Source organism: Bos indicus, chromosome 1, assembly GCF_029378745.1.
Source record: "Bos indicus isolate NIAB-ARS_2022 breed Sahiwal x Tharparkar chromosome 1, NIAB-ARS_B.indTharparkar_mat_pri_1.0, whole genome shotgun sequence".
NCBI lineage: Eukaryota > Metazoa > Chordata > Mammalia > Artiodactyla > Bovidae > Bos > Bos indicus.
The window spans coordinates 125304975-126458407 of record NC_091760.1 but is presented as its reverse complement, the minus strand read 5'-3'; the positions used below and the strand labels follow the sequence as shown (position 1 = coordinate 126458407).

The 1153433-nt window shown below is 41.0% G+C and overlaps 4 protein-coding genes, 2 long non-coding RNA genes and 2 other non-coding genes across 20 annotated transcripts; 4 read left to right on the top strand and 4 right to left on the bottom strand.

The window, feature by feature from the left end:
- Nucleotides 1–34411: 34411 nt before the first annotated feature.
- On the bottom strand, nucleotides 34412–45572 carry PAQR9 (progestin and adipoQ receptor family member 9). The gene is made up of 2 exons (XM_070793608.1): nucleotides 45224–45572; nucleotides 34412–44861 (listed from the first exon to the last, which is right to left on the bottom strand). The coding sequence occupies exons 1-2, from the start codon at nucleotides 45224–45226 to the stop codon at nucleotides 43572–43574; spliced, it is 1293 nt and encodes a 430-aa protein (XP_070649709.1). The 5' UTR covers nucleotides 45227–45572; the 3' UTR covers nucleotides 34412–43571.
- Nucleotides 45573–98723: 53151 nt separating this feature from the next.
- On the top strand, nucleotides 98724–148443 carry U2SURP (U2 snRNP associated SURP domain containing). Of its 5 annotated transcripts, none has more exons than XM_070793595.1 (28): nucleotides 98724–98870; nucleotides 108258–108302; nucleotides 109645–109776; nucleotides 111752–111850; nucleotides 114147–114261; nucleotides 114822–114955; nucleotides 117259–117326; nucleotides 117877–117971; nucleotides 118055–118087; nucleotides 118178–118260; nucleotides 119259–119424; nucleotides 119591–119802; nucleotides 120750–120793; nucleotides 123835–123939; nucleotides 124869–124935; nucleotides 125016–125179; nucleotides 126710–126872; nucleotides 127277–127356; nucleotides 127754–127841; nucleotides 128859–128981; nucleotides 131414–131570; nucleotides 133181–133276; nucleotides 133984–134050; nucleotides 137898–138057; nucleotides 142762–142872; nucleotides 145278–145396; nucleotides 146622–146798; nucleotides 147901–148443. In XM_070793595.1, the coding sequence occupies exons 1-28, from the start codon at nucleotides 98826–98828 to the stop codon at nucleotides 148037–148039; spliced, it is 3087 nt and encodes a 1028-aa protein (XP_070649696.1). In that variant the 5' UTR covers nucleotides 98724–98825; the 3' UTR covers nucleotides 148040–148443. The 5 variants fall into 5 exon arrangements, with proteins under 5 accessions (XP_070649696.1, XP_019816878.1, XP_070649698.1 ...); XM_019961319.2 differs by having other exon boundaries at nucleotides 118055–118090; XM_070793593.1 differs by having other exon boundaries at nucleotides 98725–98870; nucleotides 118055–118090; nucleotides 124869–124939; nucleotides 125020–125179.
- On the bottom strand, nucleotides 125470–125541 carry TRNAS-GGA (transfer RNA serine (anticodon GGA)). Its single transcript has one exon. It is a non-coding gene; the product is annotated as a tRNA-Ser (tRNA).
- Nucleotides 148444–211026: 62583 nt separating the features above from the next.
- CHST2 (carbohydrate sulfotransferase 2) lies at nucleotides 211027–214777 on the top strand. Its single transcript, XM_019961309.2, has one exon. The coding sequence runs from the start codon at nucleotides 211027–211029 to the stop codon at nucleotides 212608–212610; it is 1584 nt and encodes a 527-aa protein (XP_019816868.2). The 3' UTR covers nucleotides 212611–214777.
- An 85034-nt stretch (nucleotides 214778–299811) lies between these two features.
- On the bottom strand, nucleotides 299812–307014 carry LOC139184155 (uncharacterized). The gene is made up of 3 exons (XR_011567670.1): nucleotides 306695–307014; nucleotides 304934–305053; nucleotides 299812–302044 (listed from the first exon to the last, which is right to left on the bottom strand). It is a non-coding gene; the product is annotated as an uncharacterized lncRNA (long non-coding RNA).
- A 71695-nt stretch (nucleotides 307015–378709) lies between these two features.
- Nucleotides 378710–1042515, bottom strand: SLC9A9 (solute carrier family 9 member A9). Of its 4 annotated transcripts, XM_070770128.1 has the most exons (17): nucleotides 1042163–1042283; nucleotides 1020259–1020518; nucleotides 1019770–1019972; nucleotides 987428–987505; nucleotides 985868–985944; nucleotides 862785–862900; nucleotides 808286–808391; nucleotides 729204–729347; nucleotides 724207–724307; nucleotides 702707–702795; nucleotides 643690–643803; nucleotides 642017–642128; nucleotides 597737–597890; nucleotides 513170–513225; nucleotides 496136–496211; nucleotides 381685–381790; nucleotides 378710–380376 (listed from the first exon to the last, which is right to left on the bottom strand). In XM_070770128.1, the coding sequence occupies exons 2-17, from the start codon at nucleotides 1020377–1020379 to the stop codon at nucleotides 380161–380163; spliced, it is 1869 nt and encodes a 622-aa protein (XP_070626229.1). In that variant the 5' UTR covers nucleotides 1020380–1020518; nucleotides 1042163–1042283; the 3' UTR covers nucleotides 378710–380160. The 4 variants fall into 4 exon arrangements, 3 of the variants coding, with proteins under 3 accessions (XP_070626229.1, XP_070626160.1, XP_070626277.1); XM_070770059.1 differs by lacking the exon at nucleotides 1020259–1020518 and having other exon boundaries at nucleotides 1042163–1042514; XM_070770176.1 differs by lacking the exons at nucleotides 1020259–1020518; nucleotides 1042163–1042283 and adding an exon at nucleotides 1041711–1042089.
- Nucleotides 756301–756373, top strand: TRNAK-UUU (transfer RNA lysine (anticodon UUU)). The gene has a single exon. It is a non-coding gene; the product is annotated as a tRNA-Lys (tRNA).
- A 42470-nt stretch (nucleotides 1042516–1084985) lies between the features above and the next one.
- LOC109559500 (uncharacterized) lies at nucleotides 1084986–1138185 on the top strand. 6 transcript variants are annotated; one of them, XR_011561439.1, is made up of 8 exons: nucleotides 1084986–1085134; nucleotides 1095133–1095378; nucleotides 1105205–1105391; nucleotides 1106416–1106574; nucleotides 1107246–1107315; nucleotides 1107431–1107487; nucleotides 1108977–1109129; nucleotides 1115835–1119847. It is a non-coding gene; the product is annotated as an uncharacterized lncRNA (long non-coding RNA). The 6 variants fall into 6 exon arrangements; XR_011561410.1 differs by lacking the exon at nucleotides 1105205–1105391 and having other exon boundaries at nucleotides 1084990–1085134; XR_011561421.1 differs by lacking the exons at nucleotides 1105205–1105391; nucleotides 1106416–1106574; nucleotides 1115835–1119847 and adding an exon at nucleotides 1136392–1138185 and having other exon boundaries at nucleotides 1084991–1085134.
- Nucleotides 1138186–1153433: the final 15248 nt, after the last annotated feature.

Genomic DNA, 1153433 nt, shown 5'->3' with positions numbered 1-1153433 from the left:
AACTGTCTGAGCCACCAGGGAGGTCAAGGTACAATTTTAATACATTTCATTTTGTAAAATTGATCAGAGTTTCAAAGATTCATCCATGAGTTCTGGGATCAGGTGACCTGGGATCAAGTGACCTGGGATCAAAAATCCAGATCTAGCCAGCACTCAAAGTTTATTACTTTAAGCTTCAGTTTTATTTTCTGATAAAAAATACCTAAGTCATAGGGTTGTCATGGGTTTTAACTGAGATATCAGTGTCTGGCAAGCATTGTTCAATGAACATCATCATCCATTATAGTCTTAATGAGGGAAATCAATTCTTTGTCAGCAAAATTTGGTGCTGAACAAAGCTACATCTGTGTGTGTGTGTGTGTGTGTGTGTGTATTCAACCATTTTATTGAGCACCTACCTTAGCCCTGGCATTTTCTAGGCAGGCAGATAGCTAAATCAAGATAAATTAGGTCGCTGTTCTCAAGGATTTCTTGTTCATGAAAAACAGCTTGCTATTGTTTTTGTTTTTCTGTTTGCTGTTTCAGGAGGTGATCAGCACTTGACAGGGTGACACGAAGTTAATACCCCAGGACAGAATGAAAAGTTGGGTCAGATGATTCACTGTCTTTGCCAAAATGGTTCTGGGCCCATAATTTTGGCTGTGGTTCTTTCTACATAGCCTTTGAGATAACTGATATTCTACCATATCAACAAATTTGTTATTGCCTAAATCAATTTTTAGTGCTTAAACTGAGAACCCTCTCCAGAACTTTTAGCAAAAACATCCTCTTTTATTGTCTAAAATGCATCTGAGTTGGACATCCTATTCCTCGAAGCCGGAGCACCCTAACTGATACAGGAGCACTAGTAATGTGTTCTCAGAGCTGTGAGCAATAGCAGATGGGTAGAGTGGGGCAGGTGCAAAGTTAAATTTAGTCCAATGTGTCTACTGCAGGCAAGGAGGTTGCGGCAGGCAACGGTCACGTGGTGACCATAAAGATTGCAGGTCTCAACTTAGCCCTGCAGCCTGCTCCTCCTGGATCTGAGAGTAGCATCCTGTCCTTTCTACTGCTCTCCTCATTGTGGGTAAAGCCGAAAGGAAGAATGACTCTGGCTTGCTCACTCTTTCCCATTTTGGGGTGTTCTTTTTACCCCAATCCTATTCCATTTTGATATTGTCAGTGAAGGGTTTGCAAGCATATTGTGGTGCTGGTCCAGCAGAGTTGGCTGTGGTCTACACTTTCAAGGAACAGATCTAATTCTGAGATGCCTAGGAAACCTCTCTCTTGACTGGCCCCTTTCCAGATAAGCCTACTTGTTGAGCATCCCCAAGGTGTAGAGGATAGCTATTCAGTGTTGAGTCCTTGTTGGTAGGGTCATCATATGATGTTATGAGACAATGCCCTCGCACAAAATAAGAGTACATTTAGGAATTATCTTGAATAAATAAGTACTGGCCTCATAACTATGTTTATTTTTCTGTGTTTCCTCTTGTATCTAGATTTTGGCTTGATGTTTTCTTATTATTTTGTTAGCTCTTTGATGCCTCTAAGGCATATTTTTTCCCCTAATATAGCCAGTATTTTTTATTATTTCCAGTGGGAGAATGGTCCAAACTATCTTGATAACAATATTGCCATATATGGGAATATTCCACAGTTTTTTTTTTTTTTTTAATCTATTTGGCTGAGTAGGGTCTTAGTTGTGGCTCTCGAGATCTTCACTGTTTCATGTGGGATCTTTTGTTGGGGCACACGGATTCTCTAGCTGTGGTGTAGGCTCAGTAGTTGTGATGCTTGGGCTTACTTGCCACATGGTGTGTGGGATCTTAGTTTCCCTAACCAGGGATTGTACCCATGTCCCCTGGCTTGCAAGGCAGATTCTTAACCACTGGACCACCAGGGAAGTCCCTCCCATTGAGTTTTTAATTTCATTATTATATTTTTCATTCTTATAAGTTTTAAATGGTCTTTCAGTGTCTATGACATTTTAAAATTGTGTATTGTTGCCTGTCCGTATTTTCATGCTTGCATTTTTTCTAAGATTGTTAAACACAATTATTTTATATTTTGTGTTTCATATAGCCAGTATGAGGTCTTTGGAGTACTTTAGTGACATCTACTCTTTCTGTTGGATCTTGTTCATGGTGCCTTTTTTCCTAGTATATTTAATATTTTTCCTGAAGACTGTCTGTTTCTTGGAATTTGTGTGCTTGTGTGAAGTTCCAGAACTAATGAAAAACACCTATAGATTTAAAAAGTCTTCTCCGTTACTATCACCCCTGCCTCCCTGACAAAGAAAAGTCCCTAAGAAGACAAATTTTAAACTGTATACATATAGTAGGGATACAAATTGCTGCAGCCAGTATGAAAAACAATATGGAGGTTCCTTAAAAAACTACAAAGTTACCATGGTCCAGCAATCACAGTCCTGGGCATATATCCAGGGAAAACTCTAATTCGAAAAGATACATGCATTCTGGTGATCATAGCAGCACTACTTACAATAGCCAAGACACGGAAGAAACCTAAGCATCCATCAACAGGTGAGTGACTTTGCTGGATCTTCACTGCTGCACATGGGCTTTCTCTAGCTGTGACGAGCAGGGGCTACTCTTCATTGTGGTGAGTGGGCTTCTCATTGTGTGGCTTCTCTTGTTGCAGAGCACAGGCTCTAGACACATGGACTTCAGTAGTTTCAGGCTTCGGGCTCTAGGGCATGAGCTCAATCGTTGTGGTGCATCGGTTTAGTTGCCCTAAGACATGGGGACACTTCCAGGACCAGGGGTCAAACCCATGACTCCCGCGTTCTCAGGCAGACTCCCATCCACTGTACCACCAAGGAAGTCCTACAGTATATTTTTAACCTGAGGCATATGGGCATTGAGGAAAAGGGGAGGGTGGAGAAAGAATGATGTAGGTAATAAGAAGAAGGAGGTGAAGAATAGCAAAGCAAAAAAGGGAACGAGGGGTGCAAAAATTTTATTTTTTTGAACATTCACATTTAGGAATTTTTATAAGTGTGTATATGTAGAAAAAACTTAAAAATAAAATGTATTTACAAAGCAAAGCAATATATCTCTATATAGAGAGATCCAAAATAAAATAACTGGAAATTGAATCTAAAAATGGGTTGACTATGCCTGATATGTGTTGATGGTTGACAGAAAACAACAAAATTCTGTAAAGCAATTGTCCTTCAATTAAAAAAATAAAAGCAATAAAAGTGAGTTGAAAATAATGCCCTATGGTCACATGCAAAGATGACTCAATCTTAGGAAATATATCAACATAATTCAGAATATTGCACTAGCTAATTAAAAGTAAATCATGTTATACATCCCTAGAATAGGAATTGATAAAATTCAGAAACCATTCTGAACATAAAAAGAACTTTTAAAGTTCGTAAGGATTTCCATGGCAGTCCAGTGCTTAAGACTCCAAGATTCCAAAGCTGGGACTGCAGGTTCAATCCCTGGTCAGGGAAAAATCCTAGGCTCTGCAGCCAACAATGAAAAAAAAAAGTTTGTGGAAATATATCAGCAACCAATTAAAAAATGAACCAAAGACCTGAAGAGGTTGGTGAACAAAAATAGGAAAAGTTAAAATGTCGTTAAACTGTTAAGGAAACACAAATTAGAGACAAACCTTCATTTGTCATATCTGCAGCAAATATTTTCTTATTCTGGTTTTCAACTTTAAGTTGTTTTTCTATTGACAGGCAGATTTTTAGTATTTCTCATGTGTGCAAATTTGCCATTCTCTTTATAAGTGATGTCATTCTTACCTTTGAGATTTGCAAAAACTGAAAGGGTTATAATAACATATATAATGGAGTTTCGCTGGTGGTTCAGTGGCAAAGAACCTGCCTGTCAATACAGGAGATGTGTTTATGATCCCTGGGTTGGGCAGATCCCCTGGAGAAGGAAATGGCAACCCACTCCAGTATTCTTGCCTGGGAAGTCCCATGGGCAGAGAGGGGTTGCAAAAGAGTCGGACATGACTTAGCACCTAAACTGCAACAAACAAGCAATATAATTGCCTGAAACTATATATACAGTGCAAAACTATTCCATATAGTTTTGAGATAAATATAAAAATGAACCACACAGTCAATACTTAACTTTAATACTCCACATTATGTATCTTGATCACAACGGTGGTAACCTCCTTGTCAACAATCTTGTGGTTTAAGGAGCTGATTCTTATTCTCATATCCTTCAGACAGGTATGCTCTGTTCAGTTGGTCTGACTTGAATATGGAGCCTCCATTCTTCGCATGGTGAGACGGGAAAGCATGGACCACTGGGTGATCTGCCTTCTCAAGTGGGATGTTGGCTTCCAGTCACATTAAAAAAATTTTTTTTTCCAAAATCTATTTTATTGCACCCAAAACAGTGGAATTAACTGTACATAATAAGCTATTATATATATATATATATATATTATTACATATATTATATAATATACTATTATATAAAGTACTATTATATATATACTGTATATAATAAGCTCTTATATATATATATATATATACACATTTTAAATTATAGGGAATAAAGTGTATTTTGGCAGAGAGTGTTAAACAAAACTCAAGTTGCATACATTAGTAACATAACTCAACATCCTTAATTCGGTTTACGTATGACACATTTTCTTGCTTTCCTATGTTCTGCTAAATCATCCCAACCTAAACTATAAAATTGATACACTGAAATTTAATTTTATTATTTTCACTTACACTCTGTAATAACATTGTCCAAAATGTGAGGAAACCAACATTTCCATCCTATGCTGATGGGAATGCAAACAACAGATTTTGACATATAATCAGCTGTACGGCTGTCAGCGTAAGTAACGTCTCCTTGGGTCTGTTCATTTCAGCCTGTCCCTCCACTGACACTACCTAGGACTATACTGTGTGGCAAATCACTTCTCTGTTGTCAAGGGCTTTGTAATAATCATTAGGACAGATGGGTTCTGCCCCATTAGTTTCCAAACAATAATGAAGACCTTCACTGACATATTCCTGGTCCCCAGACACTAGTTATCCATTCCTAAATCCTAACTTAGGTCCTGTTTCCAAGCACCACCTCCATACCCTCGGTTAACTATAAAGTTGTCCCAATGGCCCCTTGGTGGTACTGAGTGCAGATGGGAATACTGGATGGCATATCTGCTTGATATGCATCACACCCTGAGAGTAAGTTACCTTGTAATAAACTGATTAATGGATTAGCTGGAGCTGCCTGCTCATTTTTTCAGTCTCAGGATGTCTTTCTAGTTTGGTGGCTTTTTTTCATTCCCTCCATCCTCCAACATCAGGTAATGAATATTAAAATATTATATTTAGAACTTGCAATCCCACTTAGAGGTATCTGTATTGTAGAAATAAATGAACTAGAGTATACAAGGATGTTTCTTGTGGCACCGGTTATAATATGGGGAAAAAAAACTCTGTGGGAAGTGGGGGAATGGAGACAGCAGAATATCCATCAGTAATAAAATTGTATATTCTATGGGAATTTACAAAAAAGAAGGTTTTTTTTGTTCATTATTGACATTATATCTACATATCAGTGTAGATATAATGTCAATAATGAACAAAGAAATGCAAAAAAGCAAAATGGCTGACTGGGGAGGCCATACAAATAGCTGTGAAAAGAAGTGAAGTGAAAAGCAAAGGACAAAAGGAAAGATATATCCATTTGAATGCAGAGTTACAAAGAATAGCAAGGAGAAATAAGAAAGCCTTCATCAGTGATCAATGCAAAGAAATAGAGGAACACAACAGAATGGGAAAGACTAGAGAGCTCTTCAAGAAAATTAGAGATACCAAGGGAACATTTCATGCAAAGATGGGCTCAATAAAGGACAGAAATGGTATGGACCTAACAGAAGCAGAAGATATTAAGAAGAGGTGGCAAGAATGCACAAAAGAACTGTACAAAAAAGATCTTCACGACCCAGATAATCATGATGGTGTGATCACTCACCTAGAGCCAGACATCCTGGAATGTGAAGTCAGGTGGGCCTTAGAAAGCATCACTAGGAACAAAGCTAGTGGAGGTGATGGAATTCCAGTTGAGCTATTTCAAATCCTGAGAGATGATGCTGTGAAAGTGCTGCACTCAATATGCCAGCAAATTTGGAAAACTCAGCAGTGGCCACAGGACTGAAAAAGGTCAGTGTTCATTCCCATCCCAAAGAAAGGCAATGCCAAAGAATGCTCAAACTACCACACAATTGCCCTCATCTCACACGCTAGTAAAGTAATGCTCAAAATTCTCCAAGCCAGGCTTCAGCAATACATGAACCGTGAACTTCCAGATGTTCAAGCTGGTTTTAGAAAAGGCAGAGGAACCAGAGATCAAATTGCCAACATCCGCTGGATCACGGAAAAAGCAAGAGAGTTCCAGAAAAACATCTACTTCTGCTTTATTGACTATGCCAAAGCCTTTGACTGTGTGGATCATAATAAACTGTGGAAAATTCTGAAAGAGATGGGAATACCAGACCACCTGACCTGCCTCTTGAGAAACCTGTATGCAGGTCAGGAAGCAACAGTTAGAACTGGACACTGAACAACAGACTGGTTCCAAATAGGAAAAGGGGTACATAAAGGCCGTATATTGTCCCCCTGCATATTTAACTTATATGCAGAGTACATCATGAGAAATGCTGGGCTGGAAGAAGCACAAACTGGAATCAAGATTGCCAGGAGAAATATCAATAACCTCAGATATGCAGATGACACCACCCTTATGGCAGAAAGTGAAGAGGAACTAAAGAGCCTCTTGATGAAAGTGAAAGAGGAGAGTGAAAAAGTTGGCTTAAAGCTCAACATTCAGAAAATGAAGATCATGGCATCTGGTCCCATCACTTCATGGCAAATAGATGGGGAAACAGTGGAAATAGTGTCAGACTTTATTTTTGGGGGCTCCAAAATCACTGCAGATGGTGATTGTAGCCATGAAATTAAATGATGCTTACTCCTTGGAAGGAAAGTTATGACCAACCTAGATAGCATATTGAAAAGCAGAGACATTACTTTGCCAACAAAGGTCCATCTAGTCAAGGCTATGGTTTTTCCAGTGGTCATGTATGGATGTGAGACTTGAACTGTGAAGAAAGCTGAACACTGAAGAATTGATGCTTTTGAACTGTGGTGTTGGAGAAGACTCTTGAGAGTCCCTTGGACTGCAAGGAGATCCAACCAGTTCATTCTAAAGGAGATCAGTCCTGGATGTTCTTTTGAAGGACTGATGCTAAAGCTGAAACTCCTATACTTTGGCCGCCTCATGCAAAGAGTTGACTCATTGGAAAAGACCCTGATGCTGGGAGGGATTGGGGGAAGGAGGAGAAGGGATGTTAGAGGATGAGATGGCTGGATGGCATCACCAACTTGATGGACATGAGTTTGAGTGAGCTCCAGGAGTTGATGATGGACAGGGAGGCCTAGCGCGCTATGATTCATGGGGTTGCAAAGAGTTGGACACAACTGAGCGACTGAACTGAACTGAACTGAACTGATTACTTTATATGGAGGGATGTCCATAATGTACTATTAAGTGGAGAAAGAGAGATACAGGATGTATTGGTAACAGACAATGTGTGGTTTTTTCTGACCCAGAATTCATTAACCTTTTTGGAAAACCAGAACCTGGGTTTTCCTTTTGGGAGTATTTTGAACTGGATGTTTATGTCCACAGCTACCACCCTGCCAAATTCCTATGTTGAAATAAAAACTACCAATGTGACGACTGAAGGCAGGAGGAGAAGGGGACGACAGAGAATGAGATGGTTGGTTGGCATCACGGACTCAATGGACATGAGTTTGAGCAAGCTCCGGGAGTTGGTGATGGACAGGGAAGCCTGATGTGCTGCAGTCCATGGGGGTCACAGAATCGGACACGACGGAATGACTGAACTGAACAGAATGTGATGATATTAGAAGGTGGGATGTTTTGGGTACTTCGGATATTAGTTCATGAGGATGGAGCCTTATGAATGAGATCAGTGTCTTTATAAAAAGAGGTATGAGAGATTTCTCCATCTCCCCTTCTCTTCCTCCCAGCATCCTCCTTTTCCTCCTCTTCTTCCTCCTCCTTCATATCCACTCCTTTCTGTGTCTTTCTCTCTCTTTCTCTCAGGGTCTGCAAACCAGTAAGAATATCCTCACCAGACACCAGCTCAAATCTAGCTCCTGATTTTGGATTTGCAACTTCTATAAGTATGAGAAGTAAACGCTTGTTATTTAAGCCACCCAACCTAGTATATTTTTATTATGGCAGGGAGACTGTTCTCAGTCTACGTGTACCCATGATACATGCCTGGGTAATCACAATGAGAGCATTCCTCTGGCCTCAGGAATGGACATTTCATTGATACAACCAGAGCCTATTCTGTTGGAAAAGAATAACTCTTTTTTTCCCCTGGGTTTGGAGCTGTGAAGATGTAAGCGTCTCTTGCCACCACGAGGGAAGTTTCTCCCAAGAATGAACCAATATAGAGTAGAAGAGCATCAGTTCAGTTCAGTCGCTCAGTCGTGTTCGACTCTTTGCAGCCCCATGAACCGCAGCATGCCAGGCCTCCCTGTCCGTCACCAACACCCAGAGTCCACCCAAACCCATGTCCATCCAGTCGGTGATGCCATCCAACCATCTTATCCTCTGTCGTCCCCTTCACCTCCCACCTTCAATCTTTCCCAGCATAGGGGTCTTTTCCGATGAGTCAGCTCTTCTCATCAGGTAGCCAAAGTATTGGAGTTTCAGCTTCAAAATCAGTCCTTCCAATGAACATCCAGAACTGATCTCCTTTAGGATGGATTGGTTGGATCTCCTTTCAGTGCAAGGGACTCTCATGAGTCTTCTCCAACACCACAGTTCAAAAGCATCAATTCTTCAGCACTCAGCCTTCTTTATAGTCCAACTCTCACATCCATACATGACCACTGGAAAAACCATAGCCTTGTCTAGATGGACCTTTGTTGGCAAAGTAATGTCTCTGCTTTTGAATATGCTGTCTAGGTTGGTCATAACTTTCTTTCCAAGGAGTAAGTGTCTTTTAATTTCATGGCTGCAATCACCATCTGCAGTGATTTTGGAGCTGCCCAAAAATAAGTCAGCCACTGTTTCCACTGTTTCTCCATCTATTTGCCATGAAGTGATGGGACCAGATGCCATGATCTTCTTTTTCTGAATGTTGAGCTTTAAGCCAAATTTTTCACTCTCCACTTTCACTTTCATCAAGAGGCTCTTTAGTTCCTCTTCACTTTCTGCCATAAGGGTGGTATCATCTGCATATCTGAGGTTATTGGTATTTCTCCTGGCAATCTTGATTCCAGTTTGTGCTTCTTCCAGCCCAGCATTTCTCATGATGTACTCTGCATAGAAGTTAAATAAGCAGGGGGACAATATACAGCCTTTATGTGCTCCTTTTCCTATTTGGAACTAGTCTGTTGTTCCATGTCCAGTTCTAACTGTTGCTTCCTGATCTGCATACAGGTTTCTCAGGAGGCAGGTCAGGTGGTCTGGTATTCCCATCTTTTGAAGAATTTTCCACAGTTTATTATGATCCACACAGTCAAAGGCTTTGGCATAGGCAATAAAGCAGAAATAGATGTTTTTCTGGAACTGTCTTGTTTTTTCAATGATCCAACAAATGTTGGCAATTTGATCTCTGGTTCCTCTGCCTTTTCTAAATCCAGCTTGAACATCTGGAAGTTCATGGTTCACATATTGCTGAAGCCTGGCTTGGAGGATTTTAAGCATTAATTTACTAGCCTCTGAGATAAGTGCAATGTGTGGTAGTTTGAGCATTCTTTGGCATTGCCTTTCTTTGGGATTGGAATGAAAACTGACCTTTTCCAGTCCTGTGGCCACTGCTGAGTTTTCCAAATTTGCTGGCATATTGAGTGCAGCACAAAATCACTGCAGGTGGTGATTGCAGCCATGAAATAAAGATACTTACTCCTTGGAAGGAAAGTTATGACCAACCTAGATAGCATATTGAAAAGCAGAGACATTACTTTGCCAACAAAGGTCCGTCTAGTCAAGGCTATTGTTTTTCCAGTGGTCATGTATGGATGTGAGAGTTGGACTGTGAAGAAAGCTGAGTGCCAAAGGATTGACGCTTTTGAACTGTGGTGTTGGAGAAGACTCTTGAGAGTCCCTTGGACTGCAAGGAGATCCAACCAGTCCATTCTAAAGGAGATCAGTCCTGGGTGTTCTTTTGAAGGACCGATGCTAAAGCTGAAACTCCCATCCTTTGGCCACCTCATGCGAAGAGTTGACTCATTGGAAAAAACCCTGATGCTGGGAGGGATTGGGGGCAGGAGGAGAAGGGGATGACAGAGGATAAGATGGTTGGATGGCATCACCAACTCAATGGACATGAGTTTGAGTGAACTCCGGGAGTTGGTGATGGACAGGGAGGCCTGGCATGCTGCAATTCATGGGGTCGCAAAGAGTCAGACACGACTGAGCGACTGAACTGAACTGAACTGAGTGCAGCACTTTCACAGCATCATCTTTCAGGATTTGAAATAGCTCAACTGGAATTCCATCACCTCCACTGGCTTTGTTTGTAGTGATGTTTCCTAAGGCCCACTTGACTTCACATTCCAGAATGTCTGGCTCTGGGTGAGTGATCACACCATCGTGATTATCTGGGTCGTGAAGATCTTTTTTGTACAGTTCTTCTGTGTATTCTTGCCATCTCTTCCTAATATCTTCTGCTTCTGTTAGACGCATACTATTTCTGTCCTTTATCGAGCCCATCTTTGCATAAAATGTTCCCTTGATATCTCTAATTTTCTTGAAGAGATCTCTAGTCTTTCCCAGTCTATTGTTTTCGTCTACTTCTTTGCACTGATCACTGAGGAAGGCTTTTTTATCTCTCCTTGCTATTCTTTGGAACTCTGCATTCAAATGGATATATCTTTCCTTTTTCCCTTTGCTTTTTGCTTCCCTTAGGTCCATGAATCAAGGCAAATTGGAAGTGGTCAAACAGGAGATGACAAGAGTGAACATCGACATTCTGGGAATCAGCGAACTAAGATGGACTCGAATGGGTGAGTTTAACTCAGATGACCATTATATCTACTACTGTCGGCAGAAATCCCTTAGAAGAAATGGAGTAGCTATCATAGTCAACAAAAGAGTCCAAAATGCAGTACTTGGATGCAATCTCAAAAATGACAGAATGATCTCTGTTCGTTTCCAAGGCAAACCATTCAATATCATGGTAATCCAAGTCTATGCCCCAACTGGTAATGCTGAAGAAGCTGAAGTTGAACAGTTCTATGAAGACCCATAAGACCTTCTAGAACTATCACCCAAAAAAGATGCCCTTTTCATTAAAGGGGACTGGAATGCGAAAGTAGGAAGTTAAGAAACAACTGGAGTAACAGGCAAATTTGGCCTTGGAATATAGAATGAAGCAGGGCAAAGGCTAATAGAGTTCTGCCAAGAGAACGCACTGGTCATAGCAAACACCCTCTTCCAACAACACAAGAGAAAACTCTCCACATACCAGATGGACCACACAGAAATCAGATTGATTATATTCTTTGCAGCTAAAGATAGAGAAGCTCTATACAGTCAGCAAAAACAAGATTGGGAGCTGACTGTGGCTCAGATCATGAACTCCTTATTGCCAAATTCAGACTGAAATTGAAGAAAGTGGAGAAAACCACTAGACCATTCAGGTATGACCTAAATCAAATCCCTTATGACTATACAGTGGATGTGAGAAATAGATTTAAGGGACTAGATCTAATAGAGTGCCTGATGAAGTATGGACAGAGGTTCGTAACATTGTACAGGAGACAGGAATAAAGACAATCCCCAGGAAAAAAAAGAAGAGCATCAGGACATAGTAAAACCAGGTGCTGGTTTAAGTCCCTGATCCAGCTGTGCTTGAAGCCTCAGTTTTGTGAACCAGTAAATCCTACTTTTTAGTTAAACTACTTTCTCTTTCTGTTACTTGCTACCCAGAGTCCTGATTAAGAAGTAAAATGATGTGAATGACTTAATTATGACTATAAAATGGAACCGTTATAATTATGCATTTGTGTTTGAATAAATGGGACTTCCCTGGTGGGTCAGATGGTAAAGAATGTGCCTGCAATGCAGGAGACCCAGGTTTGATCCCTGGCTTGTGCAGATCCCCTGGAGAAGGGAGTGGCTACCCACTCCAGTATTCTTGCCTGGAGAATTCCATGGACAGAGGAGCCTGGCAGGTTGCAGTCCATGGGGTCAAAAATAGTTGGACACAACTGAGCAACTAACACTTTCACTTTGAATAAATGCATATGTAGCTATTTGTTTAGTGAGGAGAATACACACTAAAATTTAACATTGTTTTTCTCAGGCGGATGGAATTGGAGAAAGTTAAGAGAAGATTAATAACTTTTTCTTTTTACATATCTGTGATGTTTGACTTTCACATAGGTGTTTGTATCTTTTGTAACTTTCATAACTCTATAAATGTTTTTAGATGTGTGTCATATATTTTGTGTTTTTTCAAATATGGGAATATATAGAGGGGAAATGATGCAAATTACTTGGAAAAAGTAAAAAGTTTAAATTTAATACTGTGTTGTCTGTGCTTAGTCGTTCAGTCGTATCTGACTCTTTGTGACCCCATGGACTGTAGCCTGCCAGGCTTCTCTGTCCGTGGGGGTTCTCTAGGGAAGAATACTGGAATGGGTTGCCATACCCTCTTCCAGGGAAACTTCCCAAGCTAGGGATCAAACCCAGGTCTCCCGAATTGTAGGCAGACACTACGGTCTGAGTCACCAGGGAAGCCCAAGAGTACTGGAGAGGGTAGCGTATCCCTTCTCAAGGGGATCTTCCCAACCCAGGACTCAAACCAGGGTCTCCTACATTGTAGGTGGATTATTTCCAGCTAAGCTACCAAGGAAGCCCAAATTTAATACTAGAAACATTTTAAAACAAATAATCATATTAGCTGATGAAAACCTATAAAAGCTTTTCTGAGTAAGTTCTTGATTTCAGGACTTAAATATAATTGATCATTGATTTTTGTATCTTTATCTTGAATACACATGATTAACTGCTTAAAAACACCCTTATTCCTAATGCACATGTGACTTTAATCCAATATATTTAGGAATAAGTAAAAGGATTTCTCCTCCATGATTAAAGTAGACCACTCTTATACTAAGAAAAGAAAATAATGAAGTCACTATTGTCCAGGAAATTTGTCTTTCCCAGATACTAATTCTGAGTTTCAACACTAATTATAACTTTTGATAACTTATTTTGAAATATACTTTGATCCCTTATGATAATGTTTGAGCCTTTTTTCCATAGTGGCATCTGTTATTTTTTTTATTATAAATATAACCAAGTGTCTGATCAACTTAAATGATCAAAAACCTTGAACATATAATTTTATGAAAACACAATTGGAGGCATATATTGTTACAGTATTTGCATTATTTAGTAAGACAGTTTCTTCCCTCCTGGAGGTTGGGGAAGAGAGTTCGTTGAGAACGTTAATGACAGAGCCTGGAGAAGACACTGCCAGCTCTTATCTTTGAGTGGCACTACACGGGTCTTAACCTCACAGCCCATTTTAAGCCTACAGAAGGTCATTTACTTTCTTGCACAAGCCTTTAACCCACTTGAGAAATGGGTTTAGTCAAAGATAAAGCCCCTGTGAATTGGTAACCTGGTTTTAGGAAAGATTTTCATAGTAACTAAGGTGTTGGATAAACAGACACCATTTGTTTACAAAGACACCTCATAGCTATGATTACTATTTTGATTGTGTCTTCATAGCACAGTATAGCTGTCTTGAAACTCCTTTTTCCAAGGAGTCAGTTTAAAATATGATTAAAAGTTGGGAATTGTTTCTTTGAATTTGGGTGTTGAGGTTATTACAGTGTATCTGCAAACACAATCTGCCATGTTTATAGGTAGGAACAATCATGTCTATTAGCAATTTTAGGCGAAAAGGGCATTTTTAGCTGAATAGGACTTCTAATGTACCATATATGGAATATTATCCATTAAATCCATCAAAATGAAAATCTTGACAAATAATAGTGAGTGACATAAATAAATAATGTCCTCGGAAAAAACACACAATGATATGTAAATAATTTTTATCTTATAAAATCAATCCCTTAAGAGAAAATAATTGATTTTATTGATTTACAGTACCGTCAGCATTCTTGAAATGTAAAATTTAGTAGCTAGCCTTGGACATTAAATTTTAAACTCAGAATCATCATCAATCTTTTATTTAGATCTGATAAGCTTCTGGGGTTGCTCTAACAGTGACATCTTAATATGGATCTCCCACATGGAACAATTCACCTTCAGGATATTATGTTTTCTTTTACAAATCTATAAGCAAAAGTATGACCTACCATAATGGAAATAATGTATGACTAAGACTCTTTCACTTGGCATTGGGACAAGGATTACACTACTTTGACTAACAACTTTTCTTTTTTCTCCTCAATTTTATTAACTCTAGCCAAGTCCTTAATTTTCATGAATGGAATTGAAAATACTGTTCTTTTGATCTTTTGGGTTGAGTTCTGGGTCATGTAAAGATTAAGTGAAGTGATTCCAAACCCAAAATCCTATAATTACAAAATGTTTAAGTTGATGCTTGGACTTCTTTTTCCCCTCTGCTTCTAAGTTGGGAAGAGTGCTTTCTGAACTGCAAATTAAGATAGTCTTATCCCTTCATCCTTGGCAAAGTAAACAGATTTAAAGAGGCCATCTACTTAGTAACCATTTGTTTTGTTTAATCTGAGATTAGGCTTAGGTTGACAAAAATTTTACTGAATTTAGAGTAGACAGGATGCTTTAAATATTTTTTTTAATTTTCTATTATAATTATTTTTCACTTTTTGGCTATGCCACATGGCATGTAGGATCCTAGTTCCCTGGCCAGGGACTGAACTGGCATCCTCTGCATTGGCAGCTCGAAGTCACACCCCCTGGACCACCAGGGAAGTCCCACCCACTGGACCACCAGGGAAGTCCCAGAATGCTTTAAGACAGCATTACTTGGTAGTAATTTCTTCCTGCAGCCTCTTCTGAGTGGTTTGTGAATAGGAACAAAATGTAAATAAGCTCTGACAGGTTAAAGGATGCAGTTTTAGAGGGAATCAAAATATTTACGAATTGATCAAATAACATACTAAAAGATTTCTAAATGGCAGCATATGTTCTTTAACCAATCTTTAAAGGAGCTGGTAATAATTCCTCTAACGATTTACTGCATGTGTTTTTACCACTGACCATCACCTAAGGGAAGAAAGATCATGTGATTCATTACTGTAATGGCCTGGGTAAAGAATCCTCCTGGGGAGGAAAGACTTAGAACTACAGCTGTGTTTCTAATTGGAGTGCGCTGAAAAAGACACTAATCACAATTGGAACGAGAGGCCAGGACAGCAGCTTGCCTGTCTTGCAACCAGCAGTGAGCAGATCTTTACATCAGCATATGAGGTACTTTTTGAAGCCTGTTTGGGAGTTTAAATTGTAAAAACATTGAAAGGAACCAAATTGAGGACATTTTCTAGGTTTAGGATGTGACAACTTGTTTTAAGGACAGCTACGAAGGGTAATATGACCTTTTACCTTAGAGACAGTATTATTAATTGATAGAGGGTATTAGTTTAGTCACTACAGATGGTGACTGCAGGCACGAAATTAAAAGACACTTACTCTTTGGAAGAAAAGTTATGACCAACCTAGACAGCATATTCAAAAGCAGAGACATTACTTTGCCAACAAAGGTTCGTCTAGTCAAGGCTATGGTTTTCCCTGTGGTCATGTATGGATGTGAGAGTTGGACTGTGAAGAAGGCTGAGTGCTGAAGAATTGATGGTTTTGAACTGTGGTATTGGAGAAGACTCTTGAGAGTCCCTTGGACTGCAAGGAGATCCAACCGGTCCATTCTGAAGGAGATCAGCCCTGGGATTTCTTTGGAAGGAATGATGCTAAAGCTGAAACTCCAGTCCTTTGGCCACCTCATTCGAAGAGTTGACTCATTGGAAAAGACTCTGATGCTGGGAGGGATTGGGGGCAGGAGGAGAAGGGGACGACAGAGGATGAGATGGCTGGATGGCATCACCGACTCGATGGACGTGAGTCTGAGTGAACTCTGGGAGTTGGTGATGGACAGGGAGGCCTGGCGTGCTGCGATTCATGGGGTCGCCAAGAGTCAGACACGACTGAGCGACTGATCTGATCTGATTTGATTAGTTTAGTTTTATTTTTATAATTCTGATGAATGTAAAGAAATGTCTTAGTGGTCACTCAAAGTGGGAAAACATTTACGATGCTGTGCTTTTCTGCTTGTCACTTTCTCTGCTTAGAGAGCCTGCCAGGAATAGGATGGTGAAGGAAGGAAAGAGGAAGACTCAGGGCCAGGTAGACAGACAGACCTGTGTTCATATTTCACCTCTATAGTTACTGGCTGGTTGGCTGTAAGTGTGAAACTGAGCCTCTCTGTTTCCCCAGGTGTTCAGTGGAATCAATGATAATTATACTGAGGGGATGTGGTGATAATGGAGTAACATATGCAAAGTACCCAGCACAAGGCAGGTGCGTCAGAATGTTGCTTTCCTTCCTCTTGCCCTATGTCCACCTGGTCAATCACTCAGCCTTCAGACTGACTCAACAAATCTCTTACTTTCCAGTTCTCAAGACCCTTCTCTTATCATGAAAATACAGAAGTTGGACTGCAGCGGGGAAAGGTGGTGGGAAAATGTACTTCATCAAGGTTTCTAAAGTAGCAACCAGGACACTAAATGGGCTTTGACATAAATAAGTCAATACAAGTAACTGACTTATTCATTTTAATATCAAGTAGGATGGCAACCCACTCCAGTACTCTTGCCTGGAAAATCCCATGGGCGGAGGAGCCTGATAAGCTGCAGTCCATGGGGTCCCACAGAGTTGGACACGACTGAAGCAACTTAGCAGTAGCAGTAGCAGGATAATTCCAATTTTTTCACCTTGTAGGTAGTAGCTTAAAATATTTACTTTGATAAACTATATCTTTATGGGTCATCAAAAAGAAAAATTTTCTGTTATTTTATGTGTAGTTCAACTAAATCTCAGTGAAGATATACTCCCATCTCATACCATGTTTTCAATGGAAGAATAGGAAACTTTTTCCAGACAAAGAAAAGTGAAACATTTTGCTTTAAAAAAAAAAAAAACTATTTCTGAGGCTGTGGTTCATTTTATTCTTTAATTTGGAATAAATATCACTTCTGCTTCTAAAAAAAGTTGGACTGCAGTTGGGATCTTAATTCCCAAGAATGTTACTGAAAGTGGGGATCTGGTTGCAGTGGGGGTCTTCTCACTCGCTTCTCCAAAGCCATTAAAGAGGCTAGGTTGGTAGAAAGGAAAATCTGTTTTCTTTTGGATGCAGGCAACTGGTGCGGGAGAAGAGTGGACGCTGTCCAAAGGCCAATTCCCCACCTTTGACAATCAGGGGCAAGACATTTTATAGGCTGAAGGAGGGGGCTACATGCAGAAATGGCAGTTAGCTCAGACAGTCATCTTGATATTAGTCACTGGTGGTCTGACCAGTGTCATCTTGACTGCTTTCAGTTCAGTTCAGTCGCTCAGTCGTGTCTAACTCTTTGCAACCCTGTGGACTGCAGCACGCCAGGCTTCCCTGTCCATCACCAACTCCCGGAGCCTACTCAAACTCATGTCCATTGAGTCAATGATGCCATCCAAGCATCTCATCCTCTGTCATCCCCTTCTCCTCCCACCTTCAATCTTTCCCAGCATCAGGGTCTTTTCCAATGAGTCAGTTCTTTGCATCAGGTGGCCAAAGTATTGGAGTTTCAGCTTCAGCATCAGTCCTTCCAATGAATATTCAGGACTGATTTCCTTTAGAATGGACTGGTTGGATATCCTTGTAGTCCAAGGGACTCTCAAGAGTCTTCTTCAACACCACAGTTCAAAAGCATCAATTCTTCTTTATAGTCCAACTCTCTATATAGAGTCCAACTCTATCTCTTTCTCTTTCTCTCTCTCTCTATATATATACATAGTCCCACTGTATATATAGTCCAACTCTATAGCTTTCTTTATAGTCCATCTCTCACATCCATACACGACTACTGGAAAAACCATAGCCTTGACTAGATGGACCTTTGTTGGCAAAGTAATGTCTCTGCTTTTGAATATGCTATCTAGGTAGGTCATAACTTTCCTTCCAAGGAGTAAGCATTTTTATTTCATGGCTGCAATCACCATCTTCAGTGATTTTGGAGCTGCCCAAAAATAAGTCAGCCTCATTTCCACTGTTTCCCCATCTATTTGCCATGAAGTGATGGGACCAGATGCCATTATCTTCGTCTTCTGAATGTTGAGCTTTAAGCCAACTTTTTCACTCTCCTCCTTCACTTTCATCAAGAGCCTTTTTTGTTCCTCTTCACTTTCTGCCATAAGGGTGGTGTCATCTGCATATCTGAGGTTACTGATATTTCTCCCAGCAATCTTGATCCCAGCTTGTGCTTCTTCCAGCCCAGCATTTCTCATGATGTACTCTGCATAGAAGTTAAATAAGCAGGGAGACAATATACAGCCTTGACGTACTCCTTTTCCTATTTGGAACTAGTCTGTTGTTTCATGTCCTGTTCTAACTGTTGCTTCCTGACCTGCATACAGATTTCTCAGGAGGCAGGTCAGGTTGTCTGGTATTCCTGTCTCTTGAAGAATTTTCCACAGTTTATTGTGACCACACAGTCAAAGGCTTTGGCATAGTCAATAAAGCAGAAATAGATGTTTTTCTGGAACTCTCTTGCTGTTTCAATGATCAAGTGGATGTTGGCAATTTAATCTTGACTGCTTTAAGTACAGTTAATCTTTGGTTTCGAAGGCTTCCCTGGTGGCTCAGGTGGTAAAGAATCCGCCTGCAATGCAAAAGACCCAGGTTTGACCCCTGGGTCAAGACAATCCCTGGAGAAAGGAATGGCAACCCATACCAGTATTCTTGCCTGGAGAATCCCATGGACAGAGGAGCCTGGTGAGCTACCATTCATGTGGTCGCAAAGAGTCAGACATGACTGAGCAACTAACACCCTTTGACTGTTTTCCTTTGTTTGTGCATTTTCTCACTTCTCTGATTCAACTTATTTTTTGGCTAAGGTTTTTCCATAGACAAAAGGCAGGTAGAGGACACACGGTGCTTTGAAACACAGAGGACTGTGCTCCTTCCAAAAGTCATAGAAACAATTGTCTTCAAACAACCAAGATTCTGTCAGAAGCTGGAGTGGCAGATTACTTGAGTCTTCAAAGTACCAGGTCCTTGAGTCAGTTGAAGACCTCTTGTTCTCTTTTGTACAATCTAATCATAAATTCTGTAAAGTCAACCTACTGATAAAAAAAAGCTCTGCCTTTATCATTGAACTCTCAACCTAGTGACATTTCACAGACTAATCTTGCCAATTGATTTGTCCTTTGGTCTAGTTTTCCACCTGTTGTTTGTCTGACCGAGGAATCTGTTATGTCTATAGGACCTGTCCAAGCAGCATTCACACCAGCTCAGGTTGCTATACTGACTGTCCTTTGATAGATTACCTCCTCCATCTTCAGACCTGCTCTCACTACTCTGCATAGGTTTCCATCAGATGTTTATGAAGAGGGACAGCCAAATCAATATTTTTGCTCTGCTTTGCTGCCAGAATTCGATGATCTGTCACAGTTCTTGCCCAATTCGTCTAGTCATTATTGTTCAAATGTTTTTAGCTTTGTTGGAAGTACTGGGCTAACTGATTTTATATCCTTCCTCTGAGCTAAACTTTGAAGTATAACTTTAGCATCATTGTACTATACTTTCCCACAACCCAGAGCATAATGTTTCATGCTTACTGGTTAATCATTCATTGCACACATGTTTGGCAACTATCTTCCAAGATTTTTCCAGAATTTTCTACCTGAGAAGATTTTACTGATAATCATCCTATCCTGAATCATCTCACAAACTCTTCCGTCTTACATTACATTGCTCCCAACCTATAGACCAAGTACAGCTTACTGTAAATGATGTTGAATAAGATGCTATGGTTCTATAAAGTCTTTGCTATTCACATTTACATGCAGTCATTTGTGTTGTTCATTTGCTTAGTCGTGTCTGACTCTTTGCAACCCCATGGACTGAAGAACACCAGGCTTCCCTGTCCTTCTCCATCTCCTGGAGTTTGCTCAAACTCATGTATGTTGAGTCGGTGATGCCATCCAACCATCTCATCCTCTGTCATCCCCTTTTCCCCCTGCCTTCGATCCTTCCTAGCATCAGGGCCTTTTCTAACGAGTTGGCTCTTCACATCAGGTGGCCAAAGTATTTTAGCTTCAGCACCAGACCTTCCAATGAATATTCAGGATTGATTTCCTTTAGGATTGACTGGTTTGATCTCCTTGCAGAAAGGGATTCTCAAGAGTCTTCTCCAACAACGCAGTTTGAAAGCATCAATTCTTTGGTGCTCAACCTTGTAGATTTTAAAAAATAAATCTTTCAACAATCGGGAGTATTTATAAGTTATGTTAGACAATTCTCCTATCATGTTTTTGACATTAAATAGTTAACTGTTTCAAATAAATTTTCTGTTGTATCTATGATGTAATCATTCAATGGTATAAGATCACTGTTGGCCAACATTTTCTGGAGGATTAGATAGCAAACATTTTAAGCTTTGAAGGCCACACAATCTCTGTTGCAACTACTCAACTCTATTGTGTAGCAGTCACAGACAGTTTATAAATGGATGAGCATAAACAATATAACTTTACCTATAGATACTATAATTTGAATTTCATGTACTTTTCACATGACATATTATAAAGTATTCTTTTTCTTTACAATTCTCAACCTTTAAAAATGTAATAGCCATTCTTATGGACTGTAAAAAAAACAAAAACAAAAACAAAAAAACAGGCTGAGGGTCAGATTTGGTCTATAACTGTAGTGTTCTGGGATAGTATAGTTTACAGCCAAAAGCAGATCCAGGTTTTATGAGGAGAGACCCCTTTACAAGGGCGGTGGGTGGGTGGCGGGCGGGGCGGGGGGATGGGCTTTTTTTTTTTAACCATTTATCACTTAAATGTTTCAATTTTCACTTACTAAGATAGAGGATATTTTCTTAAGTTGTTGTTTAGTCCCCAAGTTGTGTTCAACTCTCTGTGACCTCATGGACTGTATCCTGCCAGGCACCTTTGTCCATGGGATTTCCCAGGCAAGAATACTGGAGTGGGTTGCCATCTCCTCCTCCAGGGCATATTCCTGACCCAGGGATTGAACCTGAGTTTCCTGCATTGCAAGCAGATTCTTTACCACTGAGCCACTAGGGAAGCCCTTTTTAAAAAAGTAACCTCAGTAAAATTAATAAATTTATGCAGTTTAACAGCAATGTAATGCTTTATTCTAACCAACTATCCCCACTTCAAATATAGTCAACTGTGTCAATAATGTCCTGCATAAAACTGTTTTCAGTACAGGATCCCATTCAGGTTACATAATAAAAAAAGTTTGTACATCCTTTTAGCTTAAGGGGAACTTGTTTTTTAAAAATGTAAAATTACGAATAAGAAATTAGATACAAAGCTTTGGGAGGGACCCGTGCAGATGAAGGGGCTTCCTAGGTGGCTCAGTGTCAAAAAATTCACCGGCAAATGCAGGAGACACAGGAGATGTGGGTTCGATCACTGGGTTGGAATATCTTCCCCTGGATAAGGAAATGGCAACCTACTTCAGTATCCTTGCCTAAAGAATTCCACGGACAAAGTAGCCTGGTAGGCTGCAATTCATGGGTCATGAAGAGTTGGACATGATGAACGACTGAGCACCCACACACCTGCATATGGAAGGCCCTTGAAAATGGAGCCTCCTCGGTGTCCTGGTTAATCTGCTTTTGGTGACATTTGGACAATTCTTCTGCAGAGGTTCTCAGGCCTGGCTGATGATTGAAGACACCAAGAGAGTTTTCTAATGACAGGTTGCAAAGCTCCAACAGAATGCCTGAATTAGAATCTATGTTGTGAAACTCCATAGGCAGTTCTATCGTGCAGTTAGGTTTAGAGACCACTGTTTAACCAGTTTATAACAGTGAATGAGTTCATTAGAACTGGTACCACAAACACATTTATTACCTTAATTGGGTTGCCTATCCAGAAATAGGTTTTAACCATTGTTATTGACCCATGACCCAAATGGTTAGTTTTATCAAGAAAGTTCTCATGTTGATCAGTTTCAGCAGAGTAGACATGCATACTCTTAAGCCATCTACTCTCTTTTTAGCGAAGGTTAACCCTTCTGTAGTGGACTGGCTTTTCACAGTTTAGATTCAGCGTAATATTTTTATATATTAATCTTTATTTTTAAAACTTCTTAAAAATCCTATATCTTTGAATTGGCATTACTTTTCAGATAATTTATAAAGCGAATAAGTGACAGCTGAAGAACATCTGAAATGTACATCATCACAGTTGGGAGAGTTAGTTTATAAACTTAGGCACATGGTGGTGGCTAAGTCACTTGTCATTGCCTGATTAATTATCAAACTTACAGAAGCCTGTTTTCATATTCCTGTAAGTACTATGCAGCCTATATTCTTCAAATAGAAGGTAATTTCCATGATGCTGAGAGATCTTCTTAGTCAAAATTGGGTAGTTCTGTCTGTAGAGTAGGTAGATACTACCACTTCCAGTCATTTAACTCATTAGCTCATACATTCAGCAACTATTAAACAAGTGCCTGCAATATGCTAGGCACTGTACTGAGTGCTGAGGATCCAATACTGCAGAGCTTAGATTCTGATGTGAAGATGGAAACAGTAAACAAGTTAATTTCACATGGTGATAAATAATGTGTAGAAAATAAAACAAGGTAAAGCCATAGTGAATATGTGTTTATGGGTGGGGAGGAGACAGTTCAGTTCAGTTCAGTCACTCAGTCGTGTCCGACTCTTTGTGACCCCATGAATCATAGCACGCCAGGCCTCCCTGTCCATCACCAACTCCCGGAGTTCACTCAGACTCACGTCCATCAAGTCAGTGATGCCATCCAGCCATCTCATCCTCTGTCATCCCCTTCTCCTCCTGCCCGCAATCCCTCCCAGCATCAGAGTCTTTTCCAATGAGTCAACTCTTCACATGAGGTGGCCAAAGGACTGGAGTTTAGCTTTAGCATCGTTCCTTCCAAAGAAATCCCAGGGCTGATCTCCTTCAGAATGGACTGGATGGATCTCCTTGCAGTCCAAGGGACTCTCAAGAGTCTTCTCCAACACCACAGTTCAAAAGCATCAATTCTTCGGCGTTCAGTCTTCTTCACAGTCCAACTCTCACATCCATACATGACCACAGGAAAACCCATAGCCTTGACTAGACGAACCTTTGTTGGCAAAGTAATGTCTCTGCTTTTCAATATGCTATCTAGGTTGGTCATTAACTTTCCTTCCAAGGAGTAAGCGTCTTTTAATTTCATGGCTGCAGTCACCATCTGCAGTGATTTTGGAGCCCCAAAAAATAAAGTCTGACACTGTTTCCACTCTTTCCCCATCGGGAGGAGACAGGGATTGCTAATTACATAGTCAAAGCTGGTGGTGACATTTGAGCTGAGACCCAAATAGTGACAAGGAGTCAGAGCTCTGCTGTCCAGCACAGGAGAAACTGAAGCTCTTGAAATGTGGCTGATGCCACAGGTTGAAATGATAATATTTTGGATATAGTGGGTTAAACCAAATATATCACTAAATTTAATTTCACCTGATTTTTTTTTTACCCTTTTAAGTGGCTTTTAGAAAATTACCTATATGGTTTGTGTTGTATCTCTGTTAGCACTGATCTAGAAAGTTAATTCAGTTTCAGGTTTTTCCAGAGTAGCACGTACCCTGCAAGGATCCTAATGGATCGGAGATGTTATAAGTTCTTAAGAGTTTGAGCTAATATAACCTTAGCTAAAATGTACTGAATTCTCACACCACTGTGAAATAAGGAATATTCCCAACTCGATTTTATAGATGGGGAAATGGAGGTCTACAGGGGCCAAGTATCGTCCTAAGATGATAAGACAAGGAAATCATGGCACGAGAAGTCAGACCAGTCTGGTCTGAAGATGCCGGGGACCAGGAGCTGCAGTGAGAGGAGGCAGGAGTTTAGAGCAGGCTTCGGGTAGGGGCCATCGCGGGCTCTTCGGTGGCCTCCCGGGTCCTGAAGTGTGGGTCCCCAGCACCCCATCGCCATTCCACGGTCCTGCCGGCTTCCCTCCTGGCCCAGGCCGAGGCACCAACCTCCCGGATCCTCAGGCCAGCACCACCGCCAGAGCCTGCGTCCTCGCAAGACCCACTTGCCCCGCGTCCCCCAGTTCCCGGGCTTCCCCGGGCGCCGATGCCCCTCGCCAGACGCGCAGCGGCCGCCCCCTCCTCTGCCCCCTGGCGACCACTCCCCGCGCACACTCAGAGAGCACCCTGCATCCCTGCGGCTGCTCGGAATATATTTCTGATCCCGTGTCGGCCCTGCAGGAATTCCTGCAAAAAATGCAGCGAGAGCCGATCCCGCCCCCCTCCCCCTCCGTATCTCCCGGGTCCATTCCGCCTGCTGTGGTTCTGAGAGTGGCCTTTCTGGGCACCTTTACCGCTCGGGGGTCATCTCGCCATCTGGAGTGACCAGCGTGTCTGAGTTTGGTGTATGTATATGCATCTAGAGCTCTTTAGATACCAGTCTCTGGAAGGGCAAGATCCCCACTCCCCCACCCCCAACTGGGGAGGTTGGGGGGGGGGGCGGGGGAGGGGTTCAGCTTTTTCGTCCCGGTCGTCAGGAACTTCAGACTGAGACAGCACAAGGTCGCCTGAATGTGCAGCCACCCAGCTCCTGGCCGCAGCGGGGACAGTGGGGCAAGCGTTCCAGACCTCCTACCATCAGGCTGGGAGCTAAGACGCCCAAACACCTGGGCAGCGATTCCAGGTGCGGCCTCCTCATTTTACTGCAGGGCACTTGTTTCCTCTTGGGGTCTCTTAGGAGGGTTTGTGAATAGTCACCAGCACTTGGGGTGGGGGGGGGATGGAAGGGTGGAGCCAAGTACCTCTGAGGCTTGACAGGTGTCAGAACTATTTACGGCATTAAACAGCGAGGAAGGGGAGGGAAAGGTTTAGTTTTTAAAGTACCCTGCTATTCATAGCACGAGTCCCAGGTTGTTATATGTCCAGGAAGAAAGCAAGAACTTCATCTTCACCAGACCTGAGTCTGACTTACAGGATGGCTGTGACTCATCCTTCCAAGACACTCCCCCCAGCCACCAAGGAGCAAATGATGGCTCTGGGGCCGAAATGATTCTGTGAACCAGTCAGATGGAGAGAGTTTGGAACTGCCACCTGTGCTGAGAAAAGCCCTCAACTTTTCCTTTTTAAGTACTCTCTTTACATTCATTTTAGAGGGATGCCAGCTGCATAAAAACATTGAAGTCAGGTGCCATGATTTATACCACTTGCCCTGGATTTCCTATATTCCTGTGATAAGTAGATGCCTATAAATGAACAAGCTTTACAACTGACAAGACATAGATAACATCAGAGGTCAAAATGAGGGGCTTCCAATAGAATTTTATATCTGCCAGTTTTTATGTTTGACCTTTTCCTAGGATATAAAAGTAACACAAAGAAAACACCGTAACCCAAAAGAAAAATTCAGCTGAAAACCAAAAAATCAAACCAAAACAAACAAGAGAAAATGAGGACATGCATCTTTTTCTTACTTTATACAAAAGATAGTATCACAATCTTCTTATGGTTGGTGTATTATACATATATATCTGTAGAAATATTCATTTCCTTTAATGCATTTCTTTTTGCAGTTTTTGAAATTTCTGTGTAACTAAAATAAGAATATGAAAGAATTCTAAACTGATATTTATAGATTACCACCAAAACAGATTTATACAGGGTAAAGATGAAAGAATACAGTGAACCATTGAATTAAGAGCAGGAGTAAAAACTCACTCAGAGCACCTTTATTAGAGCACTTGCTCTAATTACAGAGCACCTTTAATAATAACGCAGCTCTTAGAGAGTTACATTTAGGCACTGATAGGTACTGATAGGCACTCACATGACTTCTCTCTACCTCTCAGTTTTCTACATATATTTTTCACTATTATATAGGCTCAAGGTAGAAATTATGTGAGGAGGCAGAATATGGGACATCGTTTATTAATCCTATGATTTTAAGTAATAAGTACTTATTATTCTATCTGCAAAGGTCCCCAAGTTTCTTAAATCCTATCTTATTTTAGGAATTCCTTCAGCTCTTGAAAAAAGTATTGGAGATCAGAAACTGAGAGTGGACTCCCCAGAAAGGAAAGAAACTACTTACAAATCCTTCAAAAGTCATGTCATCACTCAGCTATTAAAACAAAACAAACAAACAAACAAAAATGCCATTTGCAGCAACATGGATGGACCTGAAGATTGTCATACTGAGTGAAGGAAGTTAGAGAAAAACAGATATCATATAAAATTGCTTATATATGGAATCTTAAAAAATGGTACAAATTGACTTATTTTCACAACAGAAATAGAGTCACAGATATAAAAAGCAGCTTATGGTTCCTAGCAGGGAAAGTGGGGGGAGGGATGAACTGAGAGATTAGGACTGACATATAAACCCTACTATACATAAAATAGGACTTCCCAGGTGGCTCAGATGGTAAAGTGTCTGTCTACAATACGGGAGACCTGGGTTCAGTCCCTGGGTTGGGAAGATCCCCTGGAGAAGGAAATGGCAATCCACTCCAGTACTATTGCCTGGAAAATACCATGGACAGAGGAGCCTGGTAGGCTACAGTCCATGGGGTCACAAAGAGTCAGACATGACTGAGTGTCTTCACTTTCTTTCACATACATAAAATAGAAAACTAAAAATGTCCTGCAGGATAGCACAGGGAACTCTACTCAATACTCTGCAATGACTTATATGGGAAAATAATCTAAAAAGAGAAAAGTGAAAGCCGCTTAGTCATGTCCTACTCTTTGGGACCCCATAGACTGCAGTCCATGGAATATTCCAGGCCAGAACACTGGAGTGGGTAGCTGTTCCCTTCTCCAGGGGATCTTCCTCACCCAGGGATCAAACCCAGGTCTCCCACATTGCAGGCAGATTCTTCACCAGCTGAGCCACCAAGGAAACCCAAGAATACTGGAGTGGGTCGTCTTTCCCTTCTCCAGGGGATCTTCCTGACCCAGGAATCGAACCAGAGTCTCCTGCATTGCAGGTGGATTCTTTACCAGTAAGCTACCAGGGAAAGCCCCCAAAAGAGAGGATATATGTATATGTATAAAAGATTCCAAGGGCCTACTGTATGATACTCAATATTTTGTAATAACCTATAAGGAAAAAGAACCCGAATATATATATATATATATATATATATATACCCTTTCACACACACATATATATAAATATAAACCATACACCTGAAACTAACATAGCACTACAAATCAACTATATTCCAAAAAAAATTTTTTTAAGTCTTTTCATATCTATGTGCAGAATTTCCTTTGCACAGATTTTGAGTAGGTGTTGTATCAGTTACTACGCTCTGTTCCTCTCTTTTTTCTCTGGTCTTCCGATTGAGCATGTTACACCTTTTGTAATTGTCCCACCGTTCTCGTTTATTCTGTTCCGTTCTTTCCCCAGTCTTTTTTCTCTTTACTTTTCAATTTGGGAAGTTTCTTCTGATACGTCCTCAAGTTCCTTGATCCTTTCTTCAACAGTGTCTAGTCTATTAATGAGTTCATCAAGGGCATTCTTCATTTCTATCACCATGTTTTTGATGTTTAGCATTTATTTTTGATTCTTTTTTAGAATTTCCATCTCTTTGTTTGCAATCTCTTTGTTTTGCATGGTGGTGGTGGTTTAGTCCCTAAGTCATGTCCGACTCTTGCGATTCCAGAGAGATCACACTGTAGTGATCTATCCTGGAGTGTGGCCCACCAGGTCCCTCTGTCCATGGGATTCTCCAGGCAAGAATACTGGAGTGGTTTGCCATTTCCTTCTCCAGGGGATCTTCCGACCCAGGAATTGAACCTGGGGTCTCCTGCATTGCAGGCAGATGATTTATCAGCTGAGCTATGAGGGAAACCCTCTGTTCTTGCTTGTTATCTACTTATTCCATTAGAGTCTCTAGCATTGTTGTTCTAAATTCTTAGTCTGATAATCCCAACAGCCCTGCCCTGAATCTAGTTTTGTTGCTTGCTCTGTCTCTTCAAACTATGGTTTGACCTTTTAGTAGCCTTGTAGTTTTTTATTTAAAGCTAGACATGATATGTATCAGGAAAAGGAACCCAGTATTTCTTCCTATAGAGGTTTTTGCTGGATTTCTGTGGATTCCTAACATGGCAAGTTGTAATTCTTTGCATCCACCTGTCTGGGTGTCTAACTTTGAGGACAGTGGTTTGCTCTGTGATCTCACTTCTCTTGATCCAAGAAGAATTGGTGATCTTCTGGGTGTCATCCGAGTTTTAGTTGCTGTTAGGATGGAGTGACAATTTGTAAGCTTCTTATATGCCAGACCAGAAACTGAAGTCCTCAGTCAATATTGTCTAGTTGCAGGAAATGGAAACTTTCTGGCTAACTTAAGGAGGGAAAAAAAATAAGAAGAATAAAAGAAGTAATTTACTGAAGGCTCTGGGTGGCTCAGAGAATCACATGAAGTCATATGCAAACAAGTTATGACAAGTACAGAGTCCAGAGATGCTCTGGGCTTGCAGGCCTGCCTTAGGTCACATGCTCCACGCTTCACAGTCAGGGGGAGCACTCTCCCAAAGTGAGTGGGATGGATTCTTCCTGAAAGGAAATTTAGGGTAAAAGGAGCAGGGGGTGCATTACAGGGATAGAAGGAAACCGAGAAAAAGAGAAAACCAAGCAACTGCTCAAGTTCTGGTTCACTTCTGATGCCTGCCACTGGGACTCTTGTTTTTAGTGCGAAGTTGTGTCCGACTCTTGTGACCCCATGGACTGTTTGTCTTTGGGGTTTCTTTGTCTGTGGGATTTCCCAGGCAAGACTACGAGAGTAGTTGCCATTTCCTTCTCCTGGGTATCTTCTCAACCGAAGAGTCGAACCCAAGTGTCCTGCATTGCAAATGGATTTTTTTTTTTTAACTGCTAAGCTGCCAAGAAAGCCCCTTCCACTGTGTAGGAGGACCGCAATTAATTTTTTAGATTTGAGACTCTTGAAATTCCTTTCCAATGTTATAATTTTGTACATTCTTTATACATAATGGATTTTTGGTTCTTAGGGGCTGGTTCTCAATATGAAACTATATAAACTCTGCTGATACATAGGAATGTCACATTATTTATTAGTTGTGTTATTTTAGACTTCTTTTACTTGATTTTGTGTTCTAAGTATCATGTTATATATCCCTTTGTCTATTTAGAGTCAACATTAGAGGAAAGAAATCATAGGTAATCCTCTTCCTAATGTTCCTTTTTTCCTTTGAAACAGAACCAAATTCTTTGAAGAGATTTCTGTCTCTTGCCTGATTCAGAATCTGCTGTGCCTTCCAAGGAGAATTAAATGTGAAAAATCAGGGGCCTAATTCAATTTGTGACCCCATGGACAGCAAGATTGCTGGGAGAAATATCAATAACCAGGCTTCCCTGTCCATCACCAACTCCTGGAGCCTACTTGAACTCATGTCTATCGAGTCAGTGATGCCATCCAACCATCTCAGCCTCTGTTGTCCCCTTCTCCTCCCACCTTCAATCTTTCTCAGCATAAGGGCTTTTTCCAATGAGTCAGTTCTTCGCATCAGGTGGCCAAAGTATTGGAGTTTCAGCTTCAGCATCAGTCCTTCCAATGAATATTCAGGTCTGATTTCCTTTAGGATGCACTGGTTAGATCTCCTTGTAGTCCAAGGGACTCTCAAGAGTCTTCCCCAACATCACAGTTCAAAAGTACCAATTCTTCGGCACTCAGCTTTCCTTATAGTCCAACTCTCACATCCATATATGACCACTGGAAAAACTATAGCTTTGACTACATGCACCCTTGTTGGCAAAGTAGTGTCTATGCTCTTTTGAATATACTGTCTAAGTTGGTCATAGCTTATCTTCCAAAGAGTAAGCATCTTTTAATTTCAGGGTTACAGTCACAATCTGCAGTGATTTTGGAGCCCAAAATAAAGTCTCTCACTGTTTCCATTGTTTCCTCATCTATTTGCCATGAAGTGATGGGACTGGATGCCATGACCTTCGTTTTCTGAATGTTAAGTTTTAAGCCAACATTTTCACTCTCCTCTTTCACTTTCATCAAGAGGCTCTTTAGTTCTTCTTCCCTTTCTGCCATAAGGGTGGTGTCATCTGTATATCTGAGGTTATTGATATTTCTCCCAGCAATCTTGATTCCAGATTGTGCTTCATCCAGCGTGGCATTTGCATGATGTACTGTGCATATAAGTTAAATAAGCAATGACAATATACAGCCTTGATGTGCTCGTTTCCCAATTTGGAACCAGTCTGTTGTTCCATGTCCAGTTCTAACTGTTGCTTCTTGATCTGCATACAGATTTCTTAGGAGGTAGGTCAGGTGGTCTGGGATTCCCATCTCTTTCAGAATTTTCCAGTTTGTTGTGATCCACACAAACTTTATTGACTTTGGCATAGTCAATAAAGCAGAAGTAGATGTTTTTCTAGAACTCTCTTACTTTTTTGATGATACAACAGATGTTGGCAATTTGATTTCTGGTTCCCCTGCCTTTTCTAAAACCAGCTTGAACATCTGGAAGTTTTTGGTTCACATACTGTTGAAGCCTGGCTTGGAGAATTTTGAGCATTATTTTGCTAGGATGTGAGATGAGTGCAATTGTGCAGTAGTTTGAACATTCTTGGGCATTGCCCCTCTTTGGGGTTGGAATGAAAACTGACCTTTTCCAGTCCTGTAGCCATTGATGAGTTTTGCAAATTTGCTGGCATATTGAGTGCATGATTTTTACAGCATTATCTTTTAGGATTTTAAATAGCTCAACTGGAATTCTATCACCTCCACTAGCTTTGTTCATAGTGATGCTTCCTAAGGCTCACTTGACTTTGCATTCCAGGTTGTCTGGCTCTAGGTGAGTGATCACACCTTCATGGTTATCTGGGTCATGATGATCTTTTTTGTATAGTTCTGTGTTTTCTTGCAACCTCTTCTTAATATCTTCTGCTTCCATTAGGTCCATACCATTTCTGTCCTTTATTGAGCCCATCTTTGCTTAAAATGTTCCTTTGGTATCTCTAATTTTCTTGAAGAGATCTCCAGTCTTTCCCATTCTATTTTTTTCCTCTATTTGTTTGCACTGATCATAGAGGAAAGCTTTCTTATCTCTCCTTGCTATTCTTCGGAACTCTGCATTCAAATGGGTATATCTTTCCTTTTCTCCTTTGCCTTTAGCTTCTCTTCTTTTCTCAGCTACTTGTAAGTCTTCCTTAGACAACCATTTTGGCTTTTTGCATTTCTTTTTCTTGGGGATGGTCTTGATCACTGCCTCCTTTACAAAGTCATGAAACTCCTTCCATAGTTCTTCAGGCACTCTGTCTATCAGATCTAATCCCTTGAATGTATTTGTCATTTCCACTGTATAATTGTAAGGCATTTGATTTAGGTCATATCTGAATTGTCTAATGGTTTTCCCTACTTTCTTCAATTTAAGTCTGACTTTGGCAATAAGGAGTTCATAATCTGAGCCACAGTCAGCCCCTGGACCTGTTTTTGCTGACTGTATAGAGCGTCTCCATCTCTGGCTGAAAAGATATAATCAATCTGATTTCAGTATTGACCATCTGGTGATGGTCAACTGGAGGGGCCTAATTGGCTACTTGCTAATGAATGGTTTGGGGAATAAAGAGCTATGATTTCCTATTTACAGCAGTACTGATCGCCATCTTTTTCTGCATAGCTAGTTTATCAGTTTGGAATCAGTTTCAGACAACAGAATCCACTCAACAGTTGGGGCTGAAGGGGATTTGTTAACAGGCATTGGTTGTCTTAGTCACCCACTGGAAGGATTGGAGGAGTAGGCTCAAAGTTGAGCTTTCTGGAATAAGAATTACAATGCCTCTGCTGTGAGTCAGAGTTCACAGGAAGTGGCAGGCTCAAGCTGCTAAACAGTACACCATAAAGTATACTGTTGTGGATGGCCTGCAGTGACACTTCGAGAAAACTGACATCAGATAGCAATAGGGGAAGAGAAGTTAGCAAAGGAGATTATGAAAGAGTAGCTAGAGCTTGAAGGACATCCAGGGAGTATGGGTCACAGAGGCTGAGGGAAGAGCTTCTGCAGAAGGGAGTGGAAAAGAGGATCTAAGAAATGTCCCGTCTAAGAAGGGGCAATAAAGGGGTGGTTGGAAATCTTGCAAGAACCATTCTAGTGAGATTAATGAAGCCTGAATGCAGTGGGTGAAGGAGCGAGTGGGAGGTATGAAAACAAAGACAAGTGTACACCACTCTTGCAAAAAGCCTGACTGTGAAGGAGAAGAAAGAGTGGGGTGGCTGTCAGAGTGTGACATAGTGGGAAGAGGGTGACTCCTTTTTTAGAAGATGGGAGAAACTAGTAGCACATTTTAAAATGTTTATGAGGAGAATCCTATCGAGTAGAAGTAGTTCAACACACGGAAGAATAATGTGCAATAGATGGAGTGTGGTTCTTAAAGAGATGGGAAGGGTAGGATGAGAGATTTGAGGAGACAGTAGAAGTAGGAGGATCAAAGAAATGAAATGCCTGCAATGGAGAGCAGGAGGGTCACTGGGCAGCCCTGAGTCCTTATATGGAAATCTGTACATTAAGAATGACAAATTTCAAATATCTAAGATACAGATGTATCTTAGAGGTGGTGAAGGACTCCAGGAGATGGTGAAGGACAGAGAAGCCTGGCGTGCTGCAGTTCATGGATCATAAAGAGTCAGACATGACTGAGCAGCTGAATACAATAAAAAGATACAGATTCTAAAATGCTGGACTGGCTGAGTGAAGGTGGGATGGGAGCTGTTCAAATCCTATCCATATATAACTGGGACACTAGAAGACCTTCGGAGAAGGCAATGGCACCCCACTCCAGTACTCTTGCCTGGAAAATCCCATGGACGGAGGAGCCTGGTAGGCTGCAGTCCATGGGGTCGCTAGAGTCGGAGTGACTTCTCTTTCACTTTTCACTCTCATGCATTGGAGAAAGAAATGGCAATCCACTCCAGTGTTCTTGCCTGGAGAATCCCAGGGACGGGGAAGCCTGGTGGGCTGCCACCTATGAGGTCGCACAGAGTTGGACATGACTGAAGCGACTTAGCAGCAGCAGTAGCAGCAGCAGAAGACCTTATGGATCAGTTGTTTCTGATTACATACAGTGAATACAACTTAAACTGGGTTGTAAAATGAAGGAACTGTATTAACTTAAAAGGAAAAGTTAAAAATTGTGTAGACTTCAGGCATAGGTTGATCAAGGCTCCCTTTGTGATTTACTCTATTCAGGCGCACTCCATGTGCTGGCTTTGCTCTTATTCTGGCTTCCCTCAGGGTTACACTTGGACTGCTAGCAGCAGTCAGGGTTGAAGACTCCAGAAAAAATTGGAACCATGAAGAAAGAGTGGAGAGGGAAGAGGAAAAACACCAGCCTTCTTCCACTGTTTCTTCTTCTCTTGGCAGAACCTAACAAAAGCCAGAGGGAAGGGGGCACAGAATCACAGAACAAACGAGCGGAAGGATAGGGAAATGGGTCTGTAGGCAAACAGGCAGATATATCTGGCACAGGCCCAAGAGATGTGTACATGCGTGCTAAGTCACTTCAGTCATGGCCGACTCTTTGCAGCCCTGTGAACTGTAGCCCGCCAGGCTCCTCTGTCCATGGAATTCTCCAGGCAAGAATACTGGAATGGGTTGCCATGCCCTCTTCCAGGGGATCTTCCCAACTCAGGATCAAACCCATGTCTCTTGTATCTCCTGCATTGGCAGCCAGGTTCTTTACCACTAGTGCCACCTGGGAAGCCCTGGCTCAAGAGGTATTGAACAGCAAAAATAGAGTGACCTTGGAGCAAGGCATTCAGAGCTCCTCCCAGCACACAGAACCTGAGGAACCCACAACCAGCTCATGGAGGACCTGGCCTCCAGTCCTGGGAGGTGATGACTGTCAGGTATTGCTGGGACAGTATGTTATTAGAAGTGGTATGACACTGTGAGTGCGAGTTTGCCTCTCAGTGATCCAATTCTTCTCTGCCTACAGTTAGTCAGGGCGTAGCTGAACGAATCACTGAGAGGCATTCATATCACATGGAGATCCTGGGTGCTGGAAGCCAGCTGCAGTTCTAAGCCAGGACTTGGGGCTGATTTTAGGAAAGGGGGCAAGCACACTTAGATTATACAGTTGTATTACATAAGCCAAGAATACATGGAAAGAAGAGGGTAGGCTAGCCAGCCATATGCTGGGCTGTGGTTGCTATCATTTGGGTCTGCTGGCATGTATTTTCCTCCTTCCTTCTGTAACCAGCTGCTTCAGAACTTGGATAGGAACCCTGCGTGGGTAAGACACTCAGCTTGGGCATGTGCTTTACACAGTGCCAGCTTGGGCACGTGCTTTACACAGTGCCCATCAGCCCAAACCTTCAGTCTCCCCTTGTCCTTGTCCTCATGCTCCCTCCGAGTTAGGATTACAGAGGTATGCCTGTGCACCAGAGGGCCAAGGGGATGGATGATGAGGTGGACAGCTGTTGTTGTTATCTGCCCATCACCCCTTCCTTTGGGGAACTGAACTTTCCCCTCCTTGTAGTCCTGGAAAGGGCTGTAGATCACAAGCGCCGGTACCCTATTACCTTAGAGGAGTCCATGTGACCTGGGCTAGGTTAAGCCAATCAGTACTCCCTCCCAGGAATGTGAGTTGGGAACAGATACAACAGGGCCAGAGAGCAGCTGAAGTTGGCTCTCTCTCCCTGGAGAGCTGCTGGCTGGGGGCAGGAGCTCCCGGCTGGGATCTTAAGCTCTGTCCTGTTCTTTGTCCTTCTTGAGGTCTGGCTGGTCAGCTTTGTGCATTCTGGGAATCCCTCAGTCCTGAGAGGAGAATTTTCTGTTCCTAATAACCAAAAACCCCTACCTGAAACAGGAGTCAACATGATTTAAGGACTTTACAATCTCAGAGCTTGAGAACTGAAGTTGGGTCTCCCTTGCTAGTATTATTTGGGATGGAGATGATGCAAAGTCAAACACATCACAGGGTTCTGGGACAGGTTGCATTGGCATAGAAATCCATGGACTACATGTGCCCTTGAAAAATAGTGAGGTGTAAGGAAAAGCTTCATTACTTGGATTATGTATTTTCTTAGACAATATGGCTTCAAAATAACTCGTGAATTTTTTCATCTAACTCAAATTGTAACACACTAGAGGTGACATCCCGGGTAGTCCAGTGATGCTTGTTTCCAATGCAGGGGGCCCGGGTTCAATCCCTGGTCAGGGAACTAGACACATGCTGCAATGAAGACTTGAAATGCCACAACTAAAAGATACCACATGCTGCAACTGAGACCCAATGCAGCCAAAATAAATAAATAAATCTTTTAATTAAAAAAAAGTAATATACTAAGAGTGCTTCTTTAGGACAAACTACCATTTTCCCATCTGCCTGTTCATTTCTATAAAAAGGATAATGTCTTTTCTTATGTTTATTAGTGCCATTGTTGTTGTTTAGTTGCTAAGTTGTGGCCAACTCTTTGCGACCCCATGGACTATATAGTCCACCAGGCTCCTGCATCCATGGGATTTTCCAGGCAAGAATCCTGGAGTGGGTTACCATTTCCTTCTCCATATTAGGGTCATACATGCCATGAATTTAGGAATGTTTGCTGAAGGTTGTCTTCTGAACATACAGAGAATGTACAAATGCAGTCCTAAACATGATGCTTACAAATAATTTATTCTTAATACATTTGTTTTTCAGCAAAAAATGCATAGTTATTTATACAGATTTTCATATTCAAGATCATAGGGAACAAACGTCTCAAGAAACTGAAATCATGGCGAATTATACAACAAACATGACTCATTTTTGTTCAGCTACATGCACAGAACTGACAAAGTGATAGCTATTTCTATGGACTATTTTTGCTTAATGTATCAGGTCATATGGGATTATGATTAAATAATGCTTTTCTGGGAGAATTCACCAACGATTTGAAACCATACTGTAGTCCCTGTTCACACACCCTGAGAAAGCCTCGCCAGCTAGCTAAACACAGCTGTTTAGGATGTAGGTGGTGACTGGAGTTAAGGTCGCTTAAGAAGAATTAATTGAACAAGCAGTGGAAAAACATTATTCAGTGTCTTTTTTCATGCCTGCATTTTCCGTTACTCTCCCCTTCCTCCATTAACACCATTAAATGAACTTAAAAAATACTGACACCAGGAGGTCTCTGTTTGGTCACTGGTAAATCCTCTCTGCCTCTGACCTGAGGGGGAAATGTGTACGGCCCTTCGATTAATGACTGCAGATGGGGACCTGCGGGTTGTGCATCCTTGTAAATTTGAGTGCAGTCATTGTACTTAAAGCCTACTTTAGAAATGGATGAACCTCCTAAGGCAGATGGTTTGAGAAGGCCTAAATACACATGGAATCCTTTTAGAAACCTTTTGTCTTCAAGGCTGGGTTTGTGGCAAGTGGAGGCTTTGAGGGTGGTGGACACAGTCTGGGAGAAGGCTGAAATGGACAGAGCTCAGAGCTAGCACGTGCTTTATTTAGAGAGAAGAGTGGGCACGGTATCCTCCCCTATCCCTGAAATAGAGCCTTTTCCTGGATGGCATGAGGCTTTATTCTTCTTTCTGCTCCAGAGAAACCAGGAGCGGAGTGTCCAGGGCTGCACGTTTTCCTGGCTATGTTATCCACAAGCCTACTACGTTTGATGATTGAACCCTCATCAACGTGAACTGGGCCTCATTTCTGTATTGCCTTGGTCTTCAGTTGCTTAGTTTTGCTCATAGCCTCCATAGAAGGAAACAAACCTGGTAGAAAAGTGGACCATCTGTTGGTCCAGCTTTGTTGGAAGAGTGCATTTAATGACATTTCTAACTATAATAGAATTTTGAAAAGACTTAAATGCAGCCTAGTGACACACCTATAACATAGCTGACCTGTTTTCTTCTGTTTTAGAAAATGATTTTTATCCATCTTTAAACTATACACTATTTACATGTTTCAAGACCTCCTAGGTCTTTATCATTTGGGTAAGAGCTCCAGGTGATTAAATTCCCAGGACAAAGATGAGGCTTTCCAAAAAGCGCTGGTTCTCATCTGTGTGCTAAGGCCAGTTTTTACAAACAAATTGCTATTATAAACATTTAAATATAAAATTAGAATACTTCTCTAAAAATTTTGCCTATTAATTTTCATTTTTGCATCCAGCATACTACAAACAGATCATGCTATCTAACTAGAGATTGACCTAAAAGAAGAAATAAAATCAATGTGTCCCTGTTCTTCATCTGGAAACAAGGGTTATTTACACGGGGTCCTTTCTCAAGGTTGTGGTGAGCTGTGAGGAGAAGGGCCGTTTCTTCAGGATGGTTAAAAAACCATCCGAAGACACCCCCCACCCCCGACTCCTGCTTGAGTGCTTATTGCATATTTTAGGTGGAGTATAAGGCATGAGAAAGGTGGCCAGCCACTTTTACACATTCGAGAATAATGTTACACATTCAAGAAATGCCATGTTTGGAACAGCTTTCAGAGATTGTTCAAGAACAAAAAATATTGAAGGTCGTGCATTTAGAAGCTTCTGCATTTAGAAGCATAGTACATTGGAAACATTTTCAAAAGCTCAAACCCAAAGCTGTGTTTCACTGAGTTAAACAGTCAATATGTGAGCATTTCTGCTGCATCTAGGTATGTGTTCAGAGCTTTAAAAAGTCACATCCTGCCACAATTAACAGCCAAATCAGCATTCTTGGCCTCTAACCTATAAATAAACACTCTAATTCTGCAACTCACTGACAGACTCTGAAGAAGCTGTTTGGGAACAAAAAGTCCACAAACTGGTTAGAAATCTGCAAACCAGAAATGCAATTCATTTGTCCCTTTTCTAATGACGACAAAAATTTGCAATGGCTTTTGGAATAGTGACTAAGAAGAGTGGACATCTATTTTCACAAGTAAGAAACAGTTATTCATAATATTGAAGGATAAACTCTTCCGTAGGAAGACATGCAGATTATCACAACACAGTACAGCAGTACTAAGCTTCCACCAATGATTGTTTCCTTTTTCAGTGTGTCTAGACTCGTTCGCTTTCTGTTAGATATATGTCAGAGAGTATTGGCAGTCCTTCAAGAAAATGATTCAAAAGGTGATTAAAAATTGGCTGGTGCTATCCCCTCATGCCTTTCTGCCTTATGTCCTAATTTTATGGAGACAAATTAAAGACACGAAGCCACGGTTACATGTGCTACTTAAAATATACCGAGGTGCTTGTGCTCAGGTCAAAACCTACAGGATGTGGTCAGACTGACAAACAGAATTCTTCATCTGTCTATATGAGCACGAACGCCCTGGGAATGCACATGCTTTTCTAGGGACAAAATGTAAAACTCAGGCAAAACTGTCCGTAATTAAACTTGTCCCATTCTGACTGTGTGAATCGAATCCTCCTCATTCTTCCTTTCCCATGCTTCTTCCTAGCTTTTTCACATCTGATATTTTTTTCTAGATAATTTTCCCCAGGTTAATTTTTTTCTGAAACAAGGTACATAGTTTACAACACACCTAAAGGAGGGGAAAAGCTAAAGAACATTAGTTAATCTTAGCTAATCTTTGGAGATATAAGCATTTAAGTTCACATTAAAAAAATTAATTACACTATCTATGAAATGCACACTTAATAATATCACAGTCTAGGCACTTTGGATGAATCTTACTTCATAGTGATATGAACACTATGAACCTTCCAAAAGTGATTGTTATTTATTAATTACCTTCATTAATTAGTAGTGATGACAAATTTTTCAATTCTTTGTGCATATGCTTTATCTCCCTTCACCTGGATTATTCATTAAACTTTCTAGTTATTTTTACCTATAATATTCACACAGACCTAGAATCAGAAAGAAAGAAAAGAAGGGAAGGAAGGAAGAAAACTAAAGAAAGAAAAAGAAAGAAATCAATTGTGGGTAAATTAAGATGTTAATTGAAATAAGATTCTATGTATTGTTCTTAGACTAATAGGAGAAAAGAACCAAACTCAGTGGCTTAGGACATTGTGCTTATGGCCAAGGTTAGAGTTGGGTCCCTGGTCAGAGGGTTTTTCCCAGTATTCCTACCTCTGTTTCACCAGCAGAGGGTAACCGCTGTAATGATATGGATTGTTCCTGGCCCAGCATCTTATATGCAGAAGGTGCTCAATGATCACTAAAGGCATTACATGAACAAAAAAATGAAAATCGGCTCACAGGACTCTCACAGAGTGAAATTAGCAACGGCAGACTTCAACAGGTGAACTTCAACAACTTCAACTCAAGAGGATAAAAAGTACTTAAGTGGTTAATAATAACATTTTGTTTACAACATTATAATCTAAATTCAAGGATGTGTGTGTGTGAAGTCACTTCAGTCATGTGCGACTCTGCGCCCTTATGGACTGTACTCAGCCAGGCTCCTCTGTCCGTGGGATTCTCCAGGCAAGTATACTGGTGTGGGTTGCCCGGCCCTCCTTCAGGGGATCTTCCTGACCCAGGGATTGAACTTGCGTCTCCTATGTCCCCTGTATTGCCAGGCAAGTTCTTTACCATTAGTGCTACCTGGGAAGCCCAAATTCAAGGACAGCCATCTCTAACCTTGCTGTTTTGTAATTATAAGGTAATCAATTAAAAGAGGAAAAAATATATTTCCAGTTAGTGTCAATATGCTTGGCCAGGCATCATCGCCATGTGAATTAGTAAACATAATTGAGCACACAACCATCCCCACATTCTGTCACCTTGGGGGGCCAATGGTATAACCCTGAAATGGAGACAACTCTACAGTATCTTTCTCCTACTAGAGTTTTGTGCATATTAAATCAAGTTGTGAAGAGATCTGAAGATTAAAATCCCTGCTAATTATTGCTGTTAGCTCTCAGATTCAGCACCAAATCAGAAAAAGTTACAGAAATCATCTCCATCCCCAGATTTTGCATTCTTCAGAATGATTCCCCTGCAGCAGTAAGATGAATTAGGTGAAATGGGTTTTGACTGCAATCACTTACAGGCAGGATTTATGAATGGAAACATGGGAAGGCCACTCTGGCCAGCTGTGAAGCCCCACACTTTCTTCCCGGGCTATTTATAGGAAGTATATGGCCGGGGGAAAGATCACGTTGATTTTTACAAGTCGCTCACGACATGACTGAAGAACTCACTTCCTCTCTCTGGGAAGGTCACCCTCCTCACCTGAAGGTGCAGACACAAGAGTGACAGGAAAGAAGGGGACCCCCTCCACCCTGGCCAATTAACTCAGCCTGAGTCAGTTCCAGAGGCCAACCCACGGGGTGACAGGCATGCAAGTCAAACACCCTCATTTCCCAGGCATGACTGCTCCTTGAGATGTCACCTAGATCATGACTAACAAGTAAAAATAAAATGCATTACATAATAGGGTTCAAAACTCTACTGCTGAAATAGGTTGCACAGAGATAAGGGAGTGCATTTTGACTTATTATTTGCGCTACATTTTGAACAGCTGAACACTATAAACTAAGACTGAATTTTAAAGGATGTAGCAACATGGAGAGTGTAAAAAAAACATTTTACATGAAAAAATATTTTACAAGCAATTATATTGTGATTGCCGTATTATCCCTGAAATATGTAATACACCTGGAGAGTTTCATGCAAATGTGGAGACTGAGTAAATACTGGCTGATTCTCAAAAATCATCTTTTACCTTGACTGAAATCTGATATCATTCAGCAAATAACATAAATAGTTTCACAAATCATCCCTTGGTCTTATGTAGTGTATAGGGTACCTATTGGAACACAAAGTAAAGCCAAACCACTGTTTTCCACCAGAATGTCCTTTGTCAATGCTGTCTGTGGTACATAAAAAACCAAAATGGAGTAGGAAAGGGAAAGTACGGGAAGGAAGAGACAAAGGGAACGAAAGTGAGACTTTACCCTGCAGAAACCTTCCAGGGGAAAAGTGTGTCATCTTACTGAGCTCATGCATCATAATCACTTGAAAATGATATGGGTATAATTTTATCCTTAAGTGGCCTCTGCTTAAGGACAAAGACACAGGGCAAGAAGAGAATTTTGTTTGAGAGCCTGGAAGATCGCCAACAAAAATTTAGAACAACAGATACGGGCTTAATTTCTCAAACTCATCGATATTTTTTAGAAGTCTGTCTCTAGAAAGTTTCTTCTGAAAAAGGAGATCACTATTTTACCAGGAAGACCCAAAATACTTCTCAACCTGTTCATCTAGCTTCCAAACCAACATTCTTTGGGGTTCTAGAAGAGACAGCAATGACATGCAAATGAGTTTGCCTGCAGAAATAGCCTGATTTCCACAACTGTCCTTGAACACACATTCCGAATGAAGTTACAGCTGAGTATTAACATCCGTGGCAGGCACACAACTCTCAGTCTCTGTAACATAACCTAACAGGAATCTCCTTGCACTTTGCCAAAGATGAGACACTGACACCTATCAGCAGACTTGCAAAGTGTATTCATGGTCCCATTAAGAGGTCCTAAGTCAAATACAGACATACATAAAGTTTATGTCTGTGTGCAGTTAACACATAAGGATATTGGTTCCTCCAGGGAGCTGTGCCGAACCTCTCTGATTACAAATACAGCAGCGATTAAAAGCATAAACAAAAACAGCAGTCTTGGCAGGAGCACCAGCCTACCAGTGCTGAGGTAAGTGTTCATCTACCTTCTGTGCTTGATCTAAATTATACTGTGAAGTCAAGACTTCCCCATTCAATGACTTATTTGGCTCTTCACCAAAAGGAATTGTCAGGAAGTGTGATAAGCATTTAAATCACCTCACTAGTTTGTGTTAATCTAGAGTTGCCATCTCAGGACCAGGATAGCATTTATGAGAACTATCTTAAGTAACACTGGCCAATGTGGTTGTCAGACAGGATCTCAGGAATGTGTTTCCCAAATTTTTCAATGACTTAGGGTGACTGCCGTTCATTTCCATTGTCTGGACCCAAATGAGACTTCAGTGCTTAACTAGGGAAAGGTCATCTTATTTAGCTTAAACTACAGCTCAAGTAACATACTCCTGACTTTTCATAACACAACTGCCACATTTATTCCTGAATACTATGATTTTAATTTTAAGCAAGGATAGATGGGCACAGTCACATTCTCCAGTGACTACATTAGGAACCACAGCTACAATAGTGGATTGGTTCCTTCTCCTTGTAGAGAAGGCAAATGTTCTGCATGTCCTGGTAAGCAACTTTCGGTCCTACCAAAAACAACCAGCACCATCTTCCTACCCTCCTGAGTGGAATGTTAAACCTTGATTTGCAATCAAGTAAGAAAAGCTTACTCCTACTGCTCTCCCCATGTAAGAAACCATTGATATTTTTGAGGACCAGTCATTTGGGCATTGCTTCAAAAGGCACATTTATTCCAGTGGCAATTTAAATCAGTAGAGAAGGAGAGAATAAGATTAAAAACAAAGCAAAAAAAAAAAAAAAATTCAGATGGGTTTTATGGAATACATTAAAGTAAACAGGAATCTGGGATCTATACAAACCATTTAGCTCCTTCTCAATAGTTTAACCAGAGTCCCTACAGTAGAATAATTCACAGTTGTATCATGACACACATAGGCCTCCAAAAAATACTGTGTAAAAAAAGTAGCTGAGAACTCTCAAGCAGCTTGCCCTGATGTCCAGTTCAAGTGTATGCAATGCAGAAGGGCTGCAAAATTCAAAACTACATGACAAAGAAAATTCAGTGCAGATCACAGGCTTTGATAAATTATGAAAAACCATTGTATATATTACTATTTAAATAACATCTGAGAAAACATTTTGAAATAATTAACATGTGTTCACAGTCCATGCATTTTCTAGCAGGTTAAACCCTGGGTTTGTGTCTCCTTGCTGATTTTCTACAAAGGTCTATTCCTCGACAAATCCAAGCATTCCTCAGAACCAAATGGAAGTACCCAGGGATTTCGTCTACTTACCCTCTTTACTCCATGCCTGACCTCACAAGTGTCACTTGCTATTACCTCTGGCGGAGAAGACGACTGGAAAATCGAACCGTTTGGGGTTTTAGTGGGGGTTTTATTCGCTGCCTTAGAAGAATCCCTGATGCCACAGACACCATCTGAATTTTCTCCAAGGACAAGAACCAGCTGCCCTATCCCTCCCATTTGCCCCACCTCCCTCTTCCAAAGCCCCAGGTGCGCTGAGACCCTCCTGCCTTGCTGGACTTTCCCCCTGTGGTTTCGCAGCACCCTCCTCAAGCAAAAAAGGAAACACGACAAAACTTCAAAACAAACCAACAACAGAAACTCCCAACAAACTGGTGGGCGAGCCGGCAGCCTCCCCCAAGGAGGAGGCTCACTTTTTACTGCAGAATTCGGCGTTGCTGAGGAACTTCTTGATGACCAGCCCCAGGCAGACGACCAGCAGCAGCATGTAGCCCACGGTGCCCAGGAAGGTGGGCGCGTCCGGTGGCTCCTTGAGGAACTGGCGCAGGCCCTCCTCAACGTAGTACACCTGATCGTAGATGCTGAGGAAGGTGAAAATGTGGAAGAGCTGGTGGCTGTGGCCGATGATGTCGAAGAGGCCCGGCTGGATGCGCTCGGGGATCTTGCTCACGTTGAAGAAGGCAGCCACCACCAGCCAGAAGTAGCGGCGGTAGAAGTGCACGAAGAGCGTGGGGTTCTCCCCGCGCAGGTCAAAGAGCCAGCTCTCCAGCATGATGGGGCAGGCCATGCTCAGCGGCATGATGAAGACGAAGGTGCGCAGCGCGAACGGGTAAGAGCACCAGTCGGTGCGGCTCTTGCAGCAGGCCACGGTGCAGGCCACCGCCAGCACGAAGGCCACGGGCAGCACGAGCGCGCGGTAGGCGGCGATGAGGCCCGTGCAGTCCACGTGCCAGCCCAGGCGCTGCTGCACGTACGGGGTCATCACCCGGGCGTCCAACAAGCTCAGGCCTGGCAACAGGTAGTAGTAGTAGGCCACGGTGCTCCCGAAGCCGTAGTAGCTGATGGACGCGTAGTCCAGGTAGAAGAAGGCGGCGCGCAGGCGCAGCGAGAGGCAGCTGAACACGTGCGCCGTGCAGCTCATGGCGAAGGTCAGCAGCACGCCCGACGCGTAGCACCACAGCGGCAGCAGCCACGGATGGTGGAAGGGCACGTCGCGGCCGCTCAGGAAAAAGAGGCGGCAGAACTTGCTCAGGAACAGCAGCAGCGGGATGAAGTGCGTCCAGAAGTTGAGCGTCTCATTGGTGGGCTTCAGCACCGAGGCCAGGCACTCCTGCGCCGTGCACGGCAGCCGCCGGTAGCCCGACAGGATGAAGCACTCCACGAAGTCGTCGGGCACCTCGTCCCAGCGCAGCAGCGGCTTGGCGGATGCCGGGGAGTCCCCGGAGGCCAAGGCGTGGGGACGCGAGGCGGCCTCCGAAGCCGCCGCGATCGTGCCAGGCGGGCCCTTTGTGCCCGCGCTCCGGAGCTGCAGGCGCCGCGGCATGGTGCCCAGGGCTTGGCTAGGACGCGCACCGGCGACCTCTGGCGCCGGCTCCGGCGCGCACGCCGGTCCCCGCCGGCCGCCGTCGGAGCCTTTGTGCGCGCGCCGGGGGCGTCGCTGCAGGTTCAGGAGAAGACCAGAGCCTCTGAACAACCGTTCCTAAAAAATAAAGAAATAAATACAAATAATCACCGATCTCAAGCCGCGTACCAACCGGCAGGAGTCCGCGGGGCACGGCGGCCCCTTCGCCAGGCTCCCCGCTACCGGCTCGCGGCCGCCCGCGCTGCGGCAGCGGCGGCGGCGCGACTGACTGCGGCGGCAGCGGCGCTGCTGCGGTGACTGGGCATCGCGCGGTGCGGGCGCAGACGCCGCCGCCCCCGGCTCGGGAGGCGGGGATGGGGGGAGCGGAGGCGCTGGAGGGAGGGAGGGACGGGAGCACCGAGGCAGGGCGGGGGCCTCCCCGGCTAGTGTTTCGCGGCCGCCTCGGGGGATAGAGTTGTCCCCGGTCTCGAGTTCCGTACCATCCCTACCCTGCTCCTCGGGTCGCCGAAGCCCGAGCTGGCCCGTTAATGATTGATGCTGGGGCCAAAGGCTGCGCCAGCGACTCGGCGGCCCGCTCCGAGGGCGAGGGTCGGCTTCGGGATTCGAAACCCGACAGCCACGCGGGCGTTCGAGAGGACACTGGGGAGCCGCGTTCGCGGGGGGCGGGGAGCTGCGGCCGCAGAAGGCGGGGAAGAGGGTGAGGGGAGAGCGGCGCGCGAGTCCGAGCCGGGGCAGGGCGCAGGGATGCGCCGACCGTAATATCGGGAGCGGGCGGGGGCGCTCCGGCAATCTGGGGACTTTGAGGCCGCGTCTGGATCAGGCCGTGTCGTTGTCAGATACCTGGGACTGCTCCTCTCTTTGCGTGTGTGTGTGTGTGCGTGCGTGCGCGCGCGCGCGCGGTTCTCACTCTCAGCACCATGTCAAGCGTTAGTTTATCTCCTTTCGTCTAGCGGACTTATTCAGGTGCGTCACCAATCTCCTTTCGTCCTTGTCCGATTCAAACGAACGGCCCTCTAAACTGGCCTGTGGTCGTGATCACCAGCCCTCGGGGGTCGCAGCCCACCCGTGCTCCTGTGTCTTTAACTAGGAATCTTGTTTGGAGCCCAGAGTCCTACAACTCAGGGCGGGATGCTCAAACTCAGCATTTTAATGAAAAATTTCAGATGAAGACCAGGGGATTCGGAAAGCCTGTAATGATCTGAGAAATTTATTAAGAAGGGATTCCCAAGCAGAGCTGTGCCCGAGTCGCAAGGGCTGATTATAAGCAGTGGATGTTGATGACGGAAGACCTCAGGGAGGAGGTGCGTTCTAGCCCTAATTGAAAAGAGACCGGAGACGAATTCGTGGAGATTGGGAGGGGTGGCCTGGAAAAAGCTTTATGCATAATTTAGCAGAAGTACCTGGCAAGCTAGGTTGAGTGGCTGGAGGCCAGAAGAAAGGGAGACTGAAGAATGGAAAACGGTTGTGATGCACTGCCCTGTGAAAATATGCCCTTGAGCCTTGTGAAAAGAGGGGCTAAAAAACCTGCCTCCTGTAAAATGTTTTGTCGTTTCGCGTAAGTTTCTCTTAGCGATGCCCTGAGGGTGTGACTGAGTCTGATTTGCATCACTGACCTGCTGTGTAGTGTCATGACAATAGAGGCTAACATTTAAGGAGCCAGGCATTGTTCTAAGTGCTTTGCAGTTTTAAAAATCATTTAGGTATTATTATTTTTCCCATTTTGCAGATAAGGAAGTGGAAGCGCCACAACGGTAAATAACGGGCCTAGTTGGCAGAAGGGGGTTATAACCCTGCAAACTGCTTCTGGACCTTATGTACTTAAAGCAGAACATCCAACAACCTGATTTGCTCAAAGGAAACTATTTTCATTTCATAAATGAAAGGCCGCTTTCATCACTATAACAAATCCTTTAAGTAGGTCAAGGAAGGTTTACTTAGCGATGGCTCAGGGGACTTAAGTTATGGATAAGAATTATTTATAACTAGGAAATCATTCAGTATTGTAAACATCTAAAATTACTTAAAGGTATCAGAAACAAGTTTCAGCCTTCTCTTTCAAAAAAAAACCAAAACACAACTTTTCTATTAGTACCTGCTTTAGCAAGCTCTTACACAATTAGGCCAAAGGTGCACTTGGGTCTTGTGCCTTTCTGAACTATCACAAATTCCTTATTGATGGGTTTTAAGTAACTGAGATTTTGCTGTAGTTAACTGTATCTTGTTTTAGTATTTTCTTTTGCTATTGTCTATAGCCTTGTTTTAAAGCAAAACCTAATTTCCTTTCACATTTGGACTAAGGATCCAGGCTAATTTGTAAAAGAGATTAAGAGTCAGGCATTTATAAATCTAACCTAGGAATGATAAAACTGAATCCAGGGCAGACTGGAAAACAGAGAGTTTTTTTTCTCTTCTCTTTGTTATTCCACAAACAACCTGAGCTGTAAAAAATGTTGATCTTATAATAATTCCCATATTTACCGACCTCTTGGTTGCATAATCAGCTCACTTACATAATAGAGGAGAATATAATAGAAAGTTCACATCAAGTGAAATAATGGAATTGACTGTAAATAAATGTGAAAGACACTCTGATTAGATGAAATAACATTTATCTTTATGTGGGTGGGATGAGACTGGCTATGATAAAAGATGACATTCTTTAAAGCACTCTGTATTTTATATAAAGTCGAAAAATCCATCATACCATTCTTATAAATCTTTCAGAAAGTCTTTGCAATTTCTGCTTTTCTCTTTTTTCATGTAACTGCCCTCCCTCATGAGGCACAGAATCTGCTGCAGTTTTGAAGTGGTTTTCCTGAAAGCTCTCCAATGCCAGCCAAGACAGGTGTCCTGGCTATTCCCTGACAAAGCCAAGTCAAAGGGAACTAAGGATACACCACAATTCACCTAACTTCTTAACAAAAAAAGAACCAGCAATATGATTTTTTTTAATTACTACCAATCTATAGAATTAATTTTCCTTAAGGTTTTTGAGATATAAAACCTTGTTTCCCACACCCTACAAAGGCTGGCTTTTGAGGTTTATTTTAACTCCAGTAAAATAACTGCCTCTTGGCAGTGAGAACCACAGTCCCGTCCCCTGGGCTTGGCTAAACAGAGAGAAACAGTGGGCTGCCTGCCATTCCCAGAAGGTGAACTGGGAGATAAGGCATCTCTAAGGTAATTAGAACTGACTATGGAGCTGATGGAGTTCCTGATAGAGAAAAGTTACCCGCGTTACATTGGAAAGTCAATGCCATCATTTAGAGGCAGAAGCTGGCTAGTTCTTCCCGTTGAAATCTTGTCAAACCAAGGATAGAAGTGTGTTTTTCGCAGTTCTGTGCAGACTGTGTACCTTTGGGTACTAATGGGTCCTGACTGCCAAATGCAGTCATTTGTAGAAATTGTAGCAAGCAGGACAAATGGATTTTGACCTTGTGGTTTGCTTTGATGTTCTTGTAGATCAACTGTAGGTTTATTTGTGTTTCTCTCCATGACAATAAGATGTTCAGTTCAGTTCAGTCACTCAGTTGTGTCCAACTCTTTGCAACCCCATGGACAGCAGCATACCACACTTCCCTGTCTTATCACCAACGCCTGGAGTTTGATGGACTCATGTCCATCAAGTTGGTGATGCCATCCAACCATCTTATCCTCTGTTGTCCCCTTCTCCTCCCACCTTCAATCTTTCACAGCATAAGGGTCTTCTCCAATGAGTCAGTTCTTCGCATCAGGTGGCCAAAGTATTGGAGTTTCAGCTTCAGCATCAGTCCTTTCAAAGAACACCAAGGACTGATTTCCTTTAGGATGGACTGGTTGGATCTCCTTGCAGTCCAAGGGACTCTCAAGAGTCTTCTCCAACACCACAGTTCAAAAGCATCAATTCTTCGGCGCTCAGCTTTCTTCACAGTGCAACTCTCACATCCATACATGACTACTGGAAAAACCATAGCCTTGACTAGACGAACCTTTGTTGGCAAAGTAATGTCTCTGCTTTTTAATATGCTGTCTAGGTTGGTCACAACTTCTCTTCCAAGAAGTAAACATCTTTTAACAATAAAATGAAGCATATATAAAATTTCCACAGCAAATATGATGCTTTCTAATAAGAATGATGAGATATTTATAAAATCTGCAGAAAAAAATATGCTATGATATTTGTTAATACTACACCTGTTTTGGAGGAGGTAATTTTTTTTCTAGTCTCATTTTTAGCCAAAACCAATCAAACAAGCAAACAAAACCGACTGTGAACACTGTTTAATTGCACCGGTGACTGTATGAAGAGAACTCTATAAGGTTTAGTCCCTCCTTAGAATATACAGTCTAAACAAAGTGCTTCCCTTCCCTCAAGTTGAAAACAGTCGTAATGTTATCTTCCAAACTCTTTCATGTTGTTTGGGATTAAAATATATGTACTATGGGCTTCCCAGGTGGTGCTAGTGGTAAAGAACCCACCTGCCAGTGCAGGAGACTGAAAGATGTGGGTTTGATCCCTGGGTCAGGAAGATCCCCTGGAGAGGGGAATGGCACCCCACTTCAGTATTCTTGCCTGGAGAATTCCATGGACAGAGGAGCCTAGTGGGCTACAGTCCATGGGGTCACAAAGAGATGGACACAACTGAGTGACTAACACTTTTCACTACTATATATAAAATAGATAACCAGCAAGGACCTACCGTATAGCACAGGGAACTATACTAAAAATCTTATGATTTATTGTATCTTCCAATATAGCAGAATCGAGAAGAATCTTGAAAAGGTGTATATGTATTATATATATATATGTATGTATAACTGAATCACTTTGCTGTACACTTGGAACTCCCACAACATTGTGAATCAACTATATTTCCACAAAAAATTTTAAAAAGCAAAAACAAAACCAACACTTCCATGTCAGATGTGATCACTACCAGATTATAGAATCAGATGCTTGATGATGGAAAGGCTTCTGGCAGTGGCATCAGGTGTAACTGTGACAACTTTCAGGGCAAGTGCAATCCAAATGCTGGTGGAGGGCTGGAAATGATAAAGTGGTGGGAGACTGAGTTCTTATCTGGCACGGTTCCTGCCTGGTAACTGACATGGTGGCAGGATTCTGTCCCTCTTTTTTTTTTTTAGCCACACCACAAGGCTTGTGGGGTCTTAGCTCCCTGACACTGATTGAACCTGCACTCTTGGAAGTGAAAGTATGGAGTTCTAATCACTGGACGACCAGGGAAGTCCCAACGGGGTTCCTTTTTGCATAAAAGCTAAGAGAGCCTTGTCGAAGGTGTTTTTACCTTTTGAGATTGTTTGCCGGGAGGGACAGCTCCAGACCCCTCTGTCCTACAGGTTCACCTGCTCTCTATTGGTGGTCTCCACAGTGGACTGCATAAAAAGACTAAGAGGAAGAATAAAATGCCACAACTTCTCTTTCAGTAGATCTCATCCTTCTAAATTCGTTGGGGCGTGGGGAGCATCTAAGCACTGGCTGATAAAGGGCACGCAATCAAAACTGTTTGTCCACTTCTGCCCCATAGTCCACTGCTCTTGTTTGTCCCGTCTGCTTCCATCCCCTCTCCCGGACTCAGGATAGACTCCCCTTTCCTGCCTCTCAGGTCCTGCCTCTCAGAGTCCACCAACAGTTCCTAGGCTCTGATCAGCCCTGCCCAGAGCCTTGAGCCCTTCCCAAAGTCTTCCTGAGCTTTTACAGTCTCCATTCTGGAGTTATTTCTCCCGGTTCTGCTCTTTCTCTTTCTTGTCTAGAGCCTGTATTGTCTTCCTACATAGATTCTGTATTTTGTGTTTTTGTTGTTTAGTCCCTAAGTTGTATCTGACTTTTTTCGACCCGAGAGACTGTAGCCCACCAGCCTCCTCTGTCCATGGAATTTCCCAGGGAAGAATACTGGAGTGGGTTGCCATTTCCTTCTGCAAGGGATCTTCCCAACCCAGGGATAAAACCTGCATCTCCTGCATTGCCAGGAGGATTCTTTACCACTGAGTCATCAAGGAAGCTCATTTACATGTTATATTCACCCTGATTCAGATTTACCCTTTGGGAAGAGACTTTTTTGGTAGAGCCTTTTAGGTGGCTTCCATTAATTTAGCTTTAGAAACTGATACTAGTATGTGAGATAGATGTCTGAGTGCCTGCTCCTCATTATTTATTGACAATTTTCCTTGAGACACAGTGCTTTGTGCATAATAAGGATGCACATATTTGTGACTGGGGTAATTCTCTTTAGTACTGTAACTCTTTGAATGGTTAGAATCTCAGACTAGCAATGTGGTATAATTCTTTGGTCATCTTGAGAGTTGGTCATCTAGTCCAACTCTTCCCATTTATGATAGCCGTTTCAATTTATTGATCATACACTGTATTCAGGTATTGGAATGACACTTTACCTATATTATCTCTAATTCTCAGAATATTCTTTGTAAGGTAAATACAATCTCCCAGTTTTCAGACAAGAAATCAGAGGCTCAGAGATGTGACGCAGTTGGGTGGCAGATCAGAAGTCAAACCATTAATTCCAAAACTCTTTCCTTTTTGGGATGCTACCTCCAGCAAGGCTATTGTGCAGCCAGCCTTGAACATCTCCAGTAAAGACACCTATTACCTCATAAGGTATCCCCTTCCATTTTAAGCTTTTAAAATGGTTGTTTTTGGAGAACTTTGTAAATAAATGAGCACAACTGATGAGAAAAAAACCAGTATTGCTTCTTGGCCTAAAGCTCAACTGTAAGTGTTGTTGAATGTGGTCACCAGTTGGATCTGGTTAGAAAGTCCCTGCAAAGAATGATGCCAAATAAGGTGTGTGTGTGTGCAGTATGTGACAGCTGCATATTGATTAGCTGTGGCTGGAAGGTACATTTCATATAAAGAGCATTTTCCTGTAAACAGTTAACATCTGTTATTACCAGGGGGCTTGCCATAGTCTCAGTCTCTACAAAGATGCAAATAGCAGATTCTATGATTTCATAGATGATCCTTGCATTTAGTACAATATGACTGATTACAGTGACTAATTAATACAGAAAGGAAAATATTCTGCTAGGGTTTCATTTAGTTTCTTTTTTTTCTTTTTAAAAATTAAAAAAAATTCACTGAGGCATAATGAACTTGCAGCATTATATTAGTTCCAGGTGCCTAATGATTTGATATTTGTATGTATTGTGAAATGATCACCATAATTGGTCAACATCCACATCCACACCATACATAGTTACAGGAGTTTTTTTTCCCTTGTGTTAAGGACTTTTAAGCTTTACTCTCTCGACAACTTTCAGATGTGCAATACAGTATTATTAATTATAGTCACCATGCTGTACCTTACATCCCCAGGACTTATTTTATAACTGGAAATCTGTACTTTTTTGACCCCCTTGACCCCCCACCTCCCATATGGTATTTGTCTTCCTTTTCCGACTTATTTTACTAGCATAATGTCCTCAAGGTCCATCCATGTTGTCACAAATGGCAAGATTTCATTCTTTTTTTTAATGGCAGAGCATGAGGCTGAGGAAGCTCTGGAAGATGGTGAAGGACAGGGAAGCCTGGCATGCTTCAGTCCATGGGGTCACAAAGAGTTGGACCTGACTGAGTGACTGAACAACAGCAACAATATTCCATTATATATATATACATATACACATGGGTTTCCCTGGTGGCTCAGATGGTAAAGAATCAGCCTGCAATGTGGGAGACCTGGGCTCGATCCCGGGATTGGGAAGATCCCCTGGAGGAGGGAGTGGCAACCCACTCCAGTATTCTTATCTGGAAAATCCCCATGAACAAAGGAGCCTGGTGGGCTGCAGTCCATGGGTGCAAAGAGTCAGACACCACTAAGCGACTAAGCACAGCACACACACACACAAACCACATCTTTATCCATATATCCATGGATGGACACAGGTTGTTTCCACACATCTTGGCTATTGTTAACAATGCTGGATTGAACAAGGGGGTGCAGCTGTCTTTTTGAATTAGCATTGCCATTTTCTTTGGATAAATACTCTGGAGTAGAATTGGTGGGTTGTATAGTAATTGTATTTTAATGTTTTGAGAAATCTCCATACTGTTTCCACAGTGGCTGTACCAATTTACATTCCAATCAACAGTGCACAAGAGTTTCTTTTTCTTTACTTTTCTTTTTCAAACTTCTTCAAAATTACTACCCCCCCCTTTTTTTTTATAATAGCCATTTTAGCAGGTGAGAGGTGATATCTCACTGTGGTTTTGAGTTACCCTTATGGTTAGCAGTAATGTTGAGCATCTTTTGATATACCTGTACATCTCATTTTTTAATGTAAAGATTTTCCTTCTCTTTGAGGTACAATGTCTATTTGTTAAAAGAATTTATCAACATAATTGTCTTGGCACCAATCATGAAACTAATTGAAGATATCATATTTTATATATTCAATGTATTGATTTTTAAAGAAGGAGCATTTTTTAAGGAACTTATGTAGTCCCTTGGTCACCCATAGGCACGTTTCTTTGAGCTGTGTGTTATGGGAATTCTACAGTTAAAATGGTTTAGTTCTTTTTTAAAGTAAATATTTAATAAGAGAAAGCATTTTACTTTTATGCTTTCTTAAATATCAATGACTATATGATTTTGAAAAATATCGAATGGCTGAATATATGAATTTTGTGACATAAAAGTTATTTCCTTCTATATTCACTAAAAATATTCCCTTTATTTAGAAGTTGGCAGATTGTAATGTTTTAGTTTTTATTCTTGGTCCTTACCCTGCTCCTCTAAACTTTTTCCCGCCTATTTCAACTTTAGATACCTCATTCTCATACATACTTAATTCACTGGTTAGAGATATCCCAGTGCTGAGTAGGGATAATCTATAGCAAGCATTCAGGAGATAGGCCAGTTGTTAATTTAACAAGCAATGATAAACCGCAATTATGCTTATAGCCGGCACCAGATGCTCAGCGCATGAAAGGGCAGAGGAGCAAGTTGGAGCACAATCAAGAGAAGTTAGAATCATCCCTCTTCTCAGTTGCAGGGGAAATGGGCACACAATGTTTCAATGCAGCTGCGTTGTGATTACTTATTTAATGCAGCCATTTTGAAACAAGCAGTATTTCAATGCAGCTTCTAACACCATTAAGTTTCCAATGCTTTTACTTCTCAGTAATTTGCCGGACAGACACCTACACCCCATCCACGAAGGTCAAGGCTGGGGTGAGGGTTAAGCACCATCTGGCAAGAAAACCATGGAAAACTGGAGTTACGAGTCATCCACACTTGTTCATCTCAGAGAGAACTGTCAATCCTGGGTCATTTGTTTCTCTCTCTCTTGGCTTTTATCTTAGTTCTCTGATTTCTCCTTCACCATAACAGTGCCTGGTCTCACTTACTTCTAATAAACAAATAGATTTGAATGCAGCAGGATGGAACTTATTAATACTTTGTTTTCCACTTTAAACTGCATGAATGGTCTCTCATGTTTTGGAAGCTTTCTGATTATATTAACTTTATTTAATTGGATGAGTATCGGAAGGGAAGGGGTTGGGAATGGAGTGACTCTGTGGGCTACAATTCTGTCTCATATTGCCAGCTCCAGACTGCGCCGGAAATCCTCAACTTTTCTAACAGGCCCTTCAGTGACTTATGTATATTCTGTCTACTGGTATCAAACTCCTTTATAATAACTTAGGGGAGACAGGCTAAGCCAGGTCTGGTAGATGTCAACACAAGATAACACAACACTTTGTTTTCTCATATTGTGTAAACAAAACTAAAACATATACCAAGTAATTGGATGTGGGCTTGTCAAAGCAATAAATTTGTAAGACATTTTAAACAATTCAGAAATTAAGTAGAAAATGAAAGTCTTATAAAGAAAGGGATTAGAGATGGAAGAAGGGTGACGAAAGGCTAGTTTTCTTGTTTCATTCTGTAATTTAAAAAGCAGTAGTGGTTTTACACTTACACCAAAAATCTTTTGACTTTGCTGTGCCACAGAACATTGTAACTCAGGAGAGACAAGCATTGTACAAATATTATATGAGAAGAAATAAAGTGGGGAAGGAAGAGGGAATTTCTCTTTGTGAGAAGGGCATGGAAATAACCTACCTTAGTTTCCAAACTGGAATGGTGTTGTCATTAGGGCTGATGTGGTTCTTAAATTCTACATCAGCCTCACAGCTGATGGCAGAAAATCATCACCCCAGTGAGGGATGGAGGCAAGAACATTGTGAGGGGGAGGGGGCTCCTAAATCCTGTCCCATGTGGTTGGTGGTTTTCTTATATTCACTTAAGAAAGGGATTTTTATGGACTTCCCTGGTGATCCAGGACTTCCCTCGTAGCTCAGATGGTGAAGAATCTGCCTGCAATGCGATCCCTACGTTGGGAAGATCCCCTGGAGAAGGGAATGGCAACTGACTCCAGTATTCTTGCCTGGAGAATTCCATGGACAGAGGAGCCTGGCAGGCTACACGCCATGGGGTCGCAAAGAGTCGGACCTGACTGAATGACTAAGACCTTCACTTCTTTCACTGGTGATCCAGTGGTTAAAAATCCACCTTGCAGTGCAGGGGACATTGGTTTGATCCCTGGTCCAGGAAGATCCCACATGCCTCAGAGCAACTAAGCCCGTGTGCCACAGCTACTGAGCCTGTGCTCTACAGCCCGTGCTCCACAAGAGAAACCACTGCAATGAGAACCCCAAACACCACAACTAAAGCATAGCTCCTGCCCTCTGTAACTGGAGAAAGACCATGTACAGCAATGAAGATCTAGCCCAGCCAAATAAATATTTTTTTTTAAGTGACTTTATTTTTTTGGGCTCCAAAATCACTGCAGATGGTGACTGCAGCCATGAAATTAAAAGACGCTTACTCCTTGGAAGGAAGGTTATGACCAACCTAGACAGCATATTAAAAAGCAGAGACATTACTTTGTCAACAAAGGTCCATCTAGTCAAGGCTATGGTTTTTCCAGTAGTCATGTATGGATGTGAGAGTTGGACTATGAAGAAAGCTGACTATGAAGAATTGATGCTTTTGAACTGTGGTGTTGGAGAAGACTCTTGAGAGTCCCTTGGACTGCAAAGAGATCCAGCCAGTCCATCCTAAAGGAAATCAGTCCTGGGTGTTCATTGGAAGGACTGATGTTCAAGCTGAAATTCCAGTACTTTGGCCACCTGATGCGAAGAGCTGACTCATTTGAAAAGACCCTGATGCTGGGAAAGATTGAGGGCAGGAGGAGAAGGGGACGACAGAGGATGAGATGGTTGGATGGCATCACCAACTCAGTGGACGAGTTTGAGTAAACTCCGGGAGTTGGTAATGGACAGGGAGGCCTGGCATGCTGCGGTTCATGGAGCTGCAAAGAGTCAGACACGACTGAGTGACTGAACTGAACTGAACTGAAAGTATTTTTAGGGACTTTCCTGGTGGTCCAGTGGTTAAGAATCCACATTTCCACTGCATGGGGCATGGACTCAATCCCTGGTTGGGGAGCTAAGATCTGCGTGCCACATGGTGGCACAGTCAAAAAATAATTTTAAAAACTTAAAAATAAATAAAAATAAATAATTTTCAAAGAAAAGGATTTTATTCTACATCTCTCATCTTTTAAGACAGAGGTCACTAGTTCCCACACTCCCTCATCCTATGCGCTCTCTCATCCACCGCATCACCCTTCCAGCTGTTCCTCTAAAGCCTGTGCCTCCAGGAGAGGCTTCATGGGCTGTGTACCTGCTGTCCCCTGCACAGCAGCCTGGTGATGGGGCAGGGATGTCTGCTAGGCAGCCTGTAATCTGCCAGCCACACTCAGCCCACACATGGGCTGTCTGCCCAGAAGAAGGAAGCCTTTCCCTGAGTCACCACTGGGCTGATAGCTGCCCCTGGGCCTTTGCACATGCTCTTTCTCTGTGCCTCACTCTGCCTCAAATGCTTTCTGCCCTGACATTCTCCCTTCATTCAGTTTTCTAATCAGCTACACCATCTCTCAGAAAACTCTGCCACCCACCCAAATGGCAAAATGGCAGCCCCCGTCACTCTCTGCCTCCTCGGCCTGCTTTATTTTCTTCCTGTTTTACTAGCAGACACTGTAATATATGATATCATATATACTTATTTGTTCTTTCTCCCTACTAAAATAGAAGCTCTTTGAGGGCCAGAACTTTGCTCTCTGCTGTATCCCCAGCACCTATCAAAGGCCCTGGCACACAGTAGGCACTTAACATTTGTGAAAGGTTTAAAAGACACCATTCCTAAGGCTTTCCAAGTCCAGAGTTAGGCTCAATTCAGAACATTTGTATTGACCCTGCTCAAGCAGACTCTTCTCTGATGAACTGATCTCCAAAGCCCAGAAAAGCTAAACCAAAAATAGAAAACACAAAAGCTGTTGGCTGTGAACCTCAGTGACAATGGCAGTGGTGCCTGCACTTCAGAATCAATCACTTAGGGATCTTAACAACAAACCAAACCCCTAAAAGATGCCTGTCACCCCACCTACACCCCTCCCTTCCCCTCAGCGAAACCTGTGGAAAGAGGCCTGTTCACTTTGTGGACAAGTCATTTATCTGGAAAGAAAGAACATATAACATGAGCCATCATGATAGGAAGACTTAGCAGTGCTTTGATTTGAATTTTAAAGGTCAATTCTAAAGTAGTTTGTATCAAAGAGAATTCCTCAAATCTCTTCTATTAATAGCATCATTTCACACCCCGGCAGCTCTGCAGAGGCTATTTAGGATTCTCTCACCATGGTTTCACCTACACTGAGATAATAAAGAAGCAAATGTCAGTGCGGATACAGCGCTGCTGAGACATAAAAAATTTACACCCTCTTTCCCTAGGGCCTGAGCTTTTAGAACTTAACAGATCCTTTTCCTGAAAGTCTGGTTTAAAATGCTTGGAGGTTTGCAAATGTCTCAGAGCTTTTAAGACCACAGCACAAATTAGAAAAAAAAAAAAAAATTAACTGAAGTGTAGTTTATTTACAATATTATATTAGTTTCAGGTATACAGTGTAGTGATTAATATTTTTGTGGATTATACTCCATTTAAAGTTATTATAAAATATTGGCTATTTTCCCTGTGTTTTACAATATATCCTTGTAATTTATTTATTTTATGCATAGTACTTGGTACCGCTTAATCCCCTACCCTTAATTTGTCCCTCCTCCCTTCCCTCTCCCCTCTAGTAACCACTAGTTTGTTCTCTACATCTGTGAGTCTGTTTTGTTATATTCATTCACTTGTTTTATTTTTCAGATTCTACATACAAGTGATAACATATAGTATTTGTTTTCTCTCTCTGACTTATTTCATTAAGCATAATATCCTCCGGGTCCATCCATGTTTGCAAATAGCAAAATTTTGTTCTCTTTTATGGTTGACATTTCACTGTGTATATATACCACATCTTCCTAAGCCATTCATCTGTGGATGGTCACTTGCTTGTTTCCATGTCTTGGCTATTGTAAATAGTGCTGCTGTGAACATTGGAGCATGTGTATCTTTTTGAATTAAAGTTTTAATCTTTTCTGGATATCTATCCAGGAGTGGGACTGCTGGATCATATGGTAACTCTATATTTAGTTTTTTTTTTAAGGAACCTCCATACTGTTTCCATAGTAAGCCCTGACTTTGAGTCAGATAAGCCTGGGCTTGAAACATGACTTTGTTATCTACCAACTGGATGACATTGGGCAAGTTGCTTCACCTCTGTTCTGCAAAGGGAACCCGTAAGTAATGCTGTCTTGCAATTCTGTTGTGATGATTGAGTATAAAAAGTGCTAGACACAGACTAGATATCAATAAAGGGTAGCTGTTACTGTTCTTCTTACAACCTCTCCCACAATTTTGTTGTTGTTCAGTGGCTAAGTTGTGTCTGACTCTTTGCGACACCATAGGCTGCAGCACCCCAGGCTTCCCTGTCTTTCACTATCTTCCAGAGTTTGCTCAAACTCATGTCCATTGAGTCAGTGATGCCATCCAACCATTTCATCCTCCTTCTCCTGTTGCCTTTAATCTTTCCCAGCATCAAGGTTTTTCCAGTGAGTTGGCTCTTTGCATCAGGTGACCAAAGTGTTGGAGCTTCAGCTTCAGCATCAGTCCTTCCAATGAATATTCAGGGTTGATTTCCTTTAGGATTGGCTGGTTTGATCTCCCACAACCTTACCTGAGGAAAAACAAACCAAGCAATGGATATTACAAAACACTGGTTTAAGATGGTACAACTTTCAAAAGTGTTTACTTATTTATTTCAGTTTTTTACTGAAGTATAATCGCTTTACAATGTTTTTGTTAGTTTCTGCTGAAAAGCCACATGAATCAGCTATATGAACACATATATTCCCTCCCTCTTGAGCCTCCCTCCCCATCTCCATCCTACCCCTCTAGGCCATCACAGAGCATGAGCTCATTTTTGGTAGAGATCCTTGAAAAGGATCTAAAGAGATGAACTTCAGTAATGGCCCTCCCTGGTGGGCCTTTAGATCTAAAGAGATCTAAAGGATCTAAAGAGATGAACTTCAGTAATGGCTCTCCCTGGTGGCTCAGATGATAAAGAATCTGCCTGCTGTGCAGGAGACTTGGGTTCAATCCCTGGTCTGAGAAGATCCCCTGGAGAAGGCAATGGCTACCCAGTCCAATATTCTTGCCTGGAGAATTCCATAGACAGAGGAGCCTGGTGGGCTATAGTCCACGGGGTCTCATAGAGTTGGACACGACTGACTAACAATTTCAGTAATGGGGTGGACATCTGGGCAATGAGGTTACATGCAGAGAGATAGTTTAGGTGTTAGGGCAACAGTTTCCCCTGATGGTGCCTGAAAGAAGCCTGCGTGAGGAGGACATGCAAAGGCATGAAGACAGATAAAGAGGCGTCCAGGCAGCCAGGCAACCTCAGGGCAGGTGGCTGCAGTCAGGTCACACCACCTAGTTAGCCCGAAGGAGGGACATGGCACAAAACCCAGAAACCCAGAGGAATCGAAAGGCATGCTTATAGGTCTGAGTAGCTGACAACAGGGTGATCTCTTGGGAGGTGAAGGGGACCATAGAACCTGATCTCACGTTCAGTCCTGGAGAGGTTGGTGGTGGGAAGACTGTCCAAGCCCAACATGCAAACAACTGCTTCTGTGCTTCCGTCTTTTAAGTCTAGTTAAGGGTAGCTTCTGTGTGTTGATGTCTCAGTTGCCATTTATTTTCATTTTCATAAGAATAATTTTTTAAAAATAGAGAATTCTGGGGAAAAAACAATAGTCTAAATGCTCTTCTAATCTTTCTCAATATTCATACAGATGTTTCACATAATTATAATCCATGTGTGAATTTTGTCTTCTGTTCTAAATGTAGATATTTCCATGAATTAACATAGTACACATCCTTTCCATTTTTAATACCTCTATAATCTTGCATCCAGATTATATCAAAATTCTCCATTGGAAGTATTTGGGATGCTAAGAATTTATCATAGTACCAATTGCACTGTTAAGAAAATATCTTTGGACACTTTTTTTCTTTTATGTTGTTTTCTTGCCATAAATTCCCCAAAATAGAATTATGAGATCAAATATATGAATACTTTGGTGGCTTCTGACGTGACTAACACATTTCTTTTGCAAAAAGCCTTGAGATCTCTTTCTGTCTACCATGTTAACCCAGAGCCCATATAGGTCTCAGATCCTATTTTCCACAGGGACATGTCCCTACCTTTGCCCAGGACCCTGGATAGACACTCTTCATTTGTTCATCAAGATTTTAGCAAGACTGGCCTCGAAGCAGAGGTGAGAGTCAGTACTGGGCAAGCCTACTAACGTTGACCTTGTCCTGAGGCTGACCTCAGCCTAGGAGACAGAAGGCAGAGAAGAAATAACTGCTTCTCTTTCTGCTTAGAAAACATGTGGTAGAGGGGAGAAGGAAACAAAATAAACTGGAAAAGGACTTTCTTATGTGCAGTAATGGGCTTCCCTGGTGGCTCAGATGGTAAAGAATCTGTCTGTAATGCAGGAGACCCAGGTTTGATCCCTGGATGGGAAGATCTCCTGGAGAAGGGCACAGCAATCCACTCCAGTATTCTTGCTGGAAGATTTCCATGGACAGAGGAACCTGATGGGCTACAGTCCATGGGGTGCAGAATTTACAGGACTATACTGTTATCAGTTTCCCAGGTGGTGCTGGTGGTAAAGAACACCTCTGCCAGGGCAGGAAATCAATCCCTGGGTCAGGAAGATGCCCTGGAGGAGACATGGCAGCCCACTCCAATATTCTTGCCTGGAGAATCCCATGGACAGAGGAGCCTGGTGGGCTACCGTCCATGGGTTTGCAAAGAGTCGAACACGACTTAGTGACTAAACAACAAATAACAACATACTGTTATCGGGTCTTTTAGTGATAAAAGACCCTACTTGTCCATTTAAGAGTGAGATAACCAGTTCTTCACTCATCAGTTGCTCTCCAGTTGTTTGCTCCAAAAGCAAATGAACAGTGCATCATAATTTCATCACAAAAGTGCAGCACTGCCCTCAGCCCACTCATCCGTAAGTTCTCAGAGGGTGGGTCCCTGTCCGGCTGTGCTGGACCTGTAGGACCTGGTACAGCACCCGAAGTGCAAGAAGTACTTGTTAAATTCATGAATGAATGAATTTATTCCCAGAAACAGGAAATCAATGAGACAACAAAGTCCTTTCTCTCCAGGGGGCTTTCTATTCCGGGTGCCTATGGAGTTTGTTTCTTTTAATGGTTAGCAGTGACAACATAACACTCGGCAGATATAAAGTGAACACCAGCTCTGCCTTGATGTAAAGACCAGCCCAAACAACGGGAAATTCATTCCAGAAATACTCCAGTGAAGTGCTATTTAACCCATGCTTTTTAGGGAACCTGCAGAATTATTTTGAATTCACCTGGTGCAGTGGTTCTGGTTGGGGAGTGAAGATCTGATGAGTCAGTCATGCAGCCAGTGTTCTATCTCTAAATGGTCTTTTGTGAATGAATCATTAGACCACATGCTGGGCTCCACCCATGTTTATTTTCCATTTTCAAGATTATGTTTCACAAATCCCCAAATAACACAAAAAACAATTTTTCTTCCAAAAAAAACTATCAAAAACAAAAAACTATGGTATGAATAAGATTTCCTTACATTTCCAATTCCAAATGCTTGTGGTTATGTACAGAACAACTATTGATTTTTTATATTATTAATTTTTTATATCTAGACTTTTTTTCAAAATTCTTTACTATGTTTTTATTGTCATTGAATTTCTTTATATCTTCTAATTATACTCTCACATCATTTGCTATCATTCTTCTAACACATTGCTAGATTTAATTTGATATTTCATTTAGAATAGTTTATCCCCTTCACCATCTGATCTGTCTCTTGAGAAACCTGTATGCAGGTCAGAAAGCAACAGTTAGAACTGGACATGGAACAACAGACTGGTTCCAAATAGGAAAAGGAGTACGTCAAGGCTGTATATTGTCACCCTGCTTATTTAACTTATATGCAGAGTACATCATGAGAAACGTGGGGCTGGAAGAAGCACAAGCTGGAATCAAGATTGCTGGGAGAAATATCAATAACCTCAGATATGCAGATATGCAGACACCACTCTTATGGCAGAAAGTGAAGAGGAACTCAAAAGCCTCTTGATGAAAGTGAAAGAGGAGAGTGAAAAAGTTGGCTTAAAGCTCAACATTCAGAAAATGAAGACCATGGCATCTGGTCCCATCACTTCATAGATGGAAATAGATGGGGAAACAGTGGAAACAGTGTCAGAATTTATTTTTCTGGGCTCCAAAATCACTGCAGATGGTGACTGCAGCCATGAAATTAAAAGACGCTTACTCCTTGGAAGGAAAGTTATGACCAACCTAGATAGCATATTCAAAAGCAGAGACATTACTTTGCCAACAAAGGTCCGTCCAGTCAAGGCTATGGTTTTTCCAGTAGTCGTGTATGGATGTGAGAGTTGGACTGTGAAGAAAGCGGAGTGGTGAAGAATTGATACTTTTGAACTGTGGTGTTGGAGGAGACTCTTGAGAGTCCCTTGGACTGCAAGGAGGTCCAACCAGTCCATCCTAAAGGAGATCAGTCCTGGGTGTTCTTTGGAAGGACTGATGTTAAAGGTGAAACTCTAATATTTTGGCCACCTCATGCGAAGAGTTGACTCACTGGAAAAGATCCTAAAGCTGGGAGGGATTGGGGGCAGGAGGAGAAGGGGACGACAGAGGATGAGATGGCTGGATGGCATCACTGACTCGATGGACGTGAGTCTGGGTGAACTCCGGGAGTTGGTGATGGACAGGGAGGCCTGGCGTGCTGCGATTCATGGGGTCACAAAGAGTCGACATGACTGAGCAACTGAACTGATCCTCCTCTTCAGGGCTTCCCCGGTGGCTCAGTGGTAAAGAATCTGCTGCAATGCAGGAGACCTGGGTTCGATCCTTGGGCCAGGAAGATTCTCTGGAAGAGGGCTTGACAACCCACTCTATTATTTTAGCCTGGAGAATCCCATGGACAGAGGAGCATGGTAGGCTACACACCCATAAGGTCCCAAAGAGCTGGACATGACTGTAGCTATTTAGCATGCATGCATCCCTCTTTTCATAAGTAAAATTGTTCCATCATTCTTGTGTTTTGTATTTTGTAGTAGGTTTTGGTATTAAAGGATATGATAAAATCATTCAATGAAGTAAAGTGCTTTCCAACTGTTTTCACCATCTGGGATGGTTTGGGAAGTGTAGGGATATTCATGTAAGTACTTATTTCAGAATTATATCATTTTATAATGTTAGGAAATATATCAACATAATTTAGAATATTATCACATTAAAGGTTAAAAATTATGTGCTGATGGCAATCCAGATGAAAAAATTGGACAAAGGTTTTCTAATAAAAATTCCAAATATGATAGGAACAAAAGGAAGCGACTTAAACTTGCTACAAATTATGAATTACAATTGGCAACATCATATTATCAAGTGAAAAATTAAAGCTACTGTCATTAAAATCAGGGCCAAAGCTGGGACAGGCACATTTACCACTATTCAACACTTTTTGAAAATTTTAAGTAATGTATTGGGACTCCTCCATAAATTCAACAAGTGGTATAAATATTGGAAAAGAGGATAAATTTTTGGCAGTAGCGTGACTATATAGCTAGAAAATTCAAGACTCCATTAAGAAACAATTAAAACAATTAGAGGTTTTATTTAACTCAATTGCCAAATGCCAGAAATATTCCCAATCATTGTTTCTTCTATATTAGCAATTGCCTATTAGATATGGGGGAAAAAAATCCCACTCAAAATGGTGACAAAAAGAGCCAGATTCAGTGATATAACCACAAGAGTTATATTTTAAAAAACTCTAACATTTTCTTGATTAACCTAAATAAATGAGGCATTACGCCATTTTCATGGATAGACAGATTTAATATATATGTAAATTTTTAAAGGAATTAATAGGCAAATTTAATATAATCTGAATAAAATGTGAAAATATATTTTCTTTGAAATTGAATAAATGGTTTAAATGTTTGTATGGAATAAGAATATTTAAATTTTATTGGATACATTTAGAAGAGTCGGGAGAGAGCATTCACCTCACCAGAGAGAAAAAGTACTATAAAACTACTAAAGCTGGAACAATATAGTTGTGACACAACTACAATAGAAGCCAGAGATAGACTGGCTATATGTGAGAATTTGTCCTGTGAAATGTGTGTTTCAGCTAAATGGGAAAGATGTTTCTTAAATGGGATTAGCATAATTAACTGTTCGTCTGGATATTTGGAAGGATAAGGTCCTGAGTGAGAATGCTTGGAATAAAATTTCATTTTTGTGTCTTCAGATCATTTCAGTCGCTCAGTCGTGTCCGACTCTTTGCGACCCCATGAATCGCAGCACGCCAGGCCTCCCTGTCCATCACCAACTCCCGGAGTTCACTCAGGCTCACGTCCATCCAGTCAGTGATGCCATCCAGCCATCTCATCCTCTGTCGTCCCCTTCTCCTCCTGCCCCCACTCCCTCCCAGCATCAGAGTCTTTTCCAATGAGTCAACTCTTTGCATGAGGTGGCCAAAGTACTGGAGTTTCAGCTTTAGCATAATTCCTTCCAAAGAAATCCCAGGGCTGATCGCCTTTAGAATGGACTGGTTGGATCTCCTTGCAGTCCAAGGGACTCTCAAGAGTCTTCTCCAACACCACAGTTCAAAACCATCAATTCTTCAGCGCTCAGCCTTCTTCACAGTCTGACTCTCACATCCATACATGACAACTGGAAAAACCATAGCCTTAACTAGACGAACCTTTGTTGGCAAAGTAATGTCTCTGCTTTTGAATATGCTATCTAGGTTGGTCATATCTTTCCTTCCAAGGAGTAAGCCTCTTTTAATTTCATGGCTGCAGTCACCATCTGCAGTGATTTTGGAGCCCCAAAAAATAAAGTCTGACACTGTTTCCACTGTTTCCCCATCTATTTCCCATGAAGTGATGAGACCGGATGCCATGATCTTCGTTTTCTGAATGTTGAGCTTTAAGCCAACTTTTTCACTCTCCTCTTTCACTTTCATCAAGAGGCTTTTTAGTTCCTCTTCACTTTCTGCCATAAGGGTGGTGTCATCTGCATATCTGAGGTTATTGATATTTCTCCTGGCAATCTTGATTCCAGCTTGTGTTTCTTCCAGTCCAGGGTTTCTCATGATGTACTTTGCATAGAAGTTAAATAAACAGGGTGACAATATACAGCCTTGACGAACTCCTTTTCCTATTTGGAACCAGTATGTTGTTCCATGTCCAGTTCTAACTGTTGCTTCCTGACCTGCATACAAATTTCTCAAGAGGCAGATCAGGTGGTCTGGTATTCCCATCTCTTTCAGGATTTCCCACAGTTTATTGTGATCCACACAGTCAAAGGCTTTGGCATAGTCAATAAAGCAGAAATAGATGTTTTTCTGGAACTCTCTTGCTTTTTCCATGATCCAGCAGATGTTGGCAATTTGATCTCTGGTTCCTCTGCCTTTTCTAAAACCAGCTTGAACATCAGGAAGTTCACGGTTCATATATTGCTGAAGCCTGGCTTGGAGAATTTGGAGCATTACTTTACTAGCGTGTGAGATGAGTACAATTGTGCGGTAGTTTGAGCATTCTTTGGCATTGCCTTTCTTTGGGATTGGAATGAAAACTGACCTTTTCCAGTCCTGTGGCCACTGCTGAGTTTTCCAAATGTGCTGGCATATTGAGTGCAGCACTTTCACAGCATCATCTTTCAGGATTTGAAATAGCTCAACAGGAATTCTATCACCTCCACTAGCTTTGTTCGTAGTGATGCTTTCTAAGGCCCACTTGACTTCACATTCCAGGATGTCTGGCTCTAGGTGAGTGATCACACCATCGTGATTATCTGGGTTGTGAAGATCTTTTTTGTACAGTTCTTCTGTGTATTCTTGCCACCTCTTCTTAATATCGTCTGCTTCTGTTAGGTCCATACCATTTCTTTCCTTTAGTGAGCCCATCTTTGCATGAAATGTTCCTTTGGTATCTCTAATTTTCTTGAAGAGATCTCTAGTCTTTCCCATTCTGTTGTTTCCCTCTATTTCTTTGCATTGATCGCTGAAGAAGGCTTTCTTATCTCTTGCTATTCTTTGGAACTCTGCATTCAGATGTTTATATCTTTCCTTTTCTCCTTTGAGTTTCACTTCTCTTCTTTTCACAGCTGTTTGTAAGGTCTCCCCAGGCAGCCATTTTGCTTTTTTGCATTTCTTTTCCATGGGGATGGTCTTGATCCCTGTCTCCTGTACAATGTCACAAACCTCATTCCATAGTTCATCAGGCACTCTATCTATCAGATCTAGGCCCTTAAATCTGTTTCTCACTTCCACTGTATAATTATAAGGGGTTTGATATAGGCCATACCTGAATGGTCTAGTGGTTTTCCCTACTTTCTTCAATTTAAGCCTGAATTTGGCAATAAGGAGCTCATGATCTGAGCCACAGTCAGCTCCTGGTCTTGTTTTTGCTGACTGTATAGAGCTTCTCCATCTTTGGCTGCAAAGAATATAATCAATCTGATTTTGGTGTTGACCATCTGGTGATGTCCATGTATAGAGTCTTCTCTTGTGTTGTTGGAAGAGGGTGTTTGTTATGACCAGTGTGTTTTCTTGGCAAAACTCTATTGTATCTTAGCAGCTGTATAAACTTGGCTGGTTCCTTAAATTCTCTAATCCTTAATTTTCTTATCCAGTGAAGTAAATCAAGTGCTTACAGAGCTCTTGGCATATGGAAATTGTTCAGTAAAATTTACCTGTTATTGTTGCTCATTACTATTATTTCTTCTCACTATATAAAAGTAAATCCCAGATGGGGCCATATATCTTGAAAAGACAAAAAGTCTTAACTCAAAAAGTTGCATGAACCCCAATGTTCATTGTAGCACTATTTACAATAGCCAAGACATGGAAGCAACCTAAATGTCCATTAACAGATGAATGGATAAAAAAGATGTGGCACATATATACAATGAAATACAGCTGAGCCATGAAAAAGAATAAAGTAATGCTCTTTGCAGCAACATGGATGGACCCAGAGACTATCGTACTAAGTGAAGTAAGCCAGACAAAGGCAAGTGTTATGTGGAATCTAAAAATGTGATGCAAACGAAGTTATTTGCAAAATAGAAACAGACTCACAGATATAGCAAAGAAACTTACGGCTACCAAAAGTGAACGAGTGTGTGTGTGTGTGTGTGTGTGTGTGTGTGTGTGATCAATTAGGAGTTTGAGATTAACAGATATACAATACTGTATAATGAAACAAACAACAATGACCTACTGTATAGCACAGAGAACTATATTCAATATCTTATAATAATGTATAATGGAAAAGAATCTAAAAAAAAAAAATATATATATGTTTAACTGAATCACTTGCTATATATCTGAAACTAACTCAACATTGTAAATTAACAACACTTCAATAAAAAAAGATATTGTGGACTTGCCTGGTGGTCCAGTGCTTAAGAATCTACCTGCCAATGCAAGGCACACAGGTTCAATCCTTGGTCCAAGAAGATTCTACGTGCCTTAGGGCGGTTAAGCCCACACACCACAACTGCTGAGGCCCATGTGCCTAGAGGCTGTGCTCTGCAAAAAGAGAAGCCACAGCAATGAGAAGTCTGTGCACTGCAACAAAGACCTAGCCCAGCCGGGAAAAAAAAAAAATCTCCCTCTTTAAAATAAATAAATAACAAAAAGTCCCAGGTGAATTAAAGATCTAAGTTTAAAACATATAACAATAAAGATCAGATCAGATCAGATCAGTCGCTCAGTTGTGTCCGACTCTTTGCGACCCCATGAATCATAGCACGCTAGGCCTCCCTGTCCATCACCAACTCCCGGAGTTCACTCAGACTCACGTCCATCGAGTCGGTGATGCCATCCAGCCATCTCATCCTCTGTCATCCCCTTCTCCTCCTGCCCCCAATCCCTCCCAGCATCAGAGTCTTTTCCAATGAGTCAACTCTTCTCATGAGGTGGCCAAAGTACTGGAGTTTCAGCTTTAGCATCATTCCTTCCAAAGAAATCCCAGGGCTGATCTCCTTCAGAATGGACTGGTTGGATCTGCAGGAGGAAATATAGGAGAATATTTGTATACTCTCAGTTTGAGAGAGACAGCCTCTAGGAAGACAGAAAATGAAGAGTCAAAAAGAAAAATCTGATGAGTTCAACAACATAAAAATTAGGAACTTCTGCCTAGTGAAAAATGGTAATCAAAGGCAATATAGGACAGAGTAATGTTTGTAAAATACAAAAACCCCCTACAATCTTATAAAAAACAAAAAAAGAAAAAAATGGGCAAAGGATATGAATTACCAACTCACCAATTAAGAACTTTATATAGCTGGTAAATGTCTGAGAAGATGCTCAACTACATCAGGCCAGTGATACACAAATTATAATAGTAGTGGCAGCCGTAAAATTAAGACACTTGCTGCTTGGAAGGAAAGCTATGACAAACCTAGGTAGCATATTAAAAAGCAGAGACATTACTTTGCCAACAAAGGTCCATCTAGTCAAAGCTGTAGTTTTTTCAGTTCATGTATGGATGTAAGTGAATTGAACCATAACGAAAGCTGAGCGCTGAAGAATTGATGCTTTTGAAGTGTGGTGTTGCAGAAGACTCTTGAGAATCCTTTGCACTACAAGGAGATCAAACCAGTCCCTCCTAAAGGAAGTCAGTCCTGAATATTATTCATTGGAAGGATTGTTGCTGAAGCTGAAGCTCCAATACTTTGGCCACCTGATGTGAAGAACTGACTCATTAGAAAAGACCCTGATGCTGGGAAAGATTGAAGGCAGGAGAAGGGGACGACAGAGGATGAGATGGTTGGATGGCATCATTGACTCAATGGACATGAGTTTGAGCAAGCTCCGGGAGTTGGTGATGGACAGGGAAGCCTGGCATGCTGCAGTCCATGGGGTCCCAAAGAGTCGGACATGACTGAGTGACTGAACTGTCTTTTTTCAATTCAACAGAATGACAAAAATCTGTAAATTTATGATTTATAATACTGATAACATCCAGCTTTGGCTGGAGGATTCAGAAACAGGTGGTCCTCAGTGTTGCTGGCCAGAGTGTGTCTGCTACAACTTGTGACAAAATTTAATTAGTTGTCTAATTAGTTAAAATTAAGCTTGCATGTATCTTTTGACCTAGCCTATAGAAATGATAGCACAAATCATTAAATGATAGGTATATAAGTGAGTTTGTTGCACCAATTTTTTTAGACCATCCCCTTAAAAACAAAAAACAATAATCTGAAGTTTTCTCAAATAGGGAAATAGATGAACATGTTATGGACTATTATGTCTACAAAAGAATACATTACATGTCATGTATTGATTTGGAGTAACAAAAGCAAGTTCTAAGTTATGACATAATGGCTGACATTTTTTGAGCACTTAACACCGTGCCAGGCCATTTAAATATGGTCTCCATATTAAACATCATTGCCAGGGTTCTCTCTCACCGGATCTGCATCCTCCTCCCCAGTGTATTCTGGAGTTTGGCTTTCTCTGCTCTGCTTTATCTGAATTGTCTTCCAGAAATTATTGTCCATTGGTGACTTCCTCACCTGTTTTTTTTTGCTGTTTTAATTTTATCCCTCCTCATCCCCATCATAATTATTTATACAGTGATTGTCTCTGTAACGACAGGAGGAAAATATATGGTCCACTCAAAGCAAGATCTTTTAATTTCATGTGGTTTAAAAAAAACTACATTGATTTAATAGATTTGTATGAGGGCAGATGAAAGTAGGAAAGGGTACACAATGAGCCTTAACATTTGAATGGACACATTGGCAATCTATTGTCCTTCAGTGGAAAGCTCTCATGATTTTTTAAATAACAGTATTTCACTTTCAACTATGGCTATGACCTGAATCAACAAGAAGCAATGTTTATTATCATCATATTATTTTGTCAGTTTTGAGTTATATACTCACAAAGAAGGCAAAACCCCATAACTGCAAAAATCATGTTAATTAAGGCCTCCAAGCCAAAGAAAATCTTCTAAAATCCCAATAGCTAGAAATAACTCATCTTGTTTTAGAATTTAAGAGCACCACTTCTCAGATTTCTAGTTTAAATTTTAAAAAGATCTATAGAAAAAAACCTATAGGAAATAGAAATTACAAATAAGAACACCTTTGTGACAAGTTTTGAGAGCATATGGACTTTTAAAAACTACCTTATTCTTCTTAGTGTATATACATCCATAAAATTATTTTCTTTGCTTTTCTGCTAGTCAGTGGAGCACACTCATTAAAAGTCAGGGGAAGAGCATGCTCCATTATCAGTGCACTAAACCACAGGATTAACGAATATTCTAGCAAAAGCAATCACATTTATTAATGTCCCAGTGGAGCTGTGGTCTGAAACAATAAACATAACCATAATAGTTTGGTATCCATTAATCAAATAAATTAATTCCTCCATCCACTGTTACTAGGATATTTACAATTTCCTGATAATAAAAGGGGAGAAAGAGGAAGAATATTCATTTACTTTTTAAAAGGATAACTTTGGGGAAAGAATAGACCCAAAGGAGTATAAACAGTTAATTTGCATTTACTTGGCAACCCCTGCTTCTGGCAAACCATGTGCAAAGAGTTAATGAGCTGGGTTGACTTCAGTGGTAACCACTTTCTGTAGTTGTAGGAGGTGGCAGAAATTTAGAACCAAAATGATTGCCTGGAAAGGCAGCAGGGGCACAAGAAGACAGATGGCAGAGAAAAAGGAGTGTGTTTTTCTCTACATTTACTAAATGTTATTAAGTACCTCCTTTTTTTTTGTAAACCAGTGTTAGGTGCTTTTCAAAAAGAATCTCATTTAAACTTCTCACTACCTCTTGTAGATGAAGAAATCAGATATGAGAGACAGAGAAACTTGATGAATGTAACCCAGCCAGTAAGTGGGAGAGTAGAATTTTTTTTTAAATAAAAAATTGTATTCTAATACAATTGTATGCTAATAAATTTTTAATAAAAACTACTATATAATTAGCATATTATTAGCATACAATCGCTACATAATGTTGTATTGGTTTCTGCTATACAGCAAAGTGAATCAGCTATAAGTGTTAATGAAAGTGTTAGTTGCCCTGCTGCTGCTGCTGCTGCTAAGTCGCTTCAGTCGTGTCCGACTCTGTGAGACCCCATAGACGGCAGCCCACCAGGCTCCCCTGTCCCTGGGATTCTCCAGGCAAGAACACTGGAGTGGGTTGCCATTTCCTTCTCTGTGTTAGTTGCCTAGTCCTGTCCAACTCTTTGGGACCCATGGGCTGTAACCCACCAGGCTCCTCTGTCTAAGGAATTTCCCAAGCAAGAATACTGGAGTGGGTAACCATTCTCTTCTCCAGGGTATCTTCCCGACCCAGGGATGGAATCCAGATCTCCTGCATTGCAGGCAGATTTTTACCATCTGAGCCATAGGCTTGATCAGCTATATGTATACATATATCCCCTCCCTCCTGAAGTTCCTTCCCACCCCACCTCTCGTCCCACCCCTCTAGGTCACCATAGAGCACAGAGCTGAGTTCCCTGTGCTATGCAGCAGATTCCCACTAACTATCTATTTTACACAGGGTGGTATATATATGGAGCTTCCTAGGTATTGCTAGTGGTAAAGAACCCGCCTGCCAAGGCAGGAGACATAAGAGACATGGGTTAGATCCTGGGTCAGGAAGCTCCCCTAGAGGAGGGAATGGCAACCCACTTTAGTATTCTTGCCAGGAGAACCCCATGCACAGAGGAGTCTGGTTGGCTACAGTCCATAGGGTGGAAATAGTCAGACACGACCAAATTGACTTAGCACTCACAGGGTATATATGTCAATGCCAATCTCCCAATGCATCCCACTCTCCTTTCCCCTCTGTGTCTACATGTTTATTCTCTACATCTGTGTCTCCATTCTTGCCTTGGAAATTAGGTTCATCTGCACCATTTTTCTCGGAGAAGGCAATGGCACCCCACTCCAGTACTCTTGTCTGGAAAATCCCATGGACAGAGGAGCCTGGTGGGCTGCAGTCCATGGGGTCACACAGAGTCGGACACGACTGAGCGACTTAGCAGCAGCAGCAGCATTTTTCTAGATTTAACATACATGCCTTACTACACGAGATTTGTTTTTCTCTTTCTGACATTGCACTCTGTATGACAGTCTCTAGGCCCATCCAAGTTTCTACAAATGACCCTATTTCATTCTAAGGTCAAAGACACTTCTCTATTCCCCATCACACTGTGTGAGGACTTGTCTACACTTGAAATGACTTGCTTAACCTCCAAATGCCTTGCTAGAGAAGAAGTTCCTCACAGGCAGAGGCTCTGTCTGCCTGAGGCTCCAGGTGTCCCTCGATGCTCTCTACGGTGTCTGTTGGGAGCGGAGCCCTTCCTGGTCCACTGACTTCTCATTTGGGCAACCTGCTAGGAACCTAGTCTTTCACTTTAGCCAGGCCTCTGGTGCCCCTTCTGACATTCATCCTTACCTGGTCTGCGTCCACTATTTTTTTTTTTTCTGGCAGCATTGGTCTTCCTTGTAGTGCTCTGGCCTTCTCTAGCTGTGGAGCCCGGGATCTAGAGTGGGAGGGCTTAGTAGCTACCCCGCCAGGATGTGTGGGATCTTAGTTTCCCCACCAGGGATTGAACCACTCCCCATTCCCTGCATTGGAAGGTGGATTCTTAACTACTGGACTGCCGGGGGAGTCCCTGTGCTTCCACTCTTTCCCTTGAAACCATTTTTCGTTGCAGCAGCCAGAGTGGTCTTTGAAATGTAAATCAGGTAATCTTGATCTTAGAATAAAATCCAAAACCTTACCCATGGCTTTCTGGCCCAGCTGTGGACCCTGTGCACGTTTGCCCTCATGTCTCCAGCCTCGTGCCTGAGCTCCAGCCGCCACACTGGCTCTCTCTCCATTTCTTATCACTCTGAGCTCTCTTCCACCCTGGAGCCTTTGCACAGCTGCTTCCTTTGCCCTTTGTTTACTTTAATTATTCTGGAAAAATACATGTACAAGGAAGCACAGACAACATGTTTATTACAGCATCGTTGTAATACAACAATTGGAAACAACCCAACGTCCTGCATCAGTAGGAGGAGCCTAACCAATGCAGTCTATATCCTCAGTATAGTCGGTCCTCCATACCCACCAAGAGGAAGGGTGATAGTCTTCAGAGTATTATGCAGTGGTTGGAAACACTGAGATACATGCTGACGGGGGTATTAAGTGGTACAGTACCTGCAGAAGGCAATGTGGCAATATCGATCAAAATTAGCAATCAAAAACCCTTTGTGCAGTTTCCCTTTGGGGAATTCATCTTACAAGTATACTTCCGTACAGAAAGTAATATAGGTACAAAGTTCTTTATTGTAGCACTTATTGTAATAGTGAACACTGAAAACAACCCAGGACTCCATCAACAACCATCCCGACTGGGTAAATAAATTATGGGGCAGTCATACATTTCCTGGTAGCTCAGACAGTAAAGAGTCTGTCTACAATGCGGGAGACCAGGATTCAATCCCTGGGTGGGGAAGATCTCCTGGAGAAGGAAATGGCAACCCACTCCAGTACTCTTGCCCAGAAAATCCCATGGACGGAGGAGCCTGGTAGGCTACAGTCCATGGGGTCGCAAAGAGTAGGACACGATTGAGCGACTTCACTTTGATACAATGGAAAACATGGTGCTGAAAAAAGGAGGAAGATGTTCTCAATACTCTGATATGGAATCAAGATATGGAAAGTCACTTCAAGGTGCAGAATAGTGTATAAATATGCATAAAATGGGAGGAAATAGGAATCTATATTCATATGTGGTTGAAATGCACGAGGAAAAACTAACTATAGTAAGAAAACTAACGACAGTGGTTACCTATGAAACTGGTATGGGAATGGTGTGGATGAGGAGCGAGAATGGGGAGGAAAACTTCATTGTACCTTTTTACATACCTTTGGGGCTTTAACTATGTGAATATACTACCTCCCCCGCCCCTACATACACAAAACAAGGAAGAAGTGGGTCTACATCCACTGACATGAAAAGGTCTGCAAGACAAATTGTTAAGAAAAACAAGCATGTTGCAAAACAACATGCACTTATCAAAGTTTAGAAATACAAGGACAGGGGATTGGGAGATGGGCACATGATGGGAGGCTTGATTTTTAGGGGTGGCTGGCCAAAGGGGACTTTCCTTTTAGCTGTGTGGGTCAATTCTTTTTTTAGTATGCATTATTTATGAATTAATTATCAATAAGGGAATAAGAAAAGATATCTTGGGTGGAGTTCTGCCAGGTGATGACCAGATCAAGGTTGGGTACTGGGAGTAAGTGATTGAAATGGAGTGAAGGCAAGGTTGGAACTAAGAAAGTACCAGACATATTCAGCTAGGATGTTACCTAGAGGAACACACATGGTACAAAGCCCCAGTGTGGTGTTCTGCGCTGGGCTGGACAGCATGGGGTAGCTCTGTAGGTGATGAAGGATGAGGAGAACCCTCTAAAAGTCTTACTCAGAAGAGGTAGCTCCATGATTCCCATGAGGGCATGGTTGAAAGATTCTAGAGCTCTGTGGTCTCCAGAGAGAGATGGCTTTTTCTGGTGGTAGAAGAGAAGTAGAAGAGAAGTACTGTTCAGTATGGCGGCCACCAACCACATGTGGTTCTTGAGCCCCACAACTGTGGTTTGTGCAAGTGAGGAAATGAAATTTTGTATTTTATTTTGATTAACTTAAATGTAGGTGTGTGCATGCTCAGTGGCTCAGTCATGTCCAACTCTGTGTGGCCCCATAGACCATTGCCCACCAGGCTCCTCTGTTCATGGGATTTCCCAGGCAAGAATACTGGAGTGGGTTGCCATTTCCTACTCCACGGGATCTTCCTGACCCAGGGATCAAACCTGCGTTTTCTGCATTGGCAAGCAGATTCTTTACCCCTGCTCCACCTAGGAAGCCACATGCTTATTTGTGTTTATTACATTGGACAACACAGCTTGACTGAAGCTTCATGAGGAGCTGGTTCTGGTAATTTGGGGCATAAAAGAATAAGTGGCCTCCACTAGAGATGCCCAGGGGTGGTGTAGTGGCCTTAGGAGAGGACCTGAATCCCACTGATGTAAGAAGAAGAAAAAATGCTCTGGAGAAAAAATGAATATATAGGAGGTTAGATGGTATTTATGGGAACAAGGATCTAACACTTCCATCATTGCAGAAAGTTCCACTGGACAATGCTGATCTAGCCACGTTCTGCTACTGAGCCCTTGAGATGGGCTGTGAGCATAAATACACAAAGACTTTGTCCCCAAAGAAGAATACAGAATATTAGTAACTTTTAATATTGATCACATGTTGAAATAATAATTTGCATATATTTTGTTATATAAAAATATTGAAAGTAATTACAAAGGGGTGGGGGGATGTGGTAGGAAGGATTAGGAGTTTGGGATTAGCAGATTCAAACAATTATACATAGGATGGATAATCAGCAAGGTCTTAGTGTTTAGCACAGGGAGCTATATTCAATAGCTTGTGATGAACCATAATGGGAAGAATATATATATTTGCATAACTGAACCGTTTTGCAATACAGCATAAATTAACACAATATTTTAAGTCAACTATACTTCAATACTGTGTGGATCACAATAAACTGTGGGAAATTCTGAAAGAGATGGGAATACCAAACCACCCAACCTGCCTCTTGAGAAATCTGTATGCAGGTCAGGAAGCAACAGTTAGAACTGGACATGGAAAAACAGACTGGTTCCAAATGGGAAAAGGAGTACATCAAGGCTATATATTGTCACCCTGCTTATTTAACTTACATGCAGAGTACATCATGAGAAACGCTGGACTAGAAGAAGCACAAGCTGGAATCAAGATTGCCAGGAGAAATATCAATAACCTCAGATATGCAGATGACACCACCCTTATGGCAGAAAGTGAAGAGGAACTAAAAAGCCTCTTGATGAAAGTGAAAGTGGAGAGTGAAAAAGTTGGCTTAAAGCTCAACATTCAGAAAACGATGATCATGGCATCTGGTCCCATCACTTCATGGGAAATAGATGGGGAAACAGTGGAAACAGTGTCAGACTTTATTTTTTTGGGCTCCAAAATCACTGCAGATGGTGACTGCAGCCATGAAATTAAAAGACGCTTACTCCTTGGAAGGAAAGTTATGTCCAACCTAGATAGCATATTCAAAAGCAGAGACATTACTTTGCCAACAAAGTTCGTCTAGTCAAGGCTATGGTTTTTCCAGTAGTCATGTATGGATGTGAGAGTTGGACTGTGAAGAAGGCTGAGTGCCGAAGAATTGATGCTTTTGAACTGTGGTGTTAGAGAAGACTCTTGAGAGTCCCTTGGACTGTAAGGAGATCCAACCAGTCCATTCTGAAGGAGATCAGCCCTGGGATTTCTTTGGAAGGAACGATGCTAAAGCTAAACTCCTATACTTTGGCCACCTCATGCGAAGAGTTGACTCATTGGAAAAGACTCTGATGCTGGGAGGGATTGGGGGCAGGAGGAGAAGGGGATGACAGAGGATGAGATGGCTGGATGGCATCACCGACTCGATGGACGTGAGTCTGAGTGAACTCCGGGAGTTGGTGATGGACAGGGAGGCCTGGCGTGCTGCGATTCATGGGGTCGCAAAGAGTCGGACATGACTGAGCGACTGAACTGAACTGATACTTCAATAAAACTTAAAACAAGTAATTACAGCTGCTGCTTTTTAAAGATTTACTTATTTATTATTTTTGGCTGTGCTGGGTCTTCATTGGTACATGTGGGCTCTCTCTAGTTTCCCAGCTGCTTCTTTTTTAATGCAGCTCCTAGAAAATTTTAAATTACATGTGTGGCTTGCATTACATTTCTATTGGACGGAGTTGATATAAAAGTGCAGTTAGAAAGATTGAGAGGGGGATCAGGTCAGAGCAGGGCTGAGAATAATGGGGATAAGAGGTGTTTTAGTACATTTGGCCCCAGGTGGTGTCTGGTCTTCTCTCAATTTGACAGGGAGGGCCACTAGAGATCTGCTGAAGACCTGGGATCCCAGCATAGAAAGCAGTAGTATGGCTTGGGGTGTTGTCGAAGGCCTTCTTTGTGGGGTCAGCTCAGGAGTTTCCCAGATTCTCTTTTCCCCATGAAAATGTACTTCCCTCTAGTCTTAACTTGGGTGATAATATCTCCACATTCTATGCCTTTATATGGTAGAGTTCATTCTGATTAATACCAGCCTTTCCTTAAATATGTGAAAAAGATGCTCAACTCACTTATATTAAGAGAAACACAAAACAAAATACAAGGCAATATTTTTGCCAGAGCAGATTGGCCAAGATTAAAAAAAAAAAAAAATTAAGTAAAAACTGTGTGGGCAAGGTACAGGATAACAGGGTTATGGGAATTTAGTTAATACAGTCTTTGCAGAAGACAAATTGATAGTGTCAATCAAAACTTTAATTGTGTATTAGGTTTGACTCAGTCCTGGTATTCATTCTACAGATATTCACAGTGAAAATAACCTCTGCAAACGGTATTCATTGCAGTAGTATTTATAAAAGGAATAATTGGGAATAGCTTAAATGTTCATTACTGGATAGTGATGAAATTTATAAGTGTAATTTCAATAGGATTACAAGATAATAATGTAACCTCATTAAATAACAGCTGCTAAAAATAGTAATGCAGATATAAAGCAGATTCAAACATACAGAGAAGGATGTCCAAGATACATTATTAAGTTAAAAAAAAAAGGAAAGAAAAAAAGCAAAGTGAGGACAGTGTAGGTAGCACACAGTCATTTCTGTGGTGAGTAGAACTCAATGTATTTGTTCAGTTCTATGCTTATACATGTATAGATTCATTTGAAAGATGTGTAAGAAACCAGAAACAGTTGTGGCTTCTAAGGAGGGGAACTGTATTATGGGGAGAAGAGAGACTATTTTGTACCTTTAAAATTTTCATGACATGCATATATTGGCAATCCGATAAAAGTAAGTAAAACAAAGTAAGTAAAACACGTCATGACTTTTTAAGTAGGGAACTGCCTCTTATCACAACATCATAAAGCATCTTTTGCTGACACTTCACAGTATAACACTTGCCTGGAGCTGCAGCTCTCTCTTTTTGCTTTCTGGGGAGTTAGATTTACTCTAACTACTTAGCAATTGAAGAGAAAAACTTATGTATTTACTTGTTTTTTGGCAAGTACAGTATCTGGATTGACACTTGCCTGGTGCTGCAGTTCTCTCTTTTTACTTTCTGGGGAGTTAGATTTACTCTCTAAACTACTTAGTTAGATTTACTCTCTAACTACTTAGTAATTGAAGAGAAAAACTTATGTATTTACTTATTTTTTGGCAAGTACAGTATCTGGATTGATCCATTTTTAGGTTTCCAGGACTTTGACTTCTTTCCCTCTTGTTTTGTTACTTTCTTCATGCTTAATCATTTCTTGTGAAGTTAATGAAAGTTTAAAAAAAATATTTATTTTGAAAAATCAGAGTTCGCTGTTCTTTCTTTTACTCTTTGACACTCTCTTGAAATAAACATTTAAAGAGCATACATGAGTAAAACAAAATACTCGATGCAGGGTGCCCTCTAGTGGTTAAAGAAAACACTCTGGAATTCTAGAGCCCCTCCTTTTCTCAAAAATCAAGAACTTCTGTGTTTTTCTAAAAATAGAATCACCATATGTATATATGCGTGCATTCCCTGGTGGCTCAGACAGTAAAGAATCTGCCTGCAATGCAGGAGACCTGGGTTTGATCCCTGATTCAGGAAGATCGGCTGGAGAAGGGAATGGCTACCCACTCCAGTGATCTTACCTGGAAAATCCCATGGACTGGGGAGACTGGCGGGCTACAGTCCATGGTATCGCAAACAGTCAGACACGACTGAACAATTTAACACTCACTTTTCATGCGTGTGTGCTCAGTTATGTCTGACAGTTCCACTCCTGAGTATGTCACTAAAGTCGTGAATATATACATTATATATATAATGTATACATTGGCTATCTGCTCTGTGCTATACATGATATCCTTGTAGCTTATTTTATACATAATGGTTTGTCCCTCTTAACCCCCAGTTGCCCCTCCCTGCCCAGTGGTAACCACTGTATGTTCTCCATATCTGAGTCTGTTTCTGTTTTGTTATATCGACTAGTTTGTTGTGTATTTTAGATTCCGCATATAGGTGATATCATAGAATATTTGTCTTCGTCAAATTTTAAGAAATGCTTTCTATTAGTAACTCCTAAGTTCACAAAGAGTCCCTATTGCAATGTCCTCCATTAATGTTAGAGCTGTCTCTCAGACAATTAGAACCTCCATTCGTCTTGAAACCACTCTGCCAGTTCGAGAGGCGAGAAGGGCATTTTCCATCCCAGTCCCATGCTCCAAATTGGATTTTCTTGTTGCTCATAATGAGTCAGTTTTCCTAACACCATCTGTTAAGCAATCACTCTTTCCGCCATTGAGCAGTGCTGACACCTTTGCTGTGTATGAAGTTCCTGTGCGACTGGCCCTGCATTAGCTCTTCCAATCCATTGGCCAAACTTTCAGTTCTTGTGCTATGAGCACACCGTTTTTGTTTGTTTGTTTTGCTTTTACAATGGCAAGAGGTTTGATATTTTATTCTTATTCTGTATACACTGTCATGTGATTCCAGTCCAGATTTTCACTTAATTCTTTCAGAATGCTTCAAGGCCAGTATTTTCATTTTTTTAACTTTTAGAGGTGACATTTAATACCATGATTGTGATGATCTAGGTCAGTATTATTATCTATATTTTACACATAAGGAAACAGAGGCCCAGAAAATCTAATGCCCAAAGTTCATGTACTGTTAAATGGTGAAACTAGGATTTTAAACTAGTCAGTCAGTCTAGCTTGAGAGCGTGTGTTTTCCTTTCTACTACATGCCCAGTGTATCAGCTCCTGGTCTGATTGTTCTTTGAGCCCAGTGAAGAGTACTGACCAATTGGGAAAAGGGAAAAAATTTATCAACTCAGCCTCTTGGCAAACACTAGCATGTTTCTGGGTTTAATTGCCTCATTTTTTTCACACAGTATTATTGAAACTCAAAGTTTTAAAAATCCATGTTCTAAGCTAGATTCACGTTACATATATGATAATTTTAAAAATAAATCTCCAGGTGCTGGGAATGATGTAGTATTTTCTAATTATAATATGTGCAATTTAGCTCAATAGTTTAAAAGTCAGAAGCCTAGGACCTCACAATGTAGGAGACAGTGTTGTTATTACCCACTCTATTCCTTTTTTTTAGCAGAACCCAGATTTTACTCAGATAACATACACCCTAATCAGCCAGGTGCTCCATGTAAAACCCATCATGGTCATTCTACTCTCATAAGTAGAATAGGCGTCAACTCATTTCTGACAAATAAGACATGAAGAAGAAGTCTGACAGGATGATGTCTAAGAAGCCTTTTCTCTTAGTCTTAAAAAAAATGATATATAAGCTTTCTAGAAGAAAGGAACACTTCTTCCTCTGGTGTGATGTTGGGAGCTGTGGTAGCCATTTTGTGACTGTGAGGGAAATTAGCCTGAGGAACAGGCTGACCCCCCTGAAGACGGCAGAGCAGAGAGATGGGAAGAATGTGGGCCCTTGATGAAACTGGGCTGCTAAGTTAACAAATTCTGGGAGAGTCTTGCCTCTGAGCATCTTGATGAATGAAGTAATTAAATTTCCTTATAGTGTAAGCCACACAAGTGATAGGGTTCCTGTCAGCTGTGACTAAAGGTATCCTGGGTATCCTGTGTTGTTGTTCAGTTGCTAAGTTGTGTCCAGCTCTTTGAGACCCCAAGGCCTGCAGCACGCCAGGTTTCCTGTCCTTCACTATCTCCGGGAGTTTGCTCACATTCGTGTCCATTGAGTTGGTGATGCTGTCTAACCATCTCATCCTCTGCTGCTCCCCTTCTCCTTTTGCCTTTAATCTTTCCCAGCATCAGGATCTTTTACAGTGAGTCAGCTCTTCGCATCAGGTGGCCAAAGTATTGGAGCTTCAGCTTCAGCATCAGTCCATCCAAAGAATATTCAGGGCTGGTTTTTCTTCAGGATTGACTGGTTTGATCTCCTTGCAGTCCAAGGGACTCTCAAGAGTCTTCTCCAGCACCATGACGGTTTTATGGTGTATATATTTTTGGTGTATAAATTTTGGACCATAAAGGTATCTTACACGTGCTTCCTAAGGTAATGTAAGTATAAATCCTCAATTATCTGTTGTGACTTTAAGTTGAGAACGTGACCCCTGTATGGGCTCCCACATCTGCTGCCTCTGCTCTGGGTAGGGATTGGGGGAGTGAACAGGGTGTGTCATACCATAGTCCCATATGTCTGCCTTCTATCACATCTTCTCTTATCTGCAAGGAGCTTACTGTCTAATAGGGAACACAGAAAAATGACGTGACGGTGGGTGCAGACCTGTCTGGGACTAAGTTTAAAGCACAGGACTAGCTCAAAGGAGGGAGAGACCCACTTATCTGGGATGCATATCCAGGAACAGAATTGCTAAGGGGGGGTTGGGGCAGGAGTGGTCTGAGGTGTCAGAGGAAGAGCCTAGAGTTGGGTATAAGAATTAGCTAGGAGTGGGGAGGGTGGGTTGGAGGAGCAGAATTCCAAGTTGAGAGCAGGTGTGAATTAAGAGACAGAGATGGAAATAGGGCCCCTGTGGGAGCTGGACCCCTTGGTGTGGCCGGAGCATAGAGTTATCAGGCCACAGAGAATGGGGCTGAGAAGAAGGCATTTTCCTTTTCCCCCAAAGAGGTGAAGGAAAGAGTCTCCTTTTCTGTGTGTGTGAAGTGATATAATATGTGCTCCAGTTGAAGTATGAACAAGTTTTTTTGTGAGGGAGTTAGCTAACTTATATAGATACAGAAAATAAAACTTCATTTGAGAATTTTAGAAATGGGCCTTTGGAATGATTGTTCATTGGAGAATATTAAACATGTTATTATTTGCCTCTTTGTTGAATAAACAATAGACTGAGATAAAACAAAAGAGTCTATATTAAAAAGTAAGTTTCTTCCCACCCTAGAATCTTAAATTTCTTTCCCTGGTGGCAAGCACAGTGGCCAGGGTTTTAAAAATATACATTACCATATGTAAAATTAGATAGCCAGTGGAAATTTGCTGTATGTTGCAGGGAGCTCAAATCCAGTGCTCTGTGAAAACCTAGAAGGTTGGGACAGGACAGGAGGTGGGAGGGAGGTTCAGTAGCAAGGGGACATTATGTATGCCTATGACTGACTCATGTTGATGTACGGCAGAAACCAACACAATATAAAACAATTATCTTCCAATTAAAAATAAATTTAAAAAATAAAAAAAATAAAGTAGATACTTTTATTTAGTTTTTTAAAAAGAAATACATGCATAAACAAACATGCATTTGGTATTAGCTATCTACTGCTGTATGGGAAATCCCATGGATGGATGAGCCTGGTAGGCTGAAGTCCATGGGGTCGCGAAGAGTCAGACACGACTGAGTGACTTCACTTTCACTTTTCATTTTCATGCATTGGAGAAGGAAATGGCAACCCACTCCAGGGTTCTTGCCTGGAGAATCCCAGGGACGGGGGAGCCTGGTGGGCTGCCGTCTATGGGGTCTCACAGAGTCGGACACGACTGAAGCGACTCAGCAGCAGCAGCAGCAGCTGTGTAACAAGTTACCCCAAAACTTAGTGGCTTTAAACAACAAACATTTGTTATCACATATTTCCTGTGATCAGGAGTCCCAGTGGCCTAGTCGGGCTCTCCAGGCTCAGGGTCTGCTACAAAGATGTCATCAAGCTGTCAGCTGAGAATGCAGTCACCTCATAGCTCCACTCCGGACTATCTGCTGTCAAGTTCCTTCAAGGCCTTGCTGGCAGGATTTAGTTCCTCACAGGCTGTTAGGCTGACGGCCTCATTTCTTCACTGGTTTTTTGCTTGAGGCTTCCCTCAGCTTCTTACCCCATGGGCCTCTCCACTGGGCTCCTCAGAGCATGGCAGCTGACTTCATCCGAGCAAATAGGTGACAAGAGCTAGAAAATTCAAGAAGGACAAGAAGGAAACCACAGTTGTTTTTTTTTTTTTTTATAACCAATCTCAGAATTGACACCCTTGCTATATTCTGTTCGTTAGAAAAAAGACACTAGGTTGAACCCACACTCAAGGGGTGGGGATTACACAGGGCATGATCACCAAGGGTTGGAGAGCACTGGGGATCATCTTAGAAGCTGCCTGGCACATGTGTCTATTTCTGTCTATAGATGTCCTTTTTTTGAGCTTTTTTTTTTTCCCGCCATGCCCTGCAGCATGTGGGATCCTCAGTTGCCCAACCAGTGATCAAACTCACACCCACTGCAGTCGAAGCACTGAGTCTTAATCACTGAACCACCAAGGAAGTCCCTAGATGCTTTTTTAAAAAAGCACAAAGTTTACTACGTTGCTTTTGTCATAGAACAGTGGATCTTGGAGCAATTTCCCGGTCAGTACCTAAAGATCTTCTACCCTTGGTACAGCATGTGTCGTCCCTCATGAAACAGTCCCTTATTGATGGACAGTCAGGGCATTTTTAATGCTTTGCTGCACATGTTCTTTTTAAAAATTTTAAATGATTATTTATTTTTGGCTGCACTGGGTCTTCACTGTTGAGTGCTGGCTTGCTCCAGCTGTGGCGACCAGCAGTCACTTTCTAGCTGGGGTGCGTGGGCTTCTCATTGCGGTGGCTTCTCTTATTGTGGAGCATGGGCTTAGCTGCTCCAAGGCATGTGGGATCTTCCAGGACCAAGGATCAAAGGGACTGAAGATCAAACCAGCATTTCCCATGCACTGCAGAGCAGATTCTTAACCAGTGGACCACCAGGGAAGCCCTGCACATATTCTTTACTGCAGGGATTTCTCATATGGAGGGAAATTCATCCCTACAAGTGGAATTGCTGGGTCAAAGGGTATGTTCCCTTCACATTTTGATAACTATGGCCAAATGGCCATCCCCAACCCCAAAGCAGAAGAACTGTCTACTTCTCCATAGCTTCTTAAGGCATTGTTCACAAGTTTTAATGAACAAAAGGGAAATCGTAGGAGAAAAACTAAAAACCAAAGTCTAATAAGAGAAACAAATTGGAGTCATTAATTTTTAGTAACTAACAGTGGAACATTGCATAATTTGATCTGGATTTACCGGGGTATTTTCCTAACATAATATGCAAACAAGATTAAGGACTCTTGAGTTTAAGCCCCAGTGTACCTGCTGATCATTGCTGGCTCTTGTCACTACAATCTTAGATAACACTTCCCTCTCTGATAGTTGTGTGGGTCACTCAGCAGTTAACTTCTTAGATTTCAGCCTCATTTGAGGACATGGCACTCATGAATATCAAGTCAAGTTTATACTGAATAAGTATTAACTTTGGAAACGTTATACTTTCTGGCCATTTTGGCCTTTTCTATGGATGTTTCAAGCATTAGAAAGACAGGGAATGTTGGGGTCAAGAAGTCTTAGAACCCAGATACAGCTTTCCTCCAATTCCCTTCCAAGTTCTGGAATCCCTTCTACAATCAACTTCTCTCTGTGTGTTTTCATAGGGGAATACTTATTCTATTAAGGTAGATTATTCCATTAGTAAACAGCTCTAGAGGTTAAAACGTATTTCATATATTGAGTTGAAATCAGAAATCTGGTGCTGTGGTGCCTCTTAATTGGTCTTAGGGAGCAATAGGGGAAAAGTCTTTGCTCCTTGTAGATGGCTCCCATAGCTTCCTTCAGTCTGCTCTGCTCCAGGCCAATGACATTATTCATTCCTTCTTCCCAGGAGCTGATTTCCAGATGTGCCGCGACACGGATTCCTTTCCTCTGAACACACTCCTAAGATTCAAAAAGATGTCAAACATGAGGGCACCCACACTGCCAGTCTTTCTGCTGATCCCCACTTGATAGTAGGTACACTTTGAAGACTACTGATTGAGAATAGGGATACTGACAAAGAGCTGTTGTGAACTCAAGAATGCTCTGACAGTGTTCGTAGCAGCATGATTCACAATAGCCAAAAGCTGGAAGTAACCCATATGTTTATCGACGGATGAACAGATAAATTGTGCTATAGACATACAATGGACTATTATGCAGCCTTAAAAAGGAAGGAAATTCTGACACATGCTACATCATAGCTATAGCACAGAAGATATGCTAAGTGAAATAAGCCAGTCATGAAGGGACCAATACAGGATGATTTCACTTCTATGAGATATTTAGAGTAGTCAGATTTAGAGAGACAAGACTTCCCTGGTGCTATAGTGGGTAAGAATCTGCCTACCAATGCAGGTGACACAGGTTCGGTCCCTGGTCTGGGAAGATTCCACATGCTGTGAGCAACTAAGCCTGTGCACCCTAACTACTGAGTCTAACAGCCTGCAGCGTAGAACTGGGCTCTGCAACAAGAGGAGGCACTGCAGTGAGGAGCCCACACACGAAGCTAGAGAGTAGCCCCGGCTCTTCACAACTAAAGAAAGCCCGTGCAAGGCAACGAAGACCCAGTGCAACCAAAAATAAATAAATAACTAATTTAAAACATTTATAGACACAGAAAAGAGAATGGTAGCTTTCTGGGGCTGGGGGGAGGAGAGGTGGGAAGTTAGTGTTGAATGGGCATAATTTCTGTTTGGGAAGATGAAGGAATTCTGGAGGTGGATGGTGGTGTGAGTTTGCACAACAGTGTGATTTTATTTAGTGCCACTAAACTGTACACTGAAAATGGTTAAAATGGCAAATTGCATGTTATGTGTATTTTTCCACAATAAATCAAACTGTATCCTATCAATCACTGTTGCATCTCCAAGCATCTGAAAAAAAATAATTGTGTATATGCCTAAGCTCGATTATTCACGTACTCTGCGGGTAGTTTTGGTTCTCTGCTCCCACGCTCGACCTGAAGGCTTCATTCATCCCACCATAAGCCTCTGGGAGCCATGTGTATCACGTGGCTCTATTTCCCTGGATGCAGCTGCTTAGACCAAGACTGAGCAGCTAACTTGAGTTGGAATACTAAGAAACTCTCAGCTGAGATTTTGGAATTTGGTGTCAGCAACTTTTTGTTAGTCTCTGTGTAGGGCAAGAGGATATATATTTGGGAGCATGAGGTACCGTCTTCCATGTTCACTTATTCAGTAAATGTTCATTGTTTGCCTATAGGTGCCAAGCACAGTAATAGGGGCTAGGATTCAGCCCCATTCCTGCCCTCCTTGAGAAGCAGGACAAGTCGGGCTGAAAAGATATTACCTCTAATGTCATCTCTAATATATTTTTGTTCTCTCTTAGATTTTGTAAGCTCCTCCCTCCTCGATGAACGTCACAGAATACCATGGTTTTGTCACGTTTAACTTCCCCCTCTACATTTTATTAGCACATATTTTCTTTTCAGCACAGAAGCTAGTACAATTGTTCAATGAAAGCTTGGTTGACAGGATGTTAGGAGGATTTTTAATTGAGCACCAAGACCACTCAGAGAAGTTCCATGTATGTTCACAGAACACCTATGAAGAATAGTGTGTGTGTGTACGCTCAGCTGTGACCGACTCTTCGCCACCCTGTAGACTGTAGCCCACCAGGCTCCTCTGTCTATGGGATTCTCCAGGCAAGAATACTGGAGGGGGTTGCCCTTTCCTCCTCCAGGGGATCTTCCTAACGAAGGCTAGTGGATGTTTTTATTTACTAGCTGCAGCAGCGCCACCACGTGGCACAATAGTAAATGATGTTTGCAGTCCATTGAGCCTGTCTGTAGGAATTACACAATTCTTTTTTTGGAGCTGGAGAGGGGAATATTATTCTGTGTGGCTTGCAGGAATCTCAGTTCTCAGACCAGGGATTGTACCCAGGCCTCTGCAGTGAAAGTGCTGAATCCTAACCACTAGACCACCAGGAAACTCCTGAAATTACACAATTCTCAAAAAGAATTTTTTAGATTGAGGAAGAGGAGATTCGTATTATTTCAAAATCTGCACCGGATGGGAGACTTTTCGGTCTGCTTAAAATTAGCAAAATTTGCATTTTCTTAAAATGAGACAACACTATGCTAAGGTCTCCATCCTTCTCTCTGAGGGCCTCTAGTAACTCCTAGGAGTTAGCCCCAGAGGTGACCTTTTAAGAGTAGGACAGATACCCTGAAAATTCTGTAGATTCTTTGATGAGGTCTTCCCTGACTCCTTTTATGCAGTACCAAGCTTCAGTTCAGTTCAGTCACTCAGTTGTGCCCAACTCTTTGTGACCCCATGAATCGCAGCACGCCAGGCCTCCCTGTCCATCACCATCTCCCGGACTTCAACCAGACTCACATCCATTGAGTCAGTGATGCCATCCAGCCATCTCATCTTCTGTCATCCCCTTCTCCTACTGCCCCCAATCCCTCCCAGAAGCAGAGTCTTTTCCAATGAGTCAACTCTTCGCATGAGGTGGCCAAAGGACTGGAGTTTCAGCTTTAGCACCATTCTTTCCAAAGAAATCCCAGGGCTGATCTCCTTCAGAATGGACTGGTTGGATCTCTTTGCAGTCCAGGGGACTCTCAAGAGACTTCTCCAACACCACAGTTCAAAACCATCAATTCTTCAGCGCTCAGCCTTCTTCACAGTCCAACTCTCACATCCATACATGACTACCGGAAAAACCATAGCCTTGACTAGACGAACTTTGTTGGCAAAGTAATGTCTCTGCTTTTGAATATGCTATCTAGGTTGGTCATAACTTTCCTTCCAAGGAGTAAGCATCTTTTAATTTCATGGCTGCAGTCACCATCTGCAGTGATTTTGGAGCCCAGAAAAATAAAGTCTGACACTGTTTCCACTGTTTCCCCATCTATTTCCCATGAAGTGATGGGACCGATGCCATGATCTTCATTTTCTGAATTTTGAGCTTTAAGCCAACTTTTTCACTCTCCACTTTCACTTTCATCAAGAGGCTTTTTAGTTCCTCTTCACTTTCTGCCATAAGGGTGGTGTCATCCGCATATCTGAGGTTATTGATATTTCTCCTGGCAATCTTGATTCCAGCTTGTGTTTCTTCCAGTCCAGAGTTTCTCATGATGTACTCTGCATGTAAGTTAAATAAGCAGGGTGACAATATACAGCCTTGATGTACTCCTTTTCCTATTTGGAACCAGTCTGTTGTTCCATGTCCAGTTCTAACTGTTGCTTCCTGACCTGCATACAGGTTTCTCAAGAGGCAGGTCAGGTGGTCTGGTATTCCCATCTCTTTCAGAATTTTCCACAGTTTATTGTGATGCTTATATGTTTCTAAAAAACTACCTCTGCTGTGGATTTTTTTCATCAGCAAATAGCCACTGAATGCCTGCTTGTGCTTACTCTGTTCGAGGCACAACAGATGCAGCAGTGCACAAATCAGACTAAAACTTCAGACTCTTCACTTATTATACTTGTGACACATCTGTCTCCTTTATGCCCTGTAAGTCCTTTGACAACAGAGATCTGTCTCATCCTATTTCATTGGAACCACACCTTCAGCCCATTTAATTCCCAGTAACAATTTCAGAATTCAACTGCTTCAAGAAAATGGTATTTATTGGGGCCATGTCAGTTTTCTGGTGGGATCAAAGCTGTGCCTGCCAGCCAGGGACAAAATATAAACGAAGAAAGTTCATTTTAGATTCTATGGTAGACTGAATAATAGCCCTCTGAAGATGTCCATATCCTAATTCTCAGAAACTGTGGATCTTTTGAAATAGCTCAACTGGAATTCCATCACCTCTACTTGCTTTGTTCATAGTGATGCTTGAGCTATTTCAAATCCTCAAAGATGATGCTGTGAAAGTGCTGCACTCAATATGCCAGCACATTTGGAAAACTCAGCAGTGGCCACAGAACTGGAAAAGGTCAGTTTTCATTCCAATCCCAAAGAAAGGCAATGCCAAAGAATGCTCAAACTACCGCACAATTGCACTCATCTCACACACTAGTAAAGTAATGCTCCAAATTCTCCAAGCCAGGCTTCAGCAATACGTGAACCGTGAACTCCCAGATGTTCAAGCTGGTTTTAGAAAAGGCAGAGGAACCAGAGATCAAATTGCCAACATCTGCTGGATCATGGAAAAAGCAAGAGAGTTCCAGAAAAATATCTATTTCTGCTTTATTGACTATGCCAAAGCCTTTGACTGTGTGGATCACAATAAACTGTGGGAAATTCTGAAAGAGATGGGAATACCAGATCATCTGACCTGCCTCTTGAGAAACCTATATGCAGGTCAGGAAGCAACTGTTAGAACTCGACATGGAACAACAGACTGGTTCCAAATAGGAAAAGGAGTTCGTCAAGGCTGTATATTGTCACCCTGCTTATTTAACTTCTATGCAGAGTACATCATGAGAAACGCTGGACTGGAAGAAACACAAGCTGGAATCAAGATTGCCAGGAGAAATATCAATAACCTCAGATATGCAGATGACACCACCCTTATGGCAGAAAGTGAAGAGGAACTAAAAAGCCTCTTGATGAAAGTGAAAGAGGAGAGTGAAAAAGTTGGCTTAAAGCTCAACATTCAGAAAACGAAGATCATGGCATCTGGTCCCATCACTTCATGGGACATAGATGGGGAAACAGTGGAAACAGTGTCAGACTTTATTTTTTGGGCTCCAAAATCACTGCAGATGGTGACTGCAGCCATGAAATTAAAAGACGCTTACTCCTTGGAAGGAAAGTTATGACCAACCTAGATAGCATATTGAAAAGCAGAGGCATTACTTTGCCAACAAATGTCTGTCTAGTCAAGGCTATGGTTTTTCCAGTGGTCATGTATGGATGTGAGAGTTGGACTGTGAAGAAGGCTGAGCGCTGAAGAATTGATGCTTTTGAACTGTGGTGTTGGAGAAGACTCTTGAGAGTCCCTTGGACTGCAAGGAGATCCAACCAGTCCATTCTGAAGGAGATCAACCCTGGGATATCTTTGGAAGGAATGATGCTAAAGCTGAAACTCCAGTCCTTTGGCCACCTCATGCGAAGAGTTGACTCATTGGAAAAGACTCTGATGCTGGGAGGGATTGGGGGCAGGAGGAGAAGGGGATGACAGAAGATGAGATGGCTGGATGGCATCACCGACTCGATGGACGTGAGTCTGAGTGAACTCCAGGAGATGGTGATGGACAGGGAGGCCTGGCGTGCTGCAATTCATGAGGTCGCAAAGAGTCGGACACGACTGAGCGACTGAACTGAACTGAACTGAAGGGTAATCTTCTCAGGAGCATAGCTAAAATAAGCATTTTATGATCTTCAACATGTCACCAGCCTCTTGGGTTATATGTTTTTTGGACACCATTTTTATATACCTCTTACCGCTCTACATCTTGGGCATTGTAGTTTAAAAAAATTCCACTTCTAGGGACTTCCCTGGCAGTCCAGTGGTTGAATCTTCAAGCTTCCAATGCAAGGGGTGCGGATTTGATCCCTGGTTGGGAAACTAAGGGCTTCCCTTGTGGCTCAGCTGGTAAAGAATTCGCCTGCAATGCGGGAGACCTGGGTTCGATCCCTGGGTTAGGAAGATTCCCTGGAGAAGGGAAAGGCTACCCACTCCGGTATTTTGGCCTGGAAAATTCCATGGACTATACAGTCCATGCGGTAGCAAAGTCAGACACAACTGAGCGACTTTCACTTTCACATTTTGGGGAACTAAGACCCCATATGCTGCATGCTGCACAGCACGGCCAAGAAAGTTAAAAAATAAAATAAAATGCTAAAAAGAGATGCTTGTTTTTAAAAAATTCCACTGCTAATCACTATTGTCAAAGGAATTTTAGATAGCATCAATAAGTACATTTCTTTTGGTACAGAAGTGGAGAAAAGGGAGAAGCTGTTATTGTCACTGAAATCTTACTTGTCAGGCTAGCCTTGTGGGATTGGGTGGGGTGGTGGGATGGGATGGGGTGGTGGGAGCGGGGAGGGGCGGGGACAGGCAATCAGGTTAATCTCAAAGAATCTTCCATTTCAAACAGACCACACCCTCTTTGGAGACTGTTATCTGACTACTCCTAGAGGTGGCTAGGCTCTCTCAGAAGAGCTAAGTCGGATTTTTAGCTCTCCCTTCCTCCCTCCTTATCTTCTTTCTGCAGAGCCTGGCAGATGCTAGAAATTCAACAACTGCCAAATGAACACAAGGATAGGATTGTACTTCCACCAGCCTATATCCTGAAGCCTAAAGAGCAGAAAGAAGCTGCTTAAAAATTCTCAGCTGCTGCTGCTAAGTCGCTTCTCTAAGTGCCACCAAATAGGAGCAGTCCATTGGCACAATAGAGATGTTACCTTTGGGGCAGTCATTTAAAAAATAATTTAAATTAAATTAATTTATGTAGGGCTGTGCTGGGTCTTCGTTGCTGAGTTGCTTTTCTCTAGTCGGGAAATGCGGGGGCTACTCTAGTTGTGGCGCGCAGGCTTCTCATTGTGGTGGCTTTTCTTGTCGTGGAGCATGGGCTCTAGAGCACCAGCTGAATAGTTGTGGCCCTCGGGCTTAGCTGCTCCCCGGCATGCGGAATTTTCCTAGACTAAGGATTGAACCCGAATCTCCCGTATAGGTAGGCATATTCTTTACCACTGAGCCACCAGGGAAGCTCTGGTAAGGTCTCTATCTTTCACTGTGTATATTGTGAAACGCTTTTGTTTCAGCTTCTCCACTCCACCTTTTTCTCTCCCTTGGTTTAAAAGAAATTAAAACTTCTGTGTGTACGAAAGTTGATCAGTCGTGTCCGACTCTTTGCGACCCCATGGGCTACACAGTCCATGAAATTCTCCAGGCCAGAATACTGACTGGAGTGGGTAGCCGTTCTCTTCTCCATGGGATCTTCCCAACTCAGGGATCAAACCCAGGTCTCCTGCATTGCAGGAAGATTATTTACCAAATGAGCCACCAGGGAAGCCCAAAACATTTGGGGAGGCCCTTAAAAATATACTGGCCCTAGGCACTGAGCCTTCTGTGTCTAATGGGTAAGCCAGTTCACCTCGGTGCTGGGGGACTGACTGTTTTTTTTTTTCCCTCTTCCTGAGGGTTAACCACAGAATATTATCTTTCTTTCCTCCTCTTTTCTGTATGTCCATTTTCTTTGAGTTGTTTTGTGTGTTTTAGCTGATTTTATTTAATTTTTAAAAACATTTATTTATTTTTGACTGTGCTGGGTCTTCACTGATGCTTGGGCTTTTCTCTAGTTGTCATGTGCGGGCTTCTCATTTCAGGGGCTTCTCTTGTTGCAGAGTACAGGTTCTAGGGCATGCAGGCTTCAGTAGTTGCGGCTCCTGGGTTCCAGAGCACAGGCTATGTAGTTGTGGCTCACATGGCATGTGAGATCTTTCTGGATCACAGATGGAACCCATGTCTCCTGTATTGGCAGGCAGATTTTTTTACCACTGAGCCCAGGAGAGCTCTGCTAAATGTTTTGATTATCACCTCTGCTGAGACTTGACACTGTATATGAGAAGTTAGAAAACACACAGGCCTACAAGCAGGCCTGTGTGGGGCATTTGTCCACCGAGTGTGGTGAAGGCCTGGTGACCCCAGAGTCCCATGTGGCTCCCTCCCACTGGATTGTTCCCAGACCTGCCTGATTTTCAAGAAAAACTGGGAATCTTGAGTAGAAAAAAGTCAAGTCTCCTAATTCAAAGAATAAACCCTTCCTGCTTGTGCCAAACAAAACACCTCTGTGAACTGCATCTGGCACTACTTTGTAATCTCTGTCAAATGTAGCTGCAGGGAGAATCCTTAAAAACAGGTCTAAGAGTAGAGAACCAACACATCAGCAAGAATAGCATGGTTTTAGTATGACTGGGAAAATACTAATTGCAGCAAACTGTATAATTTTCTTACTATTTATGTGTAGTCACTTGGTAATAACTGTGAATCTAATTAACAATTTCAGGTTCTATAAACATGTTTGTATTTATATGCATGCTATCTCATCCTCCTTCATTTGTGGTTTGAGTAAAGGGGCCATAAAGTGAAGACTTATATGTATGAAGGAAAACTCTGTTGTTAATCATGCTCTTGTGTTTTTAAGAGTGTACTTAATTAGGATTTAATGAAGGCTTATGTTTAATTTCTAGTCAGGTCACACGTTTGACTTCCTTTGGAGCTTTACTGTATGAGAAAGAGACAGAAGTCCCTGTTCCTTTATTTTTAAGTCTTTCAGTTCAGTTCAGTCACTCAGTCGTGTCCGACTCTTTGTGACCCCATGAATCGCAGCATGCCAGGCCTCCCTGTCCATCACCAACTCCCAGAGTTCAACCAGACTCACGTCCATCAAGTCAGTGATGCCATCCAGCCATCTCATCCTCTGTCATCCCCTTCTCCTCCTGCCCCCAATCCCTCTCAGCATCAGAGTCTTTTCCAATGAGTCAACTCTTCACATGAGGTGGCCAAAGGACTGGAGTTTCAGCTTTAGCATCATTCCTTCCAAAGATATCCCAGGGTTGATCTCCTTCAGAATGGACTGGTTGGACCTCCTTGCAGTCCAAGGGACTCTCAAGAGTCTTCTCCAACACCACAGTTCAAAAGCATCAATTCTTCCGCACTCAGCTTTCTTCACAGTCCAACTCTTACATCCATACATGACCACTGGAAAAACCATAGCCTTGACTAGACGGACCTTTGTTGGCAAAGTAATGCCTCTGCTTTTCAATATGCTATCTAGGTTGGTCATAACTTTCCTTCCAAGGAGTAAGCGTCTTTTAATTTCATGGCTGCAGTCACCATCTGCAGTGATTTTGGAGCCCAAAAAATAAAGTCTGACACTGTTTCCACTGTTTCCCCATCTATGTCCCATGAAGTGATGGGACCAGATGCCATGATCTTCGTTTTCTGAATGTTGAGCTTTAAGCCAACTTTTTCACTCTCCTCTTTCACTTTCATCAAGAGGCTTTTTAGTTCCTCTTCACTTTCTGCCATAAGGGTGGTGTCATCTGCATATCTGAGGTTATTGGTATTTCTCCTGGCAATCTTGATTCCAGCTTGTGTTTCTTCCAGTCCAGCGTTTCTCATGATGTACTATGCATAGAAGTTAAATAAGCAGGGTGACAATATACAGCCTTGACGAACTCCTTTTCCTATTTGGAACCAGTCTGTTGTTCCATGTCCAGTTCTAACTGTTGCTTCCTGACCTGCATACAAATTTCTCAAGAGGCAGGTCAGGTGTTCTGGTATTCCCATCTCTTTCAGAATTTTCCACAGTTTATTATGATCCACACAGTCAAAGGCTTTGGCATAGTCAATAAAGCAGAAGTAGATGTTTTTTTCTGGAACTCTTTTCCTTTTTCCATGATCCAGCGGATGTTGGCAGTTTGATCTCTGGTTCCTCTGCCTTTTCTAAAACCAGCTTGAACATCTGGGAGTTCACGGTTCACGTATTACTGAAGCCTGGCTTGGAGAATTTTGAGCATTACTTTACTAGCGTGTGAGATGAGTGCAATTGTGCGGTAGTTTGAGCATTCTTTGGCATTGCCTTTCTTTGGGATTGGAATGAAAACTGACCTTTTCCAGTTCTGTGGCCACTGTTGAGTTTTCCAAATGTGCTGGCATATTGAGTGCAGCACTTTCACAGCATCATCTTTCAGGATTTGAAATAGCTCAACTGGAATTCCATCACCTCCACTAGCTTTGTTCGTAGTGATGCTTTCTAAGGCCCACTTGACTTCACATTCCAGGATGTCTGGCTCTAGGTGAGTGATCACATCATCATGATTATCTGGGTCATGAAGATCTTTTTTGTACAGTTCTTCTGTGTATTCTTGCCACCTCTTCTTAATATCTTCTGCTTCTGTTAGGTCCATACCATTTCTGTCCTTTATCGAGCCCATCTTTGCATGAAATGTTCCCTTGGAATCTCTAATTTTCTTGAAGAGATCTCTAGTCTTCCCCATTCTGTTGTTTTCCTCTCTTTCTTTGCACTGATCGCTGAAGAAGGCTTTCTTATCTCTTCTTGCTATTCTTTGGATCTCTGCATTCAGATGCTTATATCTTTCCTTTTCTCCTTTGCTTTTCACTTCTGTTCTTTTCACAGCTATTTGTAAGGCCTCCCCAGACAGCCATTTTGCTTTTTTTGCATTTCTCTTCCATGGGGATGGTCTTGATCCCTGTCTCCTGTATCACGTCACGAACGTCATTCCACAGGCACTCTATCTATCAGATCTAGGCCCTTAAATCTATTTCTCACTTCCACTGTATAATCATAAGTCTTTAGGAGTAAACATTTAATAATGTAAGTGAAGTGAAAGTCACTCAGTTGTTCCCGACTCTTTGTGACGTTATGAACTATATAGTCCATGGAATTCTCCAGGCCAGAATATTGTAGTGGGTAGCTGTTTCCTTCTTCAGGGGATCTTTCCAACCCAGGGATCGAACTCAGGTCTCCTGCATTGCAGGTGGATTCTTTACTAGCTGAGCCACCAGGGAAGCCCCAACATTTAATAAGGGTGATTTTAATGTGAAATAGGACTTCAGGGATTTAAATGAAAAGCATTTATATATTTACTTCATAGCAACAAAGTTGGCCTTAAGTATCGCCAGAACATGACTAGGCAGGGACAAGCCCACACTTCTCCCTTCATCTCAGCTGATGATTTCACTTTCTAATCCTAGATTGTAAACAGACAATTAAGATCTAATGTGATAAGTATCTTGAGTGGGAAACAGGTTCCCATGGAAACAGAAGCAGAGTCACTTACTTAGGCTTGGTGGGGGAGGGAAGTCTGTTAAGTCTTCCTGGAGAAAGTATATCTCCCATAAGAGTATTAAAAAACTGATTAACCTTCAATTAGAGGACAGGATGAGGGTGGGGTAAGGGTGAGAAGTCTAGAATTAAAAATATCTGGGCTTGAAATTAAATTCAGTAGGACTGGAGGTTGCAAACCACCGTTCTACTTCAGTATTTTGCAGTGGAGCTTCCCCGGTGGCTCAGTGATGAAGTGTGCCTGCTGATGGAGGAGACACCATCTGGCTCCCTGATCTGGGAAGATCTCACGTGCTACAACTACTGAGCCTGTGCTTGAGAACGCAGGAGCCGAAACTACTCAGCCCAGGTACCACAGCTACTGAAGCCTGATTGCCCTAGAGCCTGTGTTTTGCAACAGAAGCCACTGCAATGAGGAACCTGAGCACTGGAACTAGAGAAAGGCCCCTGCAGCAAGGAAGACCCAGCACAGCCAAAAAAAAAAAAAAAGATAAAGAAATAAAAACTATATATATATAGTCCATGATGGCCAAACTTACAAAAAAGATATTTCACACTTGTTACTTTCTGACCATTTCTTTTTTTTTTTTTTTTGCTTATTTATTTACTGTTTGTTCTACCCCCACCCGCTCACACAGAACAGGAGCCCTATCTAGCTTGCTGATTCCTCAGTGCCTGGCACAGGACTGTTAGCCTTTCCATGTATCAGATCACCACCAATCCAATCTCCCCTCTCTCTCCCCCAATACCATCCAACAAACAAAATTCTCCTTCTTCAGAGTTGACTTAAATGCTTCCTTCTCTCTGAAACCTCTGTCTCTTTACCCCATCCCCACCTTCAGAATTAATTCTTTCAGAGTTCGCACAGCTAGTGATCCTTCCTTGCAGTATCCGTTGAATTCTACAGTGTCAGTCAGCTCTTCCCTTCTCCCCTCTCAGTTCAGTTCAGTTCAGTCGCTCAGTCGTGTCCAACTCTCTGCGACCCCATGAATTGCAGCACACCAGGCCTCCCTGTCCATCACCATCTCCCAGAGTTCACTCAGACTCATGCCCATTGAGTTGGTGATGCCATCCAGCAATCTCACCCTCTGTCGTCCCCTTCTCCTCCTGCCCCCAATCCCTCCCAGCATCAGAGACTTTTCCAATGAGTCAACTCTTCGTATGAGGTGGCCAAAGGACTGGAGTTTCAGCTTTAGCATCATTCCTTCCAAAGAACACCCAGGGCTGACCTCCTTTAGAATGGACTGGTTGGATCTCCTTGCAGTCCAAGGGACTCTCAAGAGTCTTCTCCAATACCACAGGTCAAAAGCATCAATTCTTCGGCGCTCAGCTTCCTCATTAAATCTTAAATTATATGAAGATAATATTTTAGTCATCTGTGTAAGCCTCTGAACACTTTGTGCAGGCTTTACACACAATAAGTAGGTAAGTGTGTGTGAGTTGCTCAGTTGTGTTCGACATTTTGCGACCCCATGGACTGTAGCCTGCCAGGATCCTCTGTCCATGCAATTCTCCAGGCAAGAATACTGGAGTGGGTTGCCATTCCCTTCTCCAGGGGATCTTCCTGACCCAGGGATCCAACCTGGGTCGCCTACATTGCAGGCAGGTTCTTTACCATCTGAGCCACAACGGAATCTCTTTACACACAATACAGGGCTCAAAAATATTTTGAATAAATGAATTCAGGAAGTCATGAACCCTTCTTCCTCCCTTCCCCAAGTGCTCAGAACAATACTTTATAACTTAAAAAAAATCTGACCACATCACAGCCTTACTTAACTCTGTTGAAGGATGCTCTTCGTCCTTGGAATAGAATTCTAACTCCCTAAGCACGCTGGTTACTTCAGGGCTCACTAGCTCCCATCCACTTCTCCAACCGTGTCCATTCCCTAAACCAGGTCTAGTAAAACGTGACTGCACAACAGGGCTGTCCTGATTCATGCCACCAGACTTTTATTTCCACGACTCCCTCTGCCTGGACTGTCCCTCCGGTTTCCCTTGCCTGGTTTGGGTCAGGAATTACCTTCTCAAGCAAGCTTTCCTTCTTGGTCTATATATCCTATTGAGAACTTAAGTGCTCCCCTCCATTTGTGATTAGAAACGAAAACAAGATTAAACCGTAAAATGTAACTTATAAAACGACAACTTACATGATGCTAGATTTAGAACACCGTCTATTTATAATTTTCCTTTCATTCATCCTCTCTCTGCAAGTCCGGTTTTGACCTGAATAGTCTATCCGAAAACTCCACTGCCGGAGTCTCAGGTTGGGTCAAAAGCTCCCTTCCTCTGCTTCCGGACACCACTTTCTTTAAAAGTAACTTGAACAGACTGCAAGTTTGCCTTCCCCCAGCAGGGCGTGAACGCCAGAGGTAGCACGGATACCATCTTCATCCCAGGAGAGCAGGACAAACCCCCGCCCCGCCCCGCCCCCTCCACCTCCCAGTCGGCTCCAGATTTATTTTCTGAGTTGAAGTAAAAGCTCCTCCCCAGCTGATCATTCATTTCTTCTTTAAGAATTCTTTCCTTCCCCGCCCAGCACCTATCTAGGGTTGGGGCTGGAAAAACAGTGAAGTAACAACCGGCCCCGAAAGACAGTACAAAAAAATTCACTAAATTCTCCGGCCCAATAACAAAACCCGCCACAGAGACGCCCCCAAGTATTTTGTGGGCGGGCCCAGGAAATGCTCAACACCGGAAGTCACGTGGCGCCGCTCTCTTTGAATTCCTCAAGTCGGCAGTTGACTATTCAGCCTTGTAGGCGCCTCTGGCGGGCTCTGCTGTGATCCGGCCTTTCGGTGCTCGACTCGCCCGTGCTGCTGCCGCCGCCGAAGGAGGGGCAAAGCTCAAGATGGCGGACAAAACGCCAGGCGGCTCTCAGAAGGCCAGTTCAAAGGTAATTTCTTAGAGGACTTCTTAAGTCAGTGGCTCTATCACTGTTGTCTGGGGACTATAGACGCTTCTGGCCAGCGGGAGGAGATTGGGGTCGGGGTCCGTGTTCTGGTCGCGACGGTAGGCCGGGGCGCAGACGGACCGTGGTGCGCAGGTTGAGAGGCCTGGTGTCTCCCCTTAGTCCCAGCCTGGATTCGGCTCGAGACTGGGGGGCCCAGAGCGGGTGGCGTGAGTATTTTGGCCCGAGCTTAGCACTGGAGTGAAATCAGGGATTTAGATCGAGGTCTTAAATCCCGGAAAACGCGGCTGGGTATTTCAGCTTGTTGCGCTCTTCAGGCCGCCGGGCAGAGCCTAGGAGAGGCGGGAATCGCTTCCCTGAGCTTAAGTGTCTGCCTCCTTTTCCTTTGGCTTTGGATCTCACACGCTTCCGGCCTCCCCCCGTTTCCCTCACGTCCTCCGGGGGATAAATAATCTTTAGGGCCCTCAGTTGTGAGGGGAGGACCAATAGTGAAGGGACGCGGGGTGGGAAGTGCAGTTCCCCTTTGCGGCGATGCATCGCCAAGGTTAACGCTACGCTCTACACGTGGTTTTACCTCACGTAAGAGGAAGTATATTTGGAGGGCTCATTTCCCAGGACTCCGGATCTTCCGCATCTTCTGGAAAGAGAACTTCCATAGATTCGGAAGCCACCTAAGATTACTAAATTGCTTTTGAGTTTACAGGGAACCGTGTGCATGTATTGTGGAAACTACTGGGCTGTGGAAGTAGTTTAGCGTTAGTTAGGTTGTGATTAGCATCAGGTTCTAAGTTGCCATCTTGGACGGGTCCTTTAATCGACTTTTTGCTTTGAATTTCTCATCTCCAACACGATATTAAAAGTAATAGGTCCTGCCTGAAGTAGTTGTTAAACGCTTTTTGATGCTGATCTGAGAAGTTGTGTAATACTTAAAGGTTCTAAGGACTGTTACATCTTACAGAGTGTGTATCATTGTTAGTAGGTTTTTAGGAAGTTAGGTTTATGGTAGACGGAGCACGTCTGGTATGTGCAGTTTGTTCTAGGAAACGCAACCTGTTGTATACTTGCTTCCTCAGTTTCTGTTAAATTGTAATCTTTATGCCGTTTGGTGAATGGTGTTTATAATTAGTTCGTTACCGGTAGTGGATTTTCCAGAAATCCTTCAGTTGTGTAGAAACTATGGTAGAGGGCTAGTTTTGGCTACTTTACATGCGGGGTTTATTTCTTGTTTGTTTCTTCCTTCCCCAGTACCTTTTCCCTTGGTAAGGAGGGGAATAGTTGAGTACATGATTTCCCACTTCCTCTGCCGACTCTGACAAAACCAGCCCAGGCCTCCTTACTGTTAGGGAACTGTTAGGAAAGCTGTTTGCGTGCTGAGTCGCCTCAGACTCACTGCGATCCTATGGACCGTAGCCCTCCAGGCTCCTCTGTCCGTGGGATTCTCCAGGAAATAATACTGGAGTGGGTTGCCATTTTCTCCTCCAGGGGATCTTACCAACCCAGGGATCGAACCCGCCTCCCTTGTGTCTCCTACATTGCAGGTGGGTTCTTTACCACTAGCGCCACCTGGGCAGGAAAGCTAGTGTATCCATAAAATTCACGGCATAAGCTTCATTATTTTTGTTTACTTTGTTTTACTTTGTTTTAAAATATTACTTTGTTTCAAAGTAATATTTTAAGTATTTCTATTTGAGGTTTTGGGTATATTGAAAACATTTTAATGTGTATGTTCAGGCTTCCTTCTCTAATAGTACTTCTCATGGTTGTGTGTGGCTATTCCCTATAAGTAAATTGTTAGATTTTCCAGTAATAAACCTTTTCAGTTTATATTGCTTTTTAAAATTTTTTTTCTTTTTTTTTTTTTAATGTGGACCATGTTAAAAGTCTTTATTGAATTGTTTACAATATTGTTTTTATTTTATATTTTGGTTTTTTGACTGCCAGGCATGTGGGATCTTAACTCCCTGACCAGGGATGGAACCCTCACCCCCTGCATTGTTGGAAGTGAAGTCTTAACCACTGGACTGCCAGGGAAGTCCCCTGTATTGCTTTAGATTATCATCAGTTGATGCTGTTAAGAGGTTTTCTACCGATGTCATTAAAATATCTCAGGACTTGACGTGATTTGCTCCATTAATATGGAGGGTGCACGTTGTAGTAGAGAGATTATAAATTTTGCTAGCAAGATAATTGGATTCAAATCCTGACTTGATAATAAATCATTTGTGCTATCAAGGCAAATTGCTTAACTTTTTCAGCCTTAAATTTCCTTGTTTGTAATATGAATGTAATCTCGTTTCTACAGGATGGATGTAAGAATTAAATAAGTGAATATCTATAACGTACATTAAAAACCTTAGTTCCTTTCCTCTCCCCTTTTGTTCTTAGAGGAAACAAAACGTACTTTTCAAAATGTCAGGATAAACTCTAAACCTGAGATTTAGAATCTGTCATCAGTTATCATGACAGCTCAGATTGTTGCTTTTTATTTCTAACCCAAGTCCAGAATTTATTGGAGAGAATATAAGATGATTTTGGTTTAATGCTGCAGTATTTGGGATTTCTAGTCTTTGATCTCTGGTTTGATTTCCCTTCCTCTGGGGAGTGCAGATGAGTGACCTGTTCTACCATACAGATGGAGTGAACAGATTTTTCAGTTTCATGTTCATTCTTTGGTCATAAATTCCTGTTGATACGGGCTTGTCAATCATATTCCTAGACTCTGAGAAAAACAGTAATTTAAAAATACATAAGAGGATGTAATGTACAGCATGGCGATTGTAGTTAACAATGTGTGCGAGCTCTCAGTTCTGTCTCACTCTTTTGAGACTCCATGGGCTGTAGCCCACCAGGCTCCTCTGTCTATGGGATTCTCCAGGCAAGAATACTGCAGGGGGTTGCCATGCCCTCCTCCGGGGGATCGTCCCCACCAGGGGATTGAATGAACCCTGATCTTTTGCATCTCCTGTATTGGCAGGCAGATTTTTACCACTGAACCACTGGGGAAGCCCATAGTTAACAGTTTTAAGTATTGCATAGTTAAAAGCTGCTGAGAGAGTAGATCTTAAAAGTTCTCATCACAGGAAGAAAAAAAAAATTCTCTTAACTGTGTTTGATAATGGCTATTAACTAGACTTACTGTGGTGATCTTTTTGCAATGTATACAAATACTGGGGCTTCCCTGGTGGCTCAATGGTAAAGAATCCACCTGCCAATGCAGGAGACTTGGGTTCAATCCCTGGGTCAGGAAGATCCCCTGGAGGAGGAAATGGCAACCCACTCCGGTATTCTTGCCTGGAAAATCTCATGGACAGAGGAGGTCAAAAAGTTGGACATGACTTATAGCAACTAAACAACAACATACAAATAATGAATCATATTGTATACCTGAAACTAATGCAGTGTTGTATGTCAGTTATACCTCAGTAAAATACATTTTAAAAATATAATGTATGACAGGAATTTTTGCTATTGACAATGGTGAAATTATTTGACCTGTCCTAAATACAAAATAAAGAGATTAAATTCATATTCTCTATAGTTTCTTTTGGACTTCCCAGGTGGTGCTGGTGGTAAAGAATCCTCCTGCCAATGCACAAGACACAAGAGATGCAGGTTTGAACCCTGGGAGATCCCCTGGAGGAGGAAATGGCAGTCCACTCCAGTATTCTTGCCTGGAGAATCTCACAGACTGAGGAGCCTGCATCCATAAGGTCGCATGGTTGGCCGTGATTGAGCAACTGAGCAGGAGTAGCACAGTTTCTTTTAGCTTTAAAAATTACATTAAGGGTGTATGCTGCTGCTGCGTCGCTTCAGTTGTGTGACCCCATAGACAGCAGCCCACCAGCCTCCCCCATCCCTGAGATTCTCCAGGCAAGAACACTGGAGTGGGTTGCCATTTCCTTCTCCAGTGCATGAAAGGGAAAAGTGAAAGAAGTTGCTCAGTTGTGTCTGACTCTTAGTGACCCCATGGACTGCAGCCTACCAGGCTCCTCTGTCCATGGGATTTTCCAGGCAAGAGTACTGGAGTCGGGTGCCATTGCCTTCTCCATAAGGGTGTTTGGTCAAATGATTTAACCTTTGTGTGTAGTTGTCCTAATGAAGAAACCCCATGTCCTTTGTTTTCTGTGGAATTTTGCTCTGCTTACATTTTAAAGTCTGGCAAAGGTTTTAGGAATTAGCTAAGAATTTCCTGTGTATTTGTTCCTGTATCACCAGACTAAAATAATGCTTTGGGGGAGAGGAGTCTTGGTGCCATGTTGTAGCCTTGATTTTGGGAGGAGAGGCAAAGCGTCTATAATTGTTTGCTTAGAAAAATATTAAGCATATTTCCTTAGAATTTAGTTTATAAAAATTAGTTCATAAAATTTTTGATTTTAAGAGTTGTTTGCTCAGCACAATCAGGATATGAAGAGAATGTGGTATCCTTGTTCCCTCTGCATCTCCTGTGCTGGTAATACTGCAAGTATAGTGGAATTGTGTGCCCTATGACTTTATTCTGACAGTGCATTATTTTTTTCCCATATTGTCAAAACTTGGGTTAGAGAGGTAAATGAGCAAAGTATAAAATGCTGTTGGCTTCCTTGGATGCTCAGTTCTAAATTGGTGTGGGAACTATCAGTATTTTGATGCACTGCTGATTAGTGAAAATATTTCTTTGATTTGCATGAAATAATGTATGATGAGGATCCATTCATAGCTTGTGATCCTTAGGTATGTATTATTGCCTGTGTACTTTTTTTTTTGGTGGTACCTAAAGATATGTAGCAACATTCCGTGGTAGCTCAGAGGTTAAAGTGTCTGCCTGCAATGCGGGAGACCTGGGTTCAATCCCTGGGTTGGGAAGATCCCCTGGAGAAGGAAATGGCGATCCACTCCAGTATTCTTGCCTGGAGAATCCCATGGACGGAGGAGCTTGGTGGGCTACAGTCCACGGGGTCACAAAGAGTCGGACACGACTGAGCAACTTCACTTTCACAAAGATATATAAGTAAATATGACCAAAAACTTCAAACATGTACACAAACCTTGAGAAATTAGCCTGTTTGCCAGTTTTAAACTGAGTCTTCATTGTGATATGATTGAAACTGTAAGATATACACCTTATCTTAAAATATAAGCTGATCAGTTTTCTATGTGGAGGGCTGTTTTGAGGTGGAGAGAGGAATTAGGAGCTTTTGTTTTTTTGATTAGTGCCTTTTAGAAATTTGAGTATTTGTAGCATTGGTTCTTGAATATGACTACTGATACGTGTTTTTAAAATATCTGTCTTATTGGATTGATTTTTTTAATTCCTGAAGCTTTGTTTTTACTGGAAAACAAATCGACAGAAACATTCATTTGCCATGCAAGTTGAAGACTTCTGCCTCTCTGTTCCTTTTTCACAAAGAGCATCATTTTTGGAGAAACAAGCAAAAAAGTTCCTATAGGATATTAAACTCAAAAATACTAATATTGCAAATAATTTGCATCTTATACTAAGTAGCTTTAACAGCTTATTGCATATCAGCCACTTGCTGGATATTTTGCGGAAATTTTTTTTTTTTAAAAGGAAGATGCATTTGCCAAAAGCACTTGAGGCTGTTTGGTACTGTTAGATGTCTCTTCCTTGAGCAGTCAGTGTTTTTTCACTAGATTTTCCCTCATTTTAGATTAAATGCAGATCATTCAAAATGTACTTAAAATGTTTCGTGTATTTTGGATGTAATTTTAAGGATAGTTTCAGGCTTGTTATTTAACATTATTAAATAGTGCTTGTCTCAGTGAGTTTATGAAGTTTTTTGAGAGGTGGACTTTGGTTTGTCTTGGAGAGTGGTATTCAGCTAGGCAGTTGCTCCTTGTTGGTGAGTGGGCAGCTTAGTATATATTGATATTATGGAATATCATTTTGTTGGGTAGGTACTTGTTCCAGCCAGCTGAATCAGCAAGTGTATTGAGACTGTGTCACTTGCCAGATGTTGTGTTTAACTCTGAGAAATAAAACGTTGAATAAGATGACTTCAGTTTTGGGGAGCAAGCTGTCTAGTGGAAGAAGAGAGTCAACGTATAATAGTTCAAGGCAGAGCTATCCGAAGCATCTAAAAGTTTAGAGAAAGAAATGACAGCTGAATGGAGGCTGGGGTTGAGGGAGGCTTCAGGAATGGAGGCATTTGATTGAGTCTTGAGAACAATGGGCAGACTTTTGAAGGGTAGACACAGGTATCAAAAGAGATGGGTGAAGTAAAGAAAATAAAAATCACTTGGAAATGGATTGCTAAATGGTCTGTTTTAGCCAATTTATAAGGCTCTGGAATAGGAAATAAAAGTTTCTGAGATGAAAAGGTTAGTTTGAGCTAAATTGTGGAGGCTTTGAAACCTATGGAATAAGACAGTCATAGAAAATTCAAGACAAGAAAGACCTTTAGGAAAACTATACTGGAGACAATTTAAGAAGAATTTGGGAGTGAGGAGAATAGTTTGAAGATTTTTGCAGTGCTGTTGATAAATATTAAAGATTGCTCCAAAAATCGCACCTCAAATACTCTCTGGGAAGCTTTGCTGACATTGTCTCCATTCCCGCTGAGATTTGCTTGTCCTCTGTGCTCTTGTAGTGTAGCCGCACTGTTTCACTTGTCTTTTTTATTAGCTCCTAAGGGCAAGAGCTATGTCTTATTTTACTTTATATCTCTAATGCATGACACAGTACCAGTAAGTGGTTGCCAGTAAATGGGTTGAATATAGGGAAGATCTGAACCATAGTAGTATCTTTAGAAAAAAGGGTCCCGGAGAAGAGTTTTAGTAGAGGTGGGATAAACAGAATGTGACTCAGTTGATTATGGGGGGTGAGGAAGGAGTCGAGGACGACCCTGGTATAATCCTGCTGGCTAACACTCATTGAACACTTTCATGGGCCTAGTGCTGTTCTTAGTGCTTCACCTGTCTTTGTCCTTCCAACACCACAGTCAGCTTTATAGATGAAAGAACTGAGGTTACAAAGCTGCTGGTAAGTGCTAAAAACAGGAAGTCTGATTCCAGATGTTACTACTTCCAGATTATGACTGAGAATTAGCATTCAGTGACAGAAATCAGGTCAACAGGAGAAGCTAGTTTGGGAGGAATTTTATACATGCTGGATTTGAGGAACTTGGAGACATTCAGGTGAAGATGTCCAGGAAGTTTAAGAACAGATTGGAACCCAGGAGAGGCACCAAGGTTGAAAATAAGAAATTGGGGTTCATTTTGGTACAATAGAAGTGTTGATGTGCTTCCTTTGGGAGTGATTGTTAAGCTTTCAGAGATGTGAGTTGATGGTATAGAGGGTATGAGGAGGAAGGAGACAAATGGGATAGGAGAACTGATCAGGCAGAGTGGAAATACTGGAGCAGTGTTGCTGTGGGTAGCTTGGTAATTTAAAAAACTCAGATGTGGGGGTTTTTCAATTGAAGTAAAGGTAGGAGCAGTCAGAAAAAAGTTTTACTTTGAAGTTTAGTTGGCTTCATCTCTCTCCTCAGCAGCCGTCAGAATTATTAAAAAAAAGTTTCTTTTTTGCTGTCCTTCCCCACATTTGTATTACATATTTGCTTCTCTATCTTGAGATAAATTTTTCTTGTGTCTGCTTCTTTATTGCCTCAAATCTCCCTTATTTTCCCCCTTTGTTTCTTGCTTTTGGGTCTTTTCACTTGGATGAGGAATTGTGCTGTGCACTGCAGAAGCTCATTAAACATCACTAATTTGGTGTTCTTCAGCAAAGACATAAAACCCAGACCCAAGACAAATAATATAGTACTGTTCCAGGTTAAGTAGAGGCAGAGACATGGCTTCAAAAGTAGTGTTACATTTACTGTTTACCTGCACCATTAGCTCAAGAAATTAGTTATTCCTTTAAATTTTTTATTCACTACTCTTTCATCTCTTTAACTCTTCTCGAGCCTAAAAAAGTTTTATTCTGAATGCTCTGTAGCTGCAGCTGGTTATACTGGAGAATGTTTGGTTTGCAGTAAATATTGTCCAGTGCCATCTTGGGTTAATCAGCTGATGCATCGTCCGTCCTACGCTATGCTGTTATTTTTAAATCCTAGAAATGATGATTTGGATGTGGTGGCATAAAGAAAAAATGTTAGCACTTTCGCAGCTACTCTTTCATGTTTATTCTTCTGGGCAAACTTCAGAATTATTTTTGGCAATCCCCCTTGTCCCTTGCAAAGACTTCTCTTTAGGATTTTGAGCTATGGAATGAAATTGCATTAAATACAAAAATAAATTTAGGTATAGTTGACTTTGTCTTAATAGTGAGTTATTTCTTTAGTTGATTTCTAGGTGTTTCATGTTTTTTCTTGCTATTATGACTAGGGTGTTATTTTTGTTACCTAGTAGCTTAACAAAGAGCAACAATGTTGTTTTCTGTTCAATTCAGTCTCTTGACTGAACTTTTCTTTTTTATGAGGAGTTATTTATTCTTGGATTTTTAAGTGTCTAGGCACATTTCAAACTGTGATTCAAAGTATGTTTCCCAGGGTTAAATTTAAATATAAAAAAAATTTCTCCCATATATCTTGCCTTTTAGGAAAGGTTAGCAGGGAGAAGGAAGTGAAATAGAGACAAAATAAAAGTTAGGGACAGAAAAAAGGTGGGTAGAAAGAGTGGAGATGGGAAGTGGCTCAGTGCTTGCTTGTCCTGGGCTGGTTGTGCCTCAGTCCAGTACAGTGGAGGAATAAATTAATTCAGTATGAAAATCTATCAGCTGTTCAGAGCCATATGTTTCTACAAGATATGTGTGTAAAAAAGTACTGTGTGGACCCTTAGGAATCTTGTTTGCTCTTTTCTGCATCATGCAAATCTTCAGTTTTCTCTTAAAAATGTGCCTTGTTTTTGAAGTCTAGTACTCAGGTGAGATAATTGTGATCTCAAGTTTCTTGATTTCACTTTTAATACTTAAATATATGCAAAGTAAGTAAAATCTCACTACACAATACCTTGAAAAATAAAAATGACTGAGTGACAGTTAAATTCTGGGCCTCCAAGTAAGAATTTCAGAAAGATATCTCATATTAGTTATAGTTTGGCTTTTTCATCCTTAGATGCGTAGTGAAAAATCAAATTTGTTATATACTATATGTAATCTGAAATTATATATCAACTTAAAAGGTGAAATTTTAACAGTTGGCCTTACTAAAAAGCACCATTATTTGAAGACTGAACTTGACTGGCCCGTTTATTTTGGATCACAATTTTTTTTTTTCTGTAAGTCAGATTGCCTTTGTTTGATTTTATGAGTTGAGAAGAAATTGCTATTAATTTGGAAAGATTAAGTCTTTATAACATGAAAAATACTTATTTTGACAGCATGATACTTTTTCTCATTATTTAAAGGTTGATTTTTATTTTTAATACTTACAGACCAGATCATCAGATGTTCATTCATCTGGATCTTCAGATGCCCATGTGAGTATGAGGCAGTCTTTGTCTTTTTTCCTTAAAATTTACTTTAATTTACTTTAATTGTGTGGATCCCTACTTGATATTTCCCTTATGATTTTACTTGATAAATAAATATGATTGCATTGTATGTGCCTATTTTCTTTTAACCGTTTTTGCTAGATACTTTGAGTTCTTTTTTCTGTTCTTTTATTCACATAAGTTGGCCCCTAAACCATGTTAGAAACGAAATACCTATATTTCCTTTTTTTATTGTGCTTGTAAAATTTTGTGCATATATACATGTGTGTGTTTATACATCTCTTAAACAAGTTTTGCATTTATACACAATTCTTTTCACACTGCACAGTACACCTTTTGGAAATCCCTGCATGTCAACAGCTACAACTCTAATTTCGTCTTTCTAATGACATCTTAACATTCCATGCAGGAGGTATATTATTATTTATTAAGCTCGTTTCTTTGTTGGTAGGCCTAGATGTTTTGTTTAAAGCTTTTTGACATTTTTGAATAATGCAATAAACATTACTTTCCATGTGTTATATAGCAGTGCTATAGAAATGTGGTCTTCAATGCTATAAAAGTATGGTCACTGAGAATTTTTCAGAGAGTCTGAGTTCAGAATTCTTTTGTAATGATACTAAGACATCATTTGCCTTCACTGTGTTGACATTTGCACTAATGGTATAAAAGCAGTTTATACCATTAGGGTAAGCTGTTGGCATCTCAGCACAAATCAAGGCAGTGTCACCAAAATGTGCAAGTAGTTGTCATACTCTTCTCCACTAGGCACAGTAAAAATAAACTAGTTTCACTTAAGAACTTTTCTTGATTAGACAGTAAAAATGATTAATATTAAATATTGTCCGTCTGTATGGGTTCTGAGTGATGAAATGGGAGGCACTTCTACCTGCCAAAATGTGGTATTTGTCTTAAGGAGAAGTGCTTGTGGGATTAAGTTGTGAAATAAAACTGGTTCCTTTTCTCATTGAGTGCTATTTTTACCTAAAGGTACAACTGATTGACAAGCTGGTTAATCAGACTTGGGTGTTTGGCAGACATTTTCTTTAAAGTGAAAGAAAGGTACCTGTTCCTTTGAAGAAGACAGCAATCTGTTTAATGATAAAATTTGAACTTTCAAGTCCAAATTAGAATTACTGAAAACTTTCTATATTTAAGAACCTTTCTGATGAAATCAGTGGTAGTATTAAGGGATGAGATTAAGGGGTCAGTAGTGATATATTTTGATAGTATATAATGAAGTTTGTCAGTATTGGAATGTTTGGGTTGTTTCTAGTTTCAGTACGACTTGTATGATTCTTAAGAACTTATTTTCCTTTTCTTTAAGATGGATGCATCTGGACCCTCAGATAGTGATATGCCAAGTCGGACTCGACCTAAGAGCCCAAGAAAACATAATTATAGGAATGAGAGTGCCCGTGAAAATGTTTCTGATTCTCCTCATCAGAATCTCTCAAGGGTAAGTATTGATAAAGATTAGAAAGGATAATTAATGATTTGGATGTGTCCTTAATTGAATTTGGTAGTTAAAGTGTCTTTGTTTTGTATTTGTTTCATTTTGTACTATTAGAAAATAGCATTCATTATTCGGTTTGGGTTAACAGTAAATAAACTCATCTAAGGGAATTTTTTTAAGTCAAATGTAAGATAATGTTTCATTTAAAAATTTTGTTTAAAAAAACCAAGGAGTGTTTGGATGTAAAAAGGCTAATTGGTTTATTGTTCGCCCCCTAGTCCAAACCTCTGCTGAACCAGGTGCCAGAGGCCAGTCACTGGAAATATACAAATGTTTAAAATACTTTTCCCTAATTGGCAACGTCATGTGGCACGAAGGATCTTAGTTCCCTGGTCAGGGATCAAACCTCCGCCCCCTGCAGTGGAAGCACAGTATCCTAACCACTGGACCTCCAGGGAATTCCCCAAACACACTTGTTCTCAGGGAGCTCATATGTAATCTCACCCTGGGAAGCAAACAGGAGCAGGTGCTATTCCCTCTGCTGGTCAGTGCAGGGCCCAGGGCCACCCAGGCACCCAGAGGAGTGTCTCTACTGCATGTATCTGCAGAATACTCTTGTATTCTGTTAGCTTTAAATTTCACATAATGTTTTCTTGTCATGGTTAAATTTGGAAAATATAATAAAGCAGTTATTACCAGCCAGTGTTGACATTGATAATACTTTTTCTTGGTTAGTATTTGTAAGCATAAATATATATTATTTCATTGAGGTCTATTTTATAGGAACACATTTTAAAAGACTCTCAGGTCTAATTTTTTTTAATTCTAGGAAGAATTCTATAAGCAAACTTTTTAATGAATCATTATATTTTTTGAGTAAATATTCCATGATTTCCTTAACCATTTCTCTTTTAGGTGTCTAAATTTAGCTCCTAAGATATAAATAAAATTGAGGACAAAAATTTTGTTGTGGAAAAATTTGTTTTTCATTGAATTTATGTGTAATTTTACCATTTGTTTAAACCAAAGAAGTTGAAACCAAAGGTGCTGAATGATGGCCAAACATTTTCCTTTCTATTTTGGAAAAAAATTCACTTTGAAATCTGTTCATAAAATCAGTAGTGACTTTTGAGTTATGAACTGCTTTTAACTTTTCAGAGGGATTTAAATGTCATTTTAAGGTATTAATGCAGTATTACCTTTCCATTCTGTCTCTCACCAAAAGCAGGCCTGTTTAATAACTGGGGGACTGATAGTCTTATAAGTCAGTCTCATTTTGGTAGGTGAGAGAGGAATATTCAGATTTCAATTGCAGGTTAATATTTAGGCTGTATTTAATAAACATTCCTCTCTTTTAAAACTTTATGAATCAAAATTAACATTCAAATGAATGATAGAACAATTAAGAGTCTACAGTTTATTCACACCATATTTCAGAAGGAAATTGCTTCTAATTTAACATAAATGAAGACTTCATTAAAATACTGTGTCTCATTCAAAATTAATTGGTAACTGTATACTTGCCTGAAACCTAGAACATAGTATGTGGTATTTTCCCAGCAATGAAAATGAAATTGTGTTCATAAATATCAGTCTTGTTGATGAAGAATGGAGTAATTTGCTGAATTATAAAAGGAAGTGATGTGATTTTTGCACCTGAATTGGGGGTTCTAGATGGTAATGATTCCTGCTATTCAACCATGGAAATATATGTTCTTCCTCCCTATTTGAATGTCTGTTTTCTATCACTGCTTCTTTTGCCCAGAAACATATATACTTGCCCTCCTCAAGTGCTTTTATTCTTTTTACCAACAAGTAGGTTGAATGTGTTATAAGCCTTAGTGTCTCTTTGTGTTTTATTTTTATTTAAAAATGACTTTTGTATGTTATTAACTCAATTAACTTGTTAATAACCTCAGGGTTATAGATAACATTGAGAATGTGTATGTAAAGGTGTGTGCTTTTTACCTTTTCACAGCCTCTTCTAGAAAACAAGCTTAAAGCATTCAGTATTGGAAAAATGAGTACAGCTAAGCGAACTTTGAGTAAGAAGGAGCAAGAAGAATTAAAGAAGAAGGTAATGCTTAGAATGTATTTTTAGTTATCTCTGTCAGTTAAATGTACCTAAGGAGGCTTTAAGTGTATGGACAGTAGAGAAATGTTTTTCAAAAATTCTTGATTTCCAGGGTATTCTCAGCTCCTACCCCAAGTTAAGTCTGTAACACAAGATGTATTCAGTGAAGGTCCAGCTTTATGCCTTCCCCCTTCATCATTTCCTCTCTTCTGTGTGACAGTTTTGGTTATTTTCTGGTCTATTCTTCTTGTGTAAGCAAGTGTGTATAAATGTATGTTGTGCCTGCTTTTTTTTAGATGAACAGTGTTTTACTTTATATAGTACCCTTTCCTTCACTCTGCTTTTTTCTTAACATTGTATCTCAGAGATTACTGCAAGTATATTGAAGCGTTGCTTGTTCTTTATTGAAGCTATATAGATATGTGATAGTTACTTTTAAAATCCTACATTCGCTGCAATCCCTATTGAGAGAATTAATGTTTTGGTCTTTTGTTGTTTCCAGTAGTGCAGTCAGGGATAGTGTTTTGCATTTGGGTTTACTCCTAGTATACTTTTAGGATATATTCCTGTAAGTGAGATTACTGCATTGAATGGTAAATGTATAATTATAGTTATGCTGCTGCTGCTGCTGCTAAGTCGCTTCAGTCGTGTCCGACTCTGTGCGACCCCAGAGACGGCAGCCCACAAGGCTCCCCCGTCCCTGGGATTCTCCAGGCAAGAACACTGGAGTGGGTTGCCATTTCCTTCTCCAGTGCATGAAAGTGAAAAGTAAAAGTGAAGTCGCTCAGTCGTGTCCAACTCCTAGTGACCCCATGGACTGCAGGCTACCAGGCTCCTCCGTCCATGGGATTCTCCAGGCAAGAGTACTGGAGTGGGGTGCCATTGCCTTCTCCATAGTTATGCTAGATGGTGTTAAATTGCTCTCTATATGGGCGAGTCCATTTTGTATCCCTATAAACAATGTTTGAGAGATTGTTTCCCCATAGCTTTGCCAACAGGATATTTTTGAAGGAGTTTTGCCAATCTAGTAAGTGAAAAATGGAATCTCAAGGTAGTTTTAAATTTGCATTTCTCTTATAAGTAAGGTTGAACAACTTTTCTTGTGTTTACTGTCTGCTTATATCTAAACCAGTATTTCTCTTAGAAGGATATCTGTATTTAGAAATTCTTGTTTAAGTATATTGTAACACTTGGGTGTGACACAAGGTACAGGGCTTTTCCCTCAGTTTATGGATTGCCTTTTTATTTTGATTCTGGTGTTTTTTTTCCACGCAGAAACAAGTCATGGGCAGATTTACTATCAGTCTTCTGATTTCTGGTTTTTCAGTTTTGTTTTTTTATTCCAAACTTACAAAGGAATTTCCTCATCTTTTTTTCTCATATCTACATTTTAAAAAATTATATCTTATTCATTTGCAATTTCTCCTAGTGTATGATATGAAGAATTGGCTCATTTTTATTATTTCTTTTAAATAGCTATCAAGTTGTTGAATACTGAATTTCCACATGGGCTTCCCTGGTTCCTCAGTGGTAAAGAATCCGTCTGCCATGCCTGAGATGCGGATTCAGTCCCTGGGTTGGGAAGATCCCCTAAAGAAGGAAATGGCAACCCACTCCAGTGTTCTTAGCCTGGGAAATTGCATGGACAGAGGAGGGCTCTGGTGGGCTATAGTCTGTGTGGTCACAGGAGTTGGACATGACTTAGCGACTAAACAACAACAACACAAAATTTTCCAATTCTGTTGGATTTATTTCTATATTTCTGTTCTGCTCTATTTGACCTTCAAGTCACATGTTTTAGGGACATTTAGAATAGTTAAATTGTCAGGGTTCTACTGAAGGTTTTTTCTTTAATGCACACTCTCTGGAGATATTTAATGCAAACTGTTTGAAGCTTCTTTAGACTTCTAATTATTTATGTCTTTGGTGGTTTGTGACGGAAATGTTTATATTTACTGAATTAAATTGTTGTGCCTTATAATTGTCATAAACATTAATAGAATAATATAGTCTGTGTAGTCAGTTGTCATATAGTTGCACCCTTGAGTTGTCTCTAAACAAATTTATTTAGTGGATCCTTTTTTTTTGTTCCACAGATTATTGGTAGAGGAGCAAAGTCCTTCTTAATTTCAGTGTTAATTAGTATCTACTAAGGATTAGGTATTATTGCCTAATAGGAGTGCTTAATAACTGCTTTCCCCATTGGAGGGAGAGATTCTGTTTACATTATTCCTTGATGAGTTTCACCCTGTATACAAGAATGTTTATATCAAATGATATTATTTTCATGTGTATTTAGGAGGATGAAAAGGCAGCTGCTGAGATTTATGAGGAATTTCTTGCTGCTTTTGAAGGAAGTGATGGTAATAAAGTGAAAACGTTTGTGCGCGGAGGTGTTGTTAATGCAGCAAAAGGTTAGTGTGAATGTTACAGTCCTTGAGCAAACCTAAAAAGTCTTGGTTGAATGACTGTTGGTAATGATGAAAAAAGTTTGGTTGCTTTTCAGTTTCATTTTCCTTTCTATCAGCGCCCTCTGGTGGTGCTACTTATTAGTAAAATAAATAGCCAAATAAGGATTAATGAGAAACTGGAGCCAGGAAAGTTTTTAAAATACATAGTACCTTTCAAGTTTCAAGAGGGCAAAAATCTTTGTAAACATATGAAAAAATGTATTTTATAGTTCTACTTTATAGTCCGAGGAGTGGAATTTCTGGTCATTTGGTAACTATTTGTTTAACCTTTTGAGAAACTACCTGTACCATTTTACATATTTTATAGTTTTACTATAAAATGATTAAACTAGTATTTTTGAGAATAAGGTAATAGTATTTGAATTATCATATTTAGTCACAGGTCATCTGTCTTAGTACTAAAAAGCATTTACTAATTTTTGTTTATTTTCAATAAAAATAGTGGGTGAAGAAAATCCATGTAATGTGAAAGTAGTTTTGAAACTTAGTATTTTAAATTTCAGAAGAACATGAAACAGATGAAAAAAGAGGTAAAATCTATAAGCCATCTTCAAGATTTGCAGATCAAAAAAATCCCCCAAATCAGTCATCCAACGAAAGACCACCATCTCTTCTTGTGATAGAAACCAAAAAACCTGTAAGTCATACTTAAGTAAGTGACCCTTTAGGTTCAGGGATGGCACTGCCAATAATATTTTCTGTACTTCCACTGTAAGCAGGACTTTGGTTTCTTGTTTTTAATTCTTTTGGGAGTAGATACTGAGTTTTGATGCTTAATCTTACTATATGAGATAACAAATTGGGACACACAGATGACACTCTATACATTCATTGAGCAGTTAACCTTCGCTGTTACTCATAGTATGTTGCAAGTTAAAAGTTAACTATATTTTAGGTATAAATGTGAAATAATGGGATTGTCTTTTTAAGCAATCCTGAACTGGGTGTTTAAATACATCAGCATGCGTGATATCAGTTATTTGGAAGACTGTGTACTCCAACAATGTGTCTGTTGCTTGGGACATGTTTGGTAATGTTCCAAGTAATCTGATAATTACTATCAGAACTAGTGACATTTTCCTTTATATATTCTTAGGGTTAGAAAATCTTTTATTTTTCGAGTGAAACTTTTCTTGGAGGATGGTAGGTAGATGTGGGTCTTATCATTAGGAGCCAGATTTGATGAGAAAATGTGGTTATACTGAATAGTAAAACTGGTTTTTCCTATCCGACTCTGAAAGCAATTAAAAAACAGTTTTATTTAATTCACATATCATAAAATTGACCCTTTAGAAGTATAAAGTGTTTTTTAAAGTATATTGACAGTTGTACAACAATCACTAATCTCTAATTTCAAAACATTTTTATTATCCCTAAAGGAAACTTTATACTTTTAGTCATCCCCAGCCTTTGGCAACCGCCATTAGTACATTTACTGATTTCAACTCTTTATGGTTGAATCATATTCCATTTTATGGATAATGCTGTGTATTGTTTATCCATCTTGACAGACATTTGGGTTGTTTCCACTTTTTGGCTATTATGAGTATACTTCTGAAAACATTCATGTATAGTCTTCTGTAGACATATATGTTTTTTCTCTTAATATATATTCCTAGTGAAATTGTATCACCACTTGCTAAAATTTATTTTAGTCATTTTAGTCGATGTGAAGTTGTACCTAATTACAGTTTGATTTGCACTTGTCTAGTGATGTTGAGTATCTTTTTATTTCTTATCCATTTGTAGTCTTCTTTAGAGAAATGTCTTTTCAGATCCTTGGCACATTTTTAATTGAGTTGTCTTTTTATTGTTCCCTGGTGGCTCAGACGGTAAGTGTCTGTCTACAATGTGAGAGACCTGGGTTCGATCCCTGGGTTGGGAAGATTCCCCGGAGAAGGAAATGGCAACCCACTCCATTACTTCTTGCCTTGAAAATCCCATGGACGGAGGAGCTTGGTGCAGGCTCCAGTCCATGGGGTCGCAGAGAGTCGGGCACGACTGAGTGACTTCACTTTCACTTTCTTTATTGTTGAGTTCTAAGAGATTTTTACAGCTTTTGGAATCAGGTCTTTTACCAACTATGTTGTTTTCTTCCTTTGGGTTTTTTTTTGTCCTTTTCTGATTGTGTCCTTTGAAGAACAAAATTTTATAATTTTGATGATGTTCAATACATCAGTTGTTTTCTTTTGTTTCTCTTGGTGTCATATCTAAGAAACTGTTGCCTAGTTCAGGCTCATGATGATTCACTATGTTTTCCTAAGAGTTTTATAGTTTTGGTTGTTATATTGAGGTCTGTGAACCATTTAATTTTTGTATATGGAATGAGGTAAAGGTCCAATTTCATTCTTTTTTGTGTTTGGATATTCAGTTTACCTACCTCCTTTTGTTAAAAAGACTATTTTTCCTCATTGAATCAAGGATCCCAAAATAAGATAATAAGGATTTTAAATAAGGATCTTTTAAAATAAGGATCCCAAAAGCATTTTTGGAAGCAGTTTTAAGAGAGAAATTCCAGCAGTGTTGCTGTTTGTTTCAGTAGTTAATTTCCTCCAAGGTGATTGTTTTGAGAGTGCATATTTCTGGTAGTTGTTCGCGGCAGTTATTTACATGACATTTCAGTTACTTTATGGTTATTAGTTTTTCCTCCAGTGCTCCTCCAGCAGTATTCTGGCCTAACAATCATAGACTTTATTTAAGGGGAGGATAAAGTTGGTGTCTCCTTTACTTTAAGACTTCTGCTTGTTGTTTTAATAATTTGTTAAATTCTTAGTTTTAGAGAACAGGAAGGACAGACAGTTCAGTGGTAACAGAAGCATTCTTTCTTTTTAATTTAAATAATTAGATCATAATTGGCACAAAAATAAAAGTATATTTAAAGTGATCTGATTGTCAAACCATTAGTTTTGTTTAAAGTATAACTTATCATATCCTTCATAGCCACTGAAGAAAGGGGAGAAAGAAAAGAAAAAAAGCAATTTGGAACTCTTCAAAGAAGAATTGAAACAGTAAGTTTTATAGTGTTGAGAATGGCTCTCATAGGTATTTTGAGCTGATTCTTATAGATGCAGGTGCGAAGAATGTAGTCTACCAGTTTGTTTTTACTAACTGGCTTACATAAAGCTGTTTTAGATATTTTGTGGGGTATACTTGACAGTAAATTAGCATTTTGTGCAGCATCTAGATTGCTTGCATTATATGGATTCAATTAAGTTGAATTTAACTAATGTCCGGAGTCCTGTTTGCAGTGGAAACAATATAGTCAGTGAGATAGGGGTGAGGAGTGGTCTATCTTAGCCAAGAAAGAACAAATTTAAGTGTTTTTCATGTTGAATTTCCTTTTCATCTTAAAAGTGGGCTTTGTATTCTTTTGCTTATACGATACATCAGAAATTTGCTCGTGATTTGTAGCTGAGGGACACTTCTAGTCTTGGTTGTCAGTGTGTCACACAAATATTTTGAAGTTATTTGAAGGTGACATCTGGATAAGTTCTGGATTATCAAATGTGAACAACCAAATTTTGGCTCATTATTAGTGATTATATATATTTTCAACAGAATTCAAGAAGAGCGTGACGAGAGACATAAAACAAAAGGCAGGTTAAGTCGATTTGAACCTCCACAGTCAGATTCTGATGGTCAGCGTCGTTCTAGTAAGTGACATTTATTTTAATGTTTATATTTGTGATGAACTATTCTAAAAACTAAGAATTGTTCTCTTTTTCTTCTTTTAAAGTGGACGCGCCTTCAAGAAGAAATCGATCATCTGGTGGTAATATAGTTTCTTGCTTTTTTAATTCGTAGAAATTGTCCAAACTTTGTATTTTGCAGGTTATAATTTTTTTCCTCTTTGTCATAGTTCTTGATGATTATGCACCTGGCTCACATGATGTAGGCGATCCAAGCACTACTAATTTATACCTTGGAAACATTAATCCACAGGTAATACTAGGAAAGTAAGATGAATATTGGCTTGTATATTGTATGCTTTTGTTGGAAAACTGCTTTGTCAATCAACATTAAAAAAAAAGATGAAGTCAGGAATGTGAAATAAGCAGATTTGGTAGAACTAGGTAGGAACTGAAATTATCTTGTGAAATTGAGCCTTAGTGATGTGGGCCAAATTTTCTTGTTATAATTCTTGAGGACTTGTCTCCTCTTTTTATAGCTGGACTGTACTCTGATTTTGAAATGTTTTCCTAAGTGCTGATTTTATTTGTCAAATCAGGATATGACCAGTGGTGGACAGTATTCTTTTTAGACTGTCTCCTTCTGATATATAGCCTGCCTCCTTATGGATTTCCTTTTTTCATTTTTTGTCTCCATAATAGCAAAATAATATTTCTGCCGCCTTTTATATTTTAATTCTTTCCCCTGCTGTGTTCTTAACTGAATCTAGTGGTGGTTGTGCATAGTATCTTTAATACATGTTTTGGACCTCATTGCATATTTACCATTTTCTGTTTTGTCTTTTCTTGATTACACTGGTAGCTGGGTGCTGGAAAAGAAAAAAGTAACCGGCTCTTTTATTACTTTCATTGCCAACAAATATTTCCTCCTTGATTTAAGTATGATTATTATTGCTGCCTGAAAAATGTTGGTAAATGCTGAACAAATCACTGTTGTAAAACAAATCATTGCTGTAGCTTATTTTAGATGCAGACTCTCAAAAGGAGGAAGAGTGAAGGTAAAGGTGTGTTTTTGATTTCTCCAGCCTCTCAGTGTCTTTACCTGGCCACTTACGTAAAACAATGTTTCTGGTATGAAAAGATTTGTGAATGCCAATGAAGGCAGAATTTTTCCCTTGCAGAGGTCCTAGTACTTGGATGGAAAATTGTAGCATTGATAGTTTTCTTCTTATCTTGCAAAATTACTTTGCTTTCCATTGTATAGAATTATTTTCTCTTTGCATACTAAAAATATCTTACGCCTTTTAATAGATGAATGAAGAAATGTTGTGCCAAGAATTTGGAAGATTTGGTCCATTAGCCAGTGTGAAAATTATGTGGCCTAGAACTGATGAAGAAAGGGCAAGAGAGAGAAATTGTGGCTTTGTGGCCTTTATGAACAGAAGAGATGCTGAAAGAGCTTTAAAAAATTTAAATGGTAAGGAAGTCCATCATAGAATTTAGACATTGTTTTGGATTTGAAAAGTATCAAAACTCTAGGGGGAAAATGAACCAGAAGTGTGAAGGTTAAATGTGGAAATTAATTCATATCACTAGAGATTTTTTGAGAGTTACCAATGTGACTTTTCTTTTCTGTCTTTTAGGAAAGATGATTATGTCTTTTGAAATGAAGTTAGGTTGGGGTAAAGCTGTGCCTATTCCTCCACATCCAATATACATTCCGCCTTCCATGATGGAACATACGCTTCCCCCACCTCCATCAGGACTGCCTTTTAATGCGCAGCCTAGAGAGCGGTTAAAAAACCCCAATGCTCCCATGTTACCACCACCTAAAAACAAGGAGGATTTTGAGAAGGTAATTTTAAAAATGTACATAGGGCCGCATCTAATTTGTAAATACTAAATCTGTGGTAGTATTTCTTTTCAACAATTTTATAGAAAATGTGTGTGTAATTCTGTTTGGCAACTGTTAAAGAAAAAGAAATAACTTAGATGTGTTCCCTGCCTTAGCCCATGGAAACCCTGTACTGGGATAATAGATCATATTTTTATTTGTGGCCACCATTCCTTTTTTGACCTCTTATTAAGTTTTTTTTGTTGTTGTTTTGTTTTCTTTGTCCTCTGTTGTATCCAGGTTTGCTTAAGTGTAGTATCTAAATTTATTTTGAGAAAGTGATACTTTGTATTGGTTAAGTGCCTTTTCAATTAGAAAGACTCTAGGAGTTAAATAGTTAAATTGTTTGGATGGCAACTAGCTAATAACTTCTCAAGATCTGAGGTATTAGAATATTTGAGAGCATATGTGATTTTTAAAAAGTTTACTCTATTAAAAGCAAAGGGTGAGTATTTTCTTTTTATTAATCATAAAACCAACTTAATTTCAAATTATAAGAATTTGTTGGTTCTGTTATGAATTAATTACACTTAAAAATGACAGGGCTGGTTTTAAAGGCTTGGGAACAAAGTAGCAAACTGTATGGCTAGAGGCAAACAGTTAATTATTTCACAAATTAAAATCTTTATCTGATAATTCGCAGTGTAGTACCTATTTCAGTGCATTGATGTGCATTCTGGCAGGAATGTTCTGATTCTTTGCATTTGGTGAACGTTTATTGTTCACTGAAAACATCCATCTGCATTTATGTAATTGCTTAGTGTATAATTACTTCAGATGCAGTGATTGCCTGCAAAACTTGTGATTAGTTGTGTAGTATTTTCAATGCATATGTATATTTTTGCTTGTTACTTGTTAACAATACTCACATATTCTATGTTTATTATCTGATGTGACTTCATATACAGACTCTGTCGCAAGCCATAGTCAAAGTGGTTATCCCAACAGAAAGGTACATGTTTTTCTTTATTATTACTGATCTAAATATAGACAATATCCCCTTCTGAATTTAAAAAAAAAATAGTGTTGAGGAAAAGGTAGTATCTTGACTGAGCAATGGTTCCTTCCCAGTACTTTTTGGGGGGATATGTGAAGCTTAATCAACTTTAGTACACTTTGCAATTTTATGTCATTATCTTTTTTTGTTTTTATTGTTACCAATGTAGGAAATTTTATAGCTTTAGCAGATAGAATGTGTTTAATAGATTTAATCTGGAGTTGCTGGTCTAATAACACTAGACTACTGTGATGGGAAAATAGGTGTTTTAAATATATCTTAAATTTTAGGTAATGTTACATTTTGACCCGATCTGTTATTTTTTCTTGGTTCTGAATTGTCTGTGTTTAATGTACAACCTTAGTTTGAGTTTTCTTTACTGAAAGCGTAGCTGTATTTTTTTCCTAAATGATTTTAAGAAGGAATTTCTTTTGTTTTTATGAACACTGGACATAACTAGAATTTTTTTTTAATAACAAAAGTTTTTGGAATTCTTTTATTTTCCTTTTTTTCTTTTTCAACATAATGTTAAAGCAGAAGAATTCATGCTCTAGGTATGCTCTTGCTCAGTCAAGCTAAGCCTTTTCCCAAACACAGGAACACAACACTGGTTGAATAATAAATGAACACAAAAGAATACCAAATTCTCTTTGACATTGGCCTTGGTGAGCAACACCAGCTGAACTGTCTGCGGCAGCGGGGGACCAGGAAAACATCATGGGATGGATTGGGAAAGTATACAGTTTTTGACCAGACATTGGTACGATCGACTCCAGTAAATGTGGTTTTATTATAACTGAGAGACAATTTTTGTTTTTTTGTTGTTGTTGCCCAGAATAAGATAATTACCATTTTAAAATAAAATAATGCACTTATATCATCTTTTTGTACTACACTGTTTCATTCTGATAGAAAAGTCACCCTTTTAAAAATAAGCACATAATCCTTAAGGATAAGTGATTACAATTCTTTAAGAATCTTGAATTTAAGTTAGCAACAACTAATTGTCAGATTTTGATTTTAAATAATCATGAAGCACTTTAGAACTTCTTTTAAACTTTATACTTTCTAAGAATAGATTTATCAGTTACAAGCCTGTTTAAAACTATAGTGGGTTTTTTCCCCCACTGGTAAAGAACTCACAGGGAAGTGTATTTGCAGCACTCAGAAAGTATATATCCAGTATTAGTTTTACATGTGGCTCAGCTTATTTCTAAATAAGATTTTGAGTATACATTTTGCTGTAAAGTCTTGACTCACCATTACAATGAATCCTTTGTTTTAAACTTGCTAAACCATTTTTCATCTATCTTTAATATGCAAGTTGCTTTTGACAATTCATAGAAGTTTCCGGATGTGTAGTATTTGCCCACCTAGTCATATGATACACAAAATTCAGTTTAATTTGATGCATACCAGTGGGAGCTTTGGGACTGAATCAGTACTTTACATTGCATTACCTCCATTCCTTTAAAACACTCATTAGCTGTATGGATGCTGAGAATACATTCTCATTTGGATGTCAAGAAATGCATATTTGCAGAGCAGGTAGTAGCATTTGTGAAAGAAATAAATTTTAGATTTAAAATTAAGTGATGCTTTGGGGGTTTTAACAATATGAGGTTGAATTAATAGTTTTAATATATAGTTCCCCCTGTGTTAAACACTTATTAAGCCTCCATGTGATTTTTTTGACCTTTTTTAAGAGGTCAAAAAAATTCATTTTTTTCATTACATAGAGATTTTAATGTCCACTTAAGTAGGTTTGCCTGAGAAAATAAGTATAATTACTATGAGATAAATTATTTTATTGTTCATGTACTCTGAAGCAGGGCTTTACAGAGCAAAAAATGCCTTATTCTATAACTATATATTTAATTTATATTCTGGCAGTTATATGAACTTTTAATTTGAGCTGAGAATGCTAAAGGTGTAATTTAGTGTGTGCCTTGTACCAAGAGCCAATATCCTTTTGCTTTTCCCAATTGCTATTTGCCGACTTTATATGGTGGCAACTAATAAAATGAGAAATCAGAAGTAGCTGTAATAAACTGAATTATTTTTGCCTGGAATTGTAATCAATGTCTGAAATTGTGTTTGGAGTCTCATAAAGTATCAGATTCTTAAAATAAAGACTTTCTATAAACCCAGTCAACAAAACGACAACTAAAAAGTTACATATATTTATTTTTGGCTTAAATATTGGGAAGTAATTGTTATGAAAAATGGGAAGGGAATATCATCATGTCCCGTATTTTGAAATATTTTGGAAAGAGGACTCCATTTGTTTAAGGCTTTGGCAATATAATTGCTTTATTGATTCATAACACACAGACAGAATTATACATGTCATAAACTGTGAACTAGTTTGAAGTGTGATACAAAGGGATGTTGCCTCATTAAAGGTCAGATTCAATAAAAACTCCATCTGCTATATGTGTACCAGAAAAACACAGGATTTGGATGGATTTTTTTCTTTAAATCAGGCCTTAAACTTGTTAGTTTTGCATTTTTACAAACTATAGTCATGTCTATAACATTTCAATATCACCAGAAAAGTGCTTGGCTTAGGAATGTTTTCTTTTAAAACTGAGATAGTGTGTAAGTTTTTAGATGGTTATGATAACATATAAGCTCTGAGTTACTGATTTTATATATTTGCAGCTTTCCAGTTAGTTGTGGTTCATAATTTAATGTTTTCCATTTGAAAAATAAAGTTGAGTGGCATTTAGAAATTGAAATCTTTATTGCTATGAAGCTGTGTTGTGGTCTCCCACCCCCCCCCCCCTTATCTCCCACTCCCTTATCCCCATTACCCTGCTCCCTCTTAATGCACAAGGTATATTAACATATGCTCCAGGTTACTTTCTTGGTATAAATTCTGTACTAGTCAGCAGGACAATCTTTTTCTGCACAATTATAGTAACTTAGGTCAAGTGTAGTTTTATATAGTGGTAGGTCTGAATCCATTTTCTTTAACTGTGTTGTTGTTGTAGGAATTTGCTCGCCCTGATACATCGAATGATAGAGTTTGTTGTACGTGAAGGGCCAATGTTTGAAGCTATGATTATGAACAGAGAGATCAACAATCCTATGTTCAGGTGTGCATTTTTTTTTAATTGTGGTAAAATTTGCATGTAGTATACCCATGTAATTTACTGTTTCTACGTGTACAGTTCAGTGGCAGTCTTTAATACCTGAAACTCTGTACCCCTTAAACAGTAACTCCATTCCTTTGGTCCCTCAGCCTCTGGCAACCATGTTTCTACTTTCTATCTCTTTGAATACTCTAGGTACTTCTTCTGAGTGGGATCATACCTTGTTTGTACTTTTGAAACTGACTTAATTTCACTTAGCATATGTCTTCAGGGTTCATCTTTGGATGAACATACACACACACACACCACATTCTGTTTATCCTCAGATGTACTTTTTTAAAATACTTCAAAAATATTGCAAGAATAAAGTCCTGAAAGTATGAGGTTATTTTTGTAATGGGGTGAGAGGGTAGTTTTAACACATTATTGACCAGAGTTGTATTATGGCCACAGGTGTTAGTTAGCATTGTTTTTAGCATTTTCTTGGAGGAAAATACTTTTCATTTTGTTTTTCACTGGAAGAGTCATAAGCAAGATATGGTAGAATAAATGAGGTTTATAGAAAACTACTTACCTTCTGGATAGTTATGATATCTAACACATTCATTCACAGTTAAGTAATTTAAAAACTGCTGCTTTTGAAATTACATCTTGGGAAGACTTCTCCATTGCCAGACACAGTCCCTGACTTAGGGGTGTTCAATAAAACTAATCGTAAGACTCAGCATGATGCGTATATACCTTCTGAGTGTTAATGTCAGTCAAAAGACAGTTTGGAGTGAGGGTGAGGATTTCTTTTCAGGGATCTTTGCTTTTGATTTTATTTAGAACTAAATAGGCAAATAAAATTTCTCATTTGTTTTTATTTACTTGAAGGCACTTCTGCATTAAAAAAAAGTGATGTTTAATTTTTTTGTTTGTTTTTGTTTTAGATTCTTATTTGAAAACCAGACACCAGCCCATGTTTACTATAGGTGGAAGCTTTATTCTATTCTCCAGGCATGTATATAATCAGTTACCTTGTTAATTTTGAATCTGAGGTATTGGACCTCTCTAATAGCATTCTTGGCACTTATTAGGGAGATTCACCAACTAAGTGGCGGACGGAAGATTTTCGTATGTTCAAAAATGGATCTTTTTGGAGGCCACCACCATTAAATCCATATCTGCATGGGATGTCAGAAGAGCAGGAAACAGAAGCTTTTGTAGAGGAGCCAAGTAAAAAGGGAGCACTTAAGGAAGAGTAAGATTTTTTTTTCCTTGTTTTATTTTCAGAAAAGATGATTTAATGGTCACTTTAATTAATGGAGTAGGATGTGTTAACCTTAAAATGGTCTTTAAAATTTTGTGACTGTTTTAAATAGTGCATGTCTTAACATATGCATTTTCATTTTAAACATCTTGAAGTGAAGTCGCTCAGTTGTATCCAACTCTTTGTGACCCTATGGACTGTAGCCTACCAGGTTCCTCCCTTCATGGGATTCTCCAGCCAAGAGCACTGGAGTGGGTTGCCGTTTCCTTCTCCAGGGGATCTTCCCTACCCAGAGATCGAACCTGGGTCTCCCGCATTCCAGGCAGACGCTTTAACCTCTGAGCCACCAGGGAAGCCCTTTAAACATCTTGGCAAGTGTAAATGTGTGTCTTGCTGAACTTGACCTCTTCTTACTGATAAAAATTGATGATGATCTCTTAAGTGATGGCACTTTAGCAGTGGAATACTTTATATTCATACAGAAGTTATCTCAGGGCCCTTAGAATTGTTGCTTCTCTGAGTGCAGCATAAAGAGGGAAAATTATTGTATGACTTAGTGAAGTGAGATGGATGACTATGCAAAAAGCTGCTCTAAGAAGTGCAGTGTGCGGCCACCATGGAAACATGTTATTGTTAGTTTTCAGCACTGCTACAGTGCAGTTACCTTGGTTTAAGAAGCAGAAACAAATTTAACTATTGAAATGTTCAAAGGAAATTCTGTATCCCTGATTTGGGGGGAAAAAAAGGCTAAAATGATACTTAGCTTGTATAACTATATGCTTCATTGTGTTAGCCTATAAGTCTTAAAGCTATTAATAGTTGCATTGGTGCATTGTTCATAAGAGCATTGATAATAGAGAACTGTAGTATTTGAGAGTATATTTGGTTCTAAAGATGTATGTTCACCATCACTTTTGCCCAGGGATCTGCATATACTTAAGCCCATAGATAGGCTAAATCTGGATGCCTCCTGTTTTATTTGAACACAGCCATATCCGTTCTTTTACTTGTAGTCTGTGGTTCCTCTGGTGTTAGAGCAGCAGAGTTGAGTGACTGTATGGCCTTCAAAGCCTCAATATTTACTGTCTGATCCTGTACAGGAAAAGTTTGTTAACCCTCGCTTTAGCCTGTCCTAATCCTATGCAGACATGCTAAAGTAACAGACTTCAAAGGAAAGTGAAGAGCATGAAGGTTCTTTTTCAGTGTAATAGGGTAATAGAACTGTGATGTTCTCAAGAACTTTTGAAAAAAAATGACTGTAATTTTAGTTTACTTAATTTGTAAACTGAAAGTCACTGAAGTAAGTAATTTATTTGTTCCTGGAAAAGTGTTCTTCCCCATATAAGTTCTTAAAAAAATGTAACACATTTGGAGTATGTAACGCAAATCAGACTTAACACAGTTTAGCCTTCAGAATTTTACCTGAGTGGGTTTTAAAGAAATTAGTTTGTGAGCAGAAATGGTAATGGTATTTAAAATTTGTCTATAAATACTTACAAGCTAAAAAAAATTTGTATTCAGACAGAGAGACAAATTAGAAGAAATTCTGCGGGGGTTAACTCCAAGGAAAAATGATATTGGAGATGCAATGGTTTTCTGTCTTAATAATGCTGAAGCTGCTGAAGAAATCGTGGATTGCATTACTGAGTCCTTGTCCATCTTAAAGACACCCCTTCCCAAAAAGGTACAGGAATGATTTTTCTTTATGGAACATTTAATTAAGAAAAAGAGGTAATAACTGACTTCTGCTTTGATTGAAATTGGTTTCATTTTTGAATCAAGAACTTAACTGAAGAAATCTTTCCCATGTAGTTTTGTTTTCCTTCTGCCTGGGAAATGTAGGTTAATTGACACAAATTATCAACAGGTTGAAATGTAAATGAATTACAACTTTTATTCCTGCTAAAGTCATGGTTGTGGTGATACAGAATTTCTTAAAATTCTTCTATTTAGTTATAATTAAGTTATAGCTAAACATTGTCCTTATGCTGTTGATTCAAAAAATTCAATGTGGAGTTTTTGTTAGCTACATTATTTGCTGTTGGTTTTCAGTTTTAATCCATTTTATGCTATCTTTTGGTATTCTAGATTGCCAGATTATATTTGGTTTCTGATGTTTTATACAACTCTTCAGCCAAAGTTGCCAATGCTTCCTATTATAGAAAATTGTAAGTATAGTGATGTAAGGTGATATGCCTAAAATAAAATATTTAAGGGTAAGATGCTCAGAAAAGAGTATAGTAAAACTCTTGCTCAGTTCCCAACATTTCCTTTTTGGTGTTTATTTTATGAATCAGGGAAGCTTTGAAGAACTGGCTCTGAAGGGAAATTTGGAGATATCAGCCCTAATCTTGGCTCTGCTATTCCTTTTTCTGCCTTGAACAAGTTGCTTAACTTTTCTGTTCCCTTTTTTATGGAACAAAGAGGTTGGACTAGATGGCCCAAAGTAACTGAGATGTAAAATTCCTTGTTAATCAAGGGAACTAGTTCTTAAGACTCTTTGGGGGCTTTTGCAGAAGAAAAATTCAGAATAATAGTTAAAGTAATGTATTATTTGAATTTCAGTTTTGAAACAAAGTTGTGTCAGATATTTTCAGACCTCAATGCTACCTATCGTACAATTCAAGGCCATTTACAGTCTGAAAACTTTAAGGTACGTTTATTGTTTGGTTAATTTTGCCCTAGTGTTTTAAATGGGACATGGGGGCTGGGAACCACATTGGAGAGCTAAGAGTATGTAAGACGACTGTAAGACGTAACTTAGGTGTTTCAGAAATTATTGGTTTAAAATTTACCACCATTTTACCTTCAGTATCGGAAAAAGTCTGAAATTTTAAAATATGTGTAGTGTTTTGGGTATCTGGTTTATTTTTAAACATTTTAATAAAATATTAGTCTTTTCACAAAAAACACTCAGAAGATCACTTGTTTTGTAGTAGTATATATAATTTGGCTGGATTAGAAATATACATTTTAGTTATGTTTAGAAAGTATATTCAGCAATTAATTTTTTTTTATAAACTCTGAAGTTATAGACCAACGTTAAGAAAAGCCAAACAAAATACCTTACTTATAGTTAAAAAAATAGATATACTTCCATGGGCAGAACACTCATTAAGGAAATTTTTAGCTTGGGAAGATTCCCAATGACTCCACCATTTAGGGGATTCAAGCAAACAACTCCATTAAAATTTTTTTATCTTAAATTTTGACCATAAGACAGAGATTATAGAAAAGTTTGAGGATGGGCCAGAGAGAGGTATTAATCGGACTCAGGAAGTATTTCATCAGACCATAAAGGAATTCAGATCAGAACTTGGCTACACTTGTATCCAGCTTTCATTAGTTTCTAGGCTAGTGTTTCCCAGAATGTGTACCATTCTGGGAGGGAACTTGAGCTTAGGTGACCAAGAGCAAGCAGTTATGATTTTTTTTATTATATTTATTCTTAGTATCTTTCCTCTTTTAATTGAGAGGTAACTGATTAAAAAAAATAATTGTAATGATAAAAAAATATTGTAATGATAGTTATTTTCCTTAAGTTTTAAAAAGAATATTGCTTTAAAGGAAAATTGTGATGGAAATTGAGCAAATTGTGATGGTCATTATCATGAGATGATGTTTGATACATATTGTCCTGAATAATAATTCATTGTCTTTTTCCTGTTAGCAACGGGTAATGACCTGCTTTAGAGCATGGGAAGATTGGGCAATTTATCCAGAACCATTTTTGATCAAACTACAAAATATTTTCTTAGGACTTGTAAATATTATTGAAGAAAAGGAAGCAGAGGTAGGTATTCACTGTATTTGTTTGATTATCTTAAAATTTATTTCTGGGGATGCTTTGGAGGTACAGATATGATTAACATTTCTTTGTGGAAAATATGTACTGTTTACCACAAAATAGTGGATATTTGTTACTGGAATTGTTGGAGCCCAGGAGTTGAAATTATATATAACAGGAATTCTCTGTTTTGTATCCTTATGTAAAAATTGATGACTGGTGTTTTATTTGATGACATGAAAACATTTATTGTATATTAGTAGAAGAAAGAAAAAAAAAGCAAGTAATAGAGCGAAATATGCAGCACAGTTTCATTTTGTTAAACTGAAGATACCTATGTAAGTAAATACATACCTGAAAAGATGTGTACCACAGTGGTAGCAGATTCTGTTCATCACTGTTCTGGTTTGTTTATTTTTTAAGCCTCCTCAATAGTTGTTGAATCCTTCATCTTCATTTTCACCATCCTGATCCATCTATCATGTTTTCGCTTTCACTTCTACAAGATACTCCTGATTTGCTTCCCCACTTGAACCGCATGGTCCTGTTTCAGTTTGTTAATATCAATGTTTTCTCCTACCGTAGACCTTTATACATGTTCTTTCCTCTTTTTGGAACATCTCTTGTCTCAGACCCTTTAGATCTCAGTTTGAGCATAAGTTCATTGAGCCTTCTCTGACCTCTTTAGGTAGAACCTACTTACTATACATTTTAATAATACAGTGCACCTCTTTGTTGTATAAGTCATCCTACACTGTTCTGATTATCTGATTGACTGGCTCCTTCTCCACTCCCCTGCCCTCTCCGCCCCTCAAGTTCTCCTGAGCTCTATGACAGGAGGGACTAAGGGACCAAAGCTCATTTTCACTCATTATTGTATCCTTAGACTTTAGCACGCAAAAGAACATATTACAGTCATCCTCTGTCGTCCCCTTCTTCTGCCCCCAATCCCTCCCAGCATCAGGGTCTTTTCCAATGAGTCAACTCTTCGCATGAGGTAGCCAAAGTATTGGAGTTTCAGCTTTAGCATCAGTCCTTCCAATGAATACCCAGGACTGATCTCCTTTAGAATGGACTGGTTGGATCTCCTTGCAGTCCAAGGGACTCTCAAGAGTCTTCTCCAACACCACAGTTCAAAAGCATCAATTCTTCAGCGCTCAGCTTTCTTCACAGTCCAACTCTCACATCCATACATGACCTTGACTAGATGGACCTTTGTTGGCAAAGTAATGTCTCTGCTTTTGAATATGCTATCTAGGTTGGTCATAACTTTCCTTCCAAGGAGTAAGCCTCTTTTAATTTCATGGCTGCAGTCACCATCTGCAGTGATTTTGGAGCCCAAAAAAATAAAGTCTGACACTGTTTCCACTGTTTTCCCATCTATTTCCCGTGAAGTGATGGGACCAGATGCCATGATCTTCGTTTTCTGAATGTTGAGCTTTAAGCCAACTTTTTCTTTGTCCTCTTTCACTTTCATCAAGAGGCTTTTTAGTTCCTCTTCACTTTCTGCCATAAGGGTGGTGTCATCTGCATATCTGAGGTTATTGATATTTCTCCTGGCAATCTTGATTCCAGCTTGTGCTTCTTCCGGTCCAGCGTTTCTCATGATGTACTCTGCATATAAGTTAAATAAGCAGGGTGACACTATACAGCCTTGACAAACTCCTTTTCCTATTTGGAACCAGTCTGTTGTTCCATGTCCAGTTCTAACTGTTGCTTCCTGACCTGCATACAAATTTCTCAAGAGGCAGGTCAGGTGTTCTGGTATTCCCATCTCTTTCAGAATTTCCCACAGTTTATTATGATCCACACAGTCAAAGGCTTTGGCATAGTCAATAAAGCAGAAGTAGATGTTTTTTCTGGAACTCTCTTCCTTTTTCCATGATCCAGCGGATGTTGGCAGTTTGATCTCTGGTTCCTCTGCCTTTTCTAAAACCAGCTTGAACATCTGGAAGTTCACGGTTCACGTATTGCTGAAGCCTGGCTTGGAGAATTTTGAGCATTACTTTACTAGCGTGTGAGATGAGTGCAATTGTGCGGTAGTTTGAGCATTCTTTGGCATTGCCTTTCTTTGGGATTGGACGAAAACTGACCTTTTCCAGTCCTGTGGCCACTGCTGAGTTTTCCAAATTTGCTGGCATACTGAGTGCAGCACTTTCACAGCATCATCTCTCAGGATTTGAAATAGCTCAACTGGAATTCCATCACCTCCGCTAGCTTTGTTCGCAGTGATGCTTTCTAAGGCCCACTTGACTTCACATTCCAGGATGTCTGGCTCTAGGTGAGTGATCATACCATCGTGATTATCTTGGTCGTGAAGCTCTTTTGTACAATTCTGTGTATTCTTGCCACCTCTCTTAATATCTTCTGCTTCTGTTAGGTCCATATCATTTCTGTCCTTTATCGAGCCCATATTACAATAGTACATGTTTTTATAGGATGTACCAGATGACCTTGATGGTGCCCCCATTGAGGAAGAGCTGGATGGTGCCCCTCTAGAAGATGTGGATGGAATTCCTATTGATGCTACTCCTATTGATGACCTTGATGGAGTCCCTATAAAGAGCCTTGATGATGATCTTGATGGAGTGCCTTGTAAGTTCAGACTTCAAAGTCATTAAATCTAGCTAGTAAGTTTGTTTCCAAATCTCTTCATTTCTGCACATGCTGATGTTTAAGAAGGTTATAATTTCTGAGTAAGATGTCAATTAACTTTTTTCTTTCTTTTATTTTTGACTTTTCAGAATTCACATACCCAGCAATACATTTAAGTATGCCAAGAAAAGCGTATTCTTTCTGGTCATACTTGTTTTTTTTTGGGGGGGGGCGAGATAGCCTCTTAAAATACTAGCAAGTTTTTCCTGTCTTAATTGTTGGGAAACTAGAGGCACAACCTTATGTTCAGTTGTATGCTTAATCCCAAGTACTTTGTTTTAACAATTCTGTTTTTGTTTTTTTTTTAATATAAATCTATTTATTTTAATTCTAGGCTAATTACTTCACAATATTGTATTGGTTTTGCCATACATTGACATGAATCCGCCATGGGTGTACATGTGTTCCCCATCCTGAACCCCCCTCCCACTTTCCTCCCTATCCCCTCCCTCTGGGTCATCCCAGTGCACCAGCCCCGAGCACCCTGTATCATGCATCAAACCTGGACTGGTGATTCATTTCACATATGATAATATACATGTTTCAATGCCCTTCTCCCAAATCATCCCACCCTCTCCCTCTCCCACAGAGTCCAAAAGACTGTTCTGTATATCTGTGTCTCTTTTGCTGTCTCTTATACAGAGTTATCGTTATCATCTTTCTAAATTCCTTATATATGCGTTATTATACTGTATTGGTGTTTTTCTTTCTGGCTTATTTCACTGTGTATGATAGGCTCCAGCTTCATCCACCTCGTTAGAACTGATTCAAATGTATTCTTTTTAATGATTGAGTAATACTCCATGATGTATATGTACCACAGCTTTCTTATTCATTCGTCTGTTGATGGACATCTAGGTTGCTTCCATGTCCTGGCTATTATAAACAGTGCTGTGATGAACATTGGGGTACACGTGTCTCTTTCAATTCTGGTTTCCTTGGTGTGTATGCCCAGCGGTGGGATTGCTGGTTCATATGGCAGTTCTATTTCCAGTTTTTTTAAGGAATCTCCACACTGTTCTCCATAATGGCTGTACTAGTTTGCATTCCCACCAACAGTGTAAGAGGGTTCCCTTTTCTCCAATTCTGTTTTTATTATTCGTTTTCCTAACTTATACTTTGTTTTTCTGGCTATCTGAAATCATTTATTGAATTAAGTATACCTAATGTACCTCTTCAGTACATTTGAATTGTATGTTAAAATACTGAATAATATGAATTTTATACTTAAAAAAATAATTAGATAAAGGTACTGAAGGGTTTTTTTTTTACTTCCTCAACTTCTCCCTTTGCTTGAAGTAACCACCTGTATGTTCTGGGTGTGTGTTTTATATATACACATATATATTATTTTTACTTACATTGATATTTAAAAATTAGCCTTCAGATGCAGAGAGTTGGATTAGTCATAATCGTTATTCTTGACACTAGCATTATTAGTCCGTGTGTGACCTTATTTAGTTTTGCTTTTTAATAATACAGTGAATACTCATGAGCTCTTTAAGTCATCCTCTAGTAGTCAGAGTTGATGGCTCATTTTTCTTCCTTAGTGGATGCAACTGAAGATTCAAAGAAGAATGAGCCTATATTTAAAGTTGCCCCATCAAAATGGGAAGCTGTAGATGAATCTGAATTGGAAGCACAGGGTAAGTTAAAGTATAGTAAATGCAAATCTTTAGAAAATTGAGTACTTAAAATTTTACTGAACATTGGTGTGTGTGTGTGTGTGTAGGTGTAGTTTTCCTTTTGTGTTTTATAACATGTTGAAACATGTTATAACCTTAAGACCCAGTATTACCCTATTTTATATTTCTAGTGGCTAAGTTTTCAGTGTAGTTGCTGTTACAGTTTTCTTAGATGCTTCAGTTTGGATGCTTGGAGTAATCAGAAATCATTGAAAACCTTTCAGGTTGAGCCAATCAGTAGAAAATGTAGGTGGGATGCCTATTTGGAAATTTAGAGGTCAGTTTCAGAAAATCGAAATCACTGTGTCTCCTATAGTGATTGATTTATTAGATGCAGTTTAGACCTGCCTTTCATACTTGCTTGGACATGTATCCTAGTGTAATTGTTAATTTAGTGTTTTGTAGGTTCTAATGAAACAAATCTTAGCATCTAACACAGAAACAAGGAGGACAGCGCTATTTGTTACTTCCTGAATTGGAATAAAATTATAGTGTAGGTGTGAGGAAGGAAATAGATTTAGTACATGGAAATGGCTATTCAAAGAAAAGATAAATGTAGGTAACTTCTATAATATAAGCTTTCAGTTCTAAAGCTAGGCTTCTACTGTGCTGCTGCAAAAATGCTAATTTACCTTATGGAATTACATCCTGTTTTTCCTTCTATTTAGCTGTAACAACTTCTAAATGGGAGTTATTTGACCAGCATGAAGAATCAGAAGAAGAAGAAAATCAAAAGTAAGAATCTAGGTTTAGAATATATTCAGTTTCTTATTGCATATACACTCTCTTTTTCATTAAGAGATGTACTTGAATAATAGGGAAGAGGAAAACTTAACTCTTAAAAAGCTTGTTTTAAGAGGGTCATTTTTAGTTCTTCATTGTTTTTCTAGTGAGTAAAGAGCTTTTACTTTCTGGTTTTGATGCATCTGGTTTCACTTTGCTTTTGAGTTTATTTTTCTGTGCTAGGTTATACATTCTCACATTGTAGTTACTAAATGGTCAACTGCGTTTGTTTTAAATCTTTATTCTTTCGGCTCCACAAAATGGTGATTTTTAAAATGTGAATGGGGAGGTTATGCTCATTGCTAAGAAAAATAATGCATTCTGACCATTCTTTTTGTTATTTAAATGTACACACTCCAGAAGAACTAAGAAAAAATAAAAGAAAAAACCACTTAGCTTCGTCATATAGAAAATTTATTATAATTTTCAGTTTTGCTGGTTAGCACTGAATGCAATAGGAATTCCTGCTCCCAAATTCTGCAAGTTTATGTTGGTAGTTTTTTTGGTAACACTGGGCACCTTTTAAAATCAATGCAAAGGAAGTTAATTATTTTTTTAATAGGGAAAGAGAAGGCATCAAGAACACAAAGCAGAGGTTTATGGGGTTTTGTTTGTTTGTTTTCAAATGGAAGAGTAAAAGGAAAAAAAAAGTTTGTTTGTTTAAAAGGAAAAGTCCCTTTGTGTCCCAGCACAATTTGAGCATTTGTATGGATCTAATAAATGTGTATTATTAGCATTTAAATTTAAGGAAATATGATAAGCATTTGTGGAAACAGTTTGATATGATGAAGAAAACTTGTCTGCAGTGGTGTCTTTGCAGAAACAGTGTGATCAGAACATGTCAGCAATGATTATGACAACATATTTGTAAAATATAGATGCTGTTGGCTGTCAGAAATACCTGACTGAGTCTGTTTAGAAGTAGAGGAATTGAAAACAGTACAACTTGTTTTCATCTTTACGTCTGCAATCCCATGATTAGTTAACATCTCTCACTGTGATAGGATCACTGCTTTTTAAAATGAATACCTGTTCTTATTAAATTATTAATTTAAGGAAAATAAAGGGTAGAAAAGCCTTTGCAGAACTCAAGTATTGTTCAAGTGGTATTGTTTCTAAGCATACTAATTTTTTGCAGTAAGTTTGTTATTTATGTTAATGTTTGAAATGCGTATGCATTTGTATTGATGGTAATCATACATTCATACAGGGAAGCACGGATCACTACGAGTATAATATATATTTTTTACTTTTCCTAAGAGTTCCAAATAAGTCTTAATAACAAAAGTAACTTTATGAAAGTGAAAAATAGGGAAAAAATACTTAAAATTCTGTTTTCCGTTTCTTGAAATTTTCTTGCGCCTCACTACTGCTCTCTAGTGGCTGAGTCCAAAAATACCTTTTTACCAAGAAGCTGCTCTTGACAAGTAATTATTGTATTTGTGGCAGAAGACTGGTTTAAATATATGTATGTATATATCACTAGTAGTTTGCAGAAAAGTTCAAAATAGTAATTTAATTTCATTTGTAATGAATTCTTTATGGGTTTAGAGTCTTGAATTTCCATTTCTTTAAAAGTAAAAGACAAGTTGGGTGTGAGACCTGAACCTAGAACTGGTAAATAAGAGCTAAAGTCAAAGCCATTTAGAACAGATTGCTCAAGCCTTAGAAAATTTAAATGATAACTGTAAAGTGTGTATATTTTTTAAATCATCATCTGTAGTGTAGTTCATTTTAAAAGTCTTAAGTAATATGATTAGTATTTAGTTTTTAGTTCCCTAGATTCTTCCTCTGTATAAAAATATGCATAAATTTAAAGCATAAATTATATAATGTTTTACATACTATTCTGTGACCCACATTGTTTTTTTTTTATTGAACTATCATGGGTGTTGTTATTTCATGTCAGTCCCTATGTTTATCTGCTTGTATTCATCTTGGTTGAAAGCAGGTATTCAGATAAGTGTGCAAGGAAGTTTATCAAGGAATATTTAGAATTGCAAAAAAATTTGTTTTGAATTTTTTTGAGTTTGTCAATAACAGACAATTGGTTAAGCACTCTTCACTTCATACGTCACACAATTTCATTAACTGTTTTGCATCTTTACTGACTGGCTCTTTCCAGAATAATCCTTCAGTAAACATCTGTTTTTACACACACACACACACACACAGTTTAACCACTTAAAAGCATGTGAGGCACTTGTAGAACTATTTTGTACCATAAGACAAGAAATTCTTGTGTTCTGAAAAATTAGCTAAGAACTGTGTTTAAAAGTGAGTGAAGTTGCTCAGTCGTGTCCAACTCTGTGACCCCATGGACTGTAGCCTATCAGGCTCCTCCATCCATGGGATTTTCCAGGCAAGAGTGCTGGAGTGGATTGCCATTTCCTTCTCCCAAGTTTCTGACAAATTAAGAAGAAATATTATGTAAATTTTAGTTCAGAAAAGTTTTTTTTTTTTTTTTAATCTTGGATTTTGACTTTTTTCTGTTTTTCTTCCTCACCTAAGTATTGTATTGAGTTATGCCTATATGTGCTACTAATGATTTGTGGCGCTCTGAGAGTATAAAGTTTGAAAGTATTTTATTAGTATTCTGCAGATGAGAAATTAAAAGGCAAACAGTATATTCTCTCTTTATTGTTATCTACTTTGCTTAAAATTTTCTCAGTGTGTGTCTTATCAGGTTCTAAAATAATTAAAATTTTATTTGGAATAAATATGGTTATAATTGTTTTTATATTGTTACAAATAGTTGTAAATATATACTAAAAGACTCCTTATTCATGGTAGAGTGTTAGTATCCAAATACCAACATATAAGGGCTTATTGGGTTCAAATACTAAAGAGAAAATAACATTTTCTAGGGTATGCTGGTAATCATGTTCATATCACCATATTTTTTTATGAGGAATTTTGTTTCAGTATACATAAACATTTCTGAATTAGTTTGTACATGGAACACTTGTTTTGCTCAGGTTTAAAATTTAACACTCACAAAGCCTAGTCTTGGAGCATACGACTTTTTTCTTTTTTTTAAAGTCACTTCATTTTTTGTATTTGAAGAACATTGAAGAAGACTTGTTAATCCTATTCTGGCCATGATGAGCAGCTTGTCATAGTTGCTTGTCTGTTTCCACTAGATTGCTTCTGGAAGACAGGAGAATTTTTCTTCCTTGTATCCCTTAGCTGTGGTAGTTAGTTTTTCATTTTCTTTTAATTTTACATACCAATCCAACTTTCATAATCAACTATGACATGAAGTAATATGTGCTAATATTTAAAATTAATATATTGTTTTATTCTTAGGGTTATATGTTAATTATTAATAGATAAGGCCTTTGCTGCTGTGTTGATTATTTCATAGAAACTGACTGAAACTCTTGTATTTTCTAGTTTATAGACTCTGCTGAAGGAAGGGTAAACATCTGGCTTTTTAAACGTTAACCATCATAAAATTACTGAACTACAAAGAATACGAAATCATTGATTGATTATTCATTTCATTTAACTGCTGCATCAAAGGTTTCTGGCAGAAAAAAAGCATAAAAATAACATAAGCAATTTTTAAAAGCGTGATTATGTTGAAGCACAAATTTTTTCTGTGGAGGAAACATAAGAGTTTTATAAAATTGTCTATTATTTTGTACAGAATGTTTTAAAGATGATTGTCCTCTTAGTTTTGTTAACATTACTTAAGCTCTAAGGCAATGAAAAATCAAAAAGGCCAAGACTCTAAAATGTAACTTTTATTTTCCTTGTTGCCTTGACATACAATGTATTCTGTTTACTTCCAAAGTCAAGAAGAAGAAAGTGAAGATGAAGAAGATACTCAGAGTTCCAAATCTGAAGAACATCATTTGTACTCTAATCCAATCAAAGAAGAAATGACTGAGTCCAAGTTCTCTAAGTACTCTGAAATGAGTGAGGAAAAACGAGCTAAACTCCGTGAAATCGAGGTTAGTATTGCATTGAAGTTTAAACTACACTGTACCTTCTTCCACCTTCTCCACCAAACTGTGCTTCTCTCAGCATCACACCTTGGTCCATACTGTTCCCTCTCTGTCTGGAACCTTCATACCTGCTATCTTCCTTCAGGCCTCTTAGTTCAAGCACCTCTTCTGTCTTGGTACCCTTTTCTTAACCTTCTGGCTTTGCTTACTTCTCCATATTAGTCTGTTACGATTTTACATGTATTGTGTTGTGTATATTTATGTTTTTTTCCCTTGCTTGCTTGTTTAATGTCTGTATTCCCCTCTAGGCTGTGATTTCTGTGAGGATAAGGGACCCTTCACATGTCTGTTGTCTGTTGACGATCATATCTTCAGTGCCTAGCACATAGGAGACCATCTGCAGATACTGATGTAATAGATTATATCTCACCTTATGAGACCCATCATATTAGAGCATACATAGTATGTAATAAACGTGAAATCTTTTCTGGCACATTCAAGTTATGTATACATCACTCAAAATTTTTAAGTGTCTGCACAAGTGATGGGGAGAGAGTAGACATTGGGGCTTAACCATAAGAAGGAAGAGTCCAAACTCTCAAGACTTCTCTGTCTCCATGCCCTTCCATTTTGTGATGTCTTTTAAAAATTTCCAAAGGTATTCAGACATGTCAGTGAGGGGAGGGTTTTGTAATGGGAGCCTTTCTTATTTCTTGCCCCCAGATGATGAAACATTCCCAGTAGATGTTAGCAATAGTGTAGCAGTCAGTCCTTAATCTCAAAAGTGTACATGAGAGTGAATTGTAACACTTTGTCCATTCATTTAACAGTATTTTATATACTTACTGTGTATCTGTGCTTTTCCTTTATTAACTTGTAATACCTTCCATGTTGTAATTTTATTTTTATTTATTTATGTATTTTTCGTTGCGCTGGGTCTTTGTTGCTGCATGGACTTTGTCCAGTGGTGGTGCACGGGCTTCTCCTTGCTGTGGCCTCTCTTTTTGAGAAGCAGCACAGGCTGTCAGCGTGCAGGCTTCAGTAGTTGCAGCACATGCATTCAGAGTACAGGCTCAATAGTTGTGGTGCACAGGCTTAGTTGCTCCTGCATTGAACCTATGTCTCCTGCATTGGTGGGTGGATTCTTTACCACTGAGCCACTAGGGAAGACCATACCTTACCATATTAATTACCAGTTTGCATTTCTCCGCCACCTGCTATTGGGCTGGTACAAGTTCTTGCCCACCTCTTTCTCAGATATCTATTACCAAGCCGAAAACTAGAGAAAGCATTCATTTTGTTTCAGCCTTACACAGAATCAGTATGATGTCAGTTACAAGTAGGATTTTCAGAATTAGTAAGTTGATTTATTTTTCCTGAGATATATACATTGTTTATAAAATTTTCAGGAAAATAAGATGTGTTATCTCAGTGAATGCACTCACCTGTGGACCTTTTTCAAGCTGCTCATGACCCTTCTTAACTTTCAGAACTCCTCCCAGTCTTACTGAACTCTGCCTCACTGACCTGATAGAAGTACTGGAGTAGAAACAAAGACTGAGGTCAATTAAAAAAAAATGTATTTTCTTGATAATTGAACTGTCTTCTTACAAATACCAAAATAGACTAATTCTTAGTGTTCTGTTTTTCTCTTGATTTGAAAGAGAGCCATGTGATTTTAACTTTTTGGTTAATTTGGATGATTCTACACTGTATATGTATGTATATGTACTGTACATGCATGTACATACACCAACACACCTGTATATGTATATATATATATATTTTTCTTTCCCCCTATTTTATATGCTCTTTGATAATCTGGCTTCTCTTTGCTACTCAGTGATTGTCTTTCTTGTTCTTATAGTGGCCACCCTCTCACAATTTACTTAACTCTTTGGGGATTTGGATGGTGAGCCAAAAACCTGATTTTAAAATGTAGCTCTTGGCTTTGTTTTAAAATTATCTATTCTTTTCCTTTATTTACTCTGAGATTTAGTCATGTGGGGTAAGGGTCCACAACTGGTGGCCAGTTTGAGCTAGAACTCAGGGCTCATGAGCTTTATTCATGTACTGTCCCTTCTCTGCCCCTAAATTCGAATGTCAGTTTCTGAATTTAGAATTCAGTGAATACCTTTTTATTGGTGCTCCCTTAAATGAAGAATAAAATTCTAATTAGTTTTATTATATACTACAATATATATAGTATGTGTATAAGAAAGTGAAAAAGTGGAAGTGTTAGTTGCTCAGGCACGTCCAACTCTTTGCCACCCTATGGACTGTAGCCTGCCAGGCTCCTCTGTCCATGGAATTCTCCAGGCAGGAGTATTGGAGTGGGTAGCCTCCAGGGGATCTTCCCTACCCAAGGATTGAACCCACATCTCCTGCTTGGCAGGCAGACTCTTTACCACCTTAGCAGTTTTTCTTTTTAAAAGCCTTTCTCGTCCCTAAATGTATTGTAACAAAGATGTCTATAGCTGAACCTTTTTTATCATGGAATTAATAAAAACCAAAGATTTATGTTATAAAATATTGATGTTTTCTGCAGAGCACTTAGAAAATACGCAGTCATGTGATCTTACAGTGTTTACTGGAAGCAAGTTTGTAATCTTTCAGATTTCTGCTTAGAACAGTGCCTGGGCTGGAGTTATTGGAAGAGAGGAACACTAGGTGGGGAGCCAGGTGAAGGGTCTTCTTTGTTACTGAAGTAGAAAGATCCCTTTTCTGCCCTGACCCCTGAGGAAGGAGTGAATAGTTGAAGGGAAAGGTGATATACTTGAGATGGCCAGCAAACCATTGCACGGGCTAGTCTCTTTTGAGTTGGGAACCTTTGTGGCATGTTTTCTTGGGCACCCTGGACTTGTGCTTGTGCCTGAGTTAGGCCACATCAGCAGGATCTGTAACTAGGGATTTTATAGTGATTTTTCAAAAGGTACTGTAGGGATCCCTTTCACGTGAGTAACATTCAGGTTGTTTGACTCTTGCTTGCTTAACTTTTAAACTGATTTGCCACAAATACATTCTCTGGAACAGCCGTTTTAGTTATGGGAGGCTTCACACAGTGATGAACTTGAAAACTTGCCCCCCCCCAAGCCCCCACCCTCTTTTACCTTACATCTTACTATCTTTTTAAATGTAGTTGTTAACACACACACACACAAAATGCAAGTACTTTTTAATAGTTTTAAGGAAAGAGAAGAGAACCTCAGAGCTCTGATTATAAATGATCCTGATAATAGAAGTAGAATTAGGTAGAAAAGGGGCAAAAATCTGGAAACTTAATGTTCATGAAGTAAAACATGATGAAAATACCACTTTGAGTGGAAGTTATGGCTTGTTTCCAGTCTGCTGGAAAGTCTCATTTGTAGTGAAGGAAAAAACTAAAACAAGTGAGGTCTTGTTTTTTTAAATACAAGTAAAATAGTAGCATTTAGTCCATTTACAGGGCATAACTGTGAAATAGGTAAAGAAGTTTGCATCTGTAATAATTGCGTCAGATAAGTGTGTTCCCTCTCACTGCCTAAAGTGAAACAAGATTTTACAGGTTTGGGACTGTAGTCCTGTGGTACCATCCAGGATCATCTAAATCCTCATGCCTAACTGTATATTTGACTTCCCTTAGTTCACTCACAGTCACAGTGCACACACACACACACACACACACACACACACACACACACACGTAAAATCAGCTAGCAATCTCTTGATAAACTGGAGGTGGTCTACATTCCTTTGCAAATAATGCTGTAGTGAATACTTTTGTACAAAAAACTTTGTTCATATATGAATAAATTACAGGAAATGGGAATTTTTCTGTTTTCTTTTAAATCACTGTATATTTAGTGTCTTTAAAAGTACGTTTTGAATATGGTTTAACCTTTTCTGGATGTCTTGATGCTGAGTGATTAGACTCTCCTGTAAACAGAGTGAAATTTTACTTCAAGCTATAGCTTTATGAGCTATAACCAGAATGCTGCTCTCTTTGATTGTTTTAATAGTTGTTTATCCCCTGGGTTCTGCTGACTGTCTTACCTTGCTGGAAGTTACGCTTACCTTTAACAACATTACCTTTCTAATTTGGGGTCAGTTCAGTTCAGTCGCTCAGTCGTGTCTGACTCTTTGTGACACTATGAATCGCAGCATGCCAGGCCTCCCTGTCCATCACCAACTCCCGGAGTTTACCCAGACTCATGTCCATCCAGTCGGTGATGCCATCCAGCTATCTCATCCTCTGTCATCCCCTTCTCCTCCTGTCCCCAGTCCCTCCCAGCAGCAGGGTCTTTTCCAGTGAGTCAACTCTTTGCACGAGGTGGCCAAAGTATTGGAGTAAGTTGGGGTACCAGATACCAAATTCATTCTCATTATGTCAAAGAATAGGTACGTTCTCAAGGGCATGAGGCACAGGTCTTGGTTTTCAAGTCATCTTGTGTGGCTGTGCAGAGAGCACATGGGCCTGTGCCTGATCACTTGAATTCTGCAGTTGGGCTTGTCTCACAAGTGGCCTTCAGATTAGGGAGTTATATACACTGATGTTATGTTTTGACTGAATCCTAATAAGTTACTGTATGTTTTTATGTTTTATGTTGCTATTTTTGTTTTCCCTTCTTATACATGTTTCAAAGAAGAAAATATTTTTTTAAAGGAGCAATGTACTGCTTGAGAAGCTATAATGATTAAAAAGATTTATTTTAAAAATGTCTTATTTCACAGCTCAAAGTTATGAAGTTTCAAGATGAATTGGAATCTGGAAAAAGACCTAAAAAAGCAGGCCAGAGCTTTCAGGAACAAGTAGAACACTACAGAGATAAACTTCTTCAGCGAGTAAGGAATAAGTATACGCAATTATGCATTTTTCAATTATTTGTTTGACTGCCTATAATATTGATATATTGGTGTATTTAAGGAAGAGAATATTTCAAATTATATCCTTTATATAAATGCTGAATAATGGTAAATAATTAGGAACTTTTGGAATTTGATGTTTTATAGTTAGTTCAGCTTGGAAAACAGTTTCAGAACAACACCATGCTCTTTTATTCTGGATCCTTGTGGAGCATAACATCCTGTTAAGGATGTACTTTCAGAACTGGAAGGTACTATAGAAAGAGTCACATTTGTGACCAACAACCCTAAGTAGTGGCACAGAGACAGAGATGGAGTTAGGACTACTCTTACATTTTGTCCAAGGAGGAACAGCAAGGGGTAGAATACCTCATCTGTGAATTCTAAGCTTTTGAGGGACCTCGTATTCTTATACATCAAAAGATATGTAGGGATATACAGGGAATTTTAACACAAGAAGCCCACAGGATAGTTGTTGAAAGAACCTAGGAATTTTATTGATTGGTACTGTTATTAATTTTTACCTACATCTTGACTGTCATTACAAAAAAGGATGATTGAGAGAAATAGCAACAAGTAGAAGGGAGCTTAGAGTCATCCAAAGCTCTTCACGTTGACGGGAGCAGTGGTGTGGTAAAGCAGCTGTGGTGCCGCACAGCGTGTGGACTCCTGCTGCTGCTCTGCTCTGCATGCCTGGGCACATCACTGAAACCTGCTTTTACTCAGTGAAGCTGGGTTAATGGTCCAGTTTTTGCAGGATTGTGAATTAGATAATTGTGTATGTGTGTGTTAAGTTACTTCAGCTGTGTCTGACTCTGTGATCCCATGGAGTATAGCCCAACCAGGCTCCTCTGTCCATGGGGATTCTCCAGGCAAAAATACTGGAGTGGGTTGCCATGCCTTACTCAGGGGGATCTTCTTGACCCAGGGTTTGAACCTGCATCTTTTGTGTCCTGCATTGGCAGGCAGATTTTTTACCGTTAGCACCACACACGCAAAGAATTAAATAATAGTTAACATTAATTTTTTATTATTAAAGTGTTTAAAATATCATAAGTAAACTGTAGTCTGATTCCTGTGAAGTATCAATCAGAAAAATGTAACCTGCAGATCACCAGAGGAAGTTGGTCTCTTCAACATCACTTTGTAAATTTGTCCTCAGTAGTTGTATTTGGAAAAAAGATACATGAGATTAAAAAAAAAAAAGATGTTATATATCTGAACCCTGTTGAGTCCCTTTGGGGATGGTGGCAAGTGTTTGATTTGCATGGAAGACTGCACCTTGAGGTGCCACATTATTACCATTTTAGTCTCCTTGCCCTCCATGGTTATAATTGGAAGAAAGAACGTGTTTTTTTGAAGGCATAGGCCAGGGGTCAGCAGACTATAACCATCACTTCATTTTTGTTAATAAACTTACTAGAACACAGCCATGCCCCTTCAGTTATTATATATGTATTATCTGTAGTAGCTTTTGGACTACGGTTATAAAAGTTGACAGACTGTAGCCCACAAAGCAAAAAATATTTACTACTTGGCCCTTTACAGAAAACATTTGCCAACATCTGGTATGGGCTTTGTATCAGGTATTGGTTACCTTTCTTGATGCATACAAATCATAGAGAAATTTAATTGTTTTGTTTTTTAATTCTTGTTTTTGAAGAGCTCAGTTGGCTTTGTGGGTTCATTGTTGGTAGCCACTCCCTTAATTATCAATAGCAGTCATAATTTTAAGTGAGAAGTGGCAGTTGTAGCAGTTGGGGATAAGCAAATAAGTAGACTTTTTGCTAGACATTTATTGTGAATAAATCTTTTTCCTTTTTAGTATATTACTTTAATAAGTGCTTTCCTTTGATTAAGTCAACTTGCTGTGCAATTAGAATCACTATTGACAGTTTTATTGTAGTCTGAGATGGAAAGGTCATCATATTGTTTTTCCAATTTGTTTAAGTGAAGGGACAGCACTCTTTAAGAGCCCTGACTCTAGAGCTTTGGCTCAGATCCTGACTTCATTCCTGTATGACCTTAGGCATGGCACTGAGCCTTTATAAGGCTCATTTTTCATGTTTTGAATAAGGATAATACTATTCATAGGCATGTTTTGAAGAATTACATGCAGTGGTATATGGAAAGTTGTTCATTAATTGCTTGGCCTATGGTAGGCATTCAGAAAATACTCAGCCACTGTTGCTGGTATCATTATTAATCCAGTATAAGTAGAGAAGTAGAAGAAATGACTGGCTTTCCGGAAGAGTAGGTATACTTTGAGTAGTAATTTTATAAATAGTTAACTAGAAGGGAAAATATTACTACATAAATGAGATTAACCAGATTGGTGTTTTTTAATGACTAAATATTTCTTTGAAAAAAAAAAAAAAAAACAGGAGAAAGAGAAGGAATTAGAAAGAGAGCGAGAAAGAGATAAGAAGGATAAAGAAAAACTGGAATCTCGATCCAAAGACAAGAAGGAGAAAGATGAATGTACTCCAACAAGGAAAGAAAGGTATAACATTTCTCATTTAATGCCTATGCTGGCTCTAGGATTTGGAATCGTGTTTCATTTTGTAATATTTTCATCACTGGAACCAACAGATTGGAAAAGGTTTTTTTGTGTGTATGATAAACGTGTTTGGGTTCTGCCTGCAGAAGGCAGAATTAGCTGAGCAAAGGGGCATTTGGCACTTGGCTTAGTTACCTGGGACATACATCCCTTGACATGGTTTATAAGGTACCTTAGCCTTAGTTCAGGGCAAGAATTCAGTTACAGTATTAGGTATCGAACCTAAGGCTTAAATAACTAAGCAGCTTGCTAGATCTTACCTCCAATATAAGCTTTTCTTTTGTGCTGAGGCTGCTACCTGTAAACTTGAGTCTCCCAGTCCTGTTTGTTAAGGGAAATTGTGTACTTAGGCTGTAGGGACTTGGTCCTCACTTTTAAGTCTTCATTCTAATCAAAATCATTTCTCTTGTAGTTTTTATTTCTTACTTTCACAGTTCCTAAATCTCTGATTAGTAGAGAAAGTTCTTTAGAATTGAGATTTTCCTAATAAAAACCAAGCAAATGCAAATTAAAAAATTTTGACTTAGTCACTCTTCATATAGTTACAAGATCACATGGTTATACTAATTGGTAAAGTAGTAAATCTATCACTTTTTTGTCATTATTATCTTGATATAAGAGTTCTAGAAAAGTTACAAGAATGCTATAAAGAATTTCCAGATACCTTTCACCTTCATTCCCGCAGTGTTAAAAGTATTTCTCCTTTTGCTTTATTTTCTTCTTCCTCTTCCTTTCTCCCTTCAACCCCAATCATTTAAGAATAACTTGCTTACATGATGCCCCATTTACATACTTAACCACAGTAAAAGTTTCCAGATTGAACAAAAAGAAAAAATTTTCAAGAGCAAGAAATTAACATTAAAAAAACCACTATTATCTAATCAGAGACCTTGATGGAATTTTGTCCATTGTTCCAATAATCTCTCTTAGAGCAGAGAAAAATCCAGTTTAGTTGAATTCAGTTTTTGTGTCGATCAGCCTATCTTTAAGACTTTTTTGTTCTAAGTATAAAAAGGCTTTGAATGTTGTTAGAAAATAACATTAATAAGGTTAGTGAAAATAAAGATAGTGTAAACTGATAGGAATTAAAAGCTAATTTAGTAGAAGGAAAATGATATACCTGATCCTTTGCTCACTTACGGGATGTTTTGGGGGCTTTGTTCCATAGGAAAAGGCGACACAGTACGTCCCCTAGCCCATCTCGCAGTAGCAGTGGTAGACGAGTGAAATCCCCATCACCAAAATCGGAGCGATCAGAGCGTTCAGAAAGATCTCATAAAGAGAGCTCACGGTCCAGGTCATCTCACAAAGATTCTCCTAGAGATGTTAGCAAAAAGGCCAAAAGGTAAACACAAGTCATTTTTTTATAATATTTCAAATGCCAGTTTCCTTGTCATTCCACCAGCTTTTGAAAATAATTTGTTTGGCAGCCATTTTTGAAAGGATTTTAGAAAACCAAACAGATATACTTTCATTTTAGATTCTTCCTTTCCATCTCCCCACCCCAGTCTACTCATGACTAAAGCACAAGAAAGCTTCCAACACGTAAAGACCAGCCAGGAATTTTAAGCATCAGTTTTCTGTGGAGTAGGAGTAGCTGCTTTTCTTTCCTTTCTGTTCTTTAGTTTCTATGGAATAGTCTTTGGTTTTTGTCAAGGCTGAAAGAAAAATACATGTTCCCTCCCCACCCAGCAGTAATCTTATTAGCAAGTTCTTGGGTAGACTTGTGGACATAAATACCATGGACTATTTCTTCAGCATTTAATTTAGTGTGTTCTATACCTTTTTCCTCCAAGTTCCAGAAAGGTGATTTAGAAGTGTTTTGTTCATAGAGTTTTCCTGAGAGCTGAAACTGCTTTTTATCCTAAAATGTTTTTATTGTAGCCATTTTTTAGTAAAATTTTTCTATAACAGATAACTCTTTTTTCTGAATGGTACTTGTGCATATATTATATATATATACATTCATGAAAATTATATAATTATTTGTTTTGGTAATTTTAATGCATAGCACTTACAGAGTGCTGTCTTTCCCTTGAAATTGCAGTAGTTGGTGCTTTTCCTGAAGATAGGCTGCAAAGCCACTGCGTTCAAAAGTTTTGTGAATGATGTTGGATGCCATTTTGAACTTTGGCTTATATAATCTGGGGAGCTGTTAAAATGCAGATTTCGAGAGTTTGAGTCAGTAGAGCAGTGGTAGGGCTCGGGAGTCTGTCTTGCCATGCCTGCTACCGGTGATCACTGATGTGGTGCATAGGAAGTACAAAATGTGTGTGTGTGAGAGTGTGTGCATACAGTAGGCACAGTATAAATCTGGAAAGTTTACGGCCTTTTTTATTTCAGTGACTTTCATTGTGCCCTGTTAAAGATCATTTTAGATAATTTAAGGATAATTTGTTTTGATCACGTGAGTACTTTGGTTAAATTGTTTTTGTTTGTTTCCTCAGATCTCCATCTGGTTCAAGGACACCTAAAAGATCTAGGCGATCACGGTCTAGATCCCCTAAAAAATCAGGGAAGAAATCCAGATCCCAGTCCCGATCTCCACACAGGTCTCATAAAAAGTCAAAGAAAAACAAACACTGACATAAATTTTTAAGATGCTGTCACTTATTGGAAATGCGATTTTGTTTTGTGCCTGAATGGTCTGTTTTTTTAAAAAAACGAAAAACAAAAAATCTAATGAAAGAGCATTCCTGGGGTTTTTATTTGTTTGTGAATGCATGTGTAAACTCATAAGTAACTGCATCTGTAGACCTGTTGTTGTTTTATATTGTATAAATTACTTTTGTTGTGGCTGTTTCTCAAGATGAAATTTTTATTGTGCTAATGAATTTCATCAGAAATGTGTATAATGGATCTGCTGGCAGTAGTAGTATTTTGTTTTAGGATGTTGTGACTTAGAAAAAATAATACAGATGTCTTCCCCCCTTTTGTAGCTTTGACAATTTGAATTAGATTTCAAATAAAATCTGAACAGAAAACTTAAATGTTGTTTTTTTGCCCTGTTGATGACATCAAGTCCCTTAAAATCCTGCTAAGTGAGTTTAGCACTTCCGTTGTGTTTCTTACACCTAATGCACTTTACAAGCTTCACTCTTCAAGTAGCTAAAGTTTTGTATTTGCTAAGATGACTGTCAAAATTGAGGGACCCAAGACTCATATTTGGTAGGCTTGCCAACCAATTTCTTGGGTAATGTTCCCTTAGGTAATACTAGTACCCAGAGATCAAGAGACTAGGCAGATATGCGTGGTCTTTTGTTAATGGTATGCCTGGCTAAAATCTCTTTTTTCAAAGAAGCAATATGATTTCAGTACACTTAACCCATGTCCTGAACAACTACTTATTGGGGAAAAATTAAACTTCCATCTTTTGATTTAATTTTCTATCATTAGAAAAATGTATTTAAAAGAATTTAACAGTAATTGGCCATAGAATTTTTTTTATGAAGGTTGCCCTTTTATAGCCCTCCGTAGTCTCTCTTTCAAACACTGGTATCAGAATATTTCTACAAGGTTCTGTTTAAAGCACCTTCATTGGTTTTTTGTTTTTAAAGGGTTTAGTTTTAGGTTTAGCTTTTAAGTAGAATTTTAAAATGATATAAATTTTTATGAAACATAACACCCAATGGTTTGTAAATTAAAGATGCAAAAAGTTGATTTAAACCATTTTCAGAGTTGAAATCTGTTGTACAGTGGGGATAAATTGCAGTGTGAGGAAGACATAAGAAAACTTATGTAATGTTGAACATAATATCGCTACAATGTAATAAAGGGTCATGTAGACTTGAACTGATGCTACTGTTTGTGAACCTTGCTTTCAGTTTTTCATTTAGACACTTTTTACAGTGATTTGATGGTTTTTTCCCTTCTTAATAGAGTAATGGTTCTAATAACAGATTGTTCTGAGTTAGCTTGTTTTTTAAAAGTATCTTTTCAAGTTGTACTTGGTCTTGCCTAGTCACAAAATTAAAAACCTGTACTCATGATTTGAAGGGTAGGAATATTACTGAGCATTGAGGCATGTTATTTCCAAACTGGGCAAACCTACAAAAGCTGTAGAAATGTGTCAAATTATTTTACTTAGTGGTTCTTAACAACATGCAGTATTGCTTGAACGTTATTTCCTTATCATTCACTCTTTTGTTTGTCCATATTGATAGGCATTTAGTTAATTACTAAATGTTGCTTAGAATAATTAAACATGAACATTTGGTGCTGGTTTCTAAAAACCTACAAATACAGCCATTTTTAAAGAACCTGTTTTTCTCCCTTGTTCACTGCCTGGGAGAATGGAATTTTATATAATTACTGTTGCAGAAATAATAATAAGGTTGAGTTGCTGGTGATTGTGGGTATTCCATCATCATTGGTATCTAGTATAGGCTTAGAAATGATTAGTCAGGAAGTGATTTTGCCAGTCAAATTGCAAGTTATGCTTATTTTTCTGTCTCTTAAAAAAGTAGCCTGGAGAAGCAGGAGTGAGTAGACATTGTTAGGTCGGTTTTGAGTGCTTATTTGTATTTTTTTCTCTACTGCAGTAGAATTTAGCAATTCTTTGAATCTGCATCTAGATATGTAACAAACATCTTTATTTTATGCAGTGGGTAAGACTGACTTCCTTTTGGGTGATGGATGGGGATTCTGTAGGCTTGATAGAATATGTATTCTGTGAAGCTTGCTAGTGTTCATATTAGATTGTACTGAATTTTTTTTTTTTTTTTCCTGGAATTGCAAGTGGTATTGTTAGATAATTTCCAGCTTTACTTAATGAGAAAATATCCAGAGTAAGTGTGTTTAATTCTCTATGGATTCAGTGAAAGCTTAATGGTCAGAAATTGGTGAATGGGACGGGGGGAGATATTCCACCATATTTTTATAAAAGCATAGTATTCATTGCTTCTTGTATAAAGAACACTTAATTAGCAGAATTTCTGCAGGTTCATGAAAATGTTTGTAGGCATGGCTGTTCAGTTATAGGAAGTATCCTGTTCCAGTTCTATGACATGTCTATCCTCCCCAACAGCTACATGTAGGAGGAAATCCTCTGTTATCTACTCTTTATAAAGGGCGTGGCTTAAACTCTTCCGCTCCAACATAAACAGGTATTCCTTACTAGGTTAATACCATTTAATCGCTCTCTTTAATAGGTGAGAGAGAAAAAATGGTCCTTTATTTCTTATCAAAGAGAGGCCTAAGGTTGAAAAGAATCATGTCTATGAATCTTTTCTTTGATTTTGTATTTTCTTATTACTGTTAGTAGGTGTATAGGCACTTCTGAACTGTGACATGTTGAGAAGTTAGAGATGAAAGAACTAAAACAAAAAGCCCTGACCCAAAGGAATGCTTAGATTTGGCTCAAAGTGTTCTTGCCATTTCTGCTAAAGTGTGCAGAAATTACTGTACACTGACCTAATTTTTCTTTATTACAGACCATTCCTGTGGGCTTACCGTGAGACTTTCATCCCAATTAAAGAATCTAAGAGGGAGGAAATGCTTACGACTTTTGCATTTTTCCCCCAAACTTTAATATTCTTGAGTACTTGAATATATTTTTAACAGTTATAATCATGATCTAATATAGGTTATTAGAAATATTCTGTACATATTTGTCTCCATTATGTTCATAAGTTCTGAAAAATTATATGACCATGGTAATAGTTTATGATTATTAAAAATAAAATAAGTCTGTATTGTCAAAGTAATTAACCCATTTTGATAATCACAATAGTGTGATTTCTTTAGCAGAGAAGGTTGTTTTTTAAAATAAATAGTACCACTTTTTTTTTAAGAAAATAAGAACTTTTTTTCTTTGTTGTTTTCCTCTTCTATTATATGTTAATGGAAAAGCTACAGAAAATTCAGTGCAGGTACTAATGAAGACACTAATGTAAGTTTAAAGGAACATGACTGTAAAAACTCACGAAATGCTTGGTTTGTTCATATTTCACAGGCATGTTTTAGAATAGATTTTAGATGATATTTCGTCCATTTTCCTTTCGGCATTTTTCTTTATTTGTTATCAACTTCCCAGGACTTAGATAAGACACAAATACAAATCCCAGGGGAAGTGTTGTGATGCTGGACTAGAAGGTGGGAATGCGCTGCTGACCAGAGTGAGCCATGTTCCAGTGTTGAAAATTCTATGCCTCAAGTGTTTATTCAGTACCACCTCATGGAGCTTCAGTGTACACAGATCATATGTGTAATTGGTTATTTATACAGTTTTGTAGATGTGTAGATAAAAAGCCCTCATTCATTTTTATATGTAATTGTGCTTGGAGTATGTGTTTTGTTCTTTTGACTTCAGCAGGCTCTTGTATGTTGTATCTTTGGTGATTTGAAATATCAGGAAAGACAACTTTTCAGAATTGAGAATAATACAGTTGAAATCAGCTCAGCTGAAATACTCTATGGCAAAACTAAATTTCTTTTGGGTGAACTGATTCCATCATTTTAGTTACTCTTGATGTAAGGATTCAGTTTATTGTGGAGCTGCTTTCCAGACTGTCACTTTATAGTTTTTCTACATAAAGATTATATAGTTGCAAAGGTTGTGGAATTTCCCTTTTGTTGTTGTTTTTTGACTTTGAATTACTTTAATAAAATACATTGTTTTCATAGCAAACTTTAGACTGTTCATGTAATTTTCTCCATACAGCTTTTCTAACGTAAGCCCAGCAAACCATATCTGGTTTTCAGCAGCTTTCTCCCAAGTGAAGTAAATGATGTGTCTTATTTATCAGTTGTAGCTAAAATGTTCTACGTTTTTACATATTTAAACCATAATAAAATATTTTCATGATAGATAATTTTTTTGATCAGGAAATTTCATTTTCTTTTTGGTTCCATTTTTTAAAAGTTCTGTTTGATTGAGGATGTTTTCAAACATACATGAAAGTGGAATAATAGGATGAGCTTCCCTGGTGCCCATCAGTCTACAGATGATCCACTTACTAGTCTCTAAATGACATAAGACATAACTGTAGTATCATCACATTAAAAATAACTCACTGGTTCCTTTAAATGTTTTAAATTGTGATAAAATACTCATAACAAAAATCACAAGAAACAAAAAAAATCCTAACCATTTTTGTGTAGTAGTGTTTGTATATTCACATTGTTATATAACCTGTCTTCAGAACTTTTCATCTTACAAACTTAAAGCTCTATGTATTAAACAACTTAATTCCCTTCTCCCCACACTGGGCAACCACCATTTTGCTTTCTGTTTCTGTGAGTTTGACGACTCCAGATACTGCAAATAAGTAGACTCATACAGAGCTTGTCATTTTGTGACTGGCGTATTTCTCTTGGCATAGTGTTCCTTCAGGTTCATCCATGTGGTAGCATGTGAGTTGGTTCTTTTTTCAAGCCTACTTTTTCTTGAAAGTTTCTGTATTTGCTTTTAAAATTAGAAAAGTTTTTTCCCAAATGGCACATTAGCATTTTCTATTTCGAGTAAAAACTGTAAAAAAGAAAACAAAGTAATACCAAGTAGATATGCCAACTACCACTTTTTTAGACATTTTTTGTGCTATGTTCTCTTTACATGATTGATTATGTGTGATATGATTTCACTTCATAATTTGGGGTACAAAATACACTTTCAAAGCATATGTGAGTTTTGAGGGACTTCTGGTGGTCCATTGGTTAAGAATCCACACTTCCATTGGAGGGGGCACAGGTTCACTCCCTGGTGCAGGAACTTAAGTTCTATATGCTGTGCAGTGTGGCCAAAACATAAATAAAAACAAATTTTAGCATTCTAAAATGTGTGATTTTGAAGCTGTTAATATAAATGACTATTCGAATGCTTTTTTAGTTTCATTGCCTGGTGAAAAGGAAACTAAAATGTTGCCATTTAGTATACTCAGTGTTTAGATTAGGTGTTAATTTTGCCACAGAGGAGGGGAAAAGCATTTGTTTTATTTATATATTTTTATAGTTTTTTCCCTATCCTTAGAAAACACAGAGCATGAAACTTTAAAGATTTATTTTCTGACTTTTGAATGAGATGTGGCATAGCGTAATGGAGAAAGAGGAAGAAGCTGGGCTGTGGTTTCATACTTGAATACCAGCTCTTTCCTACTACTAGCTTTGTGATCCTTTGGAATCTGTTTTCATCTATAAAATGGCAGTAACCTTGCCTGTTTATTGTAAGGATGAAATAACATGTAAGTCACTGGTGTGTAGTTATCATGCAGTGGTAGTTAAACTTTTAGTGTTCTGAAAACTAATGATGGGAACATCTCTTAACTAAAAATAAACAGCAAAACTACAGTTCTATAGTGCTGGTACCTTTATAAGACACATTTTTGTACTTGATTTGCATTTGTGCTGTTCCTAGTCACTCAGTCCTGTCTGACTCTGCAACTCCACAGACTAGAGCCCGCCAGGCTTCTCTCTCCATGTAATTTCCCAGGCGAGAATACTGGGGTGGGTTGCTATTTCCTTCTTCAGGGGAAGCTTCCCCACCCAGGGATTGAACCCGTATCCTACATTGGCAGGCGGATTCTTTACTACTTACAGTTGACATTTAATTCTTAATCTTTGAGAAAGACATTTTCATTAAGTAGATTTTTAAAAATACTTTTAAACTGTCGTTTATTATAGAATTCCATTAACCAAGATTTCTGAAAGGAAGCTCATAATGGAAAATCCAAATGTAAACAGTTGAAATAGGGTATATGTGAAAAGAGCCTGGGAAATAGTATAAAATAGGATGAGGCGCTGGATTCTTTGCCCAAATGCAAAGTAAAAAAAAAAAAAGTTATACAAATTACCAGAGCTGAGCAGCAGTGTGCAGTATTCACAGAAGGAGTGGCCAGGGAATAGGATGAGGGAAGACTGCCAAGGTTAGTAATGTGAGGGTAATTGGACTCCTGTATTTTGTGTATGTTTGCAAGTTACAGTTTGTATTTTCAGATTATGCCAAAACAAGAAATGTATCCTAAAGCTCCTTTTAGAATGGCGAGCTCAAACTATATAGAATTTGAAAAGGAAATTATACTTTAAATTTTACTCAGGATGGTACATCCTTTAATCAAATGCACCACCTCAATTCCTGTGCACACTGGAGGGAAAATGAGTGCAGTGGATGTGGGAAAGCTTTCACGGCCAGCTCCGGCCTTCAGTATCTTCAGAGATTCACAGTGGAGAAAGACTTTATGAGTAGAGTGAATGCAGGAAATCTTTTCTTGATAAATCCAGTCTCTGATCATCGGAGAGTTCACATTGGAGAAAGCGCCTTATGAGTGCAGTGAATGAGTTTGGCAGAGCTTGGGGTGGTAACTGGGAGGACACAAGTGCAGTTATCAGGCAGCAAATAGACTATTTCTAGGAGGAATCTGAGGCACAGAGAGGGTGTGTCTTGTAACTAATATCTTCCAGCAATGGACAGGTATTTGGGATTCAATGTCGGGTTGCCTGTTTCAGGACTGGGGGAGTCTGGTCTCTGTAATCCTCTTTCCCTTCCATCACAGCTTCGGAAACTCCTAGTCCACCCTCTGTCCCTACCCTGACTCCTTAAGAGCCCTACTCATACACTGCGCTCCATGCTCAGTGATCACGACTATCCACTGGGAAGAAATGCTGATGGCTTTCCTGTGAATGATCCCATTATCTACCTGGTAATGCTCCATTCCCACCACCTCTCTGCCACAGCATTGCACTGGATTTAGGGCAGCCAAGAGTGGAGGAGACTTGTATGATGCTGTATGATATCACTTATGTGCAATTTAAAAACAATACAAATGAATGCACATGCAAAATAGAAAACAAACTCATAGATTTAGGGGCTTCACTGGTGGCTCACTGATGGAAGAACCTGCCTGCCGATGCAGGAGATTCGGGTTCAATCCCTGTGTCAGGATGATGATCTGGAGGAGGAAATGGCAACCCACTCTAATAGTCTTGCCTGGAGAATCTCATGGACAGGGAAGCCTGGCAGGTTACAGTCCATGGGATCGCAAAGAGTCGGATACAACTTAGCAACTACACAGTAATATGTCTTCAGAACATTGGTAACGATCTTTGGAGTTCGCAGCAGCTGTGCTAACAAGAGTCTAGAAGAGCAAAACTTTGATTAAAAACACTATTTGGTCCTCCATATCACTGAAACATTGGAATCAAAAAGAGTACCTCACTATCCATTGGCTACTTTGGCATCTAAATAGTTCTATTACATGAAGGGCTATTAGATTGTTTTTCTTCTTTCAGCATATTTTGTTTTATTGCTGCAATAGCTATTGGGAGTGAGCAGATTATTAAGAACATTAAGGAAGATGCTTTTCAGTTGGTTAGCCATGCTAAGGTTTTAATGGCTCAAGGGTTAAGAATCTGCCTGCCAATGCAGGTGACTCGGGTTTGATCCCTGAGTTAGGAAGATCCCCTGGAGAAGGAAATGGCAACCTCCTCCAGTATTCTTGCCTGGGAAATCCCACAAACAGAGGAACCCGTTGGGCTACAGTCCATGAGGTCGAAAAAGAGTCGGATAGGATTTAGCAACTGCTGCTAAGTTGCTTCAGTCGTGTCCGACTCTGTGCGACCCCATAGATGGAAGCCCACCAGTCTCCCCCGTCCCTGGGATTCTCCAGGTAAGAACACGAGTGGGTTGCCATTTCCTTCTCCAATGCGTGAAAGTGAAGTCGCTCAGTCATATCCGACTCTGCGACCCCATGGACTGCAGCCTACCAGGCTCCTCCGTCCATGGGATTTTCCAGGCAAGAGTACTGGAGTGGTTTACCATTGCCTTCTCCGACTTAGCAACTGAAGAACAACAAAACATTTTAATATAGGCTCTGTCAAACTCTTCACTCACTCCTGGGAAGCTTAGGTATCTGGGCCTATTATAGGCCTCCCTCACAGGGTGCAGTACTGTGTCAAAAAACAAAAGGTGTTCTAAGGTTTTTTTAAATCTTTATAGTCTCCAATCACTATAATATTTTGCTGATGTGACTTTCAACTCTAAATTCCAAGATTACATATGTACCTTATGTATTTCATAGGGTGCTTATCCTCAACTTCCCCTGATACATCCTTCTTATTTTAAGAATGTATGCTCTCCAGAAAAATCTGCAGCCTGTCCAGGTCTGTGCCAAATACTATATATGTGTGCTACAAAGCAGAAATACCACTCGAGTACTTCTCAAGAGGTTTCAACGTATAAAAATACTGGTTGAATTCTGACTTGATTGCCCTAAAGCATGCTTGCTAACATGCTGAGTGGCTTGTTAAGTGTTAAGTGGCTTTCAAACTGAAGCCACTTAACCTCAGTATCTGATTCTTTGAGACCCCATGGACTGTGGCCCACCAGGCTCCTCTGTCCATGGGAATTCCCAGGCAAGAATACCAGAGTGGGTTGCTGTGCCCTCCTCCAGGGTATCTTTCTGACCCAGGGATCGAACCCATGTCTCTTATATCTCCTGCATTGGCAGGCAGTTTCTTTACTACTAGCGCCACTTGGGAAGCCCAAATACTAGGCGTTTGTTAGACAAAGTCTTTAAGCCAGGAATGATCTTTTTACCTGTTTGCTGTCTTGATTGGAACTTGTCGAAACCTCAGAATATTCTTTACTTCATGTATTATGAGGTCTAATGTATTCTTTTTCTAGTGCATAATAGAACCATGACTAACAATGTATGAAGAATGAGAAAGTTTTGGTGCTAAGATAAAGCATTATTCTGCCTGCTTGTGTTTTAGAACTTATAATACCATTCACAAGTTGCATAATTCTAGATCTGTTGCTATTTCTAGAACAGCTTCTCTTGTAATAGTCTTCATGATTAACATCATTAACAATCATAGCACTTACACTGATAGTGTCCTTCCGAGTGAAGAGTAGGACCTTTGCTGACAAAGGTCTGTATAGTCAAAGCTATGGTTTTTCAAGTAATCATGTCCGTGGATATGAGAGTTGGACCATAAAGAAGGCTGAGTGCCAAAAAATTGATGCCTTCCAACTGTGGTACTGGAAAAGACTCTTGAGAGTCCCTTGGACTGCAAGGAGATCAAACCAGTCAATCCTAAAGGAAATCAGTCCTGAATATTCATTGGAAGGACTGATGCTGAAGATCAAGCTCCAGTACTTTGGCCACCTGATGTGAAGAGCTGACTCATTGGAAAAGACCCTGATTGGGAAGACCCTCATCGGAAAAGACCCTGACTCATTGGAAAAGACCCTGCTGGGAAGGATTGAGGGCAAGAGGAGAAGAAGGTAGCAGAGGATGAGATGGTTGGGTGGCATCACTGACTCAATGGACATGAGTTTGAGCAAACTCCAGGAGACAGTGAAGGACAGGGAAGCCTGGTGTGCTGCAGTCCATGGGGGTCACAAAGAGTCAGACATGACTTAGCAACTGAGCCACAACAAGTGTGAAGAGTCAAGATGATTCTCTTAGGTACCATAGCTTATCACAAAGTTCAAAATTCTCAGCTACTCAGATTACCACAAGTGTGGCTTTCCTTGTACTTCATATATCCTTATAAAACTTGGATTATATGGAAAAAGCCTTCAAGTTATTTTTAGTGCCTGAGTACACTAATACCTACCCACCTGTCTTTGTCCTAGATTTCAGCCTTTTGTTAGTTTATCTTGATGTCCTACATGCACCCACTGAGAATCCAAAAGCCCTTGAAGACCTTGCAAAGCTCCTTATATCTATGTGGGAGACAGTGTACCTCTTGCAACAGACCCTTCTGTTGAATATAGAGGAGGATATAATGTGCTTTTGGAGAAAATAGAGGACTTGCCTGCTGCCTTCCCTCTTCTGATTGCCTTCTAGGACTTTTATTTCTCCCCACTTTGAAGCTTTCAGTTCTTTCCTTGCAGAATGTGTTGAAGACAACAAGGTAAATATGTTAAAATATCTGATCTTGCCTAAAATGATATTTCTCTCTGATTAATTTGTACAGATACTTACCTCTGACCCAAATACTGCCCAGAGCAATAAGCAAGACTGGATGGGGCAAAGGCACAACGTGTTAGATATAATCACTTCCATCACCTCACTTCTGAATGAGTCTAGTTGTCAGACACCTCAAGACCTTAGAGCTCTTTGGTTATTTTGGGTGGAATGTGATTTCTAAAGATGAATTTCTGACCTTGAGCATCTTCCACGAGGGCTTGATAGAAACTTCACAAAAGCCGAGTACCTCCTTGAGAACCCAGCTCTTTGTATTTTGTAGCCCAGCAGGATTTGGCCAAACCATACAACATAATCCCTGGACTGCAAAGACTTCTTTCAGCTTTGTCCTGTAGCAAACAGTGGCTTCCAGTCACTTCCCGGGTGTGTGGTCATGGTCACGATTTCATTATCAGCATGAGCACACCATCCACTTTACTGGGTTCATCAACAAATTGAGTATTTACTCTGCATCTGGCACTGTTCTAGGCACAGGGGGTGTAGGGTGATGTTAGAATAAGGTCTTTTTTATGGAATTTATATGCTAATAGGAAGAGCCAGAGAGTAAATCAAATAAGACCATTTCCAATGGTAAAAGGTACTGAAAAAAAGCAGGGAGGCGAGACAGAAAGTGGGTGAGGGGTGCTTCTTTTAGATGCATGGTAGGTAGCCAAAAGTGGCTCCGTGGTAAAGAATCCGCCTGCCAAGCAGGAGACATGGATTCCATCCCTGGGTCAGGGAGGAAATGGCTACCCACTCTGGTGTTCTTGCCTGTCAAATTCCATGAACAGAGGAGCCTGGTGGGCTACAGTCCATGGGGTTGCAAAGAGTCAGACAGCAGCAGCAGTCAAAGAGGGCTTTGCAGAGCTGGTAAATTTTGCTCTGAGACCTGAGTAAGAAGGTAGCACTGGCTAAGTGAAAATAGGGCACCAGGTGTTCCAGGCTGAGGAAGCTGCAGGAACGACTGTGTTAAGGAGGAAGCAGTGTTGATCTGGGCAGGAAGGGAAAGCTGTCAACGTGGCTCCAGTTGAGGAAAGGAAGGCATGACAGGAGGTGAGGCTAGGAAGAACTTGACAGTTTTAAGCAAGGGAGTGGTGTAGCTACAGAAGATCACTGGCCACTGTGCACAGCAGCAAGAGAAGAAACAGGTAACCTAGTTAGGAAGCTCTTGGCTGTGAAGATTAAATGATATCGTGTAAGTGAAGTGTCTAGCATTGCCCTGAGCACATAGCAGTTCTCTGATAAATAATTCAACCTCTCGTCTTATCATTTTCTTGGATCTTGTGATTCCTTTCTTCCCCACAGAGGCTAAGCATTCACTTTAAGGTTAACTTCACTTGACCTCTCTTAGACAAATTGAGCCAGATCCGGATATAGCACCCCTGTTGCTTTCAGGCTGGTACATGTTGTTCAGTCGCTAGGTTGTGTCTGATTCTTTGCAACCCCACGGACTGCAGCAGCCAGGCTCCTTTGTCTTCCACTATCTCCTGGAGTTTGCTCAAATTCATGCATTTGAGTATTGGTGATACTATCTAACCATCTCATCCTCTGCCAACCCCTTCTCATTTTGTCTTCGATCTTTCCCAGCATCGGGGTCTTTTCCAATGAGTTGGCTCTTCAAATCAGGTGGCCAAAGTAATGGAGCTTCAGCATCAGTCCTTCTGCTGAATATTCAGGGTTGATTTCCTTAAGAATTGACTGGTTTGATCTCCTTGCGATTCAAGGAACTCAAAAGTCTTCTCCAGCACCACAACTCAAAAGCATCAGTTCTTTGGTGCTCAGGCTTTTTTGTGACCCAGCTCTCACAAATATACATGACTATTAGAAAAACCGTAGCTTTGACTATACAGACTTTGCTGGCAAAGTGATATCTCTGCTTTTTCATACTCTTTCTAGGTTTGTCATAGCTTTCCTTCCAAGGAGCAAGGGTCTTTTAATTTCATGGCTGCAGTCACTGTCTGCAGTGATTTTGGAGGCCCAGAAAATAAAACTTGTCTGTCTGGTATTTGAGGAAATTACAAGTTGAGTAGACTGCATCAGCATTCCTTCGTATCTACAGTTCACTCCCCCCTGCGGCTACTACTGCCTGCTGCACTTTTGGGTGTTAATGGATGCTACCTGGAGAAAGGAGTGGTGTGGTCAAAGCAGTTGAGAAACATCGGGCTACATAGGCTTCTTTACAGCAGTCCTTCTCAGAACCTTGACTATGGACTATATCCCCAGACAGGAGACTTGATGTCCTATTTCCCAAACTTATCTGATCTCCAAGGGCTAAAATTCCACTGAACAGACTTTGGAAAACACTTTCAAACTGATTGGGCAACTAAATGTTTTGGGATCTGATGATCTGATTGATGGGTTGCATCAGAGTCCTTGGGCACAAATCCTTGGGCACAAAAGACCATCTCTTGCTAAATTAAGCCAAAAGGGATTCAGTGGAAGGCTGTGTAGACTCAGAGAGCTGACAGGGCCAGATGGAAAGCTGGATGTGGGAGTCAGGAGGCCGAGGAGGGCAGCAGGTGAGAGAGCTGGAATCACAGTGGTGGGCAGTCTGGCCAGGCCCCCTCAGGAAGGATCACAGCTCTAGCCTTGATCAGCCTCTGGGTTCTTCTACCTGAAGTTTGGATTCCAGGAAGGGGGCATTTGGTGGACCTAGCTTTCCAGTCATCAGTGTTTAAAAAACAAATAACTTGAATGGCTACAAACAATCATTTAGTGTAGTTTACCAAGACTCTATTATGAGAAACTTGGGTTATTTCCACTTTTTTCTAAATAATACTGTGATGAACATCACCATGCATAACATTTTTGTTTTCATTCTTTAAAAAGAACTTTTGGATTCTTCCCAGATATGAAATAATTGGGTCAAAGAATATAAGTATTTTAAAGCTCATGTGATGTCTATTGTCAACTTTCTTTCCAAAAATGTACTGTTTTAGACTTTCTATAATGTTGGGCAGTGGATATTTCACCACGTCTTTGCCAGCACTGGGAATTTGTGACATACTATTAAAAAAAAATAATTCAAATTGGAAGAAATTACTTGCTCCCAGCTGGGAGATTTCTGGAATCTATAAAACAGAGGGTGATTTTGGCAAGCTGCATAGATGAGTGAGCTAACTGGTCCAGTCATCTGGAAAAGTGTGTAGGTCTAAAGCAATTCCACTTGCAGGAGCCATACTGAGTGGCAGCATATTACTAGAGCTGCACTAATTTTCTCTGACATCTGAGGCAAAAGGCCAAAGACGCCCCATATGAATCTCTTGTAACTCAATTTTTTAAAAATCACTATTTTACATTATTTTTAGAAGAGAGAAATTATATAATAACTTAAGTGTAAGTCTTTGGCTTCAGCTGCTTTCAATTTTTTTTCAGTTTTGGCAAGTGAGTTTTCCACGTATGTATGTGTCTGAGTAGAGTTGTTATAGAAGATGGATCAGGGGAGATAGAAAGGAAGAAATCTTTGGTAGGTACATGAGAAAAATCAAGCTAAGCAATGCTGTGTGTCCTGTTTTCCAGACCAGGGGCCACTTAGGCAGGTTTCCATTTTTCTACTGTATCCTGAAGAGTGTTAGGAGGAAATTTGCCCTCCTCCCAGATGACTTGTTGTGAAATACTGCAAGATCCTCCTGCACTTTGTTGCTAAGTCGTGTCCGACTGTTTTTTGACCCCATAGACCAGCACACCAGGCTTCCCTGTCCTTCACTGTCTCCCGGAGTTTGCTCAAATTCATGTCCATTGAGTCAGTGATGCCATCCAACCGTCTCATCCTCTGCCACCCGATTCTCCTCTTGCCCTCAATCTTTCCCAGCATCAGGGTCTTTTCCAGTGAGTCAGCTCTTCGCATCAGGTGGCCAAAGTATTGGAGCTTGATCTTTAGCATCAGTCCTTCCAATGAATATTCAGGACTGATTTCCTTTAGGATTGACTGGTTTGATCTCCTTGCAGTCCAAGGGACTCTCAAGAGTCTTCTACAGCACCACAGTTCAAAAGTATCAATTTTCCGGTGTTCAGCCGCCTTTATGGTCCAGCTCTCACATTCATACCTGACTGAAAGTGAAAGTAAAGTCACTCAGTCTCCATCCATGGGATTTTTCAGGCAAGAGTACTGGAATGGGTTGCCATTTCCTTCTCCAGGGGATCTTCCTGACGCAGAGATTGAACCCAGGTCTCCCACTTTACAGGCAGACGCTTTACCATCTGAGCCACACTCATACATGACTACTAGAATAAAAAATTGAACTTTAAGGTTCTTATCTTCCTAATCTTGTGTTTGGTTAATCTAAAGAGAAGCAATATTGAACATCAAGCATGGTACGTAGCAAGGTGGAAGGGTGAACCACACCTCTGAAGCTTCCTACCCTGGTTGCCATTAGCGATAATACATCCCCAGCTTCTGGGCCAGGGAGGGGCCAGTGCTTGTGGTGTGGGTTTGTCTCTTTAACAACAGGGGTCACATAGCAGTGAACCCTGCTTTAGCCTCTACCCTCTTTACCAAAGGTCCAGAAGAAGTCCTCACATCTCCGGTAATCAGGAGAAAACCACACAGGCCCCCCCCCTCTCTCTCTTCACAGCTTTTCACAACCAATTTGACCATTATTATCATTATTATTTTTATTAAAATTTTTTATTTTTGCTCGCACTGAGTCTTCATAGCTGCATGCAGTCTTCCTCTGGCTGCACAAACAAGGGCTACTCTTCATTGTAGTGCACGGGCTTCTTATTGCTTTGGCTTTTCTCTTGTTGCAGAGCATAGGCTCCAGGAGCTCAGGCTCCAGTAGCTATAGCCTGTGGGCTCAGAAGTTGTGGCTCCCAGGCTCTAGAGTGCAGGCTCAGTAGTTGTGGTGCAGGGGCTTAGTTGCCTCAAAGCATGTGGGATCTTCCTGGACCAGGGATAGCATCTGTGTCCCCTGCATTGGTTTCTCGCCCACTGTACCACCAGGGAAGTCCTTGACTGTTATTATTATTATTATTTTCATCCACCAAGACTGAATTTACCCAATTCTTTAGCTCAGCTTATGTTCAGTTACCATGAAGTCCCCCAGATTCCCGTGTTGTCCTTTACCTCCAACCTTCTAATTCATCTCGTGATGAATATTCCCTGTTCTGTTCAGGATTCTCAGGCCAACAGAAACAAAATCCTCTACGTCCTGTTGCCTTTTGGTTTTCTTTCAGAGATGTTGCAGACACAGGAAATGTTGCTACTGTTAGACTGTGAATGCAGGAAGACAACTGGGGAAGTTCTGAAATGTGAGTTCCTGTGCAAAATGTGGCTCAAAAGTCCCTCTCCTTTTTCATAAAGACACAGAGGTCCTTGTGGATCAGGTAGCTCCTTGAGATGATTACAAAGTGCTGAAAAGTCTTAGACAACTCCTGGGGTGCCTTCTGACCACATGCATTTGAACTGGGTCAAAGCATCCTGCTGCCTAAGAGGGGAAGACATTGAGGAGCGAGGGCATTTGCATTCAAGAGGCTGCCTATTATTCTGAAAAGGATCCTGGACCGGAGTCAGGCATCTTGGGTTCTCCCATGAACTGGGTGTGTGAGCTTAGGCAAGAAATGTCCTGTCAAACCACTGTTTTCCAAACACCAGTCCACAGACTAGCCCATCAGAATCACTGGGGAGCTCTCAGAATTCAGATTCCAGGTCCCAGCACTGAGACACTGGTTCGGCAGGTCTGGGGTCTTTTCTTTTAACGTGGAAAATTAAAATATACGCAAAAGTCAAGAAAATAGTATAATGAATCCTCTCGACTACATCACTTGGTGTCAACAAATATCATTTCACAGCCTCTTTAATCTGTATAAATCCCAGATGTCATTTCAATCATACATATTTTAGTATGTTTTTCTAAAAGATACAGACTTTAAAAATACCCACAGTGCCATTATACACCAGAGAAAAATAAACAGTAATCCCTTAATATCGTAAAAAATCCTGTCAGTGTTCACAAATCCATAATTGTCTTATTAAAAAAAGTTTTCCCCCCGTTTGTTTGAATTGAAATCCGAGAAAACGTCCTATATTATGACTGGCTGTTGATCTCTTGCTGTTGCTGTTTAATCACTAAGTGTCTGCCTCTTGGTGGCCCCATGGAGTGTAGCCCATCAGGCTCCTCTGTCCATGGGATTTCCCAGGCAAGAATACTGCAGTGGGCTGCCATTTTCCTTCTCCAGGAGATCTTCTCGACCCAGGGATCGAACCCACATTTCCTGCATTGGCCGGCGGATTCTTTATCACTGAGCTACCTGAGAAGTCAATGTAACTCTTAAGTAACTTTTTATCCATTGGTGTCCTTCTTTTTAATTTTTTTTTCCACTTTAAAGCTTTTGTCGAAGAAGCTTAGGTGTGTGTCCTGAAGATTTTCCCGTAGTTTGGATTTTGCTGATTGCGCCTCTTTCTTCCACCATGTTTATTTTCGGTGAAGCAATAATTTGATTTGATGTAAGTTCAAAAGTTTTGGCAATCGATGGGAGGGGAGTTAGGGGAGAATGGATACATGTAAACGTACGGCTGAGTCCGTTCACTTCACTGTTCACCTGAAACTGTCACATCATTGTTAATCAGCTACACCTCAATAGAAAATAAAAAGTTTAAATTAAAAAAAAAAGTTTTGGCAAGGAAACGTCATAAGAGGTGGTGTGGACTTTCACTAGGGTCTGCTTGTGTATATTTTTGTGGCATTAGCAGCTGTTGATGGTCATTGCCTGTGTCCATTAATTCATTATAGTAGTATATGTGATCCACTCCAGTGTTCTTGTCTGGAGAATCCCAGGGACGGTGGAGCCTGGTGGGCTGCCGTCTGTGGGGTTGCACAGAGTCGGACACGACTGAAGCGACTTAGCAGCAGCAGCAGCAGCAGTATATGGTGACATCCTGTTTATCATTCCTTTTTCATTTGTTAGCTGGGATGATGCAAAAAACTTCCCCTCATCTATTATTTGCTTAGTCTACAGTTCAGATAGGAAAGGCAGCCTAAATGCTGGATTCTTTCCCTTTATTTTCCAGTTTTCAAAATCTTTTTTTTTTTCCTTTTCTTTTTTTCTGGTGTTGCCACATGGCATGCAGGATCTTAGTTCCCTGACCAGGGATCAAACCCATGCCCCCTACATTGGAAGCATGGAATCTTAACCACTGGACCTCCAGGAAAGTCCCTCAAAATCTTCTTTGATGCATTACATCCTTCAAAGTGACCATTAAAGTTTTATGATTATTATTAACATTATAACCTCATAGGTTTAAGATATTTGATGTGCTTTAACCCTGAGACTTTTTGACACAAGACATTGGTTTTTTCATAGCTTCCTTATTTTCTGAAATGACAAACTCTCCAGACTCATCTTATACATTTTTTTTACCTTCAGACCTAAAATAGCCATTTCTCAAGCTTTCTCAACAATATGGAACTCATTAAGAGACTCCTCAGGTAATTCTGTTATGAAGCCAAGTTTGGAAACCACTGGATTGGAAATGAGGTTCATTCCAGTTCCAAAATGCTATTTTTTTTTCCTCTTGCCAATTAAAATAGCAAAAATATATTTGAAATTATTTTAAAATGTTTATAAGAAATACAAATATCTCCATGTCTGATATTCTCTTTCTTTGCTCACTGCACTTGAAATTGGTACAACTTTTAAAAATGCACTTTGACCACACCCTGAATATTTTCATACTCTTTGACCCAGAAATCCTGCTTTTAGAAATCAGGTTTAAAGAAATAAAAAAAATGGAAACCACAGGGCCTGGGGAAAGGGGGCACGGAGCACAAGGCACAGCCTGGAGTTGGGGCAGGGACGCTACCAGCAAGTGATGGGGGAGGGGACACAAACCCCAGGCTGAGAAGACTCAGCGGGGCGACAGTGGACGTGATGGTGCCTGCCCTTCATCTTGCCCGAGCTTTGTCCATCGTGCTCACAAACAGTCCAGCTACAAGCGGGGGCTTGGGATCTTTCGAAACTTCTAGTCTCCTTGGTGGACCCTCAGGCGTTTCATCACTGGGAGGACTGCAGTTCAGCTTTCACACGAAGGACTTCACTGAATGGGGCTTGATGGCAGGGATGACTGTCCAGCCTTGCAGGCTAAAGAACTGGCTTCCCAGTAACCACGGAGGTCAGTGAAAATTTTGCCTAAAGTTTGCCCTTTCAATTATTTAGACTCAGAACAAGCGCCTTTGGGTTGTATTATTTATCGGTGTGTGAAGCATCTTTTCTCAAACTGCTCCTCACATCCGGAAGGCACACCCCTGGCTTTCTCTCTCTGTCTTGTTAGGTGATGGAGCCTGAAGGGGAGGGAGCGGGTAAGCCCAGGCCAACTGCAAGCACCTGACTGGCCCCGTTGACCCTATCCCTTGACCTCTAGTCATGGGTTCTCACAGGCCCAGGTTTCCCCCCTCAATTGTGGGAAAGCAGTTAGGAGCCGACTTGGAATGAGAGGCTGAGAATTTTGGACTTTCTTCTATAGGAAATACAGGCGTTTTTGAGCAAAAGGGATTCTCTCTGACCTATAATTTAGGAAAACCTTTTGGGTAGCTGAGGAGGAAAGACGTTGGCATAAAGTAGAGTCGGGGAGGCCGGCCAGAGCTGGAGGCTAGGTGAGAAAGCAGTAGAAGGGGTAGCCTGGATCTCCTCCTGGAGAAAAGGCAGCTGTTATTTTCCAAATTCGATTGCCTTTTCCTCCTTTGGACATGTGTATTAGTCCCACTGCTGCTATAACAAATGACCACAAACTTGGTGGCTTAAATCAACACAAATTTTTTCGCTTACGGTTCTGGAATTCAGAAGCCTAAAATCCTGGTGTTGGCAGAACTTCGTTCCTTCTGGAAGCTTGTCTTTGCCTCTTCTAGCTTCTGGAGGAGCCATGTTGGTTTGGGCTACTTCCTGCACCTTCAAGTATGTGACTCCAACCTCTGCTTTCATCTTCATATCTCCTTTTTTTTTTCTTTTCTTTCTTTTTTAAGTTGATTTCTTTCTTTTTTTAAGATTTTTTTTATGTGGACCATTTTAAAGTCTTTATTGGATTTGTTACAATATTGCCTCTGTTTTTTGTTTCAGTTCTTTCTCTGAGAGGCATGTGGGCTCCCAACTCCCCAGCCAGGGATTGAACCCCCTGCATAGGAAGGTGAGGTCTTAATCACTAGACTACAAGGTAAGTCCCTCAGATCTCCTTTTTCTGACTTTGACTCTCTTGCCTGTCTCTTCTTAGGACACTGTAATCCATTGGGCCCACCCATATAATCCGAGACAGTCTCTCCATCACGAGATTTTAAACTTAATCACATCTGCAAAGTCCTTTTGGCATGTCACATCCCAGGTGGTTCTGGTGGCAAAGAATCCGCCTGCCAATGCAGGAGATGAAAGAGACACAAGTTCAACCTCTGGGTCGGGAAGATCCCCTGGAGTAGGAAATGGCAACCCATTCCAGTATTCTTGCCTGGACAATTCCATGGACAGACGAGCCTGGCGAGCTTCAGTCCATGTGATTGCAAAGTCAGACATGACTGAGCACACACTCACACACACATAGAACACAGGTTCTGGGGACATCTTTGGGCCTATATTGTGTCTACTACACCACTCATCCCAGGCTCCCTCATAGTTAGGTGGGGTTACGCGGTTAAATTGTGGCTACTGGGATGTGACCAGAGGGACGTGATTTCTACTCTTCCCTTCCAGGCCTGGCCCATAAAATCTCCCTTGTAGCCCGCTACACTATCCCTGTGCTGAGAACCCAAAGGAAGGAAGGGCTAGAAGATGGAGGGACCTGGGGCCCAGGATGGCCAAGGAGAAAGCCATCCACCACCGAGGAACATCCACATTAGACCTTGTTGAGGGAAAGATAAACCTCTGTGTTAAGCCACTGAGATGTGGGAGTTTGTTGTTAGCATTACTTACCCTAATACCTTTTCATACTGTTCATGGGGTCCTCAAGGCAAGAATACTGAAGTGGTTTGCCCTTCCCTTCTCCAGTGGACCACGTTTTGTCAGAACTCTCCACCATGACCCGTCTGTCTTGGGTGGCCCTATGCAGCATGGCTCATAGTTTCACTGAGTTAGACAAGGCTGTGGTCCATGTGATCAGATTGGTTAGTTTTCTGTGATTGTGGTTTTCATTCTGTCTGCCCTCTGATGGAGAAGGATAAGAGGCTCATGGAAGCTTCCTAATGGCAGAGACTGACTGCAGGGGAAACTGGGTCTTATTCTAATGGGAGGGGCCGTGCTCAGTTCAGTTCAGGTCACTTCAGTCGCTCAGTCATGTTCAACTCCAGGAGTTCACTCAAACTCGTGTCCATCGAGTCAGTGATGCCTTCCAGCCATCTCATCCTCTGTCATCCCCTTCTCCTCCTGCTCCCAATCCCTCCCAGCATCAGAGTCTTTTCCTGAGTCAACTCTTCGCATGAGGTGGCCAAAGTATTGGAGTTTCAGCTTTAGCATCATTCCTTCCAATGAACACCCAGGACTGATCTCCTTTAGAATGGACTGGTTGGATCTCCTTGCAGTCCAAGGGACTCTCAAAAGTCTTCTCCAACACCACAGTTCAAAAGCATCAATTCTTCGGCGCTCAGCTTTGTTTATACTCCAACTTTCACATCCATACATGACCACTGGAAAAACCATAGCCTTGACTAGACAGACCTTTGTTGGCAAAGTAATGTCTCTGCTTTTTAATATGCTATCTAGGTTGGTCATAACTTTCCTTCCAAGGAGTAAGCATCTTTTAATTTCATGGCTGCAATCACCATATGCAGTGATTTGGGAGCCCCCCAAAATAAAGTCTGACACTGTTTCCCCATCTATTTGCCATGAAGTGATAGGACCAGTGCCATGATCTTAGTTTTCTGAATGTTGAGCTTTAAGTGATGCTCAGTAAATCTTTAATCCGATTTTCTGTGGATGGGCAGGGCTGTGTTCCCTCAGTGTTGTTTGACCTGAGGCCAAACTATGGTGGAGGTAATGAAGATAATGGCGACCTCCTTCAAAAGGTCCCATGCACACACTGCCGCACTCAGTGCCCCCTACCCTGCACCAGGCCACCACCGACCCACGCCTCCACCGGAGACTCCTGGACACTCATAGGCAAGTCTGGGTCGGTCTAGACAGCATATTAAAAAGCAGAGATATTACTTTGCCAACAAAGGTCCATCTAGTCAAAGCTATGGTTTTTCAGTGGTCATGTATGGATGTGCGAGTTGGACTAAAGAAAGCTGAGTGCCGAAGAATTGATGTTTTTGAACTGTGGTGTTGGAGAAGACTCTTGAAAGTCCACTGGACTGCAAGGAGATCCAACCAGTCCGCCCTAAAGGAAATCAGTCCTGAATATTCATTGGAGGGACTGATGCTGAAGCTGAAACTCCAATACTTTGGCCGCCTGATGTGAAGAACTGACTTATTTGAAAAGACCCTGAAGCTGGGAAAGATTGAAGGCGGGAGGAGAAGGGGACAACAAAGGATGAGATGGTTGGATGGCATCACTGATTCAATGGACATGAGTTTGAATAAGCTCCGGGAGTTGGTGATGGATAGGGAAGCCTGGCATGCTGCAGTCCATGGGGTCACAGAGAGTCAGCGTGGCTGAGCGACTGAACTGAAGTAGACCCTAATACCTCAACTGACTTGAGAAAAAGAAAGACGAATGGTTTAGAGTCTTAGGAGGCAAGGAGGCTGGAGGCCCTTGGTCAAGATAAAACTCAGGGACTTCCCTGGCGATCCAGTGGTTAAGACTTCACTGCAGAGGGCATGGGTGCAACCCCTGGCTGGGAAACTAAGATCACAAATGCCATGGGATGTGGCCAAATAATAAAAATTGCTGCAAAAAAATCCATGATGAATAACAAATCAAAATTTAAAAAATTCAACTTGGGATGGAGCTTGAGACAACTTTGACTGAGGGTGGGCATCCTGTTCTATTCTAAAAATCTCAATCTGAAGATAAGAAAACATCCATAAACACACATACACTACTGTATATAAGATAGATAATCAACAAGGACCCACTGGTTAGCACAGAGGCCTCTATTCAATATCCTGTGATAACCCATACGAGAAAAGAGTCTAAAAAAGAATAAATATATGTACATATGTAACTGAATCATTTTGCTCTGCACCTGAAATTAACACAGCATTGTAAATCAACTATACTCCAATAAAATTAAAATATTTTAAAGACAGAATACATTCATACCCAGAGTGAAAAGTAAATAGGGCAAAAGATCTGAAAGACATTCCATAAATGCTCCTTCTCCTTTCAATATTCATGTTGGGTTTTTACAGGAACCCATTTTTGGGAGAACTGAGCATATTTAGATACAGCAGATTCAGCTGTAGTCTTGCTTGGACCGGGCACCTGAGAGGTTTCATGGCAGTGGGTGGAGAGTTACAGGGATCGATGTATGTCATAATAGCAAAAAGGGACCAGGCTGGAAGGAAGGGAGGACTCGGGAGGAGCAGACTGGCTGGTGGTCTGGGTTTCTGGATAACCCGGTTCCTTCCTTTTCTAGGCCCTATAATGTCTATTTTGGGCCCTGTTTGTTTAAGCTTTTAGTTAAGTTTTTGTGTTTTAGGTTCCAACAGCATGAAGGTAGACTCACAATGGCTCGAGGAGTTCAACCCATTCCAGTAGAGAGCAGCCGAGGTCCCTGCAGGTCCTTGGAATAGTCATCAAGGGATGTCTACACCTCTAGGGTAGGCTGGGCTCTACAGCCCCTGTCCAGCAGGAAGAAGTTTCAGAAGAGACTTCGGCCCCTTATCCCTTAAGAATAAGGTGAAGAGTCTCTCGGCGGGGAATGAGACAGTTTGGGACCTGAGACCCTTTGCTGCAGTGTGCATTGTTTGTACCTGGGCAAACCTCTCCTCCAGCAACAAAATACAGAGAAACTGTATGGGACCGAAAATAGCTGTGTGTGTGTGCAGTTAGTTCACATTCTGGACAAAGGGATACAAAGAGACCAAAAAAATCCGCAACTGCTATTTCTGAAGAGCCAGAAGCAAAAACAGTGTTGGAAGCAAAAACAGGATGCTGAACATGCCCTGCACTCAACACCACCAAAGAGGTGGGCAAACCCCTCCAGCCCGAACCCTGAACACATGCCTATGCTCACCCCATATAAGGAATAAGCTTGCCCCTCTCAATGAGCCAGCCAGCAAGAGAACCTGTTATATGTTCTTGCTCCACCTTGCTGGAGCAGGGGCCCCAATAAAACCTTGCCTGTAAAAGAAAAGTTTCTGGATGAAAACAGTTTTGGTGGACTAAGTAGCCTTTAGTTCCCTATAAACTAAAAAATATTAATAATAAAAGAAGTAATTTTAAAATTCAAAATTTAGAGTGTAAAGTGAAAATTCCTGATGGTAATGGCTAACAATTTATTGTTTAGATTTTCTGACTTTTTTCCTACTCATGTGCTAACACATACACACACACAAAGACAATTTCCTTACTGCGTGGGCTTTGGTGCAGTTGGTATGGGATCTGCCTGCCGGTTCAGAGCTCGATCCCTGTGTCAGGAAGATCCCCTGAAGGAGGAAATGGTAACCCACTCCAGTATTCCTGTCTGGAAAACCCTATAGACAGAGGAGCCTGGAGGGTAGTCCATGGGGTTGCAAAGAGTCGGACACAACTGAGCGACTGAGCATACACACACGAACACCATATAGTGAACATCCTGTGAGCACTGGGAGTGCACTTCAAGCCATCTGTCCACTGGAGGACAAATGGGTCCCCTGGAGTGGAATTGCTATGTTGAAATGTCAGTTCAGTTCAGTCGTTCAGTTGTGTCTTTGCGACCCCATGGACTGTAGCACGCCAAGCCTCCTTGTCCATCATCAACTCCCAGAGTTTACTCAAACTCATGTCCATTGAATTGGTGATGCCATCCAACCATCTCATCCTTTGTCGTCCCCTTCTCCCCCCTTCTATCTTTCCCAGCATCAGGGTCTTTCCCAATGTGTCAGTTCTTTGCATCAGGCAGCCAAAGTATTGGAGTTTCAGCTTCAGCATCAGTCCTTCCAATGAATATTCAGGACTAATCTCCTTTAGAGTGGACGGGTTGGATCTCCTTGCAGTCCAAGGAACTTTCAAGAGTCTTCTCCAACACCACAGTTCAAAAGCATCAATTCTTTGGTGCTCAGCTTTCTTTATAGTCCAAGTCGCACATCCATACATGACTACTGGAAAAACCATAGCTTTGGCTAGGCAGACCTTTGTTGGCAAAGTAAAATTTCTGTTTTTTAATATGCTGTCTAGGTTGATCATAACTTTTCTTCCAAGGAGCAAGCGTCTTTTAATTTCATGGCTGGAGTCACCATCTGCAGTGATTTTGGAGAGACGCTTTATAATTTGCACAGGTATTTAAGTTTTTCTCTGGAAATATATCAATACCGCTTTTTTGAGGGCAGAGTTGTGGAGTCAAGGAGGTGGGATGTGGTGTGGAAGGAGAGTGAGTTCTTGTGTAGAGACTTGAGATGGAGGGATGGGCAGAGAAAGAATTAGGACTCGCTGACCGGCCAGCTGTGTGGAAGCCTGAAGACCAAGCCCTGAGCAGAAGTGTGCATGCTTGGTTTAATGCTCTATAGTCACTGAAACTGAACCCCCCTGAATAAGTGGCCCCCATTTTAATTTTTCATTGGGCTCCACTGGGGCTTCTCTGGTGGCTCAGATGTTAAAGAATCTGCCTGTAGGGTAGGAGACTGGGGTTTGATCCCTGGGTTGGGAAGATCCCCTGGAGAAGGGAGTGGCTATCTGTTCCAGTATGCTTGCCTGGGAAATCCCATGGACAGAGGAGCCTGGCAGGCTCTAGTCCATGGAATCTCAAAGAGTTGGACATGACTGAGCAACTAACACACACATTGGACCCCATACATTATGTGGCTGGTCCTGGCAGAGGGGAAAACAGGGGCAGGGCCAGTGAGCACTTCTTCTTGTGGGGTTTGGGTTGCTGCATGGAAATCCCTGGCCCTGAGGTCAAAGTGAATAGGACTAGGGCCTGTCTGGGGACTCCTGAAGTGGGGGCTTGCAGTGGGCAGTGGGGACCCTAGGAGCAGCTGGACTGGGGCGGCTCTCAGAGTGTGTATTCATTGGCCCCCTTCAGTTCAGTTCAGTCGCTCAGTCGTGTCCGACTCTTTGCGACCCCATGAATCGCAGCACGCCAGGCCTCCCTGTCCATCACCAGCCCCCAGAGTTCACCCAAACTCATATGCATCGAGTCGGTGATGCCATCCAGCCATCTCATCCTCTGTCGTCACCTTCTCCTCCTGCCCCCAATCCCTCCCAGCATCAGAGTCTTTTCCAATGAGTCAACTCTTTGCATGAGATGGCCAAAGTATTGGAGTTTCAGCTTTAGCATCAGTCCTTCCAAAGAAAACCCAGGGCTGATCTCCTTTAGAATGGACTGGTTGGACCTCCTTGCAGTCCAAGGGACTCTCAAGAGTCTTCTCCAACACAACAGTTCAAAAGCATCAATTCTTCGGTGCTCAGCTTTCTTCACAGTCCAACTCTCACATCCGTACATGACCACAGGAAAAACCATAGCCTTGACTAGCCGGACCTTTATTGGCCCCCTTAGAGTGTCCTAAAACAGTGAGCCATCTTGGAACCCCAGTGGTTCTAGAGTGTGGTTCCCAGACCAGCAGGGGCAGTATCCTTGGCGACTGGTTAAAAATACAAACTCTCAGGCCCCACCCTAGACTAACAGAACCAGAAACTCTGCTGGGGCCCAGCAATCTGTGCTCCCACCAGCCATCCTGTGTGTTCTGATGGGTGCGCAAGTATGAAAACCCCCATCTAGACCAATTCTGATCCTCAGGACGCCTCTCAAAGCCAGTTTCCAGAACAACATAAACCTTTGGGCCTCTGAAGGGCTGAAGTGACCCCGAAGGAGAGAAGACGCAGGAGCCTGACTCTTTTCTTGCCCAGGCTGAGGTTTCTGCCTCTTACTTCAGCCTAAAGGAAAAGCTTTGCACCATTACAAGTCTCCTGGGGGCATTAACATGTTTTTTTCTCCATCTCCATCGTGAACATAATCTATTGGGCTAATAAAATGCTAGGCAGACTTCATTTCTGTGATCCCCTGGTGGATCCAAAATATAATAAGTCCTCCTCGCATAGAGGGATAGAGGAAAGCTACCCAGAGGTGAATATACTAAAAGACTTATTAATGATGGGAGTTCTGCTTTGGAGAAGCTAAAAAACACTGTGTTAGCTAATAGCTTTATGATCATATTTTAGACTCCTGGAAGTTACACACATTGAAGGTAAATATCTTTGTCAGGAAAAGGACCTCTTGGGATGCACAGAATACGAGAATATTAGAATTGGAAAGGGCAGCTAGAGATGGTAATAAAGTTGTGTCTCATCTAGGAATAATGTTGGAAAATGCTAACACAAATGGTTTAAACTCTCTGAAGAGTCAGGACGGACCATATAGGATGGAAATTACAAGGATGTGTTGGGCCTAGTGTTGAATCCAAGTGGTCTGTAGGGCCAAGGAGAGCTGAAGGCCTTTGAACTTGTAGTGGCTGAAACTCAGGCTGCACACATTTTGAATGTACGCAAGGGAAGTGCCCATCTTTCACTGTGCCTGAGTGAGGGGCACCACCGGCTGAGGGCAACCTGGGGTGCCCAGTATCCCCTACTCTGGGAACCAGAGCACCCAGGCCCCTTGCACAGGCCTGAGGCTGACCTGGGGGCACCATGCTTGGCTGGTGACTTCAGAACTGCAGGGAGAGATGGGAACTGGACTTCCTCACCACGCTGTCTTCCTTTCACCTAATTCTATGCACGCCTGTGAATCTGTCTGTCTGCTGGGCATTCCTTCCAAGAGTGTGAGCCAGTGGCAAAGAATCTACCTGCCAACGCAGGGGACACAGGTTTGATCCCTGGTCCAGGAAGATCCTACATGCTGTGGGGCAACTAAGCCGGTGAGCCGCAACTACTGAGCCTGTGCTCTAGAGCCCAGAAGCCACAACTGTGGAACCCGTGGGCTGCCACTTCTGAAGCCTGTGCGCCCTACAGCCTGTGCCCTGCAACAAGAGAAGCCGCCTCAATGAGAAGCCCACACACTACAACAGAGAGTAACCTCTGCTCTTTGGAACTAAAAAAAAGCCCTCTCGAAGCAATGAAGACCCAGCACAGCCAAAAATAAGCAGACAAATAACATTATTAAAAAATCAACAAACTACGCTTAAATAAAGTGTGGAGGGATGAACAAATTCAGCCTCTAAGGGGGAGCCCAGGGGTCCTCTCTCTGCCCCACCTAGGATCCTGTCCTTTGCAGACAGCAGCGGTTCTGCAGGTCTCCCTTCTGGGGGCCCAGACCTTGACAATCTTCTGGTAGCACCTTCTAAAAGGAATCTCTGGGTTTGCCTCTGGCCAGGTGCCGCAGCCACACGTGTGCCTCTTGCTGATGTACAGAGGGCAGACCGGTGAGAGACTGACGCACAGAATTGTCCTCAGCCTGCAGATGTGAAAAGAAGATGAGGTCAGAGCATCGTAACGCAGGGAAAAGGCTCAGTGGAATAGAGTTGACTTTCCAAGTCACTGACGCCAGCAGAAAATGTTACCTCCATTTCCCAACAGCGTGTTATGGTCTGATGCCTCGTACTCCCTGGGGCTCCCTTTTCGCCGTGGGGTCACTGAGGGCCATCTCTTGCTCCTCATCAACAACATATTTGCAGTGAGAGGGGACACGATGCCCTTGGATGGATTTGCAAATGAAAGCGTGTGATATTCTCTGAAGGTTATGGATACCTCAACCTTAAGGGCTTTAAAAGAAAGTCTTAATGAAGGAATAGTCTCCAGATGATCATTTCCTTTTTAATTTTCCTGGTAAGTGACCTTTTCTTTTAAGAATGGGCTTCTGATGTGAAGGGTTTCCTCACGCGGGCTGCTTTCTCTTTTCCTTCTGGGCTCATTCTTTGTGACTTGATTACCATGTCCCCAGCCTCTACCATGGATGCGACAATTGGAGGTTACAGCTGGTGAGAGGAAAAAAGGCTCCAACAGATGAATTCTTAAGAGACTGAGGTTCTGTATTTATCTCAGCCGCTTAAAAAAGACACAGAGAAGGGAAACACAGAGATGCTGTGACACGCGGGTAGAATTATGGCTGTGTGGGATGCTTTTCAAAGTCTTAGATGGCATCATTGGGTCTGTGAAAAAACACTTTTTTTTTCTCCTAGGTGGCTCCATAAATTCCGAGGTGGCAGCGCAGGCTGGATTTCCACTTACGTCCTGAAGAAACTAGAACACAAATATTCTGTGCAGCATTTCTGCACTGAGCCTTTTGCTTTCCTCTGGCTTTGAAATTTGCATTCCTTTTATTTTTGTATTTTAAAAATTAATATATTTATTTTTGGTTGCACTGGGTCGTCATTGCTGCACAGTCTTTTTCCAGCTGTGTGCACAGGCTTCTCTCCGCGATAGCTTCTCTTATTGTGGAGCACAGATTCTAGGTGTATCAGCTTCAGTTGTTGTGGACTACAGACTTAAGTTGCTCCTTAGCATGTGAGATCCTCCTGGACCAGGGCTCGAACCTGTGTCCTTCCCCTGAACTGGCAGGCAAATTCTTATCCACTGTACCACCAGGGAATTCCTTCATTTCTTTTAATACGATGTGCTGGTTCAAAAAACACATGTGTGTTTTGTCCGTGTTACTTAATTCCAAAAATGTTTGCATTTTTAAAGTTATTCTTTTCACAAATTCAGTGAAACAAGCTGGTGTGAGTAGCTCCAAGTTTTAGGTGGGAAGCCGAGGCACATTTGAAGTCTGGCATCTTGTATGAGTATAGTGTTCTCACATTCCTGATTCAAAATGAACAGCTCAGTTTTTTTTTTTTAATTTTAATTTTTTATTGAAATAACATTTGTGTATAATGTTATATAAGTTTCATGTGTATAACTTTATATTTCTATTTCAGTATACCCTACAGCATACTCACTGCCAGGAATGTAGCTTCCATCCACGATTATACAGTCAATCCCCTTTATCCATCTTACTCTCCTCCCACTATTCCCTCCTCTCTGGAAACCACTGCTCTATTCTCTGTATCTACATATTTGTTTTTATTTGGTTTGATTTCTTCACTTATTTTGTTTGTTTTTAAGAGCCCACGTATGAGTGAAATCGTACAATGTTTGTCTTTCTCCTTCTGACTTACTTCACTTAGCACAGCACTCTCAAAGTCCATCCATATTGTTGCAGATGGTAAGGTTTCATGTTTTTTTATGGCCAAGTAGTATTCCATTGTATATATGCACCACATCTTCTTTCTCCATTCATCTGTTAATGGGCACTTAGGTTCTTTCCACATCTTGGCTATTGTTAATAATGCTGTGATGAACGTTGGAGTGCATATATAATTTAAAAAAAAATGTTTTGGCTGCATTGGGTCTTTATTGATGTGCGATGGCTTTCTCTAATTGTGTCATCTGGGGACTCCTCTTCACTGTGGTGCTCAGGCTTCTCTTGTGATGGCTTCTCTCATTACAGAGGACAGGCTCTAGGTGAGCAGGTTTCAGTAGCTGCAGCTTGAGAGCTCTAGAATGCAGGCTCAGTAGTTGGGGTACACAGGCCTAGCTGCACCAAGCCATGTGGAATCTTCCTGGACTAGGGATTGAACTCATGTCTCCTGAATTGGCAGGCAGATTCTTAACCACTGCGCCACCAGGGAAGTCCTATCATTTTTGGATTAGTGCTTTGGTGTTCTTTGGATAAATACCCAAAGTGGAATAGCTGGATCATATGGTAATTCTATTTTTTAAGTTTTTGAGGAACCACTATACTGTTCTCTGTAGTGGCTGCACCAATTTGCATTCCTACCAACAGTGTAGGGAGGGTTCCCTTTTCTCTACAACTTTGTCAAATAAACCAAGGTTTTTAGCTGAAGGCAACAGAAACCAACTAGTGCTGACTGGGGAGAAAAAGAGTTACTGGGAAGCACCTAGAATCACCAGGAAGGCAGTGAGCCAGACTCAGAGAATGGGTGGGCAAAGAGGTGCTGAGGGTGCAGTCCTCTTGTCAGGCTGGACTGTCCTCTGTTCTGTGTCTGCAAGGCTACTTAGTGGAGCTGAGGTCACAGTGCGGGGCCCTCCATGCAGAGCCAGGGAGCAAGAACTTCAGCCCCCTTCTGGCTTCTCAATGGAATGGACTCATGTTGGGGAAGTTTCCAAATATGGGAAATGGATCTGGTTGCTGGCAAAGTGCCTCTTCATATCTTTTGCCCATTTCTTTAACGAGTTGATAATTCACCAAAAAATATCTTATTGAAAAGTCCTTCTTCAACATCTGTCTTTGGGAAATTTCTGGGAAACAATAAAAAGTTTAAGAAGCTGAGAGCAAGCTTATCTCTAAACCACACATTTATAATTAAATATATTTATTTCTCAGATTAAATTATTCATGGTTAACAGTTTATTATAGATGGTTATTTGGGAATGTTTGGTGTGTAGCATTGATAAGAAGCCCTGGGATGTCCTGATCTCTTGTTTTTCTAGCTATTGGGCAAAGTCTCAGAGAAGAACAAAAGAATAATTAAACAATTAGAGGACAAAAAATAATCTTATTTGCTGTGGTTTTGATTTTTAGAAAAGATAATGTTCTCAAGCCATAAACTCAGAAAGCTAAGAAAGAGTTTATTTGGAGCCTCTTCTTTGAATCTCTTAGTTTTTCTGTGATTGTAATAAAACACTTAACCTGGAGTGAATTGATCTGCTGAAATTTCATACCACTTGTTTTCAATCGCAGTCGTCTTCCTACCATATCTACACATATTGAATATTCAGTACAACCTATCCTTAAGGAGACGTAGAAACACTGAATTTTGAAGCGTTTACCAATTAGGTGAAGTGTGTCCGTCCCCCGAGTGAACACTGTGCTTACCTACTACAGTTCTTGAAGGAGTAAGGCTGCTAAACCTCTCAGCCTACGGAGAAGTCAGGCAAGGACCTCACTGTGTGATTTATGGCTTGAGAATCTGATCAGTGTGTTTCAGGCTTTTCTAAGGGTTACAACTTGGGATTTCCTTGCTTCCCGGTCCCACTTTCTCCTTCCCCCGTTCCCTCCTCAGACTCTGAACACACCAGACAGCTACAGGGCAGTGACCTCTGTCAGCGTCTTGTGAGAAAAGGAAAGGAGTTTTCCAGTCCTTAGTCTCAAAAGAGCTGTCCAGCCCCAGCCCAATGCAAACAAAGGAAAGCTCGAAAAGCTCCCAGATCAAGAAACAAAATCCAAAGATCCCCTAGGGGGACTTTAGGCATCTTGATGGAGTGGCGTTTTACTAGATTTAGACCAATTCTAGGGTCCAGTCTCAAGTGAGAGTTTTCATTTATTTCCATGATAGACTTTCTCATGGATATCAGGTACACTTGTATCCAGGGACCCTGGGACCAATGCTGGGTGAAGAATTGATATGTATGCTCTCAAAGTCTGTGAGTTTTCAGGAACTTCCCTGGTGGTCCAGTGGTTTGGACTCTGTACTTCAATTGCAGAGGATACAAGTTCAATCCCTGGTTGGGGAACTAAGATCTTGCATGCTGTGTAGCGTGGCCAAAAAATGGAGGGAAAAAAAAGACTGAGTTTGCAGAACTGGTGTGTTGAAAGCGTAGGAGTCATGAGGACTCATAAGAAACCACTTGTTCTCTTATCTTGTCCCCTCCAAGCCTCTCACTTCTCCCCATAGGAGGAGAGGGAGAAATATTTCCTCATCTCTCTCATAAATTTTTTCATCTCTCAGCTTCATCCTTTTAGTACACTCCAGGTGGCACTGAACTAAGGATTGCAAATTTTGAGCCCCTCTTTGGCAAGACTTGTACAGGGGGAGGGGGTCGCTGAGTACCAACTTGTGAAATCCAGGCAGTATTTGATGCCTATTGATTTGTTCTTTTTAAAAATTTTATAAATTTCAGCTTTATTTGACATTTAAAAGAGCTATGCTGGGACGTCCCTGGTGATTTAGTGATTAGACTCTGTGCTTTCACTGCAGGGGTTCAGGGTTTGAACTCTGGTTAGGGAACTAGGATCCCATATACTGTGCAGCCAAAATTTTTTTTAATAAATAAAAGAGCTATATTTACAAATATTACAGTAATAAATAAGCCTTCCAGTTGCAGATGTGTCTGATGGTGTGAGTAAAGTCGGATATTGTAAAGAACAATATTGCATACCAACCTGGCAAGTTAGGTCCATGAATCAAGGTGAATTGGATGTGGTGAAACAGGAGATGGCAAGCATGAGCACCGACATTTTAGGAATCAGTGAACTAAAATGGACCAGAGCGGACGAACTGAATTCAGATGACTATTCTATCTACTACTGTGGGCAAGAATCCCTTAGAAGAAATGATGTAGCCCACATGGTCAACAAAAGAATCCAAAATGCGGTCTTCGGATATGTTTATATGATGGACCATATCAGTATAGGGTTAGTTGCTCAGTCGTGTCAGACTCTTTGCAACTGCAAGGACTGTAGCCCACCAGGCACCTCTATCTAAGGAATTCTCCAGGCAAGAATACTGGAGTGGGTTGCCATTTCCTTCTCCAGGGGATCTTCCCAACCCAGGGACTGAATCCAGGGCTCCCGCATTGCAGGCAGACTCTTTACTGACTGAGTCTCCAAAATGCAGTACTTGGATGCAATCTCAAAAACAACAAAATGATCTTGATTCGCTTCCAAGGCAAACCTTTCACATCACAGTAATCCAAGCCTATGCCCCAACCACTAATGCTGAAGAAGCTGAAGCTGAATTTTTCTATGAAGACCTACAAGACCTTCTAGAACCAACACTGAAAAAAAGATGTCCTTTTCATCATGGGGGACTTAGGAATGCAAAAATAGGAAGTCAAGAGACACCTGGAGTAACAGGCAAGTTTGGCCTTGGAGTACAAAGTGAAGCAGGGCAAAGGCTAACAGAGTTTTGCCAAGAGAACGCACAGGTCATAGCAAATACCCTCTTCCAACAACATAAAAGATGACTCTATACATTGACATCACCAATGGTCGATACCGAAATCAAATTGATTATATTCTTTGCAGCCAAATATGGAGAAGCTCTATTCAGTCAACAAAAACAAGACTGGAAGCTGATGCGGCTCAGATCATGAACTCTTGATTGCCAAATTCAGACTTAAATTGAAGAAAGTAGGGAAAACCACTAGACCTAAACCAAATCCCTTACAGTGTAAGTGACAGATAGATTATTCAAGGGATTAGATCTGATAGAGTGCCTGAAGAACTATGGATGGAGGTTCATAACATTGTACAGGAGGCAGTAGTCAAGACCATCCCCAAGAAAAAGAAATGCAAAAAGGCAAAATGGTTGTCTGAGGAGGCCTTACAAATAGCTGAGAAAAGAAGAGAAATGAAAGGCAAAGGAGAAAAGGAAAGATAACCCATCTGAATGCAGAGTTCCAAAGAATAGCAAGGAGAGATAAGAAAGCCTTCCTAAGTGAATAATGTAAAGAAATAGAGGAAAGCAATAGAAAGAGAAAGACTAGAGATCTCTTGAAGAAAATCAGAGATACCAAGGGAACATTTCATGCAAGATGGGCTCAATAAAGGACAGAAACAGTGTGGACCTAACACAAGAAGAAGATAGTAAGAAGAGGTGGCAAGAATACACAGAAGAACTGTATAATAAAGCTCTTAATGACTCAGATAACCACAGTGGTTGGTCACTTACCTTGAGCCAGACATGCTAGAGTGCAAAGTCAAGTGGGCCTTAGGAAGCGTCACTATGAACAAAACTAGTGGAGGTGATGGAATTCCAGTTGAGCTATTTCAAATTCTAAAAGATGATGCTGTGAAAATGCTGCACTCAATATGCCAGCAAATTTGGAAAACTCAGCAGTGGTCATAGGACTGGAAAAGGTCAGTTTTCATTCCAATCCCAAAGAAAGGCAATGCCAAAAAATGTTCAAACTACTGCATAATTGCACTCCTTTCACATGCTAGCAGGGTAATGCTCAAAATTCTTCAAGCTAGGCTTTAATAGTATGTGAACTGAGAACTTCCAGATGTACAGCTGGATTTAGAAAAGGCAGAGGAATCAGAGGTCAAATTGCCATCTGTTGGGTCATAGAAAAAGCTAGAGAATTTCAGAAAAACATCTACTTCTGCTTCATTGACTATGCTAAAGCCTTTGACTGTGTGGATCACACCAAATTGTGGAAAATTCTTAAAGAGATGGGAATAGCAGAGCATCTTACCTCTCTCATGAGAAACTTGTATGCAGGTCAAGAAGCAATAGTTAAAACCAGACATGGAACAATGGACTGGTTCAAAATTGGGAAAGGAATATGTCAAGGCTGTATATTGTCACTCACCCTGCTTATTTAACTTATATGCAGAGTCAGATCAGCTCAGATCAGATCAGTCGCTCAGTAGTGTCTGACTCTTTTCGACCCCATGAATCGCAGCATGCCAGGCCTCCCTGTCCATCACCAACTCCCGGAGTTCACTCAGACTCACGTCCATTAAGTCAGTGATGCCATCCAGCCATCTCATCCTCTGTCGTCCCCTTCTCCTACTGCCCCCAATCCCTCCCAGCATCAGAGTCTTTTCCAATGAATCAACTCTTCGCATGAGGTGGCCAAAGGACTGGAGTTTCAGCTTTAGCATCATTCCTTCCAAAGAAATCCCAGGGCTGATCTCCTTCAGAATGGACTGGTTGGATCTCCTTGCAGTCCAAGGGACTCTCAAGAGTCTTCTCCAACACCACAGTTCAAAAGCATCAATTCTTCGGAACTCAGCCTTCTTCACAGTCCAACTCTCACATCCATACATGACCACAGGAAAAACCATAGCCTTGACTAGACGAACCTTTGTTGGCAAAGGAATGTCTCTGCTTTTGAATATGCTATCTAGGTTGGTCATAACTTTCCTTCCAAGGAGTAAGCGTCTTTTAATTTCATGGCTGCAATCACCATCTGCAGTGATTTTGGAGCCCAGAAAAATAAAGTCTGACACTGTTTCCACTGTTTCCCCATCTATTTCCCATGAAGTGATGGGACCGGATGCCATGATCTTCGTTTTCTGAATGTTGAGCTTTAAGCCAACTTTTTCACTCTCCACTTTCACTTTCATCAAGAGGCTTTTGAGTTCCTCTTCACTTTCTGCCATAAGGGTGGTGTCATCTGCATATCTGAGGTTATTGATATTTCTCCTGGCAATCTTGATTCCAGCTTGTGTTTCTTCCAGTCCAGCGTTTCTCATGATGTACTCTGCATAGAAGTTAAATAAACAGGGTGACAATATACAGCCTTGACGAACTCCTTTTCCTATTTGGAACCAGTCTGTTGTTCCATGTCCAGTTCTAACTGTTGCTTCCTGACCTGCATACAAATTTCTCAAGAGGCAGGTCAGGTGGTCTGGTATTCCCATCTCTTTCAGAATTTTCCACAGTTTATTGTGATCCACACAGTCAAAGGCTTTGGCATAGTCAATATGCAGAGTACATCATGCAAAATGCCAGGCTGCATGAATCATAAGCTGGAATCAAGATTTCCAGGAGAAAGATTACATACCTCAGATATGCAGATGATACCACCCTAATGGCAGAAAGTGAAGATGAACTAAAGAGCCTCTTGATGAAGGTGAAAGAGGAGAGTGAAAAAGTTGGCTTAAAACTCCACATTCAAAAAACTAAGATCATGGCATCAGGTCCCATCACTTCATGGCAAATAGATGGGGGAAATGGCAACAGTGACAGATTTTATTTTCTTGGGCTCAAAAATCATTTCGGATGGTGACTGAAGCCATGAAATTAAAATATGATTGCTCCTTGGAAGAAAAGATATGACAAACCTAAACAACATATTACAAAGCAAAGCTTTCACTTTTCCAACAAAGGTCTGTCTAGTAAAGCTATGGTTTTTCCCAGTAGTCATATATGGATGTGAGAGGTGGACCATTAGGAAAGCTGAGTGCTGAAGAATTCATGCTTTCAGACTGTGATTGGAGAAGACTCTTGAGAGTCCCTTGGACAGCAAGGAGATCAAACCAGTCAATCCTAAAGAAAATCAACCCTGAATATTCACTGGAAGGACTGATGCTGAAGCTGAAGCTCCAATATTTTGACTACCTGATGGGAAGAGCTGACTTATTGGAGAAAGATTGGGAAAGATTGAAGGCAAAAAGAGGAGGAGGCAGCAGAAGATGCGATGTTTAGGTAGCATCACCGACTCAATGGACAAGAGTTTCTGCAAACTCAGGGAGATAGTGGACAGGAAAGCCGGGTGTGCTGCAGTTCATGGGGTTGCAAAGAGTAGGACACAACTTAGTGACTGAAGAGCAACAAATAAGCCTTTGGTATCTTAATGTGTTCTATGTTCTTCAACCCGTTAATTTGTTCTTGATCATATGGAACTTTGGGCAAAACTGAGACCAAGAGAAGCCCAGCTTAACATTTTGTCGTGCATGTGTATTGCTTTTGCATCTTCATTATCACCTCCCAGCTTGTTATATAGCCTATTTATGTATCTTTACTTTTGAAGGATACAAAAAGCAAGCAATATGGCATAAAAAGAAGTAGGTAGAATTTAGGAGGGAGTGATGGAAAGAAGAAAAACAAATATGAATATATAAAAAAGGAGTGAGGCTAAACACCAACACAGTTCCCATCAGTGGACCAAAATTTGGCTCTGAGCTTTCCAGTTAAATGAGGAGAAGCAGCTGGTCTTCAAATGGGAGACAGAAGGAATTTCTTTTGGGTCCAGGTGATCAGTAAATTGTGATGATGAAAGTACTTTTAATCTATTTAAATTGGATTTATTTTAAAAACCTGGACAATTGTAGTGTTGTTAATGTCCCCTCTGACCCAATCTTCCTCCTAAAAGACTCTAACATCAAACTAATTAATATAAAAATTCCCCCAAAGAACCAAGTCTGAGGAAAAGACACATAACTATTTCCATCTTTAGTGTAAAGTTGGTAAAATATTCTACCCGTGAATATTTCTGCTGAGGTAATTTTAAGAGGGAAGCAAGAGCGGATGGTGGTTTTTTTGGATGGTGCAACATCCATTTTATAATTGCACCTGAACCAACAGCCAAGAGGTGAGCGAAGGCCCCAGGTAGGACGAATGGAACTCCCTCCCTGGAATTTGAATCACTTTTTCATTTGACCTAGAGACAGAAAATGCTTGGGGCCATTCACTCCAGTGGGGGTGTGCTTGGGTGGGGCTGGAACACAGTTTCCTGGGCACTCTGTCCCTGACCAGACTGGCTCTGTCCTCTGGGGGTCTGGGACTTCCTTCTGCCTTCCTCTCTCCTGTGACACTGTCTTCCTCCCTCCCCCAAACCACCCCTATAGCTTTCTGATAAAATCTCCTTTCATTGCTGATAGCAGACTCCATTCCTGTTTCTTGCATCCCAAGTATTGTGACACGGTTCTCACTGTGGCTTCAGAGTGTGATGGAGTCAGTGGGATGATCTGAGGTGGCACACAAACAACATTTACATTTTTCAGTTATGTAATTATTTTAATGTATATTGGGGAAAACTATATATAAACAGCACATCAAGCCCACAGTGTCATGAGTATTATTGCTTAGAATGAGGATACATTTATCTAAGTCAGAAAGTGAGTCATTTTTTAAAAGAAAGCGTGAAGTGATAGTACAGGTGTCTGTGGCTTTGGGAAAAGAAATCTCATGGGTGGGGGAGTGGTTTGTCTTGTTTTTGCTGATACGAGTTGGAGAGTTCCCTCTGTGCTATCAGGGAGGCAGGCTGTGGAGAGGAGAGGTTGGATGTGGTCAACACTGGAAAGAAGCTTTCAGGGAGACAACGCCAGGACCCTGCAGGAGAGGTGGGGCTGAACCCCTCTGAGACCCCCCACATGATCCACCATCTTCCTCTTCTTGGTGGGCAGGTGGAGAGGTCAGCTGACGCGGATGGGAGAAAGGGAGCTTCTGGAGCCCTCCCCGGGCTTCTTGTCTCTTTCTCCTTCTCCCCGCCCCCCTTCCCTTCCTGTCTCATTCAGGGTCCCCTGACCCCCACCCCAGCTCAGGCCTGTCTGGCTTTGCTGGCCAAACAGCTCAGGGCAGTGGCTGTGGCAGGTCTGGGGCTCCTCAGCCTACCTTGCCCCCAAGAAGAGGATGGATAGGGAGGATCACCCCAATTCCGCAGCCTCTCAGCTCAGCCTCAGGTCATCGAGAGGGGATCCATTTCATGATTGCTGATGTTTCTCCCATTTGCCAACCCCTGAGCTCAGGCTCCACGGATACAGCAGGGATTCGGCCAGCATCTGCAGACTGGCCCCTTTCCGCCCCTCACTGCCCACCCTCCCACACTAAGCTTGAGGATTCAGGGGCTTTGCCAAGGCAGGGAAGGGGAGGAAAGGAGAGGGGAGGGGAGGGGAGGGGAGGGGAGAGTGAGTTTGCTGCAGTCTGCAGCTGGAACTCTGCTCCACCCGCACCTACACCTGCACCCAGCTGGCTGCTCGCCTTCCAGGGCAGTGTGGATGCAAACCCTGCAGTGCTAGCATGGGCATTTTCTCTGTCTGGGTCAGCCAGTAAGTCACAGTGGCTCTATCTTAATTTCATCTCTAAGGACATGGTGAATCACTTTACCTCTGGTTCCTTAGCTGTAAAATTAGTGGGCTGTGCTATCTGAGCTCTGTCCCAGTTATTTACGGCTGCTGACAAACCACACCACACCTTAATGGCCTCCAAGGATCGTTTCCAGTGCTGTGCGCTGACCGGGCTTGGGTTGCTGGTCTGGCACATGCGCACCACTCACCCGGGGCATCAGTCAGGGGCTGGGCTCAGCCGGGACACCTGTGAAGCTGGCCTGTCTCTCCACGTGAGCTTTCATCCTGGAGTTCTTCTTGCAATGTGGGTCACAGGACTTCAGAGAGGAGGAGGCTGGAAACTGCATGACCTCTTAAGGCCTAGGCTCAAAGTGGCACAAGCTGCATTCTCTTGCTCAAAGCAACAGAGAAGGTCAGCCCAGACACAGAGTGGGGAGATGGAGGCCTAGATGGGGGTATCAAAGTGACACCGCAAAAAGATGTGAATCAGGGGACAGGGCGGACATTGTTGTGACAGTCTACCTACATCTTTAAAATCCCTTTTGGCACAAGCTATGATTCTCAAAACCAATTGCACTTAAAAATATTGGAGGAATAAAAGCATTGCTTTTGCAGGAAGCATAGCTTACTCGGGAAGGTAATTGCCTGGTTCAAATCTAAACTCCATTTCTTTCTTAGCTGTGTAACTTCAAGAAACTTACTTTACCCCTTTGTTTCTCAGTTTTCTGATCTAAAAGATGGGGACACTAATAATGACATCAACTTTTATGAAATTATAATCAATGTTTGCCCATTACATGATGTAGATTTGTTTTATTTCGTTTAATTTTGCTTATTTCATTCTTTCTTATAAAGTGTGTGCATGGTAAATCTTTTGGTACTTGTTAGACTAGAAATATTTTATTTTACTCTAATATTTAATTCAATTTGCCAGGTCATAAAATTCTCTAAAATTTTTATTTTTCATTAGAATATGAAATATACTTCATGATTGTCTTTTAGAATCCAGTGTTGCTTAAAGAAGCCTGATTTTTTTTTTCCTTTTACCAAAGAAGTCTGTTTGTTTTTTTTTTTTTTTCTGAAAGCTTTTAGAATTTTCTCTCTTCATTTCTGGAGTGAGAAATGTTGGTAAAGTGTCTCCAGGTTAGGGTCTTTTTCCTTAATCTTGTTTGGTGAGAGCTTTCGATATGAAAAGTCACATCTTTCTTTTCAGTGGATCTTTTATTATTGTTTCTGATTATTTCTTCTCTTCAGTAATGACCGTACACTCCTACAGGAATTACTATCAGATACACGTCAAACTGCATGAATATTGTCCTTCTCTACTTTCCTGTCCTATTTTTTAAATTTCTTTTTCTTTTTATTCTATATACTCTGGGAGATTTTGACTCTACCTCTAAAATCATCAACTTGTTCTTCAGTCTTTCCCACCATTCCTTCTGTTTTCTGTTTTTTTAATACTGGTGATCATAGATTTAATTAATCTCTCTTCTTTTGTTCTGATTGGCCATTTCCCGCAGCTCTCAATAGTGGATATGAGAGATATGAGTTGGCTTTGCTGATGTGTGGCTTTGTTTTCCAGAAACAAGAGGCTGGTGCTTTCATAATAAGGGGGTGGGACTCTTTACCAACTGAGCCACCAGGGAAGCCTGGCCATCAGTAGGAGATCTGCATTCTGGGTGAGCGCTTCACTCTGGCCGGCTGGCCTTGGCTCTGTTTCAGTGGGCACTGCCCATAGCCCTGACTGTCCTCAACGCCTTCTCTGCCATCCAGTGATTCACCTCGAGACAGCCCTTTGTCTTTGGCACAACTTCTCCAGGGCTCCCTTAGGCAGACCTGCATCCTACACCTCTGTCTACTCTCTGGCACTGCCTCCTCCCCTGCTCTTTTTTCCTGCAGTCAAACCCTTTCCCAGGGATTCCGCAAAATTTCTGTTCATCAATGCTGCCTTTCCTGGTAGCTGAGGAAGGGATGGGTGCGACCATTGTCCTTAGTCCAACATTAGGAGCCAAAAGGTTAGAAAGTTTTTATCTTGAGTTGTTAAAAATTCTGCTATTAAATGCCCCCTGCACTGAAACTTTTCCCAGAAAGAATCTATCAAGTTTATCTGTATGCTGAATTTCTAAGGTAGCTAATATGCCTTGCGTCTAAATGCCCAATTATCAGGAAGAAGATGCAGCCTCTGCACATTCTTTGGTTAATTAGATCTGCTATGAAATCATTCATTTGATGTCCACCTAATGAAGCTAATAAAAGTCTCCTCGGAAGCGGGCTATTCTTCGTACCTTAAATACTGTACCTTCGCTCAGAGACGCTTGCAGCCAGGCTAACAGACTCATTATCTTCCAAATTCTGATTCTATTTTCAAGCTCCGTTGATTTCATTAGATACAAAATAAAATCACTACCTATTAAAATTGCATTAGAGTCCTAACTTAAACTGACGAAAGCTTAGAAACTTAGAGCCCGGGCTGCTGTTCAGCCTTCAGTGGATGAAAAATTCCTGCATTTTGCAGACTGAGTGGATTGGGCCTGGCTCATACTTTATGGCCTGAATAGTCAGTGTTTCCTCAGGCTGGGTGGGGAGCCAGCAGTGCGAGTTGCCAACGAAATTACTTGGTTTCTCATCAGTCAGTGCTTCAACCATATTTTAATAGTTTGGTGGTTAATTCCTGGTTTCCTGAACCAAATGAAGCAAATGTGAGGATGAGAAGAGAGACAATTTTTACATGGCCAACATGGTGCCTTCAGAAAAGATTACCAGCAGAGATATTTCCACTTTGATGCTTTGGGGCCTCTCAGGTGGCTCAGTGGTAAGGAATCTGCCTGCCAACGTAGGAGATGCAAGAGACACAGGTTCGATCCCTGGGTCAGGAAGATCCCCTGGAGAAGGAAGTGGCAACTCACTCCAGTATTCTTGCTTGAGAAATCCCATGGATAGAGGAGCCTGGCAGGTACAATCCATGGGGTCACAAAGAGCTGCAGGCATGGAGAAGCTGGTAGATTGGCTTTACTTCTACTTCATGTCATCAATGTTACTTTCTCCAGAAATTTAAAAAACAAAAATTAACCAAAACCAGCTCAGGTTCTTACAAAAATTTTGGAACAGAAGGTTCAGATGAGATCATTCGTTCAGTCGTGTCCGACTCTTTGTGACCCCATGAATCGCAGCATGCCAGGCCTCCCTGTCTATCACCTACTCACGGAGTTCACTCAGACTCATGTCCATCGAGTCAGTGATGCCATCCAGCCATCTCATCTTCTGTCGTCCCCTTCTCCTCCTGCCCCCAATCCCTCCCAGCATCAGAGTCTTTTCCAATGAGTCAACTCTTCGCATGAGGTGGCCAAAGGACTGGAGTTTCAGCTTTAGCATCATTCCTTCCAAAGAAATCCCAGGGCTGATCTCCTTCAGAATGGACTGGTTGGATCTCCTTGCAGTCCAAGGGACTCTCAAGAGTCTTCTCCAACACCACAGTTCAAAAGCATCAATTCTTCGGAACTCAGCCTTCTTCACAGTCCAACTCTCACATCCATACATGACCACAGGAAAAACCATAGCCTTGACTAGACGAACCTTTGTTGGCAAAGGAATGTCTCTGCTTTTGAATATGCTATCTAGGTTGGTCATAACTTTCCTTCCAAGGAGTAAGTGTCTTTTAATTTCATGGCTGCAGTCACCATCTGTAGTGATTTTGGAGCCCAGAAAAATAAAGTCTGACACTGTTTCCACTGTTTCCCCATCTATTTCCCATGAAGTGGTGGGACCGGATGCCACGATCTTCGTTTTCTGAATGTTGAGCTTTAAGCCAACTTTTTCACTCTCCACTTTCACTTTCATCAAGAGGCTTTTGAGTTCCTCTTCACTTTCTGCCATAAGGGTGGTGTCATCTGCATATCTGAGGTTATTGATATTTCTCCTGGCAATCTTGATTCCAGTTTGTGTTTCTTCCAGCCCAGCATTTCTCAGGATGTACTCTGCATATAAGTTAAATAAACAGGGTGACAATATACAGCCTTGACGAACTCATTTTCCTATTTGGAACCAGTCTATTGTTCCATGTCCAGTTCTAACTGTTGCTTCCTGACCTGCATACAAATTTCTCAAGAGGCAGGTCAGGTGGTCTGGTATTCCCATCTCTTGAAGAATTTTCCACAGTTTATTGTGATCCACACAGTCAAAGGCTTTGGCATAGTCAATAAAGCAGAAATAGATGTTTTTCTGGAACTCTGTTGCTTTTTCCATGATCCAGCAGATGTTGGCAATTTGACCTCTGGTTCCTCTGCCTTTTCTAAAACCAGCTTGAACATCAGGAAGTTCACGGTTCACATATTGCTGAAGCCTGGCTTGGAGAATTTTGAGCATTACTTTACTAGCGTGTGAGATGAGTGCAATTGTGCAGTAGTTTGAACATTCTTTGGCATTGCCTTTCTTTGGGATTGGAATGAAAACTGACCTTTTCCAGTCCTGTGGCCACTGCTGAGTTTTCCAAATGTGCTGGCATATTGAGTGCAGCACTTTCACAGCATCATCTTTCAGGATTTGAAATAGCTCAACTGGAATTTCATCACCTCCACTAGCTTTGTTCGTAGTGATGCTTTCTAAGGCCCACTTGACTTCACATTACAGAATGTCTGACTCTAGGTCAGTGATCACACCCTCGTGATTATCTGGGTCATGAAGATCTTTTTTGTACAGTTCTTCTGTGTATTCTTGCCATCTCTTCTTAATATCTTCTGCTTCTGTTAGGTCCATACCATTTCTGTCCTTTATCAAGCTCATCTTTGCATGAAATATTCCTTTGGTATCTCTGATTTTCTTGAAGATATCCCTAGTCTTTCCCATTCTGTTGTTTTCCTCTATTTCTTTGCATTGATCGCTGAAGAAGGCTTTCTTATCTCTTCTTGCTATTCTTTGGAACTCTGCATTCAGATGTTTATATCTTTCCTTTTCTCCTTTGCTTTTTGCTTCTCTTCTTTTCACAGCTATTTGTAAGGCCTCCCCAGACAGCCATTTTGCTTTTTTGCATTTCTTTTCTATGGGAATAGTCTTGATCCCTGTCACCTGTACAATGTCACGAACCTCATTCCATAGTTCATCAGGCACTCTATCTATCAGATCTAGGCCCTTAAATCTATTTCTCCCTTCCACTGTATAATCATAAGGGATTTGATTTAGGTCATACCTGAATGGTCTAGTGGTTTTCCCTACTTTCTTCAATGTAAGTCTGAATTTGGCAATAAGGAGTTCATGGTCGGAGCCATAGTCAGCTCCTGGTCTGACTATGTTTTTGCTGACTGTAACGGCTGCAATTTCCCAATGTGTAACCTGATTGTGGAGAAGGCAATGGCACCCCACTCCAGTACTCTTGCCTGGAAAATCCCATGGATGGAGGAGCCTAGTGGGCTGTGGTCCATGGGGTCGCTAGGAGTCGGACATGACTGAGCGACTTCACTTTCACTTTTCACTTTCATGCATTGGAGAAGGCAATGGCAACCCACTCCAGTGTTCTTGCCTGGAGAATCCCAGGGACGGGGGAGCCTGTTGGGCTGCTGTCTATGGGGTCGCACAGAGTCGGACACGACTGAAGTGACTTAGCAGCAGCAACCTGACTGTATCGGGGGAGAGAGGTAGTGTGGCATCTGAATGAAGCTTGAAAGCATGCAGCTAGCTGGTGCTTGCACAGGGGAAAAGGTGTTGGCTGAGAAAAGAACCCTGTCCCTGGCTCAAATTCGGGTGAGCATGTGACCTTCAGTCAGTTACTCTGTGGACTTTAGCTTCCTCATCTGTAAAATGGGCTGTTGCACCATATTATATTATTACTCTCACCAGATGACTCAGTGTGTGCATATGTAGGTATGTGCACATATCCATGTGTCTGTGCATGCAATTTTTAAAAGCTGCCTTTGGACTTCCCTGGTGTTCCAGTGGTTAGGATTCCACACTGCCAATGCAGGGTGCATGGGTTCGATCCCTGGCTGGGGAACTAAGATGCCACATGCCATAGGATGGCCAAAAAAAAAAAAAAAAAAGCTGCTTTCCCCAAAATTGCCCTTCCTCAAATTGAGGAACTGTTCTAACCCATCCTTCCTGCGGCTGCTAGGCAATGTCCCCTTTGGGCCCTACATGAGGAATTCTTTTCTGGTCACCTTGAAGACTCTTTGCAGTACTGCCAGCCTCTAAATCAATGTTTGGGAGGATGGGTGGCTCCTGATCACAGGTATAGGAAGAGGGGAAACTCTGCCCCTCCCCTCCCTTCTTCCTACATTTCCTCCTCCTCATTTCCATCTGGACTCTCCCAGCTGATTCCTAAAGTTGGGACTTAAAGGCACAGACAAAAGAGGTGACAGGGCACTGTCCTTGATGTACTTGCTGAGATCCTAGTAGGTACACAGCGGCTCCCAGGGTGCCATGATGCTCTGGTGAAAACTGCCATGCATTTGAGGAATAGGATTCAAAACAACAAAGAAAAACTGATGACCAGCCACTGTTTATGGACCACTTGTTATACAGGAGGCGCTGTGATCAAATACTTGTATGCTGCTGCTGCTGCTGCTGCTAAGTCGCTTCAGTTGTGTTCGACTCTGTACAACCCCATAGACAGCAGCCCACCAGGCCCCGCCGTCCCTGGGATTTTCCAGGCAAGGACACGGGAGTGGGTTGCCATTGCCTTCTCCAATGCATGAAAGTGAAAAGTGAAAGTGAAGTTGCTCAGTTGTGTCTGACTCTTAGTGACCCCATGGACTGCAGCCTACCAGGCTCCTCTGCCCATGGGATTTTCCAGGCAAGAGTACTGGAATGGGCTGCCATTGCCTTCTCCGAAATACTTGTATACATTGTCTTGACTCCTTACAACTCAGTGAACATTATTATCCCATCTTACAGGTGAGAACACAGAGACTCAAAGAAGTCAGCCAACTTTCCCAAGGCCTGAGTGCCCTAAGTGACTGATCAAAGATTGGAGACAAGCCGAGCTCCTTGCTACCTGGCCAAGGAGAAATCATGGAGCAGACTGGTTTTCATACTGTGGGTTGTAAACAATTTATGGGTCATGAAGAGTATTCAGAGGTTAAGGACAGTATTAAAAAGTAGAATAGACTAGAAAATATCAGAGTACCGCTTATGTTTTATGAGTGGTATACTTGTGCGCATGAGTGGCTGTGGGGGTGTGTGTGTGTACAGGGTTGTAAGGTAAAATTGGTTTCCTACTGTGCCTTATGATAAAAAAAAATACGTGTGAAGCTCTGGCTTGGAGAAATTAATGAATGAGATGGAGTGAAAAGGGCTAAGTATTGGGGAGTCTGGGTTTTTCCATCCAGAAATTGACCATTAATTAGTTTTGTCATTTCAAACACTCTCATTACAACTCTTTCTCTCCTTTTCTTATGGTTCTTTCTGGCTCTGACATTCTATGATCTTTTGAGAAGCACAGACAATTTACTTGTGTCCCAGCAGCCTAGAGCATGGGAGGTCACTGGGCCCTGAGCAGCCGTGTGTGTGTGTGTGTGTGTGTGTGTGTGTGTGTGTGTGTGTTTGGTTGCCTGAGCAGAGAGGAGGAGGAGGCTGGCTTCCCTGGGCAAGGGGACCGGTGGAGCCAGGGCCTGGAAGTGGGCTCCGGGAGTACATGAGTGCAGGGATGAGAATGCAGTGCTGGAATGAGGAGCTTGGGAAAATCTTGGGGGCGGGGGGCGAATGAAATCTGTGGAACAGAACAGATTGATAAAAGTGCATTTAATAGGACTTTTCTGGGCGTCTAGTGGTTAAGACACTGTACTTGCACTACAGGAGGCCTGGGTTTGACCCCTGGTTGGGGAGGTAAGATCCCACGTGCCACACGGCCAAAAAATAGAAGGGGAAAAAAAAATGCATTTAATGCTGAGACTGCACATTTCTCAGAAGCTAGGCAGGTACCATAAATGAATAAAGCACACCAGGTGGGGGCTCTGGTGAGCTGTCCATCACTACTTGGCCCCTCTGAGCGGACAGCCACCACTCGGCTGGCTCTGGAAGATTATCTTAGGAGAATACAGTCCAGGGTCTCTAGAGCTTCTGGTTTTTCAACGGAAATCTGAATTTTTATGTGAAATCTCCTGATTTGGAGATAGATAGCTGTATTAGTTATGGTAGGAAGGTAATGCTGGTGTAACAAACACATTTCACAACATGCTGGATTGAAGAAGATGGACATTTATTTCTCCAAGGTGAGGGCCCAGGCTGGTGGACTCGAGGTTGGGAGCCCGCTGAGCTCCGTGTGGTCATTCAGGGACCAAGGCTCCCTCCCTCTTGTTCTGCCATCCCCTAGGGGATCGTCTTCAACTGCACGATCAAAGCTGAGTCACCAGCCTGTCTGTGGTCAGGTGGCTCTGCACTGCGGTGTTTCTGCCTCTGATAATTCTCATTTTCTGCCTTCCTCACTCCTTTCCTTCTCTTTCCCTCCCTCCCATCTTTTCTTCCTTCCTTCTTTCCTTTTTTTTGGTCTACTTTCTTTTCTTCTCCTTTCTTTCCTGTTATCTTACAAAATATACTACATGTAAGAAAGGCACATAAAATATACATTATAATGAATACTGACACAGGTAAACACTTATGTACCACCATCCAAGTTAAGAAATGTATTTGGTCTTTTGTTTAGCCATGTGGCATGTGGGATGTCAATTGTCCAACCAAGGATTGAACCTGAGCCCCCTGCAGTGGAAGTGTGGAGTCTTAACCACTGGATGGCTAGGGAAGTCCCTAAGTTGAGAGATGTAATACCATGAGTTCCCTGAAAGCACCCCACATGCTTCCTCAATCAACATTTGCTTTCTCCTCCATTCGGAGAAGGCAATGGCACCCCACTCCAAGTACTCTTGCCTGGAAAATCCCAAGGATGGAGGAGCCTGGTGGGCTGCAGTCCATGGGGTCGCTAAGAGTCAGACATGACTGAGTGACTTCACTTTCACTTTTCACTTTCCTGCATTGGAGAAGGAAATGGCAACCCACTCCAGTGTTCTTGCCTGGAGAATCCCAGGGACGGGGGAGCCTGTTGGGCTGCCGTCTATGGGGTCGAACAGAGTCAGACACGACTGAAGCGACTTAGCAGCAGCAGCAGCCACAGAGATAACCACTGCTGACTTTTGTGGAAAGCATATTCTTGATTAAAATGATATAATTTTGTCATATATATGTCATATATACATATATATTGAATACAGTGTATAATTTTGACTGGTCATGAATTTCATAAGAATGAGATAATACAGTGTGTCTTGCTTGTTTTTCACTGAACAATGTAAGATTCATATTTTTGCTTATACTCTAGTTCATTTCTTTTTATTTTATATTCTATTGTTTGTATAATTTGTTGATCTATTTTGATGATTTGGATTCACTGTTTTGAAGATTCTGGTCTATCTCCTGAAAAAATGCCCAGGTCCAAAGATTCTCTTGCAAATATGCCCTTTGAGTAGAACTGCTGGGTTATAGGGATGAAATTTTTCAAGTTGACTAGACAATGTCAAACTCTTTTTTTCCCAAAATAGCAATAGTTTATGATTCCCACCAGCAGTGAATAAGAGTTCCCATCCTCAGCAACAGTTGGCACTGCCAGATTTTTTATGTTTTTAACAATTTGGTGGTATGTAGTAATACCACATTGTGGTCTTTAATCACATCTCCTTGATTACTAATAAGACTGAACATCTTTTTGTGTCCATAGGCAATTTCAGTTTATTCCTTCGTGAAGAGCCTATTCAAATCTTTTGCAGTTTTTTCCTATTAGGTTACCTGCCTTTTTCTTACCAAGCTGTGGGAGTTCTTTGTGTAACATGGAATGAAGTCCTTTGAAACTTACATGTATTGCAACACCTTCTCTCACTCCATGATTTATATTTCCATTTCCTTTATGCTATTTTCTGATGAACAGAAGCTCTTATTTTTAGTAGTAGTTAAATACTTGTTTAGTAGTTAAATACATGTTTTTTTATGGATAGTGCTTTTGTATGTTTAAAATGTTTTTCTCTATTGAGATCATTAAGCTATTCTTTCCCATTGTCTTCTAAAAGCATCAGTGTTTTACCTTTCACACTGAGGTTTGTAATTTAGTTGGGATTGAGCCTTATGTATAGTATGAGATAGGTGTCCAATGTCATCTTTTCCATATGGGCGTTTAATTGTCCAAGCATCATGTATTGAGAGGTTGTCTCTGTTCTACCCTTTTGCATTAGCAGCTCTGTCACAGCTCAGATCCATCTATGCATGAGTCTGTGATGGAACTACCTGGTCTATATTCCAGTCCATGGCCTATTTTACCCCGCATCAATATCACACTGTCTTCATAATAAGAGATTTGTACTAAGTCTTGATAACTACAATAGCGAGTCTTCCTGGGGCTTCCCAGGTGGCACTGGTGGTAAAGAACCCACCTGCCAAAGCTGGAGAGACATAAGGGATCCAGGTTTGATCCCTGGGTTGGGAAGATCCTCTGCAAGAGGGCATGGCAACCCACTCCATTATTCTTGCCTGGAGAATCCCATGGACAGTGGAGCCCAGTGGGCTGCAGTCCATAGGGTCGAAGAGTCGGACACGACTGAGCATGCATGCAAATCTTCCTACTTGTTCTTCTTTGAGCTTTGCTTGGCTTTTCTTGCCTCTCTTCATTATATATCCACTGTGAATGAAATAAATCAGTAAAAAAGGATGCTGCAGCCATCAAGCCACTACAGCCTCCCTGATGGTGAACCTTGAGGGACCTCAGGATTGTGACAAACATGCTGCCCGCTGCCAAGCCCTCAGCCACTGAAACCACCCCCTACGGTTCATCCCCCTCGGTGATTCAGGATGAGGGAGCACAGGGTACCAGCCCCAGAGAGCTAAGGTGCATATTAAAGAAATGATTTCAATGATCCCAGACTCTTTATCTCCCCATATGCAGGCTAGTGCTAAATTTGTTAACTTGAGACATCTGATTTTATCTAAATAACAGTCATTTTTTTATGTTCAGACTACCTGGTCTTTCATTGCGAAACACCCTATATATCCTGGCTCCTCCCTTACCTCTCCCAGGCTGTCTCTCAGACCTGAGAAGCTGTGTCCTGGGCTTACGTCCTCAGTTTTTGTCTGCCAAATAAAACAAATTCTCAGCTTTTAGGTTGTGCTTTTTTCAGTTGACGCCATCAAATTTTATAGTAAGTGGCTATGCTGATCCGAATAACTGAGTTTGTCATTAGTGGAAGCAGTACCTTCTGAGTAGAACATTTTTTAAGGATTTGGATATGTCACCCCATATGGCACTCTGGAAAACGTGGTATCAATATGCAACCCCAAAGTGGGTCAGAACAAGATTTAGCATGGAAAAGGGCTATTTATATTGTTTGTTATTTAATTTAGATGGTGATATCATGTTGACTTCATGCTTCTAGTAGGTGCTCAAAAATATGTGCTGAATATATGAGTGTTTTGCATGAATAAAAATGCCAAATGTAATGGCAAGCAGAATGTGTTTTCTCTTCTCCCTGTAACTGCATGCGTGGTACCCATGTGGCTCTGATGTTTGAACATAATTGATTATATACTATTTTGAAAGGAGGCCTAGATATGCTTAAAAACGAACTGAGAGTTTTTAAAAGCACTTTTAAAACTCTAAATCTTAACAACGAAAGCAAATTGTATATATAGTTCACAGAAGTGTTTCAAAGGAATTATCAGATTTTGGGTGCATGGAATTTGCTAGCATCTTTTGCAATGCTCATGAGCCTGGAATGGAAATATTTATTATGTTAATAAGGAAATAGCGTGAAGAAGCTGTTCAGTGAGCTGTAGCCAGGGCTGCAGGTTGAGTGAAACTGCTTTGACCTGCACAGGCATAAAGACAAACCTTCAGCAACAGAGAAGCTAGAGACTGGAGGCTTAATATGACACATGCAATCCTAAACCAAAACCTGAACCAAAAAACCAGCCAGTGGCTCCAACAATCTGTGTGGTTCATGACCTAACATAAATGAATAGGGTGATCTGGCATATAAGACAGAAGGTGCAATAAACAAACAAACAAAAAACCCCACTTTGGCCTCGATTAATGAACATTCTGGCCCTAACCAAATCACATGCAAATCAAGTGCTGTCTACTTGAATTGTGTAATTGGATTTCACCACACAGGGGAAGGCATTCATGGGGTAGAGTTTGTATTATACCGGGAAGATCCTGAACTGAACTGCTAAAGGTTAATGGAGCAGTTAAATGGAGGAAAGTTACAAAATCAATTTTACAGCCAAGATGTTTGTACATTTCCTCATTTATTCACTCAAAAAATATCTGTTCAGTACCTCCATATGCAAAACACTTGTGCTAAGTCCTAAGGCAGTTTTAAAGACGTGCATGATGGTATTATAAAATGTTCAGACTGATTTCTTAAGTGGCAATCTGTCTAGTTTTGAATTGTTAACATTTCCCATGAAATACAGTTCTTGTCTTTGAGAAACTTTCCATTTCTGGTGCGGTGTTTCTTAAAGACTAGGAACCCTAGCATTCATGGCATGTCATATTGTTTGCAGGAAAATGAGGAGTAATTTTCAGTTTTAGTCTGCAGCTGGTCTGTCTTTAATATCTGCTAATATTCCCCTCCTCTTAAAAACAAAACAAAAAAGTAAAATAAACAAAGGGAGAGCATGTCTAAACCTTTTACAGGCTATAATCTAACTAGAATGTAACAAATTCCTTTTTTGGTTACATTTATATTTGGTTACTTTCATTTGTAAAAAATGATAATGGTTTTCCATTGTGGTAGTGATAATAAAATTTCTACTTAAATAAATATAGGTTAGCTCTGAACAGTGATTCAGATAAAAAAAAATATTAAGTAAACAATACAGCAGGTGGTCTCTGGACATGACAAGAAGGAATGAAAGTAGAAGGGGAATGAATGAAGTTTGGGGAATTGCCCAAAAAGAAGTAAGACTTGCACATATATCTTTGATCAGATAACTCAGTGGTTCAAACATGAGCCACAGAGAGTTCTGGGCTATGGTTGTGCTTCTTCCTGTAGTAATCATAGAAGTCTCCCTGGAAGAGCCTTTTCTGCCTGTCTATCTGTGGATGGAGGCTAGCATTGGAGCCACGGGCCTCGAAAAATGGGGAAACGACTAGGAAAGCCTGAGAGTCAAGGTGTGTGCTGCAGTTGACAGCAACCCACCCCCGCCCCGGCCCCCTCGCCCCCCCCGCCCCCCTCGCCCCCCCCCCCCCCGCCCCCCGCCCCCGTCCCGGCCCCGCCCTGCCCCATTTAAGTGCATCAGAATCAGCTGGAGGGTTTTCCAGGACCCTGCCCTTGGAGATAATGACTGTGTGAGTTGGGGGAGGGGAGTGTTTAAACCTCACTTTGCGCAGGTACCTGGAATATTTGAGAAAGCCTGTAATCTAGAGGTCAGAACCCTGTAAGCACGGAATCAGCATCACTCTTGTGGTCACAGACTTGCCACACCACTGGGCTGCTTCCCCTTTCCTTGTCTCCACCGCAATCCCAGCTAAGGGCAGGTTTAGCACATGCATGTATCTTTCACGTGGCCCATGAGGCTTACATGCATATTTGCTACCAGTTCCATGGTGTTTTTGTGGGAGAGATTGAGAGGAGACTGCTTGGATGTGAGAAGATGGAGAGAGAGCTTTTCTCAGTTCTCTGTTCATGCTTTCTATATAAACCTCATGCAGGGCCAGGCATCCTTGGAGAACACCATGAAATAAGGATGCTAAAATTCTACTGGACCTAGCTATTCTTGGGCGAAATTAGTGCCTCATCTCCAGTCTTCTTGAAATTTCTATCCTTCTCTGGTGGGAGGTTTTAAGGACTAGCACCTGTAAATTGCTTTGAAAGTGAACCATGATTATGCAAACAAATGGCATTATCTACCTTTTACTGACAGCAAGAATAGGTGATGTGGGGAGTCTGGTAGGTAAATAAAGACTTTTTGAATCGGGAGGAACCATGGGATTAGACTAAATGTGAGCCCCCAAAGCACACAGTGCCTATTCAGCACTTTGACTTGAACTACCAGATGGATAATAATCTGTTAGGGGATAGTCTGAATGGGTTATTTAAAAGGATGTAAAAGATTGCTGACCCAGGCTGGGACTGTGGGCAAGCTGTGGGCACATCTGCAGCAATTGAGCACGTATTTCTAGGGGTTTCCAGCAGAACGTAAGTAAACAATTGCCTGCCTGAGTGAGATGGGAGTTTCATAAGAGCCATAAACACCCAAGCTGATGGCCAACAGAGTTGGCCAAATCCAGCTGTGTGCAGAAACAATGCCTTTCAGCCAAAACATACCAAATGGCACTCTCTCTCTTGGGTTCTTCTTCAACACAGCACAGCATACAGAAGAGCGAAACTTGAAAGATGGGTACCCAAGTGCTCTGATGTGGTGACTCGGACAAAAATGCTGCAAATTGGGCTAGTTAATGATGTGCTGTGGCTTTCACTCATTATGGACCACAGGCAACAGGTCAGGGACCCACAAGCTGCCAGAGCAGCACCATGCATGTTAATTGAGAAGAATTAACTTTCACCAGAGGGAGAGGGCTTCCTTCTGCCATCAGTGACCATTATTCCCACTTCGTTGGCACTGCCATTGTGTCTCGTGCAATGCTCTGTGCTGTGATGCTGTCTGTCAAATCTTCATTCTCTGAGTATAGAATCCAGGTGGTGGCAATGGCTGAAGGTTGCTTCTCTGTAATGAATACAAAGCAGTGACCACCAGTCTCCTATGCTCTGAGCAGAGGAGATTTGGCGGGGCAAATAAACAAAACATCCATCATTAAAATGATAATGAAAACATAAATCTGGATGAACCCAGATGTTAGTCATAAAAATAAAAACTCATGGTACAGTAAATTCCTAATTTCTTATGTTGTACTGAAATTTCATCGAGTCAGTTAGATCCTGAAATAAATGACAAATGGGGCATTGGCTGGAGATGAAGAGAATGATATATATTTGTTTGAAAACTAGGAGTTTAGACATTTACTGGATTGGAATTTGACCTGTGGCATTAAAATGTAGACTGTCTCCCAAAACTGTAAGTGGAGCATGGATTTGCAGAAGAAATTTTTCTGCATAATAAGTTGTGTCCTAACAATGAAATCGTGCATAAAAATAGACAGCTAACAAGGTGAAGGGAACGAAACAGCTCAACAAATCAACAAACAGTTTGTGCTTTTGAAATGGATGTGGCAGAAACTGAGTTTTAGCTGAAAGGTTGCTCCTTTGAAGTAAATAAAACCACATGTTATGTCGTGACTGAGAAAGAAATCTGTCGGGGGACAAGGATATATCATCTGAAAACTAATGAGATGTTACATTCTGAGACAAAAATTGCATCCAACTTTTCAGCATGTAACTAGGCAAGATCTGAGCCAGTGTATAAAGAGTTGACATAAAACTTTGGGAATTCAGAACTCAAATGCTGCCACAGGAGTTGGAGGGGGGTGGAATACCAACTGTAGACTGAGGAGATGCAAAATGAAACTATCTAGGTTGAGACCTACTTTCTTTTTCCAATTTTTTTCCCCAGTTGGATTTTCTATCTTGTGACTGCCCAAACAATATAAGCATAAAATGCTACATTCCTCTTCATTCACCCGACACACCATGGAAATTACACACTTAAGCACAGAGGTCACCTGTGGAAAATCGCTGTTTCTGCATAATAGTTTGTAAGTTACAAGAAACAACATTGCTCAGAATGGAATTTGCTTTTGTACCCTGAGACTCAGGACGTGTCCAGAACACCTATCTTTCTTCAGAAAAAACTGAGGTCATGATGTGCTGCTACTAAGGGTGTTAGTCACTCAGTTGTGTCTGACTATAGCCTGCCAGGCTCCTCTGTCCATGGAATTCTCCAGGCAAAAATACTGGAGTGGGTAGCCATTCCCTCCTCCAGGGGAATCTTCCCTATCCAGGGATCGAACCTGGGTCTCCCACATTGCAGGCAGGTTCTTTACCATCTGAGCCAACAAGGAAGCCCTAAGTGCAGCCATAATATCTTTTTCTTCCTAGGTAATGCCAGCAAAGCAGTTATCCATGGCTTTGGTCAATACAGAAGTTGAGAGTGATGGACAAGTTCTGGAAATTTGTATTATTTTTCTTATTTTTGTGCCAAGAATAGGCCTTCATGTGGTTGTGAATGGCTGTATTCTTCACAAAGACTCTGCTCACTGCCTGCACATCCTGGCCTAGGGCTGTACCTGGACTGTGGGGAGGAAGTCCCCATTATTAATATGTTGCTAGCAACTGATCCAGGAGCTTATCCTAGCCACCTGATAATCTTATGTAATGGAAAAGGAAGTGAAACACCGGTCCATCCATCTTCATGACCCTAAGTTCCTTATTTAGGTGTTTATGCCCATTAACACCAGAATGGCTGCTGGGCACCCCAAACTCTCATGTGTGGACCGGTCACTCTTCGATCTTATTAAAATGCAGATTCTGATGGGAGCCGTCTGGCGCCTGAGATTCTGCATTTCTAACAAGCTCTCAGGTGACCTTGATTCAGCCCATCCACTGATCTTATTTTAAGCAGCAAAGCCTAGGGAATGTGAAGACCAATGAACCCCAAGGTCAACTCCAGGTCGTGATGGCCTCATCCTCTCGGTTAATCACTGAATCATTTTCCATTTTTCTGCCCCTACAAACCTCAACCAGAACACTTCCCACCCTGAAAAAAAGCCCTCACCAAACCAGTTTCCCAAATGTCTTTACCAAAAAGGGGGTAGGAAAGTGATAAGGGGACTTCCCTGGTGGTCCAGTGGCTAAGACCTGCACTCCCAATGAAGGAGGGCTGGGTTTGATCCCTGGTCAGGGAACTAGATCCAGAATGCCACAACTAAAAATCCCACATCCCACAGCATCTCATATGCTACAACTAAGATCCGGTGCGACCAAATAAATAAAATAAATATTTTTCAAAAAAGTGATATGGCATGCTTCTTTCTTGCAGACTTCTGGGGTTAATTCCTCCCCTAAGAAGAAGATGCCTTCTCCCTGGGGTATTGGCAGGAGCTTTCATGTCTTAACCACTCTGAGCCATGTAGTGCGCCTTTCTTCTGCACTCACTCTGGCTTTTTCTAGTCATTCAAGGAGATGGCTATTATGATCCCAGTATTATAGACGGGAAACTGAGGCCCAGGGAGATGACATGACTTGTCTGAGAACATGGAAACAGTAAGTAAACTTGAAGGGAACTGAATCCAGGGCCGATTTCAAATTCTGTACATGAGCTGTATATCTTGTTGCTACATCTCAAGGAACTTAATTTCTTCTGTCAATAAAGGGAAGGTTTTCCAACTGACAGCCTTTTATCAGAGACTGTGGTACCTGAGGTTAGAAGTCATATTGAAGGCATGGGGGTTTTACACTAGACAGCCCTTTATTTGTTTTAAGCAGAATTCTATAATTGTACAGCCCTGTGGATGTCCCATGGAGTTTCTACCCGTGTGACGTTATCTCTGCTTCCGTGTGACAGTTGATTTTGGTGACTGGTTGATGATTTTTAAAGTACTTCTGATCGTACACTAAAATGTCAATGGCAAAGCTTCTTCAAATGTTGTGTTTTTTTTATGGAATCAGTGAAAATCATTTCTCCTGACTGGTTGAGACCAGGTAAGAGATGGGTCTAGAAGATCCACAGTGAGCAGATTGGCTATCTCTCCCAGGATACAGGGAGGACTAATCTCCAGGCATCCAACTGTTGGAGGGATGGGTAGGCTCTCCATGGATGGAACAAGTTTGCTCCAAGGAGCAATTCCTGTAAGCTGGAGCTCCAGCCTGGAGACAAAAGCCAGTGGTCAGAGCAAGGCATGTTGTAAGCTCCCAGTTCTACTCCATTAAGTGTGTTCATAAACACATCAGTACTCAGTTCAGGGAAGATTGCATTGACTGGGCTAATAAGAACTGGTACCTTCTGCCCCAACTCTTCACTTGTTATTATTGTAGATCATAGATATTTAAGGACATAGTACACTTTCCATACTGCATAATTCCTTTTTAAGGACCCATAGTAATCAGCCAACAGGTATTTATTGAACACATATGCCAGATATGGTACTAGTATTAGGAATAAAGCAGTGAACAAGGAAATCACATGAATCAAGCTTACGATACAAAGAAGAGAAACTATTACCTTAGTTCTCTATGTCAGGCAAAGTTGTCAATCTCCTGAGCAACTTTCCTTCTTTACAATGCCTACTAGGAAGCTCAGAGTCAATTTTTGGACTTATTGCCCACAAGTACATAAACTGAAAGAAAAGTGAAGTCGCTCAGTTGTGTCCGACTCTTCACAACCCCAGACTGTAGCCTACGAGGCTCCTCCATCCATGGGATTTTCCAGGCAAGAGTACTGGAGTGGGTTGTCATTTCCTTCTCCAGGGGATCCTTCCAACCCAGGGATCGAACCCGGGTCTCCCACACTGTAGGCAGATGCTTTTTATTGTCTGAGCCGCCAGGGAACTACATAGGACCTCATGAAATGAACTGTTGTGCAGATCATATGCCTGGTTTCATGTTATTTTCCCCTTTGATCAATTTTCTTGTGTTTATCTTTGTGGGCTACTTGACATTCCTGCTATTTTTTGAATGGGGGGTTATAATTAAATGATCATAAAAGAGATCAGTGGTTATGAGTGACCGGCCCAATCAATGTTAGCATGAGATAATAGGAAATATACATATATTGGTCTATGTCTCTGATTCCAGACACAAGACTCCTAAAACCCTTGCAATTTCCTAAGTGATAAGAGTACTGCAGACTTCTCTGGTGGTCCAGTGGTTAACACTTTACCTTCCAATGCAGGGAGTGATGGTTCCATCCCTGGTGGGGGACCTAAGATCCCACGTGCCTCTGGGCCAAAAAACCAAAACATAAAAGAGAAGCAATATTGTAACAAATTTAATACAGACTTTAAAAACGGTCCAAACCAAAAAAAAAAAAAAAAAGTACTAGGAGCATCTTTTGCTCTGTTGAAGTGACTCTGGGTGGGCTCCTGGATGGGGGCTGGTCACCAGAAAAACCAAGTCACATTAGAAACAATGAATTTGCCCACTAGCCTCCATCTTCCGGTGAGGGAAGAATGGTTGGAAATGGAATTAATTATTGGTCATGACTATCTGAGAGGCCTCCATACTTTCCAACAGTCAGGGTTTCAAAGAACCTCACGCTGGTGAACATGTGTTGATGCTGGGAGAGGGGTGAGCCTAGAGGGGGCGTGCAAGCTCCACGCCCCTTCCCACATACCTCGCCTTGTGCATCTCTTCCATCTGGCTGTTCATCAGTATTTTTATCATATCCTTTTATAATAAATCAATAAAAGTAAACTTTTCCAGAGTCCTATGATCCATTCTAGCACATTAATTGAACCCAAGAAGGTCATGGGAACCTCTTACTTGTGGCCGGCTGGTCAGACCCCAGGTGATAATCTGGATTGTGATTGACATTGCACATGGTGGGTAGTCTAGTGGCCCTGAGCTCTAAATCTCTGGGATCTGACACTCTCTCCAGGTAAACAGTGTCGGCATTGAGCTAATTTGCTGGACACCCAGTTGGTGTCACAGAATCCACACATTTGGTGAGCTGCAGTGTCAGAAGGGAAGGGAGTAGTAAAGTGTTTTGCAGAGAAGAAAGACTCGGGGCAGTGGGGGAACTGTGGGCTTTTGCAGGGCGGGCTTTTGCAGAAAGACTCGGGGCGGTGGGGGAACTCACACACCCCCTATGCCCCTCCACAGGTGGGGGAACTGTTGGGGGGCATAGGGGGTGGGAGTGGAGGTGTGTGAGTGGCGAGGTCACTGGTGTTGATGAAGAGCTAGAGTTCCTCAGGATGACTGGGGGCTACATACTAGAATTTAAAGGTGGAAACGCAAAAGAATTCCTTCATAAATAACACTATTTCCTTCATAAATAACACTATTTAGGCTATTTCCTTTTTTGACATAAGGCAACCCGCCCCCCCGCCCCCAACCTCCACTCTGGTCCCCCACACCTTGAACTTGACCATTTTGTTTCAATTTTTAAACTAAATTAAGCAAAGTTGTTTACCTCTGGTGGCTCTTGGGCTCTATAATGGGCTCATGAGTATTCATTATACTATTTGAAAGAGAAAGTGAAGTCACTCAGTCGTGTCTGACTCTTTTTGACCCCACGGACTATGTAGCCTACCAGGCTCCTCTGTCCATGGAATTTTCTAGGCAAGAATACTGGAGTGGGTTGCCTTTCCTTCTCCAGGAGATCTTCCCGACCCAGGGATTGAACCCGGGTCTCTCGAATTATAGGCAGACGCTTTACTGTCTGAGCCACCAGGGGAGTCATTCATTTAATGGTCATACTATTTAAAACCATATAAAAAAAGAAAAGGGCAACCCTTGAACTAATGATGTCAACATGTTTTAAATCAAGGATTATGATGAATCCAACTCTGTGCACTCAAGTTCCACTGGAAATAAGTATTTGCTGAAACAATGAGTGAGTGAGTGGATCTTGGTGCCCAGTGGTAGGCGTTCCCCAGGGGTGAAGCTGTGGGTCCACAGGGACACAGACAGGCCTGGCCAGATACTGGCCAGGTAACCCAGCCTTACGCTGTCTCCCAATTCAGACTACAGAGGAAGGTCTGGGAAGACCTCTCCGCCACATTCCACAGACTGTTAGACCTCCTCTCTGTCCAGGATTAGGTAAATGCTACAGCAAGTTTCCAGCAGCAGTTTCCTTCCCACATCCCAGACAGCAGAGAGTAGACTGAGGAGCCTCATAGAAAAGACTCAATTGCAGTAAATTCAACAGTGAGCTGAAATTAAGGCTAGCCTTGAAATTAAGGCTAGCCCTGACTGGCTCCTCTGGCCATTCTAACATGACTTCTAACATGTCTCGGTCATTACTTTTTACAGGGATATGTGGATTAAAACAATTGAAAGGACTTCCTGAACCAATGTGGGAAGGGAAGGGAAGGGATTATCATGTTTTTGGATGTCATTAGTCGTGACGAAGTTTGGCATTAATCATGACATGGTGCAAAATGGTAAATTATTTGCAAGCAAGGAGAGGGTGGAGTTGCTGGACCCTGTAAATTGATGTCAGCTGAGCATTCCCTGTGGGGATGTCGGGCAAAAGGATTTACTATTTTGCCAACTTTGGAAAAGTGTTACAGAATTGCAGACAAAATCGTTTCTATGCAAACAATAGTTTTAAAAGGGGTCCTTACATCAAATAACTGCAATTCACTGAGCTTTCTGAGTAACCACAAAGCCAGGGACAAAATTTTAAATACTAGATAATATTTTTCTCAGAACCAAGTTGAATACTAATCTCGAGATTTCCTTGCCTTCCAACTCCCTCTCTTCCACTCTTTCATGTGTCAGGATCATGCCAGTTTTGTGGGGAAAGAGCGGAGGGAAGAAGGGAGAGGGGTAGAGAGAGCAGGGGAAGGGAAGTGGGTGGGCCCAGAAATGGAGAGATGGGAAGTCATTCCATGAAACTCTCACTATGTGTAAACAGGGCTTAAAAACCTCTGTCTATCCTGACGTGCTCCCAGGGGAAATGCCACTCTGCTTGAGAAGGCTACCTATAAAATTCCATCTTCATGCTCCCTCCCTTCATTTCTAAAAAGTCTGTCCTAGAAATGTCTCATCCTTACACTTTATCAGAACCCCGAAGAAAAGATTCTGAACTCTACCCGTGGCTTTCTGCATATTTCTGTAAACGAGGCTAAATCAAGTTCTTGGAACATTTTTCTACCCTGAAAATTCCTATGAATTAAGTCACTTTCTAAGACTCCTTGCACTTCAGTAAGTACTACAGTACTGATTCGTACTTCAGTAAAACTCACTGAAGAATAATGGCGCAAACAACAATATTTTAAATTTAGAAGTATCCTCTGGCCGAGAAAGGCTGCCCCACATAGTATAAAGATAAACGTGCAGCAATTTTGTCAAACTTTTAAAAACTCCATCACGACCGGAAGCAGCAAAATGCCTCCAGGAGATCAGTTACCAGCGGACTTTGAGCCTCAAGAACCTTCGGGATTCGGAGCGATTCAGCCCAGGGCTGAATCATTTGGGGATTAATCATTTGGGCATCTAACTCCTCATCACCATTCAAATACAGGAGGCTATTATAAGTGTCCCCATTTTGTGGCTGAAAGTCAGCTACGGCTTAGTCTCTGTTGGTAAGAGAAAGAGAGGGGGAAGGGGGCTGTTCCTCATTATCTAAAAAAAAAAAAAAAAGTACTAAACCTAAAATGATCTACTTTCAACAACTGCGTTTCCTTTAGGGTCAAATCTTTTGATCGCGTCTCTAAAAACCAAGAAGCAAAACAAGTATTTTTGTAAATTGGAACAAATAGTCACCCCACGACCCCCTATCACCCCAATTCTCGAGGACATCAATCACAGCGGGCGCGTCATTACGAGCGGAGATGCCGAGGGCGTCTGCTGGGGGCGTAATAAAACCAGAGAGGCCCTCTCCATAGTTAGAGGAAAGCGCGGAGAAGACGCCCCGCCGGCACACTCCACTGGAAAACTGAAGCTTCTTCTTTGACCCCGGGGCCAGAAAGATTTATTACTTCCTTGGTGAGGGAGAAGCCTCAGGCCAGATGAAATGGGCGCGCCGGGAGTGGGAAGCCCGAGAGCGGTGCTCGGCGTCCTCGGTGCGCTCCGAGGCGCGGGTGCGTCCTGGGTTCCTACCGGGAGCCGGCGGCGCCGACCCGGGCGGGGCAGAGCGGAGTGGGAAGCCACTGGGGGATTTCTGCCCAAACTTTGTCACCAACTCTTTCCGAGAGCAAAAATGTGCGGCTGAGCCCGGCAGCAGCACACACAAGAATCCAAGTTTCCCAGAGGTCCGGGCGCCCAAAGCGCTCCGAACCCCGCATCCGTACCCTGGTGCGTGGAGCTAGGATGGCTACGGCCTCAGCCGAGCGTATGGAGGCCCAAGCGACGCCGCTGTAAATCGGGCCCCGCATCTTCAACCCCCAAGGCGGCGACTGGAGCTGGGCGCTGCGAGGGGGCGGGCGGCACGGCGAAGGGGAGGAGCCGCAGCGACAGACGGCGGCGCGCACCAACCCGGCGCGGGCTGACAGGAGCCGCGCAGAGGCTGGCCCGAGCGCGTTGCAGCCGCTCGGCGTAGGGAGAGGCGCGTAGCTGCATCCTCCTGGGCGCTGCTTTCGCGCGGCGGCTGCTGCTGCGGCGGGGGTTTTCTCTGCCCGGATTCCTCGTTGGTCAGAAGAGCCTGGTGCCGGGGGCGGGACGGGCAAGACAGCGCTGCAGACCCCAGTTCCTTTGCCTAGAGCTGTGTGTATGTAGGGGGTTTCCGGGCCGGTCGGAGGCTGAGAAGCGGCGGGGGCTGCCGGCAATGCCCTCCCGGAGGGCATCCTCCTGGTGATGGAAGAAGCGGCTCCTGCCGCCGCGGCTGCAGGGTCGCGCTGCGCCCCATCTACCACCGCTAAACAGATGGGAAGATTCGGGGCGCAGAGACTGAGAGCAAGAGAGGCGGAGCTGCTTTGCCGTGAACCGGGTCCAGTATAAGCCCCCCCCGCCCCCATCTCCCTCGGCCAGCTTCACCCCCCAGAGCGAGGAAGGAAGCTACAGTCCCGAGAGGGCGGCGGAGACGGCGCTGGAGCCGGGCGCACTGAACTCGGCAGAGCACAGAGCAGGGCTCCGGGCCCTGTGAAAGTTTCCCTTCCCCAGCCGCAGGGCGTCCGCTGCCCAGAAAGTCTGCCCAAGGCTTGGGCTGCCAATTCGCGCGGCCCCCTCGGAGGCGCGGGGATCCCAGGCGGAAAACAGCTCTCGAGAAATCGAGGAACGAGTGACAGCAGGACTGAACGCCGGGCCGTGCTCCTGGGCCGCCCCGGGGCGCGCCCGCGGCTCCAGGTGAGCTGGGGAGCCAGGCAGACCGGAGGGTGGGCGTTACTTAGCGGGAGGAGGCGGCTGGCGGGAGAATTGGGGCGCACCGGCTTACTCCGCTTCCCCTCGCAGGTCCTTCTCGGAGCCGCTGCCATGGGAGAGCCAGTCTTGGGCGCCGGGGACCAGCCGCCGCTGCTGCCGCGCCCGCCTCGGAGCCGCGGCCCAAGTCCCAGCGCCCGAAGCGGGGCCGCTGAGTCCCCCTCCCGGGTTGCAGGGCCGCCTCCGCCGCGCTGCCGGCCCGGGTTGTGCCTGTGATGAGCCGCAGCCCGCCGCGAGCTCTACCCGCGGGCGCGCCCCTCGGGTTGCTCCCAGCCGCGCCCGCCGCCGGGCCGCGCGCCCTGCTCCCGCCGTGGCCCCGGCGCCTGGGTCGCCGCTGGCCTGCGTCCCCGCTCGGAATGAAGGTGTTCCGCAGGAAGGCGCTGGTGCTCTGCGCGGGCTACGCGCTGCTGCTGGTGCTCACCATGCTCAACCTCCTGGACTACAAGTGGCACAAGGAGCCGTTGCAGCAGTGCAGCCCCGACGGGTCGCTGGGTGCCGGGGCGGGGGCGGCTTCGGGCGGCTGGGGGCGTCCAGGACCTCCTCCAGCCGTGCCGCCCCGCGCACACACCCGCTTGGATCCCCGGACCCCATACCGCCCTCCCGTCGCCGCAGTCCAGGCAGCTCCGGCAGTCGCGGCCGGGGCGGCAAGGGCCGCAGCCCCTCCAGGTAATGGCACTCGGGGCGGCGGGGACAAGAGGCAGTTGGTGTACGTGTTCACCACGTGGCGCTCAGGCTCGTCCTTCTTCGGCGAGCTTTTCAACCAGAACCCCGAAGTGTTCTTCCTCTACGAGCCGGTGTGGCATGTGTGGCAGAAACTGTACCCAGGGGACGCCGTCTCCCTGCAAGGGGCGGCGCGGGACATGCTGAGCGCTCTCTACCGCTGCGACCTCTCGGTCTTCCAGCTGTACAGCCCCGCCGGCAGCGGGGGGCGCAACCTCACCACTCTGGGCATCTTCGGTGCGGCCACCAACAAGGTGGTGTGCTCCTCGCCGCTGTGCCCCGCCTACCGCAAGGAGGTCGTGGGACTGGTGGACGACCGCGTGTGCAAGAAGTGCCCGCCGCAGCGCCTGGCGCGCTTCGAGGAGGAGTGCCGCAAGTACCGCACGCTGGTCATCAAGGGCGTTCGGGTCTTCGACGTGGCGGTATTGGCGCCACTGTTGCGAGACCCGGCCCTGGACCTTAAGGTCATTCATCTGGTGCGGGACCCCCGCGCTGTGGCCAGCTCACGCATTCGCTCGCGCCACGGTCTCATCCGTGAAAGCCTGCAGGTGGTGCGCAGCCGGGACCCGCGAGCCCACCGCATGCCCTTCCTGGAGGCCCCCGGCCACAAACTGGGCGTCAAGAAGGAGAGCATGGGAGGGCCGGCAGACTACCACGCGCTTGGCGCCATGGAGGTCATCTGCAACAGCATGGCCAAGACACTGCAGACGGCCCTGCAGCCCCCTGACTGGCTGCAGGGCCATTACCTGGTGGTGCGGTACGAGGACTTGGTGGGAGACCCCGTCAAAACCCTGCGGAGGGTGTACGACTTTGTGGGGCTGTTGGTGAGCCCCGAAATGGAGCAGTTTGCACTCAACATGACTAGTGGCTCAGGCTCCTCCTCCAAGCCTTTTGTGGTGTCAGCCCGCAACGCCACACAGGCCGCCAACGCCTGGCGGACCGCCCTCACCTTCCAGCAGATCAAACAGGTGGAGGAGTTTTGCTACCAGCCCATGGCCGTGTTGGGCTACGAGCGGGTCAATAGCCCCGAGGAGGTCAAAGACCTCAGCAAGACCCTGCTCCGGAAACCCCGACTCTGAGAGGGGTTCCGGGGAGACCTGACTCCCTGTGGAGACACCCACAGAAGGATTGTGGTGTGTTTCAACAAAATCAGCCCAGATCCAAACTGAGGAAGCCCACATATTCTGTTATAGATACATAATATAAATACACAGGCACTTGCTGTCAATGTTTTGAGTCATGGAATTTCAAGAAATAGCCACAATGCACACACATCTCAGAAAAGGCGACTTGAAAGTTCTGACCACAGCTGCCCTTCTTCTCTCTCTCCTCTACCTTTTTCTTCCCCTTTCTTCCCCTCTTCCCTACCTGCCTTCCATTTTGAAGTGGGATGTTGATTAAATCAAGATCGGGTAACTGCAAATCTTGTTTACAAAATTTTCGTGGTATCTGTGAATGTGTAGAAGAGTCTTTGGATGTGGGGGGAGGGGTGGGTGGAGAAAGAGAAAGTGGTCCTGGAGTGAAAGCCCCATTGGGCATGCTAAACCAAGGAGGCATTCTTATAAAGTAGACTTATATGTAAAAAGCAAAGGTCATACATGAGTATTAATAAAGAAGAGAATAAATAATATTCTTTTTTAAAAAATATTTGCCTCCATTACTCTGGATTTACCTGTGTTCCTTGTCCTGTGCAGCTTCAGACAGAATCTGCTTCCCTTGTTCCCACCCTCTTTCCCCCCATCTGTTTCCTAGAAAACAGTTAAGATGGGTGGGAGCAGCCTCTGACTCCTTGATCCCTACCTTGGAGTTGTTTTCTCCCAGGTAAATTGTAGCCTGTCCAGTGCCCAGGAATGGGAACACATCTTCAAATTCTAAAGGCAAAAAACAAGCAGGGCAGTGGAGGAAAAAGCATGGCACTACTTTCCACTTGGGGCACAGAAAGGAAGAAGTAACCCCTTGAGGGTTTGAAGGCATTTGGTTTTGATTACCCTGGAGTTACACTGAGAAACCTTGAACCAGAGACCCATGTTTTGGTCTTAGAATTTTTTCTTAGAAGATAAGTATATAGTTCAAAAACCATCTGATGGTGTGAACACAAACCTCAAAAATTAGTGTGAATGTTTTGTTGGCAATGGTAGTCAACAAGTTCCTTGGTTAGAAAAGTGACGCAAGTATCTGAGTTTGGAATGTTTCTGCCTCTGACACAGTCCACGGAGGCATATGAAAAGGGAAGTTTTTGATCTGAGAACTGTAAGGGCGCCCACAGGCTATCCCCCCTATTCCCGGCTTCCTAGCCAAATTAATGAAAAGAGAATGTGAATTAATAATAGTTTACTTAGGATGCCTGTGGGGCACATTGCTTTTCTTTATCATGTTTCCTGAAAGTAAAATTGTGAAGTAGCTAAATGTTCTGACATTATAAGGCTTCAACCAAGAGCTTCTTTTAGATATGAAAGCAAATTATGGGGAAGAAGAAATGAAAGTGAATTATGAGTTAGTAGGTTGGATTTTGGGATTTGGTATTTTCTAGGGGAAAAAAACCATTGCAGTTTTCCTGTAATGGTAATGGTGTTGCTGCCGTCCTGAGCCCATTTGTACTGAAGCATTCTGTAGAATGTTGTGTTATGATATAAAGTTATGAAGCCTAAATAGGAACCAGAGTGTAGTTATATATTACATTAAATACGGTACAAGTTCAAGTTCATCATAGCTATTTTACTGTAATTTATTGTGAGATTTGTGCAAGCCAATCTGTATAGGTTAAATGCTGAGGGTTTTATTTTAAGGAAAATAGAATGGAAAGGAATATGTACATGGGAAATACTTTAACCCAAGATGATTTTTAAGTATAATTTTCATTACAATGTGAAATCTATCTACACTGTTAATTCCGGGATGAAGCACAGAGGTTAAAAAAAGGATGTATTCAGCAGTTGATTTTATAACACATTCTAGAATGGATATTTCTTAATTTACTAAAATTGTTTATAGTGTTGTGTTTATTAAGCCAGATTACAGCTATAACACATTGATCATGGTTTCTATGATATTTTCATGGTAGCGCCTATGCTGAATTATCTTCAGCAGCAGTAGAATATTTGTAACAGCTTTAAGAATATTTTAAAAGTAAATGAACAAAATAAATATTAATGTTGGATGACTAGAGATGAAACAGGTTTAGCAGAAAATTAAGACAACATCATTAAAAAGCAACCGCTCTGAATAAAAGAACCATTTAAAAACAAATTTCATGTGGCATTAGAATCAACTCTTTTCACTTAATCACAGTAAAATTCATGCTTAGTTTTCGAGTGAAGCATTTTTAAGCAGTGGAATTCATTCTTCTCTCTGGACTTTGATTGTGTTAAAATGAAATCGCGATGTTTTTGGATCTTGCGTTTAAAAAATATGAGATGTCACGTAGAGGCTTGGCAGCCTGCAGCACATTCGTGGTCTCTGCTCAGATGAAATTTTGAGCTGAACACCAACAGTTCTCCCCTTGCTGTGCTTGAACGGAGCTTCTGCCTGTAATTTTCTTGTTTTGTAGCAGCTGCTTTGCTCCACTCTGCCGCTCTTGGGCTCTGTAATTTGACAGGGTGAATTGTTGCTCCTGGAGATTTATACCTCGCTGCATTCTAGGAAAGTGAGACAGGTGGTGTTCCTACTAAGAGCCGAGATCATCGTATTAGTGACATTCACCTTCCACAGGTCTGAGAAGGAGGGAAGCAGTTTTGGGCGTTAATCAGTCTTGGTCAGTCCCTGGTGCTCGCAATCTCATGTCACAACAGATTGCAACTAAGCTGGGACCATTTCTGAAGCAGCAAACGTGAAAGAGGTTCTTTTCACTGTTCTCAGCTTGGCAATAAGTCCATCAGCAGGAGGAGGTATTCTTCAGAGCAGGTTATCAGAGTGATTTTTATTTTCAAATTCTGTTCAACCCATAGCACACCTGACTTACCCCTTTGACTTTGGAATGCCTTTGCTAATTAGAAAGCTCTATTTGTAAAACGAAGTCTCCTTAGTGCATTTAGCCAACAAATATGAGTTTGGAAAAAGGCAGCAGCCCAGGCTGGGTGCTTGAGTTTCAAGGAGCTCAGAGGCACTCAAAGGCCTCATTCAGACTGACCCATGGGTACCTTGTGGGCGGGGACTGGGGCAAATCCTATTCCCTTCAATGTCTACTACACAGTGGGTACTTGATAAGTACTTACTGAGTGAAATATGTAACTATCCAATTTTGAAAGTGCTCAGAAGGGGAAGAGTGGGAAAATGAATTACCTGGAGAAAGTGCCAGGCTGTTCACCAAAGTTTGCTAAAGAGAGTGGATCTTAGGTTCTATTTAAATGTGAGGCATAGGCGCTAGGAACACTTTCAAGATTTCCTGGTTGTTGAGGGGCCCTGGGGGGCAGGGGGGTGTTGCTGTGTATAGACCAACATTTCCCTCTGATGAATTAGAATTTCTGAATGGGGAGAGAGAAAAGTTTCCAAATGAGGAATTCAACTTTTATTCTTCGTTTTTTCCATGAACAAGATAAAAGGCAGGGATCAGAACATATCTGCAGAATAAATGCTGCCCTGATACCTTAAGGGAGGGCTGGGATGTTGTTCATGATTGCAGAAGCCTGTGGTTTTTCTTTTTTTAATTGGAGTATAATTGCTTGACAATGTTGTGTTAGTTTCTGCTGTACAACAATGTCAATCAGCTATATGTATACATATATCCTCTCCCTCATGAGGCTCCCTCCCACCACTGCCATCACACCTCTCTAGGTCATCACAGAGCCCCGAGCTGAGCTTCCTGTGCTATTCACCAGCTAGAAGCCTGTGACGTTTATTTCCGTCCTGAGTGCTGTGAATTTCACCCGGGCAGGGAATAGTTACTTGCAGGAATTGGGTCCTATTGTAGATGCTGGATGAGACAAAGGATGCCTGTCCCCATGCAGGCTGTGGCCAGTTCTGTCCAGGATTTCTGTTGCACACAGGAGAGTTGTGGCTGAATTTCCCTGTCTGAAATGAATGTAAATCTAAGTGAGGCCATTAAATGAATATACCCTGGGTCTGAGCAATGAAATAAAAATCTTGTTTGAAACCCAGTCTCTAGAGATGACTTCAGAAAGACTAAGAGGGAAGTAAGAAGGCGTGTCTTATCTGTAGTTGTGAATAAGGACAAGGTGTCACTTTTCAGCCTCCCCTGACCTCCTTCATCTCCCTCCCAACACATAGCACACATACCCTCCTGCACATACAAGTGTGTTTCTGCACTGTCTCGAGGTCTGGAAGAGAGCATGCTTTTATTAACATACCAACAAATGGGCGTGTGGGGAGGGACACTTTTCTCAGGCCTCTGAGAGCATGTGGGCGATGAATCTATCAGAGCTGGTGACAGTTCTGTGTCAGGATCCAAGGTGGACATGTAGAAAACAAAAGTTGCAATCTGAGGAATGATTTCAGCCATGTGATGAGATGTCCTGAGGTAAATGTACAGTCTATAGACCCCTTTGGTCACTCATCTTGAGAAGGACCCTTACAAATCTGTCATGGCTGAGAACACAGGCTGGTTTTCTGCACCGTCCCTTCTTTCTGGCAACCCAGCTGCTACTTTGGCAGTTCAAGTACGAGCCACTGAGCTCCTCGGGTACAGGCTCCAGTACAAGTGTTTAATAATTGAAATTACAGGGCTTGACTTTTATTACATCTGATGCAGTTGTGCACACCCTTCATCAAATTATGCTAAGGAAATCATTCGGTTCTGAATAACACATTAAGTTCGTAGAATGGGAAACTTTATGAACCAGTGTTGAGGGGGTGGGATTGTTTATAAACTTGAGAGGAGCCTTAAAGAAACAGGGCCTGTCTGTGTACCTGGCAGGATGATAGAGGATGGCCAAGGTCAAAGCTTAACTTTTGACCAAACCAGTTATTTGTAATCGGACGTCAGAAGTGTCTGGGGGCTGTTTGAACTTTCAGGTTGATGACAGTCACCCTGCCAGGTAAATGAGGGTGAAAACGATCATTGTAACAAAAGCTATACTCAGAGCCATTTGGTAATGGCTCCCATCCCGAGTGTGTAGACAAGTCTTGATAGAAATGCACCTTGAGGCAGTGAGCCCTCCAGACAGGGCCAGCCACATAATTTGTGAGGCTCCATGCAAAATGAAAATGTGGGGTCTCTTGCTAAAAAATGATAAAGCATAAAAAAAAAAAAAAGATGAAGCATTTCAACTCTGCAGCAGCAGAGAATTAAACCAAGCCCGGGCAGTTCTGAGCATGGGGCCCACCAACTACACAGGTTGTTTGCCACGAAGTGAGTCCTGCATCCAGAGACAGAGATGAAATATTTAATTATAGGAGGGGATTAACAGTGGTGACCTACAAGTTCCTGGAAAGTGGGTGCAGGGTATCATGTGTAACTATCATTAAATCACAGACATCCTGGGGAAACAAGTGTACTCTGTATGCTGAATTCAAAGGCAGCGAGTGCATACATGACAAATAATCCTCCATGATTGCTGCCAGTGATTGACAAGGTCCTCCAAGTCATCAGTTGGACTTGAGACCACTTGGGACCAATCCTGCTCAGGATGGATGTTGCTTTATTAACTTCTGGTCTGGATTTTTCTTTCCCTGTAACTAATTTGTTCATTCTTTTGGTTTGTTTTACTCTCTCCCCCATCCCCCCATCTTCTTTTTATGAAAACCAAAATGTCAAGCTTCCATAGGAACTGGTCCCTTTCTATTAGTTTTGTCTAGTATTCATCAAGCCCATTTGAGCTGAATATTTACTTCTTTCTTAAGTTCAGGAAGTTATTTTCTATAACTTTATGTATACTTAGCCTGTGCTGTTGGAGGAACCCTTCCCATAAGAACAGGTCAGACAGTCTTGCGTGAGGATGGAGAGCTTGACCTCCTTGTCCTCAGCACGAGGATGCTGGCGAATTCTGCTGATGACAATGTTCCCTTCCTTCTGAAACTACCAGTTCCTTCTGAACTTCCTTCTGCATTTGCTTTGTGTATAATAGAGAGGGAGAGTCTATGTATAGAAAAGCAGGAGGTCAAGTTACAATCAACTCAAGGAGTAAGGTGCAGGGTTTGCTGAGCCAGCTGCTCTGCTTTCTCAGTATGCCAGGTACGGCGGCTAAGTTTATTTCCTTGTAGGTATAGTATGTGCTGCTGTCCTTTGGGGAAAGTTCTCCATACTCTGTCTGCCTCCTGGCTTCTGTGTCTTCTCTATTTTGTGAATTTCTGCTTCTTATTAAAGAGCCTGGGTCTCTTTGAAGTTTTTATTTATCAGCTGATGCAGAAGTGTCTTTCTATCCCCTATTCACTCTGGCTGCATAGATCTGTTGGTATGTGTCCTTGCAGGTTGGTATTTTGTGTTGTCGTTAATAATCTACTTCCTCTCCCAGTCATGGTCCTTTAAGAGAAAAGAAACTGGATCCTCTTTGTGTGTGTGTCTTCCTAACATCGAAGCAGCATCTTGCTTGGAAGTCTTTAAAAAGTGAGTGCTGGATTTCCCTGGTGGTCCAGTGGTAAGGAATCCACCTGCCAATGCAGGGGACTTGGGTTTGATCCCTGGTCTGGGAAGATTACACATGCGGCAGGGCAACTAAGCCTGTGTGCCACAACTGCTGGGCTCAGGCTGTAGAGCCTGTGCTCCACAAGAGAAGCCACTGCAAGGAGAAACCCAGGCATCGTGACTAGCGAGTAGCCCCTGCTCGCCACAACTAGAGAAAAGCCTTCATACAGCAACGAAGACCCAGCACAGCCAAAAAATTAAATAAACAATAAAGTGAATTAAAAAACATTAATTTAGAAAAGTGAGTGCTGTATAAAAGGGGTCACCCAAGAAGCCAGACAGACAGTGACCAAGAGGCTTTTGAGTTAAGATGTGACATTTCTCCATGGGCTGAGCTTCATGTGTGTGCTAGACAGAAGCAGAAAAAGCAAGACAAATTAATATGGACAAAAAGGAGTTCCCAAAAAGATCCGTGGAAAGCCTCAAATAGGGTCCTTCCATATTAAATGTTTGAAACAGAAACAACAATAATTTGGAGCCCCCCCGAAGAAAGGTAACAGCTAAGTTACGGTCAAACAAAATGATACAGTTTTATTATGAGCATAATATATGTGCATATTTTTCACATCTTTAAAAATTTTTATACAATTTTTAAAGGTTGCTTTCCATTTACAGTTGTTATAAAATATTGGCTGTGTTCCCTATGTTGGGCAGTGCATCCTGAGGCCAGCTGACATCTGATATTTTGTTTCCTGCCTCCCCACCTCTACATTCCCCTCCCCTATTCCCACTGGTTACCACTATTTCATTCTCTATATCTGTGAGTCCACTTCTTTTTTGTTATATCCACTAGTTTGTTGTATTTTTTAGATTCCGCATAGAAGTGAGCTCATACACTATTTGTCTTTCTCGTCTGACTTAATTCACTCTGCATAGTGCTCTCCAGGTCCATTTGCAGGTTGCTGCAAATGGAAAAATTGCATTCTTTTTTTTTTTTTTTTAACGGCTGAGTAGGTTTCCCTTGTATGTATCCACATCTTTGCTATCCATTCATCTGTTGATGGTCACTTAGGTTTCATCCATATCTCAGCTATTGTAAATTGTGCTTCTGTAAACCCTGGGGTGCATGTAGAAATGATACAATTTTAAGGGCCCACTAGGAAAATGTATTGCTATAATGTAGGCTGAGCCTGTGTATTTATTTTGACATGCATTTCTCACCGCTGGTATGATTGTCTTTTAACTTTTTCAGGGACTGGAAAATTTTCAAGGTACGATACGGAGGTCTGAATATTACATTTCCATTTTCAGATGTCCCAGTTACTCTGGCAAAACCTTATTCTCTCTAGGATTGAACTAGCTCCTGGGAGGAATTAAGATATTTGATGTTCTTATATTGGTGCTCAGCATCTTTAGATGAAGGAGGGTATTATGTTATTTCTTTCTAAAAGCAAAATAGAAGTGAAACACATTTTCTCTTTGAAAGAATGGGCATTCACATTTATAGTTTTTAGCTCTGTTTTTGAGCTAAAATAACCTTGCTGTTGAGATGAGTATCCTTCTAGAATGTGAGCTCTGAGTGCACTTTTTTAGGTTAAGTCTTCATTTATAGTTTTACATTTCCCCAGTGACTTCTCCATGTGCTGTACTCCTTATAACTTTCTATCACCATTTTAATTTCACTTTCAAGTGTCCTAATGGTGATGGTGAAAACAATCACCTTTGTAGAGCATTTGTTTTTGGGCTGGCCACTATGCAAAATTCTTTGTAAGTATGATGCTGTCTGACTCTTATAACGATCCTATGGAGTAACTATTATTATTGTGCCCATTTTTCCTTCCAATTTTACTGAGGTATAATTGCAGTTGGTAAAGAATCCGCCTGCAATGCAGGAGACTCCAGTTTGATTCCTGGGTTGGGAAAATCCACTGGAGAAGGGATAGGCTACCCACTCCAGTATTCTTAGGCTTCCCTGGTAGCTCAGCTGGTAAAGAATCTGCCTGCAATGTGAGAGACCCAGGTTCGATCCCTGGGTTGGGAAGATCCCCTGGAGAAGGGAACAGCCACCCACTCCAGTATTCTGGCCTGGAGAATTCCATGCACTGTGTAGTCCATAGGGTCACAAAGAGTTGGGTACGACTGAGTGAAGAAAAAAAAAGTTGGGTATGACTTTTTTGGTCACAAAGAGTTGGGTACAACTTCAGAAGAAAAAAAAAGTGACTTTATGTCTCAAGCGCCTAAAAAAATTTGTTCATTTAGGGTTCATTATAGACATGAGCGACTTTCACTTCACTTCACTTAATAATTGACATACATCGCTGTGTAAGTTTCAGGCACACAGCATAATGATTTGACTTACATACATCACTAAAGGATTGTCACATTAAGCTTAGTGAACATCCATTGTCTCATAAAGACACAAAATTAGAGAAATAGAAAATATTCTTTTGCTTGTGATGAGATGATGGCGTGTTCCACTTTACGCAAGGGAAATAGAGGTTTAGATGGATAATTTTCTTAAGGTCACACAGCTACTAAGTGACAAAGCCTCTTTCTTTTTGCTTGGTACAGGAGAGTTCACATGGTTTCCATAAAAAGGATATTAGCCAAATAGCAAAGCTTTTTGTTCCAGTCAAATGCTTTCTGAGAAATGCTTCCTAAATGCTGGAAGCATTACGCCTTCAGCCAGGGAACAGGTGTTATCAGTATCATTAGAGATACTTTTTTTTTTTTTTTTTTTTTTAGCAGAAAGAATTTTTGGCTTAAGTGCTGTTGGTCAAAATTCCTCTTAGAATGACCTTTGTTTAGCAAAACATGTAAAAGGCCATTCTGATGGTGGGAAGAAGCTATATAAAATCTGAACAGGAAATTTGGGGATTGAGAGAGTTTGAAAGGAGAGGTGAAGAGTTTGAGGGAGGAATAATAGGAGACAAGTAACGTGAAGGGATGCTGGAGACCAAGGAGTGATGGTCCCTGAAGAGAAGGGACTGGCCCCGGAAGAGAAGGGAATGGCTAGTGACAGGAAGAGTCTTGTTCAGCATGGAGGTGTTTGCCCTCAGCTGCAGGATGGTTGCCTCTGTTACCCTAAAGTTGAAAGTGTCAGTAGCTCAGTCGTGTCTGACTCTTAGCGACCCCATGGACTGCAGTCAGGCATCTCTTCATGGAATTCTCCAGGCAAGAATACTGGAGTGGGTTGCCATTTCCTTCTCCAGGGGATCTTCCCAGGGATCAAGCCCAGGTCTCCCACATTGCAGGCAGATTCTTTACCATCTGAGCCACCAGGGAAGCCCCAAATACTCCTAAACCTCTAGCAAAGGCTGCTACAGGCTCTTCATGACTGCGTGGTGATTTAAAGAGATCAGAGTAGTGCCACCCAGGATGACATGGGGTGAAAAACACCAGGAGGTGAAAGGCAGGGAGGCGATTGCAAATTCAGAGGAAGCAGAACTTGAGCTAGAATTGATCTGCAGAAGTGTGGGCTTACCACAGCTGTCCCTGGAGGCACTCGGTGGGGAGGGAAATTTCTCTACAGCTGTGACACAGGGCTTCTAGGCTATCGTATTTAAAATCTCAAGGATGAGGTGGCGTGAGCTCTGCTCAAGGGGTAGGGGTGTCTGGGAGGTGGATATATGGCTTGTACTCTGGGCTTTGCAGGTAGGAACTTGGTGGGCAGGTGGAAACCTAGCAAAGTTAGGAAATACTGGCATGTTATAAAAGCTGTGATGTGATAGAGACAGCTCTGGCATCTACAAGTGTGTAAACTGAGATGCACAGAGGCTGAAAGACATTCTCTGTGTCCACAGTCAGAGAAATTACACAAACTAGAAATCAACAGCTCCTGATTCCTAATCAAGGGCTCTCTGACACATCCCTGCCCTAAGAATTTTTAATTTCCTTGGCTCCCACCATCTTTTGGCCACTCCAGTATTTCACAATAACGCTATAGAATGTCTGGGAATCAGAGAAGTGTCCTTTGGGATTCTGGTCAAGCTTTGGTAAGAGATGAGGTTGAAACCAAAGCAAATAGCTGAGTTTTCAGGTGGTCTGCCCTTGTCATTCTCATAGGTCCCAGTTAAGGGTCTTTGGTTGAAAACCTGACTCCATTACATTAAGCAAAGCAGGACATTAACTGGAAAAGATATGGGGAGGCCACGGACCTGAAGAACAGCTCGAAAGCAAGGCTGGATGCCCTGGCTTTCTCTTTTCCCCTAATCTTCCTTTCTCCCTTCCTCCCTCCTTCCCTCCCTCTCCCTTACTCTCTCCTTTCCCCTTTCTCTTGCTTTTGTTTGCTTTGCTTCACACATTCAGAATTCAATGTCTTGGAAGACAGAGCTGACTTTGGGGCAGATGTCTGTTCCTTGGCACCTGATCAGGGCACCTTGACTGACAGTCCCACGGAGGCAGGAGATGTGTGGACCCCAGGCTGAGCAGCTGAAGTCTGTTCCCTGTGGACAGTACCCCCAAGATTCTGTCAGGGGCAGAGAGGAGCTGAGTCCTGCCCAGATAAAAGATAAAGAGACCACATATTTCTGATTCTTGAGGTCAAGGACACCCCCTGACTACAGAACATCTCCTTGGGGGTCCAAAAGGGAGGAGCACCACTCCATAATAGGTGGTGTCAGCCTTCCCACAGGCCTCTGTGCTGGGATCCATCTTGGCTAAGAGATGCACATACACAGGGGAGGATACTGCTATACCAAACAGGGACCCAGAACCAGGCAAACAAGATGACTAGTCACCGGAAACCTGGAAGAACTGCCCCAAGTAAGTGACCTAAACTGCCACAGACGTGCGACTCTTTCTCTGCCCACTTGTGTACGTCTATTCACACATACTTTTTTCCTCCTAACAAACACTGTACTTATTTTACTACTCTCTCTATCTTTTTTATTTAGAAATTTTGGCTGTGCTGGGTCTTCATTGCAGCACTTGGGCTCTCTAGTTGCAGCACTTGGGCTCGGTGCTCCATGGCATGTGGGATCTTAGTTCCCTGGCCAGGGATTGAACTCAAGTCCCCTTCGTAGGAAGGTGGGTTCTTAACCACTGGACCACCAGGAAATCCCCTGTCTCCTTGTTGAAATTCATTTCTCCAAAGCAGACAAGCCAGGGCCTTGTCACTGGCCACTGGCCCTTGTGGTCTAGTGGTTAGGATTCAGGGCTGTCTCTGCTGCAGCCTGGATTCAGTCTCTGGTTGGGGAACTGAGATCCTGCTTCAAGCCACTGAAGGCCAAGGTCACCCAAGATCACCACCAACCTGCACACATTGTGGGAAAGTAGTTTTTCACAAGAAAATCAGGGTGCAATGATCACAAGTAAGGGAATAAATGCCAGGTGGCCTTAAACCAATAAACGCTCTTCTGTATTCATTTATGTACTTTATTATTATCTCCTGCTACCTTGGGCTTCCCTGGTGGCGCAGATGGTAAAGAATCTGCCTGCAATACAGGAGACCTGGGTTCGATCCTTGGGTCTGGAAGATCCCCTGGATAAGGGAATGTCTACCTACTCCAGCATTCTTGCCTGGAAAACCCCACGGACAAAGGAGCCTGGAGGACTAATCCATGGGGTCGAAAAGAATAAGACATAACAGCAGCTAACACTTCCACATTTTCCTGTTACTTTGAATAATCAGGGCCCAGTTTTCTTTAGAGCACACTAAAGATGTTTTGCTTTGCATTACTATGTTAAAATATGGGCAGCCATGGACCTTATTAGTAAATTGGGCTGCCATGCTTTTGGATGTAAATAAGAATGCTCATTTATTTAAGTGATGGGAATTAATTCAAGTAATGAAATTCATAGAGATAGCATGTTTCGTAATGTACTTTTATTCAGGCTCTAATAATAATGCCATCTTACACATCTATTAATATACTACTTTATAGTTTACTAAGTATGGCAGATATTACTGGTTTCCTACCCACTATCCATTCTCCTCTTCTTTCTTACTCACAGAATTTTAATTTTGTTCAAGGAGGCAAAACGCTCAGCTAAAAATACTTCCCAGTCTCCCTTGTAGGTAGGAATGATCCCGCGACAGCCAATGAGATGCAAATGGAAATTTGCTGGGGAATTTTAGGTGTTACATTTTTCTTGAGATAGAGCTTTTTCTTGCCTGTTTTGTCTTCATACCTTCCTTCTTTCCTTCCTCTCTCCTTTCTGTTGGTCTATTTGGAGTCTGGAAGGGAGGTCTCTATGTTGTGACTGAGAAGCGGTCATAACATAAAAGCCACTTGCAGAGAGACAGAAGACAGGTATGTTGATGCGATCATGAAGCCACGGTACCAGTCATGGATCACTAACCTTCAGAATACCTGTGGTGTGGAAAAATAAACACCTAATTGTTTAAACTGCTATTGTCAAATTTTTTTTGTTACAGTCACATACAATCCTAATGAATACACTAAATATTCTCACTAATATTTTATTCAATCATTGGAAACTTGCTACCACTGGGCAGCAGTAGAATTATGATCCATCTTTTATAGAAGAAGAAACTGATTCTCAGAGAGGCTCAGTGGCTCGTTCAAGATCAAAATACAGTAAATGGCAGTTTCATGTCCAAATTGGTACTCTGTCCATTTAGCCATTGGTTTTCAACTGTCCCTGAAATCTACTTGGGGGCAAAATTGAGGCTCAGCCTTTGGAGAACTGTGTGTGTATATATGTGTGTGTGTTGCCATGACATTGGCATTAGTGGGGAGCAGTGTTACTGAATGTTCCGTTGTGCGTAAGACTGTCTCTGGTAATGAAGAACTGTCCTGCTCCAAATGCCAATAGTGGTTCCGTTGAGAAATACTGAGCTAAATTAAGCCAAAAAGAATTATGTGTTTACTGACTCAGAACTGACAATAAGGCTGCCTCATAATGATACTTCATAAATGTAAGGTGCTAATGATATCACCACCATCATGAACATCATCATCATTGTAACTATTCTGGGCGTTTGAGACTACAATGAATTTAAAGGTTGCCTGTTTCTATAGCTACATTCTGCTGCTCTACACCTAAACTGTTAAGCTTAGGTGTAGAGAAGATGGTGGATTGGATGATGGGTAATGGATAGGGAACAAGTGGGAGAGGTACTGGGTTGAAGCTTTCAATGATGACAAAGATTTGAGATCATATATAATATACATATACTATATATATGCATATACACACACATACAGTTCTATATATACACTTCTATATATATACAGTTCTGGAGGGATAGAATGTATAACAAGTGGTCAGGAATTCTTGAGACCCACATTTCTGAGATGGTGCGGTTCTCGGCCAAGGGTTGGATTGAAAGTGAAGATGTTAAGAAGCTGAAATAGGCCAGGATGTCAGATGGGTTTTCACCATGTCATGGTGGTCTGGGCCATGGTGGAGAGAAGGCCATTGGCCTGAGAGTTCAAATCTTGCATTTATTCCTGGTGTTTGAAGTTGACCCCATTTTCTTCTACAGCTAGTTTGGTCTTTTCATGTCCCAGTGCACAAGCTAGCTCATTATTTCCATCTGTGTGTTCATGTCTGTGGAAGCTTCTATCCCAGCTTACCCCAATGCCTCCTTTCTTTGAGGACAAATTGGTACTCAGCTACACAGTATTTTGTACTGGCTTTAAAATATTCGATGTGTGTCAATCTGGTCTATATTCCAACTTCACTAAATTCCAACTTTAATCTTGGAAACAATTAAACCATACTTTTCATGTCACATCTCCTGCACTGAAGCAGTGAATGAAATATTTCTAGAGTGCCTGAAGCACACCATGGCTGGAGTGGAGGTAGGAGAATGTCGTGTTAAAGGCCTCCAAGAAACCAATCAGTAGTCCTTTCCAGAAACTGTGCACTTTGCCTACGGCTGGTGACATACACACACACACTTGCACGTTGTCGACAGTACTTATCAGGTAGCAGTGTTTTTCTTTATGCACTTTCTTCTATCACACCTCTGTGTGGTGACTGTGGGCTTTTGGCTGCTCAGCATCCAACCCCCTGATTTTCTTTCAGGAATCCATGCCTCCTGCTCTCTTAGTGCATGCGGTTCTGCTGGAGCTAACTCCACCCTAAATGCTAGGGTTTGCATGGAGGAACTCTGACTTCCCCAGACACAGTGATTGGGTAAGGGGTGAACACGTGATCCAACTAGAGCCAATGAGATACCTTGAGATTTTTGCTGAGATTTCTGGGATAAGCAGGCACTCTCATTAAGAGGAGAAGAAATATGGATGGGTATCCATGTTACCTTCAGGAGAAAGGAGCCAAACCACAGGAAGCAGAGCTGAAAGAGAGAAACCAGGTACTGGTGGAGAAAGAGAAACTAGGTATTTGTGACGTCATTTTAGCCCCGATTCAAACCGAACCTGAAATCACCTTTCCTGGGCTCTGCAATTACAGGAGCCAGTTTTATTTCCTTTGCACTTCAACTGCTTTGGATGGGTTTTCTTCTTTGTAATGCAAAGAATCCAAACGAATGCTGAATTTTCCCAGAGTGTTGTAAGCAGTCTCTCCTATGACACAAGCGTCTCTAAGGCAGGGCCGCCTGTCTTATCTTTGTGTTTCCAGCAGAAGGCACCATGCCTGGCACCTGAGATGCCTCCAAACCATGCTTATTTAATGGCAAATGGAAATGGGGTCCTCGGGTCCGCAGCATTAGCCTCTCCCTATCCTGCCAGATTGGAATCTGCATTTTAACAGGATCCCAGGTGATTGATGTTCACATTCAAGTTTGAGGCAGACCCATAGGCAATTTCATTGCGCCAACATTTAGCCTGGAGTGGTTTTGCCAAGCAGTACCCCATCAGTTAAGTGATTTCGGGTGTATTTCAGGCTTCTTTCCACGGGCATCTTGCTCACTTCTATAAATGTATAGATAAAGGTGCTCAGAAAAACAGGAGCAGCATCCACAGCTGGTCAAGGCCCATGGAGTGAGGGATGTGAAAGCTCCCCCTGGTTGCCCTATGGATGCCTGGACCCCTCCCTGGCACCACATCCTGGCCACCTGCCAAAGGACCAAACATTTGTTTGCTTATGAATATGTTAACAGCCCACCAGATTCTTCTTGATTTGGGGAGCTTGAAGAAAGCTAATTGAAGCCTGAAATCTGTCACAGTCAAGAGAATACTACATGTCAAAATGAACTCTGGGCTTCCATCCTGCAGCATCCTAGCCACATGGCTGGGTCCAGAGTCTGATGTTCAGTCTTTGTGAGTGCATTTTTTTGGAGGACCAAAAGCAAACAAGCATTGTATAAATGACAGAAAAAATGACAAATACTCTCACTTCTTAGCTTGCTTTCAGGTGATAAGAAAACTTGTCTCACCAAACCCTCTAGAGATTAGATGTTAGTTAAACATGGCAGTGCTCATCTTTTCTTTTTTTCTGGCTTCTGTTCACCTCATTTAATAAGAATATTGTTCTACCATAAGAGTTTTTCACACAATCATAACATGAATTTTGAGTAAATCTATAGCGTCTCATCTAAGGATCACATATGCATGTTCTATATGTAAGTATATGTGACAAATTATTTGCATAACTTCTGTATAAGACAGGGTAGAAAGAATGAGTCATTTCTTTTCTGTAATTTAAGAGTTTGTTTAAAAACAGCTGGTTGGAGACTTCAAGCTGGGGGTAGGCAAGGAACACAGTCATGTTCTTCCTAGCTGCGGTTTGCTCTCCAGGACGAGAGAGTGATGACTGAGTCAGCATTGTCCCCAGGGGGACATGGTCCTGGCATTGCCATTGGCAGTTGCTCTTCCAGGCTTTCTGAACCACATGGGATAACTTCAGACCTTTGGCCTTTATTTCTTCCAGCCTCCAGAATAGAGTTGAGAGTCAGTTGTGGATCAGTCCTCTGGGTTGCAGTGACATGATGATGCCTGATGATAATATCTAAGGACTTCCAGGAGTTCCTCCTGGCTTTGAGATGATTACCTACCTACTCTGATGAAAGTGTCCCAGTGGACACCCAAGCGGTAACTTGCATTTTAATATCCAACATGTTGTTCATCCTTTGTTTCTTTGTGGCAGTTTAAATGCCTTTATTTCCATAATGTTTGCCAGCCAACATGGCTTACAAAGGCATCACAGCCTAAATGCAACATATGGTGGAACACGCTCAACTGGCTGTAGCCTGGAAGAACACTTATGGGGCAAGAACTTGACACAGTTGGTAACACAGACTCTCACTGCCGAAGGCTGAGGCCAGTCCTCAGAACGTGGGGGAAATCCAGAGCATGACAATAGATAGTTACCTATATCTCATATCCATTCATCTATCTGGATATATACATATATGTCCTTGAGCATGTAGATGTATTTTTAAGGAAGCTTCTAACATATTAGAACTGAGCAAAGTGGGACTAAATGCCCACATTAGGCTTGAATGCACCTACTTGGTGGTCCCTGGGCTTCTCAGGTGGTGCCAGTGGTAAAGAATCAGCCTGGGAATGCAGGAGATATAAGAGACACAAGTTCAGTCCCTGGGTTGGGAAGATCCCCTGGAGGAGGGCATGGCAACCTACTCCAGTATTCTTGCCTGGAGAATCCCACGGACAGAGGAGACTGGCAGGCTACAATCCATGGGGTCACAAATCGTTGGACATGACTAAAGTGATTTAGTACGTACACATGTACTTGGTGGTACCTCACCTAACAGGTCGGAGAAGGCAATGGCACCCCACTCCAGTACTCTTGCCTGGAAAATCCAGTGGATGGAGGAGCCTGGTAGGCTGCAGTCCATGGGGTCGCTAAGAGTCAGACACTGAGCGACTTCACTTTCACTTTTCACTTTCATGCACTGGAGAAGGAAATGGCAACCCACTCCAGTGTTCTTGCGTGGAGAATCCCAGGGACGGGGGAGCCTGTTGGGCTGCCGTCTATGGGGTTGCACAGAGTCAGACACGACTGAAGTGACTTAGCAGCAGCAGCAGCGGCAACCTAACAGGTTAGGGCTTGAGTACACTATCAGCTGGCTGGCATAGACAGTGCCTTCCTGGAGAAGGAAATGGTGACCCACTTCAGTACTCTTGCCTGGAAAATCCCATGGATGGAGGAACCTGGCAGGCTACAGTCCACGGGGTCGCCAAGAGTCAGACACGACTGAGTGACTTCACTTTCACTTTCTTTGGTCCAGGAGAGGTACCAGCTCTTTTAGATTTGTCAAACTGTTGGTTGGTTCACTTTTTTTTTAAAAGAAAATCTTGTGTCTTTTATTTATTTTTAACAGTGTTTATTTATGTGTGTATTTGGCTACACTGGGTCTTAGTTGGAACATGTGGTATGATCCTGACCAGGGAGAGAAACCAACCCCTTCTTCCGCCACCCCCTGCCCTGGCACTGCAAGTGTGGAGTCCCAGCCACTAGACCACCAGGGAAGTCCCTGGTTCACTTTTCAAAAGCAACTTTGTATTGGCAGCGAATGGGTAGAAAATATCCTCCTTCCTTGACCTTCAGAGGATGATAACAATTTGCTGACCTTGACTGAGTGTACTCTTCTGGCAACTGTGCTGTGTATATATGTCATCCAGCCAGTGAGCCTCTAAGATAGCCACTTTTCTCAGCCCCGTTCACAGATGAGGCTCAGAGAAGTGGAGTAATCTGCACACAGTCACACAGCCAATAGCCAGGAGAAACAGCAGTTTCTCAGCTCAGAGCCCAAGGTGTTCGCATGCAACTCATCTTCCCAGTTAAAGACTTTGTAGTTCTTATTTCAGATCAATTTAACGACCTTCTAAGTTGAAAACCTATAATAGAATAAATGATTTGCTAAGAAGAGGAAAACATCACACAACTCCTTCCTTACCTGTGGGTAATTACAGAAGGATCTTTGTTTTTGACTTTTTTTTTTTTTAAATAAAAGAAAACTTCAAGTTGTTTAATCCAGAGACCCAATTAAGATCTAATTTCTGAACTGAATCATCATCATGTATCATCTCTCTTTGGAATCAAATGAACAGTTTCATGGCAGTGTCCTATTTGGGTGCAAGAAGAAAGCAATTATTTCTCTTTTGGTGCCATTGAGAATCAGCTGATGTGGAATGATTTAGGAAGACTTATTTAAGTGTTTTCTTAATCAGACATGTGAGCAGGGGACCTCAGTGACCCCCTTATTAATAAAGCACGTTGAAAACTTAGTCACATGTGGATGTTGGTTTTTAGAGATTGAGTCCTCAGGACATTACAAAAATATCCTGTGATGTTCATAGCAGGTTGAAAAAAAATCGCCAAACCTGTCATCTTCCACAGTATTATGTACTTTAAAATAAGGATAAAGACATTGCCTGTGCATGACAAGTGCAACTGTCTCATGTCATAGCTCTGTGCTCACTGACAGGGATGGCTGCGGAGCACAGATTTGGTTAGCCAGGGACTACACAGAAGTCGCTCTGGCCTATTGAATGACTTTCCAGGTAGCTTAGTGGGTAAAGAATCCACCTGCAATGCAGGAGACACAGGAGATGAGGGTTCAATCCCTGGGTGGGGAAGATCCCCTGGAGAAGGGAATGACAACCCATTCCAGTATTCTTGCCTGGAGCATCTCAGGGACAGAGGAGCCTGGCAGGCTGCATTCCATGGGGTCAAAAAGGGTCAGACATGACTGAGGCAACTGAGCACATCGAATGACTAGTAAGAAGCAAGAAGTTAGGTAGATTTTGATTAACAGTGGTATTATAAGCTGGTGACATCATAGACTAGTAGCAGTCAAGGACCCAGAATGATCCATGGGCTTATTAACTTCCTCAAGAAAGAATTCCTGGGTTTCCCTTAACTTTCCTTGAGTATTGAAAGAAAACATTGTATCTTTGGTTTCCTTTTCTAGGTGGGGGTGTCAGATGAGATGACATCGTCATTTACGAGCTAGGGACTGTTCTGAACCCTGTGTTGTTATTGACTTCATAACATTGGCAAGGAAATTAAATGAGATGAAATTCTTGGTACAGCTCAATACTTAGAGTGCTCAATGGTCTAATACTGAAAGAACTATTCTTCAAACGAACAAAAGCAAGTCCTCCATCAACAGTCTTGTTTAAACCTCTGATTTGGAAATAAAGGAAACGGTACTCAGTGAGGAAAGGACAATGAACAGGGGTTGTAAGCCTGGTAGTAAAGAAAGAGGATTAGGTTTTTTTTTTTTTTTTTTGACTGTGTTGGGTCTTAGTTGTGAATTGCAGGCTCAGTTGCCCTGCAACATGTGGGATCTTCCTTCCGCTACCAGGGATCAAAACTATGTCCACCACATTGGAAGGCAGAGTCTTAATCACTGGACCACCAGGCAAGTCCTAGGATTAGGTTTAAGGTCAGGTTTCCTTCAATAAAACATCCTTTGCAAATGACAACCTTTTTTTTTTTTTGAATTGCACTGTGGAGGAGACAGAGCAGAGGCTCATCGTTTCTGTGCCCAAAGCAAAAGCTACAAACAGAAAATGTGTTGAACCCACAATCCAACATTTTGACTGGAGAATGTCACTAGCTGTGTTCTTCTAGGACTTTCCTTTGGTTGCCAGAAACTCACAGTCCCTATTCTGTTCAGAAAGATGCTCCAGACTGAGGAATGACCAGGCTTCCAATTTCCTTCTCCATCTTGCTTTCAAAGTATTGATTAAAAAGGCTGGGAGGAGTGAATGAAGAACCCTCCAGTGAAACCTTTAAGACATTTGCAAATGTTAACTTCTTATTCTTCCATCTGAGCTTAATATTTTCTCATTCCCTTTGTTGACACTTGGGCAAGGAAAGCAGCCTACAGCCGTATCCTTCACTCCCCTACCTCAAACAAACCAAAACAAACAGCGAATCCACAAACATGTATTTAAGACCCTGATTTGGGACTCACAGAAATGATACCAAGCAAGGATGTTTAGAGTTTTGGTTGAAATGCCCTTTCTCCCTGGCTCATAGCTTTGGGTACAGCTTGCAGGCACTGAAGGAATTAATCTGGAAAAAAAAAATCAAAGGCTTTTTAACATTAAACAGCCTTTTCATGTTCATAAGCCATCTGTGCTGTGACTTCAACCAGCAGAGTCCTGGTATCGCCACCTGATCGCTTTTTGACCAGGAAACAAGCCTGTGCTGTCCTGAGTTAGACGTGTCCCCGAGTCTTACTGATTTCATAGAGGGAGGTGTTGATGATGGGGCTCTGTTGTGCTCTAGGTCAGCCGGATGTAAACAGGAGTTAGGAGCAGACAAACATTCCCAGGATCCTGTGGGGGCTCACGGCATCTGGATTCCTTCCTCTCTTAAGTAGCAGGTCTGATTTCACTAGTTTTTTCTCTCCTAGCTGTCTGGGTCCAGCGTGGTTGTGTTTATGCCAAGAATATTCTTCCATTGGGGGCAAAGCAACAGTAGCTTGGAAATTCAAATGCAGATTTTCAAAAGTACATAAAAATAATTCAGCAGAAATTTAAAGTACTATAATGTGCAAGGGACACAGACAGACATGTTCTCTGCATTCTTGGACTGTACATTGTAGTAGAGAGACAGATTAACACTTTAGGTACAGCACCAAGTGCCGTGGTAGGATAAGTTTGGGGGCAGAGACAAACTTGGATGGAGAGAGGAGGACCTGATCCCTACTGGATGGTGGTGGGGTGCTAGAAGGCTTCCAAGAGGAAGTGATGTCTCTTTAAGGGTCTGAAAAGTGAAATAGGGTTTTCTAAAAAGAGTGGAATTGAGATCAGGCTAGGGCACCAAGAAGGGGAAACAGTGGGTGCAAAGGCCTAGGAGAAGAGTAGTGGGGTTGGCGTCTAGAGTGGGAGGGATTGGCAGGATGGCTGGTGGCTTCCCAATAGCATCATCCTCTTCACCTACAGTAATTGTTGTTGTTGTCAGTCACTAAGTCGTGTCTGACTCTTTGTGACCCCATGGACCGCCCTGCACCAGGCTTTCCTGTGCTTCACCATCTCCCAGAGTTTGCTTAAACTCATGTCCATTGAGTTGTTGATACCATCCAACCATCTCATCCTCTGTCACCCCCTTCTCCTCCTGCCCTCAATCTTTCCCAGCATCAGGGTCTTTTCTAGTGAGATGGCTCTTTGTATCAGGTGGCCAAAGTATTAGAGCTTCAGCTTCAGCATCAGTCCTTCCAGTGAATATTCAGGGTTGGTTTCCTTTAAGATTGACTGTTTTGATCATCTATAGTAATAGAACCACCAGATGCTAGCCAGGCACATGATTGCCCAGAACGAAGACTACATGTCCCAGCTTCCCTTCCAACTGGATATTGCCCATGCCTAAGTTGTGGCCAGTGAGAAGGAAACAGAAGTGACTGTATATCCTGTTGGCTGTGCGCTTAAAGACTGTGTCCTTCCTCCTGCCCTTTCCTGCCTGCTTCCTGTGGGCAGGAATGTGGATGAGGTCATGAGCTTTCTGGGAATGGCCCTGCCCCAACAGAAGACTGAGTCCTGTTCCTGGAAGCATCTTATATCCATGGGCTGCTTATGCTCAGATGGATCTGTGGAAGAAAAATAAACTTCTCTCTTGTTTAAGTTACTGATAATCTGAGTGTTTTGAAAGTAGCTATGTTTCTGTTCAAAATAATTCAAGAGGGAAGCTGGGCCAGATGTTTCTTTCTTCCTTTGAGTGGCATGCTAATTGAATATCCCCTCTGTGAAGGGATTGTGTGAAACTGGGCTTACTGAGATCACCATGCTGGACAGAGTACCTGCTCCCGTGGAACTAGACTCCAGTGAGGCTGTTTGTAAGTCTTGGCAAGCAGAATAATAATAATGATGATAATGACAGAAAAAAATATCGTAGAGCAGCCAGCACACATCAAGAACTTTCTCAGTGTCAGACTCCATGCTAAGTACTTTTCATGTTATCCTCACAATGGCCCTATGATTGGCTTAATATTATGGCCCCATTTTACAGGTGGAGAATGAAGAGGTAAAGTACCTTGTTCCAAGCACCATTAAGGAGTTTGTTCTCCATTTGGAGAGCAGTAGGAAGCAAGGTCGGAAAAGGCAATGGCACCCTACTCCAGTACTCTTGCCTGGAAAATCCCATGGACGGAGGAGCCTGGTAGCCTGCAGTCCATGGGGTCGCTAAGAGTCGGACACGATTGAGCGACTTCACTTTCACTTTTCACTTTCATGCATTGGAGAAGGAAATGGCAACCCACTCCAGTGTTCTTGCCTGGAGAATCCCAGAGACGGGGGAGCCTGGTGGACTGCCGTCTATGGGGTCGTACTAAAGCATCTTAACAGCAGCAGGAAGTGACTTAACAGCAGCAGGAAGCAAGGTGAGGTCTGAACCATCCGTGGGTATATATATGTGTGGGCAGACACGACTGAAGTAACTTAGCAGCAGGAAGCAAGGTGAGGTCTGAAGCATCTATGGGTATATATACATGTGGTCAGACACGACTGAAGCGACTTAGCAGCAGAAGAAAGCAAGGTGAGGTCTGAAGCACCCATGGGTATATATATGTGTGGTCAGAGGTGTCGGTTGGGTTAATAGGTTAGTGCAAAGTTTAAGCTTAATCCAGACCCTGCACTCTCAGCTTATTGCTGCCTCTTGTTGGTGGCTGGATCCTTGGCTCTCTGACAGACTACACAGTTTGGTCTCTACAAAGCTGGCTGTCCCCAGCTTGCCAACAGCAACCACAGCTGCAATGGTAGCAGTTCTAAACATTTTCTTTATTTTTTGCTGATTAATTTTGAAATAATTTCAGACTTACACAATGTTGTGAGAATACTGCAAAGACTTTTCTTATCTCCTTCACCCAGATTCACCAAATGTTAACATTTCATATAGCCACAGTAAAATGATAAAAACCAGGAAATCTACATTGATGTCATATTGTTATATAAGCTAGAGACCATTATCATATTTCTCCAGTTGTCCACCACATGTCTCTTTTCTGGTCCAGGCTCCAATCTGGGATAGCCTGTTGTACTTAGCTGTTATGTCTACTAGTTACCTTTAATCTGTGACAACTGGCTCCTTAGTCTTTGTCATTCATGACCTTGACATGTTGGGAAGAGTACTGGCCAGCTATTCTGTGCAATATTCCTTAACTGGATTTGTCCAGGTTTCAAGATGATTGAATTCAGGTTATACATTTATTTTATTCAAGTATAATTGCTTTATATGCTGTTTGTTTCTGCTATACAATGAAGTGAATCAGCATTGTTGTTGTTGTTCAGTCGCTAAGTCATGTCCAGCTCTTTGTGACCCCAGCTTCTCTGTCCTCCATGATTTCCTGGAGTTTGCTTAAATTCATGTCCATTGAGTCAGTGATGCCATCTAACTATCTCATCCTCTGCTGCCTCCTTTTCCTTTTGCCTTCAGTCTTTTCCAGCATCAGCATCTTTCTCCAGTCAGCTGTTCAAATCAGGTGGCTAAAATATTAGAGCTTCAGCTTCAGCATCAGTCCTTCCAAATAATATTCAGGGTTGATTTCATTTAGGATTGACTGGTGTGATCTCCTTGCCATCCAAGGAACTCTCAAGAGTCTTCTCCAGCCCCACAATTCAAAAGCATCAATTCTTCAGCACTCAGCTTTCCTGATGGTCCATCTCTCACATCCCTACATGACTACTGGAAAACCATAGTCTGAGTATATGGACCTTTGTTGGCAGAGTAATGTCTCTGCTTTTAAATATGCTGTCTAGGTAGCTTTTCTTCCAAAGAGCCAGCATCTTTTAATTCTATGGCTGCAGTCACCATCCACAGTGATTTTGGAGCACAAGAAAATAAAATCTGTTATTGCTTCCACATGTCCCGCTTCTATTTTCCATGAAGTGATGGGACTGGATGCCATGATCTCAGTTTTTTGAATGTTGAGTTTCAAGCCAACTTTTTCACTCTCTTCTTTCACTATCACCAAGAGACTTTTTAGTTTCTGTTCAGTTCCTGTGACTAGAGTGGTATTATCTGCATATATGAGGTTGTTGATATTTCCCCCAGCAATCTTGATTCTAGCTTGTGATTCATCCAGTTTGGCGTTTCTGATGATGTCCTCTGCATATAAGTTAAATAAGCAGGGTGACAATATACAGCCTTGTCATCCTCCTTTCCCAATTTTGAACCAGTTAGTTGTTCCATGTTCAGTTCAAGCTGTTGCTTCTTGACCCACAGACAGGTTTCTCAGGAGACAGGTAAGGTGGTCTGGTCTCATCTCTTTAAGAATTTCCACAGTTTGTTGTGATCCACACAGTCAAAGGCTTTGACATAGTCAATGAAGCAGAAGATGTTTTTCTGGAACTCCCTTGCTTTCTCCATGATCCAACTAATCAGCTATATGTATACATATATTCCCTACCTCTTGAGCCACCCTGCCCCTCATTGTATCCCTCTAGGTCATCACAGAGCACCAAATTGAGCTCCCTCTGCTATATAGCAGCTTCCCACTAGCTAGCTATTTTACATAAGAAAGCTGAGTGCTTTTGGACTGTGGTGTTGGAGAAAACTCTTGAGAATCCCTTGGACTGCAAGGAGATCCAACCAATCCATTCTGAAGGAGATCAGCCCTGGGATTTCTTTGGAGGGAATGATGCTGAAGCTGAAACTCCAGTACTTTGGCCACCTCATGCAAAGAGTTGACTCATTGGAAAAGACTCTGATGCTGAGAGGGATTGGGGGCAAGAGGAGAAGGGGATGACAGAGGATGAGACAGCTGGATGGCATCACTGACTCAATGGACGTGAGTCTGAGTAAACTCCGGGAGTTGGTGATGGACATGGAGGCCTGGCGTGCTGCAATTCATGGGGTCGCAAAGAATTGGACATGACTGAGTGACTGAACTGAACTGAACTGAGTGCAAATATGGGGCTTCCTTGTAGCTCAGCTGGTAAAGAATCTGCCTGCAATGTGTTAGACCCTGTTTCGACTCCTGGCTTGGTAAGATCCCCTGGAGAAGGATAGGCTACCCACTCTAGTATTCTTGGGCTTCCCTGGTGGCTCAGATGGTAAAGAATCCACCTGCAATGTAGGAGACCTGGGTTCCTTCCTCAGGTTGGGAAAGTCCCCTGAAGGAGGGCATGGCAATCCACTCCAGTATTCTTGTCTGGAGAATCCCCATGGACAGAGGAGCCTGGTGGGCTGCAGTCCATGGGGTCTCAAGAGTCAGACAGGACCTAGTGACTAAATCACCATCATATCTGGAGACATTAACTTTGAAAACGTGGTTCAGGTAGTGTCTGAGAAGTTTCTCCATTGTGAAATTACTATTTTCTTCTCTGTAACTAGTAGGTTTTTAAGGGGATATGCTGAGATCATGTAAACATCTTGTATCTCATACTTGTGCCTATTAATTTTAGGCATCAATAACTTATGGGTTATCCCTTTGATAACCCTTGCTGGGAACAATTATTACTGTGGTATTTGCCAAATACCACACCATCCTTATTTGACACCACCCTTATGGCAGAAAGCGAAAAACTAAAGAGCCTCTTGATGAAAGTGAAAGAGGAGAGTGAAAAAGTTGGCTTAAAGCTCAACATTCAGAAAACTAAGATCATGGCATCCGGTCCCATCACTTCATGGGAAATAGATGGGGAAACAGTGGAAACGGTGGCAGACTTTATTTTTTGGGGCTCCAAAATCACTGCAGATGGTGGCTGCAGCCATGAACTTAAAAGACGCTTGCTTCTTGGAATGAAAGTTATGACCAACCTTGATAGCATATTAAAAAGCAGAGACATTACTTTGCCAACAAAAGTCCATCTAGTTAAGGCTATAGTTTTTCCAGTGGTCATGTATGGATGTGAGAGTTGGACTATAAAGAAAGCTGAGCGCTGAAGAATTGATGCTTTTGAACTGTGGTATTGGAGAAGACTCTTGGACTGCAAGGAGATCCAACCAGTCCATTCTAAAGATCAGTCTTGAATATTCATTGGAAGGACTGATGCTGAAGCTGAAACTGCAATACTTTGGCCACCTGATGTGAAGAGCTGATTCATTTGAAAAGACCCCGATGCTGGGAAAGATTGAAGGCAGGAGGGGTAGGGGACGACAGAGGATGAGATGATTGGATGGCATCACCGACTCAATGGACATGAGTTTGAGTAAGCTCTGGGAGTTGGTGATGGTCAGGGAGGGCTTGCATGCTGCAGTCCATAGGGTCACAAAGAGTTGGACATGACCAAGGGATTGAACTGAACTGAACTGATTTGCCAAATTCTCTATTTCCATCACTCCTTCTACATTTATTTATTAGAATTATACTAGAAGAAAGAACTCTTCCTTCATTCTCATTTATTTGGTTATTCAATTACTTATATCAGCACAGATTAGTAACTTTTATTTTATTCTATTCTATTACTATCATTATTTTATTGCTGAAATTATCCCAGATAGGTCACTTGCTTCCTGTGTCATTTCAATATATTTGTATCATTTTTTGAGCATTTCTTACTCTTTTTTGACAGCATAAGATGGTCCAGGTTTATCTTTGGATTTTCTTTCCCTGTCCTGGAATCAGCCTTTTATCCAAGAAGCCATGATTTCTTCTATTAGACAATGTTATTTAAAAATTAAGATCTGAGGGCTAGATTTGGTAATCACCCAGAACAAAATGTAAGCCTCTCTAAAAGAGGACTTGGTTGCACATTGCCACTTTTCATACTTTTCTGCTCAGTTACTTCTTTATTATCAATTTAGTTTTATGCCCTGTGTGATGTTGAGATATAAGTCACTGTTCTAACAGTTACAGAAATATCAGTGTGCATATTTATGCTTATTTACTACATTTCAACAAATATTTATTGAATATTTGCTGTTCTAATAATTCATCTTTTTACCTGTGAGCATCAAAATTTATTGCTACTAGAGCTGAAAAGAAAATAGATTATGGAAAATCTAACTCTGATGATATACATGTACATGTTGGTGTGAATAGACTATATCTGCTTAATGCCTTATCACCTGGTTGACTCAGCCCATTTGCTCAAGCTCCAGGTCAATTTAGTAAAGCAAAAATCAGCTTGGCTAGTTGTTTGGCATAGTTAGATCCTGATCAACTAACTACATTTTTCATTTTTTTAAACAATTGTGCTGTTGTGTAGATACAGCTTTAGTCAGAAATTCAATTTCCCAGTTTGTAATACATTTGCCAAGATGGTTGAGTCATATCAAATCAGCATAGCTAATACTCCTTCCTCCAAAGTATATCATAGTTATAGGCATAGTCAACAGGTAATTTATGAACTTCAAGGCCAAATCTCCCAGTGCAAAAGCTAATCTCTTCTGTTTTGGTGAAGGATGTCTCTATTTCATTTTCTATGGGTTCCTCATCAAATTCACTCTATAGATCAAACAGGAGTGCAGTGAAGAAACCCCTGGAACATGATTCAATCATGCTGACCTAGCTAACAATTTCCCACATGGGTAATGCAGTTAGAGCAATCATATAGATCAAAACACCTAATTCTTCTTATCTAGAAAGTCAAAGACTTTTCTACATTGTACTTGATGCATTTGGTGACAAAAGATAAGTTAAGAAGGAAAAATGAAAGATTTCAAAAGAGAAATTCGGAGGAATTATATTCTTTAAAAGGAAAATTTTCCGTTGCTATTGTCTAGAGCCAGTTCCCCCCAAGATGAGCAGTTCCTGATATGATCAAACCTGGGCTGTGATTATAAAAGTCATTGCTGTTCAAGAGAGACATCTGAACAGGATGTATACCAGACTCGACCATGTCACCCAGCTTCAAAGAGAAGGACATCCCTAATAGGTTTGGAAAGGACATCCAGTTATCTTCATTACCTTCCTGTGTGCTTCACGGGACCTTTTCAATGGAAGAGTGCTTATTATGAGTAGTTCTTCCTTTAAAATTATACTTTGAAAAAATAAGGTCCGTTCAAGTTTTCCATTTTAGCCTTTTGAGGCATAGTAAAATAGTTTTTTTTAAAAAAAACCTTTCTTTTTTTCTTTTTTATGGCCACACTATGCAGCATTGGGGATCTTAGTTCTCCAACCAGGGATCGAACCTGTGTCCCCTGCAATGGAAGTATGGAGTCTTAACCACTGGATTACCAGGGGAGTTGCTATGATACCTTTTTGAAGCCGCTTGGGTACTTCATTTCTTCATCCAGAGCTCTTGATGAAGGAAGTCATTTCTCACACCAGTACACAGAGACTCTTCTTCCTGTTGGCTCCTACTTCTCCAGTGGATAATCCTCAATACCAAATCTACCTTGTAGATTACACCCAAGAGTGGTATTGTTGCCATCATGAGAATTGTGGGGCACAGGAAAACTCGTTACTGACCCAGATCAGCCAATTTGGCAGCAGAATATGCTGTCCTTTGATAATCTGCTAAAAACTTCACAAACAATCTGGTGTTTGTCAAACATCTTCTCAGGACCACCCCCAACCCCACCTACATTTTGAGTTCCTATGTTGTTTCTATTGGTAATTGCCCTAGAGCGTTCAGAGGGGGTTCTGCAAACCAGTTCTTGCACCTTGAAAACAACACTTATGTTTTCCTACCCTCCTGGGATCCTGTACCCTTATGCTTCTTTAGCACTCCATTTACTTCTTCAAAAAGATGCTCATTTTCTGTATTAGAAACATGCTCACCCCATGTTCCACCCCAGAGAGCTAGACCGTCTGCTCAAGAAATGCTGCAATGGGAAGATTGACATGACATGGACCTGCTTTGATGGTGAAAGGAAGGCAACAAGACACATACCCCAGGGCCTTTGCACTTATGGTAACTTCTTCCTGAATGCTGTTTCCTGAGTTCTCCATGTGGCTGTTCCCTTCTGGCCATTCAGGTCTCAGCTTAAATATGCCCTCCCTAGAAAGGCTTCCCTGACTGCGTAGGCACTCTTTCCTGCCCAACTTTTATTTTCTTTGTAGCATTCATCATGATCTGATATTACTCTACTGGTTGATTTGTCTACTTGACACTTCAGTTCAGTCGCTCAGTCATGCCCGACTCTTTGCGACCCCATGGAGTGCAGCATGCAAGGCCTCCCTGTCCATCACCAACTCCCGGAGTTTAGTCAAACTCATGTCCATTGAATTGGTGGTGCCATGCAACCATCTCATCCTCTGTCGTCCACTTCTCCCACCTTCAATCTTTCCCAGCATCAGGGTCTTTTCAAATGAGTCAGCTCTTCACATCAGGTGGCCAAAGTATTGGAGTTTCAGTTTCAGCATCAGTCCTTACAATGAATATTCAGGACTGATTTCCTTTGGGATAGACTGGTTGGATCTCCTTGCAGTCCAAGGGACTCTCAAGAGTCTTCTCCAGCACCACAGTTCAAAAGCATCAATTCTTCGGCACTCAGCTTTCTTTATAGTCCAACTCTCACATCCATACATGACTACCAGAAAAAACATATCCTTGACTAGACGGACCTTTGTTCAGGGTGGTACACTTAAGGGTGGTACACTTGACACTTGGGCAGCTAGAATAGGAAGCCCTTGGGAGCAGGAGCAGGGACCGTGTCTGTTTTGGTCATGGGCACATCCCCAGGGTTTAGAACAGGAATGCTGAAATCTTAAAATGGATTCCTGACGCTTGTGTCAATTTGTACATGGAACATCAAGTTTACCTGGAAGAAACAGGTCTGTGCCTCCTACATTCATATGCTATGGTCTTAGGTACCTCCCAAATTGTAAACCTGCATGTACCTGGAATCCCCACATGGCCCTGGAACTCATTGGAAAAGACCCTCTTGCTGGAAAGATTGAAGGCAGAAGGAGAAGGGGGCAGCAGAGGATGAGGTGGTTGGATGGCATCACTGAGTCAATAGACATGAACTTGGGCAAACTCCAGGAGACGGTGAGGGACAGGGAGGCTTGGCGTGCTGCAGTCCTTGGGGTCGCAAAGAGTTGGACACAACTTAGTGACTGAATGTCAACAGCAACAAACGTCCCTGGAGCTGTCTGTCTTTTGGAATTTTATGATCATGATCATCCTCTTTGTAGAAATTAGAAAAGATAGATTTTGGTGGTAAGAGAAGAGTCATTTTTCTCTTACTTCCAAGTTTTCTTCCCTAGCTGAATATTACATAAATTAAGCAGTTGCAGAGTCCAGACCAGCAAGCTCTCAACTGCTTGTGGAGTGTATTCATGCTGTAAGTCAGTTCATAATTCGGGGGTGCTGATAGGATTTGCTGTACTCTGGTATCCAGGTCTGGCTGTAGCTTCTCAGGAGCCAAGGGGGTCTGTGCCACCAGCCACCTCCCAGTGGAGCCCACGCTGAGTTCTGCCATCTGACGTCTCTCTCCTAGCTCGTCTCGCCTCACCCCAATTAATATCACGAAAGGGCAATGTTTATGCAAAACCGCATGCCGAGTGGCCTTTCGCTCCTAATTTAAACTATTAAAATGCCATTAAGAATGGCACAGCACATTTCAGCACTGTTTTCCTTCATTATTTCTTGTTGAAGAACAGCCATGTGGAAAGGAATGCATTTCGTTCTCTGCAAAGTGGAGCTTGGTTATTATTATTTTTTTTTTTTCTTTTTCAGGATGGTTTATGGTGGCCATTGTTGGAATTTATAGCCCCAAATCTAGACTCCTCTACCCAGAGATGGAGTTAGTAGACACAATTTCTGTCAGTGAAAACTAAGGACAATCAATACAAACATATCGAGGCATTTATTTTAAACATTTGGCTGGATAAATCATCGCAGCCATCATGCTGGAGACAGCCTTCATTTCAACTGTGGCGTGTTTTGGAGCCTGTGATATGTCTATTCTGTTTGCTTGTTTCTTTTCAATAAAGCATCAGCCTTTACCGCACCACGGCAAATACCTCATCAGAGATGACATCTGCTTCTCTGACGCAAAGCCTGTTTTCCAAGGATCAGTTCAGATGTCATGGGAAACTCTTCATGAATATATAGTCTACCTGCCGTGCTTGTTGTTTTTGAAATTTTGGCCCACTTTACATTTTTTGGAGATTAAAACGCAGGCAGTTTGATCTCAGCTTTGACCTTTTAAGTTGTTACAAGTTAATCTTCTGCTAAAAGCCTGGAGAGCGGGAATAATTATATTTTGTGAAAGAAGCAGGTTCTGTGCACAGAGGGTGACTGCAGTTATGGTAATGTGTCTCTTAGACAGCGTTTCAATGCTAGAAACGTTATCAACAAAGAAAAACAGTGTTTTTGGTGCATTTTTCTTGAAAATGTGTACTTAGATTCTGGATGGCTGCTTTGCAAACAAGCTGCTTTTGGGTGTTTTCTTTGCCTCCCTTGTCTTCCTGGGAGGGACAGTGTCCCTTGGCAAACACCGCCCACGCTGGCTGTGGCTGGAGGCAGGGGTGCTCACACACCTCTAGTGATTCATTCAGGGAGCTCACGTGGTTCGATCTGAAGTCAGGGTCCCTCTAGGCAATGTCTTCCTGACCTTTGAAGGAAGAGCAATTTTTGCCTCCTCTGCCCTGTTAAGGCCCCACAGCTGGGTGGAAGTGGCTCCCCTGGGATCCTCTGTTTCCAGCTGAAATATTGGCGAGCTTGCTCAGTGCCTATGGGGCGCTCAAGGCTCTGCATCATGAGCACATCCAACCCTCGCATCCGCTCTCAAAGAGTGCACCAATTCCCCACTGTGCTGGTGGGGCAGACTGAAGTTATCCACCTGGTGGGGAGCAGAGATGGGAACTGAACGCAGGTCTGTCTGACTCCAGAGCCCATGGAAAGCTCCAAGCCATTGTGACAGGTGGCCTGTCACCCATGGGATTCAGGAGGTTCTTCAATCCCACCACTTGCTAGACTGAGGAGATGAGCAGAAATCCTACTAATAGAAATCTCTAAACCCCAGTGTCCAGGGGGAATGCATTCTACCAGAGAGGGCCTACTATTTTTTCCCTGTGAACAAGAACCACCAAGCCTTCACATAATATCTCAGGAGTTGTCACTATATGTGACTATAATGACATCTCAGGAGTTGTGAAGTAAATCAACAGCTTTTTAACACACATCCGTGTGGCATCTTCCACAGTCAAAGCCTGAGCTGAGGTGGGCTGATTCCAATGACGCCACCAACGCCTGTCACATATTCCCTCTTCCTCTGTCTCCTCGACTCTACATCCCGTCCTAGACAATGAAGTGCCTCTTAGAATGGAGAAAGAGCATGGGTTCAGTGTCCTAAGATGAGGGGTCAAGCTTGGGCTCCCCTGATGACAAAATGAATGACCTCAGGCAATGGAATCAAGCTCTGAGTTTGTGCTTCCTCCCTTGTAAATTGGAGATAATTACAACCTTGTCATCATCTCCAGTGATGGGCCAATCTCTCTCTTTTTCCTGGCTGTGTCATCCTTGGCCTGTGGGATCTTAGTTCTTTGACCAGGGATGAAACCCACAGAGTCCTAATCACTGGACCACCAGGGAAGTCCCAATGGGCCAATCTTTATCCTTTGAAGGTGGGTTTGATTTTTGGATTAGAGCTAAAAGTCCTTTGCAGAAAGGGGCTGTGAATAAGGCGAGCTTTCTCCCCGGGAGAAGCTGGGCATATACGATGAGACCGTCGAGTCATAATGCTCCTTTCCTTGCATGATTTGTGAACTGGCTCTATGGTTGTTTCAGAAATGCCTACCTCTCAGCACAACTCTTGGAAGGAGAGTAATACCTTTTCATTAGGGGGATAGAGTTCTGTCTGTTAAACTCTTATGGATCTTGATTTCCTTCGAGTCCATGGTTGAAAGTTTACCGCCTCACATTTCCCTGGTGAGGAGCTCAGGCTTGGGAAGGCGTTTAATTCTTTCACAAGATGGTGAAACCCGGTGAACTGGAATACTGCTCCTCCACCTGCTCCTTGTGACACAACTTTAGACAATTCACTGAAACTCCTGAAGGCTCTGTTTCTCATCTCAAAAATGGAAAAATGTTGCTTTCTTTACAGGATAGTTGGAAGGATGAGAACGTACAGACAGCATCCAGCACAATGTTAGCATAAAGTAGGTATTGAATGAATTACATCTACCCTCTGGAAACTTCCCTGAACAGAAAAGTATCACTATTTTTACAGTTGGCTTTAAAAATGTAGGTTATTTCCAACAAACGATGATTCTCCCAAGCATTTAAGGACAATAACAAGTTGTTAATAAATGTTTACTAGTGCCTATTTTGTGCCCAATTCATGAAGCATTAAAGGAGGCCTGGGGTCACGTCTAGCCATGGAGAGAAGGGAGAAAAAGATTAAGAACTAAGGACAGCGACTTCTCTAGTAGTCCAGTGGTTAAGACTTCACCTTCCAATGCAGAAGCAATACTGTGACAAATTCAATAAAGATGTTAAAAATGGTTCACATTAAAAAAAGACTTAAAAAAAAAGAAGTTGGGATAACTACTGAGTTGAATGAAATCTTAGGATAATATGTTGGGAAGAGTAGACGGGTACTGCCACAACCCACCTGACTGTGTTGTGAAAACTTCTACAAGGTGGAGGCAGAATAAAGCAGTGGCTAACATCTTTGCTCCGGAGCCTGTGTCTGCCTTTGAGTCCCAGCTCTGTGTTTATTGTTCAGTTTTAACCTCTCTGAGCCTCAGTTTTCTCATCTGAAAAACGGGATGACAGCATTTACCTATAGGGTTGCTGTAAAGTTTAAGTGAATTAATATATGTAAAGCATTGAGAATCATACCTGGTGATATTTGATAAATGTTTGCTTCAAAGTTATAGGGCTGACATTTATTGAACATCTTCTCTATGCCAAGCACTGGTTCAGGCACAGGAGATAGTATTGGCAGAATACTTGCTCTCAAGGAGCTTTTAGACATGTAACAGAAGCACCAGGCAGAAAAATAGAGAATAAGGAAAAACTAAACATGTTAAGGAAGGTGGCCAGGAAAGCCTCCCTGAGCAAGAGACATTTGATGTGACATATGAATCCCAGATGGTGCTAGCGGTAAAGAACCTGCCTGCCAATGCAGGAAACATAAGAGACACGGGTTCCATCCCTCAGTCGGAAAGATCCACTGGAGGAGGGCATGGCAACCCACTCCAGTATTCTTGCCTGGAGAATCCCATGAACAGAGGAGCCTGGCAGGCTATAGTCCATAGGGTCTCAAAGAGTTGGACGTGACTGAAGTGACTTAGCTTGTATGCATGTGTCAGGAATGCAGGGTGGGGTCTAGATCAAGGGTCTAGATCAAGGATTGGAGGCAGAGAAAGACTAACTTTTATTTGGCGGGGGGAAGTATAGTTGTTTTACAATGTTGTGTTAGTTTCTGTTGTATGACGAAATAAATCAGCTGTAAGTCTACATATATCCCCTCCCTCACATCCCCCAACCCTACCCCTCTAGATCAGCACAGAGCACTTGAGCTGAGCCCGCTGGGCTACACAGCAGCTTCCCACTAACTGTCCATTTTATACACAGTAGTGTATGTGTGTTAATGCTGCTGTTCCAGTTCGTCTCAACCTCCTCTTCCCCTGCCCCGTGTCCACATGCCCATTCTCAACATCTGCATCTCTATCACTGCCCTGCAAACAGACTCGCCTGTATCACCTTTCTAGATTCCATGCATGTGCGTCAATATACGATATTTGTTTTTCCTCTGAGAAAGACTGATTTTCAGAGGGTTTCAACTGTGATGGTGACCCGTGGTCAGGAGCTCACTGAGATACTATGGTGTTCCATAGTCACTCCTTTCACTAAAAATGCCCACCTCTCAGACTCCCTTGCAGCTAAGAGTGGCCATGGGACACCATTCTGGTTAGCAAGTTGTAAGCAGAATGCTTCTAAAGGAGTTTTGGAAAAACATTCCCCTTCTGGATACAATGCTTCCTCCTTCTGTTTCTTTCTTTGCTTCCTGCCTGGAATTAAATGTGATGATTTAAGATGAAGCAGCTATTTTGGAGCCATGCGGCAACGAGCATGAGAACAGAAGCTTAAGATACAAGGCTTGTGGAACAGGATGAAGAGAAGAACCTGGAATCTGGATGCCGGTGTTAAGTTTCTAAGCTACTGTGAGAGTGCAAACCCCCAGGCTGCTTCTCGCATAAAACCAATAAATCTCTACCTATTTAAGTCCTTGATAGTCGTTTTATCTGCATCTGCAGATATTTCTAACTGATACAAATAGCTTCCATAACAATGGGCTTGTAGACAGCAGTAAATTTCCCCTTTTGGAAATGGGCACTAGGTTTTATGTGAAAGCAGAGGGCATATGAGTGGATAATGAGAACAATATACAGTCTAGTTCTCTGTAGGAGAATTGGCCTTTCTAGCTACTGCTTTGTCTGAAATTATGGCATCTGGCCTCTTATGTCTTTTGTTCCTTAAAAAAATGTAAATTGAAGCAATCCTTTGTGAGGACGCCGACAGGCCACTTATGTCTCCAGGACTGGCAGGGTTCTTTCTGCTCCTGCTTAGCCTGATTTCTTGCCTTGGCTCTTTTGCTCTTTGGTCACATCCCCCAGCATCTTCTTGGCTCTGTCTGCCACACAAATATTGCTCTCTCTGCATTTACTGATTTCAGAGGCAGTTCTCGTCCCTTCATTTTGACAGGGAGTGCTGGCCTAAAGCCATGAGAATGGCCTAAGAGAGAGCCGTATGGTCCTGTTTGCTTTTCTTGGCCCCTTAAAAAAGAAATTCAGTAACCAATACATTCCGAGGTAATTGTATTATCTCAATTAGCCCCCTTGCCTTAGCTGCTGGTTTACTAGATGAGAAAGACAAAAGTGGTTTCAGGCAAGAGGCTCCTGGGGTGCAGCTACCAGGAGCTGCACCCACTCTTCCTTGTGGCTTGATAAAAGTGAGAAAGTGCTGGAAACAGCTTATGCCTGCTCCTTCAGCTGTCAGCAAGCGAGGACTCTGATGGTCTGCCAAGATGTGACCAAACCTTCAGATTTCTCTTCACTTGTGTCCACATCTGCCCAGAGATGTCCTGGATTAAAGAAATTCACATATTTCCTTTCCTGAATTGATGAGGATCACATGGAGAGCCTGGGGTGAAATGCAGAAATGAATATGGTTATTTACAAATTGCTCTTACACATCATCGTCCTGGCCCCTCCTTTTCCAATAAACATATAATTGCATTCTAAATCAAGAAGTGCCAATACCCCATACCTGCAAAGGCCAAAAGTGGTAAAAAAAAAAAAAAAAAAAAAAAAATCAAATGAAATGGGCCCGTCCAAAGACATTTTGCCATCCTGTGTGCTCTACTGCCTGCTGGAGGAGCATGCCTCATCTAAACTCCTGGGTGTGTGAAAGAGATTTTTTTTCCTAGTCTCCAATTTCATTTTCCTTCTCCCTTTGTCCTTGTGTTATTTATGGGACAAGGCTGAGAGTGAGTTGCTGAGGCACTTCTCAGCATATGCTTCATAAGTTTTATGAACCTCAATTGAATTTTCTTTTTTGTCTCCCTAGTCTAGGCTGAATAACTCTTTTCTGGAGTATAACCCATCAGTCTGCTGAAGGCGTGGCTACAACCCGCTGGCCCCCACAGTCAGCCAGCCTATACACTTCCCAATCGTTTGCTTCATTTTCTGATGCAATGGGGATCCTGACATAGGGCACATTGCTTCAACCGAATGCTGCGGGACAGGGCATCAGTCACCACCTCTGGCTCTCAGCTCCGTAAATACCTGTTTCATGGATGCTGCCACCGATGCCTTCTTCAGAAGTGAGGCCACTTCCTCTCTAGGAGCCTCCTTCTCTCAAGCGGTTTGTGAAGTGCTCAGCTGACTTGAAATAAACGAAAATCCAAAGCAAATGAAATCGTTAGACCAAGGCAAATGGACAGGCCAATAGGGCATCTCTTCAACAATCAAGCAAATCTGAGTGGAACTCCCCACATGTGGTTGACATTTGTCATTGTTTTCTCAGCACCAAAGTGCCCTTCTTATTTGGGACGTGTCTCTGCTTGTTGGCGTCTTGGGGATGGGCAAGGCCCATGACTAAATCAAGGAGAGGAACAGATACCCTTCCTTACTCCTTGCTTGCTTGGTCAATAAGATGCTTCCACCAGGGCTTGGGATTTTCAGGGAGTGATGCAAGGATGCAGGGGCCATTGGAGATATGTTGTGGCAGGCAGAGGTGGGTGGTGTTGGTCCTGCTGGGGGAGACCTGACCACACTCTGCCCAGATGGGGACTTGTGTATGTTGTTGGGCTGTCTGGTTTGCCCTCTTCTGCTTTCTAAACTCACAATTTTCAGTCTTCCAATGGATGCAGAGCTCTGCTGCCAGTCTTTCAAAGCATCCCTTATGCTAAAGTCATATGTATTTGGCACATAAAGGAAAAATGAAATCTCCATTCTTCCCTCCTCTTCCCAACTCACCAGGACAAAAGGAGAAACTGACTTGCTGCTGACTTTCAGTAATTGTTTCTACTTGAGATGGATAACAGTCCATTTCTTATATGAGAAGAATGGTACTTCTCATCTATCTCTATCATGATTCAACTTAGGATCAGCATTGTTTTCCTTATTGTGTTTTAACAAGAGGTTTGGAGGAGGGGACCAATTCCTCATGTTTTTACCACACTACTAGTATATGAATGCATGAATATTCATATATTAAACAATGCAGGAATATTCAGAGGGAAACATGACAGCTTCTCCAGAGCATGCTCCCAACTATCTTTCTTTCTGAGAGACACCCACTGTGAACCCTGCTCTCCATTCGTTCGGTCCAAGTACTTTAAAAACACAATAATGGGACATACTGTGAGTTTTGCTTTGTGACTTGGTTTTCAATTTACAGTATGTCTGGGGGATTTTCCCATGAAGGCTCGATGTATTCTTTTAATGAATGCACAGTATCATGCTTTATTAACCTCTTCCACTTAGGAAGTAGACAAAATTTTTTTCACTGGTAGAAAAAATGCTCCCATGAACAATCTTGTAAATCTTTTTGTGTTTATACATAATTTTCTTTTCTAGAACTGAGTTTTTCTATTTATTTATTTCCTAAATAAAATATTATATATATAATATATGTATATATATATATATATTCAACAAGGACCTAATGTACAGGACAGGAAACTCTACTCAATATTCTGAAATATTGATATTAAAATATTGGGAAAAGAATCTGAAAAATAATTAATATATGTTTATGTATAACTGAATCACTTTGCTGTAAATCTGAAATTAACACAACACTGTAAATCAATGATATGCTGATACACAATGAAAATTTAAAAAATACATATGTACAATTTAATAGGTGCCATTCAACAGCTTTTGAAAAAGATTTTACCAATTTACATTCCCTCTAATAGGACAGCCTAGAGACCAAGTCTCCAGCCTTTTCAATGATTTTATAGACACTTAATTTTCTTTCCACTTAAAATTGCTGAAGTGGTTTTTATTTCCCTGCAACAGAATCCTGCCTAATATTCCATGCTATGATCATAGGACTCCTCTGCTTAAACCACTTCTGTGGAAAAAAAAAAAAAAGGAAACAAACCCATCAAAAAATGGGCAGAAGATCTAAATAGACATTTCTCCAAAGAAAATGTACAGATGGCCAACAGGCACATGAAGAAATGCTCTTGGGAATGATTATTAGAGAAATGCAAATCAAAACTACAAAGAGGTATCACCTCAATCTGGTCAGAATGGCCATCATCAAAAAGTTTGCATATAATAAATGCTGTGGTGTGGAGAAAAGGAAACCTTCCTATACTGTTGATATGTAAATTGGTACAGCCACTATGGAGAACAGTATGGATTCATTAGAAAACTAAAAATAGAGCTACCGTATGATGGAGAAGACTCTTGAGATTCCCTTGGACGGCAAGGAGATCAAACCAGTGAATCCTAAAGGAAATCAATTCCGAATATTCATTGGAAGAACTGATGCTGAAGCTGAAGCTCCAATACTTTGGCCACCTGATGCGAAGAGCCGATTCATTACAAAAGACCCTGATGGTGGGAAGATTGAAGGCAGGAGAAGGGGATGACAGAAGATGAGATGGTTGGATGGCATCACTGTCTCAATGGACATGAGTTTGAGCAAGCTCCAGGAGATGGTGAAGGACAGGGAAGCCAGGCGTGTTGCTGTCCATGGAGTTACAAAGAGTCAGACATGACTGAGCGACTGAAAAACAACAACAGCAGCAGCATATGATGCAGTAATCCCACTCCTGGGCACATATCTGGGAAAACTAATTTAAAAAATACAGGCGTTCCAATGTTCATTGCAGCACTATTTCTAATAGCCAAGACATGGAAACAACTTAAATTTCCATCAACAGATGAATGGATAAAGAAGATGTGGTACTTGGATACAATGCAATATTACTCAGCCATAAGAAAGAATGAAATAATGCCTTTTGCAGCAATACAGATTGACCTAGAGATTATCACACTAAGTGAAGTAAGCCAGACAAAGACAAATCTCATATGATGTCACCTATACGTGGTATCTAAAAAAAAAATAAGATACAAGTAAACTTATTTACAAAACAGAAAGAGACAGACATAGAAAACAAACTGTGGTTACAATAGGGAGAAGGTGAGGGGAGGGATAAATTAGGAGTCTGGGATTAACATATGCACACTACTATGTTTCAGTTCAGTTCAGTCGCTCAGTCGTGTCTGACTCTGCGACCCCATGAATCGCAGCACGCCAGGTCTCCCTGTCCATCACCAACTCCTGGAGTCCACCTAAACCCATGTCCACCGAGTTGATGATGCCATCCAACCATCTCATCCTCTGTTGTCCCCTTCTCCTCCTGCCCTCAATCTTTCCCAGCATCAGGGTCTTTTCAAATGAGTCAGCTCTTCGCATCAGGTGGCCAAAGTACTGGAGTTTCAGCCTCAACATCAATCTTTCCAATGAACACCCAGGACTGATCTACTTTAGGATGGACTGGTTGGATTTCCTTGCAGTCCAAGGGACTCTCAAGAGTCTTCTCCAACACCACAGTTCAAAAGCATCAATTCTTCGGTGCTTATTTAAAATAAGTAAATAATAAGGACCTACTATATGTTCAGTTGGTAAAGAATCTGCCTGCAATGCAGGAGACCCCGGTTTGATTCCTGGGTTGGGAAGAGAAGGGATAGGCTACCCACTCCAGTATTCTTGGCCTTCCCTTGTGGCTCAGCTGGTAAAGAATTCACCCGCAATGTGGGAGACCTGGGTTCTATCCCTGGGTCTGGAAGATGCCCTGGAGAAGGAAATGGCAATCCGCTCCAGTATTCATGCCTGGGAAATCCCATGGACAGAGGAGCATAGCAGGCTATAGTCCTTGGGCCACGAAAGAGTTGGACACAACTTAGCAACTAAACAACAACAGCAACTGCATAACACAGGGAACTGTATTCAATATCTTGTAATAACCCATGAGGGAAATGAATCTGGAAAACAGAATATATATATATTAAAAATTAATTTTTATTGGAGTATGCTGCTGCTGCTGCTAAGTCGCTTCAGTCGTGTCCGACTCTGTGCGACCCCATAGACGGCAGCCCACCAGGCTCCCCCGTCCCTGGGATTCTCCAGGCAAGAACACTGGAGTGGGTTGCCATTTCCTTCTCCAATGCATGAAAGTGAAAAGTGAAAGGGAAGTCGCTCAGTCATGTCCGACTTTTCGCGACCCCATGGACTGCAGCCTACCAGGCTCTTCCGTCCATGGGATTTTCCAGGCAAAAGTACTGGAGTATTGGAGTATAGTTGCTTTAGGATATTGTGTTAGTTTCTACTGTATAGCAAAGTGAATCCGCTATGTGTGTAAATTTATCTCTTCTATTTTGAATTTTCTTCCCATTTAGGTCACCACAGAGCATTGCATAGAGTTCCCTGTGCTACACAGTAGGTTCTCATTAGTTATCTACTTTATACCAGTATCAGTTCTTAGATAGACATATATTCACTAAGAATACACACACACACACACACACACACATCACTTGGCTGTACACTTAAAACTACCATAGCATTGTAAATCAATTATATTTCGATTAAAACAAACACAATAAAACAAAAGAAACTCACTTCTGTATATCAAATACAGTTCAAACTAAATCGTGCTTCCCTTGAGCCCTACTTTTCTTCACTAACCGGCCACAGTCTCTTCTGCCTCCAGCATCCAGAAGAACTTGGGCTGCATTTCAGCTCTCCAGAATTCTGCTTCCTCCTAAATTAGTCAAGAGGGTTTGTTGTTTCCTCACATTCATCCTGTGCTCCAAATGAACATATCTCCCAGTGGTCTGTTTTATCTGCAAAAATAATGGGAAAGTAAGTGGAAATAGCTGCATCCACGCACGCGTACTTGTCTTCTCGCCTTTGCTGCTTTCCCTCTCCAGAAGGGGGCTCAGTTTCACCCCAGCCCCACCCAGTCCTCGTCCGCGGACGCTAGGCTCAGGGCAGTCCCGCTCCTCTCGAAGGCGGCCCGGGAGACGCTGGCTCACATTTCTCTCGTCTCTCCTTTCGTGTGGACTGTGCTCTGGTACACACGGTCCCGCTCCCAGGTGAATGCAGCATTGGTATCAGAGTGTGAAACCGTTCTTTGGTCATTATTTTACACCCGTGTACATTTTGTCCCAATCTGGATTATAAGGCCCTGACATAACAGGGAACACGTCTTGTTTTCTTTTCATATTCTAACACGCTTAAAGCAGAAGCAAAGGAAAGAAAGGATTTTCACTATCCATTTGGCTGTGCTGGGTCTTGGTCGCATCATTCAGGGTCTTTGCTGTGGTGCGCTGACTCACACCAGCCTAGTTTCTCCGCAGGCATGTGGGATCCTGGTTTCCCCACCAGGGATCGAACCTACTTCCCCTGCACTGCAAGGCAGACTCTTAACCACTGGGCCACCAGGGAAGTCCCTAAAATGATATTCAGTGAATACCTACTGTGGAAAAGTGCTTTCTGAAGTATGACCTCATTTAATATTCACAACAAATCTGGAAACGTTACATTTCAGAGATGTGGAACAACTTTTCCCTGACAAATTCCCCAAATTCAAACTCAGATCTGCCTCAGGCCAATGCCATAGTGCTTCCTAAATCCGTTGCCTCATCAACGGACCCTGAGGGCTTTATACTTCTGGTGGGGAGAAACGGTGAACTCCCACTGTGAGTTCCTAATTCATGAAAAATGAGTGTTCCCTTGTTGCCTGGAAAGGTCATGTCTCAGGACTCTCATAATTTTCATTCCGTGTGTCTGTTTTTTTCTTTAGATATTTAAAAATATCTAAAGATATTTTTAATATCTTTAATTTTGAGATATTAAATATTTAATTTTGAGATAATTTTAGACTTTCAGGGAAGTTGCAAATGTAGTACAGAGAGCTTCTGTATATCCTTTATCAGGCTATCTCAAATGTTAAAATCTTACAGAACTGTAGCATAATTATGAAAACTCAGACGTTAACATTGGCATAATATTACCAACTAAACTACAGATGATTGTAGAATTTCCTGTTTTTCTAACACCTTTTGTCTGTTCCAGAATTCAGTCCAGGATGCACTTAGGTATAATGCCTCTTTAGTCTCCTTGAATCTGTGACAATATTTCAATCTCTCCTTGTTTTCCATGACTTTGATATTTTTGAAAAATACAGATCAGAGATTTTGTAGAATATATCTGTGTTTGGGTTTGTCTGATATTTTCTTCTGATTAGACTGGAGTTGTGGATTATTGGGATGAATACCACTGGGGTGATGTGCCCTTGTCTGTGGGTCATATCGGAGGGTGCATGATGTCATAATGACATCACTACTGATGTTAGCCTTTATCATTTGGCTAAGGTGCTTTCTCTGCTTTAAAATGACTGCATTTAACTTTGAAATGAATAAATATTTATTTTGGGGGAGATAGTTTGAAATTATAAAAATATCCTGTTTCTCCTTAAATTTTTTTTTATTTTATTTTTTAACTTTACAATATTGTATTGGTTTTGCCATATATCAACATGAATCCGCCACAGGTATACACTTGTTTCTCCTTAAATTTTAACTCACTAATTTTAATAACCATCAGTGGGTTTTGCCTCCAGTGGGTACTACAGTGGTGTTCTGATAGTGATTTACTATTTCTGTAACTCCTCTTACACTTATTTATTGCAATTCTTCTGTAAGGAAGTATTGTCCTTTCCTATCTATTACTTATTCATTCAACCATTTATTTATTACACTATAGACTCAGAGAACATTTATTTTAACCTTTCAGTTATGATCCAATACTATTGTTATTTATCTTGTTGCACCAATTGTTCCAGCTTTTGCTCTTTCAGGTTGGTGCCTGTGCTTTTTAATATGCCCTTACAGTCTTCTTATTTTTTGGTAAAAAACTCACTTTTTCACTTTCTGCCATTGTGAAATGCTCCAAGTTCATTTTATATTTTTCCTGCTGCAGTCCTGGAATCAATCTCTTCTCCAAGGGGCGAGAGTTCCTTTTATGGTAGCATGGTTTTAGAGACCAAGAACAGGGTAGCAGTTGTGCTCATTGCTACTAGTTATTACTATGTCTAGGATCTCTCAGAAGATAGTCTGAGCTAGGACACATGTGTGTGTATTCTAACATATGCACACAGATATATCTATATTTCTTTTTATATTTTTGTAGCTGTATATGTATTCCAATTAACCATGAGCCATGGTAGCAAAGCCAAAGACACTACAAGAACCGAACAATGAGACCCTGAGAAGTTACAGAGTTTCAGTTTGGGATGATACTAAGTAAAGCTCTGGAGATGGATAATGTTGATGGTTGCAAAACAATGTGAATGTAGTTAATGCCACTGAATTGTCTGTTGTGTATATTTTAACCACAAAAATTTAGCAATAAATTCATGTTGCTAACCTCCCACAGTCATCTAGCATGACAGATTATTCTCACCTCCTTCTTTCCTTATTTGTAACTTCTTCCTCTAGCAGTAGGAAATTTGGTTCTTATGATCAGCAATATAATTTCTTATGTGTTCCTAGCATACACACAACGTGGTTTTAGAATTGCTAACCCAGTACTCCTGTGAGTAGCAGAGTTACCAACTAGAGAAACTTCTTTATGTCTTTAGCCTTGTAGTGTCCAGTTAAGACACTGTTTTCCAAAGTTGCTTAGCTCAGTTCCTTCCTTCCTCACTGGTCTTCAACATGGTTATGTCATTCATTTGTAATCCACTTGGATGCATTTGTTACGAGTGCCTGCTTGACGGTCAATGAGATAATGCCTGTGAAGTGCCTAATGCACTACCTGGCATGGCTCTGAGTTTTAAGAAATATGAGCTGAACCTGAATTTGTGACAGCGATTAGTGTTGTCCATCAACTTCATTACTCCAGCCCCATGAAATGTTAAAAGAACTTTGATTGGGTTTCAAGTGTCATTCTTGTCTGTGACTCAGAACTAAGGTAACCAGCCCACAAAAGTCAAGTCAGAAGTGCGGCCCTCATTAGCATCATGCTCTAGACAGCTGAGTTACTTCTCACAGGATGAAAAATATATGGGCTTAAGTGATGAGTAACCATAGAAGGTGTGAATCATGCAAGGGACAGAGAATTCCAGGGGGTGAAAAACTCTGTAATTAGAAACCAACAAAACTAGAGCCTATTCTTTCATCTTCTTGTCTCTGGAAACAGCCCCATTTCTCCATTCATTTTCCCTGTATCAGTTCGTCAGTCACTTTCTGATCTCTGCAGTAGATTCTGATGCTGAGATTCACCATGTCAAGGGATGCCTCCTCTTGGCCAACTTGAGATTCATTTAAGGGTTTTTGGTTGCAGGCAACCGAAAAGAACCCTAGCTACCTTAGCTGAAAAGGAATGTATTGGAGGCTGCTCACAGAACGGAAGAGAAAGCTGCTGGACCCTGTTACAGAGGAATAGGGATTTAGAAGCTCTGGGAGACCTCATAGTAGGAACCAATGTTCACTCTATCCAGTGTGACTCAATTCAAAAAAGAAACCTCTCTTTGCATGTCTCCAGTTAAAACTGAATTTCTGGGATTGATCTATTGGTCTAACTTGAGTCACATGCCATCACTGGGTGGTGGAAAGGCAGAACACTTTGAATAAAAATCCACAAATGGGGAGAAGGAGGTAAACTGCCAACAGCTGGTGTCCACTACTCTCTTCCATTACTCAACTTTCTTCCATCAGCTCTGAGCTTTAAGTTAATTTATTGTTAAAAAAAATATGGAGCAATAGACTATCTTTCCCTATGTTCCCTACATGTATTCACTGTAAGTCCTAAATAGTTCTCCTCTCCCTGCCAGGGTAAGTGGGAGTCGAATGATGATACATGGTTGACATTGTTGTCCAAAAGGTGCTCAGGGCCATCTTCAGGGTGGTGTGTAGGTCGGGGTGCATCACTCAGATACCCATCCGGCTTCTCTTGAGATGGTCCTTTACCATGGAGCTTGGGTGTTGGTTTGAAGCCCTGGGACTTCCTGTTTTAGGAAATCCTCAAAAAAATGCAAATAGAAGTTAGGTTGGGTGTGAAAATCCATTTGAGCATGGAGACTTGAAATTAGGAGGACCAGAGCTCTATCTTCTCTAGGGCTCAGTCACCTCATTTGTTAAATGTGGGGAGTGTCTTGTAGTTAAAGATACAGATAACAGGATCAGACACTTGGATTGATTCCATGGTCCACAATCCCTAGCTACATGACCACAGGAACTATATTTAGTGTCTTTACATTTATTTTGTGTATTTAAATTCTTTCCTTATCTATTAAATGGGATAATGATAGTGTCTCCCTCCCACTCTTGGTCTGAGAAACAAATGAAATAGTATTTATATCAGTTGCCATTGTTGTTATTATCACAGAATTTTTCTTTTCTTGTCCTTGCTGTGTGGTGTGTGGGATCTTAGTTTCCTGACCAGGAATTGAACCTGGGCCTCCTGCAGTGAAAGCATGGACTCCTAGCCACTGGACTGCCAGGGAAGTCCCAATCACAGAATTTCCCGAGGATTAAATTCCTGTATGTGAGGTGCTGAGCATAGGGCCTGCCCTACCACATTAAACCTACCACGTTAATAAAGGGTGGCTGTTGATACTACGTGGCTTAATGGCTGTTTGTGAATTACCTGTCCTTCCTTTCATTTGTGTGGGTAATTGAGTTCCTGTGTTTGCACATGTATTTTAACCAAATTGCCTCTTATCTGGTGAGAAAATCCATGTTGTTTCTATTTTCTTCAGAGAATAATAAAAGATTACAAAGACCTGAAGAGACATTTCACTGATTTGATTCACCAATCTAACTTTCCCACGAGCTACTGAAATGGTGAGCCTTGTCATTAACTGCAAGGTTCTATTTGTAGAACTCTGAAGGTAGGACTGAAGATATATTCTAATAACTTAGAGGACTAGAGCAACAGACAGCTCTTTCTTAAAAAGCCCAAATCCGTTGTTCTCTGTTTCCCAGAGATGTGCTGAATTATCCACTTTGATTGTAGAGATAAGAATGTTTGACTGTGTCCTGATAGGAAGGGTGGTTCCTCAGACCCCGCCAAAGAGATTTTAAAGTGAAACTCCTCATTGGCTTCTATATCTGGAGTTTCTCTTCCTACTGCTTAGATTTCACTTTTCATCAGGAGCTTTGCCCTTTTGTTTTTAATCCCTCCTGAATTTGTGGACACTGACCTTCTGTCTTCATGATGGATCACCTCTGTGTTTCTCTAGAGACTGCCTTCCCTCTTCCCTGGAGAGCTTAGCCTCTAGCTCGGGTCACCCCATGATTTCCTGCTGACAGTGTCTTTGAGATGGAAATTGCTCCATCATCTCTTCTGAGGGGCAGGCTCTTTTGAAGAATTAACTTGGTAACCACATCACCCTCTGCGTGGGCTGTGGCTTCTCTTACCCCCAGACAACCTGCCCTGCAAGGGTGCTGCTTCTTAGCTGCATTTCTTGGTGCCCTTTGAACTTCCAGTGTGGGCATCTGTGGCCAGCAGCTCGGTTCAGTAACCTTACATCTCACAGCAGCTCAATAACCTTGGAAGTCTCCTTTTCTGACAGTGCCCCATAATTCAGGCTTCAGTCTCTTTTGTAATCTCTCTGTGTCCCAGCAGAACATACATGTTTCGTATTTATGACAAAACTACAGTTTTCTGGAGACAACTATGTTTGAAGGGAGTTTATGACTTTCTTTTTCTTATTGAAGCATAATTGATTTACAAGAGTATATTAGCTTTAGGTGTATAACATAGTGATTCAATACTTTTACAAATTACACTCTAGTCAAAGTTATTATAAAATCTATCTTTACCTGTGCAATGCAATATATCCTTGTTGCTTATCTATTTTATACATAGTAGTCTGTATCTCTTAATTCTCTACCCCCATAATACCCCTCCCCCATCCTCTCCCCAGTGGTGATTACTAGTTTGTTATCTATATCTGTGGGTCTGTTTCTGTTTCATTATATTCACTAAGTTGTTTTATTTATAAACTCCACAAATAAGTCATTACAGAGTATTTGTCTTTCTTGATCTGATATTTCACTAACCATAATACTCTGCAGGTACATCCATGTTGTTGCAAATGGCAGAATTTCATTCCTTTTTAATGTCTGAATAGTATTCCATTTTCCTAATCTCTAAAATGGGGAAAATACACCGCAGGCTTGTGAAGATTAAATATGTAACATGGTAATTGACGGAGGTGCCAAGTTATTTCAATGCAAGACAAGAAAACCTTTTCGACAAAGTATTCTGGAACAACTGGATAGCCCTACAAGGGGAAATGATCCTCGACTCCTACAAGTTCACATTCAAAATTAATTTGAGATGGATTATAGACATAATATAAAATCAGAGCCATAAATCTTCTAAAAGAAAGCATAGGAGAATATCTTAGTTATGTTGGGATAGGCAAAGACTTGTTTGTTGGGACATGGAAAGCATTAACCTTAAAATTTTCTGCTCATCAAAAGATACTGTTAAGAAAATAAAAAGGTCGGACATAGACTAGGAGAAAATAAGAAAATATTTGTAATACATATATCTGCATGGTGTGTGTGTATTAGTCGCTCAGTTTGCCCTACTCTTTGAGACCTCATGTAGTCCGCCAGGCTTCTCTGTCCATGGAATTCTCCAAGCAAGAATACTGGAGTGGGTTGCCATCTCCTCCTCTGGGAACCCAGCGATCCTGGATTGCAGGCAGATAGATTCTTTACCATCTGAGCAACTAGGGAAGCATAGATCTCACAAAGAATTTGTATCCAAAACATACCAAGAACTCTCAAAACTCACCAATAAGAAGACAAACAGCCCCATAAAAACATGGATAAAAGATCTGAGAAGAGAAACTCATAAAGGAAGATATATGAATGAACAATAAATAGGTGAAAAGATATTCAATATCTTTATTCATCAGGGAAAGGCAAACTAAAATCATAATGAAATGCCACTAGATATACATTATAATGACTAAAATTAAAACAACAGATAACACCAAGTTGTAGAACACCTGAAACATTCATATGCTGCTGGTCGACATTTAAATGGTGCAAACATTATGGAGAATTGTTTTTCAATTTCTTAGGAAGTTAAGCATAATCCACCCTATAACTCTATAATTAAACTTATAGATATTTATCCAAGAGATATGAAAACCTATCCAAGAGATATGTTCCTGAAAGATTTGTGCAACAATGTTCATGGCAGTCTCATTCTTAATATCTAGAAACCAGAAGCAATCTGCATGTCCATCAATAGGTGAAAAGATAAGCAAATCATGGTATATCCATGTAATTGAATACAATGCAGCAATGTGTTCAGTCACTCAGTTGTGTCCGACTCTTTTTGACGCCATGGACTGTAGCCCTCCAGGCTCCTCTGTCCGTGGAATTTTCTAGGCAAGAATATTGGAGTAGGTTGGTATATCCATGTAATTGAATACTATAAAGCAATACAAAAGAACAAGTTACTGATACATAACATGGGTGAATCTCATTATGTTGAGTGAAAGAAAGCAGAGGAACAAATAGCATGATTCCATTTATGCTAAATTCTAGGACAGAACAAAATGAATCTATAGCGATAGAGATCAAATGTTGGTTGTCTTCCCTGGAGGGAACTGACTTTAAAGTTACGCAAAGTAACAAGCAAGCCTGGGGAGGGGAGCTCATTTCTATCTTTACAGGACTGGTGGTTACAAGAGTGTATAGAATTGTCAGAACTCGAGTTGAACACTTAAGACACGTGTATTTTACTGTATGTAAATTATTGCTAAATAAAAAAGGACAGTGTGGCAAAGGGCACAGTACAGGGTAACTACTCAGAAATGGTGGCTGTGGGTATTACAGGCATGGACAACAATATCAGTAGTTTTAGTTTTGATCTGCTTCCTCAATAAGTTGGTAGCTCTGTCAACCATCTTTACCTAGAGGCTCCTATGGACTCACGGGGGACTTTTAGGAGATGTTTTGATTTTATTATCGTTACTCACAATGATGCACTTGAACTCTTTTTTTTTAAGATATCAGTTCAGTTCAGTTCAGTTCAGTCGCTCAGTCGTGTCCGACTCTTTGTGACCCCATGAATCGCAGCACGCCAGGCCTCCCTGTCCATCACCAACTCCCGGAGTTCACTCAAACTCATGTCCATCAAGTCAGTGATGCCCTCCAGCCATCTCATCCTCTGTCGTCCCCTTCTCCTCCTGCCCCCAACCCCTCCCAGCATCAGATATATATATGTACATATATATATTTATTAAGGCATGATTTTTCATTAAGGTATAGTTCCAGGAGAAACTCTGGGAGATGGTAGAGGACAGAGGAGCCTGGCATGCTGTGGTCCATGGGGTCACAAAGAATCAGATACGACTTAGCGACTGAACAACAATAGTTAATTTACAATGTTGTGTTAGTTTCAAGTGTATGGCAAAGTGATTCAGATGTATATAAAATCTGCCTTTTTTCAGATTCTTTTCCATTATAAGTTGTTATAAGATATTGAGTATAATTCCCTGTTCTATAACAGTGGGTCCTTACTGTCTACCTGTTTTATACATAGCAGTGTGTATACGTTTAAAAAATTTTTTTTCAGTATCTGAGTTTTTTTTTTAATTGAAATATACTTGATTTACAATGTTGTGTTAATCTCAGATGTGCAACAAAGTGATTCAATTATACATATATATTCTTTTTTATATTCTCTTTCATTATGGATTATTGTAAGATACTGAGTCTAGTTGCCTATGCTATGTAGTGGGTCTTTGTTGGTTATCTATTTTATATAGAGTAGTGTGTATATTTTAATCCTAAACTCCAAATTTATTCCCCCTTCCCCCTCGGTAACCATAAATTTGTTTTCTGTGTCTATGAGTCTTTTTCTGTTTTGTATATAAATTCATTTGTATCATTTTTTAAGGTACATTGCCTCTGCAAGAAGGCTTGTGCACTGGTAAATCAGCAGATCAGGATTGGGGAGGGAAAGAGAATTCTGATGTCTTTGTTTCCATTTTGATCCATTCAGCCAAGTTGAAGCAGACTCCTTTTCATTTGTCTTAAATCCAAATAAATAAATAAACCTCTCAAACCAAACGCTATGATATATTACTCCTAAGGAATAATGAATTACCTTTTTAGGTAAAGGAAAGAAAGGCCCAGAGTATCCTAGCCAAGCCTGGGGTGAGTAGAAGGAGGCAGGGAATAAATTTTGTTGACTGGGGAAATGTCTGGTCTTGAGTTCATAAGCCAGGGTAGGGGCATTGAGCTCTGGGTGCCCAGGTTTGTGCTGTCCCCAGCAGTGTGTACATGTTAATCCCAGACTCTTAATTTTATCTCCCTCCCATCCTGCTATTCCCTTTGGTAGCCATCAGTTTGTTTTCTATGTCTGTGAGTCTCTGTTTTGCAAGTTCATTTGTATATTTTTTTTAGATTCCACATAATATGTGATATGATATGATATTGGTCTTTGTTTGACTTACTTCACTTAATATGATAACCTCTAGGTTAATCAATGTTGCTGCAAATGACATTATTTCATTTTTTGTGTGTGTGGCTAATATTCCACTGTGTGTGTGTATATATATATATATGTATATATCTCACATCTTCTTTATCCATTCATCTGTTGATGGACATTAAAGTTGCTTCCATGTCTTCATTATTGTAAATAGTGCTGCTATGAACATTGGGGTGCATGTATCTTTTTGAATTTAAGTTTTCTCTGGATATATGCCCAGGAGTGGAATTGCAAGATTATATTTTTAGTTTTTAAGGACTCTCCATTCTGTTCTCCCCAGTGGCTGCACCAATTTAATTCCCATCAACTGTGTAGGAGGGTTCCCCTGTCTCCACATTCTCTCTGGCATTTCTTATTTGCAGACTTTTTAATGGTGGCCATTCTGACTAGTGTGAGGTGATACCTCATTGTAGTTTGGGTTTGCATTTCTCTAATTATTAATGACCTCAGATATGCAGATGACACCACCCTTATGGCAGAAAGTGAAGAGGAACTAAAAAGCCTCTTGATGAAAGTGAAAATGGAGAGTGAAAAAGTTGGCCTAAAGCTCAACATTCAGAAAACTAAGATCATGGCATCTGGTCCCATCACTTCATGGGAAATAGATGGGGAAACAGTGGAAACAGTGTCAGACTTTATTTTTATTTTTTGGGGCCCAAAATCACTGCTGATGGTGATTGCAGCCATGAAATTAAAAGACACTTACTCCTTGGAAGGAAAGTTATGACCAACCTAGATAGAATATTAAAAAGCAGAGATATTACTTTGCCAACAAAGGTTCGTCTAGTCAAGGCTGTGGTTTTTCCAGTGGTCATGTATGGATGTGAGAGTTGGACTGTGAAGAAAGCTGAACGCCGAAGAATTGATGCTTTTGAAGTGTGGTGTTGGAGAAGACTGTTGAGGGTCCCTTGGACTGCTAGGAGATCCAACCAGTCCATTCTAAAAGACATCAGTCCTGGGTGTTCTTTGGAAGGAATGATGCTAGAGCTGAAACTTCAATACTTTCTCAGACGAAGAGTTGACTCATTAGAAAAGACTCTGATGCTGGGCGGGATTGGAGGCAGGAGGAGAAGGGGACGACAGAGAATGAGATGGCTGGATGGCATCACCAACTTGATGGATGTGAGTTTGAGTGAACTCCGGGAGTTGGTGATGGACAGTGAGGCCTGGCGTGCTGCAGTTCATGGGGTCGCAAAGAGTCAGACACAACTGAGCAACTGAACTGAACTAATTAATGATATTGAGCATCTTTTCAGGTGCCTGTTCACCACCTGTGAATCTTCTTTAGAGAAATGCCTATTTAGATCTTCTGCCCATTTTTTCTGGAGAAGGCAATGGCAGCCCACTCCAGTACTCTTGCCTGGGAAATCCCATGGACGGAGGAGCCTGGTGGACTGCAGTCCATGAGGTCGCTAAGAGTTGGACATGACTGAATGACTTCACTTTCACTTTTCACTTTCATGCATTGGGGAAGGAAATGGCAACCCACTCCAGTGTTCTTGCCTGGAGAATCCCAGGGACAGGGGAGCCTGGTGGGCTGCCATCTATGGGGTCGCACAGAGTCGGACATGACTGAAGCGACTTAGCAGCAGCCCATTTTTTAACTGAGTTGTTTGTTTTTTTGATATTAAGTTGTATGAACTGTTTATATTTTGGAAATTAATCTCTTGTCAGCAGCATGGTTTGCAAATATTTTTTCCCAGTCCATAGGTTGTCTTTTCGTTTTGTTTATGGTTTCCTTTGCTGTGCAAAAGCTTTTAAGTTTAATTAGGTCCTGTTTGTTTATTTGCACCTGAATTCTTAACTCACACATATCCTCTTTCTTTCTCCTCTTCTCTTTCTCTCTCCTGCACCCCCACTCTCTCCCTCACACACACACACACACACACACACACACACACACACAGAGTCATGGATCCTTCCTTTTTTCTTCCTTCCTATTCATTTCTCATCTTTATCCCACCTCATTCCAAAGTAAATTTAACACAGTTATAAAAATGGTCACCTACCAGATAAAGGAGAAGAGAAGGGGATGACAGAGGATAAGATGGTTGGATGGCATCACTGACTCAGTGGACAGGAGTTTGAGTAAACTCCGGGAATTGGTGATGGACAGTGAGGCCTGGTGTGCTGTGGTTCATGGGGTCGCAAAGAGTCAGACACAACTGAGCAACTGAACTGAATCAGATAAAATGGTGTAGGAAATAAGTGTAAATTCAAAGCCACAAAGAAATAGACACTATTTGATCCTGAACCTCAGGCAGGCTCTGAGCTTCCTAGCCACAGCAACAAAAAGGGAAACATGGTTAGTCACTAAACAGCCCCCAGGGTAAATTCACAGATGCACTCAAGCAGCATCATGAGCTGGTATCTGTTATTCAGAGTCCCAGGTGTCCAATTTGTTTGCCTGAGTGGTGGATTAGTGGTGAGGAGAGGAGGAACTAGAGATGTTTTTGCTCTTGGCTTGGTTTTCCTGGCAAGGAGACTCTGAAGGCTTTCTCCTGGAGTGGCGTGGGTTCTCCCTGCAGTGGATATCACATTATTTGTATTCTGAATCTCTGTGGTCATCCTCTCTGTGACCAGCCTGCCCTCCTGCACAGCTCATCCTCATGCTGTTTTTCTGCAGTTTCAGTTTTGATGTGGACACCTTTTCTTGAATTATATTCTGGCAGAACCAGCTTGTTGCTGAATGGCCCACCCCAGCAGACGTCTCTTTCATTGGCTGTGTTTCTTTAATTATGGTGGACTTACTTTTCCCTTCCTCTAGCAGTTATTTTTAGACTTTAAAAACCTCCTCTTAGGGTTTCAGCTGAGCTATCAAGTGCATGAATGCAGGAATGTTTTAGCTGGAGAGCCCTCTCCCATTGACTCTTTTAAGAACGAGCTTCCTAAGTGCAGGAAGTCACTGGCCTTGCAATGTATTACAGATCTATCTTCTTCTTGTCTTGAAGAGTTCCTTCCCTGAAGAATATGCTGTTTGGTAGTTGGAAATGATTTGGGGGCTGCTCACTGGAATTAAATCTTGACTTCCAAGAATGGGCAACTTGTAGAGTCAAGTACACCAGACTGGGTGTTGGCAGATATAGATTTCAGATTAACTTCCAGAGCTGACCCACTATGTCATGTTAGGCAAGTGCTGTGAAGTTCCTGGGTCTGCTTTCTTCAACAGAGGAAATAATCTCAGAAGGTTGTGAAAGTCAAACAAAATGTAACACTTGAAAAAGTTTTGAAAGTCTCAGTGATTTAAATTCTCAGTCTGTAACGGAGAGGGAATGAAGGAAATATATTTTCACTAGTATTGAATTTGCAGGTTGTATTCAGTACCTCAGTAGGGGGACAAAAGTGTTAGGAAACATATTTCTTATCCTGAAGAGTTTTAGGCAGAGTTTGAAGGATGTACATAAAATACAAAACATTTACTCTTGACACCCATCTGAAGTCTTTTTGTCTAAAGATTTTGGAGTCAGACTTGTGTCTTTAATCTTTCTTTTTTCACATATTTAACTTCTTCCTCCTAACACTGATCTCTCAAAAATATCTCTTACCTCCTTTGGGTAGTAATTTTCAGATAATGATAGTTTCAGAACTCACCATGTTTCTCTTTTTGGTTTGGCTACCAGCAACCTCAAACTATAACTACTGCTTAGTTTAAATAATCATGATATTCAAGGTGCTTGAAGCATTTCCTTTTGCTTCTTCTTCCTGTCTAATGTCTGATTTTTCTTTGTATTTGAATAGCCTTATTGAATATATAAGTTGTTACAGATAATTTTTGAGAGTATAAATACTTTATATAAATTAATTGAGAAGTATAAATCATGTGAACAAATAACGACAAGTAACAAACACTGTTCAACAGGGAAAATGCATTCTGAGTTCTCATTCAGCATTTCTTCTGCTGTCCCAGTGGTTGAAAAGGGGGCTCTTCTGAATTTTAAAGCAGCCATACCATAGCAGTCTCCCACTGAAGGAATTAGGTACCAGATGGGAGGCACCAGCCGCTTGAGAATTTTCTAGATTTGTAGAGGAGGACAATCTTAGGACTTGTTCTTTCTCGGTAGCTCAGAATGATCTGTTGAAACAGATTTCCTGGCCTCCGTTTGTAGATACATGTATAGCCAATGCTTGGCACTCAGACCAGAATTCCTCAAACTGTAACAAGCCTGTGAGTCACCTGTGGATGTTACTAAAGTGTGGGTTTGGATTCACTGTTTGTGGGATGGAAGCTGAGAGCCTGCATTTCTAACAAGTTCCTAGGTGATGCTGCTGCTGCCGGCCTAAGACCATGCTTTCAATAATGAGGACTTAGAAGTCACTTGACCCAATCTACTGAATGGACGAATCTGATTTGTGCATGAGTCATACTTTATGATTTTAGAACTGACTTTATCATTGACCTGTCTTTTCTTAAGAACCCTAATCCTTCATCATCTCTACTTTCTAACTATCAATTGAACATTTTTCCACTAGAAATTTGTCATCTCTTCTACCTCTTGATGAGCTTTCTCTTTTCTTTCCTTCCCTTCTGACCCACATCAAACCCTGAAGTTCATTCCTAAAGGGAATATACTGTTAGCTAAAGTATCATTGGATGAATCCTGTCTCCCTAGTCTTAGAGGTAGACTAGCTTGTACTTTTCCTTAGGACTGGGAGGATGGGGGTAGGGGCAGGACAGCCCTACAGGGCTTTGTGCCTAGTGGGTACTTCTTAGGTATTTGTTGCTTGATTGATTTGCCAGTGACTGTAAATATTTTTGATAAGAGAGAAGCAGATGAGAAATTAAGAAAAATTGGCCATCCTTTACCAACCTCTGCCTGCTCACAGAAGCAGAGGTTAATGGATGCAGTAGTGATCCAATAAATCTCTGTGACGCTTAAGGCCCTAATCAGGAAAAGGACCAAAGTGTGAGAATGGGTACCGGGGTCTAAACACTGGTGCATTTGGGTCTTTCAGGCAGTTCCTATAATGCTGGTTCACCACACATTAGACCACAGAGACCAAAGGAATTCATAAATCAGTGGCTGGAAAATGCTACAGAGTGGACTGTGAAGGCTGCATATTTGAAACCATCAATACTGCTTCTATGCCACATGCTTTCTGTTGTTGCTTTTCAGTTGCTAAGTCGCATCCGACTCTGTTACACCATGGGCTGCAGTACACCGGGCTTCCCTGGCCTTCACTATCTCTCAGAGTTTGCTCCAATCACATCCATTGAGTTGGTGATGTCATCTAACCATCTCATTCTCTGTTGCCCGCTTCTCCTCCTGCTGTCAATCTTTCCCAGCCTCAGGGTCTTTTCCAGTGCTCTCTGCCATGGTCCTTTTCCACTCTTGTGATTCTCTATCACTTTCCTCCCCATCTCAGTCAGAGAGGTGAATCAGAAATGCAAGGTACAGAACTTCCCTGGTGGTCCAGTGGTTAAGATTCTGCTTCCAACACAGGGGATATAGGTTTGATCCCTACTCAGGGAACTAAGATCCCACATGCCTCAGTTTGGCATAAATAAATAAATAAATCCAAGGTACAATCATCCAGGATTCCTTTACCTGCCCACATGACATGAGAGTTAGCAATACCAAGGAATACTTAACACTGGAATCTTAGAACTTACATATCTGCATAAATGAGCCTCTCTCTACTGAGTCCCTCACTTGAAATAAAATTATAGTTGTCCCCAGCAAGGGAAGTTTCCATTTATGTTGCAAAACATCAGTCACGAGGTGTGTCAAAACAAACTTATTAGTCATGCTTATAGCATCCAAGTTTGCTAGCAATATATTTAAAAAATAAATTAGAGTAGATTCAGGCGTTTCTGTCTAATCATTTCATTCTCACTGACTTACATTTGGTATGGTCCATGAATGAGTGGGAGGGAAAATTTTTTAACAATTAGTGAGTGGTAACTTGAGTACCCATCGGATGCTAAATGACACTTCTGCTGTCTTGAAAAATTCAGCTAAAGGCCCAGAGCCGATAATGAATGGATGATAAATTCCTAGGGAGTTGCTGCTAGCAAGGTCCCTGCAGCACCTACTAAGAGGGGCCAAACCAGCCTTGTGAGCTTCAACCAACAACCACTTCCAGTCTCTAGGAGGAGAAGAAGAGAATTTCAAAGGGATCATGAAGTGAGCGTGTGGCTTTGGCTTTTCCTTCCAAGCCTGGGATGGGGGCTCCCCGGAGGCATCAACACTGCATCACAAAAGCACCAATCTGGTAGCACCTTCGTCCACTTAGCACCATCCCCCTTTCCCTGCTCCCACCTCAGAAGAGGACCCCGTGGAGGTGGAGGAGGTGTGAAAGGGCAGTGGATGGCATGGGGCTGATATTTCAATTTTGACTGGACCAGGCTTGAGAGTGAGTCTTAATGACCAAATGAGGCTTGTTCTTAGAACTGGCAGTGACGGGAAAGATATAGCATCATTCAAGTATGTCAAGGCGTAAAGGAGGGCGGTCTGATCAGGCAGATCTGAGTGCAGTGGCTGGAGGAAAAAACAAAGCTGCTTTCTGTTTGAACCCTGCTTGCTTCAGGCTGTTTGATGAGCTGGTTTCTCACGTGAGCCTAGATGCACCCATGGGAGTAGGCTGTCTATGACTGTCACCTGACCTGGGTGTCTCAGGGGAAAAAAGGGTAGGGAGACTTACAGCTAGACTGTCTTTATCTCACGGCCTCAAGGAAGACCATCCTGGTGTGGAAGCAGTGACTTGAGGACCACCTGGGGACCCTGTCCCAAGATACATACTTTGGAGATATTCTCTCACTTGACATCTATATTTTTGGATAAGTGAACACGTTTTTTTTTTTTTTTTTGCCTTTAGAGAGTTTATTTAAAATTTTTTAAATTTTATTTTATATGGTGTTTAGCTGGTTAACAATGTTGTTTTAATTTCAGGTATGTAGCAAAGTGATTCGGTTTCACATGTACATGTACCTATTCTTTTTAAAATTCTTTTCTTATTTAGGTTATTGTAGACTATTAAACAGAGCTCTCTGTGCTACACAGGAGATCCAGGAAGTTTTAAATTGAAATATAAATATTTCTAGGAGGGCAGGACCTGAGGCAGTATTTATCAGTAGCTTTGGGGAATTTTTGGTGGCATCAAGTCCCCATTCCTGCTCAGATACCTTCAGCAACTTCCCAGTGCCCATGTGAACAGTCTAGGCTGGTACATAGAGGCTCCAGGAACTAGTGCCAGGCTAGTCTTCCAGACTGGACTCCTAAATTTTCCCATCCTACCCTTCATGTGGATATTATAGCTCTTCTGGAGTCCATGCATCTTCTTGAATGTGCTACTCACCTTTGCCATGGATTCCTTTCTGGCTGTCCTCCCATCACTATCTTTTTTTTTTTTTTTCATCACTATCTTTTAAAAGTTGACCCATTGGGCTGGGTTGGGATGCTGCCTCCTACATAAAGTCTTCCTTGAGCCTCCCAATTCATTCCTCTCTCCGTTAGGAATTGTTCAGATAGAAACCAGTCCCTACTTTGACAACATCACACATCAGGAGTTAGAGGAAGAGAGGTAAAGTTTCAGCAGAATGAAAGCTCACAAAAATTTTATTGGACAAACACTGAATTTTTTCCAAGTGTATCATCAGTGGCTCCCTTTCCTCTTTCCCCACCATCCCCACCTTTTTTATTTATTTATTTTTTTAACAGTTCTAAGATTTACCTTTCTCTCTCATATGCAGTCTAATGAGATCTCCTCTCCCCTGAGTGTCATCTGGGTGCCCTCCCCCTGCTGACCACAAGGCAGTTCTCAAAGTGGTTCTCTTGCAGATTCTGTGTTAACTGGCTGATGAGCACTCCCCTCCTCCCTTCCCTGCAGATCTGAGTACCTCAAGGCTTCGCAAAATTCCTGTACTTGTAGTCCCCATGTCTACATCACCCTATAGCTGGTTCTGCACACAATTCTATTACCCAGTACTCCCTGCCAGCCTTAGAATTTTTTGTCTGCTTCCCTTATAGATCGTATACTTCTTGGCAGTCCGTTCATCCTTCATGGGGTACACACATTCCATCCACTTCATGTGGAAGACTTTATAGGTGCTTAGTAAATATTTGGTGAATGATAACTCATGAGATCTGAATCTGCAGGGGAAAAATTTCAGAGAGAAGCTAAAAGAGAATGAGAGGAGAGCTGTTGGAGGAGGTATAGAACGAGGTTTTGGACAGCTCCATCATGCCACCATCTTGTCTGAGATTGTCTGGAATCAGACTGCAACTTCCCTGTTAATGTAAAAGGCTGCAGATATCCACCTACAAGGAACTTTATACCTTTCTCGTGGCTTCATATCTTTATGCCTTCTCAGGCACTCATGTTGGGGTGTGTGTGTGTGTGTGTGTGTGTGAAGTGGGGTGGGCTGCACACATGTGGGCTTGGGAATGAGGGAAGAGAGTTTCAACCATTTACTTCAATATGTGAGGCAGAGGGTTTGCATTTTCAGCCTGCTCTAAACACCAGGCCTGTGATACTTCATTCTCCCCCGGCTGGTTGGCTAAGATGCAGCACACGTATTATACTCAGACCAAAGAGTATGCGAGAGACACACAAATGTTTCCAGGGTTAAATTCGCTCTTCTTCATGAAGCCTTCAGGTTTTTGCAGTCCACACACATTAGTCCTTTACAGAAGATCTTACAGCATTTAATACTTGCTGCTTCTCCAGCCCTTGATTATAGCTATTTTTAGTTTGTTTCTTTAATAACGTCTGTCTTTCATTTGCTTCAAAGCTCATTTCTTCCACTGCTCCCTCACTTCCTGTCACATGAAGCAATGTCGAGCATGTCGGTAACTACTAATTGTTTTTACTCTCTAATTAGACTAGCTATGGGGCAGTTACCAAAGAGTGCTGGGTTTTAGGGGTGTAGGCAAGTAATTTGGGGGAATCATCTCCAAAGACCAAATGTGTGAGTATTAACTGAGTTTGCTTCTCTGTAGTCCTCAGGGGACTTAAAGCAGATCAACAGACTTTTCAAGAAATAAACCACAAGTAGCTGAAAAATGCAAAAGTTCAAGTTGCATCCGGTGTAACCCTGTGAGAGAATTTCTACAGCAAAGGAAGTCTGTTATTCTTGACCTGAACTTCAGTCTTCTGCAATAATGTGGAGGCTGCAAAAATCTTTCTAATCTCACTAATAAAGTTATATTCTTACCCACAAATAAAATCTGAAATGAGAGAAACCAAATGACTGATAGCAGAGAAAAAAATATCCCCAGTGACTGTAAACAGCGTAGGTATATGTGTGTATATACCTAAATCAAAGTAGTTGCTTAATATTATGAAAACTTCATCTCGGTTTTAAGCGGTGTTTTTCTTAATTTGATGTGCATTATTTTAAAAAGGTGGCAGAAATGTAGTCTTTAAATCCCTGGTGCCTCTGGCATTATTCATACCGAAGCTTTCAACCAGCTGACTTGGAAAGCATTTTTAAGTACAGTTCACATCATTAGTGTTTCTGCTGTGTAAGCAGAAAAAACTGGGATGCGGCGTAGCAAAAGGCTGTGGAAAACAAAATTGGAAGGGTAATAGATTTGTTTCTCAAAGTGTTTTCCTATGTAATGAGCATATTAATGATTTTCTTTCACTTAACATAGTTTCACATATCTCAGAATAAGAAACGCAAGAATATATTGTTAGGATCGTCTGTACTTCAGTCTTTGGTTTGGAGTTACTGGTCTTTACACAGCTCTTGCTATGCCATCTTCCCCTTCTGGTCTCTGAGAGCTTGGTGTCAGCTCCTGATCTTGCTTCTGGACTCTAGACTGAACTTTTTACCTTCCTAATGAATATTTCAGAAAAGTCTTGTTGAAATTTCTAACTCAACATGCTAACAGTGACTTCATGGTATTCTCCGCAAGCAACCCTTGCGTGACGTCCTCCACATGCCTGAATCAACTTTGTCTTATTTTTCTGTCTCCTCCTATCCGTGGTGGCTGAGTCTTGTTGATTCTGACTTTGAAATGTCTACAGAAGATGCTTTTAGGTTTCCATTTCTACTTCCACCACCATAGTTCTTGCTTGCCTGGGTCATGACAACAAAGAATTGTCCTAACTGGTCACATAGGCTGTCATTGATTTCCTCTCAAAAACACCCTCATAACGTTCCCAAGGCTCTCTTCCTAAAGAATGACTCAGATGATGCCTTTCTCCAGCTGAAAACTTGTGGTGGGTCCCCCCACTTCCTATTGAATCTGTTTCCAACAAAACTTTCCAGCCTCGTTTTCTGCAACTCCCCACCATCTCCCCACATTGAATGCCCAAAGACAACCCACTTTGCTCAAAGAGATGCTCACTGTGACTTTGCTTCGCTTGTTTTCACCTTTAGAGTCTCCATGAAAGCAACATGCAAATGTCATGTATCTTCCCCTAGCCCCTCGCTCCTGCCTGCCCCAAACATTTGTCTTCTGTTTTAAAAACAACCTTTTTTGGAAGGCTTTCTGGAGATTCTGTTTGCCATTTCTGTCTCTTTTGTATGCCAGACCTGATCTCCAAGAGACAAAGGACTCTGTCATTTTTATTTTTCATTTTTTTCAAGATTCAACTTAGCGATAGATATATGCTAATGACTCAATGAATCTTTTGTTGGATTAATTAATTAATAAATCAATTGTTACCTCCTTTGTGAATATCTGATCCTCTGAAGCAAAATCATTTTTTTTCCTTTTATATAATATAATATAACATAATATTTTGCATATTCCTCCAAGTTTTTTCTCTTTGCAATTGGTTTTTCGCAGTGTATTTTTCTTGTATTTATCCTGCTTCGAGTTTGAGGGGCTACTTGAATCTGTGGCTTGATGTCTTTTGTCAGCTTTGGAAAATTCTTGTTTATTTTTTGTTCAAATATTGCTCTGCCTTCTTCTCACTGAGACTCTAATTCCTTATATTAGATTTTTTTCTACTGGGTCCCCTATATCTCTTTCAATATTTTGCATCTTTTTTTCCCCCTCTGTACTTCATTCTGGATAATTTCCATTGTCCTATCTTCCAAATTATTAGTCCCTTTTCCAGCTGTGTCTAATCTACTAAATCTATTTATTGAGTTCTCAATTTCTGATATCAGTTTCAGAACTTCCATTTGATAATTTTTTGTAGGTTCTAATTAAAAAGCAGAGACATTACTTTGCCAACAAAGGTCTATCTAGTCAAGGCTATGTTTTTTTTCCAGTGGTCATGTATGGATGTGAGAGTTGGACTGTGAAGAAAGCTGAGCACTGAAGAATTGATGCTTTTGAACTGTGGTGTTGGAGAAGACTCTTGAGAGTCCCTTGGACTGCAAGGAGATCCAACCAGTCCATCCTAAAGGAGATCAGTCCTGGGTATTCATTGGAAGGATTGATGCTAAAGCTGCAACTCCAATACCCTGGCCACCTCATGTGAAGAGTTGACTCATTGGAAAAGACCCTGATGCTGGGAAAGATTGAGGGCAGGAGGAGAAGGGGACGACAGAGGATGAGATGGTTGAATGGCATCACTGACTTGATGGACATTAGTTTGAGTAAACTCCGGGAGTTGGTGATGGACAGGGAGGCCTGGAGTGCTGCAGTTCATGGGGTCCGAAAGAGTTGGACACGACTGAGTGACTGAACTCAAATGAACTGAACTGAATTCTCTGGTGAATTTCTCAGTCTTGCCATCTATTTTTATTAACCTATAAATCACAGGAGTTTTAAAAGTATTCAAATAACTCCTTGGATTGTTGGGAGGAGGGTGTCTGTTTCTGTTGTCTTTTCTGCCTCTTGGTTATCTCTCTTGGATGTCTGGTTATATTTTATTGAATGCTAGATATGTGCATAAACAATGCAGAGATTATAAATGAATTGGCATTTTATAAAAGATAAGTGAAAGGAGATATTGTTCCTGCTAAATAATACTTTCTTCCTCCAGAGAAAATTAAAAAAATCTTCCAGCACTGTGGGGCCACTGAGAGCTCTGTCCAGCTTCTTATAGTCTTAGAAACCACTACCCGCCACTCCTTGATTGCTTTGTGTGAATCGTAAATGCCTCCGGGAGAAATGCGGCTCAGCTTGTTGGGTTCACCATTTGGCTTCCCTTCTCTCCTGAATCTTGGCCCCTTAAGTCCTGGCTGTCTTGCTGGCTCTGAATTCCCATTTTTGTCTTCCCATTTCTGTGAGATGATAAAAGCGCTGCTCAGCTTTTTGTCTCTCAGCAGTTGTTTTCTGCTTGGCTTCTTAGCCCTTACACACAATGTGTACGTACCAGAAAATACCCTAAGGAAAAAAGTGGTATGGAATGTTGGACCCATCTCAGTGAGTTTCTCCTCTTTCTGGGTTCCTGCAAATCCTGACTTAAGAGTTTCCAATGTCGTCAAACAGGTTTTTTTTTTTTTTTTTTTCTCATTTTATCACACTTTTGTAGTTTGTTCAGTGGGCTGATTGCTGCTGTAGTTGGCAGTGGGACTCTGTGTATTCTGTTATTGCAGCATGCTCTTCTGCTATAAATCTCCAGATGTGTTTTTTTTGTCCCATTTATGACTTCCTTGAGAGCAGGAACAGTATTTTCTTTCACTTATCTTTTATAAAATGCCAATTCATTCATTAATTCATTTAACAATTTTGTTTTTGAGCATCTACTATGGGACAAATGCTGAGGATATATTAGTGAATAAAATAGATAAGGTCTCAGCTGTTGGGGAGCTCATGTTCTAGTGGGGAGAAGGTACACAAACAAACAAATAAATAGCAAAAAAAATTACTTGCTTTTCCCAAAACCAAACAGTGAACGATGTACAGGATTAAATTAGAATGCTGAGGTGGCATGCGGTGGTGGTGGTTTAGTCCCTTAAGTCATGTCTGACTCTTGCGACCCTGTGGACTGTAGCCTGCCAGGCTCCTCTGTCCATGGAATTCTCCAGGCAAGAATTCTGGAGTGGGTGTTGGTGGGAATGCAAACTAGCACAGCCACTATGGAGAACAGTGTGGAGATTCCTTAAAAACCTGAAAATAGAACTGCCATATGACCCAGCAACCCCACCGCTGGGCATACACACCGAGGAAACCAGAATTGAAAGAGACACGTGTACCCCAAAGTTCATCGCAGCACTGGTTACAATAGCTAGGACATGGAAGCAACCTAGATGTCCATTGGCAGATGAATGGATAAGAAAGTTGTGGTACATATACACAATTACTCAGCTATTAAAAATAACACTTTTGAGTCAGTTCTAATGAAGTGGATGAAACTGCAGCCTATTATACAGAGCAAAGTAAGTCAGAAAGAAAAACACCAATACAGCATATTAATGCATATATATGGAATTTAGAAAGATGGTAATGACAACCCTATATGCGAGACAGCAAAAGAGACACAGATATAAAGAACAGACTTTTGGACTCAGTGGGAGAAGGCAAAGGTGGGATGATTTGAGAGAATAGCATTGAAACATATATATTACCATATGTGAAATAGATCACCAGTTCAAGTTCGATGCACGAAACAGGGCATTCAAAGCTGGTGCACTGGGACAACCCAGAGGGAAGGGATAAGGAGGGAGGTGGGAGGGGTTTTGGGACGGGATGACACATGTACACCCATGGCTGACTCATATCAATGTATGGCAAAAGCCACCACAATATTGTAAAGTAATTAGTCTCCAATTAAAATTAATTGACTCATTTGATAAGACCCTGATGTTGGGAAAGATTGAAGGCAGGAGGAGAAGGGGACGACAGAGGATGAGATGGTTAGATGGCGTCACCGACTCAATAGACCTGAGTTTGGGTAAACTCTGGGAGTTGGTGATGGACAGGGAGGCCTGGCGTGCTGTGGTTCATGGAGTCGCAAAGAGTTGGACACAACTGAGCAACTGAACTGAAAATTAATTAATTAAAAAAAAAAAGAATACTGAAGTGGGTTACACTCCACTCTTCCTGATCCAGGGATCAAACCCAGGTCTCCTGCATTGCAGGTGGATTCTTTACCAACTGAGCTACTGAGGCAGAAGGTGGGTCACTATCAAGTTGAGATCTAAATGGTAAGTAGAAGCCAGCCGTAAAGAGATCTGGAGAACTGCAGGCAGAGAGAGAAAGCAAGGGTGAGGGAGGGACACAGGTTGTTTCCTAAAGTTGATAACTTTCGTGTGATTTTAAGTTAAAAGTTTCAACCTGAGCTTTTTATTTATTTATTTTTGGAGAACATTAATTTATACATTTTGAAACATTTTTAATTTTTGCTAAAAAACTGTCTCTGAGTTGTAAGTATATGCTATTTATGAGGTAGCTTTAACTCATTTAGGAGTCAGGAATGTTACTTGAGTTTTTAGAAGTTGCTGCTACTGCTAAGTTGCTTCAGTCGTGTCCGACTCTGTGCGACCCCATAGACGGCAGCCCACCAGGCTCCCCCGTCCCTGGGATTCTCCAGGCAAGAACACTGGAGTGGGTTGCCATTTCCTTCTCCAATTCGTGAAAGTGAAAAGTGAGAGTGAAGTTGCTCAGTTGTGTCTGACTCTAGTGAAAGTTAAGACATCTGTAAATAAGTATAACTCCCTGTAGGAGGGTCTCTTGCTCACCAGGGTGGTAGAGCTTAATAGAAACAATAATTGTTTTTTTCTTACCTTTGAGGCTATATGTATATGCAAAGATACTATTTTTGTTTAATAATCACATTAAAAATTATAATTTGCATAAAATATTATATTTTTAGTAAGACTCTGTATCAGTCAGGATCCCAGCAATAAACAGAATTCCATTCATGTAGTTCAAGAGACTGCAAAGAAGAGGCTGCTTATAATGAAAAGGAATGAAATGATGCCATTTGCAGCAACATGGATGGGCCTAGAGATTATCATACTAAGTGAAATAAGTTAGAGAAAGACAAATATATAATATCACTTGTTTGTGGAAACTAAAAAATAATACAAATGAGCGTATTTATAAAACAGGAACAGACTCACAGTCTTAGAAAACAAACTTAAAGTTACCAAAAGGGAAAGAGGGGAGTTAATTAGGAAGTTAGGATTATTGTACACACACTACTATTTTCAAAACAGATAACCAACAAGGACTTACTATATACCAGAGGGAACTCTACTCAATATACTGTAACAACCTAAATGGGAAAAGAATCTGAAAAAGAAGAAAAAAAATATACATATATATATAATTGAGTCACTTTGGTGTACACTGAAAATACAACATTGTAAGTCAACCATCACCTGCGCAGTCACTCAGTCACGTCTGAGTCTTTGTGACCCCACGGACTGTAGCCCGCCAAGCTCCTCTGTCCGTGGAGTTCTCCAGGCAAGAATACTGGAGTGGGTTACCATTTTCTTCTCCAGGGGATCTTCCCGACCCGGGAATTGAACCCCTGTCTCCTGAATTGGCAGGCAGATTCTTTACCACTGTGCCGCCTGGAAAGCCTCTGTAAATCAAATATAACTTCACATAAAAATTTTAAAACTTTGATAAACAGACAAAAAGAAGATGCTGCCTACAAGGGTGTGAACGGGGCTAAGGGAACAAGCATGGATGGCGAGACCCCAGAGACAAACAGCAGAGCCATTGCTGCCCCAGGGACACAGAGCATCATGGAGTGCATTGCGTCATGCCAGCGCACGCTGGAGTCAGGGAGGGATGCGGCCTTCTTTTAAGTTGTCTCTCTTGGCCAAACCCACCAGGAGCCAGCTGGCAGCGAAGCCTGGTTGATGCAGCCCTGGGTGTTGGTCCCCAGGGCTCAGAGCTGTAACTGCTGTAGACAGAAGGGTCAGGATGGACCTGGGGGAAGGCAGGCAACCAACCACAACACACACAGCACACATACACTCACTTTTGCAAGCAATAATGAATTTCAAGGAAGTTTATAGGCTTCATTTGGTGCTTCAGCCTACTAGATTTGCGTAATATAAAGTGGTTATATTTGTACAATGGAATACTACTCAGCTGTAAAAAGAACTAAATAATATAATGTGCAGCAAAAGAGCTGCAACTAGAGATTATCATACCAAGTGAAGTGAGTTGGAAAAAGAAAGACAAATATCACAGGATATCACTTATACGTGGTATCTGAAATATGACGCAAATGAGCCTATCTACAAAGCAGAAATAGACTCACAGACAGAGAACAGACTGGTGTCTGCCAAGGGGGAGGGGGCTGGGGAGGGGCAGAGTGGGAGGCGGGGTCAGCAGATGTAAGCTTTTATATATAGAATGGATAAAAAACAAGGTCCTACTATATAGCACAGGGAGCTATATTCAATATCCTGTGATAAACCCCAATGCAAAAGAATGTAAGAAAAGAACATCTATATGTGTATAACTGAGTCACTTTGCTATACAGCAGAGATTGGCACAACATCATAAAACAGCTCTATTTCAATTAAAAAAAATTTTTTTAATACCTTTCCCAAATCAAGGGTGCTGCTGCTGCTGCTAAGTTGCTTCAGTCATGTCTGACTCTGTGTGGACCCCATAGACGGCAGCCCACCAGGCTCCCCCATCCCTGGGATTCTCCAGGCAAGAACGCTGGAGTGGGTTGCCAAAAAACTTTCAGTCATGTCTTTAAAAACAGAAAATTATTTTGAAGAAATCAGCTTGGGAGAATATGAGTCTATGAGATTGGCGTGCTCTGTGGCATTTTGAAGGATTTTTTTAATGCAGAGTTTGCATTTGTGCTGATGAGGGACAAGATAGACGAGGGTAGAGAGGGCACAAAGGTTCAGACCTAAGTGAGGGAAGAAGGGGCTGGTGCTGGGACATGAATTTCTCGATGTGTAATCATCAACATGCCAAAAAACAGTGAGTCTAGTCATGTCCTGAAAATCTGCTTGCTCATGAAGGGTTTATGACATTGATATGACTATGGTTTCATGGCACAGTAGTTATTTTTTCGATTCAGCAATTTAGCAGTTTCGAATACCAGAGTCTTAAAAATGTTATTGCCCAGTGTATACAAAAGCACCCATACAAACTTGTCTGCACACCCAATTCCACAAAATTTCAATGGTTCCAGGCCGAAAGATCAGATAGTAGGCTAAGTTGTGTTTAATTCAAATTCGGTATTTTTCTCTAAAATAGCTCAAACTGAACAGTCTCTCATTCTACAACTGAATACTGTATAGCTTTCCAGTCAACATTTTTTAAATGTCTAACTTAAATTTCCATTGTTTCTTTTTCACGTTGAAAATAGAACAGTTCTGGGACTTCTCTGGTGGTCCAGTGGTTAAGACTGAGCTTCCAGCGCAGTGGGACCCAGGAACTAAGATCCCACATGCCACAACCAAGATCCACCACAGACTAAGTAAATAAAAATAAACATATATAAGACAAGAAAATGGGACAGTTCTTAGGTGGAGAGGGGAAATGGATAAGTCTTACGGTTTCAAAGGGTACGTGTACCATTTTGTTCCTGAGAGTTTGAAATGATTGATATCACATATTACTTTTCAAAAGCTTGGTGTTTACCATTCTAAGTACTCTATAAAATTTTTAACTCATTAAATTTCCAGCAGCGCTGTCAGTAGATACCATTGTTAGTATCATCTTCATTATACACGTGGGGTAGGTGTGGACTGTGGCAGAGAGGCTGAGTACCTAACACGAGGCTGCACAGTTAATAAATGAGATTAAAATTGGAATTCTAACCCAGGAACTCTGCCTGCAGAGTCTGTGGCCTGAACCACTAGGCCAGGCTGTGTGCATTCAATGGAGGCTTGAGTAATTTCATTACTGTGGGGTTCATATTTCCATATTCATGAATTGAAATATTTACCAAACAATTAAAGTAAGATTTTTCAAAAGTGGCCAGTACTTACGTGTTCAACTCTCAAAAGACTGTTGATCAGAATTTTGCCACAAGAGAATCCATTAATGCTTCTTTGAGCCAATAAAAGGGAAAGATTGAACTAGCATTTCTTAAAATGTGTTCCTTGCATGTATGTCCTTATAGGATGTTCCCCGTAAAGAGGCTTCCAACATCAAGTAAGTTTGGAGAACTTCACGTGCTATATCCATTATTTGAGATTCACAGTACACATGTTATAAGTACCAAAAAATATGCAGGGAAGACATATTCTTAACCTTTTTCAACTTAGAATTTACAAAGTTAAATTGACCAAAGGATAATTTTTTTCCACAAAATACTTAGTAACATCCTGTAGAAGCAGTGTTGTACAATTTTAATTGGGTTCCTTAAAATGAAAGCATTGACTGAGATTTCTAGAAGGCAAGCAAATAGAGGCTGAAAAAAATGACTGAGAAGTGAAACAATGATACAGAGGATTGTCTTTTAGCTTGCACTGTCTAAAGTCACCTTCTAAGGTCTCTAATAATCTCCTAAATTGACATTTCCCTTTGTGGATAACACTGTTGGATTTCTTCCCGATCTTCAGTTCAGTTGAGTTCAGTTCAGTCGCTCAGTCGTGTCTGACTCTTCGCGACCCCATGAATCGCAGCACGCCAGGCCTCCCTGTCCATCACTAACTCCTGGAGTTCACTCAGACTCACGTCCATTGAGTCAGTGATGCCATCCAGCCATCTCATCCTCTGTCGTCCCCTTCTCCTCCTGCCCCCAATCCCTCCCAGCATCAGAGTCTTTTCCAATGAGTCAGCTCTTTGCATGAGGTGGCCAAAGTACTGGAGTTTCAGCTTCAGCATCATTCCTTCCAAAGAAATCCCAGGGCTGATCTCCTTGCAGTCCAAGGCACTCTCAAGAGTCTTCTCCAACACCACACTTCAAAAGCATCAATTCTTCAGTGCTCAGCCTTCTTCACAGTCCAACTCTCACATCCATACATGACCACTGGAAAATGGCAACCCACTCCAGTACTCTTGCCTGGGAAATCCCATGGATGGAGAAACCTGGTAGGTTACAATCCATGGGGTCACAAAGAGTTGGACACGACTGAGTGACTTCGCTTTCACTTTCAGATGAGAACCTGGGAAGCCTGTGATGAAGCTCCCTTGCCCTCCCCGAGTGTGCTGCCGATGTCTCCTCAAATGCCTCCTTTGTTTGACATTTTAGAGTGATTTCTAAATGCTCAAAAAGGGCAGATTCTAAATCCAGATCTGGTGAGAAACTCTGTTACTTATCTGAGAAGAGCAGCTATGAAGTGTGCACACATATGTGAAAAGGAGATCTTTTTAAAACACAGAAATATGACAGATGTGGGGGGGGGACTTGATATGGAGATTTGTTATTTATTGAAGGCTCTGTAGTCATCGTATCACTTCGTCCTCTAATTTGTCTACATCTGGGGGCTGGAATTCCCAACCCTGTTGTAAGAATGCAGTTAAGAACACTGTATTCACTCTCTTTCATACACACACACACACACACACACACACACACACACTCTCTCTCTCTCTCTCTCAATACAGTCAGGTCTAAGTTCACTGCATTTTGGACACCTGGTTCTGACTATGGTATTATTGCACCTCTGGCTTTGTCCTCTCTTCTTACCCCAGCCTGGTGGTAATCATGCCACCCCCAATCTTTTGGTCCCAACAGTCTCAAGAGCAGCACAGAGAACAACTCCGCTTTCTCATGGTCATTATTGCTTCTGTTTGTCTCCCTCAACTGGGTTCCCAAAGCCCAGGACGGTGGGGACCGCTGTCTGCAGGCACTCTCAGTGCTGCCTTTCAATTTTTCATTAGACTTGGCTCTGCTCAGGCAGGGAGGAAACTGCTCTCTGGAAGTGAACTTGTGACCCGTGCAAAATGAATTCACTCTTCCACGGCACCAGAGGACTATTTAGTAAATGGCTTTCATTGCACAGAATACCACCCTGTGTCCTGGAAGATGGAACTGGTGTCATAGAGGTGAGTTATTTTCTCTCTGAGCTAAAGTATTTCTACACAGTGGGCTCTAGGGGACTCATGAGCCTGAGCCTTTTTTTTTTTTTTTTACCACTGGTATGTGAGATCTTAGTTCCTGACCAGGCATGGGACCTGAGCCCTCTGCATTGGAAGCGCAGAGTCCTAACCACTGGACTGCCAGGGAAGTCCCAAGCATGTGTCTTGTAGGTGGACTGAAGGACATTTTTCTGAGGGTTGGCTGGGAACGGGCACGGGTCGGGATTGTGTTTGGCCCCCAAAGTTTCTAGAACTGGTCAGGAGGGTTTTCTGGAGACTCTTAGAATGAAATTGTTTTAAAAAAAACATTTATTTTTAATTGAAGGATAAGTGCTTTACAATATTGTGCTGGCTTCTGCCATGCAGCAACATGAATCAGTCATAGGTACACGCATGTCCCCTCCTCTTGAACCTCCCTCCCACCTCACAACCCATCCCCCACCTCTAGGTGGTCACAGAGCATCGGCTTTGAATTCCTTGCATCATACAGCAAATTCCCACTGGCTATCCATTTTATATACCATAACGTATATATTTCAAGACTACCCTCTCTATTTGTCCCACCCGCTGCCCCACCACCATGTCCATGATTCTGTTCTCTATGTCTACATCTCACTGCTGCCCTGCAAATAGGTTCATCAGTAACCATCTTTCTAGATTCCACACGTGTGCATTTATATATGATGTTTAAAATGGAATTCTTGACCACGGATTGCAGCAGCAACATCACTTATGATGACCACAATGATGGTAGAAACTCCTCATGTGACTCCTATTAAGTACTGGCTCAACAGAGGCTATTTCACATGCATTATGTCAGTCACTTTAGCAACACCAGTGTGAGATAGGTTTTGATATCATTTTATGGATGAAGAGATTAAACTTTAGAGGGTTAAGCCATATACTTAAGTTCATGCACATAGAATACAATGGAGTGAGGGTTCAAATGTATTCATTTATTTAACAAATATTGATGTTCTAGGAATTGGTCTAAATGCCAGGAATATAGCAGGGAACAGAATCCAAAAAGTGAATATATCTATTAGGTGACAAGAAGAGGAATGGAGAAAAACAGCAGGATGAGCATGTAGAAAGCATTTGGGTGGACGACTGTTTCATGTGGCAAGGCATCAGGGACATTCTTTCTAACAAGGAGACATTTAAGGACAAATAAAGAAAATGTGGAAGCAAGTCAGGTACGTATTTCAGAGACAAAGAAACAGCAGGTACAAAAGGCCTGTGGTGGACATGTGCTTGGCCTGGTCGAGGACAGAGAAGAGTAGTGTGATGGGAGCAGAAAGAGCGAGGGGGGTATGGGTCAGACAAGTTGCCAGGTCATGTAAGGGCTTGCTGGACACTGTTAGGGCTTTGGTACGCCCTCTGAAAGCCACTGGAGCGGTCTAGCAGAGACATGGTATTGAGGCCTTACATTTTATTTATTTTCATGATATAATAAAAGTCAGTTTAGTCCAACAGTAATTTATTTCTACATTACATACTTTGAACATTTCTCTAGTTTTGTAAATGTAATTTATCAATTAGCCATCAGAGATTCCCAATAATGTAATAGAGGAGGATAATTCATAAATTTCTGTTTCAAAACTGTGAAAAATTGTTAAAACATACCAAATATATTTTGCCTAATTCTTAATATCTTTTCTTTTTCATAATAGTTGATAGTTATTATAAAATATCATAAAAGTCCTTCAGGAAAGAAATCAAAGTGACAAAGGGACTATTGTATTTCTTTACAAATGCAGTATAGTGTTGTCTCTGGGGTCAGAGGCCTTACATTTTACAGAGCTGGTGTGTTGAGTATACCTGTAAGGAGGCAAGGGCAGAAGGTAAAAGTACCACTATGAGTTCTTGTAATAATCCAAGCGTTAGATGATGGTGGATGAGGCTGGGTTGTGGCCATGGAGGTAAGGAGAAGTGTTTGAAGGTTACGGGACTTGGTGATGGCTTGGATACAGAATGTGGGAAAATCTTGGAGTCAAGGACGATGCTGAGGTGTTTGTGCTGGGAAACCAAGAGGATGCGATTGTCATATACTGAGATAGGAAGGTGGTAGGAGGAGAAGGTTGGGGAGGTTTGGGGAGGGCAGATCAAGAACTTGGTTTCGGACAAGTTAAGTTGGAGAGGCCTAGCAGACACTCCAGTGGTGAGACTGAGTAGGTTGGTGTGCGTGTAAATCTGGAGTTCAGGGCAGAGGGATGAGTTGGAGATCACAGATCTGAGATTCTTACTGTATTTTAAACCATGAATCAGTTGAAATCACAAAGGGCTGAGTGTAAAGAGAGGAGAAAAGAGGTCTCAGGTCTGAGCCCCAAGCTAGGGACATGAGATGATCATGAATACAGGAGAAAGAGAAGAGCCAAGGGAGGGTGGTATGCTGGAAACCAAGGGCAAACATGTATCAAGAAAGAGACTGTGACCGTCTGTGAAAAAATGCTGCTGACAGTTTTGTTGAGATGAGAACTAGGAATTGACCCCTGGACTCATTTATTCAACAACAGTAGATGTATAACTTCAGAGAAGAGGACCTGTTTTGGTGAAGTAGAGAGGCTGTAAGTTTGGAGGAGGCGCAAGGCCATAGTCCGTGGGGGTGCAAAGAGTTGGACACGACTGCCGTGACTTAGCATGCCCAAGAGAGGTGGCAACAAGAGGATCTGGAGGCAGTGGGTATAAAAACAAACAATGCCTCACCCCCAAACCCCCTAAAACTCCTTTGAGAAATTCTGCTGTGAAGCAGAGTATTGGGATGGCATGGGGAGCTGAGTTAAAGGATTTATTTATTTATTTCTAATTGGAGAGTGATTGCTTTACAATATTGTGTTAGTTTCTGCCACACATCAACATGAATCAGCCATAGCTATACATAGGTCCCCTCCGTCTTGACCCTTCCTCCCATCTCCCACCCACTCCCACCCCCTCAGTTGTCACAGAGCACTGGTTTGAGTTCTCTGAGTCATACAGCAAGTTCCCACTGGCTATTTAACATCTGGTGATGTGTGTGTTTCCATGCTACCACTCTCTCAGTTCGCCCCACTGTCTCCTTCCTAAGCTGTGTCCACAAGTTCCTTACGTCTGCGCCTCCATTGCTGCCCTGCAAATATGTTCACCAGTACTATCTTTCTAGATTCCATGTATAGTGTTGGATTTATCTTTATGTGTTTATTTTTTTGGCTGCACCATGCAGCTTGCAGGATCTTAGATCCCTGATGGGGGATTCAACCCTGGTCCTCAGCAGTGACAGCACAGAGTCCTATTAAGGATTTGTCTTTAAAAGATGCTTAGTATTAGGGCAAGTGTATATGCAGATATGAACACTCTAGCAAAGAAAGAAAAAAAAAATGATGCAGAAAAGATGGGGTAAATCTTGGAGTAATATCTTTGGGTGGGCCTTAAGAAGGGAGGGGGAAGAAATTGGTTGTAGAAGCATGGATGGTTTATGCACTCTGGGAGAAAAGAGGCACAAAATATTGGATCACGTAGGGTATGGTAGGAGCATGTGAAAATTCTTCTCCAATTGATTCTATATTCTCAGAGAAATTGGAAGTCAAGTCATTAACCAAGAGGGAGGATGGGGGGTAGATATTGGAAGTTGTAAGAGAGGAGACAGGAGAAATCTAGGAGCATGAAGGGCTGTAGATAATGATCTTGAACTTAAGATCAAGCCTGGTTATGTGCTTTTGTCCAATCACATCCAGTCTTTATCCATGAGGGTGTGGGGTTTAATTGAGGCTGTGGTTTCCCCAGATGAATGAGAAGAAGTGAAGAAAAGGTAAGGAAATGCTTACAGGGGTGACTCATTGCTGCTAAGCTTTGTAGAGAGGGAAGCAAGAAAATAAGCAACGAAAATAGTAGGATCGATGCTTTTATCCTGGTGGGTCAAGGAGTTGTGGCAGTTGGGGTGCCAGAGCGAGTGGTGTAATTGGTGGATGGGCAGCAGGAGATTTAAACTAAGATTACAAAGAGCATGTAGTTATTGATACTGACAAGATTTAGGGGGTGACCGTGTGACTGGGCAGTTGAAGTAGGTCAGCAGTGGCAGAGAAGGAAAAGATCATGGGAAGAAGGGCAGGTCTAGGAATTGGGAAGCCAGAATATTGAAGGGTTCATTTACATGGATCTTGAAATCAACAAGTATTAAGATGGCCAGGTTGTTTGTGAACTTGTAGCTAAGAGTACTAAAGAATGAGGGAGTGTGATGAAGGTCTGGAGAGTACCTCAACAGGAGAAGTAGTGGACACCTAGGCTGCAGGCTGGTCGTGCAAAAATGGAAGATTTTTAGAAGAAGTGAGATGTCAGTGAGGAGCAAGCAGGTCACCCAGTCCATCTCCAGGCCCTGTGACTGTGACAACCCCAGGACTGTGAGAAAGAAAACAGCCCACAACGCATGAGGGTTGAAGCGGGGGCATTGTCTTCAGATGAACGGTGGTTTCAATCGGAGCAGGGAGGTGATAGAGATGTTCAGAAGATGTTGAGATGTGGGATTTTGTTGATGTTTAGTGAGTTTCAGAGGACACAGTGTGGAAGTTGCAGGAGTTAGGCAGGGGTGGGAGGGAGAATTTGAGTAGAGGATTCCTGGGATGAGGGCTGGGGTGTAAGGGATGGTCTGGAGTCACACATCTGTAGAGGCTGTTAGACAGGGATGAGAGGTATGATGGAATTAAACCCGATGGTCTCTACAGCAGATAGTGATGTTGAAGCTGTGAGTGTTGGTGGTGGGAGTGGGCAGGGAAGATGTATGGGGTCTTCCCAGGATCATGCAGAGCTTTGGAGCCTCCTCTTGTTTCCTGCCAAATGAGAGTGTGGAGACTAGGGGAGGGTGGACATATCCAGAGCACATGAGCTTCTGGCCTCATTTCTATCCTTGAGGATGGAGGTGAGGAAGTCCGTGCCAGAGTTTGTGCTTAGCATCACGGATCACAAGCTGGGGTTGGTGGCTCCTGTGCTGAGACTGGACTATTACATGTGGGTATCTTGACATGAGAAACAGTATCAGTTAGCCACTGTCTCTCTTCATTTCTGACTCTGCTCTCCTCTGAGTTGTCTTCATTTTGAGGAAGATTCTCCTTATGCCATGATAAAGTCAGTCTAACAATTCCAGCCTTAAACCCATTCATGTAACCACCCCTTAGGAAAGAAATCTTTTCCTCTGGCGGTTCTCCAGACAGATACCTTGGGTTCCTCTCTATGGCCTGGCTTGGTTCATATTCCCATTGTGGCCAAGAAGATGTGGGACCACAACTGGCCAGGTATACCCCACCACCACCACATCCTGGAGTTAGTTCACAAGAACAGGGAGTATGGGAGGACAGGTCCCCAGAGGAAAAAAATTAAATATTTTGTACTGCATTTATTTGGAGGAGATCTGAGTGACGAGATTGAGGGGTATAGGGACAGTGTGTCCAGCCATCCTCTGTTTTCCTGAATAATTCAACATTGGTTGAATAGTTTTGCATAGATGTTCAGCTGAACAAAAGCCCAGCAGTTCATCAGACCCATCCATCTTGGAGAGCAATTTAGGCATCATCCATTGTTAATTACCTCTTTCCAACATCAGTCAGGATAGTCTAGATTTTGTCATTGTTACAAATAACCACCCAAATCTCAATGGAGTAAGCTTAATGATTGCTTGTACAAAGTCCTTTGTGTGTCCCAGGCAGCCATCTGTCATGTGGTTTCTCAGGGATCCAGGATGTTTGGTCTTATATGGTTCCACCATCTCAACAAGAGGCCTCCCCAAGAGCATTGTACCAGGATAGAAGGAGACTGGAGAATTGGTGGGAGTGGGTCGGGGGAAGATTTTCACCACCTTTGCTTGAAGTGATTTCATTTCTACTCCATATTTCATTGGCCATGACTTGTCACATGTCTGACAGGAGACACAGGGACTCCTCTTTGCTTCCATGGATACCCGTGCACACTTTTGTCATAGCACCTGAATTGCAGTGTGAAACTAGATGTTTGTGTGTCTGTTCTCCCCCCAAGACCGTGGGTATCTAATTCATCTTGGCATCTTTGGTGCCTGGTACAAGCCAAACACATTATAGCATTTAAATATATGTGAATTGAATTAGTCCAGCCTATGCATTTGTCATATGAGCCAAATAAGATCCCTAACCGTGCTTGGAAAAGGACAGCGATTGACTCAAGTTTGCATAATTAGAAACAACACAAGAACCCTGTGCAGTTGACATTTAGTCAGATTCCAACCAGTGTCACAAAATATTATGTGCAGGTTGTACATTATAAAGGGGACGCCTGGCCAAGCCTGTATTAGGTTTGACGTCCTTGCTATAGGCTGTGCCTACTTGCAGGAAGCAGAGGCTTTTTCTTCCTATAAAGCACTGTGTGCTGGTCAAGCCATGTACCTTGGAGGCTGCGTCTGCCAGGGGAGAGTATCTCTCCCTGATTTGCATTAAGATACTGAATCGTATATTAGTGTGGTACATGGGACTACCCTGTAGCTCAGACTGTAAAGAATCTGCCTGCAATGCAGAGACCTGGATTTGATCCCTGGGTCAGGAAGATTCCCTTGGAGAAGTGAATGGTAACCCACTCCAGTATTCTTGCCTGGAGAATTCCATAGACAATGGAGTCTGGAGAGCTATAGTCCATGGGGTTGCAAAGAGTCAGATATGACTGAGTGATTAACACTTTGACTTTTCACTTGAACTATATACTGATGAACCTACCTTCAAGGCAGCAGTGGAGAAACAGACATAGAGAATAGACTTGTGGGCACTGTGGGGGAAGGACAGGGTGGGATGAATTGAGAGAGGAGCGTGGAAACATACACATTACTGTACATAAAATAGTAGGAATTTGCTGTATGACTCAGGGAGCTCAAAGCAGTGCTCTTTGACAACCTAGAGGGGTGGGATGGGTGGGAGGTGGGTAAGGGGTTCTAGAGGAAGGATACATAAGTATATCTGCAGCTGATTTATGTTGATGTATGACAGAAACTAATACATTATTGTAAAACAATTATTCTTCAATTAAAAATAAATACATTTAAAAAAAGAAAGAAAAAAAAATAAAGATCCTGAACCATGGACAATGTCTGTGTGCCCCTAACATTTATATGTTGAAACCTAATTTCCTAATCTCTGGTTTTAGGAGATGGCACTTTGGGAGATGAATAGATTATGAGGGTGGAGCGCTCATCAGTGGAATTGGTGGCCTTATGGAAGAGACCTCTGAGAGCTTCCTGTGGGGTTTTTTTGTTTTTTGTTTTTTTGCTATGTGAGGACACAGTGAAAAGACAGCTGGAAGTGAGCCCTCATCAGACTCTGATGCTACTGGTGCCTTGACCTTGGACTTCCCAGCCTCTAGAACTGCAAGAAATAAATTCCTGTTGTTTATAAGCCACCCAAATTATAGTATTTTGTTTTAGCAGCCCAGACAGACTGAGACATACAGTAAAGGGCAATATTAGTTCCTCTTTTGCCATAGGACATGTTAAGCACCTGATACCATTCAATCATCCAGGATCATGTGGCCTAGCCCCTATGGCCAGGAAGAGAATAAAAACCCTTTGGGCTTCCAAGAATGGATCACAGATGGATGCTCTGGTTGTTTGCCCTTCCCACCAGGGAGAGATGGGAAGAACAGTCTCTTCACCACCCCTCCCCCCACCCATACCTTTAAAATCTTGCATAGAAATTGAATTGCCCAGCAGAACAGCTCTGAGGAGCCCTCCCATCCCCTAGACCCACACACCACTTTGAGCCACAAAGATGGCCAGCTGGTTCTGGATCTTTCCATACTTCTTTTTAGAGACTTCTTGGATCAGTCCCCTGTGGGTTACAAATATTTTTTTGTTACTCCTTACTTCCCATATGATAACCCTTCCCTCACCTGCATGTTCCCTTATCCCCACACTATTCCACACATTTAAAATCTGACCCTTCCATGCCTTGATGTCTGTCCCAATCCTTCCACCATGCCCTTTGGAGCTCTGTCTTTATCAGACATAAATTCTCATCTTTTCCCCTGAATGTTCCCTTTACCTTCTCACTCTAACTAAAACCGGGCTCCCCCTGGGGACTCTGTCTCCTTTGCAGTCCTCTCAAGGAGACACTTTGATTTCATACCCCATGGATCTGAAAGCCTGGAAAAAGGGTAAGTCTCTTCCTTACCCCCCTTTACTGCTTCTAATTAATCATGGCTCTTGCTTCCAACTTCAAAGACCCTTTGAAGCGCAGCATCAGATGTTACCACCTGCTACCCCACCTTGCTGCTGTCATTAACTGACCTCAGTCCTGGGTGCCTCCAGCACCGGCTTTGCTGTCTTTATCTCTCCTGCTGATGATAACGACAGTGACAGTATTTATCCAGTGCTCTTTTTTCTCCTGGAACTCTTTTAAGCTCTCTAAAAGTATTATTTTATTTGAATCCTGTAAAACTATGAGAGGAATACTATCGTCATCTTCATTCTATAGATGAGTAAGCTGGGACACAGAGAGAAATCTATTTTGCCTAAGATCACACGCAGTTAGTGACAGAGTCAGGGCTGGAAGTACAGCTGGGCTCCAGAGCAAACACCCTTAAACAGTGTAGTAAGCTGTTTCCCCGTTAACATTCCTGGCAACCTTAATGTCTCCGCAGACACTCAACACTCTGGCCATTCTGATCCTTCCTCTCCTTGGTTCCCCTGTCCTACCACGGGTACTCACTCCTGAGGTCTTTGCTGTGGTTACAACAGCATTATCTCCAAATGTGGATTTTAAGTTCTTCCCTCTCTGGTGTCAGCTCCTGTTTTTCCAATCCTCTTTTGCATTTTTTAGAATTTTCTTTCTGTATTTGGTGCACCAGGCCTTAGTCACAGCACTTGGAATCTTCAGTTGCATCACATGAGCTATTAGTTGTGGCATGTGGGGTCTAGTTCCCCAACCAGGGATAGAACCTGGGGCCCCTGCCCTGGGAGCTTGGAGTCTTAGCTACTGGACCACTAGGGAAGTCCCTCCAACTTTCTATTGTAGTAATCCCACTTCAGAAATTCCTCTGACTCATGGAAGCCTCAAATCCAACAACTTTATTGACCCTATTATTCCACTTATAGTAACATCCCTCGAAATCCTCCTTTCCTTTCAGTGGAGTTGGCAGCAAACTGGGGGAACACTTTCTGATTCTGTTAGGTAATGCCGTGTAAGAAATCACCCCAGAGCTTAGTGGTTCAAAACAACAAGCATTTTATTTGCTCACAATCCTGAGGGTCAGAAATTTGAGCAGGACTTGACTGGATGGTTCTTCTGCTCACAGTGGCATCAGCTGGAATCTCTCATGAGGTTGTAGTCAAATGGTAACTGAGATTGGAGTGTCCCTCATGGCTTCCGTCTCAGGTCTGGAACCTTGGTGGTGATGGTAGGATAATTCTCTCCGTCTCTGTCAATTCATGCTGCGCTGAAGGTGTCCACCTTGGACTTCTTTACACAGCAGTTGGAATCTCAAGAGTGAATATCCTAATTAGCAAAGCTAGAAGCTGCAGAAGTCACACAGCATCAGAAGTTACACAGCGTCACTTCTGCTGCTTTCCATTACTTGTAACAAAACATATGGTGAACTCAGATCCAGAGGGAGCAGAAATAAACTTGATCTCTGAGGGGCAAGATTACAGTGCAAAAGAGCACGTGGAAAGGGTGGGGGAGGATTGTTGATGCTATCTTTGGACACAATTTAATTATGACACAGCATTACAATTTCTCCTTTGGAAGGGTTTGTATTGATACCTCTTGTATCCTCTCTCCCTTTCTTCTTGCATGGTAATATTCCTGAGCTGGTCAAGCCCACCCATCAACTGACTCCATGTCTGCACCTGAATATCTGAATGCTTCTGAAGAAAGATCACACAACCTTCTAACTATTCTCACTTTTTTATTATTATCATGAGTCTCAAATCATCTCTGAAGACTTCTAGACAATCTCAACACAGTTTCCTGATATTCACCCTCCCACCCTCCAGCAAGACCATTTCACACCTCTTCTCCTTCCTTAAATCTCCAACATCATTCTATTCCTCTAGCCCACCCTGGGGTTAGCATCACCTTACAATTTTGATGTGCAATCAGATGACAAGTACCTCATTTTCCTACCATCACATCCATCAGTTTATAAGAATTGTAACTCACAGTCCTTGCTTTCCATTCTGTTGAAGTGGAGACAGAATCCCTGATCCCATCCAAAGCAAACCCTTCCACTTGTGCCTGTTCCATCCTTTTTCACCTCATTACATACTTCTTTCCTGTATCTCTCCTTCCTGTCTCTAACATCAACTTCTTGATCTCTGGGGATGCCTTCTTGTCTCTATTTGTACTCTCTCTTGGTGATCACAAATAATCTCTTGGTCTTAATACAGTCCATCCTCTGATGAATCCTAAATTCTATCTCTAGCTAGGGCTTGTATATCCTGTTGCCTACTTGAATGTCTAATAGGGGTTTCAAAATTAGCTGTACAGAATAATGGGTTTAACCCCTTCCTCCCAGTCTCAACTGCTGTTCCTCAACTTCCCACTGGGGCAAAGGCCATCACCATTCATTCTATTTCTCATGATAAACATCCCACAGTCCTAATAGATTCCTTAATTTTCTCTATCCATTCATCCATCCATCAATCCATCCATGAGTCCTTCCACTGTACTTTCAAATATTTTGAATTTGCCTGCTTTACCATTTCCACTGCTATCACCTCAGCTGAAGCCACAATAACATCTTGTAGTTGCTCACCCTGCCTTCATTTTTCAACTTACTTTATTACCAGTTGAGTAAAGGCATCACTGCGTGGTTAAAATTTACGGCATCAGACTGCCTGGTTCAAATGACAACTTAATTAAAATGACAGGCAACTTATTAAGGAGCTTCCTGGGTGGCTCGGTGGCAAAGAATCTGCCTGCCAATGCAGGAGACTCAAGAGACACGGATTCGATCCCCGGCCCTATAGAAGGAAATGGTGACCAGCTCCAGTATTCTTGCCTGGATAAAGAATCCCATGGACAGAGGAGCCTGGTGGGCTACAGTGCATGGGGGTCACAAAGAGTCAGACACAAACGACTGAGCATTCATGCATAACAACTTATTAAGGTGAATATCAGGCCATTTTACTCTTTTTCTTAAATCCCTTTAATGATTTTGCATTGCGATGGAACAAAATCAAATGGTTGATCATGGCTGAAAAGGCTCCTGCCAAATTTCTAAACTTACCTCCTATACTCAGCCTCCCCTCTACCCACTCATTCCAACTGGCCTTTCTAGCCTGAGAACATTCTCTTTCCAGTCCCAGCCCTTTGAATGTGATACTTCTTCAGACATCTGTGTGGCTGCTCTGAGGGCATCATTCACAATTCAGTTCAACTCACCTCCTCCTAGAGATCTTCTTTGTTTACAGTAAATAAAGGAGATTTCACGTGGCCCCTTGTAGACTCTGTATCACATTACTCCATTTTCTTCTTAGCATCACTGTCTAAAATGTGCATATTCATAAAATTCCATGTTTACTGTTACTCTTCCTCACCAGAGTGTTAGTTTTTTGAGAGCAAGGACTTTCTCTTGTGATTATAGACAAGGAGTGACACAGAGGATGTACCTGTAAATATTTCTTAACTAACTGGAAAAAAGTGAAAAGTGAAAGTGTTAGTTGCTCAGTCGTCTCTGACTGTTTGTGACCCTATGGATGCAGCCTGCCAGGCTCCTCTGTCCATGGAATTCTTCAAGCAAGAATACTGGAGTGGGTTCCCTTCTCCAGGGGGATCTTCCTGACCCAAGTATTGAAGCCAGGTCTTTCACATTGCAGGCAGACTTTTCACGGTCTGAGCCAGCCACCAGAGCAATGGACTAATTCTTTTTCATTTATTGAATTATATGAGTAATTCAAGCACATGAGAAAATTTTTAAATAGCATCAAGGCATAAAACAAGTAAAATTATCCTGCCTGTGCTCAGGACCTCGCTCCCTCTCCCCATTCCCTGTTTATCCCCACCTCTGCCCGCTCCCCATCTGGGTCTCACTCTCAAGAAGTAAGTTGGTTTTGAAGTTTGATATTATTGTTCAGTGAGTGAGTGAGTGAATGAAGTCGCTCAGTCGTGTCCGACTCTTTGCGACCCCGTGGACCGTAGCCCACCAGGCTCCTTTGTCCATGGGATTCTCCAGGCAAGAATACTGGAGTGGGTTGCCATTTCCTTCTCCATATTGTTCAGTAGCTCAGTCATATTCAACTCTTTGCGACCCCGTAGACTGCAGCATGCCAGGCTTCCCTGTCCTTCACTATCTTCTGGAATTGGCTTAAACTCATGTCCATTGAATTGGTGATGCCATCCAACCATCTCATCTTCTGTCATCTTCTCCGCCTGCCTTCAATCTTTCCTAGCATCAGGGTCTTTACAGTGAGTTGGCTCTTTGTATCGGGTGTTTGTGGAGTTTACCATATTACCATCACTTCACCCCTCTTTGTCCATTTTAAAAAGTTGCATTATTGTTTAAAACGTCTTCCTTTAGTTACCTTTTAAACCATAAATAGTACATGTAAACTGCTACTTCTTGACTCCCCATTATGGAAGAAGAGGAAATTTACACCAACACTTCCTTCTTCTTTTATCTGGCCCCTCCCCTCTCAGCTTCAGTCATTACTTTTACATGATCAAGGTTTATTACATTTATATTCTGATCTGCAACTATAATTAAGTCTTCTGTGCTTTGACGATAGGTTAGTTTCTTAAAATCGAATACTATTAAATGGCAATTGCAAACGATGATTATGTAAATATTATTCAGTGTAGAACCAAGTAGTTTGATTAGACTTGTAGAGAAGGAAAAATAATCCCAAATCACCAAACCCATGGCACTCAAAGGAGAAAAATCCAGTCTTCAAGGTCAAATTAATTCTGTTTTCCACTCCATACTCCTTTACTTGCTAAAGTCACCCTGTGGTTTAATTTGCTTTGACATATGATTTTTTTGACCATTTGTTTTTTCTTTCCCCAAATCTCTATTTGCCTCTTTTTTTCTTGTTGATATGCAAATTCTAACAATAAAATAAAATCTTTTTAGTGAAGTTACTGAGGGTTCATGCACTAAATATTTTGCATGTATTATTTCATTAAATATCCACAACAATCCCATGAAGTAGAAATTGTTTTTATACTCATTTTTGAAGCAAGAAAACTGAACCAAAGAGAATTTAAGTAACTTCTCAGGGTCACACACATAGTTTGTAATTTGAACCAAGCAGTCTAATTTTGGAAACTGAGACTTTAATCACTTTGTGATGTCTTTGCCTGATTAGTAAGCATATGAAATTTCTTAATTGCATTATTATTGAAGTAAATCTATTTTTTTCTAAATTGAGGATGTTTTGTGTGAGGGTTTCTGACTTCCTGCTTCAATTTAAACTTTCAAGTTTATTACTGCTGCATAGTGGTAATACTATGTCAGTAATACAGTTTATTACTATCATCTTGACATTGTATTGAAATTCTGGTTTGGTCCATGTCTTTCTCTTTTACAAGTTTTTGTTGGTGTTCAACCACAAGTAAGTTTTTCAGAATGGGTAAGTGGAAAGTAAAATTTCTGAGTCTTTGTTTATTTAAGTTCTTGCATTATATTGCCCTCACACTTGATTTTGGGTGGCTGTAAATATAGGTTGGAAATAACCTATGAGAACTTTGCCAGTGTTGCTCTGCTATCTTCCAGCATCTAGTAGAGTCGGTGATGCCAATTCTTTTGTAGATATTTTCTTCCCTCTGGAAGTTTTTATCTTTGATGCTTCAAAATTTCCTAAGAATATGTTTAAGTGTGGGTATTTTTGCTCAGTAATTGGTATATCCCAGACCTCTGTTTGTACACTGGGAAATTTTCATCTATGATTTATTTGATGACTTTCTTCCTTCCTGTTCTTTTTTCCTCCCCTTTCCTTCTGGAGTTCCTGCTGGACTGGTGTTGTAATTCTCAGAGTGAATTTAGTTCTACCATATTGCTTTAGTTTTTTTCTTTCTGTCCTTTATAAACCTCTCCTTCTTTCTTTCTAATCTACAATCTAGCCTGACTTTGTCTTCTAGTCCTCCTATGATTTTTCTTTTGACAATTATATAATTCCCAAAAGGTTGTAGTTGTCTCTGCACACATTCAAGTGTCCTTTTTGATTTTGATAGATGTGGCGTCTTCTTTAATCTGTCCATGCATCCTTGATAATCAGTTGCTCTGTTTGCCATAGAATTTCTCTCATGTTGTTTATTTCCTCATCTGTTTGTTGAGCTTTGACTGCTTGTTGCTATTTGTAATGAGAGGACTAGATTTTCTACTATGGGACATTAGTGTAAGTTTCTTCTGGAGCTGAGTAAATCTGTTCCTACAGCAGATCCCACCACCCTTCCCTTTCAGAAAGATGTCTCAGCTACTCATACTCCGGGGGCAGCTCACACTGCTTGCTCTTCTTATATAACCCTTTGTATTTTTATCCAAGTGAAGCCAGAATAAAGTGAGTCTTGTGGGAAGGCTTAAGGGAAAAAGACATTATAAAAAGTCAATGTGTGGCTTGCAGGATAGATGTGAAGAAGGGAAGTCTGTCTTTAAGTGGTGGTTCGGGCATGGGTTAGTATTTAATGTGGTTGATTGTGTACAAGGCCACCCTAAAGGGTTTTTTGTTGTTGTTTCTAAAGAAAAATTTTTAGAGCAGTTCAAGGTTCATAGCAAAATCGAAGGTAAGTTACAGAGGTCTCCCACATATCCCCTCTCTCCTTATATATGTAGCAGCCCTCCACCCCCCACTATCCACATCTCCCACCAGACTGTTACATTTTTTACAACTGATGAATTTACACTGACACATCATTATCACCTGAAGTCCATAGTTTACATTATGGTTTGCTCTTTGTGGTGTACAGTCTACAGGTCTGGACAAATGTCTGAATTATTCTAATATCACGTAGAGTGTTTTCTCTGCCCTAAAAATCTTCTGTGCTCCACATATTCATCACTCCCTCTTTTCAATGTGCGTGCACACTCAGTCGTGTCCTACTCTTTTTGACCTCATGGACTGCAGCATGCCAGGCTCCTCTGTCCATGGAATTTTCCAGGCAAGAATACTGGTGTGGGTTGCCATTTCCTCCTCCAGGGGATCTTCCCAACCCACGTCTCCTGAGTCCCTGCATTGGCAAGTAGATTCCTTACCACCAAGCCTCCTAGGAAAGCTCTGGCAAATACTGATCTTTTCATTGTCTCTATAGTTTTGCATTTCCCAGAATGTTATATTTTTGGAATCATATATTATGGAGCCATTCCAAATTGGCTTCTTTTACTTAGTAATATACATTTAAGTTTCCTCCATAGCTCTTCATGGCTTGACAGCTCATTCTTCTTTAGGGCTGAATAATATTCCTTGTCTGCATATACTGTAGTTTATTTATACATTCACCTATTGAAGGACATCTTGCTTTCTTCCATTTATAGGATTTTTGATGATGGTGAGTTTTTTCTCTCCCTCTTAAAACTCAGTGGTCAGGAGAGTGGTCAGGAGATTAAAACCATCTCCTCCAATCCCTGGGCATCTACAAAGTCACTGGCCAGCCACAACCATTAGCAGCATGGCACACCTCCTGGACTCAAGAATAGAAAGCAATGTTTAAATCTATATTGTCTAGAGAAGGGGCTGGGTATGCTACCTGGGACCAGCTCTGGTCTCTTCCTAACTTGGTATTTTGTGTTATTTTACTAATAACATTTTTTATCTTGTGATATAAGATCACTGTGAAAAACTTGAAAAATTCAGAATTTAAAATATTAAATTATCACACAATATTCTATCAACTAGAGAAAAGGTTACAATTTAGATGTATATCTTTCCAGCTTTTCGAGAAGAAATAGGTAGCATATAGTGTGTATGGACAGGGAGGCCTGGCGTGTTGCAATTCATGGGGTCGCAAAGAGCCGGACACAACTGAGTGACTGAACTGAACTGAACTGAGTGTGTATAGTTTTTATTTGTCTTTAGAAAAATTTATAGCTCATGTCTTTAAATATTCTTCAAAATATGATTACTGATGTTGCATCATATTTACTATATAGCTACAGTACCATTTATTTGACTATTTTATACTTTTGATTTTTGGAACATTTCTAGTTTTTGTACTATAAATCATACTATGAGAAACACCCTCATTCATAAAGCCCCCACCTCCTCCTGCCCCCCCACCTCTTATTCCTGGATTAATTCTTAGAATGGCAGATAAGACCAAAGTGTTTCAATACATTTTAAAGTTTATGATACATGCTGCCAAATTGTCCATTTGTTGAGGTTGTATCAAGGAATACATTTTGTTGTTGTTGTTATTGTGTAAGAATTCCCTTTTGACTGAACTAACATCTACACTTGATATTATCTTTAAAAAAAGAGTAGGAGAAAAGATTTTCTATCCACATGACAAGAGAACATGTTTTTCAATGTTTTTCTTTTGTGTTTTTTATTCTTTATTCTTATGGAGACTAAGTGAAGTCGCTCAGTCATGTCCGACTCTTTGTGACCCCCTGGACTGCAGCATGCAAAGCTTCCCTGTCCACCACCAACCCCCAGAGCTTGCACAAACTCATGTTCATTGAGTCAGTGATGCCATCCAACCATCTCATCCTCTGTCATTCCCTTCTCCTGCCTTCAATCTTTCCCAGCATCAGGATATTTTCCAATGAGTCAGTTCTTTGTATCAGGTGGCCAAAGTATTGGAGCTTCAGCTTCAGCATCAGTCCTTCCAATGAACATTCAGGGTTGATTTTCTCTAGGATTGAAATGGTTTGATCCCCTTGCAGTCCAAGGGACTCTCAACAGAGTCTTCTCCAACACCACAATTCAAAAGCATCAATTCTTCCGCACTCAGCTTTCTTTATGGTCCAACTCTCATATCCATACATGACTACTGGAAAACCTATAGCTTTAACTAGACGGACTTTTGTCAGCAAAGTAATGTCTCTGCTTTTTAATATGCTGTCTAGATTGGTCATAACTTTTCTTCCAAGGAGTGCTGCTGCTGCTGCTAAGTTACTTCAGTTGTGTCCGACTCTGTGCGACCCCATAGACGGCAGCCCACCAGGCTCCCCCGTCCCTGGATTCTCCAGGCAAGAACACTGGAGTGGGTTGCCATCTCCTTCTCCAATGCATGAAAGTGAAAAGTGAAAGTGAAGTCGCTCAGTCCTGTCCGACTCTTCTCGACCCTGTGGACTGCAGCCTACCAGGCTCCTCTGCCCATGGGATTTTCCAGGTAAGAGTACTGGAGTGGGTTGCCATTGCCTTCTCCGTTTCCAAGGAGTAAGTGTCTTTTAATTTCATGGCTGCAGTCACCATCTGCAGTGATTTTGGAGCCCAAGAAAATAAAGTCTGTCACTGTTTCCACTGTTTCCCCATCCATTTGCTATGAAGTGATGGGACTGGATGCTATGCTCTTAATTTTTTGAATGTAGAGTTTTAAGCCAGCTTTTTCACTCTCCTTTTTCACTTTCATCTAGAGGCTCTTCAGTTCCTCTTCACTTCCTGCTGGAAGGGTGGTGTCATCTGCATATCTGAGGTTATTGCTATGGAGATATGGATATTATCTGAGGTTATTGATATTGAAACTAAATATTTGTCTATCTATCCTATTTGCACGTCTTCTTTTGTAATTTTTCTTGCTCATGTCTTTTTGCCATTTTTCTATTGATATGTCTCTCTTTTATTATATGTGACTTTTATGGATTAAGAATTCTCTCCATGGCTTCCCTGGTAGCTCAGTGGTTAAGAATGTGCCTGCAAATGCAGGAGATACGAGTTTGATCCCTGATCATGGAGCAGCTAAGCCCATGTGCCACAAGTATTGAGCCTGTGCTCTAGAGCCCAGAAGGCACAACTGTTGAACCCATGTGCTGCAACTGCTGAAGCCTGCACACTTCTAAGCCCCAATATATTAAGCCTGCAAATTAATTTCAAGACAAGTAGCATCTTTTCAGGCTTCGCAGGTGGCTCAGTGGTTAAAGAATCTGCCTGCAATGCAGGAGGCACCGGTTGGATCCTTGGGTTAGGAAGATCCCCTGGAGAAGGGCGTGGCAACCCACTCCAGTATTCTTGCCTGGAGAATTCCAAGGACAGAGGAGCCTGGCAGGTTACAGTCCATAGGGTCACGAAGAGTCGGACGTGACTGAAAGTGATTGAGCACACATATATAGCATCTTTCACTATCTAGGCTTCTTTTTCCAACATGGTTTATTTTCCTGTGTACTCAAATAGCTAACTTGCTATATATTCAGTAAAATATCTACAACATAATATCTTTGATAAACCTATAAAATCATGCAGAAGTGTGATTCGACCCAAGCAGTCCTGAACCAGCAATCAGGAAATGGATCCTTGCTCCAGCTCTGTCACCAATTGACCGTATGAACTTGAATGGTGAGCATTTTTAGGTCTCAGTGTTTTCACCTGTAAAGTGAGGAAGATTTGATGAAGACTTCTCTAAGACCTCTCCAGCAACAGCAGTGCATAACTGCATGAATCGTGTTGCAAAATTTGTACAGCAAGTGGTCCCTTCCAGGAAGAGAATGTTAACTCTAGCTCCCAGCACTGGCGTCCACGGGCATGCACAGAACTGTGATTGAACGCATCCACCTACTGCTCCTTAGATGAAAGTCAGTAAGAAACAGAAGAACTGTGCGCACTATGGAATTAGTTTCATTTCTTACCTTTTCTAGCGCTCAGTGCTGTGATAAAGACAAATTTAAAACCACCCCATCATGCCATTGTTGCCGTTCTGAAGCAGGGGTGAGATGTGAGCTTTCAGTGGGAGGAGGTGGGCCTCATGTTGGAGGCATGGAGCCGTGGGCACTGTTACCATTTTGCAAAGCTCCAGGGAAGCGAAACAAAAGAAATGGAGCTGCTTTGAAGGTCCCTGCCAAACTTTTCTTAAGAGCAACAGGATTAGAAGGAAAATGAGGCTTCTAAGAGCATGACCAAGCATTTAATACCCCCTTGGAACTCACAAAACAAAAACACAATCATCTTCACTTCACCATTAAAAAGAAAACACGAAGGACAGTGGCTTTGCTTGATCTCATTAATTGGATTATAAAGCTTCGATGGAAATTCTGTTGCAAAGAAGTGACCAAAGCTTTATGGCCAGGACAAAATAACTCAGAGCAAAGCATTGGGTCCACCCAAGACCTTTCATCCCTGGAAAAATGGGGCTTAATTTCTACATCATAAATGGTTTGAATCTGCACAACTTTTCTTATTGCTTTTGAAAGCAATTCAGTTTCAAGAACAAAGGAAGCTTGACGCAGTTTGGTGATGGCCATTAATAGCTCTCATTTAGATGGATATTTTGGCAAGCTGTTTTTTTTTTTTTTTCCCATTGTCACACAGAAAAATGAACTGGTGATGCCTAAGCAAGCAGGAGAAGAGTTTAATATATTGGCAGATAAAAACACAGCACATACTGAAGGAATGTATTATGGACATAAGCCATAAAAATGTTTTCAATTTCTTTTGGTGCTAAGCTACATCATAAGAAACTAGTCAATTTCTGGAGAGTCACTTGAGGCAATTTGCATATAGAATGTTTATTGCAGGATGGCAGCTGTGACTGAATAAACGCTGCCAGTCCTTGTGCATGTTGCCTCTCGTCTCTGTCCAGGCTACCAGCATCTGGAAGTTGTGGCCATGCTGCATTAAGAAAAATGATTCAAGGGATTAAGATACACTGTTAAATCTTTCCCACAAAGTTTATATCATTTTGACTTAATTTGCAGCTAATTGATGTAGTCCTGTTTGAGGTTTCTCGGAGTCCTCTTAAGGGACTCTTTCAACATCAAGAGAAATAAATGCTTTCTCCCAACTCCAGAACCTTCCTTTTCTTTTCCTTCGTTCTGTTTTTTAAAAGAATAAATTCACCCCGTCTGTACACACCGAGATCCTGTCCCATTTCATTGTGCAAAACAGCTTACTGTGAAGCCTTCTTTACAACTGGATTCTGGGGAAGCTTTTAATTACGCACTAAGGGGAGGGGGATTCATGTGCATGAAAGAATGATGAAAATGCTATGAAAAGTGACAAGGAGTAAAAGAGAGGATAATATGTCAAATTAGAAAGGCAAACAGACACATTTCTTTGACCTCATTCTAGATGGAAGAAAGAGGGAGTATTTACAAACCACCCTGCAAACAGAAGGTTTCTTTTCCCTGGGAGCCCTGGGAAAGGATGGGGGCGGGGGAGTGCAGAGCCAGCCCACAGGTTGCAGCTCCTGTGAATTTCCTGGTCCAGATAGAGTGAGAGCAGTAGACCAGCTCTGCTTTCGCTTCCGGTTGCCTTTGAGGTCTGGTCCTGATGCTGAGCAGGCTGAGAGCTCCGCCTCTTTCCTGACTGCCTTCCACAGGCTCCCAGTGTTTCTCAAGAGCAAATGTCACCAACTGAGGTTGGTCTTCCACTTCTTGCAGGTCTAAATCAGTTCTCTCAGCTGTATTTGCTCAGGGCATCCTGGGGGTTTCCTTCCTGGCTCCCATGCCATCTGTAAGTATGCACTGACTTGCGTGCTTACTGGTTTTCCTGTCCTGACTGTACCTCCCTGCCAGGGCTCTGCTGTGGCTCCCCAGCACCTGGAACAAGTGCCCAGTGCATCCTTGGTGACAGATTAGCGAACTTCTTGGTTTTCTGAGGAAGAATCATCGCCACTCCCATCTCTGCCTTGCCCCAGCAGAATTCTACAACAGCTTGATTTCCATCTGTCTCCATTTTACTTTCTCACTCCCCTCCTCTGTCCTTCCCTCCTTCCCCTATTCATTTGTAACAACTTTATTGGTTTCCTTGTTTTTTTCTCCCATGTTGCTCTAGAAGGAAACAGATGGGTAGAGGATTTCAGATGAATACTGAATATCACATCCCCATTGATGAGATCATTTCAGACTTTTCTAAAATTACTCTTCACGGTTGCATGGCCAGGGAGAAAATATCCCTGGGTTTTTGAGAGTGGGGGGTGCTGCTGCCAGATTTAAATTGTTATTAAAGAGACAAAGACTCACCAGGGTAAAGCTTCTGGAAAGTTTTCTTTAGCCATAGAGTATATTCAGTAAATAGCATTTACCTGGAGGTATGCTGGGCGAGAACTCCTTCCGTGTGTGTGTGTGTGTGTGTGTGTGGTTACTTGTCATTGTGTCTAAATGTCATATCTGGGAGAAATTATCTTCCTTTAGGCATTTCCAATAGCATCTGCCTTGGGACTGCCAATAGAAGATTACTCAGCCCCAGAAAGAATATTTTAATGGCTCATATAAATAGAATTAATGGGCTTTCTTGATGGCTCAGTGGTAAAGAACTCACCTGCCAATGCAGGAGATTTGCGTTCGATCCCTGGGTCAGGAAGATCCCCTGGAGAAGAAAAGGGCAACCCACTCCAGTATTCTTGCTTGAGAAGTCCCATGCACAGAGGAGCCTGGTGGGCTACAGTCCATGGGGTTGGAAAAGAATCAGACATGATGTAGTGACTAAACAACAATTAATAGCATATGATTGTTTTCTCCTCCCTTTAAAAAATGTGGTCACATGTGTCAGATAGGCAATGCCATGCCTTGAGTATATGAAAGACATTCCAGGTATTATTGTCTGCTTCTTAATTTGATTATCACAACCCTTACTCTCCAGAAAATGAAGTGGATGTGGGCTTGGCTCCTTCAGAGAAGCAATCTCAACTTTGTCAGCACTAAGCCTGTCTTGTTGTTGAGCCCATCTCTAGCACTGATACTATGAGCTGAGTTGTGAGATTCAAAGATCAAGTGGAGCCTGCCACGGTACTTGGGAGCTAAATCCCCTCTCTTCCCAGTGATGTCCATAGCAATTTGACTCTAGGTCAGCCACCTCTCTCTCTCACCTTCATCTCAGCTTAAGAAGGGCTGCCCTGGTGCAAAACTGCAGTGAGTCTCGACATTTAAGTGCAGACAGGGAGATCTGTTGGTTACCTAGCAACGTGGCAACAGAAGCATCCTTGTGCTATTTAGTTTTTCAAGTAATGAAATGATAGTCGCAACATTTTGCATTTAAACAGCACAGTCTCCACGGATCTGACAGTCTGTTGTAAATAGAGAAAAGGAGCCACAAGAACCCACTCTCCAGGGATGGCTAGCTCCATTTTACAGGTGGCTAAGCTAGAGCAAACACAGTAAAATGAACTTGGGCTCATTTTACATGAGTGGCAGAACTAGCTAGGAAGCATGCAGAACTTCCAACCAATGGAAAAGGCTAAAGAAAAGAATCTGTAAACCAGCTCATTTTTTCTCATTAAACTTTTCAACTCCTAGGGAGTAGAGAATGTGTTCTTCATATATTTTGAAAAGTACTTGCCTGACTGATTGCTAAATTATAGATGAAGTCGGTGGGTAGGTGGTCTGTCTTGCAACCTCAAGGCTGAAAAGAAAATCCACTCTAGCAAGGTTTGCAAAATGTTGTTAGTTTTCTAAAATTGCAGTTATTCTGGGATTGTTTTTTGAAAATGAAATTCATTTCTGATCCGAAGGTTGTTACTGTTACTTGTCCCTGCTTTTTTTTTTTTGCTAACAGTACTGGCTTTAAAAAATTGGTCCTTTTTTTTTTTTTTTTTTTCTGATACTCTTTCCATTGAGAGAGAGAGTTTTTTTAATCTCTCCTTGAGTCTGGGTGGGCTTATGACTGATTCAACCCATAGACTACTGTGGAAATTGTGCTAGATGGCTTCCTAGGCTGATTCATAAAAGGTGATACAGCTTCCCCCCTGTTCATTGAAACATTCACGTTGGGAGCCCAATGAAAGAAGTCCAGCTATTATGAGCCCACGATGCTGTGAGGAAACCCAAGTCACTCTGTGGGGCTATGCATAGGCATTTTGGTTAACCATCCCAGCTGAGCTCAGCCTTTAAGTCATTCCCACCCAGGAACCAGATTATTTGAGTGAAGAAAACTTCAGATAATTATGCTGATTCCCCTCCACCCCACTACTCCACACATTCCCATGGTCACATCAGAAACCCCAGACATTGCAAAACATAATAGTCATTCTTTCTGTACCTTTCTAAATTATCTGTAAGAATGATGAGCAGTTTTGATACCTACCCACACCTTCAGCTGAGAGCCTTGGTTGACGAGTTCTTTGCTTGTGTGTTTCAAAGCATTGTTTATGCCATGTGCTGCCTTGATCCTGGTTATCCCGAAGAATACCCACTTCTCACATTTCAGCTGGCTGAGCTGGGTTGGAATTCAATCCGGCTGGCTTGCCAGGTAGCCCTTCAGTCCTGACTGAGGTCTTTGGGATGCTGCTGTCAAGTATAGAAAAGAAAAACAAGTCACATCTACCCAGCTGTGACCGACGGACTCCTGAGAACGGCAGCTGTGTAGACCCTGTGTCCTGAGTGATGGGCCATGGCCGCTCAACTGTGTAGTCTCACGTCCAGAAATGCACAGTTCAGTCCTTTCTTTATGTGTGTGCATTTGCATTTGCTCACTGAGGCATTTCCATGGTGCTCAGGATAGTGCATTGTTTTTAAAGGGGAATTTTTGGTTTCAATGCTTCTTGCAGACTTGCAGAGGAAACCTGCTGAATCACCACAGGTGGCCAAATGCTGGGGCCAGAGCTGACATCTGATGGGGTTTGTGATTGAGAGGCCGTCAACAGTGCCAGCCTCAGGCATCTGTGAAGGGATAAGGAGGTCTTATTAGGAAGGAGTGTTGCCTTCTGGGACCCTACTTGTCATCCTAGTGGTGGTTGTTTAGTCACTAACTTGTGTCTGACTCTTTTGTGACCCCATGGGCTGTAGCCCTCTAAGTTCCTCTGTCAATGGGATTTCCCAGGCAAGACTACTGGAGTGGGTTGCCATTTCCTCCTCCAGAGGATCTTTCTAACCCAAGGATTGAACCCAAGTCTCATGCATTGAAGGTGGATTCTTTACTGTCTGAGTCACCTTTTTTGGTTACAGAGAAAATACCTGGGCTGTTAGATACACCTAGGTTTGAAGCCAAACTTGCCATCTAGATACTGTTTGATCTTGGGTCCCTGAGTCTGCTCTTCCCCATCCCCCCCCGCCCCATGGAAATGAAAATAATGCTTAAATCAGGGTTGCTGGAAGGATTAAATGAGCTCATTGCATGGCACAGGGCTCAATAAAATGTCCTCTCTGAAAATATAAGTGCCATATCAAGGATTTCTGTAATACAAAGAGTCCTTATCAGTGAGTGCTCACTCATCACTAAATGATAATTAAAGCAAGGATTGGCAGGAACTAAGTGGAGAGGGTCAAAGGGGAGAGAGAGAATCTGGTAGAAATGGGTAAGAACACCAAAGACACTGATTTTCTCACCTCACAGCTTACCCAGATGTCTGGCCTTTTATGGAAAACTAGTATACATAGAGTTGGCCAAAAAGTTTTTTTGGGTTTTTCTATAAGATCTTAAGGAAAAATCCTAATGAAACTTTTGACCAACCATATATGTGTGTATATATATATATATATATATACACCACACACATTATATACACGTAATATATATAATGTATATATGTTAAATATATATTTTAATCCCTTCTAAGGTATATATATATAATACGTATAGTATATGAGTATACTATGCATATTATATATATATGTATTATGTATATACATTTAATATATATTTTTAAATCAATTTGGAGGTACACTTTAAATATCTAAGGTACACTTTTTAATATCTCTGAATTTTGAATTCATTTGACAATTTATGGCCTTATAATTACAATTTTATATGACATGAATATGAACATATTTCATAATTGTGGCATCTTAGTTTTGATGAATATAGTAACACTTTTATTAACAACAATGGTTCATTAGGATCTCTTAGAACTGTACCGTCCAAAACTGTAGCCAAGACTGTGAATTTTGAGCACTTGAAGTGTGGCTGGTACAAATGATGATGTGCAGTAGCACGAAAAAGTCACCAGAGGCTGGAAACTTCTGTATGAAAATAAATAATGCTAAAATATCTCCTTAATACTTTTTTGTTGATTATGTGTTGAAAATGCTAATACTTTGGCTATATTGGATTAAGTAGACTGTATTATTAAAGTTGATTTCATCTTTTTATTTTTCAGGGTCACTAGAAACTTAATTTCCACATGCAGACAACTTTTCTTTTCTCCTGGAAGTGTTGTTTTAGAACAAAGGTCTAGGAAGCCATCTGCTGTGACCACCCTGTAGAAATGGATACACTTCAGTACTAAATTTGGTTCAAATGTTGAGACTGATTAAGCCACATCTCAAGAGGGGACGAAAAACTTTGCTAGTCACATGATGAGGCACTCCGGGGAGAGCAGCGTCAGTCCTGGGTGGTTCCAAAAATAGCCTGAGAGCTGAGGAATGGGAGACTGGTTGTGGTTTTTGTAGCCATTTGGGGATAGAACTGGGTTCCCATGTGCTGGCAGAAGCTTGAGTGACTTGAAAGTCCTTGGAGGGAACATCTGGGATTTCTTTTCAGCTTTTCCAGATGTGGGGCAGAAGGGGAAGAGGGAAAGGGAAAGTTAAAAGCTGTCAATTCCAGGACTTCCCTGGTGGCGCTGTGGATAAGAATCCACCTGCCAATGTAGGGGACGTGAGTTCAATCCCTGATCCGGGAAGATCCCACATGCTAAGGAGCAACTAACCCCATGTGCCACAGTTATCGAAGCCTGTGCTCTAGAGCCCACATGCTGCAACTACTGAAGCCCATGGGCCTAGAGCCTGTGCTCCACAGCAAGAGAAGCCACCGCTGTGAGGAGCCACCGCCGTGAGGAGCCACCGCCGCGAGGAGCCACCGCCGCAAGGAGCGCACGCACCACTATGAAGAGTAGCCCCCACGAACCACAACGAGAGAAACCCAGCACAGCCAAAAATAAATAAATAAATATTTTAAAAAAAGATATAAGGCTAAAAGAAAACCAAACTGCCAATTCCAACTGCTGATCATAAAAGAGCCAGACTTCTTATTACATGATCTAATCTTGTGCCTTCATTTTACCAAGGGGCACCCAGACACAGAAAGGGGAGGTGACTTGCCTAAGGTCTTCAGCCAGCTAGTGGCAGTGCTGGGGTTGGGATCGAGGCCCCTGGAGATCAGAGATTTTTCCTCTCCTTCACAGCGCTTTGGGGAAAGTTTCCTTGGAGAACAAGGAAATTCTTTCTCCAGGGGACAATAGTCTCCATGTTTTGTGGATCTGTTGGGAAGAAGGAGTGCTGAAGGATGGTAGTCAGGCTTGGCATCAACCACACATCCTGCTCACCACCCCCCGGCTACCCTGTCCCCCCTACTAGGGCAACTCCAGGCCAACTTGGCTGATATTTGATGACGAGCTGGTTCAGGAAAGGGACTTAAAAAGTAAGTAAAACTCAACATAAAATCAAAAGGAAATCAAGAGTTGAAAACAAAGCAAAACAGAAAACCCCAAAACACAAACAAATCCGTGAGAACAGAGTGGGCACTGTGTGCTCACTTTTTTGGACGTCAAAGTGGCTTTGAGTCAGGTCAGCAGGAAGCTCTCACACCTACATTCTACATGAGGATTAAAAACTTCCGTGAGAGGTTATGAGTCCAAGGACAGGAAGTTCCCATTGCAGGTGCAGAGCTAAAATGCTTTACAGAGGAAAGGGAATAAGCTCATTGGGGTTTGTTTGAATACATCCAGGAGACTCATTTTAAGTGCGCAGTGTGCATTTTGGAAACTTGAGTATTTAGGAGACAGTGCTTTTAAGCCAGAGTACTTAAAAACAGGGAACCGGTTTTCAAATCTGAATCTTTGCCTGGATCTTGGCTTCTCTGAAGTGTCAGTAGTTTTGCATTTTCTATTTATTGTATCATACAAAAATCATTCTGAATTTGTGTTGATTTTTCTGGTTTTCTTCCACCCTGGGGAGTCAAGCAAGCTTATCAGTGGAAATGACTTTGGATAGAGTCACCAACAATAACCAATTCCAGCTGACATTTGCTGGGATGCTGGCACACTCTCTGCTGCCTTCCAGGAAGAGCAAAGGATGGAAGGGGTTGACTGAGAGGCAGATAAAAAGCTCCTCCTGGATCACAGCCAACCAAGAGAATTCCATCAGTGTTTGCGTGTAGAGTCAGCTCACAGTTGTCTGGCAAATGGGAATGACAGACAGAAAGAGGTAGAAGTCGTGGATGATATCCAATTACTTATATTTAGCTTTGAACTGCCTTTCGTTGGGTTGTGCTTTTTAAAATTTTTTATTTTATTTATTTGGCTGTGGCAGGACTTGGTTGCAGCAAGCAGGATTTCCATTGTGGCGAGTGGTCTTGGTTGCTCCATGGCATGTGGGATCTTAGTCCCCAAACAGGGATCAGTCCTGTGTTCCCTGCACTGCAAGATGGACTCAACCACTGCTTCACCAGGCATGTCCCTTGAGTGGTGTCTTTTAAATATAGAGAATGAATTTTGTGGTTACAGCAAAACCAATATATATCAAATTATACATTCTATGCCAACCCTGGGGACACGACTCGTTATATTGTCTCTATTGATTTTATTATTTACTATCTGAAGGGCTTTTTATGTTTGGAGAGGAATACTTGCTACTACCTATCTTTCTTTTCATGCTCAATTTATGAACTTTTTGGATTTTATAAAACAATAACCATTAGAAGTGATTAAATAATTAACATTCTAAATACGTGTGTGTGTGCATGCTCCAGTCATGTTTGACTATTTTGTGACCCCATGGACTATAGCTCACCAGGCTCCTCTTTCCATGGAATTTTCCAGGCAAGAATACTGGAGTGGTTTGCCATTTCCTCCTGATTCTAAAGAGTTGCATGCTATTTGATACAACTAATACATCAAAATTGATGAATTTGAGAAGATATCCCCCCTGAAACTTAGAAATTTATTTGATTAAATGCTTTCACACAGTAAATCTGCACAGGTCCTTGTATTAGGATTCTCCTAAATGCTCTAAACATCCAAGAGGTAGATAAAACACAGAGAATATCACAATGATCGCAGGCCTAATTTTCTACTTACAGTATTGATTTCAGTGTTTTCTACCCAAATCTGTATCTTCATTCTCACTTGTGTTCTTATACCTTCCCAAGGTAACAATAACTTCATCAGACCAACTTAGAGGGCAGGCTCTGGGATGGACCATTGGTTCTTGGTCTGGATACAGGACCTGTTTTTTAAGTTCAAGATGATTTAAACCAGAACCCTGGTCAATGGCTCTGGCTGGTCCACTTTTTAACTGTTCATCTTGCTAGTCATGAGATTTTAGGTTCATGATGTTTTTAGGCTTCTGATATTTGTTGTCTTTCTCACTGCCCTGCCATCATTGTTTACTGACCAGATCTTTAAGTCTTATTAAAACATAGTTATGCTTTCCTAGAATCTCATTTTTATTAATAAGTGCATTTACAAGATCAGGTTTGTGTAGTGAGTTCTCTTTAGGCTGTGTGGTGGATGCTGTGATATGCTTTCCAGCTCCTCCGTTAGGAACTGGGGAACACATTCCTCAGCAGGTAGGTGTGTTGCCTGTTGATGGCTCAGCAGAAACTGTCCTTGGACAAAGGGAGGCCGGTGCAGAGGTACAAAGGTTGATCCCCTTGCTTCAATATTGAAAATCTTCGATATAGGAGCTATTCTAGTTCCACAGCTCCCCATGGATTGGTTTAGGTCTTCCTGCCTTGAATCACAATTCAAATACCCACCCCACCCCCTCTCTCACCTCGCACCATTCTGCTTTCCTTACTTGCTTATAGGAGTTGTTTCCAATAAGACACCCTAATCAACCTCAATTTCAGAGTCTTTTTCCAGGAAGCTCACCTACAAAGGTTGGTATCAGACATAGTCCTAGCAAGTGGAATCCAAAAGAAAGGATTCTGGGGGCTTCCCTGTGGTCTAGTGGTTAAGAATCCACCTTCCGATGCAGGGGTCATAGGTTCAATCCCTGGTTGGGGAACTAAGATCCTACATGTCCTGGGGCAACACAGCCTGTGCCCTGCAATTTCTGAGCCTGCACGCTGGAGCCCCCATGCTCTCTGGCACTGCCACTAGAGAGAAGCCTGTGTGCCGCAACAGAAGATCCCAGATGCCACAACTAAGATCGGATGAGACTAAATAAATATTTTAAAAAAGAACTGCCCAAAAGAAAAACACGATTTTGGAGCTGGATCACTTGCTAGGTGGCAAGGAGGACCCCATCACTGCTAGTAGCCCCCTATCATGTGGCGCAGTTGCTGGTGGGGAACTGGGATGGGATACTGGTGGAAGGGAATTCACTAGCAGTTGCAATAGCTCAGCAGTCAAGCGGTTCAGGGAAAGCAAATATTCTTTTAGGATTATAGAATTGAATAGTGGGTGGTTGGAGATATCAAGGCACTGAAAGCAGGAAAGGCTTAGGGTGATTCATCACCCATTTCAGATGAAGGGTGAAAAGCAGAGGGCCTCCTTGGCAGCATATGGAAAGATTCTCACTTCCTGTAGCCAAAGGGCAGAAAACACTCAGCATCATCAAATCTAAGACCTAATTTTAAGAGTGATGGTGATCCAGAAGAGGTTGAATTCTTAAACATGGCATGACAGCTACCTTGGGGTCCTGATGAGAAAGGTGGGACTCTGCGACTTGGAATGGGGTCACCTGGGTTGATGTAATTAGACTCTTAATCTCCAGAATCTCCTGAGTCTCTGAGCCTATAGACACGGTCAAAGTCCTCACTATTAAAGACTAATGTGGCCCCTTTCTTGAAGACAAGGAGGAAGTCTCTGCCTTGAAAAGCAACATACCCCAGCCACTCCCAGGATCTATTTCTACCTCTTCTTTAGACCAATAGCTAGAGTTAGGTCACAGTATCACCTGACCAAAGAAGAGATGTGCTTGCTGGGGGAGGAGAGGGAGCAGCTGTACCTGGTCAGCATGTGGTACCGAGAGTTGGAAGAGTATGCATGGGAGGCTGGATCAAGTGGGGATGAAGGTGAGGAGAAAGTACAAGGTTGGTTAAAGGGTAGTTTATAGGTAGGGAAACACCTCACAAGATTACATGATTTAACACCTTGGCAAGGACCCTGGGGAGTGAGACTGATAAGCTCTTAGAATGCTCTTAGAAGCTTGGAGAAAGTGATGGTCTAACTACATGGAGTAGAAATTCCAGAACTCTGTGGCAGATGGTGGAAGGGATCAAAGGTTCAGAGAATTGAGCATGCTAGAGAGAATAAACTAAGTAAGGATTTAAAAAAGTACTAGTGGACTACATCCCATGAGAAAGCCAGAAGAATAAAGGTTGAGCTGGTCAGAAGGACATGAACATCACTGAGAAGTTCAGTGGTGGCTGTATTCTGAAGGCCAGTGCTGATGTTAATAGAAGGTGGTGCTGTTGGAGCACCTAGTTCAGCGATAACAAAGGGGCTGATAGGATCCACAGTACTTCACCATCAGAAATGCGTGCATACTAAGTCGCTTCAGTTGTGTCCGACTCTTTGCGATCCTGTGGACTGGACTGTAGCCTACCAGGATCCTCTGTCCATGGGATTCTCCAGGCAAGAATACTGGAGTGGGTTAGTATGCCCTCCTCCATGGGATCTTCCTGACCCAAGGATCAAACCTGCATCTCCTGCAGCTCCTGCATTGCAGGCAGATTCTTTACCTCTGAGCCACTGGGGAAGCTGTGAGGAGGGAACAAAAATCATAGTTAATGGTAAGATCAAAATGGCAGTCAGAAGCCCTGACCTACTGAGAGCGATGGAGATAGTAACTTGTAGCAGAAAGTGAAGAGGAACTAAAAAGCCTCTTGATGAAAGTGAAAGAGGAGAGTGAAAAAGTTGGCCTAAAGCTCAACATACAGAAAATGAAGATCATGGCATCTGGTCCCATCACTTCATGGGAAATAGATGGGGAAACAGTGGAAACAGTGTCAGACTTTATTTTTTGGGGCTCCAAAATCACGGCAGATTGTGACTGCAGCCATGAAATTAAAAGACGCTTACTCCTTGGAAGGAAAGTTACGACCAACCTAGACAGCATATTCAAAAGCAGAGACATTACTTGGCCAACAAAGGTCGGTCTAGTCAAGGCTGTGGTTTTTCCAGTGGTCATGTATGTACGTGAGAGTTGGACTGTGAAGAAAGCTGAGTGCCGAAGAATTGATGCTTTTGAACTGTGGTGTTGGAGAAGACTCTTGAGAGTCCCTTGGACTGCAAGGAAATCCAACCAGTCCATCCTAAAGGAGATCAGTCCTGGGTATTCATTGGAAGGACTGATGCTGAAGCTGCAACTCCATTAACGTGGCCACCTGATGAGAAGAGTTGACTCATTGGAAAAGACTCTGATGCTGGGAGGGATTGGGGGCAGGAGGAGAAGGGGACGACAGAGGATGAGATGGCTGGATGGTATCACCGACTCCATGCACATGAGTTTGGGTGAACTCTGGGAGTTGGTGATGGACAGGGAGGCCTGGAATGCTGCAATTCATGGGGTCGAAAAGAGGTGGACATGACTGAGTGACTGAACTGAACTGAACTGAACTTGTAGCAACCTTGCAGGTGAAATAGATGGGCAGCCACAAAGGATTGCTCAATCCATAGGATCAAAAGAAATCAAGGCTAGATTATCAGGAGGTTGAAGGAACTAATTTAATAAAAATTCACAATATCCCTTGTCTAGTTTCCAGGCCTGAGTCAGTTTTTGTTTTAAAAGATATTTGTTTATTCTGCTGCTCTGGGTCCAAGTCATGGCAAGCAAGATCTTTTGGTTTTGTCATGTGGGATCTAGTTCTCTGACCAGGGATTGAACCGGGGCCCCCTGCATTGGGAGTGTGGTGTCTTAGCCACTGGACTTCCAGGGAAGCCCCTGAGCCAGTTTTTGGACTTAGAACTTGTCAAATGCAGGATAGGCAAAGTTCCTAGGAGGAATGGCTCTGCAACACCACATCAGGGGAATACGATATAATTCCTCTGGGTAATGATTCCCCAGAGAGCCTCTAATTGTTTACTCAGTTAACTGCATAGGATAAAGGGGGATACCCAAACGTTTCTAAGACTGTTGGCACCAGAGTCCAACAGTCTTAGAAATTATACCTGGGGTCCCTTCCTCTTTAATAGTGTAGGTCTGACTCATAGAGTACATTGAGTCCATGGACTCATCCAGAAGTTATTTCCCTGGAACAAACATACTTGATAGTTTGCAGAACCACCATATTTATGCCTTGGCTCTAAGTTTAGAGCTCTTGTAGTGGAAAAGGCAAAGTGGAAGCCTTTGGGGCAGCTGCTGTACTCCTAATGGTCAATCGAGCAGTAGCTTTGGTGGCCCTGAATGCACCAGCTTTGAGGTCGTTGTCTCCTCCAACACTGAATCTGAGCTTGGGAAAATGGTGATGAGTAGGCATGATGCATGCAAAGGCTTGATATGAGTTTGCACATAGGGACTTGTCTTCTTGGAATGCTTGCTCTTGGGATCAGCTGCCATATAAAGAAGCTACATGAAGAGGAAACATGGAATGAGGGGGTCCCAGGCTGGCAGCCCTCTTTGCTAAGATGCCAGCCACATGAATGCAGCCATCCTGGACATTCCAACCCCAGCTGACATCTGGCTGCATCTGCATGAGAGACTCCAAGCAAGATCAACAGAGGAATGATCCGGTTAGGCCCATGTTAACTCACAGAGTTGTGTTAAGTAATAAACTAGTTGCTGTTTTAAATCCCATATTTTGTGGTAACATTATTCAACAACAGATAACTTAAGCATCAGTTCAGTCGCTCAGTCGTGTCTGACTCTTTGTGATCCCAGGGACTGCAGCAAGCCAGGCCTCCCTGTCCTTCACTGACTCCTGGAGCTTACTGAAACTCATGTCCATCAAGTCAGTGATTGCCATCCAACCATCTCATCCTTTGTCTTAACTTCAACACGTGTGAGTTAAACATTGGCACTCACAATCGCTTCAGTCTTGTCCAACTATTTGCAACCCCATGGATTGTAGTCTGCCAGGGTCCTTTTGTCCATGGGATTCTCCAGGCAAGAATACTGGAGTGGGTTGCCATGCCCTCTTCCAGGGATCATCCCTACCCAGGGATCATACCCATGTCTCCTGCATCTCCTGCACTGCAGATGAATTCTTTACCCACTGAGCCACCTGGAAGTGAAAGTATTAGTCGCTTCAGTCATGTCCAGCTCTTTGCGACCCCATGGACTGTAGCCTGCCAGGCCCCTCTGTCCATGGAATTCTCCAGGCAAGAATAATGGAGTGGGTTGCCATGCCCTACTCCAGGGGATCTTCCCAACCCAAGGATCAAACCCACATCTCTTACATCTCCTGCATTGCAAGCAGATTCTTTACCATCTGAGCCCCAAGGCTAGCCCAAATACCTTAAACAACTGTAAATGAAAACTATAACATCTTGGGAGGAATGGCAGAAAAAAGAATAATTGATAAAGACCCAAACCCCCTCAAAGGGCAGAATTTTGAGTGATGCCTCCAGTCTGTACTTTTATGGAAGGAGAAATGGTTCAAGGTCAGAATACGAATGGACTCCTAGGCAGTGGCAAACGACCTGACTGATCAGTCAGAGGCCCAGCAGGAGAAAGATTAGCAGACTTGGGACAAAGAAGTCTAAGAAAGAGGGGCCAACTAAAAATTGGCAGCTGCCACTGCCTCTATAAGGATTAAGCCATTGCAACCGCAGACCTTCAACACCCACTGAAAAAGAGTTTAGGGTGGAGATCAGGAATGAAGCACTCTGTGTGCTCTGGGAAAAACTGGCAGAACAAGCCAACAGAGAGTCAGATATTTTCAGGAGCAGATTTTATGAGCCCTATTTTTGCATCCCCTTATATCTAGAAAAGCAGTAAAATCATTCATAGTGACATCTGGTCCTTGTGATAGGGGAAACCTGCAGAAACGTGTGCTTGACTGCATGTACCCCACTTCACCAAAATCACATATATATTGACCTTTCCCCCTACCTCTTGGGAGCAGTTTCTCAAAGGCTGTCTCCTGGGCTATAGTCCTCATTTTGCCCCCAATAAAACTTAACTCATAACTCTCACATTGTGATTTTTTTTCCCAGGTGACAGAGGCATATGGGTGGACCTACAGGAATGGCCACAAGGGATAGCTTATGGGTCCTGGAGAACAGTTCATTTCCCTGGTCCAGGCAGCTCCCCTCCATGCTCTGTGTGGGAAGGATCATTCCTAAATTGGATGTCTCTGTCCTTTTTGTACTGGCTTATACCTCCCTAGGAGAAGTAGGTCATTATATGTCTAAGGTTGAAATGACTTTCCTGATGGTTGGGTCTGAGTGTGGTGAGACAAGGGCAAGCCTCCCTTCCTGGAGAATGGACTAATGTTCAGGTGATTGTGCCATCACTAATGACCTTTTTCTGATCTATTGGTTTGAACGCTAAGGTTTGCACAGATTGTGGACAAGAACTGATGCATCCGTTTTATTTCATCCTTAACCATGTCATTTGAACTTTGAATCCAAGAAACATGTCCAGAGATGGCCTTGGTCACACTGCAATTTATAATTATTTGAGGTAGAATATCTTGGGCTTTCCAGGTGGTGCCAGTGGTAAAGAACCTGCCTGCCACTGCAGAAGACATAAGAGATGTGGGTTCAGTTCCAGGGTTGGGAAGATCCCCTGGGGAAGGAAATGGGAACCCACTCCAGTATTCTTGCCTGGGAAATCCCATGGACAGAGGAGCCTGGCGGGCTATAGTCTGTAGGGTTGCAAAGAGTTGAACACGACTGAAGAGACTTAGCATGCATGCACACAGAGTATTTTATCTTTCCCTTATTGAAACAGCTGAGTAGGTGGTTGGCTTGACCTTTAATCTGAGTAGGTACCTGGTCACCTTCCCAGCTCATGCTTCATGGAGAAAGACTCCTATCCTCACAGGGGTCTCATCCTGCCTGCCATATTTATTCTCCTGATGCTGCATTTCTGACCATGGTTGATTGGAGCTAGGATGGGCACCTGACCCACATCGCATCAACCATATTCTTTGTCCTGGGAACTTTGAATTGAGACTATGACCTCATCAGTCTTTTCTGGTCTTTTGAAGCTAGAGGACAGGGTCTCAGAAGCTGGGACACATTCCCCTTCTGCTCACTTTATCACAGAGAAGCATTAAAGACTGGTCTTCAGTGGGAAAATAGAAGCAGATTCCATAGAGCTGTCCTCTTTTTGGCTTCCAGATCGATCTTCCTTTTGCTTCCTAAATATTCTTATATCTTTATAAGAATTCTTATATCTTATATCCTTATTCCCATGTCTTAAAGGATGAGTTAATTAACTTATTGGTTAATTTAATCGACTGCTCTGGTCTTCCTTGCTGTGCGAGGGCTTTCTCTAGCTGCAGCGAGCAGGGACTACGCTAGTTGAGGTGCACTGGCTTCTCACTCTGGTGGCTTCTCTTGCTGCAGAGCCTGAGCCTTAGGCATGTGGGCTCAGTGGTTGTGGTGCCTGGGCTCAGCTGCTCCACGGCATGTGGGATCGTCCTGTACCAGGGATTGAACTCTTGCTCCCTGTATTGGCAGGTGGACTCCCAACCAGTGGTCCCCCAGGGAAGTCTCCTATATCTTATATCTTTACATTGACTTGAGTTATTGTCTGTGACTTAAAACCAAAGAGATTTAACTAGCAGAGACCCATTTTCCCAAATGGACTTCTGGTGCCTGGATGTTGCTTCTTGATTTTTTCCCTTCCTCCCTTCTCTCCCTCTCTTTCGTTTCCTTTTTTGTTTTTAATTTATCCCCCAAGACTGCTTTATGGCCGTGTATTCAGGTTACAGAGAATCCCTGTTCAAACCTAAAGCTGTTTTCTTGCCAGGAATCCCAAAGCTACAAACTCTCAGCTTTGAAAGCTAAATTAAGTTGAAGGGTATACCTTCCAGAGTATAGCACACAACATATTATCTGAAGAAACTAAGCAAAATCATTGTTCTTCCCTAAAGGCAGTCTCCTCTTAGTTAAGGACATGTGTCTAGTTCCATTTTCGTGATCTTCAACAGCTCTTTTCACTGAGAAGGGAATAACAAACACCTAGAGACAAGGGACTGGCAGCCACTCCAGTACCTGGAGAATCCCATGGACGGAGGGGCCTGGTGCGCTGCAGTCCATGTGGTCGCTAGGAGTCAGACACAACTGAGCAACTTCACTTTCACTTTTCACTTTCATGCATTGGAGGAGGAAATGGCAACCCACTCCAGTGTTCTTGCCTGGAGAATCCCAGGGACGGAGGAGCCTGGTGGGCTGCCGTCCATGAGGTCACACAGAGTCGGACACGACTGAAGCGACTTAGCAGCAGCAGCAGCAGCAGCAGAGACAAAGGACAACAAGAGGGCCTTTCACATGAGTTTCTTCATCTTTTCTCAAGGTTCTTTAATAGAGAAGAAGAGAGACTTGACAGTCCCTCCACCTGTCAGTCCAGGAGAGGTAAGAATGAGACATGTTTGTTTAAATATATTTGATAAATATTCACTCAAATTCAATAGTCTTGCCTGTTATGGCCAAGAGAAAACAAAAGCCTGGAAATAGGGCACATTTTCAGAAATAGGAAGATTGTTGGATAAAGTATGATCACTCACACTTTACAGAATTGAATGATTATTGAAAAGAATAGTTATTAAAAGAATGGTTAGGGACTTTCCTGGTGGTTCAGTGGCTAAGACTCCGAGCTCCTAATGCAGGTTCAATCTCTGGTCAGGGAACTGGATCCACATGTGGCAACTAAGGCACGGCACTGAGTTAGTAAAAACATTGACTTTTGATATGGTTAGTGATATGTATTACAGTAAGAGCAAAGGCTATGCGTTACCCCACCCCCACTCCTCTGGTAAGTCTAACCCTTTCCAGGATTTTTAGCTGGCCACATTGCTGCCAGGGGAAAAGACTACATTTCCCAGCTTTCCTTGCAGCAAAGTGTAGTCAGCATGACCAGATCCTAGTTAATGAAATACGAGGAAGTGAGATGGGCAACTTCTGTGCTGTGTTCTGAAATTACAGGGGTGGGGGCATTTCCTTTCTGCCTTCTTTCCTCCATCTTCTTTCCTGAACATGACCGTGATGGCAAACTGAGGCTGTGTGGAATAGCAGTACTGCTTGGGCCGCATGGGTAACAAGATAGAAAACCTTGGCTGCCTGGCCCATAGTCTGGAGCAGAGTTCCACAAGGCCCCTTGACCCTCTACCTAGAAATCGATAAGTCAGACAGAAACTTCTGTCTTCTTAACATGGATCTCTGTTATCTGCAGCCAGGCTTATTAACACCTTACATAAGTAAAAAAAAAAAAATTTCGGTTGTAATGCGTATAGGATGATATGATTTTTAAGTATATGTGAAAGAATATCTGTTTTTACAAGACGGTGGAGTAGAAGGACTTGGGCTCATCTTCTCTTGTGAGAACTCAAAAACTGCAACTAACTTCTGAACAGCCATTGACTGGAGAATACTATTGGAGCTGAAGCTTCAATACTTTGGCCACCTGATGCGAAGAACTAATTCACTGAAAAAGACCCTGATGCTGGGAAAGATTGAAGGCAGGAAGAGAAGGGGACGACAGAGGATGAGACGGGTGGATGGCATCACTGACTCGATGGGCATGAGTTTGAGCGAGCTCTGGGAGTTGGTGATGGACAGGGAAGCCTGGAGTGCTGCAGTCCATGGGTTCAAAAATGGATACGACTGAGCGACTAGACTGACTGTGAAAGAATCTGATCTGCCTTGACGATGTTTAAATGATCATGAAGAAAGGTGTGAAAGTATATGGCCAAACTTCTAACTTTGATTTCTTAAGAGGTGGGGTGGAGAGGAAGTGTTCACACTTTTAACATAATTTTTTGAACTTATAACAATCAAAAATTTTTTTAATTTATAGAAAAAATTACTTCAAGCCTTTCTGAAATAGGAGTAGCTAACATGAAGGTTTTACTTAAACAATGCAATTGAAAGCTTTTAGGGTAAAAGTTCAGGAGCAGAAACCCAGCCTGTTATTTTGCCATGGCAGGACTCTATATCTGCCTGAGATTTATGTTTTGGGCTATTCTTTTTTTTAAAAACTACCTTCCTTTTAAAAAAATTATTTATTCTGGTTTTTTTTTTTTTTGGCTGTACTGGGGCTTTGTTACTGCACAGGGGCTTTCTCTAGCTGAGGTGAGCAAGGGCTGCTCTCTAGTAGCAGCAAGCGGGTTTCCCATTGTGGTGGCTTCTCTTGTTGCAGAGCACAGGCTCTAGGCACGTGGGTCTCAGAAGCTGCAGCAGGTGGGCTCAGTAGCTGTGGCTCATGGGCTTAGGTGCTCTGAGGCCTGTCAGATCTTCCTGGACCAGGGATGGAACCCATGTCTCCTGCACTGCAAGGCAGACTCAACCACTGGGCCCCCAAGGAAGCCCTAACTGCCTTCTTTAGGCCCAAAGAGATCTGTTTACCACAGAGCTTTTTCTTTTTTCAAAAAATACACTTTTATTTTATTTTCTGGTTGTCCTATGCAGCATGCAGAATCTTAGTTCCCCAACCAGGGATTGAACCCATGCCTCCTGCAATGGAAGTGTGAGTCTCTACCACTGACCACCACAAAAGATCTTGTGGGGCTATCCTTACAAACTTGTTTCTGGATAGAACTCCTGATGTTTCTTTTATGTCATTGCATAAAGACTACTGGGAAGACTGATTATTTTGTATTGAAAAAAGAGGAAGTGTTGTGTTTTGCACAATATTATCTCTCCATTTGGGGCTTCCCACGTGGCTCAGTGGTAAAGAATCTGTCTGCTAACGCAGGAGACGAAGGAGACTTGGGTTCCATCCTTGGGTCGGGAAGATCCCCTGGAGGAAGAAATGTCAACTCACTCCGGTATTCTTGCCTGGAGAATCCCATGGACAGAGGAGCCTGGCGGGCTACAGTCCATAGGGTCACAAAGAGTCAGATACGACTAAGTAGGAACACGCATACATCTCTCTATTTACTTCTATTATGAAGCAACTGTGGGATGAGCTGGGTGGAATGGGTTGGGGGAATAATTAAACGTGGGAAGATGCCTCTTTAATGACTTCTGGCCGGCTGACCACATGGCCAAAACTCAGACTGAGAAGAGGTGCCAGAGAGCCTTGAGTTTACTGTCCACAATGAATATAGCAATATCTACCATAGAACACAGGGAGATTAGCACATTTATTGATATGACACCAATTGGAAATGAAAATTTGGGAATCTTAGACTTTAGAGTCAGTAACCAGTGGCAAACGCTTTCAAATGCTTTTTTGAAGCATCGTTGAGAAAGTTTTTTTTTTTTTTAATTTTTGTGCTCCACTCTACCTCACCATTTCTCTAAGGAAGGATTCGTACCACAAAACTATGTTTGACAACAGCTAAACACACTATTCATTGAACAGAGGAGCTAATTAAATTTTTCCACTTGACCAAGGAAAGGGAACCTAAAAACTTCCTTTGGTTTTCCATCTCTGAATAAAGTGGACAAAATGCACTGAGAAAGGAAGGATGTGGCACAGACACATTTGAAAGGACATCTTTTCCAAGACCAAAATGAAGACAATCCAAAATGTTCTAAGTAAATTCTAAACAGCATCCTTAAATTGACTTAAATGTCTGGCCCAGTACAAAGAATAAGGCACTTGGAATCAACTAACTGGGGGTTCAAATCTTGATTTTCCACTTAGAGCAGTGTCATAGGATGTTGAAATAAAACATTTATTTTTATGGCTATCAGATTTGGCCAGGACTTCAAGACTTGAAATTAATATACATTACAAAACGGGGAATGACACCACCATGCAGGACTTGCAGGAAGTTTCCAGTACTATTTAGAAACGTGTATCCTCTCAGCATCAAGAATATAGAAGAGTTGAATAGAGATTAGAAGAAATTCTTATTTGGAAAGGGGGACATTTTTCTCTGACCTCAAGCTCAGAGAGAAGGTCTTCAAAAGGCCCACCAGTGAATTTGACAATGTGTCCTGATGGATTGATGTGTGAGTCATCAAAAGGTAAGAGACTATTGTTGCTTTGCTTTATTGAGAGAGGAATGAAAAGAAGTTGCTGCAGACGGGATGATTTCCACTCCCAAAGCTGACTGGAGCAAAGAAAGTATGTTTCCTTCTGACCAGATGTTGCCCGGGAGGGCTGACTTAGATGCCAACCAGGAAGGTTGCCTGGAAGGGCAAGGTGAAGTCCAGAGAGGGTGCTGTTGGGTCCTGCTGGGTGAGGCTTGTGGGAGAAACCCAGTCTTGGGAGGACCCTGTGAAATACCCACAAAAGCACCCCTCAAAACACTTTGTTTTGTCAGTTGCTACCCCATGGATTGCAGCATGCCAGGCTTCCCTGTCCCTCACTATCTCCTAGAGTTTGCTCAAATTTATGTCCATTGAGTTGGTGATGCTATCTATTCATCTCATCCTCTGTTGTCCCCTTCTCCTTTTGCCTTCATCAAGGTCTTTTCCAATGAGTTGGCTCTTTGCGTTAGGTGGCCACAGTACTGGAGCTTCAGCTTCAGCATCAGTCCTTCTAATAAATATTTAGGGTTGATTTCCTTGGGATTGCTAAAGACTGACAGGACTCACATAGTCAGCACTTAACAATCTATAGCTCGCTCAGGAAAAGGATGAAACAGAACATCAGCTCTGTTTCATCCCCCACCCCCACCCCAGCTCAGGAACCACTGATGTGTGTGCAGAATACTGCGGAAGGATGGAGCCCAGAAGAGTCTGAACCAGGGTTTCTCATACTCTGCTGGTCACATGGGTATATTTTTGCTATGCAATCAGCCCTGATGGCTGAGACTTTTGGGGGCTTTCACCAAGACCAGGTGCAACTCACCAACCTCACTGTTATCAATAAACAATGCTGACAAGCTGGTACAAAACATCCCGAACTCCTCAGACACATGGTTGTGAAGTGACACTATTAATCACACCATGGCATATCAGTGCCACGCTGATGCATTTCGTTTTTGAGTAAAATAGCTCAGGTTTATTCCAGGCTTGCTGTATGTTCCCCATGCAGCAGCCCATGATAGTATCTGTCTAATAAGAACATTTCTGCCCTGGCTTCTCCCTGCTCTCTAAGCCTGGAAGAGGTGAACACAACCTAGAGAGTGGTGGGGAACAGAAACTCAAGATGAAGAAACAGAAAAGAATGGACCACACCTGTTTCCTTCTCAAAGCATGTCTATTAGGAAAAAGATGTCATTATAAATAGAACTGAATCTTGTGACTATTCTGTAAGACTAGATATTTTAATTATTGAACTGAGACTATTTTCATGAACTATATGTAGCTGGAAAACTTTTTTTTTAAAAAATTGGTGATAATTGAACATAAAACCATGAGACTTGTCTTAAATTTCATCTAGTGAACGGGGGGAAATTAGGCCCCACAGGATGGGTTTGAATAGAAACTGATCAGGCCACTCATGAGTCTGATTCTTTTCTTAAATGGATTCCATGAGAATATCAGAGGTACAATTGGACAAGTGCTAAGGAATGTCATAGAAAAATGAGAGATGTTAAATAAGTAAGCATAGGTGATCAAAACTCTCTCTTTCCCACTTCAAACCTAACTAGAAACAAGCACCGGAATTTTTTGCCTTCTTTTTAATTTTAAATTTAAAATTTTTATTGAAGTATAGTTGATTTACAACAACTCAGGTGTACAGCAGAGTGACTCAGCTATATGCTGTGCGTGCATGTGTGATAAGCTGCTTTAGTCATGTCCAGCTCTTTGTGACCCCATGGACTATACAGCCCACCAGACACCTCTGTCCATGAGATTCTCTGGGCAAGAATACAGGCCATCTCCTTCTCCAGGGGACCTTCCCTACTCAGGAATCAAACCCACATATCCTGCATTGGCAGGTGAATTCTTTACTGCTGAGCCACCAGGGAAGCCCTTATGTATATTTAGCTATTCTTTTTCAGATTCTTTTCCATTATAAGTTATTACAGGATATTGAGTATAGTTCCCTGTGCTATGCAGCAGACCCTTGTTGTTTATCTATTTTATACATATTAGCATGTATCTGTTAATCCTAAATCCCATATTTATCCCTCCCCTTCTTTTCTCCTTTGGTAACCACAAGTCTTTTCTTAACAAAGCAAAATGTTTACTTACATTGTTTGGTTTTATGACAAAGGAAAAAGGATTAATATATCAGTTTCATGAGTTTAAGAGCTGGTTTGCAGGATTAAGAAAGATTTTTGAACAGCTGGGAAGACTGCAGGGTTGACACATGAAACATGCTCTTGCAGTTCATTAAGGCGTGTCACCAGGCACGGAATGATAGCTCCTTTCCTCTGGGCCCCTTATGGTTGTTAGGTTCAGGACATCCAATGAGGGTGGAAGTGGCTTAAAAGCCAGGTGGACCCTCGGCATTACTCTTTCTCTGCTACTCTGAAGTTTACGTGAAGACAAGATGGAGAAAGCTCTCCTGACCTGTATAAGGCTTTGTGTGAGCAAGTTCAGTCAGAGAAATAGTGCATTAACTGTAGATTAAAGTGGAGAGGAACTAAAAAGCCTCTTGATGAAGGTGAAAGAGGAGACTGAAAAAGTTGGCTTAAAACTCAACATTCAGAAAACGAAGATCATGGCATCTGGTCCCATCACTTCATGGCAAATAGATCGGGAAACAGTGGAAACAGTGTCAGACTTTATTTTTTGGGGCTCCAAAATCACTGCAGATGGTGACTGCAGCCATGAAATTAAAAGATGCTTACTCCTTGGAAGGAAAGTTATGACCAGCCTAGATAGCAAATGCAAAAGCAGAGACATTACTTGGCCAACAAAGGTCCGTCTAGTCAAGGCTATGGTTTTTCCTGTGGTCATGTATGGATGTGAGAGTTGGACTGTGAAGAAAGCTGAGATCTGAAGAATTGATGCTTTTGAACTGTGGTGTTGGAGAAGACTCTTGAGAGTCCTTTGGACTGCAAGGAGATCCAACCAGTCCATTCTGAAGGAGATCAGCCCTGGGATTTCTTTGGAAGGAATGATGCTAAAGCTGAAACTCCAGTCCTTTGGCCACCTCATGCGAAGAGTTGACTCATTGGAAAAGACTCTGATGCTGGGAGGGATTGGGGGCAGGAGGAGAAGGGGACGACAGAGGATGAGATGGCTGGATGGCATCACTGACTCAATGGATGTGAGTCTGAGTGAACTCTGGGAGTTGGTGATGGACAGGGAGGCCTGGCGTGCTGCGATTCATGGGGTCACAAAGAGTCGGACACGACTGAGTGACTGAACTGAACTGAACTAAAACTGTCTTCACTGATATATGGGAAAAGACCTAGGGAAAAATGAAGGAGCCAAAACACAAAGCAGTTTTCCCAAAACAGGTCTAAAGGTGAAATTAATATTTCCCTTGCATCAATATTTGTTGAAGAGAATGGGGAATAGGGAAAGAAAGAAGAAATGGCATTAAATAATTTTACCTTGTGGTGCTATATTAAAAAAATTCTAAAAAAGAATAACATATAGAAATAAATTTATAAAAATGGTAGAATTTTGATAGATTGACTATATCCATGGAACTGGCACATAAATGATAATAATAAAAACTAACTCAGAGTATTACCAGGATCCTAGAAGCTCTTTTCAGGAACCTGTCAGTCAGGAGCCCAGAGAAATAGCTCTGTTCTGACTTCTAATATTGTGGCTGCACCTGTGTGGTTAAAACAGAACCTTACTCCCCAGACACACTTAAGTTTCCTATTACCCAGAAGCTCCAAACTTCTCCAGATTTCTTAATTATTTGTTTTCATAACTAGTAGGAAAAAAAATTAAGACAATGAGGAATTGAATGAAAATTATCTAACTGATTTTAATTCTTAGTGGATTTTATTTTAATTAACTTTAATTTTATTTCTTTGGGGTAAAATCATAAGTGTATATGCCCATAAAAATTTATAAAATTAGTTGCATGCATGCTAAGTCTCTTCAGCTGTGTTCGACTCTTTGCAACCCCATGGACTGTAGTCTGCCAGGCTTCTCTGTCCATGGGATTCCCCAGGCAAGAATATGGGAGTGGGTTGCCATGCCCTTCTCTAGGAGATCTTCCTGACCCAGGGATTGAACCCAAATCTTCTATGGCTCCTGCACTGTAGGAGGATTCATTACCATTGAGCTACTGGGGAAGCCCAAAACTAGTTATGTGTTACCAAAAAAGCTCATCTTAATACATTTTAAGAGGTAGAGATTTTACAGGCAAATTGTATTGTCCTAATTCAAAACGGTTAAAAGCAAAGATTGGAAAATAATCAAAATACCACTACATGGAGAATAAAAATAAACAGAAGACACCTGGTACCATCCAAAATCAAAACTGAAGTTACAATCTATTTAAACACATGAATATAATACTTTACCTTAAAACCTAGTAGTCACTGCAAAAACTACTGTCGTACAAAAATTCATAGCCTTAAATATCTTTATTATTATAGCCCGGAGAAGGGAATGGCTACCCATTCCATTAGTCTTGCCTGGAGATAGAAGAGCTGAAAATAACATTGCCTATCTTAGAAAAAGATACAATAACTCAAAATAATCAGAAAGTGAGGATTACCATATTTTATCAGTTCTAAGGCCTGCTTCCCTTTTTATTTTCACATCTCTTAAATCAGAATGTGTCTTCAATTTCTGTTGACCAGTAGCCATGTGACCTCTTATTACCTGTGCCTGTAAGAACTTGGCCGTTCTTTCTGGTGGCATGATTGAAATCCCTTGGGATGTCAGTCAAAAAACCATTTAAGGGCTGTTTGAAGAAGGGCTGTGAATACTGGTTGGTACCTTAAATACTTTGAATGACACTTCCAGTAAGAGAGAGCTAGTATCAGCAATTTGGAAGAAAAATCTTGGAAACAGTAGTGGAACATTCCTTTAGGAAATGCTGTGTCACCCCCACGGAGGACAAAATTGTGCAGAAAATTTGGAACATTGATGATTGAGTGGGTGGTGATTTAAAAGAGCTGGACTCTCAATCAGAAGACATCTCAGAAGTATCTTCAGTGATTTTATATTTTCTTTTATGGATGCATAGGAGAAATATGATTAAAATTTATGCCTAATGACTCTAAAAGAGCTCTTCCTATAAGTACAAAATAAACATTCTAAGTGATAAGAAAGCCTTATGTTCTAGATAGTGTGGAAGTGTTTTATTTTTCTTAGTGGTGTCCCGAAAAATGATGAAATGTGGCAGCCCAGCCAAAATGGAAAGTTATGAAATAGAAAACTGAAAGAGTAGAATGTATAAATAAATGCAAAACTAGGTTTTTGCAAAGATTGGTAATGTATACATAATCTCTTCATGAGCTTGATTCAGAACAAAAGTGGGAGAAGAAAATATACAAGATTGGGAGTAAAAAAGGACTTCCCTTGTGGCTCAGCTGGTAAAGAATCCGCCTGCAGTGTGGGAGACCTGGGTTCGATACCTGGGTTGGGAAGATCCCCTGGAGAAAAGATAGGCTACCCACTCCAGTATTCTGGCCTGGAGAATTCCATGGACTGTATAGTCCATGGGGTCGCAAAGAGTCGGACATGACTGAGCCACTTTCACTTCACAGGAGTAAGAAAAGAGACAGAACTAACAGAGAATGTGGGTTAAAATAGCGAGAGAAGGACTTCTCTGGTGATCCAGTGATTAGGACTTTGCCTGCTAATGTGGGGAGTGCAGGTTTGATTCCTTGTCAGGGAACTAGGTCCCACATGCCTCATGGATAAAAAACCAAAACATAAAACAGAAGCAATATTGTAACAAATTCAATAAAGAGTTTAAAAATGGTTCACACCAAAAAAAAATCTAGTAAGAGAATATCATTATGTTGCACATGCAACTATTCAGTAACCTATTTGAAAATCAAGAACAGGGCAAACTTTTTTTGGTAGAAGGCTGGGTAGTACATATTTTAGGCTTTGTGAGAGGTAAATTGAGGCTCTTATGTAGATATTTAAATAACCATTTTAGTATTTATAGAGAAAGATGTGGCCAAGATGGTAGAGCAGGAAGACCTTAAGCTCATCTCCTTGCATGGGCACACCAAAATTACAATTGTTTACAGAGCAACCATTGATGAAAATGACCTGAAAGCTAGCAGAAAAGATTTTCCACAACTAAAGATAGAGCGCTGTCAGCTGCGATGGCGCACATAGCGCGGCCAAGAGAAGTTACCCCACGTCCGAGGTCAGGGGCAGCAGCCGAGAGTGCCAGATTGTGACGGCGCAGGAATGGCCGAGAGGAGCTACCCACATCCGAGGTCAGGGGCTACAGCCGAGAGTGCCAGGCTGTGACAGCTCAGGAGGAGCTGAGAGGAGCTACCCCACGTCCGAGGCCAGGGGCTGCGGCTGGAGCAGCAACGCCACATCCAAAGAGCGGTGGCTGCAGGGGCACAGGAGGGCCTAGAGGAGCTATTCCACGTTCAAGGTCAGGAGGGGCGGTGGTGAGGAGATACCCACCTCGTGAAAGGTAAGGAGCAGCAGCTGCGCTTTGCTGGAACAGCCGTGAAGAGATACCCCATGTCCAAGGTAAGAGAAACCCAAGTAAGATGGTAGGTGTTGCAAGAGGGCATCAGAGGGCAGACACACTGAAACCATACTCACAGAAAACTAGTCAAACTAATCACACTAGGACCACAGCCTTGTCTAACTCAATGAAACTAAGCCATGCCTGTGGGGCCAACCAAGACGGGCGGGTCATGGTGGAGAGGTCCACTGGAGAAGGGAATGGCAAACCACTTCAGTATTCTTGCCTTGAGAACCCCATGAACAGTATGAAAAGGCAAAATGATAGGATAGTGAAAGAGGAACTCCCCAGGTCAGTAGGTGCCCAATATGCTACTGGAGATCAGTGGAGAAATAACTTCAGAAAGAATGAAGGGATGGAGCCAAAGCAAAAACAATACCCAGTTGTGGATGTGACTGGTGATAGAAGCAAGGTCTGATGCTGTAAAGAGCAATATTGCATAGGAACCTGGAATGTCAGGTCCATGAATCAAGGCAAATTGGAAGTGGTCAAACAAGAGATGGCAAGAGTGAATGTCGACATTCTAGGAATCAGTGAACTAAAATGGACTGGAATGGGTGAATTTCTCAGATGACCATTATATCTACTACTGCTGGCAGGAATCCCTCAGAAGAAATGGAGTAGCCATCATGGTCAACAAAAGAGTCCAAAATGCAGTACTTGGATGCAATCTCAAAAACGACAGAATGATCTCTGTTTGTTTCCAAGGCAAACCACTCAATATCACAGTAATCCGAGTCTATGCCCCAACCAGTAATGCTGAAGAAGCTGAAGTTAAACGATTCTATGAAGACCTACAAGACCTTTTAGAACGAACATCCAAGAAAGATGTCCTTTTCATTATAGGTGACTGGAATGCAAAAGTAGGAAGTCAAGAAACACCTGGAGCAACAGGCAAATTTGGCCTTGGAATACGGAATGAAGCAAGGCAAAGACGAATAGAGTTTTGCCAAGAAAATGCACTGGTCATAGCAAACACCCTCTTCCAACAACACAAGAGATGACTCTACACATGGACATCACCAGATGGTCAATACCGAAATCAGATTGATTATATTCTTTGCAGCCAAAGATGGAGAAGCTCTATACAGTCAACAAAAACAAGACCAGCAGCTGACTGTGGCTCAGATCATGAACTCCTTATTGCCAAATTCAGACTTAAATTGAAGAAAGTAGGGAAAACCACTAGACCATTCAGGTATGACCTAAATCAAATCCCTTATGATTATACAGTGGAAGTGAGAAATAGATTTAAGGACCTAGATCTGATAGATAGAGTGCCTGATGAACTATGGAATGAGGTTCGTGACATTGTACAGGAGACAGGGATCAAGACCATCCCCAAGAGAAAGAAATGAAAAAAGCAAAATGGCTGTCTGGGGAGGCCTTACAAATAGCTGTGAAAAGAAGAGAAGTGAAAAGCAAAGGAGAAAAGGAAAGATATAAGCATCTGAATTCAGAGTTCCAAAGAATAGCAAGAAGAGATAAGAAAGCCTTCTTCAGTGATCAATGCAAAGAAATAGAGGAAAACAACAGAATGGGAAAGACTAGAGATCTCTTCAAGAAAATTAGAGATACCAAGGGAATATTTCATGCAAAGATGGGCTCAATAAAGGACAGAAATGGTATGGACCTAACAGAAGCAGAAGATATTAAGAAGAGGTGGCAGGAATACCCAGAAGAACTGTACAAAAAAGATCTTCACAACCCAGATAATCACGATGGTGTGATCACTGACCTAGAGCCAGACATCCTGGAATGTGAAGTCAAGTGGGCCTTAGAAAGCATCACTACGAATAAAGCTAGTGGAGGTGATGGAATTCCAGTTGAGCTATTCCAAATCCTGAAAGATGATGCTGTGAAAGTGCTACACTCAATATGCCAGCACATTTGGAAAACTCAGCAGTGGCCACAGGACTGGAAAAGGTCAGTTTTCATTCCAATCCCAAAGAAAGGCAATGCCAAAGAATGCTCAAACTACTGCACAGTTGCACTCATCTCACATGCTAGTAAAGTAATACTCAAAACTCTCCAAGCCAGGCTTCAGAAATACGTGAACTGTGAACTTCCAGATGTTCAAGCTGGTTTTAGAAAAGGCAGAGGAACCAGAGGTCAAATTGCCAACATCTGCTGGATCATGGAAAAAGCAAGAGAGTTCCAGAAAAAACATCTATTTCTGCTTTATTGACTATGCCAAAGCCTTTGACTGTGTGGATCACAATAAACTGTGGGAAATTCTGAAAGAGATGGGAATACCAGACCACCTGACCTGCCTCTTGAGAAACCTATATGCAGGTCAGGAAGCAACAGTTAGAATTGGACATGGAACAACAGACTGGTTCCAAATAGGAAAAGGAGTTCATCAAGGCTGTATATTGTCACCCTGCTTATTTAACTTATATGCAGAGTACATCATGAGAAACGCTGGACTGGAAGAAACACAAGCTGGAATCAAGATTGCTGGGAGAAATATCAATAACCTCAGATATGCAGATGACACCACCCTTATGGCAGAAAGTGAAGAGGAACTCAAAAGCCTCTTGATGAAAGTGAAAGATGGGAGTGAAAAAGTTGGCTTAAAGCTCAACATTCAGAAAACGAAGATCATGGCATCTGCCATGGATCATTCCCATCACTTCATGGGAAATAGATGGGGAAACAGTGGAAACAGTGTCAGACTTTATTTTTCTGGGCTCCAAAATCACTGCAGATGGGTGAATACAGCCATGAAATTAAAAGACACTTACTCCTTGGAAGGAAAGTTATGACCAGCCTAGATAGCCTATTGAAAAGCAGAGACATTACTTTGCCAACAAAGGTCCATCTAGTCAAGGCTATGGTTTTTCCAGTGGTCATGTATGGATGTGAAAGTTGGACTGTGAAGAAAGCTGAGATCTGAAGAATTGATGCTTTTGAACTGTGGTATTGGAGAAGACTCTCGAGAGTCCCTTGAACTGCAAGGAGATCCAACCAGTCCATTCTGAAGGAGATCAGCCCTGGGATTTCTTTGGAAGGAATGATGCTAAAGCTGAAGCTCCAGTACTTTGGCCACCTCATGCGAAGAGTTGACTCATTGGAAAAGACTCTGATGCTGGGAGGGACTGGGGGCAGGAAGAGAAGGGGACGACAGAGGATGAGATGGCTTGATGGCATCACTGACTAGATGGATGTGAGTCTGAGTGAACTCCGAGAGTTGGTGATGGACAGGGAGGCCTGGCGTGATGCGATTCATGGGGTCGCACAGAGTCGGACACAACTGAGTGACTGGACTGAATTGAACTGAAAGATATAAAGAAGGAACCACAGAGAGATGGGTAGGCAGAGTGGAGACAGTATAGTCAAGATCCACACCCTGGGCAGGCAAACAGGAGAACTATCACAATTGGAGGTTCTCCCCAAGGAATGAGGGGTCTGAGCCCCGCATTAGGCTCCCCAGCCTGGGAGCCCTGCACCGGGAAGATGAATGCCCCAAATGTCTGGCTTCTAAGGCCACTGGGGCCTAAAGTGGGGACAGGGATGTAGGAAACGGAGACTCCGTTTTTAAAGGATGCACACAGGGATCTCCCATGCTCCAAGTCCCCGTGCAGAGGTGCTGCTTTGAAGCCTGGGTCAGACCCACTTGCCAATGTTGGAAAGCCTCCTAGAGAGACAGGAGGCAGTTTGGATTAAAGATGCTAGCAGCAGTCATTTTTGAGAGCTCATTCTATCCTGAGGACACTGGTGCTGACAGGTGGCATTTTGGAGTCTTCCCTCTGGCTTATCAATGCCAGGGGCTTTACCTGCCCACCAGCAGGTTGGCGCCAGCCTTGGGACTCAGCCCCATAGACCCATGGGCCATCCCCAGCCCACTCAGCCATGGGCCATCTCCAGCTCTAGACACTTTGGGTTGTGCAGCCAGTTGCACTGGGACCTACCTGGCTGACAACCACCACATCAGGCAGGACCTGGGAGCCAACTGGGCTGGGTGCCAACTTCAATGACCCATGGGACCACAGAAGTCAACCTCATCACAACAGAAAAGTCCACGCAACCCAGATAAGGGGCACCCCTAGAAGGTAAAGCTCTGGAAACCAGAGGGGAGTATGGTGCTGGGCCCCATAGGGTGTCTCCTATATAAGGCCACTTCTCAAAGATTGAGAGATATAACTGACCTACCTAATATATACAAATAAATATAGCAAAGTATCAAGTGAATGGTATATTATAACCAAGGAGGAAAGGCCAGGGTGTGTGTGTGTGTGTGTGTGTGTTAGTCGCTCAGTTGCATCCGATTCTTTGCGACCCTATGGGCTGTATTCTGTCAGGCTCCTTTGCCCATGGAATTCTCCAGGCAAGAATACTGGAGTGAGTTGCTATTTCCTTCTCCAGGGGATCTTCCCGACCCAGGGATTGAACCCAGCTCTCCTGCATTAGCAGGTAGATTCTTTATCATTTGAGCCACCAGGGAAGCCCATTTATCAATAATTAATCATATCAGCAAATAAAAGAAAACCCATATGATCAGAGCAATAGATATTGAAAAAAAAATTGACTGAAAATAACCCCAGAAGTTATTCCTAAAAAAAAAAACCCTCTAAGTAAATAGCAATTAAGAAAAGCTATTTAAATATGATTAATGAATGAAGGTCAAAAGGTACAAACTTCCAGTTATAAAATGAATAAGTCCTGGGGATGTAATGTACAGCATGGTGACTATAGTTAATAACACTGTATTTCCTATTTGAAAGTTGCTAAGAGAGTAGATCTTGAGTTTTCATCAAAAGAAAAGAAAGTTGTAACTATGTGTGGGGACAGATATTAATTAGACTTTCTGTGGTGATCATTTTGCAATATATACAAATATTGAATCATTATGTTGTGTACCTGATATTAACATAGTTATATGTCAACTGAACCTCAATTAAAACAAAAGACTATCTTTGAAAACAAAATCATCACTCCATGTACTGAAATGATGAAAGAAAATCTATGAAATAAAAAAGAGGTGCCAATGATTACCTTTATCACTATTTTTAGAGATTCTATTGTATATACAAAGACAAAATTATAAAATAGTATGTATAAACATTGGAGAAAAAAAGAGGTAAATGATCATATGATTCTACACCTAGAAAAACAAGGAAATTCTAGTTTTAAAATTTTTTAAAGTAAAAAATTTTCATAGATAATTAAGAGGAAATAAAAGAATTTGGTGATGTGGGATACAAGCTTTTCTTTATTCTAGAAGTAAGACATGGAAATGGGAAAACATTTCATTGATAACTAATAAACAAAAAATTTAAAATATAGGTAAGAATGATACAGAACCTGTAAAATAAATAATATGAGATAGGACGATCGACATCTGAATAAATGGAAAAACTTATGCTCTTGGATGGAAGCATTGATATCAAATAAAATCAATTATGTCACAATTAATATGTCAATGCAATTTCAATTAGAATTCCAATGCGGGCTTTTGGGGGGATAACAGATCATGACATTAAATTTCATACAGAGGAAAAAAATGCCTATGAAGAGCCAACAAAATTGTAGAAAGAAGAATAAGGGGGCATCTGTTTAACTAAAAAGCCACTGTAATAAATCAGTATGATACAGGCAGAGGGATAGCTATCTAGATCAGAACACAGATGGAGAATTCAGAAATAGGTCCCATTTTATAGGAGGATTAAAAAAAAAATATTGAAGTACAGTTGATTTACAACTATAGTTCTGTTAATTTTTTCTGTACAGCAAAGTGACTCAGTTATACATGTGTGCTAAGTCGTTTAGTTGTGTCTGACTCTGTGTGAGCCTATGGACTGTAGCCTGCCAGGCTCCTCTGTCCATGAGATTCTCCAGACAAGAGTACTGGAGTGGGTTACCAGGCCCTCCTCCAGGGGGTTTTCCTGACCCAGGGATTGAACCCAAGTCTCTTATGTCTCCTGCATTGGCAGGCGGGTTGTTTACCATTAGCGCCACCTGGGAAGCCCAACGCAGTTATACATGCATACATACATTTATATTCTTTTTATATTATTTTCCATTATGATATATCACAGAATGTTAAATATAGTTTGCTGTGCTATAGGACTGTGTTTATTCATCCTGTATATAATAGTTTGCCTCTGTTAGGAGGATTTTACATATGAACATGTGGTATTTTGATTCAGTAGAAGAATGCATTATTTAATAAATGATGCAAGTGCAACAGGCTATCCATCTGGAAGAAAATTAAAAAGGGTTCACATCTACTATCATTTATAAAAATAAATCCCAAGTAGATTAAAGGAATGAGACTTGTAGGGTCTCTTTCAATGGATGGACCTATTTGGAAACTCTACTTTGGCCACCATATCTGGAGTCACCCTGTCCAAAGTCCTCATAGAGTGAAGGGGAGCTGTCATCTTCCCATCTGCCTAGCTGCAAAAGAGGAGGCTTTAAACACAATGAAGGAAGAGAAGGAGTAGCCATGCTGAGTAGGTGACTGGTGGTGTCTGCTAAAAAAAGCTGGCTGGAGACAGAGAGAGGGAGAGAGAGTTTCTGTGGGGGTATTTTGACACCAGTTGGGCTCCATTGCTATGGCTATAAGACAGGATGGTTTTTCCCTTGCTTTGATTAGCTTTAGCTTCTGGCCCAGAGAAGGCAATGGCACCCCACTCCAGTACTCTTGCCTGGAAAATCCCATGGACGGAAGAGCCTGGTAGGCTGCAGTCTATGGGGTCTCGAAGAATCGGACACGACTGAGCGACTTCACTTTCACTTTTCACTTTAATGCATTGGAGAAGGAAATGGCAACCCACTCCAGTGTTCTTGCCTGGAGAATCCCAGGGACGGGGAGCCTGGTGGGCTGCCATCTATGGGGTCACACAGAGTCGGACACGACTGAAGCGACTTAGCAGCAGCAGCAGCAGCAGCAGCTTCTGACCAGGTCTTTACTGCAGCACCTGCAGCCCCTAGAAGGACAGGAAGACTGATTTCTATCAGGTAGGGAGTGGGAAAGAGCCCAAATATCAAGTCTAGGACACCCCCTACCCCCAACTCCCTAGAACTGCACTTTCACAGGACCGTGGGTGGGGTGGGTGGGGGGGAGTGTGGAAGTAAATACTGCTGCCTCTTCCTTCACCCTGGAGAAGGAAATGGCAAACCGATCCAGTATCCTTGCCTGAAAAATCCCATGGACAGAGGAGCCTGGTGGGCTGCAGTCCATGGGGTCACAAAAGAGTAGGGCATGACTGAAGGACTAACACTTCCTTTATACTGAAGTACTTGGAAGAAAAACCAGGAAACTAAGCAGAAGCCTGACTTCTTTTTTTCTACCCACTTTTAAGGGCTACCCGAGACAGTTGTGGGGTCATTAACCATTTCTAGCAGCCTGCACAGGAGGACCCTTGAGTGGGGATGCCTGGAAGTGAGAGCTGTGAAGGGCCAGCTGCTCTAGATAGAAGTCCTATTCCTGGTGCTTCTGGAGTCTGCTCCTGGGAGATAGCAGGCTCCGCATCACCTGATGAGCGGTGGGCGCGGGGAGGAGAGATTAAAGGCCGGCTGCGCAGAGAGCCTGGGAGAGGCCTGTCCACTGTCCCTTCAGGCCTGGGGGTGGCTGGGGGAGCCGAGGACCCCCAGAGAGGAAAGAAGCTGCGGAGAACACAGCTCGGATCCCAAGGCAGAGCATCGTTGGCGCCACAGGTAACCATCCACCAGACTAGAGGTGCTGTCGAGGGCAGGGGCGAGAGTCTCCCCTGATGCCAGATTACCTGCCTGGGGCCAGAGAGGTGTTTATTTAAGTGCAGAGACCAAGCACATCCAGAACCTTCAAGGCTTCCTTCAGGGGTTCTCTGACAGAGCCGGGGGCCTGGATGGGGCCCGTGTCCCCCGGAAGTGACAAAGACCCCACTTCCTCCCTGTCTCTGGCTTTCACCTACCGGACACCAGCTCTGGGAATTTCCCGAGCAGGGGTGTCTGAGCGAAGAAGTGTGGTTTCGGGGTTAGAGAGGCCTGGGCTTGAGTCCTGAGTAACCCACTTGGGAACTAGCTGTCTGATCTGGCGCGGGGTTCACTTCCCTTACTGTTGGTATGTGAATTAAGAGACCGCACTGAGCCGCGGGCAGGGGGGGTCAACCGGAAAGAATGACACAGCACTTAGCGTCGTGGCACAAAGTGGGCACTTAATGTAAATTTTCTTTCTTCTCTCTGAGGAAACAAGGTGGCCTTCCACTGCAGGCATCCTGTTGGGCTTACCTAGCCCTGCCTCAGGTGGATGGGTTGGGCGTGGTTCAGTGAGATCCATCTCCGGGTACTCTTGCATTTCATTGCTAGTTATTTAGTCTCTCAGACCTGTCCGACATTTTTGAGACCCTATGGACTGTAGCCCAACAGGCTCCTCTATCCATGGGAGTTCCCAGGCAAGAATGCTGGAGTGGGTTGCCATTTCCTTCCCAGGAGACCTTCCCGACCCTGCGCCTTCTGTATTGGCAGGCTGATTTTTTACCGCTGAGCCACCAGGGAAACTCACCTTACATTGCTACCTGGTGCTTTATCTAACTTCTTTACTGTTGTATTGCTTTGCCTTAGGATTGTGACTGACGCATAGTACGTGCTCAATGACTGAATGAATTTGTCTCTTTTATCCTTAGATGGCTTTGAATGAAACCCTAAAGATTCTATTACTTGGACAATTATTCTCAGGTGGAGATCCATCTTTCTTTTTTGGTTTATAGTTTTTCACAAAGGACTGTCACATTCTAACATCAGTCCTAGGTTTCAGACTGCATTCAGACATAATGGTATCGATACACACCCAAACCTTGCATTAAAAAAATATATCTTTTTTTGCTGTAAAATAGGCCAAAGATTTCTTTAGAAATTACTGGCTTCTGGAAACTTACTTAACTGACAATTTGCTAGGATTTTTTTTGCAATCCTCATGCCTACTCAGGTGTTTTTACAAAGTGAGCAAATCTGTTATAAATGTTTTTCTGCTGTAATGGGACTTTTATGAATACTAAACTGAACAATTAATGAGGTTAAAATAATGTCATATTTTGGCAATAAACATTTATTAATTGGTATTTTGTTGCTTTCTTTTCACATCTGGGAGTCAATGATTTTATATCCTGGCCTCAAACATTTTTGTAGGTCCCTGAAGAGTTCATATGACATGAGCACTGGGCCGAGAGTGTCTGACGGAGAAAATAGTTCCATAGGATGGTAGACTCAGCGCATTTGTAACTTATTCTTATGTGGAGTGGGTTGTGGGCTCTTTTTTTTTTAACTTTTAATTTTTTATTGATGTATAGCTGATTAAGAATGTTGTGATAGTTTCAGATGGACAGCAAAGGGACTCAGCCACACATATACATGGATCCATTCTCTCCCAAACTTCCTCCCCATCCAGGCTGCCACCTAACATTGAGCAGAGTTCCCTGTGCTATACAGTAGGTCTTTGTTTCTTATCCATTTTAAATATTGCAGGGTGTACATTTTGATCAGGTCATGGGCTATCTTGAAAATGGAAAAGGACATCTTAGGAGACTGTCCTTTAGCTCTAGCCTCTTCTCCATTCAGCCCTGATTCTCCTTTTACTGTGTCACTCCTACCTACCTACTTTTGGTTTTCTCCCTCTACACTGAAATGTATTATACCACCAAGCCCAGAGTTCCTGGCTAATCAGGCTTGCTGATCTGCATTACTAAGTTCTTGCATCAGTGGACTTATTCATTTTTGTATTTCTTTAGAGAGGAAAGTCAGTAAATGTACTAGAAGGTAAGAATAGTAGATGAAGTCTTGGCATTGACTAAAAGGCATTCCCAGGTAATGTGGCTATCTCCAGTGGCTGCTCGTGGAGGTGCTCCTACCTGGGAATCCCTGCATTCTGTGTCTCTCTTTCTCATTTTGGCAGAAACCTCTGGTCTTATCCCTTTTTCAGAGAGAGGAGAATGGGATGAGGGGGGAAGGAATGGAGAATGAATATTCAAGAACGTTTACTAACCACCTTCTTAGACTGCTACGCAGACTATGGTCTGAGGACAAGTAGCATCTGTACCCCCTGGGAGCTGGTTGGAAATGCAGAATCTCAGGTTCCACCCCAGACCTGCAGAATCAGAAGTTGCTTTTTAACACAGTCTCTGGGTGAATTTGTGTGAACATTAAGGTTTGAGAAGCCCAGTACCAGACATCACCATCTAGATGTCCTTTAAGTATGCAGTGTCCACAGGTGTGAATCTAAACTTATCATCTGCCCCCACAAACTTGCCTCCTCCTGAGCTTCCTCTCTTCCTCTGGGTTTTTGGAGTACCTGAAATTATATTCCATCACAGGACTTGTTTATTGTCTATCATGTGTTTTATATATATATATATATATATATATACACACACACACATACATATTGCTATTTTCTTCCAATTAGATTATAGGCTTCTTGAAAACAAGTATTAAATCCATTTATTTTCTATCACCAACAGTGTTTGCTGAGCCTGAAACAAGTTTTGGCTTTTCTAACCTCAGTTTCCTGATCTGTAAAATGCAGAGGCTTCATTTCAAAGACTCTGTTCAGCCATAAGATTCTGTGATTCTATGATGTGCTTGAAAGAATCAGAGCTGCAAGGTTGAGAAACACCTTGGAAGTCACCTGACTCTACAGCTTCCTCCCCATCTTGCCCCCTGATATCCTTGCTAAAGCAGAAGCCCCTTCAGCTACATTTACATATAGTGTTGGTCCTGAACATGGACATCTCTAGTGACAGAGAAGCTAGGTCCTCTGCAGTCAGTCTATTCCACTTGCAGAAGGCTCTACCTTTTTAGAAACTTACTTTATATTTTTGAGGCTTCATAGCTAAAGTAAAAGAGAATGGATATTGGAACAAGATAGAGCTGGTCTCTAGTTCCATGACAGTTACTAACTGTATGAGTTGAAGACATTCCAAGATGAGTCTTTGAGCCCTGTCTCCTGGCGTTCATGGCTTTGTGTAAGTCTCTTTCCTTGAGTATAGGTGAGTCCTGTGACTTACTTCTAACCAACAGAATATGGTAAAAGTAATGGATTGTCACTCCTGTTACATGGGTAATTACATTATGTTATGTAGGAAATGGCAACCCACTCCAGTGTTCTTGCCTGGAGAATCCCAGGGATGGGGATGCCTGGTGGGCTGCCGTCTATGGGGTCACACAGAGTCGGAGACGACTGAAGCGACTTAGCAGCAGCAGCAGCAGCATGTAACCAAGATGATATCACTCCCATAATTATGTAATGTCTATGATATATGAGACTCCATGTTTGTAGCAGATCATCTCTCTATCTGCAATGCTGGCTTTGAAAAATTAGGCTGTAATGAATTGTATACAGCCGCAAGGAAGTAGATTCTGCCATCAGCCTGAGAAAGCTTAGAAGTGGAACCTTCTCCAATCAAGCCTCCAGATGAGAACTCATCTTGGACAAGCATCTTGATATCAGCTCTGTAGGGGACCCAGCTAAGCCATTTCTGACCTCCTGACTCTCAGAAACTGTACAATAATCAATGCGTTACTTTAAGCTGCTAGTTTTATAATTTTTTTACACAGCAAAGAAAATGAATAACGTATTATATAATCTTGGGCTTGGTTCTTAACTTCATTGATTTTCTGTAAAACATAATAGTATCTATTATGTAGGGTCCTTGTAAAGACTAGGGACAATTTGCTTGCTGATAGTGGGTGCTCCATCAATCAGCTTTTCTCATTGTAATCATTGTTATTTTTGGCTTGTATCTCTTGAGGCTTTTCATAGCCGGCTTTATGAGAGTTGTCCTTGAAAGTCATCTCCACTTCCTTTCCTCTCATTCACTGGTCAGCCTTCTCCCATTAGTTTTTGTCTGCATCACTCCATTGTCAAAATTACCAGCAACCTCTAGTTTATAAATTCAATGTCTCCTATATTCTGTCATAGATTTACTGACCCCTCAGATGATTTTCTTAATAACTGACTGCTCACTCCTTCTTGAGATACCCTGTTGACATCCATGATAGAATACTCTTCCGGCTCTTCTCTTAGATGATTTTTCCCCTACTTATTGGATAACCCACCTCTTGTTGTTGTTCAGTTGCCCAATAGTGTCCAACTCTGCGACCCCATGGACTGCAACACACCAGGCCTCTCTGCCCCTCACCATCTCCTGAAATTTGCCCAAGTTCATGTCCATTGCATCAGTGATGCCATCCAGCCATCTCATCCTCTGATGCCCTCAATCTTTCCCAGCATCAGGGACTTTTCCAGTGAGTCGGCTGTTCGCATCAGATGACCAAAATACTGGTTTCAGCTTATCAGTCCTTCCAAAGAATTTTCAGGGTTGATTTCCCTTAAGATTGACTGGTTTGATCTCCTTTCAATCCGAAGGATTCTCAGGTGTCTTCTCCAGCACCACAGTTAGAAGGCATCAATTTTTTGGTGTTTTGCCTTCTTTATGGTCCAGCTCTCACAACCGTACATGACCCCTGGGAAGACCATAGCCTTGAATAGATGGACCTTTGTTGGAAGAGTGAGGTCTCTGTGCTCAACACGCTGTCTAGGTTTGTCGCCTCTACCCCACCTCTATGCCGTCTCTAAGTTTCATACAGCACGGTGTTAAGCCCTCCTTTTCCTTGTATACTGCTGCCTTATATGAGTTCATCTATCTTTCTCCCATGGTTTCCAATACCATCTGCAGGCTCTCAAATTTGTAGTTCCTTCTCGCTCTAATTCTCTGAGCTCTAGACTCATACATCCAATTGCCTTCTTGACTCCTCCATTTGGCTACCTCACAGGCATCTCAGATTAACATGTCCCAAGCTGAATGTTTCATCTTCTTTATCCAGTTATCTGTTGATGGACATTTAGGTTCCTTCTATGTCTTGGCTTTTGTAAACAGTGAGGCATGAACATTTGGGTGCATGTGTCCTTTTGAACCATGTTTTTCTCTGTATATATGCCCAGGAGTGGTATTGCAGGATCATATGGCAGCTCTACTTCTAGTTTTTTAAGGAACCTCCATACAGTTCTTCATAGTGTCTGTACCAATTTACATTCCCACCAACACTGTGGGAAGGTTCTTTTTTCTCCAAACCCTCTCTAGGATTTGTTATTTGTAGACTTTCTGATGATGGCCATTCTGATTGGTGTAAGGTGATACCTTGTAGTTTTGATTTACATTTCTCCAATAATAAGCAACGTTGAGCATCTTTTCATGTGCCTTTTGACCATCTAATAAAGACTATGTGGTATATTTATACAATGGATTATTACTCAGTCGTAAAAAGAATGAAATAATGCCATTTGCAGCAACATGCATGGATCCAGAGATTATCATACTAAGTGAAGTAAGTCAGACAAAGAAAGACAAATATCATATAATACCACTTATATGTGAAATCTAAAAAAAGCAATACAACGAACGTGTATACATAACATAGATAGACCCATGGACATAGAAAGCTGGAAGTGGAAAGATGTGAGGAAGGATAAATTAGGAGGTTGGGATTAAGATATATACGCCATGACCAACCTAGATAGCATATTGAAAAGCAGAGACATTACTTTGCCAACAAAGGTCCATCTAGTCAAGGCTATGGTTTTTCCAGTGGTCATGTATGGATGTGAGAGTTGGACTGTGAAGAAAGCTGAGCACCGAAGAATTGATGCTTTTGAACTGTGGTGTTGGAGAAGACTCCTGAGAGTCCCTTGGACTGCAAGGAGATCCAACCAGTCCATTCTGAAGGAGATCAGCCCTGGGATTTCTTTGGAAGGAATGATGCTAAAGCTGAAACTCCAGTCCTTTGGCCACCTCATGTGAAGAGTTGACTCATTGGAAAAGACTCTGATGCTGGGAGGGATTGGGGGCAGGAGGAGAAGGGGACGACAGAGGATGAGATGGCTGGATGGCATCACTGACTTGATGGACGTGAGTCTGAGTGAACTCCGGGAGTTGGTGATGGACAGGGAGGCCTGGCGTGCTGCGATTCATGGGGTTGCAAAGAGTTGGACACGACTGAGCGACTGAATTGAACTGATACATAAAATAAAAAATAAGGACCTACTGTATAGCACAAGGAACTATATTCAATATTTTGTAATAACCTATAAGGGAAAAGAATCTGAAAAAAAATATGTATAACTGAATCACTTTGCTATACATCAAAACTAACACAACATTGTAAATCAATTATACTTTAATTTAAAAAAAGAAAAAAAAATTCCTCAAACCAAAACTGAATGTTCCATTCCTCACCCTCCTGGACCTATTGACCTGCTTTCTTCCTTATCCTGATAAATGGTATCACCATCCACCAATTTGTTTCAACTAGAATGACCCTTGATTTCTTGCTTTGAGTCATTCTTCCTGCCCCCTCCCCCATCAACAAGTCCTATTTATTAGAATTAAACAGTTTGTCTTGAATGTGTCTCCCCTCTGTACTGCCAGCACTCTCTGTACAAGCCCCCAGCAGCAACCCCTTGAACAGGGACAATATTCTCCAACTGCTTTCTGCTCTTCAAATAATTCTTCAGGCCCCAGCCAATGATCTTTTGAAATTTTAACTTGACTTAGGCCTCTCTCCTTTTAAAAACCTTTAAATGGCTTTTCTTTGTATTCAGCAACATAAAAGTCAGACATTTACATGGCCTAAAGCCCTATATGCTATGGGTCCTCCCATCATTTTCCTGTTCTTTCCCTCCCATTGTTATCTCACCTTAAATATCCTTCCCCCTGCTCTCTGAACGGTCTTCCTTTCAGTGTTTTGGCTTCACTTTAAACATCATGGCCTTAGCAACATCATTTCTTACTGTTCTGTTTACTTTAGAATTCTGCTCTTCTTTTCTAATTCAGCACCTTGCTTCATTTCCTTCTTTGCACATTTTGTATTTTGTAATGATTAGTTTGCTTATCATCCATCTGCCCCATAGACCATAAGTTTCATGAAGGCGAGTTCTGGCTGTTGGGCAGCAACTTGGGTCATCTTTGTTGAACAAATGAATGAATGAATGAATGAATGACAATAGTGTATTCTATTCTTAAACAGTGTCAGAATGAATGACAATGGTGTATTCTATTCTTAAATAACGTCATCTCTTTCATATACTTTATCCCTTCAGTTCCTTGAAGACTGGCTCCTTCTTCTTCATCCCAAACAAGGCTTCTTTTCCCCAGGATAAAATATTCTCCAGCTTTCCCCTTCTCACGTGATTTTGATGTTACTTCATAATCTTTGTTATTCATTTGACAAATCTATTCAGTAAAATAACAAATATTAGTTACTTTCCTTTGGGCAGGCCTCAGCTCTGTTTTGTCAGGTTCTTCTTAATATGTGTTCTCCTTCTACCGGTGGGCTTCCCTGATGGTTCAGTAGTAAGGAATCCACCTGCAATGTGGGAGCTGCAGGAGACTTGGGTTCGATCCCTGGATCTGGAATATCCCTTGGAGGAGGGCGTGGCAACCCACTCCAGTATTCTTGCTTGGAGAATCCCATGGACAGAGAAGCCTGGCAGGCTGCAGTCCATGGGGTTGCACATGACTGAAGCAACTTAACATGCACGCACACACACTTCCACCAATAAATGAGTATATCTTATGTTGACTGACTAGCCCAGCTTAGAGTTGAGCAGGACTGTCACCTCGCCCATTTCAGAGTCCACACTTCTCTTGGTTCATCCCAAGTGGGAGTTTCAAGAAGCCTAGAAGGGAAGGTGGCATCACCACAGTAGTGGGGAGGCAGGAGTGTACCAATTATATGACTTTGGGTGAAAGGAACAGAAAACTCAACTACTAACAATGGATTGAACACTACAGATGTTTAATATCTCACATAACCAGAAGCCAGTGTTTAGTCTTGGTTAAGAAAGGGGTTCAATGATGTCACTAAGGACTTAGGTCTTCAGTGTGTGTCTTTGTCCTTCAGTTAGCTTTCCTCGTGCTTGCAAATTGACTGCAGTAGCTCTAGCCATCACTAAGCCCAGAGGTAGAAAAGATACCTTTCTTTTCTTCTCATGTATCTTTTTTTTAATCCTAGAAGTTTTCCCTACACTTCCACTCCCATCTTTTCACATCTTATTGATCAGAACTGGGTCACATGTCACCCTTAAAACAACGAATGAGAAAGAGAAGGAAACATCATGTTGGAATTGGTTTATGAAGCTTCTCTGGAGTAGGGAAGGACCAAATCTTTTCTGAAGCACAAGGCCCCTTCAGCCTGGAATCAACCCTGGATCGTGCTAGCAAGGAAGATAGGGTAGTGGATGACCACCAACAGCATCCTCTGTAGCGAGGGTGATGCTTTTGGGTGCTCAGCCCTGTCTGTGTCTCTCATCGTCTACAGTGGCCACTCTCCTGAACTGTGAACTTACCCTTTTCAAATTGTCAAGCACTTTAGAGGATAGTTATGTGTTTTCTTGGGGGTCAAAGTTATTCTGAACAGACTATATTTCATCATACCTAAGAAATCATGGAGTACCAGATTCACCATTACCTTGTGAACGTCTAAGATAAAAATTTATTTTAAACTCTCACATAATGTCTTAACAGTACTGCATGGCTCTTGAGTTAGTCATACTAGCCTGGCTGCTGTGAAATCTCTTTTATCTTTTCCAAGGGATTTGTCAATTTCTCCTGCTTTCTGTTGCTTTGCGGGATATGGGGCAAATAGAACTGCTTCATTTCTTGTAAATTTCGTCTTTTTTGAGGTCTTCAAAGCAGTTGATTGTTGCTTTGTGAGAAAGTATAAAATGGCAGTTGTTCCTGTAGCAACAAATATTTGCTTCACAAATGTCAAATTTACAGCCCCCTTGTCTGTTTCTTTTTGCATCCACAATAGGTCATTGTGAAAATGCCAAAATATAGGATACTCTTTGGAGGGCATTTTAAACAGCACTGAACCTCCTTACCTGTCCTTACAACCATGCTTTGAACTCACCTGAAATGATGACAATATGAACAGCTGGGACTAAGTTCATCACACAGAAACCATGAGGACTATCCCATGATTGCCTTCATTCTAAGTCACATGTTGATTTTAAAGATGTTTTGATGTAGGGGGTGGGGAAGCCTGTCTTGGACTCTGTGAAGTATGGTACATCTAAATTGGTAGTCTGTGGCTTAATCAAAACTACTGATGGTTTCACATCTCTCATTATCGGCCAGCTCGGGCACCTGCCCTGCGTGGGCTAAAAATGCAGGGACAGGCTGGGCAGTCACAGCCCCAGTGGTTCTAATTAGATCAGAGAGACATGGAGCGGGGCTCTTTGCTGAGTTGGCTGTTCGACATGAATGGTCACCACTGGTGCTTGTGATTTTCTTATTGCTAACTGGACAAATGCTTGTGTCGTCTGTCACTTCCTACATTTGTTTTCTGCTTCACTGCACTCTTCGCCAAGGCAATAAGATGTGGCTGGAAAGGAAGATGGGTGTGTGTCTGTGTGTGTGTGTATGTGAGAGAGAGAGAGGGAGAGAGAGATGTGGGGGAGATAGAGAGTGGGAGCCGGTTTGCCAGTCTTGAGTTAGTAAGGAAAACACTCACCTTTAAAAATAATCAGATCCGGAAATGATGGGACCCAGCGTGAAATCAAAGAGGAAAACCCTGGGTGGGATTCTGCTGAAGGGGTTGATGGGCACAGTGGGCCTCCAGGCCTCCCTCTCTGAGACAAGATCAGGCTCCTGCTACGATTCGGTCTGGATGCTACACATTGTGGAAAGCAAAACCAGGCTCAAGATGAGACTGCCCTGTGGAGATACATTTTTTCCAGGGGGAGGAAAAAAAAGGAAAAAATGTGTGAGAACCATCTTGTCTGATGTCAAGTAAGTGAAAAGATGCTCTCAGTTCAGATGCTTTGCTGAAAAAAAAAAAGTGCCCTTTCAGCCAAGCTCCACTCTGCTCGAAGTATGTGTTTTTCATCATCTCAGTCCCTGGCCCACCCGCCCTGCATCCTGTTCTTTGTTATGTGGTGCGAAGCATCCTAACATGTCAGCATGCACTTGTCAGATTTAGAAAGGGAGGACCGGATGGAGGCCTGTTCCACACTGCACTCTTTTTGCCCCCAGCACCAGCAGGCTGGTTGCAGAGGCAGTTTCTGTTTTAGTAAACCATGCCTTTTTTCTTGGTTCTTCTAGCCCCAAAATCATTGTTTTTTTTCCTTCTAAATTTGCATTTGTAACATTTTACTTCTTGTCTTGGTAAGAAGCAGAGGGAAAAAAAGTTCTTTTCTCTTTGCCAATAGCATGTGGCATTTGCTTTGCGTGTGGAAGGTTTGTGCTCTGTGCTCCTATGGACAGAGGAGCCTGGTGGGCTACAGTCCATGGGCTTGCAGAAGAGTTGGACCTGACTTAACTATAGAACTAGGGGCAAAACCTGGCTCCTTCACTTCAAATGTATGTTGTTCAGTCGCTCAGTCGTGTCCAACTCTTTATGGCCCCATGGACTGCAGCACGCCAAGTTTCCCTGTCCTTCACCGTCTCCCTGAGCTTGCTCAAACTCTGTCCACTGAGTCGGTGATGCCATCCAACCATCTTATCCTCTGTTGCCCCCTTCTCCTCCTACCCTTAGACTGTATAACCCGGGGCAAGTCCCCTCACCTCTACAGATCTAGGTTTGCTTATTGAAAAATGAGCATAAAAATGGGAGACATGTCTCTGATTGTTTGGGAATGACATGAGATTACTCATGCCCTGCCTGGAAAACTGCTAGTTGTCCCATGAATGGTAGCCAGCACTGGTACATTGTTTTTATGCATTTAAGGGGTTTTAAGTTCCTTATTAATAATTACAGAGTCCATCACTATCAACCCTTAGGTTCTGGGAGGCAGGATTCTTGCTGGACCATATTCTCATCTCATAAGCGTTTTCTGCAGGGAATCACATCTCCCTCTATCCTGTACCCCTAGTTTTGTATTTCTACAGTGATCAAGCCTCTCTTCCCAATCCCACATTGACACATTAACTTGCCAGGTGGCTCAGTGGTAAAGAATCTGCCTGCCAATGCAGGAGACACAGGAGATATGGGTCCAATCCCTGGGTGGGGAAGATTCCCCGGAGAAGGAAATGGCAACTCACTCCAGTATTCTTGCCTGGGAAATTCGATGGACAGAGGAGCCTGGCGGGCTACAGTCCATGGGGTCGCAAAGAGTCAGACACGACTAAGCAACTGAACAAGCATGCGTACAGTTGACGGGGCCCAGCTTATGACTAAGACTGAAACCAAACTCACTGTCCTTTCCCCAAATGCGCTTTCTTCTGAGGTTTCTTTCTCACCACCATCCCCCAGTCACCCAATACAGTAGCAGACTCATCCCCATCCCCGCTTTCTCTCTGACTCTCTCCTCCTGCCTCCTGTCCTGGTACCCCTTGATTTCTACCGTTTTATGCAATGAGCATTTCCAGCTGGTTTCCTCATTTCCATTTTCTCCATCTTCTAATCCATCCTTCACCGTGTTGCTCTTACCCATTCATGCATGTGTGCTAAATCACTTCAGTCATGTCTGATTCTTTGGGACCCCATGGACGGTAGCCTGCCAGGCTCGTCTGTCCATGGGATTCTCCAGGCAAGAATACTGGAGTAGGTTGCCATGCCTTCCTGTTTAAAATCTTTTGTGGGTCCACGTTACCTTCTTTAAAATCCAGCCCCGTTAATGAGATCCTCAAAGCCCTTTCTGGTTCGGTCCACCCCTCCTGCTTGTTCCATCTCTTTTCCTTCTCTTCAAATTCCTCATGCTCCACATGTACTAGATGGCTTGAAACGCACTTCTTGATCCATGGACATCTCTTGGACTTTGCATAACCTCTTCCCTCTGCCTGGAATGCCATTTTCACTGTTTTTCTTTGGGCTATTCTTTTCAGCTCAGTTGATACTCCCATAAGCCTTTCCCAACTATATGTCTCAAATCTGGCTTTGGTTCCCCCTCATCACACATCGCATCTTAGGGATTCCTTCATCACAGCTCTTACTGAAACAGAGCAGGATCCTGTAGTCCCTGTCCCCATGTCCTCAGGCTACCTTTTGTTTGTAGAAAAACTTTAGCCAAAGAATAATTTTAACCACAGAAGTGAAAAAATGCAGAAATAGAGGAAAAATGTCAAACAAGACTAAATAGTAATAGTTTAGTCAGTAAGCACAGTCAAAGACCTTTATTTCCTCTTCAAGGACTCTAGATAATATTCAGAGCCATATCCTGTGAGCTGTCTTGTAGATACTGAAACTCTCATCAGCTGGAAGAAGTTAACTACATGATGACCAGATTGTTGCCATGACGTAAGCCGCCACAATTCTTAGAGCTAGCCTCAAAGAAATGGAAACAAATCAACCCTAGAACTGAAGACTAATTGTACTTAAAATGATCAATTTGATTTAGGTCATACCAGAATGGTCTAGTGGTTTTCCCTATTTTCTTCAATTTAAGCCTGAATTTTGCAATAAGGAGCTCATGATCTGAACCATAGTCAGCTCCCAGTCTTATTTTTGCTGACTGTATAGAACTTCTTCATCCTTAACAGCAAAGTATATAATCAATCTGATTTCAGTATTGACTATTTGGTGATATCCATGTGTAGAGTCATCTCTTGTGTTGTTGGAAAAGGGTATTTGCTATGACCAGTGTGTCCTCTTGACAAAGCTCTGTTAGCCTTTGCCCTGCTTCATTTTGTACTCCAAGTCCAAACTTGCCTGTTATTCCAGGTATCTCTTGACTTCTTACTTTTGCATTCCAATCCCCTACGATAAAAAGGACATCCTTTTGTTTTTGACATGAATTTGAGCAAACTCTGGGAGATAGTGCAGGACAAAAGAATCTGGCGTGCTGCAGTCCAGGGGGTTGCAAAGAGTTGGATATGACTTAGCGACTGAACAACAACAGCAACAAAAAAATCAAGATGACGCTGACCAAACCACTGTACAACCAATTCCAAGATGACTGTCAAAGCTGACTGTGCTGTTTCTGCATATAGGCCCTCTCTCCATCTATAGAAGCTCTTATTCTCTGATTGTCAGTGGGGTAGGGGCCGGGGGATCGACCTTTAAACAGGACTCCACTCTCCCCGACCCCTGCCACCCAGTTGCGTATCCAAACTAAAGCAAACTTTCCTTTTCACTAACCTTACTTCTTTAATGGCTTTTGAGCAGCGGGCAGCCAGATCCCACTTTCAGTTAGATTACCCCACTCCTTGAATGAAGGGATTTTTTTTTCAAAAGCTCTTACTCACCATACAGAGCATTAAGTTTGACATACCATACAAATACAATATGTTTCCTGAAAGAGTCACTAGAAGAAGGAAGGAAGAAATGAATCATTTTGATGGTAATAAATCAAGAAGGTAGATGGTTCTTCAAGATATGATGTCTGCATCTAAGTGCTTGCCGCAGGGGATGACATTGTGAGACAAACTGCTGGTGTTCCATCTTGGCTGGTTGGTTACCTGCACATGGAGAGAAACCCATTTACTTCCTGTGTTCTGCAGAATCAAATAACATTGCCCACTAGGGCCAGGTTCCCAGGCATGGGAGGAATTAACCAGCCTGCTTCCCAAGTTCTGTCCTGAAAACAGTGATCATATAAAGAGCTGAAGTCTACTTTCTCAGCTACTTGACCTCTGAGTACTGAAGACTCTGAAAGCATGAAACCCAAGATGCGTGTATAAGTCAGTTCTGACTCTGGTCTTTCTCACTGGATAGCATTTCGTTTCTGTACCAGTTTTTTATTGTCAAGAGGCCTTGTCATGGTTAATGACTTTATAATATATTGCCTGCTTCTTTGTAACAAAAAGGGAATTTTGACAAGGCATGAATTCATCTGTAGACGTGGGGTGCTCTTTGAAAGCTTGTGAGGTTTTGTGCTTTTTAAACAAATTGTGGAGACTTCTCTCTGCTTTGCCCTGAACATATTTCAACTCTGAGTAGCTGTGATCAACTTAACTTTCAAAGCACTTATTTTCAGCACACTTAGAGAGTTTTAATTTGTCCATAATCTATTTTGATACATTTCCAGTAGTTTTGTCTCTGTTTCTGTAAATAGGAAAGTAGAGTAATGGGGAGGGGACAAAGGTAGCATTTACCAGGAGGACTTGCCCCACTCTCCCATTAACAACATCCACAGCCTGTTTTCTCATTCAGTTCAGTTCAGTTGCTCAGTTGTGTCCAATTCTTTGCGACCCCATGGACTGCAGCACCAGGCTTCCCATCACCAACTCCTGGAGCTTGCTCAAATTCATGTCCATTGAGTCAGTGATGCCATCCAGCCATCTCATCCTCTGCCGTCCCCTTATCCTCCTGCCTTCAATTTTTCCCAGCATCAGGGTCTTTTCCAATGAGTCAGTTCTTTGGAACAGGTGGCCAAAGTATTGGAGTTTTAGCTTCAGTATCAGTCCTTCTAATGAATATTCAGGACTGATTTCCTTTAGGATGGACTGGTTGGATCTCCTTGCAGTCCAAAAGCATCAATTCTTTGGCGCTCAGCTTTCTTCACAGTCCAAGTCTCACATCCGTACATGACCACTGGAAAAACCACAGCTTTGACTAGATGGACCTTTGTTGGCAAAGTAATGTCTCTGCTTTTTAAAATGCTGTCTAGTTTGGTCATAGCTTTTCTTCTAAGGAGCAAGCGTCTTTTAATTTCATGGCTGCAGTCACCATCTGCAGTGCTTTTGGAGCCCAGAAAAATAATTACTATAGGTCAAAAATTATTTTTAGATGAGAGCTAATGCCTCTTGTTTCTTTAAAGGATTTTTTAAAAGAAATTTTAATTAATTAATTTTGGGCTGTGCTGGGTCTCTGTTGCTTTGTGTGGGCTTTTCTCTGGTTGCAGTGAGTCAGGACCACTCTCTAGTTGTGGTTCAGGGGCTTCTCACTGTGGTGGCTTCGCTTGTTGGGGAGCACAGGCTCTAGGGTGCGAGGGCTTCAGTAGTTGTGCCATGTGAAATGTTAGTTCCCTAAGCAGGGATGGAACCCATGTCCCCTGCATTGGCAGGTGGATTCTTAACCACTGGACCACCAGGCAAGTCCCTCTTTAAAGGATCTTTAAAGGGCCAGGAAGGCCATGCCCATTCCTCAAGTGGGTGAACATGACAAGGCAGGTCATATAGCAAATAAGTGTCAGAGTCTGGGAAGAACAAGCATCCAGGCCTAGACATGGTGTCACTCTGAGACTTTCCTGTGTCTTTTATAGCTTCAAGAACAGACATCCTTTACCTGTCACTATCTTTCTTTGTGAATAGTTTTTTTCTCATATGTACAGGAGATTTGCCCTCCTTTAAAAAGGTCTTAATGACCCAGATAACCACAATGATATAGCCATTCCTAGAGCCAGACATCCTGGAGTGTGAAGTCAAGTGGGCCTTAGGAAGCATCAATACAAACAAAGTTAATGGAGGTGACGGAATTCCAGCTGAGTTATTTCAAATCCTAAAAGATGATGCTGTTAAAGTGTTGCACTCAATATGTCAGCAAATCTGGAAAACTCAGCAATGGCCACAGGACTGGAAAAGTCAGTTTTAATTCCAATCCCAAAAAAGGGCAATGCCTAAGAATATTCAAACTACCATATAGCTACGCTCATTTCACATGTTAGTAAGGTTATCAAAATAAGCTTAAAATCCTTCAAGCTAGACTCCAGTAGTATGTGAACCAAGAACTTTCAGATGTACAAGTTGGGTTTAGAAAAAGCAGAGAAATCAGAGATCAAATTGCCAAAATTTTCTGAATTCTAGAGAAAGCAAGGGAATTCCAGAAACATCTACTTTTGTTTCATTCACTATGCTAAATATTTTGACTGTGTGGACTGCAACAAAATGTGAAAAATTCTCAAAGATATGGGAATACAAGACTACCTTACCTGTCTCCTGAGAATCCTGTATACTAGACAAGAAGCAACAGTTAGAACCGGACATGGAACAACTGACTGGTTCAAAATTAAGAAAGGCTAGATATTGTCACCCTGCTTATTTAACTTCTGTGCAGAGTACATCATGCGAAATGCTGGGCTGGATGAATCACAAACTGGAATCAAGATTGCTGAGAGAAATATTAACAGCCTCAGATATGCAGATGATACCACTCTAATGGCAGAAAGTGAAGAGGAACTAAAAAACCTCTTGATCAGAGTGGAAGAGGAAAGGGAAAAAGCTGGCTTATAAATCAACATTCAATAAAACTAAGATCATAGCATTGGGTTGCAACACTTCATGGCAAATAGGAGGTTAAAAGGTGGACGCGGTGACAGATTTTATTTTCTTGGGCTGTAAAATCACTGCAGATGGTAACCGAAGCCGTGAAAATAAAAGACACTTGCTCCTTGGAGGGAAAGTTATGACAAACCTATATAGCATATTAAAAAGTAGAGACATCATTTTTCTGACAAAGATCTGAATAGTCAAAGCTATGGTTTTTTCCAGTAGTCCTGTACTGATGTGAGAGTTGGACCATAAAGAAGCATGAGCACTGAAGAACTGATGCTTTCGAACTATGGTGCTGGAGAGGACTCTTGAGAGTTCCTTTGACTGCAAGGAGATCAAACTAATCAATCTTAAAGGAAATCAATCAGTCCTGAATATTTGTTGGAAGGACTGATTCTGAAGCTCCAATACTTTGGCCACCTGATGTGAAGCTGACTCACTGGAAAAGATCTTGATGCTGGCAAAGACTGAAGGCAAAAGGAGAAGGGGGCAGCAGAGAATGAGATGTTTAGATAATATCACCGACTCAATGGACCTGAATTTGAACAAACTCTGGGAGACAGTAGTGAAGGACAAGGGAGTCTGGTATGCTGTAGTCCATGGAGTTGCAAAGAGTCAGACATGATTTAATAACTGAACAACAGCAACAACAAATTTATTAAAAAATTTTATTTTATTTTATCATTGGACTATAATTGCTTTACAATGTTGTGCTGGTTTCTGCTGTACAACAAAGTGAATCAGCTATATGTATAAATACACCTCCTCCCTTTTGGACCTTCCTCCCACCCCTCTATGTCATCACAGGGCACCACAGGGAGCTGAGTTCCCCGGGTTACACGGCAGCTTCCCACTAGCCATCTATTCTACACATGCTAGTGTATAGATGTCAATACTACTCTTTAAATTCATCTCACCTTCTCTGTCCCCTCTGGACCTGCATGTGCGTTCTCTACATCTGCATTCCTGCCCTGCACGTAGGTTCATCAGCACTATTTTTCTAGATCCCATATATATGACCTCCTTTAAAGCTGACCTTGGGATCCTTTAATTCATAGGTTCATCACCCTCAGGTGCTCAAGACCCAGTGAATGGGGCTCACAGCTCCTAGGACGTTTGCAGACTCTTTCCAGGTTACACCAGCTTGAGGATGAATCAGAAGTGATGACCTGGACCCACATCTTGAGAACCCCAATGTCTTCTAAGCAGCAGTTCTTAGCTTAGCTGGACATTTAAAAGAAAATTCCAGAATTTAGGCCCCAACCTCAGGGATTTGTGTTTAAATGGTTTGGGGTGAAGCTTGGAGTGGTTATTTTTTAAAAATTCTCCTTAAATGATTTTATTTATAACTAGGGCGAAGAACCAATATTCTTGGCTATCTTGCCAATTTGGTATGGACCTATTTTATCCTTAAATGCAGGCTCTGTAGAGTCATGGCTAAACAGGTAAGGACCTTGCTCTATTTTTACTTTAAGCCACATTTATTGTATTCTGATTCTACAGTGGAAGTGAGAAATAGATTTAAGGGCCTAGATCTGATAGATAGAGTGCCTGATGAACTATGGAATGAGATTCGTGACATTGTACAGGAGACAGGGATCAAGACAATTCCCATAGAAAAGAAATGCAAAAAAGCAAAATGGCTGTCTGGGGAGGCCTTACAAATAGCTATGAAAAGAAGAGAAGCGAAAAGCAAAGGAGAAAAGGAAAGATATAAACATCTGAATGCAGAGTTCCAAAGAATAGCAAGAAGAGATAAGAAAGCCTTCTTCAGCGATCAGTGCAAAGAAATAGAGGAAAACAACAGAATGGGAAAGACTAGGGATCTCTTCAAGAAAATCAGAGATACCAAAGGAACATTCCATGCAAAGATGAGCTCGATAAAGGACAGAAATAGTATGGACCTAACAGAAGCAGAAGATATTAAGAAGAGGTGGCAAGAATACACAGAAGAACTGTACAAAAAAGATCTTCACAACCCAGATAATCACGATGGTGTGATCACTCACCTAGAGCCAGACATCCTGGAATGTGAAGTCAAGTGAGCCTCTTAGAAAGCATCACTCCAAACAAAGCTAGTGGAGGTGATGGAATTCCAGTTGAGCTATTCCAAATCCTGAAAGATGATGCTGTGAAAGTGCTACACTCAATATGCCAGCACATTTGGAAAACTCAGCAGTGGCCACAGGACTGGAAAAGATCAGTTTTCATTCCAATCCCAAAGAAAGGCAATGCCAAAGAATGCTCAAACTACTGCACAACTGCACTCATCTCACACGCTAGTAAAGTAATGCTCAAAATTCTCCAAACCAGGCTTCAGCAATATGTGAACCGTGAACTTTCTGATGTTCAAGTTGGTTTTAGAAAAGGCAGAGGAACCAGAGATCAAATTGCCAACATCCGCTGGATCATAGAAAAAGCAAGAGAGTTCTAGAAAAACATCTATTTCTGCTTTATTGACTATGCCAAAGCCTTTGACTGTGTGGATCACAATAAACTGTGGGAAATTCTGAAAGAGATGGGAATACCAGACCACCTGCCCTGCCTCTTGAGAAACCTATATGCAGGTCAGGAAGCAACAGTTAGAACTGGACATGGAACAACAGACTGGTTCCAAATAGGAAAAGGAGTTCGTCAAGGCTGTATATTGTCACCCTGTTTATTTAACTTCTATGCAGAGTACATCATGAGAAAGGCTGGACTGGAAGAAACACAAGCTGGAATCAAGATTGCCGGGAGAAATATCAATAACCTCAGATATGCAGATGACACCACCCTTATGGCAGAAAGTGAAGAGAAACTCAAAAGCCTCTTGATGAAAGTGAAAGTGGAGAGTGAAAAAGTTGGCTTAAAGCTCAACATTCAGAAAACGAAGATCATGGCATCCGGTCCCACCACTTCATGGGAAATAGATGGGGAAACAGTGGAAACAGTGTCAGACTTTATTTTTCTGGGCTCCAAAATCTCTAACAGATGGTGACTGCAGCCATGAAATTAAAAGACACTTACTCCTTGGAAGGAAAGTTATGACTAACCTCGATAGCATATTCAAAAGCAGAGACATTCCTTTGCCAACAAAGTTTCGTCTAGTCAAGGCTATGGTTTTTCCTGTGGTCATGTATGGATGTGAGAGTTGGACTGTGAAGAAGGCTGAGCGCCAAAGAATTGATGCTTTTGAACTGTGGTGTTGGAGAAGACTCTTGAGAGTCCTTCAGACTGCAAGGAGATCCAACCAGTCCATTCTGAAGGAGATCAGCCCTGGGATTCCTTTGAAAGAAATGATGGTAAAGCTGAAACTCCAGTACTTTGGCCACCTCATGCGAAGAGTTGACTCATTGGAAAAGACTCTGATGCTGGGAGGGATTGGGGGCAAGAGGAGAAGGGGATGACAGAGGATGAGATGGCTGGATGGCATCACTGACTTGATGGATGTGAGTCTGAGTGAACCCTGGAAGTTGGTGATGGACAGGGAGGCCTGGCATGCTGCAATTCATGGGGTCACAAAGAGTCGGACACGACTGAGTGACTGATTTGATCTGATTGTATTCTGTGGGCTTCCCACATGTCTCAGTAGTAAAGAATCTGCCTGCCAAAGCAGGAGATGCAGGAGACATGGGTTTGATCTCTGGGTCAGGAAGATCCCCTGGAGAAGAGAATGGCAACCCACTCCAGTATTCTTGTCAGGATAATCCCACGGACAGAGGAGCTTGGCAGGCTATAGTCTGTAGGGTCACAAAGAGTTGGACATGACTGAAGCAACTAAGAACGCACTGATTGTATTCTGAAGATGCTGAAGAAGGCATCTCATCCTTGGGAATTAAAGATGGATTATATAACTTCTCTGTAATGAGGCTGAGATGGATAAGGCAAACTGAATCACTCAAAAGTCTTCTGAAGTACCTGATTGAATGGAACAAGCTGGCATGCCTTTGGAGTGAGTAGAATTATGCCTCTTGAACATGTCAGAAGTCCTTGAAATAAAGCCATGGATAAAAGGGACTAGTGGCTTTAATTTATTTAGTCTTTCCAGAAGTGTTTGACAAAGTTCTTCATGAGAAGGGAATTTAGTAACAGGGGAGGAAAACTGCAGAACTGTGGGAGATTAGGGCTGATTAAGAGCCAGGATGCCTGGAGTCAGGAATAAATGGGCATTTTTCACTGTAGCAAGCTTTAGTGGGGACCCACACAAGGATCTGATCAACAAGCTGACTTTTAAGATTATTTCATTTTTATTACCCAATTTTAAAGCCTTGAGAGACAAGGCTTCTCACGTAAAGGGGTCAGTGACCAGCTCTCTGCCCTCCTCCTTGCCCATGACAGCTTGTCCAGGACAGGGTAGCAAGGTTGAGTGGCTGTTCATCTGAATTTGACCCCAGACAGATCTTGATTCACACTCTGAAAATGTAAGATCTTCTAGAGTGTTGTAAAGAAAATGAGTCATGGGTAGTTCAGAGACTGTTTGGAAAGACTGATGGGATGTGGTAATCCACTCAATCAAAGGCAGACAGGGCAAGACCTGTAAGCAGAAGAGCTGCTTGGAAGTCATGAGTCTCTCCTCCCATATCTAGGGTCTGCTGTATCAGCCAGAGACCTTGTGTTGCTCAGTTAACCTAGGCTGCCAATGTCTCAAGTCCTCTGGAAAGTTTTGCTTCATCAGCATCTACTTCTGCTTCTTGTAATCTTAGCACTGTTCTCTCTCTTTGGTAAGCTACTCATTATCCACTCAATCTATGGAGCTCAGATGGGAAGTGTAAACTCACCTGCCTTCTCAGCATCCATGCGTTTTAGAGCCAAGGTGAGCATGTCCCCTCGGCCTGGCCAACAGCATATTCTATTGCTTCAACCTCAGTGTCTTGTATAGGGCTGGTCACCCTAGCCAAGTTGATGTGTGTGTGCATACCAAGTCGCTTCAGTAATGTCTGACTCTTGCGGCCCTATGGGCCATAGCCCATCAGGTTTCTCTGTCCATGGGATTCTTCAGGCAAGAATACTGGAGAGGGTTGCCCTGTCTTTCTCCGGGGGAACTTTCTGACCCAGGGATCGAACCTGTGTCTCCTGTGGCTCCTGCATTGCAGGCAGATTCTTTACCACTGAACCACCGAGGTCTAGAGAATCCCAAATTAGGCATTTTGTTGGAACTCTTGAGAAAGGGGCTCCCTCTGTCCATTTTGCTGACCTGGGGACTAGGGTAGAAGCAGAAGAGGGTAGCTTCTTCAGACAAGGAAAAGAAAATTGGAAGAAAGCAAAACCAAGAGGTGGAGCATGACTTCTCGACGACATCTTTGGAGAATCTGGCTCGAGACATATTTACCAGATACACCCACTGGGCTTTTCTGTTATATGAGTCAACAGATTTTTCATCCTACCTGTCTTTTCTTAAGCTTCTTAATGCTGTGTTTCTGCTACTCACAGGATCCTTTAATAAGAGGTCCTTAGCGAATACTTTCTTGCATACCTTCCTGGCCTAGCCCATTAAACCTAGTCTTTCCTGTGTCCTTAGGGACAGGCTCTCCAGGCAGTGCTGATGACGAGCTCATCTGAAAAGTGAATCTGTGTTGATGAGCCAACCAGAGGGTGGTCTCAGGTAAAAGATTTACAGAGTTTAAAAACTTATTTTATTAAAGTGTAGTTGATTTACAATGTTATGTTCATTTCTTCTGTACAGCAAAGTGCTCCAGTTACATGTATATATACATTCTTTTCGTATTCTTTTACATTATAGTTTATCACAGGATATTCAATATAGTTCCCTGTGCTATCCAGTAAGACCTTGTTGTTTATCCATCGTATGTATAATAGTTTGCATCTGCTAATCTCAAAGTCCCAATTCATCCCTTCCCCCACCACTCTCCCACTTGGCAACCGTGAATCTATACTTTAAGTCTGTGAGTCTGTCTTCTAGATAAGTTAGTGTCATACTTTAGATTCCACATGTAAGTGATATCATATGGCATTTATCCTTCTCTTTCTGTCTTACTTCATTTAATATGATCATCTCTAGGTCCATGCACGCTGCTGCAAATGGCATTATTTCATTCTTTTTTATGGCTGAGGAATATTCATTATATGTATTGATCTAATCATATATACCATATCTTCTTTATCCATTAACCTGTTGATGGACCTTTAGGGTGTTTCTATGTCTTGGCTACTGTAAGCAATGCTGCAATGAGCATTGGGGTGCATGTGTCTTTTTGAATTCCAGTTTTGTCTGGATATCTGCCTAGGAGTGGGATTACTGGATTATATGGTAGTTCTATTTTTAGTTTTTTGAGGGACTGCCATACTGTGTTCCATAGTGGCTGCACCAGCTTACATTCCCACCAAAGTGTTTCCATTTGGTATAATATTTCTGGAGCCAGCAGCTATTCTTTAGGTGATTGTGAAGAACATGGGGAAGGAGGACATTGGAAATGAATTATCACTGAACATCCTCTATGCTCCAGGTGCTGTGTCAGGTGTTAACACATGTTACCTCATTCTTACACATTTGTGTGCATGTGATTATCCTTGTTTCACAACTCAGAAAAGAATAACAATAACAAATAGCTCCTATGTATAGAGTGTTATATTCCCATGTTAGCTGTACTTCTACTTTATTCATTACAATCACAATAACCTGCAAGGTCGAGATTACAGCCCATATATTATACATGATGAAGCCAACATTCAGAAAGGTTAAGTTCACCTTCATGCAGCTAAAAAGAGGGAAAATCTGTATCTAGACAGACCCAGTTTGGAAGCCAAGCTCGATAGAAGCAGGCCTTCATCATAGGCTTGTGAAGATATTGGGGAGATATTTTGGGCTATGGAGGTACTCTAAGCATGGCTGACATCAAAAAGTAAGTCACAGTCAACAAGAATAGATCAAATGTCGTGTTGACCTGAGCTCAAGCCCTGGCATAGTGGCCAGCAGCTTTAGTTGGGACCTCTGGTCAGGTTACTTGCTTGATAAGATTGAAAGGAGTTTTCTCACTATGGCGACCTGAATGGGAAGGAAGTCCAAAAGGAAAGGGATATATATATATATATATATATATATATATATATAGCTGATTCATTTTGCTGTACAGCAGAAACTAACACAGCATTGTAAGGAAACTATATTCCAATAAAAATTAATTTAAAAAAGATCTAAAGGCATCTTTACTTGTAACTTTGTAAAAGTTATGAAAAGGAATAATTAAGAATACAGTGTAGAGCACAGCTTTTCATCCAGCCTATATATTGTAAAATAAACCCACACAGACCCTAAACATACTGGATGCTCCTTAATTTGAGCATCTAGTGTAATGAAAGTGAAAGTGAAGTGGCTCAGTTGTGTCCGACTCTTTGCAACCCCATGGACTGTAGCCTACCACACTCCTCCGTCCATGGGATTTTCCAGGCAAGAGTACTGGAGTAATGACTAATTAATAAATGTGGAGCTGGCTGGGGCTTGGCATGTCTGTTGGTGCTGTTCATATTTTCTCCTAGGTTGTGCCAGTCCTGGGAGTTCTGCTGGTCTGTGCTAAAGTCCTGTGGTGACTTGTGTCTCACATGGATTCATGCCAGCGCTCCTCAGACGTGCACCTTCTTTCTGAATCAGAAACAAGGTTTAAGGTACAAAGAGTTCTCTGGCTTCTAGAATGCAGACCTTTGGAGCTCAGTCTTTAAGGTTATCAACTGCATTTCAGTTGTGCCATTTACTCCTGTTCCAGCTGTTACATTAATCAAATAAGGAGGCCTTCAGACTGGCGCCAACATCTTGACAGCCAGTGTAAGCCAACCAAGACCTGAGCCCGTAAGTACCTCCTGGTTACAAAACTGAAACAGTAGGGACAGTCAGTCACAAAGCACCAACCAGACTTTATGCTATAGCCAATCAAATAGTCTCCTTTCTTTGCTTTTGCACCTTCTTGGTGTAAGTCTTTCCTTAGGCTCTTGTCTGCCAAGCACTTAACCACTTTTGGTTTGGTGCTGCCCAAATAAAAGAGATTTTTGCTCAAATGAGGGGCTTCCCCAGTGGCACTAGTGGTAAAGAACCTGGCCTGCCAATGCAGGAGACATAAGAGAGGCAAATTCAATCCCTGGGTCAGGAAGATCCCCTGGAGGAGGGTATGGCAACCCATTCCAGTATTCTTGCCTGGAGAAGCCCATGGACGGAGGAACCTTGCAAGCCCATAGGGGTTGCAAAGTGTCAGATAGGACTGAAGCAACTTAGCATGCATACACACTCAAATACTCTTAAAATTTTAATATGCCTCAGTTTATCTTTCTCATCACCCACAGCTGTGATGCTGTTTTGGTTGACAGTGGCTCCCACAGATACCCAGGCCCTCATCCCTGAAACCCGTGGATGTTACCTTTCGACTCTGCAGATATGATTAAGGATTTCAAGATGGAGAGATGATCCTGGATTATCCTGTGGGCCCAATGTAAATACAAGGTCCTTCTAAGAGGAATGATCAGGAGGCTCAGAGTCAGCAGAAGAAAATAAGATCATAGAAGCAAGAGGTTGGAGGGATGCAGGGAGGGGGTGATGAACCAAGGAGCGTGGCTGCTTCAAGAAGCAGAAAATGGCAGAGACTCTCCTCCTGATCCTCCAGAAGCAATCAACTCTGCCAGCACCTTGGCTTTAGGCCAGTGAGAGTGATTTTGGACTTCTTTAGCACTATAATATGGGGCTTCCCAGGTGGTCCTAGTGGTAAAGAGCCCGCCTGCCAATGCAGGAAATATGAGATACGGGTTCGATCCCTGGGTCAGGAAGACCCTCTCCAGTGTTCTTGTCTGAAAAATCCCATGGACAGAAGAGCCTTGTGTGTTATAGTCCATGGGGTCGCAAAGAGTTGGACATGACTGAAGTAACTTAGCATGCACGTATGCAGCACTATAAGATAAATTTGTTTTCACTTAAGCAACTAAATTGGTGGTAATTTGTTACAGTGGCTATGCTCCATACTAGTGTATATAAAAATAGATAACTAACAAGAACCTGTTGTATAAAACAGGGATATCTACTCAATACTCTGTCGTGATCTATATGGGAAAAGAATATATAAAAAAGAGTGGGTATATGTACATGTATAACTGAATCACTGTGCTGTACAGTAGAAATTAACATACTATTGTAAATCAACTATTTACAATACTGTAAATCAACACTCCAATAAAAATTTTTTAAAATGTGGGCTTCTCTGGTGGTTCAGTGCTTAAGAATCCACCTTGCAATGCAGGGGACCTGGTTTGATTCCTGGTCCGGGAAGATACCATGGGGCAAGTGAGCCTGTGTACCACAACTAATGAGCCCGTGTTCTGGAGCCCTTGGGCTGCAGCTACTGAAGAGCGGGTGCCCTAGAGCCTGTGCTGCACTACAAGAGAAGCCACCGCAATGAGAAGCCACTCTGCAACTAGAGAGAAGCGCCCCCTTGCTGCCACTAGAGAGAACCTGTGCAGGGCAATGAAGACCCAGCACAGCCAAAAATAAACAGATAAATATTTTAAAAACAAACAAAATTTTAAAAATGTTTGGGGAAGTCTAGTTTGTGGGCGTTATCAAGGGAGAGCCCTTCTGGGTGGATCAGGGATGGGGCTCCTCCCCACCTGTGGTGGCCCCTAAAGGCCCTCAGAAACCCACCGTGGCTCCTCTAGGGACAAGCCTGGTGTGTCAACCTTGTACCATAGCAGGACACATCTCCTTGCTGATACTGGCTTTGGGATCTTTCTCATCAAGCCCGATGGGGCTGAATAAACAGTCAGTGATGGGGGCCTCTGGGCTCCCCCTCTATGTGCTCCAGGCCAAGCATTCCCTGTATGTTCCAGAGACTGTGCTTAAACTGGGTACAATACCATTGATTAGGATTGATTTTTCTAAATTACAATTACAGTTTGGTTTTGTTTCTTGAAAATTACACTCTGGTCCCCTTGATTGGAGTTTTGAATATTCCCAATCTTTTTAGTCACGCATTTACAGTTTCTGGGTTTCTTTCCACAGATGGCTGAACTCATGCATTATGTATGGGTTTCACAGGTGGTGTCTCAGAGGGCAAGTCTATTCTTGAATGTTTGCTGGGTCCTATGGTCACTCCCATGTCTTATACACATGTGTGGTTCTGTTTTTCCCTGGAGTGGGGCTGTCTACTCTCTTCACAGGAAACTGACCCGTGAGCACAGTCAGGATGTCTGTGAGGGAGTCAGGATGTGTATTCATCTTCTTCCCCAAATTCCTGAACAGGGAAGGGACTGAAGTGTTGAAATTGAATCAGAACTCTCAAAAGCATAAAAATTCAGCTTCAAAACTTGAGAAACTCAAGTTGTGGTTCTCTGTGTTCTGCAGCAGTGCTAAATCCTCCTGTTTCTGAGCTATCTAGAACAGAGAAACACATGGAACACTCGGGAACAGCTCAACTGGTGAAGGCACTCAGTCCCAGCATCCCTCTCCTCTGTGTGGCTGTGTTAACTCAACTTTGCTTGGCTATGTGCTAAATCGCTTCAGTCGTGTCCGACTCTCTGCGACCCCACGGTCTGCAGCCCACCAGGCCCCTCTGTCCATGGGATTCTCCAGGCAAGAACACTGGAGTGGGTTGCCATGCCCTCTTCAAGTGGACCCAGGCTCTCTTATGTCTCCTATGTCTCCTGTATTGGCACGCGGGTTCTTTACCACTAGCACCACCTGGGAAGCCCTTGCTTAGCTGAGCAAGAAGATTTCTTGCTCATCTTCAATCAGCTGAGATTTCAGGTGTGGTTGGGTATGGCTTCTTGTAATTGTGTTTAATTAACATTTACTATGTTGAAACAACAGCACACCCCCTACACCCTCAATGACTCTGACATCCTTCAGGGGCGGGTCCTATCAGAGCTTTGGGTTTTCCTCTCCCCTGTTTTCTCTCCCATCACCACCGGCTCTGCCTTCATCTGGCTCAGAATTCCTGGGAAAGGCAGAAGGGGAGGAGTCTGCCTAATCACGCACTCTCTGTCCTCTACCCAACCCCTGTCAACGCGTTAGTCACAGCCCATCAGGTTCGAATGATGGTCCTGTCTCCCAGGGCATCAGTGTTTGTTCAGAGACCCTCAGGGGTCCAGCCCCCTCTCCACAGAGGGCTTGTTCTCTTCTTCGGCAGCTGTGCTACCTGCCTTCCTCGCTTGAACTTGACCTCCTAATGCTTCCCTCCAGAGGATCAGAACACTGTGGGAGAGGCATCAATGGGCTAATTACATGTGCTGGAGAAAAGTTCACCCCTCAGAGCAGGAGCTCTTTTGAGGTGAGAGCCACCATAAGTGCTTATGAAATGCTGATGCCTTGAGAGAGAAAGCTCACCATTCCCTTGTCATTTCCAGGCCACGGGAGAAGGCCAAGTCTAGTGGGTGTTGGAGGCAGGAGCTGTCATTGGAACAAGTGTGATGGCCAGAGGTCATCTCAATTGAGCTGTTAAATGGAGTTGTGTGTGTGTGTTTTCTTTTTAATGTGGATGGGTCACTGTTTTTATGGCTGTACTTATTTCATCTTTCTTATAACTAGCTTGGCTTATTGGCACCGTCGGGTATTGTGGACTGAAAATTATTGGGAATAACTTTTTTTCCCTTCAAATGGAAAGCCTCTCCTACTTCTTCTGGGCCTATCTGTCAAAAGTACTTAGTATAACCTGACTGGTAGGTGAGTGGTCGGTAGGTGGTAGGTGAGTGACTGAATTGGGTTTATTTTCAGCTTCTTGGCATGTATTTTTTAGTATTCGACAACCTAGAAGCCATTTGATGTGTCTATGGGCCACTATTTTCATAGAAAAAAGGGGTAACAATTTTTTTAAAAAAGGAAAGTGAAAATGCATTTGAAATGTGAAACAATAGTTTTGTCTCGGCAAGAGACATGATATAGTCTACCATCCGTCACTAATGTATGTCCATATACATATACAGACATGTATAATGTATCTATTCAGTGGGGGAGAGTTTGGGGCACAAATGAAATCCCCTGTAATCTACTGCTTTTGGGTTTGTATTTCTACTAAATTTGAAAACCCTTACTCATAATTATGTGTTTGGTAATGGAGGGATGTGTAGGGTGACTCTGTCAGATAGTTCTGAATATCTGAAAAGGAAGGACAAGAACCCCAAGTTACAGGGCTTTTCTCATTATCATCTTGGTGCCCATCAGCCCGCTTGTCAATTAGTCCTACTGTGAAAACAGGGATGTTTCAACAAGGAGGATGATGGGGAATGGATTCCTCATGTATTCTTTGGTTTTACTTGTCAGTTTTCTTCACATTCTTTTGTAATATTCAGATAGGGTTTTTAATATCTATTAATAAGCCATATGCTTCTATCAGAAGACTAGAGAAATTGTTTAGACAAATAGTTACTTGCAGGGATGGAGTTGTCCTCACAACTCTTTGTTTCTTAAAAATCTGATGTTTCATTTCCAATATTAAGAATTATGGCATTTCAGCTCTGAAGTGATAGCTTCAGGATGTTCAAGACATGGAAGGTGCACCTGTGATAATACCTTGAGCAACACAGTTGAAGTGATTAGTTATAGAAACGTTTCTACTGGAATCCAGAGTCATAAAGTGAAAAAAATCGTATCAACTGTTAAAAAAAAAAAAAGCAAAACCCTGTGAGCTCCTTTCTCCTTGACGGTCAGAGTGTTTTGATGAGTCAGAGTATTTACTGTTCATGCTTAACATGTCACACTGAGAAACTCTACACTTGGTGGCCACAATTTTGATATGTAACTTTTTTGTTACATCACTATTATGGCTTACAATACCATCTACATGCCAATGATTCTCATGAAAAGAAAATTCCAGGTCTAGCCTGCTGGTCCCAGACAAGGATGGGAGGTACAGCAGGCTAGACCAGTGGAGCCACCCCAGCTGGATCCAATCTGGATTAACAGATCTCCCCAACAATGACTCATGACACATGAGCTAAATACATGCATACTGTTTGTATAGCTGAGATTTTTGAACTTGTTTGTTATGCAGCAACAGCTGACCAAAATACCTTATTTGTGTCATTACCTCCCTAAAGTCTGTTTTCATCACAGCAGATGGAATGGTCATTTTAGCAGCCAGATTTTGCCAGTTACGTGTTGCCCCTGCCACTGGTTCTCATTTCACTAAGGGTCAACCAGAAATTTTTATAGGAACACATATGAACTACTTCTCCCTACTCATCTCCTCCCTGACTTCGACTTCCATAAGCCTCCTCACTAGCTCTCCTCTAGCTACACATACTTCACTGCTGTCCTTGAACATTCTAAACAAGTCTAGAACTCTCTTCCTTCAGGTATCTCTCCATGGTCTTTGCTCAAATGCCACCTTCTCAGAGAGGCTGACTCTGATCATCCTATTTAAAACCCCAACTTCCATGCTTCTCCTCATCCTTTTCTTAAAAATTTTATTTATTTATTTGGCTGTGCCAGGTCTTAGTTGCAGGACTCAGGATCTTCGATCTTCGTTGTGGCACACAAGATCCTTAGTTGCGGCACGGGGGATCCAGTTTCCTGACCAGAGATCAAACCTGGACCCCCTGCATTGGGAGCGTGGAGTCTTAGCCCCTGGGCCATCAGGGAAGCCCCCTTGTGTTCTTGACCTGCCTTGCACTGTTCTATTTCCTCCCCATAATGATGCTATTGCTTGGTCATCTTCCAGACAGTCACTGTTAAAATTTGTCTTTTTCTGCTAGAAGGTAAGCTTTAGTAGGATAGGAAACTTTGCTTTGTTTGCTCATGATCCTATGCACCTGCCACCGTGCCTGACATAGTGTAGGTACTCGTTAAATATTTGTAGAATAAAAGTTGGTGACCATCGAGTTTCTCTCTGAATGATGCAGTGTGTATATGCACATTTCTATTTGCCCGGCAAAGGCCTCCCTGGCCACATAGCTGTTTTGTCAGCATGACTAAAGCAAACCTTTCTTGGTCTACCTCACTAGGAACAAAATAATCATTTCAAAATTGAGTCTTTTCTGTAGCAGAGGTTTTTAGTAACAAAGAGAATAAAAACGTACAGGGCATTTTTTTAAAAAAAAACTTTATTTCACATAAGCATAGAGCTGATTCATATTCTTTTCATTGGTGATATTGCCCAACTGAAGATGCCCACTTACAAACTCAAAGATCATGTAGGCTTTTCACCTCAAGAATCACGTCCTGATGTTTACTCTTGTTTTCCCTCTAAGCAGAGTATTTATAATTAAACTGGTTTAATACACATTTTGGTGAAAGTATAGTTTGATCCATTTTTTGCTATGGGGCATACAACTTTGAATCGTGATTTTGTGGCTTATAACTCTAACTCGTCTTCAGCTTTGGGCCACATTTGTTAATTGTGCATTCCAGTACACATTTAGTACATTGTGTACAAAAAATTGTGCATTCCAGTACACATTTTGTGTTGAAATATATTATTTTGTATATTTGTATTTAAAAAAGATACAAGGGTTTTACCATAGAAGGCAAACGGAGTTTCCCTCTGTGCTCTGAAGTAAAGGTAAAGCTTTGTGTTCTCCTCTGACAAATTTTGTAAAAGATGATGTCTTCTGAGGGAAGGGTGATCTGATAGCTGAATTTCAGATGTTTTCTCTTTGTGCTGCTTACTTGCAGTTGTCATCTTATGGGTTCACCTGCCTGGTTAGCTGCTGGAACCACAGAACCAAGCTCTCGTTTGAGTCTTGTTTGCTACCTATTATATATATATATATATATAACATTTTGAATCACAGTATTTACATAACTATTTCTATCCCTACTTTTATGCTCCAATGAACTACTTTGGAGTCGCGATCCATTTATGGGAATATGGTGACACAGTACTGATGACCGAAATGCGTATATGACAAACATAGCCGTTTTTCCCACGTGAGAAAAGATGTTAGTCAAGTTGAGCTGTGCCTTCCAAACTGAGGGTTAGATAATTGAAAAGTGAAGTGAGGAGTAACTAGGGGGGAAAAAGCAATACCACCCTTACGAGACATGGACAAACTTGAAAAATAGAAGGATTTTTGTGAAAATCAGTTAATATCACAGTTCATATGAATCGAATCGTTCTGTCACTTTATTTCTGAAAATCGCCAAACTGCTTGCAGACCCTTTGACAGATAAAGACTGCCTGTTAACTGAGTCCAAGCCTGAGAAACACTGCTTCGGCCCCCAGCTACTCAAAGTGTGGTCCAGGGACTGGCAGATTAGCATCAACCAGGAGCTGGCTGGAGATGTAGAAACTCAGGTCCCATCTGAGAACTTCGGAATCTGATTCTGCATTTAACCAAGTCCTCAGGACATTCCCTGGTAGCCCATTTGGTAAAGAATATGCCTGCAATGCAGGAGACCTGGGTTTGATTCCTGGGTCAGGAAGATCCCCATGAAGAAGGAAATCCACTCCAGTATTCTTGCCTGGAGAATCCCATGGACAGAAGAACCTGGAGGGCTCAGCCCATGGGGTTGCAAGAGTTGGACAGAACTTAGTGACTAAACCACCACCATCAGGGCATTCAAATGTACATGAAAATTTGAGAGGTGATGCTCTAGACACCCCTTCCTAAGATGGATGTCAGGAGGGTGTTCTTCCTCTCCTAATAAAGAACAGCAGCCTTGCAGACTTTTAAGGGTGGCAGCCACATCAGCTGAACAGGAAATGGGGGGACAGAATGAGCCGCCTGGAAGGTGCCACTTTGCCATGTGGAGTATTTTCAGCTAAAGACAATGGGACTCAGCAGACTCAGGAAGGGGCTTCCCAGGTGGCACTAGTGGCAAAGAACCCGCCTGCCAATGCAGGAGACATAAGAGATGCAGCTTCAAAGCCTGGGTTGGAAAGATCCCCTGGAGGAGGAAATGGCAACCCACTCCAATATTCTTGCCTGGAGAATCCCATGGACAGAGGAGCCTGGCGGGCTACAGTTCATGGGGTCCCACCAATTCGGACATGACTGAAGCGACTTACCATGCATGCACACAGACTCAGGAAGAGCTTTTTACCTCCCCTTTAAGCTGCTTAAAAGAATTTAGATAGAGGCCCGTACCAGGAAGAGAGCTATTAGCAGAGAGGAATTTTATATTCAAAAGACTCATCTGTATGGTGTGGCAAAACATTTGTTCCCAAGCCTTGGTTCTTCCCATCTTCCTGAGAATTATCTTCTTTCCCGTTTGAAGCCCAGGTCCCTCCTCCCGTCTCCTTAGCTCAGGAAGGTGTTTAAACCTCAATTACCTGACTGCTGGGAATCTCATATTTTTACAAGGCTCCCACTGTACAAAATTTGTTTTTCTCCTGTGTATCTGTCTTATGTCACTTTAATTATTAGACCAGCCAGAGAGCCTAGAAGGGAGGGAAGGAAGCGTTTGCTGTGCTGACTGAATAGAGTCATATCTTCACTTCTAGCTGGCACAGATTGTGGGGGACAGTGAGGGCCAGGTTGGCTCTTGGTCTTACCAAGCAAAAAAAAAAAAAAACCCTGGCTCAAGGTTTTACCAGCAAAAGGATGCACTTGGGGACCAAGGCCAGCTTGGATGCAGCTCATATCTTTGGACCCAGTGTTATGAAAAGGAGACAATTTGAAATGATTTGGTGGATGACGTTGCACGGTCACGGAGGCTTGAAGGGAGCAGTTATTTTTTCTTTCTTTTGTTCAGGCAGCAGCTGTGGCTCCCAAATGTGTTGCCTGCTAGGGATTTAGAACTTGATGATTCACAGGTTTTGTGAGTTGGTGCTTTTCTAACTGGACAGTGGTCTTGGCTATGCGCGTAGTTATAGCCCGGGTTCAGAATTAGACACAAAATGAGAGCAGTACCCCACCACCTCTCAACTGCCTCTCAGCCAGTGTGTGCTTCCTTGTTACCCCAGTACGTGGGACGCCATGGATGGGTCCATGCCCCCTGCTGTCACATCTTGCCCTGTTCCTCCCTTTCCCTAGATGGTCTCCCCCACACTGCCAGCTTTTACTGCCCATCTCAACCACCACTTCCCCTTTGATGATTTTCTGCAACTGGATGACATCTCTAACCACTTCCAAAGTCCCTTTCATCTAGTGGTTTGCAACCTTGGCTGCACATCAGAATCATCTGGGAAGATTTAAGACATCCTGATGTTCAGGCTACAGCCCAGACCAGTCAAGTCAGGATCCAGTGGGTAGATCCAGGCATTAGGAGTTTGTAAAGCTCTCCTGGTCCATCTGGTGTCCAACCAGTACCATAATTCTTGTCTGGGACTTCCCTGGTGGTCCAGTGATTAAGAATCTGCCTGCCCATGCAGAGGACATGGGTTCCATTCCTGGTCTGGGAAGATCCCACGTGCTGAGGAGCAGCTAAACCCCTGCTCCACAACTACTGAGTTTGCACTCTAGAGTCCTCAAGCTGTGACTACCGAGCCCACGTGCTGCCTAGAGCCTGTGTTCTGCAACAGGAGAAACCCTCACTCAACACAACTAGGAAAAGCCCATGCATAGCACTGAAGACCCACTGCAGCCAAAAATAAATAAACAAACTTAAAATAAAACCACTAAAAATATACTTGTCTGATCACTGTAAACTCCATGAAGCTGAGATACATCTGTTTGGTTTTCTACCCCTGATGCTGGGACATCAAGGGTTCTTAGTGTCTATTGACAGTCTTGTGCTATGTCAGCCTGCAGTCCAGTATGATTGGGGAAGAAGTCAGGATCTTTGAAACTATAGGGTCCTGGGTTCAAAACTCCCCTCTGCCATGAGTCAACTACATGATCTAAGGCCAGGACTTAACATTCCTGTTTCCCAGGTCCATGCACATCAAGTGGGGTTTAAATGTGATGCTCCCAGAGTGGTTGTAGGTTGAGATGAGATATTGTATATGGAAAAGTGAGGCCTATAGCAAAAAATCAACTAATATTTGTTTCCTTTTCTTCCTTTTGACACTTTTCCTTTTTCTAGGAAAATGATGGCATGATGCCAGGTACAACCAACCCAGGACTGAATTCAGTTCAGTTCTGATAAATCAGCACTCCTGAATGCTGGCCATCTGCAAGATGGTGAGTGGACAGCAGGGTTTCAGGGAGGGTGGCCTGGTGACTTTGGTTAACCGAGGGTTCCCTGGAGACCTTCAGTTGCTGAAGGGTAAGTTCCACCGTATAACTGCATTGCTTAGGCCACATCTTGAGGTTGGGGGCATTTGAATTGGTCTCTTGCACCTGGTCCTTGCTGAGCTGTTTGCTTCCCACTGATCTGTTCCCAGGGGAGAGGGGGCAGAGAGGAGGATGCTGAGATGCAGAGACACTGACCCCTGTATGGCCCAGTTCCTCCTTTATCTCCAGCCTGACTTGTTGGAGCTTCTCTTTCCTCCTCACTCTTTGCTAAAACGAATCAATCTGCATGATGGGGTGATGCAATGGGCCAAGATGTATTTGAATTAATGTGTTTTCTGGGACTCACCATTGCTTATCTGTCCCATCTTTACTGATCCCATTAATGATGCTGACACTGGCAATTCCTAACTTTGATTATCAGCTGTATATTGTAAGTATCTGATAAATGTTTGTTAAACTGAATGAATGAAAGGTTGATGGCCAATATTTGGGAAGCATATGGAAGCTTCCACAGGTAGGCGTCTTATTCCTGGCAACCTCCTCCACACCAAGCCTGCTCTGAAGGACAAACACACACTTGAAGGCTTCTTGGCTAATCACACAAGTACTTTGAGACTGTACTTCAGGACCATGCTATAAACATCAGCTATCCTTGAACTGTGCTATGTATGGAGAAGGGGTAAGAAATCGGGGCAACATCATGTGTAAATCAGAATATTGTATGGTTTCTTATAAGAAACAAATCTCTGAAGTGCTGCTTTCAAAAACATTTGAATTGATCAGGTAATCTATCTGTTTCATTTATTTTGTGAAATACATTCCTCTTCTAGCCTTCTTTGTCCTTCTGTTCCAATCTGGAAGGAGGGGGGAGGGGAAAACGAGGGTGGAGAGACCAGGTGAAGGGGGACATAGCTTGGCAAGTCAGCTATCAGGGTACCCAGTCTGGGAGTCTCTACTATGAGCTGGCACTGGGGTCATAGGCAGAACTTCTCAGAAACCTTCTTGCCACTCATGAGGCCTTTGACTGACTGAAGCAGGCCCACCCAGATTAGCTGGCCTAGTCAACTGAGGGCAGATGTTAATTACATCTGAAAATATGCATCCACAGCAAGATCTAGATTAATGTTTGATTGAATGGGGATTATGTCCTAGCCACGTTGACACGTGAAACTATCATAGCTGAGGAGAGGCAGGGTCATGGTACAAGACCACGAACACAGTAGCAGTAGAGATGAATGTGTCCAAGCTAGTTCCCTGTTCCATGGGCATGCAGTGCTTCCTGAATTCTCAGTGAGGGCTTGTCCAGGGCTCTTTTCACGGGTGCATGCTCTGTCCATCCATTGAATGGAGCACCTTTCAGCCTCTGTCTGATTCCCTTTCTTCTTACCGTCAGTGGTTCTCCCCAAGGATTGAATAAGGATCATCTATGGGGCCTTTTGAGGAAATATCTGCTTGTCCTCTTGGAGATTCTGACATGGTCCTTTGGTGAGGAGGGCATATCAGAATCTCTTTCTTAGAGAGAGGTGAGGAAAATCATGCGGCAGTTGAGAAACTTTTCAGTGAAGCTCTGATGCACACCTTCTCTTTCCAAACACATACTTCCAGCCTGGACCTTTTCCTTAAACTTCAGATTCTTGTAAACCTCTGGATGGCTCCATGAAGCTCTGCCTAAGAACCTCAGACTCAGCATATCCAGAGCTGAATTCATCAGCTTTTCTTTGTTCCTCCTTCTAAAACCCTTGGTGAATGGAGTCATCAACCTATTGTCACCTAAACCTTAAATATGAGGTCCTTTTGCGCTCCCCCAGCTTCCTCACCTTCCATATCCAGTTACCAGCTTTGTTGAGTCTAGTTCTGAAACCCGTCTAGAAGCTGCCTCCTCTCTATCCTCCTGGATTCTGCCTTAGTTGAGCCTCTCATCGTCTCTCTCCTGGGCCAGTGAAATAATAACGTCCTAACTGAGCTATTGTACCAATACCCAGTCTTCCTGGTATTGAATCTCTTCACAATGCATGTAATTTTCTTCCCTGTTTACAATATTTCAATAGCTCCCCATTCTCAAAGGATCATGGCTCAGACTACTTTATCTGATTTACATTTCCAGAATTATCTTTTATTCTTCCATTTTTCTGTGTTCAAACACATGAATAGTACCATGTGGAATAATGTATAGTTCCTCTAATGCTTCACACCCCTCTGCTTCACACCCTTCTGCCTCTTGCCCAGGTTCTCTCCTTTGATTGGAATGCCTTTTCCATATTCTATTAATACTGGAAATATTAATACAGGATCCACCCCACCTCTTGCCCCATAGTTCAGCATCTATCATATCTGCTTGGTCAAACACTCTCATCTTTCAAGACCTCCCTCAGATGTAAGTTCCTCCATGACAACTTTCTTGACCACACCTTCACCGCCTTCCCCCATCTTGAAGCCAAAGCTGCAAGAGCTGATTATATATGAAAATAATATCATTGTGAAAATTAAAAGTAATGCAGATAAACCAAAAGGCTCTCTTGATTCAGCTCTCCTATTCTCATTCCTCATCTTGTTATCAGTCTGCTGGGAGTCAGTCCAGACTTTTTCACTAACAATTTATCTTGAAAATATTTCCATGTGAGTTTATGTGTATAGGTCCATCTCTACAGAGAGTATAACTGCTGCAGAATACGGGTATAATACAGTTTAGTTAACCCCTGCTATTGATGGATATTCCCCATCTCTGCCAGTATTTTGTAATAACTGTGTCACAATGAATATCATTTTGTATACCTCCTCATGCATAAATGCCAAGCATTTCTTTTCTACAGGGAAGCATAAAAGAAGAAGTCTGGATATCTGATTCTACATACTTTTGACATATTTTTGTATTCAGAAATTTTTTTTCCCTCATGCATCAGTAAGAGTTCTTTGTATAATTTGAAGAATAATCCTTAGTCACACAAACAACGAATATGTATAGTTTTCTCTGCTTCATTTAAAAATTTTGCTTGTTGTGTTTTTAATTATAAGAAATTTTATATTTTTGTGTAGTCAAATGTATCATTCTTTGTTTTTCATTTGTATCTTTCTCAGGAAGACCATCCGTATGCATATCCATATTTTATTTTATATTTTTGTTATCCTGCAGGTTTACTTTTTCCATTTAACTCTTAAAGTTACTTGGAATTTAATTTTGTGTATGTTCAGAGTATTACCTAATTTTCTTATTTTTTCCATACTGAATGTCAAATTGGTCTATACTGTTTATTGGTTAATAGTCTGTCCATCTATTCTCCCAAGCTGAAATGACATTTTTTATGAACTAAGTTTCTAAATACAGGTCATGAATTTGTTTCTGTCCTTTGTAGCAGATTTTCTTGTTCTCTTTGCTTATTTCTGAGCCAATACTACAGTGTTTTGGTTACTATACCTTTATCATATGTCTAGATACCTTATAGTGTCTGTCTTTTTCTAGATATTTGATGAGACTGAGTCACATGTCTTTGAATTTTAAAGACCTTTAATATAGTTTGCATCCATATGTGTTGAATGATGCAAATGAATAAACCAGAAGCTCTTGGTACTATTGATGCTATACTTGGTATTCTCAAGGTCTCAAAGACTGTGTTGTAAAATAGCTTTTCCAGTCCATACTTCCTATTTTAGCTCAGCACCTCAATGTGTTATTTCATAGGAATTTTCTTCTTCTCATTATTATTTTGAATAAATAATGCATCTACAGTGTACAAGGTCATGGCATCCAGTCCCATCACTTCATGGGAAATAGATGGGGAAACAGTGGAAACAGTGGCAGACTTTATTTTTCTGGGCTCCAAAATCACTGCAGATGGTGACCGCAGCCATGAAATTAAAAGACGCTTACTCCTTGGAGGAAAGTTATGACCAACCTAGATAGCATATTCAAAAGCAGAGACATTACTTTGCCAACAAAGGTCTGTCTAGTCAAGGCTATGGTTTTTCCTGTGGTCATGTATGGATGTGAGAGTTGGACTGTGAAGAAGGCTGAGCGCCGAAGATTTGGTGCTTTTGAACTGTGGTGTTGGAGAAGACTCTTGAGAGTCCTGTGGACTGCAAGGAGATCCAACCAGTCCATTCTGAAAGAGATCAGCCCTGGGATTTCTTTGGAAGGAATGATGCTAAAGCTGAAACTCCAGTACTTTGGCCACCTCATGCGAAGAGTTGACTCACTGGAAAAGAGTCTGATTCTGGGAGGGATTGGGGGCAGGAGGAGAAGGGGACGACAGAAGATGAGATGGCTGGGTGGCATCACTGACTCGATGGACGTGAGTCTGAGTGAACTCCGGGAGTTGGTGATGGACAGGGAAGCCTGGCGTGCTGCGATTCATGCAGTTGCAAAGAGTTGGACACGACTGAGTGACTGAACTGAACTGAACAGAACAGTGTACAAAACCCAAAAGATACAAAACTGTTAGGTCTCTCTTCAATTCTTAAGAGCCAGTCATACTGGCTTCTTCTTCTTCTTTGGTCTTCTTCTTTAGCAATATATCTTGGAGATGATTCCATATAAGTACATATGATGCTGTTTCATGAGATGCCTGTGGCATGTTTTATTTAACCAGGGTAGCAATTCATTTGTTTTAATAAATATCCTTTGTATGTACAAAATCCTTAAATATCTGGAATCAAAATTTTGCCCATAAAACTGGTGGGTCAAAGAGTATTTGAATTTTCAGCTTTGATTTATACCATTAAGTTGTCCTCCAAGAAGTTTCTAGAAACTTTATGAATGAAGACCGTGACAGCATTTGCCACCGGGCTTCAAACTCGTTCAGACATGTGCTGAGTACCAGGCAGAAAACTACAGAGGTGTTAGCTGGGACCCTGACAGTGAGAGCTACTGTGTGTGTGTGTGCGTGCGTGTGTGTATGTGTGACGTATATATGGTAAGAAGTTCAAAGAAGAACCATAAACCAATTAATTAGGGTGCTGTTTAAAGCTCTAATAATGAATGCAAGCATTAGTGGTTTGAATAAAGCTCCTTTGCCTTTATTATTCACTAGAAACTGGAAGTAAATAATAGGCTTGAATTGCATAACCCAGATGCTATAATCAAAGCACGGAGCATTTCTTAAGATCATAAATTATTTTTCTTCACAACAGGGGAAAAAAGGGAATTTGGGGTTTATAAATTGCTAGCTGGTTCACCAGTTAGCCTCTGTTCTGGTCTTGGGCTGACTCAGAGGGAAAGAGGCTGGTTATTACATCTTGAAGCTAGAATTCTGTCTTATGGGGTGGGACACAATTTCCTCAAACTCCCAATATCATACCTACCTGGAGTCACTGGGGTAAGTGGTCCAACCCAGATTAAGAAGCCCTCAATCTTCTTGTGGGGCTTCCCAGGTGGCACAGTAGGTAAAGAATCTGCCTGCCAATGCAGGAGACACAGGTTCAATCCCTGGGTTGGGAAGATCCCCTGGAGAAGGAAATGGCAACCCACTCCAGTATTCTTACATGGGAAATTCCATGGTCAGAGGAGCCTGGTGGGGCTACAGTCCATGGGGTTGCAAAGAGTCAGACACGACTGAGCACACATGCACAATCTCCTGTGGGTAACGGTTCAGGATGTTTAGCTGGAAAAAAGATTCTTTTTCCAAGCAGAAGAGAGCTTTGCCTGTGGCTAGGAGGCTATTTTTACTCTGCCATCTTAGCAAGTTGGTGCTGGGTTAGACTGTGTATCTTTCCCTCTTCACCCCACCTCATTTTTATCCAGCATGTCATATTTCTCTCCTTCCTTTCCACTTCTGCCCCCACTCACATTTGTCTGTTTCAGGGGGATCTTCTCTTTCCTTGGTGTGTCTTTTTCCGTGCAAAAGGAAAGAAACAAAATATGAGTTCCCATCCCTTCCTTTCACATGGTAAAGGCAGAAGTTAAGATGAACCTTTCTCTTTTGCCCTTCCTTTGGTCCTTTCTCCTCTAGTCCCTCCTCCCCTATTTTTGGAGCTCTTTTTGGTTTCTGGTCCCCTGTCCTGTGAAAGGAGGATGTGCTCTCCTCTGTCTGATTCCACCCTCCCTTATGTCCTCCCAGCCTCTTGCTCTCTGCATGCATCACTGACTCGGCCAGAAACTCCCATGACTCTTCCTGGCCAGAGGATGCCTGCATCTCCCTTGCATCACCTTTCACCTGGCACTTCAGGAGTAAGGGCTTAGCACTGCCAATTAGCAAGGACGGTAGATGGTGGCTTAGTCACTAAGTCGTGGCCGGCTCTTATGACCCCATGGACTGTAGCGGGCCAGGCTCCTTTCTCCATGGGGATTCTCCAGGCAAGAATACTAGAGTGGATTTCCATTTCTTTCTCCAGGGGATGTTCCCTGGAGATCCAGGAATCGAACCTGGGTCTCTTGCATTGCAGTCGGTAAACCGACTGAGCTACAAGGTAAGTCCCAGGACAGTAAAGGACGTTTTAAAATAATGTACTAGCGAACACAATCGTACTTTATAACAAAGTTTTATTAGGATTAAGTCAAATTAGAAAACTTCATGCTCTACCGCTTGCCATATTTATCTGGAATGACCAGGATATACTTAGCTGAGTAGAAAATAATTTGTGCCCTGGATTCTACCGTTTAGAAAGCAAGAGGATTGCTGTGCATAGCGGCGTACCCGGCACCTCCATGGTTCGTGTCGAAAGCCTAAAGACTTGTCAGCAAAGCATATGTTACTTTCAAGCTTTGGGCCCCAGGAAGATGCTCACCCTCAGATGCAGACTCTTCAGAACCTGGGCACCTAGGACTCGGGCTGCCCTTTTTGGGCTGACCTTTTTGGGGTCTGATATGAACATCTGTTATTTCAAGAGAAGCTGGGTTTGAGGTATCTTAATGGCATAAAGGCACAGGTCGTGCAGCTGAATTAAAAGCTGTTGTGTTGGTCTCTCCGCCACAGGCCACGAGCCACGTCTTGTGAGGAGGGTGCTGATGCTGTGTCCTTGGCGCTGCCGGGGGTGAGGGCGGGGGCCGGGTGGGGGGGGGCTCTGCGCATGCGCAGTCCTGCTCTTCTAGCTCCCGCACCGCGCGGCTGTTCTCAGGTGGAACTATAACTGGAGAGGAGCCTGGGCTATGGGATCTCATAGCCCCACAGACAGAAGGACCTGCCACAGAGCCAGGAAGTGACTCGAATGCAAGCAAGGATAGGAAAGCTGAAACCTGGTGCGGGGAAGAGAACCCCACTGTCCCTGGAAGGGGTCCCGCCAAGGTGGAAAGCGGCATTGCGTTTAGTGCGGAGTGCTTCCCAGCTATCAGGAACCCACCCCTTCAAGTAGCGGCAGGAGCCGCTTGAAGATGATGCCCAGGAGGACAGGGGTCCCCACGCACCAAGGCCATCAGCAGTGGTGTGGAGCACTTATCTGCACAAATAGCCCTGGATCACTAGGAGCGAGTGGGACCCTAGGTTCTAAACATGAAAACGTGTCACTTCCTGAATACATGGGTATTCCCTTCAGCTTAGGAGCCACGCGTTTAAGCTCAGAAACTCTTTTTAAACAGAGTTTTAAACCTCTCCCTAATGAGGGAATAGAATCTCAAATCTGAGGGAAGGGTCAGGAGAGCTGTACACAGAAAGAAATACCTTGCAGACACAAGAACAACTGTTTCATCCTTCCAGCAACTAGCCACCTGTCTCCTATCCCCACACCCCCCACCCCCCCACCTTCCCCAATTCATTAATAAAAATGGCACTGTCTAAAACTTAAATCAGTTGCCTAATATAGAGGGATGATAATAAATTCTCATTTCTGTGGGCACCAGAGGATGTATGTTTTGAATCTCTCCTTTCTGCCCTTCATATACTTTCTAGCCTCTTTCCATGCACTTGGCCTCATCAGCTTGGCTTATATTCCTCAGTGAGCCCTGCATGACCTGTGATCATGTCTGCGCTGTTCACGCCCATCAGTTCATCTGGGATTGACTAGGAGTTTTCTCAAGCTTGAGTTCATAGCTTCCCAGGCCAAGGTCCCCCTCGTAAATGTTTTCCTTGCTTGGAGTCTGGGGTGAAGCTTTCTGGTCCTCCCTGGGAGGGTTGCAGGGTGAGGTGCCTTGCTCCTGGTAATTCATGGCAAGCTCGTCCTGGTTTACGATGCATTCATCATCCTCTTTGAGATGTTCCTAGATTTTGGAGAGAAAGAGAGAGAGTTCACTTGATAAAAGCAGAAGACAATGGCAGTCCTGCAGTATAGGAGAACAGGATGTTCATTTTCGTTTTTACACTGTCCTGTCTTGACTTGGCTGAAGTTTCTGGTATGCCGCATATAACCTTTTCCATGTCCGCAGGAGTTGTGAAACATTTCTAAGATGACCTTGAAGATGGACATCATCACACAATCATAAGAAGTCTCCAAGTCTCATCAGTAAGAGAACGTGTGCCAATTGAGCATGTCTGTGGGTTAAATAAAATGCTAAAGAGGAGTTAGAATAAAATGCTATCGATGTTTTGAATGGGTATCTAACCTGGATGAGAGGAGTTTTTAGAATCGTTTGACCTCAGAGTACAGAATGATTCCCAATATTGGTTTTGGAATGCACCAGTATTGGTTTTAATATTTTAACTCAATGTCTGCTATATTTTCTTTGAAAAGTTTCAAATGGGATGAGTATCCCAAGGCTAAAAGTGGTTGGAAGTTTCCATGGTGGGTAATGGTGGAAACCAACTAGATCTGGCCAATTAAGTTGTCCTCCCCTTGCAGAAAAGGAATTAAAATCTCAAGTTTTCTTTCATTGGCTTTGGGAAGACATCACAGAATTCCCTGTAGAATGAGCCCTGGTTAGGTGATCTTAGGTCAGTGGTTTCGAACTTCAGCCTGTACTGGAATCACTCCTTGAAGCCCAGATACTATTCTGAGGTGGGGCCTGAGAATCTTTGTTTAAAACAAATTTCCAAGTGAGGCTGAAACTGCTGGTCCAAGGACACACTTCGAGAATCGCCGGCTCAGGCTGTTGTGTTTTGAGCACATCTGAGATCTGAGATGACTTTTCCTGTTTAGACATGGGGTCGGCCACCTCCAAGGGTGCCACAAACTCCAAGATTCTGCTCCTCTCCCATCTCTGACACTCTGATGTACTGGGAGGGAGTCTAATTGCTTCTCAGCATTTTTTTTTATTCTACTCCCTTCAGCTATAAGGCACCTGGCCTGATATTCAAAGCCTCAAAACAGCAGTTTGTGAGTTCACATTACTTAGTCTATATTTTTCTAAATTCATTTTATGGTTAAAAATATTGGTGACAGTAAAAAATTGCATTTATGAAAAGAAGAATGAGCCCACATCAGCAGCAATGGAAAAGAAAAGAGAGAAGCTTCTTGGTGCAGTGAATTTTAAGAACTGTATGCTTCCTCCTCAAGGAGGGAAGAAATAGCCCCAAGGTTCTGGGTTTTATCAGTATTCACCAAGCCTGTCCCTCACGAGATGTTTACTCACCCCATAGGCCTGAGGACTGGTGAGCAGTCGGGAAATTGGGCCACACCATTCAGGTAACGTGGTGGTCAGTGGAGGACCAGAGTGGGTTAGAATTGGTTTCAGGTATCTGTGAGGCCTGTTAAGGAATACTTGCCAAGAGGAAGTCAGGATTGAGTTTCTCACATAGCACAAAACTTTGCATGCAGTGAAAGATAGTTATTTTTACCTTCAAATCCCCTACTCTCTCACTGAGGAAGTAATGTGGCCTGCACAAATTTGCTATTTATGTTCTTTGATCCCCACACTTTCCCAGCCCTCCTGGTAGTCTTTACTCATGGGGAAATGACACCCGAACCAGCCAATGTCAGAGAGGTGTAAGTGGTCCTCTTCTCGCCTCTCCTACTCAATGTCTCCTCTGCTTAGAGAATATATTCTTAATAATTATTTGAAATAATAGCATAAAAGATTGTGTTTTCCTAAAACTGCACACACAGCTTAAACCACTAGTAATTTTCACACAAAAAAGCAAGAGGCATTTCATAAAACATTCCCTCATTTGAGAACTGGGTAGTAAACACAGATTTTGCCAAAATAGTTATTTTCACTATTCAACACAGTCACTTTATACTTCATACATCAATGCATTGCCATACAAAATTATGTAAATAAGCTGGAGCTAGGTTTATTCTACTGTCTAATACCTGTCTTTCTCCTCTCTTCGTCCCAAAGTGCTCTAACGAGTTAAAAGAAAAACCTATTTATCTAAAGCCTTTAGGTTTCCTTCCAATCTAGCAATAATGAAATCCCTAGAGGCTGCCGCCTCACGTTGCCTTTTTTTTTTTTCCCTCCCAGAAAGGTAATGAAATTATTTCACCATTCCATCAGAAACAACTTTCAAGCTTTGTATTATTTCCTCTGCTGGAGAATAGTTCACCTCGTCAACTTTCTGAAATGCTATAATAAATAGGGAGAGGGGAAAAAAAAGCATTTAATGTTGGTGCATGAAGATGCACACTCACCCCCAGGCACTCAAGAGAAGATCTTGGTGGAGGCTCTACTGGAGCCCATCCACGCGTGGATGACACCACTCCATCATTCCAGGATGCCCTGAGTGTGTGGGACAGAGGGGCATGCGGCTGGCGGAGGCCAGGAATCGACTGGCCTCTGGCTTTGAATCATTCACCCCCACAGTGGGGACAAAGCAGGAGAGGCTCATGAACACAGCCTAGTTACGATGTGAGGAGAGCGATTGAAGAGATACTTAAGAGGGTCTGTGATTGCAACTGTGAGCAGAAAACTTGATGACTCCTTTCAGATGCTCAGCTGTTGTGCTCAGTTAAGGATGGGGAAGATATTACAGTTCAGCACCTGCCATTGCCTGCGACATCTTGCAAGTCTATCCACAACTCTGGAAAGCTCTTGATGATCTTCCATTAATTTTTATTACAGAGTGTTATTTCCTTCATTTTATGGATGAAGGCATTGAGGCCTAAATATATGATGATTTTAAGTAATCCAGAGGCTCCCTTTGCTATCTGCATCCACAAACATCATATGCTAGCAGAAGGGAATTTCTCAGGGTGGGATTGAGTATGTGACCAGTTGGTTCTTCATGGAGAAAAGCTCACAGACCACACCCCTGCTGGTGAGCTGTGGATCCGCTCAGGCAGGAGCATGTGGTCTAATAGGCTTTATGCTGTGCATAGGTCAGGGGAAAAAATTTTTTTTAATAGGGAGCTGAGATGGAGGATACACACACACACACACACATACACACACACAAACATATAACTGGAGTGTAAGTCAAAGAAAATTCAGCCAATTTTATTTCCAGATGGAAAAGTGACAGATTCCCAGGTGGCGCTAGTAGTAAATAACCCACCTGCCAATGCAGGAGACACAAGAGACGCAGGTTCGGTCCCTGGGTCAGGAAGATCCCCTGGAGAAGGAAATGACAACCCACTCCAGTATTCTTGCTTGCAGTATCCCATGGGCAGAGGAGCCTGGGGTTCTACAGAGGAGCTACAGTCCATGGGATTGCAAGAGTTGGACACGACTGAAGTGACTTAGCAAGCACAGCACATAAATCAAAGAAAATCCAGCCAATTTTATTTCCAGAAGGAAAAGTGACAGCAAATAAGCAACATTTTTAGCGAGACTGTGTAAGTAAAAATGGGGTTTGTCAAGGTTCTAAGTTTAGGAGAGGCCTGGGAAACTTCCATTGTTTGAGATTCTCAATATGCTGAAAAATAAAAATTCCAAAACCATGTCACCAAAGGAAAACACAAATTTAAAATTGCATAATGAACATTTTCTTCTTTTCATCTTGATGTCATTGCTCAGTGGCTCAGTTGTGTCCGTCTCTTTGTGACCCCATGGACTGCGACATGCCAGGCTTTCCCATTCTTCACTATCTCCCATTTGCTCAAACTCATGTCCATTGGAGTCAGTGATACCATCCCACCATCTCTGGATCCTCTGTTGTCCCCTTCTCCTCTTGCCCTCCATGAGGTATCTCTTTAACTCTCTGTGTCTTATTAATGGAGCTAACACTTAATCACTTACTTTGTGGCTTTCTGTGAATGTGAGGCCTGGACCAAATGGGCTACCATTTGGTCCCTCTGGACAGGCTCTGGGATTCCCAACTCAGAAGACTTGCATACAACTGGTAACTCTGCCCCTTCACTGACTCTATGACCTATGGTCTAGTGACTGACCCCTGTGAGCCTCAAGTATTGCTGTGAATGTTAGCTGATATAATGTGGGGAAATGGTGTTGGACTCTCTCACATGCCATTCAAATGCTATTTTATTAAAAAAAAATATTTCTTAAGTAATACTTTTTGGAGAAAGTGGTGTGTTGATTGTTGTTCACATAACACAGGAGAAATGATGCTAAGGTAGAGATGAGAGAATGGCACTCAGCCCTTGGTGTGGTATCAGGAGTCACAAGCTAGTACTTAGTAGTTGGAAACTTTAAACTGCTCCTGTACCAAAAATAGCTATTTGGGTTAAACATTATTGTATGGGGGGCTGGTATCAGGTGGTAGGTGAGAGGTAGGATAATTTGTTGACATAAAACTCTTCTTCTAGGAAACTCATGATGCCATTCTGGCTGTGTCTCAGTAGCTTCAGGTCAAAGGAATAACACATACATCCTGTGGCAGTGAATGGAATGTGTAAGTGCCATCCACAGACACCACGTGGAGCAGGATATATGTTTGCCAACATCTTAGTTTGCCCAGAGCTTGCCATATATAATGTTATGTGCTCAATGGATGTTTATTGAATTTGTGGTCTAGGAAAATATTCAAAGGTGCTTTGAGTGATGGAGGTAGATTCTGGGTGACTATGCCAAGGGAAGAATGAAGGGGGCAGATGACAGCCAGCAGATGAGGATTTCCTGAGGATAAAAGGCTGAGGAAGGTCAAGTCAAAACGGACTTCTTGGGACTAAGATATTAGACCAATGGGACCATGTGGTAATGGCACAAGATAAAGTGGCTAGAAAACAGCCATCATATCTCACTTGCTTGATCATTCATTTGTTCCTTCACAGACTCACATGTTTTTATTTTATGTGCAAAGCTAATGGGGTACCCACATAAGAAAATTAACAGTTACAGTCTGGTGGCTCATATGCTGAAGAATCTGCCTACAGTGTGGGAGACCCAGGTTCAATCCCTGAGTTGGGAAGATCCCCTGGAGAAGGGAATAGCAACCCACTCCAGTATTCTTGCCTGGAGAATCCCATGGACAGAGGAGCCTGGTGGGCTACAGTCCATGGGGTTGCAAAGAGTCAGACACGACTGAGCGACTGTCACTGTATAGCCTGCAAAGTGTTTTTGCCATATATTCTTGTCTCTAGGTGGTGGTCACTTTGAGGGTAGGGCTGTCCCCTTCACCTGGTACAGTGGTTGATATATTTTAGATGTTCAAGAAATAGTTGTTGAATTGATGAAGACAGTAAACTCAAAGAGAATAAAAGAATTGCTCAGTGGAATCCAGCCAGTTGGGCTTGAGATCCCAGACATTTCCATCACATTGAGCATCTTCCTTCTGTTACAGAGACACCAAGTAACAGGTCTCATCTGATTGGATAACTGATTTGGAATGGGGGAATCAGTGACTTTCTGAGTTCTTCATTGCTGAGCAGGGTCTGGAAAGTGGCTAGATCACCAGGGTTACTGGAATTATTAAAATAGTAAGAAAACTCTTTTGATCTCCAGAAAACCCCTACTGCTGATTTTGCAAACTGGGTTATTTTTCTTATCAGGTTCTAGTATATGTTTGGAGAGAGAGAGATATTCCCCACTGGGTATTTTTGGTACAGCTAGTTTTGCTTTTCTAATAAGTTAGAAATACATCGAGATGAAATGTTAGGCTCTAGGGGGGGAAAAAACCAATGACTTTTCTCATCTTTAAAGGGCATGAGTTTGGGAATAGCAGTTTGGTTTAGGAGATGTAAGTAAAAGCTGGAGCTCTACCCAGAATTTAACACGCGTGAAATAGGAAAGACAATTAACTCAGGCCAAAAGAGAAAATGCATCTGCTATCAGCAGGTCCAGACCTAAATTTAGTGCTTAACTGAACTAACTTCCAAAGTACATGGTGACATTGATTTCTCTCTTCTGTTCATTTTTGCTTTGATTATTTTACTTATTTAAAATTTTTATTGGAGTATTATTGTTTTACAGTGTTCTGTTGGTTTCTGCTGTACAACAAAGTGATGAATCAGCCATATGTATACACATATCTCCTTCTTGAAGCTCTCTCCCCTCCCACTCACATCCCACATCTCTAGGTCGTCACAGAGCATGAAGCTGAGCTCCCTGTGCTATACCGCAGCTTCCCACTAGCTAGCTATTTTACGCCTGGAAAATCCCATGGAGGGAGGAGCCTGGTAGGCTGCGGTCCATGGGGTCGCTAAGAGTGGGACAGGACTGAGCGACTTCACTTTCACTTTTCACTTTCATGCACTGGAGAAGGAAATGGCAACCCACTCCAGTGTTCTTGCCTGGAGAATCCCAGGGGCGGGGGAGCCTGGTGGGCTGCCGTCTATGGGGTCTCACAGAGTTGGACACGACTGAAGTGACTTAGCAGCAGCAGCAGCAGTGTGTATTTGTCAATCCCAATCTCTCAATTCTTCCCACCCTCCCCTTCCTCACTGTGTTTACACATCTGTTCTTTATGTCTGTGTCTCTATTCCTGCCCTATAAACAGGCTCATCTGTAAAATGTTTTGATTATTTTAAATCATCATTTTTTGCCCATTGTCTTTGGGGTCTCAAAGAGTCAGACACGACTGAGTGACTTTCACTTTTCACCTTCATAAAACTACGTCCCATTTGCTGAGACCCCACATGGTTCTTTACTCAGCATCCATGAACAGAACTAGCAGAGGACATCCCCAAATTGTACACATCCTGTCTTTCTTTGATTTCAATGTACAAATCACACCCTTTATGCTTTGTTTCACGGGAAATGGGGGCTGACAAGTTGAGTGTGTGCCCCCTCTTTCCTTTGGATTTATTGGATTCTGTAATTAGACACTCACTGTCTTGCCATCTTGCCTAAGGATGTGATCAACCATTCTGCTAAGTTGTCCTTGAGGTTCAGGTTGGAGGAAGGCTTTAAGAGGCCATCCAAAGCCCTCCTCTTTAAGCTGTTTCATCACTCTCTTCTCTCTTGCTTGACTTCAGTTCTGCACCAGGCACTCACAGGGAACATAGGGATGAGATCCTGTCCCAGGAACCACTCTATTTCCAGAACAATCTATCAAGAATGCACCTTGTCCTCCTAGGCTATCCATGAAATTCTGGTTTAAAATCAAAGAAAAGGTAGAAACCTGCTATTCACACACACGGATGAACATGTATACCTTTGGTTGACAATCCTAACCTTTACCATTCTCGAGGAAATGGCCCTAGATAACTGCTGGGGCAGAACGGAAGTCTGGATAAACATTCTGATGAGTAAGCAGAACTGTCTAGAATAAGCTAGCAAGGAGTGACTGTAACCCCCTTCAGCTTGATCTGTGAGTTCTGCCACTCATGTGTCTATTTGGTCTCCCTTCAAGGTCAATGTGTACATACTCGCCTGATAGCATTTATCACATTGTCCTGAAGTTAATTGTTTACATCTCTGTCTCCCTCTTTAGATTCTAAGCTCCCTGAGAGCAAGGATGTGTGTGTGCGCGTGCTCAATCTGTTCAGTCGTGTCCAACTCTTTGTAACCCACCAGCCTCCTCTATCCATGGGATTCTCCAGACAAGAATACTGAAGTGGCTTGCCATTTCTTTCTCCAGGGAATCTTTCTGATCCAGGGATCAAACCCACATCTCCTGAATTGCTTACCCACTGAATCACTTGGAAAGCCAGAGGGCAAGAAATTTATTATTAAATAAAACCTCTTATTGTAAAATGAAAAAGGGATACATCAAACCTCAAAAGCCTAATGTATTGTATCTTAGTGGAAGCTTCCAGATTTCAGGAAACAGAACTATGTGGCCTAACCCTTGAAGCCCTTTCCAGGTGTCTCATCCTAATCAAAACTTATTCCTTTCCCCAAAAGTAACTGTATCCTGACTGTTACACTAATCACTTCTTTGAGTTTTTATTATAGTTTTGTCACTTAAATGTGCATTCTGACACACTACAGTTTGGTCTTGCCTATTTAAAAAATGTATTATGTCTTTTAATCTATAGATTACTCTTCCACCCTTTTCTTTATAATTTATCTGCTGAAGAGCTTGGGCCATTTGACCTGTGGAGTTTCCCATAGTCTGAATTGCTGGTTGTAAACTCATGTGCAACCCATCATGTTCCTCTGCCCTTTGTATTTCCTTCAAATTGCCAGCTGGATCCAGAGATGGGATCAGACGCAGATTCTATTCTCTCCCTTCAGCAAGACTCAAGAAGGCACAGCATATCTGGCTGTCTCTCTCTGTGTGATCTCAGCAGCCACTGACGTGTCATACCTATGTCTATTTGCTCACTGGGATGTGCAAACAGTGAAATTCTAATTTTATCTTTTTGTTCTTTTATTAGGTAGAATACTTTTATAAAGAGACATTTTTCATTTGTCCTGTTGGAATGTTCGGTGGAATAGTCAATATAGGAAGGGCAAAATAAATGTTTGATTTATTCCCTCTGTTTACTTGTTTTCCAGATAATGATTGGTTATGACTCCCTGAAAATGACTTTTTCTTTGCTTAAATATCATCATGAAGTAATGAATTTAAATGAATTTGATTGACATTATTATCATCACTGAAGCTCAAACTGAAGCTTTTTGGTCAATGGGAATCTTCAGATTGGCTTCTGAGTCCTATTGACATAATGCTAGTATATTTGATAGCTTCCTTGTCATCTGTATGACAAGTTGTAGGTTCATCTTGTACATTTCCTGTTTTGGACCTCAAACCAGCTATTTCTACAACATTCCTTGGTGTTTTTTTCAGTGAGAGATGGTTATTTAATACGACAATCTGGGCATCAAGGGTTGCAGTATACAATGGGGTGCTGGTAAATGTGTAACAACTGACTCACTAGAAAAAAAGGGCAGATTTGTAGCATTTCCCAATTTCCACAGTGTAAACACTCCCACTATGGCTTATTCTAATATATCAACATGCAGTCATTAAATGTTGATCTGGGCAAGATGTGTACAACCTATTCTTACCAGCTCTTGTAAACCAGCTTCACCACACCACTGGTTATATATCTCATGAGTTCCTATGGATACTTCCAATTCTGTTCAAGAATTTATGATTCTCAAGTATATAGGAAATGGATAAAATTAGAATATCCTATAATGACTCATTTATTTTATACATAGTATTATAGTAATCTCATAATAATAATAATACCACCATAATAATTACAGAATATGGATATTTTATAATATTTAAACATTTCTGCTTATCCTTCTGTCATTCTGCTGCTGCTGCTGCTGCTAACTCACTTCAGTCGTGTCTGACTCTGTGCGACCCCATAGACGGCAGCCCACCAGGCTCCCCCGTCCCTGGGATTTTCCAGGCAAGAACACTGGAGTGGGTTGCCATTTCCTTCTCCAGTGCATGAAAGTGAAAAGTGAAAGTGAAGTCGCTCAGTTGTGTCCAACTCTTAGTGACCCCATGGAGTGCAGCCCACCAGGCTCCTCCGTCCATGGCATTTTCCAGGCAAGAGTACTGGAGTGGGGTGCCATTGCCTTCTCTGTCTGCCATTCTAGCTTATTAAATAAAGAAAATCTACAGTACAGCTATACATAATTGTGCTATATTTACACAGTCAGAACATATAACCACTACATTCTATATTCTCTCTCAGACCTCATTAAATCTGAGCTCTACAGGTAACTATATATTTAATGCTCACCTTCAGGCCTTATGTCAATGTCTTTCTAGTCATTTGGATTGTCTGAAGCTTGTTCTTTAGTAGATTCCTCAGGAAGGATTCATGGGAATGTTCTCTGAGTTCGTGCATATTGATAATAGTGCCCTTTATATATTGCAAGTCTGTTTTCCGGAAATAAAATTGTTGACCTATGCTTTCTTTAGTTGATTACTTAAATATGTTTTTATTTTCTTTTGACGTAAGGAATTGCCCCTGAAAAGTCTAATGAAAATATAATTTTCTTTCCCTTATAAACCATGTATTTTTTCTTCAGATGCCCAAAGGACTTTTTTTTTTAAGTTCATTAATTTCACTAATTTTCCCTGATATTTGTTGTTCCTAATTGATAGTCTCATGTACATCGTGTGCTCTTTCAGTGTGTAGTTCCCAGTGTGTTAAGTGTGTTGTGTTTCAAGAAAGTTCTCTTGAATTAGGACTTCTCTTGTTTCCTTGCTTTTCTTTTCTTTTTCAAGAATTCTTTTTTGTCTGAATGTTCAGTCTTCTTTACCTGTCTTCATTTTTTTTCACTTTCTCTTAAACCTTTAAAATCTTTTTTCTTCATTTCTTTTTAACTTAAAACACTTTCCTTTTACCTGAAATTTCTCCTAAGGTATTATCCATTGTGTTTATTTGCTTGTGTAGCCCTTCTGATTTGCTATTCATTTCTGAAATATATGTTTTTAAACTTTTAAATTGTCTCCAGAGTTTTTTCTTATTCTGATTTATTTTGTTCTTTCATAGCTTGTATCATTTTCTTAATGTCTTTTAACCTAGTTAAAATATAGTATGTTTTAATATAGTATGTTATAGTTTTGATCTATTTATGGGTACATCTTTCTGGCATTTTTTCATTATTTGTAGAGATGTTATTCTGTTCCTTATCCTCTTTTTTTCCCTTATAATAAGTCTCTATGGGATCTGACTTCTTTTCTATTGTTCAGTTTTATGCAAAATTAGTTTTCCTGAACTTAAAGAATGAGGCAGTCGTTCTTTAAGTTCAGGAAAGCTGTCCTGACTTCACAGGGATCCCTCTTCTGCTGTGTTTATATAGTGGTAAACATGGCAGCTTGCATTCTGAGCTTTCCTGCCCTGTTTCCTATGCCCACTGCCTCCCCCTACACCCCCACCAGCTGATGTGGACCTTGCCTTTCCAATCATCGCTAGCATCTCTATGCCGCTCAATTTCGATGCCACTCCAAGGTCCTTTCTCCTGAATGCTGCACACTGACCTGGAAGGGAGCCCTCTGAAAAAAATGCCCATGTGCTCATCATTTGTGCATAATTTTAAGAACTCTCAGGGTCTTGACTGCTCCAGAAATTGAAAGACTGCTGTTGCCACTGTCTTCTTCCCAGAACCCTCCAGGACTGTATTTTATTTGATCTTATATCATTGGTAATTATTAATAGTATGGTCACACAGAGTCAGACATGACAAGTGACTTAGCAGCAGCAGCACATTATTAATGAATGGGGATGTGGTCTAGCTAGATTTGTAAATCTAGAGTACATTTGTACTCTGTCTGAATTGCCCAAGCTAACTTGGAATTTTCCATAATTCAACCACTGTAGGTTTGATTTACCAGAATGAACTTCCTATGTTACACCAGGTGAGCCCAGTGGTACCTGGAATCATGGTTCTTAACCTCCCCTGGTCTTGGGCGAGCAAAAAAATGCCTGTGTGCTCATCATTTGCATACAATTTCACAGGACATTTTAGAGATACCTTAAAATGTATCCATGCTCCCCTAGAGATCCTGAGCTAGGAAACTGGCAATTAAGTATTAAGGACTAGGGCAGACTAAAGACCAAAAAAATGACCTGGTTGCTATCCTATTTGTATAGGGAGTTGGTTTCTATCACTGGTATCTATAAGGTCTACCTGCTGCTGCTAAGTCACTTCAGTCGTGTCCGACTCTGTGCAACCCCATATACGGCAGCCCACCAGGCTCCTCTGTCCCTGGGATTCTCCAGGCAAGAACATTGGAGTGGGTTGCCATTTCCTTCTCCAATGCATGAAAGTGAAAAGTGAAAGTGAAGTCGCTCAGTCGTGTCCGACTCTTAGCGACCCCATGGACTGCAGCCTACCAGGCTCCTCCGTCCATGGGATTTTCCAGGCAAGAGTACTGGAGTGGGGTGCCATTTCCTACTAAATATTAATTCTATCAGCTCCAGATAGACAATCTAGGGGCAGAGAAAGGGCAGTGGAATTTGTTGGAAAGGTTAAAGGAAAGAAGACAGTTGTAGGATACCAAAGCAGCCGGTGTAAGTAGGGCAAGTGGACACAAGATAAACAGAGGGAAATATTGGAATCATGAGGCTGGAGGGAAAGAAACCTGAGAGCTCATCTGATACACAGCCTTGGATCTAAATACAAAAGAAAGTCTAAACCTGGAGTTTCTCCAAGTGTGGTCACCTGATATTTGTATTACAATGGCTTTTTGCTTCTTAAAATGCAGATTTCCGACCCATTGACCCTGACCCCCTGGGTAGGGTCCTAGCAATCTGCACAATAACAACCCCTTGAAAACCACTAAGTGGTCTAAGTAATGTGGAGCAGAATGACATCTCGTCTCTTGAAGGACTCTGGTTGTGGACGTGCCACATCTGTGGGCTACACCGTACAATGATAACAATGACCATAATGTTACTTTTACTACCATTGCTTCTCCTCCTACTATTGTGTCCTGAAGATTTTTCCCTTTGGGCACAGAATGGGATCACAGATTTCCAGGAATCTTTGCTGCCTATCAGCTGCAGTTTAGTCCATTTGCACCATGGAGAAGGTTACACTTGGCTCATTGTTTTGACAGAAAACAGTTGTGGAGATGAATGCTGCAGTTACTCACACAGAGTGAATCTTGGCTTTTCCTAGCCTTCTGGTCGTTAGGGGAAGTGCTGCCAAAGACCCAGACCCCCTCTGTTAGCTCATGGTGATTTCAACCAGAGGCTTTATGGGTCACTTGCCTTGCGGTGTTTTGAAGAACTGGGCTGTGAGAAGTGACTGTGCACCAGCATTCCGAGTCTCCACTCTGGTTTGGAGTGAAATTTTTATTTGATTTCTGCCCCAACCCCCCAACACTGATTGAATGTGGTCTTGTGAGTGCTGGAGTCTCAGCTAGCTATCCCAGAGTTCATATTTAATATGGAGGTGCCTAAGCCTGCCCGAAACCTCTCTGGCTCATCCATGAGCCTGGGCCCTTTTGCTGGACATAAGAATAGAATGTATGCCTGAGGGGGACTCGTCCTCCTGTGGACATGGGCAGGAGCCCCCATGTACTCATCTTCTGCTTCGGGGAAATAGGAATAGTCACTTCCCTACTGACAGCTTGAACGTGGACCATGGGTCAGGATGCTCAGAGCACAGAGCTAAAGAGGAAACTACCTTCAATGTGAAAGGTTGTTGTTGAATCACGCGAATACACCGGGATTCTTGGCCCCCGGAGGAGAAGAATTCAATCCGGGGCCAGAGACGAGGCTTGATCGCTCAGAGCTTTTGTGTAATAAAGTTTTATTAAAGTATAAAGGAGATAGAGAAAGCTTCTGACATAGGCATCAGAAGGGGGCAGAAAGAGTACCCGCTTGCTAGTGTTAACAATGAAGTTATATAATCCAAAGAATGTCTGGAGGTTGTAAAGACCTCATCAGACCTACTCCCATAATTTACATTTTAAGATAACAGAAGGTTTAATCCAAAGACTGTCCTTAGGCAGGATACATTATTGTTATATAATCCTAAGGAATGTGGAGAAAGAAAAAGAAGTTTGTCCTTTCTTCCTCCTTGAGAATTCCAGACCCCTCTCTCCTTGGGGACCCCTAGACTCCCTATCAACCTGCCTAGGAACTGACTCTCTCAAATGCTTTCACGGGGAGGAAGGCAGCAGACACCGAACACAGATGGCTGAGGTTCTGGCTTGTGACTGCCTCTCAGTTTGAGCAAATGTCTTCAACTCTTGGTGCCTCTATTTTCTCCTTACTAAGGAGACTCATGATGCTCCAGTAGGTCTGGTTAGGTAATTATTTAGAGATTGCAATTACCTTGTGTCTTTGATTACCAGGGCTGCATCACAAAGTCTACACATGGGGTGGCTTAAAATAACAGAAATGTACTGTCTCACAGTTCTGGAAGCTAGGAGTCTGAGATCAAGGTATGGCAGGGCTGGTTCCTTCTGACACCTCTGAGAGCCAAGCTGGCCGCTGCCTCTCTTCTGGATACTGGTCACAGCCTGAACTCCTGAGTGTTCCTTGCCTTGTAGGTACATCCCTATATCACTATCTTCACCTTCCCATGCTGTCCCCCTGGGTCTTCACAGGATTGTCTTTATAAGGAAACCAGTGTTATTGGATTAGGGCCCCATCCCATTCCACTATGACTTAGTCTTAATTTAAATAATTATATTTGCAAAGCACCTATTTCCAAAGAAGCTTACATTGTGAGGTATGAGGGGTTAGGACTTCAATCTATCTTTAAAAGACACTTGCTCCTTGGAAGAAAAGCTATGAAAAACCTAGACAGCATATTACAAAGCAGAGACATCACTTTGTAGACAAAGGTGCATATAGTCAAAGTCATGGTTTTTCCAGTAGTTATGTACGAATGTGAGAGTTGGACCACAAAGAAGGCTGAGCACCTATGAATTGATGCTTTTAAACTGTGGTGCCAGAGAATACTCTTAAGAGTCCCTTGGACTGCAAGGAGATCAAACCAGTCAACCAATCAACGCTGAATACTCATTGGAAGGACTGATGCTGAGGTTGAAGCTTCAATACTTGGGCCACCTGATGTGAAGAGCTGACTCACTGGAAAAAAGTCTGATGCTGGGAAAGATTGAGGGCAGGAGAAAAAGGGGCAGCAGAGGATGATATAGTTAGATAGTATCACCAACTCAGTGGACATGAGCTTGAGCAAACTCTGGGAGATAGTGGAGGATGGGGAAGCCTGGTGTGCTACAGTCCACGGGGTTGCAAAGAGTTGGACATGACTTAGTGACTGAACAATGACAAATACCTTTTGGGGAGGGGGATATAATTTAGCTCATAACTTCCTGCTTCTTCTGAATAATCCCATGTCTTCAGTGTATTTTTTATTTATTTGTGGGGAGTAGACAGGTTGGGTTTGAATCACAACTCTTATTATCTGTGAGTAAGCAAATTTCCTAAGCTCTTTGAGCCTCATTTTTGCCATCCATAAAATGGAAATAGCTTATAATAGTGATCTCATAGGGGAGAGGATTAAGTGAGATAAAAAAGCGCAGGTCTGGGCACATAATAAGTGCTCAACAAATATTAGTTAACATTATTATTACTGGTTTTCGCTGTGTCCTTTGAGGAATTGTAGGTATTAGAGATATATTTAAAATGTCCCCCAATTTGCTCCCCGCTAACATGGCCTGCATTCCTATTGTTTCTTCTGCTGGCTGCTACACTGACTTCCAGAAGATTCCCTCGTGTTCTAGGAGCTGTGTCCTGCACAGAAGTGCCCAGGGAGGCTTGGCTCACTGTTTCATGTCAGCAGGGCTTCAGATGAAGCACTTACATTCCGAGACACCTGACGTAGGAATGACCTGCCTCCACAGGGCTAAGACACTTGCTCGGAAGGGAGGTGTTTTCATGTTGGGCATCGGGCTTTTAAGGTCACCTTAGAGCAGCCGTTTCTCATCACTGTGTTCTTCTAAGCCCTGGTTGTCCTTGAGGTGAATCCCACTTTTCTGTACTCTGAAGACACTGCCTCTTCCTGGGCATTTAGTGAACTCCTAGTAGAATGCACATCCCTTGGCTTTTTGAGGAAAACAAATCTCTCTTTCTCTCCCACACACACACTCCCCAGCAATGCTGACTGCTGTAATCCACAGAGTTTTTTGCACGTTCGGGAATCGGGATATACAATGCTGGGTTATTTTGAGCTGTGGAATGAAGCCTGTTCAGGAGACATTAGAAAATCTTTTTCCTTTGAGAGGACACAAGAGGAGAGCCCTGTGTTATTACAGGGTCACTTGTCATAAATAATCTCACTTTCCTCTCCAGGCACATTTTTCTCTCAGCTGTAGTCACTTGCAAACTTTTTTCCCCACCTCTAACCCCTACCTGGAAATGCATTTTACAAGTACTTCCCAGTACATGTCCTAGCATCTACAGAGTCATAAAACTAAAGATAGTTTTGTGGTCCACTTGGATCTATTCCTACTCCTATTTTTTTTATTCCTAGTCCTATTCCCCCATCCTACCCTATCCCATTCTCTCTGTCCTCTATTTGCTTATCTTGGGCATTACTAGAATGCACCAATACCCAGGTCTCCTGTCTTTCTGGTACATCAGCATCTTTGAAGAAGGTACACGGGCTTCTTTGAAGTAACTAGGGCCATATCAGTAACTCTGACCAATGTGCTCTGGTCATGATGCATGCATGTGTGCTAAGTTGCTTCAGTTGTGTTCGACCTTGAGCAACCCCATTGACCATAGCCCGCCAGGCTCCTCTGTCCATGGGATTCTCCAGGCAAGAATACTGGAGTGGGTTGCTATGCCCTCCTCCAGGGGATCTTCCCAACCCAAGGACTGAACCAGCATCTCTTGTCTCCTGCATTAGCAGGTGGGTTCTTTACCACTGGTGCCACCTGGGAAGCCCCTGGTCATGGTGACTAGTATCATTTCAGCCCTGAAACACAGGAAGCCAGCATCCCTCCAGCTGACTCTCTTCCTGATATGGTGACCCAAGGAGGTCTCAGGTTGAGACGGTGGAGTCACAGATCAAAGTTGCTTGCATCACTGGGTGGCCACACGGAGGACTGCCACTCTAGAGGGTCATCTGCATCCTTAGCAGTCTTTAAGTAAGAGAAAAATAAAAGTGTTTGATGGCAACTGAGATTTGGGAGGTGTTTGTTACTACAGAGTAGTCTGTCCTACTCTAATGTGGTATTCTTGCATATTTCTTTTCTTTCTTTTTGAAGAAATGTTGATCTTGAGTTATTGAAATGATTCCCTGACCTACTATGGATAGCCTTGTACAGTTTGCAAATCATTTTCCCAAAGCATCTGCCACATTAACAGCCCCAAAGTTTGGATGGAGAGAGACGCCCATAGAGGAGGGTGAGCATACACTAGTGCAGTCTCTCCTCAGGGTTTCAAGTGCCAGGGTTGGGTGACTTAAGGACTGAGTAGTTGTGTGATTTGAGACTTAGAGAGTTAGGATGCAATAATTTTGGTGGGGAGGCACCACAGACTAATTCCAAAGGTGACTGAGTAGTGTTCTGTGGGATTTTTTTTGCTTTTTGGATAGATGTGGATCCAGATTCAGGCCTCATATATGCTACATTTTATTAATATCAATAGCTTATGTGTATTGAGAACCCAAATTACAAATGTATCCCAGTTATTATTAAAAGAAGTTGGAGTACAAATGCATGACTGCTACCACAGTACTGTCAAGGGGTGAGATCAGAGGCCTCCACCATGGCTATGTCCTGGGTTAGATACTTGAACTTCCTTATCCCTTGCTGATACCACACACCTTCTCAACTCCATTCCCCATACTTGTGAGGCAGTGATTCCTGTTTATGTGTCACTGAACCTCTGGGCCTTTGCATATGATGTTCCTTCCATTTGAACAGTTTTTCTTTTCACTTTGGCACTTGGAAATCCTACATTCCTTCAGATAAAACTCAACTGTCACTGTGAACCAGGATCTCCTTCATTGCAGGTGGATTATTTACCAACTGAGCTACCGGGGAAGCCCCTCTGAAATTATTGATCTTTTATTTACTCCTTTCCTAGGACTTTCTGCTCTCTACCTTTTAATTATTAAAGTTCAATTCTCCTCCTCCATTCCCACCTTGGGCCAGAGCTGCTCTCTTTTAGCTTTTTCATCTTGGGGTCCCCCCTCAAATTCCTTCTAAATAAAGAGCTTCCTATGAATAACAATAACCATAATACATACCCCAAAGTTAGAAGATTCACTAACTTAAAAAAGCAAAGTTGGTTTACAAAGACTTGGAAGGCTTTGTAGGCTACTCACAGTTTCCATATTTACCAAATACTATATAGATTTTTTTCTTTGCATGTTCTGTTTCCTTTACCGGGAATGTCCTTCCTCACTTTGTCTTTGGAGGAGGTCCATTTATTCTTTAAAGTCTAAGTGATAGATTGCTTTTTGCCTATCCAATATCCAGTCTCCCTTTTTCTCTTACAGTCGCAAGAGGTTCTATTTCCTCAGTAGATTAGGTGGCCAATGAAATGGAAGAAGTTTGTTGGGTAGAATTTCTAGGCAAGCTCTCCAAAGAGCATCAAGTTTGTCCTTTCTCTCTTCTTGCCTGAGACTTGTATGTGCCGTCTGAAGCTCCAGCAGCCATTCTGGGGCCATGAGATAAGCTTGATGATAGAAGCTGTATACCAAGGATGATCGAAGAGAAAGATAGGAGGACCACAGGAATATTGATGACATTCTATAAGTCTGTTACCAGCTGTAGGTTGATTAATACTGGACTTCTTTTACATGAGATGAAACCTCTATTTTGATTAAGCTATTGTTATTTGGATTTTTGTTACATGCGGCAAATCATAAAGTTCTTCTTTATCTATTCCTGTATACTAACTAGGGATTTTTTTTTTTTTTTAAGCTGTGGTTCCCATAGGCCTTCGGTCAACTTTCTGATTATATTTATTGTAATATATAAGAACTATTTGACTTTATATCTCCTCCCCTGTTAGACTGTGAGCTCCTTGAGGGAGGAACATTGTCTCATTCCTTTCTGTATCTGCAGTGTTTAATGCTCAGCAGACAGAATGAGTCCTTTCAATTGATGTTTGTTGAATTAAATTAAGATTTGAAACATATTTCGGATTTTCTGTTAACATGCAAATTCTTTTGGAAAGGGTATTATCTGAAACCTGAACCTTATTCGGGATTTAACTGGCAAGAAATAACATCATGCGAAATGACACTGGACAGGGCCTTTGAGAGGAGGGTGTGAGGGATGAGTAGGGCTGGACTGGCCACAGAAGGAAAGGTGGGAAAAACCACAGCCATGGGTTTCAGCTGATTTGGATCTCCCCAGGGTAGCTCTTGTTTGCCGTTATGCTTTTCCGTACACAGAACCTTGCCGCTACCTGGAAATCCCTAGAGGAGTCTGCCTGCATTGGAATGCCTTACCTCGACCCTCCTGCCTTCTGAGAGGCAAAGCTTCTCTCCCGAGACTGGGTATCACAGATAACTGGCTCCTTGGGCATAGCTGTGAGTGCCTCTCGTGCGCCCCAGCCCTGTCCCCTTGGTCCTCCCAAACCACTTTGGAAGGGTCTGTCACTCTTGAGTTGCAAGATTAAATGAATGCATCTTTGGATAAGATGCTTTTGGGCGCTAGATCAAAGTCTTGCCTGCCGGGGCTCTGGACCCCTTTCAGAGTGAGTGTAAAACCTGTGCTGCTCTTTCAGTGAATTACGGGGTGCAGAAGGAGAGAAATCCTGTATATTCACTATATCTACACATCTTCTCAGGAGCAGAGCTCAGGGGGCCTCCTCAGAAACCAGCACACAGAAAATGGAAAGATGCACTTTCTGTTAAAACCGTTCAAAAATCTTATTGCCATAGACAAATATGATCCTTCGGCTAAATAAAACCACTGGAGAGCAAATTAAACCATGCCACATTATATGATTATTCCCTCTTTGTAAAAATAATTAAAACTGTTTTTGGTAGCTTTGCTCCGTGTTTGTATGTATGTTTTAATAAAAGTTTCCAAGGTCTTTTTGTTGTGTGTATATGTGAGTCAAAGATCTGGATATAAGCCAAACTAGTGGCAGGAGCTGTCCCACTTGCCACAGAAAAAGGAAGAAAAAAACACCAAGTCATTATACAATTTCACTCTCCTAAATCAAACCTTCCATTTGCCACGATTATTTACCATTGCTTTGTAATTGTGAGCAGACAGCTGAGTAGGACTGGAAGTCTATTCATTCTTTAAAGTGACATAAAGTGGCACTTGGAGTCCCAAATGATAATTGTTCTTTTCTCCTTGTTAATACCCAACCGTGGCTCAGAGTTCTGTGAAAGATTCGTTTACTGCCAGCTCCAGAAATTTCTGTGGGGCTTGGCTCTTGGCCTCTTTTTGAAACCCAATCTGAAATCACCCTGAGGAATTGGTAAGGCTGAATTGGTTGTGACCTTCAGTCAGAATTCCTCTATAAATATTTTAGCAGGACAGAGAACTTTCCCTACTCAGTAGGGGCATGGGTGAGAAATATTGGCAGCGTCTCAGAAATATGATTACTTTGAGGGCATTTCCAGCTCAACTTGAATCTTAGGAACTGGAATTTGGTAAGGAAATTAGATTTTATGGGATTTTCCCCTATTTAAGAGGACTTTGGTATTTAGACAAGAATTTTAAGTTCATGGGAACCACTCTGCAAAGAGGGAGGGTCCTTGCTATGTGGCTGTGCTCTGAGGGGTTGCCCCATTCCCACGTGGAAGTGATCATTTAATCTGCCAAGCCTAATAAAGCCTTCTTAATGAGTGACACTGACAAATTGAGTGATAAAAATCGGCTGCATCCTTTAGCTCTGTGTGAGTTGTAGATCCCTGTTGACTTGAGATCCCTATCAACTGATTACAAATAGGATAGAGAAGGTAAAGATCAAAGGGTCTTCCTACAGTATGGGTGATTTCCTGCTACTCCTGCCCTCCAATTTCACATTCTGTGCAACACTGTCAAGTTTCTGACCTGCGTTAGAATCAAAAGCAGCAAGCTCATGCTTCTCTGGCCCTCAGGCTCAGAACTGCAATATTAATGGTGCTCAGCATTTATTAAACATTAAGTATGTTGGAAGTTCTGTGTTAAGTGCTCCACATGAATGATCTCCTTTCATCTGAGGAAGTAATTCTATCACTATCCCCATTTTATGGATGAGGAAACTGAGGCCCAGGGAGATGAAACCACATAGCTAGGAGATGATGAAGCCAGAATGCACACTAGGGCTGCTATCCAGCCAGCCTAACTGTCTCTCATCTTGACTCTGGAACTCAAAACAGCACAAAAGAAGTGATAGAGGTGTGTCTTATAAAAGACCTTCTCTTTTCTGTGTTCTCTGAGGCTGCCTCTGCACCATTCATACCTGAGGCCGTCAACCTAATAGTGACTGCAGCCCACGAACTTTGTGGTATGATTCATGGGTTTGGGGCAGAATTATCGGTGTGAAAGGATTTGCCATGGAGGAGTTTACTAGAGACTTCCATTTGCAATGGTTGGAGTTTTAATAATTTTTCCCGCATATCCTTGGTTTCTTGAGGGAAAAGAAGAGAAGAGGAAAGCAGAGACACCCTGGAAGGGGAGCTGGGCTGTCTCCCCCTCCCCTTTTCTCTCATGTTTGAGATTCTATTCATGAGCTATAGAGTTTTGAGGCTTGGAGGAATTGAATACACAGTGAGGGAGTATAAGATGTGACTTATAACCAGAACTTGGGAGAGATTGGAATATAGAGGTTAGTAATGGGCTTCCCGGGTGGGTCAGTGGGAAAGAATCTGCCTGCCGATGTAGGAAACAGAGGTTGGATCCCTGGGTGGGGAAGATCCCCTGAAGGAGGAAATGGCAACCCACTCCAGTATTCTTGCCTGGGAAATCCCATGGACAGAGGGGCCTGGTGGGCTACAGTCCATGGGGTTGCAAACGAATTGGACACGACTTAGTGACTAAACAACAACATTGTACTCAGAACTGAAAACTTTCCTTCTCTTTCAACCAAGAAAAGGGAAGTCAAGGACCTTCAACAGTTAGTCACTCTAAAAGTCGGGGTGTTTTCATCTTCCATGAGCCATCCACTGATTGAACAGGAGTCATTATTTTCTCTTAACTGGGCTTGTTCTTTGTGGCTGATTTTGAGAGTGTTTTCAAAGGAAGACGAGTGTGTGCTCTAGAGGAGGTAGTGGTAGTGAAGGGATGGAGTTTCAATAAACCTTCCCAGAACCTGCTGAGGGCTACAGCCAGGGCCTGGGGCCGTGAGCACAGTGTCGCTGGACATAGAGATTCTGCAGTCTTCTTGAGGATTTGGAGGAGGCCAAGCCAAGCATTCTGTAGCTCTTTCTGTTGGAGTCAGCAGAACCACAGGGCTCCTGATGCCGCTCAGAGCTCCTGAGCAGAGTCAGGAGCCCTTGGACTAAATCTGACACTTGCAAAGGAGGCCAAGGCATTCTCAGTTCAGGTGGTTCCCGGGGTCAAGCCGATCATGGAGGTTTACAGCCCGGTGACCTCCCCTCCAGCCCCCACACTTGCCTTCGGCTGGGCCCTAATGGGATGTTCCTGCTCAGGCTGAGGCTGTATTGTTTCATGCAGTGGACTTGCATTCTTTTTCTTTCATTGATTCTTCCCAGTTTAGGGATGCAGTCTGGATATAAGAGGAACTGGAAACATTCACACCAGATTTCAGTGACTTCAGATAACTAGCACATCAGCATCTCCCAGGGTTTCCTCCAAGAGGCAGATAAATCAGATTAAGTCCAAATCCTTCAGAATCAAACTTCATAGTGTCTGATAGATTGTGAAAACTGGTGCCAAGGCAGGCCACACTTGAGTCCTTATAGCTCACGTCAGTCATCGTGCATGCTAAGTCGCTTCAGTTATGTCCTATTCTTTGTGACCCTATGGACCATAGCCCACCAGGCTCCTCTGTCCATGGGATTCTCCAGGCAAGAATATTGGAGTGGGTTGCCATGCCCTCCTCCAGGGATCTTCCCGACCCACAGAGTCATTAGAAGTCTTAAAGCAAAAGGTGGCTCCCCTATTTATTTTTATTTATTTATTATGGCTATCCTGGGTCTTTGTTGCTGTGCATGAGCTTACTCTAGTTGCGGCGCATGGGCTTATTGCAGTGGCTTCTCGTTGCAGAGCACAGGCTCTAGGTACTCAGGCTCAGTAGTTGTGGACAACTGGCTTAGTTGTTCCAAGGCACGTGGGATCTTCCCAGACCAGAGAGCGAACCCGTGTCCCCTGTATTGGCAGACAGATTCTCATCCACTGGGCCACCAGGAAAGTCCCACCCTGGATTTTTGGACCTCACAAAGTATGCGTCAGCAAAATTCTCCATCTCTCAGTGCCTACACTGTTTTAGTAGCTGAGCTGGTGTGGGATGGGAGGTAATCCTGGCAAGCAGAGGAGGCCCAGGCAAGGCAGTTGTAGAGAAGCCATTAGAGTGACCGGGAGAAGGAGGCAAAACAGATACTATTTGCCATATTCTGTTTGACCTTGGGCTTGGCCAGCAGTCTTCCATTGCCCATTTAGAAAAGTGCTAATAAGGCAAACTGTGAATAATTTGATGACTCAAAAAATAGCCTGTTAAGGTGCAGACATCAAAGGGTGCTATGGACCAGAGGGAAAAATTCTTTTCTCTTTTCTTTATCCTCCAGGAGCTTCGCCTCCTGTGCTTGCCATTGCTAGCTCCTCTTGTGATTTCGTGTCTCATTTCTGTGATTCACAGGTGACTGAAGTGGAAAGAAGAACCGGGAGCAGATCACACATTGGTTTGAGTTATCCTTGCAAACTCACTCTCTTTGCTGGTACAATGAAGGAGCTGAATGTGCAACTATTCCCCCGGGTTTGGAATAATTCCCATAGCTGCTATTCAAGGAGCCCAGGACAATCATTTTCCCATTTTCTGCTCAGCACCTTGTCCTTCAGTGGTGATGGAATAATAGTGAGTTAGTTTATAGAATCATTGTATCTATGGATCTTTGCACTTCTTTAATTAGGAATGGTAGGCTGTGAGGAGAATTCTCACGAAGTGGATACCAAGGGGGATTTTAGAGATTAAAAAATGTTCAGAGGTAAACAATTTGGTTTTTCCAGAAGGGCACAAAATGATGCCAAGTGCTTATACTTAAGTATCACTAAGATGTTATCCTCCAGTAGATTCTGGCTTGTCACACCAAAAAATGTCTACCTCAAAGAAAAACACATTTAAGCTTTTGATTGATTTGTTTTTATTCAGAAAAGCTGAAATGGAATTAATTTTATATGTGGAGAACTGGTCATTGCTTCTACTGCTGACAGTAAGTACTACAATAGGAAAAAAAATGGAACATTTTCCTCTGAACAGAATTGTAGTGAACTGAGAACTAAAGCGCTTATGGAAAATGGCTTTCAAATGATTATTTTCGTTTGCTTAAATGCTTGATTATGATGATTGTAATTCCAACTATACACAGAGAGAGCATGGAAAAAAAAAAAAGCTAAGCCTAGACTCCTGTTATAACAAAAACTAAGGAACACATCACACTTCATAAAACCCAAATGCTCGTGGGTTTCTTGGGACTGCTAAGTAAAATGTAAATACACTGTTCAGGTTCTCCTTGTTTGCATTTTCAGGGCCAAGAATTCTTTTTAGGCTTTCTTTAAAGGGTTTAGCTTGACCCTGGGTCACTATAACAGCTTATGAAGTGAAACTTGAACTTGGAGTTTTCTTGCTTTGCATGCGAAGGTTGGCCCTCTGAATTACAACAGGAGACTTTGGGGGTGACTAATACATCTGCTGAGGGCTCAGGGTTTCAGACAACAGGATCTTCCAGTCCCAGGACCAGAGAGTTTTTGGTGAGATAATTTTATCCCTGCTACAGCATCACTATCAAGCACAGCGCTATAGGCAGCCATGTTCCAGGAAGTAATCTTTCCTGTTCTTTCCCTGGAAAGAGTAGGACCATTACAGCCATGCAGTCACTGTAACTCATCAGACCATGCCCATTATCGGTAATATGAATAAACCCTGCACCAAGAACCTAAAGACAAAATGGATTGGACAGTCAAGTAGAGAACTTCAAATGACCTTGGAAGATCCAAGAGCTTCCAGGGCAGTTTTAAGCTTTGATCTTCTCTGATCCAAAGGAAACCCAATCCCCTTGCTTCTGCCCTCATCCAAACTGTACAGCGGCCCCAGGGGTGAGGAGGAAAGCAGTGGCAAGAGAACTGACAGTGTTGGTGGATGGCCCAGGGGGTGGCTAATGGCTTCAAGTGCACTTTGCTGTCAGTTGTAAACCTGTCTCCGCCTGAGGAAGGGCTGAAACCACTTGATAACTGCTGGTCTGTTCAGTGGGGCTGGCAGTGGTAGCACAGGCTGGAAGCAGAAGGTTCTGCACTCTGGGTGGGTGGGAGGGATGCTCACAGGGCCCTTGTCTATACCTGCTCTGTGGCAGGGCTAAACAGAGGAGCTTGGCATTAGAGGCTCAATTCACTGCCTCCCGAACAACAGCAGCCAGTGACATGTTGTGCCAGTAACAAGGCTGCTCCTGTACACTTTGACTTGGCTTTTTGTTTCATTCAGTTTCAAGAATGTTTGTGAGTCACTTTTTAAAATGCCCCTTTGTCTTTACCCTTTCAGCCCTGAAGTTCTAGAAAAGGCCAAGACACAGCAAGGACACTTCACATTTGTCCTGGTCAAAATTGACTTCCTTGGCTTCATCTGCCCAAACCTGTTCCTCCCTGTATGCTCTCTGTCTCACTGAAGAAGACTCCATCAACCAGTTTCATGCGCCAGCCTGGGGTTGACCTTCAAATCTCTCTTCTTCCATCCTCACCAGAGTCAATCAGTCAATCACCAGGTTCTGTCTATTCTGCCTACCAAAGATCTCCCTTTCCACCCAGCCTTCTTTCTATCCATCCATTCATCTATCCATCCATCCTTCCATGCATGCATGCATGCATGCATCCATCCATTTATTCATCCACCTATCCACCCATCCATCCATTTATCCTTTCACTTCTTTCCAGCTCATAGCTGTGGTCCTCACCCAGGCTGCCAGCACTTTTCTCCTGGGTGGCTTCAACAGCCACTTCACTGCCCTAGGGTCTCTACTGACTGCCCCCAGCTCACTGCATCACTTCCACTCCCAGTCACAGCCAGAGTGGTTCTTCTGCAATGTTGACTTGACCATGATACTTCTCTGCCTACAAGCCCATCAAGTGCTTCCCATGGCCCTGAAAAGTCTCACCTTCTTAGCATGATACAACTGGGGTTCTGAGATCTGGCTCCTGCCTCCTTCAGTGTAACCACATGTGCTGAATCCTATCTTTGCTCAGCCTTCACACTTGCTATTCCTTCCACCTGAGTGCTGAGTCCACTGTCCATGGCTCCTCTTCCTCAGTTTTCAGGAGTCAAGGGTCAGGTCCTCCCAGAAGCTTCCCCTGACCCTCCCTACTCTGGACTTCCGCAACTTGCACCCATTGTAACTACAGGGATCTTGTGATCTAATGTCAGAATTGGGACAACTAAGGGAGTGAAAAGAGTACTTGGACATATTATGATGACAACAGGTGTACACTGGGACTGACCCAGGCAAACCTAGGGTGCATGGTCACCCTCAGTTCAGTTCAGTTCAGTTACTCAGTCATGTCCAACTCTTTGTGACCCCATGGACTGCAGCACGCCAGGCCTCCCTGTCCATCACCAATTCCCAGAGCTTGCTCAAACTCATATCCATTGCGTCGGTGATGCCATCCAACCATCTCATCCTCTGTTGTCCCCTTCTCCTCCTGCCTTCAATCTTTTCCAGCATCAGGGTCTTTTTCAATGACCCTAATCATGGCATTTATCATACCTTCAAATTATTTGTTAACTGCCTGGGTCTCCCCTAGCCCAGCCCTAGCCGGTAGACTGCAAGGTCCCTGATGACAGAGAATACCCAGTTTTCAATGTAGTTGCTTCTATAGTAGGTGCTCAATGCATATTAGAAATAAATAAAAGAAGGGATGAATATGATAAAGAAACAGGAGTCTGGTCACATGGTCTCAGACTCTAGGGTCTGATGTAAAGTCATTTGTCCCCAAACCTGCTGTTAGGTCTTGATGTCTACTTGACCTAGGTTTTCTGTTTCTCCTCTGAAGAAGTCCCCAGACATCACAATAGCACAGAAAATACCATATTGCCTTGCTAACACTTTCAAAATACTGAATTCCAAAACACATCTGGCTGAGATGAAATAGATGGGTCAGGTCCCGAAGTGTGTTTCCTGATGGATAAGCACCTTAGGATGTGAGGACTTGTTAATTGATAAATGGCTACTGGGTCCAGCTGGAAATTTTGCAGATATCTTTATCGCTTAGACTCTTTTAAATACTGTGAAATAAGCAGTATGTCTGAAATTTAGTTAGATACACAATCTATCGCTCTTAGCCTCTCTTATTTCCCAACTTTCATGTTCCATGAAACCTGCTTTGAGAACCAATAAAGTCGTGCTTTCCAGCATCTCTAGGTAGATAAAAGCTTTGTGTCCCTCAAGGCCTGGCCAGTACTTTACTCATCTTTCCCCATTGCCTAGACCAGTTGGCACACAGTTGACACTCAAAAAAATGTCTGTTGCATGTAGACTGGAATGGCATAAACTCAAACAGAGGACAAAAGAGCTTAGAGTTGGGGGAACCATGTCACCCTGCCACACTGGCCCTATAGGCTGCCTAGGGGGAGGCTGACTTGCCTGAAAATAACATAGGAAACCACGAGGCTGGTGAAGCTTGTCTGTCGCACCTGGCCACACTCCCTTTGAGCTGTGCCCACCGTGACCTCACACCCTGTTCCCATCCCACTTCCTCAGCGTTCACACCTGTGGGGTTTGGCTGTCACAGTCTGTTCACCAAAGCTCTAATTGACGAGGCTTAGGTTCACCCAGGGGTGTTTGCTTAGGTGGTTCTTGCTAACTAACACCCTCTGGCTTCCAGGGAGGGCAGCTTGAGTGATAGAAGGCTGGGCGGCAGGGCTTATTTCGAGCAGGATCTTTCTGCCTCTCTATGGTACATCATCTCTCTGTCTACACTCACTTGTGAGACTGACCTGGCCATGCACCAAAGTCAAACGTTCTGTCCATCACCCAAAGGGAAACTCACAGGTCAGCGTTCAAAAAGGAAGAAGATGAGGCTGTTCCTGAGACATCAGGAAAGACAAGCACACACCCAACTTATAACCACTCACTGATGGAGGAGAAAAAAAAGATGGCACCCAAAAGTTAAACCCTGTTCCCTTGGAGCAGGTTTCAATGTCTGCCTTGAACAAAATTTTTTGCAGTATATATATATTTTTTCCTTCTGAGATACTATTCCTTCTTTCAAATTAATTATTTATTATAGACTGACAAAATTTCATGAAACTACAAGCTGAAACTCCTCCTTTTTCACAGACCCTTTTCCAATCTAAAAGGGGGGAAAAAGTCAGAGAATGCCATTGTGAAGCTCTGTAGTTGAGCTAATAGGTGCTGCAAGGGAGCCGGGAGGGGGGCTGGTGCCCTATACTGTGGCTCAAAGCCAGTGAGGGTAGGGCCAGGGGACTCTTCTAGGGAAGAGGGGGGTCCATCCTCTGGGAAATGAATTACTTTAAGCTTCTAGAACATGAATCAATCTGACTTCTCCCTGTGCCTTACTAAAGACTGCTTTAGATGTTTAGATTTTGCTCCTAGGAATAAGAGCCATTCTCTTGGCCCTGCTGCTGCTGCTAAGTTGCTGCATTCATGTCCGACTCTGTGCAACCCCATAGATGGTAACCCACCAGGCGCCCCCGTCCCTGGGATTCTCCAGGCAAGAACACTGGAGTGGGTTGCCATTTCCTTCTCCAATGTATGAAAGTGAAAAGTGAAAATGAAGTCGCTCAGTCATGTCCGACTCTTAGCAACCCCATGGACTGCAGCCCACCAGGCTCCTCCATCAATGGGATTTTCCAGGCAAGAGTACTGGAGTGGGTTGCCATTGCCTTCTCCCTCTTGGCCCTAACCTGCTACTAACCAGAACAGCAGGCAGGAGGTGGGGGGACTAGAAGCATCCACAGTCTCTTCATTGAGCACATAGGATGAAGACACAGAGGCTGCCATGGGATAAAGAATGACCATATGTAGCCTTGTTCCTTCATGGAGCTTATACCTCCAAGTAAGTTCAGTCTGGGCTGACTCTGCTACCAAATGAATTAGGAATTTTTTTTTCAGAGCGGTTTAGATTTCTGCACTATTTATGACAGCTTGTGGGTTGATGCTATTATTCCATTGTACAGGGGAGCAACCTGAGGATCATAAAGGTTAGAGATCTGATGCAGTTTCTACACTTATGATTTGAACACAAGTTGACCTAGCTCCAGAACCCATGTTCTTTCTGCTACATCCTGCCTCCTTCAGGCCACGTGGAGGTCTTCTGTTTGTGCTTCCCTGCATCTATGTGGCCCAGAGTTGTAAAATCAAATCTGTGGGTTGGATGATCTAGAAGATTCCTTCCTGACCTCTCATTCCATAACTTGAAGCAAACACATGTTCCACTGTCTAAAATTGGGTTCACGTCCAAGTGGATGCCTAGGAAGGGAAATCTGCCCCCTTTAGGACCTCTTTTCCCAAAATGAAAGAACCTGGTGCCTTTTGGTGTGTGTGCTCAGTCCTGTCCGACTCTTTGTGACCCCATGAACTATAGCCCTACAGGCTCCTCTGTCCATGGGATTTTCCAGGCAAGAATACCAGAGAGGATGGCCATTTCCTCCTCCAGGGGATCTTCGTGAATCAGGGATTGAACCTGTGTCTCCCGCATCTCTGGCGTTGGCAGGCAGATTTTTTTTTTTTTTTTTTTTAACACTGTGCCACCTGGGAAGCCGGTGCCTTTTAGATCAAATGAGTCATGTGAATCCCTTGATCCCTCTGTGCCTAGAAGGCACTGCTGTCTCTGGCTGTAGCATGGGTGGTCTTCTCTGAGCCAGGAGCCTGGGGCTGGTCAAAGCTACACTTGCGGGGGCACAAAATGGAAGATACTCAAGTGTACTAAGGCCCCAGGACTATAATTAGAGCTCTGATTATTATTATTCTGGACGGGATGGGGGTAGAGGTGGGAAAAGAAACCCTTTAAACTGAAGAATGTGTGGGTATAAATCTCTGTTCCCATCTATCTTTGTTTTGAAATGTGTTTAAGAATACATACAGTATGCATCCCTCTCCTCATATATCTGTATGCTTATATCAATTCATAAATAAAATATACAGCTGCTCGGCTAAAACGTATCACTTGTCTGCAAGATTCCTCCTACAGGTTAATGTCTCCTGCCAAGGGAGCTGCCCTGGTTTGCATTGACTTTCAACGACCTACTTATATGCTCTGGTTCAGGCAGAGTTTAACAAGTGGTCTGGCAGGTTTGTGCATCTGAACGTATTCTTCAATTTTTACACTATTTTTGTATTATTTGGCTTCACTCTGCCAAAAATCAATAGTATGTGAATAAAGTTAGGTTGGTGATCACACCTTTAGATAGGAAAACTATCATGAACAGATACTTTGGGGAATGGCTCAGGCGGGGAGACTAATTCATGCTGTTTATCATTCTATGGCTGTTCTGTTGTTGGAATAATTGGCATTTTCCTGATAATTGCTTCAAGATCTTCAGGGCTTATAGGAGAGAAGACCTTGAGAGCAGAACCCACCTGAGGACTGCCTGTCATTGTCCAAGTTCACTTTCTGTTGTTGAATGTGATCTGAGGCTGATGGCTGTGAATTTTAGTATGTTACTGTCAATCATAGGAGCTTATCTGATATCTTCTTTGGTTTGGAATTGGAAATTCCTGAATAATGTGATACTCGAGAATTGGGTAGTCTCAAGATCAGAAGGTGGTTTAATCTCCATGATCAGGTTTTAAAATATGATTCTGCAAAATTTACTAATACTGAAGAATCCTATCTTTGAGCACAAGTCCGTGTTTTAAAAGTGTCTGAACTCTGGTAGGAGGTATTTCTTGTTAAAATCAAGTATTTAATTAGGGACCAGAGATTTAAAAAAAAAAAATATAAACCTCTTTTCTTACATACATCTGTAAAAATAAAAAGAACAAATAAGATAAGATGATGAAATGTAAATTCATATAAAACGTAGAATATACTCAGTCAAGTCAAGCACATAGTGCATTGTGAATAACTGTTTCTTGTAAACCAAATTACAAAAAGTTGGATTAAAAAAAAATCAATCAACTATTATTTATGTTCCATTTAATCTAGGTGCTTTAATAATGTCTATCTGACCAAATACAATATTGATTTTTCATTGCTGTGGGATTCACTTAACCTTAAATAAAACTAAAGAAAACTAAACCCGAGTTGCCACCTGCTCCTGTAATTGTTGCTGTTTACAGTGGAAAAGAGAGTGCTGAATTTAGGCAACTGATGCAGGAAAGGGGAAAGAGGTAGGAGCTTTGGTTTTCTGTCTGTTTTCAACTGACAAATACCTATACTAAGTGTGAGATAGTATAAAAAAATATGTATATTTATATTGGTCTTTGACCCTGGATTCTGACACAGGGCTCCTGAGTCCCTTATAAATTCCTAAGTGATGAGCGCACTGGTGGTGGTTTGGTACCTAAGTCATGTCTGACTCTTTGAGACCCCATGGACGGCCAGGCTCCTCTGTCTGTGCATTTCTCAGGCAAGAATACTTGCATTTCTCAGGCAAGAATACTGTCTTGCATTTCTCAGGCAAGAATACTGGAGTGGGTTGCCATTTCCCTCTCCAGGAAATCATCCTGACTTACAGACTGAACCCACATCTCCTGCATTGGCAGGCAGATTCTTTACCACTGAGCAACCAGGGAAGCCCCATCTTTTATAATCTTTAATAAACTGGTATGTAAGTAAGTACAGTAAGTGCCCTAAATACAAATGAGTTCCATTCCAAGAGTGAGTTCATTTTATTTGTTAAGTCCAACAAAGTAAGCCAAGGTACTCAACTAACACAGCTGGCTATATAGTACTGCACTGTAATAGGTTTTTAATACTTTTTGCACAAATAATACATACAAAAAGCAAAAAATAAAGAAAACATTTTAATCTTACAGTACAGTATCTTGAAAAGTATGGTAGTACCATATAACAGTGGCATACAGGGGCTGGCATCAAGTGAAGAGGCAAGAAAAGATACTGACTGGAAGATGGTAGAGCTGAAGGATCATCAGCAATGGGAGACGGAGAGCAAGCTGCAATTTCACTCCTACCTGATGCTAATGGAACACATGTTTGCATCTTTGAAAGTTCACAACTTGAAAGTTTGTATGTAAGGGACTTATTGTATTTCCCTGAGTTCTGGGAGCCTCTCTAGGGAGTTAATAAAATCTGAGGAGAAAGCTGTTGGAACCACCAATCCACAGCACAGGTGATAAGCTGGACTTGTGGTTGGCGTGTGAAATGGGGGGTGAGAGAAGCCGTTTTGTGGGACTGAGCCCTTACCTGTGAGATCTGAGGCTATCTCCTGGTAGACAGTGTCAGGACAGAGCTAAACGGTAGGACATCCAGCTGATGTCCAAGACCTGCTCATTGTTGTGGACAACCCTCCCTCCACATCTGCTGACAGGAAGTATCAGAAGTGTAGGGCTCTGTGTGAGTAATAAAGGGGACTCCCAGGAAAGAAGGGCTTCCCTGGTGGGTCAGCTGGTAAAGAACCTGCTGGCAAAGCAGGAGACCTGGGTTTGATCCCTGCATTGGGAAGATCCCCTGGAGAAGGGAACGGCTACCCATTCTAGTATTCTGGCCTGGAGAATTCCATGGACTGTATAGTCCATAGGGTTGTAGAGTTGGACATGACTGAGCAACTTTCACTTTCACTTTCCAGGAAAGAAATGCAGCAGAAAAGAACTGGATTTCCCCTCCTGTTGAAGGAAAAATCTGGGTTTTCCTCTAGAGTAAGGTAAGGCTCAGTGGTAAAGAATCTGCTCCCATTGCAGGAGATGGGTTGGATTGTGGCAGGAACCGTGGGTTCAGTCCCTGGATCAGGAAGATTCTCTGGAGAAGGAAATGGTAGACCACTCCAGTATTCGTGGCTGGGAAACCCTGTGTACAGAAAAGCCTGGCAGGCTACAGTCCCTGGGGTTACGAAGAGTTGGATGTGACTTAGCGACTGGACTAAACAACAAGTAAGTGAAGTGAAGTGAAGTGAAGTCGCTCAGTTGTGTCTGACTCTTTGCGACCCCATAGACTGTAGCCTACCAGGCTCCTCTGTCCACGGGGTTTTCCAGGCAATAGTACTGGAGTGGATTGCCATTTCCTTCTCCAGGGGATTTTCCCAACCCAGGGCTCGAACCCAGGTCTCCCGCACTGTAGACAGACGCTTTACCGTCTGAGCCACCAACAACAACTAAGTAAGATTCAAATCCTTACTGTGCATTTTCCAGTATATCATATATCAAACAAGAAGGGAAGATTCTTGCCAAACAAGGTACCCAGTAAGTGTGTGACAAGGAAGCACAGAAGTCTAGTGGTGGAGCCTGCTTCAGACAAAAGCAGACATTCCAGTTTCTATTTTACATTAATTTTTAAAGAATATAAGTTATGTTCTAACTGGGTTGTCCAAATGCTGAAAGAAAAGAAAATTTACAGAAGAGGGAGAGTATATGGATGAGGGTGGGCAGTGGAAACCCCTAGGGCCTTCAATTAGTTCAGTTCGGTTGCTCAGTCATGTCCGACTCTTTGTGTCCCCATGGACTGCAGCATGCTAGGCTTCGCTGTTCATCACCAACTCTTGGAGCTTGCTCAAACTCATGTCCATTGAGTCAGTGATGCTATCCAACTATCTCATCCTCTGTCAACCCCTTCTTCTCCTGCCTTCAATATTTCCCCGCATCAGGGTATTTTCCAATGAGTCAGTTCTTCACATCAGGTGGCCAAAATATTGGAGTTTCAGCTTCAGCATCAGTCCTTCCAATGAATATTCAGGACTGATTTCCCTCAGGATTGACTGGTTTGATCTCCTTGTAGTCCAAGGGACTCTCAAGAGTCTTCTCCAACACCACAGTTCAAAAGCATCAATTCTTAGGCACGCAGCTTTTTTATAGTCCAACTCTCACATCCACACATGACTACTGGAAAAACCATAGCTTTGACTAGGTGGAGCTTTGTTGGCAAAATAACGTCTCTGCTTTTTAAAATTCTGTCTAGGTTGGTCATAGCTTTTCTTCCAAGGAGCAAGTGTCTTTTAATTTCATGGCTGCAGTTACCATCTGCAGTGATTTTGGAGCCCCCCAAAATAAATTCTGCCACTGTTTCCTTTGTTTCCTCATCTATTTGTCACGAAGTGATGGGGCTTCGTGAAAAAGCCAACTTTTTCAGTCTCCTCTTTCACTTTCATCAAGAGGTTCTTTAGTTCTTCTTCACTTTCTGCCATAAGGATGGTGTCATCTGCATATCTGAGGTTATTGATATTTCTCCTGGCAATCTTGATTCCAGCTTGTGCTTCATCCAGCCCGGAATTTTGCATGATAGATTCTGTATATAAGTTAAATAATCAGGGTGACAAAATACAACCTTGATGCACTCCTTTCCCTATTTGGAACCAGTCTGTTGTTCCATGTCCAGTTCTAACTGTGCTTCTTGACCTGCATACAGATTTCTCGGGAGGCAGGTAAGGTGGTCTGGTATTCCCATCCTTTGAAGAATTTTCCAGTTTGTTGTGATCCACACAAAGGCTTGGGCATAGGCAATAAAGCAGAAGTAGATGTTTTTCTGGAAACTCTCTTGCTTTTTTTTTTTTTTTTCATGATCCAGCAGATGTTGGCAATTTGACTTCTGGTTCCTCTGCCTTTTCTAAAAGGCAGCTTGAACATCTGGAAGTTCATATTTCATGTACTGTTGAAGCCTGGCTTGGAGAATTTTGAGCATTACTTTGCTAGCACGTGAGATGAGTGCGGTAGTTTGAGCATTCTTTGGCATTGCCTTTCTTTGGGATTGGAATGAAAACTGACCTTTTCCAGTCCCGTGGTCACTGCTGAGTTTTCCAAATTTGCTGGCATATTGAGTGCAGCACTTTCACAGTGTCATCTTTTAGGATTTTAAATAGCTCAACTGGATTCCATCACCTGCACTTGTTTTGCTCGTAGTGATGCTTCCTAAGGCCCCCTTGACTTCGCATTCCAGGATGTCTGGCTCTAGGTCAGTGATCATACCTTTGTGGTTATCTGGGTCATGAAGATCTTTTTTGTACAGTTCTTCTGTGTATTCTTGCCATCTCTTCTTAATATCTTCTGCTTCTGTTAGGTCCATACCATTTCTGTCCTTTATTGAGCCCATCTTTGATGAAATGTTCCCTTGGTATCTCTCATTTTCTTGAAGAGATCTCTAGTCTTTCCCATTCTATTGTTTTCCTCTATTTCTTTGCATTGATCACTGAAGAAGGCTTTCTTTGCTCTCTGTGCTAGTCTTTGGAACTCTGAATTCAAATGGTTATAGCTTTCCTAGGGCCTTGCCCAAGCTCTTTCTGATAGGCTTTGAGTACTATAACTTCTAATAGTTGCCTTATTTAAATCTCATTTCAATTTTGTAATTCAAAAAAAAAAATTTGTAATTCACATGCCAGTGCCTCTATTTTGCAGATGAGGAAACAATACTCAGAAAGACTGAGTTACTTGCTTTAAGGTCACACTCCTGCTGGGATGCTAACATTGATTGGACAACATGTTTTTTCTATGCACACCCCATGTAGGAAATAGAATTATGTCAAAAGCAACATTATCATGGGGATTAATATTTATAATTTCAATTAATCTGTATCACTCATTGGAAAATTTTTCATGTACAAGACGGAAATGCTGATCAGAAGATCATTGATTGAAATCCTATCTGTGATAAAATTTAATAATTTGTTATTGGTCAAGAAAAAGCTGGTTACCTTTGGAAGCCCATGAACCAAAATTAGTTTGCAGCTAGGTTTTGTTTCGCCTGTTGATGGAATAGGTAAACATCTGATGTTTAAGGTTTTTTTTTTTTTTTGTGCACTAACATTAAAACAAACTAACAGGAAACCCTATATAAAAATCTGAACAATCAGCAGATCTGGCAATTGGATCTGCTCTCCTGAAAGCTGACAGATGGTCCTGAATATCAGCTGTTCACTTTAGATGTTGTCTGTCATTTTCCACTTTGCTGTAGTCCTCACCTATTCCTAATGTCTCCCTGACCCTGTATCAGTTGTTTTTATTTCTTTTATTCCCCTCCAGTCTGGTAGCTCCTTTTATTTGTCCAGCCTGCCTTGTCCCTGTAGGCACTTTAAGGTGGTTGTCCTGATACAGAAAGCAATAGAAGCGAAAAGAAGAGAGACTTGCATTTAAGAATCTACCAGGCTGGGACTTCCCTGGTGGTCCAGTGGCTAAGACTCTGCACTCATAATGCAGGGGGCCCCTGTTCGAGCCCTGGTCAGGGAAATGGATCCCACATGCTGTAACTAAACATTCCTGTATGCTGCAATGAAGACTGAAGATCCCACATGCTGCAATTAAGACCTGGTGTAGCCAAATAAACAAATAAATATTTTAAAAAAAGTCTACCATGCCACTATTCAGTTCTATGACCTCAGGCTAACCCATTAACCACTCAGAGTCTCAGATTTCTCATCTGTTACATGGGAATGATAAATGATTTGGGGGAAGTTAAATAGTTCATGCGATTATGCTCAGTAAATGTAACTGACTCTAAGACATCCTTAAAAAATTTTTGCCCCCATCACCAATCTGTAGATGATGCTAAAACTGACAATGTACCAACAGCCTCTCATATCCATCATTTAGCTAACCTTTCAAATCACACTTTTCTAGGCCATTTTTGTTCTCTTCTATTCAAGTAGATTATAATTGTGCTTCAGACCATTTCCAGCATTACTATAATTACACAGCAACATCTTTTCATAATATGAAATGGAACAATTGATCAAAACATGCAAAAAAGCTCCTGCCTCCCCCCACACTTGCTCACAGCAATGCTTCTTTGCCCATTAAGAAATGAAGCCCCCACACTTTCTGGCATGTGGCTACTACCATTATGGATCTTTCTCTCATCACTCCTGTTTTAAGGACCTACAGTTGTTAATAATATGGTATTGCCCATCATGTCTGAATAACCTTTTCTTGACTTCAACCAGAGAGTCAGCCTTGGTGGTGGTGTACCTACCTGGAAAGGACAATATGAAGTGGAACTTGGAGTCCCAGTAGTGACAACAAGTGGTAACCCTTGGGCTGGATGCAGGTTTTCAAAGAGTCCCTGACTTAACCTCCAACAAGAGGGAAAATGGCCCATGGAGGCCCTTACAGAAATAACTGACCTGCATTTTGGCAAAAGCGTATAATTCAAAACAAAATCACTCAGAGTGGAAAATGGCGTTCTTTTTGCATGAATGAGAAAGGTTGAGTTGAAATTTTTGTTTTGCCTGCTGAATTCTCCATAGAATTGATCTATTTGGACCAAGTGCTGGAAGGGCTTCCCACATCTTGGGGTTCAGATTACCCATTGTGTCTAATCTGCGGATGAACATAGTGCTTGGAAAGAGAGTGTTTTGAGGTTGTGCTGGGCAGGTGCTGGGGCAAACAGACAATGAAGGAAGTTTGTGCATGGATGCATGCTCACTTATGTCAGTCATGTCTGACTCTGTGAGATCCTACGGACTGCAGCCTGCCAGGCTCCTCCGTTCATGGGAGTCTCCAGGCAATGCCTGGAGGGGATTGCCATGCCCTTCTCCTGGGATCTTCCCAACCCAGGGATGGTACCCAAGTCTTTATGTCTACCTGCATTGGCAGATGGGTTTTTTTTACTAGGGCCACCAGGGAAGCCCAAAGGAAGTCTGGATCCACAAGCCAATGTTAACCTTTAACCAGGTGTCCATCTGATTCTGTGCTTGAATCAGCCAATTTCCTTTTTGTTTCATTTGTTGGATCATTGGGCTTTCCTGGTGGCTCAGACGGTAAACAATCTGCCAACAACAAGAGTCCTGGGTTCAATCCCTGGATTAGGAAGTTCCCTTGAAGAAGGGAATGGTAACCCACTCCAGTGTTTTTGCCTGGAGAATCCACATGGAGAGAAAAGCCTGGTGGGCTACAGTCCATGGGGTTGCAAAGAAACAGACATGAGTGAGCAACTAACAATGTTGGGTCATAGTTCCAAGCCTGTTGCGCTTAATGGCATGAACATCAGCTCCTACTGGGATGTGGGGAAGACCTGCTTGCTATCAAGATCTTCATGTGTTCCTTTCTCTTGGGAGTTCATTTCCCAAGTTCTAGGTGTGGCAAAGAAGTTCCTTGGTCTTCTGAAGGGTGAAGCTCAGGCTGCTTAGCAGGGCATTGACAACACAGGGCCTGCTGCCTTGAAACAGACACTGCCAGTTAAGAATAGCTTTCTAAGTGTTTAGGGTGCTCAGGCACAGCTGAATTATTTCACTGTTTGTGGCTGATCTATTCTTATGCTTTGCGAGCAGCTTCCACAGTGCAGCGAGAACACAGAACACAGAAGAGGGTTGTTGAGCGAGGCATCCCGGGGCTCTGAGTAGGCGGATCTGTTTTGGGAGTTTGCTCTGAGAATTCTGAGATCCAATCATTCCAGATAGTGAGTGTGCCCTAAGCTCTTTACCTTTCCTGCTGGAGAGTAAGGAACATAAAATACAGGCTGCCAGAAAAACCCTGGGGCTACCATCACCACTTTGGTTTTAGGCAGGTTACTTCAAGTCTCTGAACCTCAGTTTCTGTATTTCTCAGACAGAGATCACTCTATCAATGACATGAGAGGTGAGCAGAGTATATATGCTGTATCACTGGTGCCTGACGCCTGGCATATTCTAGGTGCTCAGGAAATGGCAGTTCTTTTTTCCTTTTCTGATACCCACGTGTTTGCTGCCCTAGCAGAAAGTGAGCTGAAGGCATGGAAAGAGTGCTTAATATTTTATCTGTTATCCATTATTTTCTTTCTCTTTTCTAGAGCATTATGATTCATTCCTGAGAGGTAAAGAAGGCCCTAAGAAGATTAAATCAGCATGTAAATTTCAGCTTAAGTCCAGGCTAAGCCCCTTAAGACATCTGTATTTTGTGGAGAAGCTGCAGCCTGTGGCAGGGGCTTAAGCACAGGAGTTGTGAGCAAGCACACTGCAGGGCCAGGGGGCCGCTTGCCTCAGCATGCTGGTGCTTAAAGGGGCAAACATCAGGACGGCCTGGAGGGCTTGTGGGTCCTGAAGATTTACGTTTCTCACAATTCCCAAGTGATGTTGATCCCCTGGTCTGGAGACCATGCTTGGAGAAATGCTGCTTAGTGGGAGGAGTGAAAGTGAAAGTGAAGTTGCTCAGTCATGCCCGACTCTTTGCGACCCCACGGACAGTAGCCTGCACCAAGCTCCTCCTTCCATGGGATTTTCCAGGCAAGGGTACTGGAGTGGGTTGCCATTTCCTTCTCCAGGGAATCTTCCCGACCCAGGGATCGAACCCAGGTCTCCCGCATTGTAGACAGACGCTTTAACGTCTGAGCCACCAGGGAAGTCCTGCAGGCAATTGGGACCCCATGGCTCTGGACCCATCCTGGTTTTAGGCAAGTCACGTAAACCCTAGGAGACAGGGCTTCCACTCTGTACAACAACAAGGCAAAAAGTATAATTTGGAAAAAGCATAATTTAGACCAGAGCTTCCTAATAATTTTTTCTGTAGTGAGTGGCCAACCCAAGCCCTACTAGACTGATGGAGGGCTCAGGGGATCTTTATATCGGCACATGTGTAGTCCACCCTGAGTGTTTGGTTGGGAAAGTCAGACTAAGTGGTTAAGAGCAAGTGCTTTCAAGTTATGGAGATCCTAGGGTAGGTCCTCTATCTGTTGATCTGTGCAGTCTTGCAGCTATTCACCTGGGTCTGAGCCTCAGTTTGGTCAGCTGTGAAATGGGCACAATGCTTGTATCTATATCACACGTGTGTGCTAAGTCTCTTCAGTCATGTCTGACTCTTTGCGACCCTATAAACTATAGCCTGCCAGGCTCTTCTGTCCATGGGATTCTCCAGTCAAGAATACTGGAGTGGGTTGCCATGCCCTCCTCCAGAGATCTTCCCAACCCAGGGATCAAACCCTTGTCTCTTATGTCTCCTGCATTAGCAGGTGGGTTTGTTACCACTAGTGCTGCCTGAGAAGCCCATCTATATCATAGGTTTGTGGTAAATACCAAACACAGTAGTACATGTAGAGGGCCTGGCATGCAAAGTACCTTGCATAGAGTGAATGCTAATAAACATTAGGTATCATGCATATCATTATCTATTATTATTTCCATTTCTCAAATTTTGCAGTTCATTCTTGTGCCTATTCTGGACCTTATTAGAAGAAGGAGGCAAATCTTCACTGTTTAGAAATGTAAAAACTTTTTTACCTTGTAATTTTTTTTTTTTTTAATTTTGTCAGGGGCATTGGTGTAAAACAATGCTTCTCAAACTCAAATGTGCATCCATATGACTGTGGAATGTTATTAAAATGCAGATTCAGACTCAATAGGTCTAGGGTAGCGCCTGAGCACCTGCATTTCTAAGCAGCGCAAGTGGACCACACTCCTGGCCCACGGACTTACACTTTGCATGGCAAGTCTCCTCAGCAGTTGCTTTTGAATTTGGTTGCACTTTGGAATCATTTGGCGGCCTCTAAGCCCAGACCATATTCCAAGCCAATTAAATCCTGCTCTCTAGGGGTGGGATGAAAATATCAGTCCTAGTTGAAGCTTCAGCTTGTCCCAATGTGTACAGTGTCAACAGCACTGGAGCTTAAATTTGGCTCCATCGAGTCTTTAAAAAATAATGATGCTTGGGTCTCACTCCCGGAGATTCTGACTTGGTCCAGGGTGAGCCCTGAGCTTAAGGTTTTCAAAACTCCCAGGTATTTTAATGAGCAGTCAAGTTTGAGAACCACTCTCTAAGGTTCACAGTACTCTTTAGTAAGGCAAAGGGAGAAGTTGCATTTGATTCATATTCTAGGAGCTTAAAGCAATTAATTTCCCTTCAAATGGACCCCCTTTTCCCTAGGAGATCTGCACTGAAACATGGCCAAAATAAGAATCTTTTTTACTCTTATTTTAAAGGCAAAAACCTGTTTAACATCTGTATTCAGGAAGCTGCATTTGTACAGTAGCTCACAAATAGACTCAGGAGAGTATTCAGTTCCTAATTCTCTCCATCACCACCTTCAGCGCGACCTTGGAAAATCTTTTTATGTTTATGTTTCCATATTTTCTCGTTTTTGAAACCTGGCTAATCCTACAAAGTGACCACAGGACTGGTACATGGTCCACTGCGCCTTCACAGACACTCGCGCGCACTTCTGAATTGTTCTGATTTGCTGACTCCATTTGGACCTTTGTGCATAATACACACTTAGTGAGTTGTGAAAATCTGTCACATTTAAACAATAGTTTTCTATCTCTCTCTCATAAGGGTACCAATTGCTTCCTGTTCTATTCATACAAAATTTAGGCTTAATACACCCCAGAGGCTCGGAGAAGTCAGCAAGAGGGTGGAAACGGTTTTTAAAAAGCTGTGGTTTTGCAGGCTTGGCAGGGTCGGGCTTTTTCTCCACCTCCCCAATGGAAACATCCCACAACTTTCCAATGGCCCACTTGGTCCCCTAGCCCACACTTCTGGGTGATTGTCTGTACTTCAGCTTTATGAAACAGGCTCATCCATCTTGGTTTCCCTAGCACTCTGCACGGAGCAGAGTAGATGCTTAAGAAGTGACCATCTAATGAATGAAGTGGCAGAAACAAGTAAAAAAAAAAGCCAAAGGATTTCAGGAAACAGAACGGAAATTATATTGAAGGGGAAAAGTAGGTAAAAATAAGGTATTCATGCTAATAAATATTGGAGGGAATCAGGAGATGCAGAACAGGCCAGGAGGCCTGGGTGAGGTTTATGTGGGACAAGGGGATGAGGTGGGGTGGGGCAGGGTGGCTGAAACAGAGAAAAGGGAGGAAATGACCAGAGAGAAAGAAATAAAGGTAGTGACTGACTAGAGACTGAAGGAAGTTGAAGACAGAGGAAGGGAGTAAAAGTAGGAAGAAGGAGGTGGGGGAGAGGGAGAGCCGTGGGGAGGACAGACCCTCCCACGAGCTAGGACAGTTGGTCCCTTCACTGAGGACAGACACAAGTGGCGAAGGTCTGACTGGGGCAGTCACACCAGTGAGAGTGAAGTGGGCCACTGTCGGCATTCAGGACATTTTCTGGAATCGGATATTTTCAAATTACATAATCCTCTTTGTTTTCAATTATCCTTCTCCAGCCCCTCCCACCTTACAAATCCACCTCCAGTTAAGCCCCTGACAACCCCTACTAACCCCCGGGCCACTCCTTGGCAGCCTCCCCCCGGGCCTCCCTTTCCAGCCACAGCATCCTGCCCCTCCCCGCGGAGCCTCCGCTGCATCTCCAGGCATTTCCCCTCCGACTTCCAGACACTTCCGGTCGGTGTGACACACAGACTCTGAAGCCGCCTTCCTGTCCCCAGGGACCCCCCAGGGCCACTGCCAGCCTATTGGCAGCCACTGTGCACATTGGAAAAAGGGGCCCTTGAGGTCTTGGGCAGATGAGCTGAAGAAAAGTGTTGGTGGGATAAAACAAGACGTGTGTCACAGAGTCAGAGACTCTAGGAGGAGGCTGTGTGTGTGTGTGTGTGTGTGTGTGTGTGTGTGTTTGTGGTGAAAAGAAGGGTGTGTGTACAGAGGTGTTTGGGGAGATCTGCTCATAAAAAGTGATATTTGGGCTGAGTTTTCAAAGATGAACAATTTCCCCTCTTCCAGATGGTTTTAGTGGGGGAAGGTGGGTGGAAGGAAGGGAGAGAACTGCTTAGGGCAGCAGGCATAGCCTGTGAGAGGAGCAGAGGTGGGAAACTGATTTACAGTATTGCTAGAGCCTTTGTGTAAAGGCAGTGAACAGGGGACCAAGCAGTGGAGATGAGGTTAGAACAGGTGGGAAGAACCAGGTCATGAAGGAACCTGAATGCCAGGCTCAGAGGCAGATGTCACCTTACAGGAAATAATGTCTGGTGGGAAGCAGGAATGACATGTGGAATTGTTTTTTTTGTTTTTTTAATATATATGAACAAACTCAGCCTCAGAGGGGTATTTATAAATGACCTGCTCCATGTCACATAGTTAATGACAGAACCGTAACTTGATTCCATTTTGTTGTGCTTTCACCTGGACCTCAGGCCTCAGTGACCTGTGAGGTTTTCCTTGCAGAACTGGCTAGGCCTCTTCACCTCCCTCTAAAGCTGCAAAGGACTGGGCTCAGGTCAGTTCACAGAATGCCCCTTGGGCCCCTATATTGGTGCTTTAAAAAATCCAGTTGCTTCATTTCTTAACAGAAGGACTTTATTTATACCAGGTTAGTCTTTGTGAGGCTGAACCAAAAAAATGTTCCGTTGGGCATTTATTGGCACTGATTTCCAGAAAATATTTATATTGTCCACTGAAAAGAGGGCAAGAGGGAAACTAGGGGGAGGGGAAGAGGACTCAGTGATATCTTAGATCTCCGTGGGAAGACAGCAACTAAGACAGTCAGCTCTTAGTGGCCATTGGATGGTGTAACCACTGGTTTTGGTCTGGGACTTCAACATAACTTCATTCCAGGTCTGCTTATGAGAAGAAAATGGAATTTCTTAAACATTTTTCTCCTTTTCCTGTCTTCTGTACACAGGTGAGATTTCTACCAAACAGAGAGATGGCCTCAGGGAGGAGAGAGATGAGAAAGAGCCTTGAAAATCCAATTTCTGGGGTTAATCTTCTGAATAACTGGTGGCTGAGCCATCCAGGAAACACCCACCTTAATGGCTGTGCCTGGGAAATGCCTTTGTTTCTCTCCAGCAGTGAAAAACTGCATCCTGTGTCTAAGATATGAAACCAAGAGAGGAACCCAAAGTCTCTTAGTCATCTGGAGTTCTACAACAGAGGCATTTGGGGGTTAGAGGGGATATTTATGCTTCATGTTGGTGGCATTCAGGCCTCAGTCAAAAACTTGGTTTCAAGTTGACGGACTTGATAAGAGTCCAGCCAAGGCTGACTCATGAATGAGACATCCAAGGTCTAGCTTCAGAGAAGCCAATAAATTAGCATTATCACTGCTGATAAGATGAAGTCTTTCTGAGATTTCTCTCAATAAAGATAATGTGAACAATAATGACTTCTGAGAATGTTTCCTCAGACATACAAAATCCATCTATCAGTATTTTTTTTTTAAGTTTGGTTTAACATCTTTCCCTTTCTTGTCAAGTATTCCTATTAAAATTTAAGTCCAGGACAAAAATTCCTTTTTTTTTTTTTTTTGCACACAGATTTTTTTCTAAGGGTTGACTATTTGCAAGCTCAGTGAAGAGAATTGCCATCCGTAGGTCACAACTCTCCTACACACACACACACACACACACACACACACACACAGAAACACACACACTGGCATTCCAGCTCCTCCTGCTGGTGGCCACTCAGCTCTAAGTCAGGGTTGACTAGTTGATCTGGGTCTAAGGATCACAACTTTGAAGTGTATTTTATATTTTGATATTTGATCTTGGACCATATGTCAAAATTAGATTTTTGGGATTGAGAAAAAAATTTTCTTTTCCTTTGCTCAGGAAGTAAAAAGGCAGTCACAGTTTTTATGTCAATATATGCTTAAGAATCCTAATGCCAACTGATATGGGTCATTTGGATAGATTGGGAAAGGGAGAGTTGAGGCCAATTTTTTGAGAAACTCCATCAGGCATTTCTTCTGTTGCTTCTCATCCTGTTCTGGTGGGTGACCCTTGCCTCATCTTCCAAACCTCTCACTGAATCACAATTATTTTGTTACATAGCTGTGGCTCCTGACAGTGATGGTAATAGTAATAGATGTACTGAGTGCTAAGAACTTTATATTCTTTACCTCATTTATTCTTCTTGACAATCATACATATGAGGTAATGCAATTTTACAGTTGGGAAACAGGTTCAGAGACATTAAGTATATTTCCCAAAGTCACACAGCTCATAAGTGTTGGAAAAAAGAAATAACACCAGGTCTATCTGACCTCAAGGTCCTGAAAGCAGTTTGGTTGTTTTCATAAAAGTTCATGATTATGTGGATTCTGCTCTTGTTATGACAGGGATGCTGGGGGAGAGTGAACTGATAGGAAGAGAAAGTCTAAGGAAGAGGCTGCCAATGAAAATACAACTACTGCAGAGTGGAGTGGTCTCAAGGAAATCTTTTGGTGGATTTGATGGGTCTGGTCAATAAAGGTCAATTCTATTTAAGCCCTCTGATTCAAACTACCTGCCCATCACCCCATCAAAAAGAAATGACTGAAGACGAAAGAAATATATTTTTGACCAGAAGTGGCTTGGTGAAAAACACAGCTTAAGTTATAGAATCATCTCCTCAGCTTCTTTCCTGGTTTGTCTCAATTTCTCAGCTGTCAAATGGTGGAGAAGAATGTTTGCTATTTGTCAGAGTCATAGTTACTTGCAAATGAGCGAAATAGTCTAACAAAACCTCTTTTGTAGTATATTTGGTAGTTTTATCAGATTATGAAGATTTGTTTTGTCCTCTTTGGTGTGAATGACCTGAAAAATCACAGAAGTGGAGTTTCATAACATTCTAATATGAGGCACTGACAAACATGGGCATTGTCTTCCTTAGTGTCCCACACTAGCTGTACTTCTTCCTGGAAGGTTCTACTGCACCCTCGGGGTGGCTGTGGGGAAGGGCAGAAGCAGGGTGCTGGACAGGATAGCAGGGGTTTGCTGGCTCCCTGTACCACCTGATCCCATTCGACCATCATGTCAGCATCCATCTGCCTTCCAGAGAAACCCAGGTACCTGCACCATGAATCACCTGCTTCCAGTTTATGATCTAATATGTCAAGAAAGGGTATTAGGCATTGAGGGTATTTAGACCTACTCCCTAGAATTAATTGAGAATTAAATGAAACAATGTATGAAGAATATAAAGTACGATGCCTGGCAAGAAGTAAACACTCCAGAGTTCATTATTATTATATCTTTTAAAACAGTTTCTCACTTGCATGAGAAGTGAGAAGGCTTGAACACTTGAACACTGGGGCAGTGTTCTCATTGGTGAATCACCGGGACCTCGCACAGGTATAGCTACGTGGACAAACTCAATAAATACCAGTTAAAACAGATATATAAAGCCTGGGCCAGGACACCAGCATCTTCCATCTGGGATGCTGCCCTGGCCTGTCTGGTCTCCCTGCTTGCCCTCTTGTCTTTCAACACTGACCACACTTAGCCTGGGTGATGGTTCTGAAATACTGTAAGTGCTATGCCCGTGCTTGCTTTAGCATAGAACCAGCCTGGGAGCCTGGTGAACTCGGCCCCTGCCCTGTCTGGTTTCTGTTCCTCCAGCCTTGTCTTTTCCTGCCTTACACTTTTCTCAGACATGCTTTCCTCGCTTCCTCTCTTTCTTTCCTCCTGGCCTGGCAACATGCTGTTTCCTTCCCCTGGTCATGTCTATGCATCCTCCAGGTCTCAGTAGAAATATTCTTCAAGGAGGTCTTCCCTGCTCTCTGTCTGAAATTACATTGATCCATTTCCCCCTCTCCTTTCTCTTCTGTAACACTTTCAGTGTTAAGGTTTGTTCTTTCATTAGAGGGGAGCTCAGTAAAGTGCTGACATAGGCTCCCTAGAGCAGATTTGGCACAAGCCAACTCTGTATTCAGTGACCTCACATTTCCACCCCGACATCAGCCTTGGTGGGAATATTTTGTTTATTGTTTAGTCGCTAAGTCGTGTCCAACTCTTGCAACTCTGTGGACTGTAGCCCGCAAGGCTCCTCTGTCCATGGGATTTCCCAGGTAAGAACACTGGTGTGGGTTGCCATTTCCTTCTTTAGGGGATCTTCCCGACCCAGGGATCAACCCGCATCTCTTGCATTGGCAGGTGGAGTCTACCTCAGAGCCACCTGGGAAGCCCACTTACGGAATTAAATAAGTCTAAGTTGAGACTTTCAGGGTGACCATACTGAAATGCATACTGTATAAATCAATCTATCTATTTACCTATCTGTCCATCCATTCATCTATCTATCTATATCTGTATAGACATCTATAGATCAATCATCTTGACAATGACCTCGTGAAGTTAGTAATGTGTCTCCTGTTTTTCAAATAAGGAGAGTTAGGCTCAGCAAAGTAAGTGATTTCCCCAATGTCACAGAGTGAGTAAACTGAAGATCCCCTGAGACTGTGCCTCAGGGCTTGGCTCCAGCTTGTTGCCTTCTCCTCTTGACTGTCTGCACCCACACTGGCTTTAGCTTGGCTTGGGTCTCTGAATATAGATTGAGGCCTGACTGTTCCCAAACAGACTGGTCTCTCTGGACTCGCTTGCCTGGTCCCCAGTCTCCTAATAGCAGCCAGTTGGCTGCCTACCTCTGCTCGGGTTGTGGTCTCCAGTCTATGCTCTGGATGAGCCTGCTTTAGAGGAGATATGTGTGGGCCAGTGGGCACAGGGCATGGTACAAGAGACAAAGTCTGGGAAGCCTCCAGAGCCCCAAGCCAGCAACTGGACAGTAGGGTAACCAAGTCGTCCTGGTTTGCCCTGGACTTTCCTGATTTTAGTACTGAAAGTCCCGTGTCTTGGGAACCCCCTGCAGTCCCAATGCAATCTCGAACTGTCGGTCACCCTCCTCAGAGCACAGAGAGCTCAGAGACAGCAGAGGAAGGGAAATCCCAAAGGGGCTTTGAAAGCACAGCATCCATGTAGCCAATCCCTTTGGTCACCTTCACACTGCCTGCTGACTCTGTCTGTGCCCCCATCTTCATGAATGACCAGGACCAAAAGTAAGCCATTTAATTTCTCTAAGTCTCTGTTGGTACACCCATAACATGGAGATAATGAGGGCCAGATACATAATTTGTGGGGCTCAGCGTGAAATTAAAATGCGGGGTCCTTTATTCAAAACTTATTAAGAAATTCAAGACACTACTACAGAGCACAGGGCCCTTCTGAATCGGTGGGAGAGGGGGCTTTATTTGCAACACCCCTGATCTTAAGCCCATGAAGCTGGTGCTGGTTATAGATAACACCATCCAGAGTTGAGGCAACTTAATGACCCAAAGCATTGACAGGACTGAGCATGGTGCCTGGCCCAGGGAAGATGTCCAGAAGGAGTGGGTGATTGTTTCTGGCATCTGGCCTGGGCTCCCCCTGGCTTGCTCAGTTCTTTTCAGAACAGAGTCCTGATTTCTTACCTTGACATAATGTAAATTGGGTGATTTTTTTGTAAGTCACTTCAGCTTTTCTAGGCTCAGATTTTTCCCTCTATAAAACATGGGGATTGCAGGAAATCTCTAAAGGGCTTACCAGCTCTAAATCTGTTTTGACCAACTCCATGACATTTATATATACAGGGTCTTAATGTTATTTTGAAAGAACTTTCTCCCTCCCTGGGTTTGCTGAGATTCTATCTGGCCTTCAAGCTCCTTTCATATTAACGGATCTCTCTTCCCAACCCTGAATACATAAATCAAGGGTTTGGAGCTGATTTCTAAAGTTCCTCTAATTCAAAGGTCAACCCATTTTCCATGTGAGCAGTCTGAGGCTTGGGCTGGCTGGCTGCCTCGCCAGGAGCCATAGAACGAGAGGGAGGAGGTTAGGAACCGGGCCCTGGTCCTCCAGATGATGAGACTGTTTCTCTCCCGACTAAGGACACATCAGAAGACATCTTTATAATCATACTTTGCAATGATTCTTGTTTTCAAAAGATTTTTTTAAAAAATGTGAACCATTTAAAAAATTTTCATTGAACTTGTTCCGATATTGCTTCTTGTTCCAATATTGTTGTAACATGTTACAAGTTGTTAAAAGAAGTTACAAGTTGTTACAAGAAGTTACAAGTTCAACAAGCATTGAACTTGTTACAATATTGTTTTTTTAAACTTCTTTTCATTTATTAATATTTTTAATTGGAGTATACTTGCTTTACAATGTTAGTTTCTGCTGTACAAGAATGAATTCAGCCATCTGTATACATACATTCCCTCCCTCTTGAGCTTCCCTTACATCCCACCCCTCTAGGTCAGCACAGAGCACCAAGCTGAGCTCCCTGGGTTGCACAGCATCTTCCCACTAGCTGTCTATTTTACACATGGCAGTGTAGATATGGCAATGCCATTCTCTCGATTCATCACACCCTCCACGCCCATGTCCACCTGTCCATTTTCTACATCTATGTTCCTGCATTGTAAATAGGTTCATCTGTACCATTTTTATAGATTCCATATATATGCATTAATAGTATGGTATCTGTTGTCCTCTTTTTGACTTACTTCACTCTGGAGGACAGACTCTAGGTCCATATTGTTTACATTCTGATTTATTGGCCGTAGGACAGATGGGATCCCAGCTCCGTAATCAGGGGTTGAACCTATATCCCCTGCATTGGAAGGTGAAGTTTCAACCACTGCATTGCCAGGGAAATTCCTGTAATAATTCTTTTCTGAAAATTTTCTCATAAAAACAAAAAAGTAGAAAAGCTAAAAAAAAAAAAAAGGTAAATTTTCCTCCAGGCTTCACTGTATATTTTTTTCAAGTATGTTCCCATTTCTCCAACCCAGGACATCTGATGCAGGCTTGGTTTCACGATTTCTCCAGTCATTTCTATTTAGTAAGGAAGACGGTTTCCTCTTTCCCTATTTGAGCATAGGATTCCCAGACCCTTCCTTCTCATGTTTCTGTACTCCAGGGTGAATAAACAGATGTTCCTTTAAAAGCACATCTTCTTAACCTTTTGTTTCCCTCTATCTCAACTGGTCTTTGGGGGATATCTAATCATCCCCCTAAAAGAAAAGTTTGAAAGAAGGAAGGAATGTTCTCAGCCATTCCCTGGGTCTGGTCCATGTGAATTCCCACCAGACCTCACTATGGGGCATCTGGTCATGTGCCTGGTAGTTGGAAATTTTTGAACTTTTCCCAGGGGTGAGAATTAGAGACCAAAAAAAAACCTCTCTGTGTCTCTGGAAATGCTCTTATTCCCTAATATTGTGCCTGCCCTTATTCATGCTGGTCCTTTTATGGGGAGAGCTCTGGCTCTGGACAAAGGATCCAGCTTACTTTTTGAGTCATATCTTTTAAAATTTAAGGTTGTACTTTTCACATGAACTGGCTCATATGGTCAAACATCAAACTGGCCTGATCAAGCGTGTATTGTTTCAGGGGGATTGAAGACTAAATTTTTTGCTTTTAGTTTAATCTGCCCCTCTGTTGCCTCAGTGGTCCTGAACTGACAGATGCTTCTGAGTCAATGGGAAAGGGTTTTTTGCACCACTCTCAACATTCACTGAGATATAGGGCAGTAGCCCCTTCTCTCCATTTTCAAGTAGCTTAGAAAGGAAGCCTAGAGGCTCACATTCTAAGCAACTGTGATTTGCCAACCAGTATGACTCAGCCTGTGAATGAGGTTTGTAAACTAAGAGCACTTTCCGGGGAACACTGTCTTCCTTTTCCATAGGCTGTGTAGTGATCTCCTTTCTAGAAGAAAGTCACAGAAATCTGGGGCTGCTATGAAATTTTCGGCTGGTATCAGGCCAACATGAGGGCTGAGAATCTTGTAGTGAAATGTGGGGGTGGGGTGGCCTTTACAAAACAAACCCAGAACGTCTTGCACTTAAAATAAATCCCAATTTAGAATCTAGGCTGGCACCAATTTCAGAAATGGATACTTTCTGCTTCTTGCCCCCATCTGAACACAGTGATGCTTCCTAGTTGTAGAAATTATAGGGCTGCAAGGGTAGGTATAGTTGTTTAGGTCGATGGAGCATTCTCAGTGGTCCCCAACCTCCGGGATCTAATGCCTGATGATCTGAGGGGGAGCTCATGTTATAGTAATAGAAATAAAGCTAAGTGTGCTAAATTGCTTCAGTTATGTCCTACTCTTTGTGACCCCATGGACTGTAGCCTGTCAGGTTCCTGTGTCCACAGGATTTCCCAGGCAAGAATCCCAGAGTGGGTTGCCATTTCCTTCTCCAGAGGATCTTCCCCACCCAGAGATTGAACCCACATCTCTTACATCTCCTGCATTGGTAGGCACGTACGTTACCACCAGCACCACCTGGGAAGTGCAAATAGGAATTAAGTGCACAAGAAATGAAAAATGCTTGAATCATCTGGAAACCATCCCTTCCCGCCAATCCATGGAAAAATTATCTTCTGCAAAACTGGTCCATGATGCCAAAAAAGGTTGGGGACTGCTAGAGGGAGAAGGAAAACTAGGGAGCAACTCCTGTGTGTGCAGGAGAGGGCAGTGATGAGAATTGGTGTATTTGTAAGAATTTGTCTCTTAGGCTCATGTGATTCTGTAAACACGAATAAGTACGGGTACTCATAATTTTCATGAATAGATAATCAGAAGAAAATTTAAGTTCTAGAAAAATATTCTAGGCCTAAAATCCTTCAGGGCTAAGAATGTCCCACAGTCAAACTGGATTTTTATTTTGGGAGAATTTCAACTGTCCGTAGGTGTCTTATTTTAGTGATCAGGAAATGGGCAACCAGAAAGGTGGAGTTGCCCTAGGTTGTAAAAGCTCTCTGTGTGAACAACTTGGTTTCCAGAGAACTTTTCCTGTCCAGTTCAGCCAGGATAAAAACTGGCTCCTTACCTACCCAACATGGTCAGGGGGAGAGGGTGGTCTTTTCTTTAAAAGCAAGTCTCTTGTGACTTAATTGGCCCTTGGTCAACTGCCTTGTCTAGAGTGGCTAGGACTCTTACCTGCCCTGGCCTCTCTCTCTTTTTGCAGATGATTTTATCTATCTATCTTTGGCTGTGCTGGGTCTTTGTTGCAGTGCATGGGCCATTTTGGTGGCTTTTCTTGTTGCAGAGCACAGGCTCTAGGGTGCTACCGGGATCAAATCCATTGTCCCTGGCATTGGCAGGAAGATGGACACCTGGGAAGTCCTCTCTCTTAGCAAGGTTTATCCTTAGCAGTAAAGGGAAGGATGGCTCGGTGAACCCAAAAGACAGTGAAACACTGCTGAGAGCCAAAAATCAAAATCAATATTGGTAGTCCAGGTTTTGATAATTTGGGTATATCTAGGAAAAACCTTACATGGCTGGTGAAGTGAACGACATCTTATTTTGGTATGGGTTCAGAAATATTCTACATTAATAAATAAACGTGCCTGCTTTCCCTATTGGTTATGACCTTCTCTTAGTGTTAGTTGGGAAGTGTAATGGAACAAACCATTGAAATATCATGCATTATTATATATTGGTACAACACTTAACAGTTAATGAGAACACAGTATTTCATCTGCTCTAAATATCTGTTTTGTGACGTACGTGTTCCCATTTTCACAGATAAGGAAATTAAAACCATAGGAAAGAATGACTTGCTCAAGGGCAGACAATTAGGTGGCAGATGTGGGGCTTGACCCAGGGACTTCTTATTCCAATTCAATTCCATCTTAAAACAATTTAGCATTTCCAGGTTATGAGAAATTCTTCTCTAGGACCCCAGAAAAAGCAGACTTCACTCCCAGGAAGGTTAGATGCTTCTACTAACAATAGCTACACTTTTTATTGGACTGACAAAAATGTTTGTTTGGGCTTTTCTGTAACACCTTATGGAAAACATGAATGAATGTTTTGGCCAACTCAATACCTTGCAGAACTAAACAACAGCAATGGCGGTGGGAGGCAGGGGTGGGTGGAATCAGGATGAGTAAAGCTGGATGAGAAACACATGATATACCAGATCTTATTACATAAAATAAAAATATTTGGGAAAAATGTCTCTTCTAATTATGTTGACAGTGGTGGGGGAGAATATTCTTTTGTCTCTAGCTGTTGCTCTGGCTGACTTTGCTCCCTTGTGTACTGAATTCCAGCCCTAAACCTGAGGAGACTGAAGAGCGAAAGTAACCATGCCATGATTTAGTTTCTCTGAGATTCTCCTAAGTTTAGCCTGAGGAAATGTTTTTAACATACATGACACTTCCCTAACCTTGAGGAAATATTAAATGAGTTAGTACTTTTGAGGGATGAGAGACATTCTATACTATTTGTCTACCAGGAGGTGAAAAAAGCATTTAGCTCCAATCTTCATGGAGAAACAAAAGCTGTATGCTGACCATTTGACTTGTTAAATCAAAATCAAAATTAAATCAAAATACCCCAGGAAAATACTGATTGCCCTTTCTCTATGAAAGAGGATGTGGTGTAACCTACTTCTGTCATCTGCTGAACAAGGATAGATGTGTGGGCGTGTGGGTGGGGGGCAGTGGTGAAAAGCTGGAAATATATTGCAACAAGGCTGAACCCAATATCGAGCCCAAGGAGCCATAATGAACTTTGGTGGAAACCCAGAAATGGTTGCTGAAAGGCTAACCTTCAATTGTAATGCCACCAAAGCACCACTACAAAACGTCTGACTTTGCAGGTTTTGGAAGCATGAGCATTTCTCTGGAAAAAGTCTGCTCTCAACTCTTTGCTCCAACCTCCATCTGACTATCTCTGAATCCGTCCCAAAGAAGAGAAGCAGGTGAGCCATCTGGTGTCCACCAGGGGTAAGCATGGCCTTTCCAAACTAGGCACTGGCTCACCAGGCCTGAGGATGAGGCGGGACCCAGTGCAGTCATCTGTTCCATCATCCTGCCTTTCTGTCCAGTGGATGAAAACCTCTTCTGCTTTATACAGCTGGCTGAGCAGTGATATTCCATACCTACCTTCGGGCAACTTATTCCTTGGGGTAGCATCCCCAGCTTCCTGGAAGGTCTTCTCACTTTTGAAACTGAGTCCCTCATGCTGTGTCTTCCTTCAGTGCAGCTGGCTACTGTTTTCTAACAATATGAGACATCTGGGACTGATGTTGTCCCCCTCTCACCTCTGACCTTGCCTAGAGCAGGGGCAAGATGGCCTCTCATGCCACATAACCCCTACCTTACATTCCTGACTCAAAGAATTCTCCCATCAATCTCCATCTCAGAGAACACACTTTTATATTATTTTAAATTGAAGGATAATTGGTTTAAAATGTTGTTGGTTTCTGCTGTACAACAATGTGAATCAGCTATAAGTATACATATATCCCCTCCCTCTCGAGCTTCCCTCCCCTCCCCTCCCCTTCTAGGTCACCAGAGAGCACAGAACTCAGCTCCCTGTGCTATACAGCAAGATTCCCACTAGCCATCTATTTTACAGACAATAGGGTGTATACGTTAATTCCACTCTCCCAGTTTGTCCCACTCTCTTTCCTCACTGTGTCCATGGGTCTGTTCTCTAAGTCTGTGTCTCTATTCTTGCCCAGCAAATATGTTCATCTGTACCATTTTCTAGATTCCATATATTTTTAATTAATTAATTAAAGTTTTCTCACTCAGTCATAGCTGACTCTTTGTGACCCCATGGGCTATAGCCCGCCAGACTCTTCTGTCCTTGGGATTTTCCAGGTAAGAATACTTGAGTGGGTTGCCATTTCATTCTCCAGGGGATCTTCCTGACTTAGGAATCGAACCCACATCTCCTGTGGCTCCTGCATTGCAGGCAGTTTCTTTACGACTAACGCCACCTGGGAAGCCCTTAATATATGATATTTGCAAGCTCTTGTTAAGATGATGTGTGTATGTGTCTGTCATGTCTGACTCTTTGTGACCCCATGGACTGTAACTTGCCAGGCTCCTCTGTCCATGGAATTCTACAGGCAAGAATACTGGAGTGGCTTGCCATTCCTTTCTCCATGTTAAGATGATACTTCCTCTTTTTTCAAATATCTTTCTCAGGTCATTCTCTGGGCAACAGAACTAACTAATTCATCTTGTGAGACTTTCAGGAAGCTAATAATATTAAACAAGAAACAACACGAAGAGTAAGGAGGTTAAAAGAAAAAACTTTAGAATTAATCAATTTTCTACTGTGGATCACATGGACCCTCAGAGTTAAACTTCAGGATGGTTCTTCAAGGTAGGTTTGGCTGTTGGTGGTTTTGTATTTGAGGAAATGGAGCCTCAGTTCCACTGTGAGTAGAAAAGCTGCAGTGCAGTGTCTTACTGATTCTAAGGCCGAACACTCAAAAGAGGGCAGGGGCCCAGTGATAGGGAATGGTACCAGTGATAGGGAATGGTACCACCCCCCACTCCCCCCAGGTTAAATCCTGTCTCTACCTCTTTTTACATTTGTTTTTTTACAGTTTACATTTGTTGGTCCCCTGGAAGCCATGGGAATCTAGCTCCATGTGTAATTCACAAAACACAGCCAGGGTCCAGTTGGTTGGGGATGGGCAGAGTGATCTAGGCTATAGTCTTGCTCTGTCCGGGAGCTACAACCGCCAGGAACATGGCTTATTGCCTGTAATGAGATGTCCTCACACTCTCTTACCAGAACATCCATACTTCTATTTTCTCCCTGATCTTTCCCACATGTTTCCAGTGTCACTGCCAGTCTACAGATACAGAAACCCATTTTCTTGGTCTTCAAAATCACTGTGGATGGTGACTCAGTTCAGTCACTCAGTCATGTCCGACTCTTTGTGACCCCATGAACCACAGCAAGCCAGGCCTCCCTGTCCATCACCAACTCCTGGAGTCCATCCAAACCCATATCCATCAAGTTGGTGATTCCATCCAACCATCTCATCTTCTGTGGTCCCCTTCTCCTCCTGCCCTCAATCTTTTGCATCATCAGGGTCTTTTCAAATGAGTCACCTCTTTGCATCAGGTGACCAAAGTATTGGAGTTTCAGCTTCAACATCCGTCCTTCCAATGAACACCCAGGACTGATCTCCTTTAGGATAAACTAGTTGGATCTCCTTGCAGTCCAAGGGACTCTCAAGAGTCTCCTCCAACACCACAGTTCAAAAGCATCAATTCTTTGGTGCTCAGCTTTCTTTACAGTCCAACTCTCACATCCATACATGACCACTGGAAAAACCATAGCCTTGACTAGATGGACCTTTGCTGACAAAGTAACGTCTCTGCTTTTTAATACACGGTCTAGGTTGGTCATAACTTTCCTTTCAAGGAGTAAGCGTCTTTTAATTTCATGGCTGCAGTCACCATCTGCAGTGATTTTGGAGCCCAGAAAAATAAAGTCTGACACTGTTTCCCCATCTATTTCCCATGAACTGATGGGACCAGATGCCATGATCTTCATTTTCTGAATGTTGAGCTTTAAGCTAACTTTTTCACTCTCCTCTTTCACTTTCATCAAGAGGCCCTTTAGTTATTCACTTTCTGCCATAAGGGTGGTGTCATCTGCATATCTGAGGTTATTGATATTTCTCCTGGCAATCTTGATTCCAGCTTGTGCTTCTTCCAGCCTAGCATTTCTCATGATGTACTCTGCATATAAGTTAAATAAGCAGGGTGACAATATACAGCCTTGACATACTCCTTTTCCTATTTGGAACCAGTCTGTTGTTCCATGTCCAGTTCTAACTGTTGCTTCCTGACCTGCATATAGGTTTCTCAAGAGGCAGGGCAGGTGGTCTGGTATTCCAATCTCTTTCAGAATTTTCCACAGTTTATTGTGATCCACACAGTCAAAGGCTTTGGCATAGTCAATAAAGCAGAAATAGATATTTTTCTGGAACTCTTGCTTTTTCGATGATCCAGCAGATGCTGGCAATTTGATCTCTGGTTCCTCTGCCTTTTCTAAAACCAGCTTGAACATCTGGAAGTTCATGGTTCATGTACTGCTGAAGCCTGCCTTGGAGAATTCTGAGCATTACTTTACTAGGGTGTGAGATGTGTGCAATTGTGCGGTAGTTTGAACATTCTTTGGCATTGCCTTTCTTTGGGATTAGAATGAAAACTGACCTTTTCCAGTCCTGTGGCCACTGCTGAGTTTTCCAAATTTGCTGACATATTGAGTGTAGCACTTTCACAGCATCATCTTTCAGGATTTGAAATAGCTCAACTGGAATTCCATCACCTCCAGACTGCTGACTTGAAATTAAAAGATGCTTGCTCCTCAGGAGAAAAGCTATGAGAAACCTTGACAGTGTATTAAAAAGCAGAGATGTTACTTTACTGACAAAAGTCCATCTAGTCAAAGCTATGGCTTTTCCAGTAGGTCATGTACAGCTGTGAGAATTGAACCATAAAGAAGGCTGAGTGCTTAAGTATGATGCATTCAAACTGTGGTGTTGAAGTAGACTCTGGAGAGTCTCTTGGACTACAAGGAGATCAAACCAGTCAATCCTAAAGGAAATCAACTCTGAATATTCAATGGAAGGACTGATACTGAAGCTGAAGCTCCAATACCTTGGCCACCTGATGTGAAGAGCCAACTCATTGGAAAAGACCCTGGTACTAGAAAAGATTGAAAGCAGAAGGAAAAGGGAATGATGGAGGACAAGATCATTGGATGGCATCATTTGACTCAATGGGCATGAGTTTGAGTAATCTATGGGAGATGGTGAAGGAAAGGGAAGCCTGGTGTGCTATAGTCCACGAGGTTGCAATGAGTCAGACTTGACTTAGTGCCTGAACTGAATTTGAACTGATGTCCTGAGAGCAATGAAGGAGTGCAAAGTCACAGTCTTTGACCTCCTGGCTTTTGGGGCACACTTGGGTCTCTCCTTTCTCCCCTTTTGGGTAGAGGTGAAGCAGCTCATCTCTCTTCTCCTGGATGGTCCTGGAGAATGGCCCTGGGAGGGATGCTGGCCTTTACAATGTGCTTGCCACTCACGGGAAGTGCAGGAACACAGGGCGGGGAGGCAGGGAAGAGCACTTTGCCTTGCTCCCACACGGGAGTGACCATGCCAGTCCCAGGCCTGAAGCTGACCACACTGCCAGACCGGGCTCTTCATAAGACTGAGGATGTGGGTGTGCACAGGAGAGGTGGTCAGTGAGTTCAGGGACCAATCTGGAGCTCCCGTTGCCCTTACGCCACCTCCATCATGGGACTCAACTCTCTGAGTTATGACTTTCTAACCCCTGTCTCCCCACTGGACCATGAGCTCCTCCAGAACAGGGTTTGCATCTTCTCATTTCCATCCCAAGCAGGCAGCATAGTTTGTTAGCGCATAGTAGCTGTTCAATAAAACATGTCATGGACGAGTGGAAGGAGAAGCATGGCTGGCTGCCTCCTGCGCATCACCTTCCTGACTGCTGAGGTCACAAGCTGCTCTATGCCACAGGTTGTCAGGATCCCCACTCCTCCTGCTCACACACCTCTCCCCTCTTCTCCCTCTGACATGCCCCCAGAGGGCTGGCCCCATGGAGTGAAGGCGAGGAACCTGACTAATGGAACCATAGGGGTGCTCACTGTGAGTCAGCTTGGGGGTGGGGAGAGGATGGTTTGAATTATATTTTTTCAGGGTTTGAAGGGGCACTGTGCGTGACACACAGCAGCTGTTTCCACTTAAAATTGATTAGCAAGTATCACTACAAATGAACTCAGAATTTAAAACAAAACTCCATGGAAACGAATCATTCTAAAGGGATTGAAGGAAAGAAGTTTCTCCAGCTAAGGACCAGCCAGGAAGATTTCTTTTAACCCTGCCTTCCCTCTAGAAGGCCAGCCCTTCTAGAGGCTTTGGTCACCCACATCGCAGAGATAAATCGAATCTCAATTCTTTCTGGCAGGCTGCTTATCACGGATTTAACTGGTCTTAAGCAAGTTCCCTGGCACTGTCTGTGAAGCTGCACGCAAAACATTGCCCAAGACAGATGCAGCCAGGCTAGCTTGCTCCACTTTGGGGCAAGAGTTACACTCTTGGAGATGAACTCCAGAGCAGCCCTAAGGATTCTATGACAACACTTGACAGTGACTCAACAGTGAGTAGCTGATAGGCGATGGGAAGTGCCATTTCCAATAGCCCTTCAGCACCTGGGAAAGAAAGTGAAAGTGAAAGTCGCTCAGTCATGACCGACTCCTTGTGACCCCATGGACTTTACAGTCCATGGAATTCTCTGGGCCAGAATACTGGAGTGGGTAGCCGTTCCCTTCTCCAGGGGCTCTTCCCAACCCAGGGATCAAACCCTGGTCTCCTGCATTGCAGGCAGATTGTTTACCAGCGGAGCCACAAGGGAAGCCCTCAACACTTGGGAAGTTAAACATAAAATACTGTTTGGTTTTTGGAATGCTCTTATTAGAGAATTAAAGAGTGGAATTCACAGAAACAGATAACCTCAAGGGGTGATACTCAAGGAAATTTCAGAGAGTCCTGTGGTTATTAATGGCTATACCATGGGCAGTCTTCATAGAAAGCCCGATAGAGAAGGCAAATTAAATAAAGAAAATCAATTTTTGAGAATAAATTAAATTTAAAACACCGTCAGCTGTAGGGCCCCAGCAAAGACAAGTTATAGTACATCTTCTGGTCATCTGACTAGTGGAAGTCACATTTTATTCCCAGTATACTGGGCACATATTACTGAGCTCTGATCTCTCTAAAATTATATTTTTGCAAAGAGATAGTTGGTGCATCTTGACAGGGCTGATGGGTGGTGAGAGCCTCTAGCAGCAACACACTCCATCTGGGGCGATTCCGTTCCGCTCAGCTCTATAAAGCATTCTTGGCGTCTCCAGAATTGATGTACTGCTGTGCGGTATGAGAAAGCAAAACCTAGCCGTCCGCTCTGTCCTCCAGTGCTTAGCGCAGAGTAAGTACACGATCGGCCCTGGGCGATGTCCGTGTAGCCCCAAGGAGAACTGAAGGATGCCACTTCCTCCCTTTCCTGCCTGATTTGTTTAAAACCACGTGTGAGGATCATGACTCAGGAACCATAAGCTAATAAAGACCTAGGGTGTTGTTTGTCCTTTGGTCAAGGAGACTTAGTAACACTTATTGTCTGTACCAGTTTTAGGCTTTTATATTACCTTCTTTAATTGGAAGAATTCCCACTTGGGCAGAGCTAAAATAAAGCCAGTGTTTAAAGCTTCCCTGGGGGTAATGCTAAAGTGCCTATTAACTGCATGCCTGTAGAGTGAATGTGATGCCATGGCCATGTTCTGCGGAAGGTCCCGGAGAAGATACAGAGCCTGGGAATGCGGTGGGGACAATAGGACTCCAGTGGCAGCCAGGAGGGACCTTTGGCTGATGAAAGAAGCCAGGTGAGGACTTCCCTGGTGGTCCAGTGGATACGAATCTGCCTGCCAATGCAGAGGGCACAGGTCTGATCGCTGGTATGGGAAGATTCCATATGTCGAGGTGCAACTAAGCTCAGGAGCTGCAACTCCTGAGGTGAACAAGAGAAGCCACTGCAATGAGAAGCTGCCTCACCACAAGAAAGTGTAGCCCCCACTGGTGGCAACTAGAGAAAGCCTATGAGCAGCAATGAAGACCCAGCACAGCCAAAAATAAATCAATAAATAAATCAATAAATAATTTATATATATACACAAACAAGCCAGGAGGCAGCGAGGGAACATGGTGATACCTAAGTTCCCTTGCCCAAAGCTACAGCCAGAAGGTTCCGTGCTAGGTATCTGAGTGTCTGAGTAGACACTTCGCTGAGGCACCCTGCACTGAGGGATGCTGAGGCTGGGGAGTCAGAGAGTTTGACACTAGAGATGAGGAGGAAATGACCCATTGTTGAAACTGCACAGGCAAAAAAATTCCCCCGTCTTTAAATATTGAAAATCACTCGCCACTCACAAGACCAAAAATTCAGCTACATGGGGCACGTTGCCAGCTTTATTTCGTTTTCTTCATCGAGCCACCCAATGTTTGTGTGTGTCATGATTGCATGTCAAGGAGCCTGCTGGTCAGTGGTGATATAACCATAATTATGACATAGTTCTTTCCCTCAGACTCACTCCTATGTGAGGGAGACAGAAAGGCAATGCAACTTTCTGTGTTCAGTGCTCTGAGAGGGGCTAGATGGGGATCTTTGGGAATATACAGGATGGGAAGTTATTACCAAACTCCCATTCTAGGCAAGAGGACCTCTCCTCCATTCCCAGAAGAGCTGGCATGCAACAGAGTGCCAGGCAGACAGTACTCTGTTCAGTGACATGCTTTGGGCATTTAAGATGGCACTGATGTTGACACCATAATACTAATTAATGAAACATTTAGTAGACTCCCTATCAGGTATGTAAGTACAAAATACTGCACTCTTGACATTTGATCCCTGGTGGCTCGGATGGTAAAGCGTCTGTCTACAATGCGGGAGACCTGGGTTCCATCCCTGGGTTGGGAAGATCCCCTGGAGAAGGAAATGGCAATCCACTCCAGTACTATTGCCTGGAAAATCCCATGGACAGAGGAGCCTAGTAGGCTACAGTCCATGGGGTTGCAAAGAGTCGGACACAACTGAGCGACTTCACTTCACTGACTTTTGATAGAATCCAGACCACCTGACATGGATGGAACAGGGGAAAATCAGCCCTGTGGGGGATCAGCTGGATGTAATGACACACCAAGGAATGAGTAGAGAATAATATATTGACAATATTATCAATATTTTAGGTTGCATTATGCGGCATGTGAGACCTCAGTTCTCCAACCAGGGATTGAACCACTCGCCCCCTCATTGGGAGTGCAGAGTCCTAACCACTGGACCACCAGGGAAATCTGACGATATTAACAACAAAATTCATATTGAGCCCTTAAAGCAACTGACAAGTGTTACTGCACCTAATTCTCCCAGTGACCCTCCCATGAAAGAAGCGATTTTTATTTCCATTTCAGAGATGAGCAAACCCAGGCTCAGAGAGGGCAAGTAGCTGGTGTGGGCACAGTATCACACAAATAGTAAGTGGTGGGCGTAGGAGTCAATCTTAGTTCTAGCCTCAGGTGGACTTTGCCCTGTTATGTGGACTAAATACAGGCGAATGCTAAGAATGAGGCCCTAAACGTGGCCAGCACTCCAGTGAGGTTAACCACTGTTACCAACATGGGTAAATCTCACTTGCAGATCTCTTCCAAGAGAAAAACAAATGAACTCCTCTCAAATAACCAACCTCATGCAGACTCCTCAATGATTAAAAGCACTGTTTCCTGCCCCTAAAGGAGAAAGGAGGCAGGAGTTTGCCCACTCGCTCTGTCCAACCAGGGCCAAGGAGGGGAAACTCCCACCTCATTTGTCCCTCCCTTTTCTCTCAGGCTGGATGTCTCAGTGTTACTGAGATAAGATGGCTTTCTTCAGTCAAAATCCTCCCAATTCCTAATGTATATTGGAATGCATTTTTAAAGTTACTGTATGTCCCATAAGCAGATTGTACCTTCTCCCCCCCCCACCCCCCATTCTGTTATATGAGGTACCTAGAATAGTCAAATTTATACAGTCAGAAAGGACATTGGTAGATGCCAGGGGCCAGCGGTGGGGGAGGGAGAAGGGGGTACTTGGTGTTTAATGGGGACAGAGTTCAATTTGGAAAGGTGAAAAATTCAGGAGATTGATGATAGTGAGAGTTGCTCAACAATGTGAATGTACTTACTGCCACTGAACCATATAGTTAAATATTGGTTAAAATAGTATGCTTTGTATTATGTGACTTTTACCACAATTAAAACAATCATTAAAAAAAATCCTCGTGACTCCCACACCAACAGGAGAGTGCGAGGTGTTTGTTTGTGCAGGGAGAGGTAAAGGGGAGGGTGAGAGGGACGGCAGAGGGAAAAAGACGAGATTTAATGAACCACACTTCCCAGCAGTGTTTTCCAAGACAGGTCCTCTGGGTACTGCAGAAAGCAGGCACATATTTTCTTTATTTTAAAGAAAGCAATGTCTACAAAATTCATTATTTCTAGAGATTTGATATGTTCTGTGTTTCATTTCTTCCTTCTCTCTCCATCCCAACTCTTTATGGGCTTTTGCCACCCAATGGGATTTCTAGAAGATTGTTACAACCACTGGTGGGGCTGGATATTGATATGCGGTCATCTTTTTATTTTTACTTTTTATTAGATAGTCTACATTCAGAAACTATATCTGAGGTTGTTTTACCAACTGATTAGAAAATGCTGCTAGCAGGATCCTCTATGACCCACCTCCCAGAATATTGGAAATAAAAGCAAAAATAAACAAATAGGATCTGATTAAAATTAAAAGCTTCTGCACAACAAAAGAAACTATAAGCAAGGTGAAAAGACAGCCTTCAGAATGGGAGAAAATAATAGCAAATGAAGCAACTGACAAACAACTAATCTCAAAAATATACAAGCAATCCCTACAGCTCAATTTCCAGAAAAATAAATGACCCAATCAAAAAATGGGCCAAAGAACTAAATAGACATTTCTCCAAAGAAGACCTACAGATGCTAACAAACACATGAAAAGATGCTCAACATCACTCATTATCAAAGAAATGCAAATCAAAACCACAATGAGGTACCATTTCACGCCAGTCAGAATGGCTGCGATCCAAAAGTCTACAAGCAATAAATGCTGGAGAGGATGTGGAGAAAAGGGAACCCTCTTACACTGTTGGTGGGAATGCAAACTAGTACAGCCACTATGGAGAACAGTGTGGAGATTCCTTAAAAAACTGGAAATAGAACTGCCATACAAGGGTGGGATGATATGGGAGAATGGCATTGAAATATGTATAATATCATATATGAAACGAGTTGCCAGTCCAGGTTCAATGCACGATACTGGATGCTTGGGGCTGGTGCACTGGGATGACCCAGAGGGATGGTATGGGGAGGGAGGAGGGTGGGGGGTTCAGGATGGGGAACACATGTATACCTGTGGCAGATTCATTTTGATATATGGCAAAACCAATACAATATTGTAAAGTTAAATAAAATAAAATTAAAAAAAATTAAAAAAAAGAACTGCCATACGACCCAGCAATCCCACTGCTGGGCATACACACCAAGGAAACCAGAATTGAAAGAGACACATGTACCCCAATGTTCATTGCAGCACTGTTTATAATAGCCAGGACATGGAAGCAACCTAGATGTCCATCAGCAGACGAATGGATAAGAAAGCTGTGGTACATATACACAATGGAATATTACTCAGCCATTAAAAAAGAATACATTTGAATCAGTCCTAATGAGGTGGATGAAACTGGAGCCTATTATACAGAGTGAAGTAAGCCAGAAAGAAAAACACCAATACAGTATACTAACACATATATATGGAATTTAGAAAGATGGTAACGACAACCCTGTATGCGAGACAGCAAAAGAGACACAGATGTATAGAACAGTCTTTTGGACTCTGTGGGAGAGGAAGGGGGGGATGATTTGGGAGAATGGCATTAAAACATGTGTAATATCATATAGAAACAAATCGCCAGTCCAGATTCGATGCAGGATACAGGAAGCTTGTGGCTGGTGCACTGGGATGACCCAGAGGGATGGTATGGGGAGGGAAGTGGGAGGGGGTTCAAGATGGGGAACACATGTACATCTGTGGTGGATGCATGTTGATGTCTGGCAAAACCAACACAATATTGTAAAGTAAAAAAAAATAATAATTAAAAAATTTTTAAAAATTAAATAAAAACAAAATAAAAAAAAAAGAAAATGCTGCTAAATGTATTTCACCCTTCTTTCAACAGGTCAAGACTGGGATTATTTCAAAGGGAAGAGGAGACATAAAATCGTATTGAGAAGAAGCTGTCATTACTGCTATCTTTAAGAGAGCTAAGCAGCATTTTTATATTATTTCTTTGGGGAACTCAAAGTAATATTCAATTAGCCCTGTGAAGTAAAGATGAGACAAATGTCACTGGGGGCATTTTTCTCCTGAAGAAACAACACGGAGAGGAAAAGCGATGTGCTTGTTCAGAATGCATAGTGCAGTCAAGCAGAACTTGAAGCTCCATATAGACCTCACAATTAGTCAGTGAATGTAATAGTTAACCACCAGACACGTGCATTGGACCAAAGAAACCAAAACAACCTCTCGGTCACAAATGGCTGCCCTTTACGGGGCATGAACCTTGGACTTGCTGGAGTTCCCACCACTTCTCCCTAACATGGCATGGAGTCTCTTTTGTCATTCCTGATCCTCACTTAGACTGTGATGTCCATTTCTGTTGCCTGTTTGAGAATCAGGCATAAGCAGGAGACACAGGTGACAGGACTGACCCCAGTGATAAATATGATAGGGGAGCAAAGGGACAGGGAAGGATTATCAGCCTGTTTCAGACTGAGAAAACAGAAATGCAAAATATAGCAAGGCATTCACCCATCGTTCCTCCAGGCTTCCACTCTCTCTGCCGCCCCTTTGCCCCGATAATCTTGCAGATGTTTCCTGAAGATTTTAAATTTCAGTTGCAACAGAAATCCTTAGTGGTGTGTCATGCTCACCACTTAGCTTTCCCCCTCAGTACATCTATCTTTTAGGAATTTGTGACTTTCGACAGACTGCAAATGTCAGATGGGGGGAGGGGGGAAGACAAATGATAATAATATGCTGGGAGTTGCAGGCTCTTTGCTAATTCACAGAAGCTGTTTCCCGAAAAACATTGCCTGCTAATTAAACAAACCTTTTTTTTTTTTTTCCTTCTGACAGATGAAAACATGGGGAAGATCTTATCCCATCAGAAGGAGAGCAGCCAGTGCCCTGGGAGAGGGCTTCTTTTTCTAAGGGAACTGACTTCTTGGGAACAGCAGTGAAAAACTCTGATCTTCAAACCACTTGACAAACATTAATTAATCTACCTACACCCTGAGGGTAGGTATCGTTCATCAGCACCACTGCTTCAAGGTCTTTGCTATGGCATGCCCTACAAACACAAGCTGTCTATCACTGGCGCCCACCCCTCCCCAGTTCTCTGCCCCCTGAATGGCCACTTTGGAGCAGCTGGGGTGACAGTTCTTACCACCCTCTGAAGTTCTTTGGCTTGTTTACGTATTCATACTCTGTGTCTCTTTAGAGCACTGTGAGTTCCCAGAGGGAAGGCTCCTTGTCCATCTTATTCACTATGGTATCCTCGGTGCCTGGGACTGGCCTGGTGTGTAGTTGTTGTTAAATAAACATTGCTTGGATGAATTTACTGCTTATTCTCTATAAGCTACCAGTTCAATGATGACAAGCTACTGTTTAGAAGAAGAGGCTGTATTTGAAGTACTGAAGAACTGTAGCCCCTCCAAAATACACATACATGTTCTATAATAGCCCCTGGTACCAGAGGACATGGCCTTATTTGGAAATAGGGTCTTTGCAGATATGATCAAGTTAAAATGATCATGTGAGCCATAAATCCAATGACTGATGTCTCTATAAGAAGAGGGGGATTTGTACCTAGAGACACAAGTGCACAGAGAAGATGATGTGAAGATGGAGGCAGAGATTGGAGTTAGGCATTTATGAACTGAAGAATGCCAAAGATCGCCTGACAGCAGCCACTAGAAGCTAGGAGGGGGAGGAAGGATTCCTTCCAGGAACTTTTGGAAGGAGCATTGCCTTGATGAAGCACTGATTTCAAACATCTGGCCTTCAGAACTGTGAGGGAATACATTTCTGTTGTTTTAAGCCACCCAGTTTGTGGGGCTTTGTTACAACAACCCTGGAAACCAATACATGAAGGTTATTACAGATCAACAAGAGACCCCTCGGGGAATGAGACAGGAAGCGCTCCTCACGCTTGCTGGGAAGCTCAGTTTACTTATGGCCTCCACTGTGGAGCAAGGTAGTCTCACAGCAGCTTTGTCAGAGTGGTAAGAGACATGGATGGGAAGAAAGGGAAGGCTGTGGAATTTACAGAGGCTTTCCCCTTGTGCCAAGGAGCTCTCTGACCTGGGTGGATCTGTCTGCTCTTCTGATATGGCCCCCTGAAATCCTTCATGTTTGGGGAGGCCTTTCTCCTGGGGTTAGCTTCCCTTGGCATGTTCGTTGTCATGGATACCACTAGCTACCTATTGACTGGCTGACCTCCATTTTGGAGCTTCAAGTTCTCACTTTGTGTGGTCTATATTCTCTGTTTCCAGTGAGATTAAGGGATCTGCTATGGATCCCTTTGACACTGCCATCGGTGTATCAGTTAGTAAAAAAAAAAAAATTTAAAAACATTTTCAATTGGAATAAAATTACTTTAAAATGTTGTGTTAGTTTCTGCTGTACAACAGTGTGAGTCAGCTATATGCATACATATATCCGCTCCCTCTGGAGCCTCCCTCGCACTGTGTTGACACACAGTTATGCTCTAGGACATTTCCCCTCACACTAATCATAATCACCATGGCCCAGAGAGTCAGCCGAAATAGTACATCCATTGCTCGCAAGTACATTCCTTCTTGTAACTAAGGAATGTTTAAAACGTCCAGCAATTTTGGAATGCCAGGGTCCTTGATTCTGAATTTTAGCTCCTTAGGAAGACTCTGGAGCAGTGATTCCTAGACTTGTTTCGGTGACAGACCCTTTGAGCATCTGAGGATGTTATGGAATCTCTCCAGGTGGACATGTACATACATCTGGATGATGCTTTGGGTCTGGACCCTGAGTTAGGAATCCCTCCTCTGTTCCAGGTGGACCATCTTCTTCCTCATCCTGGCTTGTCACAAGGGGAAGCTGCTTGGCTCCTCCATTGACTTTTCAGAAGAGAAGTCCTGGCCTCTTGCTTTCTGGAAGACAGTGGAGGAGCCCTGACCTCTTGGTTGATCTAGTCTGACTTTTTCCTTTATTTACATAATTCACCAGCATGATGATTACTATCATGTGTCAACTTGACCGGGCTATGGGGAGCCCAGAAATTTGGTCAAACATTATTCTGGGTGTATCTGTAAGAGTGTTTCTGGGTGAGATTAACATGGGAATCAGCAAACTGAGTAAAGCAGTTTGCCCTCCCCATGTGTAAATATGTGTCTATATCTCCTTCTGCTTCTCTTTCTCCGGAGAATCCTGACTAATATAATCAGGGAAAGAGGAGTCAGGCTCTGTGCCTCATTTCGCCTGTGAGCTCTTCTTCCTCAGTGGATCTAGGCCTTGTGTGTGTGTGTGTATACAAACTAGATATTCCAAGGCTTACTTTCAGGGTATTAATTAGTGTGAACTAGGATGCCTACAGATTAAAAGAAAGAAGGTTTCCAGACCAGAGTGCCTGGCATGGGTTTCACACAGCTGTAATCATAAAAGATGCTTATGTTTGCTTCGTTGTCAGCATATGGCTCCACTTATCATACATATGCACCTGAGGAAACTAATATTTTTTAAAAAGGATTCTTGAACCTGGCTTATGTTAGTCTTCAGTTTGGCAGCCTAAGAAAATGGTTAGCTAATCTTCCGGTTATTTAATTGACCCTTTATACTTGATCCCAATGTATTCATTTTTCTTTGTATTATACTTGTGTGAGAACGGTCTGTTCTTGGTGGTGGAGGTAACTGGTTAGGTTGGAAGTCACTTCCTTTGCTGTTATCACCACCTCTCTCCTTTACTAGGATTAAAACTTCTGCTTTCCTGGGAAAAGGCAGAGACGGGACCAGGGGAGTAATAGCAGCCTTCCTTGAACGAGACCTCCTGAAGGAGTGGGAGCATCGTGGGGTCATTGTAATAATGGCCCCAGTGAGCCTGGTCTAGGTCATCCCCTCCATTCCCACAGCATCTCTGGGTCCTGAAAGCTCCAACCGCACAGGCGGGTGGGAAAGCGCTCTGCAGTCAGACTGATCTGGGCTGTAACTGCGGTCAGGGCCCTCCCTTGTACTAGTGTGTGACCCTGCTGGGTGAGTTCCCCCATTTCTGGAAGCAATACCTGTGTCTGGGGGGCTGAGTGAGGACAGCGTACGTGTAAAGAAAGACCCTCAAGCACTGCTGACAGTGTGGATGCTGAGTAAATTGTAGCTGCTTCTCCGTTAATCTACATTAATGCCCTCACGGCAGCCTCTTAAATGCTGCTTCTCCCACCTTGCACATGGCTGTCAGCTTAATCTTCTTAATGTCATCAAAAATCTTCTATGGAAAATATGCAAAAATTCCCCAAAGCCTTTGCCCTGATTGGTCAGATTATGGACAACCTGCTCTTTCCCTTTTAATGTGTTTCTGTCTCTTCTCACTGACCAGGAAAAAATTTAAAAAAAAATAAAAGCTATTCTTCCACAGTGGTGAGAGCAGTTCTGAGCCCGCTGTTCATTGGCCCCGGTTGAATTTGTCCTTATTGGCCATGTCACCATGTCACTTCACCTCCCACCCCAGCTTCTTCTCAGCTATAAACCACAGTGTAAAGATTGAATGGGAAAATGCATGTCAGATACCCAGCACAGGGCTTAAGCACTGAATATTTTGAACCCCAGGAAGTGCCTGAAATATTGCCCTTGCTAAGAGTTTGTTAACAGATCTGCAGAACACAGGCAATCACGTCGCTCATTCCTCTCCCTCCATAACCCCAAATCTTGTCTTTGGCCTTGATTCAGATGAAGCTTAGGGTCAGGGTGGGTTCTGCTCTGGCCAGGTCAGCCAGGCAGTCCCTCTGGCACTCCTGTGTCTCTGACCACAGGCTACAAAGACCAGGGCCCTGACTTATATGCCACACATGCAAATCAGGATCAAAGGCTTGCCTTCCCCGTTGCTAAGAGCAACGGGGCTGTGGGCAGGAGTAACTGAGCAACACAGGCACACCTGGAAGGCCTTGGCCAGTTCCATAGGACGAGACCTCCCCTTGGGCTCTGCGCTGTGTTTAAATCTCTGAAAGCCCATGGCTTGTGCCAATCGGGACTATCAGCAGTGGCATCAAAAGGAGACAATAATAAGCCGTTTATGTTTCCTTGTCAGTAACCGTTGACAGTGAATCCTGCAGATCTGATCTCTGTCTTCAGGATGAGCGTAGGGCAGACACAGAGGGTGTATCAGCTGCAGCTCACACAGCTTCCAGAATGTAGAGATGTACCGTCAGTCAGTCCTGAGACATCACAGTGTCCTGGCTTAATGTCCTGCTTCTGAAAGGAGGAATCTGCTCTCTTATGGCTGAGGCTCTTGGTATTGGTTTGCTCTTATGACACGCGACTGTTCTGCAAGCACTTCATGTGTTTGCTTGCATGTGAATATTCATAGGAAATTCAATAAAAAGTTGTTCATGATAATGAAAAGGAAAAAAAAACATACAAATCTTGGATGTGCAGTGAGAGGAGATTTTGACTGTCTTTGTACCCAATTATTGGAGAAAAGAATACTTTGAAGGAGCGGGGAAGGATTAGAAGAAATTTCTCCGTGTGTCCAGTTCTCTCTGTCAGCCATCCTGGATCTTTCTTTTCCCCAGGAACCTATACAGTGTTAGGGTTTCACTTCACAGGGAGTTTCTAGTTGTATAGGTGCTTCTGAAGCAACTTAGTGTTAACACCTGGACAGGGACATGTTGTGTGGCAGGTAAACAGGCTTCTTCTGGAGGAAGGGGAAAAAAGAGATCTTCTCTCTCTACACAGTTTTGGGGAAAATCATTCACCTGAGTTGTAGCATGAGTCCAGTACACGTGTGCTCAATCGTGTCCGACTCTTTAGGAGGCTGTTTGTTGTTGTTTAATTGCTAAGTTGTGCTCGACTCTTTTGAGATCCTCATGGACTGTGGCCCACCAGGCTTCTCTATCCATGGAATTTTCCAGGCAAGAATACTAGAGTGGATTGCCATGCCCTCCTCCAGGGGATGTTCCTGACCCCGGGATCGAATGCGAGTCTCTTGCATTTCCTGCATTGGCAGGTGGATTCTTCACCATTGTGTCACCTGGGAAGCTTGTGGGTACTTAACTGAGCTAGATGACCCTATGGTGTTTTTGTTTTTGTTTTAAGTAAGATTTGCTTTTCAGGGAACTTGCCAGTTCCCTGGCAGTCCAGTGGTTAAGACTCTGCGCTTCCATTGCACAGGACGCATGTTCTACCCCTGGTCGGGGAGCTAAGATCCTGCATACTGTGCAGTTGGGCAAAAAACAAACAAAAAGATGTGCTTTTCTTCCCTGAAATGACTTGCGTTTCTCTCCTCTAGCTTTCTGCCCCACCCTCATTGTCAGCTGACGACCTCACCATGTATTCTATTGAAAATAAGAGGAGCCATTAGCTATAACAGATGGAACCACCTCCCCGTCCCATCAACAAACTCCCACTGCCTGGCCTGCCCTCTCTTCCTCTGCTCCTTTCTTCTGTTTGTCCTGTTTTCTCAGAGGCCAGGCCCTCCTCCTGGGATCAGGATTCCATCCTCTGATATCTTTTCAGGGAATGGATTTTTTATTCATTCAGCACTGCTGTCTCCCTCCCTCCTGGATCATTTCCATCAGCTACAGACAAACATGATCTGGTGTCTTCCATATTTAACTCTCCTCCACATTTTGCCCCATTTCTTTGCTTCCTTTTAGAGCCCACATACCCGGAAGAGTTGGTTTCTGCTCACTGTATCACTTTCTTATCTTTCTTCACTGCTGCCGTCTATGGGGTCGCACAGAGTCGGACACGAATGAAGCGACTTAGCAGCAGCAGCAGCAGCAGCATCTACCTCCACCTAGTTTTTGCTCCTGTCACTCTATTGAATTTGCTGTAGTCAAGGTCAAACAGTGACCTCTGTGGCGCCGACTCCAGAGTACCCTTCTCTGTGTCCCTCAGCCCCCAGCACAGTGACCACCCTTCTCCAAACTCTGCTGCCTGAACTCTCAGGACCCTGTACTCTCTTGTCTCCTCTTCTATTCATGGGTCTCTCCTTTGTAGCCTTCTCTGCAGACTCCCATCTTCTACTTAGTTTTAAAAACTGGTATTCTTAGAGGGTCTGTCCTGGGCCCTCCTATATTCCCCCAAACACCATCTATCTAGGTGATCTCATCTACAGCTTTAAATAGTGTCCAGAGGTTGTTGTTGGTTAATTTCTGACTCTTTGTGACCCCATGGATTGGAGCTGACCAGGCTCCTCTGTCCACAGGATTCTCTAGGCGAGAATACAGAAGTGGGTTGCCATTTCTTTCTCCAGGGGATCTTTCCAACCCAGGATTCAAACCTGTGTCTCCTGCACCTCCTGCATTGGCAAGTGGATTCTTTATCACTGAGCCGCCTGGGAAGCTGGCCTGGTGCTTAGTAGGCACTAAGTAAATATTTGTAGAATCAACAAGGTGTTATTTGTTTGTGCACTTAAATCAACAGGCACACATGTCGCTCTCTCAGTGGTCCATTTTCTCTTGCCTTGTGCTCATAGTTCTTACCAATGGTGATAGGGGCCATTCATCTGTCTTGCAGTGAAATAAAGTAATTTTTTTCATCAGCAGTAATGATCCCCTTGAATCTGTCAGCAGACACACGTTCAGAAATAAGTCTTTTAAGGATAATTTTAGTTGAAAAAGCTCAGAAAGGGCCCTTGTGAGTATTCTGAGAGTACAGTGGAGAGCTGGAAACATATTTCTCCAGAATTTCAACTAGAACTCTCACTCACAGAGGCTCCTTCAGACAGGAAAGAAAGAGGAAGGAAGTCTAAAGTCTCCCAAAATTGCAAATGATAAATCCAAGTGAGAGCGAAACTTCCTCTCTTAAAAAATCACCACCTCCCACAATGATAGAAAAAAAAATCTATAAACGTAGACGTGGGGGTGAGGGTAGAGTGGGGTGAATGAACAGTAAAGGAACTTGCCTATTAAATGTGGGGAATAAAGAAGAAAACCAACTTAGACACTGGATCAGACAGTTCAAAAAGTCCCTGAGTACAATGCCATATGGAACAGCTATGAATTTTAATTCAAGAGGAGACAGAGCTTTTATCTGTTTAACTTGTTCCAGCTCCTCTTATTATTACTAGTACATTGATTCCATTTCTTGAGCCCTGAGGCTTTTCTTGTTTCCTATCATTTGAACTTAGAAGTATTTTCCTTTGTCACCCCTCTCCCCTGCCTTAAGCATTCTTAGTTCTTCCACAAACATCCTCCATCTACGGTCACCTACTGGAGATAGAGAAATAGCCTCTAATATTTTTCTGTTCAATGTACTTGAGGGTAATACTCTGAATATAACTCAGGATTATTAGGACATTCTGACCTCAAAATTTTGGTGGGCTGGCACACTGTTCCAGAATGTAGTAGTAACTAGATTTTCCAAGCTATCTAGGGGAAAAATCAAGGGCATGTAGTAAGTTTTATGAGGAGCAATACCAATTCTTCCAAATTCATTCTAAACTCCTTGAACACTAACTAGTCCAATCCCCAATGTTCAGGTTCCACTAAAAGTTGCAAACCTAGATGAGCTATTTTTAGTAAGAAAAGAAAGGTTCTGCAAGGCCCCTCTCTTCTGGATTGCAACCTGTGTCAGCAGAGGGAGTTTTTCTACACAGACATTTCTGCTCTGTGTACAAGTACTATCCATTTTCCCTGTCTATGTGGGTTTTAATCAGTATTAGATAGATATCTGGGTTTCCTCAGTGGCTCAGCGGTAAAGAATCCGCCTGCAATGCAGGAGACATGGGTTCGATCCCTGGATCAGGAAGATTCCCTGGAGGAGGGCATAGTAACCTACTGCAGTGTTCTTGCTTGGAGAATCCCATGGACAGAGGAGCCTGGAAGGCTACAGTCCATGGGGTTGCAAAGAGTCGGACACAACTGAAGCAACTGAACACGCATGTAGATAGATATCTATAAATCAGAGTCTGAGCTGTCTTTAGAAAGTAAACTATTACATGTGTTGTAATGGCGGACATATGTCCTTTTATATTTGTAAAAACCTATAAAATGTACAACACAAAGAGTGGACCCCAATGTAAACTATGGCCTTGGTTAATAATAATGTATCAATATTGGCTCATCAGTTGGAACAAACATAGCAGATGAATGCAAGATATTAATAATAACAGGAGAAACTACATGCAGAGAGAGATGGTGTATATGGGGACTCTATACTCTCTGTGCAGACCTAAAACTGCTCCAAAAAGTAAAGTCTAGCAATTAGAAATATATAAAAGTAGTTGCAGCTCCTCTGGTTTCCAGATCTTTGATGGTTTTAAAGATTATTTCATAGAACTGTTCTCAACAGCCTGAGAACACAGTAACAGTGAACCACAAAGAAGCAGGTGAACTCTGCCGTCCTGAAGGGGTGCTGACACAACACTGGAGTCAGGATGTCCCGATCATGTCCCCCAAAGTCCTCTTCCTCCATCTCCCTGATTCAAAAGCCTACACAGTAATGCAAACTAGTACAGCCACTATGGAGAACAGTGTGGAGATTCCTTAAAAAACTGGAAACAGAACTGCCTTATGATCCGGCAATCCCATTGCTGGGCATACACACCGAGGAAACCAGAATTGAAAGAGACACGTGTACCCCAATGTTCATTGCAGCACTGTTTGTAATAGCCAGGACATGGAAGCAAGCTAGATGTCCATCAGCAGATGAATGGATAAGAAAGCTGTGGTACATATACACAATGGAGTATTACTCAGCCATTAAAAGAATACATTTGAACCAGTACTAATGAGGTGGATGAAACTGGAGCCTATTATACAGAGTGAAGTAAGCCAGAAAGAAAAACACCAATACAGTATACTAACACATATATATGGAATTTAGAAAGATGGTAACAATAACCCTGTGTACGAGACAGCAAAAGAGACACTGATGTATAGAACAGTCTTTTGGACTCTGTGGGAGAGGGAGAGGGTGGGATGATATGGGAGAACGGCATTGAAATATGCATAATATCATATATGAAACGAGTCGCCAGTCCAGGTTCGATGCACGATACTGGATGCTGGGGGCTGGTGCACTGGGATGATCCAGAGGGATGGTATGGGGAGGGAGGCGGGAGGAGGGCTCAGGATGGGGAACACATATATACCTGTGGCGGATTCATTTCGATATTTGGCAAAACCAATACAATAAAGTTTAAAAATAAAATAAAATTTAAAATTAAAAAAAAAAAAAGCCTACACAGTGCTCACAGCCCAGCTTCCTGTGATCCTCTTTACCAGAACTTCTTGTTTTCCACCTGGAAATAATTTTGTTACCATTCCTGGAATTTTCCCAGCTTCTGCAACTTGTACCCAGGGCTCTTCCTGTTTCTGCCACCAGTTAGCTTGGACTGTTGAATCCTGGTTGTTCCCTCTGATGAGCTTGCTTCACCCCCCATCACCCTACTTGTCATGGACCTGAAGGATTGTTAGAATGGTACCTGGATTTTCTCTCTTTGGAATTGCTGTTCTTGCCAGTCTGCAGGTATGCATGCTCTGTGCTGTTTAGTATTCTGCACAGTTGACTTTCTTTTTGGGGGAGTCGTTTCAGCAAAGCATTTATATTTATTTATTTTTAAACTTTTTATTTTGTATTGGGGTATAACTGATTAACAATGCTGTGATAGTTTCAGGTAGATAGCAAAGGGACTCAGCCATACATGTACATGTATCCATTCTCCCCCCAAATGCCCTCCCATCCAGGCTAACACATAACATTGAGCAGAGTTCCCTGTGATATACAGGAGATCCTTGTTGGTTATCCATTTTAAATATAGCAGTGTGTACATGTCGATCCCAAACTCCCTAACTATCCCTTCCGCCTATCCTCCCCCTGCCCACGCAACGGTAAGTTCATTCTCTAAGTCTGTGAGTCTCTTTCTGTTTTTTAAGTTCATTTGTATCATTTCTTTTTAGACTCCACATAGAAGGGATGGCATATGATATTTCTCCTTCTCTGACTTACTTCACTCAATATGACAAGCTCTAGGTCCATCCATGTTAATAACTAACTTTCAGGAGTCCAACCATTTAAGGACAGGGAGCTGTTCTAAGCCTCAGTACAGCCATTATCCAAACAACACATTGCTCCATATAAACCCTAACGCATAAGGGGTGTTTCCTATTTACGACAGCCTTTCACAGATCTGGTAATTTATTGTGCCTTGAAGGTTGTGTGTATATGGTTGTGTGTTGCAGCACAAGGGGCAGTATGGGAGTTGATGGGCGAGCAAAGAAAGAATGTGAGAAGCTGAGACCAGGGGCAGAGAAGGGTACTCAGTAGAGCCTTGAGGAACAAGGTAGCCAAAATGAAAAATGAGTAACTTTTAGACCCTGTAAAGGAAACTCCCTCTCGTGTTGGTAGCACAGAGTCTCTATTGACACGAGATTTAAAATCATTGATTAGCAAAACAATTTTAATTTCCCATCCAGGTCTTGGGAGGAGGGTGGTTAACACCAGAGAAGCAGGGCACGCCTGTGTGCACCACCCTGTGCCTCCCAGTGCCCAGGGCGCTGATCCTCTTGCCTGGAAGGGTCTTGGACTGATGGAGACATGCTTACTTGCCTCCTGGCCCAGGGAGTGCCCTTCTGTTCATCTCCCAGCCTCCGGCAGCTCCCCGTCAGGATGCTCAGGTCCCTTCTCCACGGGGGCTGTGGGGGCCTCGCTGGTGGTGCCTGCACCCAGGTCCCCTGGGTAGGGTTCCCTTTCCCCTAGCTTTTTTCAGCACCTGTACACTCCCAGACTTGGCTCTGTGTTTTTTCTTCCTAATGCAGGAGACAGGGTAATTAGGAGGAAATCCTGAGAAAGAGCTTTCAAAATACTTTTTAAAAAATGCTGGAGGCTCAGTTCGTGGAAAAGTGGAATTTGCCTGGACTACGACCCACCGTGCCAGGCTTTGAGTCCTGGGAGTGAAGGAAACAGATGATGACGTGAGGACCTGTGTGCAACCTGAAGAACTGGCCAGAGCTGTCGGTGAGACCAAGGCGAGCAGAGGGCGGCTCAGCTGCATTGTAAACCACTATGGACTTTAGGGCAGGAGAAGAAAAGGATAAAGCATTATTGTTGGGGCGTTTTGACTATTGTCAAGACATTTGTGAATGAATTGAGCTCAGTCATTTTATTTTAAATTCAGTGTCAAGTCGGGGGGAGTGGACTTTATTAGCTTTAAGTCTCACGTTCAATACTGCAGACAGGTGCGTCATTAGAAATGGAAAGTGACAGTCTCTGGACAGGCTTTGTCCATTTCTGAGGACTGTACCCAACAGTCAACTAATCAGACCTGCTGCGGAGTAAACAGCGTCTGGACATACCCCTTTTTCATTCATTTTCATTTAAAAGTAGACAGTTAAGTGGTTTGGATATTATTTTGAGATTGTCTCTTAAAGCACAAATGTATTATTAATGGCTAATACTTTAGGATACGGTTAGTTACATTTTCTTGGATGTCAAGCACACGCTGTTTCCTGAAGATCATAAAAGATCTTCCTTCTATTCCTAGCAGGAGTGACACATTCCATTGTCTTGTTTCCACAATGCTTAAATATGTTATAGCAAATGTCAATAGCGAACTAACTATCCCTTTGAATGTTTCAAATGTGACTTTTAATTAAGCGTGTTAACCTGATGAATCATCATTTGAGCAGCAACTAAAATAAGATTATAGTCATTTTCAACTTCTGGATGCCCACAGAACATGAAAAGCACTTTATGAGGCTTGCATTAACGCATATTTCACTATAATGTAATTTTATATTAGATGTTCCACTTATGCATGGAGCCAGAATAGTTTCTGCTCTGTGGCGATGCTGATTTAAATGAGTAAACCACAAGGAATCAAGAAAGCTTAACTCTTTGTGCATCTCAGCATGGTTGTGCTTGCAAAAGAATTCTCTGTGGGCAGAATTTCACCTTTAGTTAATGGAGAGAGGACAGCATTTATGTTTCAGGTGGGGGGCTTTAGAAAGGACAGATGCAATGATTTCTTCTATACTATGCTGTGTGTGTGCTCAGTTGTTCAGTCATGCCTGACTCTCTGTGACTCCATGGACTGTAGCCTGCCAGGCTCCTCTGTCCATGGGATTTCCCAGGCAAGAATACTGGAGTGGGTTGCCATTTCTTGCTCTAAACACTTCTTCTGCACAACATTAACTGATTAGGGATAATCCTGAGCAAACCCTGAGCACTTTCCTTTTCCCTACCATAGACATCTGATCAGTTTGTCTGCACTGAGCAGTCAGCAAGGCCGTGCTGCACACAAGACGGGGTGTGAGGGGCTGGTGGGCTGCCTTGACCACATGGATAAGAAGAACATGTGCAACAAAAATGCATAAAGAAACCCTGAGAACTAGATGGATGGCCCCCAGCAGGACTGTCATAAAGCATCCTGCACAATATTACTAATAGACATTTTACAGTTTTTATAGCTTCCAAAGTTATTTTTGAGTCAGTGCTAGCATTCAATTATTTCCTGTTGAATAGAGAACAAAACAGGCCTAAAGACTAAAAGGAAAAGCTGCTGAGGGGAGTGATCACTCCAGATGGAAGTTTTCTGGCAGATTGTGATTTGTGACTCAGAATGAGCCCAGATCATGGTGCCATATGGATGGTAGCAGAGCCTTTAGACACTGGCTCAGTTGCTCAGCAGACTTCTGAATTCCTACTACGTGTCAGTTATTAGCTGGGCATTGGGAACAGATGAGTAAGCAGTGATAGTATCTGCCACCAAGGAGTCTATTCACTCATTCATCAACATTTACTGAGCATTAATGATATGCTTCAAACACTGGGGGATTTGAATATGTAAACATAGAGTAAATTACCATATGGTATTATGACAAAGTCAGTTATAAAAATAGGGGAAAATGCTTCACAAGGATAGAGGTGAGAGAGAGAGAGAGAGACTATATCTGGTGTAGTCATAGGAATTTTCCCTGAACAGGTGACATTCAGCCTGAATTTTGAAGCTGGATTAGGGGATTGAGTAGTGGTGATGTTGGGGTGGGAGGAGGGCAAGGCCCTTTCCTTTCCTAGCAAAGGAATAGTATGAGTCAAGTCATGGAGTTAAGGACTCATGCTTGGGAGGAAAATTAAGGAAATAAGAAATTGATTATGGATAAAGTTTGTGGCTTCATAGGGAGGAAATGGAACTAGAGAAATAACCTTTTGCAGGATCTCCAATGTCATGTTGGTGCTTTCGTTTATTCCATATACTGGGCGAATCCCACCGCTCCCTGTTTCTACTCTCACAGCAGATATCCCCAGTCTGTCATGAATGGTGCTTTTTCCTGCTGAGCCCAGGCCAGCCCAGGGAATCCTTCTCTACACACAGCTTTAGGAAGCCACCTCCACCTTACTGGATGGGAACACAGGAACATTATATTCACTAGGCAAAGGAAGCTATCTAAGCTTTTTAAATATAGAAATAACAGCGTCAGACTTGACTGTTGGAAAGCCCGTTTCACTAGAGAATGGATTGGAGTGTTCAGTAGTTTAAGCCATTGGTTCTCAACCCTAGTTGTACACTGAAATACTTGAGTGCTTGTTAAAAATATCTTATACCTAGGACGCACTCTAAACCAATGAACCCAAATGATTTCATGTGTACCTAGGGGATGAAATCCACTTGTCTGGGTATTAGTTGAGAACATTATTAAACATAAGAGGTTTCATCTTCCTTCCTGACAATTGTGGAGAGGGGAGAAGATGGCTCAGGGAAGATGGGAAAGGATTTGCCATTGTTTGGCATTTATTCAAATAGTATAACTATTAATAATAATGGCTCTGCTTTCTTGACAGCCTTCTGTGTGTTTACGTGTTTGCTAACTTATATGCAAATATATAATTTCATTTGATCCCCACATTAATCTTTTAAATATGTATTTATTATCCCCAATTTACAGCTGAAGTAACCACATCTTAGAGACCTTAAGTAACTTGCTACGATCACAGGGTAATCTGATGACAAGAGTTATATTCTTTTTACTCCTTCATTTTACTTTCAGGACTTTACTGTAAATCACATGTAAAACACAGGAAATTTATTAGAAGAAATAAGAGCAGGTGGGGAGTGTGTTGCTACTCTTAGGTATGATCAAGTTCACTTTTGAGAACTAAAACTTGAGCCTGTTGCTCTGGCAAGTAGTCTGGGCTCACTGTGTGGCCCAGAAAATGGGTGATATTTTAAAAAAATGTATTGAAGTATAGCTGATTTATGCTGCACAGCAAAGTAATTCAGTTATATGTGTGTGTGTGTACATACATACTCTTTCTATATCCTTTTCTATTATGGTTTATCACAGGATACTGAATATAGTTTCCTATGCCATCCAGTAGAACCTTGTTATTTAGCCACAGTTTGCTAACCACAAACTCCCAATTCATCCTTCCCACACCCACCTCCCTCTTGGAAACCACAGTCTGTTCTCTACGACTGTGAGTCTGTTTCACAGATAAGTTTCATTTGTGTCATATTTTAGATTCTACACATAGGTGATATGATATGGTTTTGTCTTTCTCTGTCTGACTTGCTTCACTTAGCATGTTAACCTCTAAACCTGTAACCTTTAGCTCTGCAAATGGCATTAAGGAAATGGGTGATTTTTACATTGACTGTAGTCTGTTTATGGAGGCCTAATGGGAACATGAATGTCTCTCTCTGGTCTGGACAAGGTAATCCCCACCTACCAGGAACTGTGCTCTCACTTTGTGTTCTGGTTGGCCTAAATCCTCATTGTAAGTATATCATGTCATTGCTCTAACAAGGCGTGTTTGCTTGGTTGTAATTTCTGTGAACCAATAGCACAACGAACCTCTCAAATTAACAGACACATTCGCTAATTTTAAATGTCCTTTTGCAAATATATATACAACTTGGATTTGTCTCTTTCACAAGTTCATTTCAAGTAAGCAGGTTTTTATTTTGCACCCAATTAATCCAATTAATGCTCTATCAGAATCATCTCAGAACTCATAAGCAGGAAACTAGTTATTCACAGGAAACACTAAATTCTTACTTGGTCTGAAACTTCAGTTCTCTTATCTCCCTACACAACCAAGGCAGCTATAGTAACGAGCAGCCCTGAACATGTTTAATTTGACAACGTTTATCTAAGTCCAGTGGGCTGCTTCCCACTGGCGATAGACCATGAAAATAGGCCTTGAGGAGACACAAGTTACTGCAGCCAGGCAAGCCCCATGACTTGCCCTGGTAATAAAGGCCACCAGCACAGGAACATACAACAGACTGCAGAAGTCCCTAACTCCAAGTCTAAAGTCTAGAATTATCAGTTTTTATTGATTTCTAACAATGGAGCCAGGTAAGAGATGTTTTATTCATTTGTTATGATTTACTCTCTTGGCAAAATCTTCTGCATTTCATTAGCATCTGTTTTTGTTTTTTTTAATCATTGGAAGGAGACACTAGAACCTTGGCTTTCCAGCTATGTTCTGTGGGGCCCCAAGATTCCTTGGTGTGTGGAATGGATCTCACGGGGAGGAGAAGAAGGTCAGTGGAGAAACGGCTGGACTCTAGGCTCTAAGATATTCATTCCGCCTTCAACCTGAGCAGTTTGCTTTTACTAATTATATATTTGAAAAAAAGAAGGCTATAATTGGTGTGAAGAGCACAGCACTAGATTTCTTATATCAAGAAATCCCTTGGTAAGCATTTACATGTGTCAAGCAATTGGACTTCTTTTAATTTTAATTGTCTGGAAATCCAATTTTCACCCCATGCACGTCTGAAAAAGTGGCCTGAGCACAAATGGAAAAGAGGTGTCACAAAGCCCATGAACTTGACTCCTAGGAGAGATCTGCATCTACCTACATGCCCTTATACCATGACCATGGACTTAAAATGGGTTTAAAAACAAGGTTTCTGATTAACAATGCTGGTTATTCCATTTCAACAGCATATATTAGCAGAGAGCTGTTGGAAGCTGACATGTGGAAAACTATTAGAAGCCGCAGCAGAGGAAGTAAGTTGACAGTCACCCACTGCACTTGGAGAGACTGTCCCACAGTGAGTCAAAGTGTGGACTCTGGAATTCTAACAGATTTTGGTTCATGAGTCAGTTTGGCCCCTTTCTTGCTTTGTGACTTTGAGCCTCAGTGATCTCTTCTGTAAAATGGGCACAGCAGTCAGAACATACTGGAACCCGATAGGGCAACTCCTTCAGATGATTTCTGGAATTTCCCAAAACTTTCCTGGTGACCTACTATAGCAGAGTCCCATGGAATACTGGTTAAATCAGAATATTCAGGAAGAGGACCAGTGATCTTAACTTTTAACCAAAGCCTTAGGGGATTCTGAGCTGCCTCCATGTTTAGAAACTACTGTTTGCTCTACAGGCAGCTTGGCAAACCCTAATAAGATTCTTGGGGAACTAAGTAGTGGGAAGGGGAATCTCCAGTATTTGGAAACCCTGGCCTTGTAGCCATATCCCTTCCTTCCTAGACTTTCATCCTCTCTGTTGGCAGAGGAGTATCTGTCTGGCTACTCTGAAGGTCAGAACTCACTGCTGCTTCTGCCAGGGCCAGAGTGGAGCCAGTCATGACCCCATGAAGGAGAACCACATGTTTTTTTGCTTTTTCATTCTTAAGAAAAGGGTAAAGGAAACAAGGAGGGATCCTTAAATGCCAGTTAAGTGACTTTTGTATAGAAGAGTCTAATATGGATGTGTTGGAGGAGACTCTTGAGAGGCCCTTGGATAGCAAGGAGATCAAATCAGTAAATCCTAAAGGAAATCAACCCTGAATATTCATTGGAAGGACTGATGCTGAAGCTAAAGCTCTAAAATTTGGCCACTTGATGTGAAGAGCTGACTCATTGGAAAAGACCCTGATGCTGGGAAAGACTGAAGGCAAAGGGAGAAGGGGGTAGCAGAGGATGAGATGGTTAGATGGCATCATCAACTCAGTAGACATGAATTTGGGTGAATTCTGGGAGATAGTGGAGGACAGAAAAGCAGGGCATGCTGTAGTCAATGGGGTCACAAAGAGTTGGAAATGACTCAGCTACTGGATAACAGTAACAACAATAACAATGGATCTCTTTAAATAAAGGGTTTATTAAATATATACTCATGTATTTGGGGAAGGTAAGGAATGCATTTTTTTTTTTTTTTTGTGCCAGGCTGCAAACTGGCTATATCATCTTAGTGGTCTTTGAAAGTTTTAAGGAAGAAAAGAGCTTTCATTTTTGACTGCAATGTCAAAGTATTATGGTTGTCAACTCAGTTGTGCCTAAATCCATTTTAAGAGGTTTCACTGTAAATAAGACTGAATCCTGTTTTGTGTAATATTTCAGCCTGCACCAAAAATGTAGCAAAAGGAAGGGCACTGTAAACATTTTTGGCCCAATTTGACCTGTGGCTTTCTGTGTCAGACTCAGACTCCTGCCAGGCAGACAGGGCAGTGTTATATTAACAAACACCTCTGTGAAACCCATAGAGAGGGAGGGAGAGGGAGCAAGCAGCAGCCAGTCAGCTCTGCCTAGTCATTTATTTCTGATTTAACTCATTCCCAGCCCACAGTGTGTGTACAGAACTTGGAACATACATACACATATTTTTGAAAAATACTTTAAAAACAATGATACACCTGACTGCACCCAAACCAGGAGATGGATTTTCTGGTGTTTGCTTCTACTCAGAGCAGCCACTTGCTGGAGGAAAAAAAATCAGAATGATTGAGGGCAATCAATCACCTTTACATTAAAAAAAAAAATGACTTGCAGCAGCCTGAGGATTTTGTATAGGCTGTCAATTCAGTTCAGTTCAGTTCAGTCACTCAGTTGTGTCCGACTTTGCGACCCCATAAACTGCAGCCAGGCCTCCCTGTCCATCACCAACCTCCAGAGTTTATCCAAACTCATGTCCACTGAGTCAGTGATACCATCCAACCATCTCATCCTCTGTCGTCCCCTTCTCCTCCTGCTCTCAATCTTTCCCAGCATCAGGGTCTTTCCCAATGAGTCAGCTCTTTGCATCAGGTGGCCAAAGTATTGGAGTTTCAGCTTCAACATCAGTCCTTCCAGTGAACACCCAGGACTGATCTCCTTTAGGATTGACTGGTTGGATCTCCTCACTGTCCAAGGGACCCTCAAGAGTCTTCTCCAACACCACATTTCAAAAGCATCAATTCTTTGCCACTCAGCTTTCTTCACAGTCCAACTCTCACATCCATACATGACCACTGGAAAAACCATAGCCTTGACTAGACGGACCTTTGTTGGCAAAGTAATGTCTCTGCTTTTTAATATGCTGTCTAGGTTGGTCATAATTTTCCTTCCAAGGAGTAAGGGTCTTTTAATTTCATGGCTGCAGTCACCATCTGCAGTGATTTTGGAGCCCCCAAAAATAAAGTCTGACACTGTTTCCACTGTTTCCTGATCTATTTGCCATGAAGTGATGGGACCAGATGCCATGATCTTCGTTTTCTGAATGTTGAGCTTTAAGCCACCTTTTTCACTGTCCTCTTTCACTTTCATCAAGAGGCTCTTTAGTTCTTCTCTTTCTGCCATAAGGGTGGTGTCATCTGCATATCTGAGGTTATTGATGTTCCTCCCGGCAATCTTGATTTCAGTTTGTGCTTCCTGTAGCCCAGCATTTCTCACGATGTACTCTGCATATAAGTTAAATAAGCAGGGTAACAACATACAGCCTTGATGTACTCCTTTTTCTATTTGGAGCCAGCCTGTTGTTCCATGTCCAGTTCTAACTGTTGCTTCCTGACCTGCATATAGGTTTCTCAAGAGGCAGATAAGGTGGTCTGGTATTCCCATCTCTTTCAGAATCTTCCACAGTTTATTGTGATCCACACAGTCAAAGGCTTTGGCATAGTCAATAAAGCAGAAATAGATGTTTTGCTGGAACTCTCTTGCTTTTTTGATGATTCAGAGGATGTTGGCAATTTGATCTCTGGTTCCTCTGCCTTTTCTAAAACCAGCTTGAACATCTGGAAGTTCATGGTTCACATATTGCTGAAGCCTGGCTTGGAGAATTTTGAGCATTACTTTACTAGCATGTGAGATGAGTGCAATTGTGCGGTAGTTTGAGCATTCTTTGGCATTGCCTTTCTTTGGGATTGGAATGAAAACTGACCTTTTCCAGTCCTGTGGCCACTGCTGAGTTTCCCAAATTTGCTGGCATATTGAGTGTAGCACTTTCACAGCACCATCTTTCAGGATTTGAAATAGCTCCACTGGAATTCCATCACCTCCACTAGCTTTGTTCGTAGTGATGCTTCCTATGGCCCACTTGACTTCACATTCCAGGATGTCTGGCTCTAGGTGAGTGATCACACCATCATGATTATCTTGGTTGTGAAGATGTTTTTTGTACAGTTCTTCTGTGTTTTCTTGCCACCTCTTCTTAATATCTTCTGCTTCTGTTAGGTGCATACCATTTCTGACCTTTATTGACCCCATCTTTGCATGAAATGTTCCCTTGGTATCTCTAATTTTCTTGAAGAGATCTCTAGACTTCCCCATTCTATTCTTTTCCTCTATTTCTTTGCATTGATTGCTGAAGAAGGCTTTCTTATCTCTCCTTGCTATTCTTTGGAACTCTGCATTCAGATGCTTATATCTTTCCTTTTCTCCTTTGCTTTTTGCTTCTCTTCTTTTCACAGCTATTTGTAAGGCCTCCTCAGACAGCCATTTTGCTTTTTTGCATTTCTTTTTCTTGGGGATGGTCTTGATCCCTGTCTCCTGTAAAATGTCACAAACCTCCATCCATAGTTCATCAGGCACTCTGTCTAGCAGATCTAGTCCCTTAAATCTATTTCTCACCTCCACTGTATAATAATAAGGGATTTGATTTAGGTCATACCTGAATGGTCTAGTGGTTTTCCCCACTTTCTTCAGTTTAAGTTTGAATTTGGTAATAAGGAGTTCATGATCTGAGCCAGTCAGCTTCCAGTCTTATTTTTGCTGACTGTATAGAGCTTCTCCATCTTTGGCTGCAAAGAATATAATCAATCTGATTTTGGTGTTGACCATCTGGTGATGTCCATGTGTAGAGTCTTCTCTTGTGTTGTTGGAAGAGGGTGTTTGCTATGACCAGTGTGTTCTTTGGCAGAACTCTATTAGCCTTTGTCGTGCTTCATTCTGTACTCCAAAGCCAAATTTGCCCATTACTCCAGGTGTTTCTTGACATCCAACTTTTGCATTCCAGTCCCCTATAATGAAAAGGACATCTTTTTTGGGTTGTCAAGTTACTTAAATAATCATGAACGTGGGCATACTACTTGCTACTTTACCATTATGACAATAGCTTCTTTCCTTTTGGAAGATTAAAAAACAGAGATTTGAAAAGTGACTTTTCCAGGTCACTCAGTTATTCAATATTAAGCAAAAGAGATAGGGGTCTGAACACATGTGTTTTGAATCCTAAGACCTTTGAAGTTCCACAAGTCATACCACCTTAGGTTATATCATGAAAGAATGCCATGCGATCTCTTCTCTATTAGGCCTTGTTGGAATTATAGCCATGGAATGGTTGAGAATGCTGGAAAACTTCAGACTCCATAACTGAAAGCTTCCTGATGCCTCCTACACAAAGCTCTGTGTCAACTGACAGCCTGAGGGACAGAATTTTGGCTTCCCTATGCCACTATCTGCTGGTGGATGGCTTCTCTCTCAATCATCATCAGTGATTATTTTCCCTGGAACTCCACCTTGCTCTGTCTCACAATATGCTCACTAGTGCCCCCTCCTGGTGTGGAGGCTCATCACACCACTCCTTGGATAGGTGTCCTCAGCTTCCTTTACTGCTAGTGTGTCTTGGCTGTTATCTTTTGCTTTTGTAATTAATTATAATTTGTTACCCCACCCCCTCACTGGAGATGAGCAACTGAGGGAGAAGAAATGCAGTTCCCAGCTCTCTTGCTCATCTACTGGGCTCAAACCTTGGATGAAGATCTGCTTGGGTTCCAGGCTGCTTGATTCTTGCTCAATGCACAAACTTCCTGCCCGCCCATCTCCCTTTATGTCACATTCCTTCCTTCTGCAGTGACACACTGCTTTGTTTCTAACACAAATAAATGACTCTTCAGATCCTTTTTACTGCTGTTCCTAAGGCTCTCTCTATCACATTGTATTGCCCCATCATTGAAAACCCTTGTTATGCCCAGTGAACAATAGTTGTTACTAAAAGAGCAGATTGTTGAGGTGTTCTCCGAAATTCTTAACATTCACATCTACACTGGTAATTTCCTCTTCTGTTCCAAAGCCAAGCTTGGCTGTGCTCAGTTCTGATCATTAGGTTAATGTTAACAGCTGTTGCTCAATTCACTGTTTTCTTACAATTATTAATATGACTTTGGGAGTGACAACTGCTTCTGTAAAAGAATGGGTGCTGCCTGACTTATGGAGTGTGCTACATACAATTACAGCTCCCCCAAAAGGTGTTAACTGACATGGAAAAAAGCAATCAGGTCAAAGACTAAGGCATTGGAGAATTCTGAAAAGCATTAAAGACACATCAGGAGAACTTGTGCATCATGAAATTGTAAACAAAATAATAAGTGTCTTGGAATAATGGTTGATCAAATTCCTGTTAGAAGCCCTCAGTACTGTTATCTCATGCTTAGTCTCCTAGGCACCCTTGTGCACTATCAGCCAACAAGCTATCATTTCATGCTTGACTGGCATAATACAGACTTAGTTTCCAGATTCTGTGCACAGCCATGCTGAACTGCAAAAATTAAGTGCAAAGCAAATAAAGAAATAAAGCAATGGACAGAGGTCAAAAGTCAATGCCCAACACCAGCCTGAAATAGAGCAAGCCTTTTGATGAAATACATTTGTGTTTTTACTACTATTTAATTGAAGGACTTTTTTGATTATCTGCAGATTAGCCATTTACTAGAACACTTGCTTTGTGCCAGGCATGGTGGTACCTGATGAAAAAACAGGTACTGATGAGTAGCTGGAATTTCTCAGCAGAAAACCAAGCTGGGTTCCCATCACAACCACTCTATAGTAGAGTCTTTGAAGACACTTCGTCAATGAGATTTTGGTTTGGGTTTTCCCAGCGCTCTCTGTTTACACACTCTTGAAGATTTCTTCTGGAGGGACTTCCCTGGTGGTCCAGTGGTTAAGAATCTGCCTTGCAACGCAGAAGACGCAGGTATGATTTCTGGTCGGTTGGGGAACTAAGATCCCATATGCCATGGAGCTACTGAAACTGCGTGCTCCATAAGGAAATATTCTGCATGATGCAGGGAAGATCCTGCATGCCGCAACTAAGACCTGATGCAGCCAAGTAAATACATAAATATTTTTAAAACAAGATTTCTTCTGGAAAGGAGGCACCGATCCTTTTTCAGATGCAATTCATGATAATTATTTTCCCTTATGATACGTGTCTATATTTCAGAATGTACTCAGGAAAGGGATTCTTCTCAGATCTAATCTCTGTTTAGTAAAGAATCTCTTGAGGTCCAAACACCTGTCTGCGGGTACCCTTTCTTTCTCTCTTTCTAAGATGCCAGTACGAATGACTTGGTAGGAGGAATGTAAAGAAGAGAGATAGGAATTTATTGAAATTTGTCAGTCATCAGGACCAAAGGTTTTATTCATTTCTACATATTTTGTGCTGTTGGAATCATCTGAACTTTATCACTCTTTCTGGTAGCAGAATCGTAATTAAACCTGAAAAGGGTACTGAATTCCAAAAAAATTCTTTAAGAAATCCTTAACAAAATTCTTAAGACTGCCCCTCCCACTATGTTACAAGCTGAAAACTCTGCCCAAGTGCCTTCTGGCATTTACATTGAATATAATCAGTTCTTTTCTCTGAGCTTACCTCAGGATAGCATTAATTTGGTCTGATTCGGAGGTAATTTCCTTTAATTAGGCTCTTTTTCACTGTTCTTTAGTGTTTCTATTGTGCAGGCCCTTTGGAGAGGAGGGCTTACAGGTGCCTAGCTCCCATGAAGCTTTGGTCATGAGAACCTACAAGTGAGACAGCACCAGTTGGGGGCCTCCAAAGCAAGTTAAGGATTTGTGGTCTGGGGCAGTTTGGGGGATCCAGAGTGAGATGTAAAAATAATCATCAATTCATAACTGGATTGAGTGGCAAAGGAGGGCAAGTGAGTCCTTCTAGGTCATTAGCTATACAATGCAAAGTTAGACTGAAGATTGACAGGTATTGGAAGAGATCTTGTAATAAACATGATTGAGTACTGTGAATTTAAGCACAATTTTCAAGAATTAACAAGGTGGTACTTTCTATAGTATGAGGAGTAGGAGAAGCTGTGCAAGATCTTTGGGGAGAGGTGTGGAGAGGAATAACATTAGCTTCAGGCTCCAAATTGAGGGTTACACTTTCCAAGGAATTTTTGAACCCTGCTCAAGTAAATTGAAAACATATTCTTTTACCAAAATGATTCCAATAAACAAATGCAGAAAATAGTGCTGAATGGGTGCTGGAGATTGAAATCTTTCACAGTGATGTGACAAATATTATTACAGTAAGACTGAAAATTTGGGATTTCCCTGGTGGTCCAGTGGTTATGACTCTGCACTTCCACTGCAGGGGGCCCAAGTTTCTATCCCTGGCTGGGAAACTAAGCTCCCCAATGCTGTGTGGTGTGGCCAAAGATAAAATAAATACTTAAATTGTCATCTGCTTTGTAAAATGCTTGAAAAAGTTTTTTTTTCAAGACTAATATTTGTTGTATTTTCTCTATCTTGCTTCCTCAAATGAATGGGAGTGGATCCAGATTTTGTGGAGCCCAAAGGTTTGCCAGTCTGGGGGACCCTCCCTAACAGAAAGAATATAAACTTTGGGTATAAAATAAAGGCAGATTCTTTACAAGGGGCTCCCTCCAGTGAAGGGCCCTTAGAGTTAAATGTCACTGATTCTTGGTAAATACACTTCTGCATGTACAGTGTGTTCTAAGCCATGTCATGGGCATGGCTCAGCTATCCAGCCATGTCAGTAGGAGGCAGGCAAAGGCGAATGTGGAAACTATGTTTCTAAGTTTCACATTTCACTTAGCACATCCAGGAGCTTTGCAGACCATGTGAGAAGGTGCTTGTTGATCCCTTAGGAAGGGAACTCTCAGTGAGACCAACATCAGAACGTATGCTTCCTTCTGACCAGCAGGCCCTGATCCAGAATTTATTGAGCTGAAAGATTCCTCATGAAACACTTCATAAACCTCTTGGGGACATATTCCTATTTATCACTGAACTACCTTAGATTTAAAACACCCCACCCAATGCTATTATCCACTAGCCACTAGAGCAGTCAGTTCAGTTCAGTTGCTCAGTTGTGTCTGACTCTTTGCGACCCCATGGACTGCAGCATGCCAGACTTCCCTGTTCATCACCAACTCCCAGAGCTTGCTCAAACTCATGTCCATAGAATTGGTGATGCCATCCAACCATCTCATCCTCTGTTGTCCCCTTCTCCTGCCTTCAATCTTTCCCAGCATCAGGGTCTTTTCCAATGAGTCAGTTCTTCGCATCAGGTGGCCAAAGTATTGGAGCTTCAGCTTCAGCATCAGTCATTTCACTAGAGCAACAGTCACAAATAAAATAACCTTCAAGGCCAAACAGCTGTCAAGGCCATCCAGCTTACACTGAACGTGTCAAGATTAACTTGAGCAAGTTGTTAAAGTCAGACAATGCTTATAGACACATACCCCTGTGAAATCTATAACATATCTTATTTCAAAAGACCAAGTGAACTAAAAATTAGCTGCAAAAATTCCTATTGGGCAATCTGTTTTATCACTCAGGTCAGGTATGGTGTACCTTGTATGTCTTTAAAGCACATACAGGCACACACACACATGTGCATGCACACACACACAAACATGCCTCTCTTTGTGAAAAGACCCTTCCTTCTATCTTATCTCTCTTTGAACAAATTGCCCAAACAATCTTCATATACTAGATAATATAATCCTCAAAAGCTGGTAATATAAAAATGACTGTAATAATACAAGTGGTAGTGTTGCCATTCATGGCACTGACACTTTGACTGTTTCTCAAATCTGCAACTATCCCATTTCCTAGTCTTTATTCCTTTATCCGCTGAAATGACTGCTATGGGCAGTTTAGACACCCAGAGGAGGAGATAATGGTTTTGACCTTAATAGATGGTTTGACTGTACAGCACATTCCATAGACTTAATACCCAAAGAGGTTATGGATGCTTTTCTCCTTGGTTCTTTTCCTCTTTATACTGGAGGGACTAATTTCATGTGATCATGCACACACGAGCACACGTGTGACAGGAAATATTAAATTCCTTTTGATTTTTCACTTTGTAGTGACAGGCACGGGAGGGCAGTCTTTTAAAATCCTTCTCTTTTTCCAGGCAAAGTGTGGGAATGAAGGGTGAGAGTAAGCCAATTTTCAGAATGAGGTGTTCTAGCAAGATGTTAAGAGAAAAAAAAAAGTAATTTTTAACTGCTAAGAGAGAACTGCCACAAGTGGTGATAAAATCAATAACATGGCTTCATAATGTGGTCCGGGATTCAGCAAAGAAATGCTATAAAGAGAAAATGGTAGGAGTCCCTACTGGGTTCCCCCAAAACGAATAAAGGGTCTGCTGGACCTTGGAGGGCTGTGAAAGCGGTGTGACTACCATTGATTCTTTTGATGATGTCAAAGATGATTCGTGGTTTTGTATAAAAGGAGGCGCTTTTGTTTGCTATTTGTAAGTTAAAAGTGACAGAGGATATACATTTGTTTATCCCACATCGCTGCCTCTGAAGCCTGGTTCTAGGTCTCTTTAAAGAGCCTCTCTTTATGATCTGAGCTCTGAACAAGGTCCTGAGCTGACTACCCGAGCAAAACTGTATCCAAACCAGGAGCCAGGTATAGTGATCAATGATCTGAACAGCTTGCAAGTTATGGCTGAAAGAATGGCTTACCCATCAATCCCACATAACTCTCAGAATAATGATTTCAGCTTTTGGGCTGGAAATGATTTAAATGAAAGATTATTTACAAAGGGAACAGCAGGGAGAAGAATCATGTAAATTAGATTCATTAAGTGGACAGATTCACTCACAGTTCATTTTGAGATAATTTATGCCAGTTTTCTCTGATGTCGTGTGTTATTCAGGTTAATAATTAGTCATGCTCATTATTAACTGATGGAGGTTGCTTTGTATTTTGGCAGAGGGAGGCATATTATTTGTGAAAGCTCCTATCAATATTCCTATGAATACTTAGCTTTCAATAGAGGTAGAGGGTTTATCTGCAGAAATGTAACTATTATTTTTCCAAACAATTCAATATTTGGATGCATTTAGTTCCATATTCTCAGGAGGCTTTGCAGAAGAATCTATCATTCTTTACTAGGGTATAAACAGTCAGGACCAGAAGAAAAACGGCAAATGTTCACTCTAACTTTCTAGTGCTTTCTGCTTAGAATTAAAGATAGTATTTTAAAATATATTGAGACATCTCTTTTACAGGCCATGTTCCAGATCTCTTGAGAAATATGATAGGATAAGGGGGCCCATTTTTAAGATTTTATGATCAGAAAATTAACTTTAAAACTCCATTTTACAACTCCACCAAATGGAAGAAATGTATGTATCTAAGATAAGACATTAATCTATTTAGACCTTCTGAAATTCTTGGTGTAACTATAGTCCTTTATGTGCTCTCATTTCTGTGTAACTTAGTGACCCTGACTTTGAGAAGGTGACAAGCATGATGCCCACTATTAATGTTGCTTCTCTTTAAAAAAAATAAAATATTTCCTGCCATGTAATTTTTTTTCAAAAAATATTTGATCCTGTGCAGTATTTTACATTTACACCACTTCCCACTTATAAGCCTTTCTTGTTTCACTGTGTTAGAAGAGGTTAGAGGAAAATATAAGGTGCTAGGTAGTTCTTTTTAAAAATTTAAGTGAACAGTAACAATCAGAATGTTCTAAGCTATCCTGAATGTAAATTTTGAAAGTAGTAAAACTGATGAGAGGTGATTTACATAAGAGCTGGATCAAGGAGAGAGTCTCCAGAAAAATGTTTGAACTTTTTGCTGCAAAACAGAATAGAGGGGATGCTAGACATGGATTAAGTTTGGAGGGGAAATTTCTGAGTTTAAGGCCTATGCGTGGGGTTATCAAGTAAGTTACATCTATGTACCTGGAGTTTCACAGAGGTTTAAATTTGTGACTTTTCTCTGTTTCCCTGTTATTTTAATCCAAGAGCAATACTTCATGGCAAATAGAAGGGGAAAAAGTAGAAGCAGTGACAGATTTTATTTTTTGGGGCTCCAAAATCACTGAAGATGGTGACTGCAGCCATGAAATTAAGATGCTTCCCCCTTGGAAGGAAAGCTATGACAAACCTAGACAGCATATTAAAAGGCAGAGATATCACTTTACTGACAAAGGTCCATATAGTCAAATCTATGGTTTTTCCAGTAGTCATGTTTGGATGTGAGACTGGACCATAAAGAAGTCTGAGCGCCAAAGAATTGATGCTTTTGAACTGCAGTGTTGGAGAAGACTCTTGAGAATTCTCTGGACTGCAAGGAGATCAAACCAGTCAATCCTAAAGGTAATCAGTCCTGAATATTCATTGGAAGGACTGATTCTGAGGCTCCAGTACTTTGGCCGCTTGATGTGAAGCACTGACTCATTGGAAAAGACCCTGATGCTGGGAAAGATTGAAGGCAGCAGAAGCGGGCAGCAGAGGATGAGATGGTTGGATGGCATCACTATCTCAATGGACATGAATTTGAGCAAACTCTGGGAGATAGTGGAGGGCAGAGGAGCCAGGTGTGCTGCAGTCCATGTGGTGGCAAAGAGTCAGACATGATATAGTGATTGAATAACAAAAACATACATGGACACTTAGGGATAGAGAATAGGATGAGAAGAGAAGAGGGCCTTGGATAGAAACTTGATGAATTCCATCACTTAATGGAATAGGAAGTAGAGCCTGAAAATGACTAGCCAGAGACACAGGAGGAAACTCAAAGAGAGTGCTGTCAGGGAAGACAAGAGAAATGCATGACAAGAAGGGAGCTATCAACAGTATCATGTGCTACTAAAAAGACATGTCAGAAGAGGACTAAAAAATACCTGAATGGTTTAGAAACATGGGGGTCATTGTGGGCCTAACAAAACTGCTTTAGTAATGTGGTTGAGACGGAAGCCAGAACTGAGTGGGGCAAGGATTGAATAGAAGGAGAACAAATGGAGACAGTGACTATTGTCAATTTTTCTGAGAATTTTGACTTTAAAAGAGAAGGTTAAAGAAGATGATTGATGAAGGTGTTGTGAGGTTACTTGAGGTTGTATTTATATGAAAGTGAAAGTCGCTCAGTTGTGTCCAACCCTTTGCGACCCCATGGAATTCTCCAGGCCAGAATTCTGGAGTGGGTAGCCTTTCCCTTCCCCAGGGGATCTTCCCAACTCAGGGATTGAACCCAGGTCTCCCACATTGCAGGTGGATTCTTTACCAGCTGAGCCACAAGGGAAGCTCAAGAATACTGGAGTGAAGTATTCTTTACTCACAGAAGGAGAATTCCCTTCTCCAGGGAATCTTCCCGACCCAGGAATTGAACCGGGGTCTCCTGCATTGCAAGTGGATTCTTTATCTACTGTAGTTGTGAAATAGTTAAGACTTAAGGTTGGGGGGAGGGATAAATTGGAAGTTTAAGATTAGCATATACACATTACTATATTTTAAATAGATATTAACAAGGACTTAATGTATAGTGCAGGTTACTCCACTCAGTTCAGTTCAGTCACTCAGTCGTGTCTGACTCTTTGCAACCCCATGGACTGTAGCACGCCAGGCCTCCCTGTCCATCACCAACTCCTGAAGTTTACTCAAACTCATGTCCATTGAGTCGGTGATGCCATCCAACTATCTCATCCTTTGTCGTCCCCACCTCTTCCTACCTTCAATCTTTCCCAGCATCAAGATCTTTTAAAATGAGTCAGTTCTTCGTATCAGGTGGCCAAAGTATTGGAGTTTTAGCTTCAACATCAGTCCTTCCAATGAGCACCCAGGACTGATTTCCTTTAGGATGGACTTGTTGGATCTCCTTACAGTCCAAAGGACTCTGGAGAGTCTTCTCCAACACCACAGTTTAAAAGCATCAACTCTTCGGCACTCAGCTTTTTTCATAGTCCAACTCTCACATCCATACATGACTACTGGAAAAACCATATCCTTGACTAGATGGACCTTTGTTGACAAAGTAATGTCTCTGCTCTTTAATATGCCATCTAGATTGGTCATAACTTTTCTTCCAAGGAGTAAGCATCTTTTAATTTCATGGCTGTAGTCACCATCTGCAGTAATTTTGGAGCCCCCCAAAATAAAGTCTGTCACTGTTTCCACTGTTTCCCCATCTATTTGCCATGAAGTGATGGGACAAGATGCCATCATCTTAGTTTACTCTGCTCAATATTCTGTAATAATCCACATGGGAAAATAATTAGAAAAAGAATAGATACTTGTATATGTATAACTGAATCACTTTGTTCTACATCCAAAACTAATACAACATTTTGAATCAACTGTATCCCAAAATAAAATAAAAAATTTAAAAAAGTATTTCAAAGTATTTAGTTGAGAAGGAGTGGTTGACAATATAAGAAAAGTGAAAGTATAGAAGTAGGTTGGTTTTAATGTTTGACAGATAGCTGGGAGAAGTTCCCATCAAAGGGCTTCTATTCTCTGTGAAGGAGGAGGGGAGAGGTGACAGCGAGATGGGAAGTTGGAGAGTTGAAGTTTGAGGAGTGCAGATGTAGGCTCGAAAAAGTAAAGATAAAAATTATGCAATGTGTGAAGTAGGAGAGTTGAGCGGTATGGAGTCATGTGAGGTTGGTGATTAACAGTTTATAAGGGAACCAGTCTTCCCAGGTATGTAACTCTAACTAGTCTCAGCAACTCAGGTGCAGTTTCCCCCAAAAGTAGAGGGTTGGGTTCATCAATGCTTGGGTTTTGCCAGATGGGCGTACCAAAAGGACAACAGACGTAGAGGAATATAGAGGGCTTGTAAGGGTGTTATTGAAACGATGGGGCATGGATTCCAATCTAGGTAAGTAGACAACTGAGGAAAGGATAGACCTTAGTGAGCTAGAATCTCAAAGAAGGGTCTCATCTATGCACATGCCACTCTTAAAACAGCTTGTCTTCAGAAGGAAAAATAATGTCTTATTTAATGTTATAAATATCTGAATAAAGAATTTCTTTTTAATTAAACTAAAGGGCAAAAGAGAACTAAGCCCAATTTTAACTATTCCCTCTCCCTTCAAATTTGTAGGAAGGTCCAAGCATAGACTAAACAGATTTCAAAGACCAGTTCAGATTTGTATAAATCCTTATTTGAATGTAGATTTCTCCCTATATTCCAGTTAAAACTCTCTCAGCATAATAAATTTGTGGGGAAAATGTTCTCATCTTTTTATTTTGCTAAGGGTAAAGTGAAAGTGTCCGTCGATCAGTCCTGTCTGACTCTTTTGTGACCCCATGGACTGTAGCCTGCCAGGCTCCGCTGTCCATGGGATTTCCCAGGGAAGAATACTGGAATGGGTTGCATTTCCTTTTCCAGGGGATCTTCCTGACTCAGGGATTGAACCCTAGTCTCCTGCATTGCAGGCTGCGTTGCAGGCAGATTCTTTACCATCTGAGCCACCAGGGAAGCCCAAGGGTAAAGGATGTATACAAAGAACTGGAGACCAGATGAGGAAAAAAGTGGAGAGAATGAAAAGCATAACTTTACTCAAAGGGGAACCTCATTTAGTTTTTCCATTATTCTCAGCAAAATGAATGCTGAGCTAATTGAGAAAGAAAACTGATACTTGATGTTGTAAAAAACTTAAAATGATCATGTTAAAGTCTCATATCTTTCTCAGTACTCTGTGGCCTTTTTGTATTATATTATTTTTATTAAAACCTTTGGATAAAATGAAAAGGAAAACACTAGCTATTAGAAAACAAGAGAAAAATCATGAGAAAGGCCATTGCATACAATCTCCAGAAAACTTTTCAGATGACTGTTGTCAGTTTCCTTCACCAAATAATAAGTAATATCATGGCCAAGGGCAAAGCTAACTTGCCTTTTTTCCAGAAAGGAAAATGCCTAGTTATTTTGGAATAGCAAATGAAAGGAAATGGAATTTCTTCTCACCAGCTAAACCTCAAATAAACAAAAAGCATCTAACAATTCAAGGACATGAACTTGAATCTGGCAGGGGGCATATTGAAGCAATTGCTAGACTCTCAGAATGTGTCCATCTGTGAGCCTATGAGATAATGGATAGCATTTTTCTCAGCGAGGAACATCCAAGATATATTTCATCTTTGAATTTGGCCAAGTACTAGTTCAAGAATGTTCACAAGCATGGCAACTAATCATTGAGGGCTTTAATAGAGAAGCAGCTTTATGTATGGTTTAATCAGATGGTAGCTTGGGAAAAGAGCAGAAATAGTTTTGTTTGTTTGTGTTAACAAATGGATTGATGAGCCAGACAAAAGAGGAAATCAAGAAAATCACTCAAGGAAACAGATAAGTGAAAGAATAAAAGTCAAATTCAAAATTCCTCCAAAAAGAATTTGTTATAAGAAAATGTAAATGTTTCCAGCTAAATCAGAAATCAAATAGTGGAAGTCCACAGGGATGAAACACTAGATAAGCAAAGGGCCCCCGGATGGGGCTGTCCCATGTCATGGGTTTTAGTTCCATCTCTGCTGAACCTCAGTTTCTTTTTCTGTAAGAAGGGAAGAAGGTCTCCTGCTCTGTGCTAGAACAGAAAAGCCACCCCTGTGGTCAGTTGCCCTCTCTCATCCACAACCCACCTTAGCAGAGAAGCTATTTCTAACTCTGTCTTGAAAGAATTATTTCAGAATCAAGTTGATGAAGATCCAGTTAGAAAAAAATATTTGAAAGGTGACAATTTAAGGAGCATCGTAAAAAAGATGAGTTCATGGCTTGTCAGAAGTGATATAAGATTTCTTTCTTTGTTTCTATCACAAATAGGGTGAAATCCGTTCTTCCTGAAAGCTGATGAAAAATGTAAGCAGCTATTGACAACAGCTTATTGGACTTTATTCCATTTCTTTCCTTCATTTTCATGTATGTTTCTTTGGTTGAATCATAGGAAGTTACCATGTCAATTATTAACTTCCTGGGAGTGTAAGAAAACACCTTTATGTACTACATGCCATCCAAAGGGGATATTACATCTTGTTAAGTTTGTAAGGATAAAAGCATGACAAGTGCACCCCATTCATGGAGAGTAGATTCCAAACATACAACAGGGAGCCAGAGGTGTCTTTCCTTTCTTCACACACAACCATGGGAGAATATACACTCCTTTTCATAAAACTGAGTTTTGGGGGGACCCATTTCTCACAGAAGAATTTGTTTTAAGCACTTTTATTGGGCAATGTGGTGTTGGTTGGAAGCATAAATAGACAATGCAAGACTGAAAAATAAATTCTAGCTTCCAAGCCTATTAAAAAAAATGTGGGGGATACTGTGTGGGTATCATGGGCTGTCAAAGCCTTGGATTTCTGAACTTGCAGGAACAGTGCTCTGTGTTGGGGGAGTGTTCTTCCTGGTTGGAGAACAGGATAGAGGACTTTCTTGTGTCCAGGGTTAGGATTCCACGCTTCCACTGCAGGGAGCTCAGGTCATCCTGGGTCAGGGAACTCATGGTAGGCATGCTTCCACATGCCTCATGGCACAGCCAAAACTAAAATAACAACCAAATGAAGAACAGAAAGGGGCATTCCAGGTCCTCATAGATGAGGAGACTTGGGGCTGGAATGGGTTGCCTCAAGCTTACATAGCCTGCAAAGTCAGGACCCCAAACCAGGACACATGACTCATAATCTTGCTGCTTTGTGATCTCTGGGGCCCAGCTGCATACTCTTTGAATATGATTTCTGGTTTAGCTGGTGAATACTTGACTTTCTCACAAAGAATACTCTATTCACTTAATTGCTTGAATGTAATGCTTGCAATCATATTTTATGATAGAAACATAAGCATTTTATTTTCATGGCCAGATGGGATTCCCCAAGGATTCTTCTGATCATGGGGCAGGACAAGGTCAGCTGCCCCGGGTCTCAGCAGACTGCAGCCATGGGAACCCTGTCTTTCCCCAACCCCTGGATACAGGGTGACCAAAGTGGTACATACACGTGGAGTGGTCCTACCTCTGTGCGCCTACTCCCAGTGAGGGACACGGGGCATTTTTGGACCACTGTTGAGCTGGAACAAAGTTATTTTGTCCAAAGAGCCTGTGGGTGGGCTTAACAGACAGAAGCAGTAAAAATTGCCTTTTTGCTCTTGCAGAAATAGGTGCTACCAGGTCAGCCCTAGAAACCCCTCTCCTTGGGCTGGCTAAGCCTCAGCTCATGGAATTAGGGAAAGCTGTAGTGTGTGTTTAGGAAGGAGGGTGGAACACATCAATTCATATCCCTGAATAAGGGTAACAATAGCAGCCTTTTATTGAGGGTCTATTTTTTTCTAAGGTCTATGCTACATATGTTTAACATTGCGAAACTTACAACAATCCTGAGGGATAGGTATTATTATCGTGATCATCGTCATCATTTTACAGATTAGGGAATTAAAGTTCAGAGACTTTGAGTAAATTCTGCAGTGTCACACAGCTAGTAAGTAACAGATAACCAAACCTAACTATTAGACTCACCCCCATGCTGCTCCAGGCTAATGAGTTTGAACTTGACTTGGTAGGATATGGTATCAGGGCTGTATTCATAACATAACTTAACCTGAGGTTTAATTTAAGCCAAGTCTGCAAATAGAAGATAAATTGATGAGACTGAATTTTCATAAAATACTAAAAATAAGTGTTCTGCCTCTTTTTGAGTAGAATTTTAATTGTAGAGCATCTCTCTGTAAGAGAGCAGCTCAGGAGAACAAACCAAGTTCACTCAGAGGTCAAGAGAACTGTATTTGCCAGGCAAGACTGGCCCAGTGGCTCATTTGTCCCAAAGAACAGGTTCAATAAGAACATGGTGCAAGTTCTAATAAACAGGTTTCTACCTGGGGGAGCTGGGACCAACCACTCATCCTCTCCCCAAGAGGATCCAGTAAGTTCCTTATCTACGAAACTTTGTTTTGAACTTTCAAAGATGCAAAGGGAAAGTGTATGCCAGCCCCTGTAGGCCAGCTGTTGTGCTGTTGTTTAACCGCTAGGTTGTGTCCAACTCTTTTGTGACCCCATGAACTGTAGTTCATCAGGCTCCTCTGTCCATGGGATTTCCCAGGCTCCAATACTGGAGTGGGTTGCCATTCCCTTCTCCAGAGCATCTTCCCCACCCAGGGATTGAACCTGCATCTCTTGCACCTCCTTCGATGGCTGGTGGTTTCTTTACCACTGAACCACATAGGAAGCCCTCTATTGTACTGTACTAGTATACTTTTGAAGGTACTGTAAGATTAATAATTTTTATTTATTGTTCAAGTTTGTTTTATATGTATTATTTGTGTGAAAAGTATTATAAACCTATTACAGTACAGTATTATATAGCCTATTGTGTTGGTTGAGTACGTAGGCTAACTTGAATGAATTGGACTTAGGCACACATTCTTGGAATGGAACTCATTTGTATGTAGGGGACTTCCTGTAGTCTTCCTGCCTCCCATTTCTGTGATGGGCAGAAGCAGAGGGTTGGACCACCACCACCACCCCCCCTCCTCCGCCCCGCCACCCCAGCTACCTGCAGCCCCTTACCTCCTAAAAACTGCACCTCCTTGGGTCTTCCTCTCTGCAGCACTGATGCCCTCAGTAACGCAGCATCAAATTCCATGGATTGGGGGCCAGGGTTTTCTAGCATCTACCTCTTTTTTTTTCTAGTCCCATTGCAACTAGTTCCATTTAGGGCCTTGTTTCTTTCCCCTCGTCAATATTGTTAGATCAGTCTTTCTAAAACAAGACTGTCACTCCTGTCTACAGATCATCCGATTCTCCATTAGCTGCTGAATCAAATCCAGACATTTTCACCTGATGTGATGCTCAAAATCTCCACAGGTTTCCCCAAGAAAAGCCTTTTAATCCCTTCCTCTCTTACGGCCAGCCCTACATGGGCCAAGCTGCTGTCTTCAGTCCGTTCCAGGCACACACTCTTACCTTCACGTGTGACCTTTGCTTCATGCAGAAGAACTTACTAAGCACATCTTGTGTTTGTTTGATATTTCTGAGTTTTCAAAGTGGTTTCACTTACCTTATTCCATTGGAAAATTGTAGTTACTAAATGCGGCAGATATGATTATACTCATTTTGTAGATCAGAAAATGTTGGCTCTGAACAGGCCTAGAGCCTGAGGTTCCACAGCTGAGAGGCAGGCCTACGAGCCAGATCTTCAAATTTTCAAAGATTTGTACAAAGACTGAACTAGTAAGAGAACTGTGTTCATTGGGGGTTTAAGCTGCAGTTCCTGTTAGGAACACAAATGCCTCATACAAAGGCAAGGCCAGGAAGGAAGGCCTCAGCTGGAGAGCAAGAGCACCAGCTTTACTTGCTGGGGGGTCAAGAACAGAGATTTTTTTTCCCCCAGCTTTATTCAGGAATAGTTGACAAATAAAGATACTATATATTTTAAGGTGTACATAGTGATATTTTGATATACATATACATCGTGAAGAATTGACACTTTTGAACTGTGGTACTGGAGAAGACTTTTGAGAGTCCTTTGGACTTCAAGTAGATCAAACCAGTCAATCCTAAAGGAAATCAACCCTGAATATTCACTGGAAGGACTCATGCTGAAGCTCCAATACTTTGGCTACCTGATGCGAAGAGCCAACTAATTAGAAAAGACCCCAATGGTGGGAGAGATTGAAGGCAGGAGGAGAAGGGGGTGAAAGAGGATGAGATGGTTGGATGGCATCACTGACTCAAGGGACATGATTGTGAGCAAGCTCTGGGAGATGGTGAAGGACAGGGAAGCCCGGCGTGCTGCAGTCCATGGAGTCACAAAGAGTCGGACATGACTGAGTGACTGAATAACAACAATAATACACTGTGAGAGGATTATCACAAGCTAATTAACAAATTCATCACCCCACATAGTGACCTTTCTGTTTGGTGGTGAGAACACTTAAGATGTGCACTTTCAGCACATTTCAAGTACACAGTACAGAATTACAAACTGTAATCCCCATCCTGTACATTAGATCCCTAGAACTTACTCATCCCGCATGACTGAAGCTTTGCCCCCTGTGACCCGCATCTCTTCATTTCCCCTGGTAGCCGCCACCCTACTCTCTGCTTTTATGAGTTTGACTTTCGTGGCTTCCACGTGTACGTGAGATTATGCAAGGACAGGGATTCTTAACAGGCTAATTGATAGAGGAATGGGATGCATCCATTTCACAGTGGATCATCTTCAGAAGAATGGGACTGTGAGTGCTAGAGATCTGGGGAGAAAGATTTCTCAATAAGGCCTATCTGTGGACTGAGAAGAGACTGGTGTGCTCATAATAATCCTGAATAGAGCAGGAAATCAGCTAGAATTTAAAAATAATAAAAATGTAATAAAGTTCTTTGTTTATATCTGCGTAGTGAGTCTGAGGGCCTTCAGGCCTATAAAACTGTCACTGGATTTGGTATCATTTCAACTTTATGAAGCACTTGATGTTTGCAAAGTGCTTGTGCAATCACCAATTACCATAATGTTCATCTTCTGAACACTGCAGTTCAGAGAAGGCCCGAGGACTTGAGACTGAGAGTAAAAATTTTAAAAAATAATAATAATAAAGGAAAAAGAATTGGTTAAACTAAAGACCAGGCTTCTGGGCTTCTGCTGTTTAAGATGTGGGGTCCCTGCTTCTGAGAGGGGTCTCCTCTTCTCGTAGGGCATGCAGGCAGCCTGGCCTTCTCTTGGGAGCTGCAAGTATGACCTTTGTCTACATGAAGCAGGGGAAGGAAAAGCAAAGAGCTTGGCACCTGCAACCAAGAGCTGCCGGTGCTGAGGGATGTGGGGAGAGGTGTTTGTGGCTTCAGGAAAGGGTAGTGAGGAAAGGGACACAGCAGTTACGTGTGGTCTTTCCTGTTCCAGCTATTAAACACTATTTGTAAGTTGGAAAGCAGCTCTGGCTATGTTTACAGGCAGCAGGTCAGCGAAACTCAGCACACTGGTGGACTTCAAGGAATTCCAAGGAAATGGCTTTAATGAGTGTCAAAGGCAATGTTTTGAGGATGTGTCTGTTTCCTCTGGAAAAAGGTTAGCTCTCTTGTGCTTCTTCCCCTACATTCAGAAGCGTCAGTTACCACTGGTAAGTGGCTAACCCCAGGGCTGAGTGTGGCCTGAAGGCTGGTGGCATTCTAGTTTATCAGTTTGGGAACAGAAAACAGCCTTTTCTTTGAAAGTGATTTTTAATCTGACATTTTCTGTCAGAGGTGCTCCCGATTCTGACCATGGGAAGGTAACTGTAAGACCAGAAGCTAAGCTGAGTCAGTTGGCTTTTGAACCAGAAAACCTCCTGGTACACCCTAACAATTTCACCACCAGATTATTTTCCTTAATGGAAGCTAAAAAAAAAAATCTCTTAATGAAATGACACCTTTCTATTTTAACATATTTGTTTTGAAACATAAATCTATTAAATTTATTTTTAATTGAAGGATAATTGCTTTACAATATTGGTTAAATTTCTGCCATACATCAACACGAATTAGCCATAGGTGTACATATGTTGGAGAAGGAAATGGCAACCCACTCCAGTGTTCTTGCCTGGAGAATCCCAGGGACGGGGGAGCCTGGTGGGCTGCTGTCTATGGGGTTGCACAGAGTCGGACACGACTGAAGCGACTGAGCAGCATCAGTACATATATTGAGACCTCCCAGGCGGCACTAGTGGTAAAGAACCCACCTGCCAATGCAGGAGACGCAAGAGATGCAGTTTCCATCTGTGGGTTGGGAAGATCTATGGCAACAGGCTCCAGTATTCTTGCCTGGAGAGTCCCATGGACAGCAGAGACTGGAGGGCTACATGGGGTAGCCATGGGGTCCATGGGGTCCCAGAGAGTTGGACAAGACTGAGCAACTTAGCACGCATGTACCTATATGTTTCCTCCCACTCGAACCTCCTTCCCAACTCCCAACTTTCCCAGCCCTCTAGGTTGTTACAGAACCCTGGTTTTGAAACACACACACACATATATTTAAATGACCTATTTTATAGGGCTGTAGTGATAATTTATTTATTTGTTTTTCTGGCCACACTGGGTAGGAATGTGGGCTCTTAGTTCCCCAACCAGATCATACCAGCGCCCCCTGCATTGCAAGGGTGGAATCTTAACCACTGGACTGGCAGGGAAGTCCCTGAAACAAGTATCAAATGTTCCCAAATGTTTTTCAAAGAAGAATAAGAACATTTCTGTCCTCATTTTCATCCACCCAGAAAACAGGTGGGTGTTCTTGAGAGCAACTGTCCAGAACTGTCCTAAGTTTACAGTTTTCCCTGTCACCCCCTCCGCACAGCTGTGAGTTCTCATTATAGCAAAACGGACTGTGCGACTCTGTGCTTGAAGCCAGGCCTTGGTCTCCCACTGGCGATTAGATAAAATCCATCTTCTTGACTATGACAGGTGTGGTCCAGCCCAATTTGTCCACATGAGAGCTCTCTAGTCTCACTCCCCGCTGATCTAGCTGCACTGAAACTCTTACCATTTTCCAAACATCTCACACCCTGTTTGTGCCTCTGCCTGAGCTGTTTTACTGTCAGAATGCCCTTCACATCCTCAGTCCAGCTCCTTACAGATTCTTTCTTTCTTCTCCCCTTTTTTTCTCCCTCTGGTTTCAAAGTGACTTCCGTGCAGATTCTGTGATTCTCCAAAACTGGCGAATTGGTTACACACACCTCTGGTTTCCATAATACTTTTTGCTCATAACTTTAATATAGTTCTTAGAGTGCTGGCTCCTGTCTCTACCTCGTTATGGCATCTTGAGGGCAACCACCATTTCTTATTTATCTCTGTGGCTTCAGAAGAAGCCAGAAAGCATACTCATATATTTTTCTTTTCTGTAAAAGAAGTATTAAAACTAAGTTTAGTTAAAATGATTAAAGGTAATTTAAACAACATATTTGTTTTTTCCAGGGGAAATATTAAAATTCCATTTAATTCTGGAAGCATTAAATGTGTAGGTACCTGATAAATGACTGTCAGCAGATGAATCAGATTTGTGCCAGAAAAGGAACTCTCAAGGTTCTTTAGCCTGTGACACATTACCCTACTGCTAGCCATCTGAGTAACCAAACAAAGAAAAAAAATTAATACCAATGAGAGGGAATTTTTTAAAGATTTTTTAAAAATGTGAACCATTTTTGAAAGTATCGAATTTGTTACAACATCACATCTGTTTTATGGAGTTATTTTGTGTTTATTTGGGGGTCTTAGTTTCCTAACTAGGGATTGAACTGACACCCCCTGCATTGGAAGGTGAAGTCTTAACCACTGGACTACCAGGGAAGTCCCAGTGAGAGAGAATTTTGATTGCACTAGGTGTAGGGAATAAGAGTTTCCTCCTCTGCTCCATGGGCTGACACTATAGTTCTCTGGAGACTATGTCCTCTTTCTTCTCCCAACTCTGTCTTTCAGGCAGCTTTACTCAGGCTTCTATGAGCTGTTCATGCCACACTTGTCATGAGACCTCCCTCCACGGTATTCCCTCTGCTCAGAATACTCTTCTTCCCTTCCCATTGTTTAATTTCATGTTAAGAAATCCCAGTTCCTCCCTGGACTTTTTCCCACAGGACTAGAACAGTAGTGATTTCTCCCACAGTTTCTTCCTCCATTTGCCACCAGCACATACACCTCTTTACCCATTCTTATTTATGAGTTGGCGTGACATATGCTGAGAATATGTCATCACCATCCGCCTTGTGGAGTGAACTTTCATCAGAGCAGGGCCATGTCTGCCCACATGCCTTGTGCTATGTCTGTGGCAGCTTCAAATGCAGATCAGGGCTGAGTATCTGCCACCCACAAAATAGACTTGGCCTCTGTCTCCCTATCAGGTGAGAATATGTGAACCATAGCAACCAAGGCTCATGCTGCTAACATGTCTCAGATAACACATGGATTTGTTGTCAGCCTGTAAATGGCTTGGTTCCTGCGATTGAGAAGGAGTGACCAAGTAGCAATGAAAGACAATTTAAACAAAATACTCTTTTTTTCCCCTATGGGGATGAAATCCTGAAACTAAGTTCACAACTGATCACATTAAGATAATATATACATATTTTTTCTCAACCTTAACATTTTTTCCTTCTTCTTTATTTCTAATAAAATGATCCGGTACGTACTGGCCTAGAAATCTTCAAATGTAACATTGCAACGCTAATGACAAAACATGATGGCTTCACCTAACAGGTGCAATTAAAAGATTTCCTTTATCACAAGAACATACAAGAGGAATAATTATCATTGAAGGTTTGTGCAGCTTCCATTGTGGGCAGAAAAATTGCTGCACTTCTCGGTCAAGTCAAAATTGCTCTCTATGGTGTCATTTCCAGAAAAATAACTATGGGATGAAGTACTATAACTTAGAAAAATCGTAAATGAAATAATCACATGCACATCACAGGAGACACAAGGAGGTGTCGAACGCCCAGCATGTCCATTGACTCAAATTGAGTCAGAAGAGTTGCATTTGATTTACAACCCAAGCGGAAGCTTTTGTTTATGGATACTGAGGCTTTCTTATTGTTTTAAAATATGGCTGTTGCAACTAAAAATTATTACAGGCCTACACGATCATGGATATTTTGGTCACCCAGAAATAATAAATGGCAATGAATACGAATTACATTACATGATGACTTCTTTTAAGAGAAACAGACATCAACAGGTAGTGATGACAATAATACAGCTCACGTTATTGCGTACTTTGCTGAGTGCTTTGGGTTAACTCATTTAATCCTCAAAACAAATTTATAAGGTAAGGATTTGGATTAGTCCCATTTTTCAGCTGAGAGACTGAGGCCCAGAGAGGGTAAATAACTTCCTAAAAGGACACATCTAGTAAGTGAGTAAGCTACAATAAATCCACAAACCCTGACCCTTAGCCAGACCTTCCTCTATTTGATAAGAACCAAGAATAGAATGTCGACGTTTATCTTTCTTTACACCATTATCATTTTCTGGGAAGACATCTGTAAATCAGAAACTTAAAAACAGAACCAGATTGGAATGTGAGCTCTGTGAGAACTTGTCAACAGCTGTATTCCTCATGCCCAACATAGTACATGACTTACGGTAGCCTCTTGATAAACATGTAATGAATACATGAGTAAACAGAAAAGAGGAAAGCCTTACACTGTGCTTTGCAATGAGAAAGTACGCAAAAGATAAAAAAAAAATGGACCTCTGGTTCAAGATGGCAGAGTAGAAGTACCTGTGCTCATCTCTTCCTGAGAGAGCACCAAAATTGTAACTAGCTGTTGAACAACCATTGACAGAGGATGCTGGAACCCACAAAAAAAAGATGCCCCACATCCAAAGACAAAGAAGAAGCCACAATGAGACAGGTCCATCTTAAACGTCACAGAAACCAATAAAACTAGTTGTTTTGGAAAAAAAAGGTTTTTTCAAAAAAATGGATATAAAGAAATTTGTTTTATGAATCTATTTTAGAAGAGGAGGAGTCACCTGATTTCCTGTTTGCATAAATTCAGATTTTCATTTTGCTTACAGGGAAGATGAAATGAGAAAGCATTCTCATTTAACAGAATTATTATTAAAACTTTTACAGGGGATAAAGCAAAACAAATCAAGGATGCCAAAACTCTTACAGAATCCTGAGATTATTGTAAAAAACTCAATTATCATCTTGGGATCCACAACTTTCCACAATCACAGTAGGTTAGGCAACATGTTCGGGCAGCAATTCACAATGTCATGCTTGTCGTCACTTGTCAAGACTCCAGAAAAGTTTCAGTCCAGTTATGGAATACTTCAATGTATTTAGGCCACAGGGTCTGAAGAAAATTGCACCATTTAACTGTTTTAATCATGTTTTGGCTCTGAGAGATGATTGAACAAATTGCCATCAGTACAAAGCTGAGTAAATAACTAGCCAACTTTTCCAATGGACTTAACCAAAACACAGCATAGTGTTTATTATTCCCATGATACGGATGAAGAAATTATGTTAGAGCGAAGTTATGACCTGAACAAAGACAGCTGTTGCCAGGTACTGATAACATCCCCCTACTTTGGGTCTCACCAAGCAGTCAAGGAACACAAGGATCCAGGAAGCTAGTGTTTTCTTTTAGTGAATTTTAATTTCATTACACTTAAGTGCTGAATCAAAGGTTATCTACAAGATCTTTCTACATTAGCATTTGTGAGGACAAGGATGACCAAAACCAAGCTGCATACCCAAGGGATTAACCACCTGCGTGAGAGGGCTGGCTGCACTGGTGCTGAAGCTCAGCTCTTTCCTACAGCCAGCATCCTGGGAGGGAAGCAGTTATGATGCCATGTACATCCTCACATGGGATACCATCAGGGATGTATTTAGAGGGAGTCTTCAGAAAGCTGATTGTTTACATTTGTTTCAAATAGTATGAAATTTTGGTGCTTTCTGAAACCACTTACAGAGGTATCTGGTTACATTTTGCAAGTAAGGGTGACAAATTATTTTAATTTATGGCTCCCTAAAAAATTCCCCCCATTAAACTCTGGTGGTGCCAATGTCTCTCTTTCCCACACTATAGATCACCTGGCATTTCAAGGAGCTTTGGGGTCAGGACTGATTTTAATGAGTCAAATAATCAAGATCTCAGGAAAGTCAACCTTACCTACCTCGTTTGCTGTTGGCCTCACACCTACCTAGTATGTTGTCTGGCACATAGTAGGCACTCAATAAGTTCAACAAAAAGCATCTTACTTATATCCTCTGCTATCCTTCTGGATTTGTGCTTAAAGTAAAACACACCCTACTTACAGACTGGTCAAGTTTTTGATGAGCTACTCAAGAAGCTATCATGTCAAACCGCCAACTGTAGGCCAGGCACACTTACAGCAATAGCATCACACACATATTAATGCTCAGTGGAGGGACTCCTGGAACAGGGACCCGTGGACTCTTCAGGTGGACACAGCCCACTCTTTGTTGATTATGAATGCTGCCTCCAAGTCCTTCACTGACCTTGGAGGTGCCTTTTCCCTCGTTTGGGCTCAGTTGCCTCATTTATAAAACAGGAATCACAGAGCTAATATTCCTTGTTTCTCTGAGAGTTTTTTGCGAAGTAAACTCAAGTCATTCACAAGGCCACAGTACCAATCCAATAAATAATTCATAGATGCTTCAGCTAGTCAGAGTAAGAAAAAACTGCAATGCAGTGATCATCATTTAAAATGGAAATTGCTGCTCACAATATTCATACCTATGATTTAAAATAAGCACGTCTGTGTGGGATATAATGAATTCTGTCAAGTTTTAAGAGGAAACGTGTTCTTTTCCCTTCTTTTTTTTTCTTTTAAGACTACAATGCCATTCCATTTAAGTCCATTAAATACCTGGTTCCAAGCATCATTTTGGATTATCCTGATGTTCACGTTAGACTTTTCCTAGAAGGCAATCTGTCACCCTTTGGTCCAGGAGGGGGTCTGGCATCTGCCACTTTTCTTGCCAGCCTTTTTAATGGAAAACTCAAATGCCACAGCATCCACACGTCTGCCATGGGTCTTATATTTTGTTAGTAATATCTCAGTGCACAGTTCATTTCAAACCAGTGATGGGAAGGAAGTCTTCATCCACGTGACTTTATGTAATTCTATTACTGTGTCAATTTGCCAATCCATTGTTATCTTTGGGCTTTCTTTGTGTAAAATGCTGGCAACCACAGGATAACTCCTTATTTTTGGCAGTTGTCGGCATACAGGAAGTGCTAAAAATGATTTTAGGCTGCCCTTTTTATTTTGGAAAAGGTCGTTCTTATCCTCTGTCATTCACATTTGTAGAATAAATATATACACATACTTAAGGAGAGAGACAATAAATGATAAAACAGAGAGACAGTAGGAAGCAGACAGTCCAGCAGCATTGTTAGTCACCACTGAACGGGGCAACCTACGACTCCCACACCGGCTGTAACACTGTGAATCTAAGCGAGCCGTTTTATCCGGTGTCTTAAAATCTGAATAAGGGGGCATCAATTTCTTCTCATTATAAGAGATTGTCAGTGAGGATGATAGGTAGCTCTAAAGTTCTGACTTCTGTACACAAATAAAATCAATACACAATTGCTGAGATAAGATACAGTCTCTCAGACAGACAATGGCTTCTAAGCCAGAGCCAGGCTTGCCTAGACGAGATCAGGTGTACTAATTAAACCTAAGGGAGATGGACCAACCATAGGAAGATCAGTGAGGCAATAGGGATCCAAGTGGACTGTGGTGGCTGTCCCTGACAGGGACACTGAGGCTTAGGGGAGAGGTGGGTGTCCATGGGGGTGTGCTTTTTGGGGCTAAAAGGCAGCCTGGATGAAAACAACAAAGATTACCTGCTCTGCCTTGCTCTGCTTTCATACACACTTAGCAACCTTCAGATAATTAATTGGATTTTTCTGTTACATCAGTGTGTAGAATGAAGGTGCCCTGGATAGAAAATGTTACTTGCTTGCTTGATTCATTCATTCAAAGAATATATATTGAGTGTTCATGGTGTGCTAAATACTATTCTATGCCTTGAGTACAGACTCAGATCCCTGTCCCCAAAAAGCATATATCCTGGTTGGTGGAGAATATTATAACAAATACAAAAAATACACACAGCGTCAGATGGTAATAAGCATAACGGTGAAAAACAAAGCAGGGAAGGGGTGGGGGAGTGCTTCTCTTGGGACAGCTACTTTAAATATGGAACCTGGAAGGTCTCACTGCCAAGTTGGATAAAAGAGGTGAAGGAGGGAGGCATGTGAATGTCTGAGAGAAGAGTATCCCAAGTGAGAGGGCAGGAAGAGGAGCAGTGCAAATGCCCTGAAGCAGTGAGGTGCTTGGTGCATCTCAGGAAGGCCACGGGGGCTGGAGTAGAGTGAGCCAGTGAGCAAGACGAAGAGAGGGGGCCAGAGGGACATCAGGGACCAGATTGTGACTTGACCGTTCCAAAGGCTGGGAAGGACTATCCCTCCCCAGACTTCCCTGGTGGTCCAATGGTTAAGAATCTGCCTGCCAATGCAGGGGACATGGGTTTGATCCCGTGTGTCGATCGATCACTTATGGGGAAAATCCCATATATCACTGGGCGATTAAGCAGCTGCACCGCAACTGCTGAGTCTGAGCTCTAGAGCCTGGGAGCACAACTGCTGAAGCCCGCATGCCCTACAGCCTGTGCACCATACGAGAGAAGCCACCACAGTGAGAAACCCGCACTCCGCAGTGAAGGGTAGCCCCTACTCACTGCAACTAGAGAAAGCCTATGTGCAGCATCGAAGACCCAGCGCAGCCGAAAATAGATTTAAAAGTAAAGAAATAAAGAAAAAAGAATTTCCCTCCCTGCCATGAGGATACCTATGATGATTTAGGAATTTGACGTTTGCTTTCTACTTGTCCCTCCTGGAGCTTGGCTAGAGTGCATCCATCTCTATGAAACTAGGCCATTCTTGGAGTCTTTGGCATATTGAACTCTGCCTCTGAAAAGCTGAGAACCTGATTCAGAAACTTGGAGACTCCTCAGTGGTAGGGTGGTAGGTCCTTAGGGTGACCTACCAGGATCCCTAACCTTGTGTGGGTTCAGTCACCAAGTCGTGTCTGACTCTTTGTGACCACATGGACTATAGCAAGCCAGGCCTCCCTGTCTCTCACCATCTTCTGAAGTTTCCCCAAGTTCATGTCCATTGAATCGGTGATGCCATCCAACTATCTCATCCTCAGTCGCCCTCTTCCCCTCCTGCTTTCAATCTTTCCCAACATCAGGGTCTTTTCCAGTGAGTCCAGCTGTTTGCATCAGGTGGCCAAAGTACTGGAGCTTCAGCATCAGTCCTTCCAATGAATATTCAGGGTTGATTGACTGATTTGATCCCCTTGCTGTCCAAGGGACTCTGAAGAGTCTTCTCAAAGCATCACCCCATATATAGTCAACAAATGTATGAGATGTGAGCTCTGCACGATACAGTGTGAGCAGTCATAATAGTCACTGCTTTAATAGTGACATTCTGAAGGCATGGAGATGGGGTTTGCATGTAAATAAGGGCTATCAAGAACACAGAGTTGTTAATGATAAAGTTCATTTAAGGGTATTTATGGGTTTTAGACTGTGATAGATCTGGGCTTGAACCATGGAACCGACACTAGGTATGGAACCTTAAGAAAGCTATTTAAGTCCTTTGAGGTTTTGTTTCTTCCACCTCAAAGAGAGGCTTTGTGAGAATGAAACTGAAAGGGTGGTTATTAGGATTAAACAAAATAATGTTCTTGATGGCAAAGCACTGGTGTGCAGTAACATCTTCCCCTTCTCAATTTCTGCTTTGCATCGCATGACTCAGAATTGCTGCCCACAGGGAATCATAATGCAATCTTAATTAATCATCAATTTTGGCACCATAGGCTTCCAGCAACGTTCTTGAATGAGAGAGCTCAGGCTGTTTCATCAGAGGTGGACACAATCAGTAGTCCATTTGTGTGGTATTATACCCTTAGACCCTCCTACCCGCCTACAGAGCTGTGGAGGTGACATGAAATTATAATGTGAAGCACTCAACACAGTACTTGGCCATTGTTCATCCTTATGGAATGCTAATTTTTATCATTTTTATTCTTCTGTAGCTTCTGGAAAATTTTTATAGGAATGCATGTGTATTAACTGGGCTTCCCTGGTTGCTCAGAGGTAAAGAATCCACATGCAGGGCAGGAGATACCTCTTGCACAGGAGACACAGGTTCAGTCCTTGGGTCAGGAAGATCCTCTGGAGAAGGAAATAGCAACTCACTCCAGAATTCTTGTCTGGGAAATTCCACAGACAGAGGAGCCTGGCAGGCTACAATCCATGGGGTTGCAAAAGAGTCAGACATGATTCAGTGACTGAACAAAAACAATAGTGTATATTAATTATGCTATGATAAAGCAAAAAAAGAAAACAAAACTATATGAGCAACGGTGACTTGTTTTTTATTGATACCGATGGTGAGTTGAGGATGTTTCTTCTTTGAGTCTGAATATTGGACAATAGTTGAATGTGAACTGAGTACTGTGACACTTAAGATTTATGTCTTTTTTTGACTAGACTACCTTGTTATTCAATCAAACTCTAAAACTACCACAGGAAAATAAATGGCTAGTGGAAAGCCACTGTATAACACAGGGAGCCCAACTTGGTGCTGTAAGAGGACTTAGAGGGGTAGGAAGGAGGCTCAAGAGGGAGTGGATGTATGTCTACTTATAGCTGATTCATGTTACTGTACAACACTGTGAAGCAATTATACTCCAATTAAAAAAACAACACCCTAATCTAGGTGTTGCTATGAAGGGTTCTGTAGGTGTGGTTAGCACCTACAGTCAGTTCACCTTAAAGAGATGATCCTCAGTAACATAAGTGGGTCTCATCTGATCAGTTGAGTGGACTTAAGAGCAAAATAAGGTTTCCCCGAGGAAGAAGAAATTTTATCTCAAGATTACTGAATCTTAGCTCCTGCTTGAGAGTTTCTAGATTAAGAGCCTACCCTACAAATTCTGGACTTGCCACCCTCACAAACTCATAAGCCATTTCCTCGAAGTAAACCCATGCGTATGTGTATGTGTATAGGTGTATGTATGTATACGAGTGTGCGTGTGTACTCCTTACTGATTCTGTTTCTCCAGAGGATGCTGAATGATAAAGGTACATACAAAGGCTCATTGATTCTTCTTTTTCTTTTGCCAGTAATTCTTTATGACATTTCATTTGCAGGATGCAGTTTTACTAAAATGAAACTTGAGCGGCTCCAAACTGCATGGTCCATTTCTTTCAGCCTCACAATTTCTGTTTTGGCCTGAGCCAGGCAACCTGACCCTGGAACAGGGAGATCAGCTGTACCCTGATCGCACCTGGCATAGCCTACCCATGAGGTCCATGGGGGCACAGCACCTGGGTTCTGGGGGGACAACAGAATGAACATAAATGCCAAGAGAATAATTTATCTCTAAAAATACAGATAAATCAAGAGTGTACAGAGTGGAAATTTGTAGGTTTTGCTACTCTCTGGGTATGAATTCAGAGCACAACTGGGATATAAAAGCTCTGTTGTCTAAGAGAAAATATATTTATGCAGTGATGGTCGTCCTGCAATTTCTAGAATGAATGCACAGGAGGACAAATTACCATGAGAAGAGATATTACTAAGAGTGTTAAGTCTGCCTTCATTTTTTGCTAGTCTGCCCATAATCACATGGAAATAATCCCCTGGTGAAACGTGGGACAAAGTCTATGACGTCATCTGAATTTAGTGTACTGCTCTAAGATACAACTTGGGGAGGGTTGCCACTTTCGTTTTCTTGTCTCCCAGTTATTTTTTTCCATTTTGTTTCTTTTCTTCATTGTAAAGCATTCCTTACAACACTGTCAGAATTTGAACAGAACCACCTTTTATCAAATTTCTGATTTGCCGTTTTGTGATATTGTGGTTTATGATAAGAAATATCAATTTGGTCTTCATCCCTAGTTTTGTCTCAGAGCTCCTAAAACCCTTAAATTTCCTAAGTGATGAAAGCAAAAAGGCATCCTCTGTTATGTTAATGGGTGACGTTTGGACCCCATCTAAGGTCAGGAGCTGGATACCAGGAGAGCCAACCATGTGATTAGAGGGTTGGGACTTTCAAGCCCTGCCTTCCCCACGTCTGGGAAAGAGGGAAGGACTGGTAATGGATTTCAGTCACCAAGGGCCAATGATTCATCCATTGTGCCTATGCAATGAAGTTCCACAAAACCTCAAAAGGATGGAGCTGAGGAGAATTTAGAGGTTGGTGAACAGGCGGAGATTTGGGGAGAGTGGTGTACCCATAGAGTCCATGGGGGTTCCGTGTCCTTTCTCTTGTGCACTTCTTCCATCTGGCTTTTCCTGAGTTATATCCTTTTATAATAAACCAGTGATCTAGTAAGTAAAACGTTTTTCTGAGTTCTGTGAAGTTTTCTAGCAAATTAATCGAACCCAAGGAGGAGGTCATGGAACCTCCAACCTGTAGCCGATAGATTGGAAGCAGAGGTAGCAACCTGGGCTTGTGGCTGGCATCTGAAGTGGTGAGGGCTGTGGGACCAAGCCCTTACCTGAGAGGATCTGACACTGTATCCAGATGGGCAATGTCAGGATTGAGTCGAGTTGTAGGACACTGAGCTGGTATCCAGCACATTGCTTGGATGGATGGGGAAGCCTCTGTTCACACAAGTCAGATCTTGGGTCCAGGAACCCCAAAACTTTATCTTCCTGTACATTTTGTCATAACCAAGCAGCCGTTATATGTACTCTTTAGCCAGCTTTTTACAACTTCTTACAAATTTGGTTATTGATACCTAAGCAATGGCAGGGGAGATGTATTTCTAGAAGAAACACAACCTGGAGCATAAACCTGCATAACCTGCTAAAAGCCAGGGACCAGTGAGTGGTTAATGGGGTACAGCACCTCCTGGAGGCAGTTAATGGCCAAGATGGGCCACTTTTAGGGTGCAGGCAGCCCACACTGTCCACGAAAGCTCAAGATTGAGCAAGACAAGGTATTTGTCCATAGATAACAGGAATACAGAAAAACAAAACCATAGTCTCAGAAAGCCTCTACCTTCCACATCTCTACTTCATAATTCTTGGAATGCTCTACTTTCCCAGAATTGCTTTCGAATTTTAACCTTGATTTACTTTTGATTATTCGAGTCAATCGTACTTGTATTTTTCTGCAGTTATTCCTCTAATTTGTTTTCCTTTTTGCTGTGTATTTCCTGTATTTCTCTTGCCTCCTCTTCCCTTTCCACTTTTACCTCTTCTTCATCTTATTCTTTGACTTTCTTTTACCCGTTCTTAATTCTTCTTCCTCTCCCACTGATCTGCTGTGGCTTTAATCACTGCCAAGCTGCTTTAAAATCACCCAGTGACTGACATTTTCTCCCTGAAAGGAGAGGGATTTGTGACTGTGGAAAACTAACTACAAAGACCCAACACATTCAATTTTCAGCGCATTTCTTTCCTTTCTTCTGTGGCGCTTTTGCCTGGGATTAGAGATGGACCGCTTACTGCAACTCACAATGGCAAAGCCCTCCAGGCCTGACTTCTTAGCCCTGTGAGTCACAGGGCAACGTGTATCGAGCCACCATGTTTACACTGATTGCTAGAATTTTAAAATTGCCCTTCACTAGAAAAAAAAAAAAAAAAAAAACTTACTCAAGTGTTTCCTGGAAAACAAAGTAGTATTATTTCACAGTGTGATGACGGGACTCACTCTTCTCCTTGGACCATTCCTTCTCCCTTCTCCCCTCCCCTTTCATTTTTTACAGCATGAAACAAAACCAGATAAATGGGTCCCTAGCAGAAGGGTGAAGGAGCTTTGTCATCCTGACTGACTCCACCAGAAATACGATATTTTTACAAAGGGATGAGCAGTAAAATTAGTAAGATAGGTCCATTTTTCAAGACTCCACGATTTTGTCATCTGGCATTAGGAAATTGTAGACTGTCACACACACACCAAATCCAGTTGTTTCTGAGAGATTTCACGTTAGCTCTTCGCAACACGTAAGTATAAATGACATACGTTTTGATTATTTGAAATCATCCTTTCGGTTAATTTGGTCACAAATTCACTTTACCTTTTGGTGTTTCTTGCCGAGCAGAGGCACACACCTCAGTGATGAGGCGCTCAAAGTTCATGTTTGCCGTGTAGAAGGAGCTGGAAGATGATCATTACCAAAGGATACTTGTGGTCAAAGCCGTACCACATTCTGAAGAGCCAGGCGCTCTCTGATTTTGTCGTGCTTTTACCCAAATTATTTGCTTCCTGGAGAAGGGACAGTAGAAGAAGTCATTAGAGAAATGATCAATATAAAATACTGACATATCAACATTAATATATAGTATGTATTCAGTATATTTTAACTATATATCAAATTAAACCACTTAAAAAAAAAAACTTTCCAGGTAGAGGCATTTTTATCTAAATGGTGAAGTAGCTGCCAAGCAATTAGCTCATAGATCTTGCCATATGGATGAGACTCCTGTGGCATAATTCAACATTTACTTTTCTTAATAACCCCTGTTTTATTAAACAGCTTAGAAATGCCACTTTTTTGACACCAATAAAAATGATATTTCTGTCAGATTGCTGTTGTGGGAATTTGGCAGTTACTTCTCTCAAATTTGGATGGTATTTATTTATGATTTACCAAAAGGTCAAGACTAAAGGGCTAACAGTCTAATCATTGTTAAACTAGTTTTCATTCATTTTCTTTTTGATAGATCACTACCAAAGGCCCTGGTTAATTTCTTGATATCTTTCCCTTCAATTCTGAAATTTTGAAATAGACATTCTTGTTAAGAAGCCTATAATAACTGAATGTGTTTATCTCCCAGCCCCCTTGCCTCCCCTCTCTTTTCCAAAAGGACCACAGTGGGAGGGACAAAGAAAAGGAATTAAGAAGGACAAAAAGAAAGCATTTGGTGGGTGATTATGTAACAGTAGATGATAAAAATGGGAGAAAAAGGGAAAAGGTGAAAAATTTTTGTGGACTTTATAAAGGTGGATGATAATGAACATTGCAGTGTGGTATGAAGGAGATTCAGTGACATTTAATCTTTTTCTTTGTATCCCATTTCACGTATTAAGAAAAGAAAATTCCAGACTTCAATCAATTGCAATTATCTCCATCATTAAAAGCATTTATATATTAAAATGGATTTCATTGCTTTGTTTGGACCCTTGGTTTCCATCCCCAAATGGTTCAAGAGTTCACAGTCCACAAGTAAGTGAACATTCTCAAGAAATCAGGATGCATGGAAGACAGTGACAAACCACTGGGTGTTCCAAAGCCAGCCTTTAGATGAATCTAAGTTAATTTGCTTCATTTAATGTATTTACTTTTTATTCCCCTCTCCAGACAGTACCACTGATGGTTAATGATAAATAACTGAACACAAAAGGCTGGATTCTGCTCCAAAACACATGTCACAGCAGGGGCTTCAGTTCCATGCCTCACAAACGAAATGGGGATGTAAGAAAGCTTAAGTGTGATCCCTTTCTAGGCAGCCATCTAAACTCTGTCTAAAATGATTGAAACAGAAACTCAACAACAGAATGAGAACCCAAACAGGCAGGCTTTCTCACTGGTGTTTGAAGACCTCTGATTTCCAACACGGAACAGTTTCCTAAATAGCGTTCCTCAGCATGCCACTGTTCCATGTGATGTTGATGGAAATCCTGTGCTAATCATTCAGGAAAAGGTGGGTTTGAGCATGTTAAGCAGGATTGCTATTTATAGAAATTTTTAGAATCTTTAATTTATAAGTGAGCATTGTAAACTTTTGAGAGGGAAGCTTTTCTCAAACTTACCTGACCTCATGCCCCACCCCCAAGCTCCTCAGTGGGACATCCATGATCTTTCCATGGATGTTTGAGTTCCATAGATCTGTTTTCTGATACACCTGGAATGCCATGCCCTGTTATCTAGAGTTAGAATTTATTCATTACATTTCCACTAGAAGGAAACCAGGGTGTCCAGTTCAATTTCCATTCTTCCTTGAACCTTTCTCTAGCTATTTCTATCTTGCAAAAGGTGTCAGATTTGCAAAGTTGTTGCTATACTTAGTGTTTTCTTCATCATCTTGGAACATTTGCAAGCTGTTTCTGAGTCACCATCTCTCAAACAGGTCAGCAGCTGGGGCACAGCTGGGAGAGTAAAACTGTTCTCCCTAAACTAAACTAGGTAGAAAAGTTCTAGGCCAACACTGGGGAGTTCTTGCTTTCTTTGCTTTCTTTTTTTTTTAAGAACAATAAGGAGTTATAAATTTAATCCATCAAGAGGCATAGTTAATTTTGATAGCTAGTAACATCCACTGATGACAAGATAGTCATTGAAGAAAACTGATAGAAAGGAGTTAAGCAAATTTCTGTTTTTTTGTTTGGTTGTTTGTTTCTCAGCTAAGGTGGGCTGTGTAGTGGTGAGCTTAGCTGGCAATCAGGGGCCCAGGCTTCTAGCCCCTACTCTGCAGTAGCCCAGTTGAATGACATTTGCAGTAATAGTCCTCAGCTATGGAATGCTCATTAATTCCTAGGCAGTGTGTTGGTCACATTATCCAGTCATTAACTTTTTCAGTCATTATTTTTCGGTTTTCACACAATCCATCAGTGTAAGTTGTATTATACCTATTTTACAAGTGAGGATCTAGCGAGATTCAAAGAGAAGAGGTGAGTCCAAAGTCACACAGCGAGCAAGCTGCAGCGCTAGTATTTGAATGTAGGACTCATGGATTCTAAAGGTGATGTTGTAACAGAAACAGACTCACAAACTTAGAGAACAAAGTTTTGGTTGCCAGGGGGAAGGAGTGGGGAAGGGATAGTTAGGAAGTTTGGGATCAACATGTACACATTGCTATATACAAAATGGATTCTGTTCAATTTTATGTGGCAGCCTGCATGGGAAAGAAGTTTAGGGGAGAATGGATACATGTGTATGTATGACAGTATCCTTTACTGTCCATCTAAAACTATCACAACATTGTTAATAGGCTATACTCCAATATAAAATAAACAGTTAATAAAAAACAAAGATGATGTTCTTTCTGCTGGTCTCTCACTCAGCCTTTAAATGTTGAAAAGAATGTACATTGCTTGATAAGCTATTTGGGTTGCAGTCTCCTTGTCTGTAAAATGAATTGAGGAAATTAGATTGACTGGTTTCTGAGGTCCTAAGCATATGGAAAATACTGTATTATCATTAATGACAACAACAATAACAGCTGACACTTCTTGAACAGATACCATGTGCCAGACACTATTCAAAGTGCTGCTTGTATATTATTATTCCCACTTTACAGAGGAAACTGAGGTAACTGTGGCACAGAGAGGTTTCCAACCACACTTGTGGCTTCTCAGCAGCAGCCAAGATTCTCATCGTGAGGTCCCAGGGTTAGTGAAGAGCAAACTAGAGCAAATGTCTCAACCCAAGGTTGAGACAGAGCAGCTGTATATACCCCCAAACATAATGAAAATGCATGGCTCCTCTCAGGTGGCTGAACCACTGACATGTCGGAAAGTTATCTGTATAGAAACTTAACTTTAGTGTTGTAAATTTCTTTAGACTCCTAAATACTGGTTTCAAGGGTTTCTTAGGGTCTTAGAAACCCTCCCTGCCTTTCACTCCCTTTTCCATCTCCTTTTCATTTTAGTTTATCTCCAGAGGGGAATATCAGAATTTACAAACACTCCTGAAAGTTTATAATCTATTTCTGGCAAATATACCAGAACTATTTTTTTTTTTTTGCCAGCTGATGAGAGCAACACATACTGGATGGTATTTTGGGAAAAAATGTTAACACTTATAATCTATTTTTCAAACTTTAATTTACTTGGGATACTGGAGATGTTAGTCATTTCACTACTTTATAGAGAAATATACTGGGTTTCCATTACAATAAAATATAGAACATGTGTTTCCAGGTAAGGAAAATACCACTGAGGACCTAAGCATTGACTTTTTCTGCTGATCTGAGATAAAGTGTTCAGAGTATGTCTTAAATATCTGTTGGCCCAGTTCTGGATCCATTCATTTATTTCTCTGAAGTTATTGATGACTTAATAACTTGGTTATGAAAGGCCATCAATAAATGAGGAGAAATAAATGAGTTAGTCCACTCTGTGCTCTGCTTGTTCACTGGGGGTTGAAGATAAATGTTCCAAAGGAAGGCCAGCCTTTGCAGCCACCCAGGAACATGGGAAGTATCTGATGAGGCAGCACAGAGGGCAAGCCCCTGAGAGGGCCCAGATGGGCAGAGGACAGCAGGTAGCATCAATTTACCTAGATCATTCTGAAGCTGAGACCAGATCACACCCCAGGACAATGGATGTGAGCAGTCATCAGAAAAATCTGGAACATGGTGATATTTTCTTTATTGTTAGCAATATATCTTCTCTTCTGAGTTTTTGGATGCCAGAGAGGAAGTGGCACACATGTTGGAACGAGCGGAGGATCCAGAAACTGAAGACCAAGATTTGAGTTCTCTCGACTGTCTCCCGTTCAATAATAATGATACACTTTCCAACTGTGAGCCTCATGTTTCACAGCTGTAAATGGGAATTGGAGATTCAAGGGCACTGAATCTTAGCTTTTATTTGTCCTTGATACTTCTAAGAGGCAGAGTGTTTGATATATGTGCAATTTCGGGTTCCTTTATTATCCTCTATTTCTGGGAAAATGTACAAACGACGGGGGCATTTGATGTCTTTCCTTTTTCTCCTTAAACAAGGGAATAGATCAGAGGTTGGGAAGTGGCGGAGCACAGTAGGGAGTGAGTAGTTGTCTTTTGAGTGACCCCTCTAGCAACACCCTAGAGAGGCAGCAAGAGGGAAATTATGAAGGTACTCTTTGTTTTATGCTTATTTGGACCCCTGAGAGAAAACAAAAGGCTCTGGCAAGAAATCTTTGAAAACCAGACACTGAAGCAAGAGGGGATTGTTTGTTGTATTAACCTTAGTGAGAAAGAACTAAGCCAATGTAAATACATCCCTCTATCAATATTCAAACGAGGGACCTTTGCTAAGTGAACCAGATGAACCTCTGCTCTGGGCTAATCATATGGGAGTGCTCCTCACTTCATGGGGATTCGGTGGATTAAGAGAGAGAAGATTTTCCTTTCTATTTCTCAAGATTTCGTATTCAATACTAAAGTCAATGGAGGTTGTACAGAATGATGACAATGACAGGTAATTATCATAATAAGTCTGTAGGGTTCCTTAAGGTTCCAGAGCACTTTTTCCAGTAGTAAGTGTGAATGGAATTTGATAGCAGTACTTTTGCCCTGCCATCTCCCCCAGTTTGGAATGTATTCATGTGATAATTTCAAATTTATTGCCTTGATTTTATGATGACCAAGAAGAGGACTAGAGTCTCTGTCCCTAAAGGGAAAGATTTCTGGGTTCTGAAGAGGGGGGGGGGCATATACAATTGAGAGGCAAAAGGAAATTTTTTTCAAATTTATGTTTTAAAAAGTAAAATTAATTCTTAGCCTCCACATATCAAGTATTTTATGCAAACATTTCTACCTTCCCCACACCATGATAAATTCATAAATGTTCCCAAGAAGGTATAGTCAGAAAATACATGCCAGATAAGGATGAATAAAACTGCTAAGAGGAAACTTAGACATCACAGATATATAACCAGATGGGCTAAACTCATGGTTTCACTACCACAAAAAAAGGATGGGGACTGCTTCAAAAATAATTTTGTCTGTACAAAGGATTCAAGTTAATTCAGTGAAAATAAATCAGCTCAGGTAAGTATAATACTTTGGTGATTTAAAAACATAGATTCACAGACTCTTTGGTACCTATTCCTTTAAAAGATGGAGCCTTTCTCCCCTGCAGTGTGATCAGGGGCAAGTGGCTTATTCTTCTGAAACTGTTGTCTTCCCTGTGAGATGTGGATGCAATCCCTACCTCATAGGGCTTCCATGAGAAGCCCTTTGTAGCACAGTGCTTCACAGATTGTCCAATAAATAGTAGACATGAGTTAAAAAAATGGAGACTAATTTCCCTTCCTATTGAGTGTGGACCATACTTAGTGACTCATTTTTAATCAATAGAATGGAGCAGAAGCAATGGTGATATCCAAGAGTATGTCATAAAAAGGCATTGTGGTTTCCTCCTTGCTGTCTGTCTTGAAGCAGAGGAGGGAAGTCAGCTACCATATCGTTAGGACACTCAAGCAGCTCTGTGGAGAGATCTATGTGGTAAGGGTCTGAATCTCCTTGAAGAGTGAGCAAGGAACTGAGGCCTCCTGCCAACATGGAAGTGGATCCTTCAGTCCCAGGCGAGCCTTCAGATGACTAACTCTGGCTGACATCCTGACTGCAACCTCAGGAGAGACCCTGCACCAGAAACACTCAGCTAATTTGCTTTCAGATTCCTGACCCATAGAAACTGTGAGGTAATAAATGTTTGTTATTTCAAGCCACTAATTTTCAGGACAATTTATTGTGCAGCTGTAGAAGTCTGATACAACTACATACTACTAATAGAATTGTAAGTTCTACATGTAAAAGGCACTGGAGTTGAAAAGGTACTTCAGAGCAAGAAGATCCTAGCTCATGCTATCCCCCAATGACAGTACTCCAAATCACGAACACCATAGCATAGATTAGGGTCTTGCATTTAGACTTGTGATTTGAGTGCTGGGAAAGATTGAAGGTAGGAAGATAAGGGGATGACAAAGGATGAGATGGTTGGATGGCATCACCGACTCATGGACATGAGTTTGAGTAAGCTCCGGGAATTGGTGATGGACAGGGAGGCCTGTTGGACACGACTGAGCAACTGAACTGAACCAAACAGAGTGTTATATTTTTGCCTGAAAGTGAAATGAAACAGAACAATGTTTCCCCTTACAAAACTACTTTCAAAATACATAATGGCTGGTAGAATAACTGGTGCCATAAATATGTGATAGAGTTCAGGCAGCAAAGGACTATGACCCTTGAAAGAAGGAAAACAAATGAAAAGGGCCCTATATTCTCCTTTTGTTCTGCCAGGAGGCCCTTTCCCAATGGTGGTGTGAAGAGGTAGAGTGCAAGCAGAAAACAATTCAAGCTGAGAACGACAGTTTCGTAAGCTGTGGAACTAGAAGTTGAGTTTGGGTATTGTTGCAGTGGCTGGAATTTTTATGTTGTCTTGGGAAAGCTGGTTCAATTCTTGGAACTCCAATTTCATCCTTTATAAAATAGGGTTTAGGACTTCCCTGGTGGTCAAGTGATTAAGAATCCATCTGCCAGCAGAGGGGACACGGGTTTGATCCCTGGTCCAGAGAGATCCCACGTGACGTTGGGCAGCTAAGCGCATGTGCCACAACTACTGAGCCCCGCTGCAGCAACTGTTGAAGCCCACAGGCCCTAGAGCCCATGCTGTCCAGTAAAAGAGCCACTGTGATGAGAAGCCTGCACGCTGCAACTGGAATAGCCCCTGCTTGCCACAACTAGTGAAAGCCCACGCAGCAGCAAAGATCCAGTGCAGCCATAACTAACTAAATAAAAGCTTTACTCTTAAAAAAGTGAGGTTTATAATATGTATATTGATTGGTCAAGTTAGAGACTAAATGTGATTTTATATATGGTGCCTAACCACTAAATAGTAGCTACCATCTTCTGCTCCCTCTTCCTTGTTATTGCTTTTGCTTTCTAAAGCATGAAATTATAGAATCTTCAGGTAAGACATATATGTATATACATGGAATTTAGTCTTACTCAGTAAAAATAGTAGTGGGTAGGTTGTACTCTTTTCAGTGTATAAGCATGAACAAGTAAAATCAAAATAAATTCAGTGTTGGCCCCCAAAAAACTCAAGATACTTGCTCTGAAACAGTCATTTACTTTTTCATACAGAACTATTAGTTGCAATAACATTAAAAAAAAAAACTCTCACATGGATCAGATCAATTTTAGAGGCTTCCCAAAACAGGGATCAAACCCAGGTCTCCCGCATTGTGGATTCTTTGTCAGCTGAGCCACAAGGAAAGCCCAAGATTACTGGAGTGGGTAGCCTTATCCCTTCTCCAGGGGATCTTCCTGACCCAGGAATTGAACTGGGGTCTACTGCATTGCAGACGGATTCTTTACCAACTGAGTTATCAGGGAAGCCCTTTAGAGGCTAATGTTTTATTTCTGAAATATTTGTTGGTATGTACCATGGGATTCCCATTCTATGAGGCCAACTCCAATAGCAAGTATGAAAAAAATATTGATAATTGCTAAATCTGAGGAACATACTTGTGGGAATCTTTATCCTGTTTCCTATAAGTTTGTTAGAAATATTAGAAAATATTCACAAGGCAAAATTAAATATTACTTAATGACTAGATGACCCTACCATCTGTTAATGAATCTCTTTCCCTGCTGAACCTACTTGTATTTCCAGTCTCGTAACTCCAGATGACTCTGAGTACTAAGTGTCAATTGTGCAGAAGAACAAGTACTTTTATTCTTCTCCAAATGAGCTTTTTCAGATTTAAGGATGTTCTAGGTTATGGTTTTCTGGGATCTGGCACACAAGTCTTTGTTCACCTGATTCACATGCTCCATATTTTTAAAGACACTTCGTTGCAGCCCTTTGCGGTGCTAGTCATTTCTGCTGGAGAAATCCTGATTCTTTTAAACCCCCTCTGCTCATTGAAGCTGCCCTTCTCTGGACCTTTCTCAGCTCTGCTTTGACTTCCTTAAGCTATGGTGACCAGAACTGATCTACCCAGGTTACACACAAGCATGAATGACAACAAACATCAGAATTTCAGTGAAGGGATTTTCAGAAGCAAAAATAAAATTGGAAGTTAGCCTTAAGAGAGCACAGAGTATTAAAAATAAAGTTATATTTTAAAAGATGAAAATTAACCTCCTTGTTCATTGTTGGCAGTTAACTGTTAATCAGTTGACAGGGCTTCCTCAGTGGTAAAGTATCCACCTGCAAAAGCAGGAGTTCTGGGATCAATCCCTGGGAAGGGAAGATCCCCTGAAGAAGGGAATGGCTACCCACTCCAGTATTCTTGCCTGGAGAATCCCATGGACAGAATGGCCTGGAGGGCTATAGTCCATGGGGTCACAAAAGAGTCAGATAATTTAGTAACTATGACCATTATATCTACTACTGCAGGCAGTAATCCCTCAGAAGAAATGGAGTAGCCATAATGGTCAACAAAAGAGTCCGAAATGCAGTACTTGGATGCAATCTCAAAAACGACAGAATGATCTCTGTTCATTTCCAAGGCAAACCATTCAATATCACAGTAATCCAAGTCTATGCCCCAACGAGTAACGCTGAAGAAGTTGAAGTTGAACAGTTCTATGAAGACCTACAAGACCTTTTAGAACTAAAACCCAAAAAAGATGTCCTTTTCATTATACGGGACTGGAATGCAAAAGTAGGAAGTCAAGAAACACCTGGAGTAACAGGCAAATTTGGCCTTGGAATACTGAATGAAGCAGGGCAAAGACTAATAGAGTTTTGCCAAGAAAATGCACTGGTCATAGCAAACACCCTCTTCCAACAACACAAGAGAAGACTCTATACACGGACATCACCAGATGGTCAACACCAAAATCAGACTGATCATATTCTTTGCAGCCAAAGATGGAGAAGCTCTATACAGTCGACAAAAACAAGACCAGGAGCTGACTGTGGTTCAGATCGTGAACTCCTTATTGCCAAATTCAGACTTAAATTGAAGAAAGTAGGGAAAACCACTAGACCATTCAGGTATGACCTAAATCAAATCCCTTATGATTATACAGTGGAAGTGAGAAATAGAGTTAAGGGCCTAGATCTGATAGATAGAGTGCCTGGTGAACTATGGAATGAGGTTCATGACATTGTACAGGAGACAGGGATCAAGACCATCCCCATGGAAAAGAAATGCAAAAAAGCAAAATGGCTGTCTGAGGAGGCCTTACAAATAGCTGTGAAAAGAAGAGAAGCAAAAAGCAAAGGAGAAAAGGAAAGATATAAACATCTGAATGCAGAGTTCCAAAGAATAGCAAGAAGAGATAAGAAAGCCTTCTTCAGCAATCAGTGCAAAGAAACAGAGGAAAACAATAGAATGGGAAAGACTAGAGATCTCTTCAAGAAAATTAGAGTTACCAAGGGAACATTTCATGCAAAGATGGGCTCGATAAAGGACAGAAATGGTATGGACCTAACAGAAGCAGAAGATATTAAGAAGAGATGGCAAGAATACACAGAAGAACTGTACAAAAAAGATCTTCACGACCAAGATAATCACAATGGTGTGATCACTCACCTAGAGCCAGACATCCTGGAATGTGAAGTCAAGTGGGCCTTAGAAAGCATCACTACGAACAAAGCTAGTGGAGGTGATGGAATTCCAGTGGAGCTATTTCAAATCCTGAAAGATGATGCTGTGAAAGTGCTGCACTCAATATGCCAGCAAATTTGGAAAACTCAGCAGTGGCCACAGGACTGGAAAAGGTCAGTTTTCATTCCAATCCCAAAGAAAGGCAATGTCAAAGAATGCTCAAACCGCACAATTGTACTCATCTCACACGCTAGTAAAGTAATGCTCAAAATTCTCCAAGCCAGGCTTCAGCAATATGTGAACCGTGAACTTCCTGATGTTCAAGCTGGTTTTAGAAAAGGCAGAGGAACCAGATCAAATTGCCAACATCTGCTGGATCATGGAAAAAGCAAGAGAGTTCCAGAAAAACATCTATTTCTGCTTTATTGACTATGCCAAAGCCTTTGACTGTGTGGATCACAATAAACTGTGGAAAATTCAAGAGATGGGAATACCAGACCACCTGATCTGCCTCTTGAGAAATTTGTATGCAGGTCAGGAAGCAACAGTTAGAACTGGACATGGAACAACAGACTGGTTCCAAATAGGAAAAGGAGTACGTCAAGGCTGTATAGTGTCACCCTGCTTATTTAACTTATATGCAGAGTACATCATGAGAAACGCTGGATCGGAAGAAGCACAAGCTGGAATCAAGATTGCCGGGAGAAATATCAATAACCTCAGATATGCAGATGACACCACCCTTATGGCAGAAAGTGAAGAGGAACTCAAAAGCCTCTTGATGAAAGTGAAAGTGGAGAGTGAAAAAGTTGGCTTAAAGCTCAACATTCAGAAAACGAAGATCATGGCATCTGGTCCTATCACTTCATGGGAAATAGATGGGGAAACAATGGCAACAGTGTCAGACTTTATTTTTTTGGGCTCCAAAACCACTGCAAATGGTGACTGCAGCCATGAAACTAAAAGACACTTACTCCTTGGAAGGAAAGTTATGACCAACCTAGATAGCACATTCAAAAGCAGAGACATTACTTTGCCAACAAAGGTTCGTCTAGTCAAGGCTATGGTTTTTCCTGTGGTCATGTATGGATGTGAGAGTTGGACTGTGAAGAAGGCTGAGAGCTGAAGAACTGATGCTTTTGAACTGTGGTGTTGGAGAAGACTCTTGAAAGTCCCTTGGACTGCAAGGAGATCCAACCAGTTCATTCTGAAGGAGATCAGCCCTGGGATTTCTTTGGAAGGAATGATGCTAAAGCTGAAACTCCAGTACTTTGGCCACCTCATGTGAAGAGTTGACTCATTGGAAAAGACTCTGATGCTGGGAGGAATTGGGGGCAGGAGGAGAAGGGGACGACAGAGGATGAGATGGCTGGATGGCATCACTGACTCAATGGACGCGAGTCTAGGTGAACTCTGGGAGTTGGTGATGGACAGGGAGACCTAGCGTGCTGCAATTCATGGGGTTGCAAAGAGTCAGACATGACTGAGCGACTGAACTAAACTGAACAATAATAGTTGGCAGAGTTGGAAATGGAAGAAAAATGAGTTTTTAAAAAAGTTGGTTTAAGTTCCAAACCTAAAAGTTTTTGCTTCCATCATACATCAGATCAGATCAGATCAGTTGCTCAGTCATGTCCGACTCTTTGCGACCCCATGAATCGCAGCACGCGAGGTCTCCCTGTCCATCACCAACTCCCGGAGTTCACTCAGACTCACGTCCATCGAGTCAGTGATGCCATCCAGCCATCTCATCCTCTGTCATCCCCTTCTCCTCCTGCCCCCAATTCCTCCCAGCATCAGAGTCTTTTCCAATGAGTCAACTCTTCACATGAGGTGGCCAAAGGACTGGAGTTTCAGCTTTAGCATCATTCCTTCCAAAGAAATCCCAGGGCTGATCTCCTTCAGAATGGACTGGTTGGATCTCCTTGCAGTCCAAAGGACTCTCAAGAGTCTTCTCCAACACCACAGTTCGAAAGCATCAGTTCTTCAGCTCTCAGCCTTCTTCACAGTCCAACTCTCACATCCATACATGACCACAGGAAAAACCATAGCCTTGACTAGACGAACCTTTGTTGGCAGAGTAATGTCTCTGCTTTTCAATATGCTATCTAGGTTGGTCATAACTTTCCTTAAAAGTGTCTTTTAATTTCATGGCTGCAGTCACCATTTGCAGTGATTTTGGAGCCCAGAAAAATAAAGTCTGACACTGTTTCCACTGTTTCCCCATCTATTTACCATGAAGTGGTGGGATTGGATGCCATGATCTTCGTTTTCTGAATGTTGAGCTTTAAGCCAACTTTTTCACTCTCCACTTTCACTTTCATCAAGAGGCTTTTGAGTTCCTCTTCACTTTCTGCCATAAGGGTGGTGTCATCTGCATATCTGAGGTTATTGATATTTCTCCCGGCAATCTTGATTCCAGCTTGTGTTTCTTCCAGTCCAGCGTTTATCATGATGTACTCTGCATATAAGTTAAATAAGCAGGGTGACAATATACAGCCTTGACGAACTCCTTTCCCTATTTGGAACCAGTCTGTTGTCCCATGTCCAGTTCTAACTGTTGCTTCCTGACCTGCATACAAATTTCTCAAGAGGCAGATCAGGTGGTCTGGTATTCCCATCTCTTTCATTGATCTACCACCATGGCCAATGATCTGGCCCCTCTTGGTCTCTCCCACACCTTCTCCATTTGCTTCCACCGTGCTCCCTCAGCTCCAGCCACATGGTATGGAGCTGAGGGAGCATATACATATACATATACATGCCTGCGGTGTATGGAGCACACTGTAACCCACTGTGACGTCATCCTTGCTATTCCCTCTGCCTGGCCCGTTGACCCCAGAGCCTATGTGCACATCTCACTTCTGCATATTGTTCAGGTGTCTAATCAAAGGCCACTTTCTCAGAAAGGAAGCCAGCCATAGCCTTTCCTCTGCTGTTCTCCATCCTCTTCCCTGCTCCATTGTTATTATTCTCTGAACTGACAGTGTATAGAGGTTTACTACTTTCTTCTCTGTGTCCCCCACTAGAGTGTAAGCTCTGTGAGGGTGACTTTGAATTGGTAACTGATGCCTCCTCCTCACCTCACTTAGATTCAGGCACCTCACTTAGATTCCTGCCTGACATAGTGGCTTGTACGAATGAATGAATGAATGGATGAACAGATGCATGCACATCCATTAAGAGTGGAAGTTCTGGAACCAGATTATCTGGGTTCGAATTTCACCTCTTCTCACTATGTGTCCTTCAGTAAGTTATTTAAATTCTCTGTGTACAGTTTCCTTATTTAAAATACAAGTATAATAATAGCACCTACCCATAGGTTTATCTGGGTAAATGAGTTAACACAGCTAAAGTATTAACATTCAGAAGTGCTAACAACAATAGTTAGCACTCTACAAATATCAGGATGATCATGAAAGATAGCAAGCAGGAAAAGGAGAAGCCATAGTGGTGGCCCTTCTTGGGTAGCAGGAATTTTTTTATTGAACTAAGAAGGCAGGTATGGTGCTCCAATGGGTCTCACCTTTTCTGAATGCTGTGATGCCAAGGACACAGCATCAAGTACAAGGAAAACTTCCTGTCAAAGGGGGAAGTTTGTCTGAGGGTGTTTTTATTTTTATTTTTTTTTACATTTAAGAGAAATAAATTTCACAGCTGCAATGCCTTTCATTTCTTGAAGTGGCACATTTGCATACAGTATATATTTAAAGTTTAGTATCTGCTTGTGGAACATGCTTTCTAAAGCTTCTGGGCTTGGAATGGGTAAGAATGTAATACCATTCACACTTCCGAGGTGTTACAAGGCAAAAAGGAAAATCGTGACACGGCTGGGTAGTCACAGCTGCAAGTTCCTACTTTCCAAAGGCTATTTTACTCTCCAGAAACAGAGAAAGAGGAAATTCCTTCAAAGATATGTACATGTCATTACATATGCTTATTATTGATTTTGAGAGTGATCAAAATTATGATCAGTAATTGCCATAATTATCTGAAAAAATTTAGCTTCTGATAAGAATAAGGCAAGCTTCCCTGGTGGCTCAGTGGTAAAGAATCCACCTGCCAATGCAGGAGATGCGGGTTTGTTCCCTGGGTCGGGAAGATCCCTTGGAGAAGGAAACAGCACCCCACTCCAGTATTCTGCCCTGGGAAATCCCAGGAGAGGAGCCTAGCGAGCTGCAGTCCATGGGGTTGCAAAAGAGCTGGACATGACTGAGCAACTGAACAACAACTAAGAATAAAGTCTTTTTTTCAGAAGTTGACCACCGCAAAGATACCTGTTTGTTAACGCAAGGCCAATTTAATAAAATGCAAACTGAGTGGAAAAATACAGTCCTCCTAAGAATTAAGTTTATGCTCTATAGTCAGAGCAACAGATGCTGATAATAAGCAAAGAGCTGTCAGGCAAAATGAGGGCAAAGAGGTTTTTGACACATGGTTTGAAAAGTCCCCCAAAACCCCCTCTGTCCAGGCTAAATGGCAGCTGCATGGACACTGTGGTTTGTTACTTGTGGTCTGAGCCCACTGTTTCCTGTACTTGACATTGAAAATAAAAATTACTGCAAAGTGTGATGAAAACCTTTATCTGAAATGTAGTCATCTTAGTAGTCAAGCAGCATGAATAAGAACAATTCCAGGACACTTCTTAAAATTAAAACTATTTTTAAGCAGCAGAAGAGCAGTAGAAACCATGCAAATTACATGCAAGTTAGTTAGACAGCTCCTTACATGTCCTCTACAGGAAGCCTCAAGTGAGAAAATTCTTTTAAAGCATTGTGGTCTGTGAAGCTTTGTACAGCTTGGGGAGTGAGTGTAATTTTTCTAAGTATAATAACTTAGTATATTGCTAATTATTACTTCCTTTCCCACCTCTTTGGCTACCAGCAAGCTTACTTGTGGCTCAACTTTAGCAAGTATATAGGACCTTATGATCTTTTATTTATGATTTTTTTTTTACTTCTCTGGTTTTTGTCTTCCTGCTTTTATAAATTTTTTAAACTGAATTTTAAAATTCTTAAAAATATTTCACTATTATTTTATCATATGTGGTGGTATAAGCTGCTTCATCAAATAGTTTATGAGATAAGATGGTTTTAATGAGATTAAGTTAGGTAGTCTTAACTATAATTTCACTTGATTGTTTTAACAACCTGAAGTAGACATTATTATCATTTGCGTTATATAGATAGGAAAATTAAGACTCAAAGATGTAAAAAGCTTGCCGAAGATCTAAATAGCAAGCAGTTTTCACTGTTGTTTAATCTCCAAGTCATGTTTGACTCTTTTGCAACCCCATGTAGCCTGCCAGGCTCCTCTGTCCATGCAATTTTCTAGGCAAAAGTGCTGGAGTGGATTGCCATTTCCTTCTCCAGGGGATCTTCCTGACCCAGGGATTGAACCCATGTCTTCTGTATTGGCAGTTGGATTCTTTGTCACTCACCTACTGGGGTACAATTTTCACTGTACTATGTGGTATATCTCATTTTTCTAAGAACAACAAAAAAGTACTTTCAACTGATTAAAAGTATTTTCAGGTAAGAATTGTTACTAAATTGACAATGGTGTGAATGAGCGAAAATAAAATACATTTAAATTATAAAAGAAAAAATTTAAGCTAGCAGATAATCTTACCAATAATTACATGTAACTGTAAAGTATTAGGCAGTTAGAAGAAGATGAAGAATTTTCTTTGATCAATTTTCTTATTATATCACTTTTTTTTTTTTTTAAAGAAAAAGATATAGGAGAAGAACAAAACTTAGATAAAAGCTTTGCTTGAAAGTAGGAGAAGGGATTAGTTGACCTGCATGAGATTGTGAAAATCCTAACCAGGAGCCCTTCCTGCTGACTCATTACAGCCCACCAGTGTAAGGAGAGGGTTTTGATCACCTTTCCAAGGTCAATACTCTGGCCCTAATCCCAGTGTGCTGATACCCCTGCTGGGCTCAGTCCTGCAGTTAGGTGTCTTTCCTGGGCAATAAAGTCAGTGAAAACAGTACTAGCCTGACCTTGGAACACATGTGGCAAAAGAAATTCAAAGTGCATATGAGCCGGATCATTGCCAACTTAATTTTCCAGCCCTTATTGTAGAGCATAACATCCTTCCTTCTTTGTGTGAACCAGGAAAGCTGCAGCATCTTGCCTGGCAGCACTAACCAGCTGTGTCTCATTGATGTGATGGTAGGAAGAAGCCACGAGATAAAAGAGATGGATTCTCTTCAAATTCAGATAGGATCAGGACACGATTCATTAAGCAGCATCACTTATTTATGATGCTATTCTACCTGGATTTCATGTCTGTCTACCTGCAATTTCAGCAAAAGGTGCAACATGGCTACACAGTTGTTAACTTTGGGTACCAAGTGAAAAACAACTAAAGCGAAATTGCCAATGATAGATTTTACTCTGATGTTAGATTCAAGCCCAGAGATTGGAGACTACACTTCTCTTACTTGAGGTGACAGCATGTTGTCCTGAACGATTTTCCCTTAGGATTTTCAGGCTGTGCTTTTGCAGATTTTTAACGTTTCTGTATTTCTGTATACCTCAACCTGATAAATGAGAAGTCACGCAGGAGAAGCAGGCCCATCTGTTTTGTGCCCCACATGTGTTGAACATGCATCAAATCAATTTCACTGAAATGACCACAGCAAGCAAGTTGCTGGGCAGGGATTTGAACTCCAGGCTGCCTGATGACAAGAGCTGTGCTTTTGCTCCCACACTGCAGCTTCCAGGCTTCCTGAGGCCACAAAGAAGGCACAAGTGTCTGCTGGTCCTAAGCACTCTAGAGGTGATACAAAGGTTATAGACACCCTGAATTCCCACGTGTTTTATAGTCATCTGATTTGTTTTATCTGAGAAAATAGCCCCCCTTTAGAATGGGGCTTCCTGGCTATGAAACAGAACAGCTCAGGCTGTTGTTCTCTATGCCTCCGCTTTTTTGACTTGCCTGGTGTGAGGAGGGTTCCTCCTTCTGATCTTCATCCAGGTCCACACCAACCCTGTTAAAGAGAAGAGAGAACTGGTAAGGGTCTTGTGCAGATGAGACGAGACAGTCTCTTAGGTCAGACCACCTGAACCAAAGACAGTACGAATCAGAGGACTGGTTTGGCAGAAAACCCTTGTACCTCTCCCTGAGTCCAGGGAACATAAAATAGATTTATGGGAACAGGAGAGCTCGCACAGCTGGGCCTCTGTACAGCTGGTGCAACGGAGCACCGACAGCTGTTCCCCACTGCTGTCTTTCCCAGCAAGAGAATCTAGGAGTGAAGCCCTCAGGGAAAGACCTCCAGGGCCCCCAGACAGGGCTCCTGGAGGGAGGGCCACCTGCTTCTCTGGCAGGACTCACTGACCACACTGCTCCGGGGATGTGGGGGCCTGGGCTGCAGCAGGCTTCCCAGGACAGAAACAAGCAAACAAACAAAAGGTTTTTTTAGTTGCTTTACAATATTTTATTTAGGGAAAAATCTGATCTTTCATCCAGATGCTCATGGAGGCTGGCAGTAGGGAGGATCCAGGTTTGTGGGACTTATACGATTTAGGGGGCTCTCTTTGAGCAAATTAATGCAAAAATACAAATACAAAATGAGGTATGAAAGTGACTCTTTACAACAAGAAAATAAATTGTAACACAATTAATAATTTTAAAATCTGTGCAACAGACATCTCGAAATTTATAAGACGTATAATGTTCTAACTAATTTACTGTCTGATATACCTCTAAAATAACTTTTCCTCCTGAGTTTTGCCTGCATACTTTCTTACTCTGTTTACATGATATAATGACTTTGTATAAGAGAGAATGGGAAGATAAGGTAGTCTTTCCTCTAGTAAGACTGATGGAAATTATTAATAATTGGGAGTCATTATAGCGTGCTTCCTTACACAGACATACTTGCTGTGTGCAAAACCGCTAAAGATTAATACCCTGAAAAGACAAGATTTCTGATAAATTTCCCTTCAAGCGATTCTCGTCAACACTACTACCCAGTACATTTATCAGTGTAAGTGCTGCATCACTGAATATAAGTATTCTTGAATTTCCATTTTGACGGCGCATTGATGAGAACGGAATCCTCCACTTAGAATTTTACACATCTCACAACTGGAAGAGTTTTCCACAGATTAGCTTCTGGCTCAGGACATTTCAAGCCTTGTTTTTCCTCCGCTAACCATAGACTTGAGAAGCCAGGTACCACAGAACACATTCAACTTGGATTCAGCCTCGTGGCGCTGGTCCTGTGAGCGGTCCCTGCAGTAGGAACAGCAGTGGCTTGCCCTTCACAGAGTGACAGCAGACCACAAAACCCCACTGAGTATAAGCTGAATGCACTCCCAGTTCAGTTTCCCCTTGGTCAGACCCCCCAGATGCCCAGGGCCACACCAGAGCCATCTGACCGGGGCGAAGTAAGACCGAGAGGAGACGGTAGTAGAAAGAAACAGCGATCCAACCCAACAGTGGTTAAAATCTATTCCTTTTGCAAATCTTACAAAAACATAGGACCCTGGGAACACAATGCTGGGGCTCTTCCCAGGGCCTTGGAAGGGCCGGAGCGCGTGAGGGCCTGGAGCTTGAACTTCCTCTGCTCTGGGCAGTGGGCCTCTGCCTGTGGCAGGCAGGATGGGGTGGGGGGTGGTGGCTCAGGGCCTCAGCCACCTGCTCAAGCTCGGCCAGAGCCTTTCCTGAGAACGCCACAACCTCCAGCGCTTTGGAGTCTTTCCTAGCCCTCCTGCTCCCGGAAATTCTTCCTGAGTGCTCCAGTTCTGTTCTCTGGGTGGGGGAGGGGAGGCAGGTGGACACCACCAGTCCTGCCGACGTGCTAGCCTGTGAAAGGAAGGCCACTGTGCAGAGGCGCCGGTTGCAAAGACCAGTGGCCTCTGGGCCTGAAGGGCCCCTTCTCGCTAACCCAGGGTAGGGGAAGTAGGTAGCTGTTTACTGGGTGCGGAATCTTTTGGACTTCAGGTAACTGGAAAGAGCCTCTGGTGGAGGCTAACCTTTGACTTTCTTAGAGTAGAAAGAGCTATTTGACCTGTTTTATTGAAGCTGGGGGGAGAGAAGGATGAGAGGAGGGAGGGAAAGGGGGTCAGGAAGGAGAAAGGAGGGGCCTAGAGGGATGAGAAGGGAGGGGAGAGAGGGGGGAGGGGGAGGGGTAAAGGAGAGGAGGGAGAGGGAGGGGGGAGGGAGGAGGAAGTGGGGAGCGGGGAGAGGAAGGAGGGGGCCAGAAGAGGATAGATAGTGTGGGATCCTGGAAGGAAAGGAGGAAGGAGTAGGGGAGGCAGAATGGAGGGGAGTTGAGGCCCAGCCTTCTGAGGTGAGTCTAGGCAATGAGCCTGACCTGAGCCCAGCCTCTGTGAACAGTGGGGCCCCAGGCCCCCCTTCTCATGTCTCTGGTGGACCTGAGCTTCTGCAGGAGCCTTTATTACTGAGTAAGCCTGGACCCCTCCCCAGCCCCAAGAGCTAACCAGCACCCATGCAGGCAGTGAACTGGACTGAGGGCCCTGGACTTTCCATAGCTGCATCTGTTTAGGGCCCCTTTTTTCAGTTCTCTGTCTAGAAAACTGGAAGGAACAAAAGTCAAATTTCACAAGAAACCCAACGTTTAAAGTTGGAGGCAGCACTGAGATTTTCCACTGACGTTTAGGCTTTCCTCCCCAGCAGCCACCACAGTAGACCAGGCTAGTTTCAGTTATTCCAGAAGCCAGGTGGAAGAGAGGAAGAAGAGGGGACAGTTTATGTCTTTCTGTTTTATGCGGGACTCCGTGAAGAGCATCTCGGGAGTCCAAGAGATCTGCTGTTCTCAGAGGAAGAACACATCTCCTCCCACACCTCCCATTTCATGGAAGCTCAGCATCTGCTCCCGAGGCCAGGCCTGCAGTCTTTCTTGCCTAGAACAGACTAAACATCTCAGGGAACTTGGGTCTTCCCTGGTGGTTCAGTAGTTAAGAATCCACCTTCCAGTGCAGGGGATGAAGGTTTGATTCCTGGATGGGGAGTTAAGATCCCACATGCTGTGGGGCAACTGAGCCCGCGTCCTCTGGAGCTCCCGAGCAGCAACCAAAGGTTCTGTATTGATGCAATGTAGATCCTGTGTGCTCCAACTAAGACCTGACACAGCCAAATACATAAATATTAAAAAAAGTCTCATGAGGCTTGAGGAAACAGAACCCTATGTGAGTGGGAGTTATTTCCCTCTGGGGCAACTACGAGAACAGAGAAGACGTGGTCCCTGTCCTCACAGGGCATACAGTTGGGTAGATCTAATTTTTTAAAAATCTAAAATGTTTATTATAATTTAAGGGCTATGAAGGAAAGGCACCTAAGAGTGAAGCCTTCTCTCACTGGTGATTTTGGCTTCTTTTGATAGGAATCTTGCTAAAATATATTACCTGGCTCCCTGCCTCCTTAAACACAGTGTGATGGGGGTAACTCGGAGCTTTACTGGAGGTCTCAGGATCGCCACCGGCCCCATAAAATCTAACACTCACTGTGTTATAATGATTTCCAAGAGGCATGTGAACCTCTTTATGCCCATATTAAATGGTCCCTGGCTACTATTCTTTTTCTTTTTGAAATTCTTGTATCTGCCAATTAGATTTCCTGCCTGCAACAATATGTCAGCATATTAACTCTGTGCTCGCCTTTTTATTTTTTATATTTTTTCATTATGGCTTATCATAGGATATTTAAAAAAATTTATTTGGTTTCTGCCATACATCAACCATATTAGCCATAGGTGTATATATTTAGTATGACAACCTGACGGTCAGATTTAGTACATTTTTTTCTTTTTAAGTTTATAATACATACATGTATGTGACAACATAATATAATTGAAGCATTCTAGAAGGGCTTCTGAGAAAATAGCTTGTCTTCTGCTACACCCTGCACACCCACAGACCAACCGTCTACCCCCACACTCCCTCCACCCCCACATTGCCTCCAAGGGCAATTTTCTGCACAATTTTCTCAATTGTGATGTGTATACTGGCATCAGCGTGCATGGCACATTCACATGGCATCCCCAGGGTTAAGCCAACATGCCAGTTGCATCTGTATCTCTTACTCTCTTCTTTGAGAAAGCAAATCAGAGTGTGAAAGTAGCCCCGTAAAGGGCTACCCTTGAGTCCCCTCACTTTTATGCATAAGATCACCTACATACTATGGGATCTTGAGAGATTATTAGAAAGAAGACACCACGTCACCCTGGCATGTGGCATCACATGTGTATACAGAAGCTCCCCAGGCGAGATCACAAGTATGTAGGATAAAGTACAACCCCTGAGGGGATATCTCAGTTTCTTCAGCACCTTTCCCCCAGCCTTGAACTAAGCTTTCTGCTCATCTGACCTGGAGGCAGTGCCTCAGGGCTGGTAACTGGACATGTCCTTGTTTCTGAGCCTCAGTGCCCAGTATGGCCCCTGTGCTCTGGCCCTGCCTGGATCAGTGCCTCTTCCATTGACCGAACACTCTCTGTAAACCCCAGTTGGTGGTTGGGCCAGGCTGGCCATCTCTGGCCATCTGTGATGCCTTGCCTCTTTTTCTGAACTTCCCACTCCTGCCCTTCCTCTTCTGATCACCATCATGGACTATCCATCTTGCTGCACTAACTTTGTTCAGATGTGCCATCACTTAAAGTTTTCACTGACTCTGATGGCAAGTAGCCGTACGTCTTCTATTCTGTCCTCTGCTTCTTGACAGAACCCCTCCTGGGACACCTGTGATTGTCCTGATGGCCCACCCTCTTTTCACCTGAGGTTAGAGCCAGCCATGCGGCTAGCCAGCGCTCTTCAGGAGACAGCAGTCTTGGCTGTAATCCCAGACCCAAGGTCACCCCGTGGCCACTGAGGGGTGAGTGGACCCCGTTGTTAAGAGTTTCTTTGCTGTGTGACCTGCATTGCTCACTGCCTAGGTTTTCTGGCTAGTACAATGGGGATAATGATGGAACTTGTTTCCTAGGGTTGTTGTGTGTGTGTGCTTAGTCGTGTCTGACTCTGCGACCCCATGGACTGTAGCCCACCAGACTCCTCTGCCCATGGGATTTCCCAGGCAAGAATACTGGAGTGGGTTGCCATTTCCTTCTCCTAGAGTTATGGTGAAGGTTAAATGAAAACACTTGTTAAGTGTTAGCTTAGGGCCTGGTACCTACTGAGCTCTTAAGACATGTTAGCAGCTATTATCCATGTAATTATTATTTACAAATAATCGTTCTTTCCAGAACCTCTTTATTGTCTGCTCATTTTTATCTTTTGGCTGCACTGCCTGGCATGTGGGATCTTAGTTCCCCGACTAGGGACTGAACCCGCGTCCCCTGCACTGGCAGGGTAGAGTCTTAAACACTGGACTTCCAGGGAAATCCCTAGGTTATTATTTTTATTATTATCGGTGCTTTTTAAAATCAGCGGGGCCAGAGCTCAGTACTGCCATGCTCACTGCTCAGCCCTTCTAGTTCCCGATTCCGCACTGGGCAACCCTCTGGTGGAAACTAACAGCTACAGTGGAGCCATAGGTAGTGGCCAGGGCACAGCAGGGATTTCCGGTTTCACAGTAAAATATCAGTTTTATTTATGGAGCTTCCCACATTGGAATTCATTCACAATTTACTGGTAGGCTAGGGAGGTGAGAGGGCAACAAAGAAGGAAAGGAAGGCGTTTAGAGAGCAAAGGGAAGGAAGGGAAGAATGGATAGAAAGAGAGCAAAGAGAAGGCAGGTAAAAAGGGAACAGTACATTATTACAAAGAATAGGCAATGTGCTATGTGCTAAGTCACTTCAGTTGTGTCTGACTGTTTGCGACCCCGTGAACTGTAGCTCGCCAGGCTCCTCTGTCCATGGGATTCTCGAGGCAAGAATACAGGAGTAGGTTGCTGTGCCCTCCTCCAGGGGATCTTCCCGACCCAGCGGTTGAACCCACATCTCTTCTGTCTTTGGCATTGGTAGGCTAATTCTTTACCACTAGCACCACCTGGGAAGCCCAAGAATAACTAAGCTAGTGGATAAATAACCACAAAGGTACATGCAACTTTAGAAAGGGAAGCTGAGGGTGGATGGAGGAACTACCACACAGCCCAAGAAGATGTCTAATAATATAGAGAATTGAATACAGAGAATATGAAGAGCCAGTAAAGGATTAAAAAGCAACTAAAAAGACTGGTTAAAATTTTATACCATGTTTTGCATTTTTGATGTACCTTTTAATTTTAAGCAAGTTGAGTGCTGCCTCTATGGTATTTAAATGAAAATGAAAATGAGCTTTGCACATATTCCCAGCTGTGCCCTGGAACATCTCACTCCAGGTTCCTCATTTACAGCAAGCAGCCAGTGCTGTTTTCAGAGCCAGACACATCTCTGGGCATCCCTCCCTTCCCAGGGCACCTCCATTCTTTGGAGAGTTTTATTAGACATATTGAAGTCTCAGGATGCTCCCATATCCAATCACGGCAAAACGAATGCTCCAAAGTTGGGTTTTTCCTTAGAGGGGAAGCAAGGTAAGTAACTAACAAAAGGCTCACTTTTCCCATTAAAGCCAACAAAATCCATTCTGATCCTTATCACTTAGCACCTCCGGAAAGGCAGTGAAATATTACCAGGGTTTACTCTCATTGTGTGAATTCCAATAGTCTTACTGTTCAGTTTGGTTCTTTTGAGCACCCCTCCCCCACCCCCGTGGCTGACGGGGCCAGGTGGTGGGGGAGGAGAAACCATTTCCTTTAAGAACTGTATTTGATGGCTGAATGTAAAAAAAATGACATTTTCAGTAAGGGAAGAGTGACTGGATATTGAGCACAACAAATAGGGGAGGACTATGGAGGAGTCTGAAAGACACCCGCTGAGGCTTGGAGACTATTGTGTAGCCATGGGAACATCATATGGGGACTCAATCTGCTACTTCACCCCAACCCCACCCCATGTTATTTGAATAAATATTAGTCGGGCTTGTGTATGATCAAAATTAATATAATTAAACACTCAAATATTTTACATTGGTTTTGGGGAAATACAAAAATAGGCTAATATAATTGGAAAAATCCCAGTTCATTTTACTTTGTGCAGCACAGTAATTAGATGAGTTGGGAGTCTGTAGCAAGGCTGTATAGGTTCAAATCTCACTTCTAGGATTTATTGCATTTATAATTTTGGGACAAATTACTTATCTCTCTAAACCTCAGCTTTCTCAGTTGTAAATGGAGATAAATATATATCAGTGTATGGATTATTATAAGAATAAAATGAGTTAATACATATAAAGTGTGTAAAATGTTGGCTGCCACTTAAGAAGCACTTATGAAACATTAACTTATGTTCTTGATATTAGGGAGAAATTGATATACCCTAAACTGAATGGTGGGGCTTCCCTGGTGGCTCAGTGGTAAAGAATCTGCCTTCTAATGCAGGAGATGCTGGTTTGATCCCTGAGTTGAGATCCCCTGGAGAAGGAAATGACAACCCACTCCAGTAGTTTCACCTGGGAAATCCCATGCACAGAGGAGCCTGGTGGGCTACAGTGCTACAGAGTCAGGCACGACTTAGCAACTTAACAACAACAAATTGAATGGCAAATACAGAATAGATTAAAACCAAGAATAGATTGTCTATAAATCATAGATGAAGTGAAGTGAAGTGAATGTCACTCAGTCATGTCCGATTCTTTGCAACCCCATGGACTATACAGTCCATGGAATTCTCCAGGCCAGAATAGTGGAGTGGATCGACTTTCCCTTCTCCAGGGTATCTTCCCAACCCAGGGATCAAACCCAGGTCTCCCACATTGCAGGTGATTCTTTACCAGCTGAGCCACAAGGGAAGTCCATGAATAATAGACGCTAAGATACATAAGTCAGTGACAGGATTCCTGCCATCAATGACCCCAGATGTAATTGGAAAGACAGACATTGGAAGTAAAGAACTAAAGTACAGCAAGGTAGGCACTGTACACGGAATTATTGGAATTCATCAACAGAGTCCAGCCAAGATGGGTTGTGAAGGGCTTGGGCACATTTCAAAGAGGAGTTGGATATTGAAAAGGGAGTGTAGTGTGAGTGTCTGACATTAAGCTTTTGATTGTTGAGGCATCCATTTCTAAAGACATCTATCTTCAATAAACATATTGCCAGCTAAATGACACAGTTCCTAGCAAAACAACCAGTGAGGAATTAGGCTGCGTCCACCCATAAATTTCCCTCTTTCAGAAAGTCTAGGATAACCCAGAGGACTGGACTGACTGCTTGAGTGACTGAGATTCTGTTTTCCCCCGAATTCCAGCTTAATTAGCCAATAAAGAGTTAGCACCCAAAAACCTAGATACTCCACCCTCAGTTCTAATACAGAGCCCAGATCCCTATTCTCTCTCTCTCTCCCCATGACTTTGTTGTGTGGCCTCAGGAGTGCCACATATACCCTCTGAGCAATGAGTCTTGTTCCTTAAAATTCCCTGATAGTCTCTGGAAGTGTGTGTCCTGCAATCATAACCGAGACCACAAGGGCTGGTCTAGCCAACACGTTGACCCAAGTAGGGGAAATGTCTGTGGGGTCTCTATGAAGGGTATGGTGAGTTAGTGCCTTAGGCATCCTGAGCTCAGAGCATCACTGTTAATAGACGGGGATCCACAACACATGAGCATTTAGTGAAAGAGAGGTTGAGGGAGGGCACTCCAGACTGAGCGCACAGCATGGGCAAAGGACTAGAAATTTAAAAGAGCAAAGTAGATTTAGGACGTAGCAAATAACTGTACGAGTAGACTGTGAGAGTTATTATGTATGTTGAGGAGGGAAGAGTCACTCTGGGTGAAATCAGAAAGTAATTTGAGGCCAAATCGTAAAGGATATTGACTGCTATGCTTCAGTTCAGTTCAGTCACTCAGTCGTGTCTGACTCTGTGACCCATGGACTGCAGCATGCCAGGTTTCCCTGTCCATCACCAACTCCCAGAGTTTACTCAAACTGATGTCCATTGAGTCGGTGATGCCATCCAACCCTCTCATCCTCTGTTGTCCCTGTCTCCTCCCACCTTCAATCTTTCCCAGCATCAGGGTCTTTTCAAATGAGTCAGTTCTTCACATCAGGTGGCCAAAATATTGGAGTTTCAGCTTCAACATCAGTCCTTCCAATGAATATTCAGGACTGATTTCACTTAGGGTGGACTGGTTAGATCTCCCTGCAGTCCAAGGGACTCTCAAGGGTCTTCTCCAACATCACAGTTCAAAAGAATCAATTCTTAGACATGCAGCTTTCTTTATAGTCCAACTCTCACATTCATACATGACTACCGGAAAAACCATAGCTTTGACCAGACAGACCTTTGCTGGCAAAGTAATGTCTCTGCCTTTTAATATGCTGTCTAGGATAGTCATAGCTTTTCTTCCACGGGGCAGTTCATTTCAGTTCAGTTCAGTCGCTCAGTTGTGTCCGACTCTTTGCAACCCCATGAATCGCGGCACCCCAGGCCTCCCTGTCCATCACCAATTCCCAGAGTTCACTCAGACTCATGTCCATCGAGTCAGTGATGCCATCCAGCCATCTCATCCTCTGTCGTCCCCTTCTCCTCCTGCCCCCAATCCCTCCCAGCATCAGAGTCTTTTCCAATGAGTCAACTCTTCACATGAGGTGGCCAAAGTACTGGAGTTTCAGCTTTAGCATTATTCCTTCCAAAGAAATCCCAGGACTGATCTCCTTCGGAATGGACTGGTTGGATCTCCTTGCAGTCCAAGGGACTCTCAAGGGTCTTCTCCAACACCACAGTTCGAAAGCATCAATTCTTCGGTGCTTAGCTTTCTTCACAGTCCAACTCTCACATCCATACACGATCAATGGAAAAACCATAGCCTTGACTAGACGGACCTTTGTTGGCAAAGTAATGTCTCTGCTTTTGAATATGCTATCTAGGTTGGTCATAACTTTCCTTCCAAGGAGTAAGCGTCTTCTAATTTCATGGCTGCAATCACCATCTGCAGTGATTTGAAGCCCCCAAAAATGAAGTCTGCCACTATTTCCACTGTTTTCCCATCTATTTCCCATGAAGTGATGGGACTGGATGCCATGATCTTCGTTTTCTGAATGTTGAGCTTTAAGCCAACTTTTTCACTCTCCACTTTCCCTTTCATCAAGAGGCTTCTTAGTTCCTCTTCACTTTCGGCCATAAGGGTGGTGTCATCTGCATATCTAAGGTTATTGATATTTCTCCCGGCAGTCTTGACTCCAGCTTGTGCTTCTTCCAGCCCAGCGTTTCTCATGATGTTCTCTGCATATGCGTTAAATAAGCAGGGTGACAATATACAGCCTTGATGTACTCCTTTTCCTATTTGGAACCAGCCTATTTGTTTCATGTCCAGTTCTAACTGTTGCTTTCTGACCTGCATATAGGTTTCACAAGTGGTCGGTCAGGTGGTCTGGTATTCCCATCTCTTTCAGAATTTTCCACAGTTTATTGTGATCCACACAGTCAAAGGCTTTGGCATAGTCAATAAAGCAGAAATAGATGTTTTTCTGGAACTCTCTTGCTTGTTTGATGATCCAGCAGATGTTGGCAATTTGATCTCTGGTTCCTCTGCCTTTTCTAAAACCAGCTTGAACATCAGGAAGTTCATGGTTCACATATTGCTGAAGCCTGGCTTGGAGAATTTTGAGCATTACTTTACTAGCATGTGAGATGAGTGCAGTTGTGCAGTAGTTTGAGCATTCTTTGGCATTGCCTTTCTTTGGGATTGGAATGAAAACTGACCTTTTCCAGTCCTGTGGCCACTGCTGAGTTTTCCAAATTTGCTGGCATATTGGGTGCAGCACTTTCACAGCATCATCTTTCAGGATTTGAAATAGCTCCACCGGAATTCCGTCACCTCCACTAGCTTTGTTCATAGTGATGCTTTCTAAGGCCCACTTGACTTCACATTCCAGGATGTCTGGCTCTAGGTTAGTGATCACACCATCGTGATTATCTGGGTCGTGAAGGTCTTTTTTGTACAGTTCTTCTGTGTATTCTTGCCACCTCTTCTTAATATCTTCTGCCTCTCTTAGGTCCGTACCATTTCTGTCCTTTATCGAGCCCATCTTTGTACGAAATGTTCCTTTGGTATCTCCGATTTTCTTGGAGAGATCCCTAGTCTTTCCCATTCTGTTGTTTTCCTCTATTTCTTTGCATTGATTGCTGAAGAAGGCTTTCTTATCTCTTCTTGCTATTCTTTGGAACTCTACATTCAGATATTTATATCTTTCTTTTTCTCCTTTGCTTTTCACTTCTCTTCTTTTCACAGCTATTTGTAAGGCCTCCTCAGACAGCCATTTTGCTTTTTTGCATTTCTTTTCCATGCGGATGGTCTTGATCCCTGTCTCCCATACAATGTCACGAACCTCCGTCCATAGTTCATCAGGCACTCTATCTATCAGATCTAGGCCCTTAAGTCTATTTCTCACTTCCACTGTATAATCATAAGGGATTTGATTTAGGTCATACCTGAATGGTCTAGTGGTTTTCCCTACTTTCTTCAATTTAAGTTTGAATTTGGCAATAGGAGTTCATGATCTGAGCCATAGTCAGCTCCTGGTCTTGCTTTTTTGACTGTATAGAGCTTCTCCATCTTTGGCTGCAAAGAATATAATCAATCTGATTTCGGTGTTGACCATCTGGTGATGTCCATGTATAGAGTCTTCTCTTGTGTTGTTGGAAGAGGGTGTTTGCTATGACCGGTGCATTTTCTTGGCAAAATTCTATTAGTCTTAGCTTCATTCTGTATTCCAAGGCCAAATTTGCCTGTTACTCCAGGTGTTTCTCGACTTTCTATTTTTGCATTCCAGTCCCCTATAATGAAAAGGACATCTTTTTTTGGGTGTTAGTTCTAAAAGGTCTTGTAGGTCTTCATAGAACCATTCAACTTCAGCTTCTTCAGTGTTATTGGTTCCACAGGGCAAATGTCTTTTAATTTCATGGCTGCAGTTACCATCTGCAGTGATTTTGGAACCTCAAATATAAAGTGTCTCAGTGTTTCCATCGTTTCCCCATTTTTTGCCATGAAGTGATGGGACCAGATGCCATGATCTTAGTTTTCTGAATGTTGAGTTTTAAGCCAACTTTTCCACTCTCCTCTTTCACTTTCATCAACAGGCTCTTTAGTTCTTCGCTTTCTGCCATAAGGGTGGTGTCATCTGCATATCTGAGGTTACTGATATTTCTCCCGGCAATCTTGATTCCAGCTTGTGCTTCATTCAGCCTGGCATTTCACATAATATACTCTCCATATAAGTTAAATAAGCAGGTTGACAATATACAGCCTGATGTACTCCTTTCCCGATCTGGAACCAGCCTGTTGTTTCATGTCCAGTTTTAACTGTTGTTTCTTGACCTGCATACAGGTTTCTCAGGAGGCAGGTCAGGTGGTCTGCTATTCCCATCTCTTTCAGAATTTTCCACAGTTTGTTATGATCCACACAGTCAAAGGCTTTGGCATAGTCAATAAAGCAGAAGTAGATGTTTTTCTGGAACTCTCTTGCTTTTTTGATAACCCAGAGGATGTTGGCAATTTGATCTCTGGTTCCTCTGCCTTTTCTAAAACCAGCTTGAACATCTGGAATGTGGAACATCTGGAATGTTGTATGTTCAAGCTGAATGCTATGCTTAGGAGGGTGTTTTTTGTTTCGTATTCCTGTAGGCAGTAGGGGTTGAAACAATCACATTCATGTTCTGGAAAACCACTGGCAAAATTGAGATATTAATAAACTAGAGGTATAGTGGTCATTTAGTAGACTACTGCAATGGTCCATGCAAGAGTCTAAGTTAAGATAGCGGTAGTGGAGAAGAGATGGATTTGAGAGATTTGTATATGAAGGAGCGGGGGGTTGCGATATATGGTGGACTGACCTGGAGGTAAGGAGAGGAATCTACTGAGATGATTCTGAGTTTCTACTCAGGATATCTGAATGGTTCACCCCTGCCTTTAACCATATATGGAGGAATATGTGTGGATTTTCTTTCATTTAAAAAAAATTATTGCAGTATAGTTGACTTACAGTGTTGTATTAGTTTCAGTTGTACAGAAAAGTTAATCAGTTATGTATACATACATATATGTTTATGTGAAGCCCATATATATGGGAAGACATACATATGTATGTCTCTTACATGGCGCCGCAGTTGGTAAAAGATCCGCCTTCCAATATAGGAGACACAAGTTCTATCCCTGGGTTGGAAAGGTCCCCTGGAGTAGGAAATGGCAACCCACTCCAGTACTCTTGCTGGAAAATTCCATGGACAGAGGAGCCTGGCAGGCTATAGTCCATGGGGTCCCAAAGAGTCAGACACAACTAAGCATGAGCATGCATGTGTATATATATATTTATATATCCATTCTTTTTCACATATAGGTTATTGCAAAAATTGAGTATAGTTCCCTGTGCTATACAGTTACCTATTTTACATACAGCACTTTGTATATGTTAATCCCAATCTCCTAATTTATCACCTCCCCCATGTCTCCCTTTTGGTAATGTGCCCTGAGGCATACCCTATTAGGAAGCTGGAACTGAACCTCAGCATCAGTAAGTTCTGAGCACTTCTATTGTGAGTGAAGCAAGGTCAGCTCTCTACATTCTTATAAGCTCGAGAAAAGCAGCCCCTCCCTCTTAACAGTTTAAACTATTTGCTTGTCTGAAATGGAGGCTGAATCATAAGAGGAAATGGGCATTTCAAGGCCAAGGTCAGTGGACTGGGAATGCTCATGGAAGCTGGAGAGGGTGTACTGCGTTCAGTATTTGAAGACAGTTTGGACGTCTTATTTAAGAAGGGCTACAGAGAGGCTTAGGAAAGAGGCTCTGGAGGGTAATTTATCACAGTCTTGAAAAGAGGTAAACATTTTCTGGATGAAGGCTGTGGCAATAGATGTAGAAAAATTGTAGTTTGGATTAATATCGATTACACGGGACAGTACCACATGGAGGTTACTCAGATGTAGTCCATGTGAGCTCAGTATCAAGAAAAGTTACCTGCTCCACCATTTCTTGTTTGCTTTTAAGCAAAGAATGATGGATATCACAGAGGTGTGATAGCAAGTCCCCTTGATCAGTAACTGGGTAGACAGTTGACATTTCTATCAGAAGACTGGATTTAGAGCTCACAGGGTAATGTGTACTCAGAAGCAACTCTGATGTTAAATTTGGAGAGTGATAAAATAATATATCTGCCACTGAAGTGAAGGGAGAATGGGAGGTTCCATAATTTGGGGACATGAAGTATTTGATGTGACTGTGAACTCACATGGATGAGCAAGATACTGGCAAGTCTGGGGATGCTGCTGAGAACAAAGCTGTCACTCTGGGTCTCCACCAGCACACGGACACACTGTCATCTGTTGGTCTCCAGTATGCTCTGCTGGGTTACACGTTTCTATCCCTGGGACTTGTCTGATCCCCAGATTGAAAACGGCTAGATCAAGGTTTCATGTCACATTCCTGTCTTGATGTCCCATGATTGCCCATGTGATATTTGTTTTATATGAGACTATGGATGCAGCACAGATTTCTTGAGTCACTGTCAGGCTGATCAGACTAGAGAAGGATCTGTTCTCTCTTTAATTGTGTGTTGACACAGTGTACTCAAAGTACTAGCTAGCAGCTAACAAGAGGCAGATAACATGATCATTAGGAGTTAGACACTCTGACAAGCTGGTCCCACCATTTTTCTGTGTGATTATAGGCCAGAAGCTGTGCCTCTCTTTCCATGAAATGAAATGTAAATAGTAACTATTCCGCGGGGGTGTTGTGAGTTGATGTGTGTAAGGGGTCAGCACAGGACTTCACTGAGACAGCGCTCAGAAGTGGTAGCTGCTGTTCGGCTGTGGTGGTTGTGGATGATGTTGTCTTCGGTGCTTAGGTCTCCTGGATAAAGATTGAACTGTGATTATCTCCACAATGGAGCTGTGTTTCACCCTTTATCACCTGACCTTAAAGTCCATTTCCATGTGACTTCCGTTCTGGTGGAGGCTTATTTACAGTGCAAACACTGAGAAGCAGAGGCGAGCTCTGGATGCATAGGTGAGTCATGGGACTAGTGTTTACACTCTGAAAATTTAGAAGTACATTTGGGAACATAAAAGTATGCTGAGAACGTTATGTTATTTGAAAAATAAACACCAGTAAACAAGTACGTGTCACAGACACAAAGGCAGCTCTACATCCTGTTCTATAAATTTGGCAAAACTTCCCTTGAGTTTGGAGTCTTTAGTTCTGCCAAGATGTAAGCTAATTTCAGGCTACAGATAAGAGTCAATTAGAAAGCGGATTGAGACTGAACATACAGACTAATTTCTTTTGACCTAAGCTGGAAGCACACTGACACACTTTGGTGGGAAGACAGATGCAATAACTTACCAAGGCATCTGCCCTTTCTTCCCTAAGGGCTTCACTCTGGGTGCCCTGCCTGGGCAATTAGGGATTTATCAGAGCCAAGTGCTCATCCCCTTTGAAGAAAAAACATCCTTTCAAGTGGATTAGCTTGTTTAAATTCTAGTGTGTTATCAGGTGGGGTGTCTTCTCAATGTCAAACTGAAGATGTTGGATGAGAAAAAAGAGAAATACTTTATTACTGAATACAAAGTGGTTGTAGCAGCCTGCTTTTAATGTGGGTGTGAAACCCAAAGTGGTTGAAAATAAATCCCAGACTGTCAGCTGTCTGAGTGAGAAGTGGAAAACTTAAAACCTGGAAACTATCGAGGTTACTTCACAGTCAAACAAATAGGCTCCCATGACAATATCGAAGTACATCTCCTTCCTTCACTCCAAACCAGCCCACGCTGTAAGGAACTCCAGGCGGAACTGTGGCCTGAACCCTGCTCTCCAGGAAAGACCACACATGGTGTATGATGTGGGTCTGGATGTCCCCTCAGAGCAAGGCTTCACACCGTTCTTTGATATGCTCAGACGTCAGTGGGAAGGACCCTGGACGGGAATATTTTCTTGATGCAAAGAATATACTCTACCCATGAGAAATCATCCAGAAGAAACAAGAATGGACTTTGACAATGAGGGGGAGATATACAGAACATACATTTAGCGAACTATTTAATTTCTCTAAACACTAATCCTGGAGAGAAGTTGACCCAGCCGGAGTAAATGATGACCAAGAGACATTTATGTGGGATGATGTCCTGGAAATAATTCTAAGAGAACAATAAAGCTTTGCAAAGTTGAAGGATATTTATCTACAAGACAACTGATGCAAAAGGTATAATTCCAGTCGCTTGTCCTGAATTCTTTATCCCAAATTGGCTTTAACTCTTGGCTCCCATGGCTTTAACTCTTGGTTTTAACTCTTGTAGGTAATCTACAAGATGTTTTGAGAAGGCTACTACTCCAAATCATGACCATCTCTAACTACTAATGCCTGAACTTCCTTAGGATGAGATAAAGTGCTTCATTCCCAGCTGAAGACTAGACTTAAAGGCAAGGACTTGGTAGAGGTAATATTTGGACTTGTATTCATACAATGTACAAGTGACTGGACCAGGCTTATTCCTGAGAACAGAAAGAGGTAAGAACAAAAGCCAAAAGGTCACCAAGGTACCGAGAGAGGGCACAATGGAGTATGGGAGTAAGGAAGAGTACGAAAAAGCAGCTATAAGCTTAATAGCCAATATATATTGAGTGCTTATGGGCTTCCCTGGTAGCTCAGTGGTAAAGAATACACCTGCAATGCAGGATACCCAGGAAATGTGGGTTTGATCCCTGGATCAGGAAGATTCCCTGGAAGAGGGCATGGCAATCCACTCCACTATTTTTGCCTGGAGAATCCCGTGGACAGAGGAGTCTGGTGGGCTAGAGTCCATGCGGTCACAAAGAGTCAGACATGACTGAAGCAACTGAGCATGCGTGCATACATTGAGTGCTAATGGAGTGCTTTGTCAGATAAAATGCACACTTTATCTAAAGCATATGGAGGCTGAGAAGATGATCTGAAGTTATTGTAATACCATGTATCTTAATAATTAAAAATTTTAAAAAGATTTATAACACGTTTCTTTAACTTAGCCATTAAAAAGCATTGGAACTGAGTTCTATAATAATTTTGCACCAGTAAATCTGTTGCTTCTGGCTATCCATCACCAACATTCTGCAGATAGTACAGAATTATTAACCACATGTAAACATGAAAAAAATAGCCAAAGGAGATTGTTTCACCAACACTAATAAATCACTAAAATTGAAAAGGAAACAGCTTTGGGGTGAATAATGGCTGCCAAAACCATTACTTAAACCCCAAATTGGAAGTAGATGGTGATACATAACCTCTAAAAACAACTGAAATCCTACTGTCTTTTGGGGTGGTTAACACTTTTTAAGGCCATTTTATTAGTAATTAATATTCAGCTTTGTGACATAATGTATTAATGAAAAGCTTATCTCCAGAAGAGAGTTAAGTCAGAAAATCCAGTCTCAATATTGTTTTTTGCTAAAAATGAATAAATATCTTAATTTAATTGACAGGAAGAGATATTGGTTAACATAGGAAGCTGTTACTACATGGCTCATCAAAAAGAAGAAAATAATGTTAGTTTCCTGCAGTAATGGATTAAAGCAAATCACTAGAAGAATTATGTTTTCTCTGGCCAAACCAGCTGCTATTAACCATGAGACTAAAATGTATGCCTGCATGCAGGACTGTGTTAAAAGGAAATGAAATTTTAAAACTTTAAAGAATTCATGGTTAATGCTATTAATAGAATGACACTGGAAACTGCACCTTGATTTCAGATTCAGAGGGTAAAATCAGCAATGTGAGCTGAAAATTAACGAAAAGGTGTTGGAAAGAGTTATCTTAGAGCAGATGATAAAGAGGAAGATGAGATGAGTGAGTGAAAATCTGCTGTAAAACAGTTTCAAGTTATCATGAAAACTACAGGAAGTGTATAGCATGTACACAGAATTTGCATCAATTTGGCAGAAAATGAAATAATGAGCATTAAGTGAATACTCATGGCTAATGCCACATTCAGGCTTTTTTAGCCTATCATTCCAGAAGATCATGATGATAGCTTGCATGAGTGCTAAGTCGCTTCAGTTGTGTCTGACTGTTTGCGACTCTATGGACTATAGCCTGCCAAGTTCCTCTGTCCATGGGATTCTCCAGGCAACAATACTGGAGTGGGTCGCCATGCCCTCCTCCAGGGAATCTTCCCTACCTAGGGATGAACCCGTGTCTCTTATGTCTCCTGCACTGGCATGAGGGTTCTTTGTCTCTAACGTCACCTGGGAAGCCCGATGATACCTTAAACTATTGTATATGAACTAATATTTTTCCCGACACCACACTATCCAAGCCCCAAAAGGAAATATCAGCTAGGACAGGAGGACTCTTTCATTCATTCCCTTCTTTGCTCAATTGTTCATTCATTCATTCATGAAATCCTGTTGAGAATATATCACGACCATTAATGCTAGATATGAAATCCATACTAGATGCTCAAAGTACTGACACTAAATTTCACCAAATCAAAGATGCCATCAATTACAAGGTACACTATTACTTTGTATACTTGGGGAGCCTCGTGGGCTACAGTCCATGCAGTTGTAAAAGAGTTGGAAATGCCTTAGCAACTAAACAACGAGAAGAAAAATGCTACTAACTGCACTTCTGACTCCATTGATTATAAGACAAGATTGACTTCAGCAATGATAGAATGTAAAAAAATGTGCAGTTGGAATCAATAACACACCCACACAAAATAGTCCAAAATAGTGCTTCATGCCAAATCAGGCCATTAAACACACTAGCTTCTGGATAGTTCATGTATAACTAGTGTATTATCTGCCTGGATCTCTGGGGAAAAGTCTAAAGAGAAGTTTTAAAAGTCTCTGAGGAAATAGTTTTAAAGTCTCTGAAGAGATATTTTTAAATCTTTTTAACAATTTTTTTATACTTACATATCAAAAGGTAATGTATCCCCTCTGCTAATTATTTTGTAAACAACTCCAATTCTCTGGCTAAATCTGGTCTTATTTTGGTAATCAAGTCTCTGCTTGCTGGCACTGGGTGACCCCATCAGGCAAGTGCTCAACCTTAGCCTGATCCTGAGATCGAGCATCTTCTTAAATTATAAATCTTAGATACCTTGATTGCCTCACTGTAGTCCTGATCTTGGATAAGAGAACCTCACAGTTGTTTTTGCTGCCCGCATCCCTGGATTTGGGAACTGTGTGACTTTCTCCATTTGCCCCCAATGTCCTCCCTCCCTCCTCCTCCACATTGTCTTGTGATCTGGGATTCTCACCACTGTGAACAGCCTCGAGTATGTTCTCTTGCCCTCTAACTCTGGATTGGTTTCGGCTGCACGGAAGTACTCCTTCCAATATACTGGAAGGAGGGAAGTGAATGAAGACAGGGTATTTATTCCAGGCTCCCTCCTTACTAGGTCACCATGGTTGACTGTGTCTCTCTCCCAAAGCCTCAGCTCCTTGCTGTCAGTCTGCTCTATGCAGCTACTCTCTCTGGGTTCTGGCCAATCCTCCCTTTCCCTGCCCTTTCAGGTAGAGGTTGTAACTGCTCTCCACTGATCCTAGTCCTGGGGTGCTGCACTATCCCTTGCTGGTTTTCTTAGGCCAGCCCATATCTTTGTAAATATTTCCTTTATTAACTTCCTTTAAATGAATCAATTTGAATGTATCGCTTGTTTCCTGCCAAAACTCAGGCTAATATAGAATATTTCACATGTATAAGCATGTAGATGCAGAAAGTTCTTACTTTGAACTAGGGACTACATTTGTAGAGACATGAAATTTCTCAAGGAACTCCTGAGTATAATAAACAAATCTTACACAGAGTTCTGTTTCCAGCCATAAAAATTGGAACTGCATTTTTAACTGTTTCTCTAGGGCATCTGCATATTCATGCCCAACTTGACATAAAGGCTCCCAGCCCTAGACTGGCTCAGATTAAAATCTGCTGACTGCAGATATTACGAACGTAGATCGTTTCACAGACCTATTAGGACCTAAACAGGAGGCATAAAAGTGTTCTAGAACCAAATCCTCTTATTACATCCAAAGGCAAAATGTGCTTTATTAAATGCTCCATCTTAAACTACTAAAGTCTATAGAAAATGTTAAAAGCTCCCAGAAGGCTTTCTGGAAGCTGAAATCGTAATCTAGAGAAGCAGTGAGGTGGACCTCACCACCTCAGCAATCTGGGTCCTTTTGACTTCCTGATGGTGAGCTTGGTGAAAACAGTTCATGTAAGGCTCAGAAGGGACTTCAGGTGGTCTCACCCTTTGTTATTGTTCAGTCCCTCAGTCGTGTCTGACTCTGCAACCCCATGGACTGAAGAACCCCTGGCTTCCCTGTCCTTCACTATCTCTTGGAGTTTGCTCAGACTCATGGCCATTGAGTCAATGATGCCATCCAACCATCTCATCCTGTCACCCTCTTCTCCTGCCCTCAATCTTTCCCAGTATCAGGGTCTTTCCTAATGAGTCAGCTCTTCCCATTAAGTGGCTGAAGTACTGGAGCTTCAGCTTCAGTCCTTCCAATGGATATTCAGGGTTGATTTTCTTTAGGATTGACTGGTTTGATCTCCTTGTTGTTCAAGGGACTGTCAAGAGTCTTCTCCAGCACAACAGTTCGAAAGCATCAGTTCTTTGGTGCTCAGCCTTCTTTAAGGTTCAACTCTCACATCTGTACATTGAAAAACCATAGCTTGCAAAGTGATGTCTCTGCTTTTTAATACGCTGTCAAGGTTTGTCATAGCTTTTCTTCCAAGGTCTCATCCTACATCACATGTAAAAAATGAGAACGTCAAGAGTCACAGAGGTTATTTTGAAGAGGTAATTCGGTTGTAAGTAATAGAGCCCAGATGTAAAACAGTTCTAAAATTTAGGTTGTTTCCTTTCAACTTTGTATGTTGCCTACCTTGAATAAGCAGATGAACAATGATGGGGGAGATTCTAAAACCATTTTAATCCTTTGGTGAGAATGGACTTTTAGGAGAAGGAAAGATTAAAATGAAGAGATTAGCTGAAGATACCTATTTCCTGAGGTGTCAGGATATAATAATACAGAGTGAACTTGAAATTTGAAAACAATATGTCTGCAATGTGGCATGGGGTGGTATTTCTCAAGCTGCAGTAATTCACAAAGTCCCTTTCTCATTTTTAAATTACTGAAAGCAACTTCTACCATTATTTCCTTAATATTTTTCTTTAACCTTTCTTCCATTCTGTCAGTTTTGCTTCATGTATTTTGGGGCCTTGTTGTTAAGAACATGTCTTTAAAATTGTTATATTTTCCTAATAATTGGCCCTTTTTAAAAATCATTATAAAGAAATCTCTAGCAAAGTGTGTGTGTGTGAGACAGTCCATTTTATCTTCTATTAGTATACGGCTCCAATGGCATCCCACTCCAGTACTCTTGCCTGGAAAATCCATGGACGGAGGAGCCTGGTAGGCTGCAGTCCATGGGGTCGCTAAGAGTTGGACACGACTGAGCGACTTCACTTTCACTTTTTACTTTCATGCATTGGAGAAGGAAATGGCAACCCACTCCAGTGTTCTTGCCTGGAGAATCCCAGGGACGGGGGAGCCTGGTGGGCTGCCATCTATGGGGTCGCACAGAGTTGGACACGACTGAAGCGACTTAGCAGCAGCAGCAGCCAGATCTCTTACAGTTAATATGTCCATGGTATATCTTTTTCCATTTTTTGTCTTTTAGTCTACTTGTATCTTTGAATCTAGGAGGATCTTATCTTTCTAAAATCTAGTCCAATAATTTCTGCCTTTTCATTCGATTTAGTTCATCCATATTTAATTATTGCTATAGTCATATTTACCTCTGCATTTTGCTGTTTTTTCTACATGTTTCATGAGCTTCCCAGGTGGCGCTAGTAGTAAAGAACACGCCTGCCAATGCAGGAGACTTCTGAGATGTGGGTTTGATCCTTGGGTGGGGAAGGCCCCCTGGAGAAGGAAGTGGCAACCCACTCCAGTATTCTTGCCTGGAGAATCCCATGGACAGAGGAGACTGGTGGGCTATGGTCCACAGGGTCGCAAAGGGTTGGACATGTCTGAAGTGACTTTGCAAGTATGTGTTTTTTTTATTTCTCTGTTCTTCCATTATTGCTTTCTTTTGTATTAAATGGATACTTTCTGTGTACCATTTTAACTCCTCTAATAACTTTTAAAATATTTTTTGAGTAATTTTCTTAGTGGTTGCTCTGGGAATTACAATATACATCATATCAGATTCTACTACATGTTTATACTAAATTAATTCCAGTGAGATATAGAAAATTTGTTCCACTCTATTCCTTCTCACTTCTTTTATATTGTTAATACAATGTATATATATATCACATTTATATATCTTACAAACACAACAGTATAGTGTTATAATGTGCTTTATATAATCTCACGTCATTTTAAGAAATTAAGAAGAAAGCAAAAAATGTATTTACAAACTTTTTATATTAATCTTATTCACTGTTTCTGGTACTCTTTATTTCTTCCTGTGGACTTGAGTTATTATCTCATTTCACTACTTTGCTCAGTATATATATATATATATATATATATATATATATATATATATAGTGTCTTTTCTTTCTTTCCCCTTTGTATTATTGTTGTCAAACATGTATCTTTATATGCTAGAGGCCCCGAGAATTAAATTTTATAGATATTGTTTACCCTACTGTCTTTTAATTAATGAAGAGAAGAAAGGAAAACAAATGCATAATTATGTTGTCTTTTATACTTAATAGGTGATTTCCTCTGCCAGTACTTTTGGTTTTTCATATGGATTAAATTACAGTCTAGTGTTATTTCTTTTGAGCTTGTAGAATTCCTTTAATATTATTTGTAAGGCAGGTTTGCTAGCTACAAATTAATTTTCTTAGTCTTTGTTTATCTTGGAATGTCTTTATGCTTTCCCCACTTTTGCAAGATAATTTTGCTAGATGTAGTGTTCTTGGCTAACGGTTTCTTTTTCTTGAAGCATTTAAAATACGTTATCAAATGTTTTTTGGACTACTTGTTTCTGATAAGAAGTAAGCTGTAATGTCATTGGAATTTTCTTCTATGTGGTAAATCATTATTTCTCTGTTGCTTTCAAGATTTTCTCATTGTCTTTTACTTTCAACATTTTGACTACAATATGTCTAGAGTTGGTTCTTCTTTCATTTTTCCTATTTGGAGTTCATTGAACTTAAATGTTTAAATCAGTGTTTTTCATCATACCTGGAAAGTTTTCACTGTTACGTCTTTGAATAATTTTTCTGCCCTTCCTCTCCTTCTGGGACTCTCATTACAAGCTTGTTTGTGTGCCTGATGGTGTCTCAGAGGATTTATTCACTTTTCCTCACTCTTTTCTTTAGTTTTTAAGATTGTATAATTTCTAATTATCTGCCTTCAAGTTTGATGATTCTTTTTCTAGTTCAAGTCTACAGTTGAACCCCTGTAGTGAATTTTCCATTTCAACAAGTGTTGTACTTTTCAACGTCCAAATTTCTACGTTTCAATATGATTTCTATGTCCTTACTGATATTCCCTATCAGTGAGCCATGGTCATCCTACTTTTCCTTTAATTTTTTTTAAACATGGTTCATGGTTTTACTTGTTTGAACATATTTATAATAGCTGCTTTGAAGTATTTGTCTCCTTCACCCAGGCTCCCTCAAATGCAGTTTTTAATTGCTTATTTGTTGTTGTTTTCCTATTCAAGGGACACATTATCTTGTTTCTTTCCATATTTTATAATATTTTGTCAAAAATAGACATTATAGATATATATTGTACCAATTCTGGATTCTGGTTAGCCCCATCTCCCACCCCTAGGGCATGATGATGTTGCTATTTTTTATTAGTTTGTTTAGTGGATTGCCTGGACAAATTATGTAGTTTATTTCTGTTTTGGAAGTCCTGCTCAACTGATGTCTTACAAGCTTAGTTTATCTTAAGCAATAATATCTGTGAAATCATGGTTTGACATGCTAGCTATATATTTTATATATCCCTTTATCCTCCGTACACCATCAACATTCATTGGGTCTAAATTTAACTTATGTTTTGAGTCATTTTATTTGTAAGTATTGCTATTTAACAGCATTTTTCTTCTTATAAGTCTTCCAAAGCCCAGAGAGAAATCTTACATATTAAAACATAAAATAATACCATTTAAAAAAAATTATCCCACTATAGGTCCACTGGACCTTTTAAAAAGCTAAAATATGTTATAAAGTCTTAGTGATCTTATTTTTTCTGTCTTGAAATTTTGCTATTTTATCATTCTAGAAATTATGTCCTCATCACTCATTATTCCAAAAGATGCTAAAAATACTAAATTAATAGGAAAACAAGAAAACTGATGGGATTGCCTGGGTACAACAGGGATATGAGTCATTATTTTATTATCCTTAACTTTCTTATTATGTTGCCTCAAGTATTGCATCCTCTGTTGAGAAGTATTGCATCATCTTCTGTAAAAGATGTCTTACAGAAGACAGAGGAGTTTGTAGTCATAGTCTGCTTTCACTGGACACAACTCAGAATTTTTTCATTTCTCACCCATAATGATAAGAACAATAGATTTTACAATAGAAGACATTTCACAATTATTAGACAAATGAGAAGACAAATGCAAAGAGACAGCAAAACTCTATTCTCTAAGGATGATGGTCAAATTGATTGTATTAGCTAAATCTTAGACCATAATTCTTCCGATAACAATAGCCTAGATGAATTGTTTTAAAGTCCAGAATCCATGAGTGATGAATATAATTCTACGAGAACAAAGGAAATATGGCATTCTCATCAATTTAGTCATTGAAGAGGAAGAACTTTATCATGTAATATTTTGCAACAAGAACTTGGATTATCCCATGTTTCTAAAAGAATATATTCCTTATTCTTTTATCTTTTATGATGTTTTAGAGCCAAAATTATTTGATATGATTCATAAGTAGACAAAGGCTGAATCAGATATATAGATAAAGAAAATTAAAACAATTCAATAGGTATTATTACTTTAACTGCTGTTGTAAATCTAAGATTGAAATGTTTTATAATGTGGAATTAAAAATATGACCTCTTCAACAAAATTATGATTAATCAAAAATTTTAAAAAATATTAAATTTTTCCACTTTTGTGATGCAAATGCAAAAAGAAGGCCTATAAATAATGATAAGCTAGAACCTCTTAGTGATATGTTTGAAATCTGGAGTATGTTTCAGGGGTGTGCATGATAGTTGACAAGAAATTAACTGAACTCAGAGAATGTTGCCACGTTGAGATTTCTCTCTTTTATGTATCTAGAAAGAGGAAAAATATATAACAAAAATTGTTTTATGTGTTTGTATTCTTTATGAAAATTTTGGATAAAGTTGTTTTTCACTATCCTTTTATTCTCCTGAAAATTATTTGTAAATGTTTTAAATATAAAAAGCAAAAGCACGTTGGACCTAGATGGTAAATATTGACTTTTTTTTTTCTATTATGTGCTTAGTTGCTCAGTTGTGTCCAACTCTTTTGTGACTCCATAGACTGTAGCCTGCCCATCTCCTCTGTTCATGGGATTTCCCAGGCAAGAATACTGGAGTAGGTTGCCATTTCCTTCTCCAGGGAATCTTCCTGACCCCAGGATTGAACATGCGTCTCCTGATTTGCAGGTGGTCTCTTGCATTACAGGCAGGTTCTTTACTGCTTTTTCTATTATATTAGGGTTTAAACACAAATGTGTAACTTAAAAAAATAAAGTTCATCCTTGCGCCTCCTAAAATACTCCTGTATGCACATGTGTCACGCTTTAGGTACACATTGTGCTACCATGCCTGATGGTTTTGGAACCAAGATGACTTAGGTTTTAATTTTGGCCCCACTCCTTTTAGCTGTGTGACCATGGACAAGAAACATCCCTTCTATGAATACTAGTTTATTCATCTATAAAAAGAGGATAATAGGACCTGCTCTGCAGAGTTAACATCACATTCAGAGATAGCGACAAGGCACCCAGTGTATTTACTAGAAAACACTAGGTGTTCAATAAAAACTCTCTTCTTTCTTCTTGGTATTATGAATTTTTGTTGAGGACGATACACGACTTGATTAAGACTAGTGGAAAAACAGGACTGGCTCAAAAGAAACATTAAGACTAGAGGAATGGCACTGTGTGTGTAAATGTGTGTGTGTTTGTGCATGCGTGCTAATAAGTCCCTTCAGTCATGTCTGACTTTTTGTGACCCTCTGGACCATAGCCCACGAGGCTCCTCTGTCCATTGGATTCTCCAGGCAAGAATACTGGAGCGTGTAGCCATTCCCTCCTCCAGGGATCTTCCCAACCCAGGGATTGAATCCATGTCTCTTATGTCTTCCGCATTGGCAGGCAGGTTCTTTACCACTAATGCCCCCTGGGAAGCCCATGTGTGTGTATTTAAAGACACACAATTAAGTGAAAAATAAATAACTCTTAGTGAAGAATTGAGATGAAGAATGTTTCTGCATGGATGAAAGGGAAGTGGAAGGATTATATTCTGGGAGTATTATACAGACTTAGAGGCTAGGTAGAGACCTTGACCTAATCTCTTAGTACTGTGAATGAAGAGCTCCTGTAGCTGGTATGCCTGTGCAGTGCTCCAGATATCTGTTGGAAGTATAAGGTTTTTTTTTTTTTAAACATAGGGCACCTGATTATTTTTTGGTTTTCCCTGCTGACAATTTCATTACTATACTAGAAGAAAATGAAAGCAACAAGAGGGATTTCTATTTTGCTGTCACTACTGACCAAGAAGTCAGAATGGTGATGACAAAGAAAGAATAGAAAATTTAGGGGAGGCTTGCCACACTATCCTGGACTTTATAATGTGAGGAAAAAACATGAGGGACTAAATCAGGTACATCCTCTGGCATTAGGAAGTCATTAGTTCTTAGCATAAGGAAAGATATCATTAAACTGTCAGTGGTGTTAAGAAATCACTGCAACTTTTTGCATTGAACAGAACAAATAGGCAATATTGAAAGTCACATACTGTTTGGCCCCAAAAGCCTATTCCAGGGAATTGATTCTGAGATTAAGCTATCCAACTAATGTTTAAAATAAAGTCTAAATTAAAAGCATCATCATTTTCACCACAGATTATCACCAACCGTCCAAAAGCTTATCTAGAAAAAATTTAGACTTTGTTACTTGACCCCCAGTCCAATTCCCCTAGAACTGTAGTCAGCAAATGTATTCTGTAAGAGGCCAGTAGTGATTTAGGCCATGTGCTCAGTCAGGTCTGACCCTTTGTGAACCCCACGGACTATAGCCCACCAAGCTCCTTTGTCCATTGATTTTCCCAGCAAGAAAACTGGAGTGGATTACCATTCCCTATGCCAGGGGGTCTTCCTGATGCAGGACTTGAACCCTCGACTCCAGCATCTCCAGCATTTGCAGGTGGATTCTTTACCACTGTACCACCTGGAAAGCCCTAATTTAGGCCATACTCTGTTGCAACTACTCAGCTCTGTGGTTGTAGCATGAACCCACTCATAGACAATATATAAAGAATAAATGGCTATGTTCCAATACTTTATTGTTAACTCTGAAATTTTAGTTCCCAATAATTTTCACATGTCAAGAAATAATCTTTAAGAAATGTGTCTTCAACCACTTAAACATGTAAAAATCATTATTAGCTCATAAACCATACAAGAAAAGGTGGTAAGCCTGCCCTAGGATGTTCCCACTACTGTGGTAGAAGACAGACTTAGAGAGAGTAGAGACCTTCTTTTCCCCTACTCCAGAAATGGGTCTGGATTTTCCTGGTACCACTCTATAGTAAAGACGTATTTCTTGCTCATTTGTCATCTTAGATACTAATTCCTATTTGTAATGTTCTTTTTTGAGAAAGAGACATTTGTCCATTAATAATGTTTGGTCTAGCACCCTATCTCACAAAATGTTATTAACACCAAGGAGGAAGGAAGGAAGGAACAAGTGTTTCTTGATATCCAATGGAAAATTATCTAGGTTTTCTGAAATGGAGTAAATGTGGTTCCAAACACTATAGCCCTGTAAACTTGATGAAACCACCCCCCTGAAGAGCAGGTGGACACCACAAAAATAAAGGCACCTGTAGGATGGGAAGCTTTTGTTATAATCCAAAAAACTGCTATTTGTTCAGTTTTGCACCATACAATTCCTGCTGACCCTCTTATAGACTTCTCCCGAAAAGGGCATGTAACTTTCTGGGCTCACAGATGCACAGCATTTTGTTTGTTTGTTTGTTTTTAAGGAGCACCTTTTCCACTTCCCTGGTGGCTTAGACGGTAAAGCATCTGTCTACAATGCAGGAGACCTGGGTTCGATCCCTGGGTCGGGAAGATTCCCTGGGGAAGGAAACGGCAACCCACTCCAGTACTCTTGCCTAGAAAATCCCATGGATGGAGGAGCTTGGTGCAGGCTACTGTCCAAGGGGTTGCAAAGAGTTGGGCATGACTGAGCGACTTCACTTCACTTCACTTTCCACTTAACAATAGAACCAGGATTCTCTTTGCTTCAGAGATTGGCAAACTGGGGCTGGCAAAGGTCTTCTGAACCAAAAAGTCAGAGCCTAACCAAGTCTAAGGTTCATTTCAAGGTTTTTCCATGGCTTAAGTTCTTTCCATGGGAAAACAGCCTAGTGGTTTTCCCTACTTTCTTCAATTTAAGTCTGAATTTGGCAATAGGAGTTCATGGTCTTGCCACAGTCAGCTCCTGGTCCCGTTTTTGCTGACTATGTAGAACGTCTCCATCTTTGGCTGCAAAGAATATAATCAATCTGATTTCAGTATTGACCATCTGGTGATGTCCATGTGTAGAGTCATCTCTTGTATTGTTGGAAGAGGGTGTTTGCTATGATCAGTGCATTCTCTTGGCAAAACTCTATTAGCCTTTGCCCTGCTTCATTCTGTACTCCAAAGCCAAATTTGCCCATTACTCCAGGTGTTTCTTGACTTCCTACTTTTGCATTCCAGTCCCCTATAATGAAAAGGACGTCTTTTTTGGGTGTTAGTTCTAAAAGGTCTTGTAGGTCCTCATAGAACTGTTCAACTTCAGCTTCTTCAGCGTTACTGGTCGGGGCATAGACTTGGATTACTGTGATATTGAATGGTTTGCCTTGAAAACGAACAGAGATCATTCTGTCATTTTTGAGATGTCCTCCAAGTACTGCATTTTGGACTTTTTTGTTGACTATGATGGCTACTCCATTTCTTCTAAGGGATTCTTAGCCACAATAGTAGACATAATGGTCATCTGAGTTTAAATTCACCCATTCCAGTCCATTTTGGTTCCCTGATTCCTAAAATGTCGACATTCACTCTTGCCACTTCCAATTTGGCTTGATTCATGGACCTAACATTCCAGGTTCCTATGCAATATTGCTCTTTACAGAATCGGACTTTACTTCCATCACCAGTCACATCCATATCTGGGTGTTTTTGCTTTGGCTCCATCTCTTCATTCTTTCTGGAGTTATTTCTCCACTGATCTCCAGTAGCATATTGGGCACCTACTGACCTGGGGAATTCATCTTTCAGTGTCCTATCTTTTGGCCTTTTCATACTGTTCATGGGGTTCTCAAGGCAAGAATACTGAAGTGGCTTGCCATTCCCTTCTCCAGTGGACCACGCTTTGTCAGAAATCTCCATCATGACCCGTTTATCTTGGATGACCCTACACAGCATGGCTCATAGTTTCACTGAGCTAGACAAGGCTGTGGTCCATGTGATCAGATTGGTTAGCTTCCTGTGATTGTGGTTTTCAGTCTATCTGCCCTCTGATGGAGAAGGGTAAGAAGCTTGTGGAAGTTTCCTGATGGGAGAGACTGACTAGGGGGAAATTGGGTCTAGTTCTGATGCGTGGGGCCATGTTCAGGAAATCTTTAATTCAATTTTCTATTGATGGGTGGGACTGTGTTCCCTCCCTGTTATTTACCTAGGGCCAAACTATGGTGGAGGTAATGAAGATAATGGTAACCTCCTTGCATGGTCCCATGCATGCACTGCTACACTCAGTGTCTCCAGCCCTGCAGCAGGCCACCGCCAATCCATGCCTCTGCCGGAGACTCCTGGACACTTACAGGCAAGTCTGGGTCAGTCTCTTGTGGGGTCACTGCTTCTTTCTCCTGGGTCCTGGTGCACACAAAGTTCTGTTTGTGCCCTCCAAGAGTTTCCCAGTCCTGTTATATAGTGATGATAACAGTGGAAGTGAAATACATTCAAAGGATTAGATCTGATAGAGTGCCTGAAGAACTATGGTCGGAGGTTCCTGACATTGTACAGGAAGCAGGGATCAAGACCATCCCCAAGGAAAAGAAATGAAAAATGGCAAAATGGTTGTCTGAGGAGGTCTTACAAACAGCTGTGAATAGAAGAGAAGCGAAAGGCAAAGGAGAAAAGGAAGATATACCCATTTGAATGCAGAGTTCCAAAGAATAGCAAGGAGAGATAAGAAAGCCTTCCTCAGTGACCAGTGCAAAGAAATAGAGGAAAACAATAGAATGGAAAGGTCTAGAGATTTCTTCAAGAAAATTAGAGGTACCAAGGGAACTTTTCATGCAAAGATGGGCACAATAAAGGACAAAAATGGTATGGACCTAACAGAAGCAGAAGATATTAAGAAGAGGTGGCAAGAATACACAAAAGAACTATACAAAAAAGATCTTCATGACTCAGATAATCACGATGGTGTGATCACCAACCTAGAGCCAGATATCTTGGAATGTGAAGTCAAGTGTGCCTTAGGAAGCATCACTATGAACAAAGCTATTGGAATTTTGGAGGTGATGGAATTCCAGTTGAGCTGTGTCAAATCCCAAAAGATGCTATGAAAGTGCTGCACTCAATATGCAAGCACATTTGGAAAATTCAGCAGTGGCCACAGGACTGGAAAAGGTCAGTTTTCATTCCAATCCCAAAGAAAGGCAATGCCAAAGAATGTTCAAACTTCCGCACAATTGCAGTCATCTCACACGCTAGTAAAGTAATGCTCAAAATTCTCCAAGCCAGCTTCAACAGTATGTGAACCATGAACTTCCAGATGTTCAAGCTGGTTTTAGAAAAGGCAGAGGAACCAGAGATCAAATTGTCAACATCCTTTGGATTATCAAAAAAGCAAGAGAGTTCCAGAAAAACATCTATTTCTGCTTTATTGACTATGCCAGCCTTTGACTGTGTGGATCACAACAAAATGTGGAAAATTCTGAAAGAGATGGGAATACCAGACCACCTGACCTTACTCCTGAGAAATCTGTATGCAGGTCAGGAAGCAACAGTTAGAACTGGACATGGAACAAGAGACTGGTTCCAAATAGGAAAAGTAGTATGTTAAGGCCTTGCTTATTTAACTTATGTGCAGAGTACATCATGAGAAATGCCAGTGCGGATGAAGCACAAGCTGGAATCAAGATTGCTGGGAGAAATATCAATAACCTCAGATATGCAGATGACACTACCATTATGGAAGAAAGTGAAGAAGAACTAAAGAGTCTCTTGATGCAGGTGAAAGAGGAGAGTGAAAAAGTTTGCTTAAAACTCAACATTCAGAAAACTAAGATCATGGCATTCAGTCCCATCATTTCGTGGGAAAGAGATGGGGAAACAGTGCAAACAGTGACAGACTTTATATTTGGGGCTCCAGAATCACTGCAGATGGTGACTGCAGGCATGAAATTAAAAGACGCTTGCCCCTTGGAAGAAAAGTTATGACCAACTTAGACAGCATATTCAAAAGCAGAGACATTACTTTGCCAACAAAAGTCTGTCTAGTCAAAGCTATGGTTTTTCCAGTGGTCATGTATGGATGTGAGAGTTGGACTATAAAGAAAGCTGAGTGCCTAAGAATCAATGCTTTTGAACTGTGGTGTTGGAGAAGACTCTTGAGAGTCCCTTGTTCTGCAAGGAGATCCAATCAGTCCATCCTAAAGGAAATCAGTCCTGAATATTCATTGGAAGGACTTATGCTGAAGTTGAAACTCCATACTTTGGCCACCTGATGCGAAGAGCTGACTCATTTGAAAAGACCCTGATGCAGGGAAAGACTGAGGGCAGGAGGAGAAGGGGACAACAGAGGATGAGATGGATGGATGGCATCACCGACTCAATGGAGATGAGTTTGAGTAAACTCCGGGTGTTGATGATGGACAGGGAGACCTGGTGTGCTGCAGTCCATGGGGTTGCAAAGAGTTGGACATGACTGAGTAACTAAACTGAACTTATGTGAAAATGAAATAATAAGGGATAGGGATAAACACTCTCTTTTTCAAGGTAAATAAGCAGTGTCTTTCTCATAATTTAATATGCATCTTGTAATAATGTAATCCTCATAATTTAATGAGGACCTTGTTAGAATGAAGAATTTGAGCCAGAAGAGTTTTAGTCAGCTTGACTGCCATGACAAAATACCATAGATTGGGTGGCTTCCACCACAGACATTTATTTCTTACAGTTTTGGAGGCTGGGATGTCCTAGATCAAAGTAATGGCTGATTTGGTTACTAGTAAGATCTCTTCCTGGATTGCCCATTGTTGGGTTCTCACTATGTGCTCATGTGACCTCTTTTGTATGTATGTGTGTGTGTGTGTGTGTGTGTGTGTGGGTTGAGAAAGAGTACAAGCTCTCCAGTGTCTCTTATAAGGAGACTAATTCTAAAGGATCGGGGCCCCACATTTATGACCTCATTTAATCTTAATCAGATGGTAAAGAACCTGCCTGCAATCCAGGAGCCCCAGGTTCAATCCCTGGGTTGGGAAGATTCCCTGAAGAAGAAAATGGCAACCCACTCCAGTATTCTTGCCTAGAGAATCCCACGGACAGAACAGCATGGAGTTGCAAAGAGTCAGACACCACTGAGTGACTAACACTTTCACACTTTACCTCCTAATAGGCCCTATCTCCAAAACAGTCACATTGCGGGGAGGGGTAGTTAGCATCAACGTATGAACTTGGGGTGGTTACACAATTCAGTCCACAACAGTAGGCATGTGTGGGGCCTGGGATTCTGAGTTTCTAACAAGCTCTTAGGAGATAAGATTGCTGCTGGCCTTTGGATCACATTTTGGGTATCAGGGAACTAAAATCAAAGGTCTCACATTCTGCTTTAGGACAGAGAGAGGGTACTCAATGATTAATAGGCTGACATGCAGCTAATCATGTTATTAAGACTTGTTAAGAAGTGATGCTGATAGAATAATAGCACTGCATCCAATTTATATGTAAGATGTCCTCAAAGAAAGCACAAAGACATAAAAAGAATATCTCAATAGCAATCAATTCTTCAACAAATGACCTTGACTGAAACTACCTTGATCAGTACCTTTCAGATTATAAGATATGTGAAATTCTTCAGATGAATGCTTCATGCCTCAAAATCTGTAAGCCTATTACGAAAGACCCTTTACTCTGGAGCATTATTAGAAGTTCATTTTCAGTGGATGCAAAGAGACAAAAGCATTGGTACCACATGAGAAAAATAATCTTAGCACATAAAGGAGAAGAAAAATCCTGGCGAAATTTCCAAATTTATACTATTATTCACTCTACAGAAATAGGTGCAACTTTAAAAAGATGAAGAATAAGGCCATTTTGCCACCATTTCATTTGGGCTGCTGATAAGCATCACCAGCCAGGAGAAATGAGGACCAACTTTACAAAAGAGCTGCACACAAAGAAAAGGAAAAGAAGAAGAAAAGAGAATGCCCGCCCAGATGTATTTTGACAATTTCCTAAGAATGAGGGAAGATAATTCTGGGCTCAGGAATATCATTTTTCTCTAGTGATATATCAGTGGTTCTCAGAACTACTTTGGGAATCTGTAGCTTTACTTTCCTTGAGCATGGTTTGGGCTCATTTGGAATGAGGTCAGGTCGCTGTGCCTGTGAATGGTAGTAATTCAAAGAAAAACTTGGGCTTCAGTTGTAAGTGATGTGATGTCCTGCTATTTCTTTTGATTGAAGAGTGGTGGCTAAACATAATGATCTGATCTTCCATGGCCTGAACTTGGGAGAAAACATTTTGGGATACTGGTCAGACATTCTCAGACACAGGTTCATAGCTGAAACACCAACCTGAGCTCTCTATATTGTAAGAATCTCTGGGAGTCCAGAGTAGCGACTTAGCCTCTCAGCAACAAAGCATAGACTCAATCAAAGTGCTGCTGCTGCTGCTGCTAAGTCGCTTCAGTCATGTCCGACTCTGTGCGACCCCATGGACTGCAGCCTACCAGGCTCCTCTATCCATGGGATTTTCCGGGCAACAGTACTGGAGTGGGGTGCCATTGCCTTCTCCCAATCAAAGTGCTAGAAAAGTGTAATTAAAATCAGCTGCCAGTATTCAACCTTTCCATTTCATTCACTAGTTAAACCTCTTCACCAAAAGACTAAATTAACATGGCACAAATTTGTGGTAGAGAGTTAAGCAAATATACTTTGCCTGAGGGCTTCCTTGGTGGCTCAGTTGGTAAAGAAATTGCCTACAGTGCAGGAGATCTGGGTTCAAGATCACTGGGTCAGGAAGATTCCCCGGAGAAGGAGATGGTCAATCCACTCCAGTATTCTTGCCTGGGAAATCTCATGGACAGAGGACCATGGTGGGCTACAGTCCATTGGGTCACAAAGATTTGGACATGACTTAGCAACTAAACCACCTACTTTGCCTGAAGCTGTCCTTCTACATTAAAGGGAAAACAAAGCTGGACTAAGTAGAGGCATAGGACAGAAAAATCTTTCCTTTATGCTTCACTGTCTGGCTTTTCCCCCTCCTCCCAAACAAATATTATGATTGACCTGCTGCTTTTATAGAAGTTATGAAGGAAGATTGACTTGGACGCAATCCAGAATGTTTATTACAAGATTTGTTTGAAAAAGTTATCTGAATATTATGAGATCTTGACCAATGATTCTTTATTTGATTCCCAAGGTCTAGATTTCTCAGTGATGTGCTGCTGGGGTTCTGGGATGCGGGGGCAGGACTGAAGGACAAACATAAACTGAGCTGAAGTGCTAAAGCTGTATTTAATAGTCATTGAGCTACAACTGTGAAGTTGTGTTTAATTACTTTTGGAACAAGTCTCTTGAGAAGCTCCCTTGTTCCCTAAGTAGGACGTTAGAGTTGAATAATGAGGCCTGATTGAGGAAATGCTGACCCTGCCTGTTTCTGTCTGCCCCCGCCCTCCAGCCCTAATCTGCCCGGACAGTCCCTGTCAACAGAGTGGCAGAGGAGATGGGTGGAAAGCATAGAGCTTTCTTCTCTCTCATTCTAGAGCTTGGCCATACATTTCTGGGATCAGCCTATTATATTAGACTCAGTGAGTGAATATATATATATATATATATATGAAAAAATATATATATTGTGAAATATATTATGTGAGTGAAAGTTGCTCAGTCGTGTCTCTTTGCAACCCCACGGACTATAGCCCGCCCGGCTCCTCTGTCCATGGAATTTTCCAGGCAAGAATAACTGGATTGGGTAGCCATTCTCTTCTCCAGGGGGTCTTCCCCATCCAGGGACTGAACCCTGGTCTCCTGAATTGCAGGCAGATTCTTTCCCATCTGAGCCACCAGGGAAGAAACATAGTGTTGCTTATGTATCACCTTGATGTGCCAACTGTAGCCCTAGACTGGTGACACAGGCCCATGGGGGAGCAGGGCCATGTAGAAATTTCACTAGAATATGTCTCAGGCTTTACTGTTGCTGTTTTCCCCTCTTAACTCATCTTCTCTATCTGAAGGTCCAGGTTTAGGGACATTTTCTCCCACTACTTGCGTATTGTGTGTGCACTTGTTGCTTCTTATGTTAATATGGTAGATCCTCTGGATATGTCTTCTACAGCTCTTTGCTTGTTCCACGTGAGTTCTACTTTGGGGACAAGTTTTCTGTGTCTTGATCTCTCAGAACATGAATTCTATTCTCAGCAGTGAACATTCATTTTTTCAATTTGTCTACTGAACTTTGAAAATTCAGAAACATCCTTCTTGTTTCCAGCAGGCCTTTCTGTGATCTAATTATATCTTGTTCTAATTACTTTTATTAATGTCCCCTCTCTCCCTTTCATTAGTTCTACTGTAAATGAAGTTGCCAGCTCTACTTGCTCAGCCTTGTCTTTCTCCCTCTGGCTACAGAGTCCCCTGAAGTAGGTTGTAATTTTTCATTACTTCCTGATCTTGTGGGCTCCCTTAATACCTGTGCCAGTCAGCCAGTTGGGGAATTCTATCAGCAATGGCAGAGCAGGGGGCAGGAGGCATGCCAGTGTCCATTTTTGTGGGTTGATGGCCAGCAAGTAGGCAAATTGTTACCTTCTGCTGAGATTGGTTGGAAGCTTTGTTAGTTGCTCAGTCATGTTTGGCTCTTTTGTGACCCCATGGACGGTAACCCACCAGGCTCCTCTGTCCATGGGATTTCCCAGGAAAGACTACTGGAGTGGGTTGCCATTGCCTTTTCCAGGGGATCTTCCCAACTCAGGGACCAAAGCCAGGTCTCCTACATTGCAGGCAGATTCTCTACTGTCTGAGCTGCCGGGGAAACCCGACTGTCTGCTGAGATGCGGGTCAAATTCTCTCTCAATAGAACAGAATCCAGGCCACAAGCGAGGCCCCATGTAGGTTGAAGAGTGTGAGTTTAAGTTTGTGACCTCTTTGAATTCAACATCTGTAGTCAGGAGAGACATAGCCCCCTTTCAAGCAGGTCAGAAAGACATCGGCCAGATGGGGTTCTTTAGGGAGTCACAATGTTCAAGGTCCTCACTGTATAGCTCCTCCTCTGCTACTGGTCATCAGGTCTTGCTGGCTGCTGCCAACTACAAATTGACACTCACCGTCTACCTCTACAAAGATTAAATTATGAGCCACTGCAGCAGCTGACCTTCAACAACCCTTGAAAGGAGTTCAGCGTGGGGATCAGGAACAAGACACTCTGTGTTCTGGGAAAAACTGGCAAAACAAGCCTTCAGATAGTTATTTTCAGGAGGAAAATTATGAGCTCAAATTCTTGCACCTTCTCATATCTAGAAAAGCACCAAAATCATTAATGGAGACATCTGCTTCTCGTGACTAGCAGTAACTTTCTGCCAAAAATGTGCGCTTGACTGCATGTACTCTCCCTTCACCAAAATCACATAAGTACTGACCTCCCCCCACCCCCACCTCTTCAGAGCAGTTCCTCAGCTCTCTGAGGTGCTGTCTCTTGGGCTACAGTCTTCATTTTTCCCCTAATAAAACTTAACTCACAACTCTCACACGGCATTCTTTTTTTCAGTTGACATCGCCATGGAGTCTGAAGTCCCCAGCATGCTCTCCCTTGGTGCATTCTCTGAACTCTGACTCTAATTTCATTTCTATTGACTCTAGAGAAGGGATTGAGAAGGACTGGGGCCAAGTCCATGCTTTCTTTCTGGCAGTCACCTTCTCAGATTCCAAGTTATCTTTCTAAAATGTAGGCATGACAATACTAATACCATCAAGTGGCTCCCTGTTTCCTAAGCACGACATCCAAACCCTAGGCCTTAGAGCTGTACTCTCCTTAAATAGGATGCACTGAACTTTATGTCATACCCAACTCCTCACTTTCTCCAGCCCCATGTCATGCGGTCCCCTTCTGGATCAATGTACAGTTCCCTTCATATGGAAGTCTCACCCCTTTCCCTGTCTCTGACTTCTGGCATCCTCCTAGTTCTCTGATTCAGATACCACCTTTGACAGGAAGTCTCAACTGGAATTTATTTCTCCCTCCTTGGTACTCCTATTACTCCTGGTTGTTCCCCAGTAGCAGCACTTAATACAACCAGACTTTTCTCAAATTACCTGTAAACGCCTCTGCCTCTCCCACACCAGATCCTAAATAACATGAGGACAGGTTCTGGGTCTATTTTCTCTCTTCTCACAGTGTCTTTCATGAAATGAATGCTTAATCTTTGTCGTGTTGAACTGACAATGGAAAATGATTGAACTGGGCATGGGTGGAACAATCCTGAGCTTTTCTTTTTTTATTTTTTAAATTAAGGTAGAATGCTGGAGTTTAACAGAAGAACTGATGTCCTCTGCAGCAGTTTACAGACTTGCACCTTTAGAAAAGGCCTCTGAAGCTCATGGGAAGGAGTTCCAATTATTTTCTACAACCCTATGGAGGTGCTATTGTAAGGAAAGGGATGGGATGTGGAGTAACTGGGTTTGTGGTCAGTCACAACCACTGAATGTCACGCAGAGCCTTGTCCTCAGTTGCCTGGGAGTATGCAGCTTCATCGGGTAGAAGACGGCTGGCTGAAGGCCAGAGGTTCACTTTTTATAAGACCTGTCATACATGAGGGCTTCCCAGCCGGCACTAATGGTAAAGGACCCATCAGCCAATGCAGGAGACACAAGAGGTGCAGGTTTGATCCCTGGGTTGGGAAGATCCCCTGGAGGGCTTGGCAACCCTCTCCAGTGTTCTTGCCTGGAGAATCCCCATGACAGAGGAGCCTGGCAGCTTGTGGTACATAGGGTCATACATGAACCATTACAAAGATAAGCTGGAGAGGGAAATGCCTCTGACACTTGACAGATGCACCACGTTAAGAAGTAGAATGATTATTGAAGCAAGGTTCAGTCCTACAGAATGCACAAGAAGAGTTGGGAGATGTCTTTCCCAAGGTGGCTGACTATAATGAAGCAGGGCTCACCCTCCTCTCGCCTGCCCACAGACTCCCACGTTTTAGAGAAGCTGGACTTGGCACAGGGGACCAGGAGCTACTGTGCTAAGTTACTGTGTGGAAAGAAGAGTGTCCTGTGGAGGGAAAGACCAACCAGAACTTTCTGAAGAACCCCTCACCTGTCACCAGACCTGTGTGTGACTGGGAATGAGCAAAAATAATGCTATTGGATAAGCAACAGCCTAATCTTGGCTGCTTTCATCATTTTTCTGCCTGAGGTCCCTTGAAGTAGCTGGTCTCACACTGCATTTTCTTGCTCTTGCTCAGGAAGTCATATTGAAGGTACTAGTTATAGAGACCAGAGCATCAACTGAGTGAGTGTGTGGATGCGTGTGTGTTTATTGTGAACATGCATCAGCAGCAGCCTTCTCTGGGTAAGAATATACTCCAGCTCTTCCTGGAAAGGAGCCTATTGCCCCCTTGACAAATCTCATTAAGCATGCTGTTGCTTTAAATGGGCCATTTGAAGGCAAGGGCGAGTGCCTCACTCAGGGCCAGATACATAGCAGGTTCCGGAAAAATGTGCTGAGAATGGAACAGTCAGTACTTAGTGGGAAGGTAGAGATTCAGTCTGATCTTTTCTTTCTTTTTGGCTTTCACACCGTTTGTTTTTATAATTGCATTCCAATCTCTCCTTTCCTCTTTGCAATCTCTTCAAGACTACGTGTGCATATGTGTATGTCTGTATGTGTATATGTGACTGTATGTGTTGTGTATATGTGCCTATGTGGGTAAAGTTGTATATGCCTTTATATATGTGCATATATCTGTATGCATGTCTGTGCATATGTGAGTATATTTTCATGTGCAGGAGTATGCATGTGTAAATCTATACATATATGTGCATGTGTATATATTTGTATATATCTACATGTGTGTATTTGTGTATGTTGGTATGTGTATGTATGTGCACATGCTCACATTTAGTACAGATAATACAGATCTATATTTTATAAATACATATATGTATATATCAGATATCTACTATAGCTTGACGATCAAGCCATTTCTTTATAAAAGCTAGACTGAAGAGTCTAAATGACATCTTGCTCAGGTTTCTTCCTGATTCTTGTAGCAGTGCTGCAGGAGGGCAGGGCATAGGACAACATTTGGGATGCTGGTATTAGCCCTCTGCTCCAAAGGGAGATGTTGATGGTACAGAAAAGAGGGAAGGGAGGGCCAAGGGAGGGAAGATCTAAGAAGTGAGAGAGGGTAGAATTCAGAGTTCAGGGAGAGGTTGCCTTAAGGAGGGGAAGGGGCAAGTCTTCTGCTTGGTTAGGAGGCTCTTTCCAAGCTGGATGACTGCGCTACTGGTCTCAAGGTGGTGGCAACTATAGCGGAAGGCTCTGAAACACTCCTTGCTATGAGCTGAGTTGAATCCCCTAAAATTCATATGTTGAAGCTCTGGCCCTCAATGTAATTGTGTTTGGAAACAAAGCTTTTAGGAGGTAATTTAGGTTAAATAAGGGTGAGGTCCTAATCCCATAGGATTAGTAGCCTTATAAAAAGAGGAAACAGACTCAATGGAAAAGACCCTGAAGCTGGGAAAGATTGAGGGCAAAAGGAGAAGAAGGCAGCAGAGGCTGAGGTGGTTAGACAGCATCACCGACTCGGTGGACATGAATTTGAGCAAACACTAGGCGATAGTAAAGGACAGGGGAGCCTGGCGTGCTGCAGTCCATGGGGTCGCAGAGTCAGGCGTGACTGAGTAACTGAACAACAGCAACAGTGACAAAGAAGAGGAAGAGGGGAAAAGATCTCTGTGTCCACCAGCACACACTGAAGAAAGGCCATGTGAGGTCATAGTCAGAAGACGATTCTGCAAGGCAGGAAGAGGCTCCTTACTAGGAACTGAATATGCTGGCACCTTGATCTTGGACTTCCCAGCCTCCAGAACTGTGAGAAATAAATTGTTTAAACTACAATTTCTGTTATTTTGTTCTGGCAGCTTGAGCAGACTGAAACCCCTCAAGGGCTCTCCCCACACCTGTGGAAGAGTAGTTTCCAGGGCCCAGAGGAACTCTAATTTTGGGATGATCACAACTTTGCTCTGTGTGATGGTCACAGAGGCTGAGATGATGGGAGACTCTCAGAGGAAGGAGTAGGAGGATTCTGCAGTCTTACTCTCTAGAGCAAGGAGCTTTGTTACGCGCATTTCTTGTGTTCCTCTACCATGGCGTTCCACTTGGTTAATTCTTACTCAACCCCCAGGAAGGAAGGAGACCCAGCAGGAGGGTCTGTTCTGAGCACAGACAGATTGACATGTGTGTGTTAAGTTGCTTCAGTTGTGTCTGACCCTGTGACTCCATGGGCTGTGGCCCACCAGGCTCCTCTGTCCATGGGATTCTCCAGGCAAGAATACTGGAGTGGGTTGCCATGCCCTCATCCAGGGGATCTTCCCAACCCAGGGATTGAACCTGCATCTCTTATGTCTCCTGCATTGGCAGGCAGGTTCTTTACCATTCAGTTCAGTTCAGTTCAGTTCAGTCGCTCAGTCGTGTCTGACTCTTTGCCACCCCATGAATTGCAGCACGCCAGGCCTCTCTGTCCATCACCAACTCCCGGAGTTCACTCAGACTCACGTCCATCGAGTCAGTGATGCCATCCAGCCATCTCATCCTCTGTCGTCCTCTTCTCCTCTTGCCCCCAATCCCTCCCAGCATCAGAGTCTTTTCCAATGAGTCAACGCTTCGCATGAGGTGGCCAAAGTACTGGAGTTTCAGCTTTAGCATCATTCCCTCCAAAGAAATCCTAGGGCTGATCTCCTTTCACCAATGCCACCAATTCATAATTTATTACCTCTTCTTCCCGTATCTGCCACCCATGCTTCATGGTGAGGCTGTACCAGTGTAAGAATTCAGTCTCTGGAGCCAGATGTCTGGGTTCACCAGTTAGTGGTATTGTGACCTAGGGAAGATTACTTAGCCTCTGTGCCTTTGATTTATCTGTAATATGGGGCCCATAATACCGTTCATCTTGTAGGCTTATTGTGGTGAATCAAGAAATTTAATGTATGAAAAAAACCCTTAGCATCTGGTAAACACTCAGTGTTGACTCTTATTGTCTTTTTCTGTTCTTCTTGCTTGAGTTTAGTAGCAGGGGACGCAGGGCAGTTCCTTGAACTGAAGCATGGGCAGTTCAGTCGGTCCTAGGCATGTGCTTCTTAAGGAAAATGCTCTTGACTGCGTTGGGCAAAGAAGATGGGAGCAAGAGAAGTTGGGGTGGCAGGTCTGGTAGTGGAGGGTGAGGGGTGTGTGCCTGCTGGCTTCTGTTTCTCTGTGAAGCCCGAAACAAGGTCATCAGCTCATGCAGAGTGTGGAGGAGGGGCTGTGGGAGGCTGGTGAGGGCTGGAGAAGGAATGAATTAGATGTCTAAGAGAGGGGGAAAAATGACCCTTCTAGAGAAATCTAGCAAGCTTGCTGAGTAATACTGAGTGCCAATGTGAGTCTCGAGATCATGAATTTAAAGTGAAAACAAAGGCTTGATTGTGTGAATTTCTTGCAACCTCCAGCAGCCCAGGGTGCTGCAGGGAGAAGGCACGGAGCTGCTTTCTGATCGATTGTCCTTCCTTGTAGGGGTGTGCGTTCATGCTGCACTAATGTCTGCATTACACAATGATTGTGTTGGTTTTTCCATAGTATATTATGTTAATGATGAAGTGAACTATACTAGCATCTTCTCACCTTGTTGCAGCTTCATTCTCATTTCCCTGTCCCTTGCCCCTGAGAACACATGTGTAAATGACCAGTTTATGATAATTTAATTTGTGGAATGCTTTGGATAAAAAGTATTTTTGTAGTTTATGTGGCTTTGGGTCCCATGTTTTCTTTTTATTACCCTATCAAGGTCTTAATCTCTTTGTACCAAAGCAACAAAGGCAGAAGATGACAACGAAGGCTCATACTGACATAGCACTCGCCAGGTGCCAGGCCCTTTACACATATGAACACATGCATTTTGCACAACAACCCCATTTTACAGGTAGGGCAAAGGGAGCTTAAGTAACCTGCATGAGGTCACACAGTGAAGAAATATCTGACCTAAAATTCAACCAGGCTGCCTTGTTCTGGACTCCATGCTCTGATCCTCTATGCTTCTCTTGGAAAGAAGTTAGAAAGTTTGTGTCTTTAAAATATTTGATTTCTGATAAAATTTAGACTAGATCTACTTACCTCCAACTAGGCTATTTCCTTACTTCCATATCATTGCATGTAACCCCCTTATTCCTCACATTATTAAGGATAATGATCACAAGCACCGTCTATCCCGACAGCCAACATTTATCTATGAAAGGTTTGCCCTGTTTTAGCACAAATGAGATAAAGATGACCAAAATGCTCTCCTTGTAGTCTCAGAACTCAGTCTAGCTGGGGATCAGACAAATGGATAGGGAAAGTACAAAAAGGATCCAGGTAAACCCCCACAGACACAAGAGCCTGTGCAAAACAAGCTATGTAAGGAAAAAGAACAGGTCGATGATGCTGAATTTATTTCATTCTCAGTGGGAGCCTTTTTGGTCCCTGAGCAGATGCCAGCTCTTCTAGTTGTGTGACAGAAATACTCTGGCAACAAGATGCCAAAAAACTCTAATCATTGTGCTCTTGAATTTCTGGAGCATGGGGAATGTGGAATGCTGGGAACTGGAAGTGCTGTTCTGAACTCGTTAGCTATTTTGTCTCTGACTAAATGGGGCATGGTCAGAGTTCCACAGATCAGGTGGGCAGGGTCATGTCCTGGGCATGTTCTTTCACTGGGAGTAATGTGACAGTGCCTGGATGGTCTGAAGACCCTCACACATTGGATCCAATCTGGACCCACTCATTTACTGGCTGGGTAGCCTTAGGAAGACATTAAGTTTTCCAGACTGCAGTTCTCTAGTCTATGAAAAGCCCTTCCTTGCTGGGATGTTATAAGGATTAGCAATGAGTTTGCAGAGTTCCTAATACAAGATGCATTCAATCAACCAAAGCCATCATTATTTATTATTACTCAGAGTTAAAACATGATGGTAAAATTTTCTTAAATGCACCCTTTATTGTTAGCACAGTCATCTCTTACTCATAGTTTTATCATGCCTTGGAAATATTCAGAGAAGGTGAAAATGCCATAAAAATGCAACTTTTTATACTCAGTTGCTATTTTAGACGCTTATCTCATTGGACAGTACTTAAGAGATTACATGATCATTTTAACTTGTGTTGGACATCTTTTACTCTGTATAGGCATAATTATAGTTGTTTTATTATTATTATTGCTTAATGTTATGGTGAGGAGAAAGGTGAAGGGAATAATTATTTATTAATTGTTTCTATCTACCAGGCACTCTTCCAAGCAATTCTGTATACGATAAATATCACAACCACTTGGGAGTTTGGCGGTCTCATTATTTACATTTTTAAAGTGAAGTAATAAGGCTCAGAGTAGTTGAGTCATTTTCCTAAGACCATACAGCCAGTGAGTGTCACAGCCAGTCTGGCCCCAGGCCCTTTGCTCTGATCTCCATCCTCTGCATCCTCCTGAAATAGGTATTATGGTCACAGCTATTTTCCAGACGAAGAATGACAAACCATCGCTAAGTGACTTCGCGATGGTCATACAGCTATTGAAAAGGAAGCCCAGGACCCAATCCTAGGTTTTAGTCCAGTTTTCTTCCTTTTCTTTGAGGCCCCGGGAGGCAAACAATACAGCAGGATGTCAAGAGCACAGGCTGTTAGTTTCTTGCTGTCAGAGAAGGGAGCTACAGATATGGAGAGGGAAAAACTAGAATGGTGTTAGACGAGCACTGAAGGCATGTGTGAACTCATATATAAAGGCATACATAGCCACACACAGATTCTAAATTCTACCCAGAGGGCCAGCTTTAAAGCACCAGGATGAGCACACCAACACCACATCTTCCTTTCTAAACACCGTTCTTCGTTAAAAGAAACCAAGAATCTTTAGAGAAATGGTTGATGCCAAGGCTGCAGTGAGGAAGGTACAAGATGAGCCTGGAACATCTCATTGTGTCAATTAGCAAGGAAGTGCTTTAAAAATGGTGGAAAAATTAAAAAAAAAAAACAAAGTAGACAGGTTGAAGAAACTCCCAACAGGCCAACAGAAGAAAATTGGAACATCAAAATAAATAACAATAGTAATACATTATAACAACTGAGTAAATAAAAACACATGCCTTCGCTGATATTCATAAATAAATGAATGGCTTGAAAGTTGATAAGAACTGGACTATTTATGTAACTTCAAAATATCTCCTCACAGAATACTTATTAATTATGGAGTAACTTTACAGTGGAGAAACCTGGTTGACATCACCTTAATTTAGTGATCAAAGTGAAGATTACCAGCAATGTGACAAGCCCAGGACTTGTGTCCCTGACAGCATGAATGAGAAGAACTCAGCATCATTTCTGTCATATTTCCATGAAAAGTGCAAAATCTGAACCTAATCACAAGGAAATATCAGTCGCCCACCAAAGGAAGGGTCGCTATGGAAGATCTGGCCTGTAATTTTCAAAGGCATCAAGGTCATGAAACTTAAAAGATTGAGGAACTGTTCCAGATTAAAGGTGACCAATGAGATGTGACCAAAAAAATGCAACAGACATGATTCTGAACTGCAGTCTTTTGCTTTATGGGACATTAGTGGTAAACTGGTGAAATGTGAATGGGGTGTGAGGATTAGACCAAAGAAATATTTTGAATATTAAATTCCTAATCTTGGTGGTTGTGTTGTGGTTACGCAGGAGACTATCTGGTTTATTGGAATTACATGCTGATTAATGTATTTAAAGGTGAAGATTTATCAGGTGAATGACTTTCAAATGGTCCAGGAAATAAAAGTTCTTTGTATTGTGTTTGCAACTATTTTTTTGCTGGCCTTTTGAGAAAAAGAAATTTGCTTGATATTTTTCAAGATAAAAATATCACAATAAAAATATCAAAACAAAAATAATATTTTTATTATTTTTTGTGTGAAATCTACAGCCGTCTGCCTGTAGATTACAATAAAAGTCTCAAAAAAAAGCAACAGTAAAGAGGAACATAGGTAGTGCATGCAGGGGTTATAGTAAAGTGGTTAAAAACACTATTTAGGCTCTGGATTTGAATTCCAGCTTTGTCACTAGCTATGTGATGCATGTACATGCCCAGTCACTCAGTCATGTCTGACTCTTCGAGATCCCATTGGACTGTACCCTACCAAACTCCTCTGTCCGTGGGATTCTCCAGTCGAGAATACTTGAGTGGGTTGCCCTTTCTTCCTCCAGAGGATCTTCCAGACCCAGAGATTGAATCCATGTCACTTATGTCTCCCGCATGGGCAGGAGGGTTCTTTACCACTAGCGCCACATGACTTGTGGCCTAAATCATCAGTGACTTACTTTCTTGGTCTGCAAAATGGGGATAATAAAAGCACCTACATAGATTTCCTGTGAGTTAGCAACAATGAAGTACTTAATACAATCAGTTCTTAACACTACTGGTTGTTTTTCTTACTTGGTAGGCAATGACATGATTCTCTGTGATCTTTTCCCCTCAGGGCATATGCCAGGGAGAGAGATCTGGTGTATTCTTCCTGACTTGTTCAGCTAGAAATAGAATTCAGCTAGAAAACATCTGCTCTGTGGTCAATCCTATTATTCAGGCAGACGGCTGTAGATTTCACAGACTGAGAGAGTTTAAAATAACACTGATATGTTTGTAATCTTTGGATATACACTTTTTGATGTGGGGCCCAATAGGGATTAGTTTTTTTTTTTTTAATATATATACATAATTATCATATCAGGCCAAAATGTTGTGTTAGGAATAATCTAGGCATTAATATAAAGAAAAAGTGATTATACATTGACAAGATATTTCTAAAGAAGTTTCAAAATATATACACAGGGCCTATTATAAAGGATTAAAGTGTATCCACTACCAAGAGTTGCTAATTCAATTAAAAATTGAAATTAAAAAATTGAAATTAAAACAATGTTCTTGTTGGGAAGGAAATACAGATAGCACTTTGATGTTGATTCTTGGAAATTATTCCTTTTCTTCCCTTTGAATAATTAATATCAAGCAGGAATAATGCAATATGAGGAGCTGAGATTGGGGGTGGGGAGTAAGGCTAATATTTTGCTAGTTACCTACCAATGCATAATTTTTTGGTCCATCTCCACTAATTAAATTCGGTTTTAAGAACCTTGAGTTCTTTTTCAGTTAGCTTTAGTTGACATGAGAGCAGATGGGCTCTGACAAAGCCTCTTTGCTCTCTCATTTGGCAGTCTTTTAAAATGTTACTTTCAAACATTTTAGAGGTTCACAATGACCATTGCTAACATGACAAAATGGGCTCCACCTCACCCCATAGAAAAGAGTGAAAATCTCCAGCTGGGCTGAACTTTAACCTTGACCCTGGGATGCCTACTTGAATATGCCCCTGTTCTGAACTAAAGAGTCACACTGGCTGCTTTTTTTTTTTTTCTCAAAAGGCAGAGAATTTTTGATGCATCTTCAAGATTCCATTTATATCAGTGACATAATGGTGTCAGCTCTTTGAAGGAAGAAAGAACAGGCAGCAACTGGTATTATATTGTTAAGTGCCCAAGAATCAATTACATCCTTGCTGAGACAAGAGGCAATTTTCCCATTTAAACTTCACAGATGTACGAACTGGCAAATTATTGTTGGGTTGTTTCTTCTTTTATTATAATTAACAATTAAAAAACACATGTTATAATGTAATTAGCTGTTTACTGGCTATTACTGGCTCCGGTCATAGCCAGGACTTTACTTCCAAGGCTGTGAACTCCTGAAAAAGTGTTTTAATCAACCCTTCTAGATTTGGTCACTAGTGTGGAACCATTTTGGTCCCTCACAATCAAGCCACTGTAAATTTCCAAGTTGATCTGGGTTTATGAGAAGTATCTTGTAGAAACCTATCAGTTTCCTTTCTTAAAATATCCATCTCTGAGTTCATTGATTCTTCATTTCTGGGAAATGTAGCCCCAATTTTCTTGCCCCTTCCCCAACCTTTTACTCTTGTTGATCCTTAAATAAATTCTTTTATCTCAATATAGGCTTATAGTCTTAATGTTTTTCAAACACACACACATGCATGCAGAACATACAAAGAGCTATTTTTGCTCAAGGTCAAATAGAAATTTTATGATTACCCTTACATGGACAACCTATTTGAAAGCAGCTAATAATTTAGATAATAAGCAATGCCATGTTGGAAAATGGCACTAGAAATGGAAATTGTTAAGTGTAACAATAGATGACTATTCATAATCATAAGAGCTAACACTTATAGGGCACTTATTATGTGCCAGGCACTGTTTTAAGTACTGTGTATGCTGCCCATAATTTAACTCAGCTAATGACCTCACAATGACCCTCTGAGGTAGTTTCTATTATAGTCCCCAGTTTATGAAATTGAAAAGGGAGGTGCCAAGAGGTTGAGTAATTAGGCCATGGCTATGAAACTTGTGAGCGACAGAGCTGGATTCACACCAGGCAACTGGCCCCAGAGCCCACATTTTCAGCCACTACAGTCTACTCATATCTACAAAACATGATGACTATTGAAGCAAGATTGAACCAGTTTTTTTTGTTTGTTTTTAAACCCATAAAAATGAAGCCAAAGAGATTTAAGAAGCAACTTCTTCATATCCTGATTGACAATCCACACTGATCAGAGTCCTGGGAAATGTTCCATTTGCTTACTGCGAGCCAGGCTGAAGCACAAAGTGGGTTAAATGCCTAGAAAGTGTACCCCTAGTAATAGTGGCAAAAATTATGCTTGTGTAACATGCTTATGCACACAAGATTATTGGAGTTAGCCATACCTCTTTGTGCGATCTCATGCTCTAAGAAAAGAAGCCATCATATTTGGCTACATATTTAAAACTATTATTATTACTTAGAAATTTAGGGTATTTTTTAGGTATTTAGGGCTTTCCTGGTGGCTCAGAGGTTAAAGCATCTGCCTGCAATGCGGGAGACCTGGGTTTGATCCCTGGGTCAGGAAGATCCCCTGGAGAAGGAAACGGCAACCCACTCCAGTACTCTTGCCTGGAGAATCCCATGGATGGAGGAGCCTGGTGGGCTACAGTCCACGGGGTTGCAAAGAGTCGGACACAACTCAGCTACTTCACTTTCACTTTTCACTTTTAGGTATTTAAAACTATTTTTTTTAAATTTTATTTTATTTTTAAACTTTACAATATTGTATTGGTTATGCCATATATCGAAGTGAATCCACTACAGGCATACACGTGTTCCCCATCCTGAACCCTCCTCCCTTAAAACTATTCTTGTATCTTCTTCCTGGTGCATCAGGGCAACAGTCTCTAATAATTATTAAAGAAGGTACTTCTTACCCATATGCTATCCTTTTACAAAAAGGAGTTGAGGCAGCTTACAACAGAAGGTCAAGTAGTTCAACAAGCACAAATGTTCTGTTATGATGAGGTGGGTAGGGTGGGAGGAGGGGTGGGTAGAAAATGATGGTTTCAGAAAACTTAGGGCTGGAGATAGTTACTGCAACCAAGCCTGGCATTATGCTTTTAACTGGCACAGAGTAACGGTGTGATGTTGCTGAAATGTGTCTTGCCTCCTGGTATTTCATTTTATCCTCATTCCTTGCCCAGCTACTAGCACTTAATGCTGATATTTCCCTCAGTCATGTCTCCTGTGGCTCCGTACCCCCCAGGGTCTCTTAGCTGGTTGTCAGCTCATCTCTTAGAAGTCACAGCTTGATATTAGCTTGCGAAACTACCTCTCCCAAGAGAGGGGGTAGAATAAATGAGAACGCTGGGAAAACTTGAAAAGGTGTTTACGGGTATTTATTATTAATGGAACAATCAAAGCAATAGTACCTTTAAATTAGGGAACTGACTTGGGTGGTGACCTGGGCAGCTCTGTAGGCTGTGAGGATGTTTGGAGGATGTTTGAGGTGAGAGGTCAACTTGGGACTCCCTAATAAGACTGTATGTAAGGCAGTCATTGCCTTGCATTAGGAAGAGAGCAGAGGAGAAGGCAGGTAATGGCAGATTGCAAAGCCCACTGGGTCTATTTGGAAGGAGAGAAATGGAGGACGAGGTTATTCTTGTTGCCTTTCTAACCACAGTTAGAACACTTCAGCTTTACAAACATGTTGAATGCCTGCTGTGTGCCAGACCTGTGGTAGATGCCACAATTACCATGGTGACCCAGACACGTCCCTGCCCTCAACCGGTTGATGGTCTAGTGGATTCACCAAGAGGCAGCTCCTCTCCATGGCTGTCCACATTGCAGATACCTACTTTTAGAGGAAGTCAGACAGAGGTCTTGGAGGAAGGGGTGTAACCTGGCTGAAGAAGAGGAAGAGAGAGTGTGTGGGGTCCTGATCAACAGTGTGTAGGATGAAGCTTGCATCCATGCTGACAGCTAAGTCGCAGTCAAGGCCAGAGTCACAGAGTCCAGTGTTTACTACGTGGCTGTATGGGCTTTAGGGACTTCCCAGGTGGTGCTAGTGGTAAAGAACTTGCTGCCAGTGCAAGAGATGCGGGTCTGATCCCTGGCTTGGGAAGATCTCCTGGAGCAGGACATGGCAATCCACTCCAGTATTCTTGCCTGGAGAATCCCATGGACAGATTTGCAAAGAGTCAGACATGACTGAAGCAACTTAGCACGCACACAGGCATTGGTCTTAGAGGTCATTTCCTTCAAACCTGGTACTTTACAGATGAGGCAGCTGAAGCCCACAAGATATACTGATTCACTGGACAGTGAGCAGCAGAGCTGGAAATAGAAACCAGTGCTCTGATGCCCTATTCATGCCACGCTTAGGCCTGAGGCACAGGGACTTGGCAGCTATTGAAATGAGAACACACCTAGGGGAGGGGATATTTTCTGTCTTATGAGTCATTTACACTTCAGGGTTAATGACCTTGTCAGAGCCTCGAGGAAGAACAGATTTGGAAAGAAGGTGAAGAGGGATGGGTGGCAGGCACCTGGGGTCGGGGAGAGCTGGTTCTGGCCACTGAGGTCAAGTTTTGCAGACTCACAATGTGACTCAGTCAGGCACAGCCCCAGGTCGCCTCACATGGGTGCCTCCTTGCTACATCACTTAGGCTGACAGGACAGAAGCCCCTTCTGCCAAAACCAAAGCGAGCCCTGGAGTCTTAGGGAAATTCTGCGTGTTAAGTATACACATATATCCCTCTTCTCCACAGAGAGACAGATCCCAAAGTCAGCATGGATGTCCAGCCCACTGCTGAGTTGGCGATGCTCACAGACATGCAGGAAAGGAGGACTTGGAAGCCCAGCTGGCCCTCCTGGGCCCCTGTGAAGGGGGTGAGGCAAGGACAGCCGAGGTGGGGAATGGGCACATCTAGGCCACTCCCCTTCCACTGAACCTGCCTCCAGCACGTGGGAGGTGGTGCGGCTGCTCCTGGGTTCTGGGAAAGTATCCTCTTCACTTGCATCAGCTGCCTTAAGAGCTTGTGGCAGCGCTGTTAGTCATGGACACACCTGGTCCACCAGCCCTCTGTCCAGCCACCTTCCAGGTAGGGATGGTCACGTGACCCAGCCAGACCAAAGATACATAAGCAGAAGCTATTGGATGGGGCCTCTGGGGGATTTGCTCTCCTGGTTAAATAGAGGCGGTGTCAGATTCGTGTGTTATACACACTCTCCCCCCACTTCCTTCTGAGAACATGGATCTGTGGCAGCATCTTATAACCATGACAAACTAACCTAACAAGGATGATGGAAAGAGCCTGCTCACCACTGTCATCATGGATTTTCTGCACTAGTTCTGGACTGATCCTCAGATCTCTTTGTATATGAGACAAATAAGACCCTGTTTGTGTAAGGTATATAGTTGGGTATATTTATGGTATCATAACAAGTAAAAACCCTGAGATTCAAGGCCTTTTGCAATCTGATGCCTCAAAACCCTTCCCATCTCACCTGTTGCCACCTCCCTCCCTTCTCAAAACCCCTTTCTTCCAGTTCAAATATCACAGCCCTGAGAAGTCCTCCTGGGAACTGATCGCACACCCTGCTCTGAAGTCTAGCCTTGTTCGTACCCTCACCAAAACACATAAAACCACATATTACTTGTTGATTTGCTCAGATTCTGACTTGACTCCTAGCCACCACTGCTGCCTCCCTACAGTGTATTCTCACTGTAGACAAGAGGTCTCTTTAAAACACTAGTCAGTTACATCCCACTTCTTTGCAGAATCTGCCAGTGACTCCTCATTTTTTTCAAAGTAAAAGATAAAGTCCTTAAAAATGGCACATAAGGGTCTTATGATTCCCCTGCCCCATCTTTTCTCCAGTGTCACCACCTAACTCTAACTCTTCATCCACACTGGCCCACTGCTGATCCTTCAATGTGTCAGGCGCATCTCACCTACAATCTACATAAGTGGCTCCCTCTGCCAGAAAGCTCTTCATCCTCCCCTTCTTCAAGTCTTTGCTCAAGAGACCTTCTCTTTAGACTTACCTGGACCACCTAATTCAAACTGCAACCCATCTCCATTCCCTATAACCAGCCTTCTACTCTCCCTTACTCTGTTTTTTTCTATAGCATTCATCACTGTCTAATATACTATACAGTTTACCTATTGTGCTAATTGCTTATGCTTTATTTCCTCTTGCCAGAAGGAAAGCTTCCTGAGGGAAAGCATTTTTGTCTTTTTTTTTTTGATAGCTGACTTATTTCAAATGCCCAGAAAAGTGCTTTGCACGTAAATATTTTTGAGTATATGAATAAATTGATTTAGATCAATATGGCACAGAGGACCTACCACATGCCATACACTCTCAGGTCCTGGGGATGTGGTGGGAAAAAAGATATGATCTTGGCCCCCGAAGAGTCTGCAGTTAGATGAGTGCTTACCATCCCAGTTACCCCACTTAAACTAGTCTCACTAATAGGTAGAGGGTATATTTATCCTATAAAGGAAGAATTAAGATTTCAAACATTACTTTCTGGAGGGTTAATCCATTACAATCACATCAGTAATTTATACAGAAAAGGGAAACAGATAGGGTTGAGGGTTTGAGGAACCTCACAAAGAAAGACGTTATTATGAGTAGGCTGTCCAGGAGTCAGTATTCTTTCCCTGAGCGTGGAGGCTGGCTGACTGATACTGCCCCAGCTGAAGGCACGCTCACCTTTCTGCCTATAGTAAATCAGAATCCAAAGTATGATATGATTGGACCAACAGCATCAGCCAGCTCCCTTGGGGATGATGTTGCAGCCCTTGTAACTTTCTTTGAACTTAACAATAAAGGTGAGAATTTAAATAAAACTCTTGGGCTAGCATTTCTTTTCAATAAAATCGAACTGGACTTGGCCATAAGATGCAGTCCTGATAAGTTGGCACTTGACTTCATGGAAGGGCAGACAGTTTCTGAAATGGCAGTGAAGTCCTCCCTTTACTCAGATGTGTCTTGATTTTGACTTTATGGCTTTTTAAAACAGAGATGGTAACTTGGTCTTTTGGGGGGTGGGGGGTGGGGGGATTTATAGCACAAGCATCATGGAGATTTATTTACTTTTATTTAAAAATTCTGTGGTGAATAATTTTTATTGCATGTTATGACTTTGCATATCTCTTTGATGGAAAGGTACTTTATAACTGATAGGCATTTCAGCAGATCAAGGAGATTCATTACCCTGGCGGTTTTTCATTTTCAGATAGAAATGAGTAGAAATTATCCAATTTCTCTTTTTATAATAACGTCCAATACATTTAGTGTCCAATTTCACACTGTCCCTTGATTTATAGCATTTGCCAGATTAATCAAGATGTGCTGATAGTATAAAAGGTTGGTGTCTCTTAACCCTATGAACCCCAGGAGGCAGACATAGAACAGCGCAAGGATTAAACCTGTTTGACTCTCACACTCACTTCAGTCAGTAACTCGTTTATCTTCTATTTACTCATGTGTTTCCATTAATATCTTGTCCTGCTGCTGTCCTACTTTGCCCCAAATCTTGAGGAAATGTGCAGATTCTTGGCAGCAATAAGAGTCTTTCAGAAACCCTTATTAAAACCATCTGGAAAGTAAAGTAAGTGCGGAGATGCCTACCAAATCTTCAGTGTTTCAATGGTTTTGAAATTTAGGTAGCCTCCATCTTCCTTCTCTTTGCACATCGTTTGCCTTCAGCTGCCTCCCTACCTGACCTCTGCCTCACTGGAGGGTGATATGTTGCACCGGGCCTTTGAATCAGGCTCTCCTGACTCTGCAGCTTACTGGCTGTGTGACTTTGAACAAGTTGCTTAACCTCTCTGGGTTTTATTTATTTCTCTTTTAAAAAATTTTTAATTGGAGGATGATTGTTTTACAATGTTGTCTTGGTTTCTGCTGTAATCACCGTGAATCAGCCATAAGTAACATATATCCCCTCCCTCTTGAGCCTTCCTCCCATCACCCACACCCTACCCTACTAGGTTATCACAGATCACCGAGCTGAGCTCCCTAAGGAGAACAGCAGGTTGCCACTAGCTATCTACTTAGCACACTGTACTGTATATATGTCAACGCTACTCTCTCGATTTGTCCCATCCTCTCCTTCCCCAACTGAGTCCACACTGTTATTCTCTGTGTCTGTGTCTCTATTCTTTCCCTGCAAATATGGGCAGGAGAATAAGATAAAAAGTCAAATAAATGCACAGAGTAGCGCTATACTATGATACTTGCCTTCCCCTCCCCAACACACACACGTAGTTCCTCCTAATTTATGTAACATTTCAAGTTTGATTCACATTTCAGCATCTTTTCCAAGGTGGCCTTTATTATGAACTACAGCGTATGATGTTATGTTGACATGGGGATGAAGTTCTATCTCTGCAAATACATTGAGTCATTTGAGATTAGGAATGAGGTGTTAAATTTTGTTTCTTTGGCTTTTTACATACTGTAACTGCTTTATAGATATTTAGTGACTGATGACTTAAAAAAGGACTTCCCAGGTGGGTCAGTGGTAAAGAATCCGTCTGCCAATGCAGGAGACCTGGGTTTGATCCTTGGGTTGGGAAGATCCCTGGAGAAGGAAATGGCAACCCATTCTAGTATTCTCACTTGGGAAATCCCATGGACAGAGGAGCCTGGTGGGCTACAGTCCATGGGGTCGCAAAAAGTCAGACATGACTGAGTGACTGAGCAAGCACATATGACTTAAAAAAAAAAATAAGAGAGGCAGAAAGGAGACAGAAAGAGAAGTCTTGTAAGTTATCTTTCTTGCTTACTTGGAAATCCTATGTTTAGCTTTCATTATGCTGGCATCTCCTCTTGTGCATCTGAACTGAAGAAGTTCTCATGGAAGAACATCCTGTAATTTTCCTTTCCAGCCTCTATATTGTGCTATAATTTTCCTTGCGAGTTCTATTGCAACTACTAACCTCCGCTTGCTGGCCCCATCCAATATCAGGGCACAGGTTGAAGAAAAATCCTTGTTTCTCCAGAATCTACCAATTCTGTCTCTGAGCTGCCTCTTGTGTCTGCTCCCTCTCCCCATTCATATGGCTATTCCCTTAGATCAGGTATTCATCTTATTTCTTTGGATTCAGCTTCATAAATTTCCATCTCTCCTCACCCTGATCCATAACCTCTGCTTCTGGACCAGTCTGACTTGGGAAGAGTCCCCATCATCTCAATGCCTCCGAAATGGTGAAGGCTAAGTCACTTCAGTCATCTCCGACTCTTTGTGACCCCATGGACTCTAGCCCACCAGGCTCCTCTGTCCATGGGATTACTCCAGGCAAGAATAGTGGAGTGGGTAGCCATTTCCTCCTCCAGGGGATCTCCCTGACCCAGGGACTGAAACCGAGTCTCTTAACGTTTCCTGCATCAGCAGATGGGTTCTTTACCACTAGCGCCACCTGGGCCTCTGATGATAGAATCAAATCCTTCTGCCTGGCTCCCAGCACCCTCCATCCAGCTTGAGAGAGCTGGATTCATGAACCTTACATTCATCTTTTATGTCTCCTGGGCTTCATGCTAGCTAACCAAGCTCATGTGGTCCATCCCATAAGCCTCCTCCTCTGACCTCTCTTCTACAGCTCATGTTAACCCCCTCCTTGATCACCCAATATTGACCTTGATTGCAGCTCTGGACCCTGTTTCCTTTCAAGCATGGCTCCCGTGTTTGCCATCAAGTTTTCCCACCCTTCAGCTGGAGTAAACACTTTCTACTGGCATCTCTTAGATCTTATTAAGACACCTTTAAAAATATTTATCCCTGTTGATCTTGTCATATTTAATATATTTTATATTATATTTGAAAATTCTATTTTTGGATGTCTTTTCTCTTTTAACCATTGATCTTGCAAATGTTTTGATGACAGCCTGCATGACTATATCTTTGCTTCTTAAGGAGGTTTTCCCCACTATAAACCCAATGAACCTGATTCTCTGAGTTGGAAGAAAGGCATCTGTAGATGGTGAGAAAGTTGGAGTCCAATAGCCTTGTATTTTCTTGGTTAAGAGGATAAAAGTCAAGGTTTTAAAGTAAGAGTTTCAAGTAGTATTTTTAAAAGTAATAATAATCTGCTTTTCTCTAATAAATGCTTGGGCTTCCCAGGTGGCTCAATGGTAAAGACTCTGCCTCTCAAGGCAAGAGAGGTAAGAGATTTGGATTCAATCCCTGGGTCAGAAAGATCCACTGCAAGAGGAAATGACAACCCACTCTAGTATTCTTGCCTGGGAAATCCCAAGAACAGAGGAGTCTGGCAGGCTATTATAGTCCATGGGGTTGCAAAAGACTCAGACCTGACTTAGCAACTAAACAGCAACAACAATAACTGCTTAGCTTACATATTTCCATTTTCAATTTTAATTCTATAGCAAATCTTATTGTCCAAAAAAATTCGCAGATTCACCATAGAAAATCTGGGAAATTCAGAAGTCAGAACAAGGAAAAATGTCTTCACTTTGAGTCTAACATATTGCCTGACACATTAGATTTTTACTGAATTATCTTCAAGGAATGAATCGATGAAATCAAGCTTCCCAGGAGACAAGAGCTCTGGAATGAAAGGCCCAGGGGCCTGGTAGCCCAGGGCAGATTTCCAGAGCAGTCCCTGGAGTGGCAGGATTTGAGAGGTGACTGGGAGCCCCACTTAGATCTCTTCTGTGGGACTGGAGCTTGAGTGCCACTCAGCCCAAAATGGCACGTGAGGGCCCATCTCTCTACCCTGCTTAGTGAGACCACTAACACCCCTGGAGGACAAACACAACTATATACAAACAGGACTGCACCACACTTTTAGTATGTCCTCCCTTAGAGGGACATAGTAGGGACAGAGGTAGGAGCAGGAGGAATGCTGTAGAAAGGCAAGTCACAGACCTTGACAACAGTCCTTCAAGATGACTGTGCCAGTTTTTATGTCACTCTAAACTAATCACCCCGTGGATGCAGCCCATGTTCCTCCTCAGCCTCCCTCACCCTCAGGCCGGGCCTTTCCCTCTTTGCCTCTAGTCTCTCTCCACCCCTCTCTTGCTCCAGGTTCCTGGCAATCAGCCCTCACATTGTCTCTCCAGATACCAGGGATGTGGGGGCTTCCCCTGGTATGGGGAGAAGTAGGTTCGAGTCTTCATGAGGCTCACTCTCGGCATCCATGGAGAAAGCCCTGACTGGTGGGCACAGGGTCTGGTCTCGGTTGGCAGGTTCAGCTCATGCCCCCGTCCCAGGCATGCCCCGCCCCCACCCCAACTGGCTAATAAGCCAGACTTGGGCCTGTGAACATTGATTATGAGGGCACTTAGCATTAGCATGAGACCCTGTTGCTTGTCACGCTCACAAAACATTTTGATGGCTCTGGGTGGACAGTGCTATAAATGCAAGACAGCTTCAGTTATATCTTGTTTGGTCCATCAGCAACTGAGAGGTGAGCTACTGTCCTGTTCTGATGAGCCACTTGTGATTTGGTCAGATGATTTGTGAAAATCAGAGCAGAAGTGCTGTCCTCTCCCTTCCTTTCTTTGTTGGGCAGATGGAAGAGGTGACAGTGAGAAGTACAGCTGCCCTCATCCTTGGTCTAACACAGTAAAATAAAACATTTCCTCTTTATGGATAGCAGCTTGTGACTAATTAGGTATAAGTGCTTTCTGGCTGACCAGCTCCAGTCCAGAGGTTTGCAGGTGCATTTCCTAATAGAGCAACTGGAGAGAAGACAGATGCTTGGCACAGGAAAATGAGCATCCTCAGCCAGGGTGCTTGACAAGTCTGTGGTAGCATTGCTCCTTTGTCTGCATGGGTCTGCCTGAGTCATATTCCTCTTGGTTAACACATCTTTTTTTTAAGTCTTTATTAAATCTGCTACAATATTGCTTCTGTTTCATGCTTTGGTTTTTTGGCCACAAGGCCTGTGGGATCTTACCTTCCTGACCAGAGATCCAACCTGCAGCCCCTGCATTGGAAGGCAAAGTTAAAACACTGGACCACCAGGGAAGTCCCTAAGTCATCTTTTGTGAGTTCACCCCAAAGTCACTCCTTTCTAAAGGCCTTCCTCCACTCCCTGGATTTTCTCTAGCCAGGTGCCGAGCTAGATCTCCTGGCGATGTCTCATAGTCTTGTGTGCCCTACATGTATAGCTCTAATCAGAGTATTGTCTCAAATTTGTTCCAGCCCATTCTTCCCACTAGACTTGGAACTCCGTGATGGCAGGACTGGGTCTGGTTCCAACTGCTCCAGCCACAGAGGCTGCTGCTTAGTGGATGCTCAATGAAACTGAGTGAATTAATCACAGACTCTTAGCACTGGCAGGGACACTGAAACCCTCAGAGGTGACAGATTGTGCCCAAAGACACAGTGCCCCTTATGGCAAACATATTTTCCTGATTTCTAGTCCCACATTCCTTTCTGCATTCACTCATGAACTCCCTCCCTTCAGAATGAAATTTCTAGAGCTGTCCTGGTCCTTGGCCACAGGTTCAGTTTCCAGGATGATAATCAGCAGACACAGGGTGGCTGGAGGAACAGGCCACCCAGCGCAGGTCTTGTCACATTCGGCCTCCTCTACCTGCTTCTTTTGAGGTGCTGGGATACTGTATTGAGCTGAAGATCTAAGACTTTAACCCAGAAAATCGCTGATCTCTGCTAGGAGAACATTTGAGGCCTGAGGCAGCTCAACAGGCAGAAAAGTAGGTCAAGTTAAATTCTGTTCACAGGGAGATCTGTGGCTAAATGGTGGGAGGCTATTATGATCCCACTGAGAGGGTCTTGGGGAAAGAAAGATTCCCCACCCCCCAGTCACCAGCCTGGAGGTGGAAACAATGAAAGGATATTAATTACTAGAAACATCTTGTCTGTTCAGGGAAGAAAAATAGCTGTTAAGAGTGTTCAAGAAATAATTTCAATCAAGAGCAAGGCCATAAACAGAATCACACGAATGGTATAGAAGGATGTAAAGCATCAGGAAACACACGTCTGGAAGTTAAATGGCTGGATTCTCGCTTATGGTCACTAGAAAATTATAGAGGGGAGCTGTTAGCTTGGCATTTCCTTTTTCAATAGTAAATCAATGGATCCTTCATTTTCACTAAATTGTTTTCCTGCCCTCCAGGGAAAATATGACACAAGCATAATGCAGATGTGGAGAGAAAGCCTGGGCTGGGATGAAACATTTAATTAAATCTCCTTTTATAAAACAACCTTCCTTCAGCTTGACAAATGGATGAAGCAAAATGTGCTTATACAAGCAAAACAATTAACCAGGTTCATAACAGTTTAGGACTTGCATGGATCAATCGCAGGTGGTCATTCCTTCCATCACTTGTCAGGTGTGTGCTGGGGAGGGGCTAGGGGCTGGAGACCAGTCTCCACAGAAAAGTGGCTTCAGTGTAACAATACTGCACTGCCTTCCTGGAGCAGAAGTTGATGTGGGATTGGACAGTGCGCAAGGCTCTGTGTTTTAGGAGCAGGGCAGAGATGGGCTCTACCTAGCATCCCCCTGGTGTGTGTTTGTGTGTGTGTGCGTATGTATGTATGTGCATGCACAGGTGAGGTAGGGGCTGGGGAGGAGTATAGTTGTATACTGTTTTTTGGTCACTCAGTCGTATCCAACTCCTTGTGACCCCATGAACTGTAGCCTGCCAGGCTCCCTTGGGATTTTCCAGGGAAGAATACTGGAGAGGGTTGCCATTTCCTTCTCCAGGGGATCTTCCCGACCCAGGGATTGAATCTGGGTCTCCTGCATCACAGGTAGATTATTTGCCATCTGAGCCACCAGGGAAGCCCAGGGAGGAGTGTGGTGCTATAGTACATTCCAGGGTATGGCCCGCAGCCACCTCTGCCTTCTGGCATGAGAAGTCATCTAGTCTAGCTGTTTAGAAACCTGTGTCTGAGATTTGCAAACACCTGGGGAGTTTTTTTTTTTTAAGACTCTGATCCTCAGCCTCACACCAAACAGTGGAACTGTCTCCCAGGAAACTGTAAGAACTCTAGTGTATAAGCCCTTAGCCCAGAATGGCCCACAGGGTTGGGACCCTTTGGTCTGTCCAATGCCTGTCTTTGGCAGTTGAAGAAACCAAGGCAGGGAATGTTGGAGTCAAATGGATCTTGAACCCCTGAGTGGGGAGTGGATCCCAGTCTTCAGAGCCACACCCCATCATTTGTTTCCAGGAGTCCCACTGCTGGAGGACTCAGGGGCTCGTTTGATTGAGCAAAGTCAAGCCGTATTAGCTGAACTCAGGCATCTCCGGTTCTGGGCCCAGGGCTATTGCTGCAATAAGATGCTGCTCCATCTGTCCTTCCTGGGTCCTTTCACTTGTTGGTCAGTCCTTTATACAGCTGTTCAATTTGTATTTCATAAACTTCTATGGTTGTCCACTCTGCGCTACCCATAGCTTCAAGGAGGTGGGGATATAAAGATAAATGTGCAGTGCCTATACCCCGGGGAATCATATAGCCTAACAGGAGTGGCAGCAGTAATCATATACAACAATTATAGGAATTTATCACATGCCAGACACTATTCGGAGTCTCTTCTGTTAATTTTGTTAATTTTTCACAACAACTCTGCACAGTAGGTGCTATTGTTCACATTCTTGCAGTTGACAAAACAGAGGCACAGAAAGGCTTGCTTTAAGTCACACAGCTAAAGAGACCTAGGTTTAGTATCATGGTTGTCGGCCTCCTGTCTTCCTAGCTACAGCCTTGCACTGCCTCTGGCTAAACTTGGTGTACCTTCAGAGTCCAGTGGAGATATGGTAAGTGAGGGGTCAATTCTACGTGGAACCAGGGAAGGTTTGTGGATGAGCAGTCGCCACAATCAGCATCAGGTGGAAGGTGGAGTAGGAAGAAAGTGAAAGTGTTAGTTTCTCAGTCATGTCTGATTCTGCAACTCCAGCCCGCCGGGTTCCTCTGTCCATGGGTTTCTCCAGGAAAGAATACTGGAGTGGGTTGCCATGCTCTTCTCCAGGGACCTTTCTGACCCATGGATCGAACCCACGTCTTTTACATCTCCTGCATTGGCCGCTGGGTTCTTTACCACTAGTTGCCACCTGGGAAGCCCAGAGTAGGGAGAAGAATTAGGGCAAAAAGGGCAGCCTGAACTCTAGGGGTTTCTAGAGCAAAGGCTGGAGGAGGGACCTCGCAAGTGGACACGACTTAGCAGCTGAACAACAGCCATCACCCTAGTTTGTGGAGTCACGTGGCTTTCATGTGTAAACTGTACCTCTAGTTTGGGGCCAATTTTTGGGATTATGCCTTACCTTTCTGCCCTCCACCCAGAGCACCCAAAGTACCAGATAATGAAAGGAGAGTGTGGGCAGAGAGCACAGGGCCCTGGGTCTGAAGTGAAGAGAAGTTTGGGGCAGGTGTGGCCATGAGGACAAAGCAGAAGCAGTCATGTTAGGGGCAGAGGTGGCTCTTCTAAAGCTCTGGCACCCATGTCTAGGTTTTGCCCACAATGGCTTTATGGGGTCAGAAGTTCAGAGGTTACGCCGGTGCCAAATTCAGTTTGCCCCTGACTTTGTGGGCTTCCCCGGGCAGCACGATTAGCCAGTGCAAGTTTTTTGTCTTCATGCTCACTTAAGCCACCTTCAAACTGTGTTTTACAGCAGGAAAGGGACAGTTAAGATGGGGTGAATGGTGCAGGAAACAAGGGGAACACAGGCTGATGCTGGGGGAGAGTGTGTTTGACTCTGGTTTGCCATTTTCCTCTGCAGGCGAGACCCACCTAAGGATTTTATAAGCTCTGAAAGCACAGTGACTTCATAATGTTTCCTGTAGGAAATCCAAAGGTCCTTTAAGGCATCCTAATGATTTGTTTAATCGCCACTATGCTAATGTGGTTTGAATTCTGGGAGATGGCCCTATTGTTTATTGTTGGCAGAGCGGTGGCACACCCCATTGGGTACATGCAGTTCTTCATGAAATAAGCCATAGGAAGCTAGCTGGAGGCGCTCACCAAGGGCCTCAGCAAGCCTTTGCTTCCCAAGGCAGGGTCTTTACTGAACATTGAGATGCTTTCTCTCTTTGATATGGAATTTCAGAATGATTTCAGAGGACTTTGTGGTAGAAAACCATTTGAATAGTACATCCTCCGGAGGAGCTTTGCTGGCAAAATTGAAACTGTTTAAATACGTTCATATAGAAGAGGCTTTAAAATAAGCCTGGCATAACTTCTGTGGGTTGTTATTTTACAGAGCTCAGCCCAGAACTATAAAGATGCTGTTCTTGGGAATTCTATTTACTGAATTGAGCACCCTGAGGGGTTTGGCCTTGAGGGAGTGAGAAGGGGTGGGAGGGTGGAAGGGAGCCAGGCTGTAGAGGCAGACACTGGCACGCACGGCGGATGCTGCCTTTTAAGTACCATATGAACCAAAATGGACATACAGGATCATTTACACAAACAAGTTAAACAGCCTACAGAGGGGGTTCTGAAAGGACTCAGTGTGTTGGAGAACAGCATCTTGACGCCCCTGGATCAACATAATGGAGGGGATCCACTCTCAGCTTCCCTGTTCAGAATGCTCACCAAGCTCTCACTCACTGAACAACCTGTCACAGAGTGATTAGCTTTTGTAAGCAGCTTGCTACCCAAGCAAATCCTAACTTTTAAAAGCCACATCTTTCAAGTACACTTTGTTAAAAGGGGAAAGAGAAACAGGAGTGGTGAGGCCAGTTATTAATCCTAGGCTGGATTAGGTGTGTGACTGGCTGAGAGGGCCCACGGGGTTGCATAAGGAAACTGGGTGGGTTTGTGGGGCCTGGTGGGGCAGGAGCTGGTGATGAAGGACAAGGTTTTTCTCCTACTTCAGTTGGTAGAATGTTCTCTGAGGTTATGATCCTTTGATTGTTTCCAGTACTTAAGCATCATCAACTGCCATTTAAGCTGTGTAAAGTATGACTAAGGACTCTGGTTACAGCCTCTGGGAAAGAAAGGGGTTTTTGAATTCTCTGTAACTCTTTCTGGCTGAACGGACACGTGAAGCCCAGTGTGCAACAGACGACCCACAGGTGAACAGAGTAGGGCAGAGGTGGGGAGGGTTGGAGAATTACATTTTGAGGTAAAACTTGGAGTAATTTTATCATCATGTGCTTCCCATGTATGAGTTCTCAAAGCCACTGTAGGGCTCCAGAACTGCTTGCCTGGGTGCCTACTATACTGATGAGGTGAATCCTGCTTTCAGGTTTTAAGCATAATAGTGTTTTACGATGTAACCTCTTTTGCTGCTCTCTCAATTGCTGCTCTGTAATGTTCTACCTTTTTTAATTACTGTTTTAGTATGCTGCTTGTAGCCCCAGGTGCTTCTGTGAAGGATGGCATCTTAAGAAATGAAGAACTAGATAAACAAATAAATGCACATAAGGATAAGACTACGTTAGTCAAACCTGTGTCTAAGTGGGCATTTTTAATTTGTCCAATGCTGAGTGTTAATGAGAAACAGTCTCTCTCTCAAGTGTAAGGACTGAGGTGTGATATGCAAGCTCAGTCATGGAGCACAAGCAGAACTGGGGGTGGAAGGCTCTATTTCCAGGGCTCTCTTAGTTTCCCATAAGGAGAATCCATGCTATCATGTTTAAGTTTGATCTTATGTTCGCAACAAGTCTTTAAAAGTAACAATAGTTCTAGTGAAGGCAAAAGTATTTATTTTCCACTTAACTCTAGCAGCAATTGAATCGGAGTTCTCTCGGCCAGGAAACAAATTCCATAGACCCAGTTCTTAGCCTGAATCATGTTACCCTTGGTCACACACTCGATTGCATTCCTTGGCTTAGTAAAGTAGGAAATGGATGGTCAGTTTGGAGTTTCCTGACCTGAAGTAGGTGCTGTAATGATATAATGCCCCTCCCTTCCCCCACAGCCATACCAGGCCTTTTATTTCCGTATTTAAGCCCAGGCAAGGTCAAAACAATAGATGAAATTTCATAAAACAGTGGTAGTTATGCCTAAATGTTTTTACTGACTTCCTAAAAACACATTGAAATCAGCTCCCAACTGCATTTATAAATGAAAAAAGGAAGTGAAGATCAACACCCTCACTGCAAAATTCTTTGGTCCTGAATTGGCCAGATGCCTAGATTTCCTTTACGTAAACAGGGTCAAATGCAAGGGCAGCCAACTGTAAACTAAGGTTCTGGCCTCCTGGAGCCTCACAATCAAAGATGTCTGTGAAGTCGCCTCAAAGTCATGATGCAACTTCTTAGTACAGAGAAAACCCAGGCTGATGGAAGCAACCAGTCAGGGGCCAAGAGCCCTTGCAGTGAATGTGGCTTATGGAGCAAGAAAGAAAGCACCTCCATCAGGTCTCCCTCCCTTCCACCCAACACACACGTGTACACGTGTTCATGTGCACACGTACACACACACACACACACACACACACACACACATATACTATGCATATACACACCTCTGCTTCAACACTTCCCTCTGTGGAACTGATTCTATAACTTTTTATTACTCCCAGATAGTTTAAAAAATAGTCCTTTGATCTAGATGACAACGAATAACCATTTTGACCTCACTCTGGTCAAAATGGCCATCATTAAAAAGTCTACAAATAACAAATGCTGGAGAGGGTGTAGAGGAAAAGGAGCCCTCCTACACTGATGGCAGGAATGTAAATTGGTGCAGCCACTACGGAAAGTAGTATGAAGTGCCTCAAACACTAAAAATTGAGTTGCCATATGATCCAGCAATCTCATCCCTGGGCATATATCCTGACAAAACTGTAATTCAAAAACATACATGCATGTCTATGTTCATAGCAGCACTACTCACAAGAGCCAAGACATGGAATCAGCCTAAATGTCCACTGACAGATGAATGGATAAAGAAGAGGCGGTACAGATACACCGTGGAATATTACTCAGCCATGAAAAGAATGGAAAGAGCCATTAACAGCAACATGAGTAGACCTGGAGATGATTATACTAACTGAAATCAGAAGGAAAAAGACAAATATCACATATATCACTAATATGCAGAATCTAAAATATGACACAGATGAACTTATCTATGAAACAGACCCACAGACATAAAGAAGAGACTTGTGGTTGCCAAGTGGGGAAGATGGGTGCATGGTGATGGAGGACTTTGGGATTAGCAGATGCAAACTATGATATATAGACTGAATAAACAACACGGTGCTACTGTTAATGCACATGGAACTCTATTCAATATCCTGTGAGAAACCATAATGGAAAAGAATATGAAAAATATATGAACCACTTTGCTGTACATGAGAAATTAACACAACATTGTAAATCAACTCTACTCGAATAAAATACATGTGTGCGCAGTATAATAGAGCGGAGCAGACTCACTTCATTATTGACCCTTTTGTACCTTTCAAATTTTGTATCTTATATATACATTTCCTATTCAAAATAAAATAATTTTACAAAGAGTCCTTTGGTCACCTGTAATCACAGAAATAGTCTCAGGTGTTAACTATGTTCAGTCACATGTAATAATATCAGAATCTGAATTTCATTCCAAGTGAGTTCCCTTCACCAGCTCGGGTTTGCTGGAAGTGTCCATCTTTCTTTTGATCCCCCTTCTGTTTCCTAATCTATTCCCTTGCTATCCTAGCTTCTCCAAGGTTAGGGGACAGGAGAAGGAGGAGAAGTAACCAGGCAAGAAAGGTTTCATTTGCTGGCACCACTTCTCTTTGGCTGTGATGGATGTTGAAAGCTGACCTTTGTTGGCATTTGAGAGGGCTCTCCGGGAAACCCAGAAAGCTCTCTGCTTCTGTGGTTTCCTACATGAATTGTGCATTCTATCCACCTCTCCCCCAGCCCCTGAACATCCAACTATATAGCCATGACTTTCTTCTGCTGTAATCTCTGGTCTCTCCAGTTGACATTCTAGGGCTAAGTCTGTGATAACTCCATGCAATGGAATGGAGTCTATTGAATAGAAGTCTATTCCACCACACTATCAACCAATAGAAAACACACTGCTTAGATGTATTCTTGGTGGAAATGTATCAACGTCCCAGACCGTGGATCTCACTCTGTTGCAGGCTGCTTCAGCTAGCTCCTGGCCCTTCAGATTTCTCAGATGAACCAGGCTGCAGGTTTGACACTGGAACTCTCAGTCATCTGGGGACACTTATCAAGCTTGTTGATGGTCTTTCTGAAGCACATCTCAGGGGCTTAAGGTGAGGGGCAAGCCTCATCTGTGTTATTCCTTTCCTGTAGTCAATGCGACTTGTAGATTTACTTTGCCCAGTGGAATGTGAGTAGACATGATACACACCATGTCCAAGTAGAAGCTTTTAGAGACTGTCTCTTGTCATCTGCCATGAGAGAACAGCATGTTCCAGATAAGGCTGCTCCATCAGCTTGGGTCTAAGGATGAGAAAACAGATGGTAGAACTCCAGCCAACCTGTAGCCAAGAGGAGTTGAGCAGGGCTGAGCTGCAACTAAGTAGAACCCAGTAGCATCAGGCAGACCTGTAGGTGACTTCTAGCTGTTGTGTAACTTGAACAAGAAGCATCTTCGTGGTTGCAGGTCATTGATGTATTTGGTCTATTTTCCCTGCAGCAAAAACTGACTAGCTGAGTAGTGGTCCAGACGTATTAGGAAAAGTGGGAGTATGTCCAAGAATCCAAGTGAAGAAGGAGGTTTCAAGTAAGAAGGAGGATTGATTGAGTTAAATATTGATGGTTCAATAAACTGAAAAGTGAGACTTGACCACTGGATTTAGCAATATGTAGGAGAGCATCAAAACCGGTAAGAACAGGGAATTCCCTGGTGGTCCAGTATTAGGAAACCATGCTCCCACAAAAGGGGCTTGGGTTTGATCCCTGGATGGGGAATTCCCACAAGCCCCCAAGTGTGTGGCAAAAAAAAAAAAATGACAGTTAAGAACAGTTTGATGGAATAATGGGGGCCACTGCAAATGCTGAGCTGGATGAAGCACAAGCTGGAATCAAGATTGCCGGGAGAAATAACAATAACCTCAGATATGCAGATGACACTGCCATTATGGCAGAAAGCAAAGAGGAACTAAAGAGCTTCTTGATGAAGGTGAAAGAGGAGAGTGAAAAAGTTGGCTTAAAACTCAACATTCAGAAAATGAAGATCATGGCATCTGGTCCCATCACTTCATGGCAAATAGATGGGGAAATAATGGAAACAGTGACAGACTTAATTTTCTTGGGCTCCAAAATCACTGAAAATGGTGACTGCAGCCATGAAATTAAAAGACACTTGCTCCTTGGAAGAAAAGCTATGACAAATCGACACAGTGTATTAAAATCTAGACAGCATATTAAAAATCAGAGACATTACTTTGCAACAAAGATCCATCTAGTCAAAGCTATGGTTTTTCCAGTAGTCATGTATGGATGTGAGAGTTGGACCATAGAGAAGGCTGAGCCCTGAAGAATTGATGCTTTTGAAGTGTGGTGCTGGAGAAGACTCTTGAGAGTCCCTTGGACTGCAAGGAGATCCAACCAGTCAATCCTAAAGGAAATCAATCCTGAATATTCATTGGAAGAACTGATACTGAAGTTTTAATCCTTTGGTCACCTGATGTGAAGAGCCGACTCACTGGAAAAAAACCTTTTGCTGGGGAAGACTGAAGGCAGGAGGAGAAGGGGAAGACAGAAGAGGAGATGTTTGGATGCCATCACCGACTCAATGGACATGAGTTTCAGCAAACTCTGGGAGATGGTGAAGGACAGGGAAGCCTGTGGTGCTACAGTCTGTGGGGTCACAAAGAGTTAGACGTGACTTTTCAAGTGAACGACAACAACAACATACTTGAAACTACTTCCATATTCCCTGCTAAGCCCCTCCACCCACCACCATCGCAAATACACAGGGCAGAAGACAAAATTAAGATGTTGATATTTTTATAGCATGTATTAGAAGTTATGGGACACACCAAACAATCCAAAAAGAAGTTAATTATAAGATATAAACACAGGCCAGATTTTCACTTCACCTTAGTGTCCTACTGAGTTACAAAGACAGGATTTGGATCAGTGATGGAAAAAAAAAAATCACAGCCAAATGTTTCTGTTGAAGGATTGAAGGCAGAAATATTAAGTATCAAACTATACTATTTATATTCATCATACAAAATTTGCTCCTGTAGTTTTGTGTTTCTTTTGTTCGGTTGCTGTGCTGTGCTAAGTTGCTTTAGTCGTGTCTGACTCTGTGTGACCCCATGGACTGTAGCCCACCAGGCTCCTCTGTCCATGGCATTCTCCAGGCCAGAATACTGGAGTGGGTAGCTGTTCCCTTCCCCAAGGGACCATCCTGACCCAGGGACTGAATCGGATTCTGAAGTCTCCTGCACTGGCCGGTGGGTGGGTTCTTTACCACTAGAACAACAACAACAAAATCTCCAAAAACAACTGCCTCAAAATTTACCTTGATAAAAAGAAATAGCACAACTGGAAGATTATAAATGCCTTGTGTGACTGTTGAAAATGGTTTCAAGTTAGCAGTACCTAACGGTATCCCTCCTAACTTCATACTTAAATGCTTTTGAAGATCCAGAGGAGGAGACAACTCCAATCCCATTGAAAACCTCAAATAATGGACAGGTTAGCATTAGAATCTCCTAGGAGCTTTCAATAATCATAAGCTATTTTATGAAGAGCAACCAGTGGTGTTTCCCCACCCATATCCCACTTCATGGAATACAGCATCCTGGCCTGTGCGTGCAAGACAGCTGAAACACACTTTGTCCTCAGCCCCACTACCTGCACCAATTTAGAGATCTTGTATCAACCAGAAAACCCAGAGCAAAAGGTCACAGGGTGGGTGGAAGGTGGGAGTTAGGAGTGTTGTGTCAGCTACACAAAGGCAGGGACTGTTGTCTCTTCTGTGCTTTATCTGGTGGCTGGCACAGAGTAGAAACTCAATAAATATTCACTGAATGAATGTGAATGAATGAATGAAAGGATGAGGGACAGAGGTCAGCATTTGCAAGGGCACATTGCATTTTGGGAGTATAAATGTCCTATATGTAAAGTGGTACCCAAGGATGGAAGTGGGGACATGCCAGTAGAGTGTGTAGCATTCATTTAGAGGGCCTGAAGACTGAGCAGTGAGGATGACAGAAAATTCTACACACATAGGGCGTAGCTTCAAGATGAGTGTTTGGTTGATCCTAGAGTTTTGGTTAAATTTGTTGCAGATTGATTTGCTTGCTATGACTCCCAGAAGGTAAGGTGACAAACAGCCAGATGGGTGTTGAGGGGAACCAGGGCAATCCACACACCTGTCTCTTGGCAAATACTGAGTCTGTTTGGAAAGCTTTCTCCATATTCAAAAACTAGCAGAGGCAAGAAAATTCGCACAGAGCTTATCAAGATGTTCTACAGAGTGAAGAAAAAGGAACATCTTCTTGAAGACCTAGAATAAATGAACTTCTGAAATCAGGACAAAATTTTAGAAAATGATTAGGCATCCTCAAAACATGCAATAATCCTGGACTACAAGAAATAGGTTGGAAAGTCACCAGTGAAAGAATAGATTACATTGTTGTTGTTTAAATTAATCTGCCCTTGCTGCTGCTGCTGCTGCTGCTAAGTCACTTCAGTCGTGTCCGACTCTGAGGAACCCCATGGATGGCAGCCCACCAGGCTCCCCCGTCCCTGGGATTCTTCAGGCAAGAACACTGGAGTGGGTTGCCATTGCCTTCTCCAATGCATGAAAGTGAAAAGTGAAAGGGAAGTCGCTCAGTCGTGTCCAACTCCTAGCGACCCCATGGACTCCAGCCAACCAGGCTCCTCTGTCCGTGGGATTTTCCAGGCAAGAGTACTGGAGTGGGTTGCCATTGACCTTACTAGAAAGCAATTTGGCAAAATATATTTTGAGTTCTATAAAATATTCCACCACTGACTCCTCAATTTCATTTTTATTCCAAAAAAAAATCAGAGATATAAGAAGTTTTATGTGTGTATGTATGTATGAAATAATCACAGCATCATTTATAATTGTTTAAAATAATTCTAGGTTCATATGTTCTAATAAATAATAAATAATTTTGGCATATTCATATTATTTTGTTATTCAGTCCTTGAAAACATAATTTCACAGGATAGCTAATAAAATTGGAAAGCTATCATGCTATATTTTTAAGTAAAAAAATAACAGATCTGAGTTTTGTAAAAAAAATTTGATTACCAAAAAACCTATAGATCTATAAATCTATACATCTATAGATTAATAGAGAAATGTACTATTGTTAGTAATTATCTTGGCATAAAAGGACTTCAGGTGAATTTTATTTTTTTAAATAATTTTTTAGTTTTTAAAATTTTATATAATAAGCATGTATTAGTTTATACTCATAAAAATTAAATACTTGCTTAAATGTCTGGTAATGGTTCATGAAAAATAGAATTAAGATTGCTGTTTCAAACATTTATATTTTCTCCCTTTCTTTGAGGATCTCTTTGACATAAGAGTGCTGTATAATAATGAGTAGATCCATGGTGACAGTAAAATAATAAAAAGAAAAGAATGGGATTATTTTGCTGGCTAGACCAGAATAAATCACAACCCACATGGACAAAGGCTGCAGGCAGGCAGCTGCACTCTCCTGGCACAAACCCGCGAGGGCCAGCAGGTGAGGAAATCTAGGTTGTGGTGGCCCCAGAACTGAACCAGCATTTTAGCTGCAACTTTCCAAACAAAGACGATCGTTTACTTGGTGGGGCTCATATGTGGGTGCTGTGCCCAAGGAGAATGAGAGACAAAGAAGCTCAAGGAGACATGTGGTGACCTTTGATGTTCACATTGAATCCTGCAGAAAATAAGAAATAAGCAGCCAATGCCCAGAGAAGTCAATTGTTACATTCTTTCAACCCTCATCTCCAAGCGTGGGGACTGCTTCATTACTGGTCAGTTATACTCTGCACTGCAAATCTAGCAGTGGGACATGGGGAACACGCTTCCCGTTAAAAAAAAGAAAAGAAAAGAAGTGCTAATAGTCTTCCAAACATTCCATGTACTGAGTACAATGAACTCTGCATTAAAGCACATTTTGCCTCTAATGGGCAATTCCCTGTCTTAACCAATTTCTTCGAAGTGATTCTGTGTGATAGAACTCAGCACTTATTTTTAAAAACTCCAGTTAAAATCCCATATTTGGGCTCTGCAATTGATCTTTAGGGTAAATGCAAAATGGGAGTTCTATTGCAACTCTTCGGATTTTATGCAGTAATTTTTCTTAAACCATTTCATTAAGGTTTAAAATGCATACTAACAGGTAAAAGATGATAATAGATTAAAAATTAGACTTTATTTTCTAAAGAGAAGTTAAGGACTTCAGGGAATGAAATGATGTTGATCAAAACACTGAAATCTACTAGCTCACTGCTTGTTTATAACCAAAATGAAATGGAGGAAGGAAGGCGTTCCCACTGTCTAGTACTAACGAAAATGAGTTTTCTGTGTTGCTTTCACTCTTTATTTTAGGATGTCACATTATGATAACTAGAGAATAGAAGAGGGGAATGAACGTATAAGAAGGATACAACCAATTTAAGCTTCATTTCTGGGATGAGAAAGACATACCAGGCAATTTGAAGAGTCCCTATCATAAAGTGGTATACTACACACAACACATAAAAAATACTGATTCATGAAAGATTATATAAAATTAGAATGTAAGACTTTGATTACAAAAAATTCTACTGGGGAATTTAATGTATCTCTTTCAGAATCCTATATCTAGTGAAAATATAGATAAGGATGTAGGGAATTTGAGTAACATCATCAAGAAATTCAATACATATGTACAAAACTTTTTCCCTAAAAAGAGCAAAAATACTTTTTTTGGTGTGTGTCCATGGAATATACACCCAAATCAGTCACATATTTGATTATAAAACATCTTATATGTTAAAAGTAGAATTGTTACTGGTAAAACATTCTTATAATTCAATGTATTAGAAATAAATATTACTAATAAAAAAGGTAATCAAAATTGTGATCATTTGGTAAACTAGGAAACTCACAAAAAATCACCTTGCAAAGGAAATCAAAACAGTCATCTCAAATGAATCACTGAATCAGACAGAGATCATTGATGGATGCAAAAACAATGGCTAAAAGAATGTTGGAAACAGGAGATTCACACAGTTCTCAAGTGTTGCCCCATAGGTTAAAAACTAATTACAGAGTTAAAACTATACTTTTACAATGGAAGTTACTGCTATAACCATATGAACAAACTCAGCATCACCAGTAGTGGGACAAGTTGACTTTATGTGCCTATTGATATGAAATGTACATTATTAATTTTGGGGGAAATACACATTATTAAGTATATAGCATTACCAATGAATATTCTTTTTGGCTTAAACAACAGACATTTATTTTCTCACAGTTTTGGCAGTCTATGATCAGGTTGCCAGAATGGTTAGGCTCTGGTGAGGGCTTATGTCTTGGTTTGCAGACAGCACCTTCTCCCTATGTCCTCACTGTGTTCCTTGGAGCACATGTGCAGAGAGACAGCAATCCATCTCTCTTTTTATAAGTTCACCACTCCTATCAGCTAGAACCCTACTCTCATGATCCCACTTAACCTTCATTACCTTCTAAAAACCCTGTCTCCAACTACAGTAATACTGGGTGTTAGAGCTTCAATATATGAATTTTGAGAGGACACAGTTTACTACCCAGGATAGTATATCTCAGTTTGGGACTAACCACGTCCACAAGGGGTTACCAGATACCATGTCAAATAATACAGACCAACAGGTGTACCTGAAACATACCCCTAATGAGTGAAAGACTTGTTCATTTGCCAGTGGAAATTCTCGCCAAAAAGGTTCAACCTGAATTTCAAGCCTTGACCTAATTTCTAGTTTCCAGGAAATATAGCAGAGAAAAGAACATATTAATTGATCTAGAAGGAAACAAACAAGTCCAGAATGTGAAATAGTGTGTGAAACAACTGACCTTTTTTTTTTCCCTAAAAATCAATGCCATGGGGGAAAAAACAAGCAGAGAAACTGATTTAAAGAGACTAAAAGAAAACTGACCAAATACAATATATAACCTCTATCAGATCATGTAATTAAAAAACATCTACACATGATATTTTTTTTGCAATAACTGGGAAAATTTGAGTGTATACTGATAACATTATTGTTTTTAATATTTTTAGATACAGTGATGATATTTTAGTAATCTAATAGAATGTCCTTGTTTTTCAAAGACTCATTATCCTGTACTTAGATTAGAAGTGTATGATGTCTGTTTTTACATTTAAATGATTCAGTGAAAAATAAAAAAAAGCAAATAAAAACACATTTAATATATGTGATATATGTATTTATAAAAGCAAGAAAGCAAAATGGGCATATTATTAACAGTGGATAAAACTAGGTAAAGGTCATATGGATATCCATTTTACTACTACATTTAACCATATGAAATTGCCAATCCTTGACCACTTTTGAGCTAAAAAAAAAAAATCACAATCTTACATCTGAATACAGCAATTACCATAGGAGACACTGGAAAGGTGATTCAGTTCAGTTCAGTTGCTCAGTCGTGTCGGATTCTTTGCGACCCCATGAATCACAGCACGCCAGGCCTCCCTGTCCATCACCAACTCCTGGAGTTCACTCAAACTCATGTCCATCAAGTCGGTGATGCCATCCAGCCATCTCATCCTCTATCGTCCCCTTCTCCTCCTGCCCCCAATACCTCCCAGCATCAGGGTCTTTTCCAATGAGTCAACTCTTCACATGAGGTGGCCAAAGTATTGGAGTTTCAGCTTCAGCATCAGTCCTTCCAATGAACACCCAGGACTGATCTCCTTTAGAATGGACTGGTTGGATCTCCTTGTAGTCCAAGGGACTCTCAAGAGTCTTCTCCAACACCACAGTTCAAAAGCATCAATCCTTCGGTGCTCAGCTTTCTTCACAGTCCAACTCTCACATCCAGAAAGGTGATTAAAGACCTACTATTAAAAGGACTCCAGGAGCCAGATGGTTTTACAGCTGACTCCTAACTTCTCTTTAAAAACCTGATCATTTCTACTCTATGCTTTCATTTAATACCATGAAAAAATAGAAGTCTTTAGCTCATGCTATGAATATAGCACATCCTTAACACTATTTAAACTTTAAATAAAGAGAGCCCCCTCTCCTTCCAAAAAAAAGAAAATTATAGACTAACCTCGGCTATTATTATAGATAGCAGAACTGTGGGGAAAAAAATAACTATCCTGATATTGTAAATATAATTCAATATCAAGATAGCAATCAATATATCTCATACATCAATAAACCAGATGAAAAAAAATGATGTGATTATCTGAATATATGCTGAAAACACTATTAAACTTTATCTGACATTTCTAATAAAAGCTGTGAATAAAATAGTTACTAATGAGTCCTCAGTTCTGCTCAAAGGATTTTAACATGTATTTTTTTACTTAATGTTCACATGTTTAATCTTCAGAGACAGATTCTGTTATCCCCACTTTACTCTCTAGGCTAAATGTCTAGAAGAGGGAATGCTGACTCCTATAATCACTGTATGTTTAACTTTATAAGAAACTGCTAAAGTGATCTACAGATTGGCCACACTCTTTTGTATTCCCATCAGCAATGCATTCTCTCAGAGTCTGAGTGTGTAGTTTGCATTTTTATGCTCTTAACAGCGTCTTTTGCAAAGCAAAAGAGATTCCTTTTGATGAAGTCCTATTTATCACTTTTTTTATTTTGTATGTGATGCTTTTGGTATAACATTTAAGACTCCTTTGCCTAATTTAAGGCCATGAAGATTTGTCTCTTATGTTTTCTTCTAGAAGTTTTATAGTTTACATTTTGATCTAAGATCCATACATGCCCTTCATGTGAGCTGTGCAGTGTATATATGGGACCTGAGTGATGCTCTCTCTTGCAGTTCATTTCTCAAACGCTTTGGTGTGATGTTTAGGGTCAGATATATGCTTATGCAGCTTGGAGGTGAGCCCAAAAGTTTATACACAATTTTAACTTTCCTGTGCTCCCTCCACACCACAATTTCCCCCATATTTTCTGGCTTCCTAAAGCCCAGGGTTTTTGTTTCCCTGTGCTTCTACGTGTTTTCCCATGACTTTTCTGCAATATTGGGCCTGTTTTCAAGGTCAAACAGTGATAAGATTAAGAGAGAAAATAATGCCATGGGAATTCTTCCTGCGGCCTCAGGTGAGGCCTCAGGATCTTAGTTCCCCTGACTGGGAATTTGGGGTCCATCCAACCGGCGCTGCTGCCATCATTACCGCTGCTGCCTCAGCTCTGCCTGGTATTGAAATGACAATGAAGTAAGCAATAACAACAAACCCAGGGAATTCCCCACTCCTCTAACCCATGACAGTCCTCTGTCCTGTTCCTTATGCCCAAACAGATCACTTCTGTTGCGGTTCTTACTCTCTTCCTTATTGTGCAATTCTGACCTTTAAACTGCTTTGAGTTCAGGTTGAGAAGCCATAGAGGGGAAAAAAAAAAAGGGAAATTCACCACTGGTTTAATAGTACTCTGAATTTGTTTCCTTCCCCAATCCATCATTTACTCTTAAAAGTCCTTAGATAGCAGCTACAGGCATTCTGTCTAGAGATTTTAATTGCATTCAGAGAAAGATACAGAAGGGATTAAGCATGGTTACTCCGTCTTGACCCAAACTGGAATCCCCTCTATAGCCTTTTGGGTCACAAGTTCCATCTATTGTATTTAAAATATTCTTTTCAGACTTCACGTATTATCTAAAGTAAAGATACATCACTTTGCCAATAATGATCTATATAGTCAAAGCTATAGTTTTTCTGGTAGTCATGTATGGATGTGAGAGTTGGACCATAAAGAAGGTTGAGCACTGAAGAATTCATACTTTCAGACTGTGGTGCTGGAGAAGACTCTTGAGAGTCCCTTTGACTGCAAAGAGTTCAAACCAGTCAATCCTAAAGGAAATCAATCGTGAATATTCATTAGAAGGGCTGGTGCTGAAGCTGAAGTGTCAATACTTTGCCACCTGATGCAAAGAGCTGACTCGTTGGAAAAGATCCTGATGCCAGGAAAGATTGAAGGCAGGAGGGGAAGGGGATGACAGAGGATGAGGTATTTGGATGGCATCACTCAATAGACATGAGTTTAAGCAAGATCTGGGAGATGGTGAAGGACAGGGAAGCCTAGCATGTTGCAGTCCACGGGGTTGCAAAGAGATGGACACAACTCAGCCACTGAACAACAGTAACAACGACACATTTACTACTTAAAGTAAGGCACCTATATTTGATCACATTTTATGATAGCAGGCTAATAAATACCCTTCAATAGAGCAGAATGTTCATTGTTTGGTAAACCTCACAAATGGGTGAAGCTTATTGATACTGATGTTCTCAAGAGCATGTTGAAGAAGATAAGCGCATGCCTAGTGGAGGATAGCTGGCAGATGTGAGGATAAAGTCTATTATCTCTGGAACTGGGAAGATTCAGTATGCAGAAAGAAACATATTAAAAAACCCAGATGGCACTGAAGGTAAATCTAGTAGCTGCTCTCCACACTTGTTAAAAACCCAGGATATATTTAGGTTAACAGCAGGTTACTAGAGTCATCCAATAATTTTAATAAAATATATCAAACTAAATTAATTTAAGCAATAAATATTTGGAGTTCTGAAACAATATTTAGAAAAGCCTACAGAAAATAGAACATAATTTTAAATGGGAGTTAGAGGTGGGGAATATTGAGTATAAGTTTACATTCATAGGAGTAAACTCATTTTCCATGTTACAAGACAGAGGGTATTTCTCAGACTTGTCAATTAATACAAACTGATACAAAATGTACAAATTGGTACAAAATCAATGCAAAATAATAAATTAATATATATCAATGAAATGGTGCAAATTAAATCTCTGAAGAGATCTGAGACAAAGATTATTTTACTTAGAAGCAAACAGAAGCATGTTCCAGAAAGAATCTTTCTGAGTTGCTGGATAAATATTACGCTTTTTGTGAGCATTTTTCTTTAAGAGGTTCATTATTTTGAATGCAGAAATAGGAGCTGCCTGTAAAATTGATGAATCTAGTCACTACATAAAATGAAATAAACTCCCTAGAGACTATTTCTATTTCCCATGTAAGCCATGCTTTCATAAATACAATTAATTAATAACTCTTTATGTGTATGTATGCATGTGTGTGTGTATATGTGTATATATATATGTGTATACGTATACACATATATATACACATATATGTGTATATATACGTGTGTATATGTGTATGTGTGTGTGTGTGTGTGTACACATTTATATATATACACACATGCCATAGGCAGAAAAAGGATGTTTAGATAAGCAAGGCTCATAGGTGGTGATTTGGGTAGTGTTGCAGCAACATTTGGTCTTCCCTGGTGGCTCAGTGGTGAAGAATCCACCTGCCAATGCAGGAGACTCGAGTTCGAACCCTGGACTGGGAAGAAACCCTGGAGAAAGAAATGGCAACCCACTCCAATATTCTTGCCTGGAAAATCCCATGGACAGAGAAGCCTGCTGGGCTATCGTCCATGGTGTCACAAGAGAGTTAGACACGACCTAGCGACTAAATAACTACAGCACAACATTTATTGAGCACTTACTGTGTGCCTTAAATTTATACCTGCAATACTTAATCCATATAAAAATCTAAAGAGGTAGGAAGTTATTATTGTTTCAAGCTTACAAATAAGAAAACTGAAGCATAAAGAGGTTAAATTATTGCTCAAGGTCCCACAGCTAGTAGGAGAGGGAGGCAAGATTAGAACCCACATTGTCTGCCTCACAGTGTGTGAGCTTAATTACTATGTTAACTCACCAGTGAAATAAATTGTTAAACATGCATAAGACTCTGGATGCCAAAAAGAAAACCAAGCAGAACCCAGCTGGATATGAAGGGAATTTGATTATATGTATGGATGTGAGAGTTGGACTGTGAAGAAGGCTGAACACCGAAGAATTAATACTTTTGAACTATGGTGTTGGAGAAGACCCTTGAGAGTCCCTTGGACTGCAAGGAGATCCAACCAGTCGATTCTGAAGGAGATCAGCCCTGGGATTTCTTTGGAAGGAATGATGCTAAAGCTGAAACTCCAGTACTTTGGCCACCTCATGGGAAGAGTTGACTCACTGGAAAAGACTCTGATGCTGGGAGGGATTGGGGGCAAGAGGAGAAGGGGATGACAGAGGATGAGATGGCTGGATGGCATCACTGACTCGATGGACGTGAGTCTGAGTGAACTCCGGGAGTTGGTGATAGACAGGGAGGCCTGACGTGCTGCAATTCATGGGGTCACAAAGAGTCGGACACAACTGAGCGACTGATCTGATCTGATCTGATCTTCTATTACATTAGATTGTCATTTCCTCACCTCAGCAATAAGGGAAATCAGTATGTAAGCAGGTATATTTAACTTCATTATTGTTTAAGATTAAAAAATATTACTAAAGACAGTTCTCTCTTTACCTCTGTATGCATTCCTATGGTGACTGATATTAAAAACTTTGTAGTCAGTGGGGACATTTGATGAAAAAATCATTCTAGGATGACATAAAATAGAAGAGGACATAAACCCCAAATAAAATTTAAAGACTTAACTAAAATAATGCTAGCGGAGACACTGTATTACCTAAAAGTTTTTCATTCTGCAATGGACACAGAGCAGGATGTGCAATTTTTTTGTCTGATCTGTGAAAGAGGCTGATGGAGGGCTGATGGAATCCCAAATGGGGTTGGGAAATGAGCCTGAGGGTAACAAATGCCTCTAATTTCAAATTTCTACAACTGAGGTAGACAAACTTCCCTCCTTGGCTACCTGAGACCAGGGCTGGCCTTATTTACCTTTAACTTTTCTAGGTCAAGGAGAAAATTTGTATCTAAGAATTTCTGTGCTGAGTGAGCAAGTCAACCCAATCACTCATGATGGATGAAGATTCCCTGTATTTGTTTTTAACTGGCCTGTCTTGGTTATAAAAGTACATCTCTTTTTCCCCAGAGGATTTGTTAATCAAGGTAGATTGCTGGCATCAGGAATAAGCTCATTTATTTGCAGAGGCCGGAGAAGGCAATGGCACCCCACTCGAGTACACTTGCCTGGAAAATCCCATGGATGGAGGAGCCTGGTAGGCTGCAGTCTATGAGGTCGCTAGGAGTTGGACACGACTGAGTGACTTCACTTTCTCTTTTCACTTTCATGCATTGGAGAAGGAAATAGCAACCCACTCCAGTGTTCTTGACTGGAGAATCCCAGGGATGGGGGAGCCTGGTGTGCTGCCATCTCTGGGGTCACACAGAGTCGGACACAACTGAAGTGACTTAGCATAGCATAGCATTTTCAGTGGCAGAAGAAGGAACTAGTTGGGAGTGCAGGCCCTGGGCTCGGGCTGCCTGGCCTTGGAGTCTGACTCTGCAGCCAGACAATGCGACTGTGCCACTTCGTCAGGCCTCACCCACTCTAGGAGGAAGCTACTACCATCATCTCCATTTCACAGATTAGAGGCAGAGTTGCAGGGAGGTTTTGTACTTTATCTTGCACTTTATTTTCTAATATCTGGCACAGAATAAATTGTCAATAAAAGTCAACTATTATTCTTTGTGATATTGGAAGCTAAAATCTGGAAGTTGTATAAGTCATCTTGCTGGGGGCACTTTCTCATACTGTCTGGAATACAAGTTCTGAATTGCTCTGGTAAACTAGGCTTTCTGCACTGTGGCTGAGATGTGTTGAAGAGATGAATCTGGCATTCCTATCTGGGAGAAGCTAGGAAATGTTTTCACTGTGGTATGGTCCCATCATCTCATGGCAAATAGATGGGGAAACAATGGAAACAGTGACAGACTTTATTTTCTTGGGCTCCAAAATCACTGCAGATGGTGATTGTGGCTGTGAAATTAAAAGATGCTTCCTCTTTGGAAGAAAAGCTGTGACAAATCTAGATAATATATTAAAAAGGAGACATTACTTTGCCAGCAAAGGTCTGTATAGTCAAAGCTATGGTTTTTCCAGTAGTCATGTATGGATATGAGAGTTGGACCATGAAGAAGGATGAGCACCAAAGAACTGATGCTTTTGAACTGTGGTGTTGGAGAAGACTCTTGAGAGTCCCTTGGACTACAAGGAGGTCCAACCAGTCCGTCCTAAAGGAAATCAACCCTGAATATTCACTAGAAGGACTGATGCTGAAGCTGAAGCTCCAATACTTTGGCCACCTGATGCTAAGAGCCAACTGACTGGAAAAGATCCTGATGCTAAGAAGGACCGAGGGCAAGAGGAGAAGGGGATGACTGAGGATGAGATTGTTTGCTTACATCATCAACTCAATGGACGTGAGATTGAGCAAGCTCCAGGAGATGGTAAAGGACAGGGAAGCCTGGCATGCTGCAGTCCATGGTGTCATTCATGATTGAGCGACTGAACAACAAATGGGCTCTCATTCCATTAACTCCATGTGACACCCTACTCTTAACTAAGTAGGGTTCAGTTCAGTTCAGTTGCTCAGTCGTGTCCGACTGTTTGTGACCACATGAATTGCAGCACGTCAGGCCTCCCTGTCCATCACCAACTCCCGGAGTTCACTCAAACTCATGTCCATCGAGTCAGTGATGCCATCCAGCCATATCATCCTCTGTCGTCCCCTTCTCCTCCTGCTCCCAATCCCTCCCAGCATCAGACTCTTTTCCAATGAGTCAACTCTTCGCATGAGGTGGCCAAAGTACTGGAGTTTCACTGCCAGAAAGTTTTACTCTGTTGGTCTCTGAACTTTCTTTGTAAACATGTGTGATTCTTTGGTGGATAATACTGTTTACTGGCCTTGTAGGGCAAAACCTGACACCTTTGATCTCTTATTTCCTGGCTAACAGCAGAGCTAGTCCTTGGCTACTGAGAGCTGAGTTTTCCTAAGCACCAGGATTAATGTATTTAACAGAAGGGAGGAGACCTGGATTCTAATCAAGAGACCATTCTGCTTGCTTTTACATGAAAACCTCCAAAATAATACTGGAGGAATCTTTTTCTCTAGAATTTTAAGAAGCAAAGGTCTCTGTGTTAAATGCATTAAAATGCTGCATTAAAAGTATTTTGTTATTATTAATAAAACTCTGTCCGTGTAACTCTCCAGGCAAGAATACTGGAGTGGGTAGCCATATCCTTCTGCAGGGGATCTTCCTGTCCCAGAAATCAAACCCTGGTCTCCTGTATTGCAGGCAGATTCTTTACCATCTGAGCTACCAGGGAAGTCCCATGATAAGACTTAGCCAATGGAGAATTTGTTTCATATGTAAAGATCATTCTTTACATAGAGTTTCTCTAAGCTTAAGTCATTGCCATTTCAAGTTATTTCTATCAAAGTGCAATTCATATTAATGTTACCAATTTTTACCTTACATAAAACTGCATCTTACTGTGATAGTTTGCAGCTGAATGACAGATTTATAGGGACAAAAAAAAAATCCTCAAGTACATACCTAATAATTAAAAAGAAAAAAAGTTGAATGTAAAATATATATGAGAGGGAAGGCAAAGTGTATAAATAAATCATAGCCAAGTGAGGACGTTTGAGTTCATTCTATGTCATGTTTGCATACCTGCCCTTTGGGTTCCCCTTTATGTGTCATTTGATTGAAGCCCCAGTTTGCTAACATTCTGGCATTTCATGGAAAGCATCTGACATCAAAGATGGTTAATGAGATGTTTCTCTGTAAACAAGCAAAGTCTCCCTACATACAGTGTAAATGATGGACAACTATATTTAAAAGCTATAATGAAATTGAGGATTTCTTTGATAGCATTATAAACCATGATGGAAGTAGAGCATACGATAGTACCGCTATTACACGGTCAAACCAAATGTGTGTTGTGCTTGTGCCTGAACACACACTAACTTATGGTCTTATTATTTTATGTTTATTCTAGTATGTTCTATTTCCTTCTTGATCAATGCACAATGAATTTCTCTCCTCAAGGTAGCCCCATTTCCACGTGGGGTTATAAGTGTAAACCAGTGGTTCTCAAAATGTAATCTCAGAACCAGCCATATCAGCATTGCCTGGAGTGTGGTTAAAATACAAATTCTTAGGCCCTGAACCAGACCTACTGGATCAGAAACTCTGAGGCTGGGGCCAGCAATCTGGAGTTTAATGAGCCCTCGAGGTGGTTCTGATGTTCATTTGAGTTTGAAAGCTTATGGTTTTAACTTTTACTCTTCTTCCCTTCTGGCTGGTGGATAGGTCTGGCATTGAATTTGTGGGCCATTTGGAGCTAGTTCTCACTGGGGCATTTCCATGACCTGGCAACTCCATACTGTGCCTCTCAGCAGGCCATAACACACTGGGCTAAGATGACCTCCAGGACTCTTACTGTGGATGCTACAGTTGATGTTACTATCTTTCTCTATTAGGCACTGTACTATAACTTGATAAACCTTCTAACTCGGCTAAGGCCCCATTTTATATTACCTTCTCCCTGCTGGTCCAGTTGTTAAGAGACTGCATAAGCTATGACATCTATCTGAAGCCAATGGATGCCTTTCAAAAAAGTGGTAAAGAACCTGCCTGTCAATGCCAGAGATGTAAGAGATGTGGGTTCTAGAAGATCCCCTGGAGGAGGGCATGGCAACCCACCCCAGTATTCTTGCCTGATAATCCCACAGACAGAGGAGCCTGGTGGGCTACAGTCCACAGCATTGCAAAGAGTGGAACACAACGGAAGGAACTCAGCACGCACGCGTGCATAGGAGAATTCGGTAAATATTTTAGGGTAAAACACGTTATTGCTTTGGGGACAAATCCTTCAGGGTAAAGAAACACAATAATAGAAAGTAAGTTATATTTGAATTACTTTAAAGAAAATGTTGCCAGCACCACTTTATGTTCTGAATATTCTAATTTACCTGATAGAGCATTCAATATATTTCTCTTGTGGGGATTGGTATCCTCTAACTTCTGCTTTCCAAGTCCTAATTTTTCCATGCATGGATCCACCTACTGAATTTATTTTCCAGAAACCTGAACACACTATTATCTTACTATCAGTTTACAGAGGAGCCGACACTATAGTGTTTAATGCAATATTTGTGCTCATCCAGAGGAGCCTACAAGTAGCTACCACTGTGAAAGAAATTGCAGGTCACATTTACATGGTTAGAAAATAGTTCAACAAGCATTTCAAAACACTCTCCATTTCGACCTTTGGTCAAAGCGCTTTTAAGTGTTTAGCAATATTCACAATACTTTAAAAGGCCCTTTTCCCCTTGAATTTGGCTTACACATAGCCACTTGGTCCAATTTAAAGATAAGCTTTTTATCCTAAACTCGTTAGTCCTGCTCTTGCATCTATTTGTCAAGTGGGTAGAAATCTGTTAGTAAAGGCTTAACAAAAGAAATATATGTGTGTGTTTATTATATCCAGCTAATTTTTCATGTACCAATTATTTATTCAATTCTTCTATGTGCCAGGCACTACACTGGTGCTGGAATAACAGAGTCCTTGGTCTGAAAACAATCTTCTTGGAAGCCCCTTCCCAGTCAGACGAATCTTATCCTGTCGGATGTGATGGGTATGGATTTGCCTCACAGAGAATAGGGGGGACCAGGGAGAGGCTGCAGGATCATCAAGGTGTATGACTTTGGGAAATAAAATGTGATTTACGTAAAGCACTGTTACATTCTGGCATGTGAAAATGAGGATCCAGGTCAAAGAAACACTTAAATAAAGACAAGAGCATTTTACAACAGATTTGTCCCTTTACGCAGTTGCCACAAGCTATTCATTTTTCATCATATCGTCTACTACCTGCATCTTTCGGGTTCATAGCAATCATCTTCCAAGCACTGCTTATTGAACGGCCCCTGACTGAAGCCTTGACCCCATTTTCCTTTGAGAAGTTGTCTAATCTGTGTTTATAACATCCCTCTGGCTAAACATATGGCTGAATAATCAAACACACTTGAGCATTTCCTGTGTCCTCAATTCTATCCTAAGTGCTATAGGAATTAAAAACAAAACATTTTTTCCTTCGTATCACAGCCTTTTCTGTATAAATTGCATTTTATCATAAGTATCTTGAAGACAAGACTGGTGTCTTACTCATTTTTGTCAACTCCACAGCATGTCACATCGTATTCAATAAATCTGGTTGAATGGAAGAACTCATAGATAAAGACAGTCACTTCTAGGGACGGTAGACTGTGAACAGACATCATCCTGAGATTTCTAGAACTCTTGGTAAAGTCAGTTCTGTTGGTGATCAGTCATATTGTTTCACCTTGTCATTGAAGGTTGACTTGACCCCAGGGAAAGTAAATGCACACACAGGCCACTGTACTCTTGGCCAGTCAGCAACATCTGAAACGGAACAGCACAATCATACCTCATAGTCATTTCCTTTGTTAAGCAGCGTCACCCACCTGATCTGAAGCCAAGTCAGCATGGGAGTTGTTCCTCCTCCGAATATCCAGACTGTGAAGAACACGAGGAGCAGCGTGGTGGTAAACATCATTTGCTTCGGCTGAGATTCTGTGTTCCGAATAGCTAAGGCAAAGGCTATCGCTCCTCGCAAACCTTACAGAGAAACACCAAAGGAAGGAGAGTAAACATCTATACAAGTTTCATTCTCATTTCATTGAATTTATATTTACCATTTACTGACAAACACAACTTCTTTTTAAAATTAAACTTTTAATTTTGAGATAACTGTAGACTCACCTGTAGTTGTAAGAAATAATAGGGACTTACTGCGTGCCTGTTCCCCATTTCCTCCCCAAAGACAACGTCTTGCAAAACTCAAGTAACAACATCACAACCAGGATTTTGACACTGATACAGGCAAGATTCAGTACATTCCCATCACTGTAAAGATCCCTCATGTTACCCGCTTTTCTCCCACAAACTTTCTCCTTAACATCTGGCAACCATTAATCCATTCTCCTTTTCTAGAATTTTGCCATTTCGAGAATTTTATATAAATGGAATTGTAAAGTAGGTAGCCTTTTGGAATTGGCCTTTTTTTTCACCCAGCATAACTCCCTGGATACTCATCCAGGTGGTCAAATGTATCAATAGTTCGTTTCTTTTCACTGTTGAGTGGTAAGTATTTCCATGGTATACATGTTCCACAGTTTGTTTAACTGTTAAAGACCGTCTGGGTAGTTCCTCGTCTTGGCTGTTACAAAAAAGGCTGCTGTGTATGTGAACATAAGTTTTCAACTCTCTGTGATGAATTCCCAGGAACAATCACTGAGTTATATGGTATTTGCATGGTTTTAAAAGAAATTGCCAAACTTTTCCAGAAGGACACTACCATTTTACATTCTCATCAGCAATATATAAGTCATCCAGTTTCTCTGCATCCTCATCAGCCTTTAGTGTTGTCTCTGTTTTAAATTTTAGTCATTCTGATAGCTTATAGGGATTGTAATTTCCATTTGCCTAATGGAATTTAATATTTTATTCTTGTTTTTAATTTATTTTTAATTGGAGGATGATTGCTTTACATCATTGAGTTGGTTTCTGTCATACATCAACATGAATCAGCTGTAGGTATATACATGTTCCCCACCCCATCTTGGGTATTGAATATTTTTTAATGTGCTCATTTGTTATCTGTATACCTGCTCAGGTGAAATGGCTCTTTGTGTCTTTATCTCATTTTCTCATTGAATTGTTGGATTTTTCGATTGTGAAATTTTGAGAGTTCTTTATATATTCTAGATAATAGTCTTCTGTTGGCTATATAGTTTGCAAATATTTCCTCCCACTTTGTAGCTTTCTATTGATGACCTTTAATCTGTTGATGTTTCTTTTTATGAATCATCTATCTGCAGTCAAGTCTATGAACTACTATCTCAGCAGGTAAAGAATCCGTCTGCAATGCAGGAGCCCCCGGTTTGATTCCTGGGTTGGGGAAGAGCCCTGGAGAAGGGATAGGCTATTAAAAGATGTTTACTCCTTGGAAGGAAAGTTATGACCAGCCTAGACAATAGATTAAAAAGCAGAGACATTACTCGGCCAACAAAGGTCCGTCTAGTCAAGGCTATGGTTTTTCCAGTGGTCATGCATGGATGTGAGAGTTGGACTATAAAGAAAGCTGAGCACTGACAAATTAATGCTTTTGAACTGTTGGTGTTGGAGAAGACTCTTGAGAGTCCCTTGGACTGCAAGGACATCCAACCAGTCCTAAAGGAGATCAGTCCTGAGTGTTCATTGGAAGGACTGATGTTAAAGCTGAACTCCAATACTTTGGCCATGTGATGCAAAGAGCTGACTCATTTGAAAAGACCCTGATGCTGGGAAAGATTGCGGGCAGGAGGAGAAGGGGATGACAGAGGATGAGACGGTTGGCTGGCATCACTGATTCAATGGACATGAGTTTGGGTAAACTCCAGGAGTTGGTGATGGACAGGCAGGCCTGGCGTGCTGCAGTCCATGGGGTTGCAAAGAATCGGACATGACTGAGTGACTGAACTGAACTGAACCCACTCTAGTATTCTTGGTCTTCCCTAGTGGCTTAGACAGTAAAGAATCCGCCTGTAATGCAGGAGACCTGGGTTCAATCCCTGGGCTGGGAAGATCTCCTGGAGGAGGGCATGGCAATCCACTACAGTATTCTTGGCTGGAGAATCCCATGGACAGAGGAGCCTGGTAGGCTACAGTCCCTGGAGTCGCAAAGACTCAGACATGACTAAGCACAGCACTGAAAACTCTATATCAGCTCTAGGTCTCAAAGATTTTTCCTTATGTTTTAAATTTTTTTCTAAAGTTACATAGCTTTATATTTTACATTTAAGTCTATGCTCATTTTAAGTTAATTTTGGCATAAGTGGTGAGTTTTAGGTTGAGAGTCTTTTTTTTCTTTTCTTTTCTTGTCCATGGATATTTAATTGCTCTATTGAATTGCTTTTGTACCCTTTTCAAAAATCAGTTCTGCGGATTTGTTGGCTTGATTCCTAGGTTCTCTATTTTGTTCCATTGATCTGTGTGTCTATTCCTATTCTGATGGTATACTGTCATGATTATTGTAGGTATATGGTAGGACTTGATATCAGGTAGAGTGATTCTTATTTTTCATTTTCAAAATTATTTTAAATACTCTACCATGCAATTAAAAAAATATTGTCTGTATTTACCAAAAAAAGTCTTTCTGGGCACACATAATTTTTGGAAAAATCAAATGTGTTAGACAACAAGGAAAACCAAGCTTATGGATCATTGAAAATGAGTAAATAATTAAATCACATTTAAGAATTCTTCTAGCCTGAGAATGTACTTTTACAAAGTCTGTAATCTGAACTGACATATTAAAATTTGATTTTTTGCCTCATCTTTCCTCTTTAATAATAATATGCTAATTGAATTTTTATGAATCCACATTAAATATACTTGCGAGAGGTTACAGAAGATTAAATGTGAAAATTTCAAATCAAAATGGGATGGTATTATAAAAACAGATGTAGACTTTGAAGAGTAAATAAAAGTACAAGTAGTAAAATAAAAAATGTTAAAATGGAAAATCTGTCTTGGGTAACACAAGACTTATAAGAGATTTACAGGCTCTGTAATACCATGTAATAGGGCAAATAAACATTTATAATGACAGCAAGTCAAATGTAGTGATTTTGTTACTTTTAAAGGAAGGTTAAGTTACATACATAAAATTTTAATGGTCTATTTTTTAAAAGTATTTATTGTATCATCTAGATTTCTAAATTTCTAAATCTGTATTCATACATTAAAAGACTTTTAGAAATTGGATACAGGATAGGATGAAGAAAACTGTAACTATCTTGGTTTTTATCCTTGGGTTCCCAACTTAACATAGTACTCCTTTCTTATCTCCATGCTGAGTATATACAAGACACAAGTGGCATAACACAAGATTCAGAGAATTAGACTAGAGAGACTTAATATATTTTTGCCTGAAACAAGGAAGCCTCAAAAAGAGAGAGGAACATGCACTCTGATTATAAAATTACCTTCAAGGAACAAAATGTAATGGAAGAAGAAAATTATTCTAAATCTCCATGTAGACAAGGAAATGGCCTGAAGATAAGGAAGATAACATTTGAAGTAGGTATTAATAAAAAAAAGTTCTTATACATCAGAAATTCTGAACACTTATATGGCTATAGTCAAGAAGAAAGGTTCCCCACCAGAGATGTTCATTCATTGAGACCCAGCTGGGAAGAAGAGAGTGAAGATATTAATAACCCTTCTTACTGGAGAATATTTCAATAATGTTCTCTCCAGGAAATACGAATGGTGTCATTAGGGAATGGGAACAGAAGCAAACAGTTTTGCAACAGCCTTCTATATCTGAGGAGAAAATTTATAGGTTAAGGTAAAGCTCCTAACAGTGTTTAATTAGGACAAGATTGGAGATGAAAGGTGGTATTTTCGTTTTCTTTCTCTCAAGCTCCTATTGCCAGAAATGTCCACAAAAAGGCATTACCCTAAATGAAGTGGTGTGTTAGAAATATTGAAGTGATGAGAATCTAAGTATTTGTTTTCATTTTATTGAATATTTGTGTATATGTGTATTTGTTTGGGTTTTGTTCTATTTTGTTTTGGTTTTACTTTGAATTTTGTGATAAAGAAATGAATAGAGACTGGAATAAAAGTTAAAACTTGCTATATCACACTTATTATAAATGTTTCATGTTAGTTATCAAGGACAAGGAAGAATGTTATCATTTATCTTCCTAAAATTGCTATTATGTTAAACTAGCACAACTAGGCTCTTAAATCTAAATTATCTATACCTGAGCAGTTCTTGATCTAAAGATATACTCAAAAATATATGTTATTCTGACTAAAATATCTGTACTCTATACATAAAACTATATTTCCAGGGGATGCAATGTAGAGATCTCATAAAGTAAAAAAAATAAATTCAGCCACTGTCTTGTATTTATATTTGTGACATACTAAGAAGAGTTGGTGATGGACAGGGAGGCCTGGCGTGCTGCGGTTCATGGGGTCGCAAAGAGTCGGACACGGCTGAGCGACTGAACTGAACTGAACTGAAGAAACAACTCCAAGATGGCTCTATAAGAGAAGGTCTTTTCCATATAATGACCACCTAAAAGGTGTGTCACGTTTTGCTGTGCATGTTGCAAATATGGCCCATACCACATATGAGATAGGGGATTTTGCAGTGGCTCAGTGGTAAAGAACCCACCTCCAATGTAGGAGATGCCGGTTGGATCTCTGGTTTGGGAAGATGCCCTGGAGAAGGAAATGGCAACCCACTCCAGTATTCTTGCCTGGGAAATCCCATAAACAGAGGAACCTGGGGGCCTACAATCCATGGGGTCACAAAAGAGTCAGACACAACTGAGTGACTAAACAACAACAACACGTGAGATGACTTGGTGGCAGGGGAAGCACGGAACTGAGAAAGGTGAGGTCACTAAGTGGACAAAGTGAAGCTCATTTAGAACATTAGATGGGAACGGCTATCTATATCTCACTCATCCTTTGTGATTGCCAAAGTTACTGATCACACATTTAGAGCCTAGACAATATCAAATCAATGGTCACTCATTGCTTCATTCAATACATACATGTCTTAGTGTCTTAGTCTGACATAATAAAATATAATGGTTTGGGTACCTTCAACAATAGAAAATATTTGTCACAGTTGTACAAACCAGAATGTCTACAATCAGGGTGCCAGCATGGCCAGGTTCTAGTGAGAGTTTTCTCTTTGGCTTGCAGAAGGCCACCTGTGTGCCATGCAAGAGCAAGCTCAGTGGTTGTGGTGTCTTTTCCTAGAAGGGTCTTACTTCCGTCATAGGGGCTCTGCTGCTGCTTAGTCGCTTCAGTCGTGTCCGACTCTGTGTGACGCCATAGACGGTAGCCCACCAGGCTCCCCTGTCCCTGGGATTCTCCAGGCAAGAACACTGGAGTGGGTTGCCATTTCCTTCTCCAATGCATGAAAGTGAAAAGTGAAAGTGAAGTCGCTCAGTCGTGTCTGACTCTTAGCGACCCCACGGACTGCAGCCCATCAGGCTCCTTCATCCATGGGATTTTCCAGGCAAGAGAACTGGAGTGGGGTGCCATTGCCTTCTCCGGCATAGGGTCTCTGTCTACCCTCATAACCTCATCTAATTGTCTCCCAAAGCCTCTGTCTCCAATTAAATAATATTGGAAGTTAGGGCTTCAATTTCTGAATTTGTATGTGTGTGTGCTCAATTGCTTCAGTTGTGTCCAACTCTTTGCAACCCTATGGACTGTAGCCCACCAGGCTCCTCTGTTCATGGGAATCTCCAGGCAAGAATACTGGAGTGGATTGCCATGACGTCCTCCAAGTGATCTTCTGGACCCAGGGATGAACCTGCATCTCCTGCATTGGGCAGGCAGGTTCTTTACCACTAGCGCCACCTGGGAAGGAAACACATTTCAGTCCATAGCAATATGTGCTGATTATCTGCTATTTGGAGGTTCTGGGCACACTTAACTTCTTCACACCATGGATTTGGGAAACAGAGGACTTTAGGATTGAAATAAATTACTTAGGCTACTAGCAAAATACTAGAAATTGAAGATTAGTATTCACTTGGGTGTTTCTTTTAGCAAAAGACTCTTTGCAAAGAACACATGTCATTTTGCTTAGAAACCAGGAAATTCTGAACTCATTGTCAGAACCTGTTTTGTTTTGTTTTATGGGTACTTTGACTCTTTGGATTTACTTTTCTTTTTCTCTTTGTTTTGGCCAACTAATTAACATAATTCTATACTTTTGGGGATTGACAGACTCTATCATTTTGTTTTAGATGGGTTTACTGTTCAGAGACTTGACATATTTCACATACTCAGTTGGAAAGTTAGCATCATCTTGGGAAATAAAAGAATTACCTGCAATTAAATGTGGTTTCATTTAAAATTGGCCTCTAAGGGATTCTTATGTTAATTATATTGATGTTCTATTCATAACAATAGAAGACTATTGAACCAAGAAATGCTTTTGGGCAAGGACCCCTACTGCAGAAAATGTGCAGCTTCCTGTTTATTTTCAAACAGCAAAAGTGAAACTTAATCTATTATAAATTTGCAGATGTGTTCTGAACAGGGTGAAGGTCATATACAGCAACATTTAAGTCACAGGAATACAAGTACCCCCGAAGGAGTACTGAAAGTGCAAAGCAACAGTCTAAACCTAAATGTTTATTAAGGACTCACTCTGTGCTACATGTTACCCAAGATAGAGTGGGGGGATGCAATGATGAGGAAGCCTGGGTTCCTGTATTCCAGGGCTCGTGGTCCTACAAAAATGACTCTCTTTCAACAGGTTAACTATGACAAAGTGTATCAGATGTATGCGTGTGTGCTCAGTCTTGTCCGACTTTTTGTGACCCCATGGACTGTAGCCCACCAGGCTCTTCTATCCATGGAATTTTCCAGGCAAGAATACTGCAGTAGGTTGCCATGCCCTTCTCCAGGGGATCTCCCTGACCCAGGGATTGAACACCTCATTTCTTGCATCTCCTGCATTGGCAGGCAGATACTTTACCAACAGCACCACCTGGAAAGCCCATCAGATGTATGAAAAGTATGCTTTGCATGTATACCCTGATGAAGAAAAAGATAAGACTGCTAAACTGCATGAGGGCCCAAATTACATCATTGTCAACAAATGTGCAATGTTTAAGACACTGAATTCAATGGTGGGGTAAAAGAGATCTTTGCATACCTGATTTTCTATACTTGAATCATTTTTCTCCCATTCAAATATTCTCTAGTTCTTTCTTCTATAACTCACCCAAATTTTCACCCAATTCTCACTCATCTTCAGAGCTCAGCTGAGCCTCTGATTTCTGCATGAAGCCTCCTCTGAGATCTGGGCCTGGATTAGGCTAACTGACATTCCTAGTACCAGCTGAGATTGGTCTAGGGGATTTAGGACATTACACTGTAACTGGCTGACTTTGTGTTTATGCAGACACATCAATGCCAAGCACATAAAAGATCAGTGAATGGATGAATGTTCTGATTCTTCATGGTTTCAGATTACATGGAAAAATGGAAAAGTGATCGATACCTCTTAGTTTAGTGGAGTGGTCGAGTTTCTGCAAGTTTGGCTTTTGCTATTCTACTATTTATTGGCTCATACTGAGAGTCAAGAGACCTGGAATTTGTTCCGACTTGTCCTGACAGGTTGCATGATCATAAGCAGATTGCCTTATCTGAATCTGTGTTGTTTCATCACTAAATGGAGGTTTTAAGACTAGCTTACGGTCTTGAGTCAGGAGCACACATCACAATCAGCTGTGAAACTTAAACATGTATGAGTCACTCATGCTACTGCCCTAACTCTAGAGATCTGTATCCAGCAGAGAATGAGTCAGCTGACATCAAAGACTCCTCTTCCTTCCCTCTGTATCACCTTGGTCCAAGGCCCATCGCCTCACATTCTGACTGTGCCGCTGACTGACTCTCTGGTCTCTTAGCCTCACAGCTTTCACCCTTCCCTCCTTCTAAACTATCAATGTCCCTCTAAACAATTTCCTCAAAATCTAACTTTATGAGGTGGTAATTGTAAGGTATAGTTCGGGCCGAGGCCGAAAAGGAAAGACGACCTCAACAGAAGTAGGCTACCTTTATTCAGGCAAGGAGGGGCAACAGTCGGCCTAATGACCAGGCTGAGTGGCAAGAGGGATTAGGGAGGCTCCATATTTATAGGGAGGTTTGTGGAAGCAATAAGGGAAATGTTAATCAGGCTGGATGTTTTGCATATTCTTTAGTTGAGATGACATTTGTAGTTGGGCGGGGGGTGATAAGTCTTCTGGGCAGGTGTAGGGGGTGGAAGGTTTCCGGACAGGGGGTGATGAGTCTTCTGGGCAGGTGTAAGGGGTGGAAGGTTTCTGGACAGGGGGTGACAAGTCCCAGATAGATGCAACTGGCCTGGAGCATCAGGGTGGGACCTAAAGTCCTGTTTTGTTTTCTTCCAAGTTAGATGACTCAGCAAGGGCCTTTGAGATTGTTGTATTCTTTACTAGGCCCAAAGACTCCTTCAGTAATCTGATCCAGCAACCATAAGTGGTTTCCTACAGCCCATAGAAACCCCTCAATCAGAATTTCAACCCCCTCTTTCCTTGTTTCCCTTCTCTCATTCACTGAGAGCTTTGCATACCAACAAGGTGGTCTTCTTTCCTTCTCCCCAGAAATAATTGTTATTCTTGCCTCTATGCCATGGGGCTTTCCAGGTGGCTTTGTGATAAAGAACCCCCTGCCAGTGCAAGAGATGCAGGGGATGCAGATTCATCCCTGGAGTGGATGCAGGAAGATCCCCTGGAGAAGGAAATGACAACCCACTCCAGTATTCTTGTCCGGGAAATCCCATGGTCAGAGGAGCCTGGCGGGTTACAGTCCATGGGACCTCAAAGAGTTGAGCTTGACAGGGCAACTGAGTATGCACTTTGCAATGATCCTACTGTTAAGCCCATAACTAACTTCTTTCTGCTTCTATACCAACACCATGATGTTTTTCTGGAATACTCCAGGCCATATTGCTCTTTCTTAGAAATCCTATAAAACATGTTGTTCATGCCACTCATATTCTTAAATGATAGTCTGAGATGAATCAGTAGTTTAATGTGATCTATTCTTTATTCTCAATTATTAATCTTTTAAAAGGTTGGGATTACAACTTCTTTACGCAGCTTTATATCTCTCATAGTATTCAAAACATGAAACTCAGTGAATGCTTTTGAATTGAATGTTTGCAGTGGCTTTAAACCCTGGAGGTATGAGGTGCTGACATTCTTGTGTGTTTGCATTCATTTGGGCTCCAGCGGGTAGCAGAAAGCAAGAGATAGTTTCTGCCTTAAAGGGGCTTCCAGATTAGTTTTAAAAAGAGGCAAAAAGTAACGTGAAGAAAACAAAAGTAGGGTAAGAAGACAGAAGATGTATTTATGTGAAGTATGGGAGTTTTCAAGGTGATTAGGAGAGCCACTTGGTTAGGTGACATTTGAGCATAGACCCTAATGAGGGAGAGGTCATGTGTGCATCTGGAAGAAAACACTTCAGGCTCCTGGAACAGTAGGTGCAAAGGCCCTGAGGCAAGGATGTGCCTGATACATTCACATAGCAACATTCACATAGCAACAAAGGGGCTGGTGTGGCTGGAGCAAGATGAATAGGGGGCAAGTTTTGGGGGAGAGTGGAAGAAGATAACATCAAAGAGGTAACTGAGCCAGATCATGTTTGGCTCTTGAACAGCATGACTTTTTAATTTTATTTTGAGATGGAGAACTTCAGGAAGGTTTTCGGCAGGGTCATGATATGACCTATTCTATGCTCAAAATGATCCATCTGGCTCTGAAAAACAGATCTTCAGACTGGAGGCAGAAGGTCAGTGAGAAGGCTGCTGCATAATCCATATGAGAAGTAAAAGTGGATCAGAACAGAATGGTAGTGTTAGGGGAAGGAAGCACACTGATTGAAACCCCCCACCCTGGCCAGGCACCATAGTAACCATTTGCGTAAGTTGTTTTATGACAGGAGATCCTGATGAGGAATACAGAACTAATAAGCCACCACCAACCGGAAGAGTTCGGAAAAGGTCAAAAGGAGACACCGCGTGTCCGTCCATTTCTCAGAATCTGAGTGATGCGTGCACCACCAGGAGAGTCTTTGAATTAGAATGATTGGCCAAAGACCACCCAGAAACTAATCCCATCACCATAAAACCTGATACTGCGAGCCATGCGGCAGAGCAGTTCTCCTGGGTTCCCTTACCCTACTGCTCTCCACCCGGGTGCCCTTTCCCAATAAAATCTCTTGTTTTGTCAGTACATGTGTCTTCTCAGACAATTCATTTCTGAGTGTTAGACAAGAGCCCAGTTTCAGGCCCTGGAAGGGGTCCGCCTTCCTGCAACAGTAGCATCATAAGTGCTGGAATAATGTCAAAGGCTGATGATATTTGCTGATGAGTTGGACAAGGAGTATGAGAAGATGAGAGAACTCCAAGAACTTATGGCCTGAGCAATGGGAAGAATTGAGGAAAATTCTGTGAGAAGAGCAGATTTGGGTGTCTAGGGGAGATCCAGGGATATATTCCAGCCTGGCAAAATCCAAGATGCCTAGTAGTCATGTAAGTGCAGAGGTTGAGCTGGTGGTTGGATCTAAGAGTCTGGAGTTCAGGGGAAAGGTCTTTTTACTGGAGAGAGTAAGAAGACAGGAGGAAAGTTTGGAGTTCAAAAAATGTGGGAAGATAAAGTTTATTTTAAGCCATATTTTATATTGTTTCAAGGCCTCTGTGCTGCTCCTCCAACCTTGAGGGGTGCTCCTAGGCTTTCCTCATTTCTCCTTCCTACCTTCCCCTCAGTTTCCCCTATGACCTGGCTGCTCATCATCTCAGGCGTCAGAAAGGCTGTCATGATCCTGCCATCTAATTGCCCTCCACTTTAATCCAGGTCTTTTTTTTTTTTTTTTTGCTTGTCATTTATTACAATTACACCATCTGAATTTTTATGTCCATTCCAGTATTCTAATCTGGAGCATTCCATGGACAGAGGATCTTGGCAGGCTACAGTCCATAGGGCCACAAAGAGTCAGATTTGAGTGAAGTGACTTATCACGCAAGCAAGCATTGGATAAATGCATGAGAGAATGGACGAGGGAAAGGTCATACTTTGCATATGAAGCACAAGTGGAACCCAAAGGAAAATGAGTAGTTGGGCAGAGATGCAGAAATGTCCCTGAGAAACTGACCCGTTCTTCAATACAAATATCCCTGAAATGAGTTATTTTGCTGCATTTCTTTCCATTTTGGAAATTCTTTGCCATCTCTTTTTCCCCTTCACTTCAAGTACTGTGAAGGGATTGATTTCAAAGATTTAACACATTCTTATCATTAATCTGATAAATCAAACCATAGTTTGGATCTAAAATTGAATTATGCATTGCTTTTTACCGTTGCTGAAGTCCCATGACCTTGCAAAGGGTAACTACTTTCAGCAAAAATGTCAGTCTGGTTTCAAAATACATTTTTCCAAGATAGTACCACCTTGTTACACAGTCCCATTTTCAGTTCAACATCGTTTTATCACATGGAAGTGAAACCAACAGATTGTTTCAGTGAAAAAGCCTTCTGCATTCAAAAATAAATTGAGTTTTTCTGGAAACTAAGCCTGTGTCAGACAAGCAGAACCTTCTTTCCTTCATCTCTCTTCCTGAACTTGAAGCATTTAAACCTAAGGCCACTGAGGAATGCGCTGTAACTTTAGTATATTTTTGCATAAAATGAAGTTTGTTTTTGGACACCTTAGGCAGCCAGGAAGGGTAATTGTCAGAAGGATTAGCTCTGTCACAGCTCTGAGTCTACATGCATAGATGCCTCTGGCTTTGGAAGCTTATTTTTATGTAAGAAAGGTGGATGTAGGAAACTGTGGAATAATCCTTGCCACTAGCTGAAAACTTTAATGGAGGGTTTCAGAAAGGCTGACAGAGATCAGAAGAAAGTCCACACTCTGTGAGCAGTAACCCCCAACTTATGGCCAGGTTGTGTTCCAAGGATCAACTCATAAGTTTTCTGTTTGACCAGTGGTTCTCATCTTGGGGATTTTGTCCCTCAGAGAATATTTGGCAATATCTAGGGACATTTATCAGAGAAGGCAATGGCACCAAGTACTCCAGTACTCTTGCCTGGAAAATTCCATGGACGGAGGAGCCTGGTAGGCTGCAGTCCATGGGGTCGCGAAGAGTAGGACACGACTGAGTGACTTCACTTTCACTTTCACGCATTAGAGGAGGAAATGGCAACCCACTCCAGTGTTCTTGCCTGGTGAATCCCAGGGATGGGGGAGCCTGATGGGCTGCCGTCTATGGGGTCGCACAGAGTTGGACACGACTGAAGCGACTTAGCAGTAGCAGCAGGGACATTTATGGTTTGTCCACAACTGGAAGGTGGGAGGCACTACTGTTAATTTAGTGGGTAGAGCCCAGGTGAAAAGTGAAAGTGTTAGCTAGTAGTCATGTCTGACTCTTTGTGACCCCATGGACTTGCCAGGCTCCTCTGTCCAAGGGATTTCCCAGGCAAGAATACTGGAGTGTGTTGTCATTTCTTTTTCCAGGGGATCTACTTGACCCAGGGATTGAACCTGTGTCTCCTGCATTGCAGCTGGATTCTTTACCATCTGAGCCATCATGGAATCCCTGGGCAGAGCCCAAGGGTGCTGCTAAATCTCCTACCATGTACAAGACAGACCCCAGAAAAAGAAATAATCTGTCCCCAAACTCAACATACAAAAAACAAAGATCATGTCAGCCAGTCCCATCACTTCATGGTAAATAGATGGGGAAGCAATGGAAACAGTGACAGATTTTATTTTCTTGGGCTCGGAAATCATTGCAGATGGTGATTGCAGCCACGAAATTAAAAGATGCTTGCTCCTTGGAAGATAAGCTATGACCAACCTAGACAGCATATTAAAAAGCAGAAACAGAGGGAGGAGCTAAGATGGCAGAGGAGTAGGATGGGGAGAACACTTTCTTCCCCACAAATTCATCAAAAGAACATTTAAACACCGAGTAAATTCCACAAAACAACTTCTGAATGCCGGCAGAGGACATCAGGCACTGAGAAAAGCAACCCAAGTCTTCGAAAGGAGGTAGGAAAAAGTATAAAAGACAAAAAAAGAGACAAAAGAGGGAGGGATGGAGTTCCATCCTGGGAAGGGAGTCTTAAAAAGAGAGAAGTTTCCAAACACCAGGAAACCTTCTCACTGCTGAATCTGTGCCGAGCCTTGGAAGTACAGAGGGCAACATAACAGGGAGGAAAAATAAACAAACAATTAAAACCCGCACATTGCGAGCCCTACGGTAACTCCCCCAGCGGAGAAGCAGCGCAGACGCCTGCATCGGCCATTAGCAAGCGGGGGCTGGGCAGGGAGGCGCGGCGCGGGCTGCATGGCAAGGAACTGGCCTGAATACCCTGAGCGCTATCTGAGCGAAATAATTTGGGCTAGCAAACCAGACTGTGGGATATCTACCACGCGAAAAGCCAGCCCTAACCTAAGACACTGCCAGGCCTGCGCACGGAACAAAGGACTGAACAGAGATAGCCGGCGGCAGACCATCCCCCTCCGGTGATAGGCAGCCAGAGCTGGAAGGGGACAATCACAGCCCCAGAGAGACATTATCTATAAAACTGTAAGCAGGCTTCTTTGCTAACTAAAACTTCTTGGGGGTCTGGACGGTCAACATCTGCCTGAGAAGGTGTGCTGGTGCACACCTAGATAACCGAGCGGCAGGGAGGCGATAAGTCGCAGCAATCGCTTGCGCCAAACACCTCATCACCTGAGCTGCTCAGATCTGGGAAGGGCACAAAACACAGGCCCCACTGAGAGTCTGCGCCTCTGAGGACTACCCGAGTGCCTGAACCTGAGCGGCTTGGACCTGGAAGTGCAGGCAGCCCAAGGCCGGCCACAGATGGTTCCCGGCAGAGCAACCTAGAGCCTGAGCAGCGTGGGCAGGGAGGCTGCACACCGTGAATGGGGGGCAGACCCAGTGTGGCTGAGGCACTGCGAGCACACGCCAGTGTTATTTGCTTGCAGCATCCCTCCCTACCTCCCCTCAGCGCAACTGAACAAGTGAGCCTAAAAAAAAAAAAAAAAGTGTCCTCCACCATCCCCTTTGTGTCAGGGCGGAAACCAGACACTGAAGAGACCAGCAAACAGAAGAAGCTATAACAGAGAGAAGCTATAACAGCCTTGGAAGCTACAGGCAATAGATTAAAACCCTGTGGTTAGTACCAACTACATAAGAAGGGGCCTATAGATCTTGGGAAATATAAGTCGGACCAAGGAACTAGCCAAAAATGAACTGAACCCGTAATACTCACAACAAAACCAGAGAAAGTCCTAGATATATTTTCACTATTTTTACGATCATTCTTTCTTTCTATTTTTTTTAATTAAAAAAATTTTTTTAAGTCCTCTATTATTCCTTTAATTTTCACTTTTATAACTGATTACTTTGCAAAAAAAAAAAAAAAAAAGAAGACCCCATTTTTTTTAAAAGCAAACTTCATATATGCATTTTTTATATTTTTTTTGACCTTGTTTGTTTTTTTTCCTTCTTTTCTTTAACGTTGTGTTTTTGAAATTCCAAACTCTACTCTAGATTTTTAATTTTAGCTTTTTGGTATTTGTTATCAATTTTGTACCTATAGTTTTTTGTTTTTTTTTTTTAATAATTTCTGTGACCCTTTTTTATTTTCTCTTTTTCTTTTTCTCTGTTTCTTTCTTTTCTTCTTTTAAATAACATTGTATATCTGAAATTCCAAACTCTACTCTAGATTTTTAATTTATGCTTTTTGGTATTTGTTATCAATTTTGTACCTGTATTTTCTTTATAATTTATGTGACTTTGTTTGTTCTTGTTTTTTTTTTTTCTCGCTCTTTCTTTTTCTTCTTTTTTTAACATTGTATTTTTGAAATTTCAAACTCTACTCTAGATTTTTAACTTTTGCTTTTTGGTATTAGTTATCAATTTTGTACCTATATTTTCTTTATAATTTTCACGACCTTGTTTGTTTTTGTTTGTTCATTTTTTCTCTCTTTCTTTTCCTTCTTCTTTTCTTTAACATCGTATTTTTGAAATTTCAAACTCTACTCTAGATTTTTAACTTTTGCTTTTTGGTATTAGTTATCAATTTTGTACCTATATTTTCTTTATAATTTTCACGACCTTGTTTGTTTTTGTTTGTTCATTTTTTCTCTCTTTCTTTTCCTTCTTCTTTTCTTTAACATCGTATTTTTGAAATTCCAAACTCTACTCTAGATTTTTAATCTTTGCTTTTATGTATTTCTTACCAATTTTGTACCTTTAAGAACCCAATCTTCAGTACCCATTTATCACTAGGGAGCGAGATTACTGGCTTAACTGCTGTCTCTCCCTTTGGACTCTCCTTTTTCTCCACCAGGTCGCCTGTGTCTCCTCCCTAAACCCTCTCTACTCTACCCAACTCTGTGAATTTCTGTGTGTTCCAGACGGTAGAGAACACTTAGGGAACTGATTACTGGCTGGATCTGTCTCCCTCCTTTTCATTCCCCCCTTTTATCCTCCTGGCAACCTCTGTCACCTTCCTCCTTCTTCTTTTCTCTGTATAACTCCATGAACAACTCTGAGCGGTCCAGTTGTGGAGTGCACATAAGGAAGAGATTACTGGATAGCCCACTCTCTCCTCTATTGATTCCACCTCATCTCATCCGGGTCACCTCTAACTCCCTCCTCCCTCTTCTCTTCTCCATGTAACGCTGTGAACCTCTCTGGGTGACCCTCACGGTAGAAAAACTTTTCATCTTTAACGTAGATGTTTTATCAGTGGTGCTGTATAGAAGGAGAAGCTATGAAACTACTGTAAAAATAAGACCAATAACTGGAAGCAGGAGGCTTAAGTCCAAACCCTGACTCCAGGGAGCTCCTGACTCCAAGGAACATTAATTGACAGGAGCTCATCAAATGCCTCCATACCTGCACTGAAACCAAGCACCACACAAGGGCCAACAAGTTTCAGGGCAAGACATACCAAGCAAATTCTCCAGCAACAAGGAACACAGCCCTGAGCTCCAAGATACAGGCAGCTCAAAGTCACCCCAAAACCATAGACATCCCGTAACTCATTACTGGACATTTCATTGCACTCCAGAGAGAAGAAATACAGCTCCACCCACCAGAACACTGACACAAGCTTCCCTAACCAAGAAACCTTGACAAGCCACCTGTACAAACCCACACAGAGCGAGGAAAGGCCACAATAAAGAGAACTCCACAAACTGCCAGAATACAGAAAGGACACCCCAAACTCAGCAATTTAAATAAGATGAAGAGACAGAGGAATACCCAGCAGATAAAGGAACAGGATAAATGCCCACCAAACCAAACAAAAGAGGAAGAGATCGGGAATCTACCTGATAAAGAATTCCAAATAATGATAGTGAAATTGATCCAAAATCTTGAAATCAAAATGGAATCACAGATAAATAGCCTGGAGACAAAGATTGAGAAGATGCAAGAAAGGTTTAACAAGGACCTAGAAGAAATAAAAGAGAGTCAATATATAAGGAATAATGCAATAAATGAAATTAAAAACACTCTGGAGGCAACAAATAGTAGAATAACAGAGGCAGAAGATAGGATTAGTGAATTAGAAGATAGAATGGTAGAAATAAATGAATCAGAGAGGATAAAAGAAAAACGAATTAAAAGAAATGAGGACAATCTCAGAGACCTCCAGGACACTATTAAATGCTACAACATTCGAATTATAGGGGTCCCAGAAGAAGAAGACAAAAAGAAAGACCACGAGAAAATACTTGAAGAGATAATTGTTGAAAACTTCCCTGAAATGGGGAAGGAAATAATCACCCAAGTCCAAGAAACCCAGAGAGTCCCAAACAGGATAAACCCAAGGAGAAACACCCCAAGACACATATTAATCAAATTAACAAAGATCAAACACAAAGAACAAATATTAAAAGCAGTAAGGGAAAAACAACAAATAACACACAAGGGAATTCCCATAAGGATAACAGCTGATCTTTCAATAGAAACTCTTCAAGCCAGGAGGGAATGGCAAAACATACTTAAAGTGATGAAAGAAAATAACCTACAGCCCAGATTATTGTACCCAGCAAGGATCTCATTCAAATATGAAGGAGAAATCAAAAGCTTTTCAGACAAGCAAAAGCTGAGAGAATTCAGCACCATCAAACCAGCTCTCCAACAAATACTAAAGGATATTCTCTAGACAGGAAACACAAAAGCAGTGTATAAAATCAAACCCAAAACAATAAAGTAAATGGCAACGGGATCATACTTATCAGTAATTACCTTAAACGTAAATGGGTTGAATGCCCCAACCAAAAGACAAAGACTGGCTGAATGGATACAAAAACAAGACCCCTACATATGTTGTCTACAAGAGACCCACCTCAAAACAGGGGACACATACAGACTGAAAGTGAAGGGCTGGAAAAAGATTTTCCATGCAAATAGGGACCAAAAGAAAGCAGGAGTAGCAATACTCATATCAGATAAAATAGACTTTAAAACAAAGGCTGTGAAAAGAGACAAAGATGGTCACTACATAATGATCAAAGGATCAATCCAAGAAGAAGATATAACAATTATAAATATATATGCACCCAACATGGGAGCGTCGCAATACGTAAGACAAATGCTAACAAGTATGAAAGGAGAAATTAACAATAACACAATAATAGTGGGAGACTTTAATACCCCACTCACACCTATGGATAGATCAACTAAACAGAAAATTAGCAAGGAAACACAAACTTTAAATGATACAATAGACCAGTTAGACCTAATTGATATCTATAGCACATTTCATCCCAAAACAATGAATTTCACCTTTTTCTCAAGCGCACACGGAACCTTCTCCAGGATAGATCACATCCTAGGCCATAAATCTAGCCTTGATAAATTCAAAAAAATAGAAATCATCCCAAGCATCTTTTCTGACCACAATACAGTAAGATTAGATCTCAATTACAGGAGAAAAACTATTAAAAATTCCAACATATGGAGGCTGAACAACACGCTGCTGAATAACCAACAAATCACAGAAGAAATCAAAAAAGAAATCAAAATTTGCATAGAAACTAATGAAAATGAAAACACAGCAACCCAAAACCTACGGGACACTTTAAAAGCAGTCCTAAGGGGAAAATTCATAGCAATACAGGCATACCTCAAGAAACAAGAAAAAAGTCAAATAAATAACCTAACCCTACACCTAAAGCAACTAGAAAAGGAAGAAATGGAGAACCCCAGGGTTAGTAGAAGGAAGGAAATCTTAAAAATTAGGGCAGAAATAAATGCAAAAGAAACAAAAGAGACCATAGCAAAAATCAACAAAGCCAAAAGCTGGTTCTTTGAAAGGATAAATAAAATTGACAAACCATTAGCCAGACTCATCAAGAAACAAAGGGAGAAAAATCAAATCAATAAAATTAGAAATGAAAATGGAGAGATCACGACAACACAGAAATACAAAGGATCATAAGAGATTACTATCAACAATTATATGCCAATAAAATGGACAATGTGGAAGAAATGGACAAATTCTTAGAAAAGTACAACTTTCCAACACTGGACCAGGAAGAAATAGAAAATCTTAACAGACCCATCACAAGCACGGAAATTGAAAATGTAATCAAAAATCTTCCAGAAAACAAAAGCCCAGGTCCAGACGGCTTCACAGCTGAATTCTACCAAAAATTTAGAGAAGAGCTAACACCTATCCTGCTCAAACTCTTCCAGAAAATTGCAGAGGAAGGTAAACTTCCAAACTCATTCTATGAGGCCACCATCACCCTAATACCAAAACCAGACAAAGATCCCACACAAAAAAGAAAACTACAGGCCAATATCACTGATGAACATAGATGCAAAAATCCTTAACAAAATTCTAGCAATCAGAATCCAACAACACATTAAAAAGATCATACACCGTGACCAAGTGGGCTTTATCCCAGGGATGCAAGGATTCTTCAATATCCGCAAATCAATCAATGTAATACACCACATTAACAAATTGAAAAATAAAAACCATATGATTATCTCAATAGATGCAGAGAAAGCCTTTGACAAAATTCAACATCCATTTATGATAAAAACTCTCCAGAAAGCAGGAATAGAAGGAACATACCTCAACATAATAAAAGCTATATATGACAAACCCACAGCAAACATTATCCTCAATGGTGAAAAATTGAAAGTGTTTCCTCTAAAGTCAGGAACAAGACAAGGGTGCCCACTTTCACCTTTACTATTCAACATAGTTTTGGAAGTTTTGGCCACAGCAATCAGAGCAGAAAAAGAAATAAAAGGAATCCAAATTGGAAAAGAAGAAGTAAAACTCTCACTATTTGCAGATCACATGATCCTCTACATAGAAAACCCTAAAGACTCCACCAGAAAATTACTAGAACTAATCAATGATTATAGTAAAGTTGCAGGATATCCATTCCTATACACTAACAATGAGAAAACAGAAAGAGAAATTAAGGAAACAATTCCATTCACCATTGCAACGGAAAGAATAAAATACTTAGGAATATATCTACCTAAAGAAACTAAAGACATATATATAGAAAACTATAAAACACTGGTGAAAGAAATCAAAGAGGACACTAATAGATGGAGAAATATACCATGTTCATGGATTGGAAGAATCACTATAGTGAAAATGAGTATACTACCCAAAGCAATTTATAGATTCAATGCAATCCCCATCAAGCTACCAATGGTATTCTTCACAGAGCTAGAACAAATAATTTCACAATTTGTATGGAAATACAAAAAACCTCGAATAGCCAAAGCTATCTTGAGAAAGAAGAAGGGAACTGGAGGAATCAACCTACCTGACTTCAGGCTCTATTACAGAGCCACAGTTATCAAGACAGCATGGTACTGGCACAAAGACAGAAATATTGATCAATGGAACAAAATAGAAAGCCCAGAGATAAATCCACGCACATATGGACACCTTATCTTTGACAAAGGAGGCAAGAGTATACAATGGATTAAAGACAATCTCTTTAACAAGTGGTGCTGGGAAAACTGGTCAACCACTTGCAAAACAATGAAACTAGAACATTTTCTAACACCATACACAAAAATAAACTCAAAATGGATTAAAGATCTCAACGTAAGACCAGAAACTATAAAACTCCTAGAGGAAAACATAGGCAAAACACTCTCCGACATACATCACAGCAGGATCCTCTATGACCCACCTCCCAGAATATTGGAAATAAAAGCAAAAATAAACAAATGGGACCTAATTAAACTTAAAAGCTTCTGCACATCAAAGGAAACTATTAGCAAGGTGAAAAGGCAGCCTTCAGAATGGGAGAAGATAATAGCAAATGAAGCAACTGACAAACAACTAATCTCAAAAATATACAAGCAACTCCTACAGCTCAACTCCAGAAAAATAAATGACCCAATCAAAAAGTGGGCCAAAGAACTAAATAGACATTTCTCCAAAGAAGACATATAGATGGCTAACAAACACATGAAAAGATGCTCAACATCACTCATTATCAGAGAAATGCAAATCAAAACCACTATGAGGTACCATTTCACGCCAGTCAGAATGGCTGCGATCCAAAAGTCTACAAGCAATAAATGCTGGAGAGGGTGTGGAGAAAAGGGAACCCTCTTACACTGTTGGTGGGAATGCAAACTAGTACAGCCACTATGGAGAACAGTGTGGAGATTCCTTAAAAAACTGGAAATAGAACTGCCTTATGACCCAGCAATCCCACTGCTGGGCATACACACTGAGGAAACCAGAAGGGAAAGAGACACAATTACCCCAATGTTCATCGCAGCACTGTTTATAATAGCCAGGACATGGAAGCAACCTAGATGCCCATTAGCAGATGAATAGATAAGAAAGCTGTGGTACAAACACAATGGAGTATTACTTGGCCATTAAAAAGAATACATTTGAATCAGTTCTAATGAGGTGGATGAAACTGGAGCCTATTATACAGAATGAAGTAAGCCAGAAAGAAAAACACCAATACAGTATACTAACACATATATATGGAATTTAGAAAGATGGTAACAATAAGCCTGTGTACGAGACAGCAAAAGAGACACTGATGTATAGATCAGTCTTATGGACTCTGGGAGAGGGAGAGGGAGAGGGTGGGGAGATTTGGGAGAATGGCGTTGAAACATGTATAATATCATGTATGAAACGAGTCGCCAGTCCAGGTTCGATGCACGATACTGGATGCTTGGGGCTGGTGCACTGGGACGACCCAGAGGGAGGGTATGGGGAGGGAGGAGGGAGGAGGGTTCAGGATGGGGAGGATGGGTATACCTGTGGCGGATTCATTTTGATGTTTGGCAAAACTAATACAATATTGTAAAGTTTAAAAATAAAATAAAATTAAAAAAAGAACAAGAAAAAAAAAAAAGCAGAAACATTATTTTGCTAACAAAGATCCATCTACTCAAAGCTATGATTTTTCTAATAGTCATGTATGGACATGAGAGTTGGACCATAAAGAAGGATGAGTGCTGAAGAATTGATGGTTTTGAACTGTGGTATTGGAGAAGATTCTTGAGAGTCTCTTGGATTGCAAGGAGGTCAAACCAGTCAATCCTAAAGGAAGTCAACTCTGAATATTCATTAGAAGGACTGATGCTGAAGCTGAATCTCCAGTACTTTGGCTATCTGATGCAAAGAGCTGACTCATTGGAAAAGACCTGGGAAAGATTGAAGGCAGAGGGAGAAGGGGATGACAGAAGATGAGATGGTTAGATGGCATCATTGACTCAATGGACATGAGTTTGAGCAAGGTCTGGGAGATGGTGATGGACAGGGAAGCCTGGTGTGTTGCAGTCCATGGGGTTGCAAAGAGTCAGACATGACTGAGCAACTGAACAACAAAATATCAATAGTTGCTTGGTTTAAGAAGCCCTAGTTTAGACACTGGATTTTTTTCTCATAGGACCAAAGCTAAAAATCTTGATCTTATTGCTACTACAAAGAGCTATTTTGGCAAAGATAGCTATCTGTCCACTGGTATCCACAGTATCCAGGTAAGTATGTATGTATCCATGTATGTCCACTGGTATCCATTGTATGATGCTCTAACTGCATAAAGTACATTTGCTAGCATCTCTTGCAGCTAGGAATAGCTATAAAACTGGATCTCAACAGGGAAATGAGACCAGAGATGAGGCATGTCATTTCTGGGCCAAGGCTTTTAAGAAACAGCTGTTCCTACCCTGGTCTCTCTTTCCCTTTCCACCAGCTAGTTATAAGTTATGATAAGTTCCTATAGCAGTGGTTCCCAAACTTTAAGTACATCAGAACTACCTAGAGGACCTGTTCAATCTGAGATTGCTGGGCTCAACACCTGGATTGTTTTATTCAGGGGGTTTGTGGTAGGGCCTGAGGATCTGCATCTATAACAAGTTTCTGGGTGTTGCTGATATTGCTGGCCCAGGTACTACATTTTTAGAACCCTTGTCTTAGGGGATTATGATGCCACAAGATGGAAGGAGCTTGGTAACATCTGAATCACCATATGAAGGAGAGGTATCCATCCTCCACCCCTATGTTAATATTGTGGGGAACTTCTCAAAAGAAGGAAGAGGCTACACTAAAACAAGCCTTAACTCAAGCACCTGCCTTGAGGTTGCCATACACAGAAAAAGCATTCCAACTTTATGTCCACAAAAAAGAAAGAATAGCCTTAGGAATGCTAACTCAAATGTTGGGACCTGAGCCTATAGCTTACTTATCCAACAGGCTTGACCCAACCGCCTGAGGCTGGCCTCTCTGCCTTTGAAATCTTGCAGCTATTGCAATCCTGGTAGAAGATGCTTTAAAACTCTCATTTGGGGGCAAACTAATTATTTTTACCAGCCACCAAGTGAAACAACTCCTAAATGGGAGAGGCCATTTATGGATGTCCAATCAAAGAATCCTCAGATATCAAGTAGTGCTGGTGGAAAATCTAGGCCTCACTATATCCCCCTGTGGGTTTCTTAACCCAGCCACCCTCTTGCCTACTCCTGAGGGCTCTCTCCCTTTTCACTCTTGCCTAGAAACCTTGGACCATCAGACAAAACCTCGAGAGGGATTGTCACAAGATCCTCTGACCAATCCTGAGGAAATCTGATGCATTGATGGAAGCAGCTTTGTCTTGGATGGAAAAAAAAAAAAAAAGAGCTGGATATGAAGTAGTCTCCAATTTTGAGACCATAGAGGCTAAACCTTTGCCACCAGGTACTTCAGCCCAATTAGCTGAGCTCATAGCCCTGACTTGAGCTTTAGAGCTGGGAAAAGGAAAAAGAGTGGCCATTTACATTGACTCCAAGTATGCCTTTCTGGTGCTACATGCACATGCTGCTATTTGGAAAGAAAGAGGCCACTTGACCACCCGAGTGTCCCCAATCAAATATGGTGATCAAATCCTTAGGCTCTTGGAGGCAGTCCATCTGTCTGCTGAGGTTTCAGTCTCCCATTGCAAAAGACACAAAAAAGGGAGCACAGAAGTGGCATGAGGGAACCAAGCAGCTAATCAGGCAGCTGAGAGAGCAGCATTACAGAACAATGACCTAATAGGAGTTGCCTATTAGGTCATTAGTTCCACAAACTAATTTGCCAGAAACTCCTTCATATACTGAAGGTGAGACTCTTAAAGGCAAGAGTGAGGGTTTTCAAGAAGATCACATGGGGTGGCTCCAAAAGGAGGGACTCCTTTTTCTGCCTGGGAACCTCCAATGAAAGTTAGTTAACTCCTTACATGCCACCACTCATTTAGGGGAGAAGGCCCTCCAAAGGTTACTAGAAAGGTCCTTCAGAGGAACAGGCCTCCAAATGACTAAAAGGCAAGTGGTCTCCTCTTGTCCCACTTGCCAATTAAATAACCCCCAAGGAGCTCAAAGACCCCAGCTGGCCCAGTCTGTCCAACGATGTGGGACCTACCCAGGAGAGGACTGGCAGATGGACTTCACCCAGATGCCAGTTTCTCCAGGGTATAAATACCTATTAGTCATGATAGATACATTCACAGGATGGATTGAAGGCTTTCCCACCTGGGCTGAGAAGGCTGGGGAGGTGGTAAAAAAATTGCTCCATGAAATCATTCTGAGATTTGGTCTACCCAGGTCATTACAAAGTGACAATGGGACATCATTTATTCTAAGGTCACCCAAGGGGTCTCTAAAGCATTGGGCATTACTTATTATCTCCATTGTGCCTGGAGGTCTCAGTTTTCAGGAAAAGTAGACAGAGCCAACCAATTCTTAAAATCAGCGATAAAAAATATAACCCAGGAGACCTCACTGGGATGGAAGGAGGTTTTACCAAAGCTCTCCTCCACACCCGTATTGCCCCTAAGGAACAGATTGGTCTTAGTCCTTATGAGATGCTATATGGGAGACCTTTTGTTTATGTCAATGACCTCTTCCTAGATCCAAAGGCTCAGACCCTCTGGTCTTATACCATGGCCATTGGGCAATTCCAATAGGATATACGCTTGTGGGGTATGAACCAAGACCCAAAAGATTCTAAGGAGTCACCACTATATGCTCCAGGGACTCAAGTCCTAATTAAAGTCTGGAAAGATGGGTCCCCAAAGGTACAACTCCAGCCCATGTGGAAGGGCCCCTACCCTGTAATACTTTCTACGCCCACAGCAGTCAAGGTACCAGGACATGACTCCTGGATTCACTACTCACGAGTCAAGCTGTGGAAAAAAACAGTGGAGGACACTCAATACACCTGTTAGCCCCTGGGAAATCTCAGATACCTAATCAGAATTACAAATGAGTGCCATTCTAATGAACACCCCAAAATTAAGTTTCTGGGGATAAGATTTCTCAGGACAGCTCTGAAGAGCCAACACAGCTTGCCAGAAGTTGTACTCCAAAACAGACAGGAGGTAGATCTTCTGATCCCTGAACAAGGAGGGACTTGAGCCATCTTGAATGAGACATGTTGTTTCTGGGTAAATACCTCCAGCTAAGTTAAAGAAAGTCTCACAGTCCTCAAGAAAAACATTCAGACCCCACAGGATCTCAAAGAATGAGCTGGGGAGTTCTCCAGGTGGCTACAATCTCTCTTTGGGGATCCTCCTGGAAATGGGAAATTTGGAGTTGGCTAATGCCCCTACTAGTCCCTGTCATCAACATATTGATGCTGCTTGTGATGGCTCCATGTATTATCAATTTTCTAACCCATTTTGTCTCTGTCCAGGTCAACAAGCTACAACATGCAGTGCCAGTTCAACAAGAATATATAAAACTACAGCCGACCACAGAAAATATCACTCACCCTTAGATGGACACTGCTATAAGGACTCTGAGGCCTGAGACTAGCAAGAGGGGGAGGCCTAATGCCCCTCGCTGTCCCAGTTCAGCAGGAAGTAGCCAGAAAGACCTTGATGCCCCTATTCCCAAAGAATTGGGCATCCTGTCTCTTGAGGGGGGAAATGTTAGGTAGCTAGAATAGGAAAAAAGGAGTCAAGAATAGCGGTGGCTAAAAGACAAGGAAGGAAAAAACCCACAAAAATAGAACAACGGAAGGTCCAAGGACTGGAGTGGGGACCTCAGGTAAAACAAATAGGACTCCTGGCTAGCCCAATTTACATAGGGCAGGCCCAGGGGGAGGAGAAAAAACATATTAGAAGAGGAGCCTACTTTGGGCTGGGGGCCTCTCTTCTCTTCACGTCTTTTGGGTTGGCATGCCCTCACGCCTCGAGGATGTATTTTCCTTTACTTTCTAAATAAAACTGAGCTGTAACACTCGTCCATCTGAGAGCTGTAACACTGGTCTGTAGCTTCAAATTTTTGTTGTGACGAGACAGAACCGAGGAAATTACATACTCCCCCAGCAATATCAACCCTGATCTATGACTTGAATGAGAGAGGATTTACTGCAATGTTTCAAGAACTGAATTTGGGGAGACTGTGTGCTCCACAGCTTAGCCTACCAGAGGATTCTGTATATCTGCTCACCCCATGTCTCTCTCCCTTATATGTCCCTGCAGAATCACAGGTATTTTCTTAACAGATGAGGGAATACAGGTTCGGAGAGATGGAGAGGCCAAGGTTACATAGTAGATGGTATGACTAGTTATTCAATCTGTGTTTCATTCTCCCAACTGAGTATGTAATCCATAACAAAGATGAAAAAATCATGATTATCTTAAGAATTTGAATTTTTAGGAAAGATGTGAAGAAGAAAATTGTCTTCCCTTTCCTAGGCAGAAGATCAACCTGAGGCAACGTTTTGAAAAAGATATTTTGCCTTTTGCTCTCCCTCCCTAATTCTTTCTGTGCCTTCTGTGTCAGTCTCTGTTTCCCTTTCCCCACATCACCGCCATTGTGCTGCCCCCCCACCCCCACCTGAGCCCACGCCGCCCTATTCTAACATGATAGGTTTCTGACTTTTCAAGACCCTCATTTCCCCATGTAGACAAATCGAGCTTCCTGCCAGGAAGAAAACTGGAAGGAAGAAATCTGCTGGGGAAAGGAAAGCACACAGTTCTGAAGGGCTTGCTTTTTGAGATAGTTGTTAACATGTGTGCTTCATGTTTACCTGTAGAATTGAAAACAGCTCCCTGAAGGTCCAGTGGCAGTTTTCAAGCACTGAGGGAACAGTTGGTGAGGGGGACTGAGGGTCTTGTAAAGGGTGGGCAAGGCGTTATTCACAGGCAGGGCACCTGCCTTGGTGTCTCCCTCTGCCCTCTCATGTGACCACAGGGCTTTAAAAGTTCCCAGTGTTTTGGAAGAGCGTCAGTGGGAGACCTGTCAGTGGGTCTGGAACCCATCCCTATTCACAGAGGTTTGGTCTGTCTGTGAAGAATTTGGTTGCCCAAACGGCTTTTGAAGGCCCCCAGTATATCAGAGCAAATGCTGAAAATTCCTAATTGACATAATGGCTCTATTGAAAATTTAGCACAAGGCATTTTCAAATGTAACTGCTTCTTGCTCATTTGCACATATAACTTACTTGAATCAATCTTATTGACTTCTTCTGAACTCTATCCACAGAACCTGAGGGTGGAATTAGAGGGATTTATGCATGGCACAGACAGAGTTATTTTTTGAGCTTGCTTTGTGTATTGATAGTTTTCTAAGGTTATGTCAACCTAATGTCAGAAACAAGCAAGCAATTAGGAAGCAAATTCAGGCAGAAAACAGGGAAAAACAATGTAGTCTATTTTTTTTCCCCCTCAGTAGACAGTTTCACTTGATTAAAACTATCAGTCAGATATTTGTGATACCTGTGACATGCCTGAAAAACTGAAATGCACCTATAAGTTCCCCAAATTAAATAAGATTATTTATTTTTCTGTATCTTTCTAAGACCTTGTCTTGAGATATAGGGAGAGGTGACAAGCATTCTGGGTTGTCCCCTTTCATTACTCAGAGTCTCTCAGGGGCTGGCATGCTCTATATATAGCGTGGTTGGGTAATCTACAAGGTCTTACCACTTTTTCACACTCAATAAATGTTTAAGTAGATAGTGACATTTTGCATGTGTCAACTTGTCCCAATTCAGTTCAGTTGCTCAGTCATGTCTGACTCTTTGTGACCCCATGGACTGCAACATACCAGGCTTTCCTGTCCATCACCAACTCCTGGAGTTTACTCAAACTCACGTCCATCTAGTCTGTGATGCCATCCAACCATCTCATCCTCTGTTGTCCCCTTCTCCTCCCGCCTTCAATCTTTCCCAGCATCAGGGTCTTTTCAAATGAGTCAGTTCTTAGCATTATGTGGCCAAAGTATTGGAGTTCCAGCTTCAGCATCAGTCCTTCCAATGAATATTCAGGACTGATTTCCTTTAGGATGGACTGGTTGGATCTCCTTGCAGTCCAAGAGACTCTCGAGTCTTCTCCAACACCACAGTTCAAAAGCATCAATTTTTTGGCACTCAGCTTTCTTTATAGTCCAACTCTCATCCATACATGACTACTGGAAAAACCATAGCCTTGACTAGACAGACCTTTGTTGGCAAAGTAATGTCTTTGCTTTTTATTATGCTGTCTAGGTTGGTCATAGCTTTTCTTCCAAGGAGCAAGTGTCTTTTAATTTCATGGCTGCAGTCACCATCTGCAGTGATTTTGGAGGCAAGAAAATAAAGCCTCTTACTATTTCCATTGTTTCCTCATCTATTTGCCATGAAGTGATGGGACTGGATGCCATGATCTTAGCTTTCTGAATGTTGAGTTTTAAGCCAACTTTTTCACACTCCTCTTTCACTTTCATCAAGAGGCTCTTTAGTTCTTCTTCACTTTCTGCCATAAGGGTGGAGTCATCTGCCATAAAGGTGACAGATTCTACCATAAGGGTAGTGTCCCAGAGAGGGTTACAATATATTTTCCTCACAAAAACTGTTACTTTGAGTTTCACTTTGAGTTTATAACATTTCACGTCTTAGTGCCCGGAATAAGTTGCTGCTGGAACTAAAAGCAGAAGATCAGCAATTGTCCTTAAATGAATGGATCGGGGGTTCTTGCCATCCATGGGTATGTCAGTAGCACTAGCACAGGTAGGTCCTCAGTAGTGATCTGACAGTCATATCTTATTAGGAATAAAAAACTTCATCTCTGATAGAAGGTTTTTCTGAGAACAGTTGTGGGTTTATAGGAATCAAGTCTCTATGAAGCACTAATGGCTATCTTTTTCTGTGGTGGTTAAAGAAAATGACGGAAATTCCCAATTGTTGAATGTTTCCTAAGTGGCCATCCCTGTGCCAGGCATTTTATATACATTTTGTAGTTTGGTTTTCAACACTGACCAACTATGGTAAACACCATTTTACAGCCAAGAGAGGTGAGGTTTGGAGAGGGTTAACCACACGGCTCCCCATGGCTAAGACTGCTTTAAAGCATGAGCCCTCTGCATTTTACTAAAACAGTAGTTCCTATTTATGCCCTTGGGATTCTCTAGGCAAGAATACTTGAGTGGGTTGCCATTGCCCTCTCCCTTAGAAAATATTATTGTCTGCCAAATAGAGGAATCTAATATTCTGCTTAAAAATACAGTGGCTCATAACTTTTACTCTAAATTTATTTGGGAACTAAGTGAAGAATATGCTATCTTGACCTAATAATAGGAGAAAACTATGGGACTGGCTGTAGTTTGAAGCTAGTTCTCAGATGTTCTCAATTCGCCATATTCACACTTTTTTTTCAGCATTTGAAACTACATGAGGACTTAATGGAGAGCTTCCCTGGTGGCTCAGTGGTAAAGGACCCACTTGCCAATGCAGGAGATACAAGAGAGTTGGGTTTGATTCCTGGGTTGGGAAGATCCCCTGGAGAAGGAAATGGCAGACTACTTCTGTAGTCTTGCCTGGAGAATTCCATGGACAGAGGAGCCTAGAGGGCTACAATCCATGGGGTTGCAAAGAGCTGGGCATGACTTAGCGACTGAGCACACATGCAGACTTAATGGAATATTCAGTTCATATGGGCCTATGCGTTTGTCTACTTTGTCATAGCACTGTGGCATGTGACTATTCATTATTTACGATGACTTTTTCTGTGACTGCATGATACACTGGTTAGAACATTTTCATGACTCATTCCTCATTCCTTCCTATTTGAAGACCTCAGAAGACCTTCTCCACTTGCCCACTTGCCCACTCATGCCCGCCCCAGGCTTCAGTGAGAGCTGGGGACTTGATGTGGTTCATCTTCTCTAGTGGAGAAAACAAATATCCTGAGCTTGTGCCCTGTGAGCTGGTTAGTGGTCTTGTAGTGGTAAGGAAGAGATAGTGCCCTAATTAATTGCACGAGATACACCAGGAGCTGGAAGGAGATGTATCTCGGGAACAGGAGAGGACACTGGACTCTGGGGGAGGAGGCTTTGAAGAGGAAGCCTTGGCAAGGAATGCTTGATGCTGTGATGATGTCATCCAGGTTGTCTTTCTCTGAGAGAATGAAAAAGGAAGAGACAAGAACAGAAAAAGTCCTGCTGGAAATTCCCAGGAAGTCTGGTGCTTAGCACTCCATGCTTTCACTGTCCGGGCCTGGTTTGATTCCTGGGTGGGGAACTAAGATCCTGTGTGCTTTGCAGTGCACCTCCCCTCCCCTTCAAAAAACAACAAAAACAGAGTCCTCTTGCTTAGAGAAGCCTCAGATTGTCAGACAACCCTTGCATATACGTTTACAGAAATCTTGTTTTTTTTTTTCCTAAGCTGAAGCTAAGCCTGATTCTTGATTCAAATCACTTGGCTCATATAAAAATCTTAGGGTTTTAAATGAGATCTAAAGTTTTTAATTGGAAACCAAAAACATCCCCCAACACAAAGCAAGTGAAGATTTGAAAAACAGTCTCATATCAGAGCACTACTTACTTACAAGGAAGTGTTAACAATGTCTACTGTTAGGAAGACTCAGTATTTTTCTAGGTGAAAAATACTTCCATTTCAAAACCAAAAGGTTTTATTTGTGGATCTCTTTCCTTAAGTGTATTGTTGCTTGGCTTGCACCTGTAGAATTGGGCAAGCCTGGTCTGAGAGCTGCATATGGGGCGATTTTGGATTCTGAAGTTCCCAGGCTGATAGAACAGGAATGGAGAGTCCTTAAGTGGCATTTTAGTGAAGTATACCATTTAAGTTGTGTAGACACTGTTGTGTAGACACTGCAAGGAGATCCAACTGATCCATCCTAAAGGAAATTAGTCCTGAATAGTCAATGGAAGGACTGATGCTGAAGCTGAAACTCCAAAACTTTGGCTACCTGCTGCTAAGAAATGACTCATTGGAAAAAAACCCTGATTCTTGGAAAGATTGAAGGTGGGAGGAGAAGGGGATGACAGAAGATGAGATGGTTCGATGGTATCACTGACTCTTTGGACATGAGTTTGAGTAAACTCTGGGAGTTGGTGATGGCCAGGGAAGCCTGACGTGCTGCAGTGCAGGGACACAATGAGTCGGACACGACTGAGTGGCTGAACTGACTGACTGACTGAGACACTGTTTTAAATTGTTCATTCATCTGACTATTTATCTGTCACTTATTTGTAGAAGGCTACTCAGGTTCAAGTAGTGGGCTGGGTGCTGAGTGTACAGAGTGAACCCAATAAATAAGCATTTAGCCTCACAAAGCTCCCTGTCTAGAGGAGCATAGAGTCGGGTGAACCAAAAATCATAGTAGAATGAGATGGGTACTAGGAGAGGAGAAGTGTTGGGTATTACAGAAACAGAGGTGAGGGACATCAACCCAGACAACTGGGAAAGGAGTATGTCAAGGCTGTATATTGTCACCATGCTTATTTAACTTATATGCAGAGTACATCATGCAAAATGCCAGGCTGGATGAAGCACAAGCTGGAATCAAGATTTCCAGGAGAAATATCAACAACCTCAGATATGCAGATGACACCATCCTTATGGCAGAAAGCAAAGAGGATCTAAAGAGCCTCTTGATAAAGGTAAAAGAGGAGAGTGAAAGAGCTGGCTTAAAAAATTCAGCACTCAAAAAAATTAAGATCGTGGCATCTGGTCCCATCACTTCATGGCAAATAGATGGGGAAACAATGGAAACAGTGAGAGGCTTTATTTTCTTGGGCTCCAAAATCACTGCAGATGGTGACTGAAGCCATGAAATGACACTTGCTCCTTGGAAGAAAAGCTGTGACAAACCTAGACAGCACATTAAAAAGCAGAGACATCACTTTGCCAACAAAGGTCCATCTAGTCAAAGCTATGATTTTTCTAGTAATCATGTATGGATGTGAGAGTTGGACCATGAAAAAGGCTGAGTATAAAAGAAGTGATGCTTTTGAACTGTGGAATTGGAAAAGACTCGAGTGTCCCTTGGACTGTAAGAAGATCAAACCTGTCAATCCTAAGGGAAATCAATCTTGAATAATCATTGGAAGGACTGATGCTGAAGCTGAAACTCCAATACTTTGGCCACCTGATGCAAAGAGCTGACTCATTTGAAAAGACCCTGATGCTGGGAAAGATTGAAGGCAGGAGGAAAAGGGGACAACAGAGGATGAGGTGGTTGGATGGCATCACCGACTCAATGGACATGAGTTTGAGCAAGCTCTGGGAGATAGTGGTGAAAGACAGGGATGCCCAGCGTGCTATAGTCCATGGGGTTGCAAAGAGTCGGACTTGACAGTGACTGAACAACAGCAGCAAGAGTTTTCCTACAGGAAGTGATGTCTAAGCCAAGATGCAAAGGATAAAACCAATTACTGAGTAAAAGAGTAAAGGTGGTGGGTGTGGAAAGGGGTCAGGGCAGACCAAGAACCTTAGTAAATGGCAGGGGTTGAGGTTCGGGGAGTGGAGGTGGGAAAGATCTCGACATGCTTGAGGAACTGGAGGAAATTCGGTAACTGGGTAAATATTGCTCTGCTGATAAGACTGGCAAATGGAAAAAAAGAAGCAAAACTGGCATCACAGAAGGGTCTAAAGCAAAAGTGAATAAGGTGAGGGGAATGGATTGAAGAGAGAGGTTCAGAACAGAAACCATGCACTGTGATTATGTTCTGGGATGCGCTTCACAGACTTTCACACGCACAGAAATTTCCTGGGGATCTTATCAGAAGGCAGACTTGGAATCAGCATTTCTAAAGAGATCCCAAGTGATGTCATAGCTGCCGGTCCCAGGACCACAGCTTTGGGTTCAAAGGATCAAGAAAGCCTGGAAGTACTCCTTTTACATGGTGGCTGGTAATTGTGTGGGACAGTCTGATGGTTTAATATGGTTCCATTTATTTAGGTGGTCATAGAGAGTCCTATTGGAGAAGGCAATGGCACCCCACTCCAGTACTCTTGCCTGGAAAATCCCATGGATGGAGGAGCCTGGTGGGCTGCAGTCCATGGGGTCTCTAAGAGTCAGACATGACTGAGCGACTTCACTTTCACTTTTCACTTTCATGCATTGGAGAAGGAAATGGCAATCCACTCCAGTATTCTTGCCTGGAGAATCCCAGGGACGGGGGAGCCTGGTGGGCTGCCATCTATGGGGTCACACAGAGTCGGACACAACTGAAGTGACTTAGCAGCAGCAGCAGAGAGTCCTATTACTAGGTACTGCTGAAACAATAACCTAGTCTCTTCACTTTATGTGTTTTTCCTTCCTGTAACTGAATGTCAACAAGGGAATGCCATTTTGGGGTCAAAGTCTCAGACTGGCTCTGACCACAGCCTGATCAGTAGCTCACCAAAAAGACAGAGAAAAATGCTCACCTACACGTGGGCAGAGTTCTTAAGCTGTTCTATAGAACACTGGGGTTCTATACTGAGCACAGTGTTTTCCAAAACTTGAATAGTAATGGCAGTCTTTTCAATAGTAAGGGGGGACGATAAATGCTGATGGGAAATTTTTCTTAATTTAAAGTTTTTCTTCCATGACTTCCCCTTAGTTCTTTAGTGCCAACAGCTATTTGGATGCTAATGAGTGCTGGTGGGCAAGCAAATGAGCAACAAACAACATTAGCAGCAAAGCCGGGCCACACCTGGGGCTGCTGTCTTTATGGTTATGTAAACTCATGGATGAGGTTTTATGTTATATCCATATACTGCGATCACATTTTCCAGGTTAAAACCCTTCTGAGTTCATGGGATAGGACACTTCAGGGTTACAGAGTCTCTTCAAAGTGCAACAGAAATGGATAAATTGGCAAATCATGTCTTCTGACACACTGCTGGGCTCCTTCAACCTGCCCGGGTGACTCTGGGCCTCCCTTCTGTCCAGTTCGGAAGAGCAGCTCTGCACGAGCCTCCACAACCCACTAGTCTACAGTTCCTGGTGGTTACATTGGTTTCAGGAAGGCTGCCAGGGCTCAATTGGGCTTGGTATTTCCCCGCCTTCTAGCAATTCTTGGCTCTTATTTAGTTTTAAATTAAATAAAAATTGCAGCACACGAATTTGAATTAAAACAAGAGGCCTGATCTTTGTAATATGCACCATATCAATAGGAAAGCTAATTTGTGCAAAGCACATCTCCTCCTTTAATTTAAACCACAGAGGCCTGCCTCTTCGGTTTCAAATGAATTGAGTGCTGGGTGGGGCTGCCCACTCTAAGCATTAACTGGGGCTGTGCTGAGCGCCAAAGGGACAGTTTCGGGGAGGGGGGCAGGATGCTGAGCAGTCCTCTTAAGCCCTTTGTGCTGGGTGTCACACGATACAACAGAGCAGAGACGGACTCCTGGCCTTGAATTTAAAGAAGGTCTTAAAATGTCTCAGGGTAAACTTCCCCAACTGACTCTGAGCTGCAACCTAGCTACCAAAAAACCCAGAATTTGCATTATTAAAATCTTCTCAAGACTGAGCAAGCAAGAGACCACACTCCTCCTGACCTTGAGACCATTCCTCATTTTTAGGTTCCAAGGCTGCGCATGTGCGGACTCCGAGTCTATACAAAATAAACCGGGTAGGGGCTGGGCTTCCCAGGTGGCTCAGTGGTACAGGAGACACGAGAGACACGAGTTCAATCCCTGGGTCAGGAAGATCCCCTGGAGGAGGAAATGGCAAGCCATACTGGAGTTTTCCTGGAAAACTCCAGTATTTTTGCCTAGAGAATCCCATGGACAGAGGAGCCTGGTGGGCTACAGCCCATGGGGTCGCAAAGAGTTGGACACGACTGAAGCGACTTAGCAAAGGGCCTGTGCTAGGTGAGAAATTCAGCCTGGGTCCTGACAGTGGCTTTGCTTACTTTAACTGGCTCTAAAAGCCAAAGGTGGAAGATTGAGGGGAGAGGGCAGGGGGTGGTGGAGTGGCAGTACAGTCATCATCCAGGAACAATGTGAGGATTCCCCCAGAACATTGCTGAACCCCCACCATCTACGAAGCTCCAACCCATACTTCAGTGCTCACTGCAGGCCCTGTGTGCTGGCCCTCCCCACCAGGAGGTAAGTAATGAGCCCGGGATCCCCCTGCAAACTCTCATCTTCAGGTGCCTCCAGAATGGAGATAGGAGCTGATTCAGGTTTATGGGGCCTGAGACTTATATATTTGGGACTCTTTTTAAGAAAAATGAGACAGAAATATCTTTAACAGATTTTATATACCATCAGAACACACTGGTAGGGCTCATCCCAGGGTCTTGGAACAGTGACCTGGGGAGCTTCAAACTGAAGTTCCTTTAACTTTACAAGTGAATCCACTTTTACTTCTAAAGCATCACCAGCCCTCTTCCTGCCCAGTGCCAAAAAGTCATGTACAAGAGGAAAGTAAAGATGATGGAGGAAAAGGCTTTGTCACATAGCAGGTATAATTGACTAAGACAGAAATTCTGGCTCTTATTTGATTGGCCTTTGAACCATCTGTGCTGCAAAGGCTTAGTGAACCTTGGCCCAAAGCCAAGTTCTCTCTCTGAAACTGCAAGCCACCTTAAGGGCAGGGTTCTCAGCTTGGTCTCAGTTCATCCAAACACTTACCTAAGGGAGCCTGTAAGGAACTGTCTGTGGAATGAGTAGCTGGGTGATGACAGAGGGGCTGTGTAAATAAATTCACACTCCCTGGGTCAGGGAGATCCCCTGGAGAAAGAAATGGCAACCCACTCCAGTATTCTTGCCTGGAGAATCCCGTGGATGGAGGAGCCTTGTAGACTATGGTCCACGGGGTGGCAAACAGTCGACACGACTGAGCAACTTCACTTTCACCCATTTTAGATAGAGGGTCATTGTCATTTACTTTCTTATAGAGGAAAACAACAGAATGGGAAAGACTAGGGATCTCTTCAAGAAAATCAGAGATACCAAAGGAACATTTCATGCAAAGATGAGCTCGATAAAGGACAGAAATGGTATGGACCTAACAGAAGCAGAAGATATTAAGAAGAGATGGCAAGAATACACAGAAGAACTGTACAAAAAAGATCTTCATGACCAAGATAATCACAATGGTATGATCACTGACCTAGAGCTAGACATCCTGGAATGTGAAGTCAAGTGGGCCTTAGAAAGCATCACTACGAACAAAGCTAGTGGAGGTGATGGAATTCCAGTTGAACTATTCCAAATCCTGAAAGATGATGCTGTGAAAGTGCTGCACTCAATATGCCAGCAAATTTGGAAAACTCAGCAGTGGCCACAGGACTGGGAAAGGTCAGTTTTCATTCCAATCCCAAAGAAAGGCAATGCCAAACAATGCTCAAACTACCACACAATTGCACTCATCTCACACGCTAGTAAAGTAATGCTCAAAATTCTCCAAGCCAGGCTTCAGCAATATGTGAACCATGAACTTCCTGATGTTCAAGCTGGTTTTAGAAAAGGCAGAGGAACCAGAGATCAAATTGCCAACATCTGCTGGATCATGGAAAAAGCAAGAGAGTTCCAGAAAAACATCTATTTCTGCTTTATTGTCTATGCCAAAGCCTTTGACTGTGTGGATCACAATAAATTGTGGAAAATTCTGAAAGAGATGGGAATACCAGACCACCTGATCTGCCTCTTGAGAAATTTGTATGCAGGTCAGGAAGCAACAGTTAGAACTGGACATGGAACAACAGACTGGTTCCAAATAGGAAAAGGAGTTCATCAAGGCTGTATGTTGTCACCCTGTTTATTTAACTTATATACAGAGTACATCATGAGAAATGCTGGACTGGAAGAAACACAAGCTGGAATCAAGATTGCCGGGAGAAATATCAATAACCTCAGATATGCAGATGACACCACCCTTATGGCAGAAAGTGAAGAGGAACTCAAAAGCCTCTTGATGAAAGTGAAAGTGGAGAGTGAAAAAGTTGGCTTAAAGCTCAACATTCAGAAAACGAAGATCATGGCATCCGGTCCCACCACTTCATGGGAAATAGATGGGGAAACAGTGGAAACAGTGTCAGACTTTATTTTTCTGGGCTCCAAAATCACTACAGATGGTGACTGCAGCCATGAAATTAAAAGACACTTACTCCTTGGAAAGAAGGTTATGACCAACCTAGATAGCATATTCAAAAGCAGAGACATTACTTTGCCAACAAAGGTTCGTCTAGTCAAGGCTATGGTTTTTCCTGTGTTCATGTATGGATGTGAGAGTTGGACTGTGAAAAAGGCTGAACACCGAAGAATTGATGCTTTTGAACTGTGGTGTTGGAGAAGACTCTTGAGAGTCCCTTGGACTGCAAGGAGATCCAACCAGTCCATTCTGAAGGAGATCAGCCCTGGGATTTCTTTGGAAGGAATGATGGTAAAGCTGAAACTCCAGTACTTTGGCCACCTCATGCAAAGAGTTGACTCATTGGAAAAGACTCTGATGCTGAGAGGCATTGGGGGCAGGAGGAGAAGGGGATGACAGAGGATGAGATGGCTGGATGGCATCACTGACTCGATGGACGTGAGTCTGAGTGAACTCCGGGAGGGAGCTGGTGATGGACAGGGAGGCCTGGCGTGCTGTGATTCATGGGGTCGCAAAGAGTCAGACATGACTGAGCAACTGACCTGATCTGAAGGACTCTGAAAAATGCTTTGAGCTGTGTAAAGAGAGGCTCCATCTTCATTTCTCAGTGAGGCAAGGACAACTAGGTCCCACCAGAGAGCTTTAAAGTTTCCTTCTCACTGGATGATCAAAACCCCTCTGGACATAATTAAGAACATTAAACTACATTATAATGCAAATATTCTTTAAGGGGGTCAGTCGTTTTTTTCTGATCTCAGCAGCTGTGGTGTCCACATACCCAGAAAAAGATCTGCTTTTTCACTTCCTCCTCTGGCTTACATTACCTTAAGTTTATCTTTTAAATTCTTTATTTCCCAGCAAATACATTGAAAACTTTAGGTCCTGAGTGAGGTGTGGAATATGAGGTATGGAATATCAGGATTCATGCAGAAAATCAAAGCCTAGTCTGGAGCATTCTCTTTTGAAGAAAACTATCGCCCTCCACATGGTGAACTCCCTTGATCCTTCCTACATTCTGATGGGGATCAGTGGGTAAAACATAGAACTGAGCCTATGGCTAGGGGAAGGGTGTCGCTCACATGGGTGGCTTACTGTGAACTGGATGCTGGAGTTTGCCTGTTCTAGAAAGGGCACGGCTTTGATTTAACTTCTGTTCTCATGACCTGGAGGGTAAATCTGAAGTCCTGTCAAGGCAGATGAGAAGGATCGAAATTCAAAGTCCAGAGGCCCAGGTTTAAGTCTCAATTTCATCTCTTAACTAGTTGCCAGGTTGTGAGCAAGATACTCCAAAGTTCTCCATGTGTTTCTTTCCTTCTCTTTTTTAATCCACAGAAAGAGACCAATAATGCCTAGCCTATCTTGCCCTGGAGATGAGTCTCAAAACATACCCACAAAAGGTGTTAGAAAGGTACAGAGTGATTTTAGAGTTGACCATCTATGATTCAATTACATAACCATGTAACCTAGCAATTTCCTCATTTTAAAGCTAAGAAGATAGCTTTATAGCAGAAAAGTCAATGTTCTTAATAATAGGACCTGGCAGATGGATATTCTCCTAATTAAACTATTAACTCCAATCCCATTAATGTGATGGAGTTGTAGTTTTCCTTCTAGAGGATGAAGGTGTTTTAGAACAAAGGCCAGGTAGTAGATGTTTTAGGTTTTGTAAATCATATAGTTTCTACTGCAACATTCAATTTTGCCCTTGTAGCATAAAGATGGGGCTTCCCTGGTGGTGCTAGTGGTAAAGGACCTGCCTGCCAATGCAGGAGACATACAAGATGTGGGTTGGATCTCTGGGTCAGGACGATTCCCTGGAGGAGGGCATGGCAACCCACTCCAGTATTCTTGCCTGGAGAGTCCCATGGACAGAGGAGTCTGGTGGACTACAGACCATGGGGTTGCAGAGTCCAACATGACTGAAGTGACTTTGCACAGCATGCACAGCATAAAGCAGCACAGGCAGTATTATATAAAGAGAGGTAGAGCTATGTTCCAACTTTACTTACAAAATTCATGGGGCTAGATTTGGTTTAAAGGCCCTAGTTCGCTGACTCCCCACCTTAGAATATCACAAAGGTATCACCAAGTTCTGGGCTTCCTCACATCCCCTGGCTGTACATACTATATTGCTGGCCTCAGATTTTAATGCAGCTCCAATTTGACAGCTAAGCAAACACAAAAGATGCCAAATCCAGAAAACCAGCAAGCCACGAGGTTATTTGGGCAGACATTTCACATCCCAAGATAGCTATTTAAACCTTGTACTTTTCTCAAAATCTTCTTTGTAAAATAAAGCATTGTTTAAAATATAATATCCCAGTTTTAAAAATAAACCACAATTCTCCAGAGTGAAGCTACTGATATTTTGATGGCAAAAAAGGAACAGTGCTTCCCAACTCCTAGAAATGCTTTACAAAAATGCACCCCAGTGCCAACTTCTTTATGTGATCCAATCTGCGTTTTGCTGTCCCATTATAAGAGTTAATCATTGTTGTGTATGGTGTTAGAAAATGTTCTAAGTTTCATTCTCTTACAAGTGGTTGACCAGATTTCCCAGCACCACTTGTTAAAGAGATTGTCTTTAATCCATTGTATATTCTTGCCTCCTTTGTCAAAGATAAGGTGTCCATATGTGCGTGGATTTATCTCTGGGCTTTCTATTTTGTTCCACTGATCTATATTTCTGTCTTTGTGCCAGTACCATACTGTCTTGATAACTGTGGCTTTGTAGTAGAGCCTGAAGTCAGGTAGGTTGATTCCTCCAGTTCCATTCTTCTTTCTCAAGATCGCTTTGGCTATTCGAGGTTTTTTGTATTTCCATACAAATTGTGAAATTATTTGTTCTAGCTCTGTGAAGAATACTGTTGGTAGCTTGATAGGGATTGCATTGAATCTATAAATTGCTTTGGGTAGTATACTCATTTTCACTATAGTGATTCTTCCAATCCATGAACATGGTATATTTCTCCATCTATTAGTGTCCTCTTTGATTTCTTTTACCAGTGATTTATAGTTTTCTATGTATAGATCTTTAGTTTCTCTAGGTAGATATATTCCTAAGTATTTTATTCTTTCCGTTGCAATGGTGAATGGAATTGTTTCCTTAATTTCTCTTTCTGTTTTCTCATTATTAGTGTATAGGAATGCAAGGGATTTCTGTGTGTTGATTTTATATCCTGCAACTTTACTATAATCATTGATTAGTTCTAGTAATTTTCTGGTGGAGTCTTTAGGGTTTTCTATGTAGAGGATCATGTCATCTGCAAATAGTGAGGGTTTTACTTCTTCTTTTCCAGTTTGGATTCCTTTTATTTCTTTTTCTGCTCTGATTGCTGTGGCCAAAACTTCCAAAACTATGTTGAATAGTAATGGTGAAAGTGGGCACCCTTGTCTTGTTCCTGACTTTAGAGGAAACACTTTCAATTTTTCACCATTGAGGATAATGTTTGCTGTGGGTTTGTCATATATAGCTTTTATTATGTTGAGGTATGTTCCTTCTATTCCTGCTTTCTGGAGAGTTTTTATCATAAATGGATGTTGAATTTTGTCAAAGGCTTTCTCTGCATCTATTGAGATAATCATATGGTTTTTATTTTTCAATTTGTTAATGTGGTGTATTACATTGATTGATTTGCGGATATTGAAGAATCCTTGCATCCCTGGGATAAAGCCCACTTGGTCATGGTGTATGATCTTTTTAATGTGTTGTTGGATTCTGATTGCTAGAATTTTGTTAAGGATTTTTGCATTTATGTTCATCAGTGATATTGGCCTGTGGTTTGCTCTTTTTGTGGGATCTTTGTCAGGTTTTGGTATTAGGGTGATGGTGGCCTCATAGAATGAGTTTGGAAGTTTACCTTCCTCTGCAATTTTCTGGAACTAGAACACTTTCTAACACCATACACAAAAATAAACTCAAAATGGATTAAAGATCTCAACGTAAGACCAGAAACTATAAAACTCCTAGAGGAGAACATAGGCAAAACACTCTCTGACATACATCACAGCAGGATCCTCTATGACCCACCTCCCAGAATATTGGACATAAAAGCAAAAATAAACAAATGGGACCTAATTAAACTTAAAAGCTTCTGCACATCAAAGGAAACTATTAGCAAGGTGAAAAGGCAGCCTTCAGAATGGGAGAAGATAATAGCAAATGAAGCAACTGACAAACAACTAATCTCAAAAATATACAAGCAACTCCTACAGCTCAACTCCAGAAAAATAAATGACCCAATCAAAAAATGGGCCAAAGAACTAAATAGAAATTTCTCCAAAGAAGACATACAGATGGCTAACAAACACATGAAAAGATGCTCAACATCACTCATTATCAGAGAAATGCAAATCAAATCCACTATGAGGTACCATTTCACACCAGTCAGAATGGCTGCGATCCAAAAGTCTACAAGCAATAAATGCTGGAGAGGGTGTGGAGAAAAGGGAACCCTCTTACACTGTTGGTGGGAATGCAAACTAGTACAGCCACTATGGAGAACAGTGTGGAGATTCCTTAAAAAACTGGAAATAGAACTGCCTTATAACCCAGCAATCCCACTGCTGGGCATACACATTGAGGAAACCAGAAGGGAAAGAGACACATGTACCCCAATGTTCATCGCAGCACTGTTTATAATAGCCAGGACATGGAAGCAACCTAGATGTCCATCAGCAGATGAATGGATAAGAAAGCTGTGGTACATATACACAATGGAGTATTACTCATCCATTAAAAAGAATACATTTGAATCAGTTCTAATGAGGTGGATGAAACTGGAGCCTATTATACAGAGTGAAGTAAGCCAGAAAGAAAAACACCAATACAGTATACTAACACATATATATGGAATTTAGAAAGATGGTAACAATAACCCTGTGTATGAGACAGCAAAAGAGACACAGATGTCTAGAACAGTCTTATGGACTCTGTTGCAGAGGGAGAGGGTGGGGAGATTTGGGAGAATGGCATTGAAACATGTAAAATATCATGTATGAAACGAGTTGCCAGTCCAGGTTCAATGTACGATACTGGATGCTTGGGGCTAGTGCACTGGGACGACCCAGAGGGATGGTATGGGGAGGGAGGAGGGAGGAGGGTTCAGGATGGGAAACACATGTATACCTGTGGCGGATTCATTTTGATATTTGGCAAAACTAATACAATTTGTAAAGTTTAAAAATAAAATAAAATTAAAAAAAAAAAGAGTTAATCATTACCAAAGTTCATCACTGCTTTAAATTAAAGATCACCTATCGGTACAACAGGACAGGGAGGCCTGGCGTGCTGCGATTCATGGGGTCCCAAAGAGTTGGACACGACTGAGTGACTGAAATGAACTGAACTGAACTGATTGGTACAATACACTCTGTATGACTCTCTGTCTCGGGCACGCCACACCGGCATATCTGGAAATATAGGGAAGCACTGTCAGAGGCCTACAGGAGGACATTTTAAAACTCTGGATCTCCATTTGCCTGCACTTGATTAAATGACTCATTGTCAACCTGGAAGCTGCCACCCTTTACTGTGTGGAACAGGCTAGGAGGGAAGTGAAGGTAAAACAAGCCTTTTATTCCTAGTTGCTATTGTTGTTCATTCACTAAGTTGTGTTTGACTCTTTGTAACCCCATGGACCGTAGCCCACCAAGCTCCTCTGTCCATGGGATTTTCCAGGCAAGAATAGTGGAGCGAGTTGCCACTTCCTTTTCTAGATCTTCCTGACCCACGGATTGAACCTGTGTCTCCTGAATTGCAAGCAGATTCTTTACCGCCAAGCCACAGGGGAAGCCCTTATTCCTACTTCTAAAAATGTGGATTTGTTGGGTTTTGAGGTGAAGTTCCACAGACCTTGGCTTAGGAATGATTTCATCCTCAGCCAAGTTACTTAACCTTTTTTGAGATTCTGAACCTCATTTTTTCCATCTAGAAAATGGATTGATATTTGCTTCATAGGATTAATTTGGGCTTCCCTTGTGGTTCAGCTGGTAAAGAATCTGCCTGCAATGCGTAAGACCTGGGTTCAATCCCTGGGTTGGGAAAATGCCCTGCAGAAGGTAAAGGCTACCCACTCTGGTATTCTGGCCTGGAGAATTCCATGGACTGTATAGTCCATGAGGTTGCAAAGAGTTGGACACAACTGAGCGACTGTAACTTTCACTTCACTAGGATTGATTTATAATGAGAAGCAAATAGCAGATATTCAGTAAATGATAGTTTTTCTCACTTTTTCCATATCCTCCTGTATAACCCACATTTTGTTTGCTCTGTTGTGAAGCTTTGTTTTACTCTCATGTACCTATCAGTGAACTGCCTCTGACTGTAATATAAGTGTACAAGTACATAGAAGACATGTAAGGGGAAAAGTCTTCAAATAAGAAAAGGCTGATGGTAGGAAAATTAATTGAACATAAAGAAGCACAGTCCCCAGAGCAGATCAGGGTCAGCAAGTTCATTTTGTTTGTTTTCTTTGGGAAAAAGGGGCCCTCAGGTATGGTTTGAGAGTAGAGATTTCGCTGGTTTCATCCACCTGTGTGTAGGACAGCTCTTGGTATTTGGTGGATTGCTATTAACGCTTTTCTCAACTAATAACTGATCATACTTGGATGTGATTTGCTTCTGTATTAACCATGAAAACTCCCTGGAGCTGTGCATAGGGAAGCAGCAAGGCTTCTAAGGAGAAGGAGCCATAACATTGGACAGAAACGGCACCACTTACACACTATTTATCTGTAGGTCTGCATTTTGTGAAACAATTATGCAAATTCCTCCAACTGAAAATTGATCTGAAATAGGTCAGGAAAGGGCTTCCTTGGTGGCTCAGTTAAGGGATCCGACTGCAATGAGGGGAGCTGGGTTCGATTCTTGGATTGGGAAGATTCCCTGGGGGAGGGCATGGCAACCTACTCCAGTATTCTTCCCTGGAGAATCCCCATGGACGGAGGAGCCTGGTGTGCTGTGGTCCATGTGGTCCCAGAGAGTCAGACACAACTGAGTAACTGAGCACAGGCCAGGGAAAAGTTCAGTGGCTATTCTAGGCTAGATTCTGGCCAGTTTGGGGGCAGATATTGAAACGCGTGGCTATCTTAACCAGATTCTCTTTAATTTCATTTTATTTCTGGAAAGAAATGCCACTGGTGCACAGACTGTATGGATAGCAGCATGAAAGTAGGTACAATGGGGTAAAGAGAAGTTATGCTTCCCCAAAAAGTCTCTAAGTATAATGTACAGTGTACACGGTTTCCCAAGTCCAAGGAAAAAATATGAGAGAAAAGTTGCACGAACACACAACAAAATTCACATACCTGAAAACATCATCATGTGTTGAAAGTTCCAGGGGATCTTGTGTTTCCGGCCTAGATTCAGGAGGAAGGAGAGGGGATATATGTTGCAGGCTCTGGCTACAAAAATTGCTACCTGTGGATAAGCGCAGGGAAACATTGAGGAAAATGTTGCTGTCATAAGTGTGATAGTCCTTGGGCTTTAAATATTATGTCCTTAAGCTTCTCTATATTATGACCCAGAAAATAGGAATAAACATGTAGATACATGTATGTCCAAACTGCTTCCAAAATTCATCTTTCAATGTCAGTTCCTTTCCAGAAATAATAGAGGACTCTCTTCTTTGAACATATACTTGGTTTAAAATTGTTAACCCAATACCATTTCAATCACCGTAAATTTTCTCATCACATTTATGTGGCTGATAACTGACTCTACGCTCAATTCTGCTGCAAAATGTGAGGCAGAGACTGTTCCGAGGCTGTGCCATTATCCTCTCAAGCAGCACTTGAGAAAGGATAAATGTGCTTTGGCTCACGATTATCATCTTACTTTCCATCAGTTTATACTCTCTAAATCTAGCAAGCTTCACTTATTTTTTTTTCTTTTAGTGAATTTAATTTCGAGAGGAATTGCCTGTCTAAATGTATAAAACAACTTCTGCTTTAAGAGGCATTTCACTAAAATCCAAGCTATACAGGTTAAAAAATCTATGAAAATACTGGTGGTAGTCATCTCTCCCCTTTTGACATCTTGGACATCTTCCCTGATTGTCTGTGCTAGTTTGTCCTCAAATGGGAGGAGTTATTTGGGAAAGAGGGAGTGTCCTTCTAAGATTTGGATGGAATTTGAAAATTCACTTCTCCGCTCAGTGAAAAGGGAACAAGAGGCCAGGGCTGGTGCCTAGTTGGACCAGGGCTTCCGGAGAGGAGTTGGCTCTCTTGGCTGTTAGGATCATCTACCTGTGATCCCAGAGGGCATCTGTCCATTTTCCAACTAGGAACAAGGATAACAGCTGCTGACTATCCCTGGGAACATCCACAGTGGCTCAGTATCTTTTCTGATAGACATCCATTCCCTCTGGGAATGCTTAGACCCCAGACCTAGAGCAAGAAAAGCCCCCTGCATTAAAAGTGAGGTCTAGACTTTACCTGTTCTTTTACTTACAGGAAAGAGGCTGTCTTATTAAACTTACATGTGCACAATGCTTAAGATAGTGAAAGCACATCCATCATGGTAATTTGACTTGATCTTTACTCTGTCTATCCTTTTTACAAAGTCTTCACTGGAAAAAAGATTTTACCATCTTTCAGTGAAAGTATTTCTAATATTCTAAGGCCTGGCTGTCTTCTGATACGTTCTAACACAGATTAAACATAAAAAATGGATTGACATAATTTTTATGTAAATGATTCATATTTTAAACATATTTTGAATATTCAAAAAATGTCTTCCTCTTTCAGTTTTTTTCCCTTTATTTTCCTCAGCAATTTCCAAACTTTATATCTTGAACCACAGACATTTAATAAAGGCCCCAATATTTCTTAGGATGCTTTTCTCCTCTAACTCAAATTACTTACATGTTTTGAATTTGAACTTTGCAGTAAATCTGAGGAAAATGAACAGTTTAAAAGAATAATCCCTAAAGTTAAGTAGTTTGTTTTCTTCTCCTTGTGTTCTGTATTTCAAAGGATACAAAGGCGCCAAGTATGAAAAGAGCATTGAAGATATGATTCTGGAACGTGAACAGTGCCAGGCCCATGTAACAGAAGATGACGTTCTCAGCCAAGAAGTTCATAAATTCAAACAACTGGAAACAAAACAGAGAACAAAAGCCATGAATTATGCTTCAGCTTTGAGTCCATTTAATTTCCTGTGCTGTGTTTGGTGACTAGATGGTCCTCCTGTATGGGGAAGGCCATCCCTAGGCTCAGCCTCTGGAGAGGAACAGGGGACCTGCCCATCCTGGCCAGGCCAGCTGACTACCCTGCCTTTCTGCCCAGGGACAGATGCCACATCCATGTCAGCATCTCAGCCTCCTTTCCAACTGCAAGGCTGTCAGTGATATCCCAGGCTGAGATTTACCAACATGATCCTCAGTGGCACAATTCCTACCAAGATGACAGAACAGTCCCTCTTAGCAGAAACCGACACTACGTGATTTGGTTAATGTGCACTGTAGTGAACCATGCAAGAATGTTTTAGCCCCTGCTGTATATCACCCAGAAGGTGCACTTGAGTTCTCAGACCCTGGAAGAACTATATTAAAAAAAAAAAAAAAAAGCTTTAGCTAAATTATTTTCCTCAGGCAGGCAGGAGAGACAAACTTGGAGAACTTAGAAACTTGTGGTAAGGATGAATGTGAACTATATTTCAACATTAGAATGATCAGTATATTTCAAACTTTGGACAATGAGACTCATTAAATTGACTGATGTAGGCATATCCATTAAATGTCTACAATTTCTAGCTGGTAAAAAGAAAATGATTAATCCCAGGGATCAGTTTATTCAGCAAGAACACAATAGATACATCAGATTCAGTCAGAGGGATAGAGTAATAACATGTTATGCTGAGGGATGCTCCCAAGAGTTATTCTTAGACCATTAACTAAACAATTTAAGTTGAACATGAGAAACATTCTCCAACTTCCAGGTTAGAAGTGAAAGGGAAATATGTCCAGGGGCTACAGCAAAGGCAGATTTGGAAGAGACATTAGTTTATGTTCCAGACTTTTCCTTTGGAAGTTTCTGAAACTTCCTTCCCAGACCTACATAAATCACCATGTGAGGTAAACGTCTCTGGAGGCATTTCTCTTGACTTTTTAAGGACTCATTATTTTTTCATGTAATGTGTTTACAGCCCCACAAATAATGCCCAATACCTGTTCACTGACAGTTGACAGAAAGAAAGCAGAATCTTGTCAGACACATTATTTAAAACCAGTAATAGAAAGAATGGATTAAAAAGACACAGCTCTTTCGGTACAGGCTGGTCTTTCTGCAGCGGTAGTGATCATCAATTATCCTGAGCACTCACTTTACATTCTAGGCCAGCCCATCTAAACAAACACTGTAACCCAAATAGCCACAGACAATGTGAAAATATGTGGGAAAATACAGGAGATGGGGGACGCTTTTCTATTTCATTATATCTTTACTTTTTCAAAATGTGAGATTTGGCTGCTGCCTATGTGCCATAACACATCAGGCTGCTATAACAAAATAATATGGACTGGGTGACTTGAACAACAGAAATTCATTTCTCATAGTTCTGGAGGCTGGAAATTCTAAGATCCAAGTGCTGGGCAATTTGGTTCTGATGAAGGCCCTCTTGATGGCTTGCAAACAGCAACCTACTTGCTGTGTCCTCACATGGCAGAGAGAAAGGGAGAACTTCCTTCTACTGTTTCACCTTCTGAAGGTGCTAATCCCATTTATGAGCACTCCACCCTCATGACCTAATTACCTCCCAAAGGCCCACCTCTAAGTGCCATCACATTGAGGATTAGGGCTTAAACAAATGAATTTGTTGGGGGGGAAGACGGGGGAAGATATTCAGTCCAGAGAGACTACTCAGTTTTTGACATTAATAATCACATTGCTGTTGTTATTCAGTTGTTAAGTTGTGTACAACTCTTTGTGATCCCATGAACTGCAGCACACCAGGATTCCCTGTCCTTCACTATCTCCCTGAGCTTGCTCAAACTCATGTCCACTGAGTTAGTGATGCCATCCAACCATCTCATCCTCTGTCACCACCTTCTCCTCCTGCCTTCAATCTTTCCCAGCATCAGGGTCTTTTCCAATGAGTAGGCTCTTTGCATCAGGTGACCAAGGTATTGGAGCTTCAACTTCAGCAACAGTCCTTCCAATGAATATTCAGAGTTGTTTTTTAGGATTGACTGGTTTAATATCTTTCTGTTCAAGGGACTCTCAAGAGTCATCTCTAGCACGACAATTCAAAAGCATCAGTTCTTTGATGCTCAGCCTTCATTATGGTCTTACTCTCACATCCAAACATTACTACTGGAAAAACCATAGCTTTGACTATATGGACCTTTGTTGGCAAAGTGATGTCTCTACTTTTTAATGCACTGTCTAGGTTTGTCATAGCTTTAATAACCACATATCAAGGTTAAATGTATAGGTCCTTCCCTTCTTGGGTCCCCATTCCAAGTGTATTTTACTCTAGAGAGGACATTTGCTGACTAGGATCCATTCAGCCTCTTCTTAGTGGTCGTACCCCATTTTGTCTCTGGGGTCCACTTCTTTACCCATTTTCAGACCAGTGTGTTTGGTTCAGGAATGTGTGTGATGAATTCAGCTGTTATTAGCTGGAGTTAGGACTTCTGAATGTGAGACATAAAAAAAAAAGTAAGTTGAAACAAAAAATATGTTTGTATATGGATGAATCCATCAAGTGTATTAACATACACATGTACAAACAGCTTGTTCACTTTACAGACATTTGACGTTTGTATTAATTTTTTACTGCAAACATATTACTTTCAGAATTAAAAAGAAAGCTGAATTAAACTACAAGAAATAAAAACAAATATTGAAGTAATATATTAATACATATATATGGAATCTAGAAAAAACGGTATTGATGAACTTACTTGCAGGACCAGAATAGACATAGAGAAGAGACTTGTAGACACAGCAGCAGAAGGAGAGGGTGGGACACGTTGAAGGAGAAGTATTGACAGATATACACTGCTGCTGCTGCTGCTAAGTTGCTTCAACCGTGTCCGACTGACTCTGTGAGACCCCAGAGACGGCAGCCCACGAGGCTCCCCCGTCCCTGGGATTCTCCAGGCAAGAACACTGGAGTGGGCTGCCATTTCCTTTTCCAATGCATGAAAGTGAAAAGTGAAAGTGAAGTCACTCAGTCGCGTCCGACTCTTAGCGACCCCATGGATCCCATGGAGCCTACCAGGCTCCTCCGTCCATGGGATTTGCCAGGCAAGAGTACTGGAGTGGGGTGCCATTGCCTTCTCCGAGATATACACTACCATGCGTAAAAGCGACAGCTAGTGGGAAGCCGCTGTGTAACACAGGGTGCTCAGTTCAGTGCTCTGTGATGACCTAGATGGGTACATGGAAGGGGTGGGGGGAGGCTTCAGCAGGAGGGGATTACATATACTTACAGGTGATTCACACTCTTGTATGGAAGAAACTCACACAACACTGTAAAGCTATTGTCCTTCAGTTAAAAATGAAAATTAAAAAAATAGAGTAGAATAAGATATTTCCCAAATATTTTCTTTCTTTAGCCTTGCTTTCACACAATTCTTCATCTTTTTAGTTTTAGGAAATTATCAATCATCCTTATCTGTGTGTGTGCTCAGTCACTCAGTTGTGTCTGATTCTTTTGTGACCGTATTGACTGTAGCCCGCCAGACTCCTCTGTCTGTGGGATTCTTCAGGCAAGAATACTGGAGTGGGTAGTCCTTCCCTTCTCTAGGGGATCTTCCTGACCCAGGAGTTGAACCCGTGTCTCCTGCATTGGCAGGAGGATTCTTTATACTGAGCCATTAGGGCAATCATCATGCAAAATGCTACATAAATCTAACTGTATTTTTATATAGTTTACTTTCATTAGCTCAATGATATTTATAAGCCTCTTTCCATGGCAATAAATTTGAATTTATTAAACAGTTTTTAATGGCAGCACAATCTCTTTGTATCTTCATATCAAATTTTATTTCACTGTGTCCATTATTATCCATTATTAGATATTTGGTTGTTTCAGATTTTCTCCTTATAAACAAAACTGCAATAAGCATCTTTATACAAACCTCTCTCCTCAGCTGAGTGACTATTCCTTAGGTGAAATATCCAGATATGGGCTACTTCTGTCAAAGGACAGACATTAATTTTACTTTTTCAACATACTACCAGTCTGCCTATCAGAAAGATTATACCAATTTTCATCTCTAACAATGGTGTGGAGGCTGTGTTTTCCTCATATTCTTGCCAAAATTAATTTTTATCAATTAAAAAAAAAAACCTTTGACAATTTGATAGACTCATTTTAAATTGTAGCTGGTTGTTAGAATTTTAAAAAAGATACCCTTCAAAGCAAGGCGGTAGCACTGATTAGCACTCCTTTGTCTATTTATATCATGTAACAAAATTCCTCTGAATTTTAACTTCATAATAACTTCCTTCTTGGGGCACTTAATGAAAATGTGTGGGCAAATTCAACTTTGTATTTCACATGCAAAAATCTCCTGAAGACATGTTTCAGAAGGAGAATCTACATTAAGTTCTACTGCAGGGGTCCCCAACCTTTGGGATCTAAAGCCTGTTGATCTAAGGTGGAGCTGATATAATAAAAATAGAGATAAAGTGCATAATAAATGTAATGCTCTTGAATCATCGCAAAACTATCTCCCATCCTCTGGTCCATGGAAAACTTGTCTTCCACAAAACTGGTCCTCTGTGCCGAAAAGACTACTGGCCAAGCTGACAGAAGCAACCAATTTGGTCATTAAACCTTCATTGCCCCAGTCTGGCCCAGAGTAGTCAATTACCGAGGAAATAGATTTATTGGTCAATTTTGAAAAAATAAAGAACAAACTCTACCCCAAAACCAAAAAGAGTAGTAACAATAATAACAACAAATGTCAAAATAGTTGATACAGTATTCAATATGAATAACCTTGAATCTACTTCTTTCCCACTCAGGGTCAGTGAAAAATAATTTGAATTAACATTTTATTTATCTAGTACAGTAAACAACATTCGTTTCATTTCCACTAATTCACAGTTTGTTAGCATTTGGCGGGGACTCAGGTTTAAAATAATATTTGCTTGGGAAAGCTTTTCTTCAGGAAAAAGAAGCAAGTTAATAGTGCAAACAAGACTAGGGGAATATTTAAACTGCATAAGAGGACAATCTATCTTTAAAAGCTCTAAAAATTCATGGTAATCATGCCTATGTTAATTATACAACTTAATATGGTCAGCAAATCATTTTTTTACAGGCTTCTTTGATACTATGTTTTCATTTGGTGTTACTTATTGTAATTACTAGAAAGTAAAAAAAAATCATATCTGTTTTATTTATTTATTTATCTTGAATTGATATTGACTATATTGAAGATTTTACATATGATCATTTTTCAAGTATTACTACAACCTTTTACACAAAGAATCTTCCAGAACTTGAATTCTTTTGGATCAAAAAAATCATACCAACTCTAAACATGAAAGGAAGGGAAGGAAAACCTGGTGCCATGGTGAAGCATTTCTTTTTTATTATATATCTGTTTTATAAAGTATGTTTATTATGAATTCTGATTGATTCTTTCTCCTAATAGTGAAAGAATGAAACTATCATATTACTCTGGTTCATGTGCAGAAATATTACAGCAGTTCACTACACCCAGATTAACTAATTAAATTCACATGGACTCACTCCTCAAAGTGGCCTCTATTTGACTTAGTAAAGTTTGGCCCAACATACTGACCTTCATCTACTTGTCCAAGTAGTGCACTGAAATTCATTTTAATTTGGATGTTAAAGAACATATAAAACTGTAATAAAAGTGAAAGTAAAGTAAGAACTAAATGCATTCTTTTATTTTTTCCATAATTTTGTCCTGGGATTAGCTTTTTTCTTTGTTAATAAAATCTGCCTTTATTTTTAACTGGGAGCCTTCTTTAGAGAATATTTCAGATTTCGTTTTTTATAAGTTATTGGGTATATCTACAACTATTCTGAACAAACCGGGCTGTGTGTGTGTTCAGTTGCTTCAGTCGTGTCCAACTCTTTGTGACCCTATGGACTGTAGCCCACCAGGCTCCTCTGTCCATGGGATTCTCCAGGCAAGAATACCGGAGTGGGTTGCCATACCCTCCTCCAGGGGATCTTCCTGACCTGGGGATTGAACTCACATCTGCCTGTGTCTCCTGCATTGTAAGCAGATTCTGTACCCACTGAGACACATGAGAAGCCAACTAGAGTACCAGTAAACAATTTTTATTACTATATTGGGGGGATTTGCAAACAAACATTATAATATATTCTGTTAGAATTATAAACTTTTGCTCCTGGGATTATAATACTTGCTTGGTCCTAAATCCTGAGGGAATCTGTTCAAGATGAACCCAATAATTCCTATGGGGTCTAGAGGTAAGCATAGGAGATGAATTGTGCTGAAGACCTGTGATCTTTACCACCAGGACAGAAGCTTTCTTGCCAGTCAAGATCATGGTACCCAGAGTAAAGCTTCTCCTTACGAAGCCAAAGCTTTATAAGTACAAGGTTTACAAATAAGTACAAGTGCAATCTTTTGAGGTCCTTTTCTAGATTTAGGACATTGTAATAGTATCAGTGGGCTTCCCTGGTGGCTCAGTGGTAAAGAATTGCCAATGTAGAAGACATGGGTTCGATCCCTGGGTCAGGAAGATCCTCTGGAGAAGGAAAAGGCAACCCCCTCCAGTATTCTTGCCTGGGGAAACCCATGGACAGAAGAGCTGGCAGGTTATAGTCCGTAGGGTTGCAGAAGAGTTGGACATGACATAACAACTAAATAACAACAACAAAATAATATCAGTATTACTATTATACTTCTAAAATAGTAATAATGCCAATGGGACTCACTTTTTAGGATTTGTGCTAGGGAATGTGTTAAAGGCTTTCAAAAAATTTAACAATTCATGTTATTATAACAAGAAAACTCATAAATTGATACTATTATTTCTATTTTACAGTTGGGACAACTGCACTTGACCATATTAATGCATTTGTCCACATAAAACACAATAAAGGGAAGAATTGAGCTGTCCTGAGTTTTATCCACAGTCCACACCCCTTCTGCCAGACTACACTGCCTCTCCACTAGACAAGATCCAGGTTCAGGGACAGCAAGATGTTTGTTAATGACAGTTAATAATAGTATTGGTGAATGCTTGTAAACACATTAGAGTCTACAAAGCAGAGTTTCATACATCTTGTTTGATCATCAGGGCAGTTCTTTGTTGGTTGGGAAGATATCTGTAATTCTGATCATGTGTTTTTTTTAAGTAAAGAAACCTAAAAGGTAAATTTCTTTGTACCCAACTAGTGGAAGTAGTGGCACCCCACTCCAGTACTCTTGCCTGGGAAATCCCATGGACGGAGGAGCCTGGTAGGCTGCAGTCCATGGGATCGCTAAGAGTCAGACACAACTGAGTGACTTCCCTTTCACTTTTCACTTTCATGCATTGGAGAAGGAAATGGCAACCCACTCCGGTGTTCTTGCCTGGAGAATCCCAGGGACGGGGGAGCCTGGTGGGCTTCCGTCTATGGGGTCGCACAGAGTCGGACACGACTGAAGCGACGCAGCAGCAGCAGCAGTGGAAGCAGGGGGTGACTTAAGATGGGGGATACTTTTCTCCCCACAATGTCTATTTACCATCCCCTCCAATCCAATCCTTCTAACCCTTTCCTCCTCTCAAAAAATGAAAGTAAAACCAAAGGTCTTGCCATACCTTTGTAACATCAAGACAGATCTCCTTTCCTATCACCTCTTTTCCCCTTAGAGAAATTTCTGGACTGTGTCTTATATAATGATTGTACAGTTTTATAATATTGCTGTACATATATTGTGTATTTTTATATCTATATCTATCTATGTCCTAAAATAAGACAAACTTCATGCAGTGTCTCTGCCCTATTTGCAGGAGATGGGCTTCAAATCCAAGATCAGATGCTTCAAGGTCAGGGCTCTACTGGTCCTGTAGTAAAGGCCATTCACAGGGCTTGAGTGTTCAGAGAGCTGCATCTTTGTCATTTCTTTGAGAATTTTGGGGTTCCCTATGCACTCCTGGCTGCTATCCAGCCCTTTCCCATCCCCTGTATTTTTCATTGTCTTCCTTTAAACTTAATTTGACTTTTTAAAAACATGAGACTTCCAAAAGCACAGCCTATAAAAACACAGCAAAACACATTTTAAGAAGATGAATAGGCATCATTAAGTAAGTAAAGCTAATATAGGAAAGAAATGTAGTTACAGCTACAAGGAATTGAGCTTCATTAAACTGAATAAATACTGTAGTCAGATTTTCTTGAAATCCTTGAGCTTATAACTTAAAGGGAAGGTTATTTTCTATGAGTCTGCTAAATTACTTCAGCCAGTAAACACTGATAACAGTATTCTTATTTCTCGAGGTTTTCTACTTTTGATTCTCTCTGTTTTGGGAGGCTATTAATGGATAAGTACAGAGTTTTGTAAGGTTGCATTTAAGTTAATGCACCATTAGGTTAAGAATATCTTCTCAAGTCTGCAACTTCAAAGTGCTTATTATCATGATATTGACCAGGAATATCAGTTCCCCACATAAGACTGGTCTTAGATCTATTTCAATGACTGGAAACACACACACACACACACACATACACACATAGCCTAAAATATAGGAACATCAATTTCAAAGCCAGAGTTACTTTGTGATGTATGTAGACCAGACGTCTAGCCAGTGCTTGATTGTTCCAATACTCTTGATTAGGGCTCTCTGGCTTATAATTGAACACGGCTGAAGGCAGAAACCTCACCTCTTATCCAAGGAAGCAAATGGCATTTTTGGATATCTGTAACAGTTAGAGGGGCTTCCCAGGTAGCACTAATGGTAAAGAACCTGCCTGCCAATGCAAGAGACATAAGAGATGCAGATTCAATCCTTGGGTTGGGAAGATCCCCTGGAGGAGGGCATGGTGACCCACTTCAGTATTCTTGCTTGGAGAATCCCATGGATGAGGAGCCTAATGGACTACAGTTCATAGGGTTGCAAAGAGCACTACTGTTGGAAGATCTTTCCTTTCGTTGAATTGAAATTTGGTTCTCTTATCACTTTCAACTGCTTCTCCTACTTCTACTTCTTCAGCTCATAAAAAATAAGAGTCAAGTATTTCATCCTGCTTGCTCTAACAGCAGAAAGAGGATTTCTATCAGAAGAGTTGCAGTTTAGGTAAAATCTTAGAGTTTAGACAGCAACGGCCACTTTTCATTCTACTGTCTTATTTGTCTTGAAAGTAAACATTTTGCTAGAAGCTTGTAGTTGGCACATGGGGCCTCTAGTCTAGAATATCTGCAAGGGCTGGGGGCCTACAGTGACCAGAATTATGTTCAAATAAATGTCCTCCAGAAGGATCTTCTCAGCAAATCTAATAGTATTGTCTTTCAGAGGAAAAAAAGGGAGACATGGCACAGCATAATTAATTTCTCAGTGGCCTTGCCAATAAATAAAGAAAATTAACTAGTTGAACTAATATATTTTCTCTGAAGAAATTAAAACTATGCTTAAAAAAAACTCTTAGTGAAACCAAGAGAAACATTGATATCGTTAGGCATTGATAAAATACACATATTATCAAAAGTTTTAAAGGTTAATATCCATTTCTTCTACTTTCTACATTCAGCTATTCTTAATCTCCTTTCTTATTCATCTTGTGTGTCTTTTTATCTTTATTATTAGCCTATGCTGAATTCTTTCTTGAATGGGAGTATGAAGAATGTATCTTAAAAGGAAGATATCTAATGATTTCATTTCTTTAGGTGGGTCTCTGAGTTGAATACCAGTACCCCAGCCCTTGCCACTGGCATGAGGGACAAGCATCCACAACATGACTGGAACTACACCATTCCATCCTCCATGAGGACCGTGTGGTCCGTCTACATGAAGATTCGTCACTGGCAACAAATTGAATATTGAGCCACAACACTGGGAGCTTTATGCTGTCCCATTTCCTTGATGAAAGTGTTGCAAACGACAATGCCTAGGACTGAGGACACTGTTCAGTGTTGTTTTATGATCAGCTATTTCACAGTGTAATGCATAGAGTATCGGGACAAATGAACACACTAGAGCCAAAGCAATTGAGAAAGGCTTTGCCTCAATTTCGAGAAGTGGAAGCATGGTTTGGAATAATACTTAGTTATATCACTAACTTGAAAAGTTCCAGTTTCTTTGCTTCACTTTATGTTACTCCCAATAAAAACTGTCATTTTTGTTAGTGTATCTATCATATTTGAATCCCTTTGGTAACTTTCTGAATTAGCTAATTTTGAGCACTTTACTATAATGGTCCAACAGTAACCAGAACATCTCAGAAAACAAAAAACTATTTTACCATTCTTACCCCATCTTCTATTTTTGAGGGAAAATAATTTGAAGACTAATTCAACTGATTTGCTATTTAGCCTATAGCCAAACTCTTTGTTCAACTTTTCTTTTTGCTTTGGGGTCATCTTTTGTACAATACGTGGAGGTAGATATTTTACAATTTAGAATGCAGATTGTTTTCTTGTGTATTTCAAAATGATTTTAAGTTTGATACAAGTATATAACACTATACGTAAATAGTAATATTCAATATTCAAGCTCTTAATTTTTTTGTTTTCCAGATGGTTAAAGAGTTCATTAATTTGACTGACAAAGGAAAGAAAAAATTACCGCAAAAGATTAAAATAATTTTTATTATGAAGAAGAGTTTGAATTCAATTTCTGAACTATGGCAGATTAGATTATGTAAAGGCATTCAATAGAAGGCTTGAAGCTTAGAGTAGAACATTGATTGTGTTAAACATGATAAGAAATTGGAACATGTGAAAGAGTTTATAAATCAGAGAAATCAATGAAAATGAAGACAAAAAAAATGACATTTGAATAATGCCACTTAATTAGAAAACAGCAACCAAATGATTTTTATGAAGACACGAATATCTATAAATCAATAGCTGATGAAAATTAAGCTTGCTTGACTTGTTTCTTTGTGAGAGTTAAAGTGTGGTGAGGGTAGATTGTCACTGCTTGTATTGAACTCCAGAAAACTCTTATTTTACACTGATTAACTTTGTTGAGTTTTCTTTTTCAGCAAGATTCATTAAGCTCCCGCTTTAAGGTCTCTTTGTATTGAAGCTACTTCACATCCTTGACAATATAGGTAAAATGTCAAAAATTATGAATTATTACAGTACAAGAATGTATTTCTCTTTGTTTCCAAGGAATGCAGTTCTATTTTCACATAAGAACCATGCATGCAAAAATCTAATCTGAATGAAAGTTTTAGCTTTGACTTACTTTGGTGCTTTAGAGCTACTTTTATTTTGTTTCCAAACTGTTTAGGCACTTCAAAGTTATCCCACAAAGATCCTGCAAAAAGTTCTTTTTGGCTACATGTGTATTTTTGATGATGTTCAGAATGAGTTTGTACACAAAATAAATCATGAACATATATGGAGGGAAAGACTGTGCCAGAAAGCACAGCAACCAATGCCTTCTGCACAGCAAATGCTGATGGCACCAGATTACTCTCCAGTTGCCCAGGTCACTCCTACACTCACCACATAAATTTTTAGGCTTAACAAGAGTCAATTCCATTACTCCCAAAATCTTATATGTTTGCTTTAAACTGGTAATCCTAACGGTTAATTTATCTATGCAGATTAAGCGTGACTATGAAAAAGAATTGTTTTTTCAAAACACTAAGTTAAATGTGTAGGAAAGACGTGGTAAAAATTAGTTGCATAGAAAATGCTACTAAATTAGTAGTAAGCAGGACAACTGTAAAATGTTACAAAAATACACTGAAATACAGAAAGACTCAACTTACATACTTTGCGCATGTCTTTTAATTCTTGGCTCTGAATTAAAGACACAGAAATAGAAACTGGAAGTTCTGGTAGATATATTTTGAGTGTGCTTTGTGCAAGAAAGACATCCTAGAACTCTAAGATTCAAAGAAAAAGCATTGACTATCAAAAGATTGGCAAATTAAGATGCATTTATGTAAGTGAAAAATGTCGAAGGTATTTGTGTCATTTAAAAATGATTCCTTGCTTTAAGTGCCTTTTCCATTAATTAACTAATTCCAATTTTGTTTCGGGCTTCCCTGGTGGTTCAGATGGTAAAGAGTCTGCTTGTAATACAGGACCCCGGGGTTCAGTCCCTTGCCTGGGAAGATCCTCTGGAGAAAGGAATTCTTGCCCACTCCATTCTTGCCTGGAGAGTTCCATGGAGAGAGAAGCCTGGCAGTCTATAGTCCATGGGGTCGCAAAGAGTCAGACAGGACTGAGCAACTTTTCACTTCGATTTTCTTTTAGATAAAAGTAGTATCCTTTTTTCTCTATTTTAACTTTTTTTGTGTTTAATATTTTCCATATTAATATTTTTACAACATCTTGTATCTGTCCCAAATTACTACTATTCTCTAATATTTTATATTTATCTAATATCTTTATCTATCTTTAAATATCTTTATCTAATATCTATCTTTCATATTCTTTATCTCTTCAATATGCCTATTTTAAATTATCAGCTTGCCTGTTTCAATAATTTTGCTTCTTGTGGTCTATGTCCAGATTTTGGACTCTGTTTTTCATTGGTGGTGCTCCTTGGGCATCTGGTTATTTTGGCCTGTGAGCTCATATAATTCTGGGGTCAACCCTGTCCCCAAATGTTACAAAGAAATGTTAGGAGGAACACACACTAGAGTGTTCCTTCAGAGATTTTTAGGAGATGGGAAGGGATGTGCTCCACAGTGGAGAAAGCCTCCAGCACCATCAGATTTTAGATCACCCCCAAATTAAACTGAGTTCACTCCTCTGGCAATTCCTCTGTCAGGGACTGACCCTTAAATCCTTAGAACATAGCAACACTGGCAAGAGGCAGTCTCTCTAGGTTACTTTCCATCAGCCTGGGAATTTAGAGGCACAGGAGATGGAGGAGAGGATGCTCAAGGGCAGGGCAACTGGTCATCTTCCACCTTCATCAACATCTTCACAACTCAGACGCTACTCCTGATATGACAATTGATGCCTGAGGTTATTGCAATGAGGCGGATGAAGGTCAGTCCAAAATAATGAGAGCAATAGTGAACACAGAAGTTCACATCTCTAACCGATCCTCTCCTCGGGCTCCTGCTTTGGCTGCTGTGCAGATGTGGCCCCTTTCCACACCACATCAAGACTACCTCTCACCTCTCCAGGTGTTCTTATACTTTTTACGATTTGCTTGGTTCCATGCTTTCTCTCAATTACATAGTTTATTCACGTCTGATTTGGGAGGAAGGAGTAGCTAAAGCTAGTCTGCTCTCTTGTCATTGGTGAGGTTTTTATTATTATTATTTTTTATTAATAAAATTAAAGTTGCTGATTGAGAATGATAAATGCTATTGAAGGGCTCTCCTCCATAGTGGTTTCTGAGTTTCAGTTCAGTTCAGTTCAGTCTCTCAGTTGTATCTGACTCTTTGCAACCCCATGAATTGCAGCACGCCAGTTTAACTTCAGCCAAATCACTGTAGAACCTACTCAAGGCAAAACTGGGGATATGATGTAGCCTGCGGTTTATGTCCCCAGCCTCTCTGTGTGTAAGCACTCCCTCCCTTTCCATGGGTGAGGAAATCATATGTTTCAGACTTTTCGGGGACGGACCTGTTTTCAGATACTTTGCTCCCTTGTCCCCATCTAAGTACTATTGTGCTTTTCTACCATCCATTCAATTTTTGGTTTGGAAAACAAAGTTACTCTACCTGAAGAGATCTCATTTCTTGGATTCTATATTCCAGATACTGAAGACCCTAGAATTTTGGCTTCTGTAGAATCAAACTGAAAACTCAGAAAAATGGGTAAGTCACACACAAGTAATTTCTTAAAGAAGATAGGCAGATGACCTCAAAACTAATCTGCAAGCTTCAGAAGGGCACCAAGCATATTTGCTGTGTTTGTCATTGAATACCAACTCCCAGCAGAGAGTTTAGCATATCATGATGCTCAATAGTGATATCTATTGAATAATTGAAATGAATAAAAAGGGAACTTCCTTTTTATTTTCCAAGTTTATATTATTTCAAATTCCTTTGGAAATTTCCTTTTGTCACTGTAAGTTTGCACAATCTTCCTTCATGGATATTTAGGAAAATATAATACAATTTATAGGATGTTAAACTTTGATCTAAACAATTCTACTTCTTGGAATTTTTCCTAAGCAAACAACGTTCTAAGTATACATAGATTACATCAAGATGTTTACTGCTTAAGATAAAAAGATATAGAGAACAGCCAAAACATACATCAAAAGAAGAATACTTTAAAATTTTTAAAGAGATTAAACTTCTAAAGGTTCACCACCAGGTGTGATGTTTCCTATGGGTTTTTATCAGATACATTTTATCCATAAATAAAATTCTTCCCTTCTACACTTTGCCAAGAATTTAAAAAATAAATATTTGTTGAATCTTTCATATTCAATGTTTTTTCTATATCTACAGAGATATTTTCTTTTCATTTGTTAAATTATACTCATGGGCAAGCTAAGTTGCTTCAGTTTTGTTTAATTCTTTGTAACCCTATGGACTGTGTAGCCCACCAGGCTCCTCTGTCCTTGGGATTCTCCAGGCAAGAATACTGGAGTGGATTGCCGTGCCCTCCTCCAGGGGTTCTTCCTGACCCAGGGATGGAAATTGTATCTCTTGCAGCTCCTGCATTGGCAGGCGGGTCCTTTACCATTAGCACCTTTACCACTATAATTTGGGGGAAGCCCAAATTATATTTACAATATGCTAATATTAGAGGATACTTAACATTCCTGGGATAAACCCAGTTCAGTCATAATGTGCTTGTTTTTACATTGATTAATTTATCTTGTTGATACTGTGTTCACAACATTTGCATCTATGTTCATAAGTGAGATCAACATGTATTTTTCATTTTTATTACAGCCATTGACTTTTATTTCAGGAGTATTATAATAACTTCATTAAATGATTTGAGGAGCATTCCTCCTTTATCTTTTTTCTTAAACTGGTTATATAAAAATCAAATGATCCGTTCTTTGAAAGTTAAATAGAACTCACCTATGAAACAACTTGGGCTTTGTGTATTTTTTGGTGAATAGATTTTTAGCAACAGATTCAATTTCTTTAAGGTCTATGTAGCTTCTTCCCCCTTCAGACAGTTTTGATAAGTTGCACGTTTCTAGGAAATTGTCCATTTCATCTAAGTTTTTAGATTTATTTACATTACATGTTCTTATCTTTGGAATTTCCACAGCACTGTGATTATGCCCTCCTTTTCCTTTCTAACATTGTTAATTTTTGTTCTCTTTTTTTGCCTTATTAAGATTGTCTATTTTGTTGGTCTTTTCAGTTTTTTTGTTCTGTTTTTGCTATTGTTCTGATTTTTAGGCTGCACAGCATGTGTCATCTTAGTTCCTCCCCAGTGGCTGAACATGTGCCCCCTCTACTGGGAGTCAGAGTCTATGGGACCTCCAGAGAAGTCTCCTTATTGGTCTTTTCAAGGAGACAACTTTTGGTTTTTGTTGATCTTCTCTATTGCAGTTTTTTTTTTCCTATCTTTTTCTACTTTTATCTTTATTTTTAACTTAATTTTGTTCTTTGGACTTGTTCTGCTTGTTCCTTTCTCACTCTTAAGTTGATATTCTAACTCATTAAATTCAAGTTCTTTGTAGTTTTTAATATAAACACTAAAGGCTATAAATGCTCTATTTTCATTTAAGTACTACATTTAATTAGCTGCAAATTTTGGTATGCAGCTTTAATTGTGTTTCTTTTGCAAAAGAAAACATAATTAAACAAGCAATACATAAACATGCTTAAAAAAAATTAGAACATTACAGATAGAGACCCCTTTGACTATTCCTCCTGGCCCCATCCCATGTAGTCTATTCTACCTAGAAAGATATACTCATTAAAATATTATTTTTGTATGTTTTCCAAAAATGGTATTATTTTGAAGATATTCTGATGGAAAAATGGTACCATTTTGAAAATTTGCTGGCTGTAGGTTTGCTGCTGCTAAGTCACTTCAGTCGTGTCCGACTCTGTGCGACCCCATAGACGGCAGCCCACCAGGCTCCCCTGTCCCTGGGATTCTCCAGGCAAGAACACCGGAGTGGGTTGCCATTGCCTTCTCCAATGCATGAAAGTGAAAAGTGAAAGTGAAGTCGCTCAGTCGTGTCCGACTCTTAGTGACCCCATGGACTGCAGCCTTCCAGGCTCCTCCGTCCATGGGATTTTCCAGGAAAGAGTACTGGAGTATGTGCCATTGCCTTCTCCGGGCTGTAGGTTTACACATCACTAATTTAATAGATAAAACAAAATTGCCCTCTAAGTGAGTATATTTTTTTACCTTTTCATGAGCAGTTTATTAGAATATCTGTTTCCCTAAAACCTGAAAAACATCTACTTTGATAACTTTTGAAAAGCTTTCCAGCTTCATAAATATTACCTTAATATTGTTTTATTTCTAGCCCTGATTTATGGTGAGTTTGGGCAGCTTTTCCTGTTTCTTGACCAGTGGGAATTCCTATTCAATGAATTGTCTATCTTTTTCTTTAATCATTTTCATTAAATTTTGTTTTAAATTAGTTTTATTATATATAAAGTAGATAATGTAGAATATTTATAACTATGAAACATAAAAATAGATAATATAACATAGGTCTATACAATTTTTCAGAGAACTAGAGCAAATAATTTCACAATTTGTATGGAAATACAAAAAAACCTTGAATAGCCAAAGCAATCTTGAGAAAGAAGAATGGAACTGGAGGAATAAACCTGCCTGACTTCAGGCTCTGCTACAAAGCCACAGTCATCAAGACAGTATGGTACTGGCACAAAGACAGAAATATAGATCAATGGAACAAAATAGAAAGCCCAGAGATAAATCCACGCACCTATGGACAACTTATCTTTGACAAAGGAGGCAAGAATATACAATGGAGAAAAGACAATTTCTTTAACAAGTGGTGCTGGGAAAACTGGTCATCCACTTGTAAAAGAATGAAACTAGAACACTTTCTAACAGCATACACAAAAATAAACTCAAAATGGATTAAAGATCTAAACGTAAGACCAGAATCTATAAAACTCCTAGAGGAAAACATAGGCAAAACACTCTCCAACATGAACCACAGCAGGATCTTCTATGACCCACATCCCAAATAAAAGCAAAAATAAACAAATGGGACCTAATTAAAGTTAAAAGCTTCTGCACAACAAAGGAAACTATAAGCAAAGTGAAAAGGCAGCCTTCAGAATGGGAGAAAATAATAGCAAACAAAGCAACAGACAAAGAATTAATCTCAAAAATATACTAGCAGCTCCTGCAGCTCAATTCCAGAAAAATAAACGACCCAATCAAAAAATGGGCCAAAGAACTAAACAGGCATTTCTCCAAAGAGGACATAAGATGGCTAACAAACATGAAAAGATGCTCAACATCACTCATTATCAGAGAAATGCAAATCAAAACCACAGTGAGGTACCATTTCACGCCAGTCAGAATGGCTGCTATCCATAAGTCTACAAGCAATAAATGCTGGAGAGGGTGTGGAGAAAAGGGAACCTCTTACACTGTTGGTGGGAATGCAAACTAGTACAGCCACTATGGAGAAGAGTGTGGAGATTCCTTAAAAAACTGGAAATAGAACTGCCATATGACCCAGCAATCCCACTGCTGGGCATACACACTGAGGAAACCAGAATTGAAAGAGACACGTGTACCCCAATGTTCATCACAGCACTGTTTATAATAGCCAGGACATGGAAGTAACCTAGATGTCCATCAGCAGACAAATGGATAAGAAAGCTGTGGTACATATACACAATGTAATATTCAGTTCATTTCAGTTCAGTCACTCAGTTGTGTCCGACTCTTTGCAACCCCATGAACTGCAGCACGCCAGGCCTCCCTGTCCATCAGCAACTCCTGGAGTTCACTCAGACTCATGTCCATCGAGTCAGTGATGCCATCTAGCCATCTCATCCTCTGTCGTCCCCTTCTCCTCCTGCCTCCAATCCCTCCCAGCATCAGAGTCTTTTCCAATGAGTCAACTCTTCACATGAGGTGGCCAAAGTACTGGAGTTTCAGCTTCAGCATCATTCCCTCCAAAGAAATTCCAGGGCTGATCTCCTTCAGAATGGACTGGTTGGATCTCCTTGCAGTCCAAGGGACTTCTCCAACACCACAGATATAAGCATCTGAAGGCAGAGTTCCACAGAATAGCAAGAAGAGATAGGAAAGCCTTCCTCAGCAATCAATGCAAAGAAATAGAGGAAAGCAACAGAATGGGAAAGACTAGAGAGCTCTTCAAGAAAATTAGAGATACCAAGGGAACATTTCATGCAAAGATGGGCTCGATAAAGGACAGAAATGGTATGGACCTAACAGAAGCAGAAGATATTAAGAAGAGGTGGCAAGAATACACAGAAGAACTGTACAAAAAAGATCTTCATGACCAAGATAATCACGATGGTGTGATCACTCACCTAGAGCCAGACATCCTGGAATGTGAAGTCAAGTGGGCCTTAGAAAGCATCACTATGAACAAAGCTAGTGGAGGTGACGGAATTCCAGTTGAGCTACTCCAAATCCTGAAAGATGATGCTGTGAAAGTGCTGCATTCAATATGCCAGCAAATTTGGAAAACTCAGCAGTGGCCACAGGACTGGAAAAGGTCAGTTTTCATTCCAATCCCAAAGAAAGGCAATGCCAAAGAATGCTCAAACTACCACACAATTGCACTCATCTCACATGCTAGTAAAGTAATATAATATTACTCAGCCATTAAAAAGAATACATTTGAATCAGTTCTAATGAGGTGGATGAAACTGGAGCCTATTATACAGAGTGAAGTAAGCCAGAAAGAAAAACACCAATACAGTATACTAACGCGTATTATGGAATTTAGAAAGATGGTAACGATAACCCTATATGCGAGACAGCAAAAGAGACACAGATGTACAGAACAGTCTTTTGGACTCTGAGGGAGAGGGTGAGGGTGGGATGATATGGGAGAATAACACTGAAACATGTATATTATCATATGTGAAATGAATCGCCAGTCCAGGTTTGATGCATGATACAGGGTGCTCGGGGCTGGTGCACTGGGATGACCCAGAGGGATGGGATGGGGAGGGAGGTGGGAGGGGGGTTCAGGATGGGGAACTCATATACACCCATGGTGGATTCATGTCAATGCATGGCAAAACCAATACAATATTGTAAAGTAATAAATAAATAAATAAATAAAACAAACAAAAAGAAAACATGGATTTTACACTTTGGAACTGCTCTCTGTCCTCTGTGATTCCATCTCTTCCTTTCTGCCACTGTGGGAGTCACTATCCTAAATTTTATGTTTTTGGTTTTGCCTGAAAATCTTACTATTTCTAAACAACATACTTGGTTGTTATGTTTTTCAAATTTATATAAGTGAAATCACATTGAATATATTGCTCAATATTTTGTTTTTGAGATTCATCTGTGTTGTTTTGCTATAGTCCTAATTCACTTATTTTTCTAGCTATACAGTATAAACAATGGAAATGCAGTGATCCATTCTACTGTTGATGAACATTTGGGTTGTTTCCAATCCTATTCTATTACAAATGGTGGAACTTTGACTATTCTCATACCTGTCTCCTGCTGCCCATATGAAGCATTTAACTAAAGAGTATCTGCCAGGACTGGAACATCTGAGTCAGAAGGGACATCCATCTTTGGCTTTACCAGTACTGTCAAGTTACTCCTCAAAGTCATTCAAATTTACACTCCTGCCAGCAACGTGTAAAGCTTCCAGTTGCTTCATACTCTTGCCGGAACTAGGCATTCATTCATTCATTCATTTATGTATTCACTCAACAAAAAATTATTGAGGCTTTACAGTGTGCCAGCCACTATTCTAGGTGTTGAAAATGCATTAGTGGGCCAAACTTAACAAAAAATCCTTGTCTTTTGGAACTTAAATTCTGTAGAGGAAACACTAAACAAGATTGTTGTTATGTTTTAGTTTCACAGCTAAAATATAGTATATTAGTGATATGAACTAAGGTTAAAAAAAAAAGGCAAAAAAGGAGATATCAAGTTTTTTTTTTCCCCCAAGGAGCTCACTTTGCTGCCAGGGAGATGAGAACCACAAGTGTTAGACAGCAGTCCCTGATACTCAGGCCTGAAGGAATGAACACTTGAGTTAGACCCTGCCACCCCAGGAGAGGGTAAGCCTGATGGAGAAAATTGGAGAGGGAAAGTACAGAGGTTAGAAATGATCTGATACGCCATGTAGCCAAGCTAAGTAGGAAAAAGTAGGGTTATTCAATATGTTGGCCAAACAACTTCCTTTGGCTTCTAACTTTGTCCCATAAATTTCAATAGTTCCAGCTTATTTTTGGTCTTTGGTGTCCCCTCATTGGAGGTTGGAGGAAAAAACAAAAACAAAAACAAGTGATGTTGAAATTTTAAACAGTGCCCAATGGAGCTATCACTGACTTAAAGATAAAGTGAAGACTTAAAAAAGAAGTAAATTAACAAGCCAGGTGGACATGGGGAAGAGGAGCATTCTGATTAGAGCAAGTAGCAAGGAACCCAGCGTGTCTGGAACGGAGGAGCAGAATGGAAGAAGTGGAGATCAGAGTGAGAACCAGAAACAAGGTGATCTAGGAACCTGAAGGACTTGAAGAACGTAGTCAGAATTTTGGCTTTTACAGGGCAAGATGGGAGTGCACGCGAGGGTTTTGAGTGACTGAGTGACATGGTTCTGAAAATGCCTCAGCACTTGCATTCTTGGTGCTGCTGCTGCTGCTGCTGCTGCTAAGTCGCTTCAGTCGTGTCCGACTCTTAGCGACCCCATGGACTGCAGCCTCCAGGCAAGAGTACTGGAGTGGGTGCCATCGCCTTCTCTGGCATTCTTGCTCCTGTGTTGCGAATAGCCTACAGAGGTCAGTGCTGAAGTGGAAAGGCCATTCAGATGGTGATCATGATTGTCCAGGTGAGATGTATCAGTGAATCTGGACCACAGTGGTAGTGATAGGAGTGGTAAAGAGAGAAAGTTCTGTATATATTTTAAAAATAGAACTGAGAGGACTTCCTGAAGGCCAAAGATGAAGTCAAAGATAAGAAGGATTTTGGCCTAAACAAAACAATATTAATGAGGTTAATGCCTCTATAATGTAGGAAGAATTGATAGCCTTATTTCATAAATAAGGAAATCGAAGCCCAAAGAAGTGTGATAATTTGCCCAAGAGCACATAACTAGGTATGCGGATCTGGGGTGTGAACCCAGCCAGGACAGCTCCAGAGGCTGTACCCTTAATCACTATAATATTTCATTTTTTTTCAACCTGGTGGTTACTGTTTAATTTGAATTCCTTATATGACCACTGATGTTGAATATCTAGTGCTATATTAATGGCTATTAAGGTTTCCTCTCATATGAAATATCTAAGTCTTTATCTAGTTTTCAAGTCAATAGGTAGTTTACCTTTTTCTTATTGATTTATAGGAATTATATATTCTGGATACTGATCCTTTGGTGGTTATATTTCAAATTGCAAATATTTTCTCCTTTGTGACTAGATTATTTATTGTTTTTATGTCTTATGATGAACAAAAGTTCTTTCTTTTAGTGAAGTCAAACTGATCAATTATTTCCTTTATATATGTTTTTGTGCTTTAGATGTCTTTCCAAACTCAGATCATAAAGACTGTCTTCTAAAAGTTTTGTATGTTCCTTTACATATCAGATCAGATCAGATCAGTTGCTCAGTCGTGTCCGACTCTTTGCGACCCCATTAATCGCAGCATGCCAGGCCTCCCTGTCCCTCACCAAATCCTGGAGTTCACTCAGACTCACATCCATCGAGTCAGTGATGCCATCCAGCCATCTCATCCTCTGTCATCCCCTTCTCCTCCTGCCCCCAATCCCTCTCAGCATCAGAGTCTTTTCTAATGAGTCAACTCTTCGCATGAGGTGGCCAAAGGACTGGAGTTTCAGCTTTACCATCATTCCTTCCAAAGAAATCCCAGGGCTGATCTTCAGAATGGACTGGTTGGATCTCCTTGCAGTCCAAGGGACTCTCAAGAGTCTTCTCCAACACCACAGTTCAAAAGCATCAATTCTTTGGCGCTCAGCCTTCTTCACAGTCCAACTCTCACATCCATACATGAACACAGGAAAAACCATAGCCTTGACTAGATGAACCTTTGTTGGCAAAGTAATGTGTCTGCTTTTGAATATGCTGTCTAGGTTGGTCATAACTTTCCTTCCAAGGAGTAAGCGTCTTTTAATTTCATGGCTGCAGTCACCATCTGCAGTGATTTTGGAGCCCAGAAAAATAAAGTCTGACACTGTTTCCACTGTTTCCCCATCTATTTCCCATGAAGTGGTGGAACCGGATGCCATGATCTTCGTTTTCTGAATGTTGAGTTTTAGCCAACTTTTGCACTCTCCACTTTCCCTTTCATCAAGAGGCTTTTGAGTTCCTCTTCACTTTCTGCCATAAGGGTGGTGTCATCTGCATATCTGAGGTTATTGATATTTCTCCCGGCAATCTTGATTCCAGCTTGTGTTTCTTCCAGCCCAGCCTTTCTCATGATGTATTCTGCATAGAAGTTAAATAAACAGGGTGACAATATACAGCCTTGACGAACTCCATTTCCTATTTGGAACCAGTCTGTTGTTCCATGTCCAGTTCTAACTGTTGCTTCCTGACCTGCATACAAATTTATACATCTTTAAACTGGGAATAAAAAGAAAATTAATCTATGCTGTTAGAGTCAAGATAGTGGTTGCTCTTCAGGGGAAGAGTAGGGAAATGACTGAAAGAGGCAAGAGAGAGACTTCTGAGATGCTGGTAATATTTGTTGACCCAGGTGCTATTTATACAGGTGAGTTCAGTTCACAAAAAATTAGCAAGCTGTGCAGTTACACACATTTCCCCTTGTGAATACTATACCTTGATAAAAATTTTTGAAAGTTAAGTATGACAATCCCTTCCTTTTAACTTATGAGTTTAGTCCATTTACCTTTTGTTTACTATTAATGTGTTTTTATTTTATTTCTACTGTCTGTTTTCTAATTACCCTGTCTTTTCTATGCTTTGGATTTTTGTTGCTGTTGTTTTTCTCATCTTCTGCCTGCTTTTTTATTGGCTGACTTTTTTCTTCTTTATTTGCCTGCTGGATTGGAAGTGACGCATTTGATTATAACATATGTATTTTACATAAAGTGAATTTCTGTTAATATTCCCTTTTAAAAACTTAAAATTCTTTGATATGTTTGCTTCTTATTTTAATAATTTATTTTCTTTTCTCATTTTTGTTTCTTTTATTTCTTTAATCATTTAAAAAATATATTTTGTAATCATTATCCAATTATTTGTTATATGAAAATCTTAGAATCTAATTTTATTATTTGCTATTTATACTGTGTCTCGTGGTGGTTTGTTTCCTTATATATTTTTGATTTTGGACTATGAGCTAGTGTTGGTGGACTTTTAGCAGAGGTGACATCTTTGTGGCCCTCATCTGGAACGTAGCTTGCCAAAGATGCTTTGGTTTGTTTTTGCTAGTTGTTCCAGGGCTGTTTCCAACTGGACCACATTTTAAATTTATTTCTAAATTTGAGTATTGTGGATATCATAAGCAACATAAATTTAAACCATAGACTCTCATAAGGTCAAATATGAGGTCAAATTTCTCAGGGGATACATCTTTCCCATCTAGAACCCTACCAATATTTTCTGAGTTATTGTAGGTATCACAGCTCACATTTAAGAATTATTTGTGAGACAAGTCTAGCCCAGAAATTAGACTTCAAAATAGCTTAAAATAATTATTTATATTCTCTTAATTTATTTTCCATTTATTTCCAAATATTGGTTGACTAATTATTTATGCTAAAGCTGTACTAGCCAGTGCAGATACAACAAGGAATAAAGCAGTTCATATTTTCAAGGAGTTAATAGTTGAATAGAGGGATTTACAGTCTTGTTATAAAGGAATGGTCAAAACCTAGGCTAGGCATGACATGTGCTGTACGTGCTTAGTCTCTCAGTCATGTCCGACTCTTTGCGACCCCATGGACTGGCATGATGTGACAAGGATTTAATATTAATCACAGCTTTCTTTTCCATTGATTTTGGGAACAGCCATAAACTCCACCTTTATCTCATGTTGTCAGTTCAACTTCATATATCATCTCTTTCTGTCTTTCCTGACCTAGGAGAAAGCCCTTAAGCATCTGGTATTCCCTCCAATTATAATTAGCTTTCAAGATGAGAAAAGACTGGGCACCAGAACGGCACAGAACCACCAGATCTAACAAGGATTTTTCTCTGCTACTTTAACACTGCTCTGGATATCTACCTACACTACAGTAAACCTTACCACATCACGCCATTATATTCACTACATTAGAAACTCGTAAGAAAGCATAAGGGAAAATATGCTGAAAATTTCAGTAAAACAGAGCCTAACAGATTACCCTGAAAAATAGAAAAGGGGTAATAGAAAGAAACAGAGTCTGTAAAGTTTCTCATTAGGCCCACTGCCTGCCTCTCATTATGCATACTCCTGACTCTCATTAGGCCTGCCCCAATTACATTCTATTCTCAGGTCATTGTTTATTTTTATATTGGAGCTACATAACAAGGTCTTTTCCAGTCCTAGAATTCCATGGAGAGAAAAAGAGAAAATGTCCATAATTAATGAACTTTCAGGAGACACAGTTTCAACACCTCCTGAATCATGTAAACATTCCTATTCTACAGGTCTTAGGAATGACCAGCAAAAGGCCAGCATTTAACTTTTCTGAATGTATTTTCATAAAATAATGCTTATCTTTGCTTCCAAAGTACATGATTTTATGAGGCAGGACAAAAATTGATATGTAAATTGAAATGAAAAATGAGGATAGGAGTGACTTTTTTACTTTTTTCAAAACTCAAGTTTTGTAGATCTGCATATTTTTCTTAGTTTTTAGAAAAACAAATGAATAAATTAAAAAAAACCCACATGATTAATTTGATCAAAACTCAAAGCTAACCACAGTGATTACCCCTCCTCATAATTTGTACCTCTGAGGAGCTGTTATATACATTTAATGTTGAGTCATAAAGAGAAAGTATTGTGTCATAAAGAAACAGCTTGAATTCTAGCCCTTTGGTTACAAGCTGTGTGAACTTGAAAACTTGAAGCCTCAACATTATTCCATGTAGAACTGGAGAATTTAATCCTACTGTGCCAAGTTGTTGTTACGTAAACCTCCCGGCAAACATGAGGAGCTCAGTGAGGGTAACTGTTACCATTATATTTTTCTGTAATCCCTCAAAGTCTAGCACATAGGGATTCTTAATTACTAATCATTGAAAGACAACAAATCATGTCAAGATTGTGTGTACTGTGTGTTTCTTAGGTAAGAAGGCAATGAGAAGCAAAAGATTGATGGTACATACATTTAGTTTTATTTCTGCCACACAAGCTATATAAAGAGAAGAAAAAGTTGAATATGGATAATATGGATGTCTCCTTTACTCAGGTCAAACAATGAAGTCCAACAGTAATGTTACCTTTCTTTGACATGCTCAAAGGACATGGTTTTGGGGTCCTTTTCCTTTTCCTTTTTTTGGCTTTCCCTCACATCTTGCAGGATCTTAGTTCCTGACTAGGGATTGAGCCCTGGGCTCATGGCAGTGAAACAACAGGGTCTTAATCATTGGACAGCCATGGAATTCCCTGGGGTCCTTTCTGAATGTAGATTTTGATGCCTGAGCAGAGCAGATCGGAGAGTGAAAAGAGAAGACCAGAAAAGAGGAGGAAGATCAGGCGAGGACTGAGTGTCTCAGAGAAATCATGGAAAGCGGTGGATTGAAGATTGTATCAGTTGTCGGTGATGAAAAACAGTGCGGAGGAGAAACAGCTAGAAGGGGTAGAGAGGTTGAAGACACAAGGGCAGAAGAAGATGACCAAGTCCCTGAGGACATCCAAGTCCTTGCCCTCACAGTAGCGAAGGGTAGAGGCTGAATCCGGACGAGGGACGGAGGCTAATAGATTCCCCATCCAACTGATAGCCTGTTGTCTCAGTCAAGCTGAAGGCAAGGGAGGCATGGGATTGAAGAACGTGCAGAAAGAGGAGGAAGTGGATCAACTGTAATAATCATGGAAGAATGAATGTGTGGCAGCCATGTGGTTTCTTTATATGTATATAATGGTCTTGAAAATGCTCGACTGTACTAAAAGCGATTTATGCATACACTTTTCGAAACAAGGCCCTAGAATTCTATCTACACTAATCATTAGGGTTTCCAGAGTGTGCATCATTATGACCAACTAATGAAATTAAATTTCTTGAGAATCTACATCCATAGTCAACCAAGATGAACAAAGTATACTGAGTGCTATACAGATGTCAAAAAAAAATTGTCAGCCTAGGCAAAATATGGGCTATCTGTTTTTAAAAAATGCTAGCTATAGGAGGATGCAGTTAAGGAACTGGTTCTTATATTTTTAAGGCCTTTGAAAATGTCACTTCTCTATTTTTATATTGTTTACATTAACACAAATCTACTATGAAAAGATTTCACTTTGAATAGTAAGGACAGAGCTCCAACAAATATTGATTATATGCTAAAAAGTTGTTATATACTGCTACTGCTAAGTCACTTCAGTCCTGTCCGACTCTGTGCGACCCCATAGATGGAAGCCCACCAGGATCCCCCTTCCCTGGGATTCTCCAGGCAAGAACACTGGAGTGGGTTGCCATTTCCTTCTCCAATGCATGAAAGTGAAAAGTCAAAGTGAAGTCGCTCAGTCATGTCTGACTCTTAGCGACCCCATGGACTGCAGGCCACCAGGCTCCTCCATCCATAGGATTTTCCAGGCAAGAGTACTGGAGTGGGGTGCCATTGCCTTCTCCAGATTATATACTGCTGCTGCTGTTGCTGCTGCTAAGTCATTTCAGTCATGTTGGACTCTGTGTGACCCCACAGACGGCAGTCCGCCAGGCTCCTCCGTTCCTGGGATTGTCCAGGCAAGAACACTGGAGTGGGTTGCCATTTCCTTCTCCAGTGCATGAAAGTGGAAAGTGAAAAGTGAAAGTGAAGTTGTTCAGTCCTGTCCAACTCTTCGAGACCCCATGGACTGCAGCCTACCAGGCTCCTCCGTCCATGGGATTTTCCAGGCAAGAGTACTGGAGTGGGGTGCCATCACCTTCTCCGAGATTATATACTAGATTATGCTAAACCTCCTGAGCAAACTCCAGGAGATAATGAAGGATAGGGAAGTCTGGCATGCTGCAGTCCATGGGGTCACAAAGGGTCGGACACGACTTAGCGATGAAACAACAAAAAAAATAGTCCGTATATGAAGCAAGTATTATTTCTCCCATTTCCCAGATAAAGCCTCTGTGGGGAAGTTCAGTGACATATTTAAGATCATACAGCAGGTAAGTGACAAGTGAGGACCCTGACTCTGTCAGCTAAGTGATGGATGCTTTTTCTGGAATGCTGAAGTAGCATATGAGTCTCATCCTTCAAATCTCCCTCTAATCTTCTTATTGCTCTGTGAGTGTCTTGGGGGAACCATTTCTTCTTTTGTTTTAGAAATTAGCATTCAAATGTCAGTACAACCTTAGAGCATATTGCTCGGCTTATAATGAAGAATACTTTAACCCTTTGAAAGACACCTTTCACTTAGATGGTGTCAATGATTTAATTTGATACATAAATAAGAAAGCATGAAATAATAAAAATCCACAGGTTGTAGGAGAAGAAAATCCAATATTTTCTTCCATTTTTCTATTCTATTTTTTTCTATTTAATCCAATAGATGGATCTAGATACACTTATTTGACCAGTAATGACAAAACAAAGAAGATTTAGAATTAATGGGAGATGCTTAGGTTATAACAGTCAGGTAGACAGTTCAGGATACAAAATTGTACACACACAGTTTGTTCTTGGCTAAATTAAAACAGCTAAGAAAGACTGGGAGAAAAAACTGCCAAAATATTAGCAGTTACAGTGGCTGCTTTTAGGAAGTAAGATTTTCTTTTAGTCTCATTATTCTGTTTGATATTTACTGGTAGATTACAAGAATTATGTCATTTTTATAAATAGAAAAAAATAAAGACAAAGCCATTACCAGAACCTTTGGGAGGTGGCTTTGAACTCTGGGTCTTTTAAATTCACAAGGAGAACTACACCAAATCCTCAAACCACAGAATCACTGCTTGTATGGGGCAGGGAGTGACAAAGCAGATGCCAGAAACACCACAAGGAAAAGTCTCTTGGATTTGTTGTCTTTTTCCAAGGAAAAGACCGAATGCAGGTCTGCGCGGGATTGCTTCCATTCATCTGTCACAGTGGCGAGGATGTGAGCGGCCGCCCAGAAATGCTTGGGAGCAGGCTACTCTGTGGGCACACAGTCATCAGAGAAAATAGGCAGTGATCGTCCAGCCACTCCAGCTGTTTTTAATGTAATTCCAAGCTAATATACTTATTTCCTGCATCTATACTGGGGGGTTTGAAGAAACAGATCTGCCAATAATTTAAGAGAACAAAGGCCCCTCTAGCCCACACGCGTCTTCCCTCCTCAGCACTGCACCCTGCCTCCTCGCAGCAGCATTCACCTCCAGCAATCAATTCCATTTCTAAGGAGAAACAGAGACCAATTTCTTCAGCTTCAATTTGCTGAGAGGAGAACCTCCTATTCTCTAATATTAATTCTTGAAGAAGATTCAAAAACAATTTTTGTTCCTTGCCAAGGTTTGGGGCTTTGAAAGATATTAATGTAGACAGTCTTTGAAATACTAGGAGTTGGCAGCCATTGTAAGGATCTTGAGTTTAGCAAGAAAGTCTCAGTGCAAAGTATATGTTATCTCACATGTTAAAATATATATCAAGCTTCCTGTGGTGTGAGGGGCTCAGACACCCATGCTGAACTATGGATATGGATGTAGAAAACTGTTTCATTCATCTTAAAGCAGATCTATCCCATAATAGGGGCTTCCTTCATGTCTTAGAGGTAAAGAATTCACCTGCAATGCAGGAGACGTGGGTTTGATCCCTGGGGCAGGAAGATCCCCTGTAGAAGGAAATAGCAACCCACTCCAGTATTCTTGCCTGGAGAATCCCATGGACAGAGGAGCCTGGCAGTCGGACTGCGTCTGACTCTCTGTGTCCATGGGGGTTGCAGAGTTGGACACAGTCAATTTAGTGACTGAACAACAACAACAGCCCCATTATAGGGACCAGGGTGGTGGTGGGGGAGTTATTGTCTTTTTATTTTTTAAACCTTTTATTTTGTATTGCGGTATAACTAACAATGTTTCAGGTAAATAGCGAAGGGACTCAGCCATACATATACATGTATCCATTGGGGAGATATTTCCTTAACTTAAAGCAGGTTTTTACATTTCTTTTTCTGAAACTCCTTCCATGCAGTTCTAGGCAAATTACTTAGAATCCACAAATAATCACAGAACAGTGATAACATGGTTTGGTAACATATTTCAGCACTCGTTTCCCCTTCACAGTGTTAACATTTTCATTTTTGTTTTTGGTTTTCACTGATTTTCATAGATAGCATGATGTGTGTTCAGTCACTCCTTTTCAAGCCTTGTGGTGGTGGTTTAGTTGCTAAGTCGTGTCTGTGTCTGACTTTTGTGACTCTATGGATTATAGCCCACCAGGCTACAATCTGCATTGTAGATTGTCTCCTGCATTGGCAGGCAGATTCTTTACCATCAAGCCACCAGGGAAGCAAACCCTTTTAGGCTTAACATAAGAGTAATAAACTACATTTTAACTAAATATATTAGCGATATTAGAACACAGTAAGATCCGATACAGCTAAAGTGTTTAATTGACACAACAAAACTTGACAACTTGTGTCTTTTTATTGTGAGCATTTTCTATTGGAGAGTGAAAATAGGGAACATTATCATAGGCTGATGTAACTGGATTAGGTTGATGTTTTTCATTTAACTGACTAATTGCCTTGGTTCAACATAGTATGCGGTGAGCACCATTGCATCAGAGTTTGTCAGTGCTCATCTAATGAAAGCAATCTGAGAGACTCCGTGCCCCAGCTGATCTTCTGACTTACCTTCCTAAAACAGTGAGCTCATGCCATTGCTGATCAGCCTTAGCTGGCTCCTTACTGTTGATCAAGTAAAAGCCAAATTGTTCAGCATGACTTTCAAGATTCAGTACTCTCCACAACCTAGCCACCTGCCCACCTGGTGATGCTTAGCCCTCCTCCCCTTTGCTCCTTAGTAGTGGGAGCAAAGCCAAGGGGAGGGGGCTATGGACCATAGATGAAGCCGTTTGTAGGGAGTGGTGGTCCTAGTGGACAGAGAGTGGCTTCTCACGTTAAGAGCTGGACACGTATAGAAGAAATAGAGACACGGACATAGGGAACAGTTATATGGATATCAAGGGGGAAAGGGGAGGTGGGAAGAATTGGGAGATTGGGACTGACATACATACATTATTGATATTATGTCTAAAATAGATAACTAATGAGAACCAGTGTACTATACTAAAGACCACTGACTTTGAGTTTAGATTCCCTGTGCTCAGCTCCCTGCTCTACGACTTCAGGCTCCATAACCCCCGTCAGGTTATTCTTTTTTTTTGCCTCCTTTTACCGACTAGTGAAGTGAAGAGGAACTAAAAAGCCTCTTGATGAAAGTGAAAGAGGAGAGAGAAAAAGTTGGCTTAAAGCTCAACATTCAGAAAACGAAGATCATGGCATCTGGTCCTGTCACTTCATGAGAAATAGATGGAGAAACAGTGGAAACAGTGTCAGACTTCATTTTTTTGGGCTCCAAAATCACTACAGATGGTGACTGCAGCCATGAAATTAAAAGATGCTTACTCCTTGGAAGGAAAGTTATGACCATCCTAGATAGCATATTCAAAAGCAGAGACATTAGTTTGCCAACGAAGGTCCATCTATTCAAGGCTATGGTTTTTCCAGTGGTCATGTATGGATGTGAGAGTTGGTCTGTGAAGAAAGCTGAGCACCGAAGAATTGATGCTTTTAAACTGTGGTGTTGGAGAAGTCTCTTGAGAGTCCCTTGGACTGCAAGGAGATCCAACCAGTCCATCCTAAAGGAGATCAGTCCTGGGTGTTCATTGAAAGGACTGATGCTGAAGCTGAAACTCCAACACTTTGGCCACCTCATGTGCAGAATTGACTCATTGAAAATACCCTGATGCTGGGAGGGATTGGGGGCAGGAGGAGAAGGGGACGACAGAGGATGAGATGGCTGGATGGCATCACCGACTTGATGGACATGAGTTTGAGTGAACTCCAGGAGTTGGTGATGGACAGGGAGGCCTGGTGTGCTGTGATTCATGGGGTTGCAAAGAGTCGGACACGACTGAGCGACTGAACTGAAACTGAAAATGAAGATAGAAGACTTCCTTCCTCATAGAATTATTGGAAAGATTACACAGATTGACTGAGGTGTCTGCACACAGTGGGCTTTTGATAAATCTTATTGATGATTATATTGGGTTGGCCACAGTTTGTTCGTTTTCCACCTTATGGAAAAACCCAAATGAGCTTTGTGGCCAACCTAATATTATTATGAAAAATTTGGACTTTTTTTTTTCTTTTTTTTGTACACATTTAGGAAACAAGGAAGCATAGAAAACAGAATTTTGACTGCAGTGTAATGAGTTGCCTGACCAACTAGTCCCAGTTTGCTGAGGTTTCCCTGATGGCTCAGGTGGTAAAGAATCTGCCTGCAATACGGTAGACCCAGGTTTGATCCCTGGGTCAGGAAGACCCTCTGGAGAAGGGAAAGGCAACCTGCTCCAGTATTCTTGCCTGGAGAATCCCATTGTCAGAGGAGCCTGGTGAGTTACAGTCTTTGGGGACCATGGTTGGACATGACTGAGTGACTAACTCCTTTCTTTCCTGTTATAGAGTTGAAATCTCGTATCCTGGGAGCCCCTCAGTGCTGGGTTAACCAAGACCATTGGTTGGTTACCTAGTCTTGCATGTGAGAGCTCTTTATAAACCGAACACCCAGCTGCTTAGCAGCATGGTATGAGTTGAATCATATGAAGTTGTCATTTCTGTAGGTCAGAATCATCAAAGAGCCACAACTTCATATGGTCCAAACTAGTAAAAAGTCCTAACATGGCTAGGAGGGGATGGAGGGAACTTTTAAACTTTAGCTTGTCCCTTTAACTCAAAAGAAATAAAATGCCACAGATATTTCTTGAGTATGCACTCTGTGCCAGAGTTTACACAATTTGTCAAACCAGAAATTTATCTTTACTTTGGTTAATCTTCATGATCATGGGGGAAATCAACAGCATGAAAAAATGAAAATATAAAGCCAGCAAGAGTATTAACTCTGAAGGAAAAGAAAAAAGTCTGAAGGAGAACATATGCATCTGAAAGCAGAGGAGGAGGAGAGAGTCAGGGCTGTGGAGGGAGCAGACAGAGCCTCTGAACAGGGTGCAGGGACCCTGGGGGAATCTAACTCTTGAGACTCAGAGACCCAGCCAAGCCTCTGGAGCAACAACCACAATATCTCACTTATGGTGGGAAATGCCTTTCTGGAAGAAAGGCCACATTTCATGACCTAAACTGCAACACTGAGATAGTTAAGAAAAAAAAGTTAAACTTAAAAAAAAATTTTTTTTTATAAAACACAGGAGGGAGAAAAAATCCAAGTTTATTGGCTTTTAGAATAGATCTAGAGGATTTCTTATTCATCTGAAGCATTTTGACCCCATTTCTACTGAAGTTTTAATTGTTTTTGATATGTAATCCTCTCAAGAGATTTAGATAAAACAAGGGCATTATGAAGTTTTGTTTGGGGAATGTCATCCTGTAAAAGGATCTGTGAGTGAATTTTGGAAGGATTTTGTTTTGTTGGATAATTTTATATACTGGATGAACTGAACACACTAGAGAAGCAATTTTTAACTCTTAAGAAAATTTGAAGTATATTTTAACAAAGATGAAAATAGAAGTCATAGATTTCAAGTCCAAGGACTCTGTGACCTATGAATGGTTACAAGGCTTCAAGAGAGAGACTGGAAAGCTACGGAATTGTATCAAGTACATGATATTTATATAAAGTTATATAGTGTTTATGGGCTTCCCTGATGGCTCAGTGGTAAAGATTCTGCCTGCAATGCAGGAGCTGCAGGTTTGATCCCTGGGTTGGGAAGAATCCCTGGAGGAAAGCATGGCAACCCATTCCAGTATCCTTGCCTGGAAAATCCCATGGACAGAAGAGCCTGGTGGGCTACAGTCCAAAGACTCTCAAAGAGTCGGACACAACTGATGCAACTCAGCATGTACACATGTACATATAGTGTTTATAAATGATAAAGTTGTTGATTATATATTAAAAAGTTAAGAATTCAACAAATGAAAGGCTAAAAAGAATTGGACACTATATCTGATGCTGTATTTCTAGTTTATTTCACAAAAGAAAAGTCTGTCTTACTTTGGTTTGAATTTATGATGAGAGGAAGGGTGCTACCTCCATGAGTCCAGGATGAAGAAGTTAGAATGAGAAACCTGGGATTGGCCTTGCCCAGAGGCTAGTCTGAGTATTACCTGTTCTTAGAGACTGGAAGGCAGCTACAGCCTCATTTCAGCCTTGTGGTTTATTTCAGCCCGCATTCACTGAGTCTGTGACATTCTCTGAGCAAGCAGAAGGGAAGGAAAACCTGCCTTTGAGGAAGGGAGAGGTTTCTGGCTAACAAACAAGAAGTGGCTAATATATAAGTAAATTATCATGGTTGGAAGACTATTCAAATTATTTTATCTGGTCAAGGCTTTTCCTCACTGACCAGGTAGAAGACTGCCCACACATTTTTTCAAGCCTATCAGAAGTCTTCAAAACGCTATTCAAATAGTCGCCACAGGTAGAAAACAGACAAGAATCAGGCAGCTGCCTAAAGGGTACACCTAGACTCTTGCTATTCTGTCAAGATGTGCCTTCTTCACCACCTTTTTCTGGTCTAACCAGCTTCAGATTGGTAGCTACGCTATCTAAATTCATTGAAAAATTGCTCTCACGTGATTCAGGATTTGTCTATGTCCACCTATCTTCTTTTAGCATTTTAAATTTGACTTCGTGGAATAAGATAATTCCATTACAGATCAGAAGCTTGAACTGAGAGATGTATTATGAGTCCTAATTCTAGCACTTAGAAAGCAAACAAAATAAAACAAAACAAAATAACCAAAACAAAACCTAACATGCATGTAAGTGCCACAAACACTGTGAAAACGAAATGTGTGAAAGCTAATTTAATCCTCACAACAATTCTATTCCCTTGTCAACAGCTATTTGCTGAGCACTGTTACAGATTCCGGTGCCATCAAGTATTAAAACAGAAGCTATCATTATCTGCATTCACTAATGAGCTGGATTCACCCCCTCAGGCCTGCTCTTGGGTATCCTGGCCTCATTGAGCTCTTCAGAGTTTGAATGCTCTCTTGTCAAGGAAAAGTGTTAGTTGATCAGTCCTGTCTGACTCTTTGCCACCCCATGGACTGTAGACGACCAGGCTCCTCTGTCTGTGGGATTTCCCAGGCAAGAATACTGGAGTAAGGTGCCATTTCCTCCTCCAGGGGATCTTCCTGACCCAGGGATCAAACCTGGGTCTCCTGCATTGATAGGTGAGTTCTTTATCATCTGAGCTACCAAAGCAAACTGCAATCCCTGAAATTCCTCTCTCCTGAGAATTCTGCTCTGGACTCTCCAGAACCCAGTGCATTCAGCTGAGTTTTCCTTATTTGATGCTCTTAGAAAGAGTAGTAAGGGCAACTTTTCTTGTCCTTGGGAACTGGGATTCAGATGAGGGAAGGAAAGAACCTAAACCTCAAATGGTCCACAGTCCATCTTCCTGCTAGAAGAGGCACTAAACCAGGGAAGACATGATATGTGGGAAGCTTGTCTGAAGAGTCTGTCTACACAAACCTTCCTTCACTGAGTTCCTTCTCATCCTCTCTTAACAGCTTAACTCACTATAAAATACAAAATGTGGGTATAGATGATAAGTTGTAAGAAAAACAAGACCAAATGATTTTGTTTTGGTATCTTAATTGGTATTCAGGATAATTCCACAAGCCTCATTTTAATGAAGGATATCTATACTGTGGCCTGGAACATCACCTATAGCATAGTAAGTTTTAAAAAGCTTAAAAAATAGTACAAAAGAAAAGAATCTTTTGTGTAGGGGCACACCACCAGTGCATGAGCAGACCCAGACCAAGAGCCAGGTCTCCTATGTCCAGTGTTAGCTATCCCACCTTTCCTGCTTCTCAGATGCCAAGCTTGTATGGAAATCGACTTGGAGACACACAGGATAATTCAGTACTCATATTGTCTCATTTCTGGGAGGCACTGTACCGGTGCTAATAATTCAAAAAGTCACGGCTCTAACGCAGCACAAGATGCTTTGAAAAGGACAAACACAATGAAATCTGGAAAAGTGCAGTAAGTGAGTCTAGACAGGTGGAAATAGTCAGACACACGAGCATATCACATGCAAAACAGAGCAAAGCTGACCTTTGTTGCTTTACTGATGCGTAACCATGAAAAAAACAACCTGCATCTTTAAGTATCATATATTTTGAATCATCTGGAGGTAGAGGTATTTTAAAAATGTATCTGAGAGAGAGAGAGAGAAAAAAAAGAATTCCAACAGATCATTGTAGCCAACATGCCTCTGTCAATGAAAGGTCTTTGTAGCTAAAGTGAAATGGTATTTCTTTTTTAATGAGGTGAACATTGGTGAAGAGATATTATGCATATTTTTCTAAAAATAATTGCATAGATCTTCCCCATAATGCAATAAATGTCTGGGTTTAGTCCACCTAACCTACTGTCTAAAATATAATGCAATTTTTAACATAAGCATCTACGAATAAATGGAATCATATACTGCAAGTTGGAACAATTCACAAGCTACAGCAAAAAAAGCTTTTCTTATTAAAGATTTCATATGATAAAAACTGAGTGTAATAATTATCTTAACCATATTTCTCTTTTAAAAAAAGCAGTTCTATTTGTAGGAAGAGAGCCCATATTTTATATCTTGAAAATTAAATCAGTTATCAAATGATACTTTGAAACTCAAGACCAGCTCATAATAATTAAACTATAACAACGTTTCAAGGATCAGGTAAATCTGAATGCCGGTAATACAGAAAAATGATTTACTGGTGCTTTTAAACACTTGAAAATAAATTCTAAACTTAAATGATGTGTAGCTTCTATGCAGCAGAACCACAAATTAAATCATGCCTCTGTTCACCTAGTTTAAACTTTGAAAGATAAAGTGTGACTTTATGAAGTTAAATGACCACAAAATTTGATTTTTTTTTTTCTTTTTTACGGGGTTTCTCAACATGGCCACTGTGAAGTCTGATGTTCCTGTGGTCATGGCTTTCTCCCAGAGCCACTACATTTGGGCTTCTCCTCCAGGGCCCTGGAATCATTCCCCTACGGGCAGGTAATAATGCTTTTTAGATGCAGGTCAGATCAGATCAGATCAGTCACTCAGTCGTGTCCAACTCTTTGCGACCCCATGAATCCCGCAGCACGCCAGGCCTCCCTGTCCATCATCAACTCCCGGAGTTCACTCAGACTCACGTCCATCGAGTCGGTGATGCCATTCAGCCATCTCATCCTCTGTCGTCCCCCTCTCCTCTTGCCCCCAATCCCTCCCAGCATCAGAGTCTTTTTCAATGAGTCAACTCTTTGCATGAGGTGGCCAAAGTACTGAAGTTCAGCTTTAGGATCATTCCTTCCAAAGAAATCCCAGGGCTGATCTCCTTCAGAATGGACTGGTTGGATCTCCTTGCAGTCCAAGGGACTCTCAGGAGTCTTCTCCAACACCACAGTTCAGAAGCATCAATTCTTCGGTGCTCAGCCTTCTTCACAGTCCAACTCTCACATCCATACATAACCACAGGAAAAACCATAGCCTTGACCAGACGAACCTTTGTTGGCAAAGTAATGTCTCTGCTTTTGAATGTGCTATCTAGGTTGGTCATAATTTTCCTTCCAAGGAGTAAGCATCTTTTAATTTCATGGCTGCAGTCACCATCTGCAGTGATTAGATGCAGGTAGTGGGCATATTTTAGCAGGAGGATCGCTGATTCATGTTAAACATCATGGGTTAATTTAAAACCCCACACTCTTTGGGTCCAGAGAGCTAGGGTTTATTCCCAGGACAGAGGTGAGCATCCTGGCATCCACATAAGTCTTGTATGATGATGAGCAGGGTAGATATAAGTGTTTCTTTATCAACTCTATTGGTTACTTGACTTGACATTTGGAAACTGGTGGAAGAATTGGAATGCTGGACACTGGGATCAGAAAAACACATTTTGAGTAGGTAAATTTGGAATGAGATTTTCTTTGAACTGCAACCTTAAGTTATTTAGAAACTAATGGTACAACTAACATTTTACTAAAAAGAACTTTTAGTCACTTTTGTGTTCTGTGGCATAAACTGAAGTGTCTGTTGCAATTTAAAATCAAAAAGCATTTTTTAAAAACTGGAATTTCTAGTTTGAGGGAAGCCTCTAAAAAATGATAGAAAAAGTAGCTTTGATTGCATATATCATTAGGATATTCAGATGAACAACAGAAATAAAATCATTTCTCTTTTAAAAGCAGATTTAAAGTCTAACTTCTACAGATTCACTTAATTCATCATAATAAATCACAACCAAGGAAAGCATTTAGGAAAGAAACCACCACCCTTATGGAAGAAAGTGAAGAGGAACTAAAAAGCCTCTTGATGAAAGTGAAAGAGGAGAGTGAAAAAGTTGGCTTAAAGCTCAACATTCAGAAAACGAAGATCATGGCATCTGGTCCCATCACTTCATGGGAAATAGATGGGGAAACAGTGGAAACAGCGTCAGACTTTATTTTTCTTGGCTCCAAAATCACTACAGATGGTGACTGCAGCCATGAAATTAAAAGACGCTTACTCCTTGGAAGGAAAGTTATGACCAACCTAGATAGCATATTCAAAAGCAGAGACATTACTCTGCCAACAAAGGTCCGTCTAGTCAAGGCTATGGTTTTTCCAGTGGTCATGTACAGATGTGAGAGTTGGACTGTGAAGAAAGCTGAGCACTGAAGAATTGATGCTTTTGAACTGTGGTGTTGGAGAAGACTCTTGAGAGTCCCTTGGACTGCAAGGAGATCCAACCAGTCCATTCTGAAGGAGATCAGCCCTGGGATTTCTTTGGAAGGAATGATGCTAAAGCTGAAACTCCAGTCCTTTGGCCACCTCATGCGAAGAGTTGACTCATTGGAAAAGACTGATGCTGGGAGGGATTGGGGGCAGGAGGAGAAGGGGATGACAGAGGATGAGATGGCTGGATGGCATCACTGACTCGACGGACATGAGTTTGGGTGAACTCCGGGAGTTGGTGATGGACAGGGAGGCCTGGCGTGCTGCGATTCATGGGGTTTCGAAGAGTCGGACACGACTGAGCAACTGAACTGAACTGAACTGAACTGAACTAAAAGTCCTGAGAAGGCATAAAATATATACATTCAAGTCAAATTAACATTAAGATATTGATGAACATGGAGATTGGAGCAAATCTTAAGGCAGCTTAGAACATGGTAGTGTTCTGCCAAAGAAGTTTCTGTATCACAGAATCCATTACTACATATTATTTCTGAAGAAAAATTCATGTTATAAACAGAAACCTGAAGTCAGGTTCAATGCTATCACCTTCTGCCAATGATACCAGGGTGTTCTATTTTCATGTCCAGTTGGACATTGTCAATGAATATTTTGTTTTGCTTAACTCTGAAACTCTGGTTCCAAATAGGAAAAGGAGTACGTCAAAGCTGTATATTGTCACCCTGCCTATTTAACTTATATGCAGAGTACATCATGGGAAACACTGGGCTGGAGGAAGCACAAGCTGGAATCAAGATTGCTGGGAGAAATATCAATAACCTCAGATATGCAGATGACACCACCCTTATGGCAGAAAGTGAAGAACTAAAGAGCCTTTTGATGAAAATGAAAGAGGAGAGTGAAAAAGTTGGCTTAAAACTCAACATTCAGAAAATTAAGATCATGGCATCCGGTCCCATCACTCACGGCAAATAAATGGGGAAACAGTGGAAATAGTGGCAGACTATTTTGGGGGGCTCCAAAATCACTGCAGATGGTGACCACAGCCACGAAATTAAAAGATGCTTACTCCTTGAAAGGAAAGTTATGACCAATCTAGACAGCATATTAAAAAGCAGAGACATTACTTTGCCAACAAAGGTCTGTCTAGTCAAGGCTATGATTTTTCCAGTAGTCATGTATGGATGTGAAATTTGGACTCTAAATAAAGCTGAGTGCTGAACAATTGATGCTTTTGAACTGTGGTGTTGGAGAAGACTCTTGAGAGTCCCTTGGATTGCAAGGAGATCCAACCAGTCCATCCTAAAGGAAATCAGTCCTGAATATTCATTGGAAGGACTGGTATTGAAGCTGAAACTCCAATATTTTGGACACCTGATGTGAATGAGGTGACTCATTTGAAAAGACCCTAATGCTGGGAAAGATTGAAGGCAGGAGGAGAAGGGGACAACAAAGGATGTGACAGTTGGATGGCATCACTGACTCAATGGAGATGAGTTTGGGTAAACTCCAGGAGTTGGTGATGGACAGGGAGGCCTGGTGTGCTGTGATTCATGGGGTTGCAAAGAGTCGGACACGACTGAGCAACTGAACTGAACTGAACTCTGAAAAACATTGTGTGAATTGCTGACATTAAGTACTAATACACACTTTGGAAACAGCATTTTTTCCTAAGTAGTTGAGTATGTTCCTTGAGGGTTCCCAGGTGGTGCTGGTGGTAAAGAACCTGCCTGCCAATGCAGAAGACATAAGAGACTTGGGTTCTATCCCTGGGTTGGGAAGATTCCCTGGAGGAGGAAATGGCAACCCACTCAAGTATTCCTGCCTGGAGAATCCCATGGACAGAGGAGCCTGGTGGGCTACAGTCCATAGAGTCACAAAGCGTTGGACACAACTGAAGTGACCTAGCAGGCCATAGACAGGGTTATCTTCCTTATGGTCATATGAGCTTTTAGAGTACTTATAATTTATGACACAAATGTGTTCTTTGTGGGGCAGGGATTCAGTGAGTAGAATAAGGTGGTCTAAGATGAAAGCTTTTGAGAATGTTAAAGAATCTAAAATTATTAAATACGTACTATAATTGCACATAGATTATAACTTTAAACACACATTTGATTCTTCTTTACATGTGTCTACCCCATCCAATAGAAAACATTTCACTTTCTTTTGCACAGTTCTGAAAATTATCAGAGTATACCTAAGCCATAGCTTTTGGGAAACAGACATGGCAATTTCTCCCAATTCATACAGCGTAGAGTACAATAATTAGAATCACTGTCATTTAAGAATGCAACCTCCTCAACTGATGAAATTATAGATTTGATTTCAACACTGTCAAGATTACTGACTCTAAGAAGATATTACTTACTGAGGTTTCAAATAAATTAAGGTGGAAAAAATTCTCTATCGTAAAATTACAGATACTATTGGACAGAGGAGCCTGGTAGGCTACAGTCTATGGGGTAACAAAGAGTCAGACATGACTGAGCAACTAACACTTTCATGCTGCTGCTGCTGCTGCTAAGTCACTTCAGTCGTGTCCGACTCTGTGCGACCCCATAGACGGAAGCCCACCAGGCTCCCCCGTCCTTTGGATTCTCCAGGCAAGAACACTGGAGTGGGTTGCCATTTCCTTCTCCAGTGCATGAAAGTGAAAAGTGAAAGGGAAGTTGCTCAGTCGTGTCCGACTCTTAGCGACCCCATGGACTACAGCCTAACAGGCTCCTCCATTCATGGGATTTTCCAGGCAAGAGTACTGGAGTGGGGTGCCATTGCCTTCTCCGAACACTTTCAGAGGTAAGTCTAAATACTGTAGGTCAGTCTAGATTCTGTAGGTAAGACTAGATTCATATGGATCCTATACTTAGCAACTTTCCAAATGTATTTTATGAAATCCATCACAAGTAAATGATTCTATGGAACTAAAATTGGCAAATGAGAATTAAACTGTGAGATACTTTTAAGTCGGTTAGTAGAGATGGAGAAAGGCAGCTTGGTGAGGTGGGAAAAAAAAAAAAAAAAAAAAACTTGGGATCTGTTCTAATCCCATCCATGTTTGTTGTGTGATCCCAGGTAAATGAGTGATCTCTGTGTGCATTTCCTTGTCAGTAAAATAGCTGCTGCTGAGACCTAACTCACCATTTGTTGTCAGGAAGATTAAATATACTAATTTTCACTGAACCACCTTAGACTGTGACTGGCACCTATTAGATATTCAGTAAGTATTAATCACATCTGCATTCGCCCAAGTTAAAGACGAAAGTAGTGAAATAGATACCCTTAAACAGCTCATTCTAGGTGAAGTCCCATTTTTTATGTAGTGTAACACTTTTGTACATTGTGTTTACTACAGCGAATCTGTGAATCTTAAAGTGAAACCTCCATTTGTCTGCTTAAGACAGGTGAGTAAGTCACCCTGCGAGGGGGTCTGTCAAGTGTTCTTTTCCGCTTGTTGGTTTGACCGCCTTCCCAGATCTAAGAACTGTGGAAATACTTATCTGGGTAATGTCCCTGAAACATCCTGACTACAAATATTGATATAAAGGCATTTGTATGAACTTCTAAATCTTGATAGCTCTGAGCCTCTGCCTATTCACATGGAATGTAAAATTCCTTCCAGAGTTTCTTTTTCTCTTGACTATTTGTAGGCATCTCAAAGGGCAGTTTCATGAGTGCCTTTAATGTCCCACAAGTCATTGGTTCTCAAGCATCGCTGTACATTAAAGCCACCCAAGGAGCTTTAAACAACTCTGCCGCCCGGGCCATGCTACCCCATGCCAATTAAATCAGAATCCCTGGGGGCAGCACCTGATACAACTCCTAGGTGATTCCACTATGCAGCCTGGTTGAAGAGCCAGGGCCTCAAGCCCAAGGGTGTGCAGTTTTCACCCCACGTGAAGTCACAGGGACTGGCTGTTTTCTGTGCACTGGATCAAAAACCCACCTGCCAGGACCTCAGTCCTTCCCTTCCAGTGTCTTTCTAGGGTCTCAACTTTGGTCAATCATTAGAATCACTTGCGTGAGTGCATGGGTGCGCAGTAACTTCAGTTGTGTCCTACTCTTTGTGACCCTATGGATTGTAGCCCACCAGGGATTCTCCAGGAAAGAATACTGGATTGGGTTTCCATGCCCTCCTCCAGGGGATCTTCCCCACCTGGGAATGAACCCATGTCTCCTGTCTATGGCATTGCAACATGGATTCTTTTACTGCTGAGCCACCAGGGAAGCCAGAGTTAAAATCACTCAGAGTTAAAAAATACTGTAGCCCAGCCCCACCACAGAGTAAATAAATCAGAATTCCTGGACATAGGGCTCAGGCGTCTGGGACTTGTAAAAGCTCCTCAGTGATTCTAACAGAGTCTTAGTGTTGGGAATGATGCCCTAAGAGCTTCCAGGAAGAAGGAGCAGGGGTGGCAACTATGATCAGAGTCTAGAACTTGCCATGCCTCAGTTCTAGTGGGCCACGTGCTCACTCTGCTCAGTCACACCCGTGGTAAACCTCTCACTTTACTCCCAGCTGCTGAGCATGCTCTCCATCGGCCTGTGTTGCTGCTGCCTGTCTCCTGCAATTCTAGGAAGGCTTCACTCCTGGGGGCACTGGCTATTTTTGCCACTAGCACTTTAAACTCCATTTCCGCTGCCTCCTGGTCTTTTCATTTATCTCTTGCTTCAACCAGTAGGGGAGGACTTCATTTTCTTGTATCCAGTTCTTTTAGAGATGGTCCTTTAGTAAGGTTATCTGGTTGTTGTTGTTCAGTCGCTAACTCGTGTCTGACTCTTTGTGACCCCATGGATTGCAGAACTCTAGGCTTCTCTGTCCATCAGGATTTCCCAGAGTTTGCTCACACTCATGCCCACTGAGTCAGTGATGTTATCTAACCATCTCATCCTCTGCTGCCTCCTTCTCCTTTGGCCTTCAATCTTTTCCAGCATCGGGGTCTTTTCCAATGAGTCGGCTCTTCATAACAGGTGGCAAAGTATTGAAACTTCAGCTTCAACATCAGTCCTTCCAATGAACATTCAGGTTTGATTTCCTTTAAGATTAACTGGTTTGATCTCCTTGCTGTCCAAGGGACTTTCAAGGGTTTTCTCCAGGACCACAATTTGAAAGCATCTATTCTTCTGCGTTCAGCCTTCTTTATGGTCCAACTCTCATATCCATATATGACTACTGGAAAAACATGAGCTTTGACTATAAGGACCTTTGACAGCAAAGTGATGTCTCTGCTTTTTAATATCTGGAGTTATCTGGACATCTGCTTAAATTCTTTCTAGTTTATCACCCAATATTCTGGGAATAGAGGAGGGTCCCAGCAGGGACACAATGCTAAGTTGTGTCGTGAAGTTGTGTCCTCCGCTCCCCATTTTACCAATCAGTGCTCTTGTCCTCAGAAAATGTAGGCAGGCCAGTAGGTGGTATGTTGGGAGGACCGCCTCCATTCTCACACTGTCCCAAGAAAAGATGCTGATTGTCAGGCTGTAATAGATGCCTTCCCATTTATAGGAATTTCCTTCTTAACAGTTTGGCTATTTCCCTCTGTATCTGTCATTAAACCCCTCCTCACACATATATTACTGCATATGCATACATGCTCAGTCACTAAGCTGTGTCCGAATCTTTGCAGCCCCATGAAATTAATCCATGAAGTTCCTCTGTCTGTGGTATTCTCCAGGCAAGAACACTGGAGTGAGTTGCCATTTCCTTCTTCAGGATATCCCAGGGACCAAAGCCATATTTCCTGCATTGGCAGGTGAATTTTTTACTGCTGAGCCTCCTGGGAAGCCCATATCACTACCTGCCTGAAGCCCAGTTAGGAATAAAATTCAGGTTCCTTCCCTTGGGTTGCCTGGATCTTGGACAAATCAGATATCAGGCTAGATGCCTGTGTTCATGCCTGGGGGAACATTCTGGAGCTTCTAAATAGGTATATTTTTCCCCAAGGAAGACCCTCAAGGAAATTTGCTTTATTCCATAGGGTGTGTATCTAATCCTGGCAAGAGGCCAGCTATTAACTTTCAGTAGGGCCAAACAAGCCAGAAATGTTCCTTTAAAATCATACTACTTTTCCCTGGAAGGTTGCTGCTAAGCTGCTGCTAAGTCACTTCAGTTGTGTCCGACTCTGTGCGACCCCATAGACGGCAGCCCACCAGGCTTCCCCGTCCCTGGGATTCTCCAGGCAAGAACACTGGAGTGGGTTGCCATTGCCTTCTCCAATGCATGAAAGTGAAAAGTGAAAGGGAAGTCGCTTAGTCGTGTCCGACTCTTCGCGACCCCATGGACTGAAGCCTAAGGTTAGATGGTCTCAAACTCTTCTGTCTCAAATAAACCTGGATGAAGCAAAGGACCGCTGTAGACCACTTGCCTCAACATGGTACCATAAAAGCAAACCAAAAACCAAATAATAAATCAGCACAAAGGGGAAGAATGGTGGTGCTTCCCTCAGAGGGTGCTGTAAATCATTACCTTATGCCAGAACTGGGTACAGATGGTGTCATAAAATTGAATCATTATGACACCAGCCTACACAGCACCTTTGGGAACACCTACAGAAGGACATAAACCATTAAGATATAGTTCTCCTTGTGACCCTAGGAAAGACCCAGGGGCTGCTTATAGAACTTCATGCTAACAGTCCAGAAACCTGCTGTGTCAGAACTCAGAATACTACTACTAAGTCACTGCAGTCGTGTCCGACTCTGTGCGACCCCATAGACGGAAGCCCACCAGGCTCCCCCATCCCTGGGATTCTCCAGGCAAGAACACTGGAGTGGGTTGCCATTTCCTCCTCCAATGCATGAAAGTGAAAAGTGAAAGTGAAGTCGCTCAGTCGTGCCCGACTCTTAGCGATCCCATGGACTGCAGCCTACCAGGCTCCTCCGTCCATAGGATTTTCCAGGCAAAAGTACTGGAGTGGAGTGCCATTGCCTTCTCCGAGAACTCAGAATACTGAAACTCTAGCCCTAACCCAGAGCCCCATCTGTTTCTAGTTGGTTGAGAGATCTTACACCTTGCTCCTTTTTTGTAGGTTCCAAAGGTATCATTAGAACAGCATCTTTAGAAAAGAAAAGCAAGTCAGAGGATGACTAGTGCTGAGGTCTGAAGTCATTGTCCTAGAAACCCCAAATAACACTTTTCCCCCAATCTGAGTCCCAAACACCACATTTTTACAGATCTCTGGGGAAGAGAAGAGTTGTATAAATTCACTTACCTTAGACATTCTTTCCCAACTGAAGAATTCCTTTATTTTTCTATCAGGGAAAAAAGTATGTTTTCAAGAATAATTTTTATTGGAACCTTTGGAAAAATACATTGGGAATAGTTTTTTACTTGCGTGTTCATTGGGTCCATTATAAGGGACATTCTCTTCTCTCTCAGGAATGGATTGGTCACTGCTGATGCCAATCAAGTTCTTTCTCAATGTAACCCAGAACAACTGCATTAAGTGACTTTCCTAAAACCAAACTCTTACTCTCATTTATTAGATTTTCCTTTCAGGTACTCTGGAATTCTATATCTTTTCTCCACTGATGAGATTCTTTGGATTTTTGAGCAATGCCTCCAGAAGCAATTCAATTTCTCTTCTGAAGGAATTGCACAAAGTCTTAACATTTTACTAAATCCATTAGCTTCATCTTTCAAGACCATCAAGAAAATGGCAGCCTTAAATTTGGCAGTATTCTTTAACAAACACACACTCTGGTGCATATATTCAGCCTTGGTATTTTCTGTGCTGCATCAATAAAATTTAATTAAAGTGAGTAGAAAAATTACAGTAATTTCCATTTATCATCCCCAAATGCCATTATGAGACCAAAGCCCTTCATACCTACACCTATTAAGCAGGGTGATAAAACTATAATGGACTATTCAAGGGGGTTATGCCATTGCCATTCTTAGAAGTTCTGAGGTAATAATGAGCAACCATCTGTCTTGAATGTCATCAGAACGGCTAGCTGATCTCTTAAATCCTATTCAGATAAATTTTTTTCCATTAAGCAGTGAATCAGACTTATACATAGAAGGGCATGAATCACATATATTTTTATGTGTTGATACTCAAGCATTAATTTTTTTTTGTTTTGTTTTCTAAAGGTGAAAGAAATGAGAGAAAAGAGAGAATGAGACAAAAGGCAAAAGAGAGAGTAAAAGAAAGGGAGAGGACCATCCCTCTCTGAGACGCTAAAGCTCTACATAGTGGTAAAGAATATGAAACCATTATTTGAGGGGAAATGTAAAATTTAATGCAGCAAATGTAGTAAAATTTTTAGAAAATGATAAATGAGGTAAATACACTTTCTTTCTGTCACCTGATGCAAACAGCTGACTCACTGGAAAAGTCCCTGATCCTGGGAAAGACTGAGGGCAGAAGGAGAAGAGAGCATCAGCGGATGAGGTGCCTGGATGGCATCATAGATGCAATGCACATGAACTTGGGCAAACTTTGGGAGATGGTGAGGGATAGGGAGGCCTAGTGTGCTGCAGTCCATGGGGACTCTGCAAATAGTCACATACAACTGGGCAACTGAACAACAACAAAACTTTCTTAGAGTTTTGGAAGATAAGACAAAAATGCAGAGAAGACTTGGAACAGTGTTGGCAAGAAATGTCATGGTGAATTAATATGAATCCCCAAAATGTTGCCTATTGGGGTAGAGATAGACAGTCCTGGCAGGTGACTCAGGTATAGAGCTCTTTATGAGCAAGATGAAGAACTGGAAGAAAATAACAACAATATTCAGTTACTCTTAGCTACGTGGAACACTGATGAATCCTGAAGAAAGAGGAACCCATCAGTGGTAAAATGGAATAAAGCACATGTCAGAAGATAAAGAGGTGATTAGGATAGATATGATAGCATCAATACTTGGTGGGGAAAAAATGTCATTCTTGGTTCTACATATTAAGGCCATCTTGGGTCAGTGTTAAGGCTGAGAAAGGAAATGAAGAGTAAAGGGAAGAGTGTTGGCTGGCAGGGACAAGGTGACTTGCGTTCATTGTCATCTATTAAAGGGGACAGGGAGGAAGAGGAGAAGCCCAAGGAAAGGAAGAAAATGATAGTGATAAAAGAATGAATTAGAGAACATGGTAGTCAAAGAGATAAATAAACCCAAGTGCTGTTTCTTAAAATGATCAGTATAATATGCAGTTTCTAAGTTAAAGGGAGAAATACATACAAATCATTTTCTACAGGAAATGTCTATAATCAAATATATGAAAAAGACATTAAAAATAATAATGGGTTATGGTGCACAACTCTAGCTTTTGAGTGACCTTATTACCTTCTCTAAGGCTGGCAAAATCTAACTAGTATTTTCCTCATGGATTTTTGGTGAATAATAAGTGAAATAATTAAATGAAATATATACTTATAATGCCTGGTAATAGTGTATGCTCAATAATTGTTGTTATTAAAATTTTTGAAACTCTGGAGAGAATATGTGGTTTACTAAGAAAGTACAGTTGACTGAAGAAGTAGAAAACCTAAATATTCAATCATTTTAGAAATTGAAACCATTATCAAAAAATTACTTTCCAAAATGGCATCAGGTTCCATGGTAGGTTTAAAGTAATTTTTCACAATTTTTGATACTCCTCCTTTCAAGAGTTTATTTACTTATTTAGGGGTTTATTTCCCTCCCATTAGGTGTGGACTGGTCTTAGTGACTTGCTTTTTAAAAATAGAATATGGCAGAAGTGACAGTGAGTGACTTCAGAGACTAGTGAATAAAAGGCATTGCTCCTTTCTTCTTGCTCTCTCTCACTGGTTTCACTTGCTATGGGGGAAACTTACTTTCACACAATGAGGACTCTCTAGCAGCCCCATGGAAGACACATGGTGAAGTGAACGTCTCTCAGTCCTGTCTGACTCTTTATGACTCCAGGAACTATACAGTCCAAGGAATTCTCCAAGCCAGAATACTGGAGTGGGTAGCCTTTCCCTTCTCCAGGGGATCTTCCCAATCCAGGGATTGAACCCAGGTCTCCCGCATTGCAGGCAGATTCTTTACCAGCTGAGCCACAGGGAAAGACACATGGGGAAGCACTGACATTTTCTGCCAACTGTATGAGTGAGCCATGTGGAAGTGGATCCTCCACACCCAGCTGAGTCTTCGTACACTGTAGCCATGGCCAAGAGCTTGTCTGCAACCTTATGTGAGACCCTGAGCTAATGCTCCTAGACTCTGTTCCTTCAAAAACAGTATGAAATAGTACAAGCTTGTTGTTTTAACAGATAAATTTTGGGTTAATTTGTTACATGACAATAGATAACTAATACACCAAAAGTTGCTTTTTTGGAGGTGGGTACTGTGTATTTTTAGCATATCCCTTGAGCATTGATCTATGTTCAAGTTGGCCCCTGGGTTAAAGAACTGACTCTACCCCTCAGGTCACTAAACTTCTTTGGGCTTCAGTTTCTTCCAATATCTGGGTTTAAATGTTTATCTTTATTGTCCCACCTTTCTCTGAACTTGTTGGATTTTATGACTTAAAATTTTCTACTGCAATTATATACTATGATAAACAAACACAGATGTGTAGTTAAAAAAGTAAAAAGAACTAAAATTTAATCAAGAAGACATGGTACCATTGTATCTTTATCAAAGAAAAAAATTTACATGAAACATTTTCAAGGGAAAGTGCATCTCACATCTTACTTGGGGCCCCAGTACCTGGCACATAGGAGACACCTACTACTGAGGGTGCCTAATGGTCATTTTTGGCCCCTACTATTATCCAAGTTGTTTGTGGCATAAGGTTTCTTAACTAGGGGTTCACAGACATTAATTCTTTCTGGGCACTGAAAGTACAGTGTGTTCTTGCCATGATGTGGGAGCTCTACTCTCATTAGCATTTAAAAGAACACTTATTAGCTGAACTACTAAATGTCCTTTATTCAATATAATGAGTTTCATTGAAAAGAATCACCAGCTTAGCTAAGGAGAAATTTAAACACTTTGCCATCATTTATGAATTCAACCCTTCTAGGATGGTATTTTTAAATGTACTTTGAATGAAGGGGAGAAGAAAAGTGGTAGAAATCTTGACAAAAGAAATGTAATTAGAGTTTTTTTAAAAATGGCAATTCTATGCTTTATGAAGATATCTTTGATCTTACTTCTCAGAAGCCAGGGAGACGTGGGCATTGTTGCCCACGACTTTCTCTCTGCACTGTGCCTCAAACAGGTAACTGGGATGGGACGTGCCTGCTTTTGTTAGAAGTGATGGAGCAAAATTGCACAAAACCATAATCAAAAACCACTGTAATGCAAATCAATAAGGCAGAAGCACACTGTAGGAAACTCACACAAGCAATGGAATTATACTTGATCTTTCTTTCAATATCTCAAGATTACCTTAGACATTTGCTTTGTACATCCAACTCATGACAGTTAAACTAATGCATCATATCAGGATTAAATAAACCATTAATTAACAGATATTATTTTCCCTATTTTTAATCTTGGAATATGAATGGTTTTAATTCATTCATTCATCTATTCATTTAATCAGCAACTCATAAGTTCAAGACAAAACCAAATGGTAAATTTCCACAAACTTTTCACATAGACCACAACATCCTAAGAGATTAGCAAGACAAAAATATATCTAGAGCCAGAGAAGGTTAAGATAAATTTAGATGTTACATATGTAAGTATTTATCAAAAGGAAATGTGGTGAACAGGGAGATTGATGTCATAGGTTGATGTCATTTCCTCCATGATGCTACCTTCATTATCTTTGTAAGGCACAAATCTGATTATTATCATCATCTCTATGTCAAAAAGTCTAAGCAAGTATGAAGACAGTTTTCCTAAATGTAGCAGAGTGAGACACTGAAATGTCCACCTGAACTCACTTTTCCATTTTAATCCTGAACTCTCTCCCACACCTTCTCCTTTCCACAACATACACCAGCAGGCCAAACCCAACCCTGTCTACTTCCCCAGGGCAACCTGAGCCGGGGCAGAGTGTGCCATCTCTTTGCCTCTGAGACTTATCAAGCTCACTCTTAGTTGTATGATTTTGCACACTCTTTTTACTTTCATTTCCCATGAAATCTGAATGATAATCTCCTAATTATCCTTACACCCTTCTCTAAAATACCTAACCCACAATCAGCTTTCCATGAACACCTTGCCTCCAGAAAGCAATTCAGTCCTCTGGTTCTCATGACATGTTGGCCATCCCTCTATGTTAAAATCTGTGATTCTTGTTTGTGCATTTGTGTGCATGCATGTGCTTCTTGCTATATTAGGAACTCCTAAGGGTGAGAACCAGGACTTCCCTATAGCTCAGATTGTAAGGATTCTGCCTGCAATGCAGGAGACCTGGGTTTGATCTCTGGGTCAGGAAGATCCTCCTGGAGAAGGAAATGGCAACCCATTCCAGTGTTCTTGCCTGGAGAACCCCACGGACAGAGGAGCCTGTGGGCTACAGTCCATGGGGTCGCAGAGTTGTACACAACTGAGTGACTAACACTACTACCACTGCTACTAAGGGTGAGAACCATGTCTTATTTCCCTTGTGTCCCTGGAGTCTAGCACTGCGCCTGTCATTGAAGCATGTGGTGCTTAGTCCACATTCAATCCATGCTTGAAATGGAAAGCTGAGAAGCCCTTCAGTCAGACTCTGAGACTGAGTGGTAGCAATGTAAACTCTGTCCTCTCTTCCCTAAGCATGCAGGCATTCTTTGAAGAACCCATTACAATCACTCATGTAGGAACAGAGAATTTTTCCAGGAAGAACTATCCAGGCTTCAGTGAAACGTTTCACCCCAGGATAAATCAGGGACTTTGGTGTTTGATTGCTTTGCCCTTGGATTTGATTTGACAACTTACCCGGTGACTTGTTGGCCAGAGCAATGACAAACTGATGGATCCTCTCATCTCTATGCAGTACCCTGTAATCAAGTGATCACTGCCCAATCCTAGTCTAGAAGTGGGAATCAGATGCATATTTTATGTTCTATGTCAGGTCAGAGAGTTATTAGGTTTAGAGCATCATCCTTTAAACTCAGTCACAGAGTTCAATCATTGACTTTACAAATGAGAAAACTGAAGCTCATAGGTGCTAAATTAATTATCCAAGACCTCGCCATTAGTTGTAGAGACAAGGGTAAAACTTGTGTTGTTTGTCTTGTCTAGACAAACTCTATCTTTCTGGCCTCTTGGTTAAGTGTTCTTTTCACCATATCATCTTGTTTCCCCCACATTCCTGTTATTTTCCTTGGATTTTCTTACAAGGTCATGCTTATCATGTCTAATTTGGCTCCCATTGACATTTTTTCTTTTTATTGGAAATTTAAATTTGGATTTGCATTGCTACTTTTCCATTCAATTGGTGATTGAAATATCATCTGGAGGGAGTGGAAATGAAATAAGCATCTGGAAAGACTGTGCTGTGATGAAGATGTCATTTTTTGTCCATAAAGGCTAGGCAAACAATCTGGCTTTTCAAAAACAAATGAATGAAAATGTCTATGTCCATCCCAATCTATATTTCAGTTAAAAAAAAAATTAAAATCCACTGAAATTGGTAGACTTTCAAAGATGATAGAATTAAATATAAATGATTAATTAGCTGAAAATATAATAAAATAGCTAAACATTCATTCATTCACCTATCCATCCACTCAAGGGTTACTGGATAAATGATGCTAAGCCCCACAATTGCTACTAAACCTATCTACTAATCAAAGAATATGTAGTAAGAGGCAAAAATAATTTGAATTACAAAGTCACAAAATCTAAGTTTGGGCTTCCCTGGTGGCCCAGTGGTTAAGAATTGCCTGCCAATGCAGGGGACACAGGTTCGATCCCTGATCTGGGAAGATCCCACATGCTACAGAGCAAATAAGCCCACGAGCCCCAACTACTGACCCTACTACGCACTCTAGAGCCCATACTCCACAACAGAAGCCACCTCAAGGAGAAACCAGCGCCCTTCAATGAGGAGTAGCTCCCAGCCTCTGCAACTAGAGAGAGCCTGTGTTCAGCAATAAAGACCCAGCACAGCCAAATAAATAAATCTTAAAAAAAAAAAAAAAAAAAATCCAAGTTTAAAATTTGCCTCTCCCACTGATAAGTCTTGGTGAACCCTCTAACACAGGGTCTTCTACTCTGTATTATTCCCATTGGCATACAAAAATACTGTTATTTCTCCCATCTAAAAATAAAAAGATATATCTTTTGGCCTCACTTCTCCCTTCAGCGATCACTTCTCTGCTCCCCATTTTTTGAAAAACTTGTCTATACACAGTTTCCAATTTATTTCTTTCCTTTTTCTCTTGAAGCCATTACGTTCAGGCTTTTACCTTGACACTCCACCAATATGGTTCTTGTCAATAATATCAATGATGTTCATGCTCTTCATCTTACTTTCCCTTTCAGCAGTATTTGGCATCACTCATTAGGCTCTTTCTTGAGCCACTCTTTTCATTTGACTCCCAGGACACAATACTTTCTTGGTTTGCCTTCTCCCCACTGGCTACTCCCTCACCATCTCCTTTTGCTGGTTTCTGATTTCTTACCACCACTGGAGAACCTCAAGGCTTGGTTCTTGGATTTCTCCTGTCACTCCCTTAGCGATCTCATCCAACCTCATGTTTTCAATATCATCTCTATCTGGTGACTTCTACATTTCTAGCTTAGACTTCTCTACTGAACTCCAGAATTCTATTTCCAACTAACTGTCAACATCTCTACTTTGTGGCCTAATATATACATGGGAGAAGGCAATGGCACCCCACTCCAGTACTCTTGCCTGGAAAATCCCATGGACGGAGGAGCCTGGAAGGCTGCAGTCCATGGGGTCGCTAAGGGTCAGACACAATCGAGCGACTTCACTTTGACTTTTCACTTTCATACATTGGAGAAGGAAATGGCAACCCACTCCAGTGTTCTTGCCTGGAGAATCCCAGGGATGGGGGAGCCTGGTGGGCTGCCGTCTATGGGGTCACACAGAGTCAGACAGGACTGAAGTGACTTAGCAGCAGCAGCATACATCTCAAATGTAACAAACCTATCCTTGGTTCTCGGTTGCCCTCAAATGTTGCCACTTTGCAGCCTTCCTAGCTAACACATGGCACCTTTCTTTTTGTAAAATTTAAGTCATATCACGCCACGCCTGAACTTAAAAACCTCTGATGTTTTCTCACCTTGTTCATGCTCTCTAAGACCTGCTCTGATTTTGTCCTACAAACCTGGTACACTCCACCTCAGCCACACTTGTCACTCTGTCCCAGGGTGCCATTGTGTATGTGGTTCCCAGTTTCTGGATGGCTCTGCTCCAAATATCCACATAGTTCCCTCTTTTATTTCTTTCAAGGATCATCTTCTTTTTGAGGCCTTCCTTGGCCACAGTGTTTAATATAGCAACCCCGCCTTCCCAGACACACAGTCCTTCCTCCCTTTCTTGCTTTATTACTGGCCTTGTAACTGACAATGAATGTACTGTATGCTTATTTATTTTGATTACTCTAAAGCTCCTCTACTAACAGTTCTTTTTTATCCACTCTTGTATCCCAGCATCTTGAAGAGTGGCTGGCACAAAATAGGCTCTTAAAAAATATTAGATGAATGAATGAAGGTATTCAGTGATAATAAGAAGAGCCACCTCTTAGGTAAAGAAGTGAGTAAAAATGAAATAAGCACTTTTTTTTTACCTGTTGGGCTTCCCGGATGGCTCAGATGGTAAAGAATCTGCTTGCAATGCAGGAGACTTAAGTTTTGATTCTTGGGTCAGGAAGATCCCCTGGAGAAGGGAATGGCTATCCACTCCAGTATTCTTGCCTGGAGAATTCCATGGACAGAGGAGCCTGGCGGGCTACGGTTCATGGGGTTGCAAAGTGTCTGACAGGACTGAGCAACTAACACTTTCACTTTGTATCTGTTAATGCATTGTGTTTCTCAGTTGTGTCTCACTCTTTGAGACCACATGGACTGTAGCCTGCCAGGCTGCTCTGTCCATGGGCTTTTCCAGGCAAGAATATACTGGAGTGGGTTGCCATTTTCTCCTCCAAGGGATCTTCCTGACCCATGGATCGAACCTGAGTCTTCTGTGTCTGCTGCATTGGCAGACAAATTCTTTACCACTGTGCTATCTGGTAAGCCCGTTGATGCATCATAGAGGTTAATTATTTCACTTAATATTATATGCTTGTGTGTATCTTTTGGGAGTAATTTTTAGGTGAAAACTGCCGGAAGGGAAGGAGAATTTCTAGTTAAAAGAGACGGTAGACTTGTGATAAACCAGAGTGGAAAAGAATATGAAAAAGAATGTATATCTGTGTGTAACTGAATTACTTTGCTGTATAGCAGAAATTAACACAACACTGTAAATCAACTATACTTGAAAAACAAATTTTAAAAAATCCAAAACCTTATAGGAAGTTGGAGGGAAAATTAAAGGACACCCTTTAATCTGCAAAAAAAAAGAAGTACATGGTTTTGGAAGTAAGCCTCAAGCAAGGAAGAGACAGCTGATGGAAACACCCTGGGGTCTGGCCCAGATTACCAGCCCCCAGGCCTGGCTAGTGGGTGAGGGTATGAGGGAGGAAGAGGTTGAGAGGCAGGCTGAGGCTTGTGTGAGTGGGGTCAGGGGATGTGTATGCAGTTTTCTGGATGGTTCAGGGTGAAATCTCTCAGCTTACAGAGTGCCATGTGCTGATGTCTATATCAAATATCTCTGGAGGTTCTCAGTTTCTAGGTCAAGAGTCAGTATGTGTTTGTCTTTAGGGCTAGATGTGCACACCCTAAAATAAGCAAACCAATCTGAGTCCAGGAAAACTGATTGCTGCCAGTGTTCATATACTCTTTCCCCAAATGCTTTGCTATGAAAAATCCTCATGGTGAGCAGCAGCACCAGAGTGTCTCTATTAAGCTGCTTTATGCCTAAACACACAGGGATGTTACATGTTCATGGACTGCAGTGAAAAGCAATTCACCGGAATCTAGATGGTCATTATCAAGTACAAAACATATTTTAATGTAAAACTGCATTTTTAAAGAGGCACTCTAATTCTTGAAGCTATAAAGGATATATTAATTCTCAAAAGTCTTTGTCTCCAGTTGTAGCTGTTTGATTAGCTGGTATAGGCACAGTCCATGAATAAAATTCCTTTGTAAATTATATTACCTAAGGATTTTAAAACACAAAGCTGATTTTCAGAGGTTTCCCCTAGACTCGTTAATTGACTTCCTTCACTCCCATTAAACAGTCCTGGGGATGGAGGCAAAGGGGCCACTTTTCCCACTGATAATAAACACAACTCAGGGAGATGCAGAGGAAGATAATGTATTCTGTAACCATGTCATTTAATGCCTTCTAAACCTTTGCCCCTTTCAGAAAGGAAACAGTGGCTACCTCTATAATATCTGCTTCAGCTTTTCTTTACAATTTGTAATTGGTTTCCCACATGGAGTTTAAACTTTGCTTGCTACGTTGGTGCAGATGTGGCCAAGAACTTCTGATCTGTGAAGTTAATTAAAAGGCTCAATCTCAATTTTTAAAAAATGGTGACCCCAGACTCTATGTACTTGATTGGGGAATATGTGTGTAGATGCATGCATATGTATTCATGTATGAATATGCACACACGCTACATATGCATATACTGAGAGAAAAAAATAAATAGAAAGTGAGAGTTCCTGGAATAAAAGAAGTGAGAAAGTTATGAGAAGGGAGGGGAAGGGAATTAGCATTCATTAAGCTCCTACAATGAACCAGGCACCAGGAAAGAAGGTAATGGGGGGAATAAAGATGGAGGGATGCAGCTATCTGGATGTTGAAGAATGAACTTTCAAAAATCTCCTTCCCTAAAGGGAACTGCTATAAAAATGGATGCTGGCAGCCCATCAGGGAGTGCTTGTCAAGCCACTCAGAGGAGAACAGAAGGCTGTGGGGGCACTGATTTTGGCTTTGTCTCCCCTAGGTGCTGGGCTGCTGACTTGCCATGAGATGAGTTATCTTTGAAGTTCTGCTGAGCAATCTAGATAGTGTGACTTAAAAGTGCAAGTCCCTAAACAGAGTTCAGTTTCCCAGAATACAAATATTCAGAGAACCATATGAGGTCAGGAAAAACCAGCTCAAGAGATTGCCCTTTAAACTCTAGAGAATGCTAGTTGTCTCCATAATTAAAAGGATCCTAGATGGAAGGTTATATATTAGATATTTCTAGGTATTGGTATACTTTTTTGTGTTCAATTTTAAAAATTGGGGGTCCTTAAAATTTCTGCAATTGTATCTTCTGAGTCTTCTGATGAGCAGAGAGGTAAGAGTGACCTTGTAGAGTCCCTGGGTGGGTGGGAGCTGGGTTCAGGTCCAGCTGAGCTTGGGACATGACAAAGAGAATGAAAACAATAGCCATTTTACAGAACTTGAAGATAAGTCTTTGAAAACTATTTGGGAATTCCCAGCCAATTATACATTTGCTGAGATGTCTTTTTGGCTTTTTCCACTCCCACTGCCCCAATATCATATCAGATGTTCTCAGCATCATTAGACCTAGTATGGGAACCTGTCTACCTCCATTTGCATTTGGGGACAGATTGCAATCATTTCGTCCAATTCTATACATTTTCTATATCTATGATCCTTGTCATGTAACTTTGCAGTGCTCTCCACTGTGGGCTAATGACCTGCTCAGCCTTTTGACCCTGGGCTTAGCTATATGATTTCCTTTGTCTATAGGACATTTAGGAAATGTGATGCAAGTAAAGGCTTGAAATGGTCCTGTACACTGGGGTTTGTTCTTCTGCCAGGAGAAGAATGACAGATATGCAGGACTGGCTATGGTGTACCAGCCAAGCCTACTCTAGAACAGAGCCCCACCAAACTCAGTGAATCCGTCCAGTTAAGACAAGAAGAGCCACCCAGATCAACCCACGTGAAAAGAGATGAACCCTGTAAATGCAAGATAAACAAATGTGTATTGTTGAATGTCACTGGGATGCCTGTTACACAGCAAAAGCTAGCTGATACAAGTGTGACTTGATCCACACTCTTCTTGCCTGTCACAGTGATATTTCTAAAATGGAACTTCAATCATCCTGAAACTATTCTGCCTAAGATACGTCAGTGACTTCTGTTAGTGATGTTTTCCCAAATTCACATGTTGAATTCCTAACACCCAGTACCTCCAAATCTGACGATTTTGGAAATAGGGTCATTGAAAAATGTAATTAGTTAAGCCAAGACGAGGTAATACTGGAGTAGGGTGGGTCCCTATTCCGACTGGTATCCTTATAAAAAGGGGAAATTTAGAGACAGACATGCTCATAGGGAGAATGTCATGTGAACATGAAGGCAGAGATTAGGATGATGTATCTACAAGCCAAAGAACACTAAAGTTTGTCAGAAAATCACCAGAAGGTCAAAATTGAGGAATAGTACAGATTCTTCCTCACAAACTTTAGAAGCAGCTAATCCTGCCTATACTTTCATCTCAGACTTCTAGCCTCCAGAACCGTGTGCTGTGTGCTAAGTCACTTCAGTCGTGTCTGACTCTTTGTGACTCTGTGGACCATAGATCGCCCGGATCCTCTGTTCATGGGATTCTCCAGGCAAGAATACTGGAGTGGGTTGCCATGCTCTCCTTCAAGGGAGCCTCCCAACCCAGGGATGGAACCCGTGTCTCTTATGTCTCCTGTATTGGAAGGTGGGTTCTTCACCACCAGCACCACCTGGGACATAAGAATAACTTTCTGTTGTTTAAGCCACTCCTCATTGTCTTTAGGATAAAGTCTAAACTTCTTCATAAGGTATGAAAGTCCTTCCATAAGCTGGCCTCTGGCTGTGTCTGCGGTCTCTACCACACTATATTCCACTATAACTTCAGCCCTTCCCCATTCACCAGGCACTTAGAACTATTTAAAATGCTCAGTCAACTGTTTCAAAACTTTGGTCCATGATATTAATACAACCTTGGCCTCAAATATCCTTCCTACTACCCTCTCATCCCTCACCATTGCAAGCTCCAGATCAGGCTTATCATCTCTGGAAACTTTCTCTTCACTGTCCCAATCCTAACTATGGGAGGAGGCCCTATTGAATTTTCCTCAAACAACCTTTACAGATATTTCTATCACAGTACTTACCACACTGTGGATCATTAATTGCTCATTGCATATCTTGATCCTCCTCAACAGACTTGAAAATGAACCACATTAGGCAGGATCGTGTATTATCTGCCCTTTTATTCCTAGTACTTAGCATGGTGCTCGGCACAGAGTGGTTATGTGGCAAATGTTGGTGGAAGGAATCTTTGAGTGTTTATGTGCAAATATTGAAACAGATGTGTTCCTGGCATATGGGAGATACATTCTGCTTGTGCGACAACTGGCAGTTGAGTTTACTTGGAAGCAAAAGCACCCAATTAAAGACCAAACATTCCTGTCTTTCTTCTTCATTTCCTTTTCTCTATATAACTACCCAATCTTACATGCTTTACAATGCATTTAGATGTAAGTGACTGTGAATTATTACTGACTGTGGGCCTTTCATCTTCAAGACTGACAGTCTATGTTCCACATTTCTCAGGAGGGAAAGACTATTATATTTTTGCTTACCAAGAGAATTGTTAATAGTTATCCTGAAGGAAGAAAAAAAAAATCTATAAATATCCAACCTATAATGAAGCCTTAAGCTTGCTTTCTTCCTTTGCTAATGAAATTCTTTCCGAGTGCACTGCCAGAATTGCTCCGTAATCATTACACTGAGAAAAGAGACAAAGCCTGTAGTGAGTTTTTTCTTTTACCTGTTTAGTCCTCATTTTGGAATCCGATGACAGGTTGTTGTAGGTATAATGTGCCTGCGTGACTCCACAGAAGAGAACAGCGACTATCCCTGAAATTTAAAAACATACCAGTCAAAACCAATTTTCTTTCCCATCTAAGTCAAAGGGCAGAGCTATCCCAGTTAGAAAACAGACTTGGTGTCAGGAGAGTTAAAATGGCTAATAATTAGAATGATGAAACCTGGGTAAACCTTGCTCCTGCTTTAAACAGGGGACTTATAGGATTAAAGCTTAAAAAAAAAAAAAAAAAGGCATTAATAAGTAGATTCTTCCTGGGGATAAATTATTTTCTGGTCATGAGTTAGGAAAGTTATACTTGGAAACCCATGAACAAAAGACTGTGTAGTCGGTTCCAGGCCTCTCACAGCCAGTGCCAACTACTTTGCTGCATTTGAAATGCTGGCATATTTGCTGAGAACTTTGCTTTCCACTGTGTACCTTGAGGAGCCTGAGAAGTTCCTATCATACCGCAATTTAGTATTAACAACCATGAGTCATAAACCTAAGATGTCTACAAGGGTTCAGTTGCCTCTGCCAATGCTCCTCCTTGCCAAGCACAGAAAGAGGTCCTTGTTCGCCTCTATGTCTCCTTGGCAAAGCTGGGGACTTTGTCCTTCCACTGCTGGGTAATTTCATGAACACATTCAAGGCACACAATCCTTGAGGCAAGCTGGTCTGTTCTTGTGTGCTTCCTGTCCACAGTGGGCCCTCAGCTGCTTTTTGGCTGGTTGTAGGATTTATTTCATAAGCCATCATTACACCCAGCTTCAAATGCTGCATGAAGCCACACAGAGACTAGAAGCCATACATACACGGTTCCTGGGGAACAGAGGAGCAGCAACCATGGGACAAACGTGTTATTTGTCCCTGGGCTCTGTTATTCTCTGTTGTTGCCCCTAAGCTGGGGTGGGGAAGGCGGGTGGGGGCTGCTTCCTACCTTGGATTAAAGATTTGATTAATTATGGGAAATTGGGAGGGCTCTATAGGAGGGCTTTGGGAAAAACACAAGATGTAAGTATTCCTCAACTCAAACCAAGGGGATTGAACTGAATTTTAAACAGCAGAATCTTTCCCACTAAAAACACTCATAAATTAAATGCTGATGACTCTTAAGAGTATAGAGATATGTGAACTGAATATTGACATTTCAAATGAATCTGCGGTAAAGAATTTTAAAGAACCAAGCATATTTTTTGTATGTTGACTGTATGCTTCTATTTATATGTTTGTTATTTTGGGGGTTGGCTTTTGATAAAATATTGCTAAGACATATTTGTCTAATACATTTGCATCACTTATTTCCTTTTAATATTATGCTTCAAAATTTTAGACAAAAAGAATAAAAACAACCAGGAAATTTTGCCAAGTGATTTATATGCAGTAAGCATTTAAATAGATTTTTTTTTGGTAACTTCAGTTTTCTAGTCTCTCTTCAGAAATTCAAAGAAAAATGCCTATGAAATATTACATTTCACTCTTCACAGAATTTCTATTAAAAAACAAGCAGTGCCAGAGAAACTTTTAGGTACCGAAGTACTTCAAGGACTTTGAGGAACTAGGAGGATTGCCATGCATGTTGTTTTGGCATCAGATATTTTTCTTTCTTTATTTGAAAATGAAATGTATCTATCTCTGCTGATTCTGCAGTCTGTTGGAGGTTTTTCTGGGTGAGGTTTAGCTGACCTCTGCCTGTCATGGAAATGTTTTGACTGTATATTGATCTGCAGAGAAGTAGTGAGTGAAAAGGGAGGGGTGTGTGGATAGCTCACAAATACATTCTGAGAACATAAATAGGTAACAAAGGAAAAAAGATAAGGGGGCTAAGATTGGCCAAACCTTACTGTGAGCAAGGAACACACTAGTTTTATTTACATCATCTTATTTATTTCATCAATTTATTATCTCATAACAGACTTCTCATGACTTATCACCTCTTCCATCTTTCTTTCCCTTCTCAGTAACATCTCCATTCTTCTTGCTGCCCAGACTCTGAGAACACCCTTTACTTCTCCTCTCTCTGTATATCAACAGTGTTGTTGACTTGCCCTTCAAAAGTTACCTGTAATGCAATCACTTCTCAACCCAATCTCCACCTAATACCCGCTACCAAGCCACCATCATTTTCTGCCTAGATGACAGCAACAGCCTCCCACATGGCCCCTTGTCTCCCTGGCTGCCTCTGACACAGTCTGTCTTCAACCCAGCACTTTTAAGACAATTCAGATCATGTTGGTCCTCTGCTCTCAACTCTGCAATGGAACCCTGTGATGAACAGGCTCAGTAGGATCTAGTCCTACTTCCCAACCCCTCCCCACAGCTCCTGATCCCTCTTACTGGCTCCTCCTCTTGCCACTCAATGAATTCACTAAGCAGGCTCCATTGCAGGACCCTGGCACGTCCAGTTCCTGCTCTTTGAAAAGTTCTTCTCCAGATCTCTACATGCCTCCCTCCTTTCCTTAAGATGTTACATCATTGGACAGGTCTTTGCTGTGCACTCTGTAAAAATATCCCTCTTGTCATTCTCTACTTGCCTATTTTGATCTATTTTTTTTATATTATTTACTGCCCCCTAACATTTTATATATTTATTGGTTTATTTCCTGCCTTCCTGCACGGCAATGGAAAGCTCATTGAGTGCAGAGTGATTCACTGGTCCCCAACCATTAGAGCAATGGCAGGCACATGGTAGGTACTCCATGTATTTGTTGAATAACTAAATGAACATTCTTATCACCAGGTAACAAGAAACCAAAGTGATTTACTCAAGATCACCTTGAAAGTGGCAGAGCTGAGATTCAAAATTTCACAGAGCCCCTGTACTTTTCTGCCTGTATTTAGACCATCTGTGAATATTTTAAGGTAATCTTAAGCAATCTAAAAATATAATTTATGATGCCCCAGGGAAATAGAGATTTGATGATGAAGATTATATATCTGAGCTGGCTGGATATTCTCATTTTTTCTGTTCCCTTCACTTCCAGACCAGCCTCCTGGGACTCGCCCCTAGCCGAGAGGAAGGAGGAGCAACAGCCAGACAGTATCCTCTGAGGGCTGGGTCCCAGCTCCATGACACTTTCTTAGGAGTTTCTAGATTCTCTTCCCTTTGCTCCTCCTGTCTGAGGCATCATACTTGCTTCCTGCAATGACTACCTGTGCGTTGCTTCAGTGACCCCCTTTTCACTTTTGCAGCTATCTTCTGTGTATCCAATTTCCTGCATTAAACTCTGTTAATAGCCAGCTAATTTCTCTTTTCCTGACTGAACCCCGACCAGGACTCTCTTGTGGGTTCCTTCTATTCTAAACTTTTGATGGTTCTCTGAAGGTGTGTCATCTGAAAATAAGATTCAACCTCTATTCTCTTTATTATAACTGGGACAATGGGAGATGCCAGCCGCACATGAGATCCTGTGCCAAATCCCTGGGGACTGGGCTCAGGCTTATTTCAATCTGACCTGTGATTGGAATTTTTTTTCTAGTTTGAGCCACTAGATTGGAGCAAGTGGTTTGGGGATAGGAGTAAGTTAACTTGGACATATGTTTTCTGATTCTCCATCACATGATTTTTCAAAATATGAGAACTGTCCTACAATGGAGTGACTGCCTTGAAGTGTGACAAGTTCCCTATCATTTGAAATGTATGAGCTGAATGATCATCTGCCAGAGCTGTTATAGAATTTTTTACATAAAGTGTTGTAGAAATTTGGATATCCTACAGTTCTGTGGATCTGTCATTTTCTTATATACTATTTTATTAATTCAGTAGGATTAATACCTCAATTAATTTTTTGTTTGTTTTTAAGTTCAGGTCAAGACAATAATACTGGTTCTAAAGGAAAAATTTAGATACTTTGAATACAGGCAGCCTGACTTTCTCAAAAAGTAAAGACAAGATAAACTTAGAGACTTTCAAATATTCTTTCAAATTTAGACAGACAGCTACTCTAAAATAAAAATTTTAAACATATCACTAGCATACCTTCAATTTTTTGAAGGTATGAAAAAACCTAAATTTTTTCAAATAAGCTATGAAGTTTAAAGATGAACTCAGGATGTCTCCTCTGTGTCGAAAATGTTTCTAAATCTCTAGAACACAAACTTTCAGGTCAGAGAGCTCTGAAAAGGGCGAACCCCAGTGGCTGTGTGGAAGGGACATACACGGCTCACTTCAGAGGAACCCGCTTCCTTTTTTCCCTCTTACCTCTGCTCCTCACCCCTCTGTGTTGCTTGTCACTCCAAGATAAGCTTAATTCACAGCTTATCCTGCTCACCACCCAGCACATCAGAAGCACTTGACCCCACCTGGCTGTGGGTCAACTGTGGTCCAAGAGTCCGCATTAGGCAAGAGAAGTTTCAGAACTTTACCCTAATGCCACTGGACTATTAATGAACATTCAGACTATCTGGGAACCTTGTTAAATACAGATTCTACTTCCCTAGGTTTGGAGTGAAGATTCAGGATCTCGAAGCCCAAGAATCTGCATTTATATGACCGTTCATTGTATAAATGGGATGTCCATGCTACTGGTCTTTTATCATCCCACTTTGAGACAAATCTCTGCTGACCAACACTTTGGTATTAGTGTCAACTCTCCTTTGCTGTGCTTTGGCCTTGAATGTGTATGGTCCTTAAAAGAGAGACTTGTGCCTAATATTGCTCTTTTAGCAACTTGGAACAATTACAAGGTTGCTCCAAAGAAGAAATACGTTTTTTAATTGCCTTTTTTTTCATTTTTCATTTACAAAGTTTGTAAATTGCTTTTGCTAGCTATAAAAACATGTTTTTAAATTATATTTTTGCATCTTATTCCCTGTTTTTCTTTCTGTAACTTTATATTAATAGTATTAACAAGATTCTATGAAGTAATTTTAGCTTCATGGAACAATTGTCCATTAAGAACATTTAAGAAATCATAATTTCTCAGCAACTTTGGGATGTAAAATAAATTACTCACATGGAATAAAACTGATGATATATTTTACTATCAAATAGCTCAATAAATTCTCCAAAAAACAAACAAACAAACAAACGAACAAAGCATATCCATTGACCACAATATTATAAAACTGGAAATTAACAAATAGCATAGTTGCATAAATGTATCCATCAGGGATTTTTAATTGTATTCTTAAACAAAATTGGATTTGCGGATGAAGTCAAAGTTGAATTTTTAGCTTATGTACAAATAAGTGTAAGGTAAACATTTTTTTCCCCCCAAGAATCAACAGGATAAAACCAAAGCGTTATTCAGAGGAAACATTATAGTCTTATATGCATCCTGTTTAGAAAAAAAAAAATTTGAAAAAAAAATGGACTATTTACCTCAAGAATCTAGACAAAAGACATAAAAACAGACCCTAAAACAGTAGAATTAAAAACTAAATAAACAAAAATGAAAAAATATAGCCAAAGAGAACATTCTAAAAATAGTAGATTTGGTTAGTAAAATGAAGAGTTATAAAGTGACAGTGTGGCCCATGCCTCTCAGACCCTCACGTGTCTATCTGCTCCAGGATTCTCTATCTGCTCCAGGATTCTGTTCTCTGACCAGACCCATATACAGCGGGTGATGTTGGCCAAGGGCTTCAGGCACCCAAGACAATTTTCACATTTGGATAGTACCTGTCCACCTGTCTCACAGGTCTCTTCTGAGTATAAAGTGATATGATGGATTTTAAAATGATTTGTAACCTAAATACCAATACATAATCATAAGGTTTTGCTCTAATTACTAGAAGTAGGTGAAAGGAAGATGACACGAAAAAGAGAAATAACTCAGAAAAACACATTCCAGGTATAACCACAATATTTCCTATTCAGCCAGTGGCTAGGGGAAGAAACAGAAAGCATCTAGTACATCTCACACATTTTATGTCTTTAATCATTACCTGTTGCCTTCTCTCCCACATTATCTCCTGCATCAAGAAGCAGGTAGAAATGTACTCCTCACTCCTAGTAACCCAGTCAGTTCAGTCACTCACTCATCCGACTCTGCAACCCCATGGACTGCAGCACACCAGGCCTGCCTGTCCATCACCAACTCCCAGAGTTTACTCAAATTCATGTCCATCAAGTTGGTGATGCCATCCATCCATCTCATCCTCTGTCGTCCCCTTCTCCTCCTGCCTTCAATCTTTCTCAGCATCAGGGTCTTTTCAAATGAGTCAGTTCTTCGCATCAGATGGCCAAAGTATTGGAGTTCCAGCTTCAGCATCAGTCCTTCCAATGAATATTCAGGACTGATTTCCTTTAGGATGGACTGGTTGGATCTCCTTGCAGTCCAAGGGACTCTCAAGAGTCTTCTCCAACACCACAGTTGGAGAAGAGCATCACTTCTTCAGCACTAAGCTTTCTTTAAAGTCCAATTCTCACATCCATACATGACTATTGGAAAAACCACAGCTTTGACTAGATGGACCTTGGTTGGCAAAGTAATGTCTCTGCTCTTTAATATGCTGTCTAGGTTGGTCATAACTTTCCTTCCAAGGAGTAAGCGTCTTTTAATTTCATGGTTGCAGTCACCATCTGCAGTGATTTTGGAGCCCAAAAGAATAAAGTCTGTCACTGTTTCTACTGTTTCCCCATCTATTTCCCATGAAGTGATGGGACCAGATGCCATGATCTTAGTTTTCTGAATGTTGAGCTTTAACTTTTTCGCTCTCCTCTTTCACTTTCATCAAAAGGCTCTATAGTTCTTCTTGGCTTTCTGCTATAAGGTTGGTGTCATCTGCATATCTGAGGTTATAGATATTTCTCCCAGCAATCTTTATTCCAGCTTGTGCTTCATCCAGCCCAATGTTTCTCATGATGTACTCTGCATATAAGTTAAATAAGCAGGATGACAATATATAGCCTCGATGTACTCCATTCCCTATTTGGAACCAGTCTGTTGTTCCATGTCTAGTACTAACTGTTGCTTCTTGATCTGCATACAGATTTCTCAGGAGGCAGGTCAGGTGGTCTGGTATTCTCATCTCTTGAAGAATTTTCCAGTTTGTGGTGATCCACACAATCAGCGACTTTGGCATAGTCAATAAAGCAAAAATAGATTGTCTTTCTGGAACCAGTTCATGTACTGTTGAAGCCTGGCTTGGAAATTTTGAGCATTACTTTACTAGCATGTGAGATAACAGCAATTTTGCAGTAGCTGGAGCATTCTTTGGCATTACCTTTCTTTGGGATTGGAATGAAAACTGACCTTTTCCAGTCCTGTGGCCACTGCTGAATTTTCCAAATTTGCTGGCATATTGAGTGCAGCACTTTCATAGCATCATCTTTTAGGATTTGAAATAGCTCAACTGGAATTCCATCACCTCCACTAGCTTTGTTTGTAGTGATGCTTCCTAAGACCCACTTGACTTAGCATTCCAGAATGTCCGGCTCTAGGTGAGTGATCACACCATCATGATTATCTGGGTTGTGAAGATCTTTTTTGTACAGTTCTGTGTATTCTTGCCACCTTTTCTTAGTATCTTTTGCTTCTGTTAGGTCCATACCATTTCTGTCCTTTATCGAGCCCATCTTTGCATGAAATGTTCCCTTGGTATCTCTAATTTTCTTGAAGAGATCTCTAGTCTTGTAACTCAAACTTAGACAATTCTCAGTAGCACTACAGTTAAGGTACTAGATTTTTGCAAGTTAACTTGTCATTGTTTACTTGCTAAGTTGTATCTGACTCTTGCAATCCCATGTCCATGGCATTTCCCAGGCAAGAATACTGGAGTGAGCAGCCATTTCCTTCTCCAGGGATCTTCCTGACCCAGGGATGGAACCTGCATCACGTACACTGGAGGGCAGATTCTTTACCACTGAGATACCAGGGAAGCCCATGAGTTCGCTTGGGTACTGGCTATCCATCCATTCAAATGCTATCCATCTGCTGGGAAATGCCAGAATGAATGAACCCAATCCTAGACCTCAACTACCTTTATGTCTCCTAGCAGAGACAACATGTACACAGACACATCTAATAGCAGGTAGAATGCAGTAAGTGATAATAAAATAGGAATTCTGGGAGGCAGTGACTTCTTTTGGGCTGGGGAAGGTAGAAGAGAGATGAAGAAAGTTTTCCTAAAGGATGCAGAGGCATTTAGGTCTTGAATAAGAACATTGGGGAGGGTGTAGAATCAGTGGTAGGGAATTCAATGTGAGTGAGGGGAGACAGCCAGGAGACTGTGTGGACTACACATGAACAGGCAGCTTACTTGCACACTTTGGGTTTGAATCTGTTTATAGGTTAGGCAATAAATACACATTGAATTAATTCATCATAGTTTTTCTAAATACAAAATTTAAAAGAAACAATTAATATGTTCTATGTTTAAAATGGTCAAGGTAGGGACTTCCCTGGTGGTCGGTCCAGTGGTTAAGAATTTGCCTTGCAGTACAGGGGACATGAGTACAATCCCTGGTCAATGAACCAGGATCCCACATGCTGAGGAAAAGCGAGGCCTGTGCACCACAACTACAGTCCGTGCGCCACAACAGAGGATCCCCATGCTAAAACTAAGACCTGACACAGCCAAATAAATACTTTTTAAAAATGGTCAAGCTAATTATTACAAGTACGAAAGCATTTCTCTTATATGTTTTATTACTGCTAGTATTCACAAAATAGAATTATGAAGCACCAAGTATGACAATCTTCTGTTGGCAAAACATTACTTCATTTTCTTTCCCAGCAGATGTAAAATCTGATCATTCTGTTTCCATCTTTTCTGAAAAACAAGTGGTCCTTAATGCAACTGCTGGGTTGCATGTCTAAAGTCTTGGTTTCAACTTGTATTTATGGGATCCCGTGGCAATGACAAATAGAACTAAGTACATACATCCAGGTCCATGGGGAGTGGAGCATGCTCAAAAGTATCTGAGAACTAAAATAAATAAGGAGCTCTGAAAGAAATCAAGAAATGACTTAGAGAAAATAATGATAAGAGTTTCTGACTCATGCGTGTGCTCAAAATTGCCTTTCAGTTTGCATAGTGAGTTTTCAGTGGTGGGCAAGCTCCCTGAAGAGCTGTCTGCAAGGACTCATTTCTGCAATTTTGAGCAAGGACTAGAACCAATACTTTATGACACTAACTAAAAGAGCTGTTTGAGAAACCACAAAGAGGTACACAGTTAAATTCAAATTACTGGCAAGCAAAGAAGTTTAGGAAACAGCAGGAGGAGGTCCATAATTCTTTGGGAAGAATGATGATTCTGCTGGCAAGTAAGTTCTTTCTAGAGAGATCAGTTTTGAGAGGACAATTAATTCCTTTTGGTTAACAGAACACCATTTACACTGTTCTCTGTGATTCCCTCTTTTGGACCCTGTCAGGGAGCATTAGTGTTATATACATACACACACACACATGTATGTACAAACATATGTTTACATGATATGAAGTTTCATTGTGTCATTGCAAATTATGTAAGAGAAAATGTACTACAATCGGTGCCAGGAGACCTGGGATCTACTTGGCATAGTCCAGATACCTAACTAGCTGAATGACTAGAGCAATTCAAATTCATTGCCTTGTCCATTGTTTTCAGTGAATTAAAAAAAGATGGTCTGCATAAGTGTTCTTTAAATTTGGGTATATAAGAAACCCACAGAAGGTTAGGAGAAAATATAACTTCATAATTACTAATTAGAACATCTGTGTATTGTATTTTTAAAATTTAATTAATTTATTTTAATTAGAGGTTAATTACTTTATAATATTGTAGTGGTTTTTGCCATACATTGACATGAATCAGCCATGGGTGTACATGTGTTTCCCATCCTGAACCCTCTTCCCACGTCTATATATTTTAAACTATATAAGTGCCCTTGAGGACAAAAATATGCTGTGTGCAGATAAGGGCATGATAAACTATTTTTTTTTTTCCAATAAGGATCAAGAAAGTATATGAAAGTGAAAGTTGCTCATTTGTGTCCAACTCTTTGTGACCATGGAATTCTCCAGGCCACAACACTGGAGTGGGTAGGATCAAGAAATTCTGGTAAATACTGCTCTAGATGATCCCTAAGCACTTTCCTATCTTAAACATCTATGACCTGAATTATTGTTTTTACATTTGCTTCAAGGACTGCTTACTGAAATTCCCCCAAACACAAATCAGTCCCCTCGTGAGAGTGCTTTCATAAGTCCAGTTTGTTCCTAAGTCCAACGAAGTTAGCCAGGTACCCAACTAATACGACTGGCTATATAGTATTGTACTGTAATAAGTTTCTAATACTTTCCACACAAATAATACATAAGCAAACACAAAAAATAAAGCAAACATTTTTAATCTTACAGCACAGTACCCTGAAAAGCACAGTAGTACCAGCTACATCATTGCTGCTTTTATACTTGCCTCTGGACATCGTGGGCTTGAAATAAAGATACGGTACTACTCTACCCTGTATAGTACTAGACAGTAAGGTACACAAAAGCACAAGGATGCATACATGTGACAATGCATGCCAGGTACCTGAGCTAACTTACATGACTGGACATCTGAACACGTTTACATCTTTGAAAGCTTGAAACGTGAAGCTCTGTATGTAGGGGACTTACTGTATACGGAACTGAACAATTACATGGGGCCACCACAGCTTCCAATGGGCTTCCTGACAACTAAATTACTAGTGTCCCTTCTTGACCTGGACCTTCTCAAAGGCTGGGTCTATCGTGTCCCTCTTTGCATTGCCCCCAACCCTATAACAGTACCCAGCAGACACTCAAAGGCAGGTCTGTCAAAGGAATAAATCTCTATTTCAAGAAATATTTATCTGCTCTAAAAAGAGAAAGCAGGAGAAATTATTTTTGATCCTCACATACAAATAGACATTTATCTGGATTTATTAGTGGCAGAGTCTATTTTCTTCTAATATTTAAATCTTCTTATTCAAGACTATTGTCACCTATATATAGTCTCTGCTGCTGATAACATTATTCAGTAGTTCTTTTCTCATTAAAAGTTGATGAAGCCTTCAGATACAGAAGCTGAAAAATAAACATCTGTCACATGGAGCATGATTTTCTTTGACATTAAATGAAGACTTGAGGGGTTTCTAAGACTGGAGAATATTGCGTTTTTGGACAGGAAATATTGATTATATCATCAGAACACAGAAAGAGAACAAGTGAGAAAGAAAAACTCTGACTTGCTCTCAGACGGCACTCTGAGGGGTTTTAAGGTTGATGGGCTATTTTTCCATGCCACACTTTTATTTATTTTTGATCTAGTAAAAAGAGACATTTCTGACAGTTTTCCTACACCACTGCTGAACATGAACTTAGAATTGAAAAGTCAAAGATTTAACAAGATGGAAATCTCCTTTAGGGAATATGAAGGATTCCAAATTTGCCAAGAGTACAATTACGGTCTAATTCACCATATTGCGCAATGCTACAGTTGGCAGATGAAACATGAGTCTATGGGATATAAGAATATCAATATAGAAAACACCACAAATTATGTTCTTATTTCTAGATCCTCCAATGCATTCAAGATTACTTTCCGTCCATGTTGCAAGGTTTATAAATTTCCATTTAAAACAAACAAAAATTCCTTCAACAATGTAGTAATGAGTACTTAGGCAAATTAATTTGAGGTCCAGAGTGAAGAAAAACACCCTTTTACTTAGATCCCTGACTTCCCACCTTAATGTTGGTGTTGTCAGGCTTACTGCTTTTCAGTTCTCATTTCCTTGGAGTCAGCTAATACATGGACATACCAGTGTCACCTAAGGCTCCAGTAAGTAGCCTCATTCCAGGTGTCTACACTCAATGGCCTTTATGTGTGGAGGTTCCACACTTGCATAGAGCCCAGATTTTTGAATGAACTAATTTTTGTGTCTCCCTCTACGACATGTATTCATTCACTTATATACCCCATTTTGCTGAAATGAGCCATTGATCCATTTGATATAATTCCCAGTATCCTCGACTCCTCTTTCTCCTTCACCTGTATGTTAATTATTTGTGCCATCTATCTTCGGACAAATTTTTACACGCTTGGGCAGAACATGAGCAACAGAGAAAGAGGTTTCTTTTTTCCCTGTGCCTGCTGGCACCATGAGGAGATGTTAAATAATGACGGAAAATATTTACAGTGAAGAAAACAGAGGTAAGTTTGTTCACTATTCAAGTTACATGTGCAAAGTCGTTTGCATACTGAAACCAGGAGCCATTTGGTTCAAGAAAGTGCAGGTGTGAGTTAATGAGATCTTATGCGAGGAGATATACTTTACACCTGTGTTTATTGAGATGGTGTCATTGAGTGTTCACTCTCAGTTCAGCGAGCTGGTTAACAAACCCCCTTGAGAATTTTGGGTGTCTATTGCTGCAGTTTGAATGCCTAATAAATAGTCTGAGCCTCCGGCTTTATTTTTTGGCTTGGAAAACACTCAATACACCTCATTTATTGTTGAATTGTTGGCTAATAAGTTGGACTCATATGGTCCTGTCAATATGAAAGCAAGAACAGTTTGAAGCTGAGGTGTCAGCCAATGACATGTATTTAGAAGCTAAAACTGGCCAGACTTGATTTGAGAAACAAGGCAAACTAAGTTCTCTCCCGGGAATTTACTTACTGAGATCTAGAAATGTATTTCCCATCCAGTCATGCAATGCGTTCAGTGGCAGGACAAATGGAACACATTCACCTCTGAACTAGAAGCCTTCTTAAGAGTTTCAGACAAGCTTTTGCCAAGCTGAGAGATGATGGAGATGAGAAGTAATGAGCCGGCTTACTTACTCAGACCAAGTAAAGTTGCAACATGCCCAGTAATAGTCATTTCATTTGGAAATCTTCCCTCCTTGTCTATTAAAAAAAAAAAAGAAAGAAAGACTTTCCCAGGTTCTGCTTTTCCTGACTACTTACTCTCCAAAAGCTTTTCAAGAGCTGACCTGACAGATAAGCAGGACCCAAGCTTTCAAGTGTCAGCTTTTCCTTATCATGACAATGTAATTAGGCCCTTGTCATTTGAAACCAATGGGAGAACAAACCTCGGTGATGGGATTGGAATGAATTAACTTTTTCTGTTGCCCCTGATGCTTGTGTGTGCTGAGTGCTCTCTCTCAGACATCTTGGTCAATTCCTCAGTAAATGGGCCAGGGAGTCACTCGTTTTTACTCTTCTATGTTCAAAAAATTTTTTTCAGTCTTTTACTCTCTAGAACAAGACTATAAAGCCCAATAGCATTGGTTAGTAATCAGGGCTGTTTTTTCTTTCTTTTGGATTTTTACATGTTTATTTTCTTAGATGGAAACCATCTTAACCCGAGTAAATGATGGGTTATACTGTTTAACTTTCTATACGAGAAAGTGAGGAATGCCAACCGTCTCCCTCCTCCCTCTTCACTTCCAGCAGACATAAAATGTGCCCCAGGAACCTAAAAATGGAAGCTGCCTTTATTACAGCAGTGCCTGGAAGCAGAGAAATCATTAGACACAGTGCCAATGTTGCCATTAGAAATCTTACTCTTCCAGCATTTAATGACAGTCCCTGAAAGTTTGCTTCTGGCAAAAACCTGACCCCCAAAGTCTCAGCTGGGAAACAGATTATAAAAATGAATTTTCAAACAACCTGTCCAGCTGTGCTTTTCGGTTATCTTTATAAACTGAAAAAGTGGCTTCTGTGACAGGATTCAATTCCACCAGAGATTATGCTATAAATAATACTGCTGAATTATTTCCCATATTCAATTTAGAATAATGACTCAGTAACCTGATGACTTTTAAAAACTTGGCCGAGAAAAATTCTACTTGATCAGAATTTAGGTATGCATATGTACCAGGTACCTCATAGAGAGGGTCCCATGGGTCCTGTATTTACTCAAAAGCCACATTCTGTGTGTATGTGTGCAATGTCCTTCCACTACAAAATGATAAAATCCTTTTACCTCAGCAATAAAGAAAACTGACATACCAATTAATAGGGTGACTTCTTCCAATCCTTCCGCAAATTAGCAGAAGAGTTAGAAATCTGAGACCCCTCAGTAGCTGATTTTGTAATCAGGGCAGACACTTGTACATACGTTCTCTTCCTTCTCTGCTGTCCCAGCTTGTGGCTTGTGAAGACTCCTTAAATTCCGTTTCTATCTACACACCCTCATCTTCCAGAAAGACTTCTCACTAGCATTTGACATTCTGCCCAGTCTTCCTACATAAAACTTTTCTCAGACTGCGCTTGTATATTTCCAATAGCAGAGTATCAGACCTCTGGGTAATAGAAATGCCAACCTTCATTTGCATGTCTAAAAGCCACTTGTTGCCATAAAACTAAGTTCTTCTATGTGACGACTGAACATTTGCAGGTGCAATTTCCAAGAGACTGAGACGAGGCGGCTGCAAATGTAGCCCTTGAAGCAAAAGATGATCAAAATAAATCAAATGATCATCATCAAATTAGTAACAACTGAAAGTGAAAGCAGAAAATTGTGGTAATGAGTGAGCCCCCCACACACACACTGAAGTGTTCATAATGAATCTTACAAGGAGATGAATTCAAAAAGAATAATGAACACTGTGAAAACTGTCTTTGTGAGCTTGATTCCTTTTGTTTGTGTATCACCATGCACCTGGCATAAGACAGTCCAAGCATCTAAGCCTAGAGGCTGTGCTGTCCTTGAGCCTCTTTTCCCTTCTGAAGTGTCACCAAGTTATACAGCTTATTTTGTTGAAATACCCTCATGGATTATTTCTTCCCTTGTACTATTTAGATTTCTCTGTTTGCAAGCAGTGAAAACTAATTCTGGCAACTGTGATCAGAAGGGAATTTATTGGAGGGGAGAAGCATAAAGGCAGCTCCAGGGATCTATGGCAAGAATAGAGATTCCCAACAGGGTTTTTCTGTTGGAAAGTCCGGGTGCCAACAGTTACACATCCTTCTAACTTCCTCCTAAAGGTTCACACCCCCAGGAAGGAGTGTCTGGTTGACCTTGCTTCAGATGCCCCCTTTCTCTTTGGCAGGTGAGGATGGGGTACCTTGGTTAACAAGATGGTATCTGATGGAGAAAGGTAGTTCACTCAGTAACATCAGGATGCTTCTACCAGTGAAAGTGAGAATGGATGCTGGGTAGCCAAAGCCAACATATGCCCACCATATTCTTGTAGACTAGGCTCTTGTTTCCCTGGGTCTACATGTCTCCATTTTCAGTTAAGAGTTAGAGAAATGAAATTGCAGCTTAATGTAATTTATGATACACCCTTTAGTTGATGTATGAAAGTGCTCTGAAATACCTTGACCAGTGGTCATAAAGAATTCATAAGAATGTTATCAGGGACTTCCCTGGTTGTAAAGTGGATAAGAATCCGCTTGCCAATGTAGTGGACACAAGCTTGATCCCTGGTCTGGGAAGATTCCAGATGTTGTGAAGCAACAAAGCCCATGTGCTACAACTACTGAGCCCATGCTCTAGACCCCATGGGCCACAACTCCTGAAGCCCGTGCACCTAGAGAAATGAGAAACCTGTGCACCGCAACACAGAGAAGCCCTTGCTCACCACAACTAGAGAAAGCTGTGTGCAGCAATGCACCCAGTGCAACGCTAAATAAATAATACAGAAAAAGAAAAGACTATTATCAGGGATAAGGCAGTCACTAACTTAAGACACAGTCTGTTACTCACATTTTAGAAATTTTTCCTTTTGTTGAGCTAAAATCATTCATTCCATTGCTCAAAAGATATTGACTGCCTAGAATGCTTCAGCCACACTGCTGGTGCTGATATAGCTCTCATGAACCTGATAGTCTAATATAACTTTGGCCCATCAATCCTAATTCTACACATCAGCTCAGGTTCTATATTTCAGAGCTGCAGATAGTAAATCAAATAGCATAGTGAGGTCTAGATGCATATAAACGATAGCCATGCAGAAACTATCATATAAGAAGTTTCCATTCATCATAGTATGCCAAAAATATAAAATAGCTTAAAAAGTACTTAACAAGAAATTTGTAGGTCTAATGCGAAGACAACTATAAAAATTTACTAAGGGCCATAAAAGATGACTTGAATAAATGGAGAGACATAACATATTCCTCTGTGGGAAGACTCAACATTGTAAAAACATCACTCCTCCTCAAATTAAACTAAAAATTTAATACAACCCTAACCATAGTCCTAAAGTTATTTTCTGCTTGAGACATAATGTTATTTTCAAGTGATTCTGGAATATAAACATGTGAGTATAGCAAAGAAGCTCTTAAAAATGGGGGAGGGGAATGAGAAATGGATCTATTAACCATTAAAATGAACCATGGAGCTGAAATGATGAAAGCAGTGAAGACTAAAAGCTCAGTGGAATAACAGAAAGCCAGAACATATATACACATATATGTACCTACATACATGGACATTATGTTAAAAATTCATAGGTTAAGGTTGAAAGGTATTAGGATGAGTGAATAACAATCTAGGAAGAAAATCAAATCCTTGCTATATCTCACACCTCATATTCCTCACATCAAAACAAGTTCCAGTTTGGATTCTAATGTGTAAAAAACCAGACACATATTAAAATAAAATAAAAATAAAGTAAAAATTATTATTAATAATATTGGGCTTCTTAAGCAGAAATTATATCTCTGGTGGCTCAGTGGTACAGAATTTCCCTGCCAATGCAGGAGATGCAGGTTTGACCCCTGGGTCAGGAAGATCCCTGGAGAAGTAAATGGCAACCCACTCCAGTATTCTTGCCTGGAGAATTTCATGGACAGAGGCGCCTGGAGGGCTACAGTCCATGGGGTTGCAAAAGAGTCAGACACAGCTTAGTGACTAAACAACAACAAAGAGCAGAAATTAATAAAACTTGGAACTTTCTAAGGAAAGAAAAAATTAACCATATGAACCTTCAAAATGTCTAAACCAAACTTTTCCCTTATGTAAAACAAACAAAATACAATATATTTAAAAGACAAAACCATGAATGGAGGGCATTTGTAGCCTACCAGATAGTCAACAGTTAATATTTTTGACTCAATAAAGAGCCTCTAAAATTTGTGACAAAGATAAACACTTCAGTAGAAAAAAAAGGACAAAGGGCATAAACAGGTAGTTCACCAAGGGAGGAATATAAATTGCCAATGATGACATATAATTAAAGTCCTTTCCTCAGTGAAAATATATAAATTTAAATCAGAATGAAATGGAGGTTGATTATCAAATTAGCAGGAGGGAATATGAGTTCAGGGGGTGAAGATGTGAGTGAATGAGCTCTCTCTTACATTGTTGGTGAAAGTATAAAGGAATACAAATTTTCTGAAGGATAACTTGGATGTATTTTTCCAAGACATTAAAATTTTAGCATTTTCATTAACCCAGGATTTTTATTTTTAGGTAGTTATATAAATAGAAGTTTATATATCAAGCTAAAAGGATGATCACAGCAATCATATTAATAATGTTGAAAACTATAAATGATCAAAAGGTTGATATAATAAATTATAGCAAGTTAATATGTTATAGTGGGGCTTCCATGGTGGGTCAGAAGGTAAAAAATCTGCCTGCAATGCAGAAGATCCTGGTTTAAGTTTGGGAAGATCTCCTGGAAAAAAGAATGGCTACCCACTCCAGTATTTTTGTCTGGAGAATTCCATGGACTGAGGAGCCTGACAGGTACAGTGCATGAGGTCTTAAAGAGTCAGACACAACTGAGTGACTAACACTTTCAGTATAATACTAGGCAGCCATAAAAAATAATATAGAAGAATATTTAACATCATGAAAATATTCACTATAAAATTGTCAAGTGAAAAAAAATCATTATTTAAAAATAAAAATATAGTTAGATACACATATTGTGTGCATGCTCAGTTGTGTCCAAGTCTTTGTGACTCCAGGGACTGTAGCCCACTAGGCTCCTCTGTCCATGGGATTTCCCAGGCAAGAATACTGGAGTGGGTTGCTATTTCCTTCACCAGGGGCTCTTCCTGACCCAGGGACGGAACCCATGTCTCCTGCATTGGCATAGCATAGCATAGATGAATTCAGACAGATACTAACAATAGTTATTAATAGGCAGTCAGAATACTGCTGCTGCTGCTAAGTCGCTTCAGTCGTGTCTGACTCTGTGCGACCCCATAGATGGCAGCCCACCAGGATCCCCCTTCCCTGGGATTCTCCAAGCAAGAACACTGGAATGGGTTGCCATTTCCTTCTCCAATGCATGAAAGCGAAAAGTGAAAATGAAGTCACTCAGTCCTGCCCGACTCTTAGCGACCCCATGGACTGCAGCCCACCAGGCTCCTCTGTCCATGGGATTTTCCAGGCAAGAGTACTGGAGTGGGGTGCCATTGCCTTCTCCAGTGAGAATACAGGTAACTCTAATTTTATTTCCTTCAGTAAATCTACATTTTCCAAATTTTCTACAAGAAAAATGCCTTATCTTTGTAGTAAGAAAAGATTTTTAAAAATATTATTCTGTTTAAAGCAACAGAAATCCTTTCCCCTGCCCCCAAATGAAATCTTAGATGAAAATTCAATCTGTGGAACCAATAAAAGGGGTGAAGTGGGGGTGCTCACTTGATTGGCATTCTCTAGCCCCCACCTAGCAATGGCAGGATTGGGGGAATTCTGCTGAGAAACTATTGTGTGTAAGCACCATTTCAAGGACATACATGAGGTATTCTTAGGGAACCCATACACAGCCCCAGGATGGTTGGTTACTACTGCAGAAACTCATACACTCTTTATATCTTATTTCATTTCATTCACTATATTCATCATCATCTGTTTATTCATTAAGCATTTTTTGAAAAATTTCCTACATTTTTAGCTTCGTATTATATTAGTTTACTTGTGGATTAGAACTGAAAGGGTTTTTCTATTACATGAAATATCCCCAGGGAATTGTAATTTAATACCACACTGTCAGATTTTATTGAAGGTTGATATGAGAAATGACTACATAAAGAACGGATCTCCATCTTTCCTAAAACAATACATTGTCCGTTATGGTGCTCAAAGGCCCTTATATGAAGATGCGTGTGATAAATTCACCTAAAATTTTAGCAAAAAAAAGCATACCCATTTTTATAAATAATTGTGACTTCCTTTTTTAATACTGTGTTATTCCTGTACAACTCATGTTTCTCTTCTGGCTTTGGCTGCCAGAAAGCTCAGAGCCATATTTATTGCCAAACCACAGCAATGAACAGCTGTCTCATTTTGCAGAATGACTCTATCCCAAAGCACTTGAGTGTCTAGCCTCAACTAAATGGTCCCATGATATGCATGGTTCATGTTATGAGTTGCCTCTAAGCCAATTTAGAAATAGGCAGGGATCAAGTAATAAGCAAACACATAAGTAATATGGACTAAGCAGGCTTGGTCTTTAGCAGTACAAAATGCTCACACTTAAAAAGTTTGATTTGTATCAAACACCTGTCTGACTTGTTGCTTAATCTGAAGTTCTGTTCTGGTTAAGTGCTCCCCTGGGTATAGCTGTGGGCATTTGGGTCTTTCTGCTACTAAAGCCCATGCATGCATCCACTCAACTCATGATACTGGCTCTTTAGACGAGGTCTGCATGGTATCCAATAAGGATATCGGGTCCAAAGTGTAGCAAAAGAGCAAGGCGCAGATAAACCAATAATTTATACATGGACCATAATCTTAAAATGAGTTAAGAAAACATGATCTTGCTGAATTGGATCATGAAATAATAAGACAGTTTTCACACACAGAAACAATCTTAGGCATTGGGATATGTGTGTATGTTTGTGTGTTCTATTACAATGTTAAACTGTAGACTAAAAAATATCAGGTGAGTTAAGATACTTTACCTTTTCAGAAGGTCAAATATGTATTCTTATTGTTAACATTGCTTACATTATTTTATACCATGTTAAGTGCTGAAAAGGGCATAAAATGTGGAGGAAAGGGAACAACTTTCCGAATGACCTATGTAAACTTTTCACTCCATTATTTCATTTAAGAGACACTAAGTATCCATTTTCTTTGCAATGCATAAGCTCTTTAGCAACCTTTCTAATAACAAGGCAAAGCTCCAATACAATGGATGTTGTGTTAGAGTGGTTTGGAATGATACATGGTCTGGTTGGGTGGACTCTGGTAATGTAGTCTTGATTTTAGGGTCATAAAAGCTGGCAGGTGGCTGTTTGTATCAGCAACAAACATTATCAAAGCCTGTGGCAACAGCCTGGTTCCCTGTGGCTATGAAGTAAGGTGGGTCAGATGCCTGGAGCAACAGATTATCATTACAAAAAAAGATCTGCCATGGCTTTCATAGTAAAGCCCAAACCAGCCTAGAAGCAAGGGGACCAGGCAGGCCCCTGGGACCCCAAATATCCTCCTCCTCTTGAAGGCCTGCCTCATATTCCAAAGATATAATTTCATTCAAGGTCGCAGTGCTTGGTGCCCATGCGCCCAGGCTCTGGATGCCCAGGCTTCTAGTCTGAAATCCCAGCTCCTCCACTGGCTCTTGGCCAAGTAAACTGGTTATAGTCCCTAATGTTGGGTCTTTCTGTAAATTAATCCAAACATCCATGAAAGGCAGTTAGTCAGCACCTGGCTCATTGTAAGCTTTCTCTGTATCAACTTTCATTATTATTTACACTTAAAGAACCACCTATTAAAATGCGAGTACCCCGGAGGCACACCTTATTCCCAGTTAGCGCTTTCAGGGGGTGGGGTCTCACCATCTGATCAATTTAGATGTGGCAAACAGCAAGGGATCCAGGACTCAAACCCGGGAGAAGGAGGAGACTAGGCCAAAGGAAAGAAATAGCTCTGACATTTTGCTCAGAGCCACGGTGATTCTTCTACATGGAAAAGCACCCAATCGTTGCAGCTACCCAAGCGTAAACCCTCGCTATTGCAGAAAGGCAATCTAATTGCAGAATTCAGATACGGGATGCAAGCTGCTGGCCCCCGCCCGCGGGCCTCCCCTCTCCTCCCGGGGGACCTTAGGGACTGCCTCTTTCTCCATCAACCGTTCCATCTCAGAGGACTCTACATATAGACCTTCTACGGTAAGAGACACTGAACCGAAACCACCGCGTTAGCTCCTTGTTTTCTGGTGTGCCACCGAACGTAGGCAAAGATTTTAAAATATCGTTGGGTGTGGTGAGGCGCACACCCGGAGAGACAGCCTACGTGGGCATCGCTGTTAACAGCCAGTGGAAAGCCAGCACTCATTCCCACAAAGCAGCCGGGCGTCCCTTCACACTCTGAGCGGAGACTCCTGTGTGTAAAACGGACCATCTGTACATTGGTCATTCGTAGATTTCAACGTCCCCTTCCTGACCAGCAAAGAGAAGAGGAATCGGCACTTTGGAGACTTCCGATTGGATTGAGCTGTCATATAATGGATGCATTTTTTTTTTTTTTTCTCCTCCCAGGAGAGGCTGATTCTGACACAATCCATTTCACCTCCTGCAGGGTCAGGGAGGGGGGCTTGGTGAGGGGCGGGAAACACAGGTATTCACACATCCGGTGGGCTGCCCAGGACGAAGCACTGACCTGTTAGGCCAGCGGCCTCTGCAGACAGAAAGGCGCTCCAAGACAGGAGGAAAAACAGGCCCGTTTCCAGCATAGGGAACTCGCACAGTTTGGTGAATTTGGTCAAGTGACAAAGAGGCGTTAAGGGAAACAACTCTTTTATGAATGAATCTCCCTCTTGGCTGAGAAAACTCTGGTGGTGATAGTTTTAGAGGAGAGAACCAATTCTCAGACCTGACTGTTTCTCTTGCTGAGACTCCCTTTGAAGGCCCGCATGAGTCATGCTTCATTGGGGGCTGAACACTGCTGTAAAAACGCAAAGTGGTCTTGAGACTAAAAAAGATGTCTTACTAAGAGGATGAAGTCAGCTAAGTGGAGACACAAAACCCCTTAAATTTGGCCTCAACCCTTTGGGTGTGCCCTTCAGGAGACTGGCAGATCTGGAAAAATAAAGTCAAGGAGAGCATGTCTCATGGAGATGCTGCCAGCCGGTCACTCCCAGGAGTGGCCTCCCAGGCCACTGCTCCCCAGGGAATGCTGGTCTATGGACAGATCACTTTGAAGAGCCTTTTCTTCTCTTAGGGATGGAAACTGGATCAGGAGGAGCATTTTTGTTCAGTGATGGGGAAGCTGCCCAGGCTCTCTTTGCATAAGTAGGATAGAGGAAAATGTGTATTATTTCTAAGTCAAGCAAGATGCCCTTTGACGGGCAGTTGTTCATTTTGGCCAAGATGACACTTGGCCAATCATCTATAAATTGCAAATAGAACAAAGGCACAGTGATTTAAGCTTTGCAGAGAATGGGCTATGGGGAGATGATTAGGAGTATGTGATGGATGGTAAAGGGCTACAACTGCAGTTGTATCCACCATTAGGCAGAAAATGCCCTGACAGACAAGGAAATGTTACATTGCAATTTTATGTTTCTGGAAAAAAATCTAAGAGAGATTCCATCTTAAGAGATGTTTAGCAGCCAGGCAGGGGAGCAAAAAGCATGACCTCTGGAGTTCAAGATCTGGGTTTGAGTCCTGGCTTTGCCAGTCACTGGCTGTATGATTTCTGACCAGTATGATAACCTCTCTGAGCCTTATTTGTATCCAAGGTGAACTGGCATAAGAATAATACCGATCCCCACAGTGTGAAGAGTAACATGAGATGACATTATTAAAAATGTTTTGTAAAGTCTTAGAAAGCACACAATACCAGGATTATATCGTGGTTGGGAGCATGACCTCTAAAAGGCAACTCTACCTGGGCTCATATTCATTGTATCAGCTTAGACGTGTACCTTGGCCACACTGTGCTTTGGTTCCCATATCTGAAAATGGGCATAAGTAGTACAATCTACCTTCTAGGTATATAGAAGAGTGCCTGGCATGTGACAATGGATGTGTAAGTTTTTCAATTAGTGTAATTTAAGTGAATCTGTTTTGTGAAACCTCTTTTCTGGAAAGAGATTCAGTAAGGATATGGAAGCAATTTTTTATCAGGAGGAGCACCCCTTTCCCCAGATCTGATCCAATGTCAGGGCAGACTTCCAGTCTCCAGGAATTTTTTCCCTTCTCTTATCAAAATCTGTTCACTTATGTGTTCATACATTTCCTGCACATCAGGCAGAGAAACGTTCCAATCTCAGCTCTTCTGCTTCATGCCATCCCTGGGGATGAAAGCCTGGGTTTAAGTCCTCGCCCTAAAATATCCTAGCTGTGTGGCCTTGGACAAGTTGTCTAAAATTATGCATCAGTTTCTTCAGCTGAAAATTGAGAGAATAATAGTATCTCCTTGCCAGGATTCTTATAAAAACTCTCTGAGATAATCTATGCAAAATATAAAAGATAATGGGTGGCACTTGGTAAGGTTCTCAACATATATAAGATGATATTAATATCATGCCCATTATGACTGACATGTGTGACTCAGAGTGAGCTATGAATACTTAATCTCCTTATGTGTAAAGCAGGAATAATAATAATATGTCTTATAGGGTAAATTCAAATGAGGAGATATATATAAAGACACATGCTAGACATTCACAAAATGTTGTGATCATTACTATTGTTCAGTTGCTAAGTTTTGTCTCACTCCCTGCAACCCCATGGACTGCAGCATGCCAAGCTTCCCTGTCCTTTACTATCTCCCGAAGTTTGCTCAGACTCATGTCCATTGAGTTGGTGATGCCATCTAACCTTCTCACTATTATTCAGTTCAGTTCAGTTGCTCAGTCGTGTCTGACACTTTGCGACCGCATGGACTGCAGCACACCAGGCTTCCCTATCCATCACCAACTCCCAGAGCTTGCTCAAACTCATGTGTATCAAGTCGGTGATGCCATCAAACCATCTCATCCTTTCATCCCCTTCTTCTCCTGCCTTCAGTCTTTCCCAGCATCAGGGTCTTTTCCAATGAGTCAGTTCGTTGCATCAGGTGGCCAAAGTATTGGAGCTTAAACTTCAGCATCAGTTCTTCCAATGAATATTCAGGACTAATTTCCTTTAGGATTGACTGGTTTGATCTCCTTGCAGCCCAAGGGACTCTCAAGAGTCTTCTCCAACACCACAGTTCAAAAGCATCAATTCTTTGGCGCTCAGCCTACTTTATGGTCCAGCTCTCAAATCCATTATGAGTACTGGAAAAACCATAGTTTGACTAGATGGATCTTTGTTGGCAAAGTAATGTCTCCTTTTTTGCTGTCTAGGTTGGTCATAGCTTTTCTTCCAAGGAGCAAGCACTTTTTAATTTCATGGCTGCAGTCACCATCTGCAGTGATTTTGGAGCCCCAAAAAATAAAGACCGACACTGTTTCCACTGTTTCCCCATCTATTTCCCATGAAGTCATGGGACCAGATGCCATGATCTTTGTTTTTTGAATGCTGAGTTTTAAGCCAGCTTTTTCACTCTCCTCTTTCACTTTCATCAAGAGGCTCTTTAGTTCTTCATTATCATAACTATCATCATTACTATTTCTCTACACCAAACAACATGTAACCTCCATTGTAATTCCCCTTAATGATTATGAGGCAAAAAAAAAAGGGGAGTAGTGATCAAGAGTGTGGTCTGGGCATGGTCTGTCTCTTGGTTTCATTCCCTGGGTTTGCCCTTGGGTCTACTTCCTAGTTGCATGACCTTGGGCTTATGCTTTCTAAGCTTTTTTTTTTCCAGGAAAAACAGCATCTGTGTGATATGACCATTGTGAAGATTAAATGAGGTATTACATGTAAAACAAGTAGGAGGTGATACGTCAGGAGGCCTGACATATCACCAGTACTGGGTAGATTGTTAATCATTGCTTTTTTGTTGGAAATCAATCCTACATATTCTGACTTATTTTTGTCAATGGAGTTGACATTCTCCAGGGTTTCCAGGACAAAACTTTGGGGTGGTCTTTTGATTTTCTCCTCTTGTTTATCTCATAGAACCAACCAATCACTGAGTCCTAGAGGGTCTTCTACATTGACCTCCTTTCTGACTTTCTCCTACAGGTCATGATCACAGTTCTCTTTGATTTCAATCTTCCTCTTCTCATTCATTCTTCATACCAGTTCCTTATTTATGTTTTAAACACAAGACCTTCAGTGTGTCATGATCCTTGGAGAAAACTTGAATCGCATATTGTAGACTATAGAGAGATGCTCAGGCTCCTTTGAGTGGCACTCCAAGGTACTCCACAAGCTAACTCCTTCACACTTGTGTCTGCTCATTTTGCACTGCGCACCAGCCCGAGCTCTAAGGTCCTCCCTGGGACAACTGCTCTAGGTCATGTCAGTGCCGCCCACCCCTGACCTTTGTGAATGCTGATCTTCTCGTGAACTACCTATGTGGTCTTTTCCTGCATCTTACCTATCTTTCAGGTCAAGCCTAAGTCCGCCCCCCCCCGCCCCCCCCGCATGTAAATCCTGCTTTTCAGGTTATTTTCCAGAATCATCAGATTGGCCAAGAGTCTGTTGGACTTTTCCAGACACGGTGGCCTCATCCTTATATTTTTATAACCTTAATAAGGTGGCTGCAGCTTTAGCACTCACTTTCTATCCAACTCTTTCTGTAGAGTTTGTCTTTCCAAGCCTGTCATTAGTTGAAGGCAGGGTCCATGTTTTATTCATATTCTGACTTACCTGAGAAAGCTTTAGTAGAACCTAGCCTTTTAGCAGTTGCTCAGTGAACTGTTGGGTCAGTCCTCATGGAAAAAGAGTCCAACATTTTGCTTTACTTGCCTTGATCCCTGACCTCTCTTCCACCGTTCTCCTTTAGTCCTTCCCTTTCCCCCCAAGATCTCTAATCCTTTGCCCTGCTTCCTCTCTCTGAACTCTGTTAAGCCCACATACTTGACATTAGCCTTCTGGTTCCTCCTAGAATCTGACTTTTTTGTCCCATGTAACTGCTGTGAGTGAGGAGACCACCAGACAAGCTTCTTTCCCTGACTCAAGTTCTCTAGGAACTCTATCCATCCTCCCACCTCTGTGCTGAAAAAGAGGGAGTGGGATGACACAATTGCCTGGATATGGCAAGCATCATTTCTAAGTTGCTTGCTGTTCTTCTTTCATAAAATAGCTATGGATAGTCGTTTAAACCCACAGTGATTCTTGATTTAGCCAACCTTCTGAACTAGCAATTGATATGAGTTTACAAAGGATGCAGAAAATACTTACTATGTCACTCTTGAGTCAATCCTGTTTTATTCTTGACTTTGGATATTCACTTCTTCTTCTTGATCTTAATATAGCCAAGCCTGATATCCCCCTGGCCACCTGTATTCTTAGGTGGGAATTTTTTAAGACTGTTGATATCCTGGGATCAGACAGTATGAGCAGTGCTAGAATTGGCCTTGGGCAGGAAAAGAGCCTGGGCCCCTCTTCCACTGGTATGAGCCTGTGCTTCAGAATCAAGATGGCCCCAGTGGTGCTGTACTACACTTCAACAAGACCATCTAGCCATTTCGTGGTCTGGAGTTTGTTAGTCCTCAGAAACATCCCAAGGATGTTGCCTGCTCTTAACAGTCCCCAGCTTCCCACACACAGACAAAGGATATCAGTGCTGTGACAACAGCATATGCAGACCCCATGGCAAACGAGCCGGCGAAGATCCCCAGGAAATTCCCCACGGACTGGAAAAATGCTGCAGCATCAAATGTGTTTGGATTCTCCTTGGGACTGTAAATGGATATAGAACTGAAAAGAGAAGAGGGTGAAGGTTAGTCAGGGACTCCTATCTCATGGCCCAAACACCAGAAGTCAGAATTTAGCATCCAATTTTGGGAAAGACACCTTCTCCTATGAGGTTAGGTGCCAGATGGAAGCATTCAGTGGCAACAGATGAGGACAAGGAGAGGAGAGAAGGCAGAAAGCTTTCCCCTTCCTTACAGCCCAATCCCCTGGTATCCATATATTGTTGCCAGTCAGTAAACATTTTTATATTGGAAGGGTCGTAAAGAATATTGTTTCTGAGCAAACTAGGCATTAAAACATGGTAGGTATGTATGGAATCTGCTGAGGAGATAGATAACTGTGAATTATTTAGTGGCCATATGTCTTCGTGCTGTTATATATTCACAAATGTTCCTGATAAAAAGTGCACTTTTATGGCCTGTGCACAAATGGGCGATACAAATCACAGCGTGCACAAAATATTCTGCCGTGATCTTGTCATAAACCACAAAGCATTGCTCCTCTCCAGTGTAACCCTTCAGAAACAGAGCCCAGACGACATTCAGAGCATCACAGGATTAACCTCTGGGGAGAGACAAAAACCCTCATTTTCCCACCGAAACAAATGGCAGCAGCTGCCTGAGGTCATCTTTTATGCCCCGATTCTGGGGGCTGACAACAGATTTATATCCACAGAGAAAAATCAATCCACCAATAGGTGGTTTGTTCACTGAAATATTTTTGAAGACGTCATATTTGCTATTTTTTTCAGCCAGGGCCTCAAACCCTACAGTGTTGATGTAAAGGACAAGGTGTGACCTATTTTAGGAAACATGAGCTCCATCTTGTAGCATTAACATGACAGATATGCTAGACCCAGTAGTGTTGGGGAGACTAATAAAGTCCCTTTTCAGGTTTTTTTTTTTTTTTTTAATACACGTTCTTTAAAACTAATCAGACAAAATCAAGAGTTTCTCAGCAGCTTCTGGAAGGAACTTAGTAGCCCTGTAGAGAGCAAAGAGGATACCAGACACACTGACTTGAGATTAGACAGGTGTTTACAGAGATGTAACTGAATCTTTTATGGCTTGGACAATTAAAGTATCTTAACTCTCTGACCTGACTTTTTGTGTCTGGAGACTGAGAGAGTTAAGAGAGAGCAGGGAGAGTGGATTCCAATTCTCCTCCAGGAAAATGTGTGGCATAAAAAAGGTAGCTTTAAATGTTTCTAGTTTTTCCCTGGATGTCTTTAAACCCCAAAGTAGGCCAAACACTTCTGCTTTGATCACGTAATTGGATAAGGAAGATAAATGCGGATCTCAAATGGAGCCCTGAAATGTATGCGAGAAAGGGATTGCCTTTGAAGTGTTTTTCTTTTTGTAAAGTGTTGTGCTTTGCAGGAAAAAAGGAAACGCAAACCCACATTTGGGTCCTTTGTGGCTGACAGTCCTGGGAAAGACTATAAAACCCAGGGCCATTCTGAAATTCAGTGCCCACAGCTGTGTGTGTGTGAGTTGATCTGAACATATTTCTTCATTTCAATGAAGAAATGATAGTGACGAGAAAACATTTCAGTTGCAGTCTGCCTTTGAAACACAGGTTTTTGCACAGTCACACTCTTTTGTAAATAATTCTATTAATTCCTAAGGTTGCTTCCAGCAAATCTGATCCTTAGAACAAGCATCTCTTCACCCCCATCTCTACCTTCACACTCCCCAGAAGAGTTTTGTTTGTCCTGATGCTTCCCCAGTTTGAAGTAGCACCATCACATCTTTTGGCCATATTCTGTATGATTATTTATGTAATGTTTGTTTTTAAACTAACTCATTTTTATTCAAATGCAAAACCGAAGTGTTAGTTGCTCAGTCATGTCTGACTTTTGCAATCTCATGGATTATAGCCTGCCATGCTGCTCTGTCCATGGGATTTCCCAGGCAAGAATACTGGCGTGGGTTGCCATTCCCAGTGCCATTCCCACTGGAGTGGTAGCAAAGACAAGGAGTCAGAGAATTGAGGGTGGAATCCCAGGTGGCTCAGATGGTAAAGAATCTGCCCATCAATACAGGAGATGCAGGTTCAATCCCTGGGTCTGGAAGATCCCCTGGAGGAGGAAATGGCAGCCCACTCCAGTCTTCTTGCCTGGGAAATCACATGGGCAGAGGAGCCTGCTGGGCTACACAGTACATGGGGTTGCAAAAGAAACAAAATGTGACTAAACAACAAGAAAGGTAGAAGCATAGAGTTATGTCAGGAGACTGGGAGCACGTGTATGAGCCCCGGTGGAGGGTAAAGGCAGGTAGATGGCATCACTCAAAACTTTAAACCCCACGTTAAGAATATACAAAAAGCCCTCGCATTTACATAATGCTTAGTCCTCTTATGCCTGCCTTATAAATGTGTTTGATCTGATAGCATCTCTGCCAGGTAATTAGGGCGCGTATATTTATCTTTCCTCCCCTTGCCTTTTTAAAAATAAAATACAGCAACTAAGAGTCAGGGAAATAAAGATCACTAAGTTCCAAATGTAGATTTCTTCTTTCTACCTTGAAAAAGTGATTTGTTAGAAGGAAAACCTAAACCCGCATCAGCATAGTTGAGTGAGTGTGGCTGTGATGTAAGGCAATTGGAGTTCAGGTACCAGAGCCTTACATTTCACGCCCGGATGGGACATGAGTAGCGCCCTCACAAATGCAGGCAGAGTGCAGAACATGCTGGATGTTGTGTGGGGCAACAGCACCCCCTCTCCCATTCTATGAGCAAGCAAGAGACAGGGCTTCTCCTGGCAACCTGCTTTCGTGTCTGGCTTCTGCTCCAGCACTTAAGCTTTGCGGGATCTGGTCTGGGTCTTGTTCTTTGTATGCCCAGGACACAGGCCCATGGCAGACTATACAAAGTCTGAGGAAATGAGGGCAGGCTGACTGGAAGTCAGAGGGGAAAAAGGAAGAAATGCAGGAAGGGAGGAGTCTTGCCAAAATGAGTCATCTTTAAAATAAATCATCATCTACAGATTTTTATTAGGCAGTGACGATATGTAGATATAATGAAAATAGTCAAGGACAGGGAAGCCTGGCATGCTGCAGCCCATGGGGTTGCAGAGTCAGACATGACTGAGCGACTGAACAGCAACAATATGTTGTCCTGTTGTGATTACTTTTAAGGTCACCAATTCAAGCCTGAAGGGGACACTTGAGATTCTTAACTTGAGCTTCAAAGATCTGATCCTTCTTGGCTGTATGGCCTCGGGTGAGTTACTTCATCACTCAGGTTCTGTTTCAAAGTCTATAAAATGGACATAGTAGTACTTGTGCTCCAGAAATGTGCAAGGATATGAAGTATATTTAAACACCTATATATATATGGACTTCCCTAGGGTGCCCAGTGGGTAGGACTCTGAACTTCCACTGCAGGGGGCACAGGTTCGATCTCTGGTCAGGGAACTAAGATCCCACATGCTACAAGACCAAATAAATAAATGAGATGGAAAAAAACCCCAAAACTCTTATATATGTGTCTTATAGGTTGTAGGGCCATTCATTGAGTGCTGATAATGTGCACAAAAAATAAGACTCTCAAAGAATGCTGCCCATCATCATCACCACCACCATAATTGCATCATCATTATGCTAAGACCTTCCACAGGCTCACAGTGACAGACAGCAGAGTGCGCAGGCTGAACCAGGCCTTGGTTCCAGGCATGGGCTGATGGGGTGCGGCTCCCCTCCCAGCACACTGTGCTGCAGAGGACCTAGTTGCTTCTGCATGGGAACGGAAGGGTCTCCAGGGAGGAAATGGCCATAGAAGTGATGCTAGTTGGTTTTGTGTGGAGCTCTTGGCTCCATGGATGAAGGAAGAAAGGAGCATCCTCAGCAGCCTGGACAACGATGTGCTCCAGGACAAGGACAGGCCAGTACACCGAGCTTGAGTCACATCTCCCCAGGTTTCACGGGGGACAATCTGCAGGCAAAACTCTCTGGCTTCTGGTGAGGGATGAAGCCAAGAAAGAAGGGGCCTTATAGCCCAGGGATGTTGAATTTCTTCTGACTGCCTGGATTTTAGGAAATTATTCCTCCAGTCTTGACACCCTGGCAAAGGAGGCATCTTTCTGGGCTCCAGTTTTCAGCTGCAACACAAAGCCTCTAGATTATGCAGCAGCAGCTACAGAGGGTGTTTTCAGAAACAACCAAGAGTTTGGGTAGCATGTGTAGTTTTCCAACCTCAACCTGACAGAGGAAGGATGATCACGTTCCAGCCAGCCCTACTGCTGGTTTCAGCACTTTGGACTTAAAAAGTAAATCCCTCCTCCCGTGCACCAAGGGAGCCATTTGAACAATTAGTGGGGGCAAATATCAGACTGGGAAGAGGTGGGGAAGAAGAACTGGATTTTGTGGTGCTTGCTCTATGGGACACCTCTCTGAAGATGCACTGTTTATAGCATAATCTGGTGAAGGTAGATCTGTGATATGCAGATTTCTGGAAAAGAATATTTGAGTTGGATACAACCAATATCCTTGAAAATAACATGACCAGAACTACACAGTGGTGTTTAAATATTCATCTTATAAATTGGAAATAAGGCCAGGTTATTGATTCATTCTGTTCAGGAACAGATTATTCAGCAAAAACTAGTTTGATGATCGTGTATTGCATCCAGTCTCAGAAATAAATGTACGTATCTTTTATTCAAAATTTTTGAAATGGATGAAATAGCCTACATTTCTTTGAAGAGAGCAACATGAATAAGGATCACAGTGCTCACTGTATCATTTAAGGTTCACAGACACGACTGAAACTCCAGTGTTCTCAACAGCCCATCTTTTCATCTTTCCAACGTTCCTACAGGGAACCCCCTGGCAGCTTAGGTAGCGTTAAGAGCATAGTACCTGAATCTGAGATCTGAGTGAGAATCTTAGCTCTGCCACTTACTGGCTGTGTGACCTTGACCAAATTACTTAGACTATATGCCCTTCAGTTTCCTATGATGATGATTAAAAATGATAATAAAATGATGGTAATAATAAATATACCTATCACATAAGGTTGCTATGAGAATTCAATCAATTAATGTTTATAAAGCATTTGAAATGGTACCTGGTACAAAGTCAAAACTAGATAAGCATTTCTTAGGTAAGTCATCCTTCTTCAAATAACCCTTCCTCCTCCTCCTTTTACTCTGTCCTCTTCCTCCTTTTTCTCCTTTTGCTTCTTCTTGTCCTTCTTCATTGTCTGTTCTTTCCCTCTGTCTCTTTCTATTGAACTGAGAGATTGGTTTAGTTCTAAAAGAAGTAACCCAAACTAGATGTCCAATCAGTACTACCTCAAGCAAATTAGAACTGAGATGCCATTAACTGTCTCACACTGACTAGTCCCTGGTCTAGAATCTCTGGGTATCAGGTATCATTTGATCTTACAAATCGTTTTGTATATAATGGAATGTGGTGTATGTTCTCAATAAATGCCACTGATGAGGAAGAAGGAGAAAGAGGTACGGAGGAGAAGAAAGAAGAAGAAGAGGAAGCAGGGGGAAAAGTGTTGCAATCATGCTGAGAGTGACGATGAGATCATATATGAACAGCAGTCTGTAAATGGAACCACTCTCCCTGCTGCCAATGGCCCCTTCCAAAATGCTGTGCATCTCCCCACTCTGGATCCTATTGAGTCATCTCTCCTGATTCTTACAATCTTTTCAGGACCACCCAGTCTCCATCACCACTCCCTCCTGTTACTCTGCACTGCTACTGCTACATTATTTTCCCCATAATTACTCACAGACACTATTCAACAACCTCCAGCTCCCGGGCAGCCATTCTTTCATAAAGACGCTGTCCCTCTGATTGGCCCTCCCAGCTCCCACAAGCCACTCATGGTCCTGAGTGCCTGATTGGAACAATTGACTTCTGTGTCTCCCAGTTCAGTCTCACTTCTCCTGTTAACATGAATCAATACCACTTTAAAATTTTAAAAGGAAAGTTTTAAGCAAATAGATTGCATTCCTTTTAGAATTTCTATGAATGTCATCAAGAAAAAAATGGGAAGATGATTACCATAGCCAAAGATATACCAAAGGCACTTCCATTTTCTCTGCCAAATCTTTAATCCCTAACAGAAAATATTTAAACCACTGTCCCAAGTTTATTACAGAGTTCTTGATTAGTTGGGACATATATAGGAATTTTTTTTTTTTTTTTCCTAATCACTGCTTCCCATTGTACTGTATGGAATCCTTCTTTGTGCTGGATATATAGTTCTATTAATGATGTCTTGGTCAAATTCCATTATTCAATTCTTTTCAGTTATCTAAACTTAGTGCTGTCTAGCTTCAAACCTAAATCTTCAAAGCAAGATTCTTCTCCCTGCAGAATATTCTAAAGCAGAGAGCAGGATGATTTGAAAGGGAGGAGAGACATGTCCCTTTACTCCCACTTGGGCACCAGCGCCCCCTAGTGTCAGAGACATGGAGGAAGGACAGGGAGCCAAGCTGTCCACCTTTTGCTTGGCCACCATGGACAGGGTCCCTGATCTCACTCTTGTTCCTGCTTGGTCCCTTTCTTGGAGGTCCCTACTTTCACAGTGACACCTCCGTTTTATTAAGAATCCCGTCCCGCCCCGCCAGGGGCCACTCAATTTTCCTTCTGCCCCGCCAGTTATACACATTCCCAGCCCTTTTCTATGGCTTGGATTAGGGGCCACTTGGACAGATCAGTGGCTTTCACCTTTCTCTTGATCTGTAGTCCTCTTATTTGGGGCAGCACTGAACTCCCTCCAGGGACCATGGACCACTGCTCTGGGTGGGCTCACCTTGCCCACTCCCCAGACACACCAAACCAGGGAGCCGTGCTGACACAGAGGGTTCCAGCTGATTCCTTCAGCAATCTGTAGGCCAGTCCCTGTGTTCTGCATCTCTACTCCAAGAAGCCACACCCAAGAACTCCCTTCCCTGCTCTGTTTTGAGAGGGCCTCAGGCTCTCTGCAGCTTCCTCCGCTGGGGATAAGCTGGAAGTCTTCTTCTTGCAGGCAGCCCTCGTCTGTTTGGGTGATTCTAATGGGGTCCCTTCCACTTGACTTAGGGGAGTGGAAGCTCCCTCATGGGGAGGGATAACAGCTTCACACCTCAAACACTGCCCTCTCTCCAAGGAGGCCCCCTTTCATACAGTTTTTTGAGACCAAGAAGATGGGGTAGGAATTGGAGGAAACAAGGCCAATTCTTTGCCAGTGAAGCCTGTTGGGAGGTACGTGTTTCTTACTGCTGGGGAGCCCTGCTGCTTCTTTTAGAATGGATGCATTTAGCTACTTGTGTTTTCAGTTCTGCTCCTTACACCCAGTTTGGAAAACAGGAAAAAGCCCATAGGCTGACACATTTTGTGACCTTTATTCTGGGTGTTTCTAGTTTCTTTTCTCCCCAGCTATCTAGAGTTGCCTGTTATTATGCTCTGAAGGATACATTTTAAGGAGAACTACAACACAGAGGGGTGATGGAAATTTGTAAAAAGTGCTCTGTTTGGTTGGCCCTGAGTGTCACAGGTAAGAAGCAGCGTAGAAGAAAAACTAATTACAGTGCTATTTTGCGTTTAAAATTTTTATCGTCCCCCTAAAAAGAAACAAGTGGATCCTTATCTATTATTTATCTTTTAATAACTGTACCAACCTGCCCTTTCTCAAGAAGTTGCTTAATTATGAATAAGGAATTGATTTTTATGGGGCCAAGAATTGTGTGTACACATCAGAATTCATCCTGGCATCTGCTCACCCATTATTCTGGCTTATGTTCTGCCAAAGGCCTCTGAAGCTCTGTCAAGAGAACCTGCTGTAAAACATAATGACTTCAGGAATTGGGGGCATTCCAGGCACCCTGGGAGGTTAGAAGAGCTGCCTCTTAATAATAAGAGGTTCTGGCCAGAAGTGTGCTGAGCTTGAGTTAGAACTAGGGTTTTACCTTCCCCAGGGCTAAAGACCCTGTAGGGCAAAGAGCTGTGTTTGGGGAGGCACATTAATTAACTCTTTCAGCTTCTAAGGGATTGTTTGGTTCATGACTGCTGACTAAGAATCCAAATTCACTCCAAAGAGTGATTTTCCAAATCCTCGACGAATACCATTTTGATATCTGGCACAACAGAAAAAAAGAGAAAGAGAACTCTGTGGGAAGTATGAGTTAGTATATCGTGGCTGCCCTCAGAATAATACAATCTCAGACTGAATTAGCAGATTCCTCCCACCAACAAATATTTCTTGAGTACCTACTACATGCAGACTTTGTTCTAGACACTAAAGACACAGCAGGAAATACAGCAAAGCTTCTGACCTCATGTTCCTGACATTCAAGGGAAGAAAACAACATAATAAATAGCTAAGCAAATAGATATTTGACTTAAGGACAGAGACAGAAAAGAGAAGGAAGCAGCATGAAGGCATGGAAGAGATAGTGATGAGGGTGCTGGTTTAGTTAGGGTGGTCAGGAAAGTCTTCTCTGAAAAGCACTATTGAATGGAGTCCTATATGAGGATGATGGGAGGGGTTTCTAGTCTCGGAAGCAGAGGCGGTATGGCTAGAGGGAAATGGACCAGGGAAGGGTGGTAGGAGACAGGCTGAGATGGGGCTGGGACCAGGTCTTATGCAAGCTTCCAGGACATTGTTAGGACTTAGATTTTCCTCTAACGGTGAAAGGGCATCTAATGGAGGGTTCAGGGTAGGGGAGCATGTAATAGAGCATTCCGGGTGAAGGCTGCGTTCGTAGGAGTAGAGGAAGCTGGACAGGAGTGGGCATGACCTCGCTGTACTCTCCCACGGCTGCAGCAGACCAGGCCTTTCTTCATTGGACTGGATACCACCATCTGAACGAAACCTGAAAAACCACAGCAGATCACAGGGGGAAGAGTAGGATGGTGGGGAAGAGGATGTAAGGAAGGAGAAGAGTTTAAATGATAGATGCATTTAGCAGAAACAGGTACAGTGAGCTGGCCTCATTCTTTATGTTTCCAGAAGGAAAGATAAAGTCTACAAGTAAAGCATCAGAGGGAGAAGGATTTCAGCTTTATATTCTATTTCAGAAATTTCCTAACTCTTAGATCTGATGGAAAATGAAATGGGATCTTTAAAAGGTAAGTTCTCTGTCACTGGAGATGCTTAAACACAGAATGAAACCATTACCTGTCAGGGTGCTATGGAGAATATTCATACACTAGACTGTTGGATAACATGGCCTTGAGGAACTTCCCGCCCCCAGAATTAATGACTCTCTATTTTCAGCATTTTCCAGAACTCTCAGGTGAGGGATAGGGGACTTGGTTTTCTGTGCTACCCAGATCCTGCCACTGAAAATGGCTGAGCAAGGGGCATTCAGCAAGCAAGGGGCAGTAAGTGGAGATGCAAGGAAGACGCTGATGATTTAGGTTGGAGCCAGGTTGATCATGACATCAAGAACAGTTACAAATTTCAGCAGGGAATAAAGTCTTTGACAGATTCCTAAGTGGCTCTGGTCCATTAAGTTCCAACTCTAAAGTGACGAAGAGAGCTCTGAGCTTAAAATTGGTTAAAAGGGAAGAAGAGTAAAACGAGGTTTGTTATGAATTATATGTGCATTTTCTTTGAAAGGAGATCTTAAATTACTTTGCAATTTAGCCTGAAAAGTCTTGTCAGAATTGAATTAGTCTGCAGGCTTTGAGAAATTTTTTCTTATACCTAATATTGGGAGGAAAGTGAATTTGAGATAGTCTTAAAGATAAAAGTCACTTGCAAATACTCTTCTTATTTCATTTTCTTTCTTCCTTTACTAAAGCAGAGACAAGAATTTGAATCCCACTACTGTGAGCCTATTTAAAAAGAGAGAGAGAGAGAGAGAGGGACTAATTCTCATGATCTGATGTGAACTTCAACCCGTTTCCAACTTTTAGTTGCTTTAATCCTCACTAATGAAACCTTAGCTCCAAAGAGTACTCTGATGTGTGAAACTTATAGTCATAATAGATAGAAAAAGATGGAAAAGTAGGTTAATAGTCACTAAAGATGGAAAGCTAGTTAAAATTAAAATATAATGATTAATATGCACAAGAAAGACCAAATATTAATCCCCAAGGCTGAAATGGAGAAGGGGGTCAGGTGTTCCAACCTTGACTGAGCACTCAAAATGCTTATTATTCCCTGCTTTTTTTTTCCACCATGGAGCATTCACTACGTGTCAAGTGCTGGTTAAACATTTTAATAAACATTATCTCATTTAACACTCACTGTGACTCCCTGAAGTTGGTGCTATTTTGATTTGCATTTTATAGATGAGGAAACTATGGCTTAGAGAAATTGTGGTGGTGGTTTAGTCATTAAGTCATGTCTGACTCTTGCGACCCCATGGACTGTAGCCTGCCAGGCTCTTCTGTCCATGGGATTCTCCAGGCGAGAATATTGGAGTGGGTTGCCATGACCTTCTCCAGGGGATCTTCCCAACCCAGGGATTGAATCCAGGTCTCCTGCATTGTAGGCAGATTCTTTACCAACTGAGTTACAAGGGAAGCCCCTTAGAGAAATTAAGTAACTGTGTATTTCACCTCATTTAATCCTTCTAACAATCTAATGAAGCATGTATTTGCATTTTGGGCATAAACAGACTCAGGGATGGTAAATTAGTTGCCCCAAGTAACTCTTCCTGGAATGGTAGGCACTCAGCTCAGGTCTCACTAGTAGGCACTCAGCTCAGGTCTCACTAGTGAAAGCCCATTTACAATACAATAGAAAGTGGAAGCAGTTGGATTCATTGCCTGAATGCGTGCACAGATTAAATAACTCAACAAACATTCCACCTTCATAGGATGGAGGCAAGGACTACTCTGAAGATTTTTAGACTTCTAGTGCTTCCCTGGTGGCTCAGCTGGTAAAGAACCCACCTGCCAATGTAGAAGATTCAAGACAGGCGGGTTTGATCCTGGGGTCGGCAAAATCCCCTGGAGAAGGATGTGGCGACCCACTCCAGTTTTCTTGCCTGGAAATTTCATGGACAGAGGAGCCCAGTGGGCTATGGTCCATAGGGTCGCAAAGAGTCGGACAGAACTGAGCACACACGCACACACGGCATGGTGCTAATTTGTAATAAAAGAAATTGCATTAGTGAACACAATCGTTTTGATATGAGCGGTTTTGCTGACTGCCAATGCTGCTTACAGGCCAGGACTTCTTCGTGGAGGCCTCTTCTGCATTTGGAAATGAGCTTGTTATGAAACTACATCCACTTTGAGTCTTTTGGTGTCCATGACAGCACCAGCTCAAGTTTCACATCATCTCCCACAGTTGTGCACCCTGTGTGACTACTGTCTCTTTATAGCAATTATCTGTGTTACAGTGTCTTCATCTAAAAAGTGGTGATAACAATTGTGCCTCTTTCACAGAGTGGAGATTCATTGGGTTAATATACGTACAGTGCTTCTACTAAGAACATAGAAAGCACTCCATAAATGATAGCTGTTATTAACTGTTGTTACTGTTATTTGTATTAATATTATTGTTAGAGTGATTACTCTGTTTTTCACCATTTTCTCAAAAGAAGTCAATAAAAACTGAACTTTATTTCTAAAAATATAGCACATTTAGAATTCCAATTAATGTGTCAGAACATTTCAAGACTCTTTTGAGGTGGAATGAGTAATACATTTAGAGTTAGATCAAATGCTGAATTCATCTTTTTCTTAATGAGGCTTGTAAAGCAGAAGATTTCTGGGATAGTATCAAAGAAGGAGATGCATGTAAATTGCTAACAATAGTTAAGACCAAAAGATCCATGGTTGTCTTGCAAATCCAACAGAGCTGAGCTTCTAGTAGCCAAGGTAGACATACCACAGAAATCTCATTGCTAAGTCTGTTAGCCACTCAGTCGTGTCCGAATCTTTGTGACCCATGGACTGTAGCCTATCAGGCTCCTCTGGCCATAGAATTTTCCTGGCAAGAATACCCGAGTGGGTTGCCATTTCCTCCTCCAGGGGATCTTCCCAACCCAGGGACTCAACCTGTGTTTCCTGTATTGAAGGCAGATTCTTTACCTCATTGCTATATGTAAAGCAGGAAAAAAAAAATCATGAATAGAAAGTATCTAATAAAGTTGTGTGGAATTGCTGATCAGCAACAATCAAGGAAAAGTCATGAAACCTATGGCATTTGCTTTCATGGCAATCATCAATCCACAGCTCACTGCAAGCCACATAGAGATGAAAAGAATTCAAAAACAGGCACTTTCTTGCATTGGAGCCTGCAGTGCTTCAAAAATGTGTGCTGAGGACAGAGATGAGGGGCTGAATGAAATGCTAGCTGCCTCTGGTTGGGTCAAAGGACTTTTCATAGATAAGGTCCTATGAAAAGCTTTCCTAATCTGGGCACCTTTCATTCCTGTGTATAACAAACTCACTCAGATTGTAAAGAGCTTTCTGAGACAGCCTGATGGAGTTTCACCTGGTGACAAGCCAACTCCTAGAAAATATTTGCACTGATCAACTCATATCCCCAGATCCTTCTCCTGTTCTTCTATTTATTAGCAATTAAGTGAGCATCTGCATCCCAAATCGCAACTTAATTGAGAATCTGCATCCATCGTTTTAGAGTTGCAGATAATTTCACTTGAGCACAAATTTATCTTTCGAGGCAAAGCACAGTTATCTTCTTAAACTAATGCATTTTACCAAAGCAGTTGCCTCTCCTCTACAGATTTTGATTTTGTGTTTGAGGCATGGGAGCTGTGGACCAATAAATCTTACCAAAGAGGGTTTTCCTTTCACATAATGCCTTTAAATTACATTTTATGTGTGTAGCAGTTGCTGTAAAGTATATATTGCAGAATGCAATGTTCCACAGTAGAGTCATCTCTGATACTGCATCTTCAGGACACAGCTTTGTCTGGGACAAGGATGTAGACTTTATAGTATATTTGAATCTCTAAGCCAATACAACTTGTACAAATTGAGAGATTTCTAACTCAGGTAATTAATAGGTCTATCCCACCCATGTAATAAAGGTAGTTGCTAAGACTTGGAGTCAGATGCCAAGCACCAGGATGAACACTTCATTTACCAAGGTCATTGATCAGCTGTGAAGCTCCTAGGGCTAGGACCTTGGGCCCTGAAACAGTCTGAAGATTCAAGAAGATGGTTTTTGCACATGTCAGAAGATAACAGGCTTCCCTGGTGGCTCAGACAGTGAAGAATCTGCCTGCAGTGTGGGAGACTTGGGTTTGATTGTTGGGTTGGGAAGATTCCCTAGACAAGGAAATGGCAACCCACCCCAATATTCTTGTCTGGAGAATTCCATGGACAGAGGAACCTGGTGGGCTACAGTCCATGGGGTCGTAAAGAGTCAGACATGACTGAGCAACATACACTTACTTTCACTTCAAGTAGACAAAAGCTCAGAAGCTGGGGGAAATGTAGGCTGGAAGACTCAGTTGAGGATTGGGGTGGAGACAGGTCAGTGCAATCCTTCAAGTTAGAATCAGGTGAGCAAGCCACAGTGAATATATAAACAACAATCAACGCAGCCAGAGAATTAATGATCAAAGGAGACCAGGGATGGCTGTGAAGCCGCATAAATGCACGCTCACACTTTTCTGAAAGGACAGTCCTTAACTTTCATACATCTTCTCCATTTAGTCCATGACCTCAAAAAGGTTACACATCACTGCAGTGGGGATACGCAAATACTAATGGCAGACCAAGGAGGGAGTGGTCAGAAACTGAGGCCAACAGTAACTGCAGAAGGTAAGATCAGAGAATCAGCTAACCCGAGCAAGGCACAGAGAATAGGAGTGGGATCATGGGGGAAACCCTGTGTTTAAGCCATGGCCTTTTGCACACTCTCTGCTCTGGTAGGGATCTTACATGGCTGCTGTGGGCTAGCAGGCAATGGGAGAACATGAGTAAATAATGACATCTAAGTATCTCTGCAGAGAGAGGTAAGGTTTTGAGAGTTGTATTTACAGGGGAATAAATGACAGAGGAAGTATAGCAGATAACACCGTGAAGCATAAATTAACCATGGCTTGAATCAATCCTCTCTGTTCATGGTCTGCTGCTGCTGCTGCTAAGTCGCTTCAGTCGTGTCCAACTCTGTGAGACCCCATGGACTGCAACCTACCAGGCTTCTCCGTCCATGGGATTCTCCAGGCAAGAACACTGGAGTGGGTTGCCATTTCCTTCTCCAAGGCATGAAAGTGGAAAGTGAAAGTGAAGTCGCTCAGTTGTGTCTGACTCTTAGCGACCCCATGGACTGCAGCCTACCAGGCTCCTCCATCCATGGGATTTTCCAGGCAACAGTACTGGAGTGGGGTGCCATTGCCTTCTCCGGTTCCGGTTCATGGTCTAGCTTATGTCAATTTCATTGATTCAAAACATCCAAAGTCACATGCCTGAACTTACTATCACCACCACCACCAGGGCTTGACTCTCCACAGGTCTATCAGAATGTGTGAGACACAACAGCTCCCAGGCTTTGTTTACTGCACCCAGGGCAAGATCTCCAAAAGACCCAATGTCTTTATTTATATGTCATGAGAACCCACGGGAGAAACGGAATTGGGAGAGAAATGTGCCTTGATGGCTTAGTTGTGAAATAAGTAACATGCTGGTAACAAAATGCATTTGGGTTGCAGCTGTCTGTTTCTGAGATGGGTTAAAAACTAGTGAATTGTTCATACTGTTTGTAAGGGAAGAAACTGGTAGCCAGTGTGGGTCAGAAAGAGGAGCTGGTACAAGGTGCAGGAGGTGGGGCTCCTCTTAATTTGAAGGGCAAGTGGCAGGTGGTGAAGGCTGCTTTTGAATAATTCCCACTTGCTCCTTTTATGGAAGGGAGCTCTTTCTTTGTCTGTCTGTCTCTTTCTCCAGTTTTTTGCTGTTGTTGTATTTCTTTGGTCAGCTCTCTTGCATTATCATCCTACCCACCACTTACTGAGTATGCTACCGGCTAGTGTTGAACTTTACTTAAGTGGGACTAAGGGGATATAGAAATCACCAAGTCTTTGAGAAAAAGGGCAGAATTATACCTCACTGTCTCCTCTGGATTAAATCTATTCACTAGATTTTTATTCAAACCTATCCCGACCTTTTTGGAAAACCCAATTTAAAAAAAAATGCTTTAGGGCTTTTATTAGAAAGCATCCAAATGGAAACAGAAATGAGTGAGTGATAGGAGAGGAGAATGGCATTTAGATGAAAACAATAGAGGACTGTGCTGCAGTCATACCCATCGTGTGTGTGTGTGTGTGTGTGTGTGTGTGTGTGTGTGTTAGAGAGAGAGAGACTCTTAAAAATTTTGTTCTGAGAAATAGCAAAATCCATGGTTTTGTATGTGAAAAACCTGCTTTATCACTTAATGCTAATGAAACATTATCAGGAGGAGGTCATTGCATAATTAGAGATTACAGCACCATGGATGCATATGGGATGTGATAGTGAGGCCCTAGGTAGCTTCATCACAGGAAGAGGATGATAATCCCCACAGGCCTGATGCCAGAATTTGGGGACTGTAATGAAATGGAAAGTCTCAGGGAACTGGACAAGTGCCTCTGCCATCTTCTGCCCTAGAACTGCCTGACAGTTTAGGCCCTGGCACCAACCAGTCTGTGTAGGTGACACTGGACAGGAAAGAGAACATTGCTTCTATTAAATTATTTACTTTTAAAATGCCCTGCCTTCAAACTTCTGGATTTAAAAAAAGAACTCAATAAATTACCAAAATGATGACAGAAAAAAAAAAAAAAAAAAAACCTTTCTCTTCTAACCATAACAAAATAAACCAGCAAGATACACAAAGGCAGTTTGTTGGTCAGTTGAGTGATCAGTCCGTGCAAAGCCAACATAATTTTAGAGTCTTAAATACTGAATTTAGAAAGCATAGGTGGTCTGCTCCTGCAAAATGTTCTGTGTTAACATTCTCTTGGACTTTGTGCTTTCCACATTGCAATGCTAATAGCTGCCATTTATTGAAGGCCTCTTGCAAGCCAGAACTGTGATCAGCATTTTGTATATGTTATTTGTAATCGTTACAATAGCCCCACGAGTTTGAGGAAACTTGAGGAGATAGTGAAGGACAGGGAAGCCTGGCGTGCTGCAGTCCATGAGGTTGCAAAGAGTGGGACATGACTTAGGAGCGGATGACAGCAATAGCCCCACAGGAGAGATAATGTTATCTACATATTACAAGGAGAAATTGAGGACATTGAGGAAGGTTAAGCTACATGTCCTTACACATGGCTAGTAAGTGGTAGGACCTGTATTAGAACCTGTTTCTAAACCTCCTGGGTTGCCCCCTCTCTCCCTGACCACCCCCAGTAAACTGTAGGCAAATTTGTGCATCACTAAAAGGTTAGTTTTATGTGGTGATCCCAATAGGTAAGTTCTTCCCTTAAGTAATCTTTACAGGTGAAGTGATACCTTTAAAGCATCTGTATATTTCTTTAATTCTTTCTTTGTATGTCTACTTAATAGCAAACCAGCAAAAAAAAAAAAAGCCCAAAGGGATATTGAAACTGAAGAACTTATACAGTCAACTGTTCTCCAGTCCTTCCCAAAGGCTTAAGAAAATGTTTTTGTTTGAAGGGTAGATGTTTTGCCTGTTATCTGGCAGGAAGTAGCATATCTGTCCTTGGCTGCTACTAAATTTTCTGGATAATCAAAACATTATTTTTCTATCAGAATGCAATGTCATACCAAATGGAGACTCTTCTGGGTGCAAAATGAAGGAAGCCGACCTACCAAGGCAAACGTGAAAACAGGTGTCATCCAGAAATGTGAGCCTTGATGAGTTCTCTTTGAACACATGACTTGTGCTTTAAAACACACAAGAATTGGGGCAGTGGTTTCTTGTGACCTAAGCACACAGAAAAAGGTAGACCTGATCCTTTTGCAGACCCAAGAGTCTCCCAATAGAATCTTACATCTTTGGCTTCAGAGGTGGTTCAACAAAATTCAATACATTTATTAATGAGAAATTAATTATACTCAGATGCATTTCATGCCAAACGGTGATTCCTTCTCCACTGACAACTGTTATCAAATTATCTGCCTGAGGCTACCAAATCCAGGAGAAGTACTGACTTCTTGTGAAGAAGATGATTGTCTTCCTTCTTTATTGCTGCTTAAATTCCCTTTCCTGCATCAGAATTTGAATCAGCATGTCCTTCCTTTTCGCCTAGTTTAATGAAAATTAAGTTGTTAGAGTTACCTTCCTCTTGAGACTCTCAAGTAAGATATAATGCAATGTCATGAATAAACTGATTAGGTTGGTTTAGATGAAGTGTAGAAATGTCAGTCAGTTCAGTCGCTCAGTCGTGTCCGACTCTTTGTGACCCTGTGGACTACAGCATGCAAGGTCTCCCTGTCCATCACCAACTCCCAGAGCTTACTCAAACTCATGTCAATTGAGTCAGTGATGCCATCCAACCATGTCATCCTCTGTCATCCCCTCCTCCTCCCACCTTCAATCTTTCCCAGCACCAGGGTCTTTTCAAATGAGTCAGTTCTTCGCATCAGGGGGCCAAAGTTTTGGAGCTTCAGCTTCAGCTTCAGCTTCAGTCCTTGATTTCCTTTAGAATTTCCTGGTTTGATCTCCTTGCAGTCCAAGGGACACTCAAGAGTCTTCTCCAACACCCAGTTCAAAATCATCAATTCTTCAGTGCTCAGCTTTCTTTAGAGTCCAACTCTCACATCCATACATGACCACTGGAAAAACCATAGCTTTGACTAGACTGACATTTGTTGGCAAAGTAACATCTCTGCTTTTTAATGTGCTGTCTAGGTTGGTCATAGGTTTTCTTCCAAGGAGCAAACATCTTTTAATTTCATGGCTGCAGTTACCATCTGCAGTGAATTTGGAGCCCAAGAAAATAAAGTCTGTCACTGGTTCCATTGTTTCTCCATCTTATTTGCCATGAAGTGATGGGACCAGATGCCATGATCTTAGTTTTCTGAATGTTGAGCTTTAAGCCAACTTTTTCACTCTCTTCTTTCACTTTCATCAAGAGGCTCTTTAGTTCCTCTTCACTGTCTGCCATAAGGGTGGTTTCATCTGCATATCTGAGGTTATTGATATTTCTCCCGGCAATCTTGATTCCAGCTTGTGCTTCTTTCAGCCCAGCATTTCACATGATGTACTCTGCATATAAGTTAAATAAGCGAGTGACAATATATAGCTTTGACGTACTCCTTTTCCTATTTGGAATCAGTCTGTTGTTCCATGTCTAGTTCTAACTCTTGCTTCTTGACCTGCATACAAATTTCTCTGGAGGCAGGTCAGGTGGTCTGGTATTCCCATCTATTTCAGAATTTTCCACAGTTTATTGTGATCCACACAGTCAAAGGCTTTGGCATAGTCAATAAAGCAAAAATAGATGTTTTTCTGGAACTCTCTTGCTTTTTTGATGATCCAATGGATGTTGGCAATTTGATCTCTGGTTCCTCTGCCTTTCCTAAATCCAGCTTGAACATCTAGAAGTTCATGGTTCACATACTATTGAAGTCTGGCTTGGAGAATTTTGAGCATTACTTTATAGCATGTGACATGAGTGCAATTGTACGGTAGTTTGAGAATGCTTTGGAATTGCTGTTCTTTGGAATCGGAATGAAAACTGAGTTTTTCCAGTCCTGTGGCCACTGCTGAGTTTTCCAAATTTGCTGGCATATTGAGTGTACCACTTTCACAGCATCATCTTTCAGGATTTGAAATAGCTCAACTGGAATTTCATCACCTCCACTAGCTTTGTTCGTAATGATGCTTCCTAAGGCCCACTTGACTTCGCATTCCAGGATGTCTGGCTCTAGGTGAGTGATCATACCATCGTGATTATCTGGGTCATGAAGATCTTTTTTGTATAGTTCTTCTGTGTATTCTTGCCACCTCTTCTTAATATCTTCTGCTTCTGTTAGGTCTGTACCATTTCTGTCCTTTATTGTACCCATCTTTTCATGAAATGTCCCCCTGGTATCTCTAATATTCTTGAAGAGCTCTCTAGTCTTTCCCATTGTATTGTTTTCCTCTATTTCTTTGCACTGATCACTGAGGAAGGCTTTCTTATCTTTCCTTGCTATTCTTTGGAACTCTGCATTCAAATGGGTATATCTTTCCTTTTCTCCTTTGCTTTTTGCTTCTCTTGTTTTCACAGCTATTTGTAAGGCCTCCTCACACAGCCATTTTGCCTTTCTTTTTCTTGGGGATGGTCTTGATCACTTGTCTCCTGTATAATGTTACAAACCTCCATCCATAGTTCTTCAGGCACTCTGTCTATCAGATCTAATCCCTTGAATCTACTTGTTACTTCCACTGTATAATCGTACGGGATTTGATTTAGGTCATACCTGAATGGTCTAGTGGTTTTCCTTACTTTCTTCAATTTAAGTCTGAATTTGGCAATAAGAGTTTCATGATCTGAGCCACAGTCAGCTTCCAGTCTTATTTTTGCTGTATAGAGCTTCTTCATCTTTGACTGCAAAGAATATAATCAATCTGATTTTGGTATTGACATTTGGTGATGTCCATGTGTAGAGTCTTCTCTTGTGTTGTTGGAAGATGTGTTTGCTATGATCAGTGTGTTCTCTTTGCCAAACTTTACTAGCGTTTGCCCTGCTTCATTCTATACCCCAAGGCCAAATTTGCCTGTTACTTCAGGTATCTCTTGACTTCCTACTTTTGCATTCCAGTCCCCTATAATGAAAAGGGCATCTTTTTTTTTAGGGGGGGGGGTGTTAGTTCTATAAGGTCTTATAGGTCTTTATAGAACCGTTCAACTTCGGCTTCTTCAGCATTACTGGTCAGGGAATAGACTTGGATTACTGTGATATTGAACAGTTTGCCTTGGAAATGAGCAGAGATCATTTTGTCATTTTTGAGATTGCATCCAAGTACTGCATTTCAGACTCTTTTGTTGACTATGATGGCTACTTCCTTTCTTCTAAGGGATTCTTGCCCACAGTAGTAGATATAATGGTCATCTGAGTTAAATTCACCCATTCCTGTCCATTTTAGTTTGCTGATTCCTAAAACACCAATGTTCACTCTTGCCACCTCCCGTTCGATCACTTCCAATTTGTCTTGATTCACAGAGTGGTGCTGCAACTGTGTGGCACTGGAGCGGTGGCTGCGTGGTGTGAAGAGATACCCCACATCCAAGGGCAGAGAAGCCCCAGCAAGATGGTAGGCACTGGAGTGGTGGCTGTGCGGCGATGGAACAACTTTGAGGGGATACCCCACATCCAAGGGCAAAGGAGAAGCCCCAGCAAGATGGTAGGAGGGGTGAAATCAGGACCCAGAGACGCCACAGAGACTGAGACAACTGTGTTTGAGTGTCTCCTGAAGAGGTAGGGGTCAGCAGTGGACTGCTGCAGGGTCAGGGGCTCTGGGTGCAGTAGACCTGGGTATGGCATAAGCCCTCTTGGAGGAGGTTGCCATTAATCCCACCACAGAGCTGCCAGAACTTACACAGGACTGGGGAAACCGACTCTGGGGAGCAGGGACAGGACCTTGTGTGCATCAGCACCCTGGAGAAAGGAGCAGTGACCCCACAAGAGACTGACCCAGACTTGCCCATGAGTGGCCAGGAGTCTCCAGTGGAGGCGTGGGTCAGTGGTGGCCTGCTACAGGGTTGGGGGCACTGAGTGTGGCAGTGTGTGCATGCGACCTTTTGAAGGAGATCGCCATTATCTTCATTATCTCCACCATAGTTTGGCCTCAGGTCAAATAACAGGGAGGGAACACAGCCCCGCCCATTGACAGAAAATTGGATTAAAGATTTACTGAGCATGCCCCGGGCTTCCCTGGTAGCTCAGGGATTAAAGAGTTCCCTACAATGCAGGAGACCTGGGTTAGAGAATAGGATCCAGTTTCTCTCTCAGTCAGTCTCTCCCATCAGGAAGCTTCCATAAGCCTCTCATCCTTCTCCATCAGAGGGCAGACAGACTGAAAACCACAATCACAGGAAACTAACCAATCTGATTACATGGACCACAGCCTTGTCTAATTCAGTGAAACTATGAGCCATGCTGTGTAGGGACACCCAAGATGGACAGGTCATGGTGGAGAGTTCTGACAAAACATGGTCCACTGGAGAAGGGAATGGCAAACCACTTCTGTATTCTTGCCTTGAGAACCCCATGAACAGTATGAGAACCCCCAAAAGCTAGGACACTGAAAGATAAATTCCCCAGGTCGGTAGGTGCCCAATATGCTACTCGAGATCAGTGGAGAAATAACTCCAGAAAGAATGAAGAGATGGAGCCAAAGCAAAAACAACACCCAGTTGTGGATGTAGAAATAAAAGGGGGATGTAAATCATAAGCACTAAGGATTTTTCTGGAGAGACTCTATCCAATCATTTTCTAATCCCAAATTCTGGCTTATTTTGTGTAACAGTTGCTTGGTTGACTTGAACGGGAAACAAAGTTGACAGCAGAAAGGAGAGAGATGGACATATTGCTTGCTGCTCAGTGGATTCTAATATGCTTCCTTGTCTTCTAATAAAAATGAAACAATCCCTTGTGACTGGGCTTAAATGGGGAAACGTTTTTGTTTTGCAGTCATTTCCAGGAATAGGATGAGATGGAGCCTTTTTACAATATGTTTCCGATAGCCCAGGGCAAAAAACTTTCTCCGTGGGCTTCTCTGCGTCTTCTGAGTGATGGGAGAAAACAAACCATTGCACAACATAGTTTAACCAAGTTTAGATGAAATATAATTTTGGTAGTGAAATATACACTCTAAAACTTTAGGGCCCAACAGCCAAAAAATATATGCAATAACTTTTCTTTAAGGGATTTGAACACTATGAGAGATAAAGCACATAATATAAGTCGTATTCTCTTTTCAACACACATGCACACTCAGAGACATAAGTAACCACACTCTCCTGCCCACCCATCCTACTTGCACACCTGAAACATCTCATCAGATGTTAGAGTTTTTTGGAGTAAAGGATTTTGTTTTTGAAGAATGTTTGTGCTGTGCTCAAAGCTCCTTTATCTGTAGTCTTAGAGACCTCAGCTTTTGAGGTTTTATTATTTCCATAAATTACCCACAGTCGGTATCACTCTTCTCTTTCCTTATAGTTAAGTGCTTCCTGTTGAATTATCTGATTGCGTCCATCAAGAACACGGTCTATGTTCTTGATCACTAAATGATGTAACATCACGCTTAGGGAATATGAAAAACTCATTCAAAACTCAGCACACAGATGCTCCCCCATAATAAACAGAGTCTTGAACATATGTCAAGGCATATCTTTCTTTGTTAGCTTCCTCTTCACTCTCCTTCTTAATGCTTAGCAAATAGAAATTGCCAGAAAATTAAGCACGGGCCTATGAAAGATGTTATTAATTTCAGAACTGAGTTGAAAGAAAACCAAACTTAAACTGTTTTATACTTATTGGCTGAGATGAGAGCACATTGGTTCCTACAGTCCCCAATTTAGAGATTCCTCAACCCTTTAAGGGAGGTGTGGTGCTAAAAGCAGCAGAAAACTGCTTCAATTAACTCTAATCATCACCATCATTAAGCAGTTCTATTTAGAGTGCCATATTAGATACCAGGGAGTCAAAAACAAATAACAAGCACTGCTCTCCCTAGAACCCCGGCGTTGAGAGCTAATAGCAAATGGTTTGATTTTAACTCAGGGGCCACAGATAAAAGGCTCCATTCTTGCTTACCAATTCCCTGAACTCTCCAGTTCCCTGGTAAATTTCTTTTGCACACACTCTTACACTTTTTTTTTTTTTTTTTTAATGGTAATGTTAGCAGGAAAAATCCACTCCATTGTAAGGGGCACATTATTCTGAGAGCATAGATTTCCTCACAAATACCAGCATCACTTCCACTGCTCTGTAATAAGTGACTGCAGCTGTTGCCATGGTGATTTTCATTTTAAAAAATACTGTATCCACACAAAGACAGGCAACACAGCTGTTTCCAGGAGGCATCCTAAAACACGCCCAGATGGAATGATGCTACTGCCTTTCGCCAGAATGAGAGGGACATGTGTACAAGTCCAAACAGAACTAAAGATGGGGCTGTGGCTCTGACCCCATAAGGGTTTATTGGAGGGTGACTTAGAGCTGTGCGAGTTCAACTTATCCCCAGTTTTCCCAGGCAGATACTTAGCACTAGGTCATTGTTATTAAAATAATTTTCTCCAGTAGCTGCCTTAAAAAAGAGAGCCTCATCCCCCAAATCTCCATGCTACTCCCAGAACATTCCAGAAGCAAACTCTACTGATAGCACTCGCTCAGGACTTACTTATCTGAAGTTCCATAGACCACACCTATGTGTTATTAAAATGCTGCAAGGGAGTCAATGCAATGTATTTTAAATAATTCCCCAATTTCCATTTGGGGAGACCGCGCAGCCTGTTGCTGTCCTGGTCTTTCAAAAGGGAAAAAAGTTTGGTTTTCTCTGTGTGGGGTGCAGTAGGCATCAATGAAGACAAATATAAAAAACAGTTGATACCTGGGGAGTTGCCGTATTCTTTAACAATGACATTATGGTTCTCAAGGGACAGGACACTTTTGCTGTTTTGTTGCCTTGATTTGCATGGCAAACCAGAGGCTGAGAATGATGGGCTGTGCCTAGTCACTCCGTCATGTCTGAATCTTTGTGGTGTCATGGACAGTAGCCTATCAGACTCCTTTGTCCACAGGGATTCTCCAGGGAAGAATACTGGAGTGAGCTGCCATTTCCTCTCCATGGGATCTTCCCAACCCAGAGATTGAACCCAGTTCTTCCACACTGCAGGCTGATTCTTTATTGACTGAGCCACTGGAGAATGATGTGAGTAGCTTCAATACGTTGGTGGCCTTGGGACTTCCCTGGTTCCAGTGGTTAAGAATCCTCCTTGCAATGCAAGGGATGTAGGTGCGATCCCAGGTCAGGTTAACTAAGATCCCACATGCCCCTGAACAACTAAGCCTGCGTGCCACAACTACTGAGCCAATGAGCCATAACTAGGGAGTCTATGCATTGCAACAAAAGATCCTGAAGGATGCCACTAAGATCCAACACAGCCGAATAAATAAATACATTTAAAAAATGTTGGCAGCCTCAATCCCCCATTCTAAACAAAATTTGAACTAATTCTCTAATTCTCCCTTTGTAAAGCTGAAGGGATAGTTCTTGCTGTCACACAAGACAGGAGTGGGATTGAGCAGCAAAGTGGGAAAAGAAAGTCTACCATATGCCTCATGGGAAAAGGGTTTGAAAAGAAATTTTCTCATACTATGATTTATCTTGTAAAAACATAGCTATGTTTCTGGAATTCTCTGTATTTTATCAAACAATCAGTTATAGCTATTTTGTTATTATTAAGATCATTGAATTATAAGTATATATTATATGGTATAAGTCACCAAATGCCCAGAATCTAATAATAAAAGGATTTTACTTGGAAAGCACAAGTGGTCTTTTTATTCTTTGAGGAGAGCCTTTATTTGCAAAGAAATAATGGCTGTGCTTAACATCTGAGTAATCAGCAATCTTTGTGGTGGTAGTGGTTATTAAACATAAGGTTGAGATGTGACCCACAAATAATCCACGGGAAGCTGTGGGGCTTCACGAGCGAAACAATTGCCTGTGTTTGGTCCTGACTTGGCACTGACACTCTCTGTGACCTAGCAAAATGCCACTTCTTTCCATTGTGCTATAGCAATGCAAACGATGCTGAGGCTGACCACAGACTAGGCCTGGAGGCAAAAGGAATCCACGTTACTTCACAGTGCCCTGAAATATTCAATGTCATCCATAATAAAATATATAATAAAATGGAAATGAAACAAACTCCTGTGGTTCCTTGAGACCTGTAAGAAATCAAAATATTTCATTTGTCTTCTCATTATATTGCAAATTAGGAAATCAGTGGTTCTCTTCATTCTTTTCTTTTTTAAAAAACCTCAGAAATCAAAGGAAATATGGAGAATGAAGTCACTCATCCAGAGTTTAGCAAGTAATAACTGTTCTAACTATGGTTTTCTTGGCTTCTTACCTATATCCCTAGTGCTGCCTGCAGATATTCTGCTGCTCTGAAAAGTAACTAAAACAGAGAAGTTTCCTCTAGACAGATTAGAATTCTTTAAGCATGCAAAAAATAAACAAAAGTAGAACTCATTAATTTATCAGATTTAAATATTAACATTGCTAAGTCAATCCTTAACGCTAATAAATGTTATTAGCTTTTTAATATTAATGAGGAACAGAGGTTGGTGACATTCTTGTTCCTCAGTGGATTTGAGAGGACTGTCCCAAAACTCAACTCTCAGTAAATCAGAAAAACTGATCAGTATGAAGTCACTCAAGTGGACCAGCAACCATGGATAAGGAAAGAATTGGGAAATTATTTCATAGTCATTGCGAGGAGCTAAGGTAATGAAATATGGGCAACACAGAATGTTAAATAGACCAGAAGGGTGAAATATATATACATACGTATATATACACATACATATATATATATATATATTTTTTTTTTTTTTTTAACAAATGCTTTCAAATACTTCAAACCGTCTTTTTTCACTGTGCCCAGGGCTGAGAGAAGAGACCCACTGGGCTGTGTTTCTAGCTCTTGGCAGGGCTTGCTGAAGATCAGAAAACAGTACGGGGAGGAAGCTCTGTGTGATTTATTTTAACTGGGTATAAGAAAGCGACGATTGGAGATGTAAGTGGAAATGATGCCAGTGTATTTAACCACACATTTCATTTCCCTTAGACCTGGGGAAGCTAGAGGGAGACAGTCTATCTTTCAAAATTTCTTCTCTTTAATTAAATTCCAATACGATTATTTCTATTGGTTTTCATGCTTATTCATTCAGCGAATATTTGCTGAGTGCCTACTAAGTGCCTGGCACTATTGTAGATGATGGTGATATGTCGGTCAATATAAGTGAGGGGGGGCGGTGCATGGGGAGGCAAAGAGACAATAAATACGAAAACCAACAATCAATCTTTTGAGATTGGAAATGATCTGTTACCCTCCCCAAACAGATTTGAAATAATTCAAAATTTAAAATTATAAAGTGACTTCAGAGACAATATCTTATCTGAGTTTCTTCATATTCCAATGAAATGCTTTGTCATGAAAGCTCCATTATGTAGATTTAGGGGTTGAAATTAAGCAAAGTTAAGTGACTCAGCTGAATTCTTTTAAACGGTGAATATTGCTGGGGAAGGGGATGAGGGTGGGAGGTGGAGGCAAGGATAGGTTGGAAGCCTGGGACTGACATGTACCCATCGCTATATTAAAAAGAGATTACCAACAAGGATCTCAGTATTTTGAAGTAATCTAAATGGGAAAATAACAAACCTAGACAGCGTATTAAAAAGCAGAGACATCACTTTGCCTGAAAAAGTCCCTAGAGTTAAGGCTATGGTTTTTTCAGTAGTCATGTACGAATGTGAGAGTTGGACCATAAAGAAGGCTGAGTGCTGAAGAATTGATGCTTTTGAATTGTGGTGCTGGAGAAGACTCTTGAGAGTCCCTAGGACTGCAAGGAGATCAAACCAGTAAATTCCAAAGGAAATCAAGGACTGATGCTGAAGCTGAAGCTCCAAAACTTTGGCCACCTGATGCAAAAGGCCAACTCTTTGGAAAAGACCCTGATCCTGGGAAAAATTGAAGGCAAAAGGAGAAGAGGGTGACAGAGGATGAGATGGTTTGATGGCATCACTGACTCAATGGACACCAGCTTGAGCGAGCTCAGGGAGATGGTGAAGGAGACGGAAGGATGGTGTGCTATAGTCCATGAGGTTGCAAAGAGGCAGACACGACTTAGGGACTAAACAACAACAAATGGGGAAAGAATTGAAAAAGAATAGATACATGTGTGTATAGCTGAATCACTTTGCTGTACACCTAAAACTAACACAACACTGTTAGTCAACTATGCCCCAGTATAACAGAAAAATTTTTAATAAATAAATAAAATGATCAAACAACAAACAAACAAAAAGAGTGAACAGGGAAGCCAGGGTTTAAATTCAGAACGTCATCTTAATAGCCTAGGTAGCTCAGCTGGTAGAGCATCAGACTTTTAATCTGAGGGTCCAGGGTTCATGCCCCTATCCAGGCACCAAAAAATAAACAAAATAAATTCAGAACATCTTTCTTTAAAACTTCTGCTCTTTTACTGTATCATACCACTTCCAGGATTAATTTAGCATTTTGTGTACCTATGTACAGCCTGTCATGCTACAGTCCATGGACTGGCAGAGTCGGACACGACTGAGTGACTGAACTGAACTGAACTGAACTGGACGATACAGTTTTCAAGTGAAAGTGAAAGTCTCTCAGTCGTTTCTGACTCTTTGCGACCCCATGGACTGTATAGTCCATGGAATCTTCCAGGCCAGAATACTGGAGTGGGTAGCCTTTCCCTTCTCCAGGGGATCTTCCCAACCGAGGGATCGAACATTGCAGGAGGATTCTTTACCAGCTGAACCACAAGGGAAGCCCAGAAATACTGGAGTGGGTAGTCTATCCCTTCTCCAGGGAATTTTCCTGACCCAGGAATTGAACTGGGTTCTCCTGCATTGCAGGTGGATTCTTTACCAACTGAGCTATCAACAATTCTCCAAAGTCATGTATTTAACCTTTCCACTCTGTATTGCTAATTTACAGCATGGTGGATTAACTACTGCTTTCAAATTTCACTGTGAAGGGAGCAGGGTTAGTGCCAGACCCTCGGGGTTTGAGAGTAACTTTTGCTACCCTGGAGGCAGTGATTTAACTGAGTACAGTAGCTTACAGGACTGGTGTCCTTACAGTGAATTTGCTGGGGATGGCGGGTGGGGGATGTGGGGGTGGGGATAAGAGGCCATGTGTGGTACACACAACACCATGGTTACATATGACACCCTGGGGAGTCACTGATACTTTTCTTTGCCTTTGTCGCCTCATTTGTAAAAAAGATATGATAATTATATTAGTTTACCTTACTTATCTCAGGGTTGTCATAAGAATCATATTGTACAATAGATGTAGGAAGACTTCGTGAATGGTGAAGTGTAATTATCACAAAAAGAATCTTCTAAATCAGCTGTCTGATAGATGACATGTAGCTAGACTAGGCTTCTCATTATTTCCACTCAAGAGGACCTAAGTATTCTGGTGAAATTTGGAGCCAGTGCCGTGGTGTGAGCAAAACTCCAGCTAACAGACCAGGTGTTCTAATTCCCAGGTTCTCAAGCCCAGAGGCCTGCAAAGCACACCTTTTAGGGGTTCTTTATTGAGCCTGTTATCTAGCTGTCATTTAAAGTCATCCAGAAGGAAGACCCAGTTCTGCATATTTTGAAAAGCGCCTGAACTCGATGGAAGGTGTCCATGTGTTTGCACAAAAGCCCTGTTCCCCCTGCAGACTCTTCTGGGGGATCTGCAGATTCTTCTGGCAGAATCCCCACTGGGTTCAAGACCGTCATCCCCACTGCTCCCACATTCATCTCCACCCCCAGCATCCTAGAACCTCTATTACCATCCCTCTGACCCCTGACCCTGCCCTGACTAAGACTTGAGGCCCTGCTGGGGAAATTTTCTGGAGAACTTCTCCTCTATTACATTTTCAACCTATAGAAAACAGTTTTCCCATGTTCTCTTTCCTATTTATTTGAAAATTTTTCCACAATACCTTTCTTCAATTTTTAAAAACTTATTACTCCTGCAGGTTTTATTTGTCCTTAACGCTATCATATAAAAAAATTAACTTTGCTGTTGTATTATTTAATGTTTCAAAGTGGCTGAGAGTTGGGGAGGCCTGTTGGACCAGTTTGCTTTGAAAACTCGCTGGTTTACTCATTATGAGACCAGCAGCACGTAGCTGGCCCTGCAGCCGCAGGCCTCCTTCCTGTGCGTGCTCCTGACCCTGTTAGAGGCTCTGGCTCAGACCCAAGGGCTCTAGGTCAACACCTCTCAAGATCACAACGGTGAGATCTTAGCTACAGTCTGCCCCTTGAGAAGTTATTGGCGACGAAAGCCATCTGTACCAGGTCAGTTGTTCCAAACATTCATTAGCTCCCTTTAAAGGGAATTTAAGCAATTTTTTTTATCCTTTAGAAATTCTTAATACTTAAGTACATTAACTTTAACTCTATTTAATACTAGCATTTGTGTGCTTTTTAATTAATATTTCATTCATTTTTAATGGCTTAATAAATCCTTTTAAAAGGCTAAAGGAAATATAGGCACAGGTGGGACAATTCTGCATGTAGTCTAAAGTAAGACAGCCTAGTCTCTTTTTTCCTGGCTGAATATAACCGATGCTTAGCTCTGTAACACTGTGTAAATTACTTAATCCCTTTGTATAATGGGGATGATAAGAGTACCTGGCTTTCTCCAAGGAAGTCCCTTTCACAGTTTAAGATGGTTCCCTTCTTTAACTCTCACCCCAAGGACCATTTAAGATTCAGTCCTACTAAAAATCAAGCATGTGAAATAGCAGAGGCTGAGAATGCCTGTGACCGCACATGAGCTTAAGGGTTTTAAAGCCAAGAGTTTTCTTCCATATTTTATGAGCAGAAACCTATGTGCAGCTCTTGTAAGAAATTCAAAATAATCAGCTATCTTTCATGGAAACTGTTGGTCTTATCACTGCAAGGGTGGGAAAGAAACACTCACAACAGGTCTATGTATTTCTACCCTGTACAAGGAGCATTTGTCTCCTGGGACGGGAAGTATACACGTGTACGTGCTCAGCTGTGTCCTACTCTTTGTGACCCCAGGGACTGTAGCCCTCCAGGCTCCTCTGTCCATGGCATTTCCCAGACAAGAATACTGGAGTGGGCTTCCATTCCCATCTCCAGGGGATCTTCCCAACCCAGGGATAAAACCTGTGTCTCCTGCTTTGGCAGGCAAATTCTTCACCACTGGGCCACCTGAGAAGCCCAAAGAAGTATATATGTCTCTCATTAATCAACACGTAAATATTGACTTGCAACCACAGGAGTCAACTTTGAATGGTCTTCATACACTACTTACACGTGGTCACATCTGAGATGTGAGAAGGACCATCTCAAGCACCCGAGAACCAAACATCCTTGGTTGCCGTGGCAGCCATCCTTAGAGATAGCCTGCAGTGATTCTTGACCCTTGGTATCGACACTCCCCTCTCACACTGTACCAGTGCTGGTCTGTGTGATCAACAGAAGTGATAGTACATCCCGTCTGAGATTAAACAGTTACCACGGCCTCCATTTGGGTTGCTCTTTCTTTCTCTCACATGCATTATGTCATAATCTTTCAGTCTTTCTCTTAGATTGCTCTCTGAAGGGGAAGTTCAGTCATGACCAGCCCTATGGAGGAGAATGTGTGGCGTGGAAGTTAAACAGCTATGTGAGTGAGCTTTAAGTGGATCCTTTAGTCCTAGTGGGGTCCTCAGAGACTGCAGTGCTGGCCAACAGCTTAACTGCAAAGTCATGAGAGATCCTGAACCAGAGGGTCTCAGTGGTGATGAATGTTTGCCATATCAAGTAACAAAGTTGTTGGGTAATTTGCTACCCAGCAATGGATACTTGATAGTTACTTAAGTAACTTGTTAAGTGGAACTTGGTTTTACATCAGATCATCAGGAAACAACTTTAAAGAACTATTATATAATAGCAGTGGCTTTATGTAGTTAGGGATTACTGCTTTACTTTTAGCTTTTGTAGTTGGCAGCTTTTTAAAAGGTCAATTTGAAGGATAGTTTTGTGTCTTTCATAAGACTACAATCAAGAACATTGTCTATTATGTCACCCTACTTTTCACGTTTCAATAACAACACTGGCAGATAATTTGTGTATTTTCTTTAGCTGGCTTGGAGAACCGTGTAAACTGACATACTTCCCTTTTCACTTTGCTGCCAGGAAGCTCTGAACAAAGTTTAATGCCAAATTAAGTATCTAGTTATGGGCTCCCCGGGTGGTGCAGTGGTAAAGAATCCTCCTGCCAATGCAGGGGATGCAGGTTTGATCCCTGGGTAGGGAAGCCACCCTGGAGAAGGGAATGGCAACCCACTCCAGTATTCTTGCCTGGGAAATCCCATGGACAGAGAGCCTGGCGAGCTATAGTCCTTGGGATCGCAAAAAGTCAGACATGCCTAAGCATGCATGCACTAAGTATCTAATTGGTGCCAGATACTCATCTTCTTATTTAAGAGGTGTCTTATCTTTTACTTATTACCCTTTTTGAAAGTAAATGTTCCTTAGTCCCATAAATTAACTCAAGTCCTTTGTGGATATAATTAAGGCTAATTCAGATACTACGAGTTTGTTGAGTAATCATTAGGTGCAAAGCAGGGTAGCAGGCCCTAGAAATACAAAGATGTTCGAACAAGACAAGAAGTAAGGCTTCCTTTTAAGGAGCTCAAAATCTAGTATTGAACAATTACATGGAGAGCCAGTCATAAAACCAGCTGACAGTCCTGTTCATCACAGGGTGAATAAAGCAGGATGAAAGTGTTGGGAGAGACAAATGATTCCTGACTTGGGACAAAACCAAAACTGGACTCAATGAAGAGGGACAGGCTGGCATTACTACTCAGGGAAAACAAGAATCATCTAGGATTTCCCTGGTGGTCCAGTGGCCAGTGCAGGGGGCATGAACTTGATCCCTAGTCCAGGAGATTCCACATGCTGAGGGGGCAACTAAGGCTCTGAGCTGCAATCACTGAGCCCAGGCCCTTTAGCCTGAGCTCCGTAACAAGAGAAACCACTGCTTTGAGGAGCCTGTGCGCCACAACTAAAGAGAAACCCCCATGCACCACAGCTAGAGAGGAGCGCCCGCTCACCACAACTAGACAAAGCCTGTGCGCAGCAATGAAGACCCAGTGCGGCCAAAAGTAAATAAAATAATTATTTAAAAAAGACTCATCTTGATTATGGTGAGAAGCTTAGTGTGGCTCAAGTAGGGGTGAAATGAAAGTGGAAGTGTATGGGGTACAAGTGAAAACAAGTAATATGCTTCTGACTACCAGGGAACACAGTGTATAGGGAAGAGATGGCAGCACAATAAAGGCCATTTTTTCCACATGAGTACTGATCAAATTAATAAATAGCTAACCTGCAAGGGAATAATAAAGCTATTTAAAAACAGTGTACAGCACTCCCACTCAGCGGTAATACTGCTGAGTTCTTGCACAACTAGAAAGAAAGAATAATTTAAAATTAGAAACGTGTCCAATTCTTATTAATTATCCACAGATCCTGTCACGTTTCCAAAAAGGGGCCCGCTGGTTGAAACAAGAGTTAGAGAGAATTCTGGAGGCCCTGCTTCCAGAAAAACCAGAAACCTCACAAAGATACAAACGCACCAATACAAAGCAAAAATGAAAGCCTTTTCTGCTCTTTTCTGTTGGTCTAAACCACATTGGAACCCACTGTGTTTACATTTATTCAATTAGTAGTATGTTTTCTTTACAAGACCTCGGATTACTCCCCCAAATAAATATGCTTCCCTTCAGTTCAGTTCAGTTCAGTCGCTCAGTCGTGTCCGACTCTTTGCGACCCCATGAATCGCAGCACGCCAGGCCTCCCTGTCCATCACCAACTCCTGGAGTTCACTCAAACTCACGTCCATTGAGTTGGTGATGCCATCCAGCCATCTCATCCTCTGTCGTCCCCTTCTCCTCCTGCCCCCAATCCCTCCCAGCATCAGAGTCTTTTCCAATGAGTCAACTCTTCACATGAGGTGGCCAAAATACTGGACTGCGTCAAAAGAGCAGATTGTCATTCTGACCTTAGTGAGTTAAAGTGCCTAAACACTAAAGCATTCAGCAACAAACCAGATTAATCAGCCGTTTGCATATTTATTAGGAGCTTAATGGTAAATTATTTGATGGCACTCCACAAATTTTTGTACTTCTTCAGACCAGAAGCTACAAACTCAGGTGCCAGCAAGGCCACGCCTATAACGTAAAGGAACTAGCTGTGCAAATGAGGGCCGGCTGAGGACTCCCTGTTTTCAGTTGTAGCACAGGCATGCTTTTCTGGTTATTTTTATTTGTCTGTAAGAGACACTGAAAATCTTAACCATAATGTAAGATTGGCTAATTTTTAAATGTTAGAAATGAAAACAAGATTTTGAACACTGTGTGGACTGAACAACATGTGCCTGCACGTGGGTTATGACCAGTAGAACGTATGTTTGTAACTTCAGCCTTAGGCATTTATATTAGCAGATGTTATCTGTGGCACATATTAAGAAATTGTTCAGAAACCACTTTTAAGATGTGCATTTGTTTTCAATGACTTTATGACATCGCCTAGTGCTGACGGGAGGACACAGCAGTGTTAGGGAAGTTAGGTGCCCTCAGAAAGTTGTTAATAGGTGGTTCATGCATCCAGCAGAATGAAACTAATATACAGTCCCTTCCTGTATTAGTGCATATAAGTTTATACATAAACTATAACAGCTTCTTGAACTCATGGCTGAATGCAAAATAAAGAAATGGAAATTCCCAAGAGTAAGAAACAAAAGGAAAACGGAAAGCAAGAATAAGCCCCACTTGATGTTACTAAAAAAAAACAAAAAACAACACAAAACCCTCAACAAAGACAAATTTGTGTGCTTTCCTTAACTGACCGGAAAGAGAATTCAAAGCAATATCCTTCACTTTTCATTCTAACTTTGTTTAATAAAAAGATTTAAAAATATATACGCAGTTTAGAAACAGAAACCACTGTGAAGGAGAAGCAGGAAAAAAAATCAAAAAGGGAGAACTAGAACCAAAACAAACAGAAACAGCAGCATAGTCTGAAATACCCTCTTAAACAGCTACATTTAAAATAATTAATAATACATTAATATATATAACATAATGAAAATACATAGCCAATTTTAAAAAGAAACAAACCAAAATCTACAAAGTAAATGCTAACTGCTCAGTCATTTCCAACTCTTTGTGACACCACTGACTGTAACCCACCAGACTTCTCTGTCCATGGGATTTTCTAGGCAAGAATACTAGAGTGGGTTGCCATTTCCTTCTCCAGGGGATCTTCCTGACCCAGGGACTGAACCCAGGTCTCCCCCAGTGCAGGAAGATTCTATACTGTCTGAGCCACTAGGGAAGCCCCCCAAACTCAGCTGACATAGTTCAAAAGAGAATTAGAGAACAGGATCCGAGTCAATCATTCAAATAATATAAAGAGGGAAAAAAAATAAAATAATAAGACACATGCAGAATAAATTGAAAAGATCCAACATATATCTAATAACAGTTTTAAAAGAAAGAAAAGAGACAAGGGAGAGACTACATTCTAGGAGAATTTTTATATAATTGGATAATCATATTAAGTTCTGAGTGGAATAAACTAAAATTAATGCACACATTCAGAAAACTAAGATCATGGCATCCGGTCCCATCACTTCATGGCAAATAGATGGGGAAACATTAGAAACAATGAGAGACCTTATTTTTGGGGGGCTCCAAAATCACTGCAGATGCTGATTGCAGCCATGAAATTAAAAGATGCTTCTTGGAAGAAAAGCTATGACCAACCTAGACAGCATATTGAAAAGCAGAGACATTACTTCACCATCAAAGCTATGATTTTTCCAGTAGTCACGTATGGATGTGAGAGTTGGACTATAAAGAAAGCTGAAGGCCGAAGAACTAATGCTTTTGAACTGTGGTGTTGGAGAAGACTCTTGAGAGTTCCTTGGACAGCAAGGAGATCAAACCAGTCAATCTTAAAAGAAATCGATCGTGAATATTCATTGAAAGGACTGATGCTGAAGCTGAAACTCCAATACTCTGGCCACCTGATAGGAAGAACTGACTCATTAGAAAAGCCCCTGATGCTGGGAAAGATTGAAGGCAGGAGGAGAAGGGGACGACAGAGGATGAAATGGTTCTATGGCATCACCGACTCGATGGACATGAGCTTGAGCAAGCTCTGGGTGTTGGTGATGGACAGGAAAGCTTGTCATGCTGCGATTCATGGAGTCGCAAAGAGTCAGACATGACTGAGTGACTGAACTGAACTGAAGGCACACTTAGACATGCTGTAGTGAAACTGCACAATTACAATACATAAAAAGAAAACCAAAATCAACCAGAGAGAAAAGACAGATCAGCTTTAAAAATGATGATGGTCACAGAGTATATTTTTAATCAATAGTGACAAAGTTCAAAATACAATTTTCTAATACATCCAAAGTTCTGAGGGAAAATATTTGTCAACTTCGAATTTTATGGCTAGATAAACTGTACTTCAAAAGTGAGGACAAAGTAAAGAAAATTTTAAGCCAAAGACTAATAATTTACTGGAAAATTACTACTACTGAAGTAATTTGCCAAAAATCTCATGCCTTTAGTAAAATAATCATTACAGGAAAAGTTTTAGAAAAAAGAAAGCTGGACACAGAAGAAAGAGCAGGTTTATGAAGCAATGTTAATGAAAGAAACTATTAAATGTAAGATAAACCAAAATAAGCATTAATTGTAACGACAATAATTATTTGATTAAAAATGAGGTGGAATTAAAATAATGCATAATTAATCACATGAATGATGGAAGGAGTAAGAAGAGTTAAAGCATTTTCATTTTTTGGTGTTATCCAGGATGATGCTAGAGATATTTATTTGTTTTGGACTTTGTTAATTACAGATGCTATGTGAATTATATATTTAAAATTTAAGGATAATGACAAAGGTAACAAAAGAAACTGAAATGAATCACTTCACACTGTAGAACAAAAATATAAAAGAGACATAGATCATTCAATAATTCAAATGAAAGCAGAAAAGGAGAAAATAGGAAGTATTGAAAAGTATTTACATCAAAAGTACAAAGTAAGGTATATGTGTGCATGCATCTGTGTGTGCAAACAGAGATGAAAATGACATGCTCTACTGGCCTATTTCACCATTTAGATATATATATTTTGTATGTAATAATATATAGTAAACTGTACATCATATAATGCGTAATATATGTATTATGTATTACATTAATATTATACATAAACTTCTCACATGAGCACAAAGACACACACACACACACACACACACAAAGATTTTAATTTTGTAATGGCAAAAAGATGGCAACAACTTAAAGGCCCATTGATAGGAAAATACACAAATTTTAATACATTTATATTTTAGTAAATAAAATTTTTAATTAAAATTTAATTTTAATATATTTATATCATGAACTCAGTAGTTAACATGAGTGGATTATACCTAGAATTACGAATATGGATAAATCATAAAAAAAAGATGATGGCAAGTGGAAAAAGCAAGTTTTAAAAGAATAACATAGCAGACATCATGATTAGCTACTCAAGAGTTAACAGTCCCCCTTTTTCCTGGTGACTTTTTCTAAGGAAGTTGAAAAGCTAAAATATTCGATAACTTGCCCCTCTTGCAGCAAAAGGTATATCAGTTCTAGCAAATGAGATGAATGCAATTCTCTCTGGGTGTTTTTCCTTTCCTAAATAAAATGACAAAAGTTAGAAAGAAAAAGGTTTTGAGTGTGCCTTTCCTCTCTGTCCCCCCTGGAATATGAACTGAGGTTTCATAGACAACTAGCCAGCAGGTGAAGAGTTACCCAGGGACGGTGCAGAGTGTGACACATGACATCACTATCCTCTCTGATGATGCCACTGAGCCATGGGATCAGAACAGGACCCACTTTCCTTAGACTTCTTGTTTTGTGAGACAAATAACACTCACTATTTAGTATCCTATAGCGTATTTTTCTGTCACTTGCTGCTGAACACAACCTAATTGAAATAAATAAGTACAGTAAAATACTATTTTTGTAAATTTTTACATAAAATGTACAGAAATGTGTTATATAATATATACAGATACATACAGACATAGGACATAATTAAGAAATGGTTGAGAAGGACAAGCAATGACTTTAGGGTAGTAGCTACCTTCAGGGAGAAGGAAAATGGGGAAGGAAGAGAATTGGAAGGAAAAGGACTAAATAGTAGTTATATTTTTTATTCCTTAAAAAAGAGTCTTAAGGTAAAATCAATCTTTTGGAAAAAAATCTGAGTAATGGGTACATTTTTTTCTGTATACATCTATGTAGTTGAATCACTTTAAATATTTTTCTCTAAAACAAATGTGAAATCATGCCAATTTTCTAGTAATCTATGATGGAACATGTTTTATTATGTCTGTTGTATGCGGTGTTCTATAACTTCCTTATCCAACCTATTTCCACACTCCAGTGAGTTAAAGTAAGGATGAAGATAAGTCTATTTTCAATCAATCTGTTCAGGTTCAGATTTGCTCCAAGTGTAGTAAATGACCTATGAGAACAGATATCTGGGAAACTTTTATGCTGCAACAGACTGAGTAAATAAAAACTGTGGAGAGTGTTCCAAGAAATAAGAAAGCATGATGACTGGCAGCTGGAGTCAGTGTAAGCAAAAATATAGGATAATGACAAGCCTGAAGAAATCTCAGATCATGGGCCAATTTGCCATAGGGCAAGCCAGCTTAGAATCAATATTTTTTCAATTACATTTAAACACTGTTTCACAATCTAGTATTTGGACAGCAAGTTAGCAGTGTTGTAGTTATTAATTTTTAGCAAAATTTTGGCTGTATGAAATATGTATTCTCATAGGGAAAAAATGAAAAAAAAAAAATTTGGAGTGCAGAGGGTATGAAATGAAAAGTGAAAGACTCTTCCTCCCTCTCCAGGCTCTTAATTCACACTCCCAGAAGTGCTATTAATATTTCTTCTGCTTCTAGAACTTTTATGCATGGATTACCAAATATATAACTCTCATTTTTTTAGAATAAATATGAAATAATATCATAGGTATTATTCAGTAAGTTGCTTTTTAACTTAAAGTAATATATTGAATATCTACCAAATTAGCTCATATATAACTATCTCGTTCTTTTCGACAGTGGCAAATATTCTATAAAGTTATCACATCTATTAAAGCAAGTCTATATTGGTAGACATTTAGGTCATTTTAAATTCTTTGTTTTTACAAATAATGTTGTAATAAGTATCCTCTTTTCCCTAAAGATATGCCACTTTTATCATATCCAAAATTCCCACAAATGTTTGTGTGGATTTTTCTAACTCTAGTCTTCCATACGGAGGAGGCGATGGCACCCTACTCCAGTACTCTTGCCTGGAAAATCCCATGGACGGAGGAGCCTGGTAGGCTGCAGTCCATGGGGTCTCGAAGAGTCGGACACGACTGAGTGACTTCACTTTCACTTTTCACTTTCATACATTGGAGAAGGGAATGGCAAGCCACTCCAGTTTTCTTGCCTGGAGAATCCCAGGGACTGGGGAGCCTGATGGGCTGCCGTCTATGGGGTCGCACAGAGTCGGACACGACTGAAGTGACTAGCAGCAGCAGCAGTTTTCCATAAAGCTGCCAGCCTTTTCCTTCACACAAACGTTGATGGCTAGAGTCTCATAATACATTTAGTATCTGGTAGATCTTATACCTGAGTGTTACTCAGGACTTTCAGAATTTTCCTTGAATGTTTATTTTTCCAGATAAGCTTTAGCATCATTCTACTAAGTTTAAAATATCCAGTCTGTTTCTCTGAGCAGTCAGCCATTATCACACACTCCACCTGTAAAGGATTTACTGAGGAAATTGAGGCAGGGAGGTTCTAGACTGGGGACAGCAGGCACAGAGGAGGAAGAGTGGGATACAGAACTGAATAGAGGTCGGGTAAATAGAAGCCCATATGACAAACTGTGAGAGCCCTTAGATCCTTTACCATGCGTTACTCCCAGCATGATAGTAATCTACTTATACCTCTGGTTAGAGGGACTATTGGAGAAAGCAATGGCAACCCACTCCAGTACCCTGGCCTGGAAAATCCCATGGACGGAGGAGCCTGGTAGGCTGCAGTCCATGGGGTCTCAAAGAGTCGGACACGACTGAGTGACTTCACTTTCACTTTTCACTTTCATGCATTGGAGAAGGAAATGGCAACCCACTCCAGTGTTCTTGCCTGGAGAATCCCAGGGATGGCGGAGCCTGGTGGGCTGCCGTCTATGGGTCACACAGAGTCAGACACAACTGAAGTGACTTAGCAGCAGCAGAGGGACTATTTGTAGATGCTCACTAATTCACAGGTACTTAGATTTGGAGCTGCCCCCAAATAAAGGCCAGATTCCCCAATTAGCCTACAATAAGACTCACCAGTTGACAGTCTAGACTTGCTTCTAGCCCATTTCCTGGGCCTTAATCTTCCAAAACCTATTATTAGTATCCTGAGGCAAGTGAAAATATTGCATTCATGAAACAAGAATAGGACCCTAGAAAAAGAAACAATCAAAAACAAGAAAGGGCTTTTAGAAAGAAAAATATAAGAGCCGAAATGAAAATTTCAAAATTGGAACATACAGTTGAGCAAATCTCCTTGTATAAATGCAAGTGGGGAGAGTCCTAAAAGAGTAGGTGCTTAAACAGTTTTTGATGCTTCAGAGAAGAAGGCCAAGTTCTTGTAAAGCACAGCTTGGATAGAACCAAAAGGAAAGGTGAGGCAGGCTTGTTGAGTCAGTGGGATGGGAGTCAGTGGGATGGAAGTCAGTTTACAGGGGTTAAGGTGGGCTTTGAGAAAGTAGAGTAGTACAATTCATGTACTCGTGTTGGTGATGCAAGGAAGAAGAAAAATACGTTCATAGTAAAAGTACATAGAGACAAGCAAAAGTTCTATTTAAGGAGGGGAAATAAGGGCATAGCTTAAAGAAAACAATAAAGGAGATGATACAGAATAAGTGATACACAAAATAGAGGAAGATATGAGCTTAGAGATAAAGCCTTAAAATGGACACAAAGGGATGAGAATCCAAGTGAAGACAGTCACTCTAGCAAGAAGGGTGGTTTATCTGATACTAACGAAAAGATTAAGAAGACTTTGGGATTGACATTCACACACTATTGATACTATGTATAAAATGGATAACTAATGGGAACCTACTGAATAGCACAGGTAACTCTACTCAGTGCTCTGTGGTGACCTAAATGGGAAGACAATCCAAAAAAGAGGGGATGTATGTATATATATTGGAGAAGGCAATGGCACCCCACTCCAGTACTCTTGCCTGGAAAATCCCATGGATGGAGGAGCCTGGTGGGCTGCAGTCCATGGGGTCGCTAAGAGTCGGACACGACTGAGCGACTTTACTTTCACTTTTCACTTTCATGCATTGGAGAAGGAAATGGCAACCCACTCCAGTGTTCTTGCCTGCAGAATCCCAGGGACGGGGGAGCCTGGTGGCTGCCGTCTATGGAGTCGCACAGAGTCAGACATGACTGAAGCGACTTAGCAGCAGCAGCAGCAGCATGTATATATATAAGGCTCCCCAGGGGGTGCAGTGGTAAAGAATCTGTCTGTCAACGAAGGAGACAGGAGAGACGCTGGTTAGATCCCTGGGTGGGGAAGATCCCCTAGAGGAGGACATGGCAACACTCTCCAGTATCCTTGCCTGGAAAATCCCAAGGACAGAGGAGCCTGGCAGGCTACAGTCCATCGGGTTGCAAAGAGTTGAACATAACTGAGAACACACATATGTATATGTATAGCTGATTCACTTTGCTGTACAGCAGAAACAAACACAACATTATAAAGCAACTATACTCCAAAAAATTTTTTAAAAAAGATATTGCCAATTTCAAAGAGCAGAAAAAAAATTAAAAAACAAGGTAAAGTTAGGATAGATGGTATGTTAAAGTCTGGTTGATTGTATAAAAGTCAACTTATAAGTGATGACTTGGGTATTACTATAAGTCAACGACTGAAGAAATTCAGAAGGAGGGGGAAAGAATCAGAGGCTTAAGGAGCATATAATAGATCTGAAACATATTAAATGGCAGAACACTTGGGGCTCAGGATGAATCACTCTCTGAATCCTCATGAGAGACAGACACTTGCAGCAAAACTTTAAAGGGACCCAATAAAGGTGATTGGACATAGTTCACAAGAAATTTGTTAAATAAGATAGTTCAGTCAAAAGAATGAATTGCTGAAAATAATAATCAAAAACACGTTTTTACCCACAAACAGGTAACCTGGTGCTCCTTCAGCTTATTTTATCATGTTTTATTTTAAAATATTCTTGTTAATTTCCAGAATATTTTTTCTTTTTCCTTAAATTTTCAATATCTATTTTTATCATTATTATTGTACCTATTTGTAATAGAAAAATTTATCAAAACACACACACACAAATAAAACTAATATCCAACAATAGATGACTGGTTAAACATTCTCAAACACTAAATATGGTATAATATCATTTCTGAATAAGGTATATATGTATATGTTTTGCATATGTATGAGCAAAAAATGTTATATTTATAATAGTGGTTGTCTCTTAAGTAGGTTGGATCATGGTGGGGGTTCTGATGTATATCTTTTTGTTTCTCTGCAATTTATGATTTGTATCTAAGGTACATAAATTATTTTTATGTATAGATGAAAAGAAATAAAAACACAAAAAAGGAAAAGTACTAAAATCTTTTAGACTTGGCCTTTTAGATACTTTCCTTTAATTTATAAAATTGGAGTTAATTCTTAGTCAAGTGTGTCTACTTAGCAGTGAGGCCTGTTCTGTGGTCTCCTTAAATACTGCCTCATGCCTTTTATACAAAAAGCTATAAAGTTATGATAGACTGAAGGGAAATATTCTTTTTCTTTGTTTACCCTCAATCCATTAAAAACTTTTTCAAACAATTATGGCAGGCATAACCCCCAACTATTGAGTTTTTAGGTTCTTTTTCAACGTAGCATATATATATTTTAACATTTAGTTTCTCTGTATTCTGGGAGATGGGATGATGTGGGAGTGAAGAAAGGTGGAAGAAACAGCAAAAAAACAAAAAGAAGTAATCAGAGGAGAACAAAGGACTGTAAAACTGATCTGCTGCTGCTGCTAAGTCGCTTCAGTCCTGTCTGACTCTGTGCGACCCCATAGACAGCAGCCCACCAGGCTCCGCCGTCCCTGGGATTCTCCAGGCAAGAACACTGGAGTGGGTTGCCATTTCCTTCTCCAATGCATGAAAGTGAAAAGTGAAAGTAAAGTTGCTCAGTTGTGTCCGACTCTTCGAGACCCCATGGACTGCAGCCCACCAGGCTCCTCCATCCATGGGATTTTCCAGGCAAGAGTACTGGAGTGGGGTGCCATTGCCTTCTCCTGATCTAGGGCACCTCAAAAATCAAGCTGCTACATAAAAAAAAAAAAAAAAAGGAATATTCATTTATGGAAAAATATTATTGTATTCAAAAGATCAGCTTATTTGTAGTCAGTTGGTCTTTAAAGTAGTTTTAAATTGGATCCTGTCTTGCAAGATGACAAGGAAGTGTCCTAGTGCTTAGGAGCATGACTGGGTTGATTCAGAGTGAATCTGGGTTGGAAAAAGCAAGAGGTTAAGGACAGCAATATTATAGAGGTCAGCATGAACCAATTGGAGATAAGCAGGGAATACTTTTGGAGAAGGCAATGGCACCCCACTCCAGTACTCTTGCCTGGAAAATCCCATGGATGGAGAAGCCTAGTAGGCTGCAGTCCATGGGGTCGCTAAGAGTCAGACACGACTGAGCGACTTCAGTTTCACTTTTCTCTTTTCATGCACTGGAGAAGGAAATGGCAACCCACTCCAGTATTCTTGCCTGGAGAATCCCAGGGACGACGGAGCCTGGTGGGCTGCCGTCTATGGGGTCTCACAGAGTCGGACACGACTGAAGCGACTTAGCATAGCATAGCATAGCATAGGGAATACTTTTAAGTCAAAGCTTCCAGTCGATCATCAGTGTTGCATGCCGGCTAAGTTGCTAGTCGTGTTCTACTCTTTGCAATCCTAAGGACTGTAGCCCACCAGGCTCCTCTGTCTATGGGATTCTCCAGGCAAAAATAGTGGAGTGGTTTGCCGTGCCCTCCTCCAGGGGATCTTTTTGACCCAGGGATTGAGCCTTAGTCTGTCTCCTGCATTGGCAGTAGGGTTCTCTACCACTAGCACCACCTGGGAAGCCCATCAATGTTAGAAGTATCTAAAAGACAGGTGATGAGTGCTGGACTCCACCCCAAACAGCATCCCAGCCTGCCCCGCACAGGGTACATCCCTGCAGAGCTACACTGGCGTTCTCTCCAGGCACGACAGTGATGGCCACTGGCAGCACGAGCTTGAAGAGACGTGTGTAGCACTGCGTATAGCAGCACAGCTGTTAATCTTTGCATTTTCAGCCTGTTTCAAGGTCCCAAACCCTGAACCCTTGTGAATATGCATGAGTGCAGCCCAGTTAGACAGAATATTGTCTGCAAGGTAGAAGCAAATCCTAGGCAATCCTATTGCCTTCAGACAGTCTCTCCCACTCATGGGCTAATCTTATATAAATGAGCAAGCATCTGGTCTGGCTTGCAATCACACTGACCTTCAGGGCGGAGCCCTTGTACTCTGACAGGTTTGCAAGAGAAACCCCGGGGTTAGGATGCCAGATTGCCAGTACAGAAGCAGAATTGAAAACAGAGGTTAATAATTGTTTCTTTGAGGCGATTTCAAGGTTCTCCAACAGAACTGTCTGTTTATCAAACCTCCATTTCATAGTATCCTTTTGTTTATAGAAAAACAGACCAAAATCCCTGCAACTAGTCTGAGCAGATTTTAAATGACATGCACAGGAATCCCCAGCTAATTTACACCTAGTTATAGTTTCATACATGCCAGAGGGCAAACTCCATGACACTTCTCACTGAAATATTCCAGCCTGCCATTTAGGGAGGAAGACTGTGATTTCAATTTGAACATTATATGTAAACAAAAGGAGTTTCCTTACTAGCAACTTACTTAAAGAACTGCCTTAGAAACCTAAAGCACTTTAAGAAAGCTAAATCAGACCAATATGGACTTTTTTTCCCCCCTAATGTAGGAAAAAAAAAAGAAAATAACTCAGCAGGGGCTGAAATATGTGACAAACAATTTGGAAGCAGCTGTGCTGATTGCGATAGTCTCCCAATAACATACTGCTTGTATTTTCTTCTCAGTTTGATTCCTTGACTCCAGGAAGTATTGAAAAGATACAAAACATTTTCTTATGGCAAGGTGCTTTTACTGTGATCAATTACCTTTCCTTCTGTAAGCTCTGCTGTGGTTAGTCACAGGATTAATGTCTAAGAAGGCAGAGGGGCCAGGGCCCTGAGTTATGCCTATCTTTTTCTTTTTTCTCTTCTTTTCAAAATGCACCTTCAAATTGAAAAGGGTGTAAAAGGAATTCCAAATATCAATAGCAATGATTAATTTTCTGGCAGTTATGGATAAAAATTTACTAACAAGAAAATTAAATATAGAACCATAAAGAATTTATGAAAGTTACTGTACTTTTAATGTTTGAAGCCTTGCCCTCCAGTCTTCAAAGTATATTAAAACCTCTCAAATTTTGCAATTAAATCTTATGACCATGAGATCTACCACAAATATTTATTAAGTGCTACTAGGTAGTATTAAGTTGTAGTAAAGTCAGTATTTCTGGTGATTTTATGTACATTTTTTTTACAGTGTCATCTGGAATTTGTTTTTGTGTAAGGTATGATAGTAGAGTTGTAATATTTTCTTCCTGTCTTTTTATAATTAGCCAGCAAAATGTCCCAACCTCATCATCTTCTTCATTTTTCACTGAATTGTTACTTTAAACATATGACATGTGTGTGTGCATGTCCACAGATACAAATGTTTATTTCTGGATGTTCTATTTTGTTTATTTGACCTATCTATTCCTGCACTGGTACCATATTGCAATAATTGTAATTGTATCATTTCATTATGCTTTATTTTTCAGAACTTAGATATTATTATAACTCACTTATTCTCCTATATAAAATTGAAATTGTATCCAGTTTTAGAAAAAGATTACTTTTGAGAATTGTATTACATTTTAAACTTAATTTGGGGAGAATTAACATTTTTAATAATGGATTTTCCTGTGTAGTAGTGTATCTCTCCCCTCTTCAGATTTTATAATTCTCCGCCTGTATTTTCTGAGCCCTACCTCTGCTTGTGGTTTCCATCGTCCGTCGACTCTGGGGCAGCATCCAGTAGTTTAAATGAGTCTGGGTTATTCCTTTGTTTCCTTTGGGGGCGTCTTCAACAAGCCATGTGATGAGTACACCACCTCTGAGGGTTAAGCCTAGTATTTCCTAGGCTCAGTTTCTGTCTAAACAAGTCTTTTTACTTGTGGTAAGCTTGTATCAATTTCTGATCCCCTTCCACCCAACCACCACTCTTACTGGGCATCATTTGGTAAACTATATATTTAGTTCTTTGATCAGTCTTTCTGGCTCTCAATCACTTCTTACTCTCTTTTCTGCTGCTGCTGCTGCTAAGTCGCTTCAGTCGTGTCCGACTCTGTGCAGCCCCATAGACGGCAGCCCACCAGGCTCCCCTGTCCCTGGGATTCTCCAGGCAAGAACACTGGAGTGGGTTGCCATTTCCTTCTCCAACTCTCTTTTCTAATGAGCCACAAAACGTATTCAGAGATCCTCTAGCTTAGGAGAAAACAGACTATGCAGATCTCTCTTCTGATTCCAGGCACTTTAATTCACAGTCTTCCAACAGACAATAGGGTACATCTTACTGACTGCCTAATAAAATCAGGAGAAATTGATCTCTGAATGTGTTATGACTGGATCATGTCTTTGCTCACATGGCATTCATGAGAGATCCAGGATGATTTAAGGTGGTTTTCTCTTTTTTGGTCTCTTTATTAGTATAGGAAAAATGCCAACCATAGTTAGGACATTGAAAACATTTCACTCTCACAGTGGGTGGTAGAACTATCAATTCAGATTCCACATTTATGGGATCCTTTTATGTGTCAGGTGGGGTACTTGTGCTCTCAGATACTATATAATTTATGACAGTTTCAGGTTTTCAAAAGGCAGCTGTGAACCCAGATATCTGAAATTTTTAAAAAATGGCTATGAAAGCTTAAGTTCATGTATCAATATTAAAACAATCACAGGAAGTAAGTCAGAGCCAATAGTAATGGTAAAATAAAGGCAGCAGGCAGTATTTGTTGAGTTTTAATTATATATTGGATGCTATAAATAATTTATCATCCTCATTAAAATAATTGCATGATATATGTAAAAACTATACAAAAAAGATCTTAATTAACCTGATAACCACAATGGTGTGATCACTCACCTAGGGCCAGACATCCTGGAGTGTGAAGTCAAGTGGGCCTTAGGAAGCATCGCTATGAACAAAGCTAGTGGAGGTGATGGAATTCCAGCTGAGCTATTTCAAATCCTGAAAGATGATGCTGTTAAAGTGCTGCACTCAATATGCCAGCAAATTTCGGAAACTCAGCAGTGGCCACAAGATTGGAAAAGGAATCTTGTATTTGCATACATCCCCACTTGCATTTATTCAATCATTCCAGTCCCAAAGAAAGGCAATGCCAAAGAGTGTTCAAACTACTGCATTATTGCACTTATCTCACACACTAGCAAAGTAATGCTCAAAATTCTCCAAGCTGGGCTTCCACAGTATGTGAACCAAGAACCTCCAGATGTTTAAGCTGGAATTAGAAAAGGCAAAGGATCCAGAGATCAAATTGCCAACATTTGTTGGAGTATAGAGAAAGCAAGAGAATTCCAGAGAAACATCTACTTTTGCTTCATAGACTATGCTAAAGCTTTTGACTGTGTGGATCACAACAAACTATGGAAAATTCCTAAAGAGATAGGAATACCAGACCTCCTTGCCTGCCTCCTGAGAAATCTGTATGCAGGTCAAAAAGCAACAGTTAGAACCAGACATGGAACAATGGACTGGTTCCAAATTGGGAAAGGAGCATGTCAAGGCTATATATTGTCATCCTGCTTATTTAACTTATATGCAGAGTATATCATGTGAAATATTGGGCTGGATGAAGCACAAGCTGGAATCAAGATTGCCAAGAGAAATATCAATAACCTCAGATATGCAGATGACAACACCCTTATGGCAGAAAGTGAAGAGGAATTAAAGAGCCTCTTGATGAAAGTAGAAGAGGAGAGTGAAAAACCTGGCTTAAAACTTAACATTCAAAAAATGAAGATCATGGCATCCGGTCCCATCACTTCATGGAAAATAAGATAGGGAAACAGTGACAGACTTTATTTTCTTGGGCTCCAAAATCACTGCAGATGGTGACTGCAGCCATGAAATTAAAAGACACTTGCTCCTTGGAAGAAAAGCTATGACCAACCTAGATAGCATATTGAAAAGCAGAGACATTACTTTGCTGACAAAGGTCCATCTAGTCAAAGCTATGGTTTTTCCAGTAGTCACATATGCATGTGACAGTTGGACAGTAAAGAAAAGTGAGCACCGAAGACTTGATGCTTTTGAACTATGGCATTGGAGAAGACTCTTGAGAGTCCCTTGGACTGCAAGGAGATCTAACCAGTCAATCCTAAATGAAATCAGTCCTGAATATTCATTGGAAGGACTGATGCTGAAGCTGAAGCTCCAATACTTTGACTACCTGATGCAGGGAACTGACTCACTGGAAAAGACCCTGATGCTGGGAAAGGTTGAAGGCAGGAAGAAAAGGGGATGACAGAGGGTGAGATGGTTGGATGCCATCACTGACTTGATGGAAATGAGTTTGAGCAAACTCCAGGAGTTGGTGATGGACAAGGAAGCCTAGCATACTGTAGTCCATAGGGTCACAAATAGCCGGACACGACTGAGCAACTGAACTGACTGATGTAAAATTAGCCCCATTCCATAAAGAAGGAAAACATCTCAGAGAGATTAGGTACTGGACTGACAAAAGCTAACCACTAGAATGGTTTGGGGAAGAGTGTTAACACTGACCATTTTTTTGAAATCCCACTTGGGGATTCTCAAGATTCCCAAAATCAATAAAGCATAGAGCTTACTTTGTGTGGTTGATTGACCAGCCTTGGGTCAAGACAGCTAATGCATCAGGAGTGTTGGGGATGTCAGGTGTTGAGGTGGGGCAGAGAAGCAGTTTGGAAGAGACTATAAAAATTATCTGGGGCCAGTGGCCTTCCATTACAGGTAGGGGTAGAACATGAGTGTAGTCAAAGGGAGAAATGGAATTGCTAGAGTCTTGGGGTCCAATGTACAATCCCAGATTTGGAAAGTCTGAAAGATATAGATAGATATAGAGACCTTACAGGACTTCCCTGGTGGCTCAGACGGTAAAGCATCTGCCTACAATGCGGGAGACCTGGGTTCAATCCCTGGGTCGGGAAGATCTCCTGGAGAAGGAAATGGTAACCCACTCCAGTATTCTTGCCTGGAAAACCCCATGGACCAAGAAGCTTGGTAGGCTACAGGCCATGGGGTCGCAAAGAGTGGGACACGACTGAGTGACTTCACTTTCACTTTCACTTTCAGAGACCTTACAAGGGCTCGGAGATAGTACTGAATCCATGTGCCTGTTTCCTAATTCTGTCTCCAAAACTAAATCCATGTGCCTGCCTCAGGACCAAGCTAGGACTATAAATGGAGCTCATCATTCTTCTCTACTAGGACTTCCATAGTGGCTCAGATGGTAAAGAATCTGCCTGTAATGCAGGAGACCTGGGTTCCATCCCTGGGTTGGGAAGATCCCCTGGAGAAGGCAACCCTCTCCAGTATAATGGCCTGGATAATCCATGGACAGAAGGGCCTGGTAGGCTATAGTACATAGGGTTGCAAAGAGTTAAAAACGACTCAGTGACTAACACATCATTCTTCTCAGCCTCCTTAGATGCATAACAAACAAGTCACTTCTTGCCTGCTGGTGGAAAGACCCTCATGAGCTTTCCAAGAAGGATCTATTCCTACCTAATATTAGGTTGGTGAAAAAGTAATTGTGGTTTTGGACTGTTACTCTTAAAGTATTAAAACTAGACTCAAACACATCTTTATTAATCAAATTGGAACGATTACACTCAATACATTTTTGTCAATGAGAAATAAGTTGGTTTATCCCTGTAGTGTAAAAATCCATGCTTTGGGATTTGATGAACTCCTGGAAAGCATTTTCTGTCTCCTGTTAGTTGTGGAAGCATCTTCCCTGCAAAAAGTTGTCAAAATGCTTGAAGAACTGCTAGTCAGTTGGCAAGAGGTCAGGTGAATATGGCAGAAGAGGTAAAACTTCATAGCCCAATTCATTCATCTCTTTTGAAGCGTTGATTGTGCAATGTGCAGTCGGGCATCGTCATGGAGAAGAATTGGACCCTTTCTGTTGACTAATGCTGGCTGCAGGAGCTGCCCTTTTTGGTGCATCTCATTGATTTGCTGAACAGACTTCTCAGATGTAATGGTTTTGCTGGAATTTAGAAAGCTGTAGTGGGTCAGACCAGCAGCAAACCTCCAAACAGTGACCATGTCCTTTTTTTTTTTTTTTTTTGGTGCAAGTTTGCCTTTGGGAAGTGCTTTGGAGCTTCTTCTCCATCCAACCACTGAGCTGGTCTTCACAGCTTGTCCTATAAAATCCACTTCTCATCACATGTCACGATCTGATTGAAAAATGGTTGGCTGTTGTTACACAGAATAAGAGAAGATGACACTTCAAAACAGTGACATTTTGATTTGTCGTTGGCTCATGAGGCACCTACTTGTCAATCTTTTTCACCTTTCCAATTTGCTGTAAATACCAAATGACCACAGCGTAGTCCACATTGAGTTCTTCAGCAACTTCTTGTGTAGTTGTAAGAGGATCAGTTTTGATGCTCCTCTCAGTTGATCCTTGTTAACTTTTGATGGCCAGCCATTGCACTCCTCATCTTCAAGGCTCTCATCTCCTTTGCAAAACTTCTTGAAACACCACTGCCCTATATGTTCATTAGCAGTTCCTGAGCCAAAGGCATTGCTGATGTTGCAAGTTGTCTCCACTGCTTTATGATTCATTTTGAACTTGAGTAAGAAAATTGCTCAAATTTGCTTTTTGTTTAACATCATTTCCATAGTCTAAAATAAATATGAAATAAATAGCAAGCAAAAAGTCATCAGCAAATAAAAGTGAGAAATGCACATTAAAATGAAATATAGCATAACCATTTTTATTTAAGAATGCATTCCAATATCAAACAGCAAAGTTCAACAATGCAAAACCACAATTATTTTGCACCAACCCATGAAATTCCAGATGTTCAAGCTGGTTTGAGAAAAGGCAGGGGAACCAGAGATCAAATCGCCAACATCCACTGGATCATCGAAAAAGCAAGAGAATTCCAGAAAAACATCTATTTCTGCTTTATTGACTATGCCAAAGCCTTTGACTGTGTGGATCACAATAAACTGTGGAAAATTCTTCAAGAGATGGGAATACCAGACCACCTGACCTGTCTCTTGAGAAGCCTATATGCAGGTCAGGAAGCAACAGTTAGAACTGGACATGGAACAACAGACTGATTCCAAATAGGAAAAGGAGTATGTCAAGGCTGTATGTTGTCACCTTGCTTATTGAACTTATATGCAGAGTACATCATGAGAAATGCTGGGCTGGAAGAAGCACAAGCTGGAATCAAGATTGCTGGGAGAAATATCAATAACCTCAGATATGCAGATGACACCACCCTTATGGCAGAAAGTGAAGAGGAACTAAAAAGCCTCTTGATGAAAGTGAAAGAGGAGAGTGAAAAAGTTGGCTTAAAGCTCAACATTCAGAGAACTAAGATCATGGCATCTGGTCCTATCACTTCATGGGAAATAGATGGGGAAACAGTGGAAACAGTGTCAGACTTTATTTTTTTGGGCTCCAAAATCACTGCAGATGGTGACTGCAGCCATGAAATTAAAAGACGCTTACTCCTTGGAAGGAAAGTTATGACCAACCTAGATAGCATATTGAAAAGCAGAGACATTATTTTGCCAACAAAGGTCCGCCTAGTCAAGGCTATGGTTTTTCCAATGGTCGTGTATGGATGTGAAAGTTGGACTGTGAAGAAAGCTGAGTGCTGAAGAATTGATGCTTTTGAACTGTGGTTTTGGAGAAGACTCTTGAGAGTTCCTTGGACTGCAAGGAGATCCAACCAGTCCATTCTAAAGGAGATCAGTCCTGGGTGTTCTTTTGAAGGACTGATGCTAAAGCTGAAACTCCAATACTTTGGCTACCTCATGCGAAGAGTTGACTCATTGGAAAAGACCCTGATGCTGGGAGGGATTGGGGGCAGGAGGAGAAGGGGACGACAGAGGATGAGATGGCTGGATGGCATCACCAACTCGATGGACATGAGTCTCAGTGAACTCCGGGAGTTGCTGATGGACAGGGAGGCCTGGCATGCTGTGATTCATAGGGTCGCAAAGAGCTGGACACGACTGAGCAACTGAACTGAACTGAACTGAAGTAGTAAGGAGGACTGAAATTCTACTTTCACTTGTAGCATGGAGAGATAATCTCAAAATAGGTGTTCATTTGAAGAAAACAACAACAACAACAATCAAACAAGTAATCAATAGGGTTTTCTAAAGATTTTGACCAAATGGAGAATGAAAGACACAGAGCATTCAGGTCATTTCTCTGACAAATAAGAAATGGCAGTTTCCATGAAGCATCACATTGAAAGAAGTCAAATCACAGCATCCTGAATTTTGAAAGTTGTGGTATCTTCCCCAATCAAGTTCATCATGACAGTGAACTGCATCTTAGAGAAGAGAAAAGATTTTTCCTCAACAACCCACACACCTCTATCAAATTCATTTAGAAGAGTAGCTGAGGCAATTTTCTAAGCCCTATACTTTATCAATATTATAGAGATATGTGGAAGAAAGTCCACAGGAGTAACTGGAAGACAGGGGGAAAAGCAAAGAGGTTAAAAAGGAAACCTAGAAAATGCGGTCACTGTAAAGATTACAGTTTCTGAAGCAAAATCTCAGACAATGCTTGCCGTTTGAGAGAACTTGTGATAACTGCTCTAAGCAGAGTCATCTTGTTTGTGTATGGAGGAAAAAGAAAGAAAACATCTCCAAACAGTAACTAATATTTAGAAAGGAAGCTTACTTGAAGCAAACAAGAACCATTATGCTTGTCTAATAAAAATGGGATTTTCAAATTTGCAAAAATTTGCATTTTGTACATAATATACTCATATTTTCCATGCATAGCATTCAAATATTAAAATCTTTACAGAACCTTTTATTTAGTAGAATGCATGTGTGCAACATTTTGCATTGCCCCAGATAAAAATTCATCTTGTACTGTCATGCTGCATCAATCCTGAGGAAAGGCATACAAATCCTCATTTTGCCAGGACAATAGCTTTGGGTAAGAGGATAAACTAGTCCTTCTTAATCTCCACTATCCCCCAGCTGACTCTGGAGGGCCACCCACATGGCCAGAGATTTGGGGAAGAACTGAGGTGAAGCACTTCTAAGAATGGCCTTTTCTTTCCCAGTCTCTTCACAACTTGTGGACCCATTCAAAGAAGCCAAATAATAAATACCATTTTCATGGTGTTTTATACTTAACAAAGAGCCAGGCTGATTAAATTTTCATAAAAGTTGCAGCTCTATTTTGTTGATGACAGCAATGCAGGTCAAATAGGTTGCATAACATTTTTAGGATCATTAGGAAATAGTAGAGGTAGGGATTCAACCCAGGCAATCTTTGGGGTGTCCAGCTGTGCCTTGGCCAAGGAACAGAAGCAAGACTGGGAGAACTTTTTCTTTCAGTGGTTCTGAAGCAGGAGGTAGATGTCTCCCTCACCAACCCCCCCAACCCCCAGAATAAGCAACTGGAGATTCATTCCCTGTGACCAATACTTTAAGATAAGAATAGCAGGACAACTGAAAGAGGAGGATGCCCAGATAACAGATAAGAGACCACATATTTTTCCTTCCCACAGTCAAGGAAACCCTCCTGACTAGAAAGCTTCTTGTAGGTCAAAGGAGGACTGATGCTAAGTCTACCTACCCATTGGCTTCTTTGGTGGAATCCATCTTGGCTGAGAGATATGTGTGTACACACGGGAGGATTCTGAGTTATACCAAATATGGACTCAGAACCAGGCAAATCAAAATGACTGGCTAAAGGTAACCCGGAACAAATGCCCCATAAAAGTGACTTAAACTACCACTAGGGTGTGACTCTCTGAGTCCACCTGTGTCTATCCACACATACTGTACTCTTTTCTTCCTAGTAAACACTTTGTTTCGCTCCATTCCATCTCCATGGGAATTCTTGTTTTGCAAAACCAAAGGGCCAGGGCCTTATCACTGACCACTGGTCAAGTGGCTATGAATTAGTGCTTTCACTGCTGCAACCCAACCTCAATCTCTGGCCAGGAGCCAAAGCTTTCAAACCACCACAGGCCAAGGCCACCCGAGATCAGTTCCTGTGTCTGGGAGTCAAGACATGATCCTTTGGTTCATTTGAAGGAAGGGTCTTCTTGCAGAGCCCTGTTCTTTTGACATCTGTCCTATTTATGTCACTTCAAATTGTGCCAACTATCTGTGTAGTGGGTCTATTATCTAAGGTCTGCCACTTTCTAACCAAGGAATTTTAGGCAAGTAATTTAACATCCCTACATCTAGGTTTATTTCATTTATTAAATGGGGATAGAAGCATCTATCATATAGTGTTGGGAGGATTAAATGTGATGGCATATGCAAATCACTTATCAATACAAAATACATACTAAACACTAAATAGATGAGAAAAAAAACTTTTAAAAAATTAGCAAGGAGTTGGTAATATACAAGTTCAGTGGTGAACATTTCCATCTCCAGTTAAACTGTGAGCTGTCAGGAGGACAGGCCATCACTGATTTAATGTTTCTGTATTTAATGTGTTTTATTTATTTAATGTAATGTGGTCTGCATTCTACCCTGGGGCTCTCCCTAAGGATATGTTAATCCCTTCTACTCACTCTTAGGAAAACAATACTTTCTCTCTTCTTAGAAGGAACATGGTTTTGTTTAGAATGTAAGAGCCTAGGGAGCTGAAGCTAATTCTCTGAGGGATAAATTGATTAGGATGGAGGGATGGAAGGGTAAGTGGATAGAGAGAGTAACATAATAGCTTACCCTTTAATATTCCTGATTAGTAAAATGGAATATAGAGACCTATTTGAGTCATTCAAACTGACTATTTTTGTTAGAACAATCATTTTCTGAACTATGAAGTTATCTTCTAAACTATACTTTGGGATATCAGAGTTTCACTACTTAAAATAAGAGGCATTTAATCAACACTCATTTTATAGATGATATAAATCAGGCCCAAAGAGTATGTTCAAATGTATCTCTGAAATGTTGTCGGTAAACCATCCTATTTTCTCCAATATCAATGCATTTGAAATTTCTTGTGCAAAGTAATTAAAAATAAAATAGAAAATTTAAATGTAGCTTAGTTAAGTATTTTTCTTTTGCTAAAAACATTAAAACAGACATAAATACCATCATTCGTGGAGCTGCAATGTCAATGGTATACTAATCAAAATTTCTTTGGGGTAAATCCATGATCATTTCTGTTTCCTCTGGGTCATCTGCACTTAGAGAGGTCATCTTTTTGGTGATGTCATCAAAGGAAAAAGGTAATATTCTTTAAATGTAACTGACTGCAATCAGTCACCTGTGCTGGGGGGAAAGCACTAAGCAATAAATTCTCTTTCTGCTCAACACATCAATCAGAAAAATCATTTATTAAGCTTGATAGCTCACCTGATCTCCAATCTACTCACTCAACAAATATGTTTTGAACATCTACCAGTGCAAAGAACCACGTTGAGTGATAATGACATGTTGGTAAGGAAAATAGACATGGTCTCTGCTCTCATGGAATTTACAACATAGTAGGAAATAATAGATAATAGCCAATAAATGAGTAAATGACTATATAATTGCAAATCATGGAAAGTGTTATGATCAGGGCACCATGTTTAGGATTGTCAGTATTAAACTTACATATATTAAAAGCAGTCATTATTTATCTGGAGTTCAAATTTCACTGGGGTCCTACACTTTTATTTGTTAAATCTGGCAATTCTACCAGTATAAAAAATGTGTGTGTATGTGTGTGTGTGTGAGTCAGAGGAGAGATATACTAGATTGGATAGTCAAGCAAAGCTAACTCTAGACACTGTATTTAATTTGAGATGGACAGAAAAAAGAAGCAATCCAGGAAAGGAAGAGGGTGGCATGATGGGATGTTATTGTAGGTGTGGGAGGGGTAAAGTATTTATTAAAAAAAAAAAAAAAGAATAGCATGTTCAAAGACCCTAAGATGTTCATCCAGTCAGCAAGTATTCACTGAGTGTCTATTACGAGTCAGGCACTGGGGATACAGTGGTGAGTAGGACCAAAGCATTCTCCATTCTCATGGACCAACCAGTCTAAAGAACCAATTGAGGATGACAAGGCATAGCAGAAATGAAATCATACTTAGCAAAGGGATGGAAGATAATTCAAGTATACCATTTTTATTCCCTCAGTGCTAATATAAGGCTCAATGAAAAAACAAAAATATGTATTTTTGTTGAATTCAACAACCATTTATCCTCATCTTGTCCAGGGGAAAAAAAGAAAAAAAAAATTGACAACCTTGTGTTATCCTTTACAATAACTGTCTTTGTGTTACTCATCAATAAAATGCCTCAAAATCAATTGGAAGTAAAATGAATTCTCTAGAGAAAATTCAGATGCATTTAAATAACTCCCTAAACCAATTAACACAAGTGGAGGAAAAAGATCCAAAGACACAAACACAAAACAACCAATTGTTTAATCCAGTGTGTCTCAAGAACAGCAGAGATACTCTAGATGAGAGGAAGGACCCCCCTAAAGAGGGTAAATTCTAGAAATGTAGTCATCTGGGAACTTCCAGGATAACCACAAATACCTTATACCCAAGTGAACTGTCCTTTTGCTCTGAAGATCAGTTCATTTGGGGGAAAGAAGTGACTCTTGTGATAAGAGCACAGAATCATTCTTCTCGTCATAGACGCCAAGGCAAATTCTTTCTACTTTGATAAGTATCTGAGATTTTTAAAATAATATCTACTGTATTAATGGTAATGCAGTTCATGGGAAAAATGATCAGAGATTAGTTTTCAGTCCAAGAGCTGAGTTCATTATGTGAAAATCTAAGGGGAAGAAATGGAATTCTGATTTAAAGCTCAATTTTTAATTTGCTTATTTGAACAAATAAAAAATAAATTCATACCCAAATGTATTTTCTGAATATTATGGACTTTGCTTAAAGTATGTTTCTTTAGAAATGCTCTTACCTAGGTTTTTCATCAATTAATAACCAAAAACAAAGCAATCTGATAGGATGATTCAGTTCAGTTCAGTTGCTCAGCCATGTCCAACTCTTTGCGACCCCATGGACTGCAGCATGGCTTCCTGTCCATCACATCCCATTCCTCCAAATCCTGGAGTTTATTCAAACTCATGTCCATCGAGTCGGTGATGCCATCTAACCATCTTATCCTCCAAGGAGATCCAACCAGTCAATCCTAAAAGAAATCAGTCCTGAATATTCACTGGAAGGACTGATGCTGAAGCTGAAACTCCAATACTTTGGCCACCTGATGCGAAGAACTGACTCATTGGAAAAGACCCTGATGCTGGGAAAGATTGAAGGCAGGAGGAGAAGGAGACGACAGAGGATGAGATGGATGAGATAGGATGATTATGATATGATAATTAATAATCCAGAGACTAATTATGTCAAGCTATTAATAATCTTAAGTACATGTGGTAGTCTATTTCTCCAGCCTGTTATTATCTCCTGTAATCTCAACATAGTACTCTGTATATTTGTTATACCTCTTAGATTAATATCAATTGCAAATTTGACAAGCCTGCAATCTGTTCCTCCATCTCAGTCACTAAGAAAAATATTGAACAGAAAAAGTCCCTAAATAGAGCTCTCTGCCCAGCTACTAGAAATATTGACTTTTATTGCTACTTAAATCAATACCCAATTACTTAATTTTCCTTCTTACCAACTCTAACTTCTCCATATTATTCCATGAGATTCTGATGAGAGGACAAGCCCCTTGCATAAATCCAAACAAAATTCGGTAGGAATTAAAAATAAATCCTTGAATTTGGGTCAACAATTCTAATACACTGTTGCAAACATAGCAGCAAACTCGTTCACAGTACAGCAACTAGGAGGATGAATGAAATCAGAATTATGTTTTATGTTGAACAGAAATAGGGATTTGCAGAGGAGAAAACAATCAATTCTTTTCGATAGTTTTACTTTTTCTAATATATAAATGTGGACTTCCTTATAACTCAGATGGTCAGGAATCTGTCTGCAGTGCAGGAGATCTGGGTTGGATCCCTGGGTCAGGAAGATCCCCTGGAGAAAGAAATGGCAATCCACTCCAGTATTCTTTCCTGGAGAATCCTATGGAAAGAGGAGCCTGGGGGCTATTGTCCATGGGGACACAAATAGTCAGACTCGACTAACTGACTAACACACACAATATATAAATAGCTTTCATACGAAAGAGAAGGTGTTCAATACTAAGGTGGCAAATTCAAAGTTCACAGAGTTTGGGCAGGTAATATGAATGAGGGAGGAGAGACTTATCTTCCTTTTCCTCCTTTGATGGAGACAGAAACACAAGAGATAATGCTTTTCCTCTTATCTCTCCTGTACAAAGCTACTGTGCCTACTCACTAGCCAATGGCAGATGCTTCCTGGGCTCAATTTAGGGGCCACATGGGGTGGTGGGATCAATGACTAACTGAAGTGTTGTGCAGGGTTAAAGGGAAGGGGTGGCGGTTTCCTCATGTCAGCTAATTCTGGTCAGGGGAAATGTTAGCTATGCTGTCTTAGTCTTAGTACAGCTAACAGCTTTTTCAAAAGTAGTCAGAAATCTGGGTTTTTATGCTAATTCTCTTGATTTTTAAACCTGGGCAATAAATTCACATCAACACACACACACACACACACACACACACACTTTGGCAATCAACATGGAAAATCCGACAAAACCAGGCTGCTGGTTACTACAGGATTTCTGGGGGTAAGACCAGGACCCCGGGAAAGAATTTGAAGGTACAGGGAATCAGGCAGGAGATGAGTTGTTCCTCAGAGTTGCCCTGCTTTCCCTCCATCACCAGCTCTGGGTGGCATGACCTCCTGCTGGTCACGTGGGAAGGCAGTCTTACCTGAGACTGGATTGACTGACCTTTAACGCCCTGTTTCACTCTGAGAGGCTATGGTTCCAAATAAAGCTTTCTCTGGGGGTTCAGAGAAAGGCATCTAGGGCTGATGGTTCTTGATAATGTTTGTTGGAGATGGAGGGTGTGATCTAAGCTTTGCAAAACAATAACAATTTGGAGACAGAACATTGGGAGGAAATTCCTAATTGATAAAAGGACAGGTGCAAAAGAATTAAGGTAGAAATGAGGATGGCTTGAATGGAGGTGACAATGAGAAGATTCTAATGGAAGAGGATGCTTTTTGTCAGTTAAACCCAGGATCTCAAACTGGTCACCTCCAGTTATGCTTGGTTATCACCAAGTTTAGGATTAAAATTGAATCTCAAGTCATTTTGGAAGCATGTACCTTCCACTGAATCACTGACCCCACCACCACTCTTTGTTGTCTTATGCCCTGCTGCTGCTAAGTCACTTCAGTCGTGTCCGACTCTGTGCGACCCCATAGACGGCAGCCCACCAGGCTCCCCCGTCCCTGGGATTCTCCAGGCAAGAACACTGGAGTGGGTTGCCATTTCCTTCTCCAATGCATGAAAGTGAAAAGTGAAAGTGAAGCCTCTCAGTCGTGTCTGACCCCCACGGATGGCAGCCCACCAGGCGACCCCATGGACTGCATCCCACCAGGCTCCTCCATCCATGGGATTTTCCAGGCAAGAGTACTGGAGTTGGGTGCCATCACCTTCTCCGTGTCTTGTACCCTAGACCATCACAAATTCATATTATCTGCTTTGTTCGCAAACTACTTAGAAATGCATTGTCACTAATATGAAGGGAAAAAAATTGATTTTATGTAAATATATACTCATGGGTCAAGTTCATGATGGATACATCTGATACACCTTAAACATTTTTGTGTGTTTAGGGATTTGGAACTTCAAAAATGATCTAAATGGATTGGCCAAAGATTTAAATTTTCAATCAACTGTTCTGGAATTATAGCCACACATTTCTAGGGTTTCACTCTTTTAATGTACAATCAATTTTTCTATCACACAAATACCTGTGCTTATACAAAACTTTTACAACCACCCTCCCATTGGATCGACATCAAATTCCTGTTCACTCATTCATTAAACTGAGGCCTACTTACAACAGATGGCCAACTATTATGCCATTTGTAGGTGCTCGAAATGTAGCAGTAAACACAACTTAAAACCTCTACTAGGCAACAGGTGAGAATGAAACAGAAATATACTCTCTGTATTAAAGACTAAGGCAATGTAAAAGTATATAGAGTAAAATGTGAAAGCCTTTCCCTTACACATTTCTCATATGTACTTGCACACAAATGTCAGGCTTCCCAGGCAGTGCTAGTGGTAAAGAGCCCGCCTGCCAATGCAGGAGACATAAGAGATATGGATTTGATCCTTGGATCAGGAAGATTCCCTGGAGAAGGGTATGGCCACCCACTCCACTATTCTATCCTATGGACACACTATTCTATCCTACACTCCACTACTCTTGTCTGGAGAATCCTATGGACAGAGGAGCCTGCAGGCTAGAGTCCATAGGGTCACCAAGAGTTGGACACGACTGAAGCGACTTAGCATACACACACATACAAATGTCACTTTTGCATAAATGCTATCATAAATATGCATTTTTTCAGAAATGTTATTTTGTAAGTAAAAATGCCTTGGAGATTTTTCTGTCACCTACTTTTTAGAGGTTCCGACTTGTTCCCTAGTTTGTATGTAGCACAAAATACTTAATTTCTTCCTTATGAAAAGACATCATTGACTGTTTACAGCTTTGTTGTCATTACACTGATGACCATAAAGGTATCTTTGTCCGCATAAGCAAATATTTCTTGAGTTATGTTACTGGAGGTAGTTTTACTGGGTGCATTTAAAATGTTGGGTGATACTGGCAAAAGTATATAACAACAGCTGATTCTCTTCATTCTTGAGAACACTGAAGTAAACATGAAAAAAACCTTTTAATTCCTGCCAGATGGATGGATGTAAAACATCTCATTTGAATTTGTATTTTCTCCATTTTTAAATACAAATCATTTTACTTGACTATAAGTATGTATATGTATTAATACATGTATATACACACATATAGAGAGAGATTTGCAAATTATTTGTTTATATTTTTTATTCAACTTTCTATTGTATTACCTTTTCCACATTAATATGTAGGTGTTCTTTGGGCATTTAAAATATTAAGACTGTCAAGATGTTGCAAATATTTTCTTCTAGTCTGTCAATTGCCCCCTATCTATGCTGTTATTTACTTTTTAAAATTTGTGTATCAAGTCAGTTGATTTTTTATTTTACTGTTTTTAAGTTTTGAGTCTTATTTATAAAGACTCAAATGTTTATCAACATTTCAAAATTATAGAATTAATTTTTGAATTTTCTCCTAGTATTTTCATACTTTTTTCTTAACATTTTGCTCTGTATCCCTCTAGAATTACTTTTTAGGTATGATGTGAATTAGGTATTTAATTTTTTCTCCCAAAGGAACAGCGCATTGGCCCACCTAATCTGTTGCATTTATATTGGAAGAACAATTTGGCTTGAGTTTCACATTCTGTCCCTCAGAAGTGAAAATGTGCGGCCTTTCCATCTTCTGAAATTGAATGTCACTGTAGTCAAGTCCAAGGCCAACCTCATTATTTCTGTTTTTGTAGGTGACTTGAATTGTCTGCCTAGATGTCCCCATAATTCTTTCTTTAAACTTGAAATTCAATAACTTTGCCAGATTATCTCATCATCATGATGATTCCAAATGAAATTTTCCTGGCATTCAGTGGGCCCTTAAAGTCTTTCAATCCACTTACTACATCACTGTATTGGAGAATATTGGAGAATATCGTTTTATTGTGTTATTAACTAATGTCCATTCTTCTTCCATTCTTCTTCAAAATCACTTAACTACCTACCATCCATTTCTACTATATTTCCTATAGTCATTGTCATACCTAGGTTCTTTTCTACTTTGCTTTTTATTATTTCCTCAGACCCGTCTTCTATGTCCCTGACAGTGTTTTCAGAGAAGTTCATTGTCTTTTTGTTGCTTCCAAAGTTTAATCTTGTAAGTACTTGTAGTTATCACTCTAGGTTCCTCCTGAGTCCTGCCAGTCCACTTTTAATCTCCTTTGGTTATTTTACGTCTCTTCTAGGAAACCTTGAATCGTATATGTATATCTACATCTAGAGACGAAAAGTTGATGTTGTCTTTCATAATAATGGAGAAAGTTTTGCCTAAAATTTTCTAGGATATTTTGGTAAATTTGACTGCGGGGGTGGCGGTTGTGGGTTCTTCTCTTGGGCTTCCCAAGTGGCACTGGCATGAAGAACCTCCCTGCCAGTGCAGGAGACATGAGAAACGCAGGCTCAATCCCTGGGTCGGGAAGATCCCCTGAAGGACGGCATGGCAACCTACTCCAGTATTCTTGCCTGGAGAATCCCATAGACAGAGGAGCCTGGCAGGCTATAGTCCATAGAGTTGCAAAGAGTCTGAAATGACTTATCATGCATGCAAGGGTTTTTCTTTGGCTTAAAGTTTTAAAAATTTTGCAGTTTTGATGAACATGTCCTACTTCCTCCTTTTTGATTATTACTAATTTTAAGAGACTGGCCATTTATTAAAGAAAATTTGGTTCAGGGTTATGGGGGGATGCGTAGAATAGAGTTGAGTAAGAAGAAGCCAATTACAATGTTAATTTGGGTTTGTTCTGCTTATCTATTGTTGTGCAAAAAACCACCCCAGAACTTAGTGTTTTAAAACAACAGTCAGTTGCTTGGTTTACAGATCTGCAGACTGGGCAGAGCTCAGCAGATTCAGGGACTTTCCAGGTGGCACTAGTGGTAAAGAATCTGACTGCCAATTCAGGAGATGTAACAGACGTGGGTTGGATACCTGGGTCAGGAAAATCCCCTGGAGAAATGAACGACAACCTACTCCAGTATTCCTGCCTGTAAAATCCCATGGACAGAGGAGCCTTGTGGACTACAGTCCATGGGGTCACAAAGAGCTGGATACTACTCAGCGACTGAGCATGCACACAGTAGGTTCAGTGGTATCAGTTGGGGAAGCTCTAAAGAAGTTGGAGGATCCAACACAAGGGTAGCAGAAAAGCTATGTTTTGGTTCGAAAATTGTTGCCTCCCTCCTCCATGCAAATAGCCTCCTGCAATGCCTTAGCTGCGAAACTAGAATGTAGGTCAGCATAATTTCTGCTTATCTTGCATTTTGAAGGGTCAGATTATTTTCCCCCCATTTCTCCCTTGGCCCATCCAACCTGATCTTATCTGTGTTCTCAACAATGGAATATTAGCTGGTTTTTTCAGTGATGTGATGTGCGGTCAGGTCTGAGAGGAAGTGACTTGGCTCAGCAACTTTCCATCTCTCGTTCAAGTTTTCATATTTGGCAGCAATACTTCATATGTAAATATTTCATAGCTTGTGGTTTAGAGTTGTGACTATTTCTCTGTTTCATGTGTTATGAAAATTCCCTCTCTATTTTCCAATGTTTTTCATAGTGTTAGTTTGTTTTGAGAGAGCTTAGTAGAATAAAATATTTTATTCTGCTGTCTTAAGCAGAAGCTCCACATGAACTTTAGAATTACCTTAAAAAAAGCTGTTGGTATTTGAGGAGGGAGATTATTCTGAAGGTACAGTTTACTTGAGGGGAGAGTTGACTATTTTACAATATTGAATCTTCCCAACCTATTTCATAGAAAGGTTCCTGATTTATTAAGGTTGTCTTCTTTTGTCCTTCACTAAAGTTAAGAGTTTTATTCTTATATATCTTGTAGGTTTATTATTTAGAGCTATTCTAATTATTTTAGATTTTAGAATGCTATTGTGAACAAAATAATTTTCCCATGGCATTTTATCATCAGTTGTTACTGAAGTCTGAAAAATCTATTGATTTTTGTGTATCAGTCTTCTGTCCAGCCAGATTTTTGAGCTCTCTAAAATTTTCCATTTGAGTCTCTTGTATTCTTACGTAGACAGTCATATCAGCTTATCTATTAAGTAACTTATTTTGACATTTATATTTCAAATTTCTTTAAGTTTTCTTTAAAATTTCAAATTACCTTTATCTTTGGGATATATATAGTCTTTTCTCCTATCTTAGTAAATAGTTATGTTTTGGGCTTTTGTTTTCTCTAATTTTGTTTTCCCATGGTGTTGATCCTCTCTGCTTTTATAATCTATAATCAATTTTACTTCTAAAATCCCAATAGATTTTTATATTTTAAATTGGAATAGATGTGTAAACTGACGTGTACACCTTGATGACATTAATAAGCAGACTTGAAGAGGCTGACTGTCTTGCTTAGTGGAATAAAGCTAGTAAATGATAGAGTCATCATCCAGACCCTCAGATCAGCCTTCACTTTTTCATGCAGAAAGAAAAACACATGATTCACAAGTGAAGTATGTTCTAAGGTTAAAATTCTTTCACCAAAACTTTTATCAGAACTCCAAATAAAATTGAGTGCCTACATGTATGTATTTTTTACTTTTTATAACTTGTCCTTATAAACCTGCTAATGAAAAGGCTAAAAGCAGACTCTGCTATTAGAATAATAAGTAATGTCTGAAAATCTGCATGTTCAACAGTCACATAATTAAAAATTGATTCCACTTAGAAGATATTCTGATGTCCATAAAAACAAAGTAGGGAGATGAGGGTGGGCATGTGGTAAAAGATAAAAAAGGGTAAACTCCCAATGTATTAGGGTTAGGACTTAATTTAATGGGGCTTTCCTGGTGGCTCAGGTGGTAAAGAGTCTGCCTGCAGTGTAGGAAACCTGGCTTCTATCCCTGGGTGGGGAAGATCCCCTGGAGAAGGGAATGGCTGCCCACTTCAGCATTCTTGCCTGGAGAATTTCATGGACAGAGGACCCTGGTGGGCTGCAGTCCATGGAGTCGACAAGAGTCCAACATGACTGAGAGACTAACACTTTCACTTTCACTTTAATTTAGTGACATCAGGGATAGTATGCTCACATCAATGGCACTAGATAAGATTTAACCATTTAACGGCCATTCTGAAAATAAGCAACATGGCACAGGCTTCAGGGTGAATCACAACAAACTGTGGAAAATTCCTGAAGAGATGGGGATACCAGACCACCTTACCTGCCTCTGAGAAACCTGTATGCAGGTCAGCAAGCAAGAGTTAGAAGCAGACATGGAACAACGAACTGGTTCAAAATTGGGAAAGCAGTACATCAAGGCTGTATACTGTCACCCTGCTTATTTAACTTATATGTAGAGTATGTCATGCGAACTGCCGGGTTGGATGAAGCTCAAGCTGGAATCAAGATTGCCGGGAAAAATATCAATAACCTCAGATATGCAGATTATACTATCTTAATGGCAGAAAGCTAAGAGGAACTAAAGAGCCTCTTGATGAAAGTGAAAGAGGAGAGTGAAAAAGTTGGATTAAAATTCAACATTCAAAAAATGAAGAATACAGCATCCGGTCCTATCACTTCATGGCAAATAGATGAGGAAACAATGGAAACAGTGACAGACTTTATATTCTCAGCTCCAAAAGCACTGTGGACAATAACTGCAGCCATAAAATTAAAAGGCACTTGCTCCTTAGAAGAAAAGCTGTGACAAACCTAGATACCATATTAAAAATCAGAGACATCACTTTGCTGACAAATGTGCGTACAGTCAATGCTACAGCTTTTCCAGTAGTCATGTACTGATGTGATAGTTGGACCATAAAGAAGGCTGAGCACCAAAGAATTGATGCTTTCAAGCTGTGGTGTTGGAGAAGACTCTTGAGTGTCCCTTGGACAGTGAGGAGATCCAACCAGTCAATCCTAAAGGAAACCCTGCATATTCACTGGAAGGACTGATACTGAAGCTGAAGCGCCAATATCTTGGCCACCTGAAGAGCCGACTCAATGGAAACGATCCTGATGCTAGGAAAGAATAAGGAGGAAAAGAGGATGACAGAGGATTAGCTGGCTGCATGGCATCATCTACTCAATGGACATGAGTTTAAGCAAACTCAGGGAGATAGTGAAGGACAGGGAAGCCTGGTGTGCTGTAGTCCACAGGGCTGCAAAGAGTCAGACACAACTGAGCAACTAAACAATAACAACACAGGCTTCAGAATTTGACTTTCACATGTTCAGTTGAATTAAGTAGCTTCAGAAAAATCAGATGAAATTACATCATGATTCTGATCCTATAGGATAATACCAGCAATCACATGGTCTGAGTTTTATGTGTTTTGTTTTATGTAAGAATTCACTGGGTACTCACTCCACTATCTTTTGAAATGAGAAACTTCTTGCCATTAACCAATGAAGAGTAGACTAAATGCTGGAAGAATTTCTTCCTTTCCCATTAAACACTGCCTGCCATTCTAGCAATGAAAAAAATGATGTATTTGAGGACCCTTGGGACAGGAAAATTGATAAGAGCTCTCAACTTCTTTCCCATAAACAACTGATCTTTTAAAGCTATTAACACAGGAACTGAGCATTAAAGACAGTTAATTTATCATCCAATAGCTGGCAAGGGTGTCAGGCGTTAAAGTCATACTCTGAAAAACGGGCCCTGAGTTCACCTCTATAGTTGAACAGCTGCTCCTTCCCCAAATTTTAATCAGACTCCCTGAGCATCACATGCCCCAGCAAGGCAGAGCCCACATAAAACCTGCAATAAGCCTGCCATGTAAATTCATTATGGAGCCCAAGTAATATGAACAGATTATATTCTCTGGGCTGAAAGAGAGCTTTTAATTTAGATCAAAATTATGACTGCATACTGATTTGACCCCTTGTTCTCTGGAAATGTTTCTCCTGGAAAAAAATATTCAGAGTTGATCACTTAAAATAAAAGGCATTTTTTTGGTTGTTCAAAATGAGAATTCAAGCTTAAAACACACCGGAAATAAATACGCCTTAGGACAAAAACATCTTAACCACGAGTTCCTGAAGTTCAGATGCATGCCCCCTTCTCTGAGATTCTAAAAGACTTCGTAGCCTCTTCCCCAAAAGTTGAATGGGCAGTGTTTCAGATCATGTTATGAACAGAAGCCAGTTTGACAACGCCGGAAATTTTACTTCCCGTGTAGCCAAAGTCATGGTTGGTTCTTCTCAGAGATGTCCCAGATACCTAGTGATGAACTGTCGCCTATCATTAGTCCACTGTCTTGCGAATGTATGTCACAGGTTACAACACAGAGGAGAGAGAATCTCTATCAATCCCCCTATCAGGTATTCAAGGACATTAAATAGAGATAAGGCTTTCAGATGTAGTGACAAACATGCAACCTATCAACCTGAAGGACTGATTAGTCACAGAAGAATCAAGAAGAATCACACAAACTCTGTGAGTGACAGTCCCAGCTTTATGTAGTGGGGAGAGAGTAAGGTTTAGTTATGCTAACATACTTTGAATAGTTTTAAATTATCCTAAATGTTGGTAATGGATTTGGCGAGTGGTTGCCTACTACCTCTGGTGGGGGGGAAATAGTACCTATTGTGTGAAAGATGCAGATAAAACAAATGATTCATCAATCTACTCTTCTTCATCTGTTCCCATGCTGATCATACAACCCTCTAGATATTTATCTTTTTACGCAGGTCAGCCTATAGGGAGACTGCTTTTGTCATATGATCTTTGGGGTGCTTGAAATCCTAGTGACAGCAATTTCCTGTGGTAAATAATAAAGTGGATGCTGATTATGATTCAGCTTCCTACATAACTTGACTATAGAAAGAAAATGAACTGATCAAGCTAATGTGGATAGTCTGGGCCATGGATCAGTAATTTCTTGGTGCTTTTTTTATATCAGTGCCCTGCTGTCCGCCTCTGCCTCATACATACTTTGCTTAGCACAAATCATTATCTTAGTACATGGCTGGTCATCCCAGCCTGGACTAGAGATCATCAGGTTCTTTCATGTAGAGAGAACCAAAATTTCAAACAGAGGCAAAAATGAATAAGGAGTTACATACATTGTTCATTGTGATTTAGTGAACAATGTACGTCAGAAGACAAAACTATCCCTTCCAATGTTCTCTCAAAACTGGTTTGTTGCCTAGAATGTTAACTCAAAGTTACTTGAGGATATAAATGACAATATTTTAAAGAATCTCCATTACACAGCATATCAAGAATGGATGTGGCAGAAAACATCCCTGCTTTCCACCCAGGGAGGTAACCTCTTCCCAGGACTTGGTAAGAACTGAATAGATAAATTCCTAGTGAGGATCATAAAATCTGACAATAAGGAAAGTGAGGCAATCAGAACCAAGAATGAAGAAAACTAGGAAGACAATGAGAACGATGAAAGACAGCATCCAGAGAAAACCTGGAGTCCCACACTCGAGACACTAGAAGTACAAAGGAGAGAGCCTATAATCTTGAGCAGACAAATGAAAGGATCCCAAGAAAGATACTTCACCAGCTTTCTAACCTGAAGAAATACTTCATATAGTTTGAAAGTATTAAAGACTACCTAAAGTTTCATAGCCCATTTAAACTGATTTCAGCATTTCTAAACCAAGCTGAGAAGGATCATTTGTTGTCATACTCTTCGGCCATTTTGATAAATATTTTAATGAACACGGCTGCTTGAGTGAAAATTGGATTGCTTTAAAACAGCTCTTTTGCTGTGTTTCTACTTCCTGAACTCAGCATCATCTCTCAGTCCAATCACATTCAATGTCTACTACCTCTGAATATTGTAGTGAATAATAGAGTGCTAGTTCTCACATAAGTTACTCCACTAATCATCATTATTATTGCCATGGTCATTCCTGATTAGATTTATGATTATTTCACCAATTTCTTTGCTCACCACCCCTGTCTCCCACTCCTATTTAGTTCAGTTTCTTATTTCTATCACTGATTATCCATGAGTGGTCAACTCTTTTTAATCTGTAAATGTCTTTATTTCATTCTTTCCCTAGAATGGTAACCTTGTTTGTAGGCTATTTAGAACCCTGTTTATGGATTATTTTCCCTCAGTACTTAGTACGTATTATTCTACTGTCCTCAGGCAACTATTAATGCTAATAAGAAAACTGCTGCCTTCTAAATTGTTTTCCACTGTCAGCAATTCATCTTTCCTCTCTGGTTGCTTTTCAGATTTCCACTTTGTCTTTGATGATCTCATACGTCACTATAATATATTTGGATGTGAGATAATTTTAATTTATCCAGTTCTGGACATAATGTGATGTCTTAATTTTTCTCTTCAATTCTGGAAAATTACCATCCATTATTTCTTCAAGTAGTGCCACAAATTAACTCTGCTCTGCATCCTGGTTCATTTGCAAATTTTATCTTTTGATTAACCATCTGCATTTAATAGGACATTTATCTCATCTGTTTAGTTTTTAATGTCAATATATGCATTTTTCATTTTGGAACAGTCTTTCGCTTCTTCTTTTTTTATTCTTTCCTAACTTGTTTTCTGCTCCTCCACTTATCTCTTTAGTCACTTTAATATGCTCATTTTTTATAATATATCTCAATATTTTATATTTTTTGTTTAGTTCCTTAGAGTGCTTGTTCTGATTTACTTTTGGTTACCTCCTGGGTTTTCTTCATAGTGGAGTCATTTCCTTCCTTGGCTTGTAAATTTTTACTGTGAATTTATTTTCAGGAAGCGTTTTTTTACTGTGGGATTTCCATGTTTCTGAGTTGAGATAGTATCACTTCAGAGAAGTTTAGCATATTTAGAAATAAGGGAAGGAAAATAAGTCAGGGGCAGGAGTTTCAATAGTCCTAAAAACTTTTAATCTTAATTCATTGGCTTGTATTTCCTGTACACAACTTCCTGGATCAGGGACTTTGATGCAAAATCCAAAAGGCAAGTGTCCTCACCATTTCTTAAGGCTGATGGACAGAGTCTGTGATGGAGAGAGCACTTTGAGACTGCAGGCTTTATTCAAAGAGCTTTGCACAAGTATATTATCATGAATGAGCTTATAAGACAGAGCTCTGATTTCCACAGGGAAATGGGACTCCAGCTCCCAAACCTCTGGGTCTATATCCCACACAAAATCATGTGGCTACCGACAATGGCAGCTTCCCACTGTAGCCTTGATTCTCTTGTTTCTTACACTTAGGGAATTTCTTTTCCTCTTCTTCAAATAAATTCTACATTTAGAAGATATTTTTTTGCCTTTTTAGATAAAGCATTTTTTTTTTAAGTTTGTAAAGGCATGGGGCCTATCTGCTTCATTTCAGTTCATTATGTCCTGAACATTCCATTATTGTGAAATCAGTAGTTGTTATTCTGGGATTAAACTGGTCTTTTCAGTCACTTTCTTCTAATAGTAGATTCCATGCCACGGGCCACAAGGATGAGGATATCATTCATATCTGGCCAGTCACCATGTTTAATTTCCATGGAGTCCTGTGTGATTGGTCTAGAGGTGATCTTCTGATACAAGCAGAGCCAACAGGAGTCCTTCTCTGTGGCTGATATGCAAATACTGGGAGAATTAAGTGTTATTTTGAGCTAGAACAATATAAGCCTGGAGATAGCATCAGTTACCCTTTCCTGCAGTCTGTGTGTGTGTATATATATATATATATATATAAATTTTTATTGTGCATAGATATGTACACATATATCTGTGCAGTCTATCTGCAGTAGGAAAGAATGATGTTAGCACTCAGAGGGAATCAGAGCCAAGAAAGAAGACCATGATATTTGAACCCCTAAATCCTGGTATGTCCAGAGTCAGCTCAACTCCTGTTAAATAGGCCAGTGAAATCCTTTGCTTAAGCTAATTTGAATTGGGTTTCTGTCACTTACATCTGATTTACATACCAATAAACTAACTTATAGTGGGACTGAAATAAGATACCATCAACATGGATTTCTTTTATTTATTTATTCTTGGTAGGTCAGTTTGCAGTGCATGGTTTGACATGAAGCAAAGCCAGTTCTGAGTTTCGGAGAAATAGTAAGCAAATGTCAGATCTAATCTGAGAGACAAGGGATGGAGTCCCAGGATGAAGCCAAGGTCAGTTCCTGTCATCTGAACAGGGACATTAAGAGGCAGGGTAGGGGAGGTTCCAGAGTCATAGCCAGGAACCAGGGATCCAGGAAACAGGAACCAGGGATCAGGAATGAGAAAAAACAAACAAGGCTGCTGTAGCAGGCATGGGTGTGGCAGCACACGCTGGGCTTTCTGACTGAAGCTGGAGGTCAGCTGAGCTCTGCCTCCCAGTTGCTTCTTAAAGATACCAGGACCCCTTTCCATCCCTACCAGGTGCCGCCACCTGGTGTCCAAAAGATGAAGTTGGCATGGAACTCCCTGCCAGGATAAGGAGCCTTAAGCCAAGAGGACCATAATTTTTTTTCTTTTTTTCAATTATGTATACCAGCAGTATCCAGACAGGCATCAGAATAAATGCATTTCATGCTGATTATCAGTTTCCAAGGTAAATATAAAAGTAACTTATCCTCAGAAAGATATGTCAAGATACAAGAAATTTGTTTTTAAGTTAAGCAGATTTATGAGAAATATTGCACTTTCTGGCTGGAATAACAGTTTTGGTCCATGCTCATCCAAAGGAGACATCTTCTTATCACCTCTTTGTTTACAGCTACGGGTCAAACGGGGGAATTAGAGCTAATGAGGATAACAAATAAGGCTTTTCACATATTTAGAAGAAGAGATATGAAGAATATTAAACACCCATCCTCTGGAATGAATTTTAATTTTAATAATTAGTAAAATGTCCCCATCTGTATTTGAAAGGTTGAGGAACTTCCAGATAATTAGCTTCATGTCGTGGGTGATGGAGAACCACCTATTTGCCTTCGAGGAGCTTGTAATCTACGTAGAGATGCTGGTACCAAGAGGAAGAATAGATTTCCTTAGCACTGTATGTTCAGAACCCATCTCTACAGAGCTATTTTCTGGGATAATTTTTAGAGCAAGTTTTTGTTACACATATTAAATCCTGCGTTAGCTATCATTCACCTGTTTCACTGAGGAGTTAAGTTGAGAGCAGGGATAGGTGGCTGTGCCCATCCTTCTACATCATCAGGGCTCAGCACAATGTCTGCTTATAGGTCCTCAGTACATTTTTGCTGAAAGACTGGATGACATCTCAAGGTTCCTGTTAGTTGCATGGCACTTGGAGTCTCACAGCCATCCCATTAATTTCCATTTTAAATTTCTCTTAAGATGCATGCACTATAAGAAATGTGCTCTTTCAAAATGTCACTCACGCTAAGTGCCAAGCATTCACCAGTGTCACACTTTAAATGACATTTTCTAGTAAGAACCTCTAAGCAGCGTAACACTCTTATTTAAAAAAAGAAAACAGTGCTCCATTTCCCACCCTCTTTTAATAATCTACATTGAATTTCCTTGTAAGCATTTGCTTACCAGAAAATGAAGGAACCTAGCATGTATTTATTATCATCCAACAGCCAGCTGTTTAATGAGGTTCTGATTTTATCTTTAAGAAAATCTGGAAGCATTTGTACACTGTGCAATTATTTCACAAGAAGATATTTCAGTACAATACTGGCAGTACTTCAGTTTTGCAGATAAATGACTGAGAACACTCATCGTCCTCTTTCTTCTCCTTCATGGGTAGAAAAATGTCAGATTTAAAGCTCTCTAGAATCTACATTTAAATGAAGATTGCCAATTATCAAGTATGTTAATGGACAATTCATTGGACCAAAGCTGATCATTGTATATATTTATATCCAAGCCAAAAAGAATATAAAAATCACCTGTGATCCCACCTAACACTTTGATCTTGTATATAAATTATAATATATTATAATTATACACACATAAATTTGGCTGTGGTTTTTTTAACCAAAAATTAATAGGTCTTATAGTATACACCATTTAAATTTTTTTCAGGCCTTCCCTTGTGGTCCAGCTATTGAAACTTCATGCTCCCAAAGCAGGGAGCCTGGGGTCAATCTCTGGTCAGGGAACTAGATTCCATATGCCTCAAGCAAGAGCCCATATGTGGCAAATAAAACCCGGTGCAGCCAAATAAATGAATAAAAATAAGTATTTAAAAATATATAAAAGTAACATTTTCCTATTTTACCTCAAAATATATTGTGAATATCTTTTAATATCAATAATTTTTCTATCATTTTTTAAATGTCTGCATAGAATTTCATGATTTTAATATAATTTACTCAACCAACTAGTAATTTAAGTACACCTTTTTGTTCAAAGCAATGCACTCATCCTCATGAAGAAATTTTTACACATACCCTTAAATGCTTAAGACAAATTTCTAGAAATGAAGTAAATGGGTGAAAGTGTTCACAAATTCTAATGACTATAAATATTGCCAAACTGCCTTTATCAATGTTCTATTCCTTTTCTCTTTTTTTATCAGTAATGGGGGAGGGTTCCCATTTCCCCAAACTCTGATTTACCCCAAGTATGACTGTTCTCTCTTGAGTTCTGAAAATTTGAAGATTTGCTAGGCAAAAAATGATATTTAATTTGTTTCATTACTAGTGAAGCTGATCTTATTATAATGTAAATTATAATAAGTAAAAATTTATAATAATAATAATAAATAATAATAATTATAATTATAATAAGTAATAATAATAATAAATGATAAATAATAATAATAAATTATAATAAGTAAAAAAAATAAGTAAAAATTATAATAAGTAAAAAAATTAATTACTATAATATAAATAATTAAATGGCCAGTAGAATACTGGCCATTTATGTTTCTTCTCTTGTTCATTATCTACTGACATCTTTTGCCCATTTTTCTATCACATTTACTTTTTCTTTATTGGTCTTTTGTAACAGGAGTACTATCAGAAGCTAATATCTAGTGCTTACTGAATGTTATAAGTCAGGCCCTATTCCAGGTGCTTTTTGTTTAATCCTACCCAATGAGGTAAGTGCTATTAATATCACCATCTCTGTTTTATAAAGCACACATCTGGTGCAAGGAGAGGTTAAGTAATTTACCTCAGGTAACAGAACTAGTTACCTGATTTAGTTACACTTGGTATACTAAAAAGATTGACAATCAAAACACATATTTGAAAGACATCAGTGTGTCTGTTGAAACTACTTTCGCTGGTCTATCTTTCATCATTTAATTTTGTTTGTAGTGACTTTTGCCTGCTAGGATTGATTGACTCTATTCTCATCAAATAAATTGGCTTTTCTTTTATTTTGATCACCTGAAGAATAGTTTGAATACATTAATTCAAATGCATACAAACATTCAGATAGTATGAAAGGATACAAAATAGAGTTAAATTATCTTTTCACTTTTATCATTGTCGTACGTAGCAAAAGTATCTCTTATTAACCATTTATGTCTTTATTTCTTCGGATGGCTGCCCTGTGATTCTGCATGCATGTCTGACTCTTTGTGATCCCATAGACTGTAGCCCACCAACCTCCTCTGTCCATGGGATTCTCCAGGCAAGAATACTGGAGTAGGTTGCCATTTCCTTCTCCAGGGGATCTTCCCGACTCCGGGAACCCGCGTCTCCTGCAGTTCCTGCGTTGGCAGGGTTCTTTACCACTGAGCCACCTGGGAAGCCCAACATTTATTTATTTGGCTGTGTCAGGTCTTAGTTGCTCCACAGCATGTCAGATCTTTGTTCCCCAACCAGGGATTGAACCTGTGGCCTTTGCACTGCAACTCAGACTTTATGTGTGTGTGTATATATATACACACACACTTTCATTTCTTGACTTATCAACTCCATATGTAAAAATTGATTTCTTACTGTGAGAGACATGGTGTTTCAGGTAACATAGCCCTGCTTTTCTCTCTCCTCCGCCAATTAGCTTTCACAAGTAATATCAGCTTTGGTTGTGAGAACCTATATAATGTTAAATAATATACTTCAACTTCTAGTTCTTGATTTTAGACTGTGTGCTTTAACTAAGTCATTCATTCCTAATGGGGGAAATCACATGTAAAAATGGTTATTCTCTCTATTCCCTGGTTCATAAAATGTCATATTTATGAAGGAATGCTTCACTAGAAGCAGATCTTTCTTTAGTCATTTCACTGAAACCAGAGATATGTATAAGTAGAATGAAAGATATTGATTTACGTGACTATATAAATTATAAGTATATATATACTTACAAGCACGGATTATGTAGATTATATAGATTATACAGCCTTTCCAACTATATTGCTTTATTTATTGCCCAGAATAATTCTGTAATGTATACAGAACCAGTGTTCTTACATAATATAGGTAAGGAAACAAGTGTGAAAAGTTTATGGTCATATAAAGTCACCGTCATGGTTTTTGCCGTTTTATTTTGTTTCTGATCAGCCTCCACTCTTCTTTTTTAATTTTATTTTTTGAAAAAGTTTGGCTGCATGGGGTCTTAGTTGCCACACACAGCAACAAACATCCACTTGTCTTTTTAAATTTAATTTTATTAAATTAAATTAAAAACAAAATTCGGCTGCGTGGTATCTTTGTTGTAGTGCACAGACTCTCTAGCTGTAGCAGCGTGAGCTCAGTTATCCTTCAGCATGAGGGATCTCAGTTCTTCGACCAGGGATAGAACCCATGTCCTCCGCATTGCAACGTGAATTCTTAACCACTGGAAAACCAGGGGAGTCCCCACTCTTCCTTTTTTGTGGCAGTATTACTCTGAGCGATAATCCCACCTTGCCCCAGTCTCAGTTCATGTGCTTTCAATTAAAATCAATTACTGCCTTAAATTCATGAACAATGTGACTTAGACCCGAGACAGTAAACTCAGCACATCTCCCTGGCCTCAAGTGAGTCTGGAATGGCATCAGAACCTACAAGATGTACCAAGATTATTTCTGGGAATAATGGGACAAAGATTCTGGCCCTACTCTCCTGATTAAAGATACAGCCCTGGGAGATGCTGGCAGCCATCTGTGACCAGGTGTGTGAGATAACCCTGAAGAGGCTGAGTGAGGAGAGAGCTGTGTTTGTTTCACTGGCCCTTTCCTGAGCCACGTCTACTCGTGCTGTTCAGTTACCTCAGTTCACACAGATTCCCCTTGTGTTTACTCCAGTTTGGGTTGATTCCATGTCAACGGTAATAACTGCACAGTTAATTCGTGACAATCCTGACACCAGCTTTTTGACTTACATCTAAGGCTCTTTCTACCCTACCATGTTGCCTCTTTGTTCAGGATTCAAAAACACACATCTTTTAAGATGTCTTCATTGTATCTTTTGCCTTCCTTCATAGTCTATTACGCATTCTTAGAAATGCAAATCCATCACGTGGAATTCATTCATGAGCCATTATGCATACATGTTTGGGCATGACATTCCCTATATACTTGGAACAATCGTATGGAGCAGAGAAGAGCTAATTCCAAAACTTTTTGTTAAATAAAGTTACTTTCATCTTAAGGTAACTCTGGATCATTTTAAGTCTTAGGGACACCACCCACCATGCACTGCTATGTTCAGGAGTTGTGATCATCAAATTCAATTATACATTACAGTAGTTGTTTGAAATTCAGAGCACATTTAGCCTAAGAAAAAGTATTATAACTGTTACTTAGATTAGCACAGAAAAGCTAATTTAAACTATGGCATTATGGTGTGCACACATGCTCAGTTGTGTCCAACTCTTTGTGACCCTATGCAGCCCACCAGCGGAGAAGGCAATGGCACCCCACTCCAGTGTTCTTGCCTGGAGAATCCCAGGGACGGGGAGCCTGGTGGGCTGTGGTCTATGGGGTCGCACAGAGTCAGACATGACTGGACGGACTTAGCAGCAGCAGCCCACCAGGCTTCTCTGTCCATTGGATTTTTCACGAAAGAATACTGGAAAGGGTTGCCATTTCCTTTTCCAGGAGATCTTCCTGACTCAGGGACTGAACCCATCTCCTGTGTCTCCTGCATTGCAGGCAGATTCTTTACCACTGAGTCACCAGGCAAGCCCAATTTAAATTAAAATATGGCTAAATTACTCTGTATTTGAATGAGAAATGCTAGAACAGAGTATTGTCACAAAACTAACAATAAAACTTTTTTAAATATTAAGAGGATGGTACTTAAACAAGGAGATTTGCTGTTGGAAGATGAGAAGGTAAATGAAAGTGTATGACCATTCCAAAGAGGCTCCAGAGTCACTGCAAAGGCCATAGTGGTCGATGATTTAGGTCCCTTACTGTACTTGATTTCACATCAAAATGTGTCTTTTCTTCTCCATGATACAATAAAAAACTCTATCTCTTTTCTTAAACTTCAAAACCACACAAAGATGGAACTGAAAAAGGGAAAATACAAAACAGATTTTCATCTTCTCTTTCAATGTATGTTTCAAGTGCAAAGACTCCATCTTCAGATGTTACTATCTAGAGACGCAAATATACATGCAAACCTAAGAGTGCACTGCTGAGCTGGCAGAGAATTAGGCACACAGAAAGGAAGGGTAGGGTCTTAGCATGTGGGCTAGTGGTTCCCAGAGGAGGAGTCTGAGGTATGTGGTAAAAGACTTGATGAGCCAAAAACAGGAGCTGTGAAGAGAGAGCTTAATGCAGGTAAAGAAAAGCATAGGTTACAAGTCAGAGACTTGACTGGGCACTATGTGAAGTTTAGAGTGAAGAAAGAGGAAAATGGAGAGACAAATGTTGAACTTCTGGTCTGAAGGTCATGGAAAACTTTTTAGTAGGGCTCTTGCAAGGTAAATAGAAGATAGTTGGAAGAGAGAGGGTGGGGTGCAGCATTAAAAGGAGAGGGAATGTATGGGTAAGTAGATGTATAAAATGAGACTGTCATATGGGCTGTAAACTAAGTTTAAGACGCATGTGAGAAAAGTGAAGAGTGAAACACATGGACAATTGTGCAAGATGAGACAAGTAATTAATAGACAGGAGAGGTGGACAGAGTCCAGACCCAGCGTAACCTAAGTACAAGTGGCCTGCTGAATTCGCAGGTTCCTCATCCAACAATCTGAGGTTAGTTAGCTGACTCTGCAGACAGGGAGCTGGCGGGTGGAAAGGATTGGCTGTACTGTGCCATTTCGTATAAGGGACTTGAGCACCTGTGGATTTTGGTATCCACACGTGGCCTGGAACCAGTCCCTTGTGGATGCAGAGGGACAGCTGTGCATTAATGCTCAGTAGAGCTCCCGGGAGGGGCCGATGGAATCCGCATGCACTGGGTGGAAGAAAGAGCCTGCAGATTTCAATGTGTGGCAGTGTCCATGTCAAGAACTCCTAATTTAGGATTTACCTTTATTTTAAAGTTAAAACTCATTGGGGTCACTCTGTACAATACCTGAAATGTCAAAGCTGGGAAGCACAAGATTTTGGTTAGAATGGCAAGTGTCTGGTGCCTAGAAAGGAAGGGATCCTGATATGGTGCAAAACATTTTGTTACAACATGCAATGCACGGGTAGGGGAGTAGAAAATGCACTGCCAGTTAATAACCACCTATGGACCCGAGGCGATATTAAATGGATTGTTCCAGATGTCCTCCAGGCTTGTGCTCAGCAGCATCAACATTCATCCTTGGAGTCTGCATTTTTAATGGAAAACTACTGTGAATGGTCGTGCTGAAAGCAGAAAGGCCAAATCTTTCCTTGGTTGTAGCTGCACGATTCTTTCCCAAGCTCATTTGTGCTTTAGTGATTTCGCTTTGCTTGGCCTTTTACAACTTGGCAGTTCAGGAAGTGAAGACGAGAGACTCAGCAGATTTTAAACAAGTTTTACTCCAAATGTTCCCTTAATACTAGTATTTCTTGGACAGAGATTCCTGATGTTTTAGTGAACTGTTCTTGGTGTTTCTTTATAAGCATCCTTTGGCATTTGTGAATGTGCCATGGCTTTTGCTCTTAATTTGGACTCACTGATATTTTACTAAAAAGCAGGAAAGGCACTTCTTGGGAGCCAGGTGAAATATAAGGTTTTTTTTTTTTTTTTTTTTTTGACTCTTTCCTGAACGTTGCTGAATACAGTGGTAACTTTGGGATAGCAGACTTGAGAAATGTCAGCTGGGAGAAAAAAAGAGAGGTGCTGCTCTGCTGTTGCCTAGACTGCTCTGTGAGGTCTGACTGAAAAATCCTTTGTTAGTTTGCAATACATTTTCAAATGCATTCAAAGTAATTAGCACCCTGAATTGAATCTTGTTGTCACAGTTAATTATTAGATGGACACTTTCCTTTGGGGTATTTGACAGTTGCCCAAAATGTTAGTCTTAATCTAAAACCAAGAAGAGACCTCTGACATAGTGAAAGCCACCAAAATGGCATTTATTAAATATAAATGGTGAGTGCCTGAAGGGGAGGTGAGAAGAGAGCACTAATTCTCATCCTGAAATGAAAATTCCTCCAGAATGAAAGGGAAATTATATTACCTGTTAGCAGAAGGTTCATCAGTTTTACTTATCACGTGGATGATTTTAGAATGTGTGTATTCCTATAATGCATGACATTTGCATTGATAAATAGAGATTTATGACTCTCAACTTCTATCTCTGATTTGCCCAAATTCTTATACATACAATGGTTTCTATTAGTCTATTATCTGGAAAAATGACTTGAAAAAATTAAATAATACTGATTTAAAATGAAGAATGCAAAATAAATAAATAAATAAAATGAAGAAAGCTTATTTATGTGCATTTTAGGAACCCTAAGTGAATCAGGTAAATATATACACCAAGAAAAAAAAGCATTACCCTCTGAGTAGCTTTTTATCATAGACTGGAAACATGAAACTTAATAGTGTTAGAAATTAAGTGTACAATGAAATGTACACATTACTGGAGCTCTTCAGTGGTAATTATTCCTTAAAAGCTAGAAATTGCCTTTATCTCTATGATATAAGAGAAAAGATACTATTAAAGCCCCTAGGAATTATCACCATATTTGAAGCATCTTTCACTTGGTCAAAGAAGCACAAGCCAAGTTCTGGTACTTACTATGTAAGGACTATGGCGACTGCATCATTCAACACGCTCTCCCCAAACAAGAGTGTGTACAGGTCAGGGTCGACATGCAGCTCATGGAAAATGGCCAACACCGTCACTAGGGGAGACACACACAAATATACAGAGTTAGCTGGGATGTGGCCATAGACTTGTCCTTGGCTGTGGTCACCTGTATAAAGCACTCATTAAATGTTCATCTTCTCAAATCCATCAATATATACATACTGAACCTTTAACTAAAATCAACCTCATCCATCACTCCCCTGCTTAAAAGATTTCTCTGGGCTCCCCACTGCTTACAGAGAAAGCTTGAGCTCCTTGGTACAAGTCTTCTATAATCTGTGCACTGTTTGCCTTCCAGCATCTCTATCTGCTCTCCCTGCCCCTGCTCTGTTGCCTCCCTCTAGCCACACTGATGGGGAAGGCAATGGCACCCCACTCCAGTACTCTTGCCTGGAAAATCCCATGGACAGAGGAGCCTGGTAGGCTGCAGTCCATGGGGTCTCGAAGAGTCGGACACGACTGAGCGACTTCACTTTCACTTTCCACTTTCATGTATTGGAGAAGGAAATGGCAGCCCACTTGTGTTCTTGCCTGGAGAATCCCAGGGACAGAGGAGCCTGGTGGGCTGTCATCTATGGGGTCGCACAGAGTCGGACACGACTAAAGCAACTTAGCAGCAGCAGCAGCCACACTGAACTTGTCAGAATTTCCTGAATACCGTGTGTCATTTTCTAATTACCTTGGCATTTGGGTTCACTTTAGCAGGGCAGCTATCTGTTTCTCATCCAGATGCTACCATTCTCCTCCCTTAAGTACATAAACCCACACATACACACACACACTTTTTGCTACAAAAAACCCCCAAACCTTTATTCAATCTTTAAAAGCCTCTCAAGTTTTCCCCCAGAGAAGGCAATGGCACCCCACTCCAGTACTCTTGCCTGGAAAATCGCATGGGCAGAGGAGCCTGCCAGGCTGCAGTCCGTGGGGTCGCTAAGAGTCAGACACGATCGAGTAACTTCACTTTCACTTTTCACTTTCATGCATTGGAGAAGGAAATGGCAACCCACTCCAGTGTTCTTGCCTGGAGAATCCCAGGGACAGGGGAGCCTGGTGGGCTGCAGTCTATGGGGTTGCACAGAGTTGGACACGACTGAAGCGACTTAGCAGCAGCAGCAGCAGCAGCAAGTTTTCCCCCAGCCCTCTGATCCCTCAGTAAATATCTGGGTCACTCCTTTTTGATCCCAGACTTTGGGATCACAGAACATACCACTTCTTGGCACATGCTCAAGAAGTGTTTGATGTGTGAATGACTGAGTGAGTGAATGAATGAAGGTTGTTGCAGCAGCTTATTCCTGTGAAGGGAGAGGTGGTTGGCACCTGGCTCTCATTCTCTCAAGATCACACTCATCTATACAGATGAACCCAATGTTCCTAAGAGCAGGGCCTAAGGTTCATTTTCAGCAGTCTGCTTCATGGCTCCTATATACCGTATAGTCATACAGAGCCTCTGGGCATATACCTGGGCAGTGAGTAATCACACACTGACTAACTGTGTTCACCAAAACTATTCAGTATCTTGATATTTGAAACAGTCATGCAAAGTGTGAACAGCTATCATTAGGAGAATGATCCACTGAGTGGACTACCAAACGGGAAAAGAGGGTGGTTGAAAATGATACTGATGGTATATTTTTAAGGCAGAATGGGCATTTTCATTTCTGTTCTTTCCTTTCCTATTTCATGCACTGTGAGGTTAATAACTGTGTTGTCTAAGAGAGTGCTGGGGAGAAAAAAAAAGCTCAGTTGGACTGTTTTGTAAGTAGGGTCAATAAGTTTGGCACTTGTCCTGCCATAATGGGAGGGTTTTAGTGACAGAGTGCCATAGCTTGATTCAAACCCTGGAAATAAAGTTTAGGCAGCAGGGTAGAGGACAGAATGGACATGCGGCTGGAAGCTTTCCCGAATGTTCTGGCAAGAGATGAGTTGTACCAAGACTGGAAGAGTCCTAGATTCAGGCTCCTCGACTCTCGTACATCCTGCTCTTCCCTGAAGATCCACCACCGTGGGCTCTCATAGGTCAGTTACGACAGTGCTTTGTATTTTACTTACTCATTGGTTCTCACCTTCCCTCTGGGTCTCTAACCCCTAGCATGTTGCTAGACTATGGTAAGCTTTAGTGAGTGAAAAGATAATGTCAGGGAGGATAGAGCAGAAGCGATAATACCCACAATATATTTGGGATGAAGAATGGGTAGGTCTTGGTTCCTGAGAGACAGCAAGACTTGGGTTTCAACCCTCGGCAGGCAGTAAATGGGCTGCATAAGAGAAATTCGTAGGCAGGGGAATTTTGCAAGTTTGGTTTTTGATATGTTGACTTAAATAGGCAGATGGAATTTCAAATGGAAATTTCAATAAGAAAGCTAGAAGTAAAAGGCTATCACTAGAGGCTTCCCTGGTGGCTCAGTGATGAAGAATGCACCTGCCAATGGACGGAACATGGGTTTCATCCCTGGTCTGGGATGTTCCCACATGCCGCTAAGCAACTTTGCCCGTGCACCACAGTTATGGAGCTTGAACTCCAGAGTCTGGGAGTCACAACTCCTAAAGCCCAAGTGCCCTAGAGCCTGTCCTCCCCAAGAGAAGTCACCATGGTGAGAAGCCTTCGCACCACAACTAGAGAGTAACCTGCATATCAATGAAGACCCAGCACAGCAAAAGAGAAATTAAAAAAAACATTTTAAAGGTTGTAACCATACAAAGTTATGACAGAATGTGGTCCACTGGAGAAGGGAATGGCAAACCACTCCAGTATTCTTGCCTTGAAAATCCCATGAACAGTATGAAAAGGAAAAATGATAGGATATTGAAACAGGAATTCCCAGGTCAGTAGGTGCCCAATATGCTACTGGAGATCAGTGGAGAAGTAACTCCAGAAAGAATGAAGGGATGGAGACAAAGCAAAAACAATACCCAGTTGTGGATGTGACTGGTGATAGAAGCAAGGTCCGATGCTGTAAAGACCAATATTGCATAGGAACCTGGAATGTCAGGTCCATGAATCAAGGCAAATTGGAAGTGGTCAAGCAAGAGATGGCAAGAGTGAATGTCGACATTCTAGGAATCAGTGAACTGAAATGGACTGGAATGGGTGAATTTAACTCAGATGACCATTCTATCTACTACTGCGGCAGGAATCCCTCAGAAGAAATGGAGTAGCCATCATGGTCAACAAAAGAGTCCGTAATGCAGTACTTGGATGCAGTCTCAAAAACAATAGAATGATCTCTGTTCGTTTCCAAGGCAAACCATTCAATATCCCAGTAATCCAAGTTTATGCCCCAACCAATAACACTGAAGAAGCTGAAGTTGAACGGTTCTATGAAGACCTACAAGACCTTTTAGAACTAACACCCAAGAAGCATGTCCTTTTCATTATAGGGGACTGGAATGCAAAAGTAGGAAGTCAAGAAACACCAAGAGTCACAGGCAAATTTGGCCTGGGAATATGGAATGAAGCAGGGCAAAGACTAATAGAGTTTTGCCAAGAAAATGCACTGGTCATAGCAAACACCCTCTTTCAACAACACAAGAGAAGACTCTACACATGGACATCACCAGATGGTCAACACCGAAATCAGACTGATTATGTTCTTTGCAGCCAAAGATGGAGAAGCTCTATACAGTCAACAAAAACAAGACCGGGAGCTGACTGTGGCTCAGATCATGAACTCCTTATTACTAAATTCAGACTTAATTTGAAGAAAGTAGGGAAAATCACTAGACCACTCAGGTAGGACCTAAATCAAATCCCTTATGATTATACAGTGGAAGGGAGAAATAGATTTAAGGGCCTATATCTGATAGATAGAGTGCCTGATGAACTATGCAATGAGGTTCGTGACATTGTACAGGAGACAGGGATCAAGACCATCCCCATGGAAAAGAAATGCAAAAAAGCAAAATGGCTGTCTGGGAGGCCTTACAAATAGCTGTGAAAAGAAGAGAAGCGAAAAGCAAAGGAGAAAAGGAAAAATATAAGCATCTGAATGCAGAGTTCCAAAGAATAGCAAGAAGAGATAGGAAAGCCTTCTTCAGTGATCAACGCAAAGAAATAGAGGAAAACAACAGAATGGGAAAGACTAGAGATCTCTTAAGAAAATTAGAGATACCAAGGGAACATTTCATGCAAAGATGGGCTCGATAAAGGACAGAAATACTATGGACCTAACAGAAGCAGAAGATATTAAGAAGAGATGGCAAGAATACACAGAAGAACTGTACAAAAAAGATCTTCACAACCCAGATAATCACAATGGTGTGAACACTGACCTAGAGCCAGACATCCTGGGATGCGAAGTCCTATGGGCCTTAGAAAGCATCACTACGAACAAAGCTAGTGGAGGTGATGCAATTCCAGTGGAGCTCTTTCAAATCCTGAAAGATGATGCTGTGAAAGTGCTACACTCAATATGCCAGCACATTTGGAAAACTCAGCAGTGGCCACAGGACTGGAAAAGGTCAGTTTTCATTCCAATCCCAAAGAAAGGCAATGCCAAAGAATGCTCAAACTACCGCACAATTGCACTCATCTCACATGCCAGTAAAGTAATGCTCAAAATTCTCCAAGCCAGGCTTCAGCAATACGTGAACCGTGAACTTCCTGATGTTCAAGTTGGTTTTAGAAAAGGCAGAGGAACCAGAGATCAAATTGCCAACATCTGCTGGATCATGGAAAAAGCAAGAGAGTTCCAGAAAAACATCTATTTCTGCTTTATTGACTATGCCAAAGCCTTTGACTGTGTGGATCACAATAAACTGTGGAAAATTCTGAAAGAGATGGGAATACCAGACCACCTGATCTGCCTCTTGAGAAACCTGTATGCAGGTCAGGAAGCAACAGTTAGAACTGGACATGAAACAACAGACTGGTTCCAAATAGGAAAAGGAGTATGTCAAGGCTGTATATTGTCACCCTGGTTATTTAACTTATATGCAGAGTACATCATGAGAAACACTGGACTGGAAGAAGCAGAAGCTGGAATCAAGATTGCCGGGAGAAATATCAATAACCTCAGATATGCAAATGACACCACCCTTATGGCAGAAAGTGAAGAGGAACTAAAAAGCCTCTTGATGAAAGTGAAAGTGGAGAGTGAAAAATTTGGCTTAAAGCTCAACATTCAGAAAACGAAGATCATGGCATCTGGTCCCATCACTTCATGGGAAATAGATGGGGAAACAGTGGAAACAGTGTCAGACTTGATTTTTTTGGGCTCCAAAATCACTGCAGATAGTGATTGCAGCCATGAAATTAAAAGACGCTTACTCCTTGGAAGGAAAGTTATGACCAACCTAGATAGCACATTCAAAAGCAGAGACAATACTTTGCCAACAAAGGTTCATCTAGTCAAGGCTATGGTTTTTCCTGTGGTCATGTATGGATGTGAGAGTTGGACTGTGAAGAAGGCTGAGCGCCGAAGAATTGATGCTTTTGAAGTGTGGTGTTGGAGAAGACTCTTGAGAGTCCCTTGGACTGCAAGGAGATCCAACCAGTCCATTCTGAAGGAGATCAGCCCTGGGATTTCTTTGGAGGGAATGATGCTGAAGCTGAAACTCCAGTACTTTGGCCACCTCATGCGAAGAGTTGACTCACTGGAAAAGACTCTGATGTTGGGAGGGGTTGGGGGCAGGAGGAGAAGGGGACGACAGAGGATGAGATGGCTGGATGGCATCACTGACTCGATGGACTTGAGTCTGAGTGAACTCTGGGAGTTTGTGATGGACAGGGAGGCCTGGCGTGCTGCGATTCATGGGGTCGCAGAGTCGGACATGACTGAGTGAACTGAACTGAACTGATCCTAAGCATGAGCAAGTTGTCTGAAAACCATATCCATCACGAACAGATTTTTATTTACTAAAGATTATCCTAGGGAAAGGAGTATTGAACTCAACAACTAGCTTTAGGGTAAAGAGACAACAAATACAAAATGCCATGAATCAGCATGACAATTAGCCAGATTCCATTTTACTAGGCATAGAGTCGATTTCATTATTCTAGATGAGTAGATCCTTAATCATGATAGAATGGCAGAGATGTACCCTCTAATAGTATGTAGCTGTTCACATTTGTACCATGTCTGAACTTTGCAGGTGGTGGTGGGAGGGAACTGATGATTATCTCTGCTAAGTAACCTCTTTCTCCTGATAGGATAGAGTCAAGATCCTGAATAGAATCAAAACAAAAAGGCTTCAGTTGGGAGTTTTATTTGTCTGTTTTTTGGCGCACCATAGGCATGTGGGTCTTAGTTTCCTGACAAGGGATTGAACTGTGCCCCCTGCCTTGGAAGTAAAGGGTCGTAACCACTGGACCACCAGGGAAGTTCACAATTGGGAGTCTGAATTACCAACATTTTCCTTTTACTAGAATTTTGTGTGGAATACAAGCAAAATTATAATTTTTATTGGAATAGAATCGCTTTATAATGTTGGGTGAGTTTCTGCTGAAGAACAACATGAATCAGCCATATGTATACATACATCCCCTCCCTCTTGAGCTTCCCTCTCACCCCCACCCCCACCCTACCCCTCAAGTCATCCCGGAGCGCTGAGCTGAGCTCCCTGTGCTACGGAGCGGCTTCCCAGTAATTGTCTATTTTATACATGGTCGTGTATATATGTTAATGCTACTCTCTCAATTCATCCCACCCTCTCCTTCCCCTGTTGTGTCTACAAGTCTGTTCTCTATGTCTGCATCTCTATTTCTGACCTGAAAATAGATTCATCAGTACCATTTTTCTAGATTCCATATATATGTGTTAATATATGAAAGTTGTTTTTCTAACTTACTTCATTCTGTATCACAGGCTCTAGGTTCATCCACACACTACAATTGACTCAATTTCATTCCTTTTTGTGGCTGAGTAATATTCCATTATATATAGTTATCACATCTTCTTTATCCATTCATCTGTCGGTGGGCATCTAAGTTGCTTCCATGTCCTAACTATTGCAAATAATGCTGCAATGAGCATTGGAGTATGTGTGTCTTTTGAGTTATGGTTCTCTCAGGGTATGTGCCCCGGTGAAGGCAATGGCACCCCACTCCAGTACTCTTGCCTGGAAAATCCCATGGACAGAGGAGCCTGGTAGGCTATAGTCCATGAGGTTGCTAAGAGTAGGACACGACTGAGCAACTTCATTTTGACTTTTCACTTTCATGCATTGGAGAAGGAAATGGCAACTCACTCCAGTGTTCTTGCCTGGAGAATCCCAGGGATGGGGGAGCCTGTGGGCTGCCATCTATGGGGTTGCACAGAGTCGGACACGACTGAAGCGACTTAGCAGCAGCAGCAGCAGCAGGGTATATGCCCAGTAGTATGATTGCTGGGACATATGGTAGTTCTATGTTTAGTTTTTTGTTGTTGTTGTTACCTGTTTAGTTTTTAAGGAACCTTCATAGTGATCTCCACAGTGGCTGTATCAATTAATCTCCAAAATATACAAATAGCACATGGATCTTAATATCAAAAAAACCCAACAACCCAATAAAAAGAATGGGCAAAAGACCTAAATAAACATTTCTCCGGAAAAGACAGATGGCCAACAGGTACATGAAAAGATGCTCGACATAACTCATTATTAGAGAAATGCCAATCAAAACTACAATGGGGTATCACCTCATGCTGGTCAGAATGGCCATCATCAAAAAATCTACCAACAGGAAGTGCAGATGAGGGTGTAAAGAAAAGGGAAACTTCTTACACTGTTGGTGGAAAGCTATTCTTAAGTTAGAAAATTCTATCATGGAAGTTCTACTAATATGGAGTTTAGTCTCCTTATTTGTATTTCCAAGTTTTGAAGATGACTTGCAGCTTGTCTGCACTCCCAGGCACAAGAGTTTCCTGGGCTCACAAATAGGGAGGTAAAGCCCTGGGTTTCTTTCCCCACCTCCCCACTTATGAAGTCTACCCAATGCTAGGATGGACTCTGAATCTTTCCAGTGAGAGCTTTGGGCCTTTGGAAGGACAGGCTTTTAAGTGAATATCCAGTTTTGTTCAAAACTGTTCTGACATTCCCACAATTCTTTTCGCACAAAGAACTGAACTCCACTGCATAACTGCTGTCCCACACAAGAGAAAGCTCTTACTTTGGGCATTCCTATCTACCCTGTGAAGAAATGGAACAGCTTTGAAATAAAACAAGGCAGTGTGTTCTACAAGAGGGAATATTTGCTGGGACCACAAATGAGTTGAATAGGTGAGTCAGGAAATTAGCCACCCACTCTCACTGCTGAGCCGAGAGCTTTGAAAAATGCATATAATTAGCTCGCTGGCAGGGCTGTCTCACACACAATGTCCAAGACTCTCATGGTACCTCTTCCCAAGAGAGAACCTCTTGGAACAGCTGTGGACATGCTCACACTGGCTCTGCTCGCACCTTGCTGGGTTTGTAAGGACAACCCAGGTCCGAGGCTCAGCTGAAGAGCCATGCATAGTTTGATCAGACTGCTTGGGACAGTCTGAGGAGAACATTCCAGACACCGTGTGGAGAGGAAGAGGAGAAGACATAGTCTGATTTCTTTGACCTCTGATTTTACCAGGGAATTGTGTCATGCTTACCTTTGTCATACTTTAGTTAGTTCTCATCACTTAGTGGTGAGTTTCAACACTCAGCTTGGGGTTTGGGGTTCCTTCCTCATACTTGACTTTTTAGCTAGAGAAAAATCTGTTTTGTTTCCTGAATTGGTAGTAAGGAATGCAAGCATATATAACCTTATGCTCAAATATGCACGCACACACACACACACACACACACCTACTCCCATGTAAGAGCAGTGGATGGTTGAGACACACCATTGAATTACGGGAGATAATAGTGCTTCAATGAATGACAATAATGATTCAACCATTTTCTGAGAATATGTTATAGTTTCAGTAGTCAAACAGTGAGGGGTCTTGGGAGAATGAATGAGGCAGTGGTATGGATGGCACTTCTGAGAAGCTTGTGATAAAGGGAAGCCTATGGAGTAGAAAGCCAATGGAGGCTTTCTCTTCAATTTCTAATTTAATACAGATTGAACAGAATAAGCAGAAATAAAGTTGAAAACAAAGGAAAAAGAAGAGAACTCATATTTTCTCATCTCAAATGCAATAACCATAACTAGAGATAAAAATTCAGATAATGACCACCTTACCCCATTTGTTACTTCAATATATTGACTTGAATAATGTCTTACTTTTTTTTTTATTACTATCTTTTGAACTAACCTCTTTCCTAATGCTCTTTCAGTCACTTCTAAGTCTTCAGGGTGATTTAGTGACAGTTCCTTCACTAGATCTCCATTAACAGCTCTCTGACCCATATTTTCTTGGTGTTTTACAAGGAATTTAAATTTCAAATGCTATTTTAATATAGGGACTCTCAGCAACCTGCACAAGCTCTGCCTGGGTCTATGGACAGCGTCACACAATAGTTCCTACCCCTGTTGCTCTAAGTCATCACTCAGCCTTGTCAAAATGCTGGCTCTCCCTGGGAGTGCTCTCTGTGGTTTTCTGTGCAAATCAGTATGTATGACACTTGTCCCTGACACATGGAGAATCAAAAACGTCTCTGGCTTGTGCAGTGGAACCTTGTCAGGCTGACAGGTGGAGACCCCTGGTAGCCTCATAAGCCAAGCAGCAATTTCTATTTCCAAAAGTGATTACTGGGAAAATGTGGGATTTTTTTTCCCTCCTATAATTCGTATACAAGAAATTCTCCTGTAACTCTTCCCACTTTTCTGAAATATTGTACATAGTGAGATTACAAGGAGAGGCTCCAAAATAGCTGAGGTATTCTAGTATGCTGGAAGACTGAAATTAGTTTGAGCCTCAATCTTCTCAGTGAAGACTTGGCAGAGAATCAGTGTACTAGTTTTGCCGATCAAGCTTTGCCAGTCATATCCTAGAAATACAACTAGAAATCCTAACCCTTCTGAAATAGGTCAGAGAAACAATGCCAGATCTAGAAAGTTAACCACTAGATGTTATTTCATTGAGGTCATTTGGCTCTGCGGTAAAAGAATCTTCCTGAAGTGCATGAGTGAGGGTTCAATCCCTGGGTGGGGAAGATCCCTTGGAGAAGGAAATAGCAACCCAATCCAGTATTCTTGCCTGGGAAATCCCATGGACAGGGGAGCCTGGCAGGCTACAGGCCCATGGTGTCTCAAAAGAATTGGACACATCTTAGCAACTAAACAACAATATTGTAAATTAGAAGTTACACAGACCATCATGAATGATTTAGCCCTAAACCATTTCAATTTTATTTTGGCCATCAATATGATACGTTATTTTGGTACTGAGTTGGTGGTGGAGAAAATACCATATGTTAGCACATCATTACAGCCCTTTCCCCTAGAGATACTTCGGAGAAACCAGTTCCAATGTCCCAGGGCAATAGTTTCAAAGTATGGTCCAGGGACACCTGGGAGTTCCTGAGACTTATTCAGGATGGTTCCCAAGGTCAAAACTATCTCAGAATACTATGACAGAGTTACTTGCATTTTTCATTCTTGTTATTTTATCTGTGTAGAGTGGAACTTAGAGGTTATATGATGTGTGTTAGTGCAGCTGAATTCAGAAACCAATGTGAGAATCCAGCTGTCTTCTGTCACACCACACAGTAAGAGGACTTGCAAACATGTGTCACTCTCCCCAGTAAATTTTTTGTTTTAGAAATAAATTCAGTTTTTATAAAAAGTATCATTTAGCATGTAAATTGTTCATGATTATTATTTTAAATAGATCAATGAAATTATGTTTAAAAATTTAAATTCTAACATGGTAAATGTTGATAGATATAACACCCACAAACAAAAGACTCCTTGAGGTCCTTCCTAATTCTGAAGAATTTTAAAAGGCTTGTGACACCAAAAAGCTTGAGAACCACTGTCCAAAGACATTTGTTGTATGTAATGAATCAATTTACATCCTGTGCAGCCAGAATGATACTTATGAAGCATCATCTCTGAGAGAAATGAGAAAATAGTTCCCCAAATCATTTTCAGTGGAATTTAATTCTTTTGTTGGATTCCTGTTGAGAAAGGCTCCCTAGCTCTAAATAACTTTTGCCACACAATAACCAACTGATTCTTTTGGAATGTATGTAGAGGATTTCTAATAACTATTACATGAGGGGAAATTATTCTTTTCAGATAAATTAAAACAGCACATTCTGGAATCACATTTCTGTCATAAGTATTTGCATTCGTTTAAGTCCTTTTTTGGAATGTAAGTGCTTTGTGGACAGAGATTATTTCTTCAACATACAGATGCATATTAAAAACACGGACAATCACATGTCCTTTCCTTGATTTCAAACATGGTCAAACATAGTTCCAGATAATCTACTCCCTCTTTTGCTTTAAAACCTGAAGTACAGAGCTTATCAGTTACTGAGAATATAAAAAAGTAATCAGAATATCACAAGGTTTGATATTAAGAAAAGAAAAACAAAAAAGAAATATAAAGATTAGCAAGATAGAAACCTGGGAATAAACACTGGGGTGGGGAGATATTTTCCAGATCCTCTCTTTGGGAACTATGGCTAATATCTCTTGGCACTTTAGCTGGTGCTTTAGAATTTTTCCCAAAGGTACCTATAACAGAAATATTCTAAATTTAACATTAGCACAGAACATAAACATTTAACAAAGACCCAATTTTCTCACCAATGGGGTTTAATAAGCCATGGTGCAGTTTTAATGGGGAATCTTTGTAGTCTGTTCAATATCTGAGTGAAGATGACTTACCCTGTAGTACTAGCATTCTCCAATCAGGATTATGACTTAAGCATTTTGCCATTTTAAAAATGAATGTGGTAAGCAAGGGTTTGACTACAAATCATGAAATAAATTCAGAGAAAAGCTCTGTGGAGCCATAAAGCAGACAAAGCCTGAATGGGTCAACAATGGGAGGTAAAAATATCACTGTGACCCATTACACATAACAAAAATTGTAGGAAAAATATGATAATGTGAGTCATGATCATGGTACACATTTATATAAGTGAGTTTCACAACTAAAGTTTTCTCTTGCTACAAAAAGACATGAGACAAGCAGGTATTCCATCATCGCCCAATCTGTGGATAATGACCCTGAGAGACATTACAGAAAGATTTCAAAGTAGAGGGTGCCTATTTCTGCTTTCTAAGTAGATTAGAAAAGCTGCTAAGGGTGAACAAGAGTAATATTAAGAGGCTACACTGGGTCTGTGTGACACAGCAGGGTGGGGAAGATAGGAGGAGAGGGATCATACCATGAGTCCAATCATTCCTGCCATCACTCTGTGGGGTAGGCTGAATAGTGCCCCCTCCCACTCCCGCAGAGACATTACTTTGTCCACAAAGGTCCATATAGTCAAAGCTATGGTTTTTCCAGTAGTCATGTATGGATGTAAGAGTTGGACCATAAAGGAGAATTGATGCTTTTGAACTGTGTTGTTGGAGAAGACTTTTTAAAGTCCCTTGGACTGCAAAGAGATCAAACCAATCAATCCTAAACGAAATCAATCCTGAATATTCATTGGAAGGACTGATGCTGAAGTTGAAGCTGTAATACTTTGGCCACCTGATGCCAAGAGCCAACTCATTAGAAAAGACCTTGATACTGGGAAAGATCGCAGGAAGGAGGAGAAGGGGATGACAGAGGATGAGATGGTTTGATGGCATCACTGACTCGATGGACATGAGTTTGAGCAAGCTCTGGGAGATGATGGACAGGGAAGCCTGGTGTGTTGCAGTCCATGGGGTCGCAAAGAGTCAGACATGACTGAGCCACTGAACAACCCCTCCCCCACCTCCCCCAGAAAGGCGTCCATGAACTAATCCCCAGAGGCTGTGCATATATAACTTTACGTGGCAAAAGGGACTTTGCAGATGTAATTAAAGTTTGCTTAAAATGGGCAAATTATGTTGGATCCACCCTTATGGCAGAAAGTGAAGAAGAACTAAAGAGCCTCTTGATGAAAGTGAAAGTGGAGAGTGAAAAAGTTGGCTTAAAGCTCAACATTCAGAAAACTAAGATCATGGCATCTGGTCCCATCACCTCATGGCAAATAGATGGGGAAACAGTGGAAACAGTGGCTGACTTTATTTTTCTGGGCTCCAAAATCACTGCAGATGGTGATTGCAGCCATGAAATTAAAAGGCACTTACTTCTTTGAAGGAAAGTTATGACCAACCTAGATAGCATATTAAAAAGCAGAGACATTACTTTGCCAACAAAGGTCCATCTAGTCAAGGCTATGGTTTTTCCAGTGGTCATGTAGGGATGTGAGAGTTGGACTATAAAGAAAGCTGAGTGCCGAAGAATTGATGCTTTTGAACTGTGGTATTAGAGAAGACTCTTGAGAGTCCCGTGGACTGTAAGAAGATCCAACCAGTCCATCCTAAAGGAGATCAGTCCTGGGTGTTCATTTGAAGGACTGATGCTGAAGCTGAAACTCCAATACTATGGCCACCTGATGCGAAGAACTGACTTATTTGAAAAGACCCTGATGCTGAGAAAGATTGAGAGCAGGAGGAGAAGGGGAAAACAGAGATGAGGTGGTTGGATGGCATCACCGACTCGATGGACATGGGTTTGGGTGGACTCCAGGAGTTGGTGATGGACAGGGATGTCTGGCGTGCTGCAATTCATGGGGTCGCAAAGAGTTGGACACGACTGAGCGACTGAACTGAACTGAACCTATTTGGGTGGTCCAACCTAATTACTCAAGCTCTCAAAAGCAGAGATGTTTGTTTCCCTGGGTCAGAGATGCAGCTGAAGAGAAGGCAGAAGAGAGACTAAAAAAGGGTGGTGGGGGTGGGGGGCCAGCAGCCATGAAGATTCCAAGTGTGAGAAGTAGTCCACATGCCATTATTAACTCTGAGCTGCAGGGGCTCACTTGTGAGGGTCATAGAGAGACCTCTTTGAGCCAAGATAAGAAAGCAGGAATCTCAGTCCTATAACTACAAGGAAATGGATTCGGTCAACAAATGGAATGAACCTAGAGCTTCACCATGAGAGCCCCACTAGTCAGCACCTTGATTTTGGCCTTTCAAGAGTGTAGTAGAGATCCTAGTTGAGCCAACCTAGGTCAACCAGCCAACCTACAGAACTGTACAATAATAAATTTGTGTTGCTTTAAGCTGCAACATTTCTGGTAATTTGCTACAGCAGCCCTAACAAATGAATGCACTCTGATCCCCTCTCACCAGAGGAACTACAAATGGTAGGCAGCCTGAACTCCCAGGCATTTGACTTTTCAACACATGAGTTACTGAGTAGAAGGGCCCTTCAGTCCTCCCTTCTCCTACCTCCCCCGGAAGAAGACAAGAAGTCACATAGACAAATCCATCTTTTAGCTCATACTTTAGCAAGGACAAAACCTGAACCGATGAGAAGGCTGTGGATTTGCAAATGTTTCTGCCATGAGGCCCCCTGTGCTGATTATCTATGTGTGTCTCCCTTGGTGCAATCATCAGATCAATCATTTACTCAGAATGTATTATTTTATAGCTCATCAAATCACTTTATTTTCTGGTGTTTATTTTATCTGAGCTACACTGTGAAGAACTGGTGCTGAGGTGGGAATGATGAAGCCCAAACCAGGGTGGAAGGTTAGCACAGTCGGGCCAGCCAAGACTGAAAAGAGCAAGTCAAAAGTCCTAAAGCCACTCTCGTGAGAAAAGCAAGCAGTGGCCATTTTTATTCTTCTCTGAACATTTTTTTTTGTATTTTATAATTTTTCTACAATAAGCATGAATAAGACAGGATAAAAAGCCATCTTGAAAGTTGGCCAAACTTAATAAAGAGATAAACCATGCAACTCGGAGTCTCTTCCCACGACCCAGGATGCCATATGTGAGCACTCCTCTCCCCCTCCCTTTCTCCCAGAACATCCCCCCTGGGCTTCCAGACTGTCGAGCCCTCTATGTGACATGTCACTGTGGACTCATCTTATCTTTCCGAGCACTCTCTTTTGTGTTGGGGAGACTAACTTCTAGTTTCTCTTTGACCCCTCCAGCCTCTCTCTCTCTCCTTGGCAAACCCACCCCTTTGACACAAATGCTGCCCAAGAATTCTTCAGTTCTCTCCTCATTCTACCAAGTCTCTGTGAGAATCTCATCCACATTCACTTGTCTCCGTCTCCAGCCCAGCCCTTCTTCTCCTCAACTACAGGCTCCCATATCTAGCCACTGGCAAGACAACTCCACCTGGAGTTCTTCTACTGGAACAAATACTTACTAAGCACCGCTGTGTGCCTGGCACTGGGTATGGAGGTGCTGTAGATGCCCTGTCGTCTAACCAGCCTTCATCAATCTGTTGCTTTTGCTCTTGAATTACCAAATTCAAGAAATGGCATCGTCACTTAGCCAGAAACTTATGTTTGTATTGAACAAAAAAATGTAACTTATCTTAGCATCAATTTATAGACACTCTCAGGTGTAAAATGAATAGCTGTTTAGAAGTTGCTGTGCAGCACAGGGAGCCCAGCCTGGGGCTCTGTGATGACTTGGAGGGATGGGGTCAGGGGGGAGGGAGGGAGTGTATGTATGATTATGGCTGATTTGTGTTGTTATATGGTAGAAACCAACACAACATTGTAAAAATTAAAAAATATATGTATTTAAATAAAGTATATCCTAAAAAAATGTAACTTATTTACAATGGAAAACTCTCTGGCATTATAGGGTATAATTTGGCAGAGAGGGGCTGGAGGGGTCAAAGAGAAACTAGAAGTTAGTCTCCCCCAACGCAAAAGAGAGTGCTCGGAGAGATATGAAGGGTCCACAGTGGCATGTCACATAGAGGACTCGACAGTCTGGAAACCCGGGGGGAAGTTCTGGGAGAAAGGGAGGGGAGAGGAGTGCTCACATATGGCATCCTGGGCCGTGGGAAGAGACTCTGAATTGCATGGTTTATCTCTTTATTAAGTTTGGCCAACTTTCAAGATGGCTTTTTATCCTTTCTTATTCATGCTTATTGTATAAAAATTACAAAATACAAAAAAAAAATAAAAGTTCAAAGAAGAATAAATGTGGCCACTGCTTGCCATTTTTATTAGAGACAAGCCACACTTTGGAATTAAGTGGTTTACAAAGACAGTCAAGGAAAGAAAAGGAAACCAGTTCCTGTGGTGATCTATTACATCAGATACTGCCCTATTAACTAGCTTTGTCATGTCTGAAATTTTAGCCCTCTACAGAAATTCATTCTGGATTGGAAAATAATAAAAACGCAGAAGTTCAGTTGCAGATAAATGCCTTTCCTTATGTGAAAGCAGTATTTAAAAAAAAAAAAAAAAACTCCCAAAAAAGTAGACTGCAAGCATTTTAGCTTTTCTTTGAATTGGTCTTCTTGGATAAAAAGTTGTTCGTCACTGATATTGGTTGTTCATCTATATACTTGTTGATGTCTTCAATAGTTTCTGGCAAGCAGCAGGCAATTCTGGTGATTAAATAAATGAATGAATGAAACTTGAAGGTCGTGTTCCCCGTGTCTGACTCCTTGAGGATCAGACCAGCTCCCGCCTCTCTCGTGTTCTCCCACTGTGATCAGGGACTTTTTCGATAACTCACTGACCTGATAGTGCTTGTTATGAAAAGCTGTGTACATTTCAGCTCAAAATAATACATTGACCACTACAATGTTTCTTATCTATAAAACCCAGATAAAAGATCAGTCCGTATCATTTCTAGGCTGTGTTCTAGGAGGAAAATTACTTTTCAAGGAATCCTAACCCCTGGGGCCCCTGAGAAGCTTTGTAGAGCAAGGGAACTCAGCCCTGTTTACGGTGCTCTCCTGGCTCCCTGGGCATCTTCCTGGGCATCAGGAGGTGCCCACTTTTAGTTTGTGGAGGTGCTGACTCTGCACTTATCTGACTGAGAGTGAGTGCCGCCTTCACTATGACTCACCAGTTGCCTCACTGCCCTGTGAGTTTGACCTCATTCAGCCAAGCCGAGCCCTAAAGAGAGCCAGACAGCCTACCGTCCAAGGAAACAGTCTTAAAACTTTCTAAATCCTATTCACCACAATATGCAATGTCTTCTTTAACACATAAATGGAAAGTTTGGGCTGGACACTGACTTTCCAAACTTCTGTTCTGCAGGTCTGTCTTTGAGCACTGCTGAGAATGAGCTGCTTTCATTTAAACAGAGCAATTCTGTCCCCTAAAGCAGCGAGCCAGAGAGGTCTGTCAGCCACAGCTGTTTCCCAGCTGTCCACGGAGCTGCTGAATTGCTTCAAATGGTTTTTCAGTGTGTTCTTGAAATTCCACCCTCAGAACACCTGGAGTCTTGCTTTATCCACTTTCAATATCCTGAGGCATGTATATAGTTGGTTGTCACCCATTATATTCTCTAATTCTGTTCTGGAAATAACTAGGCTTCCAATTTCTGAAGCAAGACCTTCGTGCCAAGACCTTGCTATTCACAACTCTGTCCCAAAGTAGAAGTAGAGGTAATGGTTGGGAACTTGACTCTGATGTCAAAGCAACCTATGTTCAGATCCCTACTGCAATGCAAATGAACTTGGTGATCTTGAGCCAGTTACTTAACCTCACTAAGCTTTCAGGAAGCATCACTGGCAAAAAGAAGATAAAAATATTCTCTCCCTCATAGGCTTTTGGAGAATGATTAAGTGAGATAATTTATGTGAAATGTCTGGCATATTGTAGCTCAATTAATGGTGGTTATTATTAATGCTATTACTCATGTCATCAAAACCATCAAGCGGGTTTGTCCATTAAAAAGTGGAATGACACCTTCTACTTGTGTGTTTCCCCTTTGATACTCAAAAATGCCTTTAAGAGAGATAAATAGATATTATCAAGCAGAGAAGTCATGAAGACTCTTCTCTGCCTCCCTCCCTTTCTCCCAAATTACTGCTCCAATCTCTGCATTTGGAAAGAACACCTACTCCTACATTTACTTTCTCTTTCTTTTAAAAAATATTTTTTTTCTTTTTTTGATGCTGTTTTTAAAGTCTTTATTGAAGCTGCTACAATGTTGCTTCTGTTTTATGTTTTGTTTTTTTGACCATAAGGCATGTGGGATCTTAGCTCTCTGACTAGGGATCGATCCTGCACCCTGTGCATTGGAAGGTGAAGACTTAACCACTGGACCGCCACAGAAGTCTCTATTTTACGTTTCTGAGTCTCAAGATCCCTGTCCAAAAATGAGACTGAGAGAGGTTGTCTTTAAGGTCCTTCCAAAGCTAAAATTCTGTGGCTCTCAGACCTAAACTCCAAACTGTAGATTCCAGTTGTGGAGAGTGTCTATTTTGTCTATTATGTTGGAACCTGGGCACAGCACTGCAGAGCAACAGGTGCAGAATAGTATCAAGGACAGATGATCATGTGCTTGACTCTTCTGCATAAGGGAGGAGAGAGCTGTTATAATAGCAATTGTGTGTGCTCTCTATTTGACCCTGACCCCCAGGACTGTGAAGGCAGGACACCCCCAAAGGGAGTCTGAGCCTAGGAAGATCTTGCTAATATTCAGCAAGTCATGTCATCTGTGGCCTGAATGGCAATTTAAAAAACCCTACTCATAGAGCCATCTCGTATAGGAGGGAAACATGTTTTGTGTTTCCTCTGACTAACATGTCATCTTTTTCAATCAAGCAAAATATTATTTTGAAATGAAGGAGACCCTAAGGTCTTCCCAGAACTCTCTATCCACCCCCTGCAGAGTGATGCAGGAGTTCATGGAGTCCTTCCTCTGGGCTTAAAAAGCTGCCTGACTACCTCTGTCTTATCTTTTAAACTCAGTGCTAGTTATTGCATTTACATCTGCCTTTAGACAGGAGTTTCCTGAACGCAGGATCTGTGTTTTGCTTCTCCCTTCCCCAGTCACTCCTACAGTATCTAGTGCATAGTAGGTGCTGAATAAATGTTTGTTAAATGAAATCAATCAGAAGTGAGATCTTGACTATTGGGTTTCATTTGTGCTAAGTTTGACTGTCACATTACTTTTTTATTTTGAGAAATAACAGTGCTATAGGACAAAGAATGGGCTTCCCAGCTGATACTAGTGGTAAAGAACACAGCTGCCAATGCAGGAGACATAAGAGATGCGGCTTGGATCCCTGGGTGGGGAAGATCCCCTGGAGGAGGGCATGGCAACCCACTCCACTATTCTTGCCTGGAGAATTCCATGGATAGAGAAGCCTGGCAGGCGGCAGTTCACAGGGTTGCAAAGTGTCAAACACAACTGAAGAGACTTAGCATGCATGCATGGACAAAGAATATTGAATACACTTTATCTCCCATCTCTGCCACTTATGGGCCTAGTACTTAGAATCTTAAGTTTCTTAAAATGTAGATAATCGACTGGCTGTGGTAATGATCAGATTAGATGATATATGTGTACACTGTTAATGCTTATCACTAACTGATAAACTTTCCAGGTAGAAACATTCAGATAGAGTTTTTCATTTGTTACTATTTGGTAGCTTTGGACTCTAAATACTGACTCAAGTGCACAGATGCTTTAATGGTTATAATAAGGACATTACTGACTTTAGAGCTGGCCGCATGTTAGCTGAAGTCAATAATTTATTTTGATCACACAGATGTTAGTGTCTTACAAAAAACATAGTCATCTAAGAAAATAGAAGTCCTGGCTTTTGTGTCAATCTTTCATTGACTTACTATAAAATCTGAAGAAAAACCCAACATTTCTCTGTGCCTCAATTATTTCACCTAAGAAATGGATCCTCTCTACCCAAGAAAGCAATGTGAAAGTAATTGAAATACTGCATGTGAAAGCTATTTGAGTTTGTTGAAAGAGATACGTAATATAAATTCAAGCTGCCCTTTTTATTTCTGGGTAAATTTGCTCAAGAATAGAATCTAGGTCTATATGATGGCATTTTATAGACCTAGGTTTATATAGAGACTTTTTATACTGATGCTTTCATAACATGGAATTGGACAGATACAGAAAATGCAGCCAAATACTAGTAAATGACACTTTATGCAGGTTTGAAGCAAAGATTGCCTGGTAAAAATGGCTGGTCTGTCTGCAGTCTCTGGAAGACCGCTGCCTTCAATGGGAAGAATGCTGATCTAATATCCTCAGATATCCTCAGCGGTGTAATTTTTTCCCCTTGGAATATAATGAAAGCATATGAAAAGACCTCAAATGATCTCCCACTCTAGCCTTCTTCCACAGCAATATGAATACAATACTTCTCTACCAAATATTGAATAATAAAAGTAGACTCATACAAGTTTCTCTACCAATAACTAAGCAGGTGATTTAGGGACATGGACCGTATACTCTATGCGAGTATTTTTTTTTTGATAATACAGGCATAAAACCATCTCAATCTCTTTCTATGCTGCTTAGCAGATATTAAATGAATGTTGACTTTGTTCTCAAAGCCACCCCTGGTGCTGAAGGGACTGCTTTGTACATTACATCTTATTTTTTTTTGTCTGAGGAGAGAAAGTTATTCAGCTTTCTCCTGAATTTCTGTGCAGAATGCTGATAACGCCAGTGATGAGAAACCACAAACTTGGTGTATCCTGAAACTGAAGTGGAGAGACAGAGAGGGCCAGAGAAGAAAAAGAACAATATAGGATTGTAAAAAGAATATATAACAAAAGAAATAAAAGGCCACAATTAAATATTGAGAAACGACAGTGAAGGGAGTGTGTGGTCAAAGGGATCTAAGAAAAACAAGACTAAACAATGAAAAGACTTCTGATTATGACAATGTTAACAGTCGTTCCTCCCATATATTAAAAAAAAGTCAAAATTTTAACCAGAGAGTTCAAAGACAAATGAAAAACATGAGAGACAGCCCAATTAAGTCACCCTTATTGGAGAGGCTTTTCTCTAAAAATAACAGTTCTGTTTTTAATTATAGGTTCTTGGGTCTATTAATCAGCCATCTTCCTCAAGGCTAAGCTTGGTGCAAATAACAGAGATGGATTCAGCAAAATGCCCTGTTTAATTAAAAAGAATTTAATTAAAAATATTTTTATACACATGACCAATCACCATTATTTACGCAGAGTTTCCTTCATGCTTTTCCGGTCAGGCTTTTTTTCTTTCTTCGCCTCCCCCCCGCTCTTTTTTTTAATATGCTGTTCTTCTGCAAGAACTACTGTGAAATGAGAAGCACTATGACTGGTAGTTAATACCTATTTTTATCAAAACAGCAGTGTAGCTCACACATCACCCATGCAGCCGTAACCATAGTAACCCCAAACGGAAAGGGTCTTCGGATTATCAACACGATCAAAGGTAAGATAGTTCACGTGCCTCTGGAATAGTTACACTGTAGCAAACTTTAAAGAATAAAGGTGGCTTTTCTCCCCTACAACTTAAATGTTAAATGAAAATAGTGACTTGCAAGTATGGTGTACAAAAATGCCTTTCATTTTGGAACATTCTTAAAGATGAAAACTCAATGCTGCTCATTTGTCCAGTGCTTCTGATTATGCTGAGGAGACAATAATAATCATTTTGCCAAGTTTGAAAATCTATTAAAGAGAAAAACCCTACCCTTGGGTGCCCTGTAGGATGAGAAGTAATATTTTGTGCCTATGAACTCAGAGGGTAGCTATGGTCAATGGTGACTGTAGACACACATTATGTGGGATGAGCTATAGTAGGTAACTTAAGGTGTGGCCCTGAGTCAAATTACAAAGAAAAGAAGCCTATAATTAGAGAAGTAGAACTGGCTTGAAAAAGCAGGTAAGCATCAATCCAAACACAGATCTGAATTTGGCTTTATAATTCATGATAGGCTTAGAATGGGTTGAAGAGGTGTGGGTAAGCAGGTAATAAAAGGCTAGAGCACGCATACTCAATTATTCCATGATCTATATACTCCAAAACAGAAGCTAGTATTCAAGCCTTTATAATATGTTTTGGAATGCCTGATATGACTCCAGGAGCAGCATTTGGAAGCATAGGGAAACTACTCTGAATTTTAAATATTTAAATAATGTACGCTAGGAAACCATCAACAGAATAAAAACACAACCTACAGAATAGGAGAAAATATTTGCAAACGATGTGACCAACACAAGGGCTTAATTTCCAAAATATACAAACATCTCATACAACTCAACAACAGAAAGACAAACAACCTAATCCAAAATGTGTAGAAGACCTAAATAGACATTCCTCCAAAGACAAAGTGTAGATGGCCAATAGGCACACGGAGAAGATGCTCAACATCACTAATTATTAGAGAAATGCAAACCAAGCCTTGGGATTCTCAGTTGGCTCAGTGGTAAAGAATCTGCCTGCCAAAGTAGCAGACGTGGGTTTGATCCCTGGGTTGGGAAGATCCCCTGGAGAAGGAAATGGCAACCCGCTCCAGTATTCTTGCCTAGGAAACCCCATGGACAGAGGAGCCTGGCAGGCTACAGTCACAGGATCGCAAAGAGTCAGACATAACTTGGCAACTAAACAACAAACACACCAAAACTACAATGAAGTACCACCTCACACCAGTCAAAATGACAATCATCAAAAAAATCTACAAATAATAAATGTTGGAACCAGTGTGGAGAAAAGGTAACCCTCCTAGATGTTGATGGGAATATAAGTTGGTGGAGCCACTATGGAAAGCTGTGTGGAGGTGTCTCAGAAAACTAAAATTAGAATTAGTATACGATTCAGCAATTCCACTCCTGGGCATCTATCTGGACAAAACCATAATTCAAAGAGATACATGCATCCTTATGTTCATATCAATACTATTTACAATAGCCAAGACACGGAAACAACCTAACTATCCACTGACAGATGACTGGATAAAGAGGATGTGCTACCTACACACAATGCAGTGCTGCTGCTGCTGCTAAGCCTCTTCAGTCGTGTCCGACTCTGTGCGACCCCAGAGACGGCAGCCCACCAGGCTCCCCCGTCCCTGGGATTCTCCAGGCAAGAACACTGGAGTAGGTTGCCGTTTCCTCCTCCAATGCTTGAAAGAGAAAAGTGAAAGTGAAGTCGCTCAGTCGTGTCCAACTCCCAGTGACCCCATGGACTGCAGCCCACCAGGCTCCCCCGTCCCTGGGATTCTCCAGGCAAGAGTACTGGAGTGGGGTGCCATTGGCTTCTCCACAATGCAGTACTACTCAGCCACAAAAAGAACAGAATCACGCCATTTGCAGCAACATGGGTGCAGCTAGAGGTTATCATACTGAGTGAAGTAATTCGGTAAGAGAAAGACAAATACCATATGACATTATTTATATATGGAATCTGAAATGTGATGCAAATGAACTCATCTATGAAACAGAATCATGAACAGAGAGAACAGGCTGATGTTTGCCAAGGGGGAAGGGTTTGAGGAAGGGATGTAGTGGGAGGTTGGGGTGAGCAGATGTAAAATTCTACAAATAGAATGAATGAACAACAAGGTCCTACTCTATAGCACAGAGAACTATTTTCAATATTCTTTGATAAACCATAATGGAAAAGAACATTTAGAAAGGATTATATATATATATATATATATATATATATATATATATAACTGAATCAGTTTGTTGTACAGCAGTAATTAACACAACATTATAAATCTATTATTCTTCAATAAAAATAAATAAATAAGGTACACTAGATGCTATTAGGGCTTCCCTCATAGCTCAGTTTGTAAAGAATCTGCCAGCAATGCAGGAGACCCCGGTTCAATTCCTGGGTCAGGAAAATCTGCTGGAGACGGGATAGGCTATCCGCTCCAGAAGTCACACAAAGATATGTACAATTAAATTGTTTCTTTTTAAACTTTTTATATTTAACATTTACCATGACAGTGGGTGGAGAAGTAATGGAATATCACAAGAAAACAATTGCTTCCTCATGGTTATTTAAGAAAAGAATGGATATCTGGCAATTTCATGTTAAATTGTAAACAAGTAAGAATGCTATGACAGTGTCATCTAAATGGTCAATAAAGTGACTCAGAGAAACTCATCATTAGTAAAAATTTGTTTAATAACACCTATCAATTTACAAATAACATTTCATTTGATCTCACAAGAATTATGTGAAGAAATTGAAGGTACTTGATGTTTTGTTGTTGCAGTATCTATTTTAAGGACATGGAAAATGAAGTTCAAAGAAGCTAAATCACTAAAGTGTAGTGCTCCATTCATCCATGACACTGATCCTAACTTAATGAACAGATGCTTGCAATATCCATGATAATCTAGCCACTGGAAGGCCCTATACTGACCTCATTTTTAGATAACTCTTCTATACCATCTGTGTTTAGAAAAGGCAGAGGAACCAGAGATCAAAGTGCCAACATCCACTGGATCATAGAAAAAGCAAGAGAATTAAAAAAAAAAAATCTACTTCTATTTCATTGACTATGCTAAAGACTTTGATGTGTGGCTCACAACAAACTGGAAAATTCTTAAAGAGATGGGAATACCAGACCACCTCACTCACCTCCTCAGAAATCTGTATGCAGGTCAAGAAGCAACAGTTAGAATCAGACATAGAACAACGGACTGGTTCCAAATTGGGAAAGGAGTATGCCAGGGCTGTATATTGTCATCCTGCTTATTTAACTTCTTTGCAGAGTATATCATGTGAAATGCCAGGTTGAATGAAGCACAAGCTGGAATCAAGATTGCCAGGAGAAATATCAGTAACCTCAGATGTACAGATGACACCATCCTTATGGTAGAAAGCAAAGAGGAACTAAGGGGTCTCTTGATAAAGGTGAAAGAGGAGAGGGAAAAAAAACTTGCTTAAACCTCAACATTTAAAAACTAAGATCATGGCATCCGGTCCCATCACTTCATGGCAAATAGATGGGGAAACAATGGAAACAGTAACAGACTTTATTTTTGTGGGCTGCAAAATCACTGTGGATGGTGACTGCAGCCATGAAATTAAAAGATGCTTGCTCCTTGGAAGCAAAGTTATGACAAACCAAGACAGCATATTTTAAAAAAAGATATTACTTTGCCAACAAAGGTCCGTTTAGTCAAAGGTATGGTTTTTCCAGTAGTCATGTATGGAGAGTTGGACCACAAAGGAGGCTGAACACTGACGAATTGATGCTTTTGAACTGTGGTGCTAGAGAAGACTCTTGAGAGTCCCTTGGACTGCAAGGAGATCCAACCAGTCAATCCTAAAGAAAATCAATCCTGAATATTCATTAGAAGGACTGATGCTGAAGCTGAAGCTCCAATACTCTGGCCTCCTGATACGAAGAGCTGACTCATTGGAAAAGACCCTGATGCTGGGAAAGATTGAAGGCAGGAGGAGAAGGGGAAGACAGAGGACAAGATGGTTGGATGGCATCACTGACTCAATGGACATAAGTTTGAGCAAGCAGGAGATGGTGAAGGACAGGGAAGCCTGGTGTGCTGCAGTCCATAGAGTTGCACACACCTGAGAAACTGGACAACAACCTACACCCTCATGTACCTATTTTATTTTTAGTGACAATTCCTCTTGGAATTGAAAGTTTATGATCCATCCCAAGCTGTGCTCCTTTTATGTGGACAAGGTGCTCTCTTAAATGCTTTAACCCACACACATAGGACCTGGTAATGTATTCCCCAGTGCCCTGGCTCACACCTCTAACCCTTAGATCAACCCTCCCCAGAGTTAGCGTGACACCTAGCTGCAACTTTAGGTAGTACATGCTGGGAAAGCTGGGTAACGGAAACTGCCAGGAGAAAGGAAGAATGTCAACAGAGGCGGAAGTTTCAGAGGTTTTCTAGCAGCACTTTCTACACTTCTGTGATCTTCTGGGAGCTAGGACTTCTACAGTTCACATTCTCTGAGGAGGGAACATATATTGCAGTGAATATTTGTTTTTACTACAATTACACTATAAAGTAAATTTTGCCACCCTTGGAGTTACACAAATGTCCTACAACTGTGTGTACTGGTATTTACCTCAGCCTAAAAACATCAGATGGTGCCTGAACCAATGAAATTAAAAGACGCTTGCTCCTTGGAAGAAAAGCTATGACCAACCTAGACAGCATATTAAAAAGCAGAGACAATACTTAACCAACAAATGTCCTTCTAGTCAAAGCTATGGTTTTTCCAGTGGTCATGTATGCATGTGAGAGTTGGACCATAAAGAAACCTGAGCACCAAAGAATTGATGCTTTTGAACTGTGGTGTTGGAGAAGATTCTTGAGAGTCTCTTGGACTGCAAAGAGATCCAACCAGTCCATCCTAAAGGAAATCAGTCCTGAATATTCATTGGAAGGACTGATGCTGAAGCTGAAACTCTAATACTTTGACAACCTGATGCAAGGAGCTGACTCCTTGGAAAAGAGCCTGATGCTGACAGACAGAAGGCAGGAGGAGAAGGGGACGGCAGAGGATGAGATGGTTGGATGGCATCACTGATGCGATTGGACATGAGTTTCAGTTGGCTCCAGGAGTTGGTGATGGACAGGGAAGCCTGGCATGCTGCAATCCACGGGGCCACAAGGAGTCGGACATGACTGAGCAACTGAACTGAACTGAAAAACATCAGTACTGAGCCTACTTCACTCTCTATGATTCACCAGGTATACTCAGAAATGCAAATATTTCATTCATCAATTCTGATACTCATAGGCTTCTGGATTAGGATCATCAGTATCACTGGACATTTGTTAGAATTGTAGTTTTGGATCCCAACTGGACCTACTGAATCAGAATCTCTGGAAGCAGAGCCTGGCAACATGCATTTTACATAGGAGTTTTATCTATGCTCAAGTTGGAGGATCACTAATAGAAAACAGAAAGTGAGTGACTTCAGCAATCTTCTGATTCCTCCCAGCAAATATATATGAAGAAACTAAGCCCAGAAAGCTCAAGTGGGCATGTGAATTTGCACCTGAATTTGTAAGTTAGTAGCAGGATCTGAACTAGACCTTAGATCTCCTGCTGCTGCTAAGTTGCTTCAGTCGTGTCCGACTATGTGCGACCCCATAGACGGCAGCCCACCAGGCTCCCCTGTCCCTGGGATTGTCCAGGCAAGAACACTGGAGTGGGTTGCCATTTCCTTCTGCAGTGCATGAAAGTGAAAAGTGAAAAGTGAAAGTGAAGTCGCTCAGTCATGTCCGACTCTTCGAGACCCCATGGACTGCAGCCTACTAGGCTCCTCCATCCACCGGATTTTCCAGGCAAGAGTACTGGAGTGGGGTGCCATTGATCTCCTAGTGCCCCACAATATAAATAACATGGTGCTACAACACTTATCAAGTAGGAGCTAGTTGGGCTTGATATTAGTAAAGCAGAGACTTTGTATCTATATTCCTCCTGGGTTCTAATTTCAATAAATGAATTATCATCCATGCATTTAATTTGGGCTTCAGACAGGATAATGCCAGAATGAATATTGTAAATTCAATTAACATGAGCCAGCAGTCTCCTTGTGAAAACGAAAACCCAGTGCTAAGGGCTTCATCAAGCACCTGGGATTCTTAGCACACTTTAGTTGCTGGAGCAAGTCAAGATATGTGGCTTACATAATATGTATGCAGTCATTGAATTTTTTAAAATTCATGCTATGCATAATATATTGAGTTTGAACATATGCCTTTAACATCTTCTCAGTACACATCATAGTAATTTACTAACAATATATTAAAAATCCTTTCATTTTCCCATTTCTATGAAAATTTGAAATTTTCTTGTTTATATACATAGATGTGCTTCCATATGGGTGCATCAGTTCAGTTCAGTTCAGTCGCTCAGTCGTGTCCGACTCTTTGCGACCCCGTGAATCGCAGCACGCCAGGCCTCCCTGTCCATCACCAACTCCCTCCCGGAGTTCACTCAGACTCACATCCATCGAGTCAATGATGCCATCCAGCCATCTCATCCTCTGTCGTCCCCTTCTCCTCCTGCCCCCAATCCCTCCCAGCATCAGAGTCTTTGCCAATGAGTCAACTCTTCTCATGAGGTGGCCAAAGTTTCAGCTTTAGCATCATTCCTTCCAAAGAAATCCCAGGGCTGATCTCCTTCAGAATGGACTGGTTGGATCTCCTTGCAGTCCAAGGGACTCTCAAGAGTCTTCTCCAACACCACAGTTCAAAAGCATCAATTCTTCGACGCTCAGCCTTCTTCACAGTCCAACTCTCACATCCATACATGACCACTGGAAAAACCATAGCCTTGACTAGACGGATCTTTGTTGGCAAAGTAATGTCTCTGCTTTTGAATATGCTATCTAGGTTGATCATAACTTTCCTTCCAAGGAGTAAGCGTCTTTTAATTTCATGGCTGCAGTCACCATCTGTAGTGATTTTGCAGCCCAGAAAAATAAAGTCTGACACTGTTTCCACTGTTTCCCCATCTATTTCCCATGAAGTGATGGGACCAGACGCCATGATCTTCGTTTTCTGAATGTTGAGTTTTAAGCCAACTTTTTCAGTCTCCACTTTCACTTTCATCAAGAGGCTTTTTAGTTCCTCTTCACTTTCTGCCATAAGGGTGGTGTCATCTGCATATCTGAGGTTACTGATATTTCTCCCAGCAATCTTGATTCCAGCTTGTGCTTCTTCCAGCCCAGCGTTTCTCATGATGTACTCTGCATATAAGTTAAATAACCAGGGTGACAATATGCAGCCTTGACATACTCCTTTTCCTATTTGGAATCAGTCTGTTGTTTCATGTCCAGTTCTAACTGTTGCTTCCTGATCTGCATACAAATTTCTCAAGAGGCAGATCAGGTGGTCTGGTATTCCCATCTCTTTCAGAATTTTCCACAGTTTATTGTGATCCACACAGTCAAAGGCTTTGGCATAGTCAATTAAGCAGAAACAGATGTTTTTCTGGAACTCTCTTGCTTTTTTCGATGATCCAGCGGATGTTGGCAATTTGATCTCTGGTTCCTCTGCCTTTTCTAAAATCAGCTTGAACATCTGGAAGTTCACGGTTCACGTATTGCTGAAGCCTGCCTTGGAGAATTTTGAGCATTACTTTACTAGCGTGTGAGATGAGTGCAATTGTGCGGTAGTCTGAGCATTCTTTGGCATTGCCTTTCTTTGGGATTGGAATGAAAACTGACCTTTTCCAGTCCTGTGGCCACTGCTGAGTTTTCCAAATTTGCTGGCATATTGAGTGCAGCACCTTTACAGCACCATCTTTCAGGATTTGAAATAGCTCAACTGGGATTCCATCACCTCCACTAGCTTTGTTCCTAGTGATGCTTTCTAAGGCCCACGTGACTTCACATTCCAGGATGTCTGGCTCTAGGTCAGTGATCACACCATCGTGATTATTTGGGTCATGAAGATCTTTTTTGTACAGTTCTTCTGTGTATTCTTGCCACCTATTCTTAATATCTTCTGCTTCTGTTAGGTCCATACCATTTCTGTCCTTTATCGAGCCCATCTTTGCATGAAATGTTCCCTTGGTATCTCTAATTTTCTTGAAGAGATCTCTAGTCTTTCCCATTCTGTTGTTTCCCTCTATTTCTTTGCACTGATTGCTGAAGAAGGCTTTCTTATCTCTTCTTGCTATTCTTTTGAACTCTGCATTCAGATGCTTATATCTTTTCTTTTCTCCTTTGCTATAAATGTCATGTTGTAAATATTCTTGTTTATTTGTTTGTTTTGAGTTTTAAAATTTTTATTTCTTCATTTTATTTTTGACTGCTCTGGCTCTTTCTCGCTGTGCAGGCTTTTTCTCCAGTGGTGGCTTCTCTCTACCTGAGTTGCTCCAGCCGTTCAGTGCAGTGGCTCCTCTTGTTGTGACTCCCGGGGTCTAGGGCACAGGCTCAATAGTTGTGGTAGATGGGCTTGGTTGCTCGGAGGCATGAGGAATTTTCCCAGACCAGATATCAAACTCTTGTCTCCTGCATTGGCAGGGGAATTCTTCACCCCACCAGGGAAGCCCTGTTTGCTTTGTTTTAATAACTTTTTTTTTTCCTATTTCGCATGACTGCCTTTCCCCATCTCTTCCTTTCCTTCCCAAATAATCCAACTCTACAATCTAGTATATGTCCCAACAATATCTCTTCAAATGAGAAGTCTGTTTATAATAATCACATACATATGCATTTATAACAGATTAAATCAGAAGTTTAAACTGAAAGGAAAGAAAACATATTTTCACATTTTCCATAGTGAGATGCTCAATTTTAAAGTACTTATCCAAAAACCAGTTACATGACTCCTTTAAACTTCTCACCTACCTTAAGAAGGTGAAAGGGTCTCTAGACTTTAGCCTAGCAGGCTAAAGATTTGTGAATGGTGTTCTGCCACTTGTGAATTGTGAATCTCACACTCCAGTAAGAGGAGAGCTGGGGATGTTTGACCTTACCGTGATCCAATGAAAAGTGCCTTTGTCTCGACAATCAGACAGCTTAAGATGTGACCCCTGGAGTTTGAGAGTACAGTGGGATACTGGTTGACTCTCACCTGAGAAGTCTGATGGGATGTGGCTGTCCAGTTGCTCTAACGGTGGCTTGCATGTGCTACACGTGTACGTGCTGTTGTTTCAGTCGTGTCTGACTCTTTGGGACCCCATGGATCCCACCAGGCTTCTCTGTCAATGAGACTCTTCAGGCAAGAATACTGGAGTGGGCCGCTGTGCCCTCCTCCAGGAGATCTTCTCAACCCAGGGATTGGACCTGTGCCTCGTATATCTCCTGCAGTGATGGGCGGGGTCTTTGCCACTAAGCGCCACCTGGGAAGCCCAGGTGGCTCATCATTAATCAAATAAAAGATTTCCTTATCTCATACTCCCATCTTGTAGAAGTCAGGACAGCATCTAGCAAGGGGTAGATGACACATGTGAGAAAGAAGACCCCAACCATATTTGCTTTCAATGGGCTAGGAAAGGTAGGGCAAAGTCTTAACTTAAATTGAAAATTTGTAATATTACATGATATTGGACATGTTCATTGGTGAATTGACATTCTGATTGAAATTTAAAAGCCAAAAGTTTTTGAGCAGGTAGGAAAGGAGTAGCCCTTTAAAAGAATATTTTTAAAGGAGCAATGGACAAAAAAAGCAGCTTCTATGGTTATACCTCCTGATTCCTGCTGTATGTGTGTGTGTGTATATATATATATATATGTAAATATGTATTTACATATTTGTAAATGAATTTACAAGTATATATAAATATATATATGTAAATACTAATACAGGCATGGGTGTTAGTTATCTATACATAAATATATGGGGATGATTGTTGTTTAAAAAATTTGAATCATAAATAATATATACTTTTCCATATTTTGCTTTACATAGTCAACAATGTCTCCTGGAAAACTTTCAAGTTAGCTTGAAGAACACTAATTTATCTTTTTAATGGCTACACAACATTGGGTAGATCACCTTATTGACAGGATTCATTATGCTTCTTTTTTTAACCCACTCTCCACTTAAAAAAAAAAGTTGCAATAAACATCCCTGTCCATATATCCTTAAGAACTAGACTTTTTACTTGTGTGGGGCAGTTTCCCAGGAGTCAGATCACTGGGAGAAGAGGCTATGTATTTTAAATTCTAATAGCTGTTGCCAAATTGCTTTCCAAAAGTCTGTTCATGATTTAAATTTCCAGTGGAAATGTGTAAGAGTGCACTTTTTTTCCTGCCTCCCTGCCAGCCATGACTGTTACTTGGCCTTATAATTGTTGCCAAACTGCTCGGGGTAAAGTGATATGCTGTTACTTTATTTTACATTTCCATGATTTCTGATGAGTTTGAATAACTTTTCACATTTGTGGCCCAAGTGGATTTCCACTTCTATGAATCGCTTCTTTATTGTCTTTGCCCATTTTTCCTTTACTTATTGCCAGACTGTCACTTTTTAAGTGCTTTAATATAGTAGACATATGAATACGCTGTCCTCTATATTTAAATGCTTTCTTCCCCAAGCTATTTCCTGTCTATTGTCTTTGTTTATGGTATCTTTTCTCATTTAAAACAATTTTATAAAGTCAAATATGTCTATTCTTTATTTATAGATTCTGGATTTTCATTCTTTGTTAAGTAGAAATTCCTTATCAATAATCTGCAAATATAAATGTACAGATCTTATTTCAGGAGTTCATTTACTTTATTTTTTCATTTACATTTTAATTCTGCTGGGTATATTTTTGCAGATGGTTAGATAAGCATCCAATTTTAAAATCTTCTAAATGGATAGCCAGCAATTTATGCAAGTACCATTTGTTAAATATACAGTCCTTTCCCCACTGAACTAAAATACGATTCCTCAAATTCTCACTTATACTAAGACTTGTTTCTAGATCCTCTCTTTTTTTCCCACTGATCTCCCTATTCCTAGGCCAGCACCATATTAATTTTATTATAATAGCTTTGTAGTATATGCTTACATCTGGTTAGGCAGTTGCCCTCATGCTTTTATTCTAATTTATAAACTTTAAGATAATTTTATCCAGTTCCAGTTTTTAAAATGTTAGATTTTCATGAGAATTGCATTAAATTTTGATATTATTTTAGGTAAAAGTGGCATATTTATCGTACATTCTTCCTATCAGCAAGACGATAAGCTAGTGTAAGCTACTGGTTTCTTCCCCCAAATCACTGATAGAGAGATTATACAAAGAAAATGGACTTGTAACAAACAAATAATAATGATAATACCAACAAAAACCATGAGAAGTCCTCAGGAAGAAAGAAGGTGGTTTTGAACTGTAGCTTGTGAAAGGGAGGTGAGGGAGGTGGGAGGGGTCCATCAGATTCCAGAAAAGGCAGCTAGACACAGCAGTGAAAAGACAAATTAGGGGGAAAAAATAAATAAATAAATAAATAAATATATATATATATATAAGCCCCACCCTTTTGGCTCATTTGCTTTTCATGGAGTAATTATTGCCCAGGTCCTTGCCACACAAAGCATACACAATTAGCTAAACACTAGGACAGGTATTCATGACAGTAATATCACACCAGTACAAAAGATCTCCTGGGGTGACGAGTTACGGAGAATTTTAGGCGTTCTCTTTCCATACAAATCCTGAAGCTGGCAGATTACCAATGCTGTCTCTCCCCAAGGGTCTAAACCCTGACCCAAGAAATTAGCTAATGTAGGTTTCTCAATTTTCGAACTATTGACATTTGGGGCCAGATAATTGTCTGTTGTGAAGGGAAAGTCTTAACTGTATCATCTTTTAATTTATCTATTCAGTTGTTTATTCTGAAAAATCATAAATTTTATCTGCCCCCCCTCGCCCCCCAACCCTCTTAAGTTTTCTCATAAGAATGTTATTCAAATTGTCTTCTGACTACTTCAGTAATTTAGTGTGCTCTGTTTCGACTGATCTTCCTCCCTCAGGCTAATAAAAATTAATGTTGTGTTTTTATTTTTCTTTGTTGGGTTATTGGAGCTTAAGACTGTTGGACTACCCTACAAATAGCAGTCCTGTAAGGGGTAGAAGTTGGACACGACTGAGCGACTTCACTTTCACTTTTCACTTTCATGCATTGGAGAAGGAAATGGCAACCCACTCCAGTGTTTTTGCCTGGAGAATCCCAGGGACGGGGCAGCCTGGTGGGCTGCCGTCTATGGGGTCGCACAGAGTCGGACATGACTGAAGTGACTTAGCATAGCATAAGGGGTAGAGAGTGGGCTTCCCTGGTGGCTCAGATGGTAAAGAATCTGCCTGCAATGCAGGAGACCTGCGTTCGATCCCTGAGTTGGGAAGATCCCCTGGAGGAGGGCATGGTAACCCACTCCAGTATTCTTGCCTGGAAAATCCTCATGGACAGAGGTGCCTGGCAGGCTACAGTCCATGGGATTGCAGAGTCGGACATGACTGAGCAACTACGCACAGCACAGTACAAGTGGCAGAAATTCGGCCAGTGGCGTAGAAGCAGGTGGGCTACCCTCAGGCACTTGTGAGAAGGCTACCCCCTTGCCCAGCAATCGAGGAGACCAAGTTCACTAACACAGGAGCGAGCTGTTCAACCTATTCCTCCTTTTTCCTCACCAAGACCCACAGATTTCTGCAAACCCAAATCTTTGGTGAATATTCACAGCTTTCCAGTGGCCATCTGAAACATCTGTGAAGATGGCATCTAGATGCTCATTCTCCTCATGGTAGAGAAAGTTCAGTGCTTGCTATCTCACCTGTGCTGAGCTCACTGCTTCACCAGCCCTTGGTTGCATATAGGCATCTATTTGATTTTAGCAAAATCAGGTAGGTTGGTGTGTGTAACTAAAGCAAAGAAGTCAAGTTAAGGCCATCACTTTCCCAGAACTCACTGCAGACCTTCATAAATTTTTTGGAGTGATTATAATGTTGTTTTGACATGACTGTCTTAGGATCAAGTCATTCACCTCTAAACCTTAGTTCGGTCTTTGTAAAGTTAAGAGTGTTACATTAAATGATTTCTAAAGCCTCGTTCTGCAAAAATATCCTACACTTTTATTACTTCAAATTATTCATTCTGTCATCTAAAAGGAATTCCTTATATCATCTAAAAGGAATGTGGAGATATTGTCTTGATACTTGGTCTAAGAGAGAAGCTATAAAAAGTTTCATGAGATAATTCAAGATATTTAAATCTAGCTATATATTTCATAACACTTAAAAATTAGTTTTCTATTGTTGCTATAACAAACTATCACAAACTCAGTGGCTTAAAACAATATAAATGGATTCTCTCATGGTTCTGGAGGTCAGAAGTCTAACATGAGTCTCCATGGAATAAAGTCAAGTTGTCAGCAGGACGTTCTGGAGATTCTGAAGAAGAATTGGTTTCCTTGTCCTTTTCGGCTTCTAGAGACCATCCTCCACATTCCTTGGTCAATAGCCCCTTTTCTTTATCTTCAAATCTAGAAAATTGTTCACTCTATGTATCTTTCTTCCATAGTCACATCTATCCCTGATCATAGCCAGGAAAGGTTCTCTAGCTTTTACAGACCCATGTGATTGGGCTTCCCAGGTCACTTAGTGGCAGAAGAATCCTCCTGCCAATGCAGGAGATGCAGAAGACAAGGGTTCAGTCTCTGGGTCAGGAAGATCCCTTGGATGAGGAAATAGCAACCCACTCCAGTATTGTTGCCTGGAAAATTCTATGGACAGAGGGGCCTTGCAGCCTACTGTCCATAGAGCTGCCAAGAGTCAGACAAGCCTGAGCATGCTTGCAGGTGAGAAGCTTGAGGCAACCCAGATAATTCCAGGTAATATCCATACTGCAAGTCTTTAATCACATGGAATCAGGTAATGACCACTTAAACCCAACTGGTCACTAAAAGTCAACACCCAGAGAATGTATAACTTTTGATGTGATGCAACATAAGCTATACAGAACCACCCCCCCGCCCCCGCCATGTAATATTTTTGGAAAAACTGGTGAACCTGAATCTAATCAAGATTTTTTTGAACTAATTCTCAACATAGAAATACAGGAAAAATAAAATGACACTTGTGGTAAGGTAATATACAAATCTAGATTGTGGGACATCCTATACAGCTGACCAACATCCTCAATAACTCAATAGCACAAAAAGTGGTGACATGAAAGAGGGAAACACTGTCCTGGACTAAAAGAGAATGCAGATATATAATACCTAGAAGTCAAATGTGAAGCTCTGATTGAAGTAAAAGGAAAAAATTAGAGAAAGTGAATGTGGACTGGGTATTAGATAATGCCACTGGATTATGGGAAAATTCGCAGATTTGATAATCACTTCATGGTCATGTGAAAATAATGTTCATAACTACAGATATGCATACCAATATATATGAGGATACATGACAAGGTCTGGGATTTGCTTTCACAGATTGCTATCTTCTACCTGTGAAATATAAATCTAAAAATATATTTGTGTTTTCAGTTCAGTTCAGTTGCTCAGCCTTGTCCAACTCTTTGTGACCCCATGCACTGCAGCATGCCAGTCTTCCCTGTCCATCACCAACTCCTGGAGCCAACTCAAACTCATATCCATCAAAATGGTGATGCCATCCAACCATCTCATCCTGTGTTGTCCCCTTCTCCTCCTGCCTTCTATCTTTCCCAGCATCAGGGTCTTTTCCAAGGAGTCAGCTCTTCGCATCAGGTGGCCAAAGTATTGGAGTGTCAGCTTTAGCATCAGTCCTTCCAGTGAATATTCAGGACTGATTTCCTTTAGGATGTACTGGTTGGATCTCCTTGCAGTCCAAGGGACTCTCAACAGTCTTTTCCAACACCACAGTTCAAAAGCATCAATTCTTTGGTGCTCAGCTTTCTTTATAATCCATTTCTCAGATCCATACATGACTACTGGAAAAACCATAGCTTTGACTATATGAGCCTTTTTCAGCAAAGTAATGTCTGCTTTTTAATATGGTGTCTAGGTTGGTCATAGCTTTTCTTCCAAGGAACAAGCATCTTTTAACTTCATGGTTACAGTCACCACCTGCAGTGATTTTGGAGCCCAAGAAAATAAATTCTCTCACTGTTTCCATTGTTTTCCCAACTATTTGCCATGAAGTGATGGGACCAGATGCCATGATCTTTGTTTTCTGAATGCTGAGTTTTAAGACAGCTTTTTCACTCTCCTCTTTCACTTTCATCAAGAGGCTCTTTAGTTCTTCTTTGCTTTCTGCTATAAAGTAGTGTCATCTGCGTATCTGAGGTAACTGATATTTCTCCTAGCAATCTTGATTCCAGCTTGAGTTTCATCCAGCCTGGCATTTAACATGATGCACTCTGCATAGGAGTTAAATAAGCAGGGTGACAATATACATCCTTGACATACTCCTCTCCGTATTTGGAACCAGTCTGTTGTTCCATTTCCAGTTCTAACTGTTGCTTCTTGACCTGCCTAGAGATTTCTCAGGAGGCAGGTCAGGTGGTCTGGTATTCCCGTCTCTTTGAGAATTTTCCACAGTTTGTTGTGATGCACATAATCAAAGGCTTTGGTGTAGTCAATAAAGCAGAGTAGATGTTTTTCTGGAACTCTCTTGCTTTCTTGATGATCCAGCAGATGTTGGCAATTTGATCTCTGGTTCCTCTGCCTTTTCTAAATCCTGCTTGAACATCTGGAAGTTCATGGTTCATGTACTGTTGAAGCCTCACTTGGAGAATTTTGAACATTACTTTGCTAGCGTGTGAGATGAATGCTATGTGGTAGTTTGAACATTCTTTGGCATTGCCTTTCTTTGGGATTGGAATGAAAACGGACCTTTTCCAGTTCTGTGGCCACTGCTGAGTTGTCCAAATTTGCTGGCATTTTGAATGCAGCACTTTCACAGCATCATCTTTCAGGATTTTAAATAGCTCCACTGGAATTCCATCACCTCCACTAGCTTTGTTCGTAGTGATGCTTTCTAAGGCCCACTTGACTTCACATTCCAGGATGTCTGGCTCTAGTCCAGTGATCACATCATTGTGGTTATCTGGATCATGAAGATCTTTTCTGCATAGTTCTTCTGTGTATTCTTGCCAGCTCTTCTTAATGTCTTCTGCTTCAGTTAGGTCCATACCATTTTTGTCCTTTATTGTGCCCTTATTTGTGTTTTATCCAAAGCAAAATAGCCATATTTTATATATTACACTCCCAACTCATGACCAAATGAGTCAGTCAAGGGAAGTAACTAAATAAGTATGTAGATTTATGGAAAGCCACTACTATTACTAGGAAAATAAGCAAAAATATGCAACAGCTTGCTGATGGTAAAATAGCAGCCTTAGCTTAGAATGACATAAAAATGACAACTTAATGGTTTTAAAATTGTCATCTCATTTAATTCTTATAAAGAACCTTTAAAATAAGTCTTATTATTATCATTAACTGGGGCTCAAATGGGTCAGACAGAATGGGGATTTAAACATGCCATGGACAGTGTTTCTAACCAATATTCAATGACATTGCATTTATTCAATAAATATTTATTTGTACACTGTGCAAAACTCACTAGACCTTCTGTACTTTGATACATCTGTAGATGCTTTCTTAGTTCTAGTGATTAAATATTATTTAAAAAGAAATGAAAGTGAAAGTCACTCAGTATTGTCTGGCTCTATGTGACCCTATGGATGCTGGCCTGTCAGACTCTCTCTGTCCATGGAATTCTCTAGCAGGACTACTGGAGTGGGTTGCCATTCCCTTCTCCAGGGGATCTTCCTGACCCAGGGATTAAACCTGAGTTTCCTGTATTGCAGGTAGACTCTTTGCCATCCGAGCCAATAGGAAAGTCAATAAAGAAATGGATTCTCAGGTACTCCCTGATAGTCCAGTAGTTAGGACTCTGCGCTTTTACTGCAGGGGGCCCAGGTTTCATCCTTGGTTAGGGAAACTACAATCCCACAGGCCACATGGCATGGACAAAACAAAACAAAAAAAGAAAAACCAATGGATTCTATTAAGCACTATGTTTATTTTGACTTTAATTGGAGCACTGAACTAATAATTTACATCAACTTGATTTTTAAATTTAATAAAAAGAAAAACAACCGTATTTTACCCACAGGCTACACAGGTAGCCTCTTTATTACTTTGGGATAAATATTTATTCCTGATATTGAGTCCACCCAATTTAGGGATATTAAACGCACTTTGAAACAGAGCTAACAAAATGAATGTCAAGTTTCTTGAGTTTCTGACAAGCTACATAAAGCAAAACAGTAATGGGCATTAAAAAAACAACTCAGATTGTCAGACTTTGAGAACTTATTATTTATGTCCTACTAAGGGAAAGGAACACAATTGAGACATTTGGACAGGAATTTATTTAATCTGCTTCTCTCAAGTCAGAGGTTGTTGTGTGATATTTAAAATCAGACAGATATTTACTCTTATTTCTTTTTGCTTTGCTTCTGAAACACGGGTGTGAACTAGTTTATGGGTTACTATGCGTTGGAGAAGAAAAATAAGACCAAGAAAAGAGACTTTAGAAAGAAAATTTCAGACATATTAGTTCAATCTTGTAAAAATAAAGTGCCTGTATTTCACCAAAAGTCATAATTTGTACAGTGTGTTTACATGTGCTTAATTTTTCTGCTCAACTTTAAATTGTGGAATTTCTATTAAGGAACACGATTTGTGTGAAATGGAAAAAAGCTGAACTCGCAGAAACAGAGAGTAGAATGGTGGTTGCCGGGGTCTGGAAAAGAGGAGAGGAGGTATAAATATTCAATGATAAGATGAATAAGTTCTGGGGATCTAAGATACAACACAGTGAATACAGTTAATAATACTGTATTATACTCTTGAGTATTGTTAAGTAAGCAGATCTTGAATAATAACCCCCCCCCCCGACCCCGCCACACACACACATACACATAAGGTAATTATGTGAGGGGATAGGTGTTAACTAACCATATTGTGGTAATCATTTCATGATACATATGAATATCAAATTTTCATCCTGTACACTTTAAATGTACATATGTTATATGTCAATAATATCTCAACAAAGCTGGGAAAAATCATACTTTTGTCTTAAAACAGTTCCCTATCTATATTGCTCTATAGCAGTGCTGTTTGATAAAAACATAATGTAAGCCACATATATAATTCAGAATTATATAGTGACCACCTTAAAAAAGTAAAATGAAATGGGCAAAATTAATTCTAATAGCACAACCTAGAATCAAGAGTGCCGGGAGAAATATCAATAACCTCAGATATGCAGATGACACCACCCTTATGGCAGAAAGCAAAGAACTAAAGAGTCTCTTGATGAAAGTGAAAGAGGAGAGTGAAAAAGTTGGCTTAAAGCTCAATATTCAGAAAACTAAGATCATGGCATCTGGTCCCATCACTTCATGGTAAATAGATGGGGAAACAATGGAAACAGTGAGAGACTATTTTGGGGGGGCTCCAGAATCACTGCAGATGGTGTCTGCAACCATGAAATTAAAAGACGTTTGTTCCTTGGAAAAGAGGGCTTCCCTGGTGGCTCAGATAGTAAAGCATCTGCGTGCAATTTGGGAGACCCAGGTTCAATCCCTGGGTTGGGACGATCCCCTGGAGAAGGAAATGGCAACCCACTCCAGTACTCTTGCCTGGAAAATACCACGGACTGAGGAGCCTGGTAGACTACAGTCCATGGGCTCACAAAGATTCGGACACGACTGAACAACTTCACTTTCTATCTTTCCAGTTTCCTTAAAAGAAAAGCTATGACCAACCTAGACAGCATATTAAAAAGCAGAGACATTACTTTGCCAACAAAGGTCCATATAGTCAAAGGTATGGCTCTTCCAGTAGCCATGTATGGATCTGAGAGTTGGACTATTAAGAAAGCTGAGTGCCAAAGAATTGATGCTTTTGAACTGTGGTGTTGGAGAAAACTCTTGGAGAGTCTCTTGCAAGATCTCTTGCAAGGAGATCCAACCAGTCCATCCTAAAGGAAATCAGTCCTGAATATTCATTGGAAGGACTGATGCTAAAGCTGAAACTCCAAGACTTTGCCCACCTGATGCAAAGAACTGACTCACTGAAAAAGACCCTGATTCTGGGAAAGATAGAAGGCAGGAGGAGAAGGGGACAACAGAGGATGAGATGGTTGGATGGTATCACCGACTCTATGGACATGAGTTTGAACAACTTCTGGGAGTTGGTGACGGACAGGAAAGCCTGGCGTGCTGCAGTCCATGGGGTCTCAAAGAGTCAGATACCACTAAGCAACTGAACTGAACTGAATTCTAATAGTATATGTTATTTAACTCAATATACAATTAATGTTATAATTTCAAAATATAATCACTATAAAAATTATTAGTGACATATTTTACTTTTTTCACATTACGTTTTTGAAATCTAGGGTGTATTTTATATATACAGCCTGTCAGTTTTGACCAGTATTATTTCAAGTAGCCACATGTGGCTTCTGGCCACCATGTTGGACACAGGAACACGCGAGTAAACCCTGTCTGAGGTTACCTAAATCAGGACAACCTGGATTAATTTTATTGAGAAAAAATAGGACTATTCTACAAAGTAAGAATTCTTTTCTAGTTTTAAATACTGGACTAATACTTCTGGAATTCAGAATAGCACAGCTGTATTTGAATCTCAATGCAGCTGCATCATATAAAATGAAGACATTTTAATCCAAATAGGAAACAGGAAAATTGATGACGTGAAATAATGCACAGTCCATGTGTGCCTGAATGAATGGCTTCCTGCAGACCCTGGAAGAAATGTTAGTCCTGTAAATACCAGCATGAGTTTCTGGCATCTTCTGGGTGATTAATATTTAAGGTATTGTGCTGAGTTCTTCCTTTTCCTAAAGGAAGCTCCTATTTTGGACATCTTCTGACTGAAGAAAAAAAAATTCCACACTATTATAACTGCTTCTGTAAGTCTACAACCTATGGCTTGGTGCTTTCTGGAAAGTGTTAAACCACTGACCAACAATGAAAAACGGGAAATAAATACTGGCTGTATGGTTGAACAAGAATAAAGACACATATTTTTGTTTTAGTTGAATATATCTTTTTTTTTTTTTCCTGAGGACAGAAACTAATATTTCCACCCAGCTTGTGCTTGAAGTTCAGCTATGTGCTAGGAGTTCCACCTTCATTTTGAGTCACTGTCCCTCCTGGGGCCATGAGACTCCTTATCTCCAACAGTGAGCTGGGACATTCACCTGCTTCACGTTTCATATTTGAGAAGAGATACCCTTTCAAGCTCCACACTGCAGTTTCTTCCACAAATTTATTTATTCATCAATTTAATAAACATTTGTTGAAAACCTACTATTCTAAATACTAGAAATAGAAGAGTGAAAACAACAGAAAAAATAGAAAAAAAGCTTCTCTTTCAAAGGGGACAAAAATAAGGAAATAAATAATGGATCAACAGTGATTAATGCTGTATAAGAATATAAGTCAAGGAAAATGTGGGGAAAAACAATGATTTGGGGTCAACTGTGTTCAGGGGAATGAAGTGTATGATTTTTGATAGGATGTTTAGAGAAGATCTCATTGAGGTGATATTTGAGCAAAGACCTGAAGAAATTGAGGAGAAAGAGACAACAAATGCAAATGCCCAGAGGCAGCAGCCAGACTGTGCCTCTGGTGTGTCCCAGATAACATCATACTCAAAGGTGAAAAGCTTAAAGTTTTTCCTTTAACATTGGGAAAAAGACAGGATGTCCACTCTCACCACTTCTATTTAACACAGTATTCAAAGTCCTAGCTGTAGTAACCAGACGAGAAAAATAATTAAAGTCATCCAGATTAGAAAGGAAAGAGTATAATCGTCACTATCTGCAGATGACATGGTACTCTATCATGAGAAATCTTACTCTATCAGAAAATCCTAAAGCCTCCAAACTATTAGAACTAATATATGAATCTAGTAGAGTTACAAGATTAATATACAGAAATTTGTTGTTTTTCTATACATCAATAATGAATTATCAAAAAGAGAAGGCAAGAAAATAATACTGTTTAAAATCACATCAAAAAGAATAAAATATCTAGGAATAAACTAAATCAAGGTGGTAAAATATCTATACCCTGTAAACTCTAAAACACTGATGAAAGAATTTGAAAATGATACAAGTAAATAGAAAGATATCTCATACTCTTGGATTAGAAGAAGTAATATTGTTAAAATAGCCATACTATCTGAAGCAGTGATTTAATGCAATCCCTATTAACAAACCCATGGCATTTTTACTAGAACAAATAATTGTAAAGTTTATATGGAACCACAAAGATCCAGAATTGTCAAAGCAATCTTGAGAAAAAAGAACAAAACTAGAGGTATCACACTTTCTGATTTCAGACTACAAAAAACTACAGTCATCAAAATAGCATAGTACTGATACATAAACAGACTCATAGAGCAATGGAAAAGAGTAGAGAGTTCAGAAATAAACCCATACACTTAGAGCCAATTCATTTATGATAAAAGAGGCACCCTGGTGGCTCAGATGGTAAAGTGTCTGCCTGCAATGCAGGAGACCCAGGTTCGATCCCTGGGTTGGGAAGATTCCCTGGAGAAGGAAATGGCAACCCACTCCAGTACTGTTGCCTGGAAAATCCAATGGCCAGAAGAGCCCTGTAGGCTACAGTCCATGGGTTCGAAGAGAGTCGGACACTTTGGAATTGAGTCAGTGACTTCAATTCAAAGGAGGAAAGAATATACAATGGGGCAAAGATAGTGTCTTCAGTAAGTGGTGCTGGAAAAACTGGACAGTTACAAGGAAGGCAATGAGATTAGAACATTTCCTCAGACCATATTCAAAAACAGACTAAAAGTGAATTAAAGATTTAACTATAAGGATGTAAACCATGAAAAATCTAGAAAAGAATATAGGTAGAACACTCTTTGACATAAATCTTAGCAAAATTTTCTTGGATCTCTTTTCTAAGGCAAAACAAATAAAAGCAAAAATAAACAAGTGGGACCTAATTAAATTTAACAGCTTTCAACAGTTTAAATTTCAACAAATTTAAACATTGACAAAAAGAAAACAATCTACTGAATGGGAGAAAATATTTGCAAATGATATGACCAATACGGGGTTAATATCTAAAATAAATAAATAGTTCATATAACTCAATATCAAAAAGCAAACAACCTGATTAAAAAATGAGCAGAAGACCTGAATAGACATTTTTTTCCAAGAAGATATACAGATGGCCAATAGGTACATGAAAAAATGCTCAACAATGCTAATCACCAGAGAAATGCAAATCAAAATTACAATGAGATATCATCTCACACCTGCCAAAATGGCCATCATCAAAAATTCTGCAAATAACAAATGTTGGCAAGGATGTGGTGAAAAGGGAACTCTAGTATCCTGCTGGTGGAATTGTAAATTGTTCCAGCCACTATGGAAAACAGTGTAGAAGATTACTCCAAAACTAAAAGTAGAACTATATATGATCCAGCAATCCCACTGCTGGGTATATATCCATAGAAAAAGGAAACACTAATTCCAAAAGACACATGTGCCTCAATATCTATAACACAATTATTCACAATAGCCAAGTTATGGAAGCAACCTAAGTGTCCAGCTATGGACAAATGGTTAAAGAAGATGTGGTTTATATACACAACAGATTGTTACTTGGCCACCAAAAAGTTTCTGCCACTCACAGCAGTGTGGATGGACCTACAGGGTATCCTGCTTAGTGAAATAAGTTGGAGAAAGACAAGTACACTGTGCTATCCCTTATGCGATTAGTCGCTCAGCCATGTCTGACTCTTTCTGACCCCATGGACTATATAGTCAGTCAGGCTCCTCTGTCCATGGGGATTCTCCAGGTCATATTACTGGAGTGGGTTGCCATGCCCTTCTCCAGAGGATTGTCCCAACCCAGGGATCGAACCCAGGTCTCCTGCATTGCAGGCAGATTCTTTACTGTCTGAGCCACCAGGGAAGCCCATGTTACCACTTATATGTACAGTCTAAAAAGTAAAACAGGTGAATGTATATAACAAAACAGAAAAAAACTTGCGGATATAGAGAACAAACTAGTATTTACCAGTGAGGAAAAAGGGAGGAAGGGCGAGATATAAGTATGGTATTAAGAGATACCAACTAATATGCATAAAATAACAACAAGGATATATTGTACAGCACAGGGAAATATAACTGCTATTTTGCAATAACTTTAAATGGAGTATAATATATAAAATATTGAATCACTTTGTTGTACTTCTGAAACTAATATAATATTGTAAATTGACTAGTCAGTAATAAAAAATAAGATTGACATGTTTAAAGAACAGCACACAGGTACTTTGTGATTCCCAAGTGTCTTTACATACATTGATGACCTCTCTGTCTCACCCACTCCATATAAAGGGATTTTTCAAACTTAATAATAAAAATAATTATCTTAGATAATCTAAATGTACCAAACTGGGACCCAAGTCAATGAGGAAAGAGACTGGAGGATAATATTAGGCCAGAGGGTTTCCTGATAGGCTTTGACCATTTGTAAAGTAAAGGATGTTAACTATGGCATCTATTTCCAGTTGCTGGGAATTTTACTGTACAGTATTGCCATGTTATCAGTTGTTTCTCTCCCCTTCCCCATCCTCCTATTATCATTGTCTACATAAACCTGGGGCTTCCCAGGTAGCTCAGTGGTAAAGAATTCACCAGCCAATGCAAGAGACACAGGAGATGCAGGTTTGATCCCTGGAAGGGGAAAATCCCCTGTAGGAGGAAATGGTAACCCACTCCAGTATTCTTGCCTGGGAAATTCCATGGACAGAGGAGCCTGGCAGACTATAGTCCATGGGTGACAAAGAGTCAGACATGACTTAGCAACTGAGCACACACATACGGGACACAACTGAGTATGAGCTAGTTCAGTGACCAAGCCCTCTTTCTCTCTTCCTCTACCCTGCAATTTCTTATACACAGTCTCTTTGGGGCCTCTGCCTTTACTTATCCACTCTTTTTGTTAAGGGATGCTGATGACCTTTACATCATTAATAAGACCTTCATCAGAGAGGAAACTGCTAACTGCTAAGTCACTTCAGTCGTGTCCGACTCTGTGCGATCCCATAGACGACAGCCCACCAGGCTCCCCCGTCCCTGGGATTCTCCAGGCAAGAACACTGGAGTGGGTTGCCATTTCCTTCTCCGATGCAGGAAAGTGAAAAGTGAAAGTGAAGTCTCTCAGTCATGTCCGACTCTTAGCGACCCCGATTTAACTTCAGAGAGGAAAGGAGGAAGTTAAATCAATCAAATAATGGCCAAATCATCCTAACTGGAGGTAAACTGAAAATTGGCTGAAGAGAGTCAGAAACATGGAGGAAGAATTAGATTTAAGTCTAAATATGTATCTATAAAAGAAAAATATGGATAGTTAATAATAGCTATCTAAGATTTAGCTAAGGCTAAATGGGAAAGAATTAATTTAAAGAAGGCCAAGAAAAATCAGACCTGGAGAACAAGCATAGGTTCTCATTAGTGAGTCACAATAATTTAGGCAATAAATGTGTAATTGTGGGATAAGATTAACTAGGTGTGTAAAGGTTGTTGAAGATCTTAAATTGTACCAATTTAGCAGACAGTATACTCAGTGTGTTTTAATATAACAATTAATTCCCAGAATAGAAGGGAGCGTAAGTATTTCTGTTCATCTGTGGGTCTCTGCTATGTGAGATCTTCTCTAACATTTGCTGAGTTGGGGTTAGAACTCCAAAATGTCTGGGTGAAGGGCTTTAGCTTCACTTTGAACTACTATTAAAAAAAAAAAAAAACTTGTTTAAAATTTTAAAAAATGTCACAGAAATTCTTATGAATCACAAAATGTTAGAGCTGCAAAGGGCTCTAGTCAAAACTTTTCATTTTACAGATGAAAAGTCAGTTTCTTCATCTGTAAAATGAAGTGGTTGGAAAAGATGAGATCAAATATCTTCCACTTCCAGGAACCCATAAAATCTAGAGAGGTAAAGTGGTGCCCAGAGTTGCACAGCTGGTCTGTGCCAGGCTTGAAAAGTGGACTTGGTTCCCAAGATTCTCTTTATGGCTGTGAGTCAATTCTGTATTTTAAAAAAAGTCAGTCAGCTCAGTTGTTTGATACGATACAGATTAATAGCCATCTTACTGAGCTAGATATTTTTTTCTATTTCAATCACTTTTCCCGTGTCATGTAAACATAACTTCAGGAATGATCACTAGTCACAGAGGAGCAAAGCTTGTGCTTGGAGCTGGCTGAGTCGTTCCATAGACGGCAACAACTTGGCCATGAGCACTGGAACTAAGAGACAGTGAATACAGTGCTTTTCAACATGCAGATTTGTTCAAAGGGGACCTAAAGTGGGACTTGACCATGAAAAACAAAGTATCCAACAACTCTAACAAACTAGAAGTCACTGATGGGTTCAAAATACTTTATCTGCGGGTCTTGCTTCTACGGATGCCAAAGGACTTCTACATTTCCCTGGCACTGAGAGTCAATAGGCGGAAATGTTCCAGCAATGACTTCATGGCCAGTCGTCTCCAGGCCTGGAGATGAAGTGGTCTATCCCCATATTCCACTCTGCAGCTATGATCCTCTAATCAATACCTCAGGCTCCAAATCTGAGACATACTTTCATTTCACCTTCTTCCAGAAAACAGGTCAACATCAGGCATTAATAAGTGCTTTTTACTCCCACATCCCATAAACAAAATAATACATTAAAAAAAAAACTGCAAAAAGTATTTGTAACTTAAATTATAGACAAAGGGTTAATATATTAAGGGCTTCTGAAACATGAAAAATAAATATATCAACAACCTTACCAGGAAAAGGGCAACTTAAAAGCATTTGGTTTGTGGCAAGAAAAATGCATATGTACCCTAAACATATAAGCAAATATTCAATCTTACTCATAATAAGAAAAGCAATAAGTCAAACCACAGAGAAATAAAAACCCTCACCTATTGTGTGGGTAAAAATTAAAAATTGTAACAGAATTCTGCATTGGCAAGGCTGTGCAGAACATGTAACACTAGAATACATTGCTAGTTTGAATGGAAAATGGTACAAACTTTATGGGGAGGAATTTGGCATCCAGGAAAATTACAAATACTTTTTAACCTATTTCTAGAAACCTGTCCCAAAGAAACAGTGGCAAAATGCTAAAAGCTATTAAAGTTTTTTTATTACACCATTAACTACAAAAGACAAAAAAATCCCCTTAATGTCTATCAACAGACAACTGGTTGAATAAACTACAGAGTGCTCCGCAGCTATAAAAGAAAATGAAAAAGCTCTTTATATGTCGCTATGGATTACTCTTCAAAATACTGCTAATTAAAGAACAGCAAGGTGATGAACCATGGGTGCCTGGTTGGGTGTATTCATGCATATTTGCTTAGATTTAAAGCAGAAGAGTAAACTAAAAACCAGCCAAAATGGTTGAAAAATCACAGTAGAGAGGACAGGGATAAAAGCTAGATTTCTCTTCATTTCTACTGTTTTCATTTTGGAATTCTGTAGATATTTAATCTAATTTTAAAACAGAAATTAAAAGCAAAGTGAAGCACATGAACATTATTGTATATTTGACTTGTGGAAAATAGAGGATTATTTGAAGAACTCTTAAAACAGAGTAATTTTTAGCTATTCATCCTAGTGGCATATATATAAAGTTTAAAAAGAACTGCAATGAAATCTAAGCAGTTTTCAATAGTCATATTTTTAGTGATAATGTGTATCGTAACCTTGAAAAAATATATTTAAAGGACATAAGAAATTATATTAATGTAACAGAAAGAAGAAAAGTAGCAGAAGAAAAATTTAAATGCAAAGTAAATTCAAGGCAGTTAAGTAAACATAAATTGAAACTAACAATATTCATATGAACTTGTGATATTATTTCTCCTTCGAAACAAATAAAAATATCTAGAAACAATGACTAATCCAATAGCAATGAAAACAAGTAGTGCCCACATTTTAAGCTCTAAATAAATTTCCCTCTTATAAAGAACCAAGATTTCTTAGAGAAATGTTTGTTTCCACGTCAGGGTACAGGAAACATACAAGATAAGGTTGGAACGTCTAGTCCTGCACCAAAATAAGAAATGTCTGAAAGACTTTGGTTTATGGCAAAAGGATGTAGGAGAAATCTGAAGAGTCCCCTAGTTGTCAAAAATGGAATATTTTGCTCATCAAAAAGTATAATTGCTGTAGTAGATGGGAACATATCAACTATGTTTAAATCCATGTATTGATATGATACTTTAACATTGAAACATGTATATTCAGATCAGATCAGATCAGTCACTCAGTCCTGTCCGACTCTTTGCGACCCCATGAATCGCAGCACGCCAGGCCTCCCTGTCCATCACAAACTCCCTCCCGGAGTTCACTCAGACTCATGTCCATCGAGTCAGTGATGCCATCCAGCCATCTCATCCTCTGTCATCCCCTTCTCCTCCTGCCCCCAATCCCTCCCAGCATCAGAGTCTTTGCCAATGAGTCAACTCTTCGCATCAGGTGGCCAAAGTACTGGAGTTTCAGCTTTAGCATCATTCCTTCCAAAGAAATCCCAGGGCTGACCTCCTTCAGAATGGACTGGTTGGATCTCCTTGCAGTCCAAGGGACTCTCAAGAGTCTTCTCCAACACCACACTTCAAAAGCATCAATTCTTCGGCGCTCAGCCTTCTTCACAGTCCAACTCTCACATCCATACATGACCACAGGAAAAACCATAGCCTTGACTAGACGAACCTTTGTTGGCAAAGTAATGTCTCTGCTTTTGAATATGCTATCTAGGTTGATCATAACTTTCCTTCCAAGGAGTAAGCGTCTTTTAATTTCATGGCTGCAGTCACCATCTGCAGTGATTTTGGAGCCCCAAAAATAAAGTCTGACACTGTTTCCCCATCTATTTCCCATGAAGTGGTGGGACCAGATGCCATGATCTTCATTTTCTGAATGTTGAGCTTTAAGCCAACTTTTTCACTCTCTACTTTCACTTTCATCAAGAGGCTTTTGAGTTCCTCTTCACTTTCTGCCATAAGGGTGGTGTCATCTGCATATCTGAGGTTATTGATATTTCTCCCAGCAACCTTGATTCCAGCTTGTGTTTCTTCCAGTCCAGCGTTTCTCATGATGTACTCTGCATATAAGTTAAATAAACAGGGTGACAATATACAGCCTTGACGAACTCCTTTTCCTATTTGGAACCAGTCTGTTGTTCCATGTCCAGTTCTAACTGTTGCTTCCTGACCTGCATACAAATTTCTCAAGAGGCTGATCAGGTGGTCTGGTATTCCCATCTCTTTCAGAATTTTCCACAGTTTATTGTGATTTTATTGTGATCCACACAGCCAAAGGCTTTGGCATAGTCAATAAAGCAGAAACAGATGTTTTTCTGTAACTCTCTTGCTTTTTCTATGATCCAGCAGATGTTGGCAATTTGATCTCTGGTTCCTCTGCCTTTTCTAAAATCAGCTTGAACATCAGGAAGTTCACGGTTCACATATTGCTGAAGCCTGGCTTGGAGAATTTTGAGCATTACTTTACTAGCGTGTGAGATGAGTGCAATTGTGCGGTAGTTTGAGCATTCTTTGGCATTGCCTTTCTTTGGGATTGGAATGAAAACTGATCTTTCCCAGTCCTGTGGCCACTGCTGAGTTGTCCAAATTTGCTGGCATATTGAGTGCAGCACTTTCACAGCATCATCTTTCAGGATTTGGAATAGCTCAACTGGAATTCCATCACCTCCACTAGCTTTGTTTGTAGTGATGCTTTCTAAGGCCCACTTGACTTCACATTCCAAGATGTCTGGCTCTAGGTCAGTGATCACACCATCGTGATTATCTGGGTCATGAAGATCTTTTTTGTACAGTTCTTCTGTGTATTCTTGCCATTTCTTCTTCATATCTTCTGCTTCTGTAAGGTCCATACCATTTCTGTCCTTTATCGAGCCCATCTTTGCATGAAATGTTCCTTTGGTATCTCTAATTTTCTTGAAGAGATCTCTAGTCTTTCCCATTCTGTTGTTTTCCTCTATTTCTTTGCATTGATCGCTGAAGAAGGCTTTCTTATTTCTTCTTGCTATTCTTTGGAACTCTGCATTCAGATGTTTATATCTTTCCTTTTCTCCTTTGCTTTTCGCTTCTCTTCTTTTCACAGCTATTTGTAAGGCCTCCCCAGACAGCCATTTTGCTTTTTTGCACTTCTTTTCCATGGGGATGGTCTTGATCCCTGTCTCCTGTACAATGTCACGAACCTCATTCCATAGTTCATCAGGCACTCTATCAGATCAATGAAATATCAATGAAACATGTATATTACCATATGTGAAATAGATCGCCAGTCTAGGTTTGAAGCATGAGACAGGGAACTCAGGGCCAGTGCACTGGGATGACCCTGAGAGATGGGATGGGGAGGGCAGTAGGAGGGGGGCTTCAGAATGAGGGACACATGTGCACCCATGGCTGATTCATGTCAGTGTATGACAAAAGCCTCTACAATATTGTAAAGTTATTAGCCTCCAATTAAAATAAATAAATAAATTTTTTAAAAAAGACAAGCAAAAAAAAAAAGTAAGAAAAGGAAAAATTTACTTCCTTGATCATATGTGGGAGATGCTAGAGAAATAATTCATTATTTTGAAAATTAGTAAATACAAAGATCAATAATTTATCCTGATTTTTTTTGTTTAAATAATATCACAGGCACTCAAATTGTTGATCTGGAAAACTACTTCTTTTGGGAGAGTACCAGCTAATACATGCAAAAAGGTAGGATAGAATTAACACAGCACTAGTTTATAACCCCTAATACATACTAGACTAAACATAATCATTGATGGGTACTAACGTCATTAGCTAAAATTTGTTGTTGTTCACTCACTCAGTGGTGTCTGACTCTTTTCAACCCCATGGACTACAGCACACCAGGCTTCCCTGTCCATCACCAACTCCTGGAACTTATTCAAACTCATGTCCATAGAGTAAGTGATACCATCCAACAATCTCATCCTCTGTCATCCCCTTCTTCTCCTGCCTTCAATCTTTCCCAACATCAGGGTCTTTTTCAATGAGTCAACTGTTTGCATTAGTGGCCAAAGTATTGGAGCTTCAGGTTCAGCATCAGTCCTTCCAATGAATATTCAGAGTTGATTTCCTTTAGGAATGACTGGTTTGATCTCTTTGCTGTCTAAGGCACTCTCAAGAGTCTTCTCCAACATCACAGTTCAAAAGCATCAATTCCTGGACACTCAGTCTTCTTTATGATCCAACTCTCACATCTGTATGTGACTACTGGAAAAACCATAGCTTTGACAATACGGATCTTTGTCGGCAAAGTGATGTCTCTGATTTTTAATATAATGTCTAGATTTGTCATAGCTTTTATTCCAAGGAGCAAGTGTCTTTTTTAATTTCATGGCTGCAGTCACTATCTGCAGTGATTTTGGAGACCAAGATAATAAAGTCTCTCACTGTTTCCATTGTTTCCCTATCTATTTGCCATGAAATGATGGGGCCAGATGCCATGATCTTAGTTTTTTGAATGTTGAGTTTTAAGCCAAATTTTTAACTCTCTTCTTTCACTTTCATCAAGATGTTCTTCAGTTCCTCTTTGCTTTCTGCCATAAGGGTGGTATCATCTACCTATCTGAGGTTATTGATATTTCTCCTGGCAACCTTGATTCCAGCTTGAGCCTCTCACATGCTGTACTCTGCATATGAGTTAAATAAGTCAGGTGACAATATACAACCTTGATGTGCTTCTTTCCTGCTTTTGAACCAGTCCATTGTTCCATGTGCAGTTCTAACTGTTGCTTCTTGACCAGCATACAAATTTCTCAGGAGCCAGGTAAATTGGTCTGGTTGAAGGTCATTTGATTACAGAACTTCCCCATGACTGGGATTTGATTTGACTAGCTAAATTTCAAAATTTAGTGTGCATATAAACCACTTGGGGCTTCCCAGGTGGCTCAGTGGGTAAAGAATCCACCTGCAATGCAGGTGATGCAAGAGATGCAGGTTCAAACCCTGGGCTGGGAAAATCCCCTGGAGGAGGCATGGCAACCCACTCCAGTATTCTTGCCTGGAGAATCCCATGGACAGAGAAGCCTGGTGGGCAGCAGTCCATACGGTCACAAAGAGTTGGACACAACTGAAGTGACTGAGCCGGCAAGCATGCATGCATTAATAAACCACCTGAGGATATTGTTAAATTTTAGAAGCTGATTCAGCAGCTCTGGTGCTGTATTTAAAACAAGGTGCCACATGGTGCCAATGCTGCTGGGCTATTCTAAGAAAGAGAGGAGCAGCCCCTGGTATGTGGGAGCTGGCCTGTTACTATCAGCTGGGCCTTGTTGTTCTCTTGTTGAGTGTAAACAATTTCACATAAAACATCAGACAAGTTCACTCTGTGACCATAAAGAATCAAGACAAAAACAAGACTACTGGGTAATCACATTTAAACCCAAATAATGAACACTGTCCAAACCACAGCATCTCTATCCTGGTTATTATGAGTGATGCTGTTCCTTTACCAATTGTAGGCTTCGGCTCTATTCAGTCTTTCCTCCTGCTAGAGAAGATTTACTAAAATGTCCAATCATTCGTGCTTTCTGACAGCATCTCATCCAGAGAAAAACCCCGATTCCTTAAGCCCTCCCTAAAATCACCAAGCATTAGCCCACATCCTATAACAATTCCTTTCTAACACGCTCTGAGAGGTCCCAGTGTTCCTCTGATGAGCAGTTTCTTCATTATAACATGTAATAAACATGTCTTATTCAACTACAGGTGTGTTCTGGTGGTCTTTGCTGGAGCAGCAATTCAGCAGTGTGATGGATCAGACTGATGGCTGGGTCACCAAACACTGTGCTTCCTGATGTGACTCTGTAGAGATTCAGAGCATGCAAGTAATCTTGCCAAACAAATGAACCCTGATCTGACTCAATTTCTAGATTTAACCATCAGTTTACAAGAAATCCTGAGGCTAGGGGAACATTTTAAGCAATCATATTTAATTCAACCATAGACAATTGTCTTTCTTTTTGCAATAAATAAGTGACAAGAAAAATAGAAGATGGAAGGGTAACATATAGATTAAAAAAATACTAGATGCCATATCCATCAATTGTAATGTATAGCCCTTATTTGGGTTCTAATTTGTACAAACTACTACATGAACTAATAATGATAATGACAATAAGAAAATTCTGCCTTTTTGAACAGAGGATAGCACTTTGATAATATTAAGATTGTTAATATTTTTAGGTTTCATAATGACAACTGTCATTTTTTAAAACATTTGCAAATAAAATGATATGATGTCTGAGACTTGTTTTTAATATAATTTAGTCATAGTGAGAAGGAATGTAGGAGGATATTGATAAAACACTTTGGCCAGATTTGATTATTATCATAATTTGATAATATGAAGGTATATGACAACTCTTTTTACTATTTTCCCTATTCTTAATATGCTTGAAACATATAGCAATCAATTTTCAAAATTATCTTTTACCATTTAACTCAATAGAGCAAGGGTCCTGAACCCCTGGGCCATAGGCCAGTACCAAGTCCATGGCTTGTTAGGCACTGGCCCGCACAGGGGGAGGTGAGCAGTGGTTGAATGAACGAAGCTTCATCTGTATCTGCAGCCTCTCCCCATTGCTGGAATTATGACCTGAGCTCTACCTCCTGTCAGATCAGTGGTGGCATTAATAGATGCTTGAATCAACCCCAAACTATTCACCGCACCCCACCCCCCAATCTGCTGGTACATGGATAAACTGTCTTCTTCAGAACTGGTCCCTGCTGCCAAAAAAGGTTGGGGACCACTGCGATGGAGCATTTTTGAAAGAAGACAAGTTAAACAGAGAAGAATTAAGAGCCATAAGTCAAGATGGCTACATGTTCTAGGGAAGCGGACAATGGAGAATTTCAAAGAGTCTTCCCCATTACTTTAAGTTGCTTTGAGAACCATTTTTTGAGAGCTGTTAGAATATTCACCTGCTTTTTAAAATCACTAACAGATATGTCAACTGCAGGTGAAAAGGAATAAGGAATTATTATGTTGACTCGGGTGATGCTCTTTAGAGAAAAATTCAATTTAAATGTTTGACTCTCAGAAAGAAGAAAACATATTATTTGGGCAATTACCTGGATCTGTAGCAGACATCAGTGAACCAAAAAACAAACAGTCAGTGAAATGAAAGTCTCCATTTTTCAGCTGGTCAGCATATACCATAGCCTTCACAAAGCCATACATAATTAACCTGTTGAGGAGAAAAAAGGATCTTTAAACATCAAGTTGAATCCTGTGTAAACCCATGCCATCAGAGTTAACATTCTAATGGGTTTCCTGAATAAGCAGGATGCACAAATTACCGCTATTCTGCTAATTTGTAGCAATGCTAGTTCTCAGGACACTGCCTACCAAATATCACAACTCATTCCCCTGGCAAAAGATAGCACAACGTTTTACAGTGTGCTTCAATGAAAACACGTATCTCAGGGGTATAAAAAATTATCCGTGAAATATGGCATAGCAAATCATGCCCACAAATACAGAGGTGCACAGACATTTTAAATGGATTACTTTTCAGTTTTATTGTTTTGTCTGCTAGGATATCTGAAAAGGGTTCAAATTTCAAGTCTGTTACTGTGATGAGAAGGATATTGGCCACTCACAGGGCCCTTGGTCAACCAGTTACTTTAGAGTGCATGAGTCTCTACAACTGCTGGTGTCAGGGCACTTCCACACCCACAGAATCACTGTTGGGTTAGCGTGCCTGTAACTTCAACACACTGCTGAATGAATCCTGAAATCATTGCATTTTGATCTTCAAGGATAGCTGTTCTTTTGATGAGATTATAATGTTTACCAAACCAGCACCATGGAATGCAAATTATCTGTTTTTGGTCATCTTTTGTCACCTTATAATTTTTAAATTGTATTTCACTATTTAATTGACTGAGTTTTTCTAAGTCCTAGGAAAGGAAATACAGACACGCATAAACTGGACCACAGTTGAATCACTAAAAGTGACTGTAAGAGTCTTTAGAAACAATAGACCCTCAGACCCACAGATGGTTGCTTAGATATTCATATTCATGTAAAGCTAGTTTCTTGAAAAATGTTCTAGGGTTGTAAGCATGACTAAAAATACTATAAATCAGATAATAGTAATCGTAATGTCAGTGAGAATGTAGATATTTTAATTCTAAGAAAAATTTCTCCATGAGAGAATATTTCATACACATCTGCATTTAAACCCAGTTTCCACCATTCACTAGCTATGTGATTTTAGAGCATTACTAAAACCTTCTGAACCTCAATATCCTCATTCATGAGTTATGAATAACAATAATGGTCAGTCTACAGAGTTGTTTTAAAGACTATCTGAAGTAATATAAATTTGGGTTTTGACACATAGTAAATTTTCAATGCAATTATTACAGATATAGTAATAATATTCACTTACTATTTCTACTTCTTCATATGTTTTAACTCATTTCACCCACACATCGATTCTATAGTGTAGGTACGAGCTGCATTTTACAGATGAGAAAACTGAACACTGTGTGATCAAGTAACTTGCTGAAGTTGACAGAACTGTTAAATTTTGGAATCCAGGTTTGAACTGAGGAAATTTGACTCTGGGTCCTGGGTTTTTAACCACCACAGCATATTGCTTAGATGAACGGTTCTATCTTTCTTACTATATGTTATATCATATAATATTCTCTCAACTAGTCCATAAAGTGGTAGTTCTACATAGTACTAAGGGGCAGCAATGAAAGGGTCCCTAGGAACTTGGAAATAATACTCCTCTTGAGTCAAACCATTAACACAACCAACATGAGTTCAAGTAGAAAGACCCAATATTTCTGTGAAGTATGTGGATTCTAGAAGGGGAGGCTGGATCTTAACCAGTCTGCAGGTATTAACACATCTGAGAAAGACTGTGTCATGGGACATAGCAGTGGTTTCTGGAAAGAGGTCCCAGTCATGGCAGCTCATCTACGGTTATCCTGGGGAGGGCATTCTGCTGGTTACCAGAGGGTGAAGCCTCTGGAAAGCTATAGGGTAGCTTCATTCAGTTTATTTGCTTATTCAATAGATATTTATTACTGAAACTTTACTACATGTCAGGCTCTGTGTTAGGTGTTTAAAATACATCAATAAATAAGACAAAGATCTCTGTCCTTATGGAGCATGCATTTTAAAGCAAAGCAGCTGGCAATAAAATAAAATAGATTTTAATTATATATGTTATGCACATCACCCTCTGAATTAGAATATGCATGTCTGATGAACATTGATAAACACTGAGACATTCTGAGCAGTCATGACAGCACCAGGGAGATGCTCGCTGACAATCATCCCCTCAGCCTCATCTGGTGTTAACCCGACTCCACTACAGTCTTTTCTCATTTGAGCTACACTTCCCAGATGGAGCACGGAGAGGCTCTGCAATCAATATCAACTTTAGAACCTGTGACTGTATTTCTGAATTCTACTCTCGTTAGTTAATTTTACAGGTTAGGAATCTGAGGCTCAGAATTAAAACAACTTGCCCCATATTGCTCAATAGAAGTCATTAGACTGGGTAAGATAAGATATATGCACGCATATATATTATGCTGGCTTGGCAAGGTTACATGGAAACTAAAAACATTATATACTATTGATGAAAATAAAATTAAAGTTTTTATGAAAGCCAATTTTCAAATTTATTTAAAAGTATTAAATGTTTTATATCTATAGCTTATTAAATGATTTTCTATAAATTACCAAGAAATTAATCTGAATACAACCCCAAAGGTAATTAGATTATTTCACATTGCTGGTATTCATGAGTGAAAAATTCATAGCAATCTAAATGTCCAATGAATAAATTACAGAACACACATATAATGAACTAATATGCAACTCAATACAACATACAAGAGTGTATATTAGGCAAAGAAAAGTAAACTTATAAAGTGGTGATATATAATAATTTCTAATTTTACAAAAACTGAACATAGGCATATCTATAAACAGAAAAAGATCTGAAGCACATAGTCTGGGATGTTACTACTGGTTATTAAAATGGAATTGTATGTGACTATTTTCTTTTTTCCTTTTCTGTATTTTCCAGTTCTTTTAAAATAACAGTAATAATAAAAAGAAAAGCAATGTACACTAGTGAGTGCTATTGTATGACCCAACAGACACTCATTATGTCATTTAATCTTCACAATACTATGAGCTAGATACTATAATTATTCCTTTTTACAAAGGTGAAAGTGCTATTCTTTAAAAAGAGAGGTTAAGTTGCCAAAGATCACAGAAGTTAGCTTGTGACAAAGCTGAATTTGAACCCAGGCTCTGGGGGAGGGCATGGCAACCCCCTCCAGTGTTCTTGCCTGGAGAATCCCCAGGGACAGAGGAGCCTGGTGGAGGCTCCAGTCCACGGGGTCGCAAAGAGTCAGACACGACTGAGTGACTAAGCACAAGCACAGCTAGATGCCAAAACCTGCATACATAACCGCCATTCCACAAAGCTTTGGAATTGCTTTGAAATGAAGAGAAACACGTGTGCATGTACACACACACACACACACACACACACACACACACACACACCCCTGTATACACAGTTTGTATGCTTTAAAAAAAAATTAAATGACTTGTAACTCCAAATCAAATCCCGGACACAAAATAACTATAATTCCAATATCTTCTTTGAGATAGGCAAGAGAAAAACAGCCCGGTGCAGTACGAGCTCAATATGATCTTTTTGCTATTATTAATAACAATGGTCATTGTCACTGGTGATTACACTGTCAATAATTGGTGTGTATCTGTTATATGCCAGGCACTTTTATAATAAATGGTAACTATTGCTATTGTTGCTACATTATTGTAACCAACTAGTTATAACTATATTAACTGGGAGAATTAAAAAGTGAACCCATTAGCAACCACCACATTCTCGTAGAGCAGCATGTTCTATCAACACTTCACAGGAAGCATCTCAGATGGCTCAGGATACAGGAAAGATATGGTCTGGTAGGGAGAGGGGAGCCGGTGAAGTCCAGTGCATGCAATGCTGTGAAGATGGTAGATGAAACCAAGTGAGATGTCCTTCTGGGGTCAGTCTGTGGGGGACATCCCAGGTAACAGAGAGGGCTTCCCTGGTGGCTCAGCTGGTAAAGAATCTGCCTGCAATGTGGGAGACCTGGGTTCAACCCCTGGGTTAGGAAGATCCCCTGGAGAAGGAAATGGCTATCCATTCCAGTATTCAGGTCTGGAGAATTCCATGGATTATACAGTCCATGGGGTCACAAAGAGTCAAACATGACTGAGTGACTTTCATAGGCCACAGAGAAGGGCAGAAGCAGAAGAACTTCCATATACAAAGCAAAATTGCTGATAACACTGATTTCAACAAATAGCCACTTAGAATTATTCTTTAAAAAGCAGAGTGCTTATGCTATGGAGGATACAAAGGTGAAAATCCATGACCTGCCTTCAAAGAACAGAGTATTACAGGATGGCAGTCATATAATTTATGCCAACAGAAGGCATTGGATAAAAAAGAATTTGGGGAAATGCTCTACACAAAGCTCCAGATACTTGAGTGTTTGTGACACATATACTGATTTTAAATTCCATGAGCTTGTTTCACACTGTTAAAGCTCCACACCTAAAGGCATGCTGCAAAAATGTTTCAAAACAAAAAGTTCCAGAAGTCTCAATTGCTTGGATGATTTTTAAGTGTGCCATCTCAGTCTCTCTCAGGAATTTTTTTTTTTTTTTTTTTTGAGAATACATCTTCTTTTAAAAAAACAATCTTGATCAAGCTATGAATAGATCCACTAGAAAAGGCAGTTTTTTGAATTGCTAGAGACAAGCAAGGGGACTTGCTGTTAGTTTGGAGACAGCTGTATGGACCAGGCCTGTTAACTGTCAGAAGAGACACATCCTTGTCTGTGAAGGCACGTGAAACTGACCATTACATGGACCTCACTCTGCAGTGGGAAAGCACAGCACCAACAGAATATGAAAGCAATACAAAGATTATAATCTGCACCTAGATTTCTTATTTCTACACTCAAAACATTTCCTCTGGATAAGTTGTTTCTCCATTTATTTATTCACATTTTAGACAGTTTCAATCTCACAGTTTATTTTTTTCTGCCACACATTCAAGGGCAATATCCCACTGGAAAAATAAGAAATTCTTTTTCTTTATAGCTTTATTGAGATATAATTCACATATAACATTATGTCAGTTTAAGGTGTACAATATGATGATTTTATATATATGTATATAGCAAAATGATTACAATAGGGTTGATTAACATATCCATCACCTCACAGTTATAGTCTGTTTTTTTATGTGCTGAGAACTTTGAAGAATTTTTATGATTTATTATCTTAGCAACTTTCAAATGCACCAGAAAGTGTTATTAACTATAGTTACCATATACATATTACATCCCCAGATCTTATTCATTTTACAACTGGAAGTTTGCATCTTACACCATCTTCATTCACTTCTCCCATCTCCCCCTTGCCCTCTGTTCCTGCAACCATCAATCTGTTCTGTTTCTATGAGAGAATTCATAATTAATCAATACTGGGATGGGTGGGATTGCCAAGGTCTTCTAGCTTGTAGGGCATTCGGAGTTGGACTGAATGAAGATTTGCTTAAAAGCAAATATGAGAGAACTGTGTGGTATGTGTTATTGCAGCCTTGGGTGTGGATGAAAGAGTGAAGAGAACATAAAGTGGACGAGGACCCATGACTGGGGCCTGGGAACTCCAGCATTTGAAGATGAGGTAGAGATGATGAGGAGCAGAGGATATCAAGAATCAGTCAACAGAGACATGAGTGGAAATCTGGTAGAGTGTCATAGGAGTCAGGAGAAGAGTGCTTCAAGGAGGAACGATGCATAGAGCTGAGTGCTGAGAAGAGGGCCCTTTTATTTGGGGTCATTTGGAATGTGGGAACTAAAGTGAGATTAGAAAATGAGGAAATTGAGACAGGCAACATCCTTTGGGGAGTTTGGTTTTGAGGGGAGTCAGGTCTTTCTCCATTAGGAACATTGGGATGAGACTTGAGTTGATATAAAAGATATGAGGAAGAAGTTGTGAAGAGGTTCAAATCTCACAGATGCTCACAAACATCTGTTACACACAAAAAAAGAGTTACAAAATAAGAATTCTGCATTGTCAAGATCAGTGGCACAAAATGGTGAGTCTCTGAATTTGGGTGAAATTATATGAACCTTAGAGGGTCTATAGGACCATGGGCAACTCCTACAGGTGTCATAGAGATGATTCTCCTCTTTGTCATTGTTCTTCACTGAGTATGTATGCATGTGTGTGTGTGTGTGTGTGTGTGTATGTGTGTGTGTGTGTGTGTGTATATATATATATATGATAGTAAATGCTCTCTCTCTATATATGTGTGTGTGTGTGTGTGTGTATACATACATATGTACATATACAGTATTTCCTGTCATAAAAGTTTTTACTAAAGCCTATGAGAAATGCAAAAATAAGCCAGCCATGACTTACATCCTCAGGAGTGAGAGACAAGTCACCTACAAAAGCAGAATACATGACAGAAAGTGCTAAGTGTTGCAGGAGAGGTGCACATCAAGGGCGTTCAATTCCCAGAGGAGAAGCAGCTCCCTTGGGGACACAGGAAAGACTTTGAGAAGAAAGTAGCATATTTGCTGAATGTGAAATACACATTCAAGTAAGGAGACTGCCTGTAATGCCCTACCTATATATGAGATGCCCAAACTACTGATTTTTTTCCCTTAGAATGCAAAACCTTTCGTACTAAGAAAAGTGAAGGTGAAGTTGCTCGGTCATGTCTGACTCTTTGCGAACCTGTGGACTATAGCCAACCAGGCTCCCCTGTCCATGGGATTTTCCAGGCAAGAATACTGCAGTGGGTTGCAATTTTCTTATCCAGGGGATCTTCCTGATCCAGGGATCAAACTTGGGTCTTCCGCATTGTAGGCAGACTCTTTACCATCTGAACCACCAGGGAATTCCTTTCCTACTAAAGGTAGTTTCTTTATGGAACAGTACACAATCCAACGGACAAAGAAATGAAACCTCTGCTTTAGCAATCTGGAGAACCATCTGCCATCTATTGCTCACGGCAGAGGTGATGGGGAAAGGCTTGTCCTGTCTCCTTTGTGGTTCTATTTATGGCATTTACCTCAGCAACCAGTACAGATCGCTCTGCCCCAAGAAACCCATGAAGTCTGTGGGCCCTACTGTAGCTAAATCAAGAACTAAGATCTCACAAACTAGATGACCTCTTTGGCCCATTCTACTTTTCCCACCAGTCCCAAGATTTTGTGTCTCCTTCTGTTTTATTGAAAACTGGAGAGAAGAATAGGATGAAGGAGTCAACTGGGTGGGTTGTGGACAACTTAAAAGAAAATGGGGGATCAAGTAGCCTCACTCAGCTTTGCCATGGTGACAAGCGAGCCCCTGTCCAGTTCTTGGACAAGGACCTAGGAAGACTGCAGACTGCCTGCCCTTGATCCTCTTTCCTCTGAAAGGGGTAGAGGGAGACAGGTTTTAGATGAAGGGAAAGGTTGCATCCAACTTTTCTGTCCTTGTGTGGAAAGAGGAGGCTGATAAGGGAATGGGACGGGGGTAGGAGGAAGAGAGGGATGAGGGGAGTGTTCATTGTCAACAGCAGAAGTGTGTACTGAGGTTGGAAAATTCTATGCCAGGACATTTGACCAATCAAAAATGTTTGCAACAGTCATCATAAAGATGACTGTAGTCCCACATTTTTGTCCATGGCTTCTACCCCCCTACTCTCTTCTTGCTTTCCCTGGCAGCTCAGATAGTAAAGAATCTGCCTGCCAATGTGGGAGACCTGGGTTCAAACCCTGGGTCAGGAACATTCTCTGGAGAAGGGAATGGCAACCCACTTCAGTATTCTTGCCTAGAGAATTCCATGGACAGAGGAACCTGGAAGGCTACAGTTCATGGGATTAAAACTTTAGTTCTTCTTAAGGCACTTATCTGTCATTGGGTAGGTGGCTCTCTGGCCCTGAGATTTTAAGAAGGAATGAAAATAATAGAAATAAAAATGGGTGAAGGAAGAAGAGAGTGAACATATGAGCATTTGTTGAGTTCTTACTCTGTAGAGCTACCATGTTAATGCATTTTCTATTTTTTATATCCTCTCTCTCTCACACACACACACACACCAGTTAAGCAGCCATCATGAATCTTATATTACAGATATTACAGACAAGAAAATCCAGCAAAGGATAGAAATGAGACTTCGACATATGTTCCTTTGTACTTTTTAGTATTTAGTACTACTATTTAGCATTCAGTATTATGTGGAAAAATTTAAGATATCTTTGCCTTGACTTCTCGAATTCAAAAAGTCAATTGCTACATTCTTTGTTTCTGGTAGAATTTTTTTTTTTTTAATGATGGAAATATTTGTTATCTTTATTGTGTGAAAAGTGAAAGTGTTAGTTGCTCAGTCATGTCCAACTCTTTACAAACCCATGGACTGTAGCCCACCAGGCTCCTCTGACCATGGAATTCTCCAGGCAAGAATATGGGAGTAGGTAGCCAGTTCTCTTCTCCAAGGCATCTTCCCAACCCAGGGATCCAACCCGGGTCTCCTGCATTGTAGGCGAATTGTTTACCATCCGAGCCACCAGGGAAGCCCATTAACACCTATAATTCCAATCCAATACTACAGATTTTTCCTCTCTTTTTCCCATTCTTTCTTTGTATCACATTCCTCCACAATGATTTTCTCCAAGTTCTCAACCTCCCTGGTTCTCAACAATACCAATATATTTACTCCTTTGCTCATTGCTGTGATATATGCAAATGATTTTGAAATTATTACATTCATGTGAATACCAAAAAAATACTGTTAGAAAGTTTCAAAATTTCTTCACAGTTATTTTTAGAATATGTCTCATTGAGAAGTATAGTCCAATTACTATCACCAAAAATTATTTATATTAGATTTTTTCCTTCTGTATAGTTATCTTACCAATTTAATATTTGGATGGGTTTCTTTCTTTCTTTTTGTATTCAGTTTTAGGATCTTTCTGCATATTTGATAATTTCATTTTATTTTTTGTATGGTAAAATATTTACATGGGTCAAAAATCAAAACTATAAAAACAGTACATTTAGAGACATCTCTGTCTCTTTGTTGGTTTTTCTTCTTTATTTCAACTCACCCCCTTCAGATGATCAGTTTCACTCACTTCTGATTTATCCTTCCTATGTTTCTTTTGCAAAAATGGTTATGTATTCTTATTTCCCATACTTTCTTACAAAAATATAGCATAGTACTTGTGTCTTCTATTTAAAATACTCTGAAAATCACTTCATATCAATTTATAGAGATATTTCTCATTTTTATAGCTGCATATTATTCCATTGCATGGACATATAGTGACATTCTATCAATCTGCTCTGCATATATGCATGTAGATTGTTCTCAATATTTTGCTATTATAAATAATACTACAATGAATAAACTTGTGCATATTTTGTTTCAATTTTTGAAGATGAATCTTCAAAGTAAATTGATATAAATAGGATTATTGAGTGAAAAGTTACATTCATATGCAGTCATGGTGAGATACTGCCAATCCTTATTGTACAATTATATTATTTTGGTAGAATGTTTTTGACATGATACACAATGAGACCAGCTTTTCAAGAGTTAGGAATGGCCTAGAAGACCTTGCTTTTCAGCATCAAATTTGACTGTAAGAGGATATGGAAAGCACCAGGCCTTTCATGATTTTCCTTTAAGTCAGTTTTATATCAGGCTTCCTATGGGCCTAGAAAAAAACATGGTCACTATGATTTGTAAGAATGGAAAGACTGCAGAGAGGCAGTTGTGATGAAATATATTTGTCTTTAACCATAGCTGGGGTATAAGGCTTTGGGATCTTGAGACCCTTGGAACAGAGTTAAGTGAGTCCATTTTCCCATACTCTACTGCCCACTTGCCTGTCAACATGTCACTTTCTTGGGTCTTCCCTGGAGGCCCAACAGCAATCTACAGAGGTGCCTTCAGGGAAACAAGCTTCCTTCCTATTAAGTGTTTCACAATTCTTGGAGGAAAAATGATACAAATTTCAAGCATGCATATGGATTGGATGTAAGTTGCAATGCTGAAATGCATAAGAAGCTGAGATCTACTGAAAGGTGAACTACACACAGGTGAGAACTTGACCAGGCATCCTGACTTCATGTCTACTCATATCCACTTTCTGGGAGCATGCTGGCTCATTTGGGCCTGAAAGAAGATTGCTTCTGAGAAGACTGAGGAATGATGAAGGCAGTGTGGGACACAGTCACACTAAAGGCATCATGGACCCTAAATGACAACCTCCCTTGCAGAGCTGGTCAGCTTGTGTCAGGACCTGGGGTGGCCTGGCCCTTAAAGTGCTCTGAGGAACCTCAGCTCTTCATCTCTCTCTACAACCTGGGCCTCCTGCCTTGCCCTTTCAGAGAACCTCACTTAATGCTTACTGGATGCCATCATTCTCTCCTGCTTCCATCCTTGTATCCTGCATCTTGCCCTTTCAGAGAACCTCACTTAATGCTTACTGGATGCCATCATTCTCTCCTCCTTCCATCCCTGTACCCTGCAACCAACTTGTATCCGCATTATCTGTCCCTTTATGTGGTTAACAAATCTCCCTTCTTTCATTCAGATTCTAAATTCCACTCTTGTGTCCTTTGTGTACTATCTTACTTGACTAATTTGAAGAGAATTCGCGCATCTGTTCTATTCTGCCTTCTGCTTTCTCTTTTCCCATCTCCATTCTATTCACACATTACCCAGCTTTCTAGACACTAAGGGTTACAAAGATGAATCTGATACAGCTTCTGCCCTCTGGGAGCTGACAGCTTAGGAAAAGGGACAAACTGTGTGTGTGAATAATTGGACTGCTAAGTGAAAAATAACACGTTTGGGAAGAAAGCTAAAGTCATACAGGGTTCAGGGGAGGAAAGGAGAACCATGGTCTGGGGGAAGAAAGCATTGGAGATGCATATTTCTTGAAGGACTGACAGAGTCAGACATGAATTGTGGTCACGGAAAGGGGTGGTCACTATGGAAAATTTAACATGGCCCCCAAAACAGTAGGTGTCAACACATGAAGTGTGGACAATGAAAGTTGGGTAATTCAGGGTGAGTACCCAATAGATTCTTCCACTATGAATTACTATATAGTCTAATTCAATGGCTCTCAAATTTTGGTGCATACATAGGATATTAGAATCATATAGGGAGTTTTGAAAAATCATGATGCCCGGGCTACATCCCAGACCAAGCATGTTAGAATCTCTGTAGGTGGGACCCAGTCATCAGTATTTTTTAAAGTTCTTATATTGCTTGACTATGCAGCCAGATCTAGAACAAATCTTCTAAATCAGTGGTCTCCAACCTCCAGGCCACAGATCAGTCCCTCCTGTCAGATCAGTGGCAGTGTTAGATTAGAAAATAAAGTGTACAATGAATGCAATGCACTTGAATCATCCCCAAACCATCCCCTCACCCATGGTCCATGGAAAACCTGTCTTCCATGAAATTAGTCCCTGATGCCAAAAAGTTTGGGAACTACTGTTTTAAATCAATACATAATGTCTCTAGTATCCAGACCAACGAGCTAAGGGATGAGCTTGTGGAGTGGGGCCTGAGATTCTGCCTTTCTGATATCTTGCAGGTGCTGATGCTGTTTGTCCCATGCCACACTTTGAGTCACAGACTGTAAATGAGGAGGCTGCTAACTAAGCAAAATCACTCAGCCACTTGTGTTCATTCTGGATCTCACTGTGTACTCTTTAAGGAGGAAGCGCTTTGTAGTCACAAATGGAGCCTGCCTGACATGCAGTTAATACGGGATCACATACAGTTAAGCACCTAATACCCACTGCATGGTGACTTGGTCTCCCTGCTGATCTGTGGATGAGTGATGAGAATTATTGAATAGTGTATTAGGAATCAAGGTACTGTTACATCTCAGTTCCAATTTGGAGCTCTTTGTAGAAGAAAATGAAAAGGGGTGGGGAAGAGGGAGTGAAAGAATGTCTCCCCAGTAAAATGTAAAAGTTAACAGACTGCTGCTATGCCTTTGATCTACAGGTCCACGGACACTTCTGTCCTAGGTACAAAGACCCGCCCTTCACTGACACAGGATGACTGCTTTGGTCTCATCACATCTGAAGCTGGTCACTGCAGTGCTCTACCATTTTCAAAAGTGGTAAAGGGAATCTTCAAATTTTTCTTTTAACTTTTTTTTTTTTAATTCTAGCAGAAATTTGCATGTTGTCCTTGGAATTCTGCAGGCAAGAATACTGGAGTGGGTAGACATTTCCTTCTAGGGGATCTTCCTGACCCAGGGATCAAACCCAGATTTTCTGCGTTGCAGGCAGATTCTTTACCATCTGAGCCACCAGGGAAGCCCATCAAAGGAATACTGTGCCTATTAAAAAAAAAAAAAAAAAAGGCAACTGGTTTCTTTGTTTTCAGCTGAACTACTTCAACTTAGAAGCTCTGATGGCAGTACAAATATGTGTATGTATATACCCATATATACATAGAATTTTTTATTACCAAAAAGTAAACTTGTAAAAAGCAGAGACATTACTTTGCCAACAAAGGTCTGTCTAGTCAAAGTTATGGTTTGTCCAGTAGTCATGTACAGATGTGAGAGCTGGACTATAAAGAAATCTGAGTGCCAAAGAACTGATGCTTTTGAACTGTGGTTGTTGGAGAAGACTTTTGAAAGTCTCTTAGACTGCAAGGAGATCAAACCAGTTAATCCTAAAGGAAATAAGTTCTAAATATTCATTGGAAGGACTGATGCTGAAGCTGAATCTCAAATACTTTGGCCATCTGATGGGAAGAGTTGACTCATTGGAAAAGACCCTGATGCTGGGAAAGATTGAAGGCAGGAGGAGAAAGGGACAACAGAAGATAAGATGGTTCAATGGAATCACCAACTCAATGGATCTGAGTTTGAGCAAGCTCCAGGGGCTGGTGATGGACAGGGAGGCCTGGAGTGCTGCAGTCCATGGGGTTGCAAAGAATCAGACACAACTGAGCAGCTGAACTGAACTGAAACTTGTACAACATATCTACAGCTATGAAATTCATCCAGCCTAAAGCAGCAAGAGAGAAGCCTGCTACCCTGTACAGCTGGGCCCTTGACCATTACTCTTCATCATTAAAAACACATTCACAGGACTTTCTTGGTGGTCCAGTGACTAAGCCTGCACAATCCCAGGACAGGGGGCCCAGGTTTGACCCCTGCTTGGGGAACTAGATCCCATTCCCATATGCAGTAAGACCCAGCACAGCTAAATAAATAAATAAAGCTATCAAAAGGAAAAGCACATGCATAGCTGCTGCCTCTCTTGCTCTTGCCCTTCTTGCTCTCCCTGGGAGGTGGGTAAAGTCAAGCTCCATCATCTTACTTTCACAGAGGGAGTAACTGTCACAAGGACCTGAGCAACCTATTCGCCACTTCACAGTCTTTATTCTACCACTTTCTTCAGGTTTGAAAGAGAAACACTTTGGAACAGTTATTTAGATCCAGAAAAAAAAATTCAATTCAGAATCCCTATTTAAAGATATAAACCATGGCCCACCTAGGCTAAGGTCTTGGTCAAATTCACACTGAACTCAGTTGATAGAGGAGCCAGAACTGGACGCCCAGTTTTTTCCTAAAGAAATTTTACCAGAACTCGCAGTTTCCGTAGATGCTCAGTTGCTTAGGAGAGCATCTCTAATCCCTTTCAGCAAAGGGATTAGAATCTGTGATCTGAATATAACTTGCCTAATCTATTATTCCTAGAAAACTTTTCATCCTTTCTCATATTCCCTAAAGCATATTTATGTTCTTCAGCTGTACCATTTGGAACCCTAAAGCCAACTGCTGGTGGCAACAGAAAGTAAATAACAAGAAAATGCAACTCTCTGGATTTTCTCCAATCAGATCAATTTTCTAGCAAGTAGCAAGTTCATAAATAATGTAGATTTTTAAAACATATTTAGCTCAGAGTAAGATGTTACACTATTTACTGTTTGATTGATGGCTTTAAAATATATTATCATTATTGGTAACAAGATAGAATGAATAATTTATCTTGAGAGTGATGAAAATCAAACATTCATTTCTTGCCCTGATTCTTCTTTTTCAACCACTTCAATATATTTTTAAAAACTGTTTGATCTAGAATGGAGAATTTCAGATAGCCCGTTTTGCTTATGACGCATGTAATACAAGCTTTTACTTGAAATCCCTTCGTAGTTGTAATGTGTATTTCTTTTGCAATATTTCAAATCACTTTTTGGAGCCTAGAGACAGGTTGTCCTCATGGGCTTTTCTACTAATAACAGAGTTTACCAACTAATCAAACATAGAAGAAATCACCAAAATGATTTAGAAAACATTTAGAAAATAATAAAATATTTAGATCCATAAGGAAATTATGTATTCCCTTATCGATCCTGAGCTTGGATCACTGCTGCTGCTCCCCATCACCCCAGCAACACACACATTTTCAACACACACATCCTGTTATTCCCAAGTTTCCCTGCTGTAATATTAAATGACCAGACTCCATGGCTAGATCTACACGGGGCCAGCCTGACCAATCTATGGGAACATTTCTGACAATTATCCACCAGTACACAGCACCAGATAATTGATATAACTCACTTTTTTAAAAAACAATTTTTAAAAAATTTAATATTGCTGACAAAGGTCCATATAGTCAAAGCTACAGTTTCTTCAGTAGTCATGTACAGATGTGAGAGTTGGACTATACAGAAGGCTGAGAGCTGAAGAATTGATGCTTCTGTGGTACTACAGAAGACTCTCGAGAGTCCCTTGGGCAACAAGGAGATCAAACCAGTCAATCCTAAAGGAAATCAACCCTGAATATTCATTGGAAGGACTGATGCTGAAGCTGAAGCTTCAATACTTTGGCCACCTGGTGAGAAGAGCCAACTTATTGGAAAAGACCATGATATTGGGAAAGATTGAGATCAAGAGGAGAAGGGGACAACAGAGGATGAGATGGTTGGATGGCATCAGTGACTCAATGGACATGAATTTGAGCAAACTATGAGAGATAATGAAGGACAGGGAAGCCTGGCTTGCTGTAGTCCATGGGGTTGCAAAGAGTCAGACATGACCAAGCAACTGAACAACATAATGTTGTGATAGTTTCAGGCGGACAGAAAAGGGACTCATGCCTACATATAAGGTACCCATTCTCCTCCAAACTCCCCTCCCATCCAGACTGCCACAAAACATTGAGCAGAGTTCCCTGTGTTAAGTAAGGGGTCCTTGTTGGTTATCCATTTTAAATATAGCAGTGTGTACATGTTCATCCCCAACTCCCTAACTATCCCTTCTACCCATCCTTCTCCCCGGTAACCATGAATTTGGATATAACTTACTCTGCACCTGTGCCCCTACCACTGTTTACTAAACCCCATCCACCTGATATATGGACTTGCTTTACTCTACCAGGCATTAAACTAAGATGTAGACAGCTGGGCATGCTCCCATGTGACTGGAGTTGAATGGGCATTTAATTCTGCTGTAAGACAGACATGGTATGATCCATATGCAGATGACTCACCCAAGTACGTGGCCAATAGCTCATAATTTGATTTCTTAATAACTCCATTCCTCTTGAGAGGAATTGCACCTGATATGATTAAGCATAATTTAATCTTTAAAAATATAATGTAGATGGAATAAGCATCTTCTTTATAAAAATGAGGCTCAGAGGGAGAGGTAAGAATCAAATTTAAATATCAAGCCATACAATACATTTTTAATTGAGTGCCGACTATATACCCACATACATTTGAACTGTGGTGTTAGAGAAGACTCTTGAGAGTCCTTTGGACTGCAAGGAGATCAAACCAGTCAATCCTAAAGGAAATCAACTCTAAATATTCATTGCAAGGGCTGATGCTGAAGCTGAAGCTTCAGTACTTTGGCCACCTGATGCAAAGAACCAACTCACTGGAAAAGACCCTGATGTTTGGAAAGATTGAAGGCAGGAGGAGAAGAGGATGACAGAGGATGAAATGGATGTATGGCATTACCGACTTAATGGACATGAGTTTGAGCAAGCTCTGGGAGTTGGTGATGGACAGGGAAGCCTGGCATGCTGCAGTCCATGGGGTTGCAAAGAGTTGGATATGACAGAACAACTGAAAAATAACAACTCTAAATCCCAGAACCCTGCTAGGTGCTGAGCATAAAATGGAAAGAAAAATAAAAGATAATGAGCAATCTACTTGGGTCTGTAAAGAAATAAACAGATTGTTAATATCTATTAAGTTATTAATATCTATTAAGTTATAGCTATAATGTTTCTGCCACTTTCAGGCTCTTTGACACTAGGCAATTTACTTATCTCAACTTTCCCTTAATTTCCTTATCCATAAAATAGGTATAAAAATTCATCCTTTCGTATTATTACCGGAGAACCACTGCTGAATGACCCAAGGGTTTATTTAGTTCTGTCAGCTATTACTTTTGTCTAGAAACACAAAAGGCCATTTAGCATTAACATCTCCCTCTGAGAATCAGCAAACTGAGAAAGACTCAGATTTGGAGCTAGCAAAAGAAGCATAGCAACATACGTTCTCATCTAATTTCACCATAGGAATTTGCCAAGACCTCACTGGCAAAGATACTACTTCTTTAAATGATTCTTAAACTGGATCTAGAGTCATTGCCACAGCATGCATCAGAAAGACCACCTCTCCTGACCCCATCATATCCAATTTTGGGTCCCCCTGAAGAAAATAATCAAGTCGCCAAGCTTAAGATGGTGAAGAGCAGCTTGCCAGGAGGTCACAAATAGATTAATAGTGTTTAGTCACCCACATAATAAAGATATTCAAACAAATATCACAAAAATCCCAAAGCCTAGTGATATGACAAGAGAAGAGAAGGCAGATCTATGGCAAAAGTAGTTGAGGGAAAAGACACCTATATCAATGGAGGTATATTTGTGCAGACCTTGATGCAGACTAATTCCACTGTATTCAACATTGGTCACATCTTAGCTAAAATATTTTATTATTCAAAATACCCTGTTAGAAAATGCCACTTAAGCTACTGAAGGGTTAGAAACATGTTAGATGGGCAAGAAATGCAGAGCTGGGTTTGCTACCTAGAGAAGACCAAGAAGCAATATGGGGTCCAGAGTTTGCAATGGGAGGGTGGTCGTAAGAAGAGAGAAAGAGAATCTAACCTGTGTTCCTCCAGAAAACTAGAGGGAAACCAGGGAGGGAGAGAGGTGGACATTACAAAGAGTCAGATCAACCTATTGTCCTGTCCAAAGTGTGGTAGGAATGCAGTACTGTGGGAGGGAAGGAGTTTCCTTCCTTGGAGGAGCTTTAGCATCCCTTAAATATTCTATGCATAAATGATATTAGTCTATTATATAAAAAGGATTCAGGTGTACTTGAGGGAGGGAATTTAGGAGGTGGAACTAAATGAATTTTAAGATAATTTCTAACTCTAGAACTTAATGATTTTATAAAAATCTCAAGAAAAAAAAATGAAAGCAAAGACCAAGAGAGGAAGATGGGAAACTTTGTAATTGACAATATTTTTTAGCATTTAGTCAGTTGTCAAAGTACAGATAAAGACAAGTTTGATGGGACCTAAAATCTGGCACCAGGAACTGATTTGATTAACCAGTACTCTTTTCCTAACCTGACAGTAGCTTTTTCACAAACGTTTAGTTTGGGATTAGAATGAAAACAGATGAAGTTATCCTTGTCTGTGTCAAATGCCTCAGCCCTCCCAGCAGATGGGAAGAGACATCCACAAAAGTCATTTAATTCCTCAAGTCTGGGGAACCACTCATTTTTCTTTCCTGGATGACTCTGAACAGGATGTCTAGCAGTTTCTCTACCTTATCTAATACCCAGGCTCCTGTTCTGGCTTCTGGGAGGACCTGTGGGCACCTCAAACTCACTAGCTTTGAGTCTAAACTAGGATCTTATCCAGAACACTGGGGTTATTACAGTGTCTCCATTTTTTTTTCCCAGCAAAGGCAGCAACTCCTACCCAGTAGACTGGAGGTCATCTTAGACACATCTCTAGCTCTCTCCTTCCCATGCCCCTCCCCACAGGCAATCCATTGCTAAACTGTTGTTTATCTCTTGAATTGGTTTCAGATACATCCATTGTCTAGCCTAGACCACATCTCCTCCAGCTATCTCTATGCCTGCTGAAATTGTCTTCCTTTATCCCCTCACTTCCCACCAATGTGTAGCCAGAATCATTGTAAAACACAAATCTGACCATGCATTTCTATGTTAAAATCATTTTCATGACTTCCCATTGCTCACAGATTAAAGGCCAAAATACTTGTGGTGGTTATTCCTTTCCAGGTCCATTCTTCATCCTTTCCACCCTGTTCTGTATCCCAAGAGGCTAATATGTATGGGTTCCATCAATGGGCTCCTCTTAATCTCTGCATTTTGTTTAGATTTGACCAACAGGGCAAAGGGGTAGAGGGACACAGGCAGGAGTCCAGGGAGGGAAACAAGAGTAAGGTTGGGATATTTATTCTTTACCCTTTCAGTTCTCTCCCTTCAGGGTCTGCATGTGCTCTTTGTCCTTCAAAAAGGTCACATCTCCATTCAGTTGGTCCTGTCTACACAGATGTCTTCAGATTCTAGTATGGTTTCATCACTTTCCTCCTCAGATAATGGTACCCCCCCCCATTACTAGCCCTGGGAAACTGGTCTACCCTTTAGGTCTTTTCTTTGCCCTCCACATATCTTTTAAATAGTCCTCAAACATCACTCTTTCATGGAAACTCTTCTGGATCCTTCTGCAAGAGTCAGATCTGCCTAATAGAAGCTTTTGTAATGCTATCCTTCTTCCAAGCACTCACCATAAAATTAAATGGTTAATTGGGTAACAGACTGTCTGATATCTGTCTTTCCTGCTAGGATGAGAATAGGAGCCATCCCTGTATTAGCCATTTCCCAATCCCTGGAACACTTACACATATGTCTTAGTCACTCAGTTGTGTCCAACTCTTTGTGACCCCATTGATTGTAGCCTGCTAGGTTCCTTTGTCCATGGGATTTTCCAGGCAAGAAGACTGGAGCTGATTGTCATTTCCTTCTCCAGGGGATCTTCCCAACCCAGGAATTGCACCCAGATCTCCCCCATTATAGACAGACAGATTCTTTATTGTCTGTAACACCATGGCTTACACACAGGTGCTCAATAATTATTTATCAAATAAGAGGGTTGGTGAGAGTGGGGTAGAAGGGGAGGTAGAGAGAAAGGCCAAGGCAGGAGTGAAAGATCCCCAGTCAGAGTGATTAGAACCATCACAAACCATAGATTATCCTCTCACTGTCATAGATAAGTTGGGGGAGGTATGACATTAAAACAACAACAACAACAATCTTTGGAAAGATACTTTTCACAATAGATTATTTGTCAATTGAAGAGACTATCTTCAATTACATGGATTTTTAAAATATGAGGTTTATACCCCAAAGAGTAATTTATTTTCTGTTACTGCACACCAAGCCACCACAAGAAAGTTGGCTGGATTTGACACAGGTATTACTTTGAGTTATTTTCAAATGAAAAATGGAGTTTTTTTTCTCTTCAAATTTCATATTTCTCAGAAAAAAAACCACAAACTTAATTTCTTATTAAGCATTACCAGTTAATTATCAGTTCACATCAAAGAAGAAATTAATCAAAGAGCTTCATTCCAGACTCCTGACAAATAGAGAAGAGTGGTCACCATTAACCCTATGCTAAACTCAGGCGTGTTTCTCCTGCTCTGTGGTTGTGAAAGGAGGAAGGCCGCACAGAGAAACATTCCAAGGGAATACAAGGCCAAGTTTAGAAAATCAGCCCAGCATGGGGTTGTCATTTCAAATGCTGATGAACAAAGGCTGCTACAAAACAAAATAAAATCAAACAACCAAACAAAAAATAAGCAAGATGATGGATGACCAAGGGGAAGGTGGTAGGTAAGGGAATGTACAGCAGACAAAGGGGAAAAGGGAGAGATAATTACAGAGTGAAAGTAGAGGAGGTTGCTAAAGCCTTTTTTGTGGCTCTTTTCCTGTTGACTTGGATGTCTGGGACATCTATGCATGTTAAGTCACTTCAGTCCTCTCTGATTCTTTGTGACCCTATGTCCCTGTGATTCTCCAGGCAAGAATACTGGAGTAGTTGCCATGCTCTTCTCCAAGGGATCTTCCCAACCCAGGGATCAAACCAGTGTCTCTTATGTCTCTTGCATTGGCAATCAGTTTCTTTACCACTAACACCACCGGGGAAGCCCTGTGGGACATCCATGGGGAGCAACAAAAAGGTTTTCTCCAACCACAACTGGTGAGACCGGGGTGGGGCAAAGGAGGATGGGCAAGAGGTGAGGGAGAGAGAACTGCAAATGAATTACAGCCTTTGGCTGCTTTACAGTCTGTGGCTCCTAGAACTTAACCAAGCTTCCTTGATGCCTTCCAGGATGGGCGAACAAGGTGAAGACGACTTCAAGAACATCGAAGTGGTCATTACACTAGTCATCATCTTACACAGATATCAATGCTTCTCAAACTCTAATGTGCACACCAAACACGTAGAGACCTTGTTAAAATGTAGACTCTGGTTCAGCAGATGTAGGATGGGGTCTGAAATTCTGAATTCTGATACATTCAGATTTGAATACAGGTGATATGAATACTGCTGGTCAATGGACCACACTACAAGGAGCAAGAGCCCAAACTATACACAAGGTCAGTATTTTTCAGTGAATGGTGCTATCCCAGCATGGCATGTCTATTTCATTTCTCACCTACCACAGAGACTTTAAGCTGGCTGTTGAGTGGCAGTTGAATGCCTTGAAAATCGCTAGGATTAGTGGCTAAGAGTAAAAGACCACACATAAAAATTCAGACTACAAGGACACGGCTGGGGGTGCTGGGGGAGGAGAGGGTGGGATGTATGGAGAGTAACATGGAAATATACATTACCATATGTAAAATAGATAGCCAATGGGAAATTGTTGTATGACTCAGGGAACTCAAACCGGAGCTCAGTAACAACCTAGAGGGGCGGGATGGGAGAGGAGGTGGAAAGGATGTTCAAGTGGGAGGGAACATGGGTGAACCTATGACTGATTCATGTTGATGTTTGGTAGAAACCAACACAATACTATACAACAATTATCCTTCAATTAAAAATAAATAAATTTAAAAAATTCAGACTACGAGCGTCTTTTGGAAAATAAGATCCAGCAATGTTGGAATGTTGTTCCCTCATGGAAGCAGCCCGTTGGAAATGAACGGTGGCTTCCTGCTTCCCTATCTTGCCATAGTCTGAACTACTTTTACATCTAGGTAGCTTCCATCATTACATCCCCTGCCTAATCCCCCTCTGAATTTGTGTCTAAATTCAGATATGCTAGTTGGAACTGAGATACATTCTCTTTTTGAAAGACAATTTTGCTTCCAGAAAGTCTTTTTCATTATCAACACAATTTTCCATTTTAGAAAGCTATGTCACTGTTAAAAAGGATGCAAGCGAGTCCAGAAAGAACACATTTTCTCTGGCAAGGTGGCTTTACCCTTTTGCAGAAAAAGAGAGAAAGAATGATTAGTTGAATAAACAGTGGCGGGGTTAGTAGGTTCACACATCACAATGTAACGTTCTCAAGGGGTAAGAATCAAGCAGCTAATCAAGTTCAATGACAACTGAAAGATCCTATTGGTGAAGGAAATTCAAGCCACAGAAGCTCAAGATTAAATAGATTATGGGGAGTTAAACAGGGGAGAAAGAAAGACTGAAGCCAAGAAGAGGAAGAAAGACAGCATACCCCACTGAAGCCATTTCTTAGAAATTGGCAAGTTTACAAGCCTCTGACTTGAAAACATCAAGAACAAAAAAGAAACATTCAGAGAGAACAACATAAGGCTGGAATAACTCCTTTTTCCTCTTTCAGCCTTGGGATGTGCTGGCTGTGCTAGCTCGCCTACTGGTTTGATTTGCACTGTTTACTTACATTTTTCTGTTCCTCTTACATATTTCTCTCCCCCACACATACAATTTTGAGAAGAAACTCAGGGGAAAATGTTTTCCTTTCATAATTCTTTCTTGTTTTTGTTGAAGCGGTATCCAGCAGAGTCCCTGCAGAATGAACATTTCTGCCCTTGCTATGGAATTAAGAGCTTTCAGGCAGCGAAGTGTGAGTGAGACTGGAGCAGGCTGTCATGCCTGCTGTACCAGCACATCTCACCTGGAGCTGAACCCCTCCCAGGGTGAAATGCCTGGGCTCCAGGCCTTCTCAGCCCATTCCCACCTACTGCCTGGACAGGCAGCTTCTGCTATTGTCCTGACCCTCCATGAGCTTCCCTGGTGACTCAGACAACAAAGAATCTGCCTGCAATGCAGGAGACCCAGGTTCAGTCCCTGGGTGGGGAAGATCTCCTGGAGAAGGGAATGGCTACCCACTCCCGTACTCCTGCCTGGAGAATCCCATGGACAGAGGAGCCTGGCAGGCTACATTCCATGGGGTTGCAAAGAGTCGGGCACAACTGAGCGACTACCACAAGTGGCCCAGCCTCGCAGCAGCTCACCTGGGTCAGCCCACCCAGGTATCTTATGCATTGAAAATTTCCTTATCGTGTCTCCTATAAAAATTATTTAATCATGAATTTCATTCCTGAGGATGTTGCTTTCTGAATTTCAAGGTGAGAACTGAATATAGGGGAAGAATAGTTGACCTATAGTCAGAAACTCTGGGTTCAACCCCAAACACTGCTATTTAGTAGCTGCTTGAATGAGGGGAAACAGTGGAAACAGTGTCAGACTTTATTTTTGGGGGCTCCAAAATTACTGCAGATGGTGACTGCAGCCATGAAATTAAAAGACGCTTACTCCTTGGAAGAAAAGTTATGACCAACCTAGATAGCATATTCAAAAGCAGAGACATTACTTTGCCAAGAAAGGTTCGTCTAGTCAAGGCTATGGTTTTTCCTGTGGTCGTGTATGGATGTGAGAGTTGGACTGTGAAGAAGGCTGAGCGCTGAAGAATTGATGCTTTAGAACTGTGGTGTTGGAGAAGACTCTTGAGAGTCCCTTGGACTGCAAGGAGATCCAACCAGTCCATTCTGAAGGAGATCAGCCCTGGGATTTCTTTGGAAGGAACGATGCTAAAGCTGAAACTCCAATACTTTGGCCACCTGATGCGAAGAGTTGACTCATTGGAAAAGACTCTGATGCTGGGGGGGATTGGGGGCAGGAGGAGAAGGGGACGACAGAGGATGAGATGGCTGGATGGCATCACCGACTCGATGGATGTGAGTTGAGTGAACTCCGGGAGTTGGTGATGGATAGGGAGGCCTGGCGTGCTGTCATTCATGGGGTTGCAAAGAGTAGGACACGACTGAGCGACTGAACTGAACTGAATGAGGACAGTTTGGCCTCTCAGAAAGTCAGTCTCCTTCTCTGTAAGATGAGGATAACAAAACCGACCTGGGAGGTTGTTACACAGCAGGTAGCCAAACAAATGGCTGTTGAATCTTAAAAAGATTTTTAAAAATCCATGCTAATGTGCTCTGGACGTTAATTTCTTAATGTGTTCTTTCCATTCATGTTTGCTTCTTTATAGAACACAATGCACACTACTGAGAGGTTCCAACTGTGGGAATTTGTATTCCATGAATACAAATCTGAGCAGATAAAGGGCTCAGATTTTCCTCCTGCAGACAGGTGACTTGCCATTTTCTATTTTATAAGATCTCTGGGTAGGACTCACAGCTCCCCCAAGGCACCTCCATTCCTATGGGGAGGCATGTGGGCTGCTGCAGCCCAGGGGCACCAAATGCACAGGCATGATGCTAGATGATGGTAAAGTCAATTGTGAATTTACAATCTGTTTTCACTTGGGAAAAAGTCTCTTTTTGTATCTTTAATAAAAACACAAGCAATCAAAATATATTCTTTAGCTTTCAAATAAGCCCTTTCAGGAATGGAAGAAATTCATTTAAAAGACAGTTTTGGGATCTTCAGCTTTTAATTTTCTTTGCCTTAATTAATCTAGTTACTATTTTATTTGAGTATTTGGTTATTTTTCCTAATTGGGAGATGGTAAGAGCCTTAACAATGTGGAAGGTGGTGGTACTAGAGAAATACAAGGGTCCATATTTTACTTGAAAATAAAATATTTTCAAGTATGTACATGATGTTCCTTGCTGAACAACATGTAGGGCTGATAAAATAGCACCTCGGTACTTGCTGTTTCCTTCACATGGAATACCTTCCACTTTCACCACTCCTACCCTTGAACAGCCCTTGAAATAATCTTTGTTGTTATTATTCAGTCGGTAAATCATGTCTGACTCTTTGCGACCCTATGGACTGCAGCATGCCAGGCTTTCTTGTCCTTCACTATTTTCAAGAGTCTACTCAAATTCATTTCCATTGAGTCAGTGATGCCATCAAGTGATCTCATTCTCTGCCATCCTCCTCTCCTTTTGCCTTCAATCTTTCGCAGCATCGGGTCTTTTCCAAAGACGGCCCTTTGCATCAGGTGGCCAAAGTATAGGAGTTTCAGCAATCAGTCCTTCCAATGAATATTCCTTTAGGATTGACTGGTGTGATCTCTTTGCTGTCCAAGGGACTCTCAAGAGTCTGCTCTAGTACTACAGTTCGGAGAAGGTGATGGCACCCCACTCCAGTACTCTTGTCTGGAAAATTCCATGGACGGAGGAGCCTGGTGGGCTGCAGTCCATGGGATCGCAGAGAGTCAGACACGACTGAGCGACTTCACTTTCACTTCCACTTTCATGCATTGGAGAAGGAAATGGCAACCCACTCCAGTGTTCTTGCCTGGAGAATCCCAGGGATGGGGGAGCCTGGTGGGCTGCCATCTATGGGGTCGCATAGAGTCGGACATGACTGAGGCGACTTAGCAGCAGTACTACAGTCCAAAGCATCTTTTCTTTGGTGCTTATTCTCTAAGTTTCAATTCAGGGGCCACTATCTTTGGGAAGGCATCTGGACTTATCCACCATTCACACTGGGTCTTCCAAAGTAGTGTTCTCTCCTTTCTTTTCCCATCCATGATTCCGTGGTGTGCGCTCACTCAGTCCTGTCGAAATCTTTGGGATCCCTGGTAGGTGTAGCTTATCTCACTGTTTTGGAACATTTGTTTACTTGCTGTAACCAGGCTGTGGATTCCCTTGGCAGGCACCGTATTTAATTCTTCTTTTATTTTCGTACCTAGCACAGGTCCTGGCACTTACGAGGTGATGAATAATTGCTTGTTGAAAACATTTATGATAAGGGGGTCGGGAACAAAAGCAGGATACTGCACATGCCCCCTGCAAGCAACACTACCTAAGGGGTGGGCAAAATACCTAAGCCACCCTTCCAGCCTGACCCCCTGGCCACAACCCTACCCTCACCACATTGAAGGAACCGGCTCCCCATCCCCTTTAGAAAACAGGTAAATAATGTTTGTTTTTGCTCCCTACTGTTGTAGAAGGGACCCCAATAAAGCACTGCTTGAAAAAAAAATTATGAAATGAAAAAAAGCCATACTCTGGTAGCAATATTGAACTCTCTCCAATCCTACTTCTGTGTATGACCTCTTGTCATTCTGGGATATCACTCTCCCTTTTTCACTCATCCCCTCATATGTATGCAGGTAAAAAAGGGTAATACTTTTAATCAGAGAATCAGAGACCCTCTTACATGGAGACTCCCTGAAGTTTCATCTTGAAAAAACTGCTTAGACTACTGTTCCTACTACTGTGTAGATGGCCAATAATTATACGACTAAATAGTTCATCTATTTTTTTCTCATGCTTGCCAGTAATTTCTAACCCTAAATATCTGGCAGTCTTTTTAAAAGGTTTCCAAATAAGCGTTCTAAATTAAACTTAATTGATATCTGTAAAGATTCTGATATGCAAGTATACACACACACAAATATGCCACACTTGGGTTCTCTACTGCAAGGGTCCACAACCTTCGGGATCTAATGCCTGATGATCTGAGGTGCAGCTGATGTGATAATAATAGAAATAAAGTGCACAATACATGTAATGAGCTTGAATCATCTCAAAACCACCCCCACTCCAATCTGTGGAAAAAACTGTCTTCCATAAAATCGATTTCCTTGTGTCAAAAAGGTTGGGTATGGCTGCTCTACTGGAAGTATAAGGCAGATATTCCAAAGGCTCTATCCATATAGCTATACACACGATAAATAGTTTGAAAAAAGCAAGAGAGATTTCTACCCAGACCTAGAGTTTTTCTTTGCTGTTCTTTGCCTGGCAATTGAAGTCAGGACTTACTGTGAGACTGGAGGCCACCCGAGGAGAATGGCTTTGGCTGCCAATGCCTCGGGCCTCACTTGCTGAGGAAAAAGCAAAGGAGCAGGTGCAGAGTTTTTACTTTTTTTATTTTTTAAATTCAACCCATACACACAGAGATGTCAGGAAGCCTCCTCAAAATGCCTCCTGGGCCCACGGGTGTCCTGTCACACCCTTCATAACTGCAAAGTATCCTGTTCCACCTCCACCTTCTGTTGCTTCCAGCAGTCTCATCTCCTCCCTCCTTTCCACCCCACCCACCTATCCCTGAGCCTTCAACATGAAAATGGACAGTGTTGAAAAGTGTCTTCTTAGGTTCTTATGTTCATCTCTTTTCTAGGTTCAGTCTAGGCAGGCAGAAGAATTGGGAAATGAACATGTTAGCTGTTTAGGTACAGGGAGGGCTGACTTAATATTTTTCCACAATAACCCATATATATTTCAGTTCTTAAGTATTTTCCTTAAGCTTTATCTTTGTTATAAGATATAATTTTTATACCTAAAAAGTACAGTCAGGTCATCAGGTATAATTTTTGTACCTTCAAAAGTCCCAGCAATACCTGTTAAAAATTCTCCCTTATATCTTCCATCTGCTACCACCACATGCTCCCTCAGAGCTGGTGGGAGGGAGCTACAGGAGAGGACCAAGTCAGAACCTCCTTGTGTGGGCAGATATAGGGAGGAGAAATGCTAGCAACTTCCACTGATGTATCTTTTTAATGTAATGGTATAAAGAAACACTTAGAAGTGGTGAGTTTCCACTCTCTGAATCTGAGGATGCCTGTAAAGGTGTAGGAAGGGAGTCTCTGGAGAAGGAGGTGGTTAATAAAGAGAGTGGAGGGGAAGCGCTGCCCCAGTAATCCATCCTAGGTCCTGGGGAGAGGCTTTGCAACAGTGGCTCTGAGGTGGGTAACTCTGCTCTAACCCCATCCCCTTAACTTTTCCCCAGTAACTTTATAGTTACTTTACTATACTTTACTACCAGCCTTGGGAAGAAGTGAGGCACTGAATCACTGGTGGTTATGGTTGTAAGGCTCAGCAGTAGTGGAGACAGAGGACAGGGGAGGAGGGAGAGAAATCCCCACACAGTAGCAGCCCATACAAGGAGAGAAAGTGGGGAGCCATTTCTGAGGTGACCTTTAACACTGAGGGTTGGATGGAAGTCAGACAAAGACATATGAAGAAGAGCCTAGGAAAAACATATCAATTTTTCAACAGAAGATTTACTTTTCATCTCAGCATTCTGACTAGTCAGTGTCTAAAACAAAAGTATTACTGAAAACATAACCTTTACAAAGATTTTTGTAAACCAAAACAATTTTTTTAAGTGAATGAAGAAAGGCAGTATCGTGTTAAGTTTTAAAGAATTTAATGGGTTAAGATTGGGAAATAAAGTGAAGTTGTGTCAGATGTAAATCTGGTAACACTCTCCTTCCTCCTAAATTCATCAGTTTTCTGCAGGTTAAAATGAGTCATGCTGCTGCTAAGTCGCTTCAGTCGTGTTCGACTCTGTATGACCCCATAGACGGCAGCCCACCAGGCTCCCCCATCCCTGGGATTCTCCAGGCAAGAACACTGGAGTGGGTAGCCATTTCCTTCTCCAATGCATGAAAGTGAAAAGTGAAAGTGAAGTCGCTCAGGCATGTCTGACTCTTCGCGACCCCATGGACTGCAGCCTACCAGGCTCCTCCGTCCATGGGATTTTCCAGGCAAGAGTACTGGAGTGGGGTGCCATTGTAGTCATCAATAAAATTGATGGCACACCCCAGGGCCAAGCCAGTGTACCAAAGATCTGGCTTCCTGAAGTCCCATACAAACTGTAGAATCACACAGAATGTACGCTTCCCTCTCTCTCTGCCTGATCCAAAGTCCTCTGGCCTTAATTTTCTTTTCCTTTTGTTGGCTTCCTTGGGAAAAGGACATTTTCTTTTTACTCCCCAACTCCTTCCCAATGTCCTTTTCATTTTGGTCAATTTTGTCTTCAGTGGGCAGTAATTTGTATTATGTTTTCCAAGACTATTTTCTATTTATTTACTCATTCTCTTAGGAATACCTTAGAAATAACTTAGAAATACTCAAGGACCAATTATTTTTGAAAATTGGTATTTTAATATTTGCTGAGTACAAACAGGGCTCAGGACACCAATAACATGACTGTCTCCTAACTTTTCCCCAGGCCTCCTGACTACAGTTTGCTGATTACTGTCCACTGCACTCCTCACTAGTCACAGGCTGATTGAGTTCTGGTACCCCTGCAGATAAATAAATCCAACAACATATAAATCTGCTCTGAGTTGCAGTATCTGTCTTCTTTAGGTGATAAAAATAATATGTCTCCCTGGTAAGTGATTGATGGGACAAAGATTGCTTTTAGAAATCAACAAACCAATAAACAGAAGAAAAAAAAAAACTTGTGTTCCTGAAAACCACAGTCAGGACAAAAATTTGATCAGACTCCTGCACACAGAGAGTTAGAAGCTAAACACTAAAAACAAGTATCCTGGGTAGAGGGATCCAAACATGCCATTGCCTCAAGTTTAAGTCCATCAGAAAGCCAGGATGGTAATGGATGAGGCCTCTACTTCCTGAATACAAGTTTTAGGGCAGGAGAGAATTTTCCTATTTCTCATGTTAATCCAAAGGATGAAACACGTTCTGACCAAAAGGTTAAACTAGTGGGTTGGTTGCCCAATGGAAAAATGTGTATTTCAATGACATTTTCAGAGGGCTGATTCTATAGTAGACTCAACTTCTAGGAAGCATGGTTCCTGAATAATTTGACATTTCCAAACTATGCACCTTGAATAACATATGTAACTTGGAGTTATGACTTGGACTCAGTCGATCAGTTATCCAGAAAAGGTAACCCATCTGACATCTCACCACTCCAGTCACCTGTCCAAGTCCTTGATCCAGGAGCATGCGCACCACCCAGGAGTGTGTTAGAAATGCAGCATCTCAGACCCCTCCCCAGACTTGCTGACTTGGAACGTGCATTTTAACAAGATTCCCAGGTGATGAGAATTTGAGAAGTTTAACTCATGGAAGTCTGAGAAGCCTACTGAAGAAAAATAAAACACTCCTATCAGTCAGAGAAGCTATAACAATGTTTAAATAATTGCCCAATTATTTATTCACTTTTCGGGATGGAAGTTTTACCCTTGCTAGAATTGAAGACCACTGTGGAGATCTCTTTACCTCTTCCTTCACCCCCTATCTCATTTCCTGTCTGAGTTGTAACTTCTGGAGATTTAACTTTGTGGAAAGCCACCTCTGAGTAAAGGAGACCGGCCAGCAGGGGAGATCATGGGGAATTAAGGCCATCTCTAGCAGCTATATCCTGGCTGAAAATGAAAGTGAAAGCCACTCAGTCGTGTCCGACTCTTTGCAATCCCATGGACTATAGATTCCATGGAATTCTCCAGGCCAGAATACTGGAGTGGGTAGCCTTTCCGATCTCCAGGGGAGCTTCTCAACCCAGGGATTGAACCTAGCTTCCTTTCTCCAGGGGAGCTTCTCAACCCAGGGATTGAACTCTTGCACTGCAGGCGGATTCTTTACCAGCTGTGCCATAAGGGAAGCCCAAGAATACCAGAGTGGGTAGCCTATCTCTTCACCAGTGGATCTTCCCGACCCAGGAATTGAACCACGGTCTCCTCTGTTGCAGGCAGATTCTTTACCAACTGAGCTATGAGGGAAGCCAATATCCTGGCTAGGAAACATCAATTAACATATTTCTCAAACTGAACCAAAAAGTTGCTCCTTCAATTATTTCAAATTATGTAAATAGACTAAATAAAACTCCATTGATTGCTTCTGATGAGAAGAGCCTAATATACTAAACATTAAAAAAATTAACTTTTATGAAAATGTATTTGGCAAGTGAAGTTAGACTTTTTTACCTGTCACAAAGTAATTACAGACTTCCACACCAACGGCAGTCCCAGGGACTCGAGCATTCCCTCCTTATAAGTAAAACATAAAGGTGGGACACTAGAAGGGCCTTTAGAGGTCAGGTAGTTCAAGTTTCTCAGGTTATAAGTAGAAAACTAAGACAGGGGGTTAGAAAAAGAGTTTGTACAAGAAAGAACCCAAGCCTTGGATTGCTTAGTCTAGGCCTCCTCCCAGCCCAGCTCTGCCTGCTCCCTACCCCAGTGATTCTTGAGTATATGACTATCTTGCTACTGAATTTTTTTGGTTTCCATTATTTCCATTGTTCTATAAGACTTCTAAGGCAGGAGATATTTCTTTTCTCTCTCTCTCTCTTTTTTTTTAATTGGAGTATAGTTGCTTTTCATGGCTTCCCTGATAGCTCAGTTGGTAAAGAATCCACCTGCAGTGCACTAGACTCCGTTCATTTCCTGGGTCGGGAAGATCCCCTGGAGAAGGGATAGGTGCCCACTCCAGTATTCTTGGGCTTCCCTTGTGGCTCAGCTGGTAAAGAATCTGCCTGCAATGTGGGAGACCTGGGTTTGATCCCTAGGTGGGGAAGATCACCTGAAGAAGGGAAAGGCTACCCTCTCCAGTATTCTGGCCTGGAGATTCCATAGACTGTATAGTCCATGGGGTTGCAAAATGTTGGACATGACTGAGCAATTTTCACTTTCATAGTTTCTTTACAATGTTGTGTTAGTTTCTGCTATAAAATGAAGTGAATCAGCTGCATGTATACATATATCCCCTCCCTCTTGGACCTCTCTTTCCACACCATTCCATCCATGTAGGTCATCACAGAGCTTCAAGCTGTAGATGGACCTAGAGTCTGTCACACAGAATGAAGTCAGGAAAAGAAAAACAAATATCGAATATTAACACATTGGAATCTAGAAAAATGGTATGAATGAACATATTTCCAGAGCAGGAATAGAGACACAGATGTAGAGGAGATGTGTCTTGTCCTTTATTCTGCCCAGTGATTAGAATAATAGAAATAGAGCCCTAATCAATGTTGCCTATGACGAGGTTGAGGGTGGCTGACTACAGAGAGGCACCAAGAAAACTTTGGGGATGATGGAAACATTCTTCATATTGATTGAGATGGTATTTAAATGGGCTTACATTTGTTAAAACTCATCTGACTGTACACATACAATGTGTGCCTTTTACTGTATGAAGATTATACATGATAAAGTTCATCTTAAAAGGTAAAAGAAAAGATAATCATATATATTGTTAATCTTCTGTCTCATCATTATGGGACTTGTGTTTGCCCCTGACTGAATATAGTCTTTGATGTCTCTCTTCAGTGGATAAGCTACTTGTCCATGAATAAGCTATAAGTATGTTGAGAAGGAGGCAGGGAGAGGTGAATGTATATTTTTGTAGTCAGAGTTTTAAAAAAGTATCGAGCCAGTGTCTTTAAACACTGAAAAAAAAAAAAAAGTACCTCCTTTCTGAAATGCTTGAGGGGAATTCTCTGGGAGAATGTGCTTAACTGGAAATACAATAGTGAAGATAGTAGTTATCTTTACTTAATTCTCAAGGAATCCATCATTCCAGCAGAAAGTATAAAGGTCTCATCCCAGTGCTTGAAGACTGGACTTCCTCCATCTGTGGGACTCTTTAGTAATCACTTGAGTTTTGAGATGAATCCTAAAAGATTTTACACATGAGGCCCCATACCCCTACAAAAAGTCCTGAGTAATTGTAAAAACAAAACCATGAATAGTAAGAAAAGAAATCACCTTCGTAATTATAGGGCAAACAATGACAAAGGCCTAGATTTTTAACATGACAAAGGAGAAACAAATTTTAATTAACACTGTCTGGCACATGGCAGATATTCAATAAATACTTGTCTGATAAGCAGGGATAAAAATTTTTTTCTGAGTACTGTAAGAAGAGGATACAACTGTCTAAAATCTTATCTTTGTTTCTAACCAAGCCAGCTCAAACATAGACTGCACATCCAAATATCAAAGGGGAAGAGTAAAGAAAATCTGCATTATTAAACACTCTCTCTGTAAGTCCTACTTGGAGCATCAAGGGAACCGTCGCTATGTTTTCAAATCCAACTCCAATGACCTGGTGTGTTGTGCTGTTTGAATTATAAAATTTAGAGTTAAAATATATCCCCATCCATGATTAGCCTACAAGAACCAAAGATTCTCTGGACACTCTTTAGGTTTGACACTTGTTTCTGTCACTGTGTTAGATTACTCTTAGTGAACTGTATTCTATTTACCACCAAGGGAAAAGACTTATCCCTCTCTCCTGCCAAAATGATACGGCCAGCAGGGCTCATCTTCCATAACAACTTATATCTTGGCTTCAGATTTGTATATTGAAGAAAAAAAAAAAAAAACGGCTGAGAAAATAAAACATTAATTCACTGAGTGCTTTCCCATCACAGATGAAGAAAATGCTTTTGACAGTGACTCACCTTAGGCTAAAGGAGGACACAGCAACCCACTCCTGCAGTCTTACCTGGAAAATCCCATGGACAGAGGAGCCTGGTGGGCTATAGTCCACAGGGGTAGAGAGTCAGATATGACCGAAGTGACTGATCATGCATACATGCACAACTTGGGCTGTTACTTTTACTTGTCATTATAAGGTCTGTTAGAACTGGATTATTCATCTATGTCAATAGATTCAATCATTTAACTAACATTAATTGATTTAACAAATATTTATTGATGGCTGTTTTGTGCCAGGCACTGTCCAGAGGAGTCAATTGAATTTATCATCATGCTTCCCTGTATTTCCTACACAAATTTTATTTCTTCTCCATATTCTTCTATATCTCATACTGTTCCTTAAAGTTGTTTTAAGTCTCCAGTTGTTAGTTGGTGGAGCTGTCATTAAACAATGGAAGACAGCCATACTTCTAAGGACTGTGACTATTCTGGGCTAGGCATTCAGGGTAGAATGAACAAAATAACAAACTTCTGTCATTTTGCAAGTTTAGAGAGCAACAGAAGAGACATATTTAATAAGAAAACTATATGGTGACTGCTTGTGGTGGGAATGCTAAGAAAATCACAATATTCAATAATGGAGAAGAAATCAAAGTGGGATGGAGGAGAATGGAAGGATGCATCAACAAAAGCATTGTTTAAGCTGGAATCGGAAGGATGGCAAGGAGGAAGTCATGTCAAGATCTGGAAGGTGATCCTTGCAGGCAGGAGTCCAGCATGGACAAAGGCCTCAAGACAAGGGGTAGAGCGTATTCTAAAGTCTTTAAGGAAGAAGAGCAAAATGGATGAAAGAGACAGAGGGGTGAGGTCAGCTTGGAAAGGAAAGCAGAGCTTTGCCAGTCATAGTAAGGTATCTGGGTTTCATGTGAAATGTAAGAGAAGCCACAGAAGGATTTCAAGCAGGGATGAGGAGGTAGGTGGTCTGAGTGATATTTTTAGAAAACTGCTGTGGTTGCTGAGCAGAAATGCAAGGTCACAAAGAAGGCTCTCACTGTATCCAGGTGAAGACTGAGTTGCTTGGACTCGGGAAGTTGCAGTGGGGATGGAGTGGGGAGAAGATTAGAAATATATTTAGAAGGGAGAAATGATCTCACTTAACTCTTGATTCATTAGATAAGGGGATTGGGGTATGAAAAAAATCAAGGATGACTATAAAAGTCTAGTTTTAACAACCGGGTACATAATGGTTTCAATAACTAGTATGGTGGAGATATTTTGCAGGAAGCCAATGATGGTGAAATGGTTGAAAAAGAAATGTTTTTTCTCATGTTAGAATAGAAAACATCTCCTCCTTATAATGTACAGGTCATCCATAATCTGGCTGCTGCTTACATATTTAGACTCATCTCCTTTCCCTCTTGCCTCATAATATATGTGATACCAACACCTAATTCGCTCTAACACCAGATAGTTCCCTACATTCACACCTTCACATCCTTGCCTATGCTCTTCCCTCTGCCTGGAATGTCCTCCCTTCATCACCTTGCCAAGTGCTTCTAATTTTTAAAACTTAGCTTACACGTCATCTCCTTAAGGAAGCCTTCCTTTGATCCTCAGCCTGAGTTAAGTACCACTCTATTGAGCTTAGAAAGTGAAAGTTACTCAATCGTGTCTGACTCTTTGCAACCCCATCGTTGTGTTGACCGTGGAATCCAACAGACCTGAGTCTGAATCTAGATTCCCTGTTGTTTTAGCTGTCAGGTCTTGGAAAATTTATTTGGCTATGCTTTACCTCAGTTCCTTGTCTGTAAAACCAGAATAATAGTATCTACTTCATGGTACACTGTGAGGCAAACATCATATAACTGAAGTAGAGTGCGGTACAAGGTCAAGGCTCTTCAGTGACTCCCCTTACTGCTATCTATACATCTGACTCCTCCATTGGTCCAGATGTCCTCGAGAGTATGGACTAAGACTTGTCTTTGTATCTGTGGATCCTAAAACTCCTGGGCACATGGGAGACACCTGACACATACAAAATCAATTAAATGAAGACTCCTCAAAAATATATACAGTATCTTCACTAGTCTGTAAGCTCTTTCTCATCTTGTCACCTCTCTCAACCACTCAATTCAATCAATCAATCAATTTAGTCGCTCACTTATGTCCGACTCTGTGGCCCCATGAACCACAGCATGCCAGGCCTCTCTGTCCATCACCAACTCCCAGAGTCCACCCAAACCCGTGTCCATTGAGTTGGTGATGCCATCCAACCATCTCATCCTCTGTCGTCCCCTTCTCCTCCTGCCCTCAATCTTTCTCAGCATCAGGGTCTTTTCAAATGAGTCAGCCCTTTGCATCAGGTGGCCAAAGGATTGGAGTTTCAGCTTCAACATCAGTGCTTCCAATGAACACCCAGGACTGATCTCCTTTAGGATGGACTGGTTGGATCTCCTTTCAGTCCAAGGCACTCTCAAGAGACTTCTCCAACACCACAATTCAAAAGCATCAATTCTTTGGTGCTCAGCTTTCTTTATAGTCCAACTCTCACATCGATACATGACCACTGGGAAAACCATAGACGGATTTTGTTGGCAAAGTAATGTCTCTGCTTTTGAATATGCTATCTAGGTTGGTCATAACTTTCCTTCCAAGGAGTAAGTGTCTTTTAATTTCATGGCTGCAGTCACCATCTACAGTGATTTTGGAGCCCAGAAAAATAAAGTCAGCCACTGTTTCCATTGTTTCCCCACCTATTTGCCATGAAGTGATGGGACTGGATGCCATGATCTTAGTTTTCTGAATGTTGAGCTTTAAGCCAACTTTTTCACTCTCCTTTTTCACTTTCATCAAGAGGCTCTTTAGTTTTTCTTCACTTTCTGCCATAAGTTTGGTGTCACCTGCATATCTGAGGTTATTGATATTTCTTCTGGCAATCTTGATTCCAGCTTGTGCTTCTTCCAGCCCAGCATTTCTCATGATGTACTCTGCTCATCCACTCCTCTGTGTTAACGCCATCCAGTTCACCTCACTGTAACTTCTTGTCCCCTAGAAGATTATCTTCTCACTTTAAATGTCCTCTTCTTATGGGCTTCCTTGTTTTTTTTGGTCTTTTAATCTGAAAGTCCCTTCCCAACTTAGAAACTCCTACCATTACTTATCATTCAGGACCAACAGAAATATAATCTATTCTCTGTACCCGGTCAATCTCTCTCCATTGTATCCCTCAAGGATCTCACCTATGCACATACTTTTATTATAATTGCTTTCTATTTTATGATAGGTGTGTGTTATGTGTGTGTTTTCTTTTCAATCCTGTGAGTTATTTGGGTACAAATCCTGGTATTTGTATCTTGTTCTTAAAATTATATCACATATAGCAAGTGGTTGAATACATAAGTGCTTTTGGAATTGAAGTGCACATGTTAAGGCCAAGGGGAGTGGCCCTATATAATTCTGAAAATTAGAAGCAGAAAGGAGGTCACAAAGGCTTCATGAAGCATATTCACTTGTTGGAACACCTTTGAAAGGAGGGTATTTGGGGGACTTTGGTGTGACTGTGTAACTCAAGAGCAAGGATTAGTCTTATAAAACATCCCTCATACTTTCTCAAACCTACCTTCTTCCTCTTGCAGCATCTAAATAAGTAAACTGACTATTTTGTTCACCATTTTCTGGGCTTCCCTTAAGATGCAGACAGTCCACTTCTATATGGCCTGCCTTTCTGCATGGATTTACATCTTGGAGTGAAGTGATTGGGCTTTCCTTACTACCTCTATTCACTTCTTCAGTTTCTACTCCCTGAAACATACTTTCTGCTGGGCAAGTTCTAATCCATCTCTGTCCTACTCTACATCTAATCTGGAGATTAGAGCTCATCACTCCCCACACTGGACTACCAAGATATTTTGTACATCCCTATCTTACAAGACACATATAATAATACCATCTGATAATAAAGGACTATGTGCACTGCAAGGGCAGGGCTATTTCCACTTTATCTTCGTATCTTCAGTAATCATCTAAATGTCTGGCATATTGCAAGCACATAATAAATGACAGATGGATGGATGGATGAGCAGAGCAGAAGATAGAGCCTTTCAAACAAAGCCAGCTTCCCTCCCTTAGACTTCTACTAAACTTTCAGAAAAGTTAACCTGACTTTAAAAAAAAAAAAAAAAACTAGAAATTAAGATGCTATAGGTACAGTGACCAAAAAACCCTTGACTCATATTGGTAATTTTCCTGCTCAGCCATTTTCACTTGATCAACATATGCTGGTTCTTTTGTGGTCACAAGGTGGTTGAAACAAGGTGTTTCAACCTTTAAGTGCACATGCATGCTAAGTCGCTTCAGATGCATCCAACTCTTTGCGACCCTATGGATCATAGTCTGCCAGGCTCCTCTGTCCATGGGATTTTTCAGACAATAATACTGGAGTGGGTTGCCATGCCCTTATGAAGGGATCTTCCCAACACAAGGATTGAACTGACATCTCTTATACCTCCTGCATTAGCAGGCAGGTTCTTTATCACTAGCACCACTTGGGAAGCCCCTCCAACCCTTAAATATAGATGAAAGGGCTATCTCCCCTTAGGGGAGAGGACACCTTTCCAAAGAAGCCCTTCAGAGATTTCCCCCATAAGTTTCACCAGCTAGAACTAGTTCACAATCCCAACCAGTCTCTGGCAAGGGGTCTAGTCACATCTACAGAGATTTACTCTTGAACTAGGGAGGAGATCACCATCCTCAGAGCCATGTGGATAATGGGTAGCTGCCTAAACAGAATAGAGGTTCTGGTAGCAGGGGGGAGGAAGAGAGGATGCTGGGCAGTCATAATTCCCAACTGACTCCCTTATACAATGTGCATCCCCAGTTCTACTGCTCCTGCCCGGGCCTATGCAGTGTCCATCACAGGATGAGGACAGTGCTCCTGCTTTCAGCAGCCTTCACTATCTTCCCTCTGTGTCTTAGTTCTCCTGCTCCACAATTTGTCCTCACTCATCCTCCTACCTGCAGGCTCAACCTCATAACATGTTCTCAACCATACTTCTGAGCCAGGAAGTGCTTGAATATACCTGTCCTCCGATAATATTGAATATTCTTACAGTTAAGATGATTTGGGATGTAAATCATCTTACAGTTAAGATGATTTGGCCCACAGTGAACATGAGACTCTTGAGATGTGAAAAAGTCACCCTTGCTATACTTCTGACCCAGGATAGGTCCATGGTGTCCAAGTTGCAGTCACCTCTCCATATCCATTGTCCTTTTCTGAGGAGATCTACTGTGTCTTTTGCCCAGGTCATCTTTGAATGAAATCATTCCTTTCCAAGTGATAATATATCCCCATGATCTGCTTGCTTCTATCACTCTCCAGCCATCAAACGATGTGAGACATCACTTGAAATTGTGCTCCAGTGGCTCCTTTAAGCACTCCTCTTGCCTGCCATCTGTTCAGCTATAGCAATCTGTCCAGGAATTTCCTTGATGTCTTAGTCTGGTTCGCTCTCAGTGCATGACCTGCCCAACAGAGTTTATTTACATGGCTTCTGTTCTTGAGGATTGGATTCGCTCCAGGAACCCTGTGTTGGTTAGTGACTAGGAGCTGTCACTTGATGTTTATTGGAGCATGTGTCACTGATTCAGAGGATGAACTTGACGACAACAGAAGGCCCAGATCTCACACTTCAAAAGATAAGCATGCTGTGCTATGAATTTAAAGTGTTTCACTTTGTCTGAAACTTGGTGGCAGTTTATGCCTCTCTGCGAAAAATCCATAAGCCTCTTATTTTGACCTTCTAAATTCTATTCTGTATTTTGTCTGTAAATGTCTTAATTTGTGCCTAATCTGTTATCTAATCATGGACAATGTAGAGTTTACAAAGAAGAGTGGGGCAGCTCTTCATCCTTCTCTCTTTATGTGACTGATACCCCACATGTACCATTAATAACCCTTTTCTTATAAATGAAAGCATGTGTTTATCATGTTAGCCTGAAAGAAAGAGCTTTATGCAACACTGCCTTCAGCTTTGTATGTGAACATCTCAGAGAGACCCATGGGGATTGTGAGTGGGGATTTGAAGATAGCCTCTGACCACTTTGACTTTAACTTCTCATTAACAAAGCCTTCCTTAAATGTTTAATGTCCAGTTTACAACACATAAATCCATGCTTCAATGGAATCCATCTAAATACTTCATTAACCTCCTCCCTGGCCACACCTCCTAGGAATTCAAGGCACTGCTGAGCTATCTTCTCTAAAGGAGCTTTTCTTACACATAGAAAATAACAATGACCAGTTTGTGAACTTCAAAGAAATGAAATTTGGATCAGAGATAAGAGAAGTAGTAAAATATGGCATGACTATCCTTAGAAAAAATTCAGTGAGAACACATGGCTGTCTTAGACTGAATATACTGAGTGGTAACTAGCATCTGGAATGGTGAAACAAGGATTAAAAAGTTTTCACAACCATCAGGTGACCCATGAGTAAGTAAAGACTACATTTTGTCTTATTTTCTACATCAACTGGATATTTGATTTTCCCCCCCAAATAGTCTGTCCATGAACTATTATTATTTATTTTTGGTCTCACTTCGGCTCAGCTTTTGGCTTTCTAATTCTCAGATTTTGAACTTTAAAATAGACAAAGGCTGGGGAGAAAATGGCTTTTGAGTTTTTCTCAGAAGCTGAGGTTTTGAATGACCAAAGCAAGTCCTTGAAGGATTCAATCATAATGAATAGTTGTGGGAGGATGCCATCTCAGCCACAGGCAGGATTTTTGTAGTCTCTATATCCTAGCACCAAATCCAGATCAGAGATAGAAACTGGAAGGAGAGAAGAGATGGGGATGGGAGGAGGGTGAAGAAAAGATTTTACATCTGGGTTTTTCCCTGGCTGCAGGGTAGGAGTAGGGATGGGAAGAGAGATGCCACTCTTCAGATAGACTTGGGGCAATCCGAGAGTACAGGCTGTATGGACTGTTTTCTAGCTAGGCCCTAGTGAAGGCATCCACCTCACTGGATGGAGGTGGTCGTTGGTGGAACCTGCCTTGAGAGGTGTCAGGTAGAAATAGGGGCATGAGGTACCTATCTAAGGCAACTTTTGCTAGGTACCCTGGTGTGATTCTTGGTAAACAGACAGGATGATCACCAACAGACCTAAGAGGTCTTAGTGTACAAACAATGAAGACATAGTGGTCATCTATTTGAACCAAAGATGAGAAACTACCCAGTGTTCAGACCTAGTCATGGACTGTGGACAGAAAACAATGAAATACCCATGACTTGACTTTCCATTTCTCTCCTAAATTCCAGGAGTCCAACATAATAACTCCTGGAATTTAGAGAATCCTCAAGAAAATAGAGAATATCTTGAACTGACTGAGGATAACTTAGATTGACTAATTAAAACCTTGAATTAGTTGAGATTAATATAACTAGTCAAGATTTTGTTTTTGCCCTCAGGTTTAATGTTGATTTAAATTATGGAAAATAAAGTTACATAGCTTTTATACATGAGATTTTGGACAGATTATATGTATATATAATACATATATATGTATACATGGGAAGGTATGTATTTATAGAAATACCAGACTACCTTACCTGCCTCCTGAGAAACATGTATTCATGACAAGAAGCAACAGTAAGACCTTGACATGGAAAAATGGACTGGTTCAAAATTGGGAAAGGAGTGTGTCAAGGCTTTATATTGTCACCCTGCTTATTTAACTTATATGCAAAGTACATCACATGAAATACTGGGATGGATGACTCACAAGCTGGAATCAAGATTGCTGGAAAAAATATTAACAACCTCAAATAGGCAGATGATACCACTTTAATCCCTAGAGCAGGAAATGACAATCCAGTATTCTTGCCTGGAGAATTTCATGCACAGAGGAGCCTTGTAGGCTACAGCCTTGGGGTCACAGAGAGTTGGACATGACTGAGCAACTGAGCACACCACTTTAATGGCAGAAAGTGAAGAGGAACTAAAGAACCTTTTGATGAAGGTGGAAGAAAAGAGTGAAAAAGCTGGCTTTAAACTCAACATTCAAAAAAAACTAAGATCATGGCATCCAGTCTTATCATTTAATGGTAAATATATGGGGAAAAATTGGAAATGGTGTGTAAGATTTCATTTTCTTGGGCTCCAAAATCAATGTGGATGGTGACTGCAGCCACGAAATTAAAAGACACATGTTCCTTGGAAGAAAAGCTATGACAAATCTAGACAGTGTATTAAAAAGCAGAGACATCACTGCCAACAGAGGTCTGTATAGTCAAAGCTATGGTTTTTCCAGTAGTTATCCAGTAGTCATCACATCTGGATGTGAGAGTTGGACCATACAGAAGGCTGAGCTCTGAAGAATTGATGCTTTTGAAATGTGGTGCTGGAGAAGACTCTTGAGAGTGCCTTGGACTGAAAGGAGATCCAACCGGTCCATCCTAAAAGAGATCAGTCCTGGGTGTTCATTGGAAGGACTGATGTTGAAGCTGAAACTCCAATACTTTGGCCACCTGATGCGAAGAACTGACTAATTTGAAAAGACCCCAATGCTGAGAAAGATTGAGGGCAGGAGGAGAAGGGGATGACAGAGGATGAGACAAGAATACTGGAGTGAGTTGCCATCTTCTTCTCCATTTAACATGCACTACCATATGGATAAGCCCTGACAGCATTACACTAAACGAAATAAGCCAGGCACCAAAGAAAAAATATTGTGTGATTCCACTTACATGAAATATCTATCATAGAACAGGTAAGTTCATAGAGACCCTGATGCTGGGAAAGATTGAAGGCAGGTGGAGAAGGGGACGACAGAGGATGAGATGGTTGGATGACATCACTGACTCGATGGACATGAGTTTGAGTAGCCTCCAGGAGTTGGTGATGGACAGGGAAGCCTGACATGCTGCAGTCCATGGGGTCGCCAAGAGTAGGATGTTACTGAGCCACTGAACTGAAGTTCATAGAGACAGAAAATAGATTAGAGGTTATCAGGTGCTTGGAGAGGGGGAAAATGGAGAGTTATTACTTCATGATTAAGAAGTTTCTATTTGGTATCTTAAAAAGATTTGAAAATAGTGATCATGGTTGTACAACATTGGACATGCAATTAATGCCACTGAATTGTATACTCACAATGTTTAAAATGACAGGTTTTATGTTGCATATACATATTTTTACAATTAAAAAAAAATGAAGGAACACTGTCCCTACTGCCTACCACTCATGGGTCTTATACTCAGGATAGCCACAAAGAAGATGCTGACATGCATCAGGGGAGAAAGAAGAGCAAGCTGATGGTCACAAGTTAGGGGTTCACAATTCAGAGGAAGGAAGAACAGGGATAACTGGTCTCCTTTTGGCCCTCCATTTGTAAGGGTCCAGGATACACAATAACTGCTTGTAACTTACAGGCATTTTGATCACTGAACAGACTATTCCAAAAGGTACTCTGGGAGAAAGACCAAATTGGAGCCAAAGCTGTAAGCAACTGCCCAGTGGAAACAAAAGGAGGAAAGTCTATCTACTCGAACCAATAATACTCATAACTGTTAATTGATCATATTTCTCTACAATTTTATTTTTAGTATTTGGAAAGATGCCCTATTTTCATTCACTTGACACTTAACTACCTCTGAGCACTAGTTTAAATTTTTCCTAATCTGATAGGAAAACACAGAATCCTGATGATACTTGTCACCACTGCAGACCAATGAGATGCCAAGAGGAGAGCATGAGGTCACATCCCCTCATGTTATGTGCTCAGAGCCAGCCTGGCTTCTCCTGGGAAACACCTCAGGAGTTGTGAGCTGTCTCCAGCAGGATGCTTTTGCTTCCTGCTTTACAGCAGTCTCCATCCTGGGGCAGAGACCACTAGAGCAGTGGAACAATGTGTATCTGTGGCCCAGCCCCTGGATGCTGAATCCTGGACAGCTGGATCAGAATATTCCACAGGTGTGGCCAAAAGGAGCACTTTGGCATCCTTTTCTCCCGTCATTCCTTCTCATCACTAAGCCTCACTGCCAAAAGACTATCCTGCGTTGTTGTTCAGTCACTCTGTCGTGTCCGACTCTTTGCGACCCCACGAACTATAGCACGCCAGGCTTCCCTGTCATTCACTATCTCCCAGAGCTTGCTCAAACTCATGTCCATCGAGTCAGTGATGCCATCCAACCATCTCACCCTCTGTCGTGCCCTTCTCCTCCTGCCCTCAGTCTTTCACAGCATCAGGGTCTTCTCCAACGAGTCAACTTTTTGCATCAGATGGCCAAAGTATTGGAAAGTAAGACACCTGAATCTATAATAATATTTTATTTCTAAATGTATTATGCAATATTTAACATATTAAAAAATAATGAATAAATCAATATACAACTATAGTGAATACATATGCACAGAGCTCAAACAATGTTTTCAAGACAATTGATGGCCTCTCTTTAATCACATCTCCGATCTCTTTATTTCACCAGATAGAAGAGTTCCTTAACCCCTCTTAGTAATAATCTATGTTCAAGAAACATAAGTGCTAGAAAATTATTCTAAATTTGCTCATTAGTTCATGTAAGTTTTCATTCAACCAGTGTATCAAGAGTCTAGTGTGTGCAAACACTGTGGGAACAGTTCACCTGACCTTTAGTCCCCATTCTATACTATAGACTCCAATTTTCCTACTTTTTATTCATTTAAATAACAAACAGCTGATAGCTGTCTTTAGGATAATAACACTTCATATTGCTCAACACCTCAAAGACAATGAATTATCTTTCTCCTTCTTGTCTATAACATCACAAACTTCAGTCTCCCTAGCCTTCTATTCCAAAGCTCATTCTTCAACCTTCAAATTAATCTTGTGGTTCTTCTCTAACTCTTTTTCAATGTTCTCATGTTTTCCCATGTATATGTGCTACCACCCTAATGAGTTCCCAGATAATAATATCAGCACTTAGCACTCACTAACTACTGATTATGTTCTGGTTACTTTACATGCAGGCACTGTCTCTAATCTTCATAAATACTCTGCTGGGAGGTTTGTGAATGAGCAGACTCTATCATGGAGAGATTCAATAACATTTCAAGGACACAGAGGTGACAGAGTTAGGAGATAAACTAAGGTGGAATAACATGACCATACTCTGCTCTACTTTCCCTCTCTAAATGGCTAAGATGGCCAGCACTTTGGTAAAGATGCACCGATTTAATCTGGCTATAGCTCAATCAGTTTCATTTAACAAATGACAATAATTAGTGGACTCAGAGTCACACACTTGTTTTGTGTAGAAGGAAGGACCTGTTTGCTAGGATACAGAATGCAATTCCTGACAAAATTAACCTTAACGTATTTGAGAGCCATATCTCTTGCCCTGCTGGTAATATAAGAATGAAAATAAGCTCTCTTCTTTCTCCCCATTCCTCAGTGAGAAAGCAATCACCGGAATGACTTTTGAGGACCAACTACCTAAATGAAAATCTTAATAATGATTAAAGCTTCTGCAATCAATAATGTGAAGCAGCAAAGTAGACATTAGACCCCAAAGGCCTCAAATAAAAGAACTCCTGCCCTTTGGGGAACTCCAAGAATTACTCAATTTATATTTCGTTCAACCTTGGAATTGTAGATTTAAAAGATATGCTATCTGCCAAATTAGATTTACATTAACACTCCAGTGAGCCTGATAAAGTAAAGTTGGAAATTAAGACTCTTCTCATTGTCTGCTGCATAAAGCCCAGGACAAGGAATGTTATGAGTCAGTGTTCAACGGCATCTGGCATACATGAGCTAGGGACTGCTGACTGAAAGAAGGAAGCAATGAACCTGTGGAAAGCTAATATGAAAGTCGGATTCTAGAAAACATTCAAACAGTAGGCTTCCTTTAGGGAAAAAACCACACATTTCATGCTCAGGAAATAAGGCTTTGAATAACTAATTTGATTTCTCAGGCATATAGTAATTCAAGGAAAAAATGAACTAAGCAGATGCCTCACAGATGCTGTCAAGAGTTAGTAAGATCATGGGTTGGAGAGTAACTGTCATTCAGTCACTAAGTCATGCCCAGCTCTTATGACCCCATGGACTGAAGCATGCCAAACTTTCCTGTAATTCACTATCCCTCAGAGTTAGCTCAAACTCATGTCTACTGAGTTGGTGGTGCCATCCAACCATCTCATTCTCTATGCCCCCTTCTCCTCCTGCCCTCAATCTTTCCGAGCATCAAGGTCTTTTCCAATGAGTTGGTTCATCTTATCAGGTGGCCAAAGTATTGGAGCTTCAGCTTCAGCATCAGTCCTTCCAATGAATACTGAGGGTTGATTTCCTTTAGAATTGACTGGTTTGATTCGCATGCAGTCCAAGTCACTCTTGAGAGTCTTCTCTAGCACCACAATTTGAAAACACCAATTCTTCAGCACTTAGCCTTCTTTATGGTCCAACTCTCACATCAGTACATGACTACTGGAAAAACCATAACTTTGACTATAGGGACCTTTGTCAGCAAAGGTCAGAGTTAGAGATGAGTTCAAATTCCTGATTTCCCATTTGCTACCTGTCTAACACTGAGCAAGTTACTTAGTCTCTCTAAACTTTAGTTTCTTCAAAAATGATTTTAATGTGCCATTTTCAGATTCCCCTTACAACTTATTTGTTCTTTCTCTAGATCTTATCATTTCTCTTTTTGAAAATCATAACCATGAAACCTCAAAACAGTGTGGGTTATACTGATAATTTCCCTTGAGATATTTCTAATAGATGATTCTTTGCCAGGAAGCCATACCTTTATATATGTAGTCTTCTTTCCCTGGAACCTTCCATTTGGCTTGTGGACTCCCTGACAATTATTTAAAATCTATGCATCCTCATCCCTGGAAAGTTTGCTCTGCCCCTACCCCAAACACCTCCTCCTGACACTAAATTTAGTCTCTCTCTGACTCACAGGACTATGAGTAGCCCTCATAGTCAACAAAAGAGTCTGAAATGCAGTACTTGGATGCAATCTCAAAAACGACAGAATGATCTCTGTTCGTTTCCAAAGCAAACCATTCAATATCACAGTAATCCAAGTCTACGCTCCAACCAGTAATGTTGAAAAAGCTGAAGCTGAATGGTTGTATGAAGACCTACAAGACCTTCTAGAACCAACACCCAAAAAAGATGTCATTTCATCATAAGGGACTGGAATGCAAAAGTAGGAAGTCAAGAGATACCTGGAGTAACAGGCAAGTTGGGTCTTGGAGTACAAAATGAAGCAGGGCAAAGGATAACAGAGTTTTACTAAGAGAACACACTGGTCATAGCAAACACCCTCTTCCAACAACACAAGAGAAGACTCTACACATGGACATCACCAGATAGTCAATACCAAAATCAAATTGATCTTATTCTTTGCAGCCAAAGATGAAGAAGCTCTATACAGTCAGCAAAAGCAAGGCTGGGAGCTGACTGCACCTCAGATCATGAACGCCTTATTGCCAAACTCATACTTAAATTGAAGAAAGTAGGGAAAACCACTGGACCATTCAGGTATGACCTAAATCACATCCCTTATAATTATACAGTGGAAGTGACAAACAGATTCAAGGGATTAGATCTGATAGAGTGCTTGAAGAACTATGGACAGAGCCTCATGACATTGTATAGGAGGCAGTGATCAAGGCCATTTCTAAGAAAAGAAAGGCAAAATGGTTGTCTGAGGAGGTCTTATAAATAGCTGAGAAAATAAGAGAAGTGAAAGGCAAAGGAAAAAAGGAAAGATATACCCATTTGAATGCAGAGTTCCCAAGAATAGCAAGAAGAGATAAGAAAGCCTTCCTCAACGATCAATGCAAAGAAATGGAGGAAAACAACAGAATGGGAAAGACTAGACAGCTCTTCAAGAAAATGAGAGATACCAAAGGAATATTTTATGCAAAGATGGGCTCGATAAAGGACAGAAACGGTATGGACCTAACAGAAGCAGAAGATATTAAGAAGAGGTGGCAAGAATACACAGAAGAACTATATATAAAAGATCTTCATGAAACAGATAATCATGATGGTGTGATCACTCACCTTGAACTAGACATCCTGGAATGTGAAGTCAAGTGGGCCTCAGGAAGCATCACTATGAACAAAGCTAGTGGAGGTGATGGAATTCCAGTTGAGCTATTTCAAACCCTAAAAGATGACGCTGTGAAAGTGCTGCACTCAGTATGGAAGCAAATTTGGAAAACTCAGCAGTGGTCACAGGACTGGAAAAGGTCACTTTTCATTCCAATCCTATTGAAAGGCAATGCCAAAGCAAGTTCAAACTACCAAACAACTGTACTCATCTCATATGCTAGCAAAGTAATGCTCAAAATTTTCCAAGTCAGGTTTCAAGAGTTTGTGAACTGTGCACTTCAAGATGTTCAAGCTGGATTTAGAAAAGGCAGATGAACCAGAGATCAAATTGCCAACATCCATTGGATCATCAAGAAAGCAAGAGAGTGCCAAAAAAATCTACTTCTGCTTTAGACTATGCCAAAGCCTTTGAATGTGTGAATCACAACAAACTGTGGAAAATTCTTCAAGGGATGGGAATACCAGACCACCTGACCTGCCTCCTGAGAAATCTGTATGCAGATCAAGGAGCAAAAGAACTGGACATGGAAAAACAGACTGGTTCCAAATAGGGAAAGGAGTACAACAAGGTTGCATATTGTCACCCTGCTTATTTAACTTATACATAGAGTACATCCTGCAAAATGCCAGGCTGGATGAAACACAAGCTGGAATCAAGATTGCCGGGAGAAATATCAATAACCTCAGATATTCAGATGGCACCACCCTTATGGCAGAAAGCAAAGAACTAAAGAGCCTCTTGATGAAAGTGAAAGAGGAGAGTTAAAAAGTTGGCTTAAAACTCAACATTTGGAAAACTAAGATCATGACATCTGGTCCTATCACTTCATGGCAAATAGATAGGGAAACAATGGAAACAGTGAGAGACTTTATTTTTGGGGGCTCCAAAATCACTGCAGATGGTGACTGCAGCCATGAAATTAAAAGACACTTGTTCCTTGGAAGAAAAGCTATGACCAACTTAGACAGCATTTTAAAAAGCAGAGACATTACTTTGCCAACAAAGGTCCATCTAGTCAAAGCCAAGGTTTTTCCAGTGGTCATGTATGGATGTGAGAGTTGGACCATAAAGAAAGCTGAGTGCCAAAGAACTGATGCTTTTGAACTGTGGCATTGGAGAAGACTCTTGAGAGTCCCTTGGACTGCAAGGAGATCCAACTACTGAATCCTAAAGGAAATAAGTCCTGAATATTCATTGGAAGGACTGATACTGAAGCTAAAACTCCAATACTTTGGCCACCTGATGGGAAGAACTGACTCAGTGGAAAAGACCCTGATGCTGGGAAAGATTGAAGGTGGGAGGAGAAGGGGACGACAGAGGATAAGATGTTTGGATGGCTTCGCCGACTTGATGGACATGAATTTGAGCAAGCTCCAGGAGTTGGTGATGGATAGGGAAGCCTGGCATGCTGCAATTCATGGGGTCACAGAGTTGGACACAATTGAGCAACTGAACTGAATTGAACTGACTCACAGTCTTCCTTGCTCCTATCTTATTATAATTTGTCACCTACTACCCTATATTTAAGTAAATTCATGTGTTTCTCTTCTAATTATTTTTGCCATTATACACTAGCATCATGTCAAGTGTTAACTTACTCATTCAACAGATGTTTATTGAACATCTATTATATGGCAGGCAAAATTCTCAGCATGTGGATTCCAAGGTAATCAGGATAAAACCCTACCCTCTTAGAAGCAATATTTTAGTGGAAGTGAATATTCAATAGATGTTGAACAGACACAGAGCATACTCTAAACAGGGGGGCTCTGTGGAAGTAACTATTTACTCCCTGTTTCAAGTTTTATCTAAATTTCTGGTGTTTTGTTTTAACCCATAGCAAGAAGGTCTAAGACTGAGAAATCTCTCTTCTCATTGTTCTTAGTTCTCATGACATGCAAAATAAATGATGATGGTAGGTGACATCTGTAAAAGATGAACACACCATAATGCTATGCTCCTGTACACTAAGGAGAGGATAGTTAATTGGCTCACTAATCAGTTTTTGAGCAAAGGGCTAACAGGATAATGGGCCAGTAATGAGATGAATCTTCTGAGCCAGGCTGCCAGCTAATCACATCTGGTTTGTAAAGTATTAATCAGCTCTGAGTCAGTGGATAGGGAACATTAGAATGTGGTTACTTCCTAAATAAATTATTTTCCACTTACTCCAACAATCATAATTGGTGTATTTGAAAGAATTATTTTAATGCACTAAGTAGAGCAAAGCTCAGATATTGAGTCATTCTAATAATACTCTTTGATTAAAATGCCAGGTTATAATATTTTATATTATTAAAGATTTATGATAATAATAACTCAGTAGACTTCACCACATTATAAATGTCAAGGCAGAAGGTCGTATTTTAAGGTTTGCCCTGGAAGCACCATTCTTTCTAAGTCTTTACATCATTTCATCATGAAAACAACATTTTCTGTCCCAGTATTTTAATTAGTCCTTTAACTGGAATTGTCTCCCTGGGTTCACTGAAAAATTAGCTATTTTCATGTTCCTATTACTCTTTATGTTCCAGGTACATTTGATGTTCTTCCTGTTAGTCATTTGCTTTTTCCAATTTTTACCAAGATGTTCTCACAGGAATTGGATGCACTTTTATTTTTGGAAGATAGCAGGTAGAATAATTAAGTTTGAATCACAGAAATAAAAGCCTGATTCAGAGTTCACTCAATAACTAAAATAAGAACCCTACCAAAGAGAGTTTGAAAACTCCCATGCATGGCAAAGCTAGTAAAGATTGTGCTGATGGCATGTTTCAATCTCAAGTTTCAAATACGTGCAGGAGTGAAGGTCAATGCATTTGGTTTGTGTAGAAAATATACTTTGCTTATGAATTTACATATAATTTCTTCTAATATGGTACTCTATACTAATATTTTATATATACCTACAGAAAATATAATTTCCTAGCATTTATGCTGGTTTTATTTAGTTTTCTTCTAAATATATAGTAAGTTTTTACTATAGAAAATGTGAAACTATGGGAAAAGTATAGAGCAAGAGATTATCCATCATCTCCCTCACTTCCTAATCATTATCATTATCAAGAATGTTTACACTAACTTAATACTTAAAATGTGCTCACGTGCTCTTCATGCTAATACTTTTCGTGAATTTCTCTAAATTTAGTCCCCCCAAAACCCTTGGAGATAATATGCTGGATTTTTAAAACTATTTTAAGTGATTAGCTTATAATATTCCCATGGATCTTTGTGTTTATCCCTTTGTCTGAGGGGTTGGAAGACCAAGAACTACGTGTCCTAGACTCCATTATCACTTGGCTTCTACATGTAATTCACATTTTGCAATTTAGTGAAATACTCTAGCACTAGATTTGGGAGACAAGAGGAGTCAGAATTCATTCTTCTTCCTCCTTCAATGACAGATATGTGAGCCTTGAGAGAAAGTGATCTTTCAATGTCTTCTGAATCCCCTTCCAGTCACATGCCATAGGACATATGCGTAACTGGATGATAACAAGGTTTCCTACAGTCCCTCACCACTGGGTGGGATCTCTGGGACACAGTTGTAAAGTCTAGTGGCCACCCTCTTGACTTCCCTCTCTGGCCCTTTGAACAGTTTTGTAAACCCCAAATATTATTACATCTTTTCTGCTTGAAATATCTAGAGTGGATCTGTTTTCTTAAATGAACGGTTAGTGTTATAGCTAAATAATAATATGACTCCTGGGGTATTTTACAAGGTCAATAACCAGTTCTCCAATTATCTGGCCACCAACTGGATGACCAACAACTCAATTCAATTCTAACACTATCAACCTGGAGTTAGCATCAAATTCCACAGGTTAAAGGGCTCAGTTCCACAAGACACTCCTCAATTCAAATACCAGTCACAAGTCCTGAGTCACTTTTAGTTCTGACCCACCAGCTATACGAGAAGACTCTTGAGAGTCCCTTGGACTGCAAGGAGATCCAACCAGTCCATTCTAAAGGAGATCAGCCCTGGGATTTCTTTGGAAGGAATGATGCTAAAGCTGAAACTCCAATACTTTGGCCACCTCATGCGAAGAGTTGACTCATTGAAAAAGACTCTGATGCTGGGAGGGATTGGGGGCAGGAGGAGAAGGGGACGAGAGAGGATGAGATGGCTGGATGGCATCACTGACTCGATGGACATGAGTCTGAGTGAACTCCGGGAGTTGGTGATGGACAGGGAGGCCTGGCGTGCTGCGATTCATGGGGTCACAAAGAGTCGGACAAGACTGAGCGACTGATCTGATCTGATCTGACCAGCTACACATCACGAGTTTCCACAGCCCCCTCTCAGTTTAATAACATGCTAGAATAGCTCAGAGAACACATTAAAAACTTTTTCCTTACTAATACTGATGTATTATAAAAGACACAGCTTGGGAACTGCCAAATGGGATGTACGAGGCAAGGATAGTGGCAGCGGGTGTAATGGCAGCGGGTGTAATGGCAGCGGGTGTAATGGCAGCGGGTGTAATGGCAGCGGGTGTAATGGCAGTGGGTGTAATGGCAGTGGGGTGGCAGGGGATAGGGGCTGGGGTGAAAAGACACGGAGTTCCCAAGCTGTCTCCAGGCACAGCGCCCTGCAGTACCTTGGTGTGTTCACCAACCTGGAACACATATTTGAAACCCATCATTTAGGGCTTGGAAGGAGGTTCTATTACAAAGACTTTGTTGATTAAATGATTGGCCTTTGGTGGCTGACTTTATCTCTAGCCCTTCTCGCTTCCCTGGAGGTTGTGCGGCAGAGCTGAAAGTCCAGGCTTCTAATCATGCCTTGATCTTTCTGTCAATCAACCCTCATCCTGAAACTATCTAGAGGACGGCAAGAGTTACCTCATAAGCACAAACACAGGTACAGTTGAAACGAGCTTATTATAAATAATGAAAGACACGCCTATCACTCTAAAACTTCTAAAGGTTTTAGAAGCTGTGTGCCAGAAACCCAAGACAGAGATCAAATATATATTTCCCATTGTACCATTTCATGGTGGAGAACAAAAAGACTAACAGCCTCATTCAAGGGCACATGGCTACCAAGTGTTCGAGCTGAGGTTTATGCTCATACAGTCTGCATCCAGAGGCAGCACTTTAAGCCCTATGAAAATTGTATATAACTTTAATACATTTTATACCAATCTAATTTTTATGTATTTTAACCCATTTGTGACCCATGTGTCATCATGCTGTGCCAAAGTGATTCAGTCATGTCTGACTCTGTCATCCCATGTATTGTAGACCACCGGGCTCCTCTGTCTATGGGATTCTCCAGGCAGGAATACTGGAGTGGGTTGCTGTTTTCTTCTCCAGGGGATCTTCCCCACCCAGGGATGGAACCGGAGGCTCTTACATCTCCTGCACTGGCAGGGGGGTTCTTTACCATTAGTGCCACCTGGATAGCCCCTTTGTGACTCATACTATTTACAAAATGTTGCAAATTGCTTTTTTTCATATGGTACATGATTTTCTTTATTTATACCTTAACTTATAAGAGTCACAGGACATTTCATTTTACTTAACATATTTAAACATTCCTTTAATATTGGAGATTGAGACAAATTCCATTTTTTACTCTTAAATAATGCTCCCAAACTTTACCTGCATTTTGTATTGTACCATAAAGAGAGATGCCTACAAATTAGGTTACTATATCTCAGGCAACAAATTTCTTTGATATTTAACTTGTATTAAAAAATCTTCAAATGAGAAAATGAAGCAAATTTGAAGTATGTTTTCAAACTAAACAAAATTTAGAAAAATGAAAAAAAATTCTTATTGCCCAAACCACTTGCTCCTATTAATCAATCCTCTTGAAAAATACAACAAAAATATTCCTAATTTTAAAAAGGTCAAACCCAAATAGAATAACTATCCAATACTTACTTAAAATCTGTCATGAAAGGAATCAAAGATGATGATGCTGATAACTGTCACATTTATTAAATTTATAGGTTAATATTTTCTTACTAACCTTACCTGGTCTTGAGATCAATGGCCACAATAAAATTAAGGAAATTCCAAATTCAAGTTTAATTTCATTTAGATACTTAAAATTGTATTTTCCTTCAAGCAGTTATATTTTCTATAATAACATAGAAGAGAAGGAAATAGCAACCCATTCCAATATTCATGCCTGGAGAATCCCATGGACAGAGGAACCTGGCAGACTACAGTCCTGGGATTGCAAGGAGTCAGATATGACTGAAGCAACTTAGCACATAATAACATATAAAGGGCTAATCTGTTCTTTTGCTTCCATTAAGCCACTGCTTGAGCACCTGAACCAATGGTTCTCACAGTGTGGTTCCTGTAACCCAAACTTCAGTATCTCCTGGAAATTTGTTAAAAATGCAAATTCTTGGGGCCCACTTATACCTACTGAATTAGAAACTCTGGAGTGGGACCTGCTGCTGCTGCTGCTAAGTCCTTTCAGTCGTGTCCGACTGTGTGCGACCCCATAGACGGCAGCCCACCAGGCTCCCCTGTCCCTGGGATTCTCCAGGCAAGAACACTGGAGTGGGTTGCCATTTCCTTCTCCAATGAATGAAAGTGAAAAGTGAAAGTAAAGTCGCTCAGTCATGTCAGACTCTTATCTACCCCATGGACTGCAGCCTACCAGGCTCCTCCGTCCATGGGATTTTCCAGGCGAGAGTACTGGAGTGGGTTGCCATTGCCTTCTCCGAGAGTGGGACCTAGAAATCTGTGTTTAATAAATCCTCTAAGGTTTTTTTGCCTAGTTTTCACATCTCTATTCCTATTCATGTCAAGGTATCTTGGTCCTATTGATGCTCCAATGAGATGCTATTTCCCTCAATTGGGTTTCCATAAGGTAAGTTAGAAAGCTAGTGTTGTCAATCAGAGCTGTCTTCTTTAAGAGTCAGATGAAATCCAGCTTCTGCCACATCAATATCCTGGAGTTCTATAGGTTATACCATTTGAAGAAGTTGTGAACTTAGTGAGAAGTTGGCCAGAGTTATGAACTGAGAGCTGCCTCATGTGTCATAAAATTATATGAGACTAGATCAGAGAGTGGAGAAGGCGATGGCACCCACTCCAGTACTCTTGCCTGGAAAATCCCATGGATGGAGGAGCCTCATAGGCTGCAGTCCATGGGGTCTCGAAGAGTTGGACATGACTGAGCGACTTCACTTTCACTTTTCACTGTCATGCATTGGAGAAGGCGATGGCACCCCATTCTGGTACCCCATGGACAGAGGAGCCTCATGGGCTGCAGTCCATGGGGTCAGGAAGAGTCGGACACAGCTGAGCGACTTCACTTTGACTTTTCACTTTCATGAATTGGAGAAGGAAATGGCAACCCACTCCAGTGTTCTTGCCTGGAGAATCCCAGAGACAGGGGAGCCTGGTGGGCTGCCGTCTATGCGGTCTCACAGAGTCGGGCCTGACTGAAGTGACTTAGCATCAGCAGCAGCAGCAGATCAGAGAAAGCAGCATCACTACTTGAGATAAAAGAGAAAGTATAGAATGTGTAACAGATCATTATTATCTGTACACCAGATTATTGTTTCGAACTGTTGAGAATGTTATAGGTTGTTATAGGTTGAGAATCTGAAGCTGAAGTAGAATTCTTAATTGGCTGTGGTAGGATAGAGATGGGCCTGGTGAAAAAACTAAAATTAAAAAACTAAATTACTTCAGTTTTTCCCCAACTTAGGCCTTTCCCTGTCTCTGCTATTTTTCATTAGTATGACCCAGTCTGAAAATTAAATATATTTACCTTTGTTCTAATCAATAATAGTCATGAAATCATAGCTTTGATAGGCTAAATACTTTTTTCTAGTACAAATTAAAATAAATGCATAGCTATTAAAATAAAAAGGTCTATTTAAAAATCATCTTGCATACCACCAGTGATATGCTTGGTAAACATGAGATTAATTAATGTGTTAAATTATCACATCTCTTCATTAAAGAATCCCAGGAAAAAAATGCAGACTGAGATAAGAGTATCTAGCTGTATCACAAACATGAAACAAGTCACTCAAAAAAGAAGGGGGAAAAGGCTGACCTACTTTGGCTGACAAAATTGTTTCATGGACATATGAATTAAAAACTCTGATACTGCTGTACTTATTTTGGAATTAATTAAGCAAATGGTTCTCCCTTTTGGAGAGAAAATTAGTTAATAGGAATATATCAGTATTGTGTTGGTTCATTGTTGTTCAGCTGCTAAGTCATGTCCAACTCTCTGCGACCCCACGAACTGGAGCCCACCAAGCTCCTCTGTCCATGGAATTTTCCAGGCAAGAATACTGGAGTGGGCTGCCATTTCCTACTCTAGAGGATCTTCATGACGCAGAGATAAAACCCATGTCTCTTGTGTCTCCTGCACTGACAGGTGGATTCTTTACCACTGTGCCCCCTGGAAAGCCTGTAACAAATGTACCAAACTATTATAAAGGAAACAACTGGCCCAAAATGGAGTCACTTGTGGCAAGCCTCACATCTGTGAAAAAAGACTTAATACCTACCCTAATTGCAGCTGCAACCTTTCCCAGGAATGTAGTCTCAACCAATCAGTCTGGAATTTTCTAGTGAGAACCAAAGAAGTGATGTGCCACGTGTCCCCTTCCATCCCCCATAGGTAGGTACCTAAGCCTGAAACCTCCTCCTCTCCACCCTCTGCCTAGAAAAGCCTTCCATTTTGTACAGCTCCTCAGAGTCCTTTCTATTTGCTAGAGGGGTTGCTGCCTGACTCATGATTCATTCAATAAAGTCAATCAGATCTTTAAAATTTACTCAGTTGAATTGTTGTTATTTAACAAAACTAATGCTAGGACATTAATTATAAGGGAAACCTCGAAGTGGGGAGCATAGCGGGAGACATAATAAGAACACGCTGTACTGTCTCTCAATTTTTCTGTTAACTCTGCAACTGTTCTAAAATATAGCCTATTATTTAAAAAATGAAAATAAATATATCGCAGCTCTCTAAGAGAGCCTGCTGCCTGTTCCCAGGAGGTTCTGTTCATCTCGTTCTAATTTATACCAGTTTAGGTGGGTGAGTCAAGGCTGCAACCCAACTCCCACTCTGCCTACACAGTCCATGGCCTAGGTAAGAGACTGCACCCCTTCACAGGGGTCAGCTCTGTTTAATTTGTAGAAAGGCGTTAGTACGTGCTGGTTCCTGTGTCCGTTTCCTGCGGCATTCCTGTTTTGAGACAGAAAGCATGACGGTGAGGAGAATATTTTTTTTTCCTTTGGCTGTGTAATTCTTTAGACATGAATGCAAGTGAGAAGTTTAACTTTAATATATTCTGACACTTTTAAGCCCCTAAAGGCAGAGGTTTGATGGACCAGATGACCATCTAGGCTTTCTGATTCTGTGGATGCAGGTGGTGAGTAGCTAATATGATTAATAGTAATAATAATAGCAACATCAATTAAATACTTAACCAAGTCCCAGGCACCAGCCATATAGAATTCAAGGCAATTTTTGACAAGTTCAGAGTCTTTCATGCCTCCAAGTTAATGCCAGTTCTCAATTTTGCTTCAGAGCATCCCAGAGTCCCAGTTGTGCTCTAGGCTCTGGTGTTCCCAGACGTCCGCTCAGCTGGTAGAAACCTGCTGCTGCCCCATCCTCTTTAGGAACGTTGGCAATGGCTACTTCACACCTGTCAAAGACATCCCTCGTGGCACCTATTGCCTGGGGAGACCGACTCTTCCAGGCCCTGAATGTGTCTCCCTCGTCGCAGGACTCCAGGCAGTGCTAATCAAAAATGACAGTGACCTGCATAGTCATTCCCACACAGGTGTCCCTAACTCAAAACCCCTGCAGAGCTCCGCCACAAGAATAGAAAATGGCTCCTCTCTCCCCAGGACCCCACTCGCTCCACAGCTTGCCCAGGCCCTGCATGTGTTCCTCTGCCATTAAAAAGAACTTCCTGTTTCTTTTTTTCCCCTGTTATTAGATAATAATTAGAATTCACCATTTTATGCTCTAAAGGTTTTAACGGGCTTAAAAAAAAAAATCTCCACTGGTCTTGTAGCTATTTTAGTCAAAATGATTAAGAGAAAAACAGCTTTAAATGTTTCCTGAATTAGGCAAATGAATAATGATTAAGTCTGATTAAGTGGAGAAGCAGAGGCAAGGGGGATGAGCCAGGGGTAGCCTTTTATGGCAGGTATTCACTGTGCCAATATCCAGAGGAAGTTTTTAATGAGAAAGGAATTAGGTGATATTTATCTGAAGTGAGCCCACTAAGGGGGACTACCTTAGAGTTGGATACCCAGAATGCAAAGTTAGGCATTTATTTTTTTAAATCAGTCCAAGTCTAACAGCCAATTAAGCCCCATTTGTTCAACTTTGCCATCCTCTTTTGTTGTTTACTGCTTTAGCTTTGAATGCCAGAGCTTTTTAAAGAGAGCTTGACCTTTCCACAAAGGAGCTTTTTCAGTTTAACCCCCAATTTAATATAACTGGCATACAAAATATACTAGTCTGATGCTCAGGCAATAACTCAGAGGAGAGAGAGATGGAGCTTTCAGACAAAGCACTGCATAGAGACTGATAAATGAAAAGTACTGACCAGTGAGCATTTTCAAGTAACCGAGATATGTTTTTATAATAAGCTTCTCTGATTGCAAAGCATTTACAGATATTTTTATTGTTGCAGATAAAAGCCTCCAGAGAAAGAAAACAAGGAGATTTTCAAATAATGAATTCAGATTGTCACAATTTTATCTCCTGGACTATTCTCATTTTAAAGTGATCCTGTATTTTTTTAAGTCCATATTTACTTTTGTGTCATAATTCTAGCCCAATGACTAGCCTAGAAGTCTGGAAAGAAAACGAAAATCATCTTTCATGAAAACTTTACAGCTGTGCAATGCAGCCTTTATGGGATTAACTCTTAAGCCTACTTAAAGGATCAGGATAATACTGTCACCAATACCTAGAACACTGGAGTTTGCTGTATATTTTTCTGGCAATTCTTGTCATTAAGGCCTTGATTTGGGGCAGTATAGATTTACAGTTTTCATATTATGGCAGGGGTCAAAGTTTACATCTATCTTCTGACAAACAATGGGGAAAAACGTTGTATAAGATTAACAAGGTCCTGCCTCATGGAAATTGCATTTCAATTGAAAAGAAAAGAAAGAAAATAAATAAACACAGGAAATCACTTTGGAAACCCATACAATGGGTGATCAGACAAATTCCTCTATCAGGGAATAGAGAATACCTGAGCAGAGACTGGTTAAACAGAAGCCAAGATACAAAGGAAACCTCAAGAAGAGAAGGCTCTGAGGCAGGAATAATTAAGTTTCCAGCAAGAGAAAGAAGGCTGGTGTGGTTGGAGACAGCTGAACAGAAGCAACAATCAGAAGGTAGGCAGGGCTAAACTATGTTGCTCAGACCATGGCAAATAGATGGAATCTTATTCTCAATTTGGTGAGAAAAAATTAGAGGATTTAAGCAAAGAAGCCATGGATTTCTGGCATGACAATAGATCTGGTGGACTAATTTGGAAGGCATAGAGTGGTTCAGACAAGAGATGATGGTAACTTAAACTCAGAGCTGGTGGAGGAGGTGTTGGGAAGGAGATAGCAGTGGCTCAATCATTCAGATATTTATTGAGTGCTCCTTGTATATCCGATAGTTTCCTGAGTTCTCTTGTTTCTCCTCTTGAACCTTTAGCCTCAGCACTTCAATCATCCCTCTCATAGCACATAACACATTGTGTTTTCATTTTCTTAATTGTTTGTTTCTGTGCCTCTCACACATACTAAATTGTGAGCTCTTGGAGGACATGTATGGGATATAATTTATCTTTCTCTTTCCAAAGCCCAGCGCCTGGCATCTAGTAGTGTCTCAAATGTTTTTGGTTTAATTAAAATGTTGAACGGAATTCAAGACTCCTATCTCAAATTCTCAGGGAAAAAGCTTTGCCATCAAGCCCTGCCTATTTGAGTACATTCACCATTTTTTTAAGTGTTTGAATAATTTCTTTCCAATGTGGTGGAAATAGACAGGTTTGTCACCTGCCTATTCTAAATAAAAATAGTGCTGATAAAAAAAAAAAAAAAAAAACTGGAAAACAACTGGCTAGAAATCTTTGCTTTCTTGGTCATCTGCTATCAGTTATCATCCCTAACCACGGAAAAAGATGACCAAATAGAAAATTTTTGTCTTCCCTGGTGATGGTCTTGACAATATTCAAAATGAAAATATTTATCTCTCTATATTAAATCCCCTGGAGAAGAGAATATCTATCCACTCCAGTATTCTTGCCTGGAGAATTTCATGGACAAAGGAGTCTGGTGGGCTATAGTCCATGGGATCACAAAGAATCAGACATGGCTGAGCAACTAACACAACATTAAATTATGTGACAAATCTAATTGCTTTTTACCTCAAAAGTAATATTTTTAATTCTTTTTGACCAATATTACAACTTGAACCATCAAAGACAGTGCTGTGGTAGGCTGAACCATGGGCCTAGATCAGGTCCTAATGACCAGAACCTGGTAACTACCTTATATGGACACAGGAACTTTGAAGTTATGATTAAGTTAAAAATCTCAAAGTAGGGAGATTATTCTAGATTATTCATATGGGTCTTAAATGCAATTACATATATCTTTATAAGAGAGGAAGAGAGAGATGTTAACACAGAGAGAAGGAGAGGTGAAAATGGAGAAGAGAGATTCGAAGATGCTGGCCTTGACTATCAGAGTGGTGCAGCCACAGGAAGCTGGAATGCCAGCCGCTACCACAACCAGAAACTGGAGGAAGGAAAGGATTGATTCCCCATTAGAACTCCTAGCAGAAAAGCAGGCCTGCTGAGACCTTGATTTTAGCTCAGGGAAACTGATTTCCGGATTTGGCCTCCAGAACTGTGAGAGAATAGATTTCTGTTATTTTATGCTTCCAAGTTTGTAGAAATTCATACAGCAGTCATAGAAAGCAATACAGAAATGTGCTTTGAGTTAGGCTTCCTAGGTGGTGCTAGTGATAAAGAACCCACCAGGAAATGCAGGAGACACAAGAGACCTGGGTTCTATCCCTGGGTTGGGAAGATCCCCTGGAGGAGGGCATGGCAACCCATTCCCGTATTCTTGCCTGGAGAATCCCATGGACAGAGGAGCCTGGTGGGCTATAGTTCATAGGGTTGCAAAGAGTTGGACAGGAATGAGGTGACTTAGCAGCAGCAGCATGCTTTGAGTTACATTTTTAAAGAATTATATTTGGGGGTTTAGTCTGCTTTCTGTCTTCCGTAGCTTCCCACTTCACCTCTAGGCTCACTGGGCAGGCAGCACTGCTCTCAGATCTGGTAAAATGATCCTCTGGCCAAGGAAGCACTCGTGATCTAGAGCCCCAGCTATCGACCTTGTCTCTTCTCCTTTCACATGGTGAAAGGCTCACAGGCCAAGAAGATGTGACCACACTGAACACATAACCCCCATGTCTAGGGTACACACTGGCTCTGACTCCCAGGATCCCCTGCCAGTAACGGTGCCAAGCCAGCTCCTGGGATTCTGTGGGTCCTTTTCCTGAGTCTGAGATGGACCTAAAGTAGGCTGGGAGTCAGAGGTCAGAGACTCACACTCTCACTGCCCCTGTATTCTGGCCCTGAACTTGGCATCTTGAGAACTGCAAATTGGAACAGATCTTCTAGGTCATTATAAAGGTATATTTGTCAAGGCTTAAGTGTGAATGTGTATTTAGCAGTCTTCTGGGCTTCCTTTTAACTTTACTAATTTTATTTTTAACCATTCCTTTTTTTTTCTTCTTTTTTCGCTACACTGCACAGCTCGCAGGATCTTAGTTCTTTGACCAGGGATTGAATCCACACCCTTGGCAGAGAAAGCTTGGAGTCCTAATCACTGGACCCCAGGGAATTTCCTTGCCTTTTAACTTAAAATATTTAAGCACATATATGAGCGTCTCTTTACGCTCTTGTCCTGGGCCCCACAAATGTTAGAGACCCAGGAATAGGTCTGGGACTTCCTCTGGTTTGCACAAGTCCTAGTGTTGGATAGCCAGTTGAAAAAGCATTCTGCGTTCTTGAACTCCGTGATCAGAGTGCTTGTACAAGTTCCTGGCACATTACTACAACTAACAGGGGAGAGGATCCAATAGGAGAGAATTGGGGCTTTGGAGTCAGACTTGGCCTCAAATCTGTGCTCCACCACTGGGCACATCCTGTAAGTTCATGAAGCCTCACCTGCCTGTCACCTCCCCACTGTAGTGACCTCAGAGTCTCTACTCTAGACCCACCTTCCTTCCTTTGTTCCTTGAAGACTCTCTGTTCATTTCCATTTTGGGGGCCTTTGTATTTGCATAGAATGTTCTTCCGTCACATTGCCTCAGGCCTAGACCCCTTCTTCCAAGCACTTCCCAGATCAACTATCATTTCCTGAGTGTCCCTCCCAGGGTCATGCTATCACATGTTCACTAGTCGGTTTCCTTATTGACTGATTCTCCTGATGAAGTGGAAGCCTTGTGCGGACAGGGATTTGCTGTTTCCCAGCTGTATTCTCAGTGCCTAGCATAGCGTTGTGCTCATAACTATATCCTGAATGAACACTTATCATAGGCTTGCTCTGAGGGCTCAATGAGCCTGTCAGTCATCTCACATGAGATTTTTAATAAATGCCAGTCTTCTTCACCCTCATCCCTTTGACAAGATATGTGATTGATGACTCTCTGGGCTCACTACCTCTTCCTTGCTTCAGGAATGTTCATGCCTTAACTGGTACCCCGGTGCTTCTCTTTCCCATCATAAACAGAAAGAACCTATTCCTCCAATGGACCTCGGAGACTTGACTATTATACTTTTGCTGCTTTGGATGTTGCTGCCTTGATAACAGAGAGGACCTTTCTAATGGGGAGTTCCTATTCTTCCTTCAGGCCAGCTGCTGCTGCTGCTGCTAAGTTGCTTCAGTCGTGTCCGACTCTGTGTGACCCCATAAATGGTAGCCCACCAGGCTCTGCCATCCCTGGGATTCTCCAGGCAAGAACACTGGAGTGGGTTGCCATTTCCTTTTCCAATTCCTTCAGGCCTAAGCACAAGTATTTCCAGAACTTATCTCATTGGAGGGCTTCCCTTGTAGCTCAGCTGATAAAAGAATCTGCCTACAATGCTGGAGGCCTGGGTTTGATCCCTGGGTTGGGAAGATCCCCTAAAAAAGGGAAAGGCTACCCACTCCAGTATTCTGGCCTGGATAATTCCAGGGACTATACAGTCCATAGGGTCACAAAGAGCCGGACACGACTGAGTGACTTTCACTATCTCATGGAACAGTGAGTGATAGGTTGTATACTGTTCTGTCTTTTCCTATGACCATGAGCTGCCTGAAAGCAAGTGTCACATCTTATCAATCATTTTTTTCCTGTTAGTGAGAAGCACATCTAATAACCCCAAGAATATGTATGTTAATTACATACATGTAATACATATGAAATCTAAGAACAGCCTTTCTTCTTGTTTGCATTAATTTGTTTATCAAAGTATAGCTGTGTAAGAGATGCAGGGCCATGTATACATATATATATATAACATAGAAAAGATATATATATATATATGTGTGTGTGTGTGTGTGTGTGTGTGTTTAGGGAAAGATCCTGATGCTGGGAAAGATTGAGGGCAGGAGAAGTGGGCAACAAGAGGATAAGATGGTTAGATGGCATCTATGAATCAATGGACACGAGTTTGTGCAAACTCTGGGAGATAGTGAAGGACAAGGAAGCCTGTCATGCTGAAGTCTAGGGCATTGCAAAGAGTCAGACATGCCTTAGCAACTAAACAACAACAAAAATATTTTAAGGTGTCTTTGTTTATTTACTTGCTTGCTTGGTGCCACTATCCTCCTTCCCAAATATACCCACATGCACACAAACATATACACACTTTCTTCATAAAAAAGTTTTCAGAAGTCTTAAAGGGGTAATATAAAATATGAGAGATTTATTTCAACTATATAAAATAGTTGAAAGAGCAGTAAAAGAAGATATTTAAAAAAAGGAAGGTACTAACTGAAGACAGGAATAAAACTAAAATTGTAGAGCAAAAAAAAAACAAACATAAAGATAAAGATGTACCTAGTAGCATTACACAAGCACACAAATAATAGAAGTGTCATTTTTATAAAAAAGTTAAATATGGCATATGTATTTTTTTTTAGTTTGAATTGATGATTTTTCTTTTTTTTATTTTTTTAAATTTTATTTTATTTTTAAACTTTACAATATTGTATTAGTTTTGCCCAACATCGAAATGAATCCGCCACAGGTATACCCGTGCTCCCCATCCTGAACCCTCCTCCCTCCTCCCTCCCCATACCCTCCTTCTGGGCCGTCCCAGTGCACCAGCCCCAAGCATCCAGCATCGTGCATCAAACCTGGACTGGCAACTTGTCTCATTCATGATATTACACATGTTTCAATGCCATTCTCCCAAATCTCCCCACCCTCTCCCTCTCCCTGAACTTAAGTTTTTAAATTTTGGTTTCCTTCTAGACTTTCATGTGGTTCTCAAAGACAAGTATAGACTATTTAAAAATTGAAAGTATTTTATTACTGTAAATATTGTGAACACATACTTTCATGTATTTGCTTGTTATTTTAAATTGATATTCATAAATGCTACATAAATCTCTTTGCCCTGTTTTAAAAGAACTGAAACTTTTTAGATGTTAAAAACAGATAGCTATGGTGTCACTCTTTATCACACACAATCAAGATGTTTTCTTCCTCTATTCTTTGTTTCTTCCTTTTAGAAAAATGTATCCACAGTTAAGAGTTAAGAAGAAAATTCACTGCAAAATCACATTTCAGAAACACTACAGTACTTTCAAAGACAACCCACAGCATTAAAGAACTAGGCTAAGAATTCTACTTCTGGAGACTTAGTTGGAATTCCTTTTCTCCCACTTAGGGAAACATTCCTAGATGCCAGAGATTAGGCATGCTCCTTTATGGGTCTAACATTTAATGTTCTCTACTTCATTCAAAAGTAAAAAGCAAATCATTCATAAGGCTCAATACTTTATCAGAAGCCTAATATTTGTGTTACATCTGAAAGCTAGAGTTGAGGAGAATAGCTAGTTAGTTGGGACAACACTTTTGATCTTTAGTTCACATTAGACCCAAGTGGCTAAATCGTTGATGTGCTTCTTATTATAATTCTCAGCCAAAATTGTCCTTGAATGCCTGTTAATTGGTCCATGAGGTACAACTATCCTAGTTTTAAGAACATACTTCAGTAATCTTTGAGCACACCTTAATGTTTCAGAAATACTGGTCAGACTAAAATAAGGAACAAAGGGGAATCTATGTAGATGCTTAGGCATCAAAATTACTCTGCCCTTCAGATGTGATTAAATCCTAGCAGCGAGAACCAGGAGAAATCTAAATCATGCAGATTCCTCTGCAGGGGTTACTCCATTTTTTGTTAAGACTACACCTCTGTGATCTTGATATTTGTTAGTAGATTTATCATTGTAAGGATAAAAGTTCCTAGCCAACAGAAAGAGGGAGAGAGAGTGTCTTAAGTCAGCTTCTTGGTTAAGTGCATAAGACTGTATTGTCTTGATACTATAGTCAAAGTGGCCCTAAATTCAAATAGAAGACAATTATTGTATCTAAGAGGTCTTGCTTATAATCCTATCTTCAGTTAAATTATTTATTTTGAACTTTGTTCTAAGCCTTTAATGGCTTAGCAAATGACAATGTGTTTGAATTTTCACTGACATTTTCTATTTTCACAAGCTTCACATTTCTTCAAAGAGCCCCAAACTCAGCGCCATATTTTTGGTGATACCTGTAATCAAGGCCTTCACCCAGGTCCTAAGCAAATCTAACAAATAATTATCCTTCACAATAGAGCTAAAAACAGGAATCTAATTAATTAAAGCACTAATTGAACTTCCCCATTACTGATACATTAGTTCCGGCTCTGACATAAACATTAATCAAAGTCATTGAATAATTCAGCTCTCCACTTTCCTCACCTGTGTAGATGACTCTACCCGCTACCTGGTAATACAGCAGAGAAGAAAATGTTTCATAATACTGTTTGGTAACGTTTTTGTTAAGTGCCAATAACTGATAACCATTCTGTAGTAAAGTGGGAAGAAGGTACAGAGTAAAAGCAAAACATAATCATATACATATACATATGGCACACAAAATACATACTTAAATAAAAATGTATTCTTTTAAATATATTGGTTTGTTTCCTCTTTTAAAAAAAATAAATCCATGAAGGGAAGAACATTTTCAGGAAATATTTTAAAGTAATTCACAAAACTTTTGCATTTTAATGAAGTGGGCCATTTAGATAGCAACTGTACAGGAACAGTGGATTTTCTTTAATTATGTGATTAGATAAATATTTATATTTTTTTCTCTGTGTTGAAATCCAAGCTTCCTGTTGTGTCTAGCTGTTGGCTCTCTCCTCTGCAGCTGGCAGAACCGGTTTCCAGGGCTGCTGGAGGAGATGCACAGCAGATGCTACTTCAATAAAACAGGAAGTCATCATTATGGACAATTCTGTGTTTGAAGCCAGGCTAGCTGGGACCCCAATGTGACACTGTATCGAGGTTGCCCTTCTTGCCACTGCTCAATCAGGTTCCCGCTATATGAACAGGAGGATGCACGCTACTGGAGGGCATCCTTCTTTCTAAGTACCTATCGCCTTTAAATCACTAGTAGGATGTTTCTGGCAGGCCCACGTGATGGTTTAACATGGAGACTATAGTAGATGTGAGGCACGGCCTCATATCCCTTCAGGAACGCAGGACTTATTTTCCTGCTGCTGTCAGGCCCCTACAGGGATCACCTTGGTTGAAGAGACCCACCTTTTGCAAGGGCATACTTCCTTCCAGGGGCAGCTTGCATTTAATGATATAAAGAGGATAAAGGCCTGGCCTCCTTGTGTCAGTTTGGGACAACTCTGAAGGGCCATCCTGGCTCCAGGGCCTCCCATCCTCTAAGGTAAGGTGAGACCTTTCTTGGAACTGTGTTGTAGCTCAGCTTTTCCCTCCACCCCATCCTTTCTCCACAGGCCTGCATCATAACACTAACCTCTTCTGCAGAGTTGGCTTCCTGAGAAACTGGCCTGTGACAGAGATGACAGAAAATTCCTTTCCAGAAGAAGTAAATGGCATGACACTGATCAAAGGCAGATTAACAAGGTGGGCATGGCATCAGTAAGCACATGTTGATGGATATGAGGGAAAGTAGTTGGAAGTATGGGGGAGAAGGAGGCCACACTGAAGACCAAAATGAAGTGGGCAATGTCTTCCTCTCCCCTCAGACTGAGTTGAGTCAAGTGGATTCTGGACCAGAGCCAGGGGCATCCTCAATGAGTCTGACTAGTGAAAAATCATTCTCACCAACCTGGCCTGCTGTTGAGAGAAAAGGACAACTCAGGTTGGGAGGAAAGGCTGTTCCTCCATCCACAGTATTTTTAATCACCTCTCAGACACTCATCAAGCTCTTCAGAAACAACTTCAGAGTGACTTCAAAGAAGCCCTACTTCAAAGGGAGGTTCAGAGATTTTAAAATAAACTCCAGTGTTCTCAGAAATCTCCTCATCAGCAGCAGCAGAAAGGGCTCCTCTCCTGCCCTTACCTGAGAAGGGAAATGGCAGTCCAGTGGTCTGTCTCATTAGCAGAGAGAACAGAAATCCACGTTCAGCAAGGCTGGTATGGAAACAAACTGTTCACAGACCTCTAGCAGAATCCAGCCACCACCCTGCCTGTTATGAATTCTCCTTTTTATCACCTTCACTACAGGTGGTCTAGTGGGTCTCCAGATGACACTGTGGGTTTTAGACACAATTACTTGATGAATGCCATGGACTGAGGAGCCTGGCAGGTTGCAGTCCATGGGGTCTCAAGGAGTCAGACAGGACTGAGCAACTCACTTTCACTTCAACTTGAAGGTGAGACATGATTTAAAACAGGAGATCCTCACCTCACCAGGCGTGACTGACCAATGTGCAAAGAAAAACCATCATCAAATCTGCCAGCATGGGCCTACCCACTTGCGGGGAGTGAGGGTGGGCACTGGAGGAAAAGCAGAAGGTAGAGACAAGAAGATGGTGACAACTTTAAAGAGTAAGCGTAGACTTAATTCTTGGTGTTGCCTTTGTCCCCAAAAGCCACCTCAGGCCTGCTGTCTGCACACAGCCATATCTCTTGAAAGGGCACCAGGAAGGCTGTGTGAAAAGATTCCTTTTTTTTTTTTAAGTTATCTGTTAGATGCTCTGAAAAGAGCTTTTTGTATTGAGCTTAAGGCAGCTCAGTTTAACTAGCAGTAGGCAGAGCATTGTTAAAATGGATAAAAAATGGGAGATAAGCTTTGCTCCCACAACCTGCTTCCAATGGATACAGAAAAGAAAAGAAGTGGCTCCTTGGAGGCACATTGTTGCTGCACTTCTAGGCTCAAAGGCCTTCCTCTGAAATTAATATTTACCACCTATTACAGTTGCCTGGGGTAAGGAGTCCCCACTGATGATCCTGTTCTGAAAAGCTTTGATTTGTTGAAGGGGTAGGCAAATACAGTCACTTAGGCACCCTCTCACAGAAAGCGGCCAACAAAGAGATTAAAATCAGAGCAGGAGGAATGTTTTATTTACATTTCTTTGAAGTTCAGGCCTTCATTCCTTCTCTTGCCCCACTCCCTTGAGCAGAATGGCTCCAAGAAGTTTTGCTCTGCTTTTAGAAAGCTCACATCCACCCCTTGGTTGTAGTTTCGCTTTGCATTTTGCCATATTTGGAAGATTTTTTCTGTCTCCTTGAAATTAGGATTTGGTCTATGTGGGGGAAAAAAAAAAAAAGCGTGGATCTTTTACTTTACTGACTCTACATGCATGCAAGTTAGGAAGTAACAGACTGTGGAACTTTGCAGAGACACCAAATATCGATTGAAAATTTTACTTTCCCCACACCCCCAACACACACACCATTTTTGTTAATTGTAACCATATAGAGCTCCAGCCCCTTCTTTGGATGGGTGGGAAAATAAGGTGGAATTTTTCTTCCAAGAGAGGAAGAGAGAGGAAGCTGATGGAGGCTCTCCCCTGGGCCTGGTGCACCACTGGTCTTTGTTCTTTCCTGGTTTCCTTTAGGACCCTAACAGGTTATTACAGGTGAGTTTCAGAAGAGTGACCACCCACAGCAACATTAGAGGATTTCCAGGACTGACGCTCCACTGTGGCAGCCCCTAGAGCTTTTCAAACCCTGGTGGCCGCTTGCTGTACATGGGCACCGCTGAGCGGGGAGGGGACTCAGTCTTCTCAGACCTTCAGTCTTGTTGATCCTCAGGCTTGCTGGCATTGCCTGCATACCACTGCTTCCCAGAAAGGTGTGTAATAATAACAGATATAAAAAAAGATCAGGAAACAATTTTTTTTTTCTTTTAGGAGTTGATCTTTTTTAAAATTTCATTGAGGTATAGTTGATTTACAGTGCTATGTTAATTTCTTCTGTAAAGTGACTCACTAATATGTATATATTCTTTCTCATATTATTTTCCATTATGATTTATCACAGGATATTGAATATAGTACCCTGTGCTATACAGTAGAACCTTGTTTACTCGTCCTATATATAATCTTTTGCCTCTGTTCTCCCAAACTCCCACTCTTTCCCTCCCTTAAACCACCCCGCCCTTAGCAACCACGTCTGTTCTCTATATCGGTGTCTGTTTTTGTTTCACAAGTATGTCGATTTGTATGGTATGTTAGATTTCACATATTAGTAAATTCGTATGGATTTGTATTCCTCCTCCTGACTTATTTCACTTAGTATGAGCGTCTCTAGGTTCATCCATGTTGCTGCCAATGACGTTCTTTCTTTCTCATGGCTGAGTAGTATTCCATTGTGTTTATGTACAACATCCATTGTTCTGTCAATAGATTTTTAGGTCGTTTCCATGCTATTGTGAATACTGCTGCTATGACCATAGGGGTGCATGTATCTTTTTGAATTGTAGTTTTGTCTAAGTATATGCTCTAATTCTTTATGGAGAGTGAGGAAGGAAAAAGGGTTACTGATTTTTTACAAAGAGAGAAAGCAAATAACTCCCAAGACCTTGCCTGCCACCAGGGAACAGACCAACACAGGTGCTGAATATTCCCCCGTAATCAAGCGTGTCTGGATATCTCAGGATCTCTCTTTCTCTTCCTAGGGGCCACGGGAAGGGCCTGAAGCCCAACCATCCTCCACAGTTTTGGACAGACCTTTCAGAAATCATCTCTGCAGGACTCAAGATAAAAGTATGGAAAAGAGACGACCAGCTGTCAGGATTAGTCACCTGAATCCACAATAGTGGAAAAGTGAGACCAAGGAAATAGAAAATATAGAAAAACATAGCCACTGAGCTGATGAAATAAAGTGTTCTTGCAGCTTCCCTCTCTCATTAAAAGCTAATTCCAATATGGCAACCCCAGTGTCAGGCTGTGATGCTTTGGGGTGTTTTCCTGCTCTTATCCCTCTGAACAGGAGTAAGGTCTATTGCCAAGAAACTCTTGCCAATGAATATTTTCTATTCTTCCTTTGTCGGGGTTTTCCTTTTCAAGCTCCCAACAAGATCATTTTGCCAGGGGAGTGTTTTCTTGCATGTGAAGGGTTTTGGGGATTGTTTGTTCTGAAAAGCATCTGCAGACAATAATTGGGAAATGTGTTAAACCTGCCATCAATTTGCCTTATTGATGTGGAAGCCTCAGTGGGTCCCTGAACAGAATAGGCTTTTCCCCATGTGGTCGAGTGGCTGAAAAGGCTGAGCCACTGAAAAGGACGAGTCAGACAGAGGCAGGCGCCGGAGAGCAAAGTGACAAGGGGAAAACAGAGGGGTGGAAACGGGGCCAGAAGTCCTGAGACAAAGCCTGTGATGAACGCAGAAGCTTCCTGAGATGTTCAAAGGAGAGCTGGTTATCACAGAAGCTCCTCCAAAAGAAGGAATTTTCAGGGATTAAGACAAGGGTGGAAAGAGGAAAGGTGAGGGAATATGTGTAGCAAAAGAACCTCATCTGGGAGGCACAGTTCTTGTCTGTTAGGCTGTTTAGTTTTTAGAAAAGCTTTCTGCCCCCCCTACACACTATTATTGCAACATAGGATAATATTTAGTTCTGCCATGGAGAAACCCGGGTCTTTTGACGTTTATGGCACCTGGACAAATGGTAATTATCAGCCTGTAATTCCCTTGAGGGGAATTGATGTTTCTATAAATTACAAGAGCTGAGCTTGAGTGGTTTACAACACCATCAAAACCTTGCTGTGGACATAGAATCTTATAACCACATCTTGCCAGTGAATAGGTGTTTGTACAATGGGTGATTTAGGAGCTTCCAGCCCTTCTCAGGGAGGACTGGGAGCCTGTGGGCTCTTTCCAGCTGCCCCCAGGCCACCCTTGAATGAATTGAAGACACATCCCCTCTCCATAGAATGCCAAGGCTCACTGCATTGGCTTCTCAAGGTGAACACATTTATATCCACATTAGTATACACATCTATGAGATTTGTTGATTCTTCCAAAAGGGTACTCCTTGAAATGACTACAAGTGTGTTCTCAAGCATTTAACATATTCATGGGCATCTCTGAGCAAAGAGGAGCTTTACAGATTAGTCAAGGACACAGGGAAAGAGGGACTGCATAAATGAGTATGCAACCTAGGTCATGGTAATTTAATAGTAAAATTCTGGAGAAGGAAATGGCAACCCACTCCAGTATTCTTGCCTGGAAAAGTCCATGGACAGAGGAGCCTGGTGGGCTGCAGTCTTCGGGGTTACATGACTGAGCATGCAGGCATGAGGGTGGAGGGAGATGAGTTGGTAACAATAAACTGGTAGAACTAAAAAAAAAAAAAAGTAAAATTTATAAGACCTGTTTTGAAACTGTGTTAGACTCCTATTGGAAGCAATGGGGTTCAAGAAATCCAAGACATATTTATTGTGAGCCTCCTAGGTGCCCACATGTTAAACAGTCCTGTTAAACAGTCAGGTGGGAGACAGAAATATGGCAGGATCTCTAAAACGTAAACGTACTAAAAAATCATAATTTATTATGTATCTAATGTATTTATAATATATACTCCTCTGATTTCCAAAAATAGCTTGAAGTCACTTAGAATATAATGTCAAATCTATATTATGCCGAATATATCTATTATACATGTGCAAATATGCATGAATGCATGTATGTGTATGTAATTTTTAAAATGTAGCAAAGAATGAGCAGGAGAGAATTGTGTTGGCTATTAAGATGCAAGTTAAAGTAATTTGGCTGTAAATTTCTCTTTGCAAGAAAAAGACAAAGGGGAATGGGGGAGACAAAAGGACACTATTGGGAGAACTGAGAAACCTGCTCAGTGGCATGTCTTTGGTGATGCAGTGGGGACTCCAGGGACCAAGTCTCTAAATCACCGTTTGCTACCAATTGGGACCTCTTTCTAATCTCTGCACCCAAAGTCAAACAAATCACTTTTCATCCATCACACTGTCTCATAAAGAGAAAATATATACAGGCCTTTCTGTACCTGTGGTTACAAAACATGAAGGCCACAATCCCATAATTAGACCTCAGTATTCAGGAAAGAAAAGCTCTTCTTCACAGAACAGTGGCAGTATCCAGGTTTTATAAATCCTTGGAATAAGCCAATTAAAGCCATTGACTCACCAGGCAAGGGCTTTACATGAAAAGAGATTTACAGTTGTCATTCTCACACACTGTCTCATTCTAGTCCCGTGTATTTAGAGTTCTTTCTTAAAAATATCTATGCTTCTGTTGCCTAACAAATTTTAGAACAAACATCCATTTACCTTATAATCGTTACCCTGTGTATGTTAAGCAGGCAAAGATTTTTAAAAGTGCTTACTTTCAAAACCATTCATTGGTCCTCCACACCTTCGAACCTAAGAAACCAAGGCACTCTGGGGAGACTGTTGGTTTATTGAATGGATAATCTGTTTTTGTAATAATAAATAGAGACAGGCTGAAAATATTCATAGGAATTACCACATTATAAGAATTTGTGCAATAACATATTTGTAGACTTCAGTATCAGCACAAGAGGTCTGTCTCTCCAAACAAAGGTGCGTGCTTCCCTTAATTGGGCAAGAGAATTCTATAATCTATTCTTTGATTAATCCAAAGCACAGACTTAAATTAAATGTCTGACTCAAGTATCAAATTAATCCTAGTAGTTCTCCTTTTAATTGATCTCTTAAATGGTCCTGTTTCTGTTTTTGTCTTGCTACTGTAAGCTGACTCAAAGTCTTTTTTAAAAGATATAAATAATGTATAAGCAAATGTAATAAAACACAAGTGCTTCCTACAGGGATTTAGGTAAGATGCAGGATGAACCAAGAGATCCATATCAGGGCACAGGACAAACGAGAGAATAAAAGCTCCTCTGATATCCCCAAAACTGTCTCCAGGAACAATGTCAGGTCCACAGGGCCAAACAGTTTATGATGCTGGAGGAGGAAAATCAAAACAGTAACTGGGAGAACTTGGGGTTCTCTTTTCTTTTCAAAAATACAGATTTGTGACACCTAAACCAAAATCACCAAGCAAATTCAAGTTGTAAGTGGGTGCTATTAATGAAGTGGTAAAAAACCACAGCAGGTGGGGTAGAGGGTGGGTCTTATGGGGAAATGAAAAATATTCCTTCCCACCATTCACATTTAATTTTTTTATAAAACAAGCCTCAAGGCAGACAAAACATACCTGTTGACCACGGTTATTGGCTCAATGGCTATATTGTGACCCCTGCTCTAAATAATCAACCTATTTCACCCCACTAAAGTTGCTCAACAGTGGAAATGCTGGCACTTGGAGTGGAATAAGTTTTCACTGTGCAGGATTTTGCATGTCTATGGACATGCAGGTCTCCCAGGAATCAAAAGCTATAGAAGCATTCAGGCAAATGAGAGTGTTCCCCTCAACATCCCAAATTTCAAATGCATTTCCCACCTCACCCCAAAAGTAAGAACCAGGGTCTGGTTCCACGGCTAAACTATTCTGCCTCTCTATATTTTTATATCTGACCTCATATTTTTCCTTATTCATAACATGATTTTCAGGATTTAAGGAGAACAGTACAATAGTGGATCATTTCCTTTGTTTTACATTAGATTAGAAAGGGTACTATAAAGGGGTTGGCAGGAAATATGAAGATAATGAGATGAGGAGAAACTGATCAAAGGACAAGTCAATGCAGTCACTAGGCAAAGGAAACAGCAGGGAAAGTATGTGGGGAAGGAGGCTGGACTAGTGATTTTTATTATTGCTACCACTGCACAGTTTTTCAAAGCTGCTCCCTTTCATCCTCTTCCATCACCTTGGAACTTTCCCAGAATGCCCAATTTGAGAAACTTTGCATTCATATCTTTGGTCCCTAAACTAAGTTAGAATCGTGTCTTAATGACTACCATTTATAACATCCAATTCTACATAATGAGGCCATTGCCAACTCATGGTCAACAACCCACAGTAACCCAAGGTTGCTGTTATGGATATAATTAGCTCCTTTAAACGAAAAACTCATGTAAGACAGAGTTTTGTATTCCCAAATCATTGTTCATTTACCAGTCAACCTAGTTAACACATCTGTTGATATACTGTTTCATTCAGAAATAGAAACTACTTTTGAATGATCGCATGTTATAATATCCTTTGTGAATCTGGCATCAATTCTCAAAGTACAGTTTTTCGTTTTCTCTGAGTGGAGAATGTTGTTGCCTATAAGGACTTAATGACTGTTGAGAGTCTCCCTGTTGGAGTAATGACCCTCACATCTTTGAAGTGAAGTGAAGTGAAAGCTGCTCAGTCATGTCCAACTCTTTGCAACCCCATGGACTTTAGCCTGCCAGGCTCCTCTGTCCATGGAATTCTCCAGGCCAGAATACTGGAGTGGGTAGCCACTGCCTTCTCCAGGGGATCTTCCCAACCCAGGGATTGAACCCCAGTCTCCCTTATTGCAGGTGGATTCTTTACCATCTGAGCCACCAGAGAAACTCATATCTTTAAAAAAGGTTTAAAAAAAAAAGGGTCTCAGGGATATGCAGATTTGAAGATGGTTGGAATAAAATTGTTAACAGAGAATAGGAAATGAACCGAGGAGGGGGTGGGAATATAGGTGTCAGACAATTTCTTTTTTTTTTTTTTAGTATTTTTTTAAAATTTTATTATTTTTTTACTTTACAATATTGTATTGTTTTTTTTTTTTTTTTTTTTTTTTGTATTGGTTTTGCCATACATCAACATGCATCTGCCACAGGTGTACACGTGTTCCCCATCCTGAACCCCCCTCCCACCTCCCTCCCCATACCATCCCTCTGGGTCAAGACAATTTCAAAAATTCAAAATAGAGGAGTGTCAGATATAGGTAAAGCCAGGTGGAATAACCAGGACAGTGAAAGGTCAGGAGGTATAACTGATACTAAGCTTGGTTCTAGCAAAGAAGCAAAGACTAGTATTCTGGATATGCATTGCAAGGGAGAGAGGGGACATGAGAGAGGGGTGGAAGAGGGGGAAGGAAGGAACCCTCTAAGCCTTGTTATAAAGATGGGCTTTTAAATGTAATGTCCTTGCTTATTGACAAAGAAGGGAGGATTGCAAAATAAGAGGTCACTAACAGCTTCAGAACTGATTCAAAATTACTCTGGATGTGTTTTTAAGACCTCAGTACCTTTTAATAATTATGATAATATCAGCAACTAATATTTATTAGTTATGCTGTAGGCAATGTTATGTCATAAATAGATGAATTAACTTTTTTCATCTCAACACTACAGGCATCCTCATTTGAAGCTGAAGAAACTAAGGCGGAGAAGGTTAAAAAGCTTGTTCAACTCAGTCACATGGGTATGAATGGGAATCTGAAGGCGGGCATCTGGTTCCAAATTTCCGCTTTTAACTGTCAAGTGACCCTGCCTCATTTCACATCTCACACTCTCTGTTACTCCCAGGATGACAGACTCCTTGAGAATTATCCCTACCCTCTGCCAAGAGTGGACACCCCAGAAGCCTTGGGTACAACAACTAGCCCCTCCCCAGGACAGAATTGTTCAAGTCAAGGTGGGCACCTGGCACCAAGTTATCCATTCAGATTCTTCCCCTGCCCCAATCATTTGGAATTCAGATAGAAATAACCAGTCAGTTTGGATCAGTCTTTTATGCTGAGAAAATGGCAGTGCAGGGACTACCAGGTGTCTGCCTCCTTCCCTTCAGGTCTACTTAGAGGCAGAAGATGGGGAATGACTGGAAGGACACAGAACAGAGATAGGAAGGGAGCATTGCCTAGGTCCTTAGTATATGTCCAGTCCCCTTTTCCAGACCAGCTCCTTTCTGCCATCAGATTTGATGAGATACCTTCCGTTCTCATAATGAGCACCGACTTTTTGCCAAACCTGCCCTGAATTGGTTTCTGTCACTTACAACCAAAGAGGTATAACTAAAACAACAAAGAGACCTCCAATCTGTAGTTTCGATCTCCTCTTATGCGCTTTACTGCCTTAAGCATGTATCCCTTTCATCAACATTTTCTGTCTTCTTTCAGATGAGGAACACTTTCCTAAATCCCTCTGAGATTTAGTCTTAGGACAATAATAATATCACAGACACTAGTAGACTTCCACTTCCTACTAGAAATACGGGGAACAGGGTGTACACTACACTTTTGCTTTATAGAAATGGCTTTTAAAATGATAACAATAGTCATCACCACCATCACATCTAATACCATAAATACCCTTTTTATTTGTAGAGTGGACTTTAATTTTAGTGGTATTTGGGCTATTTTGATAGTCTACCAGTTTCATTAAAATGGAATTCTACTGTAATCCTTGATAAATAATTAAAACAGCCAGATAGAAGCTTGACTTTTATACCCCCAAATAAAACTGCAATGGTTTGCTTAAATAGTGTGATGCTCTCCAAGGCAACTTTCCCACATGAACTATGTTGTTATGAGGGAGATGGAAGCAAGGATACTGACCATGGTTATTTTCTCAAATTGACCTGAACTTGCCCAAGCAATGAATATACCTGTGGATAAACAGATAGAACAAAGAGACTTTCTCCCCATTGTCCTCATTTTGCAGATAAGGATGCTGAGGCCTAAAGAACAAGGTCACACAGTTTAGGGGCATGGTTAGCATTGGATCCTGAGTTAGCTGACATTCCTGATTTAAAGCTCTTTACATTTCACTTCTTTGAAGAGGCTTTGTGGCTTTTACAAGTTTCATAACATTAAGAGGTAACCTACGGTTGAGAAACTCAGATCAATTCACATGAGAAGCAGCCAGTAGAATAGCCATTTACAGAGCTCTGTTTTGGGGTTCCACTTGAAAAAAAGGAAAGGAGATAAAACTAGTCCTAAAGGTTTCTTGATATTTTGGAGAGTCCTCAGATGGCTCTGCACTTCCCAGGCGGCACTAGTGGTAAAGAACCCACCTGACAATCAATGCAGGAGACGTAAGAGACGCAGGTTCAATCCCTGGGTCAGGAAGATCCCCTGGAGGAGGGCATGGCTATCTAGCCCAGTATTCTTGACTGGAGAATCCTGTGGAAAGAGGAGCCTCGCAGGCTACAGTCCATAGGGTCACAAAGAATTGGACACTGCTGAAATGATTTAGAATAGCACAGAACAGATGCTTCTAGAAGACCTAGCTAGCTTTTCATTGGGGCTCTCGGTGGCAGCTTCTCTACTGGCTTCCTATACGGTGGGCAGAAATGGAAATTCATTTTCTCTTCTTGTGAGCCATGGGAGTTCCCCACCCTCTTCCTTCAGAACCTGGATAATGTGATGAGATATAACCCACAATGACATTCAGATAGCTGTGTCAATTACCAAAGTGAGCCTTTAGTTCACAAGCTTTGGAAATTTACACCCGTCTACTTTTTTTCCATCTTGACTTCATCTTACTAGACTCTGGACAGAGAAATTTTGAGTTAAAAAAAAAATCCCTTAATCTGATTTAAGGTAAATGTCTTTATAAACAGATAAGTTCAAATAGTAGGTGTGTGATTTGGTCACTGTGGTTCCAAAACAAAGAACAAAAACCTGTCTTCTTTTTCACAAAAAAATACCATCATGGTATTTTATACTTCTAGTTTCTGGTATCAATTCAATCTTGTGTGATAGGTGTTACTAAAAGTCTTTGGAGAGCTTGTTTGTACATGCCAGATTTTCTTTAATATAGCAACCAATAAATAGTTGTACTCTGCAATCTTTCAAAAGGAAAAAAGCCATGAAAAATGAAGTAGAAAGCAAAATAAAATATTTTTCATGTTTCTTCATTTTTGTCATAAAGCGTGGAATATGGCTCAGGATCTCCACCTAGTGGAATGTTTAAGATGATAACTCTGTTGTAAAAGCTCTAAAACAGAAGAAACTTGAGGAAATGGGGCCATCAAATCAGATGAGTGATTTTTTTTTTTCTACACAGAATATATTTATTGAGAGTCTGATATGATAAGTCAATATTGCTTCTTTTTAACTGGGAGAGTTCACATTTCCCAGGTTACTATTAAGAGATCTTTTCTACTAAGATCTCTAACCTCTGAAAACCATTCTTTGTCATAGACTAAGCAAGATAGTTGGGCTCTTTCTTCCCTTTGCCAAGTTTATTATTGGAAGGCACTGCTTTTAAAAAAATCCACTTTGAATGGTTAGGGAAAGATAAGGGGACAGTTGCCCAGGAAAGGTCATTTTTCTCCCAGTCATTAATTCTCATCAAAAGTTTGATGGAGAAAGTTGCTAATATGGTATCTAAGAGATGATGTGAGTACTCTCAGATAGGTTAAGGAGACATAATAAATCATGGGTTCTCATCTACTTCTCAGGATGAAGACAGACTGTTTCTGTGCAGCCAACTGAAGAAATTTCAATGATAGCATGTCATTTTCCAGACAGACCACTTATGATCTTTTTTCCCTTTAAAGGTAAAACATATGCAATGCAAATTACACTTCTACAAGCAGAGCTAAATGCTGCCTTCAGAGTAACTTCCAGAAAGCCTTTAGGTGTAGCTACTGCCTCATGGCCACCCCAGTGATACAGAAAGACTAAGACTTCCTTCCCTGAATTTCCCATTTTCTCTTCTTCATGTCTGGTATTTCATTTCTGGCACTTGTGTTCATTACCAGTGATCCCTGAGAGTTCATTGAACCAAGAGGGCTCCCTCTTTTTTAACACCTTGAGTTTAGATTCTATGAGTCTGTCACACTATCCATTTGGGGTTCAGTGGGGATCTTGTTTAAGTATGTTGTTCAACAGATTAGCCATTTATTCATGACCAACACATCATATTTGGTAAATAAATGCTTATTAAATAAATTGGCATTCAATTCATATAATAATAGTTTTTTTACTCCAAAACCAGAAAGCATTAGTTGGCAGTTGGTAAAAAGACTGCTATCTATGAAAGATATGTCTGTGATTGCTCATATAAATCATTGACATAAATTTGTGCTTCATAGTCACCCTGAGCTCTGTGTAGTCAAATTCAGTATTACTTTCCTGTCATATTATGGTGTAATGATTACATTACCGGCCTTACTTGCTCACCTTCCCATCTGTCTGCCACGTCACTTTGTAGTGCTCTCCAGTCTGTCTATAGCCTCAGCCCTGTGACTTGTTTGCCAATTGAATGTTAGTAGACTTGGCTCAAACAGAAGCCTGACAAGGTACTTGCACAATTCTGCTCTCTCACATCACAGCCACCATCATGAAAAGATGTATCAGGCAAGCCTGCTCAAAGATGAGAGGTAAGTGGCCCAATCATTCTTGTCACCGTAGCTGAATATCAGACATATGTTTGAGACCAAGTGATACAAGAAGAACCAGCCAACAGAGCAAAGCCTGAATCACTGACCTATAGATTCTTGAGCTACTAGTACCTTAAGCCACTGGTTTTTGTAGTAGTTCATTATGCAGCATTAATGAGGCAATAGGTAACCGATAGAGGATGCACACTATGTTTTGAGATGGTTTAGGGGTTAACCAGAGGAAGTTCTTATTGAGAAATGGTCTCCTGAGGGCAAAGAAGAACTGTAGCAGCATGGGAGTTTGAAAAATGAGAACTAGAGGGAACAAAAGTGAGGAAATCCTCCACGCTGAAGCTAAGCTGACATTTAAGAAAGTTGAAAAGGATATAGTATCAGGCCACAAGACCAGAATCAATAAAACCATTATTAACTAACATGTATGGAAGGGAGGGATTCTGCCAGAAGAGAATGGCTACCAAACAGGATTTCCCTCTCATCACATTTAAAAATAGTGGGATGATTGCTAATATTAAGGAACTGCAAATTGCATTTCTACAAGTAAGTATTGGGATTTTTTGGCTGTAAGTGGAGGGATAGGCTAGAGGAGTCTATCCACATGTCCCATAACTATTATTTCAGTATACCAATTGCTTTGAGAAACTATGCATGGTAGTCATGCCCACAACTCTTGTATGCAGTTAGAAAGTCATGTCTGTAGCATTTAATACTACCATGATCTGAGTGTGTCTGAGCTGAGGAATACTTCATGAGAATTATGCTAATAACATGGTTAGGGTGTTGAAAGCATATGTCCCATTCAGGAGGTATGCCCCTTGATCAGATCTCTAGATGTTTTTGCAGGGGACAGAAGGAAAGAATTGATGTTTAACTAGAATAACTTGATCAAACCTCATGCATGTTATTCATGCCAGGATATCTTCAGACAAGATTGGGCAATGAGACCTTTGACGATGTGGATGATCCTCCATCACTGCCCTTCATATGATTCTGTTACTCAAACAGAAAGGGCAAGAAAGTGAAAAAACAAATTGACTTCAAGGGCTACCTTAACTGACTATCATGTTTTGTTTTTTTTTTTGGAAGGATAGTTACATAAACAAACATCTCATTAACCTCAATTAGAAAGCTCCCTATGGTGGCTCAGACAGTAAAGCGTCTGCCTGCAATGCAGGAGACCCAGGTTCGATCCCTGGGTCGGGAAGATCCCCTGGAGAAGGAAGCAGCAACGCACTCCAGTACTCTTGCCTAGAAAATTCCATGGATGGAGGAGCCTGGTGGGCTACAGTCCATGGGGTCACAAAGAGCCGGACACGACTGAGTGACTTCACTATGGCCAGGAACTCATCTTAACTCTTAAATACCTGTAGCATTTGAGCCCATTGGAATGAACATCATGGACTCTCAACAAATATGTTCCATTGTTTCTATTCTTTCATAGCAGGAAACTTTTAGTGCAGCCTTGTTTTTATACCCATGAAAGGTTTAGAATTTTTTCAATAGTAAGTATGAATTTTCCTTCATCCTTCACAGCATGATTTAAAAAAAATTTCATTGACTGTTTAAAAATAACAGCCTATTTCCTTAATGAAATGGCCATTTAGATGGCTGATTTCCCAATCATCTTTATCACTTCATGCATTTCTGTGACACCTCTCTATCTTATAACTAAATGATTATAAATGGGAAGCTTAATGATTTAGAATTAACTACACAGACAGTAATTATATCTTTCAAGCCTCTCACTCCCTCAGAATTTTTTAATGACCAATATATATTCTCTTGAAGAGAGCTGGTATAAATTCTCATGCTTGCAAAGTTTCTGGCAGGTAATTAAAGGTAAATAGATGGCAGCTGTACAGGTCCTCTCTATAACCATCCTGCTTGCTACCCCTCCTCCAGCTAGACTTTTCCACATTTCTTACCATTTCCTTCCCCTTCTTATTCTTCACACCATGCCCTCTTCTTGCATTCATACAACATTCACCCATTAACTGCTAGACACTAACTAAGGTTACACACCTGAAGGGCTGCTGTCTCTCAATGACTCTCAGTCAAGAGGAAAAAAAATAAACATTTCTACTTATAAATAACAGTGATGGCCATGTTAATAAGCAATCAGAACACTACTCTCTGAGGGGACAAAATGAGTCTCACATAATTCTAAGAACTACATATATACTAGTTCATTTAATCTTGACAACAAACTGCCCTGTATTTTGTCCCCAAATTAGAGATGTTGAAGAAAATTTGTTCCATTTTTTTTTTAAAGAGAATGAAGCATTGTTCTCTCAGAATCAGATGCAACACATTCCTCTGAGCATATGAATCTAGTAACAGAACGCTACTTAATGAGGTATTGAAAGTGGATGGAGTGTATCTCATCTAACAAAACACAGGAGGAAATGTGTTTCAGATACCAAAGGGCAATTTCAAGGGAAATAACTCCTACTCTTGCATGCGAATGGAGAAGGAAATGGCAACCCACTTCAGTATTCTTGATGGGAAAATTTCATGGCCAGAGGAACCTGGCCAGGCTACAGTCTATCGGGTTGCAAAGAGTCGGACATGACTGAGCACACAAACATGCGTGCATACACATAGACACAGATTCATTACAGTGAGGCTACTGAGATATCCAGTGCTCTATACATGATGAAAAAAAGTGAAAGTGTAAGTCACTCAGTGGTGTCTGACTCTGAGACCCCAAGGACTGTAGCCCACCAGGCTTCTCTGTCCATAGAATTTTCCAGGCAAGAATATTGGAGTGGGTAGCCATTCCCTTCTCTAGAGGATCCTTCCTAACCAGGGATGAAACCCAGGTCTCCTGCACTGCAGGCAGATTCTTTACTGTCTGAAACACCAGGGAAGATCTATATACATGCTTTAAAAGTAACTGCTGAATAAATGGCATGGCATATTAATGCTCCATGAATGTCTTCATTCAGTAAAATAAGGGAAATAAAAGGAAATGGGATGTCTTGGTAAAGTTTCCAATTCCAAAGTACTAATGCTATTTAAAATGAGATTATATACCTCTATGCAACATTTAGTACAAATGTTTATTTTTTGGCACTTTGTGTAAATATTTCAAATTAAAATATAAATACTTTAAAATAATAAGGTGTTTTATTCTGTTATAAAAGGTTAAGCATGGATTAGTGCTTAAGAGTTCAAGTATTCACTCAAGTTTTCCCATTTACTGTCTGTGTGACTTTAACCAAATTACTTAACGTTTTTAAGCCTAGATTTCCTCATCTACAGAGTGGGAAGAAACAACATGATAGAGTTATCAGATTAAAGGAGAAAATGTAAGTAAAATGCTTACTCACAACTGACACACAGTAGATAAGAAATATTGTTACTACTAGTAATTAAAGGGGAACCGAGAAGCTGTAAAAGTTAATGAAAATAAAATTGTATTTATAATCTTAAAAATAGAGAATAGCTTCTTCAGCTCTTACTATTATGTGAATCAGGGCATTTATACCATCCTTATCCATGTTAATGTTAGTGAAAACAAGCCCATACTGAATTCAGTTGCTGATACTAGTCTAGTCTATTTAATGTTTCATTCTTCATTCCCTAAGTTCAGTTCAGTTCAGTTCAGTCGCTCAGTCATGTCCAATTCTTTGCTCCTCTAAAACAAAAGCAAAATTGGGCAAAAACACTAGAAATGATAAGAACCGTTTCTTTTCCACACTATTAAAAATGTTGTCTTTTGCTGTTTTCTAAAGGTAGCCTTGTAGCTGCCAAATTTCCAAGAAGCTATGCTAACTTGAAATTCCATGTGAGCTAATAAATAAAAAGTGCAAACATGCAAAAACATAAAAATATAGTGGCTAGTTAGGACAATGGTGATCTGAAAAAGGTAGTACTCAAGGAAAAGGTCAAGAAAGCACAGCAATCTGTGTTAGATAAGTCAGAGCATATGCCCTGGCTAAAATTCAAAACCTTTTTCTCCCCACTGTGACACAAGGATGGATGATGCTTACATGAAGAATACACACTCTTGTGTACAGAGATAAGAGATGTCAAGAGGTGTGTGGAACTCCTAGGGAACTAGTTGCAACGGTGGTCTTTTTCCCCAACTCAAGAAAAGATGTATCTGCATGCAAGTAAGCATGCATGCTTATGGGTAGCCTGAAATTCATTCTAACTACATAAAGATATAAATTATTTCCTCTTATTGATACTTTACTATTCATAATAAATTATTGATACTTGCAATATATCATATTTCTCAAAGATGAGGACTAGACCTCATATGTAAATTTTTCACAAGTTAATTTATCAATTTAATACAATTCCAGTAAGAACAGGTGGGATTCTAGATGAATTTGATTCAAGACCATACAGGTGATTCATAAGCTAATATTGAAAATAAGCAAACAAGAATAGTCAGAAAAGTTTGGGGAAAAATAAGAAAAGACATTAACCTTAACATATATTAAAACATATTTTACAGCCATAATAATTAAGATAGTGAGGTACTTGTTCTTAGGGAAAAAACAACAAATAAAACAGAGTATACTATTCAGGATTAAACCCAAATAAATGTGCAAATTTTGTATCTAATAAAAATAATATTTAAAATGAGTGGGCAAAAGATGAGTTGTTAGACAAATGCCTTAGAAATAAATGAGTAACTATACTGTGTGTGTGTTTGGCAGGGAGTTGGATAGAGGGTGGATAAAGTTAGAGCCTTACATCACAACTTTTATTCCAGAAATTGAAGATAGGCCAAATAATTACTACAATACAAATAAACAGACATGAAAACACTTAGAGAAAACAAAGAAATGAAATAAAATGTAGACTGGGAAAGGCCTTTGTAAGAATGACCTAAATCCACAAAATAAAGTATTGATAACATTAGTGACATTAAAAAATATATATATTTTCCTGGAAAAGAAAGCCCTATTACAAACAAATGACAAATGACAAGCTGGAAAAATTATTTGCTGCTCACATCACTGAAGATGGTCTTGTTGATGTATAAAGAGCTCCTGAAAATGTTAGGCACTCAGTTGTGTCCAACTCTTTGCCACCCCATGGATTGTAGCCGCCTCAGGCTCCTCTCTGCATGGAATTCTCCAGGCAAGAATACTAGAGTGGGTAGCCATTCCCTTCTCCAGGAGATCTCCCTGACCCAGGGATCAAACTCAGATCTCCTGCATTGCAAGCAGACTCTTTGCTATCTGAGCCACCGGAGAAGCCCATACAACTTAATAAAAGACAAAATAGATAAAAATTATGAAGATGGTTCCTGAAAGGAAATATAAACAATTCTTAAACAAATGTAAAAATACTCAGCCTTACGCACAGTAAGAGATATAAATGAAAACTAAAAGTTAATATTTTTCACCTATCAAAATGTCAACAATCAGATCAAAAGGTTTATAGAGGGAAAATGCTTTCCCTATTATGTTTCACTTGCAGACCTGATTCCAAGCACATGTTATATAATCTTCTAGCTGGGCTGCTATAACAGAATACCATACACTGGGTGGCTTAGGCATTTATTTCTCATAGTTCTGGAGGTTGGGAAGTCCACAATCAAGGTCCTAGCAGATTCCATTCCTGGTGAGAGACCTCTTCCAGGCTTGCAGACAAGTTGCTTTCTCACTCTCCTCACATTGGCAGAGAAAGCTCTAATCTCTCTTCTTCTTCTTATAAAAACAAGAACTGCATCATTGGATCCTACCTTTATGCTCTCATCTAAATTTAATTACCTCCCAAAGACCCCACCTCCAAATTCCATCACTTTGGGGCATTTTAGGGTTTCAACATATCAATTTTAGGAGGGGGAGACAAATACTCTGTTCATACAACACAACAATGCAAAGAAGCAAAGAGATCTCAGAACAGGCCTGAACTGTAACGGCTGATGAGAACATCTGTAGGGAACTGGAAAAGGAGTATTTTCTACATACAACCAATGCTCATTGAATGTCAGTCAGGTTAAGGAGGAGATATTTTTATGATATATATTTTCTTCTTATGACATGTTAGGTGGGATTCTGATTCAACTGTATGTAGTATGTGGTGTGTACCAAGGAAGGGAAGTGATGGAGCAACTAGACTGAATAAAGCTTGTTTGTTGTTTTTTTTTTTTAAAGACAAATACGGTTGTTATTAGTCACACACACATACACATAGACAGACACTCTGACCTTGCAAACAGTAGGTGCCATGGGGGAAAGGCTGAGATCTCAAGCTCGAGAATTACGACACTGAATGGAAATTTATCCTCTACTCTGAACTGTCCCATTTCAGGCTAACGTGTCATTGAAAACCCAGGAAACTCCTCAGTTATAACTGAGGAATTTTACTGACATTGGAGTGGACTCAGTTAATAAGACATTATGATTTCCTCTCTATTCTTGTTGCCATTCCTTGTCACGTTTTTGGCTGTGAAAGTAGTGGAAACTACTCAGACTCTTTTTGCCTCTTGTCATCACTTGGAGAACTGACCACATTTGTTCCTGAATTGACAAGAGAGGAAGAACCAGCTTCCTTTCCAGACTAGCCTCCATTCTGGGCAGCAGAAATGGAAGAGGAAGTGCTAGTGGATGGCCAGATGGTCTGCTAAACCACAGCTAGGCTTCCAACCTGGTCATATGGGTCCAAGGCAGCCTCAGAAGAGCCCTAGAATGTGTGTGTGTGTGTGTGTGTGTGTGTGTGTGTGTGTGTTTGTGTTGGGGATGGGGGCAGCAGAATGTTTTTCATGGGTTCCAGGGTGGCACACACATGACTCAGATTGCAGGCAGTCTTAGTGAGACTTTGCTGCTAGGACAGGGAGAATATACAAGTGAAACGTGTAGACCAATGCCTGAAGTCCAGCCTATGGTGTCTCTGTGAAAGCTAGTATGCCTAGAGGATGCTCTCCCACCCACGATACCTTAGGGCTCCAAAGTCTCCTAGTATTGGACATGATCATAGGGAAGAGATTTAGTTTCAGCCATCCAGACAGGATAGTAAAACCTCAAAATAGAAACTAATTTTAGTTATAGAGAAAAAGTAAAGAAAATTTCTTGGAGGTGGGTCAAAGAGGATCTTGCTGTGATTTATGTCAAAGAGTATACTGTGTATGTTCTCCAGTAAGAGCTTTACACATAGTTTCTGGCCTTTCTGGCATTAGGAAGTGTTATAGTTTCATTCTTTCACTTGCAGCTGCCTGGTGTTCCCAGTACCACTTATTGAAGCTGGAATTTCTCCATTGTTATTCTTGCCTCCTTTGTCAAAGATAAGGCGCTCATAGGTGGGTTTATCCCCTGGGCTTTCTAAATTGTTCCATTGGTGTATATTTTTGTTTTTATGTTGGTACCATGCTCTTTTGATGACTGTAGCTTTGTAGTACAGTCTGAAGTCAGAAAGTCAGAGCTGATTCCTCCAGCTCTGTTTTTCTTTCTCAAGATTGCTTTGGTTATTCAGGGTCTTTTGTGTTTCTACACAAACTGAAATTTTTTGTTCTAGTTCTGTAAAAAATACCATTGGTAGTTTGATAGGGATTGTGCTGAATCTGTAGATTGCTTTGGGAAGTATAGGCATTTTCACAATATTGATTCTTCCAATCCAAGAACTTGATATATCTCTCCATCTGTCTGTGTAATCCTTGATTTCCTTCATCAGTGTCTTATAGTTTTCTGAATACAGGTCTTTTGTCTTTTTGTTGCTGCTCTTAGTTATTGCTGTTAGTCATTGAGTTGTGTCTGACTCTTTGGGAACCCATGGACTTTAACTCACAAGTCTCCTCTATCCATGGAATTCTCCAGGCAAGAATACTGGAGTGGGTAGCCATTCCTTTCTCCAGGGGATCTTCCAGACCCAGGGATCGAACCCAGGTCTCCCACATTGCATGCATATTCTTTACTGTCTGACCCACCAGGGAAGGTAGGTAGGTTTATTCCTAGGTATTTTATTCTTTTTGTTGTGGTGGTGAATGGGATTGTTTCCTTAATTTCTCTTTCTGATTTTTCATTGTTAGTGTATAGGAATGTAAGGGATTTCTGTGTATTAATTTTATATCTTTTGTCTTAACTATATGAAGAGCTCTAGCAGTTTTCTGGTAGCATCTTTGGGGTAATGGAAATAAAAACAAAAATAAATGGGACATAATTAAATTTAAAAACATTTACACAACAAAGGGAACAATAAACAAGATTAAAAGACAATCCTCTGAATGGGAGAAAATAATTGCAAATGAAGCAACGACAAAGGATTAATCTCCAAAATATACAAGCAGCTTATCCAGCTTGATATCAGAAAAACAGTCTAATTAAAAAAAAAAAAAAAACTGGGCAAAAGATCTAAACAGACATTTTTCTAAAGAAGACAAACAGATGGCCAATAACCATATAAAAAAAACTCAACATCACTCATTATTAGAGAAATACAAATCAAAACTACAATGAGGGAACACCTCACAGCAATCAGAATGGCCATCACCTGTTGATTCCTAACATGATCCCACAGTGATAAGAGAATAGACTCCATATGATTTAGATACCATGAAATTTTTGCACCTTGTTTTATGTCCCTGGATATGTTCCAGTGTCTCCTGGCTTATAGTCTATGGGAACTTGAATAGAATTTGTATTCTGCTGTTGAGTGAAAATTGTATAAATCTTAAGATTTGTGTTGAATTGGTTCATAGAGCTTTTCAGGAATACTATATCCTTCTGCTTTTCTGTCTATTAATTCTAGAATTAATAGACAGCTTGATATTGAAACTCCAACTAAAAATATTCATTTATCCACTTAAAAATAATTGTAACATATAGTGGAACTAAATGTAACTTTTTTTCTGTATTTTCCAAGTCTCCTGTAACTGTGTTATCATACTTTCATAACTTAATTTTAAAAAATTTAAAAGAATTATTAAAGAAAAAAGAATGGCCATTATAAAAAATATACATATATAAACAATAAATGCTTAAGAGGATGTGGAGAAAAGGGAATCCTACTGCACGCTGGTGGGAATGTAAATTGGTATAGCCACTATGGAGGATAGTATGGAGGTTCCTTAACAAACTAGGAATAAAATTACCATATGACCCACTACCCCACCACTGGGCATATATCCTGAGAAAACTACTTTCAGAAAGACACATGCACCCCAATGTTCATTGCAGCACTATTTATAATAGCCAGGACATGGAAGCAACCTAGATGTTCACTGACAGATGTATATAGTATTTCATTATATATATAAAATGGAATACTATTCAGCCATACAAATTGAATTTGAGTCAGTTCTAATGAGGTGCATGATCCTAGAGCCTGTTATACAGAATGAAGTCAGTCAGAAAGAGAAAAGCAAATATCATATATTAATGCATATATATGGAACCTAGAAAAATAGTACTGATGAACGTATTTACAGAGAAGAAATGGAGGCACAGATGTAGAGTATGGTCTGGTGGGCACAGCAGGGGAAGGAAAGGGTAAGACAAATTGAGAAAGCAGCATTAACGTTCAACCTGCTGTATAACACAGGGAGGCAAGCCTGGTGTTCTGTGAGTACCTTAAGGGTGTGGAATGAGGCAGGAGGGAGGCTCAAGAGGGAGGGGATATATTTCTAATTATGACTGATGTGTGTTGATGTATGGCAGAGATCACCAGAAGACTGTAATGCAATTATCCTCCAATGGAAAGAAACACACACACACACACACACACCAGAGAAAAATTGGGGCCAAAAGTAAAGCAACCAAAGTCCATGAAAAAAAAAGTTTCTTTCTGGTACATTAAAGCTTGTGGATTAAGGACAGTCAGTATAATTGAATATAGATATTTAAGAAGGAAAGTTCTAGTTAGAAGGACCTCAAATTCCAGATTGGTCACGAGCAGTTCATCCTGTAAGCTCGCAGACTGAGTGGATGTTTCCGAGCATTCTCTATGCCGGATGTAACCTGAAGGGAAAACAAGTTCTGGAAGGAACTGTAGCACTTAATCCCTATTGTTTTTAGTTAAATCCTTCAGAAAGTCTTTTCACTTCAAAACTAGAGTGGTGACCACTGTTGTGAAGTGCTAATTAGCAACCTCACTGGTTGCTCCAAAGTCCAGTTTGTGGAAAATTGTGACTGGAGCTGTGATTAGAAATGTTTACAGAGACACCACTGCCCTTCAGAGGTCCTGCCCAACAGATTTCAATTTTGGAAGCATGGCATCAGTTCTGTATTTCCAACTTTAAATTCCAGAGAAATATGGAAATGAAGTTGATTTTAACTATGTTAAAATGTAACAGTATAAAATTATCATTGTTAGAGACCCTGGTGGATTTTGGTGTTTAATTTGTTCAGCTATTTTCCTTTCTTTTTTCATATTGAGTGTGTGTAAGTGGCTCAGGTGGTAAAGATTCGCCTTCAATGCAGGAGACGTGGGTTTGATGCCTGCGTGGGGAAGATCCCTTGGAAAAGGGAATGGCCACTCACTCCAGTATTCTTGCCTGGAGAATCCCCATGGACAGAGGAGCCTGGTGGGTTATAGTCCATGGGGTCGCAAAGAGTCGCACACAACGAGCGACTAACACTGCTGCTGCTGCTAAGTCGCCTCAGTCGTGTCCAACTCTGTGCGACCCCATAGACGGCAGCCCACCAGGCTCTGCTGTCCCTGGGATTCTCCAGGCAAGAACACTGAAGTGGGTTGCCATTTCCTTCTCTAATGCATGAAAGTGAAAAGTGAAAGTGAAGTCGCTCAATTGTGTCTGACTCTTAGCGACCCCATGGACTGCAGCCTACCAGGCTCCTCTGCCCATGGGATTTTCCAGGCAAGAGTACTGGAGTGGGTTGCCATTGCCTTCTCCAGTGACTAACACTAACATTGCTCAAATAACTAGTTCTACTTTTTTTAGTAGAGATTGTATATTAATCTTCACTGTATTTGATGGTGTGCTGCTAAAAGTGGAAAAAGTAGCTATTTGAGAAGAAAAGCCCTGGTTTATAGCATCTGATGATTTCTATGACATAAACGCACAATGGGGAATTTCAAGCGACCAGTGTAAGATTTCTGAAGTAGAGTAGGAAAAAAAGCACAATTGCTAGCATACTCTTTCCACCATACAATTCTAAATAACCTCAAGAGCATGCATAATAAAAATGTAGCAAAAGATGAGAAACTGATAAGTTTTGTCATTTATTAACTTTGTTTTATTATAATTTATGTATTTGTACATTCATATAATTTAATTTTTGATAATGGATATACTTGACAACTGACTCACAAAAGTCCTGAATTGTTAACAGTTGGCTTTTGGGAACTAGTACAAGCCAATAGAGTGCACTACTAATTGTTGCCCTGTCCTTTGCATGGTGATTGCCACCTAGTAGGTGTTATACATATGCTTGGTGAATTAACTGGTTCATTAGTGAGTACTTATCTGAGTCTAGAAGTCTTCCAAATGCAAATGCAGTAAGATTCAGGTCTGTTTAAAATCAAGTAAGGGGTGGATAGGATGATCCCCACATATAAGGCAGTTCAGTTCAGTTCAGTTACTCAATCCTGTTTGACTCTTTGCGACCCCATGGACTGCAGCACGCCAGACCTCCCTGTCCATCACCAACTCCCAGAGTTTACTCAAATTCAGGTCCATTGAGTCAGTGATGCTATCTAGCCATCTTATCCTCTATCATACCCTTCTCCTACCTCCTCCAATCTTTCCCAGAATCAAGATCTTTGCAAACGAGTCACTTCTTCGCATCAGGTGGCTAAAGTATTGGAGCTTCAGCTTCAACATCACTCCTTCCAATGAATATTCAAAACTGATTTTTTTAAGGATGGACTGGTTGGATCTCCTTGCAGTTCAAGGGACTCTCAAGAGACATCTCCAACACCACAATTCAAAAGCATCAATTCTTCAGCGCTCAGTTTTCTTTATAGTCCAATTCTCACATTCATACATGACCACTGGAAAAACCATAGCCTTGACTAGACGGACCTTTGTTGGCAAAGTAGTGTCTCTGTTTTGTAATATGCTGTCTCGGTTGGTCATAACTTTTCTTCCAAGGAATAAGTGTCTTTTAATTCCATGGTTTTGCAGTCATCTGCAGTAATTTTGGAGCCGAAAAAAATAATGTCTGCCACTGTTTCCCATCTATTTGCCATGAAGTGATGGGACTGGATGCCATGATCTTCATTTTCTGAATGTTGAGCTTTAAGCCAGCTTTTTCACTCTCCTCTTTCACTTTTGTCAAGGGCTCTTTAGTTCTTCTTTAATTTCTGCTATAAGGGTGTCATCTGCATATCTGAGGTTATTGATATTTCTCCCGGAAATCTTGATCCCAGCTTGTGTTTCATCCAGCCTAGCGTTTCTCATAATGTACTCTGAATAGAAGTTAAATAAGCAGGGCAACAATATACAGCCTTGACGTACTCCTTTTCCTGTTTGGAACCAGTCTGTTATTCCATGTCCAGTTCTAACTGTTGCTTCCTGACCTGCATACAGATTTCTCAAAAGGCAGGTCAGGTGGTCTGCTATTCCTGTCTCTTTGAGAATTTTCCACAGTTTGTGGTGATCTACACAGTCAAAGGCTTTGGCATAGTCAATAAAGCAGAAATAGATGATTTTCTGGAATTCTCTTGCTTTTTCGATGATCCAGCAGATGTTGGCAATTTGATCTTGGTTCTTCTGCCTTTTCTAAAACCAGCTTGAACATCAGGAAGTTCATGGTTCACATATAGCTTAAGCCTAGCTTGGAGAATTTTGAGCATTACTTTACTAGTATGTGAGATGAGTGCAATTGTGTTGTAGTTTGAGCATTCTTTGGCATTGCCTTTCTTTGGGATTGGAATGAAAACTGACCTTTTCCAGTCCTGTGGCCACTGCTGAGTTTTCCAAATTTGCTGGCATATTGAGTGCAGCACTTTCACTGCATAATCTTCAAGGATTTGAAATGGCTCAACTGGAATTCCATCATCTCCACTAGCTTTGTTCATAGTAATGCTTTAAGGCCCACTTGACTTCACATTTCAGGATGTCTGGCTCGAGGTGAATGATCACACCACTGTGATTATCTGGGTCCTGAAGATCTTTTTTGTACAGTTCTTCTGTGTATTCTTGCCACCTCTTCTTAATATCTTCTGCTTCTGTTATGTCCATACCATTTCTGTCCTTTATCGAGCCCATCTTTGCATGAAATGTTCCTTTGGTATCTCTGATTTTCTTGAAGAGATCTCTAGTCTTTCCCATTCTATTGTTTTCCCCTCTATTTCTTTGCACTGGTCACTGAGAAGGCTTTCTTGTCTCTGCTTGCTATTCTTTGGAACTCTGCATTTAAATGAATATAGCTTTCCTTTTCTCCTTTGCTTTTCACTTCTCTTCTTTCCACAGCTATTTGTAAGGCCTCTTCAGACAGCCATTTTACTTTTTTGCATTTCTATTTTTGGGGATGGTCTTGCGCCCTGTCTCCTGTACAATGTTCATCAGGCACTCTGTCTATCAGATCTAGTCCTTTAAATCTATATCTCACTTCCACTGTATAATTGTAAGAGATTTGATTTAGATCTTTTATATCTGAATAGTCTAGTGGTTTTCGCTACTTTCTTCAATTTAAGTCTGAATTTGGCAATAAGGATTTCATGATCTGAGCCACAGTCAGCTCCTGGTTTTATTTTTGCTGACTGTATAGAGCTTCTCCATCTTTGGCTGCAAAGAAGATAATCAACATGCTTTTGATGTTGACCTTCTATCTGGTGATGTCCATTTGTAGAGTCTTCTCTTGTGTTGTTGGAGGATGGTGTTTATGACCAGTAGTGTTATCTTGGCAAAACTCTGTTAGTGTTTGCCCTGCTTCATCCTGTACTCCGAGGCCAAATTTGCCTGTTACTCCAGGTGTTTCTTGATTTTCTACTTTTGCATTCCAGTCCCCTATAATGAAAAGGACATCTTTTTTGGGTGTTAGTTCTAAAAGGTCTTGTAGGTCTTCATAGAACCATTCAACTTCAGCTTCTTCAGCATTACTGGTCAGGGCATAGACTTGGATTACCATGATATTGAATGGTTTTCCTTGGAAATGAACAGAGATCATTCTTTCGTTTTTGAGATTGCATACAAGTACTGCATTTTGGACTCTTTTTTACTATGAAGGTTACTCCATTTCTTCTAAGGGATTCTTGCCCACAGTAGTAGATATAATGGTCATCTGAATTAAATTCACCTATTCCAGTTCATTTTAGTTTGCTGATTCCTAAAATGTCAATGTTAACTCTTGCCATCTCCTGTTTGACCACTTCCAATTTGCCTTGATTTGTGGACCTAACATTCCAGATAGCTATGCAATATTGCTCTTTATAGCATGATACCTTGCTTCCATCACCAGTCTCAACCACAATTGGGTGTTGTTTTTGCTTTGGCTCCATCTCTTCATTCTTTCTGCAGTTATTTCTCCACTGATCTCCAGATGCATTTTAGGCACCTACTGACCTGAGGAATTCATCTTTCAGTGTCTTATCTTTTTGCCTTTTCATTCTGTTCATGGGGTTCTCAAAGCAAGAATACTGAAGTAGTTTGCCATTCCCTTCTCCAGGCAGAAAGGCATGGAAGACAAAAGTTCTATTTTCTTGGCTTCAGTAAATAATAAATCAACTAGTAAACTTCTACTTTAGCTACTATGTAGCATCCATATAAACTCAACAGGTGAGTTTTAAACTCAGTAAGATGTAATAATGAGTTGTGGGACAGTCACTTAGCCATTCTGAGAAAAGCATCTTCACTGGTTGGGGCCTTCCCTGCTACCAGTGATGCCATCCATTTTTAAAGTTGAACCAAGGGTTATAGCTGATTTATTATTATGCTTCATAATTTCATGTAGGCATGGCATATTCATTAGGAGCATAGGTTGAAGCCAGCTGGCCTGAGTTTGAGCCTTAATTCTTCAAGAGTATTGTCCACGTGATGTCTGTCATGGGCTGGGCTGTGATCTATTCATTGGCAAAATGAGGACGACAATGCCATCCACTCCATGAGATGTATATGAGGACTGAATGGGTTAAGATATATGAAAGACTTGGAATAAAATACATGCACAAAAGATGGCCTATAAGGTGAGCTATTATATCATTATGTGTATCATACATGTATCATGTTATACAGAAAAAAAGACAATTTTAAAAAATCTAAAAGTTGAACTACATATTGTTGCAACATTTTCTAGTTCTAAAAATGTTCATAGTATATACACATTGGCCAATTCTGAGCCTTCCAAATTGACCTAGCACATGTGGACAAGCCCAGGGATGGGTGAAAATGCCCCATTGTGTTCCCGCGACCCTGTCCCTGATCCCTGGACCCTATCAGCCTCCTCTCACCTACCTGCTCAGCTTTCTCAGCTCACAAGCCTCATTGTGGGTCATTGCCATGGACTTTTGTCCATACCTGGCCCAGGATAAGTGACTGGAGTTGGATTTCCCAGTCCCACTGCTAATTTGTGTGAAGGACCCCAGGTCTCAGGCTTCTAGTCTCATTAGCTGAAAAGAGTAGCACCTCCTGGGACCCTTTCCTGCTCTGCTGGTCTTGCCCCTCTTTGATCCCTCTCTGAAAGGGGAAAGGAAACAAATAACATTTAAAATTTGTATTGGCAAATATGAATAGACTGGAGGTGATGTTTTAGCACAGGAAAGATCTTAAGGTAATAGGGCAGGGCTAAGTTCAGCGTTCAGTTCAGTTCAGTTCAGTCTCTCAGTCATGTCTGACTCTTTGCAACCCCATGAATCACAGCATGCCAGGCCTCCCTGTCCATCACCAACTCCCGGAGTTCACTCAGACTCACGTCCATCGAGTCGGTGATGCCATCCAGCCATCTCAGCCTCTGTCGTCCCCTTCTCCTCCTGCCCCCAATCCCTCCCAGCATCAGAGTCTTTTTCAATGAGTCAACTCTTCACAATAGGTGGCCAAAGTACTGGAGTTTCAGCTTTAGCATCATGCCTTCCAAAGAAATCCCAGGGCTAATCTCCTTTAGAATGGACTGGTTGGATCTCCTTGCAGTCCAAGGGACTCTCAAGAGTCTTCTCCAACACCATGGTTCAAAAGCATCAATTCTTCGACACTCAGCCTTCTTCACAGTCCAACTCTCACATCCATACATGACCACAGGAAAAACCATAGCCTTGACTAGACGAACCTTTGTTGGCAAAGTAATGTCTCTGCTTTTCAATATGCTATCTAGTTTGGCCATAACTTTCCTTCCAAGAATAAGTGTCTTTTAATTTCATGGCTGCAGTCACCATCTGTAGTGATTTTGGAGCCCAGAAAAATAAAGTCTGACACTGTTTCCACTGTTTCCCCATCTATTTCCCATGAAGTGATGGGACCAGATGCCATGATCTTTGTTTTCTGAATGTTGAGCTTTAAGCCAACTTTTTCACTCTCCTCTTTCACTTTCATCAAGAGGCTTTTTAGTTCCTCTTCACTTTCTGCCATAAGGGTGGTGTTATCTGCATATCTGAGGTTATTGATATTTCTCCCGGCAATCTTGATTCCAGCTTGTGCTTCCTCCAGCCCAGTGTTTCTCATGATGTACTCTGCATATAAGTTCAATAAGCAGGGTGACAATATACAGCCTTGATGTACTCCTTTTCCTATTTGGAACCAGTCTGTTGTTCCATGTCAGCGTTAATGAAGTTAAATGAAATGATGCTTATATAGGGTCTGGCACTTAAAGGATATTCAATAATTAATACTTTCCTGGGACACAGGAGACCTAAATAATAAAATTTTTTTTTAACCTTGATTAAATTATTTATTATCTCCAGGTAAAACTGGGAGGTTGGATTAGTTGATACCTAAGGCAACTCTACCTCAAAAAACAAAAAAAAAATCATCATGCAATCTCCCTTAAGCTAAAGTTTGATTATACATAAAGCTCAGAAGTAAGAAACAATAAACATGTTTTCTCAGTTCGTAACTGTTAAAATTGTGATTTATACATTTTCCCACCAGAGGGCACAATATAAAAGCCAATGACTGTGGAGCTCCAGCTGGTATATCATTTACCATATATAATTATTTCATTCTGTTGATTTTGGAATGGAGTTTCAGCTTCCTAGGTGGTGACAGTTGTCCCCTCCTGTTTAACATCCATTCTAATATAATCCACACTCCATTCTTCTCATGTTTAAGGTTTGCCTGAGTCTGAAATCTGGAAATAAATTTACCAAAATGGCTTTTCACATCTGCTTATTGAAACAGACCTTTTTAAAGTTCCAATTCTTCTTTCCAATAGGCAAAAAATTGTAACTTTGAGATGAATTTGAAATTTAAACTTACAATAACACACTGTGTTGCCTTTAAACACTGCTAAAATCTGGCTTCAACTCGGCGTGGGTGTTTGGTTAAAAAGCAAAGGATGAAGTTTTATCAATTTGTTTTGTGCTGTGAATCTAGTTTACATGTAAATTCTTAGGACACTGAAAAAATACACATCCTTATCATGTTCTAAATAAAATCTAATCTTCAAAATTCAAATGTATGTTCTTTAAATATAAAACATCACAATTTAAAAAAAAAACTATATTTTCTGCTTTCTCAAAACATGTATATATTTAACATGGTTTGAAAGGATTTTAACACATATAATAATGTGTTAATGTATTATCCTATCCTATGTATTAATCCTATCCTTCAAAAGGAGCAGGTATAAAGATCATCATTAGATCTTTTATGTATATCTTTGTGCCAATTGTATAATTTTTTCCATCTCTTCAAATCAAAATATGTTAAAAGGTTTTTTTCCCTGGGATCAGTTCTTGGTGTTCATTGGTAGGATTGATGTTGAAACTGAAACTCCAATACTTTGGCCACCTGATGTGAAGAGATGACTCATTTGAAAAGACCCTGATGCTGGGAAAGATTGAGGGCAGGAGGAGAAGGGGACGACAGAGGATGAGATGGTTGGATGGCATCACCGACTCTATGGACATGGGTTTGGGTGGGCTCCAGGAGTTGGTGATGGACAGGGAGGCCTGGCATGCTGCGGTTCATGGGGTCGCAAAGAGTCGGACACGAGTGAGTAACTGAACTGTTGTGTCCAACTCTGCGACCCCATGGACTGCATGCCAGGCCTCCCTGTCCATCACCAAACCCTGGAGTTTCCCCTAGTATTGAAATTTGTTTTTCAAAGTGATTTAATAGACTTATCCAGTGAAGTTGCAAACTAATAAGAAAACATCTGAACACCTGGAACAATGTGAACAGCTAGGCTGGTGATGAAAATAAATTATAAAGAATTATAAAATCAACTCTTCCATTCTAAGGAATGCAATTTGTATAGTTTTCGCCTCTCTTTCTCCAAAGGACAGAGTAGGGATATGCCATTTAAAATAAAAGCTATGTTCCATAATTATAACTTCTTCTTGGGACTTTGAAGAAAAAAAGACTAAAATTCATAGTAATAAAACAAAAAGTCTCATAAATATCATTAGATGTTGAAATATAAAAATTGAGAGGGGGATAATTTTCTAGATCAGATTTCTTTTTAATTATAAGTGATGTTCTAAAGCAATATTTTATTTCCCTTTCAATATGATGAATTTCACACCTTGGTAGGATTGTTCCTTCTACTGAGAAAAAAACCATCCCTGAGTATGTTTGTCATTTTAGAAAGATTGAAAAATTTGAACACTTCTCATCATAAGAATTTTGTAAACTCACTTAAGAGAGAGCTAAGATATATTCTCAATATAAAGTTTTTCTTTTGGGGAAGCAACTCATAACATTCAGGAACTGAATATCTACCTGGTGAATGGTGCATTTGTTTAGTTCTTTGGGGTACCAAGGAGGTTACTAAAGAGCATTTAAAAAAATAATTTTATTTTGATTATTCCCTTGTTTAGGTTGCAGCGAGTCTTCCTTATGGCACACGTGCTTAGTTGCAGCATGTGGGATCCTAGTTCCTGACCAGGGGTCCAACCCTGGCCCCCTGCAGTGGGAACACAGAATCTTAACCAATGGACCATAAGGTAAGTTCCTAAAGGGCACTTTGTCACCTCTTCCTTGGCCCCATTCTGTCTTTCTTAAAAATCTAGACTGTTGTTGGTGTACCATCAGAGATTGTACCTACAGCTCAGTTCTACTGGGCCCTTCCTAGAAAGCATCCATTTTCAGTAAAAACTGGATAGCCAGAATTACATGAAGCAAGCCCAGTTGCCTCAAAGAAACTCACTCAATATGGGAAGCTTATGTCAGGAGGAAATATACTTAAGTTAGATTTCAAGTATTCAGCAAAACTGACCTCTTTCCTCCCTGATTCTGATAAAAGAAAATTTGAAGCAAAGTTTATCTGAATTTTATATATATATATATGTGTGTGTGTGTGTATAATTGAAAATCTCCTATAAAAATAAATGCCACATCTTAAAAATGGTTAAGTAATTTTCTGATAAACTTTAATAGAATTAAGATTTGTTCTGAGAAACTAGTTATCCACCTAGTGAACTTTGGTGGTGGTTTAGTCACCAAGTTGTGTCCAACTCTCGCCACCCCGTGGACTGTAGCCTATTGGGCTCCTCTGTCCATAGGATTTTCCAGGCAAGAACACTGAGTGGGTTGCTATTTCCTTCTCCAAGGGATCCTCCTGACCCAGGGATTGAACCCAGGTCTCCTGAACTACAGGCAGATTCTTTACTGATTGAGCTACCAGGGAAGCCCAGAGAACTTTAACCAAACTTCTTTTTAACCATAACCTAGAAATCATTTTCTAACCACTTTCTTTTCCTATATGAAATACCCCTACCATAAGGACATCTTTGAATTGACCTTCCTGAGCACTACTTCTTAAACTCTCTGTGGTAAATGAGTATTAATTAATTAGCCTATTATTCTTATTTCTAAGTTATTGCTACTGATTTTATAAAATGCAATAAAAATTAGAGTTCCATAAATTGTATTTTTACATTGCACAAAATGCAAGTCCAGATATTTTATTATTCAACAGATATCAAGGGACTGTTAATGTTCCTATATGCTTATTCTCACTTTTTGCATTTATTAATCCCAATCCAGTAGCACTCAGCTCACAGATTGGTATGGGTCTGCAGACAACACTTTCAGTAGAATTTTGCTCATGGTCTTTCTTCTTATAGCAAGGTTGTAAAAAAATTGATATGTTCTCATAACTACATTGTTGGAAGAGTACTAACACTGCTCAAAATATGTTTCAAAGTATCTAAATAGCTATGAATGACTCAAGGTTTAAGTAAAGTCCCTTTCATCTTGTAAACTTTAAAAGAAAAACCCCATAACTTGCTGAATGCTGAAATTATTCAATATGGGAGGAATGGAGTCAGAGAACAGCTTTTGGAACTGAATATCAGTGCCTAACTAAGTATGTCCCTTGTAAACATATCCATCTGGGAGGCAGGGAGGAAGAGAAAAAAGAGGGTTGGAAATCATCAGGCAACTCTTTATTTTCTAAAGAAAATATCTTTAAAAAAGCTGTATTTTCCCTAATCTGATTTGTGGAAAGTTAGTTAAATTTAGAAGGAAAAAGAGAAAAAGCTTTGGGGAAACTTCTGTACTTTTTTCCAACAGGAAAATCAATTTGCTTACAAAGAGTTATTCATTCGAAGTAGCCAAGCTAAACTGCACATCAGTGGAAGTAATAGAACAGTTGAATCTAAGTAAAGATTAGAGGCACAGCTCCTGAAAAGTATAATTTGGGCTGCAGTTGGGTGAGTTAATGCTGGTTGACTTGCATGCTCTGTGTATGTAATTTCCTCCAGAGATTAACTAAATACGGTTCTCCAAACCTCTGTGAACAGAGGACTATTTCTAATGTAGGACTCTTGCAATGATATGAAATTACACCTCCAATGTCCTAAACAATTTCACTGGATTTATATTCATTTCTGCATCTGGCTTAGGGATGTCTTTGGGGCAAAATCTTACATCCCAGCTGGCTTGATGGGAAGTTAAAAAAAATTAAAAGTTGAACGTGGTGTCTATGTGTGTGTGTGTGTGTGTGTGTGTGTGTGTATAAGTATGTGTATATATGCATATATATGCACATATATACATAAAGTATATGTAATATACTATTCGGAGAAGGCAATGGCACTCCACTCCAGTGCTCTTGCCTGGAAAATCCCATGGACGGAGGAGCCTGGTGGGCTGCAGTCCATGGGGTCGCTGAGGGTCGGACACGACTGAGCGACTTCCCTTTCACTTTTCACTTTCCTGCATTGGAGAAGGAAATGGCAACCCACTCCAGTGTTCTTGCCTGGAGAATCCCAGGGACGGGGGAGCCTGGTGGGCTGCTGTCCATGGGGTCACACAGAGTCGGATACGACTGAAGTGACTTAGCATAGCATAGCAATATACTATTATTATTTATCATGTTTGTTCTAAATCTCAAACTTTCCTTGTTGTATTGAATGATCAAAAAGAGAGTAGGTTTCAAAACTGGGATAGACCTTAACCAAGAATGAAGAGCATTTGAAGAGATCTAGGAATTACAAAAAATAGGTATCATTACCAGTTTTGACAAATACTTCTTATCCATAAAGTAGGATAATTTCTGTTCCTGCCTGTCTGGTGTGGTTGTTATAAAATGCAAATGAATACATTTTGTGAGGAGGGAACTATGAAAATAGTAAATTTTGTCCATATTTTTAACATATCAGTCCTATAAAAACAGGTCATTTTAAAGTAAAATTCTTTCCTAAACCTTGTGCCATCCACAATAACCACTAACATTCTTCCAAATGAGTCTCCATTTACTTTCCACTCTTAGAGGATACTGTTTGCCTTTTCCTATACTCTTAATTTCTCTCTGCTGGAATAAGGCTGTAATTGTATTTAGCCCTGTGAAGCACAGTAGATAAGTTATCAATAATCAGGTTATTGATTCCAGTAGAAGCCTTTAATTCACAACCTAGTATAGATACATTTTTGCTGCAAATTAAAAGCAATGCCTTCACAATCATGTAAGGGATTTATCTATATATGTTAGAACTCTTAGGTTACCTGAATAGAGGACAGCCCAATAACAGAAGCCAAGTGGTTCAAAATCAACAGGAAAAATTAAATACATAAGTAAACTTTGAAACAGAAAGCATGCATTACACACAGAGAGAGAATCAATTAGCAACAGATGATTAAATTACAGTTAATATTTTGGACAGAAGAAAACATTGGCACATTACATGCAACCAAAAAACATAATGAAGATATTATGATCATAGCCATGGAGAAAATGATCTTGAGAAATGGGATTAGTGAATCACAGTCAATCAGGGATTGATGATACACTATGATCACTCCCATGAAAAGCTTGTATTCAATCATGACTTGTTGGTAGTGTAGTTTGGACACTTAAAGAGGAGAAGTAAGAAGAAACAGAGTGGTGGATGCAGCATGAAGAGGAGAGGGTAGGACAAACTGAGAAGGTAGCACTGACATATATACACTATCACGTGTAAAAGAAATAGGTAGTGGGAGGCTGCTGTGTATCACAAGAAGCTCAGCTCAGTGCTCTGTGATCACCCAGAGAAGCGGGATGGGAGAGTGATGCTCAAGGGGGAGGGGATGTAGGTACATTTATTGCTGATTTACATTGTTGTAGAGCAGAAACCAACACAACATTGTAAAGCAATTATGTTCCAATTAAAAAATAATTCAAAAATGTAAAAAATAAAACAAAAATAATAGAAGAAATATGATATAACTTGGGCGATTAAGAAAGCATCATCCTCATAGTACTATTCTAAGGGATTGGGAAGGTGGTCACCATATCCCAGTAGCCATAAAGAGCTCAGCTTTTAGTGCTATTCTTAGGACCCCAATACTGTAATAGAGATGAAGCGTAGTAGGGCCACTGCCAAACTGGTAAACCTAGATGCTACCATTAAAACAGGCTGAGTAGGCTTTTAGAGTCCAGGAGCCAAAAAAGAGTTAGAGTCTTAGGTTTAGAGAAGAATAAGAACCTCTAGTTTTCATACAACATTGAACCACTGGGGCCTTGGGAAATATTTGGTATATTCTGTGTGTTATAGAAGAAAGAGATTGTAAGAGATTAATAATGTGGATGCTTTAAAAATTAATAGGCTCTATTTTTGAGTGGTTTACAAAAAGATTGAGTAGAAAGTACTAAAAAAAAATCTCAAAATAGGTGCCTATATATCCCATAACTCTCCTCCAGTTTCCAGTACTATAAGTCAATATTGATGCATTATTATTAAAGTCTATAGTCTATAATAGGCTTCATTCTTTTCATCCTTGAGGACTTCTTCGTTAAGAACCCTAAGTTTCTACTGCATATTAGCAAAAGTTCAGCAAAATCTATTCTATAAATAAGAATATTTATAAAAATATTATGCTAAACTTCTTAACATTCTAAGGAAAATTTTAAATTGTTTTAATAAACAATATAAAAACATATATTCTTGTGGTGAGAAAAACCTTTAAATGGGGGATTGGGGTAATGAATAAGTTTAATGTGTGTAGAGTGCATTTCAGTAACTGGCACAAAGTAAATACTCAGTGAGGTGCTCATGCTCAGTTGTATCTGATTCTCTTTGACCCCATCGACTATAACCCACCAGGCTCCTCTGTCCATGGGGATTCTTCGGGCAAAAATACTGGAATGGGTTGCAATGCACTCCTCCCAACCCAGGGGAGGGGATCTTCCCAACCCAGGGACAGAACTCGCTTCAGTGCAAGCATCTATCATCACTACAGTTGATAGTTCTCATAGTTGTAAACCTTATTCAAAGAAGGGGACCAAATGAAATGTTATCCTAGAGAAATTAAAAGAAAAGATTGAGTAATCCACTTCACCAAACACTAGAACAGAGGCTTCAAGAAAAATCCAGTCAAAAGCAGGTCAAATTCATATAGATGTTGAAATCACATGCAGGAAGGAGGTGCAACCACAGGGCAAGTAGTCAAGAATTGTGTATAAATAAATGATAGGTACCTATCATCCAGTAGCAGTGACCTTCAAGTTTAAAATAGCTCATTGAAGCTAAAACAATGATGTCATCATTCATATTCATGATTCTGTTGATAATGTAGCCTGCCTATTGGAAACCTTTATAGCTACCTCTCACACAGTGAGAATTAGTAAGTAAGGATGAGATAGAGCAATAAAGCATCTCAGAACTGTAGTTAAGATTGACTTCTATTCCTTTTATTGGAGCCATTTCATTTTAATGACATCAGAGTGTAATTGCTAAATCAGCTTGAGCACCTCCCACACTGAAACTCTTAGACCAGCACATTGAGCGTTTCTCACTGAGATGGCTCTGTGTGCCCAACTAACAGTAATCTACCAATTATACTCTACATACCACACATACAATATTTGCCCTGAACATGTGCACTGACATAGGTAGCTATATAAATCTTGAGGACATGAATTATGAAATTAAAATTAACTTGGTTGTTTCAATGACACCTGGGTAATATGGATTAAACATAAGTTAAAATCATCTTGATTCCTATAGCCTGTTCTTACTAAATCCCTAAGTAAGATATTAAATCTCACTACTGGTTTGGAAGTGAGGTATAACAAATTTACTCAGGGCTGTCATTAATATTGGGCTTCCCTGGTGAGTCAACTGGTAAAGAATCCACCTGCAATGTAGGAGATCTGGGTTTGATTATGGGTTGGGAAGATCCCCTGGAGAAGGGAATGACTACTCCAGTATTCTGGCCTGGAGAATTCCATGGACTGTATAGTCCATGGAGTCACAAAGAGTCAGACACGACTGGGCAACTTTCACTTTACTTCATTAATATACATACAGATTGAAAGTGAAAGTGTTAGTTGCTCAGTCATCTCTGACTCTTTGCAAGCCCATGGACTGTAGCCCGCCGGGTTCCTCTATTCATGGAATTCTCCAAGCAAGAATACTGGAGTGGGTTGCCATTCCCTTCTCCAGGGGATCTCCCCAACCCAGGGTTCGAACCTGTATCTCCAGCATTGCAAGCTTATTCTTTACTGTCTGAGCCACCAGGGAAGCCCAATATATAGATTATGATTCAGGAAGTCTGGCATGAAGCCCAAGACTCTGCATTTCTAACAAGCTCCAGGTGCTACTGCAGGTTCAAAGATGCAACTTAAGTTACAAGGATGAGTTTAGCATACAAGCACTGGAGTCAGTCATATTTTGGAACAGTTACTTAAGGGATGCAAACTGCAAGCTTCTCACTTACAAAAAGGGAACAATAGAAATTACCCATTTCTGCTGTTTGCTGTGAAGATTAGATGAGATAATAAATGCAGAATGGTCAGTTCAAGGTCAGAAACAACAACAAAAAAATGCACCAAAAGCTAGCTTTTGTTGTAACTTTTGTCATTTTTAAGACCCCTTTGTCAGCCAAATGATATACATTTTTCAAATCTTTTCATTAATTCACTTGGCAATATAGTTCTTGACTTTTATTAAAAGTAAGGGCATAATAACCAAGAGTTTAATTCTACCAGGGAACATAAAATAAGGATGGAAGGGGATAGCACTCATTTGGACATGAGGTACAAATTGTGCTAGGTTTGACAAGTTCAGAGTGAGCTTATGGCTGAAGCCAGAAAATTGACAGTTACCATGATGGCCTTTATGTCTCTAAATCTGGCAATAGCCATGTACTATCAATTCCATCTCCCAAGCAGCTCTCAAATCCAACCAAGTAGTCTCCAGATTTAAAGTAGCATTACCTCCTAACTGTTCTCCTGCTTCCCATCTTGACCTTCTCTCACCCATTTTCAGATTCCAATTTGAGTAAAAATATAAAAGGGCATATCTCCTGTAGTTCTCTACAGCCTACAGAGTTATGTCCAACCTCCAGAACAAGGTCTCTAGTCCCTGGGATAAATTCCCTGTTTATCTCCTACTGCTTCCTATCCATACTCTGGCCTCCCACATAACATCCTCTCTGCCAGGCATGCCTTCTCCCAGATCTTTTCCTGGTGTCCTCTGGAATAAATGTAAGGTCTCAGGTTATTGGTCATTTTCCCAGAAGCCTCTCTTGGTCCCCTCAGTGTGCTCCCACAGCTCCCTTACCTCTCGCATCACAGTCATATCATCCTGACCCAACCCTCAAGCAGATCCTCCAAGTCTCTGATCTCTTTGCACCATTCACTTCTCCTTGCTCACACACATGGCAGTTGTGCTCTTCCGTGTGTGTGTGACTCCCTCATGAATGTGTGACTCCCTCATGAATGTCTGCCTCCCTTATAGACTGTTAGCTCCAGGCCAGCTGGGACTGGGCCATTTTCCTGCTCATCAAGATTGCTAAATTGTAACACCAAGAAAATAAAATGTTGAAAATAAAACAATTTATAATATGATACACTATTCCTAGGAATAAATTTTGTAAAATTTATGCAAGACTCTTATTGGAAGACTTGAAAACCTAAGTAAAAAGAGATATAAAAGTTTAAGAATAGAGAAACAATATAATAAATACATCAATTTTCCCTAAACTGATCTATAGATTTGATGTAATTCTAATCAAAATATTGATATAGTGAGTCAAAGAATTTGATGAGATGGTTCTAAAATGTTTACAGTAAAAAAAGATCCAAATAGCTATCACAACACTGAGGAAGAATATTGCAGGGTGTGTGTGGTGGGGAGGGGGGACAGATTATTCCTATTAAATATCAAGAGTTAATTAGTAGAAGGCAGTGATAATTAAAATAGTGTGATATTGTCACAGGGTTAGACAGATTGATCATGAAGTCTGACAATAATAAGCTTTGGTGAGCGTGCTGTGCAATGGAAACATTTATACCATCTGATAGGAATCAGTTCAGTTTAGTTCAGTCACTCAGTCATGTCCTACCCTTTGCAACCCCATGGACTGCAGCAAGCCAGGTTTCCCTGTCCATCACCAACTCCTGGAGCTTACTCAAACTCATGTCCATCGAGTTGGTGATGCCATCCAGCCATCTTATCCTCTGTCATTCCCTTCTCCTCCCACCTTCAATCTTTCTAAGTATCAGGGTCTTTTCAAATGAGTCAGTTCTTTGCATCAGGTGGCCAAAGCATTGGAGTTTCAGCTTCAGCATCAGTCCTTCCAATGAATATTCAGGACTGATTTCCTTTAGGATGGATGGGTTGGATCTCCTTGCAGTCCAAGGGACTCTCAAGAGTCTTCCCTAACATCACAGTTCAAAAGCATCAATTCTTCAGTGCTCAGCTTTCTTTATAGTCCAACTCTCACATCCATACATGATTACTGGAAAAAAACATAGCTTTCACTAGATGGAACTTTATTGGCAAAGTAATGTCTCTGCTTTTTAATATGCTGTCTAGGTTGTTCATAGCTTTTCTTCCAAGCGTCTTTTAATTTCATGGTTGCAGTCATCATCTGCAGAGATTTTTGAGCACAAGAAAGTAAAGTCTCTAACCGTTTCCACTGTTTCCCCATCTATTTGCCATGAAGTAACAGGACCAGCTGGAGTAGGAATACTACTTTGGAAAAAGAATTTGGTATTGCACATATCACTCTAAGTTCATTGTTTAAAGAATCTTTTACAAGGGCCCCAGGTGACTTGTATAAGAACATTCATGGATGGAAGTAACTCCATCAATAAGAGAATAAGTAAAGCATGAAATCGGAGAAGGCAATGGCACCCTACTCCAGTACTCTTGCCTGGAAAATCCCATGGATGGAGGAGCCTGGTAGGCTGCAGTCCATGGGGTCTCTAAGAGTCAGACACAACTGAGTGACTTCACTTTCACTTTTCACTGTCATGCATTGGAGAAGGAAATGGCAACTCACTCCAGTGTTCTTGCCTGGAGAATCCCAGGGATGGGGGAGCCTGGTGGGCTGCTGTCTATGGGGTCGCACAGAGTCAGACGTGACTGAAGCAACTTAGCAGCAGCAAAGCATGAAATATTCCCACTTTTGCATATTACCAATGACAGTGAATGAACCACAGCTGAAAACCATAAAATGGATGAATCTTAGAAAAATCATGAGTGGGCAAAAAAAAGAAAAAATGGCTTGATGACATAAAGTATGATACAGTTCTCATAAAATTTGAAAGCATATAGAAAAACTATAAGTAAAAATTCAGTATAAGATCTACCTCTGGGGATGTGGGGAAAGGACCATGGGGAGGAGCACAGGAAAGTTGGACAGCTTTGGCAATGGAGCTTACAGTCAGTGAAGAATTCATGGGTTTTCATTCTAAGGTAATCCTCCAGGCCTTGAAAAAGTGCAATAAAGGCCATGTGGCATAACTCCTTAACCTATTTTTTCTTAAGCTGTTCAAGAAAAATGAATAAGCTGCCAAGATCAAGCTTTAGTCATCCCCAAAGCACCGCCCTTTCCCAAAGCACCATGACCAGCCAGACAAACAAGGATACAAACCAGGCTTGACATGACAGCCTTTCACAAGGATGTGCAGTCATGAGAGAAACCTCCTCAACAGAGACTGTTGCCTTTGCAGATAACATGGCCTCCACATTTTCTGCATCACTTGTGGTTAAGGAGAAATTGAAATTCTCAAGTTAAATAAAAATTTTCCATACTTCCCCACTGTAGCTGAGTAAGGCTCAATTTAACATGAATGCCGTTTTTTTGGTAGCATAAAATCTTACTGAGCCATGTTCTCCACTTTATTTTCTTTGAACTTTATGCATATTTTTCCATAGACATTTTATGTACAAACAAAGAACGTTGTAAGATACTTCTTCGTAAGTCACTCAGATCATCAGGGTACATATTCATTGTTACTGGTTTCAGGCTATCAGGAAGCCTAACAGAGGAGGCCAATGAGTTAACCCTTGTAAGGTCAACTTGATTCACCACCATGTTTTCATTTCATAGCCATAGGTTTCATAACAAGTTTTGAGTCCCATTTTTTTAAACTTTTTTTATTTTGTATTGGGGTAGAGCCAGTTAACAATGTGATGCTAAGTTGCTTCAGTCGTGTCCGACTCTGTGCGACCCCATAGACGGCAGCCCACCAGGCTCCCCCATCCCTGGGATTCTCCAGGCAAGAACAATGGAGTGGGTTGCCATTTCCTTCTCCAATGCATGAAAGTGAAAAGTGAAAGTGAAGTCGCTCAGTCGTGTCCGACCCTCAGTGACCCCATGGACTGCAGCCTACCAGGCTCCTCCGTCCAGGGGATTTTCCAGGCAAGAGTACTGGAGTGGGGTGCTGTTGCCTTCTCCATAACAATGTGATAGTTTCAGGTAAATAGCAATGAGTTGAGCCCCATTTTTTAATGCAAGCTCTTATCTTGAAGATATTTTATAGCTCCTTCCTGTGCTAGATTATTCACAAAAATGACCACAATAATTTTTCCATCCCTGTATATATATATCCCTTTGTAATGTGACTTTATCACATATTGCATCAAGAGCCTACTTCCCCTTGCTTTGAATCTTGGCTGCTCTTATGATAATTTGACCAAGACAATGCAGTGAAAACGATACTGCAGGACTTCTGGTCTTGAGCCTTAAGAGTCTTACACTTCAGTTCCCACCATCTTGGAATACCGCCCTGAGACCACCATGGGAAAAAGCCATGGCTAGCCTACCGGGAGGCACATATTAGACCACCCTTTCCCTGTCAAATCCCAGATGACTGGTCACATGAATGACCTCAGATGAGTGTCTGAGAACTGCCCAACCAATTCCAACCTAAATGGCTGAGCTACATAACTGTGAACTAATGGGCTTCCAGTGGCTCAGTGGTAAAAGAATCCACCTGCAATGCAGGAGATGCAGGTTCAATCCCTGGGTTGGGAAGATCCTGTGGAGGAGGAAATGGCAACGCACTCCAGTATTTTTGTCTGGAAAATCCATGGACAGAGGAGCCTGGTGGGATATGGTCCATGGCGTCGAAAAGAGCTGGACATAACTGAAGTGACTGAGCACACATAGAGAGAACAGTTGCTGTCTTAAGCCGCTAAGTTTGGAGAGTGGTTTGTTATATAAGCAACAGATAACGGATACAGTTCCCTTAGCTTTTTTTTTTTTAACCCTTTTCTGCATGTGATGTGGGGTATGTGTATGTGTGCCACATTTACTGTAGCTCCTCCATCAGATTTTGGTCAAATTGAAAAAAATGTTTGACATTGTACCCAAGGGTCCTGGAGATGAAGATAAACTAGATAATTCAAAGACTTAAATATTTCATTTAAAAGGAATCCCATAGTTAGGATCTTTAGAATGAGTTATTTAATAATGAGACTTGTCAGGTAAATTCTTTTTCAGAATAGAGTATGTTTGAATTATTATGTTTTTTTGTTTGAATTATTTTTATGCTTTCTTATTATAAGACATTTCTCTTCTTTCATGTCAACAATCTCACACATCCTTCTGTTCCTTCCACATGACTTTCCACATTTCTCTTCCTTTTAGAATCTGTTTATTTTCTCTGTCCTGTGCTGTCATCCTTATTGCCCACAACTTCAGGTTTGTGATAGAAGGACTAAATGGACTAACACATACGGCTGTAAGACATCACCTCCAAACTATACCTCCAAACTACATCTCTGATTTCTCCAGCGTCCCCTCTAACCTGCCTTGTGTTTCTTTTCCTAACAAACTTCACTCTTCTCTTTGCTGCCAGAAATACAGCCCGTGCCTGCTGTGATATGGATATGAGAAACCACACTGCTAAGCAGCTCAGGCTGTCCTTGACAGATTAGAGATTATTTTTTTCTTATTTGGTTGTGTCAGGGCAGCAGCATTATTTATTTTACTCTCTGACAGCAGTGACAGCTATTACTGTGCCAGCTCCACATCCAGAGAGTAAATGAATGCACTGAAGAGGCATGGGGCCTTCTAGTCAGACTCCCCACAGCCTCCTGAGCTCTGCTGGGCTGCAGCCTCCTGAACATGGAGTCTCAGAGAGCAGCAGCCCAGAGTCTCAGGGGACAGTGAGACAAACATGGTTGGGAACGAGGGGAAGAGAGCGGGGAGAAACAAGAGAGAAGGTGGAGACAGATAAGAGAGAGGGAAAATAGAGAGCTTTGTAGTTGATAAGAATTAACCAGGGGATACTGGCAAATACACTTTTGGCACTTTGCATCTCTGCTATTGCCGGCCAACCAGAGTTCTTCTTATTAAAACACACACAAAGAGAAACAATAGAAGAATCAGAGTTTCTTGAAGTAAGCAGCATAATCAAGCTGCTTATATTCATAAACCTATTAGATAGCCCCCTCAACTTGTTTTCCCTTTTATTTTCTTTTTAATATAATTGACACATGGAGGAGAATATATAGAATATATATGCAAATTATAAATTATAATAGCATACTGACTACCAGGAAACCCACTTCAAGCCATGAGACAGAATATTACCAATAACTTATTTCCTCTGTGTGTTTCTTTCCATCCCATTCATTTCCCTCTTTCCCAGAAATCACCACGTTGCTGAATCTTGTGATCTTAATTCCCTATTTGCTACACATATACATATATGCATTCTCACCTATATGCATGTATGCTTACACAACATTGTTTAATCTTGGTCATTTATGAACTTTATAAAAAGGTAACATGGAGCTTGATTTATTGATCTTACATTGTTTCCAAGGTTCACCTACATTGGCATCAGCAGTTTTATTTATTTCATTGTTTTCAGTGCTGTATAATATTATATACATTTATTTTCCTTTTTTTCATGAAATATGAGTTGTCTAAAAGTGTTTGCTATTATGAATAATGTTGATACAAACATTTTTATACATGGTGCATGTGTGCAAGAGGGTGCCTAAGGAAAACACACTCACTCTCTCCTCTATTGATTCCACCTCATCTCATTTGGGTCACCTCTAACTCCCTCCTCCCTCTTTTCTTCTCCATGTAACGCTGTGAACCTCTCTGGGTGACCCTCACGGCGGAGAAACTTTTCATCTTTAACCTAGATGTTTTATCAATGGTGCTGTATAGAAGGAGAAGTTTTGAAACGACTGTAAAAATAAGACTGATAATTGGAAGCAGGAGACTTAAGTCCAAACCCTGACAGGAGCTCATCAAATGCCTCCCTACCGACACTGAAACCAAGCACCACACAAGGGCCAACAAGTTCCAGGGCAAGACATACCAAGCAAATTCTCCAGCAACAAAGGAACACAGCCCTGAGCTCCAAGATACAGGCTGCCCAAAGTCACCCCAAAACCATAGACATCTCATAACTCATTACTGGACACTTCATTGCACTCCAGAGAGAAAAAATACACCTCCACCCACTAGAACACTGACACAAGCTTTCCTAACCAAGAAACCTTGACAAGCTACCTGTACAAACCCACACACAGCGAGGAAATGCCACAATAAAGAGAACTCCACAAACTGCCAGAATACAGAAAGGACACCCCAAACTCAGCAATTTAAACAAGATGAAGAGACAGAGGAATACCCAGCAGATAAAGGAACAGGATAAATGCCCACCAAACCAAACAAAAGAGGAAGAGATAGGGAATCTACCTGATAAAGAATTCCGAATAATGATAGTGAAATTGATCCAAAATCTTGAAATCAAAATGGAATCACAGATAAATAGCCTGGCGACAAGGATTGAGAATATGCAAGAAAGGTTTAACAAGGACCTAGAAGAAATAAAAAAGAGTCAATATATAATGAATAATGCAATAAATGAAATTAAAAACACTCTGGAGGCAACAAATAGTAGAATAACAGAGGCAGAAGATAGGATTAGTTTATTAGAAGATAGAATGGTAGAAATAAATGAATCAGAGAGAAAAAAAGAAAAACGAATTAAAAGAAATGAGGACAATTTCAGAGACCTCCAGGACAATATTAAACGCTACAACATTCGAATCATAGGGGCCCCAGAAGAAGAAGACAAAAAGAAAGACCATGAGAAAATACTTGAGGAGATAATAGTTGAAAACTTCCCTAAAATGGGGAAGGAAATAATCACTCAAGTCCAAGAAACCCAGAGAGTCCCAAACAGGATAAACCCAAGGAGAAACACCCCAAGACACATATTAATCAAATTAACAAAGATCAAACACAAAGAACAAATATTAAAAGCAGCAAGGGAAAAACAACAAATAACACACAAAGGAATTCCCATAAGGATAACAGCTGATCTTTCAATAGAAACTCTTCAAGCCAGGAGGGAATGGCAAGACATACTTAAAGTGATGAAAGAAAATAACCTACAGCCCAGATTATTGTACCCAGCAAGGATCTCATTCAAATATGAAGGAGAAATCAAAAGCTTCTCAGACAAGCAAAAGCTGAGAGAATTCAGCACCACCAAACCAGCTCTCCAACAAATACTAAAGGATATTCTCTAGACAGGAAACACAAAAACGGTGTATAAATTCGAACCCAAAACAATAAAGTAAATGGCAACGGGATCATACTTATCAGTAATTACCTTAAACATAAATGGGTTGAATGCCCCAACCAAAAGACAAAGACTGGCTGAATGGATACAAAAACAAGACCCCTACATATGTTGTCTACAAGAGACCCACCTCAAAACAGGGGACACATACAGACTGAAAGTGAAGGGCTGGAAAAAGATTTTCCATGCAAATAGGGACCAAAAGAAAGCAGGAGTAGCAATACTCATATCAGATAAAATAGACTTTAAAACAAAGGCTGTGAAAAGAGACAAAGACGGTCACTACATAATGATCAAAGGATCAATCCAAGAAGAAGATATAACAATTATAAATATATATGCACCCAACACAGGAGCACCGCAATATGTAAGACAAATGCTAACAAGTATGAAAGGAGAAATTAACAATAACACAATAATAGTGGGAGACTTTAATACCCCACTCACACCTATGGATAGATCAACTAAACAGAAAATTAACAAGGAAACACAAGCTTTAAATGATACAATAGACCAGTTAGACCTAATTGATATCTATAGGACATTTCATCCCAAAACAATGAATTTCACCTTTTTCTCAAGCGCACATGGAACCTTCTCCAGGATAGATCACATCCTGGGCCATAAATCTAGCCTTGGTAAATTCAAAAAAATAGAAATCATTCCAAGCATCTTTTCTGACCACAATGCAGTAAGATTAGATCTCAATTACAGAAGAAAAACTATTAAAAATTCCAACATATGGAGGCTGAACAACACACTGCTGAATAACCAACAAATCACAGAAGAAATCAAAAAAGAAATCAAAATTTGCATAGAAATGAATGAAAATGAAAACACAACAACCCAAAACCTGTGGGACACTTTAAAAGCAGTCCTAAGGGGAAAGTTCATAGCAATACAGGCATACCTCAAGAAACAAGAAAAAAGTCAAATAAATAACCTAACTCTACGCCTAAAGCAACTAGAAAAGGAAGAAATGAAGAACCCCAGGGTTAGTAGAAGGAAAGAAATCTTAAAAATTAGGGCAGAAATAAATGCAAAAGAAACAAGAGACCATATCAAAAATCAACAAAGCCAAAAGCTGGTTCTTTGAAAGGATAAATAAAATTGATAAACCATTAGCCAGATTCATCAAGAAACAAAGGGAGAAAAATCAAATCAATAAAATTAGAAATGAAAATGGAGAGATCACAACAGACAACACAGAAATACAAAGGATCATAAGAGACTACTATCAACAATTATATGCCAATAAAATGGACAACGTGGAAGAAATGGACAAATTCTTAGAAAAGTACAACTTTCCAAAACTGGACCAGGAAGAAATAGAAAATCTTAACAGACTCATCACAAGCACGGAAATTGAAACTGTAATCAAAAATCTTCCAGCAAACAAAAGCCCAGGTCCAGACGGCTTCACAGCTGAATTCTACCAAAAATTTAGAGAAGAGCTAACACCTATCCTGCTCAAACTCTTCCAGAAAATTGCAGAGGAAGGTAAACTTCCAAACTCATTCTATGAGGCCACCATCACCCCAATACCAAAACCTGATAAAGATCCCACAAAAAAAGAAAACCACAGGGCAATATCACTGATGAACATAGACGCAAAAATCCTTAACAAAATTCTAGCAATCAGAATCCAACAACACATTAAAAAGATCATACACCATGACCAAGTGGGCTTTATCCCAGGGATGCAAGGATTCTTCAATATCTGCAAATCAATCAATGTAATACACCACATTAACAAATTGAAAAATAAAAACCATATGATTATATCAATAGATGCAGAGAAAGCCTTTGACAAAATTCAACATCCATTTATGATAAAAACTCTCCAGAAAGCAGAAATAGAAGGAACATACCTCAACATAATAAAAGCTATATATGACAAACCCACAGCAAACATTATCTTCAACGGTGAAAAATTGAAAGTGTTTCCTCTAAAGTCAGGAACAAGACAAGGGTGCCCACTCTCACCACTACTATTCAACATAGTTTTGGAAGTTTTGGCCACAGCAATCAGAGCAGAAGAAGAAATAAAAAGAATCCAGATTGGAAAAGAAGAAGTAAAACTCTCACTATTTGCAGATGACATGATCCTCTACATAGAAAACTAAAGACTCCACCAGAAAATTACTAGAACTAATCAATGATTATAGTAAAGTTGCAGGATATAAAATCAACACACAGAAATCCCTTGCATTCCTATACACTAATAATGAGAAAACAGAAGGAGAAATTAAGGAAACAGTTCCATTCACCATTGCAACAGAAAGAATAAAATACTTAGGAATATATCTACCTAAAGAAACTAAAGACCTATATATAGAAAACTATAAAACACTGGTAAAAGAAATCAAAGAGGACACTAATAGATGGAGAAATATACCATGTTCATGGATTGGAAGAATCAATATAGTGAAAATGAGTATACTACCCAAAGCAATTTATAGATTCAATGCAATCCCTATCAAGCTACCAACGGTATTCTTCACAGAGCTAGAACAAATAATTTCACAATTTGTATGGAAATACAAAAAACCTCGAATAGCCAAAGCTATCTTGAGAAAGAAGAATAGAACTGGAGGAATCAACCTACCTGACTTCAGGCTCTACTACAAAGCCACAGTTATCAAGACAGTATGGCACTGGCACAAAGACAGAAATATAGATCAATGGAACAAAATAGAAAGCCCAGAGATAAATCCACACACATATGGACACCTTATCTTTGACAAAGGAGGCAAGAATATACAATGGATTAAAGACAATCTCTTTAACAAGTGGTGCTGGGAAAACTGGTCAACCACTTGTAAAAGAATGAAACTAGAACACTTTCTAACACCATACACAAAAATAAACTCAAAATGGATTAAAGATCTAAATGTAAGACCAGAAACTATAAAACTCCTAGAGGAGAACATAGGCAAAACACTCTCTGACATACATCACAGCAGGATCCTCTATGACCCACCTCCCAGAATAGTGGAAATAAAAGCAAAAATAAACAAATGGGACCTAATTAAACTTAAAAGCTTCTGCACAACAAAAGAAACTATAAGCAAGGTGAAAAGACAGCCTTCAGAATGGGAGAAAATAATAGCAAATGAAGCAACTGACAAACAACTAATCTCAAAAATATACAAGCAACTCCTACAGCTCAATTCCAGAAAAATAAATGACCCAATCAAAAAATGGGCCAAAGAACTAAATAGACATTTCTCCAAAGAAGACATACAGATGGCTAACAAACACATGAAAAGATGCACAACATCACTCATTATCAAAGAAATGCAAATCAAAACCACCATGAGGTACCATTTCACGCCAGTCAGAATGGCTGCGATCCAAAAGTCTACAAGCAATAAATGCTGGAGAGGGTGTGGAGAAAAGGGAACCTTCTTACACTGTTGGTGGGAATGCAAACTAGTACAGCCACTATGGAGAACAGTGTGGAGATTCCTTAAAAAACTGGAAATAGAACTGCCATATGACCCAGCAATCCCACTGCTTGGCATACACACTGAGGAAACCAGAAGGGAAAGAGACACGTGTACCCCAATGTTCATCGTAGCACTGTTTATAATAGCCAGGACATGGAAGCAACCTAGATGTCCATCAGCAGATGAATGGATAAGAAAGCTGTGGTACATATACACAATGGAGTATTACTCAGCCATTACAAAGAATACATTTGAGTCAGTTCTAATGAGGTGGATGAAACTGGAGCCTATTATACAGAGTGAAGTAAGCCAGAAAGAAAAACACCAATACAGTATACTAATGCATATATATGGAATTTAGAAAGATGGTAACAATAAGCCTGTATACGAGACAGCAAAAGAGACACTGATGTATAGAACAGTCTTATGGACTCTGTGGGAGAGGGAGAGGGTGGGAAGATTTGGGAGAATGGCATTGAAACATGTAGAATATCATGTATGAAACGAGTCGCCAGTCCAGGTTCGATGCACGATACTGGATGCTTGAGGCTGGTGCACTGGGACGACCCAGAGGGATGGTATGGGGAGGGTGGAGGGAGGGGGGTTCAGGATGGGGAACACATGTATACCTGTGGTTGATTCATTTCGATATTTTGCAAAACCAATACAATATTGTAAAGTTTAAAAATAAAATAAAATTTAAAAAAAAGAAATATAAGATATACAAATATGTACAAAGTATGTAAGAATGTATTTATAAATTTTAAAATTATTTACTCATAAATGTAAACATTGGAATAAATTTATATTCTAGAGTAAAGAAATAATATTAGACAAGGTGCTCGTGAAGAAGGGTAAAGACTAATTATTAAGCTATCATAATTAGGACAGTGTGGTACTGGTGCAGGGAGAGATTAGAGATCAATTAGAAAGAATTAATGGCCCCAAACAGAAACTACAACACAGCGCAGGAGGCACTGCAGATCTGGGGGGAAAGTGGGGCAGAACAATAAATGACGTTAGAATAATTAGTTGTCACTTTGAGAGAGAAAAAAATTCATTAGATGTCTACTGCATATTATACACAAAAATCTATTTCAGAAAATGGACTTACTACAAAAGGTAAAACTTGAATACACTTTAGAAGAAAATATCTTTCTGGTTTGGGGGCCAGGAAGGATTTAGTAAATAAAATTTTAAGATGCTAGCTGTAAAAGAAAAACATTATAAGTTTAACTACATTAAAATTTAAAAATTCTGTTCATTAAGAGAATCATGAAAAAAGTAAAAGCATAAGACACAAACTGGAAGAAAATATTTGTGGCATCCGTAACTAAGTACAGATCATCATGTAGAATATATAAGGAAACCAGGCAAAATAATGAAAATATGATAAAACAACAATAATAAAAATATAATAAAACAATTCATTAGAAAAATGGATAAAAAGTTTGGTCAGGTATCATATGAAAATATAATCTATTTCATTAACAATCAGGAAAATAAAAATAAAGACTACAGTAGAATTTCATATCATTCCAATTAAATTGCCAAAAATTACAAGGAACAATTGCTTCGGAGACGATTTTTCATTTGTAAAAATGAATATCATTTTGTAGACCCTACCACCGGCACTTCCAGTCTTAGGCATGGATACAGAATGGCCACCAAGTCTGGGAACACAGGCAAATACCTAATAGTTGGTTTATTGTTATTACTCTATAGTCCAGATAAAATAATAGCACACATATTTTCGGACTTTAGAGCTACCCTGAATGCAGTCTAGAGAATTCTTCAGTTCTAATTAAACATGGAGATGTGTAAAATCCTTCCTTTCCCAGCTCTCTCTTTGCTTAGGTTCTTGAAAAACATCTTCTTTGGGAACTGCAACATGTATACCTGTGGCGGATTCATTTTGATATTTGGCAAAACTAATACAATTATGTAAAGTTTAAAAATAAAATAAAATTAGAAAAAAAAAAAAACAAAACTCCCTAGCAAAGCTGATGAAACAGTGAAATCTATATAGACTCTCTCTCATAAAAAATTCATGGATGATTTAAGGGGGTTGACTGCCTTGCTGAAGTCCTTCTATGCACATCTAATGGTCTGTGTTTCCTGGATTAAGAACTGGATTAGTAACTAAGAACTGCTGTAAATCATTCTCTTTACAGCGTTAGAGCTTAAGGCACTGACATATTGGCCTCCATCCATGAACCATACTTCTTCAGGTTTTGATTCTAGACCCTTGTCCCTTCTTCCAGGTTTAGGAGTCAGCCTTTTGAGACTGCTGAACATCAACAAACCTTATTCCTTTCAAGGACAGAGAAACACTGATTCCATAACTAGCTCCATGGGCGCTCAGGCCTACAGGCCCCAGCTCAGCGGGCATGATCACACAAGAGGGTTGTGTCAGGCACGCTTCTGTGGCGTATTAGAGAGTCCAGCAGGTAAAACAACATTCCTGAAGAATGTTGATACGAATAATATAAACAACCTCACACCTGAATCCAGGCTTTCCAGAGTGAGTTACCCCAAATCCAGCAATTCTAAGGAAGTAAAATGAAGTCATACCATCCTTCCAACTATCTCCAGTAAGAAAGGACAGGTTCAATTTCTACACTGCAGTTATATTCATAGCTCATTATCAAACATTCATATTTTTCATAATTGCTAGGATGGGATGGTTGGATGGCATCACTGCCTCATGGACATGAGTTTGAGCAACTCTGGGAGATAGTGAAGGACAGGGAAGCCTGGTATGCTGCAGTTCATGGGGTTGCAAACAGTCAGACATGACTGAGTGACAAATAGCAACAACGATAAATGTGAAAATATAAAATTACTGAGGGCTTGTTTTGTCTTGCATATTTAATTATTAATTGCAAAACACTATAGGAAATATAATGCCTCATCTTAGGAGGAAGACAAAGATACTCTAAGAGTATTGTTCTCAAGTCAGACAGGCTGTGCCATTTATTACCACTTACTTGCTATGTAACCTTGAGCAAGTCTCAACTTCAGCATCCTTGCATGTAAAAGAAAGATGATAATAGTACCTGTCTCATAGGGGCACTATGAGAATAAGATGAGATAATACTTGTAAAAAGCATAGGTCAATGTCTGGCACATGGAATGCAATTTAAAAAGTGAGCTTTTCTTAAAATTAACACCCCATTCTTCATCATTTAGATCCATACCCCCTTTTTCAAAATATTTTTTTAAGCTGTGGTACTTGTTTTAATTTGTCCTTAACAGAGAAGCTAAAAGTATATAATTTTCAATTCTCTTAAAGAAGTGTTTCACAGACACTGATCAGTTCTTAGGACAAAAATAAACATGATGCCAGTAAACCCTAGGTAGGTTGGCATTGTGATGATACACCTATGTGACCATGAAAGTGGAGACACTGAGTCAACAGTAAAGGAATAGCTCTCAAAGCTGGAGGAAACGAATAGCAAAATAATTCAAATACATGGATTTTATTTAAAAGCAGAGACATATTTTAAATATTTCTTAAGTGATAAAATGGGGGAGACAACTAGAAAAGATGAACAATTTAACCTTAAAAAAATGTTTAAAAATTTCTTCGACTTTATTCCCAGGGGGATATTGTTAAACTTTCCCATGTAAATTGAAAGATGACTTACACCTAATTTTTTTAAATGAAATGAAGTTAATAAAACTTAAGAGCTTTTTCATTTAAATGGACTCAACAATCTCAAATCCTATAGAACATCTGAGTCCAGCTCTAGTACTAACCTGTAGTTTGGTTACAGGGTTTACCAGGAGAAGATCATGGCCCACAGGCTGAGTTTTCATGCATATTCCACAATCACTCTTCATGATCTTCACATCCTCATACATTTCTGATCCTGAGATTCACGGGCATCTGTCAGCTGACTCTCCAGCACTCCAGTTCCCACATTCTCTTACATCACTCTGTGAGACTGATCTCCAACATGGAAAATTGCACAATATTCCTAATACCCACCAGGACTAACACACTTTATAGTATGTAAAATCCAACTTCTTCATCCCTCTTCACTAAATCACTACCCAGGATCTACCCACTTTTTAAAATTATTCTCAGCCTCCATTCTAACTGATTGTCCTCAGTCCCTCCTCTTGCCTATTTTATCCAAATATAAATATATCTGCATAAACTCAGGCATTCCTTCTTCCCCTTAAAAATGTGGACTCTTTTTAGATGGGATTCTTGATAAAAATCTCTCATGTCTATGAGAACTTTTAAGGGGATAAATAAAGAAACATGTGGCATGTTAGTAAATATTTATTCTACCATTTTATTTTTTATTTTAATATTTTAAATGTTTTGTGCTAATAAAAATAGAAGTAAAGCAATTTTTTGGCATGAAGAATATGACTCAGGAGCCAAACTATTTGGTTACTAATATCAGCCCTACTACTTATACCGTGTTATTCTCTGAACCTCAGCTGTCTCAACTGTTAAATGAGGGTAATAATAGTATCTACTTAATAGGATTATTTGGAGAATTAAATGAAATAATCCTTGTAAAGCAGTTTTTAAAAGGGCATGGTACATATCAAGCTTTCAATAAATGTTTGTTGTATTGTTCTTGTCACTATTAATTTATCAGGAGAATAGAACTGGTTGTTTTCTAAGATTTAAGTTTAAATTCGAGTGATTCACAAAATGGGAGGTACCAAATTATGAAAGTATCACTGAATTTAAGTGTGTGCCTTTCCTTCAATGAACTTCCCTGGTGGCTCAGTTGGTAAAGAATCCGCCTGCAATGCAGGAGACCACCTGTAATACAGTAGACTTGGGTTCAATCCCTGGATTGGGAAGATCCCCTGAAGAAGGAAATGGGGGATTTCCTTATCTAAGAGACCCATATTGTTTGTCGTGGGATTTATTATGTAATTTAGTTGCTTTAAGCATAAATAAAATTTATCTTAGGTGCTGCTTATGGAATGTTTTGAGCATACCTATAAATTAAGCTGGGGCTTGCCAGGTGGCTCAGTTTTAAAGAATGTGCTTGCCAATGCAGGAGACGTGAGTTTGATCCCTGAGTCAGAAAGTTCCCCTGGAGAAGGAGATGGCAACCCACTTGAGTATTCTTGCCTAGATAACCCCATGGACAGAGGAGCCTGGTGGGCTACAGTCCATATGGTCACAAGAGTTGGACATAACTTAGTGACTAAACCACCACTAACTTCACTTCAAAATTTTTGAAATTGTTTCTGGAGAGCAGCATAAAACAATGATTGTTTGTCATCATACAATACCCTGAGCAATCGAACCTGCCAGTGTTCTTCCTCTATTTCTGCCCATCGCACAAGTGTGGAGTCACCCATCATTTCCCAGGGACTGAATCCAATGGAGATCTACCTCTGTCCCACTTAACCACTCCTGTGTTAGACACGGTCCACCCTCCGTCTACCTTTTTCTTTGTTTTCCAGACATTCCTTGCTGGTTTGCTTCCTGTTTATTCGGCCCAGTACTTCGTAGTCGTTTGTGGGCACCTCTCCCCTTCTTCAGATAGTGCTGTTGCCCAGATACCTACCTTTCTCACTCCACATACTTGCTCTGTATGACCTCATTCTCTCAGGATTTCAATAAATTGATGATTCGATATCCATCTTTACTGCCACTGCCTGATACTAAGCCCTCATCATTTCCAACCTAGCTTGGAAATTGTCTCAAGAAATAGTCCCCTTGCTGCCTTTTTCCCACTTCACATGGCCACCAGAATGACCTTCCCAAAGTGTAAATCTGATCTTGTCACTCTCGAGCTAAAGCTCTTTAAGGGTTTCCCTTACCTTGCTGCATAAGATCCTAAAATCTTTAACTTATCTATCCCTTCTGCATTTCAATCTAATGATCCACATTAGGAAGGCACCCTATAAGTTTTTGTTGTTCAAGCAAAGAACATGGTTCTAAAGGTTTTGCCAAGCTGCATATCTTACTCAAATCACTTTCTATTATAAATGGTTAACTGTGGCCTTAAAAATCAATTAGAAGAGTTTCTCAGCTCCAATAAATATGTATTACTGGATCTCTTGAACTGAAATTTTTAAGAACAAGTCAATTACATACAATGCATGCATGTTAGTATACACACACACACACACACACAATATATTGTGCTTTACAAAAGAGATGTATAGAGTTTTAATAATAGCAAAAGCATGTTATGTAAATGCACAAGCAAGTATACTTGGAGTCAGTTATGCAAGGAAACAGAGTAATAATGAAACTGATTATGCCATAATTTTGGCTACAAGTTTAGAATTTAGATCTATTATAAATTTCAGATTTCCATATTATAGAACTGATAAAAATCAATCTTTGCTATAAACTGATAAGTATCTGTTGAAAGTTTACACATCTCAGAGTCTTGAGTCGAGGTATAGGAACAATGATTAGGGATGTGTAGGAATTAAAGATAAATTGTTAAATAAAGAGAGGGTGATAGCAAGAGCTGCTGGATCAAGAGCAGCAGTTTTTAATTTTGTCCTGACCAAGGTCCTACTACTTATAGATGGTGAGACTGAAACAATTAATTAGCCTTTCAAGATGTTACATTTCTCATCTTCAGAAGGAAGAGTTTAATCACACAGATCTCTGAGGCCCTTGCCAGCTTTGAAGTTTGAATATTTAGCTATGGCATACTCACAGAGCAGAAAAGCCCTCCCTTGAACAAGCTTCCAGAAGGATCCAATGCACTGTGACTCTCAATCACAAACAGTTGATAGACCCCTTAGTTGTCCAGACTTTATGAGGGTCCCCAGTCTACATCTCTGCAAGCCTCCAGCTTCAGCTGTTAAAATCTTCAGCTTCCTCACTAACTTAACCATGCTGGACATTTTCATATAATGTAGCCTGAGTTGTTCTAGGCTTGAACCAATAAAAATTTAAGAGCGAATTCAACATAACCCCCCCTACTCCCCATTTTCAGGTCCAAGTAATGATAGCTCCTTAGCCTTCCAGTGACACACACTAAACACTTCATAAGGAAAGGGCTGGGTGAGTGACTAATGTGTGTTTTTAGCCTCAGTTTCTTGTTTTAGGGATATAACAGCTGTATGCAGTAAAATTTCAGGGTAGAACTGGCTGTATTAGACAATTTAAGACATCCACACCATCATAGTCAGAGCAGCTGGATGTGTTTTCTACAGTGGAGATTTAATGTATTGGATAGAATTGTAAGTGAATTGGATTGGCTTCACCATTTTGCACCACATTCTGCTTTATGATGAGTTGCAAGCCAGAGTTTGGGGCTCACAGCATAACCAATAAAATATAATGAGAAAAAAACAAGTCTGCATTCTACAGTGTATCGACCAAAAAGCCATCCCAGCATTAAACAACTCTGCTGATATTTAGAAATGTCTGTCTCAGACTGCTCTCTTGTTAACTTTCCCTTAGAAAGAAAACCCCTGATATATATTACTATTGTAGTCCTGTCAAATACAGGTAAGATCCTGCAAAGATGGAAAAAGAATACAGTGTGTGCTTATCTGCATTATTTATGCCAAAAAAAGGCAATGTGCTTCACATAATTCAAACCAAATTAGCCACATTGTCTAAGTCAGAAGTTCAAAACTCACAGAGAAAATCCAACAATCTAATTCTAGTTTGCTTTGATTTGAAGCCTTGTGTTTCTCAGAAGACATGCAAGCCTTGGAATTGAGTCAGAAAAAAAGTGTCAAAATGTGATATACTGAAAAAAAAAAAAAATTCACCCACACAGTGTGAGGCCAGGAAATGTGAGATTGGCCCCACAGCCTTCTGGAACTTAAGCTCCAAATGTCACTTACCCTATGACGATGCAGGAGATGGCCGTTCCCAAGAAGGCATATGTTAAAATAGATCCCAAGTTTTGAAAAAAGTGTCTCTGGGGAGGAAAAGATAGATTTCATATAGTACATCAGATTTTTTCTTCTTAGCATAACAAGAAATAAAAACAAATGCATGTGTTTTCACAGCCTCTCCCTTTCCTCACTGTTAAGGCCGATTTTGTTTTTGGAGCCTCAGTTGCTGGCCTTATTGTACAAAGATAACTTAACTGATTTACACTGTAAAGGACAGAGGTTGCCAACAAATAGGGAAAAAATACATCTGGAAAGTGACAGGCCAGAACTGGCTGGCCCTGAGAGAGGAGGAAGGGATTGGGGCAATGGTCAGGCAGGACTCTGGAATGATTAAAGGAAGACAGAGTTTTTAAGAAGTTTTGTTGTCACTGAAACCCCTTTAGCACTTTAAATATACTGTTCTAAAAGATTTAAGTTGCCGTTTGACTTTTATTGGATCTCTGATTTACTGTTTTTCTGAAAGTGATGAAACCAAACCTTAATCACCTACAACAGTTTATTTTAATGAATCACACAAAATGATGCTTAGTCTTGGGGCTTGGATGAAGAAGGATGAGCGGAATAAATCCAGCTTTCTAAATCTTTTCAAACGCTTGCTTGGAAAAACTCCCTTCCAGTTCTGTAAATGGTAGCTAAGTAGCCAGAACTGACAGCAAGAGGGAGCCCAAAGTACACAAGAAAATCAAGTCTGTACTGAACAAGTAAAGGCTGCTGAAGCCCACAGGCCAAAGGGAGGAGAGCCCTAGGAATCTCTGGAGTTAGGAGTGGGCAGCAGGAAAGCAACCACATTAACTCTGCATCTCAAAACTCATTCAGACTGGAGCCTTGATCTTTGGCCCTGGGGAGGCTAGCATGTAGACGTTGGTGTGAATTACTAATTTAGGAAATGTACATGTTGAGGCTACACATAAGTCATGTTTTGCAGGTGCAAAAAATGCAAGACTCAACTTTCTATAAACTCAATGTTAATTAAAAGCAAACTCTGGTTATAATCATCTAGAATAATATTGCCCAATAGAAATATAATGTAAACCATATATGTCATTTAAAATGACATATGTAAAAAAATAAAATGACATATGTACTTTTCTAGTAGTCATATTAAGTTTTTAAAAAGTAAAATGAACATTTATAATATAATGTATTCAAAAATTATCATTTCTACATGAAATAAATATAAAACATTGTAGAAATATTTTACATTCTTTTTTTATACCGAGCCTGCAAAATCCAGTGCATATTGTATACTTAAAGTGCATCTTCATTCAGACTAGTCAAGTTTCAAGGGCTAAATAGCTGCACGTGACTATCAATCAGTATACTGGACAGAGCCAGTTTAGAATTCTAAGCATGTCAGATTTGAATCTGCATCACATAATCTAAGATAATGGTATTTTTACCAAATAGGTAAACACGTAAAATAAAATGATGCTTTTTTTTTTTCATTAGTGCTGGCAAGATTCTCTACTTAATGATAAAAGAAGAAAACAATCACTGTATATTTACCTTCTTTAGACTATATCCAGCATGAAATATAATTGGCGGCAGTAAAACATTGAAGAAGATTTCTGGATCAAATGTCATCTGCCAAAAAAGACAAATATGTAGTTAGGAAGATGCTCTTTTGGGCTAATAAAAATAAATTTTAAAAAAGTTACAGTTGTCTTTGCTAAAGTTGTATGAGACATATCAACATGCTATTAAATTAGTAGAGATAAAAATAAGAGAAAATGCAAACTTAGAAATTTATGATTGAGTATAACTTATAAAGTAATATATTAAATGTAAAACTTATGTTCCATTCTGTAGCTAATATGAACAACATAAAATCTGAATGAAACCTTTCTAGGCAAAGAAAATTTTTTGCTTTTATTTTGATTAGCTATTCATTCTTCATATTTTAAAAGCTTTTATTCTATTTTATTTTTTTCTGGTTGAGGGGATTGGTAGCGTTCAAACATTTTAGCTTCTGACAGGATTTATTTAAAATTTTCCCAAATAAAAACATTTTTAGAAATTTAGTCTTAGTTTTCCCTACTTTATCCTATTCCAAAGTTCAAAATATTTTCCAGACTCTGGAAAAACACATTTGAAAGAGAAACAGGATTTTTCTAGTGTTTGTTTATTGGCTTTTACTTAAATGGTAAAATAAACTTGGCAAAAATTCCTTAGTGTGAAGTATGATGAAATGAGATGTAGAAATTCTTGAATCCAATACATGCTCTGTGCTGAGTAGTCTGAAAATGAAAACTAATTTAATCTTTAAAAGCTTCCTTAGATTCATCCTCTTCTCTACTTCTCTCACACTCTGTCTTTCGCTCTCATACGCACGCACACACACACACACACACACACACACTGCCATTCATTATTTCTCCACTAAGGCCTTCTTACCATTACAACACTCATCAAAACCTTTCAGACGTACAGGTCTTACAACTACACTTTCTATACTTTTTTGCCCGAATTCTTGCTCATTCTGAAGCTGATTCTCAAAAACTACTTCTCTCTGAAGCATGCTGATTTCCGCAGTTAAAACCGACTGTACTTTCTTCTGTGCTCTTTCAGCATTCTATACCCTCCCTTGTAGCATATATTTCATAACATAATTTATCAGTTTCTGTTTGACTGTCTCTTCCACTAGACTGGGGACCCATCAAGGATCACAGTGATGCTTTGGTCAATTCTGTGTTGCTTTCACCCTCCCAGGGCTAGCTTATTGCTCGATACATTTTTCTCAATTGGGAAAAAAATTAATTGCCTTTGAAAGTCAAATCTAGTAAAATAGAGTGAATTATGAAAAAGTGAAAATGTTAGCCACTCAATTGTGTCTGATTCTTGCGACCCCATGGACTGTAGTCTACCAGGCTCCTCTACTCATGGAATTCTCCAGGCAAGAACACTGGTTGCTGTTCCCTTCTCCAGGGGATCTTTCCCACCTACGGATCAAACCCAGGTCTCCCACATTGCAAGCAGATTCTTTACCATCTGAGCCACCAGGGAATTAATTTTATATATATATATATATATCCCTAAAAACCTTACATATCACAGGTATGAATTACTTAAGTAAAAATTAAGAAAAGCTTTTCTTAACTCCACTATTTACTTTGGGCCTAATTGAGCATTGCCAGAGTCCCTCTTCTCCCTTCCCCACACTGGCTCCTTGACTCTACCCATCTAATATTCGGGAAGGGGTAGGCTGGGGAAGTAGGAGCCATGTAACTCAGTTGGGTGCCCACTTATAAACCTAGTTATTCTCTCACTGATGCCACAACCTCTTGGACCAGTGAGTATTCGGGTAGATCAGCTTGGCCCATCCATAGCTTTCTTGTGCCTCTCATGTTTCTTCATCTTTAAGATGAATACAATAATTTTATACCTAATTTCTAAGGTGGTTGGAAAAATTAAGTGAATTAATACTTGTAAAGCTCTTGCAGCATTGCCTAACATCTAGCAAGCACTTTTAAGAATTCATTACTAAAGAAAAGGAAATATCTGAATTGATATGGTAAAGTTATATGATTTGAAGAAACTGCCCCATTGTCAGGAACTCTTAAGTGTTACAGCGTGCAACATTTGGGCAAAGAGATTACTTCTCCTTCTAAGTTTACTCTTTTTTTCTAAGATTATCTAAAACACCATTATTGATCTATTTTTGAGGCCTCTTCAAGAGTCTATCAATTGCATATTTGAAGGCTTTTGCAAAGAGATGTATTTCTGTGTTCTGGAGGAGTGAAGCCATATAGCTGTGATCTGTGATCATCTGGAAGAGAGGATTACAGTGGCACAACATCTTGGGCAGAAAATCCCTCGCCTCTGCAGTTTTTCTGCAAAAATAAGGTTAATCACTCAACCAGAACATTTCAATAATCAGAGTGCCCCATTCCCTGCATGCAGGTTAACTAATGTGCTATTGAATTATATTTTCTGGAGCAGCCAGATGAAACTGGCAGGCTGAGAATGGCATGCACAGTACGAGGATTTATTTGTATATACAAAACAGATTTGTGTTCCTTTCAGACTTGCTATAAGCTTAGGAACTGCTAAATCAGAGTTCTGGGAGTATCTCCAAACCCAGATAATTTCTCAGAAATGGCTGGATCTGCCACTGCACCAGCCTCCAGATGGCGGTTCCACATGCCATCTTCTTCAGACTTTGTGTTCAAATCATGGCCTTGGAGGTGAGACTGGTTTAAAAGCCCAAACAATTAAAAGTTTTCATTATAGTATGAGGGGGGAAAATATCTAAGAGAGGTGTGTAATGGAAGGACAGAAAGCTAAATACACTTTTCTTAAAATACAAGTTTTAGAGACCCTACCATCCAACAGAACTTTGTGTGATGGTGGAAGTATTCTGTTACTGTCCTGCCCAATAGAGTAGCCATGGGTCATATGATCTATTGAGCAATTGAACTGGAGACTACTGGAACGGAGGGACTGAAATTTTTATTTTTCTGTGGCCAGTAACTATGGGACAGTATATTTACAGACAGGTACTAGAATTTAAAACTTCAGACCATTCAGTTTTTAGATGGTTTATCGCCCTACATAAGGAATGATTAATTTGGAGCAACAGACCTGCCACTCAAATGGTAGAATTATGACTGCGTCATGAAAACTGAGATTTTAAAATATTGGGATTCAATTCTTAAAACATCAGATAGTATGAGACATAAAAATACCAATATGTCCAACTACTACAAGGGTGCAGTAGTTTTATCTATTATCTCAAATATGCACTAGTGTTTGGCTAGGAATGGCCCAGACATACATTCAGAGAGATAATCAACTTGAAAACTTCCAAGAGTAGAAAGGAAAGCTACCAAGTTCAACTCTCAAGGTCATCAGAAGGTTATAGATACAAAATTCTGTTTGGGCTTAAGTATTAAGGTATCCAGTGACTCAATATGAATTACCTGGGAAAAAGTATGTGTTCAATGCAACTACTAACTAAATAAGCACTAAAATAACCACTTTAATGGGGGACTGTGATTTATGTGGCATATTCCTTCCAAAGAGGCCTTTTAAAAACATTGTTTCATCAACTCTGACAGCATTCCTGCGTGGTAGCTGGCAGATGCAATTATGCCCTTTTTCCAGAGACAGGAGAAGAAATGAAAGGCATGCCCGGTGTCAATCAATGTGACAGGGATATCACTGGGAACAGAGTATGTATGCAGGGGCAAACTAAACGTGTGCTTTTCAGTTGAGAACCGGGCTAACACAACTGCTTAAACCAAGATTTAGGAGTGTTTAAGAGAGGTTGGCACTCAGAAATAGGCTTCATTATTTTGGCAATTCCCGACTCCTTTGGAAAAATAAAAGTAGTTAACACAATAATGTGTTTGCTTATCTGCAATGATTTGTTCATTAGAAATCTAGTGAGCCCCTTCTCTGCTGCAATCCAGAGTTCTTTAGAAGACAGATAGCACTCTGGGCTTGCTGACCCTGCAGGGAGCCTTGATCTTGAAGCAGCACATGAGCTGGGTTTTGAAGGATGAATAGAAGCCTCTCCATGGGGCACCAACATACAAAACCATGCTCCTTTGTCTGCCCTGGGAGCACTGGGCCAGGGTTCACCAAGCCACAGGGGAAACTGGCGGCTTCCTGAAGTTTCAGTTATACTTAACAGCAAGTAGTTTGAAATATTTTGAATATTTTAAGCATGCAGATATACTTAAAAGTGAAAATCAAAACTTGCATGCATTTTTAATATATATAGAAGACTTCAAAGAAATCTTGGCTTGCTTAGGGAAGGCAGCTCTAGACAACATAAGAATGAGCGTTTCCTTTCCTCTGCCCTAGGTTATGCTTTGGTGTGAGAAGTACCAGAGGGGGTAAAAGATGAATAACTTCAGAATATATAATGAAAATATACCACCTACAAATTAGATGAGCTTTGTCTACTTAATCTCTCTGAGCCTCAGTTTCCTCATTTGTAATTTGCCTACCTCCTAGACTTGCTTTTTATGATTAGATGTAATAAGAGATGTAAAGGGGTCTATGTGGTACCCAACACTGATTGTTTCTCAAGAAATCGTCACTGTTCTTGAATTGAAATGAAAGAAACTATTGACACAATGGATTGAGGATTGGAAGCACGAGGCACAGAAATATTCATTCAAACACAGAGAAAAGTAGAAATGTTTTACCCAGCAAGATTAAACAATAAAATGGCTATTGAGAGTATAAATTTGTATAACTTTTTAGTAGGGTAATTTAGTGACAGCTATCAAAATGTCAAATATCCATACTGTTTGATTCAGCAACACCTAATTTGAGAATTTATCCCACAGATATGCTTGCAAATGTGTGGAATGACATAAGGACAAGAGTATTCATTGCAGATGGATGAATGGGAAAAAAAGAAAACATTGAGGATGGCTGAGCCACAGACTGGTTAAAAAATCACAGTATACAGCTGAGCCTTGATCAGGGTAGGGGAGTGCCGACTCCCCATGCTCGAAAATCTGGGTATAACTCACAGTTGGCCCTCTGTATACGAGATTCTTCTCTTTCTGCAACTCCTACTTATCTATGATTCTGCCTCTGCAGATTCCACCAACTGTGGATCATGTAGGAGTGTGGTATTTGCTATTGAAAAAAATCTGCACATAAGTGGACCCACACAGTTCAAACCTGTGTTGTTCAAGGGTCAACTACAATCTGTAAAACTGAATACTATGCAACTGTTAGAAAGGCTGAGGAAACTGTCTAGGAACTGATATGGCTGCTTTCTAAAATTTGTTGTGAAGCTAAAACAGCAAGGTGTAAAACAGTCCATCTGGCATGTGTAATAAAACTTGCTATGTTCTCACCACACTTCTTTTCTTTTCTGTCCTGGACAGATACCTAGACTACATTTCCTTGTCATCGTGTGTGACATACGACAAAGGTCTGACCAGTTGAATATGGATAACAGTAATATAAGTAACCCTGGTCTCTAAAATCCCCTAGATGTCCTATGTTCTCTGTCTTTAGAGACCTTTCCAACCCTGGTCTATAAAATCCCCTAGATCTCCTATGTTCTCTGTCTTTCTGCCATTGTTAGTTCACAGAGAACATCTGGCAGAGGTCCCAAATACTAGGGAGTGGCAGAGCCACTAGATTAAAGGAAGCTGGAAATGATTACTGGCCTCTGGAGAAGACTGCAAAGGCCATAGTGGATTTGAACACAAGCAATAAATAAACTTTAGTGTACTAAGTTGTTGAGATTTGGGCTTCCCTGATAGCTCAGTTGGTAAAGAATCCGCCTGCAATGCAGGAGACACTGGGTTTGATTTATGGGTTGGGAAGATCCATTGGAGAAGGGATAGGCTACCCACTCCAGTATTCTTGGGCTTCCTTGTGGCTCAGCTAGTAAAGAATCCGCCTGCAATGTGGGAGACCTGTGTTCGATCCCTGAGTTGGAAAGATCCCCTGGAAAAGGGAAAGGCTACTCACTCCAGTATTCTGGCCTGGAGAATTCCATAGACTGTATAGTCCATGGGATTGCACAGAGTTGGACATGATTGAATGACTTTCACTTCACCTCACATTGAGATTTGGGGGTAGTCTGTTAAAGTATTTGGCCTGTTCCAAGATTTATGTGGAAAAGGAGGAAGTGTAGAATATTTACCTGCATATTATATATATGTGTGTGTGTGTGCATACACATACTATTGTAAATTGTATATATACTATCATATATGTTACATATGGGGCTTCCCTGGTGACTCAGATGGTAACGAATTCATGGGCAATGCAGGAGACCTGGGTTCGATCCCTGGGTCAGAAAGATCCCCCAGAGAAGAAAATGGCAACCCACTCTAGTATTCTTGCCTGGAAAATTCCACAGACACAGGAGCCTATTGGACTATATAGTCCATAGGGTCACAAGAGTCGAACTTAGTGACTAAACCACCATTGTTACCATGTTCTATATATATATATATATACAATCAGTTGCCTCTGGGGAGACCAGGGATTAGAACTTGGTGGCAGGAAGGGTGGTGGCTTGGAGAAGGCTTTTCTGTATTTACTTATGGAAGAATGACTCTCTTCGCCCTGGCTTTTATCTATAGATACAGAGTGACTGCTGCTTAGTGCAGTGCATCCAGGATTTTTGCTATCATTATGTACACACAGAAAGTGATTATATTTGGTCAGTGGAGGAAATTGTGGGGAAATTAGGGTCCTGGTAAGACAATTCAGGGCTAAAAGGATGAGACTGGGACTCTGACCATCCTCAGCCCAAGGATGAAGGGATTTAAAGCCTGTGGAGCAGCTGTAATCCATTAGCACATCAGATGGGGAGCACCGTACAGAATTGAATACTCCTGGCCCTCATTTCATCATAGTTCACTCATCCTCCCCAGGACACAGAGAGTGACCAATCTAAGTTGGAGAAAAGAAATTGAGAGTGTGCATCTCAGCCTCCTCTCTCTCCATGTTGAAATCAGCCTGTTTGCTCAAAGTGGATGCCCCTAGCTCCTCCCAAACATAGGGAAGGCTTTCTGTCCAGCTGGATCTGCGGCTGGTTTGATAAGTCTTTCTAATTCTGGGGCTAAAGATGAGCAAGCCAGCTTACAAACTGAGCCTCATTATTTTACCTAGCTTTTGATCTCCATCTTTCTCATTGCTGTATCTATGTCTCAACTAGCTCAAAATCAGATGGGCAACTCTACCTCAGCAACAACAAAAATTTTAATAAATACTATCAACTAAAAACTCAGATTGGCATAAGAGATGATACTGAATAACTTTAAGTATCATTAACTTTAAGATTTCAACATACCCTTTTGTACCTTTTGAATGTGAGCCACATGAATGCATTACCTACTCAAAAAATAAATTGAAGTAATTCCCCCCCAAAAAGATGTCTCAGGTAGATTGGTTTGAAGGGCCCTAAGTATTGGCCTGGATGAAGGGAAACCATTATCAGGCCACGGTTGCCAGAATGAGCACAAGGTAACAACAATGTGAATGAAGGTGTTTATCACAGAATGGAAAGAAAGAAACAGACCCAGGAGACATTCATCCATTCAACAATATTTACTGAGAATAAGCCAGGCACATGGCAAGGAGGAGCAGCAGAGCTTGCAGGTAAAATAGAGAGGCAAAAATAATGATAAAAAAGAACAGAAGGAACCCATATTTTTGCACTTAGGAGTATGGATGAATAAAAAATGATTGAAGAGAAGCTGACTTGGCAGAGGTAAGAGGAGTCAGGAAAGCTCAGGACTAATTGAAGTCTTGGTTCCTTGAGTCTGAGGTATCTGTGACACACTTGGAAATACATGCTTGGGGACAGGTGGGCCAAGGAGAAACGGTTCAAAATCATCAGCATAAAGGAAAGGAGTTGTCAAGTATAGGCAGGACCTTTGAAGGAGTAAGTACTATAGGAAAGAGAAGAAAATCAAGAACAGACCCTGGGATGGGAAGAGGTGGTACTATCATGGGAAAGGACAATGAGTGAGCAATCACGAGACAAGCAGAATGAGGGTCAGGGCCACAGAAAACTAAGGAGAAGTGTGGTATAAGAAGGAGGTGCTCTTCCCTGTACAAGACTGCAGATTTAGCAAGTAAAAATACACCCAGTTTAATGGGAACTTCAGATAAGCAATAATTTTTCAAAACAGTTTCTTAGCACTGCATTTGGGATATGCTTTGCTCAATTATTTGTTACTTACCTGAAACTCAATAAACAGAGAAGCAAAAATAGTAAGGGACTTCCCTGGTGGTTCAGCAGTAAAGAATCTGCCTGCAATGCAGATGTGGGTTCAGTCCCTAGGTCAGGAAGATTCCCTGGAGAAGGAAATGGCAACCCACTTCAGTATTCCTGCCTGGAAAACCCCATGGACAGAGGAGTCTGGAGGACTACCATCCATGAGGTCACAAAAGATTCAGACATAACCGATCAACTGAAAACAACAAAAAATAGAAAATCAAAAGTGAACCTGTGTTTTTGCATCTGCAGAGTACATCATGAGAAACGCTGGGCCGGAAGAAGCACAAGCTGAAATCAAGATTGCCAGGAGAAATATCAATAACCTCAGATATGCAGATGATACCACCCTTATGGCAGAAAGTGAAGAGGAACTAAAAAGCCTCTTGATGAAAGTGAAAGAGGAGAATGAAAAAGCTGGCTTAAAGCTCAACATTCAGAAAACGAAGATCATGGCATCTGGTCCCATCACTTCATGGCAAATAGACGGGGAAACAGTGTCAGACTTTATTTTTTGGGGCTCCAAAATCACTGCAGATGGTGACTGCAGCCATGAAATTAAAAGACGCTTACTCCTTGGAAAAAAAGTTATGACCAACCTAGATAGCATATTCAAAAGCAGAGACATTACTTTGCCAACAAAGGTCTGTCTAGTCAAGGCTATGGTTTTTCCTGTGGTCATGTATGGATGTGAGAGTTGGACTGTGAAGAAGGCTGAGAGCTGAAGAACTGATGCTTTCGAACTGTGGTGTTGGAGAAGACTCTTGAAGAGTCCCTTGGACTGCAAGGAGATCCAACTAGTCCATTCTGAAGGAGATCAGCCCTGGGATTTCTTTGGAAGGAATGATACTAAAGCTGAAACCCTAGTACTTTGGCCACCTCATTCGAAGAGTTGACTCATTGGAAAAGACTCTGATGCTGGGAGGGATTGAGGGCAGGAGGAGAAGGGGATGACAGAGGATGAGATGGCTGGATGGCATCACTGACTCAATGGACGTGAGTCTGAGTGAACTCTGGGAGTTGGTGATGGACAGGGAGGCCTGGCGTGCTGCGATTCATGGGGTTGCAAAGAGTCGGACACGACTAAGCGACTGAACTGAACTGACTGAGGAGATGAATAACCAAGGAGCCACTGACTCTTCAGCCCAATATCAATGACTAAGAAAAGAATTTCAAAGATTGAGGAGAATCCTTTGAATTTCTTAATTAGGAAGTGGTTGTCAATCCTTTTTGATTGATTCCAATCAAGAAATGGATACAGGGAGTAAAGGAAAAAGTGAGTGATGGGAACGTAGAACCTTCATTTGGGAGGTTGAGTGTCAAGCACTTTCAGGAGTCCAATAACTTGCTCTAGGAGGAGATGAAGGAAAAACAAAAGGATAAAGGCTAAGAAAGAAGGAAGCAAAGGAGCAGATCAGGACAAAGAATCGTGAAGGCTTAAGTTTAGGGAGGTAAGGAAGTGGGGTGTGTGTGTGTGTGTGTGTGTGCTAGTCACTCAGTTGTATCTGACTCTGAGACCCTATGGATTGTAGCCTGAACCAGGCTCCTCTGTCCATGGAATTCTCCAGACAAGAATACTAGTGGGTAGTCATTCCTTTCTTCAGGGGATCTTCTCAACCCAGGGATTGAACTGGGTCTCCCACACTGCAGAAGTTTGAGCAACCAAGGAAGCCCCAAGGAAGCAATATAAGCAGCAAAATGATAATGAATTAATTTAAAAAAAATATGGAAAGAAATCTTTCTCTCAAACTTCAAATTTGTGGAGCAGCCAGGTTAAGAGATAGTTATTCACAGTGAAAAGTATTCTTCTGTTCCCCAGATGGTTTCCTGCTGGGCCCATATATGTGGCAGGGACTCCTCAGTGAAACAGGCTCTACCTCATGCAGGCTGTTTATTAAGAAATACACAGAGCCACAGGCAGTCAAAGGGAGAACCTGCCTGAGAGGTCCCCTGTTTTAGGGGTCTGCAAACTGATCTCTGTCAATTCCTGGGCTCTGCGGAGGGAGTGGTGGTGATGGGACGTGGGAACAAGAGTGTTGGTCTCCACCCTGGCTCTGCCCTCCGGTTCTGCCTGAGCAGTTTTGATTTGTTTTACACATTGAGAAGGGTTTTAAGATTTTCTTTGAATGAAGCATCCCTCTGCTTCATTTGAAGCAGACCCTGACCTAATATTGTCCCCTAGAAAGTTCAAGGAACATGTGAAATGTCAAGGTGTCACTCAGAGGCACCACTGAACTTAAAAATTCTAGACCAGAGCTATTCCTCTTTTTATTACAGTATATTCTTAACTTTGCTTTAAACAAGTTTTAAATGATATGTCAGAGTTAAAGACCCTTCTTTCCCCCTTCCCCAGAAGTGACCAATACCCTGAAGTTAGAGAGTGTTCTTTTCTTCCATGACTGTGTTCTTATACTTCATATACAGGTATCCATAGCAATGATTACTATTATTTGTGCATCTTTAAGTTTTACAGAATTTTAGCTATAAATAGCCTTTTATATGGGATTCTTTGGTGGTTCAATGGTAAAGAATCTGCCTGCAATGCAGGAAGCGTAGGTCGTATCCCTGGGTCAGGAAGATCCCTGGAGAAGGAAATGGGCATCCCACTCCAGTATTCTTGCCTGGGAAATCCCATAGACAGGGGAGCCTGGTGAGCTACAGTCCATGGGGTCACAGAAGAGCTGGACATGGCTTAAAGTGACTAAATACACAACACCAACCTTTTATATCCTGCTTTTTACATTTAGAATTTTTTTTTACAACTGATCTGTATTACTACAAGTGGATCTTGTCCATGTGCTTAACTGCAGTATAGCCTTCTGTAGGAAGAATATATCATGATTGTTTTTTTCCCTACTCTGACAAGAGAATGAGGGCAATTAGGTTGTTTCCTATTTTTTACTATGACTAGAAATAATGCAGTAGATATTCCTGCACTTAAGCCTTTGCATATAATGCTTGTGAAGTTCTCTAGAAGTGGTAAACACTAAAGGTAGAATTGCTGGATGCTGAATCTTCAACTTTACTAGACTGAAGTTACTTTAAAGTGGTCACACCAATTTACACTCTATAGAAGAGTGTAGGAGCATTTTCCCACATTCTAACCAATGCTTAGTATTAACAAATTTCCAATTTTTACCAATCAGGGCTGCTTAATATTACTGTTTTCTTTGCATTTCCCATTACTAACGAAATAAGTATATTTTGTGTCTTTTTTGGTCTTTTGTGACATCTCTTTAATGAGTTTTTGGATCATATCTTTTACCCAGTATGACTTTTTCTCATTTATTAATGCTTCACACAATATGGTTACTATTCAGTTTTGGTTATTTACATTTCAAATATATTCTTCTATTCTCTTACCTTCTTAAACCTTTAACATTTTTTTAAATTTGTCACTGGTGTCTTTTTCATGCCGATTTTTTTCATTTTAATGTAGTAAAATTTATTCCATTTTTTACTTTGATTCAGCTTTTGGTAACGTCTTTAAAAAATCTTTCCTTATCCTGACTATATTTATATTTATGACTAGATATATTTTCTCCTAAGGTTTTATAATTGGCTGTTTACCCTAAATTTTTAAAAGCCTGAGGAAAGGTTAGGGTTTGAATATAAATAAAGCAAGTCACAAAGTTTTAGAGACCACCTGATTTAAATCACATAGGAAAAATGTAAAATGAATGTAAATACTTTTCCTTGTAATGATAATCATGAATTATTAATATCACTGAGAAATTGTGAGACTATCATACCACAAAACCATGGTGACTTTTGAAGTAGTTGAAATTCCAGAAGTTAGAAATACACTATTGTGAAATTAATACGTGCAAAAATGACAGATATAAACATTGATATTTTATCGGAGGTAGGTAATGTCTATGTGTGTGCAGGCATGCTAAATTGCTTCAGTCCTGTCCAACTCTGTGTGACCCTATGGACTGTAGCCCTCCAGGCTTCTCTGTTCATTGGATTTTCCAGGCAAGAATACTGCAGTGGGTTGCCAGGGGATCTTCCCAATCCAGGGATCGAACCCGTATCTCTTATGGCAGGTGGATTCTTTACCACTAGCGCTACCTGGGAAGCCCAGGTAATGTCTACAAACCCAGGCAAATTTAAGTGGAGAATTTAGAATAAAACATTCATATAATTCTAAATATTTAGCTTGGCAGCATGGAGTTGTGGAAAGTACACTGAACTCAGAGCCAGAAGACCTTTTCCTAAGACCAGTTCTGCCACAGATCAATCATGACCAAGTCACATAAGTTTTCAGAGTCTCAGTTTCTGAGACATGGGGGTGATATCTGTTTACCTCATGGAAACATGGTGAGACTAAAATGGAAATAACAACAATCTTTGAAAAGGGAAGGCATATTTATTGTAATTTAAGCAGAGCTGAAGTTCAGAGTCTGTCTTCCTCACTAATAGATTGCTATTACCACTTGTCAATTAATCGTAACAGTAAGTAATATATATATATTTTTTAAAAGCACCTTCATACATAGACTCTCATATTTTCTTTGCAACAACTGTTTGAGGTAAGTACTGTGAACATCCCACACAGTTACATGACTTTTACAGTTACAGACTTTGTAAGTATCAAGACTTGTACTCATATCTTAGCTTCTAATTGTGAGTCCATTGTTTTATTGATAACAATAATGATAAAACTAATAGTATACTTTGAACCCTTACTATGAGCTAGGCACTAGTCTAAGTGCTTTACAAGTTTTTCTCATTTGCAACTCACAATTATCCTACCAAGTAGTTAGGGATATCCCATTTTACGAACGGATAATTGAAGCACAGAGAAACCAATCATCTTACCCAATATCACTTAGCTGGTAAGAAGCAGCTGAACCAAGTAATATGGCTCCAGGGACTACCTTCTTAACGAAAATATTCCATCTTCCATCCACCTATGGGTTCAGGTTACCCACCCCACTACTGGATGTGTCCTCATTAGCTGCAAATACAAAAAGACCACCTCCATTTTCCAAGTCATTGCTACAGCATTTAGACACCAATGGCCAGAGTCTCCTATGTTTTGGAACAAGATTCTTGACACGTGAACTTACCTCTGTTACCTTTGTGACTCTTTACTAAGGTAACTATACCTTCCAGCTTAACCAGAACAGTCCCAGGTAGTAGCTTCCCAGGTAGTAGCTGTTGTCCTGACTTAATTAATACTCATGCCCCTCATTCACACACAAGAGTTCTAGCTTGAAAATCAAATGATAAGGTTTTCTATTGCTAACTCTGGACAGACTCCTGGCCTTTATTTCCTTATCCATAGCTTGGATTGGCTGCTGGTCCCCTATAGGCCTGCCCCTTGCTGTGAGTTTCCTACCTCCCATCACCCCACTAGAAGTGGTATTAACATGACAAGGGGACTTCCTGGCTTCATATCAACCAGGGAAGAGAAAATAACAGGTGAATGTGAGAAGGGCTTGGTTCTTCATCTCACCAAGAGTATTCATCCCTCAATATCTGGGTGAGGATTTCAAAAGGAAAGACAAGCCTGTGCATCAAGAATGATTCCCTCTCCATCTGGAATTGATATTCATCTTGGCCAATCTTAATATTATAAAGCAAAAGAAACTGCTTTCTGACCTTCATTATATATAGGAATATCACAGTCCCACAGAGTTTCTTTTTGCCTTACAATTTTCTGAGTTTCCATTATCTTTTTCGGTCCTTAGCTTTGAATTGTGCATGCAGCTTCCCCATCATAAGGCCTCAGCAGGGAGCAACTGGCTTGGGGAAGCTGGACAGGGAAGGGCTGAATCAGCAAGGACCAGTCACAGCAGGCATGCTTGAGGGGATTTGGGGGAAGTAGAGGGGATGAGCTGAAATCAGCAGAAAATAGATGCCAAACAGCTTGATTTAAAATTAAAATGATGTGTTTTTCAAACAGTGCTTTCACCTTAAAAATGATGCATTAAAAAACAATACCAAACTTCCTTCAACATAACTACTTCAAACTTTGTCCCAAGGGGGAAATCCATGCTTGCCAAGGGCAGATGTTAAGGAAGAAGAGTAATATTTACAGCACTTCTAACAACTTTTTCTCATTCATTTTGTAAAGTGGGTATGATCGATCCCTGTTTTATAAAGAAAAATATGAGAGGTTAACTTCTCCAAGGTCTCAGTGCTAGAAGTGGCAGAGATAGGATTCAGCCCAAGGTATAACTGCAAAACTGCAATGGACTGAATATGTATGTCTTGTCAAAATTCATATGTTGAAATCTAACCCCTAAGATGATGGTCTTAGGAAGTGGGGCCTTTGGGAGGTGATTAGGTCATGAGGATAGAACTCTCATACAGGGGATTAATGTCCTTATAAAAGAAAACTGAGAGGGCTCTCATTCTTTCCGCCACGTAAGGACACAGCAGGAAGACAGCCATCTATGAATCAGGAAGTTAGCTCCCACCAGACTCCAAATATGCTGATGACTTGATCTTGAACTTTCCAGCTTCTAAAACTGTGAGAAATAAATGTTTGTTGTTTAAGTCACCCAGGATACGGTATTTTTGTTACAGGTGACAAAAAGGACTAAGACAAAATCCTTATGCTTTTCTCTGTATCACCGTAGAAGCAGTTAGTTCAAGCTAAAGATAGGAATCTCTAACAGTGGGATTTTAAGACAAGCCTCATGTGAGAAAAAACTTTTTTGTGAGATGAAACATGAGGTGTGTGGATATTTCCAGTTCTCCTAAAAATGCAAAGAGTAGGCATATATTCAGTGGTATGCTAGTAAATCATCTCTCTGGAGACAGAAAAAAGCCTACAAGCCTGGATTTGCAGCAGTTGATGGTTTCTAAATACTCCCACCATGACCCATTTCAAACTGCCAATGTTTGTCAACTGGCTTGTAAGATTATGGATATTAAATAAATAATCAGCTCTCAGAGAACAGACAAGCCTGTTCTAGTACTCCACTGCATTCTTTTACTTCAGCTGTGTGTTAACTCATCATTTGGGTACTCTTCTTGAGCACACGACCTACGTAAATATATAAAGCTTCTCACACTGTGGAGGGTATAGGAGACCAGAATCTATTACATAACCTCCCAAAAAAACTTGCCTTTTAGACATAGAATTATTTTGAACTGATTATTTTGAGAAAGAGTAGACAAAGGAGATGCTCTGAAAACAGACTAGAAATTACCCTTTTGTAAGGTGAAGGAGGAAAGTGAAAGAGCCGGCTTAAGACTAAATATTAAACTAAGATCATGGCATCTAGCCCTATATTGCATGGCAAATAGAAGGGGGAAAGGTGGAGTAGTGACAGACTTCCTCTTCTTGGGCTCCAAAATCACTGCGGACGGTGACTGCAGCCATGAAATCAGAAGATGATTGCTTCTTGCAAGGAAAGCGATGACAAACCTGGACAGTGTGTTGAAAAGCAGAGACATTGCCCTGCTGACCAAGGTTCATAGAGTCAAGGCTACGGTCTCTCCAGTGGTCACGTACAGTGGTGAGAGCTGGACTGTAAAGAAGCAGAATGCCAAAGAATTGATGCCTTGGAACTGCGGTGCACAAGAAGACTCCTGAAAGTCCCTTGGACTGCAAGGAGACCAAACCAGTCAATCGTAAAGGAGATTAACCCTGAATATTCACTAGAAGGACTTGTTAGGTAGTTAGGATAGGAAACAGGAGTCCAGAATGGTGGTGGCTAAAAGACATGGAAGAGAAAAGCCTGCGAAGATAGAACAAAGGAAGGTCCGAGGACCGGAGTGAGGACCTCAGGTAGAGCAAACAACAATCCTGGCTAGCCCAATTTACATAGGGCAGGCCCAGGGGGAGAAAAAAACATAAAAAGAGGAGCCAGAGGGCCAGAGGTCTCTCTCTCTCTCTCTCTCGTGTGCTGAGGCTGTCTTCTCTTCACATCTTTGGGTCAACATGCCCTCATGCCTCGAGGATGGATTTTCCTGCTGTTTTCTAAATAAAATAGAGCTGTAACACAGAGCTGTAACACTGATTTGTCTGTTCGAGACCTGAGAGCTATAACACAGTCTGTCCAAGACCCGAGAGCTGTGACGCACCGAGGGCTTTAATGTCCGTCACTCCAAATCTTTGTTGAGATGAGGCAGAACTGAGGAGCATACACTCGCCTGACAGACTGATGCTGAAGTTGAAGCTCCAGGATTTTGGTCATCTGATGCAAACAGATGGCTCGTTGGATGAGACCCTGATGCTGGAGAAGATTGAGGGCAGAAGGAGAAGAGGATGTCAGAGGATGAGATGGCTGGAGAGCATCACTGATGCAATGAACATGAACTTGGGCAAACTCTGGGAGATGGTGGGGGACAGGGAGGCCTGGCGTGCTGCAGTCCATGGGGTCGCAAACAGTAGATACGACTGGGCAACTGGACAACAACAACAGCAAGGGAAATTTACATCAAGGAAACCTCCATTTGTAAGGGTGTCCCCTGCTTGATACCAGGAAGAGAAAGATAAGTCTAAATCATATGAAATTTATCAATAAAAAAGGCACAGACTTAAATCTGCACAACAGTTTTACCCTTGTTCACCAGACATTTCCAGGTCACCTTCCTAAAACTTGCCACCCCTATACACTTTTCTTTATCTTAGCTGAGGATGGTATTGAAGCCTGAATTCTAAGCCAGCTCTTTGGATTGCTCATTCTCTAGATTTCTCTCAGGCCTATATGAAATAAACTTCTGTGTGTCTTTCTCTTGTTCATCTGTCTTTTGCTACAAGGGCCCTAAGGCAAAAACCTAGACAGGTAGAAAGAAAGATTTTCCTCCCCTATTAGGGTTACAATATGTTAGATACTGGGCTTTTCCTCCAATGAAGGCCTTGTCACCTCTGCTGCTTAGGATGTCAGTCCCTTCAGAGATTGGTAAAACTGAAAAGAACTGCCCCACACAAAGTCATGCCCTTTCCAGAGAGGCCCACATCCAAAGACAAAATGATTTGGTGTTTTAGAGTCCAGGCCATCTCAGTCCAATGGCAGAGGACTCTGAAGAGCCACTCTAACTTCACAACTTGCCAAGGAGTTAGACAAAATTGTCAAGCCTGCATCATAGCTTCACTTCTCCCTTGGCCCTCTCTGGTTTCCTTCCTCTTCCATTCATAAGATATTGATCTCAAGCTCACTTAACCATTCTGCTCACTAAACTCTACCTCTGAGTCCTCTAGGAACTTGATGGTCAGAAAGAATGGTGTAGAGGGGAGTTCCCTGGTGGTCCAGCGACTGGTACTGCACTTCTACTTCAGGGGGCGCAGCTTTGGTCCCTGGTCGGGGAACTAAGACCCTGTATGCCATGTGACACAAACAAACAACAACAGTAAAAGAAACTGAATCTGTGAGACATCCTCATTCAACACACCTCCACCTGAGGCTGCTGCTGCTGCTAAGTCGCTTCAGTCGTGTCCGACTCTGTGCGACCCCATAGATGGCAACCCACCAGGCTCCCCTGTCCCTGGGATTCTCGAGGCAAGAACACTGGAGTGGGTTGCCATTTCCTTCTCCAATGCATGAAAGTGAAAAGTGAAAATGAAGTCGCTCAGTCGTGTCCGACTCTTAGCAACCCCATGGACTGCAGCCCACCAGGCTCCTCCATCCATGGGATTTTCCAGGCAAGAGTACTGGAGTGGGGTGCCATTGCCTTCTCCACCTGAGGCAGAACTCTGTAAATCAGACCATGTCCAGTTAGCCTTATACAGTAAGTCACCTACATATAGTTGAGTCCTGTTCTGAGAGCATGTTCATAAGTACACAAAGTTACTTAGTACCCAACTACCTGGAGAAGGAAATGGAAACCCACTCCAGTATTCCTGCCTGGAGAATCCCATGGACAGAGGAGCCTGGTGGGCTACGGTCCATGAGGTTGCAAGGGGTCAGACATGACTGTGCACACAGCCCATACATACCCGACTACCACAGCCAGCTGTGTAGTACTGTACCGTAAGAGATTTAGAATACGTTTCACCCAAATAATACATAAACAAAAAGCACAAAAGATCAAACATTTTAAATCTTATAGTATAGTACCCTGAAAAGCACAGTAGTACTAGATACATCACTGCTGTTTTTATGCTTGCTTAAAGACATCCTGGGCTTGACATAAAGATACTGTACTACTATACTCTCTACAGTACTATAAAGTATACAAAAGCACAATCTCTGGCAGAGGATGTACACACGTGACAATGTACACCAGACACATGAACTAACTTACATGATTGGACACACACATGCACATACACATCTTTGAAAGCTCACAACTTGAAGGTTCGTATGTAGGAGACTTAGTGTAACTAAAAATGGATCTGAGAGGAGCAGCTAGGAGACCCCTAACACAAGACAGGCTTAAATAGCATCAGGAGACAAGCCAGTTAAATGCGCAGCTTCTTTAAGGTCCTCACTCCTTCTGATAGTTCTCAGCCCTCTGTGCCACTTATGTTTACCCTGCCTTCAGGCTGTGTAAGCTACTAATGAGGAGCTTCTTAGTGACCTTAGAGAAGAACCAGGAAATGCAGTTGGATGGACCCTTATATAATTGCTCGCGAGAGACCAGCGATGATAAATGTGCAGTCTTGCCTAAGTTGAATGTTTTAGAAGGAATAGAGCAAACAGGAAAGGAATTGAAAGATCCATTTTAAGTTGTATGTACTCATACTATAAATCTTCACGAGAAATCTCTTTTTCTCCCTTCCTTTTTCCCTCCTTCTCTGTCTCTCCTGTGCCCAGCTCCTTGTCTCCCTCTCCTTCTATCCTTGATCAATTATTTGGAGATAAGGCTACCATCTAAAAGGAATGAAATTGGGTCATTTGTAGAGACATGGATGGATCTAGAGTCTGTCATACAGAGTGATATAAGTCAGAAAAGAGAAAAATATCATATATTAACACATATATATGGGATCTAGACAAAAATGGTACAGAGGAAGCCATTTTCAGGGCAGCAATAGAGACAGATGCAGAGAACAGATGAGTGGACATGGAGGGTTGGGACTGGGGTATAAACTAGGAGATGGGGATTGACATATATACAATATTGTGCGTAAAATAGATAGCTAGTGGGATCCTGCTGTATAGTACAGGGAGCTCAGCTCAGTGCTCTGTGGTGACCTAGCGGGGTGATATGGGGGAGGAGATAAGGGAGGCTCAAGAGGGAGGTGACTATATGTATACATATAGCTGATTCACTTCATTGTACAGCAGAAACCAACACAACATTGTTAAGGAATTATACCACAATAATAAATAAACAACCACCACCAAAAAAAAAAAGACTGCCAACAATTCAACTGTCTGAGTAGCTAAAAAACCATCACAGAGCCCTGATACTTCACTCTGAGGAGAAATCTGTGATAGATGCTTGGGAATAAAATGGCCAACAGCGAAGACAGGACAGAGTGGCACTGAGAAGTAGCAACTGACAAGCAGAGACAGATACTTCATTATATCATCCACTCACTTGCCAGGGTCCACAGAGTATCAACCAGGTGCCAGGCACGCTGCTGTGAGCTGGGAATACAGTGGACCATGGACAGAGCTGGTCCCTGCCCTCCTGAAGTCTGGTGAGAAGATAGACAGTAACCCAACATCATAGACATAAATATTAATTTACATCTGAGCTAAGATATAGTGGGCGAACATCAGCTGGAGCCTTAAGACGTTAGAACTAGATACTGAAGTATAGTAATGTGGGGTCTCCTGGGGTGGGACTGAATGTTTCCACAAAGCTCACAACCCCTAAAAGCATCCCTGCCTCAGGCCTAGAGCCCATGTGCATATCGGTACTGCTGAGACTCAGAATACAGTGAGATTTCAGAAAAAAGCAAAATTTTTCAAGAAAATTATTTTCAAGAAAAATATCAAAAATAAAGTAAAAATAAAATTTTAATAAAATATGACCTGTTCATTACTCTTTAAGTTGAGGTGAATATATGTTATGAAGTGAACAAGATGATCCACTTAAGTGTGCAAAAAACTTTTTGTATTTTTTCTCATCCTTTAAAAAATTCTAGTTTGATACTCTTTTCTCATAGCAGTATTACCTGAGCTTCCTAGGTGGCGCTAATGGTGAAGAATCTGACTGTAATGCAGGAGACGGGGTTCAGTCCCTGAGTTGGGAAGATTGCCTGGAGAAGGGAATGGCTACCCACTCCAGTATGCTTGCCTGGAGAATTCCACGGACAGAGGAGCCTGGTGGGCTACAGACCATGTGGTCATAAAGAGTCAGACATGACTGAGTGACTAACACTTTCACTTTATAATATATACAATACATTGTACAATAGCACTTGCAAGTCATTTATAAATAAATGGGCAAATATAAGGTCCACATACTCAATAGTTTAACTGATGCATGTATCAAACTTTGGAAATCAGTGTTTTAAATTACTTGGCAAGTACCTGATGCTCAATAATAACAAGTAATATTTACTATTAATGCTAAAGCTCATTAGCTGGTTATATGAATTATTTCATTTAGTTCTCATAATAACTTTTTGAGGTTGGTACTAGTATCGCCTCACTTGACAAAACAAAGGCATCAAGGATTAAGTCAGATGCTGAAGATCACCCAGCAGGTTAAAGGTGGACCAGAGGTTTAAACCCAAGGATTTTGATTGCAGAATGGGGCTCTTAACATATTATGCTGTCTCACACATGCCAGTTCCTATCATGTATGTGTTGATATTTAAAAGAATAATATTTTGCGGTTTTTTGGAAAGGTCTCTTATGAGGAATACTTTGTTCTGAGATAACACACAATAAATATAAAACATTAGTAAATACAGAAAATAGTATCAAATAACAAGTTTTAAGTCAGTTTTTAAAGATTGCCTCTCACGGAACATGTTTCACCCTGATCTTGAACTGAATAGGACAGGGAAATAGAATAGCTTTAGAGCCCCCAGTCACCCACAACTCCCTAAAATAGCTTTGGAAACCTATCCTTTGAATAGGTAGCCATTCCCTTCTTCAGGGGATCCTCCTGACCCAGGGATTGAATCTGGTCTCCTGCACTACAGGCAGATTCTTTACCATCTGGGCTACCAGGGAACTTTGATATCTAAGTGGATGGCTACTCAACATCCCAAAATGCTAGTCCATGTTGCAGTCTGCCATGCTGGCTCCTGTAGTTCCTAAAAAGTGTCTGTGATGCCACTAAGGCCTTTCTGGAACTAGGCAAATGGATGACCTGAGATGGTCCAAAACCAGGCATCAGTCGGGAGGAAGGCGTGATTGGGAGATGGGTGGGCATATCAGCTGTTTCTCCCCACGGTGGTCAGGGGTACTTTCTTGGGCTCAAAGTCCAGAACCTGAGACATGTTCCCTTTACTCCATAGCCACTCTCCTCTTATCCAGTTTTGTCACATTAGGAAGTACACCAAGGCCAGTGTTCATCCTGCTCATACACTTTCACATGACTCCTTTTCTTTGCCATCCAAGAGTGAGTGTGAGAGACATCAGTACAATCTGTGCTCTAATCACATGACATCCAAGAGATCGTTGCCACCAGCAGCTTCTACATTATTTTGAATAGCTAGGTTTTTTGTTAAGAAATAAAACTAGACATCTGGTTGGAATTCAATCCTGCTACAAATAAATGTCCCAGTAGTCAGCTTCCTTAGAACACTGAGTGATGATGTGTGATGAACTGTGAAGAAGATAGGAAATCAGAAGGATTTTTGAGTGCTGCGTCCATACCACTGTGTGAAAAAGCCAAGCTGCATTCCAGGTGGCAAGGACTTAACCCAAACTGTCTAACAGAGCTGTCTAGGGTTATTCTTGGGCTTCCCTGGTGGCTCAGTGGTAAAGAACCCACCTGCTAATGCAGGAGACATGGGTTCAATTACTGGGTCAGGAAGATCCCCTGGAGAAGGAAATGGCAACCCACTCAAGTATTCTTGCTTAGGAAATCCCACGGACAGAGAAGCCTGGGGGGCTACAGTCCATGAGGTCACAAAAGAGTCAGACTCAACTTAGCAACTAAACAACAACAAGGGTAATTACTAATCTCGCATTTGGAGTGCTCCAAGTCACAACTAAACTGTCACAAAACAACTTCATATCTGGACTCTGCACTCTAAAGCCAAGACTGCAAAAGTGGCCTGGATGTTAGGTCAAGACCGCCAGCCTTTGGGGCATGACGTTCCTCTTATTTCTGCATTTTCTGTATTTTCACTGCCCATTCCAAGCTGACATCTCTCTACTTCCCCTCCACCTTTCTCAATCACAATGAATATAATTTTTCCAGAACTTCTATTATAGACAAAATGATCTTGGATATTCATGAAAATACAGCAAAGAACTGGCAAAGGGAAAAACTGACCTCAAGAAAGTAAAGACATCTTCTATTATTTAGTTTGGTTCTCTTCTTCCTGTTCTCTGTGTGGCTTACTCCCAAATTCATTCATTCATTCATTCCTCATAATTGAGGCTCCAAATTCACCTTTTCAATGAGGGCTTCCCTGCAAAGCATATCTAAATACACTTCTCTTGACATCTTCTCATGTTGTTAACCTGGCTTCATAGCACATGTCTTCTCCTGACATTAGATTATAAATACTTACACTGAACTGTACCTTTTCTAGCTCCCCCTTAGGATGTGAGCACCATGAGAGTGAGGGCTTTGTTTTGTTCACTATTGTATCTGCATCACTTAAAACGAGTACTTAGCATATGAATAGTGTCCAATAAATAGTTGTTGAATGACTAAATGAATACAGAAAATTTATGTTGTTCAATGACTAAATTAAAACCAAATGGAACTAATCATCAGGGAAATGCAAGTCAGAAGCACAAAGAAATAGGAGATATCATCTTCCACTTGTTAAAATGCCTATCATAGAAAAGACAAGAGGTAACAAGTGTTATCTTTCTATTCCACAGGATGTGGAATAGAAAAAGGAACACTTGCACACTGTTTATGGGAAAGTAAATTGGTGCAGCCAGCAAGGAAAACAGTCTGGCAGTTTCTCAAAAAAATGAAAAATAGGACTACATTATGATCCGGAAATCCCACTTCTGAGAATATATCCCCCCAAATTGAAATTACAATCTTGTAGAGATAGCTGCACTCCTATGTTCACTGTCTCATTATTTACAATAACCAAGACATGGAAATAACCTAAGTGTCCATTGATGGATAATTGGATTAACACGCAATAGAATTATTTGGCCATGCAAAAGCAGGAAACTCCACTGTGTGCAACAACACGGATGGAACTTGAAAACATTATGCTAAGTGAAATAAGATAGAGAAAGGCAAAACTATATCATCTCACTTATTTGGAGTCTAAAAAGAACTATAGAAACAGAGAACAGATTGACTGTTGCCAGAGGTGAGAGAAGAGGGATGGAAAAAAGGTTGAAGGTCATCAAAAGATACAAATTCCCAGTTATAAAATAAATAAATCCTGAGGATATAAGTACAGCATGGTGACTATAGTTAATAACATTGCATTGTATATTCAAAAGTTGCTAAGAACTTAAAAGTTCTCAAGACAAAAAATTTGTAACTACATGACTTGATGAAGGTTAACTAACCTTATTGTGATAATCATTTTGCATTTGACACATACATAGATATATATGCATGCGTGCATGCATGCTAAGTCCCTCCAGTTGTGTCCAAATCTTTGTGACCCTGTGGACTGTAACCCACCAGGCTCCTCTGTGCATGGCATTTCCCAGCCAAGAATATTGGAGTGGGTTGCCGTTTCCTTCTCCAGGGGATTGAACTCCTATCTCCTAGATCTCCTGCATTGGCAGATGAGTTCTTTACCACTAGCGCCACCTTGGAAGCCCTATAGATAGATATCTATGTAGCTATATAAAATCATTATGTTGTACAGCTTAAACTAACATAATCTTATATGTTAATTTATCTCAATAGAACTGGAAAAAGTTTAACGGAATACTGAGTCTTGAGACATTTCTGAAATCATGTATCAGGCCAAAATTCTACAAAGAAAGTTGAGCAAAGGTGGAAGAAAATAGATAAAATGAATTAAAAATGTTAGGTTTCTTTGTTAACAATAAATCTCTTAAGGAAGGTTTACGATAAAAGTATCTAAGTCTATCCAAAGAGACTCATCCCATGCACTGCTAAACTTGAGATTCCCTGCGACCACCTCATGTGTAAGAATCAAGACTGGTCTTGATAGAGAAACATACATCATGAATCCCTGATCTCTACAGAGTGGAGAAATAATTGATAGTATTCTATAAGGGTTTCTCCAAACCCCAAGTGCTGATTCATCGTGACACTTGCTTCTCTCATTGTGGCTAGAACGGTTTTAGACATTCCTTTCCTGTCTTTACTTTATCCTCCCCCAAAGTGTCCCAGCACTAAGTGCGCATATTTATCTCATGGTCTAATAACTCTTTCTGATCAAGCTGTCCCTGTTAGCAGAAGAGTTTTGCCTTCTGGACTCTGCAGCCAGAATAATCAAGTAAAAAGAAAGACTGGAAAGAACAAAAGTAGTTTACAAATAAATATGTGAGAATTAAGACTCTGAACCACAAACAGTCAAAATCATCTTCAGAAAAAGTCGGACAGTGAGAAAATATCAGACACTGATATTTTAATACTGCACATACAAAGTTATTTTTTTAAAGTCATATAATTACTGTTGCTGTAAGGACTTCCTTCAGTTCAGTTCAGTTCAGTTCAGTCGCTCAGTCGTGTCAGACTCTTCGAGACCCCATGAATCGCAGCATGCCAGGCCTCCCTGTCCATCACCAACTCCCAGAGTTCACTCAGACTCACGTCAATATCTCAAAAATACACAGTACTATGAACACAATTGATAATAGCTTCAGTGTTACCTATTTCCCTGATAATTCTCTTCATTGAAACAGTAGACAAGACAGATTGTTTGGAAGTTTAACTTGCCCTAAAATAACTTTCGTTACCAAATGATAGTGTCATTTGTCACACAGGAAGTGAAGGTTTGGCAAACTTTTCACTGGGGTTTCCTTTGACTTTTGACACTACAGTCAACTGATTTATAAATTATAGGAAGTATAAATTTAACTGTGCTGACAACTTTTTGAAAATCTACTAGGTCTGCAAGACTTTTCTAGCCAAATGGTCTGCTGACCTTTCCAATTCAATGTAGAAAAATCATAATGTGTTAAATCAATGAAAAATAAATAAATAAGATTGATTCATTCATTCATCATAGTTTTAAACTATATGTGTGATTTTTCACTATAAAACAGCTCCTTCCTTTAACTTCTAAGGTACCCACTTCTGTCCTGCCACTTTCTATGAACCCACAAGACACAACAGCAGAATTAGCTCTTCATCCTTCCTCCTCGTGCCCAACCGATCTAAACTTTACAGTGTCTTCCTTCCTTGTTTCTCTTCTATCTGCCCCTTGGTTACCATTCAACCTTAAAACTTAGCTGTCCCTCTGCTTTCACTCTCTACCTTGTACACAGCAGCCTATTTCTTTGCTTTTGTCAACACTGCACTGTCCCACTGACTACAAATACAGTGGGCATTACTCAGCCTGGAATTTAAGTGATTCTGTAGCCAGACTCTGCCCTTATCCCACCCTATGCTTCACTGATCTTCCATAGTTCAACAACTTAGAAGTGACTTTCTTTCTCGGAGTAGTCTCTACCCCTTTTCCTACCCATGCTTGGAATGACTCTCCAACCTCCAAACACTACATACATCACTACCAGAGTCAATCTTTCCGCAAAATCATTCCTATCACCCTTTGTTGTTGTTCAGTCGCTCAGTCATTTCTGACTCTGTGACACCATGGACTGCAGCACACCAGGCTTCCCTATCCTTCACCATCTCCCAGAGCTCACTTAAACTCATGTCCATTGCATCAGTAATGTCATCCAACCATCTCATCCTCCGTCATCCCCTTCTCTTCCTGCCTTCAATCTTTCCCAGCATCAGGGTCTTTTCTAATGAGTTAGCTCTTTGCATCAGGCGGCAAAGTATTGGAGCTTCAGCTTCAGCATCAGTCTTTCCAATGAATATTCAGGGTTAATTTCCTTTAGGATTGACTGGGTTGATCTCCTTGCTGTCCAAGGGACTCTCAAGAGTCTTCTTCAACACCACAGTTCAAAAGTATAAATTCTTCGGTGCTTAGCCTATCACCCTAACAAGAAATAACGTCACCCACTCTGAACGTCTATGGTATGTGACCCACTCCTTTGATAGCTGTCTTGTGGTATATTTATTCACTTATTCATATGCTGCATTTCCCCCAGATTTACTAATAAACTCCTTGAGATCATTCCTATTTAGAATCAAAACTGATGGAAATCAGTTCATTTGTTTTGAAGGAATGAAAGACAGATCTTTTTTCAAAAACAAGTTTTAACTTCCTATTGATGTTAAATTCAGAAAATACTTAGTAGACATTTTTGTATTCCTAAATATTTTGTAACAAATTAATGTCTGTAAAGATATTATATAATAGAATATAGGCCCCACTCAATTAAAATTACTAAAGGATATAGTGGATCCACAGAACAATTTGACAAACAGTTCTGGAAATGTCAATTGAATAGATATAAATCAACATAATTTTAGTTTTAGTCTCTCAGAAGATGGTTTTGAGATCATCAGCTGCTCGTAATATATAGAAAAATACTGTTCTCACACATCTTTAAGTGAAAATATTTTTTCTTCTCTACACTTTTATCTGTATTGAGCATGAACAAAAGAAGCTTGGCATATGGTAATTCTTAAAAATTTTATATGTTTACAATGTGGTATGAAAGCACAGTACACTGCTGCTTATATAGATGCCAACAGCTCTCCTATTTTCCAGTTTTATACCATATTATTGGAAGAAACCCAGGGAGCCATCAAGCCCAGTGCTGTTTCCAAGCACGTCAAGGCCTAACCATCCCAGAAATACATGTGCTTTTATTGGTATTCCAAGAGATGATTATATAGCTCAAGAATTTATTCCAGCCTCTTCAAATCCTGAAGTCAGAAATTTCATCCAAGCCCCTAAACTGCATCTTGAGAGTAAAACTTACTTCCTCATCCTGTAACTTTTAGAGACAAAGGCCAAGTACTCCCTTTAACCTGCACCACAAAGAAAAGGACCCAGTGCAGCCACACCAGTGGCTTCCGTGACACCCTTGTGCTAGGCCTGTTTCTGCAATTCTGTAAATCTTCCCTTTCTAGTACTGGTCCTCATCTCCCCCCACACATCTCAGTGTCAGATTGTTCAGGCCTCAGCCCTTCTCTGTCCACAAGGCCACTCCGGAGCTTGTCCAGTGGTATGCAATTTGATAAACTACTCAGTACTCAGAGTAAAGTGCTATGGGCCTCAGTTCTGCCTCTGACCAGTAATAGAATTACTGGGACCCTGGGCCCACCATGTAATTTCTCTGTATGTGAATTTATATCTATATGAACACAACTCAGTTAAGTTCAGTCGCTCAGTCAGACACGACTCTTTGTGACCCCATGAATTGCAGCACGCCAGGCCTCCCTGTCCATCACCAACTCCTGGAGTCCACTCAAACTCATGTCCATCGAGTCGGTGACACCATCCAGCCATCTCATTTCTGTTGTCCCCTTCTCCTCCTGCCCCCAATCCCTCCCAGCATCAGAGTCTTTTCCAATTAGTCAACTCTTCGCATGAGGTGGCCAAAGTATTGGAGTTTCAGCTTTAGCATCAGTCTTTTCAAAGAACACCCAGGACTGATCTCCTTTAGAATGGACTGGTTGGATCTCCTTGCAGTCCAAGGGACTCTCAAGAGTCTTCTCCAACACCATAGTTCAAAAGCATCAATTCTTCAGCGCTCAGTTTTCTTCACAGTCCAACTCTCACATCCATACATGACCACTGGAAAAACCATAGCCTTGACTAGATGAACCTTTGTTGGCAAAGTAATGTCTCTGCTTTTGAATATGCTATCTAGGTTGGTCATAACTTTCCTTCCAAGGAGTAAGCGTCTTTTAATTTCATGGCTGCAATGAACACAACTAAGATTATATAATATCTTAGTCTCTTCAACCACTAAGTGTCTAGGACATTCTCCTACCAACTCCAAGATAATATCTTTCAATTTTTCCAGCTGTATATACTCTACCTGGAGAAGGCAATGGCACCCCACTCCAGTACTCTTGCCTGGAAAATCCTATGGACGGAGGAGCCTGGTAGGCTGCAGTCTATGGGGTCGCTAAGAGTTGGATACGACTGAGCGACTTCACTTTCACTTTTCACTTTCATGCATTGGAGAAGGAAATGGCAACCCACTCCAGTGTTGTTGCCTGGAGAATCCCAGGGACGGGGGAGCCTGGTGGGCTGCCGTGTATGGGGTCGCACAGAGTCGGATATGACTGAAGTGACTTAGCAGCAGCATATACTCTACCAAGCACTCAGATTCCTCCGTTCATTCATTCATTCATTCACAAACTATTTATTTAGCAGCAGTATGCACTGGGCTTTATGGTAGGCTTTGGGGACACATTGGTCAATAAGAAAAGGCATGGACCCTGCTTTGTGAAGTATACCATCTAGTGGACATCAGATGATGTAAGAATTATAATTAATAAGCAAGAAAATACATGTAAAATTTCAGATGGTGCTAAAAGTACTTTGAAACAGAGAGAGGGCAAAAGAGAGAGAGGGGATGCAATGTGAGAAAATCACAGGACAAGCCCTCTCTGAAGAGATGGTATTTCAAGATTCCAGGAATAGGAAGTATTCCTGTCATTGCTCTGACATCCAAAGAGCAGAAATAAGACCAATTTAAACAACATATGCTAAGAACAACATGTGTACAGGTCCTGAAGTGAGAAAAGTGCTTTGTGTGTAAAGCGGGCTGTTAGATCTGCAGCAGTAGAAGTGAGAAGAAGCAGAAACACGGCATTTATTTCCTCACTATATTCACCCAAACATAACATAGGACCTAAATAAGTGGCTCCAGAACTCGCCTGTGCGTTAGACTCATCTGGCGATCTTCCAAAATTTCCAGTGCTCAGGCTACACCCCAAACCGGTAAAATCGCCAACCCAGGGACAGAATACAAGCGTCAGAATTTTTTGAAGCTTCAAGTGATTCCAAATTTCAGACAAATTTGAAAATCACCGAGTAAAGCACTAAATCAATTTTAGTGCTCAAGTTCGTTTACTCATCTATTAAATGACGGAGTTCAACATCATGAAATCAGGTCTTTTTCTTGCTCTGAATTAGATGATCTCTCTTTAATTGCAGATCCACAGGTCATTTTCACCCATCCTTTTCCACAAATCTTTCTCTCCCTTCCCACTATCCTGGGACCCTCATATTCTCCCAGCCAGGCTTGAAACCCTGGAACCTTAGATTCTTCTCTTCACACTCTTCCTATAAATCAAGCAGATTCTATTGACCCAAAGAATCCACGAGGCCCTCTTCCCTTCCCACCTAGTTAACCACTTTGTGCAGCCTCATCCTCCAATCCTGCCCAGATCTTTCTGAACTCAATCCTGCTGCCTATCCAAGCCACACCCACCTTTGAAAGCCCTCTCAAGTGCCACCTCCTCCAGGAAGCCTCCCTAACAAGCTCAAATATCTATGACAACTAATCTGTAAAGTTTTAAGAAAACTCATAGTCTATATAATTTAGAACTGAATCATATGCTAACATATATTATATGTTGGTCTTATCTCCCCCAAAGATATTAAATAAATGAGGAAAAAAACATATATTCCATTCATCCCTGGAATACATTAAGCATTCCAATATTATCTAGAAGTAGCAATGGTAGCACTTAAATGGTCTTAAAAGTCATGCAGTGGCGATGGTATCGGCGGTGGTATTAGAAGTGGCAGTGGAAACAGTAACAAGGAGTGAGGGCCATGCAGCATAAAAGGCCTATGGCAGTCAGGCACTTTCTATACATCATCTCACTTAAACATTGAAACAACCTACAAAACCGTTCTAATCTACCCACCTTACAAATAAGAAAGTTGGAGCTTAGGAAGTTCAAAGAACTTACTAAAGATAGATGACAGGTCTTTCTGGTCCTGAATTTCTTCCCCATTATTCCATGTTACCTCTGTAACTCCATGTTAAACCTTTCAAAAACTGGACTCATTTTGGAATTCTTTTGCATCTGACATAGACTGAGCAATTGCTTGATTCATATGAATAACTGCATGCAGTGGAGAATTCTCAGTAAGGAAGACAGACTATGAGCATTTCATTTTCACAGACTAAGTAGGGTCCCCCAACATTAGCACATAAGCAACAAATGTATGTTAAAATATACTCTGGTTATTTATTAAAAACATCATTTCTACTTAAAGTTGTCTAATAAGGTAAGTGTATCAGTAGATGCTCCTTGTTCCACCAGCAAGGGACTTGGGGATTTAGCCTGGGTACTGAGCTGCCCATGGCCAGCCTGGAATGCCCAGAGGAACAAATGCTAATTGTGATTCAATAAGTCACATGCTTTAGAAGTTAGTCTATAAAATACTTGAACCATTCAAAGTCAATTCAACATTTCATGTGAGAACTCAAAATCCAACCAAGAGGAAAAACCAAGAAGGCTCCATATTTTTCTCCATCTCTTGCCTTAATTTTTTAAAAGCAAACACTGTAATTGGCTGTTGATAAAAATCAATATGTCAGTAACACCATAACAGAATTTCTGAACAGGTGCTCGTTGGCAGTCCTGTTATAAAACAAATTGCTATAATGACAGAGATAATTATCAGCACCTTTGTGGGGGATGGGACTCAAACCTGTTTGAAGAAGTAGTGCTGCTTAGAAATGCAGATAAAAAACAGATAAGAGAGTGAGAAGGGAAATAAGTTAAATTCTGGTACTAAGAAAATTAAAACAGACAAGGCTGTTTAAATCCTATGCTGCTAACAAGGTCACTTAAAAAAATTATTTATTTCAAGATAGATTATTTTCCACTGTTCACGGGAATAGAAAGAATCTCACCGAAGAGATCACTCAAGAAAGTCAAAGATCTAGAAGTTGCTCCTGCTTACTTCAGAAACATTATTTAATTTTCTTTCTTGTGCTTCGCTTCACTTCCCTAAGCATGATTTAGGTTAGTATTATAATCAGTTTGACTTTCCAGAGCCCTTCCATGTGCTAGGAGGAAGTTAATCTAGAAATCTGCTAGTTGGGAGATAGTGTGAAAAAAAAAAACTAAAAATTACTCCTCTTGAATGAGGAAAAATGGCAGGTCATGTATCTCCCCTCCCACCCCAGATCTCTCAAAATGGAGAGGGGAAAAAAAGTGTATTTTAAAAGAAAATTAAATCTGTATGGAATAAAAGTGATAAAATGCACTTCCATAATTTCAAGGAAGTGCTCAGCTCTGACAAAAGGAGCTAGAATAAGTCATGCGAGATCCTGATTCTTAGCATGCACTTGTGTTATTAAACACAAATTCACTTATTACAAAGACTGAGCCACACTCAAGGCAGCAGAAAGGTCACCTCACTTGTTTTCTAACCCAGAGTTCTGAGAGCAAAAGAAATTTTCTCTTCCAAAATAACCGAAGAGGTTAACACATTTGCAATAATAAAACCATTTTTAGAAGGTGAATAACTTCACGATTTTTCTTTTTTCAATCTAAGATTCTCTAACTAGACAGATGGAGTCAAGATCTTTTGAGAGCGACTGTGTGTCAGTGCATTTATAAACAGCCAAGGGGCCAGTGTTTTATGTTGGCAGCTAAAAGTCAGATTCTAGATCAAGGTTTGCAAGTGCAAATGTCTTTGTTCTCCTTCATTTTCCCTTTGGCTTAAGGGAGATTTAAACTTCGTAGCCAGCTGGTAACATATACAACAACCACAATATATATATGCAGTGACACTTAAAACACACGTGTGAAAACTTGAATCAAGTATCATTAAAGGTAGAGTCAGCTGAATTATTATTGTTATCTTTTTCCCTAATATAACTGTGGTTTGCAAAACAGTTATAATAAGAAGCACTCTTTCTCAACTTCTAGAAGAAACATACAGACAACCGAGCTTACAATAAGAGCATATCAAGACATTAACCACTTAGTAAATGAAATTGCCCCATGAGTATGGTGTTTAAGGGGGCATATGTATGTGTGTGAATGCCCTCTCTATGATGGCTTATATATGACACAATTATTTACACTGGGAAGCAAAAATATGTGACCAGATAGAAAGGGTCCTTACCTTTTCAAGTATAGCATTGCCTTGGTGAGGATTGATGTTGTGTTGGCTTATTTCTCTCTTGTATTTATATTCATAAACTTGATCAGTGATATTAATCAGAAGAGTTGATGGGCTGAAGACCAGTTTTCCACAATCATATACAGTTCCACTTTCAATATCAGTTGGTGCTGTAGCATATCGTAAAATTAATCCCATTACGAGGCCTAAAATAAAGAATAAATAACTGTACTGGAGAACATAATCTAAAATGTTTATTACTCCATGTTTTCAAATATATGATTTGGAAGGATCATTACCTGGCTTAGAAAACTGTTTACCCTTCCATTGGCACCAATCTACTAGATTTTTGTTGTTCAGTCACTAAGTCATGTCTGACTCTTGGTGAGTCGATAAGATTGTATTCTTACAGTATTTGCAGTGGACACTTAGTACCTCTCCTTTTTTCCCTTCCTAATGGACCCACAGATTTTGGAGAGAAGAGCTACCCACCTCTTTTTTTCCATCCAATTGCTTCAAGAAAACCTTGGCTCTGTGACAGCCACTGAGTAATCTCATCAGTCAGGAGATGGAATTCCCCTGGAGAAAGTTTCTGGTCCACAGATGAGCACATATCTGAGAGAGCCCCATCAGCCTAGTAGGCAGCACGTATGTACTACGGTTAGGGGACAAGTCTTCTTATTCTCTCTCGCCCTCAGGACATGATCAAGGCAATACATTTCTCCACATTTTGCTGGCAGGTATCTTGTCACCTTAAGGGCATACAGTCCATGGACAGAGTCAGAACACTCAGGATGGTGGGACTGAGATATAGACAGAATCTAGGTCCTGAATAACTTCACTGAGCCCTGGATCAACCTATCCCGGAGCCTAATCTGAGTGTGTGTTCAGGCGCTCAGTCATGTCCAACTCTTTGCGACCCCATGGACTGTAGCTCACCACGTTCCTCTGTTCATGGGATTTTCCAGGCAAGGGTACTAGAGTTGGTTGCCATTTCCTACTCCAGGGGATCTTTCCCACCCAGGGATTGAACCCATGTCTCCTGCATTGGCTGGAGAATTCCTTACCCTTGTGCCACTTGGGAAGCCCTACCCTAACTCTAGACTTCTTATTATGTGACATAACACATTTCCTAATTTTTTTCAAACTATTTAAAGTCAAGTTTATCCTTACCTGCAGCCAAACACATTTTAATGACACAATATTCCTTTAGCAAAGTGTCGGACTCAAGTGACAATCTTTGGCTTTTAAGTTTATAAACTGTTTGGATGCTCACGGTAATCTGATAAATGTGAATTCTCTTAATATTATGGATTTATTAACAAAAAAAGCAAAGAAACTTTAGAAGTGTACACATTCCTCAGTTTAAAATTAGAACTGATGTATTTGTTTTAGGATAAATCCAGTTTACTCTTTAAAAAAAAATCAAATGCTGGGGGTTTTGCCATTCTTCTCTGAATCAAGTCATCTAATTGCCTTTCATTTATTTAATAACACATTAAATAAATGAATGTGGATATTTGGGTGCATATTTTGTGCCAGACATTTATAGATTTAAAATAAAGATACAGTTCCCAGTCCTACAGGAGCTGAAGTTTGTGAAATGAAGATCCATAAGCAAACAATTATAATACAACATGACATGCGCTATGACAGCTGGTAAGGATTCTGTGCTATATGAGTACAGAGAGGAGACACTCCAAAGCCCTTTGAATGCTGCAAAGCTTTAGATGAATTTTAAAAGGTCACATAAGATTTGTCCAGATGAGCTGAATCAGGGAATGAGTTGGGATCCAGGCTGCACATGTTGGTAGCAGCACGTGAGTAACAGCAGAGACAACTAAATGTTCCCCAGGATTTTGATTCACCAGCGTGTGGAATAGTTGTCAGGGAGTGGCTGCTCACCCAGAGACTGTGTTTCTGGCTGTCTCGAGTTTGGATGGGTTCTCACCGATGGATTATAAGAAAAAGTGATGTGTGCCACAGAAGTGTTGAAGAAGTAGGTGTGCTTTCTCCCTTCTCTTTCGCCATCTATCAGATGGACATGGAGGGGAGAAAACAATACTGTAGGTAGACAGAGTCACAACACTGAAGAAGCCTGAGTCCCTGAGACACCAGGTGGGGGAAAGCCATCCACAAACCAGGAAAACCTGCACTGGACCATTATGTGAGTGAAAGGTGAACTTCTCTTGTGCACTCACTGAAATGTGAGTGCTTCTGTGTTAACGATCACTAGGACAACCTAACATTATACCATATAAATACAAAGGAACTTGAGAAATCTGATGGATTTAGGAAATCAGCAGTGGATTGTAAGAAGAGAGTAAGTGGAAGAGAGGGAGAGAGAGAGAAAGAGAGAGAAACTAGACTACAGGGGCCAGGTTATAAAGAGGCTCCTCTGTCCTGCTAAGGAGTTCTTACTTCTAACCCAGTGGTAATATGACAGTGTTGTAAAATTTTAGGCAGGACAGTAAAAGTCACATTTTCATGTAAGAGCCATCACTCTGGTGATAAAGCAGAAAACTTGAGTGAGAGGTGAGAATGAAAGCAGATTTCTGTCAAGAATATTTTTATCTTACTTATTCCTGCTTCGCTATTTGGTCCACTCCCCCATAATAGTGAGAAATATTTAATGCTAACTTTTGTCAGAAAGAAAAAAATAAGTGATGGGTTTGTAACCACCATGAGCACTTGACCTATCACAGAGCAGTGAGCAGCCCCCCACGTGCAGCGTCAAATGACTATAATAAAACTAGTCGGGAAAGAGGAGGGAAGACACACCATATACTCTGCGCATGGCTTAGGATGCCTGTGTGAGAACATCACTTTTCCAACACTCTAGTGAAATCTCAGGGAGAATTTATTCTCTAAGTGTCACTTGGCAAGTACCATGATACTATGACCTCTTAAGCTTTCTGCTTAGTGGAAAATATAGAAGAGAAACAAGGTACTATGTGCACCTGAATAGAGAGAAACTATATTGTTGATAAGGGCTGAAATTCCCAAAGGGTGAGTCGTTTTATTTTTGCAATGTGCTTTTGGTACAATAACAGGGAGTAAACATGAAGTGTCCATCATTCTTTCCTAAGCAGGGAAAATGAGAATTTGTCATAAAAACAAGTGAATCAAAACCTAAATGGCCGTGCCTGGCCCTCTGTGCCATCCCTGGGTCCAGCCTTTGAGAAGAGGCAACTGGAGGCACTTAAGAAATCAGCCAATGACTGATCTCATCAGGGGCACTAAGCAGGCCTCTGAAGGCCCCAGGCTCAAAGACTGTTTAACAGCCTTGTCAAACCTTTTTTAAAGCTGGACTGCAGCTTAAACCTTTTCCTCCCCAGCCTCCTGTCCTTCCCTCTCTCCACAGGAGTTGGTTGGGGCTGCACCAAGGCCTGACAGCTGGCCCAGCATCCTCAGTCTCCCTCCCCATTTTTCCTCAAAAGAATTTCCCCTAATAAATTTTTTGCACAACTAATCTCTTTCCAGTATCTGCTTCTTGGAAGACTCAAATTAACACACTAGACAAAAGACCCTGGCCCTCCTTCTCCCCTACCCCAAGGGTTGAGAGGAGTCATCTTAGCCTAGGATAAGGATCAGTGGAGGAGCTGCAGCTTCCCTATGAACTTGGTTAACAAACACATCCACCCATCTGTGTGCAGTAGCAGCAACTAGAAAATCCTTAATGTTGGAGGCCAGACTACTTACTCACAGAGCTTCACAATTTTAGCTCTAGCTAAATCACTCACAGCTTTAGCTGTATCTTGACACAAATGTGGAGTCTTGAGTGAACACGCTCCTACCCAGTATTAGAGTAGGTGACAGATAAAGAAGGACTGCTAAGAAGAAAATGCTAATGAAAAGGGATCGTTTTTACACCCCCACAAAGATACAGGATAAAGAAAGTATCAGCCACTTGTATGCAGAAGAAGGAAAGAGGAGACTATCTACCATGATTTATAGACACAAACTAGCAGTCTCTTTGGTAAGTCATGAAGCTGACCCCACCTGCCCAGGGAGAAAAGAAGGCAGCCTCTCCCAGCAAAACAATATCACCAACACATGTGCACACAGCCCTGGTCCCAGGTTTATCCTCCAAGTATGACACTTTGCTGAGCTCTGTTACCTGGCCGGCTGGTGGCATTACCTTCTTCAAGCAGAAACTCTAGTCCAAATGTGTCCCCTGGGTCTACAAGTCTGAGCTTCTGGGTAACTAGAGTGACAGCGGTGGGAAGCTGTTCTCAAGTGAGCCCTGGCGTTGCTCCAGCAGCATACAACCCCCAAGTCAGAGCTGGACAAACAGTCCTCATTCCTAAAGTACTCACAGTCCAACAAAGAACATCCCAAGTCCCAGCAGGGAGACCTGGGCTCTGATGCGGCCTGTACTAAGTTCCCTAATCTTTAAATACTTACAGTTTGAACCACACCCTTTTGGGTCCAATGTTATATAAAGACATAAATTGTTCAGCATTGCTATGCAGACTTCGGCTTTGTCACCACTAGACAAGGAGATGGTTTAGGGCAGAAGCTGTGCTATTTCTCATCTCTATTTTTCCCTCTTGAAATGCCAAACACTTTAGGCAGTTACAGCCCAACTTCCTCCAAGTTCACAAACTCCCTTGGATTCAAGACGAAAAGGGAGATTTCAAGAAGAAAACTCCTCTGAGTTTATGTAGTCAGTCGGGACCAGCATTTTAAAATGTCACATGTGAGGAGCATCACACCAAATGCTGTGATGTTCCCATCCTTACAGAGCTTGCTTGCGGTATAATTCTCATAGCAGATGCCTGACATACAGTGGACATGGTGATGTTTGTGGGAGAAAAGAGGGAAGGACAAAAAAGAGCCTCATGAGCACTCAAAATGAGAAGCATTTAGAAACGTGAGCCTCATCTCTCCAAACTGACTCTCCACTCTTCATATTGAAAATATGAAAAAAAAAACAAACACGCTCCCTTCTTTCCTCCTTCTGCTTTCATGCTATAGACATGACAGGAATTGTTCTAGGACTTGTAGGAGTTATAAAAATGAACAAAATATGGCTCTGATCATACAATATTAAAATACTTTAATCTACCTTCTGCCCAGTCCTGTGATCCTAATTTCTGGTAAGAAGAAGGTACAACAGGTGTTTCCTAAGTGTCTTCTTATATTAAGCCTGCGTTTCATAACCAGTTCCCCTGCATCTTACTGACAGTCATTCTACATGATGATGAAATGTCCTCCTAAAAGGGTGTTTTCTAAGAGAAATATGGATGGGGATTTACTTTGACATATAATGGTTATATTTATATATAATAAAATGGATTACAGAATGGTTTTGAAAACATCACATGTTGAAACCTCTTTGGCTATGTTCAGACCAACAGTTGTGTTCACACACTGTCATACACACTGCCACCCGCATGGCACACACAGAAAGCTCCCTTCAGATTCTTATTCTGTAGGGGTGGTACTTCTCTGGAGTAACATAAAGCAACAAGCCCAACTATACACATACATCTGATAATCAGATGACTACACAGGTATATTTCAATGCCACAAGATATTGGAGAGAATTTAGGAGCCTAGACCATTCAGGTATGACCTAAATCAAATCCCTTATGATTATACAGTGGAAGTGAGAAATAGATTTAAGGGACTAGATCTGATAGATAGAGTACCTGATGAACTATGGACTGAGGTGCATGACATTGTACAGGAGATAGGGATCAAGATCATCCCCATGGAAAAGAAATGCAAAAAAGCAAAATGGCTGTCTGAGGAGGCCTTACAAATAGCTGTGGAAAGAAGAGAAGTGAAAAGCGGAACACATGTATACCTGTGGTGGATTCATTTTGATATTTGGCAAAACTAATACAATTATGTAAAGTTTAAAAATAAAATAAAATTATAAGCAGCAAGGGAAAAACAACAAATAACACACAAGGGAATTCCCATAAGGATAACAGCTGATCTTTCAATAGAAACTCTTCAAGCCAGGAGGGAATGGCAAGACATACTTAAAATGATGAAAGAAAATAACCTACAGCCCAGATTATTGTACCCAGCAAGGATCTCATTCAAGTATGAAGGAGAAATCAAAAGCTTTTCAGACAAGCAAAAGCTGAGAGAATTCTGCACCACCAAACCAGCTCTCCAACAAATACTAAAGGATATTCTCTAGACAGGAAACACAAAAATGGTGTATAAACTCGAACCCAAAACAATAAAGTAAATGGCAACGGGATCATACTTATTAGTAATTACCTTAAACATAAATGGGTTGAATGCCCCAACCAAAAGACAAAGACTGGCTGAATGGATACAAAAACAAGACCCCTACATATGTTGTCTACAAGAGACCCACCTCAAAACAGGGGACACATACAGACTGAAAGTGAAGGGCTGGAAAAAGATTTTCCATGCAAATTGGGACCAAAAGAAAGCAGGAGTAGCAATACTCATATCAGATAAAATAGACTTTAAAACAAAGGCTGTGAAAAGAGACAAAGAAGGTCACTACATAATGATCAAAGGATCAATCCAAGAAGAAGATATAACAATTATAAATATATATCCACCCAACATGGGAGCACCGCAGTATGTAAGACAAATCCTAACAAGTATGAAAGGAGAAATTAACAATAACACAATAATAGTGGGAAACTTTAATACCCACTCACACTTATGGATAGATCAACTAAACAGAAAATTAACAAGGAAAAAAAAAAAAAAAACAAACAAACATGTATCTATAAAGCTCACTAAAGCAAAGCACAGTAAAATGAGCTATGGCAATAAAAGGCGTTAAATTTATCAAATAAAAAAATAAATAAATAAAAAAAAATAAAGTGTTGAGGTATAATCCTCCTCTTTCTTATATCTAAAATTCAGAAAAAAATAGATATGCAACACAAGCAACAAAGGTTAACTGTATAGCACGGGAAACTATAGTCAATATTTTGTAATAACCTATAATGGAAAATAATCTGAAAAATAATATAAACAATGTATATGTATAACTGAATTACCTTGCTGTGCACCTGAAACACTGTAAGTCAACTATACTTCAATAAAATATATATATGAAGAAAAAATAAATAAATAAAATAAAAATAAAATAAAATTAAAAAAAAAAAAAGCAAAGGAGAAAGGAAAGATATAAGCATCTGAATGCAGAGTTCCAAAGAATAGCAAGAAGAGATAAGAAAGCCTTCCTCAGTGATCAATGCAAAGAAATAGAGGAAAACAACAGAATGGGAAAGACTAGAGATCTCTTCAAGAAAATTAGAGATACCAAGGGAACATTTCATGCAAAGATGGGCTCAATAAAGGACAGAAATGGCAGGGACCTAACAGAAGCAGAAGATATTAAGAAGAGATGGCAAGAATACACAGAAGAACTATACAAAAAAGATCTTTATGACCCAGATAATCATGATGGTGTGATCACTCACCTGGAGCCAGACATCCTGGAATGTGAAGTCAAGTGGGTCTTAGAAAGCATCACTACGAACAAAGCTAGTAGAGGTGATGGAATTCCAGTTGAGCTATTTCAAATCCTGAAAGATGATGCTGTGAAAGTGCTACATTCAATATGCCAGCAAATTTGGAATACTCAGCAGTGGCCACAGGACTGGAAAAGGGCAGTTTTCATTCCAATCCCAAAGAAAGGCAATGCCAAAGAATGCTCAAACTACCTCACAATTGCACTCATCTCACATGCTAGTAAAGTAATGCTCAAAATTCTCCAAGCCAGGCTTCAGCAATATGTGAACCGTGAAATTCCAGATGTTCAAGCTGGTTTTAGAAAAGGCAGAGGAACCAGAGATCAAATTGCCAACATCTGCTGGATCATGGAAAAAGCAAGCGAGTTCCAGAAAAACATCTATTTCTGCTTTATTGACTATGCCAAAGCCTATGACTGTGTGGATCACAATAAACTGTGGAAAATTCTGAAAGAGATGGGAATATGACCATCTGACATGCCTCTTGAGAAATTTGTATGCAGGTCAGGAAGCAACAGTTAGAACTGGACATGGAACAACAGACTGGTTCCAAATAGGAAAAGGAGTACGTCAAGGCTGTATATTGTCACTCTGCTTATTTAACTTCTATGCAGAGTACATCATGAGAAACGCTGAGCTGGAAGAAGCACAAGCTGGAATCAAGATTGCCGGGAGAAATATCAATAACCTCAGATATGCAGATATGGCAGAAAGTGAAGAGGAACTAAAAAGCCTCTTGATGAAGGTGAATGAGGAGAATGAAAAAATTGGCTTAAAACTCAACATTCAGAAAACTAAGATCATGGCATCTGGTCCCATCACTTCATGGCAAATAGATGGGGAAATAGTGGAAACAGTGTCAGACTTTTTTTGAGGCTCCAAAATCACTGCATATGGTGACTGCAGCCATGAAATTAAAAGACGCTTACTCCTTGGAAAAAAAGTTATGACCAACCTAGATAGCATATTCAAAAGCAGAGACATTACTTTGCCAACAAAGGTCCATCTAGTCAAGGCTATGGTTTTTCCAGTGGTCATGTATGTATGTGAGAGTTGGACTGTGAAGAAAGCTGAGTGCCGAAGAATGGATGCTTTTGAACTGTGGTGTTGGAGAAGACTCTTGAGAGTCCCTTGGACTGCAAGGAGATCCAACCAGTCCATTCTGAAGGAGATCAGCCCTGGGATTTCTTTGGAAGGAATGATGCTAAAGCTGAAACTCCAGTACTTTGGCCACCTCATGCGAAGAGCTGACTCATTGGAAAAGACTCTGATGCTGGGAGGGATTGGGGGCAGGAGGAGAAGGGGACAACAGAGGATGAGATGGCTGGATGGCATCACTGACTCGATGGACGTGAGTCTGAGTGAACTCTGGGAGTTGGTGATGGACAGGGAGGCCTGGAGTGCTGTGATTCATGGGGTTGCAAAGAGTCGGACACGACTGAGCAACTGAACTGAACTGAACTGAAAGAAAATGCAATTAATACATGAAGTCTGAAGAAGAATCAAGTTTTATATTTCTTTCACTCTATGCACTGAGTGGCTTCTAAGAATAATCTAGATAAATGAATTATTGTCCCCTACAAAAAAAGATGAATCCTTAAGGTGTATAATATAATATTTCAACTTGATAAGGGTATCAGATATTGTTGACTGACAACTCATGTCCATCTCCCCTTTATCCCAATAAAACCCTGATTTGTTCAGCTAATCCCATGGCTCCTCTGTCCATGGGATTCTCCAGGCAAGAATACTGGAGTGGGTAGCCATTTCCTTCTCTAGGGGAGCTTCCTGACCCAGGGATTGAACCTGGAGATCGCCTGCATTGCCTGCAGCAGGATACTTGTCCATCTGAGCCACTGGTACTAGAAGGCATGTGACTCTATTTCAGTCAGTAAGATGTGAAGGGAAGCTTGCTAGGAGGCTCCCTAGAAAAGCTTTGTCATCCTAAGAGAGAGGCAGAAGAGAGATGAGTTGTCTTCTGCCTCAGACTATTATTGGGCCTGGTTAGGACAGTAGAAACTGCCATGTCCACTTCACCCTCACTCTGACATGGAAGTCAGCACCAGGAATAGCAGAGTAAAGGAAAGAGCCGCGGTCCTTGAACACAATAGCAGGCTGCTGAGTCAACCAGCCCTGAAGATTACTCTCCTCTAGGCTTCAGCTATGTAAGATAATAAATGACCACACTGCTTAAGAGTGTTTGAGTCAGGATTTCTGTGACTATACAGCTGAATACATGCTAACAGACATAATTTTTAAGTGAATATAAAAGTCCCCAGGAATCCTAACTCTGCCCGACAAAAGCATTAAGGAAGGCCTTACAGAAAAGGTTCTTAAGGATGCATAGGGTTTGCCAGGTAGAGAAGAGGGTGTGGACTTTTATAGGGAGAAGCCCATGGAAATCAATGAGCAGGGTCCTAATCAGGACCCTGGAGCAACTGGGGTGGCCCACTCAGGCACGTGAGGCCAAGGGCCCCAGCACAACTGAGAAACAGAGGCTGTTCAAGAAGGAGAAATGGTTCCCGAGAAGATCCTGAGGAAAGGCAGGGTAACCCGCTTTGGGAGAGGCAGATTTGCTCTGTTTTGGAGCAGAGGGAAAGAGCATTTGGAGACAATTATCAGAAGAGAGAAAAGAGAAATGAGATACAGTGGGCAACTGCAGAGAAAGTTACCATCAGAATCAGTGTATATTTATGTGAAAAAGAATTTAGCAAAGGAATTTGAGTAGAGGAATTTCAAGATGACAGGAATAAAATAAAGCCCAAGGAAGAAAGAGTGTTCTTTACCAATCTTAAGACTTTTTACAGCAGGAGACTCTTTAAGGCAGGGAATGTAAGATGTTATTTTAGTCACTCAGATTAAAACAAATATATATGAACTAGGGATCCAAATGTGGAGATTCACAAATATTAGACATTACCTGGCATCTCCACAATTTTTAACTGTTTATTTGGTATTTATCCACCTCTACCATCTTATCAAAGTCTTTGTCAGAACACTGATTTAGAGAGATGATGTGGGTTTGAGTTTCAAATGCTAAATGCATTCCCTAACATTTTCCTCTAGCAGTTTAATTTTACACTAAGATTAGTCAGGGATAGGACCAAAAGTAAAAATACACAGTGCATTCTGTTATTTAGGGCTTTTGTTCTCTCTCTGCCCTCCCACCAACCTCCTAAATTCAAAGGACTAAAAGAAAGTGTGGGTGCTGCTAAAAGGGACATAATTTATTGCTTGGTGCTGGCTCATTATCAACTTGTTGAGAAAAAGCATCCCATAGGATTTCAGAACAAGTCTGTCTGGGGCATCTGCCAGCAACAGTATCCCATGATATCCCAAGGTGGGAAAGTGGTCTCCGTGAAGCTGTTCCACCTTGGGATGCCTCATCCATTCAAAGTTCTGTCTCCTCACAGGTTAGAGTCATATGGGAAATGACAGAACCCCAACCATGAGCTCTTCTACCATGGTAGGCTGTTCAACGCACACTTCCTTCCTTGGTGTATATCAAACACACTCATGCACACAACATACACAAACACACACATGCAAGCACACAAACACACAACACACACATTTCACAGCACTCTGGATTCCTAACACAGCACTATAGGTAACTTTTCTCTAGAAACTATCTCAGACACCAGCTTATACAGAGCTAACATGCTTCCATGAAATCAGCTTTGCAAGTTTACAGAAGAAATACGAAAATAGAGATATCAAACTAGATACATACTGACTAAAACAAATTAATTTCTTACTTTATAATGTTTACACAAAAACAGTCTCTTTTTTTTTTTCTCAGACCACAGGTGGAAATTTCATGAAGTATTATAGATAGTGAAAGAGGAACAGACTCTCCAATACATGGAGATTGTCTCCCAAACTCCCCTTTTTGTCACAATAGGGTAATGAAGTGAGAAAGAAAAAAATATAAAAGAAAACAAAAGAAACAAAAGTAGGAGTGACATGAAGTAGTTGTACTTTGGCACATCAGAACCCTCTAGAAGGTCTGTTGAAAAACTGCTTTGCTGGATTCTGCCCCAAATTTTTGACCTAATAAGTCTGGGCTGGGGCCCACATATAAGCATTTCGAGTGAGTTTTCAGATAATGCTGATGCCGCTGGTCCTGGGACCCTATTGTGACAAGTACTATCCTGGAAGACAACAGTTTGTACCAGTATGATTGACATCACAGTCATAGAACTCTATCAATATCCATGTCACCTCAGGTTCATGCACATAGGTTTCATCAAGCTTGGAGAGTCCAGACGTATAATCAATTTTATCTTCAATCTCTTCCAAAAATTTAACTCAATTAACCTAACATATTATGAAAGCCTACTTTGCCCACTCCACATAAATAAGGCATTTGCAGGATCTTCCCCACCCATTCCAACAACCATAGGCATTTAAAACCAGAATGACTGTGGACTTGCAACACCACCCACCCTGATGCTGGAGCAAGTGTTTCTTGGTCAGTCTTATCACTCTCCCTGGGACATTGCAACCTAGCTACTTGGCATAACACACTTTCACAATGTTGCTCCCACTGTCTTTCCCATGCTAGTGGTAAAGAACCCAACTCCCAATGCAGGAGAAGTAAGAGACATGGGTTAAATCCCCAGGCTGATCCCCTGAAGGAGGGCACGGCAACCCACTCCAGTATTCTTGCCTGGAGAATCCCACAGACAGAGGAGCCTGGTGGGCTACAGTTCATAGGGTGACAAAGAGTTGGACATGACTGAAATGATTTATCATCTGTTTTCCATCCTGGGCTTTTTGCTATGGACAGTATACTGTTTCTGAGGCCTCAAGGTAAAAAAGAAAACTTAATACCTTCCTTCCCCTACTTCTCCCCACTCCTGACTTCATGGGAGAGCTAAATATCAGCAGAAGACTTCGATGAGTAGTCAACTGTGGCCAGAATTTGAGAGCACTAGCTTCCAAAAATGGTGTTCATGCCAATTATTGTGGGAAACCTTGGCCATAGTTGTAAATTTTTTGAGTTTCTGTTTCCTAACATACAAACTGAAGGTCTTCAGGCCTATTTTGGCATGGATACAGTGATGACTAGCAATGAGGTTTAGTATAAAGTTAGATCTCTCATTCTCTGTCTTACTTCTATAAACTTTCTAAGGAACTATCACCTGGCACAGAGTAGACATTTAACTGAATAACAGCAACCTTCCTAGAACTAAATGTGTGATTCAGGAAAAAGAACATGGGTTTTATGGTCCTGGGTTTGAAGTTCAGCCCTGGTGGTTACCAGCAAGTCACAGCATGTCTCTGAATGTTTGTTTCAGCATCTGTAACTTAAAAAAATGATAATATCTTTCCCTGTAACACACACACACACACCCATGTTTGTGATACCCTGTGGCCTCATGGAGCCAAACTACCAAGGCTTGAGTCCCAGCTGTGGCATCTAGTAGATGTGTGACATTAGGCAAGTTATTTAATTTGGGGTGCCTCAGTTTCCCCATCTATAAAATGGTGATTGTGAGGGTTAAATGAGTTAATATATATATAAGTACTTATGAGAGCATAGTTCCCACAGCAAATGCCATTTGTGGTAGCTATTATTGTCATTTGTTTTATTGTTTTTTATTATATGTTATTTATTGAAAAAGCAAGAGAGTTCCAGAAAAACATCTATTTCTGCTTTATTGAATGTGCCAAAGCCTTTGACTGTGTGGATCACAGTAAATTGTGGAAAATTCTGAAAGAGATGGGAATACCAGACCACCTGACCTGCCTCTTCAGAAACCTGTATGCAGGTCAGGAAGCAACAGTTAGAACTGGACATGGAACAACAGACTGGTTCCAAATAGGAAACAGAGTACGCCAAGGCTGTATATTGTCACCCTGCTTATTGAACTTATATGCAGAGTACATCATGAGAAATGCTGGGCTGAAAGAAGCACATGCTGGAATCAAGATTGCCGGGAGAAACATCAATAACCTCAGATATGCAGATGACACCACCCTTATGGCAGAAAGTGAAGAGGAACTAAAGCGCCTCTTGATGAAGTAAGTGAAAGCAAAGAGTGAAAAAAGTTGGCTTAAAGCTCAACATTCAGAAAACTAAGATCATGGCATCTGGTACCATCACTTCTTGGCAAATAGATGGGGAAACAGTAGAAACAGTGGCTGACTTTATTTTTCTGGGCTCGAAAATCACTGCAGATGGTGATTGTAGCCATGAAATTAAGACGCTTACTCCTTGGAAGGAAAGTTATGATCAACCTAGACACCATATTAAAAAGCAGAGACATTACTTTATCAACAAAGGTCTATCTAGTCAAGGCTATGATTTTTCCTGTGGTCATGTATGGATGTGAGAGTTGGACTGTGAAGAAAGCTGAGCGCTGAAGAATTGATGCTCCTTGGACTGCAAGGAGATCCAACTAGTTCATCCTAAAGGAGATCAGTCCTGAGTGTTCATTGGAAGGACTGATGCTGAAGCTGAAACTCCAATACTTTGGCCATCTGATGTGAAGAGCTGACTCATTTGAAAAGATCCTCATGCTGGGAAAGATTGAGGGCAGGAGAAGGGGACGACAGAGGATGAGATAGTTGGATGGCATCACCGACTCAATGGACATGGGTTTGGGTAGACTCTGGGAGTTGGTGATGGACAGGGAGGCCTGGTGTGCTGTGGTTCATGGGGTCGCAAAGAGTCGGACACAACTGAGTGACTGAACTGACTGATTTTATAATAAACCCTAACAAATGTTTGTTCTTCATGTCCCCACTTGCTGACCATATAATTTTAATTCAGACTACATATAATATCTCCATAAACAGTTCAAATCATAAATTCATTTTCTTGATGTGCTCGCCCATTAGTCTTTAGAACCTGAGACAAGATTTTTGAGGCAACACAGTTTGCTCTCAGAGCTTTCTCTGTAGCTCCCTGCTGATTCAGGAGCACAGCAGAATACATAGGAGGTTATTTTCTTAAAATCAACTTTCAGAAACCTACACAGAGCAATTTGCCTTCAATTTTTTCCACTTTTTCAAACTTTCTCTGGCTAACACTTTACAGCATGGAAAACCTTGCCCTGATCTCTGGCGTCCTTAAAACCAACCTTTTTTTTTTTTTTTAAAATGAAAGGGGAAAGCAAGTTTCCTTCCTTAGGCTCTTAACCGTAATTTCCTTTCCTGCAGACCCTTTCAGATTAAACCAGAGCCACTCTGACTTTCATAGGACATGCATCCACAGACCCTCAAATCCACAGCCAGCCCTCACTGTTCTGACAGGATAACTTTCTCTCTTTAACTTTCTAACAGGAATTCAACAGGATTTACTGAGCACGCAATACAAAATCAGAGAGGGATTGGAAGAACTAAGAATGACAATATAACACTAACTAAAATTCTGCCTGGGAGAAGGACCTGGATGTCACTATAGGCTGGTTCTGGGAGGAAAGGTCTTGATTTGGGTTGGAGTAACTGAGATGCCTGATGGAAAAAGTCAGCCTTGACCTGAATTTTGAAGGACTTTTGCAGCTGGAAGGAAGGTTAGTGATCATCTATTTCACTTCCTCCTCATTTTATAGGTGGGAAAAGTAAGGCTAGAAATTAAGTCACTTGCCCAAAGTAATGCATTTTGCTACTGAAAAAAAAGAAAGAAAGAAAGAAGGAAAATCATAAGGATTTAAAACTCAAATCCACAAGAGAGCATCCAACGCTTTCTCCATAAAGCAGGCCACATTTGAATAAGGAAAAAGCCTCAGACGGGGCTTCCAGGCAGGGAGAAGGGTATAAAGTGGCAGTCAACGTCTCCTATGGGCCTGGAGGTCATGGAGGCAGGGCTGGACCGCAGCAGAGTGAAATGGATCAGTAGGGGACAGCGACACCATGTCCAACAGCCCGGCCTTGTCCTGAGGAGCCTCCAAGCAGTGCCAGGGTAAAATGAATGCCTTGTGATTGTTAAAGAAAGATAGGGTTAGTGATTGACTGTGAACTATATTTTCTTTAAATCTTGAAAAACAGGATGTTGAGTGAACTCAATGGGACCTATTAAACTGGTAAATATCTTTTTAGAGGAACATAGGTCAGTAGTTTAATATGTTGCTGTTGTTTAGTGACTCGGTCATGTCCAACTCTTTGCAACCCCATGAATTTTAGCCTGCCAGGCTCCCCTGTCCATGGGATTCTCCAGGCAAGGATACTGGAGTGGGCTGCCATTTCCCTCTCCAGGGGATCTTCCCAACTCAGGGATAGGCCCTGTGTCTCTTGTTTCACAGGTGGGTTCTTTACCACTGAACCACCTGAGAAGCCCAATAGTTTAACATACTTTAATGAATTCAAAATCTAAATTTTGTAGCTTAATTTTTCCCTTCAGCCCGCTAAACAAGATTTCCATGTGCATTTAGAAACTGTTTCTTATATTGTAAGGCCATGAAATCAAAGGCAGAATTCTAAGAGGTTTAAACTATTTTGTTCCTAAGTTCAGATCCCACCCCTCAAATGCATGGCATTAGGAATGTCCTACAAAGTAAGGGAGCTGCCAGTGATGTATAATGGAATTGTTAATGCTATCAGAGAACAAGAAGCAATTTTTCTTTTATGAACAATGAGAAGGGGATACAGGGCCCTAAGTGAGCAGCGCTAAGTGCACCATCTGCTGCCAATCAATATTTGACCATTAGTAGTCTTCTAAGCTTTTAGTCCAATTTAAATGAATATCATCACGGTTTATACGTTAAATCAGTTATGGATTTTAATCCTTCAATTTTGAAATAATGAGAATTGTAGAATGTCATGAGACACAATTACCAACCACTGTTATCAGTGAAGCAAAAATATTGTTAAAATGTTACCATTAATTTTTAAAAGCATCCTAGGACCCTTGAACCGGAGAAGGCAATGGCACCCCACTCCAGTACTCTTGCCTGGAAAATCCCATGGACAGAGGAGCCTGGTGGGCTGCAGTCCACGGAGTCGCTAAGAGTCAGACACGACTGAGCGACTTCACTTTCACTTTTCACTTTCATACATTGGAGAGGGAAATGGCAACCCACTCCAGTGTTCTTGCCTGGAGAATCCCAGGGACAGCAGAGCCTGGTGGGCTGCCATCTATGGGGTCACACAGAGTTGGACACGACTGAAGCGACTTAGCAGCAGCAGCAGCAGCAGCAGCAGGACCCTTGAACAATTAGAACTGGACATGGAACAACAGACTGGTTCCAAATAGGAAAAAGAGTACTGCTGGGAGCAGGAGCTCCGCCCCGGCAAAGGTCATGAGGAAGGAGGCTCGGCACACGCAAAGGCGAGATCGAGCCTCAGGAGTCCCCCTGGAAATTCTCAAGCATCTACCCCCAAAACCAGAGTCTGCCTACTTTCTGCTTTGTGCTCTCACCTACACCTCTGACTTTACGGGGGGCTGTCCCCCACTACCTCTCTCTGACAAAAAGAGTTAACTTACAGTTCCAGTTAATAAAGTTCCTGGGTATGATAGTGTTTCAACCTACAAACTCCTTTGGAAGTCCTCTAGCCTGCCTGAATAGTTTTTCCGGCCACAGGTGATTGCTCAGAGCCTCCCAACTGTGAGAGGCATGAGATGTTCTAAACTGTCTAAATACAGATTCCTTTGACCAGTTAAAAGATTGATTAGAAATTGTATTGGTGAAGAGTTTTTCACTTCTTGGGCCAATGTTTACTGCTAAGTCTCCATATCCCTTACCTGCTGTGTCCCTGGCAGTGTATTGATTAATATGATTGGTGTAAGTAGTAGCTTTAATGTTTGTAACCTTGGACCCTTGAGTTAATTCTTTTTCTTGTTATAGCCCACCACACCTTTGCTCTGTAGGAATGCAAGTTTATTTAATGCTTTTGGAGGGTGGTGCCTGACTAATCACCTTTAGAGAAAAATAAGTTTTCTGAAGAAAGGGTCTTAAAATGTTAATAGGCCTCCAGGCCAGAAGATGATGCAAATCACCTAATCTTTTGCATATGATAAGTTTGCAGGAAGAAAGCCTGGCTTACTGCATGACTCTACCCCGTCCCCCATTATCCTCTATGCATAACTTAAGGTATAAAAACTACTTTGAAAAATAAAGTGCGGGCCTTGTTCACCGAAGCTTGGTCTCCCCATGTCGTTCTTTCTCTCACCTTCTGGCTGAATTATTCAGCCTCTTTTCTCCACTGAATTTCCTCACTGAGCTATCCTTATTTAACCACTCTTTATATCTTTAATTAACATTTAAGTAAGCTGTTGTTTCCTGATCGCCGAAGCCGTCTCCCCTTCGAAACCCTTGGATCCACTGGGGCTGGACCCCGGCAGAGTACGTCAAGGCTGTATATTGTCACCCTGCTTATTTAACTATATGCAAAGTACATCATGAGAAACACGGAGCTGGATGAAGCACAAGCTGGGATCAAGATTGCCGGGAGAAATATCAATAACCTCAGATATGCAGATGACACCACCCTCTTGGCAGAAAGTGAAGAACTAAACAGCTTCTTGATGAAAGTGAAAGAGGAAAGTGAAAAAGTTGGCTTAAAGCTCAACATTCAGAAAACTGAGATCATGGCATCCGGTCCCATCACTTCTTGGCAAATAGATGGGGAAACAGTGGCTGACTTTATTTTTCTGGACTCCAAAATCACTGTGGATGGTGACTGCAGCCATGAAGTTAAAAGATGCATGCTCCTTGGGAGGAAACTTATGACCAGTCTAGACAGCATATTAAAAGGCAGAGACATTACTTTGCCAACAAAGGTCCATCTAGTCAAGGCTATGCTTTTTCCAGTAGTCATGTATGGATGTGAGAGTTGGACTATAAAGAAAGCTGAGCGCCAAAGAATTGATGCCTTTGAACTGTGGTGTTGGAGAAGACTCTTGAGAGTCCCTTGGACTGCAAGGAGATCCAACCAGTCCATCCTAAAGGAAATCAGTCCTGAATATTCATTGAAAGGACTGATGCTGAAGTTGAAACTCCAACACTGGCCACCTGATGCAAAGACCTGACTCATTTCCTGATGCCCAGGAAGGCTGAGGGCAGGAGGAGAAGGGGAAGACAGAGGATGAGATGGCTGGATGGTATCACCGACTCAATGGACTTGACTTTTAGCAAACTCCAGGAGATAATGAAGGATAAGCAAGCCTGGCTTGCTACAGTCCATAGGGTTACAGAGAATCAGACACAACTGAGTGACTGAACAACAATATACAGATAAAATGAACCAACATCTATTGTGTTTTCTAAAAGATAACAGATACATATCAGTGGGATGCCTGCAGAAAGGTAACATGCTGGCTGGGCTAAAGTATTAGAGGAAATCCAGTGCCTTAGAAAATATTTATGATTCTTGACACAGAGGAAAATGGCACATTATACAGATAGTTGATGAGAGTAAGAGCACTACTCTGTCCAGTAGGGGAACTACTGGTCAAATTCATTGATAAGCATCAGATACAGGACCAAGCAATCTTAGATGTTTCATTACAAGTATATCTGTCGGAAAGATGGAGATGACTAAAGTACAGTTTACTATCAAGTATTCATCTAAGACAAAAAAACCTTTAGAAGTTCAATGTGGGGACTTCCCTTGTGGTCCAGTAGTTAAGAGTCTGCCTGCCAATGCAAGGGACACAGATTCGATCCCTGGTCCAGGCAGATCCCACATGCTGTGGGACAACTAACCCTGTGTCCCACAACCACTGAAACTCATACATTCTAGAGTCTGGGCTCTGCAACAAGAGAAGCCACCACAATGAGAAGCCCTCATACTAGAGTGGCCCTGCTTGCTGCAACTAGAGAAAGCCTGCATACAACAAGAGCCTCAAGACTCAGAATAGCCAAAAAAAAAGTTCAAAGTTGATTTCAACCACAGTTTTGTTTCTTTTCTCCCACATTGATTATCACCATGCCTCTGACAAGACTCTAGCAAGAACCCTGGTCTCCATACTTTGACGATGAGGGCTTACATGGTCTTACTCTGAAATTTCATTCTCTTGGACTTCCTGGAAAATAGAATCTCTCTGACTAATGTTGAAAGTGTAAACAATGTGAGGATGCATCTGGATCTCACAGATACATCCTCTCTCTAGGACAATCATTGAAAGAATTTATGTTAAAGCATCTTCAGCATCTCTTAAAAGAGATAGAGGCCTATCAGCTCAGTTACGTGAATATGTAACCAAGCCATAGGTCGGTTACAGCTACAGGTGTATTGGCTACTTTCATGACTTTCACATCTCTAAGTCTTAATTTCCTCATCCATGAGATGAAGATACTGAACTTATAATTTCTGACTTCTTCCCAATAAATGAATTTCAAATTCATTTGTAGCTACTGGGAGATTCATTCACTTGGTACCTCCTTTCCCCTTACCATTTAAAAAAGTGTATCAGAATGTTCCATCTTGTTTCTTTGTTGTAGATTCAAATGATTTTATTACATCGTTGAGAGAAACTGCCTATGAATTATTTTACCTATAACATTTATATCATCCCTGAAAAAGAACACAGATATTACCAGTGCTATCCATATGGACTATTCTCATGGATTATCAGTTAAGGCTTTTTTGAGTACTCAAAAGCACAAGGGTGCTATTATGAGGGGCTATTCAGTTTGGGGGAAGTTCACTTCTTTGAGATTTAGCTTCTTCCTCTGTATAATGAGGTGGCTAGAGAAAATAACCTCTAAGATCTCCTTAAATTCCAACAATTATAATTCTATGTCAACAACAAAAACATTAAGCAACACTAAAAGTCTTTTCATTGATGTATACAGTTCAAGATAACTCAAGGATACTAAAATTTCTAGTAATGGGATAGTTACACATATATGTGCGTGTCTCCATAATTTTTATATCCTTATACATTGCACTGTTTCAGAACTTGCTTTCAATAACTTTTGTATAAAAAATTTATGAAAGAAGGACAGAAATCAGATAGCTAAACTTAATCTCACACAAACCTTAAGCTTAAACTGCCTTAGGAATAGCAATTAAGAGAAATGCTATCTCAACTAATGTTCAATGTGATAATTATTTTTCTTTTTATTAAACTACATCTCATTTGAAATATTGGTAGTTTCAGATGTACAGCAAAGTGACTTGTATATATACTCTTTTTTTTCGATTCTTTCCCAGGATAGCATATTAGAAGATATTGAACATAGCTCCCTGTGCTACGCAGTAAATGTGCTAATATTTTATGAGTTTAACCATAACTTAAAAGTACTTCATGGAGCTGTTTAAGTACTAAAGTTAACCTGGGAATTTTCATGTTCCAAAGTAAAAGTTACATTTACGTGTTGTGAGTACAAAGTATGTTGAATTTTAATAGGTCACCAAAATTTAATCAAAACTTTTACAAAACAGTATCTCCATCATAGATAAACTTTAATTGGTAAATGAGTCATGGCCAATCACATTCAGGGCTGTGAAGAAATCCTTCCCTCTAATAAAGGTTTGTTATTTTAAAACCTGTGCTGTTTTTCTAAACTATAAATCGCCCTATAATTTAATGCTAGGTATTACACTGTTTCTAACTTCTCAGATTACATCCCACATCCTCATTGATTATTTATTAGACAAGTCAGGAGAAAGCCTGGTCCAGTGATGATGGAGGAGGGCAGTGACTGGCACCCAGAGCTTTACATCGAGTGGTATCACTTTCTTTGACTATTTCTCTTAAACCTGATTGTGAGTTTTTTCTCCTCAAATGAGAGTTTGTGTGTGCTTTAAGACCCTCGATGTAAAGAACCTAACTGTTCTCTGAATGGAGCAGCACATCAGTCTCCTGAAAGAAATTACTCTGCTTAGCCTAAAACTACTTAGCTCAAATATCTCACAGTTGGATCCAATTAAGGCATAGGGTTTCTCATGGTCTCAAATCATGACTGTATATTGTTATTATCAGGACGTCACGTTGTTAGCATATAAGATGTACACTGATCCTATTCCCTGAAACTCAGGAGTGTAAAAGGCTTCAGAACTTCCAAAATAAGGGAAGTGAAATATAAAAGTATATTCTTTTATGAATTATAACAATACCTCAGCCATTTCCATTGTGTTCAAATTTCCTATCCATTATCAGGCAGAGATAAGAGTGGTACAGAAAACTATTTCATAAACCAAATCAGTTTTAAAACTACCAGTGTCTTACCCATTACTTTAAAAGATGAGAATACAGACTAGATAATCTCTGTCATGTTTTAATAAACTTTCTGAAAGGAATGATATGGTAAATTGCACAGAAAGAGCAAAACCTCGGGAGTTTAAAGGTTAAATGTTTTTCCACATCTTGTCCGTACCTCCAAAAAAAAAAAGAAGATACTTAGCAAATAATACTAATAATTGTTAATTAGAAAGTATGAAATCAGGCTAAGAAATGAAGAGCACTGCATAAAGAAACTCTTGGTATTTTAAGAAAATAAAACACTCATATAATTTAAGTAGATTTGAACAAAATTGCTTCAATAGGAGGGGAGGAATACATACATTTCTGCAAGTTTTCTTCTTGAAACTCTGTGCTTTCTCCGAGTTTTTCTCAATACATGTTTAAGTGATGTTATTTCTAGAACTTTATAATGCTCATCAGCCCCTCCAGAGAGAGAGGACTGCAGAGCCATCACTTCCCAATATCTATCATTACAAAAACAAACAACTAGCCCGGTTTGACTTCCCACATGACAATGGACCCGCATCTGTCAACAGACTCGCATTATGTGCCTCTTGAGAACATGACTGTGGCATTTACTTTTGTGACAAGGCAAATTTCAGCAGCTCATCTGGAAAGAGATGAGCATTCATTATGCTGCAGCACCTTTCATCAAGCTAATGACATTTCAATCAGCACATTTTCTCCAGTTTTGGTACTTTGCCATCTGAGCACGTCTCTAATTACGCCCAAGCAACAAGTTTCACATCAATCCTACAATTTCTGCACTCACCGTACACCATCGCTCCCCCGGTTTCATGCAAGAAGCGAAATCGATGATTTTTAAATAACCAGATTGTCAAAATGGTAAGGATGAGCAAGAAATTAAAGACAAGCAGCTCCACCGCTCCCTGATGTTGAAACTGATACTCATCCTTCTCTGACATGAATCTTTGCTTTCTCTCCATTCTCCAGTCTTCTCAGGATTCCTTAGATAAAAACCTGGACAAGGACTATTTTATCAAGATTTGCCTAAGACGGTCTGGCTGCCTGAGGATTTCAGGATAAACACTGCCACTTAAGTTGCTACTTCATGAGCATTCTGCCTTGGCTTAGTATTCAGATGGCTTCTAGTTACAACTTCCTGTTTCTCTCTTAAAGCAGCCCCGTCTCTTTTCAAACTCCAGAGAGTGGTTTCATCATCGACTCTTACTGTCTTTAAATGATTCATTCCAAGAAATTAACTTTCATATTGGACAAACCTGCTAGCAGTTGTTCTGAAATATTGAATCATGATCTTATCATTTAGAACACGTCTTCTTAAGCTGCATAACTGGTGAATTGTAGATTAATAATAGAACAGATCATCTTACATCAGCAACATTTTCTAAGTTCAAAAAGCCAATTCCTGAATCATAACCTCATTCATATGCAAGATTTTTCCTTTCCAACCAAAGCCTAGCAATGTGATGGGGACTGATTGAAAATGATTTCATAAGGATTTTTTTTTTTTAATTGAGAAGAAAATAATTTTGTATATGACACACTCTCTCTCTCTGGTTTTACATAACTGGTAGTCACCACAACAGTATTTAAACCTGAATCAGTTGTTTTTCTTTTAACAAGAATAAATGAAAACACAAGACAAAAAGAATTTTGTCCTCCTCTCTACAGCTGTGCTGTTTTTATGTATTGAGTCAAAAAAAAGAAAAGAAATGTATCTCTGAAGGAAGAAACCATGCAGCCATTCCCAGTAATGCCACATTAGTGGATTTCTCTTTATAAACTTCCTGATCCAGACATTCAGGACTCACAGAATCTGCCACAGATCACAAACCTCCTCTGTCTTATGGCAAAACGATGTGGCTCACTGAGGAATAGTCTGCCACTAACACTGAAGTTTCCAGGATTCCAGGACACGGACAGTGATGATTCTTCAGATCATTTTGCCTTTGGCAGGTTAGTTCTGTTTGAATTAAAATTTTATGCTTTTTGAAAAAGTTCAAGACTCTAGGCTCTGCTGTTTTCTTAATAACTGTGATGATACGTTTGCCTTATTGGTTCTGCAGTACAATTAAATGCAGTTAAGTGAGGTTTTTCATCATTTCATAAAATTATTGTAGCTCAGGAGTTTAATAGTCGTCTAACATCCCCTAACTCAACAGAATTAGGATTCAGTTTATACCGTGTGAGGGATTCACTAAGTAGGATAAGTCCAATAGAGCTTCAGAATATCTTGTCACCAAAAGCCGAAGTTTAAACACAGGATATACTGAAAGCTCACTGATTCCTCCCCAACAGTTTTACTCACATAGAAAGTCTATCAACCACTTAGTAGAAAATTCTGCCATTTCAGCTTCTTTGCCTCCTGCAACTTTTGAAGCTGATTTCCTGAGTTTAACTCAGCAGGGGGTATTTATGTGGGCTGCAGATGTTTTACACTACCCTTTTTGGCAGACTTATTTGTGATGACTAATATTCAAACTGTTTTGAAATCTGTCAGATAATGCTTGCAAGCATTTTACCAAGCTTTGCTAGCAGGTTCAACCTTTATAATTTTGCAAACCCACAAAGTTAGCCTTGAGTTATTAGATTTACAAGATACCCAAGTTCAAAACTTGACAATTTCGTAACTTTTTAAAAATTTTCTGTCATCGTTTAATTGCTTTGGCTACTTTTAATAATGATGATTATTCCATCTGGGCAGAGTTAACTTTCTTTGGTTGTCTTATTACAACATCCAGTTTCACTCTCTTACTCAATGAAGCAACTCAGTGAGAGGATTAAAGGCTTATGGAATGTTTTGATTGGCTAATACACTGTTTTAGAAAATCCTAAACTTGATGTAAACATATGAAAAAAGGTATGTTTCACATAAAAAAAAGTCAAACACATGGTTTCTCTAGGAAAAACTGGTAGGATCTGTCACATTGGACTCCTTCTCGTGTGGCCACAATCTGGGCTGAGGGGTACCTGTCTGCCACAGTCCCATTCATCCTATTTCACTCATTTTTATGTTCCCTGCATGGCCTCCACAGTCACTTGAATATGTGGCCCCTGGTTTATTCCAGTAATGGAATGCATTCACTATTCCATTGTCTAATCCTGATACTATTTAACATCAGGAAAATTTCTTTTCATTAAATTGAAAAGTAGACTTAAGAATCTTTTCCAATTCTTCAATTCAGAAAAGTATTTGAATTCCCCCTATATTGTGTTTTCCTCACAGGATATCATTTAATATTCTTCTGTGCCAAGAAAAATGAGAAAGTGAACTAGGAGCACATATTAATTTGGTATCTACTATGAACCTGGCTTCCCTGGTGGCTCAGACTGAAAAGAATCTGCCTGCAACTTGGGAGACCGGGGTTTGAACCTTGGGTTGGGAAGATCTCCTGGAGAAGGGAACGGCTACCCACTTCAGTATTCTTACCTGGAGAATTCCGTGGACAGAGGAGCCTGGCAGGCTATAGTCCATGGGGTCGCAAAGAGTCCACATGGCTGAGCAACTTTCATACACATATTCATGATCCAGGAAGAGCTTCCCAGGTGGTGCTAGTGGTAAAGAACCATCCTGACAATGCAGGAGATGTAAGAGATGCAGGTTCAATCCCTGGGTTGAGAAGATCCCCTGGAGGAGGGCCTGGCAATGCATTCCAGTATTCTTGCCTGGAGAATCCCATGGACAGAGGAGCCTGGCGGGCTACAGTCCATAGGGTTGCAAAGAGTCGGACACGACTGAAGCAACTTGGCATGCAGACACACACGAACCAGGAAATATGCTGGGAAATTTAATTGAGTTTAATATAATATTTATAGAAAACCTATATGTGAAGCACTTAAGGCTCAGAGAGGGTTGGTAATATATCCAGTTTTCACAGCCTGTAAGAATTAAATTTACAGGTTGGATTTAATGGTATTACAATGGCATTTCACAGCTGTAATCCACAGCCATGACTCAAGAGAGTGAGGAAAACTTGCTGTAAAATTCGAGGAAATCTTGCTTGAGACCAAAAAGAAAAACAAACAAACAAACAAATGTTGATGTGTTAGAGCTAAACATTTATGTTCAAATTTTTTTGCTTTTTATTTTTTCATGTTATAACATATATAAAAAATTATATGTTAGATAATATAAAATATTTTGTGTTGTTATTATGCATAGCCTCCTAGTTGATAATTGACTATTTGATAAGCACTTTTCCTTCCTTTACATCTTGCTCTCCTGAAGTAAAGGTCTAATAAAGTTTGGGAAAAAAAGATGGAATTTCAGCTAGAGTGATTAATGCATCTTAGCTTGTCAGAAACTTTCTTGGTTTTAGTACTAGAAGTGCTACAAACCAGGAAACTCTTCAGACACAAGCAAACCAGGACAATAGGTCAACCTTAAGATTCCCCAAATTTACAAATCTGGTACCATCAAAAATGACTGTTGTTTATGAGATTCCTGAGGGAGATATTCAGCAAAAAAAAAAAAAAAAGTCAGTTAAAAATTAAGGCACTATTTTATTAGCTGGTGACATAAACCTTAGTACTAGGTCTCTAATGAAGTTGGGATAGAACTTAAAACTTAAACATAAGGCTCAAAGAGGAATTGTTGATTGTCTCTTACAGATCTTAACACCTGTTGGCCACTGAGTCAGAGGTTCTTGCTGCAAGGTGCAACATGCTGGTAAGAGGAAGAAAGTAAAGAGAAAAGCCGGATGGTCCAGTTTATGCAGTGAATATGCCCTGCCTCAGCTTGTCCATCCAGTCCCATGGAAGGAAAAACTTAATGAGGCCTCCAAGCCAATAACCTTGTATAGCAGAGTAACCTCACCTATTAGTGAATCTGACCAGTTAGAACCCAGAGAATGTGTTCCATAATCTAGCCAATCACTTGAGGGTTCCTTTGCTTGGAGAGGACAATGGAGATTGTGGGCTCAGAGGATCAAGAAGGGATGCTTTCCTAGTGTAAGAGCTGCTACCCTCTCAACCACTGGGCTTAACAGAAAATTCTCAAGTCAACCCAGGCCCTGAGTTTGAGGGAAATCCCATTTCCTCACTCTCTTGTCCTCTTCCCTGATACTTAACCCTCTCTGAGACTAGTGAGAGGGGAGTTTCATATCTTGCCCCAAGGTTATAAAATAGACTAGGACAGGACTGAAACTAAGTTTACTTGAAAGCCACACAATGCACCCAACCAAAGTTCTATTTTCAAACTTGCCATGAATCCATCTGTTAAAGTGATTTTGCAGTGCTAAGTCACTTCAGTCATGTCCAACTCTGTGAGACTCTATGGACTGTAGCCATCCAGGCTCTTCTGTCCATGGGATTCTCCAGGGAAGAATACAGGAGTGGGTTGTCATTTCCTCCTCCAGAGGATGGATCTTCCTGACCCAGGGATCAAACCCGCATCTTTTATGTCTCCTGCATTGGCAGGCAGATTCTTTACCACGAGCACCACCCGGGAAGACTTAAAGTGGTTAAATGAGGCACTATTAGACCAGGGTAACTCCAACGTCTTGGTACCTATGCATGCAGAACAAACCTAAGCCAGAGTCAATGAGCTCAAATCTGAGGAATTTAAGAACAACCCATCACAAATGGCCAGCGGAGATTTCCCAAACAAGGTAACCAGGTAATCTACAGCAAATCAAATAGTGTCCTTCCTTGTTTCCCCATCTTTTCTATAAAAACTTCCCTCTAAGCTTCCATTGGTGGAATGTTCCTAATCATTGTCAGTTTGGTGTTGCCCAAGTTGAAGTGCTGACTGTATAGCGCTTCTTCATGTTTGGCTGCAAGGAATATGATCAATCTGATTTCAGTGTCGACCACCTGTTGATGTCCATGTGTAGAGTCTTCTCTTGTGTTGTTGGAAGAGGGTGTTTGCTATGACCAGTGCATTCTCTTGGCAGAACTCTGTTAGCCTTTGCCCTGCTTCATTCTGTACTCCAAGGCCAAATTTGCCTGTTACTCCAGGTATTTCCTGACTTCCTACTTTTGCATTCCAGTCCCCTATAATGAAAAGGACACCTTTTTGGGGTGTTAGTTTTAAAAGGTCTTGTAGATCTTCATAGAACTGTTCAACTTCAGCTTCTTCAGAGTTACTGGTCGGGGCATAGACTTGGATTACTGTGATATTGAATGGTTTGCCTTGGGGAAAAAACAGAGATCATTCTGTCGTTTTTGAGATTGCATCCAAGTACTGCATTTCAAACTCTTTTGTTGACCATGATGGCTACTCCAATTCTTCTATGGGATTCCTGCCCGCAGTAGTAGATATAATGGTCATCTGAGTTAAATTCACCCATTCCAGTCCATTTAGTTTGCTGATTCCTAGAATGTCAATGTTCACTCTTATCATCTCCTGTTTGACCACTTCCAATTTGCCTTGATTCATGGACCTGACATTCCAGGTTCCTACGCAATATTGCTCTTTACAGCATCGAACCTTGCTTCTATCACCAGTCCCATCCACAACTGGGTGTTGTTTTTGCTTTGCTTCCATCTCTTCATTCTTTCTGGAGTTATTTCTCCACTGATCTCCAATAGCATATTGGGCACCTACCGACCTGGGGAGTTCATCTTTCAGTGTCCTATCTTTTTGCATTTTCATACTGTTCATGGTGTTCTCAAGGCAAGATACTAAAGTGGTTTGCCATTCCCTTCTTCAGTGGACCACATTCTGTCAGACCTCTCCACCATGACCTGTCCATCTTGGGTGGCCCCACACAGCATGGCTTAGTTTCACTGAGTTAGACAAGGCTGTTTAAAGCAAGACTGGGACCTGACTGTGGCTCAGATCATAAACTCCTTATTGCCAAATTCAGACTGAAATTGAAGAAAGTGGAGAAAACCACCAGACCATTCAGGAATGACCTAAATCAAATCCCTTATGACTATACAGTGGAAGTGAGAAATAGATTTAAGGGCCTAGATCTGATAGACAGAGTGCCTGATGAACTATGGACGGAGGTTTGTGACATTGTACAGGAGACAGAATTTAAGACCATCCCCAAGAAAAAGAAATGAAAAAAAGCAAAATGGCTGTCTGAGGAGGCCTTACAAATAGCTGTGAAAAGAAGGGAAGCAAAAGGCAAAGGAGAAAAGGAAAGATATACCCATTTGAATGCAGAGTTCCAAAGAATAGCAAGGAGAGGTAAGAAAGCCTTCCTCAGTGATCAATGCAAAGAAATAGAGGAAAACAACAGAATGGGGAAGACTAGAGATCTCTTCAAGAAAATTAGACACCAAGGGAACATTTCATGAAAGATGGGCTCAATAAAGGACAGAAATGGTAGGGACCTAACAGAAGCAGAAGATATTAAGAAGAGGCGCAACAATAGACAGAAGAACTATACAAAAAAGATATTCATGACCCAGATAATCACGATGGTGTGATCATTCACCCAGAGCCAGACATCCTGAAATGTGAAGTCAAGTGGGCCTTAGGAAGCATCACTACGAACAAAGCTAATGGAGGTGATGGAATTCCAGTTGAGCTATTTCAAATCCTGAAAGATGATGCTGTGAAAGTGCTGCACTCAATATGCCAGCAAATCTGGAAAACTCAGCAGTGGCCACAGGACTGGAAAAGGTCAGTTTTCATTCCAATTCCAAAGAAAGGCAATGCCAAAGAATGCTGAAACTACCACACAATTGCACTCATCTTACACGCTAGTAAAGTGATGCTTAAAATTCTCCAAGGCAGGCTTCAGCAATACGTGAATCGTGAACTTTCAGATGTTCAAGCTGGTTTTAGTAAGGCAGAGGAACCAGATATCAAATTGCCAACATCTGCTGGATCATGGAAAAAGCAAGCGAGTTCCAGAAAAACATCTATTTCTGCTTTATTGACTATGCCAAAGCCTTTGACTGTGTGGATCACAATAAACTGTGGAAAATTCTTAAAGAGACGGGAATACCAGACCACCTGACCTGCCTCTTGAGAAACCTGTATGCATGTCAGGAAGCAATTGTTAGAACTGGACATGAAACAGCAGTCTGGTTCCAAATAGGAAAAGGAGTATGTCAAGGCTGTATACTGTCACCCTGCTTATTTAACTTCTATGCAGAGTACATCATGAGAAATGCTGGGCTGGAAGAAGCCCAAGCTGGAATCAAGATTGCTGGGAGAAATATCAATAACCTCAGACATGCAGTTAACACCATCCTTATGGCAGAAAATGAAGAACTAAAGAGCCTCTTGATGCAAGTGAAAGAGGAGAGTGAAAAGTTGGCTTAAGGCTCAGCATTCAGAAAACTAAGATCATGGCATCTGGTCCCATCACTTTATGGCAAATAGATGGGGGAACAGTAGAAACAGTGGCTGACTTTATTTTTCTGGGCTCCAAAATCACTGCAGATGGTGACTGCAGCCATGAAATTAAAAGACACTTACTCCTTAGAAGGAAAGTTATGACCAACCTAGACAACATATTATGAAGCAGAGACATACTTTGTCGACGAAGGTCTTTCTAGTCAAGGCTATGGTTTTTCCAGTGGTCATGTATGGACTGAGAGAGCTGGTCTATAAATATAAAGAAAGCTGAGCACCGAAGAATTGATGCTTTTGAACTGTGGTGTTGGAGAAGACTCTTGAGAGTCCCTTGGACTGCAAGGAGATCCAACCAGTCCATCCTAAAGGTGATCAGTCCTGGGTGTTCATTGGAAGGACTGATGTTGAAGCTGAAACTCCAATGCTTTGGCCACCTGATGCGAAGAGCTGACTCATTGGAAAAGACCCTGATGCTGGGAAAGATTTGAGGCCAGGATGAGAAGGGGACGGCAGAGGATAAGATGGTTGGATGGCATCACCAACTCAATGGACATGGGTTTGGGTGGATTCTGGGAGTTGGTGATGGACAGGGAGGCCTGGCATGCTGTGGTTCATGGGGTCGCAAAGAGTCGGACACGACTGAGTGATTGAACTGAACTGAAAGTTGACGTGCACGTGTGCACAGATACACTCTTGAAATTTTTAACATGCCTTAGTTTATCTTTTACCACATCTTAGCTTTCCCTACTCCCCAGAAGTCACATGTTTAGCATAAGAATGCCAGTAATTTGAACAATATGAACCAGTCCCATCAGTAGATTTCTCCAGAGATATGAAGGTTCAAAACTTTCACAGAAAGTTAAATTCCATGATAAATGCTTGGACAATAGTAAGTCCCAAAGAAATTCACTAATAACTGGTTTTCCTCTTCAGACTCTGAAGAGTCCAAATCTATCGGGCTAAGAACCGTGAACCTAGGACATAATTCTCAAGTGCATGTTCTTTCCACTGTTCTTCATTCTGGTGGCAAGGTGAAATAAAGAACACTGAAAACAAGTGAAAATGAGAGGTCCTGTATAATTTTGTAAAACAACTCATATATAGAAATGTATGTATAAATGAAGACCTCTTCCTTTTTCTACCCTATCAGGTTCCAGCTATTCTCTGGGGTACAGAGCTTACTGCTTTCCCAGTGAGGCCTTGTCTCTGGATTTTTCATGCTAGATGTGTGTGAGTACATAATAAGGTCCCCAAACCAGTGATGAGCAGAGAACAGGGGAATCTGCTTGCATTTGCACTAGATGTACTTGTTGGCTTTGTGCCAGCAAATACACACTGGGTCCCACTTGTTATTTAAGGTTTTTATTTAAATATAAATTTATTTATTTTAATTGGAGGCTAATTACTTTACTGTATTGGTTTTGTCATACATTGAGATGAATCCGCCATGGGTGTACATGTGTTCCCCATCCTGAACCCCCTTCCCCTTCCCTCCCCATCCCATCCCTCTGGGTCTAAGTAGTTTATCAGAGAATCTCAAAGCTGTACAGAGCTGCAGGGAGGCAAGTCTTGCCTTTTGCCTGTGATCCAGCTGCATCATCTCTGTGTCATCAAAGGGCCAGGGCCTCACAGCTAAAGCCTCAGAGGAGGGTCCCACCTGAATATCCCTTGATTTCTCATTCTGTCTCTCCTCTTCCTTTGTCCCTAGATGTCTATCCATGGGATATCATCCCCTTTTCTTTTGTAGACAGAACCTTTTTTAAGAAATGATAAAGGTTACATGCTAATTATATCTCAGTTTTTAAAATGTTTTTTAAAAAAGAAATGTTTCACTCCATTGGTCCCCACTTCTGTCTTAAACATATTGACAGGTCAGTTGTGAAAAAAAAAAAAAAATCACCCATTGGCTTTTTATTGTGTTCGGTCTCTGTCTGCTCTCCACAAGGCAGAGTAAATGCAGGCCAGCCACAGTGGCTAAAACCTCCGCTACAACCCAGGATGGAGGCTTCAGAGTTGGGAAGAAGTACGAGCTCTGAAGCCAAGGATGGGAGAACAAGATGGAGCACTGACACTCCAAGCTGCAGCTTGCTGTAATGCAAACTTCCTGCAACCAAAGACCTGAAAAATGCATTTCTTTGACCTAAGCATCCACATGATGAATTCACAATCTTCTTGGAAGTAACTTCTACTCTGTGTCTTACAAATTAATAACTCTGACCTGATTAGCAAAAAGATAGTTTGCCCTATCATTTATTTATTAAATTATAAAAAATGTTATATGAACTAACAAAGGAAGGTGCCATGCCCCTCGCCTTTCCCTACCTCTACATATTTCTCCAGTGAAAGGTACAGAGAAGACAGAATTCCTAACAAGGTGATGTTGTGTAAGCTTGGGAATATTTTTCTGAAATGAAGTACACAAATGCCAAGCAGATTTTGACAGAAATTTCTTTCAGTCCCTCCTAAATCTAATTTAAAAAGCAGTCTTTAAAACAGCCTTTGTTGGAGGACACCTCAATGTGGGTTCCCTAAAAAAAAGTAGAGCCTGAGACAAGGATTTGGGTGCAGATGATTTAGTCAGGAGATGGCCCCCAAAAATCCCAACTGAGGAAGATTGCACAAAGACTAGGAAATACCATTTTTCAGAAATAAAATTTTACCCTAATCCGTTCCCCATTTCATCCATATCTTCGTAGGGTCTATGCACTTTGAAACTTTAATACCACAACTTATGCTGCTGCTGCTGTTCAGTTGCTAAGTTGTGCTCAACTTTCCTGCAACTCCATGGAGTATAGCCTGCCAGACTCCTGTGCCCACGGAATTTTCCAGGCAAGAATGATGGAGTAGGTTGCCATTCCTTCTCCAAGGGAGCTTCCTAATCCAGGGATCAAAACTGCATCTCCTGCATTGGCAAGTGCATTCTTTACTCGGGAAACCCCACCTTATGCGTGTGGCCAAAACATCCCATAAGCAGCACATAAGTTAAATTTTATTTATGCTTAAAGCAACAAAACTACATGATAAATTCAATGACAAACAGTATAGGTCTCTTAGATAAGAAGGCAAATCATGCCCAATGGCCGGCAGAATTAAAGTCTCCTATCAGCTGTGGAGAGGAAATTCAGTTCGCTTTGAAATGTCACTTTGTGGTGGATATGTCATATCTAAAGTTTAAATTTTAAACTAAAAGTTTAAAACTACTCTGGGACTCATTGTTGCTGCTGCTAAGTCACTTCAGTCATGTCCAACTCTGTGCGACCCCATAGACAGCAGTCCACCAGGCTCCCCCTTCCCTGGGATTCTCCAGGCAAGAACACTGGAGTGGGCTGCCATTTCCTTCTCCAATGCATGAAAGTGAAAAGTGAAAGTGAAGTCGCTCAGTCGTGTCCGACTGTTTGCAACCCCATGGACTGCAGCCTACCAGGCTCCTCTGCCCATGGGATTTTCCAGGCAAGAGTACTGGAGTGGGGTGCCATGATTGAAGGCTATGTAATTTGGCATATGCACATACTAAAATGCACTTCACTGAAACTCTATCATGGTCTTCCTCCAAATAAATTTTAAATGAACAATATGTGGTTACATATTCATTTCAATCCAGTCTAGCAGTTTTAAGAAATGTCATAGGACCATGTGATTTTATTTCTGTAAAAATAACCTGCATTGCTGTGGAAAAATAATAAAAATTCACAAAGAATGATAAAGCTTACAATCATAATTTTGTTGTTTCATCATATGTAGATGCAAGAATGTTTGTTACCTGGGCTAAGTTCAGTTCAGTTCAGTCGCTCAGTCATGTCCAACTCTTTGTGACCCCATGAATCGCAGCACGCCAGGCCTCCCTGTCCATCACCAACCCCTGGAGTTCACTCAGACTCACGTCCATCGAGTCAGTGATGCCATCCAGCCATCTCATCCTCTGTCGTCCCCTTCTCCTCCTGCCCCCAATCCCTCCCAGCATCAGAGTCTTTTCCAATGAGTCAACTCTTCGCATGAGGTGGCCAAAGAACTGGAGTTTCAGCTTTAGCATCATTCCTTCCAAAGAAATCCCAGGGCTGATCTCCTTCAGAATGGACTGGTTGGATCTCCTTGCAGTCCAAGGGACTCTCAGTCCAAGAGTCTTCTCCAACACCACAGTTCAAAAGCATCAATTCTTCGGCGCTCAGCCTTCTTCACAGTCCAACTCTCACATCCATACATGACCACTGGAAAAACCATAGCCTTGACTAGACGGACTTTTGTTGGCAAAATAATGTCTCTGTTTTTCAATATGCCATCTAGGTTGTTCATAACTTTCCTTCCAAGGAGTAAGTGTCTTTTAATTTCATGGCTGCAGTCACCATCTGCAGTGATTTTAGAGCCCAAAAAAATCAAGTCTGACACTGTTTCCACTGTTTCCCCATCTATTTCCCATGAAGTGATAGGACCAGATGCCATGATCTTCGTTTTCTGAATGTTGAGCTTTAAGCCAACTTTTTCACTCTCCACTTTCACTTTCATCAAGAGGCTTTTTAGTTCCTCTTCACTTTCTGCCATAAGGGTGGTGTCATCTGCATATCTGAGGTTATTGCTATTTCTCCCGGCAGTCTTGATTCCAGCTTGTGTTTCTTCCAGTCCAGCATTTCTCATGATATACTCTGCATATAAGTTAAATAAACAGGGTGATAATATACAGCCTTGATGTACTCCTTTATGGATACATAAATAATAATTAAATTATTCAGTAAGATCCAAATACCTAAATCATCCTTTTTCATTTCTAAGCTCTAGCTGGATGTTTGTATTCTCTCCCCTCCCAAATTCATATGTTGAAACCTGTCCCCATTTGATGAGATTTGGAGGTGGGACCTTTGGGAGATGATTGGGTCATGGAGGCAGAACTCTCACAAATGGGAGGATTAGTGCCCTTACAAAAGAGACCTTAGAGTGTTCCCTTGCTCCCTCCACCGTGTGAGGACCCAGCTAGAAGACAGGTGCCATCTGTAAACCAGGGAGTGGGTCTCCACCAGACACCACATCTGCTGGCACCTTGATTGTGCAGTCCCCAACCTCCACACCTGTGAAAAACAAATGCTGTGTAAGCCATCTAGTTTATGGTATTTTGGTGATAGCAGCCCAGATATACTAAGACCCTAGATGGGGAAAAGAAGTGTTCCTCAAAACATTATCAGGGGTTATAAATCTCAATTAAAGCTTAACAGAGAACACTGTGTTAGAGCAGCTCATCCAGGTTGCCAGGTTCCTCAACAAAATTACTAAAAAAAAAAAAAAAAAGGATAATTTTGAATATTTACTCACTCTTAGTATCCTGCTAAAAGAAGAATTTTTCTTTAGTACATTTGAACTTCAAAACTGAGGAACTATAAACTACTTGTTTTGAAATGTTAAATGAAGAATCTTTTTTTTTTTTTTTTAAGTGAAAAAGTCTTTCTAACTCTACTTTGAACTTATGTAAACCTAATCTGTTAAGGCACTATATTTAAGAAATATTGAATTTGGAAAAAGCAGAGTCAATTGCTTGTCAGATTGAAATATTATTGTATTCCACCAAAATCTACTATAATAGCTAGATTCATCTCCATGTGCAAAATGGAACTGTTCTGTTGGAGCTCCTCCCTGCCACCACCTTAATCAAAAGAGAATACAGGCAAAACAAACAGCTGAACAACATAGTCACATACAAAATGTAAGATTTTTGGTGAACTATGTTTGAACAAGTTATTTAGACCTCAGGTCTCTCACCTCATCCCAAATCTACAAAGAGGCTGAGGAGAGAACACTCAAAGACACACCTGCTGATGTAAGACCTTTCCTGCAAAGCAGAATTCACATCCATGTACTCAGCCTGTTTTAAGAAGGGAGATCTCCTGCAGCAACACAGCAGGAAAAAGAAAGAAAGAATGTTGGAGCTTCAGTCACCCCTTAACCTCACTTTGACAGTATAAATCAAAGAAAGGAACAGTTCAAACTTGTTTGCTCCTGAGCCCAGGAAACTCCTCTAATAAGACGTGACCAAGCCAATGTGACGTCTGGATCACCCACTGAACATTCTTATTCCAAGTGATCAAGAGTGAGGCAGAAGCTCCTTCATGGCACTTGCAAAAGTTCAGAAGCATAGGTGGACATTTCCTCCTGTATGAACCAGTGTGAGAATGTGAGGATAGGAACAAAATGTCCCCCATGAACTCTCCCAGGTGTTCGTTGGGCTTTGCTTCAGGCTTGCGGTCAACCAGAGCAGATCAACCCACTTCAGAATAGAAATCAGCATTTTGTCTGAGCAATGCTGCTCCCGTATTCATGAGGATGCTTCTTTTGCATCCTCCTGGGACAGTGTGTTGAGTGATCTAACTGTTGGCCCTGAAGCCTAGAAGAAGGATAAGAACTCTTTCAATTTGCCTAAACTCCACCCCACACCAAAGGGTAGAAACTCATTCCTATTCAATTCTTTTTTTAGGAAGTTGTTTTGATCCACATTGTGCAAATCACAGCTCAAAAATGTATACAAGATCCACATGCCAGCATAAAACTACTCAAAAAACACACCATACAAACAACATTCAAATACCCCAAATTTGAATATTAATTATTTGATTGTTAAAGTAAGAGAGTACTAATATTCTAAATCAAATTCCCCTTCCCCTTGTAAACGAAACTCAACATTTTTTTCTGTATTTTTCTGGTTTTAATGGATTTATCAAACTGTGATGGAGCCAGATTTCTTTTAGCAGCTGCAGTATTTTGTGCCATCTTTGAAGCACTAGAATAATTATAGCTTCTTCAGCAGCTACAAAGTTGAATTTACCCAGTTACAAATTACTCATGCATTCTGCAGTGCCCGAGAATCACTGCACCAAGCTTATTATAACAAACTTTACAAAATACAAGCAAGCAATTTCTTTGCCACTAGAGCCTTATCCCAAGCAAAATTATTTGTTCCCAGTTTTGTAAACTGTACAGTCTAGGTCTATTCTTTGTTATCTGCAGGAACATTACTGAGCTGTATCCTAGGGAAAGACAGGCACATGAAGAAAGCACAATTATAGATAAAATATTTTGTTTTCAGGCTAACCAACACAGACATCAATCTGGGTATGTGGTCGAGAAATCCTTTCCAGCAAATTTAAACCCACATGGGAGAAATTGCCCATTAATGGCCATACCACATTTCCTGCAACGATGGGGAAATTCATTTGGAAATTCATTTCACCATTAGAGAGAAGCATTGAGAGTGCTATCTCCTTATAGAAAAAGAATTTGATAAAACCAACATCCATTTATGATAAAAACTTTTACCACAGTGGGTATAGAGAGAATATATCTCAATAAAAGCCATTTATGACAAATCCACAGCCAATATAATATCCAATGGTAAAAAACTGAAAGCCTTCCCACTAAATCCTGAAACAAGCCAAGGATACCCACACTCTTGCCACTACTATTCAAATTCAAAGTCCTAGCCACAGCAATCAGACAAGATTAATAAGAAATATTCAGATTGGAAGAGAATAAGTAAAATTATATACAGATGGCATGATACTTTATATAGAAAACCCTAAAGAACTCACACAAAAACTATTAGAACTAATAAGTGAATTCAGCAGGGTACCAGGATACAGATTAATATATAGAAATCTGTTACATTTCTTTACACTAACAATTAAATAGAAAGAGAAAGTAAAAGACAACCCTGTTTAAAATTAGGTAAAAAAAACAAAACCTAGGAATAAACCTAACCAAAGAGGTGAAAGACCTATATAATGAGAACTATAAACATGATAAAAGAAACCAAAGATGACTCAAAGAAATAAAAAGATACCTTATGCTCTTGGATGGGAAGGATTAATATTAATATTGTTAAAATGGCAATTTTATCCAAAGCATTCTACAGATTTAATGCAATCACTATCAATCTACCCAATGACATTTTTCCTAGAACTAGAACAAATAACCCTAAAACTCATATGTATCTGCAAAAGACCCAGAATTGCCAAAGCAATCCTGAGGACAAAACAAAGCTGGAGACATAATCCTCCCTGACTTCAGACAATACTTCAAAGCTAAGTATTGGAACAGCATGGATATTGGTATAAAAACAGACATATAGATCAATGGAATAAAATAGAGAATCCAGAAATAAACCTACACACCTATGGTCAATTAATCTTCAACAAAGGAGGCAAGGATTTACAATGGAAGGAACACAGTCTCTTCAGCAAGTGGTGTTGGGAAAGCTGGACAGCCTCATGTAAATCAATGTAGTTAGAACACTCCCTCACACGTACCCAAAAATAAGCTCAAAATGGCTTAAAAACTTATATAAGACATGACACCATAGCACTCCTAGAAGAAAACATAGACAAAATGTTTTCTGACATAAATGAGCAATATTTTCTTAGATCAGTCTCCCAAGGCAAAAGAAATGAAAGTAAACATAAACAAGTGGGACCTGATCAAACTTACAGTGTTTTGCACAGCAAAGGAAGCCATAAACAAGCAAAAGAAGAGGACAACCTGGGGGAAAATACTTGCAAACAATGTAATTTGGCTTAATTTCCAAAACACACAAACAGTTCACACAGCTCAATATTAAAAAAAAAACAAAAACAAAAACAAGCAACCCAATAAAAAAATGAGCAGAAGGCCTAAATAGTCATTTCTTTAAAGAAGACATATAGATGGCCAACAGACACATGAAAAGATGCTCAAAACTGCCAAATATTAAAGGAATAGTAAATCAAAACTACAATGAGGTATCACCTCATACTAGTCAGAATGGCCATCTTCAAAAAAGTCTACAAATAATAAATGTTGGAGAGGATGAACAGAAAAGGGAACCCTCCTACACTGTTGGTGGGAATGTAAATGGTACAGCTACTATGGAAAACAGTATCGAGGGTCATTTGAAAAACTGAAGCTAGAGTTTCCATATGAACCAGCAATATCACTCCTAGATATATATCCAGAAAAGATAAAAGCTCTAATTTGAAAAGATATATGCACTCCAATGTTCATAACAGAACTGTTCACAGCACTCAAGACAAGGAAGCAACCTGACTGTCCCTCAAGAGAAGAATAAATAAAGAAAATGTGATATATATAAAATGTGTGTGCACATGTGTGCTCAGTTGTGTACAATACTTGTGACCCTATGGACTGTAACCCGTCAGGTTCCTCTGTCCATGGAATTTTCCAGGCAGCTATTCTGGAGTGAGTTGCCATTTTCTACTCCAGGGAATCTTCCCAACCCAGGGAACAAACCTGCATCTCCTTCATTGACAGGTGAATTCTTTACCACTGCCCACCTGTGATATCTATATCTATAGCTCTCTCTATCTATGTACAGGAAAGCTTGGCATGCTCCAGTCCACGGGGTCTCAAACAGTCGGACACAACTGAGCAACTGAACAACAGCAACAGTATATGTAATGGAATATGTGTGGCCCATAAAAAGAATGACATATTCTCATTTGCAGCAACGTGGATGGACCTAGAGATTATCATACTAAGTGAAGTAGTCAGATATCACTTGTATGTGGAATCTAAAAAAATAATACAAATTAACTAACTTACAAAACAGAAACAGACTCACAGATGTACAAAACATACTTATGGTTACTAAAGGGGAAAGAGTAGCGAGGGATAAATTGAGAATTTGGCAATAACAGATATACACTGCTGCTGCTGCTCCTGCTGCTGCTGACGCTAAGTTGCTTCAGTCATGTCCGACTCTGTGACCCCATAGACGGCAGCCCGCCAGGCTCCCCCGTCCCTGGGATTCTCCAGGTAAGAACACTGGAGTGGGTTGCCATTTCCTCCTCCAATGCAGGAAAGTGAAAAGTGAGAGTGAAGTTGCTCAGTTGTGTCTGACTGTTAGCGACCCTATGGACTGCAACCTACCGGGCTCCCCGTCCACGGGATTTTTCAGGCAAGAGTATCGGAGTGGGATGCCATTGCCTTCTCCAAATGTAATTCTGCTGCTGCTGCTGCTGCCGCTAAGTCGCTTCAGTCGTGTCCGACTCTGTGCGACCCCATAGACAGCAGCCCACCAGGCTCCCCCGTCCCTGGGATTCTCCAGGCAAGAACACTGGAGTGGGTTGCCATTTCCTTCTCCTACTATATATAAATATTGATGGATAATCAATAATTTCTTATATAGAATAGGGAACTAATATCTGGGAATAACCAATAATGGAAATGTATTTGAAAAAAAAATTTATCTATATATATCTGAAGCACTTTGCTGTACACCTGAAATTAACACAGTATTGTAAATCAACTATGGTTGTATTAAAACATTAAAAAATAAAATACTATCTTCTGTAACTTTGAAATGTGCAAGCGTGACACCTCTAGTCCACTCCTCTGCATTAACCTAAGGCTTCATTGGTCTGCTCTGTATCTGTCCTATATGGTGAAACCCTCTTAATTATTTATTAATTAAATGATAAACATCTGGACCTTTAACATACTCCACCATAAAATCACGTGAAGGGATAGTCAAAACAAAAATGACAACAATTTTATGACTGTTGGGGCTGCATGATGGGAATGATATATTATTCTATTTTTATGTATAATTCAAAATTTTTAACTATAGTTTTATTTCCTTCTTGATTTCTGCTTTTGGAGTATCCAGTTCCTCTCAGAGCTTGAACTCTGCCTAGTGATGTAGCCCTCATCCCCTTCTAAGTACACTCATGACCTCCACTCTATATAATCTTAATGTCTTTCCCTTCTCTATTTCTCCATCCACAGTAGAAACTCAAGAGGGTTTTAGCCTGTACTGGAAAAGATTTGGTGCTGGAATTCCTCTAATCTTAATTGAAGGAGCCATTTATTACAGATGCAGTTCCCTCTTACCACCCTGATGAACTCATTTAAAGAATAATCCTCAAAATAATAATAATAAAGAATGAGCCTCAGTAAACCCCTAGCTGTGGGTAGTTCTAGGTGAGGATCACTTTGTTCCTTTTCATATGCTTTCCCCCAAAGCCTAACCTTTCCTTGGCTTTTGGGCTTTTCAGACCCTGAACATCTCTTTCCCCACATCATTAGTAGTAGAGCTATTCCTCTAGCTACCTCTTTTCCTACAGCAGTTTGATATCCCTTGTTGCTCCATTTCCTTTTCTTCCATAAATTCTGCAGGCTCAGCAAAGCTTTGAATTTTCTTTCCTCGTGTATAACACTTATTGCTAGGTCAGAGTTCCTGACCTCATTTTTTTTTTTTTTTTTTTTTCAAACCAGACAGTTGTTCTGGGATCCCTTGCATGAAATCAGTGAATTCTGGCTCAGCCAAATGTGTTCACTGTTCAAACATACCTAGTCACCCTCACTGTCCCAAGCTTGATAATTCTACCCAAAGTGCCTTCCATCAGCTCAGCACCTGACCCTGGTCCAGAACTGACCCCTTTTAAATCTCCACGGCTCCCTTTCACTGTACCTCATCTTCCCTAAATCTTTGCTGAGAGTCTTAACATTATGATTTCCCTGAACATCTCCCAAACAATGGCCACAAAAATTATTTCACCACACTGGAAGTTTTACAATATAGTGATTCACAATTTTAAAGGTTATACTCCATTTATAATTATTATAAAATATTGGCTATATTCCCCATGTTGTACAATACCAAGCCATCTTGATTAATGTAGCTTTACAGTTAGTGTTGAAGTTGAGTAGTTTCAGTTCTCCAACTTTGTTCCTCTCTTTCACTACAGTTTTGGCTATTCTGGGTCTTTTGTCCTCTCCACATTAACTTCAGAATGAGTATGCTAACTTATTCCTTAAATAACTTGCTGGAATTTTGCTTAAATCTACAGATCAAGTTGGGAAGAACTATCTTGACAATACTGAATCTTCTCACTCATGAACATGGAATGTATCTCCATTTATTTAGTTCTTTGATTTCATTCACCAGGTTTTTAAGATTTTCTTCATAGATCTTGTACATATTTTTTAGATTTACAGCTAAGTAGTTCTTTGAGGTGAGTCTGTCAATGTTAATGATATCACTTTTTTCCCCCCACCACATCATGCAGCATGCAGGATCTTAGTTCCCCAACTAGGGATAAAATGTGTACCCCTGCAGTGGAAACAGGGAGTCTTAACCACTGGACCCTACCAGGGAATTCTCAATGATACTGCATTTTTTATTTCAGATTCCACTTGCTTATTGTTTGTGAGTAGGATAACAACTGACTTTTGTATGTTAACATTGTATACTGGAACTTTGGTATAATAGCTTATGAACTCCTAGAGTCATTATTAATATTTTTAGACATGAAAAGACCTTGCAGCTAAATTTTGCTTTTTAAAATCCTTATTTCAGGACTTCCCCTGTGGTCCAGTGGTTAAGACTCTGCCTTCCAATAAGGATGTGGGTTAGATCCCTGGTTGAGGAGCTAAGGCCCCACATGCTGTGCAGTGCAGCCAAAATTTTTTTTTAAATCCTCATTTCTTTAAGACAATACAGATGAAATCATATGGTGCCTGAAATTAACTTTAAAATAATCCAGCAGGTAAGGAGGGGCTGAGGGTAGAATGGAGGGGTACGGATGAAACGAGAAGGACCGTTATGTTGGTAATTGGTAGAGCTGCAAGATGAACATATGGAAGAGAACGGAATACATTCACTCTTTTGTGTATGTTAGAAAATTGCTGTAGTTAAAATATTTTTAAAAATAAGAAAGAGGAGGAGAAAACAAAAGGAAGGAAAAAGAAAGGAAGAGAAGGGAAGGGATAGGGAGGACAGGAGAGAAGAGAAGAGAGGAGAGGAAAAGGAAAGGAACGTTTCTCTCTCAAAAATGTCCATTGACAGGTGAATGGATAAAGAAGATATGGTACATATACAAAGGAATACTACTCAGTCATAAAAAAGAGCAAAATAATGCCATCTGTAGCAACATGAATGGACCTAGAGACTGTCATACTGAGTGAAGTAAGTCAGATAGAGAGAGAGATATATGATATCGCTTACATGTGGAATCTAAAAAAGAAGGGTACAAATGAACTTATTTACAAAACAGAAGTAGAATCACAGATGTAGAAAACAAATGTATGGTTACCTGGGGGTGAGGAGTGTGTTAATTGGGAGATTGGGATTGACATGTACACACTACTATATATAAAATAGATAACTAATAAAAACCTGCTATATGGCATGGGGAACTCTACTCAATACTCTGTAATGACCTATATGGGAAAAGAATCTTAAAAAAATACTGGATATATGCATATGCATGGGACTTCCCTGCAGTCTCAGAAGGCAAAGAATGCAGGAGACCCAGGTTCGACCCCTGGATGGGAAAAATCTCCTGAAGAAGGAAATGTCACCCCACTGCAGTATTCTTGCCTGGAGAATTCCATGGACAAAGGAGCTTGGTGGGTTATAATCCATGAGGTCACAAAGAGTCAGACGTGACTGAGTGACTAAAACACACACACATACATGTATATGTATAACCAATTCACTTTGCTATACAGAAGAAAACTAACACAACATTTTTAATCAATTATACTCCAATAAAGATTTAAGTCAACAGTATTCTCTATCAGGACTCTTACTGGGAGAATTAATCCAGTTAGCTCTCTCAATCTCATTTCCTTTATTTGACTTTGTGAGCTCCCCAAACTCCCAGACTGAATAACAGCTAAAATATTTCCCTTTTCCCTAGTAATATCTATTTTCAAGAATTCAATCTTTCATCAAAGATAAAAGTTCATTCTCTATTCTACTGATCTTCTCAATGCGTATGCCTTCATTTTTTGTTTTTACTTTTTCTCATTGATGTTTTGATTGCAAGATTAAACCTCTTTCCACTTTTCTCTCTTCAGTATGTTACTTGGCAAGCCAAATTCTAAATGACAGAGTGTCCTGGAAGGAAATCTTGAAATTGATCCTCCTAGCCATTGGCTAATAGTGAGGATGGTTTTCTTCTGAACTCTACTCCAGCTTAAAAATGTGACATAGCTCCTTTGGAGAAATTCCACATCCCACTTTGTCTGTTGTACTACCCTTCCATGGTTGACGTTATAGCTGGGATAAATCCACACCCATGAGAAGAATTTCTAACATACCCATTTCAGAGCTAATTTGCAACCCAAAGGTAGAGATTGTATATTTCCAGAATCCTATAATGGAGCCTCATGAGTCCAAAAGACTATTTGACTTTTGATGTAATTTAAAATAAGGTGAAGAAGTCAGATTTGGAACTGATTTAGAGCTGTTACTCAGGCCTGATCCTAACAAACTGGAGGTCAGAATGAACACGTTAGAGTCCTGTGCCCCCAAGCACTCTACGGAGAAAAAAGACACCATGAAAGTAGCAATCATGTTTTCCACAAATGTCTAAAAAAGCCTCACAAGTGAAGACCACATATTTTGAGGAGGCACTTAATCAGAACCCTGCTTTTGAGCATCCCATGCCTGCTGTAGCAGCTAGGGCTGTAGTGTAAACCGCTGTGAGCTGCCTGGCCAAACCTTACCAGTGAGTCCTACATTGAGATATTTGCTCTCCTTAGGTTGCCTTTTATTGCCCACATGCCCATCTTATGTGTATACTTGTTTCCCAGCCTATATTTTAAAGGCCTTTTAGATCTAAAATTCTATTCTGCTCCCCTTCAGAGAGCTGACTGATAAAGCAAACACTTACAGAACAGTCAATTGTACTAAAGGTTTAGCAGGGCTTCTGGTAAAGTATGTTGGAGTGTGCAGCTTAGACCTGAAGTTATCTTAGATCTAAGATCTGCACATTCACCCTGGGGCTGTGGCCAGGTTGCAGAAGGACTCTAAATCCACTCACCCAGTCAATTGCAAGATGAGTCTGAATTTGTGCAGACTGCTGCCTATAGAAGAATGCTGCCCAGGTGGGCTTACTGCTTGGCATGAGAAGTGCAGATAAGCCTGTTGGCACCTAAGAGTTCAGGGAGTCACAGAGACAAAGGTGGCCCCCTCTCTTTTTTTGGGCACAGTCCTCACACAGCAACATGGCCCAGTGAGTATCACACTCTGTCCAGCTCAGGTGGATACGGGAGAGCAAGCTTCTTCACCGGGGCTATTCTGAGAGGACAGTTATTGGTGAATGTGTCCTCTATCTGGGCCAAGATGCAATCATGTGAAGAAGAGGGGAAATTTTTATTTGCAACTTTTTTTTAATTGAAGTATAGTTGATTTACAATGTTGTGTTAGTTTCAGGTATATTTCCTTCACAACTCTTAAGTTTGAGGTTTTAAAATTGAGGAAACTACAGTGGTAAGGCCAGAACTTCAAATGAGTCATGTAATCAGAGATTCACAAATTCAGAAGTTTCCTGAAAGCATTCATAAAACTCTTTGATTTTTACTATTGATATAATAGCAAACTGACAATTTGGTGTAGTACTGCTTCTAACATTTTCTGTATGCTAAGAATTCCATCCTTGGAAATACCATCTTGTGTTTCAATATCTTTGCAGTAACAGAATTTGCATCCAGTAGGAACACTGCTGCTGCTGCTGCTGCTAAGTTGCTTCAATCATGTCCGACTCTGTGCGACCCTATAGATGGCAGCCTACCAGGCTCCTCCATCCCTGGGATTCTCCAGGCAAGAATACTGGAGTGGGTTGCCATTTCCTTCTCCAACGCATGCATGCGACCCCATAGATGGCAGCCTACCAGGCTCCTCCATCCCTTGGGTTCTCCAGGCAATAACACTGGAGTGAGTTGCCATTTCCTTCTCCAACGCATGCATGCGACCCCGTAGATGGCAGCCCACCAGGCTCCTCTGTCCCTGGGATTCTCCAGGCAAGAATACTGGAGTGGGTTGCCGTTTCCTTCTCCAGTAGGAACACTATTATTTGTCAAATATTGTGGTTCTGAAAGCAAGGTCTGGACCAGCAGCATCAGCATGGCCTGAAAACGTGTTAGAAATGAAAACTCTTCCACTTCAGACCACTAAATACACAAGAAATGCTGACAGGGAAATGCCCAGAAATCTATGTTTAACTAGCCTTCCAGATGGTTCTGATGCTCATTAAAATTTGAGAACAACTGGTCCAAGAGATAACTTGATAAATGTATGGATAAGGCAATAAATGACTTACATCATAAAATAAAAAGAGCAAATGTAGAAAGGAGCCAAAGCCTGATTTAAAAAAAAAACAGTAAATAACTAGTATGCAACATCACACGTAAATAAAACAACATATGCCAAATACTCAAGGTGACAACTCAATCTTAGATAAAACAGATGCCAATACGTTCTTCTTTAAGAAAGTGTTGCGTGTAGCCAGTGCTATAATTATTCCCTTTTCTTAAACTGTGCAGAAAGATAGTAAACATCCTGCTCATTTTCACAGGCATTGCATCACCCTCATTCCCAAGGGTTCAACATCAGCATCTCCCTGTGGTGTCTCACTGTCCTGGCTTCCTATCTCTTCCTTCATGATTGATCCAGTTTCTCTTCTCCTTTATACACTCCGCCTCACCAAAAGGCATCATTATTTTGAAACAGTGTCGGATGTGGTTCTGCCCACAATGTCACTAAGAGCTTTGACACAATAGATTTAAAGATTATTATTGATGTAGACATCTGCGATAACAAGTAGTGTGTTCTTTATTCCTCTGCTGCTGCTGCTGCTGCTGCTAAGTCGTTTGTCGTGTCCGACTCTGTGAGACCCCATAGACGGCAGCCCACCAGGCTCCCCCGTCCCTAGGATTCTCCAGGCAAGAACGCTGGAGTGGGTTGCCATTTCCTTCTCCAGTGCATGAAAGTGAAAAGTGAAAGTGAAGTCGCTCAGTTGTGTCCGACTCTTCACAACCCCATTGACTGCAGCCCACCAGGCTCCCCCGTCCCTAGGATTCTCCAGGCAAGAACGCTGGAGTGGGTTGCCATTTCCTTCTCCAGTGCATGAAAGTGAAAAGTGAAAGTGAAGTCGCTCAGTTGTGTCCGACTCTTCACGACCCCATTGACTGCAGCCCACCAGGCTCCTCCGTCCATGGGATTTTCCAGGCAAGAGTACTGGAGTAGGGTGCCATTGCCTTCTCCGTTATTCCTCTAGCCTCCTTTTATCCTACCTCTTTTGCTCTCAGGAAGCCCTGCCTGACACAGTGTCTCCTCCCTCCTTTCCTGTATCCAGCGCTAGCTCAACACTCCAGTCCAAGCTTCCTGGTGACATCTTTGTGATTCCGTGCTTGTCCCAGTCTCATGCTTTCTTCTCTTTCTTCCCCATATTTTATCTCAGTTCCTCCTTTCTTTTCCTTTCTCTTTCCCTTCTTCTCAGTGTTCTCTTACTTCTCTGTATTCTTCATTGGTTCCCTCTTTTTCATTGTTGTCTCTTCTTCCTCACCCTTTTTTCATCTTACTTCCGCTTTCAGTCCACTTACTCAGGAGAGACTGAGCCACACGGAAGGCAAACAGGGAACACTAGAGGTGCTCTTGGGACCTTGCAGACACTTGGTGAAGGGTCTTGTCCTGTCTGGGCACTCCTGAAAGTAACAAAACTTAGAAGCCAAGATTGGCCTGACATTTATGCTAGGAACATTTATTTTCCTGGAGTTTAGCCAGTTTCATTCTACCAGTTTCAAGCACTTGCCTTCTCTGGCTGCATTTTCCTATCTCTCCCCCAATGCAATTACACTGCATCCTAAACATATCTGCTATATGAAACAGGCAAGATACTTCACTCCTCTATTCTAATTATTATGAGACTGCTGCAGAAGACGTTGTTTACAGGGACTTTCCTGGTGGTCCAGTGGGTAGGACTCTGCACTTCTACAGCAAGATCTACGGTCAGGGAACTACGATCCCATATGCCTCACAGTGTGGCCAAAAATAATAATAATAATTAAAAAAATAAAACAACAACAACAACAAATTTAAAACCTAATTTGTTAAAAAAAAAAGAAGCAGTTAATATAAAATGTGCATATACAGCAGCCTTTAAAACACCAGGCACAAGGATTTAAACATCTTAACAAAATTCTCATCCTCCCAGGGTGTGTGCTGTTCCCCCATAAATTCACAAGCTTCAACAAGAATCCAGAGGGCTAATCATAGTTCCACTATTCAGGCTTTCTGGAAGCACATTTCTGGGAAGCCATCTGCTCCTTGTTGTGACCAATAATAATCCCTTTATAATTTTTGGTAATTTTCTCCACTTACAGTGGATTTCTGCTCAGTAACATCCCTGTTTCTTGCTGAGCACCACCTTTTTGATTCCTCAAATTCAACTGTGTCCTCTTCAATCCAGTGACCATTGTTGCCCTTGGAAACAGCAGAGCTGGATCTAAGTGTGCTCTCTGTCATCTCTCAACAACCTACCCTTTAGTATTTTACAAAATTTGTTTGACACAGGTCCTGCAGCTTTGTAGTATGTGTTGTAGGTGTCCCTGACTTCGTTGTGCCTATTGTTTCCTGGTTTTTACAGACAACAGTAATAGCTAACATTACTGTTACAATACCATTTCATGCAATCCTCTTAACCACCCAGTGGAGTAGGTACTATCGTTATGCCTATTTACTACTTGAGGAAATTAAACACAGAGGGAGTCATTTGCCTGAAGTCCCACAGCTAGGAAGTAGTAGAATTGGGACAGGAAACTCCTACATCATCCCTCTCTGGATGTGAAAATAAAGATCGTAATAATATAGACTTATTAAGACTTTTTTGCATTTCTTTTTGGACTCTTTTTTCCTTTTCCTCTCTTTGATCTCATGTCATGTAAGTCTCACTAAATCAGAATTAGAATATAAGGATTTTAAATGCATAAATTTGTTCTTGAAAATACCACCATTAATTAAAGACCAAGTTTCCTTTCATCGAACAAAATATGATTAAAATTACCAGAACATTTTCTTGGGTTGAAGGTGGAGGGACATTCTCAGCAGCACAATCCTGAAAGAAGTTTTGATCACTAATGATTTTTCTTCCCTTGCTTTTAAAAGTATGAATCCACTTCCTATATAGGCAGTTAGACATTTTGCCCACTTAAATAGGGGCAAAATAGTGTCAAAGGAATCACCTTCTTACTGCTTATAACAGTGTACATTCAGAAAGTAATATGATCTAATCTCTTATGCCATGGTAGGATGATGCTTTCAATGTGTGCCTTAGTTTGGGCAGCTATAACAAATTGTAGACTGGGCGATTTATGAACAACAAAAATTTATTTCTCAGAGCTCTGGAGGCTGGAAAGCCTAAGGCCAAGGCACCAGCAGATTCAATATTTAAGGAGACCACTTTTTGTTTCAAAAACTGCCATCTTTCTGTATTCATGATAGAAGGGATTAAAGAGCCCTCTGGGGTCTCTTTTTTAGGGTATTAATCCCATCCATGAAGGCTTCACCATCATGACCTAGTCATCTCCCAAATGCTCCACATCACACTGGGGATTAGGTTCAGCATATGAATTGGAGGGGGGAGGGGCACACATAACTATTACATGTATAGAGCAGTGTGTAAACAGACTTTAAGTTCACTACTGGTGGAGGATGTTATTTCCTTGCCCTCTTCTGATGTTGTTCATAAAGACTTTTATTCACAAGGATAAAGAGTATAAAGTATGTGGTTAGCTGGACCTTAGCTTGAATATACATATACTTTGAAACTTTAAATGCTTTGGCCTTAGGGCTTCCTTAGGCTGTGTCATTTCCTGCATATCAAACTTATATGAGGAAGCCAATTACACACCGGACTGTTAGATTCTTTGATTTTTAATTCTGAGTCTGCCACAGGCGTGTGTGTCTCTGAGAAAGTCTTTGAAAAACCTTGCTTTCACTTTTACCCTTGTAAAATGAGATTTTGCAATCTGCTAGGGAAATTCTGAGGCTTAAATATCAAATGATAGCAAAGCACTTTGAAAGTACTAAATGGGGTTATTAATAATTTAAGAAAGAAGCAAGCCTTCATCTGAGTTGTTGAAAGAAATATGTGGGATATTTATTTCAATCATTTATCATTTCACTGAAACTTCCTCTACCTTGAGCTACTCGGAAAACATTTGATTCCCTTTAAAACAGGACTTTAAAATTAGTTCTCTTTTTACGGTTTTTCAAAGTACTCTCATACCAGTTATCTTGCTAGATCCCACAAAATCCCTAAGAGGTATAAATAACAAATATATAGAAATGAGACTACAAGGAATAGAATACCCTACAAGTACTTGCTTAAACAAATAGAAATTTATTATTCTCACTTAAGGAAAAGCCCAGGGGGTAAGAAATTCATGGCAAATGTAGAGACTCTATGGTGTCATCAACGGTCTTAACTCATGTTTTTTTTCCCCTCTATCGTCTTTGGTAAATTGGCTTGTCACCTCACGTTCACAAAATGGCTGCTATGACTCCAGATACTACATTTATGTTTTTAAGTTAGGAGAGAAAGGAGGAAGAAACTCTTCAACCATATTTTTTTTTTTTTAAAGGAAAACAAAAGCTTTTCTAGAAACTACTCCAGGGAGAGTTCCACTAGAGTTGGATCATATGACTCCTGCTAGGGCGAGAGAAGAGAGGGCAGTAGTGTATAACTTTCTATGCTCTGTGGAGATAGGGGCAAGGAAGAAAGCAGCTGGGGACATTTGGGGAACCCAGTACTGGTGTTGATGAAAAAGGACAGGCATTAAAAAGTTAAGTTTTTCAAGGTGGCACAGCTGAGATTAAAACAGATCCGAATCACTCTGCTCAAGTGGAAAGATCTAACAATAACTTGTAAAGTCAAGTGAAATTCTTTTGGGGGTGATCACCCTGGGGGCTACCACAGGTGCTTTTGCTACACGACCCCATTGTACTGCCGTAACAGTGCTGCAGCGGATAAGTGGCTTTCCCCATTGTGTACGTGATCAACTTGCTTATTTTTTGAGGAATCGTCCTTTATCAGCAATCCAGCTCCTCAGCCCGCACCCTCCTTTTCCTGTTTATCTCCATTTTACAGAGAAGCTTGGCAAGTTCATATGGAATAAGTTGGAAAAATTAGTCACTTGACAGAGGACAGCCAAGGGAAGACAGCCTCTGTGGCTCCCTGTCTGAATCAGTCAGTTTGGTTGCAAGAAAAGGAGCTGAGAGGGTACAGTGTTAGAAATTGGGTGCTTATTGGTGTAGGGGCTGGAGAAATCACTCCCAAACAACATCATATAACAGGCTAGCCAAAAGAGCTGTTACTTCTGATATGTTCAGAAATGTGGGGTTTTAGGAGATTATGTTTGGGTTGTGCTGTGCTGTGCTTAGTCGCTTAGTCATGTCCAACTCTTTGCAACCCCATGGACTGCAGCCCGCCAGGCTCCTCAGTCCATGGGGATTCTCCAGGCAAGAATACTTGAGTGGGTTGCCATGCCCTCCTCCAGGGGATCTTTCTGACCCAGGGATCCAACTCAGGTCTCCTGCATTGCTGGCAGATTCTGTACCAGCTGAGAAAGTTTGTGTTGGTTGACCTCAAAACCCACCTACTGCCACCTACTGTGACCTGGAATCAGGGAACTGCAGCCACTGGCCTCCCCTCACAGCTGCCTCTCAGTACACACAGAAATAGTAAGGGACACTGGACTTCTCCAGAAAAACTCAAATCTCTCACAATCATATTTGCCAGTAGAAGGATTCAGAGCAACAGGAAGATGGCACCCATCTCATATCCACTTTAAAGGCTTTGCATAAATGCATCTGACTAAAGAGTCTAATCAGTATCCAGAACACCACCTATGTGGAAGTTTAGGAAAGTAGGTTTTAGTACATGAGTATCTTCAAGACTCCAAACATATGTGGAGGAGGCTGGAACTGATGCTGAGGGGCAATCTACCATTCTATAACACCTCTCCACTCCAAAATATGGACAGAGACAAGGACCAAAGGGCAATAGAAAGCAATTTCCCTTTAGCAACTAAGTTTTGGCTAGGACTTGCTCACACTTTAAAAATTTAACTGGATTATAAGTTCTAATGACAAAGACAATTAAGGACAAATTCTGCAGATATCATATCTGATGTCTGAAATGCAAAAGCAAGAGTCATTATTTCTTGAGGACTCATTTTTGTGTCAAACAGTAATATTAATGCCTGGCATATAATTTATTAAATCCCATAATAATGTTGTATGGCAGGAATGTTATTAGAGCCAATGTTCAGGTGAGAAAATTGAGGCACATAGATTACTTGCTAAATGTTGTAAAGACAACCAGTGTTGGAGCCACACTGAGCAGAGCCATCTGGCTCCAGGGCCCAGGTCTCTAACAACTATAATGTATTGCTGCTGCGTAAAATTAGTTAACACACAAAGCCACATTGGATGAATTTGTCCTTCTCAATCTCCCTTTACATTTACCATTGACATCCTGAAAGCTCACTAATTAGTTGATCTTGATGATTTTATAGAAGTATCCAAGATGGTACCATTAGAGGAATTCCTGTTCAGCTAATCTTACATGCCACTGATTTCTATCATAAAATTAGAGCTTCATTTTGCTTGAGACTCTGGGATTTAAACTCACACAGAAAGCAATTTATTATTTCCCTAAATAATCACCCAAAGTCAAAAGTGAGGGCTACTCATTTTGCAGTTTTCTCTTCTCAGAAAATAACCCCAACTCTCCAGCAAGCCCCTAGGCCAAATGTTATAAGACTTTCCCTATAGGCACATTTGATTGATCCAAAGTTGTTTATAGCATATTGAAACCTGTAACAAGGAAAAGAGGTTTAGTTCTTCTTGAAGGGCCAAGTTGGGAATTGGAGATTGGGAAAGTGTGCTGTGAAATCAAATGATCTAAGAAAATAATATGCAGAAAAAGAGAAGCAGCAGTGACCAACACATGGCAAGAAACTGATAGAGGGGAAATTGTGGAAGTGACCAATCTGATTCTAGCTGTGCACAACATCAAGCTTCACCATTCCTTTATTTCATGAAAGTGCTCCAGAGGTCTACTCAAAGCCTTCCAGCAACTTATCTTCTGTTCTAGTTATTCACTCATTGCTGTGTAACAGTAAACCGTCCAAAACTTAGTAGTTTAAAACAACGTATCATCTATCTTGCTTATAAGTCTACAGTTTGGGCAGAGCTGGGAGGGGACAGTTTGTCTCTGCTCTACTCAGCACCAGTTGAGATGGCTTGAAGGCTGGGGGCTGACTCTCTTAACCCCAAGTCTGGCAGTTGATACTGGCTGCCATCTGGACCTCAGTTGGGGCTAGGGTGGAAACAACTTCACAGAACTTTTCTAAAGGGCTACTTGACTTCCTTATAACAGTGTAGCTGGATTACAGGAGCAAACATCCCTAGCAAGGAAGAGTCTGGAGCAGCTAGTTCATCTTTTATGACCTCACCTTGAAGGTCAAATAGTCACTTCCACATGGTTCCAGGCCCACCCAGATTCAAGGCGAGCGTCAGCATCATCTTATAAGAAGAGCTTGTAAGGTGTGATACACTGATGTAGCTACTTTTGGAAAATATAATCTGTCACATCCTCTGTAAAGTGATATTGTGTTACTGTGATACAACAAATGTAAGTTTTGTCTTTGTATGTGGTTCCACATACAACTCCTAAAACCCTTAGACTCTCTGGAGCCATAGAGTGTCTCTTGTATGCTAGTGAGATGACTGCTGACTGAGGGACCCTAGGTAAGTTCAGAATGGGGGCTGGTTGCAAAAAAGACCAAGGCATGACTAGAGGGTTAGAACTTTTGGCACCATTGCCTAACCTACAGGAAAGGAACAGAAGCCCTTGAGTTAATTCCTGAGTTGTACCCTTTATATAAACCAGTGTGTGTATGCACACTCAGTCATTTCAGTCACATCCAACTCTGCGATCCTATGAACTGTATGTAGCCTGCCAGGCTCTCCTGTCCATGGAATTCTCCAGGCAAGAATACTGGAGAGCATAGCCATTCTCTTCTCCAGGGGATCTTTTGGACCCAGGGATCAAACCTGAGTCTCTAATGTCTCCTGCATTGGCAGGCAGGTTCTTTACCACAGCACCACCTGAGAAGCCCATAATAAACCAGTATTCATGATTAAGGTGTTTCTTAAGTTTTCTAAGCTATACTAGCAGATTATCAACCCGAGGAGGGAATAATGGGAACACCCTCTTTATAACTGGTTGATCAGAAGTAGGGTGGTCTGGGACCTGCAATCGATGTTTGAGGTAGGGTCAATACTACCTGGGAATGAGCCCTTAGCCTATGGGTTCTGTGCTAACTCTAGGTAGTTAGTGTTAGAATTAAATTAAATTATAGAACACCCAGTCGATGGTTGAACAGTTGGAGGATTTGTTGATGCTGGAAAAACCATGCATTTTATGTCAGAAGTGTTATGAGTAGAAACAGCTCAGTTCAGTTCAGTTCAGTCGTTCAATTGTGTCCAACTCTTTGCAACCTCATGGACTGCAACATGCCAGGCCTCCCTGCTGCTGCTGCTGCTAAGTTGCTTCAGTCGTGTCTGACTCTGTGCGACCCCATGGATGGCAGCCCATCAGGCTCCCCCGTCCCTGGGATTCTCCAGGCAAGAACACTAGAGTGGGTTGCCATTTCCTTCTCCAGTGCATGAAAGTGAAAAGTGAAAGTGAAGTTGCTCAGTCGTGTCCGACTCTTAGCAACCCCATGGACTGCAGCCCACCAGGCTCTTCCATCCATGGGATTTTCCAGGCAAGAGTACTGGAGTGGGGTGCCATTACCTTCTCTGGCCAGGCCTCCCTATCCATCACCAATTCCTGGAGTTTAGTCAAACTCATGTCCATTGAGTTGGGGATGCCATCCAACCATCTCATCCTCTGTTGACTCTTTCTACTCCTGCTTTCAATCTTTCCCAGCATCAGGGTCTTTTCAAATGAGTCAGTTCTTTGCATGAGGTGGCCAAAATATTGGAGTTTCAGCTTCAACATCAGTCCTTACAATGAATATTCAGGACTGATTTCGTTTAGGATGGACTGGTTGGATCTGTTTGCTGTCCAAGGGACTCGCAAGAGTCTTCTCCAACACCATAGTTTAAAAGCATCAATCCTTCAGTGCTCAGCGTTCTTTATATTCCAACTCTCATATTCACACATGACTACTGGAAAAACCATAGCCTTGACTAGACAGACCTTTGTTGGCAAAGTAATGTCTCTGCTTTTTAATATGCTGTCTAGGTTGGTCATAACTTTCCTTCCAAGGAGTAAGTGTCTTTCAGTTTCATGGCTGCAATCATCATCTGCAGTGATTTTGGAGCCCCCCAAAATAAAGTCTGACACTGTTTCCACTGTTTCCCCATCTATTTCCCATGAAGTGATGGGACCGGATGCCATGATCTTCGTTTTCTGAATGTTGAGCTTTAAGCCAACTTTTTCACTGTCCTCTTTCACTTTCATCAAGAGGCTCTTTAGTTCTTCGTTTTCTGCCTTAAGGGTGGTGTCATCTGCATATCTGAGGTTGTTGATATCCCTCCTAGCAATCTTGATCCCAGCCTGTGCTTCATCCAACCCAGTGTTTCTCATGATGTACTCTGCATATAAGTTAAATAAGCAGGGTGACAATATACAGGCTTGACAAGAAACAGCTCACAGTTACTTAAAAAGTAAAAGTGTTTGCTACTTATACAGAAAAGTGTGTGTACTTTTTAGATAGATAATGTATTTGTGTGGTCCAAATTCAAACACAAATAATTTGTGTTTTTGTTTGCATCTATATAGATAGATAGAAATATAGTGGAAAATGTCACTCCCTTTCCACTCCTGAGACCTTTGGGTCCCCTCTGAGGGAACATGTGACATCAGTTTCCTGGGCTATTTCTTGACACTATAAGAAAATGCACATATATAAAGAGCTCCCCTGCAAGTCTTTTATACAAATGGTATCCCCTGTTTCAGTACTTTGCTCTTTAACCCATATTTAGAGCTCATTATGTATCTATGTATTTTTCTCAGTCTTTTTAAAGCTGCTTAGTCAGATGTAAGGATGTAGTATTCAACCTGTGACCTGTTAATAAACATTTGTTGACTCAAAGGATGTGCAAGGTGAGAGTTGCGAGTTAAGTATTATTTCAGGCAAAATGAGGACTGCAGCCTGGGAGACAGGGCCTCAGATAGCTCTGAGAGACTGCTCCAAAGAGGCAGTGGAGGGTGGTCAATATATAAAATTTTGGTGAAGGAGGAGTTCAATGCAATCAAACTCTTATTTTACAAAAGGTTTTTCACTAGTCATGAGGAGCTGATGTCACCATGAAGGGATTTACTGATTTTTTTTTAGATAAGAGAGATGCAAGGATTGGGATCTTAAAATTGATTCTTGGAAATGTTAGGTAGGTAGAATAGGGAAGAGGAGTCTAAAATGGTGGTGGCTAAAAGACAAGGAAGGTCCGAGGACCAGAGTGAAGACTTCAGGCAGAACAAACAGCACTCCTGGCTACGCCCAATTTGCATAGGGCAGGCCCAGGTGGAGGAAAAAACATATAAAAGGAGGAGCCATAGCGCTTTCTCACGGACTCTCTCTCCCGCGTGCATGCACTCTTTTCTTTCTCTCTCTCTCTCTCTCTCTCACTCTCCTGCTATCTTCTAAATAAAATAGAGCTGTAACACTGATTTGCCTAAGAGCTGTAGCACGGTTTGTCCGAGACCCGAGAGCTGTGATGCGCTGAGGGCTTTAATGTCCGTCGCTCCAAATCTTTGTTGTGATGAGACAAAGAACCGAGGAACATACACTTGCGTGACAGAAATATCTATCTAAAGACCTATTGCACAAGTTTCTCTGGAGCAGAATCTCACTCTCCACCCTGAATTCCCCTCAGAGGGTGTTGAAGGTCAGCAGTTGCAGCACAGGGTTCGGTCTCCACAGAGGCAGATGGCAAATGCCCTTGTTCTTGTTCAATTGCTGGCAATGCTCTTGGCAAGTGCCAATTTGTAGTTGACATATTTAAGATTGTTTCCAATAAAAAAGTTTAAAAACAACTCTACAGTAAACTTTTATATCACTTTGCATGTGTGTGAGTATATTTATAGGGTAAATCTACTGGAATGAAGCTTATGGATCAACAACTATGTGCTTTGGCAATTTTGCTAGATCGTGCCAAATCTCAGCACTAATTTTGAGAGTATTGGTTCTGTTTTCCAAAATGTTCTCTGAGAGTGTTATCAGACTTGCTGATCTTTGTCAATCTAGTGGGTGAAACTGGTATATCTGAGTAATAAGCATTTCTCTCGTTATGAATGGTGCTAAGCCTCTGTGCAATCACATTTCCTTTCCTTTGAATTTCTGCTCAGACTCTTGGTCCTCCAAAGAGTGAAGCAAAAACTTCATCATCATCATCATCATTATTATTATCTTGCTTCTCTGCAATGAACCCGCTCTCACCCACTGGCAACCACTGCTTTCAAAGCCTCTCTGAGTGCGGAGGTCAAAGGTACAGACAGAGACAGAGACAGTTCCTTCCTATAAGGCAAGAACCTTATAATAATGGACATCAGAGAAGAAATGTCTTCTTGATGTGTTTGCTTTTTTAAAAATTTCATGATTCAAATGTTACAATGCCTCTAAGCTAACCAATGATAAGAGGGGAGTTTTCTTTATTTTTAATAACTTAAGGAATCATGCACATGACAATATTTAAAGAATGAAGAAAGAGGAAAACTGTTAAATGCTAAGTTAGAACTTGTCTCTAAGGCAGGATGAGATTTCTTGAAGAGCAGTAGTTCCTCTACTTAGTTGAGCCCTTGAAAGCAGGAAGAATCAAATTTCACAGGAGTGTGGACTGTCTGTTGACTCAACTTTGAGGCAAAACTGTTTTGATTAAAATTATTATGGTAAAGGTATTAAAAGCAAGCAGGGCCCTGAGGTCAGTTCCTTCTGCCTATAAAAGCCTTTCTGTGTCCCTGTTTCTTGTTGGCAAGAAAAAGCCTTCAGCCTCCTAGACCTTCCCTGAGCTCCAAATGGCAGATACAGTTACTGACTAGGGAAGTGAGAGAATTCAGAAACAAAGGAAAAGCAGTCAAGGAACAATTGTGCAGCAACAAAGCAGTGTCCTGGTCCTCCTCAAGGGATATACATAACAATCGGATGCTTATCTTTGAGTTCTTCCACAGGAATGAAAGTCCCCACCCAAGTGGAGAATGTTTAGTCCAGGCCGAGTACCAGCACTGGACCCAGACTGGTTAGAAACAGTAGGCTGAGGACTGAGATTCCTGGAACACCACCTGTTACCTTACCACCAACAAATGAGAAGAAAGAAACATACCCTGCAGCAGCCCTTTCCCCAAATTTTACCTTTAAATATGCTTCCCTGAACCCACTCATGTTCTTGCCTGGAGAATCCCATGGACAGAGGAGCCTGGTGGGCTGCTGTCTATGGGGTCGCACGGAGTCGGACACGACTGAAGCGACTTAGCAGCCGTAGCAGCAGCATGCTTCCCTGAAAACCATTGAGAAGTTTGGGTCTTTTGAACATGAGCCACCTGTGTACTCCTTGAATGGCACCTGCAATAAACACTGTACTTTCCCTCACCACCAAGAGGTGTCAGTAGACTGGCTTTGCTGGGTGGTGGATAAGAGGACCCAAGTTCGGTTTTGTAACACTATCTAAGAATTGTGAAAAGCGATTCTTCGGGTTATTTTCTTCTACTGTAAACATAGTCTATGGGTTTTGCATGCCTGTTTGTTCACTTTTATTCACCTTAGAAAGTTCCCAAGCTGGAGAATACGTATCAAAATATAGAATATGTTTAAACAAAGTTTATAATGTGAGTCTAAACACATTGATATGAAAAGAGAATATTGATTATTTCTCCTGCATAAGTAAAACATAACCGGGAACCTGGATATATGGACAAAATGAAAGATAACTGACTTGCTAGTATTAAACAGATACATTAAACTGCAACTGTATTTCTGAACTCACTATGCCAGCAAATTTGGAAAAATCAGCAGTGGCCATAGGACTGGAAAAGGTCAGTTTTCATTTCAATCCCAAAGAAAGGCAATGTCAAAGTATGTTCAAACTACCATACAATTTCACTCATTTCACATGCTAGCAAGTGAAAGTCATTCAGTTGTGCCCAACTCTTTGCAACCCCCTGGGCTATACAGTCCATAGGATTCTCTAGGCCAGAATGCTGGAGTGAGTGGCTTCCCTTCTCCAGGGGATCTTCACAAACTGGGGATTGAACCCAGGTCTCCTGCATTGCAGGTGGATTCGTTACCAGCTGAGCCACCAGGGAAGCCCCACATGCTAGCAAAGTAATCCTCAAAATCCTCCAAGCTAGGTTTCAACTGTATGTGAATCAAAAACTCCCAGATGTTCAAGCTGGATTTAGAAAAAAAACAGAGATCAAATTGTCAACAAATATTGGATCATAGAAAAAGCAAGAGAATTCCAGAAAAACATTTATTTCTGCTTCATTGATTACACGAAAGCCTTTGATTGTGTGGATCACAGCAAACTGTGGACAATTCCAGACCATGTTATCTGCCTCCTGCGAAACCTGAGTGCAGGTCAAGAAGCAACAGTTAGAACAGGACATGGAACAAGGGACTGGTTCAAAATTGGGAAAGGAGTATGCCAAGGCTGTATATTGTCACCCCGCTTATTCAATTTACATGCCGAGTACATCGTTTGAAATTCCAAGGTAGATGAAGCATAAGTTGGAATCAAGGCTGCCAAGGAGAAATATCAATAATCTCAGATATGCAGATGACACCACCGTTACGGCAGAAAGTGAAGTGGAACTAAAGAGTCTCTTGATGAAGGTGAAAGAGGAGAGTGAAAAAACTGGCTTAAAACTCAACATTCAAAAAACGAAGATCATGACATTCAGTCCCATCACTTCATGGCAAATAGATGGGGAAACAATGGAAACAGTAACAGACTATTCTTGGGCTCCAAAATCACTGCAGATAGTGACTGCAACCATGAAATTAAAAGATACATGCTCCTTGGAAGAAAAGCTATGACAAATCTAGACAGTGTATTAAAAAGCAGAGACGTTACTTTGCCAACAAAGGTACTTAGACTCAAAGCTATGGTTTTTCAAGTAGTCATGTATGGATGTGAGAGTTGGATCATTAAGAAGGCTGAGTGTCAAAGTGAGCTAGCGCTGTAGTCCACAGGATGGTAAAGAGTCAGACAAGACTGAGCAACTGAACAACAACGACTATTTCTGCACCGGTAGCACAGTGCTGCCCCTGTGCAATGAGAGCATTCACACTAGAAAGAAGAGGGTCTTCTGGGCAACATGCTGATGGTCTCACTGGCCCTCTATGGGCTCCCTCTCTGAGATCTTTTTCTCACCTTCGCTCATAACACATAAGTGAGTTGTGGCTAAGATGTCAGCATTTGATGCTGAAGATTTTATTTTCACCAGTGTGGAGTTCAAATAAGGGCCCTTTGAAACCCAAGAGCCTTCCAAATGCTATCATGAGTGGCAGAATGTAGATATTAATAGCTACTGAGTGTGCAATGGCAGGATGGCAAAGGCAGGACCACTGACCAAAACAGGAAGAAGTGCATCCCGATAGGGGCAGACAGGATAGCATGGACCTTCAGGGCTGAAGATAATGTTTTCAAATATCACCCATGTCCTTTCTTGTGTAATTTTTTTTTTTTTCCTCTTCAACTCTTCATCACAAAGACAAAGCCAGAAAAGTAACAAACTGCATGTAGGAAGACTTATTTGAACTCTTTTTCTAGTAAGACTTTTTTTCATACTAATAACCTGACTTTTTAATGATTTTATCACATATCCCACACCTGGGTATCACTCATCAAGTTCTAAAGTTTGAAGATCAGACAAGGAAGAAAAAGGAGAAAGCTCACAAAGGAAAAAGCTTGTCCAGAAGCTAGAAAAACAGACTGGGGAGAAAGTGAGTCTCTGGGAAGTTCTTGGGAAGGCAGGTTCTGGAAAACTGAAGACAGCAAGACAAATTCCCTACTTTTCCTGAGAGAATCCTGGGAAAACTGCCAGCCTGTCATTACAGACTCCAACACACCGGGGCAAGGCAAGGTAATGCAGCAATGCTTGGGGAACAGGTAAAGACCTGTACCTAAGTATGAGCACAATCTCATAGCACCCAACTTCTCCTGTGAAGAAGCAATCGAGGGTTCCCGGAACTATAAAGAAAGGGTCCCAAGGAGACCCAGGGTCAAATGAGAAGGCCACAGTAAGAGGGGACCTGACAACTGGGGGCAATAACAAGGTCCATGGATATTCTGTCTTTGACACGTGATAGACTATGGGCAAAGTACCTACCCTTTCTGAGCCACCGTTTCCTTAGCCGTATCTGTCTCACAGAGCTGGCTGCTATGAGAATTGCACAAGCTAGTGCCCCTCAAGTTGTTAGAACACATGATCTTGCACGTGACATGTGTTCAATAAAACTTAGTTGTTATAAGCATCAGTTGCAAACACTGCCCCGAACACCAGATGAGACCAACCTCCCTCTCACAATTGATGGAATAGGACTCCAGTCACTGAGGGGTCAAGAGACACTGAGGTAGATGTGGCAAGTGGTCAAATGAAGTGAAATACTGTAACCAGGTCCAGCAAGGATGAAATGACACATCTCTAGAGCAAACCTATAAACCATGACCCCCAAATTTACATCAACCAGAGAAGGAAGAGATGGAATAGCAAGGAGCAATTACCATTTCAAATTGTATGAGATGGAGACAACTTCACCTGACAAATCAAGTATTTTCTATCACAAGCATGAAAAAATGTAGAATAAAATGGAGGAAGTTCCTTTTTATGCATATCTGAGCCATAGGCATGAACTGAAATCTTCTTATAAGGTTCTCTGGCCTTGTTTTGTTGGAAATTAATTTAATTTTATGCACATTTGATTCACAATCATCATGTCACTGGCCCACATCTGTCTGTGGAAATACTAAAGACTGCAAGCATTCATTGATCAGTAGTTTCTCTATCAACTGTAATTATTTTAAAAGTAAGTTTTGTAGTCTTTTCTGATTCTAAACATAAAAAAATTTGAAATTTAAACAAAGTATAATGAAGAAAATTTAAATCACTACTTATCCCATCACAAAATTAATCAATGGTAACTGACATTAATGATTTGCTCAGATTTTTAATTTATACATATGTTTTTTAATTATACGGAGAAGGCAATGACACCTCACTCCAGTACTCTTGCCTGGAAAATCCCATGGACAGAGGAGCCTGGTGGGCTGCAGTTCATGGGGTAGCTAAGAGTCGGGAACAACTGAGCGACTTCACTTTCACTTTTCACTTGCATGCATTGGAGAAGGAAATGGCAACCCACTCCAGTGTTCTTGCCTGGAGAATCCCAGGGATGGGGGAGCCTGGTGGGCTGCTGTCTATGGGGTCGCACAGAGTCAGACATGACTGAAGTGACTTAGCATAGCATTTTAATTATAATCATACAATATATTAAATTTTGTATTTTGTTCGTTTACTTAGCGATGAATCTGAAGCAAAAATTTGTTTGGAAATCATGGTAATACCTATGCAACTTTCCATCATGTGAATAAGCACACATGTATTAAACTTTTCTGCTATTGTTGGGCATTTAGATTGTTCCCAATTTTTTATTATGACTAATAATGCTATAATAAGCTTCTTTTTCTGATCAATAGGTGTGTATATTCTGAATTTCTAGAATTGAAATTTCTAAATCTTAAAATTATATGAACTTCATATACTTTACATTATTTCCAAATTGTTTTCCCCCCAAATTGTCTAAAAATATACGTCCTCAAGCAGTATATGTCAGTTCAGTCACTCAGTCGTGTCCAACTCTGTGACCCAAGAACTGCAGCATGCCAAGCTTCCCTGTTCATCACTAACTCCTGGAGCTTGCTCAAACTCATGTCCATCGAGTCAGTGATGCCGTCCAACCATCTCATCCTGTGACATACCCTTCTCTGCCAACCTTCTTTTCCAACATCAGGGTCTTTTCTAAAAAGTCAGTTCATCACATCAGGCGGCCAAAGTATTGGAGCTTCAGCTTCAGCATCAGTCCTTTCTGTGAATATTCAGGATTGATTTCCTTTAGGATTGATTGGTTTGATCTCCTTGCAGTCCAAAGGACTCTCAAGAGTCTTGTCCAACACCATAGTTCAAAAGCATCAGTTCTTCAGCACTCAGCTTTCTTTATGGCCCAGCTCTCACATCCGTACATGACTACTGGAAAAACTATAGCTTTGACTAGATGGACCTTTGTCGGCAAAGTAATGTCTCTGCTTTTTAATGTGCAGTCTAGGTTTGTCATAGCTTTTCTTCCAAGGAGCAAGTGTTTTTAATTTCATGGCTGCAGTCACCATCTGCAGTGATTTTGGAGCCCAAGAAAATAAAGTATGTCACTGTTTCCATTGTTTTCCCATCTATTTGTGAAGTGATGGGACTGCATGTCATGACCTTACTTTTTTTTTTTTGACCTTAGTTTTTTGAACGTTGAGTTTTAAGCCTTTTTTCACTCTCCTCTTTCACTTTCATCAAGAGGCTCTTCGCTTTCTGCCATAAGGGTAATGTCATCTGCATATCTGAGATTATTGATATTTCTCCAGGCAATCTTGATTCCAGCTTGTGCTCTTAACCAATGATGCATAGTATTCTTTCTTTTAGAAAACTCCTCATAGTTCATTGATCTTTTTTACTTACAGTCATCCATCCATTCATTTATTCACTCAAAAGATATTTAGTGGTGCTCTGCTCTGTGCTAGGTGCTGTTCTCAGTGATAGCATTTTGTGATATTGGACAAAGAGATAACTGATAAACAAAGTTCCTGCTCCCACAGAGGGCTAGGGTGTGAATAAGGTCAGAGATGTAGCCAGCACCAGATGGCATGAGGCCTTCTGCACTATGGTGTGTAAGGACTTTGGATTTCATTTTTAAATGTAAGAAAAGCCATAAAGACAATTTAGATAGAGCTATGACAGGATCTTATTTACAATTTTAAAAGATTATTCGGACTATTGGTACTGAATAGAACATAAGGAGACGAGAGAGGTATCCATTATCCTAAATCGCTATGCTTTTTAGGGCAGAAAACTGGAGTGATTTGGGAAGGGGAACTGGGGGTACAGGTGGTGAGATGTGGACTCTATTACTTGTAAAAGTGTTTTGTTTACATAATTATGTATATTAGCTTCTTATTTGTTACTTTGTTGGAGATACATTATTGGTTGTCATTTAGCTTTTAAATTTGTATACAATTTTTGATGTACAGATACTTAACAATTCTATGTATCAAGTCAATTATTTTCCAACTTCATTATCCTCACTTGCCCTGAAATTTTCCTTTCTTTTTTTTTTTTTGCTTAAAAGTTTTATGAAATATAATATTAAAACTCTAATCCATCATGTCACAGTTTTTTTCTGAGGCTTAAAAATTCATGACCAAAAAAGTGCATGTCAGGTGCTCCCACATGCTAAAGTGGGATGGCTAAACTTTACTGCCTCAACAGCACTGCAAAAGAATGACAAACACCAGTGTGTGGCCCTGAGCCAGCAGTAGAGAAAGCCCCTACAAGGACTGACAGTGAAAAAAGCCAAGAGGGGGCGGCTTTCTCTACCGAGAGTTGTCTGTGCAAGTTCCACACCTACTCTGAAGGCGGGGATTGGTAGCTCTCTTTCCTTTCACCTCAAGCCCTGTTGGAGGCTTTTAGAAGGCCACTCTGAGAGCTTGATGTATAGTTGCCTGGTATCTGGGGACACAGTGGACCAGAGTAACACGGAAGTCTCTTACGAATAGTGATCCATGGACTCAGAAAGCTGTATTTAGGATGTAATAGTGGACCAGAAGTGTTCATTGCTCAGGAGCCAAGGTAGACAGGCACGGCTGTGCAGAGGTATTCAAAAGGGAACTTTGACAGTGATCAATCCTTCTGGTTTGTTCAGGGCTGTTGAAGTTTTGGCGCTGAAAGTCTCATATCCTGGGAAACTCCTTAGTCCCAGCCTAACCAAGGTGGTTGGTCACCTTGCACAACTGCTCAAGAAGTTATGAAAAAAGAGGCAAAACAGACCTCAGAAGAGGCTAAGGTAGAAGAACCAAGTCAGGAGACACTGCCTCTCCTGGGATCTGCTGTGAAAGCGATCCAGCAGAAGTATTTTAGGGTAAACCCCTCCTCATCTTCGGAAAACTTTTGCATAATAAGGAGCCAACTTTAAACATATTCAACAGCCCCGGGGAGTGAATAGCAGAGGAGCTCTCCCTGTCAAAACTTTCTGCCCCCTTTCACTCCTACTATTATGACTGATGTGACTAGAGAGACTTATTATCTAAATATGGCTGAAAAATGGTAGGACCTATCTGCCCAGGACAGTTCTCAAGTGCACAGGGGGAAAAAAAAAGAAAGAAAGAAACAGGGCCGATGTGCAGGTTTGCCAGGATGGCATGAGAAAGTATGAAAGTGATGTTGCCTCCCCTCTGTGATGTCACAGTCACAGTGAGTCACAGGGAGAGGAGGGTCTCATTGCATTCTTCTCCAGAAGCCAGTTGTTCAAGGATGCATTTGTCATGTTCTAGCACCTGGTGGGCTGCCGTCTATGGGGTCGCACAGAGTCAGACACGACTGAAGTGACTTAGCAGCAGCAGCAGCTCTTCTTTTCTAGGTTTGTATACTAAGCTCTGTTTAGAGCTATCTTCGATTCTTTGCTGATTTATATGGAAATATGCTGTTTCAGTTACTGGAGTTTTATTGTATGTATTCACATACACATGTATTCACATGTAGGCTTTAAGAAGTGCTTTAGAAAAATTCTTACAAATTCTCAATACCCAGCCCATTGGGATTTTAACAGCTTGTATTAAAATACATTAACCTGAGGAGACTTAACATTTTAAGAAGTGCAGTCTTTCCAGACTGTCTGGGTTTGAATGATGACTTTGCCACTTGTAAGTTATGTGGCCACCAGCAGGCTGTTAACCGCTCAAGGCTGTTTCCTCATTTACAAAATAAGGCTACTAATCATCCCTATCTCAGAGAGTTGTGGTGAGAGTTAAAATGAGTTAATGTAAAAAACCTAGAAAAGTGTGTAACATGTAGTTAATGTCATATTTGCTATATCATCATCATCGTCATCAAGAGACAAAGTCTGTATGGTCATTTTATGCAGTGTCACCTTAGCTAAGCTGGAACTATGCTTTACTTTCCTCCCCTATATGGGCTTCCCAAGTGACTCAGTGGGTAAAGAATCTGCCTGCAATGCAGGAGACACAAGAGACTTGGGTTTGATCCCTAGGTTGCAAAGCTCCCCTGGAGGAAGGCATGGCAACCCACTCCAGTATTCTTGCCTGGAGAATCCCATGGACAGAGGAGCCTGGTGGGCTACAGTCCATAGGATTGCAAAGAGTTGTCCATAGGACACCACTGAAGTGACTTAGCACAGCACTTTGTTTCTCTTGGGACTGACTAAGAGAAATATCTGAAGGGAAGAAATGAAGAGCATCCGGACCTAAGTTCCACCAGTTAACGCTAGATCTCCTCCTCCAGCTCTCAGCATCAGCTTCATGTGCCAGGGTCACCACGGTGAAGGGTCCCAGTTACCCTCCAGATCACCCATGTCACTAAGGCTGGAGGTGATAAGAAAAAGAAAAAAATAGCAACTTCCAGTCTTTCCCTGCTCTCCCCACCTTAGACCACCTTTCTTTCCCATTTGCCAACTCTGCTGACATGAGGTCAGCACCAGATGCATAAAGCCAACTATTCTACACGGATTTCTCAACTGGTTACCACAGTCGTGTAAGGTCTAATCTTTGAAAAAAATCCCTTACTCTCTTTACTCTTAATGGTTCTGCCTCACTGCCAGAAAACCGGCTCTCCATTTATTCAATTTTTCTTTAATACCTCTCAGTAAAATATAGTTTTCATTATGTATGCTTTACACACTTACTGGTAGGCTTATTCTTAGCTATTGTATGTCTTTTGTTGACACTGAGAATGGGATCCTTTGTTTTCCATATCCTGTCTTCTAATAGGTAAACAGAGAAATTAATGAATTTTGTATATTTTATATGGTATCTAGGCACTTTCACAAACTCTTATCAGTTCTAGAAGTTTTTTCAGGTACTCTTTACATCTCTTAGGAAAAGAGAAAGTACTGGAAGTATGATAACTATACCCTTCACCCTCAGGCACATTTCAGCCTGTTCCACAATAACCCCTTTTTGTTCCTTTTCCATTCTTCTTTTTCAACCCGGCAGGAAGCCTTTCTCTGTCCCTGGTTCTTCACTAAAAATCTCAAGTTTTTCTCAGTTGTTCTTTGGAAATTAGTGTTTATAAGACTCTCCCATGATATCCCCCTGCTGAGAAATAAAAAGCAAGTACCTTCCAGACTTCCCAGTTTCCCTGTTTTACCTAGCCCTTGGAATGGGTTATCCAGTTCAACCCACATTAAAAGGCCCTTGGTGTTTCTTTTCAGCCAGTGATAATCAGATCAAATTGCAGACTTGAAATGTAAATGACCCCGAATCTGAATGAACTTACCCCTGGTGAAATTTCAGACCCACAGAAAATTGAGTCTGCTTCACTCGGAATATCCAGTGCTGAGCCAAAAGAAGCCAAGAAAACTGAAAAGGGGACAAAGATTAAATAAGCAAATCATAAACACTTAAGAAAAAGAATAAGTTTCCTCAGTCTATGAGTCTGTTAAAAATTCAGTTCTTAATGACCAGAACACAACAGAACTGCTTACATAAAAAGGGCTATTCTTCATCCACAGCTCTTCTTAGCTGAATCACTGAATCACACGACACAAATCATACATTAAAATGCTGCAAGCAAAAAAAAAAAAAAGAAAAGAATAAATGGTTTTGCTGAATGAAAACACTGTGCTTCCTTTAAAAAAGAAGGAAAAGTCTGTCTATTCACTGGGATCATTGTGACCAAATCAAGCCCACAACCTCTTGTATGGTTGCAGGCTAGAATTGGTTTTTCATTTATATTTTTTAATTGTTGAAAAAGAAAAAAATCAAATGAAGAATCATATTTTATGATATGTGAAAATTATATGAAATTCAAATTTTGATGTTATTAAAAGATAAACTGATTCATATTAAAAATTCTAAGAGTTTATTTGGGAGTAAAAATTGATTTAAATGGGGCATTGCCAAACCAGAAGTGGTTAGGACAGCTCTGCTGACAGGAACTCAGGAGAGACTTTTATAGAGCAATGCGGAAGCAAAGAAAGGAAATTATTGATTGGTACAGCTTGAAGGCTAGTTGGCTGTTTGTGGTTGATTGGCTTTAGGTTTCAATTTCCTATGTTTGTGGCATTTATAGGCTTAGATTTTGGTTTGCTTATGTAGGCAGTCCCAGCATTAGACCTACCTCAGCCTAATGGCCTCCTTGCTTAATTAATTTAACAGTGTCCATAAATACAATTTTATTGTAACACAGCTGCCCATTTATTTACACATTGCCCATGGCTAGTTTCAAATTACAAACAGAGTTGAGTTGTTACAACAGAGTATGGCCTAAAATGCTTATCTGGTCCTTTACAGAAGCAGTTTTCTGATCCCTGATTAGACTAGTTTCAAAACCTCAGCACTATTGATATTTTGAACCACTCCCTAACCACCCTTCCATCCTTTATCAAAAAACATCTCTAGACATCACCAAATGTTCACTGAGGGGCAAAAATCTTTCCTGGTTGAAAAGTGTCATGGGCGAAGCTCACTGGGGACTGGGGTGAAGGGAATAAGATGGAATCTTGGTGACAAAGTCTTGCACCTACCTCGTGGATTAGAGCTCCCAGCTCAGAAGCACCACACCCCAACTTGGCAGATTGTGTGCAGAAGTGCTGCCCACAGCACTGCAATTCAAGATGGCAATAGCACACTGGGTACAGAGAAGCGATGCCCAGCACTTCAGTTTGAAGCACTGTGACCAACACAACTACAAGGACCCGTAAGCACTCCATCCATAGTGGAGAACCCCCTTCTGTAGTGGAGAACCCCCCTCTGTAGTGGAGAACCCTATGCAGAAGCCCCTCCAAAATCCAGCAAGGGACAGAGTGTACTCCAGAGCCAAGCTCGTACCTCTCCATTCTTTTTTTTTTTTTAATTGAAGGCTAATTGCTTTACAGAATTTTGTTGTTTTCTGCCAAATATCAACATGAATCAGACATAGCTTTCCTTTGCTTCTGAAAGGAGCTTGGTCTCATTCTATTTTCTCGATTGACACTGGGCAGAAGAACCCTTGTTGGGGTCCAATGCAGACCAAGACAGGTCAGTAACAGAACCACTGCTTAAAGTGATGAAAACACCAACCCAGGAATCATCACAAGCCTAAAAGGAAGATTGTGAAAAGACAAGAAGGAGGAAGGGAAGGGAAAGAAAAAAGATGTTACTTTATCCCTTGCTGAACTTTTAAAATACTATTTTAAAAATCACTTTATTCATTTATTTATTCTTGGCCATGTTGGGTCTTTGTTGTTGTGTTGGCTTCTCTCTGGTTGCATCGAGTTGGGGCAACTCTCTAGCTGTGGTGCCCAGGCTTCTCTTGTTTTGGAACACAGGTTCTACAATGCATGGGCTTCAGCAGGTGGAGCATGAGCTCAGTAGTTGTGGGTCCCAAGCTCTAGAGCACAGGCTCAACAGTTGTGGCACACAGGCTTATTTGCTCCTCAGCATGTGGGATCTCCCTGGACCAGGGATCAAACCCACGTCTATTGCATTGGCAGGTAGATTCTTTAGCACTGAGCCACCAGGGAAGCCCTCAATACTATTTTTAATTTTAAAACTTCTTAAGCAAAAAAATGTATAATAGTATTTAAAAATATAACTCATATGGATTCTAGTTATGTAGGGATTATAAAGCTACTTTTTATTCTCAAGATATCAGCCTTCCTTTAGCAGCCCCATTATACCATATAATGTAGCATTTCCTACTGGAAAAGACTATTTGCATGTTAATCTTCTGATAAACTTTCAATTGCATACTGAAGATGCTGCACACTTATTTTACTATAGGGCCTTATTTACCTGGGCCTTATTTCTTTAGGTTCCAGAAAGTTCTATGATGAAAGAGAATTTCTTTGGTCCCTAAAGTGAAAATTCACTCTGTGGAGAGCCTTTTTCCTCAGAATTATTTTTGGTTTAACCTTGTTGAAACTTTCATGACTTTAGCCTCTGGACTTTACCCTTGCCGTGACCTCAAAGACTAGCTTACCACCTCTTCCTAAAAGTCCCAGATTGAATTTAGCCTGGCATTTCTGGAAAGCATCCAGTGGGCTCAGTAGCAACCTGTTTCCCTGACGGCTAAGAGCCTCCTGAGGGAGAACTCACACTGAGGAAAATAGGTGTCAGACACAGGGGGCTTAGCCAGGAACACCTGAAGGGACAGAAGACTGTGAACACAGCAAGCTGTCTACCATGTACATTTGTTTCTGAGTCCAGTCCCACTTGACTTATGTCCCTAAAATACACCTGGAAGAGCTACTGCCCTCAGTTCGGTTTGGTTCAGCTGCTCAGTCATGTCCGACTCTTTGCAACCCCATGAATTGCAGCACGCCAGGCCTCCCTATCCATCACCAACTCCCGGAGTTCACTCAGACTCACGTCCATCGAGTCAGTGATGCCATCCAGCCATCTCATCCTCTGTCGTCCCCTTCTCCTCCTGCCCCCAATCCCTCCCAGCATCAGAGTCTTTTCCAATGAGTCAACTCTTCACATGAGATGGCCAAAGTACTGGAGCTTCAGCTTTAGCATCATTCCTTCCAAAGAAATCCCAGGGCTGATCTCCTTCAGAATGGACCGATTGGATTTCCTTGCTGTCCAAGGGACTCTCAGGAGTCTTCTCCAACACCACAGTTCAAAAGCACCAATTCTTCGGCGCTCAGCTTTCTTCACAGTCCAACTCTCACATTCATACATGACCACTGGAAAAACCATAGCCTTGACTAGACGGACCTTTGTTGGCAACGTAATGTCTCTGCTTTTGATTATGCTATCTAGGTTGGTCATAACTTTCCTTCCAAGGAGTAAGCATCTTTGAATTTCATGGCTGCAATCACCATTTGCAGTGATTTTGGAGCCCCCAAAATAAAGTCTGACACTGTTTCCACTGTTTCCCCATCTATTTGCCATGAAGTGATGGGACCAGATGCCATGATCTTAGTTTTCTGAATGTTGAGCTTTAAGCCAACTTTTTCACTCTCCTCTTTCACTTTCATCAAGAGGCTAAATCATCATAAAACACTGGGCATTTGTATCTAAATAACAAATTGTGCCACCTGAAAAGGGTTAAATTTTCTATTTTAATTTTCAAAAAGCTAGAAACATAACTCATGCCAATATAATGAGCATGTGTCAAATTTTTAATTCAGTTATGAAGGAACTAACATCCATTTTGAAAAGCTGTTTCAAAATAGAACGTTACAAACTAATATAGTAGATCCTCACTACTCACAGATTCCATAGTTGCAAATTTGTCTGCTCACTAAAATTGATTTGTAATCCCCAAATCAATACTTGCACTACTTTTGTCATCATTTGCAGAGTGTTCAAAGACATGCAGAGGTCATTTTAGGAGAGGCAAAAAATTCCAGTCTCCCAACACATAAGTTCCTAGCCAAGGTCAAACAAATATATACTCTGCCTTCTTGTTTCAGTTCTCATATTGTAAACAAATGTCTTTTTTGAGGTCTACTTATTGCCACATTTTTTCCATTTTTGTATTTTTCTTGGTGACTTTATTGTTCAGATTAAGTCCCACATATGTTGTTAGGATTCTGTCTATTACTTCTAAACTCAAGAAAGCTGTGATACACCTCACAGAGAAATTTTGTTTGTTACATAAAGTTTTGATGGGGCATGAGTTGTAGTGCTGTTGAGTGAGAGTTCAATGCTAAAGAATCAAGCTGCTGCTGCTGCTGCTGCTAAGTCACTTCAGTCGTGTCCGACTCTGTGCGACCCCATAGATGGCAGCCCACCAGGCTCCCCCGTCCCTGGGATTCTCCAGGCAAGAACACTTGAGTGGGTTGCCATTTCCTTCCCCAACGCAGGAAAGTGAAAAGTGAGAGTGAAGTCGTTCAGTCCTGTCTGACTCTTAGCGACCCCATGGACTGCAGCCTACCAGGCTCCTCCATCCATGGGATTTTCCAGGCAAGAGTACTGGAGTGGGTTGCTGTTGCCTTCTCCAAAAGAATCAAGAGCATACATTAAATAAGTTGCCTTTAAAAAGAAACACTTTGATACAAATCAAGATTAAATACTGATTTAATTGATTAAATGTGACCAGAAGCTTGAAGGAACCTAACCCCATATTTCCTCTAGGAGCAATGGTTCAGTATTCACTAATTCAGAATTCACAGTGACTTTATAGAATATAACTACTACAAACAATGAGCATAAACTGTATATATAGACTCAGAGAAAAAGAATGCTGGAATAAACTGCAAAGTTAGATTTAAAAAAACTGGTCAATGACTACCAGGGCAATACAACTTTTCTATTAGACAGAAATCACTGGCAGCTTATCAATCTTCTATATGTTAACAACCAACTTTACATTGTCTAAGACTTAATCAACAGTAAAAAGGAAATCAAAGTTATAGTCCCTGGAGCACCAGATGACCCTTAATCAGGCTTGGTAGACAATACTCTAGAGTACGGGGTTTCTCAGTCTCAGCACAGTTGACACGTTGGGCCAGAAAATTTGGATAACTGTTGTGGGGGGTTATTCTGTATGATGTATGATGCTGTATGCTGTGTGATGTTCTGCAGAACTTTTGCCTCTACCCTCTGTAAACAATAGCACCTCCACTCCCAATCTTCAGTTCAGTTCAGTTGCTCATTCATGCCCGACTCTTTGCAACCCCATGGACTGCAGCACGCCAGCCTCCCTGTCCATCACCAATTCCTGGAGTTTACTCAAGCTCATGACCATTGAGTCGGTGATGCCATCCAACCATCTCATCCTCTGTCATCCCCTTCTCCTCCTGCCTTCAATCTTTTCTAGCCTCGGGGTCTTTTCAAATGAGTCAATTCTTTGCATCAGATGGCCAAAGTACTGGAGTTCCAGATCCAGCATCCGTCCTTCCAATGAATATTCAGGGCTGATTTCCTTTAGGATGGACTGGTTGGATTTCCTTGCTGTCCAAGGGACTCTCAAGAGTCTTCTCCAATACCACAGTTCAAAAGCATCAATTCTTTGGTGCTCAGTGGTCTTTATAGTCCAACTCTCACATCTATACTTGACTACTGGAAAAACCATAGCTTTGACTAGACGGACCTTTTTTGGCAATGTGATGTCTCTGCTTTTTAATATGCTGTCTAGGCTGGTCATAGCTTTTCTTCCAAGGAACAAGCATCTTTTAATTACATGGCTGAAGTCACCATCTGCAGTAATTTTGGAGGCCAAAAAAATTAAAGTCTGTCACTGTTTCCTCATCTATTTGCCATGAAGTGATGGGACCAGATGGCATGATCTTAGTTATCTGAATGCTGAATTTTAATCCAGTTTTTTCACTCTCCTCTTTCACTTGCATCAAGAGGCTCTTTAGTTCTTCTAAAATTAAAAATGTTTCCAGATATTGCCAAATGACACTTGGGGACAAAATTTCCATGGTTGAGAATCACTAGTCTAGTATGATTTTGAAAGAGCACACAGTTATGTTTTTGCCTTTATTTCTAAGTTTTAGATTTTTTTTCTTTATACATTGGTAAAAAGAGAAAGATGTACTTTTCCCTTTGAAAAACGTGTGTTTGAAACCTTCAAACATGTATCAAAATTTGTAGTTACATACATACATAATACTTCACTAGTTATATGCTGTTTCACCCATGGTGGTAAATGAAGCACAGTGCCAAGAACACAGAAGACATTCAATAAACATTTCCAGTAGGAAGTCTGAGGTTTGAAGGTTCCAGGATCTCAGCCTGAGGTGAAGCATAGTATTTGCGGATGGAGAGGACAGGTACCTGTGGAGAGACAGTCTTACTGAGGCTCATTATTATTGCCCACAGGAGATATCTGACTGTCATTTCCTTAAAAGACAGGAGGGCTGCAATCTGAAAAGGGATGAGCTCCTGAATAAGCTGAAAAGTCCAATTGGAAGTGCAGTTTCATTTACAGAAACAAGTTGTTAAGGCTGGGAGATTAGGTCCCAGGGATAGGTCTATGAAGGTCGTATGGTCTTCCAGGGATCAGAATTTGGAGACACAATGGGTATAATTCCTGGCTCCTCCACTGATTGACTAAGCCTCTCAGTGCTTGATTTCTCTATGCATGAAATGGAAATAATAATAGTACTGCTATGAGATGAATTATTTCCTTCAAAAGTTATATGTTGAAATCATCATGCCCAATATGATTATATTAGAAGATAAGGCCTTTAGGAGATACTAAGGCTTAGATGATGTCATAAGGGTGAGGCCCTTATGGTGGGATTAGTGCCCTTAAAGAAGAGATACCAGAGAACTTGCTTGTCCTCCCTATCCAAATGTACCAAAGAAAGGTGAAGTGAGGACAGAGGGAGATGGTGGCTGTCTGCAACCTAAGGAGAGAACTCTCATCAGACAACAACCCTGATAGCACCTTGAGTCTGTACCTACAGCATCTAGAACTGTGAGAAATATTTTCTTGTTTAAGGCACCCAGTCTATTGTATTTTGTTATGGCAGTCAGAGTTAAAACAAGTGCCAACCTCATAGAGTTATTGTGAGGATTAAATGAGAAATATATGCACATTTCCTAGCACAGTATATAAGAATTCTCTATATCTTATTCAAATGGCAAATATAAGAGCTCTCTACATTTTAACCAAAAAAGAGAGCTTGAAATGACAGTGGATAGAGGTTGACTTGGAATTACCCTCTATACACAATATCTCTTTCCTGTTTTGGATCCAATGATACATTTACAATAGCAGAAGTTGATATTTTTTGACTAATTTATTTTGAAATTAGAACTGTGAAGCAATAGAGGTCCCAATGTGCAATTTGTTTATTTTTATAGTCATCAATTTCTGCAACTACCAAACATATCAGGCCCAATCTATAACAATATATAAATAATAATCCATTGTTGCCTTTTGAAGGGGTGCTGCATGTTGTATTCCATTTATGCCACATCCAATAGAGTACTAAATAGAGCCATATATTATACAACTTGACAGAGTTCATCTTTGTGCAGAAAGTGAGGAGTTAGGCCCTCTGTGCAAACAATGTAGAGTGAAAGTGAAAAGTGAAAGTGTTAATCACTCAGCTGTGTCTGACTCTTTGCAACCCCATGGATTGTTGCCAGCCAGGTTTCTCTGCCGATGGGGTTCTTCAGGCAAGAATACTGGAGGAGGTTGCCATACCCTCCTCTAGGGGATCTTCCTGACCCAGGGATCAAACCCTGGTGTCCTGCATTGCAGGCAGATTCTTTACTGTATGAACCATTGAGCCATACTCAAGTCCCAAAAGTCTGAGACTAAACTTGGCAAGTTCTGTGTCAAATAGTTGTGTGATCTATACAGAGCAGGATATGAATTAATGATCCAGTGTGAACATCATGCTTTTATAATAGGGATATTTTCTGCTTTCTTTCATGAATGTTTATCTCACTATCAATACCTGATAAGTATTTAAGCCTTATTTATGTCATCTTCTCTTTCTACTGTCAGGTCCTTTAAGTATAATGACAATCTCCTTCCATGTTTCTGTGAAAATGGCCAGAAAATAATTCAGAAAACAAATATTATTCTTGGCTATGCTTAGAACTTCAGTCAATAAAGAACAGGCTAAAGTTAAAATGAAGGATAATTTTGAATGGACAGAGAAAAGCATTATAAGAAATATTCCAGATACCTTGAAGATTTCCCTCATTAGAAGCTCAGAAGAAACTTGGTCTCAGTAAACACTTTGTTTGGGTAAGTGTATGAAAAAAAAGTTCCTTTGTTTATAATGTCTGGATAGTAAACATATCTGACTTAGAACATTAAGACAAATGTTTAAACATCTTGGTGTATACAAAATAGCCTTTTGTTTGGGATAATTGGGGAACTGTAATAAATTTTGCAAAACATTTTCAGTGCTACTTTAATGAGAAAGAGTTTATAGAAGTGTAGCAGTAGAGTGTAGCCCTGAGGTCTAGATTAAATGAAGGTCAACTGACTTGGGGTTCCAGATCTCCTCCCTCTTAACCTCAGAACACTTGTATTGGCTGTGCTGGATGGACAGAGGATCATGGTCATGGACATGAGCTTAGGAAGTTTTCTCTTGCTCCTTCCTCTTCTAGATCTAAGTCACAGAGCTTATAAGTGACCTTCTGAAGTACTCTCCCTGTGGCCTTGGAAAGATGTACAGGGACAAAGAGAAAAGTTAGTCCCTTAAGCCAATAGTAACTTAGTCAATGAAACATGTAGGAATTTTACCCTATAGCCCTAGATGTGCAAGAATGGCATTTTATTTATTCAAATTCAATCTCAGTCTTGATGGATCAGAGCTGTTGGGAAATTCAGTGTCAGGGTTATTAGGCCCACTCGCCAGGGTCATGGGAAAGTCCTGGGGATCTTGCACGGCAAAGAATAGTTCAAAGGATGAGAAGCAGCCAGAAGTTCAGTCCTTCTTCGTTATGCACGTTAGCAAAGCCCACATTTCCTTTGAAGTCAGGGGCACTGCTTCTCTTAGGGAGAAGGATCTCCCCAGGACACCTAGTAGGCCTCAGGTCCCTGGGAACTCTGACCCCTTCTCAGCCTGAGGAAATTGCTTTCCTTTCTTATGCTGTTTCTGAAGTACTCTTGGGCCACTCTCCTCCCCGCCTTCCCTCTCTCCCCGGGTTCTCTGTGATCTTAAGATCAGCAGCAGCAGTACTAGAGGCAGATTGTCAGAAATGTAAATTATTAGAGTCTTGATGTAGAGGGCCAGAAAGAAGTGTTTTAACAAATCCTCCACATGACTCTAATTCTAGGGTACATTTTAAGAATGACTGACCTTAACACAATGCATTCAATAACTCAGTTTTGAAAGCAAGAACTTAGGTAATTTTTGTTTTTAGCTTTCAAAAATAGCACTCCACCCCAACTTGAGGACAAGGAAGGAAGAAGCCTGGATGTAACAAAAAAAAAATAAAATAAAATAAACACTTAACACAACACATAAGCATCTTGCACAGCAAAGGATCTGAACAGATATTTTTCCAAAGAAGGCATACAGATGGCCAACAGACACATGAAAAGACGCTCAACATTACAAATCTTCTGTGAATGCAAATCAAAGCCACAGTAAGACTTCACCTCACTCTTATTAAAATGACTATTACTAAAAAGACAAAAGGTAGCAAGCGTTGGCAAGGATGTGGAAAACAAGGAATCTTTGTGCACTGTTGGTAGGAATGTAAATTAACGCAGCCACTATGGGAAACATATGGAGGCCTCTCAAAAAATTAGAAATAAAATTACCATCAGTTCAGTTCACTTCAGTTCAGTTGCTCAATCATGTCTGACTCTTTGCGACACCATGAATTGCAGCACATCAGGCCTCCCTGTCCATCACCAACTCCCAGAGTTTATTCAAACTCATGCCCATTGAGTCGGTAATGCCATCCAGCCATCTCATCCTCTGTCGTCCCCTTTTCCTCCTGCCCCCATTCCCTCCTAGCATCAGAGTCTTTTCCAATGAGTCAACTCTTCGCATGAGGTGGCCAAAGTACTGGAGTTTCAGCTTCAACATCATTCCTTCCATAGAAAACCCAGGACTGATCTCCTTTAGAATGGACCGATTGGATCTCCTTGCAGTCCATGGTACTCTCAAGAGTCTTCTCGAACACCACAGTTCAAAATCATCAATTCTTTGGCGCTCAGCTTTGTTCACAGTCCAACTCTCACATCCATATATGACCACTGGAAAAACCATAGCCTTGACTAGACGGACCTTTGTTGGCAAAGTAATGTCTCTGCTTTTGAATATGCTATCTAGGTTGGTCATAACTTTCCTTCCAAGGAGTAAGCGTCTTTTAAAATTTCATGGCTGCAATCACCATCTGCAGTGATTACCATACGATCCAGCAATTCCACTTCTGTTTATCTATCTAAAAAAATCGAAAATACTAACTCAGAGAAATATATGCACCCCCGCATTCATTGCAGCATTATTTATAGTAGCCAAGATATAAAAGCTAACTGTTCATCCATCAGTGGATGAATAGATTAAAAAAAGTGTGGTATATATAAAAAAGAACAGTATTCAAGCATAAAAAAGAATAAGATCCTACCCTGAGGGCATTATATTAAGTAAGATAAGTCAGACAAAGGCAAATACTGTATGATCTCACTTATATGTGGAACATTAAAAAAAAAAAATGAGCACGTACCTACAGGTTTCAGATTGATGGTTACCAGATGTAGGGGATGGGAAGTGGGCAAAACTGGTGAAGGGAGTTAAAAAGTTTAAGCTTCCAATTATAAAACTAGAAAGTCATGGCTATGTAACATCAAATATGGTAACTATAGTTAGATATACTGTTTTACATATTTGAAAGTTGCTAAGAGAGTAAATCAAAAGTTCTCATCACAAGATAAAAAAAAACCTTTGTAACAATTTATGGTAAAGGAAGTTAACTAGACTAATTATGGTGATCATTTCACAATATCTACAAATATTGAATGGTGCCATACATCTAAAACTAAAATAATATTATATATCAATTATATCTCAATTAAATAGGTGTGCAATAAATATTTAGAGAATAAAAAACATAAGTATCTCTCTGATTTTTCTGAAAACAGAAAATAAAGACACCAATTAATATCTCAGTAGGTATTTTAATAAATTACCTGGCCACAAGAATTAACTTTAACAATAACAGATTTCTGAGCAAGCAAGTTCCATGAACAATGAGATATGGTAGAGGTGGGGTGATCTGGGCTTAGGAATGAATCTAGGAAAGTGAAATAATAGATGAAGGGAAGGTGCTGCCTCAAAACCGGGAAGAAAAATGTCAGTTTCCTGGACCAGCATAAAATTCTAGAGAAGTTGGCCATCAAAACTTTCATTTCCAAAAGTGAGGCCTCAGAATGGCTCTGTGATGGTGATTATAAAAAGGGAGTGATTGATGCTGCTCAAAAAAATTAGCTGTAAAACATAAGAAGTTCCAAATGTCCTATGTCTGTGACAGACAAATTTCCACTTTCCCTTTCTGCACGTGAGCACAGTTGTACCTACATATGTGATCACTTATCCGGGGACTACCATGTGCCAGGCCTCTTTGCATCCAGGTGTGACCATGCCCTGTGAACAGAAGTGATGTGCTTCACTCCAGGCCTGAGCCTTTATATACAGCCTCCTTTCCACTTTTCCCTTCTGTGAAATGGAACAGGTTGGTGCTTATGACCCACCTCTGACCACATGAATGAGGGTGACAACCTCCAGTGGAAGCCAGAGAGAAGGAAGCTGGGTCCCTGAATAGCTGGGGACCAGCTCACCAACCCACCCTGGACCACTATTAGATGAGAGAAATAATCTTCCTTAATCCCCTGGCTTTTTGGGCTCCTTGTTACAGCAATTTAGACTAGAAAAATCTAGGTCCCCCGTGAAAAATCAAGTTAATGTTTAGAATCCATTTGAGCCAATAGTACCAAAGCCCTCACAGCAGCTGCTTCATAAATAGTCACTAAGTGAACAAATGTGGCACCATCAGGAGCTGTTGGGGCAAGAGATGCCTGTCTATCTCATAAAGCCTGAAAGTAAATCTAAGTAATGGCTTGCAATCATAAACAGAAGTGCAAACAGCACACAAATAGCAACAATGGGTTAAAACCAAACGAGACTCTGTGTGTGCACAATGTAGAAATGATTGCTAATTATACAGCAGTCATTTAAGTGATTTGCAGGTAGTAACCACAGTCACTGTCATTTTCCAAAACAAAAGATTTATACATGCACAGACATCTACAGACAGGTAAATTCTTCTCTTAACAAGTTTGATGAGACATCAATTGCTATGCTGATCAGGGTCCCTAAGAAAATGTAAATCCATTGCTACAACATGCAGAGTGAATACAAAGTAGCTTTTTATGTACTCTGTAAAGGCAGCTTTTGTTAGTATATGGCATATAAGTCCAACTCCATTTGCTGAATGTTTTGAAGGCCTACTATGTTAGAAGTATTGCAAAGAATTCAAAGATATCAGCAAAAACATTAATAAAGATATCTAAGGAGGAGAGTGTTATATAAAACAGAGGTTTAGATGTCTAAGAAATGGCAATTAAGGACTGCCTGCCCACTCTGTGTTGAAACTTTCTGTGGGATCTTGGTTTATGCCTATCACAAAAATTGTTCTGATACTTAAATAACATACATAATGTATATGGTGAATTGAATGAGCCCCCAGCAAATGGTAATTCCTTTCTTCATACTCTGTAATATAGTATCTCATAAACTTGAAATAATTTCCAAAATATTTCACTGGTGATTTGTTCTAGAGCCATAAAAACAGTTTTTCCTGTCTCAAGCCCAGCATATATGCTAATGTTCATACACACGCTCCATCCAGAGCAAGTAGAGAGTAATGCATTTAGCAAACCAAAGGGTAAATGGCCATGATGGATATCTGGGGATTCTGATGTAAGCAAGAAAGCTCCACTTTGGTTATTCATGCTGACAGCTGATTTATTGGAATGAAATCTAGTAGCTAAAGCAACCACAGAAAACTAAAAAAATGTTTGCTCATTTACATTTTTCTGCGGTCATGGGGACAGTTGTTACCATATTGCTATTGGCATGGCCACCTCGAGACACTAGATGTGTCCTTAAATAATCTTCACTGGTTTCCTTGACTATCTCCTGGTGCCACCCCAGGGCTACTGAGCCCTCATGCCCTCAGGCCTGAGCCACTTGCCTGGCTTGCTGCTGCTGCTGCTGCTAAGTCACTTCAGTCGTGTCCGACTCTGTGCGACCCCACAGATGGGAGCCACCAGGCTCCCCCGTCCCTGGGATTCTCCAGGCAAGAACACTGGAGTGGGTTGCCATTTCCTTCTCCAATGCATGAAAGTGAAAAGTGAAAGTGAAGCCGCTCAGTCGTGTCCAACTCTTAGCGACCCCATGGACTGCAGCCTACCCAGCTCCAAAGAGGGTTCATGCTCTTTCTGTGGTGCTAAACACTTTGTTGCAAATGTCAACACATCTCTACTACCATCTACTTTATCAGTCTCCCTGGAGACGGGGTTAGGTTTTGCATGGCCAAAGCAGGTCCAGGGCTGGTCCAATCTGTCCACAAATGCTGAGCTTTTGCTCCTGAGAGCAGGTTAACACAGCCTAAAGTGCAGGAGAGTTAATACCCAAATGAGGAGGACTTTGGTAGTTCTTCCTCTTCTCTGCCCCTGTTGGGCTGTTCTGAGACTGACCTCTGGGCACACACTGTAGTTGTGTCTCACATAAACGAAGCTACCAATGGTATCTTCTTGAGAAGCTGTGGCCAGATCTGTAGTCCACCACTTTGTATTTTCTTTCCTCCTGCTCTACTCCACTTCTTCTTTTCTCCTCACTCTTGTTTCCCTGGCAAATTAAAACAACAACAACAACAACAACAACAACTTGGCATCTAAGATTTTCTTCTAGGCCCTTTTGTCTAGGGAACCAGTGCTATGTCAGTGTCATACCCTTAGCTTTCACATTTCCAGGCTGGAGCAGTCAGATGGTTGATATTGGGTTGCAATGCTCATGTCCCACGTCAGTAAGCTGGAAGAGTGCCACCGCCTCATTTATGATCCTCTGGTGAGAAGGGGAGTCCTGTCTCTCATCTATTTGGAATTAACCTCAGCTAGGAAAAGTGTTTGGATTCTGGGGACTTCCCTGGTGGTCTGGTTGTTAAGACTCTTTGCTTCCAGTGCAGGGGGCCAGGGTTCAACCCCTGATCAGGGAACTAGATCCCATGTGCCACAATTAAGATGTGGAGCAGCCAAATGAATTTTTAAAAATGCTGTTTGGATTCTGAACAATCACAGAGGTGACAAATTTCCCCTCTGAACCAGCTTAACCTTGTAGTACCCTACTCTCCCTTGGGTTTCTCCATGTGGGTTGTCTTCTCTTGCAGCATCAACCCAAGGTATCTTCTCCACTTTCACCTCCTGACCCTGCCAAATCAGTTTTCATCTGTTCTAGACTCTCTGCTTCTCATATGCTTGTTGTTCCCATTTTCCCCATGAGATCAAATATTCCGTATCAATCCAATCTTACTAGCTACCCCCATTCGCCAAAGCAGAATTCATTTCTCTTTGCATTTCATAGTCCACAGGCCAACCAGATAGCTCTCACATCTAGCCCTGGCATTGGTCACCTCAGTTAGCGTTCCAATTCTTTGCTGCCTGAAAAGTAAGAATAGATGATTTCAGAAATAAACAGAAAATGCTAGACATCTTACATCTTTCAGGACAGAGGAAGATTAAGCCAGAGTCAACAAGGATCCAGTTCTTTGGATTTGAACAAGGTGACCAGACATCTCGGTCTTTCTTTTTTAAAGAAGTGTCTGGGGAAAAGTCTTAGACTGTCTTCACAGGGGACTTTCTGATGACTGTAGATGCACTGGACTATAGCGTCTATGTAGTCATCTATATTAATGCCTAGTCTGGCATTAATATACATTCCGTGTAACTGTTTAAAAACATCATTCATGCATGCAAACAAAAGTAGTAATGTTCTCTTTAGCCAGTCCTAACTTACTTCCATTAGCAGTTTCTCGCACTCAAATACTTCTGGGGATTTCCAAGGCATGCTAACATATTGCATCTTTTTCTCATGACCATAAACGCTGTATACCATTATGCAGGTCTGCAATCCTTAGGGGAACCACATATAAAGGGGCATCATTCCCACTGCAGACATCCTAGAGTTATTGCAACACTTTTTTCTGGCAGATAGAAGAAATGTGTTTTGTTTCAACAAACTAAGGTATTGAGAATTTTGCTAAGCTACTCTATAGTATTGTTGCTTCCACATCCATTTTGTTCACCAAAGAAGCCTACTGTAACTTTAAATGGACACTAGATCTGCCATACAAGTATTTGCCCCAGACAGCAGCAGACAATAGAATCAGAAGCAAAAAACAGTTCCTCACATGACTTCTCCAACAGCCCTTGTGATCAGATTTCCCCTGCCTCCCAGAGCCTGGTTAGCCTTATGTGCCCCTTAGGTAAGACCCTCATGGGACCTACCAAAACCCAGCTCTTTTGGTTTGAATTGGTCAATCTGGCCCTTGTTTGGAAATCCCAAAGCACTTCACCAGTGCTTAATCGAGGTATGTGCCAAGATCTTGCCTCTCTCTTTCTGACTTGACCCTTGTATGTGGCCTGTTGAGATGTACTGGGCATTTCCTCCAGGATTTGTGAACAATAACTTCTTTATTTCAGTTTCTCTTGGATCTGTTGCTGAACTGTGGCTCACCGTTCAGTATTCTGGGCTGCTCTTAACAAATGTTAATTTGTTAACATAAGTATAGTAAATCAATCTCCTGGCAGAGATAAGTAAGGGGTACTAAAAAATGGGCACCTTCTAATTTTTACAAGGGTGCTATAAGAACTGGTGGCAGCTTTTTTTTCCCCAAAAAATAATTTCCTTGGGTTGGTTCAGACATTGTCTTTAAAAAAAAATCGTTCCAGCAGGGGTCTCTCTCTGCACATGGTACAATAAATTCTTAGAAGATGGAATAGAATATTTTCATTTTGCTTATCCATCTTATAATGTAAATGGATGTGGTTTTAAAATATGTCAAAATTCTTTTCTGACACAATCAGAAAACCACTAGAAAAGTATAATGTTCCACAGCATGATTTGGGTGATTAAACAGGTATGTTCACTATGTGATAATTCATCAAACAATGCATTTATGATTTTTAGGTAGTTTGTGCTTATATATTATACTTCACAAAAAAGGTGTCTTTTTTTAAGTTATAATCCATAATTTGACTTCTGTTTGCATGCTATCTCACTTTTGTTTCATTTCTTAAGTATCTGGAATATTAAAAGTTGGCTATTTAATTTATGCTTTTCATAAAACTTTATACATTTTCTATAAATGATGATGCTTGGTGTATGTGTTGTTAGAAAAATAGGGGAAAATTAAAACATAACTAATATTCAAAAGAAAAATAAACTTTGTTTGAAAGTGTGTGTCATCTAGTAAAAACTTTGCATTGGTTTTCTAATCATGAACTTTGACAAAAAGGCATTATCACTGCTGTCATCCAAGCTTTGGGGAAGGATCTGAGAGACCAGATGGGTATCTCTCCTATGATCTGCTCAGGAGCTTGGTCTGTACTTCCAGTGGGAACAGGTCATGGGGGCCAATGGCTACTAAAATGTGGGCCTTCCTGATGAGGTTTGCTCCTCTCTAGTGTTAAGCAGCTGACATTTTTCTGAGCAGAAGAGAAATGGCCACAAACCACTCCTTATCAAGTTAGCAAATGACACATGAAATACAGGTGCTTGAAAGAAATAGTTGTCGTGAAAGTAAAAATCAGGAAAAATTAAAATCCTATTAAAATTCTTAGTTAGAAAGCATCACTGACTCAATGGACATGAGTCTGAGCAAACTCTGGGAGATGGTGAAGGACAGAGAAGCCTGGCGAGCTGCAATCCACGGGTCACAAAGAGTCAGACATGACTCAGCAACTGAACAACAACAACAAAAATTCTTGAGAACAGAGTTCTGCAAAGCACCAAGACTGCTGGTTTTTTTCTGTTTTAATCTCAAGCTTTTGTTATTTTTCATTTGTTTTATTTCTTTATGATTGCACCATCTCACATCTTTTCCTATCTCTATTTTTATTCTTTAATCTCTCATTTCTCAAAATCATCTCTTAATTCTAAAAAAAAATGTATCAACATTTAGTGACACATTTTCATAAAGTAGATCTTTTTCCCTTTACAAAAATTAATATTGGGCCATGAAAAACTTCAATGTCTGAGCACTAATAAAATAGAAAATATTAAGTGAAAAATGTTTTATGCCCAATGACATTACCACTTACTTTTTAATAGTATTAGAGTAATTACCTTAATTCTCTCTTGGAAAACAACATCCACTTAGAACCTCTAATGAAGGAAATATATATTTGTAATGGACCAAATGGCAATATGCCCTTGTCTGAAGCAATCACATTGTCCAATAAAGAAAGAAGCACATTTAAGTGTGGTGCCTCTGAACATCAAGTATTACAAGAATTCCTAGTCAGCAGGATGCTATGCCAAAAGTACTCCATAAATTGGTTTATCCTTTCTTACTATCTTGTGGCCTCATTCTAAATATTTCTTTAATAGTAATAGTGACATCATGTTGATGTTTGACAGAAAATAACAAAATTCTATAAAACAATTATCCTTCAATTAAAAAATAAATACATGAAAAAATAGCAATAGTAACATACTGGATAGTTCCAACAACATAGACCTTACTATCCTATGTTTATTAAATCAATAAATATTACAAATCCTTCACTGGGGAACACTTTTCACCATTTTGTGTGAATATGTTTTTTCCTGCCTTATTTCTTATGTGAGCCATGTCTCTGCCCTCTGTTTTGCTTATTGTTTCCTTTCTCTCTTGTTTGTTCAGCTTCTGTACAATCATTTCTCTTTGCTCTGCCCCTTGCTCCAGCCTCATGTTCATTTCAGCCTCCACCTTTTTTCCTTCACAAACCTCTTTGATTCCAGTTGACAGTTTAAGGTTTTTTTTTTTTTTTTTTTTTTACTTTTACTTTCCAGAGACTCCTGTTGCCATAGTGATACTTGATGATGAAGACCATGACTGCCTCCATTGGCACTCCGGTTGCTATAACAATGCCAGCTAACAGAGAATTCTGTGGAAACTTGCTAGAAGATGCTAGCTTACACCTTTGTGTGGGACAGACTGCCAGGAAATGTTTCTTACAGCTAATGGCTGCTTGTAGTGGTAAAACTTAAGGCCATAAAGTTAAGGGCAGCTCATTCAGAAGCTGAAAAGACCAAGACACCAACAGTTATATCTTCACACCCTGAAAAATTTCTCTCCCTTCCCTCATTTTTTGCCCTCCCTTCCTATTCTATTTTAGAAAGTAAAAGTGAAAGTTGCTCAGTCATGTCCAACTCTTTGCAACCCCATGGACTATACAATCCATGGAATTCTCCAGGACAGAATACTGGAGTGGGTAGCCTATCCCTTCTCCAGGGGATCTTCCTGACCCAGGAGTCGAACCGGGGTCTCCTGCATTGCAGGTGGATTCTTTACCAGCTGAACTACCAGGGAACATACCTGCTATGGATTGAATTGTGTTCCCACAGAATTCATAGAATTGAGTGCTAATCTGCAATGTGACTGTACTTGGAGATAGAGATTTTAGGAGGTAACCAAGGTTAAATGAGGTTGTAGGACTGAGGTTCTAATCCAATAGGATTGGTAGTCCTATAAGAAGAGGAAGCTAGATCCTTCTTTGTCTGTCTCTCTACCATGTGAGGGTACAGCAAGAAGGCAGCTGCCTGCAATCCAGGAAGCCATAACCAGGGACTGACTTTTCCTGCATCTTGTTCTTGGACTTCCCAACCTCCAGAATGTGAGAAGTTAATTTCTGTTATTTAAGCCATCCAGTCTCTGGTACTTGTTATGGCAGTCAGAACTAGTACAATACTTCAATATTAATGTTTGTAGATCTTGTTAAAAGCTTTTGATTTTAGAGACATCAATTTCTGGAAATACATCCTAATAAGAAGTTATAGAATATCACAATATGCATTATCAGTATTTCATTTTTGAATACTAGATGAACCAGAAGAAAAAGATAACAACATTGACTGCCATTTTTGTGATCTTTTGTTATGGTTACAGCTTTTTTATTTTCAACAAAATATTTTAAAATGTGCAATTATCTTTATCTTTATATATACTATAATCCACTCATGAGAACCTGGAAGAAATATTTCTTTTATTTTGGTTTTTGCAGTTGTGTCACCATCATTGGCTGTAAAACTAAGCAGCTTACAACCAACAACAGTGATCTTCTCATCTGTGCCAACTCGGGTGGAGTAAGGAAGCAACTGTATCATCAAAGTTTCCTCAGGACTGATGTCAAAAGAGCTAAAACTGCTTAAAAAAAAATAAGGTCTATTAAAAAAATGTATTGCTAGTGACAGGTGTTCTAGTACAAAAAATGCCAGAAGAATATCAAAAAGTGACCATACACAACCAGAAAGGAAGAAGAAAATTTTGGCACATTATAAAATGTGTTAAAGTAAAGGATATCAAAACAAATTTTGCTAATAAAGAGGTTATGGATCAGCTTATTCATTGGCTCCTACATTTGCTTCTACAAAAGGTGTCAGTCAATATAACATTACTTTATTTGTGCAGAAATGAGGCACTATTATGTTGAAAAAAGCTGTGTCAATATGCTATATTATCAATACATAATTTTACAGAAAATTTTGGACTGTAAATACTCAGGAACTGTTTGATAATTCTTAGGGATTTCAAGGAAAATAGAGGTGCTGCTTGTAGAACAAAATGGAAAGTAATTTCTAATTAAAATTGTTCTACTTGTGCTATAAAACCAGTTGATTTTTTTAATCATGGCTGAGCAAAAGTTTCTTTGTTAGTATCATTAATAACAATAACTTTCTCTAATATGCCAGTCACTATACTTAGTGATTCACATCAATGATCTCCATTTCTCACTACAAACTTGAAAGATGAGAAACTAATAGGTGGGGAACAGATTCTGAGAAGTAAGGTAACTTGTCTAACTTGGTCACATTTGCATTATTTCCCTTTAAGGCTCAAGAATTTAAACCGACAATACAACCCAAAGCATTATCAATCTAAGGAGCAGACCACAAACTGTAAGGTGGGCCCTATATTCAGTTGCATAAATTCTGGAATCAAAAAAACTGAATCTAAGTAGTTGAACAATTGCTACAAATGCATATTACCTTTAATTCAACTTGTTGGTTTATTTCTAGGACCATTTGAATATTAATCTCAAGCAATTTCCTTACCACTCCATCTTGATGAGCCAGGTAAGATGTGTCTTGAAAAAAGCAAATGAAATTTATGGAAATTTAAGTGATTTCACACTAGTTTTAACTATTCAAGAGAACTTCTAACCTGAACATGTAGAGACTTTGATCTCCAAACTGCTGTAGCTTTGAGTGACTGAAATGCCCTGTTTGTGTGTGCAAGTGTGTGCGTAGAGAGAAAAAAATGAATAAGTGAACCAGAATGGAAGCAGTCTCAGTCAAGAAGAATCAGGTTTGTCGTTGTTGCATTTTGTAATTTGCAATTTGTCATTGTCATTACATGAGTAACAGATTAGAAGTTATTGCAGTATATCTGTTGTTGCTGTTTAGTTGCTAAATCGTTTCCAACTCTTGTGACCCCATGGACTGTAGCCTGCCAGGTTCCTCTGTCTCTGGGATTTCCCAGGCAAGAATACTGGAGTGGGTTGGCATTTCCTTCTCCAGAGGATTTTCCCGACCCATGGATCAAACCCCTGTCTCCTGTATTGTATGCAGATTCTTTACCACTGAGTGGCCAGGGAATTCCCATTGCAGTATATAACTATAACCAATTTTGGGACATCTACATATTGCTAATTGACATATAATATAAATAAATTACCCTTCTGAGTATTGTGATTTTGCACATTTTTTGGTCCCTGGAAACCCCAAAGTATGAATAATTCCATCTAATATCTGGGCTTTTCAAATTAAACCTTTTATTTCTTAGGGGGAAAAATCCCATCAATAAAATGTTCTTCAAAGAACTGTCTTTTCTTTGAAAATGCTTATATCATATGGAGCTTCTCCACAGAAATATAAGGCATCTCATATTTCTAAGAGGTGCTCCCATTGAAAGGTGGAGAGATTGGAATTTTAGGGATAGATTGGAGGAAGGTCAGACTAACCCAGCAGGCAATGAAGCAAAGGCCTGTGAACTTCTGGACTGTTTCACACCTGATGACTCAAGGCCCTGCAGTTCCCAACTCCTTTCATGTGCTAATCTCAGTTGGTAAGGTCTTCCTAATTCTAAAGTCTTGGGTAAGCCACAGTATTTCCCTCAGGTTAGTATTTACATGGAATGAGAAGCACTGACTCTCCTTTATTGATCCCTAAAAATTAGCAGATCAGTAAGTGACATCGATATGGTGTGGTAAGAAAAACACTGAGTGAAGACTCAAGAGATCTGCCATCTTATCCAAGCCTTCTCACTCTCTAAATAACTTTATTTCTGGACTTCAACTTTTTTCTCAAAAACATTTCTGGGGTGTTATAAAGAAGGAAAAGGTGATGTACCACAGTAGTTTTCAGCTGGGAAATGCAACAGAAGAAGCCTTTGTTAACATATAATTATATGTTAACATATAGAATCATATTTCTGGTTGCAGTCTCAGGATTATAATTCACTATCTTTGCATCTGTGCATTTGATAAGAGCTTCAGGTGCTTTTGATATCAGGTCTTGTGGACTCAATAAAGATGATGCTGAATTTTAAAGATTGTTTTTTCAGTGCATTCTTCAATGGAGGCAGATGGCAAAACAACAAAACCCAACTAACTACAAGCAATTTATGATGACTAAAGAATACAATATGAGTACACAGTTCTCTGAGGTTTATGTTTGATCCTACCTTAAAATTTAAAACATCAAGAGGAATTCAAAAGTAAGTAACTCTCTACTGTGAGTTTCCCTTTGTAGTAAAAACAGATGGATCCCAAACAACCACCGTTAGATAGACAGGCACACAGAGAGAGTCCAGAAGCATGTGCAAAACTGTCTCTTGGGTTCAAGTTGATTATTGCAATCTCTACATGGCTCACAGAAGCACTGAGATTCAGAGTTGACTTCTTCACTCTTGTCTGTATTTCCTTAAAAACTTGAAGCTCAAAATTTAAAATGCTAAGGCATACCCATGTGGTCATTCCTCTGAGGCTGGACATTGCAGGATGACCAGGAAACTTTGCCCCTTTTGATTTTATCTTTCCTGTCCCTCTCCTTTTTCCCACTCCTTGGTCATTTTAGCTCTTGTTTTGCCTTGCCTTCCTTTTTCAAAAACAATTTTATTGGAATATAAATTATAAACCATATAATATACTTCTATGGTTTTTAGTATAGTCACAGATTTGTGCAACCATCACAAAAATTAATTTTAGGACATATTCATCACTCCCTCCAAAAACCCACATTCCTTAGCTGTGGCCCTTTTCCCACAGACCCTGACTACCACTAATCTATTTTTTGTCACTATGGATTTGCCTATTCTGGACATTGCACACAGATGGGATCATGCAATATTTTCTTCACTATCTTTCAGAGTCCACTCTCTTCTTTAATCAAAGGTTAAACCAAAGGTTTAACCTCTTGAGTTAGATTGTTCCTAGCCAGACAGAGCTAGGGACGGAAAGAGATTCTAATCCTGTATTAGGAGGTAACTGCAAGGTAAACACTACCTGGATAAAATCTTTTTAGCAGCTCTTTTAGTCAGCTTTACTAAAAGGCCTTTTCCATTATTCTCACCTTGGGAAATGACTGGATCTGACGAGGCTTTTGGAGACAAAAGGGGGGAAAAAGAAAATCTCTGTACAAATAAATTTCTTAATTAATAAACTCCTTTTTTAGAGCAATTTTAGATTCATAGTACAATTGAGTGGAAAGTACAGAGAGCTCTCATATACCTCCTGTTCTAACACATGTACAACCACATCCATTATGAACCTCCCACACTAGAGAGGTACATTATTTACAAACGATGAACCTATGCTACATATGCATGCATGCACACTCAAACACATCCGAATTTTTGCAACCCCATGGACTGTAGCCAGCCAGGCTCCTCTATCTGTGAGATTTCCCAGACAAGAATACTGGAGTAGGTAGCCATTTCCTCCTCCAGGGGAACCTCCCAACTCACGGATCGAACCAGCGTCTCCCGCAGGTCCTTCATTGCAGGCAAATTCATTACCATTGAGCCACCAGGGATTGTCACTCAAAGTCTGTAGTTCACATTGTTTCATTTGTCGTGGTGTATAGTCTGTGAGTTTTGACAAATGTATAACATCTATCCACCATTGTGGTATCACACAGAATCATTGCTCTATCCTAAAATTCCTCTGGGATAGGCTCTGCCTATTCATCCCACCCCACTACCGCCAGTCCCTGGCAATCACTGATCTTTTACTGTTTCCATATTTTTGCCTTATTCAGAGTATCATACTGTTGGAATCATGTAGTATGTAGCTTTCAGTTTGTCTTCTTTAATTTACTAATATGTATTTAAGGTTTTTCCATGTCTTTCTGTGGTTTAGTATCTTATTTCTTTTTAGCATTGAATAATATTGTGTTGTTTAGATGTACCACAGTTTATTTATCCATTCACTTACTGAAGGATATCCTAGTTTCTTGAAAGTCTTGGCAATTATGAATAAAGCTGTTTTAAACCTCTTTAAGCAGGTTTTTTTGTGTAGACATAAGCTACAGTCCATAGGGTTGCAGAAAAGTTGGACACAACTTATCAAGTAAACAACAAAAATGTTTTCAATAAATACCAAAGAGTATGATTATGGTAAGAGTATGTTCAGTTTTATAAGAAACTACCGAACTGTCTTCCAAAGTGGCTGTACCACTTTGCATTCCCACCAACAATGAGTGAGAGTCTCTCTTACTCCACATCCTCACAGGCAGTTGGTGTTGTCAGTGTTTTAAATTCTGGCCTTTATAATAGGTCTGTAGGGATATCTCATCATTGCTTTAATTTGCAATTTCCTGGTGACATATGATGTGGAACATCATTCCATATGCTTTTCGTCATCTGTATATCTTCTTTGGTGAAGATACATTTACAATTAGTCCAAATCCACTTTCAAATAACACTGTAGCAATTCACAGATAGTGTATGACCTTATAATAATAAAATATTTCTAATTTCTCTTTCCAATTCATTGTGTCATTGCCATAATTCATAAAATCTATACATAAACTAAGATCATGGCATCTGGTCCCAACACTTCATGGCAAATAGATGGGGAAACAGTGGAAACAGTGGCAGAATTTATTTTTCTGGGCTCCAAAATCACTGCAGATGGTGATTGCAGCCATGAAATTAAAAGACGCTTACTCCTTGGAAGGAAAGTTATGACCAACCTAGACAGCATATTAAAAAACAGAGATATTACTTTGTCAACAAAGATCCATCTAGTCAAGGCTATTGTTTTTCCAGTGGTCATGTATGGATGTGAGAGTTGGACTATAAAGAAAGCTGAGCACTGAAGAATTGATGTTTTGAATTGTGGTGTTGGAGAAGACTCTTGAGAGTCCCTTGGACAGCAAGGAGATCCAACCAGTCCATCCTAAAGGAGATCAGTCCTGGTTGTTCACTGGTAGGACTGATGTTGAAGCTGAAACTCCAATACTTTGGCCACCTGACGTGAAGAGCTGACTCGTTTGAAAAGACCCTGATGCTGGGAAACATTGAGGGCAGGAGGAGAAGGCGATGACAGAGGATGAGATGGTTGGATAGCATCACAGACTCAATGGACATGGGTTTGGTTGGACTCTGGGAGTCAGTGATGGACAGGGAGGCCCGGTGTGCTGAGGTTCATGGGGTCGCAGAGTTGGACACGACTGAGCGACTGAACTGACTGATATGTAAAGTTATAATTCAATACATTGTTGCTTTTATTATTTTGAACAAATGGTTAGATTAAAAATAAAAGTGAAATTATTTTATCTTCCCAAATTCATTCTTCAATGGTGTTCCTTTATGCAGATCTGAATTTCTGATCTTTATCATTTTCCTTCTCTCTAAAGAACTTCTTGTAATATTTCATGCAAGGTAGGTCTACTGGAAACAAATTCCTTCAACTTTTGTTTGTGTGAGAAAGTATTTCTCCTTTATTTGAAGCCTAGTCTTCCAGTGTACAGGATTCTGGGTAGTTCTTTCATTTTGTTTTTGTCTAGACTTCAAATGTTTTACTCCATGCTCTTCTTCCTTGCAAGGTTTCTTTGCTCCTCTAAAGGTAAGGTTTTTTTTTGTTTCTGGCTTCTCTCAAGATTTTTCTTGCTCTTTCATTTTCTGAAACTTGAGTATGCTATGTCTAAGTGTAGGTATTTTTGACATTTATTCTGTTTCATGTTCTTTATGCTTATTGAATCTGGTTTGGTGTCTGACAATAATTTGGGGAATTCTCGGCCATAACTGCTTCAATGTTCTTTTCTGTTTCTTTATCTCTTCCTAATCTTTCTAGATGTTACATTTTATAGTTGTCTCACAGTTCTTGGCTATTCAGCTCTGGTTTTTCTTTTTCCTTTTAAATCTCACAACTATTATTTCAATTTTTATTGGAGTTTTGTTGACTTACGAAGTAATATTTGTTTCAGTTCTAGTAATTCAACACTTTTATACATTATGAAGTAATCACCATTATGAGTATAGTTCCCATCTGTCACTGTAAAAGTTATCACAATACTATTCTTTGTGCTGTACATTACATCCTCATGACTTTTTTATTCTATAACTAGAAGTTGTACTTCTTAATCCCTTTCACCTATTTTGCTCATTTATCCCACTTCCCTGCCCTCTGACAACAACTAGTTTATTTCCTTTATTGGTATGTGTGTTTCTGTTTTGTGTGTGTGTGTGTTCATTTGTTTTGTTAGATTTCATATATAAGTGACATTTCACATAGCATAATACCCTATAGGTTCATCCAGATTGCTGCTAATGGTAAGATTTCATTCTTTTTTAATGCTGAGTAACGTTCCATTATAGATATATATATACTATATCTTCTTTATCTAGTCAACAATTTATGGACACCTAGGCCATATTCATGTCTTAACTTTTGCAAAGAATGCTGCAGTGAACGTAGGAGTGCATATATCTTTTCAAATTAATGGTTTGTTTTCTTTCAGAAAAATACCAAGGAGTAGAACTGCTGGATTGTATGGTATTTTTAAACTTAATATTTTGAAAAATCTATATATTGTTTTCCATAGTGGTTGTGCCAATTTACATTCTGTCTATAGTGCATGTGGGTTTTCTTTTTTCTATATCCTCACCAACACTTGTTATTGATTATATTTTTTATAATTACTATTCTGACAGGTGTGGTGATATCTCATTGTGGTTTTGATTTGCATTTTTCTGATGATTAGCAATGTTCAGCATCTTTTCATGTGTCTGTTGGCCATTTGTGTTTGTTTTTTGGAAAGATATCTATTCAGATCCTTTGCCTATTTTTTAATCAGGTTTTGTTTTGGATATTGCATTATATGAGTTCTTTGTATATTTTGCATATTACAAATGGATTTTATAATCCCTTATCAGATATGTTATTTGCAAATACCTTCTTCCATTTAGAAGGCTGCTTTCTTGTTTTCTTGATAGTTTCTTTTGTTATGCAAAGACTTTTTAGTTTGATGTAGTCCCATCCTTTTGTTTCCCTTGCCTTTGGGAAAAAAACCCTTGAAATTATTGGTAAAACTAATGTCAAACAGCATACTGCCTATGTTTACTTCCAGAAGTTTTATGGTTGCGGGTCTTATGTTTAAATTGTTAATTGATTTTGAGTTTATTTTTGTGTGTAGTGTGAGAAGGTAGTCTGATTTGATTCTTTTGCGTGTAATTTTCCCAGCACTATTTATTCAAGAGCTTAATTTTTCCCTCATTGCATATTCTTGCCTCTTTTGTCATAGATTAATTAGTCATATAAGTGTGGGTTTATTTCTGGCTCTCTACTCTGTTCCACTGATTTTTTTGTTGTTGTGCCACTGATTTTTATGTCTGTTTTTGTGCCAGTACCATTATGCTTTGATTACTATAATTTTGTAGTATAGTTTGAAACCAAGGAGTGTGATACCTCCATCCTTGTTCTTAAGTTTGCTTTGGATATTTGGGGTCTTTTGCGGTTCCATACAAATTTTAGAATTATTTGTTCTAGTTTTGTGAAAGATATTATTTTAATAATTGCATTGAATCTATAGATTGCTTTTGGTAGTATGGATATTTTTAACAATATTAGTTCTTCCAATCCATGAGCATGGCATATTCTTCCATTTATTTGTGTAATTATCGGTTTCTGTCATCAATGTCTTACAGTTTTCAGGGTACAGGTCTTTCACCTTCTCAGTTAAATTTGTTCCTAGGTACTTCATTCTTTTTAGTAAAATTGTAAACGGGATTGTTTTCTTATTTTTCTGATAGCTTGTTATGAGTGTATAGAATGCAATAGATTTCTATATATTAATTTTATCTTGCAACTTTACTGAATTCATTTATTAGTTCTAATAGTCTTTTGATATCTTTATGATTTTCTATATATCATATCATGTTGTCTGCAAATAGTTATATTTCTATAGTGAAACTTCTTCCCTTTCCATTTGGATGCTCTTATTTCTTTTCCTTGCTTATTTCTGTAGCTAAGACTTCCAACATTGATCTTCTGCCTCAGTGAGATCACATTCTTGTCCTATTCCTGATCTTAGAGGAAAAGCTTTCAGCTTTTCATCATCGAGTATAATGTTAGCTGTGGGTTTGTTGTATATAACTGTTGCTATGTTGAGATATTTCCTCTACACACACTTTGTTAAGAGTTTTGTTGTACATGGATGTTGGATTTTGTCAAATGCTTTTTAAGCATCTATGGAAGTTACCATGTGAGTTCTATCCTTCATTTCATTAATGCTGTGCATCAGATTGGTTGATTTGTGTGTATTGAAGCATCCTTACATCCTTGAAATATATTCCAAATAATCATGGCATATGATCTTTTTAATGTATTGTTGAATTTGGTTTGCTAATATTTGGGGCGGGGTGGTTTGCATCTATGCTTATCAGAGACATTGACCTATAAGTTTTTGTTCTTTTTGGAGTGTTTTGTTGGATTTTGGTATCACAGTAACACTAGCCTCATAGAATAAGCTTGGAAGTGTTCCTTAACCTTGAATTTTTCAGAATATTTGAGAAGAATAGGTATCAACTCTTCTTTAAATGTTTGGTGAAGTTTACCTGGAAAGTCATATGTTCCTGTTTCTCCCACATGGAAGGCTAAATCAGTAGGATTTGGTTATTTCCCTTCCTTCAAGTAGATTAAGCTCTGACAAAATCCAAGCAAGTTAGGTTCTGGTAAAATAATTTCTCCTGAGGGCAAAATTCATTAGGAACAGAATGCTCTCCAAGGGGAAAGGTGGGAGGGAGGGGTAAATTGGGAGATTGGGATTAACAGATATACACTACTATATATAAAATAGATAACTAATAAGAACCTACTGTATAGCACAGGGAACTCTACCCAATACTCTCTAATGACCTATATGGGAATAGAATTGTAAAAAGAGTGGATATATATATACTTATAACTGGTTTTTCCAGTGGTCATGTATGGATGTGAGAGCTGGACTGTGAAGAAAACTGAGCGCTGAAGAATTGATGCTTTTGAACTGTGGTGTTGGAGAAGACTCTTGAGAGTCCTTTGGACTGCAAGAAGATCCAACCAGTCCATTCTGAATGGATTTCTTTGGAAGGAATGATGCTAAAGCTGAAACTCCAGTACTTTGGCCACCTCATGTAAACTGTTGACTCGTTGGAAAAGACTCTGATGCTGGGAGGGATTGGGGGCAGGAGGAGAAGGGGACGACAGAGGATGAGATGGCTGGATGGCATCACTGACTCGATGGACATGAGTCTGAGTGAATTCTGGGCGTTGGCGATGGACAGGGAGGCCTGGCGTGCTGCTATTCATGGGGTCGCAGACAGTCGGACACGACTGAGCGACTGAAGTGAATTGAACTGAACTGATAACTGATTCACCTTGCTGTACAGCAGAAACTAATTGTAAATCAACTATACTTCAATAACACTTAAAATAAAAAAAAGAACAGAATGCTCTGGTGTATTTGAAAATACAGAAAAATCCTTTTCCCCTCCCACTGCTGGAAGCATGATGAGATTTGTCTCTGATATTCACTATGAGGGCCTGGTAGAAACTCCTGGAGGTAACTCTCACAATACTGTGGGTTCTCTCTATGATTGGGTCTCTTTGGAGTTTTTAATTCTCAAATTTGTCCACACTAAGCCTCTGACAATTCATCAATTATAGCTTAAATTTTCCAACCTTGGCACAGGCTCTCATGGGTTGCTGATCTAGCTAGTTTTGATTCTCTGTGTCTATCTGTCTCTTCAATTGAGATGGTTACATTTATGTATCAACTTGTCTAGCCATAGAGTACCTGAGGAATGAATAAATATTATTTCTGGGTAAATTTGACAGAATTTCTGAATGAGATTTGCACTTGAATCCGTGGGTTTAGTAAAGTAGATTGCCTTCTCCAATGTTGGTGGGCATCATCCAATCCAGTGAAGGCCTGAATAGAATAAAAGGCAGAGGAAGGAATTCAGTTATATTCTGACATATTAGAGGTTAGGACCTAAATATACATACATTTTAGAGGTGACAAAATTCAGCACAAAGCTGTCATTTATTGACTATGTGACCTTGGGAAAATTATTCAATTTTTCTAAGTCTCAGTTTCTACAGCTGTAAAGTAGAGAAGGTTTTCTGAGAGAATTAAGTTATTATGAGAATTAAACATATACTATATGTAAATAATAAAAATGATCCTTGGCACAGAGTAGATCAGAGACCCTAGGGTACCAAGATTACTGTGGGATGGCTTAATGTGATTAACAGCTCTGCTTGTTACTGAGTCCAAGCTCATGTTGCTCACCCCATGATAGGCCAATAGATCTGAGAGATGAGTTGTTGAGGCAAGGAATGTGATTTTATTTGAAAAGCTGGCTGACCAAGAAGACAGCAGACTAACGTCTTAAAATAACCATCTTGTTGGGGCCTGGATGCCAGGTTCTTTTATGGATCAGAGATGAGAGGAGGGGAAACAAAGTAAAAAGACCATTTAATTCTTGCAAATATCTCCTAAAATGGCAAGGCTCAGGTAGGAGAATGTGCTAGTTTCACTTCCTGATAGCCATTTCATAGGTGGTGTGAAATGGAATATCTCATGCCATATTAATAAATAAGGATGCCACAGCTATCTGTATTCTGGCCTCCCAAATGTGAATTTTTGAGCCACGCCTGAATGTCACAGTCCTTCACAGGTGGGCAGGGTCAGGTTATCTCCCTGTGAGCTAAACAAAGGCACTTTAGTTTAAGGGTCAGGCGGAGGCGGGCAGAGTTCCTTGAGGTAGATCATTATATTTGCTATAATTACAAAAGCGGCAAAACAAGGGTTAAACTTACAGACACAGATCCAATATGGGATCAAAATTAACCCTTCCCAGTTACATGCTAACTCAAATCACTCATACAGTGGTGTCTGTGTGTATGTGAATGTGGGTAGAAAACAGATGACTTCTAGATAACCATTCATGCATATGCCTTTCTAATGTCTGACACAAGTATTCACAATTTAGTTTGAAGAAATAGCCTTATGCAATTCCAGAAATGAAAGTTATAATCAAATTCAGGTGTTAGAAAATGATGAAGGCCTGTTTTCATTTTGATGCAGTTTTTTCTCTTTTTTTAATCTTTCAACAGTTTAACTTTCCTATAAAGAAACTCAAATTATGTTCCCTAATGGTCTTTGGTGCGCATTTTACAAATTGAAGAAACAGTATGAAACAGATAAAGAATCTACCATTGGTAAAATGGGTTTCATTTTTCTTCTTTTTTAATATATTGTTTTTGAAGTAGATTCCCACAGGAGTAGAATTTCCTTCATGAAAGTTGAAATGAAACTGAAGAGTTCTTTACACAGAGAAAGCCATATGATAAAGCAAAATATGCTCTCCATTCATCTCCATAATGAGGTTGAATTTTCAGCGAGATCACTGAGACATGTGGGCATCATGGCTGGAATTATCAGATAGGGCAAGGTCCATCTCGGGGTAAAGCCACAGTAACAAAAAGAAAATGACCAACAAGAGAATTTGCTTTTCCTTAGTGCTCTTTGCCATGCACAGCTGGTAATTCCCAGAAGATCTGGTCAGAGGCTTGTCTGGGGAAAAGGCTGAGCCGAGTCCATTCTAATGCAGGTCTTTAGAACAGCTTAGGACAAGTGGTTTAGGCCCAAAGGGTCCCTACAGCCTGATTTAGAGGGCTGGGTGTTTGGGTCCAAAGAAGAGTGCTTCACTGTATGGGCATCAGCGCACAGGTGAGGCAGGGGAAGGAGGCCTCTACTGCTACTTTGATATCTTTGTCTAAACAGTTAGGGGGGTATTTTCAGACATCTTGAACTCATTTTTTGGAAGTCTTTTCCCATTCTGTCCAGCGAGAGAGTTCTGTTGCCCTGGCAGCTAGTCTGAGATGTGCAGATAGCTTTCCAAGTGCCCTTATGCTTTCTATTCACTCTTCCCATCTCCCTGACCTTTCCAGGCCCAGGCCTCCTCACTGGTCTCCCCAGCCTTTCCCAAATCCATGTTTCAAGCTGTAATCAAAGTATCCTATAGATAACACTCCAAATCCTTTCTAGATTGTGTAGCAATGCCAGATAAAATGCAGGATGCCTAAACTTCAGATAAATAATAAGTAGTTTTTCAATAGGTGGAACATACTTATACTATAATGTTACTTAGTATTTATCTGAAATTAAAGCTTACCCAAGCATTCTGTTGTTTTATATGTTAAATTGGTAAATTAGGGCCCTGTATACTCTGGCCAAACCTTGCTTAAACCTCTTTGGATATTACAAATTTTCTCTGTTGTCCAGCCACTTGCAACTCACTCAATAAGACTGCATAGTCTGGATTCCCCAGAGCAGACCATGTGACAAGGGCTAGAGGGAAAGCATTTTGAAAAGTAGGGAAAACATTGGTAGGGAGCTGAGTAAAACAGCACAGGAAAAGGAAGCCAGACCCACAAGGGGGGATTGGAACTAAATCCCTGGGGAAATTCTGGGAAACTTATCAGAATTATCCCACTTGAAGGAAATAGGAGGAGAAGGAACTAGGGTGTTTTCATATTAACTGCACCACTCTGTCATTGGTTCAGGGCTGCTATTGGAGATGTCAGTCCTCAAGTTTTTTTTACCAGCATTTCCCAAAAGAGGAAAGAATGGCCTTCTGCTGTCCTGGGGAAAAGTCTCAGGTGGAGATGCAGGTACAAAGAGGTGGGAGTGCCCTGAGAACAAGGATGTTTTCAAGCCAAGGGACATAGATAGGGCAGGCCTGCCCTATCTGACAGGCCTGCTATACAGATAATGTTTTCCCTCTTCTAGGTTTCTTGTCTTTACTACTCTTAGATTCCTCTTATCTCCCCACAGCCCTTTGTTCTATTCACTCTGTAGTATTTAATTTAGATGTCACTTCTGGAAAAATTTTCCCCATCCCCAACCTCACCCACTCTTACAACCCAAATTCAAATGCCTCCCCGATCTGTGTGCTTTTATTATAATGCTTTTCTTTCTATTTTTTTAACTGAAGTATAGCTGATTTACAATACTGTGTTAGTTTCAGATATACAGCATAATGATTCAGTATTTTTGTAGATTATACTCCATTATAGGTTATTATAAGAGAATGGCTATAATTTCTTGTGCTATACAGTATATCCTTGTTGCTTATCTATTTTATACACAAAATAGTTTGGATCTATTAGTACCATACCTCTAATTTATCTCTCCTTTCGTAACCCTAGGCTTTTTTTTTCTTTTAAAGATTTTTTAATGAATGAATTAATTTCATTTTTGGTTGCAGTCAGCCTTGTTACTGCACATGGGCTTTCTCTAGCTGCAGTGCATGGGCCTCACATCGTGGTGGCTTCCTTGTTGTGGAGCACAGGCTCTAAGTTCTCGGGCTTCAGAAGCTCCAGCACACAGGCCCAGTGGTTGTGGCTTGTGGGCTCTAGAGCGTGGGCTCAGCAGTTGCGGGGCATGTTGCTCCACAGTACGTAGACTCTTTCCAAGCAGTGATCTAACCCTTGCCGCTGCACTGGTAGGTGGATTCCTACCCACAGCACCACCAGGGAAGCCCACAAGTTTGTTTTCTCTTATCTGTGAGTCTGTTTCCATTTTGTACATATATCTCATCTGTATTATTTTTTAGATTCCACATAAAAGTGATATTATATAGTATTTATTTTTCTCTGTCTAACTCATTTACTAAGCATAGTATTCTCCAGATTCATCCACATTGCTGCAAAGGGCAATATTTCACTCTTTTTATGTCTGGGTAATATTTCATTGTGCATATACACCACATCTTCTTCATCTAGTTATCTGTTGAGGGCCACTTGGTGCTGCTTTTCAGCCAATTTAGTTATGAACATGTGTCAAAGTTTCATTACAACTTTGCTGTGAGGAAAAGGCCTATGAATATGCTAAAGATTCTTTCTTGGTGAGAGATTTTATAGTCAAAAGAATGATTAGATAGTCCTTGTTGAATCAGAGAAAGAAGGAAAGAATATTTGGTAGAAGTTCATCAGACTTTCAACTGAGAGTCATCTGGATGGTGAGTTACTTGATTCCTCAGAGCAACATTTTAGCTATTAAAGTTTGTATGGAAATTATTTAAAAGTTAATCAGAAGTAATAATTTCTCCCAAAAGGACAATATGACGTATATCACTCAAAGCATGTTCTTTTTCAGATCAGATTTGGAACAATTTTTTTCTTTTTCAAAATGTAATTACATGTTTTTCCTATCTTGCTTGCCTCTAACTTTTTGAGGATGATAATTGTATCTGGTTCCTGTTATATTCTCAGTAGCTAGTACAATTTTAGAGCCTTAATACACAACTTAGTGGACCAAATAAATACATGTTGAATAAATATTTAGTGCTTTGGATACTATTAATCTCATACTAACCTGGTAATATAACCTTTAATCTTGCTTTTCAGCCCTAATCAAAAATGTGTTTCTGAAAAAATAATTTCAGCAGGGACTTCTGGTATCCAGCCCAGCATGAAAGGATCCTAGAAGTTATTTCTCTTTTCTAATAAAAAGTATGAACTTGAACAAATTAATGACTCGATCTATCACAGCAGTGAGGTTATAGGGTAAAACATTGCCCCCCAAATCAATGTGAAAAAGGTCAGTTTTGGCTCCTATACCAAAATTATCATAAACTATGTGACTTAAACAAACAAACATTTATTTCTAACAATTCTAGAGAAAGACCAAGATCATGGCACCAGCAGATTTATTGTCTGATGAGAGTCTACCACCTGGTTCATAGATGACTGTCTTCTTGCTAAGTCCATACACAGTAAGAAAGGGCAGGAGAGCTCTCTGAGTTCTCATTTGTAAAGGCAATAATCTTATGATCCTAATAACCTTCCAAAGTCCCCACCTTGAATACCATCATATTAGGAATTAGGATTCAACATACAAGTTTTGAGGAAACACAAATATTCAGTAGGTAGCTTTCCATTCCTGAGCTCCCCAAATTAATGTTCTTCTTATGTGCAAAATACATGTATTTCATCCCAACAACTCAAAATGTCTTAATTTGTTGCAGTATCAACACTGAAGTCTAAATCCAAAGTCTTATCTAATTTATCATCTAAATCAGATATGGATGAGACAGAAGGTAAAATTTATCCTGAAGTAAATTCCTCTACAACTTTAAACTTCTCAAATCAAACAAGTTGCGAGCTTCCAAAATACAATGGTAGGGTGAACATTGCCATTCCAAAAGAGAGAAGTAAAAAAAAAAAATGAACTTTTTGTAGTTCAGTTGCTAAGTTGTGTCTGACTCTTTGTAACCCCATGGACTGCAGCAAGCCAGGCTTCCCTGTTCTTCACTATCTCCCAGATTTTGCTCAAATTCATGTCCATTGAATTGGTTATGCCATCTAACTATCTCATCCTCTGACATCCGCTTCTCCTCCTGCCTTCAATCTTTCCCAGCATCAGGGTCTTTTCCAGTGAGTCAGCTGTTTGCATCAGGAGGCCAAAGTATTAAAGTTTCAGCTTCAGCATCAGCCCTTCCAATGAATATTCAGGATTGACTTCCTAAATACGATTGACTGGTTTGATCTCTCTGCTGTCCAAGGGACTCTCAAGAGTCTTCTCCAGCATCACAGTTTGAAAACATCAATTATTTGACACTCAGCCTTCTTTATGGTCCAACTTTCACATTTGTACATGACTACTGGAAAAACCATAGCTTTGACTACATGGACCTTAAGGACTAGTGGTTTCAAATCCAAAACCTAACCTGGCAGTAATATTAAGCCTTGAGGCTCAGGAATAATCCTCTTTGGCTCAAGGTTCTGCCCTCTGGTCCCACTGCAGTAACAATATCACCCCATGACTCAGTGGGGTGCTGTTCACGCCATGCTGTCTGCAGTGGCCCTGCCCCTGCTGCAGCTCTACTGGGGCCCTATCACAGAGGCTCTGGACAAGGACACTCTAGACTATCTGAACTGGAGAGGCAGACTCACCTTTTGAAACCATTCTGCCCCGCAGCCCCTTTCACTCTGGGCCTGTGGTGGAAGTGACAATCCTGATGATATCTGCATCACTTTGGGAAGACAGGGTATCATTCTTCCCCTGTCTTGGACAAGAGTGTCTGGCTTCTGCTGAGATGGTCCTTTAGGTCCATGATTCATATCCACATTAATCTGCTTATCAAATTATCTCTTGGCTGTGCCCTTAATGTTCTCTTTAGAATACACGTTCTCATTTTTGCAGTATTGATAGGCTGAGAATTTTCCAAGTCTTTAAGTTCCAATTCTTTTTTGCTTAACAATTCTATTTTTTAAATAAAAGATTTATCTCTTGTCACATCTTCCTGTAAGCAGACGGAAAGAACCTTTAACATTTTCCTTAGAGATCTCCTCAGCAAAATATCAAGTTTCACTGTTCACAAGTTCTATATTCTATAAAACACTACAACATGAATACAAATCAGTCAAGTTCTTTGCCATTTTATAATAAGGATTATCTTTTCTCCAGTTTCTAATAACATGTTCTTCATGTCCATCTGATATCTCACCACAATGGTCTTTACCATCCATGTCTCTGCCAATATTTTGTTAAGCATTACTCAGGTATTCTCTAAGATGACTGAAGTTTTCTTTACAGCTCTATTCTTTCCTTTCTAAGCTCTCACCAAAATGACCTTTAATGATCCATTCAAAATGTAGCCATTATATAACATGAACTTCAAAACTCTTTCAGCCTGTACCCACTATGCAGTTCCAAAGCTGTGTCCACACTTTTAGGTATTTGAAACACTCTGATTTCATAGAATCAATTTTCAATATATATTTCCTATATATATACACACAGAGAGAGATTTACTAAGAGGAACTGGCTCATGTGATTATAGAGGATGAGAAATCCCACGTCTGCTGTTCGAAAGCTAGAGACCTAAGCTGGCAGTATAGTTTAGTCTGAGTCTGAAGACTTAAGAAGCAGGGAAGCCAATGGTATAAATCTCAATCTGAGGGCAAGAGATGAAATGAGATGTCCCAGCTGCAATAGTGAGGCAGAAAAAAAGGAGTAATTTAAAGAAATAATTAAGTGAAAATTAAATCATTAGGGTGGATGCTAATCCAATCTGACTGCTGTCTTTGTAAGAGAAGAGAGCTACCAGGTACATGTGCCCACAGAGGAAAGACATTGTGAGAAGACAGTAACCTGCAAGTCAAGGAGAGAGGGCTCAGGAAAAAAACCAACCCTGCCAATTCCTTTAACTTGAACTGTTAGCCTCCAAAATTGTGAGAAAATAAATCTCTCTTTTTTAAGCTACCCAGTCTGTGGTAGTTTGCTATGGCAGCCCTAGAAAATGAACCACAGTGACTAACCCACAGTTTTTGAAATCTTTTTTCACATGGCCTGAAATCTTGTTTACCAGGGAGTCAGGCCTAGAAGGAAATAGGATTAAGGGAGAATTGATTTTGCTTAATATCCAACATCCCAAGGCAAACTGGGGATTAGCTCAGGCTAAGTTATCCAAGATAGTTGTGCTGCTGATGTTGAGATACTGAGGTTTCTAGGGAGGACGGGCATAGCAACAGAAGTCCCTAGGCAGCAACAACTCAAACCCAGAAGACCAGGCAGTAGCATTGTTCTTCCAGGTAGTCAGTTTATTGAGTCAGACTCCAGACCATGACCTGATTCTCAGAAGCAGATTTCAATCCCCATCATGTTACCCAGCACGAGGGCCTGGCAAAAGTGTAGTGTGTGGCCCACATTCTTTTCCAAGGCACCTCCTCTCCCACTGGTATCCCAGGTAATGCCTTGAAGCCTTGATGGCTGAAGGATAAAGCCTGTCTCCTGGTCAAGCACAGATTAACTGGGGTGAGGCAGGGCAGGGCAGAAACTGAGCCTTAGCCCAATGATACAGAAAAAATCCCCAAAATATTGAAGGGAGTAAGTTCTCCTTCCCAAATGAACTTTTTCCTTCGTAGAATTTTTAACATTTCCCAAAAAAGAAGGGAGTACTGTTATCTTTGGAATCCAGTTTGCATAGGTGTCACTTTGAATAAATAGTGGCCAGCTTCAAATAAGAGCAACTACTCCCTCTCCCTGCTTCTCCAGGGCAGAGGCTGTGATCTTATTCTATCCACCCCTTCCCACTCTCACCATCACATTCACAAATGAGGGTTCTCAGCGCTGTATCTTCTGGGCTGGATGAATGCCCAGTTCAGTTCATAAATTCCTCTCTTATAATTCCCATTTGTTCTATCATCACCAAGCATCCAAAATAACATTCTCATAATCTTTGCAATTTGATATTTCTGATACGCAGGCTACCCAAAGTTCAAGGCTCAGGATGGGGGCCTTTTCTGCTCAGGTTTAAGGGCTGTACTAGAGTAAATAATTCTCCAGAGAATTGGAATGCTGGACAGAAAATTGAGGCAGAAGTAGTAGACTGACCAGACCCTCACTGCAGGGACTGATCGGCATGGAAGACCAGCGCTTTCAATACATGGAGGCCCAAGATTTGCTGAATACTAAACCGAAAACTATGTCTATTCCCACTCCGCCCACCACAGGCAAGATGAAAGTTCCTAACGCCCCTGTTCAGTCCTACAGTTGTCAGAATCAGCCAGAGTGGGTCTCCCCAGATCCATCAGAGTGGGCCTGTTTGCCTCACAGGACTGGGACTTGGGGTGAGCGGCACTTGCCATAGTTAATATAATCACTGGGGATCTTCTCATTTCCAGAAGAGTCTAACCTTGGAGTGGGGGACTTTCTGGAAAAGAACTCCAAAGTACTGAGAGATTGAAACTATTGCCTAAAAGCTTCTGGTGGGTCAGATAGACAGTGGCAGTATAACATCCACGACCTTGATGTACTAAGTGGAATATAATTCTCTTACAGTTGTTACAGAATTACAAATGTAGAGCCATTTCCATTAATACATGCAACTTCCTCCCTCACACATACATTCCTGACGGGTGAGGTTTCTAGGTGGATACCTGCATTGTTCCATTGGTTGCCTTGTAGGTATGAAAGCTTCCTCTCTCCCATGAAACTGTCTGGGCTGCTGTTAGAGAGAAAATTGCATTGTGAGAGTCAAGGAATCCACATCTCTGGCTAGAGCCTCAACTTTTGTGTGGAGAAAAGAGAGCAATGGCTCCCTGCTGTGGGAGCAAGGCCATCCAGCCATAGAAGCCTGGGGTTCTGCTCTCTGTAGTAAAGTGCTCCTATTCTATGACTATTTCACCAGAATTTATTGTTCTTCACACTCTTGGTATTATTGGATATACGCAGATTAGCCTGACCAAATACGGGCTGGAAAGCTAAGGTGACTCTTACTGACAGTAGATAGCTTTTGAGTGTTAGTACTGATAAATTTCTGTGGCCAGAACTGGCACTAACCTTGCAGTGGGGGACTTTGCATTTAAACCAGTGCAGGTAACATCTGACTATTACCTCACTTTTTTTTTTTTCAGTAGATGAATATCAGTAACCTCAGATATTCAGATGACACCACACTTATGGCAGAACTCAAAGAAAGAGACACTAAAGAGCCTCTTGATGAAAGTGAAAGAAGAGAGTGAAAAAGTTGGCTTAAAACTCAACATTCAGAAAACTAAGATCATGGCATCTGGTCCCATCACTTCATGGCAAATAGATTGGGAAACAGTGAAAACAGTGGCAGAATTTATTCTTTTTGGCTCCAGAATCACTGCAGATGGTGACTGCAGCCATGTAATTTAAAAGATGCTTGCTCCTTGGAAGAAAAGTTGTAACCAACCTGGACAGCATATTAAAAAGCAGAGACATTACTTTAAAAGCAGAGATATTACATAGTTAGTCAAAGCTATGATTTTTCCAATAGTCATGTATGGATGTGAGAGTTGGACTATAAAGAACGCTGAGCACCGAAGAATTGATGTTTTGAACTGTGGTGTTGGAGAAGACTCTTGAGAGTCCCTTGGACAGCAAGGAGATCCAACCAGTCCATCCTAAAGGAAATCAGTCCTGAATATTCATTGGAAGGACTGATTCATTGGAAGGCTGAAGCTGAAACTCCAATACTTTGGCCACCTGATTCAAAAAACTGACTTATTTGAAAAGACCCTGATGCTGGGAAAGATTGAAGGTGGGAGGAAAAGGGGACAACGGAGGATGAGATGATTGGATGGCATCACCGAATCAATGGACATGAGTTTGAGTAAGCTCCAGGAGTTGGTGTTGGACAGGGAGGCCTGGTGGTCTGCAGTCCTTGGGGTCTCAAAGAGTCGGGCATGACCGAGTGACTGAACTGAACTGAACTTTGTGAAAAAAGGAAAGTTCCATGTTTTTAGTGAGTCAGGCCTGTCACTGAGTCAGTCTGAATCCTCCTCCCTTCATCTTTACATGAAATGTGACTGTTTTTGCTAGAGTCACATAGTTGCTCAATTTTTCTGTATATAATTTTATAATTTAGTTATTAACTTTATTTTACAAAGAACCATGTTAGAAGTCGATTTTATTATTTATGTTACTAGAGAGGTTTTCTAAGAAACATAAATACTAGAAGAAGCAATCATCTCGCCCATAGCTCAGATATCTTTAGAAAAATCACTTTAAAATTGGAAAAAACTTTAGCTTTAAGAATCATAACTTTTTAAAAGTTAATAATATTGAATTAAAACATATTCTGATTTTATTCTAAAGTGATCTTTATATGTTTCTTATTTCCATAGCAATAAAAAACTTCCATCATTCTTATAAAGTGGCATTTTATAAGCTTCCATAAGGAAAGCAGTTATATGAAGTTATTTGTTAGTAAATATTGCTAAATTGGTCAGTCTCTTTTGAGCTATTTAACTTCTTAAATCATTTTAAGCATGTATCTGTTTTGAAAGCAGACATCTATCTTATGCTTGAAAAACAATTAAGTTAAAAACTAAATATGCTTTGCTGTTTACTGTCCTGTGTAGGAAGGACTTATTTTTGAGGAGGTTTAAGATGGAGGAGTGGGGAGGGACAGTATGCCACATTCTTAGTCACAAAGGATTTTTACTCTGATCCTTTTGTTTCTTGTTATCTTGGATCTATTTATGTAAAACTTGTAGCTTTACAAAACTCATAGCTATTTTCTAAAAAAAGAATTTGAGGCCTAACTACTGATATGTAATTATAGCAGTATTATTATGTCTCTTGGTGTAATCCACTATAATCAAAGTTGTATACTCCCTGATTATATATCCAGTTGTTCTACCAACCGTGAAACAGTTGCTAGGAATGTTCTTGAACAAATTTTGCTTCTCCTTATCAATCCTTATGCATTTACTGTAAAATCTTGAAGACCTTATCCTTCAGATACTCATTATCTTCCACATACATAAAGCTTCATGTGAGGAATATATTTTAGAATTTAATTTTGAGGTTCCAACTTTCCATACTGACAGAGAATAAGGTCAGAGAGAGGCAACCAGAGAGAAGAAACTCAAAGCAGAATTTTTAAAAATGTCTTTGGCTAACCTTGTTTATATTTTCATTCTTCCCACTGGAAAACTCTTTTGTTCAACCAAGAGGACCCCATACTGTTCTCAGGGCTGGAGTAGCATTTGTCATCCTGAGTTCACGTGCTGTACACCCCACTTCCTGTGCCTGTAGCTAACATTGTTAATTTTGGTTTTCTTTCCTAATATGACCTCAGAATCCTCGTCAATACACAGGATTGGCAGCCCCTCCCAAACGATCATAGTTGGCTTGCAAGATGAAATCCATATGTCATCTTTAGAAGATATGTCTAACAATTGCCCTTTAAATACTTTTATTGATTTTTCATGAAGATGTTAAAACCTTCTTATTAGATTTTCAGATGACATCATGGTGTGAAGACTGGCTGTTATGAGAGAAGTTTAGGGTTTTACAAGGAACAGTGGTCTGGGTTCAAGTTCAAACATCTGAACTTACACATACAGAGAGAGAAGCCACAAGTCTGAACAGTCTGCAATGTCAAGCCCCCACACTGGGGAGAGGTATCTGTTCTAGAGAGTCCCCCAACCTATAATGGACTTTGTAGGAACAAGAAATTAATTTTTATTGTGTTAAACCACACACACACACACACACACATGCACACAAAATCACCCCGTGTCACACTGCACAAATCACCTTCCTTCTTCTGCTTTCCCAGTTTGTAAAAATGACTATCATGATGTACCAGGTAAGTCTTCAGTTAGGATCTAATTTTATACTGGTTGTGATGACCTTTGCAAAATGTCTGATGATACGTGCATGGAAGTCAATGTTATTCTTTGGAAAACTGAAACAGGCATATGTTTTGCCCTTTTTTGTCTTAGTTGAGTAGGGCTTCCTTTAACAAAGCACAGCTGACATTATAAAGTAGAGTTGTAGTCAAGCAGGCCACTCACCTCTAACAGGCAACTGAAGCAGTTTAGCCCATTAGTCCCAAAGAGCTGGAAAATTTCCCCCCAAATTTTTTATTCCCCACCCTTCCTTTTCTCTGTCCCCTCTTCTTCTTTCTATTCTCTTTCTCCACTTTCCTTCTCTGCCCCAACTTCTTCTCTTTCCCCCAGAATCTCTTAAGGCGATATTTGGCTAAAGATTAGGGAAGAGTCCCTTCTCTGTGCCAAGGCCTCAAATAATAAACTCTTTTTAATAGCAATAGATAAAAAGTCTGAAATTCAAGACACAGTCATCAGTCAAGGTTTTGAATAAAGTTGCTTCATTCAGTTCAGTTCAGTTCAGTCGCTCAATCATGTCCAACTCTTTGCGACCCCATGGACTGCAGCATGTCAGGCCTCCCTGTTCATCACCAACTCCGGGAGCTTACTCAAACTCATGTCCTTTGAGTCGATGATGCCATCCAACCATCTCATCCTCTGTTGTCCCTGTCTCCTCCTGCCTTCTATCTTTCCCAGCATCAGGGTCTTTTCAAATGAGTCAGTTATTCAAATCAGGTGGCCAAAGTATTGGAGTTTCAGCTTCAGCATCAATCCTTCCAATGAATATTAAGGACTGATTTCCTTTAGGATTGATTGGTTGGATTTCCTTGCAGTCCAAGGGACTCGTAAGAGTCTTCTCGAACACCACATTTCAAAGGCATCAATCCTTTGGTACTCAGCTTTCTTTATGGTCCAACACTCACATCCATACATGACTACTGAAAAAACCATAGTTTTGACTAGATGGACCTTTGTTGGCAAAGTAATGTCTCTGCTTTTGAATATGCTGTCTAAGTTTGCCATAGCTTTTCTTCCAAGGAGCAAGTGTCTTTAAATTTCATGGCTTCAATCACCATTTGCAGTGATTTTGGAGCCCCCCAAAATAAAGTCTCTCACTGCTTCCATTGTTTCCCCATCTATTTGCCATGAAGTGATGGGACCAGATGCCATGATCTTTGTTTTCCAAATGTTGAGTTTTAAGCCAAGTTTTTCATTCTCCTCTTTTACTTTCATCAAGAGGCTCTTTAGTTCTTCTTTGCTTTCTGCCATACGGGTGGTGTCATCTGCATATCTGAGTTTATTGATATTTCTCCCGGCAATCTTGATTCCACCTTGTGTTTCATCCAGCAAGGCATTTCACATGATGTACTCTGCATATAAATTAAATAAGCAGGGTGACAGTATACAGCCTTAACATACTCCTTTACTGATTTGGAACCAGTCTGTTGTTCCATGTCCAGTTCTAGCTGTTGCTTCCTGACCTGCATACAGATTTCTCAGGAGGCAGGTCAGGTGGTCTGGTATTTCCATCTCTTTCAGAATTTTCTACAGTTTGTTGTGATCCACACAGTCAAAGGATTTGGTGTAGTCAATAAAGTAGAAATAGATATTTTTCTGGAACTCTCATGCTTTTTCGATGATCCAACAGATGTTGGCAATTTGATCTCTGGCTCCTCTGCCTTTTCTAAACCCAGCTTGAATATCTGGAAGTTCACGGCTCATGCACTATTGAAGCCTGGCTTGGAGAATTTTGAGCATTACTTTGCTAGCATGTGAGATGAGTGCAACTGTGTGGTAGTTTGAACATTCTTTGAGATTGGAATGAAAACTGACCTTTTCCAGTCCTGTGGCCACTGCTGATTTTTCCAAATTTGCTTGCATATTAAGTGCAGCACTTTCATAGCATTTAGAATTTGAAATAGCTCAACTGGACCCACTTGACTTTGCATTCCAGAATGTCTGGCTCTAGATAAGCAATCACACCATCATTGTTTTCTGGGTCATGAAGATCTTTTTTGTATAGTTCTTCTGTTTATTTTGCCACATCTTCTTAATATCTCTGCTTCTGTTAGGTCCATAATTTATTTCATAAAGTACTTATTTCCAAATTAATAATTACTCAAATATTCTTTTTAAAAAATAGGGCTCAAATGAGATAAGATAAAATTAATATGAGTTATAAAATTACACAAAGTTAACATATTGAACATATTGCACTGTATTTTTATCAAACATAGTTAATTTTTTTTTAATTGCAGGGTAATTGCTTTGCCCTGCTGTGTTGGTTTCTGCTATAGGACAATGCAAATAAGCCATATATATATGTATATCTCCTCCCTCTTGAGCCTCCCTCCCACCTCCACCCCATCACAGCTCTCTAGCACATCACAGAGCACAGGGCTCCTTCTGTTATATAGCAAGTTCCCATTAGCTATCTACTTTATACATGATGGTGTATATATGTCAGTGCTACTCTCTCGATTCATCCCACCCTCTTCTTCCCCTTCTGTGTTCACAAGAGCTTCTTCCACATCTATGTCTATTCCTGCCCTGCCAATAGGTTCATCAGTACCATTTTTGTAGATTCCAGATATATAGAATCTGTTAATACTAACAGATTAATAGTCTGTTAATAGTGTTAATATACTATATTTATTTTTCTCATTCTTACTTCATTCTGTATAATAAGTTCTAGGTTCACCCACTTCATTTCAACTGACTCAAATTTTTCCTTTTTTATGGCTGAGTAATTACAAGTTACTGGGTAGAAGGCAATAGTAATTACATTAGATAATAATATGCTCTTAACTTTATGAAGTGAATTAGTGTTGCCAACTCTCATGCTTATGGCCTACATATCATCTGGGTCCCCTTCCCATGTAGTCTGGGAGAGGCTGAACTGACTTCAGCTTGGTGAAGTCTCTGAGCCTTCCTCAAGTTTTACACAAGTACAAGGTGAGAGGATAGAGAATATTCTGTATTCTTAAGGTCAGTTTGGCCACCAGGCTCCTTCTGACCTAGCTCCAGTGTTAACTCAGATGCAAAACATCCCCCTTCTCAAGTTCCCCAGAAAATTCTGCTCTCCAAAAGCTTGTCAAAGTATACAGAATTTTCTGAAGATTATGTCTGATGGAAGACTTGGAAGGGCTTATCTTTCAGCACACAGGTAATTTCAGATGAACATATTCCTTTCTGCTTTTTCCCTATCCTTCAGTCTCTCCATCATGGGGAATGTGCTCTGGCCCTTCTCCTCATGGAGATTCTTGGCCCATACTTTCAGAAGGTTCTATCTCTACCTGCCTCAGGGGTAAACAAATTTGTCTCTCCATCTCTAGAGTCACAATTTCTACAACAAGATGCTCATCAATATACTAAATATGCCTGAATATAAGAGACCAAGAATGTATTTTCCAAAAGAGAAGATCCTCTTTAAGAAGTTTTAGCCAACTTAAACATGTATATAAATTATTGATATAGAACAAATAGTCAAATGTCTACTTACAGTTTTGAGCTTATCAATTTAATCACACAATCATACTTAAAAGAATCCATTATAGAGACCTATATTGCTTTTTAAAATTGGAGTATAGTTGATTTACAGTGTTGGGTTAGTTTCAGGTGTACAGCAAAGTGATTCAGTTATACATGTACACATATTCATTCTTTTTTAGACTATTTTTTCATACAGCTTATCACATAATATTTAGTAGAATCCCCTGTACTACACAGTTGGTCCTTGTTGGTTATCTATCTTATCTACAGTAGTGTGTATGTTCATTCCAAACTTCTGATTTATCCCTCCCACCAGTGTTTCTCCTTTCATAACCATGTTTGTTTTTGATATCTGCAAATCTATTTCTGTTTTGTAAATAAGCTTGTTTTTTAAAATTAGATTCTACATATGAGTAATAACATGATTCTTTCTCTAACTTATTTCACTTGGTATGATAATTTCTAGGTCTATCCATGTTGCTACAAAGGACATTATCTCATTCTTTTCATGGCTGAGTAATATTCCATAGCATATATGTTCCACACCTTCTTCAACCATTCATCTGTCAATGGACATTTACATTGCCTCCATGTCCTGGTTATTGTAAATAGTGCTGCAATGAACATTGGGATGCATGTATCTTTTCAAAGTATGATTCTCTCTGGATATATGCCCAGCTAGATCATATAGTAGTTCTATTTTTGTTTTTTTAGGAATCTCCATACTGTTCTCCATTGTGGTTGAACCAATTAACATTTGCTCCCATTGTGTAGGAGGGTTCTCTTTTTTCTCCATATCTTCTCCAGCATTTCTTGTTTGTAGACTTTTTGATGATGGCCATTCTAACCAGTGTGAGGTGATATGTCTTTGCAACTTTGATTTGCATTCTCTGATAATTAGTGATGTTGGGCATCTTTTAATGTGCTTTATGGCTGTCTGAATGTCCTCTTTGGAGAAATATCTATTTAGATCTCCTGCCCATTTTTTGATTGACCTTTATTTATTTATTTTTTGATGTAGATCTGCATGAGCTGATTCTATATTTTGGAGATTAATCCCTTGTCATTTGCTTCTTTTGCACATATTTTCTCCCATCCTGTGTGCCATCTTTTCATTTTGTTTATGGCTTCCTTTGCTGTGCAGGAGCTTTTAAGTTTAATTAGGTTACACTTATTTATTTTTGCTTTTATTTTTATTACTCTAGGAGATGGATCCAAAAAGATATTGCTAGGATTTATTTGAAGACTGTTCTGCCTACTTTTTCCTCTAAGGTTTATAGTACCCAGCTTTATATTTAGTTCTTTGATCCATTTCAAGTATATTTTTGCGTATGGTGTTAGGGGGTGTTCTAATTTCATCCTTTTACATGTAGTTGTAGTTTTCCTGGCACCACTTATTGAACAGATTGCAGAGTTTCTCCCACCAAAGTGAGAGTTCCGAGACTGTCAGGTTCCCCAACCTAAAGGTCTGGCATCAGGAGGAGGAATCCCCAAAGCTGTTGGCTTTGAAGGCCCATGGGACTTAAGTACAGGAGCTCCACAGGACTTGGGGAGACAAATTCTTCATATTTGACATGGTGTCTTTGCCACCAATAGAACCATTGTTGAGTCACCCAACACAGCTTTCTAAAACTCACTAAGCTCATTTCTTTCTAACTAATTTGAAGGACACAGGGTGCAAAGAGTTGGACACAACTGAGCGGCCAACAAACACACCATATTTAACCCAGTCAGCCTGCTGGCACTGAAATTTTATCCCAAACCATAAGAATCAACCTGTTATTTGTGTTCTCCATAATGTAACCACTTAATTTATTGCTTTTTAAAGTGACCTTTAAGTCTTATTCACAATGACATTCAACACTTGCAATTGAGAGATTGTCCTGGGGAATAATGATTACAGCTGGGTTAAATTTCTTTGCCTTTTTTTTTGTAACTGAGTCTCTTGAGTGACCTTGATAAACAACTGAAATTAACATTGATTGAAGCAGTATCAGGCAGGTCTTCCCCAAACAATTGTTAGTCGTCCAACATGAAACGTCTGAAATAATGTCTCATAAGATTTGAATTTAAGATTTGTTATCTCTATGGGAGGGATAAACAGTCTCAAAGGCAAAAAAACCAAAACTCTCACCTTACGTTCTAGCATATATACAATTGTCCCCTAACTTTCTCCCTAGGAAGGACCATGGTGCCAGTTGTTAAAATTTTCCTCATTACACAGATATTTATAATATAATTTAATCTTGTAGCAGGGCAAATATTAATTCTACATTACAGATGAAGAAAATTAAGTTCAAAGAAAAGTAACATCACGTGGCTTGACATAGGGCCAAGTCTAGCCAAGTGGTTTTCCTTAAAATACGATAAAAACAACATACAAGGACCTTTAAAAATCTGCCTGCAATGCAGGAGACCTGAATTCAGTTCCTGGGTCAGGAAGATCCCCTGGAGAAGAGAATAGCTACCATCCCAATATTCTTGCCTAGAGAATTTCATGGACAGAGGAGCCTGGTGGGCTATAGTCTGTGGGTTTGCAAAAGGTTGGACACAACTGAGTGATTAACACTTTCAATTTTCTTTCAAGGGAGTAAATCTCAAATATTCTCACCACAAAAAAAGAAGTAGCAATTATGTAATGTGATGGTGTTAGCTAATGCTATGGGATAATAATTTTGCAATATATATACATGTATCAAATCAATACAGATGTCAATCATATCTCAATAAAGCTGGGGAAAAAAGAAATCCATACAATGAATTTATAGTATGGTTATAATAACAGAAAAATAAAAGACCACCAATTTATTTTTTTTAAATACAGTAACCTGGATAATAGTTTGAGATTAGGAAGGTTTTTCTAGCAATTGGCTCTGTAATATTAAAAATAAATGCATTTCTTTTATTTCTTCATTAGTAGATACTTCCAAATATTCCTGGAATTCTTTTCAAAACTCTTTCTTTTATAGCTGTGATAAGGTCATTTATTACCTAATTCAAAGGTCTGAGTAATCATTTTCTCCCAATATGCTATTTTCATATTTTTAAAGAATTTATGCCTATGCTAAAATAAGAAATTATCCCTTATTTTGGGGGGACGGCAAACCAGATGTCAAGCAGGATTTTGGAGGGGTCTAGGCAGAGGGTTAAGTGCAGGGTATGTGGGTGATAGAGAGAACTACTTGGAAAGAGAAGGTATGGGGAAAGAGACTCATTTTTAAATAGCTGCTCAACAATGAAAGCCTGGAAAAGAAGAGCTGCTAATATTTGTGTCTTTGTGTTTGGGGGAGGGATGTTGGGGGGTAGGGAGGGTTGTTTGCTGTATGCTGAATAGTGAAAAATTACTGTGCAGCCCTTTTAAGAAAATTCAAAAAAATGTCCAAGTTATTCAATAATTCTATTTTTGTAGTTTCTTTGTTCTTTTACACAGAAGTGAAAGGACTCTGTGCTTTGTGTTCAAATTCCTTTTTGGGTACAGGAGAGAGAACAGAGAAGAAGTAGCCAAACTAAGTTCTTTAAGCAAAGGCTAGTTCATTGGACTGCCAATGATTCAGGCCATTTTGTAATGCCAATTACTTCACTTTTATCCTCATCAAGAATGATAAGACCTGGGCAAGGTTCATGGTTCCTAAGGTGAATTTGAACTAGAAGAAAACACCAGTTCATGCATGACAAAAACTCTCATAGATTGGAGTGCCAGCCTCTTCAGCATGGTCACCTTCTCAGCTTGGACCCCAAACATCATCAGAAACCACTTAATTGGTTCACTTTAAGAAACCACTGTCATAAGAATCAGGAAAAACCCAAATTCATATCATCAGTATATTTTTCTCCTTGTAGGTGAGCCCTTGTGAGCAGCCAAATCAGAAAAAGGCCATTTGTTCAGAAGGTCCTCTGTTGGAATGAAATCAGATCAAGCAGAAACACTAACTTGAACTTCAGAAGGAATATGGTCTTGCTTTAAAAAAACAAAAGCAAAAAATCCCCTTTAAAGTTCACTGATATCATTCTCTGCATCCATAACTACACCAAGACTCATTGGAGATCAAATACTATAAAGCCCAGCTACTAGGTAGGCAGGTGCTCGTTGACTGAGTATCCCACCTTATCGGCAAGTCTTCCTTTGGACATGGTAATTCATGCAGCCAAGACTCTTATCTTTCTAGTTACTTTGCATACATAGTCTGCTTTGATCGCCAAGTTCAACTGTACAAAAGTAATCTTATTTTCTTCCTTTCCTACACCTTGCTGAGGCCCACACTGCAGAAATACTACCATTCCCTCCTAAACAATAGGGCTATCATTTCTGTATGAGAAGCTAAGCACTCATTCCTTTTTGAAAAGAATCCTCTCCTGAATTTCTGTTTCTCCTTAATTTTAAAGACTCTAAGAAACCTATGTAAACTTAAAGATATAAATACATGACAAATTTAAATTATATTCCTTCTTAAAGTTTGGGCTTTGAACATTAGCAGAAGTTATGGCTTTGTAAGTATCTGTATCAGTACCTCATTTTGCTCCCATTCCATATTTTTAGAGTCAATAGTAAATTCTTCCCTAATCCCCTCTTCATTAAGTTCAAATGGAATTCTAGCCTATCAACCACTTATGTTGATTTGCTTTTGTTCTAATTCTACAGAAAGTTTAAAAAAAAGGGAGGAATGTATTTCAGAAGGCTCTGTGCTTCCCGGAACAATCCAGTATCACAGCAACCACTCAGTCTATGTGTCCTAAAAAGAGTCTGGAAAACATTTACTCTGCCTATTTATATATTGGGCCTGTTTCCATGGCACTCCCAGGTTTAAATAATGCATGGAGCTCTTCTCTACCCATTCTGATTAATTATGCATTTACAAATGTTTACTGAGCATCTCTACTCTGTGTCAAGCACTATATGAGGTATGAGCCATACAAAAGAGAACAATAATGTTTATATCTAGAGTCAGCATCTACAAAATTTTTAAGTTGGGCAATACTATTAGGAAAAAAAGAAGTGCTAAATCTATTATTTATTTATAAATAACATACATGTGTTCCTGTACAAATATTATATATAATCATTCATAAAAATAGCCATGTTAAATGGATCAGATTTTCAAAAGTTAACAAGAATGTATGTTCTAACATTTTCTTCCCTAACACCACTGGGTCAATTTGCATAGTGATTTAGGTGTGCAGGTGCCCTACTCTGAAGACCACTGAACCTGTTGACCAATGTTTAATGTATCTGTCACTGATATCGCAATAGAGAATTTGTAAAATGCAAGTGTATTTTTGAACTATTTTACAGATGAATAAATCTCTTTCAGAATGTAATAAGAATTTAAGAATCACATGTCAATGTAGGAAAACAACTGAAAAAGAAATATATTTTTCTTCAAACCTCTGCAATTTCCCAGACATAAAATTATGTTATGTTATGATTTCAGATTGGAAACTTAAATAATACATGACATGCAATGGATGTCTCAACCTGGAATTCAGACAAAGAATATAAATATTTTCTTTTATAGTTCTACTTCTTTACCTTTATGTTAATCAATATGAATTAAATTTAGTGACATGCCAGTACAATATACAATACAATCATTAAATGGTATGAGTTAAACAAATAAAAGATTGATTTATAATTATGATTCTTTATTAAATTTTTCTTTAACAAATAATATAAGTATTGCTTATTGCCATAATTCATCTTATTGGTGTATTGGTACACTAATAATTCTTTTTAAAAATAACTTTTCAGAAGATGACTAAAAAAGGTAATAGCCATAGACCTAATTGTTAAAGAGGTGTTGGGTAAAAGAAAACATCTTGTCACTTTTAAATATACGAAAATCTTAAAATTTCAAAACATATACATATTTGTAAATAAATATATGTGTATGTTTGTATCTACAAACCATAGGATTTGAAAAGGGAAAGAAGTGATGTTACATGGGAAATCCCATTAGTAGGAAAATAAATTTTTGATACTAGTTATGAAAACAAAATATTGGAGGTCAATAGGGTAAAAACAGGCTACTTGGGAAACTTCAGTAATCAATAACCAAAGCTTTTAACAGTCTCACTTTAGATCTAATGTGGAATCAGAATATTTTAAATGGGAAAACAAAAGTTACTTAATATGAAAACTTTTAGCTGGACTATTAAAGAAGAAGGATGCTATATTTGAGATCTCCTGATGTCAAGGAAACTGAAATTCACGTTACTACGTGAAAGAAGCTTGAAAAGGGCTCACATACTGTATGATGCCAGTTATATGACATTCTGGAAAAGGCAAAATTATGTAGACAGTAAAAAGATCACTGGCTGCCAGTAGCAGGAGGTTGGTAGAGATGAACAAGAGGAGCTTAAAGGATTTTTAGGGCAGTGGAACTATTCTGTATGATATTGTAATAGTAGATACTCGTCATTACACATATGCTGAAACCCACAGAATGTACAACACCAAGAGTGAATCCTAATATAAACCATGGACTTTGGGTGCCTATGATGTGTCAAACGCAGATTAATTAACTGTAGCATATATACCACTTTGGTGGGGGATATTGATAAAGACGGAGGCCATGCACTTGTGGGAGCAAGGGGTATATGGGAACTCTGTACTTTCCTCTCAAATTTGCTGTAAATCTAAAGTACTCTAAAAAATATATAAACTTAAAAAATAAAGTCCACTTTAAACCTTTGTAAGCTCTTGGATGCTGCCATTTTTTAAAAGGAAGTAAATGTTTTTCAAGTAAAATTGTAATATTGTTTCCTCAGGTTTTAACTAAAACATTCCACTATTGAAATTTTAAAGTGAAGTTATATGACTAAAATGAGCCCCTTATACATAGATGGCCCAGAGCGTAAAAAATATTGACAAGTTTTGGTTGGTTGATGCACCTTTCTATAAATTCCATTAACTTTTCCTGTACCCTTATTTGAACAAATAAAAGCAATGATTAATGCAAAAAAATTTTAGTGTTGTATGTGCTCAGCAAGACAACTCAAAATATTCAATAAAAGACCATTTTGGACTCTGTACTTTGAAATAAAGCAAAAGACTGAATGAAAGCAGATAATGGACCAGGTTAGAGGAAATTGTGAGACAATGGATCAAATAAAAATTATTGGACATCCCCAAGAACCTTCTAATAGCTTAAGTGTGCCTTACAAATAGTTTCATATTGTAATTTTTATCCTTAAGGCAAGATCGAAGGGGGGGAAATGCTTTGCCTTTTATGTTTCTATAATATTTACTTCATTACATAAAAATGTTAACATGAATTTTTCATGCTATGATAATGATGTCTCAGAACTTTTCAAAAATGAATGTATTTATTTTTGGCTCCACTGAATCTTTATTGTTGCACATGGACTGTAGAGTGGTGAGCAGGACCTCTTCTTCACTGTAGTGTGCGGGTTTCTCATTGTGGTGGCTTCATTTGTGGAGCACGGGCTCTAGGCACACAAGCTTCAGTAGCTGTGGCTTGTGGGCCCTACTGTGAGGGCTCAGTGGTTGCAACACACAGGCTTAGTGACCCCATGACATGTGGGATCTTCCCAGATCAGGGATTGAACCCATGTGCATTGGCAGGTGGATTCCTATCCACTGTACTGCCAGGGAAGTCCATGATATCTCAGAACTTTTGATGTAATAACAGAAAATTAAAAGTAAATTGTGTGACATACTGCTAGTTGTCTCCTAAATCTATTTCCCCCTTCTTTGTTAGTAATCAAGTTCTAGTTAGGAAGGCAGCTAGAGACTACATTGCCCAGTCTGCTTCGCAGTTTGGTAGGGCCATGTGATTAAATTTAGCCCAATAATACGCAAATAGAAATAATGTTTGCCATTTCTAGGCTTTGGCCTTAAAAACACTGGGGATATGTTTCTCCAGCTTCTCCTTCACCTCTTCATATAGGGTGGGGTATAGACATGGCAGTGACCCAGCTTCAGCTATCCCCCCCCCAGAATAATGTAATGCTAGTGATAGCAAAGGAATAGATGGGGAGTTCTTTCCTGGTCCTAAATAGCCTCATGGAACAGAACTGCTTCGTCAGCCTTAGGTGGTGAAATCAAAATATAACACAAGAAAGAAATAAACTACCATCCTATTTTAGCAACAAATTTTTGTGTTTTTTTTCTTTTTTTTTTAGTCTCTTTATTATAGTGGCTTTACTCTAAGAACAAATTTAAAAATAAAAGGGATGTATTGATTAATGTAACTAGAAAGTCTAGGGTTTCTGTGGGCTTCAAGATTGTTTTGATCAAGGAGTCATTCCTTTCTAGGTCTCCATCTTCTATGCACTAGCCTAAAACTGAGCATGGCTCTCCCATGGTGATACAATCATCAGCCAATCACTGAAATTCAAGCAAGAGAATATAAAATCTACTTTGAACCTGAACTTCATGCCTCTCCCTTGAGCCGGGGGTGTATGGGGTATTGTAGTTGTCTCTACCAAAATAAAGATTCAGGTAGGTTTTTAAGAAAAGAAAAATGCAGGCTGGAGAGAAAGTCACACCACTATATTCATTACATGTGACTCTCAAAATTCTCATTCACTGTGAATTAAAAAAAAAAAAAAGGAAAAATATCCCCAGGTCTGATCCTTCTTGGTAACTCCTACCTCTCTGAGAACCTCTGCCTAATAAATTGTGAACTTCTTATCTGTTGTGACTTCCCCAGGACTTGGATAGTGCCAGGAACACAGTAGAACTCAAGAAGAATTTGCTTTATTGAATTCATTTAAATTAAGTTTGAAAAGAATAATTAGGACAAAAGGGAAATCATATTTAAGCAAAATTTCAGGTTAAATTTTTTAGCTTCAATTTTATCTTTGGATATTGGGGGACTAGGCTAAATCAAATATCTGTGAAGGAAAACAGGAGTCTCTTGGATAGATTAATAATTAAAAATAATTAGAGGGAAGAAACAGATATCATTATCATTTCTTTCTTTCATGAGGCTTTTGTTATACTCTACTAGGGGAATGGTTGGGTAGGATGCTGATTGCCAACAGCAATAGGCAGTATGGAATATTTGATGAAGGGATTAAAGTTACAGAGGATATAGTCCACCTCTAGTCCAGACCCCAGATGACAATTACAGACAGAATTGTGGTTTTCCGAGTTGGAGAGCAGGTCAGGAAAGCAGCTCCATCAGAATGCTGTCTTGAGGAACTTATTCCATTCACATTCTGTCCCTTCTCAAAAGCAACTTGGAAAGCAAAAAAACCCTAGACCATACAAAGTATAATTATTATCCTTCCAGACTCTGAAGTCCATCTTGCCTGTGCAGATACATTACAAAAAATCATACCCTTCGGGCTTTTCCCAGAAACCATCTGTTCAGGGAATACAATGTTCCACTTGAGCAAGAGCACGTGGCTTGGTGGCTACAGCCCTGTGGCCCACTGTCAAAGGAAACATCATTCATTTTCTTTGACTAGACTGAGCTAACCATAGGGAAGTGTTGTGGAGATCCAGATTCAATCCTAGGCTGGCCTTAAACATACTACTTAGGAGAGAAAGCCTAACAAAGCAAACAGTGATGAATGGTGAAAGGTGTGTAAGTTCTACAGACATTAGATTCTAAATATCTTGACAAAAGTATCTTTCTAATTTGGTCTCTTGGTCCGCTAACAATGAACTCAGAGAATATAAAGTTTCTTTTTATTAAAAAGTTCTTAATGCAGAACAGCTATGCTGTTCAAGTGAACTCTAGGCAAAGAGTAAATAATATCATAATAACTAACAAGCCCTGAGGTGTTCCTAAAGTGTTGGAAGATATTTTTAAAAATCACTTTAAGAAATCATTGCTAGATGCCTGAAAGTGATATTTTATCGCTATTATTATTATCAAATATATAATCACTAGTCTGTTTTATTGGAGAAGGCAATGGCAACCCATTCCAGTACTCTTGCCTGGAAAATCTCATGGACGGAGGAACCTGGTAGGCTGCAGTCCATGGGGTCGCAAAGAGTTGGACACGACTGAGCAACTTCACTTTCACTTTTCACTTTAATGTATTGGAGAAGGAAATAGCAACCCACTCCAGTGTTCCTGCCTGGAGAATCCCAGGGACGGTGGAGCCAGGTGGGCTGCCGTCTCTGGGGTCGCACAGAGTCAGACACGACTGAAGTGACTTAGCAGCAGCAGCAGTCTGTTTTATATTCCTTTGCCTCAAACTAGTCCCCAAACAGCAATCATTCCATTTTATATATTTGTTAACAACAACAAAAATAGACAAAAAAAATGTCTTTAACAGGCAAGATTAATATATGGTGGTAGAAATCAGAATGATAATATGAGAAGGATGGGTAACAACAGGAAAGGAGCAGAAGAGAAATTTCTGGCAGGGTAGAAATGTCTATACTTTGATCTGGTGATGGTTACAGAGGTTTATATGTTTGTAAAAGGTCATCAAGCTTTCCCTTTAAGATTTGTGTATTTTACTGCGTGTAAAAGATACCTTAATTTAAAATATTTTAAAAATACATATTTTGCTTAGGTGAAATCCTAGATGTAGATGCTTTTGGTTTCAAAAATTTATTTTATTTGTAACAGCATAAGCATGAGTACTACATGGTACATTTTGGAGGCAGCATTTTCTTCACACATGGTCAAAAACTTATATTGAAATTCTCATCACATTCTACACAGTAAATTAATTCATGAGGTTGATTAATATCCCTGGAAAGTAATAGTCTTTTAAGGTAAGTTTTCTTTTTTTTTCTTTTTTAATGGAAATCTAAGGAAATTCTGCAACTCCAGCTAATTTTGCTGCAGTTTTGTGGCAGTTAAAATGTTTTTGTCTGTAGTCCAAACACCATAAAATCCTACATCCCTAAGATTATAATCCTGTGGCTATGATTATGTCACTGGTTTTAATATAATGCTTTCAATATATTTAGATTTTGAGAATAAATCTAAAATTAGAAGAGAAAAATAATATATGCTACACCCAAAATTTTAAACACAAAATTCAGTGTTAGGATCAACTCAAAACATTTCATTTTTTTTTTATTCACTCTTAATCCTGTCCTCCCCTACGCCAGTTTACTCAAAACACAAAATCTTAGGACATAAACCCCTCCACATACAGTTATTTATTCAGTGCTAGTAGAAGGCAATGGCACCCCACTCCAGTACTCTTGCCTGGAAAATCCCACGGGTGGAGGAGCCTGGTAGGCTGCAGTCCATAGGGTTGCTAGGAGTTGGGCACGACTGAGTAACTTCACTTTTACTTTTCACTTTCATGCACTGGAGAAGGAAATGGCAACCCACTCCAATGTTCTTGCCTGGAGAATCCCAGGGACGGGGGAGCCTGGTGGGCTGCCGTCTCTGGGGTCGCACAGAGTCGGACACGACTGAAGCGACTTAGCAGCAGCAGCAGCAGCAGCAAGTTCCTAGGCACTGGGGCAATAAAGGAAAAGAAAGTAATGGCACTTTCCCCAGAGAATTTACAATCTAAATGAGGAGATAGAACAGCTCATTTTAAAAATATTACTATCAAAAAACATTTAAAATTTATTTTATCATTATTACCATTTAACAAAACATTATAAAAATATATCATATATAGTGGTGTGCTGGTAAATATTTAGCAACTGGCTGTCCAGGAAAATAAAAAAAGCCTTCATTTGCAGCTTTTGCCAATTTCTATCCTGTAAATATTCTCACCATGGCCTGATATCAAGGTACTAATGTGAAATCAACTGGCTGGCAAAATTTCTCCAATTTTGACCATCTGCTGTCATGAATTGGTATACACCAATTCTGGTACATGACTGCTTCAGTATCTAGTGAGAATGCAAATTATTTCTGTAGAAGCTTCAAACCTTGTAGAATTGTCAAAGAAACTCACTTTATTAAATATCTACTAAAAATCAAGTACTGCGTTAGATATTAGGAACAAAGATGACTAATTATAGTCTTTGCCCTCAAGGATTTTATAATCCATGGGAGTGGAGTTATATAAGTAAACCACTGGCTATAAACACATACAATGATTAAATATTATGGTAAGGGAAATGTAAAGGAGGGAGCAAGCAATTGGATCATGGGCCAGGAATGCTTCCAAGTGGAGGTAATACTTGAGTCAAATGTTGGTTTTAGGCAGGAAGTACTTATTTTCAAGCACTACTGGTGACTTGATCTCAGCAGGTCTAACAGTTCGAGGTGGGCAAAAGTTATTTACCAGATTATTTGGGGAAAACCCTTTTTAATTTTTCCTTATAAATCTGGTCAAAGGTAAGAATTTTAAATATTCATATCAACAGATAGATGCCAAAAATAATCAAGTTCACTTGATAGTAGCAATTTTCCTAGTGATTGAAACCAAATATTTTAATACTTTTACCAGCACTTCTTAAAATAAGTTCCACGGAGTGTTAATAAATCATGTTCAAAATAAAATTTCATGATTAAGTAAACTTGGGAAAAATTTAATGCAGGAAGTTAAGCTGGTTAGTTATTGCAGTACTTCCCAGTGGCTTTAATCTGCTTCTGTGCATTGTGATCCTTTAGGAGCAGGTTAAAATATGACTCATTTCTGCAGGGGATATTCCCAACCCAAGGGTTGAACTCAGATCTCCTACATTGCAGGTAGATTCTTTATCACCTGAACCACGAGGAAAGCACCTCCCACACATAGTATGACTCTTTTACTGAGATTCACATGATTAGTGTTCCAAGAACTAGACTTCGGGGTATATTAAAGTACAAACGACACATTAAAAGAGTTTTAAAGGGATTTTTTTTTCAACAACCGATCCTTTGTAGACACATAGCTATTCAAGCTAGTAATCTCTCTAATTGTCATTAAGATGGCATGAAAAAAATCACTGCTTTAGTTCTACTTCACCATCTCACAATTATATCATGGGCAGTATAACACCTGACAACTGAGAGTAATTTAAAATATTTCTAGAATAGTAGTAAATGTGGTATCAAGCATGAATAAACACAACACCACTTGTTAAGCCCTAATGGCATTTGGTGAGGTAATATAACAAACCTGTGGCTTTAAATCTTGGTCCATTGCCAGTATCAAGGTTGAACTTATGAATAATGAGTTTTTTCTATGGTAGGAATTTCCATAATGGTTCTTTTACTCTCATTTTCCATGGGGCAGCTTTTGGTATTATCTTTATAAATTCCTTCCTTATTTACTTTTTAAGGTATTTCTTGAAAGTGAAAGTTAGTCATTTATTTGTGTCCAACTCTTTGTGACCCCATGGACTGTAGCCCACCAGGCTCCACTGTTCATGGGATTCTCCAGGCAAGAATACTGGAGTGGGTTGCCATTTCCTTCTCCAGGGGATCTTCCCGACCCAGGGATCAAACCCAGGTCTCCCACATTGCCGGCAGCCTCTTTACTGACCAAGTGTTCAGGAAAGACACTTGGAGTCCTCTAATAAAAAATCCACCACCCACCCATTCCCAGGGTTACTCAAGCCATAGCAGATGTATCAGCTATTTTCTCAGTGAGAATCAGCAGGAAGTTGTCCTGAGAGAATATATATAGAAGCAAGACACTTGTGTTTGGAGAAGAGGGGAAAGACCTGTGCACTGTTTGGATTTCACTCGGAACAGAGCAGTCCAGGTTTGGTAGGCAGTGACTTATCTGTGTCTGTGTGAGACACTCCAGAGTTGGAAGAATTTCTCCCTCCTTCTAGCTTCTTATCTCCTTACTGGTGTTACCCAAATGTCCAGTGATGATGTAGTCTGTTAAGGTCAGCCTCCCCAGGGACAGAGAATGGAGAACAAGGAAGTGAGGGCCCACAAAGAATAATCAGCACACCTTCAGGGCCAACTAAACAGTGACAGAGGCTGCCATTTTGAAATTTCTTCTCCCTAATTTATGTTGACAGATGTTTATGTATTACCCAAAACAGAATACATCTAGTATCTTCAGAGTGTGTAGACCTAGGCCAGACAAATACAGCACACTGTTGCCTGCTTTGGCAAACAAAGCTTTATTGGAATCCAACCATGCACACCAACTCTACAAAGGCAGCATTAAGTATTTTCAGGAGAGACTTTAGGCTGGGAAAGCCTAAAATATTTACTATCTGGCCTTTGATAGAAAAGGTTTACCAATCCCTGGTATAGACAGTCCTTTTACTTTTCAAATTTTCAAAAATGTTTCCAAAGTGACTTTAAGTTTATATTCTTAAAATCAGATTTTCTCTGTGAAAAGATTCAGGTTATTTCATACTAAAAAGTAAATTATAGTTAAGCCTGTGTAATAGCTAGGCTAGCATATGCAGCTGAAAAGTGGGAAAATAAAATGTTTGTTTTGAAAATATCCTTTTTTAAGATCAAAACATCTGGATATTTCCCAAGACATCTGGAACACCAACTGATTGGCTCATTTATATTTAGCCAGGTGCATTTTGTAAACACTAGCAGTAAAAATTAAGCATTATAGGTAAAAATAATAATTTCATGTAACATTTTTGTACAAAATACTTCATATCGGCTTTCTTATTTTCTTAAAATGCACCAAGAAGTATGAAGTCTATAAATCTGCCAGAGACTTTGGAGTATTTAAAGAATATGATATTGTCTTTTTTATTTGATCATGGATTCTCTATAATCTCATTGTCTGAATGATAGAAGATATCATCATGTGTTTTTTAAAAGGCCTCAAAACTTAAACAATGTATTTTTCAGTAACTATGTAGTAGAATATCAGCAAAAGGTATGAGAAATTTCCCTTCTCTGAACAATTAAACTGAAATAAAACTTGTTCCTTGGTTGCTCAGTGTCAGCTCTTTTGATGTCAGAATTGCTACCGGTTAGAGCCAAATAGATTGTCATTAAAGGGTCTGGGGCTTTGGAGCCAGACTGAGGTTTTATTGCTGGCTCAAATTCCTTTTAGGCTGTTAGGGCCTAAGTTTCTACTTAAAAAAATGAGGATAAAAATTTTATTGATGAAATAGTATATACGGTGCCTGAAAAAGAATAATAATAACAATAAAACAGTGGCTCCCATTTATTGACTTACTATGTGCAGGTCACTCAACTTAGTATGTCATATACTTTACATCATGTAATCCTTACAAATGCCATAAAAGTAAGTACTATTATTATATGTCATTCAGAGATGAGTTAACTGAAGTATTAACTTCTAATTTTCAAATTCTACCCTGAGAAGGGTAGTTACCAAACATTTACTGCCTGGAGACTTGACATTGTCTTCTCTTAAGGTTCAGAGGGGCTTACCTAGTGGCTCACAGGTAAAGAATTTGCCTGGAGTGCAGGAGACATGAATTCAATCGCTGGGTGGGGAAGATCCCCTGGGGGAGGGCATGACAACCCACTCCAGTACTCTTGCCTAAAGAATCCAATGAAGAGAAGCATGGCAGGCCAGTTTAAATTGTTTGCAAAGTCACACACTTTATAAGAGGCGGAGCTGGGGTCAGAGACTAGGAAGAACCCCCCACTACTTCCCAGGGCCATAGACTTTAACCTTTACTATACTACCTCAGCAAAAAGTAGCTATTATTAGTATCATTACCATGGACATTAGTTTAAGAAAATAAAAAATTAATACACTAAAAATATGCATATGTTAGAAACTTCACAAATGTAATTAGGGAATCTAACAGTTTCATGTATAACCTTTTGAATTGAGAGCATCTACCTTTGTACTTCACTTTGCACCCTTATGGCAGAAAGTGAAGAGGAACTAAAAAGCTTCTTGATGAAAGTGAAAGACAGTGAAAAAGTTGTCTTAAAGCTCAACATTCAGAAAACGAAGATCATGGCATCTGGTCCCATCACTTCATGGGAAATAGATGGGGAAACAGTGGAAACAGTGTCAGACTTTATTATTTTGGGCTCCAAAATCACTGCAGATGGTCATTGCAGCCATGAAATTAAAAGACACTTACTCCTTGGAAGGAAAGTTATGACCAACCTAGATAGCATATTGAAAAGCAGAGATATTATTTTGCTAACAAAGGTCTGTCTAGTCAAGGCTATGGTTTTTCCAGTGGTCATATATGGATGTGAGAGTTGGACTGTGAAGAAAGCTGAGTGCCAAAGAATTGATGCTTTTGAAAAGTGGTGTTGGAGAAGACTCTTGAGAGTCCCTTGGACTGCAAGGAGATCCAACCAGTCTGTCCTAAAGGAGATCAGCCCTGGGTGTTCATTGGAAGGACTGATGCTGAGGCTGAAACTCCAATACTTTGGCCACCTCATTCGAAGAGTTGACTCATTGGAAAAGACCCTAATGCTGGGAGGGATTGGGGGCAGGAGGAGAAAGGGACGACAGAGGATAAATTGGCTGGATGGCATCACTGACTCGATGGACATGAGTTTGAGTGAACTCCGAGAGTTGGTGATGGACTGGGAGGCCTGGCGTGCTGTGATTCATGGGGTCGCAAAGAGTCGGACACGACTGAGTGACTGAACTGAACTGAACCTTTATACTGAATTGCAAAGTAAATATGAGGACAACTTCTAAAAGTTAAAATAGAGCCAAGCACTCCACATCTGAATCCACTTTCCTACAGCAATCTTTCTATAGAACAGAATCTGAAATTTTGTATTCCAAAGTTGCATTCACATTTGCAGTAGATATCTTAAATAATGTGTGTTGCCGAAAAGTGACAAAGTCTGCAATTATATCATATCCAAGTTCTAAGAAAGAAAGGTGCAGTAATGTTTGTGAAAAAGCATAGTGACATATGCACTCTATGCCAGAAAAAATCAATTTGAGTTCCTGGTTTTTGTATCCTCACTTCTAAATGTCAGTCAGAGCGATATGCAGAAAATATGTAGCTTGCCTGGCTTTGCCCTTGCCTAAACAGTCTCGGTCAACATCGAAATCAGACTGATTATATTCTTTGCAACCAAAGATGGAGAAGCTCTATACAGTCATCAAAAACAAGACTGGGAGCTGACTGGGGCTCAGATCATGAACACCTTATTGCCAAATTGAGACTGAAATTGAAGAAAGTAGGGAAAACCACTAGAGCATTCAGATATGACCTAAATCAAATCCCTTATGATTATACAGTGAAAGTGAGAAATACATTTAAGGGATTAGATCTGATAGACAAAGTACCTGATGAACTATGGACTGAGGTTTGTGACATTGTACAGGAGACAGGGAGCAAGACCATCCCCGTGGAAAAGAAATGCAAAAAAAGCAAAATGACTGTCTGAGGAGGCCTTACAAATAGCTGTGAAAGGAAGAGAAGCGAAAAGCAAAGGAGAAAAGGAACGATATAAGCATCTGAATGCAGAGTTCCAAAGAATAGCAAGTAGAGATAAGAAAGCCTTCCTTAGCAATCAATGCAAAGAAATAGAGGAAAACAACAAAATGGGAAAGACTAGAGGTCTCTTCAAGAAAGTTAGAGATACCAAGGGAACATTTCATGCAAAGATGGGCTCAATAAAGGACAGAAATGGTAGGGACCTAACAGAAGCAGAAGATATTAAGAAGAGGTGGCAAGAATACACAGAAGAACTGTACAAAAAAGATCCTCACGACCCAGATAATCACGATGGTGTGATCACTCACCTAGAGCCAGACATCCTGGAATGTGAAGTCAAGTGGGCCTTAGAAAGCATCACTACGAACAAAGCTAATGGAATTCCAGTTGAGATATTTCAAATCCTGAAAGATGATGCTGTGAAAGTGCTGCACTCAATATGCCAGCAAATTTGGAAAACTCAGCAGTGGCCACAGGACTGGAAAAGGGCAGATTTCATTCCAATCCCAAAGAAAGGCAATACCAAAGAATGCTCAAACTACCGCACAATTGCGCTCATCTCACACGCTAGTAAAGTAATGTTCAAAATTCTCCAAGGCAGGCTTCAGCAATATGTGAACCGTGAACTTCCAGATGTTCAAGCTGGTTTTAGGAAAGGCAGAGGAACCAGAGATCAAATTGCCAACATCCGCTGGATCATGGAAAAAGCAAGAGAGTTCCAGAAAAACATCTCTATTTCTGTTTACTGACTATGCCAAAGCCTTTGACTGTGTGGATCACAATAAACTGTGGAAAATTCTGAAAGAGATGGGAATACCAGACCACCTGACCTGCCTCTTGAGAAACCTATATGCAGGTCAGGAAGCAAGAGTTAGAACTGAACATGAAACAACAGACTGGTTCCAAATAGGAAAAGGAGTACGTCAAGGCTGTATATTGTCACCCTGCTTATTGAACTTGTATGCAGAGTACATCATGAGAAATGCTGGACTGGAAGAAGCACAAGCTGGAATCAAGATTGCCAGGAGAAATATCAATAACCTCAGATATGCAGATGACACCACCCTTATGGCAGAAAGCGAAGAGGAACTAAAAAGCCTCTTGATGAAAGTGAAAGAGGAGAGTGAAAAAGTTGGCTTAAAGCTCAACATTCAGAAAATGAAGATCATGGCATCTGGTCCCATCACTTCATGGCAAATAGATGGGGAAACAGTGGAAACAGTGTCAGACTTTATTTTTGGGGGCTCCAAAATCACTGCAGATGGTCATTGCAGCCATGAAATTAAAAGACACTTACTCCTTGGAAGGAAAGTTATGACCAACCTAGATAGCATATTGAAAAGCAGAGATATTACTTTGCCAACAAAGGTCCATCTAGTCAAAGTTATGGTTTTTCCAGTGGTCATGTATGGATGTGAGAGTTGGACTGTGAAGAAAGCTGAGTGCCGAAGAATTGATGCTTTTGAACTGTGGTGCTGGAGAAGACTCTTACGAGTCTCTTGGATTGCAAGGAGATCTAACCAGTCCATCCTAAAGAGACCAATCCTGGGTGTTCATTGGAAGGACTGATGCTGAGGCTGAAACTCCAATACTTTGGCCACCTCATGGGAAGAGTTGACTCATTGGAAAAGACCCTGAAGCTGGGAGGGACTGGGGGCAGGAGGAGAGGGGATGACAGAGGATGAGATGGCTGTATGGCATCACCAACTCGATGCACATGAGTTTGGGTGACCCCGGGAGTTGGTGATGGACATGGAGGCCTGGAGTGCTGCAATTCACGAGGTTGCAAAGAGTCGGACATGACTGAGCGATTGAACTGGACTGAACAGAAACAGTCTCAGACTAGGGATTAAAACTCCTATCTGAATAGACCTTCTCCCCTCCTACTTTTTTTGTTTGTTTTTAATCCATCATCAGATTTAAGGATGGTTTGAATTTCTGCAAAGAAATGGCATATAACCAACAACAAAAAAACTGCTTCAAAAGTTTGGCTTTTATTGCAACATTTGGACAAGTTTTGAAGAAGATGTCTTGAAACAGTTAAAGTGCTCCAATAAAATCAAAATTTTCATCTACCAACTTTCAACAAGCTATTTCCTGCAAATTCTGCAAAGAAACCGTTCCATACTCTGCACTTCAGCTGGGGACAGAAAACGTTAGAAATGTGAACAGCTTCTTCAGTTTTGTCTTTTCATCATTCCATTTTTTCCACTTGTGTTTAACCTCGAATTCGATCCTTTTTTTGGGTTACTCACTCACTGGAGAATTTCTGAACAAATGAGTATGCCACCTGGTGGTGAAAGGTGTTTATCAGCCATTTACAAAGAATTGGAACTTTCCTGGATCCTTTAAGAAAAAGACAGTGCCTTTGATACTTCTGCTTGCATGACCAAGTATTCAACTTATTTGTTTCAATTAGAATTAAAGTCAAGTATTGTTCTTTACTATTATTTAATCTTAGTTTTAGCTGGTCAGTATAATGAGCAGAAAATCATTGTTCAGTTGTGTCCTGCTACCCCATGGACTGCAAAACGCCAGGCTTCCCTGTCCTTCACTATCTCCCGGAGTTTGCTCAAACTCCATTCCATTGAGTTGGTACAGCCATCCAACCATCTCATCCTCTGTCGCCCCCTAGCAGAAAATAGCTAGAGAGAAATAAAGGTCTAGACCCTGAAGGATTCCTGTCTTTCTCCACTTTAGGGACCTGTGGAGAACTCAAGACACAGCACCCTAATGCAGCCACTTATTCAGAAGTCAAGCTGAGAATGTACTTCATAGGCCTTAAAAACAGTCTGAATTTTGCTTTTCTTACTCTTGGTACAAGATTTGATAGCTTAAAAATAGATACTGCTGCTGCTGCGGCTAAGTCGCATCAGTTGTGTCCAACTCTGTGTGACCCCAGAGATAGCAGCCCACCAGGCTCCTCTGTCCCTGGGATTCTCCGGGCAAGAATACTGGAGTGGGTTGCCATTTCCTTCTCCAGTGCATGAAGTGAAAAATGAAAGTGAAGTCTCTCAGTCGTGTCCGACTCTTCACGACCCCATGGACTGTAGCCTACCAAGCCCCTCCGTCCATGGGATTTTCTAGGCAAGAATACTGGAGTGGGGTGCCATTGCCTTCTCCAAAAAATAGATACTGAAGAATTTAAATTCTAACTTCGTTTGGAAAATCTATAATGCACAATAACTCACCTAATTTTTATGATTACTAATAGCTTAAAATGCAAAATTAAATTTATTCTTAAGGATAATAGACTGTTTTATGGGAGCTTTTTATAGCTGATGATAGAAGAGATTAAATTACCACTTTAACAGTGAATTGTTTTAAATATTTTAATAACATGCTGATTTTTACAAGAGAACCTTAACTGTTCCCTAATCAGTAGATAGGTTGCAACATAAAATACAGGATGCCAATTAAACTTCAATTTCAGACATATAATAAGTTTTTTAGTATAAGTATGCCCCCTACAATATTTGGGACATGGATTACTGAAAAAAGCTTCTGTTTATTTAAATCTTATAAGTAAATGGGAATCCTGTACTTTTATTTGCTAAATCTAGCTTTGAATGATTTTCAAGAATTCAGTTGACTATCAACACCCTTTACATTCACCCATTTATTCATTCTGGAGAAGGCAATGGCAACCCACTCCAGTACTCTT

What these genes read in the sequence shown, in the direction of transcription:
- SLC9A9 (XM_070770059.1), bottom strand. Translation starts at nt 1,042,337, where the DNA reads ATGGAGAGAAAGCAAAGATTCATGTCAGAGAAGGATGAGTATCAGTTT. An exon ending in AGAGGCCGCTGGCCTAACAG is followed by an intron (nt 702,796 to 724,206) that starts GTCAGTGCTTCG and finishes TTTAAATTTCAG; the next exon opens with GGATAGTCGCTGTTCTCTTC. An exon ending in CCAGTCCTCAGGCCTATGGG is followed by an intron (nt 380,377 to 381,684) that starts GTGAGTAAACAT and finishes TCCAAAATCTAG; the next exon opens with GAACATCTCAAAGAGGATGA.
- U2SURP (XM_019961319.2), top strand. Translation starts at nt 98,826, where the DNA reads ATGGCGGACAAAACGCCAGGCGGCTCTCAGAAGGCCAGTTCAAAG. An exon ending in CTGGATCTTCAGATGCCCAT is followed by an intron (nt 108,303 to 109,644) that starts GTGAGTATGAGG and finishes CTTTTCTTTAAG; the next exon opens with ATGGATGCATCTGGACCCTC. An exon ending in AGACACCCCTTCCCAAAAAG is followed by an intron (nt 126,873 to 127,276) that starts GTACAGGAATGA and finishes TTGGTATTCTAG; the next exon opens with ATTGCCAGATTATATTTGGT.
- CHST2 (XM_019961309.2), top strand. Translation starts at nt 211,027, where the DNA reads ATGAGCCGCAGCCCGCCGCGAGCTCTACCCGCGGGCGCGCCCCTCGGG.